This window comes from Misgurnus anguillicaudatus, chromosome 24 (genome assembly GCF_027580225.2).
Source record: "Misgurnus anguillicaudatus chromosome 24, ASM2758022v2, whole genome shotgun sequence".
Taxonomy (NCBI): Eukaryota; Metazoa; Chordata; class Actinopteri; order Cypriniformes; family Cobitidae; genus Misgurnus; species Misgurnus anguillicaudatus.
The window spans coordinates 47,812,660-48,671,325 of record NC_073360.2 but is presented as its reverse complement, the minus strand read 5'-3'; the positions used below and the strand labels follow the sequence as shown (position 1 = coordinate 48,671,325).

Sequence of the window (858,666 nt, the reverse complement as noted above, 5' to 3'; positions counted from 1 at the left end):
AGTCTTTGTGCTAAGCTAAGCTAGCGGGGGCTGCGTCAGACAGAGTTACAGCACGCACGGAGATGACAGAGGTATGTATGGACTTATCTAACTCTGGGGGATACGGTGAATAAGCTAAATTCCCAAAATGTGGGCGTGTTCCTTTAACATGGAAAGGTAAAACCCAGATTAGTAAGGTTTTGTTGTTGTGCTAATTTGCGAGCCAAATAATGTGGTTTTTTTTGACAGACAATGTTTTTGACTTCTTATTTTCCTATGTACTGTAGGGAGTTCTCCCCTCACAGCTGAAAACTTGATGATTGCTGTGGACCAGACCATCGTGAAAGATGGGGTTACAAATTGTGGTGATGCCCTTCTGATGATGTTCGTATCCTACTACTGCCTCAACATCAGTTATCCACTGGAACTTGGAGCAACTCTGGAGTTCATGCAGAGGTAAGACTTAAAGTTTAACCACAAAATGCATTTCCTGAAGAACAAAAAGTGTGTATATATGGCCCAAAGATGGATAAATAAACAATTATCCATTTAGGAAATTAATGGACATGAAACCGGTAACAGAAGAAAGTCTAGATAAATTTTATTTGATGGCAAGATCATTACAACATTTATTCAATGACAGGAGCAAAATGAGCAGACGCTGTGCATTTCTGGGGCCTCATTTATCAACAGTGTGTAGAAAATGTTCTATATTTTGTCCTACGAATGAAATTTAGTATGTGCGTAAGTACAAAAAAATCGGTATTTATCAAACGTGCGCACGTGGTTCGTACGCACATCAGTAAGTAATCCTTGTTGATAAATCCCGCGTGTTCTTAAGCACCAAGCTCGTGCACGTTCATGGTTCATGTTACGTCCTGTGGACGTATTAAATAAATTGTTTAATGTTTATGTCACTTTAAGTTGTTTTTGTTATGTGCTCTGGCTGTCTCCTTCACTCTGATTGCCTTGCAGTTGATTTGCCACACCTGAGGTTCGTTAGGAGTGTTGCACAGCCACGCTATAAGAGAGCAGAGTGAACAGTGCTTGAGAGGGGTTCCCTTCTCCCCTGCACCAGACATGTGTAGTTGTGTTGCTAAATGTGAATTGACTTGGTTCTTTGCAATGTGTCTGTGATCAAGTGTTAAAGGTAGCATGTAACATTTGTACACATAATGATTTCTTCATCTTTTTGTTTTCTTTATATTGTTTGGTATTAAAAGGTATTGTACTGAATTCTTATTCACATATTTACTTTAATTTGAAATGGGGAGTCGTAGGGAGATTGAGTTACCTTTTTATTTTAAGTTAATTCCTGTTTTTCTGTAGGTAGGGAGTGGAGGGTAGCATATGTTGTTTATTTATTTTCTTTTACTTGGGTAGGTCATTTAGTTTATCCCCCATTAGTAAGTTTCTTATGTTTGTTGTTTTGGTGACCTTCTCCTGAAGATTGAATATCCCCATTGTTTAATAACAATAAATATAATTAAGTTTATGACTGGTTGTTGGTATGCATTTCTGGGGCAGGGGATTGAAGGGGATCCTCCACGATCGCTTTAATTTAGTTTTTATTATTATTATTCAATTTTGTTACTCTCTTCCAACCCTAGACTGGGAGAATTTGTAACAGTTCATTTGCATTCCAAAACGCCTCCAATAATCCATATATGGTGCCAACACCTCCCTTTTGAATTCACGTGGTTGTGCTTTTTCCCCTCACCGCAATAATGGCAAAGAAAGTGAAAAAAGGGACTTTACAGACACAGAAATGGAGTTGCGCGTGGATGAGGTTAAATCCAAATAACACATACTGTTTGGTTCACTTAGTGCGGGAGGAATGACTAACAAAAGAAAAAAATCTGCATTGTGAACATGTTACCAGTGCGGTTAATTCCGTTGGGTCTGAGGAGAGGACACTTACAGAAATAAAAAAGTGATTTGACATTTAAATTATCAGTCAAAAAATGTGTCACAGCACACCGACGTGAAATCAGTGCAACTGGAGGAGAACAGACAAAGACAGTACTTTCCACCTTGGACAGCTGCATAGCCAGCATCATCGGCTGTGTCAAGCATTTGTCTGAGCTTTCTTTTATAGGGGTAGACACCAATTTGACAACAAGTCACAAAAAAAATCATTAATTCAACACTGGTTTGCTGTTACTATATTAACAATAATCATTTTTAATACCTGCTTGTGGATAATAAATGCACACTTCTTTACACACTGTGGATGATCCGGTGTAGTATCGGTATTCTACCACTAGATGCTATGCGTACGCATGCTCCGAGCTGTGCGTATATGTACACACATTTCTACGTATAAGTGCAATTTGATAAATTCCACACTTTGCGTAAAACTGTTCCTACGCAAAATTTACGCACACTTCTGTTCGTACGCACGCTTCATAAATGAGGCCCCTGGCATCTGTGGGAAGACAACTGGTATTGGTACATTATTAACTGTCTATTCCGATTTAATAGATCACAATTTTTTCCCTGTTGGACATTACATTTTTATGGCGTTTAATCAGACCCAAAAGTCGCGCGCACAAAAAACACGCGCGAGTGAGATACGAACGCGCAGAACACTATTCGCGCGCGGAAAAGCGTCCTCGCGGGAGCGCACCTCCGCTTAGCGCGCACAAATGCAGTCACGCGAGCAAGGGCTGGGATGAGCGCTCGCTCGACTCGCTCTATGCTCGCATGGCTGCACCACACGCGCTCGCTCGATCAAGATCCGTTTTGGGACTTTGGGGGCGGGACATTGACTGATGTCTCTGCATGTGTGATTGGTTGTTTGATTTAATCAGTGACACGCATAATCTTCTGTTCCTCAATTTGTATCCAGTCACTCTAGGTAGAGAAGACACGTTTAAATATGACCATTAATGTCAGAGCAGGTAATTTATTAAAACATTAGTTTTGTTTAAACCATGCAATAAGCTGCAAACAATAACCAAAAAACGCTAATTTAAGGTATCAATTTTGTTTGTTGTTTAATATGTAGATAATTTAACAAAATGAACCATATTATGGCAAAAAAAAAATCAATGCTATTTTGAACATGAAAAGGTCCAGAATGGCTATGTGTGTACACACACACAGCCATTCTGTATAACGTCCTGATATATATATATATATATATATATATATATATATATTAGGGCTGTCAAAATAAACGCGTTAATAACGCGTTAACGCAAATTCATTTTAACGGCACTAATTTTATTAACGCGCGATTAAGGCAACACGCAACTTCTGTTTGACCCACAGCTGGATTAATTGAGACGCAGCAAGTGACTGGCGCTGTCTAGATGAGTCGGAGCTTTTCATAAAAATAAGAACATTAAGCTCTCGTCTAGCGAATCCAATGCTCTAAATGGTAATTAAACATCTAAAATGCACGTTTTCTGCACGTGCAGTTTTCTTTATCTGCACGTTTATCTGCAGGTGTACCGTCCCAAATCCATATAGAGCAAAGATGCGTCTTCTTTCACTTTTTAGTTTCGTTTTAAAAAGCATTCAGAAATTATAGAAAATAGACCGCAGGACTTTCTTGATGTTAAAATAATTATTAAGAGAGATAAAGTTCGGGATCTGATTGATGTTAAAAGAGTTATTAAGAGTGACAAGGCTCAAAAGCGATGTCTGACACAGACGTCTGAAGCGCATGCACACAAATGCGCGAGTGCGTGACACTTCGTGCTATTTATACGCATCTTCAGGAGACTGGGCTCGATATATATAGACATCTAACACGAAATTACAGGTTTAAAAATATCTGTTTTGACAAGAATTCACGCAGGTATGACCTATAATCTGTTATATCTGAAGTGAATGTTTGGTTAACTGTTCAGGAAAAGTATCTGTTGTGTAATTTATATTAAACCCTTGCATTATCCTACAGTCTTAAAGTGGTCTGTCTCAATGTCAAAATTGATATATTGATATTGTTTTTGCTCTGCATTAACAGGTATAGTTCTGTCATGCTTTGTCAGATTCCAACAATTGGTCCAATTGTTTTGAAGTTTTTTAATAGAGAATGTTAAAATATAAATGACACATTTTTGAAAATTTGCTCATCCCAACTCAATTTGCCAGCACAGGTCACAAATGATGCAGCAGCAAACAGAAATGGAGAAAGAACAAGGTCTTCTAAAGGCAAAAACATTTATAAAACTATGGCTGATGGTTCTGTTGAAAATGTAAACAGGCTGTTGTAGACATACATGTGCATATAGCATATATATTATCCAAATCCATGCTGATTAGAGCATTAAAATCTTAAAAAGTGTTACATTTAGGTAAATTTAGAACAGATAAAAATGTGCGATTAATTTGCGATTAATCGCGAGTTAACTCATGAAATCATGCGATTAACTGCGATTAAATATTTTAATCTATTGACAGCCCTAATATATATATATATATATATATATATATATATATATATATATATATATATATATATATATATTTGTTTATACTACTTATTTTTGCTTTGTATATTTAACAAAAATCTTACTGTTCCATTTTAAAATTTTCACTGTATATCTTATTTCTTTTTATTTTATTTTTACACAGGCCAACTGAAAATGCTTTGGCAATACATGTACAGTCTTTGTCATGCGCATATGGTACACTAAAATTAAAATTGTTAGATAATATCACCTTGCAAAGCTTTGTAAAAGACTATACTAAAGTTTGCTCATGCTAACTTAGTCTGAACCAACTCTGTGACGTGACAATGTAATTGTAGCCTACAGTATATATTGCAAGATGATATTATCTAATTAAACCGTAACCATATAACACCTTAAAAATTGGCGTCACTGTTTGGTTTGCAGCTTATTGCATGGATCAAACAAGACTATTGTTTTAACATAAATTACCTGCTCTAACAAAATGGTCATATTAAAACTTGTCTTCTCTATCTGTGTGACGGATTATGCATGTCACTGATTAAATCAAACAACCAATCACGGATGCGGAGACATCAGTCAATCTCTCAGCCTCAAAGTCCCAAAACTGATCTTGATCGAGCGAGCGCGTGTGGTGCAGCCGCGCGAGCATAGAGAGAGTCGAGCGAGCGCTCATCCCAGCCCTTGCTCGCGTGACTGCATTTGTGCGCGCAGAGCGGAGGTGCGCTCTAGCGGGGACGCTTTTCCCCGCGCAAAATGTTCTGGGCGCTCGCGAGGACGCTTTCGCGCGCGCGAAGTGTTCTGCGCGCTCGTATCTCTCGCTTGCGCGTGGTTTTTGTGCACGTAACTTTTGGGTCTGATTAAACGGCATACATTTTCACCTTCCATCAATCTTGTGGTGCGACTATCACTGTGTCCTAACCAGACACAATGCGATAAGATTCCAGCGACAAGCAATTTGTCTGTCCACACCAGACACGATTACAAGATGCAACAAAATCAATCAAAAACCACAGCTAATCAGAACAGCGTGTGGGCGGGCTCCCGCGGCAAATGCACGGCCCCAGAGATTAATTTTGTTAAAAACATAATAAATCAAAATGTATTATTTTACACTTTACACCATTTTAAACTATTAAAAATACATACGGAGTTATTAAAGCAATCTTTGTTATAGAATGAAGTTTGAACGTTCTTGTTTCCATTTGTGAAATTGTAAGACCTGAGGTAGTACGGCTACAAGGTTGGGAACAATAAATGATATTCAAAGTCACATTACACGCTTTTAACATTAAATAAAGCACATAAACGGTACCTGAGATTATCATTGCCATACTTTGCTTCTATTTCATCGCGGCTGGAACTACAACACAGTTTCTAAAATACAATCATTGTTTGTCGCCGTCACGGCTGGTTAGGACATGGTATAACACTTCCTTTATGATCTATGGAGATGTTGACACTGGCAGCAGATTTTAAAGGAACAGTATGTAAGAAATTTAAACAGTTGAGTTGCAGCCCTCAACTGATGTTTATGTTGTCATGTTGTGTATTGGCCACCAGTTGTGTGATTGCAGTACCAGTTTTAGCCACAAGTTTTGTGATTGCAATACCAGTTTTGGCCACAATCCTACATACTGTTCCTTTAACACTGGTTGTTGGAATGCATCACAGCCATTGTAGGCACAGTTGCTTAATGGGAGATACTTGTTCACCCCAAAATAAAATTGTCATCGTTTACCTGCACTCATGTTGTTTCAAACCTGTATGAATTTCTTCTTTTGAACACAAAGATATTTTGAAGAATGTTTGTAACCAAACAGTTGATGGACCCCATTGACTTCCAAAGTATTTTTTTCCATACTATTGAAGTCAATAGGGTCCATCAACAGTTTGGTTACAAACAAATCTTCAAATTATCTTCTGTGTTCAACAGAAGAAATAAATGTGTACAGGTTTGTAAAAACTAAAAGTTGAGTAAATGATGAAAACTTTATTTTGGGGTGAACTATACCTTTAGATATGTCTGTCACCTGTGTAGCTCAGTTTAAGTACTTTTTACCTGGCTCATCACAATTGCTGATTATGAAAAATGTTTGTAGCACTATATTAAAGTATTTCTGTCTTCACAGATGCCTTTTCAGGATAAATCCAGATAGGGGGACCAAAGTGGAGAAGCAGCAATCTAAAAAACAGCAGTCCGTAAATCCTAAGGTTCTTTCTTTGATAACAAAAATTGCAGACTTTGAATGGCGAGAGTAGACATCTCACATGCCAGCTTCTTTCTGTTTCATACATTTCCATTTAGTTCATATACTGTTCTGTAATGTGTAAAGCGTTCATTCTGCTTGTATTTTGTGGCTCACTGTTATCTTGAGTGAGTGCAGCGTTTTAACGTGTGTTTACACGTTTTAAATTGTGTACATTTCAAAGTAAAGAGTTAAAAAAAGCTCCCAGTAAAGACCGGTAATTTTAACCAGTGGGGAGAACCAGTTTCATAAAACGTGTGTGTGTGTGTGTGTGTGTGTGTGTGTGTGTGTGTGTGTGTGTGTGTGTGCGTGCTGCTAAACAATGCTTTGTTAAATGTTGATCACAGCATGTATTTGCAGATAACAAATAAAACAAAATTAAGATTACTGTTGTTGTTTTTATTATTAAAGCAAATCTTTGTTATTTTGCAGTCTAAACTGCAAAAAAAGTTATCACTCTTTAAAGAATTTTTATGTGTTTTAGGTGTTTGAATATTTTAACCATGTTATTTTAACAATGTATGTTAAAATTAAAAGATTTAATGGTATTATAAGGATATTTTTGTGTAGAATAACCGTAATAAACCATAATTATAGGATTAGAAATTACCGTTTTCTTACAGTATATCAGTTATTATCTGTACTTAAAACTTTTTTTAAAGACAAATTTTCTGTGTTTTAGAGGTGTATGACTGTATTTTAACAATTAATTTATGTTAAAATTAAAAGATTTAATGGTTTTATTAGGATATTTTTGTGTAGATTAACAGTAATAAACCGTAATTATAGGATAAGAAATTACCGTTTTCTTACAGTATATCAGTTATTATCTGTACTTAAAACCTTTTTTTAAAGACAAAGTTTTCTTACAGTTTTTTTACAGTTTTTTTTTCTGAAAGTATTTTTCCGTTTTTTTACAGTATATGTACACATAGGCTAATGAAGTTAATTTCTTAAAACACTTGACTGTTTCCACTGTAAGTGTTAGACAAAACATTTAAGTGAGAGGTTGTTGAAGCTACATGTATTCTAGACCAGTTGTCTTGTGTTCATGGAATTACTTTTGCTCTTGAAATTGTCTACCAGTTTCAAGTTGTATGTGTTTCTATGTTGAAAGATTTGTCTCCTAAGTGGTAAACTCTGCTATTCCCTGTATAGCTGCAGTCAGACCCTAAAAAGGAGCACAAAAATGCCATGTGGCTACAATGTGTTAATTGCATTAATGAAAATGTTTTACCTCACAACAGGATCCAGTAGCACTTTTACCATACTTAACTAAAAACATGGGTGTGAGAAGATTTACAGAGCCAGATTACAATCTCATACTTTTAATATCAAAATGGCTCCCTGTTTAACAACAGGACCAAATTTGCATCAGATTCTTAACTTCCTCACCTTTGTTGCAGCATGGTATTCACACATAGCCTCAGTTAAATTCAATCACATAGCAAACACAATTAGCCTCACTTTAGTAATTATTTCAAACGGTCTGATTTTAAGCATCTGTTTGGTTTCTTTTCAAAAGTTTGATTAGTTTTATGTCTCAAATACTGAAATCTTGATAGAGTTATTTCCTATGTGTAATAATTTCATTAATTTTGCTATTATGTTTCACACATAATTTGCTTTTTATGTAAGACATTTAAAACTATCATGTTCTTTGTTTTCATTTTGTTCATTTCATTTATAATGGTTATACTGAAAAATTAAGATCTTTAAATATCATGTATTTGGTTACACTGAATATATTGTTGTTGTTACTCCTACTGACAAAGTGGGTTGTTAAAAATAACATTTGTTAAGTTTAAAAAGAAACATTTCATTTACATGTTTCCAAAACAATGTAAGAGCTTTTATTAGTTTTTCTTTTATTCTCACCTTGACCATGTTTTAATGTATTTGACAGGGATTAAAGGCTGAAGACCAATCTGACCATTTAAAACTTGAGTAACAAATGCCATATGCTTTGCTGTTTGTTGTGCCATTTGCTTGAATCACAGGATTCCTGCTGTTTCACATCTTGGGTGTTGCCTCAAAGAGAAGGATGTAGGACAGGTGGACAAGTTTTGTTTTTGGAGCTGGACCATAAAACAATAAAAAACACATTCTGTGTCTATTTTTGAGAGAACTGTTGTCTCTCTCCACAGGGGTCACAGATACCCAGGAACTGATCTGTATTTCACCCCCTCTCTCTTCTCCTTTAAGGGTTTGGTTACTGGAAATATACTAAACACATGTAACATTGGGTATATCATATGTTGTGATGCTACAAAGGTTTCATCTTCATGTTTGGTGTTGTTTTAAAGGTGATGGTGCGATGGTTAAAAAGGTCTAATTTCTATAATGTTAAGATCAAAGTTTAAAACTTAAGACATAATCTGTACTCCTGTGATGGGTGTCAACTCATGAGGAGATCTAGATTACAGATGGTTAACAGTCCCATTTGGTGCTCCTCTTCAGGTCACGAGAACCGACCAACCAAATCCTGATTTGAGATGTTACTATTCTTTGTCTCGTTCTGTGTATATAAGGTGGCTTGGCAAGAGACTCTGGGAAGTATTCTTTAGCAAGAATCTTCCCCACACTTTGGGTGTGTGTATTCAGACATTATGGAAGTATTCTTTAGCAAGAAACTTCCCCACACTTTGTGTGTGTGTAGTCAAACATTATGGGAGAAATCTTTAACAGAATCTTCTTACACCATTTTGGGTATATTATATTCATAATGGAAGTACTCTGTAGCCAGAGTGTCTTTTGCCAGGTATGACTTTGTAACTTTTGCAACTGTTGATCATTTTAATTAATTGGAATTGAATCAAATTCTGTATGATATTGTTTAATTTATGTTTGAAGCTGAAACCTGCCTGGTATAATAAATTGTTACATTTGATTCATCTGAATTCTTCAGAAATTGTATTGATTTATTTTAATTCTTTCAGAAATTGTTATGACCAGTAGATTAGAAGGAGTCTGGTATTACCGCAAGATTATCCTGTCAGGATATTATCAGACTGAGGTTTTGATGGTCGAATGGAGCATGGGGCACATTCATTAAAACTCTCAGATTTATGTTTATCACCTGCCTTAGCAAGTTGCATGAGCGCTAAACTAAAGAAAACTATTTTTATGATCGGAGCAAGCATGGAGCGGCCAGACATAGAAATATTAGTTTTCCCGGCAACCTCTGACTAAGATCAGACTGACAATTTTGTGTCCGTGAGATGTACGCAAACGGCCGGCGTATGCTCTGTGCGATACCGGGTCCCTAATGAACGAATAACTAAGACTATGGGAATTAATAAATAATCAAACATCTAAATTATGATCAACAGATAATTGGAATAATGCACTAAATTCTTAGTATATTAAATTGGAGTCAGATTATAATTTAAACACAGAGATCAAAGAAACTAATTTAATCATGATATGGAATTATTCTTCTAGAAGCGCTGAGGAAGGAACGAACACGAGTCCCCTTCACCCACTCCACTTGTATCTGTCGTTGGGCTTGTGGGTGGTACCTTACAGCTTGGTGATCCCGACGTGATGACGTATACCACAGGACGTGATGACGTAGTACACCCGAACAAGTGACGTGGTACTCCAGGAAGCTTTCCAGCGCGACATTTCAACCATAACAGAGTATTTCATTCATCGCAAAATAGGAGGTTTAAACGTCTACTTTTCTGTGTGCAGCTGTGTTGGTAAGTTGATTTTATTTGCCTATTAGAAATGTTGAGGGTGAACATAAACGCACCCGTATGTTGTAGAATGGGACGTTAAACTCCCATTGAAAGTCCGGAGAAATCCGGTTAGGCAATGAAAATGAAACACAGCTGTCAGAGAAATAATAACATTGCGGATAAGGAAATAATATATTTCCTCGCGCTTCGAATCAAACATCATCTCCTGTGTTTACACTCAGTAGGAGTGAATATAACATGGACTAATGACTAAATGTTATCGTGGTACATTACGCAAAGTCGTAAATTTGAGTCTAAAAGTGGAAACATCGCCGTGGCGATTATTTATTTGCTTCGTGGAACGATCTCGCAACTATATTATACTTCCTGCTTTGCTACTGTTCGGACGCTTTTACTTCCTGCTTTGCTACTGTTCGGACGCTTTTACTTGCGCTCTGTGCTTTGCGCTTTTGCTTTTTCGCTTTTATCTTTTGATTCAACTACCAGCAGTTCAGCACAGTGCTCAAACTAAACAATTGGGCTCTCAAACTAAAACTACAAATTCCTGGAACTATATTGATATTTGGAATATTCAACAACTTGGGGTTTCTATCATAGCAGTCTACCAGTCTGCTATTGCCGGCAGCTGACAATCCTAAAACAGGACAACACAGCTGCCCACACTCAAACAGAAGAAAAGAAGAAAAAATGCCTTCTTTTGGATCTCAATCCACCTGCTGCTCAAACTGCCACAGACTTTTACAAAAGATTGCGGTTCTCGAAACAAAGTTACTTGTGACGCTGCCGACCCTGCCAGAACATACAGCGGAGCTTCATCGTGGTCCTTCTCAACATAAAGCTGGTGAGTCCTGTGAACCTAATGTTTATAAACAGGTCATAGTGAGCTCAGAGAAACCTAAAGTAATTGAAGACACAAACCGATGGCATAAACAGGGTGCGAGACCCAAAAGTGCTCAAGACATTAGACTGTCACGAGTGTCACAAATTGCTGCATTAGCATCATCTACCCCAGATATGGGTACAACTCGAGTAGCCAATATTGGTATTCTACCACCCCCTGTACGGCTTGAAAATAGATTTGAAGCACTAATGAGTTTGGGGGAAGAATCCCCAAATGTTAATGGACACAGATCACATCAGCCAGTAACTTACAGAGCTAACAGACGCTCAATATCATACAGGCAGCGGCGCTCCGCTCAGACAGCAGCCGAGCCAAGCACGCTGATAGTGGGTGACAATATTATCAGAAACTATGAAAGCAAGGCTACCCGTACATACTGTTTTCCTCGTGCAACGGTTTCTGATGTTAACAAGGAACTTGGCAACATTCTGATGAAACATAAGTCTGTCAGTCGGATTGTCATACATGTGGGAAAGAATGATATTCGGAAAGAGCAGTCTGAGCTCCTTAAGGTGGATTTCAATGAACTTTTTGAAACACTTGCAAGACTGAAAGTTAAATCTTTCATCAGTGGACCTCTCCCAGCCAGGGGAACAAATATGTTTTCTCGGCTACTAAGTTTTAATTCATGGCTGCAAAAAACCTGCACCATGAGAGGACTGAATTACATTGACAATTTCAATATCTTCTGGAGCCAAAGGCAACTTTTTAACACAGATGGTATCCACCCAAACAAACTGGGTGCTAGGTTGCTTAAAGACAATATCTTTTTCTCCATGCATCATCCATCAGCTGAGTGTGCCAGTCCACTACTGAACAGCGGAAATGACCACAGGATTTCACACCAGCACCTGGATGGACATTCAGAAGACAAGGACAAAACTTTGCAGTCACAACTACTGTTCACAGACACAGCTCAGGCTGAGCCCTGCCCACAGACCTCGCTACAGCTGGATTGTGAATCAACACCCAAGGACGTTTCTGTTGATAATGACCAGAGGAATGATAACACTCCCTCCCAGCCTTCAGGAACACCAGAATCACAGCTGATGTCGTCACACTCTCTCTCTCTCTCTCCAACATCACCACTTCTGGGCTTTTCAGAGAAAATGGAGAAACTGGTATCTGCTGGAACAAAGCTCTCACACTCTATTGCTGCGAGTCCCCAAATATCAACCAAGAAACAGCGGGCTCCTCAACCACCAAAGCCTTCGGGCCCAGCCTGCCCTCCCCCTCCATCTGAAAGAGCACTCCGACCTCTGCCTCAACGTCAGGGACCACACCAGCCCTCATCTGCAAACAGCACTGGTAACTGATGTGTGTTGGGTTCCCGCTACGTCAGCAGTAACAATCATAAATATTTTAAGAACAAGCTGGTGCCCGATGTCCCTTTAGCTTTCCCTATCTCTGTCCTGACATGTGATAGAAAGATGAAGGCTGTCTCCAGCCGCACAGCAATTCTATCTAATCTACTGCCTATTATACGTCATTCTGAGATTGATACAGTGCCAAAACCAGTTACTGCTAAGTTAGCACTTCTGAACATCCGTTCACTAAAGAACAAATCCTTTTTAGTTAATGATCTTATCACCACCAACAACCTGGACTTTATGTTTCTAAATGAAACTTGGTTAGATGACAGCTGCAGTGCTACAGTCCTCAATGAATCAGCCCCACCCAACTTTACCTTTATAAATGTCTGTAGAGCTCTTAGAAGGGGCGGAGGAATAGCTGCTTTATTCAAAGATGCCTTTCAATGCAAGCAAGTGTTACATGGTGATTACCAGTCTTTTGAATATTTGTGTATTGCTTTAAAAGGTACACCACGCATTCTGTTTACAATTATTTATAGACCTCCCAAATACACCTCAGCATTTGTTGATGAATTCACAGAACTTTTATCAACAATTTCCTCTGAATTTGATTATTTTGTTATTGCTGGAGATTTTAATATTCATATAGACAATGCAGAAAACAATGCTGCAATTGAACTGTTAAATGTTTTAAACACCTTTGATCTGACCCAGCACGTTCAAGGTCCTACACACAATCGGGGACACACTCTTGATCTGCTCATTAGCAAGGGTCTAAACATTTCATCTACTGTTATCAAGGATGAAGCGCTATCTGACCATTTCTGTGTTTACTTTGATTTATTGATCTGTCCTGCCACTGATGCTAGATCTGTCTATGTGAACAAAGGTTCATAAATGAAAACACCAGTGAGGTATTTATGAATGCTATATATATGTTGCCAAACATATCGGCAGACTCTGATGAAAACTTTAACATAAAAGTTAAAGATGCTATTGATGGTATAGCTCCAGTAAAGGTCAGGGTTATCACTGGCAGACATAAAGCACCCTGGAGAAACACAACAGCAGTACAGCACATGAAAAGAACATGCAGAAAAGCTGAACGTATGTGGCGGAAAACAAAACTTGAAGTACATTATAGCATCTATAAAGACAGTCTTCGTGCTTTCAATGTAGAACTAGGCACAGCTAGACAGACCTTCTTTTCAAACATTATAAACAAAAACATAAACAACACTCGCACTCTTTTTGCTACTGTAGAGAGACTAACAAACCCCCCAAATCAAGTTCCTAGTGAAATGCTCTCTGACAACAAATGCAATGAGTTTGCAACCTTTTTCTCTGAGAAGATCAGTAATATCAGAATGGCGATCAATACGGCCTCATATTGTACTGTGATCAGTCAGATATCATTGCAACAACCTCAGAAATTAGCCATTCTCTCAGAATTTGACATAATTGATATAAAAACCTTGGAAGAAACAGTACAACATCTTAAAGCATCAACTAGCAGCCTTGACACACTCCTCACATCTTTTCTCAAAAAGGTACTTAACTGCTTAGAAACTGACCTCTTAAAAATAGTAAATACCTCTCTGATCACAGGCACCTTTCCAGAGTCATTAAAAACAGCAGTTATTAAGCCTCTCCTAAAAAAGAGTAACCTAGACAAAACCATACTTAGCAACTACAGACCAATCTCAAATCTTCCGTTTATAGGCAAGATCGTTGAAAAGGTGGTTTTTAATCAGCTGAACAAATTCTTAAACTCAAATGGCTATCTGGACAATTTTCAATCTGGTTTCCGTCAGCATCACAGCACAGAGACAGTGCTCATAAAGATAATAAATGATATTCGCTTAAACTCTGATTCAGGTAAAATATCAGTGCTGGTGCTACTAGATCTTAGTGCTGCCTTTGGCACAGTAGATCACACCATACTCTTACATAGACTGGAAAACTGGGTAGGGCTCTCTGGGATGGTCCTCAAATGGTTTAAATCATACCTACAAGGAAGAGGTTACTATGTGAACATAGGTAACCATAAATCTGAGTGGACATCCATGACATGTGGAGTCCCACAGGGTTCAATTCTTGCACCGCTTCTGTTTAATTTGTATATTCTCCCACTTGGTCAAATAATGAAAAAGAACCAAATTGCTTACCACAGCTATGCAGATGACACCCAGATATACTTAGCCCTGTCACCTAATGACTACAGCCCCATTGACTCTCTATGTAAATGCATTGATGAAATTAACTGTTGGATGCGTCAAAACTTCCTCCAGTTAAACAAAGACAAAACTGAAGTCATTGTATTTGGAAATAAAGATGAAACTCTCAAAGTTAACACATACCTTGACTCCAGGGGTCTAAAGACACAAAATAAAGTCAGAAATCTTGGTGTAATTTTAGAGTCTGACCTTAATTTCAGTAGTCATGTGAAAGCAATAAGCAAATCAGCTTACTACCATCTCAGAAATATTGCCAGAATTAGCTGTTTTGTCTCAAGACAGGACTTAGAGAAACTTGTTCATGCTTTCATCACCAGCAGGGTGGATTACTGCAATGGACTTCTTACTGGGATCCCCAAAAAGACCATTAGACAGCTGCAGCTCATACAGAACGCTGCTGCCAGAATTCTGACCAGAACCAAAAAATCTGAGCACATTACTCCAGTCCTCAGGTCCTTACACTGGCTTCCTGTTTCATTTAGAATAGATTTTAAAGTATTGTTACTCGTTTATAAATCACTTCATGGCTTAGGACCCAAATACATGACAGATATGCTAACTGTATATAAACCTAAAAGATTACTCAGATCATTAGGATCAGGTCAGTTAGAAATCCCAAGGGTTCACTCAAAACAAGGTGCGTCAGCATTTAGTTATTATGCCACCTCTAGCTGGAATCAGCTTCCAGAAGAGATCAGATGTGCTTCAACACTAAACACTTTTAAATCTAGATTAAAAACACATCTGTTTAACTTTGCATTTACTGAATGAGCACTGTGCTGCTTCACACTGACTGCACCTTTAACTCAAGTCACTTTTACTTCTGTTTTATTCTTTTTAACATTTTAAAGTGTTTTTATTAAAATCACATTTATTTTCTTTCTAAATTCTCATGTATCTTTGTTTTTATTGTGATTTTATTGTGTATCTATTATTTTTACATTTTCTTTTTTCTCTTTTATATATTGTTTTCTCATTTCTATGTAAAGCACTTTGAATGACCTCTGTGTATGAAATGTGCTATACAAATAAACTTGCCTTGCCTTGCCTTGCCTATATCTGAAACCCGTAAAGTAAGTTATTAGCGAATATCCGTGAATAATAAAAATCCAGTCGGATGACAAAACTCCGTGCCCAAGTCAATGCGTCCATGTATGTAAACAAACCTGCGCAAAACAGGCGATAATAACTCTGTTAATGGAAATACACAGCATGACAACAGCAGTGTAGATGAGAATAAATTACATTTGTTAGCAAATTAAAGATCTTTTGTTGGTTAAAGCACAAAAGATATATTTAAAATGGATTAACATCTTCCAAATTTTATTCTGGTTCTCAAATAAGGGTTAACATTGAATTAATACAGTAATAACTACATTTAAACTCCCTGTATGAGATTTTATTTTGTTCACAGCACATGTGCAACATTGAAAGGAACAAACTCCTTCAGAGCAAGAATTAATTTAATTAAAGGGATGTTGTATACATTTAAACTACAGAGTAAGTTAAGGTGTTTGCATATGAGAAGTGAATTTCAGGTTTACATGATTGATATGACAAGAGCAAATGTTCATATTAATCTTTATATGATCAGAAATGCAGCAAACTATACAGTTTAGAAACTATACACGATGAGTTAAGGAGATAATTGTAATTATGGAGAATGAAGGAGAGATGGAAGTGTATAAATGATTGAAGGCAGCATTGTTGGGGTTAGAGGTTCAGTGCATGCAGTGTGGAACTAAATGTTGGATATTAAGCAAGTAGGGAGATAGAGATTTGTAACAAATCGATTGATATGGATTGATTAGGAGTGATTTTGTTAAAGAACACTCAGAACTGGATAAGTGTAGATAGAATGGAACCAGGAAGTTTTGTTACAATTCCTTAATTAATGCAGGATTTCTCATTGGGTAAATAAGGTAAATTGAGCTAAAGCTTTGACTGATGCACAGCAAAATAATGATGAAACTGCTAAAATGGTCAATAAAACACCTGTGATCAGAAAGTTTCACCACTGAGATCAAAGGGCTTTAACCCCCTCTCAGAAAAGATCTGCTGTTTCTCCTTGTTTCAAGGGAAATATTTTAGCTTGGTTGTAACAAATAAAATACATCATTATTTTCTGTGAATCAATCAAAGTGATTTAAGGCGATGATTAACAACATGATATACAGTACAGTGGTGTTAAAAGTTCTAGGCTTAGTCCTTTCTTTATGAGATTATGGGAATTGTCAAATAAACAATTTAGTCCAGTTGTCTAGAGATTGTTGAAGCTGAGTCTTTGTTTCTCTATGAGATTGTGGTAATTGTTAAAGAGCAATTTGTTGTCTAATTGTCTAAAGATTGTGAAAGTCATAAAAATAGAGCTTATAGCTGAGTCCTGACATCACAGCAGGAATATAGAATTCCTGTTTAAAGTGAATTAGTGGGAGCTAGTAAAAGTGTTTTTGGACTTCTGTATGTCTTCAGGCTAAAAGTTTATGACTTTAAAATCTATAACAAAATTTGTGCCTTACGTCCTATTCATTGATTACTTTTCATATTCAAATAGAATAACATCTAAATAAGACTTAATGAGACCTCAGCTAAAAACATGAGAAAATTGTGCCCAATTCCAGAGGGTCACAAAAAACCCCAGCTGAGCAATGAGTTAAGTTCTGTACCCAGTATGTGCTGCGGTGCATTGCATCCTAAAAACAACAAAGAGTTGTTGCTGTTAGTGGACCTGTTAATGCTACTGCAGGGTCAATTCACAGAAATGTGTTCTCAATTTTGCAAAAGTACCATCATTCTAGAAGCCCTTGAGACCAGTTATAACATTTATTTTAATTAATATTATTTTTAATATAATGTAATTTATATTATAATTACATTATAATATATATTATATTATAATGGCCAGACAGGCCTAATATGGTGAAAAATGATGCATTACATGCATTTCAAACTTACATGATTAAAACCCACAAAAAGGCCTAGGGAAGATTTAGATTTATTTGGTCCACTATCTCGTGCCAAAACGGGGGTATGTGTATGCTTTTGCTTGTGGTTTGTTTTGTTGTTTGTTGTTGTTTGTTTGTTGTTGTTTATTGTTGTTTGTTTGTTGTTGTTTGGTTTTGTTTTTTGCTTTGCTGGAACACTGCTGGAACACTGATAATATCATGGCACAAGATAGCAAACCAAACAACTCTTTTATAAGTTTGAAACATCAATTTAAACTGAATCTGATCAGTCAATGTACTTTAATAGTTGGTTGAAACTGTGGGAAATGTTAAATCATCAGAAATTACAGTCCTACAGTTCACAGAGATTGAAAAGTTTAATAGTGTGTACCATAAACAGACAGCACAGCAGTTAAACATATGAGCTGACGGTACTGAGGACAACTCAGAGTAAAGCCATTTAAGTTTAAGATTAAAATTAAAGTTAATCCAAAAATTTCCCCAGCAAAACTGGGACTTCTTATGCTCATAGTTTAAATGCAAATGCAGTTTATGGTGTTATACACACTCAGACTAAAACAACATAGTCAAATATAACAGAAAATTCCCAACTTAATCTGGCCTCTGAAATTAATTTGCAGAAAGTAATGATACAAATCTTCTTATCAAGAAGAATTTACACCCTAATGCATTGCTGTCATTGACAGCTGTGTGGTAGTGACATCATTTTAAACTTAAGATGATGCCATGTCTTAATGCAAATTGCCCAAAATTTTAGAAATTAATGTTTCTTTGTCTGTTATCTTAACTTTTTTCCTTTCAGGTGGATTACTATGACTCCTTAAGAGTCCTGACACTAGAGACGTGTCTGAGCCCAAATACAGGCACAAACCAAAAATGCAGGAGGTGGGTGTGATAATGCTTTGAGGGGTCATACACATCTCACAGTAATAAACTACTATATTCATTATATGACCTCCCGATGTAGCATCGGAACTAAAATTTTGCAACACAGATTACTTTAGGTTAGAATCCACCCACTTCCAGGCATGAACATATAATGCACGTATTTTCACCATTACAACAACATAACACTGCAACCTGGTATAAGTTTTAAAACTATCCAGGCCTAAAACATCACACATATGTATGATAAATGACTTAGAATCCAAACTCCAGAGTTTGTCATACATGCAAACCCATTTAGCATCTCACACATAGGAGAGAAAATTAAAGGTCAACTTATGATTTTAATTTCATGGTAAACTATTGGGTAAATTTTCTCTTGAACTACATGAAACATTTCAGTGTGCATGGAACATATGTATGGTTATAGTCACACATCAATTGTTTTGTCTCTGATTGTATAAATACAGGTAAAATAAGAACTATTAATTGATTACATAAGACCTATTTCAGATTAAAATAAGTAAGTGAAGAATGAAATGGCTAGCATGGCTGCAGACATGTCTAAACATTTCAAACTTTACAAAATGGTTATATTTGAAGTGCTGGCACTTCTAATGATCAATCACATAAATCAGACACCTTACCATTGAATGTGACTAAACCAACATATATGTACAGAATTATTTGACAACATGCAAATAATTATTGACAATGGATAAATAAGAAATTCAGAAATTATTTGATTTAAGTTTAAGTTGTCTGGGTATGTTTTAAGTTACTTCATTGAAATCTTGATTTAAGTTTAAGTTGTCTAGGTATGTTTTAAGTACTTAATTGAATTCTTAGATATACATGGTTAACTTGCATTTCAAGGTTTTGAATAATTCTATTATTATTAAAATTATAAATATATCATATTATATATACTTTAGTATAAATATCTGTATTTTATATACATATAATTTACATTTATTTGTATTATATTTGAATGGTATTGTTATTATATGCTTTAATGATGTATACCACTGGTAAATATGCTAGTTAAAATAACTTTTGCCACTCTCCCTTTAAAATACACAGATTATATCAAAATTCCACTCTATGTTCAATATGCAAAGTAGTGAAGAGTTTGGTAATGGGATCACCTTTTGGGACAAATTATTTTGAAAAAGGAAAGGAGACCTTATTCGCACCAATATTATGAAACATCTAATAATGTCACGTGTTGTTGTAATCCTTCACAACTATTTCCTTCCAAGGAAAGTCAAGTTCATCAGTGTTCAGTCATTTCATGGTCATGTGTATTATATTCCAATTCCCTCTCATACAGTGGTGCATTCTCAGTGTGAGGAATTCCTTCACCTACGGAGGTCTGACTTTTCTATTAAAAAACACCTTCTGCCAATAGGTAACAGAGGACTGTTCAAAAGGTCAGAAAAATATCCAGGGGAGGACCCCATTAGAGACAAATGCTTCTAAATGTTGAGAGGAGACAGCTTCCATGAACAGAGCGCATGCGTTTGGCTGACACAATGGACTTTGTACAACAAATTTCAACCAGATCCATTTGGGAGATTATCTAACTACGAGAACCACAGAGATTCGGTCCATCACAGACACCTGTTCAGCACAGTTAAGTTCCTGCTTTGATATCTGCAGGCATTGTTTAACATTACAGGTGTTCATCTTGAAAAGACTGTTACAATTACAGAGGACGTATGGAGACCCAAGAAGTCCACCCAAAATGACCCCTTGGGTACTCTGACAGTTTCCCAATGGTCAGGGGAGGAGATGTAGGACAGGTGGACAAGTTTTGTTTTTGGAGCTGGACCATAAAACAATAAAAAACACATTCTGTGTCTATTTTTGAGAGAACTGTTGTCTCTCTCCACAGGGGTCACAGATACCCAGGAACTGATCTGTATTTCACCCCCTCTCTCTTCTCCTTTAAGGGTTTGGTTACTGGAAATATACTAAACACATGTAACATTGGGTATATCATATGTTGTGATGCTACAAAGGTTTCATCTTCATGTTTGGTGTTGTTTTAAAGGTGATGGTGCGATGGTTAAAAAGGTCTAATTTCTATAATGTTAAGATCAAAGTTTAAAACTTAAGACATAATCTGTACTCCTGTGATGGGTGTCAACTCATGAGGAGATCTAGATTACAGATGGTTAACAGTCCCATTTGGTGCTCCTCTTCAGGTCACGAGAACCGACCAACCAAATCCTGATTTGAGATGTTATTATTCTTTGTCTCGTTCTGTGTATATAAGGTGGCTTGGCAAGAGACTCTGGGAAGTATTCTTTAGCAAGAATCTTCCCCACACTTTGGGTGTGTGTATTCAGACATTATGGAAGTATTCTTTAGCAAGAAACTTCCCCACACTTTGTGTGTGTGTATTCAAACATTATGGGAGAAATCTTTAACAGAATCTTCTTACACCATTTTGGGTATATTATATTCACGATGGAAGTACTCTGTAGCCAGAGTGTCTATTGCCAGGTATGACTTTGTAACTTTTGCAACTGTTGATCATTTTAATTAATTGGAATTGAATCAAATTCTGTATGATATTGTTTAATTTATGTTTGAAGCTGAAACCTGCCTGGTATAATAAATTGTTACATTTGATTCATCTGAATTCTTCAGAAATTGTATTGATTTATTTTAATTCTTTCAGAAATTGTTATGACCAGTAGATTAGAAGGAGTCTGGTATTACCGCAAGATTATCCTGTCAGGATATTATCAGACTGAGGTTTTGATGGTCGAATGGAGCATGGGGCACATTCATTAAAACTCTCAGATTTATGTTTATCACCTGCCTTAGCAAGTTGCATGAGCGCTAAACTAAAGAAAACTATTTTTATGATCGGAGCAAGCATGGAGCGGCCAGACATAGAAATATTAGTTTTCCCGGCAACCTCTGACTAAGATCAGACTGACAATTTTGTGTCCGTGAGATGTACGCAAACGGCCGGCGTATGCTCTGTGCGATACCGGGTCCCTAATGAACGAATAACTAAGACTATGGGAATTAATAAATAATCAAACATCTAAATTATGATCAACAGATAATTGGAATAATGCACTAAATTCTTAGTATATTAAATTGGAGTCAGATTATAATTTAAACACAGAGATCAAAGAAATTAATTTAATCATGATATGGAATTATTCTTCTAGAAGCGCTGAGGAAGGAACGAACACGAGTCCCCTTCACCCACTCCACTTGTATCTGTCGTTGGGCTTGTGGGTGGTACCTTACAAGGACAAAAGTGAAACCCCCTTCAGGGCCTGTTCTTGCACTGTAAACCCAAACAGTATAATGTGCTCATTTAAAATGAGTGAACTGAACTCAAAACTGTGAAAAAGTTTATTGGACTTAAAATTTTTATGTGTTTTCAACAAGTTCGCCATTTTAAGTTCCACAAACTCAAATAAAATGAGTCAAAGAACTCAAAAAATTTATTTATTACTTCCAAACGGAGTAATTTCAATACCACTGCCTCACTGTACTAAACACTGCAAATAATTACAAACTTTTGGTAGTTGTGATGAGTTCAAATTGCCAGGTAAGCTAAGAAAGAGTCTGGCACTGCAAATTTACTTCAGTTTAAAGTTAAATCAACACGATTGGTTGAGGAGGTTCCAGTTCCCAGCATGCTTTGCATGAGCCTGCAATACAAGAGCATTTTTTGAAATTAAGTGCTATTTTATGTGTTTTTTAGTAAAGAGAGAGACTCAGTAGTGTTAAACATTTATTTATGTTGGAGATTTAGAAGAGTTTGCTATTTTTTAGTTTTGTGGTTACCATTGTTCAGAAGTGTAGTGCCTGTGCTTAGGATGTAGGTCGGATATATGTTGCTTTATCATATAAACTATGACTGTGTGAAAGTCTGCACTGAATTCAGTCTCAATATACTTTCACTTCACTTGTCTTAAATTTTCATGAGTCACATTATCTGTTTCTGTGACTTGTGAACAAAATTTATTGGTAAAAAGAGGTTTTAAGTACGGTATACAAAAAATATATATGGTAAAACAGTCCTTATAATAAACAGTAGTTTTATGTATATTGTACTTAAAGATTTAATAAAACGAAGCATAAACTTTTAAATTTGGGTTAACTGAAATTTTTTAAGTTATATTTACTTAAAATTTTTGATGTTGGTTCACTTAAAAAAAATTATGTAATCAGTTTCAACAAAATTTTTGAGTACTCTGAACTTGTCGGGTTTTACAGTGTGTGAAAGTGTGAAGTATCGATGGAAATCTGCATAACTATGAAAAGTGCAATTTCATTCGATGAAGCCTTTCATGCAGGGCTGAAAGGAGAAGGACGTCTTCAAGTCTCATCAACCAGCAACCAGTTTGGACAATAAGTCTGAAGATGACAACTGCACACAACTGAAAGCATAATCTTATGAACTGTGTCACCATGGGTCTTCTTACGTGTGGCCCACGCTGCCAAAGGGCGGATTTGTAGGGAAAAAAATATAGGAATTTATTACTTTGTCACAACCCCCATTTCCATACTGTACCATCTGCATTCCTGCATTACTGTGCCTACTGATGGTGAGCACAGACTATTGTCACAGCTGTTTCTTCAATACAGTGGGGGTTAAAGGTGTGGTCTTCTGATTGGTCAGTTTGAATGTATGATGTTAGGTTTAGTCACATGGTCAAGGGATAGAGAATAAAGGTCTTGGTTTTCATGAGCTCTGGGCTTTTGCCTTTTGGCATTTGCCATTTGCTTTCTGCACTCTGCTTTTCTTCTTTACCTGAGTTCTTGGGTTTAGGCCATTAGGCCCAGATTCCAGTTCTTAATGGTGATTCTCTTTCTTCTAAACTTTCTTTCTTTCTCTATCTTATCAGGTAATATCTCACATACATTGGAAACAGTTAATTGTTTGTATTAAGTACCATTTCATGCATTTATAGTGTAACCATTTCAATTGTAACTTTAAGTCAGTACTGTTATTAAACATTTTCATTTAAAAATCTGTTGTTTAGTTTTGATTTAGTGTTAATACTTAAACGCTACATATTGCAATTCAATATATTTATATTCTAGCAATGCTCTCCCACATATTTTGCTATTATAACTGCACTTATTTCCGTCATTGGTATAGGTTGCAGAAGGGTGATAATTGACCAGAAATACACAGTTTTATAATATCTTGCTGTTAACATTTCTCAGTCATTTCGGCGTTCCTACAGACTGAACCACTGTAGTGAATCCACCCTTACAATAATGTGTAAGAAGAGTAAGGGAAAGACAGTAGGGAAAGACAAGATGGCGCCTGTGTGTTGGGCACGCCGTCTGTCGCTCTCATGTGTGTGCGTTTGGTTGTCTGCCTTATTTTTAAACTGCTATGCGCTTTTAACCTATGATCGCCAAACACTGCTGGATATCCGCAACTCCGTTGCTAAATCTCTGACCATCCAAAACACTTCTGAGTTGGACTACCTTTTCAACTCTACCCATGAGTCCATCAAACCAGCTCTACCTGATTGTTTGTGCCGATGGCCTCCTAACATCATCCGGAGGAAACGCAGGAGGAAACGGGGCATCCGTGGAGGTTACGTCGTGAAGCTAAAATCTTATCTGCGGGCGAACCTTCGCGTGAATCCTTCCTACGAACCAGCGTATGGCGGCTATACGCTCCAGCGCTCGTTGGGGATGTCACACAGGTGCCTTCGTTTCATTTTACCCTCGCATCCAAGCCCGGATCACCACCGTGCGTGTTGTGCCGGTATGCATCGAATTGGTCTCGGCTCCTGGGGTCGTGGTGTTAAACACAACAATTTGCGCAAGCTGGAAAGAGCGTCTTCCTCACCTGTTATCATCTCATCACCGAAGATGGCATTATTAAATGCCCGTTCGCTGGTAAATAAGACCTTCCTATTAAATGACTTCTACTCTTCCCATAACTTGGATTTTATGTTCGTCACGGAATCCTGGATAAAGGTTGGTGATTTAACACCATTTTCTGATCTGGTCCCCACGGATTGTACATTTTTTAACACGCCTCGTCTGAGTGGACGCGGAGGGGGTATAGTTACCATTTTAAAGAGCTCTCTATCTGAACGCTGTCGTCTAAGTTCAACTATGACATTTACCAGCTTTGAAGTCCAGATTCTTCATTTAGACTGGAATGGTCCGGTGTGTTTAGGGGTGATTTATCGCCCTCCACATTCGACCACGGACTTTATACAGCATCTCACTGAACTAATTGGAAATATTGCTATGAGTTATGATCGCTTTTTATTGATGGGCGATTTTAACGTGCATGTTTGCTGTCCGTCTATCCCCCTATCACATGACTTTTTAAACTTGCTTGAAACGTTTAACCTATCTCAGTGGATCAGTGACCCCACCCATATTCAGGGTCATACGCTTGATCTGATTCTATCATATGGACTTGATGTGACTGATATTGTGCTCTCTTATACTATGATTTCTGATCATAGACCTATAATATTCTCCCTGTCTCTTCCAGCCATCTCTCACGTTTCTAATACGTCTGAAAGTATGTCTCGTTTTTATTCACCACAGTTTAGCAAAAATTTTAACTCGTATTTTGCCAATTGCTTCTCTGAGTTGCTCTTGGAGCAGCCGTTACCTGACTTGGATGCTGACCATCATCTTAGCCTCTTAAATTCTGCCTGGCTTGAGACTGCAAATGCAACTGCTCCCCTCAAACCTCGCAGGAAAAAAAAAAAAACTGAAGTTTGGAAAACGCTGAGACTCGCCTCCAAAGACAAATCTGCAGAAAAGCAGAACGTAAATGGAAAAAGGACAGGTTGCATGTTTCTCTTCAGATATTCAGAGACTCTCTTACATCTTACCAGAATATAGCTAAATCTGTGAAAGCTGCTTATTTCTCTGATTTAATTGAAAGAAACCACTCTAAACCTATGATTCTATTCTCTATTATTAAATCTGTGACAAATCCTTCTGTTAAATCTGTGACTACTGCCTCTGTTGCTGTCTGTGAGGGCTTCTCGAGATTTTTTAGTGACAAAATCACCAAACTAAGACTAAATGCTCCCCCCATTACAATTCCTATTTCCTCCCCAATCACGCCAAAAGCCTCTGCATCTTTTAAAGCTTTTGAGCTCATCAACCTCCACCAACTTAAGGAGGTGATTGACAAGCTCAAACCCTCTATTAGTCCCAGTGACATAATTCACCCCAAATTTTTAAAACTGATCTTCCATTCACTGGGTCCAGGCTTGCTATCCTTGATCAACAAGTGCCTGCAAACGGGCTCAGTCCCTGCCAACCTTAAAATTGCCACTGTTACCCCTTCACTCAAGAAGCCTTCACTAGACCCCTCCATTCAAAAAAACTTTCGTCCAATCTCTGTCTTGCCTTTTTTCTCAAAAATTTTGGAGAAAATTGTGTTAAACCAACTTCAATGTTTTTTGAATTAAAATTGTATTTATGAGGTTTTTCAATCAGGCTTTAAATCTGCTCACAGTACTGAGACTGCCCTTTTGCGAGTTTTAAATGACATTTATCTTTCTACTGACTCTGGAGATTCTGTAATTCTTATTCTTCTTGATTTATCAGCTGCATTTGATACCATAGACCACTCCCTTTTATTATCAAGGCTTGAGACCTGGGTAGGTCTAAAAGAAAATGTGTTAAGATGGTTTCAGTCATACCTAACTGACAGAAAGTTCATAGTGAAACTTGGTAACTTTTCCTCCTCTCCTGCCTCACTGTCTTGTGGCCTTCCACAGGGCTCTGTTTTAGCTCCTTATTTATTCTCATTGTATATGCTACCCCTGGGCTCGATTTTCTGGAAACATGGTGTTTCCTTTCATTTCTATGCGGACGACACCCAAATCTACTTGCCAATTAAGAAAAATAACCCGACAGCAATTTCTTCTCTTCTACTATGCTTGGAAGAGGTCAAATTATGGCTGGCGCAAAATTTTCAATTTTTAAATGACGAAAAAATGGAGGTAATAGTGTTCAACCCAAATGAGAAACCCTGGTCCGCAAGCATCAACCTAGAGAGTTTATCTGTTTTTAAATCTTCACAAGTGCAGAATCTTGGCATCTTTATTGATCAGCACTTAAGATTTGACAAACATATCTCCTCAGTAATTGGGTCTAGCTTTTACCAACTAAGGCTTCTCTCCAAAATTAAACACTTTCTCACCCCTAAGACTCTAGAAATGGCTGTACATGCATTTGTAACCTCTCGCCTAGATTACTGCAACTCCTTATACTGTGGTATATAAAAAACTCAGGTCAGGCGTCTCCAGCTAGTTCAAAATGCTGCTGCCAGATTTCTGTCTAGTTCTCGTAAATATGAACACATCACTCCAATTCTCAAATCTTTACACTGGCTGGCGATCTCTCAAAGAATTTATTTTAAGATTCTACTTTTTGTCTATAAGTCTCTTCATAATACTGCTCCTCTATATTTATCTGAACTTCTTCATCTTTACACCCCTATTAGACATCTTCGTTCTTCTGACCAGGCTATGCTAGTGGTCCCTCGTGTACGGCTAAAGCGCAGAGGAGAGCGTGCCTTTTCTGTGGCTGGCCCGCGCTTATGGAACTCTCTGCCTTTAGAAATTAGGATGGCACCCACCGTCTCTAGTTTCAAGTCCCGGTTAAAGACCCATCTTTTCTCTCTAGCTTTTTTATGATTGCCCAGGGGTTCATGTTTATTCATTTTATGGTCTATTATGAACACTTTTATTTAAATTGTGTATTTTATTATATTTTTCTGTCCGTGTTTTTTAACAGTCTATCTACTTTTATTTCTTATCCTTGCTGCTATTATTCTTTTACTGTGTCTATGTGTGTGTGTGTAATGTCAGATGCACTGTAAAGCACTTTGGTCAGCCATGTGGCTGTTAAGAAATGTGCTATATAAATAAAAAAAAAAGTATTAAATCCTGGAGTGAACAAACTCAACATCACAGTTAGTAAACAGACTCAGACATTGGATTGAATTCTTATTTTGTTGATCTGACAAAGCATCAAGTGTTGTTCATGTACACTTCATATTTTCTGTTTGTTGGGTTTAAAGGATACACAGCCTATAACAGCAGCAGATCAATTTACATTTATTTCTAATATTTATATTCTAGGATTTAAATGACACTGCATGAGTTTACTTTAAACATTTATTTAAATGAGCTCTACTCACAGTACTGTCTGTAGTTTATAATGTGGATCATCTTTTAGATCAGAGATCAGCTTCACTCCTGAATCTGTGAGATTATTATGAGACAGATCCAGTTCTCTCAGGTGTGATGGGTTTGATCTCAGAGCTGAAGTCAGAGCAACACAACCTTCATCTGTGATATTACACCTCCTCAACCTGTAGAGAACAGAGACTTTATGTGAATTATCCAAAACTACAAAGTTTGTCCACAAATCTCTAACCTCCATCTCTTCATGTAATGTTCCTCTTTCAATCCCTCAGTAACTGAGACACTGTGTGTTTAAATGTCAAATAAATCCATCACACAGCTGACTATTAGTGTTAGATGTCCTAAACCACATGAACATTTCTTCATACATCTGTATTGAGTTCATGACTCACACTTGTAATTCTCATCAGGTATTTGATGTAAAAATCTTCCTCTATTACAGGAGGAATATCAGCTGGAGATAACATAACTCTGATCTTACATTTAAAGATGTTACAGTGTTTAAAGATCAATTTCACTCAATCTATAAAAACATTATTAATGTGTGTGTCAGTGTCAATGATGAATCAATGTTTTTAATCATCTTTATAAAAACAACACGACGAGGAGAAAAACTCTTCATACACAATAATATCAGCAAAGATTTCATCAAAGAAACACCAAACTACATTTTCTGACATTTTAACAGAGGAGTTTTGTTGCACGTTGTGAAGGAAATTGAAATGAATCATAACTAATTATAACTAACATGTCTTTTCCTTACAGGTTTGAACATTTGTACTGTATGCTTTTGACAACAAAATGTGTTGAAATAGATGAAGTATGTGTGGTTGAATGATTTCAATTTAAAACCCCATGACTTGTTAAAGCTGAGGTCATTAAGAAAGTTAAATTTGGTTTTGTCTGCATGGTAACAGAGAGGAGTTTCTGAATTGCAGATATGAAGAATAAATCATATTAGAGATAAATGATGTGGCTTTGTCATTTATCTATTCTATATAAACTCTTGTATTCTTTCTGATGAGGAGGATTCGGTCGTGATTAAATCATATTCAAAGACATTGACTGGAGTCTGTCAGGTTGAACACATGATCTTATTTCCTCAAGTGTTTGTGTTCATTAGGGGTGGGAATCGTTTGGATCCTCATGAATCGATTCAGAATCGACATATATAACTAATATGTTAACCGGCATATCGAACTGTAACTAACATATCGTCTAATCATCATCATTATACACAGTGATTTTGCCAGTATTACTGTATTTATCTAATGCAGCGCACCCAGCGCCTCCTTCTCAATAACAAATGATGTGCATATTTTTACAGAAGTATATTCATGTTCTTATCTATATCTAAACATTTAGCGGCATGTTTTTGGAAACGCTATTAGTGTCACGGCCGGGGCAGACCCGAGATAGCTAACAGGCCACGCCCCTCTCTACTTTCCACCTCGAGGAGGTTCCCAAGACCACCCCAATGACCAGACAGACGAGTATACTACAATTAAAAGGAATCTTTATTAAATATTTAAAAAGGGAAGGGCAAAAGGGGAAGGGCAGCTTAAAAACAATCTCTTCGCTTCCAGGACGAGTTGGACCAGGGGATGGGGGCCAAGGGTCTTCTTCCTTGTTTCTCTTGAACCCGTGGCGCCCTCCGCTTCCTCCTGGAGGCAAAAACAAGTAAAGCACAATCAATGTTGGTCTAGCACCGGGTCACAACTTATCTGACCATTATTTCTGTCTCTCTCTTGCTCTCAGGTCACTCCGTCTCGACCTCGCTGGACGCAGGGAATCCACCACAAGGCACGGCTGCAGACACAGGTAAGTTACACTCTGCACAGGTAGGTTACTCACAACACTGGGGCCTTTAGTTCACTCCAAAGCACCCGTGGAGACAGAGGTAAAAAGGTTCTCACTACTGACACTGCTTGGTCCTCTTCGAGGCGTTGCTGCAAACACAGGTAAGTGATATACTACACAGGCAGGTTACTCACAACACTGGGCCTTCGATATACTACAAAGCATTCGTGGAGACAGAGGTAAAGGGTTTCTCTCTACTGACACTGCTTGGTCCTCTTCGAGGCGTTGCTGCAAACACAGATACGTGAAATACTGCACAGGTAGGTTACTCACAATACTGGGCCTTTAATACACTCCAAAACATTCGTGGAGACAGAGGTAAAGGATTTCTCACTACTGACACTGCTTGGTCCTCTTCGAGGCGTTGCTGCAAACACAGGTAAGTACTATACGGCACAGGTAGGTTACTCACAATACTGGGCTTTTAATACACTCCAAAGCAGTCGTGGAGACAGAGGTAGAGGGTTTCTCACTGCTGATACTGCTTAATCCTCTTCGAGGCGTTGCTGCAAACACAGGTAAGCGATATACTGCACCGGTAGGTTACTCACAATACTGGGCCTTTAATACACTCCAAAGCATTCGTGGAAACAGAGGTAAAAGGTTTCTCACTGCTGACACTGCCTAATCCTCTTCGAGGCGTTGCTACAAACACAGGTAAGTGAATATACTGCACAGGTAGGTTACTCACAATACTGGGCCTTTAATACACTCCAAAGCATTCGTGGAGACAGAGGTAAAGGGTTTCTCTCTACTGACACTGCTTGGTCCTCTTCGAGGCGTTGCTGCAAACACAGGTACGTGAAAGACTGCACAGGTAGGTTACTCACAATACTGGGCCTTTAATACACTCCAAAGCATTCGTGGAGACAGAGGTAAAAGGTTTCTCACTGCTGACACTGCTTAATCCTCTTCGAGGCATTGCTGCAAACACAGGTACGGGAAAGACTGCACAGGTAGGTTACTCACAATACTGGGCCTTTAATACACTCCAAAGCATCCGTGGAGACAGAGGTAAAAGGTTTCTCACTGCTGACACTGCTTAATCCTCTTCGAGGCGTTGCTACAAACACAGGTAAGCGAATATACTGCACAGGTAGGTTACTCACAATAGTGGGCCTTTAATACACTCCAAAGCATTCGTGGAGACAGAGGTAAAGGGTTTCTCTCTACTGACACTGCTTGGTCCTCTTCGAGGCGTTGCTACAAACACAGGTACGTGAAAGGCTGCACAGGTAGGTTACTCACAATACTGGGCCTTTAATACACTCCAAAGCATTCGTGGAGACAGAGGTAAAAGGTTTCTTGGCCGCCTAGGTCTGGGCTGCTCGAGAGGCGGGTTGGGCGTTGTACATGCCAGAGAAAGAAAAAAGATTTCACAGGTAAATATATTCAACAACGCCCCACTATGCCTCCTGGTTACTTCTTCGGCTCACCTACACATTCAATCTCCGCAGGGCCGGTAACCTTCAACACCCCCAAAAAGATATCAGTAACTCCTCTTCTGAACAACACAGAGCGGTTTGGTGTGATTGGTTACTCACGCTTGGTTGTCCAACTGATTTCCCAATATACATCCAACAGCGTCGTGTTTGTTTCTCCACATCCACATCACACAATAACTTCCTTACTCCAATGTCTCCAGTCTCTCGTCGTCCCTGAGGGATAAATGTGAGTCAACCCAGCCGATCACCACCGTAGCAACGAGTATAAGCAACGGATGCACAAAGTGCCACCAACCACACCATCTGACAACTTCAAAGCTCTTTATATTCCCAACCTTCTCCCCTCTTCAGCCTATCAGCGATCGCTGTGTTGATCGCTCTCACCTGAACGATATCAGGCTTGACTTCGAGGTTTGGGGAAACCCCGGGAATTCCGGTGTTTTGCCTCAGTCATCCTGACGGAACCATCACAGGGCGGAACCGATCTTTCGCACTTTTGGTTCCGCCCTTCCAGATCGCCACTTGGTGACATCAGCACATCAGATGAGTCTGTAAATGAAAGGCGCTGTTTCTTCCTGACACTCACTGAACAGAGAAAAGGCGGAGAAAGATCATCCCAACATGTATTTTGTTTTCTTGCAGGGTAGAATTAGTCAAATAGGGCCCTAGATGTATTTGTTTTTTCTTTCTCTACTCCTCGTGTAAGCTCCTCTGTGGGTGCTCGTGCGGTGCATGCTCTCAAGCTGTCCATGTGCAGCCCTGCTCCCGCAGTTGAGTTCCGCCTTTTGGTTCTGATAACTTCACGTTATTATTTTGTAAAATAACTTTTAAGAATCAATTCTTGACATTTGTGAATTGATTCAGAATCGTCCACATCATGATGCATCAAAGAATAAAAAAAATTCATAGTTTTTCATTTTTTTTCATTTTTCATATAATGGACAAAATGTTGTGTGACTCTTGAGTGTTTGTCTTCTGTGGACACCCGGTGAGGATAAATGTCTTGTGTGTGTTGTCTACACGGTTATGTAACTTGAGTCAGTCAGGTGTGTAGGGGAAATCTAACAACACAACATCATAATTATTCATGAGACTGCTGATGTATCTGCATAAAATATGTTTGCAATGGATACAGGACTATTTATGCAGTTGACTTTATTTGGTATCAGAACTAATGAATCAAAAATGGCACCGGTGTTTGTTCCCCATCGAAGTCTGTTCCCTCTATGTTTATAGCGTTTTCATCACATTACATTTATAATTTATTTAGAAAGATTAAAGATTTCAATTGGTTATACTAAAAAGCAATAATATCATGTATTCTATTATACAATTTTTTAAATATTTCATATTTGACAGTTTTATGCCTTTTAACATTTTGGGCCCTATCTTGCACCCAGCGCAATTGACTTTGTCAGTGACGCATGTATCATTCGTATTTTGCAACGGCGCACAGCGGGTTTTTCCCTCCACAGACGCACGTCGACAAACTAGGAAATGAACTTGCGCTCCCTGGGCGTTTCAGCGCAAAAAAAGGAGGCGTGTTCCGGCGCAAACCATCCCTGATGCTATTTTGCAGTTTCAAAAAACAATTGCGCCACTGACCAGAAAAAAAAGTTTAAAGTCAGTGGCGCGTTGCGCGTTGTTCATTATGCTATTTTAAGGGCGCATGCTTGACAATAATGTATAGCGTGCACAACGCGCATACACTTTGCATCTAATCTACACAGATGCAACAGTTATTTTTGCAAATCATAAATTGTTACACTTTAAAATATTAATACACGAGATAAGGGGAATCATAGTGGTGAGCATTGTGGTGATAGTTTTTATTTATTGTGTGGCTGCGTTAAAAAATTCTCATGCAAATAACGATTAAAATATTTTCATAAGTTTGTTGTGTGGCTGTATTACGTTTATTTTATGTAAATAATAATTTAAATGTTTTCATAAGAAACCTTAATGTATATGAACTTGATTTGTTAGTCTACTTTGGGGTTGGACCTTGCGTTTCTTGGGTCCGATTTCAAAGCCCCCAAACCCTTTCAGCGGTGAGGGTGGACGCAGCGATGTCCTCTGCTGGCGTCAGGTCCTGAGGCAGATCCACCTCCCGTTACACGGCGTGCCTGATTTATGCTGGCAAGCTTGGGATTCCCCTGTACAAGGACGTCGGTCTCCTCGGCTGTGAACCGCTCCTGGCGTGCGCCTGGTAAATCCGTCATAATAATAGCAACCCGCCACGGAACTTGCGCCCTTGCGTTTAAAGGGAATGTTGGATAGCGTTCTGATTGGTTTATTTGACGTTATGCCCAAACCACACCTATGAATAATGAACCTACTTCAGACCAACCCCTTATTGATTTGCACCCGGCGCAAGAGTTATTTCTCACGCCGGGAAAATAGCAACAGCGCCCAAGATCTGCCCACAAACTCACTTGCGCGTTGCGCTTCACACTTGCGTTTCAGATCGTTAAAATAGGGCCCATAGCTCTTTTTCTCTACTGTTTGTTTTCTTCTTCTTCTACCTTTATTTCTTAACGCCATTCCAGCATCTACGGCTATATTCATGGCGAGAACCAGGTAATCCATACACAAGTTTATTCAGACAAGTTGATTGTGAGAATCTAAAGATGCCCCTTCCCACCCCCACTATTTACTTTATAATCTAAACCGAGCATATTCATGTATATCCTGCTTTCTATGAAATTTATGCTTGTATGCATATGAAGCATCCTTCTTTTGAGTGGTGTCCTTTCCTATGGTATGGTTCCCATAACAACTTTATCCTGTGCCTTAGGTTTCAAATGTATACACTGTATATCGTAATGCAACACGTTTAGAGTATATGTCTGCTTATGCCGTGTTCACATAATTGTTTAACATATGCTGTCCAGCTCTGAGCTTTCCTCTTGATGATTGATGATCTTGCACTTACTATGTTGGGAGGTATTACACCATATCCTCTAGCTTTGCTGCAGGTTGATTGTGGTTGGGTCAAGTAGGGTAGGCTAAGGACATGTTCCAGACCCAACTTCTCTGTTTTAAGCACCACTTCCTTACACGTAGGTAGAACATAAAACTGTCTAGGATTGTTTGCTAAAAGTGCATGCTTGCAGGGTTAATTTATCACGTGATTGTTTGTCTCGACGGATTTACTCAATGTGTTGATCACAAGATTATGACTAATGGTCCCAAGGTGACTAGCATTTCCTTTCTGTATCCTATATAAGCTGTAGGATGTCTAATAAACTTTGGTCTATGTTTGAACTGCATCTCGGTGTCAGTGTCTTTCATGGTCCCCTGATATATATCAGACTTCTCTGCTGCTCATCTCAGACCTCATCGAGCTACCTCAGTGCAGAAAACTAAAGAAACTTTCATACCTCTAGACCTGCTTAGAATTAGATTCTAACAGTTGGGCGCTCGTCCGGCGAAAGGGGGGAGATCCTCCGACAGATCCGGAGACCGAAAATTCGAACACCGCAGATCGGGAAGGACCTACAAAAGGGGTAAGTGTCTGCGATATTTCTAATTTTGAAATACAGCGCTTACCCCCTGTAGTGTCCGGTCTTGTGACTCGAGACAAGATTTTTAATTCACTCGGGGCCGAAAAGGCAGGTAGCAGGTGCTACAGAATATAACGAGTGAGGTGCTCGCTTCGAAGGACAGAGGGATTTGGTCGAGATTAAATTCGAACACGAAGTTCCGTGAATAGCTGGAGTTGAATACTGCCAGCTACATAGCTAGACTATGGATCGAAGCGAAGTCAAATATACAGCTGGAGCTCACTGTATATTTGGGATCGCGGTGTTGGTAAATTGTTATTTAATCGTATATTTTACGAGTGCGGCCCGTGTTGAATAAGCTGATTGGAAATAAGCTAACAGTGAAAAAGCTATTATTTGCATATGCCCTTTGAATGAAATTGTGAACAAATAAAATTTGGACTAATTCGCTGAAATTGAATTTGCAATTTTGAAATAATAAATTGCTAAAACGATGACTGAATTCTACAATATGATTTGACAAATGAATGTCTAAAATCTATGAACGGTACGAAATTATAACTGAGGCTGAGCGGAGGAGCACAGAAAAAACCCGGGTGTTTGTCTATTGCTTATTTGTGCTTATTGCTGTTTGCTTGTTATTGCTGCTATTATTTGTTTACATTGTGTTGAAGATGGGTGATTCTGCTACGGCCAGGCAAAAGCCTGATGAATTTATGTATACAAATAATAGAGGTTTTTATGTTGAACTGTACGTCACTTAGCGGTTAGTAATATAATAACTTTGCATTGAAAAACCCCAACGCAAGATGCGCTGCCATATTTTATATCGAATAGTAGGCTAACAGCCTAAGTTTATCGTCGCCACAAATTGCTGTAAAATACGTGAATGTTTTGCAATCTCACAAGAGGTATGCACACGTCACAGGGGCAGATTTGTGCTATTTTGTTGAAAATTGGAGAGCGATGTAAAAAAAAACAACTGATACGTGCCGCTGTCTGATTCGGGAAAACCATGTGACTGGAGGTGAGGGGACTGCAGCCTCTCGCAATCCACTCACACGGGAAGATCATGAATATCATGATATGCTTTTTTGATCAGCTGCGCGTTTTTCTAGATAAACGGTTTGGCATTTGCCAGTATTTATCATTTGCATTAAACGGAAAGATAAAACCAAATGAAACTGCCTCTGAATTTTGCACACGTTTTAAAGCATTATGAGTTTATTCTAGATTACCGATTGACAAAGTCTGAGTGCGCTGTTACAAATATGCTGTTGAACAATATGAATCGTAGGTACCGGTAAGTGAAATCTGTTGGATATGAATGTGAATAGACTGATTTGTGAGTCTGATGCATCTGGTGAACATGCTATGTTTTCAGTGCAAGTCTCATCGAACGGGAAAAAGCTTGCTTAAGCACCGGAAAGGAAACTGAGATTTGATATAATGTGTTATTATGTGGACAAAGGGGCCACATGAAATGTGACTGTCGTTCAAAAGGGGGTGCAATTTTATTCCAAGGGCGCCACCACGTAGACAGTCAATGCAACAGCCAAAGCAAGTGCATCAGAAACTATCTGACAGTAATTACCAGACAAACTGGCATAACAAAACAATGAAATGTTCTGACCCATTACACCACCTCTGGAGGTAAGAGCTCCAGGTGTCAAACCATTTTTTCTTCACAAATTTCAAATCATACCAGATGTTTGTCTTAATTTGCTCGGGCGAGACATTATGCATAAGTTAAAAATGGAATTTCATGATTCTCATGTTGTTTTCTCTTTTATGTCATGTTTACAGACATACAGTGATCCTCTGCCTATGGGGGGGGGGGAGTGAGAAGGCCGACCAAGACCCAGTAGCCGCCCGCATACCACATGATGTAGACACCTTGATTAACCCATGCCTATGAACTCAATCAGATATACAGGTTTCATTGATATGAAACCATACAAAGTCAAACTTAAACCTGTGTACATCAAACAATATCCTTTGTCAAAAGAAAAGGAAGATGACATTAAACCAATTATTTACAATTTTGTTAACAGGGTGTCCTCATGCCTACTCACTCGCCGTACAACACACCGATTAACCTGGTGGTGAATGGTAATGGAAAGACATGATGTCTTACACAAGATTTAAGAGCAATCAATAAACTGATAATTCCTCTGTCTCCGATTGTTTCAGATGTGCCGACTGTCATAAATTTTATACCATGCAAAGTATTTCAGTCACTGATTTGTGTGCTGCTTTTGTTTCTCTGTTTCAGTGCATCCAGACACACAGCCACTGCTAGACTTATAGGATAGGGGGCGCAAATACTAAGAAGGGTATGTTAAATCACCATCCGTCCTCTCCGCTGCGGTGAAAAAGACATTGAAGAAAAAAAAAAGATTGACTTGCTGTCTTCGGGTAGCAATCTGCAGTACACCGATGACATCATGGTCTCTGCTCTGACTGGAAAGAACTGTGAGAAAGCCTCCATTATCGTCTGCAATATTTTGGTGGACGCTGGTTTCAAAGCATCAAAAGAAAAGCTCCAGTGGGTCAAGCAAAAGTTCTCATGCCTGTGTCATGTCTTAATGCCAGGTCTTCGAAAAAACCTCCACAGATCAGGTTGAACTGATCCGGAAGATGAAATTCCCACGAACTGTGTAACAGCTCCAAAGTTTTCTGGGATTAAAAAACTGTTGTCACTCATGGAAACCTGAGTGTGCTGCCCATGACGGACATTTGCGGAGCCTAATTGATCAGAAGGCATCGCCTGCATTACTGATATGCTGGACTGATGAAGCAGAGACTCATTTCATGGCACTGAAACACGCCATTAATACGGCCCCAGCTCTGGGCCATCCGAACTATGCAAAGACTTTTCACCTGCATGCGTGAGAGGCGAATGGTGGGGCTCTGGGTATCCTTTGGCAACAACAAGGTTGCACTTATAGGCCAGTGGCATATCTGTCTAGAAAACTAGATAATGTAGTAACAGGTATGCCTGAAATGTCTTTATGCAGTGGCTGCTGATGTTCTGTTTGTACAGGTGGCTGAGAGAACGGTGCTGTCACAGTCAATGACTCTACACATCACATCAAGTAGGTGCATTTTTACACAACACAGGATGGCACAGAGGCGATTTGGGTATGAGGCTACGCTGTTGGCAACCAAAAATGTAACGATCCAGCCCACTTTTAACATTAATTCCACTTTTGCTGGGAGTTTTGGGACTGGTAGATATGACTGAGCACGATCTAAAACATGATTGCATTGTTGAATTGACCACTTCCTGTTCCTCTAGGGCCGATTTAATGGACTCGCCCCTAGATGGGGGGGTCAGATCTATGTGGATGGCTTATATGCAAAGCCATCGGACGGTGTCTACCTGTGTGGTTATGCTGTGGTGTCGGATACTGGTGAGGTTATTAAAGCCTTTGCTCTAAATTACAACTCAGCACAAGCTGCAGAATTGGTAACTCTATTACGAGCTTGTGAGCTAATGAAAGGAAAAAGCCACAATCTACACGACTCAAAATATGTGTATTCTAAATTTTGTAAAAACATGGGAAGCCTGAGATTTTAAGACAGCAGATGGTAAGTCTATAGTTTATTCAAATTTGATATGACGGTTGACAAAAGCAGTACAGCTACCGTCTGAAGTGGCAATAGTGAAAGTAAAAGGTCATGAATCAGGAAATGATGACCAGGCTGTGGGAAACAAGAAGAGCAGATGAGGCTGCAAAAGAAGCAGCTCAAGCTCAAATTAAATCACTATTTGAGTATGATGTCAAAACAGACCTTGCTATGGTTGTGCAAGTGATTAACATGATCAGATTGACTTCATTCGCATACTGCCGATTGGAAATTTGAAATATCTTTTTTATCCCATAGAGGATGCGCAAAATTTTGAAAAAAGGAAATTATTCCTCGTTTTAGCATACCGAAAACAATTGAATCCGACAACGGGACATTTTTGTGTCCAAAGTAACGTAGCTTTTAGCTAAAGCGCTGACTATTAATTGCCATTTTAATATCCCGTATCACCCACAATTAGCAGCTGTCATAGAGAGAACGGATGCGAAAATTAAACAGAGAATAACCAAAGCTGCGTTAGAAACGGGAAAGAAATGGGTAGATTTGCTACCTGCTTTATCATCCAAAATAAGAATGACTCCATCTTCAACAAAATAATTATCTTCATTTGAAATACTAATGGGTAGGCCATTCCCCACCCCGTGGGTCAAAGGCCGCGCAGGCGTTTCTTCCCCAGGTGACCTGGAGGTGATACAAGAAGACTACGTGGTGTCCATAATTGAGAAATTGAACTCTATCTGTACTAATTTTCTTTGTCTCTCCCCTCAGAAAAGCCAACTTACATTTTGCTCCAGGATAGGTTGTTCTAAATAGGAGCCTGAAGCCCACGAGGGTATGAGAGCCAAAATATCTCGGCCCAGACAAAGTGATGGCTGTGACAAAGACGGGAGTTCTGATTGACAACCAGCTACAGTGGATTCACGCTTCAGGGTTGAAGTACCACTCTGCCACGGAGCAGGACACCGGAGACAAACCCAGACAACGACTGCTAGTCATGGAGACCAACGGAGAACAACGAGTGAGAGATCTTGATGGAAATTCCACTGCCGAGAGGATTCGAACCGTGTATAGTGACCAAAGCTTTCATCATCTTCAGCGAGCACATTGTGGAAGCAGAGCAAAGAGTAATGGAAGACAACGAACGCATCACACAACCGACCCTGCAAAAGGGATTCGTAGATCATATGCTGTGGTATATGTGTTTATTTTGAATGATGGTGATCTGAAAGTTTATAGGAAAAAATTAAATAATAAAGGTCTTGGTTTCTTGAAGAAAAAAAGGGGTAATTTAGTAAATTGCAATTTAATAAACTATTTGTAACAATTTGATTTCTGGAATTAGGAAATGTATTTTCTTGAAGTATATATGAAACCATTGCTTTCCAGATGTGTACCCATAACCCTGTTATATACCGTGAGAAATTGAGGGTAACATTAACTGTGTAGAACAAACAATGCATGCCATAAATAATGTATCTGGAGTAAATGGATTAGTGATAACTCGACCGATTGCAATTTCTGGGTGTGGGAAGAATTGTGATCCACTATCGTGTATCAAAGGGGCCATTGTGAGAATCTAAAGATGCCCCTTCCCACCCCCACTATTTACTTTATAATCTAAACCGAGCATATTCATGTATATCCTGCTTTCTATGAAATTTATGCTTGTATGCATATGAAGCATCCTTCTTTTGAGTGGTGTCCTTTCCTATGGTATGGTTCCCATAACAACTTTATCCTGTGCCTTAGGTTTCAAATGTATACACTGTATATCGTAATGCAACATGTTTAGAGTATATGTCTGCTTATGCCGTGTTCACATAATTGTTTAACATATGCTGTCCAGCTCTGAGCTTTCCTCTTGATGATTGATGATCTTGCACTTACTATGTTGGGAGGTATTACACCATATCCTCTAGCTTTGCTGCAGGTTGATTGTGGTTGGGTCAAGTAGGGTAGGCTAAGGACATGTTCCAGACCCAACTTCTCTGTTTTAAGCACCACTTCCTTGCACGTAGGTAGAACATAAAACTGTCTAGGATTGTTTGCTAAAAGTGCATGCTTGCAGGGTTAATTTATCACGTGATTGTTTGTCTCGACGGATTTGCTCAATGTGTTGATCACAAGATTATGACTAATGGTCCCAAGGTGACTAGCATTTCCTTTCTGTATCCTATATAAGCTGTAGGATGTCTAATAAACTTTGGTCTATGTTTGAACTGCATTTCGGTGTCAGTGTCTTTCATGGTCCCCTGATATATATCAGACTTCTCTGCTGCTCATCTCAGACCTCATCGAGCTACCTCAGTGCAGAAAACTAAAGAAACTTTCATACCTCTAGACCTGCTTAGAATTAGATTCTAACATTGATTTATACACAAGTTGGGGGAGGGACAATTTGGTATCTCCAATTTGCCTAACTTGTGTGTTTTTGACTTGTGGAAACCAAAGTGCCCGGAGTAAACCCACGCTGACACAGGGAGAACATGCAGAAACTCCACACAGAAAGGCCACCTGCCCTAACCAGGGCTCGAACCGGGAACCTTCTTGCTGTGAGGCAACAGTGCGAGCCACTGTGCCGCCCCTACTGTTTGTTTTAAAACGGTTATGTTTCCAAACATAATAAATATATATTATACATATAATATGATTCATACTGTAAAAATAATTGACTTACAATCAAAAACAGTCAAGATACATTACATAAATGCACACATATACATCTCAGTAACCATTAAAACTTTCAATGTATATAAAGAATAAACGTATAATGTGATAAAAACGCTATAAAAACACTACACTAAAGGGAAACATAGGGAACAGACTTCCAAACACAACACCGGTAACTCCGAAACAATTTTTTTTATTCGGCAACCCCTAAACCTTTGGACATTTTGCCTGACGTGGCTAAAAAAAAAATGTTGCCTCCCAAGACAACTCATTATGGAGCTGCTGGATCTTCTCAGACCATATTCTCTATCTAACTAGGTTGCTTTTTATTGAAAACATTAATGGTAAGCAAAACCGCATTAAACAGAAGTAACTGCAGCTGCTTGCCAATCAATTCTGATTGTTAAGCACCTTACCATTAGTATAAAAGTGTATATCATCATTTTTAAAAGTCATTTTAAAAGTTAAACCCATGTCAGCGGCACAACGGGATAAGGAGGGTGGGAAGATTAGCGAGGGACACCCGCTTCGTCTATATTACTGACAATATGATAACTTAATTATTAGTCTATTTTACGGATAACTTAAACTATGTTAAAATAAATGTTACTGGAATAATTTGAGTAATGTTCCATTTGTATATAACGTGTTGTCTTTCTTAATGTCGTAATGCACCACGCGTGAAGTGGAAAATCGATCCCTGAGCGATCAATCGCAAATAATTCAGCACCTTCACTTGGGACAGCGACATTGTTACGTCGAACTTAGAGGCAGCGTGTTAAGAAACTTCCTAGAGACACTTCGGGGAACACACTTAGGAACACAAACAACTTTGGTAAGATATATCTTTTTGAGTCTTCTTAGCGCGCTAAGAGTGAACGTTATCGGGGAACCGGGCCCAGATACATTTTAGTGTGTTTTTTTCATACAGTTTATGTTTAACTAAACCTCAGTACATGTGTGACTATCAGAGAGATGATCTTACCACAGTATCTCCAGTTTACAGTCAGGATTCTTCAGTACATCAGAGATCAGCTTCACTCCTGAATCTCTTAGATTATTACCAGTCAGATCCAGATGTGTCAGGTGTGATGGGTTTGATCTCAGAGCTGAAGTCAGAGCAACACAACCTTCATCTGTGATATTACAATTAAACAACCTGTAGAGAACAGAGACACACAGTTTGTTCACACACAGATCAAATCTACATTGAGTTGAATTTGTTTCTCTTCTGTCATCATTTAGTGTTTATGAACATTTTCATTTTAGTTTCATTTATGTGCGTTTGTGTTTTACTGAAACACATCAGTGAGATTTACAAGGAAATGAACTTCATCATTTTATGTTTATATTAACTGTGTGATTTATTTTTTATACAGTAATGAAATCAGATTTCTCTCATCAGACATCACTAAATTTTCTCTTGTTTTTATTTCTGAATGATTTTGTTTTTTACTTTTTTTCTCATCATAATTCAATTTTAATGTTTTATGTTTGTGACTTTCAGTAAGAGTTAAAGTGTTGTGATGAATGTTGAATAAAATCAGCTTCAGTTATCAAATACATTACTGAGATTAAATTAAAATTCACCATTCAACATTTAAAGTGGACCAAAACTTTTTATAAATTTTGTGTTTGACTTTTAAACAATATTTGTCTGAGGACATCTTAGGGTGTTTTCAGACCTGAGTCTATGTTTCAGAACCTGCTGCTTTTTCTCCTTGGTTCAGTTTGTTTAGTCATATGTGAACACAGCAGGAGCGGACTGCTATAGTTTATGGTCACAGCAGCCACAACTACCAGATGAAGATCAATAAAACACTCCCAGGAGGTTCACAACAAGATTACAATATGCCCGGGATATGTTGTGCTGTTGGCGGCAGGGGTGCCGCTAGCAATTTTGGGCCCTATGAAAGAATATGAGGTCGGCCCCCCACCATACCCATTTCGCACCAAACATACAATCCAACCTACTGTAGCTATTCAAAATCTTTGTCTGCTGCTATTGTTTTGACCACAATTAACAGTATTTATAGACACCTACAATGTCTGCAGCTAAGATAATTTATTGCGCAATGTAAATGTAATTGAAAAATACAGTACATTAATCAAATAATCAGAGAAAATGCAACATTATTAAACATAGATTAAAGATAATTGTGACCATGCTTGTGAAAACCCAGCTGAAGTATTTCTTTGTGATTTACTGTTTTCCACATAAAATCATCCTACATAATGTAAAGAACATTTTGTGAAAATATGAACTTGATATATTTAATGTTGACTGAGTAATGTCATGTCAGCGATTGAAATCATAGTGAAATTAATGCTTGAAATTAAACTGTGATGCTTTTATCTCATAATAAGATTTGAGACTTTAGTCTGATTTTCAGAGACCATCTCAGTGACATACTGTATACTGGAGCTGCTACACACATCAATAACATTAGCTGTGTCTGAAACCGTTCCCTCGTTCACTCATTCACTATTCCCTATATAGGGAATGACAGTTGAGTCCACTATATGGGGAAGAAGCAAATGAAAATGAGTGAGCGATTTCGGACACTGACGCAAATATCATGCGTCAGAGAGCTGTCGCAGAGATTAATCAAAAACACCTGTGTGGCTTTATTGATTGTGCTGTGAAATGGTAAAGTTTACTTTCTTACTGTTCTTACATTTGTCATGTTTATTGTATTAGTTGATAATAAAGAGAACAAAACAACTGCTTATAATATTTATTTACTGCTGTTTATTTATTGTTAAATAAAAATGTGTATAAGATTTTAAATAAAAGATAACGCAGTTATTTTTCATTTGTTTATTTTCAAAAAGTAGAAAATAACTGACAACAAGAAAATGTTTGGTGTTTACTGTCAGAATATCCTTCAGCTGATTCAAGTTACGCGTTCGTCTCCTGTTGCATCATGGGAAATATGAGTGAACGAGTGTACATCGAATGTACCCTCAAAATCAGAGTGCATTGTGGGTAAAAAGTAGTGAATGAATGTGGGAATGAAGTTGTTCACTCAGGTTTCGGACACCACTACAAAATGGCCGACACCCGATATAGTGCACTATATAGTGGATAGGGAGCGGTTTCAGACACAGCTATTGTAACATTTAAAAATGGCGAACAACAACAATGCATCTTTTCTATACAGTTACCTTATGCATCAAATAAGACTGGGTCAAAAATGCTTGACCAAAGCTTGTATTATAATTATTAGCATTATTTATAAGGTGAAGAACAAGTTTCACACACCAGCAGCTACACTAAAGCAAAAATAACGACAGATCATTAACGTGAACTTGAGAAAACAGCTATACTCTTAACGTAAATGATTCTTCAGACTGTTTATTAATCAGCAGGACTCTAAAATGAAATGAAAGACAACTGTAGATAAACGTCTCCATCTCTCTAACAAACTACAACAACTATAACAGATTACGACAGATTGATTTCTTAAAGCTGTTGCAAGGTGAGAAGCTTTAATAACTGGACTAGTTTAGCCTTCGTTTCTTTTCTGTTTTATCACAATCAACTCGATTCTCAACTGCCTAAAAATCCTTCCTTGGCATATTGCGTTACAAAACATTGTAGTGTGTAACCGCTAGCATTTCTAGTTTATGTTAATTAGGTTATACGGGCTACGTTAATTAAAACAGTTTATAAGGGCTGACTTCGCGTTAGAATCATAACATAAAACAGGGAACGTAAATGACTTTGTGTTTTTTTAAACTGAGGTGAACAGAGCGAAGACTTTACAGTGGAAAGAAAACTGCATTGTATTGCTCCAGCGGCACATTGTGTAAACTGCATTTATAGTAAGGAAGTGCACATATGCAGATATCATAGAAATTAGCATTAAATACACACACCTTGTTCTCTTCTGAAGTTCACGCGCATTGTGAGACCGTGGATTAAAGAAGGTGCTAAAACGCAGAGTAAAGACGGGGCAGAGCTAAGAGGACTCAGCTTAAGGGGATTGTGTGTGCGGCACAGTCCTTGGTTGAGGCCCCAAAAATTTCATGGGCCCTTAGAATCATATCAACCCCCCCATCCCCCCTTACGGCGCCTCTGTTTTTTTCTCTGGTGCCGAGCAGTCTGTTAGCAGCACTAAAGATGATCTAAATTTATGCTCTGTTGAGCAATCAATTATTGACGGAGACCCCACCGATCAAATAAACAAAAGTGCACCTGATGAGCCGCGGCATCCAGAAACAATCCACCAACAGCTAGACTTAAACTCCTACACCCAGACTGAGGTGGATGATGAAACGGACAATAAATGGTTTGCTGTTCCTGGTGATCTGGCCTTGTGGGGGTTCATCACAGAAAAAGTGAGGGAAGAGTATACAACATGGAGCTGCAGTCTATCAGAATCAGCTGCCAAATATCCAACATCTGTATGAGATTATGGAATGGGGGAAGAACACGTTCTCTTATAAATGAATTATTACAGTCCAAAACAACTAAATTGTTCCTAAGGAATGGCTACAGTACTCCCCGTCAACTGGATTGGTTTATTGCTATTCATGCAAACTTTTCTCCTCACAAAATCATACATTTATTACAGGCTTCTGTGACTGCAAACATCCTGAGAGGATATCCGACCATGAAAGAGTGCGGATCACAGACGTAACATGCTTGCTTTAATAAACAGAGCAAAACAAATATCGAGGCCAAGACCAGACCTCTCCCATGTTGATCAGTTGACATTTATCTTTAGATTTGTTAATGTGGAGGGAAGAGAAGTTAAAAAGATTCCTTGGATTTGAGCCCATCCATAGCCACACAGGTGAAAGCCTTGCCGAGTGTGTACTAAAAATGGTGCGAGACTTGGGGTTGGACTTGTCAAATTGTCAACTACAATGCAATTAGAAAAACGCTTGCAAAAATTGCTGCAGATTGGAATGAAAAAGCAGACACAAGACGTGATGCTGCCGCACTCGCTGGTAAGATAAATAATCTGGAAACGACGATAATGACTACACTGTGGAACCGGGTGCTTAACAGATTTAAGACAACAAGCGTTCATCTGCAAAAAGGCGACATGGATTTATCCACTGCTGTTATACTATTGCAGTCATTACACTTTTATGTTGGCACTACGAGAGCAGTTTGCTGAGGTAGATGAATCTGTTCATGCTTTCTGTGTTACTCAGATTTATCAATATGACGTTTGCCACAAATGAAAGAGAAAGCGGTTTGTGGATGAGTCATCTGATGAAGATGAAGTATTATTTACTGATGTAAGTCAGAGATTTAAGGTCGAGTCATATTATGTAATTTTGGACAGACTAAAATCATGCCTGGCCAATCGTATTGATGCTTACAAAGAGGTCTAAGATCTTTTTTGTGTTCTCTTTTGTAAGGACTGTACAGAAAGTGAATTGCACATAAGGGCTGATAAACTGTCATCACTTATCCAGTGGACCTAAATAAAACTTTGATTGATGAACTGATTCAGTTCAGACATTTTAGTAAAGACAGACCTCACCTGCAGAGCTGCTGTAAATTGTTGATCAGAATGGACTAAAGACAACATTTTGTCACGGTAGGAAAATCCATTGTTTTCCTCCGTGTCATGTTTGTGTGTGTGTGTTGTTCACTTACCCCTGCCATGTGCTCGTTAGAGCAATCCCTTTCACCTGTGTGTTGATTTTCTCGCTCCAGCTGTTCATCATTACATCATCTCCATATATACTCACCTGACTTTCTGTTCCCTGCCAGATTCTTATGTTTGCTCAGTCTCCGTGTTGCTTGGTTGTTTCGTGTGCTCTGGATTACGTGTTACAGTTGGATGTGTATTGTCGTCGTCGTCTTCGTGTGGATGTTCCGTGTCAGCCTGGATTTCACCACTGCTCACCACTCCACCAACGTCGCACTCAAAGCACCAACTTCCACCGTAGTCATCGTCACCATTGCCTTCAACAACACCGGACTGGATTACTTCTAGGGCTGCGTATCGCCAACAATTTCCCGATACGATACGTATCCCGATACAAGGGTCCCGATACGATGCGCATCACGATACAAGCCTATTTTGAATTACATTTTTTGTTCAGAATTTAGTAACATCATTATTATTATCTGTTTATTGTACATTGAATTAGCAGTGTTGTAACAGTTGTGTTTTTGCCATTCATTTATTAGCTTATGGTTTTTTTAAAAGCAATTTTACAAAGATAGTGCCTTACTCTAGGCATTATATTTGTCTCTCACTTAATTATTCTATATCTATGAATATATCTAAAAACATGCAGTCAGAGTTAATACTATTTAGTAGAATCAGATTATTAATGTGATAGCTATAGTTTGAAGTAGCTCTGTATCTCTTCTCTAGACGTACACTTTCACATGGAAATCTTTGTCGTGTTTCTTCTCAAATGCGTCAGTACTGTTTTATAAGACAGTGGCTAATAAAGCCCTTTGCGGTAGCCTATAAGATATCTGCGCTTTCATACTGAACTCGTTGATTTTAAATACACGCGCGCGCGAGAGAGAGAGAGAGAGAGAGAGCAGGAGTACGCGGCTCGCTATGCAGACACGTGCGCCAGCGAGACAGACACGCAAAGTGAAAGTATACCCCGCTACCTTAACTGTATGCACTCCACGGGACACATGCGTCCTTTCCATATGCATCACGGATCAACAGTGATTTGTTATGTTACTTTCAAAAGTGCATCCGAATCGATACGGAAGGTGCTGTATCGATGCGTGCATCGGCAGGCGTCCATGACGATGTATCGTCGTATCGATATTTTGAACACAGCACTAATTACTTCCGCATTGACTCTGAATACTCTCTCTTTGTTTACATTTAATAAACTTTGTTATATGTTTCACCTGCGTTTGCTTCCGTCTCTTACAAGTCATTACAGGAGAATCTGGCCCACATGGAAGCAGCAGGTGGTCAACCAATCTCCGCGTTGGAGGAGTTTCTCCAGCGATCGCTGGCTCGTATGGATCATCAGGATAAGACCATCGAAGATATGCGGAAGGCCGTCCAGGTAATGGTGGCGAAGGTTTCCGAGCTCTCTCAGCGATCTCCGGACATCACGCCTCCCACTGCACCACCCATGCCGCCCGCACCATCTTCACCTCCAGGGGGTAGTTTCACCCCGGAACCGAGACTTCCTATCCCGGAGAAATACGCCGGTGAGCCCAACTATTGCCGTACTTTTCTCTCTCATTGTTCTTTACATTTCGCCCAACAGCCCCGGTCATTCTTCCTCGAGGAGACAAAGGTGGCGTTTACGCTCTCGCTTCTCTCTGGCAAGGCTGCCCTCTGGGGGACGGCGGTATGGGAAAACAAGGACAGCTGTTGTTCCTCGTTCGCCTCGCTTGCAGAGGAGATGAAGAGGGTTTTCGACTGCTCCGTCGCCGGGAGGGAGGCCGCCCGTCTCCTCACGGATCTCCAGCAGGGGGAGCGGTCGGTCTCGGACTATGCCATCGAGTTCCGTACCCTGGCGGTGGAGTGCAGGTGGAACGAGGAAGCGCAGTGGGATCATTTCCTGCATGGGTTGGCGGATCGGATCCATCGAGAGATCATCACGGCGGAATTACCGAAGTCGCTCAACGGGTTGGTGGACTTGGCGATCCGGGTTGACGCACGCCTTTCCACCGCTGCCAAAAGGAAGACTCAAGGTCCGTCCCTACGTCAAGCGGAGTCCACGGATCCGTCCAACGAAGTTTCCGCCAGTGGTCTCTCAGATCCGGAACCCATGCAGGTGGGTCGAGCTCGGTTACCCCGGGAGGAGAGGAAGCGGCGGAGATCCCTGGGTCTTTGTATGTACTGTGGCGAGTCAGGTCACCAATGCCAGAGGTGCCCGGTAAAAGACCGAGCCCGATAGTAAAACAGAGGCTACTATCGGGCAGGATCTCCGCACAGAAGACCTCTACTACATCCACTCTCCTTCCGGTGAGACTACGGTGGTCCACTATGTCGCACTCAGGGCACGCACTTCTGGATTCGGGGGCGGAGGGCAACTTCATCGACAGCTCACTAGCACGTAAGCTCAAGTTACCTTTCACTTCACTCACCCACCAGATTGCGCCCTTCGCCCTCAATGGACATCAGTTACCCACTATCAAGTACACCACAGCACCTATCACACTCATCACTTCCGGAAACCACACAGAGACTATTTCATTTTTTATTACTGACACTGCTCTCTCCCCCATAGTTCTTGGACACCCTTGGCTTCATTCCCATAACCCAAGAATTGACTGGAAACTGGGTTCTGTTACCAGCTGGAGCGAGGAGTGTCATAAGTCCTGTCTTGTCTCTGCTTGTGTTTCTGTTTCTGAGTCTGTGTTTCAGGGGAAAGCAGTGGATTTGTCTACCGTGCCCGCGGAGTACCACGACCTGAAGGAGGTGTTCAGTAAGTCGCGGGCTGATTCCTCCTCATCGTCCCTATGACTGTGCGATAGACTTATTGCCAGGTACGTTTCCGCCTAAGGGCAAGTTATACTCTCTGTCCGTTCCGGAGATGGAGGCCATGGAGAAATATATTTCTGATTCTCTGGCAACGGGGTTCATTCGCCCTTCCTCATCTCCAGCGGGGGCGGGGTTCTTTTTTGTGGGGAAGAAGGACGGATCTTTGCGACCTTGTATTGACTACCGAGGGTTGAACAACATCACGGTAAAGAATACTTATCCTTTGCCGTTGATGTCTTCAGCCTTCGAGAGGTTGCAGGGAGCGTCCGTTTTCACTAAATTGGACTTACGTAATGCATATCATTTGGTTCGCATCAGGAAAGGGGATGAATGGAAGACTGCGTTTAACACCCCTCGTGGCCATTTTGAGTACTGCGTGATGCCTTTCGGTCTCACGAACTCGCCGGCAGTCTTCCAAGCACTCGTTAATGACGTGTTGCGGGACATGGTAGATCAGTTCATATATGTTTACCTGGATGACATATTGATTTTTTCTTCGTCTCTCCAGGAACATTTGCAACACGTACGACGAGTGCTTCTGCGGTTGCTAGAGAATGGGCTTTTTGTCAAGGCGGAGAAATGCGTTTTTCATGCACAGTCTGTTTCTTTTTTAGGACACATCATTTCGACTGAGGGTGTTCGCATGGATCCTGAGAAGGTTAAGGCTGTGGTGGATTGGCCATCCCCAGAGTCTCGCAAGGCCCTGCAGAGATTTCTGGGGTTCGCCAATTTTTACCGGCGTTTCATTCGCAATTTCAGCCAACTAGCCGCACCTCTGACCGCTTTGACCTCCCCTGGTTTGACGTTCAGGTGGTCAGACGCAGCTGAGGCTGCGTTTGCCAAACTGAAAAGCTGCTTTGTTTCAGCTCCCATTCTCGTTACCCCTGATCGTTCACGTCAATTCATAGTGGAGGTCGACGCGTCAGAGGTGGGGGTAGGAGCAGTGTTGTCCCAGCGCGCATCCTCAGACGGAAAGGTTCATACTTGCGCGTATTATTCTCATCGTTTATCTCCTGCGAAAGTTACTATGACATTGGCAATCGAGAGTTGTTGGCGGTCAAGCTAGCACTGGAAGAATGGCGTCACTGGCTTGAAGGGTCGGGTGTACCTTTCATTGTATGGACGGACCATAAGAATCTCGAATACATTAGAACTGCCAAAAGACTTAACTCCAGGCAGGCTCGGTGGGCATTGTTTTTCGGTCGTTTCGATTTTACACTTTCTTACCGGCCGGGTTCCAAAAACATCAAACCCGATGCTTTATCCCGTCTTTTTGAGCGTGCCGATCGTACTGCTACTCCCGAGCCCATTTTACCGGAGAAAATCATTATCTCCGCGCTCAGATGGGAGGTCGAATCGAAGGTTTTGACAGCCTTAGAAGGGGTAACGCCCCCGGCTCGCTGCCCACCGAACCGTTTATTTGTGCCGGAGGGGTTACGGTCAGACGTCCTCCAGTGGGGTCATGGTTCCAGTGTTGCTTGTCACCCAAGGGTTAGTAGAACTAGGTTTCTAGTCAAGCAACGATTTTGGTGGCCTGGTATGGCTCGTGACGTCCACGACTTCGTCTTGGCTTGTTCGGTTTGTGCCGTTGGTAAGACTTCCAATCGACCTCCAGATGGGTTACTTTTACCGCTGTCTGTCCCTTCGAGACCCTGGTCCCACATTTCGCTAGATTTCATTACCGCCCTCCCACCCTCTAAGGGTAATACGGTGATTTTGACCGTAGTGGACCGGTTCTCGAAGGCGACCCATTTCATTCCCTTGCCCAAATTACCATCAGCCAAGGAAACAGCGGTAGCTGTCATTGACCACGTCTTCCGAATACATGGCCTCCCGACAGACGTGGTCTCTGACAGGGGTCCCCAGTTTGTGTCCAAATTTTGGCGAGAGTTCTGCAAATTGCTAGGGGCGACTGTTAGTCTTTCTTCCGGGTTTCATCCCCAGAGCAACGGTCAAACCGAGCGAGCCAATCAGGACGTCGAAAGGGTGTTGCGATGTCTGGTTTCCAAGAATCCTTCGTCCTGGTGTCAGCAACTCTCAATTGTGGAGTACGCACACAATTCTCTGCCGGTGTCATCTACGGGCATGTCTCCATTTAAGTGTAGTTTAGGGTACCAACCACCTAATTTTGTCAGTACTGAATCCGAGGTGTCGGTTCCCTCCGCAAACGCACTAGTCCAGAGGTGCCACCGCACCTGGACCAGAGCTCGCAGAGCTCTGCTCCAGGCAAGGTCACGCACCAAGGCCAAGGCCGATCGCCACCGGTCGAAGCCTCCCCGATACGTCGTCGGTCAAAGAGTGTGGCTTTCAACCCAGAATATTCCGATGCGTTCCGTCTCGAATAAACTTGCTCCCAAATTTATTGGCCCGTTTTCTGTTACCAAAATCATTAATCCGGTAACAGTGCGTCTTAGCCTTCCTCCTGCGTACAGGAGGGTTCACCCGTCGGGTTTTTCCCGTCTTAATCCGCCTGCCCCGGTTCCCCCTCCGCCTCGTATCGTTAATGGGGAGACCACATATTCGGTTAACCGTATTCTGGACTCCAGACGGAGGGGACGCGGATTTCAGTACTTGGTGGATTGGGAAGGTTACGGTCCGGAGGAGAGAAGGTGGGTTCCTGCTCGGGACATACCGGATCACCGCCTTATTGATGAATTCAATCAACAGGTAAAGCAGGCTGGGAACGCCGAGGGGCGTTCCTAGGGGAGGGGGTACTGTCACGGTAGGAAAATCTATTGTTTTCCTCCGTGTCATGTTTGTGTGTGTGTGTTGTTCACTTACCCCTGCCATGTGCTCGTTAGAGCAATCCCTTTCACCTGTGTGTTGATTTTCTCGCTCCAGCTGTTCATCATTACATCATCTCCATATATACTCACCTGACTTTCTGTTCCCTGCCAGATTCTTATGTTTGCTCAGTCTCCGTGTTGCTTGGTTGTTTCGTGTGCTCTGGATTACGTGTTACAGTTGGATGTGTATTGTCGTCGTCGTCTTCGTGTGGATGTTCCGTGTCAGCCTGGATTTCACCACTGCTCACCACTCCACCAACGTCGCACTCAAAGCACCAACTTCCACTGTAGTCATCGTCACCATTGCCTTCAACAACACCGGACTGGATTACTTCCGCATTGACTCTGAATACTCTCTCTTTGTTTACATTTAATAAGCTTTGTTATATTTTTCACCTGCGTTTGCTTCCGTCTCTTACAAGTCATTACACATTTCCTAATGTTTTTGTTGCACTAAGACTGTATTTAACTATGTCAGTATCTAACTGTGAAAAATTAACGTCTTTCTGCACTTTCCCTGCTTGTCATTGAATCTGAACTGGTTAGGGACATAGATTTTGAAGACATCATATGCCAGTTTGTTTGGTCAAAATCCAGAAAAGTGCAATTGTAAATTGTTTAAGAATTTGTGCATAATATCACTGCAATTGTTTTGATTGTGTTGTTCAGTACAAGCGATGTATCATTACACCACTGAGTAGTTGCACATTAACTACAGATGTTGTTATTTGTTAGATTAGAGAGTTGTTTGTTGTGTTCAATTTTACAAAAGTGACATGTTTATATTGATAGTTTCCTCGTGAAATGTAATAATTGCTAATTCTTACAAAATCTTATAAATTATTAAGTGGATTCTTGCATGATCATTTGAGAGGTGGGTCGGGGGCACCACAAGGTCTTAATACATCACTGCTTATTTTAAGAACTACAAAACAATACATTGTAATACATTTTGATATTGCTTCATCAGATCCCTGCATATGAGACAGCAGGTGTGCCAAACAGGTTTCATGAGGACTTTTCATCTGTGTATCGTAATGAAAATAATGCATTATATCTTACCATTAAACTTCAGAAATATAGTAGAGATAATGGTTTTATGTGTACTCAGAAGATGTGATTCACTGTTAACTGTGGGGTGCAGGGCTGTTATGGTAACAGGATACAGCGTGCTATGAGAGGGATTGTTCATTCACGTTAGTAAATTAAAGCCAAAAATATTCACCAAGTTGTCTACTCTATTTATAATGACAGATATTATATTTTATTTATTTTATGAGACATTTTTTAATTTCTGGAAATATTTAATACAGAATATGACAAATAATGCAAAATCCCCAAAATTCAACATTTTGTTGATTTTCCTCTCTTCTGCAATTGAGAACAGCTGTAGGGACTGACTGGCAGCCGACATCTAACTCCAGATTGTAAAATCAGTATTTTGTCTCTGGTAAGCCCTCAATTACACTAATAATGTGATCATTTAGTGCATTAGATATGTGTTCACTGCCAAGATGGACACAAATATGGTGGCGGTTATGGCAGAAGTGACGTCTTTGGTACCCATGAATTGCTTAATTAACCATGAACATACCTTTTGTACATTTTGTAGATGAATTCTGGTGAGCACGTCAACACCATTTAACACCAAAGTGCACCTGTTACTTTTAAAAACAGCTTTTAATTGCTCTTCTCCACATAGGTTCATGTTAAGAATGTTGTCCCACCTAAGTTTTGATTCCTACTTAAACAAATGAAGTAATATAACCACACTTACAAAAAAGCTACACAATAATCCTGTAAAGCTGCTCTCTGTCCATCCTTACCAGACCCCGAAGCCGCCGCCAGGCGCCGCCATTTCCACCATTTAGAAGTTCAGCTGCCGCCAGCCAATAATTTCCTAAGCCAAATTGAGCTGATAAAGTTTGGCTGAGCCGGCTAGAATTATTTGCATCAAATAATAATTCTATCACATAGAGACATACACACACAAAATATATAAACCAATACACGAGATCTATTTTCCGACTGGTTTCATAACAGCAGAGTCTTGTGCTCACTCGTTGCTACGATACACAGAGGCCGTTTCTCAATCCAAAGGTTGCAGCCTGCGGAGGTCGCATATACAGGCTGCATACGTCATCAAGCCTGGTTTATTTAAATTAACTGAGCATTACATTCACAAGCCATACGCATATTACAACAATTTACGATTAACTAAGAATAAACTTTATAATTGTTAATCTTTTGAAATAAGACAGTCTTGATGACGTATGCAGCGTAAAAATGCGACCTCCGGAGGCTGCAGTCTTCGAATTGAGAAACGGCCAGAGACTCACAGGGATGACGACCAATTAAAATTGCTTCAGAAGAAGCGATGCATTTTTTTCTCTCACTGATCTAAATGGTGGAAAGAAGCAAGCAAGGTCATTTTGATCTCACTTCTCACATACTTTCCTAATTCCTAGCTAGGGCTGCACGATTTGGGTAATTTTTCTCATTGCGGTTATTCATGCTAATATTGCAATGTCCAATTGCGATTATAATAAATGGTATTATGAGTCAACTTGATGGGTTTTAAGGAAAATCCACACACAGTTTAGTGATAATGCTAAAATGTGTATTTGTAAAACTAGAAATGTTTTCGTATTTCCACGTGATGTAGTAACTGCTCAGTGTCAGTAATCCTAAATCCAAAATACCGCCATACAACAGACGTAGAGTTTTTTTTTAGCTACCAGATCACTGTCAACCTCCTCTGCATCCATCTTCGCTCTGGTATTTCCGCGCTGCGCACACACAAGTGACGACGCACACCACACACGTGCATGCCACACATGCACTACTTTTTTTGTTCGTTTTTCTTTCTTTTTTTAAACAGCATGGAAAATCATCAAACTGTTATCAGAAAGTTTGTGTTAACAAGTCCACACATTTATTTATTTAATATAATTGCAACATTTTGCTGTCATATAATTGCACAGGCTGACATCGCGATTGCGATTGCGATGCGAATAATTGTGCAGCACTAATTCCTACTTACTTTTTTTTTAATTTAGACCTACCCAGACTTTTGTTAAATCTTCAGGGCACGGTTGCACAAACCTGAATCAAAGATTGATGTTATGAACCAAATATTCTGGAATGGAGAGATTTATAGCACTGAACGTGATATAACTGCAGTAACAAACCATCGTTTCCACATTGCTAATTCACGACGCATGCTTCAGTGTACATTGAAGTGAAATGTGCAAAACTTTGTCCAAAATAATACTGATAACAGTGTGTGTTTATATTACAGTTTTTCTCAGTCTCATTTTCTCATTACCTGGAAAGATTGAGATCTAGTTAATCAGTATAACATATACATCTGTAGACATGTAGTGGCAGCTTCAGTCATTTCTATGAAAAGTTTGGCGGCTGCAGCAGTCATTTAGGTTTTGGCTGAGCCGGCTAGCCAGCCAATAACTTCATCAGCCAGCCATTATTCTCAAAACAAATGGCTTCGGGCTCTAATCCTGACGGACAATTTAAGCAGAATCACAAAAAATAAACAGATGCACTCTGAGCAATTAAAGGAAAGTTTACACACAAATGACTTGTATTAACAAAGTCTGCTTCATTTGGAAATATTGTCTTGTGTATGCGAACTGAACCAACATTGTAGCCATTTAACCCCCGGTTTCAAAACAAAGCAATCGATCTACAGATCTGAAAACACCCTAAGATTAACTTTTATGATCCACTTCAATGTTGACTAGTGTCTATAAATCCATTACAGATGTTATGATCTCTATATGAAGAGTTTGGTTCCAAAACGCAATAAACGCCATTTTTGAAAAAAATGAGTTACTGCCAGAATCAGTATTATATCAGGTCAGTATTATAAAGTAAATTCTTAATTTTATGCAAAATCCAATTTCCGCAGTGTTATTCTGTCATCTTTTCTCCCTTTTTTACCAAAATGCAATAAACGCCACTCCCCCTTTTCTACAGAATGCCATAAATCCACTCCTCCACAGATTACAGCGCACCTCACGCAATGTAAACAAAGAATGTCGGCGCGCTGAGTACACGGAATCCTAGTTTTCCTCATCTACTTTGTACTTCGTTATCACCAAACAAACAAAAACAAAATCATACTTTAATAGCATTGATAAACCTGTGATGGTTTTCTGTGACGGGAAAGAAACGTAAGCCATCAACATGTAATAATTTACGCAGAGGAACTCGGGAGACCGGTGCTTGTTTGGCCGGGCTGACAGCATCAAGTTACTGCCATGATAACACATTGACCCCAGAGGATCTTATGAAAAACTTTCCATAATTTTACTCAAAGTCAACGAAAATCGAGCAGGACCAAAACATTTTACAGCTGATCGCTTTGAAAAACGTTAAGCGAGGACGTCAAGTATAACCGATGACTTCTTAATATCACAAAGTGTTTTGATTAATGACAATAATGTTTATATTTTTAATTAGTGTGTACAACTAGTCAACTAAATGAATAAAACATGGCAAAGATGAATGCACATTTATATAGGCGATTGATTCAATAGATTTATAGCATTTTTTATAAAAACTTGTCATGGATTTATTGCATTTTGTGGAAAAAATAATCCGTTTTTATAATAAATCTTTGAAAATCAAGTTATGGATTTGAATTTTTTATGTTTTTATAACCTAAAGATGCTATGTGAAAGTTTGTAACAGAAAATAGTGGTTTTCATCTTGTCACTTTCTTCGTTTTTACCGAAATTTGTCAAAATGGATTTATTGCGTTTTGGAACCAAACTCTTCATATAGTCTCACTATAATCTATGTGTGATTTCTGTCTGAACATCAGATCACAATCTTACCTCAGTATATTCAGTTTACAGTCAGGATTCTTCAGTACATCAGAGATCAGCTTCACTCCTGAATCTGTGAGATTATTTTGAATCAGATTCAGATGTCTCAAGTGTGATGGGTTTGATCTCAGAGCTGAAGTCAGAGCAACACAACCTTCATCTGTGATAACACAACTCCACAACCTGTAGAGAACAGAGACTTTATGTGAATTATACAAAACTACAAAGTTTGTCCAGAAATCTCTAACCTCCATCTCTTCATGTAATGTTCCTCTTTCAATCCCTCAGTAACTGAGACACTGTGTGTTTAAATGTCAAATAAATCCATCACACAGCTGACTATTAGTGTTAGATGTCCTAAACCACATGAACATTTCTTCATAAATCTGTATTGAGTTCATGACTCACACTGAATACTTGATCTTATTTCCTCAAGTGTTTGTGTTCATAATGGACAAGATGTTGTCTGACTCTCAGCTAACAGAGAAAAGTTCTAAGAACGTTCCCTGAAAGTTTCCAAAAACGTTCTGCCAACATAAAAAGTGTTCAGTTTTCTTGATGTTCGAAGAATGTTTCTGTGTTATCTGAACGTTAGATGAATGTTAGATTCTACCATTTTCAAACGTTATGTCAATGTCATGTTTTAATATTCACACAATGTTTAAAACAACAAATGTTTATAGACTTATTTGCTTGTTATGTAAATAATAGAGTAGGACTGGACAATAATTCAATATCAATATATCTCGCAGTATAATATTTTTCGATAACAGTGATATGGTTTCTAAACACATTTCCGATATTTCAATACATTACGGCGTCCTGTGGCCGTTCACATGTCACATGTAAAAACGCATGTTAAACACAGGTCAAGGGGCTACTTCCCTCTTAAACGTGTGGTGTCTTGTAGTTAAAGGACAAGTTCGGTATTTTACACTTAAAGGCCTGTTTTCAGATTGTTTATGATGAAATAGAACGGTTTTGACAGAAATTTGGACATATGATGCTGGCCCAAAAACTTTCGGGTGTTTATTGTATTACCCCCCACCTCTACAATGGCTGTATAAGTGCAGTGGAACAATCCTTCCTAAAATGCATTAAACTTTCATTTACAAAGACGTGAAACTCACCGAGTGGTCAGGGGTGTTCACTGATATGCTCACACAAAAATCACTGCAAAAGATGCTTTCCAACAGGTGTTTTAGCATTCGTTGTAAACTTGTGGACCTATTTTTCCAAACGCCTTACACCCGTATATTCTTCTGCTGAGAGCTTGAATAATAGACACTCCAGCCCAGTTGGTGGCGATACTCCACCTTTGCCAATTGCAAAAATAGAAACAACGTTTCCGGCGGCTGAGTAATACCGTACCTCACAGCACATCTAATACAAGTCAATGGAGTTGGACAAAGACTACGATAAAACCTGTTGGAAAGCATCTTTTGCAGCGATTTTTGTGTGAGCATATCAGTGAACACCCCTGACCACTCGGTGAGTTTTACGTCTTTGTAAACGAAATTTTAATGCATTTTAGGAAGGATTCTTTCAGTGCACCTATACAGCCATTGTAGAGGTCGGAGGTGAAACACAAACACCCGAATATTCTCGGGCCAGCATCATATGTCCAAATTTCAGTCAAAACCGTTCTATTTCACCATAAACAATCTGAAAACAGCTTTAAGTGTAAAATACCGAACTTGTCCTTTAAGCAACCATGAGCCGCAATCTCCGGGACGACAAGCAAATGGAATGCGGATTTAAATTCGCTCATCTGTACCTCGCGTCAAATCATATCATTGTCACCACCATGCGGTCAATTAATCTATACGGGACTTTGGAGTGTTTGCTCAGAGAAGAGCTGTCAGTCACTCAGAAGTACGAGAAGGAGGTGTGGGGTTAGTTCAGTCAAGTCACAGCTTCCAATGACGACATCATATAGAGAGGGAGAACAGGAGATGTAATAAACACAAACTAAAATACTGGTGAGAAAAAATAGGCTTAAACCATAAGGTGCCAAGGTTAGAAAAGAATAAAGATGAGGAGAAAAGATACAAGTATGTATGCTGCTGTGTCACCTGGTTATGAGTTATATGTATAATATAATTAAATGTCTATCAAATCACTGATTCTTGAAACTTTGGCAAAAACATGTCCCACTAAGAAAAGTGCTAATTCTGTTGGAAATTAATATTATTTTTATGAAGAAAAAGAATCAATGTTATAATCAGGGGGTCCTTTGCACATATGTTAGGTTCTTTTATAGGTTTATTTTTATTTTTTATTAATTTAATGATTATATGCTGGACCATTGCCTATAAAATCAGCTGTCTACGGTTAAGAGATAATCATTTCAACTTGATTAAAAAAGACAAAAGTAATAATTGAATTGAATAATATATTTACCACATGAAAGTGTACATTGTAATATGTATTAAAAACTACAAACAGTGAATTTGAACAATATTTACTATTATTCTGTGATTGCTCAAAATGTGTCCCACATATTCGTCACCACCGTCAGATATTTATAAAAAGCAATAAAATCAGACAACTACAGAGTCAACTGCATTCCTGAGGACCCCATTTTCAAACCTTCAGCTCTACTGCATGCTTCAAGATCACTCAAGCTCCTGTATGTTTGATATTTTCTCTTAAACTTCTTCATATTTTTGGACACTGCTACTGTGACAACCATAACATGTCAACACCGTCATCTTTGTATAAAAAATATTAGATTAGATCATGAAATAAATGTATAATTTTTCACTATCTAGCTTGCTAAGCAATTACAAGTAGATCAGTCATTTTTATTTTTCTTACAGTATGTAACATATTGGGGCGGTTTCCCGGACCAGGATTAGCTTAATCCAGGACTAGACCTTAGTTTAATTAGGAAATATCACTAGTTTTAACAAACATGCCTTACTAAGAACATTGCCTGTGTGCATTGTGAGGTAAAACAAAGGGCACTGATGTATTTTAAGATATGTCATTGCAAGTTGTTTTCAGATTGGAGAGCTCTTAAAAGTGTTTAAGTCTAGGACTAGTCTAATCCCTGTTCCGGGAAACCGCCCCTAAGTACTACAATTATTTTAGGGTCACGTTGACTTGTAATTTCTCCACATATGACTATAATAGCAAATTGAACAAAACTATAAACTAACACAGATGGAACTATGAAAGTCAATACTATGACTGAATAAATCCATAATATATCAAAACAGAAACACAACCCGGTGGCAAAAAAATACTTAATGGTTTATAAATGTAAAATGAATAATTGTGCTTTTTAATGTTAAAATAGCTCTTTGTCCCTCCTATAAGATGTCGATCTCAGAAATGTCCCCGAGCCTGTTTGAGTTTGAGACCCCTGCATTATAGCATTTATTACTGAACGACATTCAGGGTGCACTTATAAAACTAGATATTAAAGTTTGAAGACAAACTTTATGTTGGCTTGACAAAGCCTGGCCTGAACGTTTAAAAAAGTTTAAGAGAAACTTAAAACAAGTTTAGTTTAGTAGTCTAACTTTCCTTAAACATGATTTAACAAAAAGTTAGCATGTTACATGATTTAGCACTAAGTTAGCATGATGTTAACATGAATTAGCATGAAGCTAGCATGATGCTAACATGAATTAGCATGAAGCTAGCATGATGCTAACATGAATTAGCATGAAGCTAGCATGATGCTAACATGAATTAGCATGATGCTAAGATGAATTAGCATGATGCTAGCATGAAGATAACATGAATTAGCATGAAGCTAGCATGAAGCTAGCATGAAGCTAACATGAATTAGCATGAAGCTAGCATGATGCTAACATGAATTAGCATGATGCTAGCATGATGCTAACATGAATTAGCATGAAGCTAACATGATGCTAACATGAATTAGCATGATGCTAACATGAATTAGCATGAAGCTAGCATGAAGCTAACATGAATTAGCATGAAGTTAGCATGATGCTTACATGAATTAGCATGAAGCTAGCACGATGCTAACATGAATTAGCATGAAGCTAGCATGATGTTAGCATGATTAGCATGAAGCTAGCATGAAGCTAGCATGATTAGCATGAAGCTAGCATGATTAGCATGAAGCTAGCATGATTAGCATGAAGCTAGCATGATGCTTACATGAATTAGCATGAAGCTAGCATGGTGTAAACATAATTAGCATGAAGCTAGCATGATGCTAACATGATTAGCATGAAGCTAGCATGATTAGCATGAAGCTAGCATGATTTGCATGAAGCTAGCATGATGTTAACATGAATTAGCATGATGCTAACATGAATTAACATGATGCTAACATGATTAACATGAAGATAGCATGATGCTAACATGAATTAGCATGAAGCTAGCATGATGCTAACATGAAATAGCATGAAGCTAACATGAATTAGCATGAAGCTAACATGAATTAGCATGAAGCTAACATGAATTAGCATGAAGCTAGCATGATGCTATAATGAATTAACATGGAGCTAACATGAATTAGCATGAAGCTAGCATGATGCTAACATGAATTAGCATGAAGTTAACATGAATTAGCATGAAGCTAGCATGATGCTAACATGAATTAGCATGAAGCTAGCATGAAGCTAACATGAATTAGCTTGAAGTTAGCATGATGCTTACATGAATTAGCATGAAGCTAGCACGATGCTAACATGAATTAGCATGAAGCTAGCATGATGTTAGCATGATTAGCATGAAGCTAGCATGAAGCTAGCATGATTAGCATGAAGCTAGCATGATTAGCATGAAGCTAGCATGATTAGCATGAAGCTAGCATGATGCTTACATGAATTAGCATGAAGCTAGCATGGTGTTAACATAATTAGCATGAAGCTAGCATGATGCTAACATGATTAGCATGAAGCTAGCATGATTAGCATGAAGCTAGCATGATTTGCATGAAGCTAGCATGATGTTAACATGAATTAGCATGATGCTAACATGAATTAACATGATGCTAACATGATTAACATGAAGATAGCATGATGCTAACATGAATTAGCATGAAGCTAGCATGATGCTAACATGAAATAGCATGAAGCTAACATGAATTAGCATGAAGCTAACATGAATTAGCATGAAGCTAGCATGATGCTATAATGAATTAACATGAAGCTAACATGAATTAGCATGAAGCTAGCATAATGCTAACATGAATTAGCACGAAGCTAGCATGATGCTAACATGAATAAGCATGAAGCTAGCATGCTGCTAACATGAATTAGCATGAAGCTAGCATGAAGCTAACATGAATTAGCATGAAGCTAGCATGATGCTAACATGAATTAGCATGAAGCTAGTATGATGCTAACATGAATTAGCATGAAGCTAGCATGATCCTAATACGAATTAGCATGAAGTTAGCAAGATTTATTATGAAATTAGCATAAAGCTAGCAAGAAACTAGCATGAAGCTAGTATGACTTAGCATAAAGCTAGCATAAATAAGGCTAACATGACCAAAATAACCAACCCCCATGTCTATATGATGTTCGGATCCAGAGATATAAGGCTTTGTTTATTATGTTGCTAGGGTGCTCATATTTGGTTGCTAGGGGCGTGGCTTAATACCTTGATAAGAATCCTCAGAGACTGATTGGATGCCTGAGTAAAATGAGCCCACCCCCATGTCTCTGTGACACTGTGCTGCAAAGATATCCTTCTGGGCATTTTATAATGGCAGTCTATGGGATATGTTGCTAGGGTGCCCAAAAATGGTTGCTAGGGGCGTGGCTTAATAGCTATGAGATGATCCCTAGAGACTGATTGGATGCCTGAGTAAAATGAGCCCACCCCCATGTCTCTACGACACTCTAAAGTGAAGATATTCCATCTGGGACGTTTTTATTCCCTTATATGGGCATGTTCCTTGCCCCATTATAAGTCAATGGGGAAATTTGGGTGCCTCTTACACCCCAGGGGTGAAACTTACACCCCAATGTGAGGTATGTTCTCACAGTGCCTGTCAGCCTCTTCAAATGTGGTAACCCACAAGTTTCTAAAAATTTCTCGCTTGCAGCTATGACCCGTCAAAGTTTGCCGCGATGTTAAGTCAATGGAAAATTTGGGGTGTTTGAGCGCCCCGTTTAGGAATTCGGTAGGTCCCATCAGTTAGAAAAGATACAGCATAAATCTACGTACCAGTCTTAAAAGTTTTGTAAAGTTTTGTGGGTGTAGCTTGAAAGCTCTAGGAGGAGTTACAGTTAGAAAAAGTGTGGACCAGAAGAATAATAATAACTAGATAGGTACATTTCCTGAAGAAAATGTGAAGTGGTGCTTGCCGTGGTAAAATTCTGGGGGACATATATGATTATACTCCAAGCCAAAAGTAAAACAATCCAACCCCTGTGTCTCTACGATGTTCTGATGCGGAGATATAAGGCTTTGTTTATTCGGTTGCTAGGGTACTGTATTTGATTGCTAGGGAGAAAATTGGCATCCACTTGTGATTACAATCCGAGTCAAGAGTCAAACGGTCCAACCCCCGTGTCTCTACGATGTTCTGATGTGGAGATATAAGGCTTTGTTTATTGAAGGTAGCATGATTAGCATGAAGCTAGCATGATGTTAGCATAATTAACGTGAAGGTAGTATGATGTTAACATGATTAACAGGAAGTTAGCATGATTAGCATGAAGGTAGCATAAAGCTAACATCATTAGCATGAAGCTAGCACAAAGCTAACATAATTAGCATGAAGCTAACATGATGCTAATATGATTAGCATGAAGCTAGCATGATGTTAGCATGATTAGCATGATATTAGCATGATTAGCATGAAGTTAACATGAAGCTAGCATGAAGTTAGCATGATTAGCCTGAAGTTAGCATGAAGCTAGCATGATTAACATGAAGTTATCATGATGTTAACATGATTAGCATGAAGCTAGCATGATGTTAGCATGATTAGCATGAAGTTAGCATGATTACCATGATGTTAGCATGAAGCTAGCATGATGTTACCATGATTAGCATGAAGCTACCATGATTAGCATGAAGCTAGCATGATGTTAGCATGATTAGCATGAAGCTAGCATGAAGCTAACATGATTAGCATGAAGTTAGCATGAAGCTAGCATGATTAGCATGAAGCTAGCATGATGTTAGCATGAAGTTAGCATGAAGCTAGCATGATTAGCATGAATTATGCATGATGTTAGCATAATTAGCATGATGCTAGCATGATTAGAATGAAGCTAGCATGATGTTAGCATGATGTTAGCATGATTAACATGATGTTAGCATGATTAGCACAAACTTAGCATGAAGCTAACATGATTAGCATGAAGTTAGCATGAAGCTAGCATGATGTTAGCATGATTAGCATGATGATAGCATGATTAGCATGATGATAGTTGATTAGCATGAAGTTAGCATGAAGCTAGCATGATTAGCATGAAGTTAGCATGATGTTACCATGATTAGCATGATGATACCATGATTAGCATGAAGCTATCATGATGTTAGCATGATGTTAGCATGATTAACATGATGCTAGAATGATAAGCATGAAGTTAGCATGATGTTAGCATGATTAGCATGAAGTTAGCATGATGTTAGAATGACTAGCATAAAGATAACATGATGTTAGCATGATTAGCATGAAGCTAGCATGATGTAAGCATGATTAGCAAGAAGTTAACATGAAGTTAGCATGAAGATAGCATGAAGCTAGCATGATTTAACGTGAAGTTAGCAAAATTTATTATGAAATTAGCATTAAGCTAGCATGAAACTAGCATGAAGCTAGTATGACTTAGCATTAAGCTAGCATGAAGCTAACATGACCCAAAGACCCAACCCCCATGTCTCTATGATATTCGGATCCAGAGATATGAGGCTTTGTTTATTATGTTGCTAGGGTGCTCATATTTCGTTGTTAGGGGCGTGGCTTGGGAGTGGCCAATAATGTGGCCAGTTATTACACTCTGAGTCACAAGTAAAATGGTCCAACCCCCGTGTCTCTACGATGTTCTGATGCGGAGATATAAGGCTTTGTTTATTGTGTTGCTAGGGTGCTCATATTTGGTTGCTAGGGGCGTGGCTTGGGAGTGGCCAATGATCTGGCCAGTGATTACACTCCGAGTCACAAGTAAAACGGTCCAACCCCCGTGTCTCTACGATGTTCTGATGCCGAGATATAACTGTTTCAATGTTATGTTGCTAGGGTGCTCAAAAGTGGTTGCTAGGGGCGTGGCTTAATACCTCAATAAGGATCCTGAGAGACTGATTGGATGTCTGGGTAAAATGAGCCCACCCCCAAGTCTCTATGACACTGTGCTGCAAAGATATCCATCCTGGCATTTTATAATGGCAGTCTATGGGAGATGTTGCTAGGGTGCCCAAAATTGTTGCTAGGGGCGTGGCTTAATAACTCTGTAAGGATCCCGAGAGACTGATTGGATGCCTGAGTAAAATGAGCCAACCCCCTTGTCCCTACGATGCTGTAATGCGAAGATATCCCATCTGGAAATGTTTAATTCCCTTATATGGGCGTGTTCCCTGCCCCATTATAAGTCAATGGGAAATTTTGGGTGCCTCTTACACCCCAGGGGTACATCTTACACCCCATTGTGATGTATGTTCTTACAGATCCTACCACCCTCTTCAAATAATGTAACCTACATGTTTCTACGAATTCCTTGAGTGGAGCTATGTCCCGTCAAAGTTGGGCGCAATGTTAAGTCAATGGGATTTTTTGGATGGTTTTTCGCCCCCCTTTCGAAAATCCTGCACCCAATCGTTTATAAAAGTCATAGCACACCATTCCTCAATTATCCGGTCGATTTGAGCCCTCTTTCGTGGGACTACGGCAAACCGTGTGGGACGAGTTACGTGCCGAGATTTTGTGCAGACATAAGAATAATAACTAGATAGGTACATTTCCTGAAGAAAATGTGAAGTGGTGCTTGCCGTGGCAAAATTCTGGGGAACATATATGATTATACTCCAAGCCAAAAGTAAAACGGTCCAACCCCTGTGTCTCTACGATGTTCTGATGCGGCGATATAAGGCTTTGTTTACTCTGTTGATAGGGTACTGTATTTGGTTGCTAGGGAAAAAATTGGCATCCCATAATGATTACACTCCGAGTCACGATTCAAAAGGTCCAACCCCCGTGTCTCTACGATGTTCTGATGCGGAGATATAAGGCTTTGTTTACTCTGTTGCTAGGGTACTGTATTTGGTTGCTAGGGAAAAAATTGGCATCCCATAATGATTACACTCCGAGTCACGAGTCAAACGGTCCAACCCCCGTGTCTCTACGATATTCTGATGCGGAGATATAAGGCTTTGTTTACTCTGTTGCTAGGGTACTGTATTTGGTTGCTAGGGAAAAAATTGGTATCCCATAATGATTATACTTTGAGTCACGAGTCAAACGGTCCAACCCCCGTGTCTCTACGATGTTCTGATGCGGAGATATAAGGCTTTGTTTACTCTGTTGCTAGGGTACTGTATTTGGTTGCTAGGGAAAAAATTGGCATCCCATAATGATTACACTCTGAGTCACGAGTCAAACGGTCCAACCCCCGTGTCTCTACGATGTTCTGATGCGGAGATATAAGGCTTTGTTTACTCTGTTGCTAGGGAGCTGTATTTGGTTGCTAGGGAAAAAAATGGCATCCACTAGTGAATACCCTCGGAGTCACGAGTCAAACGGTCCAACCCCCGTGTCTCTACGATGTTCTGATGCGGAGATATAAGGCTTTGTTTACTCTGTTGCTAGGGAGCTGTATTTGGTTGCTAGGGAAAAAATTTGCATCCCATAATGATAACACCCCGGGTCACAAGTAAAATGGTCCAACCCCCGTGTCTCTACGATGTTCGGATGCCGAGATATAACTGTTTGAATTTTATGTTGCTAGGGTGCTCAAAAGTGGTTGCTAGGGGCGTGGCTTAATACATATGTAAGGATCCTGAGAGACTGATTGGATGCCTGAGTAAAATGAGCCCACCCCCATGTCTCTATGACACTGTGCTGCAAAGATATCAATCTGGGCATTTTATAATGGCAGTCTATGGGAGATGTTGCTAGGGTGCCCAAAATGGTTGCTAGGGGCGTGGCTTAATAACTCTGGAATGATCCTGAGAGACTGATTGGATGCCTGAGTAAAATGAGCCCACCCCCTTGTCCCTACGACACTTTACTGCGAAGATATCCCATCTGGAAATGTTTTATTCCCTTATATGGGCGTGTTTCCTGCCTCATTATAAGTCAATGGGAAATTTCGGGCTCCTCTTACACCCCAGGGGTACAACTTACACCCCATTGTGATGTATGTTCTTACAGAGTCTACCACCCTCTTCAAATAATGTAACCCACATGTTTCTACAAAATCCTCGAGCGGAGCTATGACCCGTCAAAGTTCGGCCCAATGTTAAGTCAATGGGATTTTTTGGGTGATTTTTCGCCCCCCTTTCGGAAACCCTGCACCCGATCGCTTATAAAAGTCATAGCACACCTCTCCTCAATAAACCAGTCGATTTGAGCCCGCTTTCATGGGACTACGGCAAACCGTGCGGGACGAGTTACGCGCCGAAATTTTGTCCAGATATAAATATAATAATAACTAGATAGGTACATTTCCTGAAGAAAATGTGAGTGGTGCTTGCCGTGGCAAAATTCTGGGGAACATATATGATCATACTCCAAGCCAAAAGTAAAACGATCCAACTCCCGTGTCTCTACGATGTTCTCATGCGGAGATATAAGGCTGTGTTTACTCTGTTGCTAGGGTATTGTATTTGGTTGCTAGGGAAAAAATTGCCATCCACTAGTGATTACCCGCCGAGTCACGAGTCAAACGGTCCAACCCCCGTGTCTGTACAATGTTCTGATGCGGAGAAATAAGGCTTTGTTTACTCTGTTGCTAGGGTACTGTATTTGGTTGCTAGGGAAAAAATTGGCATCCCATAGTGATTACACTCTGAGTCACGAGTCAAATGGTCCAAACCCCGTGTCTCTACGATGTTCTGATGCGGAGATATAAGGCTTTGTTTACTCTGTTGCTAGGGTACTGTATTTGGTTGCTAGGGAAAAATGTGGCATCCCATAGTGATTACACACTGAGTCACGAGTCAAACGGTCCAACCCCCGTGTCTCTACGATGTTCTGATGCTGAGATATAAGGCTTTGTTTACTCTGTTGCTAGGGTACTGTATTTGGTTGCTAGGGGAAAAATTGGCATCCACTAGTGATTACATGCCGAGTCACAAGTCAAACGGTCCAACCCCTGTGTCTCTACGATGTTCTGATGCGGAGATATAAGGCTTTGTTTACTCTGTTGCTAGGGTACTGTATTTGGTTGCTAGGGAAAAAAATGGCATCCACTAGTGATTACCCTCCAAGTCACAAGTCAAACGGTCCAACCCCCGTGTCTCTACGATGTTCTGATGCGGAGATATAAGGCTTTGTTTACTCTGTTGCTAGGGTACTGTATTTGGTTGCTAGGGAAAAAAATGGCATCCCATAGTGATTACACTCTGAGTCACGAGTCAAATGGTCCAACCCCCGTGTCTCTACGATGTTCTGATGCGGAGATATAAGGCTTTGTTTATTCGGTTGCTAGGGTGCTCAAATTTGGTTGCTAAGGGCGTGGCTTGGGAGTGGCCAATGATGTGCCCAATTGTTACACCCCTAGTCACAAGTAAAATGGTCCAACCCCCGTGTCTCTACGATGTTCTGATGCCGAGATATAACTGTTTGAATTTTATGTTGCTAGGGTGCTCAAAAGTGGTTGCTAGGGGCGTGGCTTAGTAAGTATTTAAGGATCCTGAGAGACTGATTGGATGCCTGAGTAAAATGAGCCCACCCCCATGTCTCTGTGACACTGTGATGCAAAGATATCCATCTAGGCATTTTATAATGGCAGTCTATGGGATAGGTTGCTAGGGTGCCCAAAATGGTTGCTAGGGTAACCTTACACCCCCTTGTGGGGGACGTCCTGACAGAGTCTAGCACCCTCTTCAAATTTAGTAACGCACATGTTTCTATGAAATCCTCACTCGGACCTATGACCCGTCAAAATTTTTGCAATGTTAAGTCTATGGGATTTTGCCCCATTGACTTTTCATTGGGCATTTTTGGGCACCTCTTACACCCCAGGGGTACAACTTACACCCCATTGTGATCCATGTTCTTACAGAGCCTACCACCCTCTTCAAATGTTGTAACCCACATGTTTCTACAAAATCCTCGAGCGGAGCTATGACCCGTCAAAGTTGGGCGCAATGTTAAGTCAATGGGATTTTTCGGGTGGTTTTTCGCCCCCCTTTCGGAAATTCTGCACCCGACCGCTTATAAAAGTCATAGCCACCATCTCTTCAATAAACCGGTCGATTTGAGCCCTCTTTCATGGGACTACGGCAAACCGTGCGGGACGAGTTACGCGCCGAAAAAACGTGCAGACATAAGAATAATAATAACTAGATAGGTACATTTCCTGAAGAAAATGTGAGTGGTGCTTGCCGTGGCAAATTTCTGGGTAACATATATGATTATACTCCAAGCCAAAAGTAAAACGATCCAACTCCCGTGCCTCTACGATGTTCTGATGCTGAGATATAAGGCTATGTTTATCTGGTTGCTAGGGTACTGTATTTGGTTGCTAGGGAAAAAATTGACATCCACTAGTGATTACCCTCCGAGTCACGAGTCAAACGGTCCAACCCCCGTGTCTGTACAATGTTCTGATGCGGAGATATAAGGCTTTGTTTACTCTGTTGCTAGGGTACTGTATTTGGTTGCTAGGGAAAAAATTGGCATCCACTAGTGATTACCCGCCGAGTCACAAGTCAAACGGTCCAACCCCCGTGTCTCTACGATGTTCTGATGCGGAGATATAAGGCTTTGTTTACTCTGTTGCTAGGGTACTGTATTTGGTTGCTAGGGAAAAAAATGGCATCCACTAGTGATTACCCTCCGAGTCACGAGTCAAACAGTCCAACCCCCGTGTCTCTACGATGTTCTGATGCGGAGATATAAGGCTTTGTTTACTCTGTTGCTAGGGTAATGTATTTGGTTGCTAGGGAAAAAATTGGCATCCCATAATGATTACACTCCGAGTCACAAGTAAAACGGTCCAACCCCCGTGTCTCTACGATGTTCTGATGCGGAGATATAAGGCTTTCTTTACTCTGTTGCTAGGGTACTGTATTTGGTTGCTAGGGAAAAAATTGGCATCCACTAGTGATTAACCTCCGAGTCACGAGTCAAACGGTCCAACCCCCGTGTCTCTACGATGTTCTGATGCGGAGATATAAGGCTTTGTTTACTCTGTTGCTAGGGTACTGTATTTGGTTGCTAGGGAAAAAATCGGCATCCCATAATGATTACACTCCGAGTCACAAGTCAAACGGTCCAACCCCCGTGTCTCTACGATGTTCTGATGCGGAGATATAAGGCTTTGTTTACTCTGTTGCTAGGGTAATGTATTTGGTTGCTAGGGAAAAAATCGGCATCCCATAATGATTACACTCCGAGTCACAAGTCAAACGGTCCAACCCCCGTGTCTCTACGATGTTCTGATGCGGAGATATAAGGCTTTGTTTACTCTGTTGCTAGGGTAATGTATTTGGTTGCTAGGAAAAAAATTGCCATCCCATAATGATTACACTCCGAGTCACAAGTCAAACGGTCCAAACCCCGTGTCTCTACGATGTTCTGATGCGGAGATATAAGGCTTTGTTTACTCTGTTGCTAGGGTACTGTATTTGGTTGCTAGGGAAAAAATTGGCATCCCATAATGATTACACTCTAAGTCACGAGTCAAATGGTCCAACCCCCGTGTCTCTACGATGTTCGGATGCCGAGATATAACTGTTTGAATTTTATGTTGCTAGGGTTCTCAAAAGTGGTTGCTAGGGGCGTGGCTTAATACCTATGTAAGGATCCTGAGAGACTGATTGGATGCCTGAGTAAAATGAGCCCACCCCCATGTCTCTATGACACTGTGGTGCAAAGATATCCATCTGGGCATTTTATAATGGCAGTCTATGGAAGATGTTGCTAGGGTGCCCAAAAGTGGTTGCTAGGGGCGTGGCTTAATAGCTCTGGGATGATCCTGAGAGACTGATTGGATGCCCGAGTGAAATGAGCCCACCCACTTATCTCTACGACACTGTAAAGCAAAGATATCCCATCTGGAACTGTTTTATTCCCTTATATGGGCATGTTTCCTCAATGGGAATTTTTCGGGTGCCTCTTACACCCCAGGGGTACAACTTACACCCCAATGTGATCCATGTTCTTACAGAGTCTACCACCCTCTTTAAATTTAGTAACCCACATGTTTCTACAAAATCCTCACTCGTACCTATGACCCGTCAAAATTTTTGCAATGGTAAGTCTATGGGATTTTGCCCCATTGACTTTTCATTGGGCATTTTTGGGCACCTCTTACACCCCAGGGGTACAACTTACACCCCATTGTTATCCATGTTCTTACAGAGCCTACCACCCTCTTCAAATGTTGTAACCCACATGTTTCTACAAAATCCTCGAGCGGAGCTATGACTCGTCAAAGTTGGGCGCAATGTTAAGTCAATGGGATTTTTCGGGTGGTTTTTCGCCCCCCTTTCGGAAATTCTGCACCCGACCGCTTATAAAAGCCATAGCCACCATCTCTTCAATAAACCGGTCGATTTGAGCCCTCTTTTATGGGACTACGGCAAACCGTGCGGGACGAGTTACGCGCCGAAAAAACGTGCAGACATAAGAATAATAATAATAACTAGATAGGTACATTTCCTGAAGAAAATGTGAAGTGGTGCTTGCCGTGGCAAATTTCTGGGGACAGTATATGATTATACTTCCAGTTACAAGTAAAACGATCCAAACCCCGTGTCTCTACGATGTTCTGATGCGCAGATATAAGGCTTTTTTTATTCGGTTGCTAGGGTACTGTATTTGGTTGCTAGGGAAAAATTTGACATCCAATAGTGATTACACTCCGGGTCACAAGTCAAACGGTCCAACCCCCATGTCTCTACGATGTTCTGATGCGGAGATTTAAGGCTTTGTTTATTTGGTTGCTAGGGTAGTGTATTTGGTTGCTAGGGAGAAAATTGGCATCCCATAATGATTACACTCTGAGTCACGAGTCAAACGGTCCAACCCCCGTGTCTTTACGATGTTCTGATGCGGAGATATAAGGCTTTGTTTACTCTGTTGCTAGGGTACTGTATTTGGTTGCTAGGGAAAAAATTGGCATCCCATAATGATTACACTCTGAGTCACGAGTCAAACGGTCCAACCCCCGTGTCTCTACGATGTTCGGATGCCGAGATATAAGGCTTTGTTTACTCTGTTGCTAGGGTACTGTATTTGGTTGCTATGGAAAAAATTGGCATCCCATAATGATTACACCCCGAGTCACGAGTCAAACGGTCTAACCCCCGTGTCTCTACGATGTTCTGATGCGGAGATATAAGGCTTTGTTTATTTGGTTGCTAGGGTAGTGTATTTGGTTGCTAGGGAGAAAATTGGCATCCCATAATGATTACACTCTGAGTCACGAGTCAAACGGTCCAACCCCCGTGTCTTTACGATGTTCTGATGCGGAGATATAAGGCTTTGTTTACTCTGTTGCTAGGGTACTGTATTTGGTTGCTAGGGAAAAAATTGGCATCCCATAATGATTACACTCTGAGTCACGAGTCAAACGGTCCAACCCCCGTGTCTCTACGATGTTCGGATGCCGAGATATAAGGCTTTGTTTACTCTGTTGCTAGGGTACTGTATTTGGTTGCTATGGAAAAAATTGGCATCCCATAATGATTACACCCCGAGTCACGAGTCAAACGGTCCAACCCCCGTGTCTCTACGATGTTCTGATGCGGAGATATAAGGCTTTGTTTACTCTGTTGCTAGGGTACTGTATTTGGTTGCTAGGGAAAAAATTGGCATCCCATAATGATTACACTCCGAGTCACGAGTCAAACGGTCCAACCCCCGTGTCTCTACGATGTTCTGATGCGGAGATATAAGGCTTTGTTTACTCTGTTGCTAGGGTACTGTATTTGGTTGCTAGGGAAAAAATGGCATCCCATAATGATTACACTCTGAGTCACGAGTCAAACGGTCCAACCCCCGTGTCTCTACGATGTTCTGATGCGGAGATATAAGGCTTTGTTTACTCTGTTGCTAGGGTACTGTATTTGGTTGCTAGGGAAAAATTTGGCATCCCATAATGATTACACCCCGAGTCACGAGTCAAACGGTCCAACCCCCGTGTCTCTACCATGTTCTGATGCGGAGATATAAGGCTTTGTTTACTCTGTTGCTAGGGTACTGTATTTGGTTGCTAGGGAAAAATTTGGCATCCCATAATGATTACACCCCGAGTCACGAGTCAAACGGTCCAACCCCCGTGTCTCTACGATGTTCTGATGCGGAGATATAAGGCTTTGTTTACTCTGTTGCTAGGGTACTGTATTTGGTTGCTAGGGAAAAATTTGGCATCCCATAATGATTACACTCCGAGTCACGAGTCAAACGGTCCAACCCCCGTGTCTCTACGATGTTCTGATGCGGAGATATAACTGTTTGAATTTTATGTTGCTAGGGTGCTCAAAAGTGGTTGCTAGGGGCGTGGCTTAATACCTATGTAAGGATCCTGAGAGACTGATTGGATGCCTGAGTAAAATGAGCCCACCCCCATGTCTCTATGACACTGTGGTGCAAAGATATCCATCTGGGCATTTTATAATGGCAGTCTATGGGAGATGTTGCTAGGTTGCTCAAAAGTGGTTGCTAGGGGCGTGGCTTAATACCTATGTAAGGATCCTGAGAGACTGGTTGGATGCCTGAGTAAAATGAGCCCACCCCCTTGTCCCTAAGACGCTCTATTGCGAAGATATCCCATCTGGAAATGTTTTATTCCCTTATATGGGCGTGTTTCCTGCCCCGTTATAAGTCAATGGGAAATTTCGGGCTTCTCTTACACCCCAGGGGTACAACTTACACCCCAATGTGATGTATGTTCTTACAGAGTCTACCACCCTCTTCAAATAATGTAACCCACACTTTTCTACAAAATCCTCGAGCGGAGCTATGACCCGTCAAAGTTCGGCGCAATGTTAAGTCAATGGGATTTTTTGGGTGATTTTTCGCCCCCCTTTCGGAAACCCAGCACCCGATCGCTTATAAAAGTCATAGCACGCCTCTCCTCAATAATCCGGTCGATTTGAGCCCTCTTTCATGGGTCTATGACAAATCGTGCGGGACGAGTTACGCGCCGAAATTTTGTCCAGATATAAAAATAATAATAATAAGTATGAGCAATAGTAATAGTGATGCTTTGCATAAATGCAAGCACCACTAATAACTAGATAGGTACATTTCCTGAAGAAAATGTGAAGTGGTGCTTGCCGTGGCAAAATTCTGGGGGCAATGTATGATTATACTCCGAGTCACGAGTCAAACGGTCCAACCCCCGTGTCTCTACGATGTTCTGATGTGGAGATATAAGGCTTTGTTTATTGAAGGTAGTATGATTAGCATGATGTTAGCATAATTAACGTGAAGGTAGTATGATGTTAACATGATTAGCATGAAGCTAGCATAAAGCGAACATCATTAGCATGAAGCTAACATGATGTTAATATGATTAGCATGAAGTTAGCATGATGTTAACATGATTATCAGGAAGTTGGCATGATGATAGCATGATTAGCATGAAGTTAGCATGAAGTTAGCATGAAGCTAGCATGATGTTAACATGAGTAGCATGAAGCTAGCATGAAGCTAACATGATTAGCATGAAGTTAGCATGAAGCTAGCATTAAGCTAGCATGATTAGCATGAAGCTAGCATGATTAGCATGAAGCTAGCATGATTAGCATGATGTTAGCATGATTAGCATGAAGTTAGCATGAAGCTAGCATGATGTTAACATGATTAGAATGAAGCTAGCATGAAGCTAACATGATTAGCATAAAGTTAGCATGATTAGCATGAAGCTAGCATGATGTTAGCATGATGTTAGCATGATTAGCATGAAGTTAGCATGAAGCTAGCATGAGGCTAGCATGATTAGCATGAAGCTAGCATGAAGCTAACATGATTAGCATGAAGTTAGCATGATGTTAGCATGATTATCAGGAAGTTGGCATGATGTTAGCATGATTAGCATGAAGTTAGCATGAAGCTAGCATGATGTTAACATGATTAGCATGAAGCTAGCATGAAGCTAGCATGATTACCATGAAGTTAGCATGAAGCTAGCATTAAGCTAGCATGATTAGCATGAAGCTAGCAGGAAGCTAGCATGATTAGCATGAAGCTAGCATGATTAGCATGATGTTAGCATGATTAGCATGATGTTAGCATGATTAGCATGAAGTTAGCATGAAGCTAGCATGAAGCTAGCATGATTAGCATGAAGCTAGCATGAAGCTAACATGATTAGCATGAAGTTAGCATGATTAGCATGAAGCTAGCATGATGTTAGCATGATTAACATGATGTTAGCATTAAGCTAACATGAAGCTAGCATGAAGCTAGCATGATTAGCATGAAGCTAGCATGAAGCTAACATGATTAGCATGAGGCTAGCATGATTAGCATCAAGCTAGCATGATGTTAGCATGATTAGCATGAAGTTAGCATGATGTTAGAATGATTAGCATAAAGATAGCATGATGTTAGCATGATTAGCATGAAGCTAGCATGATGTTAGCATGATTAGCAAGAAGTTAACATGAAGTTAGCATGAAGCTAGCATGATTTAACGTGAAGTTAGCAAGATTTATTATGAAATTAGCATTAAGCTAGCATGAAACTAGCATGAAGCTAGTATGACTTAGCATTAAGCTAGCATGAAGCTAACATGACCCAAAGACCCAACCCCCATGTCTCTATGATGTTCGGATCCAGAGATATAAGGCTTTGTTAATTATGTTGCTAGGGTGCTCTTATTTGGTTGTTAGGGGCGTGGCTTGGGAGTGGCCAATAATGTGGCCAGTTATTACACTCTGAGTCACAAGTAAAATGGTCCAACCCCCGTGTCTCTACGATGTTCTGATGCGAAGATATAAGGCTTTGTTTATTGGGTTGCTAGGGTGCTCATATTTGGTTGCTAGGGGCGTGGCTTGGGAGTGGCCAATACTGTGGCCAGTGATTACATTCCGAGTCACAAGTAAAACGGTCCAACCCCCGTGTCTCTACGATGTTCTGATGCCGAGATATAACTGTTTCAATGTTATGTTGCTAGGGTGCTCAAAAGTGGTTGCTAGGGGCGTGGCTTAATACCTCAATAAGGATCCTGAGAGACTGATTGGATGTCTGGGTAAAATGAGCCCACCCCCAAGTCTCTATGACACTGTGCTGCAAAGATATCCATCCTGGCATTTTATAATGGCAGTCTATGGGAGATGTTGCTAGGGTGCCCAAAATTGTTGCTAGGGGCGTGGCTTAATAACTCTGGGAGGATCCTGAGAGACTGATTGGATGCCCAAGTAAAATGAGCCCACCCACGTATCTCTACGACACTGTAAAGCAAAGATATCCCATCTGGAACGGTTTTATTCCCTTATATGGGCGTGTTTCCTGGCCCATTATAAGTCAATGGGGCACTTTTGGGCACCTCTTACACCCCAGGGGTACAACTTACACCCCATTGTGATCCATGTTCTTACAGAGCCTACCACCCTCTTCAAATGTTGTAACCCACATGGTTCTACAAAATTCTCGAGCGGAGCTATGACCCAACAAAGTTGGGCGCAATGTTAAGTCAATGGGATTTTTCGGGTGGTTTTTCGCCCCCCTTTCGGAAATCCTGCACCCGATCCCTTATAAAAGTCATAGCACACCTCTCCTCAATAAACCGGTCGATTTGAGCCATCTTTCATGGGACTACGGCAAACCGTGCGGGACGAGTTACGTGCCGAAAAAACGTGCAGACATAAGAATAAAATATAATAATAATAAGAATAATATCCCTGAGGAATAGTAATAGTGATGCCTTGCATAAATGCAAGCACCACTAATAATATCCCTGAGGAATAGTAATAGTGATGCCTTGCATAAATGCAAGCACCACTAACTAGATAGGTACATTTCCTGAAGAAAATGTGAGTGGTGCTTGCCGTGGCAAAATGCTGGGGACCATATATGATTATACTCCAAGCCAAAAGTAAAACGATCCAACTCCTGTGTCTCTACGATGTTCTGATGCGGAGATATAAGGCTGTGTTTATCTGGTTGCTAGGGTACTGTATTTGGTTGCTAGGGAAAAAATTGCCATCCACTAGTGATTACCCTCCGAGTCACGAGTCAAACGGTCCAACCCCCGTGTCTCTACGATGTTCTGATGCGGAGATTTAAGGCTTTGTTTACTCTGTTGCTAGGGTACTGTATTTGGTTGCTAGGGTGAAAATTGGCATCCACTGGTGATTACACTCCAAGTCACAAGTCAAACGGTCCAACACCCCGTGTCTCTACGATGTTCTGATGCGGAGATATAAGGCTTTGTTTACTCTGTTGCTAGGGTACTGTATTTGGTTGCTAGGGAATAAATTGGCATCCACTAGTGATTACGCTTCGAGTCACGAGTCAAACGGTCCAACCCCCGTGTCCCTACGATGTTCTGATGCGGAGATATAAGGCTTTGTTTACTCTGTTGCTAGGGTACTGTATTTGGTTGCTAGGGAAAAAAACGGCATCCACTAGTGATTACCCTCCGAGTCACGAGTCAAACGGTCCAACCCCCGTGTCTCTATGATGTTCTAATGCAGAGATATAAGGCTTTGTTTACTCTGTTGCTAGGGTACTGTATTTGGTTGCTAGGAGAAAAAACGGCATCCACTAGTGATTACCCTCCGAGTCACGAGTCAAACGGTCCAACCCCGTGTCTCTACGATGTTCTGATGCAGAGATATAAGGCTTTGTTTACTCTGTTGCTAGGGTACTGTATTTGGTTGCTAGGGAAAAAATTTGACATCCAATAGTGATTACATTCCGAGATACTAGTAAAATGGTTCAACCCCCGTGTCTCTATGATGTTCTGATGCGGAGATATAAGGCTTTGTTTACTCTGTTGCTAGGGTACTGTATTTGGTTGCTAGGGAAAAAATTGGCATCCCATAATGATTACACTCCGAGTCACGAGTCAAATGGTCCAACCCCCGTGTCTCTACGATGTTCTGATGCGGAGATATAAGGCTTTGTTTACTCTGTTGCTAGGGTACTGTATTTGGTTGCTAGGGAAAAAATTGGCATCCCATAATGATTACACTCCGAGTCACGAGTCAAACGGTCCAACCCCCATGTCTCTACAATGTTCTGATGCGGAAATATAAGGCTTTGTTTACTCTGTTGCTAGGGTACTGTATTTGGTTGCTAGGGAAAAAATTGGCATCCCATAATGATTACACTCCAAGTCACGAGTCAAACGGTCCAACCCCCGTGTCTCTACGATGTTCTGATGCCGAGATACAACTGTTTCAATGTTATGTTGCTAGGGTGCTCAAAAGTGGTTGCTAGGGGCGTGGCTTAATACCTCAATAAGGATCCTGAGAGACTGATTGGATGTCTGGGTAAAATGAGCCCACCCCCAAGTCTCTATGACACTGTGCTGCAAAGATATCCATCCTGGCATTTTATAATGGCAGTCTATGGGAGATGTTGCTAGGGTGCCCAAAATTGTTGCTAGGGGCGTGGCTTAATAACTCTGTAAGGATCCCGAGAGACTGATTGGATGCCTGAGTAAAATGAGCCCACCCCCTTGTCCCTACGATGCTGTAATGCGAAGATATCCCATCTGGAAATGTTTAATTCCCTTATATGGGCGTGTTCCCTGCCCCATTATAAGTCAATGGGAAATTTTGGGTGCCTCTTACACCCCAGGGGTACATCTTAAACCCCATTGTGATGTATGTTCTTACAGATCCTACCACCCTCTTCAAATAATGTAACCCACATGTTTCTACGAATTCCTTGAGTGGAGCTATGTCCCGTCAAAGTTCGGCGCAATGTTAAGTCAATGGGATTTTTTGGATGGTTTTTCGCCCCCCTTTCGAAAATCCTGCACCCAATCGTTTATAAAAGTCATAGCACACCATTCCTCAATTATCCGGTCGATTTGAGCCCTCTTTCGTGGGACTACGGCAAGCCGTGTGGGACGAGTTACGTGCCGAGATTTTGTGCAGACATAAGAATAATAATTATAATAACTAGATAGGTACATTTCCTGGAGAAAATGTGAAGTGGTGCTTGCCGTGGCAAATTTCGGAGAACAATATATGATTATACTCTAAGTCATGAGTCAAACGGTCCAACCCCCGTGTCTCTACGATGTTCTGATGCGAAGATATAAGGCTGTTTTTTTTCCGGTTGCTAGGGTACTGTATTTGGTTGCTAGGGAAAAATTGCCATCCATTAGTGCTTACCCTCCGAGTCACGAGTCAAACGGTCCAACCCCCGTGTCTCTATGATGTTCTGATGCGGAGATATAAGGCTTTGTTTACTCTGTTGCTAGGGTACTGTATTTGGTTGCTAGGGGAAAAAATGGCATCCACTAGTGATTACCCTCCGAGTCACGAGTCAAACGGTCCAACCCCCGTGTCTCTACGATGTTCTGATGCGGAGATATAAGGCTTTGTTTACTCTGTTGCTAGGGTACTGTATTTGGTTGCTAGGGAAAAATTGGCATCCCATAATGATTACACTCCGAGTCACGAGTCAAACTGTCCAACCCCCGTGTCTCTACGATGTTCTGATGCGAAGATATAAGGCTGTTTTTTTTCCGGTTGCTAGGGTACTGTATTTGGTTGCTAGGGAAAAATTGCCATCCATTAGTGCTTACCCTCCGAGTCACGAGTCAAACGGTCCAACCCCCGTGTCTCTATGATGTTCTGATGCGGAGATATAAGGCTTTGTTTACTCTGTTGCTAGGGTACTGTATTTGGTTGCTAGGGAAAAAATGACATCCCATAATGATTACACTCTGAGTCACGAGTCAAACGGTCCAACCCCCGTGTCTCTACGATGTTCTGATGCGGAGATATAAGGCTTTGTTTACTCTGTTGCTAGGGTATTGTATTTGGTTGCTAGGGAAAAAATTGGCATCCACTAGTGATTACCCGCCGAGTCAGGAGTCAAACGGTCCAAACCCCGTGTCTCTACGATGTTCTGATGCGGAGATATAAGGCTTTGTTTACTCTGTTGCTAGGGTACTGTATTTGGTTGCCAGGGGAAAAATGGCATCCACTAGTGATTACCCTCCGAGTCACGAGTGAAACGGTCCAACCCCCGTGTCTCTACGATGTTCTGATGCGGAGATATAAGGCTTTGTTTACTCTGTTGCTAGGGTATTGTATTTGGTTGCTAGGGAAAAAATTGGCATCCACTAGTGATTACCCGCCGAGTCAGGAGTCAAACGGTCCAAACCCTGTGTCTCTACGATGTTCTGATGCGGAGATATAAGGCTTTGTTTACTCTGTTGCTAGGGTACTGTATTTGGTTGCTAGGGAAAAAATTGGCATCCCATAATGATTACACTCTGAGTCACGAGTCAAACGGTCCAACCCCCGTGTCTCTACGATGTTCTGATGCGGAGATATAAGGCTTTGTTTACTCTGTTGCTAGGGTACTGTATTTGGTTGCTAGGGAAAAAATTGGCATCCCATAATGATTACACTCCGAGTCACGAGTCAAACGGTCAAACCCCCGTGTCTCTACGATGTTCTGATGTGGAGATATAAGGCTGTGTTTACTCTGTTGCTAGGGTACTGTATTTGGTTGCTAGGGAAAAAATTGGCATCCCATAATGATTACACTCCGAGTCACGAGTCAAACGGTCAAACCCCCGTGTCTCTACGATGTTCTGATGCGGAGATATAAGGCTTTGTTTACTCTGTTGCTAGGGTACTGTATTTGGTTGCTAGGGAAAAAATTGGAATCCCATAATGATTACACGCCGAGTCACTAGTCAAACGGTCCAACCCCCGTGCCTCTACGATGTTCTGATGCGGAGATATAAGGCTTTGTTTACTCTGTTGCTAGGGTACTGTATTTGGTTGCTAGGGAAAAAAATGGCATCCCATAATGATTACACTCTGAGTCACTAGTCAAACGGTCCAACCCCCGTGTCTCTATGATGTTCTGATGCAGAGATATAACTGTTTGAATTTTATGTTGCTAGGGTGCTCAAAAGTGGTTGCTAGGGGCGTGGCTTAAAAGCTTTGGGAATATCCTGATAGACTGATTGGATGTCTGAGTAAAATGAGCCCACCCCCTTGTCTCTACGACATTGTAAAGCAAAGATATCCTATCTGGAACTTTTTTATTCCCTTATATGGGCATGTTTCCTGCCCCAAATTTCGGGTGCCTCTTACACCCCAGGGGTACAACTTACACCCCACTGTGATCCATGTTCTTACAGAGTCTAGCACCCTCTTCAAATAATGTAACCCACATGTTTCTAAGGAATCCTCACTCGTACCTATGACCCGTCAAAGTTTTTGCAATGTTAAGTCTATGGGATTTCCCCCCATTGACTTTTCATTGGGGCACTTTTGGGCGCCTCTTACACCCCAGGGGTACAACTTACACCCCAATGTGATGTATGTTCTTACAGAGTCTACCACCCTCTTCAAATGTTGTAACCCACATGTTTCTACAAAATCCTCGAGCGGAGCTATGACTCGTCAAAGTTGGGCGCAATGTTAAGTCAATGGGATTTTTCGGGTGGTTTTTCGCCCCCCTTTCGGAAATCCTGCACCCGATCGCTTATAAAAGTCATAGCACACCTCTCCTCAATAAGCCGGTCGATTTGAGCCCTCTTTCATGGGTCTACGACAAACCGTGCGGGACGAGTTAGGTGCCGAAAAAACGTGCAGATGTAAGAATAAAATATAATAATAATAATTTTTACAATAGTAATAGTGATGCCTTGCATAAATGCAAGCACCACTAATAAGTATGCAAGATAATAATAGTGATGCCTTGCATAAATGCAAGCACCACTAATAATAATAATAATAATAATAATAATATCCCTGAGCAATAGTAATAGTGATGCTTTGCATAAATGCAAGCACCACTAACTAGATAGGTACATTTCCTGAAGAAAATGTGAGTGGTGCTTGCCGTGGCAAAATTCACAAGTATTTACACAAGTAAAACGGTCCAACCCCCATGTCTCTACGATGTTCTGATCCGGAGATATAAAGCTTTGTTTACTCTGTTGCTAGGGTACTGTATTTGGTTGCTAGGGAAAAAATTGGCATCCACTAGTGATTACACTCCAAGTCACAAGTAAAACGGTCCAACCCCCATGTCTCTACGATGTTCTGATGCGGAGATATAAGGCTTTGTTTATTTGGTTGCTAGGGTACACTATTTGGTTGCTAGGGAAAAATTGGCATCCACTAGTGATTACACTCCAAGTCACAAGTAAAACGGTCCAACCCCCGTGTCTCTACGATGTTCTGGTGCGGAGATATAAGGCTTTGTTTACTCTGTTGCTAGGGTACTGTATTTGGTTGCTAGGGAAAAAACGGCATCCACTAGTGATTACACTCCAAGTCACAAGTAAAACGGTCCAACCCCCATGTCTCTACGATGTTCTGGTGTGGAGATATAAGGATTTGTTTATTTGGTTGCTAAGGTACTGTATTTGGTTGCTAGGGGAAAAATTGGCATCCACTAGTGATTACACCCCGAGTCACGAGTCAAATGGTCCAACCCCCGTGTCTCTACGATGTTCGGATGCCGAGATATAACTGTTTGAATTTTATGTTGCTAGGGTGCTCAAAAGTGGTTGCTAGGGGCGTGGCTTAATACCTATGTAAGGATCCTGAGAGACTGATTGGATGCCTGAGTAAAATGAGCCCACCCCCATGTCTCTATGACAGTGTGATGCAAAGATATCCATCTGGGCATTTTATAATGGCAGTCTATGGGAGATGTTGCTAGGGTGCCCAAAATTGTTGCTAGGGGAGTGGCTTAATAGCTCTGGGATGATCCTGAGAGACTGATTGGATGCCCGAGTGAAATGAGCCCACCCACTTATCTCTACGACACTGTAAAGCAGTGGTTCCCAACCTTTTTAGCCCTAAGTACCCCCACAGCCCTATCAGTAAGGCTCAAGTACCCCTTCATCGAAACTAAACCAAAGTTTTGTTTTAAAGACAAATAATTAGTAATTTTAATTAATTAATTAATTTTAAATACTAAAGTAAAAAGCACTGACTGATGAAGCATGTTTATTTCAACAAACCACTACCATTGCGATCAGTATTTGCATTTTATCAGCTCATTTGCATTTTAAAAGACACACCCAAAAACAGCACATTTTGCTCAGGCCTACAAAATGGCAATTTTGACATGCTATAATTAATTATCTGTAGGGTGTTTTGAGATAAAACTTCACATATGGACTCTGGGAACGCCAAAGACTTATTTTACAAATTAAAAAAATTCATCATATGACCCCTTTAAGGGCCAGATTTACTAACAGCTTGCGCAAACCATCATTTTGACGTTAAATAACAACTGAACTTACTAAAGACACGCAATAGATATTTAGCTCTGAAAAGGTGTTATTTTTGCGACCTTATTGCATATGCATTTGTGGACGTTTTCCTACGTTAACATTAATGCGAGGAGAGTATTACATTTTGCCAGAGGAACATACTTTAAAATAAATATATAGTTTGCCAAGCCATGCTATGTTTAATTTGCTGGAGGAAAGAGGAGAAGTCACGAGGAGAAGTCAAATCAGGTATTTCAAAACTTATTTTACCCTTCATCTTTCGTCCTCCGGTTCTTAGTGTACTTTTACTTAGCTGGAATTTCACACTCCGCAGTCCGCATTTTCATTGCAATGTCCTGCCGAGGTCTCTTATTTGCGACCCTGTACTAATTTGCACTGCTCTTAGTAGATTGCAGTGATCATTAGAGAAATATGCTTATGTCATTATTGTGCCTGTGTATTTTATTTGCGCCTTTGTAGTAAATCACACGCAAATTTTCAACTCCGGCGCTTATTTGGAATTGAGCTCTCACGTCCTTTTTAGTAAATGCCCTAAATTTACTAAAATCTCAATTAAAGTAACTGATAATTAAAGTGTGCAAATAAGTTAAATTATTCTGCTCAAATATAAAGAGAAACAAAATGTGTTAAGGCATTCTCTATAAATACAAAAGACATCATACGGGACAAAATATGTTAGCCAAAAACAATGCAAAAGTTTTTTTTTTGCATAATTTGAAAATGCAACGGCAGCGGGAATGAATATTATAACATTATTTAAACATTAATTATAGTTAATAAACTTTGTGTCTTTAGAAACTATTCAGGTTCATTAAAAATAGTCAGATCGTTCTTGAGTTGGACATCGCTATTGCGTTTTGGATCATGCAGCGCATTTACTCTTGATGGCTAATTATATTAATGATAAGATTAAAATTACAAAGTTGTCTTTTTACAATGCTTTACTCACAAAAATCAATCGTAGGTCAATGACTGGACAAACGAAAGACATTTTTATTAAAAGTAAATGAGATCAAAGCAAAATGTAAATCTTTTCGCGTACCCCCTGGAAACTCTTCACGTACCCCCTGGGGTACACGTACCCCCGGTTGGGAATCACTGCTGTAAAGCAAAGATATCCCATCTGGAACTGTTTTATTCCCTTATATGGGCATGTTTCCTGCCCCATTATAAGTCAATGGGCAATTTCGGGTGCCTCTTACACCCCAGGGGTACAACTTACACCCCAATGTCATGTATGTTCTTACAGAGTCTACCACCCTCTTCAAATGTTGTAACCCACGTGTTTCTACAAAATCCTCGAGTGGAGCTATGACTGGTCAAAGTTGGGCGCAATGTTAAGTCAATGGGATTTTTCGGGTGGTTTTTCGCCCCCCTTTCGAAAATCCTGCACCCGATCCCTTAAAAAAGATATAGCACACCATTCCTCAATAAACCGGTCAATTTGGGCCCTCTTTTATGGGTCTACGACAAACCGTGTGGGACGAGTTACGCGCCGAAATTTGTGCGACATAAGAATAAAGATATAAAAATAATAATAATAATATCCCTGAGCAATAGTAATAGTGATGCTTTGCATAAATGCAAGCACCACTAACTAGATAGGTACATTTCCTGAAGAAAATGTGAGTGGTGCTTGCCGTGGCAAAATTCTGGGTAACATATATGATTATACTCCAAGCCAAAAGTAAAACGACCCAACTCCCGTGTCTCTACGATGTTCTGATGCGGAGATATAAGGCTTTGTTTACTCTGTTGCTAGGGTACCGTATTTGGTTGCTAGGGGGAAAATTGCCATCCACTAGTGATAACCCTCCGAGTCACAAGTCAAACGGTCCAACCCCCGTGTCTCTACGATGTTCTGATGCGGAGATATAAGGCTTTGTTTACTCTGTTGCTAGGGTACTGTATTTGGTTGCTAGGGAAAAAAATTGCCATGCACTAGTGATTACCCTCCGAGTCACGAGTCAAACGGTCCAACCCCTGTGTCTCTACGATGTTCTGATGCGGAGATATAAGGCTTTGTTTACTCTGTTGCTAGGGTACTGTATTTGGTTGCTAGGGAAAAAAATGGCATCCACTAGTGATTACCCTCCGAGTCACGAGTCAAACGCTCCAACCCCCGTGTCTCTACGATGTTCTGATGCGGAGATATAAGGCTTTGTTTACTCTGTTGCTAGGGTACTGTATTTGGTTGCTAGGGAAAAAAATGGCATCCACTAGTAATTAACCTCCAAGTCACGAGTCAAACGGTCCAACCCCCGTGTCTCTACGATGTTCTGATGCGGAGATATAAGGCTTTGTTTATTCGGTTGCTAGGGTTCTCAAATTTGGTTGCTAGGGGCGTGGCTTGGGAGTGGCCATTTATGTGCCCAATTGTTACACCCCTAGTCACAAGTAAAACGGTCCAACCCCCGTGTCTCTACGATTTTCTGATGCCGAGATATAACTGTTTGAATTTTATGTTGCTAGGGTGCTCAAAAGTGGTTGCTAGGGGCGTGGCTTAGTAAGTATTCAAGGATCCTGAGAGAGTGATTGGATGCCTGAGTAAAATTAGCCCACCCCCATGTCTCTGTGACACTGTGGTGCAAAGATATCCATCTAGGCATTTTATAATGGCAGTCTATGGGATAGGTTGCTAGGGTGCCCAAAATGGTTGCTAGGGTAACCTTACACCCCATTGTGGGGTACGTCCTGAAAGAGTCTAGCACCCTCTTCAAATGTTGTGACCCACATGGTTCTACGAAATCCTTGCTCGGACCTATGACCCGTCAAAGTTTTTAACAATGTTAAGTCTATGGGATTTTCGCCCATTGACTTTTCATTGGGCATTTTTGGGCACCTCTTACACCCCAGAGGTACAACTTACACCCCATTGTGATCCATGTTCTTACAGAGCCTACCACCCTCTTCAAATGTTGTAACCCACATGTTTCTACAAAATCCTCGAGCGGAGCTATGACTCGTCAAAGTTGGGCGCAATGTTAAGTCAATGGGATTTTTCGGGTGGTTTTTCGCCCCCCTTTCGGAAATCCTGCACCCGGTTGCTTATAAAAGTCATAGCACACCTCTCCTCAATAAACCAGTCGATTTGAGCCCGCTTTCATGGGACTACGGCAAAGCGTGCGGGACGAGTTACGCGCCGAAAAAACGTGCAGACATAAGAATAAGATATAATAATAATAACTAGATAGGTACATTTCCTGAAGAAAATGTGAGTGGTGCTTGCCGTGGCAAAATTCTGGGGAACATATATGATTATACTACAAGCCAAAAGTCAAACGGTCCAAACCCCGTGTCTCTACGATGTTCTGATGCGGAGATATAAGGCTTTGTTTACTCTGTTGCTAGGGTACTGTATTTGGTTGCTAGGGAAAAAATGGCATCCACTAGTGATTACCCTCCGAGTCACGAGTCAAACGGTCCAACCCCCATGTCTCTACGATGTTCTGATGCGGAGATATAAGGCTTTGTTTACTCTGTTGCTAGGGTACTGTATTTGGTTGCTAGGGAAAAAAAATGGCATCCACTAGTGATTACCCTCCGAGTCACCAGTCAAACGGTCCAACCCCCGTGTCTCTACGATGTTCTGATGCGGAGACATAAGGCTTTGTTTACTCTGTTGCTAGGGTACTGTATTTGGTTGCTAGGGAAAAAATTGGCATCCCATAATGATTACACTCCGAGTCACAAGTCAAACGGTCCAACCCCCGTGTCTCTACGATCTTCTGATGCGGAGATATAAGGCTTTGTTTACTCTGTTGCTAGGGTACTGTATTTGGTTGCTAGGGAAAAAATGGCATTCACTAGTGATTACCCTCCGAGTCACGAGTCAAACGGTCCAACCCCCATGTCTCTACGATGTTCTGATGCGGAGATATAAGGCTTTGTTTACTCTGTTGCTAGGGTACTGTATTTGGTTGCTAGGGAAAAAAAATGGCATCCACTAGTGATTACCCTCAGAGTCACAAGTCAAACGGTCCAACCCCCGTGTCTCTACGATGTTCTGATGCGGAGATATAAGGCTTTGTTTACTCTGTTGCTAGGGTACTGTATTTGGTTGCTAGGGAAAAATTGGCATCCCATAATGATTACACTCCGAGTCACAAGTCAAACGGTCCAACCCCTGTGTCTCTACGATCTTCTGATGCGGAGATATAAGGCTTTGTTTACTCTGTTGCTAGGGTACTGTATTTGGTTGCTAGGGAAAAAATTGGCATCCCATAATGATTACACTCTGAGTCACGAGTCAAACGGTCCAACCCCCGTGTCTCTACAATGTTCTGATGCTGAGATATAAGGCTTTGTTTACTCTGTTGCTAGGGTACTGTATTTGGTTGCTAGGGAAAAAATTGACATCCCATAATGATTACACTCTGAGTCACGAGTCAAACGGTCCAACCCCCGTGTCTCTATGATGTTCTGATGCTGAGATATAAGGCTTTGTTTACTCTGTTGCGAGGGTACTGTATTTGGTTGCTAGGGAAAAAATTGGCATCCCATAATGATTACACTCTGAGTCACGAGTCAAACGGTCCAACCCCCGTGTCTCTACGATCTTCGGATGCCGAGATATAACTGTTTGAATTTTATGTTGCTAGGGTGCTCAAAAGTGGTTGCTAGGGGCGTGGCTTATACCTATGTAAGTATCCTGAGAGACTGATTGGATGCCTGAGTAAAATGAGCCCACCCCCATGTCTCTATGACACTGTGGATAAAAGATATCCATATGGGCATAATATAATGGCAGTCTATGGGAGATGGTGATAGGGTGCCCAAAATTGTAGCTAGGGGCGTGGCTTAATAGCTCTGGGATGATCCTGAGAGACTGATTGGATGCCCGAGTGAAATGAGCCCACCCACTTATCTCTACGACACTGTAAAGCAAAGATATCCCATCTGGAACGTTTTTATTTCCTTATATGGGCATGTTTCCTGCCCCATTATAAGTCAACGGGAATTTTCGGGCTCCTCTTACACCCCAGGGGTACAACTTGCACCCCAATGTCATGTATGTTCTTACAGAGTCTACCACCCTCTTCAAATGTTATAACCCATATGTTTCTACAAAATCCTCGAGCGGAGCTATGACCCGTCAAAGTTCGGCGCAATGTTAAGTCAATGGGATTTTTTGGGTGATTTTTTGCCCTCCTTTCGGAAATCCTGCACCCGATCCCTTATAAAAGTCATAGCACACCTCTCCTCAATAAACCGGTCGATTTGAGCCCGCTTTCATGGGACTACGGCAAACCGTGCGGGACGAGTTACGCGCCGAAAAAACGTGCAGACATAAGAATAATAAGATATAATAACTAGATAGGTACATTTCCTGAAGAAAATGTGAAGTGGTGCTTGCCGTGGCAAATTTCGGGGGACAAAATCTTCTAAGAGTGATTTTACACACAGTCACAAGTAAAATAGTCCAACCCCCGTGTCTCTACGATGTTCTGAAGCGGAGATATAAGGCTTTGTTTACTCTGTTGCTAGGGTACTGTATTTGGTTGCTAGGGAAAAAAATGGCATCCACTAGTGATTACATGCAGAGTCACGAGTAAAACGGTCCAACCCCCGTGTCTCTACGATGTTCTGATGCGGAGATATAAGGCTTTGTTTACTCTGTTGCTAGGGTACGGTATTTGGTTGCTAGGGAAAAAATTGGCATCCACTTGTGATTACATGCCGAGTCACGAGTTAAATAGTCCAACCCCCGTGTCTCTACGATGTTCTGATGCGGATATATAAGGCTTTGTTTACTCTGTTGCTAGGGTACTGTATTTGGTTTCCAAGGAAAAAAATGGCATCCCATAGTGATTACACTCTGAGACACGAGTCAAACGGTCCAACCCCCGTGTCTCTACGATGTTCTGATGCGAAGATATAAGGCTTTGTTTACTCTGTTGCTAGGGTACTGTATTTGGTTGCTAGGGAAAAAATTGGCATCCCATAGTGATTACACTCTGAGTCACGAGTCAAACAGTCCAACCCCTGTGTCTCTACGATGTTCTGATGCGGAGATATAAGGCTTTGTTTACTCTGTTGCTAGGGTACTGTATTTGGTTGCTAGGGAAAAAATTGGCATCCCATAGTGATTACACTCTGAGTCACGAGTCAAACGGTCCAACCCTCGTGTTTCTACGATGTTCTGATGCGGAGATATAAGGCTTTGTTTACTCTGTTGCTAGGGTACTGTATTTGGTTGCTAGGGAAAAAATTGGCATCCCATAGTGATTACACTCTTGAGTCACGAGTCAAACGGTCCAACCCCCGTGTCTCTACGATGTTCTGATGCGGAGATATAGGGCTTTGTTTACTCTGTTGCTAGGGTACTGTATTTGGTTGCTAGGGAAAAAATTGGCATCCCATAGTGATTACACTCTGAGTCACTAGTCAAACGGTCCAAACCCCGTGTCTCTACGATGTTCTGATGCGGAGATATAAGGTTTTGTTTACTCTGTTGCTAGGGTACTGTATTTGGTTGCTAGGGAAAAAAATTGCAACCCATAGTGATTACACTCTGAGTCACGAGTCAAACGGTCCAACCCCCGTGTCTCTACGATGTTCTGATGCTGAGATATAACCGTTTGAATTTTATGTTGCTAGGGTGCTCAAAAGTGGTTGCTAGGGGTGTGGCTTAATACCTATGTAAGGATCCTGAGAGATTGATTGGATGCCTGAGTAAAATGAGCCCACCCCCATGTCTCTATGACACTGTGCTGCAAAGATATCCATCTGGGCATTTTATAATGGCAGTCTATGGGAGATGTTGCTAGGGTGCCCAAAATGGTTGCTAGGGGCGTGGCTTAATAGCTCTGGGACTACCCTGATAGACTGATTGGATGTCTGAGTAAAATGAGCCCACCCCCTTGTATCTATGACATTGTAAAGCGAAGATATCCCATCTGAAAATGTTTGTATTCCCTTATATGGGCATGTTCCCTGCCCCATTATAAGTCAATGGGGCACTTTTGGGTGCCTCTTACACCCCAGGGGTACAACTTACACCCCAATGTGATGTATGTTCTTACAGAGTCTACCACCCTCTTCAAATGTTGTAACCCACATGTTTCTACAAAATCCTTGAGCGGAGCTATGAGTTGTCAAAGTTGGGCCCAATGTTAAGTCAATGGGATTTTTTGGGTGGTTTTTCGCCCCCCTTTCGAAAATCCTGCACCCGATCGCTTATAAAAGTCATAGCACACCTCTCCTCAATAATCCGGTCAATTTGAGCCCTCTTTCATGGGACTACGGCAAACCGTGCGGGACGAGTTACGCGCCGAAATTTTGTCCAGAATATAAGAAAAATAATAATAATATCCCTGAGCAATAGTAATAGTGATGCCTTGCATAAATGCAAGCACCACTAATAATAAGTATGAGGAATAGTAATAGTGATGCCTTGCATAAATGCAAGCACCACTAACTAGATAGGTACATTTCCTGAAGAAAATGTGAGTGGTGCTTGCCGTGGCAAAATTCTGGGTAACATATATGATTAAACTCCAAGCCAAAAGTAAAATGATTTAACTCCCGTGTCTCTACGATGTTCTGATGCGGAGATATATGGCTGTATTTATCCGGTTGCTAGGGTACTGTATTTGGTTGCTAGGGAAAAAATTGCCATCCACAAGTGATTACCCTCCGAGTCACGAGTCAAACGGTCCAACCCCCGTGTCTGTACAATGTTCTGATGCGGAGATATAAGGCTTTGTTTACTCTGTTGCTAGGGTACTGTATTTGGTTGCTAGGGGAAAAAATGGCATCCACTGATGATTACCCGCCGAGTCACGAGTCAAACGGTCCAACCCCCGTGTCTCTATGATGTTCTGATGCGGAGATATAAGGCTTTGTTTACTCTGTTGCTAGGGTACTGTATTTGGTTGCTAGGGAAAAAATGGCATCCATTAGTGATTACCCTCCGAGTCACGAGTCAAACGGTCCAACCCCCGTGTCTCTACAATGTTCTGATGCGGAGATATAAGGCTTTGTTTACTCTGTTGCTAGGGTACTGTATTTGGTTGCTAGGGGAAAAAATGGCATCCACTAGTGATTACCCTCAGAGTCACGAGTCAAACGGTCCAACCCCCGTGTCTCTACGATGTTCTGATGCAGTGATATAAGGCTTTGTTTACTCTGTTGCTAGGGTACTGTATTTGGTTGCTAGGGGAAAAAACAGCATCCACTAGTGATTACCCGCCGAGTCACGAGGCAAACGGTCCAACCCCCGTGTCTCTACGATGTTCTGATGCGGAGATATAAGGCTTTGTTTACTCTGTTGCTAGGGTACTGTATTTGGTTGCTAGGGAAAAAATTGGCATCCACTAGTGATTACCCTCTGAGTCACGAGTCAAACGGTCCAAACCCCGTGTCTCTACGATGTTCTGATGCGGAGATATAAGGCTTTGTTTACTCTGTTGCTAGGGTACTGTATTTGGTTGCTAGGGAAAAAATTGGCATCCCATAGTGATTACAATCTGAGTCACGAGTCAAACGGTCCAACCCCCGTGTCTCTACGATGTTCTGATGCCGAGATATAAGGCTTTGTTTACTTTGTTGCTAAGGTACTGTATTTGGTTGCTATGGAAAAAATTGGCATCCCATAGTGATTACAATCTGAGTCACGAGTCAAACGGTCCAACCCCCGTGTCTCTACGATGTTCTGATGCCGAGATATAACTGTTTGAATTTTATGTTGCTAGGGTGCTCAAAAGTGGTTGCTAGGGGCGTGGCTTAATACCTATGTAAGGATCCTGAGAGACTGATTGGATGCCTGAGTAAAATGAGCCCACCCCCATGTCTCTATGACACTGTGGCGCAAAGTTATCCATCTGGGCATTTTATAATGGCAGTCTATGGGAGATGTTGCTAGGGTGCCCAAAATTGTTGCTAGGGGCGTGGCTTAATAGCTCTGGGATGATCCTGAGAGACTGATTGGATGCCTGACTAAAATGAGCCCACCCCCATGTCTCTACGACACTCTAGAATGAAGATATTCCATCTGGGACGTTTTTATTCCCTTATATGGGCGTGTTTCCTGCCCCATTATAAGTCAATGGGGAAATTTGGGTGCCTCTTACACCCCAGGGGTACAACTTACACCCCAATGTCATGTATGTTCTTACATAGCCTACCACCCTCTTCAAATTTAGTAACCCACATGTTTCTATGGAATCCTCACTCGGACCTATGACCCATCAAAATTTTTCGCAATGTTAGTCTATGGGATTTTCGCCCCATTGACTTTTCATTAGGGCACTTTTGGGAGCCTCTTACACCCCAGGGGTACAGCTTACACCCCAATGTGATCTATGTTCTTACAGATTCTTCCACCCTCTTCAAATGTTGTAACCCACATGTTTCTACAAAATCCTCGAGCGGAGCTATGACTCGTCAAAGTTGGGCGCAATGTTAAGTCAATGGGATTTTTCGGGTGGTTTTTCACCCCCCTTTCGGAAATCCTGCACCCGATCGCTTATAAAAGTCATAGCACACCTCTCCTCAATAATCCGGTCGATTTGAGCCCTCTTTCATGGGTCTACAACAAACCGTGCGGGACGAGTTACGCGCCGAAAAAAGTGTCCGGATGTAAGAAGAAGAAGAAAAATATCCCCGCACAATAGTAATAGTGATGCCTTGCATAAATGCAAGCACCACTAACTAGATATTAAAGTTTGAAGACAAACTTTATGTTGGCTTGAAAAAGCGTAGCTTGAACGTTTAAAACGGTTTGACAGAAGTTTAGTTTAGTAGGCTATCTGGCTGTTAGAATGTTTAAGTATGAAGGTAGCATGATTAGCATGAAGTTAGCCTGATGTTAGCATGATTAGCATGAAGCTAACATGATGCTAGCATGATTAACATGAAGCTAGCATGATGCTAGCATGATTAGCATGAAGCTAGCATGATGATAGCATGATTAGCATGAAGCTAGCATGATGCTAGCATGATTAGCATTAAGCTAACATGATGTTAGCATGATTAGCATGAAGCTAGCATGATGCTAGCATGATTAGCATGAAGCTAACATGATGCTAGCATGATTAGCATGAAGCTAGCATGATGCTAGCATGATTAGCATGATGCTAGCATGATTAGCATTAAGCTAACATGATGTTAGCATGATTAGCATGAAGCTAGCATGATGCTAGCATGATTAGCATGAAGCTAGCATGATGCTAGCATGATTAGCATGAAGCTAGCATGATGCTAGCATGATTAGCATGAAGCTAGCATGATGCTAGCATGATTAGCATGAAGCTAGCATGATGTTAACATGATTAGCATGAAGCTAGCATGATTAGCATGAAGCTAGCATGATGCTAGCATGATTAGCATGAAGCTAGCATGATGTTAGCATGATTAGCATGAAGCTAACATGATGCTAGCATGATTAGCATGAAGCTAGCATGATGCTAGCATGATTAGCATGATGCTAGCATGATTAGCATGAAGCTAGCATGATTAGCATGATGCTAGCATGATTAGCATAAAGCTAGCATGATGCTAGCATGATTAGCATGATGCTAGCATGATTAGCATGATGCTAGCATGATTAGCATGAAGCTAGCATGATGCTAACATGATTAGCATGAAGCTAGCATGATGCTAGCATGATTAGCATGAAGCTAGCATGATGCTAGCATGATTAGCATGAAGCTAGCATGATGCTAGCATGATTAGCATGAAGCTAGCATGATGCTAACATGATTAGCATGAAGCTAGCATGATGCTAGCATGATTAGCATGAAGCTAGCATGATGTTAATATGATTAGCATGAAGCTATCATGATGTTAGCATGAAACTAGCATGATTCTAGCATGATTAGCATGAAGCTAGCATGATTCTAGCATGATTAGCATGAAGCTAGCATGATTCTAGCATGATTAGCATGAAGCTAGCATGATTCTAGCATGATTAGCATGAAGCTAGCATGATTCTAGCATGATTAGCATGAAGCTAGCATGATGTTAGCATGATTAGCATGAAGGTAGCATGAGGCTAGCATGATTAGCATGAAGTAAGCATGAGGTTAGCATGATTAGCATGAAGCTAGCATGATTTAACGTGAAGCTAGCATGATTAGCATGATGCTAACATGATTAGCATGACGCTAGCACTATTTAGCGTGCAGCTAACAAGATTTAACATGAAGTTAGCATGATTTAGCATGAAGTTAGCAAGATTTATTATGAAATTAGCATAAAGCTAGCATGAAACTAGCATGAAGCTAGTATGACTTAGCATGGAGCTAGCATGAACCTAGCATGACCCAAAGACCCAACCCCCATGTCTCTATGATGTTCAGACCAAGAGATATAAGGCTTTGTTTATTATGTTGCTAGGGTGCTCAAATTTGGTTGCTAGGGGCGTGGCTTAATGCCTCAATAAGAATCCTATTAAGACTGATTGGATGCCTGAGTAAAATGAGCCCACCCCTATGTCTCTATGACACTCTGGTGTAAAGATATCCATCTGGGCTTTTTATAATGGTAGTCTATGGGAGATGTTGCTAGGGTACCCAAAATTGTTGCTAGGGGCGTGGCTAAATAGCTTTGGGGCGATCCTAAGAGACTGATTGGATGACTGAGTAAAATGAGCCCACCCCCATGTCTCTACGACACTCTAAAGTAAAGATATTCCATCTGGGACGCGTTTATTCCCTTATATGGGCATGCTTCCTGCCCCATTATAAGTCAATGGGAAATTTTGGGGGCCTCTTACACCCCAGGGGTACAGCTTACACCCCATTGTGATGTATGTTCTTACAGAGCCTGTCAGCCACCTTAAATGTGGTAAGCCACAAGTTTCTACAAGTTTCTCACTCGCAGCTATGACGCGTCAAAGTTTGTCTCAATGTTAAGTCAATGGAAATTTTGGGGTGTTCGAGACCCCCGTTTAGGAATTCGGAAGGTCCCATCAGTTAGAAAAGATATAGCACACTAAGTCAGACCAGTCTGAAGGTCTGTGGAAAATTTGGTGCATGTAGCTTGAAAGCCCTAGGACGAGTTAGTTGCCGAAATTTTGGGGGGAGAAAAAGAATAATAATAACTAGATATTAAAGTTTGAAGACAAACTTTATGTTGGCTTGAAAAAGCGTAGCTTGAACGTTTAAAACGGTTTGACAGAAGTTTAGTTTAGTAGGCTATCTGGCTGTTAGAATGTTTAAGTATGAAGGTAGCATGACTTAGCATGATGCTAACATGATAAGCATGAATCTATCATGATGCTAGCATGATTAGCATGAAGCTATCATGATGCTAGAATGATTAGCATGAAGCTATCATGATGCTAGCATGATTAGCATGAAGCTAGCATGATGCTAGCATGATTAGCATGAAGCTAGCATGATGCTAGCATGATTAGCATGAAGCTAGCATGATGCTAGCATGATTAGCATGAAGCTAGCATGATTAGCATGAAGCTAGCATGATGCTAGCATGATTAACATGAAGCTAGCATGATTAGTATGAAGCTAACATGATGCTAGCATGATTAGCATGAAGCTAGCATGATGCTAGCATGATTAGCATGAAGCTAGCATGATGCTAGCATGATTAGCATGAAGCTAGCATGATGATAGCATGATTAGCATGATGCTAGCATGATTAGCATGAAGATAGCATGATGTTAGCATGATTAGCATGAAGATAGCATGAAGCTAGCATGATGCTAGCATGATTAGCATGAAGCTAGCATGATGCTACCATGATTAGCAGGAGGCTAGCATGATGCTAGCATGATTAGCATGAAGCTAGCATGATGTAAGCATGATTAGCATGAAGCTAGCAGGATGTTAACATGATTAGCATGAAGCAAGCATGATGCTAGCATAATTAGCATGAAGCTAACATGATGCTAGCATGATTAGCATGAAGCTAGCATGATGCTAGCATGATTAGCATGAAGCTAGCATGATGCTAGCATGATTAGCATGAAGTTAGGATGATGCTAGCATGATTAGCATGAAGCTAGCATGATGATTAGCATGAAGCTAGCATGATGCTAGCATGATTAGCATGAAGCAAGCACGATGCTAGCATGATTAGCATGAAGCTAGCATGATGCTAGCATGATTAGCATGAAGCTAGCATGATTTTAGCATGATTAGCATGAAGCTAGCATGATTCTAACATGATTAGCATGAAGCTAGCATGATTTTAACATGATTAGCATGAAGCTAGCATGATTCTAGCATGATTAGCATGAAGCTACCATGTTGTTAGCATGATTAGCATGAAGCTAGCATGATGCTAGCATGATTACCATGAAGCTAGCATGAGGCTAGCATGATTAGCATGAAGTAAACATGAAGTTAGCATGATTAGCATGAAGCTAACATGATTTAATGTGAAGTTAGCCTGATTAGCATGATGCTAGCATGAAGCTAGCACTATTTAGCGTGAAGCTAACAAGATTTAACATGAAGTTAGCATGATTTAGCATGAACTTAGCAAGCTACAATATGAAATTAGCATAAAGCTAGCATGAAACTAGCATGAAGCTAGTATGACTTAGCATGGAGCTAGCATGAAGCTAACATGACCCAAAGACCCAACCCCCATGTCTCTATGATGTTCAGATCCAAAGATATAAGGCTTTGTTTATTATGTTGCTAGGGTGCTCATATTTGGTTGCTAGGGGCGTGGCTTAACACCTCAATAAGAATCCTATTAAGACTGATTGGATGCCTGAGTAAAATGAGTCCACCCCTATGTCTCTATGACACTCTGGTGCAAAGATATCCATCTGGGCTTTTTATAATGGTAGTCTATGGGAGATGTTGCTAGGGTACCCAAAATTGTTGCTAGGGGCGTGGCTTAATAGCTCTGGGGCGAGCCTAAAAGACTAATTGGATGACTGAGTAAAATGAGCCCACCCCCATGTCTCTACGACACTCTAAAGTGAAGATATTCCATCTGGGGCGCTTTTATTCCCTTATATGGGCATGTTTCCTGCCCCATTATAAGTCAATGGGAAATTTTGCGGGCCTCTTACACCCCAGGGGTACAGCTTACACCCCATTTTAATGTATGTTCTTACAGAGCCTGTCAGCCTCCTTAAATGTGGGAAGCCACAAGTTTCTACCAGTTTCTCACTCGCAGCTATGACCCGTCAAAGTTTGTCTCCATGTTAAGTCAATGGGAATTTTGGGGTGTTCGAGCGCCCCGTTTAGGAATTCGGAAGGTCCCATCAGTTAGAAAAGATATAGCACACTAAGTCAGACCAGTCTTAAGGTCTGTGGAAAATTTGGTGCATGTAGCTTGAAAGCTCTAGGACGAGTTAGTGTCAGAAATTTTGGGAGGAGAAGAAAGAATAATAATAATAAGTTTAAAAGCAATAACAGTATGTTGGCTTTTTCAAAGCCAACATAACTAGATAGGTACATTTCCTGAAGAAAATGTGAAGTGGTGCTTGCCGTGGCAAATTTCTGGGGACCATATATGATTATACTCCAAGCCAAAAGTCAAATGGTCAAACCCCCATGTCTCTACGATGTTCTGATGGGGAGATATAAGGCTTTGTTTATTTGGTTGCTAGGGTACTGTATTTGGTTGCTAGGGAAAAATTTGACATCCAATATTGATTACACTCCGGGTCACGAGTCAAACGGTCCAATCCCCATGTCTCTACGATGTTCTGATGCGGAGATATAAGGCTTTGTTTACTCTGTTGCTAGGGTACTGTATTTGGTTGGTAGGGAAAAAATTGGCACCCCATAATGATTACCCGCCAAGTCACGAGTCAAACGGTCCAACCCCCGTGTCTCTACGATGTTCTGATGCGGAGATATAAGGCTTTGTTTACTCTGTTGCTAGGGTACTGTATTTGGTTGCTAGGGAAAAAAATGGCATCCCATAATGATTACACTCCGACTCACGAGTCAAACGGTCCAACCCCCGTGTCTCTACAATGTTCTGATGCGCAGATATAAGGCTTTGTTTACTCTGTTGCTAGTGTACTGTATTTGGTTGCTAGGGAAAAAATTGGCATCCCATAATGATTACACTCCGAGTCACGAGTCAAACGGTCCAACCCCCGTTTCTCTACGATGTTCTGATGCGGAGATATAAGGCTTTGTTTACTCTGTTGCTAAGGTACTGTATTTGGTTGCTAGGGAAAAAATTGGCATCCCATAGTGATTACACTCTGAGTCACGAGTCAAACGGTCCAACCCCCGTGTCTCTACGATGTTCTGATGCTGAGATATAAGGCTTTGTTTACTCTGTTGCTAGGGTACTGTATTTGGTTGCTAGGGAAAAAAATGGCATCCCATAATGATTACACTCCAAGTCACGAGTCAAACGGTCCAACCCCCGTGTCTCTACGATGTTCTGATGCTGAGATATAAGGCTTTGTTTACTCTGTTGCTAGGGTACTGTATTTGGTTGCTAGGGAAAAAATTGGCATCCCATAATGATTACACTTTGAGTCACGAGTCAAACGGTCCAACCCCCGTGTCTCTACGATGTTCTGATGCTGAGATATAAGGCTTTGTTTACTCTGTTGCTAGGGTACTGTATTTGGTTGCTAGGGAAAAAATTGCCATCCCATAATGATTACACTCTGAGTCACGGGTAAAATAGTCCAACCCCCTTGTCTCTACGATGTTCTGATGCGGAGATATAAGGCTTTGTTTACTCTGTTGCTAGGGTGCTCACATTTGGTTGCTAGGGGCGTGGCTTGAGAGTGGCCAATGATGTGCCCAGTTGTTACCCTCCGAGTCACAAGTAAAACGGTCCAACCCCCGTGTCTCGATGATGTTCTGATGCCGAGATATAACTGTTTGAATTTTATGTTGCTAGGGTGCTCAGAAGTGGTTGCTAGGGGCGTGGCTTAGTAACTCTGTAAGGATCCTGAGAGACTGATTGGATGTCTGAGTAAAATGAGCCCACCCACTTATCTCTATGACACTGTAAAGCAAAGATATCCCATCTGGAATGGTTTTATTCCCTTATATGGGCGTGTTCCCTGTCCCATTATAAGTCAATGGGCAATTTCGGGTGCCTCTTACACCCCAGGGGTACAGTGTACACCACAATGTCATGTATGTTCTTACAGAGCCTACCACCCTCTTCAAATGTTGTAACTCACATGTTTCTACAAAATCCTCGAGCGGAGCTATGACCCGTCAAAGTTCGGCCCAATGTTAAGTCAATAGGATTTTTCGGGTGGTTTTTCGCCCCCCTTTCGGAAATCCTTCACCCGATCCCTTATAAAAGTCATAGCACACCTCTCCTCAAAAAAACGGTCAATTTGAGCCCTCATTCGTGTGTCTACGGCAAACCGTGCGGGACGAGTTACGCGCCAAAAAAGTGTCCAGAAAAAGAATAAGTATGCAAGATAGTAATAGTGATGCCTTGCATAAATGCAAGCACCACTAATAATAATTTTTCGAATAGTAATAGTGATGCCTTGCATAAATGCAAGCACCACTAACTAGATAGGTACATTTCCTGAAGAAAATGTGAAGTGGTGCTTGCCGTGGCAAATTTCTGGGGACAAAATTTTCTAAGAATGATTATACACCCAGTTACGAGTAAAACAATCCAAACCCTGTGTCTCTATGATGTTCTGATGCGAAGATATAAGGCTTTGTTTACTCTGTTGCTAGGGTACTGTATTTGGTTGCTAGGGAAAAAATTGGCATCCCATAGTGATTACACTCTGAGTCACAAGTCAAACGGTCCAACTTCCGTGTCTCTACGATGTTCTGATGCCGAGATATAACTGTTTGAATTTTATGTTGCTAGTGTGCTCAAAAGTGGTTGCTAGGGGCGTGGCTTAATACCTATGTAAGGATCCTGAGAGACTGATTGGATGCCTGAGTAAAATGAGCCTACCCCTATGTCTCTATGACACTGTGCTGCAAAGATATCCATCGGGGCATTTTATAATGGCAGTCTATGGGAGATGTTGCTAGGGTGCCCAAAATGGTTGCTAGGGGCGTGGCTTAATAGCTCTGGGACTATCCTGATAGATTGATTGGATGTCTGAGTAAAATGAGCCCACCCCCTTGTCTCTACGACATTGTAAAGCAAAGATATCCGATCTGGAACTTTTTTTATTCCCTTATATGGGCATGTTTCCTGCCCCATTATAAGTCAATGGGAAATTTCGGGTGCCTCTTACACCCCAGGGGTACAACTTACACCCCATTGTGATGTATGTTCTTACAGAGTCTACCACCCTCTTCAAATGTTGTAACCCACATGTTTCTACAAAATCCTTGAGCGGAGCTATGAGTTGTCAAAGACTGGATTTTTCGGGTGGTTTTTCGCCCCCCTTTCGAAAATCCTGCACCCGATCCCTTAAAAAAGATATAGCACACCATTCCTCAATAAACCGGTCAATTTGGGCCCTCTTTTATGGGTCTACGACAAACCGTGTGGGACGAGTTACGCGCCGAAATTTGTGCGACATAAGAATAAAGATTAGGGGTGTGACGAGACACTTAATCCACGAGACGAGACGAAACACGAGATTGGGTTCACGAGAACGAGACGATATTTTTACACTTTTTAAGAAACCCTCAATGATAAAATAAATGAATAAGAAACTGAAATCACATTATTTTTAAATGTTTAAACTAATCAAGGACTGGCCCTAACAATTATTTTGCTAACTGATAATGAAGTAATTTGTTATTTTGGGGTAATAAAAATAGACCCAAGTGAGCAGTAGCATTTAAAATTACATAATAACGAAGATGCAATAATAATTGGTTCAAATAAAGTATTAAAACAAAGTTACATTAAACAACATTTAGTGGCCTATAACTAAAAAGCATTATGTATGTATTATAACAAATGCCTGCAGGGGGCGATAGAGGACTCGTCTCCCAGACGCTGTCTTCACTTTCACTTTCACTTTAGACGGAGAGAAACGCTTATTTTAGTCAAACAATGTTTAAAATCATATATTAATATTTAAAGGCGGAGTCCATGATGTTTGAAAGCCAATGTTGATATTTGAAATCACCTAAACAAACACGCCCCTACCCCAATAGAATCTGGACCTTCTGTTGATTGACCCGCCCCACACATACGCAACCCGGCATTTGATTTGATTTGATTGGCTATAAGTGTGTTTTGGTAGTCGGCCCGTCTCCTTTTCCAAACCGTTTTTCAAACATCGTGGACTCCGCCTTTAATATATGTCCGTTTCTTAACAATAGAAATGATACAGCCACTGTCATTTTTTGAGCAAGAACATGCAGTCATTAAATCATGTAACTCTGTGTGAGGGTTTAATCTGCTGAGACTTCACATCTGACACTGATCAACAGACAAACACAACGTGTCTCAGACTTCACACGAGCTCCCAAACGAACATTATTGGAAACCCAAACAAAAAAGCAAACGCAGTAAAAGACAAATATAATGCATGCACTGTAAAAGGGTCAAACAGAAGGCTGTATCCTCCGGAGGTCGCATATGCAGGCTGCATACGTCATCAAGGTTTATTTCAGATCATTAACTGAGCATTACATTCGCAAGTCGTGAGCATATTACAACAAGTTGCGATTAACTAAATAATTACTAAACTTTATAATTGTTAATAGTCTCTAATAAGACAGTAATGAAGTAAATGCAGTTTAAAAATGCGACCTCCGAAGGATGCAGTCTTTTATTTGAGAAACGGCCAGCACCTGCACAAGAAATCTTGCGAGACACATGTAATCTCGCGAAACACATTTAATCTCGCGAGATCTCGTCGCAAGAGATCTCGTCACACCCCTAATAAAGATATAAAAATAATAATAATAATATCCCTGAGCAATAGTAATAGTGATGCCTTGCATAAATGCAAGCACCACTAATAATAATAATAAGCTTAGATCGAAGAACAGTATGTTGGCTTTGTCAAGCCAACATAATTATTAAACTGAGCCTGAAAGTTTGTTTTACTGGACAGTGATATCACTTTTTTTGTATGAAGGATAAACACGAATTAAAACTGCAAGCAGTGATGGAAGGGCCCTCGCACTCATGTGCACCGCCACTCTATGGCCTTAGTAAAGCAATAAACCAGGGGGATTGAAATTTCCGTGGATAAATATAGGTGGATATTCAAAGGAACTTTGAAGTGCCACTACTCCTTTATGTAGCAAGTGGGTTCTATGATTGTAATTGATTGTTGTAACATTGATGTGTTGAGGCCAGGACCCTTGTAAAACGTATGATGTCTGTGACAGGTCGGACATTGCATGTCTGAGTTACAACAGCTTTCACATGGCGATAAATCAAACTTTGACAGGCCACAACGGACACGCCCCTTTAACGAAATGTCAAGATCTTTACAATTTATCATTGTGAAGTCCCTAAGTTCAGACTGACCAAATATGATGATGATCTGAATACATTTCAATGAGCAGTAAATCACAGTGTAAAACATGTCATTTCCTGCTTCCAGCAGGTGGCGCTATAACTTTTACTGAATATTGCCATGTTGATGTGTTCAGGACAGGACAATTATCAAACTTGTGAAGCGTGGGTCAGATTGGACATTTTAAACCTGAGTTAGAACAACTTCCTGTTTCATTGAGAAACACAGAAATTTGGCAAGCCGCCACATACACACCTTCCATTGAAATGCCAAGATCTCCGCAATTTAGCATTGCAAAGCCCTTTAGATGACACTCACCAAATATGATGATTATCTGATTAAATTTATAGGAGGAGTTTGTTAAAATACGAAGGCCAGAAATGGCTAAATTTGCACTCAAATTACAGAGAAAATTCAAAATGGCTGACTTCCTGTGGGGTTTAGAGCTTTGCTCCAAGAGACTTTTTTGTAGGTCTTGGGATGATACATGATCCTACCGCATTTCGTATCTGTGCGATTAACGTAGCGGGGGGGCTGCTCTATTGAATTTTTGTAGGTGGCGCTATAGAGCCATTTTAACACCCCAAGTTCTGAAGCCTATATCACATGAAAATATTCGCCACTTTTGACACGTGTGCAACGTTTCATGACTTTTTGAGCTCGTTTAGGCTGTCAAAAATGGGATTCATTTAGCGATACTTTGCGAGGCCGCAACGGACACGCCCTTCAACGAAAAGTCAAGGTCGTTGCTTTTTATCATCACACAAGGTCTTGAGATTAGACTGATGAAATATGATGTTGATATGGTTAAATCTCTAAGAGCAGTAAGTTACAGCATAAAAGGTGGTATTTCCTGCTGCCTCTAGGTGGCGCTATGACTGATACTGAATTATGCCATGTTGATGTGTTCAGGCCGGGACCCTTATGAAACGTGTAAAGTTGGGGGCAGATCGGACTATGTATTTCTGAATTACAACAGCTTCCTGTTTCATGGTGAAACATCACACTTTGCCAGGCCGCCACGGACACGCCCTTCAACGAAAAGTCAAGATCTTTGCAATTTATCACCGCAACAGGCTTAACATCAGTCTGACCAAATATGATGATGATTTGATTAAATCTCTAAGAGCAGTAAATCACAGCGTAAAACATGGTATTTCCTCCTACCTCTAGGTGGCGCTATGAGTGAAGTTGAATATTGGCATTGAAATGTGTTCAGGCCAAGACCCTTATCAAACATGTGAAGCGTGGGGCAGATTGGACATTGTATGCCTGAGTTAGAGCCACTTCCTGTTTCATGGCGAAAATGCAGAAATTTGTCAGGCCGCCACGGACACACCCTCTGACGAAAAGTCAAGATCTCCGCAATTTAACATCGCAAAGGCCTTTAGATGAGATTGACCAAATATGACGATGATCGGATTAAATCTGTAGGAGGAGTTTGTTAAAGTATGAAGCCTGGAAATGACCAAATTTGCACAAAAAATCAAGGCAAAAATTCAAAATGGCGGACTTCCTGTGGGGTTTAGAGCTTAGGTCCAAGAGACTTTTTTGTAGGTCTTGGGGTGATAGATGATCCTACCAAATTTCGTATCTGTACGTTTTTCGTAGCGGGGGGGCTGTTCTCTTGAAATTTTGCAGGTGGCGCTATTGAGCCATTTCTACACGCCCACTTCTGGCGCCTATACCACATGTAAATTTTCGCCACTTCTGACATGTGTGCAAAATTTCATGAGTTTTCGAGCATGTTTCGCCCCTCAAAAATGCGATTCACTTTGGAGAAGAAGAAGAATAAATAATAATAATAATAATAATAATAATAATAATAATAATAATAATAATAATAATAATAATAATTAAAACTGCAAGCAGTGATGGAAGGGCCCTCGCACTCATGTGCACCGCCACTCTATGGCCTTAGTAAAGCAATAAACCAGGGGGATTGAAATTTCCATGGATAAATATAGGTGGATATTCAAAGGAACTTTGAAGTGCCACTACTCCTTTATGCAGCAGGTGGCAGCAGGTGGCGCTATGATTGTAATTGATTGTTGTAACATTGATGTGTTGAGGCCAGGACCCTTGTCAAACGTATGATGTCTGTGACAGGTCGGACATTGCATGTCTGAGTTACAACAGCTTTCTCATGGCGAAAAATCAAACTTTGACAGGCCACAACGGACACGCCCCTTTAACGAAATGTCAAGATCTTCACAATTTATCATTGTGAAGTCCCTAAGTTCAGACTGAACAAATATGATGATGATCTGAATACATTTCAATGAGCAGTAAATCACAGTGTAAAACATGTTATTTCCTGCTTCCAGCAGGTGGCGCTATAACTTTTACTGAATATTGCCATGTTGATGTGTTCAGGACAGGACAATTATCAAACTTGTGAAGCGTAGGTCAGATTGGAAATTTTTAAACCTGAGTTAGAACAACTTCCTGTTTCATTGAGAAACACAGAAATTTGGCAAGCCGCCACGTACACACCCTCCATTGAAATGTCAAGATCTCCGCAATTTAGCATTGCAAAGCCCTTTAGATGACACTCACCAAATATGATGATTATCTGATTAAATTTATAGGTGGAGTTTGTTAAAATACGAAGGCCAGGAATGGCAAAATTTGCACTCAAATTACAGAGAAAATTCAAAATGGCTGACTTCCTGTGGGGTTTAGAGCTTTGCTCCAAGAGACTTTTTTGTAGGTCTTGGGGTGATACATGATCCTACCGCATTTTGTATCTGTGCGATTAACGTAGCGGGGGGGCTGCTCTATTGAATTTTTGTAGGTGGCGCTATAGAGCCATTTTAACACCCCAAGTTCTGAAGCCTATATCACATGAAAATATTCGCAACTTTTGACACGTGTGCAATGTTTCATGACTTTTTGAGCTCCTTTAGGCTGTCAAAAATGGGATTCATTTAGCGATACTTTGCGAGGCCGCAACGGACACGCCCTTTAACGAAAAGTCAAGGTCGTTGCTATTTATCATCACACAAGGTCTTGAGATTAGACTGATGAAATATGATGTTGATATGGTTAAATCTCTAAGAGCAGTAAGTCACAGCATAAAAGGTGGTATTTCCTGCTGCCTCTAGGTGGCGCTATGACTGATACTAAATTATGCCATGTTGATGTGTTCAGGCCGGGACCCTTATGAAACGTGTGAAGTTGGGGGCAGATCGGACATTGTATGTCTGAATTACAACAGCTTCCTGTTTCATGGTGAAACATCACACTTTGCCAGGCCGCCACGGACACGCCCTTCAACGAAAAGTCAAGATCTTTGCAATTTATCACCGCAACAGGCTTAACATCAGTCAGACCAAATATGATGATGATTTGATTAAATCTCTAAGAGCAGTAAATCACAGCGTAAAACATGGTATTTCCTCCTACCTCTAGGTGGCGCTATGAGTGAAGCTGAATATTGGCATTGAAATGTGTTCAGGCCAAGACCCTTATCAAACGTGTGAAGCGTGGGGCAGATTGGACATTGTATGCCTGAGTTAGAGCCACTTCCTGTTTCATGGCGAAAATGCAGAAATTTGTCAGGCCGCCACGGACACACCCTCTGACGAAAAGTCAAGATCTCCGCAATTTAACATCGCAAAGGCCTTTAGATGAGATTGACCAAATATGACGATGATCGGATTAAATCTGTAGGAGGAGTTCGTTAAAGTATGAAGCCTGGAAATGACCAAATTTGCACAAAAATCAAGGCAAAAATTAAAAATGGCGGACTTCCTGTTGCGTTTAGAGCTTCGCTCCAAGAGACTTTTTTGTAGGTCTTGGGGTGATAGATGATCCTACCAAATTTTGTATCTGTAAGTTTTTCGTAGCGGGGGGGCTGTTCTCTTGAAATTTTGCAGGTGGCGCTATCGAGCCATTTCTACACGCCCACTTCTGGCGCCTATACCACATGTAAATTTTCGCCACTTCTGACATTTGTGCAAAACTTCATGAGTTTTCGAGCGTGTTTCGCCCCTCAAAAATGCGATTCACTTTGGAGAAGAAGAAGAATAAATAATAATAATAATAATAATAATAATAATAATAATAATAAACCGAGCAAAAACAATAGGGTCCTCGCACCCCGGTGTGCTCGGGCCCTAATAATAATAAACCGAGCAAAAACAATAGGGTCCTCGCACCCCAGTGTGCTCGGGCCCTAATTAAAGGTGAACATTAATATATGTATCCCTTTTTTATTTTAAATATGATATAGTTTTATAGGAGAAGGTTTCATTGGCCAATTTTTTTCAGAGGTTTGTTTTTGGTTCAGACATCCATTGCAGGCATTCTTGGCAGTTTTTACTGAGGTTTTTTAATGTGCATACCGTCATCGGATTTATACCGTACCGACCGAAATGGAGAAGTATATTGTGCTAAAATTTTGGTCATATCGTCCAGCCATATGATAGAGAAACATTGCATTTTATTATTTTAAAATTTATAGGGGTGGTTTCCCAGACAGGGATTAGACTAGTCCTAGACTAATAGCTGTCCAACCTGAAAACAACTTGCACTGACATATTTTAAAATACATCAATGACCTTTGTTTTGCCTTAAAATGCACACAAGTAATGTTTTTAGTAAGGTGTGTTTGTTAAATAATTAAACTAAGGCCTAGTCCTGGCTTAAGCTAATCCCTATCTGTGAAACCACCCCATAAAACATTATTTCTGAATGTTCTGTAAAAATATTGCTGTAGAAAACACAATTCACTTATTTGGTTTAGATGTTGATGATTTGTTTCATTTAAAGTCATCATGGTGGTGATCATTTTTTGTTTTAGTTGGACTCTTGACCCTTGACTTTTTGTTTGCTAGTTCTTCCCTGGTTGTGTTAACTTTGTGTATATAAAACACATTTGTTATGCTAATGTAAAGTTAGTGTTATTCTGTAGCAGTTGGTAGATAAGTTGTTGTTTTAAACATTGTGTGAAAATTAAAACATGAAATTGTCATAACGTTTGAAAATGGTAGAATGTAACATTCATCTAACGTTCAGAGAACACAGAAACGTTCTTAGAACGTCAAGAAAACTGAACACTTTTTATATTGGCAGAATGTTGGGAACTTTTTTGAGATTGACTGCTGATTTATGTACAACATTAAGAAAATGACTTTTGTTAGAAAAGATTCTTCCAAAGTAAGAGTTCAAAATAAAATCATAAAATAATTAAATTAATTGTATTAAAGCAACACAATTGTACTGTTGCGTTTTTTAACCTCATGTGGGAGCCGTAAGCCAATCTTACATTGAAAACTACATAGTGTTGCTTTAATATGTAAACAGTCATGTGATTGTTGTCAGTTTTACTTACTTGAGTTTTTTGGTTTCTTTAATCACAAGCTGCAGTTTCACAAGAACTTCATCTGCTGTATTTTTATCTCCAATAAATTTATTTAGATCAAGTTCATCCAAATGCTGCTCAGACATCAACAACACAAAAACTAAAGCTGCCCACTGTGAAGAGGAGAGTTTGTCATTTCCTACTGATGAAGATTTCACATAATGTTGAATCTCCTGCAGCAGTGAATCATCACCCAGTTCATTCAGACAGTGAATCAGATTGATGGATTTCTCTGGAGACAGATTCTCATTCATCTTCTGTTTAATGTACTTAACAGTTTTCTCTTTCTTGTAGGAGCATCTTCTCATCTGTGTCAGTAGATCCTGTAAGAGAATCTGATTGGACTCCAGTGAAAGACCCAGAAGAAAACGCAGGAAAAGATCCAGATGTCCATTCTTACTCTGTAAAGATTCATATACAGCTCGCTGATGCAACTCAGACAAAAAAAACGGTTCTTGATGATTTATGTTTAAGTCCGCTCAAAATGTTAGAAAACCAACCTGGTTCAGGATCAAACACATTTGTGTTGTTGTTTGTGAAGGAGATGTGAGCATAAAGAGCTGCTAGATGTTCCTGGATGCTGAGATGAACAAAGCAGTAAACTTTCCCCTGATACAAACCAAACTCCTCTCTGAAGATCTGAGTACACAATCCTGAATACACTGATGCTTCTGCTACATCAATGTCACACTCTCTCAGGTCTTCATCATAGAAGATCAGATTGCCTTTCACAAGCTGCTCAAAAGCCAGTTTCCCCAGTTTGAAGATCATGTCTTCATCTTTCTTCTCATAGTCCTTCTGATGTTTGATGTTTGTCTGAATGATCAGGAAGTGTGTGTACATTTGAGTGAGAGTCTTGGGGATCTCTCTTCTCTCTGCTTCACTCAACATTCTCTCTAGAACAGTGACTGAAATCCAGCAGAAGACTGGGATGTGACACATGATGTAGAGACTCCTGGATGACTTCAGGTGTGAGATGATTTGATCAGACAGCCTCTCATCACTGATTCTCTTCCTGAAGTATTCCTCCTTCTGTGGATCAGTGAATCCTCGTACCTCTGTGACTCGATCAACACACTCAGAGGGGATGAGATCAGCTGCTGCTGGTCTGGAGGTGATCCAGATGAGAGCAGAGGGAAACAGATTCCCCTTGATGAGGTTTGTCAGCATCACGTCCACTGAGGTTGATTCACTTACATCACACAACCTCACACTGCTGTGAAAATCCAGAGACAGACGACACTCATCCAAACCATCAAAGATGAACAACACTTTATATTTATCACTGGAGATTTCCATTTCTTTTGTTTGTGGGAAGAAAAGATGAAGAAGATCTAAAAGACTGAGTGTTTTGTTCTTCATCAAATTGATCTCTCTGAAAGGAAGTGGAAATATGAGGTGGACGTCCTGATTCTCTTTCTCTTCAGCCCAGTCCAGAATGAACTTCTGTACAGAGACTGTTTTTCCAATGCCAGCGACTCCCTTTGTCAGCACACTTCTGATGTGTTTGTCTTGTTCAGGTAAAGGTTTAAAGATGTCATTACATTTGATTGGTGTCTCCTCTGTTGTTGTTCTTCTGGATTGTGTCTCAATCTGTCTCACTTCATGTTCATTACTGATCTCTCCACTTTCACTCTCTGTGATGTAGAGCTCTGTGTAGATCTCATTCAGTAGTGTTGGGTTTCTCTTATTTGATGTTACCTCATACAAACACTCAAACTTCTTCTTCAGATTTGATCTGAATGTCTTCAGGACTTCAGCAAGATCAGAGTCATGACTGTAAATTAAAAATGAATATATCAGATTATTACACAAATACCTGAAAGAGTAAAAATGTATAGAACAAAATGTCATATTTCCATCATAAGACACAGGACATATTAATGGTTTGTGAACCATTTAGGCAAAATAAAATCTACTACTGCGCATCTACTCTTAAACAAAATAAAATCCTATGATTTACCTGAAACGAGGTGTCACGATTCTGTTGTTGTTTTACTTATTGTTTAATCATTCATTCATTTGTTATTATCATTTAACCTTTGTGTGGTGCTTGGGTCTGTGGCACCTGTTTTTAATGTTCACTAAAATAAATATTATGCAATTAATTGTTGTTTCAACCTCAGATTCATTGGCCTTGGCTCATTTTCTATGAAGAACATGAAAATAAACAACTTTATAATGACTGTACACTGTGTACCCCCCTACACATTTATATTACATATGTGGTGTTCGGGTATAAGAGAGTGAAAATTGAATGTGCTATGTAACTTCACTTTGTTTTTCACTTATCTGGGACTCCTGTGAGTGCATGAGTGTGTTTGTTTGTATTTATGTCTGTACATATGTGATTGATGCATGTCAGAGTTTTGTCCTTCTGCTCTTGCTATTACCGTGCAAGGATACAACATATTATATATCAAGCATGAACACTCGTCTGTACCCACTGTCCCAAACACTTTACCTTTTGTCTAACAGGAACCATTCTACATTGTGTGTGTGTGTGCGTGCGTGTGTGTGTGTGTGTGTGTGTGTGTGTGTGCGTGTGTGTGTGTGTCCGTGTGTGTGTGTGTGTGTGTGTGAGAGAGAGAGAGAGAGAGAGAGAGAGAGAGAGAGAGAGAGAGAGTGAGAAATAGAGAAAGTAAAATTTCATATCCAAGTATGTTCATCATTTTAGGTTGTAGCCAGTAGCAACACATTGTACTGCAGTGTGTGTGGACATAAGATGGACAGGAAGACACAGTATATGTGTATAAAATGCAAGAAATGCATACGCAACACAGGAAAAATCTGCTTCTTATGTGTTGTGTAGGCTGGCATGAACAGGTTATGTGTTCAGTGTGGATGATGTGTTATGACATTGCATCTGTTCAGATGGGGCTTGTGCTGTGTGACTGACACAAATGTGTACAATTTCAAACTAAGTTCAAATAATTAAATATCAAAGTGATGAAAAACTTATTTAAGATTACTTATTTTTCCCCAATATCTGGTGGAGAATAGGATTTTCTTCTCTTATTTCATTATCCCAAAAACAAATAGCACTTTAATCTATAACTAGTCCTCTACCAATGGTAAATGACAAATATTAACCATAAATTATGTCTATATTACTTGCAATAAGGCTAAAGTAAACATCTGTAAACAGTTTCTCATGAGATTCAGAGGCACGTGTACTAAAGTATCGTCCAAAACTGCCTACTTTTCTAAAATGTAGTAGAGGAAACAGTACGTGAACAGAGTAGTACGTCCGAATCCTCAGTATTCATTAAATCAGTAGGCAAGAAATCCAAGCAAGCAAGCATCGGATGGACACTTCTATCCCAGCTTTTGATGCCACGGAAAAGCAAATCAATCGACCGGACACCAGCCAATCGGGTGATTTTGATACGTTACACGGGGCTGTTCCTCAGCACCCTGACTTCACGCACAGACCGACCAGGATTTACCAAAAAGTGCTCAGCTGATTCATGAAAATAAAGCTGTAGAATTGTCACAGCTGTGTTGAGATGACAGTATGTGATGGTTTATTAGAAAAATACATTTAAATAAGCTGCTAATACTGTGTATAATATGGTAAAAAATTGATATTATTCTAATTTGATTTAATTTTATTTTCATAGTGTTTAAACTATTGAATTTTTTTTAGTCTCAGCAATTTAAGTTTGTACTGTTGGTTGCTTTTGAAACATTTGATAAAACTGAAATTTAAAATAAAAATGTAATTTAATTATTTTTTACAAAGATAAATGACAAAATAAGTTTGCAGTTACATATTAAAGAGGTCATAGTAATATATATTTAATAAAAACAAGTGTAACACAAAAATCTATCATGTTTTGTTGTGTTACTTTTGACCCACCTGTGTGTTACTTTCGTCCCTGCTGTCAAGGTCAAAAGTAACAATTCACTTCTCTTGTTTAAAGTGAAATTATACAGAAGTCGTTTTACATTTGTTCAAAATTCCAGCTGGTTTTGATAGACCACACTTGTGAGTTATTGACCACAACAAAAATATATCTCTGTCTAAAACATTAACTTTTAAAATTAAGTTTTTCTGAAAATGGCCCCTGCTCACCCCTATTTATGTTAAGTGAAGTCAAGAAAGACTCATATATATATATTTTTAGTTTTTTAAAACACAACAGTTCAACTTAAAATGTCAGGAGATACATTGTTGACGTTACTGTTAAAAATGCACTTCCAATAAAGTGAGTGTTGGCAAAACCGGTTGTCATTTTTAATGTTGAGGCAGTGGGGGTGTTGGCAGCTACTGGAATGTAACTAACAAAGTAACTTGTAATCTAACTTAGTTACTTTTAAAATCAAGTAATCTGTAAAGTAACTTAGTTACTTTTTAAAGGAGTAATCAGTAATCAGTAATCAGATTACTTTTTCAAAGTAACTGTGGCATCACTGCTAAAATGTATATAATCATATTGCCTGCATTGTCTAGTTTGTATTCAAGCACAGCTGTCATCTGACAATCGATATTAAATTACAGTCTGCTTGTTTTACTTATTTTTTGTCCACTATAAAATAATGTGTAATATAATATCTGTAACACTGACAGAGACCGTAGTAGAGTTGTCAAGTTACTGATGCAAACAGGTGTTAGTGCACCTGTCCCTCATACACACGCATACGTTTTCATGTCTGTTATTAGGTTTGTTGGAGTTCATGCACCGCTGTAAGAATCAACAGGTGGATGACATCAAAGTACCGTGAGAGCGATTCCAGAAATCATACGGAGAAGTCTGATTTCGAGTCGCTCTCGCGGTATTGTGATGTCGTCCTCCTGTCGGTTCTTGTGTTTCTGCATGAACTTGAACAAGTCTACTACGTTATTGTTATGATTTCGGTCTTATTGGCTGCTTTGTCTTTGTTTCATTATGTGTTGTGTTTTTGTTTTGACAGCTCCACACGTGCGCGTCTTCCACCTGGTGATCTCATTACCTCTGACTTCTCTCACCTGCGACCCGCACCTGATTCTCATTATTGTCCAATCCGGTTTGATTTAAATTCCCCTCGTTTCCTTTGTTCTTTGCAAGTTCGTCTTTGTTTGTACCTGCCCGCTAGCTTGTCTAGTTCTAGTCCTGTCATGTCAAAGATCTGTTTCTAATTATTTGGATTATTCAACATGCTCTCTGCTGCCTTTTCTTCTTCAGATTCCCCGTCCCGCTGTCAGTCTCTCCCGATTGGTGTGTCAACCGTCTAACCTCAGTGAACACTCTGTCGGTGGATTCTCCGAGCGCCTGTCTACACCTTGTGCTGTCCAGTCGCAGTGCGCTCTCGGGCGCGTAATTCTGCGTATATTTCGGACTGCTACAGTGCGCTGTCCAGCACGGATTCTGCTGATATCTCTGACCGCCTCTCTCTTTCTGTGCCCCGCCAGGAAACTCTCTCTGTGCCCCGCCAGGACGCTCTCTCTATACCCTGCGAAGATTACATTGTGTTTCAACTGATTTAGTGGATGTCTACAGTTCTGCTGTGTTTCCCACTTTGAGTTTTGCCGTACATACATCTGACTTTATTACATGAAGACATTGAGTGTTTTTCCATACACATACATATACATTTACATTTACACTTATTACATGAAGACATTGAGTGTTGTTCTCTTATACATACCTACTGATTGTGTACATCAATAAAAACCCTCTGCACTGGGATTTCTGTGTTACGTGGTCCTTGACAGGTATGGGTCACATGATAATGTCAACATGGTGAATGCTGTCCATACTAACGCGATCATAGGTACTGTCTTAGCGCACGTTAAGTAGGTACCCAGTGAAATTCAGTACCTACTCAGTAAGTATGAGATTTCAGATTCAGCTTAAGTAACAAAAATATATGACCACCACACGAGGGTTAACCATTATCACCTGTTTTTTTATCATTGTAATCCCACTCACCTGTGTTTGTTAGTATATTTTGCCCTTGTGTGTCTTAATCTTTGTCGGTCTTTGTTGTTTGTTTCTGAGTGTAATCCTTCCTCAGCGTCTGCATTATAAATATTCCTGTTTTTGTAATCTTGTGTCCTCGTCCTTTGTGAAGTTAGAGAGTTTGTAACACGAGGACTCATGTTTTCATTGAAGTCTTGTAGTTGATTCTCAGATTGACAGTCAGATTCTGTTCTGATTCGTCTGAACGGCAAGAATGAGAATCAAGAATCACTTTACACTTTAATATTAGTGAGATTTTTCACATTACTTTATTAACTCGACAGTTTTTACACTGCTGTGAATGTAACTCACTAATAAAACTCTCATATGATCTTTTCATTTTCACTTTTTTAATACAAAGACTGTAAATTTAAATGTGTGCTTTCACAGATGTGTCTCTGTGCATGAATATGTCTGATAATGAAGAATAATTTACACAATTGTAAAAAATGTCAAACTACAATAATAGTAGTAAAGATATTTTATACCTGTGTGCGGGTCTTGTCTCTTCACTCTTAAACTCTATTGGATGTTTCATAGACGCATCACTCTTCATAGACACACAGCTGAACTCTGAATCTGATCTCTTCTGATGATCTGAACTATAACACACAACACATTTAATACTTAAAGTAAATACATTACTAATATTAAACATTACTGAAAAAAACAACAAAAATTACTAATATTTTTTCAATGATTGTGATAAAAATAAACACACAATATTTTTCTATAATATAAATGTTATTTAATAAAGTGATTCTATAAAGTACCTGCATCCTGGAGAAAAATCTTCATCTGTTGATGTTTGTGTTTGATCCATGATGAAGCTGCAGAGGTGAATCTGATCAATCTGATCTCCACAACTGATACTGAATGAAAATAACATTCAGACACAAAATAAACTTCAAATCAAAGTGAATAAACAGACATTATAATTCAGATGAATGAATACAGAGTTTTGAAGAAACAACTGCGTCATCAACACAACTACACAAAATTAGCTCACATTAACACAAATTAAATTAAGAGCCCTGCTGAAAAAAAAAACAATAAAACCATTAATTTTTTTATTGGTTCTAATGGAATATGGCCCAAAACTATATAGCACCAAAAGTGTTTCTTTGCTCGTAATCATAGAAGAACCGTTTTTAGTGCCATATAGCAACGGTGAAGCACCAGTGAAGCACCTGTGTAGAACCATATAGTGCTATGTAGAACCATATTTGGTGCTATAGTGGTTCTATATGGCCCCTGTATCTACACAGGTGCTTCACTGGTGCTTCACCGGTGCTATATGGCACTAAAAACGGTTCTTCTATGATTACGATCCAAAGCAACAGTTTTGGTTCTATATAGCACCGTTTGATTTTTTAGAGTGTGTAGTGGTTTTAATGGGAAAAGATCCTATTGGTATTTTAATGGAAACCATTATAATTTTCTGTAATGGTTTTATTGTTTTTGTTATATAAACTGTTAAATCTTTAAAGAAACTATGAATGAGGAAGTGAAAAGCGTCTCATCTCACCTGAACACACCTGAACACTCGCTGTCATCACAATCTGACTGGATTCACTTTCTCAAAATACTACAACTTTTACATCAACTACACACACAAAATACCTGTAAAGCTGTTTATACATGTTATATTAATCACTTTGATCATCGATGTGTTAAGAAATCAACTCTACCTGCTTAAAATGGCGGAAGATAAACACGAAACAATTTACTTTCACTTTCATCTGGGGGGTTCCGGCAAGATGGCGGCGTGAACAGTCAATTTTTGAGCTCTCGATACCAAAGTTTTAATAGGAAAACAGTTAACGCAGCTACCAGCGAAATTTCTATTTGGTCTAAATAGTAAAGTATTTTGTATCACTCGGAAGACATATTTCATCCGAAAACATGCCTAAATCAGCACAAAAACGGGTTAGTGAATCCGGGAAACTTGATTCACGTGTACCTGCTGTAGACGATCATCAATACGAAAGCGGGATGACTCAGGATCTGGATGAAGATGAGTTTCCACCATGCCCTATAACTCCAAACAAACCTCCACTTGCAAAAAAACCGACATTAGCCAGAGTTAATGCTGGAAATATATCCAACTCTGATGAGATTGTGACAAAGCTCGCTAATCTTATCAATACAAGAAGTGATGCATTGGAAACGATGGTGCAAACAGCCTGTGCAGAAATTAAAGAGATAAAAAGCAAAATGCTCTACATGGAGAAACGACTGGACAGGGGCGAACAAACAACCAAGATATGTATGGACCGGGTAATGGATTTGGAACGGTATGGTAGGCGCTGGAATCTGCGGCTCCATGGACTGCCAGAAACAACCAAGGAGAATGTTCGAGAGGAGGTAATCCGCGTATGTCAGGAGATGTTACCACACGAAGCGACGAAACTACCAGATGCCATTGATGTCGCTCATCGACTGGGAACCAAGCGTGTTAATGAGACGAGGCCCCGCGCAACAATCATTCGGTTCACTGCTAGAAGAATTAGAGATGCAGTATGGAAAGCGGCTAAAGGGAGCGAGTTTCTCCGGAATCATCGCATGCAATTTAAGGAGGACCTGACGAAGGAGGACAGAGATTGTAGACAGAAACTGTGGCCCCTGATCAAAAAAGCACGCGATGATGGCAAATCTGCGTACTTTGTCGGAGGTCGAGGATTCATTGAAGGACCTGTGGTTCCGGGGTGCGCGGAGTAAAGGGGCTACGTTTGGCTACTCAAAGTTTCTAAAAAAAAAAAAAAAAAAAACTACGATGCCCCTGCATTGCACTTTAGTAACTACTATATGTAGTTTCAAATCCGGGTCACAACTTGTGTTCAAAAGGTATGACCAGTTCGTAAAAATGTTTTACTGTATGGTTTATATCCAACCAGTATGTTGATCTGTTGCTGTTAACTTTAGTATGGACTACTGTTATATGGAGTTTTTAAGTTCGGGTCACAATTTGTGTTCAGAAAGCTATGGCTAGTTTGTAAAAATGACTATGATTTAAGATACTTTAATTTATTTGTCTCTTTATCTTCATGTTAATTGGAAATTCACAAAAGTGATGTAACGCTTAGATAGCTACAACCAAGGGTTAAAAAAGACTGTTTTTCCTAATTTCTAATTACTTTAATTATATAGTAGGTATCGATCTCAATACCATGTTGATTTCAACGTTTACCAGATTGACCAGACATTTTAGTTGTGTTATTCTCTTATTAATCTGACACAGTTATCATTTATTTCGTTTAATGCTAGGGGGTTACGAAATAATATTAAAAGGAAAGCTTTATTTCTTTATGCCAAACAGTTTAGGGCTGATTTTTGCTTTGTACAAGAAGCTCACTGTACTGAAGGAGAAACAAAGTTTTGGACTTCACAGTGGGGTAATTCTACATGGTTTGCTCATGGGTCTGAACACTCAGCGGGAGTTATTACTTTAAAAAATAGGTTTAATGGAGATATTTTACATACAAAATGTGATCCTGCAGGCCACTTTATTTGCCATGTAATTAAATATATTGATTATATATTAATTCTGGGAAATGTATATGGGTACAACAACAGCTTGGAAAATAACAATTTATTTGAATCTATAGAAAATATATTTGTTGAATGGTTAAATAAATATCCAAATGCCATTTTACTAGTTGGAGGGGATTTTAATATAATACTAAATGGAACAGTGGACAAATGGCCACCAGGTCGACCCAACATAAATAACAAAAATTTAAAAAACTTCATGGTTAAATTCAGTCTCACAGATATTTGGAGAGCAAGATTTCCACATAATAAATCTTTTACCTGGAGTAATAAAACAGGGTCTAGTAAATCCAGAATTGACTTCTGGCTATTGTCTGAGAGATTTAACAAAGATGATGCAGAAGTTGACATTATTGCTACTCCACTGACAGATCACAAAGCCATTAGCATTAATATTAAATTTTCTAATACAAATTGTTCTATAAATGGATCGTATTGGAAACTTAACAATTCATTGCTACTATATGATGAAGCTAAACAAGAAATCACAAAATTGATATGTAGTTTCTGGGATAAAGCCAATAAGGAGAATGCTTTTTGCTCAAACTGGGAACTTTTGAAATTTGAGATGACTAAATATTTAAGAAAATTTGGCAGTCGGATAGCCGAACGAAAAAAAGCAGAAGAAGCCGATATTGTTGGTAAAATAACAAAATTAACAAATGAATGCCCTGACAATTTATTGGATGAAGAAAAACTATTATTATCAGACTTGCAAATTAAACTGGATGAAATGTATAGAAAGAAAGCCGAAGGTGCATTTGTGCGATCAAGGAGGCGATGGCTTGAAGAAGGCGAGCAAAATTCACAGTACTTCTTTAATTTAGAGAGACACCATATCAATAACAACATTAGTAAATTAAATGTGAATGGGGTTGTAACAAATGACCATAAATTAATTTCCAATTACTGTTCTGAATTTTATAAGAAAATATATACATCCACTTATTCTCAAGAAGTATCTGATGCTTTCCTAAATTCTATAGAGGTGAAAACTATTAACAGAAATGAAAATGAACTTTGTGATATGCCAATTTCTGTTGAGGAGGTGATTAAGGCAATTAATCATTTAAAAAATAATAAATCACCAGGTACAGATGGTTTAACCGCAGAATTTTATAAGGAATTTACTAAAGACTTGGCCCCTTTTTTGCTCAAGATGTTTAATGAAAGTATCAGTAATCAATACCTCCCACCAACTTTGACTCAAGGGTTAATCACACTAATACCCAAACCAAAAAAAGATTTACTTTGTCTGGATAATTGGCGCCCAATTAGTTTGTTAAATAACGATTATAAATTGTTTGCCCTAATTTTTGCTAAAAGACTTAAAACAGTACTTGACTCAATTATTGAAGAAACACAATCTGGCTTCATGAGAAATAGACATATCACAAACAACATAAGATTAGTTTTAGATATTTTGGATTATCCTGAATTTAATGAAGATAATGGGTTTATTCTTTTTCTGGATTTCCGCAAGGCCTTTGACTCTGTGGAACATCAATTTATTTTTGATTCACTTATAAAATTTGGCTTTGGGAATTTTTTCACTAGCGCAATTAAAACCCTTTATAAGAATAGCAATAGTTCAATTAAATTGATGGGTGGCACTTCTAGTCGATTTAATTTGTCAAGAGGCATTAGGCAAGGTTGCCCTGTCTCTCCATATTTATTTCTGATAATAAGCCAGCTCCTAGCCTATCATGTTAAAGCTAGTACGATTAAAGGTATGACTATCATTGATAAAGAATTAATTATAACACAATTAGCAGATGATACAACCCTCTTTCTCAAAAATGTAAACCAAGTACCCACTGCAATTAAAATAATAGAAGAGTTTTCTAAAGCATCTGGTGTTTATCTGAATATAAAGAAATGTGAACGTATGGCGGTTAAAGAATGCACAATGGCATCTTACTGTAACATTCCAATCAAAACAGAAGTCAAATATCTAGGAATTACAATAAATAAGAATCAGCAGAGTAGAAGTTCATTAAATTTTAATCCTATAATTCAAACAACTCAAAGGAGGTTTAATCAGTGGCTCTTACGAGACTTATCATTAAGAGGGAGAACTATGATTTCCAAAGCAGAAGGCTTATCCCGATTAACTTACACAGCTATGGCTCTTCAGGTTGATGATAAAGTATCGAGGGAGATTGATAAAATGCTTCTTAACTTTATTTGGAAAAATAGGATACATTATATAAGAAAAACGGTTTTAATGAACTCGTATGAAAATGGTGGTCTCAATTTTCTAAACTTCACTACATTAAACAACACGTTTAAAATTAACTGGATTAGACAAATGGTTAAGTATCCAGCCTCTATTTGGAATATTATTCCCGTTCATGTTTTATCCAGTCTGGGTGGTGTTAATTTTTTCCTTGTTTGCAATTTTGATGTTAACAAAATACCTGTGAAACTTTCTGCATTTCATCGTCAAGCTTTTCTAACATGGAATTTAATTTACAAGCACAACTTCTCACCCCATCACTACTTTATCTGGAATAATAAGGACATTTTATTTAAACAAAAGACTCTTTTCTTTGAAAATTGGTTTCGAAATAATATTTTTTTGGTAGACCAATTATTTAATTCAGATGGCCTTCTTTTTACTTATGAAGAATTTATGGCAAAATATAATATACCCATACCACCAAAGGAATTTGCTACTGTTTTTGGAGCAATTTCTTCCAAGATATGCATGCTGTTCAAACAGCAAAAAAGATTAGATTACCAGCAACTCTCACCCCTCTCTCCAATTCACACCTTTGTAGGTAAAATTTGTTTCTCTGGTCATTATAATAATTATAATAGATCAATTAGAGCCCTTTTCCAGAAGGATATTGTTTCGAGACCAAACGTAATTTCGTTTTGGAATCAATTTGTAAGTGATGTTGACTGGAAAAAAGTCTGGCTTCTGCCCAATCGCTATCTCTTAACAAACAAAGTTAAAGAAGTATCTTTTAAACTCCTTCACAGAATATATCCAGCTAAACATTATTTAACCAAGTTTAAAAAAGATATAGATGAAAGATGTAGCTTTTGTAAGCAGAAACCAGAGACAGCTATTCATTTATTTTGGCATTGTCCTCATGTATCCCTTTTCTGGCAAAATGTACTTAATTTTATTATTGACAATATTGAAGAAAGTTTTACTTTACAATGGAAAGATGTTCTTTTAGGTATTACTGATAAACAGACCCACACTTATTTTAACAATTTCTTTATTTTCATGGCAAAATTTCACATTCACAAGTGTAAAATGTCAGGAAAAAAACCATGTTTTATTGCTTTTAAAAAACTTTCACTTTCATCTGTGACGTCACTATTGTATGAGGAAGTGTTTGAGGTGTTTCTCTCTCTGCTGACAGTAAACAAACATTAAACATCTGATTACAAATAATTTAACAGATTTAATTTATAAACGAGACTTAATCATTAATGTGAGTCAATATGTTTACATTCACTGTATGAAACAAAGAGCACATCAGCATTAACAATAATTAAACTCAAATCAAAATTACTCCTCTTTTGTTTAACTAATATAAGCCTAATAAAGTCATATGAGTTTAATATAATGTAGACTAAGTGATATTTTATTATTTGTGTGAACTACATTTACATGCATGTATTTATCATAGTGTGAACTTTATCAAGTGTTTGATTTAATAAACACAGTGAGGTCTTAAAAACACACACTTTTAGTTTAAAAAATTTATTGTAGATAAAATATAATTGTGCTAACAAAAACATTTCATTAAATAAAAAGAAAAAATATCAAGATAATTATCAGACATTAAAAGATGTAAAGAAAAGTCCGCCTCCACTGCCACCTACAGGACATTTGTGTTATTACAGTTATTCTGCAGTGTGTCATAGACAATAGAAACATTATTCACAGTTTCTTTATTTTCTCCACTGAAATCTAAAGTGTGTGTTGAATGTGCAGATGAATGAAATGTATAAGATAACTGATGGTGCTGTTCTCAGATCAGATGCAGGGAAGTGTCACACTGAGAAACATCAGCACCAGCACATCCGGCCTGTATCAGTGCACTGCGTCAAACATCATAGGAAAGAGCACCTGTGTCCTTAACCTGCAGGTTGTAGCACGTAAGTGTGTAAGGAGAGACATTACAGACACAAAGACTGTCACATGATCAGATATGAGGTCTGATCACAGCTCTGTCTCGTATCACAGCTCAGACACAGAGTGTGGGTCTGATCACCGGCCGGCATCGACACGAGCGTTCTGGCTGTAATCATCTGATGTCTGCTGGTCACACATGTGGATTATACAGGACCCTTGAGAAAGATTTTGATAGATTCTCATTCCAAATGGTTGGAAATTTATCCTGTAACAACTTCACAAACTACCATTATGAAAATTCATTCAGTCACTGATTAGGTCACATGACATACATTCTGCAATGTGATTGGCTGGCTCACAAAAATAAAAGCTAAACAAATCAAATATAAATGAGAGCACAATACTTATAAATCTGAACACTCACATTTCTATTTGATCATTTCAACAGAAGAAAATTCATACAGCAAACATAAATGAGTTAAATGTCATGATGTTTGTTGCTGGTTTTGTTAGTATATCTTCAATCATATCATCAGTTGGACAGTATCTCAGACTAATTCTGTCCTCCTTTATCACAGACCTCACAAAATGACATTTAATGTCCACATGTTTACAGGATTTTTTGCTGACGCTATGACACCCTGATTGTCTTCATAAACTCTAGATTGATATTTCAGTCCATCAATGTTTTCTAACACTCGTGTACAGTCACAGTTAATGTCATAAACTCAGCTTCACATGTGGACAGTGTAACAGTAGGCTGTCTTTTAGTCTTCATGAGATCAATGAATGACTCGATCTGTTTCACACATAAATTCTGACAGCTTGTGTTTACTCTTAGTTTTACATCAACACTAACAGAAATGTTTTACATCAGCAGGGGTAAAATCATCAGTTTATACATGTATTAAATATTACTTTTGAGTTTGGGTTTGGTCCAGAATGACTCATTTGATGCAATACAATCAAAGTCCACGAGATGTCGCTGGTGTGCAGACTGTACTGACATGAATGAGTGAAGAATGAAAGCACCATGAGTGCGATTTGCCGGGGGGGATGCGTGGGATTTCCCCCTTTCTGGTCAATGTATCCCTGCCTCTGCTTAATTATTTTTATCCCTGGTGGGGATAAATTTATCCCCCCCTCAAAGTGATCAGTGCTACTACACTTGTGGCGAGACGGATCACAAAACTTATCACTGATCTGTGGTTTGATTAAAGTCAATTTTGTTTTAAAATGCGCTGCTTTGGCTGGCTCTGATACAGCTGCCGCGCGCAGCCTCTCTGTATTCACCACTCTGCAGACTTGCTCAATGTCCCGCCCACGGCGCTATCTGATTGGTTACAGACCCGGTTACACCTCACGAGTAGCCTATCAACACATGCGAGATGGTTATGGAGCTGTGTGTCGAAACGGTGGAAGGCAGCATATTCATCCGCATATTAATAAAGCGGGAATAAACATCACAATCTGATATTATCTGTTTATGATGACAAGCAGAGTCAGTGTCCCAGTCACACCACTGAGAATGGCCGAAGTTACACGCAGATGAGGCGTTTAGTGAGGCGAGGGCGCGTCCAGTTTGCGCAAATGAGGCTAAGTGACTAACACATAATGCATCTGACTTTTCTATCATTTCACTGTAGCTCCGCATTGCGGTGTAAAGTTAATATTATTACTTTAAAAGCAGCAGTAAAACTGTTTCTACTGTAATGGTTTAACTTTGCAATCAAGACATTGTTCATATTTATGTTTAAGTTGACACTGATTGTGCCATACAGTTTTGCCATTCAAGATTTAATTCTTACGCGTTTTTCGTTGTGCATGATCACAGTTCATATGGGGAAAGATAAGCTATTAGAATAAAAATATTGCGTTAGGCTGCTTCATGAGTTAATAAGAAAAAAGATTTTACAATTCCTGCAAATGCAGTGATGAGTTCATGTTCTCATTATTTATTTTTATGAATTAAAATGTTTTGAAATGTGCTGTGGACAGAGACGCTTATGTCAAGAATTATAAAAAATCGTCAATAAGCTCATAATTTGCGCTAAAATAGTCTAAATGTTAAGTTTTAAAACCATTTTAAAAAGCTGGTTATATTTTGATGTTTCTGCGCAAGTTCAGCAGACAGTGAGGTTCGGGTTTGTTCCGATCAGAGCTCGTGAGCGGAGAGCGCATTTCTGAATATTAGAAATATTTAAATTAGAAATATATATAAAAAAATAATAATATTATAATGGATTTTTGTTAGGTCAGACAATGATTACCACATTTCTCTCTCATATTGCTCTTCATAACCACTGAAAACAGTAAAAAAAGTAAAAACTAGTGGTGGGTACAAAATAACTCATGACGAAATATGGTGGGTGCCCACCGTCGCCGAAATCGACGCCTATGAAAACATCCCCCCCTCTGTTTTTTTCACAAATCGCACCCTGAATACACATGAGATGAATTGTCCTTAAAAAAAATCAAGCTTGACTTCACTATAGTTAGCATAGTTTTATGTTTGTTTTATTTGTAGTAGGTCTTTGTTATCAGTGCTCACATCAAAAGCCTTCATCTCTGTTGGTATGGAGGAGGATTAGCGTCTAAATGAGCAGCTTTCACATCTGGAAAAACCTCATCAATACTGAAAGAGCAACATCTGCTTTCATCTGTCTTTGTCTAGTTCAGTAAGACATTGATAAACTTCAATAAAAAATAGTCAAAATTTAAATAGTCAGATTTGGATAAAGTTACAGATCAGATCCTGTACTGAATAATCAACTCATACGGTTAAGAGGAAGTGATGTCACTATTGTGTCTTCTTATTCACCATCAGATCATACTGAAGATCTCAGAGACATCTTTACAGTCTCTGCGCATGGGTCCTGAATAAAAATGAAAGAGAAAGTCAATCAGATATGAGATCATCATCAGTGTCAGATGAAGAGATAGAAAAACAAACTATTAGTGCTGTCAGTCAGTGATAGAAATGAAATCTTCAACATAATAAACATGTTAACAATCTGTTTATCACATACACATGAGCTACAACAATACAAAAACACATTTCATCTATTTCCTCTGAATATTTGATGTCAATGTAAGAGATGAATGTATTGATATGTATGTAGTATAATATAATGACACACTGACAGTTTTATGAGTTCACACACAAACAGTAAGAAAATGAAGGTGATGCTTTATTTTAAAAGTCCTGGAGGTTGACAGTCGTGTAAATAAAGAGAAACAGCATCAATGTCAAAGCTCGACAGAGAGTTGTGTGAAGTGTCCATCAGATTTTAAGAGTTGACTTTCTCTTCTTTTTTCTAATCTTCATCTCTATCATTTATCATCTGTACTTTGTGTTTATCTGTTGTGTATATATTGTGTTTGTGTTGTTATTTCTGTCTGTATTCTGATGATTTGATAAATACATGAAATAAAAACCAAGTTGTTATAAAACGATGAAGATCTAGTCAAGTGTGCATAACTATAGAGGTGTCGGCCTATCAAACAAACCCCATTAACAAACATCATATATAAGCACAGAAATAAGCAATTCATTAAAGGAATTGGTCAACAAATAAACTATTTGAGTACTATTTGTTGCACTTACATGTTGATGGTCCTGAAAAGCTTGTTGAATGTGCTGCACATATACTGGTCCTGGGTCAGGGTCATCTGGTGGTGCCCCCACCTCACCAATGGGTGTGCCATGCTTGTGCGTGACATTGTGCAGCACTCCTCAGGCCAGTATGATGCAGCAAACCTTGTCAGGGCCTTATAACAGCCTCCAAATTGCGTCCCATCCCGTCCCATACAGCTGGCATTGCACTGCTCAAACACGACTGGCTTATTCCTGAGCGGTCTGCCAGTTCTCTTTAGAAAGAACCAGTTACCAGGAAACCAAGTGTAGTAAGCACCTGTAAAGGTACGTGTAATGCGTGGCTCCTCACTGTCTCTATTTCCAAACTCTGACCCAACTCAGCGCAGAGCTCCAAGAGTATAGCCCTTGGAAATCTGAAATAAGCCAGTTATCATCGTGGGCCAGTAAATTATTGTGGTCCCCAAAAATTCATTCTCTCCGGATTCGTCCATTAAAAATGTCCTCTAATTAAGCCAAAGCTGCCATTGCTAGACGGGTGGCCATTCGTGCCAGTTTCGCCGGACACATCCTGAACAGGATTTCGGGTGCGTTTTCCGGATACGATTGCATACTTCATTGAAGTTCTCACATTACAGTTAAAATACATTAGAAAATAAAGATTTATTTCTTTTAAGACATACAATCATTGTAGTTTCATTCTTACCTTGAAATGTAACGGTTGCTTTTCTAAAATTGAACCCAAAATATTAAACCTTGATGACGTATGTGGTCGACCAACGCAACTTCCGGAGAACGCACCCGAAAACATGTTCGGGACGTGTCGGGTGGAACTGGCATGAATGTCCACCCTATGCCCCAGATCCGTGGACAATTTGGATTTCTACAGAGACGTGTGTATTTTCTATGAGGACACTCTCCGGTCCTAACAACGCAACGTGTCTTCACATCCCCATCAAACAGCATATACAACACATAGCTATCAGGGATAATTGCATCCTTATGCTGAAAGTTTATTGTTTGCATGCGTTTTAAAGTTTTGACAGTTTAAACTTTTATTTTCCTCAAAGCTGCTGTACAGCCTGTCGTCTAGTGATGGGTCGTCCATTAACGATTCCTTCTATTTGAACGAATCTTTAGTATGACTCAGGAACGAGTTGTCTCGCAGAATGATTCATTCATTTTGTGTGTCTGCGTGACATGTATTGGTTCTGTGCCGGAAAGAGAATTGATTAGTTCACCTGTCGCATCTTCGGGTCCTCCGAGTCATTTGTTCCTTTCACACGAGACAACACAATGCCAGGAGTGCCAGGAGTTCAGCTTTTCAGCATGATGAGCCAAAAAAAGGAACATTTACTTCAAAGAGCCACACAACAAATGTCTCTCACAAGTACTTTTACAATTAAGTGCTTATTAGAATTTGTAATTACATACACAATAGTTTTCATGGATTTGAATGTTTGTATCAGCCTTTCCCTTTTTACTTGACTCAGTGGGAGACCTGACATTCCTGTTTTCCACAATCTTTGATAAGTCTGGCTTGTATTCAGTTTGTAGTAATTCTTTCACATGTGTGTTAGTCAGGACAGAGCCATGCTTTGATTTCACTTGTTTCGGTGTTGAAAAAAGTGATTCACAGATGTAAGTTGACCCAAACATAGACAATAGTTTTAGTGCTGCCTTTTAACATTGGGATATTTCCAAAACTTCACAGTTTCTTCCCTTAGAACATGTTTAAGTCTGTCATCCTCAGAAAGTTCAATCATTTTAAGCTGAGATACTGCTTCATCTTCCACTAAAGGGACTTTTAAACAATGATTCAGCAGTGAATGTGTTGATGAGAATCTGTCCTCAAAACTCTGTTTGAGATTTTCAAGCAGTGTTGCATACAGTGCAGTACACTTGTTTACAACCTCTGCTGCTTGTACACTTTAACAAAGATGGAAAATCTATTAACTCTTTTGTAGATGCATTTTGAGTTTGTTGATAAATGTGAAAACACTGCACCAGGCCGGCACCATCTTTAACTTCCCCTACAGATCCACATTCAGATAATGCAGTATGTCGACCAAAAAAGACAAATCTGAAATCCACTTGGGATCACATAGCTCGTGATATCATCAATACTGAAAGAGCAACATCTGCTTTCATCTGTCTTTGTCTATTTCAGTAAGACATTAATAAACTTCATACTGCATCTATTACAACAGCATGAGTTTATAGTAGAAGAGTTCTGGGGTCCGTTCTTCGTAGGTCGATTAATACATCCACGATCAAATGAGACATCTGAGATGTTTAGATCTCGCTAATTATATCTCGCTTATCCGGTTCTTTGAACACCACTGCTGTTGATGATTAGTATGGCAGGATTTAATTATCTGAGATCACTGCGTGTTTGTGCGCTGCATGAAAAGGCAATACATATTGATAGTAGAAACACTGATCAGCCACGCTGTGATTGGCCGGTTGTTACAATGGCCATGAACACGCCCATTTTTAACCCCTGCAGTCTGAGAGCTATTGATGGAAGGTTGTTAACTTTTTATGACACTGAATTTAGAATCCCAGTTAAAGCATCTTTTGTACATAAATCACCATAAATAATGTAACATTTTCTGTAAAAATATAATCTTGATATCTTTATATGCTTGATTTAAACTTTGATGCTCCTAAAGTACTTTACGTCTCTTTTAAAAACAGTTCAATGCTATTTTGTCTGTTTGTAACAGCAACATAAAAAGCAGAATAAAAACAGGTGGTGGTCCTGCATCTTCATGTGATGTGCTGGCAGGAGTGATGTCTTTAAACTGGCTGATTGTTCAGATCATCTCTGGAGCAGTTGCTCTTTCTTAAACCCACAGCCAATGCAACACTTTGATTGCTGATTAATACAATTTTAATTGTAGTTTATTATAAGATTGTGTTTTCCTCTCATTTGTGCAGCTGTAGATAATGCACCAACACTTTTAGCATTTCCCAAGAATGTGGTAAATAAAGTATGATGTGCTGTAACTGAATGTTAATGTTGTTGTACATCAAAAGGTTATAAAGTGCAACTGTTTCTGAGCAATGCACACGACAGTAAAGAAATCTTCTCAGACAGAAACTATATGCAAGTGGTTAAATAAGTTTACTTCAATTGCATTATTCTTATATAACTGATTTCTGACTACAAGAATATTAGCAGGAATCCACATTAACTGAAAGTCCTGCATCTGCTGAGTCTGCACAGAAAATTATAGTAAAGAAGATAAAGATATGTGAAAATATGTGCAAAAACCTTATTTGGTTATTGTCATTTTTTGTCATAGGAAAGGGACAGGACAACATCTTTGTATTCAGAGTTTATATAACAGATATAAATTACTAAAAGAACCCTTAAGCCTACTTGACAATCTAAAGACAAAACTAATATCGGAGATGAGTTTATTCAAAGGAAACTTATTTTACACCGAGTAATATTCTTTATTGTACATATTATAACATATATTACTGCTGGGTATGATTGATTGCTGTTTTTATTAATGACAATTTAATTGATAACCTGCGCGAGGACGTGGATGTACTGAAGAGCTATTTATTTACATAATTTAAATTACTGTTAGTTTAAATGTACTTACATTAAACAACTATACATCATTAAAAAGTGTTTTGATTTAAGATTTAGTTTTTGACCTTTATTTTAATCTGAGAATCCTAGTAACAGTAATTTCTTCATTTTTGTCAGACGTTATGAAAATGAAAAACGGTACATACCTTTAATTTGAAATATAACCCTCAGCCGCACTCATTGATAAAAATACTCCTCCGTGATCGTCATGAAAGCACTCGATAAAACAACATCCATCGGGGCTTTTAATTCAAAGTATGCATATTTGGAGAAATATTACTTCAATTTTATATGTTTACTTCAAATTTCTGCAGGGGGGGTAATATTTCACCCATTTTTATTCCAAAAATGGCGATATGAGCAAGTTTGAGTCTGCAGTCATTCCCACTCAGTTTGTTTCATTCATACGTGAAGCCGGAGGGCGCTAAGGTAAGGTGACCAGACGTCCCCGTTTTCCGGGGACAGTCCCGTTTTTTGGTGTTCTGTCCCCGACTGAAGCTATCCCCGGAAATGTCCCCGTTTCACAGCATGTCCAAAACAACCAGCAAATACACTGAAAACCCCGCTCAACATAGCGTTTGTAGTACCAGACCAGAGCAAACATGTAATGATTATTTTCACCAGCAGAGGGGGCCGCGAGCTACTTATTAGTTGCGCACGCCACTGATTTAGCGATGAAGAATTTACAACGAGAGACACATGAAAAAGCATCATTATCATCAATCAAGTTATCATAAGATATGAAAACAGTTAAAGTTATGGGGGCTTAAGGTACTAACTACTCATGTTAAATTAAAATAATAAACCAATGAAGTGAACTGATCACAGTATGTTACGGAGCATTTGTTGTGTAGGCTAAATATGTTTACATTTTGCATTATTCCTTCTGTTCTTCACATTTACAATGTTATGAAATCAGCTGAAGTACCTTAGAAGTCATTTTTGATAAGGTATGTCTCTTGTGTAAAAAATTAATTTTTAGGCTACAGAAATTGTTCAATTAATTTAATTAGAAACACAGCAAAAAATAACTTTCTTATTAGTATTTTTCTCTTGTTTTCAGTACAAATACAAAAATTCTTAAGTCAAGATGCATTTTATTGATGGGCAAAATGACCTAAGAATATAAGTCTAATTTTTAGACCAAAATATCACATTTGTGCTTAAAACAAGCAAAAAAAAAAAAAAACTCTACTTCAAGAAAAATATGTTTTTCATGTTTTAAGCACAAATTCACTTAAAATTGTTTTTTGTCTTAAAGCTAGGTTTTTCTTAGGGGATTTTGTTTATCAAGAAAATGCATCTTGTTTAAAGATTTTTTTTTAGATATTTGTACTGAAAATAAGACAAAAATACTATTAAGTAAGAAGAAAGTCATTTTTTGCAGTGAACCCACAGCAATAAAAAAAGAAAACTAAAAAAAAACATTTTGTCCCCATTTTTATTTCATAGATAACAAAAAATGAGATTTTAATGATATTTTCACCATTTAACTAGGACATGTCCCCGGTTTTCATTTAAAAAATCTGGTCACCTTACGCTAAGGTCTCAATATGAAACTTTCTGAGAAATAATCAGACGTCAGAGCTCAGCAGCAGCTGTCAGTCAGACGTGAACCTGCAACGAGCGATCGCTGTTTTTATAATAACATGCAAATAAAGATGTTTTGATGTTTTAAAACCATGGAGACAATACACACGATTAAGATTATATATGGTTTGTCTGTATTTTTAACGCTATGTCTGTTATTTTCATAACAGTACTATATATTATAATGCTATGCTAAGCTAACAGCATAAATAGCATAAAACTGTTTATTTTCGGTCTTATTTTATGATCCAAAGCCACATCAGATCACGCATGATTGTTTAAGCACTCGACTTTTGATGTTATAAAGTGAGTTTTATTATAAATGCTTTTATTTGTCGTGTTTTGATGGTATGCTAAGCTAACGTACTAGCTGTTCTGTAAACATCTGCTGTCTGGAGATATGAGATATATGTTTCTAGGAATAATTTCGACTGGTAAAGCTTCTTTAAGGTAAGTTTCTTTTTGTAAGAAAGGAATTTAATAAAAAGAAAGTGAATTGAGACAAAAGGAGGAAATGAAACACTAAATAGAATGTATGAGTAATTATTAATAATAATAATAATAAAATAAACATTTAGACAGCCATATCCAGGATTAAAAGTTGTTAATGACTCATTCGGATGCTTATTTAATGAGTCTGTTTAAAACCCGGAGCAATAGGACAATAAACTGAAAGGATGTTTTGAGATATAAATAAACAAACATTAGCTTAGCATTTTTGCTGTTTTCTCTAAATAAATTTACATGACATGGGTCTAAAAAACATTTCATAAAATACAGAGTTTTAGAGGTATCATCTTCAGATTTCAAACAGAACATGGTCAGACCTGTGGCTTTATCTGCAGAGCATTTCTAGATTGCTCCAAGGCCATTTTTATTTAGTTTTTCATAACAATATTTCATAAATGTTTGGTGGAGTTAATAAACAAGTATAATTTAAGCTCTCTATAACAACTTTTTTCATTATGACAGTAACTAATGTTCACCTCTTAATAAACTTCCAAGTGTCTGCTTTCAAATGAGACCAAACTTATGCTTTTAGTGCAAAGACTTCATAAACTGTATCTATTTTAGTTTAGCTATGACATTTTTTGTGGGGGGGTTCAGAAAACAAAAAAAGGTTAACAGGTTAAATAAATTTTAAATGAAATTGATCAGCATGTTTGTCTTGTCATTCATTTAATGAAGTCGCACAAGTACAGTTTGTTATATTATATATTTGTTAAATAACATCGCTAAAAGATTTAATCGATCCTTTTTATTACGTGTTGAATTTGAAAAGCTCTTCTCGTATTTCTCTTATAATGGAGAATACACAACTGCGTCAGACTTTCCGTATCACATCCGCTTAAAAAGGTACAAACTAATCTTGAGCAGGTTTAATCTTATGGACCGGTTGCTATGACAGCAACTCTAGGATGAGCTTTGAAGAACCAAATAATCCAAGATCAAGCCAAATCATTAACAATCAAATCCAGCTAACAGAGTAATCCACGTATGAAGAACGGACCCCAGGACTCATTTTCTGCTTTATACTCATCTAGTCTTCCTCCTCTCACATACGTTATCCTCATTGACAATTTATGCTGTATATTCACGAGGTAAACAATGCTATCAAGCTTGAAAAATACTATAGCTAGTATTGTAGAAACCAAAGCACATAAACGCCTCCAAAGCGCCTCAAGCGGTCATTTTTAAAACAACACCTGACGTTCAGACGCCTTTGATGGAGTTCAGGGGCCTCATTTATCAAGCGTGCGTACGCACAGAAGTGTGCATAAAGTGTGCGTAGGAACAGTTTTACGCAAAGTGTGTAATTTATCAAATTGCACTTATATGTAGAAATGTGTGTAAATATACGCACACCTCTGAGTATCCGTACGCAGAGCATCTAGTGCTAGAATAGCGATACTACACAGAATCATCCCCAGTGTGTAGAGAAGTGTGTATTTATTATCCACAAGCAGGTGCTAAAATGATTGTATAGAATGTATAGTAACAGCAAACCATTGTTGAAGTTAATGATTTATTTGTGATTTGTCGTCAAATTGGTGCCTACCACTATAAATGAAGCGCTGACAATGCAGTGCAATGACTTATCTTGCGTTATTGGAAGACTTGGGAAATCATCCATCCGCCGGGAGCGTGTTTCAGATCGCGCCGTTGATGCTGTTTATACGCTGCTGTCCAAAGTGGAAAGTTCTGTCATTGTCTGTCCTCCTCCATTTGCACTGATATCACGTTGGTGTGCTGTGACACGTTTTTTAATTTAATGTCAAACCACTTTTTATTTCTAGGAGTGTTCTCCTATTGTACCCAACGTAATTAAACTCACTGGTAACATGTTCCCATGCAGATTTGTTTTCTTTGTTAGTCATTCCTCGCGCATTAAGTGAACCAAACAGTATGTGTTATAAGGATTTAACCTCATCCACCAGTAACTCGATTTCTGTGTCTGTAAAGTTTCTCTTTTTCGCTCTCTTTTTGACTTATAACGGGAGGTGTTGTCACCATATATGGTTTATTCGAGGCGTTTCGGAATGCAAATGACTATGAACGTGCACGAGCATGGTGCTTAAGAACAAGTGGGATTTATCATCAAGGATTACTTACTGATGTGCAGTGTTGGCAACGTTACTTTAAAAAAGTAATTAGTTATAGTTACTAGTTACTTCTAAAAAATAGTAACTGAGTTAGTAACTGCGTTACATCATTATAAAAGTAACTAATTACCAGGCAAAGTAACTATTGCGTTACTTAAAAAAAAGTTCAAATATTTCAAATAACTTGGATGCCCCCAATAAAACATTTGTTGAATGAATTAGACACTAAAGAGAAACCACTAATTTTGTCCCTTACGAAAATTAACCATGGTTTTGCTACAGTTAAAACAAAAAAACATGGTTACTGCAGTAAAACCATGGTTACCACAAAATAACCATGGTTTTGACAACAAACCATAATTCACTATGGTTACTGTAGTAAAACCATGGTTTTACTGATAGCAATCAATACGCCAAAAAACCATGGTTACTGCACTTTTACCACAAAAACCCCTGGTTAATTTTCGCAAGGAGTGGCAGCATGTGACGATGTGGGGTGCTTTATTAGATCAGAATTACAGACGTGAAGAGGCTCTTTCTTACTCTGCATAAGTCGCACATTACATAAACATTCTTGCGTTTCACCTCAACGATGGAATAGTAGTGCTATTATACTTTGTGTTTGCGACTGCTACCTTTGAGTTTGTTGTACTTGTCATCATCGCTCTGTCATTGCGGGTGTGGGACTCGCGGACTGCAGCGCAAGGTCCGGGCTGCCTGTGAGTTGGTAGCAGCATCAGCCGCTGCTCGTTGAGAAGAGAGAGCGATACATGCTCTCGCGTCAGTCTCACGCCAGAAAAGATCGCTCGATTTATCCTAGTCGCTTTTAGTAAATAAAGTCGCTAAAGGGGTTTAGAAAGTTGCTAAACTTAGTAACAAAGTCACCAAGTTGGCAACACTGCACTGAACTTCTCGGACTGTGCATGTGTTTGCATATGATCTCTGCCTGCCTCTGGTTGGCTAGTGATGGAAATTAAGCCAATCATCACCGCTTATGTGGTTGTCCCACCCCCTCTAACACACACTCACACCAATCAGCATCAGTTATGTGTCTCTCAGCCCCCAACACACACTAGAGACAAACATTGCCTGTCTGCATGAGAGAACCTACTCTGGTGAAAATCGCTTTAGTGAGATTAATTATAGTAACGCGCAGCATTTATTGTCAATAACGGTAACGGCGTTATAACGGGAGAAACAGTAATTTATTTGATTACTCGTTACTGAAAAAAATAACGCCGTTAGTAACGCCGTTTATTTATAACGCCGTTAGTACCATCACTGCTGATGTGCATACAAACCACGTGCGGACGTTTGATAAATCATGATTTTTTTGTACTAACGCACATACTAAATTTCATTCGTAGGTACAAATATAGAACATTTTCTACGCAATGTTGATAAATGAGGTCCCAGGATTTTACCTCAAGATTGTACAAATTATAATAATGACCTAATGTACTGTTCACTGAGTATGAATTTACTGTTTTGTTTTTACATTTATTTTGAATTAGGCATAGAATGTGTTGTAATTTATTGTAAATTTATTATAAAGTTTGTGTTTGTCCACTAGATGGCGCAGTTTGACTCTGTCGTTCAGAAAGCGTCTGACAGATAATCAACAGCGATAGACCAAAGCTGAAATGTCAAGTTTATCATTTTATTAAACTTTATGTCACTGTATTGAAACGTCTCGGTTACGGATGTAACTCTCGTTCCCTGAAGGAGGGAACGGAGACGTCACGTCGTGACCGACGAATTGGGAACTCGCTTAGAGAGACCAATCTGCTTCGTATACTACTAAAACGCCAATGAACTTGGCATTGAGATATTTGCATAATGCTGGCGCCGCCCCGCCAGGTACGTATATAAGGAGCACGTGCAAATAGGGAAATCAGCTTCTGTTCGCTGAGAAAGCCGGAAAGATGACCGGCCGTAACAGCAGGTGGCAGCACCTGTGGCGACGGGACGTGACGTCTCCGTTCCCTCCTTCAGGGAATGAGGGTTACATCCGTAACCGAGACGTTCCCTTTCAGTCGGTCAGTACGACGTAACGTCGTGACCGACGAATTGGGAATCCCTACCAAAACGCCACTAGGGGCTGACCTCTTCCAGTGTCTGCAAAAAGCTCTCCAAATCCCCTTAAGGGAATGGAGAATAGAATAAGGCAGAAAGGCCGGGCACTAGATGTTCCTTTAACCCCACAGTAGTGCCAGCGACTGGGAAGCGCCCTACCAGAGCGGGATAGGAACGCTGCGGAAGCCACCGCCCCTCTTAAGGGCTAATGGTGGGCGAAAGTCAACCGTAGTTGAGGTAAAATGACAGCCGTGGCTGTGTAAGCAAAGCAGAGCTCTGCTAAGGGAAATGTGGGCTGGTAGGATTAACCCCACGAAATAATACTCACAAAGGAACCCGTTGGGACACAATGTGGAGCCCAAGCCAAACACGTAGGTTCGTAAGAATACAGCTAGTGAAAGGCTGACAGCCAATGCTCCGCAACAAAGGCTGCCAAGGCAGCGGAGGAAGAGCAATTCAAACCATTACGCATTTTTGCGCTGATGGCCTTCCATACTGAAACTCAATTTGGAGCCTCAGTCGAAGGCTGCAAGCCGACTTGCGAGTCTGCTCTCCGTGCCCTCCCTGGTGAGGAAAGAACACGAGAGGATACAGGCTTGATACGAACATTGTAAAATCTAATGAACGTATTAGGTGTCGCCCAACCAGCAGCTCTACAGATGTCTGTTAGCGAGGAACCACGAGCGATAACCCAAATGAGGCAACACTCCGTGTGGAGTGCGCTCTCAAATTAAAGGGGCAAGAAATACCCTGAAGATTATAAGCCAGGGCGATAGTATCAACTATCCAATGAGACATCCTCTGCTTAGTGACAGCTTTCCCTTTCTGCTGGCCACCATAACAAACAAAGAGCTGGTCTGAGGTCCTGAGGCTTTGCGTGCGGTCCACATAGAATCGCAGTGCGCGTACGGGGCACAACAAAGCCATGGTTGGGTCTGCGTCCTCCAAGGGCAGCGCTTGCAAGCTCACCACCTTATCTCTGAAGGGAGTGGTGGGAACTTTGGGCACGTAGCCTGGTCTGGATCTCAATGTTACACTCGAGACAGCAGGGCCAAACTAAAAGCACGAATCGTCAACAGAGAATGCATGTAAATCCCCTACTCTCTTCATGGAGGCCAATGCTAGCAGGGTCAGAGTTTTCATTGATAAAAACTTCAGACTCGCAGACTGCAAAGGCTAAAATATGAGACCAGAAGGCTTCAGCACCATGGACAGGTCTCAGGAGTAAAGAGGGAGGGCGCGAGGGGTTTAGCCTGCGAGCGCCTCTTAAAATGTAATAATTAAATCATGCTGGCCAACTGATCTGCCGTAGATAAGTGAGTGATGAGCAGAAATAGCGGCGATATCAATTTTAATGGCGGAGGGACAGCCTACCATCTAACCTATGTTAAAGATATAAGAGCATAATGTTAAAGGGCATTCTCTGGGGTCCTCGCGTTGCGAAGAGCACCGGGTGATGAAAAGGTTTCATTAAGCGCGTAAGCCCGTCTTGTGGACGGTGCTCGAACCGCGTCGATGGTGTTAGATACCGCTTGCGATAAATCACCTAAACCTTGCGCGCGCTCAACGACCATACATGGAGATCCACAGGTCGGGGCGCGAGTGCCAAATGTGCCCCTTCCTTGAGAAAGAAAGTCCTTCCTCAGGGGAATCCGCCAGGGAGGGCTGTCGCGAGGAGCATTAACTATGAAACCAATTCTTGGTCGTCCAGTACGGACGATTAATAAAAGGTTCTCCTCGTCCTGCCTGACTTTGCACAGTGTCTGCGCAATAAAGCTCACTGGAAGAAATGCGTATTTACGCACCCCCCGCGGCCAGCTGTGTGCCAACGCATCCACGCCGAGGCTGCCCTCGGTTAGTGAATAAAATAGGCGACAGTGGGTATCGTCCGGCGACGCAAACAGATCTATCTACGCACAACCGAACTTCTTCCAAATTAGCTGGACCGTCTGGGGGTGGAGTCACCATTCGCCGGGGGCGCAGCTCGGGAAGCGCGTACCGCTGTATTGAGCGATCCCGGGATGTAAATGGCACGAAGGGACCTCAGATGCTTCTGACTCCAAAGGAGGAGATGACGAGCGAGATGCGACAGGTGACGAGATCGCAAAACTGCCTTAACGGTAAATAACGCAACAGTCGCAATGTTATCGGTGTCGACTAATACATCCTTCCCTCGCATCTCCATAGCGGAGCGTACAAGTCCCAGATATACAGCGCACCGCTCGCGGCAGTTGGGGTGCTATGCACACCCCAGAGACTGCAAGCCCGTCATATGTGGCTGATCATCCCGTGCTTAGGGCATCGCATGCTACCGAATGCCAGGAGACCCCTCAGAGGCATATCTTGCTATCAGAAATGCTGGGTCTACTACGGGGAAATTTAAATGACACGCAGGTGTAGTGTTTACACAATGTATGCCGGTGCGCCACGCTCTCCTCGAGACTCGATCGTAAAGCCAACGCTGAAGCGGTCTCATATGACGCAGCTCGAGCAGTGTCACAGCTGCAGCATGCTGTCATATGTCCAGGAGCTTCTGAAATTGTTTCAGAGGGACCGCGTACTTCCCTCGAATTAAACCGAGGCAAGTCAGAACTGACTAGTTGCGCGCTCTTGTAAAACACGCCAATTAGTTGATCGAGTCTAATTCCATACTGAGAAAAAGGATCCTCTGCTCGGGGCAAAGTTGCTCTTTCCCAGTCGACCTGATGACTTAAACGAGCGAGATGCCGAAGCATTAACTCTCTGTGTTCGCGCACGTCTGCCAAGAACGGGCTATTATAAGTCAACGTAAATAAAAGCAGAATGCGAACAACGCTCTCTCTCTGATATTTTAATGCCGTGACTAGCACTTTCATGGAGACACGGAGAGAGAGAGTCAGCTCGAATGGTGTACTTAATATTAATATGCCCACCCCACGACGCAGAGCGAAAAAACGGTCTAAGGCGAGGGGAGATGGACACAAAAAGTACACGTCTTACAGGTCTAAGGCTGCAAACCGATCTGAATATTGAAATACGAGCCTCTGCGTTATCATCCAAAAAAAGACCACCTTTGTAGAGCCGGTGCGTAAATCAAATCGATCGTAACCCACCGCGTATTTTGGGTACTATGAGATAAAGGCTGGAAAAACCCTATCATCATATCATCATCTCGGTAAGAGGGACCGGCTCGATACATCCTTCGCCAGCAGGATATCGACTTATGCACGCAGTACATGTGCATCGGACACTTTCACTATAGTGAAACGAAAGCCCGAGAATTTTGGGGTTGTGCCGGTAATTGTATTTCGTAACCGAGGCGGATCGTGCGTAAAACCCAACGAAAGGGCTGGGAACTGAAGCCAAGCACCCAGGCACCGTACGAGGAGAATTAACGACACTACCGAAGTACCCGCGGTGGGGCAGCGAAGCGAGACAGGTGAGACTGCCGGTGCGTCTGCTTTGACAGCATAAGCATCTACAGTATGTGTGTGTGTGTGTGTGTGTGACACTGACCTGAGCCCGCTGAAGGTGACGGTCGTCTGGTCTCCTCTGCGGAGAGCACAGACTCCGATGAGGGTGCTGGTGGTCCGGTCTCCTCAGTGGAGGGCTCGGACTCCTCAGAACACCCGCTGGCGATAGAGGAGAGGTAGGGTGAGCTGGTGGGTGAGCCGGCGTGGTGGTTTTTGTCCAAGGGCAGCTCTCCTTCGCCGGGGCATGACCTAAGAGATCGCCTCAGTCTGCGCAGCGGAGCTGTACGACTCCACAGCCTCGCCGAAGAGGCCGGTCTGTGAGACAGGAGCATTCAAGAAGTTGTTCTCGCCTGCGTCCGTCAGCCAGACACAGCCAAAGGTGGCGATCTTGAACCACTGTGGTGGACATCGCACGACTGAAGGTCGCGGCTTCCCTCGTAAATCCTTGGTGAACCTGTAGCAACGTTATTGCGTGCAGGGCTGAAGCCGCCTCTCCGCATGCCTGACGGACAGCGCCCGTAACCGGACGACTGTCTACAAACACGGGAGGGAAGGGTTGGGTGGTCCCTCCAGGAACGCAGCTGCAGCGCACCCCCCCGCTCCACGGACGGGCACCCCGCCCTTAGCGGCTCCATTGGTGAGGGAGGTGAGGGGTGAAAGCTGACGCTGAACGACCGGATGGCCGCAAATCACGTCAGCTCTTCGTGCCGTCGGGAAGAAAGGCACAGGAGAAGAGGACCGAGAGGTCCGAGCAGCTCCGAAATACCAATCACGTGGGCGGTACGGTTCAGGCGGAGAGGGGTTAACCTCTCCAACTCTACCGTTTCCGCCGCTCGAGCGGGCCCGGCCGCCATCTCCGGAACGACTCCACTTCGGAGGAAAATTGTACACCCCTCTGATGCTGCAGAAGTGAACGGGACCAGAAGGAGGTCCAATGGATTCGGCAGAAATCGTAGAACACGACTCTGCCGTCTCCACCGGAGCCTCAACCGGCTGAGGATGAAAGGCCGGTAGGTGGAGGACGCATCCTCCGTCCTACTCAGCGTAGTGATGCGAAGAGCGTCATGCGAGCGCTTGACAGCCGCACCATGGCGGTGTCAGCACTGCAAAGGCGCGGACAACATCCCCGTAGAAACGTCAGTCGTCTCCGCAATCCAAGAGGGTTATGCTCTCACAGAGAGAACAAAAACTCTCCACGAACGCAGCCTCAGAGTGCTTGATGCCCAAGCATGAAGACAACGCTCGTGACCGTAACTGGAACCCTTATACCTCTCACATCCAAGATCGCACGGACGAAAAGCAATCCTGAAAAGGACGCTGATCTCCGAATATACGAGCTCTCACGTATCACTCTTTAGGGAAATCACTCTTTAGGTGCTCAGCTGATGATGCGCACAGGGAAAGGCAACGCACACACTAAACTCAAAACAAAAAACATGCAGAGCAGTGGAATACTGCGAGCGTCCGCAATTTAGTACTGCTTGTCAATCAACTTCAGCAACCGTTCCCAGAAGAGCAGATAGTAGCTTCTCAGTCAGATAAAGCCGGCTTTCGAAGCGAAAAAGCTGATTTCCCTATTTGCACGTGCTCCTTATATACGCACCTGGCGGGGCGGCGCCAGCATTATGCAAATATCTCAATGCCAAGTTCATTGGCGTTTTAGTAGTATACGAAGCAGATTGGTCTCTCTAAGCGAGTTCCCAATTCGTCGGTCACGATGTGACGTCGTAGTGACCGACTGAAAGGGAACTGTAAATTACTCTCATTTTATCTTTATGGTCATCAGTAGGACTGTAATCAGATGACATACAACTGATGTCTGCACAATTAATATCAGTAATATCAGATGAAACATTTGATTTGTTTTCTGTATTTATAAGATTTTAAAATGATTGCATTGTGATTTTATTTACGTTTCATTCAGTGTCTCAACTTTTTTGTAATTGATCAGATAATCATCAAAAAGTCCTGCAGTCAGATCCTGACAAAAGCAAAGACGTCTAATATTTGGATTAAGAGATAAATGAGCTGCGAGTCTTCAATGTTGTGCTGAACTTGAACACATTTCAATTTAAGATGAAGTTAAAAACACCAACAGTGTAGAAGAAGAGGAATCTTGTCAGTATTTACTTCAGTTTATGATCCTATGAGATTTCTTGCTCCTCTTACACTGACTGATAAATCGCTCTTATAGGAAATGTGTAGACAGAAGCTGAGTTAGGATGAGGATTTACCTCCAACACTTCAAAGTCAGATTTAGATAAAGTCACAGATCAGATCCTGTACTGAATAATCAACTCATACGGTTAAGAGGAAGTGATGTCACTATTGTGTCTTCTTATTCACCATCAGATCATACTGAAGATCAGACATCTTTACATCTTTACCGTCTCTGTCCACCAGTCCTGAATAAAAATGAAAGAGAAAGTCAATCAGATATGAGATCATCATCAGTGTCAGATGATGAGATAGAAAAACAGAGAGCTGATTTAATTCTGACTGAATTATTTGACCAAGTTGTCTCGCATGACACAATTGTAAATCTTTCGTCTGGGTATTATCTAGACGAAGGATTGTTAGTTCGGAAGTGGACACCACAGGGAGAGTTTGCAATTGGTGACGAAATGGTACAAATTGTAATTCCCCAATCTCTTCGTCAGCTAGTGTTACAGACCGCACATGATATGTCTGGCCATATGGGTGTGAAAAAAACATATCAGTTAATTTTGAAAAGGTTTTTTTGGCCCAAATTGAAGCGTGATGTGTCTAAATACATTAAATGTGGTCACACATGTCAGCTTACTGGAAAACCCAACCAGTGTTTGAAACCGGCTCCTCTTTATCCAATTCCACCCATTAGTCAACCGTTTGAGTACCTCATCATAGATTGTGTCGGGCCATTGCCTAGGTCAAAAACGGGTAGTGAATATTTGCTGACGGTCATGTGCCAAGTAACTAGATATCCCGCTGTATATCCTTTGCGTTCTATAACAGCTAAGCAAGTTATAAAAGCACTGACTCAGTTTATTTCAGTTTTTGGAATACCGCGAATTATTCAATCTGATCAGGGAAATAATTTTACTTCTAATGTATTTACTCAAGTGTTGAAACAACTCCATATTCAACTTAATCTTTCCAGTGCTTCTCATGCACAAAGTCAGGGAGCACTGGAGAGATTCCATCAAACGTTGAAGTCTTTGTTGAGGGCGTACTGCGTTCAAATGGGTATGAACTGGGAGACTGGTCTACCTTGGTTAATGATGGCAGCTCGGGAAGCTGCGCAAGAAAGTACTGGATTCAGTCCGAACGACCTTGTTTTTGGTCATGATGTGCGAACTCCGTTAACTGTTTTATCGGCAGACTGGGAAAAATCCGATCCCCCGAAAAATGTTTTGTCTTACGTTAATGATTTTCGTAGACGAATTTATGAGGCAAGCCAGTTGGCAAAGGCATCGTTGAATAAAGCACAAGATCGAATGAAACAATTGTTCGATCGCCGAACGGAGTTGCGTTCCTTTCAGCCGGGAGACCAGGTGTTGGTGTTGTTGCCTATTGTTGGATCTCCTTTTCAGGCAAAGTTTCTTGGACCATATACGGTTGCGCGCCAGATTTCTGATCCTGAATTATATAATTAATACGCCAGATCGAAGAAAAAAGATGAGAGTTTGTCATGTGAACTTGTTGAAACCTTATTATGCTTGTAAGGATTTCAATGCGTCAAATGATATTGGGCCTGATTCTTTTGTTAAACCTGTTCTGTTGGCAGATTCTTCTGTTAACAAGGACCATCTAAAATTGGGTTTTACTCAAAATCTGGTAAGTGGGGAGGAAGATGAAATCTATCTGGGAGATTGTGTTCTTTAAGGTCGTCTTCGAAATTCGGAAGCATTGAGTTCTATGCTTACCCGGCTTAACCATCTAACGGATGTACAGTGTAATGATATGATTAATTTGATTAATGAGTATTCTACACTGTTTTCCGATACTCCTTCTTGTACAAATTTGATTGAGCATGACATTGACGTCGGAGATTCGAGTCCTATTCGTCAGCGATATTATAGAGTGTCTGAAAATAAGAAAAAAACATCTGGATGAGGAAATCGAGTATATGTTGGAAAATAACATTGCTGAACCTTCATTCTCTAGTTGGGCATCTCCATCTTTGCTTGTGAATAAACCTGACAAGTCGTTTAGGTTCTGTACAGATTACAGAAAGCTAAATGCCATAACGAAGCCTGATTGATTTCCACTGCCTCGAATCGAGGATTGTGTTGATCAGATAGGAAACGCAAGATTTGTAAGCAAGTTTGATCTTCTTAAAGGTTACTGGCAGGTGCCTTTAACTGCCAGAGCTCGAGAGGTTTCTGCTTTTATAACGCCTTCCGGATTATATTCATATAAAGTGATGAGTTTCGGATTGAGAAATGCCCCCGCAACGTTTCAACGTTTAATGAATCGAGTAACATCTGGATTGAAGGGCTGCACTGTATATCTGGACGACGTTGTCGTTTTTAGTGAAACTTGGGGGGAACATTTGGTTCAGATTCGAGCGTTGTTTGACCGTTTTGTATGGGCCAATTTAACTGTAAACTTGATGAAGTGTGACTTTGCAAAAGCTACCGTCACCTATCTGGGGAAGGTGGTTGGGCAAGGACAAGTACGCCCCGTTCGTGCAAAGGTAGAGGCGATAGATGACTATCCTACTCCTACTACAAAGAAGGAGCTAATGCGGTTTTTGGGGATGGTAGGATTTTATCGCTGTTTTTGCCGAAATTTTTCTACGGTGGCAGTGCCTCTGACAAATTTGCTGAGGGGAGGAGCAGTATTTCGCTGGACTCCGCTGTGTCAGAAATCATTTGAAAGTGTTAAGATGCTTCTGACAGAAGCCCCTGTCTTGGCAGCTCCGAGGGTTGATCAAGCATTTAAGTTACAAGTTGATGCCAGTAATTTGGGTGCTGGTGCTGTATTGTTGCAAAACTCTGATGACATTGACCATCCTATCGCGTTCTTCTCTAGGAAATGTAATAAATACCAGCTTAATTATTCTGTGATAGAGAAGGAAGCTCTTGCTTTAATTTGGGCTCTACAACACTTTGATGTGTATGTTGGATCGTCAGTGGGACCATTAGTGGTCTATACGGATCACAATCCTTTAGTTTTCTTGCACTCCTTACAAAACCCTAATCAAAGACTGATGAGATGGTGTTTATTTCTTCAGAGTTACCTGTTGGATATACGTCATATTAAAGGTTCCGAGAATGTGACTGCGGATGCTTTGTCCCGTGTTCATGTGGTTTAGGACTTTAAAGTTTGTAATTTCTCTTTCTCTTTCTGTTTCTGTCTTAATATTGCTTCCTAAGCGCCAGGTTGCTGAGAGGGAGAGATGTGGAAAGGAGTGAAAAACAACTTTGATACCAACTGTCATTTAAACTACTACAAATTTGGATCGTGGGATTTGTGTTTTTCTTTATTAAGACTCTGTGGTCTTTTTTTAGGGGGTGTGTGTGATGAGCCTCTGCGATGAGCCTCCAGGTGTTCCTGCTTTGGTCGACCGGTGGGAGTGGCTAGGAGACTCATTGTTTCGGCTGCTAATGAATTCCACCTGTGTCTTTAGTTTAAAAGGAAGTGTGTGAGTGGAAGAGTTATTGCCTTTGTGAGGATGTCCTGAGTTTGGTGCTCCTGGGTTAAGTTGTTTGTTTTTCTTTATTATATGATTTTGTTTTGGTTCTTTCTGATACTTTAACATCTTTTATCAGAAAGATGTTGCAGTAATTTTGTTGATTATTTTATTGTTTAATCTTACTTTTTCTATCTATGTTAAATAAAACATTTAATTACCCTTACCAACCACCTAGTCCTCCTCTTATTTGTCGCGGCTCTGAGCCAGTCGTGACAATGTACACTTCATATTTTCTGTTTGTTGGGTTTAAAGGATACACAGCCTATAACAGCAGCAGATCAATTTACATTTATTTCTAATATTTATATTCTAGGATTTAAATTACACTGCATGAGTTTACTTTAAACATTTATTTAAATGAGCTCTACTTGTAAATAACCCTGTTATTTGAATAGTTCTTGATACCTTTGCATGCACTATATTAAGCATAAGTTTCAGTTTTCTAAATATTAGTTGTGTTTATTCTGATTTAAAAGTTTTATTTACATGCAAAGTTATTGAGCCTATAGAGACTTTTATTTTGAAATGACGGACTGCCGCGGAGATCGCGCATGCACAGAAATCGAGCACATGGAGAGATCGCTCGTGCACGGAGAGAAGGAGCAACACTGTCACGGAGTTAAACGATTAAAATTAAGGTTAAAGCAGCTAAAAAGTAATTTAGAGTATTAATAGTTGCCTGATTAGTATAGCACACGGTTTATTTTGGTTTATTTTTGGATATTTTTGGTTAGTTGTGTGTTTTTGACCTTCTTTTATTTTAGTACCTGGTTGAAAGAGGCACAAAAGTTAGTCACGTGTATTTGTTCACTTTAATATAGTTAATACAGTCTTGATGCTTGCTTATAAGTGTTTGCTTGTTATACAAGTAATTTTATATTGTCTATATTAGATGTTATCTTTAAAATGTGATAGTTTGCTGTTAATTATCATATTATTTACTTTCATTTTGTATATATCTTAATTATTTTTGAATGTTATTGTGTATTTTAGCTCTTACAGTGTTGTGGACTCAAAAAAGTGAAGTGAATTAAGGTGCATTTTAAGGAAAATAAAAACTGGAAAAAAGAGTCAACGTAAACATCAGTGCAAGAGTCAACTTTATTTCAACCGGGCTGCTACAGTAAGAGCTTTATCTCATTTATTCTATATGCTGATGTAAATGATGACTAGCCAAGGATCAGAACCATGCATTCCAGTGAAGGAAATGGAAACAGTTGAAATGCAACCTCAAAGTAAAGCTGTAGATGATGAGCTAGAACATCATTCAGAAGGAGAAGGAAATGAATTACGCCGTTCTGTTCGCAAACGTATTCCAACAGAAAAAATGCTTGCATATCAGATGGAGATGTCTCAAAAGGCAGAAGGCAGGCTTATGCAAACATATGAGCAGTAGAAGGCTGAAGCTCGAAAGGCAAGAGAGCAGCTGAAAACAGACATCTCTGAGAGTGAATTAGCAATGCTTGTAGATACGATGGAAGGTGGAAAAGACAATGTAATGAATGCATACATAAAGATCCACAGTGATGTCACTCCTTCCACAGATGTAAGATGACGGATTGATGCTTGTGTTGCAGTGACAAAGGACATTGTAAATATAGCTTATGAGAGGATCTCAGGCGTTGATGGAGACTTTGACAGCGAAGCAGTAAAGGTGCGTCTTCGTGAACTGCTAGTTCGAGATTATGCTCGCTCTGTTTATGGCTCTACAGTATCACGTATCAGTTCCAAACCAAGTCATTCCTCATTAAACTCTGTGCTAAGAGCTAAACAAATTGAAGCAGCAGCAGAGCTTGCGGCTAAGGAGGCAGAATACGCTGCTATGATAGAGGAAAAGGAACAAAGGAAAATAATTCAACTTCTAGAAGAGAAGCAAAGGCAAGAACTTAATGCTGAAAAAAGTGAGTTGCAAACTTTACAAGCAGTAAGGGAGGTAAGAGCAGCTAGAGCAAGACTAGAAGTTTATGATAGGGAAGAAACAACTCATTCTGGTAATCAGAACAGTGAGCTGCAGCAACATGTAAACATTCCAGAGCCTTTACGCGCAACCTCAGCTAAACCAATTCTGAATGAGAAAGCATTATCACCACCAAACAATGCTGATGTGTCTTACCTAGCACAGGCTGTCCAAGATAGCATGATGTTGAACCGACTTCCTATGCCAGAGCCTACTATCTTCAGTGGTGACCCCATTCATTTCGTTGAGTGGAAAACTTCGTTCCAATCACTCATTGACAAACGGCAAATCTCTCCAGCAGATAAATTGTATTACTTGAAAAGGTATGTCACTGGTCCTGCACGTAAGACTTTAGAAGGCATCTTTTACAGAAACGATGAGGAAGCCTACCAAGATGCATGGAAAAGACTGCAAGATCGTTACGGACAGCCATTCATCATACAAAGAGCATTCAGAGAAAAACTCACGAGTTGGCCCAGCATACAAACCAAGGACGCTGAAGGACTCAGAAATTTCTCAGATTTCTTAAATGCATGTGCAGATGCTATGCCTCACGTAAAGGGACTGGATATATTAAATGATTGTGAAGAGAACAGAAAACTCGTCTGCAAACTTCCAGATTGGGCGGCTGCCCGTTGGAATCGTCAAGCCACACAAGCGTTGAGTGAGACTCAAAATTTCCCAACCTTTCATGACTTTGCCAGATTTGTTTCAGCAGAGGCTGAAATAGCTTGCAACCCTATTACTTCCTATTCTGCCCTCCACGCTTCTGAAGCTAACAAAGAGAGACCTAACCCTAAGCTTGCTAGGAATAAAGCTAATGTCTTCCATACAAAGATGGTCACACTGCATGAGAATTCAAGGTTGTCTAATAAAGTCATTAAACCCTGTCTGTTCTGTCAAAGTGAAGAGCATCGAATTCATGATTGTTCTAAATTCTCTGTTAGATCTCTTGAAGAGCGAAGGCAGTTCATTAAGGAAAATAAGCTGTGCTATGGATGTCTGAAGCCCGGTCATAGTGCCAGAGAGTGTCGCCCCTACTGAAAAATCCAGCTAAAACCAGTATAAGCTGGTAGCTGGTTTTAGCTGGTTTAAGGTGGTTTACGCTGGTCCTCCCAGCCTGACAAAGCTGGTCATGCTGGTGGGCCAGCTGGTATTCCAACATGACCAGCTAAGTCCAGCTAGACTAGCTTAAAATGTGACCAAAACACAGCTAGACCAGCTTGCTACACCAGCAAAACCAGCTTCCTACACCAGCAAAACCAGCTAAAATCAAGCTGGGGACCAGCTAAAACCAGCTCACCAGCTTATGCTGGTCTTAGCTGGATTTTTCAGTAGGGGCTACAGACATACGTGTAATACATGCAGAAGAAAACACCCTACATGCCTACACGATGACACCTTTGTTATGAGGTCGAAGTCTTCTACTAGTCATGCCTCAGAAAATGCACCTGAGAGAGTTGTAACAACGTCTTTGAGCGTAGAATCTGGTTGCAGATCCGCTATCACCTCCATGATTGTACCTGTGTGGTTGTCTTCACAAAGGGACCCAGTCTCTGAGAAACTTGTCTACGCTCTTCTAGACACACAAAGTGACTCGGTCTTCGTTGAAGAGGCAGTAAGTCAAGGTCTAAAGGTAAACACGTGCCCAGTTACTCTTAGGCTCACTACTATGATTGGAAAAGATTCATTAACATCAAGTGAAAGAGTGTCTGGTCTCAGTGTCAGAGGCTTTAATTCTACAATCGTTCTAGACCTTCCTCCTGCATACACAAAGCAATGCATCCCTGTAGATCGTGCACACATCCCTACCAATGAGACCGCCAGACACTGGAAACATCTCACTGCTCTCACAGATAAAATTCCCCCACTTCAAGATTGTGAGGTTGGACTCTTGATAGGATATAACTGTTCCAGAGCTCTAGCACCCAGAGAAGTGATCATTGGAGCAGACAACGAACCATATGCTGTTCGCACCGATCTTGGATGGAGCATTGTTGGTCCTTCGTTGAAGAATCACGAGTCTGTAAGTGGTGTCAACATATGTCACAGAGTATCTATCAAGGAAATGCCTTCTGTTACACCAGCAGATCTTATTAAATTACTAGAGTCAGATTTTAAAGACACTAATGAAAACACAAAGGCAGTGTCTCAAGAGGACATCATGTTCTTGAACAAACTAGAAGAAAAGGTCAAAATGAACAAAGACAATCACTTGGAAATGCCCCTTCCTTTCAGACAGAGACCCTTCCTTCCAGATAACAAACCCCTTGCAGTGGTGAGACTTCAACATCTCAAGAGGAGATTCGAAAAGGACAAAGTGTATAAAGAACATTATGTGAAGTTCATGGAGGAGATAATAGAAAACGGAGATGCTGAAGGAGATCTTGATGAAGGAAGGGAAGGAGAAAAATGGTACATTCCCCATCACGGGGTATATCACTCGAAGAAGCCGAGGAAAATTCGCATAGTCTTCGACTGTTCTGCGAGATACAAGGGAGCCAGCCTAAATGATCATCTGCTCAAAGGCCCTGACCTGATGAATAGCCTGGTTGGAATTCTTTTACGGTTCAGACAGCATCCGGTTGCCTTGATGTGTGATGTCGAAAGAATGTTTCACCAGTTCCATGTCGACAAAGCAGATCGAGACTACTTAAGATTCCTCTGGTGGAGAAATGGAGATGTCAACTCACCACCTCAAACCTTTCGAATGAGAGTACATCTTTTTGGTGCCTCGTCGTCCCTTGGATGTGCCAACTTTGGACTGAAGCATCTTGCAAAAAGGGGTGAGCATTCACACTCCCTAGGCTCACAGTTCATTATGCGAGATTTTTACATGGATGATGGAGTTTCCAGTGTAGAAAATGCAGAGAAAGGAATTCAGTTGGCACAAGAAGCACGTCATCTTTGTAGTCTGGGAGGTTTGAAGCTGCATAAGTTTGTCTCTAACAGCAAGACAGTTTTAGAGAGCATACCATCCTCTGAACGTGCAACAGATGTTAATACTGTTGATCTTTCCCTCTCCAATCAACCTTTGGAAAGAGCTTTAGGCATTTATTGGCACCTGGATGATGACAACTTCATATTTCATGCTAATTTTAAGGACCAACCAGCAACCCGAAGAGGTATACTGTCAACTGTGGCCTCCTTGTTCGATCCCTTAGGGTTTCTTTCGCCATTTGTACTTAAGGGAAAGGCTATTCTACAAGAAACATGCAGAAGTGGCATGGGCTGGGACGATCCCTTACCTGATGTGTTGAATCCAAGGTGGGAGCACTGGAAGACCGATCTCGCCAACCTAGTAAAGGTTAAGGTTCCACGTTGTGTTGTACCTGCAGGATTTGGAAAAATCACAAAGGAGGAGATTCATAATTTTTCAGACGCCAGTACAAATGGGTATGGCCAGTGCTCATACCTGCGAATCGAAAATGAACAAGGTGACATCCATTGTACTCTGCTCATGGCTAAATCTAGAGTATCCCCACTCAAAGTCACAACAATTCCTCGGTTAAAGTTGACTGCAGCGGTTGTGTCAGTTGCAGTAAATGATGTGCTGAAAGCAGAAATGAATCTTACTGATGCAGAGGTATATTTCTGGACTGACTCCCAAGTGGTACTGGGTTACATCAGTAACGAAGCTCGTCGCTTTCACACATTTGTTGCAAATCGAGTTCAGAGAATTCATCAAAGTTCCACTCCTCAACAGTGGCGGTATATTCCCTCGGATGAAAATCCGGCCGATTATGCATCACGAGGCTTAAGCATTGATGATCTTGTTACTTCCTGCTGGTTCACTGGACCCAACATCTTATGGCAGAGACATATACCTCCTCCTGTGGATGTTAACCCTCAACTTCAAATGGAAGACCCTGAAGTCAAAAAGGCTACATCACTGATTACTCATACAGTTATCTTCATGGCCCAAAGTTATCCAAGCAGTGGCACGCCTGCTTCGTAGAGTGAGAAAGGACAAGTCAAGTGATCACAGTACAGTAGCGGAACGTGAGGATGCTAAGCGCACTGTTATCAAGGACTTACAGAGTTGGACATATCCAGAGGAGATGGCATTGTTGAATAAGGGCAAGATGCTACCTCGCAGCAACAGGCTATACTGTCTTGATGCTTTTGTGGATCATGATGGATTGCTTAAGGTGGGAGGAAGACTCGGCAATGCTTCTGTTTCACACTCTGTCAAACATCCTGTGGTCCTTCCAAAGGAACATTACCTAACAAAACTCCTAATTGCTGATTGTCATGAGAAAACTGGACATCAAGGTAAATGCTTAACTATAAATGAGATCAGATCAAGAGGATTCTGGATTCCAGGAGTAAACAGGACTGTAGCCTCTTTTGTGCAACACTGTATAAGATGTCGTAAACACCGTAGACCCACAGAACAGCAAAAAATGGCAGATCTGCCCTCAGAGCGCATAGATCCATCCCCTCCTTTCACCTACAGTGGAATGGACTGTTTTGGCCCGTTCTTCACAAAACAAGGGCGTAGATCATGCAAGAGGTACGGACTTCTTTTCACCTGTTTCTGTTGCCGAGAAATCCACATTGAGATGCTGGATGATATGTCCACAGACTCCTTTATTAATAGTCTGCGATGTTTCATTGCCATCAGAGGAGCAGTTCGTCAGATAAGATGTGACCAAGGAAGTAACTTTATTGGAGCCAAGAACGAGTTTGCAAAGGCTTTAGGGGAGATTGATAACAACCGTCTTGTGACATTCTTAGCAGAAAGGCAGTGTGACTTTGTCTTCAACGCACCTCATGCAAGTCACACCGGAGGAGTTTGGGAGAGACAGATTAGGACAGTAAGAAGCGTTCTTCATTCCACTCTGTCCTTATCTTCTGGAAGAATGGATGATTCCTGTCTACGGACCTTCTTCTACGAAGCTATGGCAATTGTAAATAGTCGACCGCTGACAGTAGACAATCTTAATGATCCTAAAAGTCCTGAACCCCTAACCCCAAACCATCTGCTCACTTTAAAAACTGCCCAAGCTTTACCACCCCCTGGCAAATTTGTCAGAGAAGACTTGTATGCTCGCAAGAGATGGCGCCATGTCCAGTACTTAGCGGAACAGTTCTGGAGTCGTTGGAGAAAGGAGTACTGGTCTAACATCGCAACCAGACAATGCTGGCTAACCCCCAAGAGGAACATACAAGTTGGAGATATAGTGTTGGAGAAAGCAGAAGATTTGCCAAGAAATGAGTGGCGTATGGCAGAAGTCATTGAGACTGTGGTTGACAAGGATAATCTAGTGAGAAGAGTAAAAATACGCTTTGGAGACAGGAAACTGGGAAAGGATGGTAAACGAATGAGCAAACCATCAGTAGTCGAGCGCCCAGTGCAGAAGTTGGTCCTGCTGCTAGAGGCAGCTTAACAACTTCATGTATCCTTTAAGCTCAGCAGATCATAGTAGATGAATAGTTAATTTGTTTTACTCTCACCTAAGCTAAGTAATGGTTAATTCATTTCTAAAATCATTTGTGATTTAAGTTTGAAATTATAGTCACTCGTGATTTTGGTGGGAGTGTAAATAACCCTGTTATTTGAATAGTTCTTGATACCTTTGCATGCACTATATTAAGCATAAGTTTAAGTTTTCTAAATATTAGTTGTGTTTATTCTGATTTAAAAGTTTTATTTACATGCAAAGTTATTGAGCCTATAGAGACTTTTATTTTGAAATGACAGACTGCCGCGAAGATCGCGCATGCACGGATATCGAGCACATGGGGAGATCGCTCGTGCACGGAGAGAAGGAGCAACACGGTCACGGAGTCAAAACGTTAAATATAAGATTAAAGCAGCTAAAAAGTAATTTAGAGTATTAATAGTTGCCTGATTAGTGTAGCACACGGTTTATTTTGGTTTATTTTTGGATATTTTTGGTTAGTTGTGTATTTTTGGCCTTCTTTTATATTAGTACCTGGTTGAAAGAGGCACAAAGGGTAGTCACGTGTATTTGTTCACTTTAATATAGTTAATACAGTCTTGATGCTTGCTTATAAGTGTTTGCTTGTTATACAAGTAATTTTATATTGTCTATATTAGATGTTATCTTTAAAATGTGATAGTTTGCTGTTAATTATCATATTATTTACTTTCATTTTGTATATATCTTAATTATTTTTGAATGTTATTGTGTATTTTAGCTCTTACGGTGTTGTGGACTCAAAAAAGTGAAGTGAATTAAGGTGCATTTTAAGGAAAATAAAAACTGGAAAAAAAGAGTCAAACGCAAACATCAGTGCAAGAGTCAACTTTATTTCAACCGGGCTGCTACACTACTCACCATACTGTCTGTAGTTTATAATGTGGATCATCTTTTAGATCAGAGATCAGCTTCACTCCTGAGCCTGTGAGATTATTCCAATACAGATCCAGATAACTCAGGTGTGATGATGGGTTTGATCTCAGAGCTGAAGTCAGAGCAACACAACTTTCATCTGTGATATCACAATACCTCAACCTGTAGAGAACAGAGACTTTATGTGAATTATACAAAACTACAAAGTTTGTCCACAAATCTCTAACCTCAATCTCTTCATGTAATGTTCCTCTTTCAATCCCTCAGTAACTGAGACACTGTGTGTTTAAATGTCAAATAAATCCATCACACAGCTGACTATTAGTGTTAGATGTCCTAAACCACATGAAGATTTCTTCATAAATCTGTATTGAGTTCATGACTCACACTTGTAATTCTCATCAGGTATTTGATGTAAAAATCTTCCTCTATTACAGGAGGAATATTAGCTGGAGATAACATAACTCTGATCTTACATTTAAAGATGTTACAGTGTTTAAAGATCAATTTCACTCAATCTATAAAAACATTATTAATGTGTGTGTCAGTATCAATGATGGATCAATGTTTTTAATCATCTTTATAAAAACAACACGACGAGGAGAAAAACTCTTCATACACAATAATATCAGCAAAGATTTCATCAAAGAAACACCAAACTACATTTTCTGACATTTTAACAGAGGAGTTTTGTTGCACGATGTGAAGGAAATTGAAATGAATCATAACTAATTATAACTAACATGTCTTTTTCTTACAGGTTTAAACATTTGTACTGTATGCTTTTGACAATAAAATGTGTTGAAATAGAGGAAGTACGTGTGGTTAAATGATTTCAATTTAAACCCCATGACTTGTTAAAGCTGAGGTCATCAAGAATGTTAAATTTGGTTTTGTCTGCATGGTAACAGAGAGGAGTTTCTGAATTGCAGATATGAAGAATAAATCATATAAGAGATAAATGATGTGACTTTGTCTTGTATATATACTATATAAACTCTTGTATTCTTTCTGATGAGGAGGATTCGGCGGTGATTAAATCATATTCAAAGACATTTACTGGTTGTCAGGTTGGACACATGATCTTATTTCCTCAAGTGTTTATTAAGGGTGGTAATCGTTTGGACCCTCATGAATGGATTCATAATCTACATATATGATTAATATGTTAACCAGCCAGGGCTCGAGAGTGCGACCAATTTGGTCGCACATGCGACCTAATTTCTCAATGGTGTGACTTAAAAAATATCAGGTCGCACAAGGGAAAAAAATATGGTCCAGATTTACGTGTGTGTACATTTAAAAATGTGTGTGCGCTCCAGTCAGAGAGAGAGAGGTCAGTAGCATTGGTCCGTCAGACAAACAGAGTGGATGTAGCCGCGGATGATAATAGAAGAGGAATAGAACGATTGATAACTTTTATTGTTAAGAATGTTAGGCCCTGGTCCGAACCCGAAGACGGAATTAGGTAATGAGCCTCTTACAATCGAGTCAGAGCCGGAGCATAATTCTTTTGAAGAAAATTATTTGAACGTAACCCCGAACAGCAATGTCTTCATAATCTTACTTCCAAATGTAATAAACTTTTCGGTGTTTGCTGTATCGCTATTACCGCCCTGCCAGACTGTCTTAAATAGAGAAATAAGTTAATTCCTTGATTTGCGTTGTTGATTCATTTATAAACAGGGCCTGAAGTTAACTTTTTTGATTTAGAAATCCACCTGCCACAGTGACTTTTTACCAGCCTTTTTTTTGCCTGAATAGTGAATGATAATGCTGTCTTTATTGTATGAATTAAATATAATTTTATTTTTTAGAGCTACAAACGTGATTTTCTTTTTGTCTTGGGTTGTTTGATTAACATTAATGACACAGACTTAAGTATGTTAATTGAGGTTACTGTCTCTTTAAGACCAGCACAGACTGGTTTTTGACTCTCTGTACATACACTTAAGACATAAATGTTTTATTAGAAAAAGAATACTGTTAAGATCATTTTGTTTATATGTGCCCTGTCAAGAGCAGAAAGATTTTATCTACTCTTGCTTTTAGGAACGCGTCTCTCTGATGTGCCCTATTGAGTGCCCTTAAACCCACGCGCGCACAGAGACGGAGGGGGCACAAACTGCGCACATAAACCCCGCACATACGTTGTTTTTCATTACTATATTCGCAAAATGTATGTTAATGTACTACAGTATAAGGCATAGTAGCGCAACTCTCTCTAAAGTTACACATCAAGAGTTCTGATCCGTCACAGCAGCACTACACATCTGTGCAACTGCGATTGTACAGTAGCCTATGTCAGCATTGTATTATCATCCCATCTCACCAACAGTTTAATACTTACTCGCACATCCAAACGTAGTCAGAGAAGTGCCTCATCTTTTTTCCAATCGCATGAACGTTGCGAAACAGAAGTCGCATCCTCTCAATGAATCACTCAATTTGCATCAGTGATATGCGCGGGTTGATAAGAAATGAGCGGGTGCCGGTTAAGAGTCATCCAAAAATATTTTAATGATATTCGGGCCGCGGTCTGACGGGTTTAAAAACTATTTTAAACAAATGCGGGCGGGTTAGTTGAAAACGTCGGTCGGGAGTGTTTATACATTGACCCACGCATCACTGATTCGCAAAATCCACTGATTTGCAAAATCCACCCGCATTTGGCGCGTGGTCGGGTGTTAATTTCAGGCCCTGTTTAATGTGGCTGGTAGATTGACAGTGTTACCCGCCAATTGCAAAATCCACCCGCATTTGGCGCGTGGTCGGGTGTTAATTTCAGGCCCTGTTTATAAATAATTCCCCCACAGCTTAGTTTATGCGCAAAAAGCATTAAAATGAATAGAACATGATGATTACGTCTTTCTTTGGTGAAAAATAATAAAATAAATAAGCCTACATGAAATGTGTTTCACTTAAATAATTAGCAAATTAACAAAACAAATTCAAAAGTAGCCTATGTGAGTTTATTTTTTGTGTGATGCGCTCCAATTCCGATGCAGCATCAAAAAAAAAAAAATCAAAAACTTTTTTTTACCTATTTAAAAAAGCACAATGTTTTGTTATTATTGTGAGTGTAACTTTACATAAATAAATGTACACCATTACAGTTTTGAATGTTGTTTTACTTTTATATGTATGACGATGATAATTTAACTCTTTCACCGCCAGCATTTAAAAAAAAAGTTGCCAGCCAGCGCCAGCGTTTTTCATGATTTTCACCAAAGTTTAATGCCTTCCAGAAAATGTTCTTCTTCAGATATATAAACATACAATATACCAAATGAAAGAACACACCCTCTGCTTTCAAACAAAAAAAAACTGTTTCATCCTACCTTGAGTAGTTCTTTTGTAATCAGCTTTTGAATATGGGTAGGTTTCTGCAAAAACACCACATTTTGAGCAAAAAGCAGAGATAATTCCATATTTGTGACGGATTTTTCATAGAGATCCCATTCAGAGCGATCTTTAAAACAGACACGGACATGCAGCGGCTTGCCATAGGCCAATACTTCCGGGTTTAAAAAGTTGCGGAAGGTGGATACCTGGTGGATAATAGCGGTATTGCGGAAAGACGGAAAATCTTGTCATTGGCGGGGAAGCGTTTTCTCTTAATTGACGAGATATCTCGTCAATGGCGGGGAAAGAGTTAAGGTAATTTAAGGTAATGCAAGATGCAAGCTCATCACGCGTATCATGCCATCACCGACGCGGGTTTACGCAGGGCAGCGAGAAAGAGACATTAAACTTTAAACATTTAACATTCTATCTGAGTTTTTTGGACATCCCTTTGGAATCACTGCAATCATATCATCAATTTATAAGGTATAAATATAAGCACAGCGCGTATGAGTGTTCAAACACTGCTGACCGCTCAGCTGTCAATCTGCAGACACTCACAAAGTTTCACATTAAATGTTAATTTATTTGTCCAGTCATGGTCCTGTGCTTTTTTCTGTCAATGTTCTGCATGAAGATCTTTAAAGGTTTCTACTTCACGATTTGCGGTGCGCAAATCTTTATGTCAAACGGGCAGGTATGAAATAAATTGATGCTGATGTCGGATAACGGGTCAAGTGTTATTTTAATCGCGTGGATGCGGGTTATCAAACAGGACTGTGCATGACTCGTATAATCAAATGGAATGACAACATGAAAATGAGTAGCCTACATGTTTATATTCTGTATTAAACCACCATGGGCGCTAAACTTGCGGTGTTAAAGGGACAGTTCACCCAAAAATGAAAATTCTGTCATCATTATCTCTCCCTCATTTTGTTACAAACCCATATAAATGTCTTTGTTCTGATAAACACGAAGCAAGATATTTTGAGGAATGTTAATAACCTATGGAATGAATGGAGCTCATGAATGGTTTGGTAACAAACATTCCTCAAAATATTTTCATTCATGTTCACCAGAACAAAGACATTTATACAGGTTTGTAACAACACGAAAGTGAGTAAATTATGACAGAATTTAAATTTTTTGGGTGAACTATAAATCCGATGCGGTCAAAAAGTAGGGTGCACCTAGCTTTTGTGCTGGTGCACCTAAGAAAAAATGTTAGGCGCACCAGTACAACCAAAAGTTAGTCTAGAGCCCTGCCAGCATATCGATATGTAACTGTAACTGACATATCGTCTATCATCATCATTATACACAGTGATTTTGGCAGTATTACTGTATTTATCTAATGCAGCGCATCCAGCGCCTCCGTCTGAATAACAAATGATGTTCATATTTTACAGAAGTATATTCATGTTCTTATCTATATCTAAACATTTAGCGGCAAGTTTTTGGAACTTTTAGCACATCAAATGAGTTTGTAAATGAAAGGCGCTGTTTCTTCCTGCCGCTCACTGAACAGAGAAAAGGCAGAGGAAGATCATCCCAACGTGTATTTTGTTTTCTTGCAGTTTATAATGAGTCAAATAGGGCTAGATGTATTTGTTTTTTCTTTTTCTACATCTCATGTAAGCTCCTCTGTGAGTGCTCGTGAGGTGCGCACTCTCAAGCTGTCCGTCTGCAGCACCACTCCCACAGTTGAGTTTGGTTCTGATAACGTCACATTATTATTTTGTAAAATAACTTTTAAAAATCAATTCTTGAAATTTGTGAATTGATTCAGAATCGTTCACAACCACATCACGATGCATCAAAGAATCAAGTTTTTCCCACCCCTAGTGTTCATAATGGACAAGATGTTGTGTGACTCTTGAGTGTTTGTCTTCTCTGGACACCCGGTGAGGATAAATGTCTTGTGTGTGTTGTCTACACGGTTATGTAACTTAAGTCAGAGAAATCAACAAACACAACATCATTCATTTTTATTGTAGTATAATACTATTTTAATTTTAAGCTTTATCTGTGTTTATATCTTCACAGGTTGTGTTGTGGTGAAACACTGCAGTACTTTGATGATGAATCGATGTCTCATAATTATTCATGAGACTGTTGATGTATTTGTTTACTGATCAGATTCTTTACAGTTTAGTGTGTTTTTCATACAGTTTATGTTAAACCTCAGTACATGTGTGCCTATCAGAGAGATGATCTTACTTCAGTATCTTTAGTTTACAGTGAGGATTCTTTAGTCCATCAGAGATCAGCTTCACTCCTGAATCTCTTAGTTTATGATTCAGAGACAGATCCAGATGTGTCAGGTGTGAAGGGTTTGATCTCAGAGCTGACGTCAGAGCAACACAACCTTCATCTCTGATATTACAACCACTCAACCTGTAGAGAACAGAGACACACAGTTTGTTTACACACAGATCAAATCTACAGTGAGTTGAATTTGTTTCTCTTCATCATTTAATGTTTATGAACATTTTCATTTTAGTTTCATTCATGTGTGTTTGTGTTTTACTGAAACACATCATTGAGATTTACAAGTAAATGAACTTCATCAGTTTATGTTTATATTAACAGTGTGATTTATTTTTTTATACAGTAATGAAATCAGATTCATCTCATCAGACATTACTAAATTTTCACTTGTGTTTTTATTTCTAAATGATTTTTGTTTTTTACTTTTTTCTCATCATAATTCAATTTTAATGTTTTATGTTTGTGACTTTCAGTAAGAGTTAAAGTGTTGTGATGAATGTTGAATAAAATCAGCTTCAGTTATCAAATACATTTCTGAGATTAAATTAAAATTCACCATTCAACATTTAAAGTGGAAATGAAAATTAAAAAAAGACAAAGAAAAAGTACATTAAGCCACTTTACAAAAAATCGTCTCGGTTACGTATGTAACCCTCGTTCCCTGAAGGAAGGGAACGGAGACGTCACGTCGTGACCGACGAATTGGGAACTCGCTTAGAGAGACCAATCTGCTTCGTACTCTACTAAAACGCCAATGAACTTGGCATTGAGATATTTGCATAATGCTGGCGCCGCCCCTGCCAGGTGCGCATATAAGCCACAGGTGCAAATATGGAAATTAGCTTTGTTTTGCTGAGAAAGCCGGAAAGTGTGACCGGCTGATAAACAGCAGGGAGCAGCCCTGTGGCGACGGGACGTGACGTCTCCGTTCCCTTCCTTCAGGGAACGAGGGTTACATACGTAACCGAGACGTTCCCTTTCAGTCGGTCACTACGACGTCACGTCGTGACCGACGAATTGGGAATCCCTACCAAAACGCCACTGAGGGCTGACCTCTTCCAGTGTCTGCGTAAAGCCCTCCGGTTCCACTTAAGGATAAGGAGAATTAGGTTTTAAGGCAGAAGGCCGGGCACTAGATGTTCCTTTAACCCCACAGTAGTGTCAGCGACTGGGAAGCGCCCTATCAGAGCGGTATAGGAACGCTGCGGAAGCCACCGCCCTGTTAAGGGCTATTGGTGGGCGAAAGTCAACCGTAGTTGAGGTATAAATGACAGCCGTGGCTGTGTAAGCAAAGCAGTGCTCTGCTGAGGGAAACGTGGGCTAGTAGGATTAACCCCACGGAAAAATACTCACAAAGGAACCCGATGGGACACAATGTGGGGCCCTGACCCAACACGTAGGTTCGTAAGAATACAGCTAGTGAAAGGCTGACAGCCAATGCTCCGCAACAAAGGCTGCCAAGGCAGTGGAGGAAGAGCAATTCAAACCATTACGCATTTTTGCTCTGATGGCCTTCCATACTGAAACTCAATTTGGAGCCTCAGTCGGAGGCTGCAAGCCGACTTGCGAGTCTGCTCTCCGTGCCCTCCCTGGTGAGGAAAGAACACGAGAGGATACAGGCTCGATACGAACATTGTAAAATTAATGAACGTATGAAGTGTCGCCCAACCAGCAGCTCTACAGATGTCTGTTAGCGAGGAACCACGAGCGATAGCCCAAAATGAGGCAACACTTCTAGTAGAGTGAGCTCTCAAATTAAATGGACAAGGAATGCCCTGCAGATTATAAGCAAGGGCGATAGTATCAACTATCCAATGAGACATCCTCTGCTTAGTGACAGCTTTCCCTCTCTGCTGACCACCATAACAAACAAAGAGCTGATCTGAGGTCCTGAGGCTTTGTGTGCGATCCACGTAGATGCGTAACGCTCGTACGGGGCATAATAAAGCCATGGTTGGGTCTGCCCTCCTCCGGGGGGCAGCGCTTGCAAGCTCACCACCTTATCTCTGAAGGGAGTGGTGGGAACTTTGGGCACGTAGCCTGGTCTGGGTCTCAGTGACACAGCAGGACCAAACTGAAGGCACGAATCGTCAACAGAGAATGCATGTAAATTCCTTACTCTCTTCACGGAGACCAATGCTAGTAGGGTCAGAGTTTTCATTGACAAAAACTTCAGACTCGCAGACTGCAAAGACTCGAACGCGGAACCTGTAGTAGGGCTTCAGCACCATGGACAGGTCTCAGGAGGAATAGAGGGAGGGCGCGAGGGGTTTAGCCGGTGAGCGCCTCTTAAAATCTAATAACCAAATCATGCTGGCCAACTGATCTGCCAATAATAAGCGAGTGATGAGCAGAAATAGCGGCGATATCAACTTTAATGGTGGAGGGTGACAGCCTACCATCTAACCCATGTTGAAGATATATAAAAGCACAGTGTTAAAGGGCATTCTCTGGGGTCCTCACGTTGCGAAGAGCACCAGGTGACGAAAAGGGTTTCATTTAAGCGCGTAAGCCCGTCTTGTGGACGGTGCTCGTACCGCGTCGATGGTGATAGGTACCGCTTGCGATAAATCACCTAAACCTTGCGCGCACTCAACGACCATACATGGAGATCCCACAGGTCGGGGCGCCGGTGCCATAATGTGCCCCTTCCTTAAGAAAGAAAGTCCTTCCTAGGGGAATTCGCCAGGGATGGGCTGTCGCGAGGAGCATTAACTCTGAAAACCAATTCCTGGTCGTCCAGTATGGGGCGACTAACGAAAGGCTCTCCTCGTCACGCCCGACTTTGCACAGTGTCTGTGCGATTAAGCTCACTGGAGTGAATGCGTATTTTCGCGTCCCCCGCGGCCAGCTGTGTGCCAACGCATCCACGCCGAGGCTGCCCTCGGTTAGTGAATAAAAACCAGCGACAGTGGGTATCGTCCGGCGACGCAAACAGATATATCTGCGCACGACCAAACTTCTTCCAAATTAGCTGGACCGTCTGGGGGTGGAGTCGCCATTCTCCGGGCGCGTTGCTCGGGAAAACGCGTCTGCCGCTGTATTGAGCGAACCCGGGATGTAAATGGCACGAAGGGACCTCAGATGCTTCTGACTCCAAAGGAGGAGATGACGTGTGACACTGACCTGAGCCCGCTGAGGGTGACGGTCATCTGGTCTCCTGCACGGAGAGCGCAGACTCCGGAAAAACACCCGCTGGCGATAGAGGAGAGGTAGGGTGAGCTGGTGTGTCCGCTCACGGCTCTCTCGATCCTCCGGAGACCTGGAGAGGGAAGAGGAATGCACTCTTATGTGTGCTTAAGTGGGTACCGGCTGGACAGCCAGAAGGAGGTCCAATGGATTCGGCAGAAATCGCAGAACACGACTCTGCAGTCTCCACTGGAGCCTCAACCGGCTGAGGATGAGAAGGCCGGTAGGTGAAGGACGCATCCTCTGTCCTACTCAGCGTAGTGATGCGAAGAGCGTCCTGCGAGCGCTTGACAGCCGCACCATGACGGCGTTCAGCACTGCAAAGGCGCGGACGTCGTTCCCGTAGAAACGACAGTCGTCTCCGCAATCCAAGAGGGTTATGCTCTCACAGAGAGAACAAAAACTCTCCACAAACGCAGCCTCGGAGTGCTCGATGCCCAAGCACGAAGACAGCGCTCGTGACCGTCACTGGAATCCCTGTACTTCTCGCATCCAAGATCGCACAGAGGAAAAGCTATCCTGAAAAGGACGCTGATCTCCGAATATACGAGAGAGTATCTGTCTTTAAAAAGACACAAAGCTCTCACGTATCACTCTTTAGGGAAATCACTCTTTTGGTGCTCAGCTGATGATGCGCACAGGGAGAGGCAACGCACACACTAAACTCAAAACAAAAAATATGCAGAGCAGTGGAATACTGCGAGCGTCCGCTGTGTCAGTACTGCTTGTCAATCAACTTCAGCAACCGTTCCCAGAAGAGCAGAGAGTAGCTTCTCAGTAGCAGATAATGCCGGCTTTCGAAGCAAAAAAGCTCATTTCCATATTTGCACCTGTGGCTTATATGCGCACCTGGCGGGGCGGCGCCAGCATTATGCAAATATCTCAAAGCCAAGTTCATTGGCGTTTTAGTAGAGTGCAAAGCAGATTGGTCTCTCTAAGCGAGTTCCCAATTCGTCGGTCACGACGTGACGTCGTAGTGACCGACTGAAAGGGAACCCACAAATATGCAGTTTTTTTATTCTCTGGTGCCGAGCAGTCTGTTAGCAGCACTAACAATTAGGGATGGCTCCCGCGAAACTGACGTTTCGACACTGTGTCGAGATCCCGAAGCGTAATGTTTCGAAACACTGCTCCGAAATGTGATTCGAAACACCCATGTCACGTGATAAAGTGATTCGAAACACCAAGCGGTGCATTTCACAAGTGTTTCGAAAGGTGGCGTACCTGTCGAATCTGCGTCAAATCTTAAACTGACAGGGTAGGAAACAAATCTGACAATACCTCTTAGATGCGTTTTTGGCAAGATCAAATACTATAAATAAGAAAAGAAGTAATTTTTCCTCATAGGTATGTAACACTTAGGCTACTTACAAAAAATGCATGTCATCCCTTGTGTGAGAATGTTTTCAAAGGCTGGAGAAATTATATGTAAAAAAGAAGCTGGTTGAGTTTATCAACACAGAACAATTTATATATTTTAATAAAGATCTTTATTTGTAAACAATGTGGCATATTATGGCTTGATATATTTTATGAATGTCTTATTATTTATTTGGTATATCTCTATTCCATTTTTTTTATTAAATAGACCCGAATAGCCTATAGTTATCGACAATTGTGAGCCTAAAAGCTCATGTATTTGTCAAACAGATGTCAAAACAAAAACAACAAAAGTATTTTATTATGATGACGTAACCCATATGCATTTCCCGGGTTCGATCCTAAGATCTACGCATGAGAGTCGAGAGCACTATCCACTCTCCCATTCTATCACTTGTGTGTCAATCAAACAACATGTGGGATACAATTTGTCAGCGCTCGTCTAAAATCTTGTCAAGGCTGCTTCATGTAAAGACATGCATGCAAACGACCGCTAGGTGTCACTGTGGAGGCGGTTTCGGATTGATGTTTCGAAGCCTCGAAACATACGGCACAATTGATTCAACTGTTTCAGTGTTTCACGAAGCCTCGCTCTGCCCACCACTACTAACAATGATGCAAATTTATGATCTGTTGAGTAATCAATTAGCGATCAAATAAACAGAAGTGCACCTGATGAGCCGAAGCATCCAGAAACATCCAGAAACAATCGACTAACAGCTAGACTTAAACTCCTACACCCAGACTGAGGTAGATGATGAAACAGACAATCGACGGTTTGCTGTTCCTGGTGATCTGGTCTTGTGGGGGTTCATCACAGAAAAAGTGAGGGAAGAGTTTACAACGTTGAGCTGCAGTCTATCAGAATCAGGCTGCCAAATATATAACATCTGTACAAGATTGTGGAATGGGGGAAGAACACGTTCTCTTACAAATCAATTATTACAGTATCATCTCCAAAACAAAAAAGATTTTCCTAAGGAATGGCTACTGAACTCCCCGTCAACTGGATTGGTTTATTTCTATTCATGCAAACTTTTCTCCTCACAAAATCATACATTTATTACAGGCTTCTGTGACTGGAAACATCTTGAGAGGATATCTGACCACGAAAAGAGTGCAGATCACCGACGTAACAGAGCAAAACAAATATCTGTAGTCGATGCTTCGATTTGCTGGCAGATGAAGGACTAAATTATTGAAAGGAGGTATTGAGGCGTGTTGTAGCAAGTTTTTGGGAGAAAGGGGGCTTCTGTTTTCAGGGCATGAGGAAAAACTAGGATCACCACACAACAGAAGTTATCTTGGTTTGAACTGATTGCAGAGTTTGACCCCTTTATACAAGAACATTTAAAAAAGCATGGACAAAAGGGTTAAGGTAAGACCTCCTATTTGTTGTCTTAAATCTGTGAAGAGTTTATATTGTTAATGGGTAAAAAAACCCTAAGAACATAATAGCAGCTGAAATCCAACAGGACAAATATTTTCCCATAATTTTAGATTCAACACCAGACCTCTCCCATGTTGATCAGTTGACATTTATTTTTAGATTTGTTAATGCTGAGGGAAGAGAAAGTTAAAAAGATTTGAGCCCATCCATAGCCACACAGGTGCAAGCCTTGCTGAGTGTCTACTAAAAATGGTGTTAGACTTGGGGTTGGACTTGTCAAATTGTCATGGACAAAGCTCTGATAATGCGAGTAACATGTCTGGTAAATATAACAGACTTTAAGCACACCTGAAAATGTGAAACCCTTTAATTCATTACACACCCTGTGTCGCTCATTCTTTGAATCTCGTTGGCATGAACAGCATAGATGATTGCTGTGATGAGGTCACATCATTTTTTAGTCATTTAAAATCTCTTTATAACTTTTACAGCACATCCACTCGTCGCTGGAATCGAGTATTTAATGACAGTGACATTCACATTAATTTAACCCTTAAACCTCTGTATGCCACAAGATGAAACCGTACGGCCGACTCCACCAAAGCTCTCTATGAAAACTACAATGCAATTAGAAAAGCGCTTGCAAAAAATGCTGCAGATTGCAATGAAAAAGCAGACACAAGACGTGATGCTGCCGCACTCGCTGGTAAGATAAATAATCTGGAAATGACGATAATGACTACACTGTGGAACTGGGTGTTAAGCAGATTTAAGACAACAAGCGTTCATCTGCAAAAAGGCGACATGGACTTATCGACTGCTGTTGAACTATTGCAGTCATTACACTTTTATGTTAACACTACGAGAGCAGTTTGATGAGGTAGATGAATCTGCTCGTGCTCTCCGTGTTACTCAGACTTATCAATATGACGTTTGCTGCAAACGAAAGAGAAAGCGGTTTGTGGATGAGTCATCTGATGAAGATGAAGTATTATTTACTGATGTAAGTCAGAGATTTAAAGTCAAGGCATATTATGTAATTTTGGACAGACTAAAATCATGCCTGGCCAAACGTATTGATGCTTACAAAGAGGTCTATGATCTTTTTGTTTTTCTCTTTTGTAAGGACTGTACAGAAAGTGAATTGCACATAAGGGCTGATAAACTGTCATCACTTATCCAGTGGACCTAGATAAAACTTTGACTGATGAACTGATTCAGTTCAGACATTTTAACAAAGACAAGACCTCACCTGCAGAGCTGCTGCAAATTGTTGATCAGAATAAAGACAACCTTTCCTAATGTTTTTGTTGCACTTATACTGTATTTAACTTTTGTCAGTATCTAACTGTGAAGGAGAGAGGTCTTTTTCTACTCTAAGGGGGCATGCACACCAAAACTTTTACGCCCGCAGCCGGCGCATGTTTTCAATTGTTTCCAATGAAAGCTCTCCATTTTTCAAATAAGCCAGCAGCTAACGGTTTTCTTCCGCACTGAAAACCGGCGCGCTGCGGTTTTTCCGAGTTCGGCGCTGATCGCTGAGAGTTACAAATATTCAACTTTGAGTGAAAAGCTCCGCTTGTCAATGTCAGTTCTCACAAAGCCGTCCAATCACAGTGGAGAAGGGGCGGGACATTACCACAGTAACTAACCAGCTTACAGCTGAAGTATCACAGCTACCAAAGCGCTCAGCTGAAGAAAGCTGACACACAACTGAAAAAACAGCTGGCATTCGGAATTAAAACATGGCTGAAAACGTTTTGGTGTGCACAACTCCTAAAGTGAGTGAAAAATGAACTTAGGACAACAATGACACAGAAACGTCTTTCTGCACTTTCCCTGCTTGTCATTGAATCTGAACTGGTTAAAGACATAGATTAAGAAGACATCATATGCCAGTTTGCTTGGTCAAAATACAGAAAAGTGCAATTGTAAATAGTTTGAGAATTTGTGCATAATATTACTGCAATTGTTTTGTTTGTGTTGTTCAGTACAATCAATGTATCATTACAGCACTGAGTAGTTGCAGATTAACTACAGATGTTGTTATATATCAGATTAAAGAGTTGTTTTTTGTGTTTAATTTTGCAAAAGTGACATGTTTATATTGATAGTTTCCTTGTGAAATGTAATAATTGCTAATTCTTACAAAATCTTATAAATTATTAAGTGGATTCTTGCATGATCATTTGTGAGGTGGGTCGAGGGGCACCACAAGGTCTTAATACGCCACTGCTTATTTTAAGGACTACAAAACAATACATTGTAATACATTTTGATATTGCTTCACCAGATCCTTATAAGACAGCAGGTGCGCCAAGCAGGTTTTACGAGGACTTTCATGTGTGTATCGTAATGAAAATAATGCATTATATCTGACCATTATACTTCATAAATCTAGTAGAGATAATGGTTTTATGTGTACTCAGAAGATGTGATTCACTGTTAACTGTGGGGTGCAGGGCTGTTATGGTAACAGGATACTGTAATGACTTGTAAGAGACGGAAGCAAGCGCAGGTGTAAAATAGAACAATGTTTATTAAATATAAACAAAGAGAGAGTATTCAATGTCAATGCGGAAGTAATCCAGTCCGGTGTTGTTGATGGCAATGGTGACGATGACTACGGTGGAAGTTGGTGCTTTGAGTGCGACGTTGGTGGAGTGGTGAGCAGTGGTGAAATCCAGACTGACACGGAACATCCACACGAAGACGACGACGACAATACACATCCAAACTGAAACACGTAATCCAAAGCACAGGGAACAACCAAGCAACACGGAGACTGAGCAAACAATAGAATCTGGCAGGGAACAGATAGTCAGGTGAGTATATATGGAGATGATGTAATGATGAACAGCTGGAGCGAGACAATCAACACACAGGTGACAGGGATTGCTCTAACGAGCACATGGCAGGGTAAGTGCACAACACAGACATACAAACATGACCCGGAGGAAAACAATGGATTTTCCTACCGTGACAGTACCCCCTCCCCTAGGAACGCCCCTCGGCGTTCCCAGCCTGCTTTACCTGCTGATTGAATTCATCAATAAGGCGGTGATCCAGTATGTCCCGAGCAGGAACCCACCTTCTCTCCTCCGGACCGTAACCTTCCCAATCCACCAAGTACTGAAATCCGCGTCCCCTCCGTCTGGAGTCCAGAATACGGTTAACCGAATATGTGGTCTCCCCATTAACGATACGAGGCGGAGGGGGAACCGGGGCAGGCGGATTAAGACGGGAAAAAATCACCGGTTTAATTTTGGAAACGTGAAAGACGGGGTGAACCCTCCTGTACGCAGGAGGAAGGCTAAGACGCACTGTTACCGGATTAATGATTTTGGTAACAGAAAACGGGCCAATAAATTTGGGAGCAAGTTTATTCGAGACGGAACGCATCAGAATATTCTGGGTTGAAAGCCACACTCTTTGACCGACGACGTATCGGGGAGGCTTCGACCGGTGGCGATCGGCCTTGGCCTTGGTGCGTGACCTTGCCTGGAGCAGAGCTCTGCGAGCTCTGGTCCAGGTGCGGTGGCACCTCTGGACTAGTGCGTTTGCGGAGGGAACCGACACCTCGGATTCAGTACTGACAAAATTAGGTGGTTGGTACCCTAAACTACACTTGAATGGAGACATGCCCGTAGATGACACCGGCAGAGAATTGTGTGCGTACTCCACAATTGAGAGTTGCTGACACCAGGACGAAGGATTCTTGGAAACCAGACATCGCAACACCCTTTCGACGTCCTGATTGGCTCGCTCGGTTTGACCGCTGCTCTGGGGATGAAACCCGGACGAAAGACTAACAGTCGCCCCTAGCAATTTGCAGAACTCTCGCCAAAATTTGGACACAAACTGGGGACCCCTGTCAGAGACCACGTCTGTCGGGAGGCCATGTATTCGGAAGACGTGGTCAATGACAGCTACCGCTGTTTCCTTGGCTGATGGTAATTTGGGCAAGGGAATGAAATGGGTCGCCTTCGAGAACCGGTCCACTACGGTCAAAATCACCGTATTACCCTTAGAGGGTGGGAGGGCGGTAATAAAATCTAGCGAAATGTGGGACCAGGGTCTCGAAGGGACAGACAGCGGTAAAAGTAACCCATCTGGAGGACGATTGGAAGTCTTACCAACGGCACAAACCGAACAAGCCAAGACGAAGTCGTGGACGTCACGAGCCATACCAGGCCACCAAAATCGTTGCTTGACTAGAAACCTAGTTCTACTAACCCCTGGGTGACAAGCAACACTGGAACCATGACCCCACTGGAGGACGTCTGACCGTAACCCTTCCGGCACAAATAAACGGTTCGGTGGGCAGCGAGCCGGGGGCGTTACCCCTTCTAAGGCTGTCAAAACCTTCGATTCGACCTCCCATCTGAGCGCGGAGATAATGATTTTCTCCGGTAAAATGGGCTCGGGAGTAGCAGTACGATCGGAACGCTCAAAAAGACGGGATAAAGCATCGGGTTTGATGTTTTTGGAACCCGGCCGGTAAGAAAGTGTAAAATCGAAACGACCGAAAAACAATGCCCACCGAGCCTGCCTGGAGTTAAGTCTTTTGGCAGTTCTAATGTATTCGAGATTCTTATGGTCCGTCCATACAATGAAAGGTACACCCGACCCTTCAAGCCAGTGACGCCATTCTTCCAGTGCTAGCTTGACCGCCAACAACTCTCGCTTGCCAATGTCATAGTTAACTTCCGCAGGAGATAAACGATGGGAATAATACGCGCAAGGATGAACCTTTCCGTCTGAGGATGCGCGCTGGGACAACACTGCTCCTACCCCCACCACTGACGCGTCGACCTCCACTATGAATTGACGTGAACGATCAGGGGTAACGAGAATGGGAGCTGAAACAAAGCAGCTTTTCAGTTTGGCAAATGCAGCCTCAGCTGCGTCTGACCACCTGAACGTCAAACCAGGGGAGGTCAAAGCGGTCAGAGGTGCGGCTAGTTGGCTGAAATTGCGAATGAAACGCCGGTAAAAATTGGCGAACCCCAGAAATCTCTGCAGGGACTTGCGAGACTCTGGGGATGGCCAATCTACCACAGCCTTAACCTTCTCAGGATCCATGCGAACACCCTCAGTCGAAATGATGTGTCCTAAAAAAGAAACAGACTGTTCATGAAAAACGCATTTTTCCGCCTTGACAAAAAGCCCATTCTCTAACAACCGCAGAAGCACTCGTCGTACGTGTTGCAAATGTTCCTGGAGAGACGAAGAAAAAATCAATATGTCATCCAGGTAAACATATATGAATTGGTCTACCATGTCTCGCAACACGTCATTAACGAGTGCTTGGAAGACTGCCGGCGAGTTCGTGAGACCGAAAGGCATCACGCAGTACTCAAAATGGCCACGAGGGGTGTTAAACGCCGTCTTCCATTCATCCCCCTTCCTGATGCGAACCAAATGATATGCATTACGTAAGTCCAATTTAGTGAAAACGGACGCTCCCTGCAACCTCTCGAAAGCTGAAGACATCAACGGCAAAGGATAAGTATTCTTTACCGTGATGTTGTTCAACCCTCGGTAGTCAATACAAGGTCGCAAGGATCCGTCCTTCTTCCCCACAAAAAAGAACCCCGCCCCCGCTGGAGATGAGGAAGGACGAATGAACCCCGTTGCCAGAGAATCAGAAATATATTTCCCCATGGCCTCCATCTCCGGAACGGACAGAGAGTATAACTTGCCCTTAGGCGGAAACGTACCTGGCAATAAGTCTATCGCACAGTCATAGGGACGATGAGGAGGAAGAGAATCAGCCCGCGACTTACTGAACACCTCCTTCAGGTCGTGGTACTCCGCGGGCACGGTAGACAAATCCACTGCTTTCCCCTGAAACACAGACTCAGACACAGAAACACAAGCAGAGACAAGACAGGACTTATGACACTCCTCGCTCCAGCTGATAACGGAACCCACTCTCCAGTCGATCCTGGGATTATGGAGATGAAGCCAAGGATGTCCAAGAACTATGGGGGTGAGAGCAGTGTCAGTAATAAAAAATGAACTTGTCTCAGTGTGATTCCCAGATGTGATGAGTGTAATGGGTGCAGTGGTGTGCTTGATAGTGGGTAATGGATGTCCATTGAGGGCGAAGGGCTCAATCTGGTGGGTGAGTGGAATGAACTGTAGCTGAAGCTTACGTGCCAGAGAGCTATCGATGAAATTGCCCTCCGCCCCCGAATCCAGAAGTGCGTGCCCAGTGTGTGACATTGTGGACCACCGTAGTCTCACCGGGAGGAAGGTAGATGTCATAGAAGTCCTCTGTGCGGAGATCCCGCCCGAAAGTAGCCTCTGCCTGGCTATCGGGTGTGGTCCTTTAACCGGGCACCGCTGACATTGGTGACCCAGCTCGCCACAGTACCTGCAAAGTCCCAGGGATCTCCGCTGCATTCTCTCCTCCCGGGGTAACCGAGCTCGACCCACCTGCATGGGCTCCGGATCTGAGAGACCGCCGGCGGACACTTCACTGGATGGACCTGCATCTTCCCCTCTCAACTGGGACGTGGCGTGAGTCCTTCTTCTGACTGAAATGGACAGGCGTGCGTCAACCCGGATCGCCAAATCCACCAGCCCATTAAGAGAGGTGGGTAACTCCGCCGTAACGATCTCTCGCTGGATCCGATCCGCCAACCCATGCAGAAACTGATCCCACTGCGCTTCCTCGTTCCACCTGCACTCCGCCGCCAGGGTACGGAACTCGATGGCATAGTCTGAGACCGACCGCTCCCCCTGCTGGAGATCCGTGAGGAGACGGGCGGCCTCCCTCCCGGCGACGGAGCGGTCGAAAACCCTTTTCATCTCTTCAGAAAGCGAGGCGAACGAGGAACAACAGCTGTCCTTGTTTTCCCATACCGCCGTCCCCCAGAGGGCAGCCTTGCCCGAGAGAAGTGAGAGCGTAAATGCTACCTTGGTTTCCTCGAGGAAGAATGTCCGGGGCTGTTGGGCGAAATGTAAAGAACAGTGAGAGAGAAAAGTACGGCAATAGTTGGGCTCACCGGCGTATTTCTCCGGGATCGGAAGTCTCGGTTCCGGGATGAAACTACCCCCTGGAGGTGAAGATGGTGCGGGCGGCATGGGTGGCGCAGTGGGAGGCGTGATGTCCGGAGATCGCTGAGAGAGCTCGGAAACCTTCGCCACCATTACCTGGACGGCCTTCCGCATATCTTCGATGGTCTTATCCTGATGATCCATACGAGCCATCGATCGCTGGAGAAACTCCTCCAACGCGGAGATTGGTTGACCACCTGCTGCTTCCATGTTGGCCAGATTCTTCTGTAATGACTTGTAAGAGACGGAAGCAAGCGCAGGTGTAAAATAGAACAATGTTTATTAAATATAAACAAAGAAAGAGTATTCAATGTCAATGCGGAAGTAATCCAGTCCGGTGTTGTTGATGGCAATGGTGACGATGACTACGGTGGAAGTTGGTGCTTTGAGTGCGACGTTGGTGGAGTGGTGAGCAGTGGTGAAATCCAGACTGACACGAAACATCCACACGAAGACGACGACGACAATACACATCCAAACTGAAACACGTAATCCAAAGCACAGGGAACAACCAAGCAACACGGAGACTGAGCAAACAATAGAATCTGGCAGGGAACAGAAAGTCTGGTGAGTATATATGGAGATGATGTAATGATGAACAGCTGGAGCGAGACAATCAACACACAGGTGACAGGGATTGCTCTAACGAGCACATGGCAGGGTAAGTGCACAACACACACATACAAACATGACCCGGAGGAAAACAATGGATTTTCCTACCGTGACAGATACAGCGTGCTATGAGAGGGATTGTTTATTCACGTTAGTAAATTAAAGCCAAAATATTCACCAAGTTGTCTACTCTATTTATAATGATAGATATTATATTTGATTTATTTTTATGAGACATTTTTATGTTCTGGAAATATTTAATACAGAATATGACAAATAATGCAGAATCGCTCTTCTGTGATTGCAAACAACTGTAGGGACTGACTGGCAGTAAATGTGACCATTTAGAGCAGTGTTTCCCAACCCTGGTCCTCGGGCACCCCCTCCCAGAAAGTTTTAGATGTCTCCTTATTTAACACACCTGAATTAACTCATCAGCTTGTTAGGGACACATGTTTACCATTTTGGAAGGAGGCTGATGAGTCAAATCAGGTGTTTTAAATAAGGAGACATCTAAAACTTTCTGGGACGGGGTGCCCGAGGACCAGGGTTGGGAAACACTGATTTAGTGCATTAGATATGTGTTCACTGCCAAGACGCAAATATGGTGGCGGGCATGGCGGAAGTGACGTCTTTGGTACCCATGAATTGCTTAATTAACCATGAACATACCTGATAGGTTTTTTGTAGATGACCATAGAGCATCTGTTCCTTTTAAAAACAACTTTTAATTGCTCTTCTCCGCATAGGTTCATGGTCCCACCTAACTTTTGATTTCTACTTAAACAAATGAAGTAATATAACCGCACTTAGGGTTTGGGTTAGATTACCTCACGATAATCTCGCAAAGCTGCCCTCTGTCCAAATTTAGGTAGAATCACAGAAAATAAACAGATGCACTCTGCGCATTTGAAGGAAAGTTTACACACACATGACTTGAATTAACAAAGTCTGCTTCATTTGGAAATATTGTCTTGTGTGTGCGAACTGAACCAACATTGTAGCCATGTAACCCCCGGTTTCAAAACAAAGCAATCGATCTACAGGTCTGAAAACACCCTAAGATTAACTTTTATGCTCCACTTTCAATGTTGACTAGTGTTTATAAATCCATAACAGATGTTATGATCTCTATATAGTCTCACTATAATCTATATGTGATTTCTGTCTGAACATCAGATTACAATCTTACTTCAGTGTCTTCAGTTTACAGTCAGGATTCTTCAGTATATCAGAGATCAGCTTCACTCCTGAATATGTGAGATTATTATCAGACAGATTCAGATATCTCAGGTGTGATGGGTTTGATCTCATAGCTGAAGTCAGAGTAAAATAACCTTCATCTGTGATATTACAACTCCTCAACCTGTAGAGAACAGAGACTTTATGTTAATGATTCAAAACTACAAAGTTTGTCCACAAATCTCTAACCTCCATCTCTTCATGTAATGTTCCTCTTTCAATCCCTCAGTAACTGAGACACTGTGTGTTTAAATGTCAAATAAATCCATCACACAGCTGGATTTTGGATTTTTTTTGTCCATAAAAAATTAGTGTTAGATGTCCTAAACCACATAAACATTTCTTCATAAATCTGTATTGAGTTCATGACTCACACTTGTAATTCTCATCAGGTATTTGATGTAAAAATCTTCCTCTATTACAGGAGGAATATCAGCTGGAGATAACATAACTCTGATCTTACATTTAAAGATGTTACAGTGTTTAAAGATCAATTTCACTCAATCTATAAAAACATTATTAATGTGTGTGTCAGTGTCAATGATGGATCAATGTTTTTAATCATCTTTATAAAAACAACACGACGAGGAGAAAAACTCTTCATACACAATAATATCAACAAAGATTTCATCAAAGAAACACCAAACTACATTTTCTGACATTTTAACAGAGGAGTTTTGTTTCATGTTGTGAAGGAAATTGAAATGAATCATAACTAATTATAACTAACATGTCTTTTCCTTACAGGTTTGAACATTTATACTGTATGCTTTTGACAACAAAATGTGTTGAAATAGATGAAGTAAAAGTTGTATGTATTGAATAATGTAAGACTTTACAATAAGGTTTTGACTGAATACTTGATCTTATTTCCTCAAGTGTTTGTGTTTATAATGGACAAGATGTTGTGTGACTCTCAGCTTACAGAGAAAAGTTTAAGAAAGTTCCCTGAAAGTTCTCAAAAACGTTCTGCCAACATAAAAAATGTCCAGTTTTCTTGACGTTCTAAGAACGTTTCTGTGTTGTCTGAACATTAGATGAATGTTACATTCTACCATTTTCAAACGTTATGACAATTTCATGTTTTAATGTTCACACACTGTTAAAAACACCAAATGCTTTATAGACTTTTTTGCTTGTTATGTAAATGATAGAGAAACATTGCATTTTATTATTTTAAAACTTACAAATCATTATTTCTGAATGTTCTCTAAAAATATTGCTGTAGAAACACGATTCACTTATTAGGTTTAGATGTTGATGATTTGTTTAATTTAAAGTCACCATGGTGGTGATCATTGTTTGTTTTAGTTGGACTCTTGACCCTTAACTTTTTGCTTGCTATTTATTCCCTGGTTGTGTTAACTATGTGTGTATTAAAAACAAACACTGATCACAATAATGGTGACTTTAAAGGACAAGTTCGGTATTTTACACTTAAAGCCCGGTTTTCAGATTGTTTATGATGAAACAGAACACTTTTGACCGAAATTCGGGCACATGATGCTGGCCCGAGAATTTTCAGGTGTTTATTGCATGACCTCCCACCTCTAGAATGGCTGTATAGGTGCACAAAAACAATCCCTCCCAAAATGCACCAAACTTTTGCTTACAAAGACGTGAAACCCACCGAGTGGCCAGGGGCGCTCACCGATATGCTCACACGAAAATCGGTGCAAAAGATGCTTTTCAACAGGTTTTATTGTAGTTCTTGCCAACTCCATTGACTTGTATTAGATGTGCTGTGAGGTACGGTATTACTCAACGTTGTTTCTATTCTTGCAATTGGCAAAGGTGGATTATCGCCACCCACTGGGCTGGAGTGTCTATTATTCAAGCTCTCAGCTCTCAGCTTTTGCAGCGATTTTTGTGTGAGCATGTCAGTGGACACCCCTGACCACTCAGTGAGTTTCACATCTGTGTAAACGAAAGTTTAATGCCTTTAGGAAGGATTGTTTCAGTGCACCTATACACACATTATAGAGGTGGGAGGTGATACAATAAACACCCGAAAAATCTCGGGCCAGCCGCATATGTCGAAATTTCAGTCAAAACCGTTCTATTTCATCATAAACAATCTGAAAACAGGGCCGAACTTGTCCTTTAAATGAAACAAATCATCAACATCTAAACCTAATAAGTGAATTGTGTTTTCTACAGCAATATTTTTACAGAACGTTTAAAGTTTTAAAATTCTAAGTTTGAAAATGGTAGAATGTAACATACGGGCGGTTTCCCGGACCAGGATTAGCTTAATCCAGGACTAGGCCTTAGTTTAACTAGGAAATATAACTAGTTTTAAGAAACATGCCTTACTAAAAACATTACCTGTGTGCATTTTGAGGTAAAACAAAGGGCACTGATGTATTTTAAGATATGTAAGTGCAAGTTGTTTTCAGTTTGGAGAGCTCTTAAAAGTGTTTAAGTCTAGGACTAGTCTAATCCCTGTCTGGGAAACCGCCCCATAATGTTCAGACAGCCCAGAAACATTCGTAGAAAATCAAGAAAACTGAACACTTTTTATGTTGGAAGAAAGTTTTTGGGAACATTGGGAACTTTCAAGGAACATTCTTAGAACTTTTTTCTGTTAGCTGGGTGAGTGTTTGTCTTCTGTGAACACCCGGTGAGGATAAATGTCTTGTGTGTGTTGTGTATAGACGCACCAGTTATGTAACTTAAGTCAGTCAGGTGTGTAGGAGAAATCTAACAACACAACATCATTCACTTTAACTCTTTCCCCACCATTGATGAGATATCTGAAAGTATTTCCCTATGGCAAACAGCTGTATGTCCGTGTATGTTTTAAAGATCGCTCTGCATCTGATCTCATTCAAAAGTCCTTCACAAAATGGAATTATCTCAGCTTTTTGCTCAAAATTTGGTGTTTTTGATGAAACCTACACATAATTGAGAGGTGATATAAACAGAACAGATGAAGGTAGGATGAAACAGATTTTTTTGTTTGAAAGCAGAGGGTCTGTTCTTTTATTTCATATATGTTTATATATTTAAAAAGGAGCATTTTCTGGAAGGCATTAAACTTTTGTGAAAATCATGAAAAATGCTGGCGGTGAAAGAGTTAGTTGGATGTGAATTTATTTTAATTTTAAGCTTTATCTTTGTTTTTATCTTCACATGTTGTGGTGAAACACTGCAGTACTTTGATGATGTATCAATGTCTCATAATTATTCATGAGACTCCTGATGTATATGTTTACTGATTAGATGCTTTACAGTTTGGTGTGGTTTTTTTGTACAGTTTATGTTTAACTAAACCTCAGTACATGTGTGACTATCAGAGAGATGATCTTACCACAGTATCTCCAGTTTACAGTCAGGATTCTTCAGTACATCAGAGATCAGCTTCACTCCTGAATCTGTGAGATTATTCCAGCTCAGATTCAGTTCTCTCAGGTGTGATGGGTTTGATCTCAGAGCTGAAGTCAGAGCAACACAACCTTCATCTGTGATATAACAAGAACTCAAACTGTAATAGTTTAAATGATAAACACAGTCACAGAACATGAAATGAAAACTGTAATTAAGAAACAAATAATGAATTTCTCATTGACTATTTACTTATATAAACATCTCAGTTTAATAGTTGTAATCAGAGGTCAAGCCTCAAAGAAACAATGATTTCAAACTCCTCATGTAGGGTCGGTTTCCTAGACATGGTTAATCCTAGTCCCAGACTTATATGCATGTTAGAGCTACCTTAATTTAAAAACAACTTGCCCTGTCATATCTGATCATATATCAGTGCTATTGTACTTGAATGTCCTAATACACTGAAAAAAATTATTCATTCAAAATACTACATTTTTTAAGGTAAGTGGTTGCAATCAATTTATTTAAGATACATTTAAACAAAAGTTTTTTATTTTATTTATTTTTTGTTTAAATGTAGCTTAAATAAATTGATTGCAACCACTTACCTTAAAAAATTTTGTAAATTGAACAAAACATTTTTTTCAGTGTATAACTAAGGCCTAGTCCTGGATTAATATAAACCCTGTCCGGGAGACTACCCCATATTGTTTGTGTGATTTGTATGGTATTAAATATAAAAGTTAAAGGTAAGATTTATTAAAAGTGAATCAAAAATCTTTTATTGAGTCAAATTATATGTGAGGTTTTACAGTTAATAAAGCTTTTGTGTTTTGACACTATGGGGTGGTTTCCCAGACAAAGTTTAGATAAAGCCAGGATTAGACTTTAGTTATTAAGGAGATTAAATTAGTTTTTACATACACACTTCACAAAAACATGGCATCGTGTGAAAAAACAATGTTACTGATATATTTAAAGATCTGTCAGTAGTCACTCCCTGCCCATTCTCCTGCACTTTGCCCATTTTCACCAGTTACCTCTGGACTGCATTCAACGCTCCCTCATCTGTTTCATGTTTGTCATCATCTTCACCTGTTTGTAAACCGGCAACCAGTCTATACACCATATAAGCTCTCTCTGTTTTCCCCATTGATGTCTGTTCTCTGTTGTATTTATTTTGTTTTGTTGCCTGTCTGTTGATTTCTAGTTTTATAATTAAAGTTTTGATTCATTCTATGAGTCTCAGTCATCTCCTTCTGCACGCCTAACATTATTGCAGCTGTTTTATGTTACGACATCTTGACTTAAGTCCTGTCTGAGAGATCACCCCTAAAAGTTCTGCTTTTGAGATTGACTGCTGATTTATTTACAACATTCGGAAAAAGATTCTCCCAAAGTAAGAATTGAAAATAAAATCATAAAATAATTAGATTAATTTTATTAAAGCAACACTATTTATTTTGACCTTTAAATAATGTCTCTAAAATTATTTCAGTGGTAGAACAACTCCTGTATGAATTCTACTGCAACCTGATTAGCCCCCTAGCTGCTACAGCCACAATCGCTTTTCAACCTCATGTGGGAGCCGAAAGCCAATCTTACATGAAAAACTACACAGTGTTGCTTTAATGTGTAAACAGTCATGTGATTGTTGTTAGTTTTACTTACTGTAGTTTTTTGGTTTCTTTAATCACAAGCTGCAGTCTCACAAGAACTTCTTCTGCTGTATTTTTATCTCCAATAAATGGTTTTAGTTTAAGTTCATCCAAATGCTGCTCAGACGTCAACAACACAAAAACTAAAGCTGCCCACTGTGAAGAGGAGAGTTTGTCATTTCCTACTGATGAAGATCTCACATAATGTTGAATCTCCTGCAGCAGTGAATCATCACCCAGTTCATTCAGACAGTGAATCAGATTGATGGATTTCTCTGTAGACAGATTCTCATTCATCTTCTCTTTAATGTACTTAACAGTTTTCCATTCCATGGAGGAGCATCTTCTAATCTGTGTCAGTAGATCCTGTAAGAGAATCTGATTGGACTCCAGTGAAAGACCCAGAAGAAAACGCAGGAAAAGATCCAGATGTCCATTCTTACTCTTCAAAGATCCATCTACAGCTCGATAATGTAACTTAGTAAAACATAAATCATCAGAACAGGATTCATTATCTAAGTCTGTTTTAAACACAATTCTGTAATTGTTTGTGATGGAGATGTGAGCATAAAGAGCTGCTAGATGTTCCTGGATGCTGAGATGAACAAAGCAGTAAACTTTCCCCTGATACAAACCAAACTCCTCTCTGAAGATCTGAGTACACAATCCTGAGTACACTGATGCTTCTGCTACATCAATGTCACACTCTCTCAGGTCTTCATCATAGAAGATCAGATTGCCTTTCACAAGCTGCTCAAAAGCCAGTTTCCCCAGTTTGAAGATCATGTCTTCATCTTTCTTCTCATAGTCCTTCTGATGTTTGATGTTTGTCTGAATGATCAGGAAGTGTGTGTACATTTGAGTGAGAGTCTTGGGGATCGTTTTTCTCTTTGCTTCACTCATCATTCTCTCTAGAACAGTGACTGAAATCCAGCAGAAGACTGGGATGTGACACATGATGTAGAGACTCCTGGATGACTTCAGGTGTGAGATGATTCTCCTGGCCAGACTCTCATCACTGATTCTCTTCCTGAAGTATTCCTCCTTCTGTGGATCACTGAAGCCTCGTACCTCTGTGACTCGATCAACACACTCAGAGGGGATGAGATCAGCTGCTGCTGGTCTGGAGGTGATCCAGATGAGAGCAGAAGGAAACAGATTACCCTTGATGAGGTTTGTCAGCATCACGTCCACTGAGGTTGATTCTCTTACATCACACAACCTCACACTGCTGTGAAAATCCAGAGACAGACGACACTCATCCAAACCATCAAAGATGAACAACACTTTATATTCATCACTGGAGATTTCTATTTCTGTTGTTTGTGGGAAGAAAAGATGAAGAAGATCTAAAAGACTGAGTGTTTTGTCCTTCATCAAATTGATCTCTCTGAAAGGAAGTGGAAATATGAGGTGGACGTCCTGATTCTCTTTCTCTTCAGCCCAGTCCAGAATGAACTTCTGTACAGAGACTGTTTTTCCAATGCCAGCGACTCCCTTTGTCAGCACACTTCTGATGTGTTTGTCTTGTTCAGGTAAAGGTTTAAAGATGTCATTACATTTGATTGGTGTCTCCTCTGTTGTTGTTCTTCTGGATTGTGTCTCAATCTGTCTCACCTCATGTTCATTACTGATCTCTCCACTTTCACTCTCTGTGATGTAGAGCTCTGTGTAGATCTCATTCAGTAGTGTTGGGTTTCTCTCACTTGACGTTCCCTCACACAAACGCTCATACTTGTTTTTTAGATTTGATCTGAATGTGTTCAGGACTTCAGTAAGATTAGACTCATGACTGTAAAATATAAATACCAGATTATTACATAAATACAAAAAAAATGCATGGAGCAAAATAACTTTTGTAGCATACAACACAGGACATATTATTAGAGCTTATGAAATGTTTAATTTATTTTATAAGCTAAAATAATAACCAACAGTTCACCTGAAACGAAGACTCATCTTTTCATTGAAGTCATGTAGTTGATTCTCAATCTTCTTTCCTTTACAGTCGGTTTCGGTTACATCTGGTCTGGGCAGCAGAATTGAGAATCAAGAATCAGACACATTATTATTATTATCAGTGTTTCTCAGTGTTTGGTCGGGTTGCGGTCGGGTTGCGATTTTCACGCTTTCATGGGTCTTGTAAATAGTATGCAATATAGACCCGTTTTCCACTGAACCTGCATTAACGACGACAGTGGGGCTTCAGGCCTTAGTCAAACGGGTCGACAGGATTCATTTTCTCTTAAAAATCGGAAGGTGACCCTTAGTTACCATATATACCTTCGCATTGGGCACCCAATTTGCAAAATCCTCAACTTTGGATAACATAATTATGCCGCAATAGTTAGTCTGTCTGGAACTAAGTTGATTTAAACCACATCACTGTGTGACACTTCATTACATGTGAACGGCCTCTACGCTAATATGATTTTGTTTTTCTCTCCCTGACAAACAGACTCAGTTCTGGTAAATGTGAAAGTCAGCACACCTCTGATCTACTGGTCGTCCTTCAACGTGATGCCCAGCTGATGCCTGACCAACGATCACCGGCAGAACCCGCTTACTCTCCGCTTAATCTCCTTATCCGTTTATATATGTGTGTGTGTGTGTGTGTGTGTGTGTGTGTGTGTGTGTGTGTGTGTGTGTGTGTGTGTGTGTGTATATATATCCCAAGGGTTTTTCCCTCCTAGGACTTTTTTTATTTCCTCGGCTAAAAGCCCGGGGTTTTTTTTCTTCTAGGAGGTTTTTTAACCTGGGGAGGCAGCCTTCTTGGCTTAACTTAGCTTCCTCTTCTATAATAATAATACATTTTATTTAAAGGCGCCTTTCATGGCACTCAAGGACACCTTACAAAATCTATAAAACAGACATTAAACAGTAAATCCAGTACAACAACAAATATTAAATCACCTAAAAATCACATAAAGGCCTACATAAAAGCCTGCCTAAACAGATACGTTTTAAGACGAGATTTAAAAACTGTAAGACTAGAACTGTTACGAACATCTACAGGAAGAGAATTCCATAGATGGGGGGTAGCATAGCTAAAAGCTTGTGATCCCATAGAAGCTGTCCGAATGCGTGGCAGAACAAGTGTAAGTTCAGAAGGAGAAGGAGTGTATATATGAATAAGATCTTGGAGATATGAAGGAGCCAGATTGTTAAGTGCTTTGTAAGTTAAAAGTAAAATTTTAAAATTTACACAAAATTTAACAGGAAGCCAGTGCAACGTTTGTAATACAGGAGAAATGTGTTTAAAAGTGGAAGTTTTAGTAATGACTCGAGCTGCAGCATTTTGTACTAACTGTAATTTATGCAGAGATTTAGAGGGGAGCCCATAAAACAAAGCATTACAGTTATCAATTTGCGATGTTAAAAGAGCATGCACTAACATAGCAGTACTCTTGGGAGATAGGACAGGACGTAGACGATTAATATTACGAATATAAAAGAAAGCAGAACGGGTAACTTTATTTATGTGAGATTCAAACAAGAGCGTTGTGTCAAGAATGACACCCAGACTTTTGACCTGATTTGATAGAGCAACAGAGTCGTTATCCACAATGATAGAGGAAATATTTGACTTGGTTGTTGTACTTTTTGAACCGACAAGAAGAATTTCTGTTTTACTGCTATTCAATTTTAGGAAATTACTTGTAAACCAATTTTTTAATTCACATAAGCACTCACCAAGGGCAGAAAAAGGATACTTAGAAGAAGGTTTAGACGACAAGTAAAGTTGAGTGTCGTCGGCATAACAATGAAATTGAATGTCATATTTTCTAAAAATGCTACCAATTGGTAGAAGATAAATAATAAACAGAATGGGTCCTAAAACCGAACCCTGGGGAACACCAGTGACAACCTTAGTAGGCTTTGATTTAAACTGTTTAAGTTGTACAAATTGAATACGATCTGTGAGATAAGAATAAAACCAGTTTAAAGGTGAACCAGTGATTCCAATGGATTCCAGTATGTGCAAAAGTATTGGATGTGAAATGGTGTAGAATGCTGCGCTAAGGTCAAGCAGGATAAGTATTGTTAAAAGACCAGCATCAGCAGCCAGTAATAAGTCATTTGAAATCTTGACAAGTGCAGTTTCAACACTGTGAAGAGCACGAAACCCTAATTGAAACTGCTCATACAAGTTATTAGAAGACAAATGTTCCTGGAGCTGTAGGGCAACAATTTTTTCCAAAATTTTCGACATAAATGGTAGATTGGATATAGGTCGAAAGTTATCAAAGGTGCCCTTCCTCTGGCGTTTTTATTGTTTTAGACTGTTGGCTGAGGTCTACTCATGACGTTTTCATGGTTTTTACATCCAAAAACATCAAAAGCAATAAGTAATAGGCTATTTTGTACCTGATTTTGAGGCTGGTTAGAGAAATTATCTGTTTTAATGGGCGGGCTGCATTGACGACTTGGAAGTAAACGTCCTTTGCTATGATTGGACAATAGTTTTTCGTTCAAACTAACTTTCAATTTAATCTCATGTGTAATCGGTTTAATGTTAAGTGAGTGTCTTAAGACACAGTGTCTTTCTTACACACGCATATTTTATCATAAACCCTTTTGACACACACACGCCTGTCTTTTATCGTAAACCCATGCACAAAAACACACACACACAAACACACACACACACACACACGTCTTTTACATAAACCCCTTCGACGCGTGTGTAACGAATGCACAAACACACACATGTGTTTTTTATAACATTCAATGGCCGCAACTGATAGTAACACGTAGTACTAAAGTGTTTTACTCACACAAACACGCGTGTTTTTTATCATAAACCCTTTCAAAGCATGTGCACCATGAATTCGCGTCCCTTGGAAGAGAAAACACCGGCCACCACAGTGACACATAGTACTAAAGCGTTTTATTCCCACAAACACGCGTGTCTTTTATCATAAACCCTTTCAAAGAGTATGTAGCATGAATTTGCGTCCCTCGGAAGAGAAAACACCGGCCACCACAGTGACACATAGTACTAAAGCGTTTTACTCACATAAGCTGCGCCACCATTAACATTACGTCCGGATCCAATATTGATAGAGGAGCATTGTTTTTTAATCGCAGTCTCTCTTCAAATCCAGCGTTCTTCTGAACACCCAAACATGTAGCAACTGTTATGATTCCCTCGTTTAATAGAAATGATGTCTCGACGAAAAACAATGGCCCGAATACGGTACGGTTAACGTTTAGCCATCCTTGCAGTAACACACTGATAAGCTTTTCTAACTGACCTGATTTCTCCGCTTATTTCTTTTCAGTGGCTAGAGCTGACAGAGGAGGTGGAAGTTAATTTTCACATTCACGACACAACACAAACACATACCTAACACATATCAAAAAATACAAGTAAAAACGGTTTTATGCGGAAGGGCCTCTTCAAAATTCTTTGTGTCTGTCCCAGGTTTCTTAAGAGTAGGTGATATAACAGCAGTTTTAAGTGCTGCAGGGACAGTACCAGAAAGAAGAGATGAATGAATAATATTAGTAATTAATGAGGAAAGAGACGATAAACCATCTTTAACCAATTTAGTCTGTAACGGGTCCAGTTGGCATGTGATGGGTTTAGATTTTTGTACAATGGAACAGATTTCCTCAACTGTTGGGATTTTAAAAACAGAAAATGATGATACGGGGAATGGCACAAAGCTAGAATGAACTTTGCTACAATCAGGGTTTGGTGGAGCCAATTGCTGGTGGATGTGTTCAATTTTCTTACTAAAAAAGAGCATAAATGCTTCAAACAAATCTGTAGAGTCTATGTGCCCAGCAGAAGAAACAGGTGGCTTTAAAATGGTATTAACAACAGAAAAAAGAGTTTTTTGATTTCCTGAACTAGATCCAATTAAGCCTGCATAGTATTCAGATTTAGCTATGGAAAGTGCAGACTTATAGACTTGCATGTGTTCAGCATACAACTCTTTATGAACTTGAAGTCCAGTCTTAGAACACAACCGCTCTAATCGACGACTCTTGACCTTTAGTTGGCGAAGTTCCGATGTAAACCAGGGTGCAGAGTTGACAAACGAAACATTCCTGGTTTTCAGAGGGGCACAAGTGTCAAGTATCATTTGAAGATTGTCATTGTAATATTGGATTAGTTCATCAGGATTACACAGAGGGTCTTTGTGGGAAAGTGTGGACAAACTTTCCCTAAAAGTTGAGGAATCAATGTTCTTAATATTTCGAAATGTAATAGTACGACTCAGATTAGGCTTAAAAACAGATAAAAAAACATTAAAGGACACCAGCAAATGGTCAGACAGTGATAAATCAGAAGTAGCGCATTTTCCAGGAATCACATCTGAACAGCAGACCAAGTCAAGAGTATGACCTTTTGAATGAGCCGGAACGTTAATAAATTGATGTAGACCAAAACTCTCCAGACATGATAAAAACTCTCTAGAACATGAATTTTCTGTGTTATCCACATGAATATTAAAATCACCAACCAACACCACGTTTGGAGACAATGAACAAAGAGAAGTTAAAAATGTTGAAAATTCCTGCAGGAATACAGAATTTGCCAAAACCATTGAGTTGTAAAGCAACAGATTCAAAGGAAGTATACTCAGTTTCAGGAAGAGTTGTTACTTTCCATTTTTCTTTATACAGTACTGCAAGCCCCCCGCCCCGGCCGATAGTACGTGGTTTACAAATAAAAGCATATCCCAGAGGGACAGAATTATTCAGATGGTAGAAATCATCACTTCTTTGCCAAGTCTCAGTAAGACAGAGAAAATCGAACTTACGATCAAGCAGCAGATCATTCACAAAAGGACCTTTATTAGAGATTGATCTAATATTCCATAGTCCAAATGAAAGATCGTTCTTACCATTGGTAGAAGCAATCTTCTTAGTTGGCTTGACCAAAACACTGTGATCAATAGTCCGTGCATTTTTCCTTGGTCGACGAGGGTTAGTTGAACAGATAGAACTCTTCTAGACGTATTAGTAATACGCTCGCTTATAATGTTGAGTCATAGCCGCAGCAAATTTAGCTGCTTGTACTATCGCGTGTTGTGCTATCTGGCGCTTTTCACTGCTTCTATTAATGTAAAGTTGCTTTGAAACAATTAACTATTGTGAAAAGCGCTATATAAATAAAATTGAATTGAATTGAAATTGAATTGTTTGTCATATTGAATTTGTCATTACTTCAAAATTTTTACAATTTTGTGAATGTAATGTAATAACAGAGGTTAGTCATGATCTTTTCATTGACATTGTGTTAATATAAAGACTGTTAGTTCAATCTAAGTGCTTGCACAGATGTGGTTGTGTGTTAACAGTTTATGTGTCACAGGTCTCTGAATGAATCGATTATATTTCATCTACCTCTTGACAGATGTTTTCTACAATCATTTAAATAACTTCTTAAAACTTTAACAAAATATATAGTTGTATAAAAATGTCAAACTATAATCAAATGATTCAGAGATATTTTATACCTGCTATGAGGTTTTGTATCTTTATTCTTAAACTCTAGTGGTTGATTCATAGATACATCACTCTTCATAGACACACAACTGAACTCTGGATCTGATCTCTTCTGATGATCTGAACTATAACACACAACAGATTTAATACTTTTAAATTACTTTACTAATATTTTTTTTCAATAATTGTGATAAAAATAAGACTTAAGTATTTTTCTATAATATAAATGTTACTTAAAGGCGGAGTCCACGATGTTTGAAAGCCAATGTTGATATTTGAAATCACCTAAACCAGGAGTGGGAAACCCTGGGTCCTGAAGGGCCACTGTCCTGCAGAGTTTAGTTCCAACCCTAATCAAACACACCTGAATTTCATTTCCATGTAATCCTGAAGACTTTAATTTGATTTTTCAGGTGTGTTTAATTAGGGTTGGAACTAAACTCTGCAGGACAGTGGCCCTCCAGGACCAGGGATCCCCACCCCTTACCTAAACAAACACGCCCCTACCCCAATAGAATCTGGGGGGTATTGCACAAAAGTAGAATTAAGAAAGCCAGGATAACAGAAAAGGCCCAGCTTAATCAGCCCATCCTGGCTAAGTCTGTTGCACGATTGCTAAGCCAGGATGAGAACGTGCAGCTATCTCAAGCCAGGTGTAGCTAGCTAGGATAAGTGCACGTTCACAGAATTCTTAAACAGACCACGGGATCGATCACAGAATCACTGATGCAAAAATTGATAAAACTCATAAAAATTCATCATGAAACTGCAAACACTTAACTACTACTATGTGTATCTACAGTATTTGATGCAAAAAAGTGTGCATTATCTTAAAAAAGCTATTTATTTCCTATAACAATTTATATTTGGTGAAACTAAACAAAAATCATAGAATTATTATAAGATTTATGTACAGGATTTGACCATATGAAGAATTTTTTAAGGAAAATATTAGGAAAAGGCAACAATAAAAATGCCACTGCTAAAAAGCAAACATGCTAAAAAGCCCTCAATATGGGATCCTTCAGTGCATACAAGTGGATTTCAACCCCACCCCCAAACTAAAGCTTCCAAAAATACTACATTTACTGTGAGCTTCATAAAGTTTTCAAACAGTTGTGTTCATTGACATGCTATAAAACACTGAATAGTATATTCTGGATTGTTGGTGAATAGCCACCATGTTCAAACAAGGCTGGTTTGGACTGGAATATTGGGAAGTAAGATGGTAAGTCCCTTGAGGGGGCCAAAAGGACATCTGGAAGATATGTAGAGTACCTTAATCAATTTACTTTCATGCAGGATACTTCACTATTGCATGCTCCAAAAAAAGCAACACTGACTATTTTATTATATGGGCTGAAATAAGAAAAAAATTAAGGTACAGTATAAATACTATCCTCTGACCTCTCTGTGGAGCATCATTATATGAAAGATGTGTGAGGTGACAGCACAATAATTCATATTCAGACATAAACTCTGGGATGCAATACTAGCATCTTCAAGTGAAATAAAGACAGAAACTATAGACTTACAAGTTTAATAAATGGGAGAGTTAAAGTCATGTCAAAAATATGCTCATATATTATTATGTAACCTGTGTTAAATACATTATTTGATTTACAATGTGTTTTTAATTATGTGTCCATGCAGCAGATTTGACAGATATCTGTTTTGTGGATCATTTTAACACACTGAATTTTGATAAAGTGCATTTTGCATAATAATTTGGAAAAGCATAATTTGCATATTTTTTAAGTAATAAAGTATCTTTTGACATTTTAAATATGTCAAATTATGTATTTAATTAGAATAACATGCACACTGTCATATAACTATTAAGATTAAAATACAATTTTTAAACTTACTAACTTTATTTAAAAAAATAGCATGTGCATAATAATTTGGACCATCCATCACAATTTTAACATTAAAGAAGTCTTGTATATCTGGCACAGGGGTGGGTGCAGTCCACTGCATCCAATGACAACAGAGAAAGCTGTAACACAAAATAATGCATGTTCTACTACCCTAATGTAACACTTTATGGACTAATCTGTTTATGTTACTTGCAATCTTGTGGAAGTGATTTCAGTGCTAGACTGACATTTCTTCACCTGAGAATCTGTAACTCTCAGTCAGATATTTCTCGTGCCTTAATGCTAGTCTACATATGAACTTAATTAAAACCGCCTTTCAACTTCATCTGCCATTTCTTATTTCAACAACTGTATTAATAAATATATTCATCAAACCCCTGACAGCAGTCTTCATAATAACACTAAAATAACAGTATGCATACTTGAATAAATTACAGTATATAGTATTTTAATGCATGACCACAAAGTGACTAAAACACATGAATATCTAGTATTGACAGCAGAACTAGCCGATTAATCTGAAATGGTATAGTCTGCTATACCATGCTGCAGATGTTTTATGAGTCTGTGGTGTTTAGCATCATTTTTATGCAGTGGTCTGTTGGGGAATTGGTATGAAGGTGGTGGACAGAAATAAACTGGACAAATTAATAAGAGGGGCTGGCTCTGTACATGGTATAGAGCTGGACTCTGTTCATGTTGTGGCTGAAAGAAGAATACTGTCAAAACTAAATTAAATTCTGAGCAATCCCTTTCACCCACTACATAGGATGCTGGCCGACCAGAGAAGTCCTAACCCTAACTGAGCATTTTAGAAGATCCTTTATACCTGTGGTCATTAGCATTTATACCTTTTCTTTGTAAGTTCTAGGACAATTCATTTAATTCAATTAATTTTTGTAAATTTCTTATCTATTAATTTTTAAATCATTGATGGGCATATAATTATGTTTTTATTTCTTTTCTTTTTTCATTTCTTTCTTTTCTATAATTTTAACATGAAAGCAATGTCCCCCCGGAATTAATAAAGTTCTTTGAATTGAATTAATCACTAGGATTAATCTTAGCCTGGTGTCTGGAGCAGGCTAGCTGCAAAGAGTAAATCTCCATAGTAACTTCATCAAGATTAATTTGGCCTCCCTTCATGCAACCGAGTCAGGGCTAAATTCAGCCAGGATAACTGGATCCCAGCTTAATCCCTTATCTTGCTTTTGTGCAATACCCCTCTGGACCTTCTGTTGATAGACCCGCCCCACACATACGCAACCCGGCAAGGATGTTGGTTAGTAGACACGCTCCTTACTTCTGATTGGCTATAAGTGTGTTTTGGTAGTCGGCCCGTCTCCTTTTCCAAAGCGTTTTTCAAACATCGTGGACTCCGCCTTTAATAAAGGGGCGGTTTCCCAGACAGGGATTAGACTGGTCCTAGACTAAAATAAATGGAAGAACTAATAAAATCTCTGTTTAACATATCTTAAAATACATCAGTGCCCTGTGTTTTGCCTCAAAATGGACACAAATAATGTTTTTAGTAAGGCATGTTTGTTAAAACTTATATTTCCTAATTAAACTAAGACCTAGTCCTAGTTTAAGATAATCCCTGTCCGGGAAACCACCCCAAAGTGTTTATATAAAGTACCTGCATCCTGGAGAAAAATCTTCATGTGTTGATGTTTGTGTTTGATCCATGATGGAGCTGCAGAGGTGAATCTGATCAATCTGATCTCCACAACTGATACTGAATGAAAATAACATTCATACACAAAATAAACTTAAAATCAAAGTTAATAAACAGATATTATAATTAATATAAATAAATCCTGAGTGTTTAAAAAAAAACAACTGCGTCATCAACACAACTACACAACATTACCTCACATTAACACAATATTAACACAAATTAAGAATTATGTTAAGAAAACATTCAATAAATAACGCTAATATTTAGATAAGAAACAAATATAAATAAATAAATCTTCAAAGAAACGGAATGATGAAGTAAAAAGTGTCTGATCTCACCTGAACAACAATGTAAAAGACTGAGCTTATAGCAAGAAACATGAAAGATCAGTCAGTAAAAATCTGAGTTATTCCTCAATATTCATCTTTAAACTCTTCCTGAAATACAAATGAAAACATTAATATTGTGTTTTTAATAATGAGTGTCATTTTAATTTCTTTTTATTTAAAAACACTGCATCTTTTTGTTATTTTGACCATTTTGTTTACATTTCTAACATTATTGAAACATAGCATAAATAATGATTTTACTTAAACACAAATCTATAAACAGTAAATTCATAAAACTGAAAATAATGTTGGAGTCTCTTAATGTTTTCCACGACTGTAAATATTGATGGATCAACTTGTTGACAGTAATTTTAAGGTAAGAAATTATTGAATTAAAAGAGTGAATATGTCCTTTAAAGAAACTATGAATGAGGAAGTGAAAAGCGTCTCATCTCACCTGAACACACCTGAACACTCGCTGTCACAATCTGACTGGATTCACTTTCTCAAAATACTACAACTTTTACATCAACTACACACACAAAAATACATGTAAAGCTGTTTATACATGTTATATTAATCACTTTGATCATCGATATGTTAAGAAATCAACTCTACCTGTTTAAAATGGCGGAAGATAAACACGAAACAATTTACTTTCACTTTCATCTGTGACGTCACTATTTAAGTGTTTGAGGTGTTTCTCCCTCTGCTGACAGTAAACAAACATTAAACATCTGATTACAAATAATTTAACAGATTTAATTTATAAACGAGACTTAATCATTAATGTGAGTCAATGTTTACATTCACTGCATGAAACAAAGAGCACATCAGCATTAACAATAATTCAACTCAAATCAAAATTACTCCTCTTTTGTTTAACTAATGTAAGCCTAATAAAGTCATATGAGTTTAATATAATGTAGACTAAGTGATAATTTATTATTTGTGTGAACTAAATTTACATTCATGTATTTATCATAGTGTGAACTTTATCAAGTGTTTGGTTAAATAAACACAGCGAGGTCTTAAAAAACACACACTTTTAGTTTGAAAGATTAATTGTAGATAAAATATAATTGTGCTAACATAAACATTTAATTGATTAAAAAGACAAAATATCAAGATAATTATCAGACATTAAACATTAAAAGATGTAAAGAAAACTCCGCCTCCACTGCCACCTACAGGACATTTGTGTTATTACAGCAGGGTGTCATAGACAATAGAAACATTATTCATAGTTTCTTTATTTTCTCCACTGAAATCTAAAGTGTGTGTTGAATGTGCAGATGAATGAAATGTATAAGATAACTGATGGTGCTGTTCTCAGATCAGATGCAGGGACACTGAGAAACATCAGCACCAGCACATCCGGCCTGTATCAGTGCACTGCGTCAAACATCATAAGAGCACCTGTGTCCTTAACCTGCAGGTTGTAGCCACTGATCTATTCACTTTATTTTTCACGACAACAAGGGCGGCGCCATTTCGCTCATTTTGTCAACGTTCTTCCGGCCGCATAGACGATGAGCAGCTGAGGCAGTGACTGAATGCGACACGTTAAAGCTTAAAAAGCTCACCCGAGCGCCTTTATGTTTCTTTCTTACCAATTTTAAGCCAACTGAGTAATACCCTTATCCAAAGGTTCGTCTACGATGTTCCGGTAACTTTAAACCACGCCGGGTGTTGAAAAGGTGGCCAGTTTCAGGTAAGCTATCTAACTTTGTGCTCGTTCGCCTAAAGTTAGATTTGTGAAGTCCGTTCTACAAATACACTTAAGATCAGTAACGTTAGTTTATAAAATGCAACTATTTGAATGGTTTTAATTGTCCACCTATATTTTTATATTTACGATAGTACAACGAGATATTATAGTACATTGCATTCTTACAGTAGCCCACGTGATTCCTACAAGTTGCTGAGATTTCAGATGCTAGAATGTCAGTTCATTTCTCATTCAGATATTGACCTATTAAACAACGTATTATTTAACACTGAAGTTAAAGGTTGTGTGTATATTGTTACTGTCTCTTTTTAATGCATCTCTCTCTTACACACTGTTCTGTTTAAGTATGGGTGCCATTTATATATTAATTCTCATGATGCAAGTTTATTTTAAATACTGACATAAAAATGTTTATGGTTATATTGTTTTCACAGATGCATTGATGTGTAGTGATGCAGTGGACAACTGTGAGGATGGATGATACAATCAACATGTTCCTAAACTGTGATGCAGAAACACAATGGGAGGATCCATCCGTCTCTGACCACAACTACACTTTAAAATCACAACTCAACCTGAAGCAACCTACATCTGATATGGGAAAACAATGGTGCGGTTTCCCGGACAGGGCTTATCCTGGTCCCAGGCTAAAATGCATATTTGAGCTACAATAATTTAAAAACACCTTTTACTGACATACCTCAACATATATGAGTGCCATTGTTTTGTCACAAGATGCGCACCAGTCTTGTTTTTTTGTAGGGTTTGTTTGTAAAAACTAAAATGTCCTAATATAATTAAATCCTAGTCCTGTAAACCCTGTCCGAGAAACTGCTTCAATGTGTTGAGCTGGCACAAATGTACAAATCTCTACTGAGAAACAACCATCTTTGGTTCAGCTTTACACAGGGTTGATATTGCATCCATTACACAGTCGCCAAGCACTTTACCAGTACATACACCAACAGCTTCCAGATAAACACTTGGGATCAGCTCCTGATGACTCCGATAAAGCTGTGTCTTAATTTATTGCAGGGTGGTCTTGCTTTACCTGTTGTAAAGTTACATTAAACCTTCATATGTGATCAGATGTCATGCAGTGATATTAAACATTTACAGTGTGATCAGATGTTGTGCATTTATATTAAACCTTTACAATGTGATCAGATGTTGTGCAATTATATTAAACCTTTACAATGTGATCAGATGTTGTGCATTTATATTAAACCTTTACAATGTGATCAGCTGTTACATGTCATGCAGTTATATTAAACATTTACTATGTGATCAGATGTAACCTCCCATGCAGTTATATAAACCTTTACAGTGTGATCATATATTATCTGTAAGGAATTTCTTAAACCATATGTGAGCTTTGTAGATTCCACTTAAAAGGATTTAAGTCTCCTGATTTGAAGGAATAAGTGTTGGCAAGTTTGCAAATGAATTCTATCATGGTACCACATACAAACGAAATAGTTATTGGACTGGCTAAGGTGCACATTTGCTATAAAAAAAGACGAAATCACTGTGTAAATATTGGTAGACATACTTTTAATAATTTTCAATGTTGCTCCATCAACTCCTGACAGGACGAGGTAATTAAATATGCCAGGTTACTTGCCGCGGCCGCTTCATATCGTCTAACCACGAGACGATTGATGGGACAATATAAGACTATCCGAGCGTCGTATGAAGTTTTAACCGTGCTCCTAATTTAAAACATTTACAGCAGTAGCGATATTTGTCATTTGGCTAAAGTTATAGTGAACTACAAACAATCTTCTAACCACCAAACTAACCACCGAATGCACTGTGCCATATTAGCAGCGGAAGTCGGTTGACAAAATGCGGAAGAGCGAAGAATTAAAAAGGGGCGTGGCGGAATAAGGTGAATATAAATGACTGGATTGCGCATGACGTCACACTTGTGAAGCCACCGCGCCGCCATGTTGGTATACCCAAACGTTCTATTAAACCAATGGACGTTATCAGATTTTAATGATAAAACATCACTTTACTCGTCTTCGTTTTTATATGTGAAGTTACCCTGTACATTATTACAACAAAAACGTCCAAAGCATGTAAATAGTTATTTACTGAAAGTTGTACATTTTGCGTTTTAATCAGTTATTTCTTTATTACAGTATCAGATCAGCAGACAGACCGCAGCATATTTAGTATTAAGGACATTAAACGTGCTCATTCTGAAATCTAAATACATAATGATGCTTTGTACCGTATGTGCATGCAATAATTTGCTAGTTTTGTAATTATGTTATCTAAACTTACAAGTTACCTGAACTTATTTAGAGAAATAACGCTGACCGTCACAGAATGTCAAACAAAACTTTATTTATACCCGTGTCATTAACAAATGCAACAGACACACTCACCTTAACGGTTTTTTATAAATCCATTATCCTGCCCGATTAAAACATAAACATTGCAAATAACACCAGAATTAACAAATAATTAACGTACACATATCCTAAAAATTAACCTTGTGTAACTGATACGCTGTAAAGGGGGTAAATTTTGATTATGATTTTGAATGGAAGTCAATGACGCTCTCTGCCGGTTGGGTATACCCAGAGTCGTATAATAACAGAGTTACGAAACGCTTTGATCTCGCCGCCGTGCGGTCACGTGATTCATGTAACGTTCTGCAGTTCCAAACCAAGCAGGGCTGTCAATCTGTTTGCATAGGTTTTCAGCTATTTTAGGTAAATATTAGCTTGTAATGTGAATTGATCACTATAGTTACTATGTTTATAACGTTTTTTACTAGGGAGTGATGGAAAGTACAGTAAATCAGTTAATACAGATAAACAGTTAATGGTGACCCAACTGTGGTTATCTATACCAACTACAGCAACACAGTTTATCTTTTATTTTTGTAGCAAAAATATGGCTATATAAATGGCTATCAATCTGCTAAAACCATAATTCCTACACTTTTACTATATGTAACCGAGTGGCACTCTTACATCCGACTACGCCACCGGGCTTAGCCCCGGAAATCGTTAGACACAGAACCTCAGGTTCAATAATCAATAAATACAAGAACAGAGACGTGACCTTCAAGTTCAACAATTTTATTGTTTATCATAAATAAAATTTCACTAAGATAGATCAGGATTTTCCTACTTTATTCACAATCATTTAAAAATAAACATTCAATTTAAAAGGGGTACATGTCAGTTCAAATATTAAAATATAACCCACCAGTTATAGTTCCAGGTTAACCAGGCCTGCGCGAAGGAGAAAAGGGCATCAAGGGACAGGAACCCACCGCCTCGAGCACACACACGTGATGCAAATCACACGTTTAAATAAAAGTGCAGTGAACAATGCAAATAATTCTACACACTAAACTCAACATCCATGCAGTGCAGGACACCTCATACCACAGGCAGTGGGGAAAACCCAGATGACCCCAAAGAGAAAGAACTCCACGCAGGCTGGCTCCTAAAACACAGAAAAATTGATTAAATTCTCCCCGAGTCACAGGGCTTGAGGTCTTGGCGGTTGGTACAATACATACAAAACAAAATCAAAATAATAAATTAATGGAATGAGTGATTTCCAAAACAATCAATGTATAATAATAAATTAAGAGAATGAGTAATTTCCAAAACAATCAATGTAAAATCAACTCAAATAACACAATTTAATCCTAAGCAAAACAGCAGGGCCTAAGAATCAGAGGTCCATGTGTACAAAGTTCCACAATGGAAAATCTGTTAAACAAAACAGAAAAGCAAACCACATTTAATCAATTACATTAACATTAAATATAAATTACCATAAAATAAAAACAATCATAATATCAAACCCACAATATCATACACATACATTTCCATAATCAATTCATTAAACCACACAATGTTATCATGAATTACTATACTCGACCTACCCCTTTAACCTACACATACCTCTACGGTAATCCGCAAGTGGAATGAAAGCTCTGCACCTAAATCGCGTCCCACTCAAGTCAGTCAAAATGCTACGTAATGCAGCTGGTTGTTTGCACTTAGCCACAGCCCACAAGCTCGTTCAAATTGGAAGCTAACTTCCTGCAATTTACACAACATAGAGCAGGTAAAGACCCAAAATAACCATACAGCCATTTATAGCCTTAAAACCAATGCCATACTCCTACCTTGCTTCAGGATCATAACACCGAAATATGACATCCGTGCCTTGCACTTAACAGCTCATGCGCTCGCACAGCAGCTCCCGTTCTGCAATTAATGCAACAAACTACATAAAGACTAAACGTCTCTGTACAGCGTTGGTGTATAGCTTACAGCGTTAATCGGAATATCGTGTTCCTACCTCACTAGGGCGCTTCAGGATCACAAACACCGACCGGAAGAAACAGAACAGTCAACACAGCAGGAAGTGACGCACCCTGACAGCCTTTACGCTATTTATAGACAACACGGAACACGTATACCCCGCCCCATCATTATCACTCGGTCACAATTCACCCCCTCCCTCTGTGTCGACGTCCCGTCGGCACACTTAAAGGCGGAAAAATGCTTAGAACTACACCCAGGGCCTAAAAACAACTGTGACCCTTTCACTATGACCAAGGACAGATGTCACAGCCCCATTTGCACCACTCCCCACAGCCCTAGGCAAGTGATGAGGGTTAGAATGTCTCCCTGCGGTTTCTCTTGCTGTCCGACGTGGAAGATCTTCTCCATTGCTCGACGCCTCAGCCTCAACAGACGGTGGCACATGTATCACCTGCTCTGGCACCTCCTGCCCATCATCCAAATGCAATCGACCAGCTACAGACTCTGTACGGCCAGGAGAAGGAACCACAGGAACAGATACTGTAACGGGTGTAGCTTCTAGCAGTGGAACATAAATCCATTGTCCATCTTCCATTTCTTCTTCAAGCTCAATATTCACAGGTGGCAGTGTCTCAGGTCCCACGCATGACGACAGGGGCAAAGACGAATCCTCAGGCACAGGCTTCAACATAGTACGATGTACCCTTTTCACCATGGTGCGTTTATCTAGGGGAGCGATCAAATACACTGCTCCTCCTTCTGCAGGTGCCTGAATTACCTTGTACTTGGTCGGGCTCCAGACATCTTGTATTTTATTTCTACCTCGATTACTATGGTCTTTTCGATAGACTAACTTTCCTTCTTTCAAGTGATGGCTATACCCCTTCTGGTCATGTCTCTCCTTCCTCAACTGGGCCGCCGCCTGAATCTTCTCCCGAGCCCCATCAAATGCCACTTGCAAACGTTCTCGATGTTCCTCCATCCAATCCACTACAGTCCCAGCTGTTGGCGGTGGCACTCTTCCAAGAAGAAAATCAACTGGTAAATTAGGCTCTTGGCCAAACATTAGAAAATGTGGACATTCTCCTGTTGTCTGATGTATGGTGGTGTTATAAGAGACCAACAGTTGGGGCAGATAATTAGTCCAGTCAGCTTTTGCAGATCTTGGAAGTGTACAAAGGAGGCTATGCAAGGTTCGGTTAAAGCGCTCACATTGGCCGTTACCTTGAGGATGATAGGGTGTTGTACGAGTCTTCTGTATCCCATACAACTCGCAAAGTTGTTGTATCAATGCACCCTCGAAGCTTCGACCCTGGTCTGAATGAATTCGGGCCGGGACTCCAAAGCGACAAAACCACTCCTTCACCAAGACGTTTGCGACTGTAGAGGCCCGTTGATCGTAGGTTGGGACTGCCTGTGTAAACTTGGAGAAAACGTCAGTCATTATTAATACTTGTTCCTTGCCATCTCTTGAACGCTCCAGGAAGGTAAAGTCAATCGCCAGGATTTGATTTGGTCTTGCAGCAATTAAATGTCCCATTGGTGCCCGAACCGGGGGTTGTGCTGGTTTAGCCAAAATGCAACGTTCACATTCCTCACACCACTTCTTAACTGCTTTATACATCCCAGGCCAGTAACATCTTGAGCGCACAAGCTCAGTTGTTCTCTCAATGCCTTGATGGCCATGCCCTTGATGCAATTGTTGTAACACCTCTTCTTGTAATAATTCTGGCAATACTAGTTGTAACACTTCTTCTCCTCCATCGGGACGGAAGGTCTTACGGTACAGGACTTTATCTCGCTCCACCAGACGGTCCCACTGTCTCAGCAATTCTAGTACAAACTTACTCAATGCTTGCCGTTCCATGTGACTTGGCCTCCGTTTGTGTCGCCAAAAATAAAGAAAAGCACCAATTACAGGGTCACTTTGTTGAAGCTCAGCAAGATTGTCCATGGAATAAGCTGGCAAAACAGACATCTCAGACTGGTGAGCAATGACTAATCTCTGACCTATTGCCTGTTCCAACTGTACGGGCACTAAAGTTCCTGGGAGAACATTATCAACAAGGGAGAACTCCTCTGGGGCATGTTGTCTTGATAATGAGTCTGCGTTTCCATTTGTCCGTCCAGGGCGATAACGAATAGTATAATCAAATGCTTCCAACTCCGCTGCCCACCGTAGCTCTGTTGCCCCAAGTTTTGCGGTGCTTAAATGACTCAAAGGGTTGTTATCTGTCCATACAATACACTTGTGGCCTAATAAATATTCTCGGAACTTCTCCGCCATTGCCCATTTCAGAGCGAGGAACTCTAGCTTCATAGAACTATAGTTTGGCATCCTCTTCTCAGTCCGACTTAATGTTCTACTTGCATAGGCAAGAGGCCTCACTTTCCCTTCCTGCTCTTGTGACAATACTGCTCCCAGCCCATTCTGACAGGCATCTACTTCCAAAATGAAGGGTAGTGAAAAATTAGCATAGGCCAGCACAGGAGTATTAGTCAGACACCCCTTCAAATCTTGAAAACTTTTTTCACAGGCCAGAGTCCAAACACTGCTCACAGATCTCCGCGCGTTCTTTTTGTCCTTACTTCCACCCAGTTCTCCAATCAGATGGTACAAAGGGGCTGCAATCACTGAAAAGTCTTTGACAAACCGTCTGTAATAGCTAGCGAATCCCAAAAAAGATCTTAATGTCGTTACATCTGTCGGTCGAGGCCAATTAGATACAGCAGCAATCTTCTCCGGGTCAGTAGAGACCCCCTTGTTAGATATCACGTGCCCCAAGTATTTTACCTCCGTCTTGAAGAAACAGCACTTCTCCAATTTCACCTTAAGACCTTCTTGATGCAGCCGACCCAGAACTTTGTCCAATCATTCCAAATGTTGATCCATTGAGCCAGGGAATACAATCACATCATCTAGGTAAAGTAGCAAAGTTTGAAAATGCTGGGACCCGAACATGCGCTCCATGAGCCTCTGAAATGTACTCGGTGCATTGGAAAGCCCAAAGGGCATACGGTTGAATTCGAAGAGTCCAAAGGGTGTACAAAAAGCAGTCTTGCATTTATCCTTTTCCTCGACAGGCACCTGATTGTAGCCACTTGCTAAGTCTAATGTTGAGAACCACCGGGCTCCTGAAAGGGCATCCAGGGACTCCTCGATTCGAGGGAGAGGGAAAGCATCTTTTCGGGTCTTGCGATTAAGCTGACGATAATCCACACATAGTCGCAAAGCACCATCTTTCTTCTTCACTAGAACTATGGGGGATGCATAGGGGCTGCAACTCTCCCTTATTACCTGACTTTCTAAGAGTTGATTTATGTGTGCCTTTACAGAGTCATATTCAGCAGGTGGAATGCGCCTATACCTTTGCCGTACCGGCACCTCATCGGTTAAGGGGATCTCGTGACTAATAAGGGTAGTGCAGCCTAAATCTCCCTTCATGGGTCGCAAACACTGACTGATACTTTGTCAATAGGGCCGTGACCTTACTCTGCTCTAACTCCGATAGCGTTGACAAGTCAAGTGACTGTATCAGCTGCTGTACTCTGCCAATCTGCCCTTCTTGCATACCCACCATAGCCTGAACACCCCCCACCCTCGCTGAAAATGGAACTTCCTCAACTCCAGCAGGTAAACTAACTATCTGAGCTTGCTTCAAAGTCCCTAAAGTACAGCGCAAAGGAAGGCGAGCATCTATACTACTGACGTTAATTACAGGAATGTAAGCAGTGCCCTTAACCACCTGTACAACAGCAGGAACTACTAATACCCCAGCAGGAAGCACAACATCAGAAAATGGCTCAAAAACAACAGTTTGAAGATGATCATTTAGGTGTTGAGAGCAGGTAGCTGCCACTAACTTCATGGCACCATTTGGTAAGTGAACAGAGTACCTACCCCTAACTCTTGCAATCCCGGTGTGGGGCCTAACCGATGAAGAGGTATCATGACAAAACTGGAGGGCCTGTTGCCACACCTTGGGAGCCTGCTGGACACATGGTAGGCTGAAAAGAGAGTCACCATGCTGACTAAACAGCAAATCATAACACTCACTAATAATATTCATTCCCAACACACCTGGCATATTTGTTTTCGCCTGCAAGTCAGGGGTGTCTTTTACTATAAGGATCCCCTTATTTGGTATAACTTTCCCTAAAACCTCTACATTTACTTCAGCATAACCCAAGTAAGGTATATCCAACCCATTAGCAGCTTTGAGTTGTAACCAATTACATGAATGAAGTTGTTCATTAAAATGTTGGAAAAAAAAACTCTCTGCTACCGTGGACACCATTGATCCAGTATCCAATAGACATGATACCCTGACCCCGCCCATAAGCACGCTAACTGATGGGCATGACCCTACTAATTTAGACGCATTGAGGCAGCTTACCTCATTAAGATTACTTGAGTCAGAGCTGCCCCCTCCAGAACCGTGACTCAGCGACTCAGAGGGAGCTAGTTTTCCGACAGCTGCTGATGGGATCCTATTCTCTGTCTGAAATGAGACTGCGTCTGGGGTTCAACACGTTCATTTTCACAATGGCTAGCAAAATGGCCAGGCTGTTGACAACGCCTACAAACAACTTGATTACGATACATAGTGGGTCGCTTAGGAGGATTCTGCAAGCGGGAAAGCTGTTCCCCCAGCTGATTTAGTTGTTCCTGTTGTCGTTTTAACAGTTCTTTTATTTCAGCAATTTCTGCCGAATAGTTACCTGCATTAGAGGAAATTGATGTGGTAGATACCTGCGTGGCACACAACGAGGGCACGGAATAACTTCGTGACCGCCCTTCTACCGCCATACCTTCCCGCTCCCATCGAATAGCCTCTTTACGAATATCCAAAAGTGTATAATTTGGATGAGCTCGAACAACTTGTTTTAATGCCCTGCGAAGGGCTGGATCAACCACATGTTCGACAAACTGATCCCTCAACAATATATCAGAGTTAGATACTGTATCTGGTGCGCTTTCCAGCACATCGTTCATAAGACTAAACAACGCATGAGAATACTCCTGTAGCGACTCACCATCAAGTTGTTTACGGGAAAAGAATTTTTCTTGTAATGCAACATAAGATTGGGGGCATCCATACACCTCTTGAAGAATAGAAAGGATCATATCTGGGTCTTCCCTTTCTGCCCTGGGCCTATATTTAATTTCATTCTTAGCCTCCCCTTCCAAGTGATCATAAATGAAGTAAGCCTGATCCACAGGTGTAAAACCCCGGGCCCGCACACTGGCGCGGACCTCGTCTACCCATTCGGCTATTCCGATTCCCACAGTACCTCTAAAGACAGGACATTTTCTTTCCCTGGGCACATACACCAACCGGTCATGGAACCCATTAGACTGGGCTGAGGACCTGGGAATATCAGACAAAACAGGAGGAGTAGATTCAGTTCTTATAGGAGCAATTTGAGCCCCTACCAGACGTCGATTATCAGTTCTTAGCTGCTGCACCAAGTCCCGCAACTCTTGCATCTCTGCCTCCATGGCGGGTAAATCAGCTCCTTCCGTCATCCTTGCCAGAAGTGATCTCAACCACTAATAGGCCACTGCTGTTTTGCTAAAGAAAAAAAAACAAGAAAAAAACACAACAACCGCCAGATATAATCACGTTACACTTGGAAGTCACGTCTCGTTTTACACAAGCTCAATCCTGCCGACTACGCCACATGTAACCGAGTGGCACTCTTACATCCGACTACGCCACCGGGCTTATCCCCGGAAATCGTTAGACTCAGAACCTCAGGTTCAGTAATCAATAAATACAAGAACAGAGACGTGACCTTCAAGTTCAACAAGTTTATTGTTTATCAGTAATAAAATTTCACTAAAATAGATCAGGATTTTCCCAGTTTATTCACAATAATTTAAAAATAAACATTCAATTTAAAAAGGGGTAAATGTCAGTTCAAATATTAAAATATAACCCACCAGTTATAGTTCCAGGTTAACCAGGCCTGCGCGAAGGAGAAAAGGGCATCAAGGGACAGGAACCCACCGCCTCGAGCACACACACGTGATGCAAATCACACGGTTAAATAGAAGTGCAGTGAACAATACAAATAATTCTACACACTAAACTCAACATCCATGCAGTGCAGGACACCTCATACCACAGGCAGTGGGGAAAACCCAGATGACCCCAAAGAGAAAGAACTCCACGCAGGCTGGCTCCTAAAACACAGAAAAGTTGATTAAATTCTCCCCGAGTCACAGTGCTTGAGGTTTTGGCGGTTGGTACAATACATACAAAACAAAATCAAAATAATAAATTAATGAAATGATTGGTTTCCAAAACAATCAATGTATAATAATAAATTAATAGAATTAGTAGTTTCCAAAACAATCAATATATAATCAACTCAAATAACACAATTTAATCCTAAGCAAAACAGCAGGGCCTAAGAATCAGAGGTCCATGTGTACAAAGTTCCACAATGGAAAATCTGTTAAACAAAACAGAAAAACAAACCACATTTAATCAATTACATTAACATTAAATATAAATTACCATAAAATCAAAACAATCATAATATCAAACCCACAATATCATACACATACATTTCCATAATCAATTCATTAAACCACACAATGTTATCATGAATTACTATACTCGACCTACCCCTTTAACCTACACATACCTCTACGGTAATCCGCAAGTGGAATGAAAGCTCTGCGCCTAAATCGCGTCCCACTCAAGTCAGTCAAAATGCTATGTAATGCAGCTCGTTGTTTGCACTTAGCCACAGCCCACAAGCTCTTTAAATTGGAAGCTAACTTCCTGCAATTTACACAACATAGAGCAGGTAAAGACCCAAAATAACCATACAGCCATTTATAGCCTTAAAACCAATGCCATACTCCTACCTTGCTTCAGGATCATAACACTGAAATATGACATCCGTGCCTTGCACTTAACAGCTCATGCGCTCGCACAGCAGCTCCCGTTCTGCAATTAATGCAACAAACTACATAAAGACTAAACGTCTCTATACAGACGCTTACAGCGTTAATCCGAATATCGTGTTCCTACCTCACTATGGCGCTTCAGGATCATAAACACCGACCGGCAGAAACAGAAAAGTAAACACAGCAGGAAGTGACGCACCCTGACAGCCTTTACGCTATTTATAGACAACACGGAACACGTATACCCCGCCCCATCATTATCACTCGGTCACATATATTATAATCACAAAAAAGATCGCCAACGCAGTTATTTGTAACAGTGAAGCATAACAGAAACACACTAAATTCATATTTAATTGTATTTATAGTACACATTAAATGTTAATATAATTATACATGATTTTCGAGGATACATCACTCGTACCAAACACAATGAAACACATAGCAGCATTGTGAAGCAGTGTGACTTTCTTATAAGGCATTTAGCTTGTCGCTGTTGCCCCCTAGTGTTACTCGTAATATATAAAAAAGATCAGTATAAAGTAGATGGCCACCAGTAATAAAATATTAAACTATTAAATCTATATTTTTCACACATTATACACAACTCATTAAAATATAACATTTTTACTAGTTATTTTTAACGATAACCATTACCTACAGCAGAGTTCATAAAATATCACTGTTGACTATATTCATAAAATGTCTGAAAAGGTAAAGAGAAACGGTCATTTCATCGATTTACCAGCAGGTGTCATTGAAATGAATGGGCTTCAGTGCTGCGTTAGGAACTATGCGTCACTACATGACACGCTGTTACTTCCGCATTCCATTCTTACAATGGACGTCTATGTGAGTGTCGTAACTCTCTTATTATATGACTCTGGGTATACCAAGATGGCGGCTCGAACTCTGTGCTGGCTTCACCTCACGCAGTTACGTCAAGCGTTCTATGCGCAATCCAGTCATTTATATAGATCAGTGGTTGTAGCTAGTGGTGGGCAGAGCGAGGCTTCGTGAAACACTGAAACAGTTGAATCAATTGTGCCGTAGGTTTCGAGGCTTCGAAACATCAATCCGAAACCGCCTCCACAGTGACACCTAGCGGTCGTTTGCATGCATGTCTTTACATGAAGCAGCCTTGACAAGATTTTAGACGAGCGCTGACAAATTGTATCCCACATGTTGTTTGATTGACACACAAGTGATAGAATGGGAGAGTGGATAGTGCTCTCGACTCTCATGCGTAGATCTTAGGATCGAACCTGGGAAATGCATATGGGTTACGTCATCATAATAAAATGCTTTTTGTTGTTGTTTTAACATCTGTTTGACAAATACATGAGCTTTTAGGCTCACAATTGCCGATAACTATAGGCTATTCGGGTCTATTTAATAAAAAAAAATGGAATAGAGATATACCAAATAAATAATAAGACATTCATAAAATATATCAAGCCATAATATGCCACATTGTTTACAAATAAAGATCTTTATTAAAATATATAAATTGTTCTGTGTTGATAAACTCAACCAGCTTCTTTTTTACATATAATTTCTCCAGCCTTTGAAAACATTCTCACACAAGGGATGACATGCATTTTTTGTAAGTAGCCTAAGTTTTACATACCTATGAGGAAAAATTACTTCTTTTCAGTAATTTATAGTATTTGATCTTGCCAAAAACGCATCTAAGAGGTATTGTCAGATTTGTTTCCTACCCTGTCAGTTTAAGATTCGACGCAGATTCGACAGGTACGCCACCTTTCGAAATACTTGTGAAATGCACCGCTTGGTGTTTCGAATCACTATATCACGTGACATGGGTGTTTCGAATCACATTTCGGAGCAGTGTTTCGAAACATTACGCTTCGGGATCTCGACACAAGCTGTGTCCCAATTCAGGGGCTGCGACCTTCTAAGGACGTATTTTAAGACCGATTGCGTCACAGTAGCGCGACTTCAGGCTGGTAAGGCCGTCCCAATTCGAAGGATGCTTAGAATGAAGCCTCAAAATGCGTCCTCATTTCTCCGCGCTGTTAAGGATAGAACGAAGGGATCCTTAACAGCCGAGGATATCCCAAGATTCATTGCGCGCCTGCAACGGCGGCTGGATATTCTAAAATAAACAATTAAAACCTTTATTAAATAAAAGTGTGTATTTATCAAAAAAAGTTTGTCACTGTTTTAGTGTTATAAGTTATGTTTTGTGTTAATATTATTATTTTTATGATGCATATATTTCTAAGATTGATTAATTAAATTTAATATACTGTTGAATAGTTTAATCTACATCAACGTGTCATATTTTCTAAACTAAATTAATATTTTTCTGATTTCATATTTATTTTAATAAGTCAGAAACGTTTCCGCTATGTCCTGCTGACAGGCGCAGCAGGTGACGGCAATTATGGGTCGCCCGAAGGTTAGACCGTCTCATTTCAGTTCTCTTCGCGGATTTCTGAGGCTGCCACCTTGAAAGACCGAGTGCTCATATTTAAGGTCGCATGCTTAGAAGGTCGCAGCCCCTGAATTGGGACACAGCTACAGTGTCGAAACGTCAGTTTTGCGGGAGCCATCCCTAGTTGTAGCACGTAAGTGTGTAAGGAGAGACATTAGCACTGCGTCCGAAACAGCCTACTACTTACTATATAGTACGCGAAAAGCAGTAGGCGAGGCGAGTAGTATGTCCGAATACATAGTATTCGAAAAACAGTATGCGAAAAGTACCCGGATGACCTACTACTTCCGGTTAAATTTTGCAGTGTGCATACGATGGACGCTTCACTATCCCATGATGCCCCGGGAGAGGAGTTATCCAACGAAGAAGACGAGGCATGCGGTTGTTTTCGCGCTGAAATGACATGACGTGATGACGACGTATGTCACGTGATGTAGCAACATGGCGCTTGTAGTACGTCCGAATCTCATTCATACTACCAGGATTCATACTATACAGTACCTACTGTTTTAACGTTAAGTTGTTTAACTATACATTATGCGGTTTCGGACGCAGCCAAAGTGTGTTCGACTTCATGCGGCGCTGCGCAGACCGATCGGCGGCTGACTTGAAGCAGTGCATTTTGGTTAGTACTTTTGTCCGACTTCAGCTGGCGCTGCAGGCACGTGACTGTGTCATATGGTTTTTAAGTACCGCAAGAGCGTTTCGAGATCAGCCGGCTAGCTCAGCCGGTGCAGCTTCTCCAGAGCGGCTGCCCGGAGTTGTGATGACGTAACAGCTTTACTTGATTGGTCGCCTCATTGATGACAACGATCACGTGCGTTTCAAGTTTAATCCAACCTTTAGTTTCACTAATAAACATTATACATTCATGTTTTAAAACAGGAAAAAACACTTTAATACCCTAAAATATGTTATATTGTGTCGTGTAATAAAATAAAAATGAAAATAACAAACTCTATTGGTATTTTAATAATATAGGCTTGTTTCCCGTTATTTTCGGGTATACAGTTTAAGCAGCAATTAAAATATTCGATATGAAATGTTTCTGGTTGCAACTTTTTATTAAAAGGTTTGTTTTTATCAAATTCAGCATCTAATTCACTTCATTTGCGATTATAAACAAGGAAACACGGCGCACACGTCACTACGGCAAGCAGCAGGTGTCCGGCTTGACAGCTCCGTCTTCAGTTCCTCCCTCGACCAGTGTTGCCAGATAGAGTTGATGGTTTCCAGCCCAAAAGTGTTCCAAACCCGCCCAAACGCACAAAAAAAACGCCCAAAATATTTAAATCAACATTTTGGTTTAATTTGATTAGCATTTAGTTATTTTAACTTACACAATTAATGCAACATACTATAGCTAGCGACACCAGAACAGAACCACACTAGCAAAATGACATAACTTGTTCACAACAGCTACATTATGCTCCCTCGCCCACATGCACAATGCACTTTTACAGCGTATATTTAAGTGTTTTATGATTATTCAAATACCCAATTCGTTAATAACGTTTTTTATCTATTTATATTATTATTAATAATGTATTTTTACTCTTGATAAATAGGTGTGCGTGAGAGAGAGAGATCGTAAATAGGCTTACCTTAAGCAGTAAATGCAGAACAATAATAATAGGCTGTTGTGCGTTAACTTGCAAGGAAGCTGAAGAACACTGTGAACATCTGAACTTTTCAGAACTATGTACAGTCTGGCTGAAGTTCATGGTTCCACAATTGACTAAATGACAGCCGAACATTTGGTTCTGTTCACCTGAAATGCTCCGATAATTCATCCACGGCTCAAACACGTGTAATTGATGTCCGTTTCTCACTCCAGCTGCAGCCTGCGGAGGTCGCGTATGCAGGGTGCATACGTCATCAAGCCTGGTTTATTTGAGTTAACTGACCATTACATTCGCAAGGTATAAGCATATTACAACAATTTACTATTAACTAAGAATAAAAGTCAACTTTATAACTGTTAATATTCTAAAACAAGACAGTCGATGACGTATATGGAGCCTAGAAATGCGACCTCCGGAGGCTGCAGCATTCGCATTGAGACACGGCCGATGTGTGACAAGCAACGTATACGTTGCAATTCGGAGTCCGTGTTGCAGAATTTGCAGTGCTATTTTCCGATTTAAAAGGCATTTTCCATTTGCTTCAGGCCCGGGTCACTCTCCAACTCCTATCTGTAACATCTTGATTTCCCTCTGAGAGATCTGGCTGGCTGCTATCACTTGTGATTGGCTAAACGCGGACTCATCATCATCGGCGTGGCGTCAACACAAACACATGCAGTGGGCGTGTGTTTAGTAACGTCATGAAATACATGCACATTTGGGTTTTTTGTTAAATAATTAGCCTATAAAATGCACGTTTCAAACCCGCCCAACTGATCCCAAACCAGCCCAATTTTTGCACAACCGCCCAAGCCAATTTTTACCCGCACAATCAAATTCAAAACCGCCCAATTGGGCGGGAACCCGCCCAATCTGGCAACACTGCCCTCGACTGCAAGCGGCAAACCTCGCCGATCGGTCTGCGCAGCGCCGGATGATCTCGAACACACCTATTATATATCAGACAGTAAGCGGTAAGTGTTTTGTAAAGAAAGTATTGGCATTTTAAAGGCTACAACCTCATATTTGTTTTCATCATCCTGTAGTATATTTATCTAATGTTAGCAATGTTATCATCAAAGATGATTTGATAATTGCATATGTCTCACAGTGGAGATGGTCACTATTATAATATATGAAAATGGAAAGAGAAAGTGTTGTTTTTTTGCAGGATTGATTATCGTATCATAATTAAACTATGGTTGTTATGGTGAGTAGGGCTGTCGCGGTAACCGCATTACCGCATGACCGCGCTACTGACAAGCCCCACCGCATGGAAAAAAAGCAACCGCAACAACCGCGCCTTTCACGTTAAATTCATGAAACTATATGCCGCCTTGTTTTTCACGTCATGCTGACATGTATATTAAAGGCCAAATAGATTGTCAAGAGTTAAGAGAGTAGGCCAATTTGTTTTTCGTAAATTTCAATTAAAAATGTAATACTTCATATTTCGTTAAATCATAGTGAATGTGTGAAAAAGTAAAACTGAGATGACAGAATAACTGTGGCGTCGTCTCCCTCTAGTTTCAGTTTTAAAGATTAAAAGTACTTTAATATAACTGATCAACCCAAATGACGCCAAAATATAACTGGATACCAGCATTAAAACCTCATAAAAAAGACCTTAGCCTTTAGGTTTTTTCTTTGTGCATCTGCAGCGTCCGCTCCGTGGATGCAGCCATATAACGCCGCGGTTGCTTTTCTGAACTGACTGACTGCACACTTGACTTTCACATTTAAATATCCAAGTTTTTCATCAACAGTATCTGCGTGAAACATTTTGAACAATGATGATCATCTGCCGACTCGACTGTTTCATCACATCCTCTATACACGGAGAGTCTGCTTTATTAACGGCTTTTCCTTCGCTCCGCGTGAGCTAAACGTTTCCACTTTTTGCTTTTTTACTCGCAAAGAATTCTACATATTTTTGACAAAGGAAGACTCGGGATATAATGTAAGTTATTATAGATAGCATTTAAGCTTGTTCTGAAATGATGACAAATCTTTGTGACTAAATATGACCTCTCCAGCTTAATTTAGCCAAAATAATGATACATTCGTTTTCATACTTTATATATAATTTATTTACTAATGTTTTATTAAAATGCCCTAAATTATTATGCATTGCCTTCTGTATTGCATTCGTTTCGTACATTTACAGGTGCACAAATACTGGCTAATTTTAATTTCTTTAAGACACTGCTGTGTTCTGTATTTGCCGATGCTCTGTTAATTTGCGCTTAACAAGCCTAAATGATTGTGGCATGTAGAGATCGGGAGGTCATTATTGGGTATTAGTTTATTCATTGGTTGGGGCCGATAGAGGGGGTTGGATTACGCATATATAAACAGCATACGTGTGTGTGACCCAGACGAGCGTCACTTCCCGGTATCCCGTTTCGCTTCCGGCGTATGGACTGAGGGCTGTTGTTATCTTGGGTATGTGAAACTATTACCGCTATGTGCATCTCTTTAAAACATGGATTATACATGTCGGTTTTCTGCAGCTGTGCAGGACAATTGCTGCAACTGTAAACATCTCTGTGGCTGCAGATATTGTGGCTTTGACTTGTTGGCGGCGTGTCTCATCTGTTTATGCGATCACATTCAGGTAACGTTGTGTTCTAATGGCGTGTTGACTGACTTGCATTTCATTAGTAACTTATGCCTTTATCATAGTCAATACGATGCTGCGTATGGGCGGATGACGACTGTATACGCCAAGTTATTCTCCTTGTGTATCCTGAGCTCCACCAGCTGAGTGATTAAACTGAAACTAAAACTTTGCATTGCCACTATGGAGTATTACCTTCACCTCCACTGATTCCCGGGTCCCTGTGCCTGTTATTCGGTATGTCTCACTCATGTGGGTTTATTGCATAAATGTATTGTGACGACTGATTAACATGATTAGTTTCCCCCTAGGTTATAGAGTGATAGGGGTATGCAGTGACGTCACCGCTGTCTTGTTCCGGGTTGAATATTCGCGTTCGTGAACGTGAATCCCATTTTGATACGTTTGTGAATCCGCTAATGCGGTGGGAGTGCTTTTGCACTTATATGGTCCAGTTATGTTTTCAGTGGATTTACTTGTTGTTTTGGGTTAATTTTTGTATTATTGCCAGCGTACTGGCGTGAACATATGTTTTCTTTTTGTTTGTTTCAGTGACAATTGGTTTTGTTTCTTTATTCTTTAATTCAATTTAATTTGGTTAATTTTGTTATTGTGTGTTTGACAGGCATTAAGTGTCAGCTGTGTTGCCTGCCTGAATTTTGTAAATCCTTTTTGTTTCTGTTTGAGTGTGTGTGTGTGTGTGTGTGTGTTTGTGTGTGTGCTGTGTTGTTTTGTTTTACAGGAGCTGCAGACCTTTGATGAAGAGCAGGGCTAAATAAAGTCTTTCTTTAGGTGGTGATGTTTCCTCACGGAGTGCTGTGATTTGCCGTGTGCACTGGGGCTTTTGGAGTGGTGAGTTTGCAGTGTACGTAGAGTAAAGGCCTGTACGGCCGGTCATTTAGCCGAGGCTGCAGCTCCTTGTGTCGTCCTTCTGGACCATTTGTGTGATTGTGGTCCCAGTTTATGCAGCTTGTGAATGCATTTTAAATTTCTTCTGACTTTGCAAATACAATAAATACTCTATTTTTATACCAGTACCTCTGTCTCCATTGCCTATTTCCCACAGAGTGGGGAACTTGTGCATAATGTTTTCAATCAATTCCTTGGGTGAGATTCCCAGGGTGGCGTAGTCAGGCATTATTAACCCTTTGGGTAATTAACTGATTCAAATTTATTTAATTCATATCTTCCCTCTGCCATCTGACCACAAACTGGCGTAGTGTCGGCAGGGTCCTGCTTTTGTGGTTTTTCCTGTTTTGGAGACATTGGTATTGGTTGGGTTTAGTGTGTATATGTGTATTTGTTTTTGTAACGTGTATGTAGGAACAAGACAGCGGTATATGTTCAACTGTTTTCTCAAATCTTATTTTTGCAGGCAATTTAATTGTTTGCTTACTGTTCAAGATGGAGGGAGAATTGCAGGAGCTACGGGACCTGGTGACTCAGTTGAGAGTGGAGAATGAGAGGTTGAAGCAGGACCAACCTTCAGTAAGTTCCCTAGCGAGTAACACCACACAGGGCAATGACGCGGCAGCAGCGGTTAGGCCTACTTTGCCAGGTGCTGGTGCCACATCAGCAGATGGGTTTGTTTTTGTCCCTAGAGACCGGAAATGTCCAAAATTTAGTGGAACGTCAGGTATAGGTATTGATGAATGGGTCGAAGAGGCACAGGCTTGTATCCGGGCCCGTTGCTTGTCTACGGCTGACCAGGCGTTCTTTTTGTTTGATCACTTAGAGGGTGAGGCTCGGGAGGAAATTAGGCATCGTTCTGACGCCGATAGAAGCAATCCAACTCTTATAGTCGAGGCCCTACGTGAATTGTATGGCTGTTCGTTGTCATATGTGGCTTTGCAAGAGGCCTTTTTCTCACGGAGGCAGCGGGAGGGGGAGACCCTTTTGGAGTTCTCCCTTGCCCTGATGGGCCTCCAGGAGAAAGTTAAGCAGCAGTCGTCCTCCGCCATGCCAAATGCAGAAATATTGTTGCGCGACCAATTTGTTGAATTTGTGTTAGATCCGGCATTGCGTCGTGAACTTAAACAATTGGTGCGCCGGCAGCCATTATGTACCTTTTTGGATGTCCGGGGTGAGGCGATACGTTGGGAACGGGAAGGGATGCCCGGGGGAACGAGACCTAGGAGCCAATCACTTCCGGTAGCATATGGGTTTCAGTGTGGGGTACAAGGGGAGCCACAAGCTGAAAGCAGTAGTTCACGTTCAGAATTTGCAGAATTGCGCGAGATGCTTAAGTTGCAGCAAGAGCAAATAGGTCAGCTTACACAAGGGCTTGCCCGATTACAGAGCTTTCAGTCCCGAAATGCCTCTCCTCGTCGTGGTCCAGTAATATGTCGGCGATGCCAACGTGAGGGTCATTTTGCTAGGGACTGCGATGGACAGCGTGCTCCCCCTCGGTCGAGGCCTTCTTCCAGGTTTGTGCCTGCAACCCGGGAAGAACCAGCTCATTCTGTACAGCGGTCGGAAAACTAGTACCCACCGAACTGCAGAGCCACTGTTCGGTTGGGGAGTTTGATGGCTCTATTTTTACTTCCGTGCCTCAGTTAGTTTCGTCTTGCCCTCATCTCGTTGCCCTTTTTGGGGGTGTTTCAGTTCCCTGTTTGGGGGACACTGGATCGATGGTGTCCACCATAACAGAGAGCTGTTTCCGTGAGTATAGCGACCAGTGGGGACAGGGAGGGATGAAGACATGTCACTGGTTACAACTTCGTGCCGCTAATGGTCTTGCAATACCGTACGTCGGGTATATTGAGTTGGATGTGGAGCTGTGCGGTAGGCTGGTACCAAAGTGCGGGGTCCTGGTGGTGGGCCGTGCACTAGAGTCCCAGGAGTTTTAGGGATGAATATCCTACGGCGCTGCTACCAGGAGCTCTTTGGGCAGCATGGCCCCGCCTTATTCAGCTTGCCGTCAGTTTCACAAGCCCCAAGTATTATGGTTCAGGCCCTTCAGCATTGTCAGCAAGCTAGTACCCAGCCCAGTGAGAGTAGTGTGGGCAAGGTTAGAGTGCGTGGCCGTCGCGCATGTCGTATCCCTGGTGGTACTATAAAGTTAGTGGCTGCAACATGTTCTAGGCAGTTTGCAGATACCACTGTGCTTTTCGAACCCTTGGAGGAGGGTTTGCCTTCTGGATTGTTGGCCTCTCCTGAGTTGATAAAAGTCATTCATGGTACGGTTTATGTACCTGTAGTGAATGTAGGGACGCTGGATGTGTTGCTTTACCCTCGTAGCATTTTGGGTAGTCTGAATAGTGTCTTGGTGGTTAGCTTGCCCACTGAGGTGGTAGAGGTACAGTCTGTTGCTGCCACTGATGCCCAGGGCTCCCAAGTGCTCTCTGCTAGTGGTCAGGGCTCTCAGGTAAGTGCAGTATTAGATCAGATTGAAGCCATTGACTTATCTATGCTCAGGTGTGAGGAAGTCAGTCAGGTTAAGGCACTGCTTTGGAACTATCATTCAGTGTTTTCTGCACACAAGGGTGATCTGGGGTGTACCAATTTGATTACCCATGAGATCCCTCTGGTTGACGATATCCCAGTGAGACAGCGTTATCGACGAATACCTCCTTCAGAGTACGAGGTTGTTAAAGCCCATATAAATCAGCTGCTTGAGGCACAAGTGATCAAAGAGGGCAGTAGCCCTTATGCCTCGCCAATAGTGTTGGTGAAGAAAAAGGACGGTAGTCTACGCATGTGTGTAGACTACCGTCAGTTGAATTCAAAGACTCGTAAGGATGCATTTCCTTTACCGCGCATCGAGGAGTCTTTAGATTCCCTAACTGGGGCCCGCTGGTTTTCCACCATGGATTTAGCCAGCGGGTACAATCAAGTCCCGATGGCTGTGAGAGATCAACCCAAGACTGCTTTTTGTACCCCCTTCGGATTATTCGAATACAACCGTATGCCCTTTGGGCTTTGTAATGCCCCTAGCACTTTTCAGCGGCTGATGCAACGATTATTTGGTGATCAGCAAGGTCAATCGCTGCTGTTATATCTTGATGACATTGTTGTGTTCTCGTCATCTGTGGCCCAACATCTGATGCGGTTGGAAGTTGTTTTGAGTCGATTAGAACGGGAGGGGTTAAAGGCTAGGTTGGAGAAATGCTTGTTTTTCCAGAAGTCGGTAAAATACCTTGGGCATGTGATCTCCTCTGAAGGGGTGTCTACAGACCCTAGTAAAGTGGAGGCAGTGTCACAGTGGCGTCAACCAGAGACTGTTGGTGAGTTGCGTTCCTTTCTCGGGTTCGCAAGTTACTATCGTCGATTTGTCGAGGGCTTTGCAAAATTTGCCGCTCCATTACATCGGCTAGTCGCTGAATTTGCAGAGGTAAGGCCCAGAAAGCGAGCTTCCCAGGACTTCAGGGCGGCATGGAGCGATCAGTGCCAACAGAGTTTTGAGGGGCTGAAAAGTAAACTTACATCAGCACCCGTTTTGGCATATGCAGACTTCTCCCAGCCTTTTATCCTGGAAATGGATGCCAGTCATGCAGGACTGGGGGCTGTCCTTTCCCAGGAGCAGGGAGACCAGGTGCGGCCCATTGCCTACACCAGTCGCAGTCTTCGGCCCACTGAGCGCAATATGTCAAATTACAGCTCAATGAAATTGGAGTTTCTTGCGCTCAAGTGGGCCATGACTGAAAAATTTAGGGAATACCTATTAGGGCAGAAATGTGTTGTGTTTACAGACAACAACCCCCTAAGTCATTTGGCGTCAGCTAAACTTGGCGCTACAGAGCAGCGCTGGGCTGCACAACTGGCCTCCTTTGATTTTGAGATCCGGTATAGGTCAGGGAGAAGTAATAAGAACGCAGATGCCCTCTCACGACAGAACCCACCATGCTCCCTTAATTGGGGTTTGGGTATTGAGACTTTGGGCACTAGTGTGCCTGTGGAGGTACATCAGGCTTTGGAAGATAGGGTGGTCCTTCCGGTTACTCAGGCTGTTATGATGTCTTTTCCCAGTTACTCAGGTGAGGAGATGCAGTCTTTACAGAGGACTGACCCTGTGTTTAGTGAAGTCCTGGGGTTGTGGGAAAGTAAGAGGTTCCCTAGTGGGGAAGAGCGCCGACTGCTGTCAAAGCCAGCCTTAGCTCTCCTTCGTCAGTGGGATAGGTTAGTGGAACAGGATGGGGTAGTCTATCGTCGAGTTCTCCGTCCTAATGAGGGGGAGGAGTTCCTGCAGGTATTGCTACCTAGCGCACTGCGTATGGAGGTGCTGACCTCGCTGCATCAAGATCATGGCCATCAAGGAATTGAGCGCACCACGGAGCTAGTCAGGCAGCGCTGTTATTGGCCTAGTTTGGCTTTGGAGGTAGCTCAGTGGTGTAGGGAGTGCGAGCAATGCCAAGTGGCTAAGGACACACAGCCCGCTGCCCGGAGCTTCATGGGTCATTTATTGGCATCTAGGCCTAACGAGATTTTGGCAATTGATTTCACGGTCCTTGAGCCGTCTCAGACCGGGATAGAAAATGTATTGGTGATGACCGACGTCTTCACCAAATACAGTATGGCTGTCCCTACTCGGGACCAGAGGGCCGAGACCGTTGTTGGAACATTGGTGGTGGAGTGGTTTTACAAGTTGCCGCAATTTTGAGTCTTGTCTAATGCAACAGCTGTGTGCCTTGTATAACATTCAAAAGTCTCGCACTACACCTTATCACCCAGCGGGAAACGGTCAGTGCGAGAGATCTAACCGTACGTTGCATCTCTTGCGTACCCTCCCAGTGTCAAAGAAACGAGATTGGGTGTCTTGTCTTCCACAACTGTTGTTCTGTTATAATTCTACTCCCCACCAGTCCACCGGTGAAACGCCCTATTTCTTGATGTTTGGGCAGGAACCCCGGCTCCCTGTGGATTTCCTCCTTGGTAGGGTCCAGGAGGTGGTACCAGGTACTGTACATGACTGGGTGGTGGAACACCAAGCCCGACTTCAGGTAGCTTTTGAGGGGGCTCGTGAACGGTTAAGGCAGGCTGCGGACCGCCGTAAGGCCAATTATGATCAAGGTGTTCATGATGTCCCGTTAAAGGAAGGCCAGCTGGTGTACCTCCGAGATTATGCTAAGAGGGGTCGTCAGAAAATTCAGGATTTGTGGAGCTCTGTTGTATATCGGGTAGTGAAAACACCCAAGGCGAGTGGCGCTGTCTATTCAGTAGCACCACTGGGTGAGCCAGACAGGGTTAAACATGTTCACCGGTCCTCATTAAAGGCATGTGTTCAGAGGGAGTCACTGGTATTTGAGGATAATCAGACCCATCAAGGTTCTGAAATTAACCCTCCACTGGAACAAGCGAGTGTGCAGGAGGATGAGTCTGAACCAGAATGGTTGTTGGTTATTCCAGGGGGAAACCAGGTACCAGGAGTATCACATTCTGCTGAACTAGCTTGTGTAGAACCATCGTCCACAGGTTCGTTAGCACCTTCAGGAGTTGTGCCAACACCTTCCGTTGCGCCTGATTTAGGGGTAAGAGAAGCCAGTGAGTTATCTGCAGACTTGTTGGTAAGCGTCCCGTCTGTTAGGGATGAGAATGAGGGTCGACGGCCGCGACGAACCACCGCTGGCCACCACTCTAATGTTTACCGCCTGCCTCGGCCTGTAGGTAGGGTAGTGTCGGAGGCCCATACAGCTTCTACTGTAGCCTCAGCAATTTTTAGGCCATGGGATTAAGTTGATCGTCGGGGCGACGATGCAAGACCTTGGGGGTGGACTGTGGCATGTAGAGATCGGGAGGTCATTATTGGGTATTAGTTTATTCATTGGCTGGGGCCGATAGAGGGGGTTGGATTACGCATATATAAACAGCATACGTGTGTGTGACCCAGACGAGCGTCACTTCCCGGTATCCCGTTTCGCTTCCGGCGTATGGACTGAGGGCTGTTGTTATCTTGGGTATGTGAAACTATTACCGCTATGTGCATCTCTTTAAAACATGGATTATACATGTCGGTTTTCTGCAGCTGTGCAGGACGATTGCTGCAACTGTAAACATCTCTGTGGCTGCAGATATTGTGGCTTTGACTTGTCGGCGGCGTGTCTCATCTGTTTATGCGATCACATTCAGGTAACGTTGTGTTCTAATGGCGTGTTGACTGACTTGCATTTCATTAGTAACTTATGCCTTTATCATAGTCAATTCGATGCTGCGTATGGGCGGATGACGACTGTATACGCCAAGTTATTCTCCTTGTGTATCCTGAGCTCCACCAGCTGAGTGATTAAACTGAAACTAAAACTTTGCATTGCCACTATGGAGTATTATCTTCACCTCCACTGATTCCCGGGTCCCTGTGCCTGTTATTCGGTATGTCTCACTCATGTGGGTTTATTGCATAAATGTATTGTGACGACTGATTAACATGATTAGTTTCCCCCTAGGTTATAGAGTGATAGGGGTATGCAGTGACGTCACCACTGTCTTGTCCCGGGTTGAATATTCGCGTTCGTGAACGTGAATCCCATTTTGATACGTTTGTGAATCCGCTAATGCGGTGGGAGTGCTTTTGCACTTATATGGTCCAGTTATGTTTTCAGTGGATTTACTTGTTGTTTTGGGTTAATTTTTGTATTATTGCCAGCGTACTGGCGTGAACATATGTTTTCTTTCTGTTTGTTTCAGTGACAATTGGTTTTGTTTCTTTATTCTTTAATTCAATTTAATTTGGTTAATTTTGTTATTGTGTGTTTGACAGGCATTAAGTGTCAGCTGTGTTGCCTGCCTGAATTTTGTAAATCCTTTTTGTTTCTGTTTGAGTGTGTGTGTGTGTGTGTGTGTGTGTGTGTGTGTGTGTGTGTGTTTGTGTGTGTGCTGTGTTATTTTGTTTTACAGGAGCTGCAGACCTTTGATGAAGAGCAGGGCTAAATAAAGTCTTTCTTTAGGTGGTGATGGTGTTTCCTCACGGAGTGCTGTGATTTGCCGTGTGCACTGGGGCTTTTGGAGTGGTGTGAGTTTGCAGTGTACGTAGAGTAAAGGCCTGTACGGCCGGTCATTTAGCCGAGGCTGCAGCTCCTTGTGTCGTCCTTCTGGACCATTTGTGTGATTGTGGTCCCAGTTTATGCATCTTGTGAATGCATTTTAAATTTCTTCTGACTTTGCAAATACAATAAATACTCTATTTTTATACCAGTACCTCTGTCTCCATTGCCTATTTGCCACAGAGTGGGGAACCTGTGCATAATGTTTTCAATCAATTCCTTGGGTGAGATTCCCAGGGTGGCGTAGTCAGGCATTATTAACCCTTTGGGTAATTAACTTATTCAAATTTATTTAATTCATATCTTCCCTCTGCCATCTGGCCACATGATGTTCTTCAATTTATTTTTGTTTTCTCAAAAATATATTTAGCTGTAGTATAGCTTGTGTTAATCTTTTTTTCATAAGGGGGAATACCTGTAGCCTACCCTTCATCTATTAGTTGACCTCATTGTTCTGGATTTAAAAAATATTTTATTTTAGTAAATGAAGGCGGTAAAACCGCATACCGCGCTGGTGAGCCACGCAAAATCACCGCAAGGGAAATTCCTTCACCGCGACAGCCCTAATGGTGAGACAGTGGTAACATTGAGGTTGCAGTGCTTTCCATCAAAATAACTATGCAGCTAATCAAAAACCATATTTACTGCATGTTTAGAAAAGCGATAAAATAAATAAGCAGCATTCATTTCAGGCTATGAGTGCAACCCCAATGTTATATGTGTATCTTATGAATCAGATTTAATTTTTATGTAACTTTAATGTCTTTAATTTGTCACCAGAGGGGGCGCACCAGATGACACTCCATTTGAGGCTGAAATAGTCCTGGATGGTGTTCAGGTTCTGTCAGGATTGTCCAGTCTCACCAAAGCGTGCATTTCCTTCTTTGGCCTAATATATTGTCTTGATCTTAAGACTTAGGTACACTTTTAAATTCTTTAAAATATACTGCTGCACTTAGAGGCTGTTTACGCTTGGCGTTGACATGTGTTTTCGTCGATCGGATCACAAGTGGACGACGTTAATGCCAGGTGTAAACGGTGTTCAAAACGTTTTGAGCTCGTCCACTTTCGACCACTTTCAACCACATCCAGAGGTGGTCGAAACCACTTTCGATCGGATCGCTTTGGAGTTGCGGAACGCACATGTGGTTGAATGCGTTCGAACAGCCACACGCGACCGCCTTCTCTCCGCCCATTTATCTAATCTGAGGTATTAAACACAAGTTTTACGTCTTTTTTGACTTCTGGCGTGAACATTCGGTGAACAGCGCTATTTTTAGCCTTTCATTGATAAAACTAAGCGGCTGATCTCCGTAGTTTCGTTTTGAAAGCGTGTGAAAGTTGCGCGATCCTATTTCATCAAATGCGTTGAAAATTCAAAGAAAGCTCTTACATACTCATGTACAAAACACTGTGCAGCATGTTTACTTGCTAAACAAGCAGTGCACTCCGACATAATATTAGTTTGCGTCCATATAAACTCATAATTACTCCCGCTCGGGTTTGAATGACAGCAGAGAGACTCGCCCACCGTCTCACAGACCACCCCCTCATAGTATTCAGCACAGAAGCGGTCGAAAGTGGACAAAAGAGACGGATTTAAATACCAGGTGTAAACGTAATGTGTCTCTCTCGTCCACTTGTGATACGATCGATAAAAACACATCTTAATACCAAGTGTAAACAGCCCCTTAGACAGTGCAAAACTGTCTCAGAAGATTTTAACATTAAAAAATAAAATGTTGAGTTAATTTTCTAAACACATTCATACACCACACTCAGACACACGTGTACAACACAAATTTAGTAGCATGTTAATTAATGTTAATGTTACAACATTTACTTGTTGTTTATTTATTTTCAAATGAATGTCTTGCCCTGTTAGCAACATACGGCATACAACATAGACATTACATGCTGATTCATGTTATTGTTATGAAATGTCTTGTTTATTTTTTTATGAATTTTTATGCCTTATAGCAACATAACATGCACTAAAAAAGGCTGGATTAACTTAAAAATATAGTGCAGAATGTTTGCATACATTTTTTAAATGAAGTTTCACATGGAATGTTAAGCAATTTATGCAATTGCTTAAAATTTTATGTAAAACTTCTTAAAAAAGGATGCAAAATGATGCACCAGATTTTTAATTAAATTCAGTGTTTTATTTTTACAGCCTTGTTTCTATGATTTTTTTTAACTTAATCAAAAAACGTTTAAAACAATAGATGTTGTATTTAAAAAAGTTCTACAAATAAAAAAACTTTTATTTTTATTGTCTTGTGTCTTCTTATGGTTAATGTATTATAAATTAGATGTAAATGATAAGTTGTAATGGTATAAACAAGACTTTAATGGTAGACATAACTTAAAATACAGTGGTAAAATGCCTTAAAATATTGTGTCTCACCAACCAATAAATTTAAGCTGTATAGACTAAATTTTTTTTAGCTAAAATTGCTTAAAATTCCATGTGATACCAACAAATAAATTTAAGCATTGCAAAGTAAAAAATTGTAGCTAAAATTGCTTAAAATTCCATGTGAAACTTGCTTAAAAAGAGGGACGCAAAAATGATGCACTATGTTTTTTAGTAAATTCAGCGTATTCTTTTTTACAGTGTTTGTATAAAGCAAAGCATTTATTTACTTACCAGGCTGCAGGTGAAGCAGCTCTTTGTGCCTTTTAACGTCTCATAATTATTCCTCATTTATGTCCAAGAGACTCAATAATAATCTTTTACATTCAATCCTTTAATCTTTCATATTTAAAACAGTACATTTTTGTGCTGCTGCGCATTCATGTACTTTGTGATAAGCAAACCCGCGTTGTCCTCCCGTTTATACACTGAAAAAAATGATACGCTGGATTTACTAAAAAATAATAATATATAGTGCACAATCTATGCACCCACTTTTTAAAGTAAGTTTTGCATGGAAATTTAAGCAGTTTAAGCAATTGCAATTTTTAAAGTAAGTTTTACATGGAATTTTAAGCAGTTTAAGCTAAAAAGAAAAATTAATCAATTGCTTAAAAATCCATGTGAAACTTGCTTAAAAAGAGGGACGCAAAAATGATGCACTATATTTTTTAGTAAATTCAGCATATTATTTTTTACAGTGTAGGCGCATATTACTAATGCGCTCTTTAAATAACATAAAACACACTGTGCCATTGACTTTAGTCTTTAGACCAGGTTTTTGTTGGTCAATGGCGTAGTCTATTTTAGTTGCCTCAAAATAGCAACGCGCCAACAATGCGCCTGAACACACCTCGTTTTTCAGACCAGAACGCCCATGGGCGCAAAGGGGGCGCAAATGCATTTGCTATTTAAACAACGCGGCGATAAACGTGAAAATTAGGGTGGAAACTAGCGAAAGACACTTGCGTCGCGCATTGTGCTGCATTGCGCCGGGTGTAAGATAGAGCCCCATGACTTGTTAAAGCTGAGGTCATCAAAAAGTTAAATTTCCTTTTGTCTGCATGGTAACAGAGAGGAGTTTCATGAATTGCAGATATGAAGAATAAATCATATTAGAGATAAATGATGTGACTTTGTCCTGTATCTATCTTATATAAACTCTTTTATTCTTTCTGATGAGGAGGATTCAGTCGTGATTAAATCATATTCAAAGACATTGACTGGAGTCTGTCAGGTTGAACACATGATCTTATTTCCTCAACTGTTTGTGTTCATTAGGGGTGGGAATCGTTTGGACCCTCATGAATCGGTTCAGAATCTACATATATAATTAATATGTTAACCGGCATATCGATATGTAACTGTAACTGACATATAGTCTAATCATCATCATTATACACAGTGATTTTGGCAGTATTACTGTATTTATCTAATGCAGTGCACCCAGCGTCTCCGTCTGAATAACAAATGATGTGCATATTTTTACAGAAGTATATTCATCTTCTTATCTATATCTAAACATTTAGCGACAGTTTTTTTAAACACTATTAGCACATCAAATGAGTTTGTAAATGAAAGGCGCTGTTTCTTCCTGCCGCTCACTGAACAGAGAAAAGGCAGATGAAGATCATCACAACATGTATTTTATTTTCTTGCAGTTTAGAATTAGTCAAATAGGGCTAAATGTATTTGTTTTTTCTTTCTCTTCTGCTCGTGTAAGCTCCGCTGTGGGTGCTCGTGCGGTGCGCGCTCTCAAGCTGTCCGTGTGCAGCACCCCTCCCGCAGTTGCAGAAGGGGTAAAATCTTTGCGTGGCAGGGGCAGCTGCCTCGCTACCCGGCACACCTGCCTTGCTACCCGCCACACTCTTATGCGCCTGCCAGTCGACCCGCCATACCTGCCTCGTTACCCGTCACATTCTTTTGCGCCTGCCAGTTCACCCATCACACCAGCTTCGCTACCTGTCACACTTTTACATGCCTGCTGGTGTACCCGTCACACTTTTATGTGCCTGCCTTGCTACCCGTCACCATTTTACGTGCCTGCCTCGCTACCTGCCACACTTCTAAGTGCCTTCCGGTGTACCCGTCACACTTTGATGTGACTGCCTTGCTACCCGTCACCATTTTCCGTGCCTGCCTCGCTACCTGCCACACTTTTACGTGCCTGCCGGTGTACCGTCACACTTTTATGTGCCTGCCTTGCTAACTCTCACCATTTTATGTGCCTGCCTCGCTATCTTCCACACTTTTACGTGGCTGCCTCGCTATCTTCGACACTTTTATGTGCCTGCCTCACTACCTTTCACACTTTTACGTGCCTGCCGTCACACTTTTATATCCGTCACTTTCATATTCAGCAGTTGTAGGTTAAATAAAAAAGAAATAATGTTATGATGGCATGTTATGTGGATACACATTTTAAAAGCACGTAACAAATAGGCTATAGCCCTTTTTGGATGTTTTTGGTTGTATATTGCTAATATATATATATATATAATAGGTGTTTCGAGTTATCGGTGTTTCGAATTATAAACTCGATAGATATTTTAAACGTTTTCGTGTTTTTCTTTATTTATATCAGCTGGCACTGTAGTGGGCGATGATGAAACTTTGTTTCTATATACTTCTTATCATTTCAGTTAAGAATTTGTTTAAAATGCACGCAATATTTAAAATGCATACACTGTTAACCCTTGCTGTAGATTTCTGAGTAAATAACTGGAAAATTGACAGTATTTAGCTTTAACATCGGTGAAAGGTATTTTACTGTGATATGAGGTGCAGTTATGCTGCACTAATAATAAACTACAGTAAATTACTCTTTGCACCAATTAAGGGAAATAACTGTAATATTATCTGGTAAATTACTGGCACACACATAGGTGCAGGTGTCACCAATTTGCCTTGATAAACTTGTTTTCTCTGGAGTGTGCTGTGTTGAACAATATAATAGTGGATTTGTATGTTTAAAAGCTGAAAATGAGTAAGTAAACTGTTAAAATATTTGTGAGTGTCTTTAAAACACATAAAGTTAAGGTTCCAAATAGCTTCCTGATTAGCAAGTTTTAGCATCTCCTATCAACGTTAACCCTGGTGCATTGTTTAAATTCACTGCCCTTTCGTGTTGTTCGTGGCCAAAAATCCCACTAAATGAAACTGTTGTAAAAATGTATCAGATTAATATAAAAAATATATTAATCTGTTAATCAACCTAAATACTGATCAAAATTACCAAATATTTACAAAAATTCCATGATTGTAACTCTTTAAAAAGTTTATAAGTGAACTTCCCAAAGTATTTGAGAAAAAACACAAAATTACTTATTTTCAATTTAAAAAGTGATTTTGGACTGGATTTTATAAAAACCCTTTTCACAGTCTTGGGCATTTCAACGATTAGAAAAAAACATTGGCTTTGATGAATTTTAATTTTTGTGCAGCATCAGATTTAATTTTTTTCCTTCCTCATTTATGGTTTGTGCTCATTTTTGCCCCAATGACTTCCATTATAGCAACATTTTTTGATTGCAAAGCCATGACAGCTTATTATCATGCATTTTTGATTGATGGTGGTTTTTCCTTTTGCAAAGAGGTAGAGTTTGTCATTTTTGCTGTTGATCACCATGTGGCACCATTGACCCTGTAGTAGGCCTGTGCAAAAAACAGCTTAATTTCTGGTTTCTACTTCGTGTTATATGAAGCATTTTTGTTAATGCTTGAATTGTAAGAATATAAGAAGGTCATTTAAATTATGTTGAATAACTGCAGGTTTGGAATAACCTGAGGGTCAACGGTGACAACGGAGATCTTTTTTTTTGAGGGTGGGATTTGACATGATTTTGTTAAGTGTCTTAAAAGAATTTGTCCATTACACTGAAAGTAAACCACACAATTTGCCATATGTTTTTTTTTTTTTTTTGCTATGTGTCGCACTACCAATAAATAACCTGATTGTTATTTGATTGCATTGTTTTGGAGTATGATTTTGTTAGTTTTGGTTTAACTGTCATGCAGTGGCAATGTTCTTTGTTTATATTATTGCTTTTTGTTATCTTATCTTATTTTGCCAATTCTACAGAAAATTTGTTCTGTTTAGTTTAATTTTGCGATTCCTTGTGTTATGTATTTATCTATTGTCAGGATCCTGCCAAGGAGTCTTTGTCACGTTACAATTAAGGATGAGAGAACCCACACGCAGACACGACTTAAATAATAAATAAACTGAAAGTTTATTTAATGAATAAACACAAAAACCCACCTTGGGGTAAAACAGGTACTAAACACGATGATGAACACGGACTCAGAAACAAACACTGGAACAAATAAACACTAATCCAGGAACAGATCTTCAGTAACACGGAGAACATGAAACACTGAAGCAAGACAACTTAAGACAACGAACGCGCACACGACAGAGAACGAGAGGGCACGACATCAATGGGGAACAGGTGAACATAATTAATTACGTAAGACACGAGTACATAAGGGAGCAGGGTAAAAGTGACGAGACACTGGGAACACGTGACACAGATACATAATGTGAAAAACACGTGTTCCCACACAGACCACAATGCTGCCATGACCTGGCCCTCAGAACACAGACCTGAACATATACTAAGGTCTGGCAAGATCACGACAGCGACAAGACACTGGGAACATGTGGAAGCCACACACACAATATGACTTCACATGTCCCCCACACAGAACATAGTACTGTCATGGTCTTGCCAGATACACTCAGACCTGAGTCTAGTACCAAAAGGTCTGGCAAGCCCATGACAGTCTTGTTTTGTATTTATATCTAGTAATGATGGCAGTTCTGGCAGTCCCATGCTCAATGTGGAGGTTCATGGCCTTGTTTATTGTGGCATGTGCCTCCGGTGTCTTGTCCCCACCCCCTCGTTCTCCTGCTTATTAGTAATCATTGGTTTTCTCCCATCACCTGTTCCCCCACGTTATCTTGTTTGTTTTTTCTATATAATGTCATTGTGTCCTTAGTTCTGTGCAGGTTCGTTTTGTTTTGCTCTCGTGTTCATGTGGTTATCTAGTAATAACACTGTATTTAATGCATTAGCATGCATTAAGTGTCAAGTGTAAGTGTTTTTTTTTTAAATACTGCGCAGGAATTAATAAAACTGTATATGTAGTATGACTCTTTAATAAGAAATATAGTAAACTTGATCTTTAAATAGCACTGTATTAATGCATTAAGCTTTACATTAATGTCCCGATGTTTATTAATATAACCGTTTAGGAATTAATAAATTGGTTTAAGGCCCTATGAATTTGATCCTTATATAGCACTGTATCAATGTGTTAGCTCTATGTCCCAATGTTTTTTATGAAATTCTGGGCAGAAGTAGGGGTGGGCGGTATGAGCAAAAATTCATATCAAGGTATTTTTCACTCTTCAGCTGTTATAACGGTATTACGGTATGTCGCCATATGAGATAAAACATTTTGGAGTCACACTGTAGTTAACCTTAATTACAGACAAAATTTGTATTTTTAACCTTATATTAGCCTACTAATAAGTGAGGGATTGGACATAGACATGATTTTTTATCTTTTCCCATTTTTTCCTTTCAAAGCGCCATTGTGTGGATGGGTGGACTCATCTTCTTATGCGTATTGTCACTGTAAGGTACCACCCACAAGCCCAACGACAGATACAAGTGGAGTGGGTGAAGGGGACTTGTGTTCGTTCCTTCCTCAGCGCTTCTAGAAGAATAATTCCATATCATGATTAAATTAATGTCTTTGATCTCTGTGTTTAAATTATAATCTGACTCCAATTTAATAAAGTAAGAATTTAGTGCATTATTCCAATTATCTGTTGATCATAATTTAGATGTTTGATTATTTATTAATTCCCATAGTCTTAGTTATTCGTTCATTAGGGACCCGGTATCGCACAGAGCATACGCCGGCCGTTTGCGTACATCTCACGGACACAAAATTGTCAGTCTGATCTTAGTCAGAGGTTACCGGGTAAACTAATATTTTTATGTCTGGCCGCTCCATGCTTGCTCCGATCATAAAAATAGTTACTTTAGTTTAGCGCTCATGCAACTTGCTAAGGCAGGTGATAAACATAAATCTGAGAGTTTTAATGAATGTGCCCCATGCTCCATTCGACCATCAAAACATCAGTGTGATCATATCCTGACATAATAATCTTGCGGTAATACCAGACTCCTTCTAATCTACTGGTCATAACAATTTCTGAAAGAATTAAAATAAATCAATACAATTTCTGAAGAATTCAGATGAATCAAATGTAACAATTTATTATACCAGGCAGGTTTCAGCTTCAAACATAAATTAAACAATATCATACAGAATTTGATTCAATTCCAATTAATTAAAATGATCAACAGTTGCAAAAGTTACAAAGTCATACCTGGCAATAGACACTCTGGCTACAGAGTACTTCCATCGTGAATATAATATACCCAAAATGGTGTAAGAAGATTCTTGTTAAAGAATACTTCCATAATGTCTGAATACACACACCCAAAGTGTGGGGAAGATTCTTGCTAAAGAATACTTTCCAAGAGTCTCTTGCCAAGCCACCTTATATACACAGAACGAGACAAAGAATAATAACATCTCAAATCAGGATTTGGTTGGTCAGTTCTCGTGACCTAAAGGAGCACCAAATGGGACTGTTAACCATCTGTAATCTAGATCTCCTCATGAGTTGACACCCATCACAGGAGTACAGATTATGTCTTTAAGTTTTAAACTTTGATATACTTTCTCCTAACATTATAGAAATTAGACCTTTTTAACCATTGCACCATCACCTTTAAAACGAAACCAAACATGAAGATGAAACCTTTGTAGCATCACACCATATGATATACCCAATGTTACATGTGTTTAGTATATTTCCAGTAACCAAAACCTTAAAGGAGAAGAGAGAGGGGGTGAAATACAGATCAGTTCCTGTGTATCCGTGACCCCTGTGGAGAGAGACAACAGGTCTCTCAAAAATAGACACAGAATGTGTTTTTTATTGTTTTATTGTCCAGCTCCAAAAACAAAACTTGTCCACCTGTCCTACATCTCCTCCCCTGACCATTGGGAAACTGTCAGAGTACCCAAGGGGTCATTTTGGGTGGACTTCTTGGGTCTCCATACGTCCTCTGTAATTGTAACAGTCTTTTCAAGATGAACACCTGTAATGTTAAACAATGCCTGCCAGTGCCGGTCTTTCCTATACGCAAAGTACGCAATTTGCATAGGGCCCCGCACCACTAGAGGGCCCCCTTGATCTCAGAATTATTTAAAACCATTATATCAAAGAAAAATTATTATTATGTTTAATGAAAACAAGACGCTATAATTTAAATAATTTGCAAACTTCCGAATTTGTGCGGGTTTTTAAAAATACTTAATGATTTCTTAAATCACTGATATGTACTCGGACAACATGCAGGCAGTTTCTCAATCCGAAGGCTGCAGCCTTCAGAGGTCACATTTGTAGGCTGCATATGCGTCATAAAAACGTATTTTAGAATATTAACAATTATAATGTTGACTATTATTCTTAGTTAATGGTTAATTGATATATTCTGCTTATGACTTGCAAATGAAATGCTTATTTAACTTAAATAAATCAGGCTTGATGACGTATGCAGCGCGCATATGCAACATGATCCGGAGGTTGCAGCCTTCAAATTTAGAAACGGCCGCGTGCATGACGCAGAAGAGTGATTTGGTAACGATGCGCATATTATATGCCCACCATTGATTTAAAACAAAGACAAAGCTATCCGTCTGGGGCAGAATAAAGGGGAAAAACGTGAAGCAAGGGAACAAGATAAAGGATTTGCGCGAGCAGATTAAGTCAATGTAAAGACACGCGTCCTAGCATGGGGAGATTCAAATGACGCGAATTGGGTGACGAAATTGCCGCGAAAACACGCGCTTTTTCCTTTGAACTTCAAGAACGCGCTCTCGTGCAGGATAATTTGACGAGAGAGAGAGAGAGAGAGAGAGAGAGAGAGAGAGAGAGAGAGAGAGAGAGAGAGAGAGAGAGAGAGAGGTAAGAATGGTGCCCACGTCGAGAAAACTTAATAGAAGACTTGAAATTTGTAAAGGATTAAAGTATATGTCACTCGTTTAATTACAGTATGTTAACTGGATAACACTGGATATAACTCATTGTATAGATAATAAAATAATGTATTTTGATTACACAAATCAAACCTAACTATATGATTGTAGCTGCTGACCAGCATAGGGAATCTCTACGGCTAATTTATAAGACATGTTGCTGATACAGTACTGTGTGTTGTACCTTATCTTGTTTATTGAGTCTTTTTGGGCATCTTATGCCTAGAATTATTCAAGGAGATTGATTCTTTTAACTTCCTTTAAAGTTTGATCAGTTGTGCATAATGACATGTGCAACAAATGGATATAGGGTGTCAAACTCATAGATTTGCAATATTTAAAATCAGACACTATTTTTAAAATATTTGGTGTCAACCTCTGTGACAGCTTTAAAGGGACACTTCACCCATTTGCATTAAGCTTTGTATAGTTAGAACTCCAGTCATGTTTTTGAATGGTCATGCATCATTCCTTCAGTTTCCGCTGAGACAGGAGAAATACAGACTTCAGTGTTGCACTTCCTTCTTTCAATGACGTAAAAATCATCATTTTGCATCATTGAAAGAAGGAAGTGCAATGTCTTTGTTGAGGGAATGAGACTATAAACACCCCTTTTCTCTGTAAAATAGGCACCAAATTCTAAATCTATGTTACATTTCGACTACAAATATAACACTTTCAATAAAGATTAATGTTTCTACGGGTGAAATGCTCTTTTAAAGCTGAAACTTATCAAATCCTATCAGAGGTCCAGAATGTCATTGAAACACACCAGTGGCTTTGCTGTCATCAGTATTAAACATGTTACCCCTCGAAGTACCCCTCCCCACAGAGCCCCCCCCCCCCCCACATAACAAATCCCAATTTAACCCCTGTGTATTAACAGTATGTATTTATATGTAATTTAATTTGATTCATTACATTCATTTAGATCAGGTTAATTTTTTAGTGCTTCTCACAACACATTTTAAATCAAAACAACTTATCAGCAAATACATGTTTCATGTTATAATCAGCAAGTTTATCAGTCAGGGTTTCAAAGTAATGTGCATATGGGAATATTATACAGCTATAAGATAATACACTATGTGGTTAGTTAACAACTAACTAACAGCAACATTGACTGGGTTTTACCCAGATAGCACAGGTACGTCTGTGAGATGTCTGGTAAAGATCTGGAGATCTGGAATACATCTGGTGTGTAAAAACATCTTATAAAGGAAAAGAGCTGCTTTACATACATTCTAAATCAAAAACGTCTTGCAGACATCTTCAATATGTCTATATGACATCTTTTAGGAGACGTCTCACAGACGTATTGCAGATGAGAAAACAATTTAAATAAGACATCTTGCAGATGTAAACGCAGACATCAAATAGACGTCTCCGAGATGTATGTGTGCTATGCTATCAGGGTCTGAATGCACTGACAGAGGGCCCCTCACAAAGCTTTGCTTAGGGCCTCCCAGCATCTAGGACCGGCACTGATGCCTGCAGATATCAAAGCAGGAACTTAACTGTGCTGAACAGGTGTCTGTGATGGACAGAATCTCTGTGGTTCTCGTAGTTAGATAATCTCCCAAATGGATCTGGTTGAAATTTGTTGTACAAAGTCCATTGTGTCAGCCAAACGCATGTGCTCTGTTTATGGAAGCTGTCTCCTCTCAACATTTAGAAGCATCTGTCTCTAATGGGGTCCTCCCCTGGATATTTTCCTGACCTTTTGAACAGTCCTCTGTTACCTATTGGCAGAAGGTGTTTTTTTAATAGAAAAGTCAGACCTCCGTAGGTGAAGGAATTCCTCACACTGAGAATGCACCACTGTATGAGAGGGAATTGGAATATAATACACATGACCATGAAATGACTGAACACTGATGAACTTGACTTTCCTTGGAAGGAAATAGTTGTGAATGATTACAATAACACATGACATTATTAGATGTTTCATGATATTGGTGCGAATGGTAAATAAGGTCTCCTTTCCTTTTTCAAAATAATTTGTCCCAAAAGGTGATCCCATTACCAAACTCTTCACTACTATGCATATTGAACATAGAGTGGAATTTTGATATAATCTGTGTATTTTAAAGGGAGAGTGGCAAAAGTTATTTTAACTAGCATATTTACCAGTGGTATACATCATTAAAGCATATAATAACAATACCATTCAAATATAATACAAATAAATGTAAATTATATGTATATAAAATACAGATATTTATACTAAAGTATATATAATATGATATATTTATAATTTTAATAATAATAGAATTATTCAAAACCTTGAAATGCAAGTTAACCATGTATATCTAAGAATTCAATGAAGTAACTTAAAACATAGACAACTTAATCTTAAATCAAGATTTCAATGAAGTAACTTAAAACATACCCAGACAACTTAAACTTAAATCAAATAATTTCTGAATTTCTTATTTATCCATTGTCAATAATTATTTGCATGTTGTCAAATAATTATGTACATATATGTTGGTTTAGTCACATTCAATGGTAAGGTGTCTGATTTATGTGATTGATCATTAGAAGTGCCAGCACTTCAAATATAACCATTTTGTAAAGTTTGAAATGTTTAGACATGTCTGCAGCCATGCTAGCCATTTCATTCTTCACTTACTTATTTTAATCTGAAATAGGTCTTATGTAATCAATTAATAGTTCTTATTTTACCTGTATTTGTACAATCAGAGACAAAACAATTGATGTGTGACTATAACCATACATATGTTCCATGCACACTTAAATATTTCATGTAGTTCAAGAGAAAATTGACCCAATAGTTTACCATGAAATTAAAATCATAAGTTGACCTTTAATTTTCTCTCCTATGTGTGAGATGCTAAATGGGTTTGCATGTATGACAAACTCTAGAGTTTGGATTCTAAGTCATTTATCATACATATGTGTGATAGTTTAAGCCTGGATAGTTTTAAAACTTATACCAGGTTGCAGTGTTATGTTGTTGCAATGGTGAAAATATGTGCATTACATGTTCATGCCTGGAAGTGGGTGGATTCTAACCTAAAGTAATCTGTGTTGCACAATTTTAGTTCCGATGCTACATCGGGAGGTCATATAATGAATATAGTAGTTAATTACTGTGAGATGTGTATGACCCCTCAAAGCATTATCACACCCACCTCCTGCATTTTAGGTTTGTGCCTGTATTTGGGCTCAGACACGTCTCTAGTGTCAGGACTCTTAAGGAGTCATAGTAATCCACCTGAAAGGAAAAAAGTTAAGATAACAGAAAAGAAACATTAATTTCTAAAATTTTGGGCAATTTGCATTAAGATATGGCATCATCTTTAGTTAAAAATGATGTCACTACCACACAGCTGTCAATGACAGCAATGCATTAGGGTGTAAATTCTTCTTGATAAGAAGATTTGTATCATTACTTTCTGCAAATTAATTTCAGAGGCAAGATTAAGTTGGGAATTTTCTGTTATGTTTGACTATGTTGTTTCAGTCTGAGTGTGTATAACACCATAAACTGCATTTGCATTTAAACTATGAGCATAAGAAGTCCCAGTTTTGCTGGGGAATTTTCTGGATTAACTTTAATTTTAATCTTAAACTTAAATGGCTTTACTCTGAGTTCTTCTCAGTACCGTCAGCTCACATGTTTAACTGCTGTGATGTCTGTTTATGGTACACACTATTAAACTTTTCAATCTCTATGACCTGTAGGACTGTAATTTCTGATGATTTAACATTTCCCACAGTTTCAACCAACTATAAAAGTACATTGACTGATCAGATTCAGTTTAAATTGATGTTTCAAATTTATAAAAGAGTTGTTTGGTTTGCTATCTTGTGCCATGATATTATCAGTGTTCCTGCAAAGCAAAAAACAAAGCCAAACAACAACAAACAAATAAACAAACAACAATAAACAACAACAAACAAACAAACAACAATAAACAACAAAACTAACAACAAGCAAAAGCATACACATACCCCCGTTTTGGTACGAGATAGTGGACCAAATAAATCTGAATCTAAATATTCCCTGGGCCTTTTTGTGGGTCTTAATCATGTAAGTTTGAAATGCATGTAATGCATACTTTTTCACCATATTAGGCCTGTCTGGCCATTATAATATAATATATATTATAATGTAATTATAATATAAATTACATTATATTAAAAATAATATTAATTAAAATAAATGTTATAACTGGTCTCAAGGGCTTCTAGAATGATGGTACTTTTGCAAAATTGAGAACACATTTCTGTGAATTGACCCTGCAGTAGCAGCTGCATTAACAGGTTTACTAACAGCAACAACTCTTTGTTGTTTTTAGGATGCAATGCATCGCAGCACATGCTGGGTACAGGGCTTAACTCATTGCTCAGCTGGGGTTTTTTGTGACCCTCTGGAATTGGGCACAATTATCGCATGTTTTTAGCTGAGGTCTCATTAAGTCTTATTTAGATGTTATTCTATTTGAATATGAAAAGTAATCAATGAATAGGACACGTAAGGCACAATTTTTGTTATAGATTTTAAAGTCATACACTTTTAGGCTGAAGACATACAGAAGTTTAAAAACACTTTTACTAGCTTCCACTGATTCACTTTAAACAGGAATTCTATATTCCTGCTGTGATGTCAGGACTCAGCTATAAGCTCTATTTTTATGACTTTCACAATCTTTAGACAATTAGACAACAAATTGCTCTTTAACAATTACCACAATCTCATAGAGAAACAAAGACTCAGCTTCAACAATCTCTAGACAACTGGACTAAATTGTTTATTTGACAATTCCCATAATCTCATAAAGAAAGGACTAAGCCTAGAACTTTTAACACCGCTGTACTGTATATCATGTTAATCATTGCCTTAAATCACTTTGATTGCTTCACAGAAAATAATGATGTATTTTGTTTGTTACAACCAAGCTAAAATATTTACCTTGAAACAAGGAGAAACAGCAGATCTTTTCTGAGAGGGGGTTAAAGCCCTTTGATCTCAGTGGTGAAACTTTCTGATCACAGGTGTTTTATTGACCATTTTAGCAGTTTCATCATTATTTTGCTGTGCATCAGTCAAAGCTTTAGCTCAATTTACCTTATTTACATAATGATAAATCCTGCATTAATTAAGGAATTGTAACAAAACTTCCTGGTTCCATTCTATCTACACTTATCCAGTTCTGAGTGTTCTTTAACAAAATCACTCCTAATCATTCCATATAAATCGATTTGTTACAAATCTCTATCTCCCTACTTGCTTAATATCCAACATTTAGTTCCACACTGCATGCACTGAACCTCTAACCCCAACAATGCTGCCTTCAATCATTTATACACATCCATCTCTCCTTCATTCTCCATAATTACAATTATCTCCCTAACTCATCGTGTATAGTATGTAAACTGTATAGTTTGCTGCATTTCTGATCCTATAAAGATTAATATGAACATTTGCTCTTGTCATATCAATCATGTAAACCTAAAATTCACTTCTCATATGCAAACACCTTAACTTACACTGTAGTTTAAATGTATACAACATCCCTTTAATTAAATTAATTCTTGCTCTGAAGGAGTTTGTTCCTTTCAATGTTGCACATGTGCTGTGAACAACATAAAATCTCATACAGGGAGTTTAAATGTAGTTATTACTGTATTAATTCAATGTTAACCCTTATTTGAGAACCAGAATAAAATTTGGAAGATGTTAATCCATTTTAAATTTATCTTTTGTTGCTTTAACCAACAAAAGATCTTTAATTTGCTAACAAATGGAATTTATTCTCATCTACACTGCTGTTGTCATGCTGTGTATTTCCATTAACAGAGTTAATATCGCCTGTTTTGCGCAGGTTTGTTTACATACATGGACGCATTGACTTGGGCACGGAGTTTTGTCATCCGACTGGATTTTTATTATTCACGGATATTCGCTAATAACTTACTTTACGGGTTTCAGATATAGTTGCGAGATCGTTCCACGAAGCAAATAAATAATCGCCACGGCGATGTTTCCACTTTTAGACCCAAATTTACGACTTTGCGTAATGTACCACGATAACATTTAGTCATTAGTCCATGTAATATTCACTCCTACTGAGTGTAAACACAAGAGATGATGCGCGAGGAAATATATTATTTCATTATCCGCAATGTTATTATTTCTCTGACAGCTGTGTTGTTATTCTAATGTTCATGCCTAACCGGACTTCTCCGGACTTTCAATGGGAGTTTAACGTCCCATTCTACAACATACGGGTGCGTTTATGCTCACCTTCAACATTTCTAATAGGCAAATAAAATCAACTTACCAACACAGCTGCAGACAGAAAAGTAGACGTTTAAACCTCCTATTTTGCGATGAATGGAGTACTCTGTTATTGTTAAAATGTCGCGCTGGAAAGCTTCCTGGAGTACCACGTCACTTGTTCGGGTGTACTACGTCATCACGTCCTGTGGTATACGTCATCACGTCGGGGTCACCAAGCTGTAAGGTACCACCCACAAGCCCAACGACGGATGCAAGTGGAGTGGGTGAAGGGGACTCGTGTTCGTTCCTTCCTCAGCGCTTCTAGAAGAATAATTCCATAATCATGATTAAACTCATTTCTTTGATCTCTGTGTTTAAATTATAATCTGACTCCAATTTAATATACTAAGAATTTAGTGCATTATTCCAATTATCTGTTGATCATAATTTAGATGTTTGATTATTTATTAATTCCCATAGTCTTAGTTATTCGTTCATTAGGGACCCGGTATCGCACAGAGCATACGCCGGCCGTTTGCGTACATCTCACGGACACAAAATTGTCAGTCTGATCTTAGTCAGAGGTTACCGGGTAAACTAATATTTTTATGTCTGGCCGCTCCATGCTTGCTCCGATCATAAAAATAGTTACTTTAGTTTAGCACTCATGCAACTTGCTAAGGCAGGTGATAAACATAAATCTGAGAGTTTTAATGAATGTGCCCCATGCTCCATTCGAACATCAAAACCTCAGTGTGATAATATCCTGACACGATAATCTTGCGGTAATACCAGACTCCTTCTAATCTACTGATCATAACAATTTCTGAAAGAATTCAAATAAATCAATACAATTTCTGAATAATTCAGATGAATCAAATGTAACAATTTATTATACCAGGCAGGTTTCAGCTTCAAACATAAATTAAACAATATCATACAGAATTTGATTCAAGTCCAATTAATTAAAATGATCAACAGTTGCAAAAGTTACAAAGTCATACCTGGCAATAGACACTCTGGCTACAGAGTACTTCCATTATGAATATAATATACCCAAAATGGTTCAGAAAGATTCTTGTTAAAGATGTCTTCCATTCTGTTTGAATACACACACCCAAAGTGTGGGGAAGATTCTTGCTAAAGAATGCTTCCATAATGTCTGAATACACACACCCAAAGTGTGGGGAAGATTCTTGCTAAAGAATACTTCCCAGAGTCTCTTGCCAAGCCACCTTATATACACAGAATGAGACAAAGAATAATAAAATCTCAAAACAGGATTTGGTTGGTCGGTTCTCGTGACCTGAAGGAGCACCAAATGGGACTGTTAACCATCTGTGATCTAGATCTCCTCAGGAGTTGACACCCATCACAGGAGTACAGATTATGTCTTAAGTTTTAAACTTTGATATACTTTCTCTTAGCATTATAGAAATTAGACCTTTTTAACCATCGCACCATGACCTTTAAAACAACACCAAACATGAAGATGAAACCTTTGTAACATCACAACATATGATATACCCAATGTTACATGTGTTTAGTATATTTCCAGTAACCAAAACCTTAAAGGAGAAGAGAGAGGGGGTGAAATACAGATCAGTTCCTGTGTATCCGTGACCCCTGTGGAGAGAGACAACACGTCTCTCAAAAATAGACACAGAATGTGTTTTTTATTGTTTTATGGTCCAGCTCCAAAAACAAGACTTGTCCACCTGTCCTACACCTGCATACATTGCAGTCTTTACGACTGCTAGTCTTCAGCTTACAAGCTTGAGACATACATACTTGCAAAACACATTTGAATCTGAATACCATGTTCACCAAAGATATAGTTCTAAATTAAGTTCTGAATTAAAAATCTTCTTCATTCCACCCTTTGAGACTTTCACAAGTCTCACCCAAAGTGCAACTTCATAATCCAGTTCAATTAAGTTAAGCTAATTAATGGCCCAACTAAGCCATCTTTCCCTTACCAATGACTAAATCATGCTGCCGCACTTTGGTGGAGTGTGGAACAAACATCTTATCTTGGAGAAGTAAAAGAACCTGCTCCCTAAATTAACAAACCTTTATGATCATGGAATATACTTCATTATGTCATTGTTGCTGTAAAATCAGAACTCATAAAAATATTCATCATAAGAGTGTAAATTAGACAAATACCTTTTCAATTCTTATTATCTTTTTCTGATGTAGTATTACCATTTTCAAACTTTTGCAAAACCCATTTTTGATGCACTTTGTAATTTCTTATATGAAGTACCTTTTCATCTTGATATTTCAACATTAACATTTGTTTCAAATAGGAAGTACACAGTAAAATAACAATTTATCCAATTAAAATGGCAAATTCTTAACCTCTGATAATTTGCATCATTTACCTTATACCTTTGATAATATTCATCCTTTAACCTATACCTTTGATCATTTGCATCCTTTAACCTTTAAATCTGTGACATACCAAAATATATCTTTTATAATTTGACAAACCAATCACCCATTTTCCTAATTTTAAATCACAACAATTCCACATTAAGATTCTTTCTTCCTGTATTAGTTGCAGTTCCTATCCTAAACTCTTATTTGATAGCTTCAATGAATACCTATTTTGATGTTGTATTGTTAGCATAACATTAATCTCCATACAGTAAAACTATACCCCTTTGTAGTATCTCATTGTTTTTCTAAGATTGTTAAAACATCATTAGTTAAAGTTAATAAACCTTTGTTGATTATAGTAGATATAACTTATTAATTCTAGATTAAATCAATATTTATTCTAACCATGATTTTATCTCATCTCTTGCTTAAATTGGAACATATAAATAGGAATATATACCAAACCAATTTAGGGATAAACTATTTTAGTTTTATCATTTGTTTTCTCAGTATTTTGTTCAATATACTTCAATATACTCATGATGATTTCTTAAATTAACCTTAGTCTTGTACATATATATTTCTTCTCTAATTGCAAAACCACCATAAGTTATAATTTCCCATCAAATCAAAATTAAACCAAAAGAATTCTGCTAACATTACTGTTTACAATCTTCATATGTCCAGTGCTATGATCTGATTCCCACATTCTTTTTACTGTATACTAGCATTGTCCACCCTTTCCATACCTAAAGTCAAAATTATTAAGGATTTATAATAGCTTTTGGAATTTTATATTTGATTTGTTCAAGTTCTATGTTATAGAATATTCCCTTTAAATATCCCTCATCTTTAGTTCCATCAGGTTTACTGTGGCATTCATAATCTTTAGTATTTTTTTCCCTATTCTGCCTTTTTTATATTTTAATGCTTTTATTAACTTTCCAAAATTGAGACTATTTACCAAAATATGCCCTATAAAATGGATATTTAAACCAGAATTTGTCATTTTGTTAAATTGAACACCCCTATAATATCATGTTGACTTTTGATTATTATTACCTTTCGTAATTCAGAGCATAATAAGCAATTGTTCATACCAATTTCTCTTAGCTTTGAAAATTACCCATTTGTACTATTCATTATGTTTTTTGTTGTTTTCCATAAAATGTCCAAAATATTTTTTTTTCCTTCCGTTGACGTCCTTTTTCTTCTTTTGATGTCCTTGTCTACTTGTTGTTTTGGTTTCTTTAGTATTCAATCTAGATTTTGTTCCTCCTGAGATTATTGTAGAATAACTTCTCACTGGTGTTACTGGTCCTCGCTGAAGTGTTACTGATCCTTGCTGATAGGTGAAAAGTTAATTGAAGAGAAGTTGGATTATTGACTGCAGTTGTGTGAATTTACCATATGTTGCTGATAATTGTCAAACTGGTTATTAGCTTTATTTTTCAATTTCCATGACTAATTCCTTGAAGTTTTCCTTGTGTGTCCTTTACACATTACCAGCAACTTTGTCCCTGTGTATTGCTTGTGAACTCCACTGCTTTGCACTCATTGCTTGTTGCTCCTGAAAGTCTCTCCTCATTTACATATTTTCTTAACTTTGTTGCTGTTGCTTGATATGCCCTGAGTGGTCATTACTTAGTTCTTTATTTGTTTGTAGACTTGAAGAATTGCTTTTCATTTTTCTATTGTTGTCTTCTGTATCATGTCTTTTATTATTTTCTTTTCCTCAGTTCTCCTCTTCATTATTGTGTTTAAGGTCTCCTCTTCTGCATCGTGTTTTTTGGTTCTCCTTTTCTCCTCAGCTCTCCTCTTCATTATTGTGTTTTTGTTGTCCTCCTCTCCGACTGGTATATTAGGAACTTTGTGCATTGGCTCAGATGACATCAGATGTGCTCCTTCCCCCTGGCCTGCTGTTAGGGCTGCTTTCCCTGGTCCTTGTTTTATGTCACTCTCTCCTGAAGACCCTCAGATACACTAGATCCCATGGCATAATATGGCATTTTATCTCCATCTCCTCATCGGGCTCCTTTTCTTTTTCCTGCACACAAATAGCTTATGCATACAGTTAGTTTTATCACATAAGATCTCATCTTTATTTGTAATTGTTCCAAAAGCTCCAACTGCAGTCGTTCCAGAGGCTGTCCTTTTTTGGGGATGAATTTTTGTTATCACATATAGTATAGCGCAGACATTGGTATTGGCATTGGTATTGGCATTGGTCGACCAATAAGCATTCCATGCAGTGTTAGTTGAAGTCTTTCACTCGTTATTGCAAGAGACAAAGCATCCAGTCAGTTCAGTTTCATGCTTTCCCATGTTTTGCTGAGTTTAACCTTGAAGGGATGGTATACTTTTTATGATTAAGGATGGTAAACACTAGTTTTTCCTTTATTCTTTACTGTTGCAGTATTCGCTTTGTAGTTTTTAATGAATGCTGATCCATTATCTAAAATTATTCCTAATAGTGTTTTAAATTTAGGGATTACTTCTTCTATCATTTTTATCTTTATTTTTTGGCACTAACTTTACCTGTTGAACAGAAATTTAACCAGTATTGCACTTAAATATTCAGACAATTTCTCAAATATGGAGAATAATACCCATTTTTTCTCTTTTTAATATTTAATATTAATTAGTTATTTTATATCTCTGTTTTTAATTTGAAATTAAAACCACCCATCTGGAAAGGTAACATTTTACTGTATTATAGAATGATTTATCCCCAATGTGTACATTAGATGTCTTGAATGTCTTTCTTTGTCCCCCTTTGGGTACCACAAAATATTCCTAACATCCAGCGTGTTCTTTTTTCCTTCTATCTTCTAAGTAAGGCTTTTGTATTAACACTAAGCAAAACTTCTGTGTGGCTTTCTGAGCCTTCTTTAGCCTCCCAATCTGCTGTGTTGTTCCCTGTGACAAAATATCATTATTTTTTATATAAGTTTAATATTTTATGATTGCCATTTACTTTGATAATGTTTAATGCAGAAATTAAACCCCACTTATTCAGTACATTGATTATGTATACCCTCATTCTTTTGAAAGCCTCTTTGTTCCCATACCGAATTGGATATTGTTTAGTTTCCCAAAAAACAAACAAATATTTCTTCTGTTTAAAAACTCAAATATATAAAGCAAATATCAATTACAGTATTTGTCATCTGGGAAAACATTTGTTAGCAATGTGGATGTGGATATCAACTGTTTAGTCTTACAATATCATTAATTGGATACTTCAATTAGTACTTTGTTCTCTACATCTTTTAACAATTAATACATCTTCTTAATCTTGCATGTTGTTATCATCTGCATTTATTGTTTTTTATGAAAACTATTTCCTGACAAATGATTGACTATAACATATAATTCTAATGTGATTCTTAAACATTATGGAGATCCACTGGCTTTATATAGTTTTTTTTCCATCATATCCCATAAATTCTTTTCTTCACAATCTTTTCCAGTATACAAGAGACCTGTGGAAATAAGTCAGTTACATTAAGTCATTATTCTATTAACTGATTTTCAACCATACTCTTTACTAATTCTTGTTTACCTTCCTCTGATGTTATATCAATTTCTTGTCATATAATGTATTTTGCCACTTTTTAAGTTGAATATCTTTCTCATGATCATATTATAATACAATGAAATTCCCACTTTGATAACTTTGCATTAGAAATTTGTGCTTCAGTACATTTTCCAATTTATTCATTGTTTGTTGTACATTACTATTTATTATAAATTTGCTTTGATTCAGTTAATATCACTTTAATATCATGTCTTTCTTACTTTATATCTATATTCCCTATACCCTTCTGGAAAACACAAATTCCAATGGCTTAACCCAAATTATGCATATTTTGTTTAACAAGTAAACAGTAAACAGGAGTGTGATTTTGATATGAGAATAGATATGGTCATGGTTTTGTTTATTGTGTATAGACATACATTGAATTACCACTACTTGTCCAGAGAATCATATTATCAACAACTCTTCTGGACCTTAAACTGGACTTTGAAAGGCTGCTGTCACCCTCCCCCCTTCACTCACAGAGCTGGTACATGGACATAGTGAAAGTCTCTCTTAGCGTGGCCAGGCTTTTTGTAGTCCTCAGCATGTTTTCTTTGTCTCTCCCAGTTCAAGTTGTTTTCTTTCTGGGATGGTGATGCTGCAAAGTCATTTATGATGGGTACAGGATTCTGGCTTTTTGGAGGAATTGCTGAAAGTAGCTGAACACAAGAGTCATCACTGTTATTCACTTTGCATTTCAAAACAGTGTTGTCATTCCAGGGTCTCCTTCTGGATTTCCCTCAGTCTCTTTTTTATTGTCTCTGAACAAAACTGGATTCTCTGTGTCTCCCAGTTTTCTCTTTGTGCTTTTAGAGTCCAAGCAGTGGCTGCCACACTGCTATGATAATGTTCAAAAATAGTCCCTCCTCATGTAACGTTAGTCCACAGGTCAAAGGTTTCTTTCATTTCTCCATTGCCACAACTTAGTCCTTTTCCCAACCCCATGAATGCTTGAGGGTAAGTGATCAGCCTCCCAAGGTCCTTAATACCTTTATTAAATTAAGAAATTGTAAGGCCAGTAGCCTAAGCCATCATTTATCTTTTTTTTCCCATATCCACATTTCTCCATCAGATGACAACTCCTCTTTAACTCTCCCTCTCTACTCTCTTCTTATTTTACTTCATTAATGCTTTCTAATGTTTTTCCTATTTTTATTTTTTATGTATATCTTCCTACCTCATCTTCTTTTCACCTCTTTTGTGTAAACAATGCATCTTGTCTTTTTACTCTACACTCTTCACACTTATACTTTTTCTGATAATAATTAAATTTCTTTCATTTAGGATATTTCCTCATTTGTAAGATTCACTCCCAAACCTGTTTAATTTTCCTATTCTATAACTACTGATAATTTCATTTACATTTTACCTATAATTTCCACAGTGCCCTTGAGTACTGGAAATCAACCTTCTACAGTATGCATGATAAATATAGATTAACATTTAACACACTTTCTTTTTGTTCCATTATCAACTTCCTTTAACATTTTTCTAATCTATATATGTTCCCCTTTAGTCATTAATAATGCCAATGCTTTTCTTCTTTAAATCCATCCTTCTTTTCTTTCTTTTGATTTAATATAGGTTTATTTACAATATCCATTTCGTTAACACATTGCAACATCAAATGTTCCCTTCATGACAATTTCTTCAACACATTCTTTATCAGATCTCTGCCCAATAAATATTTCCACAAGAATAACCACTATGACTTTACTCTACACCTGTTACTTCTCCATTCAATCTTTTCTATCATATTTAGCAATTTTTTAACTTTTTAACATTAGAAAATTAACAAATAAAAACACTTTTAAACAATTTAACTTTCAAGCTAAGTAAACATCAAGCTTACCATTTTCTCTCCAATATTACTTTTTCTACACTGCAAATGTTTTTCAAGCAGTTCCTTCTTAATTAATGTTTCTCCCTTCAATTCAATTTGTTTTATTTGTCAGGTAATACTATTTTTTCCCTTTACAATAGTCTTAAACACAAATATTTTTTCATTGGATTAAGATATACAATATAGATGTAAAAACCTCCTTTCAACCTATATATACCATTTACCTATAATTTTACCTATAATCTTTTATTACTTTATTATATAAATAATATATTATTATTATTATTATTATTATTATTATTCTTTTACTTATATTAACCGGTATTTCACTTCACTGCTAGCTCTTTCATCCACAGCACTCAGTCAGGCCTGCACTCACTCTATTTATAACATACACCCAGTCATTCACACTTTAAACATGACACCACTTGTTTTTCACTGTTGAGGATCCTTTCCACTTTTACTCACAAGTCAAACTTTTTATCATGCATTAGGGTGGTATCCACAGAATAATATTTTATTCGTTCAGACCTCTATTATATAAACATATATAAAGAGCTGTTTTCATAAAAAATAATTCTGCCCTTGCAGACCCCTATCCACTTTATAACACTTTTGTTTCATGCTCTGTTTATTTATTTTTTATCCATACACTCTAAAATATGCAGCATTTATGTTAAATCAACATATACATTTTTTGTTACCCTAACCTAACAAAGTAACACATTAATGGCTTGAAAAACCAAAGTACTTTTCCTTTTGCTATCATTATTTTACAGTGTATCCGCTTACTTCATAAGCATTTTTAATAGTCTGTTCCAGTCTACCTGTATCCGTCAAGGCCCTCTTACAGAATAAACACAGATTATTTAATTTTATCCTTTTTTTCCATAAGCATTTTTAATAGTCTGTTCCAGTCTACCTGTATCCGTCAAGGCCCTCTTACAGAATAAACACAGATTATTTACTTTTATCTTATTTTTTTCCATACACTGTAAATAAAATGCAGTATTGATGTCAAATCAACATATGCTTAAATACTTAACCTAACAAATTTAAACAGGATTTGCTTCCAAAACCATGTTACTTTTTCTTTATACAAATTATTCATTTACAGTGTATCAGCTTATTACATCTAATCAATAGCCCTCTTGCAATAAGCATTTTTTATAATCTGTTACAGTCTATTTTATTCGTCAAAGGCCCTTCGTCAAAGGCCTTTTATATGTTTAAAAATAAACACAGATTATATATTTCATTGCCCCTCAGCAATTTAACTTTTTATTGCCCCTTAGCAATATAACAATCTGTTCCAGGTTAATGCTAAAACAAGGCTTACTTAGCAAAACCACAGATTACACCCGAGCTCAGGCTGTTTAATCCCTTCTTCATCATAAAAATATCACACCATGCATCAAAATCCTTGGAAATGGAACCCCTTTTATCTTATATTAATCTTAGTTCTTATATTGGAAGAGCATTGTGAAAGTCTTTTCACCATGAGCCAACCCAGATGAGCAACACAACAGTACACCAGTAAATAAGCAAAAACTGCTCACCTGGTCCTGTGTATGCTGCTCATCCAAACTTAGCCCACAGCGGTCATCCACCTCCATGCTCCTTTCCAGTCCCTGTTCGGGCGCCAAATGTTGTGGATTTTTTAGTGATTACAAAAAATAATTTTCAGCAGAGGGTTCCATTGCCAAAAGATGACTTTATTGCATACAACAATAAGGCCGAGTTGGTGGCCAAGCAACTAAAGAGTCTTTTTCAGAATGCAACCTAATATACAGTTCTCTAAAAGTTGAAACCCCTCCCATGTAGTTGTTTTTAGCATGTTTTTATGTTTGACAGGTGTGGTAACTTCATTCCTTCCAAATGTCAGCCTATGCATTTTTAGCTCTGCTCTCAGTTACCATATTTTAAACCCTGCATACATTGCAGTCTTTACGACTGCTAGTCTTCAGCTTACAAGCTTGAGACATACATACTTGCAAAACACATTTGAATCTGAGTACCATGTTCACCAAAGATATAGTTCTGAAATAAGTTCTGAATTAAAAAATCTTCTTCACATCCCCCCACCACCCCTTCTCCACAAATTTTAGTCCTAAAACACACTTACATAGGGGGGAGTACTCTGGGTTTGGGCCGAACTCCGAGCTCGGAGCCCTTCCTCCGGACAGCACGCCAAATACGCATTAAACTTTACCCTCCAAATTATATGTAAGTGTGAACTCGTGAAAGCAAAGACATCCAATATTTGGATTTAGAGATAAGTGAGCTGCGAGTCTTCAATGTTGTGCTGAACTTGAACACATTTCAGTTTAAGATGAAGTTAAAAACCCCAACAGTGTAGAAGAAGAGGAATCTTGTCAGTATTTACTTCAGTTTATGATCCTATGAGATTTCTTGCTCCTCTTACACTGACTGATAAATCGCTCTTATAGGAAATGTGTAGATAGAAGCTGAGTTAGGATGATGATTTACCTCCAACACTTCAAAGTCAGATTTAGATAAAGTCACAGATCAGATACTGTACTGAATAATCAACTCATACGGTTAAGAGGAAGTGATGTCACTATTGTGTCTTCTTATTCACTATCAGATGATGAATACCCCCATTCAACAAAAGTCCTAAAAGTAAAACAGAAAGTCAATCAGATATGAGATGATCATCAGTGTCAGATGAAGAGATAGAAAAACAAACTATACGTGCTGTCAGTCAGTGATAGAAATGAAATCTTCAACATAATAAACATGTCAACAATCTGTTTATCACATACACATGAGCTACAACAATACAAAAACACATTTCATCTATTTCCTCTGAATATTTGATGTCAATGTAAGAGATGAATGTATTGATATGTATGTAGTACAGTGTTCTTCACTCCCAATCCTGGAGAGCCGGTGTCCTGCAGAGTTTAGCTCCAACCTTAATCAAACACACCTACCTGTGATCTTCTAGGGATCATGAAGACATTGATTAGCTTGCTCAGGTGTGTTTGATTAAGGTTGGAGCTAAACTCTGCAGGACACCGGCTCTCCAGGGCTGGGAGTGAAGAACACTGATGTAGTATAATATAATGACACACTGACAGTTTTATGAGTTCACACACAAACAGTAAGAAAATGAAGGTGATGCTTTATTTTAAAAGTCCTGGGGTGTATTCCAGAAAGCAGGGTTAACTTACCATCAGATTAACCCCGAACTTTGGGTTGATCAACCCCAAACTTGCTTACTCGGGGTATGTCGGTTCCAAAACACAGTTATATACGAACCTATTTTACCCCATTTAAGTCCAATATTGTATGTGTCTCAACGAAAATACACACAATATTATTTAAAATAATCTAAAACAATCTAAAATAATTAATATAGTAAAAATAATCATAGATTTTATATATGATTGTAAACATATGAATTATGAATATCTTTTCTCTTGTGAAAAGTAACAATGGTTTTACTACAGTAAAAAACATGGTTACAGTAAAACCATGGTAACCACAAAATAACCATGGTTTTCAAAAAACATAGTTAAACCATGGTTAGTGTAGTAAAACCATGGTTCTGCTGATAGAAATCAATGCACCAAAAAAAACCATGGTTACTACAACCATACACCAATAAAACCATGGTTAATTTCACAAGGGTTGTGGCACATAAAGTGCAAATCTGTCATAAGGCTTATTTAAAGTTTTTTTTTTTTTAGATATGATTGTATTGTGTAGGCATAAAATGCATTATGATAATATTCACTATATTGTACTTATTTTACTGCTCCTTTGGGTGACCCTGTTTAGTTTTAGGACTTTCCTTGTATGACACTGTGTCACCATCTTTTTTAACATTTAATGATAGCTGATAGATTAATGCACCCTCTTTTATTTGTAAAGCTTCCTTACAGTCCTTACAGATTTTCAATAATGTTATGTAATGCTTTTCATTACACTACACTGTAATGCTTTTCATTACACTTCATTTGCATTGGACCATATCTGCTGTAACAGAATTGGAGAATAGAAATGTTACATTAGTGTCAATAGTAACATGTTGTAATATGTCCTTTATCATCTAATATATGCAAATATCTCAATTTCCTTTTGCTCAAAAATGATAGCTCTGGAGAGCAGCTACAAAAGGCCCATTTTAAAGAAATAAAGGTGATTTAGAAAAACACCAACTATAGATCAAATGTAGAGAGAGGGCTAAGGATCTGCATGTTTAAGAAATAAATATTATACTATGAAATATATATTTATAATTTCATTTCATTGTGTACATGATTTTAACTGATATAATAGAAAATCTCTGACCACTATGCCATGTCTGTGATTCAATGGTGTTTCACCTAATGAATTCTGTGCTTCACCTGTGTCACTCTGTGGGTCAGTGTTAAATCATGCCTGTGCTCGGTGTCACTCTGTGGGCCAGGTCAGATGCACATGCCTATCAGAGACTGCAGGCAGGGGTAACTTCTGTCCCTCAGTAATTATTATTATGATAGGCATCATGTGTTTCTATTTGTTATTCCCATTTACTGTAACATTGCCACATTGTCACTTAAGTAACATAGGTTAAGATTCATTAATGACAATGTATTTGCACACACATTTATTATAACTTTAGATTCATCTCAAATTATCTAGTAAGTGAAAGATGAGGAATTGACAAAATTGATATGGAAATGTACTTTATTGTTAACATTAATTAACTGATGGAATTGTGTTTCATACATCCACTGATATTTGGAGATATATTAATAATGAACATAATTAAATGTATAGTATTTAGTCCGAACACAAATATGAATAAATTTTTAATTAAATTTAATTAATAATTAAATTTATAGTAATTAGTCCAATCACAAATATCAATCCATGTTATTAAAAAAAATAGTTTCTTTAAAAAAATTAATATCACACATTTTTTTAATACAGCAATAAATATTCGCGACTGTAAATGTAATAAAATAAAATAAATGCTTTAACATTGTAATATTGTGCAGGGTGTGCTTCCGCGCCCGCTGTGCGCTCGTCGTGGGTGCACGCGTGCGCGGACTTCCTCCGGAGCCTCGTTTTATTAACTAAAATGAACTTACCTTGCAACATAACCTGCTCCGGAGCAGGTTATCTTCAGAGAGTCAGTTGCTGGTTACTTACATAACCCGAAAGTTACCTCCGTTTTTGGAACCGAAAGCAGAGGTTATCCGGTTACTTACTCCTAAACTTACCCGATAAGTCACATAACCAGCTTTCTGGAATACACCCCTGGAGGTTGACAGTCGTGTAAATAAAGAGAAACAGCATCAATGTCAAAGCTCGACAGAGAGTTGTGTGAAGTGTCCATCAGATTTTAAGAGTTGACTTTCTCTTCTTTTTTCTAATCTTCATCTGTATCATTTATCATCTGTACTTTGTGTTTATCTGTTGTGTATATATTGTGTTTGTGTTGTTATTTCTGTCTGTATTCTGATGATTTGATAAATAATGCTTAAAACATGAAATAAAAACCAAGTTGTTATAAAAAGAGTTTAAGATGAACATCTAGTCAAGTGTGCATAACTATAGAGGTGTCGGCCTTTCAAACAAACCCCATTAACAAACATCATATATAATGTGTAAGAAGAGTAAGATCACAGTATTAAATCCTGGAGTGAACAAACTCAACATCACAGTTAGTAAACAGACTCAGACATTGGATTGAATTCTTATTGTGTTGATCTGACAAAGCATCAAGTGTTGTTCATGTACACTTCATATTTTCTGTTTGTTTGGTTTAAAGGATACACAGCCTATAACAGCAGCAGATCAATTTACATTTATTTCTAATATATTCTAGGATTTAAATGACACTGCATGAGTTTACTTGAAACATTTATTTAAATGAGCTCTACTCACTCTACTGTCTCTAGTTTATAATGTGGATCATCTTTTAGATCAGAGATCAGCTTCACTCCTGAATCTGTGAGATAATTCTTAGACAGATCCAGATCTCTCAGGTGTGATGGGTTTGATCTCAGAGCTGAAGTCAGAGCAACACAACCTTCATCTGTGATATTACAATCACTCAACCTGTAGAGAACAGAGACTTTATGTGAATAATGCAAAACTACAAAGTTTGTTCACAAATCTCTAACCCCCATCTCTTCATGTAATGTTCCTCTTTCAATCCCTCAGTAACTGAGACACTGTGGGCCCTATTTTAATGATCTGAAACGCAAGTCCGAAGCGCAAAGCGCAAGTGACTTTGTGAGCGGATCTTGGGCGCTATTGCTATTTTCCCGGCGGGAGAAATAAGTCTTGCGCCGGGCGCAAATCAATAAGGGGTTGGTCTGAAGTAGGTTCATTATTCATAGGTGTGGTTTGGGCGTAACGTCAAATAAACCAATCAGAACGCTATCCAACATTCCCTTTAAACGCAAGGGCGCAAGTTCCATGGCGGGTTGCTATTATTATGACGGATTTGACAGGCGCACACCAGGAGACCCACGTTCTTGTAAGCAGTCAAAGACAGAGAAGTTGTTTTGTATGGGGATGGGAGAAACCCGCCCAAATCAGCGTCGGTTAAACAGGCGTGAGAGGAAATAGCCGCAATTGTCTCATCAGCTGTGCCAAGCACTACAATGATCTCAGGAGACGGGGGGATCCCAAGCTTGCCAGCATAAATCGGGCACGCCGGGCACACAGGAGGACATCGCTGCGTCCACCCTCACCGCTGAAAGGGTTTGGGGGCTTTGAAATCGGACACAAGAAACGCAAGCAAGGTCCAACCCCAAAGTACACTTACAAATCAAGTTCACATACATGAAGGTTTCTTATGAAAACATTTTAATTATTATTTAGATAAAATAAACGTTATACAGCCACACAACAAACTTATGAAAATATTTTAATCGTTATTTGCATGATAATTGTTTAACGCTGCCACACAAAATAAATAAAAACTATCACCACAATGCTCACCACAATGATTTCCCTTATCTCGTGTATTAATATTTTTTATTGTAACAATTTATGATTTAATGATTTCCCTTATCTTATATTTTTATTGTAACAATTTATGATTTGCAAAAATAACTGTTGCATCTGTGTAGATTAGATAAGCAATGCGCGTTGTGCACGCTATACATTATGGTCAACATGCGCTCTTAAAATAGCATAATGAGCCACGCGCAACGCGCCACTGACTTTAGACTAGTTTTTTTTGGTTAGTAGCGCAATTGTTTTTTGAAACTGCAAAATAGCATAAGAGATGGTTTGCGCCAGAGCACGCCTCCTTTTTTGCGCTGAACCGCCCAGGGAGCGCAAGTTCATTCCCTAGTTTGCCGACGTGCGTCTGTGGAGGGAAAAACCCGCTGTGCGCCAGTGCAAAATACGAAATGATACATGCGTCACTGACAAAGTCAATTGCGCTGGGTGCAAGATAGGGCCCTGTGTGTTTAAATGTCAAATAAATCCATCACAAAGCTGACTATTAGTGTTAGATGTCCTAAACCACATGAACATTTCTTTATAAATCTGTATTGAGTTCATGAGTCACACTTGTAATTCTCATCAGGTATTTGATGTAAAAATCTTCCTCTATTACAGGAGGAATATTAGCTGGAGATAACATAACTCTGATCTTACATTTAAAGATGTTACAGTGTTTAAAGATCAATTTCACTCAATCTATAAAAACATTATTAATGTGTGTGTCAGTGTCAATGATGGATCAATGTTTTTAATCATCTTTATAAAAACAATACAACGAGGAGAAAAACTCTTCATACACAATAATATCAGCAAAGATTTCATCAAAGAAACACCAAACTACATTTTCTGACATTTTAACAGAGGAGATTTGTCGCACGTTGTGAAGGAAATTGAAATGAATCATAACTAATTATAACTAACATGTCTTTTTCTTACAGGTTTGAACATTTAAACTGTATGCTTTTGACAATAAAATGTGTTAAAATAGAGGAAGTATGTCTGGTTAAATGATTTCAATTTAAAACCACATGACTTGTTAAAGCTGAGGTCATCAAAAAAGTTAAATTGGCTTTTGTCTGCATGGTAACAGAGAGGAGTTTCTGAATTCAGGGGTGTGATTGGTAAAGGACAAAAAAAGCAGGAAAATATACGGCACACCTTCCACGATGCGGCGACATACCTACCTACCTACCTACCTACCTCCCCACCACTCCCCCAACCAACCACCCACCCACCCACACCCACACACACCCACACACACACCCACACACACCCACACCCCCCCCCCACACACACACACACCCACCCACAAAACTGAGAGATTTACCTTCGTTTGTGCCCCTCGTTTACACGCAAACGGAGAACTCGCCTCTGAAACCGATTGTTTCTAAGAACTCCGGCCAGAGTGGAGATCTTGAAAATCTTCGGTTGCACGGTTGCATGTAAAGTGAGACAAACGAATGTTTAAGCAGGCAACGTCACAGAGTATGCGCCAGAGCTCGCACTTACGTCAAAAGTGCGACCTATGTTTACATGTGACTGCTACTCTGAACGCTTCCAAGATCACATTTATGTTCGTGCAAACTCGTTTCGTGTGTTTGTATTTGCAAATACAGCTGCTCCATTATGTCGAGGAGCAGAGACGAGTGCTCTGAGGTCAGCAATTTTACGCGTGTTTGACTTCATGCGGCGCTGCATGAACCGACAGACGGATGATGTCAAAGTACCGCAAGAGCGATTCGAAATTAGACCTCTACGTATGATTCCTCAACTCGCTCTCGCGGTACTTTGAAGTCATCGATCACCTACTGCAACAACTCCTCCCTCCAACATGAAGAACCAGTTCGCGTCAACACCAGCGCAGCCGGTGATTGGCTTACGTGGGCTTGAGCTTCTCTTGATGGCATATATGCACGGGTATGTGTAAATAAACATTTTTCTGAAAACTGACATGTGTGCACGATATTATTTTTGAAACCGGAGAGGTTGAAATGTCCGTTTATGAAAATAACCGCCCATGTGTAAACATAGCCCTAGTTTCTTTCTTTCTCTTTCTCTACATTCAAATACACACATATACACACATCGCCCGCTCTCATTACTCTCAGCTGCAGCTGTTTCCACTCTCTCTCTCCACCTGTTCCTCATCTTCTCTCATTAACTTAGGCTTTATCTTTCGTGTCTTGTCTTTGTCTTTTGTCAGATTGTTATGCAATGCAGACGTGCTCACCTCGGTTCTGGATTTATGTCAGCAATACCCTGTCTTGTCCTGTACTGTTGCGTGTGTGAAGAAACTGTTTGTTGTTGGAATTACCCCTGCATTTGTTTGTTATACACAGAACTGTGGCTCGAGAGAAACTGTGACTGTACCTGTGTGGTGCTGCTGGCTGGTATCGGCCATCTCTTGCCTTCTCCGGGTGCCTAGTTAATCCCGCAGCCCTTTTGTTCGGCAAAAGCCACAGAGGATATTTTAGTTCCTGTTATCATTAGTGATCTGAAGACGTCACTGTATATTGTCCTTCGTTTTCTATTATAGACTTTCCTGTGGCAAGACTATTAAAACATCTTTAACTGCTATCACTGCTTTTGGGTTCTCCTCATAACACATGCCCCAGGCTGCCAAAAATGAATACCAAGCATTGACATTTATAGCCAAGGCCAGTTATTCGCTGTACAAGAGGTTGATATTTTACTAGCTTTGTTAAATAAGCCTCCTCTAGACATGAATCAAAACAGCAGCCTAGTTCCAGGATAAGAACACATCCTCTTTGTGCTCATCAATGATTATAATATCAGGCCTGATGGCGTTTACATCAGAGAACACAGACACTGTAAGACACTTAGAAAACATTTGTGGATTAACAACACGATTTACATGTATTGACCCAGCAAGCAATAGCTGTCATTTCAACATCTCGTTTCAGTATAGACCCGATATAGCCGGGCTGTGCCTAGCCCATATCTAGCCCAAATAAACTTTAATTTGGTTACATGTGGTTTTTGACAAAATAATTAAATAATTTGTGAGATGTATGCTATTTCATCATGTAAGCAAAGTTAACAGCGATTAAAAGGTATTTTGTTTCATTTCTATAAAGTGTTTTATGCATCGTCTGTACGTAGTCACAATTTAGCTCATAAATAGACCGACTACGAATAAACCACGTTTAGCCCAGAAATAACCATTAATTTAATTACATGTGGTTTTTGCCAAATAACTTGTGAGATGTATGATATTTAATCATGTAAACAAAGTTCAAAGCGATTAAGATATTTTGTTTCATTTCTTTAAAGTGTTTTATGCACCGTCTGTACTTAGCCACTATTTAGCTCATAAATAGACCGACTACGAACAAACCATGTTTAGCCCAGAATAACCTTGAATTTAATAAAATTTTGTTTTTGCCAAAATAACTTGCAAGATGTATGATATTTCATCAGGCATGCAAAGACACCAGTGAATTCAAGATGTTTGGTTTTATTTATCTTATCTGAATATCTGCTGTCACGCATAACATTCATTATTGATAAACAAAATCCAGTTACAACTCCGAACCGCTAGATGGCAGCTGCAGTACACAAACACGAGGCCAAATCTCACGAGAAAGATTTCCGCTGTTTGAAAATCAACAACATCAGCGAGCAGCCAGGAGGAAAGCAAACTTCCACACTCGTTTGGTCTTGTAAGTGTTTTTATTATTTTATTTTACATGTGTTTTTAAATTTTTTACTTTATTTGTTGTTGGAATCGCGACATTCTTGCGGGTAACTTAATGTTAGAGTAAGTAACCCATGTTTTATAAAACCTAAACAGTACAACCTGAACACAATGTAATAAAATAGTGGAGGTAAATGAGTCTATATGAAACGTTACACTGAAGATTAACATGAGTAATTTGTAGGCTGCTTTTAGTTATTACTTAAAGTAATGTAGGCAGTTGTGCTTTACAATTATGCATACAGAGATAGATTGTGGGGGGAAAGCTATTTTTCCATACGGATTTAACTTACAGGCCTTCAGTTTGTTGGAAAAAATGAGTTTTATTGTGTTAGTGAGGAAACTTGCAGGTCAGTGGGCATTAACCTTTAAGGTTGGTAAACACGTGTACACTGAAGCATACAATACTGTACAATTACTGACATAGGCATGTGTTATTCAGGTGTCAAAGCTGTGCGAAACTGGAGGGAGAAACTTGAGAGACCGTGCCGGAAGAATGCTGGACAGGTAAATTCTATAAACATGCAATATTAATCAGACATTGTGATTTCAACGCAGTCTTTCATGTGGTCACAAAAAAAATGTCAGTCTGCAACTGTTAACGACATTATCTTTTGTATTTTAGAGTTCACTAAAATTCATTAATTTCAAAGTTCAACATGAATGGTGGTGGTCCACTGCAGAAGCAAGCATTTGATAAAACATCAGTTCTCTGTTATTAAAGGTACGTGTGTTTGTATGTGTTTTTAGGCTGAATGGTGTTTCACAAAATAATACTTTTAATATGACATTAGGCTATGTGAGGTGTAATTGACAACAGTCCGGTACTGCCTTTGAATTGAATTTAATTTAATTGAAATTTATTTGACAGAATTTCATAAAAATGTATAAAATAACAATTATCCCATCCACTTAAAAAAACTGCAGAGGATATAGACACAAAAAAGCCTAAGGCTTATTTCCATTGTGGTCCTCGCTGTAAATAAAGCATACAGGCAAAACCCCACAGATGACAGAGACTACAAACATTTCTCCTAAGTCCACTTTACATCATATACAATAACACTGCAAACATTAACACATTTGTCATACAGTATCTTCCATCAACCACTTTTTCAATACCCTTTTAAAATGTTTCAGCTCTGTTATGTTCTTTATAGATGTAGACAGTTTATTCCATGCCATAGCACTAGTATATAAAAACGAATTTTTCCCTACTAAACTTTTGAATCCACAAGGATATATGTTAAAATCCCTGCCCCTAGTATTGTATAGATGTTGGGTTCTCACCATATTATAATAATTTACTAAATATTTTGGAAACATATTGTTTAAAATTTTATGCGACATACCCAATTTTAAAAATATGACTCTTTTTTCGACATTCAAGAGACCCAACTCTTTAAAACAATCATTATTTATGTGTGTACGTGGGTGCATTTTTAGGATTGTTCTGACTAATTTGTTTTGAGACTTTTGTAATTTATTTTTCCATTTCTGTGAACAACTACTGTACCAAAATGATGATGCATAATCAAAATGAGGTTGTACCAAAGCATTTGCCAATAATCTTAAAGAATAAGTGTCCAGTAAGTTAGCTTGCCTAGCTAAAAACTTCACCTTCCCACAAATCTTTGCAATCATTTTACTAGCCATATAATAAAATGTTAGTTTATTATCTATAAAACAGCCCAAATATTGTACTACACTTTTTGACTTCAAAATCATGTCGTTACGTTTAACTACAAAACTACCCTTTTTATTTAATTTCATTTTGGAAGCAAAAAGAATAGCTTCCGTTTTACCTAAGTGTAAAAATAACTTATTATCTAAAAACCATTTTGAAATCTCCTCTAACTGTAAAGACATTGTTTTCTCCACCATCTCTTTATCTCGATGGGCAACCACAATTGCTACATCGTCAGCATAAAGAAAGAGTTCCTCAGGACACGCTACCTTTAAATCATTTATGTATAAAAGGAAAAACAACGGTCCTAATAGGCTCCCCTGAGGCACACCACAATTAATAAATAAGGGATCGGATAATGTACCCTTAATATCAACTTGTTGCTTCCTATCTTTTAAATAAGATTGAACCCACTTAAGAGAATTTTTATCAAATCCAATTGCCTTTAATTTGTATATAAAAATTTCATGATCTATGGTATCAAAAGCCTTCTGCAGGTCCAGCATAACCATCCCACAGAAGTCTCCTTTATCTACTGCTTTCCTTATGCTGTCAGTCAGATGTATTTTACAGGTTTCAGTGGAATGTAAGGGTCTGAACCCGGATTGTAAAGCATACAAAATACTATTTTTAACAATATAATTTTCAATTTGATTATATATAACCCTTTCCATAATCTTAGATGCCACACATAAAATAGAAACAGGCCAATAATTTGTCATGTCTGATTTACAACTCTTTTTATGTAAGGGAACTACTCTAGCACTTTTAAAATCTAAAAGGACTTCCCCTTGTTGAATAGACAAATTTATTATGTATGCTATAAGGGGTGCTGTTACCTTTGCTGAATCCTTAAAATATTTGACAGGAATATTATCAATTCCAGGAGCCTTGTTTATGTTTAGCTCACTCATAAGTTTATAAATGTCACTATCAATAACAGGACATAATTTAAAAGCATCAGAGGCTACTCCTTTTTGACCATATAAAACTGAGTCGTCTTCTCATTATACTTATTTATACTTGGTGGAATTTGCTTTCGAAAATTACTAGCTAACGATATAAAATATCTGTTAAAACTTTCAGACACCTCCTTTGGGTTAGAAACTAAATTCCCTTTTATCTTAAGATTAATATTTCCTGATTTCCCTTTCACTGTATCAGAGAAGCCTAAGTTCCCGTTCAGTCGGTCACTACGACGTCACGTCGTGACCGACGAATTGGGAATTGGGAACCGCTTCGCGGGTGACCTTTCAGTCAGTCACTACGACGTCACGTCGTGACCGACGAATTGGGAATTGGGAACCGCTTCGCGGGTGACCTATAAAATATCTGTTAAAACTTTCAGACACCTCCTTTGGGTTAGAAACTAAATTCCCTTTTATCTTAAGATTAATATTTCCTGATTTCCCTTTCACTGTATCAGAGAAGCCTAAGTTCCCTTTCAGTCGGTCACTACGACGTCACGTCGTGACCGGCGAATTGGGAATTGGGAACCGCTTCGCGGGTGACCTATCTGTTGTATTTTATTTTGATTCATTATTTTGTTTTATGATTTAACCACTACAATAACATCATATGGCCCATGCTTGAATAGTATGTTAAATTAGGGAGCAGGATCTTTTACTTACTCTGAATAAGAAAAAGAAATTTGGAGTAAGATGTTTGGCCTGACTCTGCCAAAGTGCGGCAGCATAATCTAGTCATTGGTAAGGTATGGGATGGCTTAGTTTAGCCTTTACTTAGCTTAACTCAATTAGACTGGATTATGGGGTTGCACTTTCGGTGGGACATAATAACGTCCCAAGGGGTGGAATGTGGAAGAATTTTAATTCAAAAACTATATTTGTGTGAACTATATTTGTGTGAATAAGTTTGATGTGAAGAGTGGTTTGCCAGTGAAAAGATTCAAAGATTATTAGAGTGATCTCATGACTGTAAAACAGAACTGCACAGCACGGCCTATAAATAGCCATAGGTTCTGTTACATGGGTGCATGGATGCAGAGTTAACATGTAAAGACCAGTACTACCTATACATGGTTCCTATTCAAATATAAGTTGTGCAGCATAAGCAATGTTTAAATGTATACATAAGTGGAAAATCCAAATATGGGTAGCTGTGCCTACCAGTTAAAAATATTTAGGGTGACATATGCAGATGATGAAGAAACCAACACCTGGCAAACAGAAAACATGTTTAAAAGTAGCATAAAGGGGTGGTTACAACCTTCAGAAAAACTGTATATAAGCATGGGCCTAAGCCAAGAGTTGTTAGTTGCTCAATTGACCGACTCGGCTTTGTATCATTGATATTAAAGTCTATCTTGGAAAAGAAACCCTCTGCTTCCAGACATTATTTTTTAAGACTGAAATCTACAATAACATTCTTTTTAAAACTGAAACCACAACATAAATTCGTGTGATACAGTACAACAAAAAGTGCTGTGGTATTCCTGTCATATTTAGCTCTGTCCAAACGCTATGGTTTTACCACACAAAAACAACAGAAAAAACCACACATGGCATCTAATGGTAAATTCGTGTGATACAGTACAACAAAAAGTGCTGTGGTATTCCTGTCATATTTAGCTCTGTCCAAACGCTATGGTTTTACCACACAAAAACAACAGAAAAACCACATATAGCATCTAATGGTAAATTCGTGTGATACAGTACAACAAAAAGTGCTGTGGTATTCCTGTCATATTTAGCTCTGTCCAAACGCTATGGTTTTATCACACAAAAACAACAGAAAAAAACACACATGGCATCTAATGGTAAATTCGTGTGATACAGTACAACAAAAAGCACTGTGGTATTCCTGTCATATTTAGCTCTGTCCAAACGCTATTGTTTCAACACACAAAAACAAAAGAAAAAAAACACACATGGCATCTAATGGTAAATTCGTGTGATACAGTACAACAAAAAGTGCTGTGGTATTCCTGTCATATTTAGCTCTGACCAAAAGCTATGGTTTTATCACACAAAAACAACAGGAAAAAACCACACATGACATCTAATGGTAAATTTGTGTGATAAATTAAAACAAAAAGTGCTGTGGTATTCCTGTCATATTTAGCTCTGTCCAAACGCTATGGTTTTATCACACAAAAACAACAGAAAAAAACCACGCATGACATCTAATGGTAAATTTGTGTGATAAATTAAAACAAAAAGTGCTGTGGTATTCCTGTCATATTTAGCTCTGTCCAAACGCTATGGTTTTATCACACAAAAACAACAGAAAAAAAACCATGCATGACATCTAATGGTAAATTCGTGTGATAAATTAAAACAAAAAGTGCTGTGGTATTCCTGTCATATTTAGCTCTGTCCAAACGCTATGGTTTTATCACACAAAAACAACAGGAAAAAACCACACATGGCATCTAATGGTAAATTCGTGTGATACAGTACAACAAAAAGTGCTGTGGTATTCCTGTCATATTTAGCTTTGTCCAAACGCTATGGTTTTATCACACAAAAACAACAGGAAAAAACCACACATGGCATCTAATGGTAAATTCGTGTGATACAGTACAACAAAAAGTGCTGTGGTATTCCTGTCATATTTAGCTTTGTCCAAACGCTATGGTTTTATCACACAAAAACAACAGGAAAAATCCACGCATGACATCTAATGGTAAATTCGTGTGATACAGTACAACAAAAAGTGCTGTGGTATTCCTGTCATATTTAGCTTTGTCCAAACGCTATGGTTTTATCACACAAAAACAACAGGAAAAATCCACGCATGACATCTAATGGTAAATTCGTGTGATACAGTACAACAAAAAGTGCTGTGGTATTCCTGTCATATTTAGCTCTGTCCAAACGCTATGGTTTTATCACACAAAAACAACAGAAAAAACCACACATGGCATCTAATGGTAAATTCGTGTGATACAGTACAACAAAAAGTGCTGTGGTATTCCTGTCATATTTAGCTCTGTCCAAACGCTATGGTTTTACCACACAAAAACAACAGAAAAAAACCACACATGGCATCTAATGGTAAATTCGTGTGATACAGTACAACAAAAAGTGCTGTGGTATTCCTGTCATATTTAGCTCTGTCCAAACGCTATGGTTTTATCACACAAAAACAACAGGAAAAAACCACACATGACATCTAATGGTAAATTTGTGTGATAAATTAAAACAAAAAGTGCTGTGGTATTCCTGTCATATTTAGCTCTGTCCAAACGCTATGGTTTTATCACACAAAAACAACAGAAAAAAACCACGCATGACATCTAATGGTAAATTCGTGTGATAAATTAAAACAAAAAGTGCTGTGGTATTCCTGTCATATTTAGCTCTGTCCAAACGCTATGGTTTTATCACACAAAAACAACAGAAAAAAACCACGCATGACATCTAATGGTAAATTTGTGTGATAAATTAAAACAAAAAGTGCTGTGGTATTCCTGTCATATTTAGCTCTGTCCAAACGCTATGGTTTTATCACACAAAAACAACAGAAAAAAACCACGCATGACATCTAATGGTAAATTCGTGTGATAAATTAAAACAAAAAGTGCTGTGGTATTCCTGTCATATTTAGCTCTGTCCAAACGCTATGGTTTTATCACACAAAAACAACAGAAAAAAAACCATGCATGACATCTAATGGTAAATTCGTGTGATAAATTAAAACAAAAAGTGCTGTGGTATTCCTGTCATATTTAGCTCTGTCCAAACGCTATGGTTTTATCACACAAAAACAACAGGAAAAAACCACACATGGCATCTAATGGTAAATTCGTGTGATACAGTACAACAAAAAGTGCTGTGGTATTCCTGTCATATTTAGCTTTGTCCAAACGCTATGGTTTTATCACACAAAAACAACAGGAAAAAACCACACATGGCATCTAATGGTAAATTCGTGTGATACAGTACAACAAAAAGTGCTGTGGTATTCCTGTCATATTTAGCTCTGTCCAAACGCTATGGTTTTATCACACAAAAACAACAGAAAAAAACCACACATGGCATCTAATGGTAAATTCGTGTGATACAGTACAACAAAAAGTGCTGTGGTATTCCTGTCATATTTAGCTTTGTCCAAACGCTATGGTTTTACCACACAAAAACAACAGAAAAAACCACACATGGCATCTAATGGTAAATTCGTGTGATACAGTACAACAAAAAGTGCTGTGGTATTCCTGTCATATTTAGCTTTGTCCAAACGCTATGGTTTTATCACACAAAAACAACAGGAAAAATCCACACATGGCATCTAATGGTAAATTCGTGTGATACAGTACAACAAAAAGTGCTGTGGTATTCCTGTCATATTTAGCTTTGTCCAAACGCTATGGTTTTATCACACAAAAACAACAGAAAAAACCACACATGGCATCTAATGGTAAATTCGTGTGATACAGTACAACAAAAAGTGCTGTGGTATTCCTGTCATATTTAGCTCTGTCCAAACGCTATGGTTTTATCACACAAAAACAACAGAAAAAACCACACATGGCATCTAATGGTAAATTCGTGTGATACAGTACAACAAAAAGTGCTGTGGTATTCCTGTCATATTTAGCTCTGTCCAAACGCTATGGTTTTATCACACAAAAACAACAGAAAAAACCACACATGGCATCTAATGGTAAATTCGTGTGATACAGTACAACAAAAAGTGCTGTGGTATTCCTGTCATATTTAGCTCTGTCCAAACGCTATGGTTTTATCACACAAAAACAACAGAAAAAAAACCATGCATGACATCTAATGGTAAATTCGTGTGATAAATTAAAACAAAAAGTGCTGTGGTATTCCTGTCATATTTAGCTCTGTCCAAACGCTATGGTTTTATCACACAAAAACAACAGAAAAAACCACACATGGCATCTAATGGTAAATTCGTGTGATACAGTACAACAAAAAGTGCTGTGGTATTCCTGTCATATTTAGCTTTGTCCAAACGCTATGGTTTTACCACACAAAAACAACAGAAAAAACCACACATGGCATCTAATGGTAAATTCGTGTGATACAGTACAACAAAAAGTGCTGTGGTATTCCTGTCATATTTAGCTTTGTCCAAACGCTATGGTTTTATCACACAAAAACAACAGGAAAAATCCACGCATGACATCTAATGGTAAATTCGTGTGATACAGTACAACAAAAAGTGCTGTGGTATTCCTGTCATATTTAGCTCTGTCCAAACGCTATGGTTTTATCACACAAAAACAACAGAAAAAACCACATATGGCATATAATGGTAAATTCGTGTGATACAGTACAACAAAAAGTGCTGTGGTATTCCTGTCATATTTAGCTCTGTCCAAACGCTATGGTTTTATCACACAAAAACAACAGAAAAAACCACACATGGCATCTAATGGTAAATTCGTGTGATACAGTACAACAAAAAGTGCTGTGGTATTCCTGTCATATTTAGCTCTGTCCAAACGCTATGGTTTTATCACACAAAAACAACAGGAAAAAACCACACATGGCATCTAATGGTAAATTCGTGTGATACAGTACAACAAAAAGTGCTGTGGTATTCCTGTCATATTTAGCTTTGTCCAAACGCTATGGTTTTATCACACAAAAACAACAGGAAAAATCCACGCATGACATCTAATGGTAAATTCGTGTGATACAGTACAACAAAAAGTGCTGTGGTATTCCTGTCATATTTAGCTCTGTCCAAACGCTATGGTTTTATCACACAAAAACAACAGAAAAAAACACACATGGCATCTAATGGTAAATTCGTGTGATACAGTGCAACAAAAAGTGCTGTGGTATTCCTGTCATATTTAGCTCTGTCCAAACGCTATGGTTTTATCACACAAAAACAACAGAAAAAACCACACATGGCATCTAATGGTAAATTCGTGTGATACAGTACAACAAAAAGTGCTGTGGTATTCCTGTCATATTTAGCTCTGTCCAAACGCTATGGTTTTATCACACAAAAACAACAGAAAAAACCACACATGGCATCTAATGGTAAATTCGTGTGATACAGTACAACAAAAAGTGCTGTGGTATTCCTGTCATATTTAGCTCTGTCCAAACGCTATGGTTTTATCACACAAAAACAACAGGAAAAAACCACACATGGCATCTAATGGTAAATTCGTGTGATACAGTACAACAAAAAGTGCTGTGGTATTCCTGTCATATTTAGCTCTGTCCAAACGCTATGGTTTTATCACACAAAAACAACAGAAAAAACCACACATGGCATCTAATGGTAAATTCGTGTGATACAGTACAACAAAAAGTGCTGTGGTATTCCTGTCATATTTAGCTCTGTCCAAACGCTATGGTTTTATCACACAAAAACAACAGAAAAAACCACACATGGCATCTAATGGTAAATTCGTGTGATACAGTACAACAAAAAGTGCTGTGGTATTCCTGTCATATTTAGCTCTGTCCAAACGCTATGGTTTTATCACACAAAAACAACAGGAAAAAACCACACATGGCATCTAATGGTAAATTCGTGTGATACAGTACAACAAAAAGTGCTGTGGTATTCCTGTCATATTTAGCTCTGTCCAAACGCTATGGTTTTATCACACAAAAACAACAGAAAAAACCACACATGGCATCTAATGGTAAATTCGTGTGATACAGTACAACAAAAAGTGCTGTGGTATTCCTGTCATATTTAGCCCCACTCATTTGTTGTGTGGTAGTTTCCTGTTGTACCGAAGCAGTACCACAGGATTACCACTGGACTTTTTTGTAAGGGTAGTCCTGTGCTCGTTCATTTTGTACTGTTACTGTGGATTCTGTCTAGTGTTAGAATCATAGTCAAGTCTAGTTTAAGTCATCTGTCAGTATTCCGTGTTTGTTCTGCCCCCACGTGGGCTCTTGTTTTGTCTGTGTTATAATAAAGTGTTTTCAGTTAACCCCCGTCATCGCCTGCGTTTGGGTTCATCCGTCCTTGTTTCTGACAGTTTCACTTTGTAGCTTTTTTACTTTTGATGTTGTCAAAGTAACTTAAAAGTAAAGTAATTAGTAATTAGATTACTTTTTGCATGTAGTAATCAAATTACATTTTTAAAGTAGTAATTAGTAATTTGTAGTGGATTACTTTTTTTAAGTAACTTACCCAACACTGTGTATGGTAATAATAATAATAATAATAATAGACACACAAGCCACATAAACAACTTGATAAATGAGATTCACCATTGGTCAAAACATGATTAATGTTTATAGAATAATTAGTGGGGGCATTTCATACAGATTAATTATTGATTACAACATTTGAATGCTGAATTCAAATTGGATACTGTAACATTAAAGTTACTTAATTTAAATAATGATGTGACTCTCTGGAAAGGCAGTCAAGTGCATTTGTCTTTTGCATAGTTATTTTAGCAAAGCATCTAACAGTCAAGAGCTACGTGTTTCACAAACCAGATCCACGAATGTGCGTGTTTGTCATTATATTATTCAGTAATCACACGCGATACTGCCAGATTCACAAACCATTAGGAACATGCCCACATTTTGTGAATTTAGCTTATTCACCGTATCCTTCATAGTTAGATAAGTCCATACATACCTTTCTCATCTCCGTGCGTGCTGTAACACTGTCTGACGCAGCCTGGAAGTGAATGGCTCCAGCTAGCATACTGCTCTCAATTAAGTGAAAAAAAATAGCCAACATTTTCCTATTTATGTGTTGTGATTTGTATAGTCACATCATGTACAAATAACAAGGTCGTATGAGACACATGTCTTTTAATCGTATAATACTGGGAACTATATTCTCAGGCGAAGCACTGCTGCTTGGACGGAATGATTTGCTCGCAGCACCTGAGTAAGAAGCCCCGTGGTGAGGAGCAGAGAGTTTGCTTAGAGTTAGAGTAACAGAGTTAGCGATTGCTAGATAGTAAATGTATTACAATCATGAGTGTTTACTGTATTGTAAAGAGCTGCAACAATAAACACATGAGAAAAAGTACCATCATATTTCATAGAATTCCAACCAAAAACACTGACCTGATGAAACAATGGCTGCTTGCTCTGGATATAGCTCCACACACGTCTGTATCAACCATCATTGCTCAGAACATTTCACCGAGGACGACTATTTAAAAAAAAATGGAATTTGTTTGGCCACACGGACAATGAAACGTGTGCTTCAGAATACGGCCATCACATCGATCGTACAGACAGGACAGTGGATACCTGCGGCTACGGTAAGTGTTCCGTTATGTTTTTAGATGACTAAGTTAGTTTACTGTAACAGTGTCATTAGCTAGATCTAATGTAATGTTAGTGACACTATTACATGAACAGGGTGGTCACTACTATTGCAGTTGTTCCCGGGCTCCATGTAATGTTAGTAATTATTATATTGTCACGAACGCACTCTATCGCCCCAGTAACAAACGAGCGGTGCTTGAGGTAACTCATGACTTTACCCTTCACCTTGCTATTGAATCAGAGGGGGAACGGGCAGTTTTCATTTTAGTTGGCTAATGTTTGTGTGTTATTTGTGCAAAAACTATTTGCTTTGTGCTATTAATTTCACCTTATTCTATAATAATAATGATAATAATTATTTGTACATGATGTGACTATACAAATCACAACATATAAATAGGAAAATAGTATCATTATTTATTATTGGGAGCAGTATGCTAGCTGTAGCCATTAAGCTTAGCTAGCGGGGCTGCGTCAGACAGAGTTACAGTATGCACGGAGATGAAAAAGGTATGTATGGACTTTTCTAACTCTGGGGGATACAGTGAATAAGCTAAATTCCCAAAATGTGGGCGTGTTCCTTTAAGAGGAGCCAATGTAGGCGTGTGTTCGTCAGGATGATGTTGGATCTGATTCGCGTATATGCATGCGTTAACGTAAGTTTTGTCAAACCAGCAAACACCTGGTTCTCTTAATTTCTTATATCATTACCAGTTACTAAAATGCTACCCGTCTCTGCCTATTCCTTCTATCCATGCCCAGCGCCACTGATTTAAGTCCTTTATCAATTAGGTCGTCTTCCCTAGGCTTTATATACTTACTCGCCATCCTGCTGACAACGTTACTTGTGACTTCTCCGCGGCCGCACGGCATCTGCAGCTGGATCTCAACCACACCTCAAAGACCCCACCTATTGTACTTCTGATTGGCCATGTTGTTAGTTTGGTTGAGAGTGATAGATATGTTCCTCTCATACTATTTGTAGGCAAATGCATGATTTTTTTTGATTGGCAGCCAAATCCACACGCCGGAGGTCCGACTGCAGACTCATTGGTGAGCTCTGCTTTGAATGAAGTTCCATCGTGACAAATAAAATAGACTACTTGCGGAGTGATATGAAGACATGAATCTGAGGCACACAAAACGTTGACAGCGGTGAGTGGTCATTTAGAACTGTGCCTCGCAACAACCCCCCCCCCCCCACACACACACACACACAAATTGCATTTGCATGATTCACAAGAGACTCATTTTCACATCGGAAAATCCAGAATTTCCGAAAATCACACCCCTGTGAATTGCAGATATGAAGAATAAATCATATTAGAGATAAATGATGTGACTTTGTCCTGTATCTATTCTATATAAACTCTTGTATTCGTATGATGAGGAGGATTCGGCCGTGATTAAATCATATTTAAAGACACTGAGTATCATTCACTAAGTACGCATATGCACGAATGTATGCGTTGTGACATCATGAGAGGGTGTGTTCTAGAGGGCAGATACATTGCCCTCAGATGGCTGAAGCAAGATGGCCGTCTGTTAAAGACTACAACTCCCAGACTGCCTGAGAGTACAGCTGCAGCTAATGAGACCAGCAGCAGTCCCTAATAGGGGGTATGAGAAACTGCTGAGGGTGTGTTTGGCATGGAGAAGGACATGTACCTTTGTGAATTAAGGAAGACTAAGTTACTTTATAGCTGAAGAGATTTAAGTTGTAAACCCTTTTTGTTAATTATTAAACACACCTGCATATTGAAGAGACCGTTGAAGTGGTGTTTTCTTGGAACTGACACAAGCTAAAAGATCCTTAACCTCTCATGCTGTCACATATGGTGGAGAATGCGGGCACTTGGATGACTGCAGATGTTCCAGAGTGATGTGGAGGACCTAACAAGCCTGTTTTCTAAGCTAAGTACACAGTCAATTGATTGTAAAATGGAAGAGTTACTGAAATCAATGATAGAGAGTAATAAAGTGCAGCAGCAAATTCAAGCTGGCTTGCTGGAGGAACAAAGGCGGGCCAATAACCTTAAAATTAAAGAACTGGAAATGAAGCAAGCCCAAGATGTTAGCAGAATACGGGCTAGTGACTTTATTCCTAAAATGGGAGAGTGTGATGATGTCGAAGCGTACTTGCATGCTTTTGAGACAACTGCCTTTAGAGAAAAATGGCCAAAAGATCAATGGGCAAAAATATTGGCACCGTTTTTGTCTGGAGAATCACAGAAGGCCTTCCTAGATCTAGACCCAACTTGGGCCAATAATTATGACTCCTTGAAGAAAGAAATGTTAAGTCGCAGTGGTCTTACCGAATTTGGGAGGGCCCAGAGGTAACATGCATGGTGCTTCAAGAAAGAACAGCCACCGCGTACACAGATGCATGAATTAATGCGTTTGACTAAGAAATGGTTAGAGCCTGGTAGGCACTCGGCAACAGAAGTGGTCAATTCCTTGGTGATGGACAGATTTTTAAGAGCCCTACCCATTGAAGCTAAACGATTTGTTTGTCTGAATAACCCAAGTTCACCTCAAGAATTGATAGAAGAAGTTGAACGATACCAAGCCAGTGCAGAAATGCTGAACTCACGGTCTCCAACCAGTGCACAGCCCCAACAAAAGTTTTTCCAGAGAACCTCTACTCCCAGATGGCCTAGCCCACAGGGGAAAAGGTCCAGCCAACAAGATTTGCCAGTCGAAAGCCCATTGTATAAACCAAGAACCTGTTACAAGTGTGGGGAAGTAAGACACATTTCATGGCAATGCAACCAGACAGATGAGCCTATAACGACGGCTGAGTCTTCAAGTGGCTTGAAAAATAACCTTTTTGCTGCCTTGTTGGGCAACTCTGTGTTCCAAGCAATGACATGCCCTGTATCAGTAAATAGTCAAGACGTAGAGGCATTACTGGACTCTGGAAACATGATTACACTGGTGCACCAGTCCTTGGTCAATCCAAAGCAAGTCTCATTAGAAAACCCAATTCCAGTTTCGTGTGTGCATGGTGACACTTGTACATATCCCACATCTGCAGTAACATTAGTCACGACTAGAGGGAAGTATGAAATTCGAGCTGGGGTGGTGGGATCCCTGCCGGTACAGGCATTAATTGGACGAGATTGTCCTGTGTTTCACATGTTGTGGCAAGATGTACAAGCAAGGAGAACAAGAGAAACACAGCGACCCAGGGGTAAAAACAGACAAAATATGTTAGATTATGCAAGTCAAAATGTCCAAACTCTAACACACCATTGCCTCCCAGTGCAGACACGGATGAATAGAGGAAACAACCTGGAAGAGACTGAGTCAGCCTCAGAACAAGCAGATGAGCCACCACCACAGCCCATCACTCAAAGCAGGGTACAGTTACAAACAGAACCCGAGGAGCTGGGGGCATCCCAAGAAAGTAATAGTGGTCCAGAAGCGCCAGGGCACCAAATGTTAACAGGCCAGTATGGAACAGCACAACTGAATGACTGTACACTTGTTAATGCTTTGAAAAATGTGAAAGTTATTGATGGAATAGTTCAGAGTAATCTTCCAGTAGTGTACCCACATTTTGCGATTAAGAATGGGTTGCTCTACCAAATAAAAAAGGAGGGGAGGAGACTATAGAGCAGTTGCTTGTGCCTCAAACCCATAGGGCCACAGTACTGCAACTAGCCCACACTCATCTGCTTGGGGCACATTTAGGGGTGGACAAAACCAAAGAAAGAGTGCTACAACGGTTCTTTTGGCCTGGTGTGCATAAGGAAGTAGAGAACTACTGTCGTAGTTGCCCAGAGTGTCAGCAGTCAGCTCCAAAACCTAATTTTCGTAGTCCCTTGATTCCTTTACCTATCATCGAAACCCCCTTTGAGAGGATTGGGATGGACATTGTGGGGCCTCTCCCGAGGAGCGGCAGGGGTCACCAATATATTTTGGTGATGGTAGACTATGCAACCCGTTACCCTGAAGCGGTGCCGTTAAGGAAAGCTACGTCAAAGCAAATTGCCAAAGAGTTATTCCTGATTAGTACTAGAGTGGGTATCCCAAAAGAAATTCTTACAGACCAGGGAACCCCATTCATGTCTCGTGTAATGAAAGAACTTTGCGCCCTCCTAAAGATAAAGCAAATAAGAACCTCTGTGTACCACCCACAGACAGACGGCCTTGTGGAACGTTTTAATAAGACCCTCAAGCAAATGCTTCGTAAAACCATTGACACAGATGGCAAAAACTGGGATCAACTCTTACCCTATCTGTTGTTCTCAATTAGAGAAGTACCACAAGCCTCTACAGGGTTCGCCCCTTTTGAACTTTTGTACCCATACAAGCCAAGAGGACTGCTGGATATAGCAAAAGAAGCATGGGAGGAACAGCCTTGCCCCCACAGGTCGTTCATTGAACATGTTGGGCAAATGAGAGACAGAATGGCAGCCATTTACCCTATTGTAAGAGAGCATATGGAGAAAGCGCAACGAGAACAACAAGCGATATATAACCGCCCAGCTCAGCCTAGAGAATTTCAGCCTGGAGACCGAGTGTTAGTGCTGGTGCCCACAGTAGAGTGTAAATTCCTAGCCACCTGGCAGGGCCCCTTTGAGGTCATAGAGAGGGTAGGGGAGGTCAATTACAGGGTTAAGCAAACAGGCAAAAGAAAGCCTGACCAAATATACCATGTCAACCTCTTGAAACGTTGGCACCCTAGAGAAGTGATGATGTGTTCTCTTTCCCCAAGCAAACCCAGTGACCCACCACGAGAAGAAGTCCGGGTGAGCCCAGATCTGAACCCACAACAAAAACAGGAAGTGTTGGAGCTAGTGGATCGTAACAAAGATGTCTTTTCCCCAGTTCCAGGCCATACTCAAACGATCCAGCATGAGATCCAGACTGTCCCAGGGAAAATTGTACAGCAGCGGCCTTACAGAATCCCAGAAGCCAGATGAGAAGCCATTAAGGAAGAAGTGAGGGAAATGCTTAGGTTAGGGGTCATTGAGGAGTCACAGAGTGCATGGTCGAGCCCTATAGTGATGGTCCCCAAGCCCGATGGCACAATAAGATTCTGTAACGATTTTAGGAAGTTAAATGAGATCTCAAAGTTTGATGCATATCCTATGCCCCACATTGATGAATTGATTGACAGGCTAGGGAAAGCACGCTTCATCTCAACACTAGATCTAACAAAAGGCTACTGGCAAGTTCCCTTGTCTTCAGATTCCAAAGAGAAGACTGCTTTTGCAACACCAGACGGACTATACCATTATACTCATTTACCCTTTGGTCTTCATGGGGCTCCAGCCACTTTCCAAAGGCTCATGAACCGTGTCCTTCAACCCCACCAGCAGTATGCAGCTGCTTATTTAGATGATGTGGTAATCCACAGCTCAGACTGGGAAAGCCATCTTGGAATGGTGCAGAAGGTACTGGATTCTCTCAGAGAGGCGGGCTTGACTGCAAACCCCAAAAAATGTAAAATTGCCTATGGTGAAACTGAATATCTGGGCTATACAATAGGCAGGGGTGTAGTACAACCTCAAGAAGCCAAAGTTGGAGCCATTCAGAACTGGCCTAGGCCACAAACCAAAAGGTAAAGTCCTTCCTTGGCCTAGCTAATTATTATAGGAGATTTGTGCCTAACTTTTCAAGTCTGGTTGCACCCATTACAGAGCTAACCACTAACAGACCCTCCAGAATGGTAAAGTGGAGCAAAGAGGCAGAGGAGGCTTTCTCGCAGTTAAAGAGGATGTTGTGCTCCAGACCGATTTTGAAATCCCCAGACTTCACAAAAGAATTCCTGGTGCAGACTGATGCCTCTGAGGTGGGTCTAGGAGCAGTCCTTTCTCAAACCCATGAAGGCGAGGAACATCCTGTGCTCTACATCAGTAGGAAACTGGCAAAGCATGAGAAAAATTATGCCACAATTGAGAAAGAGTGCTTAGCTATTAAATGGGCATTAGAGGCACTCAAGTACTATCTATTGGGGAGGAAATTTGTATTAATGACAGACCATGCACCATTACAATGGATGGCCCGGAATAAGGAGAGCAATGGCAGAATAACTAGATGGTTTTTAAGTCTGCAAGCCTTTAACTTCTCTGTTGTCCACAGGCCTGGACGATGCCATGGAAATGCTGATGCCTTCTCTCGCAAGGATGCCCTCTTCACAGTGGCCTGCCAACCAGGAGCCTCAGAGCAGTGGAGGGGGGTGTGTGACATCATGAGAGGGCGTGTTCTAGAGGGCAGATACATTGCCCTCAAATGGCTGAAGCAAGATGGCCGTCTGTTAAAGACTACAACTCCCAGACTGCCTGAGAGTACAGCTGCAGCTAATGAGACCAGCAGCAGTCCCTAATAGGGGGTATGAGAAACTGTTGAGTGTGTGTTTGGCTTGGAGAAGGACATGTACCTTTGTGAATTAAGGAAGACTAAGTTACTTTATAGCTGAAGAGATTTAAGTTGTAAACCCTTTTTGTTAATTATTAAACACACCTGCATATTGAAGAGACCTTTGAAGTGGTGTTTTCTTGGAACTGACACAAGCTAAAAGATCCTTAACCTCTCATGCTGTCACAGCGTGTAATGTGTGTAGAGACATTTTCATAAACAAATCATGATTCAACAAAAATGTTCATACTAAAATTTATTCTAAATGTATGCAAAATTGTAAGAACAACTTAGACCACACGTACGCAATAATCATGAATAATTCATGATTATTGCGTACATTTAGAAGAAATTTTAGTATGAAGGTTTTTGTTGAATCATGATTTGTTTATTAAAACGTCTGTACACACATTTCATGCTTGAATGAGAGCCATTGACTGGAGTCTGTCAGGTTGAATACATGATCTTATTTCTCAAGTGTTTGTGTTCATAATGGACAAGATGTTGTGTGACTCTGGAGTGTTTGTCTTCTGTGGACACCTGGTGAGGATAAATGTCTTGTGTGTGTTGTCTATACATGATTATCAGCTGACGTCACTCACATCTTAAACTTGTCTTCATTTTGATTACCTGAAGTGGTCACAAAAGAACTAAAAGCTATGCCTATTTTTGCAGCACTAAGAAGGCTCAACACAACTTGATACTGTGTTTACAATGCTCGAGTCATGTGTAGAGACACAGCTGATACTTCGAGCATTGTTTGTGTACACAGAGTTTACTAATAAGAAGGTTTTGAACAACTGACTTTGATTGTTTTGGTTTCCGAAAATGGAAATTCGGCACTGAGATATCAAGCAAAACTAAGCGTGGGACATGGGAGACAGTGATGAGCAGAGGTGGGACAAAGTCATTGTTATGCAAGTCACAAGTAAGTCTCAAGTCTTTGCTTTCGAGTCCCGAGTCAAGTCGAGTCAAGGACGAGGCAAGTCCCGAGTCGAGTCACAAATCAAAGCCAACAAGTCTCAAGTCGAGTCCAAAGTCCTACCATTTTACTTTCGAGTTATTTCAAGTCCTCTTACCACAGAAATAAAATGCGTGCTGTGGACAGGTGGAGGAAGGCCCCTATACTGCATTGCATTCGCAAAAGATCAAATTGGCCAAAAGTCTGTCAGTAATTTGTGCGCGATGGAGGTGCAGAATGATGCCACCATGGCTGAAAACTCGCTCCACTGGAGAACTAGAAGCAGGCACTGCCAAGACTCGGATGGCTACTTGAAAGAGTGAAGAAAGAGTCTTACTGTTCAGTGCCCAGAACAAAAGGGCATACTGTCCTTCTGCCATGTCAATGTAGTGACTTAGCTGCAGTGGTGTAGTCTAGATTTTTGTTTTCCCTTTGACCCTTATGTAGGGATGGGCGATATGGCCTAAAAAAATATCACGGTAATTTCAGTTGTTTGTTGCGGTGACGATAAATATGACGATAAATTATTCTCTTCTGTAAAATATCAGATTATGTTATGTATGAGTTGTGTTCCAGTGACTGTGGTGAAAAACATCACACAACAACAATTATTACACAATAATAATTCAAATCAATTACAAGTTTAAAATGTAAACACAGATTCTGTATTTATTTATACTCTCATGGTGCAAAAATAGTGCAAACAGGAAAAGTAACAATGTCTTTAGATGTGTTTCAACATTACAACAGAGTACAACTGCAAATAAACCCTGATAAAGTAACAAACATGTTAAAGTAACCTGATAAAGCAAAGAAGTTTAGTGTGGAACCGTCAATAGTCACTTTCACACATACAGTCTTTACTGGTAATTTGCAGTTAAAAGGTAATGTTTAAACAGAACCTTTCAGGTAAATCAGTACTCCCAATTTACCAGTAAGACAGGATGTAAGATTACCAGTAATTTACCAGTAAGTGCTATTTGTGAACGAAAAACATAGGATTACCTGCATTTAGAACCGACGACGTCAGACCGCGCTGACAGCTTCAGGCCAATCAGAAAGTTTACCCCCGCACTGTTTACATGTGCTACAATCGAGCACACCTGAAGTCAACAGCCACATTTCTTCAGCAAAGTGGTTTTAAACAGCTTGTCATATTGCCGACGTCCTAAGCACACCCTCTGTGATGCAGCGAATATCAATCCTAAAACCAACTTTACCTCGCTCCTCTGTTAAGCCTAATGTGCAAACGCAGGCTCCATTTGACGCCGCCTAACGCAATGTTGTTTTGGTCACGAGCAACTTCACGACCGTCAGTGTTTGCCACAGATGTGTAAACAACAAAATACGGACCGTGGATATTAAGTCATAACCCACCATTGTTTACAAATACGACACTGAGCTCACCGGCCACAGGCCACTTCCGCTTTTTCTCAGAGTGTACTGGTATTTTGATATGTGTGAATGATGTCTTACTGATAAAAAGACGGAACGTCACTGCATGTGTGAACAACACGTTTTTGTATTTACTGGTAAATGCATTCTGGTAAATTCATGGTAATAACAACAAGCACCTCCTCAGCCTCACGTCTGCCTTCTGCAATGTTTGTTTTCACTCCGCACGTGAACAGTGAATTGGGCATGCACAAACTACCTCATCAACTAGATTTATCGTTGTTATCATGAGGCGACAGATTTTCATCGTGAGGAAAATTTTTGATGGTATATCGCAAACGATAAGTTATCGCCCATCCCTACCCTTATGCTCACTCGTCCCAGTGCGCGCCCCATATGCACCACTACACTCACAGATGCATACAGTATAGATATTCATGTAACTGAGAGCATTCTGAAAGTTTACTCATAAACACAAACACTGAATGTGTATGAACATGTCAGTTTATTATCTCTTTCACTGCCGTTTTTCATGATTTTCACCAAAGTTTAATGCCTTCCAGAAAATGTTCTTCTTTGAATATATAAACATACAATATACCAAATGAAAGAACAGACCCTCTGCTTTCAAACAAAAAAAACATTTCTTCCTACCTTCAGTAGTTCCTTTTGTAACCAGCTTTTGAATATGGGTAGGTTTCTGCAAAAACACCACATTTTGAGCAAAAAGCAGAGAGAATTCAATTTTTGTAACGGACTTTTCATAGAGATCCCATTCAGAGCGATCTTTAAAACAAACACGGACATGCAGCTGCTTGCCATAGGGCAATACTTCCGGGTTTAAAAAGTTGCGGAAGTGCGCCACCTGGTGGATAATAGCGGGATTGCGGAAAGACGTAAAATCTCGTCATTGGCGGGGAAGCGTTTTCTCTTAATTGACGAGATATCTCCTCAATGGCGGGGAAAGAGTTATAAGAGAAAAAAAGACTTTAATAGCCAATTTGCATTTACAGCTGGGGAAACTGGACTGATTTTTAGACTAGTTTAGTGTTAAATAACATCTAACTCAGGGCCAAAAGCTACTCAACTGTTAATTAAAATTAAATAAACTGTTTACAATCTTCAAACCATGGCTAACACATGCATTGAAGGAGAAAAAAATCCACTCTTTTAATAGCTATTATCTGACAACTATTGATAACATTACCATGTGTAATTTAATGGTGTAAATGTTTTTATTTAATACACATTTAAGATGACCATGAATTAGCTCTAATTTGCATAGTCTTTGATATAAAAAGCTTATTTGCATATAATACAAGCATTGTCTAAAAATGAAAATAGGCTTTTACTTAATTATTGTTACAAGATTATCATATTGCCTAATATTTAGGGCTGTCCTCGACTAAGGATTTACATATTCAAATCAGAATTGTCGAATCTTTTCATAGTCGACCGATAGTCGAATCATCTATGTGTGTGTGCATGGTTTGGGAGGGGGTCAGAATAGGTACAAATTGATAACTTTTATTTTCTTTCACAAGCAGCACACATAAACAAGTTTATGATAAAGTGACCTAAACTGTCTTTCAAGTGATGAACGAAGACAAAACTGACGATGCATTTATATATTTTTAAGGTAAAATGTAAGGCAACATTTGTTTAATTATTCCTCATAACATTTTAAAGCCACGATCTACAGAACATCACACAAAAAAACATTTTGATAACTAAACCTAAAAATATAACAAAGGTGATCCTGCCTTGGAAACCTCTGCTAATTCAGTGTTTTTATTTAATTTGGAGATTAAGCGCGTCAAAGCAGTCAGGACAAAAAAAACGACAAATGAGAAATGACAAATAATTTGTGAATGTTACTGCAAATTATAAAAACTAAGCTTTATATACAATTCATAAAAACACAGAAATTAATGATTTTATAGACACTACGCGTTATTATTTAGCACAGAAATACCTGCTTGCATGCTTTCACTTTGATCATCTCCATTCACTTTAGATACAGAAACAACTGATGATATTATTTATTTCAGGAATCTCTTTTTTATCATTTGAAAGTAAACCCCGACAATAATATTAAATCACAAGAAAGACAGTCGTGTCAGGCATAAATATAGGTTCGGTGCAGATATTTTCCGTTTCATCACCGAAATTTAAAGAAACGGCTTACCTGTTTTGTAGTTTAACTTTTGACAAGCTAACCACAATGTTTTAAATACATTTTAAAAACTTTTACCCATCGAAAACATCCGTTTTTTAATGTTTTAGTTTGATGAACTTGTAAATATGAGACGAAGAGCACCTAGCACGTTCGGCTAAATTGCATGCGCAAGCATGGCCAGCATGCAATAGCGCAACATCGATACAACGAAAGCAATCCAAAATGTACAGACTTAAATTAGATCAGAATTTACCTTTATAATAAATACATTTTTTTAATAAAATAAGGTCAGAAGTAAAATGCAGAACAAATATGTGCAAAATGCCTCAAGTGCACGAAAACAAAACACAAGCAAAATAGATAAATCAGATAACCCAGAGTGATTTATAAATAAAATAAAATAAAATGAAGAAATTATTAAAAGAATGAAAGTATAGCCAGAATTGCCAGCTTTTTCTTTTAAATGTAGAAACAAAGAGGCAATGGTTTATTAATATAGGACATGTAGCCCGGTCACAGGGGTTGCTGTATTTATTAACGCATTTTAAAAATATTTATTGAAAGCTGATACTTCACATATTATTTGCAGAATTATAATAATATGCTGTATATTAATATATTGGGAGAAAGCTTTTATATGTGAAATCAGATTTGTGCACAGTGCACCAATATATGGCCAAAATTAAAGGATCCTCATTTCATAACACATCTGCGACGATTCGACTGTGAGATTGGTAGTCGAATCAGGCTTCTCCTATCGATGCATCGAATCTTCGACTATTTGGGGTCACCCCTACTAATATTAGACACCCAAATCAAACAGAAGTTTAAGATCATATACATCTTGAACGTAGATATATAAATGAACACAGAGAAGGAAAGTTTAACACTGTGAAGCACAAGCAAACATGCTGAAGGCAGCTAAAAACCATCAGGACATAAACACGGGCTTATTTTATTGCATTTTACCTCCAGATAAAGTAATAAACTGGACTGATGATTTAAATGTTGTTTACTCACATTTGCGTTGTTAACTCTCCAGATTTTATGTTGCAGCACTCGTTCACTCCACATGGATTGTTTGTTTACAGTGTCGCGTGAACAGCTACACTGCAGGTTCGACTTCATTTGGCGCTAAGCAGACCTCTTGGTGATGTCAAAGTACCGCGAGAGCGATTCAAAGCAGATTTCTCCATGTGATAACTGGAATCACTCTCGCGGTACTTTGCTGTCACTGGCCTGTGGCGCCACATCGCTCTGCTCCCCAGTCACTTTCGCGCCGCTATAGTAATTTCATATGCCGATCGGATTGCGCAGTCGGCAGGAAGTCAAACACACCAAATATAAAGCCTAATATGTATATGCATTTCAACCCGCTAAAGTAGCAAGTGTAGCATCCTGGTCAGTGCTTCACTATGACTAAAAGTTTGAAATGTCACAAAACCATGCTGTTACGCATCCTCGCGCTATTTTTAGTGGGTATACGGAATTCCTTGACAATTCCTAGTGGGTATAAAGCGTGTACCTGCGTATCACGTAGATTACACCACTGCTGAGCTGTACTGCTGGTATGGTCCCAACATCCAAACCAACGTGGGACTACAGTGATTGGCTGTCGTGCAGGCAGCGCGCGTGCTCTCTGCATGCAGGTTGTGCACATTTTATTTACAGATGCAGATACACTGAGAGTGGCGCGCCAGGCGCGGCGGTGTGAACAAAATATTTCCCCAGGTTTTCGTGTGAAGTAGCAAGTCTTCTCGAGTCATAAGGCGCAAGTCCAAGTGAAGTCACGAGTAATTGATGTTCAAGTCCAAGTCGAGTTGCAAGTCTTTGTACATTTTGTCGAGTCGAGTCTGAAGTCATCAAATTCATGACTTGAGTCTGACTCAAGTCCAAGTCACATGACTCGAGTCCACACCTCTGGTGATGAGCGGGTCAATGTACAAACAACCCGCACCCGACCGACGTTTTCAACTAACCCGCCCACAACTCGAACCACAAAAAAATAAGAAATATAGTGTACCCGACCCATTCCCTGGCCCGCATTTTTTAAAAGTAGTAATTGTTTAAAATACACTAGTCAACATTCGAAGTGGATCAAAACTTTTCATAAAAATTGTCCTAAAACCAAAATGTGTACCCATTCTTGTCATAGGACAACTTTGATTAACTATTGTGATCCACTTCAAACGTTGACTAGTATAGTTAACTGGTATCTTTATTTCAAACGACCCGACCGACCACGACCCAACTATAACTATAATATTAAATATATAATATCATTATTGTTTCATGTAATTCTAAAAACTTCCTGCTTGTCATGAATGTTTTGAATTATGAAACAAATGTCATAAACAATATGCTTACATTAAAGTGTGCTTTTAAGTGTTATGTAGGCAATGCTTTTGAGTTGGTGAAACTGTCCATGCATGTGTTGAGGAGGATCAGACAGCACCTAAGCTATTTTACGATCCTTTGTGAATAGGTCTTAGTGAGTTAGGGCCCAGTCACACCAAAAGCGCTTTAAACGCTTGCAAACGCAAGGCGCGACGCACTGCCTTTTTTAAAAAAGAGCAGTGCAACGCGGCTTTTCATATTGCTAAGCAACCACCGAGTCAGCTGTCTTGTCAATCAAATATTGAAGCGTGAACCCTCTTTTGCTGTTAACTGTCATATTAGCAGAAACTTTAAAAAGAGGGCGCTTGCTCTGACCTTGTTTGAGGGTGAAAGGTGCACAAACACGCAGGAGAGAGTGAGCGAGTGGAGTCCGGTTCTTCAAAGCTACTGTAAACTTCCCTCACTACAACGTAAGGCCCGCCTCTCCCCTGATTCGATTGGACAATGGAAGACGCGAATGACGTCAGGCGCTTCTCCGCTCTCAGCGCTCCTTCAAAAACGCGTGCGCGGCAAGCGGCAAAAAAACGCAAGGCGCTCGGCGCGCATAAACAGCGCGCAAACGCGCCCTGCCCATAGAATATCATTCAAAAAAGGTGCCTGCAACTGCCATAAACGCTTTTGGTGTGACTGCAGCCTTAGGAGTCCTCTCGACTTCTTTTAAGCTGTTGCAGACTTAGGTGCTACTTTTAGGGCTAAAATGCTTCGTGAATTACTCCGAAATTCCCCAGTTAGGAGCTACTTTTAACCTTAAAATTCTTCATGAATACGGCCCCTGATCTCTCATTGACTTTATATATACTTTACACTTTAGTGTGTGTTTATTTTTCAGTTTATGTTTAACTAAACCTCAGTACATGTGTGACTATCGGAGAGATGATCTTACTTCAGTATCTCCAGTTTACAGTCAGGATTCTTCAGTACATCAGAGATCAGCTTCACTCCTGAATCTCTTAGATTATTATTAGACAGATCCAGATATCTTAGGTGTGATGGGTTTGATCTCAGAGCTGAAGTCAGATCAACACAACCTTCATCTGTGATATCACAATACTCCAACCTGTAGAGAACACAGACTTTATGTGAATTATACAAAACTACAAAGTTTGTTCATAAATCTCTAACCTCCATCTCTTCATGTAATGTTTCTCTTTCAATCCCTCAGTAACTGAGACACTGTGTGTTTAAATGTCAAATAAATCCATCACACAGCTGACTATTAGTGTTAGATGTCCTAAACCACATGAACATTTCTTCATAAATCTGTATTGAGTTCATGACTCACACTTGTAATTCTCATCAGGTATTTGATGTAAAAATCTTCCTCTATTACAGGAGGAATATCAGCTGGAGATAACATAACTCTGATCTTAAATTTAAAGATGTTACAGTGTTTAAAGATCAATTTCACTCAATCTATAAAAACATTATTAATGTGTGTGTCAGTGTCAATGATGGATCAATGTTTTAATCATCTTTATAAAAACAACACGACGAGGAGAAAAACTCTTCATACACAATAATATCAGCAAAGATTTCATCAAAGAAACACCAAACTACATTTTCTGACATTTTAACAGAGGAGTTTTGTTGCACGTTGTGAAGGAAATTGAAATGAATCATAACTAATTATAACTAACATGTCTTTTCCTTACAGGTTTGAACATTTGTACTGTATGCTTTGACAACAAAATGTGTTGAAATAGATGAAGTACGTGTGGTTAAATGATTTCAATTTAAACCCCATGACTTGTTAAAGCTGAGGTCATCAGTAAGTTAAATTTGTTTTTGTCTGCATGGTAACAGAGAGGAGTTTTTGAATTGCAGATATGAAGAATAAATCATATTAGAGATAAATGATGTGACTTTGTCATGTATCTATCTTATATAAACTCTTGTATTCTTTCTGATGAGGAGGATTCGGCCGTGATTAAATCATATTCAAAGACATTGACTGGAGTCTGTCAGGTTGAACACATGATCTTATTTCCTCAAGTGTTTGTGTTCATTAGGGGTGGGAATCGTTTGGACCCTCATGAATCGATTCAGAATCAACATATATAATTAATATGTTAACCGGCATATCGATATGTAACTGTAACTGACATATCGTCTAATCATCATCACAGTGATTTTGGCAGTATTACTGTATTTATCTAATGCAGCGCACCCAGCGCCTCCGTCTGAATAACAAATGATGTTCATATTTTTACAGAAGTATATTCATGTTCTTATCTTGATCTTAACATTTAGCGACAGGTTTTTGGAAACGCTATTAGCACATCATATGAGTTTGTAAATGAAAAGCTCTGTTTCTTTCTGCCGCTCACTGAACAGAGAAAAGGCAAAGAAAGATCATCCCAACATGTATTTTTTTTTTTTTTGCAGTCAAATAGGGCTAAATGTATTTGTTTTTTCTTTCTCTACTACTCGTGTAAGCTCCGCTGTGGGTGCTCGTGCGGTGCGCACTCTCAAGCTGTCCGTGTGCAGCACCCCTCCCGCAGTTGAGTTACGCCTTTTGGTTCTTTTGGTTATTATTTTGTAAAATAAATTTTAAGAATCAATTCTTGAAATTTGTGAATTGATTTAGAATCATTCACGTCTGCATCACGATGCATCAAAGAATAATTTTTTCCCACCCCTAGTGTTCATAATGGACACCCGGTGAGGATAAATGTCTTGTGTGTGTTGTCTATAGACGCACCGGTTATGTTACTTAAGTCAGTCAGGTGTGTAGGGGAAATCTACCACCACAACATCATAATTATGCCTAGCGTACACCAAAGGATTTTCACAGTCCCAGACTAAAGACCGGCAGTCTTTAGGAATCTAACTGGAGTCTCGGCGCGCTCCCGTCGTCTCGATCGTTAACTGTGAGGTGATAATCTGCAGTCGGCGACCCGATTTATGCCAGTCTTTCTTTAGTCTTTCATATCAAACATGTTTGATATTATCGCAAGTCCCAGCGTAGTCTCATGACGTAAAACAATCAACAACCAATAAATTCGTTCTCCGGAAACAGGAAGCCATCAGTCACAACAAAGAAACTTGTCGACAGACGTGGAAACAAAACGAGCGCGAAGTAGGCGAAAATGGACCGTGGATAAAGAGGAGCGCATTGATGAGCGGTGGGCAGAGCAGCCGTGTCTTTTTGATGTAAACTGACATTCATACCACGACAGAGTGGAAAAAGAAAAGAAGTGGAGCGATATTGCCTGTATGTGTTAACATGCTAACTCTACCACTCTATTGAATGGCATAACGTGCTAATGTTTTCTGGTATGTGTTTACATTCTTTACGCCGCAAGCGTGAGCAACGCGTAAGCGGCGCGTGTTTTTTTCGGCGCACATGTTAACAAGTAAAAGCACAAGCACGTACACCGCACGCGTGCGGTCATACATGTGACGCCATAAATGTCATAAATGTGTGTTTCATACAGTCATGACTTTGAGCAATGTAAAAGAAAGCAATGAAATATTTAAAAACACTGCGCATTCACTCTCTGCCCAGCAAATGAGTCCTCATATAGCTTAATACTGTTCACAGAAACAGATAACGTACATCTATAAATCTAAATCTTATGCTTAAACTGTTGACGGGAAACACGATCGACTGCTTCATGCTGTCAATCACTGAGTGTTTTTATTTTTATTTTATCTTAAACCTTAAGAGAAACAGATTTAATAATGTGCCAAGGGCTTTTTATGTCTATAATTGTGTATTGTGTCTATATCTGTCATTACACGAACCAGAACAGCACGAAAACAATGTGTGTTAAACAAATCACAGCTATATAAATTACACTGACCGTCAAAAACCGTCTTGAAGAGGTTTTGCTCATTAATGCATATAAAATAAAGTAATGTGAACTTGAGATTTTTATACTGTTATTACAGTTTTTCTCAGTCGCTTTGGTACATTTCTCGAATCATACTCACAATTTGCATAACAGTAAGTGCATTTCTCAAAACAATTCGGACAAGTAGCAAAACACCATGGATAACCTGCAAAAGCCACTCTCTTACTCAAAATTCATCTCTCAAATATCTGTGTCAATGAACATGTCTTTGCCATCAGAATAACAAGTCAATGTGTCATTGTGTATGGATAAGACAGTCAAATTGTTTAGTCATGTTGTCAATATAACAGTTTACTCTGAAGTGATTTCCTGATGTAAACTATCGCTAAAGTTTTGACGACAAGTATTGTAAATTGTAATTTACACCTTAGTGTAAGTTATGTGGGAGTTTGATTGCAAGAGACTAAACAAAATTTACCTTTACGCTTTTACTGTTTGTACTGTAATTCATTGACAAACCATGTCATTGCCATACAGAAAGGAAAAGCACTGCATAGCCCAAAGAAAAGAAGTAGAAATGTGAACATTGAACAATATCTTTAGGGAAAACTGTACATGCAGTGCTGTCTTACACTGAAGTCTTCATATACCTCCTGACCCAGCAAGCATGTTTGGCTAACAAGGCTAAATTTGGGCTGCCAGTGAAAGTCTAATAGACATCTAACCATAGCCAAAAAATAGACAATGCAAATGCTTTTAGATCATGTAAAAGAAATGAAAGCAAACACCTTGAACACCTGTTGGAATATCATACATCTTCAAGTTATTTTGGCAAAAATGGCATGTAACCAAATTCAAGGTTATTTAGGGTAGAAGTGGGTTACTCATAGCAGGACTATATTGGGTCTATAATTAGCCGTCATTTCAACATCTCAGTTTTTGCTTGCTGGGGACGTTTCTGTCTGTTAGAGAAAGTCAAGATTCATCTGGGAGCAATTTACCAAGTCAGGACAGATTTAGAAAAAACTTCTAATAGAAATTTATAAAAAAATATGTTTGACCGGCACAATTATGAGAACTGTATTATAAGAACTTGTTCAATAATTTTGCATGTAAAGACTTATACTATGAACTAATGCCTAAATGTTGTGTGGAGTGAGATTATTCAACAGAGACCCATTATAATACATTTTGATCAATATGAAATAAGCAATCGATAATGTAGGAAAAAGCAGAGAATTGTACATAATCATTTGCATGGATGTACCAAAGCATTTGCAACTTGTTCAAAGAAATAAGAAACTGCTTTTTGGATGTGCACAAGTGACACAATGATGTGAGAAATGAACAAGTAGTTTTGAGAATTTCAATTCTGATCTGAGAATTGTACCAAAGCGACTGAGAAAAACTGTAAACTGCACAGTATGCGCTGCAAACGCAGCTGGTGTGAAAGCACAATGGACACGCGCATACATTTTTGTTAAATCACTGCTGAGCATGATGATAAAAAGCTAAAATAATCTTGTTGTAGTCTTGTAAATAGTGTTACTACAAGATTCAGTGTTTGTAAAATCTTTAGTCTGAGACTAAAAACTGTGAACCCAAGTCTTTAGATGTGAGCTGATAATCTTATAAAGTCTTTTCTAAATCTTTTCAAAGTCTTTAGGTGTACACAAAGCATTATTCATGAGCCTGCTGATGTATCTGCTTACTGATCAGATCCTTTACATTTTAGTGTTTCTTTTTCATACAGTTTATGTTTAACTAAACCTCAGTACATGTGTGACTATCAGAGAGATGATCTTACTTCAGTATCTCCAGTTTACAGTCAGGATTCTTCAGTACATCAGAGATCAGCTTCACTCCTGAATCTCTTAGATTATTCTCAGACAGATCCAGATGTGTCAGGTGTGATGGGTTTGATCTCAGAGCTGAAGTCAGAGCAACACAACCTTCATCTGTGATATTACAACTCATCAACCTGTAGAGAACAGAGACACACAGTTTGTTCACACACAGATCAAATCTACAGTGAGTTAAATTTGTTTCTCTTCCTGTCATCATTTAGTGTTTATGAACATTTTCATTTTAGTTTCATTTATGTGTGTTTGTGTTTTACTGAAACACATCAGTGAGATTTACAAGGAAATGAACTTCATCAGTTTATGTTTATATTAACAGTGTGATTTATTTTTTTATACAGTAATGAAATCAGATTTCTCTCATCAGACATCACAACATTTTCTCTTATGTTTTTATTTCTGAAGGATTTTGTTTTTTACTTTTGTTCTCATCATAATTAAATTTTAATGTTTTATGTTTGTGATTTCCATAAAAGTTAAAGTGTTGTGATGAATGTTGAATAAAATCAGCTTCAGTTATCAAATACATTACTGAGATTAAAATAAAATTCCCCATTCAACATTTAAAGTGGACCAACACTTTTTATAAATGTTGTCTTCCAATTTTGAACAATACTTGTCTGAGGACATCTTAGGGTGTTTTCAGACCTGAGTCTATGTTTCAGAACCTGCTGCTTTTTCTTCTTGGTTCAGTTTGTTTAGGCATACATGAACACGGCAGGGGTGGACTGCTTTAGTCTATGGTCACAGCAGACACAACTACCAGATGAAGATCAATAAAACACTCCCAGGATGTTCACAACAAGATTACAATATGCCCGGGATATGTTGTGCTGTTGACGGTAACAACAGTCGTTAGAGGAACCCTGAACTACTGTAGGACAGGTGGACAAGTTTTGTTTTTGGAGCTTGGCCCATAAAACAATAAAAAAACACATTCTGTGTCTATTTTTGAGAGACCTGTTGTCTCTCTCCACAGGGGTCACGGATACCCAGGAACTGATCTGTATTTCACCCCCTCTCTCTTCTCCTTTAAGGTTTTGGTTACTGGAAATATACTAAACACATGTAACATTGTGTATATCATATGTTGTGATGCTACAAAGGTTTCATCTTCATGTTTGGTTTCGTTTTAAAGGTGATGGTGCGATGGTTAAAAAGGTCTAATTTCTATAATTCTAAGAGAAAGTGTATCAAAGTTTAAAACTTAAAAGACATAATCTGTACTCCTGCGAGGGGTGTCACATCATGAGAAGATCTAGATTACAGATGGTTAACAGTCCCATTTGGTGCTCCTCTTCAGGTCACGAGAACCGACCAACCAAATCCTGTTTTTGTTATGTGGTGTAGGATGAACCCAAGTGCAGACAAAGATGAATGAACACTAAAGACTTTATTAAGAACAAAACAGAAAACAAAACCCACGAGGGGGCAAAATAACATAAACAAGATACTTTAACAAAAGGAGAGAACACTAAACAAGACTAGATCTTAACTACACTTAACACTAGACAGGGTGACACTGAACAATAAACTTGACTAAATACAATAAACACTACTAGACTAGACTTCAAAGACAATGTACTCACAGGTTTTAGGAACAATGCACAAGCACAGGACAACAAACTAGGGATCGACCGATATGGATTTTTCAGTGCCGATGCCGATACCGATTTTTGTTTCATCAGCCTTAGCCGATGACCGATACAGGCTGCCGATTTTCTTGAGCTGATATTTGGAGCCGATACTGCTTTTGCTCACTCAATTTACATCATAAAAATTATGTAAAAAATGGCATGTTGTTAAAAAGAGATGTTATTAGTTTGCACAGTTCTTACATTTATTGTAGTCTAGGACTACTCTAATCCCTGTCCAGGAAACCGCCCCATAGAGATGAAAAAAACCCCACTTTGTTCAGCTATGATCAGCTGTTAAGCTGAGCTTTCAATGTTGTCGTGAAAAGGTTGGTTGTTTTTAGTCACATGACCTGCAATCGCTTGCGGGTTCCAGCACTCTTGTCTGTAAATTATGCCGGAAAAATCGGCAAACACGGCAGCCATGTATTGGCCGATGCCGATACGCATAAAACTCGCAAATATCGGCCCGATATATCGGCCGGCCGATATATCGGTCTATCACTACAACAAACACAAGGATCTTAAATAGAGGACAACTAATGAGGGCAACAGGTGACAGGAATTAAACAATGAAGATGAGAACAACAAGGGAGCGGGGTAAAAGAGACAAGACACAGGGAACACGTGGTCTAGTAAACCAATACTGAGACCACGTGAACCCACACAAGACATGGGTCTGTCATGGTTCTGCCACAAGACTAGATTAAACAAAGGACAAGATGGCAGAACCATGACAGTTTTGAGATTTTATTATTCTTTGTCTCATTCTGTGTATATAAGGTGGCTTGGCAAGAGACTCTGGGAAGTATTCTTTAGCAAGAATCTTCCCCACACTTTGGGTGTGTGTATTCAAACATCATGTAAGAAATCTTTAACAAGAATCTTTCTAAACCATTTTGGGTATATTATATTCACAATGGAAGTGCTCTCTAGTCCGAGTGTCTATTGCCAGGTATGACTTTGTAACTTTTGCAACTGAGCTTGGACCATAAAACAATAAAAAAACACATTCTGTGTCTATTTTTGAGAGACCTGTTGTCTCTCTCCACAGGGGTCACGGATACCCAGGAACTGATCTGTATTTCACCCCCTCTCTCTTTTCCTTTAAGGTTTTGGTTACTGGAAATATACTAAACACATGTAACATTGGGTATATCATATGTTGTGATGCTACAAAGGTTTCATCTTCATGTTTGGTTTTGTTTTAAAGGTGATGGTGCGATGGTTAAAAAGGTCTAATTTCTATTAGAGCCCGACCGATATGCGTTTTTTTGGGCCGATGCCGATACAGATATTAGGGAGTAAAAAAAGACCGATAACGATATATCGGCCGATATCTTTATGTGTATATTATAGTTCAGTGCACATATACTGCAGTATATTATACTACAGTACTGTACATGGAATACACTATATACTTCAACATAATAAACTGTTTATGAATAAATACAATTAAATGCAATGATCACTCACAAATGTGGTGATCACTCACAAATGTGGTGATCCAACACTTATATTGATGTGACAAAGATATGTACTATAGGCAAGAAGTTAACAATAAACTTTATTATCCAAAATGAGTCGGATATCAGTGCACTAAACAGTAAACTTGACTTATTATAAATAACTTTAAAACACAAAGAGAACAAAATAAATAAAACTTGCATCATTTGCAGTTTTGACAAGAATAACGTTATAAAGAGAAACTTATGAAGTCATTGATTATTAGCTTTACAGTAAGTTGTGTACTTCACAAATTAGTTAGCCACTCACCGTTACGAAGACAATGCTTGACGGAGCACATACTAATGTACGCTATGTTTTATGTTGTGCACAACGTTTTTATAACACAAACCCAGGGTTCCGTGCAAACTTTAGACTTTTATAAAACTAAAGCGTCTTCGCTCCGCCTCTTTTATTTAGCAAGGGTGTAGAGTTGCGCGAGCTTATTGAATCAATTGCTCTGAAATAAACATGTTAACTAACAACACAAGCAGCAGTAATCTCATATAGTGATATATAAGTGCACGGCTGCGCGTAGTTTAAACGTGTCATTTCTCCGTCTCGCATCATTTCTCCCGCTTGCGTTTTAACTCGCAAGTCGACGAAGAGACGGATTAAAAACACCAAATGTAAACGGGAATGCGTCTCTCTTGTCCATTTATAATCCAATCGACCAAAGCGCGTCTTAATACCAGGTGTACCAATGTTGTGAAGAAGACACTACGTGACTGCTTCCATGCCACCTGAACTGAGAGACTGACTGAAGTGAAGGGGCGGGGGATTGGATGGTGTCACTACAGTGAGTGACCTGGGTCACCATTAGCAACCAGTAGGGCGCACTCTGCTGGACAAACAAGTACTTACATCTTTCAAATGCATTTAATGTGTTCTGTAACAAACGTTCATATCGGCGCATATCTGCGGCTTATACGTCGATACAGATATATCTGCGACATGCTCATATCGGCCGATAAAATCGGCAAAACGATAAATCGGTCGGGCTCTAATTTCTATAATTCTAAGAGAAAGTGTATCAAAGTTTAAAACTTAAAGACATAATCTGTACTCCTGCGAGGGGTGTCACATCATGAGAAGATCTAGATTACAGATGGTTAACAGTCCCATTTGGTGCTCCTCTTCAGGTCACAAGAACCTACCAACCAAATCCTGCTTTGAGATTTTATTATTCTTTGTCTCATTCTGTGTATATAAGGTGGCTTGGCAAGAGACTCTGGGAAGTATTCTTTAGCAAGAATCTTCCCCACACTTTGGGTGTGTGTATTCAAACATCATGTAAGAAATCTTTAACAAGAATCTTTCTAAACCATTTTGGGTATATTACATTCATGATGGAAGTACTCTGTAGTCCGAGTGTCTATTGCCAGGTATGACTTTGTAACTTTTGCAACTGTTGATCATTTTAATTAATTGGACTTGAATCAAATTCTGTATGATATTGTTTAATTTATGTTTGAAGCTGAAACCTGCCTGGTATAATAAATTGTTACATTTGATTCATCTGAATTCTTCAGGAATTGTATTGATTTATTTTAATTCTTTTAGAAATTATTATTTTCAGTAGATTAGAAGGAGTCTGGTATTACCGCAAGATTATTCTGTCAGGATATGATCACACTGATGTTTTGATGGTCGAATGGAGCATGGGGCACATTCATTAAAACTCTCAGATTTATGTCTATCACCTGCCTTAGCAAGTTGCATGAGCGTTAGACTAAAGTAACTATTTTTATGATCGGAGCAAGCATGGGGCGGCCAGACATAAAAATATTAGTTTACCCGGTAACCTCTGACTAAGATCAGACTGACAATTTTGTGTCCGTGAGATGTACGCAAACGGCCGGTGTATGCTCTGTGCGATACCGGGTCCCTAATGAACGAATAACTAAGACTATGGGAATTAATAAATAATCAAACATCTAAATTATTATCAACAGATAATTGGAAGAATGCACGTAATTCTTAGTATATTAAATTGGAGTCAGATTATAATTTAAACACAGAGATCAAAGAAATTAATTTAATCCTGATATGGAATTATTCTTCTAGAAGCACTGAGGAAGGAACGAACACGAGAACCCTTCACCCACTCCACTTTCATCCGTCGTTGGGCTGGTGGATGGCTCCTTACACTACAATTGTATTCCCTTCAAGAATTCAAGATTCTATTCGATCAGCAAAAAATAAAGGATTGCATTCTGTGACGGAGGAGAACTAGCCCTCCCCGCTGGGTAATCATTACTGGCAACCACACACACACACACACACACATCTCATTCACTTACCTTTCATAATCCATCCCGTTTTCCCCGGCTGTCGAAGCTGTGAGTGCACGCACACTCTGATGGCACATGGACATGTTTACATACCACTCTTCCCCTCTGTTAGCATCCATAACTTGGACCCTTCATACACACACATTGTCTTTGCACGCCCGCTGTTTTGTTTGTTTGTTTGTTTTGGTTAGCTGCCTTCGGACTGACACGCTGTGCCGGCAAACCCGAGCGATCGAGCGGCGCGCGCTTATGACGTCATCAAAGTGCGCCGTGCCGGCGCAGTACATACGCACAACCGGCGCAACGTCATAGAATGTCTCTGAACAGGTTCACGCCCACTTTTGGGGGAAATCGCACTAGACGTTTCATTGACTTCCATTCAAAATAGCGGAACAAAGCAACCTTCGTACACAGCCGGCAGGCGTAAATAACTTATGAAATCACTCAGATTAAACATGTTGAGTAATTATCTGTCCACCCTGCCTGCCATAGAGCGCGAAAGATAAATTAACATATTTAATTTGGTCAATATAAAAATATGTCTCTTTCATTCTCCCAGCATCAAATTTGTGTAACAACGCTCCCTATTGGCCAGAGGTGTCTTACCCGGACATTTACTCGTACCTCATCGAGTCAACAGGGAAGCAAGTGAATGATTTTACTTCGTATTTGAAAGTTACTTCGTATTTATCTATTATGTCTTTATATTTAGAGTAATGAGTGCACTTTTCCGTCCAGCCATACAACTAACTGGCTTAGCGATATTTCCAGCAATCACTGGATGGCGTTGTTACACAAAATTTGACGCTGTGAGAATGAAAGGGACATGTTTTTATATTGACCAAATTAAATGTGTTAATGTACCTTTCGCGCTCTATGGCAGGCAAGATGGACAGATAAATACTCGACATGTTTAATCTGAGTGATTTCATAAGTTATTTACGCCTGCCGGCTGTGTAAAAACGTTGCTTTGTTCCGCTATTTTGAATAGAAGCCAATGGAAGCGCTGCTTTTTTATCCCCCGAAAAGGGGCGGTGACGAAATTTACAGTCAAGTTCCCGGATGTGCCGGTAGTCCGTATCCGAAGGTTGGCGAGTCCATTTATTTTTGTTAAAGGGGTATTGTTATTTTGTGTATGTTAAGGTTAAGTGTTTATTGCGTTTGATTTATGTATTAATATGTGGATTTATCTTTTAAAAGATAATGTTATTTATGTGTTTGGTTTAATAAGTGTATTTAAATCCTTAAAGGTGAAGGAGGGTTTTAATTAATTTTACTTACCTGAGAGTTAAGCTCCCGATTTAGGGGAGGAGTCTGGCCTATAAAGAGAGAGGCCAGACTCACAGAAGGTACTTGTTTACCAAGTCGACCAAAGTGAGTGGTAGTGGAGGAAGTTGTCTGATATATTGTTGATATTTGCTTGTGTATACGTTTTCATAATTATTTTGCCTTTTTGTTTATTTATTTGGTACTTTGGGGGTTTTTTGTCTGCACTTGTAAATATAAATATATCACATTTGGTTATCTTCTCATACACTGTAAATAAACTTCACCTTGTACGAAAGTACTCTTACGGTTTGAGCCATCGTTATTGTGGTAATTTGAGACATACCCACGTCTCAAAGCGAACTGGTGGTGTTCGCTTTATCACACATTCAATCAGAAGTGACCACTAAGATAACATAAATGCTTGCCTAATATTAATCAATAGTAAAAAGTTCTCAAGTAATTAAATAATCAAGTAAACAGTAAGTGATAAAATAAGAACAGAGAAACAAATGAAAAAATAGACAAATAAATATAACATTAAGTAGCAGATTGTTTTTGATTAACATATAAGTTACAGCTGTCACTTATACTTACAAGCCTATAGTAATGGATTCATACGTCCTAAACCACTTTTTCCCCTAAACTTTTCACTTTACAAATAACCTTTTTATATACATTTATATATAATGTATAATTTATACACTGAAAAAAATGATTCATTGAATTTAATCAATTTTTTTAAGGTAAGTGGTTGCAATCAATTTATTTAAGCTACATTTAAACAAAAGTTTTATATTTTATTTTACTTTACTAATCTTTTTTGTTTAAATGTAGCTTAAATAAATTGATTGCAACCACTTACCTTAAAAAAATTTATTAAATTCAATGAATCGTTTTTTTCAGTGTACGCCAATGGACATTTTGAATGAATTATGAGCGTATGTGATCATCAAAGCCTGAAAGATCACAGATCCGCATGTGCATGTTTGTTCCCGCTGAGATGTTATGGACAGCAGACTTTCTTTTGTGTCCCAGCAACTTATTTTCAGGAGCAGATTAACCATATGGGCAAACTGGGCGAGTGCTCAGGGGCACCAACTGAAACCAGCAATAAAAAAATATTTTTTTAATATTTTACAAAAGTACTTGCTCTTTAAGACGTAAGTTGCTCATCTACTAGTAAGCGTGACACGCACAACAGCTATCTGGAAAATGATTGGCAGACCGCCGAAAGTGACAAAAACAATGAGAAGATATCGGAGAAGCGGCAGCAGCTAAGTGGCAGTGCCAAATGAAAATTTAAAAAAGACAAAGAAAAAGTACATTAAGCCACTTTACACAAAATCCCACAAATATGCAGTTTTTTTTCTCTGGTGCCAAGCAGTCTGTTAGCAGCACTAAAGATGATGTAAATTTATGCTCTGTTGAGCAATCCATTACTGACGGAGACACCACCGATCAAATAAACAGAAGTGCACCTGATGAGACGAAGCATCCAGAAACAATCGACCAACAGCTAGACTTAAAGTACTACACCCAGACTGAGGTGGATGATAAAACTGACAATCGATGGTTTGCTGTTTCTGGTGATCTGGTCTTGTGGGGCTTCATCACAGAAAAAGTGAGGGAAGAGTATACAACGTGGAGCTGCAGTCTATCAGAATCAGACTGCCAAATATCCAACATCTGTATGAGATTGTGTAATGGGGGAAGAACACGTTCTCTTATAAATTAATTATTACAGTCTCATCTCCAAAACAATGAAATTGTTCCTAAGGAATGGCTACTGTACTCACTGTCAACTGGATTGGTTTATTTCTATTCATGCAAACTTTTCTCCTCACAAAATCATACATTTATTACAGGCTTCTGTGACTGGAAACATCCTGAGAGGATATCCGACCACGAAAAGAGTGCAGATCACCAACGTAACATGCTTGCTTTAATAAACAGAGCAAAACAAATATCTGTAGTCGATGGTTCGATTTGCTGGTAGATGAAGGCTGCACAAAACTACTGGAAGGAGGTATTGAGGCGTGTAGTAGCCGTTGTCAAGTTTTTGGGAGAAAAGGGGCTTCCGTTTTAAGAGAATGAGGAAAAACTAGGATCACCACACAACAGAAATGATCTTGGTTTGCTTGAACTGATTGCAGAGTTTGACCCCTTTATACAAGAACATTTAAAGAAGCATGGACAGAAGGGTTAATGTTACGTGATGTGTTGTTGCCGGTGTGCTGTTTTTTTGTTCTCTCTCTCCCTCTCTTTTCTTCGCTGTCTGTCTTCATAGATCCCTGCCATTGGACATAACTGCTGTCAATCCTAATTACCCGGTGTGACGTCATTCAGGGCATGAAATTAACACCCGACCACGCGCCAAATGCGGGTGGATTTTGCAATTGGCGGGTAACACTCTCAATCTACTAGCCACATTGGCGGGTAGCCAATGCGAATCAGTGATGCGCGGGTCATTGTATGACCAACCCACTACCGACCGACATTTTCAACTTTCATAGATTCGGCTCTTTCGGCTCCAGCTCCGGCTCTACATTTTAGTGATGGCAGTCCGGCTCTTTTCATAGATTCGGCTCTTCTGGCCTCTACGGTTTCACCCCTGCCTGCATCTGAAGATTCGGCTCTGCTCGTTCGCTACAAAGAATCAGCTCTTAGAGCCGGCTCGTTCCCAAACGACCCATCACTATAACCCGCCCGCAATTGTTCAAAATAGTTTCTAACTCGACCGACTGACCGCGGCCTGAATATCATTAAAATATTTTTGGATGACTCGTAACCGGCACCCGCTCATTTCTCATCAACCTGCGCATATCACCGATGCAAATTGTGTGATTCATTGAAAGGATGCGACTGCTGTTTCGCAACGTTCATGCGATTGGAAAGAAGATGAGGCACTTCTCTGACTACGTTTGGATGTGCGAGTAAGTATTAAACTGTTGGTGAGATGGGATGATAATACAATGCTGACATAGGCTACTGTACAATCACAGTTGCACAGATGTGTAGTGCTGCTGTGACGGATCAGAACTCTTGATGTGTAAACTTTAAAGAGAGTTGCGCTACTATGCCATATACTGTAGTACATTAACATACATTTTGCGAATAGAGTAATGAAAAACAACGTATGTGCGGGGTTTATGTGCGCAGTTTGTGCCCCCTCTGTCTCTGTGTGCGTGCGCGGGTTTAAGGGGACTCAATAGGGCACATATAAACAAAATGATCTCAACAGTATTAATTTTCTAATAAAACATTTCTTTATGTCTTAAGTGTATGTATAGAGATTCAAAAAGCAGTCTGTGCTGGTCTTAAAGAGACAGTAACCTCAATAAACCTACTTAAGTCTGTGTCATTAATGTTAATCAAACAACCTAAGACAAAGAGAAATTCACTTTTGTAGCTCTGAATTTTTTATTTCCTAATGTTTTTGTTGCACTTATACTGTATTTAACTTTATCAGTATCTAAGTGTGAAGGAGAGAGGTCTTTATCTACTCTAAAGCGAGTGAAAAATGAACTTAGGACAACAATGACACAGAAACGTCTTTCTGCACTTTCCCTGCTTGTCATTGAATCTGAACTGGTTAGGGACATAGATTTTGAAGACATCATATTCCAGTTTGTTTGGTCAAAATCCAGAAAAGTGCAATTGTAAATTTTTTGAGAATTTGTGCATAATATCACTGCAATTTTTTGTTTGTGTTGTTCAGTACAAGCAATGCAGCATTACACCACTGAGTAGTTGCACATTAACTCTTTCCCCGCCATTGACGAGATATCTCGTCAATTAAGAGAAAACGCTTCCCCGCCAATGACGTATTTCTGCAATACCGCTATTATCCACCAGGTGGCGCACTTCCGCAACTTTTTAAACCCGGAAGTATTGCCCTATGGCAAGCAGCTGCATGTCCGTGTATGTTTTAAAGATCGCTCTGAATGGGATCTCTATGAAAAGTCTGTCACAAAAATGGAATTATCTCTGCTTTTTGCTCAAAATGTGGTGTTTTTGCAGAAACCTACCCATATTCAAAAGCTGATTACAAAAGAACTACTTAAAGGCGGAGTCCATGATGTTTGAAAGCCAATGTTGATATTTGAAATCACCTAAACAAACACGCCCCTACCCTAATAGAATCTGGACCTTCTGTTGATAGACCCGCCCCACACATACGCAACCCGGCATTTGATTTGATTTGATTGGCTATAAGTGTGTTTTGGTAGTCGGCCCGTCTCCTTTTCCAACGCGTTTTTCAAACATCGTGGACTCCGCCTTTAAGGTAGGAAGAAACATTTTTTTTTTTTTGAAAGCAGAGGGTCTGTTCTTTCATTTGGTATATTGTATGTTTATATATTCAAAGAAGAACATTTTCTGGAAGGCATTAAACTTTGGTGAAAATCATGAAAAACGCTGGCGCTGGCTGGCAACTTTTTAAAAAACGCTGGCGGTGAAAGAGTTAACTACAGATGTTGTTATATGCCAGATTAAAGAGTTGTGTTCAATTTTACAAAAGTGACATGTTTATATTGATAGTTTCCTTGTGAAATGTAATAATTGCTAATTCTTACAAAATCGTATAAATTATTAAGTGGATTCTTGCATTTTTTTTTATTTATTTAAAAGGGACAATACATATTAAGAAACATAATAGCTTTTCAGCCATATGAATATGCCAGAATTAGCCCCCAGGCTATTTTACATCTGTAGTCCCTTACCAGGTCATCAACAGTGCTTAATGAGACAAAACAAAACATTTAACTATGAGTTAACATAAGTCAGACATCACAATAATGAACGAATCAATTAACATAAGTCAGACATCACAAAAATTAACGAAAACAACACAAACACCTGTTTACACTAACAACACGAAGTACCACAATTAACAAAACATACCCTCTAACATCATTGACAGACTCATGATATAGAATACATATCTAGACATACACATGAATTGAATTGCTATTCTATATAAATAATTATACAACAGTTCTTTCTGGTTCTCGAATCTGATTGGCTAAGAGCTATACGATATTGTGCTGATAACGGCACTGTAACCGCTTCACCTTTCGTATTATTCCGCCACCTAGTGAATGGAGGTCCTAAGCAGGCTCATCTCTGAATGGAAAAACACAGACGCGCTGTTTGAATCACTCTCCGTGTGTCTCATTAGTTTACTAGCTCATAAATCAGTCTGTGAATCCCCAATCAGAAGTATTATTCCGTCAAAGATCAGCTCTCTTGGATGTTACGTTAAAGTTAATGGGAGAAATGTCTTGTCACATCGTGTGGACGATTAACACTTGGAAAGAGGAATATAAACACTCGTTTTTTCTGGAGCTATATCTTTTATCAGAACGCGAAAACACAGTGGAACTGCAGGTAAGCACCGCAGCTTTTAAATGTGGACATTGATCATTTACTTTATCGTGACGTGACTATAAAAACATGTTATGAGATATCGCCACTGATATATTTATAAGCAGCATGCAAAAACATCTCTCTGACACTTATAAAAAACCATTTTGTATAGTACTGACAAGAACAAAGTTTAATAATAATAATCGAGTGCTCGTATCGCGTTAAGAATAAATGAGAAAGCAATAGTAACGTTACGTTAAGTATAGTTTTATTAACTTTTACCTCGCGCCAAAACAATAACAACACAAAAGACACTAAATATGAATAAAAAAACAAGTACTAGTTTGATCATGACACCAAATACTGCTGATTTGATCTCATTTTGACGATCATAAACAAACAAGGCCAACATGAGAGCCAGGGAATCCCTTTCAGAAATGTAGCCCAGAGAGGGTGGTGGTCAGCGGGGCGAGTGAACACTGATGTCCGCTCATGCTTTGGTTCTCATTCGTACCGAATCTCACTAAGCAAACGTTCAAACAGGCGCTATCTTTACTAATCGACTGCAGATTTAAATATAATACAGATACATTCACGACTGAACTAATCTTAAAACTACACTTTGTGACCAAGAAACGGTAATATAAAGAAACGGCTTTTCCGTCCATTGAGTTGTTATGAGCTTCAAAGCAGCCGAAAGTTTTACCTGTCATTCTGGCCGCCCTCAAATCCGTGGCGGAAGAAGTAGTTCTCAAACAAAGAGTGTAGGAGCCATTTTTTAATCATTTCATTTCCCATAATGATTTATTCTAATAATGTTTTCCTTATTGTTTTATTTTTGAGAACTTGTGCCCTCTACAGGTCAAAAGGACATTAAATAGGAAGGTGACAAGGTGGAGGTGTGGCCGACTGGGAGCACATAGCTTTTTGACCTTGCCACAGGAATGTTTTGAATGAACTGCTGCCCTTCTTGTGCTCTTAAAGCCATTCCCTTTATAATTTATTTAACAGATAAAGGATCTGTACTATTTATTTTGTTATAATAAAACCCACCTACTCTTTCACATTTACTCTTTTGGATTTTTCTTGGTTTATTGGAACAAGCAAGCGTCAAAGATTTCCCCAGTCAACATCAATGTAACAAAGAACAAACTCAAGACAAAATAGTCACTACAATAGTCAAAAAGCTAGCTTATGGATCTTGAAACCCGTGTGGATCATTTGGAGTGAGTTCCGAAGCTACGCAAGGAATAAAGGAAAGGAACAAAGGAACAAAGGAAAGCCAAAGCCGCGTGTGAAAGACGCCGAAGTTGCGGTAAGCCGCTGCTACTTTAAGTTGTTAAATCACAAGGAACAGACGATTAAGTAACCAAATATTGGATGAATTCGTTACATCTAAATATCATTTGAATTTAGAACTGTGTTTGAATCAAGTTTATACGGATAAAGTGGCTAAACAGGAAGTTTGAAAGCGTTGCTTTATTATTAAATGCGCTCCTTTGGATTTAAAACAACAATATAAAGGAAATAATCTAATTTATGAAGATGTGAAGATAATACTAAGTGGATATTATTTGTGTTGGATTTGTGAAAACAATGGCTGACCAAACAGGGTTGCAAACTGAGGTAGAGGAGAATCTTACAGATATGGAAAATGTTTGCGGAGAAACTGCGAGTGCTTTACGTAAAGTAAGAAAGATGAAGCTTGCGCTGCTGACACGCAAAATGAACTTTGTCAAAGACATGTTAAGGAATGAGGAATCAAATGTTAAAGAAGTTAACGAACATATGGATAAATATGGAGATTTATTGAATGATTTTGAAGCTAGACATGAGGAGTATCAGAACGCTTTGAGTGAGAAAGATCGCGGAGAAGATAATCACTTCTGGTACAAACCTAAAAAAGAAATAATTAGTAAATTCCTTCAAGAAGTAGACAATTGGATATGCGCACATGGAAATGAAGATGAAGAATGTGAAATAAGTCCAGATGACAGTGTTTCTGCAACGCTCTCCAAGAAAGCAGAAGATAGGGGATCAAAGACTTCCGTAGCCTCCTCTGCTTTAGGACGGGCGGCAGCTGAAAAGGCTGCGTTAGAAATTAAATTAACGGCTCTTAAAAAGAAACACGACATAGAGAATGAAGAGGCAGAATTGGCTAAAAGACAGGAAAATTTGAGGAAGCAAAAGGAAATGCTAGCCCTCAGAACTGAATTGGATGCTGCTAGTGCCAAACTCAATATATTGAGTAAGAGTAAGAGTAGTAGCAATGTCTCAGTGGGAGATGAAACGAATGAACATTTTAAAAAATCATTAAAATTACAAAAAACAAAGGAACTTATAGGAAAGGAGAGTGAAGGGAGTGAAGAGAGTGAACAAAGGGAAGAAAAAGGTTATGCCCAAGGAATTCAAGATGCAAGTGTCAGACTTAAAACTCATGCTCTTCCGCCGCAGCCCTATTTTCTTCCATCGGTGCGGCCGACCTGGCCAGATCAGTCTCACCAAATGTACTCTGTCCAAGCAACGCAGCCGCGCAAATATCATACACAACCACCACAAGCAGGTATGATCTCTCATCAGTCACTGCCCTCTCAAATCAGTCAGCAAACTCAGCTTTCATCACGGCATCAGTCAAGACAACGGCAGGCAGGAAAAACACCTATTGCTCCACTTGAACCTCTTGGAGGAGCACCACAAGATACTTCTCAGCTCTACAATATTCTGCAGAGGCAAAATGACATCACGGCGTCATTGATAAAGCAACAGGACAAATCATTTTTGCCACGAAAGGAGATGAAGGTATTTAATAATGACCCAGTTGAATACAGATCATTTATCACGTCATTTGAGCACAACATTGAAAGCAAAGTTGAGCTTGCGAAGGATAAATTGTATTATTTGGAGCAATATACATCCGGTCAGTCTAGGGAGTTAGTTAAAACTTGTCTCTTCTTAAATCCCGAAAGAGGCATTGCAAAGGCCAAAGAACTGCTCCAGGAGCATTTTGGAAATGAATACCAAATATCCAGTGCATATATTAATAAGGCTTTGTCATGGAACCCAATTAGGGCAGAAGATTCCCGAAGTCTGAAATCCTATGCCTTGTATCTCAGGGGTTGTTTAAACGCCATGAAGGAGATTGCATATATGGATGAGTTAAATCTGGCGTCCAATCTGAAATTATTGGTCAGCAAATTGCCTTACAAATTAAAAGAGAGATGGCGAGTGGAAGTTTGCCAATTTCAAGAATCAACCAAGCGCAGGGCCACTTTCAAAACCTTAGTTGAATTCATTGAAAGGCAGGTTAAAATCTTGACAGATCCTGTCTTTGGTGATATACAAGATCCTGCACAAAGAGCACATATTGTAAGGCCCAAACAGTCAATATCCGTGAAACCCAAATTCACTAACAAAAGCTTCACAGCCAACGCAACAACCGTTGATGTCAATACTTCTCTCAAACAGAGGAATAGTGCTTCAATAGTCCAACATAAGCCCTACTGTCTGTTTTGCTCAGGAGTACATCTATTAGGAAGCTGCTCTTGGTTCAAAAGGAAACGTCATACTGACAAAATATCATTTTTGAAAGAAAGAGGCATTTGCTTTGCATGTCTTGTTACAGGCCATATAAGCAAGGACTGCACCCAGCAACACTCGTGCACTATTTGTGAGAGGCCACATCCTACGATACTGCACATAGGAAAAGTAGAACAGAACAAAGGAGCTGAAACATCTATAGAAATGGATGTGGAAAGGTGAACACAGGACAAGTATCTCAGGAAGCATGCAGTCATACTGGGGCCGGTGAAGAACAGTGTCTAATGTCCATTGTGCCTGTGAAGGTAAAATTAAACAAAGGTAACACAGTAATACATACCTATGCATTTCTTGACCCTGGCAGTTCTGCCACATTTTGTACAGAGAAGTTAATGCACCAACTAAATGTACAAGGAAAAAGAACCAACATTCTTCTGCGCACAATGGGCCAGGAACGAACTGTGTCTACAAATGTAATCACTGGACTTGAAGTAAGTGGACTTCACAACAATGTATTCCTAACTCTGCCTGAGACATACACACAAGCAAAGATTCCTGTGTCAAAAGGTAACATACCCAACCAGAGCGCTCTGTCAAAGTGGCCATACCTTAGAGACATTCAAATTTATACCATTGATGCAGACATTGATTTGCTGATAGGAACAAATGCACCCAAAGCCATGGAACCATGGCAGATTGTAAATAGTGAAGGAGACGGCCCATATGCTATGAGAACATTGCTTGGATGGATAGTGAATGGTCCGTTAGGAACAAAGGCTAACGACGTCATGCCCTCTCATTCAGTCAACCGCATATCTGTACACAATCTGCATGAGATGCTGATTGCCCAGTATAACATGGATTTCAGTGAAAGGTTGTCGGAGGAGGTGAAGGAAATGTCCATTGAGGACAGGCGTTTTTTGAAAATAGCAGAGGAGTCAGCCACAATTGTGAATGGACATTACAGTATCAAGTTACCTTTTAGAAAGGACAATACTATGCTTCCCAATAACCGTTGTATTGCCGAGCAACGCTTGCAGAGCCTAAAAAGGAAATTCAATAGGAACCCTTCATTCAAATTAGGATATGTCACATTCATGACTGACATGATCAGTAATGGATATGCAGAAAAAGTGCCAGAGGCACAGCCGACGAGGGAGGACAAGGTGTGGTATTTACCCCACCATGGAGTTTATCACCCAAAGAAAGGAAAGCTAAGAATAGTTTTTGATTGTGGTGCATCTCTCTGTGGAAAATCATTGAATGCAGAACTACTCAAAGGACCCGATTTAACCAATAGCCTTATAGGTGTACTCAACAGATTTCGCCAGGAGCCAATAGGACTGATGGCGGACATCACAGCCATGTTCCATCAAGTGAAGGTCCCAGTCAGTGATTCTGACTTCCTGAGGTTTCTGTGGTGGCCAGAAGGAGATGTGTCCCAACCCCCTGTGGAATACAGGATGACTGTCCATTTGTTTGGAGCGACATCATCGCCGAGCTGTGCGAGTTATGCGCTAAGGAGAACAGCAGAGGACAACAGAAAGCACTTCAGGCTCGAGGTAATTGATACAGTTCTGCATAACTTTTATGTAGATGACCTGTTGAAGTCTGTTCCCACTGTACAGGAGGCAGTGCAACTAATTGCTGATGTCAAATCCATCTGCCAAAGAGGAGGCTTTAATCTATCAAAGTGGGCCACGAACAGTAGAGAAGTATTGTCTCTCATTCCTGTGGAGGATAGAGCCAAAGAAATTATGGATCTCAATCTTGACAAGGACAAACTTCCAACTGAAAGGGCTTTAGGTCTGCAATGGTGCATTGAAACAGATAACTTTACCTTTAATGTCCAACTAAAATCACAACCACTTACAAGAAGAGGAATGTTGTCAATGGTCTGTTCAATCTACGATCCTCTTGGCTTCCTAACCCCCTTCACATTAACAGCTAAATTCTTGTTACAGAAGCTCTGTAAGCTGAATCTAGGCTGGGATGAAGAGGCACCCCTCATCATACGTGACCAATGGTTAAAATGGACAGCTGGTTTGACTCAAATCACAAACTTCAAAGTGCAACGGTGCTTCATGAGTGATGAATTTGGACCAATAAAGCATGCACAGTTACACCACTTTGCTGATGCAAGTGACCAAGGCTATGGGACTGTAAGCTATGTGAGGCTTGTGAATGACAACAACAAAGTTCACGTTACTTTTGTTATGGCGAAAGGGCGTGTAGCTCCTCTCAAAGGAATAACAATTCCAAGACTGGAACTTGCCGCAACAGTCCTAGCTGTAAGAATGGACAAATTGCTGAGATCTAGCTTACAATTGCACTTAGACCATTCCATGTTCTGGACAGATAGTCAATCGGTACTAAAGTACATATCAAATGAACATACCAGATTCAAGACATTTGTGGCCAATCGAGTTGCAGAAATAAGAGATGCCACCAAGTTATCACAGTGGAATTACATTGATTCAAATTCCAACCCCGCAGATAATGCAACAAGAGGGCAAAGCGCAGACAAATTCCTTAACAACAAGCGATGGCTCCATGGTCCAGACATTTTATGGAAAGAGAAAACGGAACAACAAGTCCGGTGCTTCAAAGAAAACAGTCCACTACCCCTGAATGACCCTGAAGTAAAAAGAATGTACACAGTGAATGCAACCTGCCTAAAGGAAGAAAACCCAACACAGAAGCTAATAACTTATTTTTCTAACTGGACAAAACTCCTTCTCGCAGTTGCATGGTACCTGAAACTCAAGGAAACTTTAAAATCACTGGTGCAAAAGAGAAAATTGAATGGGAGCAAAATACTTACAAGAAGCAGGATGAAGGACTTACCTGACTACACAGTGGGTGGACAGCAAATAAGTATTGAAGATCTGAAGAAAGCTGAAGTTGCCATTGTTCAATTTACCCAAGCACAATTCTTCCCAAATGAAATAAAAATGCTCACCTCAAAGACTCCTGAGTTAAAGAAGAAAAGTACCTTGTACAAACTGGACCCTCATGTAAAGGATGAGTTGATAAGAGTAGGAGGCAGATTGACCAAAACAACCATAGGAGAAGAAAGAAAGTTTCCTGTCATAATACCAAAGAACTTGCATGTATCCACACTTATTTTAAGGCATGTGCACAAAACAACAGGACATGGGGGAAGAAGCCATATGTTGTCTGAACTCCGCAAAAAATATTGGATAATAAGTGCTAATTCAGCTGCCAGGAAGATTCTGACCAAATGTGTTGTGTGCAGAAGATACAGAGCCAAAGTTGGAGAACAAAAGATGTCTGATCTACCTCAGGAAAGACTTCAACCTGACTCACCCCCTTTTACTAACACCGGGGTCGACTACTTTGGTCCTTTTCAAATTAAACGTGGAAGAGCACTAGTAAAAAGGTATGGCGTGCTATTCACTTGCATGACCAGTAGAGCTGTTCATATTGAAATGGCCAGCTCCTTAGACACAAGCTCATGTATCAACGCTGTGAGGCGGTTCATTTCTAGGCGGGGACAAGTGAAACACTTACAGTCAGACAATGGAACCAACTTTGTTGGTGCAAAAAAGGAACTGCAAAAGGCTTTTGTGGCAGTAAACCAGGACAAAATACAGAAAACACTCAAAGAAAAGGGCATAAATTGGACATTTAACCCACCAGGTGCATCCCATCACGGAGGCATATGGGAAAGGCTGATAAGATCCATCAGACAAGTTCTCTATTCTGTTCTTAAACAGCAAACCTTAGATGACGAGGGGCTGCAGACGGTCTTGTGTGAAGTTGAGGCAATTTTAAACAGTCGCCCTATAACAACAGTCTCCACCGACCCTCAAGATTTGCACCCACTTACACCGAATGATCTCCTGCTACTCAAAAACAAGCCAACTCTTCCACCCGGTGTATTTGATAAGAATGAACAGTACACTAAACGCCGCTGGAGGCAGGTTCAATACTTAGCAAACCTCTTTTGGAGACGCTGGACACTGGAATACCTGCCGCTACTCCAAGAGCGTCAAAAGTGGAACATTAAAAGAAGGAACTTTCAGTGTGGAGATGTTGTATTGGTGGTGGATCCAACTTCCCCAAGAGGTTCTTGGATACTGGGCAGAATTATAGAAGTTTTCCCTGACCAAAAAGGACTTGTACGCTCTGTGAAACTCAAGACACAGAACAGTATCTTAGAAAGGCCAATCACAAAGTTATGCTTGATGTTAGAAGGAGATGAAGACAAGATCTAAAGAAACCTGATGACAATGGTCTAGTATTCTCTTTTTATTTTATATCTCACATAAAAGTAAAATAATTTATTTAAGGCTCCTAGTTTGATTTAATTTAATAATTGTTTTGCTTACCAAAACAATTAGGGGCCGGTTGTGTAGGAGCCATTTTTTAATCATTTCATTTCCCATAATGATTTATTCTAATAATGTTTTCCTTATTGTTTTATTTTTGAGAACTTGTGCCCTCTACAGGTCAAAAGGACATTAAATAGGAAGGTGACAAGGTGGAGGTGTGGCCGACTGGGAGCACATAGCTTTTTGACCTTGCCACAGGAATGTTTTGAATGAACTGCTGCCCTTCTTGTGCTCTTAAAGCCATTCCCTTTATAATTTATTTAACAGATAAAGGATCTGTACTATTTATTTTGTTATAATAAAACCCACCTACTCTTTCACATTTACTCTTTTGGATTTTTCTTGGTTTATTGGAACAAGCAAGCGTCAAAGATTTCCCCAGTCAACATCAATGTAACAAAGAACAAACTCAAGACAAAATAGTCACTACAAAGAGGCTTTTAAAATAACTCCGTTGTTGTTTTCTAGTTTTCGTTTTTCAAACATGTGCCGTCGAACTGTTGTTGATATTGCTTAAATATATTCCTCTAATCACTCAGTGTTCACAAATTTGATTTGTATTTAGCCATAGCTTCAGATGGCTCTTAAAACTGATATAGGTCGGACATTCTCTTACGTCAACAGGTAGCGTGTTCCAGATCTCCGATCCTTTGATTGATAGTGCATATTGTCCAAATGTTGTGCGTCTATAAGGCACAATACAGTCTCCTCTTATAGCAGCCCTGGTTACATATGTTCCTCTACCCATGTTTTTCAATTTAATATATTCACTTAGTGGGGGTGGAGCAAGTCCATTTAAGATCTTATAGATAACACAGGCATATTTGAACTTTTTAAAATTTGCAAAACTTAAAAGATTGTGTTTTTGCAAAATTAAGCAGTGATGATATGACAATGGTTTTCTGTCTAAAATTTTTATAGCTCGTTTGAATAATGACTCCATTGGTTTAAGCGTTGTGGCGTTTGTAAGTGACCAGTTGGTAAAGCCGTATTCCATATGGGACAGGATCATAGCATGGAGAAACATTCTGGCTGTTTTAAATGACAAAGATGGTAAAATGTATCTAAAGTTAAAAAGATTAAATTTAACAGTTTTTGAGAGACTTTTGATACGATTTTTAAAAGACAGTGTAGAATCTAAAACAATACCAAGGTATTTGAATTCATTTACCAACTGTAGTTCTTCTTGATTTAAAAAAACTTTCGAGCGAGTAATTTCAGTCTGTCGCTTCGAAAACATTAAACATACAGTTTTTTTGGGATTCATGATTATTTGTGAGGTGGGTCGAGGGCACCACAAGGTCTTAATACATCACTGCTTATTTTAAGAACTACAAAACAATACATTGTAATACATTTTGATATTGCTTCACCAGATCCTTGCATATGAAACAGCAAGTGTGCCAAGCAGGTTTCACGAGGACTTTTCATGTGTGTATTGTCATGAAAATAATGCATTATAGCTAACAATGAAACTTTAGAAATGTAGTAGAGATCATGTTTTTTGGGTGTACTCAGAAGATGTGATTCACTGTTAACTGTGTGGTGCATGGCTGTTATGGTAACAGGATACAGCGTGCTATGAGAGGTATTGTTTATTTACGTTAGTAAATTAAAGACAAAAATATTCACCAAGTTGTCTACTCTATTTATGATGACAAATATTATATTTTATTTATTTTTATGAGACATTTTTAATTCCTGGAAATATTTAATACAGAATATGACAAATAATGCAGAATACCCAAAATTCAACATTTTGTTGATTTTGCGCTCTTCCATGATCGCAAACAACTGTAGGGACTGACTGGCAGACGGCATCTAGCTCCAGATTGTAAAATCAGTATTTTGTCTCTGGTAAGCCCTCAATTAAATTAATAAATGTGACCATTAAGTGCATTAGATATGTGTTCACTGCCAAGACGAATACAAATATGGCAGCGGGCATGGTGGAAGTGACGTCTTTGGTACTCATGAATTGCTTAATTAACCATGAACATACATACCTGATAGCTTTTTGTAGATGAATTCTGGTGAGCACATCAACGCCATTTAACACCAAAGTGCATCTGTTCGTATTAAAAACAACTTTTAATTGCTCTTCACCACATAGGTTTATGGTAAGAATGTTGTCCCACCTAAGTTTTGATTCCTACTTAAACAAATGAAGTAATATAACCGCACTTACAAAAACAGCCACACAATAATCCCGTAAAGTTGCTCTCTGTCCATCCTGATGGACAATTTAAGCAGAATCACAGAAAATAAACAGATGCACTCTGAGAAATTAAAGGAAAGTTTACACACACATGACTTCATTTGGAAATATTGCCTTGTGTATGTGAACTGAACCAATATTGTAGCCATGTAACCCAAAACAAAGCAATCGATCTACAGGTCTGAAAACACCCTAAGATTAACTTTTATGATCCACTTTCAATGTTGACTAGTGTCTATAAATCCATTACAGATGTTATGATCTCTATATAGTCTCACTACAATCTATATGTGATTTCTGTCTGAACATCAGATCACAATCTTACTTCAGTATCTTCAGTTTACAGTCAGGAATCTTCAGTACATCAGATATCAGCTTTATTCCTAAATCTCTTAGGTCATTATAAGACAGATCCAGTTCTCTCAGGTGTGATGGGTTTGATCTCAGAGCTGAAGTCAGAGCAACACAACCTTCATCTGTGATACCACAACTATACAACCTGTAGAGAACAGAGACTTTATGTGAATTATCCAAAACTACAAACACAAATCTGTAACCTCCATCTCTTCATGTAATGTTCCTCTTTCAATCCCTCAATAACTGAGACACTGTGTGTTTAAATGTCAAATAAATCCATCACAGAGCTGACTATTAGTGTTAGATGTCCTAAACCACATGAACATTTCTTCATAAATCTGTATTGAGTTCATGACTCACACTTGTAATTCTCATCAGGTATTTGATGTAAAAATCTTCCTCTATTACAGGAGGAATATCAGCTGGAGATAACATAACTCTGATCTTACATTTAAAGATGTTAAAGTGTTTAAAGATCAATTTCACTCAATCTATAAAAACATTATTAATGTGTGTGTCAGTGTCAATTATGGATCAATGTTTTAATCATCTTTATAAAAACAACACGACGAGGAGAAAAACTCTTCATACACAATAATATCAGCAAAGATTTCATCAAAGAAACACCAAACTACATTTTCTGACATTTTAACAGAGGAGTTTTGTTGCACGTTGTGAAGGAAATTGAAATTAATCATAACTAATTATAACTAACATGTCTTTTTTTCTTACAGGTTTGAACATTTGTACTGTATGCTTTTGACAACAAAATGTGTTGAAATAGAGAAAGTAAAAGTTGTATGTATTGAATAATGTAAGACTTTACAATAAGGTTTTGATTGAATACATGATCTTTTTGTCCCAAGTGTTTGTGTTCATTATGGACAAGATGTTGTCTGACTCTCAGCTAACAGAGAAAAGTTTCAAGAATGTTCCCTGAAAGTTCCGAAAAACATTCTGCCAACATAAAAAGTGTCCAGTTTTCTTGACATTCTAAGAACGTTTCTGGGTTGTCTAAACTTTAGATGAATGTTTGATTCTACCATTTTCAAACGTTATGACAATGTCATGTTTTAATGTTCACACAATGTTTAAAACAACAACTGTTTATAGACTTATTTGCTTGTTATGTAAATGATAGAGAAACATTTCATTTTATTATTTGAAAACTTATAAAACATTATTTCTGAATGTTCTGTAAAAATATTGCTGTAGAAAACGCAATTCACTTATTAGGTTTAGATGTTGATGATTTGTTTCATTTAAAGTCACCATGGTGTTGATCATTGTTTGTTTTAGTTGGACTCTGGACCTTTAACTTTTTGCTAGCTAGTTATTCCCTGGTTGTGTTAACTTTGTGTGTATAATTAATCACAATAATGGTGACTTTAAAAATATTGCTGTAGAAAATACAATTCACTTATAAGGTTTAGATGTTGATGATTTGTTTCATTTAGAGAACATTCAGAAATAATGATTTATAAGTTTGAAAATTATAAGTTTGAAAATGGTAGAATGTAACATTCATCTAAAGTTCAGACAACCCAGAAACATTTGTAGAAAATCAAGAAAACTAAACACTTTTTATGTTGACAGAAAGTTTTTGGGAATGTTGGGAACTTTCAAGGAACATTCTTAGAACTTTTTTCTGTTAGCTAGGTGAGTGTTTGTCTTCTGTTGACACCCGGTGAGGATAAATGTCTTGTGTGTTTTGTCTATAGATGCACCGTTATGTAACTTTAATCAGTCAGGTCTGTAGGGGAAATCTAACAACACAACATCATTCATTTTAATTTTAGGATAATTTATTTTAAATTTAAGATTGTAGCTTAGTTTTTATCTTCACAGGTTGTGTTGTGGTGAAACACTGCAGTACTTTGATGATGTATCGATGTCTCATAATTATTCATGAAACTGCTGATGTATCTGCTTACTGATCAGATCCTTTACAGTTTAGTGTGTTTTTTTCATACAGTTGTTTAACTAAACCTCAGTACATGTGTGACTATCAGAGAGATGATCTTACCACAGTATCTTCAGTTTACAGTCAGGATTCTTCAGTACATCAGAGATCAGCTTCACTCCTGAATCTCTTAGATTATAATTATGAGACAGATTCAGATCTCTCAGGTGTGATGGGTTTGATCTCAGAGCTGAAGTCAGAGCAACACAACCTTCATCTGTGATATTACCCGCACTCAACCTGTAATAATGTAAATGATAAACACGGTCACAAACATGAACTGAAAACTGTAATTAAGAAACAAATAATGAATTTCACATTGACTCTTTACTCATATTAACATCTCAGTGTAATAGCTGTAATCAGAGGTCAAGCTTCAAAGAAACACTGATTTCAAACTTGTCGTGTAGGGTCGGTTTCCTGGACAGGGTTTATTCTAGTCCCAGACTAATATGCATCTTTGAGCGGCCTTAATTTAAAAACACCTTTCCCTGTTATATCTGATCATATATCAGTGCCATTGTTTTTCTCAAGATGCACACCAGTATTGTTTTTTGTAAGGTTTTGCAGTGTTTGTGTGATTGTGTGGTATTAAATATAAAAGTTAAAGGTAACAGTTATTAAAAGTGAATCAAAAATCTTTTAATGAGTCAAATTATATGTGCGGTTTTACAGTAAATAAAGCTTTTGTGTACTGACACTAGAGTTTCCCAGACAAAGTTTAGATAAAGCCAGGATTAGATTAAATTATTTTTGGAGATTAAAGTAGTTTTTACAAACACACTTCACAAAAACATTACTGGCATCTTATGACAAAACAATGGTACTGATTTATTTAAAGATCTGTCAGTAGTCACTCCCCGCCCATTCTCCTGCCAGTTTCCCCCGTTTTCACCAATTACCTTTGGACTGAATTACCCATCATCCTCATCGCGCCCTCATCTGTTTCATGTTTGTCATCATCTTCACCTGCCACCCATCATAATCATCATCATCATTATCATCATCATCATCATCTATGCACCATATAAGCTCTCTCTGTTTTCCCCATAGGTGTCTGTTCTCTGTTGTATTTAGTGTGTTTTGTTGTCTGTCTGTTGATTTCTTGTTTTATAATTAAAGTTTTAATTCATTCTCTGAGTCTCAGTCATCTTCTTCTGTACGCCTAACATCATTGCAGCTGTTTAATGTTACGACATCTTGACTAAAGCCCTGTCTGAGAGATCACCCCTAAAAGTTCTGCTTTTGAGATTGATTGCTGATTAATTACAACATTAGGACAAAGACTTTTATTAGAAAAGATTCTCCCAAAGTAAGAATTCGAAATAAAATCATAAAAAATTAGATTAATTGTATTAAAGCAACACTATTTTTTCTACCTTTAAATAATGTCTCTAAAATTATTTCAGTGGTAGAACAACTCCTGTATGAATTCTACTGTAACCTGATTAACCTCCTAGCTGCTACAGCAACAATCGTAAGTCACGTGATCGGGTCGAAGAACACAGCCCCCCCTCCCCTACCTGCAGAAGACTGTCTGATACAAGGTACTGTTGCGCTTTTCAACCTCATGTGGGAGCCGTAAGCCAATCTTACATGGAAAACTACACAGTGTTGCTTTAATATGTAAACAGTCATCTGATTGTTTTTAGTTTTACTTACTTGAGTTTTTTGGTTTCTTTAATCACAAGCTGCAGTCTCACAAGAACTTCGTCTGCTGTATTTTTATCTCCAATAAATTTATTTATATTAAGTTCATCCAAATGCTGCTTAGACGTCAACAACACAAAAACTAAAGCTGCCCACTGTGAAGAGGAGAGTTTGGTCTTTCCTACTGATGCAGATGTCACATAATCTTGAATCTCCTGCACCAGTGAATCATCACCCAGTTCATTCAGACAGTGAATCAGATTGATGGATTTCTCTGGAGACAGATTCTTATTCATCTTCTGTTTAATGTACTTAACAGTTTCCTCTTTCTTGTAGGTGCATCTTCTCATCTGTGTCAGTAGATCCTGTAAGAGAATCTGATTGGACTCCAGTGAAAGACCCAGAAGAAAACGCAGGAAAAGATCCAGATGTCCATTCTTACTGTGTAAAGATTCATCTACAGCTCGATGATGTAACTTATATAATGAAATCTGATCTGATGATTTATGTTTCACTAAGTCCATAATTTTAGAAAACCGACCTGATTTATCAAACACATATCTGTTGTTGTTTGTGCAGGAGATGTGAGCATAAAGAGCTGCTAGATGTTCCTGGATGCTGAGATGAACAAAGCAGTAAACTTTCCCCTGATACAAACCAAACTCCTCTCTGAAGATCTGAGTACACAATCCTGAGTACACTGATGCTTCTGCTACATCAATGTCACACTCTCTCAGGTCTTCATCATAGAAGATCAGATTGCCTTTCACAAGCTGCTCAAAAGACAGTTTCCCCAGTTTGAAGATCATGTCTTCATCTTTCTTCTCATAGTCCTTCTGATGTTTGATGTTTGTCTGAATGATCAGGAAGTGTGTGTACATTTGAGTGAGAGTCTTGGGGATCTCTCTTCTCTCTGCTTCACTCAACATTCTCTCTAGAACAGTGACTGAAATCCAGCAGAAGACTGGGATGTGACACATGATGTAGAGACTCCTGGATGACTTCAGGTGTGAGATGATTTGATCAGACAGACTCTCATCACTGATTCTCTTCCTGAAGTATTCCTCCTTCTGTGGATCAGTGAAGCCTCGTACCTCTGTGACTCGATCAACACACTCAGAGGGGATGAGATCAGCTGCTGCTGGTCTGGAGGTGATCCAGATGAGAGCAGATGGAAACAGATTCCCCTTGATGAGGTTTGTCAGCATCACGTCCACTGAGGTTGATTCATTTACATCACACAACCTCACACTGCTGTGAAAATCCAGAGACAGACGACACTCATCCAAACCATCAAAGATGAACAACACTTTATATTCATCACTGGAGATTTCCATTTCTTTTGTTTGTGGGAAGAAAAGATGAAGAAGATCTAAAAGACTGAGTGTTTTGTTCTTCATCAAATTGATCTCTCTGAAAGGAAGTGGAAATATGAGGTGGACGTCCTGATTCTTTTTCCCTTCAGCCCAGTCCAGAATGAACTTCTGTACAGAGACTGTTTTTCCAATGCCAGCGACTCCCTTTGTCAGCACACTTCTGATGTGTTTGTCTTGTTCAGGTAAAGGTTTAAAGATGTCATTACATTTGATTGGTGTCTCCTCTGTTGTTGTTCTTCTGGATTGTGTCTCAATCTGTCTCACCTCATGTTCATTACTGATCTCTCCACTTTCACTCTCTGTGATGTTGAGTTCTGTGTAGATCTCATTCAGTAGTGTTGGGTTTCTCTTATTTGATGTTGCCTCACACAAACACTCAAACTTCTTCCTCAGATTTGATCTGAATGTGTTAAGGACTTCAGTAAGAGAAGAGTCATGACTGTAAAATATAAATACCAGATTATTACACAAATATAAAAAATGCATGGAGCAAAATAACTTTTTGTAGCATACAACACAGGACATATTATTAGAGCTTATGAAATGTTTAATTTATTTTATAAATTCAAAAAATAACATTTCACCTGAAACGAGGACTCGTGTTTTCATTGAAGTCTTGTTGTTGACTCGCAATGTTCTTCCCCTTACAGTCGAGTTTGATTACATTTGGTCTGGGCAGCAGAATGAAGAATCAAGAATCAGACACATTATTATTATCTGTGTTTCTCATTTATCACATTGAATTTCTCATTACTTTAAAATGTTTACTATGTAGTGAATGTAATGTAATAACAGAGCTTATTCAAGATCTTTTCGTTGACATTGAGTTAGTTGACAGAATCCCTAAAATTAAACTGAACCGTTTTAAGTACTCCTTTGTACCAGTCTCCATCAAAATTTTAAACCAAAACTTTTAGTAGATTTGTAATAAATAGGCGTGAAAAGTGTGCAATAACTCTGTTTTGTGCAATAACGTCTCGGTTACGTATGTAACCCTCGGTCCCTGAAGGAAGGGAACGGAGACGTCACGTCGTGACCGACGAATTGGGGAACCGCTTCGCGGGTGACCTATCTACTTCGAGAACTATCAGAAACGCCAATGAACTTGGCATGCAGGTATTTGCATAATGCCGGCGCCGCCCCACCAGGTGCGTATATAAGGCACAGGTGCATAATACCAAATCAGCTATATTATTGCTGAGAAGCCGAGCAACAGTGCCCAGCCTGAAAACAGCAATGGAACAGCAAACTGTGGCGACGGGACATGACGAGGGTTACATACGTAACCGAGACGTTCCCTTTCAGTCGGTCACTACGACGTCACGAATTGGGAATCCCTACCAAAACGCCACTGCAGCTGAACCCTTCCAGTGCCTGCAAAAGCCCTCCGCCCTCCACATAAGGGGCGGAACCTAAGGCGAAATGCAGAAGGCCGGTCACTACCTGTTCCTTAACCCACGATTGTGAACCGTCTAAACTGAGCGGAGCTAGAACACTGCGGAAGCCATCCCCTAAGAAGGTTAAATGGATGACATAAAAATATATGAAACAACCGACAGGTTGCTCACAAAAAAGGTCTCTGAACAATACATGGTATGCAGAGAGATGCAGAGCAGGCTCTGCTAAGGAAAAACGTGGAGGATTAGAACCCCACGGACTATACACACAAATGAACCCCACGTAGGGGACAAATGTGGACGCTTAGCCTACACAGGTTTACAGAGAATACATCAGTGATAGGTTGACAGCGAATGCTCCGCAACATCAGCTATCAGGGCGGTGGAGGAGAGGCAAAAACAGTTTTTGTGACGTTTTTGCCTCAATGGCCTTCCATAATGGTGCAAATGTGCAGCACCAAAACAGAGGCTCCAAGCCGACACACGAGCCGACCCTCGGCATTCTTAACTAGTTAGTAGAAAGAACCCGAGTGGAAGCCGGCTCGACACAAACACTATAGAATCTTGTGAACGTAACCAGTCGACAAACAGGTTCCATTTAAGCGCGTAAGCCTGTCTCGTAGACGGCGCTCGCGCAGCAGCAATAGTGTTAGATACCTCTTGCGGTAAATCACTCACATCCTCCGTGCCCCGTCCAGAGACCACACATGGAGGTTCCATAGGTCGGGGTGCGGGTGCCATAATGTGCCCTCTTGTTGAGAAAGAAGGTCCTTTCTCAGGGGAATCTTCCAAGGAGGGGCTGTCGCGAGGAGAGAGAGTTCTGGAAACCAACTCCTGGTTGTCCAATACGGTGCCACCAACAGCACGCTCTCCTCGTCTTCCCGGATTTTGCATAGGGTTTGCGCAATGAGGCTCACCGGAGGGAACGCGTATTTGCGCATGTACCGCGGCCAGCTGTGTGCCAATGCATCCAAGCCGAGCGAGTCGTCGGCTAGAGAACAGGCGACAATGGGTCCTATCTGGGGAAGCAAACAGATCTATCTGCGCTTTGCCGAAACGTCTCCAAATCTGCTGAACCGCAATGGGGTGGAGCCGCCATTCGCCGGGATGCGCAGCCCGAGTGACCGCATCCGCCTCTACGTTGAGAGTGCCCGGAATGTAAATGGCACAAAGAGACCTCAAATTCTTCTGACTCTAAGTGAGGAGGTGACGGGCGAGATGCGACAGGTGACGCGAGCGTAAACCGCCTTGACGATTGATGTACGCCACGGTCGCAGTGTTGTCTGTGCGAACTAATACGTCTTTGCCCCGTAACTCGTTGCTGAAACGGACGAGCGCAAGATATACAGCCCACATTTCCCGGCAGTTTATGTGCCAATGCAGCTGGGGTGTCGTCCAGACCCCCGAAGCCACAAGCCCATCGTACGTGGCCCCCCATCCCGTGTCTGAAGCATCTGTACACACTATTGCATGCCTGGAGACCTGTCTCAGAGGCACACCGGCTCGGAGAAACGCACGGTGTAACCACGGAGTGAAAGTGCGACGACACGCAGGTGTAATGATAACACGGTGAATGCCGCTAAGCCACGCTCTCCTCGGGACTCGATCGTGAAGCCAATGCTGAAGCGGTCGCATATGAAGCAGTCAGAGCGGAGTTACAGCTGCGGCTGCTGCCATATGCCCTAGGAGCTTCTGAAATTGTTTCAGCGGGACCGCGCTCTTGCTCTTGAATGTATTCAGGCAAGTCAGAATCGACTGTACACACGCTTCTGTTAGACGAGCTGTCAAATCGATCGAGTCCAGTTCCATCCCGAGAAAAGAGATTCTCTGCACGGGGCAAAGCTTGCTCTTTTCCCAGTTGACCCGAAAACCCAAACGAGCGAGGTGTTTTAAAGTTAAATCTCTGTGATCGCACAGCGTCTGACGTGTTTGAGCTATTATTAGCCAATCATCCAGATACGCGAGAATGTGCACACCTTTCTCTCTCAGGGGTTTTAAACCCCCCTCCACTACTTTGGTGAATACACGGGGCGACAGAGAGAGCCCGAATGGGAGGACTTTGTACTGGTATGCTCGCCCCTCGAACGCAAAGCGGAGAAACGGCCTGTGCCGGAGGAGAATCAATATGTGGAAGTACGCGTCCTTCAGGTTGATAAATGCGAACCAATCGTTTAGACGAATGCATGGAAATATGCGTTTGGGCGTCAGCATTTTGAACGGCATTCTGTGAAGTGCACGGTTCAGCGAACGCAGGTCCAGGATTGGTCACAAGCCGCCGCTTTTCTTGGGTAAAATAAAGTAAGGGCTGTAAAACCCCGACCTCATCTCGGCTGGAGGGACCGACTCGATCGCGTCCTTTGCCAAGAAGACAGCGATCTCCGCAAGGAGGACGTGTGCATCGGCAGCTCTCACCACAGTGAAGCGAACGCCGGAGAATTTGGGGGGACGCCGGGCATATTGGATCGCATAGCCAAGACGAATCGTGCATAAAAGCCAACGCAACGGGCTGGGAAGCTGTTCCCATGCCCCCAGATACCGAGCGAGGGGGACTAAAGGCACGATCGGTGTACCCGCGGCGGGCGCAACGGAGGTGATCGCCGGTGTGTGCGTAATGGCCGCACCGACAGCAGTGTTGTGTGTGATAACACTCACCTGAGTCCGTTGCTGGGTGGGTGAGTAAGGGAGGCTCTGCTGAAGACACCTCACACCACTCGATGCACCCTCTGGCGAAGGAGGAGGAAGACGATGGGTTATTAGCCGGTAGCTGTCTCCTCCCGCCTGAGAAGTTGGAGAGCGCGGTGGGGTTATGAGCCCGTGCGTCGCTCTCATTCTCCTCTGATGAGTCGGAGAACGAGGGGGGGTTATGAGCCCACTCGTATCTCCGGCGCTCATCTGAAGACCTAGAGATGGAAGTGGAATTCGCTCTTTTTGTGAAATTGTGGGTGCCGACTGAAAAGTTGGCGGAACAGAAAATTGAAACAAAAGATTCCCCAACCGGCCCTCCTCTGGTGGGGGAGTGGTGCCTTCACCATCTCCCGAAGAGCGATCCCCTCCATCTCTTGGTCGCCCGTCTCAGGGCCGCTTCGATCTCTTCTTTCCACCCTTTGAAGCGGGCTGAGCGGGCGGGGCGGGCTGCTGACGACCGGTTCCTCGCTTCTTAGAAGAGCCCCGGGGAGGAACGGAGGCGGCCGCCGCAGGACGCCCTCGGCGAGGAGCAGGCTGAGGCGCCGACGTGGACGGGGCAGGCGCAGGACGCTTCCGACGTGGCATGATCTGAGCGATGGCCTCAGTCTGCTTCTTGGCCACGGAGAATTGCTGGGCAAACTCCTCGACCGTCTCGCCGAACAGGCCGGTCTGGGAAACCGGAGCATTCAGGAGCCGGGTCTTATCAGCATCCTTCATGTCCGCCAGACACAGCCAGAGATGGCGTTCCTGGACTACCAGGGTAGACATCGCACGCCCGACGCCAGATCCGTAGCCGCACGCAGTTCGGAGAACTCCGCCGAGTCGTGACCTCCCGCATGCAGGTCCCTCAGAGCCTTAGCCTGGTGAACCTGCAGCAATGCCATGGCATGCAGGGCAGAGGCTGCCTCCCCACAAGCCTTGTAAGCAGCACCAGTCAGCGCCGACGAGTGCTTACAGGCCCGTGAGGGGAGAGTAGGCTGGTCCCGCCAGGAGGAAGCGACACCGGCTGGACACAACTGCATCGCAACCGGCCGCTCCACTGACGGGATACCAGTGTACCCCTTGGCATCTCCACCCTCGAGAGAGGTGAGGGGTGAAGGCTGAAACGGCCGGTTCCAGGCGGAAAACGGGGTTTTCCACGACCGCGTCAGCTCTTCATGCACCTCGGGGAAGAAAGGCACTGGGGGCGAGGGCTGAGAAGCCCTGGCACCCCCGAAGAACCAATCATCGTGGCGGGACGGTTCAGGTGGAGGAGGTTTAGTCCACTCCAAGCCGACCGCCTCCGCCGCCCGAGCGAGCATGGCTGCCATCTCGGGGTCGAACGCAGAACCCGCAACCTGGCCCGAAGGCGGGAGCGGATCCGGATCGACGTCCGAGGCTGACACCCCCCCCTCCGACGTTACGGTGGACATCGCGTCAGGTGGAGGCTCGACAGAGCGCGAGGACACCGTAGAACACGGGCCGCTCGTCTCCATCGGGACCTCCGCTGGCAATGGATCAGGACGCTGGGAGCTGCTGGACGAACCAGCAGACCGACCCAGCACCGTTATACGGAGATCATCCTTCGCGAGTCTGGTAGCTGCGCCCTTAGCAGCACCAGACTTGCAAGGCGGGGGCCGTTGCCGGAGGAACGACACCCGTCTCCGCAAATCCGCCATAGTCATGCCCTCGCAGACGGAGCATGAACTATCACGCAACGCTGCCTCTGCGTGCTGGAGCCCCAGACACGAAAGACAATGCTCGTGGCCATCCCGGGGGGGCGAAGAACACACCGGATCCAGAAATGGAGCACGGACGGAAATCCATCTTTAAAAAGACGACCCCGACCGTGAAACGAATGAGTGGCTGTCTTTAAAAAGACACAAAGCTCAAACGTGCTGCTTTTTTAGGGAAATCACTCTTTTGTGTGAGCTGGTGAAACACACGGAGAGGCAAACGCACTCACTCGAACTCAAGTCCTAAAAAAGAGACAGAGAGAGAGAGAGAGAGAGAAAGAGAAAGGGTGGAGAAAACACTGCGAGCCTCCGCTGAGGTGTCATTGCCCAACCAACTTCAGCAAGCTGAGATCTTTTTCTTCCCTCAGAACAGGATCTACGAAGATCAATTTAGAAAGCTTCTCGAGAGCAGATGTCTGCCGGCTTCGAAGCAATAAAGCTGATTTGGTATTATGCACCTGTGCCTTATATACGCACCTGGCGGGGCGACGCCGGCATTATGCAAATACCTGCATGCCAAGTTCATTGGCGTTTCTGATAGTTCTCGAAGTAGATAGGTCACCCGCGAAGCGGTTCCCCAATTCGCCGGTTAAAAAATTTACAAGTTTTTAACTAATTTACAATGAGCGAACAAAAATACAAGTTTTAAAACAAATTTACCATCCGAGCCTTCGGTGGGAGGAAACCCGGAAGTATCGCTGTGAATCACATGAGAGATGTGAATGCGATGTTGTGTATTAGGCTGTACATCCTATTAATGGAGAGACAGTGATATTATATAAACTTTCATCTCTTCAGAAGTGACTTAAATGGATATTGGACCTTATTTTCGGGTAAGTGAAATGTGTGTGAGTGTGTGTGTGTGTGCTTGCACAGGGTGTGTGTGATGCGTCATGTGCAGTAGCGTGTAGAAGTACTTGTAGTCAGTGCATGATGCATGGTGTGTGCTGCATGTTGCTCCTGCTTGCTACTCTCTGCTTTCAGCTACTGCCACCGGCTAGCCCCCCCAGTGGAGGTGAAAAAGAGGAGCCGAGTGCGTAAGCCTTCTCCTGCCGGTACATAGCCTCTCTACCACCAAGACTCCTGCAGTGCCTCCACGTGGCCACACACGGATACTGGGTGCCGCGAGGCCCCAGGCTAATCTGCAGGGGATCTTGGAGCAGCAGTGGGCCCCAGAGGCATGACGTGCAGGCCCACCGATGTGTGGACACGCCCTGGCGTCTGCCAACCACTGCCCCAGCTAGGGGTCAAATAGCATGGGCAGATGGGGCTCAAAGCCTTGGATGGCAACCTGTCTAAGAGAAGGTCACTCTGAATTAAAATCGGGACTGTGAGGAGTTGCGCCCCACAGTCCACTATCAGCATAGTAAAGCCAACCATGGAGCACAAAGACATTCCAAATCCTATACTTCCAGCGGCGGGAGTCCGTAGGAACATCGCGGCGGACGGTGGTGCTGGTCCTCCTCATGGAGGACACCATGACAATGGGACCTTAAACCCGGGGATTGTCCAAGGGAGGGTCCTGTCCGACAACATCACCCCGTCCAATGCAATCATGCGCTGTCGGAAACCAGTTGTTATGGGAACCTTCAACGCATGCACAGCGAGAGAAGAAGCGAGGTTGATAGAACTTGCACATTGTGCAGAGGAACGGGGAGTGGAGATTCTGGGGGTCCAAGAACATAGGAGAGTGCACACTGATGACCTGATACTGTACCGCAGAGTGGAGAGATGCACGTTTATTTCCGCATCAGCGTGGAGGAACGATGCCCAAGCTGCAATAGGTGGTGTAGGGTTAATGCTGGGCCCACGGGCGCGTAAGGCTCTACGTCGGGTTCACCACCACACCGACAGGATTATGTGCGCAGAGTTCTCGGGTAACCCAGTAACAACAGTCATAGTTGTGTACTCACCCACCAACGTGGCGCCATCTGACGAGGTGGAGAAGTTCTTTGATGATCTTGCAAGAACGGTCCGCAGCGTCCCAACGCATAACTTCCTGGCAATTCTTGGTGACTTTAATGCGAGGCTTGGACCAGAGGACGTACCCTTCCCCTACCATGACTCTACCAACCGCAACGGTACCTACCTCACTGCCTTCCTCATGGAGCACGAGTTACTGGCGGCAAATACCATTTTCCGGAAGAGAACTGGAAAGAGGTGGACATTCCGGGATCGAGCCTCAGGAACGCTACGGCAGCTAGATTACATCCTAGTGAGGAAGAAGTGGAGGAACTCCATCATGAATGCTGAGCCATACAGCACCTTTAGTTCTGTGGGCTCAGACCACCGCGTGGTCTCAATGAGAGTTCGCCTGAGCCTCAGGGTCCCCAAACCAAGTCCCAGAATCCGGTATAACTGGAAAGCTTTCTCAAGTGACCCTGGCCTTCTAACCAAATACACAGAGGAGGTGAGGAGACGATTCCAGCAACTGGACGGGGGAGCAGAGGCAAGCGGCGAATAAAGAAGATTCGTCACTGCAAACAAGGAGGCAACCAGACTGTGCGTGCCTAAGATGGAGAAAGTCAGAACCTCTCTGCGATCAAAACATCCAGAGGTCAAAGCAGCACGTGGGATGGTGGAGGTAGCCCGCCTCAACTTTGAGCGGGAACCAACTGCGGAAAGGCGCAGCGAGCTGAATGAAGCTAAACAGTTTCTTTTCAGAACCTATGATGCCATCAAAGGGGAGGAACTGATGGAAAGAGTGCGGCGGGTGCAGGTGGCGCAAGGGGAACAGCAGTATGGGGAGGCCTGGAGGGTTGTCAATGAAATGACAGGGCGGAAGAGGACCAAGGAGGGACAGGTGAAAGGACACAGCCCAGAGGAGAGGGTGATGACCTGGTCAAACCACTTCAAAAGGCTGCTGGGGGAAACAGCATACACAGCTGAGGAAGAGGAAATACCATCAGACCTCCCAAACCTGAACATCAACGATGGTCCCTTCACACTTGGTGAGCTCGTCAAGGCAAAAGCCACAGTAAGAGTGGGAAAAAGTGCTGGTCCGGATGGCATACCCCCAGAGGTGCTGAAGAACTGTGATTTTGATGACATCATTCTAGAGTTCTGCAATCATGCTCTGCTGCACAATCGGTTGCCTGATATGTGGTCTCTATCAAACATCGTGCCAGTGCCCAAATCCGGAGACCTCTCGAAGCCGGACAACTACAGAGGCATCAGCCTGACATGCAGTATTGCGAAAATCTACAACCGCATGATTTTAAACAGGGTCCGGCAAGCAATCGACCCTCACCTGAGAGTAAATCAGAACGGCTTTCGAGAAGGGCGAACTGCTACAGCCCAGATCTTGGCACTTAGGAGATTGATAGAGGAGGTGAGAAAGGACAACCTGTCTGCAGTCCTATGTTTCATAGACTTCAAAAAGGCATTTGACTCGATTCACCGTGGTACAATGATGAAGATCCTGAAAGCATACAGAATTCCTCCAAACCTACTCCGGGCAATAGAGTCCATGTATTCAGAAACAAGGGCCAGGGTGGTGACCCCAGATGGCAACAGCGAGGAGTTTGAAATCCTGGCTGGAGTTATGCAAGGAGATACACTAGCCCCCTTCCTCTTAATCATAGTACTTGATTATGCGCTCAAGAAGGCAATCATGGGCGAGAGCAAGAACTTGGCTTCACGCTGACACCAAGAAAGTCAAGTTGACACCCGGCAGTAGTCTTGACAGACCTTGACTATGCGGATGACATCAGTCTGCTCTCCGACAACATGGAACAAGCACAGGAACTACTACACAGGGTAGAGTTAGAGTGCGCCAAGGTTGGCCTTAGGGTAAATGCAAAGAAAACTAAGGGTCTTGACTTACAACGTTCCACCAGAACATCAACCTCTGATAACAACAGGAGACACTGTGCTGAAAGAAGTTAAGGACTTCAAATACCTGGGCGCATGGGTCAACTCAACTGAGCAAGATCTAAAAGTAAGGAAGGCATTTGCATGGAGGGCACTAAACGGCATGAGCAGTGAATGGAACTCCAACCTTTCCAGCCGAATCAAACTCAGCTTCTTCTACGCAACGGTAGAGTCAGTTCTTCTCTATGGCAGTGAATGCTGGACCCTGAATCCAACATTAGAGAAGTCCCTGGACGGGTGCTACACCAGGATGTTGCGTGCAGTGCTTAAGATCAGCAAGAGTGCGCATGTAGCCAACAACATCCTGTATGAGGGAGTACCAAGAGTGAGCAACAAGATTGCTGTGAGGACAACGAGACTTGCAGGACATTGACGAAGGCATCGAGAGCTGCCAGCCAGCAAGCTGGTGCTATGGGAACCAACACATGGCCATCGGTCAAGAGGACGTCCCACGATAACATACGTTGACAAGAGGGATGCAGGAGCCCAGAGCACCAACAAACTGGCCAGATGCATGGAGAATCGGGATGACTGGAGGCAACGATGGAAGGCTCGTCTGAAGACGACCTAGAAATAGTTTTAGTTAGCTAACCCTAGCTTTCCAAGTTGCAAACGTTTTGGATGGAAGTTATCAAAATAATTCACTGACTTTCTCATTAGATCACAGACAACACGAGAGGGTGCTCCAAACTTTTTACTCAGGACTGCATTGTTCGTTCACTCCCGGGGGTTTGAGTTCGCAGCACCATGTAAACAAACTCGTCACGCTTCCCCATTTCAGTCTATGTAACCCCGGGAGCGAACGAACAATGCAGTCCTGATTAAAAAGTTTGGAGCACCCTCTTGTCACAGGGTGACTATTGTAGGGCGGAACCAAAAGTGGCGAAGCTTGGTTCCGCCCGAAGATGGTTTCCGCACAGGCCGAATTTCCCAAACACCCTTACTTCCTGGTCTCCTTGACAACCCGAATAAGGGCTTACGAGCAACAGGTGTGTAGAGTAATGTGGCAATCCTGTGATTGAAGGATGTATGGAAGAGGAGACATATAAATAGATCTATAGGAGCACAGGAAGAGGGCGGTTGACTTGGGGCAGATGCATTTCCGCCCATGGCGGTTGAATCTGGGGCGAGCTCCTTTCCACCTAGGGTGAACTAAACCACACACTCCGAGGGAAAAGCCTGACGGCTCTGTTGATCCGGGGAACACTTTAAAGCGAGCGGGAAAAAGTGCGGGGCCGAAGAAGGCGCGAGAGAGGAGTTGGTGTCGGTTGTTAAAGGAGCACCACGGAAAAAGTGCTTTTCTTTGCCATTGCTGTGCTGCGTGTGGTCAGGTAAACCGATCCGGTGTGGAAAGATTGGAGGCCTGGGTGAAGTCCTTAAAGGAGGAAATAGAGGTTGTAATCAACTGGGTGAAGGAAGTATCAAGGATACGAGACACTGGGCTGAGTATACTGGGAAGTGTTTACTGTTATGATGCGGATGCGTTTTCATGTGTGAATGCCCTGGGAACAGTAACATTGAGGATTACTCACCAGAGCTAGCGTCAAGGGTGATCGACAGCCGCGGACAAGCTGCAAAAGGAACAAACACCAGCAGAGTGTTACCAGCGGTGTGTGAGTAACAGTTTCCGTTTATACTATGAAGTATTGAGAAGAGAGTATTACGTGATGTATATTGTGAGTTCAATGAACAGATTGCGGCCCCACTGTGGAGAGAAGCGTGGGTGAGCCAGGGAGTAATACTGGAAGTCTATATAGGGAGCCAACGCTGTGAAGCATTGACATCGCACGTGAGTAACGCTGTACATTGTACTGTGCAGAGTGGAAGCGGTATATTACCTAACGTGTGTTGTGAGTTCAATGAACAGTTTGCAGCCCCACTGTGGAGCGAAGCGTGGGTGAGCCGGGGAGTGATACTGGAAGTCCATATAGGAAGCCAACGCTGTGAAGCATTGCCATTGCACGTGAGTCACACCATACATTGTATTAAGTGGTATTGAAGAGGGTTTATTACCTAACATGTGCAGTGAGTTGAAAGAACAGATTTGCAAAACGTTTGCAACTTGGAAAGCTAGCGTTAGCTAACTAAAACTATTTCACTTACGTGAAAATAAGGTCCAATATCCCTTTAAGTCACTTCGGAAGCGATGAAAGATTATATATTATCACTCTATCTCCATTATTAGGATGTACAACCTAATACACAACATCGCATTCACATCTCTCATGTGATTCACGGCGATACCTCCGGGTTTCTTCCCACCGGAGGCTCAGATGCGTGACGTCAGCGTATTGTACCTACCCTTTCCGTAATAAACGTAAATTTGTTTTAAAACTTGTAATTTGTTCGCTCATTGTAAATTTGTTACAAAAACTTGTACATTTGTTCACTCATTGTAAATTTGTTAAAAAAACCGTGTAAATTTGTTTAAAAAAACTTGTAAATTTGTTTTTAATCTTGTAAATAAGTAATTTACCATTGTAATTTATATTTGCACCTCAAGGCCACGATACTGAATGAATCCATTATATTTCATGTACCTCTTGACAATTGTTTTTTACAATCATTTCTTAAACCTTTAACAAAATATATAGAGCCAGAAAGGGCAAATTAGCATGCAAGCACAATTCCAAAATAGTGCCAATGGGAGTAATAATAATAATAATAATACCTTACATTTATATAGCGCTTTTCTCAGTACTCAAAGCGCTTTACATATGAACGGGGGAATCTCCTCAACCACCACCAATGTGCAGCATCCACCTGGATGATGCGACGGCAGCCATATTGCGCCAGACCGCTCACCACACACCAGCTTATTAGTGGAGAGGAGACCGAGTGATATAGCCAATTAGTATGAGGGATGATTAGTAGGCCAATGTGCAAGTTTGGCCAGGATGCCGGGGCACACCCCTACTCTTTTCGAAGGACATCCTGGGATTTTTAATGACCACAGAGAGTCAGGACCTCGGTTTTTAACGTCTCAACCGAAGGACGGTACTTTTTTGACAGTATAGTGTCCCCATCACTATACTGGGGTGTTAGGACCCACACAGACCACAGGGTGAGCACCCCCTGCTGGTCTAACTAACACCACTACCACCAGCAACCTGGTTTTCCCAGGTGGTCTCCCATCCAAGTACTGACCAGGCTCAGCACTGCTTAGCTTCAGTGGGCAAGCTGTCTTGGGCTACAGGGTGATATGGCTGCTGGTCAAGTGGTAATATCTGCAGGTTAATTACTAAAAAAGTGCAAATTAAATAACACAGGCGCAACAGCTGATTTCCATAATGACCAATGCAATCTACTAAGAGCAGCGCAAATCAGTTCAGGGTCACAAACAAGCAGAGCTGATGAGTTAAAGGGACAATAAGTAGGATTTACCCCCATCTAGTGGTGAAATTGTATTTTGCATTCAAACGAATAGTGCTCTCTAGCGCCTCCCTGTTCCAAATGTGTGTTGCAACAATGGTAGCCATTATGTAATCACTGATCTCCTTGTCCCTTTCAGCTGGTTCATGTGTTCTGAATAAAAATGTGTTGTGGAAATGCATTGGTAGGCTAGTGCTTTTTATCCCTCTCTGCTATTATAGTTTTTCAATATGGCGAAACGACATGGAAGCCTCCTTGGACTTACCCGTTCAATGTAAGTAAAGAGAAGAAATTCTAAGCTTACAAAGAAAAGTCAGATCACTGGCAGAGGTCATTTGACACCAACAAGGACATATTCATGAATAAAGACATTGATTTTGATTAATAAAACACTTAAAACCCTACTTACTGTCCCTTTAATGCATGATGCGCTTGAATTAAGCACTACGGACTGAAAAGTGAAGGTTTGCAATAAGTTTTAAAACATCTGGTATTGTGTGAGCTCTTCTAGTGACTCATATTTTATTTACCTCAGTAAATAATAAATAACATGGCTTGGCAAACAATATTTTTGAATAATATGTTCCTCTGGTATTCCACATAAACTGTTACATGTTAAAAAATCCTCTGCGTTGTATCACACGTTCGCTGCTCTCTGTGATGCCTCTTTTTCTTGCAAAAATTTAAGTCATTTCAAAATGCTTTTTTCGGCACTAAATAATCGTGCAAATGCCAATTATAACACACGAACATTAGTAAATCGCGTTGTGTGAATCATTTAAATAATCTCCTCCCAAAATTTTTGCATCTGAAAGGAAACTCTTAGAAATGCATATGCAAATAAGGTCAGCAAGGCTTTGAACCAGAAACTTTTGATGTTTTGCAAGGAACAGAAAAGAAATCAGAAACTTTCTAAAAATATATATGGTCTGGAACAGAATAGTTTAAAATAATGGTAGCCGGTTAATACTGTTATTTTTTCCATTCTTTGACTCTGTGAAGTTCACTTCCGGTCGTTGTTGACTCATCTGAGAAATGAGAAGCTTGCCACCAGAAAGTAGTCTACTCAAGCCCAAATCTCTAATGATCTCTAATCATAAGAGGGAAATATTGTAGGCTGCCAAGTATCTCAAGATGTTTGTTTTTTAATTCTAATTAATGGTGTAACGGATTACAGTTGATCAGTAATCCGTACAGATCACGACCCACGGTTCGGCTCGCATGCGATTCGAGGATGAATACACAAATTTAAATAGGGTGAAAGTTGATCATTTGCACGTGTTTCAAAGGCTTGCAAATGTTAACACTTTTTTATTTTAAACAATTTAAACACAAAAAGGCGCTAAAGTGAACAATATTCTGTATGCACAGACGCACATGCCGTTAAATGTGTTCGGTCCAACTCCAATCAAACGTGATTATCCCTATGCCCTTCAAAGATCAGAACTCTTGATGTATAAACTTGAGAGTTATGCTACTGTGTGTCATTATTGTAGTCCATTAAAATACATTTGGTGAATAAAGCACTAAAAAACAACGTAATTTTCACTTTATGTGGAGCGACTGTTTAAGCTTCATCTTCTTCCCAAAGCGCCGTTTGGAATTAGTGGTTCAAAAAATTCTGGTTCAAGCCCTGAAGGTCAGTCGCAAAACTAACTACACCAAACCTTTTCAGCACTAATGATCCACTGCGCGTTTTAGTAAATCCCGACAGTCGTTATTTAACGCCAAAATGATGGTTTGCGCTGCCGCAAGCTATTAGTAAAACTGGCACCAAACTTGTATAAAAATGTTAAACTATAATAAAATGATTCATAGATATTTTATACCTGAGATTAGGCCTTGTCTCTTCACTCTTAAAGTTGGTTGGCAGCACCATAGAACCATCACTCTTCATAGACACACAGCTGAACTCTGGATCTGATCTTTTCTGATGAACTGAACTATAACAAACAACAGATTATAATAAATATGGATGATTGTATTCAACAATTAACATCCATTTACCATAAGAAAGCACTTTTGATCGTTTTATTATGCTCCTACAAATACTATATTGAATTGTTATTTATCTGAAGGTGACAAGATCAAATTTTGTATATCAATTCATAAAAATCATGCAACACAGATTATTTTTACATACCTGAGATTAGGCCTTGTCTCTTCACTTTTAAAGTTGGTTGGCAGCATCATAGACCGATCACTCTTCATAGACACACAGCTGAACTCTGGATCTGATCTCTTCTGATGAACTGAACTATAACAAACAACAGATTTAATACTTTAATTTACATTAATAATCTTTATAATAAAACCAATGTTTAAAAAATATTTTAAACAATCTTAAATGGGACATTCCATGAAAATCTGACCTTTCCATGTTTAAGTGCTATAATTGGGTCCCCAGTGCTTTTACCAAACCAGAAAACATCAAAAATAGCAACCCTGTAACTTTGTTTTGGTAAGCCTCTCTCTGCATGCATGTTAACTCTTTCACCGCCAGCGTTTTTTAAAAAAGTTGCCAGCCACCGCCAGCGTTTTTGATGATTTTCACCAAACTTTGATGGCCCTTAGAAAATTTTCTACAATGAATATTTAAACATGTTATATATCAAAATAAAGAACCAAGCCTCTACTTTTAAACAAAAACAATTTTTTTATTGTATCTTCATGCGTTCATTTGTAATCACCCCTTGAATACAAGTAGGTTTAGTCAAAAATGGAACATTTTGAACAAAAAACTGAGAAAACGCATTTTTCTGAAAGGAGTGCATTTTTAAGCAAATTACATTCAGATTTCATGTTTTTTGATAAATAAAACCTTCAACTATAAATTAACATTGAAAATAAATATAAAAAATAAAAATTTAAGCACTGTAATTTATCTTTTGAGTGTTAAACTCTGTAACAACTTTTGCAGAACGAGGTCAAACCCTTACATGCACAAACCCTGCATCTTCTCGTCTGGTGTTGCTTTTTGAAAATGTACATAAAATAAATAAAAATTAAACACTGTAGTTAATCTTTGAGTGGTAAACTTTGTAACAGTTACCAGAATGTAAGGGGACACAACAACTTTTGCAGAAAAATGAGGTCTCCTTTCGCAAGCCCTTGCGTACACAAACCCTGCACCTTCTCGTCGGGTGTTGTTTTTTGGAGGTGGACGCAATTGGAACAAGTGCATGAACTGCAAAAAGGTCATTCACCCTCTGTCTAGGGTCCCTGTTGTAGGGTGCTCTGGGAGTGATTTCATTTGGGGGGTCATCGCGTTCTTCCCCACCACCAGCATGTGCTTGGCTGTTCCATGATTTTATAACACTCTTGATGAAAGAGAGGAGAGTTTTACAATTACCTTCTGGGTTTTTTGCCTTGTAGATGATAAAAGCATTGAAGAAACTGATCTGAAACAGATAGGTGACAAATTTCTTTGTCCACTTTTGTGACTTCCTGACGAAGGGGTAGTACCCAATGTTTTGATCCAATCTGTCAACTCCATTCATTGCATTATTTTATTCCACAATGCATGCTGGTTTTTGCTTTGCAACTTTTTCTTGGCAGCCTCTCTGCCATACATCAACAACTTCCATGTTGTTTTCATGACATGTTGTAACCATTTTCACAGTTTGTTTGTCTCGCCATGCCAAGACCATCACATTTTCAGTGTGCCGCATGACTGTTTCGCCAATCCTAAGGTCAGCATTTGTGAGATCTCGAATGACTGGTGGTTCACCTCTGTTTTTTCTAATTGTACCACAGACATGGGTTTTCAAATCAAGGAGGCGCTCACATAGTTGTACAGAGTTTTAAAAATTATCCATAAACAACCTGTAACCATGACCTGCTAGGCGATCAAGAAGAGAGACAACCGTGTCTCCCAGGGAAGCACTTTCTCCACTATAGGGCTTCATGTTAAAACAGTACCCAGTTTCAGAATCGCACAAGATGTAGGATTTTATTCCATATTGATAGATTTTTGAGGATTGTACACCCTGAAAGCTAGGCGCCCACGCCACAGAAACATACCCTCGTCAATGCAAATGTTTGTGTTAGGCTGATACATTTCAAGGAATTTTGACACAAGGTGATCTAAGACAGGCCGGACTTTATATAGCCTGTCAGTGTCATTGGCTGGCCTTGCTGTATTGTCATTGAAGTGAATAAATCTACATATGATTGCAAACCTGTTGCGAGACATGACCTTGCCGAAGTAGGGGGTAGCTAACATTTCATCTGTAGACCAGTACATTTCAAGTTCGGGCTTATGAATGATACCTGTAAGAAAAAACAACCCCAGAAAGGTTTTCATTTCTGAAACTGTGACAGGCTTCCATGAATGACTTCTAGCATATTGTGAAGTGTCATCCACCGCCTGTATACACTGATATGCATAAAGATTAGTCTGATCAACAATGTTTTGAATGAGTACATCAGAAATGAACAAGTCAATAAAGTCTTTAGGGTCATCTGAATCCAGAGCAGCAGCATCACTGAGAGGCCCAGGATTCTCGCTGAAAGGAAAGTTTTTTGGCTGAAAGTTTGATTCCTGCCAACCATGGCTATCAGGTTCAGGAACTTCAGCCGGACGGTTCACAGAAGCCCTTAGCTGGTCACCAGCAGCACCATGTTGATGTGTCTGATGTCTGTCTTGTTGCTGTGTTCTACCTATAAATAATTATATGAAAAATTGTAATTACTGTAACAGTGACATGCATGCACGCACGCACACACACACACACACACGCACGCATGCATGGACGCACACAAGCACGCATGCATGCAAGGACCCACACATGCAAGAACACAAACACGCATGCATGCATGCATGCAAGAATGCACACAAGCATGCATGCATGCAAGAATGCACAAGAATGCAAGAATGCAAGAAGACCCTTCTCTACCGTAATACACCTAAAACACGGATTTACGGAAAAACTCGTCATTGGCGGGGAAGCGTTTTCTCGCAATTGACGAGATATCTCGTCAATGGCGGTGAAAGAGTTAAAAATAGCTCTTTCAGATTTTACTCCTTGCATGACATAGTAAGGGGATCATATTATAATGATACCGCCCCTTCATCTGCAATATCCAATCACGACACTGACCTTTAGAGAGAAAGAGTGAGAGAGAGAGAGAGACAACGCAACTGTATTCACTTTCATCAGTATTCAATATAGCGCTGAAACGATTCATCGAGTTACTCGATTCAAAAAATTCCTCGAGGCAAAAATTCTGCCTCGAAGCCTTGATAAATTCCTATGACGCGCACTACACGCGCCGAGATCTGATTCACACGGACCGTTGATCAATGTTCAGGTAGCACATCATAGCGCGTGATACATTTTGAATTTAGTTGGCGCGATGGCGGAGCAAATATGTCCATAAACGCCAGAGAGAGAATGTCTAAAGTTTGGGATCATTATTACATTCAGCATCTGAACCGAAAACATCCACAGCTGTTTCACCAAGCGTCGATGAAACAAGGTAACGTAGCTTCCGCTGATTTTAATCCCATACTGTATTTGTAGCGATGTCGTTATGCGGTTTGACTAGATATGATGTTTAGCTTTGATGTTTTTAAGTAGTAAACGTATTCACGTTCAATTGCAGGAGAGTATAGCTTAAAAAAGAACCCCTTCACACACACGCATGTACTTTACAGGTGTGTGTACCAAAAAACGGCACCACAGTGCAATCATCTATAGGCAACTTGTAATCTGACATATTTTGTTCAATAATAATAATCTCTGTCTTATTGGAGTTTAGCATAAGGAAGTTATTCTCTCTCACGCGAATCAGACCGATTGCGCAATGCATCACATATGCTTAAACTTTTATGTAGCCACGCAACAATAATTTCAGCTGCATGCATTCACTGTATACAGCGGGATGTGATGTTGTGATTTTTCGAACGGATGCTTCACCTAAAATGCACAGCAAAGCAAGTGATGCAAACCAAATGCAGCATTCTATTGAAAAGGAATGTATTTATTTCTGCCGTGCCAAAATGCAATGAAGCAACTGAACGTCTGACTGGGGTGTCACTCTTCCTCACGCAGAGAACGCGTGCACACACACAAACACAAACACAGGTGCACGTGCGCGCACACACACAGGTTGTTACCATAGCAAATAGGCTCACCCCAGAAATGATATATATGTTAGTAGCCTAATGGTAAACGCTGCCTGTGTAGAAATGTACATAAACCAGATATTTACTTTGATGTCAGGGCTAGATTACAGCATGAAACCTGTTGTGCATATTAATAAAGTAAAGTGTTTAATTGTTGGCACTGGCACTTATAAACACTAAATGGGTAAAAATGGAAATAAATAGGCTTATTTTTGGAGCCAAATACCTCTGTTTTTTAGCAATAAAAGCCAAATGCTTGAACATTTTACAGCCACGTCATTTTCGTTATGCATTATTTGTTTTGGTTGTTTAAAAACACACACAAAATTTTTATCCGATTACTCGATTAATCGATCGATTCAGTGCTAGGTTAATCGATTACAAAAAGAATCGATAGCTGCAGCCCTAATTCAATATGTTGTTTAATATGTTTCTCTGAAGTTTAACATGAATATGAGGATTAATGCACTCCATGAGACAGAGTAAGAGAACAATGCGTATTCGCTATTATACACAATAAGCATAAATATGTTGTTTTATGACATGAATACGAGGAGTTACAAGACAGAGTGAGAGACTGACAGAACAACGCAAATGTTTTCACTTTATCTCATGGACAGAAGACAAGGAGGCAGATGTAAAACCAAAAATATCATTTTTTTCAGAATTACGGGTAAATGAGATATGGTGGTGAAAGAGTTCAGGTATCCACGTATAAAATACTCCAAACACGCCAATGACGATGATGAATAGAGTCCTCTGAGAAGCAAAGAGAGAGTCAGGTTAGGCTATGTTTACATTAATGCAGTTATTTTTTTAAACACATTTCTTTTGCTATGTTTACGCCTTTCATTTACACTACGGCACCGTTATCAAGCCTCATAAACAGAGTCGTTTGTAAACACTGCAGAATCTGTTTTAGTTTGAGTTGTGCTGCAGTTTAAATGAACATAGACGGAGTCTTATGTAAATGAACAGCATATTTTAATACATCATTTTCAAAATAAAAATAATTTTTATTCAGGTAAATGGAGGTTTGCAATAAAGGTTTTACCAAAAATGGTAAACATCTACCAACCAACTATTATAAACACTATATCTATTTTAATAGATCATGTCTGTTTATATTTATGTTTGAGTATTGTTGGGTTTGAATATTGTTATATTGTTTTTTTATTTTTATTTAATTAGCTTATTATGAAAATTGTAATTTTAAACGCCATAGCGCATTGAAAAGGACAATATTACAGCAAAAATGGAGTGGGTCTGATATAATTTTTGAGTTTAAGTTTTGTTTGCTACTTTAAAACAAATTTCATTTAATATAATTTGTCTCTTAATTTTAATCAATGTTTTGTTGATAAGTTTTGTGAATATAAACTAATAAGTACATTAACTCTTTCCCCGTCATTGACAAGTTGTCTCATCAATTAAGAGAAAACATTTGCATAAAAACATGTTTCTGATGAGGTTTTATGTTAATCTGTAATGTTAATCTGTAATACCTGTAAAAAATACCTGTAAAAAATATAGGCTCTGTCCCAAATGGCGACTTTCGGTCTTGTGGCCTTAAATTGTCCGTGCTCGCTATTCTACGAGTCTGTAGGGTGTCCCATCTGTCATTTTTACGCTTCAAAGTGTGCTCATCAGTGCCCCCTTTGCCCTCTTGATGTGATCTTAGTCAAAGCCCGCACTGTAGCAGGCTTCGCGCACTTTACCAACCCAGAAGTCCTTGCGAAAGAGCAATCAGACCAATCAGATGACGGAAGGAAGGAGTTCACACTGACTGTCACGGTAGGAAATCCACTGTTTCCTCCGTGTCATGTTTTTGTGTGTGTGTTTACTCACCTCTTTCCCATGTGCTCGTTACCCTAATCCCGTTCACCTGTGTGTTGATTGTCTCGCTCCAGCTGCTCATCATTACATGCTCTCCATATAAGACTCATTCTACTCTCTGTTCCCCGCCAGATCCTCACTCTATGTTTGCCTCCAGTGTTGTTTGGATTACTGTGTCATTGTGTTTGGATTATCGTGTCATTGTGTTTGGATTATCGTGTCTAGTGATGGCAAAATGAGGCTTCCTGAACCACTGAGGCTTCACAGCCCATTGCTTCACCCAAAGGTTCATTACCCGAAGCTTCATTCAACATTGCTCCCTAGTGACATCTAGCGACTGTTAAAAGAAATAGCAGATGAATAAAAAACATTTTATGCACTGACCTAAGCAGAAATGTGTTTATTGTCTGGTTATAATATATGTATGTATGTATGTATTTATTTCTGTGTCAATTTTTTGAGATGTCATACCACAGTTAAGTAATAATTTAATTGTTTGAAGAATAACAGTATGACCTATTCAAGTACAACTTTTGTACGGTAGTCTGGGGTGGGAAAAATTTTAAAATAAAATGTGTGTGTGTGTAAAGTGGAACCATAAGTAGTTTCAGTGCTGTGTGGTGCTTATGGGACTGAGGGTACAATGAAGAAAATTGCAACAAATCATTTTGGGATTTATTATTGCTTTTTATTGAGAAACAAACCATTTTGAAGTGTGTTGGGATTAAGATGATTCCTCTTTTTGGATAAAACCTCTCAAGCTTGGGAAAAGATTCTTTCACATGGAACGGAGGATGCAGGGCAACATAAAAATGCCAGTGCCAGCTGGTATAAGTGTGGGTACTGATGCTTATGTTGAGCCTAATATACTAGTGGGTCCTCGGTTCTTGTGAGATTCACTTCAGATAAATGTAAGAAATTAGATTATATATTACTTTGACTAGTCTGTGGATTGTTAGTAGTATGTGCATGCTTATGCAGTGCTCGATAATACCTGAGCATGGAAGAGGTATTTTTGCTGTATGTCAACTTCTTATGGCACAGCAATCATTTTACATTTAAACATAAAATAATGGACATGAAAGACTATACTGCCATAAAGTGTGTTATAATAATATTAACACACTAAAATATAACAATTACGCATACTTTATTGTGAGCAACAATTTCAAAATACTCCCAGACAGGGGAGGATTTCCTCTTTCTTGCTGGCTCCATTACAAAGACCAAATAACATGTCACAAAATGCAAACAAATCCAATTGGGCAATCTAAATTAACAACCCATCCATTCCAAATCCAAAAATCTAAAGCAATCCCGCCTATCTTATGTAACTAATACAAAATAATAATAATATAATAAAGCTAATATTCCGGATGATCCTCCGGAATATATATATATATATATATATATATATATATATATATATATATATATATATATATATATATACATACACACATTTATAATTATATACTATAACTACTAATATAATGTACTAATAATAATAAACTCTTCTACCCTCTGCTTCTACCACTCCTGACACCTTTCCAACACTGAAACGCCACAAAAGCCACAAGGAGGCGCGAGTTTCGAATCCGGAATTGATACTCAGACCGAACCAATGACGTGTCCAAACAAACCGATGCCTCTTTGTCATTGGTCACGTGATTTCTACGTTAACAACACAAGCCTCGAAGCAAGGCTTCATTTGGCACGCCCATTTATTCTCGACACGCGCTCTGAAGCCTCGCTTCAAATAACCCATCACTAATCGTGTCGTCGAGTTGGATTGTATGTTGTAGCTGTCGTCTTCGTGTGGATGTTCCTGTGTTCAGCCTGGGTTTTCACCACTGCTCACCACTCCACCAACGCTGCCATCAACATCACCGTCACCAACTCACCACCGTAGTCTGTCGCCACCATTGCCACCATCACTGGACATTTTCCTGCCTGGCCTCTTACTCCGTCATTTATTCCTGTGTGTTTATTTAATAAATTGTTTCACCTGCAACTGCTTCCGTCTCCTAGCGTGTCATTACAGAAGGATCTGGCCAACATGGAAGCAGCAGGTGATCAACCCACCTCCACTTTAAAGGACTTCCTCCAGCGTACACTACAAAGAATGGATCATCAAGATAAATCCATCGAAGAGATGCGTAAGGCCATCCATGCAATGGTGGCGAAAGTGTCCGAGCTCTCCCAGCGATCTCAACACCCACCGCTAACCACTGCGCCACCCACGCCGCCCACAACATCTTCACCTCCAGGGGGTAGTTTTCCGCCCGAGCCACGTCTGCCTATACCCGAGAAGTATTCCGGTGAGTCCAATTACTGTCTCAGTTTTTTGTCTCACTGTTCTCTTCACTTTGCCCAACAGCCCAGAACTTTCTGCCTCGAGGAGACTAAAGTGGCGTTCACGCTCTCACTGCTCTCGGGGAAGGCTGCCCTCTGGGGGACCGCGATGTGGGAGAATAGAGACATCTGCTGCTCCTCGTTCACCCTCCTCTCGGAAGAGATGAAGAAAGTCTTCGATCGCTCCGTCGCCGGGAGAGAAGCAGCTCGGCTCCTCGCGGAGCTCCGTCAGGAGGACTGATCGGTTTCCGACTACGCCATTGAGTTCCGCACCCTGGCGGCGGAGTGTAGGTGGAACAAGGAGGCGCAGTGGGACCATTTCCTGCATGGGCTAGCAGATCGTATCCAGCGGGAGATCGTCACTATGGAGCTACCACCCTCATTTAATGGTCTCGTGGCTATTCGGGTTGACGCAAGACTTGCTCAAGCCGCTAGAAGAAGGACACCTACAGCCATACCACGTAGAACCGAGTCCAACAGTCCCTCCAGCGAGACTACCACCAGCGTTCTCCCTGATCCGGAGCCCATGCAGGTGGGAAGAGCTCGGCTTTCCCGGGAGGAGAAGAACCGGCGGAGATCCCTGGGACTGTGCCTATACTGTGGTGAGGCGGGTCATCAGTTTCAGCGGTGCCCGGTAAAAGACCAAGCCCGGTAGTAAGACGGAGGCTACTATCGGGCGGGATCTCTGCCACCAAGACCTCTTCTACATTAACTCTCCTCCCAGTGAGACTACGGTGGTCCACTTATTCATACACCGAGAATGCACTTCTGGACTCCGGGGCTGAGGGAAATTTCATTGACCGGTCACTAGCACACAAGCTCCAAATTCCTGTCATTCCTCTCACCCACCAGATTGCACCCTTCGCTTTGAATGGACACCCACTACCTACCATCAGGCACACCACCGTACCTGTCACTGTCATCACCTCCGGCAACCACACCGAGGAGATTTCCTTTTATTTCCTTTTTATCCCCCATCGTCTTTGGACATCCCTGGCTCCACACACATAACCCCAAAATAAACTGGAGACTGGGTTCCGTCACCAGCTGGAGCGAGGAGTGTCATAAGTCTTGTCTTGTCCCTGCCTGTCTTACTGTTACTGAGTCTGTGTTTCAGGGGGAAGCAGTGGATTTGTCTAACGTGCCCGCGGAGTACCACGACCTGAAGGAGGTGTTCAGTAAGTCTCAGGCTGATTCTCTCCCTCCTCACCGTCCCTATGACTGTGCCATAGACTTATTGCCAGGTACGATTCCGCCCAAAGGCAAGTTATACTCTCTGTCTGTTCCAGAGATGGCTCACGAACTCGCCAGCAGTCTTCCAAGCACTCGTTAATGACGTGTTGCGAGACATGGTAGATCAGATCATATATGTTTACCTGGATGACATATTGATTTTTTCTTCATCTCTCCAGGAACATTTGCAACACGTACGACGAGTGCTTCTGCGGTTGCTAGAGAATGGGCTTTTTGTCAAGGCGGAAAAATGCGTTTTTCATGCACAGTCTTTTTCTTTTCTAGGACACATCATTTCGACTGAGGGTGTTCGCATGGATCCTGATAAGATTAAGGCTGTGGTAGATTGGCCATCCCCAGAGTCTCGCAAGGCCCTGCAGAGATTTCTGGTGTTCGCCAATTTTTACCGGCGTTTTATTCGCAATTTTAGCCAACTAGCCGCACCTCTGATCGCCTTGACCTCCCTTAGTTTGACGTTCAGGTGGTCAGACGCAGACGAGGCTGCGTTTGCTAAACTGAAAAGCTGCTTTGTTTAAGCTCCGATTCTTGTCACCCCTGATCGCTCACGTTAATTCATAGTGGAGGTCGATGCGTCAGAGGTGGGGGTAGGAGCAGTGCTTTCCCAGTGCGCATCCTCAGACGGAAAGGTTCATCCTTGCACGTTTTTCTCTCATCGTTTATCCCTTGCGGAGGTTAACTATGACATTGGCAATCGAGAGTTGTTGGCGGTCAAGCTAGCACTGGAGGAGTGGCGTCACTGGCTTGAGGGGTCGGGGGTACCTTTCATTGTGTGAACTGACCATAAGAATCTCGAATACATTAGAACTGCCAAAAGACTTAACTCCAGGCAGGCTCGGTGGGCTCTGTTTTTCTGTCGTTTCGATTTTACACTCTCTTACCGTCCGGGTTCCAAAAACACCAAACCCGATGCTTTATCCCGTCTTTTTGAGCGTTCCGATCATTCTGCCACTCCCGAGCGTATTTTGCCAGAGACCATCATTGTCTCCACGCTCAGATGGGAGGTCGAATCGAAGGTTTTGACAGCCTTAGAAGGGGTAACGCCCCCGGCTCGCTGCCCACCGAACCGTTTATTTGTGCCGGAAGAGTTGCGGTCAGATGTCCTTCAGTGGGGTCATTGCTCCAGTGTGGCTTGTCATCCAGGGGTTAGTCGTACTAGATTCCTAGTCAAGCAACGATTCTGGTGGCCAGGTATGGCTCGCAATGTCCACAATTTCGTCTTGGCTTGCTCGGTTTGCGCCACTGGTAAGACTTCCAATCGACCTCCGGATGGGTTACTTTTACCGCTGACAGTCCGTTCGAGACCGTGGTCCCATATCTCGCTAGATTTTATTACCGCCCTCCCACCCTCCCAGGGTAATACTGTGATTTTAACCGTAGTGGACCGATTCTCGAGGCGACTCACTTTATTCCCTTGCCCAAATTACCGTCAGCCAAGGAAACAGCGTAACTGTCATCGACCACGTTGTTGGCGCACATTTAAGTCGTTTTGCACGCGTGTTTGCGACGTAATGTTTCCTCTTGGCATAAAATAACTAAAGCAATTATAATAAACTTTCAAAAGTCCAAAAAATAAAGTCGGATATGCCAATCCATTTATTAACATAAAGAAAAATAAAATACTTCTCAAATCAACTTAACTCTCAACATAAATCAACTTAAAGTTTTGCCTACAGCACGCCGTGTCTCACGGTCAAAAACCATGCACCTCGCTGTGCGCCACACCTGCAATAATTAGTCCTCGTCTTATGAAGACTAGTGGCAGATCACAGCGCCAACCCATGCCAATATGCAGAATGGCTCCAACACAACCGGCCCCTAATTGTTCATGGCACTTCAAGACATAACAATTATAAATATATTCATGTATGGAGACATTAATACAACAAAAAACATCATACAATAAAAATAATAAACAAACAAATAAACCCCTACTTTTCAGGTTTGTTTTTTTACTTTTACTTTGAATTTTCTACCAATAAACCTAATTTTGTCACTGGTCTTTCAATTACGTTGGTATTGGTTTTGATTTGTACAGATCTGACTATGCCTGACTTGTCTGGAAAGGATTTAATAATCCTACCAATCATCCAAGAATTTCGTGGTGCTGTAGCATCTGCAATTAAAACGATATCTCCTTCCATGAGATTACGTTTTGATTTGTTCCACTTTTGTCTTTCCTGTAGAGTAACAAGATACTCCTTTGTCCACCTTTTCCAGAATAAATCTGAAAGATATTGAGCCTGTTTCCATCTTCGTCTTATGTACTGGTCCCTTTGATCAAACAGACCTGGAGGCAAAACTGGTTTCCTTTTCAATGTAAGAAGGTGGTTAGGCGTCAATGGCTCTAGATCATTAGGATCCTCAGAAACTCTCGTAATTGGTCGGTCATTCAGGATTGCTTCGGCTTCGCATAAGACTGTGACTAAGGTTTCATCAGTTAAAGCCTGTTGATGTAAAACGGATACTAAGACCTTCCTGACCAGTCTGATCATGCTTTCCCAGGCACCGCCATGATGTGATGCTGTAGGTGGGTTGAACGTCCACTTGATATTGTCATGTATTAAAGCTTTCTCAATTGATCCGTCGTTTAACTCTGCAATTGCTCTTTTCAGCTCCGTCTCTGCTCCTGTGAAATTTGTGCCATTGTCGGAGCGAAAGTGTGCTACGGGTCCTCTTCGGCATATGAATCGACGAATAGCACTGATGCAAGAGTCTGTGTCTAATGAGTGTGCCACTTCTAAATGCACTGCTCGACTAGCCATGCACGTAAAGATAACCCCATAACGTTTCACATAAGAACGTCCTTGTTTTACCTCTATGGGGCCAAAATAGTCAACTCCTACATTAGTAAATGGAGGTAAGTCTGGAGTAATCCTTTCTTCAGGAAGATCAGCCATTTTTTGATCACACATTTTTCCTTTGTGACGTTTGCAAAAAGCACAATTTGACAAGATTTTCCTTGCCGCTGCATTAGCATGTGTGACCCAGAACTTTTCTCTCAGTTTGGAGAGGATGTAATTTCTCCCACCATGCCTCGTCTGTTCATGAACATTTTTAAGAATTAACATGGAGATGTATTGATCTTTACACAGGATGACTGGGTGTTTGCTCTCTTCGGGCATTGCAGTCCTGGACAATCTTCCACCTACTCTTAACAGTCCATCCTCTAGAACAGGATTCAGCTTGTAGATAGGACTACACCTTTTTATGGGTTTTCCTGTCTTTATTGCACAAATCTCTGCGTCAAATCTTTCCCTCTGACAAAACTGAAGGATAGCATTTTCTGCTGCTAATAGATCCTCAGTTGATACATTGCGTCGTCCCAATGACTTTCTGGCTTCCAACATTTTCTTGTCAACATAAGAAACATCAGCCTTTTCAACCTTCACAAGTTGCTTCCTTCTTTGACTCAACTCCAATAGAGTCTTTTTGACCTTGAGTAACCATGCAACTGCAACCTTCAACCTTTTCCAGTCAGAGAAATATGTGATGAGTTTATTGGTTGCATTATCCTCTTGAACAGTTATTGTGTTTGTAGAAATTTGCAGTTTGACCTCTGGATCATCCTCTTCCAATGTGGACTCTACTTCATACTGTAACCATGTTTCTCTTGCTTTCCACAGAAATTCTGGACCTGATAGCCACGTTTTGCTGTTCAGAAGCTTATGGACTGTCAGTCCTCTTGATGCGTCATCTGCAGGATTTTGTTTTGTGTGAACGTACCGCCACTGTGATGTGTCTGAAGCTTCCCTAACGACAGTTATTCTGTTGGCAACAAATGTTCGAAATCTTTTGTTTTCATTGTTGATGTACTTCAAGACTGTACTACTGTCAGTCCAGAAACAGGATCTTGGCAAAGAAAACTGTAACTCTGATTTCACCATCTTGTCCACCCGAACAGCCAAAACAGCAGCAGTGAGTTCCAAACGAGGAATGGTTACGTGTTTAAGAGGTGCTACTCTGGCCTTTCCAAGAAGAAAAGAGACATGTACATCACCTTCTTTGTTCTGTAACCTGAGGTATGTGACCATGCCATATCCCCTTTCGCTGGCATCTGCAAAGTGGTGCAACTGGGCATGGACTGGTGTTCCAAAGTCATATGGTTTCAAGCACCTACTCACTCTGAACTCTGAGATCTCTTTCAGGTCAGTCAACCAATTAACCCATTGTTGTTTTAAGGCTTGTGGAATTTCTTCATCCCAGCTATAGTTCATTCTGCACAACTCTTGTAAAATGTGCTTGGCTGGAAGAAGGACTGGTGCAAGATACCCTAAGGGATCGTACACTGAACTAATAACTGATAGAATCCCTCGTCTTGTTTGCATTCGTTCTTTGCAGTTCATATGAAAGTTAAATTTGTCATTTTCCATACACCAATGTAGCCCCAGTGCCCTTTCTACCGGGAGTTGGTCTATGTCCAAATTGAGTTCACTCACACTTTTAGAGTGTTCTTTTTCAGGAATTGTTTGAAGGACTTTGCGACTATTACTGACCCACTGTGTAAGATGAAAACCTCCCTTTTTGCAAAGGTCAGCCAGGTCATGGGCAATTTGTACTGCTTTCTGCACAGATGGTGAGCTCTTCAGACAGTCGTCCACATAGAAATTTCTATGTACAGTGTCAATCACTTCGTCCAAATAACTACTCTGATTATCGTCTGCAGTCTTCCTTAAAGCATAACATGCACAACTAGGTGACGACACTGCTCCAAAGAGATGTACAGTCATTCTGTACTCTTGAACTTGCAGGCTCAGATCTCCATTAGGCCACCACAGGAACCTTAGAAAGTCTTTGTCTTCCTCAGCCACTTTGACTTGATAAAACATAGACTTCACATCAGACATAAAAGCAACTGGTTCTTGTCTGAATCGTAAAAACACTCCTATTAAGGAACTTGTGAGGTTTGGACCCTGCAGAAGTTGATCGTTTAAAGAAGTCCCTTTAAACTTAGCTCCACAGTCGAAGACAACTCGCAACTTGCCTTTGCGTGGGTGATATACTCCATGATGAGGAATATAGAACAGGTTATCTTCTCCACAACGCAACTCATCCTGCGGTACTATTTCTGCATAGCCACTGCTAATGACATTTTCCAGAAAGCTGGTGTATTCTTGGTGAAACTTCTCATTTCTTTCCATTTTCCTTCTTAGTCCAATGAGGCGTTGTTGAGCAATACAACGATTGTTTGGCAGTATTACCTCCTGGGCTTTGAATGGCAGCTTTAAACTGTAATGTCCGTCTTTCAATTTTACGGATTGATCCATTATTTCAATAAATCTTGCCTCCTGCCTTGACATTTCTTCTTTGTCGTCAGCAATCTTTTCGTTGAAGTCACTTTGGTACTGCTTCTCCAATAGCAGCTGAAGTGATTCCACAGATAATCTGTTTACAGCAGCAGTATTACAGCCATCGCCATTCATGTTGTCTTTGCAATCCTTTCCTAAGCCATTGACCACCCACCCTAATAGGGTTTTAATAGCATAAGGACCCTCACCTTGGCTATTCACAATTTCCCATGGTTCCAGCAATTTTGAAGCATTAGTACCTATTAATAACTCCACGTTAGCATCAATTTCAGGGATTTCAATGTGCTCAAGGTAAGGCCACTGTGTAAGATCTTCTGGCTTTATGATATTTGCTGTATTTACTGGCATTGTTTTCTGTGTGTAAACATTTGGAAGACTGTAGTACCTTGTTCCATTAAGGCTAGCTATTTCAAGTCCATTCACAATGTATGTTGACACTGATGTCTTTGGACTCATCGTTAACAAACATATTTTTGATTTTGTTCCAGTGAGATTAAGCCTACGCATAAGAGCTTCAGAACAGAATGTGGATGTTGAACCATTGTCCAGAAATGCATAGGTCTGAATCACCTTATTGCCTTTTTGTGCTTTGACCTGAACTGGCAGGATGGAGAGCATACCATTGCTACCGGCCCCGGTCTGGCTCCAAAATGTCTGGGCTGACACAAGCTTCTGGTTTACAGCTGGTTTGAATTCTTTAGGGTAGATACTGCTGATGTTCATTGATTTGTCCACTTGTTTAATGTGAATGTGTAAAGCTGTTGGATGGCTCTGTTTGCATTTTTCATAGATTTTACGGTTATCGCAATTTTTGCTCAAATGCCCAGTGTTGAGACACCCAAAGCATACTCCTTTTTCCTTTAAGAAGTTGATCTTTTCGCGATGTTTGTTTTTGGCAAATCGTTGACATTCATTCAGACTGTGATCTTGTAAACAGAATAAACAATTGATGCTGATGTTGCTGTCCTTCTGTTTACCTTCTTGTGTGTCTTTGTCTTGTACTTTGTTAACAGCATAGACGTTTGTAGCAAAGTTGTCTCGCTTCTTAGACTTTGGTGTATACACATCCCTTTTAACCTGTCTTTCTCTTTCAGTAGTTTGAATATCACCAAAAATAGGATCAGACAAGATTTTGACCTGATATTCCACAAAATGTACAACATCATTAAAGTTAGGTCTGCGTTTATGTCTCTCTCGAATATCACATGCACAACCTCTAAATTTTTCCCTCAATTTAAAAGGAAGTTTCGAAACAATGATTTTGAGATTGGCAGACATGTCTAGCTCTTTCATGTCCTCTAAATCTGACATTGCATTACTGCATCCGCGTAAAAATAATGCATAGTCCTGTAATAATGAAACACTTTCAGCCTTTACCACAGGCCAGTTGAGAACCTTTTCCATATATGCTGCCGTGATCTTTGTTTCATTACCGAAGTGTTCTTGTAGGAGGTCTTTAGCGGTTTCAAAGCCTCTCTCCGCACTCATATGTAAACAACTTTGTACAAGGTCGTGTGGGCGCCCTCTGGTGTATCTTTCCAGAAAATACATGCAATCACCTTTAGATGCAGCTTTCTCCTCCACACAGTGCTTAAAAGCTTGCATGAACATTTTGAACTTCAGTGGATCACCTTCAAAAGCAGGCACTTGTCTTGGTGGCAGTTGGCTAGCTTTGTGTTGTTGTATGAGCAGTTCAGATATTTCATTTTGCCTTTGCAGAATTAGTTGTGTAGAATTGTCATCCAGTGCATGTGCAACATTTTCAATGGATCTTGCAACAGGTAAGCCTTTGCTTCTCATCAATTTGATAGACTTTTCAAACTTTACATCAGGAATGTCTGGTCTTTCTTGAGATTTTTGCTCTTCAAAGTAAGATCCCATTCTATCCTGATCTGAAAATGCTTGCAGTATTGCCAACTCTGCATCTGAGGCTTCAATCTCAGCATCCATTTCGACCTGTTCCAGTCTTTTGCGTATGGATTCCGCCTCCCTTTCCAACTCATGCTTCTTCTTTAGCGCTGATGCTCGTGTCAAAAGTGCAGCTTTTTTGGCTTCTGCTTGTGCAACTTCAAATGCAGCTTTGCTTGATCTACTTGATCTTGCACTGGTGCGGCTTTTAGTGCATGATGATCTTGTTCCAACATTTGATACACTGTCTGTTGGTTTTATATCATCCTCAAGGTTAACATCTTCAGTAGTACCATTATTTGCACTCTTAAAATGCTTTTCCACACATTGGCAAAACTCGTTCACACTTAAAAGCTTTGCTTTGAACCAGATTTCATGCTTTTCCTTTTCATCCACAGGTAGCAACTCAAGCAGATGGTTATGTGCAACTTTAGCATCGTTAATCAAGGCTTGATATTTGCTGAAGCTACCTTTAATTTCAGTTTCATATACAGACTCACGCATTAAACCTTGGACAGTTTCTTTGATATTAGTAGCTTTATTTAATTTTGATTTTCTCAGTGTTTCTAAGTCACTTATTTTAGAAAGCAGTGCTTTTGGTGTAAGTTTTATAGACCTTTTTCTCACAGAGGTTTCTTCCTCATTAACATTTTTTAAGTCAGCTGACACCTCATGAGTTACCTCACTACCTTGTTGATTTTCATCCATTTTAACTTGTTTTTAAATCAACTACCCAGAAAACAACAACATTTTAAAACATCATGAACCCAGAAATGTTGTTTCAAAACATCATGAACCCAGAAATGTTATTTCAAAACATCATGAACCCAGAAATGTTGTTTCAAAACATCATGAACCCAGAAATGTTATTTCAAAACATCATGAACCCAGAAATGTTATTTCAAAACATCACGAAAAGAAGCATCAGATTCATAAATAAAGCATAAACACATTAATTGTCTTTTGTAAACTCTTTGACACAAATGTCTCTTATTTCGGTCCTTATTTACTTTAAACCCAATGTCAATGTGTTGTGTTCTCTTGTCACACTTGCAGTTTACACTTTAATATCGGCTTTTACCTCGATTTAGTCGTTCCACGTCCAACAGAACTTTCCTTCATTTGGTGACGTAGTGTATGCATTGAAGTGTTCGATCCTCACTGTCCAATGTGAGATTGATCACTAACCTCGGTCTTTACCGCGTCCGTCCGAGCCGAATCGCCACACTATTCAGGCAAAGAAAGCGTTTAACGCCGACCTCCGTTACCGTCACCGATCACCGCCCGTCCTCACTGATCATCGCCCTTCTGGCTGCTTCCCAGATGCCTCGCTGTCCAATGCGCCGGCGCTTCCATTCAGCTGATCACCACGGAGAACAGGTGCGCAAACAGCACAAAGACTGTGTCGTTTAAAGCAAGAACAGTCTTTTCCTCATACAGAGGGGGTTTTTGACTAATTGTTGGCGCACATTTAAGTCGTTTTGCACGCGTGTTTGCGACGTAATGTTTCCTCTTGGCATAAAATAACTAAAGCAATTATAATAAACTTTCAAAAGTCCAAAAAATAAAGTCGGATATGCCAATCCATTTATTAACAAAGAAAAATAAAATACTTCTCAAATCAACTTAACTCTCAACATAAATCAACTTAAAGTTTTGCCTACAGCACGCCGTGTCTCACGGTCAAAAACCATGCACCTCGCTGTGCGCCACACCTGCAATAATTAGTCCTCGTCTTATAAAGACTTGCAGCAGATCACAGCGCCAACCCATGCCAATACACAGAATGGCTCCAACACACGTCTTCCGAATACATGGCCTCCCGACAGACGTGGTCTCTGACAGAGGTCCCCAGTTCGTGCCCAAATTTTGGCGAGAGTTTTGCAAATTGCTAGGAGCGACTGTTAGTCTTTCTTCAGGGTTCCATCCCCAGAGCAATGGTCAAACGGAGCGAGCCAATCAGGATGTCGAAAGGGTGTTGCGATGTTTGGCCTCCAAGAATCCTTCGAACTGGAGTCAGCAGCTCTCAGTTGTGGAGTACGCACAGAATTCGTTGCCAGTGTCATCCACGGGCATGTCTCCATTTAAGTGTAGTTTAGGTTACCAATCACCTAATTTTTCTAGTCTGGAATCCGAGGTTTCGGTCCCCTCTGCTCACGCACTAGTCCAGAGGTGTCATCGTACCTGGAATAGAGTTTGTAGAGCTTTGCTCCAGGCAAGGTCGCGCACCAAGGCTAAGGCCGATCGCCACCGGTCGAAGCCTCCCGTCTACGTCGTCGGTCAAAGAGTGTGGCTTTCTACTCAGAACATTCCGATGAGTTCCGTCTCGAATAAGCTTGCTCCCAAATTTATTGGCCCGTTTGCTATTATCAAGATCATTAATCCGGTAACAGTGCACCTTAACCTCCCTCCTGCGTACAGGAGGATTCATTCTGCGTTTCATGTCTTCAAACCTGTTGTTTTCTCTCATCTTAATCCGCCTGTCCCGGTTCCCCCACCGCCTCGTCTCGTTAATGGGGAACCCACGTATTCGGTCAATCGTATTCTGGACTCTAGACGGAGGGGACACGGTTTTCAGTACTTGGTGGATTGGGAAGGTTACGGTCCGGAGGAGAGAAGGTGGGTTCCTGCCCGAGACATATTGGATCACCGCCCTATTGATGAATTTAATCAACAGGTAAAGCAGACTGGGAACGTCAGGTGACGTCCTAGGGGAGGGGGTATTGTCACGGTAGGAAATCCACTGTTTCCTCCGTGTCATGTTTCTGTGTGTGTGTGTGTGTGTGTTTACTCACCTCTTTCCCATGTGCTTGTTACCCTCATCCCGTTCACCTGTGTCTTGATTGTCTCGCTCCAGCTGCTCATCATTACATGCTCTCTATATAAGACTCATTCTACTCTCTGTTCCCTGCCAGATCCTCACTCTATGTTTGCCTCCAGTGTTGTTTGGATTACTGTGTCATTGTGTTTGGATTATCGCGTCGTCGAGTTGGATTGTATGTTGTAGCTGTCATCTTCGTGTGGATGTTCCTGTGTTCAGCCTGGGTTTTCACCACTGCTCACCACTCCACCAACGCTGCCATCAACATCACCATCACCAACTCACCACCGTAGTCTGTCGCCACCATTGCCACCATCACTGGACATTTTCCTGCCTGGCCTCTTACTCCGTCATTTATTCCTGTGTGTTTATTTAATAAATTGTGTCTCACCTGCAACTGCTTCCATCTCCTAGCGTGTCATTACACTGACGGGCAACTTCTCTTCCTATTTATGGCGTGACGCTCGAGTCTGCCCCAAAATACAAGTCGGGTGCACCCACGTGGACTCGCATTAAGGGCGTAATCTGCACTACATGATGTCATCAAAGTGTGGCTCTGGGGAGGAGCACAAGTCCGGAGTGTGCCATTTGCGACAGGGCCATAGATAGGATGAAACAGTTTTTCTCGTTTTGTTTGTTTGTTTGTTTATTGTTTGTTTGAAAGCAGAAGGTCTGCTCTTTCATTTGATATACTTGTATGTTTATATATTTTTAGAAGAAAATTTTTCTGGAATGCATATTGTGAAACTTTTGTGAAAAGTACAAAAAATGCTGCCGGGCAACTTTTCAAAAAAGAGCCTGGCGGCGAATGAGTTAAAAGGAACACCGTGCGTCTCATTGATGCGTAACAAATACACAAGTGCAATATGCAACCGAATGCAAAAACATGCAGTATCATTTGCAATAATATAGTTGTTGTTTAAACAATGTGCAAAATCATATTCCTTTCAAAAACCAGCCTTGCAGTTCCCAGAAATTAAATTTGCATGTGCATGATGTAGCAGCACATTTGATTGCGGTGTGCTTATGACTTTTAAAAAACAACCTCAGATTAATTTTTAATACTTGTTTAGCTGATTGCGCTTTTGCAATTTCTGTGTCGCTATCGAAGGACATGCGCAGACCTGGTGCACGCTTTTAAAAATTAAAGTCATATTCATTTTTAATACTTTAGCCGGCCACGCTTTTATGCAGTAAGCAGAGGAAGCACACACACGCACAGAGATCAGTGACAGGTAATGGGAAGAAAAGTTATTTGGTGTTTTTCTGACGAATATAATAAGACCATAAGATCACAAATAGAAGGTCTGAACAATTAACTATTATAAACATAACAACATGAAATGGCTAAAGAGGAACTCGCTATATTAAAGCAATAGGCATAATGTAGGCTAAAGCTATACTTCACCCCTTATTAGGGTCACCAGACATACCAAAAAATTTGGGATAGTCCTGAAATCTTAGCTGCTGTAAAATATGAAGCAAAATATTGAGTAATTATTGTCTGATAAAACATGAGCGAGGAGGTTGAGTCATCCTGCAGCCAGCCTCCGCCCACTGCTGTCACGACTCGCGCACACACACAAATAGTAAGATCCAAAAGCAGTTTTATAAGGGTGATCCAAAATCATAATCCATACAGGCAAAGGTCAAAATCCATAAATACAATCCAGAAACATAAATCCAAACACGACCACAGAAGGCGATGTAACTACAACAAGGAATCCACAACAAAGACTGAACAGACAGGGCTTAAATACACAAACACTAACAAGGTGAGTGGGAACAGCTGAGTACAATGATTAATGATGACAGAAGGGATTATGGGAGATGCAGTTCATGGCACATGTGACAGTGAGGACAAGAGACATCTGGTGGCTACTCGGGGAACAACACAAATACATCATTACAAACACAGAACACAGTTTGACACTGTGACAGTACCCCCCTCTAAAGGAGTGGCTTCCAGACACTCCAAGCGACAAAACACAAAAGTTCAGGTGGGTGGAGGAACGGAGGTGGACCTGGGGGAGGGATGGAGGGTCTGTATTTTGTATTTTATTTATTTAATAGGGACCATGCATATTCATGAACAATGTAGTAAAGACAGACAACATGTAAATATGCCAGAATTAGTAAAGAAATACTACTTTTCATCTGTAGTCCCTAGGCCGGTAACAAACACTAACCAGAACATAACCAACAACATACCACATTAATTCACTATGACAACTACAAGGAATAAGAATATCCATGAAAAATACAAGACACATTTAAATAGACAGAATAAAAATACAACAACAAAGAAGACATTTTAGTATCAGTAAAACAAGTGCAGTATATCAATATAACAGTTAATAATGTGTACACCTCTGGTTCTCCAAGAGCCACAATTTCAATTGTGTTTTAAAATTGTTAAAAGTTGGACACTCTCTTATCGGTAGAGGCAGACTATTCCACAATTTGCCACCTATTATTGACAACACATTTTGACCAAGGGTAGTACGTCTAAATGGTATCACACAGTCCCTTTTAACAGAGGCCCGTGTGCTACCTCCACTTGCAAGCCTTTTGTAAAAGGCATGCAGTGGAGGCGGGGCAAGATTATTTAGCACCTTATAGACCAGACAGATGTACTTAAAACGTTTAAAATTCTCAAAACTTAGAAAATTATGTCTCTCTAAAATATTACAGTGGTGAAATATCATTGCCTTCTTATCAAAGATTTTTATGGCTTTATTAAAAAGAGATTCAATATTTTTTAGATTAGATATGCTAGTTAAAGACCAGTTTATAAAACAATACTCAATATGTGAAAAAATCATAGTATATAGGAACAACTTGGCAGCTTTGATGTTAAGAAATGGCCTAATTTGTTTAAAATTCTGCAGACTAAATTTAACTTTGTTTGCTACATTTTTTACATGTCGTCTGAATGTCAAGTTGGAGTCATATGTGACACCTAAATACTTGAATTCATTAACAAGATTAAGCTCCTGTCCTCTAAAAAACACATTAGAATTTGACACCTTTGTGCTTTGTTTGGTAAATGCCATACAGACTGTTTTTTTAGTATTTAAATAGAGACATGATTTAGTGAGCCAGTCATCAATGTGCGCCATTGCTGATGTAAGGGTAGAGGCTATCTGTACGTAGTTTTTATCATGAGTAAAGATCACAGCATCGTCTGCATACATTTGGACATCAACATTTTTGCATGCCTCAGGCAGGTCATTTATGTAAAGTGTGAATAAAATCGAACCAAGTATGGAGCCTTGGTGGACCCCAACTGGACAAGCACTAAATGGAGACTTTGTGTCATTTATACAAACACATTGCTTTCTACAGGTCAAGTATGATTTTATCCACTGTAGAGCTTGCTCTGAGAAATTAAAATATGTCAATTTAGACAAGAGTATTTCGTGGTGTACTGTATCAAAAGCTCGCTTTAGGTAAAGGAAGACAGCACCAACATAAGAACTCCTATCTAAATAGCCTTTAAAGCATCAAAAATACATTTTGGTCCAAAAATAACATCTTTATTCAGCATTGTCTTCTCTTCCGGGTCTGTTGTGAATGCGCGTGCATTTGTTTACAGCATGCATCTCCCTGATGGTGCACCAGATAACACGTATGCATGGCCAGACTTACCATTGGGCTTGAGTGTGCTTGAGCCCAGGGGCCCCGGCCAATAGGGGCCTCCGTGCCGGCTTGCGTTCGTTTGATTTGTTTAGTCGTTTTCATTTTTTATTTTACAGCCTATTGGTTGGTGCTGCATTTAATTCGTTAATATATGTCAGTCATCTTGGTGCTGAATATGACGCGCTGAGTTTACTGCTTTTGAAACCCATATATGCTAGTATAATAGCAAATATGCGAAATGAGAGTCATAAATGAGCTTTACAGATAACGAGAAAGAGCAACGCGAAAATGAAGCGCTCCGTGTGAAAGATTACTAGAGTAGGTCTTGTAACTCTGTTTTTTCTTGTTTGTTTGTAATCTAACAAGATACGCAGCAGGTATACGCAGTATACCCACTAGGAAAGGTTAAGGATTTCCATATACCCATTTAAAAAAGCGTGAAAATACTTAACAGTGTGTGACAAACCTTTGACACTTTCATTCATAAATTGACATCTGAATCACTCACCATTCGCATGCTCCACTTGCTACTTTGGCGGGTTGAACCTCATATAGTATACAGTCGGCTATTTGGTATTTGGTACATTTGACTTCATGCGGCACTGCGCGATCCGATCATTATATGAAATCAAATCACGGCGCAAAAGTGAATGTAAAGCAGACGGGTGTATTCATGTGGTTCAACAACAGCCAAAAAAATGACATCAGAGTACCGCGAGAGCGATTCGAGAAATCAAACGGAGAAGTCTGCTTTCTAATCGCTCTCGCGGTATTTTGACATCATCACAAAGCGGTCTGCGTAGCGCTAAATGAAATCCAATCTGCTCGCAGTCTGCAGCTCACACGACACTGTAACCAAACTGTGAACGAGTGAAGCAGAGCTACGAAACATAACAAAATACGGAGAGTTAACCACGCACATATGATTATGTCAACATTTAAATCATCAGTCCAGTTTATTACTTCATCTGGAGGTGAGGATTCACTAAATCATGGCCATGTTGATGTTCTGATGGTTTTTGATATAATCCACTAGCTAGCCTACTGTACCTATAGTTTCTCTTTCAGCATGTTTGCTTAACAGAATCACAGTTTAAACTTCTGAAAAGTGTTTATTTTTATATCTACGTTCAAGGTTTTAATGTATTACGTTCATATCAGACGCAAAAAATAATGAATGATCATCTTCTCCACTTTGGTTTTTGGTATCTAATATTACATGATGGTCTTGTCATAATTATTAAATAACATCCTAAAATCTTTTCTTTTCACCGCACCACTTAGGCTATATGCACAAAATACGCTTGTTTATTATGTTTATAACTTTATATGGTGTGTAATAAGGTGAATGTTAATCAAAACATATCATTCTCTTCTTAAGCTAAGTCTAACCCAATGATTTTAAATGTTGTTATGGGGTATTTTTTAATGTGCATGATTACTTTGGATTTGTGACATCCCTAAAATACATGATGGGCTTATGTTCTGCTATAGAGATATAGGGGCAGTTTCCTAGTCAGGTCTTATCCTAGTCCAAGACTAAAATGCATGTTTGATCTGTCTTAATTTAAACACATCTTGCACTGATATATCTTAACATATATCATTGCCATTGTTTTGTCTCAAGACGCACACCAGTAATGTTTTTTGTAGCGTTTGTTTGTAAAAACTACTTGAATACCCTAATATCACCTAGCAATAGGCCTAGTGCTAGATTAATCTAAACCCTGTCGGGAAACTTCCCTAAAATGTAGTTCTATTATATATTTTTTATTTTAGGTTGTTTACTGTATGTGCATTCTCAGAAGATAATTTACACAAGCTGTCACTGGGGTGGTACCCTTTCAAATAGTACACCTTTGTACCTAAAGAGTGCATATAATGGGTACAAATGTACCTATATCTGTACCTAAATGGTAAATATTAGGACCCATTTAAAGGGTACAGTCCCAGTGACTGCTTTTGTACCTTTTGTTCTGAGAGTGTAGGGCCCAAAATTTATTCAAGCCCACGGGCCTCCACCCTGGTAAGTCCTGCCCTGCACGTATGCAGCGTCGTACATTATCAGTGTTGTACACCAGCAGCATCACTCCAGTGCTGAGCATGCGGTTCACAACAGACCCGGACGAGAAGACAATGCTGAATAGTCTAAATTTTTTTTGGACAAAAATGTATTTTTGATGCTTCAACACATTCTAACTGACCCACTGATGTCACATGAACTACTTTGATGATGTTTTTTATTATCTTTATGGACATGGACAGTAAACTGTGCATAAATGTTCAAAAACATCTTAAACTGTGTTTTCAACCATTAACGCAGGTGTTAAGGGTTAGGAACGACATGAGGGTGAGTCATTAATTACATTATTTTCATTTTTGGGTGAACTATCCCTTTAAGTATTTCCCTATAATATAATTGTTGTGTAATAAAGTGTTTCTATAAAGTACCTGCATCCTGGAGAAAAATCGTCATGTGTTGATGTTTGTGTTTGATTCATGATGGAGCTGCAGTGGTGAATCTGATCAATCTGATCTACACAACTGATTCTGAATGAAAATAACATTATACATAATAAGTATTCATCTTTGTAATTAAAGGGATGGTTCACTTTAAAAAGAAAATGTTGTCATCATTTTCTCATCCTCAAGTTGTTCTTAATCTGTATTAGGCTTGTGCCGGTGTTCGGTAATACGGTACACCACGGTAATAAAATTGCACGGTAGTGTTATTGCGTGGTCTTCAAATTACCGCGAAGACCATTTTTTCCCTTTGACCGGTTCAAATTACACTGCACGGATGCTGCGCAGGTGTCACTCATACGCAGGTGCACACGTCAGACTCTCATGGAGAAGGATGACGGAAGGATTAGTGTTGCTGCTGAGTATTTTTACACATTCTAAAGAGTAAAGTATGTAAGTGTTTTGGCTTCGTGAAAAAACAAAGAGGGAGTGCTGGTGATAGACAATTTCCCTATGTGTGGAATATGTGGACGGAATGGGTCAGCAAATTACGTGAACACTAACTTTATGCATCTTCCAGACAATCATCCACAGTTCACGGAGATAAAGGTAAGATACATGGCATCATATTTCATATCTTGTGTCTTAATAATAACAGTTAAGTGTCCGCTTAGCAATGCTAATGTCCGCTAGCTAACGTTACGCTGTTTAGTTTGTCTAATATTATTACGTCTATTAAGCTAACGTTAAATTAGCTATCCTACCGCTTGCTATCTGGTAAAACATATATTATTAATTATAGCTGAAACTGAGCCTGACAGTTAACGTTAAGTTAAATACTTAATATTAAACAGACTACAATTAATGTTAGTGCAAAACGCAGCTGCTAGAGTTCTTACCAGGTCACGCCAAGTTTGATCATATAACGTTAACCCAAATTCCAGTATCTTTACACTGGTAAGTTATCTTTTTACAAAGAAATTATTTTAATCTTCTAAATTGTGTTTTATGTATATTTTAATTGTGTACATTATGTATATTTTCATTGACTGTTAAATGCGTTATGTGAATTAAGTGATGTGTCACTGTCTGTCTTTCAGTCAGTAATAATAACTATTTAAATATGTTACGTAATTTATTTGACTCTGTATGTTGAATAAACAGTACTGTGAATACAAATGGGCATATTTAGCTGTATGTGTTCTTTTACTAAAATGAAAGGAACACATATTTATGTATCATATTTAATCATACAAACAAGTAAAAAGACAAACTATCAGTAAGAGCTTTATCTTATTTTATTCTCTATAATTGTCTAAAATGCATCTTTAAGGCATGAAGTAATATTTTTCTTTGTTTTACAGAGTATCCAATCATCTAGCAGTGCTGCTGCTGGCTCATTTTCAGCTGAAGCTATACAGTCAATGGTCAAAGTGGCTTTCCAAAATCAGGCTGCATATGGACTGATGATATTTTGCAATTTAATCATTTAAACCACTAATGTTGACTGCTTTTGCAGTTTGGACTTTATTCTGTTTGAATCTGATTGGTTCAGTTTACTGTGTATTGTTTTATTTATAACATTTTAACAAGTTTAAGTTATTAAATCTTTTATTTACACTATAACAATGACATTTGCTCATCTTTTCAACTTATTTTTGTAATGCATTTCAACACCGTGGTAATACCGTCTACCGTAATAAAAACCTTCATAAATCACCGCAAAATTTAACACCGGCACAAGCCTACTTAGGTCATTTTGCTCATCAAGAAAAAGCATCTTATTTTAAGGATTTTTAGATATTTCTACTGAAAACAAGACAAAAATACTAAGTAAGAAAGTCATTTTTTGCAGTGTAGCGGGCCTACTCTTCATTTCGCCTTGTCAAGTTTACATCGGGGACAGTAGGTCTGTCTACGATTCACCGTTCACATGCAATTTATCATTTGCATATGTCGACAGCTGGACACACAGTGGTCTGTTTACAATCATTGCTCTCTCTAAAAATAACCAATCTATGTTTTTTCATTTGTCCTTTACATATGCCTACTTCATTAAGTGTGCTCTAACTAAAGAAGAAAACGTCTCGGTTACGGATGTAACCCTCGTTCCCTGAAGGATTGAACGGAGACGTCACGTCGTGACCGACGAATTGGGAACTCGCTTAGAGAGACCAATCTGCTTCGAATACTACTAAAACGCCAATGAACTTGGCATTGAGATATTTGCATAATGCTGGCGCCGCCCCGCCAGGTGGGTATATAAGGCGCACGTGCAAATAGGGAAATCAGCTTCTGTTCGCTGAGAAAGCCGGAAGGTGACCGGCCTAAACAGCAGGTGGCAGCACCTGTGGCGACGGGACGTGACGTCTCCGTTCCCTCCTTCAGGGAACGAGGGTTACATCCGTAACCGAGACGTTCCCTTTCAGTCGGTCACTACGACGTCACGTCGTGACCGACGAATTGGGAATCCCTACCAAAACGCCACTAGGGGCTGACCTCTTCCAGTGTCTGCAAAAAACTCTCCAAATCCCCCTTAAGGGAATGGAGAAATAAGGCAGAAGGCCGGGCACTAGATGTTCCTTTAACCCCACAGTAGTGCCAGCGACTGGGAAGCGCCCTACCAGAGCGGGATAGGAACCGCCCCTTTTAAGGGCTAATGGTGGGCGAAAGTCAACCGTAGTTGAGGAAAATGACAGCCGTGGCTGTGTAAGCAAAGCAGTGCTCTGCTAAGGGAAACGTGGGCTAGTAGGATTAACCCCACGGAATAATACTCACAAAGGAACCCGTTGGGACGCAATGTGGGGCCCAAGCCAAACACGTAGGTTCGTAAGAATACAGCTAGTGAAAGGCTGACAGCCAATGCTCCGCAACAAAGGCTGTCAAGGCAGTGGAGAGAGCAAATCAAACCATTACGCATTTTTGCTCTGTTAGCCTTCCATACTGAAACTCAATTTGGAGCCTCAGTCGGAGGCTGCAAGCCGACTTGCGAGTCTGCTCTCCGTGCCCTCCCTGGTGAGGAAAGATCACGAGAGGATACAGGCTCGATACGAACATTGTAAAATCTAATGAACGTATTAGGTGTCGCCCAACCCGCAGCTCTACAAATGTCTGTCAGCGAGGAACCACGAGCTAATGCCCAAGATCAGGCAACACTCCGTGTGGAATGCGCTCTCAAATTAAAGGGGCAAGGAATGCCCTGCAAATTGTAAGCTAGGGCGATAGTATCAACTATCCAATGAGACATCCTCTGCTTAGTGACAGCTTTCCCTTTCTGCTGACCACCATAACAAACAAAGAGCTGGTCCGAGGTCCTGAAGCTTTGCGTGCGGTCCACGTAGAATCGCAGTGCGCGTACGGGGCACAACAAAGCCTCTGTTGGGTTTGCCTGCTCCAAAGGCAATGCTTCCTCAGATGCTTCTGACTCCAAAGGAGGAGATGACGAGCGAGATGCGACAGGTGACGGGAGCGCAAACCGCCCTGACGGTTGATATACGCTACAGTTGCAGTGTTGTCTGAGCGCACTAGCACATCTTTCCCTCGCAGCTCCGTAGCGAAGCGTACGAGTCCCAGATATATTGCCCATAACTCGCGGCAATTGATATGCCAATGCAACTGGGGTGCTGTCCACACCCCCGAAGCCGTGAGCTCGTCGTACGTGGCTCCCCAGCCCGTGTCGGAGGCATCTGTGTGTACAACAGCATGCCGGGAGACCTGTCTCATGGAGACACCGGCTCTGAGAAACGCGGGGTCTGACCACGGGGGGAATGTTAGGCGACACGCAGGTGTAATGGTTACACGGTGGATGCCGGCGCGCCACGCTCTCCTCGGGATTCGATTGTGAAGCCAACGCTGAAGCGGTCTCATATGGAGCAGTCCGAGCGGTGTCACGGCCGCTGCTGCTGCCATACGCCCCAGGAGTCTCTGAAATTGTTTCAGAGGGACCGCATTCTTCCCTCGGAATGACCCGAGGCAAGTCAGAATTGATTGAACGCGCTCTTCTGTCAAACGCGCCGATAAATCGATCGAGTCCAGTTCCATACCGAGAAAAGAGATCCTCTGCGTGGGGCAGAGTTTGCTCTTTTCCCAGTTGACCCGAAGACCCAAACGGGCGAGATGTTGAAGTGTTAGATCTCTGTGTTCGCACAGCGTCCGCCGAGAATGTGCCATTATAAGCCAATCGTCGAGGTAAGCCAAAATGCGAACACCGCTCTCTCTGAAGGGCTTTAACGCCGCCTCCACTACTTTCGTGAACACACGGGGAGAGAGAGACAGCCCGAACGGTAAAACTTTGTATTGATATGCCCGACCCTCGAAAGCAAACCGGAGAAACGGTCTGTGACGAGGGAGAATGGACACATGAAAATACGCGTCTTTCAGGTCTATCGCTGCAAACCAATCGTGGGGGCGTATTGCACTGAAAATTTGCTTCGGTGTAATCATCCTGAAAGACCTCTTCTGAAGAGATTTGTTCAGGACACGCAAATCCAAAATCGGTCGTAACCCGCCGCCTTTCTTGGGAACTATGAAATACGGGCTGTAAAAACCCGATCTCATCTCGGTAAGAGGGATCGGCTCGATCGCGTCCTTCGCCAACAGGACTTCGACCTCTGCACGCAGTACATGTGCATCGGACGCTTTCACCGTGGTGAAACGTACGCCCGCAAATTTGGGAGTGTGCCGATTGAATTGAATTTCGTAACCGAGGCGGATCGTGCGTAAAACCCAACGAGACGGGCTGGGAAGCTGAAGCCAAGCCCCCAGGGACCGTACGAGAGGAATTAACGGCACAACCGGTGAACCCACGGCGGGGCAGCGAGGCGGGACAGGCGAGACTGCCGGTGCGTCTGCCGTGACAGCATAAGCATCTACAGTATGTGTGTGTGTGACACTGACCTGAGTCCGCTGAGGGAGACGGTCGTCCGGCCTCCTCAGCGGAGGACGCAGACTCCGAAGGGTATGCTGGTGGTCCGGTCTCCGCAGTGGAGAACTCGAACTCCCCAGAACACCCACTGGCGATAGAGGAGAGGGAGGAAGAGCATCTGACTGCTCGCTCACATCTCTCTCGATCCTCTGGAGACCTGTAGAAGGAATAGGAATGCACTCTTTTTGTGGTTTTGTGGGTGCCGGCTGAGAAGCCGGCGGAACAGAAACAAAACGAAACCAAAGATTCTCCACCCGGCCCTCTACCGGTGGAAGGAGTGGTGCCATCACCGTCTCCCGCAGAGTGATCCCATCCAAATCCAGGTCGCCCGTCTCAGGGCCGCTTCGATTTCCGTTTACCACGGGAAGCGGGTGGGGCGGGCGGGGCGGGCTGCCGACGGCTGTTCCCCCTTCGTGGCCTGAAAGATGTTCTAGCGGGGGGGGGGGGGCGGAGGCAGCCGCCGGAGGACGCCCTCGGCGAGGAGCAGACGGGGCCGCCGGCGCTGGAGGGCGAGATGCAGGTCACTTGCGCCGGGGCATGATCTGAGCGATCGCCTCCGTCTGCTTCTGGGCGGCGGAGAACTGCTGGGCGAAAGACTCCACCGACTCACCGAAAAGACCCGCCTGGGACACGGGGGCGTCCAAGAACCTATTCTTCTCCGCCTCCGACATGTCCGCCAGACAGAGCCATAGATGGCGTTCCTGGACCACCACCGTGGACATCGCACGACCGATCGCCTGCGCTGTGACCTTCGTAGCACGGAGGGCCAGATCCGTAGCGGCCCGGAGCTCCGAAAGCACAGGCGAGTCGTGTCCTCCCTCGTGCAGATCTCTCAAGGCCTTAGCCTGATGGACCTGCAGCAACGCCATAGCGTGTAGGGCTGAAGCCGCCTCTCCGCATGCCTGGTGGGCAGCCCCCGTTAAACCGGAAGACTGTCTGCAAGCACGGGAGGGTAGGGTTGGGCGGTCCTTCCAGGAGGGAGCGGTGGCCGGACACAGCTGCATCGCGACCGCACGCTCCACGGGGGGATCCCCGTATAACCCTTAGCAGCTCCATCAGTGAGGGAGGTGAGGGGGGAGGGCTGAAACGTCCGTAATCGAGTAGAAAACGGTGACTTCCAGGTCCTAGTCAGCTCCTCGTGCACCTCGGGGAAGAATGGTACCGGCGGAGAGGGTTGTGAAACCCGGGCAGCTCCAAAGAACCAATCATCCAGGCGGGACGGTTCGGGCTGAGGGGGGTGAACCCACTCTAACCCTACGGTCTCCGCCGCTCGAGCGAGCACGGCCACCATCTCTGGATCGAACTCCGGCGTCACGACCCGTCCGGAGGGGGGAAGGACGTCAGGGTCCTCAGAGGGAGAGGGCCCACCCTCGGATGCTGCGGTCTCCGTGGACCCGGAGGGAGGCACGACAGATCCTGCAGACATCGTAGAACACGACTCTGCAGTCTCCATCGGCACATCAACCGGCTGTGGATGAGGAGGCTGAGAGCCGGAGGACGAATCCCCCGACCGGCTCAGCACAGTGATGCGGAGATCATCCTTTGAGAGCCTCACGGCCGCTCCGTGGCGGCGTTCGGAACTCGCTGGACGTGGGTTGCGTTTTTCCCGGAGGAAAGACAACCGTCTCCGCAAATCCACAAGGGACATGTTCTCGCAATGAGAACACTTACCCCCAGCGAACGCTGCCTCCGCGTGCTCGATGCCCAAGCACGAAAGACAACGCTCGTGACCGTCCTTCGGATCCATATACTTCCCGCATCCAAGATCACACGGACGAAAAGCCATCCTGAAAAGGACGCTAATCTCCGGATATACGAGAGAGTGGCTGCCTTTAACAAGGCACAAAGCTCTCTCGTATCACTCTTTTAGGGAAATTCACTCAGATGCTCAGTTGATGATGCGCACAGGGAAAGGCAACGCACACACTAAACTCAAAACAAAAAGATGCAGAGCCTGTGGAATACTGCGAAGCGTCCGCTGTGGTACTGCCAGTCCAACCAACTTCCACAATCGATCCCAACAGAGTAAAGTAGCTTCTCAGTAGCAGATACTGCCGGCTTTCGAAGCGATAAAAAGCTGATTTCCCTATTTGCACGTGCGCCTTATATACGCACCTGGCGGGGCGGCGCCAGCATTATGCAAATATCTCAATGCCAAGTTCATTGGCGTTTTAGTAGTATTCGAAGCAGATTGGTCTCTCTAAGCGAGTTCCCAATTCGTCGGTCACGACGTGACGTCGTAGTGACCGACTGAAAGGGAACTACTGTAATAATTTCGCTTCCCATGTGGGGCCCACTAAAAGAAACTAGGCCTATGTAGTCAAAACAGTTAGACAAAAGAGATTAATAATAGTTCTTATGTTACTAATGTCTGGGAATGTATTGCCAAATCCAGGGCCTTATAATACATCTGCCTCAACTTTTACTACTCCAAGTGAACTAAAATCAAGGTCAGGATTGGGTTTTATCCATATTAATATCCGTAGTTTGTTACCTAAGCTGGATATGGTTCAAATTTGGGTGAGAAACACAAATGCAGATGTTATAGTTTTATCTGAATCCTGGCTTAATAAAACTAATTTAGATAAAGAGATCAGTATAACTGGTTATAATGTTTTTAGAGCTGATAGATCAAAAAGGGGCAGGGGAGTTACCTACATTAAAGAGATCTACTTTAAAGATTATTATGAGACTACCATGCTACTCTCTGAATCAATAGTCAATCAGCATGAACTTTTAGCTCTTAACATGTCTGTTTCAACAACATGTCAACTCACCATAGTGGGTTTTTACAGACCTCCATCAGCTTCTAGTGATGCTTTATCCTCTTTGATGCATTCACTGGTATCCTTGAATTATAAAGAATTATTATTAATGGGTGATTTTAATTTGAATTGGATGCACCAGGTATCTGAGGGTTTTAAAGCGTTTTGTGACACTTATAGGGGCGGTTTCCCGGACATGGATTAGACTAGTCCTAGACTTAAACACTTTTAAGACCTCTCCAAACTGAAAACAACTTGCACTTACATATCTTAAAATACATCAGTGCCCTTTGTTTTAACTCAAAATGCAAACAGGCAATGTTTTTAGTAAGGCAAGTTTGTTAAAACTAGTTTTATTTCCTAATTAAACTAAGGCCTAGTCCTGGATTAAGATAATCCTGGTCCGGGAAACCACCCCTTAATCTTTTTCAACTGGTAGATTCACCCACCAGACCTAATTTGAATTTCCCTGAAAAATTCACTTTATTGGATCTTGTCCTTACAAATGCCCCTCATAAATATTCTTTAGCTTCCATGTTTGCAAATGATATTAGTGATCATTGTGTTGTTGCAGTAGCTAGAGATACCAAACTATCTAAGCAGAAATCATGAATTGTCACCAAGCGCTCTATGAAACATTTCAATAAACAGGGTTTCCTAGACGACCTTGCACAAGTAGACTGGGAAACAATTACGTCAATCTTGGACACTGAAAGTGCTTGGAAATATTTCTATGATAATTTTGCTTTGATCATTAATAAGTATGCACCGTTAAGAGTTAAATGCCAGGATAGACTTGGCAAATAATCCATTCCACCAGTAGCGTGTTTTCAAAGATCGCGCCGATGATGCTGGTTATATGCTTCTGTCCAAGGTGGAAAGTTGTCTGTCCTCCTCCAGTTGCACTCGTTTCACGTCGGTGTGCTGTGACGCGGTTTTTTTTTTTTTTTGCTGATAATGTAATGTCAATTTTTTTTATTTCTGGAAGTGTTCTTTCCTCATATTCAACGGAATTAAACTCACTGGTAACATGTTCCCATGCAGATTTGTTTTCTTTTGTTAGTCATTCCTCCCGCACTAAACCAAACAGGATGTGTTTTAAGGATTTAACCTCATCCACCAGTAACTCAATTTCTGTGTCTGTAAAATTCCTCTTTTACGCTCTCTTTGTCATTATTGCGATGAGGGAAAAAGCACACCCACGCAGGCCCGGAGTGGGTAATCGGGAGAACCGGGAGAATTCCCGGTGGCCCGCTTCACTTTTGGGCTGGTCGAGTTTTTTTTTTTTTACATTTGTCACGTTAGTGAGTCTATCTGCTTTTAAATGACACTTCACACGTTTCGCATTGACACTGCAGCGCGCAGCCGCTGCATGGGTTGTACCATGTGAAGGAGTTTTCCCCTCCCCTCCCATAGAGTTGGTTCGGCCCATAGCACGTCTTTTCCAAAACTTTTCTCCGGTAGGCTGGGCCGGCCCTACCGTAACAATACGCGTCTGAGAGGAGGAGGGCGTAAAAAACAGGTTAAAGAAAATAGCCATTGTAGGACGATGCTGCCAAATGTGTCAAATTACAGATTTATTTTCAAGAGGACAAACAAAAGTGACAACAGGTAACTTAAAGAGAAATAAGCCTAGTAATGGTTAGCATTAGCAACTTAATTATTCGGCTAATACCGTTTTCAAACTATTTACAAGCCAAGATTTTTAGACTTTGCAAATATTATGCAAGCAGCTTCTGAGCAGCAGATAAGCCAGTTCCCCCTCTGAAAACGAGGAGGCCATGAGTAAACAATATGAATTAAAGTTATTTAACCCTCAGGTTGTGTTCAGAACCATATAACACCTTTTGTGTTCCCAGTCAAAAATGACCAGCCTAAAAAAAGCTTATAAATCACTTTTTATGCTATATATTTACCCAATATTGGATTCAATATTTTTGACAAACTGTTTTCGACTGGGTTTTATATTTCTATTTGCACCTGATTAATCATAGCCCTCATAGCATTAGCAATGCTTATAATTTATCAACCTTTCCTTGTGGAATAGACTCTAAAAAGGGCTGGGTTATTTTTTACCCATAATGGGTAAATATTGGACAGAACACGCTGCTGGGTTAAAATTGACCCAATGCTGGGTTGTTTTAACCCTACTGTTGAGTTATTATAATCCATGGTTGCATAACAACAACCCAACATTGGGTTATTTTTAACCCAGCATTTGTTCTGTCCAATATTTACCCATTATGGGTAAAAAATAACCCAGCCTTTTTTAGAGTGTAGTGGAATATTTTTGTTAACTTCTCATCTTAAGTGAAATATTATTTAACTTTTACCTTATTTGTTGAACCATGATATTAATAAAAACTATAGTAAGAGCTGAACTTTTGCTTTATTTGGCCAATATGAAAAAAGTGCTAATTTGAAATAACACAATGGAAAAGTGGGCTGGTCTTGGGCCTGAAACTCCCGGGCTGAAAAGTGGCCCCACTCCGGCCCTGCAACCACGTGTCATATAACGGGAGGTGTTGTCACCATATATGGTTCATTGGAGGCGTTTCGGAATGCGAATGACCATGAACGTGCACGAGCATGGTGCTTAAGAACAAGTGGGATTTATCATCAAGGATTACTTACTGATGTGCGTACAAACCATGTGCGCACGTTTGATAAATCCCGATTTTTTTTGTACTTACGCACATACTAAATTTCATTCGTAGGTACAAATATAGAACATTTTCTATGCAATGTTGATAAATGAGGCCCCAGGTCTTCCCCCTTGTTTAACAAAAGATGGTACCAAAATAGCAGATAAATCCCAAATGCTTAACTGTTTTAACAGTCATTTTATTGCATCTGGGTCTCAAACTATTAATCATATTACTGTAAATTCTGAATTTCTTAATGCAGAACATAATCTATGGATAACAGAGTTTGTTTTTAATCACATACATTCTTCTGATGTTTGCTCTGCATTAAAAGACCTAGACGTAAATAAATCATTAGGTCCTGATCTTATTGAACCAGTGTTTTTAAAATTAGCGACTGATATTATCTCTCCACCATTGACGCATTTGTTTAATCTTTCTTTAACAACGAACAAAATTCCACAGATCTGGAAGTCTGCATTTGTGGTTACTTTGTTGAAAGGGGGCGACTTAACTTTATTAGATAATTACAGACCAATTTCGAAGTTTTGTAATTTTCAAAGCTTTTGGAAAGATTTATTAGTGACCAACTGACAGTATATTTACAGACCCATAAACTCCTGACTAATAACCAATTGGGATTCTGCAAAAAACATAGTACTATTAAGGCTGTCCTAAAAGTTTTAAACGGTCCTTAGATGATAAACAACATTGTGCTTGCCTTTTCATTGACTTATCTAAAGTGTTCGATATGGTGGACCATGACTTATTGTTAGATAGACTCAGAAGTGTTGGATGGATTGTCAGATAGTGTAGTTTTGTGGTTTAATTCGTACTTAAAGGGAAGAACCCAATGTGTGCAGGTGCAAGGTATCAAATCTGACTCAAAGGAAGTGGTTAAGGGGGTTCCACAAGGATCTGTTTTAGGGCCATTATTATTCACTATATACATAAATTGTCTTGACTTTAATATTGGAATAGCAGGGTTTCACTTTTTGCACACAGTACTGTAATGTATTGCTCCGCTCCGACAAAACAAGAAGGTATAAGACATTTACAATCAGTATTTGATATTATCCAGTCAAGGTTTTCTATTTTAAAGTTGGTTTTAAATGTCGAGAAAACAAAATTCATGTGGTTTTCCAACTCTAGAAAATCTTTAGATAGTTCTATGGGTCTTCGAACTTTACACGGAAACTTAATTTCATTAGTTTCAGAGTGCAAATATTTGGGCATCATAATTGATGATACATTAAAATTTAATTCACACATTCATTATTTGAAACAAAAACTAAAGAACAAGCTAGGATTTTATTTTAGAAATAAATCTTGCTTTTCGTTTAGTGCTAGGAAGACACTATGACTGCAACTTTTTTGCCAATCCTTGATTACGGCGATGTAGTGTATCAGCATGCTTCCTCTCATATTCTTGCCTATTTAAACGCTTCAAAAGCTGATTACAAAAGAACTACTCAAGGTAGGATGAAACGTTTTTTTTTTTTTTTTAAGCAGAGGGTCTGTTCTTTCATTTGGTACATTGTATGTTTATATATCTGAAGAAGAAATTTTTTTGAAAGGCATTAAACTTTGGTGAAAATCATGAAAAACGCTGGCTGGCAACTTTTTAAAAAAATGCTGGCGGTGAAAGAGTTAAGCAAAAAGTTGCAGGTAACTACTCATTGCATTCACAGTCTTTTCATAGTCTGCATGTACCTCGAGCTAGAACTAACTTGGGTAAAACTGTTTTTAACTACGCTGCACCTTCAGACTGGAATTCACTACAAATGACATTGAGGCTGAACCATTAGATTTTTTTCAGCAATTTTAAAACACTTATACATGCATTAGAGAAAGATCTAACAACTTGCAAATGTTAGTTTATAGACCAGTTCAACGGCTATTCGTACATGTAAGGAAGTGACGTCATTGGTCCTTGAACGTTTCCGGTTAGTTATCCACTCATTCAAAACAACGGCGGGAGGTGCGTTTATACACAGTGATATTGAGCTAATTTATGTGTTTGAACGATTGAAAATGTCCAAACTAAAATTAGGACCATGTTGTTCGGTGGTTGGGTGCTCTCTTAGGCCCGGAACCAACTTACTTTCAGAAATTTGCGTGTTTAGGTTTCCAAAAAACAAGTGTCAACGTGACGCCTGGATCGCAGCCGTGAAGCGAGAATGTTGGATGCCAACTTCCAACTCAAGGATATGTAGCACACATTTTATTTCTGGTAAGTAAATTATATTTACATCACTGAATTATGTGTATTTCTATACGTTTACGTTACGTAGTTAAGTGTAATTAATCATACTTTGCGCTAGCCTTGTGGCTCATTGTTTTCATTTGTAACGTTAGATAGCTTGCGTTTTACTTGCGTTTAATTTCTAAATCTTCTATGGGTTCTAATTAGGATAGTAGCAGTTTACATTAGCTGTCTAGCCATCTTTTCAGCTGACAGACGCAATAAGTAACTTAACACTTTGCAATAGTGTTTTTATTGTTTTACATTAGCTAACTGCATTTGATCTCAAACGTAAAATCACTTAATAAGCTTGATGAATGGTCATTCCAACATTCAATAATGCATTAAACTATAACAGTATTTAGTTTTGAACATTGCTCCGTAAACTAGTTCATTTTAATATTAATACAATATAAATACAGTTAAATTCTTTATAATATTCTTGAATTACTGTGTGGTTTAATGTTTAACCTGATTTTGCCATAAGGTGGAATGTTGGTAAAGCACAAACAAGCAGCACTGTGCTTTATGAAGTTGTGAACCATTGTATATTTATAAATTAACATTAATAAACATTCTAAAGTGTTATTTGTTTATTTATGATACCTAAAATATTGACACTTTCTACTTTTGTCTTTAGGCAAGCCATCAGATGACCCCCTCAGTCCAGACTACATCCCATCAAAGCTTCCTCACAGACCTGACTCCTCCAAAAATATGGACAGATATCAGAGGTCTCTGAGACGAGCATCTGAGGTCTCTGAGATGAGCATTAGTTTTCAGGAACCAGAGGACATTGACATGGATGTAATAGAAGCTAAGTCCTACAATGATATGTGTGTTGGAACAGATCTCACTATGGGGGATATTGAAGACATGTATAAACTTAACACCATTTACAAAGAGCAAGTGAGAAGCCTACAGTCGAATGTACAAACACTCACCTGTCAGAGAGAACAACTTAAATCTGATGTGGATTTAAAGGATGATAAAATCATTCACTTCTACACTGGCCTTCGCTCATCCAAGGTGTTCTTTGCACTTCTGACGTATCTCACCACTGCGTGGCGTCCAAGAGTACAGAGTTTTCCACCAGCTCTCCAGTTTTACTTGGTCTTAATGAAACTCAGACTAGGCCTCACTCATAAAGATCTTGCTTTTAGGTTTCATTGCAGTTCTGCAACAATTTCTACAGTATTTCATGACTGGTTAAATGTAATGGCACAACGTTTCAGCTCTCTAATTCATTGGCCTTCAGGGGAAGAGATTAAAGAGAATCTTCCTGCCCTGTTTAGAACCCCCCCATTCAATTCAGTGAGGTGTATCATAGACTGCAGCGAGGTTTTTATTGACAGACCAACATCACTCAGTGCAAGAGCAATGACCTACTCCAACTACAAGTCCCACAACACCATCAAATTCCTGGTTGCCATCAGTCCAACAGGGTCAATCACATTCATTTCCAAATCTTGGGGTGGGAGAGCCAGTGATAAAACAATAACCAAATCATCTGGTTTAATTGATCTTTTGGAAGCGGGAGACAATAGTCCCTTTCACACATACAGTCTTTACTGGTAATTTACTGGTAAATTGCAGTTAACATGTCATGTGTGAACAGAACCTTTCCGGTAAATCAGTGCTCCCAATTTACCAGTAAGACAGGTTGTAAGATTAACGGTAATTTGCCGGTAAGCGCTGTGTGTGAACGAAAAATATAGCATTACCGGCATTTTGATGACGTCAGACCGCGCTGACAGATCGGGCGGGCCAATCAGAAAGTTTTTTATACAGGTGACGCGGTTTCCCCCAGACTGTTTACGGACGTTTCCACACACATGTTGCTTAAAAGTCGAGCACACCTGGGGCCCGTACCATGAAAATGGTTAAACAAACTCAGGGTTACAGGATTAGTTTAAGGTTGACAAAACCAAGCCAATGTGCAGGCCTTGTTGGTAAAAGCTATTTTCATGGTACCCAAAACCCAGGATTTGCACAAACTAATCCTAAACAAAGCTGGCTAACCAACTAAACCAGCTTCATGGTATAGGCCCCTGAAGTTAACATCCACATTTCTTCACCAAAGTTGTTTTAAACGGCTTACCATCAAATTGCCGACGTCCTTAGCACACCATCTGTGAAGCCTAATTTGCAAACGCGCAGGTTCCGTTTGACGCCGCCTAACGCAATGTTGTTTGGTCACGAGCAACTTCGCGACCGTTTGCCACAGATGTGAAAACAACAAAATACGGACCGTGGATATTAAGTCATAACCCGCCGGTTACAAATATGACACGGACGGAGCTCGCCGGCCGCGCGCCACAGGTAACTTCCGCTTTCTCTCCGAGTTTACCGGTATTTTGATGTGTGAATGATGTCTTACTGGTAAAAAGACGGAACGTCACTGCATGTGTGAACAGCACATTTTTGTGTTTACTGGTAAATTCATTCTGGTAAATTCATGGTAATTTACCAGAATTACTGTGTGAAAGAGGCTATTGTCATGGCAGACAGAGGGTTCAACTTTCCTGAGTATTTTGCTGCTAAAGGTGTTCAGTTACTTATACCAGCTTCAACCCGTGGAAAAACACAGCTTTCAGGTCGGGAAGTTTCTATGTCACGTCACATGTCAAGGCTGAGGATTCACGTGGAAAGAGCTATAGGTCGCATTAAAAATTACAGCATTTTGCGACAGACCCTTCCCATAAACTTAGTGAAACGAAGTCCCAAAGACACAGTGGCAACTGTTGATAAAATATTACTGGTATGTGCTGCATTATCTAATTTGGACAAGTCATTAATTCAATAGAAAAACTTATAGTGGACACTGACAAGTGTTTAGAAACATTTTATTTTGTTATTTTGTTTTTGTTTGCTATTCGTATTGGTGGTATATTTAGCACAGGAAATGTTGCCTTGTACATATTCTTTGTGTTTAGTTTTTTCTTGACTGTTTGATCTGTAATTTATTTTATATTCAAACTATCTACAATTGTAAACATGTCTTTGCTAATATGAACAATTTCTGTCCTTTAATTTATTGAATGTATTTCACAATGAACATAAAATTTTAACAGATTACTTAGAAGGCTGAGTATGATTTCGCATTTCTTTGGATTATTGTGAACACACTGAACATAACCATTCCTCACCAGGATGTCTTTTCAAGCCTACACATTTCAGATGAAACACCTTGTGACAATCAGAACACTGTGTGACAGATGTTTTAGACATACTTTTACAAAAACAGGAAGTCTCTGCGATTAAAACTTGTTTCCTTAGTTTGTGTGTGCAGATTTCTGCCAGAATGTGCTGTCTGTAGAAGAGATCCAGTTTTGGTCTGATCTGAGCCCAGTACTCTTCAGAAAACTCAACTTTCTGCGTGTGACAGTCCTCCATTGTCCAAACTACAAAGTATGATGTTTTGAGTTGACACACTGCCATTTGGCCCTGAACCTGTGCATAGTATCCATGGTTCTTTTTAAGCTCAAAGTTTTTCCCAAGACAGAAATCCTTGCTCTTGACAGCATCACTTATAGACATACTTGCATACTTTAAGGGGCATTTTATTTCAAGTGTAGCAGGTGGGCAGCACTTGCAATGGACTACTCCATCTGGGCTGGCTCCTAAATGAGGAAACTTTGGATTTACTACCAGCCCAACTTCTTCCACTGTAAAGCTGTCATGACAAGTCATCTGGTTTGAAGTAAAAGCTTCTCTAGCTATTTTTTCATTGTTCTTACCCCAAGCTAAGGCTGGTACAGTTCTACTGGATGTGTATCCCATGACTTTAGATGTCACGCTAGTTTGACTTGTCTTGCATCTTAACACTTCGTTAAAGTGACTTGCAGTGATTCGGCCCCGTCTCTGCTCAAACCACTGTTTACAAGAGGATTGACCCAGTGTACTCGCTTGGAGGTGGTTACAGTTTATTTCACTAAAGTAAGCAGGGATGGTGTGCATGATTTTGTCCAGCTCATTTTGTAGTTCATCTTGTGACAATAAACTGTATTTCTCATCAAACAGATGTGTTAGGGGTTTTGGCAAGAATGTTGACACCGCAGTGCTGTCAGTACAATGTGTGTCACAAATAACTACTTGTGATTCCTTATTGTAATCTGCCTCAGCTGTAGTCATAATATCAACCCTGTCTGTGCTGTCCTGCTCTCCCTCAGATGCAGTGTCTGTGTCACTACCAAAGGTTGTAGTGGTAAACAGTGCACAGTCTGGGATCTCATTCTGAAAGTATAATCACATTTAAGTTAAATTTATTTGTGTAGCACGTCACACAATACAGATCATTTCTAGAAACCTTTGCATGCGTGAATGTGCATATGCTTATAAAAACAGATATTAACAATATAAAATCAACTACTACCTGTCTTTATCCTGCTCCTCCCTTACAAAGTTCTTATTCACAATTCAAGCCATACTTACAAACACACGTGTACATTTGTGTATGTATGTATATATTACAATATATACAAAACGCATGAAGTATGTGACTATATGGTTGGCATGGATATATTCACACACAACAATACAGTCACACATATGCGTGTGATTATATGCATGCATGTTTGTGACTATATCCATGAAATTAATCTAGGAACATATTTCATGTGTTATGCATATATGGTCATATAAACCTTATATTTTCTGTCTTACCTTCAAGGACCTAAAAAGCTTGCTTGGTGACACTGGTGTGACTACAGTGGATGTGATAGTATGCTCCCTACTCTGAACTGCTCTTTGCCTGACTGGTTTGGAAAAGTCAATGTCTGCCACTGGTTTTGGATCAATCTAAAACAAAGTGGAGTTATAATTTAACTTACTTGCAAATAACATTTTTTCCTAAAAGCAGCGAAACATATTATGAACATAGAATTTCTAAAGTAAAACACTCGTAGGCAGCACTGAATTGCATGCACCTTCTTATTTATTCGCGACCACAAGCAGGCCTCAGATGTCACAGATGTAGTATTCAAACCCTCTCTTACACATTGTTCCACAGCAACAAGGATCGCAGCAACATGACTACACACTTCACCTAACCTAACCACAAATATTTTGAAACGCAGGAAGTTATTATTCATGCAATAGGTAATAATAATAATACACAACAATTAGTTTACTGGTATACAGTTAGCAATGTGATTTATTATTAGTAAAGACATACAGACTGACCCAGCCATGCAAGTGCAATGTCCATTCATAACCTCCCCGGTACCCTTAGCGACGAACCACGCAGAGTACGTTTTTGACAGCGTTTGACTTGCTCCAACTTCACCAAACACAAGAAAAACATCGTCCACATTGTACGAACAAATGTTTCCAACCTTTCCGCTAAGGAAGTAATTGTAAGCATCCAGACTACGATAGGCCTTCACCGCTTCTCTTGTGTAGACGCACTCGGTCTCAACCAGATAGTGATAAACGTCTGGATACGTTATTTCAGGTAAACGTTTATTGTTCCGACTGAAAAGTTCTCGCCTCAATATCTGATTTAATGGGTCCGGTAACTCCACATTATCATCTAGTTTTAGTTTTTGTAAATACCGTAACTGCTCCTCTTTTGCTAGACTTAAAAAATACGTGCTAGTCATTTTGTTTTGACAGCTCTGTTATTTAAAAATGGCGCTACCGGAAATGCTTTAGGACCAGACATGCGCAGTACCACTTCAGCGCGTTTGTTATTGTTTACTTCCTTGAACTGGTCTATTGTGTGTTGTTATATGTGTGTATGACATATTGGGCTGCCTATATTGGCCAGGACACTCAAAAGAGAATTTAATCTCAGTGAGGTCCTCTCCTGGTTAAATAAGGGTATTAAGAGCCACAGACAGAGCAAAACATTAAATAAATAACACTATTAACCCTCATGTGTTGTTGGGGCCATTTTTGGCCATTTTTGCAATTTTTTTGTCTTAATTTGGCCACAACTTTCTCTGTGTTTCAGCAAATGGAATGATTTTTGGTGACAAATCTTATATTTACACATATTTTAAGAAAATGCTTTGAAATTTTTCAAAAACTTAACAATATACCGTGGGCAAATTTACTACCCTTGCGTGTTGTTAGCGGCCAAAAAAGGCCACTAAATTAAACTGCTGTAAAAATTTATCAGATTCATTTTTTTTTCAATTTTTTTGCATAAATCTGTTAATCAACCTCAGTACTGATTAAAACTACCAAATGTTTGCAGGGATTCCATGATTTTGGCTCTTTCATTGCCAAGTAGTGTCACTGATTTGGGAAAAAAAAGAGCACAGAATGGCCGATTTTCAGTGTGGGGGGTGAGCGTGGACTGGATTTTCTTTTACCTTTTTTACGGTCTTGGGCGTGTCGGGGACTGGTGGGAGCATTGGCTTTGGTGCATTTTTGGTTTTTGTGCAGCATCAGATTTGATTTTTTTTCTCCCTCATTTGTGGTTTGTGGCCATTTTTTCCCCATTGACTTCCATTGTAGCAACATTTTTTGATTGCAGAGCCATGACACCTTATTACCATGCATTCTTGATTCTTTGTGGTTTTACCTTTTGCAAAGAGGTAAAATTTGTCATTTTTACTGTTGATCACCATGTGGCACCATTAACCCTTTAGTAGCCTGTGTGTCACGGCCAGGGGCTGGCTGCTAAACCTAAAGCCACGCCCCTTCTCCACTTCCACCTCGAGGAGGTCCCCAAAGCCAACCCAATGACCAAACAACACGAGAGCAGGTAAGTATTAAAACAAACTTTATTTAAATATTTAAAATAACTGGGGAAATGGGAAAGGGGCAATTAAAACTAGCTTCCTCTCTGCCTTCCAGGCAGACCACAGCACGGGAAAGTGGCAGAAAGGGGAAGAGGGCAACGGGGGTTTCCAGGGGCTGGTGACCCAAATATAAGGGGGAGGGGACGGGGAACACAGGCTCCTGCCAATCCCGCTATCCGTGGCGCCCTCCTCTTCTCTCCTGGAGGCAAAGACAAAATAATGTGAACTTGAGGTTTTCCTCTCTCTCTAACTGCAGTACCTGTGTCACGTTGGGCCGATACTTCACTGCTTCACTCCACTTTGTGTTTCTTTCCACAGGCTTCGACTGGGACACGAAGACTCGTTTGGCCCGGACTGGGATCGTCCTCACCTGTCTGCTTGCTTATAACTCTTGGTAAGTATGGTTTTTCCACAGGTCACTCTCCTGACATTCGCTCCCGTCTTTTCTCTCTCTTCACAGGCAGCCTGGACGCAACAACACAGTTAGTGCAACATGGATACTTCTCACCTCTCTGCTGTTTTACAGCTCGGGGTCTGTATGACTGTCCACAGTTCGTTCTACTGACGTTCACTCTCGTTCTCTCTTCCTTTACAGGCAGCTTGGACACAACAACACAGTTAGTGCAACTTGGATACTTCTCACCTCTCTGCTGTTTACAGCTCGGGCATGTGTGACTGTCCACAGTTCGTTCTACTGACGTTCACTCTCGTTCTCTCTTCCTTTGCAGGCAGCTTGGACACAACAACACAGTTAGTGCAACTTGGATACTTCTCACCTCTCTGCTGTTTACAGCTCGGGCATGTGTGACTGTCCACAGTTCGTTCTACTGACGTTCACTCTCGTTCTCTCTTCCTTTGCAGGCAGCTTGGACACAACAACACAGTTAGTGCAACTTGGATACTTCTCACCTCTCTGCTGTTTACAGCTCGGGCATGTGTGACTGTCCACAGTTCGTTCTACTGACGTTCACTCTCGTTCTCTCTTCCTTTGCAGGCAGCTTGGACACAACAACACAGTTAGTGCAACTTGGATACTTCTCACCTCTCTGCTGTTTACAGCTCGGGCATGTGTGACTGTCCACAGTTCGTTCTACTGACGTTCACTCTCGTTCTCTCTTCCTTTGCAGGCAGCTTGGACACAACAACACAGTTAGTGCAACTTGGATACTTCTCACCTCTCTGCTGTTTACAGCTCGGGCATGTGGGGCTGTCCACAGTTCGTTCTACTGACGTTCACTCTCGTTCTCTCTTCCTTTGCAGGCAGCTTGGACACAACAACACAGTTAGTGCAACTTGGATACTTCTCACCTCTCTGCTGTTTACAGCTCGGGCATGTGTGACTGTCCACAGTTCGTTCTACTGACGTTCTGGTCGACAATACACGTGGGCGGGCTTACGACAGCTGGCCTGCACAGAAAGGCGGACGGCGATGATTTTCCCAGGGGGCGCCGGGGGCAAAAACCCTCTCGGCGAATGCGCTGATCAGCAGGGGGCGAACCGTCACACCGTCTCACCGGGCCGAGCGCTGCCCTATCCTCAATGCCCGTAGGCCGATCGAATACCGGACAGGGGCGCCCCTTTGTAGAGACCACGGGGCGGCGGACTCCTTCGCCTCTCACTCTGCCACAAGATAGAACACACGGGTAAAGTAGCAATATACAGGTTCGTGGTTGTACTCACGCACACGCACTACCAGCTTCCAAGTCTTCACCGCCACACTCTGAAACCGCCGACACACAGACGGGGCGACTTCCAAAGCCCACACCGTCGCTTTACACTTGAATCGCACACAGCGTACAATAGTGGATGTTACTCACAACCGTCAGCCTCTCCGTCTTTTCCTCAGTCGAAGGGATGTTGCGGGGTACGTCTGTCAAGACACACAGCACTTGCACAGCAACCCACAACGTGAAAAGTTTTCAAATGACATCGACTCACCCACCACAATACAGGTGTGCACACGAGACGCCCGACGTCCTCCTCTTCGCTAAGGTCAAATGGGGGCGATGGTACTACGGCCGGAGCTTTTAGTTCTGCTGCTATGGCTGCTGAATCCACTTATCCCTGCGGCTCGCCTACCACGCTAAGTCAGGGGTAGGGCCGCCTTCCTGGAGGCGTTCGATAATACACAGGTTAGTAGTTATGCTTCAGTTAATCCAGAGCCACTACTCACAGCGGTCCTCTTGATAAATAGTTTACAAACTGCTTCGTTTCCTTCCTCCTTGGTTACTCCAAGCGTGTCACAATCACCGTTGTTTTCTTCTACCCACAGGGTTTCCTCTTACGGTAACATCCACTGAGAACTACGAGAGAGAAAGAGAGAAAGTGCAACCAACTGCCAACGTGTAACGGACGAGCACAGCTCCGTACCTCAACTCACATACTACGCACCCAAACTGTGATTTACACGGCTCTTAAATACTCCTCTGTGTGCTGTAATCCTCCAATCAACCGGCGTTCTTCTTAAACACGCACAGCTGTGCTTAATTTCGCTGATTACAACCCTCGCGATGCCACCGGATGTCCGGTGTTTTCTCTTCCCGGTCTGGGTGGAAACATCCGGGCGGAACCAAAGTTTCCCGACTTTTGGTTCCGCCCAAAAGATCGTCACCTTGTGACATCCTCCCCCGCCAATGCATTCTAGTCCCTAGAATGCCTCGGAGTCGTCCACTCACCGTAACGGGCAGGGGGGCGGCCTCGGTTCTCCCGTTGGGAACGTCTCACGGGTGAATCAGGTTCGGCTGGTTCGTGTGCTAACTCTGGTTGTCCCGGGGGTTCAGCTGGCTCGGGTGCTGACTCTCGCTGCCTCTGGGCGGCCGAGAGTTCAGCTGGCTCGAGTGCCAACTCTCACTCTCTTGGGGCAGCCGGGGGCAACGCCACCACGGGTCGGCCTGGTACCACAGCCCATCCTCCCATCCAGGGGGCCGCCGGCACCGGCTCCGCAACCCTTTTCTCTGCTGCTTCAGGATAGTTGGGGCAGGGGCGAATCATGTTCCGGTGTACTACCCGCTCAGGGCCGGCCTTTCCTTCCGGCCGGATGGAGTACCCCGGCTGTCCCGGTCTCTGCTGCCTACAAATCACATACGGGATGGTCTCCCAGCGGTCGCGTAACGTCCCCGTGCCGTGCCGCCGGTTGTCCCTCGCCCACACCCATTCCCCAGGTAACAGGGGGGCGGCCCCGGCCGTCCGGTCATACAACCGCTTGTTCCTCTCCCCTGTGATCTGTATCCTTCTCGATACCTGCTCGTAGGCGAAGTGTAGCCGCTGGTGATGGCGTCCCACCCACTCAGTCACGCTCACTTCCTCCTGGCCGGCTGCCACTCCTAAGACCAGGTCCGTGGGCATGCGCACATGTCTGCCGAACATCAGGTAAGTAGGGGCATACCCCGTCGTACTATGTACACTGTTGTTATATGCCTGTAGTAGATTCGTTAAAGCACTCACCCAGTTGCTCTGCTGCCGTTGATCTAGGGTCCCCAGTAACCCCAACAGGGTCTGATTGAACCTTTCGCAGCTCCCATTTCCCTGAGGATGGTAAGATGTCGTGTGGGTCTTGGTACACCCATATAACTGGCACAATTCTCTGATCACCTTCGACTCAAAATTGGCCCCTTGATCCGAGTGCAAGAACTCCGGGCATCCAAACGTCTGAAAGACATTCCTCCAGAGAGCCGTCGCGGTGGTATTAGCCGTCTGGTCGAGGGTGGGGACTGCCCATGCGTATTTGGTAAATAAGTCGGTGATCACCAAGATGTTCTGGTAGCGGTCCTGCGGCCGGCCCAATGTCAGGAAGTCCATGGCCATAATATGGAGGGGGGCTTTAGCATGGATAGGCACCATCGGCGCTCGAGCCTCTCGCCGGGATTTAAACAGCATACACCTGGGACAAGCCTGGATCGAACTACGAACAGTGGCTTCCAGCCCTGGCCAATAGAAAAATCTGCGCAGCAGTGATATGGTCCTCTCTTGTCCCTGATGCCCCAGCTGATCATGGTAGGCCGAGACTAATGCTGTCGTCTGATCAGTGGGCACTACAATCTGGCGCACTTCCTCGCCCAGTTTCGGGTCACTGACCTTTCTGCACAGCACTCCTTCCTGCAGTTCCAGCTTGTCCCACTGCCCCAGTAGCCTCCTCCCCGTCTCTGTCTGGGCCAGTCTTTCTGGCGACGTCGGCCGTCGCCCCTGCTCCACCCACGTTTTCACCTGGCACACATCCTGATCTCGGGCTTGCCTCTCCATCCACCGACGAGGGTCCCACCCCCAGTTCCCGGGGACGGCCTCCTGTTGTCCTCCTGGGGCGTCCACGGCCCCTATCATATAATCTTCCCTCGGGCTGTCCTCTTCTTTTCCCCCCCGGCACCCGGGGTCGTCCATCTCCGGCAGCCTCGAAAGGACATCAGCGTTTGTGTGTTCCCGGCCAGGTCGGTACTGCAAGTGGTAGTCGAAGTTAGCCAGCTGGGCTACCCACCGCTGTTCCACAGCCCCCAACTTCGCCGTCTGCAAATGCACCAGAGGATTATTATCCGTGATTACTGTTACCTTTGCGCCCCAGAGGTAGTCTTTAAACTTCTCGCTTAGGGCCCACTTCAGGGCCAGCAACTCCAGTTTAAACGAGCTGTAATTCGCGTCGTTCCTCTCCGCTGGGTGGAGGCTTCGGCTTGCATAAGCGATCACCCGCTCCGTTCCTTCTTGTCGCTGGGCCAATACGGCCCCCAGCCCCAGGTTGCTTGCGTCTGTGTACAAAACAAATGGTTTAGTGAAGTCTGCGTATGCCAAAATGGGTGCCTGTAACAGTTCCTGTTTTAGCTTCCGAAACGCAGCCTCACAAGGGTCATCCCAGTTGATGGAGGGTGACCCACGTCCCCGATTTCGCCCTGTACCAACCAGCAACTGGTTGAGAGGTTTAGCAATCTTCGAGAAGTCTTTTATGAATCGTCTATAATAGCCCACGAATCCCAGAAATGATCGTACTTGCCTCACGGTCTTGGGTGCATTCCAGTCTCTTACTGCGGCGACTTTTCCGGGATCTACGGACACCCCCGCGGCGCTGACCACATGACCCAGGAAATGGACTTCTCGCCTCAACAGATGGCATTTATCAGGTTGTAGCTTTAGCCCATATTTCTCCATGGCTTGGAAGACCTCTTCGAGGTGCTGAAGGTGGGAATCAAAATCGGGGGAATACACAATCACATCATCCAGATATACTAAGACTGACTCCATCAACTGACCTCCAAGACAGCGCTGCATCAAACGCTGGAACGTGGCCGGAGCGTTACAAAGCCCGAAGGGCATCCGTTCCCACTCAAATAATCCAAACAGGGTCGTGAAGGCGGTCTTCTCGCGATCTGCCTGTGCCACCTGCACCTGCCAATACCCACTGGCCAAATCCAGAGTGGAATACCATGCGGACCGCGTGAGACTGGCAAGGGAGTCTTCGATCCGCGGTAGGGGAAAAGCATCTTTCTTGGTTACCAGATTGAGTTTACGATAATCCACACAGAACCTCCAGGCCCCTGATTTCTTCTGTACAAGCACGATGGGGGCCGCCCACGGGCTACTGCTCTCCCGAACAATGCCTCGCTCCAACAGGCCCTGCAAGAGTGTGCGTACCTCTGTGTATAAGGTAGGTGGAATCGGCCGATATCTCTCTCTGCTCGGTCCTGCGTCCCCAGTCGGGATGTGATGTTCCACCACTCTGGTGCACCCATAGTCTTCCTCATGACTTGCAAACACGTGTTGCCATTTTTGAAGGAGCGCCTGAAGCTTCTGTGTCTGTCCCTGTTCCAGATTTTCTCCTTGTAGTGACTCACCCGTCAGATGTTTCGGCACCTCACTCTTCCTATCATTTGCAGGGGCGTCCATCTGCGTCAGGGCCACCTCAATCACAGAGGGGCACACCTGACGGAAACTGACGTCTCTCTCTTCTCTCACCTGGTGGGGTGCGACCGCCGTTAGTCGGGCCAGTCGTTGGTGTCGATGTAAGTGGACTGCGTAGGGATGTTCATTACGTACTTTCACGGGGACTCTCCCCCGGCAGACCGCCGCTAGGCCCCGTGCCACTTCCACTTGAGGGCAGTCTGCATGAGGCTCAACCAATACCCACTCCTCAGGATTGACTTCTCGAGGGGGCACTCTCGCCCACACAATGGCCTCACTTCTAGGGGGAATAGACAAGGCAAATTGACACATCACTCTTCCTACCTCTTCTCGGTCTCTACGGACCTGGGCCATCTGAACTCGACGACAATCGGCGACTACACGCTCCCATTTGGGCCTCTCGGCAGGTGAGATCCTGGGGCCAGGCCTAGCCTGAAATAACTCTTCCCAACATTCAGAGAGGACATTCATGCCCAGTAGGGCTCGATGGGCACCCAAACACCTGTCTTCGACAATGATCACACCTTTTTGGGGGACTAATACCCCATGGACTTCCAAGTCCGTTAGTCGGTAACCGACGTAAGGGATCTCCAGGCCATTTGCGCCCCGCAACGTCAGCCAGGGGGCCTCTGCCCCTTGTGTTCCTTGCTTCCCAAATATTTCTTGTGAAAGACTTTCTGCAAACAACGTTACCTGAGAGCCCGTATCTACCAGGCATTGTACTGTCTTGCCACACACTTTTACCTCCGCTATTGGGCTATGCCCGATCATCTGGTGTCTGGGGTTATTGCTTCTGGGGTCTTCCCGAGGGTTCCCGGCCACACGACCCACTGTGGCCGGTCGATCTAAAAACCCCCTTCCGACGCCCTACGAGGCCCACACTGGCGACTAATATGTCCTGGTTTACCACAGCGATTGCAAATAGGCCGCCCTTGGTCATCCCATTCAAAGCGGGGTCGGTTAAAGCGGTCTGGACGTCCAGGTGGCTCTCGGCCTCGCTCCGAGTAAATTCGTTCTCGGGGGGCCGGCCTCGGTTCCTCCCGCGCCCTTCCTTGGCGCAACTCTCCCAGGAGAGCTTTAGACAGCTCCGATATCTGTTCCTGGACATCCTTCAACAATTCTGCTTTCAGGGCCTGCTTCCAATCCGCCCGCTCAGGTGGTGTGGGTACCGTTTCGCTCACCGCCGCGCATACTGGGGCCTCACTGACTTCGACCTCATCACCTTCCAAGGCCAGTGCCTCTTTCTTAAGGTCTTCGGAGGTGAGCCCGGGGTCCCTCCGAAACTGGACCCTCAGGCTCTGCCTCACGGGGCCCTCCTTCATCCCCAGGAGGAACTGGTCACGTAGGAGGTTCTCCCCGTCTCCCAGCCCATGATCGCGTCGGGCCTGCAATCGGGCGAACTGCTCCCGCAGCCTCAGGGCAAATGCTCTAATGGTTTGTCGGGGGCCTTGTTTAAAGTTAAAAAATTGGGAACGGAGGACAGCTACGGGGGTATGGTCACCATATTGTTCGGTGAGAAACTGGAATACGGTCTGGGCGGTGGCTCTAACTGCTTCAGGGGCGGCTTGCACCTCTCGCCGGGCTTCTCCCTCTAGGGAGTTTAACACAAACTGGAGCCGCTGGGCGGCGCTAAGGCCCTGCAGGTCAGCCAAGTATTCCAGTTGGGCCTTCCACTCTGTCAGTCGAACCTCTGACTCTGCTCCTCCATACTTCGGCATCCATGGGCTACCCATGATGATGGATGTGGCACGGGGTGGGGCTGCGGGCCCCGCGTTGTCGGTCATTGGGCGACCCTGGTTACTCAACTCGAGGTGGAACCCTGCCGACTACGCCAAAATCTGTCACGGCTAGGGGCTGGCTGCTAAACCTAAAGCCACGCCCCTTCTCAACTTCCACCTCGAGGAGGTCCCCAAAGCCAACCCAATGACCACACAACACGAGAGCAGGTAAGTATTAAAACAAACTTTATTTAAATGTTTAAAATAACTGGGGGAATGGGAAAGGGGCAATTAAAACTAGATTCCTCTCTCTGCCTTCCAGGCAGACCACAGCACGGGAAAGTGGCAAAAGAGGGAAAAGGGCAACGGGGGTTCCAGGGGCGGGTGACCCAGGTAATGGGCGGAAAGGGACGGGGAACACAGGCTCCTGCCAACTCCGCTATCCGTGGCGCCCTCCTCTTCTCTCCTGGAGGCAAAGACAAAATAATGTGAACTTGGGGTTTTTCTCGCTCTCTAACTGCAGTACCTGTGTCACGTTGGGCCGATACTCCACTGCTCACTCCACTTTGTGTTTCTTTCCACAGGCTTTGACTGGGACACGAAGACTCGTTTGGCCCGGACTGGGATCGTCCTCACCTGTCTGCTTGCTTATAACTCTTGGTAAGTATGGTCTTTTTCCACAGGTCACTCTCCTGACATTCACTCCCGTCTTGTCTCTCTCTTTGCAGGCAGCTTGGACACAACAACACAGTTAGTGCAACTTGGATACTTCTCACCTCTCTGCTGTTTACAGCTCGGGCATGTGTGACTGTCCACAGTTCGTTCTACTGACGTTCACTCTCGTTCTCTCTCTTCCTTTACAGGCAGCTTGGACACAACAACACAGTTAGTGCAACTTGGATACTTCTCACCTCTCTGCTGTTTACAGCTCGGGCACGTATGACTCTCCACAGTTCGTTCTACTGACGTTCACTCTCGTTCTCTCTCTTCCTTTACAGGCAGCTTGGACACAACAACACAGTTAGTGCAACTTGGATACTTCTCACCTCTCTGCTGTTTACAGCTCGGGCACGTGTGACTGTCCACAGTTCGTTCTACTGACGTTCACTCTCGTTCTCTCTCTTCCTTTACAGGCAGCTTGGACACAACAACACAGTTAGTGCAACTTGGATACTTCTCACCTCTCTGCTGTTTACAGCTCGGGCATGTGTGACTGTCCACAATTCGTCATACGGCGCTCTGGTCGACAATGCACGTGGGCGGGCTTACGACAGCTGGCCTGTACAGAAAGGCGAACGGCGATGATTTTCCCAGGGGGCGCCGGGGGCAAAAACCCTCTCGGCGAATGCGCTGACCAGCAGGGGGCGAACCGTCACACCGCCTCACCGGGCCGAGCGCTGCCCTATCCTCAATGCCCGTAGGCCGATCGAATACCGGACAGGGGCGCCCCTTTGTAGAGACCACGGGGCGGCGGAACTCCTTCGCCTCTCACTCTGCCACAAGATAGAACACACAGGTAAAGTAGCAATATACAGGTTCGTGGTTGTACTCACACACACACACTACTAGCTTCCAAGTCTTCACCGCCACACTCTGAAACCGCTGACACACAGACGGGGCGACTTCCAAAGCCCACGCCGTCGCTTTACACTTGACTCGCACACAGCGTACAATAATGGATGTTACTCACAACCGTCAGCCTCTCCGTCTTCTCCTCAGTAGAAGGAATGATGCGGGGTACGTCTGACAAGACACACAGCACTTGCACAGCAACCCACAGCAATTACACAGCACCACTTCAACGTGAAAAGTTTTCAAATGACATCGACTCACCCACCACAATACAGGTGTGCACACGAGACACCCGGCGTCCTCCTCTTCGCTAAGGTCAAATGGGGGCGATGGTACTACGGCCGGAGCTTTTAGTTCTGCTGCTATGGCTGCTGAATCCACCTACTCCTGCGGCTCGCCTACCACGCTAAGTCAGGGGTAGGGCCGCCTTCCTCTTCCTGGAGGCGTTCGATAATACACAGGTTAGTAGTTATGCTTCAGTTAATCCAGAGCCAATACTCACAGCGGTCCTCTTGATAAATAGTTCACAAACTGCTTCGTTTCCTTCCTCCTTGGTTACTCCAAGCGTGTCACAATCACCGTTGTTTTCTTCTACCCACAGGGTTTCTTCTTACGGTAACATCCACTGAGAACTACGAGAGAGAAAGAGAGAAAGTGCAACCTACTGCCAACGTGTAACGGACGAGCACAGCTCCGTACCTCAACTCACACACTACGCACCCAAACTGTGATTTACACTGCTCTTAAATACTCCTCTGTGTGCTGTAATCCTCCAATCGGCCAGCGTTGCTCTTAAACACGCACAGCTGTGCTTGATTTCGCTGATTACAACCCTCGCGATGCCACCGGATGTCCGGTGTTTTCTCTTCCCGGTCTGGGTGGAAACATCCGGGCGGAACCAAAGTTTCCCGACTTTTGGTTCCACCCAAAAGATCGTCACCTTGTGACATGTGCAAAAAAACAGAGCTTCAATTCTGGATTGTACATTGAGTAATATGGAGTATAACAGCATATTAGAGAGAGAGAGAGAGTGTGTGTGTGTGTGTGTGTGTGTGTGTGCGCGAGCGTGCGTGTGTGCGTGCTTGCATGTGTGTGCGTCTGTGTGAAAAAATCTGTATAAAATCTTCTCTGAATCAGATTTATGAACAACATTTATTATGAACCAAAATGCAAAAACAACTTCAAATAAACTGAACAATGAAGCAAGAGTAGAGGATGGATGGGGAACTAAACAATCAAACAAATTTTTAGTGTGTATATGTGTACGTGTATGTGTTCAGTCTTTTCAGCAGGACTTGCAGCATATTACTTGGTGCTCTCTGCAAGTGTGTCTATCACAACGGATACAAGTGCTGACTGTTCTTTTTTTTGTTCTGTACACCACTTGCATGTTCCCCTCTTCACTCCTGAGCTGCTGGTGCCTGCTGGTGTCTGTGGATTTGTGTCTAGGGGACAGCTAGAGGAGAAAAAAATCCCTCTCACCAGTGCAGCACTAACTGGTGCGCGAGGGTGGTCCTCTCTCCTCAATACTAACACTAACCCTACACACACACACACACACACACACACACACACACACACACACACACACACACACACACACACACACACACACACACACTATGGTGTTATAGTCCATATAACTCAATGTACAAACCAGAAATTAAGATCTGTTTTTTTGCACAGGCTACTGGGGGGTTGGTGGTGCCACGTGGTGATCAACAGTAAAAATGACAAATTTTACCTCTTTGCACAAGGAAAAGCCACAAAGAATCAAGAATGCGTGGTAATAAGGTGTCATGGCTCTGCAATCAAAAAATGTTGTTATAATGGAAGTCAATGGGGAAAAAATGGCCACAAACAATAAATGAGGGAGAAAAAATTAAATCTGATGCTGCACAAAAACTAAAAATGCATCAAAGCCAATGTTTTTACCAGTCTTTGGCATGCCCAGGACTGTGAAGGGGGTGGAGGAGAATCCAGTCCACGATCACTTTTTATGTTGAAAATCGGTGATTTTGTGTTTTTTTTTTCTCAAATCAGTGGCATCACTTATGAGCTTGGCAGTTAAAGAGTTAAAATCATGACATTTTTGGTGGAAACATTTGGTAGTTTTGATCAGTTCTGAGGTTGATTAACAGATTTATGCAAAAAAATTTGAAAAAAATATTAATCTGATACATTTTTACAGCCATTTAATTTAGTGGCCATTTTTGGCCGCTAACAATAGGTATGTTGCTAACTCCGCTGTCGCGGCTGACTTTTTGGTTCCGCTCAGCGAAACTCAAGATTTTCTCAGGCGGCGCGCGGTGTTGTTGAAAATAATGCTTCTGTTGGTTTGTTGATGGAGTTTTTATTGTTAACACCACCGGAAGAAGCATAGGTACCTTCTCGTTTTCAGTCACAACCTTTCTTGTTTAACTACTGGCCGTGCGAGCTCGCCAAAGTCGGTTGTTTGTAAAATCGTCGTTGTTTTTGCTGAAGTTGAGTAAAGACATTCTTGAAATTGTAAAGACATTTAGTTTAATTGCTAAACTACAAGTGAATGAAATTTTAATAAATTTGACCGACTACCACAGGTGGTTTTACCTCTACCAAAATCTGCTTGAATGGTAAAGAATGGGAAGCAGCCGTATAGCCATGTAGTAGCTGTCTGTATATATAGACTGAATAAAGAGTGTTATTTGGTGTAATTAGTGGTTTGTTTTATTATATATCTGACTTTTCACAAGTAGAATATGTAGAGGATATGGCAAACAGCTTATCCTGAAAGATTCAGGTCAATATCTTAAAAATTTAAAAAGTAATAGCAAAAAACTTCATTTTTTCATGATTCGGTCACACGTTTTCTTGAATTTTAATGGAAAACATGGGACCAAATAAAGTGATGATTTTCGAGTTTCAAATTACCAGTATTTTGTTATTCTTGAACCCATAATATGATCTTGGTCTCATTTAAAAGCTTTTTTCAAGCTCTTTCTATCTGATCAACTACTTTTAGCATTTAACCATTTTAAATTTTTTTAGCAACATACATACTAACAACACGAAAGGGTAGTGAATTGGAACAAGGCACAAGGGTTAAGATAACACTATTGTCTCACTTGAACAACAATGTAAAAGACTGAACTTACAGCAAGAGAGTTATTCATCAACTAATCATCGTTAAACTCTTCCTGAAATACAAGTGAAAACATTACTGTTGTTTAATAGTGTCACCTTGATGTCTTTGTATTCAAAAACACTGCATTTTTGTTATTTTGACATTTTGTTTAATATTATTGTAACGTAGCCTGAATGATCTTTTACTTAAACACAAACCTATAAACAGTAAATACAGAAAATAATGTTGAAGTCTCTTAATGTTTTAAACGACTGTAAATATTTATAGATCAACTTGTTGATAGTAATTTTAAGATAAGAAATGATTGAATTTAAAAGAGTGAATCTGTCCTTTAAAGAAACTATGAACGAGGAAGTAAAAAGCGTCTCATCTCACCTGAACACCTGAACACTCGCTGTCATCACAATCTGACTGGATTCATTTTCTCAAAATACGTCAACTTTAACATCAAATACACACACAAAAATACATGTAAAGCTGTTTATACATGTTATATTAATCACTTTGATCATCGATATGTTAAGAAATCAACTCTACCTGTTTAAAATGGCGGAAGATAAACACGAAACAATTTACTTTCACTTTCATCTGTGACGTCACTATTGTATGAGGAAGTGTTTGAAGTGTTTCTCCCTCTGCTGACAGTAAACAAACATTAAACATCTGATTACAAATAATTTAACAGATTTAATTTATAAACGAGACTTAATCATTAATGTGAGTCAATATGTTTACATTCACTGCATGAAACAAAGAGCACATCAGCATTAACAATAATTAAACTCAAATCAAAATTACTCCTCTTTTCTTTAACTAATGTAAGTCTAATAAAGTCATATGAGTTTAATATAATGTAGACCAAGTGATACTTTATTATTTTGATAACTACATTTACATTCATGTATTTATCATAGTGTGAACTTTAAGTGTTTGATTTAATAAACACAGCGAGGTCTTAAAAAACACACACTTTTAGTTTAAAAGATTAATTGTAGATCAAATATAGTTGTGCTAACATAAACATTTTATTGATTGAAAAGACAAAATATCAAGATAATTATCAGACTTTATACATTAAAAGATGTAAGAAAACTCCGCCTGCACTGCCACCTACAGGACATTTGTGTTATTACAGTTATTCTGCAGTGTGTCATAGACAATAGAAACATTATTCACAGTTTCTTTATTTTCTCCACTGAAATCTAAGGTGTGTGTTGAATGTGCAGATGAATGAAATGTATAAGATAACTGATGGTGCTGTTCTCAGATCAGATGCAGGGACACTGAGAAACATCATCACCAGCACATCCGGCCTGTATCAGTGCACTGCGTCAAACATCATAGGAAAGAGCACCTGTGTCCTTAACCTGCAGGTTGTAGCACGTAAGTGTGTACGGAGAGACATTACAGACACACAGGGGTGCTGTAAAGGGGGGGTAAACAATGATGATTCTCGGGGCCCACGAGTAAGAGGGGGCCCAGAGAACCCCCAAAATTGTGGTGCTAAAAATATTTAATAGTAAAAATTACTAACTTTAAATTATTCTATTTGCTGTTTCCTGGTATCAAAAAATTATTTGTTTAGGAAACACAAACGTCTGTGGGCCCCTTTCCCCCCTCTCAATTGTCATAAAATGGTTTAGTCCGCCCAAATTGTATAATCCAGGCAACACAGCTTGACTTCACTTATAGTGCCGGCAGAATATCAACTTGACTGACAAGGAAGTGAAAATGCCTCAAAAATCTGGAAGTCAAAAACGTAAAGAAAAAAAAATAAGAAGAAGTGAAAGAGGGGGTCGACATTATGTTACCCAATTTTTCACCAGAAAAGGTGGGTTTGTAAGTAGGCCTAAATTGTTAGTGGACCGCCCGTTTGTGACAATGATCGTAGCCTACGGCACTTTTCTGTGCTAACGCGCACGCTTTGTACACGAGGCCCCAGGTCTCTATGGTAGCATTTTTCGACAAGTAAGCACGTTTATTTATGCACGTGATTTATTTAGACAAAGTTATTGACTATGCAAATTTCAAACGGTCAAAATGACGCCTTGTTCGTTCTAGTGTTAAAGATAATTACCACACTGCAAAAAATGATTTTCAAGAAAAAATTCTTAGTATTTTTGTCTTGTTTTCAGTAAAAATGTCTAAAATTTCTTAAATAAAGATGCTTTTTCATGATGAGCAAAACGACCCAAGAAAATAAGTCTAGTTTTTAGACCAAAAATATTACATTTAAGGGATTTTGTGCATAAAACAAGCAAAAAAATCTGCCAATGGAGTAAGCAAAAAAATCTTGAACATTTTTCTTAAACACTAAATTCAAGAAAAATTTGCTCAACCCATTGGTAGTCAAAATACCATAAAAGCGCATGATTTTATGTAAATTAATATGAAAAAAGTCTCAGCTGTGTTGGGGGCCCTGTCAAGATTCTTTTCATGGGCCCCAAAATCCTTAGCAGCGCCCCTGCAGACACAAAGACTGTCACATGATCAGATATGAGGTCTGATCACAGCTCTGTCTCGTATCACAGCTCAGACACAGAGTGTGGGTCTGATCACCGGCCGGCACCATCGACACGAGCGTTCTGACTGTGATCATCTGATGTCTGCTGGTCACACATGTGGATTATACAGGACCCTTGAGAAAGATTTTGGTAGATTCTCGTTCCAAATGATTGGAAATTTATCCTGTAACAACTTCAGAAACGTCCATCATGAAAATGAAAATTCATTCAGTCACTGATTAGGTCACATGACATACACTCTGCAATGTGATTGGCTGGCTCACAAAAATAAAAGTGAAACAAATCAAATATAAATGAGAGCACAATACTTATAAATATTAACACTTACATTTCTATTTGATCATTTCAACACAATAAAATTCATACAGCAAACATAAATGAGTTAAATTTGATGATCTTTGTTGCTGATTTTGTTAGTATATCTTCAATCATATCATCAGTTGGACAGTATCTCAGACTAATTCTGTCCTCCTTTATCACAGACCTCACAAAATGACATTTAATGTCCACATGTTTACAGGATTTTTTGCTGACGCTATGACACCCTGATTGTCTTCATAAACTCTAGATTGATATTTCAGTCCATCAATGTTTTCTAACACTCGTGTACAGTCACAGTTAATGTCATAAACTCAGCTTCACATGTGGACAGTGTAACAGTAGGCTGTCTTTTAGTCTTCAATGAGATTAATGGATCATTTTTGTTCAGGTTAATGCAGTAACTTGTAGTACTTCTTCTATCAATAATATCAGCTGTCCATACAGTGATTTTTTTCAGTTTATACAAATCAGTTTTGTAATACTGATGTCTGCACAATTAATATCAGTAAAGTTTAGATTATTGAATATGTTTATTTCATGTCACAGAGAGAGAGAGATTCAGAGAAAGATAAAAAGAGAGACAGTGAATGACTCGATCTGTTTCACACATAAATTCTGACAGCTTGTGTTTACTCTTAGTTTTACATCAACACTAACAGAAATGTTTTACATCAGCAGGGGTAAAATCATCAGTTTATAAATGTATTAAATATTACTTTTCAGTTCGGGTTTGGTCCAGAATGACTCATTTGATGCAATACAATCAAAGTCCACGAGATGTCGCTGGTGTGCAGACTGTACTGACATGAATGAGTGAAGAATGAAAGCACCATGAGATGTAATGCACATGAGATGAATTGTCCTTAAGAAAATCAAGCATGACTTAACTATAGTTAGCATAGTTTTATGTTTGTTTTATTTGTAGTAGGTCTTTGTTATATTCTATCGAACTATTTTCTTTAGTTTCTGATCAGACACAAAGATTCAGATGCTGGTCTTATGACCGTGTGTGTGTGTGTGTGTGTGTGTGTGTGTGTGTGTGTGTGTGTGTGTGTGTGTGTGTGTGTGTGTGTGTGTGTGCGTGTGTGTGTGTGTGTGTGTGTGCATGTCTCTGGATGTGTATGTGCATCTCTGTGTGTAACCACATTGACAAAAGTAAAGATTTATCTTGCGTCGCATCGCGCTTGTGTCTGTGGATCCGCTCGTGTCTTTGTGTGTGCGTGTGTGTGTGTTTGCATGGGGGCGCTTGATGTTATTTCTACCCCCATTGTGTGTGTTTGCATGGGGGCGCTTGATGTTAATTCTACCCCCATTGACAAAAAGTAAAGGGTTTTTAGATTTTAGGCATCATTACGCAGATACTGATTAAAACATGTTAACTCATATCTGTGGGTTTAAAGAAACTTAAAAGTTTTAAGACATTTTATCTCACACCCTGTGACGCCTTAAACCCATCTGTTATCCCTTTAGGGAACAATAAAATGTTTGCGAATATTATTTATCACAGTTGACGATGTTATAATCCAGGACAAACATTTCTTTAAAGACAAAACATTTAACAAACTTGACATGGCTCACAGAGACACACTAGACTTTTTGTGTGGTTTTGTTAAACATTATTGTGTGCTTCCATAATACTATCTATAACCACAACACCAGATAGGTTGTGGCTCTACATAACATTAAAATCATGTACTTGCATTAAATATGTAAACCTTAATTTTTACTAAATAAAATAAAAATATACTATTTGAACATCTTAACGGATATTAGGTTAGGTTTAAGTTAGTCTCGCGTAGCCAGACCTTCAATACTGAAGGTCTGGTGTTTTTCGCTGCTTTTTCTGGACAAAGCCCACCCATGAGCTGTTTGACCGACATGTCAAACAACCAATCACAGTTTGTTTCATCTAGCATCACGTTTCGGACTCCCCACAATAACGAGCCGGCTGGCAACAAGTCAGTTATTGAAATAACCAGCCGCAACCGAATAGCATCTAAATAAACAACATTACTCATCATAGGACAACGTTGTGCACTTCATCAACAGCCACACCAATGAGACGATCCTGTTAAACGTCTGTTTGAAGCATATCTCTCCACTTTTTAACACGTACAAGCAATTCAGGAGAACCAAACGTTTTGACTCCACTAACTGCCTCAAGCAAAACTCTTGGACGTCTTTGAGAGAGTCGATGCCGCGAACTTTGCATATTTTTGAGAATCCAATGTTTAGCTGATCATGATAACTACTCATTATTATCCACGTGAACACGACTGATTCTCTTCCTCAATGGAACGTCAGAGCTTTGTTTTCCAGGGACCGAAACTAATCGCGACACTCGCGTCTCCTGGAAATCCGTTTTTTTCCAACCAATCAAAGACGACTTTAACATTCTCACAGGGTTTCCAGTGTACGAAAAACATCAGACGTTCAGCCAACAGTTTGTGGGCGTGACGTCTGAGGCTGAGACTAGGTTTAAGTTGAATCAGCGCCCACAGGATATTTAGGGGTGTGTGTGGCTTAGTAGTTATCACGTGGTAGGGAGGTCAAGCCTCCAACACCACAGGATTTGTGAATCGGACCAGGTCATGCACAGACGAGACGCTCTTCTTCTGAACACAGGAACTTTACCAAAAACTTAACCCGGATTAACACAACACAGAACAATTTTGAGCAATTGTGGCGGATTCGCAAACCCCAGAGGCCTGTTTTAGGTTTTCCGGAAACTGTGGACCCTATTTGACCAAATTAAGGCGCGATCCTTTTGTTGCTGCGAAGGTGTCCGAATTCGCAAACTATCAAACGCTGTGCGGCAGAAACTGTGGACACTATTTGCACAAATTAAGACACGATCCTTTTGTTGCCGCGAAGGTGATCGAACTCAGAAACAAACAATCAAACCCGGTGCAAAAGTTGTCTACGACGCTACGGATTCTTGAAAAAGATGACACAAAGATCATTCGAACGACTTCGCAATGGCCAGATGGGGTATGTGTATGGTACCGACCTTTTTAAAGATATGCTTAAAAAGAACTACAAGCGGGAGATGACCAATCTACTATGTACTGTGATATACAAAGATGCCAATGTCTGCCTGCCTCCAAATTATTGCGAAGCTAATGCCGAGCGTGTAACCAGACTCAAGGAAAAAACAGATGGTGTGAAAAGTATAGATGACTCTCTCAATAACATGGTTCAGATGGCGGTTCAGGCCAAAGAGGAACCCTGTGTGATTATTAGAAAGGTCCTAGAGATATTTTATGAATGTGACGAGGTCGAGTTTTACATTGTCAACATCATGCTCATGTCGGCATTTGTAATTGATGTATGCGTTGATATGCTTGTAAAGAAACAAGAAATTAATGTATGTGAAATCACAGAAAATGCCGTAGATTTCATGTTTGAAAAGGGTCATGGTTCATGCATGCTCCTTCTATGGTATTTAGACAACATCATAACCCTTAATGATGATTAAAAACCAAGCGTGTGTGCCAGTGGCACCTCTTACGCAAATTTTTACATGACCTGTTTTTAGTTTTTCGAAAGTCTTAAGCTGTTTTATTTTTTTACTCACCATAAAGATTGTCAACCAATGTTCAACAACAACTGTGTACTTTAACAAAAACTACGTTGTAGTAGTTTCAATGTATTGTCACTGGGGTTTTCTGCTTATGTTTCTTGTATGTTTTGCTGTACCAATTTCATAAAAACAAAAAATATACATGGATTCTTTGTCTTAATGTCTGCATTGTTACCATTAGATGCACTCATTAGAACATTTAGACATCTTGTATAGACAATGTGTGACATTGGTCATTCTTCAAATGTTTTTGCGACTCCGCACAGCGAAACGTGAAACATTAATAGAAATTACATGTCTCTACTTCACACGTCTTTCAGCAGCGTAAAAATAAAGTCAGCAGTGTTAGTATGGAAAGCTAAAACCCACAGGCACAACCTGATCCTAATTCTGTAATTTTGTTACTCGACGTCTGTCACATGGGCAATGATCACCTACTCCATGCCTCTACGAATCCTGACAGAGTTTTGGCTTCATATACATACCACACCAAATCTAAACCATGGTAAACCTAAATATTTGCCTGCCAAGATCTCTATTTTTCTGACATGAGCACAAAAGATGATGGGGTAAACATCAAACATCACACCCTTTTTAGCTACCGAAAGGTTTTTTTTTTGTTTTTTTTTTGTTTAACTCAACACATTATTTTATGCACACAGAAATTGTCAGATTTTACGTTTTCAGGTTTTATGTGCACATCACATTGCAATTACAATCACAACTAGTTCTCTGATTTATCAATAATAACTCCAAATGTTGTTTTGTGTGTTTGCTCTGATTTCATAAAACATCCATTTACATTCAAAACCTATGGGTTCTTTCTCTTAATGTCATCAATTATTTCATTTATATCCTCAACACCAAAATGTTTTAGAGTGTGCAAACTGTTTTACTTCGGTTTAAACACGTTTGATTTCGGTCTAGATTTTATAGAAAACTTCAGAATACGCCGGTGTGTTAACATTTACAAGAATGATGAAACATTTACTTTTAAGTGACCACCAAAAGTAAGCGTTGGGGTGACAAAAACTTATGGTTGTTTGGAGAAGATATGAACGCAGAGAAACTATTCCAGCATAACCATCTTTAACCTAAATTTTTATATGGGTCCTGATTTTTAAAAACAGTAAGATATACCCTGTGTTTCTAACACACAGTTCTAAGCATATCACAAGCCTGAATGTTTAGAAACATAAAAACTTTTTTGAACACCTCACACAATAGTGATTTCATAGTTTGTATAAACGACATGTCGTGTATGCAGGGGTTTGTTGGTGTATTTTAGACACAAAGCTGTTTATTTTAATCTTTAAACAAATGTGTATGACAAAAGTTGTTCTGACTGAACTGACACTAAGGAACAAAACTAGGTAGACACACTTCAACACAATATTGGTACCGATTTTAAATGTGTCCAAACTATTTCAAACAGTACCAAGTTGTAGATGTCGAAGGTTTTTAACAAACAAACACACATTACTGTTTTGTCTTGGCGTGTTTCATCGTGTCGATGTTGTTGCACACAACAGACTTGCAACTTTATGTTAAAAGGGATAACTAAATAAAAACCTAATCAATCTTTATTATGTTGCTACTAATGATTTTACAACTTTACAGCTTCAAACATTTTGCTATCTTCACTGTTTCGATGTGAAAGATTAAGCAAATCTAAAATATAATTCACAGTGTTGCTACGTCCCATTAATCTTCTAGCAACAATTTTTCAAGAGATTACAAACATGTATGATGTACTAACTGTCAGGGGATCTGAGATATTATTTTCTGAAGTAATTAAAAAAGTTATCTAGTGCTTACTGCACAATAACTTAAGCGATAAAGAGGTTGACAAATGTTAAATAACCTATAGAAACGAAACAAACCTAATTACAAAGGCACTGACATAAGGTTTACACTTACAAAAACACGCAGATGTTTAAAGTGATGTTGTTACACCCAGAGAGGTATGTCCCCAACTCCAGGACCCCATGCACCCGCCTACCTGTTACAGTCATTAAAACGGTCCCAGTTTGGATCATTCAACACATTCGCTTAACAGATTTCAAGAAACTATGGACTCCTACTGCTACACCAGCACATTTGCGCTACCCACACCAGAGCATTATGAAGATGAGAGTACCTACAGCTGGACTTGTGCCCTCAAGAAGGCCCCAGCAATGCCTGATGACAATGCTACACCTTACAACAACAACACCCTTTGTATGGTTACAGTAATGTCTGATGATGTTCCGATGGACATGTGCCCTCAAGAAAGCTCCTGCAATGCATGCTGACAACTCATGGATGAGTTCTGCATGGATCCGAGGATATCACAACTGGTCTTTCCTCACAACTCTGTACGGCTGCAGTGTAACGATAATCTGAGCAATACACTTTGCGTGTATCAATTCCTCAGACTGTTGGTTTTAAGATCATAAAATCAAACGTCGTGATAGTTCTGTTGCAACTTGATGACAAAAAGTTAAAAACTCTAGACCTGTTGCCTGACATATTACGCATGTGTACCTATGTGGTTTGTGTCTGATTACAATATCAAGTAATGATCAAATTGCTGTTTGTGAAATTATATTTATATGAAATGATGTTTCTATGATACATTGATGACATATGATGTATTTCTTTTACTTGATGAGAAATAAAAAAACATGTACCACATAGAATTACCACATCTGCGTGTTTTTGTAAGTGTAAACCTTATGTCAGTACCTTTGTAATTAGGTTTGTTTAATTTCTATAGGTTATTTAACATTATTGCTTAAGTTATTGTGCAGTAAGCACTAGATAACTTTTTTAATTACTTCAGAAAATAATATCTCAGATCCCCTGACAGTTAGTACATCATACATGTTTGTAATCTCTTGAAAAATTGTTGCTAGAAGATTAATGGGACGTAGCAACACTGTGAATTATATTTTAGATTTGCTTAATCTTTCACATCGAAACAGTGAAGATAGCAAAATGTTTGAAGCTGTAAAGTTGTAAAATCATTAGTAGCAACATAATAAAGATTGATTAGGTTTTTATTTAGTTATCCCTTTTAACATAAAGTTGCAAGTCTGTTGTGTGCAACAACATCGACACGATGAAACACGCCAAGACAAAACAGTAATGTGTGTTTGTTTGTTAAAAACCTTCGACATCTACAACTTGGTACTGTTTGAAATAGTTTGGACACATTTAAAATCGGTACCAATATTGTGTTGAAGTGTGTCTACCTAGTTTTGTTCCTTAGTGTCAGTTCAGTCAGAACAACTTTTGTCATACACATTTGTTTAAAGATTAAAATAAACAGCTTTGTGTCTAAAATACACCAACAAACCCCTGCATACACGACATGTCGTTTATACAAACTATGAAATCACTATTGTGTGAGGTCTTCAAAAAAGTTTTTATGTTTCTAAACATTCAGGCTTGTGATATGCTTAGAACTGTGTGTTAGAAACACAGGGTATATCTTACTGTTTTTAAAAATCAGGACCCATATAAAAATTTAGGTTAAAGATGGTTATGCTGGAATAGTTTCTCTGCGTTCATATCTTCTCCAAACAACCATAAGTTTTTGTCACCCCAACGCTTACTTTTGGTGGTCACTTAAAAGTAAATGTTTCATCATTCTTGTAAATGTTAACACACCGGCGTATTCTGAAGTTTTCTATAAAATCTAGACCGAAATCAAACGTGTTTAAACCGAAGTAAAACAGTTTGCAAACTCTAAAACATTTTGGTGTTGAGGATATAAATGAAATAATTGATGACATTAAGAGAAAGAACCCATAGGTTTTGAATGTAAATGGATGTTTTATGAAATCAGAGCAAACACACAAAACAACATTTGGAGTTATTATTGATAAATCAGAGAACTAGTTGTGATTGTAATCGCAATGTGATGTGCACATGAAACCTGAAAACGTAAAATCTGACAATTTCTGTGTGCATAAAATAATGTGTTGAGTTAAACAAAAAACAAAACAAAAAAAAAAAAACCTTTCGGTAGCTAAAAAGGGTGTGATGTTTGATGTTTACCCCATCATCTTTTGTGCTCATGTCAGAAAAATAGAGATCTTGGCAGGCAAATATTTAGGTTTACCATGGTTTAGATTTGGTGTGGTATGTATATGAAGCCAAAACTCTGTCAGGATTCGTAGAGGCATGGAGTAGGTGATCATTGCCCATGTGACAGACGTCGAGTAACAAAATTACAGAATTAGGATCAGGTTGTGCCTGTGGGTTTTAGCTTTCCATACTAACACTGCTGACTTTATTTTTACGCTGCTGAAAGACGTGTGAAGTAGAGACATGTAATTTCTATTAATGTTTCACGTTTCGCTGTGCGGAGTCGCAAAAACATTTGAAGAATGACCAATGTCACACATTGTCTATACAAGATGTCTAAATGTTCTAATGAGTGCATCTAATGGTAACAATGCAGACATTAAGACAAAGAATCCATGTATATTTTTTTGTTTTTATGAAATCGGTACAGCAAAACATACAAGAAACATAAGCAGAAAACCCCAGTGACAATACATTGAAACTACTACAACGTAGTTTTTGTTAAAGTACACAGTTGTTGTTGAACATTGGTTGACAATCTTTATGGTGAGTAAAAAAATAAAACAGCTTAAGACTTTCGAAAAACTAAAAACAGGTCATGTAAAAATTTGCGTAAGAGGTGCCACTTGGTTTTTAATCATCATTAAGGGTTATGATGTTGTCTAAATACCATAGAAGGAGCATGCATGAACCATGACCCTTTTCAAACATGAAATCTACGGCATTTTCTGTGATTTCACATACATTAATTTCTCGTTTCTTTACAAGCATATCAACGCATACATCAATTACAAATGTCGACATGAGCATGATGTTGACAATGTAAAACTCGACCTCGTCACATTCATAAAATATCTCTAGGACCTTTCTAATAATCACACAGGGTTCCTCTTTGGCCTGAACCGCCATCTGAACCATGTTATTGAGAGAGTCATCTATACTTTTCACACCATCTGTTTTTTCCTTGAGTCTGGTTACACGCTCGGCATTAGCTTCGCAATAATTTGGAGGCAGGCAGACATTGGCATCTTTGTATATCACAGTACATAGTAGATTGGTCATCTCCCGCTTGTAGTTCTTTTTAAGCATATCTTTAAAAAGGTCGGTACCATACACATACCCCATCTGGCCATTGCGAAGTCGTTCGAATGATCTTTGTGTCATCTTTTTCAAGAATCCGTAGCGTCGTAGACAACTTTTGCACCGGGTTTGATTGTTTGTTTCTGAGTTCGATCACCTTCGCGGCAACAAAAGGATCGTGTCTTAATTTGTGCAAATAGTGTCCACAGTTTCTGCCGCACAGCGTTTGATAGTTTGCGAATTCGGACACCTTCGCAGCGACAAAAGGATCGCGCTTTAATTTGGTCAAATAGGGTCCACAGTTTCCGGAAAACCTAAAACAGGCCTCTGGGGTTTGCGAATCCGCCACAATTGCTCAAAATTGTTCTGTGTTGTGTTAATCCGGGTTAAGTTTTTGGTAAAGTTCCTGTGTTCAGAAGAAGAGCGTCTCGTCTGTGCATGACCTGGTCCGATTCACAAACCCTGTGGTGTTGGACGCTTGACCTCCCTACCACGTGATAACTACTAAGCCACACACACCCCTAAATATCCTGTGGGCGCTGATTCAACTTAAACCTAACCTAATATCCATTAAGATGTTCAAATAGTATATTTTTATTTTATTTAGTAAAAATTAAGGTTTACCTATTTAATGCAAGTACATGATTTTAATGTTATGTAGAGCCACAACCTATCTGGTGTTGTGGTTATAGATAGTATTACGTAGTACGGAGCCCTTCTGATGACATGGTAAAACTTTTTTTTAAAATCGTGGCCACGAATTAGCAATTCGTTCCCACGAATTGTTGGATCGTGCGCACGATTTAGTAATTCGTTCCCTCGTTTAAGCCAAATCGTGCGCACTATTTAGTAATTCGTTCCCTCGTTTAAGCCAAATCGTGGGCACCCTCCAGCAATTCGTTCCCTCGTCCAAGCCAAATCGTGCCCACGTTTTGGTGGTTCGTTCCCTCGATCAAGCCAAATCGTGGCCACGTTTTATGAATTAGTGCCCAGAATTTCATTTAAACCATCTGGACATTAACACAACGCTAACAAGATCAAATTCACTCTAGCCATTATTAATGACGCATACTTAATGCAGTTTTATAAATTCCTGCCAAGAATTTCATCAAAACCATCGGAATAGTGACGCTTATTGCAGCTCAATGCTTTAATACATTGCTATTAAGTATAAAATTCATACACCTTATGGCTTCTGTATAAATACAGTTTATTAACTCCTTCACAGAATTTCACAAAATACATTGGGACACAACGTGAGCCAACGCATTGATACAGTGCTATATAAGGATCAAATTCATACATCTTGGGTCTTAAACCGTTTTATTAATTCCTGCCCGGAATAAAAAAAAAAAAAAAACAATAATCGGGAAATCAACATGACCCTTAACGCGTAAATGCAGTGCTGTTTAGGGATCAAGATTGGTCTATGTGCCTTGTTGGTGAGCCGTGCTTCATATACAGTTTTATTAGTTCCTGTGCAGAATAAAAAAAACCCAACCTAGACACAACCTTTAGGACATTAACATGACGCTTAATGCATGCCAATGCATCAAACACAGTGCTTTTAAGATCAAAATCACTTTATTAATAAGTCACATATTCCTGCACAGAATTAAAAAACATATTGGGACATTAACGTGACGCAGTAATTAATTTTGTCATTTATTTTGGTTTGTCCAACTAAAAAATCACCCAAGTGACATAAAGAGATTTTATTAAGTTATTTTATTTTAGTGATATTTAAGCCCCTGAATTATTTAGTTTAATTAATTCCTGCGTCACGGTAATGTCCCAATATGTTGGGACAATATATGGGCAGGAATAAATAAAACAGAATATGTCTTATTAATACTGATTTTGATCTTTTACTGTATTTAATGCATTAGCATGCATTAGCATCGCTGGTCAAACTGTGCAGCCTCTTTGCTTAACATAAAAGTGCTCAACCTGTTCGGCAGGTCCAACCATAGGGATTTTTAAAAATATATGGGGATCATTGAACGGCTCCTCCCCAAATGGCATAGTCTGTCGGCCTTTGATGTAAAAAGCCGCGCCGCTCAATGCTTGTTTATTGCAGTACATATGCGGTCGGATTGATCCATCAAGCAGATAGACTATTTGATAGAAAGTGTGGATTAAGGATGTTTAAAATCTGTAGCTTGTGGTCAGTACATGAATGGATCAAATCAGCACATTTGCAAAGGTTTGTCTCCATATGGCTAAATAATAAATACAAATAAGAAGGGTAACTTTGCAGTATCACATTATATAATATTTTCATATTATAAACGAGAGTATTCAACTGCAATATGGCAATATCCTCACAACATTATTATTTCTCAAAACTTTGACAAAAATTATTTTCAAAGGAACTGTATTATTGCAGTTATTCAAAGATGCACAGATTATTCCGCATATGATTTAAATATTAGTCGAGAGTACATAACAGCAATGAACGTCTTATATGGCAATAAATATCCACATAACTTCAAATAACAACATAATGAAATTAATAAAAAGACAAGGAAGCAGGATTGGCATGTAAATTGTATTATTATTACCGGAAAAACAGCAAAATAACTGAAATAAACTCTGAGGTAAATGAGCAATAACAGTGGAAAAAACTTTATTATCTATCAAAACTTTATATGACAAAAATTATATTTAAAGTTATTCAAAGATGCACACATTATTCATGAACACGTTCATCTCTGGCCTGGCTCTGTAATAGCTGATTGACAGGTGCGCAACTCCGTCTTTCGAACAGGTATAATTTTGTATAGTTACTCATTTAGGAAAATTATCCATGATTTAATGATTTTATTATTATTATGAATTTTTTTTTTTTTTTGCAGATTGATTACGATTTGTATACCCTAGTTTAAATACAAGACCTTTTTTTTTTTTACCACGGAGGGCCGGTGGTATACGGAATTTGGTCCCACTCCGCCCCTGACTGTATTAATGCGTTAGGCGTCACATTAATGTCCCTACTTTTTAATGGCCCACTGGGCACGAATTAATAAAACTTTATAAGACCCAAGGTGTATGAATTTGATCCTTATAGCACTGTATGTATGTTTTTTTAATTCTGTGCAGGAATAAATAAAACGGAGTATGTGACTTATTAATAAAGTGATTTTGCATTAAGCGTCATGTTAATGTCGGTTGTGTTAAGTTTTTTTCCACTCTGCACAGGAATTAATAAAACTGTATATGAAATATGGCTCATTAATAAGGTATATAGATCAATCTTGATCTTTACATACTGTATTTATGCGTTAAGCGTCATGTTAATGCCCCGATGGTTTATTTTTTATTATTCCGGGCAGGAATGAATAAAACGGTTTAAGACCCAAGATGTATGAATTTGATTCTTATATAGCACTGTATCAATGCGTTAGCTCACGTTATGTCCCAATATTTTTTATGAAATTCTGGGAAGGAGTTAATAAAACTGTATATATACACGAGCCTAAGGTGTATGAATTTTATACTTAATAGCAATGTATTAATGCATTGAGCTGCGATAAGCGTCACTATTTCGATGGTTTAAATTAAATTCTGGGCACTTATTCATAAAACGTGAGCACGACTTAACTTAATCGAGGGAACGAGTTAATAAAATGTGGGCACGATTTAACTTAATCGAGGGAACGAATTACTAAATTGTGCGCACGATTTAGCTTAAACGAGGGAACGAATTACTAAATCGTGCGCACGATTTAGCTTAAACGAGGGAACGAATTCCTAAAACGTGCGCACGATTTAATAATTCGTGGGAACGAATTGCTAATTCGTGGCCACGATTTAAAAAAAAGTTTTACCATGTCATCAGAAGGGCTCCGTACGTATCAACAAGTAAAAGAAAATAAAACAACAAGTAAAAGAAAAAAGTTTTGATTAAACTATATCAGAAAGTAGTAAGTACCCATCCAGATAGTTTTATCCATTGTGGTAGCCCTTGCTTATTAAAAGGTTGGAGACCCCTGACCTACAGTATAGACATAGGGGCTGTTTCCCAAACAGGGCTTAAGTCTAGTTCAAGACTAAAATGCCTGTTTGAGTTTTAGTTCTTAACTAAAAGTAGCTTGCACTAACATATCTTAAAATACATCAGTCACATTGTTTTGTCTCAAGATGCACACCTGTACTATTTTTGTGCTCGTAAAAACTACATAAACATCCTAATATAACTAAGGCCTTGTCCTGGCTTAATCTAAACCCTGTCCTGAAAACCACATCATACTGCATCTTGACAACTCAGTATTAAGGTAGATCACTTGTTGGTCATTCCCCTTTTCTATATTTTAGATCTTTATAATTCCCAGATTAACACAGTGGCTATCAACTAATAATATTAACCTATAAGATTAGCAAATCCGGTTTATGTTTACATTTATGTGAACACACACATTTATCTTATTTTCTGGTTAAAAGTTTATTTTGTCAAAAAAATCCTTGGCTAAGGTTTCTATGTGAGCATAGAAATGCAAACAGTAAAATGATGTGTTTGTACTGGAAATGTGTACGTGTATTTACACAGTGAATAATGAATCAGGAAGTCTTCATTGTAAAAAAATCTCCATTCCCAAATGAACATTTTCTAGTCCCATATATGACACACAGGGAATACAATGGAATAGTGGATTGCAATAAGGTTAGTAGTATACAACCTAATAGTTAAATAATATTTTTTAATCATACCCTTACTGGGGGCTGAGCCCCCCTAAAATGAAAATCCTAGAATCGCCCCTGGTAGTAGCCTACTTCAATAATATTTACTATGGTTACTGCAGTATTTTTCTCAAACAAAACATCCAGGATTTCACTTGTATCACTTGTATGGAGATCTCCCTGAATCACATGATTTGGGTTCACAGCCACAGCTTTCAAATGCAGAAGTCAAACTTCACATCAACCAGTTTCTCTTTTTGACTGGCGTACTTTATTTAAACAGAAACATCTGCATTCATTCAGTGACTGATTAGGTCACATGACAAACACTCTGCAATGTGATTGGCTGGCTCACAAAAATAATTATTCATATTTCAGTCCATCAATGTTTTCTAACACTCGTGTACAGTCACAGTTAATGTCATAAACTCAGTTTCACATGTGGACAGTGTAACAGTAGGCTGTCTTTTAGTCTTCAATGAGATTAATGGATCATTTTTGTTTATGTTAATGCAGTTTCCTGTAGTACTTCTTCTATCAATTATATATTAGAACACGTCTGCAAGTCATAACATTTTTTACATTGATCATCACATTCATTGTCTAGTGTGTGTAAATAGTACAGTTTGTTATGCACGTGTTTGGGGAATTCAGTCTTTGTCTTTGTGTAACAGAACATTCTTTCCTTCTGATCACTGTTGCTCAGTTCGAGGTGCTGCCTTCACAGAGAAGATGTCCTGTGGATATGTTGGGATATACAGCGCGTTTCTTAGTGTTGTTTTGAAACATCGTCCAGTGTTGTCCACCAAACATACTGCTGTGTCTCCTCTATGCTTGGCGACCCTGTTGAACCTTGTGCCATCAGCCAATTCCACACAGTGTGTACCCAGCAAACAGGGGACGTCCCCCGGACTTTGCGAACGTCCTCTTAGGTCCGCAATTGGTCCGCATTGTAATGTTCGCTGGCGGACCTTCCGGGGACGTCCGCATATGGTCCGCTAAAAAACTTTTGCTGGCGGACCTTGCGGGAACGTCCGCATATGGTCCGCTTAATAACGTTCGCTGGCGGACCTTGCGGGAACGTCCGCATATGGTCCGCTTAATAACGTTCGCTGGCGGACCTTGCGGGAACGTCCTTATATGGTCCGCTAAATAACGTTCGCTGGCGGACCTTCCGGGGACGTAAACCATTCAAAGCTTTAAATATAAACCCATTATACACATTTAACCATAAGGCAGGGAGTTACACTTAAGAGTTACCCTTTCATGCAGACATCAAAGTAAAAATTATGTTTTTGCTATGGCTTTACTAATGAAAACCGAAGTTTATAGTATCTAATATTAATAATATTTTTTCTTTATGTTTAAACTACTTATGGTAAAAACATGGCCTTTATATAGACCATTTACTGATGTAGCAGAATGAAGAGTATTCGGGTTGATTATTGGCCAGTGTCATGTGAAAACCTTGAACCTATCAGCAGTTGGCTGGCAGGGTATAAAATGAGGACTCGTTTGTTACCTGAGATGCGTCGTCATTCGTACCGCCCCTTTACGGAAGTCGCAATTTATGAATGGGAGAGTTTCTGAAGTGCCGTCTCGCTGTTCTGCTGCTGTGTGTAGGCTGCCCCTGGCTTTGAGGTTAGTACGTTAGTCTTAAAGATTTGACAATGGAGTGTTTGTTTATAATCTTACGTTTCTGTATAGTTTGTCAACAAACAATCCACTGCATGTAATGGTCCGGAGATTGGGCATAGTATTAGATTACTACAGAAGTTGCCATTTATGAATGGGAGCGTTTCGGAAGTGCCGTCTTTCTGTTCTGCTGCTGTGCGGAGGCTGCCCTTGGCTTTGAGGTTGGTTCGTTTGCTATTAAGGAAGATTCTTTTGGCAATTGAATGTTTGTTTATTATCTTAAGTTTCTGTGTAGCTCGTCAACAAACAATCCACTGCATGTTATGGTCCGAGACCGTGCATAGTACCGCATTATGAACATCATCTGGTATGTATGAGAGCTATTTGCGTGGTTTTTCTTTTTTTATTATTATTAATTTTGCCGTCTCATGTTTGACAGATGGAGTGAAAGGCACAAGGGTTTCATCTTTATATTTCGGGACGAGATGCGCGTTTGCTAATGAACGCACTGCTGCCTTGCCTGTACTGTGTTTGTCGTTTCCTTATTTAAGCAAATTTAAACTTTCATTCTAGTAAACCTGAACGTGGCTGTCTCTCGCTGGTTTGCCCTGCTTTTTGAATGTGTCGTCGATTGGAGTTTGTTTTGATTTGTCATTTTGTTTCAAATTATCAATGAGATTTTGTTTTCTTTTGTTTTGTGTTCACTTGTGTATTTTGCAATTAATTTATTTTCTTTGTTAGATTTAAGTTTAGTTGAGTTCCCAAAACGAAAGTGACATTAATATTGTTTTTTTGTTTATTATTTCTTTTGTTGTGAACTGATTTTCTCCCCTTTTGGGGGGCTTGCTTTTGCCAGTTAATGTTTATTGTGTGTCTTTTGCTGTTTATTTATCGCGTGACGAAGGGGGTTTATAGAGGAGGGGTTTAGCCGCTATTTAACGGGTTCACACTGAGTGCAGTGCATTGAGTGACTTGATTTCACCAGTGTGGGTGTGTGTGGATATTAAGTGTGTCATGTACGGATATTAAGCGTGTCGTGTGTATTGAGGGTCATAGCAGGCCATCACCCTACCCCTTAAGCCTTCTCGTTTCTTTTTGTGTTCATTTTTCTTTTTGAACTTTTGTAAAGTGTTGCATTTAGCTTTGATATGTGGCTATTGAACCTATGATGTCAATGTGTTGGGTTTTTAACTTTTGTATTTAAATAAAGCTGCTTATCTTTGGTACTCCCTGGCCTATGTCTCTTTGCTCACCCATTTCTTTTGGTTACGAACCTGTGTGTCCCTTGTTTTGGGGCTGAGTTCCCGGTGTATATACCGGGTGGCGTAGTCGACCATTATATAATTCTATACAGTTTTCTTAAGTATCTCATGCCACTGGCCACATTTGGCGTAGTGTCGGCAGGGTTTCCATATTTTGGGTGAGCGTGTATTTTGAGAAGCAGGTTTGGGAGTGCTTTTGATGCAGCTAATTTTTTTTTTTGGTTTGGTATTGTACGGTTGGGAATTTTTCTAAAAAAAAAAAAAAAATTCATAATTTTTTTTTTCTCTTCTAAAAGGCAAGGCAACAGTGGAGGTTATTGGTGAGTAAATCTTCTCGTGGTTGACCCCTCCATAAGTGGTAAGTAGTGCATAGCGATGGAGGGAGAGTTGCAAGAATTAAGGGAGTTGGTAATACAGCTAAAGGCTGATAATGAAAAATTGCGCCAAGAACGTGTATCTGCTTCAATGTTGCCAAATAATGCTCTTCCTAGTGTTGCAGAGGCCCCTGCCACCGTGTCCCAACCCATGAGTGCTGGTGCCACTTCGGCTGAGAGGTTTGTGTTTGTACCACGTGATCGGCGATGTCCAAAATTCAACGGCCGGACTGGCATCAGTATTGATGAATGGGTTGAGGAAGTACAGGCGTGTATACAGGCGCGCCATCTTTCTATTGCTGATAAAGCGTTTTTTGTTTTTGACCATTTGGAGGGGGAAGCACGGGAGGAGATAAGGCATCGACCTTGTGCGGAACGGGACGATTGCATTAAAATTATTGCAGCATTGAGGGAACTTTATGGCTGTAATCAGTCATATGTGTCTCTGCAAGAGGCATTTTTCTCTCGTAAACAACGTGAAGGGGAGACTCTATTAGAGTTTTCACTAGCCCTGATGAGCCTTTGGAAATCTGTTGAAGAAAAGTCTCCTTATGATATGCCAAATTCAGAAACCCTTGTGCGTGATCAATTTGTCGAACATGTGATAGATAGCTCCTTACGTCGTGAGTTAAAACAACTAGTACGTCGCTTGCCCTCCTCCAGTTTGTTGGAGGTCCGTAGTGAGGCTCTTAGATGGGAGAGGGAGGGGATGCCGGGGGGCGACCGCCGTCGAAGCCAGTCGGTTCCTTTGGTTCCCGTCATACAATATGGGGTACAGGGGGGATCATCGTTAGACGCCCGCAGTGCCTCAACGTTGGAGTTAAGTGAGTTAAAGGACCTGTTGAAATCGCAGCAAGCCCAATTAAATCAGCTCTCTAAAAGTGTGACTCGGCTTCAGACGGTTGTTGAGTGTAGCCAAGCCCCTCGGGCATGTAGTCAATCTCCTCATTCGCGGAACTATTCTTCTCGTGGCAATACTATAATTTGTCGAAGGTGTCAGCGACCTGGCCACTTTGCCAGGGAGTGTGACGGGGAACGGGTTCCCCCTCACCCTCCATCTTCTCGCATGGTTCCTCCTTTGGCTGGAGGTGAACAGCCTTTTGCACAGCAGTTGTCGGAAAACTAGCACCCGCCGGGCTGCAGAGTCACAGCTCGGTTGGGGTAGATGGCGGCTCAAATTTTTGTCAGAATTCTCGTTCAGTATCGTCTTTAATGTCTTCATGCCCTCATTTGGTGATTTGCATGGGTGGGGTTCAGGTGCCTTGCCTTATAGACACGGGCTCCATGGTTTCGACAATAACCGAGAGTTGTTTTTTACAGAATTTTGAACCATGGGGTCAGGATCGTCTGCGATCATGCCAATGGTTGCAACTGCGTGCTGCCAACGGGTTGGACATCCCTTACATTGGATATATGGAGTTGGATGTCGAACTTTGTGGCAGGTTAGTGCCGAAATGTGGGGTGCTGGTTGTCCGAGATCCTCCTGGGGGCATGTGTTTTCAGGCACCGGGCGTTCTGGGAATGAATGTTCTCAGCCGATGCTACCAGGAGCTTTTTGGACAACATGGCCCTTCTCTTTTTGAATCTCCCTCATTAGTTCAGGTGCCCAGTATTGTAACAAAGGCATTTCAACATTGTCATAAGGTATGCTCCCAGTCTTATTCTACTCGTGCAGGGTCAGTTAGGGTACGTGGTCGTAGGGTACAACGCATCCCGGGTGGCACGTTACAACTAGTTACGGCAACTTGTTCAGAGCAGTTTTTGCATGACACTGTGCTTTTTGAGCCCCCTGACTCTGGTTTGCCAGCTGGATTGTTGGCCTCACCATCGTTGGTGCAGGTAAATCGAGGTATGGTGTCGGTGCCAGTGGTGAATGTGGGAACCACTGACATTGTGCTTTACCCACGCACTTATTTAGGCACTTTAACTAGTGTTTATGTTGTCAGTTTACCATCAGGGGTTACGGAGGTTAAAACCATCTCTGCTACCATTAACTCGCAGATCTCTCATGAGTTGCCAACGGTTGAAGAACAGATAAAGGCTACTGATTTGTCTGTGTTATCACTGGATGATCAAGAACGTGTTCAGGCTTTACTTTTGCAGTACCAGTCGGTGTTTTCAGGGCATGAGGGGGACTTGGGGTGTACTACCCTGTTGTCACATGAGATCCCACTGGTTGATGATACCCCAGTTCGGCAGCGGTACCGTCGAATACCCCCATCAGAGTATGAGGTGGTGAAGGCCCATATCAATATGTTGTTGGAGGCTAAGGTGATACGTGAAAGCTGTAGCCCTTACGCATCCCCAATAGTTCTTGTCAAGAAAAAGGACGGTAGTCTGCGGATGTGCGTAGACTACCGTCAGTTAAACGCCAGGACTCGAAAGGATGCGTTTCCTCTTCCTCGTATTGAGGAGTCATTGGATTCACTGACAGGGGCCCGTTGGTTCTCCACCATGGATCTAGCTAGCGGATACAATCAGGTCCCTGTCAGTGAACAAGACCGGCCTAAGACTGCATTTTGTACTCCATTTGGTTTATTTGAATGGAATCGCATGCCTTTTGGCCTTTGCAATGCACCTAGTACATTTCAGCGTCTAATGCAGCGTTTATTTGGTGATCAACAGTGTCAGTCATTGTTACTGTATTTGGATGATATTGTAATTTTTTCATCCTCAGTCGTACAACATCTGGAACGACTGGAGCTTGTTTTGAGTAGGTTGCAGTGCGAAGGCCTTAAGGCAAAATTGGAGAAATGCGTTTTCTTTCGTTCAGAAGTTACTTATTTGGGTCATGTGATTTCAGCCGATGGTGTCTCCACAGACCCTAAGAAGATTGAGGCGGTGGCCCAGTGGCCACAACCTACTAGTGTGTCAGAGCTTCGTTCCTTTTTAGGCTTTGCGAGTTATTACCGCCGTTTTGTGGAGGGGTTTGCCAAATTGGCAGCCCCTCTACATAGGTTGGTTGCAGAGTTTGGGGGCACAAAGTCTCGGAAGAGAGCAGAGCCAGGTTTTGCCAGTGGCTGGACTACCCACTGTCAGAGAAGCTTTGAGAGTTTGAAGGGTAAGCTTATTTCAGCCCCGGTACTCGGTTATGCAGACTTTTCCCTTCCATTTATTTTGGAAGTGGATGCTAGCCTGGGTGGGCTAGGTGCTGTCCTTTCCCAGGAGCAGGGTGGTAAAGTAAGACCTGTGGCGTATGCAAGTCGGGGTCTAAGACCTACAGAACGTAACATGTCCAACTATAGCTCGATGAAGCTGGAGTTCTTGGCTTTAAAGTGGGCTATGGCTGAGAAGTTTAGAGAATACTTATTAGGCCATAAATGTGTAGTGTACACTGATAACAATCCCCTCAGCCATCTCAACTCCGCTAAGTTGGGGGCTACGGAGCAGCGCTGGGCGTCACAGCTTGCTTGCTTCAATTTTGAAATAAGGTATCGGCCGGGGAGGTGTAATACGAACGCTGATGCCTTGTCGCGCCAGAATCCACCTGAGCTGGAAGGGACAGGCAGCCTGTTTCCAGGTACAGCTGTTCCTGCTGCGGTACATCAGGTGGTTGCTACACCATTGGCTCCGCTTGCAACTCAGGCTGTTGTGACTGCCTTACCGGGTCATTCAGCTGATCAGATTGGGGGCCTACAAGAGGCTGACCCAGTAATTGGTGAGATTTTAGGGTTTTGGAGAACACAGGAGTTTCCTGGGCCTCTTAAACGGCGGCAGCTCTCACAGGCTGCTTTAATTCTTCTTCGGCAGTGGGATCGTCTGGTGGAGAGGCAAGGAGTGATTTACCGTCGGATTTTTCATCCTGACGGTGGAGAGGAGATTTTGCAAGTAGTGTTACCTTCGGTGCTGCGGCATGATGTCTTACAGGGGTTACATCAAGAACACGGGCACCAGGGCATTGAGCGCACTACTGAGTTGGTGCGCCAACGATGTTATTGGCCCAGTATGGCAGCCGAGGTGGCACGGTGGGTTCAGGAGTGTGAACGATGTCAAGTTGCCAAGGACAATGTACCAGCTGCCCGTAGTTTTATGGGACATTTATTAGCGTCCCGGCCAAATGACATCTTGGCTATTGATTTCACGTTGCTTGAAGCCTCCCGTTCAGGCCTGGAGAATGTTCTTGTAATGACGGATGTCTTTACGAAGTTCACTCTTGCCGTCCCCACCAGGGATCTGGTGCTGGTGAGTGAATGGTTCTATAAGTTTGGGGTCCCGGTGCGAATTCATTCTGACCAGGGCCGCAACTTTGAGTCACTTTTGATCCAGCAACTGTGTAAGCTTTATGGGGTTGAGAAGTCTCGCACTACACCATATCACCCAGCTGGTAATGGTCAGTGCGAGCGCTTCAATAGAACCCTACATAATTTACTGCGCACCTTGCCAGTTTCAAGAAAAAGAGATTGGGTGTCATGCCTTCCTCAGGTGCTCTTTTCATATAACACAACTCCCCACCAGGCCACGGGTGAGTCTCCGCACTTCCTTATGTTTGGTCAGGAACCGCGGCTCCCCATTGATTTCCTGTTGGGCAGAGTGCCTGAGCCAGTGGCAGGTGAGGTGCATGAGTGGATTTTGGAGCACCAGACACGGTTACAAGTAGCCTTTGATGGGGCAAGAGATCGCTTAAAGGTGGCCGCCGATCGTCGGAAAGCAACTTTTGATTTGCGAGTCCGCGATGCACCACTGGAGCAAGGGCAGCTGGTTTATCTCAGGGAATGTGGTAGGCAGGGCCGACACAAGATTCAGGACCTATGGAGCTCTGTGGTGTATAGGGTGATTGAGGCGCCTAGGTCAGGTGGCCCGGTCTATACGATCGCACCAGTGGAGGATCTGGGTAAGATCAAGCGGGTGTTTCTGTGCCTTTGGAGGAGTCGGTGGTGTCCGAGGGAGCCGTGGCTATGGATGAGCCAGGTCCTTGTTACGAGGTGGGAATAAGTCAAGGTTCAGCATTAGGCTTGTCAGTTTTAGAGCAGCCGCGAGAGGCTGAGATTCTGCCTCGTAAATCCAGGAGGCCAACAGCTGGCCAACATTCAAATGTTCATCATCTGCCCAGGGCAGTGGGAGGAGTTGTAGAATGTAGTAGGGCACCCTTGGGTGCAACATCTAGTGGAGTTTTAGCCGTTTTCAGGCCATGGGTTTGATTCTTGAGGTCTAGTGACTTATCGTCGGGGCGACGATTTATAAGGTGGGGGAGGAATGTAGCAGAATGAAGAGTATTCGGGTTGATTATTGGCCAGTGTCATGTGAAAACCTTGAACCTATCAGCAGTTGGCTGGCAGGGTATAAAATGAGGACTCGTTTGTTACCTGGGATGCGTCGTCATTCGTACCGCCCCTTTACGGAAGTCGCAATTTATGAATGGGAGAGTTTCTGAAGTGCCGTCTCACTGTTCTGCTGCTGTGTGTAGGCTGCCCCTGGCTTTGAGGTTAGTACGTTAGTCTTAAAGATTTGACAATGGAGTGTTTGTTTATAATCTTACGTTTCTGTATAGTTTGTCAACAAACAATTCACTGCATGTAATGGTCCGGAGATTGGGCATAGTATTAGATTACTACAGAAGTTGCCATTTATGAACGGGAGCGTTTTGGAAGTGCCGTCTTTCTGTTCTGCTGCTGTGCGGAGGCTGCCCTTGGCTTTGAGGTTGGTTCGTTTGCTATTAAGGAAGATTCTTTTGGCAATTGAATGTTTGTTTATTATCTTAAGTTTCTGTGTAGCTCGTCAACAAACAATCCACTGCATGTTATGGTCCGAGACCGTGCATAGTACCACATTATGAACATCATCTGGTATGTATGAGAGCTATTTGCGTGGTTTTTCTTTTTTTTTATTATTAATCTTGCCGTCTCATGTTTGACAGATGGAGTGAAAGGCACAAGGGTTTCATCTTTATATTTCGGGACGAGATGCGCGTTTGCTAATGAACGCACTGCTGCCTTGCCTGTACTGTGTTTGTCGTTTCCTTATTTAAGCAAATTTAAACTTTCATTCTAGTAAACCTGAACGTGGCTGTCTCTCGCTGGTTTGCCCTGCTTTTTGAATGTGTCGTCGATTGGAGTTTGTTTTGATTTGTCATTTTGTTTCAAATTATCAATGAGATTTTGTTTTCTTTTGTTTTGTGTTCACTTGTGTATTTTGCAATTAATTTATTTTCTTTGTTAGATTTAAGTTTAGTTGAGTTCCCAAAACGAAAGTGACATTAATATTGTTTTTTTGTTTATTATTTCTTTTGTTGTGAACTGATTTTCTCCCCTTTTGGGGGGCTTGCTTTTGCCAGTTAATGTTTATTGTGTGTCTTTTGCTGTTTATTTATCGCGTGACGAAGGGGGTTTATAGAGGAGGGGTTTAGCCGCTATTTAACGGGTTCACACTGAGTGCAGTGCATTGAGTGACTTGATTTCACCAGTGTGGGTGTGTGTGGATATTAAGTGTGTCATGTACGGATATTAAGCGTGTCGTGTGTATTGAGGGTCATAGCAGGCCATCACCCTACCCCTTAAGCCTTCTCGTGTATCTGTTCTTTTTGTGTTCATTTCTCTTTTTGAACTTTTGTAAAGTGTTGCATTTAGCTTTGATATGTGGCTATTGAACCTATGATGTCAATGTGTTGGGTTTTTAACTTTTGTATTTAAATAAAGCTGCTTATCTTTGGTACTCCCTGGCCTATGTCTCTTTGCTCACCAATTTCTTTTGGTTACGAACCTGTGTGTCCCTTGTTTTGGGGCTGAGTTCCCGGTGTATATACCGGGTGGCGTAGTCGACCATTATATAATTCTATACAGTTTTCTTAAGTATCTCATGCCACTGGCCACACTGATTTTATTACATAGATCCCATTAAAGTCGCTTACAATTGTACAATAATTTTACATTTAACGTGAATAAAGATCTGGCACCATGTCTTTTTTAGTAAATGATTTTCCATACTATTCCTAAGACATAACTATCGTCAATAAATCGAAATCACAATGCACATATTCATGTAATAGTTAAAGAATCCACCATTGTGAAGTTACATATCACCCGATTAAATATAAATGAAGTGCAAGTACTTGTTTATTTTGATTAATATGATACGGTGTTGTGTGGTTCTTCAAGCGTTGTCTTTCTCATATATGAAGCACTGCATGATAAATAATTGTCACACAGCAAAAATCTATACAAATACATTAGGCTATATAGGAAAAACAAACTTGAATCTACAGCTCACATGTAAAACTTTTATTATTGCAAAGGATTCAAATGCAAGCAAAGCAATGCAAACAGAAATGACAGTCACTCAATCTGTTGCAAGGAATGACTTTCAAACAGCAAGTGCTAAAGAGGCCAAACACGCGGAACACAAGTCCAACGCTGAAACTGCTGGAAAAGAACAATAAAAAAGATACAGGTAAGACATACATCCTCATGTAAACTTGAACTATATCTCACATTCTACACCCATCATTTAAACGGTCAAAGTGTTGGTTAAACTGCAAAATAAGGTGTACTTTGTAATTTCATAATTTTTCTTTTTTTCTATTAACAAACTGTTAACAAATGAGCTCAAAACATTTTAACCTTCAACCCCTCTGAAATTACAAATTTTTAAGTTTAGTATTAAATTGCAAAGATAACACTTTAAAATAAGCTTGTATTTGTTAGCATTTGCCACAATGAACTAACAATAAACAATACTTCTACAATATTTATTAATCTTAGGTGATGTTAATTTCAGCATTTGCTAAACCATATTTCAATTCAAAAGTTATATCTGTTACAGGTGTATTATATTTTGTTGTGGCATCTAGCGGTGAAATTGTGAATAGAAATCAACCTCAATTTCGAAACACAATGAGATTCTATGGTAGCTGCCACAGGACAAAAATGTCATTGTCTGAAGCCCATGTTATAGTCGTGCGTAAGGTCTACACCGTAGGTTATCCATAGCCTGAGCGTAGCCTGATTTTTAACAGCGTGTCAGTTCTACGCGGACCACAAGCGCTGTTATTGGTTCACTAGAACCCCTCCCATCAGGTAAAAAAAACTGCGTCATAGCCATTTCTATTTGTGACGGTGAGAACAAAAATAGGCCAAGTTGAGGAATGACTTAACTCGCTGTTATTGGTCACTGTTTATTTACTTTGAATAATGCTGGTCAGTGGCGCTCGTGACTCCTCATCCGAGGGGCGCTAATTCAAAATAAGTGTTCGGAATATCATGTGTGTGGTCCCCTCTTCCAAAATATGTGTCATGCGTGTCGAGAGATCCTGTATGCATCACGTGTTTTGTCAAAATAAGTGCTTGCTGCACATGCGTCAAAACTGTTTATGATAAAAGAGACGCTCACGTTCACACAAGACACTACTTTAGCAGTAAACTTTGATTCCGCATGAGATTATGCGAGTATCTGGCAAACGCCAGCAACTCTTCTATCATAAACCCTTTAAACGCATCTACAACAGGCACTTATTTTGACAAGACATGTGATGCACACAGGATCTCTCAAAGCGCTGAACACATATTTTGAAAAAAGGAACCACACACATGACGGGCTACATACATGTTGTGTCATCGGCCCCCACTGCTGCTGGTCTTCTCAAAACATACACAACAATCGGCGGTTTCTTCGTTTGTGAGTTAAACTGGCCAAGCTGCTTCTGTGGTTACACGCGTGGATACTGCCTACCGGCGGTCTACATGTATGTTTGCTATAATGATATACATATTTTAAATGATATACATTGATAACAAGATATGGACGAAACACGCTCTGTAGAACAGTTTGTCCATTTAGGGCTACTGTAGAAACATAATGGTGACTTCCATGTATGGTGGCCCGCAGTGTATGGACATAAAAACGTCTCACTCAAATGTATGTCTTCATCTGTAAAAGATAAAAATCTCCATATCTCATTAAATGTGAATAAATGTTAAGATCAAAATGCCGTGTTTACACTGCAAGAAAGAATTAAAACTTTTTTTAAAAACTTTTAGGTTTTGGTGTGTCAGATAAATTTGCTTACCTAAATCCTTCAAGCCAGGAAGTAGGACACTTTTGATGCTTTTCCATTGCATAGTATGACCCAGTTCAGCACAGCTGACTTTTGGGAGAGGGGTAATGGGTTTCGGATGCAAAGCCATGTGCAAATTTACAAAAATGCAGAGCACACCACTGCACAGATGTCTGCATGGCATTTTTGTAACTTTGCGCATGGCTCCGCATCCAAAAAGCACCAAAAGTATAGGCATAAATGTTCTGTCAGCGGAGTGCACATACCGATGACACGGGTGTTTGTACAGAACCTGTCATGTGAGAGAGGTAGTGGAAAATCTACTTGTGGGTGTCAATTTTGATTTTGTGGCTGCATTCCATTAATATGCTCTGTTGCTCCTTGTTGTGTGTGTGTGTGTGTGTGTGTGTGTGTGTGTGTGTGTGTATCGCATTTACGCTGATGTTACGGCATTAGAGGGGACGCAACTGTAACAATAAGCCTATAATCAGGGGTGCACATAACTTTTTTTGTCCTGGTTCTCAAAGTAGCACCTGGAGATGTTACTTGGTACTCACACTATTCATAGCATCGACATCCTACATGCTGACATCATCACTTTTCTCCTGACTACTCTCTTCGCCATATCTATTTTGTTTAAACATGGTAGACAATGATGTACATAAAATAAGCCTTTTAGTTATAGCTTTTTACTTATGTAATCTTTATAAATAACTACTAGCCTAACTCATATAAATGTATACTTGTACTAGCAAGCTGTCTGAAGCATTGAGATGCGGATCACTGCTAACAACACACTAAATATCTTACCACTGATGCCCGAAGAAATCCCTTTTGTGGAAGTAAATTAGCTAACTATGTTACAAAATTCCAGCAACGCTGGTACGCTAGAATTGTTTCTATTTGCACATACGCACCAGTTATGTGCACCCCTGCCTATAATCTCACCCACTCTAAAGCGATACTAAACTGTACTGGAAAAGCAACGAAAGCGAGCTGAGCTGCATCGTACCGAGCCAAGTTGTACCCTACATTGAAAAAGCGCCATATCGTGACATCGGACCCTGGAACACAGAAAAGCATGAGACAGTAAAAAGCATCAGATGTTAGGTTGTGTTTGAATGCTTTCTCTGAACAATTTCCCCATGAACTATGCATGTAAACGAAATTAACCAAAGTACCTATTCTTTCTTTCCCCTTCTTAAACATCCTTTAAAACCATAGCCAGAAAACTCACCATCTCAGCTTGTTATTTACAATATCCTTATTTGTTCCAACAAATATAACTTGCTATACAAGTTAAATATACAAATATAACTTATTAATAATCTTATTAACAAATATGACCAAATTCTATTATTTTAGCCAGGAAAACTTAAATGTCACAACATTGAAATGTCATATATGGTTATAAAAGTATATATTTTGACTCACATCTCAATATGGTGGCCTGCGGCAGCCAGATGACGTCAAAGTAATCAAAGTATCGCGAGAGCGAGACGAAATATGATTTCTTGAATCATTATCGCGGTACTTTGACGTCATCCGACTGTCGGTTCTTGCGGCGCCGCATTAAGTCAAACAAGCCTCCTGACTGCGTGCGAGAACATTTGAATTATCTGGCACGAGCCCTCACACGTCAAACTTCAACTGACACAACGGTCTCGGTGGAGGTAATAAGCAAAAGCGCCTTTAAATCTCGTCATTTTTTATACACATCCCGTTTATTTTGTAGTTAATTGTTAGATAAGTTAGTAATTTCGTCAAGTTTTCGTCACAGGGTAAGATTTCGTTATCATCGTTGCCATATAACTTACAGTATTATTGGTTCAAGAGCGCAGTTTGATAACTCATTCGAGGTTTGTAGCCATATTTAAGTTACTCGCTTACTTTGATTCAGTGTTAGAGTAACGTTAAATGTATAAGGTTTTGAAGTAAAATTAATAAGTTGCTGCGCCTCAATCCGAAGGCTAACCACTGGAGGTAGCATTTGGCTGTATAACTTTTACGTCATCAAGACTGTCATATTTAAGAATATTAACAATTATAAAGTTAACTATTATTCTCAGTTAATCGTAAATTGTTGTAATATGCTTATGACTTGCGAATTTAATGTTCATTTAACTGAAATAAACCAGGCTTGATGACGAATGCTGCCTGCATATTCGACCTTCGGAGGATGCAGCCTTCCGTTTGAGAAACGGCCTACAAGTGTGAGCGTGCGCGAGATTCTGTCCGAATTGATTGTTCCCACATTTTAAGGTTTAAATTAAAACTCCTTATTTACCTTTCCAGGGGTTTCTGTTCCTGCAGTCTTCCAGCGATACTGGCGCGTATGACGATGCGGACACGAACTGCACACTACAGTTTACCGCCGCCTACTGTACTGTAGTAAAATAACGTGTAGGATTGAATACTGTGGCAAACGCAGTAAAAAAAGCCATTTAATTCATTGTAAAAACAATGGATATGCCAGTTTACGTAACTTGTGGGCTAAATCACCAAAATAAGTTTGTAGATGTGGTTCAATTATTTTTAATAAGTGTGCAGCATAATGGACCAGCCAGAATGTATGTAGCCTAAAAATATATCATTTAGACTTTTTTTTTAAACTTTTATTTGGTGGAATATGGTTAAACATTTTTAATGGTAGCAATAGGCTTTATGCCCAGCTGCACTACTTCCTGAACTTCAGCCAGCTCCTTGTTTCCTGTCTGCCATTATTGGACAAACCGATCAATCCAGGTGTGCCCGACCCCAGTAGTCACAACAACAATAATCAGACACACCTGGATCAATCCGCCCGTCCAACAACGGCAGACAGGAAACAACGAGCTGGCCGAAGCCCAGGAAGCAGTGCAGCTGGGCACAAAGCCTATTGAATAAAAATCTTAAATTGAATCAAATCTCTTATAATAATACATAAAAGCTCTGGAAGGGTTGGGGGTACATCTGGGTAACATTTTAACATTTAATATATTTTGATGTGTATATATATTAACTTTCTTTATTTTGTTTTCTCAGCCTTTAAACATCTAAACATGTCCTCCAAAAAGGTAAGTTCAGCAGATCAGCTTATCTTATTCAGTAATATTGATACTGGTTTGAGAAAAACTAAGATTAAACAACGTACATGTTTCCAGGAAAAGGGGAAAAACATTGGAAACCAATTTCAGCCTAAGGTTTGAGATGGCTAACTGTGTACATTGCCTTTGTGTACTGAAAGCTGAACTTACAGATTTATATGGACTTTACTTACAGGTTTCCTGTGCTGTTTCGCTCCATTTTACAGAACAAAATAAGTGCTGAGGTAGCACCATCCTTGTGGTTAGAGTGAAAGAATGTGGTAAGATTTTGTTCATGTTATATAAAATACAAATTATAAACATGAAGGTCAGCTACATATAAAAAATAATCAAACATGCTTGTTTCTATCTGAAGGGTTTTGAGACCAAAATAAATAATGTGCCATTCTGGACAAACAGCTGTGGACAATATGCAGTCAGAGTAGCCTATTTTCTCCCACAGGTAAAGTATGCAAAGTAATACCAAACTTCTTTTTAACCTTAACAAATACTGGCAAGCCAAATATACAATGTTTATGTGAGGTACTGTGCAAATGTCTTAGGCCACCATGCTATCATTAGATTTGTTATTTTTGCAATTGTATAGTGATCATATATAATTATTTCTCAGTCTCTTTATTAGAATACAACCAGAAAATACAGGAAATGTGTATGTATTATTAAAAACAATATAAACGTATAAGCTGAAGTGTCAAGTGTTAAGGGTAAACTCCTTCCACTTGAGCAATAGCAGGCAACTGCAGGATCTCTTAAACCTAAATTAAATTAAATCCTAATTTCTAATTCTAATCGAATGACTTCAGGACTTCAGTCTCCTCAAAAAAGCTCAAGATGTGTTTAGTGCCAAGAGAGTTCACATTAAATACTGACTGATGTCTGAAGAAGACATTTAGTTCTGAAAATGGTTTTGTTTTTAATTTTGTGTACATTTTACCTCTATTTTCTGTTTGTATCTTAATAAAAAGAGTGAAAAATAAATATGGATGGACATTAAAACTTTGCTAAAACAATAAAGCTGGTGATGGTTTCCCGAGACTTTTGCACAGTAATGTATATTGACCAAGAGTTGTAATGATAAAAAAAATGCATGTCGTCTATTATTTTCTTTAAATGCACATTTATTCACAGTTCAGTAGGACAGTAAATTATCTGAAAGTGAAATCATTATTGAAGGTGATATCATTGTCACTGCATTCATTGTTACATGATTTTAAACAGTGGGATTCGTTGTGTAAGTTTCTTAATAATATCAAATACTACTTTTTTGTCTTGTTGTTTCTAGACCTGAGGATAAGATTTCCAGTTTGAAAGTGAAGAAAATGAATCATTATTAACAGCAATTAGTAGTTTTTCAGCTGAGAAGCCAGGTGAAACTATAAGGGCACTATGATTTACTTTCATATTATCATTCTTTTATAGATGAGGAGCAACCAGTAAGAAAAAGCAAAAAGATGTTTTGATGTTGCCTGAGGCACCTTATTGTGAGTACATTTTAATGCTATTAGCAATTTAAATTGTTATACTTGTGTGGAATTAAGAAACAATATACTTAATCTCAGTGTACAGTATTTGTAGTATAATGATGATTACTTGATTTATATTTATTAATTTAGCATATGCCTTGAGTGACTTACAAATGATAGAGCATTCAACATTTTACAACAGTTACTACAATACTTACATAATCAATTTTTAAATCTAATTAATTGTTTTTTATCACAAATGCAGCACATCAGTCAATTTCTTCCAATAATGAATCAAGGTACAGTATTTTGTTATTTTTTATCTTAAATTATTGATATTGATAGGCATTTTCTTCCAGACAGACTTATTGTTCATTTATTTTACTGGTGCAGTTAGTAATGTTATTAATGTTTCAAAACTCATTCTTGAAAGAAATCCTGGAGTGGAGAATCATTCTGAAAGTAGACCAAATCCAGGACAACACCACAGCAGTGGTTGGAAAAATGCAACAGACAATGAGCAAGCCAAGCTGACTTTCAAAAGATGGTATGTGCCATAACACATGCAACATTACTAGTCACTGCTGACGTTTTACCCATGTTTATTACGGATTGTTTTTGTTTGTAGATTCGTTATCTGTTTCTTCAAAGGGGAGGCAGTTTGGGAGATGGTAAATAGGAGGATGCTACAGTTACACAGGGCGAATTTCAGCAGCTCAGTTTCACACTTGCAACTAACAATGAATTATAGTGAGTCCCAAACATCTCAAAATTATTTTTGTGTATATATTGTATGTAAATTGTAATGTTGTAAATAAGAATGTACATTGTAAATGTTAATAGCACATAAACATTAATAGCAATTAATAGTCTTTTTTAAAACAAAAATAATGTTTGATGCTTTGGATACATATAATATGATATACTCTACATAGTATACTTCAAGATGCCTTTAACACATAAACCTTCAATAATATCAAAAATCAATGTATAAGACAACTTACATTATTTTATGTCATAGTAAACTATTTTTATACTCTGTGTGACCTTTGCTCTCTCTGAGATGTGTATGTTCATTTTGTAGCTGGTCAGGGTAGAAGACCAGCTGACGTACCAGTTTTGCCAGGTTGGAGGACCAGCCTAAACCAGCTAAGACAGCCAACCAACTTAGCCAAGCTGGTATATGCTGGTGGGTCAGCTGGTCTTCCAGCCTGACCAGCTACAAAAGGCCAAAACCCCTCTAAAACAATCCTGCTACACCAGCCGAAACCATACTGGGAGTATTCATATTCATAACGATTTGCATTTACACATAAAATGTATTCTAATAAAGACACTGAGAAATAATTATATATGATCACTACACAATTGCAAAAACAACTAATCTAATGGTAGCATGCTGGCCTAAGACTTTTGCACAGTACTGTATGTCCACATTTACCCACCTTTACTTGGAGTGAACTGTAACAGCAACAATAATGCCATAAGCATGAAATACTAGGTAAAAGTGAGTTGTGCATGCTTTCTAGTTTTAGCACAGAATTCTCTCTCCCTTATCTTTTAAATGTTTGCTACAGATATTTTGCAAGACATTTTAAACATATAGGGTAGGTTTCCCAGACAGGGAAATCTTAAAATACATCAGTGCCCTTTGTTTAACATCATAATGCACACAAGTAATGTTTTTAGTAAGGCATGTTTGTTAAAACTAGTTATATGTCATGATTAAACTGAGGCATAGTCCTGGTTTAAGCTAATCCATGTCTGGGAAAATGTGTTCATTTCGTTGTTTTAGGTTAGAAGACAACGGAAATATTTGACATCGGAGTCCAGCAGACAGCCAGAGACACGCACACACACGGAGCTGAAGCGCATTTGACTGACGTGTACGGGAGATCAGGCACGCGCACGGGAGCTGAAGCGCGTTTGACTGACGTGTACGGGAGATCAGGCACGCGCACTGGAGCTCGCGCACGCACACACAAACACGGAGCACAGGAAAATTACAACTGTTAATTACAAAAATAAAATAACTTTGTGGTAAACCATGTTTAGCGTGTCTGATTTCATTGGTTGTAATGAAATAAAACGACGTGCTGAGGACTTTATGCGAACGTCCCCTAAAAGTCCCGAAAGTCCGCTGACCGTCCTGCAAACGTCCTTATGAAAGTCCGGAGGACGTCCTCGCGGACGTCCGCTAGACGTAATAGGGGACCCTACACGATAACGTCCAGGGGACGTTCGCAGAGGACATTTAGGGGACGTCCAGGGGACCTTTTTTTGTTAGCTGGGTATCTGCCTGGAAACTGTTGTCAAACCTCTGAAACTTTGTGATGTTTGTGATGATGTGTGAAGTTTCTCCTGCATCCACCATTAGGCCTCTTTTCACATCCTCGTGCCTCCACATCTCAGTGTCACTTGCCTGAAAAACCTATTCCTTGTCACACGGCTCCTCTGAAACTTTTCTTACGTTATTTTTGTAGAAACCAAAGCACATAAGCGCCTCAAGTTTATCATTTTATTAAACTTTATGTCACTGCATTACAACTGTAAATTTCAGCTTTACAGTCATCAGTAGGACTGTTATCAGGACGACATACAACTGATGTCTGCACAATTAATATCAGTAATATCAGATGAAACATTTGATTTGTTTTCTGTGTTTATAGGATTTATAAATGATTGCATTGTGATTTTATTTACATTTCATTCAGTGTCTCAGCTTTTTTTATAATTGATCACATAATCATCAAAAAGTCCTGCAGTCAGAGCCTGAAGAACACAAAAGCAAAGACGTCCAATATTTGGATTTAGAGATAAATGAGCTGCGAGTCTTCAATGTTGTGCTGAACTTGAACACATTTCAGTTTAAGATGAAGTTAAAAACCCCAACAGTGTAGAAGAAGAGGAATCTTGTCAGTATTTACTTCAGTTTATGATCCTATGAGATTTCTTGCTCCTCTTACACTGACTGATAAATCGCTCTTATAGGAAATGTGTAGACAGAAGCTGAGTTAGGATGAAGATTTACCTCCAACACTTCAAAGTCAGATTTAGATAAAGTCACAGATCAGATCCTGTACTGAATAATCAACTCATACGGTTAAGAGGAAGTGATGTCACTATTGTGTCTTCTTATTCACCAGCAGATCATACTGAAGATCAGACATCTTTACATCTTCACCATCTACTTGACAGTCTTTGTTCTGAAGTCCTGAATAAAAATGAAAGAGAAAGTCAATTAGATATGAGATCATCATCAGTGTCAGATGAAGAGATAGAAAAACAAACTATTAGTGCTGTCAGTCAGTGATAGAAATGAAATCTTCAACATAATAAACATGTCAACAATCTGTTTATCACATACACATGAGCTACAACAATACAAAAACACATTTCATCTATTTCCTCTGAATATTTGATGTCAATGTAAGAGATGAATGTATTGATATGTATGTAGTATAATATAATGACACACTGACAGTTTTATGAGTTCACACACAAACAGTAAGAAAATGAAGGTGATGCTTTATTTTAAAAGTCCTGGAGGTTGACAGTCGTGTAAATAAAGAGAAACAGCATCAATGTCAAAGCTCGACAGAGAGTTGTGTGAAGTGTCCATCAGATTTTAAGAGTTGACTTCTCTTCTTTTTTCTAATCTTCATCTCTATCATTTATCATCTGTACTTTGTGTTTATCTGTTGTGTATATATTGTGTTTGTGTTGTTATTTATGTCTGTATTCTGATGATTTGATAAACATGAAATAAAAACCAAGTTGTTATAAAAAGAGTTTAAGATGAACATCTAGTCAAGTGTTCATAACTATAGAGGTGTCGTCCTATCAAACAAACCCCATTAACAAACATCATATATAATGTGTAAGAAGAGTAAGATCACAGTATTAAATCCTGGAGTGAACAAACTCAACATCACAGTTAGTAAACAGACTCAGACATTGGATTGAATTCTTATTGTGTTGATCTGACAAAGCATCAAGTGTTGTTCATGTGCACTTCATATTTTCTGTTTGTTGGGCTTAAAGGATACACAGCCTATAACAGCAGCAGATCAATTTACATTTATTTCTATTAAATATATATTTCTATTAAATATATATATATATAATATATATTTATATTCTAAGATTTAAATGACACTGCATGAGTTTACTTTAAACATTTATTTAAATGAGCTCTACTCACCATACTGTCTGTAGTTTATAATGTGGATCATCTTTTAGATCAGAGATCAGCTTCACTCCTGAATCTGTGAGATTATTCAGAGACAGATCCAGATGTGTCAGGTGTGATGGGTTTGATCTCAGAGCTGAAGTCAGAGCAACACAACCTTCATCTGTGATACAACACTCCCTCAACCTGTAGAGAACAGAGACTTTATGTGAATGATGCAAAACTACAAAGTTTGTCCACAAATCTGTAACCTCCATCTCTTCATGTAATGTTCCTCTTTCAATCCCTCAGTAACTGAGACACTGTGTGTTTAAATGTCAAATAAATCCATCACACAGCTAACTATTAGTGTTAGATGTCCTAAACCACATGAAGATTTCTTCATAAATCTGTATTGAGTTCATGACTCACACTTGTAATTCTCATCAGGTATTTGATGTAAAAATCTTCCTCTATTACAGGAGGAATATCAGCTGGAGATAACATAACTCTGATCTTACATTTAAAGATGTTACAGTGTTTAAAGATCAATTTCACTCAATCTATAAAAACATTATTAATGTGTGTGTCAGTGTCAATGATGGATCAATGTTTTTAATCATCTTTATAAAAACAACACAACGAGGAGAAAAACTCTTCATACACAATAATATCAGCAAAGATTTCATCAAAGAAACACCAAACTACATTTTCTGACATTTTAACAGAGGAGTTTGTTGCACGTTGTGAAGGAAATTGAAATGAATCATAACTAATTATAACTAACATGTCTTTTCCTTACAGGTTTGAACATTTGCACTGTATGCTTTTGCAACCCAGTATCACGCCAAAGCGTGCAACAGACACGCTGGTCCACTAGAGGACGCGCGCCAACGTCACGCCCCGCCCCCTCCAGGCGCGAAAACGACACGCATCCACGAGGATGACAACCAACAGGGGGCGAAAATTTCTTATTGCCAACAACTTCAACAAGAGAAGCGACGCAGTGATTGCGTTCTCTGGAGCTCCATGGGTAAGGCTTTCTTGGAAATTTGGTGATTCATGTTACTAAAATTGAGTAAATCCTGTGTTTATGTTAAGTCTTTGTTGCAACGTCAGCAATATAATATCACCGCAAAGGCAACAGACAAGTCAGTGCACGCGTTTGGTCAGAATCCAATTGGCTCATATTTAGGACATAATTGTTGTTCAGGTGCGGTCATTTAAGAAATCCTAAAGTTGGTGCATCATAACATTTAATTTGCGTGTGTGGACTATGGAGTTATCTATAGTGGTTTTTACGTTACTAAGGTCAGAAACATTATTGGATGACTGTTTGATAATCAGCTAATGTATTAATCACAGAAAGCTGCATATGTTGCTAAACAGTTGTTCTGGCGTTTTTAAACCAGTAGTTTTATTAATTTCGCACGGAATGCAGTTCGTGAAATAAGCTCTAAATGAAAAAATAACCGATTTAAGTAAATAATTGTGTTCATTGTAAATCTGCTCATCTAAACATACAAGGCGGGACCAATCGATCACAGAGAGCGATCGCTGCTGACACCGTCAGCAGCACTTACATTCAGATTACAATAATATTTCACATTATTACATTCAGATTACAATAATAGTTCACATTATAAGTGTTTTTATATCAAATAAATGCAGCCTTGGTGAGCAGAATAGATTTATTTAATTATTTAATATTATTTATATAATAAGGCTAGTTTGTGCAGTTACATCTATGTCAATTGATCGTTAGAAGGGATTAAAATTGATTGTGTTATGTTCTGTAATTGTTGTTAATAAATCTTTCAGAAGAAAGTGTGTAAAAGTTTGACTACAGTAACCATATCTAACCAAGCTTCATGTACCAAGATAATTATTTCATTTATTTCTCATCAGATCAACTGTTCATTTATGCAGTTTATGCTTTATTTATAGGTAGCATAACTGTTACCTTTTTGTTTACAGTTCTGCATATATAATATGACAAACCTAGGAGACTTTGCTGTAAGAGAATTAATCATGTTTTTGTTTTCTTTTCTCAGGTCCGGTCAGTACCCACCACCCTTCCCTGTTCACCCACAGTTTATACTTTTTCTTAGAAAACCAACGGCTCTTTTAAGAGCCACTTCAATAATCAACTCACTCACTCACTCTCCTCAAGTAAGTATTGCTTTTTAATTTTTTTAATCTTGCCCTGCTTTGTACTTCTCAAAGTCTCTTTCACTCTCTCCCGTTTACTCTTATCTTTATTAGAAATGCCAGGCCAGGGGTCAACAACTAGAAAGTGTGTGGTCTGCCATACACAACTAAATGTAGCTTGCAAAACCTGCAACACATGCAAGGTAGAGCAGCCACATAAGCTTCGGCTAAAAAAGAACTGAAGAAATTTGATCAGAAGCGGGAGAGCTGGGTGCATGATGAAGATATGCTGGTATGAAATTGCGATTATTGTTTTATATACATACATACATACAACATATATATGTTATTTTGCGTGTTTGTTATGTTTTGTATTTGTCAAGGCCTGGAAGAAAACCAAATGCTTGGGGTTCTGAGGTTCTGACATCCCATTGTCACTTGACTGAGACATCCATTACATGCTTGGAAAGATTAAAGAACCTATTCAAGGTAAGATTATTTTTTTTTATGTATTAAAAATTACAGGTAAAAATGTGGTGCCTTCTCTCAACTAATGTAGTACTCAGCTTGTGATTGATGCTTTTAGTTTACAACTGACTTTTGACAAATGTGTCACACACACACCACGTGTTGAATGCATGCTCGAAAGTGACCCATGCAATTTAAAGGGATAGTTCACCCAAATAATTAACATTGTCATTATTTTCTCATTCTGACATTGTTCTAAACCAGCATGAATTCCCTTTGTCTATTGAATACAAAAGATATTTTGATAATGTATGATGATGTTGCTCATTGACTTCCATAGTATTTAAAACAAATACTATGAAAGTCACTGAGTACTGTCAACTGCATCCTTGCCATCCTTGCTCATCAAATTATCATCTTTAGCATTCAAAGGACTAAAGATACTCATATAGGTTTAAAATAATGAGTGAGTAAATGATGACAGTGTGAACTATTCTTTTAACCCATCTTAGTGAGTAGTAAACACACACACACTGAACAGTGGGCAGCTATCACTGCAGCTACAACTGCTCTCAAGTGTTGGGAGAGGTTAAAAGCTAGCTAGCTTTATGTAGCTGATCATGTTTAAGTATCAATAAAATAACATTAATAACTCCATCTGCTTGGTTGTCAGTTTAATCTAAAATAAAATTAAATGCACACACCAGATGATCCAGTCCAGACACAGGACGACAGACGATATTAAACTAAGCTTGAACTCTAATGTGGATTAAAGGGTTGACATTTTATTCTACAAATGCTTGCAAATAGGGCTGCAGGATAAATTGCATGAAATTGTCCTGCACATCTCATCAGTGAAGTCAGTTCTTTGATTAGTAGTAAATCACCATCACCTGTTTTCAGATGGAGCAGCATTTACTACACAAAGCTGTGTTTCTCTGAAAAGCTAGGTAATATCCAGTTCATTGTCACAGGCAATTTGTCAACGATGATAAATGCAATATTGTGTAGCTTGTCAGTGTACTTCGCCTTGTGTGGTAAATGTTGCTCCATCTGAAAGCAGGTGATGGTGATTTACTACTAATCAAGGAACCAGTGTCTGCATCTAGAGACCAAACATTGGCACTGATGTATGGTAAGATATGTCAGTACAAGGTGTTTTTCTAATTAAAACGCTCAAACATGCATTTTACTTTGGGACTAGTATCAACTCTGACCAGGAAACCACCCCTAAAGGTGATAACACTGGTCCTATCAGAGTAACTTTACAATTGCATATATTTTATCATTTGTTTATAACATTAACTATCACATTGAATTGGTAGACACTGTAAATAGTAAATATTGTAGTTATACAATTTCAGTATACCAGTAGAACAAGTGGCACAATTGGTCAACATCCAGACTATCAAACATCCATCACATTTCTATTTTAAATTATTACTGTTTGGTAGAACAATAAGCACTTTTTACATTTGTAAGGTCTAAATCTCTTGTTACTACTGTGGCTGCAATTTATTATGATTATTTTAATTGTCGTTTTTCTCTTAAAATAATTGTTTAGGTGTTTGGTCTATAAAATTGTTAAAACGGTTGATCAGTGTTTTCTAAATAATTCTGTATTTCGAAAATGTAGGCGGGACCTCACAAGGTGTTGCAGAACAAGTCAATAAAACCTCATCAGCCCGAGTTGAATCCAAATGGACCAACCTGATCTCCAGGTACCAGTGGCCCTGCCTCATACCAGAGCAGCTCCAAATGGACCACCAGCAGCCCTTATTGCACCACCAAAGTCCCCAATTTGACAGCCAGTATCCCTTTTAGTACCCTCAGGACACCATGCAACCCCACTGCAACAATCTGGGAAAAGAAACCCATTACCCAGATGGACCCCCAAGAGCCTCCCCAGTTTCTCTTGGAAAAGGTAAGCAAAAAAGGAGCTTTATGAAGTGCATTGAAAATAAATTCTAAGCTTTATAAAAAACCATACTCTTACTTTGTGTAATGTGAAACTGTAATCAAATTAAGAGTCCTGGGATCCCTGCATTCAAAGCATTTGGAATAGAAGTTGCAGAAATTGATATTTATATACAGTGGTGGTCAAAATTATTCGAACACCTGACAGATCTGAAATATTGATTTTTTTTTGTTTCCAAAACATGATTACTTTTCATAACAATGGTTGCTTTGAGCACAACAAATATCAGATGAGGTGAGTCGTACTGTTTTTATCCACTTTTAACTTTATTATTTGGTATGTTCACCTTTTGCAGCAATTACAGCAGCACATCTCTCTGGCATAGTGTCAATATATTTACTCAGAACTTTATCGGTAATGTTATCTCATAGCCCATGTGGGTTTAATAATCTGTCAGGTGTTCTAATCATTTTGGCCACCACTTTAAGTAATGAAAACAGCATTTCATGAATTTTGACGAGAGGTACCATCAATCAAATAACAGTTTTGTGTGTGTTTGGCAAATTCCATGAAATGCTGTTGTCATAACTTAAATCATGCCTGTGTTTGCCTATATCTAAGACATCGTTTTGGTGGGCTCCAATTAGGGGTGCAATATATATTGACTCTGTACCTTTATCACAATATTTCATTGCATAATATCATAAAGAAAAACTGCATACTTTCTGTTGACTGTGTGGCTTAGTTGCGTTAGATTTAGAGCCCACTTGGAACTGCTAATGATCATGTTTCATTGGCCAGTTGCCCAGTCACGTGCAAGTGTCCATGCAAGTATAAACTGTCTATTTGAGATTATAAAGCTGTGGAATAATAGGCAATTTTTTGTTGTGATTACTTTACTGTGATGGCGTTATTTCTTACTGACTGTACAAGACCTTTTGCGTCCAGTGCTCACCGTGTGCAGCCTTTATGAAAATAAGTTTTTATTATAAACTGGACTAATTTTCATAATAATTTCTACATTTTAAATGTTTCTCTGTTGTTAACAGATGGTGTGAAAGAAGGCTTTCCCGCTCTGACTACAGTGCGGCCAGATCAAAGGAAAGGTGTGTTGACAACAGACAGTTAAATGACTTTTAAGCTAAATTTGAATTGGTTGATGGGGAAAAAGATCACAATCTAACTAGATGAATCAGTAATGGCCTTTAAATTCAGGAGGGGATATTTATGTAGTAGGATGAATCGCGTGCGATTATTAATGCAATATTTCCCCTCTTGTCAGTGAACTACGGCTCTGTGTAGTAAATGCGCTCCATCTGAAAGCAGCTGATGGCCATTTACTACTAAACAAGGACGAGATTTACTGACGAGATGCGCATTACAATCACATGCGATTAATTGTGCAGCACTAGTATGTAGTGTATTACAGTCTGTTGTGAATTAATGAACAGTACTTATCTGCAGTGTGGAAACTGTTGTACATGGTGGTTCTTGCACTCTATGGGAAAGTACGGATTTGATTTAAGGAGTGTATATAAAAAAATGTCAGACTATTACTCAAATTCCATTTTCTAAAATGTATTATTCAGAAATTCTGAATGCCCACACAATGTGACAGGGAGACAGGATTTTTACCCTGTGAAGAGGGTTGCCAAATCCAGAATTATTAAGGTTAAATGTAATACAACTCAAACAATACACAGGTTATATAATGTTCCAGTTGAAAAGGGATGATATAGTTTTTTTTTGTTTTGTTATTGATGTAATGGTCTTAAACTTATTGGTAAACACAGTAAATATTTGAAACTAAAAAAGTCCCACTATTTTTTAGGGCCAGAAATGGAAGCAGGTGGAGTGGGAGCCGTGCAAACTTTGGTATGTACAACGTCTCAGTCATGCCAATGAGAAGTGGCATGTTCACTGTTAATTTTAATCTGTTGTCAGTATATCTAATTGCCACTAACACCTACTGTCCACAATTAACATGCAAAACAATTTAGCCAAATAATGAAATTAAGGTAGTATGCCCAAACTAAATGGCCTGCGTGAAGTCATAGTTCTGAGGATTTGTCAACCCATTAAACTCCTTGTAGAAGATAAGGTCGAGACAAAATTTAAGATTTTGGCATCATTGCAAAATGAGCTTTCCTTGTCTCTAGGTATTTATATAGATTTACCTTGCTCATGTGCTTTTCTTTAAAGTCTCATTCTAGTCAAGAATTGTATCAGTTAAAATGCATCTTTGAACATCATAATAAAAAAATAATATAATATAATAATATAAAAAAGTTTTGCTTGTCACATTGTATGCGCAGATCTATGATTATGCTAATCTACTCAGTTGCACAGCTAAAACATCTGTATGTAGCATCTACTTACATGTATATGGTCTAAGACCAGTGGTCACCAATCCTGGTCCTGAAGGGATGGGGTCTCTGCAGATTTTAGCTCCAACCCTAATCAAACACACCTGAAGGACCAGGATTGGTGACCACTGTCTAGACGCATAACTGCTGAGCTTAGACTATATATACACATACATACATACATACATACATACACACATACATGCATGCATGCATACTACTGATGCACGCGTTCAACTGTGTTGATGTGATTGGTTATATTATGTTTGTGACGTTGGAAACACAGGTGATTTTAAACTGCGGGAATTAGACTGCGGAATATTTTCTCCATATAATTAAAGACAAAGTTGTTGAATAATGATTTTGCACATGGCTTGTCTTTAATTGTTAAAAACACCAAATTGAGACATAATGTTAACATTGTGATTCATTTATCACATATGTTGTCTTAAAGTTAAATGTGAACTTCACATTCCTCTCTTTGGAGTTACCAGAACAAAATGCAATAAGTCAAGTAATGCTTTAACACAAAATTGATGTAAAAGAACAATGAAGGCTTTCTTTTGCATTGTTGACTTGCATATCCTACTGTGATTTAATAAAACCCCACCAAAACACAGCTTTAGGAAAACAGCTGAAGTTTTAATGTGTGTCTTAAAGGAAAACACCACCATTTTCAATATTTACTATGTAACTTAGACAAATGAATACATATCTTTTTTCAATGCGTGCACTTAATCTTTGTACAGTGCTTCTTGAATGCTTTAGCATTTAGCCTAGCGCCATTCATTCCTTAGGATCCAAACAGGGATGAATTTAGAAGCCACCAAACACTTCCATGTTTTCCATATTTAAAGACTCTTACATGAGTAGTTACACAAGTAAGTATGGTGGCACAAAACAAAACATGGAAAGTGTGGAAACCATGGAAGTGTTTGATGGCTCCTAAATTGAACCCTGTTTGGATCTTAGGGAATGAATGGGGCTAGGCTAAATGCTAACACATTCAAAAAGCATTGTACAAAGATTAAGTGCACGCGTTGAAAAAAGATATGTATGTATTCATCTAAGTTGAGGTAAGAACATAGTAAATATTGAAAAACTGTGGTGTTCTCCTTTAATGTGTCTACAGTTTATTTGCCCAACCAAACATGTAATTGCATTTTTTCTTTTTGTGTTACAGATAAAAGAAGTGGCCATTGGAGTGGGTGGCGGATGGGGACACTTGTTAGTGCTTCGGCATCTTCTTGGGGACCTGATACAATAAGAAGCACTATTATTTTCTCTGTGTAACTTGTTTTTCTTTTATGTTTTAAACAAACCATTGTTTCCTGGACCCTTTTATTGCTCCTCCTTTCACTTGCTTTTTTGCTCTTTTTTGGATATTAATTCTGAATACTGTTAAAACTGTTTTGCAACCAAATTATTGTCAATTTAACTGTTTTAATCGATGTTATATCCTACTGTGATGTAATGATGTTAAGTACAGTGAGTCTATTTACTTTACTTTGTTCAATAAACATTGAGGAATTAATTGGTTTCTTTATTTTCACACACACACTATTTATTAAAAAGTCTACTTGGTGAACATTCAGGACAACATAAAATGTATTTGCTCAGAGAATAAAAAACATCCATAGCTGCTGATCCTTGTATTATTTATAGGAAAACTGTTTAGTTTCTAGAAACAAGATATTTTGTTCTGCCTGTCTTGTGTTGTTAAAAACAAATCAATCATCCATTCTAATTGATCACATATTTTACCTACACATTTTATCTATCAAGCAATGGAAATGATGTGGTTTAGAGCACCTTCATTTTTAATGTTGATAGACAACTCTATACAAAGCTTTTTTTACTTGAAGATTGATGGTGGGAAATAAGTAATTGTTTATACATTTAATAATTTTGCAGATGCTTTTGTCCAAAGCGACTTACAAATGAGGTAGCATTAAGAGCAACACAAGAACAACAATACATAAGTGCACCAGAAATAGTCTCAGTATATAAACCAACAATACATAAGGTGTTGAGTAATCACACCATCATTTAAATGTTGCCAAATGCATTGTGAACTTCTGAGCAATAGAAAAGTTTTAAAACATCAGTGTGTCATATAATAACTCTTTAAATTAGATGATGATTCTGAAAATAACCACTTACCCATATGTGCACAGCCCAAACAGACAGACATAAAATTAAGAGGATGGACACTGGAGTTCTGCAGTACATTACTTGAAGCTAATTGGGATGTGATCAGCCCCCCTCAACTGTTGCTGCTTTGAGGGCCATCTATAATGACACTGTTATGAGGCCCACAGTAGTGTTTGATTCAAATAAGAAAAAAATTCATTAAGGAACTGAATACTATGTCTGACAAATGCACTGGACCATTTCATGTCTTTGAAATGTGTGATACAAGGGCTGAGTGGGCAGAGTGAAATTGTCATAGGACTAAACCAAATATACAGTTGCTTTGCTTTGATATATTGACCTCTGAACTATAAAAATGATGCATATATGTGAGTCTCATCATTCAGAAAAGGAAAGGGACTACAATGATGAGACCAACTGTTTTACAAAGCCCTTGAACTCTTCCATCATGAGGAGTACTGTTTGGTGTGATCACTAGCATCACAAAATGTGATACAAATTAAATTTCACTTTGCTGTCATGTATAATTTTTAATTCTGACAACACTACTGTGCTTCACTTCTGCATAACCCTAAATGCATACTCATGCTGGTATGCTGTTTTTTTCCAGCAGGGAAATGATGTGTTTTGGTGCTGGTTTGCTGATGACCAGCATAATTCCCATGCTGGGTTGGTGCTGGTGGTCATCGCATACCAGCACCAATCCCATGCAGGTCATACCAGCAAGAACAGCATGCTATATGTTGTGTTTTGGTGCTGGTATGCTGGTGACCAGCTAAACAAGCACCAAACCAGCATGGGAATTATGCTGGTCTATGCTGTTTTTTCCATTAGGGTTTAATATTCCAGACATGAAAAACACTATACAAATAATTTCCCTGTTGCAGTGTAATATAGACTGTTAAATATGTAGTTCTTAGGTTTGCAAACTAGGGTTGTAAATAGACCATTTCAAAAGATGTAAACAGTGGTCCAGAAACACTTCCTGTTTCAGTTTTTTAACACTATAAATGTTGGGATAAATTACAACCAACAGAACATATAGAACTGAGTCAAAAAGTTAAACAAACATCTTAAAGATAATGATATAGCCTATGTGTAAAATAACAGTCACAAACTGAAACAGGAAGTGCCTGGACCAGTAGCCTATTGTTTACATCTTTTCAAAAGAACTATAGTAAGTGACTTGCTATTGCCAAACAATAAAACATATTGTAAGAATTCAAACGAGTTCATGCTAGTTGCTAAGCTAACAGCCTGACCACAGACACATATAGGCCTAAGTAAGGTAAACGTATTGGGGGAAAAATATACTGATATTGCTAAGAAATCATTTAAAATGTCATTATTTATAATTGTGTTTCAGATTGAAATTTAGGCACTAAATGTTAGGGGCTGGCTATTTATTTCTATCCATCCATTGCTTATCCGTTTGGCTGGGCTACGGGGTGTTTGCTACACCCTCAAGTCGGACTGGTCACCATTACTGATTTACTAATAGAAACAACACTCCAGAGAAATTTTAGGGTCTCCAATTATCCTATTGTATTCATTTTCTTTGGGTTAAGTTTAGTATGTCATAACTTTTAGGTTTTAATACAGAAAACACAGCAAATAATAAAAATAACTTTATTTACAAAGCATTTTCCCGTGCTGACAAGCATTTAATCAAAGACCAAAAGCATTCACACATACTATATGTAAATATATGTATTGATAGTATACATAACTTAAAAGTTAATCATCTTTGAACTGTCTAGTGTTAATACCCTACTATTATCTAGAGCAAAGTTATGCAGCAGTGTAATGAAAAACTTGTATTAATTATAACAACTATGCCATAAATAATACAACACAACTGTATATACTAACTAATTAACACGTTTTTATTATTTACCCTGTATTAAACTATCATATATTTTTAAGGCATAAATAAATAAAGCAGTTTTACATCTCATTTTCAAAACAGGGAAAAGTAAACAATTTTGCAGGTACATATATGAAACAGTTTAATAGTTACCTCAAGAAAATGGCATTGTAAAACATTTCCTTTCATTGAAAAGGTAACAACAGTATTATCTCATGCATCAAATATGGGTAGGTTATTGATCAGTCATTTATGTAAAGTATTTCATCTAATGACATACAGTTAGTTCACTCCAAAAGTATCCACAATCACTGTGAAAAAAACTTGATACAGTATAAAACTATATAACAATAATAGTAACATATGTAACACAGGCAAAATAGATTTGCACTTTTTTCTACAGTAAATGTCATTATGTTGACAAGATGATATGGGCACAGTTTGGTGAAGTAACCACTGCAAGAGGATTGTGGCATTTGCAAGTTGCAGCAACACAGTTGACTGTAGGAGTAGTCTGTGAAACATCGGAGGTGGAGGGGAAACCTAATAGCTAACCTGCTGCTTGTAAACGGAGAAATGGATTATCATACAAAAACTTATTTAACAGTAGTTTCCCATCAATCTATGAGGCTAATGTTGCTTACAGACTGCAGGAAATGGTTGTCTAAAATAAAAGCACTGTATCAGACATCCATTACATTTCCAAATAGTTTTATGTTTTCCATGAAACACACCTGCAGTTCAGTGTGACACACAGTCTAAATGCATACACCAGTTCAGAGTTCCAAATCCAAAATGTCATCTGAACTCTCATAATCCAGCTCTTTGTGGTCCTCCAGTATCTCCTCGGGCTCATCCTCCTGCAGAGAAACAGCATTTGGTCCTAAAGCAGTGTTCTTCACTCTCCATCCTGGAGAGCCGGTGTCCCGCCGAGCCCCGCTCCAACCCCACGCAAACACACGCCGACCAGTGCTTTTCGAGAGATCATGAAGACCTTGATTAGCTTTGAGATGTGTTTGATTAGGGTTGGAGCTAAAGTCTGCAGGACACCGGCGCTCCAGGGTTGGGAGTGAAGAACCCTGTCCTAAAGCCTGGCTGTAACTTGAGCAAACTTGGAACTTCTTCTCTACATCTGCAAGCCTTTTCTGAAGACGACACAGTAGCCAGCGATGACACTCTTCACTTATACTGCCTAAAAGGAAAAATTGAAGGGATGCATGAAAATACTTAAAGGTTTTACTTGAGGCTTATTTTGTACATTACTGTATGTTAATACTGCTTTCATTATGAAGGTCCAATTATATTCCTAAAGATTTCACATTAGTATTACTAATTACATTAAACTATTAGGAAATAAATTTAAATACCTCCATGTACTCCTTTCTAAACTATATACAACAATTGCCATGCTTTCATTGTGTCTTGATTTTCTTTGTTTCTATTCTATGTAAAGAACTACAGATCATTAAGATCCAACCACAAGAAAACTATAACGTAACACTTCAGGATCTAAAAATGAGTGGGGTTTTATTGTCGTATTTGCTATTCAGTGCGTCTAATCATCTAGATTATCTGTGATTTTTATCACCAAATGATAAAGGAACTTGATTTCAGAATGTAAAACTAACATGTGTCTTGAGACTGTTGTAACCCTTATTTATAGAAACCAATGGCATGTATCATTGCAAGATGGTAATAAAAGTTAACCTCTTACCACTGTTTTTGCCTGAAGACATTTCTGATATCATTTTCCTGATGTTCCTAGCCAGGCTTCTGAGATAGGTGCGGTGCAGTGGTGTCTCATCTCCCTCATCACAATGATCTTTGCTTCTTGAAGGCGCACTTTTGAAATCTTCTTGGTGAGGGTGTTGCTAGATTCTGAAGTCACACAAATAACAACATCTTAAACACAATTTTGACTGGTATATTCTGAAAAGCAAGCAAAACAAAAGCAGTGCATGTACAGCCCATAATCTGGTGCAGGGTGCAAAATATTTGATTTAGAAAGTCGGCTATGAGAGGTTAAAAAGAAACACTCACACAGTAAAGATTGTCTCCCTTTATCTTTATATCTATATAAGAACAACTTCTTTGCTGCTTATGAGCCTTTAAATAATTCTCCTTTTATCACATGTGGTGTAAGCCTGCTGAAGACCTAGTTTCAACATCACCCTAATGAAAAATAATGGACTAAATCTTCAGAGTAGCAGTAAAATTTAAATGAATATTGTAATTGTGTCATTCAATAATTTAAAAGTACAGACAAAAAATATTATGTTTGTTCTTTATCTGTTGTTTCTCTCAAAAGCACTTTTGGTGCAAAAGCACATTTGGTGCAATGAGGCACGACGCCAACTGGATGCTCCGCAGGTGTGCATTATTTTCAAATAATTCAAAGGACTGGAGTCAATTATTCCTCTTATACCACAGTTACCACAAACATTGCTCTGGTGCCTATTTTTAAGACTTTTGACAAGTTAGGTGTGCAGTTATCAGAAATTAATGCATACCCACAGAACATTTCTCAGCCAATCAGAATACAGCATTCAACATACCCCTGGTATAACTGCAATCAACAAAAATGACTAAATGTTTTAGATGAGTTATCAACATACCAGTGTGATTATAAAGGCTGGCTTTTCGATGAAGACTAAGAAACATTTGTTCAATTCATTTCTGAAGGTTGTGTAGGTCATCACATCTGGTACCTACCAAATCCTAAAGCAAAAAAAAAAATAATACAAGTAAATGATTATGATGTCTTTTAGGCTGTACATGTCCCAAATCAAATTAATGTCTCAAAGGAGTTTACAAGGACACAAGTTTATTGCGATTAAAACAGGACATACCTTTACTTAAATACTTATACATGGCAAAGATTCTCAGTTACAAAATTGATTATCACACTGCAATATTGTAAACCAATTTCAATAATGTCCATAAAATACATTACCATCAGTAGCCTTTTGTCTGACATCTTGTACCCACTGATTCACAATGTTCTCAGGACACCCCAGTTCACTGCTCAAATCTTCCCGTCTCTGAGACTCAGCCTTTCTGAAAGAATGCCATAAAAATATGTTTGTCCTTGCAATCTTTAAAAGTGAGAAAAATCTTTGTGTCTATATAACTCAGTCATAATATAAGACCTTGATGTATCTGCTGGATAATGCTGAAGGCCTTCTTGCTTCCATTTGTTCCACCCAATAGCATGGACAGTTAGCATGTCATTCCTGGCTATTAACAAGACATGTATGTGATGAAGGAAGAAAGGTCCCATTAATGCTTGTCGTATTTCAATGAACCCAGAAACTGACAATTGAGTTTAAAATTTAAGAGAGAACTGCATGCCAATTTTTTATGTACTTTGAACAGTTACAGCTTACTCTTATGCAATCTCAAAGTACTAGACAGAAAGAATAAAAAAGTGAAAAAATAAAGACAGGTTTCCTAAAATATTATAAATAGGCATCAATTAGATACTTGGTTGTGAGGCCACAACGAGACAGGTAGCTGTTGACCATTTTGACCCCCTCAACTGCAGTTGTACCAGCACCTTCCTGATTTTTGCCAGATTATCTAACAAATGTGTGACACCTATATTACAACCATAAACAGTTACAGTGTATTAATAAGTAATACAAATACAGTTTCAGATGGTACGATAAAGAATATGCATTACCTGACACTTGGTTGAATGAGCCTTGGCATGCATGACAGAAAGGAAAGGTCTCATCTGCAGTAAAGGTCTGAGTTCCAACATGGAGACTGACGCCTTCTCAAGGTATGGCCAATACTTGCAAGCAATATCTGTTCAAAAGAACTCTCCGTTTGTGGCTGCTTGAAGCTCCTTCTGCAGGTATAGGTGGATAAGAAAATATTACTCCCCGGCACATTAAGAGCTTTGAGTAGCACTCCGTGTCTGCAAACAACCACCTGAAGGCCCTCTTCATCAAGTTTGCTTACTTTTTTGTTAGTTTCAAATTACATCACACCAACAGGCATCTTTATAATGATTGTAGACAATAAAGATTAACTTTTAAACTAAAGATTTTTCAGGATTCATGGAGCATTAAAAAGTTAATCTTCTGCTTTCTCTACTCCAGGTACACAAACTAGTTGAAAGTCAGGGTGACAAATTGATATGTAATAATGAATGACCAAGCTATTAAACTAGCCACTTTGGGTGCCAGCACACATTCCCATATCCAAATGATTATTTTTGTAAAACGCACACCTAACCTGTCAAATGTCTTAAAATACCCAAAGCAATGTTTGTGGTAACTGTGGTATAAGCAGAATAATTGACTCCAGTCCTTTAAATTATTTGAAAATAATGCACACCTGCTGCGTAGCAGCCCACTGTCAAATATTCCTTACGTATTATATAAGCTCACAACAGCTGGGATACATTAACTACTTAATAAAGCAAAAATTACACATTTCAAATGATGGATTTAAATCAAAAAGTTTCTTTTTCCTTAAAACTACAAGAGTAAAAGAACTTACTTTTTTGACTGACGGAATCTGTAGGTTTTTCTGTTGCCATCTGCACAAAGAGCGAGCATTGTTGGGTGTACATGCCGGGCAGGTGAAGTGCTCTACACTGGATGTTTGCATGATCACAAGTGCAGAAATGTGGAGGTCTCACTGTAGGCAATAAACAGACTGAAAACAGAAGTTCAATAATTTGTTAGAAAGCATTAAGAATGGGCACAGTAATATAGCTTAGAAAAAATGAGGCTGACAAATCACAAATAATCTGGTAGAACATGGATACCTGTAGCTGAAGCTTTGTATCTCTTCACTTCTGCTGCTTTTTAGTAGTGGACCTCCTTCAGCATTTTCTCCACCTATCGGACATTAAATGTACTCCCTTTAATGGCTGTTGCTTTGCCCTTGGGTTCCTCTGCCTTGCATAAAAGAAAGTGTGCCTTGTATGGTAATACTGAAATACAGCCAACTCTTGAGCAGTTAGTGAGTGACCCTTTTACTGTTTGTACACAATGATGACGTGGCAACGTATGCGCACGCAGTTTGGCAACGGAAGCACGGCAAGAATCAGCAGTGAAGCAACACAGACAGAGAAAGTTAGTTTAAAAAGTTGACTTATCTTCTACACAGTTACCAGATCCATGTACTATAGTGGAGTGGATAGAAGACGTTAGAAGATGGCCAAATACTAAACATATATTATATTAGTGCAACCAAATGCTACAACCAGACGTTTTGATGTGGGGAAATCGTTTTAATAAACTTTCTGAGTTGCTTACACGTTAGAACCACTGGGAAATAACATCACTTCCGTTGCCAAAATGCACACGCAGGCTATTTGATCACGTGGGCTGTAAAAGGGTCTATTGAAGTGGCTCTTAAAAGAGCCGTTGGTTTTCTAAGAAAAAGTATAAACTGTGGGTGATGTTAAAAGGGAAGGGTGGTGGGTACTGACCGGACCTGAGAAAAGAAAACAAAAACATGATTAATTCTCTTACAGCAAAGTCTCCTAGGTTTGTCATATTATATATGCAGAACTGTAAAAAAAAAAAAGGTAACAGTTATGCTACCTATAAATAAAGCATAAACTGCATAAATGAACAGTTGAACTGAATTCAGATAAATAAATGAAATAATTATCTTGGTACTTGAAGCTTGGTTAGATATGGTAACTGTAGTCAAACTTTTACACACTTTCTTCTGACAGATTTATTAACAACAATTACAGAACATAACACAATCAATTTTAATCCCTTCTAACGCTCAATTGACATATATGTAACTGCACAAACTAGCCTTATTATATAAATAATATTAAATAATTAAATAAATGTATTCTGCTCACCAAGGCTGCATTTATTTGATATAAAAACACTTATAATGTGAAATATTATTGTAATCTGAATGTAATAATGTGAAATATTATTGTAATCTGAATGTAAGTGCTGCTGACGGTGTCAGCAGCGATCGCTCTCTGTGATCGATTGGTTCCGCCTTGTATGTTTAGATGACAGATTTACAATGAACACAATTATTTACTTAAATCGGTTATTTTTTCATTTAGAGCTTATTTCACGAACTGCATTCCGCGCGAAATTAATAAAACTATTGGTTTAAAAACGCTAGAACAACTGTTTAGCAACATAATAAAATGCAGTCACTGCAGCTTTCTGTGATTAATACATTAGCTGATTATCAAACAGTCATCCAATAATGTTTCTGACCTTAGTAACGTAAAAACCACTATAGATAACTCCATAGTTCACACACGCAAATTAAATGTTATGCTGCACCAACTTTAGGATTTCTTAAATGACCGCACCTGAACAAACAATTATGTCCTAAATATGAGCCAATTGGATTCTGACCAAACGCGTGCACTGACTTGTCTGTTGCCTTAGCGGTGATATTATGTTGCTAACGTTGCAACAAAGACTTAACATAAACACAGGATTTACTCAATTTTAGTAACATTAATCACCAAATTTCCAAGAAAGCCTTACCCATGGAGCTCCAGAGAACGCAATATCACTGCGTCGCTTCTCTTGTTGAAGTTGTTGGCAATAAGAAATTATCGCCCCCTATTGGTTATAATACTCAAAAATGCGTGTCATTTTCACGCCTTGAGGAGGCAAAGCGTGACATTGACAAGCATACTCTAGTGGACCAGCGTGTCTATTACACGCTTCAGCGTGATACTGGGTTGAAATGTTACAATGACAAGCCACAAGCCCCATTACAGTGTGTGCAGAAAATTTTGATCACTTTTTTTCTGAACACCTTTTACCAATTCCAAACCAAAGTAATTTTAATAACCAACATTAATTTTGTATATATATTTTCCTTTCATCCTATTTTATGCCCTTGCTGCCCGAATCAGGATTTCTTGTATAATGGTCATACCTCAATTTTGCAATTTCCATGCATGGCATCTTTCTTATGGACATAAATAATGAATGTCCATTTTAAATGTAAAAGAAAATGTGCCTAATAATTCTGCACACTTGAATATAAGGTGCTTTTTTCTCCAGTCAGCCATCATTAACAATAATGTATTACTTATAAATGCTTTATTTACAAAATGAATGGTAGTTATTAAAATTTATTTGTTTTGGAATTAGTAAAATATGTTTGATAAAAACTGTGATCAAAAGTTTGATGTAATAATTCTGCCCACACTGTATTTTATTGCAGTGTAATCACTGTCATGTTGCAAACAGCCATCATTTGTGTTTTTGACTGTGTTTTATTAAGAGGATATCTAACAACAGTGTTTTAAAAGCAGTTCTGCTTACCGCATGTCAACTCGCTTCTCAGTCGTCTCTTATTTTGACAGACGCACACTGATGCTGCATGCTTCATAAAATGCCCTAAAAGTTGTTATTGGGCTAGCCAAATGTCAAATCAAAAAGAACCAATGGGCTGCTGATTAGGTGTCTCCTGGGCCGGTCTGTCCGGAAAAAAAACATCTAACGCTAACTTTTTTGGAAAATGCAGTACATTGGCACCGCACCTTTTAGCGCCATTAATGAATTACATTAAAACAAAGAAAGAAAGCAACGGGCTGCGTTGCGCGATGAACGAGTTTTATGGGCTGGTCAGACAAAAATAGTGCGAGATGTATGATACGTCTGTATGATACTCGCTCTCTGTTTCTTGTGTGTGTCAGATCATTGCTCTCTGTTTCCATCTGACACAAGAAACAGAAGGGGAGGGGTGGAGCTTGTTAAGAGATGATTGGGCCAGCCCAGTGTCAGTATATGGAAAATAAACCAATGGGCCGCTGACTGCTGTCCATGCTTTATGAGGCCGGTCGTTGGCCAATTAGATTACCAGTCCAGCCCTGGCTTAAGGTTTTACATGTATCTGCTTGTCAAACCTAAGCCCATTTCCAATACTTTTTGTGGTGTATTTAAATAACAAGGCAAGGCACGCGTTTCTCAACTTTATAAGCAAGGTCTCAGCATAACACACAAACTCAACATGATGGTATATTAGGCTAAACTTTTTTCTTCATAACTTTTTGTTATGACATGCGCAGAAGGCACACCTACTAAAACAATATTGTATTAAATACATCACACTTTTTAACCTAAATTCATTGGTTAAAAAATACCTTTTTACTAAAATTGACTTAAACTTGACTAAAACCTCTTTGCGTTTTCGTCGACTAAAACTTGACTAAAACTTTTTTGCGTTTTCGTCGACTAAAACTTGACTAAAACTATCAATTTTACAAGTGACTAAAATGTGACTAAAACTAAAAGCATTTTCGTCCAAAAGACTAAGACTAAAACGAAAACTAAAAGGGCTGCCAAAAACAACACTGTTGTGCTGAACTTGAACACATTTCAGTTTAAGATGAAGTTAAAAACCCCAACAGTGTAGAAGAAGAGGAATCTTGTCAGTATTTACTTCAGTTTATGATCCGATGGGATTTCTTGCTCCTCTTACACTGACTGATAAATCGCTCTTATAGGAAATGTGTAGACAGAAGCTGAGTTAGGATGAAGATTTACCTCCAACACTTCAAAGTCAGATTTAGATAAAGTCACAGATCAGATCCTGTACTGAATAATCAACTCATACGGTTAAGAGGAAGTGATGTCACTATTGTGTCTTCTTATTCACCAGCAGATCATACTGAAGATCAGACATCTTTACATATTTAATATCATCTGACCATGAGTCCTGAATAAAAATGAAACAAAGTCAATCAGATATGAGATCATCATCAGTGTCAGATGAAGAGATAGAAAAACCAACTATTAGTGCTGTCAGTCAGTGATAGAAATGAAATCTTCAACATAATAAACATGTCAACAATCTGTTTATCACATACACATGAGCTACAACAGCATCAATGTCAAAGCTCGACAGAGAGTTGTGTGAAGTGTCCATCAGATTTTAAGACTTGACTTTCTCTTTTTTTCTAATCTTCATCTCTATCATTTATCATCTGTACTTTGTGTTTATCTGTTGTGTATATATTGTGTTTGTGTTGTTATTTCTGTCTGTATTCTGATGATTTGATAAATAATGCTTAAAACATGAAATAAAAAACAAGTTGTTATAAAAAGAGTTTAAGATGAACATCTAGTCAAGTGTGCATAACTATAGAGGTGTCGGCCTATCAAACAAACCCCATTAACAAACATCATATATAATGTGTAAGAAGAGTAAGATCACAGTATTAAATCCTGGAGTGAACAAACTCAACATCACAGTTAGTAAACAGACTCAGACATTGGATTAAATTCTTATTGTGTTGATCTGACAAAGCATCAAGTGTTGTTCATGTACACTTCATATTTTCTGTTTGTTGGGTTTAAAGGATACACAGCCTATAACAGCAGCAGATCAATTTACATTTATTTCTACTATTTATATTCTATAAATGACACTGCATGAGTTTACTTTAAACATTTATTTAAATGAGCTCTACTCACCATACTGTCTGTAGTTTATAATGTGGATCATCTTTTAGATCAGAGATCAGCTTCACTCCTGAATCTGTGAGATTATTACCAGACAGATTCAGATATATCAGGTGTGATGGGTTTGATCTCAGAGCTGAAGTCAGAGCAACACAACCTTCATCTGTGATATCACAATAACACAACCTGTAGAGAACAGAGACTTTATGTGAAGGATGAAAAACTACAAAGTTTTTTTTCACAAATCTCTAACCTCCATCTCTTCATGTAATGTTCCTCTTTCAATCCCTCAGTAACTGAGACACTGTGTGTTTAAATGTCAAATAAATCCATCACACAGCTGACTATTAGTGTTAGATGTCCTAAACCACATGAACATTTCTTCATAAATCTGTATTGAGTTCATGACTCACACTTGTAATTCTCATCAGGTATTTGATGTAAAAATCTTCCTCTATTACAGGAGGAATATCAGCTGGAGATAACATAACTCTGATCTTACATTTAAAGATGTTACAGTGTTTAAAGATCAATTTCACTCAATCTATAAAAACATTATTAATGTGTGTGTCAGTGTCAATGATGGATCAATGTTTTTAATCATCTTTATAAAAACAACACGACGAGGAGAAAAACTCTTCATACACAATAATATCAGCAAAGATTTCATCAAAGAAACACCAAACTACATTTTCTGACATTTTAACAGAGGAGTTTTGTTGCACGTTGTGAAGGAAATTGAAATGAATCATAACTCATTATAACTAACATGTCTTTTTCTTACAGGTTTGAACATTTGTATTGTATGCTTTTGACAACAAAATGTGTTGAAATAAAGGAAGTACGTGTGGTTAAATGATTTCAATTTAAAACCCCATGACTTGTTAAAGCTGAGGTCATCAAGAAAGTTAAATTTGGTTTTGTCTGCATTGTAACAGAGAGGAGTTTCTGAATTGCAGATATGAAGAATAAATCATATTAGAGATAAATGATGTGACTTTGTCATGTATCTATCCTATATAAACTCTTGTATTCTTTCTGATGAGGACGATTCGTTCGTGATTAAATCATATTCAAAGACATTGACTGGAGTCTGTCAGGTTGAACACATGATCTTATTTCCTCAAGTGTTTGTGTTCATTAGGGGTGGGAATCGTTTGGACCCTCATGAATCGATTCAGAATCAACATATATTATTAATATGTTAACCGGTATATTGATATGTAACTGTAACTGACATATCATCTAATCATCATCATTATACACAGTGATTTTGGCAGTATTACTGTATTTATCTAATGCAGCGCACCCAGCGCCTCAGTCTGAATAACAAATGATATATTCATGTATATTGAAGTATATTCATGTTCTTATCTATATCTAAACATTTAGCGGCAGGTTTTTGGAAACGCTATTAGCACATCAGATGAGTCTGTAAATGAAAGGCGCTGTTTCTTCCTGACGCTCACTGAACAGAGAAAAGGCAGATGAAGATCATCCCAACATGTATTTTGATTTCTTGCAGTTTAGAATGAGTCAAATAGGGTTAGATGTATTTGTTTTTTCTTTCTCTACTGTTCGTGTAAGCTCCGCTGTGGATGCTCGTGCGGTGCGCTCTCTCAAGCTGTCCGTGTGCAGCACCCCTCCCACAGTTGAGTTACGCATTTTGGCATGTTATTATTTTGTAAAATAACTTTTAAGAATCAATTCTTGACATTTGTGAATTGATTCAGAATCGTCCACTTCATGATGCATCAAAGAATAATGTTTTTTTCATAGTTTTTCTTTTTTTTCATTTTTCATATAATGGACAAAATGTTGTGTGACTCTTCTGTGTTTGTCTTCTGTGGACACCCGGTGAGGATAAATGTCTTGTGTGTGTTGTCTACACGGTTATGTAACTTAAGTCAGTCAGGTGTGTAGGGGGAAATCTAACAACACAACATCATAATTATTCATGAGACTGCTGATGTATCTGCTTACTGATCAGGGCCCAGTTCCCCAAAACATTCTTATCGCTAACTAGTTCTTAACCTATTTCTTAACCTCTCTCTTAACTCTATGGCACGATTCCCAAAACGTTCGTACGCTAAGTATATCTTCTGTAAGTCATACTTTCATAAGGTTGGTCTGGACCATTCGTAAGCTCTCTCTTAGCGTTGTTTGAGAGCAAAACGCTATCACCGTCACTGTGCAGCAGTCTTTAGAAATCAGTGCAGCGCAGTACAAGTCAAACTATGGTATGTTATCAATGATTTTATGTTATGGACATTTTAAGACTTATAATAAAATATGTTTCCAATGGATACAGGACTATTTATGCAGTTGACTTTATTTGGTATCAGAACTAATGAATCAAAGACGGCGCCGGTGTTTGTTCCTCATTGAAGTCTGTTCTCTCTATGTTTATAGCGTTTTCATCACCTTACATTTATAATTTATTAATTTAATTCAATTGGTTATACTAAAAAGCAATAATATCATGTATTCTATTATACAATTTTTTTAATATTTCATATTTGACAGTTTTATGCCTTTTAACATGTAGCTCTTTTTCTCTACTGTTTGTTTTCTTCTTCTACCTTTATTTCTTAACGCCATTCCAGCATCTACGGCTATATTAATGGCGAGAACCAGGTAATCCATACACAAGTTTATTCAGACAAGTTGATTTATACACAAGTTGGGGGAGGGACAATTTGGTATCTCCAATTTGCCTAACTTGCGTGTTTTTGGCCGGAGTGCCCGGAGTAAACCCACGCTGACACAGGGAGAACAGGGACAGGGAACTCCACACAGAAAGGCCACCAGCCCTAACCGGGGCTCGAACCGGGAACCTTCTTGCTGTGAGGCAACAGTGCTACCCAGTGAGCCACTGTGCCACCCCTACTGTTTGTTTTAAAACTGTTATGTTTCCATACATAATAAATATATATTATACATATAATATGATTCATACTGTAAAAATAATTGACTTACAATCAAAAACAGTCAAGATACACATATTACATAAATGCACACACACACATCTCAGTAGCCATTAAAACTTTCAATGTATATAAAGAATTTTATTCATATTACAAAGTATAATGTATAATGTAATAAAAACGCTATAAAAACACTACACTAAAGGGAAACATAGGGAACAGACTTCCACACAACACCGGTAACTCCGAAACAATTTTTTTTATTCGGCAACCCTTAAACCTTTTGACATTTTGCCTGACGTGGCTAAATTAAAAAAAAAATGCCTCCCAAGACAACTCAATGGCGGCGCTACCGGAAGGTAGTTTATAACGTTAATAACATTTTAAATATGGATATTTCTACAACAACACCGCACGGATTACGCTCAGAAGACCTTTGTTTATCATCCTGGAGCCGTTTGGATTTAATTTGTGAAGGATGGACGCACTTTTTTGGACTTGAAGGTCGTGGACTATTGCTGGACCCCGTAACATTACATTTAATGAACAAGAAAGATCTAAAATATTTTCTAAAATATCCGAAAATGTGTTTGTCTGAAAAACGATGGACATATGCAACTCGGACAGCTTGGGGGTGAGTAAATCATGGGTTTAATATCGTTTTTGGCCGAACTATCCCTTTAAACCCATGTCAAGAAGCGGCACAAGTGGCACAACGGGATAAGGAGGGTGGATGATTAGAGAGGGATACCCGCTTCGTCTATATTACTGACAATTTGATAACTTAATTAAAAGTCTATTTTACGGATAACTTAAACTATGTTAAAATAAATGTTACTGGAATAGTTTGAGTTATGTTCCATTTGTATATAACGTGTTGTCTTTCTTAACATTGTAATGCACCTTCGCGTGAAGTGGAAAATCGATCCCTGAGCAATCGATCGCAAATAATTCAGCACCTTCACTTGGAACAGCGATATTGTTACGCCGAACTTAGAGGCAGCGTGTTAAGAAGCTTCCTAAGGGACACTTCGGGGAACACACTTAGGAACACAAACAACTTTGGTAAGATATATCTTTTTAAAGTCTTCTTAGCGTGCTAAGAGTGAACGTTATCAGGGAAGCGGGCCCAGATACTTTACAGTACATTTAAGTGTGTTTTTTTTTCATACAGTTTATGTTTAACTAAACCTCAGTACATGTGTGACTATCAGAGAGATGATCTTAACTTCAGTTTCTCCAGTTTACAGTCAGGATTCTTCAGTACATCAGAGATCAGCTTCACTCCTGAATCTCTTAGTTTATTATCAGACAGATTCAGATCTCTCAGGTGTGATGGGTTTGATCTCAGAGCTGAAGTCAGAGCAACACAACCTTCATCTGTGATATTACACCTCCACAACCTGTAGAGAACAGAGACACACAGTTTGTTCACACACAGATCAAATCTACAGTGAGTTGAATTTGTCTCTCTTCTGTCATCATTTAGTGTTTATGAACATTTTTATCTTAGTTTCATTTATGTGTGTTTGTGTTGTGTGAGATTTACAAGGAAATTAACTTCATCAGTTTATGTTTATATTAACTGTGTGATTTATTTTTTATACAGTAATGAAATCAGATTTCTCTCATCAGACATCACAAAATTATCTCTTATATTTTTATTTCTGAATGATTTTTGTTTTTTACTTTTGTTCATAATTAAATTTTTATGTTTTATGTTTGTGACTTTCAGTAAGAGTTAAAGTGTTGTGATGAATGTTGAATAAAATCAGCTTCAGTTATCAAATACATTAATGAGATTAAATTAAAATAAACTATTCAACATTTAAAGTGGACCAAAACTTTTTTATAAATGTTGTCTTTCAATTTTGAACAATACTTGTCTGAGGACATCTTAGGTTGTTTTCAGACCTGAGTCTATGTTTCAGAATCTGCTGCTTTTTCTCCTTGGTTCAGTTTGTTTAGTCATATGTGAACACAGCAGGGGCGGACTGCTTTAGTACGGTGGCCGTCAGGGGTCACTGCCTTGCAATGAAAGAAAACACATGCAAATAGAAAAAACACCAGCAAATCAAGAAAACATCTTCATCATTTTTACAACACATGTGCTGCAGATATCGCAACACATCCAAATACAGAAACGCGTTGCAAATATCACAACACGAACAAAAACAGAAACGCGTTCCAAATCTCACAACACATCCAAATACAGAAACGCGTTGCAAATTCTTACAACACGAACAAAAACAGAAACGCGTTCCAAATCTCACAACACAACGGAAGTGTTTCAGGGGGGTCACAAAAAGTGATGCACCGGTCTGAGAAGTGTTTTCCAAGGAATTCAGGGACAAAGATACAGATACCTCATTATTTATCTTAATGATACTGGATTAAGTAGAATAATTTAGGTTATTTGGTTTATATTATTATTAATTTTTTTTTTTTCGGGAGGGGGTTTGGTTTTATTATTGTTTTATGATTTTATGATTTAAGGTGTCTTTTGCCAAAGTCCATTTTACACACTCCTGTGTAGTTATCCAGTAGATGGCGGTATGTATCGTAAAGAAGCGGGGTAAAGTTAGTTTTGTTTTGGATATTCGTGACACATTCGGTACTGAACGGCAATGAGCCCAAAATAAAGCATATTTATAAAAAGAGCAAAGCTGATAATGTTTCAAAACCTTCATTAACAATGGTTTCTGTCGATATAATAACCACTGACCCGCAGAAGCCGTCGCAGAAGCCGTCGCAATCTCAATTGTGCTGGAAAGCGCTCTCTTGGCGGAGCCGCAAGTAAGGGACCGTGGGGAAAGTGCAGGTTTTTTTATTTGATGAGCGGTGTTTTTGTAATAGCTTTTTTGTAAAATGTCCTATGAACAACAAACCAGTGTCATTCAGTACTGGAGGACAGGGGACATCTTTCACAACTTCTATTTTAACCCCTACTGGTGAAAAATGGAAGTGCATGTCTAATATTAACACTCTTTTTGTAATAACTTTGTCCATCGGCGAGACAGAGACATCAAACAAGTGTCATTCAGCACAGAGGGACAGGGGACAGCTTTCACAACTTCTATTATAACCCCTACTGGTGAAAAATGGAACTGCATGTCTAATATTAACACTCTTTTTGTAATAACTTTGTCCATCGGCGAGACAGAGACATCAAACAAGTGTCATTCAGCACAGAGGGACAGGGGACAGCTTTCACGGTATCTCTTTTTGACCCCTACTGGTGAAAAATGGAATTGCATGTCTTACATTAACACTCTTTTTGTAATAACTTTGTCCATCGGGGAGACAGACACATCAAACAAGTGTCATTCAGTACAGAGGGACAGGGGACAGCTTTCACAACTTATATTTTAACCCCTACTGGTGAAAAATGGAATTGCATGTTTAACATTAACAATCTTTTTGTAATAACTTTGTCCATCGGGGAGACAGACACATCAAACAAGTGTCATTCAGTACAGAGGGACAGGGGACAGTTTTCACAATATCTCTTTTTAACCCCTACTGGTGAAAAATGGAACTGCATGTCTAACATTAACACTCTTTTTGTAATAGCGTTGTCCATCGGCGAGGCAGAGACATCAAACAAGTGTCATTTAGCACAGAGGGAAAGGGACATCTTTCACAACGTCTATTTTAACCCCTACTGGTGAAAAATGGAACTGCATGTCTAACATTAACACTCTTTTTGTAATAACTTTGTCCATCGGCGAGACAGAGACATCAAACAAGTGTCATTTAGCACAGAGGGAAAGGGGACATCTTCCACAACTTGTATTTTAACCCCTACTGGTGAAAAATGGAACTGCATGTCTAACATTAACACTCTTTTTGTAATAGCGTTGTCCATCGGCGAGACAGACACATCAAACAAGTGTCGTTCAGTACAGAGGGACAGGGGACATCTTTCACAATATCTCTTTTTAACCCCTACTGGTGAAAAATGGAACTGCATGTCTAACATGAACACTCTTTTTGTAATAGCGTTGTCCATCAGGCGAGACAGAGACATCAAACAAGTGTCATTTAGCACAGAGGGACAGGGGACATCTTTCACAACTTCTATTTTAACCCCTACTGGTGAAAAACGGAACTGCATGTCTAACATCAACACTCTATCCGCAATAACCCTGTCAATGGGGGAGACAGACCCAGCAAACAAGTGACGTTAAGCACAGAGGGACAGGGGACATCCCCCACAATCTTTCTTAACCCCTACTGGTGAAAAATGGAATTGCATGTTTAAAATTAACACTCTTTTTGTAATAGCTTTGTCCATCGGAGAGACAGACACATAAAACCAGTGTCATTCAGTACAGAGGGACAGGGGACAGCTTTCACAACTTATATTTTAACCCCTACTGGTGAAAAATGGAATTGCATGTCTAACATGAACAATCTTTTTGTAATAACTTTGTCCATCGGGGAGACAGACACATCAAACAAGTGTCATTCAGTACAGAGGGACAGGGGACAGTTTTCACAATATCTCTTTTTAACCCCTACTGGTGAAAAATGGAACTGCGTGTCTAGCATTAACGCTCTTTTTGTGGTAGCGTTGTCCATCGGCGAGGCAGAGACATCAAACAAGTGTCATTTAGCACAGAGGGAAAGGGGACATCTTTCACAACTTCTATTTTAACCCCTACTGGTGAAAAATGGAATTGCATGTCTAACATTAACACTCTTTTTGTAATAGCGTTGTCCATCGGCGAGACAGAGACATCAAACAAGTGTCATTTAGCACAGAAGGACAGGGGACATCTTTCACAACTTCTTCTTTAACCCCTACTGGTGAAAAATGGAACTGCATGTCTAGCATTAACACTCTTTTTGTAATAACTTTGTCCATCGGGGAGACAGACACACCAAACAAGTGTCGTTCAGCACAGAGGGACAGTGGACATCTTTCACAACTTCTATTTTAACCCCTACTGGTGAAAAATGGAACTGCATGTCTAACATTAACACTATTTTTGTAATAACTTTGTCCATCGGGGAGACAGACACATCAAACAAGTGTCATTCAGTACAGAGGGACAGGGGACATCTTTCTCAACTTCTGTTTTGGCCCCTGCTGGTGAAAAATGGAACTGCATGTCTAACATTAACACTCTTTTTGTAATAACTTTGTCCATCGGCGAGACAGAGACATCAAACAAGTGTCATTTAGCACAGAGGGAAAGGGGACATCTTTCACAACTTCTATTTTAACCCCTACTGGTGAAAAATGGAACTGCATGTCTAACATTAACACTATTTTTGTAATAACTTTGTCCATCGGGGAGACAGACACATCAAACAAGTGTCATTCAGTACAGAGGGACAGGGGACATCTTTCACAACTTCTGTTTTAACCCCTGCTGGTGAAAAATGGAATTGCATGTCTTACATTAACACTCTTTTTGTAATAGCGTTGTCCATCGGGGAGACAGACACATCAAACAAGTGTCGTTCAGTACAGAGGGACAGGGGACATCTTTCACAACTTCTATTTTAACCCCTACTGGTGAAAAGGGGAAGTGCATGTTTAAAATTAACACTCTTTTTGTAATAGCTTTGTCCATCGGAGAGACAGACACATAAAACCAGTGTCATTCAGTACAGAGGGACAGGGGACAGTTTTCACAATATCTCTTTTTAACCCCTACTGGTGAAAAATGGAACTGCATGTCTAACATTAACACTCTTTTTGTAATAGCGTTGTCCATCGGCGAGGCAGACACATCAAACAAGTGTCGTTCAGTACAGAGGGACAGGGGACATCTTTCACAATATCTCTTTTTAACCCCTACTGGTGAAAAATGGAACTGCATGTCTAACATGAACACTCTTTTTGTAATAACTTTGTCCATCGGGGAGACAGACACATCAAACAAGTGTCGTTCAGTACAGAGGGACAGTGGACATCTTTCACAACTTCTATTTTAACCACTACTGGTGAAAAATGGAACTGCATGTCTAACATTAACACTCTTTTTGTAATAACTTTGTCCATCGGGGAGACAGACACATCAAACAAGTGTCGTTCAGTACAGAGGGACAGGGGACATCTTTCACAACTTCTATTTTAACCCCTACTGGTGAAAAATGGAATTGCATGTCTAACATTAACACTCTTTTTGTAATAGCTTTGTCCATCGGCGAGACGGACACATCAAACAAGTGTCGTTCAGTACAGAGGGACAGGGGACATCTTTCACAACTTCTATTTTAAGTTGTGAAAGATGTCCCCTGTCCCTCTGTACTGAACGACACTTGTTTGATGTCTCTGTCTCGCCGATGGACAAAGCCACCACAAAGAGTGTCAATGCCAGACATGCAGCTCCACCTTCACCAGTAGGGGTCAAAATAGAAGTTGTGAAAGATGTCCCCCGTCCCTCTGCACCGAACGACACCCGTTCGATGCGTCTGCCCTGCCGATGGACAACGCCCTCCCAAAAAGAGTGTTAAAGGAACAGTCTACCCTTTTGCCATATCAAACTATGTTATTACCTCAACCTAGACGAATTAATACATACCTCTCTTTTTTCAATGCGTACACTGTACAGTGTGTTGTGAATGTGTTAGCATTTAGCCTAGCCCCATTCATTCCCACGGTACCAAAAAAAAGTTTTATTTTGTGGCACCATACTTACTGGTAGGCCTATAACTCCTCATGTAACAGTCTTTAAATAGGGAAAACATGGAAGTGTTTAGTGGCTTCTCTGTTTGGTACCATAGGAATGAATGGGGCCAGGCCAAATGCCAACACATTCACAACGCGCCGCACAGTGCACGCACCGAAAAAAGATAGATATGCATCAACTCGTCTAAGTTGAGGCAACAACACAGCTTAACATGGCAAAAGGGTAGACTATTCCTTTAATGTAAGACATGCAATTCCATTTTTCCCCAGTAGGGGTTAAAAGAGATATTGTGAAAACTGTCCCCTGTCCCTCTGTACTGAACGACACTTGTTTGATGTGTCTGTCTTGCAGATGGACAACGCCATCACAAAAAGAGTATTATTGTAAGACATGCAGTTCCTCTTTTCACCAGTAGGGGTTAAAAGAGATATTGTGAAAATTGTCCCCTGTCCCTCTGTACTGAATGACACTGGTTTGGTGTGTCTGTCTCCCCGATGGACAAATCTATTACAAAAGAGTGTTAATGTTAGACATGCAATTCCATTTTTCACCAGTAGGGGTTAAAAAAGAAGTTGTGAAAGATGTCCCCTGTCCTCCTGTACTGAACGACACTTGCTTGGTGTCTCTGTCTCGCCGATGGACAACGCTATTGCAAAGGGAGTGTTGGTGTAGGACATGCGGTTCCATTTTTCACCAGCGGGGGTTAAAACAGAAGTTGTGAAAGATGTCCCCTGTCCCTCTGTACTGAATGACACTTGTTTGATGTGTCTGTCTCCCCGATGGACAAAGTTATTACAAAAATAGTGTTAATGTTAGACATGCAGTTCCATTTTTCACCAGTAGGGGTTAAAATAGAAGTTGTGAAAGATGTCCCCTTTCCCTCTGTGCTAAATGACACTTGTTTGATGTCTCTGTCTCGCCGATGGACAACGCTATTACAAAAAGAGTGTTAATGTTAGACATGCAGTTCCATTTTTCACCAGTAGGGGTTAGAATGGAGGTTGTGAAAGCTGTCCCCTGTCCTCCTGTACTGAACGACACTTGCTTGATGTCTCTGTCTCGCCAATGGACAAAGTTATTACAAAAAGAGTGTTAATGTTAGACATGCAATTCCATTTTTCACCAGTAGGGGTTAAAATAGAAGTTGTGAAAGATGTCCCCTGTCCCTCTGTACTGAATGACACTTGTTTGATGTGTCTGTCTCCCCGATGGACAAAGTTATTACAAAAAGAGTGTTAATGTTAGACATGCAGTTCCATTTTTCACCAGTAGGGGTTAAAATAGAAGTTGTGAAAGATGTCCCCTGTCCCTCTGTGCTAAATGACACTTGTTTGATGTCTCTGTCTCACCGATGGACAAAGTTATTACAAAAAGAGTGTTAATGTTAGACATGCAATTCCATTTTTCACCAGTAGGGGTTAAAATAGAAGTTGTGAAAGATGTCCCCTGTCCTCCTGTACTGAACGACACTTGCTTGATGTCTCTGTCTCGCCAATGGACAACGCTATTAGAAAAAGAGTGTTAATGTAAGACATGCAATTCCATTTTTCACCAGCAGGGGTTAAAACAGAAGTTGTGAAAGATGTCCCCTGTCCCTCTGTACTGAATAACACTTGTTTGGTCTGTCTGTCTCGCCGATGGACAAAGTTGTTACAAAAAGAGTGTTAATGTTAGACATGCAATTCCATTTTTCACCAGTAGGGATTAAAATAGAAGTTGTGAAAGATGTCCCCTGTCCCTCTGTACTGAACGACACTTGTTTGATGTCTCTGTCTCGCCAATGGACAAAGCTATTACAAAAAGAGTGTTAATGTAAGACATGCAATTCCATTTTTCACCAGTAGGGGTTAAAATAGAAGTTGTGAAAGATGTCCCCTGTCCTCCTGTACTGAGCGACACTTGCTTGATGTCTCTGTCTCGCCGATGGACAACGCTATTAGAAAAAGAGTGTTAATGTAAGACATGCAATTCCATTTTTCACCAGCAGGGGTTAAAACAGAAGTTGTGAAAGATGTCCCCTGTCCCTCTGTACTGAATAACACTTGTTTGATCTGTCTGTCTCGCCGATGGACAAAGTTATTACAAAAAGAGTGTTAATGTTAGACATGCAATTCCATTTTTCACCAGTAGGGGTTAAAATAGAAGTTGTGAAAGATGTCCCCTGTCCTCCTGTACTGAACGACACTTGCTTGATGTCTCTGTCTCGCCAATGGACAACGCTATTAGAAAAAGAGTGTTAATGTAAGACATGCAATTCCATTTTTCACCAGCAGGGGTTAAAACAGAAGTTGTGAAAGATGTCCCCTGTCCCTCTGTACTGAATAACACTTGTTTGATCTGTCTGTCTCGCCGATGGACAAAGTTATTACAAAAAGAGTGTTAATGTTAGACATGCAATTCCATTTTTCACCAGTAGGGGTTAAAATATAAGTTGTGAAAGCTGTCCCCTGTCCCTCTGTACTGAATGACACTTGTTTGATGTGTCTGTCTCCCCGATGGACAAAGTTATTACAAAAAGAGTGTTAATGTTAGACATGCGGTTCCATTTTTCACCAGTGGGGGTTGGAGTGGAGGTTGTGAGGGATGTCCCCTGTCCCTCTGTGCTAAATGACACTTGTTTGATGTCTCTGTCTCACCGATGGACAAAGTTATTGCAAAAAGAGTGTTAATGTTAGACATGCAATTCCATTTTTCACCAGTAGGGGTTAAAAAAGAAGTTGTGAAAGATGTCCCCTGTCCTCCTGTACTGAACGACACTTGCTTGATGTCTCTGTCTCGCCAATGGACAACGCTATTACAAAAAGAGTGTTAATGTAAGACATGCAATTCCATTTTTCACCAGCAGGGGTTAAAACAGAAGTTGTGAAAGATGTCCCCTGTCCCTCTGTACTGAATGACACTTGTTTGATGTGTCTGTCTCCCCGATGGACAAAGTTATTACAAAAATAGTGTTAATGTTAGACATGCAGTTCCATTTTTCACCAGTAGGGGTTAAAATAGAAGTTGTGAAAGATGTCCCCTGTCCCTCTGTGCTAAATGACACTTGTTTGATGCCTCTGTCTCACCGATGGACAAAGTTATTACAAAAAGAGTGTTAATGTTAGACATGCAATTCCATTTTTCACCAGTAGGGGTTAAAATAGAAGTTGTGAAAGATGTCCCCTGCCCTCCAGTACTGAACGACACTTGCTTGATGTCTCTGTCTCGCCAATGGACAACGCTATTACAAAAAGAGTGTTAATGTAAGACATGCAACTCCATTCCTCACCAGTAGGGGTTAAAACAGAAGTTGTGAAAGATGTCCCCTGTCCCTCTGTACTGAATGACACTTGTTTGATGCCTCTGTCTCGCTGATGGACAAAGTTATTACAAAAAGAGTGTTAATGTTAGACATGCAATTCCATTTTCACCAGTAGGGGTTAAAATAGAAGTTGTGAAAGATGTCCCCTGTCCCCCTGTACTGAACGACACTTGTTTGATGTCTCTGTCTCGCCGATGGACAAAGTTATTACAAAAAGAGTGTTAATGTTAGACATGCACTTCCATTTTTCACCAGTAGGGGTTAAAATAGAAGTTGTGAAAGATGTCCCCTGTCCTCCAGTACTGAATGAGACTGGTTTGTTGTTCATAGGACCTTTTACAAAAAAGCTATTACAAAAACACCGCTCATCAAATAAAAAAACCTGCGCTTTCCCCGCGGTCCCTTGCTTGCGGCTCCGCCGGGAGAGCGCTTTCCAGCACGGTTGAGATTGCGGCGGCTTCTGCGGGTCAGTGGTTATTATATCGACAGAAACCATTGTTAATGAAGGTTGTGAAACATTATCAGCTTTGCTCTTTTTATAAATATGCTTTATTTTGGGCTCATTGCCGTTCAGTACCGAATGTGTCACGAATATCCAAAACAAAACTAACTTTACCCCGCTTCGTAAAGATATGATCCGCCATTAAAAAGAAGAAGAAGAAGAGAAGTGTTTTCGGTTTACATTCAATTCGTCCGTGGAGCTTTTGTGAGTTTACATCGATCAAATGTAAGTTTTTCTTGTTTATTTTAATATCCTAATTGCATATTTTTTTAGCCTTTCCATTATTATTAGCCTATAGACTCAAATAACTTGACGAAATACATAATAAACTGAAACGTTGTGTTAGCGGCTTAGTTACACAAATGTCACTAGATAGTGTTCTAGGAGGACAATAAATACCACATTCTTCATTAAAACAAGTAAAAATAACGTGTGTGTGTGTACACGTGTGTTTCTATGGGAGGTTTTTGTGCTAATAATAGCTTATTGAACGTCTAACCAAACGTCTTGTGTGTGTGTTTTATTTTCAGGCAGCAAACATACTGTTTATAACTATATATAATAGTGTTAATTCAAGTTGTTTTTCATATTTTATTTACACATTTATCAGTTTTATATCATCTTTTTATTATGTCTGAAACTTGTTTATTTTATATTGTGTGCTATGTGATTTTACGAATAGTTAACATAATTTTTCTGTATTTTGTCTTTTTATTCTTCTAGGAAAGCTAAAGGACCTGCTATTACATTGAGAGCATCCTGAGCAGATGCAGTGTGATATGGTAGCATGATAGAAATTAACTGCAAGAGCCTGTAGAGAGGGATAAAGTCTACTGAGAGGAACACCACTGCCTTCCTTTTCACATTTGACAAACTAACGCACCAAAATTAACCAGAGTTTTGTTAGGTAGCTTTAAATTTGAGCTTGGGGCTTGTGTCAGACTGGTCTATCATTGTATCTATTCCAGAGCAAGATTTCTACTGCAAACTAAATAAAAATTAAATTGCATTAAAAAAAACATTTGTTTACTAGCTTAAAACAACATAACATATAACAAATAACACGTTTTCTAATTGTAACACAATTTTAAGTTAAAGTTAAGCATCAGGGCCATAATTTGTATTTTTCATTAGTAACAGCTTATGTTTTGTAGCTCAACTTCTGACAGTTTTGGATGCTGGTAGGTGATAATCTGGTCATACAGATTTACAATGTTAATGTTAATCTGAGAATGGTGATTATTTGTAATTATTTCTCTTGATTCTTTGTAGACCACTGCATTGTATTTCATATCATATCAGCTGCATATGAAGATGCATAAATTGGATTGACATTAAACATCTTGTTCAAAGATTCCTCTCCTGATTTTCTTACTGGAATCTGCTCCATATTTAGCCACCTCAACCAGCTAAACCTTAAATGTAGTGAAGCTAACCACAACCAAAACATCAATCTTATCGCTTTGACATGTACTGTATGACTTTTATTTGAATGAATAATACTATAACATCTTACAATGTTGATACTTCTTTTTAGTTCCTGCTTAGAACTTCTCGTAAAGGACAATGCTGTTAATAAACTTGCAGTAAAGCTGATTGATTGCCTATTTGTTTACTACAAATACCATGGCTATATGCAAATACAGTAACAAAACTGTTTCTTTTCTATCATCCTTGGTAGGTTATTTTCTATTTTTATCAAATTACTTACATTTTAAGATTATAAATCTTGCTGTTTCCTTTTCTTCCCTAAAATGAAAGAGTGTTTTTAAAGGAATCAAAGAAATTATTTTAAATATTCTCTCTTAAATATGCAAATGAAAAATGCATTTGAAGTTTAAAGCCTTTATTTTCATATGTATAGATACCTGTACAATGACATTCTTCCTTTTTATTGCCACATTACATTAAACTGTGGTTGTCATTAAAATAATAAACTAGAAAGAAACCTGTTATACAATATAATGTTGTCTGTGCAGTGTAAGTGTGACATGCTTGCCAAGTATGCAGCGCATACTCAAAAATGTGACCTCTGCATTTAACCCATCCCAGTAAATGCTGAACACACACGGAGCAGTGGGCAGCTATTCCTTCAATGCCCGGGGAGCAATTGGGTTTAATGTGCCTTGTTCAAGGACATCACAGTCGCAACCTGCCGGCAGAGACGGAAACTGGAACTGGCAACTTTCGGGTTACAAGTCCAACCCTCTAACCACTAGGCTATGACTATGTGTATCAAAACCTGCAGTATTAAACTAATGTTTGTGTAGAGATTAAAATAATGACAGTGATATTGGGGTCAATTAATGTTTTTGACATATTGAACACTGAGGGCTGCTGGATAAAACGGTTCCTCAATCTTTACGTCCTGTAGCTTACACTTCTGTATGTATTGCCAGAGGATGTAGGTGGAAACAGTTTGGTATAAGTGGGCATTTTAACAATGGAACCGGCTCCTTTCTGTACTGTGTTCCTCTCAGTAGACTTTATCCCTCTCTACAGGCTCTTGCAGTTCATTTAAATCATGCTACCATATCATACTATGCATCTGCTCAGGATTCCCTCAATGTTAAAACAGGTCCTCTAGCTTTCCTAGAAGAATAAAAAGACAAAATACAGAATAATTATGTTAACTATTCGTAAAATCACATAGCACACAATATAAAATAAACAAGTTTGAGACATAATAAAAGAGATGATATAAAACTGATAAATGTGTAAATAAAATATGAAAAACAACTTGAATTAACACTATTGTATATAGTTATAAACAGTATGTTTGCTGCCTGAAAATAAAACACACACACACACACACACACAAGACGTTTGGTTAGACGTTCAATAAGCTATTATTAGCACAAAAACCCCACATAGAAACACACGTGCACACACACACACACATTATTTTTACTTGTTTTAATGAAGAATGTGGTATTTATTGTCCTCCTAGAACACTATCTAGTGACATTTGTGTAACTAAGCCAGCTAACACAACGTTTCACAGTTTATTATGTATTTCGTCAAGCTATTTGAGTCCACAGGCCAACAATAATGGAAAGGCCAAAAAAATATGCAACTAGGATACCAAAACAAACAAGAAAAACCCACATTTGATCGATGCAAACTCACAAAAGCTCCACGGACGAACCGAATGCAAACCGAAAACACCTCCCAGACCGGTGCACCACCCCCCGTGACCCCCCTGAAACACTTCCGTTGTGTTGTGAGATTTGGAACGCGTTTCTGTTTTTGTTCGTGTTATAAGAATTTGCAACGCGTTTCTGTATTTGGATGTGTTGTGAGATTTGGAACGCGTTTCTGTTTTTGTTCGTGTTGTGATATTTGCAACGCGTTTCTGTATTTGGATGTGTTGCGATATCTGCAGCGCATGTGTTGTCAAACTGATGAAGATGTTTTCTTGATTTGCTGGTGTTTTTTCTATTTGCATGTGTTTTCTTTCATTGCAAGGCAGTGACCCCTGACGGCCACCGTACTTTAGTCTATGATCACAGCAGCCACAACTACCAGATGAAGATCAATAAAACACTCCCAGGAGGTTCACATCAAGATTACAATATGCCCGGGATATGTTGTGCTGTTGGCGGCAGGGGTGCCGCTAGCATTTTTGGTACATTAATCAAATAATCAGAGAAAATGCAACATTATTAAACACAGATTCACAAGTTCACACTTACATATAATTTGGAGGGTAAAGTTTAATGCGTATTTGGCGTGCTGTCCGGAGGGAGGGCTCCGAGCTCGGAGTTCGGCCCGAACCCAGAGTACTCCCCCCCTATGTAAGTGTGTTTTAGAACTAAAATGTGTGGAGAAGGGGTGGTGGGGGGATGCTGCGAACTGACAACATAGTGAGGTAAGACTGCTGAGTCTATTTGTACCCTCTTAGGTTGATTGCTGAGTGCTTCCACCTGTGTTTGATTATCTGAGAATGCTTTCACCTGTGTTTGATTATCAGAGAGTGCTTTCACCTGTGTTTGATTATCTGAACATGCTCCTCCCGAACCTTGTTAATAAAACATCATTTAAAGATAAATGTGACCATGCCTGTGAAAACCCAGCTGAAGTATTTCTTTGTGATTTACTGTTTTCCACATAAAATCATCCTACATAATGTAAAGAACATTTTGTGAAAATATGAACTTGATATAATATATCAAATCTTATATCAAATATAAGATATTAAATATATCAAATCTTTATTTGATATTGACTGAGTAATGTCATGTCAGCGATTTCATTCATAGTGAAATTAATGCTTGAAATTAAACTGTGATGCTTTTATCTCACAATAAGATTTGAGGCTTTAGTCTGATTTTCAGAGACCGTCTCAGTGACATACTGTATACTTGAGCTGTTAAATGCACCAATAACATTATAACATTTAAAAATGGCGAACAACAACAATGCATCTTTTCTATACAGTTACCTTATGCCTCAAATAAGACTGCGTCAAAAATGCTTGACCAAAGCTTGTATTATAATTATTAGCATTATTTATAAGGTGAAGAACAGGTTTCACACACCAGCAGCTTCAGTAAAGCAAAAATAACAACAGATCATTAACGTGAACTCGAGAAAACAGCTACTCTTAACGTAAATGATTCTTCACACTGTTTATTAATCAACAGGACTCTAAAATGAAATGAAGGACAACTGTAGATAAACGTCTCCATCTCTCTAACAAACTACAACAACTATAGCAGATTACGACAGATTGATTTCTTAAAGCTGTTGCAAGGTGAGAAGCTTTAATATACATTAATGGACTAGTTTAGCCTTTGTTGCATTTCTGTTTTATCACAATCAACTCGATTCTCGACTGCCTAAAAATCCTTCATTTGCATATTGCGTTACAAAACATTGGAGTGTGTAACCGCTAGCATTTCTAGTTTATGTTAATTAGGTTATACGGGCTACGTTAATTAAAACAGCTTATAAGGGCTGACTTCACGTTAGAATCATACCATAAAACAGGGAACGTAAATCATCTTGTTTTTTTTTAAACTGAGGTGAACAGAGCGAAGACTTTACAGTGGAAAGAAAACTGCATTGTATTGCTCCAGCGTCACATTGTGTAAACTGCATTTATAGTAAGGAAGTGCACATATGCAGATATCATAGAAATTAGCATTAAATACACACACCTTGTTCTCTTTTGAAGTTCACGCACAATGTGAAACCGTGGATTAAAGAAGGTGCTAAAACACAAAGTTAAGAGGCTCACCTTAAGGGGATTGTGTGTGTGGGACAGTCCTTGGCTGAGGCCCCCAAAATCTCATGGGCCCTTAGAATCACCCCCCCCCCCTTACGGCACCCCTGGTTGCCGGTAACAACAGTCGTTAGAGGAACCCCGAACTACACTTGTATTCAATTCCAAAGGAGTTAAATCAGCTGAACAAAGGATTGCCTTCAATCAGAAGTGACCACTAAGATAACATAAATGCTTGTCTAATATTAATGAATAGTAACATATAAGTTACAGCTGTCACTTATACTTACAAGCCTATAGTAATGGACTCATACGCCCTAAAACACTTTTCCCTTAAACTTTTCACTTTACACATAACCTTTTTATACACATTTATATATGCCAATACGGACATTTTGACTTAATTATGAGCATATGTGACCATCAAAGCCTGAAAGATCACAGTTCTGCATGTGCACGTTTGTTCCCGCTGAGATGTTATGAACAGCAGACTTTCTTTTGTGTCCCAGCAACTTATTTTCAGGAGCAGATTAACCATATGGGCAAACTGGGCGAGTGCCCGGGGCACCAAAGTCTTAGGGGCACCAACTAAAACAAACAATAAAAAAACATTTTATAAAATTACAAAAGTACTTGCTCTTTAAGATGTAAGTTCTCCATCTACTAAGTAAGCGTGACGTGCACAACAGCTTTTTGGAAAATGATCGGCAGCAGCTAAGTGGCATAGCCAAAAAAAGTACATTAAAGCTCCACTGTGTACTTCTTTTAGTTAATTCTTAGCAAAAACCCATGTTTTCTTTCAAAAGTATGTGCTCATTCATGTGTAATTACTTCCACCCCACTAATCAAAGTATTCTTGTAAGTGTATAATCTGCTATTTAAAATACATACCGCCGTATCGCTCTCTGGCTGAATCCATGTTGTGCCTCCATCTTTGAAATACATTCGCCGACGAGGGACATTCCTGAAATTCAAGCTCCGTCCTTTCGCGCTTTCAGACTACACTCACGCTGGTTGCACGGAAGTTGCATGTGTAGGCGGTATACGTCATCAAGACAGACTTATTTCAGAATATTAACAATTATAAAGCTGACAATTATTCTTAGTTAACTGTAAATTGATGTAATATGCTTATGACTTGCGAATGTAATGCTCAGTTAATTTAAATAAACCAGGCTTGATGACGTATGCAGCCTGCGACCTGCGTAGACTGAATCCTTCGGCCGCACGCCAGGATAAACCTGCGATCTAATGCTTTGATTTGAAAGCCTGTTGAAGACATATTCTCGAGGACATTAAAACAAGTCGCCAAGGAAGCGAAATGGGGATTTTAAACAACAACGCGACAGGAAAAACATCAAGACCAAAGTCAATATTGGAGTTAGTTTTCCAAGATGGGGCTCAATGGACACAGAAGTTGCTAAGTTACTTTCTATCTTTACCACAGGTAATTCAGCATATTCGTTTACATCTATACAGTCTATGTTGTAAACTTGAAGTTTTATAGTTCCTTGGCTAACTATAGCATGGATATGCAGTTAGTGTAAACACGCATGTGGTTTTGTGTGCTCGAACAGCCACACGCCGTCTCTCCGCCCATTTATGTAATCTGAGGTACTGAGATAAATGTTTTTCATCTTTTCTGACCTCTGGCACAAACACACGATGACAGCGCTATTTTTAGCCTTTCATTGATAAAACGCCGCTGATCTGCGCGTCGTTCGTTTCATTTTACAAGCGTGTGAAAGTTGACCGATCTTATTTCACCAATATCAGAGAAAGCTCTTACATATACACGGACATGTAACGTTTACTTAAAACATAAGCATTGGACTCTGACATATTAGTTTCGCGTCCATTTAAACCTGTCATTACTCCAGCTCATGATTAAATGACAGGAGAGGGTCTCGTCCACAGACCATCTCCTCCAGGGCTGGGATAAACGATTCTTTTTTAAACGATTAATCTAGCGATTATTTTTTCGATGCATCGATTAATCTAACGATTCATTTTATCAGTCCGATTCGACTTCGATTCGATTCTCGATTATCTCCCCATTAATTAACTAATAGCAATTTATACATGTTGATTTACATATCTGAATGTAAACATTTCAATATATGTTCATTGCTCTTAAAATTTCAAAATAAAAAAGACTAAACAAGTGCAAATACTGCATTCTTAGTCAGAGGTAGCATTCAGTAAAGCGTTTGCAGCTCATACTGTGCAGTTTAGTAACAGTATAAAAATCTCAAGTTCAAATTACTTTATTTTACATGCATTTATGTGCAAAACCTCTTCAATGTGCCTTTTGATGGTCAGTGTAACTTGTATAACTTGATTTGTTTAATCCACATTGTTTTCGTGCTGTTCTTGTCCATTTAATGACAGATATAAACACAATTATAGACTTAAGAAGCACATATATTATTAAATCTCTTTCTCTTAAGTTTGTTAAGATAGACTAGGACTCATTTACTGCTGTACAGAGAGTGAATGAAAGCGCAGTCTTCTGGCAACAGTGACATATTTCATTGCTTTCTGTTAAATTGCTCAAAGTCATGACTGTTTAAAACACACTTCACATTCATGATTTTAAGGTAAAATGACACTTTTTCGCGTCAATCCACGAGCATTTAAACCATAAACAAAGCACTTTCACTTTAATTGAGCATGAGCAGCGCAGCAGAACCGACGCAGTTGCAGCACTGTTGCTACAGAGCCGCGAGCTTGCGCTGCTCATGCGGTGGGGTGCATGCTTGTTAACATGGGCGTTGAAAAAAACACGCGCCGCACGTACAGCTCACACTTGCTGTGTGAAACCAGCTTGGACTGAAGCCACTCGCGTTGCTACTATTCTACGGCGCCGCCTTTTTGGGTCTGACGTATTCTACGGCGCCGCCTTTTTGGGTCTGACGAATCGCCGCGCATATTTTGCGTCGACGTATTTTTTGCGTCGACATCGTCGATTACGTCGACGCATTGTCCCAGCCCTAATCTCCTCAGTAATCTGGAAAGAAGCGGTCGAAAATGGACAAAAAGAGACGGATTTAAACACCAAGTGTAAACGTAATGTGTCTCTCTTGTCCACTTGTGATCTGATCGACGAAAACACATCTAAATACCAAGTGTAACAGCCCCTGTGATATTTTTCCCGCGTGGATGAAAAAGGAGTGTCTAAGCTACGTTTATGGTTGTTTTTTGTATGTGATTTTAAGCGGACATATCATGACAATCAGACTTTTTACATGTTTAACATAAATCTGTGTGCTTTGACGGATCACATGATTGCAAATTGTTAATTTTTTTCATTGCTTTAGCTTTAGCTACTGGAAGCCATGTTAACCTTGACATGACAGGGCCACTGTACTAGTTAAAACACATTCCGAATGGTGGGGGCTAGAGCGTAATAATCAGTTGGTTGTCATATAGATTTTTACCGCTAGATGGGAGTAGATCCTACACAGTGGGGCTTTAAGGCACTTTACACAAAATCCCACAAATATGCAGTTTTTTTCACGCTGGTGCCGAGCAGTCTGTTAGCAGCACTAAAGATGATGTAAATTTATGCTCTGTTGATCAATCAATCACTGACAGAGACACCACTGATCAAATAAACAGAAGTGCACCTGATGAGCCGAAGCATCCAGAAATAATCGAACTTAGACTTAAACTCCTACACCCAGACTGAGGTGGATGATGAAACGGACAATCGATGGTTTGCTGTTCCTGGTGATCTGGCCTTGTGGGGGCTCATCACAGAAAACGTGAGGGAAGAGTTTACAACGAGGAGCTGCAGTCTATCAGAATCAGCTGCCAAATATCCAACATCTGTATGAGATTGTGGAATGGGGGAAGAACACGTTCTCTTACACATCAATTATTACAGTCTCGTCCCCAAAACAACTAAATTGTTCCCGGAGATGTTCACAAGTCTCTGAGCTCGAGTCCGAGTCAAGTCTGAAGTCTTTGAGCTCGAGTCCAAGTCAAGTCTGAAGTCTCGTTGTAACAAATAAAACTCTAATAACAAATAAAGAAATTGTAAACATTTATAAAAAAGAACAAAGTTGCACATTAAGTAAGGTCTAAAATTAGCATTAGGTACAGAAATTAAATTAAATGGATAATAACACTGTCTTTATTGTACAAATTAAATATTATTATTATATTTTTGAGCAATAGACGTGATTTTCTGTTTGTCTTGGGTTGTTTGATTAACATAAATGACACAGACTTAAGTAGGTTAATTGAGGTTACTGTCTCTTTATTAAGAACAAATAAGCCTAGACTGGTTTCTTAAGACATAAACAAAAATGTTTTATTAGAAAAAGAATACTGTGAGATCATTTTGCGTGTATGTGCCTTGTCCAGAAAAGAAAGATTTTATGTTGGCTTAACTTTTGAAACACTTCTCTCTGTATGTGCACTATTAAGGGCACTGAAACGCGTGTTCAAACAAAGGCGGAGCGCTTCAAGAAGAAGATGCAGCAGTCACTTCACATAAAAACGTTACGTTGTTTTTCATTGCTCTATTCAGCAAATGTATGTTGATGGACTACACTACAGTATGACACAAAGTAGCGGAACTCTGGACCTGACTGGAGCTGGACCGGACACATTTAGTTTAACCATTTAAACAATTGCAAGCCTTAGAAACAAGTTAATGATAAACTTACCCTATTTAAATTGCATATTAATCCGCGAATCGCATGCGAGGCGAACCGCGGATCCGTCACAGCACTACCCAAAGCTTCAGAAAGCATTAGATTCACGGCCACGCGCGCGGAGCAGATACGTCACGTGTCACGTGGGCAGGTTGTAGGTAACGGAGGGAGGGGTATGACAGCGAGCTCATCAGACGTTTCCTAAAAATAAACATTGTTCACGAGTCGCGCGGCTCGAGTCCGAGTCAAGTCTGAAGTCTTTGAGGGTCGAGTCTCAAGTCGAGTCTGAAGTCACTGTGTGTGCGACTTAAGTCGCACTCGAGTCCTAGTCTCAAACTCGAGTCCCCATCTCTGATTGTTCCTAAGGAATGGCTACTGAACTCCCTGTCAACTGGATTGGTTTATTGCTATTCATGCAAACTTTTCTCCTCACAAAATCATACATTTATTACAGGCTTCTGTGACTGGAAACATATTATGTAATTTTGGACAGACGTAAATCATGCCTGGCCAAACGTATTGATGTTATAAAGAGGTCTATGATCTTTTTGGTGTTCTCTTTTGTAAGGACTGTACAGAAAGTGAATTGCACATAAGGGCTGATAAACTGTCTTCACTTATCCAGTGGATCTAAATAAAACTTTGACTGATGAACTGATTCAGTTCAGACATTTTATCAAAGACAAGACCTCACCTGCAGAGCTGCTGTAAATTGATGATCAGAATAGACTAAAGACAACATTTCCTAATGTTTTTGTTGCACTTATACTGTATTTAACTTTGTCAGTATCTAACTGTGAAGGAGAGAGGTCTTTATCTACTCTAAAGCGACTGAAAAATGAACTTTGGACAACAATGACACAGAAACGTCTTTCTGCACTTTCTGTCATGACCTGATCTCTCTATTTCTTGTCTTATCCGAGTTTGAGGGATTAGGTTGTGACAGTACGTGTCTGCCCTGAGAGAGTTGTGTGACATGCCCTTCCGCGGTCCACATTTCTCTCAGGGTTCGTGAATTGTTTCCCGCTCCCTTATGTTTGATTAAGCTCCAGGTGTATGTTGTTAGTTCCCCCTATTTAATACCCTTCTGTCCTGTCCTCCGTGCGTTGGTATTATTCTCTGTTCCCTTTCCAGATCCCTGTGTTTACTCTCTGTTCCAGGTCTCTTGTGTAAGTTTATGTAATTAGTGTTTCCAAGTGTTAATGTTAGTTAGTGAGTTCTCGTGTCTGTTTATTGTTATGTTTTACCCCCTCGTGGGTGTTTTGGTTCTGTCTGTTTGTATGTATTAAAGTATTCTTTATTTTAGTCTGCGTTTGGGTTTTCCTTCGTCTTCCTAGTGTACCAGCCGTGACAGAATACCAACGCCAATACTAAACCCAGCGGACTATGGATCTGAACCCGAATATTGACTACGAGGCTTTTCGTGGTACAACACTGGTTCGACGCGGGGGAAGCAACGCGTGGACAGATGCCACGGCCAGAGGGGCATTCCAGGGAGGAAGGACCTCTTTTCCAGCCCCTCTGGCAACCATCCCGGAGCGTCGGCGAGTGGGAGTGTTCTCTTCAGACAGGCCATTCTCGTCTCTGCCACCCGTGTCCTGTCCACCCAACAGTCTCAGGGGGAAACGTGAGAGACATGCCTCCTGGGACTCATCGTCGGGTGGCTCAGCTTCGGAGTTGGGTGGTCCGGCCGTGCTGTCTCCCACTCCTTCGGCGCTTTCCGCTCCTTGTCCCAGACGGAAGACGAGGAGGAAGAACACCTCTCCCGTGCAGCCGGTACCATCTACTTCCCCCAAGTCTCCAGAGTCGCCGGCGCGTCCTGTGTCGCCGGCGCGTCCTGTGTCGCCGGCGCGTCCTGTGTCGCCGGCGCGTCCTGTGTCGCCGGCGCGTCCTGTGTCGCCGGCGCGTCCTGTGTCGCCGGCGCGTCCTGTGTCGCCGGCGCGTCCTGTGTCGCCGGCGCGTCCTGTGTCGCCGGCGCGTCCTGTGTCGCCGGCGCGTCCGATGGACGTGGAAGAATCCGTCCTTTCCGGCGGATCGGAACTGTGTTGCCCGGTTCAGTCTTCGTCTCCTGTGCCCCCTGTGCTTCCTGTTTCTGAGTTCCCTGTACCTCCTGTGTCTCCGGTGGTCCCTCGTCAGTCCCCTCCCGTTGTGGTGAACCCTTGTCCCTCCCTCCGGACTCCCCCATCTGTCACCACCACCACCAAACGAACTCATAAAACTGTAAGGACACAAACTGACTCTCATTATCAAACTTTGCCGTAACTCCCCCTCCTCTTCCATGTATTTTATTTTTGTTAGCTCATCCCAACCCTGTTGTTATGTTGTCTTGTTTACCATTGATTTTGGTTTCATTGTTTTCTTGGTTTTTGTCTCACTTTAGGTCCTGTGTTTAGTGTCTCCTCCTGAGGGCGTCTAGTATCCGCCCTTGGGGGAAGGGTACTGTCATGACCTGATCTCTCTATTTCTTGTCTTATCAGAGTTTGAGGGATTAGGTTGTGACAGTACGTGTCTGCCCTGAGAGAGTTGTGTGACATGCCCTTCCGCGGTCCACGTTTCTCTCAGGGTTCGTGAATTGTTTCCCGCTCCCTTATGTCTGATTTAGCTCCAGGTGTATGTTGTTAGTTCTCCCTATTTAATACCCTTCTGTCCTGTCCTCCGTGCGTTGGTATTATTCTCTGTTCCCTTTCCAGATCCCTGTGTTTACTCTCTGTTCCAGGTCTCTTGTGTAAGTTTATGTAATTAGTGTTTCCAAGTGTTAATGTTAGTTAGTGAGTTCTCGTGTCTGTTTATTGTTATGTTTTACCCCCTCGTGGGTGTTTTGGTTCTGTCTGTTTGTATGTATTAAAGTATTCTTTATTTTAGTCTGCGTTTGGTTTTTCATTCGTCTACCTACTGTACCAGCCGTGACACTTTCCCTGCTTGTCATTGAATCTGAACTGGTTAGAGACATAGATATTGAAGACATCATATGCCAGTTTGCTTGGTCAAAATCCAGAAAAGTGCAATTGTAAGTTGTTTGAGAATTTGTGCATAATATTACTGCATTTGTTTTGTTTGTGTTGTTCAGTACAAGTAATGTATCATTACACAACTGAGTAGTTGCACATTAACTACAGATGTTGTTATAGATTAAAGAGTTGTTTTTTTTGTGTTCAATTTTACAAAAGTTAAATGTTTATATTGATAGTTTCATTGTGAAATGTAATAATTGCTAATTCTTACAAAATCTTATAAATTATTAAGTGGATTCTTGCATGATCATTTGTGAGGTGGGTCAGGGGCACCACAAGGTCTTAATACATCACTGCTTATTTTAAGAACTACAAAACAATACATTGTAATACATTTTGATATTGTTTCACCAGATAATACATTATATCTTACCATTAAACTTCATAAATCTAGTAGAGATAATGGTTTTATGTGCACTCAGAAGATGTGATTCACTGTTAACTGTGGGGTGCAGGGCTGTTATGGTAACAGGACACAGCGTGCTATGAGAGGGATTGTTCATTCACGTTAGTAAATTAAAGCCAAAAATATTCACCAAGTTGTCTACTCTATTTATAATGACAGATATTATATTTTATTTATTTTTATCAGACATTTTTAATTTCTGGAAATATTTAATACAGAATATGCCAAAAAATGCAGAATCACAAAAATTCAACATTTTGTTTATTTTGCACTCTTATGCGATTGTGAACAACTGTACAGACTGACTGACAGCCGACATCTAACTCCAGATTGTAAAATCAGTATTTTGTCTCTGGTAAGCCTTCAATTAAACTAATAAATGTGACCATTTAGTGCATTAGATATGTGTTCACTGCCAAGACGGACACAAATATGGCGGCAGTCATGGCAGAAGTGATGTCTTTGGTACCCATGAATTGCTTAATTAACCATGAACATACCTGATAGCTTTTTGTAGATGAATTCTGGTGAGCACGTCAACACCATTTAACACGAAAGTACATCTGTGCCTATTAATAACAGATTTTAATTGCTCTTCTCCACATAGATTCATGATAAGAATGTTGTCCCACACAAGTTTTGATTCCTACTTAAACAAATGAAGTAATATAACCACACTTACAAAAAAGCCACACAATAATCCCGTAAAGCTGCTCTCTGTCCATCCTGACTAGACCCTGAAGCCACCACCAGACAATAATTTCCTAAGCCAAATTGAGCTGATAAAGTTTGGCTGAGCCGGCTAGAATTATTTGCATCAAATAATAATTCTATCACATAGAGACATACCAATACAGTCTCCTGAGGTTGAGTATAAATAGCACGAAGTGTAAAACTCGTGCAATACATACGCCAAATTCCACTTTGGCGTGCATATGATACGCAAGTCCTTCCCATTCACTTAAACGGTGCATCTTTTTTTGTCGTTTTATTTAAAGGTTTCTCAATTTTTTTCTGTTTTTTAAACCATTTTCGCTTGGGTTTAGGGTTAGATTTTAGATGAGCTTAATAAGGTTATTTAATATACAGGTTTCTCAATGTTTTTGTCCATATTTAAGCCATGGTCGCTTGGAGTTGGGGTTAGAGTTGGGGTTTGGGTTAGGATGTCATTTTTATATAACAAAAAGTTGTTCTAACCTTAAACCCAAGCGATAATGGTAAAAAAATAGCAAAAAAATGGAGAAACCAATAAATAAAACGACAAAAAAAGATGCCCCGTTTAAGTGAATGGGAAGGACTTGCGTATCATATGCACGCCAAAGTGGAATTTGGCGTATGTATTGCACGAGTTTTACACATCGTGCTATTTATACGCATTTTCAGGAGACTGGGCTGGACATACACACACAAAATATATAAACCAATACACGAGATCTATTTTTCGTCTGGTTTCATAACAGCACAGTCTTGTGCTCGCTCGTTGCTACGATACACAGAGACCGTTTCTCAATCCAAAGGTTGCAGCCTGCGGAGGTCGCACATGCAGGCTGTATACGTCATCAAGCCTGGTTTATTTAAGTTAACTGAGCATTACTTTCACAAGCCATACGCATATTACAACAATTTACGATTAACTAAGAATAAACTTTATAATTGTTAATATTTTGAAAAAGACAGTATGCAGTGTAAAAATGCGACCTCCGGAGGCTGCAGTCTTCGGATTGAGAAACGGCCAGAGACTCACAGTGATGACGACCAACTAAAATTGCTACAGAAGAAGTGATGCATTTTTTTCTCTCACTGATCTAAATGGCGGAAAGAAGCAAGCAAGGTAATTTCAATTTCACTTCTAACATACTTTCCTAATTCCTATTTATTTTTTTTAACTCTTTCACCGCCAGCATTTTAAAAAAAGTTGCCAGCCAGCGCCAGCGTTTTTCATGATTTTCACCAAAGTTTAATGCCTTCCAGAAAATGTTCTCCTTCAGATATATAAACATACAATATACCAAATGAAAGAACAGACCCTCTGCTTTCAAACAAACAAACAAAAAAAACGTTTCTTCCTACCTTGAGTAGTTCTTTTGTAATCAGCTTTTGAGTATGAGTAGGTTTCTGCAAAAACACCACATTTTGAGCAAAAAGCAGAGATAATTCCATTTTTGTGACGGACTTTTCATAGAGATCCCATTCAGAGCGATCTTTAAAACAGACACGGACATGCAGCAGCTTGCCATAGGGCAATACTTCCGGGTTTAAAAAGTTGCGCCACCTGGTGGATAATAGCGGTATTGCGGAAAGACGGAAAATTTCGTCATTGGCGGGGAAAGAGTTAAATTAGACCTACCCAGACTTTTGTTAAATCTTCAGGGCACGGTTGCACAAACCTGAATCAAAGATTGATGTTATGAACCAAATATTCTGGAACGGAGAGATTTATAGCACTGAACGTGATATAACTGCAGTAACAAACCATCGTTTCCACATTGCTAATTCACGACGCATGCTTCAGTGTACATTGAAGTGAAATGTGCAAAACTTTGTCCAAAATAATACTGATAACAGTGTGTGTTTATATTACAGTTTTTCTCAGTCTCATTTTCTCATTACCTGGAAAGATTGAGATCTAGTTAATCAGTATAACATATACATCTGTAGACATGTAGTGGCAGCTTCAGTCATTTGCAGCTATGAAAAGTTTGGCTGCAGCAGTCATTTAGGTTTTGGCTGAGCCTGCTAGCCAGCCAATAACTTCATCAGCCAGACATTATTCTCAAAACAAATGGCTTCGGGCTCTAATCCTGACAGACAATTTAAGCAGAATCACAGAAAACAAACACATGCACTCTGAGCAATTAAAGTTTACACACACATGACTTTTATTAACAAAGTCTGCTTCATTTGGAAATATTGCCTTGTGTATGCAAACTGAACCAACATTGTAGCCAAGCCATGTAATCCCCAGTTTCAAAACAAATCAATCGATCTACAGGTCTGAAAACACCCTAAGATTAACTTTTATGATCCACTTTCAATGTTGACTAGTGTCTATACATCCATTACAGATGTTATGATCTCTATATAGTCTCACTATAATCTATATGTGATTTCTGTCTGAACATCAGATCACAATCTTACTCAAGTATCTTCAGTTTACAGTCAGGATTCTTCAGTACATCAGAGATCAGCTTCACTCCTGAATCTCTTAGATCATTATAAGACAGATCCAGATCTCTCAGGTGTGATGGGTTTGATCTCAGAGCTGAAGTCAGAGCAACACAACCCTTATCTGTGATATCACACCTACACAACCTGTAGAGAACAGAGACTTTATGTAAATTATCCAAAACTACAAACACAAATCTGTAACCTCCATCTCTTCATGTAATGTTCCTATTTCAATCCCTCAGTAACAAAGACTGTGGGCCCTATTTTAACGATCTGAAACGCAAGTCCGAAGCGCAATGCGCAAGTGACTTTGTGGGCGGATCTTGGGCGCCTTTGCTATTTTCCCGGCGGGAGAAATAAGTCTTGCGCCGGGCGCAAATCAATAAGGGGTTGGTCTGAAGTAGGTTCATTATTCATAGGTGTGGTTTGGGCGTAACGTCAAATAAACCAATCAGAACGCTATCCAACATTCCCTTTAAACGCAAGGGCGCAAGTTCCATGGCGGGTTGCTATTATTATGACGGATTTGACAGGCGCACGCCAGGAGCGGTTCACAGCCGAGGAGACCGACGTTCTTGTAAGAGCAGTCAAAGACAGAGAAGTTGTTTTGTATGGGGATGGGAGAAACCCGCCCAAATCAGCGTCGGTTAAACAGGCGTGAGAGAAAATAGCCACAATTGTCTCATCGGCTGCGCCAAGCACTACAATGATGTCAGGAGACGGGGGATCCCAAGCTTGCCAGCATAAATCGGGCACGCCGGGCACACAGGAGGACATCGCTGCGTCCACCCTCACCGCTGAAAGGGTTTGGGGGCTTTGAAATCGGACACAAGAAACGCAAGCAAGGTCCAAGCCCAAAGTACACTTACAAATCAAGTTCACATACATGAAGGTTTCTTATGAAAACATTTTAATTATTTTTTAGATAAAATAAACGTAATACAGCCACACAACAAACGTATGAAAATATTTTAATCGTTATTTGCATGATAATTGTTTAACGCTGCCACACAAAATAAATAAAAACTATCACCACAATGCTCACCACAATGATTTCCCTTATCTCATGTATTAATATTTTTTATTGTAACAATTTAACTGTTGCATCTGTGTAGATTAGATAAGCAATGCGCGTTGTGCACGCTATACATTATGGTCAAGCATGCGCCCTTAAAATAGCATAATGAACCACGCGCAACGCGCCACTGACTTTAGACTAGTTTTTTTTGTTAGTAGCGCAATTGTTTTTTGAAACTGCAAAATAGCATAAGAGATGGTTTGCGCCGGAGCACGCCTCCTTTTTTGCGCTGAACCGCCCAGGGAGCGCAAGTTCATTCCTTAGTTTGCCGACGTGCGTCTGTGGAGGGAAAACCCGCTGTGCGCCGGTGCAAAATACGAAATGATACATGCGTCACTGACAAAGTCAATTGCGCTGGGTGCAAGATAGGGCCCTGTGTGTTTAAATGTCAAATAAATCCATCACACAGCTGACTATTAGTGTTAGATGTCCTAAACCACATGAACATTTCTTCTTAAATCTGTATTGAGTTCATGACTTACACTGAATACTTGATCTTCTTTCCCCAAGTGTTTGTGTTCATAATGGACAAGATGTTGTCTGACTCTCAGTTAACAGAGAAAAGTTCTAAGAAAGTTCCCTGAAAGTTCCCCAAAACGTTCTGCCAACATAAAAAGTGTTCAGTTTTCTTGATGTTATAAGAATGTTTCTGTGTTGTCTGAACGTTAGATGAATGTTAGATTCTACCATTTTTAAACGTTATGTCAATGTCATGTTTTAATGTTCACACAATGTTTAAATCAACAACTGTTTTATAGACTTATTTGCTTGTTATGTAAATGATAGAGTAGGACTGGACAATAATTCAATATCAATATATCTTGCATATAATTTTGATAACAGTGATATGGTTTCTAAACACATTTCCAATATTTCGATACATTACGGCGTCCTGTGGCCGTTCACATGTCACATGTAAAAATGCATGTCAAACACAGGTCAAGGGGCTACTTCCCTCTTAAACGTGTGGTGTCTTGTAGTTAAAGGACAAGTTGGGTATTTTACACTTAAAGCCCTGTTTTCAGTTTGTTTATGATGAAATAGAACGGTTTTGACTGAAATTTTGACATATGATGCTGGCCCGAAAACTTTCGGGTGTTTATTGTATTACCCCCCACCTCTACAATGACTGTATAGGTGCACTGGAACAATCCTTCCTAAAATGCATTAAACTTTCGTTTACAAAGACTTGAAACTCAGGGAGTGGTCAGGGGTGTTCACTGATATGCTCACACAAAAACCGCCGCAAAAGACGCCCTCCAACAGCTGTTTTAGCATTCATTGTTAACTTGTGGGCCTATTTTCCAAACGCCTCACACTCGTATATTCTTCCGTTGAGAGCTTGAATAATAGACACTCCAGCCCAGTTGGTGGCGCTAATCCACCTTTGCCAATTGCAAGAATAGAAACAACGTTTCTGGCAGCGGAGTAATACCGTACCTCACAGCACATCTAATACAAGTCAATGGAGTTGGACAATAACTATGATAAAACAGCTGTTGGAAAGCATCTTTTGCAGCGATTTTTGTGTGAGCATATCAGTGAACACCCCTGACCACTTGGTAAGTTTCACGTCTTTGTAAACGAAAGTTTAATGCATTTTAGGAAGGATTGTTCCAGTGCACCTATACACCCATTGTAGAGGTGTGAGGTGAAACACAAACACCCGAAAATTCTCGGGCCAGCATCATATGTCCAAATTTCGGTCAAAACCGTTCTATTTCATCATAAACAATCTGAAAACAGGGCTTTAAGTGTAAAATACCAAACTTGTCTTTTAAGCAACCATGAGCCGCAATCTCTGGGACGACAAGCAAATGGAATGCGGATTAAATTCGCTCATTTGTACCTTGCGTCAAATCATATCATTGTCACCACCATGCGATCAATTAATCTATTCGGGACTTTGGAGTGTTTGCTCAGAGAAGAGCTGTCAGTCACTCAGAAGTATGAGAAGGAGGTGTGGGGTTAGTTTGCATCAAGTCACAGCTTCCAATGACGACACCATATAGAGAGGGAGAACAGGAGATGAAATAAACACAAACTAAATTACTGAGAAAAATAGGCTTAAGCCATAAAGTGCCAATGTTAGAAAAGAATAAAGATGAGGAGAAAAGATACAAGTATGTATGCTGCTGTGTCACCTGGTTATGAGTTATATGTATAATATAATTAAATGTCTAGTATCAAATCACTGATTCTTGAAACTTTGGCAAAAACATGTTCCACTAAGAAAAGTGCTAATTCTGTTGGAAATTAATATTATTTTCATGAAGAAAAAGAATCAATGTTATAACCAGGGGGTCCTTTGCACATATGTAAGGTTCTTTTAGGTTTATTTTTATTTTTTATTAATTTAATGATTATATGCTGGACCATTGCCTATAAAATCAGCTGTCCTCGGTTAAGAGATAATCATATCAACTTGATTAAAAAAGCCAAAAGTAATAATTGAATTGAATAATATATTTACCACATAAAAGAGTACATTGTAATATGTATTAAAACTACAAACAGTGAATTTGAACAATATTTACTATTATTATGTGATTGCTCAAAATGTGTCCCACATATTAATCACCACCGTCAGATATTTATAAAAAAAAGCAATAAAATCAGACAATTAAAGGGTCAACTGCATTCCTGAGGACCCCATTTTCAAACCTTCAGCTCTTCTGCATGCTTCAAGATCACTCAAGCTCGTGTATCTTTGATATTTTCTCTTAAACTTCTTCATATTTTTGGACACTGCTACTGTGACAACCATAACATGTCAACACTGTCATCTTTGTATAAAAAATATTAGATTAGATCATGAAATAAATGTATCATTTTTCACTATCTAGCTTGCTAAGCAATTACAAGTAGATCAGTAATTTTAAATTTTCTTACAGTATGTAACATTAAATACTACAATAATTTTAGGGTCACTTTGACTTATTAATATTTTCTCCACATATTACTATAATAGCAAATTGAACAAAACTATAGACTAACACAGATGAAACTATGAAAGTCAATACTATGACTGAATAAATCCATAATATATCAAAACAGAAACACAACCCGGTGGCCCAAGTTTTTTCAGAGGTTTGTTTTTGGTTCAGACATCCATTGCAGGCATTCTTGGCCATTTTTCCTGAGGCTTTTTTAATATGCATACCGTCATTGGATTTATACTGTATCGCCCGAAATGGAGAAGTATATCGCGATAAAATTTCTGCCCATATCGTCCAGCCATATGATAGAGAAACATTGCATTTTATTATTTTAAAATTTATAGAGGTGGTTCCCAGACAGGGATTAGACTAGTCCTAGACTAAAGTAAATGTAATAGCTGTCCAAACTTAAAACAACTTGCACTGACATATTTTAAAATACATCAATGCCATTTGTTTTGCCTTAAAATGCGCACAAGTAATGTTTTTAGTAAGGTGTGTTTGTTAAAACAATTTATATTTCATAATTAAACTAAGACCTAGTCCTGGTTTAAGCTAATCCCTATCTGGGAAACCACCCCATAAAACATTATTTCTGAATGTTCTGCAAAAATATTGCTGTAGAAAACACAATTCACTTATTAGGTTTAGATGTTGATTATTTGTTTCATTTAAAGTCACCATTATTGTGATCAGTGTTTGTTTTAGTTGGACTCTTGACCCTTGACTTTTTGTTTGCTAGTTATTCCCTGGTTGTGTTAACTTTGTGTATATAAAACACATTTGTTATGGTAATGTAAAGTTAGTGTAATTCTGTAGCAGTTGGTAGATAAGTTGTTGTCTTAAACATTGTGTGAAAATTAAAACATGAAATTGTCATAATGTTTGAAAATGGTAGAATGTAACATTCATCTAACGTTCAGACAACAAAGAAACGTTCTGAGAACATCAAGAAAACTGAACACTTTTTATATTGGCAGCAGAGATGGGCATAAATACATGGAAATGTATTTCAAATACAAATACAAAATACTTTGTCGAAAAATGTATTTAAATACAAATACAGTATTTTGTATTTTGAAAATACACAAAATACATGTGAAATTGGTGATTCAGTGCAAGTATCCCTATTAGGCTGAAATCTATCACTGTCTATTTCTGAATGCCAAAAAGCATTTAGATGTGTGCAACTGCTTAGAAACTTGCTGTCCCCTGCCCTGTAGGAAATGAAAAAACTAGAAAAAAAAACTTGGTAACACTTTACTTGAAGGGTTGTGCATAAGACTGACATGACACCCAATCATAACATGACATGTGTCATGAATATGAAGAAGATTTTATGCACATTTATGACAACTGCCATTAAGTGTCATTTACTCAATTATGTAATTTTTAATGCAAAGATGACATTGTTTGAGATATCTTTTTTATGACAACTTGACACATAAACCAATACAACACAACTTGTTATAAATCATAAACAATAATTATCAAACTTAACAAGCTACCTAGCTTTGTGGGTTACATTAAACTGTGATTTAAATGTCATTAAGTGTTCAATTTGTATCACTGGTAAAAAGTGGTCAGTTATGTTGTCTTGGTTAATGTCAAGTTGTCATGACAAGTTATGATGTATGGGTTAATGTCAAGTTGTCATATCAAAGACATCTCAAACAATGTCATCTTTGCAATAAAAATGACAAAACTGAACAAATGACACTTAATGACAGTTGTCAAAAATGTCCATAAAATCCCCTTCGTGTTCATGACACGTGTCATGTCATGATTATGAATGTGTCATGTCAGCCTTATGAACACCCATTCAAGTAAAGTGATGTTTTATAAAAACATCATAAAAACTTTTTCATGTGTCATCGACCCACAACCTAAACAGTTTATATGTGAAAAAAATTAAACGTATTTACTTCTCACGAGACAAGTGTTTGACAAATTATTCTGCAAACTACTTTCTCTCATCGCTGCTTTTTGATGGTTTTGAGAACAATTACTCACGAGTCTCCCTCTGTCTTTAGGGCCTTTAAGCAACAGCCATTTTGGCGTTGTATTGCACATGCGCGAATTTAACTGCTACTTTGCGACGTTCTACTGTAATGGTCTACTACAGGAGAACAGCTGATTTGCCGTAGTCGCTACAATGTGAGAGATTGTGTAAATAAATGTTATGTTTTATGGCAAATGACTTTGTAATTGCATCAGTTTATGATTGTACCACAAGTCTTTTATATAATATGTGTTAAAAAAAAAATGTAAGCTAATTTTAAAGATTTTTAAGTATTCAATGTTTTCAAGTATTGCTTAAATATAAAAAAATTGCCTTCTCTTGCTTTTTTAAATGACATTTTTTAGTTTCTCAATAAATTAATTAATGCCGCGTTGCGCTGTCCTGTTTACGGTTGCTTAGTGATTTTTACGTTCCTGGCTACGGCGGTGTGACAGCATACTTCCGGTCGCCGTAGCCGATTCATTCCCGATTCATGCCGATTCATTCCCAGTTGTTGCTTAAAGTCCCTATTTACAGAATTATACAACGGAGAGCACATCAAGCATAAAAGTCATTTATTGAGAAACTAAAAAATGTCATTTAAAAAAGCAAGAGAAGGCAATTTTTTTATCTTTTGTAGACAAATTGGTTTTTAGTGGGTATTGTCACGGACATGTAACGCGTCAGGTGAGCTCAGGTGTGTTAGTGGTTCCATCTGCAAGGTCCAATTGTATGCTAAGAACAGTATTAGTTAGATCGGCATCTGCTTGGAATAAATTGGACTTAAGAATAAGGCATATATCCAACATATGTCATTTTAAGAAGACTTTAAAACAGAGGACAATTAATAGTCTTATACCAGTTAATTTGTGACTGTTATAGGTAATGAGATTTTAAATGCTGTATGTGTGATGTGTATGTGGATAAAAGTATACATGTGGTTATGTTATATGTATGTTAAACCTATGTATGTTTTACTTGGTGTATTTTAATTGTGTATATGTTTTAGCACTTTGTGGGCCCCAGGAAGACTAGCAACCACATTGTGGAAGCTAATGGGGACCCAAATAAATAAACAAATAAACAAATAAAAGTCTTGTAGGTTTACTGAGGAGCCTGCAGGTTCAGCAGGTTCAGGCCGTAGAGTAGAGCCATGCGAATTGAAAACGTGTAAACAAGGCTTCAACTGCACAAAGCTAAAAAGAAATCAGCAACTGTGTGCTGCTGATTCTACCACTTGCCGCGTCACGTGTGAAAGGGCCTTTAAAGCAAAACACCACCGTTTTTCAATATTTTACTATGTTCTTACCTCAACTTAGATTAGGGATGGGCAATATAAACGATATGCAATATAAACGATATGAAATTGGCATACGATAGAGATTTTAAATCTATTGCACTATCGCGATAATGCGTGTTGATGACTCAATCTACCCGCGAACTTTAGAGCCACGAGCTGCAGCCGAATAAACATGGATGAAAGCGTCAGCGAAACAGAGGAGCTCGTGAAAAAGACTGATGCAACATCTATTATTTGGATTTAAGGAGTCCAACAAGCAGCAGGAAAACCTTTTTATAAGCAAGGGCTACCACAATGTATAAAACAATCTGGAGGGCTACTTTTTGATATAGTCTACTTAAACTTTTTTGTTTTACTTTTTTATTTTATTTTATTTGACTTGTTTATATGTTTTAGTATTGTTTAAAATGTTAACATACGTAAACCAAGCCAAGCTAATATAAAAAATATGTAATGAATAAATATTACAGTTGAGACTTTTAATGGAATGTGCTTTGGCGGGCACCTCACAGACTCTGTGCGGGCTACCTGGTGCCCGCGGGCACCACGTTGGTGACCCCTGTTGTAGAGCAAGGGGTGTACAATACGGCAATGCTGGTAGATCGCACATAAGTTAACTGCTGCTCCACGCACGAAATTGGCATTATGGTCTAGTAATTGTCAAACATGCAGTATAGTCCTCTCACAATCATTTAAAGTGTTTAGTGTTATAAAAATAATTTACTGTTTTTTTAGCAGATAGATCTTGTCGGCTTTATCATTTTAAAAGTAGATCACCACACAAAAAAGTCTGGACACCCCTGTCGTAGAGTGTGTCAGGCAAAAGTTCCAGCTAAGAGAGGTAACAAGACTAATCTGGCCATAACGGTTTAGTTTTACTTACTTTTTAGCAGTTTTGGCTTTTCTAAGGGTCTATATAACCTGTTCTGAAATATGTCTATTAAAATTATCATATCGCAATACATATCGCTATCGCAAGAGGCTGCAATGTATAATGCAATATGGATTTTAGGCCATATCGCCCATCCCTAACTTAGATGAATGAATACATGCCTATCTTTTTTCAATATGTGCACTTCATCTTTGCACCGCGTGTCATGAATGTGTTAGCATTAAGCCTAGTCCCATTTATTCCTTAGGATCTAAACAGGGAACAATTTATAAGCCACATCCCCATTCAAAGACAGTAGTTACACGAGTAAGTATGGTTGCACAAAGTAAAACGTAATTTTTAAGTGAATAAAAATGAGAACTATATTGTATGGCGGAAGAGCACTTAGTTTGCAGCACTTCAACCTCTGGCGCAGTATACAAGTGTGAATTTGAATTTCCTTTCGCGACACAAATCATATCACACCCAATAATTCAATCGCCCTTGCTTTTTTTCCCACTCCAACATTTCAATTATTGCCCACTAAAAGCTGCACAGATATATTTGCTTACCTGCTCTGGTCTGAACTAGTTGATGCATGAAAACAGCACCCTGACTGGTTGACTGGCTCAAAGTATTTTGAGTATTTTAAAAATACAAAAATACTCATCTTAAATTTAAATACAAATTACATTTCATTTTTTTCAAAGGCTTTAAAATACAAAATACAAAATACTATTTTGTATTTCAAATACGTATTTTAAATACATGTATTTGAAATACTGCCCATCCCTGATTGGCAGAATGTTGGGAACTTTTTTGAGATTGACTGCTGATTTATGTACAACATTAAGAAAATGACTTTTGTTAGAAAAGATTCTTCCCAAGTAAGAGTTCAAAATAAAACCATAAAATAATTAAATTAATTGTATTAAAGCAACACAATTGCACTGTTGCGCTTTTCAACCTCATGTGGGAGCCGTAAGCCAATCTAACATGAAAAACTACATAGTGTTGCTTTAATATGTAAACAGTCATGTGATTGTTGTTAGTTTTACTTACTTGAGTTTTTTGGTTTCTTTAATCACAAGCTGCAGTCTCACAAGAACTTCATCTGCTGTATTTTTATCTCCAATAAATTTATTTAGATCAAGTTCATCCAAATGCTTCTCAGACGTCAACAACACAAAAACTAAAGCTGCCCACTGTGAAGAGGAGAGTTTGGTCTTTCCTACTGATGAAGATTTCACATAATGTTGAATCTCCTGCAGCAGTGAATCATCACCCAGTTCATTCAGACAGTGAATCAGATTGATGGATTTCTCTGTAGACAGATTCTCATTCATCTTCTGTTTAATGTACTTAACAGTTTTCTCTTTCTTGTAGGAGCATCTTCTCATCTGTGTCAGTAGATCCTGTAAGAGAATCTGATTGGACTCCAGTGAAAGACCCAGAAGAAAACGCAGGAAAAGATCCAGATGTCCATTCTTACTCTTTAAAGATTCATTTACAGCTCGCTGATGTAACTCAGACAATGAAGGCTGTTTAAAAGTTATAGAAAACCAAGCTGGTTTAAACACATATCGTTTATTGTTTGTGATGGAGATGTGAGCATAAAGAGCTGCTAGATGTTCCTGGATGCTGAGATGAACAAAGCAGTAAACTTTCCCCTGATACAAACCAAACTCCTCTCTGAAGATCTGAGTACACAATCCTGAGTACACTGATGCTTCTGCTACATCAATGTCACACTCTCTCAGGTCTTCATCATAGAAGATCAGATTGCCTTTCACAAGCTGCTCAAAAGCCAGTTTCCCCAGTTTGAAGATCATGTCTTCATCTTTCTTCTCATAGTCCTTCTGATGTTTGATGTTTGTCTGAATGATCAGGAAGTGTGTGTACATTTGAGTGAGAGTCTTGGGGATCTCTCTTCTCTCTGCTTCACTCAACATTCTCTCTAGAACAGTGACTGAAATCCAGCAGAAGACTGGGATGTGACACATGATGTAGAGACTCCTGGATGACTTCAGGTGTGAGATGATTTGATCAGACAGACTCTCTTCACTAAGGGTGTCACGATTTCGATTTTAAATCGAAATCGATCGAAATTAATTCACAGCTTCGAACTTCGAATTAAAAAATGGGATCGTCGATGCTGCCACACCCCCATTTCACGTCCGGTCGGCTTGCCAAGCGAGGAAAAAACTCTCAGAGATGCCTTTTAAAAACATCTGTCCAGCGGAACGCGATCATATTTTAAACACGAGGGATGCTACAACTTCTTGAAATGCATATCATAAACAGGATTACCAGTGATCTGACTTTGGACAAAGTGCAGCTCTCTGCACGTGCGCGATAGTGAGGGAGGCGCAAAGATGCAGCGGGTTAACTTATATTTTAAACAAAAGGATAGTTTGCCTCAGCTTGCATGAAACGCATAAAACTGAACAAATACATAAGGATTACTACTTTAGTTTATGTTCAGACTTCAGATGCGCGGATGGACTATTATTTCATCCGCAACCGCATAAAAAACTCATCATCCGTCCACCATCCATGCGCACCAACGTTTCTGACCAGTTTTCAAAACTGCACCCGCCCGCCATCAGCTGACTGGGCGATGCAGGCGCTGCTGATGACAGCCGCGAGACTAGAAACCTGGGGCACGTTCAATCTCACACCGGTGCACAACGTTTTGCTACGGTTTCCGGGTTGAACGACATGTTTCCTTGAAACGGTGTGCAACGGAATGCAACAGGTTTTAGAAGCGTTTTCTCTTGTTTGGTGGGTGTGTCAGAAATGTCGGCCAAATCAGCGGCAAGATGTATAAAACCACGCGGTAGTAAAGAGACATCTCGCTCAATGGGTTCAAGTTGGAATGTTGTCTTTCATTCTGGACGGCAAGGTCAGTGACTGTAACATTGAGGGTCTTTTACAGTATTAAACACACATTTATAACGATTTCATCAGGCTTCAGAAACATTTAAAAAAGAACACAAAGAATGGCCTCTCAGCTACCGTAGTTGCAACTCTTGCGTCATCACAACAGGGCGTTCAACACATCACCGTTTCTGTTTAATAAACATTGTGCAACGTTGCGCAACGTTTTGTCAGGGCTGAACGCAGCCCTGTTGAATATCAGCAGTGAACTCCGTCTTCGATCGGCGCACAGGGACAAAAATAAATAAATAAATAGCCTAAATTAAACGCACGAATTACATAGCCTGCACTGGTGTCATCCTGATTTACCACGTTGTAAAACTTATTCCAGGCAACCCTTTTCTGACCTTTTATTTCCTTTGTTTTTAATTCTCATTTTTTGAGTTTGCCACGTTCCTCCTTCGCCAGCGTTGATAAGAGCTGTGTCAAAATGCGTCCTCATTTCTCCGCGCTGTTAATGATAGAACGAATGGATCCTTAACAGCCGAGGATATCCCAAACAATTAAAAGCTTTATTAAATAAAAGTGTGTATTTATTAGAAAACTTTTTCTTGTCACTGTTTTAGTATTATAAGTTATGTTTTGTGTTAATATTATTCTGTTTATGTTGCGTATATTTCTAGGTTGATTATTTGATATGCTGTTGAATAGATTAATCTACATCAATGTGTCATATGTTCTAAAATAAATTAATATTTTTCTGCTTACACATTTATTTTAATAAGTCAGAAATGTCTCCGCTGTTTTCTGCTGACAGGCGCGGTGGGCGCTACTGGGGGCGTGTGCAGCAGGTGACGCAAAATTTGGGTCCTCAGAAAGCTAGACCGTCTCATTTCAGTTCTTTTCTTGAACTTCTGAGGCTGCCACTATGAAAGACAGAGATGTCGCATGCTAAGAAGGACAGAGCTAATAACAAGCAGTCGATCCGGCACCCGCCCGAATTTTATTAAAATATTATTTTTCGTCACGTCATCCGCCCGATCCATTAAGCCAACCGCGCATAGTCCATGTGTGTGCAAGAAGGAATCCTCTCTCTACAAGCTCTCGCGTTAAGTGAAGCCCACAAACCCCTATGCGAGTTGTGCAATGTGCATGTTAATGTTAAAGTATTATAATAATAATAATAAATAATGGCATATAATTTTTGTCTAAATTATATGCCATATAAAAAAATAGGTAAAAATCGAGAATCGGATCGAATCGTGACCTTAGAATCGAAAATGTAATCGAATCGAGGATTTGGAGAATCGTGACACCCCTACTCATCACCGATTCTCTTCCTGAAGTATTCCTCCTTCTGTGGATCAGTGAAGCCTCGTACCTCTGTGACTCGATCAACACACTCAGAGGGGATGAGATCAGCTGCTGCTGGTCTGGAGGTGATCCAGATGAGAGCAGAGGGAAACAGATTCCCCTTGATGAGGTTTGTCAGCATCACGTCCACTGAGGTTGATTCATTTACATCACACAACCTCACACTGCTGTGAAAATCCAGAGACAGACGACACTCATCCAAACCATCAAAGATGAACAACACTTTATATTCATCACTGAAGATTTCCATTTCTTTTGTTTGTGGGAAGAAAAGATGAAGAAGATCTAAAAGACTGAGTGTTTTGTCCTTCATCAAATTGATCTCTCTGAAAGGAAGTGGAAATATGAGGTGGAAGTTCTGATTCTCTTTCTCTTCAGCCCAGTCCAGAATGAACTTCTGTACAGAGACTGTTTTTCCAATGCCAGCGACTCCCTTTGTCAGCACACTTCTGATGTGTTTGTCTTGTTCAGGTAAAGGTTTAAAGATGTCATTACATTTGATTGGTGTCTCCTCTGTTGTTGTTCTTCTGGATTGTGTCTCAATCTGTCTCACCTCATGTTCATTACTGATCTCTCCACTTTTACTCTCTGTGATGTAGAGCTCTGTGTAGATCTCATTCAGTAGTGTTGGGTTTCTCTTATTTGATGTTACCTCATACAAACACTCAAACTTCTTCCTCAGATTTGATCTGAATGTTTTCAGGACTTCAACAGGATTAGAGTCATGACTGTAAATTAAAAGTAATATATTAGATAAGAACACAAGTTTGAGTTAAAAAGTACAGAGCAAAATGTTGTTTTGCATCACAAAACACGGGACATATAAATATGAATGGAAAATGTTTTTTTAAGTATCATGTGGTCAACCTTTTTTAGTCTCTAAAAATAAATTAAAATCCTATTATTTACCTGAAATGAGGACTCATGTTTTCATTGAAGTCTTGTAGTTGATTCCCAAATTGCTCAATCTTCCTCCTCTGACAGTCGGGTTCTGTTATGATTCGTCTGGATTGTAAGAATGAAAATGAAGAATCACTTAAAGGGCGGTTCCCATTATAACTATAACTATAAAAAATATAGTTTTAAAAATTCTTTGATTTAAAGAGAATAGTGGAGTTCACACCACAACTATAACGATAAAGATACAAGTAAAAGTATCGTTGTGATCACTTGCGGAGCGATTCTTTTCTAACCGATGAACGATAAACCAATGACAGCCAATCAAATCTACTTGAATCTAAAGTGAACGCACATTTGAAATGGCACTGTGGGTGTTGAGGATATCTGCTGGTTATAGCCAGTTATAGCAGCATATTTATACATTTCAATGTAAACAATTACAGCAAGTGGAGAGATTTTAATACAAAAACTGTAAATTTTATGTTTCTCTTTGCATGAAAATGTCTGATAATGAAAAATAATTTCTCATCTCTTTGACAAAATACACGATTGTAAAAAAAATGTTAAACTACAATCATAGTTTTCAAAGATATTGTATACCTGTGTGCAGGCTGTGTTTCTTCACTCTTAAAGTATATTGGCTCAGGCATCGACTGATCACTCTTCATAGACACACAACTGAACTCTGAATCTGATCTCTTCTGATGATCTGAACTATAACACACAACAGATTACAGTTAATCCCCTGAACTGATGTACAAAACATGTAGATCTAAATGAGTTCATCAGTAGTATAGATACGCATATTTATAAAATTTATTTGATATTAAAAAGCAAATAATGATCTTTTTATTGGCACTGTTAATACAAAAACTGAGTGCTTGCCTTGCACAGATGTGTCTCTTTGTGTGAATATGTACTGTATAATAATGATAACCAGGGCTTGACATTAACACCCACCAATCTGCCAAGTGAGGGTAGATTTCTGATACCCCACAAGCCACTTTGGCAGGTTGAATTTTTTTTTATTGTAGTATGCAAAATTATAAACAATGCACAATGCGATCCTGGGAAACTACAACTCCCATGAGCACTCCCTGCAGCCAACACAACGTACTGAAACCGTTTGTTGAGGCGTGCACGATCTGTGAATGCACGGGATGCAGTCTGAGCACATACACACTTCAGGAAAGATAAAACAATTGCATGAAGTGATTGAAGAGATTTAAAGTGAGTGCACACTATCTGGACAAGAGTGGAGAAAAATTCATAGCGCATACCTGAATGCACACGTCCCAGTTTTGTCCGAAATCAAAGGAAACCAGCGAGTGGAGAGGTTCGCACCTCATTTTAATGTAGGCTACTTTGTGCAACAATAATGCCCTCTCGACATTTGACAGTAAAAGTCTTAAATCACTTTTAACAGAAACCATGATCAAGCTTATAAAATACAATCTGCATAAACAAGTTGACAGTAAAATTAACAGTATTTACTGCTGTTGTTAATAAATATTTAAAGTGTTGGCGAGGGTTTATGTGTTTATCTTTTCAGTTAATCTTCTACACCGCTGCTCCACTTTTAATATATTCATTCAAAGTTAATCTATTTATGCCTTAATTTCTAGCATGTTTTATGCATCTAAATATATGATCTACTGATATACCTGGTTTATACCAGCTTATAAATGTAGTCTGAATTTAGGTGGTCAGTCTGCATTTGAAAGTCAATCTGCATTTGAAAGTCAATCTGCATTTAATCTAGCTAAACTAAGTAAAATTACTCAAATTACAGTCATTTTTGGGTGCCAAGTTTAATCATATAAAATGTATTTTACCAGCAACAAAATTGTGGCCAGTGGCTAGTAACTTTGGAAAACAATTAGCCACTTTGACTGGTGAGCAAAGAAGTTAATGTCAAGCCCTGAAGATAGCATTTTCTGCCCATAAACATAGACAAGTATAATAGACAAGAAAAATAATCTTTTTTGCAAAAAAGTTAAAATCATGTTTCAGAGTTTTTTTTTATATACCTTCTATCAGGCCGTGTATCTTCACTCTTAAAGTATATTGGCTCAGGCATAGACGCATCACTCTTCATAGACACACAACTGAACTCTGAATCTGATCTCTTCTGATGATCTGAACTATAAACACACAACAGATTCAACAATTAAAATAACATTACAAATATTTTTTGTAGATGCTCATTATAAAAATGAGCCATTATAGTAAATAATACCTATAAAAATAATATTTTCATATAAGTTTATTTAAAAGGTTATTAATAATAATAAAGGTTATTTATTTGATTTGTTTTTTGATAAAGTACCTGCATCCTGGAGATGTTTGTGTTTGATCCATGATGAAGCTGCAGAGGTGAATCTGATCAATCTGATCTCCACAACTGATACTGAATGAAAATAACATTCAGACACAAAATAAAATTAAAATCAGAGTGAATAAACAGACATTATAATTCAGATGAATGAATCCTGAATGTTGAAGAAACAACTGCGTCAACACATTTCCTCACATTAACACAATATTAACACAAATTAAATTAAGAATTATGATAAGAAAACTTTCAATAAATGACACTAATATTAAGATAAGAAACAAATATAAATGAATAAAGATTTATAGAAACTATGAATGATGAAGTAGAAAGTGTCTGATCTCACCTGAACAACAATGTAAAAGACTGAACTTATAGAAACATGAAAGATGTCATTAAAAATCCGAGTTATTCATCAAATATTCATCTTCAAACTCTTCCTGAAATACAAGTGAAAACATTAATATTGTGTTGATTAAAAATTAATGTAATCTTGATTTATGTTTAAAACATAACATAAATGATGATTTTACTTAAACACAAACCTATAAACAGTAAATTCAGAAAACTGAAAATAATGTTGAAGTCTCTTAATGTTTTTAACGACTTTAAATATTGATAGATCAACTTGTTGAGAGTAATTTTAAGATAAGAAATGATTGAATTTAAAAGAGTGAATCTGTCCTTTAAAGAAACTATGAATTAGGAAGTGAAAAGCGTCTCATCTCACCTGAACACACCTGAACACTCGCTGTCATCACAATCTGACTGGATTCACTTTCTCAAAATACTACAACTTTAACATCAACTACACACACAAAAATACATGTAAAGCTGTTTATACAATCACTTTGATCATCGATTTGTTAAGAAATCAACTCTACCTGTTAAAATGGCGGAAGATAAACACAAAACAATTTACTTTCGCTTGTCATCTGTGACGTCACTATTGTATGAGGAAGTGTTTGAGGTGTTTCTCCCTCTGCTGACAGTAAACAAACATTAAACATCTGATTACAAATAATTTAACAGATTTCATTTATAAACGAGATATATTCATTAATGTGAGTCAATATGTTTACATTCACTGCATGAAACAAAGAGCACATCAGCATTAACAAGAATTAAACTCAAATCAAAATTACTCCTCTTTTGTTTAACTAATGTAAGCGTAATAAAGTCATATGAGTTTAATATAATGTAGACTAAGTGATGTTTTATTATTTGTGTGAACTACATTTACATTCATGTATTTATCATAGTGTGAACTTTATCAAGTGTTTGATTTAATAAACACAGCGAGGTCTTAAAAAACACACACTTTTAGTTTAAAAGATTAATTGTAGATAAAATATAATTGTGCGAACATAAACATTTTATTGAATAAAAAGACAAAATATCAAGATAATTATCAGTCATTATACATTAAAAGATGTAAAGAAAACTCCGCCTCCACTGCCACCTACAGGACATTTGTGTTATTACAGTTATTCTGCAGTGTGTCATAGACAATAGAAACATTATTATTATTTTCTCCACTGAAATCTAAAGTGTGTGTTGAATGTGCAGATGAATGAAATGTATAAGATAACTGATGGTGCTGTTCTCAGATCAGATGCAGGGACAATGAGAAACATCAGCACCAGCACATCCGGCCTGTATCAGTGCACTGCGTCAAACATCATAGGAAAGAGCACCTGTGTCCTTAACCTGCAGGTTGTAGCACGTAAGTGTGTAAGGAGAGACATTACAGACACAAAGACTGTCACATGATCAGATATGAGGTCTGATCACAGCTCTGTCTCGTATCACAGCTCAGACACAGAGTGTGGGTCTGATCACCGGCCGGCACCATCAACACAAGCGTTCTGGCTGTGATCATCTGATGTCTGCTGGTCACACGTGGATTATACAGGACCCTTGGGAAATCATAAAAAATGGACAATAAATGTCCATAAAACAGCTTTTAAGTCAACTGTGCCATTACTTTTAATCCCTTTAAAAAGGAGGAGCTACATATTAAACAGCTGTAATTCCTAAATCCTTCAGCCAGTTTGGTTGTGAATCCTCTCTAAATACAGGTAAGAGTCTGCACTTTAAGACAATATTCATTATATGACTGGAACTGGAAAACATTTTTGTGAACAGCTAAAGTAACAGAAAATGTGCATCTGTCCCAATATTTATGGACCTAGAAATTAACTTTACAATGTGATAAAAAGATCATTGAGTGTGAGATTGCAGAAATTCACAAGGTTACTGTTAACAGAGTAACTTACACAGACAACACACAATACTGTTTCACATCAACCAGTTTCTCTTTTTGACTGGCGTACTTTATTTAAACACAAACATCTGCATTCACATGACTCATTCTCAGGACTTATTTTCTGCTTTATACTTGTGATTGTAGTGGGATTGCCCCTTTAACAATAGTTGGCGTAGCCCTTTAAAAAAGAGCGGACAGATTGCACCAGGTGCGTGGTTGCGTACGTCAGGTAATCACGTAGCTATATAGGCACAGGCAGTGGTGTAGTCTACGTGATACGCAGGTATACGCCGTATACCAGGTCCGTAGCCAGCCTATTGAAAGGGGGGGTTCTTTTTTTCAAAAAGTGGACCTTTTTTGCAGTTTTTCTCCTGCTTTTGTATTTAATTATGAGCAGGGCCATTCGCAGGATTTTATAAATACCAAGGTCCATATATGTATTTTTCTAGGGCATGCCCCCAGGAAAAAAAATTATTTCTCTTTATTATTTCAAATTATTTCAAATTCTCTTTCAATTATTTCAAAAAAACATCAGAAAACCAAAGAATCAAATAACTATAGATTTCAAACCATGTCAGTATGCAGAAGATTTGTGTTGGTCATTATAGGAATGCATTGTAATAATTATTTTGCCATCCTGGGCACAATGGGCTGTCAGTAAAGTAAACATATAGGATCATTTTAGTGAATTAACTAAAGGCCATCAATAATTAGTTTATTAAATTAATTCAAAATATGCACACACTTATTATACACTTAATATGCTTAAATACAACATCAGTAATGCAGGGAACTAGAACTGTATAAATAGGTTGGCAGAGGGTACTTTAGGGGGTCCATATCCCATGAAAGAAAACTGTAATTATAAAAAAGCATAAATTAATCTATGGATACTTCACATTACCCCACATTAGATAAATATTCTTCTTGCCCTGCATGCATTAAACTAACTGTGTAAGATGTAAACATAATGCAAGTGTTAATTTTAAACTTCTCACATCTGATTTAATGTCTGGTAGTGAAGCAAAAGGCTTCTTGTTAACTGCAGTAACTTTAGTAAAAGTTGTTCAGAAAATCAAAATTCCACGATAAACCTTAAACTTACTTTTAATAGCAGAGCTTAACACTATAGGTTACAGTCAGGACCAGTCAGTGACTTTCTCTTCTTTTGTTGTTTAATTAACTTTAATGACTTCAACAGGTACTGGTTCCCAGATAGCAAAAAATATCCGCAGGACTTCTTTTTGCCGCCAGCCCTAAGCTGTCGGCTATAGGTGCGTCCCGCTGGCGGGGATGAAACGTTTGCCGCCGAATACGTCACTCCCCTCTCTTGCGATTTGCCGCCGGCATGCAGCCGGCGCCCCGACTGCTTAATTTTCTCTGGCGGTTGCCTCCGTCTAATAGACCGCGGCAGGCTGGCGGCAAGCCGCTCTGAAATCTTCTCAAAATCAACATTGGCCATTGGAGTTAAAGTACTGACAGCATTTTAACTTTCACATTTGAGCGGTTATAAAATCATAATAGCCTATATATGTGAATTATATCAAATAGGATAGTTGTTTTGCTCCAAAGCAAATATATGTAAGTTATGTTTATACGAATGTGTTTTAAGTTAGTTTCCTTTTTTACACCCTGAGTTCAAGCATGTTTCACATGCATCTAAAGCCAGTAGGGTTTATAACAGATTCTTGAAGTTTTAGGAAATTACATTTAAATTACTTTTAAACTCTGAAGCGATTATACAGTAATATATGTGAAATATATCGAATTATTTTATCACTTAGGTGAACATTTGTACATGTCTTTGATTTATGCACTTGACTGGAAATTTCCTTTATGTCTTTCATTATTTTCCAACATCGATTTAATTTTTTTTACCTTTTACATGTACAAGGATTATTTTGCGATTGCGACCTGTACAAATTAATTGAGACAAAAAAGAAAGTGTTAAAGCACAAACAGTGAAGTACCGCCACCGGTCGACAGGGGCAGCACTTAAAAAAGACGGAAGAATTGTAAACCGGAAGATAACGTGTCCTCCCAGAGAGCACTCGGCGTCACACATTTCAGTGTTTGAAGAGAGGATCAAGATACAGATTTAAGACAAAAGTCATCAATTACGATCGTTTAAGTAAGTACATGTTTCATTTTTTGTGTAACGCAATTATGTTAATGTATAGAAGTTGTTTAAATTACTTCGTTTGTCTGAACAAGTATGCTCCCCTAGCTAAAGTGGCTAGCAAGTGTAAGCGAACACATGCTGTTTTGCCTTTGTTATAGTACACACGGAGGTTAAGCAAAGTTCTAGTTCTTTTATTTTTTATTTAAAAGTTGTTAGTGAGACTATGTTTGCTCTATGCTGCTTATCCAGTAACTGAAGTAGTATTAACAATGTAGTTTTATTCATATTTTCTTGCAGATAGCTTGCCCAGAGCACAGCATCTCGTGCACAGCATGAAGTTTTCAGCTATCAAGGTATATTAGGCCTGTGTCTTAGTGTGCAGTGTTTTAACAATATTTAAAATAGTGCTTTTAGTTGTTGTTTTTTTAATATAATGTAGATTTCTAGAGGCTCCAGAATGAAAACCAAGCCCTGCACTGCAAAAAATGAAAGTCTTGCTTGGTTTTCTTTTGTCTTGTTTTCTAGTGTTGGTATCTGAAAATTCTTAAATTGAGACGCTGACTTTGTGGGCAGGTGGCTTAAGATATTGAGTTTTGTTTATTGAAATAAATGATGAAAATCGGGAGTTTTTTGTTACTTGAAACAAGTAAAAGGATTGCCTGTGCAGTAAGTAAGTTAAAAACTGGAATTTAGTTTATTTTTCTTACTGGATTGGCAGATATTTTGACTTGTTTTAAGTAAAAAGAAAGACTCTTGATTTTTATCATTTGTTTCAATAGCAGGACTTGATATCTTGGGCCACTTGCTTGCCGAGTCAATGTGTCTCGGTTTGAGAATTTTTAGATATTTATATTGGAAAACAAGACAAAAAAACTAGGTAAGACAATCATTTTTTGCAGTGTGAGGGAGAAGAACCAAGCCTTGAGGGAACGTAGTGAACGAGCAGGTAAGAACATGCATTCTTTCTTAAATTTTACTTTTTTTGTTTGTGATGTAGGTCCAAAATTCATTTTGTAGCTTCGGATGACAGCGGCTTACTTTTAATGTTGCTTGACAACACTTTGAGGCAGGATAAAATGCTCCAGGAACAATTTGTAAGTGTGCTAATTTTGCCGTAGGGTAATCTAAAAGTAAAATTAAGTTTGTACACTGCATATACAGTCTGAATCCACAGCCTGTCTTACATTTATGTATGAGAAAATTCTGAGAAATGTAATTTGTAACACTTTTTTTGAATTTTCAGCTTTAGAGTATCTTCTCTAATCACCTTTCAATTAATACAACCTGGACTGGTGTAGGGAATCAAGCATGTTTTAGAGACCTGTTTCTGAAGACCATTGTTCAAAGTAAGTTAGATTTTTATATTTAAGTAGATGTGTATGGCCTTATGTTATTCAAATGGAATGACAGTTCTGTATTTTCTACAGGAGCCATCCGAAAGAACCAGGCAACCCAGGATGCCCCTGATGGGGCTGTCCAGGTTAATGTTACGCGTAACCTGAAAGGAGCATCTGACCGTGAAGGCGGATAAAGGCGGCACACAGCTGAGAGGGACCCACAGCTGACCCCTTAAACCGAGGCTGACTACTGACACCCCAGCATCACTGACAACTGGAACCCTTTCTTTATCCTGCAGTCAGTAACATCAAGAAGCCTGAAGTGTGACAGTACACTCAACCAATCCACACTTCACTGTGAAAATTACTTTTCTTTTTTTCCAAATTCCCTGGGACCCTGCCTTGATGGCAGCTCCTCGGAAAGATATGGAATGGCGAGAAGGTTTGTCCTTTATACAGGTGCACGAGATAAAGTACTGATCATAAGCGCCTCATGCTTATACATTACATTCATGTGGATCTTTTTTAATGTCTTTAGTGTCTTTTACTGGTTTTTTTTTAGTCATGTGGATTTGTTTTTTTTAATCATTCTGTTTATGTTGATGTGTGTTGTGTTATAAGCTACTGGGACCTTGAATTTCCCATTGAGGATCAATAAAGTATCTGTTCATTTTTCATTCACAAGAGACAGATCATATTGCAGCAAAGTAAAAATATTGTGTCCCAGGTCAGCAATGCCATTATAATAGTCTATTCTAGTCCAGAGCTTTACTCTAAATGATTAACACTTATCCTATTGTTAGAAATGACTATTATTTGGTATGCTGGCCATTCTTTGGTACCAAATATCCTCATTACTTAATATAATGTTTACTGGTAGCCTAATTATTTTCATCTTAGAACTGACCTCTAAATTATTAACAATTGTTGTAAATGTTCTAATTTGCTTGTAATGTTTTTTTTTAAACTAGAATTTATTTGAAAACCTGTATGTTCTTTAGTACTTTTTTAATTTTCAGTTATTTATATTTTAGTGCTCTTACACATCTTAGTTCAATGACTGTTAATGTACTTTGAAATGTGGAATAAAAACTCCAAATGAGAATTTGTCTGATTTGATCAATCATTATTTTTGATAAACTGCATACTAGAAATAGCCTATATAAATATTATATATATACAATAAGCGGCGGCAAATCGCTCGAAAATAGCGTTTGCCTCCGACGGGCCGCGAAAGAGCCGCCTTCAATATAAAGGCGGCCGAACGGCGGTTGGCCGGTGGGCCAGCCGCGGATTGAAGGCGGTAGACAGCCGGCTGCCGCTTTTAAAAAGCGGCTGCCGCCGGCGGACCGCCGTCAGACGTGTTTGCGATTACGCCTTTATGACGCTTCTACTGTCGCCAGAGCACCGCCGGTGGTCCGCCGACTCATTGCTATCTTTTGCTATCTGGGTTATTGGGCTTTAAGACCGAATGCAATAAAATGTTTAAGCCAAAAGATGAATATGGGCTCATTTAAACTCCGTGCACGCGCATTAGGTGGATGAAGCGTTGTACCGCGCACGTGATGCGTCGCGTTTTCAAGTTCAAACTTCACAGCAGTTCAGTACAACACAGTGAATCTAATCATACAGTAAAAAAGATATCTTATCGAATTAAAGAGTGGCGTTGAATTTTGTTAATAAACACGCGCTGAATAATGGGAAGTGAATTACTGGAGGGAGTTAAAGCAACGCATTAAATTTGGACACCCATATGTGCTCAGCTGCAGTATTGTTTCTTGTCTTGTCACCTTGACAATCACTGCGTTTCATATTTCACATCATTAAACGGCTGTATAATAGTCAGCGTTTGATTACTTACATCTTTCTTGCACTTCCACTAACTGCGCATCTGACCCCTGTGTTGCACCTCTGTCTGCCTGGTCTGATTTTATTGGTCATCTCGGAATAATTTTGACTTTATCTTAACGGGGTGCAGCTCAGACCTGTTGGCTTGTGACACCACACTACCGCGAGATCTATTTAAAAGCATACTGAGTCATTTGCTCTTGAATCGGTCTCGCGGTGCTAAGACGTCACATGCCGATCGGACTGCGCAGCGCAGCCAGAAGTCAAACGAGCGCTGAGCGTTGAGTCAAATAAAACGAGCATCAGAAAATGACAGAAATCATGCGTCCAGCTTCAATAATCATATTAATTTGAAACAGGAACCCAGAATATTTGTCACAAGCATTGAATAAAACAATGATGACAATAATCAAGCGAAAAAACGACTTAAATTCTGGACCTTTTGGCAGTGAGGGGGGGTTCGTTCGAACCACCCGAACCCACCTGCCTACGGGCTTGTATACCCACTAGAAATTGTCAAGGATTTCCGTATACCCACTAAAAATAGCTTGAGGATGCGTAACAGCATGGTTTTCTGACATTTCAAACTTTTATAATTCAGATGTAAAGCACTGACCAGTAGCATGCTACACTTGCTATTTTAGCGGGTTGAACTGCATATATATATTAGGCTATATATTTGGTGTGTTTGAATTCCTGCCGAACTGCGCGATCCGATTCGCGTATGAAATCAAATTACCATAGCGGCGCGAAAGTGACTGGGGAGCAGACTGGTGTGGCACCAGAAGAACCCACATGCGAGTGACAGCAAAGTACCTCGAGAGCGATTGCATTTATCACATGGAGAAATCTGCTTTGAATCGCTCTCGCGGTACTTTGACATCACCAAAGGGTCTGCTTAGCGCCAAATGAAGTCGAACCTGCAGTGTAGCTGCTCACGCGACACTGTAAACAAACAATCCATGTGAAGTGAACGAGCTGCTGCAATATAAAATCCGGAGAGTTAACAACGCACATGTGAGTAAACAACATTTAAAACATCAGTCCAGTTTATTAGTTTATCTGGAGGTAAGAATCCAAATGCAATAAAATAAGCCCGTAATTATATCCTGATGGTTTTAGCTTTCAGCATGTTTGCTTGTGGTTCATAGTGTTAAACTTTCCTTCTCTGTGTTAATTTATATATCTACGTTCAAGATGTATATAATCTTAAACTTCTGTGAGGAAAATCATGTCTGCGTTGATGTTCAGTTCAGACTTCAAATTAAAGATAATTTTCTTCACTTTGGTTTGGGTGTCTAATATTAGGCTACATGATGGTCTTGTAATAATAATTAAGTAAAAGCCTATTTTCATTTTTAGACACTGCTTGTATTATATGCATAAAATAAGCTTATATTTCAATGACTATGCAAATTAGAGTAAATTCATGGTCATCTTAAATGTGTATTAATTAAAAACATTTACACCATTAAATTACACATGGTAATGTTATCAATAGTTGTCATATAATAGCTATTGAAAGAGTGGATATTTTTTTCTCCTTCAATGCATGTGTTAGCCACGGATTGAAGATTGTAAACAGTTTATTTAATTTTAATTAACAGTTGAGTAACTTTTGGCCCTGAGTTAGATGTTGATTAACACTAAACCAGTCTAAAAATCCATCCAGTTTCCCCAGCTGTAAACCCATTGACTGTTAAAGTCTTTTTTTCTTATAATAAACTGGCATGTTGATAACACATTCAGTTTATGTGTTTATGAGTACACTTTCAGAATGCTCTCGATTACGTGAAGATCCATACTGGGACGAGTGAGCATAAGGGTGAGAGGGAAAAATCACAGTATACTCACTACAGAAATCTAGACTACACCACTGCAGTGGCGGCTCCAGAGATTTTCTGATGCAGGTGCTATGGGGATGCTCAGCACTTAAGAGAAGGTGCTTTACATTTTGGGGCGTTTCATTAAGGAGGTCGCATCGTTTCATTAAGGAGGTCGCATACACGCGTACACGCCCGCATTAACTAGCCTATACTTGTTCCACGACTATGTAAAAGTATTTAACACAAGGGCTATAGAAACAACATACATAAGCTTGTAAACCTCTGAAAATATTTCACAGATCTGTCACAGTCTAGCCCTGAATACAACGGAGCAGCAAACGCAGCAACAGACACTGTGCACACTTCGGCTCAGATCACGAAATCACACAGCCAGTTACCGACACTAGTGATGAATCAGCATTGTTTCTATTGTTGGAGCATCATAGGGTGACCATACGTGTCATTCTTACCGGACCCGGACGCGTCCTATCCAGGATTTCGGGTGCATCTTCTGGAAGTCGTATTTGTCTGCCGCATACGTCATACATAGAGGATTATTATTATTATTACAGAAAAGCAACCGTTACATTTTAAGGTAAGAATTAAACTACGATTGTATATCTTATGTTTTTAACTGAATGGCGTATGCGGTCGACAAGTGCGACTTCCGAAGGACGCACCGAAAACAGGACGCGTCCGGGAGGTGTGACACGTATGGGCACCCTATAGATGTAACAATGCATAGCCAAGATTTATTCTTTAAACACCAAATTAATTCAATTTGTAATAGCCAACAGAGGGGAAAATCAAGCACTTATCATAGACGTCTTCACAACAAAACAGCATCATCACTGATGTTGACGCAGTCAAGGGTCCTCATTCTCTCCGTATTTATAGCCAAAAGTGCCAGATTACTGGTCCTAGTGTGTCCACTGCTGTTCCTCGGGTAGTTTTTGGTGTATCCATTTTGGTGTATTTTACTCGGCTAAATTTCTAAACTCGCTTTCAAAAACAAACTGCCGTGCGTTAAGGTCAAAAGTTCACCGAGCGCTGCAGCCATTGGCCAAAGAAGATCACATGTTTGGGCGTCATGATATTTTAGCGAAATATATGTTTTTAAATTATTATTTAACTCCCTTTTTTAACAATATGAAAACTCTATTCAAACATGACATTAAAATATAAATATAAAAAATTACAGACATTTCTTGGGGGTGCTGGGCGGGTGCTATGGATATTATAGCCGGAGCTACAGCACCACCTAGCTCCTCCCTGGCGCCGCCACTGCACCACTGGGCACAGGTGAGTTCGCTTTCTTCGTGCCATTGTACTGATGTGACCTGTTGCTGTAGGTCTTGTATCTCCTTCACTCCTCGGTACGTAAAGGTAGGTTTGGTTAAATTGGAGGGTATCGATGGGAGGGAATTATAAAATTAGAATACGGGTGTTCGTGGGGAAGTTTATTTAATTCACAGGTGTGATTAATGTGCTTGCTTGGTGTTATTTTAGATAAGTCGGGTATATCCAGGCATCCGTTGTGAGTATGTGAGTGTTATACACGCAAAAGGTAATTTTATTTTTCCCTACCCTTCTAGTGTGATTATAAATAGGGTGGAGTGGGGAGGAAGAAGAAAAGCAAACGAATGTATGTCTAATGTTTTTCAGAGTGCCAGTTTATGCTTTGCTGCGGTTAAATCAGTGTTCCCGATTGAGACGCGGTTTGCAGTGAACACTCGTGGTTGTATCAAGCGCTCGCAAGTGCATCTAACATTGTTAATGCCTGTACGAGGCACATGTTGGAGCCGCTCTAAACCCGTAACTTGATTTCGGGATTTCATGGTGTTCGCCACCTCGCTGGCGCAATTTTATGGATGGTTTATTAACTGATTTAGGGCCTTTTTACACCTGGTCACTTCATGTGTTTTCTCTGATGGGATAGCTATCTGATTTGTTAAAACTGTTCCATTTACATTTGGCCACATAAATGTGTCTTGGCAAAACTAATATGAATCCGATCTTTTACCCCCGCCCAAAATGCAAATACACTATTTATTACTCCGCCTAAAAAACTTAAGATGACGTTTATGCAACAATATGCAGCACTTACTGTATGTTGGGCAGTGGATGCGCGTCTCTCCTTGTTTGGCATGAGCTGAAGCACGCAGTACAGCGCAGGAGAGTGACAGCGCGAAGATTTAATGCAGGTCCATGACGGGAAAAGCATTCACAAAACTCTCTCTTAAAGTTATATTTCTTTGTTTATTATCATTTGAGTTTGTCATTAGACTCTTTTATTGATTCTAAGAAGCTTTTTTACCCGCTGTCATCACTCCAATAAAGCAATAGGCGTGTCATCTTTGTTTGTTTGGCGCTCTTCCAGCTTACTTGCGAGTGACGTGTTTACGTTTGGGAGGAGTAAAGCGCGACGTATGTGGTTTCAACAACCAGATGCATTTACACTTCTCTGAAATGCGTCCCAGACCACCTCCTGAAGTGGTTTGAGCGATCGGATTTAAATCCGTCTCGAAATCGTTTCAGAGGGCATTTACACCTGGTCTTTTTACGATCAGATAGCTATCCGATCACAGAAAACGCATTAAGTGACCAGGTGTAAAAAGCCCCTTAGCCTAGTTATTTAGAAATCTGGGGTTATTGTATTTGGGTTGCTTCCTGCATATTGACACCGCTCACTTACGGAGCAGATTAATAGTGACGCAATCCTTTTGATTTTAATTTATTTGCCGATTGTATTTTGTTGTGTGTTTAACGGAAATTGTGTGTTTGTTTGTTTCTTTATCTTATTTTTGGTTTTGTTGAAATTATCAGCTATTAGCATTTAGATTTGTTTATTAATTGATTTAGTTATTTCGGTTATTTTGGGGTTTGTTATTTCTTTTTGTCTTCTCTTGTATGGATTCTGCTAATTTACGGAGCAGATCAAGTGTAATCTTTTTGACCTGTTTATTTGCTCATTGTATTTGTTCTGTGTGTACAAGTAAGTTAACGTGAGTGTTTTTTCTTTTTCTGTCATTATCCGGTATTATTTAGATCTGTCTATTTATTGATTTATTTTGGTTATTTTGGAATTTGGGGTTTGTGATATTTCTTTTGTCTTTTTTTGTATTAATGCTGCTCATTTACGGAGCAGATTAATTGTGGTATAATCTTTTGGTTTGTGTTTATTCGTTGGTTGTACGTGTGTGTTGTGTGTAAGTGAGTTGTATTGAAATTTTGTCTTTAGTTGCTTTATTATTTTCATTATTAGTATAAGTATAATAGTTTTACTAGGTTTTGTTTTTATGAATTGATTTAGTATTTTGATTATTTTGTTATTCGAGTTATTATTATTTCTTTGATCTGCTTTACGTTAAAACTGCTCAAGAATGTAGTGTAGTTATTGTGTTTTTTTTTTTTTTTGTCTTTGGCTTATATGGTTTGTGTTGGGTGGATTTACATAATTGTGTTCTTTATTTGGTTTGAAGGGTTTGTGTTTATTATTTGAGCAGTAAATTGGTTATTGCAATCAGAGAAAATAAACTAACTTTGTAGCGGCCTTCCAAAGGTTCTTAACACTCTAAATTAAGGCCGTGGATCGAGTGAACAGGTGGTTCCTCTGTACGCACTTCCAACACTCTCTTTATGCAAAAATATATCCATTTATTCAAAGGTTGAACAGGCTTGACATTTCCAATAATATTACAACTTAAATGCTACATAAGTGAGAGAAGTGGTCAAAAGATTGTTTTAACCACCTTCACATGACCCCACATTTGTGTTGCCTGTTTCCTAACTCAAAACAAAAAACAACTCCCTAGGCCTTTCCCAGTTGCACCTGTATTCCATATTACCATAAAACTAAGAGTAAACAGGCACACTTACCATAAAACTAAAAGAGTAAACAGGCACACACATTTAAACCCATACCAAAACACATACATTCAAAACCATTAAATAATAACTATAGAAAAACTTAAGTGCTATTACTCAGAGCATGATTATGCAAATGAAGGTCAAAAATAACAAAATGGCTACGACATTCCGGCCCCTAATTCTTGTACTACAAGCAATTATAACATAAAACATAAGTAGCCATTACAATGCACTATGCAGTATTAAACAAATGCAAGATACAATGCACACTATTAATTAAATGCAATAGAATATATACTGCATGTTAGTAGTCAATTTCATTTACTTAGACAATTTTTCAAATTCACTAATAAATTCAGTAAGCAAAACACATAAATTACATTAGTTTTTTTTTTTTGAAAAATTGTCACAAAAAGTACCAAAAGTTCCAAAGCTAGGTTTTTTTTTTTTTTTAGAAAAAATAGTTCAAAAAAGTTCCAAAAAGTGGCAAAAGTTCGAAAGCTATGCTAATGTATGTACTGTAAGCTTGTGTTCAAAAAAGTGTATGTTGCGCAATGAGATGTAGAGCATGTCAGTAAATGAGAATCAGTGTATGCAGAGTCAGAGGTTCCAGAACTTGACTCAGTTGAAGGCAGACATTCATTGTTGCCTTTACGTTGCCTCCATCAGTAAACAGATCTTGTTGATTGGCCTTTCCAATTCACTTGTCTGGGTCTTGATATGGACACGCCGAACAAATCCTTTAGAATCCGCCATGGCTTTAGTGATGCGTCCTATTGGCCAAGAATTTCTGGGTGCAGATTCATCCAAAATGAGCACAACATCTCCAACAGCAAAGTTTCTGTAAATATTGTTCCATTTTTGTCGCTCTTGCAACATGGGGAGGTATTCCCTCACCCACCTTTTCCAGAATAGAGCCGTGATGTATTGGACCTGTCTCCAACGACGCCGAACATACAAGTCCTTTTTTTGGAATAAACCAGGCGGCAGGATAGGTTTTCCCTTTAGTTGAAGTAAATGGTTGGGGGTTAAGGCTTCAATATCATTAGGATCATCTGAAGAGGGAGTAATAGGACGGTCATTCAATATCGCCTCTACCTCACAAAAAATTGTCTGTAATGCTTCATCATCCAAAACCTGTTGCTTTACCACTGAGGATAACACCTTTTTCACGTCCTGGATCAAGCGCTCCCACACGCCTCCATGATGGGCCCCATATGGAGGGTTTAAGGTCCATCTAATTCCATCCTGTGCTAAGCGGTTTTGGATTTTGCTATGATTCAGTTCTAAGATGGCTTGCTTTAATTCACGATTTGAGCTGACAAAGTTTGTTCCATTGTCTGACCGAATTTCCTTAACTTGCCCTCTGCGGCAGATGAATCTTCTTATTGCATTTATACAGGAATCTGTATCAAGAGAATGCGCCACCTCAAGGTGGATTGCACGACAAGTAAGGCAAGTGAACAGAACTCCGTACCTTTTCACGAAGCTTCTGCCTCTCTTTACTTCCATTGGTCCGAAGTAATCCATACCAACATGTGTGAATGGTGGAAGATCAGCTGAAATCCTGTCAGTAGGAAGATCAGCCATTTTTTGCTCACCTGGTTTTTGTCGTTGTCGTTGGCATGTCAAGCACTCTCTAATGACCTTTCTAGATGCTGAGTTGGCATGAGGGATCCAGTAACGACGACGAAGGGTGGAAAGCATGTGGTTTCTTCCTCTATGGCCAACCTTTTCATGTACATATTGAAGAATGAGTTTTGAAATATGGCTGGCTTTTGGCAAAATTGCAGGATGTTTTGATTCTTCTGGTAAGGCTGACTTGCTCAATCTCCCACCCACTCTTAACACTCCATCAACAACAACTGGGTCTAGCCTATACAGATGGCTTGACTTCTTAACAGCACCAGAGCTCAAGGCCGTCATTTCATCCATGTAGAATCTTCTTTGCTCAAAGCATACCACAGCCTCCTCTGCCATAGATAGGTCATCAGCTGTGAGTTGCAGTTTCCACTTGCTATCTTGTTTAACACCAGATTGATTTCCATTCTTTATGTTCTGTTTTTCCTTTATTTTCAAATGAAGCCTTTCCTTAACTTTTAAGATCCATGCCACGGTTCTTCTGAGCTTTGTCCAACTGGAAAAGTACATTAGCAGCTTAGTGGTGGGACACATCTCTTGCTTTAATACAGCTGCGCATGAAAAGATTTCATCCCTCCCTTCGGAATCAGCATCTTGATGGACAGATGTTTCATCCACAACAGCAGGCCACTGACATTGAGGTTTTGTTAGAAACTCAGGGCCTTTGATCCATGTTGGAAATTTGAGGAAAGAGCTTACTTTTATGCCTCGAGAGGCTGCATCAGCAGGATTCAGTTTGGAGTTAATGTGTCTCCACTGAGTGACACTGGATTGGGCTCTAATAAAGGACACTCTATTGGCCACATAGGTTTTAAAACGTGCTGTTGTATTTGCAATATATTTCAGTACAGTCATACTGTCTGACCAGAAGACTGAATCACTCAGATTTAACTCTAGATGAGTTGACAGCATCTTATCTAAGCGCACAGCTAAAACTGCAGCTGTAAGCTCCAACCGGGGTATGGTGACTTGTTTAAGAGGTGCCACTCTTGCTTTGCCAATAACAAAGGAATCACACACTTCTTGCTTGCTATTCAGCAGTCTAAGGTATGAAACAGCACCAAATCCAACCTCACTGGCATCACAAAAGTGATGCAGCTGTGCCATAGTGACCTCACCAAAATCTTTGGGTGTGAAACATCTACTAATATTAAATGTGTTCAGCAGAACTAAATCATCCACCCATCTTTGCCAAGCTTGTGCTGTATCCACTGAAACTGTCTCATCCCATCCCATCTTCTTGCACAGGTGTTGAAGAATTTGTTTTGCAGTGAGAATTACTGGAGCTAAGAAGCCCATGGGATCATAAATAGAACTAACAGCCGACAGAATTCCCCGTCTTGTCAGCGGCTTATGTTTGTCCATAATGCTGAAGGTGAAGACGTCCCGTTCAACATCCCACTGTACTCCCAAAGCTCTTTCCATAGGGAGCTGGTCCCGGCAGAGGTCCAGTGTCTTTACACATTTAGCTCTGTTTTCTTCAGGGATCTCAGAAAGTACAGAACGATAGTTGCAGACCCACTTGTCCAGTCTGAAGCCTCCTTTAGCACATACCTCAGTAAGCTGTTGGTAGAGAGATATCGCCTGCCTTACGGAATACACAGACTTAAGGCAATCATCAACATAGAAATTATTCTTGATTGTATTGATTACCTCTTCTGGGTAGAGATGTTGGTTGTCATCAGCCGTCTTTAACAGAGCATAAGTGGCGCAGCTGGGGGAGGACACTGCTCCGAAGATGTGAACTAACATTCTGTGCTAGGCAAGTTCTTTGGTGATATCGCCATCAGGCCACCAGAGGAAACGAAGATAATTAATGTCTTCCTCCGCCACTCTGACTTGATGGAACATGCCTTTAATGTCTGTCATGAGAGCAATTGGACCTTGACGAAAGCGAATGAGCACGCCTAGCAAAGTGTTTGTCAAATCGGGTCCTTGTAAAAGCTCATTATTCAGTGAGGTTCCAGCAAAAGTTGAAGCACAATCATAGACCACACGCAGCGTTTTCTTATGAGGGTGATAGACACCATGATGTGGTACATACCACACTTTCCCGTCTTCATGTTCCAGCTGATCCTGTGGTATAATCTCTGAATGTCCTTCTGCCATCACATTTTTCATGAATTCTTTATATTCATCATAAAATGATTGGTCTTTCTTAAACTTTCTGAGTAAGTATTGTGCCCTCAGCTGGACCACATGCTTATTGTTGGGCATTTTCACATTTGAGTTTCGAAAAGGTAATTTCAAGTGGTAATGGCCATCTTTGAGCACTGCTGACTTCGACATGATATCCATGAACTGTTTGTCTTCCACAGACATTTCGACATGCTCACAATGCTGTTCAGAAAAATCTTGGTTATATTGCCTGACAAACATTTCTTCCAAGTTACTTATAGAGATACGGTTAACGTAAACAGAAGCATCATCATGTCCATTACTATCTACACTAGGACTGAGTGGACCATTGATGACCCACCCAAGAATAGTTTTCACAGCATAGGGACCACTACCCTCACTGTTAACTATTTTCCATGGTTCCAATGCTTTAGGAGTGTTCACACCAATAAGCAGCCCAATGCTTGCATCTATTGGTGTTAATTCTACATCTTTCAAGTAAGGCCATTTTCTTAAATCTTCCTCTTTAGGAATGTTTTCTCTCGTGACAGGAATTGACTTTTGGGTGTATACATCTGGCAATCTCAGATATGCATTTTCTTTTAAAGCAGCTACTTCCAAACCAGGGACTTTATAGCTACTCACAGGTCTTTCCTGACCCATTGTCTTAAGCAATATTTCCACTTTCTTTCCATTTGCATTTAGCTCCATCATCAATGACTCTGTGCAAAAAGTTGCAGAGCTGCCTGGATCCAGAAATGCATAGGTCTCCACAACTTTGGTTCCTTTGTGCAACTTCACCTTTACTGGGACAATGGACAATGCACATTCTTTTGCTCCGGCCCCATTATGGCTCTCTGAGTTTAATGAAACCAGAGCACTTGACATTGATGCTTCTTTAGATACCTTTTTCAGAGATGGTCTTGAAATGTCTTGAGATTCAATGTGAAGGACTGTTGGGTGATTCTTATGACAAGTCTGGCATGACAAACGTTTTGGACAGCTCTTACTCATGTGCCCTTTTCTTAAGCAGCCAAAGCATAGACCATTAGTCTTGATAAACTCTATCTTTTCTTTATTGAGCTTCTGCTTGAATGATTCACACATCTCCATGGAATGATCTCTCTTACAAAACAAGCACTGGGTTAGAAAAACATTTCCAAGTGTAGAGTTTGACTGGTCATGGTCTAATTTGAGTTTGTTAATTGCCTGTTCGGACACTGGAGCAACAGAGGTAGCAAAGCTACTGCCTTTAGGTTTGTAAGCTGACTTTGTTGCTTTTGGAGTAACCCTTTCTTTTGGGTTCTGTGTCTCACCAAAGACAGGATCAAATGCAGCTCTCACTTGCTTTTCAAGGAACTCCAGTAGGTCTTTGAATCTAGCTCTGCAGTTGTGCTTCTCTCTTATGTTGCAAACAATCGTTCGCCATTTGTCTCGAAATCTGAAAGGCAATTTTGACACAAGAATCCTCATATTTGTTGAATTTTCCAGCTCTTCAACAAAACCGGCTTCATCCATTGTGTTAAAACAGCTTCTCAAGAAGAATGTGTATGATCGCAAAGCTGAAACATCATCTGGCTTTATAACAGACCAATTCAAAGCCTTATCCATATAAGCAGAAGTTATTTTAACTCTGTTTCCAAAATTCCATTCAAGCTGCCCTTTTGCTTCTTCATAAGCGGTTTGTGGATCCATGTGCATACAACTCCGCACAAGGCTTCTGGGCTGTCCAGTTGTAAATTGTTCTAAATAATAAAGCCTGTCCTGCATATTGTCAGTTTTGCTTTCTATTCCTTGCTCAAATGCTTTAATAAAGGATCTAAACTGCAGAGGATTACCATCAAAAACGGGAATCTCAATAGATGGAAGAAGTGATAATCTCTGCTGTTTTATTAACATTTCAGTAATCTCATTTTGCTTTCTCATCACTTCAACAAGAGCACTGCTACCAGAGTCAGGTTCATTGTACATTTGTTTTGAACTGTTCACCTCTCTTTTAACTGATGTTAATGGTAGAGGTAAATTATCTGGAGCGACAAACAAAGGTAACACAGGTGGAGATTTTTTCTGCATTCTTTGAGACTTTTGAACTGTTGCAGGCGGTGGCTCTTTAGACATTCCAGACGACGTTGTAACTGAGCTGCGTGAGCCAGCTTGAGACTTGGAATCCTTTGTCTGCGGTTCCTGCAATGATGTGAAAACCTGCACCTTTGCATCTGCTACAGCCAAATTTGTCTTTATTGCCAATGTTTCTCTTCGTGCTTTTAACTGGGCTTCTTCATACTCAAGAGCATGCTTCTCTTGTAGAGCTGCTGCTTGTGCTCTTAAAGCAGCTCGTTCCACCTCAGCTTGTATGTGCGCTACTGAAGCTCTCGACGATTTGCTTTTCATACTAGACGCTTTACTAGCGCTACCCGATGCCTGGCTGGGTGTGTTTGAAGAGGCTTTTTGTGACACTTGAGAAATACTATCATGAGGCTGAATTGTATCCACCTCAAAACTTGGTCCTGCGCTTTCCACATTCATCCAAGCTTCCATTCTATCCAAAAATGCTTTGAAATTAAGTAACTTAGGCTCATACCAATCGCTATGGTCCGTTTCTCGTTCATCCTCATTTAATAAACTTTGAACTGAAACTTGCAACTCCATAAACTGTGCCAAATAATTATTAAAAGTGTCCAAATGTTCTTGAATTAAAGTTTTTGGTTCCCCAGCTTCAATAAGAGTATCAATCTCATTTTGTTTTCTTGTGATACAGCAGAGTTTCCCTCTTCGTTTTTTAATCAAACTAAAAAGTTCTCTTTCTATATCAGCCTCTTTTCCAGGTTCCTTGTCCATTTTCAAACTCAAAGCTCAATACACTGGGTTACGTAAATAATTGTCCAACAAAAAAGCTTCACTTCGTCTTTGTTTTAACTTGTTAACTGAAGAATTCAATGCACTTATCAGCCATAAGTTTCAGTTCTTTGTAAATGAAATGCCATGCTACTCACAAACTTTATGTGTTTTCTCCAAATCCATTCGATGATGTTCCAGCAATCCAATGTAATCCACTTTCGAAGTTAAATTCCAAGTGTACCAGTAAATGAAACAATCTTTTGACTTAAATGTAGCGGCCTTCCAAAGGTTCTTAACACTCTAAATTAAGGCCGTGGATCGAGTGAACAGGTGGTTCCTCTGTACGCACTTCCAACACTCTCTTTATGCAAAAATATATCCATTTATTCAAAGGTTGAACAGGCTTGACATTTCCAATAATATTACAACTTAAATGCTACATAAGTGAGAGAAGTGGTCAAAAGATTGTTTTAACCACCTTCACATGACCCCACATTTGTGTTGCCTGTTTCCTAACTCAAAACAAAAAACAACTCCCTAGGCCTTTCCCAGTTGCACCTGTATTCCATATTACCATAAAACTAAGAGTAAACAGGCACACTTACCATAAAACTAAAAGAGTAAACAGGCACACACATTTAAACCCATACCAAAACACATACATTCAAAACCATTAAATAATAACTATAGAAAAACTTAAGTGCTATTACTCAGAGCATGATTATGCAAATGAAGGTCAAAAATAACAAAATGGCTACGAAAAACTTGATTAGTTTATTTTTTTATTTTCCTTTCTTGTATTTTTGAATTTTGTGTTGGTCAGTGTATGGTGGACGGCCCATGTAAGCCAACCACAACAAAGCCCATTCCGTTGACCTGTTTCCAATGATAAAAAGGGTCTTTTAATTATTACTGTCGAGCTCAAAGTGATTTTAGTTATTTAACTGATTAATAAACTTGTTATCTGTGAGTTTGTCTCTGCTTGTCCTTTTCATTTGGTTGAAAGCCTGGAGTGCGGGCCTTATTAGTAGGAGTTGACTTTAATACAGTCACATACTCATCTAGTCTTCCTCCTCTCACATCCTTTATCCTCATCACCAATTTATGCTGTATATTCACGAGACAAACAATGCTATCAAGCTTGTAAAATACTATAGCTAGAATTGTAGCAACCAAAGCACATAAACGCCCCCAAAGCGCCTCAAGCGATCATTTTTAGAACAACACCTGACTTTCAGACGCCTTTGATGGAGTTCAGGATTTTACCTCAAGATTGTACAAATTATAATAATGACCTAATGTACTGTTCACGGAGTATGAATTTACTGTTTTTACATTTATTTTGAATTAGTCATAGAATGTGTTGTGTTTTATTGCAAATTTATTATAAAGTTTGTGTTTGTCCACTAGATGGCGCAGTTTGACTCTGACGTTCAGAAAGCGTCTGACAGATAATCAACAGTGATAGATCAAAACTGAAATGTCAAGTTTATCATTTTATAAAACTTTGTGATTTTATTTACATTTCATTCAGTGTCTCAACTTTTTTGTAATTGATCACATAATCATCAAAAAGTCCTGCAGTCAGATCTTGAAGAACACAAAAGCAAAGACGTCCAATATTTGGGTTTAGATATAAATGAGCTGCGAGTCTTCAATGTTGTGCTGAACTTGAACACATTTCAGTTTAAGATGAAGTTAAAAAAACCCAACAGTGTAGAAGAAGAGGAATCTTGTCAGTAAGTTTATGATCCTATGAGATTTCTTGCTCCTCTTACACTGACTGATAAATCACTCTTATAGGAAATGTGTAGACAGAAGCTGAGTTAGGATGAAGATTTACCTCCAACACTTCAAAGTCAGATTTAGATAAAGTCACAGATCAGATCCTGTACTGAATAATCAACTCATACGATTAAGAGGAAGTGATGTCACTATTGTGTCTTCTTATTCACCATCAGATCATACTGAAGATCAGAAAGACATCTTTACATCTTCAGTGCTGTCTTTAAATCCTAAAAATGAAAGTGAAAGTCAATCAGATATGAGATCATCATCAGTGTCAGATGAAGAGATAGAAAAACAAACTATACGTGCTGTCAGTCAGTGATAGAAATGAAATCTTCAACATAATAAACATGTCAACAATCTGTTTATCACATACACATGAGCTACAACAATACAAAAACACATTTCATCTATTTCCTCTGAATATTTGATGTCAATGTAAGAGATGAATGTATTGATATGTATGTAGTATAATATAATGACACACTGACAGTTTTATGAGTTCACACACAAACAGTAAGAAAATGAAGGTGATGCTTTATTTGAAAAGTCCTGGAGGTTGACAGTCGTGTAAATAAAGAGAAACAGCATCAATGTCAAAGCTCGACAGAGAGTTGTGTGAAGTGTCCATCAGATTTTAAGAGTTGACTTTCTCTTCTTTTTTCTAATCTTCATCTCTATCATTTATCATCTGTACTTTTTGTTTATCTGTTGTGTATATATTGTGTTTGTGTTGTTATTTCTGTCTGTATTCTGATGATTTGATAAATAGTGCTTAAAACCAATAAAAACCAAGTTGTTAAGGTGAACATCTAGTCAAGTGTGCATAACTATAGAGGTGTCGGCCTATCAAACAAACCCCATTAACAAACATCATATATAATGTGTAAGAAGAGTAAGATCACAATATTAAATCCTGGAGTGAACAAACTCAACATCACAGTTAGTAAACAGACTCAGACATTGGATTGAATTCTTATTGTGTTGATCTGACAAAGCATCAAGTGTTGTTCATGTACACTTCATATTTTCTGTTTGTTGGGCTTAAAGGATACACAGCCTATAACAGCAGCAGATCAATTTACATTTATTTCTAATATTTATATTCTAGGATTTAAATGACACTGCATGAGTTTACTTCAAACATTTATTTAAATAAGCTCTTCTCACCATACTGTCTGTAGTTTATAATGTGGATCATCTTTTAGATCAGAGATCAGCTTCACTCCTGAATCTGTGAGATTATTACGAGACAGATCCAGATCTCTCAGGTGTGATGGGTTTGATCTCAGAGCTGAAGTCAGAGCAACACAACCTTCATCTGTGATATCACAACACCTCAACCTGTAGAGAACAGAGACTTTATGTGAATGATGCAAAACTACAAAGTTTGTCCACAAATCTCTAACCTCCATCTCTTCATGTAATGTTACTCTATCAATCCCTCAGTAACTGAGACACTGTGTGTTTAAATGTCAAATAAATCCATCACACAGCTGACTATTAGTGTTAGATGTCCTAAACCACATGAACATTTCTTTATAAATCTGTATTGAGTTCATGACTCACACTTGTAATTCTCATCAGGTATTTGATGTAAAATCTTCCTCTATTACAGGAGGAATATCAGCTGGAGATAACATAACTCTGATCTTACATTAAAAGATGTTACAGCATTTAAAGATCAATTTCACTCAATCTATAAAAACATTATTAATGTGTGTGTCAGTGTCAATGATGGATCAATGTTTTTAATCATCTTTATAAAAACAACACAACGAGGAGAAAAACTCTTCATACACAATAATATCAGCAAAGATTTCATCAAAGAAACACCAAACTAAATTTTCTGACATTTTAACAGAGGAGTTTTGTTGCACGTTGTGAAGGAAATTGAAATGAATCATAACTAACTTCACCACACGGCTCTCTGGAATGCTTGATTCTGATTGGTCAGTTGAGACATTTGCAGGTTCGTTCTTTTCAAATAATAACCGCTCCAAAGTAATAACGCATAGCCGGACTACTTGTAAGTTTAAAAGCCCTCCGCGCCAACAAAGAGTACTGTTTGGCGCCATCTTGTGACAAACACTGGACAAAAAAAAACCCATTTAAACAGTGGATAGAACAACGAACAACGACAAGACACAGAGAGCTTACTGAGACTGAACGTGACAAAATAGAGCATGACAGCTACGAAGCCAACACTAAAATGGAGACAGACAAGTATGAAGCAGAGGATCTTAATAAGGTATTACGATCATTTTATGCATCTGTGCAAAGTTTCGCGGAAGGATAAAAATGTTAATTTAAAACAAATATGCCAATAAAATGTTTCAAATTCATATTCATGTCCAGTTTTTTTCTTATGTGACAAGTAGCCGTGTAATAAGCGGGATAATGTAGAGGCAGCAGGTAGTTATTGGGAAATAAGCCCCTTCAGTGTGATACAAGACCCTCCGCTTCGCGTCGGGTCCTGATCACACTGTCGGGGCTTATTTCCCAATAACTACGGGCTGCCTCTACATTATCCCTTACATAACTAACATGTCTTTTCCTTACAGGTTTGAACATTTGTACTGTATGCTTTTGACAATAAAATGTGTTGAAATAGATGAAGTACGTGTGGTTAAATGATTTCAATTTAAACCCCATGACTTGTTAAAGCTGAGGTCATCAAAAAGTTAAATTTGTTTTTGTCTGCATGTTAACAGAGAGGAGTTTCTGAATTGCAGATATAAAGAATAAATCATATTAGAGATAAATGATGTGACTTTGTCATGTATCTATCCTATATAAACTCTTGAATTCTTTCTGATGAGGAGGATTAAATCATATTCAAAGACATTGACTGGAGTCTGTCAGTTTGAACACATGATCTTATTTCATCAAGTGTTTGTGTTCATTAGAGGTGGGAATTGTTTGGACCCTCATGAATCGATTCAGAATCGACATATATAATTAATATGTTAACCGGCATATCGATATGTAACTGTAACTGAAATATCATCTAATCATCATCATTATTCACAGTGATTTTGGCAGTATTACTGTATTTATCTAATGCAGCGCACCCAGCGTCTCCGTCTGAATAACAAATTATGTGCATATTTTTACAGAAGTATATTCATGTTCTTATCTATATATAAACATTAAGCGGCAGGTTTTTGGAAACGGTATTAGCACATCAGATGAGTCCATAAATGAAAGGCGCTGTTTCTTCTAATATGATTTATTGCCGCTCACTGAACAGAGAAAAGGCAGAGGAAGACCATCCCAACCAGAGGCGTCATGCCCATTCAAACTAAGGGGGCACGTGCCCCCTTGATTTTTTTGAGCCAATGGATTTTGCATCCAACCTCAAAATCAAATAAGCGTCCATTAATCTGTTATTTGACTTTTAATCTATTTAATATGCACACTATTATACATTCTGTGCTGCATCCTTGTCACTTTTCGGAGATTTTCGCCGTTTTGATAGTGTTTTGATCATGTTACATTACTTTTATTCTGACGGCAGCTGGCGCTGCAGTCATTGCAGTCGTAGACGTCATCATCGTCTGTGCGCGCTCACGAGCTCTCTGCTGTTGCTGGCTTGCTGCATTTGGCTATCTGAGGAATTAAAACGTGTTAGAAACGCTCACAACATTTCCAAACCCCAGTAAGTTACGGTAATGTGCAGTTAACCTCCTCTGTGTAGAAAATGTATGGTTTTAAATGTGACCGTCTCAACGTTATATTAGTAGAGATTCATCTTCTTGGCACAACGCCAAAGTTCGCCAGAGTTCACGCGGGAGCGGAATCTCACATGCTCACATATGAGGTAAAATTTAATGCAAAAATCCGTTCCTCTAATAATTTTATCTAAACATATTTTTTTTAATCATTATTGAACATTAAAATCAATCACGTGGCTATAGCTTATGTCATTTTCGTTGTACTTTATGGTTTTAAAATTACATTAATTTTATATGATAATGCAGTTGTTGTGCAAATGCATTAATGACACAATTAAACAAGCCATTAAGACTTAAATAAATAAAACATGCCGTTTCAGATGTAAATGTGATGCAAATGTGTCATTATTCCAATTGAATAGTATTTGATATTAAAGTTAGTCATCACTTTTATTTGGGAGGTTTTTGCATGAAAGCAGGGGTTTTCAGATTGTTAGAAATGTAAGTGCCATGGAAAAGACTGAAAGCTCTATAATATTTCGTTTGATGTCTGTGTATGCACAAATTTCTGTGAGCTGTTGACACTGTGCCCCCTTAAAAAAAATTGGTGCATGATGCCCCTGATCCCAACCAGTGGTGTAGTCTAGATTTTTGTAGTGAGTATACTGTGATTTTTCCCCTCTCACCCTCATGCTCACTCGTCCCAGCACAATGCACCACCACACTCACAGATGCATACAGTATGGATCTTCATGTAACAGAGCATTCTGAAAGTGTACTCATAAACACATTAACTGAATGTGTTATCAACATGTCAGTTTATTATAAGAAAAAAAGACTTTAACAGCCAATGGGTTTACAGCTGGGGAAACTAGATGGATTTTTAGACTGGTTTAGTGTTAATCAACATCTAATTCGGGGCCAAAACTTACTCAACCGTTAATTAAAATTAAATAAACTGTTTACAATCTTCAATCCGTGGCTACCACATGCATTGAAGAAGAAAAATATCCACTCTTTCAATAGCTATTATATGACAACTATTGATAACATTACCATGTGTAATTTAATGGTGTAAATGTTTTTAATTAATACACATTTAAGATGACCATGATTTAACTCTAATTTGCATAGTCATTGATATAAAAAGCTTATTTTTTGCATATAATACAAGCATTGTCTAAAAATGAAAATAGGCTTTTATCTTTACTATTACAAGACCATCATGTAGCCTAATATTAGACACCAAAACCAAAGTGAAGAAAATTATCTTTAATTTGCAAGTCTGAACTGAACATCAACGCAGACATGAATTTCCTCACAGAAGTTTAAGATCATATACATCTTGAACGTAGATATATAAATGAACACAGAGAAAGTAAGTTTAACACTGAAGCACAAGCAAACATGCTGAAAGCTAAAACCATCAGGATATAATTACGGGCTTATTTTATTGCATTTGGAGCCTTACCTCCAGATAAAGTAATAAACTGGACTGATGATTTAAATGTTGTTTACTCACATGTGCGTTGTTAACTCTATGGATTTTATGTTGCAGCAGCTCGTTCACTTCACATGGATTGTTTGTCGCGTGAGCAGCTACACTGCAGGTTCGAGTTCATTTGGCGCTAAGCAGACCTCTTGGTGATGTCAAAGTACCGCGAGAGCGATTCAAAGCAGATTTCTCCATGTGATAACTGAAATCGCTCTCGTGGTACTTTGTTGTCACTCGCCTGTGGGTTCTTGTGGCGCCACACCAGTCTGCTCCCCAGTCACTCTAGCGCCGCTATAGGGAATGTGGAGTTGACGTCACGCGGTGTTGCATTATGTGTAATCCGCCATATTTGCAGGCACGCGTCCTATCCCGCTGTATTAGATTTCATGTGTTGGAGGTTGTTTTTGTATTTTCTGTCGAGATTTTTATAAACTTCGATATGTTTGGTCAGTACTGCTCGATCAAGCAGGTCACGCGATCGTTCAGGGAGGTTATTCGTGGAAAAAACAAGGGAAGCCGGTGCAGGAGCTGACGAAAAGACGCCGGATTGCATGGTTTGCCTGCTGCAATCAGGAGAAAAACGTCTACTTTTCAAAAAAATCCCTGCATCAGCGAGAGTGTGTTCGCTGCATTTTCAGTAATTCAGTAATTTGTGATTAATAAAAGCAGAACCATCTAAATTGTCTTGTTTTTATGCTAACACTGTCAAACTAACTTGTAAATGTGAGTTATTGATTGATTCATTCATTCATTTCTGATCACCCTAAACACATGAGTTATAAAAATAAATATTTAGACAATTTTGACGATTGTAACACATATTTTTTATTAAATGCAACTCAAACCCACTGCTTGTGACTCTTTAAATGACAACGTTAGCTAAATATTTAGCATTTTGTGTGTTTTAATAACTTGGCCAAAACAGAAGTGCCATCTTTTGAACATGTGTTGATTCATCGCACAGAATACAACAGAGAAATTATTTTATAGAATCATTAAGATACGTAGGTATTAACACATTGTCAGTAAATAGCTGGTTTGCCAACCATACGACTCCAAAAAAAGAAGTGTCACCTTATTATAAGCTTGAAGGGATTTATAGCTCTTAAACTCCTGCAAAGTGTAAATAAAGTCCTGCAAAAACAAGGTAATTGTGAGCGGAGGTCCGTAATCCAGTCTTGGGCTGCTAAATCATATGGATCTATGTTGTTTATTTGTCCAAATAAAGTTTTTTGGCAGTAGCATTTAGTTTCTCCCGATAGGGTCCCTTCTCTTTTTCTTTCAACTTATCGATTTCTTCCGTTCTTCTTCAATTTTACCTAGTTTTTAACTGAACACACGCACAATTAAATGGCATAGCGGTCGGCGGTGCCTCTAAACATGGCGCCCACATCCCATAATGCAACACTGCGGTGACGTACCTTAACATTCCCTATAGTATTAATTTGATTTCATACACTGATCGGATCGCGCAGTTCGCCAGGAAGTCAAACACACCAAATATATAGCCTATGTATATCCCTTTCAACCCGCTAAAGTAGCAAGTGTAGCATGCTAATGGTTAGTGCTTCACATCTAAATTATGACTAAAAGTTTGAAATGTCACACAACCATGCTGTTACGCATCCTGACGCTATTTTTAGTGGGAATACGGAAATCCTTGACAATTCCTAGTGGGTATACGGCGTAGTCCTGCGTATCACGTAGACTACACCACTGATCCCAACATGTATTTTGTTTTCTTGCAGTTAAGAATTAGTCAAATAGGGCTAGATGTATTTGTTTTTTCTTTCTCTTCTGCTCGTGTAAGCTCCGCTGTGGGTGCTCGTGCGGTGCGCTCTCTCAAGCTGTCCGTGTGCAGCACCCCTCTCACAGTTGAGTTCCGCTTTTTGGTTCTGATAACGTCATGTTATTCTTCTTCTTCTTCTGCAATTTTTTTGGCGGTTGGCAAACCAGCTTATGGTGCACTACCGCCACCTACTAAACTGGAGTGTGGAGCACCGATATACAAGGAAATGCTTAAGTAAAAAAAAAAAAAAAAAAACTAAATTATCCCATATAAACCTATTTCTTTAATAAATTTAATAATGACTCTATATCTCTTCCATTGCTCTGCACTACATTCCAAAAAGCTTTGTAAATTACAAGTTATTATGTCCAATTTTTCCATTTCCCGAAACATTGCTATTCTTTCATTTTCATACTGTCGACAAATAAATAATATATGCTCTATTGTCTCTGTTTGATCACACTGTCTGCATTTACCAGTTGCATGCTTTCCTATTTTAAAAAGGGAATTATTTAATCCAGAATGTCCTATTCGAAGACGTGAAATACAGATATCTTCTTTTCTGTTTTTAAATACACCTCTTCCATTTCCTACAAGTTGTTGAATACTATAAAGATGTCTGCCCTTGATATCAGTATTCCATGCTTCCTGCCATTTATTACGAGTATCTTCTTTCACTTGAGCCTGGACCTCTTTTTTACTAAGAGCCACTTGTATGTCAACTTCCTCATGATTTAGAGCTTGCTTAGCTAGTTTGTCAGCCACTTCATTAGCCTCCACTCCCACGTGAGCAGGGACCCATAGAAACATGATAAGACTTGAATTACTATTTCTCAGTAAGCTTGCAAGAATATCATAAATAATATCTTGCACGTCATGTTATTATTTTGTAAAATAACTTTTAAGAATCAATTCTTGACATTTGTGAATTGATTCAGAATCGTCCACATCATGATGCATCAAAGAATAATTTTTTTTCATAGTTTTTCATTTTTTTTTTCATTTTTCATATAATGGACAAAATGTTGTGTGACTCTTCTGTGTTTGTCTTCTGTGGACACCCGGTGAGGATAAATGTCTTGTGTGTGTTGTCTACACGGTTATGTAACTTAAGTCAGTCAGGTGTGTAGGGGAAATCTAACAACACAACATCATAAATATTCATGAGACTGCTGATGTATCTGCTTACTGATCAGGGCCCAGTTCCCCAAAACGTTCTTATCGCTAAGTAGTTCTTAACCTATTTCTTAACCTCTCTCTTAACTCTATGGCTCATTGAAGTCTGTTCCCTCTATGTTTATAGCTTTTACATTTATAATTTATTTAGAAAGATTAAAGATTTCAATTGGTTATACTAAAAAGCAATAATATTATGTATTGTATTATACATTTTTTTTAATATTTCATATTTGACAGTTTTATGCCATTTAACATATAGCTCTTTTTTCTCTACTGTTTGTTTTAAAACTGTTATGTTTCCATACATAATAAATATATATTATACATATAATATGATTCATACTGTAAAAATAATTGACTTACAATTAAAAACAGTCAAGATACATTACATAAATGCACACACACACACTTCTCAGTAGCCATTAAAACTTTCAATGTATATAAAGAATAAACGTATAATGTGATAAAAACGCTATAAAAACACTACACTAAAGGGAAACATAGGGAACAGACTTCCACACAACACCGGTAACTCCGAAACAATTTTTTTATTCGGCAACCCTTAAACCTTTTGACATTTTGCTTGACGTTGCTAAATTAAAAAAAAAAAATGCCTCCCAAGACAACTCATTATGGAGCTGCTGGATCTTCTCAGAACATATTCTCTATCTAACTAGGTTGTTTTTTATTGAAAACATTAATGGTAAGCAATACCGCATTAAACAGAAGTAACTGCAGCTGCTTGCCAATCAATTCTGATTGTTAAATACCTTACCATTAGTATAAAAGTGTATTACATCATTTTTAAAAGTCGTTAAACCCATGTCAAGAAGCGGCACAACGGGATAAGGAGGGTGGATGATTAGCGAGGGATACCTGCTTTGTCTATATTACTGACAATTTGATAACTGAATTATTAGTCTATTTTACGGATAACTTAAACTATGTTAAATCAAATGTTACTGGAATAGTTTGAGTAATGTTTCATTTGTATATAACGTGTTGTCTTTCTAAACATTGTAATGCACCTTTGCGTGAAGTGGAAAATCGATCCCTGAGAGATCGATCGCAAATAATTCAGCACCTTCACTTGGGACAGCAACATTGTTACGCCGAACTTAGAGACAGCGTGTTAAGAAGCTTCCTAAGAGACACTTCGGGGGAACACACTTAGGAACATAAACAACTTTGGTAAGATATATCTTTTTGAGTCTTTTTAGCGCGCTAAGAGTGAACGTTATCGGGGAACCGGGCCCAGATACTTTACATTTTAGTGTGTTTTTTTCATACAGTTTATGTTTAACTAAACCTCAGTATGTGTGACTATCAGAGAGATGATCTTACTTCAGTATCTCCAGTTTACAGTCAGGATTCTTCAGTACATCAGAGATCAGCTTCACTCCTGAATCTCTTAGATTATTATAGGACAGATCCAGATGTGTCAGGTGTGATGGGTTTGATCTCAGAGCTGAAGTCAGAGCAACCCAACCTTCATCTGTGATACCACAACTAATCAACCTGTAGAGAACAGAGACACACAGTTTGTTCACACACAGATCAAATCTACAGTGAGTTGAATTTGTTTCTCTTCTGTCATCATTTAGTGTTTATGAACATTTTCATTTTAGTTTCATTTATGTGTGTTTGTGTTTTACTTAAACACATCAGTGAGATTTACAAGGAAATTAACTTCATCCGTTTATGTTTATATTAACTGTGTGATTTATTTTTTATACAGTAATGAAATCAGATTTTTCTCATCAGACATCACTAAATTTTCTCTTATGTTTTTATTTCTGAATGATTTTTGTTTTTTACTTTTGTTCATAATTCAATTTTAATGTTTTATGTTTGTGACTTTCAGTAAGAGTTAAAGTGTTGTGATGAATGTTGAATAAAATCAGCTTCAGTTATCAAATACATTACTGAGATTAAATTAAAATTCACCATTCACCATTTAAAGTGGACCAAAACTTTTTATAAATGTTGTCTTTGAGTTTTGAACAATACTTGTCTGAGGACATCTTAGGGTGTTTTCAGAACTGAGTTTATGTTTCAGAACCTGCTGCTGTGAGGGTAGGCTGGACAGATGAACCCAAACGCAACGATGTCAGGGAAAAAACAGAAAACACTTTTATTTTTACACTTAACAAAACAAAGACCCACGAGGGGGTTCACGACATAAAACATGAAACACTTAACTACTACAAGATTGCCAGACTTAACTAGAACATGAAACAAGATACAGAACACAATGAACCTGCCCAGAACAAAAGATACACTGACATTAAATACAGAAAACCAAACAAGATAACGAGCGGGAACAGGTGATGGGAATAAGTAATAATTAACACTAAGCAGGAAGACGAGGGAGCGGGGACAAATGACAAGACACCGGAGGCACAAGCCAAACACAAAAACAAGGCATGAACCTCCACACAAGGCCAGGGACTGCCAGGACTCTGCCACCATGACAAAATACAAATATAACAAGACTTCAAGGCAGAGTCCTGACTGTAGCCCTTCCTAAAAGGACGCAACCTGGCTTACAAAAAGGGAACACACAAGACAAGAGAACATAATTAACATGACAAGACTAGAACACATCAGACTAAAACACATCAGACTAAAACTAAACAAGAGGTGCCAAAAACAAGATAAAACAAAACTAAATCAAACACACATAAGTCCACAGGATACTAAAACAGGACAGTCCACGGGGGTTTGGGGCGAGGACGCAGCTGGGACTGCGCGGGCTGAATCGACCGCGCGGGATGCGCGGGACGGGTCGGTGGCACGGGCTCTGTCGCCGGCACCGGCAGTGGCTGCGCGGAATGCGCGGGCTCAGTCTGTGACTGCGCGGACTGGGCGGGCTCCGGCTCTGGCTGCGCGGACTGCGCGGGCTCCGGCTCTGGCTGCGCGGACTGCGCGGGCTCCGGCTCTGGCTGCGCGGACTGCGCGGGCTCCGGCTCTGGCTGCGTGGACTGCGCGGGCTCCGGCTCTGGCTGCGCGGGCTCCGGCTCTGGCTGCGCGGGCTCTGTCAGCTGCGCGGGCTGCGCGGGCTCTGACATCCCAACAACAACCCGAACAGCGGCCAAGCCGAGGATCGGACCGACCAAGACCGCCAATTCCTCGAGGTTAGGATCCGAGTCTACGGCGGCTCTCCATAGCACGGAGTAGAACTGCTCACGACTCCTCCTGGTCAGCCAGTCCGGTATTGGGCATACTACAACTGGTAGTAGAAGCCCCACTGGAGATGACACGACATGAACTAACGGCGGCAACCCACTGCCTTTTTGGCTTTATCTAACAAATATGCAGTGCAAAGGAGAAGCAGAGAGAGAGAGAGAGAGACGCAGCGAGATGCTGCAAAATCACAGAAATATTCGCCAAGAAGGGAGCAGGTCAGTCAAGTTACCAGTAAACGCACACATCTATATATTATTATTGCTGATTAACGTTACATGTTTTAAAGTCAGGTGCTGGCGTGATGCATTGCTTTATGTAACTTACAGTTGCTCTTAACGCTTCAAGCAGATAATTTCATGCAGCAACACAAACACCAGGTGATTGTGAAGTTTATCATTTTATAAAACTTGTTTTTTTTGTGGAAAAACTGGATCAAAAGTGCAAATCAAGCTTTTTATGGCAATTTCACCTTATATTTGCAGTTCTTTAAAATAACTTTTTTAAATCTAATAATATAAGTAAAGTATAGGTTATTAAATATGTTTGTTTCATTTAAAATATTAATAGTTCAACATTTGAACTCCTTCCTTTTAAAAAGTGTAAGCCACCTGTGTATTTGTCTGTGGTATGGTAGACTACATTGTGTATTCCTAGTAAGTTTTTGAGGGTTCATCTACTAGACATAGGGGCTGTTTCCCAGACAGGGCTTAAGTCTAGTTCAAGACTAAAATGCCTGTTTAAGTTTTAGTTCTTAACTAAAAGTAGCTTGCACTAACATATCTTAAAATACATCAGTCACATTGTTTTGTCTCAAGATGCACACCTGTAATATTTTTGTAAGATATGCTTGTAAAAACTACATAAACATCATAATATAACTAAGGCCTAGTCCTGGCTTAATCTAAACCCTGTCCTGAAAACCACAACATACTGCATCTTGACAACTCAGTATTAAGGTAGATCACTTGTTGGTCAGTCCCCTTTTTTATATTTTAGATCTGTATAAATTTGTTCACAGATTAACACAGTGTCTATATCAACAATTAATATTAACCTTTAAGATAAATTACAATAAAACAGTAAAAACAGTAAAATGATGTGTTTGTACTGGAAACGTGTGTTGTGTATTTGCACAGTGAATAATGAATCAGGAAGTCATTGTAAAAAAATCTCCATTCCCAACTGAAAATTTTCTTGTCCCATTTATGAAACAGGGAATACAATGGAATAGTGGATTGCAATAAGGTTGGTAGTATATGTCACCACTAGGGGCTGGCTGTGTTTGACTAAAGCCACGCCCCTTTTCAACTCCCACCTCGAGGAGGTCCCCAAAGCCAACCCAATGACCAGACAAACACGGAAACAGGTGAGTAAAATTTAAAACAAGCTTTATTGAATTTAAATATTTAAAAGAACTGGGGAATTGGGGAAAGGGGAATTTAAAACTAATAGGCTTCTTCTCCTCCCTCCAGGGAGACTGCAGCCCGGGCAGACAGGGGCAAGGGCAACAGGGGTGTCAACCACCAAAGCCGGGAGAAAGAGGGAATCGTCAGGCTCCGGCCTGGACCCTGTTAACCGTGGCGCCCTCCTTCTTCTTTCCCGGAGGCAGAACAATTTAGGTGCGACTGGTAGGAGATTTTCCACTGTCCGTGAGCCCTTCCTCGGTCCGGCAGGGGGTCCTCGCCCCACGTGCCTTCACGTCTCCCGCAGGCGTTTACTGCGACACAGAAACACGGTTAGTGTGGATTTGGTATGCTTCTCACCGGTTCTGCCGCTTACAGCTCTCGGGGTAGGTAGCGTGTTACACCGTCTGTCCTCCGATTGTTCACTCTCGTCCTCCTTTCTCTCCTCAGGTGGCCACTAGGACACAAAGACACTGTTACTGAGACTTCGAGTATTTCTCACCGGCTCTGCTGCATACAGCTTTCTGGGTAGGTATCACGTTCACGGTCTGTTCTTCAATTATTCACTCTCGTTCTTCTTTCTCCCCACAGGTGGCCGCTAGGACACAAAGACACTGTTACTGAGACTTCGAGTATTTCTCACCGACTCTGCTGCTTGCAGCGTTCTGGGTAGGTATCACATTCACAGTCTGTTCTTCGCTTATTCACTCTCGTTCCTCTTTCTCTCCACAGGTGGCCGCTAGGACACAAAGACACTGTTACTGAGGCTTCGAGTATTTCTCACCGGCTCTGCTGCATACAGCTTCCTGGGTAGGTATCACATTCACAGTCTGTTCTCCACTTATTCGCTCTCGTTCTTCTCTCTCTCCACAGGTGGCCGCTAGGACACAAAGACACTGTTACTGAGACTTCGAGTATTTCTCACCGGCTCTGCTGCATACAGCTTTCTGGGTAGGTATCACATTCACAGTCTGTTCTTCACTTATTCGCTCTCGTTCTTCTCTCTCTCCACAGGTGGCCAGCTAGAACACAAGACACTGTTACTGAGACTTCGAGTGTTTCTCACCGGCTCTGCTGCATACAGCTTTCTGGGTAGGTATCACATTCACAGTCTGTTCTTCACTTATTCGCTCTCGTTCTTCTCTCTCTCCACAGGTGGCCGCTAGGACACAATGACACTGTTACTGAGACTTCGAGTGTTTCTCACCGGCTCTGCTGCATACAGCTTTCTGGGTAGGTATCACATTCACAGTCTGTTCTTCACTTATTCACTCTCTTTCTTCTCTCTCTCCACAGGTGGCCAGCTAGAACACAAGACACTGTTACTGAGACTTCGAGTATTTCTCCCCGGCTTCGCTGCATACAGCTCTCCGGGCAGGTATGGCTTTTTCTTCTCCGTAGGTCAGCAGAGGGGCGAAGGTCACACACCACCTCACCGGGTCGAGCGCTGCCCTATCTCCACTGCCCGTAGGCCGATCGAATCCTGGACAGGGGCGCCCCTTTGTAGGGACCACGGGGGCGGCGGACTCTTTCGCCTCCGACTCTGCGACAAAAGACAGACACAGGTAAGTGTACACCACGAATACTTCCAATACTTCTCTTACAGCCCTGGACAACTCTTGGTCCGCGTCCCTTCGTCCTCCGAAACGGCACACAGCGTATGGTAGTAGAAATTTCTGAGGTCGTTAGCCCCTCCGTCCTCTGCCCAGTAGAGAAGATGGATGTACGGGGCTTCGTCTACAAGACACACAGCAACCCACAGCAAATACACAGCACCACTCCAATGTGAAAGCTTATTATTTGTAAAGTCTCACTCACCACGCTATAAGTGCAACACCACAAGGAAAAGCGCCCGGTGACCTCCACTGCGCTTGGGCTAAATAGGGGCGATGGCAAACACGACCGAAATAAAGTCTCGTTGCTGTGGCTGTTTTGGATCTATGCTTCCAGCGGCTCGCCCACCACGCTATTATAGGGGCAGGGCCGCCCGTTTCCTCCTCGAGGACTCCAACGATCACACAGGTTAATCTCTGCAGTTTACTCCACACCAAACAAGTATACTCACAGCGGATAGCCTTTGTTTACGTTGTACAACAAGGTCAGTTTTCTTCCTGCTTTACTCCTTCAGAAGTACTGGTTAAACCAAAGTTCCTTTCTTCTCATCGGATTTTCCGTTTACTCCAGCAGGTCCACCGTCAACTACAGTGAGAGAGGGAGAGAGAGAGAAATACAGACAGCCACCACGTCTGACAATGAGCACAGCTCCGTTCCTCAGCACACACTAGCACACACTAACAACGACACAACTGTCCTCTAACTGCGCTTTTTATACTCCTCTTTGTCCTCCAGTTATCCAATTACTCGGCGATCTCTTCAACTAGGCACAGCTGTGCCCAATCGGCTGATTACAGCCTTCGCGGAGCCGCCGGATGTCCGGTGTTTCCATTTTCCGGTCGGGGCGGAAACATCCGGGCGGAACCAAACTTCCTCAACTTTTGGTTCCGCCCTGAAAAGTCGTCACCCCGTGACATCTACAACCCTACCGTAACAGTAAAATAATATTTTTTTAAATCATACCCTTACTGGGGGCTGAGCCCCCCTAAAAGGAAAATCCTAGAATCGCCCCTGGTAATGGCCATGCTTTTTTATTTAGCTACTTCGCCATTTTGAATGTAGCCTACACATTTCTCATATTTGTGTTATTGACCTTTCAGTAATAAAAAAGTCTGAAGATTATTGTGAGAGTATTTTTGTATTTTCAAAATACGAATTACTTGTATTTTATTTAAATACATTTCTCACCTCAGTATTTTTTATTTTATTTTGTTACATTTCATGCGCCAGTATGTAGTTTGTAACGAAATAGATTTTGATGCCCACCTCTGGTCTTAAACACAACTACACAACATTACCTCACATTAACAAAATATTAACACAAATTAAGTTAAGAGTCACAAACAGCGCAAAACATTCATTAAACAACGCTAATATTAAGATGTGTTATACATTTATGAAAACTGTCAAATAAATAATAAATCTAGAAACTGAAAAGGAATAAGTGAAAAGCGTCTCGTGACAACTGAACTTACAATCTGACTGAATTCACATTCTCATAAATCCTCCAACTTTAACATCAACTACGCAAGCGACAATAACTGGTAACGCTTTATAAGCATCCGTTAGATGATCGGTGTGGTGAGGAACCCACTCAGCCCATCCCTATAAGATGGAGAATGGAGAAGTTAAACGCGAAACTTTTTACTTTCACTTTAAACCTATGACGTCACCGACAAGACTTTTTATTGAATATTAACAAGAACACAATATAGTTTACAAACAGGAGTACATATAACCATAGGCTATATTTCAGGGGTAATATGAAAACAAAATAAAAAACAAGGGAGGAAGAGAACAAATACAAATAAAAAGGAAAGGCAATTTACATGAAAAATAAATATTTTTTAAACAACCGTATAGTCTTTCTTCCTTTCAAGTTTTAGCTTTTTGATATTGTCTCTAAATATATTTTAATTTCTATTTTAAATTCTTGAAATATTGGCATTTTTCATTCCATTTGACTTTATGAATATAATAACGGGCAATTATAACCAAATCAAGCATAAACAGAATATTATTATCACCATCAAACGAAAAACATTTTAGCATAATATCAATTTCTTCAAAGCTAACAGGCTTCATAACTTTTCTTTGTGAGTAAATACGCTCTTTCAAAAAAAAAAAAAAAAGGTTTGACACTCCCAAAATAAATGATATGGGGAAATTTTACAAAAGACACAAATATCTTCTATATTCACTTTAAAACGCTGTACCATAAGTGACTTAAGTAAACCTGATGAAAAATTGGACGATATAGTATTTTTGTTACCTCCAATGTTATTGTATGAGGTTTTCTCCTTCATGAAAGAGCACAAAACACTTTGAGTTGAACTAAACTTATATCCACTGTATGCAGGGCCAGATTAACACTTTGTTATACCCTGGGCAACAATATTCAAGGCCCCCATCATCACGACCCCAGGATCACCATAATATGGTCATATACAGAATATATTACTGTATTATACAGTACATATACTCAATACCTTAAATTCTAACTGTCATCAGGTGTATTTTTATTTACAAATATTTAAATGCTCATACAAATGCACTACTATGTCCCCTATCAAAGACATTCACTCACATATGATGCTATGAAAACAAAACACATCAGCATCTGCATAATCTCTGACTGTAAAAGTAAGCTGGCGGTGTAGAAAAGTCCTGGCTTAGCTGAGTTGTCCTCGTCATTGACGGAAGCTCACTTAAAGCTCCAGTGTGTACTTTTTTTAGTTAATTCTTAGCAAAAACCCATGTTTTCTTCCAAAAGTATGTGCTCATTCATGTGTAATTCCTTCCACCCCACTAATCAAAGTATTCTCGTAAGTGTAGAATCTGCTATTTAAAATACATACCGCCGTAGCGCTCTCTGGCTGAATCCATGTTGTGCCTCCATCTTTGAAATTCATTCGCCGACGAGGGACATTCCTGAAATTCAAGCTCCGCCTTTCGCGCTTTCAGAGTACACTCAAGTTGGCCGCGAGCTGAAGCCTCCGGAGGTTGCATTTGTAGGCGGTATACGTCATCAAGACAGTCTTATTTCAGAATATTAACAATTATAAAGCTGACATTTATTCTTAGTTAATTGTAAATTGATGTAATATGCTTATGACTTGCGAATGTAATGCTCAGTTAATTTAAATAAACCAGGCTTGATGACGTATGCAGCCCGGATATGCGACCTGCGTTAGACTGAATCCTTCGGCCGCACACCGTGATAAACCTGCGATCTAATGCTTTGAAAGCCTGTTGAAGAACTATTCTCGAGGACATTAAAACAAGTCGCCAAGGAAGCGAAACAGGGATTTTAAACGACAACGCGACAGGAAAAACATCAAGACCAAAGTCAATATTGGAGTTAGTTTTCCAAGATGGGGCTCATTGGACAATGAAGTTGCTAACTTAAGTTACAGGTAATTCAGCATATTCGTTTACATCTATGTTGTAAACTTGAAGTTTTATAGTTATTTGGCTAACTATAGCATGGGTATGCGTAACACTTGTTAGTGCAAAAATGCATGTGGTTTAATGTCTTGGAACAGCCACACGCCGTCTCTCCGCCCATTTTATGTATTCTGAGGTACTGAGATAAATGTTTTTCATCTTTTCTGACCTCTAACACAAACACACGGTGTACAGCGCTATTTTTAGCCTTTCATTGATAAAAGCGTCTGATCTGCGCGTCTTTCGTTTCATTTTACAAGCGTGTGAAAGTTGAGCGATCTTATTTCACCCAGGCACGGATTAACGCACGGGCCTTCTGGGCACTTGCCCAGGGCACTGGCCACCAGGGGGCCCTGTCAAATTTAGTGTGTCTATTCTTTTCAAATAAATATTTTTATTTTAATTTTATTTTCAGTAAAATTGTGTTAAATATTGAGGAATAATGTGTTTTTTGCAGTTGCAAAGTATTAACTAGTAAATAAATCAAATAAATAATTTTTATGTATTGCTGCGCTGTTGAGAGGGACATCTAGAGGCGAGTGAAAACTATTGCGTAATATAAAAGTCACGCGTAGAAGACGGTTACTCAAAAACCAAAACAAAAAATGAGTTTAAAACCACAACCAAGTGGATGAGTGATAAGAAAGCACAAAAAGGACAGCTTTTCATCACCTTGCCAGTCAGCAACTGTGAAGTAGAACGTTCATTTTCTCTAATGGCAAGAGTAAAAAACGAACTAATTAAGCAAAATGTGTCAAGGACGTCTAAATTCGCTGTCTTTAATGGCCATTGAATGCGATCTTGTGAGGGAACTGGATTTTGATGATGTTGTGGAAGCTAAGGTAAATTTAAACCAACTTTTTATTCTAAGATTTAAGGGGCTGGACACACAAAGCTTTTACACTCGCGACCAGCGCATGTTTTCAATTGATTCCAATAGAAACTCTGCGTTTTTCAAATAAGAATTTTCTCCTGTGATATGATTTGGAGAGGTGTGCCTGCCCGGTTGCATGAAACTCCTTAAGTGAGGGTTTCCCTGAGGGAGAAAAAAATCTCTGAGGTAAGGGATTTATTTAAGAGCGTTGCAACAAAGGTCTTAACTGTCACCCTTACCTAAGTGTCTATTCTAAGTATTTTACGGTAGTCTCTGCCAAAAGACAGCAGAGGAGGAGCGGTTGCTATAATTACAAAATCTCACAGCGTAAACAAATCAACGCACGCAGCTCAACAGACGGCGGATTTGTGTACAATGAAACATCGCAAATAACAGACTGTAAAGTGCCGCATGTTTAAAACCTGAAAGTAATTCAAACTGGAAACTGTTTAGATTGACGGACGATCAAACCACTATTCTCCTAATAAATGCGCATCACTTTTCTCTAAGGGATTATTTCAAACGTTAGAAATGCGCGTTGGTACTTCATTTTCTTAAATAACCATAAAATCAGCCATCGCGTGTGAGGTTAAGGGACCTGTTATAGTCCCTTAAGTTTTAAGGGAAAAATGGGACTTAAAGACTTTGTAGCAACGCATAACAGAACTTAATGTAATACTTTAGCATTTAAGGGTAAATACTTATTGACAGCCTTAAGGTTCACTTAAGGTTTTTTCTTGCAACCCATTTTTTATTAAGAACACCCTTAACCTTATATTTAAGGGATTTCTTATCTTAAGGACTTTCATGCAACCGGGCTTTTTGATTGAGTATGTTGTACAGTATGTTGTCAGATACTGGTGAGATATAAATAAACTAATTATCTAATTAATCCTGTAAAATGGGGCATACAGGCAGAGGCGAACCAACACTTGAGCCCTGTGCATACAGGTGCAACGCTGTTGCCCAAAAAATTGGTAAAGGGGGGCCTTTGAGACATCCGTGCCCAGGGCACATCATCGCCATAATCCGTCCCTGATTTCACCAATATCAGAGAAAGCTCTTACATATACACGGACATGTAACGTTTACTTAAACATAAGCATTGGACTCTGACATATTAGTTCGCGTCCATTTAAACCTGTGATTACTCCAGCTCAATTAAATGACAGGAGAGGGACTCGTCCACAGACCATCTCCTCAGTAAGTTAATCTGAAGAGAAGCGGTCGAAAATGGACAAAAAGAGACGGATTTAAACACCAACTGTAAACGTAATGTGTCTCTCTCGTCCACTTGTGATCTGATCGACGAAAACACATCTTAATACCAAGTTTAACAGCCCCTGTGATATTTTTCCTCGCGTCGATGAAAAAAGAAGTGTCTAAGCTACGTTTATGGTTGCTTTTTGTATGTGATTTTAAGCGGACATATCATGACAATCAGACTTTTTCCATGTTAAACATAAATCTGTGTGCTTTGATGGATCACAGGCAAAGGACATTGCAAATTGTTCATTTTTTTCATTGCTTTTGCTTTGTAGCCACTGGAAGCCATGTTAACCTTAGCATGACAAGGCCGGGCCACCGTACAAGTTAAAACGCGTTCCGAATGGGGGGGGCTAGAAAATAATATTCAATTGGTTGTCATATAGACTTTCACCGCTTGATGGGAGTAGATCCTACACAGTGGAGCTTTAACAGAACTTTTTAATTAATACACATTTAAGATGACCATGGATTAACTTTAATTTGCATAGTCATTGATATAAAAAGCTTATTTTTTGCATATACAAGCATTGTCTAAAAATGAAAATAGGCTTTTACTTAATTATTATTACAAGAACATCATATAGCCTAATATTAGACACCCAAACCAAAGTGAAGAACATTATCTTTAATTTGAAGTCTGAACTGAACATCAACGCAGACATGATTTTCCTCACAGAAGTTTAAGATCATATAGGCTACATCTTGAACGTAGATATATAAATGAACACAGAGAAAGTAAGTTTAACACTGTGGCAAACATGCTGAAAGGCAGCTAAAAACCATCAGGACATATACAATTTTATTTTATTGGAGCCTTACCTCCAGATAAAGTAATCCAAACTGGATTGATGATTTAAATGTTGTTTACTCACACATGTGCGTTGTTAACTCTCCGGATTTTATGTTGTGCACTGCTTCACTCGTTCAACTCTCCACATGGTTGGTTTGTTGACAGTGTCGCGTGAACAGCTACACTGATGTCAATGTACCGCGAGAGCGATTCAAAGCAGATTTCTTCATGTGATAACTGGAAACGCTCTCGCGCTACTTTGCTGTCACTCGCCTGTGGGTTCTCTGCTCCCCAGTCACTTTCGCGCCGCTATAGTAATTTGATTTCATACGCCGATCGGATCGCGCAGATACCTGCGTATCAGTTAGACTACACCACTGTTTATACTTTACATTTTCTGCGTTTCTGATGCCCTTTTCCTTTTTTAATTTCCGCTTCGCGCTCCGACCTAGCTTCTCCGTGTCTCGTTTTTTTCTGTTGTACCAAAGCCTTGCGTCACGTAATGCTTGGCGAACCTTTGACCCACCTCATGCGGACTGACCAATAAGGAGAGGGTCTTAACCTGAGGCCCTCTCTTCATTGGTCAGTCCGCATGAGACTCAACCGCTCTCAACTCACGTTCAAAGTAATAAGCGCAGCGTCTCTCTTTGCAGCGCAAAAGCCCGTGTTGACAGTTTGTTTAATATAAAGCGGCGAGCGGGAGATTACCAGATACAGTATTTTGCTCGTGCCCTTGCTGCCCTGGGCCCTTTGGAGGTCTTGGGCCCCTGGGCAATTGCCCAGTTGCCCATATGGTTAATCCGGCCCTGACTGTATGTAAGAGTCTTTTATTAAAGCAATAAACCCCAAGAAGCAGTGGGTTACCAGTGCATTTTATAACAGCTAAGGGGCGTTGTTAGGCAGGACGCGAAGCGGAGTAGTGCCCCCCGTTTCAAATATCGACATTTCCTTGATGAGACCACCCATGACACAATCTTCAGGAGAGAATTCTGGATGATTGTTCAGACTGTTCAGGTATTTGATTGTTTTAATATTAATATAATGAAATAAAGTGCTGTGTAAATCAGTTAGGCCTATTTAATTAAAGTCAGTATTTACTATAGTATCCTCTAGCATTAACTATAGTTAACTGATCAACTCTAGTAAATAGTATAGTAAATGTTTGTATTTACTCTAGTAAAGCCATAGTAAAATGTAGTATGCTGTAGAAAATGTTAGTAATTACTACACTTTGTTAATTTATTATATTACAGTATTCAGCATTTGTTGTGTTTTAAATCTACATTGTGTCTGTATTACTTGTATGGAGATCTCTCTGAATCACATGATTTGGGTTCACAGCAACAGCTTTCAAATGCAGATGTCACACTTCAATCAACTCCAGACTTTAACATGCTTCATTTATGAGGAAATCATTTAAAAAAATAGACAATAAATGTGCATAAAACAGCTTTTAAGTCAACTGTCCCATTACTTTTGACCCCTTTAAAAAGGAGGAGCTACATATTAAACAGCTGTAATTCCTAAATCCTTCAGCCAGTTTGGTTGTGAATCCTCTCTAAATACAGGTAAGAGTCTGCACTTTAAGACAATATTCATTATATGACTGGAACTGGAAAACATTTTTGTGAACAGCTAAAATAACACAAAATGTGCCCCGGTCCCAATATTTATGGACCTAACTATAAATTGCATACTTGACAAGCTTGTCTCCTTCAGTGCACAGAGTGTACTTTATTATTAGTATTTTAATGACAATCACAGTTGAATGTTTTTTTGATGGCCAATGCTGATATCTTAAACATCATTGTCTTTCTATATAACACTGATACATATACTGCAGTCACACAATTTAATTTAAGATATCCATATATTTATTATACAAAACATTTCCACCAAATTAAACATGCAAAAGAACAATATTTAAAAGTCTTTTAAAGTAATCTGTATCATACATAGCTATACAGCCCTGCATGGGTCATGTTAAATCCGCATCTGCAGTGGTCATGCAGCACTACTGGTACATCATCAAAACGCATTTTCAGCGCAGCTAGAAACATGTTAACCCCAATAAGGTTTCTTAAGTACTATTCGGACGGGATTAGTTTTACATAGGGAGGTGGGGTAAAAGCAAGTTTTTATCAGAGGTTCTCTGTGATTTTAGTCTAGTCCGAATGCACCATTTGAGTAATCATTACGGACAATGTCAGTAAAGATTACGGCGTTTTTTACCTTCTGTAAAAAGGTACGGAGAAATTACCTAAGGTAATACTAATCCAGTGCAAATAGGGCTTTACTTGAACCGTGTGTTGTTTCACGGATGGAAGTGCTATAGACCATTTCAAAGATGTAAACAACACTGGTCCAGAAACACTTCCTGTTTCAGTTTGTGACTTTTTTATTTATTTCACATATATCATCATCTTTAAGATGTTTGTTTAACTTTTTGAACTTTCAGTTCTATATGTTCTGTTGGTTGTATTTTATCCTAACGTTTATCTAGTGTTAAAAAAACTAAAACAGCCCTACTGAAAAATCCAGCTAAAACCAGCATAAGCTGGTAGCTGGTTTAAGGTGGTTTACGCTGGTCCTCCCAGCCTGACAAAGCTGGTCATGCTGGTGGGCCAGCTGGTATTCCAGCATGGCCAGCTAAGTCCAGCTAGACCAGCTTAAAATGCGACCAAAACACACCTAGACCAGCTTGCTACACCAGCAAAACCAGCTTCCTACACCAGCAAAGCCAGCTAAAACCAAGCTGGGGACCAGCTAAAACCAGATCACCAGCTTGTGCTGGTCTTGGCTGGATTTTTCAGTAGGGAGGAAGTGCTTCTGGACCAGTGTTGTTTACAGTTTTTGAAATGGTCTATAATAAACATGCAGATAGGCGCCGATCCCGTTGATGCTCCGGGGCTTGACTTAAAGACAGGGTATCTCATAAGATCCAGAAACATTTTTAGTTATGCTGGTTAAAAGTCTCCTCACATCCTGATAGCAATCACGATGTTAAGTTATTTAAATGTATTTGTAGAAATTTATGTCATCTATGAAAGGCGTAGGACTAAAAAATGTTCAACCAATCATAGATTTTGGTCCAAACGGATGTCACACGGTGATGATTACATGGGGCGGAACCAAAAACTAGGAAGATTGGTTCCGCCCGGAGATGGTTTCCGCCGGAGGGGTAAGCGGAAACACCGGAACTTCCGGGTGAACCCCGCGAGGAAAATCAAGCCGATTTAGTGCAGGTGTGCGTAATGGACGCGGCAATTGGGGATTGGATGGCGAGAGGAAAGGAAGGAGTATAAAGAGAACATGGAAACCCAAGGTTAGGGTTGTGTGTTTTTGTGGTACAGTTGACTCGTTGGTTCGATCGGTAGGGTGCTTATGTCACGGAGTGACTAGATCGGGCGGAACTAAAAGCAGAGTGAAGAGGTTCCGCCCGGGCCGGTTTGTACGGACACCGGCACTTCCGGGTTTCCCGGGGATCCCCCGCAATCACCACAATACGGGGTGAAGTTTGATCGCGTTGGATGTGTGGATACCGGATGGGTTGTGAGTCGTTCTGGTGTTGAAATACGTTGCTGTGAAACGTCTGGGATCTGTGGAGAGAGAAGAAACACCGTTCAAAGTCAAGTAAGAGCATCTTGCAATTGAAACGTACCCATCGGCACCTTTGGTTGTTGTTGTCTTCACAAAGGATTGGGAGCTCTGCATCAACGGCATTGTTTATATCGGAGACGCCCTGAGGAAGGAGAAATAAGGGGAAAGAGAGAGATCGATTGGAGATCCACTAACCGTGAGTAACAGCAATTCAGCGACTAATATTTGAATGGTTACATGTTAAAGGAGAGTGTAAACCATTTCTAAGCGGACCCACTAGATGCGTGTAGTAGGTGGGCGAGCCGAGGAGTGTGTGCATTGAGAGAGATCGATTGGAGATCTGCCAACTGTGAGTAACAGCAATTCAGCGACTAATATTTGAATGCTTACATGTTAAAGGAGAGTGTAAACCATTTCTAAACGGCCCCACTAGATGTAGGGAGTAGGTGGGCGAGCCGAGGGGTGTGTGTATCGACTAATACCAGACAGTGAGAGTTTTGCCATCAGGTTGAGGTGCTGTACTACGTGGCCAGTACCATTCTACCCCGTCCTGCAGCTACATCAGCCGCCGAGCAGCAGAGGGGTAGTTGAGGAGGGACCCAGGGAACCTGGGCGTTCTTACGTACGTTTCCTACAACAACAAATGTGTGATTACTCCTGTCTTTTGTCTAGACCTTCGCCTGCTTAGGGAAGAGGACGTGCGGTCATTGGCCGTTTGGAGTTTACTCAGCGGGACGTAGCGTATCGGCCCCGGCCGCGAGTCCGTCAAAGCCCCTCGCCTCTTGCTGCATTGGATGGTTGCGGTGATGTATGGATTTAAATTCTGAACTTACCTTCGCACTAGCTAAAGCTAACTTACCCAGTAACGATCCACAGCCCTAGAGAACCTGTAAAGTAAAGAAGAGACTTACCTTTGCACGAGCTAAAGCTAACTTACCCAGCAACAATCCACAGCCCTAGAGAACCTGTAAAGTAAAGAAGAGACTTAACTTTGCACGAGCTAAATCTAACTTACCCAGCAACGATCCACAGCCCTAAAGAACCTGTAAAGTAAAGAAGAGACTTACCTTTGCACGAGCTAAAGCTAACTTACCCAGCAATGATCCACAGCCCTAGAGAACCTGTAAAGTAAAGAAGAGACTTACCTTTGCACGAGCTAAAGCTAACTTACCCAGCAACAAATCCACAGCCCTAAAGAACCTGTAAAGTGAAGCAGATACTTACCGTCCCATGAGCGAAAGCTAACTTACCCAGCGACGATCCCTAGCCCTAGAAAACCTGCAAAGAAGGGAAGATCCTTTTTTTCAATTCAATTCAATTTTATTTATATAGCGCTTTTCACAAATGTTAATTGTTGCAAAGCAGCTTTACATGAGTAGATGTAAAGGAGAACACAGAAAATCAATAGATAATATAAGCAGTAGAACATAGCAGCTAAGGTTGAGCCGTACAAGCAAGCGTATTAATAGTGTTACATATACAGTAAAGTGCTAAGCTAAGCCAAAGTTGGCTGACTCTCCCTGGGACTAAAAACCCCCTAGGAAAAAAACCCGGTGGGAAAAATCCTAGAAGGACAAAAACCCTTGGGAGAGATTAATATGTATAATATATATATATATATGTGACCTGATCCAGCAAAATGAGTCACAGTGACCCAAATTTCAAAATTGAGATTTTGGTATCAATGAAAAGAGGAGACCATAAGCTTTCAAATGATATCCTAGTCAAAGTCATACCTTGAATGGTTTTAAAGATATAGACATTTGAATTAAGGTTGTCTGTCCTCTTTTTCCAACTGAAAACCTGAGAAAAACGCCTTTAAAGTTTTTTGCCCGTTTTTTTGTAGATATCTTTCAAAATCCATTGCATTTTTAAAGGGATAAACGATTTATTTTACAGCTTAATTTGACCAAAGACATTAATATAAATGCCATTACAGTAAACCAGGAAACTAGCTGGTTTACTGAAACAGAATGATGTTTATTGAAAATGTGAAGTAACAGAAAGGTTTTTGTGATGGTTTGAGTTAGGGGAAGGGAATAGAACATTACGTCTATGGAATGTCCCCACAAAACAATGTGTGTGTGTGTGTGTGTGTGTGTGTGTGTGTGTGTGTGCGTGCGTGCGTGCGTGTGTGTGTTCGCGCACGTGTGTGTGTGTTCGCGTGTGCGCGCGCGCGTTCGGGAGTGAGAGAAATTGAGAGGCAGAGAGACAAGCAAAAAGAAAACAATAATGCTTGCCTATGTAATCATATCTTTGTGTAGGTTAGTTGACAATAACACTGTAACCAATTCAAAAAGTAGTTAAATAGGAGAGGAGAGTGCTGTGAGTATGACAGGAGGATGGCTGGACCAATCGCGTGCCCCGGGGTTTCCCATTGACAAATGATCAGCCTTTATGAAGATTTCTGATTGGCTCTAAAACAACGTGTAACACCATATTTGGAGAGATAGTGACGTTTCAGGGGATCCCCCGAAATGCTCGGAGGTGACGAGAGGATTTGAGAGAAGCAATGTTCATTTCCAGCGAATTTAGTAAAACTGTTTCAACTTTAATAGTCATTTAAACACCTTTACTCAATTATTTGGACTACGAAACTTTGGGAGATTATTTTTTAATGTCTGTTCTTTAATATTAGCTAAAAATATTTTTTTTGATAATTTCATTGTTTTTCCACATTATCGGCTCATATCTTAAAACGGAACGTTGCGACTTCCGACTCATTTTGCCAGAGCGGGTCACACATATATATATATATATATATATATATATATATATATATATATATATATATATATATATATATATATATATATATTAGGGGTGGCACGGTTCATGAAAAAAATCCGAACCGTTCGGTTCGCTTGTCTCGGTTCGGAGCGCGTGTGTGCCGTACGGTTCAACGGTTCATGGCATGCGCAATGTAGCCTCATGCCCTGTATGTGACCCCAGATAGCGTGTTTCCCTTTCGCAAATAGCGCGAAAGAAGAGGTGACTGCTGTGGAGAGTGAGTGCTGCCGGTCATGTTACGTGTAGAAATGGCAAGAGGGAGAGAAATGGAAGTCTGCCCGGAGTTGGAGGATGCCCCAGCGTCATATAAGTTTGGTGTGTGGAAACATTTTTTATTTCATGTTACCTATGATGACAGCGGAAATAAAACAATAGATAGAACTGCAGGCTATGGGTTGAATGTGTTCAAAACAGCCACACGCGACGACAGCCTTCTCTCCACCCATTTATCTAATCTGAGGTAATGAACACTGTTTTACGTCTTTTCGTATTCAGCGCTATTTTTAGCCTTTCATTGATAAAACGAAAGCAGCTGATTTCCGCGTAGTTTCATTTTGCTACCGCGTGAAAGTTCCGCGATCTTATTTCATAAACTGCCCCTTAAAGTAATCAGGACAGAAGTAGTCAAAAGTGGACAAAAGAGACGGATTTAAATATTACAGGTGTAAACGTTATGTTTCTCTCTCGCCCACATATACTCTCTGCAGTAAAAAAGCAGCCTCTCAGTGATAAATCTTAAAGCTACATTGAAGTTGGGATTTTGATAAATGCAAGTTATCTTTGTGTGCTGAAAAAGGCACATTAAGTTCATGTAGATGGCAATACACATTCTCTTTTTTGCCAAATAAATGAAAAGCATGTTGAAATCATCAATGTCTTCGCTCTTGCTGTATCAAAATCTCACCTGGCTTTCCTCAGGGATGGTCCCAATAATGTGCTTAAAGTCAAATTCAGTTTGTGCATGATTACATCATATAACTTTTTTAATACTGTGTCCTAAATTATGGATAATTAATACATTAATAAGATAATACATTTCTGTAGTGTTAAAAATTAAAAGAAAAAATAACAACAAGAACCGTACTGAACCAAGAACCGTGACCATAGAACCGTGATACGAACCGAACCGAGGGTTTTGTGAACCGTGCCACCCCTAATATATATATATATATATATAGATATAGATATAGATACGGTAGGGATAGGAAGCGGATTCAACTGGTTCAGCCGGTGGTCGTTGGTTGGGCATCGGCTAGGCATGACGTTGAAGAACAGCCAGTAGATCAGTGGTGCGATGACCTTCACAGCAACAGGAACTGGGTCTGTTTGTGTCATTGTCCTCGGGCCCGAGGACGAGACAGAGAGACAAAAACAGAGTTCTATTAGCGTAGGGGCCGTTCGCATGTAATGCAAGTGTCATACATTATGGTTGCTTAAGTCAGCTCGGTTCCAGACAGGCTAACTATTGCAATAGTGTATTACCCATATGAGGTATGTGAGTGCTTTGTTCTAGACAAAATAACTACTGCGGGAAAAGTACATTTACTGGACATATTTTATGTGAATGCTTTGTTAAAGAAGAATGTCTTAAGTTTAGATTTAAATTGATCAACTGTGTCTGATACTCGAACATTATTTGGTAAATCATTCCAGAGCTTAGGGGCTATGTAGGAAAAGGATCTACCACCTTTAGACACTTTTGATATTCTAGGGATAATTAAGAGACCCGAATTTTGTGAGCGCAGTTTACGTGGTGGATTGTATTCTGATAGTAGTTCTTTAATATACGAGGGTGCTAGGCTATTTAAGGCTTTGTAGGTAGTTAGTAATATTTTAAATTGTATGCGATATTTAACTGGTAGCCAGTGTAAAGATGCCAGAATTGGACTAATGTGGTCATACTTTTTAGATCGAGTAAGCACTCTTGCGGCGGCGTTTTGAACCAGCTGTAGCTTGTTTACCTGATTTGCATGGCATCCCCCGAGTAACGAGTTACAATAGTCTATTCTAGAGGTCATAAAAGCATGGATAAGCTTTTCTGCATCTGATGCAGACAGCATATGGCGTATTTTTTGAGATATTTCTAAGATGGAAGAATGCTGTGCGGCAGACGTTGGAGATATGACTATCGAAAGATAGATTGCTGTCGAACATTACACCTAAATTCTTAACCGTGGAAGATGGCACCACCGTGCAGCCATCTATGGACAACTTGTAATCTGACATGCTATTTTTGTAGCGATTTGGTTCAATAATAAGTATCTCAGTCTCATTGGAGTTTAGCATAAGAAAGTTATGTGCCATCCAGTCCCTAATATCATTAATGCAGTCTGTTAGCTTAGCAAACTGGTGGGTTTCGCTAGGATGTGACGAGATGTAAAGCTTGGTATCATCCGCATAGCAGTGAAAACTTATGTTATGTTTCCTGATAATGTCTTCTAGAGGTAACATATACAACGAGAATAGGATAGGGCCTAAAACTGATCCCTGTGGTACGCCGAATTTAACCGGGGAGTGATATGACTCTTCCTCATTTACATAAACAAAGTCATAGCGATTGGTTAGATACGATCTAAACCAGGCTAACGCCTGACCACTGATGCCAACATAGTTTTCTAGTCTACTGAGTAAGATTCTGTGATCTATTGTGTCAAAGGCTGCACTAAGGTCTAGTAATATAAGGATTGAGATTTCACCACGATCGGATGTTAATAGGAGGTCATTTGTAACTCTAAGCAGCGCTGTCTCTGTGCTATGATGGGGCCTGAATCCTGATTGGAACTTTTCATATGTATTATTATTCGCTATGAATGTGCGTAGCTGGCTTGCCACTACTTTTTCTAATATTTTAGAGAGAAAAGGTAGGTTTGAGATAGGTCTAAAGTTATTAAGATCTCCCTGGTCAAGGTTTGGTTTTTTAATGAGCGGTCTAATAACTGCTAGTTTGAAGGCTGTTGGAACGTATCCGAATTCTAGGGATGAGTTAAAGATATTTAGTACCGTGTCTGACACTACATGAAATACCCCTTTTAGTAATTTTGTGGGAATGCGGTCTAGTATACAGGACGATGATTTGAATGACATTACTAATTTAGAGAGCTCTTCTATTGTAGTAGGTTTAAATGACTCAAGATGTTCGTATGGTAATCTAGAGGTAAATGTACTATTGGGTATAGTGGTGGCCGCTTGCGTAGTTTTAATGTTTCCCCTAATAAACATAATTTTGTTAGTAAAGAAGTTCATGAAGTCATCACTATTGTGTTGGAGTTTACAATTTGTTTCTGTTTGTTCTTTGTTTCTAGTCAGTTTCGCAACTGTGCTAAATAGAAAACGAGGGTTGTTATGATTTTCTTTAATAAACGTACTGAGATAGGAAGATCTGGCGGTTTTAATAGCCTGTCTGTAGTGTTGAACACTCTCTTTCCATGCTAAACGCCATACCTCTAACTTTGTGCTTCGGTAGTTTCTTTCCATGTTTCTGGCTACTTTTTTAAGGGCTGCAGTATGGTGATCATACCATGGAGCTGGCGTTTTTTCTTTGATTCTCTTTTTTCGAATGGGAGCAACGGCATCCAATGTGCTAGTGCAAACGTTGTTCAGGTTTTCTATTATAATATCCAGATCTTCACCGTTATCTGCTACATGTTTCATTTGAGACAGGTCTGGAAGAGTGCTAATAAAGCTATCTTTAGTGGTGGAAATTATTGTTCTGGCTAATCTGTAGCATGTTGTAGACTGAGGGGTCCTATCTAGAAGTATCGTGTAAGACACAAGGCAATGGTCTGAAATGGCATCGCTCTGGGGTGATATTTCGATATCATTAATATTGAGTCCGAGTGACAGAATTAAGTCTAATGTGTGCTTACGAGTATGCGTTGGCCCCGATACGTTTTGTTTAATACCGAGAGAATTAAGAACATCCATAAACGCACGTCCTAATGCATCTTTTGGGTTATCCACATGAATATTAAAATCACCAACAATAAGAGCTTTATCTACCGTGACTGTGAGTTCAGATAGGAAGTCGGCTATTTCTTTAAGAAAATCTGTGTGGTGGCCCGGAGGCCTATATATGGTAGCTAAGATGAACGAAAGCTGTTTGTTGTTACGATCAGTTATTTCCATATTTAACAGTATTATTTCGAACGAATTAAATTTTAATTCAGATTTATGGTTTACTTTGAATATTTTGTTGTATATTGTAGCTACACCAACCCCTCTCCCTTTTAGATGAGGAACGTGTTTATAGTAATAGTCTTGTGGGGTGGATTCGTTTAAACTGATGTAATCGTCTGCTTTAAGCCAGGTTTCTGTTAGACAGAGTGCATCTAAGTTTTGGTCTGTAATTATTTCATTGATAATTGGTTCTTTATTGGTAAGCGATCTAATGTTAAGAAGGCCGAATTTTAACATTTGAGTTTCATCTGTTAATGTATTGTGTTCTAATTTTATCTTAATAAGATTTGTGCGAGACGAGGTAAACGGTGCTCTGTATTTATTTGTTCGAGGAACAGACACAGTAGAGATGTGTTGGTACTCTGGTAAAAAATGCTCTATGTGCTGGGATATATGTGATCTTGACATGTCAAGGCAGCTAACAGACTGATGGGTAAGCCGATCTGTCTGTTTCCTGACCTGGGCCCTGGATAGTCAGACAATATCAAAAGTAAGATACTCACCTTAGCGCTGGTACAGGCACCCAGGAAGAAGGCATAGTTGAGTGGTCCAACGAAGAACTTACTTGTTGTTTATTCTGCCCTCAGGAGGAACGAGGCACGGAAAGTCCTTATAAGCAGGAGGTGGGCCGTGGACGAAGGAGCTCCGCCCGGCCCTTGCCCTGTTGTCCCCTGGCCCCGCAGAAGAGGCTTCTCCCCTCCAACGTCCCTGGCCCCGTAGTATTCCCTCTGAGGGCGAGAAGCGAGACTGTTTTTAGATTCCCTTTCCCCAGTTCCCACTCTAGTTTTAAATAATTTAAATAAAGTTGATTGTTTTTAAAGTACTTATCTCTTGTTGCTTGGTCATTGGGGTGCTTTTGGGGACCTCCTCGAGGTGGAACTTGGGAAGGAGCGAGACGCACACAGTTGGTGGTCCGCTCCGACCTGTCACACTTACCAAGCGGTTGTGGTGTGAAAACGGAGAGCTGGGTGAAACTACGTCTGGTAACAACAGAAGAGGATATTTACTGGGCGAAGAGAGAAAGAGGATATATATATCATTGGGCTGAGTATACTGAAACTTCCTTGTTTTGGACGAAATGACATGCATGCTTCATAGATGTGTTTATATGACAGTAGGATGAATGCTTACCAGATCACGTGCAGACTGAAGAGAAACCAGCCAGCTTGAAGGCGAAGGAAACGAAGGAGAGAGTGTTATCATTCACTATGAGTACAAGGAGTCTAAAATTTGGATATTATTGTGGAAAGTGTACTACTCAACGTGTGTTGTGAGTCCCCAGCAAACTGAATAGCGACCCTATCATGGAGCAGAGTGGTGGGTGAGCCGGGAAACATATAAATATTGGGAGGAAAGGCAGTCGCGGCAGCTAGTCTATTTACTGGTTTTTCACCATTTACAACGCCCAATCGGTTTCCAAGCAAGTTCTATGAAGACTGTGGCCTGACCTTATCTTTTCACTTAAAGTGTGTGGAGTGCTGTGGGTGAGTCCTTGACTTTGCTGAATGTGTGTGCACTTGACGTATTGTAGTGGAATGCTGTGCTTATGTTGTCAGAAGCCATTATAGGTTGGAATTTGCAGAGGGAGAACCAACAACCGTGAGGCTGGTGAAACGCTTCTTCAATTATATGCTGCCCAGCGACACTGTGCGGAGACAACTGAGGAAAGTTGTGTTGCTGTCTAAGCACGGTGTGGTTTAACTTTTCCTGTTGCGGAGCCTCTTCAAAAGTGCGCCCCTGTCTAGATCTCTGGAACCAAATATAAAAGAGAGGAGAGGGCAGCGTTCGGCTCGACTGCGACAGTGTTGAATTCCCCCGTTGCACCAGGAGCCTCTGAGAAAGGCCCGTGTGAAGACGCCTTACCACGAAAGCTCTGTGAGTAAACCTATCTACTGTATACCTGTTGGTCCATCATAAGCCCACCGCCCACGAGTAGCATTTGAGGTAGAAGTTTCCGAGGAGACCCTGAAGAGTCAAGGGTACAAGTTTCCAGTCACCTGTGTTATACTTACCACTGTGTTTCAGCCATGAGTCCTCCAAAGGAGAAAACTACGAGCCCAGTTACCTGAGAAGAACCTACCGTATCCACTGCTAACAGCCACCTGTAAGAGAGAAAAGTTACAGTTATCTGTGAGGTATCAGGTTGTGTTTCAGCCCCGAACCCTCTAAAGGAGGAAATTACGAGCCCAGTTACCTGAGAAGTACTTACCGTATCCACTGCTACCAGCCATCTGTAAGAGAGAAAGGTTACAGTTATCAGTAAAGTGTTATTCTGTGTTGCAGCCACGAACCCTCTAAAGGAGGAAGTTACGAGTACAGTTACCTGAGAAGTACTTACCGTATCCACTGCTACCAGCCGCCTGTAAGAGAAAAAAGTTACAGTTATCTGTGAAGTATCAGTTTGTGTTTCAGCCCCGAACCCTCTAAAGGAGGAAACTACGAGCCCAGTTACCTAAGAAGTACTTACCGTATCCACTGCTACCAGCCATCTGTAAGAGAGAAAGGTTACAGTTATCAGTAAAGTGTTATTCTGTGTTGCAGCCACGAACCCTCTAAAGGAGGAAGTTACGAGTCCAGTTACCTGAGAAGTACTTACCGTATCCACTGCTACCAGCCGCCTGTAAGAGAGAAAAGTTACAGTTATCTGTGAAGTATCAGTTTGTGTTTCAGCCCCGAACCCTCTAAAGGAGGAAACTACGAGCCCAGTTACCTGAGAAGTACTTACCGTATCCACTGCTACCAGCCATCTGTAAGAGAGAAAGGTTACAGTTATCAGTAAAGTGTTATTCTGTGTTGCAGCCACGAACCCTCTAAAGGAGGAAACTACGAGCCCAGTTACCTGAGAAGTACCTACCGTGCCCGCTGCTACCAGGTACCTGTAAGAGACAAAAGTCTCAGTTATCTGTAAAGTATCATTCTGTGTTACAGCCCCGACCTGTGACACGGACGTTGCCTTTTTTGTCCCTCATCTGTAAGCGTAATTTGAATTCTTCTTCACGCAGACACCATACGTCATCTGCGCATTCACATGCGCTCAACTCCTGTCTGTAAACAGCGAGAATGGCAAACTTTTCTGCTGAATTGACAACCAGCACAGGAGCCATAAAACGAAACACATCTATTATAACAACAACAGCAAAAACAGCCTGGATCAGCAAAGAGCAAAAACCCAAATGATTATCGGTAACTTTACTGCTTTACCACGAGATGCAAACAGCTGCAGGAGGCAAAGAGTCTGAAAGAGTCGTTGGACTGTTCATGTTGGTAAGGTACGCAATATGTTTGTATTGAGATAGATTCAGATATTCTACTTTGATGAAACATTGTGTTGCTTATGAAATTTGTGTTCGTTTACGGATTAGCGTAACGATATAGGTACTACGTCTACACAACCGAATGTGTGCTTTAACTAATTCTGATGTAAACCAGTTGTTTATGTTGATTATTTTGGAAATGTTATTCACTTTGTACTGCAAAGTTTTCTCACTGGTGAATGAGACATGAGATGTGACCGTCTGATCTGTGCGTGTTCATGTGTTTTGAAAGAGGCATGACTTTGGATGGCGGGTGGGATTGTGATTTCATTGCTAGTCGGCTACCGTTAGCATTTTTCAAAATGTGATACCCTACCTTTAAATTGACCTTATTTTATAAAGTTTCATTTCCTCAGATAAACATTTGATTGGTTTTCTGTGTTTATAAGATTTAAAAATGATTGCATTGTGATTTTATTTACATTTCATTTAGTGTCTCAATTTTCTTGGAATTGAGGTTTGTTGCGGTGACTGCCAATCAGTCGCTCTCAGAAGTTGTTGGCAAATGCTGTTTGACTCGTGCACCAATAATAAGGTCCACATTTTGATGCTCATGTTGTGTATTTACGACATGTGAATTGACCTTTCTGTGTTGCCATACCCCCTTTTGTATGCTTGTAATTCTATTGATGGATTAGCCCGGCGGTTGCCTGGGAAACGTGTTGAGAAAATAAAGCAGCTCGAGTTAATGTACCCTCTCGCCTCTCGTGTGTTTTAATATATATAAGAAACAAATCAACCTCAGATAAGCCATGTTATCGCTGTGGGAAAATGGGGCATCAGCCTGGAGATTGTTGGTGCAAAGACATGAACTGTAGAAATTGTGGCAAGAAAGGTCACATTGAATGTGCCTGCAAAAATAAAAAGACACAATGTAGCAAAAATGCTGGACCGAAAAATAAAAATTACCATAAATTTAAACAAAAACAAGTGAACCAAATGGAATATGCCCATCACACACAGAGTGATTCAGGATCTGAGGAAGATGTTGTGTTATGTGTTTTATCAGTTTTTTAGGAAATTAAAGGGGCTATTGGGTGACTACTCTACTAAATGGGAAACCGGTACAGATGCAAGTGGACACTGGAGCGGCAGTATCACTTGTCTCAGTGACTACATTAAAAGAAACGTTGCCACACCTCACACCTCTGCCCTCCAACATTACACTGAAGACTTATACAGGTGAGATAGTTCCTGTTAAAGGGGTAGTTGAGGTAACAGAGGAACTAAATAGGCAGAAGAGAAAACTACCACTGTACGTGATCGAAGGCAACCACCCAGCTTTGCTAGGTAGAACTTGGCTTGAAAAGATTAAGTTGGATTGGCAAGAGGTCAGTTTAGTCAGCGAAAACACAAAACTCCAAGGGATTCTAAATAAGTATTCAGAAGTGTTCAGTGACGAACTTGGAAGTATGAAGGATATTGCAGTGAAACTGACAGTGAAACCAGACAGTCAGCCAAGGTGCTTGAAAGCCAGACCAGTGGCGTACGCCATTAAACCTTAGGTTGAAACTGAATTGGAGAGACTAGTACAAGTGGGAGTACTGTGACCAGTACATACGAGTGAATGGGTCACGCCAATCGTGCCGGTCTTAAAAAAAGATGGGTCCCTTTGACTATGTGGCGACTTTAAGGTCACCATAAATCCGATTTTGACCCCAGAGCAGTATCCTTTGCCTCGTATTGAGGATATATTTTCCAATCTCGCTGGGGTCAACAGTTTAGCAAAATTGGTCTGTGCCAGGCTTACTTACAAATGCATGTGGACCTGGCACTTATAATAATTTGCACCTGAGGACGGCAACTATACGCAATGGCAACACAGGTGGCGGCTGCCCAAAGCCGGCTACTCGGCTGGATCTTAATCCTGGTTCTCGTCACCATGGTCTGCCACACTCAATCTACATTATCCAGTAACAGCGGATCGCATATTACTTATACAAGAGACGCTCTCCTGCTGCTTCGCTTTTCCGGTATCACTGCGGCGGCAGATCCGACGGGGTTGCCGATTGACGTAAGAAGGCCGATAGCGAAAAGACGCCACAGAAGTAGAGGCCATAGGGGCGGTATTCGGCAGCGTCTTCGGTGCCGAGGGAATAGACCTCCCCTGCCAAGAATAATTTTAAGTAACGTAAGATCTTTACAGAAAAAAATCGAGGAGCTCCGTGTAAAATCAAAGGTCTGCTTCGAGTACAGAGAGGCTGGCCTTATGGTGCTTACAGAAACATGGCTGCATCCGGATCTGCCTAGCTCGCTGTTTGAGATTGACGGTTTCTCTCTGGTTCGAGCAGATCGTTCGGCAGCATCAGGCAAGAACCGAGGTGGGGGTGTCTACTTGTTTGTGAATGAAGGTTGGTGCACCCAGTTCACGGTAAGATCTACTGTATGCAACAGCGACATTGAATTTCTCTGTCTGAGTATGAGACCATTTTATTTACCAAGGGAATTTGGAAATATCATCATATGTGGGGTTTATATTCCACCTTCTGGTAATGCAGCAAAAGCAGCGGAGCAAATTTATGACTGTGTCCAACAACAACTTCAACACACACCTAGTGCCCCCGTATTTATATTAGGGGATTTTAACCATTGTAAACTGGAACTGCTACTTCCTGGCTTTGAGCAATATGGTAAATGTCCCACAAGAGACAACAAGACCTTAGACAAATGTTATGGGAACATCAAAAGGGCTTATGTGGCAAAGCCAAGGCCTCCGCTAGCAAGTTCTGATCATAACACAGTTCATCTAATTCCAATGTACAAGACATTCTTGAAAAGCTCCAAACCTGTTGTTAAAAATGTACAGGTGTGGTCAGATAACAGCATTGAATCCTTGAAAGGCTGTTTTTTTATGTTCTGACTGGGACATTTTTAATAGTTCTGATTAAGATGAAACCACAGAAGTGATAACTGACTATGTCAACTTTTGTACGGACAATGTGATCATTAAAAAGCAGGTTACTATTTATCCGAACAACAAGGTCTATATCACTAAGGAGATAAAGTATTGCATTAATAAGAAAAAGACTGCCTTTAGAAACAATGATCGTGTAGCTTTAAAATCTGTTCAGAAAGAACTGAACCTGCTGCTAAGATCAGCAAGGAAAAAACAAAAAAATATTTTAGAAGATAATTTTTATAAATCAAACTCAAAAATAATGTGGAACTCGATAAAAAATATAACTAATATGCAATCAGTAAAAAAGGTGTCTTTCATTGGTGATGACACACAAAAAGCAGATGATCTGAACAATTTCTTTTTAAGGTTTGATACTCATAATTATGACAAGGAATGCATGAATGAATTGAGTTCTATAAATACTCCTGATCATGGGGATAACAGGCTGATAATTGACTCTACTCTTGTTCAGTCACTGTTTAAACACATGTGTCCTAGGAAAACAGCTGGGCCGGATGGTATTTCCTCTAAATTACTACAAGTTTGTGCAGAGGAATTGTCTCCGGTCTGGTGTTCTATATTTCAAAGGTCTATTGACTCTAAAGAAGTTCCAGCTATCTGGAAAAAGTCTCTTATTATTCCTGTACCTAAAACTTCTCACCCCCGGGAGAACAATGATTTTAGACCAATTGCACTCACGTCTACAGTGATGAAGTGTTTTGAAAGATGTATGGTATCATTGTTGAGAGCAGAGGTTAATGACCAATTAGATCAACTTCAGTTTGCCTATAGGAAAGGTAGAGGCACAGGTGATGCTATCAATAGTTTGATGCATCTGGTTTTAAATCACCTGGAGGATCCTAATGCTTATGCTCGACTACTTTTTATCGATTTTAGTTCCGCATTTAATACTATTCAATCACATGTTTTAATCTCAAAATTAAAGCAACTGGACGTGAATCCTTCAATCATACAATGGTACTACGCCTTCTTAACAGATAGAACTCAGAGAGTCAAAGTAAACAACAGTCTGTCTCAAGTAAAATTCTGTAGTGCTGGTGTCCCACAAGGCTGTGTTAGTTCACCAGTTCTTTTTACACTGTACACTAATGAGTGCTCTAACAGGCACCCACAGAATTACATCTTGAAGTACTCTGATGACACAGCTATTTTAAGTTTACTGAAAAAGCAAGACTCCCCTTCTATCTATTTCTCTGAGATCACATCATTTATTGATTGGTGTGATGTTAATTTTCTAAAAGTAAACACTAAGAAAACAGAGGAGATCATTTTTGATCCTAAGAATGTTGGTGATCATACGCCTATATATGTACATAATGCGGAAATTGCACAGGTGCAATCTTATAAGTATCTAGGCGTACACATAGACAAATCTCTAACTTGGGACACACATGTTCACTAGGTCTGTGAACGACTTTCACAAAGACTATATTTCTTGCGCAGACTGTGGTTTTATGGCGTTGACAGGAAAATTCTGATGATTTTTTACCAGTCTGTATTAGAAAGTGTCATCAGGTATGGTTTGTCTACCTGGTACGGAACTCTTAATGTCAAATCTAAAGTGAAGATGCAAGGTATTGTACGAACTGCAATGAAAATGATAGGACAAAAAGACTACACCAGTATCCAGTCTCTTTATGAATTATGTACATTGAAGGAGGCCAAAAGAATTTTAAGTGACCCATCACATATACTTTATCCCTGCTTTGAAGTGTTACCCTCTGGTAGAAGGTATAGGATTCCTCGCTGCAAACTGAACCGTTTTAAGAACTTGCTTGTGCCAGTATCTATTAGACTGCTGAATATGGAGAAGTGATGCATTTTAATCTTTTACGATGTTATATAGACATGAATTCCTTCTGTATGCATAGTGTTGTCAGAATCTTTTTAATATTTCTATTTTAATGTATTGTGTGGTTTGTGTAGATCAGGTGATAAGAATGTTGATTTAAGTCTACTCCAAATTTCCCTATTAGGGACAATAAAGTATATTTCATTTCAAATTCACAAAAATTCCTTACCACTGTGACACATAAGGGGATGTACCAATACCAACGTCTCCCTTTTGGAATTTCCTCGGCACCAGCTCTGTTCCAAAGAGCAATGGACCAGATTCTCAGTGGGCTGACCGGGGTGTAATGCTACCTTGATGACTTGCTGATCACCGGAAAGGATGAGCAAGAGCATTTAAGTAATGTGGAAGCTACCTTACAGAGACTGCAGAATTTTGGACTGAAGGTCAGGAAGGACAAGTGTGAGTTTTTCAGCTCTTCCGTTGAATATTTGGGTCACGTGATTGATAGTTCTGGACTCCACAAGGCACCCTCAAATGTGAAGGCAATAGTAGAAGCGCCAGCTCCACAAAATGTGAGTCAGCTTCTGTCTTTTTTGGGGCTGTTGACCTATTATGCGAAATTTGTACCAAATTTAGCCAACAGATTGAAACCGTTACATGAGCTACTGAACAAATCCAGTAAGTGGGAATGGACCAAACAATGTGAAAAATCTTTCAATGAGGTAAAAACTGCCTTAGCCCAGTCTGAAGCTCTCACTCACTTCAACTCTGCGCTGCCTGTACAGCTGGCATGTGATGCTTCGCCATACGGCGTGGGGGCGGTAGTGTCACCCATTATGCCATCGGGTGAGGAAAAACCCATTGCTTTCGCGTTACGAACTTTAAGTACGGTGGAACGTAACTATGCCCAAATCGAGCGTGAGGCACTTGCTATAGTGTTTGAAGAAATGGTGGGTGAAGAAATTTCATCAATTTTTATTTGGAAGACGATTTACGCTTCTAACTGATCACAAACCTCTTACTTCTATCTTCAGCCCAGAGGCAGGTGTTCCTTCACTGGCAGCTGCTAGAATGCAGCGATGGGCCATCAGTATGATATAAAATACAGAAGATCGGAAGGTCATGCAAATGCTGATGGGCTCTCCCGACTTCTGTTGCCCACTTCACATCCAGAACCAGCACAAGCAGAAATTTTCTACTTCAAAGAGGTGGATAATTCCCCCGTAACAACAGCTCAGGTTCTGACCCAGTGATGTCTAAAGTGTGGGACCTTGTACTCAGAGGTGAAGTAGGAGAGATGTCCCCTCTGCTAAGGCCGTATTTGACCAGAAGAAATGAGTTGACAGTAGAATCTGGATGTTTATTGTGGGGCGCTAGGGTCATTATTCCACCGCCCTTAAGACAACGAGTATTGGACGAACTGCATTCAGGACACTGTGGAATAGTTAGGATGAAGGAAATCGCCCGTAGCTATCTTTGGTGGCCAGGAGTGGACTCTGAGATTGAGGAAAAAGCAAAAATGTGCAGTGCATGTCAAAAACTGAGAAATACTCCTCAACCAGCACGCTACACCCCTGGCAATGGCCTGAGGAACCATGTGTGAGAGTCCATATTGATTTTGCAGGGCCCGTCGAAGACCATATGTTTTTAGTTCTTCATGATGCCCACAGCAAATGGCCAGAGGTTGAGGTAATGAAAAACACATCTTTATTGAAAACTGTGGAAGCCCTACGTTCAATTTTTGGTCGTTTTGGCCTGCCACAGCAACTTGTCAGTGACAATGGTCCACAGTTGGTCTCGGAGGAGTTTGAGGTTTTCCTGAAGGTCAACGGAATTCAGCACATACGATCAGCACCTTATCATCCGTCCACGAATGGCCTTGCTGAGCGTTTTGTCCAGACGCTGAAGCAGGCTCTCAAGTCAACGCTGGGTAAGGGTTCACTAAAACAGCGCCTCAACACTTTTCTACTGTCCTATCGAAATACCCCTCATGCCACCACCAGGGTATCTCCTGCCTTTGCTATGTTTAAAAGACAGCTTCGCACTCGTTTGGATTTGTTGAAACCTCGAAAAACACAGCAGACTGTTCGAGCACAACAAAACCTGCAGAGGGGTCAAAAGCAAAACATCGTTGTTTCAGACCGGGAGACAAAGTGTTGGCTCGTAACTACGGGAAAGGTGTCAAATGGCTGCCATCAACGATGATCGCACAAACAGGGCCTGTGTCGTACACTGTGGAACTTGTGGGTAGTCATCTAATATGGAGAAGACATGTAGACCAATTACCAGCTGCTATTGCAAGTGACAATTCTAGAGAACAAGTAACAATGGCTCCTTACCTGGAAATTGCTCCAGAATACCATCATATGTCTGAGAATTCTACACCACTTCCTGAAAATTCATCGACTAAGACTATGCCTTGTCCAATTAAAGAGACTGTTCCAGGTGTAAGTCCGTCAGTGCCCCTATCCAAGCAAACCCCTGTAAAAGAAACTGTAGCTGTGGATGTACCTATAGTTCGGCCTTATCCTAAAGGAGAGCGGTGACCTCCAAATAGACTTACACTCTAGATAGGGACCAACCCACAAGGATGGGGCAGAATAATCCCCAGGGGTTTGTCCGGTAATAAAGGTAGTCTACCCTCTTTCCCTAGTTAAAAAAAGTTTTCTTCTCAATAATGCATACTTACGAGATATATCGAAGTTCCAAGAAAAACAAAATGTAAAAAAAAGTTAATAACAGTTAATGTATACTTTATTTTTCTTACTACCTTGAAATTTAGGGGGGAGGAATATGCTGTGTATTTACGACATGTGAATTGACCTTTCTGTGTTGCCATACCCCCTTTTGTATGCTTGTAATTCTATTGGTGGATTAGCCCGGCGGTTGCCTGGGAAACGTGTTGAGAAAATAAAGCAGCTCGAGTTAATGTGCGCTCTCGCCTCTCGTGTGTTTTAATATATATAGAAACATATATATAACACTCATGTTTTAAATTTTGTTTATTCACATATGGTTTTAATATTAAAACGAGTTACAAAGTCACAAATTCATACAGATCTTACATATGGCTTTCCAATAAATTTCCAATACAATGCACCAGTCTAAACTGGTATGTTCATTACCAGCACCTGTGCAGCATTTCCTCTGTGCCTATTTTGCACATTTTCCATCTCAATATCCACCTAGTGTTCAAAATAAAAAGAACACCATATATGACTCTTACAAGGTTTGTACACTGTATATATCAGCAACTGTAAAGCCACATGTGAGAAATGAACATTGAGAGATGTATTTGATTGTTTTATTGTTGATTCAGCGTCATGTCTTCCTTAAGTTGTGCTTGTTATGCATTAAGGCAAAAATAATCAATCCCTTTTCCCATCTGTAGTGTTTAAAACGTTCTTTGATCGTTTTTATGATTGTTTGAAGAGTTTCTCATCTGAGGAGGAAGTTATTATCATGGTCAAGGATCTCAATGCTGTGTTTTTGCTCAACTAATGGGATCAGATAATCATAAAAAAGTCCTGCACTCATATCCTGAAGAACACAAAAGCAAAGATGTCCAATATTTGGATTTAGAGATAAATGAGCTGCGAGTCTTCAATGTTGTGCTGAACTTGAACACATTTCAGTTTAAGATGAAGTTAAAAACCCCAACAGTGTAGAAGAAGAGGAATCTTGTCAGTATTTACTTCAGTTTATGATCCTATGTGTTTAGAAGCATCAGGACTGTTCCCTATTTATGTGTTCAGTTAATGTATTCACTACAGGATATCGATGAAGACTCAGGGAGACAGTATCAAATTGAGGTAATTTACTTCCTTTCAAGGTATTAATAACAACAGCACGGTATGGCATACAGGGTTAAACTTCAACAGAAGATAGGTACAAGTAGGTTTGAGTGTTCTAAACAAAACACAATAAATGAATTATTAGTAACTGCAACAGAGCACATTTAAGATAACAAATACGGTAAGTATAATTCACCAATCAACAGCTTCAGCATGACTGGTCCATTAAACAGAATTAACTCAAAAGTCCATACCTTTAGTGCTTAAGTAGCTGGTCAAACAACTTATCATATTGATAAACTTAAACATCTAATTACAAGTGCCATAAGTAATTTTAGGTCTAGATTTAACAACTGAAATACTCACATTTCTTCATTGACACAAACTGACTGAAACTACTTCATGTATCACCAGGAAATTTAGGCAAAATGCAGGAACCAAGGACATAACATCTTAACCCTCCATGCGGTTCAGCCATTTTTTATTCTACAATGTGAAATGAGGCTGCTGCAACTTAGATTCACAAGAATATACTGCCCTCTACTGGACAGTTGAAATAACATCCAACTATATACACAATTAACTCAAGGCCTTTAATACAGCCGCCCCTATATTTAGGCACTAAATTTGTACCTGAAAAGGCCTGTTATTAAGAAGTGACTGTATCATCAGGAATCGAAGGCAGTACAATCATTCTGGCAACAGGTCGAATATATGATCGATCTTTGATTAGTATTTCTGCAGTTCTGATCTGCCCATCTGCACTTGGCATGACTTTAGTGACAACGTTGCCAACAGCTATGTTCTCCACTTTATCTTGCCATTTAGCACGGGTTTGTAAATTAGGCAAGTAGTATCTTATGAATGAGGCCCAGAACAAGTCGGTGAGGACCTGGCTTTGACGCCATCGTTTCCGACTGATCATTTCACTCTGAGGATATACAACTTGTGGGAGTGAGCCATCCGGCCGCCCCATAAGAAGATGATTTGGGGTGACAGGATCGATGTCCGAAACATCAGAGGAAACATAGCCAAGAGGTTTGGAATTAAGTATTCCCTCGACTTCGACTAATACAGTTCTGAGGACCACTTCCGTTACAGACTGAGCACCAACAGAGGCATACAGAGCTGATTTTACAGATCTGATTTCCCGTTCCCATGCTCCTCCGAAATGAGGAGCACCAGGGGGGTTGAAATGGAAGTGGATTTTCTGCTTAGCCAGATTTTGTTGGAGCTCAGATGACATCTGCTTGAAAGCATCATACAACTCCCGCTCTCCTCCTTTGAAATTGGTCCCTTGATCGGACCACAGTTCAAACGGCGTTCCTCGGCGAGCTACAAATCTCCTAAGTGCCATAAGGAAAGAATCTGTGTCAATACTGGATAGGATGTCTAGGTGAACAGATCGAGTGGTTAAACATTTCCAAATGATTCCCCATCGTTTCTCTACTCTCCTTCCAATCTTGACCGAAAATGGCCCAAAACAATCCATTCCCGTAGAGTGAAAGGCAGGTTTGAACAGTTGAAGTCAAGCTATTGGTAAATCTGACATCTGTGGCGTTTCAGGTTTGGCTCTCCATATGCGACAATCTGTGCATTTGAATTGGTGATGCCGGATGGCTTCTCGTCCTCGAAGACTCCAGAATTTCCTCCTTATTTCAGCTAGCACTCGTTCTGAGCCGGGATGTTTCAACTGATGGTCATAGTCCTGAATGATGAGTTTGGTAAGGGCATGGCTGGGATCAAGTAAAATTGGGTGTTTAGCTGCTGCATCCAAAGCTTCAGCTTTCCGAAGTCTTCCTCCCACTCTTATAACATCCATGTCCTTATCTAGTTCTGGACTCAGGCTGACTAGTCTACTGCTATGAGGAAGAGGTTTACCCTGTTGTAGACACAGAAATTCCTCAGGGAAACTATGGAGTTGAGATTCCTTCCACTGGAGTTTTTCTGCTTGTACGAAATCATCAGCTGACAATTTTTTCCCACTTTGTGGATCATGTAGTGATTTAGCAGTAGCTTCTAGTAATTCAGTATAGGTTGGAAACTGACTGGCATCAGGAATGGAAGGATTAGGATTCACAACATTGAGGGCACAAAACACAGACTTCCTCAACTCTGATTCCCCATTTGAGGATCTACAAGCAGGATTCTCAGGCCATCTGTCAGGCTGCAGTGATAGAAAGGAGGGACCTTTACTCCATCTGTTTGGTTTGGCTAGTTCTGCAAGTGGTTTACCCCTTGTTAGGTCATCAGCAGGATTTTGAGCCGAGTCTACATACTGCCAATCCTGTGGATCTGTTGTCTCTTGTATTTCAGCAATCCGTGTGCCCACAAAGACTTTGAATCGACAGGAGTCGGAGTGTAACCAGTTCAGCACTGTGGTGGAATCAGACCACAAGGTGAGTTTGCTATAACCTAGGGTAAGTTCCCTTTTCAGGAGTACGGCCAACTGAGCTCCACAGAGCGCGGCACACAGTTCGAGGCGAGGAACTGACAATTGTTTTTTAGGTGCTACCCTAGATCGAGGCATTAGGAAGGCCAGCTGTACATTCCCTTGGCTGTCTTGTGTTCTTAGATATGAGACTGCACCATAGGCTCGTTCTGACGCGTCACAGAACACATGGATTTCTCTTGTGACAGAATCATTATCCATGTCTGGAGTCACATAACATCTGGGGAGGGTAATACCGGACAGGTATTGAAGTTCATCCTCCCATTGAAGCCATTTCTGCAGGAGCTCGCCCGGTAGCAGGGGATCATCCCATTCCCTAGGTTTAGCCCACAAGTCCTGAACTAGGATCTTTGCTCTAGTTGTATATGGAAGGATGAATCCTAAAGGATCATATTGGCTAGCCAGGATTCTGTATAAATTGCGCATGGTGGGCAATTTGTACTCCAAAGGGCGGTGCTTGTACCTGATCGTATCAGTGGGGCAATGCCAGTGCAAACCTAAAGTGGATTCAGAGACTGTTGTTTCTTTATTGGATAGCCAAAGTTCAGTACTAGTTGACTGAGCTTCCTTTGGTAGCTGACTAACTACACTACTTTGGTTTGATGCCCATTGGCGAATTTCAAATCCACCCTTAGCTAGCAGCTTCCTAAGATGATCAACAAAGTTTTCTGCCTCCCCAACTGTGGCCATACTCTGGAGGCAGTTGTCAACATAGAAACTCTTTTGTATAGTGAATTGTAAAGGATCACCCTGCTCTGTACTGTCAAGGACATGTTTCTGTAATGCATAAGAGGCATAACAGGGGCTGCAGGTGGTCCCAAAGGGGAGCACCTGCCACTCATAGACATCCACTTCTCTGTTTCGTTCCATATCTCTCCATATGAATCGAAGGATAGGCTTGTCATGCTCCAACAGGCGGACTTGATGGAACATTCCTTTAATGTCCCCACTCACAGCCACTGAATGTTCCCTGAATCTTATCAAAACTCCCAGGAGAGATGCGCTTAATGTGGGCCCAGGTAACAGTGCTTCATTCAGGTTCATTCCTTTGTATTGAAATGAGCAATTGAAAACCAGTCGATGTTTATCATTATGTGTGACCATATGATGGGGAATAAACCAGCTTTCTCTGCTCTGTGTTGCATTGTCTGAGTTCAGCTTAGCCACATAACCCTCATTGACCAGTTTCTTGATTTCAGCAGAGTAAGCAGCTGAGCGTTCAGGATCTCTTGAGAGGTACTTCTCCGTTTTCCTCAGGTGTGGCATTACTGCTTCTTTGGGGGCATTAAGAAGAGCCATATCAGATCTCCGAAGTAGGGGGGTGGCATACCGCTGAACACCATTTAGGGAAACCCTGGTAGTCTCTTTATCCAAAAGGTCAAGAGCCTCTTTATCCTCTCTAGAGCGAGTGACTTGTTTCTCACTGCGGTAAAGGAGAGTGTCCAGCTCCCATAACTTTGAAACATTCCTCATTAGCTCTGCCTGATGGGATGTCACTGAAGTGAAAAGGGTCTGTTGAGGGTCAAGAGGGTTTAGCAGAAGTTTAGCTGGGCCCTGGAGAGTCCAACCCAGTCTTGTCTTAATGGCAGCTGGTCCTCCAGGAGGTCCCAGGCAGACTGGCTCAACTGGGGTGATTAAATGAGGCTGGTCAGCACCAATCAGCAAGAGAGGGTGAATCTTGTCGAAGGGCTGGATAGGAAGACCTTTAAGATGTTTATATTTGGTGGCAAGAGCCTCCATAGGATATGACTGGGGTGCTAGCCCTAGCTGCTTTGCTGTGAAGGCATGCTTTATGTGGTAGGTTTTGTGAGGCTGTGTCGCTGGTGATATACTGAAGGACACCGTTGAACCTTGTAGTACTGAGACATTTGATGTATAGTCCGGATGGACAACTCCTCCTCTTTGCCTTTTAGATTCAATTTCTCAGCAGCAGCGAACAACAGGATACTCCGCTCGGACCCATCATCAAGTACTGCATAGGTATCCAGTGTGTAGTTCTTATGTCTCAGCAGAACCTTGACTACCTTTAGCAGAACACGGCTATCTGTTCCAGGTCTGTCTAAGTACAGGGTTCCGGCTGTGGAGCTTGGAATCGCTCCGGTATCCTGATTTGGTTTATAATTTATGTCATGGAGTATTAGCAGATGTTTGCCTCTACATTTGTTGCAGGGTTTTTTAAGATTGCACTGAGCAGCCAAATGGGACCTTCCACATTTCCAACAGAGCTTATTCGTTTGAATCCACTGTTTGACCTGTTCAGTTGTAAGCTGCTGAAAATTAGGGCACTGACTGAGGAAATGATCCGTGTTCTCACAGTAGGGACAGTAGGCTTTGGCTTTCCCTGGGTTCTCTGTACTCATAATGGGTTTAAATGGAGGTACAGTGGTACTTGTGGAGGCACTGCTTACTCCATGCAAAACAGTAGCTGGCCTTACATTTGGATCTCTTCGTTTCTCCATTCTTTGTTTTGGCCATCCTCTTGACTGAACATCCCCTATTATATCACTGCTATGGCACCATACTTCAGCTTGCAACCATCTTGAGAACTCCACTAGGGTAAAGTCTGCGTCCGGCCTATGTAGCATTTGTCTTCTGAAAGCAGCTCTTAAATCAGATGGCAGTTTGGTCAGCAAACGTACTACATGGGAGCTGCATCTCAGTTCAGCATCCCCAGATTGGCCTAAAGATTTCAGTAACCCTACAAGGGCTTGAATTTGTAATGCAAACCTTTCAAAGGATGCAGGGTCCCCTGGTCGTACATTTGGTGCATCCATGACACTGGCGATCTTACTTAATGCGAGTTGATGGGGCTTACCGAATTTCTCAGTAAGTGCTGCCATGGTATCGGTATAGGGATATAAGGAGTTAAGAAATGAATCTGCAATCAACTTAGCTTCCTCAAGCTGCAAATGATCCACCAAGATTTGATACTTGAACATCTCTGATCCATCCTGAGGCAGTAGATTCTGCAGAGCGAGCTTCAAACGAGCAAACTCAGATGGGTCTCTATGTACTAGGTGAGGTATATTGGGCTTTGGGCCTCTGTATTCTGTAGCTGATTCTTTGTACGGATGGTAAGGACGTTCCAGCCAATCAGGCTCTGCTCTCTGTAGAGGCTGTGACATTGGATAGTAAGGTACAGGCTCAGTGACACTATGAAATCTCTCCGATAGTCCATAAGGCTTGTCAGTAGAATACTGCTCTTCTCTTGAATTTTGCTGTGGTCCAAAGTATTCATAGGCCATAGAAGGTGGTTCACTATAAGGGGGCTGATGGCTGGGCATGTGACCACTAGGAGTTGCAGGCTTAGAAGCAACCTCATGTCTCATCATCTGTAACTGATACATCATCTTATCAAGCATTAACATCATATCATTAGCACTTTGTGCTCCAGGCTGGCACACTCTCTCTTCTCTAACTCCCCCAATCAGATGCTGAGAAACTCTACTGGTGGAGTAATACTGTGGTGACGAGACCACATACGATGGAGTAGTATGAGAGCCAGAGGGTATCGACACATTGTATAAGGTAGGAGGAGCACTAGTACATAATCTGCCTTTCTGTCCACTGTCTGGACCTGACATAGCCCCAACTGGCTGCTGATGACAGGGAGTAGAAGAGGTAGGTAAATTAAATGATGCAGGCCGATACTGAAGCTGATATGGAGGTGCTATGCTTGGTCGGCTTGGAGGTACTGGAATTCGATATGGAACAGAGTCAGATGGTCTTTCTCTTATCTGATCCTTAATCATTTCAGGTAAAGCAGTAAAATCTCGGCCACCCAATGATGCTGGACTTGATAATGGCGTTGGTTCTCTGCTTACAGCTTGAGCTGCCAGCCGTGATGCACTCTCTTTATGGATGTCAGGTTCCTGTTCTTGATTATGCTCATACCGTGCTGTACTTAAGTGTGGACGCTCACTTCTTGCCCGATAAGGCCCATAGTCCACCAGGAAATCATCAAAGTAGGTAGGAGGATGTGTATGGCGTTTTGGCCGCACAGACTCTGGTGTAGCTTCTCTTTGCTGCTTATCAACCATACTGTCACTGTAGTAAATCACATCCGGCTCGAAGGACCATGTTTAGAAGCATCAGGACTGTTCCCTATTTATGTGTTCAGTTAATGTATTCACTACAGGATATCGATGAAGACTCAGGGAGACAGTATCAAATTGAGGTAATTTACTTCCTTTCAAGGTATTAATAACAACAGCACGGTATGGCATACAGGGTTAAACTTCAACAGAAGATAGGTACAAGTAGGTTTGAGTGTTCTAAACAAAACACAATAAATGAATTATTAGTAACTGCAACAGAGCACATTTAAGATAACAAATACGGTAAGTATAATTCACCAATCAACAGCTTCAGCATGACTGGTCCATTAAACAGAATTAACTCAAAAGTCCATACCTTTAGTGCTTAAGTAGCTGGTCAAACAACTTATCATATTGATAAACTTAAACATCTAATTACAAGTGCCATAAGTAATTTTAGGTCTAGATTTAACAACTGAAATACTCACATTTCTTCATTGACACAAACTGACTGAAACTACTTCATGTATCACCAGGAAATTTAGGCAAAATGCAGGAACCAAGGACATAACATCTTAACCCTCCATGCGGTTCAGCCATTTTTTATTCTACAATGTGAAATGAGGCTGCTGCAACTTAGATTCACAAGAATATACTGCCCTCTACTGGACAGTTGAAATAACATCCAACTATATACACAATTAACTCAAGGCCTTTAATACACTATGGGATTTCTTGCTCCTCTTACACTGACTGATAAATCGCTCTTATAGGAAATGTGTAGACAGAAGCTGAGTTAGGATGAAGATTTACCTCCAACACTTCAAAGTCAGATTTAGATAAAGTCACAGATCAGATCCTGTACTGAATAATCAACTCATACGGTTAAGAGGAAGTGATGTCACTATTGTGTCTTCTTATTCAACATCAGATCATACTGAAGATCAGACATCTTTACATCCTTATCTGATTATGAGTCCTGAATAAAAATGAAAGAGAAAGTCAATCAGATATGAGATCATCATCAGTGTCAGATGAAGAGATAGAAAAACAAACTATTAGTGCTGTCAGTCAGTGATAGAAATGAAATCTTCAACATAATAAACCTGTCAACAATCTGTTTATCACATACACATGAGCTACAACAATACAAAAACACATTTCATCTATTTCCTCTGAATATTTGATGTCAATGTAAGAGATGAATGTATTGATATGTATGTAGAATAATATAAAGTTTTATGACAGTAACAAAATGAAGGTGATGCTTATTTTAAAAGTCCTGGAGGTTGACAGTCGTGTAAATAAAGAGAAACAGCATCAACGTCAAAGCTCGACAGAGTTGTGTAAGTGTCCATCAGATTTTAAGAGTTGACTTTCTCTTCTTTTTTCTAATCTTCATCTGTATCATTTATCATCTGTACTTTGTGTTGATCTGTTGTGTATATATTGTGTTTGTGTTGTTATTTCTGTTTGTATTCTGATGATTTGATAAATAATGCTTAAAACATGAAATAAAAACCAAGTTGTTATAAAAAGAGTTTAAGATGAACATCTAGTCAAGTGTGCATAACTATAGAGGTGTCGGCCTATCAAACAAACCCCATTAACAAACATCATATATAATGTGTAAGAAGAGTAAGATCACAGTATTAAATCCCGGAGTTAACAAACTCAACATCACAGTTAGTAAACAGACTCAGACATTGTGTTGAATTCTTATTGTGTTGATCTGACAAAGCATCAAGTGTTGTTCATGTTCACTTCATATTTTCTGTTTGTTGGGTTTAAAGGATACACAGCCTATAACAGCAGCAGATCAATTTACATTTATTTCTAATATTTATATTCTAGTTTTTAAATGACACTGCATGAGTTTACTTTAAACATTTATTTAAATGAGCTCTACTCACCATACTGTCTGTAGTTTATAATGTGGATCATCTTTTAGATCAGAGATCAGCTTCACTCCTGAATCTGTGAGATTATTAAGAGACAGATCCAGTTCTCTCAGGTGTGATGGGTTTGATCTCAGAGCTGAAGTCAGAGCAACACAACCTTCATCTGTGATATTACAACTCCCCAACCTGTAGAGAACAGAGACTTTATGTGAATTGTGCATGTAATGTTCCTCTTTCAATCCCTCAGTAACTGAGACACTGTGTGTTTAAATGTTAAATAAATCCATCACACAGCTGACTATTAGTGTTAGATGTCCTAAACCACATGAACATTTCTTCATAAATCTGTATTGAGTTCATGACTCACACTTGTAATTCTCATCAGGTATTTGATGTAAAATCTTCCTCTATTACAGGAGGAATATCAGCTGGAGATAACATAACTCTGATCTTACATTAAAAGATGTTACAGCATTTAAAGATCAATTTCACTCAATCTATAAAAACATTATTAATGTATGTGTGTCAGTGTCAATGATGGATCAATGTTTTTAATCATCTTTATAAAAACAACACGACGAGGAGAAAAACTCTTCATACACAATAATATCAGCAAAGATTTCATCAAAGAAACACCAAACTACATTTTCTGACATTTTAACAGAGGAGTTTTGTTGCACGTTGTGAAGGAAATTGAAATGAATCGTAACTAATTATAACTAACATGTCTTTTTCTTACAGGTTTGAACATTTGTACTGTATGCTTTTGACAACAAAATGTGTTGAAATAGAGGAAGTATGTGTGGTTAAATGCATAGGCGGAAATCCCGGGGGGGGGGGGGGGCAGGACCCCCCTATCTGAGGGTTGTTCCCCCCCTAAAATATCCTTAAAATATGTGTATTGAAAATAATATAAATGATTTATAATACGTAAAATAGTTGTGTAAGAAGTAAAACAATACAAATGCAAACGGAGCAACAACAAAAAATGTTGTAAACATTTGAATCAGTTTATCCTCATATGTTTTAAAACTGGACTATTTGGACATATAAACATGAACATAAGCAGAAGCAGATAAACGAACAAGAAAACATTTTTATGCGTTCATGCAGAGGTGATGCAGTGCTGAAAGTAACAAATTACATTTACTCACGTTGCTTTAATTGGGTTTTTTTGTGTGTACCTTTACTTTTTTGAGTAGTTTTTAAAATCTGTACTTTTACTTAAGTATGTTTTGTTTAAAGTATTGTATGCTACTTCGATACATTTTAAATCATATCCGTTACTGAGTAAAAAAATAAAATAATAAAGCAAGGTGATAAAGAAGCGCCATGGATGATTGATGGGCGGGGGAATGCACAAAAAGAGCCATGGAGAGAGACGAGACAAGCGCAGGCTAATGCAGACCCTCAATTCAATTCTTATAAAAGAAAGCCCTGGCCATTGACGCAAAGCAATTGTTTCATTCAGGTAGGATTCATGCTCTTGAGTACGGAATTGGCGACGGGGTTTTTACCGCTAATTTGCACAACGCGTTTTTAATACCATGCGCATTATTCTTCGAGGTCTAGCAGCTTCGCGTCAAGTCAAACATAACTTAAGAACGTCTTTGAGAATGTGCAGGTCATTAGACATTGCAAAGAGAGAGAGAGAGAGAGAGAGAGAGAGAGAGAAAAAAGTACAGTATATAGCCATGGCACTGTAGGAAAGGTGGACAAGTTTTGTTTTTGGAGCTGGACCATAAAACAATAAAAAACACATTCTGTGTCTATTTTTGAGAGACCTATTGTCTCTCTACACAGTGGTCACGTATACCCAGGACCTGATCTGTATTTCACCACCTCTCTCTTCTCCTTTAAGGGTTTGGTTACTGGAAATATACTAAACACATGTAACATTGGGTATATCATATGTTGTGATGCTACAAAGGTTTCATCTTCATGTTTGGTGTTGTTTTAAAGGTCATGGTGCGATGGTTAAAAAGGTCTAATTTCTATAATGTTAAGAGAAAGTATATCAAAGTTTAAAACTTAAGACATAATCTGTACTCCTGTGATGGGTGTCAACTCATGAGAAGATCTATATTACAGATGGTTAACAGTCCCATTTGGTGCTCCTTTAGGTCACGAGAACCGACCAACCAAATCCTGTTTTGAGATGTTATTATTCTTTGTCTCGTTCTGTGTATATAAGGTGGCTTGGCAAGAGACTCGGGGAAGCATTCTTTAGCAAGAATCTTCCCCACACTTTATGTGTGTGTATTCAAACATAATGGAAGACATCTTTAACAAGAACCTTCCTAGACCACTTTGTGTGTCTTTAATTGCCAGGTATGAATTGTATTTTGTGAAACGTTCATTTTTCTATGCTGATCTTTTAGTGAATGTTTTGATATATTTTTAATTGATGGATTTGAATAACCAAATTATTGATTTAAGTGTAACCTGCCTGGCAAAATAAATTGTTAATCTTCATTCATTTTAAAATGTGTCTAGTCTTTTCTTGTATTTTAAGTATTTAAGAGAAAGATACCGAAGGGGGCCTAGATTAGGAAAATTACCTCTATTGAAAATATGATGTGTATAATTGCCTCGCTTTATAGGTTGGATGGAGAAATGTCTCAACCTAAACTATAGATGGATCCTCTAATTTTAATGTGTTTTGGAGAAACCTCTGATTTTAATTTAAGTAAGAAGGAGAATGCCTCTACGCCCAGCTGTATGGAACTGCCTTAGCACCTTCAGGATTATAACTTATTCTCTATGTATATTTAAATAATTAAGAGAATGAAAACATAATAATGATAAATATAAATTATGATCAGCATCAGAATAATATTGATAATTTATAAATTGGAGTCAGATTATAATTTAACTACCGAGGTAAAATAAATAAATTAAAACCTAATAAATGGAATTATTATTGTAGAAGCGCTGAGGAAGGAACAAACACGAGACCCCTTCACCTACTCTACTCGCATCCGTCGTTGGGCTGGTGGGTGGTACCTTACAGCACCCATCTCATTATATGCTCATTTATGTATATATTTTAATAAAATAATGTATGTTACCAGCAATACATCAATTACAACCTTACTATAGTGATTGTATTTACTAGCTGCTGAACTCATATTATTTCTGCTTTAAAAGTGCATAACTCACCTGTAAAAATCATTAAATAATTCCATAACTGTTTCTTAGTTTAAAAAAGCTTTTTGTTTTATTTTATTTTTGTTATTGCACTTTAATTGTAAAGATGTTCCTACACTAAAAAAAAAAAAACTAGTTTGAGATTTATTCCCTTGTCCTTTTTGAACTATACTAGAAACCTCTCCCCGCTGTAAAAAAGTAACTTTTTAATTAAAATGACTTACTTTTTACTTTTACTTGAGCAGATTTTAAGATCAGTAACTTTACTTTTACTTAAGTAAAATATTATTAAACTTTACTTTTACTTAAGTAGAATATTTTATTACTCTTTCCACCTCTGCATTCATGTGTATTAAAATTAAATTTGCGTGCGTTCATAGAAAAAGAGAAACGTTTTCTATCTGTACACATTTCCTTGCAAGTACAATTTTGCCTGTATTATTGATGTCCCCTTCAAAAATTGTTCTTAAAAATTTTTATGTTTATTGTCCCCCCCAACATTTAGATGAAATCCAATGACTTGTTAAAGCTGAGGTCATCAAGAAAGTTAAATTTGGTTTTGTCTGTATGGTAACAGAGAGGAGTTTCTGAATTGCAGATATGAAGAATAAATCATATTAGAGATAAATGATGTGACTTTGTCCTGTATCTGAAGTAAGGCCAATTTCCTGAATTAAGATAGCCCCTCCCCAAAGAACACAGCATGGGTGCACAGTGAGTGCCCAGGAAAACCACTCTCTACAATTCACAGTGGACTTCCCACGAGGCACATTTGGTTTTCAAAGATCACACCTTTAAGGTGTCATATATCTGTATTTTCATTCTTTCAAAGCAAACTGTATATGAAATGCTATATGCACAAAGAATCTGAAACTGATCTTATTTGTTTTCACTCAATTCAAGTGGTTAATGGTCTCACTCATATGAGAACAGAATTCAATGTTAAAGTGTAAGGCTGGGTAGACACCAAAAGATAATCGGGCTGATTTTGGGCCAATTTCCCCCCTTCTGACAATCCTAGCTATGTCCCGAGTATCGCAATGGTTCTACAGATTATCTTATCAGATTGTCCCTTCGTGTGAGGTGTGTTAAGAGTGTCCAAACCTGCTCGGAAGAATGTCTGAGCCGCGCCAATCGCGAATCGTAAATATCCAACATGTTGAATATTTACGATTAGAAATCCTGATGTGTTTGGGGAATCCCGAGGATAAACACGAGCACGCTATTGAGATTATCACGTGAAACGAAACCATATCCAATCAGAACGTGAGATGAGGGAAGACGGAAGCAGTCATGGCGCAGCACAAAGGCTGCTTCTCAATCCGTAGGTCGCATTTCCAGGCTGTATATACGTCATCAAGACTGTCTTATTTCAGAATATATAAAATTGCCTATTATTCCTTGTTTATCATATATTGTTTTAATAAACTTATGACTTGTGAATGTAATGCTCAGTTAACTTGATTAAACCAGGTTTCGTGACGTATGCAGCCTGCATATGCGACCTCCACAGGCTACAGCCTTCGGATTGATAAACGGCCAAAGTGAAGTTGATGTGGACAGCAGAGATGGAGGATCAGCTTGTTGATTTGTGACAACAGCATGAATGTTTATACAACGTGTCTTGTAAAAATTATTCCAAGCACTATCATCATCATCTCTTCCTCTTGAACTCAGGGAAGCACAGACTCTTTTAAAGCTCTTCTCAAGACACATCTTGTTAAACTTGCGTTTGATTGCTAAGCTTGTGATCATCTTATAGTTATTTTTTACTGCTTTATTATTTATTTTTGCTTGCTGAATGTTTTATTGTATTGTGATTTAATGTACAGCGCTTTGAGAAGCTGCTTTTAAAGGCGCTTTACAAAAACAAAGTTTATTATTATATTATTATTATTATCATTTTAATGTCTTCCTGCATATCGTCCGCCATGCTTATTCTGAAGTCTCGCGAGATTTTGTGGGATTTCCTGTGTTCACAGTTGAGGTTTGCTGTCTTTGACATATAATGGGAGCAAAACGGTTAAATCTAGGATGTTTTATCCTCATGCTTGTGGTCTATCACATTTTTAAAATCTTAGATGTATAAAATCTTTTGGTGTGTACCCAGCCTAAGCCAACTTCATTCAATTTGATGTATCTTTGATACAGCATCATGTATTTTTTATTTTATTTTGTGGAATCATCTGTCTGTTTCATATATTTATTGGTTTGCACACAAAAAAAAAAAACAGTGAAGACACTTGAATAACAATAACCAACATATTTGTACACAACATTTTCCTTTTTTGCCCCATAACTCCCATAAAAAAAATAAACAAATAAAATAAATAAAATAAATATTGTAAAAATATATGCATATATAAAACTAATAATGAGGAATCATCTGTAACCAGATCTTTGTCCTTATCGGGTATGCAATAGTTTTCGTTTGATTGTTTCATATTTGATTTGGAATGTAAATTGGCTTCGGAATTATGTTTTTCCTACCTGGTTAATAAATTGTTATGTTTGATTTTATTCTGTGTTGCTCAGTAAATGTTGACACTGCAAGTAATAACGTTGTATCCGTAGTTACCGTAAGGACTGAAATCAGGCTAGGATCGGCCCAGTCCCAGTTAGATAGTTAATAATACATCAGCTGAGGATTTGAGAGATACGACTAGCAATTGGCATTAGTTTAAGTGTACTTAGAAGCGTGGAGGCTAACAATGTGTTTCTGTTTAGAGTAACATTTCTGATCACTCTAAACAGGGTCAGCCTCAACCTCTAGGTTATTTCAATATTATTCTAATATTATGTCACCTCTAAGGGGACTAAATAAAGTAAGTTTAAAGTTGAGCAAGCATAGAGCGGCCACTTAAGCGTATAGTCCAACCTACAGCAGCCACCAACACCATATCGATATCGTCTAATCATCATCATTATACACAGTGATTTTGGCAGTATTACTGTATTTATCTAATGCAGCACACCCAGCGTCTCCGTCTGAATAAGAAATGATGTGCATATTTTTACAGAAGTATATTCATGTTCTTATATATATCTAAATATTTTGCGACTGGTTTTTGGAAACGCTATTAGCACATCAGATGAGTTTGTAAATGAAAGGCGCTGTTTCTTCCTGCCGCTCACTGAACAGAGAAAAGGCAGATGAAGATCATCCCAACATGTATTTTGTTTTCTTGCAGTTTGGAATTAGTCAAATAGTGCAGCACCCCTCCCGCAGTTGAGTTACGTCTTTTGGTTTTGATAACGTCACGTTATTATTTTATAAAATAACTTTTAAGAATCAATTCTTGACATTTGTGAATTGATTCAAATTCATCCACGTCCGCATCACGATGCATCAATTAATAATTTTTTCCCTCCCCTAGTGTTCATAATGGACAAAATGTTGTGTGAGTGTTTGTCTTCTGTGGACACGCGGTGAGGATAAATGTCTTGTTTGTGTTGTCTATAGACGCACCAGTTATGTTAACTTAAATCAGTCAGGTGTGTAGGGGAAATCTAAAAACACAACATCATTCATTTTTATTGTAGTACAATACAATTTTAATTTTAAGCTTTATCTCAGTTTTTATCTTCACAGGTTGTGTTGTGGTGAAACACTGCTGTAGTTTGATGACGTATCGATGTCTCATAATTACTCATGAGACTGCTGATGTATCAGCGCAGTACAAGTCAAACTATGGTATGTTTACAATGATTTTATGTTATGGACATTTTAAGACTTATAATAAAAATATGTTTGCAATGGATACTTTTGATGCAGTTGACTTGGTTTCAGAACTAATGAATTAAAGACGGCGGTGTTGTCGAAGTTTGTTCCCCATCGAAGTCTGTTCCCTCTATGTTTATAGCGTTTTCATCACCTTACATTTATAATTTATTTAGAAAGATTAAAGATTTGAATTGGCCATACTAAATGCAATAATATAATGTATTCTATAATACAATTTATTACATATTTCATACATTTTACTGTTTGTTTTAAAAAGTTATGTTTGCATACATAATAAATATATATTATACATCTAATATGATTTATACTGTAAAAATAATTGACATACCATTAAGAACAATAAAGATACATTACATAAATGCACACATATACATCTTAGTAGCCATTAAAACTTTCAATATATCTAAAGAATAAACTTATAATGTGATAAAAACGCTCAAAAAAAACCACTACACTAAACGGAAACATATGGGGGACTTCGACACAACACCGGCAGCGGAGCAGTTTAGTCCATGCCAATTTTTTTATTCTGCAAAATTTTACGGATAACTTAAACTACGTTACAATAAATGTTACTGGAATAGTTTGAGTAATGTTCCATGTATATAAAACGTGTTGTCTTTCTTAACGCTGTAATGCACCTTTGCGTGAAGTGGAAAATCGATCCCTGAGCAATCGATCCCAAATAATCCAGCATCTTCACTTGGGACAGCGACATTGTTACGTCGAACTTAGAGGCACCGTGTTAAGAAGCTTCCTAAGAGACACTTTGGGGAACACACTTAGGTAAAATAAACAACTTTGGTAAGATATATCTTTTTGAGTCTTCTTAGCGCGCTAAGAGTGAGCATTATCGGGGAACCCGGCCCAGATCCTTTACAGATTAGTGTGTTTATTTCATACAGTTTATGTTTAACTAAACCTCAGTACATGTGTGACTATCAGAGAGATGATCTTACCTCAGTATCTCCAGTTTACAGTCAGGATTCTTCAGTCCATCAGAGATCAGATTCACTCCTGAATCTCTTAGATTATTCTCAGACAGATTCAGATCTCTCAGGTGTGATGGGTTTGATCTCAGAGCTGAAGTCAGAGCAACACAACCTTCATCTGTGATATTACAACCCCTCAACCTGTAGAGAACAGAGACACACAGTTTGTTCACACACAGATCAAATCTACAGTGAGTTGAATTTGTTTCTCTTCCTGTCATCATTTAGTGTTTATGAACATTTTCATTTTAGTTTCATTTATGTGTGTTTGTGTTTTACTGAAACACATCAGTGAGATTTACAAGGAAATGAACTTCATCAGTTTATGTTTATATTAACTGTATGATTTATTGTTATATACAGTAATGAAATCAGATTTCTCTCATCAGACATCACAAAATGTTCTCTTATGTTTTTATTTCTGAATGATTTTTTTTTTTACATTTTTTCTGATCATAATTCAATTTTAAAGGAACAGTATGTAGGATTGTGGCCAAATCTGGTATTGCAATCACACAACTGGTGGCCAATACACAAAATGACAACATAAACATCAGTTGAGGACTGCAACTCCACTTTTTAAATGACAATATCCTGGCCAGACTAGGGATGCACCGATCCGATATTCTGCATCGGTATCTGGGCCGATCCGGCCTTTTTTGCTGGATCGGATATCGGACTAACAGGACCGATCCAATTCCGATACTGCACGTTACCTATGGTTGTCACTGACAAGCGATTAAAAAGACAAAATATTATAAACGCACCATAAACGTTTTTATGCACTATAATCAAAGTCATCTTACACTCAATAGCTTCATGTGAAGGAACAAACGCACATTTAAAGATATTAATGTTCACAGAAACACTGTAACTTGCTTGCAAACTGAGTTAATCCACTGATGAGAAGCAGACGGATAAAAACGCGTCATTCAACACACGCACACACACAAGTTAACTGTAACGTTAGGCTTTATTAAAGATCTGATTTTATAAAGTCTCAGTAAGCTGTTGGATGGATGCAATTCACGTGCTGAGTTAATTCACAGGTGAAGCGGACGGATGAAACGCGTCATTCAACACAAGAACACTCAATAACTGTAGGCTGTTTTAAAGATCTTATTTTATATAGTCTCAGTAAGCTGTTGGATGGATGCAATTCAGTATGTGCTGAGTTAATGCACAGGGGAAGCGGTCGGATGAAACGCGTCATTCAACACACGAACACTCAATAACTGTAGGCTGTTTTAAAGATCTTATTTTATATAGTCTCAGTAAGCTGTTGGATGGATGCAATTCAGTATGTGCTGAGCACACGATGCATCTAATCTCTTTGTGTTTTAATAGTTATGAATGTAACTTTCCATTGCGGAGCGAGGATTCCCATGTGAGGATGCATCTAGAGCAGTGTTCTTCACTCCCAGCCCTGGGGAGCCGGTGTCCTGCGGAGTTTGGCTCCAACCTTAATCAAACACACCTGAGCAAGCTAATCAATGTCTTCATGATCACTAGAAGATCACAGGTAGGTGTGTTTGATTGGGGTTGGAGCTGGGCTCTGCAGGGCACCGGCTCTCCAGGATTGGGAGTGAAGAACACTGATTTAGAGCATCAATGCTGCACCCAGGAAGCACAGTATTGCACACTCAATATGATTTAGGCGCATCAATTCTGCATCCGAAATGTGCATAAAAGGTTAAGCGCATAATTCCCAAAATAACCGTCTGCACACTAAAGCTTTCTTACTGTGACTCTTTGCGCAATTAAGGAAAATATATTTAGCATACTTATTTGATCAAACGTGCCTATTTTATTTTCTCCTAAACAATGCCATGGTTAATAATTACTAATGTTCTTGTAACTTGTAAATCATTTTAAATTATTGTTTTTTACTTTAAAATTATAATTATATATTATATAATTATATTATGCTAGATTTAGCAGAAAGCACTATACACATTTATATATAGTGTGCATGTGTCTGTGTGTGTGTGTGTCTGTGTGTAATTTAAATTGCTCAAGAAAAATACAGTAGTATCGGATCGGCAGGTATCGGAATCGGCCGATACTCAGAATTCAGATATCGGAATCGGATCGGTGATGGAAAAAGTGGTATCGGTGCATCCCTAGGCCAGACCACTGCTGTCAGTGATATAAGTATTTGAAATGAAAATAATTTCTTAATGTCTAGTGACATATCAGGACCATTTTATGATTAATTGATATAAATTTCTTACATACTGTTCCTTTAATGTTTTTTGTTTGTGACTTTCAGTAAGAGTTAAAGTGTTGTGATGAATGTTGAATAAAATCAGCTTCAGTTATCAAATACATTACTGAGATGATGTTAAAATAAAATATTTAACATTTAAAGTTGACCAAAACTTTTTATAAATGTTGTCTTTGAATTTTGAACAATACTTGTCTGAGGACATCTTAGGGTGTTTTCAGATCTGAGTTTATGTTTCAGAACCTGCTGCTTTTTCTTCTTGGTTCAGTTTGTTTAGTCATATGTGAACACGGCAGGGGCGGACTGCTTTAGTGTATGGTCACAGCAGCAACAACTACCAGATTAAGATCAATAAAACACTCCCAAGAGTTTCACAACAAGATTACAATATGCCCGGGATATGTTCTGTTGGTGGTAACAACAGTCGTTAGAGGAACTACACTTGTATTCTATTGCAAAGGAGTTAAATCAGCGGAATAAAGGATTGCCTTCAATCAGAAGTGACCACTAAGATAACATAAATGCTTGCCTAATATTAATGAATAGTCAAAAATTCTCAAGTAATTAAATGATCAAGTAAACAGTAAGTAATAAAATAAGAACAGAGAAACAAATGAAAAAAACAGACAAATAAATATAACATTAAGTAGCAGATTGTTTTATGATTAACATAAGTTACAGCTGTCACTTATACTTACAAGCCTATAGTAATGGATTCATACGCCCTAAACCACTTTTTCCCTAAACTTTTCACTTTACACATAAACTTTTTATATACATTTATATACGCCAATGAACATTTTGACTTAATTATGAGTGCATGTGACCATCAAAGCCTGAAAGATCACAGTTCTGCATGTGCATGTTTGTTCCTGCTGAGATGTTATTGACAGCAGACTTTCTTTTGTGTCCCAGCAACTTATTTTCAGGAGCAGATTAACCATATCGGCAAACTGGGCGAGTGCTCAGGGGCACCAAAGTTTTAAAAGGCACCAACTAAAACCAGCAATATAAAAAATATTTTATAAAATTACAAAAGTACTTGCTCTTTAAGACGCAAGTTGCTCATCTAGTAAGTAAAAATGTGACAGGCACAACAGCTATCTGGAAAATGATTATCAGACAGCCGAAAGCGACAAAAACAATGAGAAGATATCTGAGAAGCAGCAGCAGCTAAGTGGAATAGCCAAACAAAAATTAAAAAAATAAAAAGTGCATCAAGCCACTTTACACAAATATGCAGTTTTTTGCGCTGGTGCCGAGCAGTCTGTTAGCAGCACTTAGGGGTGTGACGGTTATTATATAAACGTGAGACCGACGGTTATAGTTGAACACCGTCATAAGAACTCTATAACCGACAAAACCGTGTTATTAAAATATTTAAAAAATATATCATAAAGAATGTTTAAATACTAATTAAAAACAATTGTCAACAGTCTGTGTTACACGCCCCACCATGTTATCACGTCACGCAATGAAAAATACAGAGCGGAGCAGACACTGACAACGCGCTGACATACAGGAGAGACCAGGGCACTTTTTGGTTACTTTTGAGATTAAACATATTAAAGGCGGAGTCCACGATGTTTGAAAAACGCGTTGGAAAAGGAGAAGGGCCGACTACCAAAACACACTTATAGCCAATCAAATCAAATCAAATGCCGGGTTGCGTATGTGTGGGGCGGGTCTATCAACAGAAGGTCCAGATTCTATTGGGGTAGGGGCGTGTTTGTTTAGGTGATTTCAAATATCAACATTGGCTTTCAAACATCATGGACTCCGCCTTTAAACAAAGTCTCACCTTTCAAATCATCTCATCCTTCTATTTAATTTATAGAATCAAATAAACATGAACGACCATAAGAAGTTTTAACCGCGGAAAGTCTCCGCCCCGCTTTTCAAGTTCAAATCCTCCCATGTTAATCTACTAACTCTCCTGAAAGCACATTCACTGGTAGTTGTCTTGCTGTTAATTGTAAATAAACATAGAGCAAGTAGCTAATCAGTGTCTAGTTTATTCAAATGCTGGTTTCACATCGCAAGCCATGAGCACTGAGCAGCGCGTATGCGGAGAACGTTTGCCGCGCGTGGCCATTGTGCTTTTACACCAGCTGCGTTTGCAGCGCATATGGCGCAGTTGAATAACAGTATAACAATCTCAAGTTCACATTACTTTATTTTACATGCATTTATGAGCAAAACCTCTTCAAGACGCTTTTTAATCCACATTGTTTTCGTGCTGTTCTGGTCCGTGTAATGACAGATATAGACATTAAAAGCCCATGGCTGTTTATCTGAAGATTATTAAGATAATGATAGATAGAGGATTCATTTCTGCTGGGTAGAGAGTGACAGCGCAGTCTTCTGGCAACAGTGTGTTTTTTAAATATTTAATTGCTGTCTGTTAAATTTCTCAAAGTCATTACTGTTTAAAACACACTTGGCATCACATTCATGATTTTATGGTAAAATGACACTTTCGCGTCAATCCACGAGCATTTAAACAAGCAACCCCCCCCCCCAAAGACGGTTATGTGACGAACCGTCACATTTGACTCACGTCATAACCGTCATCACCAATTCTGAAACCGGCACAGCCCTAGCAGCACTAACCATAAATGCAAATTTCTGCTCTGTTGAGTAATCAATTACTGACAGAGACACCACTGATCAAATAAACAGAAGTGCACCTGATGAGACAAAGCATCCAGAAACAATCAACCAACAGCTAGACTTAAGCTCCTACACCCAGACTGAGGTGGATGATGAAATAGACCAGGGGTGTCCAATCCTGCTCCTGGAGGGCCGGTGTCTCTGCAAAGTCTTATTACAACCCAAATAAAACAAAACAGATCCATCAAATCAAAGACTTAGATAATTTGAGGCAGGTGTGTTGAGGGACGTTTTAGCTAAACTCTGCAGGACACAGGCCCTCCAGGACCAACTTTGGACACCCCTGAAATAGACAATCGACGGTTTGCTGTTCCTGGTGATCTGGCCTTGTGGGGGTTCATCACAGAAAAAGTGAGTGAAGAGTTTACAACGTAGAGCTGCAGTCTATCAGAATCAGGCTCCCAAATATCCAGCATCTGTACGAGATTGTGGAATGGGGGAAGAACACGTTCTCTTATAAATTAATTGTTACAGTCTTGTCTCCAAAACAACTAAATTGTTCCTATGGAATGGCTACTGTACTCCCCGTCAACTGGATTGGTTTATTGCTATTCATGCAAACTTTTCTCTTCACAAAATCATACATTTATTACAGGCTTCTGTGACTGGAAACATCTTGAGAGGATATCCGACCACGAAAAGAGTGCAGATCACCGACGTAACATGCTTGCTTTAATAAACAGAGCAAAACAAATATCGAGGCCAAATATTTTCCCATAATTGTAGATTCAAGACCAGACCTCTCCCATGTTGATCAGTTGACATTTATTTTTAGATTTGTTAATGCTGAGGGAAGAGAAGTTACAAAGATTCCTTTGATTTGAGCTCATCCATAGCCACACAGGTGCAAGCCTTGCTGAGTGTCTACTAAAAATGGTACAAGACTTGGGGTTGGACTTGTCAAATTGTCAACTACAATGCTATTAGAAAAACGCTTGCAAAATTGCTTCAGATTGCAATGAAAAAGCAGACACAAGACGTGATGCTGCCGCACTCGCTGGTAAGATAAATAATCTGGAAACGATGATAATGACTTCACTGTGGAACCGGATGCTAAGCAGATTTAAGGCAACAAGCGTTCATCAGCAAAAAGGCGACATGGACTTATCCACTGCTGTTGAACTATTGCAGTCATTACACTTTTATGTTGGCACTACAAGAGCAGTTTGTTGAGGTAGATGAATCTGCTCGTGCTCTCTGTGTTACTCAGACTTATCAATATAACGTTTGCTGCAAACGAAAGAGAAAGCGGTTTGCAGATGAGTCATCTGATGAAGATGAAGTATTATTTACTGATGTAAGTCAGAGATTTAAGGTCGAGGCATATTATGTCATTTTGGACAGACTAAAATCATGACCGGCCAAACGTATTGATGCTTACAAAGAGGTCTATGATCTTTTTGGTGTTCTCTTTTGTAAGGACTGTACAGAAAGTGAATTGTGCATAAGGGCTGATAAACTGCCATTCACATATCCAATGGACCTAGATAAAACTTTGACTGATGAACTGATTCAGTTCAAACATTTTAGCAAAGACAAAACCTCACCTGCTGAGCTGCTGAAAATTGTTGATCAGAATGGACTAAAGACAACATTTCCTAATGTTTTTGTTGCACTTAGACTGTATTTAACTTGGTCAGTATCTAACTGTGAAGGAGAGAGGTCTTTTTCTACTCTAAAGCGAGTGAAAAATAAACTTAGGACAACAAAAACACAGAAACGTCTTTCTGCACTTTCCCTGCTTTTTGCTTGGTCAAAATCCAGAAAAGTGCAATTGTAAATTGTTTGAGAATTTGTGCATAATACTACTGCAATTGTTTTGTTTGTGTTATTTAGTACAAGCAATGTAGCATTACACCACTGAGAAGTTGCACATTAACTACAGATGTTGTTATATGTCAGATTAAAGAGTTGTTTTTTGTGTTCAATTTAACAAAAGTGACATGTTTATATTGATAGTTTCCTTGTGAAGTGTAATAATTGCTAATTCTTACAAAATCTTATAAATTATTAAGTGGATTCTTGCATGATTATTTGTGAGGTGGGTCAAGGGCACCACAAGGTCTTAATACACCACTGCTTATTTTAAGGACTACAAAACAATACATTGTAATACATTTTGATATTGCTTCACCAGATCTTTGCATATGAGACAGCAGGTGTGCCAAGCAGGTTTCACGAGGACTTTTCATGTGTGTATCGTAATGAAAATAATTCATTATATCTTACCATTAAACTTCATAAATCTAGTAGAGATAATGGTTTTATGTGTAGTCAGAAGATGTGATTCACTGTTAACTGTGGGGTGCAGGGCTGTTATGGTAACAGGATACAGCGTGCTATGAGAGGGATTGATTATTCACGTTAGTAAATTAAAGTTATACAGAATATGACAAAAAAGGCAGAATCACAAAAATTCAACATTTTGTTGATTTTGTGCTCTTCTGCAATTGCGAACAACTGTAGAGACTGACTGGCAGCCGACATCTAACTCCAGATTGTAAAATCAGTATTTTGTTTCTGGTAAACCCTCAATTACACTTATAAATGTGATCATTTAGTGCATTAGATGTGTTCACTGCCAAGACGGACACAAATATGGTGGCGGTCATGGCGGAAGTGACGTCTTTGGTACCCATGAATTGCTTTATTAACCATGAACATACCTGATAGCTTTTTGTAGATGAATTCTGGTGAGCACGTCAACACCATTTAACACGAAAGTGCATCTGTAAAAACAGCTTTTAATTGCTCTTCTCCACATAGGTTTATGGTAAGAATGTTGTCCCACCCAAGTTTTGATTCCTACTTAAACAAATAAAGTAATATAACCAGTGCCGGATTAACAAATTCTGGGCCCCTGGGCACAAAGGCATCATACAGGTAGGCCCCTCCCACCCTTTTTCCTAGGGTTCCCAACTGTCTCGTATTAGCCGGGAGATCCCGTATTTTGAGCCTAATTTTTTTTTGTCCCGTTTTTTGACTGATACGCTGATCTAACCAGTGACTGATACAACAGGCTTGTTCGACAAGAACCGAGCGTCAGATAACATCAAAATCCCACGAGAGCGATTCGAGAAATCATACAAAAAAGACTGCTGCCGACATGCTCTCGCGGTACTGTGATGTCATCCACCTGCCAGTTCTTGCAGCAACACAACAACAGCAGTGCTGATTACGACACTTGATACTTTAATGATCTCCGACACCTTTCATCCAATCACAATCAGTATACGTTTAAGAGTGTAAAAAATACGATTTCAAGTTTTTTTTAAAAAATATAGTTGGCTATTTAGCAGTTTGTGCATGGATTGGATAAGATCTGCATAGTTATAAAGTTTGTTCTCAATTAGGTCAGAGACATAAAACGCCTCAATCTAAAATGTTTCAAGGAATTTCCAACTTTGCTAGGAAATTCTCGCTCTTGTGATTTACAGACTGTAACATTAGTGTGTTTTAATTATTTAATGTTAACTCAAAACTCAATAACTAAAAAAAATCAGCTCACAGAATATATGTTAGTTTAGTTTGTCACACTAATATTAACATCAAGAGGATAACATTTTACCCTAAGTGCAGAAGTCAAGTGTTTTGTTTTAGACAGATATTAAAGGTAATGCTTCAATTAAAGGACTGTGTAAAAAGTACCTGCTGTAAATTAACAAACTATTAATAAACCTGTTGCCAAGGTGTAAGCAGAGGCGCACCTTGTCAACAGGCAAGGCAGGCAACTGCTTGGAGCCCCGAGCCACTAGAGGGCCCCCGAGACACGTTTGCCGGTGGGACAACAACCACGAATGATTTCGTCCATAGAGATTGAATGATGGATTATGTGATTTTGCATGCTCCTGTTCCGTTTTACAAACAATACATCTGTACATGTATGCTATCTGACTGTGTTCAAAAGCAGGGCTCAGTCTCAAGTCTAACGCATTCGGCGTGACACACACACACACGCACTTCAGTCAGTGACTGAAATGCGTGTTTGTATGTGTCTCACGGCGAATGCGTTTGAATTGAGCTGTGAGTTTAAAGAATCCACACATATATATTTTTTAAAACGATAGACGTGCGCGATATTCTTAGCATGTTTTCCTTAACTTGGCTGCAAAGCTAGAAGTAGATAATGTCCACTGGTCAAGACGGCTGAAGTGAACACAAGCACAGTTATAGTGATTATGAGAGATTGTCTCATCGTAGTAAAGTAACATGATACATACTTGTGTAATCAATATGATGAACAGTGTTGGGGTAGTTACTCAAAAAATGTAATTAGTTACTAGTTACTAGTTACTTCTTAAAATTGTAATGAGATTACTTTACTAGTTACTGCATTTGAAAAGTAACTTCACTACTTATTACTTTACTTTCCTTTTTTTTTCTTTTTTCTTAATTTACCACATAGATACATGGACATGTTTAGGCGGGGTCGGCTGATGATGAGTGACTACTTTAAATGACCGGCCAGGGCTCTAGACTAACTTTTTGCACTGGTTGCACTGGTGCGCCTAACATTTTTTCTTAGGTGCACCAGCACAAAAGTTAGGTGCACCCTAATTTTTGACCCCATCGGATTTATAGTTCGCCCAAAAATTAAAATTCTGTATAATTTATTTGAAAATCAGGTTTGTAACTCTCATGTTGTTACAAACCTGTATAAATGTCTTTGTTCTGGTGAACATAAATGAAAATATTTTGAGGAATGTTTGTAACCAAACCATTCATGAGCCCCATTCGCTTCCATAGTATTATTTTTAATGGAGGTGAATGGGGCTCATGCTTGGTTTGGTTGCAGGCATTCCTCGGGGTATTTTCGTTCATGTTCGCCGGAACAGGGACATTTGTGCAGGTTTGTAACAAAATGAGGGAGAGTTAATGATGACAGAATTTTTTATTTTTGGGTGAACTGTCCCTTTAACACCGCAAGTTTAGCGCCCATGGTGGTTTCATACAGAATATAAACATGTAGGCTATTTTATAATTTTCATGTTGTCATCCCATTTTCCTTATACGAGTCATGCACAGTCCTGTTTGATAACCCGCATCCGCGCGATTAAAATAACAGTTGACCCGTTATCCGACATCAGCATCAATTTATTTCATACCCGTTTTACATAAAGACTGCGACCGGCCGCACCGCAAATCGTGATGTAAGTAGAAACCTTTAAAGATCTTCATGCAGAACATTGACAGAAATAAGCACAGGACCATGCTTGTTCAAATATATTATCATTTAATGTGAAACTTTGTGAGGGTCGGCTGATTGACAGCTGAGCGGTCAGCAGTGTTTGAACACTCATAAGCGCTGCGCTTATATTTATTATTAGCCTACCTTATAAATTGATGATATGATTGCAGTGATTCCAAAGGGATGTCCAAAAAAACTCAAGTAGAATGTTAAATGTTTAAAGTTTAATGTCTCTTTCACGCTGCCCTGTGTAAACCCACGCGGGTGATGGCAAACGCGTGAGGAGCTTGCATTTTGCATTACCTTAAATTACCTTAAATTATGGTCATACAAATAAAAGTAAAACAACATTCAAAACTGTAATGTGTAAATTTATTTATGTAAAGTTACACTCGCAATAATAACAAAACATTGTGCTTTTTTAAATAGGTAAAAAGTGTTTTGTGCTGCATCGGTTTGGGAGCACGTCACACAAAAAATAAACTCATATAGGCTATAGGCTACTTTTGAATTCGTTTTGTTAATTTGCTAATTATTTAAGGGAAACACATTTCATATAGGCTTATTTATTTTATTATTTTTTCACCAAAGAAAGACGTAATCATCACGTTCTATTCATTTTAATGCTTTTTGCGCATAAACTAAACCCTTGGGGGAATTATTTATAAATGAATCAACAACGCAAATCAAGGAATTAACTTATTTCTCTATTTAAGACAGTCTGGCAGGGCGGTAACAGCGATTCATCAAACACCGAAAAGTTTATAGGATTAGATTTGGAAGTAAGATTATGAAGAAAACAGCGGTCCTGACTCCTGGCTTTTTTCTATAAATTGAGCGCACGCGACATTGCTGTTCGGGTTACGTTCAAATAATTTATTTAAAAGAATTATGCTCTGACTCGATTGAGGTTCATTACCTAATTCCGTCTTCGGGTTCGGACCTCTCGATCCCTGACCGGTAAATTAAGCAGGATCTTTCGCCACAAGTGTTGTATTGCCATGCTGGGCTTACAAATGCTCAGACAGGTTGCTCATCGCGGTGTCAGCAGTTGAAAGACACTTGTCGTGTGGGCATAGTGTGCATTTCACACGAATATTTTTGTCCTTTCGAGCAAAATGCTGAAAGTAATGTGAATATCGCCCCAGTGGCTGAAACCCTCCGTCTTCATTTCCCGCTCCCCTTTGCACCAGCAGCTCCGTCAAATCAATCTCTATGGCAACGGCACACGTACAGGGACACGCATGCACGCACCACTTAAATAGACAGAACTTTACACCCAGGCAAACACTGCTTGGGTAACGCAGGAAAGCGCGTTCCTATAGTCTAGTAAAGTAGTGTAGTTACCAATATTATTAGTGTAATGCGTTACTTTACTTCGTTACCCAAAAAAGTAATGTAGTTACTGTAATCCGTTACTTTGTAACTCGTTACCCCCAACACTGATGATGAACACGTTTAAAGTTGTGACAAAAATCTTTTAATGAACCCATTGATTATCGGATGGCCAGCTACACCCGGTAGATAAATAATAGCAACATGCGAATATCAAGTGCCAACGTAGATACTCAACACGACTGCATATCAAAATTCTGATTGGTTGAAATGTTGATTGACATTGGGAAAAGCCTATCAAAATCCAACCCAGGTGGCTACTTGCCAGTTTTGAAAATAAACGTATGAATGAGTGACGTATTGTTCAGTAGCCTAAATTAGAAAATAAATCGAAGAAAAATGAAGAGGAGCTATCCATCTGGTAGTGAGAAGAAAAAGAAGAAAAAAGAAGATGAAGAAAAAAGAAAGAAAGACAGTGGTAAGTGGAGCAGAAAATGATTTAAGCATAAGATAACATTAACAGTAAATGAATGTTTCTACTTTAACTACTTTTTTATCTACACTACCGGTCAAAAGTTTGGGGTCACTCACTCATTCTTTATTTATATTTTTGCCATATTACAGACAATAAACAATAAAACATAACTGTGAGAATTATGTTGGTGACTAAAAGCATTCAAAATAAATCACAACTCTGTTATATTTTATTATCTGAAGTGCAGTCACCCTTTGCTTAGAAATTGCAAAACCACACTTGTGTCATTTTTTTCAAGAAGCTTTTTAAATGTTCAATTCATTCAAGCAGTTCATATTTAATCTGGGCTCTTATTGGCTGCTTTTTATTCAATATTCAGTGTAAGTCATCTATTTCAAAAATAATATTTTTTAAAACATTTAGTTTTCTAATAAAAGAAATTAATCTGTTTGGCACAGGTATATTTTTGTCTACAAAAGTAATTTCAAGAATTTAACCATACACCTTCAGCTTAAATGATTTTTAAGATCATAGTTAACATTTTAGTCAAGTGACTTGGTAGTGTACTTTAACTAACAGGGAGATGCAGACCGAATTGAATAGCAGCTATAGCCTTAAAAGGGATAGTTCACCTTAAAATGAAAATAGTTTCATCATTTACTCATTTTCATGTTGTTCTAAACCTGTATGAATTTCTTTTTTCTGATGAACACAAAAGAAGATATTTTGAGAAATGATGGTAAACACACAGCAGATAGTGACCATTGACTCCCATGTAGGAAAATATGATGGAATTGAATGGGTACCATCAACTGTGTGCTTACCAAAATATTTTTTCCTACAATGGAAGTCAATGGTCACTATCTGCTGTGTCTATTGAACACTTTAAGTGAATAGTGCTATGATAGCAATGAAAATAATGAAACCTATGTCCAAGGAGAACAATTAAACATCTCTTTCATTTCTCTCCTCAGGATCATTACTTAAATTTATAACAAAAAAGACAGATAAAGTGCCCCTACCAAATGCTGATGATGAAAACCGTAAGTCCAGTGTTCCACTTGAACTGTTAACTGTAACTGTTTAATTGCTAATTGTAAAGATGCTTTATAACACAATTTTTTTGTCATATTAGTTCCAGTAACATCCACCTCCAGTGGAATAGTGGCCGCTCAACCTGGTGGTTGTCATGATGAGCAGGAAGAAACACCAGAGGCACATCGAGCGCCCATTTCAAGTTATGATACTGATGACTGTGAGTTTAATAAATCAATAAATTTTACTTTAATTGATAACATATAGCATGCCCTGTAAATTCTTTATAACAATGTATACCGTTTTTTGTCTTTGTAATATCAGTTCCGGCAACGTCCGCCTCCAGCAGGACAGGAATTCCTACCCCTCATCATGACATGTCACCTACTACTACAACAGGTTTGACTACATCAGAAGACCCTGCAGAATGGCCAAGTGTTCTTAGCCATACTGAAGTGTGTGCATTAGTCACAAAAGGGCCTATACAGATCAAAGATGTAGTATTCCCACAGAATTCTGAGAAAAATCCACGTAGATTCACAAAGGAAAACTATGAAATGGTAATGAAAAATGGGGAGAAGATACAGCGAACATGGCTTCTTTATTCAGTTAGCAAAGACTCTGTCTTCTGTTTTGCGTGCAAACTTTTTGGTAAACAAGACAATGCACTTACAATAGGAGGTTTTAGAAATTGGAGAAATCTGGCTGGACATCTAAAGGAACATGAATATTCCAAAACACACATTACCTGTATGACAAGTTGGCATGAACTTCAGATGAGGCTCAAAACAAAAACAGCCATTGATCAGATAAACAAGGATTTAATGCACCTTGAGATGCATCACTGGAGAGGAGTCATACGCAGAGTGATTGCCATAATATGCCACCTAGCTGAAAGGAACCTCGCTTTGAGAGGGCATACAAATGTGCTATATGACCCACATAATGGCAATTTCTTGTCACAGGTGGAATTAATGGCACAATTCGATCCAGTCATGAGTGAACATTTGAGGAGGATCCAAAACAAGGAAACAATGGTACATTACCTCAGCAGTCAAATCCAAAATGAGATCATAGCACTAATTGGAGACAAAGTAACTGATGAGATAGTCAAAAGAGTGAAAAAAGCAAAGTACTTTTCTGTCATAATGGACTGTACTCCTGATATTAGTCATACTGAGCAACTTTCTGTCGTCTTGAGAGTGGTGAACTGTGAGCCATCAGTTGGTGCATCTATCTCTGAACATTTTGTAGGATTTGTTGATGTTCAAGACACCACTGGCAAAGGTCTGTGTGACACACTACTTGAGAAGCTGGACAAGTTCAGCTTGAGCATTGCAAACTGTCGTGGACAATCCTACGATAATGGTAGCAATATGATGGGACATAAACAAGGGGTTCAAGCAAGAATATTGCAAATGAATGAGAAGGCACTGTGTGTCCCATGCAGTAGTCACACTCTTAATCTGGTTGTAGCAGATGCTGCAAAATCTTCAGTAGTCTCCATTACCTTCTTTGGTGTTCTCCAGAGATTGTACAATCTTTTTAGCTCCTCTGTGCAACGCTGGGCACTTTTAGAGGAGCATGTCCAACAGTTAACCATAAAATCTTTGTCAGTGACCAGATGGGAGGCTAGGATTGACAGTGTGAAAGTGGTGCGTTATCACCTGCCTGAGATCATTCAAGCTTTGTCTGCTCTCGAAACGCTTTCAGTGCAGAAGAAGGACTCAGAGACATTGTCCAATGCAACCAGCATTAAGGATGAACTCATGAAATGGAGTTTTGTCATGTGTACTGTAATCTGGTACAACATATTGTACCAGATAAACAGAGTCAGCAAAATTCTCCAGAGCCCCACTGTTTCTCTTGAAACACTTAAAAGAGAAACAAGCACAGTGAGAGCATATTTGGAGAATTTTAGGGAAAATGGACTTGCTGCCTCTCAGATTGATGCTAGGGAGATAGCAGAAAACCTGGAGATTGATATGTCATTTCCTGAAAAAAGAAATCGGAAAACAACCAGGCAGTTCCTATATGAGGGTAGAGAAGAAACACAGTCCACTCCAGATCAGCACTTCAACAGAGAGTTTTTTCTGCCCCTAGTGGACACAGCCCTCACCAGTTTGAATGAAAGATTTTCAAAAATGGAGGATTTTTATGCCATTTATGGTTTTATCTTCTCCAAAGAAAATATGTCAAAGACTATTCAGAGTGGCAAACTTGAAGACAGCTGCAAGAAATTGGAAAAGACACTGCATGACATTGATTCTGAGGATTTGGTTCTGGAAATCAGGGCTGCTGTCCATGCCTTTCCTGACCATGTATCTGCCTCTCCAAGAGAGATGCTTGATTATATATACAAGGAACAGATTCTGGATCTTTATGGGAATCTTAGCATTGCCCTCCGTCTGCTATTAACTCTCCCGGTCACTGTTGCCTCTGGAGAGAGAAGTTTCTCCGCTTTAAAACTAATAAAAACCTATCTCAGGTCAACTATGTCTCAAGAGAGACTTTCAGGACTGGCTCTTATTTCAATAGAGTATAGTGTGCGAAGGTCTTTGGATCTGGAGGACATAGTGTCAGCATTTGCACAAGCCAAGGCCCGCAAGCAACATTTCTAAAAGCAATGCATAAAAGGGGCTTATGAGGAATTGCCTACTGTGGGTATTTCACTACACTTACTATACTTTATATTTTGTCCAAATTTATATTGGGTTTTTAAAGTAATTGACTGCATTTTATTCATTTTTTATTTTATTATATATTTTATTTTATTTTATTATATATATATATATATATATATATATATATATATATATATATATATATATATATATATATATGTATATTTTTTACTGTTATTCTTTCCAAAATAACAAGGTTGTTCATGTTTAGAACGTTTGGAATAAAAAAAATATTTCATACATTTTTCGTTGGTGTTGGATTATTTCTAGCCTAATATAACGGCGATGAACACTGGTTGGAGGGCCCCCTATACATTTTTGCTTAGGGCCCCCACAGACTCTAGAATCGCCTCTGGGTGTAAGAGTTATAAATTAATAATATTTAATTAGGAGATAAGCTATCATTTTGACAAATAGCCTAAATACACTGTACTTGAGCTGGTGGCACTAACCTCTGGGACCGTGTCGCATGTAGCACTGCTTGCTCCAGGTGGTAGCGTGAGACTCACCGCTAACATTAGCAACAGGTGCTTTCTCTATCGAGCAACTAGCAACCTCCTTTTTAAAAAAGCTGTCGATAGGCACACTTTGTAAAAGAGCTGCTCCTCTCGCGTCTTTTTCCTTTTTTGCTTTCGCTGAATCGATCCATTCTTTTTTCTGGTTTGTGAAGATTTGACATTAAACCCGCCCTCCCTTACCATTGTACCAATCGTAAAGGGCATGTCTTCTGGTAGAAAATATTCACACTATTTAATTGGTCAATTTGTCACGCTTATACAGTGAGTGTGTAAACATCGGAGTGTTGACTTGCTCATTTTTTTTTTATTTTAGTGGCATAAATGCACATTACATCAAAATATGTTTTTTGTACAAAATATTATTTTTTTTGTATTTGATGTCGTTGTGCAAAAAAAAAAAATGCACGTTACATGACATGTCGTCGGGGGCCCCCTGGTGGCCGGAGGCCCCGGGGCAACTGCCCCAGTTGCCCATATGATAATCCGACCATCAATATAACCACACTTACAAAAAAGCTACACAATAATCCCGTAAAGCTGCTCTCTGTCCATCCTGAATAGACCCCGAAGCCGCCGCCAGGCGCCGCCATTTCCACCATTTAGAAGTTCAGCTGCCGCCAGCCAATAATTTCCTAAGCCAAATTGAGCTGATAAAGTTTGGTTGAGCCGGCTAGAATTATTTGCATCAAATAATAATTCTATCACATAGAGACATACACACACAAAATATATAAACCAATACACGAGATCTATTTTCCGACTGGTTTCATAACAGCACAGTCTTGTGCTCACTCGTTGCTACGATACACAGAGGCCGTTTCTCAATCCAAAGGTTGCAGTCTGCGGAGGTCACATATGCAGGCTACATACGTCATCAAGCCTGGTTTATTTAAATTAACTGAGCATTACATTTACAAGCCATACGCATATTACAACAATTTACAATTAACTAAGAATAAACTTTATAATTGTTAATATTTTGAAATAAGACAGTCTTGATGATGTATGCAGCGTAAAAATGCGACCTCCGGAGGCTGCAGTCTTCGGATTGAGAAACGGCAAGAGACTCACAGGGATGACGACCAATTAAAATTGCTACAGAAGAAGTGATGCATTTTTTTCTCTCACTGATCTAAATGGCGGAAAGAAGTAAGCAAGGTCATTTTGATCTCAATTCTCACATACTTTCCTAATTCCTACTTACTTTTTTTTTAACTTAGACCTACCCAGACTTTTGTTAAATCTTCAGGGCACGGTTGCACAAACCTGAATCAAAGATTGATGTTATGAACCAAATATTCTGGAACGGAGAGATTTTTAGCACTGAACGTAATATAACTGCAGAAACAAACCATCGTTTCCACATTGCTAATTCACAACGCATGCTTCAGTGTACATTGAAGTGAAATGTGCAAAACTTTGTCCAAAATAATATTGATAACAGTGTGTGTTTATATTACAGTTTTTCTGTCTCATTTTCTCATTACCTGGAAAGATTGAGATCTAGTTAATCAGTATAACATATACATCTGTAGACATGTAGTGGCAGCTTCAGCCATTTGCAGCTATGAAAAGTTTGGCGGCTGCAGCAGTCATTTAGGTTTTGGCTGAGCCGGCTAGCCAGCCAATACCTTCATCAGCCAGCCATTATTCTCAAAACAAATACGTAGCTTCGGGCTCTAATCCTGACAGACAATTTAAGCAGAATCACAGAAAATAAACAGATGCACTCTGAGCAATTAAAGGAAAGTTTACACACACATGACTTTTATTAACAAAGTCTACTTCATTTGGAAATATTGCCTTGTGTATGCGAACTGAACCAACATTGTAGCAATTTAACCCCCGGTTTCAAAACAAAGCAATCGATCTACAGGTCTGAAAACACCCTAAAATTAACTTTTATGATCCACTTTCAATGTTCACTAGTGTCTATAAATCCATTACAGATGTTATGATCTCTATATAGTCTCACTATAATCTATATGTGATTTCTGTCTGAACATCAGATCACAATCTTACTTCAGTATCTTCAGTTTACAGTCAGGATTCTTCAGTACATCAGAGATCAGCTTCACTCCTGAATCTGTGAGTTTATTACCAGACAGATCCAGATCTCTCAGGTGTGATGGGTTTGATCTCAGAGCTGAAGTCAGAGCAACACAACCTTCATCTGTGATATCACACCACTGCAACCTGTAAAGAACAAAGACTTTATGTAAATGATGCAAAACTACAAACACAAATCTCTAACCTCCATCTCTTCATGTAATGTTCCTCTTTCAATCCCTCAGTAACTGAGACACTGTGTGTTTAAATGTCAAATAAATCCATCACACAGCTGACTATTAGTGTTAGATGTCCTAAACCACATGAACATTTCTTCATAAATCTGTATTGAGTTCATGACTCACACTGAATACTTGATATTATTTCCTCAAGTGTTTGTGTTCATAATAGACAAGATGTTGTCTGACTCTCAGCTAACAGAGAAAAGTTCTAAGAACGTTCCCTGAAAGCTCCCAAAAACGTTCTGCCAACATAAAAGTGTTCAGTTTTCTTGATGTTCTAAGAATGTTTCTGTGTTGTCTGAATGTTAGATGAATGTTAGATTCTACCATTTTCAAACGTTATGTCAATGTCATGTTTTAATGTTCACACAATGTTTAAAACAACAACTGTTTTATAGACCAGTGGTTCTCAATCCTGGTCCTGCAGGCCCACTGCTCTGCACATTTTGTATGTCTCCCTTGTTTAACAAAGCTGATTCAAATCATCAGCTCATTAGCAGAGATCTCATTGTCTGTCAGACAAGAGAGACATACAAAATGTGCAGAGCAGTGGGCCTGCAGGACCAGGATTGAGAACCACTGTTATAGACTTATTTGCTTGTTATGTAGATGATAGAGTAGGACTGGACAATAATTCAATATCAATATATCTCGCAGTATAATATTTTTCGATAACAGTGATATGGTTTCTAGACACATTTCCAATATTTCGATACATTACGGCGTCCTGTGGCCGTTCACATGTCACATGTAAAAACGCATGTTAAACACAGGTCAAGGGGCTACTTCCCTCTTAAACGTGTGGTGTCTTGTAGTTAAAGGACAAGTTTGGTATTTTACACTTAAAGGCCTGTTTTCAGATTGTTTATGATGAAATAGAACGGTTTTGACTGAAATTTGGACATATGATGCTGGCCCGAAAACTTTCGGGTGTTTGTGTTTCACCTCACACCTCTACAATGGGTTTAATGGTGCACTGGAACAATCCTTCCTAAAATGCATTAAACTTTCGTTTACAAAGACGTGAAACTCACCGAGTGGTCGGGGGTGTTCACTGGTGTGCTCGCACAGGAATCGCTGCAAAAGATGCTTTCCAACAGGTGTTTTAGCATTCGTTGTAAACTGGTGGACCTATTTTTCCAAACGCCTCACACCCGCACATTCTTCCGTTGAGAGCTTGAATAATAGACACTCCAGCCCAGTTGGTGGCGATAATCCACCTTTGCCAATTGCAAGAATAGAAACAAAGTTCCCGGCGCGGAGTAATACCGTACCTCACAGCACATCTAATACAAGTCAATGGAGTTGGCAAAAACTACGATAAAACCTGTTGGAGTGCGTATTTTGCAGCGATTTTTGTGTGAGCATATCAGTGAACACCCCTGACCACTCGCTGAGTTTCACGTCTTTGTAAACAAAAGTTTAATGCATTTTGGGAGGGATTGTTCCGGTGCACCTATGCAGCCATTGTGGAGGTGGGAGGTGAAACACAAACACCCAAAAATTCTCGGGCCAGCATCATCTGTCCAAATTTCAGTCAAAACCGTTCTATTTCATCATAAACAATCTGAAAACAGGCCTTTAAGTGTAAAATACCGAACTTGTCTTTTAAGCAACCATGAGCTGCAATCTCCGAGATGACAAGCAAATGGAATGCGGATTTAAATTCGCTCATCTGTACCTTGCGTCAAATCATATCATTGACACCACCATGCGATCAATTAATCTATTCGGGACTTTGGAGTATTTGCTCAGAGAAGAGCTGTCACTCAGAAGTACTAGAAGGAGGTGTGGGGTTAGTTTGCATCAAGTCACAGCTTCCAATGAGGACATCATATAGAGGGAGAACAGGAGATGTAATAAACAAACTAAATTACTGGTGAGAAAAAATAGGCTTAAGCCATAAAGTGCCAATGTTAGAAAAGAATAAAGATGAGAAGCAAAGATACAAGTATGTATGCTGCTGTGTCACCTGGTTATGAGTTATATGTATAATATAATTAAATGTCTAGTATCAAATCACTGATTCTTGAAACTTTGGCAAAAACATGTTCCACTAAGAAAAGTGCTAATTCTGTTGGAAATTAATAACATTTTCATGAAGAAAAAGAATCAATGTTATAATCAGGGGGTCCTTTGCACATATGTAAGGTTCTTTTATAGGTTTATTTTATTTTTTATTAATTTAATGATTATATGTTGGCCCATTGCCTACAAAATCAGCTGTCCTCGGTTAAGAGATAATCATTTCAACTTGATTAAAAAAGCCAAAAGTAATAATTGAATTGAATAATATATTTAACACATGAAAGAGTACATTGTAATATGTATTAAAAACTACAAACAGTGAGTTTGAACAATATTTACTATTATTTTGTTATTGCTTAAAATGTGTCCCACATATTCGTCATCACCGTCAGATATTTATAAAAAGCAATAAAATCAGACAACTACAGGGTCAACTGCACTCCTGAGGACCCCATTTTCAAACCTTCAGCTCTACTGCATGCTTCAAGATCACTCAAGCTCCTGTATCTTTGATATTTTCTCTTAAACTTCTTCATATTTTTGGACACTGCTACTTTGACAACCATAACATGTCAACAACTTCATCTTTGTATAAAAAATATTAGATTAGATGATGAAATAAATGTATCATTTTTCACTATCTAGCTTGCTAAGCAATAACAAGTAGATCAGTAATTTGTATTTTTCTTACAGTATGTAACATTAAATACTACAATTATTTTAGGGTCACGTTGACTTATATTTTCTCCACATATTACTATAATAGCAAATTGATCAAAACTATAGACTAACACAGATGGAACTATGAAAGTCAATACTGTGACTGAATAAATCCATAATATATCAAAACAGAAACACAACCCGGTGGCAAAAAATACTTAATAGTTTATAAATGTAAAATGAAAAATTTTGCTTTTTAATGTTAAATAGCTCTTCGTCCCTTCTATGAGATGTCGATTTCAGAAATGGCCTCAAGCCTGTTTGAGTTTGAGACCCCTGCATTACAGCATTTATTACTGACTGACGTTCAGGGTGCACTTATATTATTATTAAACTGAGCCTGAAAGTTTGTTTTACTGGACAGTGATATCACTTTTTTGTATGAAGGATAAACACAAATTTAAGGTGAACATTAATATATTTTTCCCTTTTTTTATTTTAAATATGATATAGTTTTATAGGAGAAGGTTTCATTGGCCAATTTTTTTTTTCAGAGGTTTGTTTTTGGTTCAGACATCCATTGCAGGCATTCTTGGCAGTTTTTCCTGAGGCTTTTTTAATATGCATACCGTTATCGTATTTATACCGTACCGACCGAAATGAAGAAGTATACAGCGATAAAAATTTTGGCCATATCGTCCAGCAATATGATAGAGAAACATTGCATTTTATTATTTTAAAATGTATAGGGGTGGTTTCCCAGACAGGGATTAGACTAGTCCTAGACCAAAGTAAATGTAATAGCTGTCCAAACTGAAAACAACTTGCACTGACATATTTTAAAATACATCAATGCCATTTGTTTTGCCTTAAAATGCACACAAGTAATGTTTTTAGTAAGGTGTGTTTGTTAAAACAATTTATATTTCATAATTAAACTAAGGCCTAGTTCTGGCTTAAACTAATCCCTATCTGTGAAACCACCCCATAAAACATTATTTCTGAATGTTCTGTAAAAATATTGCTGTAGAAAACACAATTCACTTATTAGGTTTAGATGTTGCTGATTTGTTTCATTTAAAGTCATCATGGTGGTGATCAGTGTTTGTTTTAGTTGGACTCTTGACCCTTGACTTTTTGTTTGCTAGTTATTCCCTGGTTGTGTTAACTTTGTGTATATAAAACACATTTGTTATGGTAATGTAAAGTTAGTGTAATTCTGTAGCAGTTGGTAGATAAGTTGTTGTTTTAAACATTGTGTGAAAATTAAAACATGAAATTGTCATAACGTTTGAAAATGGTAGAATGTAACATTCATTAAAGTTCAGACAACACAGAAACGTTCTTAGAACGTCAAGAAAACTGGACACTTTTTATATTGGCAGAATGTTGGGAACTTTTTTCAGATTGACTGCTGATTCATGTACAACATTAAGAAAATGACTTTTGTTAGAAAAGATTCTTCCAAAGTAAGAGTTCAAAATAAACTCATAAAATAATTAAATTAATTGCATTAAAGCAACACAATTGCACTGTTGCGCTTTTCAACCTCATGTTTTGTGATATGTGATTTAATTATGTATTGTGACCACCGGAAGTGTTTGTAAATAACGTATGTCATGGTGATGGTCAAAAGTATTTCCGGTTGCACCTTTTGATTAGTAAAACAGAACCAGGTGATTGAGAAGCATGAACGACTCTCTGGCGTCTTATTTTGTCACACGTAACATGGTGTAAGAAGTGAAAGAGTAAAAGACGGATTTAAAATTCGCATTATGGATGGATTAAAACCTCCTGCAGGACTTGATTTGCGTCAAGGGAACCTATCAGAAAACTGGAGAAGATTTCGACAAAGGTTTGAATTATATTCAGTGGCAAGTGGCTATGCCACGAGAACTGCAAAAGTGCAATCATCCCTTTTTCTTCATGTTGCGGGTGAAGATGCAGTTGAAGTTTATAATACTTTTACTTTTGAAAATGATGATGAAGGATATAACTTGGTGAAAATAATGGAGCAGTTTGAGACATACTGTAATCCAAAAAAGAACATTACATATGAGAGATACAAGTTTTTTACGTGTGTACAAGGAGAAATGTCGATCAGTCAATATGTAACAGAGCTGAGGAGAAAAGCTAAATCATGTGAGTTTGGAGAGTTGGAGGAATCTCTTATAAGAGACAGGCTTGTCTGTGGAATCAACTTAGACTCTTTAAGAGAGAGACTTTTAAGAGAAAGTGAAGCAACTCTTGAAAAGTGTGTGCAAATATGTATCGCGTCGGAAACGACGAAAGCACAGATGCAACAAATGCATGAGGAGAAAAAAGCGCAACTCACTATGACTGAGAGCAGACACTTTGATGCAGAAAAGCAAAAACAATCGTGTAAGAATGAGTGGAAAACAAAGGCCAAAACAGAGAGAGCAAGTTTTAAATGTAAAAGATGTGGAATAGAACATTTACCACGTAGTTGTCCTGCGTTTGGCAAACAGTGTAGAAATTGTGACAAAATGAATCATTTTGCAAAGATGTGCAGGTCTAAGAAAGTGCATGCTGTTGCAGGAAACGTCACAGAATTATGTGATGACTTATTTGTGGGAATAGTACAAGCGCAGTCACTGAAGCACACAAAAGCATCACTTAAAGAAGAATGGACAACTGATTTAGAAATAGGAAAAACCTGTGTGAATTTTAGGCTACATTTACACATAGCCGGGTATTTTGAGAAACGAATACTTTCCCGCCTCCGTTTTCAATAACATCGTGCACACAACATCGTTTTATAAAAAACTTTCCATTTACATCAACCCGCATAAATACGCCGTCAAGCGGCATAATAACTATGCCAAACCTGTGGGAGGCAGTGTAGGAAGGGGAATACAGCCATGCAAGCCAATCAAAATCGTCAGAATCGACACCCACGAAGAACACGAGCGACTTCCTGTTCCTTTCATAAAAGCAAACATGGGCTGAATCCCAAACCGCCTAGTTCCATACTATATAGTATGCAAAGTAGCGCTTTTTACATACTACATAGTATGGAAGTAGGCGGTTTGGGATTCAGCCAACATAAACCTGATTGATCAGTAGCCAAACAAACTGTAAGGGCGCTCTCATGACGTTAAACATTTTCTGGCGCAAAATGTGACGTTTAAGAACCTAAAACCCCGTTTCTCCCAGTTGACACGGCAACACATAACCGGGGTAATCAGAAATATCCACTTTCGCCAGAGGTTTTAGAAATAATCGTTTTCTGTAATAAAAACGCGGTTTTCGTGTAAATGACAGGCCAAACCGCAGGGAAATATATGCGTCTTTCCTTCGTGTAAACAGGGTATTAAGCTTGATACAGGTGCACAAGCAAATGTCATTCCCTATAGCCTGTTAGAAAAAATGGGCAAAAGAAGAATGTTAAGGAACTCAAATGTTAAACTGTCTACATACACAGGAGAGAAGATCTCAGTGAAAGGTCAGTGTGACTTGGCAGTGAAATATAAGACTATGCCATTGGTTGTCAGATTTGTTGTGACAAAGAGAGAAGTAAAGCCAGTATTGGGGATTCAAACATGTGAAGAATTAAATCTTGTACAGAGAGTAATGATGATTAATGACATGGACATATTCACAGAGTATGCAGACGTGTTTGAAGGCATGGGGTGTTTAGAAGGAGAACATTCTATCAGAGTGGATGAAAACGTTACTCCAAAGGTACACCCACCAAGAAAAATACCCGTTGCCATGAGAGAAAGGCTTAAAGCTGAGCTTGAAAGAATGGAAAGAATGAAAGTGATAAAGAAAGTTGAAGAGCCCACGAAATGGGTGAATCCTTTTGTGATAGTGGAGAAGCCTAATGGCAGTCTGCGGATCTGTTTAGACCCTCGTGACCTTAATGCAGCAGTGATGAGAGAGCATTATCAATTGCCAACTGTTGATGAGATCACATGTAGATTGCCCAAAGCTAAATATTTTTCAGTGCTTGCCGCAAGCTCAGGCTTTTGGCAAATTAAACTGGATGATGCTAGCTCTCGTCTTTGTACTTTTAATATACCATTTGGACGTTATCGTTTCCTTCGTCTTCCTTTTGGAATTAATTCAGCTTCAGAAGTGTTCCACAAAAAGGTACAGCAGTTATTTGAAGGTATTGATGGAGTTGAAACGTATATTGATGACATCCTTGTATGGGCTGAAACAAAAGAGCAGCATGACGACAGGCTAAGACAAGTGTTAGAAAGAGCACGTGTCAAGAATTTCAGACTAAACAAGGACAAATGCAAGATTTGTCTGGATGAAATAAAGTATCTAGGTCATATTATAACAAAGGACTGAAACCTGATATGGCTAAACTAGAAGCAGTAAGAAAAATGCCAGTTCCAGAGTGTAAAAAAGATGTGTCTCGGTTTCTTGGGATGGTGACATTTCTTGCAAAATTTGTACCAAATTTGTCACAGCATACGACTGTTCTACGTGATCTTTTAAGAGATGAAGTTGAGTGGCAGTGGAAAGATGAACATCAACAGGCATTTGAGAAGTTAAAATTGATGTTAACAGAAACTCCAGTACTCCGCTATTATGATGTGAGTCTACCAGTAATTGTTTCTGTAGATGCCTCTAAAAGTGGTCTAGGAGCAGTCTTGCTTCAAGAGGATAAGCCTGTAGCATATGCTTCTCGTGCATTGACTGTGACAGAACAACGCTATGCTCAAATTGAAAAAGAAATGCTTGCAATAGTGTTTGGTGTAGAACGCTTTCATCAATTTGTTTATGGCCGAGAGATTGAAGTTCAGACAGATCACAAGCCACTTGAGATAATAATGAAAAAGCCACTCAACAAAGCACCAGCTAGAATCCAAAGACTACTCATGAGACTGCAAAAGTATCAGTTGAATGTTAAGTTCCGTCCGGGAAAGGAAATGCATGTCGCTGATGCTCTGTCAAGAGCATGTTTGGCAGAAACTGAAACTTCAGAGAAAGAGGACATCACAGAAGCTCAGGTACATATGCTGCTCACAAATGTGCCTGTGTCTGAAAAGAAGTTAACAGAATTTCAGAGCGAAACAGAAAAGGATGCCACATTGATGAAGTTGTTGAAAGTTGTACAGAATGGTTGGCCAAGGAAAATGAAGAAAGTCCCTAGAGAAATTCAAAATTACTGGAATTACAGAGAAGAAATTTCTGCTGTTGATGGTATTCTTTTCAAGGGAGAGCAAATTATTGTTCCTGCTTCAATGAGAACTGACATGTTACATCGGATCCATGAAAGTCATTTAGGTATCGAAAGTTGTAGAAAAAGAGCAAGAGAGGTACTCTTTTGGCCTGGAATGTCTAAGAGTATTGAAGACATGGTAAGTCATTGTGAAGTATGCAGTGCGCATAGAAGATTTCAGACTAAAGAGCCACTACAGCCTCATAGTGTGCCAGATAGGCCTTGGCAGAAGATTGGAGTTGATTTATTCACATATAATAAAAAAGAGTATTTGATCATGGTGGATTATTTCTCAAAGTTTATTGAAGTTGATTTGCTCAAGAATGATACCAGAAGTCTGACTGTCATCAAATTGCTGAAGTCACAGTTTGCAAGGTATGGGATTCCTGAGGTATTAATTTCTGATAACGGATCACAATTTGCTTCACAAGAGTTTCGCATGTTCTCTAAAGAATGGGAGTTTCAGCATAAAACAACAAGCCCTCACCATGCTCAATCAAATGGAATGGTTGAAAGGGCTGTACAAACTGTGAAACGGATGTTAAAAAAGACTGAAGCAGATGAGAGAGATCCATACATTTCATTGTTAAATCTGAGAAACACACCTTTGGAAACCATAGGAGTCTCCCCTGCACAATTGCTAATGGGTCGGAGAGTGAGAACAAGGTTTCCAGCATCAACTGTATTACTTAATCCTAAAACAGTTTCAGCTTCAGTGAAAGAGTCATTGGAAAATCGTCAGAAAAAGCAGAAGGAAAAGTTTGACTTTGGAACAAACTAACAGTAGGAGAAAATGTAAGAGTATGGCAAAATGGTGTGTGGAATCCAGCACAAGTTACTGCTCTGGCTGAGCAACCAAGGTCTTATGTTGTGGAGACACCTGATGGACAATTGTATAGAAGGAATAGGAAATATCTAATGTCCAAGACAGGAGAATACAAAGCAAAGACTGAGGAAGTGGATCAGAGTTTAATTAATGACTGCCATGAGACAAGGGCTGTGTTGGATGATAAAGAGACTGCAAGTTCATGTACTGGTCAATTCAAAACTCGAAGTGGTAGAATTGTTGCAAAGCCACAAAGACTTATTGCTGAAATGTAGTTTTGTTATTTGCATATTGGTGATTGATTAATGATACTGGATTGTTTGAAATGTTGTGATTTTATTAGTGTTAAATAATGATGAAATTGTGTTGTGTTAATAAAAAAAAAAAAAAAAAAGAAGGATGTTGTGATATGTGATTTAATTATGTATTTTAACCACCGGAAGTGTTTGTAAATAACGTATGTCATGGTGATGGTCAAAAGTATTTCCGGTTGCACCTTTTGATTAGTAAAACAGAACCAGGTGATTGAGAAGCATGAACGACTCTCTGGCGTCTTATTTTGTCACACGTAACACGTCCCTCCTATAAGATGTCGATCTCAGAAATTTCCCCAAGCCTGTTTGAGTTTGAGACCCCTGCATTACAGCATTTATACTGACTGACATTCAGGGTGCACTTATAATATTATTAAACTGAGCCTGAAAGTCTGGTTTACTGGACAGTGATATCACTTTTTTGTACGAAGGATAAACACGAATTAAAAGTGAACATTAATATATTTATCCCTTTTTTATTTTAAATATGATATAGTTTTATAGGAGAAGGGTTCATTGGCCAATTTTTTCCATTGCAGGCATTCTTGGCAGTTTTTCCTGAGGCTTTTTTAATATGCATACCGTTATCGGATTTATACTGTATCGACCGAAATGGAGAAGTATATCGTGCTAAAAATCTTGGCCATAATCGTCCGGCCATATGATAGAGAAACATTGCATTTTTATTATTTTAAAATGTATAGGGGTGGTTTCCCAGACAGGGATTAGACTAGTCCTAGACTAAAGTAAATGTAATAGCTGTCCAAACTGAAAACAACTTGGACTGACATAATTTAAAATACATCAATGCCATTTGTTTTGCCTTAAAATGCACACAAATAATGTTTTTAGTAAGGTGTGTTTGTTAAAACAATTTATATTTCATAATTAAACTAAGGCCCAGTCCTGGCTTAAGCTAATCCCTATCTGGGAAACCACCCCATAAAACATTATTTCTGAATGTTCTGTAAAAATATTGCTGTAGAAAACACAATTCACTTATTAGGTTTAGATGTTGCTGATTTGTTTCATTTAACCTCTTGAAAAGCACCCCCATTCTGGCCCCAAACCATGAAAATACCTACTTTCACTAAAAGGGCTGTTTTTACTAAACCATTTAGACTATAAGCATAACTGTGGTATCATTAGATAGAAGACACTTTGAGCTTCGTTTTCCATGTTTCAAAATAATTTTAAGATAAAAATTAAAAAAGTTAGAGAGGCTGAAGTACATTGTAATAATTTTTTTTTGCATAACATCTTTTTTAACTCTAAACATCTTAATGATAAATATATGTGTGAAACCTAAAAATGCAATAATGCCAAAGCCACAAGTCTAAAGAAGTTATATTTCACGTTTGAAGTCAATAGACCCAAAAATGAGGTTCTTGCAAGAGTTTTTGTAAGACTAGTGCCTTTTCTAAGTGCCAGTCAGCCACAAAATAAAAGGCTTTTGTTTACATGCATACACGTTCGTTCTTTTTGTTGTTTATCCTCATATAAGCATATAAAATCCCGTATCAACACCAGGAAATAAAGCTTCACACAAAGATCGTTGAATTCGTTATCTAATTGGCTACACGTTCTGTCTATCAATATTTTCCATGAAGTCATTGGAGGAACGCGTGAGTCAGATGACGTCACGATATTTGACAGCGCTGTTTGGATATTATGCATTATACTCCCGCCTACTTGTACAAACAAGTTTGAGCGCTGGTTTTGAACGCGAGTGTAATCTCATATACAAGTGTTACGATGTAAATAGTCATCAGATTGTATATTATAATCTATTACAAGACGTGCATGTGAAATCTGATGTAAACAATGGACAATATATCTTCACGGATTATACGCATTTGTGGACAAAAACGGTCATTGGATGTAGTTTGTTGGAGAGTTTTTATGGGTTATTCACACATCTGAAACAGACTGCATTCGATTCGCGTTCCTTATACCAGCACAAAGGTAAGGAGTCAGCTTATTTTATGCATGTTGTCACCTGGACTTCTGTAACAAAATACTATATTTATGATGCTAGAGCAATTGTATCTCAAAACGGACACCATACACTGATGCTAAACCCTTAGACCTTTAAAACGATGTATAGCAATGTTATTATTATTGTTTGTTTGTACACAGTAGGCTACATATATAGTGTTAGCAGCATTAAAAAAACTGACGTTTTTCCGTGCACGAACTAGTGTGCGTCGAGAGGTTAAAGTCACCATGGTGTTGATTAGTGTTTGTTTTAGTTGGACTCTTGACCTTTGACTTTTTGTTTGCTAGTTATTCCCGGGTTGTGTTAACTTTGCGTATATAAAACACATTTGTTATGGTAATGTAAAGTTAGTGAAATTCTGTAGCAGTTGGTAGATAAGTTGTTGTTTTAAACATTGTGTGAAAATTAAAACATGAAATTGTCATAACGTTTGAAAATGGTAGAATGTAACATTCATCTAACATTCAGACAACACAGAAACGTTCTTAGAACATCAAGAAAACTGGACACTTTTTATATTGGCAGAATGTTGGGAACTTTTTTGAGATTGACTGCTGATTTATGTACAACATTAAGAAAATGACTTTTGTTAGAAAAGATTCTCCCAAAGTAAGAGTTCAAAATAAACTCATAAAATAATTAAATTAATTGTATTAAAGCAACACAATTGCACTGTTGCACTTTTAAACCTCATGTGGGAGCCGTAAGCCAATCTTACATGGAAAACTACATAGTGTTGCTTTAATATGTAAACAGTCATGTGATTGTTGTTAGTTTTACTTACTTCAGTTTTTTGGTTTCTTTAATCACAAGCTGCAGTCTCACAAGAACTTCATCTGCTGTATTTTTATCTCCAATAAATTTATTTAGATCAAGTTCATCCAAATGCTGCTCAGACGTCAACAACACAAAAACTAAAGCTGCCCACTGTGAAGAGGAGAGTTTGGTCTTTCCTACTGATGAAGATCTCACATAATGTTGAATCTCCTGCAGCAGTGAATCATCACCCAGTTCATTCAGACAGTGAATCAGATTGATGGATTTCTCTGGAGACAGATTCTCATTCATCTTCTCTTTAATGTACTCAACAGTTTTCTCTTTCTTGTAGGAGCATCTTCTCATCTGTGTCAGTAGATCCTGTAAGAGAATCTGATTGGACTCCAGTGAAAGACCCAGAAGAAAACGCAGGAAAAGATCCAGATGTCCATTCTTACTCTGCAAAGATTCATCTACAGCTCGATGATGTAACTCAGAAAATGAAGGCTGTTTTAAAGTTATAGAAAACACATTTCTGTTGTTGTTTGTGAAGGAAAGGTGAGCATAAAGAGCTGCTAGATGTTCCTGGATGCTGAGATGAACAAAGCAGTAAACTTTCCCCTGATACAAACCAAACTCCTCTCTGAAGATCTGAGTACACAATCCTGAGTACACTGATGCTTCTGCTACATCAATGTCACACTCTCTCAGGTCTTCATCATAGAAGATCAGATTGCCTTTCACAAGCTGCTCAAAAGACAGTTTCCCCAGTTTGAAGATCATGTCTTCATCTTTCTTCTCATAGTCCTTCTGATGTTTGATGTTTGTCTGAATGATCAGGAAGTGTGTGTACATTTGAGTGAGAGTCTTGGGGATCTCTCTTCTCTCTGCTTCACTCAACATTCTCTCTAGAACAGTGACTGAAATCCAGCAGAAGACTGGGATGTGACACATGATGTAGAGACTCCTGGATGACTTCAGGTGTGAGATGATTTGATCAGACAGACTCTCATCACTGATTCTCTTCCTGAAGTATTCCTCCTTCTGTGGATCAGTGAAGCCTCGTACCTCTGTGACTCGATCAACACACTCAGAGGGGATGAGATCAGCTGCTGCTGGTCTGGAGGTGATCCAGATGAGAGCAGATGGAAACAGATTCCCCTTGATGAGGTTTGTCAGCATCACGTCCACTGAGGTTGATTCACTTACATCACACAACCTCACACTGCTGTGAAAATCCAGAGACAGACGACACTCATCCAAACCATCAAAGATGAACAACACTTTATATTCATCACTGAAGATTTCCATTTCTTTTGTTTGTGGGAAGAAAAGATGAAGAAGATCTAAAAGACTGAGTGTTTTGTTCTTCATCAAATTGATCTCTCTGAAAGGAAGTGGAAATATGAGGTGGACGTCCTGATTCTCTTTCTCTTCAGCCCAGTCCAGAATGAACTTCTGTACAGAGACTGTTTTTCCAATGCCAGCGACTCCCTTTGTCAGCACACTTCTGATGTGTTTGTCTTGTTCAGGTAAAGGTTTAAAGATGTCATTACATTTGATTGGTGTCTCCTCTGTTGTTGTTCTTCTGGATTGTGTCTCAATCTGTCTCACCTCATGTTCATTACTGATCTCTCCACTTTCACTCTCTGTGATGTAGAGCTCTGTGTAGATCTCATTCAGTAGTGTTGGGTTTCTCTTATTTGATGTTACCTCATACAAACACTCAAACTTCTTCCTCAGATTTGATCTGAATGTGTTCAGGACTTCAGTAAGATCAGACTCATGACTGTAAATTAAAATGTATATATCATATTATTACACAATAACTGCATGATTAAAAATGTACAAAATAAAATGTCACATTTCCATCATAAGACACAGGACATATTAATGGTTTGTATTGTAAAATGTTTCATTTAGGCAAAATAAAATCTACTACTGCACATCTACTACTAAACAAAATAAAATATTGTTTAATCATTCATTCATTTGTCATTATCAGTTAACCTTTGTGTGGTGTTCGGGTCTGTGGGACACGTTTTAATGTTTACATAAAGAAAAAATATGCAATTAATTGTTGTTTCAACCTCAGATTCATTGGCCTTGGCTCATTTTGTATAAAGAACATAAAAAACTAAACAATTTTATAATGAATGTACACTGTGTGTACCCCCTACACATTTATATTACATATGTGGTGTTCGGGGGTAATAAAAGAGTGAAAATTGAATGTGCTATGTAACTTCACTCTGTTATCTGGGACTCCTGTGAGTGCATGAGTGTGTTTGTATATATTTCTGTATATATGTGATGGATGCATGTCAGAGTTTTGTCCTTCTGCTTTTGCTGTAACGGTTCAAGGATACAACATATTATATATCAAGCATGAACACTCGTCTGTACCGACTGTCCCAAACACATTAACTTCTGTCTAACAGGAACCATTCTACATTTTACCATTATATCCCTTACAAAAAATAACCATGGATGTATTATAGTAAAAGTGTAGTAATCATGGTAAATTGGTGTATTGATTACTATTTGTAAAACCATGGGTTTACCACAAAACCTATGGTGTGTGTGTGTGTGTGTGTGTGTGTGTGTGTGTGTATGGGTGTGTGTGTGTGTGTGTGTGTGTGTGTGTGTGTGTGTGTGTGTGTGTGTGTGTGTGTGTGTGTGTAAAATGTCATATCCAAGTATTTTCATCATTTTAGGTTGTAACCAATAGCAACACATTGTACTGCAGTGTGTGTGTGGACATAAGATAGATTTCAGACTAAGTTAAAAAAAAATAAACATCAAAAGAAATGAAAAACTTATTTGAGATGAAAAAGTGATGAAAATACTTATTTAAGATAAACATGTTTTCACTCAATCTTTGGGGGAGAATAGAATTTTCTTCTCTTATTTCATATTATCACAAAAACGAATAGCACTTTAATCTATAACTAGTCCTCTACAGTAGTAAATGACAAATATTAACCATAAATTCTGTCTATGTTACTTTCAATAAGGCTAAAGTAAACATCTGTAAACAGTTATACATAAATGTGTGTGACTGCATTGGTTTATACGAATTATGCAGTGAGTCCACTAGACACACAAACATTGTCAAAGGCTGAATCCTAAACCGCGTACTACCATACTATATAGCAGGCAAAAAGCAGTAGGTGAACGAATAGTATGTCTGAAACCTCAGTATACGCAAAAGGGTAAGCGAGAATTAACAGGATTTTGGACTATTTCTCGTGAGATTCAGAGGCACGTGTACTTAAGTATCGTCCGAGACTGCCTACTTTCCTAAAATATAGTAGAGGAAACAGTACGTGAACAGAGTAGTATGTCCAAATCCTCAGTATTCATTAAATCAGTAGGCGAGAAATCCCCGGATACCCTACTGAGTCTGCACAGAATCTGAAGCAAGCATTGCTTGGACACTTCTATCCCAGCTTTACCATGATGTCACGGGAGAGCAAAGCAATCGACCGGAGACCAGCCAATCGGGTGATTTTGATACGTTACACAGGACTGTTCCTCAGCACACTGACTTCACACACAGACCGGTCAGGATATCCCACAAAGTGCTCAGCTGATTCATCAAAATAAAGCTGCAGAATTGTCACAGTTGTGTTGAGATGATAGTAAATATGTGATGGTTTCTTAAATAAATACATTTGAATAAAGTTTTGTTTCTTATGTTATTCACTTCTATACCTTTTCATTTGTTGTGATGGTTCATTTATTTTTTATTCATGTTTCCTGTTGTTTAAAGTAAATCCAAGAGATTGCTTCACTAAAGTGTATATAATCACTTGTCATCTAACAATACATATTAAATTGTTTTACTTATTTTTGTCCACTATAAAATAATGTGTAATATAATATCTGTAACACTGACAGAGACCGTAGTAGAGTTGTTGTCAAGTTATTGATGCAATCAGGTGTTAGTGCACCTGTCCCTCATACACACGCATACGTTTTCATGTCTGTTATTAGGTTTGTTTGAGTTTATGCACCGCTGTAAGAATCAACAGGTGGATGACATCAAAGTACCGTGAGGGTGATTCCAGAAATCATACGGAGAAGTCTGATATTGAGTCGCTATCGCAGTATTGTGATGTCGTCCTCCTGTCCTGTTTACGACGTCATAGGTCACATGATAACGTCAACATGGTGGACGCTGTCCATAGTAACACGAATGTACGTACTGTCTTAGTGCACATTAAGTACTCAGTGAAATTCAGTGTCTACTCAGTAAGTATGCGATTTCAGATTCAGCCTAAGTAACAAAAATATGAACAGCACACGAGGTTTAACCATTATCACCTGTTTTTTAAATCATTGTAATCCCACTCACCTGTGTTTGTTAGTATATTTTGCACTTGTGTGTCTTAATCTTTGTCGGTCTTTGTTGTTTGTTCTTGAGTGTAATCCTTCCTCAGCGTCTGCATTATAAATATTCCTGTTTTTGTAATCTTGTGTCCTCGTCCTTTGTGAAGTTAGAGAGTTTGTAAGACGAGGATTCATGTTTTCATTGAAGTCTTGTAGTTGATTCTCAGATTGTTCAATCTTCCTCCTCTGACAGTCAGATTCTGTTCTGATTCGTCTGAACGTCAAGAATGAGAATCAAGAATCACTTTACACTTTAATATCAGTGAGATTTTTCACATGACTTTATTAACTCTACAGTTTTTACACTGCTGTGAATGTAACTTACTAATAAAACTTTCATATGATCTTTTCATTTTCACTTTTTTAATACAAAGACTGTAAATTTAAATGGGTGCTGTCATGTTAAGAGGCAATACACGAGACGTAATCCTCATTAAAGATGGTTTATTCAACTACAGCCAGAGTAACGTAAGCCATGCGCTTATACTCACACACTAATAACAAAGCCCCTCCCTCTAGTCGTTTCCCTACCCACGACTATGGTAACTTAGTAGGCACAAAAGGCAATCTCACAACATCTCCCCCTTTTGAAAGTTAGCAATAACGAGAACCCCAAACATCTACATTTTGCTATATTAATGAAATCTTACGTTTTTCTGAACCATATACCTAAAGAAATGCAACAACTGTCATCAAATAACATTCTTCTGTTTTTCTTTTTTTTTCCATTAAATAGTCTCAGAACGGCGCAGGACGTCACAGGGGTAGACTACCCTCAGTCCTGAAAGGGGTTATTCTGCCCTTTTAACATTATTAGTCTTGAAACCTAAGTGGCACCTTTATCTCACGACCCCTGGAAGTTCTTTTCACAGGAGTAGATGGTGGAAGGGGAGACCCTGAGGAAGGGCCTGCTGGTAGCTGGCTCGCTAGAGATTCCAGTGGCGCAGTCATGTCTGTCGATGGGGAACCGCTGTCCTGCTGAGACCCTATCGGCTGGGCACGTTGCTGTTCCGCAGGGGGTTCGGTCTCAGGAACAGTTTGGAGGTGACGCCTGTTCCGACGGGCCACGTTCCCATTGTCCATCTCCACGAGGTAAGATCTCGGCTATTTAGACTTACTGATGACCCTAGCAGGTGTTGTCCATCCCTTCTCCCCATCAAGCTTCACTCGAACAGGTTGACCAACGTGAAGCTCAGGGAGCGTGCGTGCCGAATGCCTGTGGTTGTAATAGAATCTGTAAGAATCTTTTGCTGTTGCGTCCTTCCTGTAGACTTGATCTGGGCTGAACGGACGTGGCAGCAAGGACTTTTCCAGGACCGGGACAGTAGTGCGGATTTGTCTACCGGTCATGAGCCGTGCTGGACTTTCTCCTGTCGCTGCAATTGGTGTTGCACGATAACCCATAAGGGCTAAGCAGGGGTCCGGCTGTTTGAGGATGTACTTAGCAGTCTGAACAGCCCTTTCTGCAGCTCCGTTCGACTGTGGATAATGAGGGCTGGAAGTAATGTGAGCGAAACCATACCTCTGTTTAAAATCCCGAAACTCTGCCGATGTGAACTGTGTCCCGTTGTCACTGACCAGTTCCAGCGGGATGCCCCATCTCACAAAATGTGCTTGAGCTTGTCAATAACCTGCTTGCTGGTAATGGTGGTAAGAGAAGCAATCTCAATGTCTCTAGAGAAGTAATCTACAGCAACAAGAAAATTCTTACCCTCTAACTCAAACAGGTCAATGGCAATCCTTTGCCATGGGCCACTGGGCAGGGAAGTGGTTACCAGTGGTTCCCGTCTTTGTGTAGGTTTGTGCTCTCTGCAAAAGTCACATGATTTCACTTTGTTTGTGATCTGTGCTCCGATGTTTGGCCACCAAACTGTCAACTTGGCTCGCTCCCGACACTTGGTGAGGCCCTGGTGACCTTCGTGCAGTTGGTCTATGACTCCAGGTCTGAGTACTGCTGGAACTACTATGCGGTCGTGGTATGTGACCAGACCGTCCGACTCTGATAAGTGACTTCTGGCTGCATAGTATCCACGCAGTGGTGAGCCTACCGCTATTTTGCGAGGCCACCCTTTTCTGACAAATGTGATCACTTTTTGAAGTTCAGTATCGTTTTGTGTGACTCTGCGAATTTCCTCTAGCTTGGATGACTTGATTGGTTTGCTAGCCATCATAGTGTTCACATATGCCTTTACCTGAGTTTCTGTTTCAGGTAAGTAGCTGTCCTTTAGTGGGTGTCTGGAGAGAGTATCTGCGATTACTAGATGCTTACCGGGAACATGTTCAGCAGTGACGTTGAATCGCATGAGGCGCATAAGCAGTCTCTGACATCGTAGTGGCGTTTTGTCCAGATCGTATGAGTTGATCAATGGCACCAGTGGCTTGTGGTCAGTTTGTAAACGGACCCGGCCCATACCTTGGATGTAGCGGGCGAAACGTTCACAAGCCCAGACAGATGCCAGGCACTCCTTCTCGATCTGCGAATACCTCTTCTCCGCATCAGTGAGCGTGCGGGAGCAAAAGGCAACCAGCCGCAACTCATCATCGTGGTCTTGCAACAGGGCCGCACCCAGGCCATAACTGCTGGCATCGGCACTGACCACTGTTGGTTTGTTAGCGTCGTAATAACAAAGGGCTGGTGCAGCCATGAGCATTGCTTTTGTCTTATTAAATGCTCGCTCCTGAGGCTCACCCCAAACCCACGCAGTCTCTTTCCTGAGCAGGTTAGTGAGTGGATGCAAAACGGTAGACAGGCCCGGCAGGAATTTCCCAACATAGTTGACTAATCCGAGCACCTGCCGCAGCTGCTCCACATTAGAGGGACTGGGCATCTGAGCGATAGCCTCCACCTTGCTCTCATCGGGCTTCACACCCTCCGCGCTAATGATGTGTCCGAAAAAACTGCAGTTCCGTCTTTCCAAAGTGACACTTGGCCCTGTTTAGCTTTAGACCAGACGCTTTAACAGTCCGCAACACCGTGTCAAGATTGCGGTCATGCTCCTCTTTTGTAGATCCATAAACCAGGATATCATCTATCACAACGACAGTCCCTTCTAGGCCTTTGAGCAAGTCGGTCATCAGCCGCTGGAAAATCTCAGGTGCCGAAGTAATGCCAAATGGCAGACGTTTGAAACAAAACCGGCCTATAGGGGTGATGAAGGTTGTCAATTTTTGGCAGCTGGGGTCCAATGGAATTTGCCAGAACCCGCTAGAGGCATCCAGAGTGGAGAAAACCTTGGCTCCAGTCAGCTTGGGTGTTATATCATCCAGTGTGGGCAAAATGTAACGTTCGCGTTTCACTCCCTTATTCAAGCGTTTCAAATCCACACACACTCTGACCTCGTCCTTGTTGCGTTTTGGAGCGGGCACCATTGGGGCACACCAGTCTGTCGGCTCTGTAACTTCCTCAATGATATCGAGGCTCAGCATACGCTTTAGCTCTTTCTCAACCTTTGGAAGGAGCGGAAACGGAACTCTGCGTGGCGTGTTGACGCTATATGGGACTGCTTCCTTGGTCAGCTCGATCTTAACAGGCTCACAATTCAATAGTCCGATTTCCCCGAACACATCGCTTGTTAAGTCACTGGTGATAGCATTGACTCTTGCTACCAGCCCCATGCGCTTTGCCACTGCCTTGCCCAACAAGTTACTAACATACTGTCCTTTAATGACTGTAATCCAGTATTGGTATTTCTGACCTTTGTATGTAGTAGTGGCAAGGAACTTACCCACACACTGGACTTTCCCTCCTGGGCTATATACTGTTGGCCTGGACTTATTTAATTTTGGTTTTTGACGTAGTTTTCCAAAAGTCTCTTCAGTCATAACGGTGGTATCAGCTCCTGTGTCGATTTTGAAATCCACCAGACTGCCATTTACTAGTAGCTCTACATCCCAGTCAGTATCCAGGTTTGACTCCCCAATTATATTTGGCTTTGACTTTGTGGTTGCTCTCAGGAATAGTTCTCCAATAAAAAATGAATCCTCATCTGAATCCATAACAGCCTCTGCTCTAACTTGTTTTAGCATATTGGATTTACACACAGCCTCGAAATGTCCGATTTTATTGCACTTTCTGCATCTTTTGTTACGGGCTGGACAGCTTTCCTTTTTATCATGCATCCTGTTGCATCTCTGACAGTTCGGTTTGTTCTCACCGTATTTCTGTCCCTGCAGTGATTTATCATAGCTCCTCCGTGTGCTATTGTACTGTTTCCGTCTCACCTCGTTCACTGTAGTTTCCACGCGCTCGGCACTTTGTTGTTTCACTTGTTCACTTTGCCGTGCAAGCTGGATGGCTCTCTCTAGAGTCAGGTCCGCCTCTAGCTGGAGTTTTTGTGAAACCTCTTTGTCCATTATTCCGATGACGATCCGGTCCCGGATCTGCTCGTCCTTTCCCGCACCGAACTCGCAGTGCTGCGCGAGCTCGTACAGGCCACGCACAAAAGCTTCCACAGTCTCACCGGCCCTTTGGCTGCGTTTATGAAAACAGGCGCGATCGTGGATTACGTTTCTTTTCGGGACAAAGTGTTCGTCAAACTTCTGCATCACTCGATCAAACTCATACTCTGGATGTGGCATGGCCTCGGTTGCAGCAGGAAACACAAACGAGCCGTAAATAGGTTCGGCATCTCTCCCCATCGAGTACAAAAGTGAGTTCACCTGCACTTCGTTGCTCTCTTTATCCAGTTTCGATGCGACTCTAAACCGGGAGAATCTCTGCCGCCATGTGACCCACTCCGCTGGCTGCGAGAAATCGAACGGCTCGGGAGGTCCAAACTTTGCCATCTTGCTCTTAATGTCAGCGTGAAGTCCTTAATTCTGACACCATGTCATGTTAAGAGGCAATACACGAGACGTAATCCTCATTAAAGATGGTTTATTCAACTACAGCCAGAGTAACGTAAGCCATGCGCTTATACTCACACACTAATAACAAAGCCCCTCCCTCTAGTCGTTTCCCTACCCACGACTATGGTAACTTAGTAGGCACAAAAGGCAATCTCACAACAGGTGCTTTCACAGATGTGTATCTCTGCATGAATATGTCTGATAATGAGGAATAATTTCTTATCTCTTTCACAAAATACACGATTGTAAAAACTACAATAATAGTAGTAAAGATATTTTATACCTGTGTGCGGGTCTTGTCTCTTCATTATTAAACTGTAATGGATTACCCATAGACGCATCACTCTTCATAGACACACAACTGAACTCTGAATCTGATCTCTTCTGATGATCTGAACTATAACACAAAACAGATTTTATACTTTAAATTACATTACTAATATTTTTTTAATGATTGTGATAAAAACAACACTTAAATATTTTCCTATTATATAAATGTTATTTAATAAAGTGTTTCTATAAAGTACCTGCATCCTGGAGAAAAATCTTCATGTGTTGATGTTTGTGTTTGATCCATGATGGAGCTGCAGAGGTGAATCTGATCAATCTGATCTCCACAACTGATACTGAATGAAAATAACATTCAGACACAAAATAAACTTAAAATCAAAGTGAATAAACCGACATTATAATTCAGATACATGAATCCTGAGTGTTAAAGAAACAACAGCGTCATTAACACAACTACATAACATTACCTCACATTAACACAACATTAACACAAATTAAATTAAGAGTTACGTTAAGAAAACATTCAATAAATAACACTAATATTAAGAAACAATTAAATATAAATGATTAAATATTTAAAGAAACTCTGAATGAGGAAGTAAAAAGCGTCTCATCTCACCTGAACACACCTGAACACTCGCTGTCATCACAATCTGACTGGATTCACTTTCTCAAAATACTACAACTTTTACATCAACTACACACACAAAAATACATGTAAAGCTGTTTATACATGTTATATTAATCACTTTGATCATCGATATGTTAAGAAATCAACTCTACCTGTTCAAAATGGCGGAAGATAAACACGAAACAATTTACTTTCACTTTCATCTGTGACGTCACTATTGTATGAGGAAGTGTTTGAGGTGTTTCTCCCTCTGCTGACAGTAAACAAACATTATACATCTGATTACAAATAATTTAACAGATTTAATTTATAAACGAGACTTAATCATCAATGTGAGTCAATATGTTTACATTCACTGCATGAAACAAAGAGCACATCAGCATTAACAATAATTAAACTCAAATCAAAATTGCTCCTCTTTTGTTTAACTAATATAAGCCTAATAAAGTCATATGAGTTTAATATAATGTAGACTAAGTGATATTTTATTATTTGTATGAACTACATTTACATTCATGTATTTATCATAGTGTGAACTTTATCAAGTGTTTGGTTTAATAAACACAGCGAGGTCTTAAAAACACACACTTTTAGTTTAAAAGATAAAATATAATTGTGCTAACATAAACATTTCATTGAATAAAAAGACAAAATATCAGGATAATTATCAGACATTATACATTAAAATATGTAAAGAAAACTCCGCCTCCACTGCCACCTACAGGACATTTGTGTTATTACAGTTATTCTGCAGTGTGTCATAGACAATAGAAACATTATTCACAGTTTCTTTATTTTCTCCACTGAAATCTAAAGTGTGTGTTGAATGTGCAGATGAATGAAATGTATAAGATAACTGATGGTGCTGTTCTCAGATCAGATGCAGGGACACTGAGAAACATCAGCAGCACATCCGGCCTGTATCAGTGCACTGCGTCAAACATCATAGGAAAGAGCACCTGTGTCCTTAACCTGCAGGTTGTAGCACGTAAGTGTGTAAGGAGAGACATTACAGACACAAAGACTGTCACATGATCAGATATGAGGTCTGATCACAGCTCTGTCTCGTATCACAGCTCAGACACAGAGTGTGGGTCTGATCACCGGCCGGCACCATCGACACGAGCGTTCTGGCTGTGATCATCTGATGTCTGCTGGTCACACATGTGGATTATACAGGACCCTTGAGAAAGATTTTGGTAGATTCTCATGGTTGGAAATTTATCCTGTAACAACTTCACAAACTACAATCATGAAAATGAAAATTCATTCAGTCACTGATAAGGTCACATGACATACACTCTGCAATGTGATTGGCTGGCTCACAAAAATAAAAGTTAAACAAATCAAATATAAATGAGAGCACAATACTTATAAATCTTAACACTTACATTTCTATTTGATCATTTCAACACAATAAAATTCATACAGCAAACATAAATGAGTTAAATGTCATGATGTTTGTTGCTGGTTTTGTTAGTATATCTTCAATCATATCATCAGTTGGACAGTATCTCAGACTAATTCTGCCCTCCTTTATCACAGACCTCACAAAATGACATTTAATGTCCACATGTTTACACCTCACAGGATTTTTTGCTGACGCTATGACACCCTGATTGTCTTCATAAACTCTAGATTGATATTTCAGTTCATCAATGTTTTCTAACACTCGTGTACAGTCACAGTTAATGTCATAAACTCAGCTTCACATGTGGACAGTGTAACAGTAGACTGTCTTTTAGTCTTCATGAGATTAAAGGTGGAGTCCACGATGTTTGAAAAACGCGTTGGAAAAGGAGACGGGCCGACTACCAAAACACACTTATAGCCAATCAAATCAAATCAAATGCCGGGTTGCGTATGTGTGGGGCGGGTCTATCAACAGAACGTCCAGATTCTATTGGGGTAGGGGCGTGTTTGTTTAGGTGATTTCAAATATCAACATTGGCTTTCAAACATCATGGACTCCGCCTTTAATGGATCATTTTTCTTCATGTTAATGCAGTAACTTGTAGTACTTCTTCTATCAATTATATCAGCTGTCCATACAGTGATTTTTTCAGTTTATACACATCAGTTTTGTATTACTTTGAGATTTTACCTCGTAATCCTCTGGTTGTTTCATATAAATGTCATTCTATTGGTTCATGTAAATATGCTGTCTTTACATCCATTTGATGAACAATTATATTTTCCTGTACTGTTTTCTGTTTCAGTATCTCATCATACTGGCAGTTGGAGAAAAAATCTTGTCATGGTTCACATCTCTCTCTTGACTTTAACCTTTGACATCATATCGTGCTTTGTATTTGTCTGTTCATCACTGTTGCTCATCTGGATCTCCCAGGTCAAAAAGACGTAGTATTTAATGTATTAAAAATATACTAAAATACAAATAGTATGTTTATAATACATTTGTATTTCCAACATACTTATTTGAAGTGTATTAAAAATACGTTAAATTGCATTTAAACGTATTTTTTAAAAGTATACTAAAAGTACATTGGTAATAAATACATACTTAATTACATTTTTAAGAAATATGCTAAACTTAAGAATATTTTTAATGTATTTATTTTAAGTGTACTATAAGTACATTGGTAATAAATATATACTTAATTACATTTTAAAGAAATATGCTAAACTTAAGAATATTTTTAATGTATTTGTATTAAGTGTACTATAAGTACATTGGTAATAAATATATGCTTTATTACATTTTTAAGAAATATGCTAAACTTAAGAATATTTTTAATGTATTTATATTAAGTGTACTAGAAGTATGCTGGTAATAAATATATGCATAATTACACTTTTAAGAAATATGCTAAACACAAATGTACTTCTAGTGACGTTTTAGTATATTTGGATAAAACATACTTTTTTCAAAACATGATTCATTAATTGTTATAAGCTAACATTGAACTTTCCTCAAGCATTTCAACATTATATCATTCCGATTGCATAATAAACTATTTTTTCAAAGATTTGCTTAAAATCTTACGTTTGCTAGTGTTTATTTACAATCAACTAGTGATGTGTCGTTCGCGAACGAGCCGCTCTAAGAGCTGATTCTTTGTAGCGAACGAGCAGAGCCGAATCTTCAGACGCAGGCAGGGGTAGGACCGTAAGAGCCGGCTCTAATAACGGAGCCGAGCCAAAAGAGCCGAATCTATTGAAAGAGCCGGACTGCCATCACTAAAATGTAGAGCCGGAGCTTGAGCCGAAAGAGCAGAATCAATGGAAAGAGCCGGACTGCCCATCACTACAAACAACGCACGTGACACACATGACTAAACCTGATTGGTTGTTGTCATAGTAACACGTCACGGTGCTATTTGAAACTTGTTCAGTTCAGTTCAGTTCACAGGTGGACGGGCGGTTGAGTTCAAAGTTAAGCTTTAACGTGTCGGAAAATTGTTGAGAAGTCCCATGATTCGATGGAAGAAACAAACACAGGCTCGGCCAGAGGTTGGCAACAGCCGGGTTGAGAGTGGAGTACGCATGGTTGGAAACATAGGTGATTTTGGAAGTGATCTGGAAATGGAGGAGGAAGTGTCAGGTGCGGAGAATGGAAGTAATGAATGGAAAGTAGTTGAAAATCGGAAAAGAAAGACAAACTGGGACCAGTTTTCAGATTCTGATAGTGATAAGGGAAGACATCAGTTAGGAATACGAAAGGAGGAATATAAAGTAATGATACAATTCGAATCTGAACCTGAATCTGCTATAAATCCGTTAAAATTAACTAAAGCAATTAATAATGAGATAGGGCTGATTGAGAAGGCAAAAATGGTTAGGGGTGGTAAATTGTTATTATTTTGCAAAGATAGCAAGCAACAGGAAAAGGCAATAGGAATGAAGACGTTACTGGGGGAAAAAGTAAAAAGTCAAATTCCAGAAGAGAGAAATTGGGTAAGAGGAGTAATAACAGGAATCCCGATTGACATGACAACAGAAAGAATCAAAAAGAATATCTCTGGAGCAGTAGTAAAGGAAGTAAGAAGACTTCAGTATGTCAAAGACAAAGAAAAGAAGGATAGTTTATCTGTGATGCTAAATTTCGTTGAGGATAAACTACCTGAAAGGGTATATTTAGGATACATGAGTTACAGGGTTAGGCCTTATGTACCTCAGCCATTAAGATGTTACAAATGTCAAAGATTTGGCCATGTTGCGGCAGTTTGTAGAGGGAAACAAAGATGTGCAAGATGTGGAGGAGAGCATGATTACGGTAAATGCGAACAAGGAGTAAATCCTAAATGCTGTAACTGTGGGGGAGAGCATAGTGCAGGGTACGGAGGATGTCAAGCGAGGAAGAAAGTCTTGAGAATACAAAATGTAAGAGTGGAAAATGGGTTAACATATGCTGAGGCCCTGAAGAAAGTGGAACAGGAAGCGAAAGAAATTAAGAAAGTTGCACCTCTGGAAATGAATAAAAGCATAGTAGAGACTGAGAAAGATCCAATTGGGATTGACAAAATGTCTTTTGTAGCATTTATAGCTGAAGTGGTTAACTGTTCAGCACAAACGGAAAGTCGCACAGAGAGAATTAAAATCATGGTGAGAGCTGCTGAAAAGTATTTGGAAATAGAGGGAATTAATGTGGAAATGATCAATGAAAAACTAAAAGTACAGGTTGGAAACACCCAGACAGCATGTAGTTCATCAAAGTGTATATAAATAGGAAACACGAAATGTTTATTAATAGTATTATTATTATTATTATTATTATTATTATTTTTATTTTATTTTTTTTTCCTCACTAAATGTATACAACCAAGTAGTGCTCCATACTCCAATCCAGTAGGTGGCGGTAAATGCACCTTTAGTTGGTTTGCCACCCGCCATTTAAACAACAGAAGAAGAAGAAGAAGAAGAAGTTCACAGGTGCATGCGGTTGCTTGCATTAAACGTATAAACTGTTAAATTAGATGGCGACTCTGCATTAAACGTTTTTTTTTAATTAATCGGCGATCATATTTCACCAGAGGACTAAGATAAAACAACTCGATTTAAAATGTGAGCAGTTTTAGTGGATCTGACGTCGAGGGAAAAAGTATTTCGCTTTTTGTTTGGAGATGAACGAGACAACACGAGGGTAAGTGATGGCAGATTTTCGCATTTATTTATTTAGTTAACTATTAAATAAGTAAAACATTACATTACATTTAACCTAGCTTCTTTATGTAACGTTATGTCTGTGTTGCGTGTGGTAATTTAAACATCTTTATTTTCTGACTAACGTCATTAAATCATTAAAACCTTTCTTTTTTTTAGCACAGCAACATAAATATGACCAACCAGATCGCAAGTAGATGGGAACAAATGAAGATACAGCGCATAGAAAGACTTATTCTTGGTGGTAAGTTTGTTGTTGCTATCTGTTCCCGTATAAAGTTCACGTTTAAGTTTTTCAAATGTTTCTCTTGCAACGCTAACGTTAGTTTAAAATGAATGTTTGAGTTGTCTTACCTGAAAATACCATGATATGACCATATGGTTATTATAACTCCAGTAATGTTCAATGGCTAATGTTTATATCAGTTCAATCTTGACAACCTTATTGTCTTTTTGTTCATTTTTAAATGTATTTCTAATTACATATGGACACAAAAATGACATTGTAAGAAGGGATACTTTTATGAGAGATTGTAAAACTGCCGAGGCTGGGTTTGATTATATTATATTGTCTTATTATATTGTACTCGGGGTAAGTAATTCTTAAAAAGAAAACCAAATCATTAATCATCATTTACCTGCCTGTTGTTTTTCAGATCAACTGCTATTGACATTTTTGAATTGGGACAAATGTGGAGTGATTCGGAAGAAAAACGTTTGCAACACATCCATTCCAGGTGGCTAATTTCTGTCCTTTTGAATTATTCTTGTAAAAACGTTTTTTTTTTTTATTGTAAAGCTGTAAGGGACTTGGCCTAGTCATCCTTGCATATACCATTTGGCAGGGCACCAGACTAACTTTTTTTACTAGGAGCACAGTGGCCCCCAACTGAAAATTTTAGGGGCGCAACCAGAAAATTTAGGGGCACACACGGTAAAACGACATTCTAACCAAATATTCACATGTCTACTAATTTATACTGTATTACTAATAAATACTTTAATTATAGATTCAGAAAGTACAATGTGCTGTTTCAAATTCAGTGTCATATCACAAAAAAAGGTCAAATTTGCTGGTCGCACATGTGCGACTGGATATAAAATTCAGTGGCACACTCTCAAATTTAGGTGGCAAAATGCCACCATTTGATGGCAGTCTGGAGCCCTGTTTGGCATCATGTCTGATTTCCTTAAATCTCCTTAAACAGAGGTGAACCTTAAGTTTGCAAGACCACAATAGACAAACAATGGAAAATGATCTAGGTTCAAATAAAACACAATTATTAATGTAAAACATATCCTGTAATACACACAGGTTGCTTTATATCATGAGCCTGTTCTAATCCTATCTTCATTCCCACTTGTAGAGTGCTCTGACAGATAAAACTGACACGCTTGATGAGGAAACAGTCAAAGCTTTAAAAGGTAAACTGAGAAGTTAACAAAACTTCCATACATGCATATCTATGCCAATTTATTTTAAACATGGATTGCCAAATGTTCATTCATTATTGGTTAATTGGTATATTCTGTTTCCTTTTCACAGACCGTGTGATAAAGCAGTCTTCAATTACTACGGTGTCTGAATTGCAAGAAGAAGTGACCCTCCACTTAAACATGTGACATCTAAACTGTTTTGTGTTTTGGTTCAGCTTTATATAGGTTTATCTTAAGTTGGTTAAAGGCGGAGTGCACAATTTTTGAAAGCCAATGTTGACATTTGAAATTACCTAGACAGACATGCCTCTGCCCCTGTGGAATCTGGACCTTCTTTTGATGGACCCACCACACACATACGCAACCCTGGCAAGGATGTCAGTTAGTAGACACGCCCCTTACTGCTTGTTGGCTACAAGTGTGTTTTGGTAGTCGGCCCAATTTCCTTTTCCAAAGCCTTTTTCAAACATTGTGCACTCTGCCTTTAAATTGCACTTAAACATTTTTTTCAGTAACTTTTTATGCAGAGAATTACATTATGATTATTATATAATCATTGCTTATGAATATTTAGTGATTGCATATTCATAGTGTACTTTTCATTAATACATTTAATATTAATGTTGTTCAATTTGATAGAAGTAGCTCTGTAATTGCATTTCTCTGATATTTGTTTTATATTGTTTCTCTTTGGTCAAGAGATTATGTATGTCTCTGTGCTTGATTAATTTACTTTAGATATTTTTGTAATGTACACAACACAATATGAAGTATATTAAATTGTTCTATATTCAAAATCTGTGTATGTGTCTTAATATTTAATGATTTTAATATAACATTTTAAATATTAAAAACAGCTTTATAATAAAATAGTAGTGTAATGCTAATACATTTCTATTAATGTAATGCTAGTATATTTCTAATATGCTGAAGTACTATTAAAGTGTTCTTAAAGCACAGTTAAATTAAGCTTTAAATGTATTCTAACTGTATTTTTAAGTGTATGAGAAGTGCATTTCAAATGAATTTTAAAGAAGTACACTTAAATTGCACTAAATATATTTGAAGTTGTTCCAATTTAACACAATTTCAATATATTAAATATAATGCAAATAGATTAAAATTGACTTTAAATATATCTTGAAATGCATTTAATATATTTGAAGTGGGTTCAATATAATACATTTAATATGCATTTAGTATAGTAGCTTTTAAATATATTAAGTATGTCCCAAAAAATACTATTTAAATATATTTCTTTTTCACCTGGGCTGTTTTCATGCTGAGAGCTTCAAGTGCGAGTTTAAAGTTCAGTGAGTCCTCTGAAAGCAATCTTCATTGACATGATTCACTTTAATTCTGCTAATAAAACGATCACATAGAGACTCATCCAAACTTAAACCAAAGTAACATTTCTACACTCATTGTTTGAGTTCAACAACATACTGAGACACAGTTTCATTCAACACAGAGCTGAAATTGAAAACGTTCAGTTATTATCAACAGCTTTGGTTTAAAATGTTAAGAATAATCACAATTTCTTCAAATGTTTTATCCTTTGGCTTTCCAGACTGAATTAAATTCTGTAGTAATCCATATGTGGACGCTCCCACAGCAAAGTCACTATTTGCTTCGTATCATCCACATCATTTAAATCATGAACAACTCCTGTTGTTTAATATACACAGACCAGGACTCATTTTCTGCTTTATACTCATCTAGTCTTCCTCCTCTCACATACCGTACTTTATCCTCATCGCCAATTTATGCTGTATATTCACGAGGCAAACAATGCTATCAAGCTTGTAAAATACTATAGCGAGTATTGTAGCAACCAAAGCACATAAACGCTAGCCTGGGTGCCAGCCGATCTTAGCCCCGCCCACCACGATTTGAAATACGGGGAAGATCGGTCTGGGGATTCACCGTTGAGGAGCTACTATGAGAATATCAAAACAGGCCGACGAATCAAATTGTGAGGGCGGGCTTTATACGATGATTGACAGATAAACGACAGTAACGTAATGAACCACGTCATCAAAGAGCGCGTGTGTTGAATGGCTGCCACTGTAGAGTTCAGATGTTTGGATTCTGACATTGAGTCTGTTCTAAAAGATATCGACAGAGCATTGATTTTAAAAGAGGAACAGAGAAACGCGAGCAGGGCATTTGTTTATGTTTTTGCCGTCCTTCCTATGGGATTCGGCAAAGGTTGGTCGCAACTGAAATGGGCAACCTTATCATGGCGATGCAACTCAGCGTGCACGACGAGATGGATATAATTAGCGGTCGTTGCCAGCTTCTTTTCGGAAGCCCGGAGTCGTGGTTGCTGAATAAGTGGAGGGACATGCTAGGCTCCAATATTTTCAAGCCAACGTAGGGCAGTGGCGGATGCAGAACGTGACATATGGGTGGGCATGGATTAAGTCCGGGTGGGCCTGAATCTATGGGTGTCACTTTTGAATAAGAAACTATAACAAGTCTATAAAATTCGTCAAAACTTCAGAACACTAATTTAAACAGCATACACACACACCCGAACTGCACGTCACATTTTTGACATTATTGATACTTTAAATTGTAATGCAACGTGACATTTATTAAGCCTTTTTGGTAAAAAAAAATATTGGGCTCTCATAGCCTACAAAAAAGAACCTGCACACAGTGACAGGAAATATAAATGAACCCAAAAAAACCTTATACTTTTTTAAATAACCTATTAAAATGTTTAAATAAATACGGCTACTAAATGCTTAAAATGAAGCTTCTAACATCATATTCTCTTCATGCAAATCACTAAAAATATATTTTCGTTCTCACATATTTAAGTTAACTTACTAAATAAAGAAAGAAAAAGGGAATTGCTAGAATAATGTTAGACTCTGAGGTTAAACGAAATGACAAATAAATAAACATTTAATATACTTTTTGATGAGCACAAGAGCAAGCCTACTCGTGAAGAGCGGAGCCGAGGAGCGCGCATATCAGACGTGAACGAAAGGAATAATGGATTTAATGCCATTTCCTGACAGTTTCACTTGTTAGTGAGGATAGTAATGGCTAACAAGATTTACATACAACATAATTACCTAACTAAATCTGAGAGAATGCAAACACATTACAATATGTTTTCCTCCGCCCGACGGCCAAGGCGCATCATTTTTTTAGCCCGACAGGAATTCGCCATAGCCCGTAATGGACGTCGGGCAAGCGATTTTGCGAGGTTTGTTTTGTAGAAAGACTTTCTTTAAAGTGAATTTCGTTTTGTATAAATTGTATCTTAATATTAATCAATGTTTGATCAAACAATTGCCTCGATTTAATAAATAAGAAGCAAACCAAGAACGTCTAGTGTGGATTGAAGTGAACCCACTATATTTCCGCAGCCTACACGTCTTTCTGCTTTAATGCATTTCTTAAATTAATGTCTCAATTACACAGTAGGCTTATAGGTTGTTATGATAGGCTATTTGTTGCTTAAAAGCAATAGGCTATATTGTATAAAGTGTAGCAATAAACGTGGCGTGACTTATAGTGCTGCTATATCGCTATATCAAACAACATCACTATGATCAGATGTTTTCTTTCTATTTTTTACCCCGCTGTCATATTTGTTGTGTGTTTATGTTATTGAGAGGAAAGCGCGCAGCACATATTTATAACGTGTTGTTATTCAAAATACGTTTTCTACTTGCTTGCAAAAAAAGTTCTCAAAGTGATCATGGCTGAAAGCTGCTCGGGGAATATTTCATTATAACGCAACATTCAACTGCTTTAATAGTTTTTAAATAGTTATCAGGCTTAATTATAATTTTACTGTTTTTAACATAACATACAATAGATAAATTACACCACATAAAGTAGTATACATGTCTAACTATACAGAGTAGTATTTTTTACATTTCTGATTGGGCGCCCATAGCTCCGCGCCTGACGTAGGGTATCGTCGTGGATGAAGTTCACCTAACGTACAAATGGTAAGAGATAGTCATACTCCATGACTTAGTAAATACTTCATGTTGTGATATAAACGAAATGTTGTAAACATAGTAGGTGTTGATGTACATTCGCTAACTCAGACTTAGTATAATCACAATGTGTCATTGTAGCGAAATAACTAGCAGTTCGGTCAGGCTGCAAAGACGTAATTTCAACATACACTCCATTGCTCTGATTGGTCGTAGTTCTATCCAATTGAGTGCAGAGGAATTTTTCGGTTGAGACACGCCTCATAATTATAGCTCAATGGAGTGGTATCAGACTCAAATTCTGACTAGAATTGAGTATGACAACGTCAGGCTACATAAACGCCTCCAAGTTCAGGATTTTACCTCAAGATTGTACAAATTATAATAATGACCTAATGTACTGTTCACTGAGTATGAATTTACTGTTTTGTGTTTACATTTATTTTGAATTAGTCATAGAATGTGTTGTGTTTTATTGTAAATTTATTATAAAGTTTGTGTTTGTCCACTAGATGGCGCAGTTTGACTCTGGCGTTCAGAAAGCGTCTGGCAGATAATCAACAGCGAACGACCCAGGCTGAAATGTCAAGTTTATTATTTTATTAAACTTTGTGATTTTATTTACATTTCATTCAGTGTCTGAACTTTTTTGTAATTGATCACATAATCATCAAAAATTCCTGCAGTCAGATCCTGAAGAACACAAAAGCAAAGACGTCCAATATTTGGATTTAGAGATAAATGAGCTGCGAGTCTTCAATGTTGTGCTGAACTTGAACACATTTCAGTTTAAGATGAAGTTAAAAACCCCAACAGTGTAGAAGAAGAGGAATCTTGTCAGTATTTACTTCAGTTTATGATCCTATGAGATTTCTTGCTCCTCTTACACTGACTGATAAATCGCTCTTATAGGAAATGTGTAGACAGAAGCTGAGTTAGGATGAAGATTTACCTCCAACACTTCAAAGTCAGATTTAGATAAAGTCACAGATCAGATCCTGTACTGAATAATCAACTCATACGGTTAAGAGGAAGTGATGTCACTATTGTGTCTTCTTATTCACCAGCAGATCATACTGAAGATCAGACATCTTTACCTTATTTGATAATCAATCCTGAATAAAAAAGAAAGAGAAAGTCAATCAGATATGAGATCATCATCAGTGTCAGATGAAGAGATAGAAAAACAAACTATTAGTGCTGTCAGTCAGTGATAGAAATGAAATCTTCAACATAATAAACATGTCAACAATCTGTTTATCACATACACATGAGCTACAACAATACAAAAACACATTTCATCTATTTCCTCTGAATATTTGATGTCAATGTAAGAGATGAATGTATTGATGTGTATGTAGTATAATATAATGACACACTGACAGTTTTATGAGTTCACACACAAACAGTAAGAAAATGAAGGTGATGCTTTATTTTAAAAGTCCTGGAGGTTGACAGTCGTGTAAATAAAGAGAAACAGCATCAATGTCAAAGCTCGACAGAGAGTTGTGTGAAGTGTCCATCAGATTTTAAGAGTTGACTTTCTCTTCTTTTTTCTAATCTTCATCTCTATCATTTATCATCTGTTCTTTGTGTTTATCTGTTATGTATATATTGTGTTTGTGTTGTTATTTCTGTCTGTATTCTGATGATTTGATAAATAATGCTTAAAACATGAAATAAAAACCAAGTTGTTATAAAAAGAGTTTAAGATGAACATCTAGTCAAGTGTGCATAACTATAGAGGTGTCGGCCTATCAAACAAACCCCATTAACACACATCATATATAATGTGTAAGAAGAGTAAGATCACAGTATTAAATCCTGGAGTGAACAAACTCAACATCACAGTTAGTAAACAGACTCAGACATTAGATTGAATTCTTATTGTGTTGATCTGACAAAGCATCAAGTGTTGTTCATGTACACTTCATATTTTCTGTTTGTTGGGTTTAAAGGATACACAGACTATAACAGCAGCAGATCAATTTACATTTATTTCTAATATTTATATTCTAGGATTTAAATGACACTGCATGAGTTTACTTTAAACATTTATTTAAATGAGCTCTACTCACTCTACTGTCTGTAGTTTATAATGTGGATCATCTTTTAGATCAGAGATCAGCTTCACTCCTGAATCTGTGAGATTATTATCAGACAGATCCAGTTCTCTCAGGTGTGATGGGTTTGATCTCAGAGCTGAAGTCAGAGCAACACAACCTTCATCTGTGATATCACAACTCCTCAACCTGTAGAGAACAGAGACTTAATGTGAATTATACAAAACTACAAAGTTTGTCCACAAATCTCTAACCTCCATCTGTTCATGTAATGTTCCTCTTTCAATCCCTCAGTAACTGAGACACTGTGTGTTTAAATGTCAAATAAATCCATCACACAGTTAATTATTAGTGTTAGATGTCCTAAACCACATGAACATTTCTTCATAAATCTATATTGAGTTCATGACTCACACTTGTAATTCTCATCAGGTATTTGATGTAAAAATCTTCCTCTATTACAGGAGGAATATCAGCTGGAGATAACATAACTCTGATCTTACATTTAAAGATGTTACAGTGTTTAAAGATCAATTTCACTCAATCTATAAAAACATTATTAATTTGTGTGTCAGTGTCAATGATGGATCAATGTTTTTAATCATCTTTATAAAAACAACACGACGAGGAGAAAACTCTTCATACACAATAATTTCAGCAAAGATTTCATCAAAGAAACACCAAACTACATTTTCTGAGATTTTTACAGAGGAGTTTTGTTGCACGTTGTGAAGGAAATTGAAATGAATCATAACTAATTATAACTAACATGTATTTTCCTTACAAGTTTGAACATTTGTACTGTATGCTTTTGACAACAAAATGTGTTGAAATAGAGGAAGTACATGTGGTTAAATGATTTCAATTTAAACCCCATGACTTGTTAAAGCTGAGGTCATCAAGAAAGTTAAATTTGCTTTTGTCTGCATGGTAACAGAGAGGAGTTACTGAATTGCAGATATGAAGAATAAATCATATTAGAGATAAATGATGTGACTTTGTCATGTATCCATCCTATATAAACTCTTGTATTCTTTCTGATGAGGAGGATTCGGCCGTGATTAAATCATATTCAAATACATTGAGTCTCATTCACTAAGTATGCATATGCATGAATGTATGCGTGTAATGTGTGTACAGATGTTTTCATAAACAAATCATGATTCAACAAAAACGTTCATACTAAAATTTCTTCTAAATGTATGCAAAATTGTAAAAACAACTTAGACCACACATACGCAATAATCATAAACAAGGAAAATATTTATAAAATATATAACACGGATATATAGGGTTATTTTTGTCTTGTTCATGATTATTGCGTACATTTAGAATACATTTTAGTAGGTCTTTGTTGAATCATGATTTGTTTATTAAAACGTCTGTAGACACATTTCATGCTTAGTGAATGAGAGCCATTGATTGGAGTCTGTCAGGTTGAACACATGATTTTATTTCCTCAAGTGTTTGTATTCATAATGGACAAGATGATGTGTGACTCTTGAGTGTTTGTTTTATGTGGACACCCGGTAAGGATAAATGTCTTGTGTGGGTTGTTTATTCATGAATATCAGCTGACGTCACCCACATCTCAAAAAGTGGTTGCAAAAGAACTAAAAGCTATGCCTTCAATGTTGTGAGCATCAAAATCACTATTTTTAAAACAATAGGAAGGCTTGACCCAACATGATACTTTGTTTTCAATGCTCGAGTTCACGTGTAGAGACACAGCATTGTTTGTGTACACAGAGTTTACTAATAAGAAGGTTTTGAACAACTGACTTTGATTGTTTTTGTGTCCGCTCGTCGCCACCTTGCAAGTCAAGATGTATCGATCTCTGAATGCAACGTAAGGAGGGAGGAGAGTAAAGATGGATAGCTCCTAAAGCATAGTTCCATATAAACAGATAATTCATTGTTTTGTCGCAAGTGAAAAACAATATTGGCCTTCTAGTTGAAAAAGGAGCCTCATATGAGATTCATTCATTAGCATTTGGAAATCGATTCTTTATGTCTGGAAAAGATGGCGAATGGACACCATAAAGCCAAAGTCAGTTGTTTAAAAGCTCTTTTTAGTAAACTCTGTGTACACTAACAATGTTCTCAATGCTTGTGTTCATGTGTAGAGATCCAGGTGATACTTCAAGCAAAGTGTTCATGTTGTGTCGAGCCTTCTTAGTGTTGTAAAAATAGTGCTAGTTCAATAGCATCGGACTGCAGCTTGAAGAACGCATCAGGGTTCGAGTAGGCATCTCTCCCTAACCAAGATATTTGTGACGGAGGAGACCTAGCCCTCCCCGCTGGGTAATCATTACTGGCAACCACACACACACACACACATACACACATCGCATTCACTTACCTTTCATAATCCATCCCGTTTCCCCCGGCTGTCAAAGCTGTGAGTGCACGCACACTCTGATGGCACATGGACATGTTTACATACCACTCATCCCCTCTGTTATCATCCATAACTTGGACCCTTCATACACACACATTGTCTTTGCACACCCGCTGTTTTGTTTGTTTGTTTGTTTTGGTTAGCTGCCTTCGGATTGACACGCTGCGCCGGCAAACCCGAGTGATCGAGCGGCGCGCGCTTATGACGTCATCAAAGTGCGCCGCGCCGGCGCAGTACACCCGAAGGTTGGCGAGTCCATGGCTGCGTCCGAAACCGCATACTGTATAGTAGGTACTGAATTAGATGAAGTACCTACTTACTTGGCATTAAAACAGTAGGTACTGTATAGTATGAATCCCGGTAGTATGAATGAGATTCGGACGTACTACATCCGCCATGTTGCTACATCACGTGACATACGTCGTCATCACGTCATGTCATTTCAGCGCGAAAACAACCGCATGCCTCGTCTTCTTCGTTGGATAACTCCTCTCCCGGGGCATCATGGGATAGTGAAGCGTCCATCGTATGCACACTGCAAAATCTAACCGGAAGTAGTAGGTCATCCGGGTACTTTTTGCATACTGTTTTTCGAATACTATGTATTCGGACATACTACTCGCCTCGCCTACTGCTTTTCGCGTACTATATCGTATGTAGTAGGCGGTTTCGGACGCAGCACATTTATTTTTGTTAAAGGGGTATTGTTATTTTGGGTATGTTAATGTTAAGTGTTTATTGCATTTGATTTATGTGTTAATATGTGTATTTATCTTTTAAAAGATAAATGTTATTTTTATGTTTGGATAAATATGTGTATTTAAATTCCTTAAAGATGAAGGAGGTTTTGAATTAATTTATACTTACCTGAGAGTTAAGCTCCCGATTTAGGGGAGGAGTCTGGCCTATAAAGAGAGAGGCCAGACTCACAGTAGGTACTTGTTTACCAAGTCGACCAAAGTGAGTGGTAGTGGAGGAAGTTGTCTGATATATTGTTGAGATTTGCTTGTGTATACGTTTTCATCATTATTTTGCCTTTTTGTTTGTTTATTTGGTACTTTGGGTTTTTTTTTGTCTGCACTTGTAAATATAAATATATCACATTTGGTTATCTTCTCATACACTGTAAATAAACTTCACCTTGTACGAAAGTACTCTTACGGTTTGAGCCATCGTTATTGTGGTATTTTGAGACATACCCACGTCTCAAAGCGAACTGGTGGTGTTTGCTTTATCACAGTTGGTGGCAGCGGTGGGATGGCTCCCCGTAAGCATAAAGGCCGGGCACGGTCTAAGGTGAAGGCAGTGGAGGAGGATGTGACCTGGAACGCTGTGGAGTCAGTGGAGGACGAGGGATCGCCTACTGAACGTTCCGGTACATCACCAAAGCGCAACTTACCACAACCTAAGCCGTCTCACCAGGGTCTAAGGCTAATGATGGGATGGTGACTCTGATGCGCCAGTTCTTGGAGGCACAAGAGCGGAGGGAAGAGCGGCACATGCTGGAGCTTCGAGGTCTGCGGGAGACCATAATGCAGTCTGCACTTCCTGCTCAGTCATCGATGGACATGGGAAGTCTGCGGATGGATCTACCAACCCCAGCAGCACGGAGAGTTACGGGTCATTATGATGCAGATCATGAAGTAGGCTTTCCGAGATTCCCTGCTCCCAATCAGCCGTTACAACGGGCAGAGCCGAAGATAGCTGTCTTTCAACAAGGGGAGGACATCGAGAGTTATCTTCGGCGGTTCGAGCGTCTTGCTAAGACATGGAGGTGGCCTCAGAAGGAGTGGAGTTGTCGTCTGGTACCGCTGCTGACAGGGCAGGCGTTGGAGGCGTATCTGGCCATAAACGAGGACCAGGCGGAGCAGTACTCTGATCTGAGGGAGGCACTTCTGGCTAAGTTTGACGTCTCGGCTGAGACATATCGTCAACGGTTCCGGGCTGCTACAGTTCCTGCTGGTGATTCGCCCACAGAGTCATATAACCGGCTGAAGAACCTCTTCAATCGTTGGGTGCGGCTGGAGGATCACACAAAGGAGGAGATCGGCGAGATCGTCATCCTCGAGCAGCTGCTCAGGGTTCTGCCCTACGATGCACGCACGTGGGTGAAGGAGCAGGAGCCAAGATCAGGACTGGAGGCGGCGAAGCTGGCAGGTACTTGAATGCTCACCGTGGTGGTCCTCGCACTCAAACCCCCAAAGGTACTGTACGCACTTTCACACAAAGTAATACTGATGCTGTGGCTCAGAGAAGTGGTGTGGAGCATACGAGCACCCAGGGACAACACCCATCATTGGGGAAGGGGTTGATTTGTTTCTATTGCCAGCAGTCGGGTCACAAAGCAACTGTCTGCCCTGCACGAAAGGCAAAATTGACTGGTTATTGTTACGTTCCAAGGGAAGGGGACAATGTACGAGACTCTGTTGGGAACCTGAAAAATTGTTGTGATGTGACTATTAATGGACAAACCTTACAGGCACTTGTGGACACTGGGAGTTCTATATCCCTAATTAAAACATGTTATGTTCATAATGTTGATTATCTGATGACAACATCTGTGCAATGTGTTCATGGGGATATTAAGCAGTATCCTCAAGCTGAAGTTACTGTGGGTATTTCTGATCAAATGTTTCTATTGACTGTTGCAATAGTTGAGAATTTACCTGCTGACATGATTCTTGGTAGAGATATACCTGTCATATATGATCTGTTACCAACCAAGAATGTAAATGTTTATGAGGATGCCATTGTTAACCTGTCATGTCCTGTGTTAACCAGAGCCCAAGCTAAGGCAGGTCTCCAACCACTGCCAGACTTTGATGATAGTCTGCTGCAGGGTGGAACCAAGGGCCCCAGAAAGTCACGCCAACAACGGCGGTTTGAAAAGTACCTGGGTACACCAGTCGCTGAATCTTCAGTGGAAGGTCTCAGTGTTGATGGCTGGGAGATCCCAGAGAATATTGTTGCTTTGCAAAGGGGTGATGTAACATTAAAACCATTGTTTGAAAAGGTTGAATGTGGGAAAAATGATAATGTGTGCAATGAGAAATATGTGGTGTTGAATGATGTGTTATATTTACAAACTAATGATGTAACACGTTTGATTCTCCCCACATGTTGTCGCCCTATGGTATTACATCTTGCACACACAGTCCCCTGGTCCGGTCACCTTGGCCAACAGAAAACACATGCACGCATCTGTTCACTTTTTCACTGGCCCACATTATACACTGATGTACAGACATACTGCAATACATGTGCCATCTGTCAGAAGACCAGTATTGTATCCCAGCGGGGTCGAGCACCCCTGCAACCTCTCCCTGTGATCTCTGCTCCTTTCAGGCGCATAGCAATGGACATCGTATGCCCCTTGGAGAAGAGCAGCAGTGGAAATCAGTACATCTTGGTGGTCAGCGATTACGCTACAAGGTACCCAGAAGCATTCCCTCTTCGGTCTATTACCACACCGAAGGTCATCCAGGCTCTGGTACAGTTGTTTTCTAGGGTTGGTATTCCAGAGGAGATTCTCACAGACCAAGGGACGAACTTCACATCGAAGCTGATGGGTCAACTGAATCGCCAGCTAGGCATCAAAGCAATCAGAACAACCCCATATCATCCACAAACCGACGGACTGGTTGAAAGATTCAACCAGACTCTGAAGAACATGCTGAGGAAGTTTGTTGACGACACAGGTAAAGACTGGGACAAGTGGCTACCGTTTGTTCTGTTCGCTTACAGAGAGGTTCCCCAAGCATCAACAGGATTCTCGCCCTTTGAACTCCTATATGGCTAGCAGGTGCAAGGACCATTAGACCTTCTGAGGAAAGGATGGGAAGGCACTACAAGTGGAGCTGAGGAGAAGGGGATAGTACAGTACGTACTGGAGATGAGAGATCGGCTTGAGCAATACCGAGAGGAGGCGAAGGAGAACCTACAAGAGGCACAGAAGAAGCAGAAATTATGGTACGACAAATATGCACGAAAACGAGAGTTCCTACCTGGACAGAAGGTACTACTCCTGTTGCCGACATCGGCCAATAAGTTGTTGACCAAGTGGCAAGGACCATACAGGGTGATCCGAAGAATGGGACCGGTGACCTATGAGATACACCATCCAGACAAGGGGAAGACCAAGCAGACATATCACGTCAACCTGCTAAAAGAGTGGAGAGAGCCAGCCGGTAAGGAAGCACCAGAAACATCATTGATGGTACAAGAGGTGGACTGTGTGGAGGAAGAGCCTGCAGAGTCGATAGCCAAGAGAGGAGCGTCTGTGGTGGATCTGAGTCACCTAGAGGACCTCCAGCGTAAAGACCTGCAGTACCTCCTAGATCAGTTCCCAGCTCTCTTCTGCCAGAGGCCTGGGCGGACTGAGTTGGCTCAACATTACATACATCTGAGCAACCCAACACCATCAAGACAACGGCCTTACCGGGTACCTGAACGGCTTGTGGACCCACTGAAGAAGGAGGTGGAGCTGATGATGGAGCTTGGTGTGATTGAGCCCTCGACCAGTGAATGGTGCAGTCCAGTGGTCATCGTCCCGAAGAAGGATGGAACACTGAGAATCTGTATAGACTTTAGGAGGCTGAATGCACAGTCTCAGTTTGATGCTTACCCGATGCCTCGGATTGATGATCTGCTGGAGAGGATCGGGAAGGCTAAATACATTACAACCTTGGATCTCTGCAAGGGATACTGGCAGGTACCCCTAGACCCAGCATCACAACCGTACACAGCTTTTAGGACACCACTTGGGCTGCACCAATTCACGGTTTTACCATTTGGCCTGCATGGGGCGCCAGCGACCTTTCAGAGGCTGATAGACCGAGTGCTACAAGGCTGTGAAGGTTGGTCTGCTGCTTATTTGGATGATGTGGTCATCTACAGCAACTCCTGGGGTGAGCATCTGCAACATTTAAAGAGCACCCTACAGAAGATCCAGAATGCAGGATTGACCCTAAACGTGGACAAGTGTGAGTGGGCAAGGCAGGAAGCAAGATACTTGGGATACCACCTGGGAAATGGACAGCTGCGTCCTCAGGTGGACAAAGTGGAAGCCATAAGGAGGAGCCCCAGACCCACGACAAAGAAGAAGGTGAGGTCTTTCTTGGGACTGATCGGCTGGTACCGAAGATTTGTATCAGACTTCACCATTCTAGCAGTGCCACTCACAAACCTGCTTGCAAAAGGGATCAAGAATCCAATACCTTGGACGGAGGACTGCGAGAATGCCTTTGTCAAGTTGAAGGAGAGGATATGTGACCCGTCACGGAAAGTAGGGACACAAGTCGGCAGCACAAGTTCCGAGAAAATGAGAAACAAAGTTTTTTTTTCAAAATTTGTGATTTTCGTTTTATTGCAGAATCTGTTAGTTGAGATCACGAAGAAGCCTCTCCATGTTTGAGATAGCAGTTTTTGTATATTTAAAAGCGTACATTTTGCGGTTAAAATAGGCTTGTTTTTCCAGAGATTCTAGCATGCAGCGGGGGCGTCATTGTCTGTGTATATTTACATACTGTATAAGCTTGTGTTTTCGCCTCCGCCCCCAAAGGGAACAGCGTGACTACTAAATAAGGATAGTTCGCCCAAAAATGAAAATAATGTCATTAATGACTCACCCTTATGTCGTTCTAAACTCGGAAGACCTCCGTTCATCTTCGGAACACAGTTTAAGATGTTTTAACGTTAGATTTAGTCCGAGAGCTTTCTGTCTCCTCCATTGAAAATCTATGTATGGTTTCCATGTCCAGAAAGGTAATAAAAACATCATCAAAGTAGTCCATGTGACATCAGTGGGTCAGTACGATTGTGTTGAACCATCGAAAATACAGTTTGGTCCAAAAATAGCAGAATTACGACTTTATTCAGCATTGTCTTCTCTTCCAGCTCGAGCGTGAAGTCACGTGACTGTAGTGACGCGGCTGCCCTGTTCCTCAGATATGTTTGCTAAGTTGTTGTTGTTTTTTCAAGCTTATAGCGTGTGTCTCCCCAGACTGTAAAGCTCGGGCGCACAAAACAAAAGAAAAATAAAAGAAGCTGGGGCGGAACCAATAACAGTCAGCCGCATTGTACGTCCACCGCGTGACTTTATGCGGCACCGCAGTCGGATGACGTCAGAGTACCGCGAGAGCTCTTCAAGAAATCTTACTGAGTAGTTTAATTCCGAGTCGCTCTCGCAGTACTTTGTCGTCATCTCTTTGTCAGTTACTGCAGCGCAGCATGAGTCCAAACCCACAGAAGTTACACAGAGATTGCTGAATTCGTTATATAATTGGCTCGACCAGCCCTCGACCAGTGAATGGTGCAGTCCAGTGGTCATCGTCCCGAAGAAGGATGGAACACTGAGAATCTGTATAGACTTTAGGAGGCTGAATGCACAGTCTCAGTTTGATGCTTACCCGATGCCTCGGATTGATGATCTGCTGGAGAGGATCGGGAAGGCTAAATACATTACAACCTTGGATCTCTGCAAGGGATACTGGCAGGTACCCCTAGACCCAGCATCACAACCGTACACAGCTTTTAGGACACCACTTGGGCTGCACCAATTCACGGTTTTACCATTTGGCCTGCATGGGGCGCCAGCGACCTTTCAGAGGCTGATAGACCGAGTGCTACAAGGCTGTGAAGGTTGGTCTGCTGCTTATTTGGATGATGTGGTCATCTACAGCAACTCCTGGGGTGAGCATCTGCAACATTTAAAGAGCACCCTACAGAAGATCCAGAATGCAGGATTGACCCTAAACGTGGACAAGTGTGAGTGGGCAAGGCAGGAAGCAAGATACTTGGGATACCACCTGGGAAATGGACAGCTGCGTCCTCAGGTGGACAAAGTGGAAGCCATAAGGAGGAGCCCCAGACCCACGACAAAGAAGAAGGTGAGGTCTTTCTTGGGACTGATCGGCTGGTACCGAAGATTTGTATCAGACTTCACCACTCTAGCAGTGCCACTCACAAACCTGCTTGCAAAAGGGATCAAGAATCCAATACCTTGGACGGAGGACTGCGAGAATGCCTTTGTCAAGTTGAAGGAGAGGATATGTGACCCGTCACGGAAAGTAGGGACACAAGTCGGCAGCACAAGTTCCGAGAAAATGAGAAACAAAGTTTTTTTTTCAAAATTTGTGATTTTCGTTTTATTGCAGAATCTGTTAGTTGAGATCACGAAGAAGCCTCTCCATGTTTGAGATAGCAGTTTTTGTATATTTAAAAGCGTACATTTTGCGGTTAAAATAGGCTTGTTTTTCCAGAGATTCTAGCATGCAGCGGGGGCGTCATTGTCTGTGTATATTTACATACTGTATAAGCTTGTGTTTTCGCCTCCGCCCCCAAAGGGAACAGCGTGACTACTAAATAAGGATAGTTCGCCCAAAAATGAAGATAATGTCATTAATGACTCACCCTTATGTCGTTCTAAACTCGGAAGACCTCCGTTCATCTTCGGAACACAGTTTAAGATGTTTTAACGTTAGATTTAGTCCGAGAGCTTTCTGTCCCCTTCATTGAAAATCTATGTATGGTTTCCATGTCCAGAAAGGTAATAAAAACATCATCAAAGTAGTCCATGTGACATCAGTGGGTCAGTTAGATTGTGTTGAACCATCGAAAATACAGTTTGGTCCAAAAATAGCAGAATTACGACTTTATTCAGCATTGTCTTCTCTTCCAGCTCGAGCGTGAAGTCACGTGACTGTAGTGACGCGGCTGACCTGTTCCTCAGATATGTTTGCTAAGTTGTTGTTGTTTTTTCAAGCTTATAGCGTGTGTCTCCCCAGACTGTAAAGCTCGGGCGCACAAAACAAAAGAAAAATAAAAGAAGCTGGGGCGGAACCAATAACAGTCAGCCGCATTGTACGTCCGCCGCGTGACTTTATGCGGCGCCGCAGTCGGATGACGTCAGAGTACCGCGAGAGCTCTTCAAGAAATCTTACTGAGTAGTTTAATTCCGAGTCGCTCTCGCGGTACTTTGTCGTCATCTCTTTGTCAGTTACTGCAGCGCAGCATGAGTCCAAACCCACAGAAGTTACACAGAGATTGCTGAATTCGTTATATAATTGGCTACATGTTTTGTCTATCAATATTTTCCATGAAGTCATTGGCTGATGGAGGAACGAGCGAGCGATTGGTAACGTCTCTAAAGGACGTCACGTTTTCGACGGCGCTGTTTGGATGATCTGTTATACTACCTATTTTAAATAAAAACTTTGAAGGCGGGTTCATGTGTTTAATGGAGTGTATTCATATACCCTTACATGTTACGATGTAAATAGTCCTCAGATTGTATATTATGTTGTATTACTAGACATTCATGCGAAATCTGATGTAAACAATATAGACTACACATCTATATTTCACGGATTATACGCATTTGTGGACAAAATGGTCATTGGATAATCTGAAACAGACTGGATTCGACTTGTGATCAACACAAAGGTAAAAAGTCGTGTTTATTTTTGCATGTTGTCATTTGGACTTCTGTCATAAAATACTACATATGATGCTAGAACATCTCTATCTCAAAACGGCTTTACAGGGGGTATGGCTTAGCTTAATGAGATGTAAATGAGCCCTATTGTCTCCCCCAGTGGAAAGAAGAGACCCTTTCGTCTCGATTTTCTCGGTTTGAGTATTTCTGAGTTCCTATATTCAAATGGCCACAACTTCTCCATATGTTATCAGATTTCCATGTGTTACACATCGTTGGAAAGCTTAGAAACTGCACTTTCAGAATCTGTGAATAACTCAAAATGGCCCAGATCCGACTTGTGTCCCTACTTTCCGTGACTGGTCACATATGTGCTGATCCTGTGCTGCAAAGTCCAGACTTTACCCAGCGGTTCCTCGTACAGGTGGATGCCTCGGCGACAGGCCTGGGAGCAGTTCAGTTACAGGGAGCAACAGGAGAAGAAAGGCCTGTCACCTACCTCAGCCGGAAACTGCTGCCACGAGAAACACGTTACTCTGCAGTGGAGAAGGAATGCCTCGCCATAAAGTGGGCCCTAGAAAGTCTCCGATATTACCTCTTGGGACGGGAGTTTGACTTGGAGACAGACCACAGAGCATTAACGTGGATCCACTCCATGAAGGACCGAAACTCCAGGGTCACAAGATGGTACCTCAGCCTACAGCCCTATAATTTCAAGGTGCGGCATCGTCCTGGAAAGCAGAACGTGGTCGCCGACTACCTGTCTCGGTTCCCGGCCATTGCGCGGCTTAAAGAGGGGGGGGGGATAATGTGATGGAGGAGACCTAGCCCTCCCCGCTGGGTAATCATTACTGGCAACCACACACACACACATACACACATCGCATTCACAGTTCCCAGCTCTCTTCTGCCAGAGGCCTGGGCGGACTGAGTTGGCTCAACATTACATACATCTGAGCAACCCAACACCATCAAGACAACGGCCTTACCGGGTACCTGAACGGCTTGTGGACCCACTGAAGAAGGAGGTTGAGCTGATGATGGAGCTTGGTATGATTGAGCCCTCGACCAGTGAATGGTGCAGTCCAGTGGTCATCGTCCCGAAGAAAGATGGAACACTGAGAATCTGCATAGACTTTAGGAGGCTGAATGCATGTCTCAGTTTGATGCTTACCCGATGCCTCGGATTGATGATCTGCTGGAGAGGATCGGGAAGGCTAAATACATTACAACCTTGGATCTCTGCAAGGGATACTGGCAGGTACCCCTAGACCCAGCATCACAACCGTACACAGCTTTTAGGACACCACTTGGGCTGCACCAATTCACGGTTTTACCATTTGGCCTGCATGGGGCGCCAGCGACCTTTCAGAGGCTGATGGACCGAGTGCTACAAGGCTGTGAAGGTTGGTCTGCTGCCTATTTGGATGATGTGGTCATCTACAGCAACTACAGGGGTGAGCATCTGCAACACTTAAAGAGCACCCTACAAAAGATCCAGAATGCAGGATTGACCCTAAACGTGGACAAGTGTGAGTGGGCAAGGCAGGAAGCAAGATACTTGGGATACCACCTGGGAAATGGACAGCTGCGTCCTCAGGTGGACAAAGTGGAAGCCATAAGGAGGAGCCCCAGACCCACGACAAAGAAGAAGGTGAGGTCTTTCTTGGGACTGATCGGCTGGTACCGAAGATTTGTATCAGACTTCACCATTCTAGCAGTGCCACTCACAAACCTGCTTGCAAAAGGGATCAAGAATCCAATACCTTGGACGGAGGACTGCGAGAATGCCTTTGTCAAGTTGAAGGAGAGGATATGTGACCCGTCACGGAAAGTAGGGACACAAGTCGGCAGCACAAGTTCCAAGAAAATGAGAAACAAAGTTTTTTTTTCAAAATTTGTGATTTTCGTTTTATTGCAGAATCTGTTAGTTGAGATCACGAAGAAGCCTCTCCACGTTTGAGATAGCAGTTTTTGTATATTTAAAAGCGTACATTTTGCGGTTAAAATAGGCTTGTTTTTCCAATGATTCTAGCGTGCAGCGGGGGCGTCATTGTCTGTGTATATTTACATACTGTATAAGCTTGTGTTTTCGCCTCCGCCCCCAAAGGGAACAGCGTGACTACTACATAAGGATAGTTCGCCCAAAAATGAAAATAATGTAATTAATGACTCACCCTTGTGTCGTTCTAAACTCGGAAGCCCTCCGTTCATCTTCGGAACACAGTTTAAGATGTTTTAACGTTAGATTTAGTCCGAGAGCTTTCTGTCCCCTTCATTGAAAATCTATGTATGGTTTCCATGTCCAGAAAGGTAATAAAAACATCATCAAAGTAGTCCATGTGACATCAGTGGGTCAGTTAGATTGTGTTGAACCATCGAAAATACAGTTTGGTCCAAAAATAGCAGAATTACGACTTTATTCAGCATTGTCTTCTCTTCCAGCTCGAGCGTGAAGTCACGTGACTGTAGTGACGCGGCTGCCCTGTTCCTCAGATATGTTTGCTAAGTTGTTGTTGTTTTTTCAAGCTTATAGCGTGTGTCTCCCCAGACTGTAAAGCTCGGGCGCACAAAACAAAAGAAAAATAAAAGAAGCTGGGGCGGAACCAATAACAGTCAGCCGCATTGTACGTCCGCCGCGTGACTTTATGCGGCGCCGCAGTCGGATGACGTCAGAGTACCGCGAGAGCTCTTCAAGAAATCTTACTGAGTAGTTTAATTCCGAGTCGCTCTCGCGGTACTTTGTCGTCATCTCTTTGTCAGTTACTGCAGCGCAGCATGAGTCCAAACCCACAGAAGTTACACAGAGATTGCTGAATTCGTTATATAATTGGCTACATGTTTTGTCTATCAATATTTTCCATGAAGTCATTGGCTGATGGAGGAACGAGCGAGCGATTGGTAACGTCTCTAAAGGACGTCACGTTTTCGACGGCGCTGTTTGGATGATCTGTTATACTACCTATTTTAAATAAAAACTTTGAAGGCGGGTTCATGTGTTTAATGGAGTGTATTCATATACCCTTACATGTTACGATGTAAATAGTCCTCAGATTGTATATTATGTTGTATTACTAGACATTCATGCGAAATCTGATGTAAACAATATAGACTACACATCTATATTTCACGGATTATACACATTTGTGGACAAAATGGTCATTGGATAATCTGAAACAGACTGGATTCGACTTGTGATCAACACAAAGGTAAAAAGTCGTGTTTATTTTTGCATGTTGTCATTTGGACTTCTGTCATAAAATACTACATATGATGCTAGAACATCTCTATCTCAAAACGGCTTTACAGGGGGTATGGCTTAGCTTAATGAGATGTAAATGAGCCCTATTGTCTCCCCCAGTGGAAAGAAGAGACCCTTTCGTCTCGATTTTCTCGGTTTGAGTATTTCTGAGTTCCTATATTCAAATGGCCACAACTTCTCCATATGTTATCAGATTTCCATGTGTTACACATCGTTGGAAAGCTTAGAAACTGCACTTTCAGAATCTGTGAATAACTCAAAATGGCCCAGATCCGACTTGTGTCCCTACTTTCCGTGACTGGTCACATATGTGCTGATCCTGTGCTGCAAAGTCCAGACTTTACCCAGCGGTTCCTCGTACAGGTGGATGCCTCGGCGACAGGCCTGGGAGCAGTTCAGTTACAGGGAGCAACAGGAGAAGAAAGGCCTGTCACCTACCTCAGCCGGAAACTGCTGCCACGAGAAACACGTTACTCTGCAGTGGAGAAGGAATGCCTCGCCATAAGGTGGGCCCTAGAAAGTCTCCGATATTACCTCTTGGGACGGGAGTTTGACTTGGAGACAGACCACAGAGCATTAACGTGGATCCACTCCATGAAGGACCGAAACTCCAGGGTCACAAGATGGTACCTCAGCCTACAGCCCTATAATTTCAAGGTGCGGCATCGTCCTGGAAAGCAGAACGTGGTCGCCGACTACCTGTCTCGGTTCCCGGCCATTGCGCGGCTTAGAGAGGGGGGGGGATAATGTGATGGAGGAGACCTAGCCCTCCCCGCTGGGTAATCATTACTGGCAACCACACACACACACACATACACACATCGCATTCACTTACCTTTCATAATCCATCCCGTTTCCCCCGGCTGTCAAAGCTGTGAGTGCACGCACACTCTGATGGCACATGGACATGTTTACATACCACTCTTCCCCTCTGTTATCATCCATAACTTGGACCCTTCATACACACACATTGTCTTTGCACACCCGCTGTTTTGTTTGTTTGTTTGTTTTGGTTAGCTGCCTTCGGATTGACACGCTGCGCCGGCAAACCCGAGTGATCGAGCGGCGCACGCTTATGACGTCATCAAAGTGCGCCGCGCCGGCGCAGTACACCCGAAGGTTGGCGAGTCCATTTATTTTTGTTAAAGGGGTATTGTTATTTTGGGTATGTTAATGTTAAAGGGCCATTTCACCGATAGGAACATTAATCTTTATGGAAAGTAAGTCATATTTGTAGTCAAAATGTAACATAAATGTAGAATTTTGTGCCTATTTGACAGAGAAAAGACAAAATGTGACTTTAGAGCACATTTGTTTGAAAAACTACAACTGCCACTATACACCACAATGCACAGCTCTGCAAGCCACTCCCATTAATCGGAACACGGCTCAGACATGCTATTATGTACATAAATGCCACGTTAGTAAAACAAGGAAAATAGCCACCACCTCTGTGTCTGACTGACACCACTCATTATTTACTTTTAAACGTGATGTTACATTGTGTTACACACAATAACACTCTGGTCTGGTGTGTAGCAAAGTCTTATTCAAACAGTAACGTGCAGTTTCAGATCCGCAGTACAAATGTCTTTCCAAGTACTTAAAAAAAGGGTATGCATTTTAAATGTTCATTTAGTTTTACCAATTTTCTTTTTGTCTCTTGTTTACTGTAATTACATTTGTGTTATTAATGGCCTCACTGCTCTCACAATATAGACATATAAAACACCGCTCAGATATGCTATTGTGTACATAAATGCCACGTTAGTATAACAAAGAAAATATAAACACTCACTTTAGTCAGACGTCCGTTTATCCCTGCATCCTCCACACAAACGCGTCCCCTGCATAATATCTCCACATACGCGCTGCCTCAGCTCTTGAAGTTTGTGCTCGTAAACCGAAACACGTCTTTGAAATAAGCATGCGACCAGAAACATTCACAAAACAAACGTTCATATCCTTATTTGATCCAGAAATGTTAAACCGAAAGCAAACGGCGCGAGTCCGTCCAAGCTTATATACTCCGCAGCGCGTCTGCTCGTAAACCGAAACATGTCCGTGAAATAAACGTTCCAAACGCGCGCAAAGTTCCTCTCTTGAATAGAAACCTTCACCAAACAAATATCCTTATCTGATGCAGAAATGTAATAAAGCAAGCACACAGCGAGAATACAGGCAGTAGTCTGTCCAAGCTTCTCTACGCAGCAGAGGCCGATGGTTGCTGCGTCTTCACCGGGCTCCTCTACCCAGCCGACGCCCAGGCTCCGGCTTCTCCTCGGGGCTTCTGTTCCTACATCTTCCTCAGCTCTTTGCAGTATTGTGGCTCATAAAGGTGCAATGTACAGCGGATTAGAGCATCACGCTTGTACAATCACCCTCTTCCATGTAATATTGATTAACTTCCACTGTTATTTAAGCAATATCGCTCGAGTAGGAGTGTGATATAGCTCTATATCATCACGGCTGTAATTAGGCCAGAGGCACGAGGCCGTAGGCTCCGAGAGCGATATTGCTTTTATACAACAGTTCGACGGCACACGTTTGAAAAACGAAAACTAGAAAACAACAACGGAGTTATTTTAAAAGCCTCTTTGTTTGAGAACTACTTCTTCCGCCACGGATTTGAGGGCGGCCAAAATGACAGGTAAAACTTTTGGCTGCTTTGAAGCTCATAACAACTCAATGGACGGAAAAGCCGTTACTTTATATTACCGTTTCTTGGTCACAAAGTGTAGTTTTAAGATTAGTTCAGTCGAGAATGTATATGTATTATATTTAAATCTGCAGTCGATTAGTAAAGATAGCGCCTGTTTGAACGTTTGCTTAGTGAGATTTGGTACGAATGAGAACCAAAGCATGAGCGGACGTCAGTGTTCACTCGCCCCGCTGACCACCGCCCTCTCTGGGCTACATCTCTGACAGAGATACCCTGGCTCTCATGTTGGCCTTGTTTGTTTATGATCGTCAAAATGAGATCAAATCAGCAGTATTTGGTGTCATGATCAAACTATTACTTGTTTTTTAATTCATATTTAGTGTCTTTTGTGTTGTTATTGTTTTGGCGCAAGGTAAAAGTTAATAAAACTACTTGTATAACGTTACTATTGCTTTCTCATTTATTCTTAACGTGATACGAGCACTTGATTATTATTATTAAACTTTGTTCTTGTCAGTACTATATAAAACGTTTTTTTATAAGTGTCAGAGAGATGTTTTTGCATGCTGCTTATTTTAACGTTATACCAGTGGCGATATCTCATAACATGTTTTAATAGTCACGTCACGATAAAGTAAATGATCAATGTCCACATTTAAAAGCTGCAGTGCTTACCTGCAGTTCCACTGTGTTTTCGCGTTCTGATAAGAAATATAGCTCCAGAAAAAACTTTCCAAGTGTTAATCGTCCACACGATGTGACAAGACATTTCTCCCATTAACTTTAACGTAACATCCAAGAGCGCTGATCTTTGACGGAATAATAACTTCCGATTGGGGATTCACAGACTGATTTATGAGCTAGTAAACTAATGAGACACACAGAGAGTGATTCACACAGCGCGTCTGTGTTTTTCCATTCAGAGATGAGCCTGCTTAGGACCTCCATTCACTAGGTGGCGGAATGATACGAAAGGTGAAGCGGTTACAGTGCCGATATCAGCACAATATCGCATAGCTCTTAGCCAATCAGATTCGAGAACCAGAAAGAACTGTTGTATAATGTAACATGAATTCTGGCTCGCTCCACAACTTCTGTTTAGCTTAGCTTAGCATAAAGATGGCGGCTGATCGTTTTTTTTCGGTCTGTGTTCATATATTTTCGTAAGTCCCACCCACTTATCTGTAATTGGTCTGAAGCGTGAGTGGGTCCCACCCATAGCCCCCACCTTGGAAAAATGAGGAATGAGTGTCTGTAGTCTTTCACACTCAATAGAGATACAGGATTTCCTTCTTTCAATGACGCAAAATGACGATTTTTACATCATTGAAAGAAGGAAGTGCCTCACTGAAATCAGTATTTCTCCCCTCTCAGGGGAAACTGAGGGAATGATGCACGACCATTCAAAAACATGACTGGGGTTCTAACGGTACAAAGCTTAATGCAAATGGGAGAAGTTTCCCTTTAAGTGTTTATTGCATTTGATTTATGTGTTAATATGTGTATTTATCTTTTAAAAGATAAATGTTATTTTTATGTTTGGATAAATATGTGTATTTAAATTCCTTAAAGATGAAGGAGGTTTTGAATTAATTTATACTTACCTGAGAGTTAAGCTCCCGATTTAGGGGAGGAGTCTGGCCTATAAAGAGAGAGGCCAGACTCACAGTAGGTACTTGTTTACCAAGTCGACCAAAGTGAGTGGTAGTGGAGGAAGTTGTCTGATATATTGTTGATATTTGCTTGTGTATACGTTTTCATCATTATTTTGCCTTTTTGTTTGTTTATTTGGTACTTTGGGTTTTTTTTGTCTGCACTTGTAAATATAAATATATCACATTTGGTTATCTTCTCATACACTGTAAATAAACTTCACCTTGTACGAAAGTACTCTTACGGTTTGAGCCATCGTTATTGTGGTATTTTGAGACATACCCACGTCTCAAAGCGAACTGGTGGTGTTCGCTTTATCACAATATTGTTTTTAAAGTAGAGTTTCTTTTCATGACAGTCGAGGTGTTGTCAGTAAAAGATAAGAAATTCATAAATCATAGCAAGCTAGCCAATGCTTGTCAGTAGCCTACTGGTACTTGGTAGATACTCAAGATGGCGGCAGGCAACTGGAATGATGTAAAAGGTCACATGACTGATATTCGACTTGATTATTGTAATGGCATCCTTTTAGGTCTGCCTAGTAAGGCTACTGACAGACTCCAGTATGTACAGAACTCTGCAGCTAGGATGCTTACACACACAAAACTTGGACTTCATATTACTCCAATGCTGAAGAAGCTTCACTGGTTGCCAGTTAAGTCTCGGATCACTTATAAAATCATTCTTCTGATGTACAAATCTCTCCATGGACTTGCACCTCAGTACCTCAGTGATCTACTACAACCATACAATCAAGAACGATCCCTGCGGTCCTCTGACAAGGACCTGCTCGCTGTCCCTAAGTCCAGGCTAAGGACGTTTGGAGATAGAGCTTTCTGTGTGGGTGCTCCATCACTCTGGAACAAGCTTCCTTATGCCATTCGCTCTGCCTCCTCTTTAACAACCTTCAAAAAGCAGCTAAAAACTCATCTCTTCACTGAGGCCTATGGCCTGTAGCCCCCCCCTTCCCCTCCCCATGTTTTGTTAAGCGTCCTTGGGTTTTTGAAAGGCGCTATATAAATTAAAGTTATTATTATATTTATGAATAGACGCACCGGTTCTGTACCTTATGTCAGTCAGGGGCCGTATTCACAAAGAATTTTATCTTACCACTAAGAGTACTCCTTAATCGCACTAAAAGATTTTAGCTAGGAGTTTTCTCTTAAAAGTTATTCACAACGCCTTTCAGACCTACTTTTAGTAAGGAAAAATGATAACTCCTAAAACTAAGAGTGAGTCTTCATTGCTACGGATGACGTCAATTCTCATGCACGAGCTGACTCGCAATGATCATATTGACCACCGTGATTGGTTGTTAGATGACAGGGCTGTCATGCGGAACATAACACAGACGCACCAAATCAATTACAACATCAAAATATGTCTGTGTCCTACACAAAATAATAATAGTAATGCCATCGAAATGCATATATAAAATAAAAGTCGTGAATGAAATTAAATTATATCAAGGTAGCCTAATACCCAAATGAAAACCGACAATTGCCTAATAATAAAAAACGATATTGCATTAACACTTTGATTAATTTACATCCTATTAGCCTAAATAGACTACGTAAACAAGGAAATGTTGCCCATATTGAAGAAGCCTAACGTAATAAATAAATGACGGTGGATTATGAACTCGCCAAAACTGAAAAGAAAGCCCAACTGGATGCAGGATCAGTTACTGCTGCTGTCCCAGTTGGTGATGGAAAAAAGAAACATAATAAAAGGGAAATTCGGCACTGAGATATCAAGCAAAACTAAGCGTGAGATGTGGGAGACAGTGATGCGCGGGTCAATGTACAAAACAACCGGCACCCGACCAACGTTTTCAAATAACCCGCCCGCAACTCGGACCGCAAAAAATAAATATACCTGACCCGCTCCCTGGCCCGCATTTTTTTTTAAGTAGTAATTGTTTAAAATAGTTAACTGGCATTCATATTTTAAACGACCCGACCGACCGCGACCCGCATATCATAAAAAACATTTTTGGATGACTCTTAACCGCAGGCACATGCTCATTTCGGATCAACCCGCGCATTACTGATGGGAGAGGATTTGTTTGCAGATCAATGCAGCATTCCCGCTTGTGTTGCGGACCCCGGACGACTGTGAGAGGCGGTGTTATGCATTACAATCGCAGTCAAGGGTTGAGATTGCAGCCTTTAAACGGGCAAGCATGGCAACAGGTTGGCGTACAATATTAAATATATAATATCATTATTGTTTCATGTAATTCTAAAAACTTCCTGCTTGTCATGAATGTAATGAATTATGAAACAAATGTCATAAAAATATGCTTACATTAAAGTGTGCTTTAAGTCTAGGCAATGCTTTTGAGTTGGTGAAACTGTCAGTGTATGTTAATCAGCACCTAAGCCATTTTACGATCCTTTGTGAATAGGTCTTAGTGAGTTAGGAGTCCTCTTGACTTCTTTTAAGCTGTCCCAGACTTAGGTGCTACTTTTAGGGCTAAAATGCTTCGTGAATTACTTTTAGTGAAAAAAATTAGGAGTCCTAAAGTTAGGAGTGACACGCCCATTGTTTTTAGGAGTTGCGCCAGTTAGGAGCTACTTTTAGCCTTAAAATTCTTTGTGAATACGGCCCCAGGTGTGTAGTGGAAATCTAACAACACAACATCATTCATTTTCATTGGAAGAGAATTTTAATTTTAAGATTTTATCTCTGTTTTTATCTTCACAGGTTGTGTTGTGGTGAAACACTGCAGTGCTTTAATAATGTATCAATGTCTCATAATTATTCATGAGACTGCTGATGTATCTGCTTACCGATCTGGGGCCGTATTCACAAAGAATTTCATCTTACCACTATGAGTACTCCTAAATCACACTAAAAGATTTTAGTTAGGAGTTTTCTATTAAAGTTATTCACACTGCCTTTCAGAGCTACTCTTAGTAAGGAAAAATGACAACTCCTAAACTAAGAGTGAGTCTTCGTTGCTACTGATGATGTCAATTCTCATGCATGAGCTACCTCCCAATGAACACGGTGATTGGTTGTAGATGACAGGTCCATCGTGAGGAACATAACACAGATGCACCATGGAATTACGAAATATGCCTGTGTCCTACACAAAATAATAATAGTAATGCCATCGAAATGCATAATGTCATGTTTGTGCAGGCCCCAGTGAAGTGTAATTCTAAAAAGGCAGAGAGACACAACCCGCACACAATTGTGCTATTGTGCACTACACTATCTCCTCTAAAAAAACTTTCTAAAGCCCATAATAACTGTAGTGTTATATTAAAAATGTTAATGTTAAAAAATTTGGGATGCACTAGGGCCAGGGGTAGGCAATGTCCGTCCTGGAGTGCCGATGTCCTGCAGATTTTAGCTCCAACCCTTATAATATTGGCTACCTGTAGTTTCAGGTGACTTTTTAGACCTTGATTAGTTTGTTCAGGTCTGCTTGATTAGACCTGGAGCTAAACACTGCAGGACATCAGCATTCCAGGGCCAACGTTGCGTACCCCTGCACTAGGCTATCTTTTTCAACCACATACGGTATATGCCCATTAAAAATGAACACATTTCAATACAATGCAAACAAATACATCAAAGCAGTGGTTCTCAAACTGGGGACCGCGAGATGGTGCCAGGGGCCCCAGTTTTATAATATTTTACGAAATACATTACTTTATTATAAATTCTGTGTAATGAAACCTCAGAAAAATAAGGCTGCTAAACAAAAGCAATACATTGTATAATTTAATATGTTTTGTTTAATTCAAATTTTAAGTTTTAGAATGTTTATGTCGTACATTTTCTTTTGGGGGCCGCGAAGGAATCCACTGTACACAAGGGAGGCGAAAAAGGTTTGATAACCACTGCATTAAAGAACCATATATGTGTACTACTGAGCATTAACATGTGTTCCATAGAGAAGTAGATATGATGACTTGTTGCCTATAAATATTGTAATGGTGCAAAAAGTCAAACTTCAGAGCAGTGCTGCTGGTGGCCAAACTTTTACAGTGGTGCCCTCTTTAGTTAAAAAACAACAAAATCACACACAACTATAGTATGTGTGAGAATAGAAATATGCTATTGTTATCATTTATAATTGTATTTTGACAGCAACACAAACTACAAATATGCAATTATATATTATAGCTGAAATTTCTGCAACTGTACTTGTGTTAGCTAATGGACTTTAGCTTAATCTAATGTGACAAAGCTGATCTTACATGTCAGTATAAATCCAAGCAATTTTGGAGAATTATGTCTTTCTTGTAAGTAAATTAAAAGTCAGGTTTAAGGAAACAGCTGATGTATATTAACAAAAGCAAAAGTTGGTATGTATGATTATTTGTTTGATTGATTTAACACTCAAGCATTCAGCTAAGTAGGTTTTGTTAATGCAAATAACATTTAGGGTAGTTATTAGCATATACAAAACAACAGATGTCTTTAGCATAGATATCTTTGCCATGGCTCAAAACGCAACGCAGCACAATGTCATTTAAGTTGAACAACTGAAGTTACATGATATAAATTGGTATTGTTACACCATTTAATTCACACAGATGAGTTGGTGTCAGCAGCCAGCTATACATTTACACAGGCTTGTGAATGTGAACAACTAACCTGAAAGTGATGCGCAAGTTTTATTTCGTACTTTTCCATTTGAAGACAGAATGCCGCATTCTGTTACTGTACAAACAGATGGCGGATGATATCAAAGCATCGCGAGAGCAAACTGCTCCGCATGCTTTCTAATCGCTCTCGCGGTTCTTTTATGTTTCTCTTTGCAGCGTTATCGAACAAACTTTTGATCATCTGCAGTCAGCTGGGGGGGGGATTGGTGTATGTTTATACTTCTCATCATTTTTCTTTAAAAAAATGAAAACAAGTCGAAATTAATAGAAGTAACGAGACGATTTTTAAAATGTAAGAAGTAGAACGTACATATAATTGCGTGAAAATGTAAGGAGTAGAAGTAAAAATTCGTCTGAAAAATAATTACTTCAGTAAAGTATAGATACCCAAAATATCTACTTAAGTAAGGTAACGAAGTATTTGTACTTCGTTACATGACACCTCTGGAGATTGCTGCCATTAAACAGGCAAGCATGGCAACGGGTATAACTATATTAAATATATAAAATCATCATTATTGTTTCATGTAATTCTAAAAACTTCCTACTTGTCATGAATGTAATGAATTATGAAACAAATGTCATAAACAATATGCTTACATTAAAGTGTGCTTTCAAGTGTTATGTAGGCAATGCTTTTGAGTTGGTGATCCTTTGTGAATAGGTCTTAGTGAGTTAGGAGTCCTCTCGACTTATTTTAAGCTGTCCCAGGCTTAGGTGCTACTTTTAGTGCTAAAATGCTTCGTGAATTACTTTTAGTGAAATAAATTAGGAGTCCTAAAGTTAGGAGTGACACGCCCATTATTTCTAGGAGTTGCTCCTAAATTTAGCCTTAAAATCTTTGTGAATACGGCCCCATGGCCCGTATGTATAAAGCCGCTCAGACTAAAATTTTAGTCTTAAGTGTGTCAAAATTCTAAGAATGACATCATTTTACTCTTATTCCTAGACTTAACCCCCAGGGGTCCAAAAACGCGGGGACGCGTTTTGACGTGTTTTCTCCTTATCATAGCAGAATCAACTTAAAATACTCCATCATTAATAATCAAACACTTACGTGTTTGACATCATTTGAAACTCTAAAGGTTCCTCTTTAATTAGTGTACATTCACAATAACAACAGATCTTTGTGTTTTTGTCAAATAAAGAAAATAAACAGGGTGCTCATTCAGACATTTCTGTCTCCGCCAGCTGTCTCTCAAATCACGTTACAAAAATTAGTTGAAACTCCGCGAATACTCGTCACACAAACATAATACACATATCCAAAGAAAGCCTGAAATGTCTACTTTTAAACAAGCTAATTATTATCAAAAACAAATATTTCCTGTTTATATAATCTGCATTGAAGTAAAGAGAGTACCGTTTTTCCTGGCTGAGCTCATTATCCCTAATGCGGTCACGCCCACACGCTGTTGACATGGTAATGAAGAGACGAGCTGTTCAAACCAGCAAAGCGTAATGTTTGATATTTAAAGACTTTAGTGCATGTTTGGATTATTAACTTTATACACACACGTGAGGAATATCTTCATTTATGTCTGGACATTGAGGAAGAGAAGCGTTTATCTTTAACGTTACCTAAGAAGAAGAACAATGGAAGGCGCAATGGAGGCGGATATATTCCTGAAGAAACTGTAAGTCATTTGTCTTCATTTATATTTACTATCATGTAATATGTTATGGCTTGTGCAGTTCAGCCTACATAAGCAACCTCAACAGACTGCACGCTTCGGATTGAAAAACGTTCGCATTGTTTACAAACGAGTAACTTACGCGTGATCACGTAATGGCGGATTTCATTGTTTGCTGTACAGTGTTAGACACAGTTATTTACTTTCGTATCCTTCATGGCAACTTTGAGTAATGCTGCACTGGGGGGATCTGCTGTAATATGATATTGTTTACATGCAACGCATTCCATACATTGCGCTTTACACGCGACACCGTTTTATTATGAGCTCCGCGTTGTTTACACGGAGACTCGCCTTTTTTTTATTATAAATTTACCTTGGCCAGTCTACCTAGGTGTGTGAAATACATCAATCACGTTACCAAATGCTGGCGCAGTGGTAGTGCGTTAGGCCGCCACGTGGTAGACCCGGGTTCGAAACCCGCCTAGGCCAAGTGTTTTTTATACAGTATATTGAGTATATTGAGTTTAGGCGACCACCGTTACAAGTGCTATCATTTACCATGCATGAGTTCAGTTATGTATGTAAGGGTATTTCTGTGGACAATTTATGCTAACAGCTGTTCATAACTCTCTTACAGGTCTGTATCCCTCTCATCAGTAAACTATGAAGTGGAAAAACATATTCACACTCTTTGGACATAAAGTTGTATGGTAACATGAGCCACATGAAGTTTACAGCTCTGTTGTTTATCAGTTTCTTATACAAGTTAAGTTTTTGAATAGGGTCCTACTGACCTTCATTTCTATTTTGATTATATTGTTAACTTCTTAATAAACCTCAAACAAACATGTTCATTTGTCCTCACATTCTTTACTGTAGTTCCCTCCTCCCTCATTATGCAGATCATTATGCAGCTCATTATGCGAGCCTTTGTTTGCTAGCTGTCAATCAATCCTTCTCGCATACGGCCCCTCTAAACAAAAAGTGTCTTACAATTTCTAAATCAATATACTGGTTTATGTGAATGAGTAGGCAGGATGATTTTCACATCATTTTAAAGAAAAAACTCTAGACTACTAGATTATGTTTAGGAAAGTCTTGTTAAAACATGTTTAGTATGGGTTTTGCGGACTTATATCAGTGACTTAAAATTTTAGCTTTTTTAAAAACCACGCATAAACCCTTTTCTCTCAAAAATACAAACATGTACATACATGTAGCTCATATAATATTTTAACCCAGTTTGTGCTGAACACAGTGGTATGAGACACTTGCCATTATTATGTTTTAAAGCAACTGAAAAAAGACCAAATGTAAGAGCATGTCAGAACCTCTGACAGTGTCCCAAAATGGTCGGACCCCAGAGGGTTAAGAATAAGTTTGATTTATAGACGGGTTGCACGGCGACGTCACTAACTGGTTGCGCGCGCAACCGAGAGGCAGAAAGAAGAGATGTGCATTGTGTTGTATGCTAGGACCGGTGTCTGTAAGTCAAAATGCCAAGGAATTTTTGCGTGGAAAATAGTACCAACAGAGTCAGTGCTGAGTGCCTGATGTTAACATACCAGTAAATGCGACTATTACGTTACTAGCATTATAATTATAACATTATAATTCATACATGTATCACAGTAACACTTGTTACCTTTTTATCATCCGCCTCGGCTATCGTGACGGTAGTTGTAACAGTTCACTCGGGTTTGTTTACACGCAGTGATGAGCAGACAACGTTGTTCCGAAGCACATTTTTTTATTTCCAACGGAACAGTTTCCAGCGTTTTCTTATCAGGTTTACATCATCTGAACACCCGGGTGGCAGGGCAAAACTTGCAAATAAAATTGAAATAAGCATGAAAACATCTCGTATTTCCTTCTGTGTATCACTATCAACAACGCACATGCGAACACAGCACTCCTCAACTACATTACCCAGAGTTCAGCACGGTCTGCACTACAAGCCCCACATTCTTAAAGAGGCAATACCCGTTTTCCCGTAACACTACCCCCACTCTGGATGGTGATTAATTTTAGCACCACTCCAGTACCACTACATGACTGGCTTACACAAACATTGCATTTTCACAAGAACATTTTCATAACAGTTTCACAGTGCAAATAACAGGTAGAAATGCATTCAACACATTATCGTCCCCCTTTAGTCCTTATAAGTATAATTCCTTATATGAAGCATATATTCCACGAACTCCATATTGAAATGTTTCTTTTCCCTTTGAAAAACAATTAAACCCAACAAGGTGGGCAAACAGTCCATAAGGTGGGGAGTTAGCATGGTGCCGGGGGGGGCGCAAAGACAAAGTCCCTTTTACACAGTCCATTTTAAAGAGCATTAATCCACTGTGGGCACAGTGCTTTTAATTCCATAAGGAGGAAGCTCTGGTTCATTAGGTGTGTATTTACCTGAAAAAAAGAGAGAGTCAACGACAATACAATGCATGAAATTCACTGCAACGTATGCCAAGAAAATAGTGCAAGTTTACAAATTCAGCTTATTCTCTTAGATTAGTACATAACAACTAGAACCACCCGGGTAACATAAGAACACATTCAACATTTGACAGGTTTGTTTGAACAACATTCATATGCTTCAGTTTTATTTTTTAAACAATAGAACTGTGCATTGTAAACAAAGAGTATCTTTCCTTTCTTTTCAATTATTTAGCTCAGTTAGTCCATTCACCAAGCCGCTTTGGTGGTCTCTTAATTCGTTGCGGCCTTCCCCCCGGTTGGCCGTAAACAGTCCCTGTTATAATTTGTGGCACCATGCTACCCCCACTGCACTGAACATCCTCAATCTCAGGTGTTGTTGTCGGCAGACAACAGGTTTTATCAAGAGTGAATGTTTCATCCTGGTACTGCTGTCCAAAGGTTCCCCAGAGAAGAGACTGTTTAGGTTCAGGTCAAGACTGTTGGGATCATTTTCCAAACTGGGAGGGGAAACTTCTAGAGGCTGCCAGTATTCTAAGTCTTTGAACACCCAGCTGTTCTCCAGTGGCTGCCGGGAATGGTATGGTTTGAGCTTATCATGATGGACAACTTTCACTTTGGCTTTTGGACTTTTCTGAATCCGGTACACCAGATCGTCCAGGTGCCCCAGGACGAAGTAAGGACCCTCATATGATGGAAGAAACTTTCTGATCCTGTTCTTCACTTGTTTAGTTCCCTTTATAAGGTACCACACAGCATCACCAATCTTATATTGTGTCCTGGCAGCTGTCTTATCATACTGCTTTTTAGCACGCTCCACAGAGTGACCCAGCGCATCTCTGGCAATTTGGTGTGCCAGCTCCAGCCTTTCCTTCAGATGGACAACATATTGAGGGGGCGTCTGACCAGAGACTTCATTTGGGGGCATTCCTGCTACAAGGTCAATGGGTTCTGTTAACTCTCGACCGAAGAGCATCATGTTTGGTGTAAACCCCGTTGCACTGTGGCCAGTAGCTCGGTAAGCCATCATGGCATAAGGAATCATGAGATCCCATTCCCAGTGACAACGTTCCGAAGTAGTAGCCAGGATCTTTTGAAGGGTGGCATTAAACCGTTCGACTTGCCCGTCAGATTGCGGGCGAAAAGGTGTCGTCCACGTCTTTTCAATTCCCAGCAAGTTGCACATAGCTTGAAAAACCTCAGATTCAAAGTTAGACCCTTGGTCACTATGCAGTGTCATTGGTGCTCCATAGCGACACACCCATTCTGCCACTATGGTTTCGGCTACAGTGACAGCCCGGTCATCAGGAAGAGGGTAGGCTTCCACCCACTTGGTGAAATAATCCTGTACAACAAGAATGTAACGGTTAAAACGCTCCGTCTCATTCATAGGACCCATCAGATCAGCAGCGATTCTTTCCATGGGAGCCCCCACTCTTACGGTGCCCATTGGTGCTTGAGGTTTTTTTGTTGGTCGAGCTTTGGCTGCACAACTGGTGCAGGTTCGACAACAGAGCGTCACATCTTCCCGCATCTTATACCAGTAGTATCTGGTCTGTAACCTGGACAGTGTTTGTTCCACTCCAAAATGTCCGCCCACAGGTCCATCGTGCATATGGTGCATGACATTTTTATAAAAAACTCGTGGCAAAATGATTTGTGGATAGAATTCAGGGCCTTCCATGAGATAGAACCGGCGTACTAGGATATTATCTTTTAGATACAGTCGTTTCCACTGGCTCCAGTATGCTTTTGTCGCTGGTCCATAGGGCGACACCTTTTCCCAGGAGGGGCGTTCTTCTCCTTCCTCCATCCACCTTTTAATAGGTGCTATGTCTGCATCAGCAGCCTGGGCAGAGCACATCTCTTCAGGAGTCCACCCAAAAGACAGAGCGGCAACGACGGTACTGATGGCTTGTATTACCCCCACTGGACAAAACTGCAGGGTCGAGGATACATGTATGTGGTCCTCAGGGCTACTGTCCAAGTTGCATTGCACGGCCTGGTGGCAGAGCGGTGGATTAACAGAATAGGGCTCTTTTAGATTGCAAGGGCAGGTTGAGCGGCAAGGCCTGCTCGACAGCACGTCTGCATTCTTGTGATGGCGCCCAGGACGATGCACCACCTTGAAGTCGTATTCTCCCAGCTTCTCTAGCCACCGTGCTAATTGCCCCTCTGGTTCTTTCATTCTCATAAGCCACTGTAGGCTGCTATGGTCTGTGCGTACGACAAAAGGTCTGCAGAGAAGGTACTGGCGAAAACGTGATGTGAACTCCACAACAGCCAACAGCTCTCTCCTGGTGGTGCAATAATTTCTCTCTGTTGGTGTTAAACTTTGGCTACCGTATGCTAGCACCTGCTCTTCTCCATGCTGGAGTTGAGATAGCACCGCCCCAATTCCAAAGTTGCTGGCATCAGTGTCAAGAATTAAGTCACCGCTATCCATGGGGTAGCTCAACACAGGAGCAGTGGTGAGTAGCTCTTTAAGCCTGTCAAAAGCTTTTTGGTGTTCAGAGGCCCAGTGAAACCTGGCATTTTTCTTTAGGAGGTTGTGAAGGGGTTTAGCAATTGTGGCAAAGTCTTTAACAAATTGTCTGTAATATGATGCAAGACCGACAAACTGTCGAACCTCATTGACCCCTGTGGGTTGTGGCCATTCCCTAATTTTCTGTACCTTCTGTGGATCGGTGGCAATGCCCTGCTCTGAAACGATGTGTCCTAGGTAGGCTACTTGGCGGCGGAAGAGACAACACTTGGAAGGTTTGAGTTTTAAGTTAGCTTGGCGTAGCCTTTCAAAAACCTGCGCCAGCCGTTGGAGCATTTCCTTCACATCCACACTATAATATCATCTAGATAGACTAAGCATGTTTCCCACTGCATTCCAGCTAGGACACGATCTATTAGGCCTTGAAACGTCGCTGTGGCGTTGCAAAGCCCAAACGGCATGACGTTCCATTTAAATAGTCCCTTCCTGCTACAGAATGCAGCGACTCGCTTAGCCTCTGGAGTTAGCTCCACCTGCCAATAACCTGACGTTAAATCCAGGGTGCTGAACCATTTTGCTGTTGATAATGTGTCCAGTGTGTCCTGAATTCGTGGGAGTGGGTAGGCGTATTTAATTGTGCGCTCGTTTAGAGCTCGATAGTCCACACATAGCCGATATGTTTGGTCTTTCTTTTGCACCATTACGATTGGTGAAGCCCAGCTGCTGTTGCTAGGAGAGGCTACACCAGCATCAAGATTCTGCTGAATCTGTCGGTCAGCATCTCTCTGCTTCTCAAACGCCATTCTACGGGAGGGCTGTTTTATAGGTGGACCCGGCCGGGTCTGAATGTCGTGCTGGACCACGTTTGCATGACCAAGGTCTGTTGGCCCACAGGAGAAAACATCACCATAGGCGAAGAGCAGCTCCGCCAGATCATGCTGTTCTGTCCCCTTCAGATCTGTTGTGCTCTCTGCATAAAGCGACTGTAAATGACTCGGGACAGTCGTGCGGAGAAGGCCTTCAGGCGACACTGATGAGGTGGTAGCCTGCATTACCTCTGCTGGCTGTAGAACACCAGCAACGACTCCCTTCTTTACCTTCACTTTTGCAGGGCCGGGGTTATAAAGCCTGATGGGAATCTGATTATCTGACTGGGCCTCGACTACGATCCTCCCCACAAGCACCTGATGCCTTTCCATGAAGCCTTTGGTTGGACTCAGCAGCACATCGCCCTTCACATGCTGTCGGAAATGTGCATTGCCCGGCACGATATATTCACGTCCCGCTTCCAGAACAGTTGTGCGTGCTATCCTCACTACGTGCACTTTAGGTTTATTCTTTGGAGTGAAGTAAGGTATTTGCTCGCCAAAAAGTATGATTTTCTGACGGCCAAAGTCAAGACGTGCTCTGACTTGTTCTAGGAACGGATGTCCAAGAATGGCCTCTGTGTCCTCCATTACATCTGCAACAATAAAGTTGACACTGACTGTGTGAGTTCCTATCTGTACGGGGACGTCGACTTCACCGAGAACATCAACATTCATAGAGCTTATTCCCTGCAGGGCCTGTATGGTTGATAGCCGAAGTGGTGGTCTGACATCAGCTGTAATGGTCTCGTAGCAACGACGAGGTAATACGTTTCTCCGAGCGCCGCTATCCAAAAGAGCACATATTTCCATGTTATACAGCAGTGCATATATACACATTTCAGGGCCACTGCCTTTTACTCTGAGAACTTCAGATGTCGGTTGAGTTTCTGAATGCTGTGGTAAGGCTGGAGTTATGTGCTGCAGGTTAAGCCTAGGTGAAGGACAGTCCCGTCTCATATGGCCAATGCCCTGGCAATTGTGACAGATAATTTCTTCCCAATTAATTTTCCCTCGCTTAGAGAGTTTTTGTGGTCGGGGCTTTAACTGTGGTCTCGGGTGTTTTGGTCTCCAGTCTGTGTTTGAATGAACTGAATTTTCCTCTTCATTTTCATTTTGTTCAGGGCATTCCCAGATTGCAGCCGCTCTAGTTCTACGTTCTGTATGTCTTACTGCAGACTGCATGAGTTGTGTTACACTAGCGGCTGTGCGGCGTGTGGTTTCATACCTCTGTGCAATCTCATAGGCGCGAGCCAGTGTGCGCGGATGCTCTTCCAACAGTCTCTGTACAATATCAGCATCTCCCATAGCATTAGTAAACACCTCAACACTGATAGAATCCTGCTCCTTCTCAGTTCGATCTGCATAGACAATGGAGACTTTTTCATATATGTCATCTCTTAGCACATGAAGTGGCTCACCTGCTCTGCGGACCCTCTGTCTCAGCTCTATTCTAATAGCAGCAGCATGTTCTGATGATGGGCCATAAGCAGCTTCCATTTCCTTCACTATGCGAGCGTAATTCCATCGACCTGATCTGGGGTTTTTGTGAATCACAGCTCCTGCTGCACCTACTAAACAAAACCTCATCTGCACAGTCATTGTCCTATCAGACCAGTGATTAGCTCTGGCGCAATCTTCAAAGCGGTTTAGAAACTCTCTCCATGAAGTGGAGCCATCAAACTGACCTGGTCGAAGCGTGGGAATTCTCTCTTTTAATGTACTGCATTCCTCCTCACTGTCTGATGACAGATCACAGAACATCCGGTGATTTTTCTTTCTACACAGTCTGGGTCTATTATGCTTAGGAATCATCATTTAAATACACACCATCACTTTCAACATCATGTACATAATGCTGAGCTGCAGAGGTAGCATGTTGGCAGAGTTTGTGATAGATTTTTGGTGTGTCTTGAAATGTAAGTTTATCTGTTTGCTCTTTGCTTCCGGCGTGTTGGAAGTTTGAGTTTGCTGGCGTGCTTACATAACAAAGTGTGTCAAATCCACTATCCTGTATAACCTCATTTTCCATCACACTTTTAAAAGGGTTAGTTTCTCTTACTGTTTGTTGTGATCCAGATGGATTATAAGAATGTGTGGGCATTGTGACTGCAACTGGCTGCGTGCATGCTGTGTGTTTATAATCCTGCTTAAATGGATTTTTATTGACAGTGTTTAATGTTTGAGCATCCAGTTCATTTAGCCAGTCCACAAATGAAATCGGCGTTCGTTTCTTGTCATGCTCTGTTGACATTGTAGGACTCACGTAGCCACTCGTATTTACATGGGAGAATTTCTTCATCTTTTCACTATATGACATAACAACTTCGTCTTGACGATCAAAAATGTCCATATAACTCACCACCTGCGAGATCCCGGACGGTGCCCCCAATGTTACCTTTTTATCATCCGCCTCGGCTATCGTGACGGTAGTTGTAACAGTTCACTCGGGTTTGTTTACACGCAGTTACGAGCAGACAAAGCTGTTCCGAAGCACATTTTTTTATTTCCAACGAAACAGTCTCCATTGTTTGCTTATCAGGTTTACATCATCTGAACGCCCGGATGGCAGGGCAAAACTTGCAAATAAAATTGAAATAAGCATGAAAACATCTCGTATTTCCTTCTGTGTATCACTATCAACAACGCACATGCGAACACAGCACTCCTCAACTACATTACCCAGAGTTCAGCACGGTCTACACTACAAGCCCCACATTCTTAAAGAGACAATACCCGTTTTCCCGTAACACACTGCAAAAATAAAGACAGAAAAACAGATCCAACTAAAATCAAGTCTTATTTATATACAAACAATAAAGAACGCTTCAATAATTAAGGTTGTTGCAGTAGCGGATCAGCTCACCAATCGGGCTTTCTGCCTCCTGGATGCGCGCGCACCCTGCAATGTTTGTAAACTTGCAACCCCTCTATAAAGCCTCCTAAGCAGGGGCGTCATGCACCAATTTTTTTTAAGGGGGCACAGTGTGCAAAGCTCACAGAAATTTGTGCATAAACATACATCAAACGAATTATATTATAGAGCTTTCAGTCTTTTCCATGGCACTTACATTTCTAACATTCTAGACGCCCCTGCCATAGTGCAAAAACCTCCAAAATAAAAGTGTTGACTAACTTTCATATCAAATACTATTCAATCGGATTAATGACATATTGGCATCATTTTACATCTGAATAACGCCATGTGTTCTATTTACGTTTTGTTTAATGACTTGTTTAATTCTGTCATTAATGCATTTTGCACAACAACTGGCAAAAATTCTTCGTACAAGAAGGCCATTCTCAAAAACGAATCTATAACCACATATGTGTACATACTCCACCAACCTGTACAAAATCATACTACGATTGCACGGATGTACACTTACTGACAACAATACGGAAGCAATGCAAATGAAAAACAACAACAATAGAACAATAGAAATCATGGTTATTTAAAATGCTTTTCAAATAATTCTTAACTAAGTACAACTCCAGCAACACATAAACTAAAACAAGATAATATCAAAACAAAACATACTATTACATCCCTTCACAAATCTTGTCACAACAACCGCCAAAACCACTAAACACACAAAAAGACTTTTAAATGATGTGATAGAGCACACATATCAAACTAAAACACTAAATAAAACTCTTAGTATAACAGAGCTAAATGCAAAAACAAGTCTTACCTTTTGTCGTCGTGCAGATTTTATTCAACAAGTGGACATATTCAAAACTGCGCGCAACAATTCCAAGTGAATTCCATGTTTATTTATCCACAGAGCAAATCATATTACTTCTGGAATATGCAAAGCGCGAGTGTGGTGGAGAACCATGAGTTTGTTTAAATGTTAAAACAAAAAAAGGATTTTACTTGCGAAAATAAAGATTATAAAAGCAGCAGTCATCCTGAGACCTCCTGCAGCTCGAAACCCACTATAGATTGTGTTCGACTTCAAGCTGCGCTGCAAGAATGACGTCAAAGTACCGTCATCCGCTTGTCGGTTCCAGTGTTATAGCATGAAGTCGAACACATGTGTAAATGATCCTTATTAGTGATGTACCAATGTTTAGATATGTTCTACTGAAAATATTTTAAATGATCTTTAATGAGCATCATTATAGCCTGTTGATTTTTGATGTTTTGTCTAAATGCTAGGGTATGGCAACTGCCATACCCTGCAATACGCAAACGCCGCCCCTCCTACTAATATAAGGTCGAGACGGTCACATTTTAAACCATACAATTTCTACACAGAGGAGGTTAACTACCGTACTGGGGATTTGGAAATGTTGTGAGAGTGTCTTACACGTTTTAATTCCTAAGATAGCCAAATGCAGCCAGCCCAGCAGCAACAGCTAAGATCGTGAGCGTGCGCAGACGCTGACTCTGCGGCTTCGCCGACTGCAGCGCCTGCCGCCAGAATAAAGTAATGTACACGATCAAAACTCTGAAAAGTGACACGGATGCAGCACAAAATTGACAATTTGGGCATTTTAAACAGATTAAAAGATTAATGGACGCTTTTTTATTTTTGAGGTTGCTTGCAAAAGCAGGCAGCTGCCCCCTCAGTTTCAATGGGCATGACGCCTCTGCTCCTAAGTGTTAAGACTAGGTCTCAGCTAAATTATTTAAGAGAGGTGGAGAGGTCTCTTAACCTAGTTAAGAGTAAAAAGAGGGCAGCAGAGAGGTTGAGATCATGCACTTTACAACAAGGAATGTGTTAGAATTACTTTAATTCAAATGTATTTCTATAGCACTTTTGAAAAAAAAATATTGTTACATTGTTGCAGAGCAGAAAATGTACAATAAATACATGTTAGTAGTATATAAACAGTAGATAGGATTTAATATAACATGAAATATAAAGAGTAGGATTTTTATACAATGTATATTATATTACACAATATAATATACAGTATAAAGCCCTATTCGCACGGGATTAGTATTACCTGGTGACCTCCAGTGATTTGTAATAATTACGGAGGTTGTCTGTGATCTTAATCCCGTACGAATCGGCCATGTCTGTAATTTGTAAAGTGAAAATTCCTCCGCAAATGACCTACCATATTTCGCCGAACACCAAGGTCCTCTGATAATATTAGTCCCGTGCGAATTGGCATCTCTGTAATTTGGCCAGCATTTGTTACGAGTGCGCCTTTTTTATTTATTTATTTTCTAAGTTTCTGTGCCTCTCGCACTGCAGCTGTGAAGCACACATACAGAGACACATCCCTCCGATTTTTTTGGCTTTCATGGTGAAACTACAGGGCTTTATTCGTATGTTTCTGATTTTAAACTTCTAATCAGTCTCTTTCGTCCGTCTTGATGATTAATATTAAAAATATACAGAACTGTCAATATTTGCAATCTCTAAGTTTAGGTGGGGCTGTCGTAGTAAAGGAATTTCATTTGCGGTGATTTCGGGTGGCTCAATAGCAGGGGTCTCAAACTCAAACTGGCTTGGGGCCATTTCTGAGACTGACATTTCATCAGAGGGCCGCAGAGCTATTTTAACGTTCAAAAAAGTACAATATTTCTTTAAAATATTTTTTAATGTATAATAATACTTGAAAATATATAAACAGTGTTTTTTATTTTTTAATATACATTATTTTATAAAAGTAAGTAAATATTTTCTTAACCTTATTAGGCTTTGAATTATTAACTAAGGCCTATTAAAACTAACAAATTTACCTATACATTTATAAACTATTATAAAAAAAAATTACCAACAGTACGTGTTTCTGTTTTTATTTATTTTTGACTGTTTTCAGTCATAGTATTGACTTCATTATGTTCCTTTTTGTTATTCCACCGTTTTAATGAATTTGCTATTATATTTAGAAAAATATTTGATTGAAAGTGAAAGTGATCCTAAAACATTTGGATGGGTAGTCAATGTTACATAAGCTAGTTGGACAGTAAAAATAAATAATACTGCTCTATGTATAAGCAAGCAAGATAATGTATTATACTTCATATATATTTCATTATATATAGAAGTGTACATACTTGTATCCTCTGTAATTTCTCCTCATCTTTCCTCTTTTCCTAACCTGGGCCCTTTGATGGGTCATTTTCTCATCCGTAGTTTAATATTAAACTGTTGCAGTACATCTCCCACTGCGGTGTCTCCATTAGAAGCTGTGACTTGATGTGAACTACGGTAATAACCCCACAGCAGCTCTTCTCTGAGTAACAGAGTATCCACCCGGAAGTAACAAATCTTCTCTGGACAAACACTACAAAGTCGCGATCACATGAACTGATCGCATTGTGACAATGATATGATTGACGCGAGAGGAATTAAAATTCGATCACGCATTCCGTTACCCTCGCCATCACGGAGCGCGCGCTCGTGGCTGCGTAGCAACAGGTGACGCGATCCCACGCTGCGCAACCTCCGCTCCCAAGCAAGCACTTTGAAAAGTAAACATACTTTAAGAAACGCCTCGACTCGTTTTAACTCGCGTTGTTAGACGCGACATGTGACCGAACCCTTAAACGTTTAAATAAAAAAAAACGAATTTAAATAAAAATCTTTCTGCGGGCCAGATTACGTTATATTGTTGAAAGGTGACGCGGGCCGCAGAGAGGGGGAGGGCGGGCCGCAAATGGCCCGCGGGCCGGGAGTTTGAGACCACTGCTCAATAGCGTTGTATAACCCTTTGTTTATTAAAATAAAATAATTATTTAAATCCAGAACAATAAGATGCACTGAGGTTGTTTAGGCTTGTTAAGTGCAAATGTACAAAGAATCTGTCAATACAGAACACAGCAGTGTCTTAAAGAAATTACAATTAAACAGTATTTGTGCACGTGTACAGAATGCAATACAGAAGGCAATACATATTAATATAGGACATTTTTAATATGTATCTATGAAATTAAGTTGGAGAGATCCTTTTTAGTCATTTGGCTTTTTTCATCATTTCAGAACAAGCTTAACTGCTATCCATAATAACTTATATTATATTCGGTGTGTTCCTTGGTCGAAAATATGTAGAAATATATGCGAGTGAAAAAGTACAGAACAAAAAAATGTAGCTCACGCGGAGCAAACGGAAAGCAGTTAATAAAGCAGACTCTCCGTGCTGAAACAGTCGAGTCGGTAGATGATCATCATGTTTATGTTTCACGCAGATATTGTTGATGAAAAACTTGCATATCTTAATGCCCAGGCGAGAGTCAAGTGTTCAGCCGGTAATAATAAAGCCATCGGCGTTACATGCTGCAGTAACCTCGTCCACGGAGCGGACGTTGTTGATACACAAAGAAAAAAAACTTGTTTTTATTAAATGCGTTTTTAATGCTGGTAAGCAATAAGTTATATTTTTGCGCCTTGTATTTGTGTTGATCAGATAAAGTAATTTTAATCTTTAAAACTGCATCTAGAGGCAGAAGACTATTCTGTCATCTCAGTTTCACTTTTTTTTCACACATTCAATGATTTAACGAAACGATTTGGTAAAGGTACCCCTAACAGCAACCCAGTCTCACGGCATTCTAACAGCGTGTCGCGGTGTTGCGTGATAGTGTTATGCAAAGCCTCAACATTATATTTGGGAGATAAGTCAGTAAATTGAAGTGAAATCACAGGCTTTGCTTGTTTAATTCTCAGTTTAATTGAAATAATTAAAGTAAAAAAAAAATATTAGGTGTTACCAATTAAAGTAAGTTTTTAAGTAGAGCCGCTTTTACATTTTACAGTTTATGATGTGTAAATAAAATACCATAAAATGTTAATAAAATCTACAATAAAAAATGTGAAGTATCTACAAGATTGAAGTGACACCATTACATGTAAAGTGATATTAATAGAGTATACAACCCTGACCCAAAACATAATGTTAGCAATGTTAGCAGTGAGCAAGCCAAAGGTGAAAGTGATAAAGATGGCAAAAATTAAAATTGTGTTTAAGTGGAGAAATCCAACTTAACTTGATCATCTTGTTGAGTTTTTGCAAACTTTAGTCTTTTCTTTATAAACAGCTTGTGAGTGAAATAAAAATTCTGAGTGTCCAAAACTCTGCTGCCTGTCTCCTCACCCACACCCGCTCCAGAGACCACATCACCCCTGTCCTCCAACAGCTTCATTGGCTCCCTGTACAACAGCGCATTCATTACAAAGTTCTAATCACCTACAAAGCCCTCAATAACTTAGCCCCTCCATCAGGGCCGGCCCCGGGCATAGGCGGAATAGGCAAATGCTAAGGGCGCCACCGACCCCTTGGGGCGTCTGTGCGCCCAAATTATTATTTTTTTTAATATATGTATATAAACATTTATATTATCAAATATATAAATACTTATAGTTAAATATTTTGCACAAGAAAACAGCAGTTATTAATGAATTATTAGTAGCATAGTATCTCGGAAGATCGTGCTTGTTAAATAGCTCTGTGGCTATACTGCACTGAAGCGGCAGTTTAAAATATAAACCCAGAATTCAGCGAACATCAAGAACAAGAAAACGGAAACAAAAATCAGACAGAGACGCGGAATTTACATAATGTTACATAGACCATGTTTAAATTTCAATGTTTCTGCACAGAAATACCAACTTGTTCACTTTGTTTGGTATTAATAAGCTGCGCATTGGAGCGCTGGCCGCGGTGCCGAAGACGCACTCGGATGGAGTACTGGTGGCAGCACAGATATTTACGTGCAACCTATTGGAAACTATTATTCGTTATATAATTATTATTCGTTATTTTACTTTATTACTTCCACTTAAGAAGAGTTCTGCACTTTTTATTTCAATATTTCTCTTTATATGAATACTATTTTGTACTTAAATTAGGTATGTTAATAACTCCGCTGTCGCGGCTGACTTTTTGGTTCCGCTCAACGAAACTCAAGATTTCCTCAGGCGGCGCGCGGTGTTGTGGAAAATAATGGTTTTGTTGGTTTGTTGATGGTTTGTTGATGGTGAAATGAGTTTTAATTCTTAACATCACCGGAAGAAGCATAGGTACCTTCTCGTTTTCAGTCACCACCTTTTATGTTTAACTACTGGCCGTGCGAGCTCGCCAAAGTCTGTTGTTTGTAAAATCATCGCTGTTTTTACTGAAGTTGAGTAAAGACATTTTTGAAATTGTAAAGACATTTAGTTTAATTGCTAAACTACAAGTGAACAAAATTTTAATAAATTTGAACGATCACCACAGGCGGTTTTACCTCTACCAAAATCTGCTTGAATGGTAAAGAATGGGACGCAGCCGTATAGCCATGTAGGAGGTGTCTGTATAGACTGAATAAAGAGTGTTATTTGTTGTAATTAGTGGTTTGTTTTTTTATATATCTGACTTTTCAGAAGTAGTATTTAGAGGATCTGGCAAACAGCTTATCCTGAAAGATTCAGGTCAATATCTCAAAAATGTAAAAATTTATAGCTAAAAACTTCTAATAATTTTCATGATTCAGTCACACATTTTCTAGAATTTTAATGGAAAACATGGGACAAAATAAAGTGATGATTTTCGAGTTTCAAATTACCAGTATTTTGTTATTCTTGAACCCATAATATGATCTTGGTCTCATTTAAAAGCTTTTTTCAAGCTCTTTCTACCTGAACAACTCGTTTTAGCATTTAACCATTTTGAAAATTTTAGCAACATACCTACTTAAATCTATAATTTCATTATTTTACTAACCCAACTAACTCATCTGCGCTTTCTGATAGGTTACACATAAGGGGAAAAGTATAGCTTTCTTCCCCTTGAGAAGAGTTCTGCACTTTTAAACTTTAAAAAAATATCTCTTTACAAAAAAAAAATTTCTTCTATTTTAAAGCTGTAATTTCGTTATTTTACTAACCCAACTAATGACTCCTCCGCTTTCCAATAGATTGCATGTAGATATCTGTGTATATGTGCCATCACGCATCTTCAGCACCGCTGGGAGCAGCCAGCACTCCAATGTGCAGCTTATTAATACCAGACAAAGTTGGTATTTCTGTCCAGAAACATTGAAATTTATACATGGTCCGTGTAACGTAATTTAAATCCCGCGTCTCGGCCTTATTGTTTTTTTCTTGTTTTTGACGTTCGCTGAATTCTGGGTTTATATTTTAAACTGCCGCTTCAGTGCAGTATAGCCACAGAGCTATTTAACAATGAGCACAATCTCCCGAGACACTACAACATGCTACTAATAATTCATTAATAACAGCTGTTTTCTTGTACACAATTAAATATTTTAAGTTAAATGCACAGTGTTAAAACGTGTAAAAAAGACAAGATTTTAACAATGTCAAGATCAAATGCCTGAGTAACAGGGTATTGTGTGTATGTGTTCGTGTGCGTGTGTTTGTGTGTGTTTCCAAATTATTTTCAAAATAAAGAAAACAAGACAAATCTGTGCAGTTTGTTTCCGTGTAAGTTTATGAACAAAATGGTTGGAACACAATTGTGATTCTGTGATTCTAAAGGGCACCAGGTGAAATCTTGCCTAGGGCAGCAAATTGGCCAGGGCCGGCCCTGCCCTCCATACCTCAAAGACCTCTTACAACATCACCGACCTCTCCGAAGTCTCCGCTCTGCCGGTTTAAACCTTCTCAAACCTATCACCAAATCAAAACACAGAACTTTGGGGGACCGAGCCTTTGCCATTGCTGCCCCTACCCTTTGGAACTCACTATCCACATCAGAAACTCGGACTCACTGACCACCTACAAAAAACTGTTGAAAGCCCACCTCATATGGCATATAACCTTAATTAGCACTCTCATTTTTGTTTTGTTTGTTTGTTTCATTTTGTAAAGCGTCTTTGCGTCCTTTGAAAAGCGCTATATAAGACTTATGTATTATTATTATTATTATTATAAAATGATACATTTTTTTAAATAGCATTACGTTTGTATTTCATTAACATGTTGAAACTTAATCAAAATGGTGCAAAATCGTGTAAAATAAATGCATGTACTTATTTGTAATATTGTTAAACATTTTGTGAAGCAAATTTAAGTAAAAATATTTAAAGCAACACTACGTAGTTTTTTACCTTTAAATAATGTCTCTAAAATTATTTCAGTGATAGAACAACTTTTAACTGGACAAATTGTACTGTTGCTGCAACCTGAGCAACCTCCTAGCTGCTACAAGCACACACTGAAAGCGGCGGTGGAGGGTAGGAAACACAGCCCCGCCCCTCCCCCTGCCTGCAGAAGAGTGTCTGATACCAGGCACTGTTGCGCTTTTCAACCACATGGGGGAGCTGTAAGTCATTTTTACATGGAAACTACATAGTGTTGCTTTAAATACTAATATAATTTGAATGTCTTCATGATTCATAAATGTATGGTGTCACATGCTGCTGTGACTGTATACCATTGCCGGCTTTCTATTGGCTGATTCAGAGGTTAAGGGCGGCCATTTTAGGTTGAAATCATTGTAGTCCTCAGTTTGCGGCACTTAAGTCAGCACTTAAGAATGAGTCTTACACTTTACTGAAAGTTGCTTTCAGCTTCTTTATAAATGTCTTCTATTCTCAGACTGGTCCTACTCATTACTAAGTTTTTTTGACACTTAAGTCATAGCTTAAGACTATTCTTAAGAGCAATTCTGAGATGTTTTATACATACGGGCCCTGATCTCTCATTGACTTTATATATCCTTTACATTTTAGTGTGTGTTTCTTTTTCATACAGTTTATGTTTAACTAAACCTCAGTACATGTGCGACTATAAGAGAGATGATCTTACCCCAGTATCTCCAGTTTACAGTCAGGATTCTTCAGTAGATCAGAGATCAGCTTCACTCCTGAATCTCTTAGTTTATTATCAGACAGATTCAGATCTCTCAGGTGTGATGGGTTTGATCTCAGAGCTGAAGTCAGAGCAACACAATCTTCATCTGTGATATCACACTTCATCAACCTGTAGAGAACAGAGACTTTATGTAAATTATGCTAAACTACAAAGTTTGTCCACAAATCTCTAACCTCCATCTCTTCATGTAATGTTCCTCTTTCAATCCCTCAGTGACTGAGACACTGTGTGTTTAAATGTCAAATAAATCCATCACACAGCTGACTATTAGTGTTAGATGTCCTAAATGTCACGGCCTGAGCGGACCACAAACTACGTGAGTCACGCTCCTACAAAAGTTCCACCTCAAGGAGGTCCCCAAAGCACCCCAATGACCAAGCGAACAAGAGATAAGTAAAATAGAAAAATAATCTTTATTATAATTTAATTTAATTAAAATAACGAATGGGAATGGGAAAGGGAAACTTAAATTTCTCTCTCTCTCCCTCAGGGGGAACTAAGGGCCAAGGGGCGTTGGAGGGAGAGGAGCCTAGTTCCAGGTGATCCGGGAAAGGACAGGGCAAGGGCCGAGCGGAGCTCCTTCGACCTCGGCCCACCTCCTGCAAGGGGAGACTTCCCGGGGCTCCTCGGTTCTTCCTGAGGGTAAAGCAAACAGACGTAAGTATTGCGTAAAATTTCAATCGACTCCGTACTTCCTAATTGACTCTCTTTTTCCTCGCCCTCGGATGTTTCCTCAACGGTGGATCAGACTGGGTAAGCAATTTCAATTCAATTCAATTCAATTTTATTTATATAGCGCTTTTCACAATACTCAATTGTTTCAAAGCAGCTTTACATTAATAGAAGCAGTAAAAGCAGAGAAAAACGACAGATAGCATAACATAATACACAATAGCATAAGCAGTCAAATTTGCTGCGGCTATGACGCAACATTATGAGCGAGCGTATTACTAATGTAACGTCTAGGAGAAGAAGCTAAGTTAAGCCCAAGCAGGCTACCTCCCCGGGTTAAAAAAACCCCTAGGAGAAAAAAAAACAAAAACCCCGGGTTGTTTAGCCGAGGAAATAAAAATAAAAAGTCCTAGGAGGGAAAAACCCTTGGGAGATATACATCTATATACACACATATAAACGGATAAGGAGCATAAGCGGAGATTAAGCGGAGATTAAGCGGATATTAAGCGGGTCCTGCCGGTGGTCGTTGGTCAGGCATCAGCTGGGCATCACATTGAAGGATGACTAGTAGATCAGAGGTGTGCCGACTTTCACATCTACCGGAACTGGGTCTGTTTGTCCCATTGTCCTCAGGGTCAATGGGACCCAGGGACAAGACAGGGAGAGAAAAACAAAATCATATTAGCGTAGGGGCCGTTCACATGTAATGAAGTGTCACACAGTGATGTGGTTTAATCAGCTTAGTTTCAGACAGACTAACTATTGCGGCATAATTATATTATCCACAGTTGAGGATTTTGCAAATTGGGGGCCCACTGCGACGGTATATATGGTAACTAAGGGTCACCTTCCGATTTTTAAGAGAAAATGAAACCTGTCAACCCGTTTTACTAAGGCCGGAAGCCCCACTGTCGTCGTTAATGCAGGTTCAGTGGCAAACGGGTTTATATTGCATACTATTTACAAGATCACGAGAAAACGCCAACATTGCAACCTGACCATACGTGTCAACCCGTTTGACTAAGGCTGGAGGCCCCACTGTCGTCGTTAATGCAGGATCAGTGGCAAACGGGTCTGTATGGCATACTATTCGCTATACAAAGAAAGCGCCAAAATCACAACCCAACCATGCGTGCCAACCCGTTTGACTAAGGCCAAAAGCCCCACTGTCGTTGTTAATGCAGGTTCAGTGGCAAACGGGTCTGTATGGCATACTATTTGCAATACAAAGAAAGCGCCAAAATCACAACCCAACCATTCGTGCCAACCCGTTTGACTAAGGCTTGATGCCCCACTGTCGTCGTTAATGCAGGTTCAGTGGCAAACGGGTTTGTATGGCATACTATTTGCAATACAAAGAAAGCGCCAAAATACCAACCTAACCAGACGTGACAACCCGTTTGACTAAGGCTGAAAGCCCCACTGTCGTCGTTAATGCAGGTTCAGTGGCAAACGGGTCTGTATGGCATACTATTCGCAATACAAAGAAAGCGCCAAAATCACAACCCAACCATACGTGCCAACCCGTTTGACTAAGGCTGGAGGCCCCACTGTCGTCGTTAATGCAGGTTCAGTGGCAAACGGGTCTGTATGGCATACTATTCGCAATACAAAGAAAGCTCCAAAATCACAACCCAACCATACGTGCCAACCCGTTTGACTAAGGCTGGAGGCCCCACTGTCGTCGTTAATGCAGGTTCAGTGGCAAACGGGTCTGTATGGCATACTATTTGCAATACAAAGAAAGCGCCAAAATCACAACCCAACCATACGTGCCAACCCGTTTTACTAAGGCTGGAGGCCCCACTGTCGTCGTTAATGCAGGTTCAGTGGCAAACGGGTTTGTATGGCATACTATTCACAAGAACACGAAAGTTCCAAAATCGCAATCCGACTATAGGTTAAGATAAGGTTTTTATTTATTTATTTGGTTGGTCTGTGTTATGACCGCGAGTGCTTTGTTCCGTACAGATAACTATTTCGAGTTAAGTGCTTTTGCTGGACAAATTTTGCGAATGCTTTGTTGAAGAGAAGGGTTTTGGGTCTGGATTTGAGGTGATCGGCTGTGTCTGATTCTCGGACATCGGTTGGTGGATCGTTCCAGAGCTTGGGGGCTAAGTAGGAAAATGGCCTTCCACTTTTAGACACTTTTGATAGTCTAGGGATAATCAAGAGACCAGAATTTTGCGACCGTAGTGTGCGTGATGGATTGTATTCTGATAGTAATTCTCTAAGATATGAGGGTGCTAGGCCATTTAAAGCTTTGTAGGTGATTAGTGATATTTTAAATTGTATGCGATATTTAACTGGTAGCCAGTGTAAAGATGCCAGAATTGGGCTTATGTGGTCATACTTTTTAGATCGAGTAAGTACCCTTGCGGTAGCGTTTTGAACTAGCTGAAGCTTGTTTACTTGATTTGCATGGCATCCCCCGAGTAGCGAGTTACAATAGTCTATTCTAGAGGTCATAAAAGCATGGATAAGCTTCTCTGCGTCAGATGTAGACAGTATATGGCGTATTTTCGAGATATTTCTAAGATGGAAGAATGCTGTGCAGCAGACGTTGGCGATATGACTATCGAAGGATAAGTTGCTGTCGAACATCACACCTAAGTTCCTAACCGTGGAAGATGGCACCACAGTGCAGCCATCTATGTGCAACTTGTAATCTGACATATTATGTTTGTAGCGATTCGGTTCAATAATGAGTATCTCTGTCTTATTGGAGCTTAAGAAAGTTATGTGCCATCCAGTCACTAACATCGCTAAGGCAGTCTGTTAGCTTAGAAAACGTGTGTGTTTCGCTGGGATGTGAGGAGATGTAAAGCTGGGTATCATCCGCATAGCAGTGAAAACTTATGTTATGTTTCCTGATAATGTCTCCTAGAGGTAACATGTATAACGAGAACAGGATAGGACCTAAAACCGAACCCTGCGGTACACCGTATTTAACCAGGGAGTGATATGACTCTTCCTCGTTTACATAAACAAAGTGATAGCGATTGGTTAGATACGACCTAAACCAGGCTAACGCCTGACCACTGATACCAACATAGTTTTCTAGTCTATTGAGTAAGATTGTATGATCTATTGTGTCAAAGGCTGCACTAAGGTCTAATAATATAAGAATTGAGATTTCACCACGATCAGATGTTAATAGGAGGTCATTTGTAACTCTAAGCAACACTGTCTCTGTGCTATGGTGGGGCCTGAATCCTGATTGGAACTTTTCATATGTACTATTATTTGTCAAGAATGTGCGTAACTGGCTTGCCACTACCTTTTCTAATATTTTCGAAAGAAAAGGGAGATTTGAGATTGGTCTAAAGTTATTAAGCTCTCCCTGATCAAGCTGTGGTTTTTTAATCAGCGGTTTAATAACTGCTAGTTTGAAAGCTGTTGGAACGTATCCTATTTCTAGCGATGAGTTAAAGATATTTAGAACCGGGGTTGACACTACAGGGAATACCTCTTTAAGCAGTTTTGTGGGAACGGGGTCTAATATACAGGATGATGATTTGGATGATGTAACTAGTCTAGAGAGCTCATCTATTGTAGTAGGTTTAAATGAATCAAGATGTTCGTATGGTAGTCTAGTGTTAAGTGAACTAACGGGTAGAGTGGTGGCTGCCTGGGTAGCTACGATGTTTTCCCTTATAGCCGTAATTTTGTTAGAAAAGAAGTTCATGAAGTCGTTACTATTGTGTTGAAGTTTACTATTGGTTTCTGTTTGTTCTTTATTTCTAGTCAGTTTTGCAACGGTGCTGAAGAGGAAACGAGGGTTATTATGATTCTCATTTATAAGCTTGCTAAGATATTTAGATCTGGCGGTTTTAATAGCCTGTCTGTAGTGTTTAACACTCTCTTTCCATGCTGCACGCCATACCTCTAACTTTGTGCTTCTATAATTTCTTTCCATTTTCCTAGTTGCCTTTTTGAGTGCTGCGGTGTGATGATCATACCATGGAGCTGGCGGTTTTTCTTTGATTCTCTTTTTTCGAATGGGAGCAACGGCATCCAATGTGTTAGAACAGACATTGTTTAGGTTTTCTATTACAATATCTAGATCGTCACAGTTATCTGCTACATGTTTAATTTGGGACAGGTCTGGAAGAGTCCTAATAAAGCTATCTTTAGTGGTGGCAATTATTGTTCTGGCTAATCTGTAGCATGTTGTGGATTGAGTGATCCTATCTAGAAGTACAGTGTATGACACAAGGTAATGGTCAGAAACTGCATCACTCTGAGGTGATTTTTGGTGTCATTAATATTGAGCCCGAGTGACAGAATTAAGTCTAATGTGTGCTTACGAGTATGCGTTGGCCCTGTCACGTTTTGTCTAATATTGAGAGAATTTAGAACATCCATAAATGCACGTCCTAATGCATCTTTTGGGTTATCCACATGAATATTAAAATCACCAACGATAAGAGCTTTATCTACAGTGACTACAAGCTCATACAGGAAATCTGCTATTTCTTTAAGGAAATCTGCATGGTGGCCCGGAGGTCTATAGATTGTAGCTAAGGCAAAAGAGAGCTGTTTGTGGTTACGATCGGTTATTTCCATATTTAACAACATTAGTTCAAATGATTTAAATTTTACTTCAGATTTTTGGTTTACTTTAAAAATTTTGTTGTATATTGTAGCTACACCACCCCCTCTCCCCTTTAATCGAGGTTCATGTTTATAATAATAGTCTTGTGGGGTGGATTCGTTTAAACTAATGTAGTCGTCTGCTTTAAGCCAGGTTTCTGTTAAACAGAGTGCATCTAAGTTTTGGTCTGTAACTATTTCATTGACAATAGGTTCTTTATTGGTAAGCGATCTAATGTTAAGAAGGCCGAATTTTAACATTCGAGGTTCATCTGTTAAAGTATTGTTGTCTAATTTTATCTTAATCAGATTTGTACCAGATGTGGCAAGCGGTGCTCTGTATTTATTTGTTCGGGGAACAGATACAGTTGAAATGTGTTGATATTCTGGTAAGATTGACTCGAAGTGCTGGGATATAAGTGATCTTGACATATCACGGCAGCTAACAGACGGACAGTTAAGCCAAACCATCTGTTTCCTGACTTGTACCCTGGATAGTCAGACTGTATTAGAAGTAAGACTATTGGTCAGATTTATAGAGAGAATCGCCCTTCCTTCCTGAGATGGATGGAGGCCATCTCTCTTTAGCAGGTCAGGTCTCCCCCGAAAATGCTTCCAATTGTCTATAAACCCTACGTTATGCTGAGGGCACCATTTTGACATACAGTCGTGAAGAGACAATAATCTACTGTAAGTTTCATCCCCCCGGTAGGCGGGGAGGGGACCAGAGCATATTACATTGTCTGACATTGTTTTAGCAATTTCACATATCTCTTTAATATTATCTTTGGTGATCTCCGACTGGCGGAGTCTGGTGTCATTCGTGCCGGCGTGAATAACAATTTTAGAAAACTTATGCTTAGCATTAGCCAGCACTTTAAGTTTTGATCTAATGTCTGAAGACCTGGCTCCCGGTATACAATCGACTATGGTGGCTGGTGCCTCAATGTTCGCGTTCCTAAGTATCGAATCTCTAATGACCAAGGCACTTTTAACAGACGTCTCAGTCGGTGTATTGCTTAGAATATCGAACCTGTTTGAAATTACCAGGGGGGTCTTGGGTGGGCACCTGAAAAGACTTTGCCGCCTGACAGTCACCCAGTTAGTCGGCCCCCTTGACTCAGATGATGGAACAGAGCTATGTGTATTACGTTTAACACTAGGCGCACCCGAAACAGTGTTTGTAGCATTAGCGGTATTAGCGTTTGTAGCATTAGCGGTATTAGCGTTTGTAGCATTAGCGGTATTAGCGTTTGTAGCATTAGCGGTATTAGCGTTTGTAGCATTAGCGGTATTAGCATTTGTAGCATTAGTGGTATTAGCGTTTGTAGCATTAGCGGTATTGCTGTCATCAACTAGCGTTTGGATGCGCGCTTCTAGTTCTGCAATCTTCTCCGTCAGCCTTACTACTTCAATACACTTAGCACAAGTAAACCCCTCTGTGCTGATGGAAGAAGCTAAACTGTACATGTGGCAAGTAATGCAGGTTACAATAACAAGCGGAGTCTTACCGCTTTCATGTTGGGTGGTGGCGTCTTCGGTCACCTGGATGCGGTCCGTGAAGCTACATCGCGAGGGAAGCTCGCTCGCAGCACGCCCCGATCGCCTGCGGACGTCTGTAGCCAGTGTGATGTGAGGCACGCTGAATCTGCGACAGCCGGGGCAGCAGCTCCTCCACGGCTTCCTGATCGCTTTCATTCTGGGCGATGGCGTCTCCGTTCCCTCGAGCGCGGTCCGTGAAGCTGCACCGCGTAGGGTGTTCGCTTTTTGCACTTCTCGGTCGCTTGTGGATGTCTGGAGCCTGGGTAAACTGGGCGCTGTACGTCGCGTAGGATCTGCGATAACCGGGTATCAACTGCTCCACAGCTTCCCGCTCAGGTGAGGACAGGTCTGAATAGCATACATTGGATGAGTCCGCCATTAGATCGGCAAAATGGTAACTAAAACCGGCACCTGTTTGTTGATGCTAGCGGGCTATATGCTAACACTGGGTGTTTAGCAGTGATAAATCGTTTCACGTGGTAGTACTGCTCAATAGTCGTCACGGTAAAGTATTCTTGAGATAAACGAATATGTTATATTATATAAATAGGAACAAGGTAGTCAGAAAATAGGATTTGGATGATAAACTCGACAGAGCTCTGATGCACGATGCTCACTCTGACCAATCACGTGACCAATCCTAGCAGGGGCTACAGTTCGTATCACGGTGAGTAACTTATTTTCCGTTCTCGGCCTGGCGCCGAATGAGGTAAGTTCAACTCGTATAACGATGCGTATCTGGCTTTACAGGTTTGCTGGGCGTAAGGTCGTACCCGGTAGGTTCAACTGACATAACGGTGAGTATCTTCCTTTTCAGGTTTTCCGCTTGACGTCGGACGAGGTAAGTATAACTTGTACAACGGTGAGTGGGGTCACACTAGGGTGGCGGTAGCCTTGGCTCTCATCACAGGGAGTATCTCACGTTTCAGGATTTCGGGGCTTCGAGTCGGTTAGGGGAGTGATAGGCTTTAGCTCGTATCACAATGGGTATTCTACTTTTCGGGGTTTCTGGGCTTTACGAGTGGTGCTAGGTAAGTGATGGCTTGGATCGTGTCACAGGTAATATTACTAGGTACCAGGGGGCAAGGAGATGTAAAGGCTGAGGTCATACGTCACCACTCTTATGCAACGCAGCGCAACACAGGGGCGGGGCCTCTCCAGTCACTGGGGTCGCGACGACACCTTGCTATCTGTGAATCCACCTAATGGTCCACACGTCCTCTTCCCGTTCTCCTAGGGCAGGCGAAGATCTAGACAGAAATAGCAGGCGTGAATATATTCAAGTCGCACACAATGCCCACACAGCGCCGGGCCCTCCGCTTCCCTCTTACAGTTCTTCCACCAGCAGGTGCCCAAATGACTTCTTACTTTCCCCCCCTATACCTTAGTCAGGATCGTGGTGGTGTACATGAAGCAAAGCCAGCGACGAATTACACTTTTGAGTTGGGGCCTACGACGGCGTAACAACTCCCAATGAAGTCTACAGACACTGGTCCTTTCCTAAGAAGATTACAGACATCAAGAACACGACACCACACTGCAAACTTAGTGTACTCACGTTAGATGATCACTCAGGCACTACACAGCACACACTCCGGTGAATGAATAGGGTCTGTACTCTTCCATGGGCGCAAACCAGCGCTGAAGGAAAGGGAGAAAGATCTTACTAATGATGCCGACGAGGTCCCAGACGCGTTCGGATATTTCGCTGGCCTTCGCCTGTGAACACACTTGGCCCCCGGTTCACCCACCTACTACACACTGGGTGGGGCCGACAAGATAGTAAAGCACACACTCCTTTAAGAAGTTACGAATTATCGTATGCACAAATCTGAGGTTACTCACACTTCCGCTGTTTTCAGATCACCACATGCAATTCCCTGCTCGCCAACCCACTTCACACTCAGTGGGGCCGCTAAAGGATGATACAACACACACTCCTTTAATAGATTACGAATTATCGTATGCAGAACATGGGGTTACTCACACGTCCGTTGTTTCCGATCACCACTTGTAGTTCCCGGCTCACCCACCCGCTTCACACTCGGTGGGGCCGCTAAAAGGTAAAACACACACCCCTTTAATAGGACAACCGTCCTGCACACTTAACAGCGGCTACTCACGATTCCGGGATCGCTGAACGCCGTCCCTCTCTCCTCCAGGAGGCTTTAAATGTTGACAACACAAAGGATGCAGTCTGCCCAACGTTGTCCACATGTAGCGGTAATCCAATGTTCATAAACAGCTTAACTGTTTAACGATGTATTTCCTGTGTACAGGTCTGCAACACTCGCCCACTGTGATCTCCTCACACAACGACTCGGCCCGTTACTACTCCCAGCGATCTTCTTCCATGCAAAACGAACACTTCCTGGTTCCTTTCAACTCTCACTTATATACTCCCTACCCAGCGTGACTCACCCAATCGCCGTTCGCCAAGTTAACGGCGCAGCTGCAAGTTGTTCTGAGTGATTGCGGGGATCCCCGGGAAACCCGGAAGTGACAGTGTTTCTACTAATGGGTCCGGGCGGAACCCCTCTCCGCCTCCTTTTGGTTCCGCCCCATCGAAGTCACTCCGTGACATAAACCACATGAACATTTCTTCATAAATCTGTATTGAGTTCATGACTCACACAGGTATTTGATGTAAAAATCTTCCTCTATTACAGGAGGAATATCAGCTGGAGATAACATAACTCTGAAGGAAATTGAAATGAATCATAACTAATTATAACTAACATGTCTTTTCCTTACAGGTTTGAACATTCTTACAGCTTTTGACAACAAAATGTGTTGAAATAGAGGAAGTACGTGTGGTTTAAATTATTTTAATTTAAACCCCATGACTTGTTAAAGCTGAGGTTATCAAGAAAGTTAAATTTGGTTTTGTCTGCATGGTAACAGAGAGGAGTTGCTGAATTGCAGATATGAAGAATAAATCATATTAGAGATAAATGATGTGACTAAGTCATGTAACTATCCTATATAAACTCTTATATTCTTTCTGATGAGGAGGATTCAGTCGTGATTAAATCATATTCAAAGACATTGACTGGAGTCTGTCAAGTTGAACACATGATCTTATTTCCTAAAGTGTTTGTGTTCATTAGGGGTGGGAATCGTTTGGACCCTCATGAATCGATTCATACAGTTGAAAGAAAAAGTATGTGAACCATTTGGGCTTACTTGGATTTCTTCATAAATTGGTCATAAAATGTGTTCTGGGGCCGTATTCACAAAAAATTTTATCTTACCACTAAGAGTACTCCCAAATCGCACTAAAAGATTGTAGCTAGGAGTTTTCTCTTAAAAGTTATTCACAACGCCTTTCAGACCTACTTTTAGTAAGGAAAACTAAGAGTGAGTCTTCATTGCTACGGATGACGTCAATTCTCATGCATGAGCTACCTCGCAATGACCACGGTGATTGGTTGTTAGATGACAGGGCTGTCATGGGGAACATAACACAGACGCACCAAATCATGGAATTACAACATCGAAATATGTCTGTGTCCTACACAAAATAATAATAGTAATGCCATCGAAATGCATATATAAAAGAAAAGTCGTGAATGAAATTAAATTAAATCAAGGTATACCCAAATGAAAACCGCCATTTGCCTAATAATAAAAAACGACATTGCATTAACGCTTGATTAATTTACATCCTATTAGCCTAAATAGACTACTTAAAGCAAGGAAATGTTGCCCATATTGAAGAAGCCTAATAAATAAATGACGGTGAATTATGAAGTCGCCAAAACAGAAAAAAAAGCCCAACTGGATGCAGGATCAGTTACTGCTGCTGGCCCAGTTGGCGCTGGAAAAAAGAAACGTAATAAAAGGGAAATTCGGCACAAGATATCAAGCAAAACTAAGCGTGAGACATGCGAGACAGTGATGCGCGGGTCAATGTACAAAACAACCGCCACCCGACCAACATTTTCAACTAACCCTCCCGCAACTCGGACCGCATTTTTTTTAAAGTAGTAATTGTTTAAAATAGTTAACTGGCATCTTTATTTCAAACGACCCGACCGACCTCGACCCGAATATCATAAAAAATATTTTTTGATGACTCATAACCGCGGGTGACCGCAGGCACCCGCTCATTTCGGATGAACCCGCACATCACTGGGGAGAGGATTTGTTTGCAGATCAATGCAGCATTCCTGCTTATGTCGCGGAACCCGTTCGACTGCGAGAGGCAGTGGTATACATTACAATCGCTGTCAAGGGTTGAGATTGCAGCCTTTAAACGGGCAAGCATGGCAAGCATGGCAACAGGTTGGCGTACAATATTAAATATATAATATCATTATTGTTTCATGTAATTCTAAAAACTTGCTTTTCATGAATGTAATGAATTGTGAAAGAAATGTCATAAACAATATGCTTACATTAAAGTGTGCTTTTAAGTCTAGGCAGAGGTGTCATGTAACGAAGTACAAATACTTCGTTACCTTACTTAAGTAGATATTTTGGGTATCTATACTTTACTGAAGTAATTATTTTTCAGACGACTTTTTACTTCTACTCCTTACATTTTCACGCAATTATCTGTACTTTCTACTCCTTACATTTTAAAAATCGCCTCGTTACTTCTATTAATTTCGACTTGTTTTCATTTTTTTAGAGAAAAATGATGAGAAGTATAAACATACACCATTCCGACACCCTATTGGTTTGTACGCAATCCCCCCCCCAACTGACTGCAGATGATCAAAAGTTTGTTCGATAACGCTGCAAAGATAAACATAAAAGAACCGCGAGAGCGATTAGAAAGCATGCGGAGCAGTTTGCTCTCCCGATGGCAAGGCAAGGCAAGGCAAGTTTATTTCTATAGCACATTTCATACACAAAGGTCATTCAAAGTGCTTTACATAGAAATGAGAAAACAAAAATCAAAGATACATGAATTTAAACTATCAATTAAAAGAAAATAAATGTGATTTTAATAAAAACTGTTTAAATGTGTGAAAAAGAATAAAACAGGAATAAAAGTATAAAACAGTTAAAAATAAGATTAAAAACAAGAGAAATAGAAAATAATTAAAATAGTGCATATATAATATAGTGCAATCAGTTCGGACGCAGCATAGTGCTCATTCAGTAAATGCATAGCTAAACAGATGTGTTTTGAGTCTGGATTTGAATGTGGCTACTGTTGGAGCACATCTGATCTCTTCTGGAAGCTGGTTCCAGCTGCGACTGGCATAATAGCTAAAAGCTGACTCTCCTTGCTTTGAGTGAACCCTTGGTATTTCTAGCTGATGTGATCCTAATGATCTGAGTGATCTGATGGGTTTATATTCAATGAGCATATCAGCAATGTATTGAGGTCCTAGTCCATTGAGTGATTTATATACCATTAATAATACTTTAAAATCAATCCTAAATGTAACTGGTAGCCAGTGTAGAGACCTGAGGACTGGTGTGATATGTTCATATTTTCTGGTTCTGCTCAGAATCCTGGCAGCAGCGTTCTGAATGAGCTGGAGCTGTCTAATGGTCTTTTTGGGAAGGCCAGTGAGGAGGCCATTACAATAATCCACCCTGCTGGTGATGAAAGCATGCACAAGTTTCTCTAAGTCTTGTCTGGAAACAAAGCATCTAATTCTTGCGATATTTTTGAGATGATAGTATGCTGATTTAGTTATTGCTTTGACATGACTACTGAAACTAAGGTCAGACTCCAGAATCACACCAAGATTCCTGACTTGATTTTTAGTTGTTTGACCCCTAGCGTCAAGGTATGCATTCACCTTGAGAACTTCATCTTTGTTTCCAAACGCAATGACTTCAGTTTTCTCTTTGTTTAACTGAAGAAAGTTTTGGCACATCCAACTGTTAACTTCATCAATGCATTTGCACAGGGAGTCAATGGCGCTGTAGTCATTTGGGGATAGAGCTAAGTAGATCTGAGTGTCGTCTGCATAACTGTGATAGGCAATTTTGTTCTCTCTCATTATTTGGCTTAGTGGGAGCATATACAGGTTGAACAGGAGTGGCGCAAGAATTGAGCCTTGCGGGACTCCGCATGTCATGGATGTCCACTCAGATTTATGGCCACCTATACTTACATAATAACCTCTCCCTTCTAAGTATGACTTGAACCATTTCAGGACCACCCCAGAAAGCCCGACCCAGTTTTCCAGCCTGTCAAGAAGTATGTTGTGATCGACAGTGTGAGGTCGAGTAGCACCAGCACTGATGGTTTGCCTGTGTCTGTGTTGAGGCGAATATCATTTATTATCTTTATGAGCGCTGTCTCTGTACTGTGGTGTGGTCTGAAACCAGATTGAAAAATGTCAAAGTAACCATTAGAAATTAAGAATTTGTTCAGCTGATTGAAAACAACTTTTTCAATGATCTTGCCTATGAAAGGAAGATTTGAGATTGGTCTGTAGTTGCTCAATACAGTGTTATCTAGGTTGCTCTTTTTCAGGAGGGGCTTAACAACTGCAGTTTTAAGGGACTTTGGAAAAGTCCCAGAGTTAAGTGATGAATTTACCACTTTTAGGAGATCTGCTTCTAAACAGTTAAAGACACTTTTGAAAAAACATGTTGGGAGTGTGTCAAGGGCACAGGTTGATGTTTTAAGATGCTGTACTGTTTCTTCCAAAATTTTACCATCAACTGCTTCGAAATCAGACATCATAACTACTTTCTGATGTTGTGGTCTGATTTGTCTGACCCTGGCGCAGCTCAAGGATGTGCTGATCACCTTTCTGATATTATTGATTTTCTCAGAAAAGAAGTTAGCAAACTCACTACATTTGCTGTCTGAGAGCATTTCACTTGGAATGTGACTTGGGGGGGGTTGTTAGTCTCTCTATAGTAGCAAAAAGAGTGTGTGTGTTATTTATGTTTTTGTTTATAATATTTGAAAAGAAAGTCTGTCTAGTTTTGCCTAGTTCCACACTGAAAGCACGAAGGCTGTCTTTATAGATATTATAATGGACTACAAGTTTTGTCTTCCGCCACATGCGCTCAGCTTTTCTGCATTGTCTCTACATATTCTGCACCTCTGTTGAGTTTCTCCAAGGTGATTTTTGCCTGCCATTCTTCTTCCTGACTTTTACAGGAGCAATATCATCGATTACACTCTTAACTTTAGAATTAAAGGAATCAAGGAGAAAATCAACAGAGTCTGCAGATATGCTTGGTGTTAAAGATATAGCCTTCATAAACAGCACACTGGTGTTCTCATTTAAGGATCTCTTTTTGACAGACACAGATCTAGTTTCAATAGTAGGAGAGATTAATATATCAAAGAAAATACAGAAATGATCAGACAGTGCTACATCCTTAATAACAACTGATGAAATGTTTACACACTTACTGATAATAAAATCTAGAGTGTGTCCACGATTGTGTGTGGGTCCATGTACATGTTGAGTCAGATCAAAAGTATTTAAAACAGCTGTGACATCTTTTGTCATAATGCTTTCTGGCTTATCTATGTGAATGTTAAAATCTCCAGCAATAGCAAAACAGTCAAACTCTGAGGAAATCGTTGATAACAGTTCTGTAAAGTCCTCAACAAATGCTGGAGAGTATTTTGGGGGCCTGTAAATAATGATCAGTAGAATGCGTGGGGTACCTTTCAACACAATACCTAGATGTTCAAAAGACGGGTAATTCCCAAATGACACTTGCTTACATTGATAGACATCTTTAAAAAGAGCAGCAAGACCTCCACCCCTTCTAGTAGTTCTGCAGAAACTCAAATAGGTAAAGTTAGGAGGGGCTGTTTCATTAAGGACTGTTGCACTGTAGCTTTCTTCTAGCCATGTTTCATTTAGAAACATAAAATCCAGGTTGTTTGTGGCTATTAAGTCGCTGACTAGAAGTGATTTGTTTTTAAGTGAACAGATATTTAAAAGTGCTAACTTAACAGTACAATTTTTTTCCCTAACAGAGATCTTAGTTTGACAAGTCACAGGCAGCAGATTAGATTGATTTGCCACACGATTTGATCTAGCCTTGCACTTTCTATCATGTACTAAAACAGAAATAGAGAAAGATATAGGCACACTGAGTTCCTGCTTTTGTAAACATTTGATAAAAGTATTAGTATTTTCATAGCAGGAACCCGACACACATCACTGAGAGCCATTATCAGTTGTTTTTGGTTCACCTACAGCAGATGGAGGAGGGTGTGTGCCTTGGCGTTGTGTCAGAGACCGAAGAGCTCTCACAGGACGAGGAGGGGGAACTGGGCCCACTGGCTTTGGTGGTTTTGGGGCTTGCTGTTTTCTGGTTGAAATCTGGGGGCTTGCAGCAATAGAGTGGGATAGTTTAGTTCCAGCATAAACCAGTTCCTCCATTTTTCCAGAGAAGGTCAAAAGCGGGGATGCTGGAGAGAGGAATGACATATCTAGTGAGGAGTCCTGTTGTTCTGATGTGACCGGAGGCTGTGATATGTTGTCCTGGTTTCCCTGGCTGTTTTCCAGAAAGTTGTCCTTGGGTGCTGAATCTTGGAGCCGTTCTAATCTGACACAGTCTGCCTGTAGTAAGCTCTGTGGGCAGGACTCAGCTGAGATTGTGTCCATGAGCAGTGGTTGTTGTGGCTGAGTGGTGTTATCTCTGTCCTTGTGGGATATGTCAACGTCATGTCCATTCAGGTGCTGGAGAGAAGTCCTGTGGTCATTCATACTCTGTCCAGGTGTGTGTGTGCCATTCAGGTTGAGTGGATTGGCACACACTGCTGAAGGATGATGAAGGGAGAAATAGATATTGTCCTTTAGAACTCTTGCACCCAGTCTGTTTGGGTGGATGCCATCCTGTTTAAATAGTTGTCTCTGACTCCAGAAAAGATTGAAGTTGTTGATAAAGTTCTATCCTTTTATGTTGCAGGTTTTTTGCAGCCATGTATTAAGTCCAAGCAAACGTGAAAACCTATTTGTTCCTCTTGCTGGAAGTGGTCCACTGATGAACGGCTGAGCTTTTACTGTTCTGAGTGTTTCAAAAAGTTTGTTGAAATCCCTCTTAAGGAGTTCAGATTGCTCTTTGTGAATATCATTCTTCCCCACATGAATGACAACTCGATTTACAGTCTTATGTTTCATCAGAATGTTCTTAAGTTCCCTGTTTACATCAGAAACGGTTGCTTGTGGAAGGCAGCACGTAGTTGAGTCTCTGTTGCTATAGTTTCTTATTATTGAGTCACCCAATATCAGAGTTCTGGGCTCGGATGCGCTCTGCGCTGAGTGCCGCTGTCTGCTCGATCTTGAGCGGCAGTTAGCATCAGTGTTAGCTGCTGGCTGATTTGATCGGTGTTTAGTCACATTTATCACATTTGGGGATTCCTCACTCATATTCATTAATACTTCAAATCTGTTCTCAAGATGTATAGGTGGTGGTAGAAAGTCAGTGTTTGCAATCCTTGTCCTAGCTGTATCTGGCGTAGAGGAAGCTATTGCGGCAAAATGTGATGCTCGTGACAGTCTGATTTCTCGAGTGATTTTGGGTCTTGCTCCCTGTTTGTACCATTGATTGGTGTGTTGATCATTAGATTTATGGGACTCACCGGCTGTATGCTGAGGGCGTCCATGATGACGAAGCTCTGTTGTGTGTTCCGTCTGGTTTTGTAGTCCTGTAAGTAACTTTGTTTCAAGAACAGCAATCCTTTGTAAAAGTCTGTGGCAGTTTGTGCAGCAAGTAGATTGTTGATGAGGCATTCCTTTTTCTTATCCTTTTCAATGAGGGCAGCTGTGTTTTTCCTTCTGGAATGTAAGCTGATGGCGGTGGGAGGCTAGACGGATGAAAAATTCCACTTTTTTGTAATCCTCCAGTCCCGAAAGTTTGTAAATTGACGTTGATGCCAAGCTTTGTTGTTTGAGCACTATGCTGATTTGCTGAAGTTAAAATTATAAGATAAAATATAAAAGCGATAGAGCAAAGCGCAGAGCAGTAAGCAAAAGCGTCCGAACAGTAGCAGAGCAGGAAGCTACGATGCTTTGATATCATCCGCCATCCGCTTGTACAGTAACAGAACGCGGCATTCTGTCTTCAAATGGAAAAGTAGGAAATAAAACTCGCGCATCACTTTCAGGTCAGTTCACCTTCACAAGCCTGTAATGTATAGCTGGCTGCTGACACCAACTCATCTGTGTGAATTAAATGGTGTAACAATACCAATTTATATCATGTAACTTCAGTTGTTCAACTTAAATGACATTGTGCTGCGTTGCGTTTTGAGCCATGGCAAAGATATCTATGCTAAAGACATCTGTTGTTTTGTATATGCTAATAACTACCCTAAATGTTATTTGCATTAACAAAACCTACTTAGCTGAATGCTTGAGTGTTAAATCAATCAAACAAATAATCATACATACCAACTTTTGCTTTTGTTAATATACATCAGCTGTTTCCTTAAACCTGACTTTTAATTTACTTACAAGAAAGACATAATTCTCCAAAATTGCTTGGATATATACTGACATGTAAGATCAGCTTTGTCACATTAGATTAAGCTAAAGTCCATTAGCTAACACAAGTACAGTTGCAGAAATTTCAGCTATAATATATAATTGCATATTTGTAGTTTGTGTTGCTGTCAAAATACAATTATAAATGATAACAATAGCATATTTCTATTCTCACACATACTATAGTTGTGTGTGATTTTGTTGTTTTTTAACTAAAGAGGGCACCATTGTAAAAGTTTGGCCACCAGCAGCACTGCTCTGAAGTTTGACTTTTTGCACCATTACAATATTTATAGGCAACTAGTCATCATATCTTCCTCTCTATGGAACACATGTTAATGCTCAGTAGTACACATTTATGGTTCTTTAATGCAGTGGTTATCAAACCTTTTTTTTTGCGGCCTCCCTTGTGTACAGTGGATTCCTTCGCGGCCCCCAAAAGAAAATGTACGACATAAACATTCTAAAACTTAAAATTTGAATTAAACAAAACATATTAAATTATACAATGTATTGCTTTTGTTTAGCAGCCTTATTTTTCTGAGGTTTCATTACACAGAATTTATAATAAAGTAATGTATTTTGTAAAATATTATAAAACTGGGGCCCCTGGCACCATCTCGCGGTCCCCAGTTTGAGAACCACTGCTTTGATGTATTTGTTTGCATTGTATTGAAATGTGTTCATTTTTAATGGGCATATACCGTATGTGGTTGAAAAAGATAGCCTAGTGCAGGGGTACGCAACGTTGGCCCTGGAATGCTGATGTCCTGCAGTGTTTAGCTCCAGGTCTAATCAAGCAGACCTGAACAAACTAATCAAGGTCTAAAAAGTCACCTGAAACTACAGGTAGCCAAGGTTTTATAAGGGTTGGAGCTAAAATCTGCAGGACATCGGCACTCCAGGACGGACGTTGCCTACCCCTGGCCCTAGTGCATCCCAAATTTTGTAACATTAACATTTTTAATATAACACTACAGTTATTATGGGCTTTAGAAACGTTTTTTTTAGAGGAGATAGTGTAGTGCACAAAAGGCCCCTGTGGTGCGGCCTAGGCTTTTTTCTCTAATGACATTTTTTCCTTACATTACTTTTACTTTTATACTTTAAGTAGTTTTGAAACCAGTACTTTGTCACTTTTACTTGAGTAAAAAGCTTAAGTTGATACTTCAACTTCTACAAAAGTCTTTTTAAACCTTAGTATCTATACTTCTACTTGAGTAATGAATATGAATACTTTTGACACCACTGAGTAGGCAATGCTTTTGAGTTGGTGAAACTGTCCGTGTTAAGGAGGATCAGACAGCACCTAAGCCATTTTAGGATCCTTTGTGAATAGGTCTTAGTGAGTTAAGAGTCCTCTTGACTTCTTTTAAGCTGTCCCTGGCTTAGGTGCAACTTTTGGGGCTAAAATGCTTTGTGAATTACTTTTAGTGAAAAAAATGAGGAGTCCTAAAGTTAGGAGTGACACGCCCATTATTTTTAGAAGTTGCTCCTAAATTCGCCAGTTAGGAGCTACTTTTAGCCTTAAAATTCTTTGTGAATACAGCCCCTGATCTTCATCTAAGTCACAACAATAGAGAAACACAGTCTGCTTAAACTAATACCGCACAAACATTATATGTTTTCATGTTTTTATTGAACACAACTTATTTGTGTTCAATAAAACTTTATTGTAAACATTCATAGTGCAGGGTGGAAAAAGTATGTGAAATCCTAGGCTAATGACTTCTCCAAGAGCTAATTGGAGCCAGGAGTCAGCCAACCTGGGGTCCAATCAATGTGATGAGATTGGATGTGTTGATTAAAGCTGCCCTGTCCAATAAAAAACACACACCAGTTTTCAGTTTGCTGTTCTGAAGAAGCATTGTCTGATGTGAACCATGCCTCGCAGAAAAGAGCTCTCAGAAGACCTATGATCAAGAATTGTTGACTTACATAAAACTGGAAAGGACTACAAAAGTATATCTAAAAGCCTTGATGTCCATGTGTCCACGGTAAGACAGATTGTCTACAAATGGAGAAAGTTCAGCACAGTTGCTACACTCCCTAGGCGTGGTCGTCCTATAAAGATAACTGCAAGAGCACAGCGCAGAATGCTCAATGAGGTGAAGAAGAATCCTAGAGTGTCAGCTAAAGACTTACAGAAATCTCTGGCACATGCTAACATTTTTGTTGACAAATCTACAATAAGGAAAACATTAAACAAGAATGGACTTCATGGGAGGACACCACGGAGGAAGCCACTGCTGTCCAAAAAAACATTGCTCCTCGTTTGAAGTTTCCAAAAGAGCACCTGGATGTTCCACAGCACTACTGGCAAAACATTCTGTGGACAGATTAAACCAAAATTGAGTTGTTTGGAAAGAACACACAACGCTATGTGTGGAGAACAAAAGGCACAGCACACCAACATCAAAACCTCATCCCAACTGTGAAATATGGTGGAGGGGCCATCATGGTTTGGGGCTGCTTTGCTGCCTCAGGCCCTGGACGGAGGATTACTGTCATCAATGGAAAAATGAATTCCAAAGTTTATCAAGACATTTGTGTTTCTCTATTGTTGTGACTTAGATGAAGATCAGAACACATTTTATGACTGTTGTGTATTCACATAAAAAACAAGAGCACACGGAGTAACAAACAGGTTTCTTTACTCTCAACCTCAGCATGTACAACACTCTTCTTCTTCGCCTGCCTACCTTCATTTCTAACACAATAGCTCCCTCTAGGGGACATTTATCATGCAGCAACATATAAGAGAACACAACATTTCCCTCTGACTTAATTTGTTTTCTTCTGCAGTTACAATAAACATTGCTAAACAGTATACTTAGTCTATATATATATATTTAGTTTATATATATTATTTTCAACTAGTTTTCTTTACTTAGATTAGAAAACACAGAACAATGTCTAACACATTTTTTTTTTACCAAACACCTATAGCACGAATAGCTACATGAACATCCTCTCAGGTCAAAACAACAACTTTAAACTTCTGGGGTTTTTTTATTACTTTCTTCTTTGCCTATTATGGCAGTTTAGGTTACATAGTCTTTCAGCCACACTGGCTTCCTTCTACAACGTCCCTCTACTTGGTTGTTACTACTTCCAGATGGTGTAGGAGTTGATTGTTCAACGTGTTCAGGAGCCTGAGTGAATTCTGTGTTCAGTGGTGCCAAGTGAGATAAGTCCCAAGTTCGTCCATCACTCAGTTCAAAACTATGTGTCCCCTTCCTTCTAACAATCTGCATAGGATTGCTGAATTTTGATTTTCCTTTTTTCACATGCACCGGTTTTCTCACCCGTACAAAGTCACCTTCCTTCAGCCCTGGAGTCTTTGCTTTGCGCTTTGTATCCAGATAAACTTTCATTTTCCTCTGTTGTTGCATCACTTTTGTTTTCAGCTTTGTCATAGCAGGATTTTCATTACACTTTGGAAGAATTGTCAATTTTGTTCTCATTTTCCTTCCAAACATTAGCTCAAAAGGTGAAATTCCTGTAGTTGCGTGAGGTGTGGCTCGGTAAGTTTGCACAAAATCTGCAATGAATGATGTCCACGGAGCTCTCTCTCTTTCTGCAGTCAGAATGGTCTCTTTCAGTACCTTATTCCACCGCTCCACAGCTCCATTTCCTTCTGGGTGATATATAGAAGTACGGATGTGCTTTATATCTCTTTCCTGTAAGAATAGTTTGAACTCTGTCGACAGGAACTGAGGCCCATTGTCAGTAACAATCTCCAAAGGATTCCCTTTTTGGCTGAACACTGATCTCAGAAAACAGTTAATGGTAGATGCAGTCACATGCAGTGGTGTCAAAAGTATTCATATTCATTACTCAAGTAGAAGTATAGATACTAAGGTTTAAAAAGACTTTTGTAGAAGTTGAAGTATCAACTTAAGCTTTTTACTCAAGTAAAAGTGACAAAGTACTGGTTTCAAAACTACTTAAAGTATAAAAGTAAAAGTAATGTAAGGAAAAAATGTCATTAGAGAAAAAAGCCTAGGCCGCACCACAGGGGCCTTTTGTGCACTACACTATCTCCTCTAAAAAAAACGTTTCTAAAGCCCATAATAACTGTAGTGTTATATTAAAAATGTTAATGTTACAAAATTTGGGATGCACTAGGGCCAGGGGTAGGCAACGTCCGTCCTGGAGTGCCGATGTCCTGCAGATTTTAGCTCCAACCCTTATAAAACCTTGGCTACCTGTAGTTTCAGGTGACTTTTTAGACCTTGATTAGTTTGTTCAGGTCTGCTTGATTAGACCTGGAGCTAAACACTGCAGGACATCAGCATTCCAGGGCCAACGTTGCGTACCCCTGCACTAGGCTATCTTTTTCAACCACATACGGTATATGCCCATTAAAAATGAACACATTTCAATACAATGCAAACAAATACATCAAAGCAGTGGTTCTCAAACTGGGGACCGCGAGATGGTGCCAGGGGCCCCAGTTTTATAATATTTTACAAAATACATTACTTTATTATAAATTCTGTGTAATGAAACCTCAGAAAAATAAGGCTGCTAAACAAAAGCAATACATTGTATAATTTAATATGTTTTGTTTAATTCAAATTTTAAGTTTTAGAATGTTTATGTCGTACATTTTCTTTTGGGGGCCGCGAAGGAATCCACTGTACACAAGGGAGGCCGCAAAAAAAAAGGTTTGATAACCACTGCATTAAAGAACCATAAATGTGTACTACTGAGCATTAACATGTGTTCCATAGAGAGGAAGATATGATGACTAGTTGCCTATAAATATTGTAATGGTGCAAAAAGTCAAACTTCAGAGCAGTGCTGCTGGTGGCCAAACTTTTACAATGGTGCCCTCTTTAGTTAAAAAACAACAAAATCACACACAACTATAGTATGTGTGAGAATAGAAATATGCTATTGTTATCATTTATAATTGTATTTTGACAGCAACACAAACTACAAATATGCAATTATATATTATAGCTGAAATTTCTGCAACTGTACTTGTGTTAGCTAATGGACTTTAGCTTAATCTAATGTGACAAAGCTGATCTTACATGTCAGTATATATCCAAGCAATTTTGGAGAATTATGTCTTTCTTGTAAGTAAATTAAAAGTCAGGTTTAAGGAAACAGCTGATGTATATTAACAAAAGCAAAAGTTGGTATGTATGATTATTTGTTTGATTGATTTAACACTCAAGCATTCAGCTAAGTAGGTTTTGTTAATGCAAATAACATTTAGGGTAGTTATTAGCATATACAAAACAACAGATGTCTTTAGCATAGATATCTTTGCCATGGCTCAAAACGCAACGCAGCACAATGTCATTTAAGTTGAACAACTGAAGTTACATGATATAAATTGGTATTGTTACACCATTTAATTCACACAGATGAGTTGGTGTCAGCAGCCAGCTATACATTACAGGCTTGTGAAGGTGAACTGACCTGAAAGTGATGCGCGAGTTTTATTTCCTACTTTTCCATTTGAAGACAGAATGCCGCGTTCTGTTACTGTACAAGCGGATGGCGGATGATATCAAAGCATCGTAGCTTCCTGCTCTGCTACTGTTCGGACGCTTTTGCTTACTGCTCTGCACTTTGCTCTATCGCTTTTATATTTTATCTTATAATTTTAACTTCAGCAAATCAGTATAGTGCTCAAACAACAAAGCTTGGCATCAACGTCAATTTACAAACTTTCGGGACTGGAGGATTACAAAAAAGTGGAATTTTTCATCCGTCTAGCCTCCCACCGCCATCAGCTTACATTCCAGAAGGAAAAACACAGCTGCCCTCATTGAAAAGGATAAGAAAAAGGAATGCCTCATCAACAATCTACTTGCTGCACAAACTGCCACAGACTTTTACAAAGGATTGCTGTTCTTGAAACAAAGTTACTTACAGGACTACAAAACCAGACGGAACACACAACAGAGCTTCGTCATCATGGACGCCCTCAGCATACAGCCGGTGAGTCCCATAAATCTAATGATCAACACACCAATCAATGGTACAAACAGGGAGCAAGACCCAAAATCACTCGAGAAATCAGACTGTCACGAGCATCACATTTTGCCGCAATAGCTTCCTCTACGCCAGATACAGCTAGGACAAGGATTGCAAACACTGACTTTCTACCACCACCTATACATCTTGAGAACAGATTTGAAGTATTAATGAATATGAGTGAGGAATCCCCAAATGTGATAAATGTGACTAAACACCGATCAAATCAGCCAGCAGCTAACACTGATGCTAACTGCCGCTCAAGATCGAGCAGACAGCGGCACTCAGCGCAGAGCGCATCCGAGCCCAGAACTCTGATATTGGGTGACTCAATAATAAGAAACTATAGCAACAGAGACTCAACTACGTGCTGCCTTCCACAAGCAACCGTTTCTGATGTAAACAGGGAACTTAAGAACATTCTGATGAAACATAAGACTGTAAATCGAGTTGTCATTCATGTGGGGAAGAATGATATTCACAAAGAGCAATCTGAACTCCTTAAGAGGGATTTCAACAAACTTTTTGAAACACTCAGAACAGTAAAAGCTCAGCCGTTCATCAGTGGACCACTTCCAGCAAGAGGAACAAATAGGTTTTCACGTTTGCTTGGACTTAATACATGGCTGCAAAAAACCTGCAACATAAAAGGATAGAACTTTATCAACAACTTCAATCTTTTCTGGAGTCAGAGACAACTATTTAAACAGGATGGCATCCACCCAAACAGACTGGGTGCAAGAGTTCTAAAGGACAATATCTATTTCTCCCTTCATCATCCTTCAGCAGTGTGTGCCAATCCACTCAACCTGAATGGCACACACACACCTGGACAGAGTATGAATGACCACAGGACTTCTCTCCAGCACCTGAATGGACATGACGTTGACATATCCCACAAGGACAGAGATAACACCACTCAGCCACAACAACCACTGCTCATGGACACAATCTCAGCTGAGTCCTGCCCACAGAGCTTACTACAGGCAGACTGTGTCAGATTAGAACGGCTCCAAGATTCAGCACCCAAGGACAACTTTCTGAAAAACAGCCAGGGAAACCAGGACAACATATCACAGCCTCCGGTCACATCAGAACAACAGGACTCCTCACTAGATATGTCATTCCTCTCTCCAGCATCCCCGCTTTTGACCTTCTCTGGAAAAATGGAGGAACTGGTTTATGCTGGAACTAAACTATCCCACTCTATTGCTGCAAGCCCCCAGATTTCAACCAGAAAACAGCAAGCCCCAAAACCACCAAAGCCAGTGGGCCCAGTTCCCCCTCCTCGTCCTGTGAGAGCTCTTCGGTCTCTGACACAACGCCAAGGCACACACCCTCCTCCATCTGCTGTAGGTGAACCAAAAACAACTGATAATGGCTCTCAGTGATGTGTGTCGGGTTCCTGCTATGAAAATACTAATACTTTTATCAAATGTTTACAAAAGCAGGAACTCAGTGTGCCTATATCTTTCTCTATTTCTGTTTTAGTACATGATAGAAAGTGCAAGGCTAGATCAAATCGTGTGGCAAATCAATCTAATCTGCTGCCTGTGACTTGTCAAACTAAGATCTCTGTTAGGGAAAAAAATTGTACTGTTAAGTTAGCACTTTTAAATATCTGTTCACTTAAAAACAAATCACTTCTAGTCAGCGACTTAATAGCCACAAACAACCTGGATTTTATGTTTCTAAATGAAACATGGCTAGAAGAAAGCTACAGTGCAACAGTCCTTAATGAAACAGCCCCTCCTAACTTTACCTATTTGAGTTTCTGCAGAACTACTAGAAGGGGTGGAGGTCTTGCTGCTCTTTTTAAAGATGTCTATCAATGTAAGCAAGTGTCATTTGGGAATTACCCGTCTTTTGAACATCTAGGTATTGTGTTGAAAGGTACCCCACGCATTCTACTGATCATTATTTACAGGCCCCCAAAATACTCTCCAGCGTTTGTTGAGGACTTTACAGAACTGTCATCAACGATTTCCTCAGAGTTTGACTGTTTTGCTATTGCTGGAGATTTTAACATTCACAAAGACAAGCCAGAAAGCATTATGACAAAAGAGGTCACAGCTGTTTTAAATACTTTTGATCTGACTCAACATGTACATGGACCCACACACAATCGTGGACACACTCTAGATTTAATTATCAGTAAGGGTGTAAACATTTCATCAGTTGTTATTAAGGATGTAGCACTGTCTGATCATTTCTGTATTTTCTTTGATATATTAATCTCTCCTACTATTGAAACTAGATCTGTGTCTGTCAAAAAGAGATCCTTAAATGAGAACACCAGTGTGCTGTTTATGAAGGCTATATCTTTAACACCAAGCATATCTGCAGACTCTGTTGATTTTCTCCTTGATTCCTTTAATTCTAAAGTTAAGAGTGTAATCGATGATATTGCTCCTGTAAAAGTCAGGAAGAAGAATGGCAGGCAAAAATCACCTTGGAGAAACTCAACAGAGGTGCAGAATATGTAGAGACAATGCAGAAAAGCTGAGCGCATGTGGCGGAAGACAAAACTTGTAGTCCATTATAATATCTATAAAGACAGCCTTCGTGCTTTCAGTGTGGAACTAGGCAAAACTAGACAGACTTTCTTTTCAAATATTATAAACAAAAACATAAATAACACACACACTCTTTTTGCTACTATAGAGAGACTAACAACCCCCCCCAAGTCACATTCCAAGTGAAATGCTCTCAGACAGCAAATGTAGTGAGTTTGCTAACTTCTTTTCTGAGAAAATCAATAATATCAGAAAGGTGATCAGCACATCCTTGAGCTGCGCCAGGGTCAGACAAATCAGACCACAACATCAGAAAGTAGTTATGATGTCTGATTTCGAAGCAGTTGATGGTAAAATTTTGGAAGAAACAGTACAGCATCTTAAAACATCAACCTGTGCCCTTGACACACTCCCAACATGTTTTTTCAAAAGTGTCTTTAACTGTTTAGAAGCAGATCTCCTAAAAGTGGTAAATTCATCACTTAACTCTGGGACTTTTCCAAAGTCCCTTAAAACTGCAGTTGTTAAGCCCCTCCTGAAAAAGAGCAACCTAGATAACACTGTATTGAGCAACTACAGACCAATCTCAAATCTTCCTTTCATAGGCAAGATCATTGAAAAAGTTGTTTTCAATCAGCTGAACAAATTCTTAATTTCTAATGGTTACTTTGACATTTTTCAATCTGGTTTCAGACCACACCACAGTACAGAGACAGCGCTCATAAAGATAATAAATGATATTCGCCTCAACACAGACACAGGCAAACCATCAGTGCTGGTGCTACTCGACCTCACACTGTCGATCACAACATACTTCTTGACAGGCTGGAAAACTGGGTCGGGCTTTCTGGGGTGGTCCTGAAATGGTTCAAGTCATACTTAGAAGGGAGAGGTTATTATGTAAGTATAGGTGGCCATAAATCTGAGTGGACATCCATGACATGCGGAGTCCCGCAAGGCTCAATTCTTGCGCCACTCCTGTTCAACCTGTATATGCTCCCACTAAGCCAAATAATGAGAGAGAACAAAATTGCCTATCACAGTTATGCAGACGACACTCAGATCTACTTAGCTCTATCCCCAAATGACTACAGCGCCATTGACTCCCTGTGCAAATGCATTGATGAAGTTAACAGTTGGATGTGCCAAAACTTTCTTCAGTTAAACAAAGAGAAAACTGAAGTCATTGCGTTTGGAAACAAAGATGAAGTTCTCAAGGTGAATGCATACCTTGACGCTAGGGGTCAAACAACTAAAAATCAAGTCAGGAATCTTGGTGTGATTCTGGAGTCTGACCTTAGTTTCAGTAGTCATGTCAAAGCAATAACTAAATCAGCATACTATCATCTCAAAAATATTGCAAGAATTAGATGCTTTGTTTCCAGACAAGACTTAGAGAAACTTGTGCATGCTTTCATCACCAGCAGGGTGGATTATTGTAATGGCCTCCTCACTGGCCTTCCCAAAAAGACCATTAGACAGCTCCAGCTCATTCAGAACGCTGCTGCCAGGATTCTGAGCAGAACCAGAAAATATGAACATATCACACCAGTCCTCAGGTCACTACACTGGCTACCAGTTACATTTAGGATTGATTTTAAAGTATTATTAATGGTATATAAATCACTCAGTGGACTAGGACCTCAATACATTGCTGATATGCTCATTGAATATAAACCCATCAGATCACTCAGATCATTAGGATCACATCAGCTAGAAATACCAAGGGTTCACTCAAAGCAAGGAGAGTCAGCTTTTAGCTATTATGCCAGTCGCAGCTGGAACCAGCTTCCAGAAGAGATCAGATGTGCTCCAACAGTAGCCACATTCAAATCCAGACTCAAAACACATCTGTTTAGCTATGCATTTACTGAATGAGCACTATGCTGCGTCCGAACTGATTGCACTATATTATATATGCACTATTTTAATTATTTTCTATTTCTCTTGTTTTTATTCTTATTTTTAACTGTTTTATACTTTTATTCCTGTTTTATTCTTTTTCACACATTTAAACAGTTTTTATTAAAATCACATTTATTTTCTTTTAATTGATAGTTTAAATTCATGTATCTTTGATTTTTGTTTTCTCATTTCTATGTAAAGCACTTTGAATGACCTTTGTGTATGAAATGTGCTATAGAAATAAACTTGCCTTGCCTTGCCTTGCCATCGGGAGAGCAAACTGCTCCGCATGCTTTCTAATCGCTCTCGCGGTTCTTTTATGTTTATCTTTGCAGCGTTATCGAACAAACTTTTGATCATCTGCAGTCAGTTGGGGGGGGGATTGCGTACAAACCAATAGGGTGTCGGAATGGTGTATGTTTATACTTCTCATCATTTTTCTCTAAAAAAATGAAAACAAGTCGAAATTAATAGAAGTAACGAGGCGATTTTTAAAATGTAAGGAGTAGAAAGTACAGATAATTGCGTGAAAATGTAAGGAGTAGAAGTAAAAAGTCGTCTGAAAAATAATTACTTCAGTAAAGTATAGATACCCAAAATATCTACTTAAGTAAGGTAACGAAGTATTTGTACTTCGTTACATGACACCTCTGGTCACATGAGGTGCAAACGCAACCTCTGGCCATTTTGAATGGTAGTCAATCAACGTGATAGCGTATCTACAACTAACCGGACCAATGTCGAAAGGACCCACCACGTCGATGCCCAGTTTCTGCCACGGGCCTACTGGATAGTCGACTGGGATAAGTGGAGCATGTGTGGTTCTAGCAGATTTATCATTGAGTTGGCAGGTGACGCAGGTTGCAACTGTGGACTGTACCTGTGAATCCATCCTGGGCCACCAGTACATCTCTCTAAGCCTTTGTTTGGTTCTCACAATGCCTTGATGGCCATCATGAGCGAGGGTGACCAAACGTGAACGTAACTTGAGTGGCACAATCAATCTGTGTGGTCCTCTTAGCACATAAGAGTCCAAAATAGACAGTTCATTTCGTATTGGAAAGTATCTGGACATGTCAGGATGCAGGGCTTTGGATGTAGTGGGCCAACCATGCTCGATGTAATGGCGAAGTTTGATAAGCTCAGGACATGAGGAGCACTCGGCTTCAAACTCGGCCACAGGAACAGCTGACAGGAGTGTAGTGATCGCAGCAACGGTTTCTGGCTCAGAATCAAAGTCACAATTAGTTTGATTTGGCAAGGGAAGACGCGAGAGACTACCTGGTTGTCAACCCCCCGTCTATACTGCATAGTATAGTTGAAGCAGAGCAACCTGGCAGACCAACGCGCTACTCTCAGTCCAGCTCGTCCCATACCTTTTGTAGTCAAGAGGGTGGTTAGGGCTTGGTGGTCTGATCTTAATGTGAAATGTTTTCCCCACAGGTATGTTCTCCAACGCTCAGTGACCCAGACACAAGCAAGGGCTTCTTTCTCAACAACAGAATACTTTCTTTCTGCAGATGTCAAGGTTCTGGATGCGAAAGCCACGGTTCTTTCTGACTTATCTGGATGAAGCTGAGTCAGGGTGCCACCTATGCCGTAGTCTGAGGCATCTGTTGTAACAATTGTGGGCAAAGCAGGATCAAATAAAGATAGTGCAGTGCTCTGTGCAATCAGTTCTTTCACTTCCTGGAAACTTTTGTGTGCTGTATTAGTCCATGCAAAATTTGAATTTCCTCTAAGAGCATCTCTCATAGGCTCAACAACTGCTGCGTAGTTTGGAATGAATTTAGCATACCAAGCGGTGATACCTAGAAATGATCTTAGTGTGGACACATCCGAGGGTGGTGGAGCATTAAGTATTGATTCTAAGTGACTGTGATCTGGCATCAGTCCCTCTTTGGAGATGGTATGTCCCAGAAATGTGAGCTTTTCCTGGCGAAATGTGCATTTCTTTTCATTTAGATGCAGACCTGCTTCTTGTAATTTGTGCAGCACAATTTTAAGGTGAGCATCATGGCTAGTAACAGAGTCACCAAACACAATTATGTCGTCCAGATAGTACTGGACACCTGTAACATCTCTGAAATAGTAGACATCAGTTTTTGAAATGCCGCTGGGGCTGATGCTAATCCGTAGCAAACTCTCTTAAAGCGAAACAAACCATCATGTGTTATAAAGGCAGTGAGGTCCCTGCTGTCCTCATGTAGTGGTACCTGATGGTAAGCATTTGCTAGGTCGATTGTAGAAAACATCACAGCACCTCTCAAATGTGAAAAGAGTTCTTCAATGTGTGGAATGGGGTAGCTGTCCACAACGATTGCTTTATTGGGTTCCCTAAGATCCACACACATTCTGATGTCTCCAGATTTCTTTTGAGTAACTACAATGGGCGAAACCCAAGGCGAAGCATCCACTCTTTCAATAATATCTGCTGCGAGTAGGCGGTTCAACTCTGCAGACACAGCATCCCTTACAGAAAAAGGTAGTCTGCGTAGCTTCTGTTGCACAGGAATGAAATTTTCTTGCATTTTTACTTTGTGTACAAAGTTCTTTGCACAGCCAAAGGGTGGCGTGGCAGTATCGGAAACTTGTTGCACTGACTGTTTAGAGGCGAGTACTTTATTTCCAGTTATGCACAAATTCAAGGAATATATTAAGTCCATACCCATGAGGGCGTTTCCACTTTTCACAATATAGAATGTGGCAGGTACTGAATGTTCACCATGTCGAGCAGACGTCTTAATACATCCTAGCACTGGCAGATCATCTTTTGAATAAGTGACAAGACGCACATTTGACTGTTCCAGGGGTAGTTCAGAAAAGTATTGCTTATATATATGTTCTGGAAGCAAGGATACGGATGATCCGGTATCAACAATCAGTTCTTGCGTCGTAGTACCAGAAGATGTGCCCATTTCGACGTCACACACAATTTTGTTTGCAGCACTGAATGTGTTATTCATGTACAAAACAGTAAGTTCAGGAACTTCAATTTCTCTGATGTCCTGTCTCCGTCCAGAGCGGCACACTTTTGCAAAATGTCCCGTTTTACCACATGATTTACATGTCTTATTTAAAGCAGGGCACTGCTTGGAATTTGCCAAATGGCTGCCGGAATCACAGCGATAACATTTGCGTGCAGAATGGCTCTGAGTTTTACCTTGTGTGGTTTTATGCATGGTCGTTTATTTTTTTCTGACAAATATCCGCAGAACTGGTAAATCGGCAGGTTTTTCAAATTCACTCGCATTAGCCATGGCAATTTACACTTGAACGGCCACCAGTATTGCTCTGTCCAACGTTAAGTCCGCTTCGAGTAGTAAGCGTTCACGGATTCGACTGTTGTGCACTTTCTCCACAATTTGATCTCTTAGCATTTCATCTTCTTTGTCCCCGAATGTACATAATGACACCATATCACGGAGCGCAGCGACATACTGAAGTATATTTTCGTCCTGCCTTTGCTCCCTTTGACGAAATTTATGTCGCTCGGCAATGACATTAACTTTCGGTACAAAATGGTTTCTGAGTGCCGTAAGGGCAGATGTATATGTCGTACCGGTATTTGGAAGAGTGTAGAAAATTCTCTGTGCTTCTGTGCCCAGGCAGTGAAGTAATATTGCACGCTTACGGGTATCCGGCCAGTCATCTCCCTCAGCATGAATCGCCAACAAGTAGTTTTCAAACATCTGCGTCCATATCCCAAACGGAACTGCAGGCTCACCAGGCCATTGTAAGTATGTAGGAGGAAGATGAACTGACATCCTCGTCGCCAATTTGTTGTGTATTCACATAAAAAACAAGAGCACACGGAGTAACAAACAGGTTTCTTTACTCTCAACCTCAGCATGTACAACACTCTTCTTCTTCGCCTGCCTACCTACATTTCTAACACAATAGCTCCCTCTAGGGGACATTTATCATGCAGCAACATATAAGAGAACACAACAATGACCAATTTATGAAGAAATCCAAGTAAGCCCAAAGGTTTCACATACTTTTTCTTTCAACTGTATATAATTAATATGTTAACCGGCATATCGATATGTAACTGTAACTGACATATCATCTAATCATCATTATTATACACAGTGATTTTGGCAGTATTGCTGTATTTATATAATGCAGCGCACACAGCACCTCCGTCTGAATAACAAATGATGTGCATATTTTTACAGAAGTATATTCATCTTCTTATCTACATCTAAACATTTAGCAGCAGGTTTCTGGAAACGCTATTAGCACATCAGATGAGTCTGTAAATGAAAGGTGCTGTTTCTTCCTGCCGCTCACTGAACAGAGAAAAGGCAGATGAAGTTCATCCCAACATGTATTTTGTTTTCTTGCAGTTTATAGTTAGTTAAATAGGGCTAGATGTATTTGTTTTTTCTTTCTCTACTACTCGTGTAAGCTCCACTGTGGGTGCTCACGCGGTTGCACTCTCAAGCTGTTTGTGAGCAGCACCCCTCCCGCAGTTGAGTTTGGTTCTGATAACGTCACATTATTATTTTGTAAAATAACTCTTAGGAATTAATTCTTGACATTTGTGAATTGATTCAGAAACGTCCATGTCTGCGTCACGATGCATCGAAGGATAAATTTTATATAATGGACAAAATGTTGTGTGACTCTTGAGTGTTTGTCTTCTGTGGACGACCGGTGAAGATAAATGTCTTGTGTGTGTTGTGTATAGGCGCACCGGTTATGTAACTTAAGTCAGTCAGGTGTGTAGGGGAAATCTAACAACATCATTCATTTTTATTGTAGGTGAATTTTTTTTTAATTTTAAGCTTTATCTCAGTTTTTATCTTCACAGGTTGTGTTGTGGTGAAACACGGCAGTACTTTGATGATGTTTCGATGTCTGATAATTATTCATGAGACTGCTGATGTATCTGCTTACTGATCAGTTCCTTTACAGTTTAGTGTGTTTTTTCATACAGTTTATGATTAACTAAACCTCAGTACATGTGTGACTATCAAGCCCTTTTCACACAGAAATTCCGTTAAATACCCGTAAAATGCATCCTGGATTTTTCCGGAATAGTTAGAGGTTTTTTTCGTTCACACTGCCAAGATTACACGGCATCTGATGGTCCCGGAAAGACACTTGACATGTTGAAAGTCCCGCCCTCTCTTCCACGCAGCGTCTGAAGTTTGCATATATTATTTCTCTCTCCAGAAACAACTCGCGTGCATTTTTGTTTATGATAAGACTACAAAGGAGCGCGTGAATGCACAGTTCTATGCTGGTGAATGATCTCAGCTTCAGAGTGGATATTTGACGAGCTCCCTGATTTCTGCTTTGATACAGTTTTCAGACATTTCTCATCGTGATTGTTTATATGCATTTAAAACCCGCATTTTGAGGAGCTGAACAATATATCTCGTTGGGATGACATGCGGGTATTTTCGTTTATTATAGCTCAAATGAGCACGTGACGCGATATTCTTTTATGCTGCTGAATGATCTCCGTTTCAACACAGTAAGTAACGAGCTAACTTACCTGATATCTGCTTCAGTCTAGTATGCTGCGATTTCTCGTCGTGAATGTTGTAAATCCCTCATTTTAAAGAGTTGAACCAACTTCATGTTGCCATGACACGCGCGTCCTCACTATGGCACGTGCGTCATTGTTTATGCGTCTCATATATCATTTTCTGATAACTGCTTCAATCTAGTTGGCAACATTTCTCGTGGTGAATTTTTATATGCATGTTATCTCTCGTTGTAAGGAGCTGAACCATAACTTGTGTTGTGATGATGACGCGCGCGTCCTCACTTCGACACGCCCTTTACGGCATTCTTGTTCACACAGAGGGTTACCCGCGTATCTTACTAGGTCCTCTTTCCGGCAACGATCCCAGAAGATTAACGGAACGAGTTTTTGTTCACACAGGCGCTTGTCTGGCAATTTTACGGGTATTTTCTGGGACCAGAGGTCTGTGTGAATGGGGTATCAGAGAGATGATCTTACTTCAGTATCTCCAGTTTACATTGAGGATTCTTCAATTCATTAAAGATCAGATTTGCTCCTAAATCTCTTATTTTATTATCAGACAGATTCAGTTCTCTCAGGTGTGATGGGTTTGATCTCAGAGCTGATGTCAGAGCAACACAACCTTTATATTTAATATCACACCTCCACAACCTTAGAGAACAGAGACACACAGTTTGTTCACACACAGATCAAATCTACAGTGAGTTAAATTTGATTCTCTTCCTGTCATCATTTAATGTTTATGAACATTTTCATTTTAGTTTCATTTATGTGTGTTTCTGTTTTACTGAAACACATCAGTGAGATTTACAAGGAAATGAACTTCATCAGTTTATGTTTATATTAACAGTGCAATTTATTTTACACAGCAATGAAATCTGATTTCTCTCATCAGACATCACAAAATTTTCTCTTATGTTTTTATTTCTGAATGTTTTTTTTTCTCATCATAATTCAATTTTAATGTTTTATGTTTGTGACTTTCAGTAAGAGTTAAAGTGTTGTGATGAATGTTGAATAAAATCAGCTTCAGTTATCAAATACATTACTGAGATTAAATCAAAATACACTATTCAACATTTAAAGTGGACCAAAACTTTTTATAAATGTTGTCTTTGAATTTTGAACAATACTTGTCTGAGGACATCTTAGGGTGTTTTCAGATCTGAGTCTATGTTTCAGAACCTGCTGCTTTTTCTCCTTGGTTCAGTTTGTTTAGTCATATGTGAACACAGCAGCCACAACTACCAGATGAAGATCATTAAAACACTCACAGGTTCACAACAAGATTACAATATGCCGGGGATATGTTGTGCTGTTGACCGTAACAACAAACGTTAGAGGAACCCCAAACTACAATTGTATTCTATTCCAAAGGAGTTAAATCAGCATAAATGCTTGCCTAATATTAATGAACAGTAAAAAGTCCTCAAGTAATTAAATAATCAAGTAAACAGTAATTGATAAAATAAGAACAAAGAAACAAATGAAAAAAACTGACAAATAAATATAACATTAATTACAGCCGTCACTTATACTTATAAGCATATAGTAATGGATTCATACGTCCTAAAACACTTTTTTCCTAAACTTTTCACTTTACACATAACCTTTTTATGTACATTTATATACCCCAATGGACATTTTGACTTAATTATGAGCGTATGTGACCGTCAAAGCCTGAAAGATCACAGTTCTGCATGTGCACGTTTGTTCCTGCTGAGATGTTATGGATAGCAGACTTTCTTTTGTGTCCCAGCAACTTATTTTCAGGGGCAAGACTGATGCGAGACTTGGGGTTGGACTTGTCAATTTGTCGTGGACAAAGCTATAATAATGAGAGTAATATGAGGTAGATGAATCTGATCGTGCTCTCGGTGTTACTCAGAATAATCAATATGATGTTTGCAGCAAACGAAATAGAAAGCGGTTTGCGGTTGAGTCATCTGATGAAGATGAAGTATTATTTCAGGGAACTACACTAACCTTTTCCACTGGTGGCACTTGCGCTACCAACTTTTTCAGTTACTGGCGCAAAATATGATTTGGTCGCACATATTTTTTTCAAGTTATATTAAGGCGCTCTGGATAATAATGAACAATAATGAAACTGTATTGCATACAGATATGCTTTTTATTTTACTTGCCATCTTTTAGACCACATGCCTTCTTGTTTTCTTAAACGTTGCAGTGTTTCCCACAGATCTGAAATTTATCTGGTGGTGGTAGCCGGTGAAAAGGGCAATTATTACCCACTGACAAATAATGGTCTACTATACATGTGACGTAGAACTAATAATGTGTGACACAACACAATACTTTGATATATTGAAAATTAATATTAATTTCACATTATATTTCATTAATCTAACCACCCCAAACTTTCTTTGCCATTAACAAAGCTGACACTGTTTGTCAAAGCACCACGAAAACACTTACTGTTTTTGCACTGATATATGAAGCAATTAGACCCCTTTTATCAAACTCAATATAGTACAATACGATGTAAAGTATATTAATAGATATTGCAGGTCTATAGATTATAAATGTGACTGATGTTATGACTGATGTTATAATGGTAATAATTTCTATTAGATAGGCACTTTTACTGCTTCTGCTCTATCTTTCTATTTCTCTCTTGCCGATTTAAAAAGCTTAATCCACTCATTATTTCAGATTTAAAAGTCTACTTGCTGTCCTGGTGACAGATTTTACATGCATTGCTTTGCTCGTTCAGTGCAATTGGCTTGACATTAGCATTGCTCTTTGCTACAATCTCTGTCCAAACTTAATATGGATATGGTTTTAGAAAAGATATGGTTTATTAATAATAAGATTATTTAAAAAATGTGAGAAAGCAAATGCAGCGCGTGGTCGTAACAAGAACCATCGCCATAGAAACCGAAGGCACGCTGAAACTTCACCCGAGCTTTAGCGCGGTAGCGCTCATGGCCGTTTTCCGATCGACTCGGGTTATAAACACAACATTAATCAAACTTGGGACCCAAAGTAATTAAACTAGGACCTAACCGGACCCGACAGACCACTTAAAATATAAACCCGGAACTATACGGGTCCCGCGTCCTCAGTGAAGAAAGACCTCTGCTCAAGTTCAGAAACATGGAAGACACTGCGCTTGCGTCGCGTCGCACCTAATTCATTGAGAAACAGCTGAGCACGCAAACGCACACTGATAGGGAGAGACACGACGTGCTTTCACCCAAAATGAAGCCAACGTGTTGATGGCTCAGAGCTCATAGTAAATCATAGCATATTGTCTAAAACATTAGGTAGCACATTTGCGACCCATTAAAAATTAGGGTCGCAACGGCAGTTCAAAAGGTCGCATGTACCCTGTATTTACTGATGTAAGTCAGAGATTTAAGGTCGAGGCATATTATGTAATTTTGGACAGACTGAAATCATGCCTGGCCAAACGTATTGATGCTTACAAAGAGGTCTATGATCTTTTTGGTGTTCTTTTTTTGTAAGGACTGTACAGAAAGTGAAGGGCTGATAAAGGGCTGATAAAATGTCATCACTTATCCAGTGGACCTAGATAAAACTTTGACTGATGAACTGATTCAGTTAAGACATTTTATCGAAGACTTGGGGCCCTATTTTAACGATCTAAGCGCATTGTCTAAAGCGGACAGCGCAACGTCTAAATGGGCGTGTCCGAATCCACTTTTGCTAATTTAACGACGTGAAAAATGGTTTGTGCGCCGAGCGCATGGTCGGAAAGGGTTGGTCCTATTGTAATGGGAGTATTTTGGGCGTAACGTGCAGTAAACCAATGAGAGTCTGAGCTCTCATTCCCTTTAAAAGCCAGTTGCGCTGGCGCTATGTCTAATCCTTATTTAGATGGCGAACTTTGTAAACTGAAAAACTAAGCGGAGGAAGAAGATCCCCAGTTTAAGATTAATGTTAAATAATTGTGTTTTTTTTAACTTGTATTGAAATTGTTATTTTTTTTATTAAAACCTTTAAAACCCGTTTTCTTTTAGTCATGGAAGTAAAAACGCAGGCTTGTAATTGCTTTAAATGTATGGCTATCCAATATCATCAAAAAATAATTTACAAGTATGTAAGATAAGGTTTGTACTCTAAAAATACTTTATTTGTAACAAACAGGAGATAAAGAATTTACAAACGGCTCTCCTCACGTTTCAGCACTTCGGACAGCGTTTTTTTTAGCAAAGAGTTTTTTTAGCATTACTTAAAATGTTTCTCATCTCACCATAACCACAGATACAGAGTCATCATATACAATACATCCGTGAGGTATCATTTAAAAAAACATTTAAAAACAGATGCATTTGTTTAAAGCAAAGCATTTATTTACTTACCAGGCTGCAGGTGAAGCAGCTCTTTGCGCCTTCTAACGTCTCATAATTAGTCCTCATTTATGTTCAAGAGACTCAATAATAATCTTTTACATTCAATCCTTTAATCTTTCATATTTAAAAGCATTTTTGTGCTGCTGCGCATTCATGTACTTTGTGATAAGCAAACCCGCGTTGTCCTCCCGTTTATAGGCGCATATTACTAATGCGCTCTTTAAATAACACAAAACATATTGCGGCATTGACTTTAGACTTTAGACCAGGTTTTTGTTGGTTAATGGCGTAGTCTATTTTAGTTGCCTCAAAATAGCAACGCGCCAACAATGCGCCTGAACACACCTCGTTTACAGACCAGAACGCCCATGGGCACAAAAGGGGGTGCAAATGCATTTGCTATTTAAACAACGCGGCGCTAAACGTGAAAATTAGGGTGGAAACTAGCGAAAGACACTTGCGTCGTGCATTGCGCTGCATTGCGCCGGGTGTAAGATCCCAAGATCTCACCTGCAGAGCTGCTGCAAATTGTTGATCAGAATGGACTAAAGACAATATATACTGTATTTAACTTTGTCAGTATCTAACTGTGAAGGAGAGAGGTCTTTATCTACTATAAAGCGAGTGAAAAATGAACTTAGGACAACAATGACACAGAAACGTCTTTCTGCACTTTCCCTGCTTGTCATTGAATCTGAACTGGTTAGGGACATAGATTTTGAAGACATCATATGCCAGTTTGCTTGATCAAAATACAGAAAAGTGCAATTGTAAATTGTTTGAGAATTTGTGCATAATATTACTGCAATTGTTTTGTTTGTGTTGTTCAGTACAAGCAATGTAGCATTACACCACTGAGTAGTTGCACATTAACTACAGATGTTTTTATATGTCAGATTAAAGAGTTGTTTTTTGTGTTTAATTTTACAAAAGTGACATGTTTATTTTGATAGTTTCCTTGTGAAATGTAATAATTGCTAATTCTTACAAAATCGTATAAATTATTTAGTGGATTCTTGCATGATCATTTGTGAGGTGGGTCGGGGTCACCACAAGGTCTTAATACGCAACTGCTTATTTTAAGGACTACAAAACAATACATAAATACATTTTGATATTACTTCACCAGATCCTTGCATATGAGACAGCAGATGTTGTAATGAAAATAATGCATTATATCTTACCATTAAACTTCATAAATATAGTAGAGATAATGGTTTTATGTGTACTCAGAAGATGTGATTCACTGTTAACTGTGGGGTGCAGGGCTGTTATAGTAACAGGATACAGCGTGCTATGAGAGGGATTGTTTATTCACGTTAGTAAATTAAAGCCAAAAATATTCACCAAGTTGTCTACTCTATTTATAATGACAGATATTATATTTGATTTATTTTTGTGAGACATTTTTAATTCCTGGAAATATTTAATACAGAATATGAAAAATAAAGCAGAATCCCAAAAATTCAGTTGTTAATCAATTAATTTTGTTGATTTTGCGCTCTTCTGCAATTGTGAACAACTGTAGGGACTGACTGGAGGCCGACATCTAACTCCAGATTGTAAAATCAGTATTTTGTTTGTGGTTAGCCCTCAATTAAACTAATAAATGTGACTATTTAGTGCATTAGATATGTGTTTGCTGCCAAGACGGACACAAATATGGTGGCGGGCATGGCGGAAGTGATGTCTTTCGTACCCATGAATTGCTTAATTAACCATGAACATATCTGATAGCTTTTTGTAGATGTCCAAAGTAAATCCTGTTCCTATTAAAAACAGCTTTTAATTGCTCTTCTCTGCATAGTGTAGCTCCCTCCAGTAGTAAACACGAAGCACGAGATCTTGTTTAAAAAACGGGGTTTTATTTCTCCAACATGTCATGTCAACCCGTGAGATGGGTTAAAGAAAAACGAAAAATAAAAGAATACTATAAATAAAATGAATGTATGACTTGATTTCAGATCGTGTCACTATAGTTACACACTTAGTTAACACAAGCTATGCATGTAAATTATATCACAAGTTAACACAAGCAATTCATGTGAAACATATCACAAGTTATAACAAACAAATCACGTGAAATATCTCAAGTTAACACAAACGATGCACGTGAAATATCTTAAGTTAACACAGACGATGCACGTGAAATATCACAAAACCGCATTAAAGAAACATACCTCGTAGGCTGCTTAAAAGAGGGGCTAAACTTAAAATCTTCTTTCTTGTCTCCTTTCTCCTTAGATAATACATCCAGATGTTAATATTCTTAATATTAGTTGACGAGCTCTTGTCATGCTCTTTTAGCGCTTCACTTATCCAGCTGCAGCCCCGCAGACTCACTTCCTGCTAGACACCAGTGACTGGACACCAGTGGATGGACAGCTGACGTCACCTCCGTATCGTCATTCACTTTTCAAATTTGACGCGCCATGCACATCATGTCAGCGGTAAGAAAAAATAATAAACTGTCGATGATTTATCGGTCATGTCAGAATTCAAATGCACAAACTAGCTAGACAGTTTTAGGGGGCAGGAATGGTGTGTGGTGTGCACAGTGTGAAATAGTTTATTTGGAACTGTTCATGTTTTATTTTCTCTTGAAATCGGGACTTCCCCCACAACATTACGGGCCTGACTGTTGCATGTTCATTCTGATGGTCAGATTTGTCTAATTTTACTAAGATGTGTGTAATTTCCAATAAATATTGCAAAACCACGAAGTGTTAATTTGATTTGCATTGTTTGGTAAATTGTCTGATCATGTGAATCTACGTATATTTTAAACACAGAAGTGGTTACATAAAAAAACTGTCGACAATTAACATGCAAAGTAAGAAGTCTGTTGTATTGACAAAACATCATATTCCATTGATCTGGCTGAATTTAAGTCACAAAAAAATAGTGAAATGATCTGAACAATAGGCTATATATATTTTCAAGGTGGTTCTTGTGAATGCAGTTTGCATGAATTATTGATGTAATAATATTAAGCATATTATTGAGAATTGTTTTATGTAAAGAGATATGATAAAGATCATATTTCAATTTGCACACCGATTTTATATTATATATTTTAAGTCATTAAAGTAAAATGACAATACGGAAAAGACGTGTGCAATTAAGCCTACAAAAAATGTCTATCCACTGGTGAAAACCGAAAATAAATATGCTGTCTATCCATAGGTTAAAATATAAAATAAATATGCTGTCTATCCATAGGTGAAAATATAAAATAAATATGCTGTCTATCCAGAGTTGAAAATCGAAAATAAATATGCTGTCTATCCAGATATGAAAATATAAAATAAATATGCTGTCTATCCAGATATGAAAATATAAAATAAATATGCTGTCTATCCAGAGGAGAAAATATAAAATAAATATGCTGTCTATCCTTAGGTGAAAATATAAAATAAATATGATGTCTATCAAGAAGTGAAAATATAAAATAAATATGCTGTCTATCCAGAGGTGAAAATATGAAATAAAATTGCTGTTCATTCAGCGGCGAAAAAGGAAATTAGCGGCGAAACGGAAGTGACGTAGGCTGTCTGGTGTCCAGCCACTGGTGTCTAGTCGGAGGTGAGTCTGCGGGGCTGCAGCTGGATGCTATTGCTTCACTTCAGTCATTGTGTGCCCTGTAATTACGTGCGGAACACCAGAAAGGCGCTAATTAGTTCCGCCTAAACGATCTCCTATTATTTCCAGGTAGGAACCAAAAAGACAATAACAAACTTAACTAAAACTGTAAGGCAGCTACACTCACACCAAATCACATGTGATTTACCAGAACAGCTTATAGAGAGGGACGTACTGCATATACAGTGGATATAAAAAGTCTACACACCCCTGTTTAAATAGCATGTTTTTGTGATTTATAAAATGAAACCAAGATGAATCATTCTGGAACCCGTTCCAACCCAATCCCCTACTTCAAACCTATATATTAAAGTGAAAAACACCAAGAATAATTTTGTGGTGAAGAAATGGCAAGCAAAGCTGTACAATAACCAGGTTGCATAAGTGTGCACACCCTTTTACAATAGTGATTGTGGCAGTGTTCAGAAGCAACCAGTCACATTTAGACTTAAGTTAAATATGAAGTAGTACATACCTGTCATCAATTAAAATAACTTTTTAACTATTAATGAAGTGTACCTGGTCCTAAAGGATTTTTTCTAAGTATCATCCCACTGAAAAAGCGATTGTCTGTGTAGAGCTTACTCAGCAGGTACATGATCCCATTGTTGAAAAATCTTAATCAACAGAGGATTAAAAACATTTCCAAGACCCTGAATATACCATGGAGTACTGTAAAAACAATAATCAACAAGTGGAGAAAATATGGCACAACATTGACATTACTAAGACCAGGGGCCTCATTTATAAACGTTGCGTACGCACAAAAGGCGGCGTACGCCACTCTCTACGCAATAGTTGTTATTTATAAAAAGCAAACTTGACGGGAAAATGTGCGGTCCGTCACGCAAGCTCGGACCCAGGCGTACGCACAAAAACGGGTGAAATGAGAAATGGCGACACCGACGGCAGATGGAAGGAACACGTGAAAGTGAAAGTAAAAATGACAACACTACCTCTCATAAATAACATGAAGACTTCTGTTGTGTCGAAGTCTGTTGCCACTATGTTCCCCCTATTTTTCCCTTCAGTGTAGTGTTTTTATGGCGTTTTTATCACGTAATAGGTTTTATTATTTATATATTTAAAGTTTTAATGGCTACTGAGATGTATATGTGTGCATTTCTGTAATGTATCTGTATTGTTCTTAATGGTAAGTCAATTATTTTTACAGTATGAATCATATTATATGTATAATATTTATTTAACTATGTATGCAAACATTACATTTTTAAAACGACCAGTAAAGGAAAAAAAAAGAAAAAGACAGGCTATATTTTAAAAGAAATACCCTAATAGAAAACTGTCAAATGTATGAAATATTTAATAAATTGTATTATAAAATACATGATATTATGCCTTTTTAGTATAACCAATTAAAATCTTTAATCTTTCTAAATGTAACGTGGTGAAGGCGCTATGGAGGCACTGCGCTGGGGGGAAACATAGGGGGAACTGAGTTCGACACAACACTTCACAAAGCAAGTCTTACAATTAACAGCCTACACGAACACCCGTTTGATCGATCAGCAGTGAAACAAAAAAATAAAGAAATCGAAAATTACAACAGAAATTCAAATGAACACATATTTGCTAAAAGAAAAGTGAAATATGTTCTGCAATAATATTGGCATGTTGTGCAATTCATCCTCATAAAGAATATAGTTAACAGAACGAAATAATGTACAAAACTGATATTCTTGTCAATGTGTCCGTCTGGCGGAGCATATATAGATGCAATTACATAGACAGATAGATAGATAATTAAGGAGATATATAGTTAGATAGATAGATAAATAAATAGATAGATGTATTAATTGTCCACTGGGGAAAGTTGTTTTCATAGTAAACCATATCTTCATAATCTACGGAATTATGGTATTCATGCATATGCCTTTGTGTTTATTTTTGATAAAACAATGTATAGCGTATGTCTCAACCATTCAGGAAGCAACAAGAAATTACATTTGCGCTGAACAATGTCCCATTTCCACGTCGATTATTACCGACATCTGTAGCTTGTCAGATGCAATTAAATGAATGGAAATAAAATGCCCCATCACAATGCGTAATGCCCACACTGTGCCCTCCAAACAACGTTTTTCTCCTCTTTTCCACCTCGCCAACGATAACTTCTACTTCACATTGAGTGAATTTACGTTTTTTTTTATTTCCTCTATGTGTTTGCCATGATTTCGCAATCAATGCATATTAACTTGTGGGCGTTTCACGGACTATTTATGGGCAACTATGGGCGTGTCATGAAGCCGCAAAAGCTGCGCTACATTTAGAATTGATTGTGATTTATTAAGGGAAAAATGCGTAGGATGTGCGTGCGCACGGTTTTATAAATCCGAATATTTCTGTGCGTACGCACGTCCTATGTTTCATCCGTACGCCACTTCTGACGCAAATCCTACGCAAAGTTTTATAAATGAGGCCCCAGGCATCCACCTAAAATTTATGAGAAAACCAGGAAAAAAATGGTAAGGAAGGCTGCCAAGAGTCCTACAGCAACATTAAAGGAATTGTAACAATATCTGGCAAGTCCTTTTTGCTCCCTACATGTGACAAAAATCTCCTGAATTCTTCATGTTTGGGCTATAAGCATTTTTTAACCAAAAATATTATCAAGTGCATCTAAAGTTTGTAAAAACAAATATTTCTATATCCCAATCCATGTGGAATAATGTATTATAGTCCATTGAGACCAAAGTTGAACTTGAGCCGTTATACCAAAATATATATTTGGTGCAATAAAACCCACATCACATCACCAAATGAACACCATGCCCACAGTAAAGCATGAAGGTGACAGCATCATACTTTGTGGCTGCTTTTCTTCAGCTGGAACTGGGGTTTTTAATTAGGGTAGATAGAATAATGAATAGCTCCAAATACCCGTCAATTTTGGCCCAAAACCTTAAGGCTTCTGCCAAAACACTTAAGATGAAGAGAAATTTCACCTTACAGCATGACAATGACAGAAAGCACACATCTAATCAACAAAGGAATTTCTTCACCAAAACAAGATCAAGGTTTCGGAATGGCCCAGCAAGAGTCCGGATCTAAATCCCATTAAATCAAGAGTCCGGATCTAAATCCCATCCAAAATCTATGGGGTGATCTGAAGAGGGCTGTGCACAGGAGACACCCAACCAATTTGAAAGATTTAAAATGCTTTTGCAAGGAGAAATGGCAAAATATTGCAAATTCAAAAAGTGTGAAATTGATTGACACATACCCATTAAGATTGAATGCTGTGATAAAATCTAAAGGTGCTTAAACTAAGTTTTAGTTTAAGGGTGTGCACAACCATGCAACCTGGTTATTGTACAACTTTACTTGCCATTTTTCACCACCAAAGTCTTCCCACTGTTATTAGCTTTAATATATAGGTTGGAAGTACGGAATCAAGTTGGAACAGGTTCCAAAATGATTCATCTTGTCTTCATTTCCTCAATCACAAAAACCTGCAATTCCAACAGGGGTGTGTAGACTCTTTATATCCACTGTAAATGTTGATTTTAAAGTGCTATTTATTTATGGCTGAACTTAAGAACTGGAAAAGAGTGACAAGAAGGTGCAGGAGTCTTCAGTCTGCTTCCAACAATGTAACGTCTTATGGATGGGTCTCTCCAAATGAACAGGTTTAGAGATGCGCTTTCCTCTTCCATCCAGAGTTGAATCACTTATAAGCAGCTTGAGTCTTCTCACTCTTCCGTCTTTTCCTGGGTATACTTCAATAACCTTTGCTAACTTCCACTGGTTTCGTGGTGCAGCATCATCTTGCAGAATAACAACATTATTGACCTTAGCATTTCTGCAGTCTTTGATCCACTTCTGTCTGTGTTGGAGATTGAGGAGATTGAAGTCCAAAAGTTGTTAGCTAAGAATTGAACTCTGCGCCATCTCTTTCGCAGGTATAAATCTTCTCTGCCAAACTTTCCAGGAGGAGGAAAGATGATTGCAGATTTCATGGTCAGAATGTAGGGGTGTCACAATTAATCGATTGTGCAATTCATCGCGATGCGGGGGTGGACGATTCTGCATAGATGCAGTAAAAACCCATAATCAATTATAGCCTGCTGACATCATTCGTCACGTACAGGTATGTGGCGGTAGAAAAAATGGCGGAGGGTTGTGAGACACTAGTGATAAAAAATGCACCCGGTATCATAAAAGCCAATGTCTGGGCTCATTTCGGCTTCTATGAACATGCTGGTAAGCACGAACTGGACAAGACACAAGCTGTGTGTAAAGCCTGCCATGCACAAATAAAAAATGTAGGCAATACAACTCATTTAAGAAACCACGTTAAACATTTCACCCCGAGCTGCTAAAGGATGCAAATGTTGATAATGCTTTAATTGACAGTTTTATGCACTTTTAGTTTTTCCTAATGTTTTAGTTTTAAATGCTGCTGTTGTTTGTCAGACCAAGTTTGTCTTTTTTCCTATTAAGTAGTATACTTTAGTATACTTCTTGAATAAAATAAAATAAAAAGGAGTTCACATACTGTATCTGACTTCTTACATTCATCAATATAAATGTAGCAATGTGCAGTAATAAAAAAAGGATGCAATGCATCGTGATGCATCATGATGCATCGTAACATCGAATTGGATCGAATCGTTAACTTAATAATCGAATTGAATCGAGGAACCAGTGAAGATTCACACCTTTATCAGAATGTGGTTTGGTGTCAAGGGCTCTGGACTGGATGGATCGTTTAGATGATCAGTGGTCAGAGGTCTGCTATTTACAACAGCCATGACTTCATATAGGAAGGTTCGTAGTGAGGAGCAGTCAAGTTGTCTGGCTGACTGTTGTAGAATGGACGTCAAGACACTGCGAATTTGTCTTTCCCAGATGCCACCCATATGACTTGAAGCTGGGGTGTTCATGACGAATTCACATCTCAGTTCTTTGAGTTCCTCTTGATCCATCTCCTTTAATGCTTCAATAAACTCACGTTGAGCGCCAACAAAGTTTGTCCCTTGATCACATCTTATTTGTCGTATTTTTCCTTGAAGAGCGATGACTGAACGCAGAGCGTTGATGAAGGCATCTGTGGTCAAATCATCGAGCATTTCGATGTGTACTGCTCTCGAACACATGCAGGTAAGTAACAGTCCATAACGCTTTAGCTCTTTCCTCCTTTCCTTGAAGTAGAATGGCCCAAAGCAGTCCATCCCACTGTAAGTAAATGGAGGGGTTGTTTCCATTCTATCTTCCGGGAGATTTGCCATCATTTGTTGTTCTGTGCATCTTCTGAACTTCCTGCACGTTATGCACTTGTAAATATGGGATGACACAGCGTTGCTGCATCCCAGGATCCATATGCCATTAGATCGGAGCTCGTTTATAGTCATTCCCCTTCCTTGACGGTGCACTCTTTTGTGATGGTGTTTGACGAGTAATGCCAAAACATTACTGTCTCTAGGGAGGACAGCTGGATGTTTCACATGTGGATGAAGAGCAGCATGAGTTAAGCGGCCTCCCACTCTGAGGATACCTTGGTCATCCAGGAATGGACTTAACTTGTGTAATTTGTTGGCCTTGCCCTTGATTTGTGTGTTCTTATGACACTGGATGTCCTGTATTTCTTGAGAGAGGGTTGCTTGTTGAGCCATCTTAATTATGCTAAGCTCTGCTTCTTTCCTTTCCTCTAAACAGGTGCTTTCACAGGACCTCGGCTTGAGGCCTTTCGCTTCCTTTGCACGCCGCTTTAGTCTGGCTACAGCTCTCACCATCCTTGACCAGTCCGAGAACCTTTGTAGGCGATCCAACAGTGACCTCATTTCCTTTGCCTGTGTGTCATGAGTCTGGGCCTTCTTGATCTCTGGATCACTACTTGCAATTTCTCCCACCTTGACTACTCCACTGGGTAGCTCTTTCTGCCAAAGAAAGTCTGGGCCTGTGAACCAGTTAGAAGCTACAAGTTGTCGTGCTGCAAGACCTCTCCAAGCGTGATCTGCTGGATTCTCTTCAGAAGCCACATACCTCCATTGTGCATACTCTGTACTTTGCTTGATGCGTTCCACACGGTTTGCTACGAACACATGGAATCTCCTGGCTTCATTACTGATGTATCCGAGTACAACCTTTGAATCTGTCCAGAATACTTCTTGTAAGCAATCTATCTCCAGTTCCTTTTTAAGCATATCACTGGTGCGGACGGCTACGACTGCTGCTGACAGTTCAAGTCTTGGTATGGTGGTAACCTTAACAGGGGCTACTCTTGACTTCCCCATTACCAAAGAGCAGTGGACTTCACCTGATGTACTGACTGCTCTGAGGTACGAACACACGCCATAACCTGAAACGCTGGCAGCCGAGAAATGATGGAGCTCGTAACTCTGAGCCTTAAAGTTTGATGGAATGTAACATCTTTGTATCTTTACACTAGCCAGATTTTGCAGGTCTTGGAGCCAAAACTCCCACTGGGGTTGAAGATCATCAGGTAAGATGTCATCCCAACTGAGCTTGTCACGACACATCTGTTGCAGGATCTGCTTTCCTACCAAGATTTACGGTGCCACAAATCCGAGTGGATCGTATACTGAAGCGACCGTGGACAAGACTCCTCTTCGGGTAAGTGGATTTTCTTTGACTGTCACTCGAAACTGGAACTCATCAGAAGCTACGCACCACTGTATGCCAAGTGCTCTTTCCACATGTAGTTCCCCCAGAGCCATGTCCAGGTCTTGGGAGGCTTCGGCACATTCTTCCTTGGGGATTGTGGCTAGGACCTTCTGACTATTGGAAATGAACTTGTGCAGCCGGAGTTTGCCTGTGTTGCAGAGCTTTCTTGCCTCTTTCACTAACTGGATAGCCTGGCTTTCAGATGTTAAACTTGACAAGCCGTCATCAACGTAGAAGTTCTTCTGAATGAACTTGATTGTGGCTTCATTGAAGTGCCCTTGTCCTTCAGCTGCGAGATGATTCAATCCATAGTTAGTGCAGCCAGGTGATGAAGCAGCACCAAACAAGTGGACCTTCATCCGATAGATGGATGGTTTGACTTCAAGATTTCCATTCTCCCACCACAAGAATCTTAGGTAATCCTGGTCTTCTGCTTTATCATGGAACTGGTGGAACATGCGTTCTATGTCACACATGATAGCCACTGGACCTTTCCGGAAACGACACAGAACTCCCACCAAGGTGTTTGTTAACTCTGGACCGGTCAGGAGATGGTCGTTTAAGGATGTTCCTTGAAATTTTGCCGAGCAATCGAAGACAACACGTATCTTCCACGGCTTTTGGGGATGATACACCCCATGGTGTGGGATGTACCACGCTGAAGCCTTGTTGATGTCTTCTTCTGTGACCTTTTCTGCGTCTCCACGTGTTATGATCTCATCCATGTAGGTCTTGTAGTCTTTGTAATACTGTTGGTTTCTTTTCAGCTTCCGTTCTAAGCATCTAAGACGGTGGATGGCACACACCATGTTATCTGGTAAGTGGGGCCTTTCATTTTTGAATGGCAGCGGCATCTCATAATGACAGTTGTCCTTAAGTCTGATGCCTCTTTCCATCTTTGACAGGAATCTGAGATCCTCTTGAGAGATGTGTCTGTCCTCCAAAGACCTTTCGACAAAGTCAGTTTCCAGCACCTTGATGATGTCTGCGGGTGAGACTACCTCCTTGACCTGAGTTCTACAGACATAGTGCACTTCGCTTGTGAGGTTTGAAGAGAACTGGAGACCAGGTATCACCTTTTTTACGATGACTTGGTGACTTACTCCAATTTCATCTCCATAATCGAGACATGGGTTGCCATAACCGACTACACTCCAGCCCAGGTCTGTTTTCTGTGCAAAGGGCTGATTTTCTTTGCCAGGCACCACTTGCCTTGGGACAAGAGCTTGAGGACAGTTGTAGCCGATCATCAGACCTACATCACAGCTTTGCTGAGGAGCAATCTCATCTGCAATATGTTCAAGGTGCAGCCAAGGTGCGGCCTGGACAAACTTGACTCGCTCTAAAATTGTCTCATCCATAAATTTGCGACACTTGTGTAAACTGTGACCTGTCCTTTCACAGAAGATACAGCCTGTGGTAACAGCTTTGTCTTCTGAGTTAGTTGCTAATACCTTTGCTCCATGACCTCTGGTCTTTGAAACCTTGATCTTCTCACTTTCACTTGGTTTAAGAGCATGGAGGGATGTCATTGGGTTGCACGCGATTTTAGCTTCGCGTGTGAGAAACTTGACGAACTGGCTAAAAATTGGGAAAGTGTGACTTTGTTCTTCCACTTCTATTACCTTCCTATTCCATCTTAAGGTCAGCCAGTCTGGAAGTTTAGAGAGTATTTTTTTTGGTTTTCATTGGAATCATTGAGTACTTTAAGACCTCTGCTCTGAAACATGGCCGTTTCACAGCTGCGAAGGAAGTCAGCGAGTTCTTGAAGCTCTACATTCCCTTTGGAGCTTATCTTGGGCCACGTATCGAGCTTATCTCTGAAGGCCTTGGCGATAAGGAATGGATTGCCGTATCTCTCTTCTAGGAGAGTCCACGCTGCACAATAAGCTGACTCTGTGCCTAGCAGGAAGTAGCTTTCAATGGCCCTTTTTGCTGGTCCACCCACATACTTTCGCAGATAGTATATTTTTTCTTCAGCTGGTATGTTCTTCCTGTCAATAAGTGTCTTGTTTTTGTTACTGCTTCACAGGTGTCTACTCTGCGACGCGAGTCTTGGTCAGGACGGTCAATGTGCCTTAAATCTTTATAAGCAACTTTCAGATCATCTGAGGCATTGCGTATCTTGGTGATGTGGTTACGAAGCAGGTTGTTTGAGCATTGTCCATGCAGCGCTTGCTTGGCATCTTTAGTAATAGCCTTCCACCTCTCGTAGCTCACACTGAAACGGTGTGTGCATTTTCTTACTTGTTCATCATGCAGTTCTTGGCCCTTTTCCGTAAGCTTGCGGACTCTTTGGATTTTTTGTGGCTCTTGTGAGGAAGTGTGGTTATTATCTCCTGTGCCTTCAGCAGCTTGTGGTTGCATGCCTGCGCAGTGCTGTTGCGCGTCTTCACCTGCACCCCCTTTGTCACTCTCGAGAAAATGCTCAGACTCTGACATTATACTTAATTTACTTTAGTTTGGTTTAAAACTAAATTTGCATTTAGTTGAATAATTACTTTGCTTACAACAATCTACGCTCAATGTAGCAAAGCTCAATTAAGTAGTTATTTTAATCTGATATATGAATACTCAGCCTTTAACTACTTGCCCTACTTTGGAGAAAAATTACTCTCTGCAGCTAAATTAACTTGATTATTGCAAAGTAAAACTGTACTCAAAGATTAGTATAACAGTTAGATAGCACTTACTTTGCAATCTATGAAGCTATGGTCTTGTCTGATAAATTGTAAGTTATATATGGCCTTCTTTAAACTTAGATAACCACAAGTGAGGTATAAAACCAAAAAAATAAATGAACGGCGCATGGCGATGTGGAGATGTCCCGACCCAACCACGATTCGCACTCTTTTGCCGTCGAGTTCTCACTGTAGCTCCCTCCAGTAGTAAACACGAAGCACGAGATCTTGTTTAAAAAACGGGGTTTTATTTCTCCAACATGTCATGTCAACCCGTGAGAACTAGGTTAAAGAAAAACAAAAAATAAAAGAATACTATAAATAAAATGAATGTATGACTTGAATTCAGATCGTGTCACTATAGTTACACACTTAGTTAACACAAGCTATGCATGTAAATTATATCACAAGTTAACACAAGCAATTCATGTGAAACATATCACAAGTTATAACAAACAAATCACGTGAAATATCTCAAGTTAACACAAACGATGCACGTGAAATATCTTAAGTTAACACAGACGATGCACGTGAAATATCACAAAACCGCATATAAAAGAAACATACCTCGTAGGCTGCTTTCTACTTAAGAGGGGCTAAACTTAAAATCTTCTTTCTTGTCTCCTTTCTCCTTAGATAATACATCCAGATGTTAATATTCTTAATATTAGTTAGCTTGACGAGCTCTTGTCCTGCTCTTTTAGCGCTTCACTTCAGTCATTGTGTGCCCTGTAATTACGTGCGGAACACAAGAAAGGCGCTAATTAGTTCCGCCTAAACGATCTCCTATTATTTCCAGGTAGGAACCAAAAAGACAATAACAAACTTAACTAAAACTGTAAGGCAGCTACAAATAGGTTCATGGTAAGAATGTTGTCCCATCTAAGTTTTGATTCCTACTTAAACAAATGAAGTAATGTGAATTGAATTGATATTTATTTGACAGTAGTGATGAGCGAGTCACTCGAAACTCGGATCATTTAACCCGATCCCTAAAATGACTCGAGAACCATGAGTCCTTAGTGATCATTAACCCGAGTCAGTTGAGTCCTCTCAGATTTTGCTTTAAAAATGAGAAATTGGATCAAACACAAAGCTCTTCAAATGTTTACAACAGAATTACAACACATAACTCTACATAAGCTGCCATATGTTCTATAACTTGCAACAACGAGTTAATTTACATCACCAAATGTCGACTGGGGGTACTGAGTGAGCCAAAAGCTCACTCGTAATTTTCTGCAGCTCTGAGTCCGAGTACAAAGGGATGCGTGCGGTGCGCGCGACAATGAGTTGGTCAGGGGCTCGGGGATTCACACAGAGAGTGACTCAACTCATAGAGCTTGAATCCGATGAGCCTTGCTCGTGTTATTAACCCACTGACTCATGTAGGCTAATCTGTTGCAATATTTGACTGGCACAATGTTTTGGGTAGAAGCTGCAAATGTTTACAAATTTTAAATACAAGGACTGTTGCAGACTGTTGTTTTTTATTCTTTTTTCGTGCTATTATCACGAAATTTCTGTCACGGTCCTGTCAGACATCTGTGCTAGATGTAGGTCTGAGTGCATCTGGCAGGACCGTGGCAGTATTATGTTCTGTGTGGGGGCATGTGGAATCACATTGTGTGTGTGGCTTCCACATGTTTCCGGTGTCTTGTTGCTGTCGTGATCTTGCCAGACCTTAGTATAGGTTCAGGTCTATGTTCTGAGGGCAAGGTCAGGGCAGCATTGTGTTTACGTGGGAACACGTGTTTTTCACATCATATCTGTGTGACACGTGTTCCCAGTGTTTTGTGGCTGTCATGGTCTTGCCTGACTTTGGTTATTATCCAGAGGGCAAGACCAGGGCAGCATTGTGTTTATGTGGGAATACGTGTTGTTTCACATCATGTATGTGTGACCCGTGTTCCCAGTGTCTTGTCACTTTTACCTTACTCCCTTATGTACTCGTGTCTTAAGTGATTAATTATGTTCACCTGTTCCCCATTGATGTGGTGTCTTTATTATGCCCTTGTGTTCTCTGCGTGGTGTGCGTGCGTTGTTGTGAATTCAGTGTTCATGTTCTCTGTGACCTGTTTCAGTTATTCCCGTGTTTGTGTTTCATCACAGTGGTTTTTGTTATTCCTTGTTTTACCCCCTCGTGGGTGTTTTTGTTATATTTAATAAATTCAAAGTTATATTTTTATACATCCTTCGCGTTTGGGTTCGTCCTTTGTTTTCCACTTCCCGGTATAGAACCGGTCGTGACAATTTCGTGTTTTTTCGTGATCGTGTGGCGAATTCTTGTTTTCGTGTGATTATCACGTATTGGTTTCGACTGTTTTGTCCTATTTTCTTACCATTGTCGCTTCGGTTTAGGGTTAGATTTACATAAAATTACATCCCTAACCAAACCCAACTCTAACCCTAACGCCAGGCGACATTTAAAAAAATAAATCAGCAAAAATAATATAAACCAATATATAAAGTGACATTCTAATGCAAGCACCAAATCTAACCCTAAACTGAAGCGACAATGGTTTAAAAATAGGAAAAAGCAGTTGAGTAACCAATGCGTGATAATCGCACGAAAACAGGAATTCGTTATACGATCAAGAAAAAACACGAAATTTCGTGATAATAGCACGAAAAAAGAATCAAAAAAATATGTGACTATATCACGAAACTTTGTGAGACTGGGTAGAAAAACCCTAAGGCTTATTTCCATTGCGGTCCTCGCTGTAAATAAAAGCATAAAGGCAACATGCAGAGATAAAGCAAAGCATAACAGACACAACAAGCATCTCTCCTTGTCCCATTATTAGTCATATATACAAAAGATTTAAAACACTACACATTTATTTTACATTCCACACATACCAACAACCTAACTAGCATCATCCATCAACCACTTTTTCAATACCCTTTTAAAACTCTTCAACTCTGTTATATTCTTTATGGATATAAACAACTTATTCCATGCCGTAGCACTGGTATATAAAAATGTATTTTTCCTTGCGCAACTTTTGAAGCCGCAAGGAAATATATTAAAATCCCTACCCCTAGTATTATGCAGATGTTGATGTCTCACCATATTATAGTAATTCACTAGATATCGTGGAACCATATTATTTAAGATTTTACGAGTCATACACAATTTTAAAAATAACACTCTTTTCTCAACAGTCAAAAGACCCAACTCTTTAAATCAATCACTATGCAAGTGTGTATGCGAATGCATTTTAAGGATTGTTCTAAAAATGGTAACCACACTTACTAAAAAGCCACACAATAATCTTGTGAAGCTGCTCTCCATCCTGACGGACAATTTAAGCGCAATCACAGAAAATAAACAGATGCACTCTGAACAATTAAAGGAAAGTTTACACACACATGACTTGTATTAACAAAGTCTGCTTCATTTGGAAATATTGCCTTGTGTATGCGAACTGAACCAATATTGTAACCCCCGGTGTAACAGAGCGGCAGGTAGTAGATGTTATGAGTTTTTTCTCTACCTTTTACTCCGCTAACACGTCATGACGGGGGCGTGAGAAAGCAAAATATTCTGTATAAAAGGGGAAAAATAGCACGTCTAGGTGGCGGTGTTCTAAAAGCAGATCTTCAGCAGGATACGTGATCGTAAGCGGGATGACGTGACGAGTGACGCCTCACGTGAGTTCAGTCTGTGTTTCCGGACATGCTGCGGTTTGTTTGGAGAGGAGTGATCTGATCGGTAACTTCCCGAAAGAGTTTTCTTTGAAGCCTACTCCAGTCTAAAGCGTGTCAGAGATTTACACGGAGATTCACGTCACGCTATACGGACACATCGTTGGTCTCGCTGTATCACCACTAAGCCTGCGATCTGCTGAGAAACTGGTCAGTGCCTCCCTGCCTACTCTGTTTACACACACACACACACACACACACACACACGCACACATGTTTACAGTATACTCACGTAAATAAACATTCACGTAAACTCCGCATTACTCCGCATTACACACACACACACAAACACACACACACCCACACATACACACACACATATTTACAGTATACCCACGTAAATAAACATTCACGTAAACTTGTTTTCTCTGACAAATGCAAGGTATTATTATTATAATTTTTTGTATGTAACTGGTGGTTTTTTGAAACTGAGCTATCTGGAACATTACAATTGACAGTAAATGCTGTCTGGCGCCCGAACTCCAAATTTATCATTCATATAACCTGTAGTTACCGGGTGTCGCCACCGTTACACCGGTTTCAAAACAAAGCAATCACACTCTAAAAATGGCTGGGTTATTTTTTAACCCAAAATGCTGGGTTGAGTCTGTTGGGTTGTTTTGCTGGGTTATTTTTTAACATTTTAAACACTTTTTGGGTAGTTTCAGTTTTCTGGTTGTTGGGTTAAAACTGCTGGGTTATTATGCTGGGTTGTTTGAAGAGGCTCACGTGCTTCGCGCCCTTGATGTTGAATGTGCTCAGCACGTCGTCGTGAAAGAGTGAAAGCAGTTGTTTCAGGGTAAGTTTATATCTTTTTGTGAACATTTCATCAATATAAACAAGATTATAACATTTTGCGAGACAGCAACGTGTTAATTTATACAGACTAAGATGAAAGGTATAATTTAGAGGAATGACGACTGTTACCTCAGATCGCCATTTACACAAATTAACTTAAATAATCGTTCTAAGATGTTTAATATGGCATATTAATAAAATTATTAAAATCGATGCTACAAAATCCCCATCACACGGTTGATTTATTAACTCATGACAATTTCTGTAAGCCTTTAACTAAAAACAAGTCTAAACCGGAACCGAGTCGACCTCCGCAACCCCACTTCGGCTTTTTGTGTCACACACGCGCATAGTTTACCCAGCTTAGCCATAGCGACACTATTAACTTAAATTTAGTGACAAACAAGTTGCTTTCTCACCATTCGATATGGAAAGACAGACCGCTAGCACAAGTTAACCTTGCCGGCGGCGGAGAATTGCGGAGCCGGCGTCTACTCTGTCACTGAGGCAGGGACAAGCAGCACTCAATTCACCGTCGATACGGCAGGTAACGAAACAGCGTTTCCAAGAACCGGTGTCTTATGTATATTGCTTCGTCCTCTCTTTTAAAATGAAACAATAATTTAAGTGTTTGGACATGAACTTGAAAACATAAACATATTTGTCACCAAGACGGAGGCTGCGGTTAACAAACATGTATATGTGTTATATGAATTTAGATGTGTTATTGAGTCGTATTTAGTTACTATTTTTCATAATATTTTGGGTTGTCTTCTGTGATTTCAAATTTATATTGACCAACCCTGATCTGTGGCTGATACTGTATCAGAGATTATGTTTTTAGCAGAGATCAGATGTGATGTTGTTTTCCAATTCTTTTTTTAGAGTGTGCAGAGTTTACATCAGTGGTTCCCAACCTTTTTCTCTTGGGGCCCCCCCTATGTACATATTTAACAATCCGAGACCCCCCATATATATATATATGTGAAGAGTTTAGTTGCAAAACGAGATAACTCTATTTTTAACATTTTTGTTATCATGTTATTATTGTGTTTTATGGTGCTACTTAGCTGTATTTAAGTTATGAAGGTTTAAATTAAAACAAACCAACTGCTGCAGTTGAACCAAAAAATGAGATTTCTGAAAAATTAAAAAAACTGAATAATGCTTGCTATGTTTCTCAATGAATTACGGTGAAATGTCCCTACATCCAAAATCCAGGGGGCGCTCTCGTGCAGAAACTCAAAATGCGCTGTAGACGAAGAACAATACACACGCAGTGTGTCTCAATCAGCTCCCTTGTTCAGTAGTCAGGGCACTGATCAGGGAGTCAGCCATTTTAAGGGCTGTCTCAATCGCGAAATCCGTTCAGTGCACTGGAACGTTCGTTCCCTAAAAATTCCCACAATGCAACGCAAAAACCAGTGAGCATCGATGATCCCTATGTTCCCTAACCGGAAATCACGTGACCTTTTCTGAAGCTCGCCAACCGAACATCACGTGATCCAACTCAATAAACTTTATGAAATGTTACAGAACTTTTATAAAGACAAACGTTTGTTTTAGTTGTAAATATAAACACACATTGCTACACAGTAAGGGACCACAATCTACTCAATATTTAAAATAATAATATTTATTTAAAACTGTGAATATTATTACATTTAAAATGTAATTATATGCCTCCAATTTTATGCACAGATATGTAAGAGAATAATGACAGCATTTTTCACAATATACTGTTTTTAAAATTAAGTCAGAAAGATGTTGGTTTTGCCAGTTGTTGATGAGTAACAGCTGTGAGTGATTACAACGCGCTTAAGCAGCCGTGACAGAAAAATAAGTGAACATCGTCCCAATGTGAAGTGAGCTAGGGTCCTTACCAGTGCCCGAACCTGTGTACACGATATACTGATTCACGACCTCGGGAGCTAGGGAACGAATTGAGACACACGGATAGATATGTATATAAAGGCTAGATGGCTCAAGGCGGAGTCCCTAACGGCATCACCTGGCGGCCATCTTATGACAGGGCGCTCGCTCACTCGTAGCATTGAGTTTAATGGTGCAGGTACTTTTAAATGACCATAACTTGCTCAATTTTCTACCGATTTTCAAACGGTTTGGGTTTTTACAAACGTTATTAACGTGGCTATAATTCTGGATGCTTTAACATGTTTCATGAATTTATTTTTTATTTTTAGTATAGGTATGCAGTGTCACAGGTACATCTTTGACGTTTATAACAAACCAAACCGTTTGAAAATCGGTAAAAAATTAAGCAAGTTATGGTCATTTAAAAGTACCTGCATCATTAAAACTCAATGCTACGAGTGAGCGAGCGCCCTGTCGTAAGATGGCCGCCAAAATGCGGACGTTGCACTCAATTGGCCAGCAGCGCGGACGAGCCATCTAGCTGTGATGACATGCAGCTCCATGGAATGGCTGAAGGATTTATATTATATACATATTTCTGTTCTTCAAACCTTTTCAGGTATTTTCATGATAATAAAGAATATGTTTAATAGTTATGTTTGACGAGTGTTGCTTTTTCAAATGCATGTTATAAACGGCTCAAACTAACAGTGATTTTAGATCGATAAGGACTTACTGATCAAAAGCCGCAGTACATGAAATAGCTGTAATAAGATCGGCTGTCTGATTCAGAATAGTGATCAGCCACGTATTATAAGTGGAGATCGGCATTCTTCGGAGCATCCCTAACACTATATATAGTAACAAAATTTAGTTTTATGTATTTAATGACATTTTATTACATGAATACACATGAAATGTTCCTTTCAACTTTTAGCCTAATATTTGCATTTTTACACAACTAGCAGTTGTTTATCTTTTTTCGGGATTTTGTGTATGAACATAGAATACTGAATGTTTCCTTTTGATTTGTTACGATGACAACAATCACATGATTACTATCTTGGCATTGTAAGCATGTGATTTTTGAAAAACTAATGTAATGAAAAAATATGTATTTTTATATAAAACTATTAATGGAACATTTTATTCACCTTAAAGCAAAATCTGCCCTCGCGCCCCCCCTGTGAACTCTGGGACCCCAGGTTGGGAACCACTGGTTTACATCCATCCATTGATGAGGCTAGCAAGACCTTCATACAACTTCAGCCAGTAAGTATATAATTTAATAATTCCTATTTAAAATGTATTGGAATGTCTTAATTATCTGCTACATTTTAGTTCTGCAGCACTTTATTATTTGTAGTCAGATCATCCTATTTGTCAGTCTGTGTGGTTTGCAGCCTTTGTTGTTAGCACAACAGTTAAAGGAGTGTAACACCAAAGTCTTAGGCAAACCGACAACAGGCCATTGCATTTTTGGAAAAAAAAATCTCACACGTGGTGGTAATGCGGCCTGGGATGCAAAAGGAAGCATAATTTTTATAAAATGGATAATTCACTTGGCCCACATGGTTTTCTGAATACTTAAATCTGATAATTCAGTTCAGACCACTAAAAGTTTTTTCCTCTTTTGTAGATTGCAACAAATGTGGTGGAATTTCTTCCCTGGACAGAATCCTCAAAACCCTTTCCTTTCGTCCTGGCCATGGGAAACATGCAGCAGATCTCTCAATCTTTTTTCTCAATCAGTCTCTCTGATGGAGCCAATACGGAAGTGACTTAAACTGCAATTTGGCCAAGATGGCGACGGCACGCACCGCCTACCTTAAGCGTCAAAAATGCTCTTCACAAACCAGTGGGTGACGTCACAGACACTACTTCCATATTTTTTTACAGTCTATGGTTTAAAGGCATTTTACCTGCTTGAAAATAAAACCCCAGGCAATGTGCATTTTTCAAATGGATGAATCCTCTCCTGTTCGATTCCTTTGTACATCTTTGTTCGCAAGGAGTAAATTTAATAAATTAAGTATTTTTAGTCAAATACATTCCATACTGTGAAACTTAACCCTCTGGGGTCCGACCATTTTGGGACACTGTCAGAGGTTCTGACATGCTCTTACATTTGGTCTTTTTTCAGTTGCTTTAAAACATAATAATGGCAAGTGTCTCATACCACTGTGTTCAGCACAAACTGAGCTAAAATATTATATGAGCTACATGTATGTACATGTTTGTATTTTTGAGAGAAAAAGGTTTATGCATGGTTTTTTAAAAAGCTAAAATTTTGAGTCACTGATATAAGTCCACAAAACCCATACTAAACATGTTTTAACAAGACTTTCCGTAACAGAATCTAGTAGTCTAGAGTTTTTTCTTTAAAATGATGTGAAAATCATCCTGCCTACTCATTCACATAAACCAGTATATTGATTTAGAAATTGTAAGACACTTTTTGTTTAGAGGGACCGTATGCGAGAAGGATTGATTGACAGCTAGCAAACAAAGGCTCGCATAATGAGCTGCATAATGAGCTGCATAATGAGGGAGGAGGGAACTACAGTAAAGAATGTGAGGACAAATGAACATGTTTGTTTGAGGTTTATTAAGAAGTTAACAATATAATCAAAATAGAAATGAAGGTCAGTAGGACCCTATTCAAAAACTTAACTTGTATAAGAAACTGATAAACAACAGAGCTGTAAACTTCATGTGGCTCATGTTACCATACAACTTTATGTCCAAAGAGTGTGAATATGTTTTTCCACTTCATAGTTTACTGATGAGAGGGATGCAGACCTGTAAGAGAGTTATGAACAGCTGTTAGCATAAATTGTCCACAGAAATACCCTTACATACATAACTGATGGGTAAATGATAGCACTTGTAACGGTGGTCGCCTAAACTCAATATACTGTATAAAAAAAACTTGGCCTAGGCGGGTTTCGAACCCGGGTCTACCGCATGGCGGCCTAAAGGGCGATTTATAGTCGTGCGTAGGTCCTACGGCGTAGCTACGGCGTAGCTGCGGCGTAGGCTATCCGTAGCCTGTGCGTAGCTCTGCGTAGCCTGACGCGCACCTCACAAAATTTCTAACAGCGCGTCGGCTCTACGCGGACCGTAAGCGCTGTGATTGGTCCACCAGAACCCCTCCCGTCAGGTAAAAAAACTGCGTCATAGGTATTTCCGTTTGAGACGGTGAAAACAAAGATGAGCCAAGTTGAGGAGTGATTTAACTCAAACTGAAACATAAGTCGCTGTTTATTTACTTCCATCATTGCTGGTCTTCTCAAATTATACACAACAAGTTGCTATTTCTTCTTCGTTTGTGGGTTTACTTGCTTAGCTTCTTCTTCTGTGACGACTTCTGCTGCTACTGTGGTTACACGCGTGATTACTGCCAACCAGCGGTTTCGCGTGTGTTTGCACGTCGACGCGGACGGCGACGCACAAGTATAAATGAAAACCGACGCGGAACCTACGCCGTCGCTGCTACGCCGTAGGACCTACGCACGACTATAAATCGCCCTTAACGCACTACCGCTGCGCCACCATTTGGTCACGTGATTAGTGTCTTTCACACACCTAGGTAGACTGGCCAAGGTAAATTTATAATTAAAAAAAAAAGGCGAGTCTCCGTGTAAACAACGCGGAGCTCATAATAAAACGGTGTCGCGTGTAAAACGCAATGTATGGAATGCGTTGCATGTAAACAATATCATATTACAGTAGACCCCCCCCCCAGTGCAGCATTACTCAAAGTTGCCATGAAGGATACGAAAGTGTCTACTGTACAGCATGTAACAATGAAATCCGCCATTACGTGATCACGCGTACTCGTTTGTAAATAAGCATGTAAACATGGAATCTTACAGCACACACTTAAAAGACACAGCAGTGCAGCAAAACTCAAAATTGCCATGAAGGATACGAAAGTGAATAACTGTGTCTAACACTGTACAGCAAACAATGAAATCCGCCATTACGTGATCACGCGTAAGTTACTCGTTTGTAAACAATGCGAACGTTTTTCAATCCGAGGCGTGCAGTCTGTTGAGGTTGCTTATGTAGGCTGAACCGCACAAGCCATAACATATTACATGATATCAAATATAAATGAAGACAAATGACTTACAGTTTCTTCAGGAATATATCCGCCTCCATTGCGCCTTCCATTGTTCTTCTTCTTAGGTAACGTTAAAGATAAACGCTTCTCTTCCTCAATGTCCAGACATAAATGAAGATATTCCTCACGTGTGTGTATAAAGTTTATAATCCAAACATGCGCTAAAGTCTTTAAATCTTATCAAACATTACGCTTTGCTGGTTTGAACAGCTCGTCTCTTCATTACCATGTCAACAGCGTGTGGGCGTGACCGCATTAGAGATAATGAGCTCAGCCAGGAAAAACGGTACTCTCTTTACTTCAGTGCAGATTATATAAACAGGAAATATTTGTTTTTGATAATAATTAGACATTTCAGGCTTTCTTTGGATATGTGTATTATGTTTGTGTGACGAGTATTCGCGGAGTTTCAACTAATTTTTGTAACGTGATTTGAGAGACAGCTGGCGGAGACAGAAATGTCTGAATGAGCACCCTGTTTATTTTCTTTATTTGACAAAAACACAAAGATCTGTTGTTATTGTGAATGTACACTAATTTAAGAGGACCCTTCAGAGTTTCAAATGATGTCAAACACGTAAGTGTTTGATTATTAATGATGGAGTATTTTAAGTTGATTCTGCTATGATAAGGAGAAAACACGTCAAAACGCGTCCCCGCGTTTTTGGACCCCTGGGGGTTAAAACATTTGTTCTGTTAAAAACTTTACACATCTATGAATAATTTTATAATTTTTTTATAATTTAACAATTACATTGTTTCTTTTCTTACACTGCTGTAGTTTTGTTTATGTACATTTCAGTATTTAATTTATGTACTGTAAAATTACAAATTCTGTCTTAAATTCATACAAATTGATTCAACCTGTTACATTGTTACTTCAATGTGCATGATTTCTGATATTTAAGAAATATATTTATACTTGGGTCAGTAAGCAGTCCTTTAAATGATTTTGCAACTGTCAACTGTAAAAATGTAAGTGTTTGTTGTAGTTATTTTGCAGTCAAACAAACATTTATTTGGTGTTCACAATGGTCATGATTTTCAATAAAGCACATTATAAAAATAACCCAGCAAGAATAACCCAAACCCAGAATATTAATCCCATAAATGGTTAAAATGACTACACGTTGGGTTTTTCAACAACCCAACCTGCTGGGTTAAAATGTGTTACCCAACGGGCTGGGTTACTTTCACCCAGCATGTGTTCTGTCCAATATTTACCCAGCGGTGGGTTGCCAATTGGGTTGTTTTTAACCCAACCATTTTTAGAGTGCAATATACAGGGCTGAAAACACCCTAAGATTAACTTTTATGATCCACTTTCAATGTTGACTAGTGTCTATAAATCCATTACAGATGTTATGATTTCTATATAGTCTCACTATAATCTATATGTGATTTCTGTCTGAGCATCAGATCACAATCTTACTTCAGTATCTCCAGTTTACAGTCAGGATTCTTCAGTACATCAGAGATCAGCTTCACTCCTGAATCTGTGAGATTATTATCAGACAGATTCAGTTCTCTCAGGTGTGATGGGTTTGATCTCAGAGCTGAAGTCAGAGCAACACAACCTTCATCTGTGATATAACAGAAACTCAACCTGTAGAGAACAGAGACTTTATGTGAAAGATACAAAACTACAAAGTTTGTTCATAAATCTCTAACCTCCATCTCTTCATGTAATGTTCCTCTTTCAATCCCTCAGTAACTGAGACACTGTGTGTTTAAATGTCAAATAAATCCATCACACAGCTGACTATTAGTGTTAGATGTCCTAAACCACATGAACATTTCTTCATAAATCTGTATTGAGTTCATGACTCACACTTGTAATTCTCATCAGGTATTTGATGTAAAAATCTTCCTCTATTACAGGAGGAATATCAGCTGGAGATAACATAACTCTGATCTTACATTTAAAGATGTTACAGTGTTTAAAGATCAATTTCACTCAATCTACAAAAACATTATTAATGTGTGTGTCAGTGTCAATGATGGATCAATGTTTTTAATCATCTTTATAAAAACAACATGACGAGGAGAAAAACTCTTCATACACAATAATATCAGCAAAGATTTCATCAAAGAAACACCAAACTACATTTTCTGACATTTTAACAGAGGAGTTTTGTTGCACATTGTGAAGGAAATTGAAATGAATCATAACTAATTATAACTAACATGTCTTTTTCTTACAGGTTTGAACATTTGTACTGTATGCTTTTAACAACAAAATGTGTTGAAATAAAGGAAGTAAAAGTTGTACGTATTGAATAATGTAAGACTTTACAATAAGGTTTTGATTGAATACATGATCTTATTTCCTCAAGTGTTTGTGTTCATAATGGACAAGATGTTGTCTGACTCTCAGCTAACAGAAAAAAGTTCCCTGAAAGTTCCCAAAAACGTTCTGCCAATATAAAAAGTGTTCAGTTTTCTTTATGTTCTAAGAATGTTTCTGTGTTGTCTGAACGTTAGATGAATGTTAGATTCTACCATTTTCAAACAAAACTGTTCAAAAATGTCATGTTTTAATGTTCACACAATGTTTAAAACAACAACTGTTTTATTTGCTTGTTATGTAAATGATAGAGAAACATTGCATTTTATTATTTTAAGACCTATAAAACGTGAATGCTTTGTAAAAATATTGCTGTAGAAAACACAATTCACTTAGGTTTAGATGTTGATTATGTGTTTAATTTAAAGGTAGGGTAACAGATTTGATCCTGAAACATTTTTAGTTATGCTGGTTAAAAGTTTTAAACAGTTTTAAAATAATAAAATGCAATGTTTCCCTATCATTTACATAACAAGCAAATAAGTCAATAAAGAAAACGGTTGTTGTTTTAAACATTGTGTGAACATTAAAACATGATATTGTCATACAGTTTGAAAATAGTCGAATGTAACATTCCTCTAACGTTCAGACAACCAAGAAACATTCTTAGAAAATCAAGAAAACTGGACACTTTTTAAAAAAATAACATTGTAATATTTTTTGTCCCATTTTGCCTTTATTTGATAGACAGTAGTTAGAGAGATGACAGGAAAGTCCAGGGTGGAAAGAGGCTTATGTCTTCGGCAAAGGTCCTCGAGCCGGGATTCGAACTCGAGTCGCTGGAAGTGCGTCTACACCATATGTTGGAGCACTGTCCACTACACCATCGGTTCCAAAAAACTGGACGCATTTTATGTTGGCAGAATGTTTTTGGGAACTTTGAGATTGACTGCTGATTTGTATATAACATTAGGAAAAAAATGACTGTTGTTAGAAAAGATTCTCCCAAAGTAAGAATTCAAAATAAAATCATAAAATAATTAGATTAATTGTATGTAATTGTAAGGGACAATGAGTAGGATTTACCCCCATCTAGTGGTGAAATTGTATTTTTTCAAATGAATAGTGCTCCCTAGCGCCTCGCTTTTATAAATGCATGTTGCAACTATGGTAGCCGTTATGTACTCACTGATCTCCTTGTCCGTTTCAGCTGGTTCATGTGTTCTAAATGAAAACGCGTGGTGGAAAGGCGTTTGTAGGCTAGTGCTTTTTGTCCATCTCTGCTATTATAGTTTATCAATACGACAGAACGACATGGAAGCATCCTTGAACTTACCCATTCAATGTAAGTAAAAAGAAGAAATACTAAGCTTACAAAGAAAAGTCAGATCACTGGCAGAGGTCATTTGACACCTACTAGCAGAGGTGGGTAGTAACGAATTACATTTACTTCGTTACATTTACTTGAGTACATTTTTCGGGTAACTAGTACTTTTAGAGTAAATTTAAGGATGGGTACTTTTACTCTTACTCAAGTACATTTCTAGTGAAAAAACTGTACTTTTACTTCGCTACATTTGCCGGCGTTACTGCGCTACTTTCAAATGGTAATAATTAATGAATATATATATTTTTAAAGTTTATAGGGCGTGTTCGAAAGTTGGGCGAAACAGGCTGCGTCACCCTTTAGCGCGCGACCGCGCGGTCACCCTTTTAGCGCGCGCGACCGCGCGGCCGCGTAGATGATAGGAGAAGCAGATGAGGGCGCGTGTGCGTTGTGCGAGTCTTCGGAGGCAGATCATGCGTGGCTTCAAGTTCGGTCTATGTTTTCAATCCAAGAGGTCAAAAAGAATAGTTTCATAATGTGATGCATGCTTTGTTCAGTAAACGAGCTGACATCTCCGCGTACAGGAATTCAAGATCCAACCTGAAGTAAGTGTCACAGTATGTCTATTTGAACAGTATTAATGGTCATTTCACACACTGTCCAAGTTTTTTTGCCATATGCACTCTTGTGCAAGCGATTACAATACAAATCCTAATGTAAGTTAAACCATACAAACAGCACGTTCACATCTGCACATTTCCATATCATTTCCCCACAACTAATCAAACTTAACAGCATAATGTAATGACTGCATTTATACACAAATCCGGACACCTCACTAATGTGTAGAAAATACATTCAAATAAAAACGGGATTGTATTTTATTTAAATCCTTCCTAAAGAATGAATGAATAAAAATAAAAGAATAAAGATTGATTTGAAAGAAACTAATTATATATTATAATAAATGTAGAGTTAATTTGCAACAGATAAGTTCCATATGAAAATCTAAAATGATCATTTTTATTAAGCTCCTGTTTATGTTCAGTAATTGCACTTTAATGGCAATGAAAATAACCTATATATCATATAAAAAGATGATAACAAACAGACACACACGTTCTTATTTGTTTACTGTTTGCATGTTTAAAGGCAGACGCTGACAAGTTTGTGTTGTGAACATGAAATAAAATATAGAGTTAACCGTCAGAAAACATCTGTGTGTGTGTGTGTGTTTGAGATTTTTTTCTCAAATGACACGCTATGTGATGTTAATGTACCCATTGCAGGACTGAGATAGGCTGCTTTACTTGTATATAAGCAGAACAATGAGACTCTTAAGGAGAGATTTGTGAAAACCCTCCAAGAAGTCTGAAATTCAGTGCTTTTGCGCTACTTCTCTATCAGATCGGAAGTAACGAGTAACTAACTACTTGAGTAGTTTTTTCATCTAATACTTTTTTACTCTTACTCAAGTAAATAATTAGATTGATACTTTTACTTTTACTTGAGTACATTTTTGTATAAGTACTTGTACTTTTACTTGAGTACAGATTTTGGGTACTCTACCCACCTCTGCCTACTAGGACATATTTATGAATAAAGACATTGATTTTGACTAATAAAATACTTAAAATCCTACTAACTGTGCCTTTTAAGCAACACTATTTTTTCTACCTTTAAATAATGTCTCTAATATTATTTCAGTGGTAGGCCGTACCGTTACGGTATTGGCCGTAAGCCAATCTTACATGGAAAACTACATAGTGTTGCTTTAATATGTAAACAGTCATGTTATTGTTGTGAGTTTTACTTACTTGAGTTTTTTGGTTTCTTTAATCACAAGCTGCAGTCTCACAAGAACTTCATCTGCTTTATTTTTATCTCCAATAAATGATTTTAGATCAAGTTCATTCAAATGCTGCTCAGACATCAACAACACAAAAACTAAAGCTGCCCACTGTGAAGAGGAGAGTTTGTCGTATCCTACTGATGAAGATCTCACATAATGTTGAATCTCCTTCAGCAGTGAATCATCACCCAGTTCATTCAGACAGTGAATCAGATTGATGGATTTCTCTGTAGACAGATTCTCATTCATCTTCTCTTTAATGTACTTAACAGTTTCCTCTTTCATGTAGGAGCATCTTCTCATCTGTGTCAGTAGATCCTGTAAGAGAATCTGATTGGACTCCAGTGAAAGACCCAGAAGAAAACGCAGGAAAAGATCCAGATGTCCATTCTTACTCTGTAAAGATTCATTTACAGCTCGCTGATGTAACTCAGATAATGAATCCTCTTCTGATGATTTAAGGTTTAATTTGCCCAAAAAGTTAGAAAACCGACCTGGTTTAGAAGTTTGATCAAACACATGTTGTTTGTTGTTTGTGATGGAGATGTGAGCATAAAGAGCTGCTAGATGTTCCTGGATGCTGAGATGAACAAAGCAGTAAACTTTCCCCTGATACAAACCAAACTCCTCTCTGAAGATCTGAGTACACAATCCTGAGTACACTGATGCTTCTGCTACATCAATGTCACACTCTCTCAGGTCTTCATCATAGAAGATCAGATTGCTTTTCACAAGCTGCTCAAAAGCCAGTTTACCCAGTTTAAAGATCATGTCTTCATCTTTCTTCTCATAGTCCTTCTGATGTTTGATGTTTGTCTGAATGATCAGGAAGTGTGTGTACATTTGAGTGAGAGTCTTGGGGATCTCTCTTCTCTCTGCTTCACTCAACATTCTCTCTAGAACAGTGACTGAAATCCAGCAGAAGACTGGGATGTGACACATGATGTAGAGACTCCTGGATGACTTCAGGTGTGAGATGATTTGATCAGACAGACTCTCATCACAGATTCTCTTCCTGAAGTATTCCTCCTTCTGTGGATCACTGAAGCCTCGTACCTCTGTGACTCGATCAACACACTCAGAGGGGATGAGATCAGCTGCTGCTGGTCTGGAGGTGATCCAAATGAGAGCAGAGGGAAACAGATTCCCCTTGATGAGGTTTGTCAGCATCACGTCCACTGAGGTTGATTCATTTACATCACACAACCTCACACTGCTGTGAAAATCCAGAGACAGACGACACTCATCCAAACCATCAAAGATGAACAACACTTTATATTCATCACTGAAGATTTCCATTTCTTTTGTTTGTGGGAAGAAACGATGAAGAAGATCTAAAAGACTGAGTGTTTTGTTCTTCATCAAATTGATCTCTCTGAAAGGAAGTGGAAATATGAGGTGGACGTCCTGATTCTCTTTCTCTTCAGCCCAGTCCAGAATGAACTTCTGTACAGAGACTGTTTTTCCAATGCCAGCGACTCCCTTTGTCAGCACACTTCTGATGTGTTTGTCTTGTTCAGGTAAAGGTTTAAAGATGTCATTACATTTGATTGGTGTCTCCTCTGTTGTTGTTCTTCTGGATTGTGTCTCAATCTGTCTCACCTCATGTTCATTACTGATCTCTCCACTTTCACTCTCTGTGATGTAGAGCTCTGTGTAGATCTCATTCAGTAGTGTTGGGTTTCTCTTATTTGATGTTACCTCATACAAACACTCAAACTTCTTCCTCAGATTTGATCTGAATGTGTTCAGGGCTTTATTAGGAACATCATAGCTGTAAAATATCAATAAAACAGAACATAATTCGGTTCATATAATCTATCAATTATAATTTACAACAGCACTATTCAGCATCTAAAGAAAGCAAAAATTATCATACATTTACCTGAATTCAAGACACATGTTTGCATTGTATTCTTGTGGTTGATTAAGAGTCTTATCGATTTTCCTCTTCTTACAGATGACTTCTGGTCTTGATGGCAGGATTGAACTTAAACATCATGATTTTATTAATATTTATATTTTTTATTATATAAGTCTGCAGTTTTATTAAAGCAATAAGCCCTATGAAGCTGTCATTTACAGTAAATTTATAAAAGCCATGATGCAGAGTAGAGTTAAATTCACTTTAAAACAGCATCACAGGGCTTTTTGCTTTATCAAATGGTAATTTCATGTACCTGGCCAGGTTTAGTAAAACAAACACACAAGAAGCAAAATGTAATGATATTGAAAAACAAATTTAGTTCTTTAAAAAGTATTTAACAAAGTTTTGCAAAGCAGCACAGATGCAGCAACAATGACCCACACTCATTTCCACCAGGCTGGCACTGTATTGACACCGGTAGTGAAGTGAACGCTCGGTCATAGGGTGGCACTAGTTCCGTACCGGCTGACGCACTAACATCACCAGTGACCCGAATAGCTTGTTGTTAAGTTATATTACTATATATGTTATGTGCTATATTATATTACTTCCCCGCTTACGCACTTAAAGGAAGACAAGAGCTGGTATTTCAGAAATTCTTTGCTTTTTCATCCAAAACATAAAAACCTGCTTAAAACTCTTTGTTACGAATCATTATTTTAAACAATAATTAATAATCAGTTTATGTCCTACATATATTTTTTTTCCACTTTGTTAAAGCAAAACATCTTTGTAATATCCTAATGTATACAAATACATACAAATAAACAATTTTTATAGTGTTTAGCTTGGTAACTACTGTTATCAACCATATTTTTTAATTTTAATTATTGTAAACTTGCTGTTGTTTTAAAAAGGTTTTACTAGTGTTACCATGATTTTCAATCATGCTTCACTAACATATTAATATTACACAGTGTTTTTGAACTGTAAATTTTAATTTTGGCATTCAACGATTAGTATATACGTAACAATTTGTCTCCGCCTACTAACATAACCAGTTTCTTGGTTCAAGACCAGCAAGATTTTAGGGCCAATTTGAAACAAAAGTCTTGGGCCTCATTTATAAAGCATGCATATGCACAAAACGAAAACATGCATACGCCGCTTCCCATGAAAAGTTTGTGATCTATAAAATTAAACTTGTGGAAGAATGTGTGCACCTGTAAACTCCGACCCATGCGTATTCAAATTCTGGAGACAAAGGGAATTGGCGACACAGACAGTGAATTCTTGAAATTAAAGGTATAGCGGAAGATTTTCCAGAATTTTTGAAAAGAACCACACCTCCACTTTAAAAAAAAGTGCACATGCCCAACACTCTAACGCCTATTAACGTCTGCACGAGAGAGATCATGCACGAGCCTAGTTCTTCCCTTCGCTCTGTTTACAAGTTGCTGTAAACATTAAGATGTTTATCATGTCTGCGCGGTTTGTGACTTGTGCCAGGGCTAACATCGCTAATTATAGCTTACATCAACTTTTACTAGCAGTGATTTTAAATGGATTTCTCCAAAAAGCATGACAAACTTCACCTGTCGAGTAGAAACTTCGTGACTGAGATATCAGTGGGAAGCCCAACCTGTGTGAAATAGTCTCCCAAAAACACGCTGGCCTTGTTTCTTTCTTCAGAGGACTTTCTCTTCTTGTCATACAATTCGTAGACACTTTTTCTCTTGCGACTAGGGGTGTAAAGATTAATCGATTCGTATCGATGCATCGATTATACAGGTGCCGATTCGATGCATCGATGTGTCCGCAAGAGGATTGATTATTAATGTGTTTATTTTGCCGCCTGTCTGCTCGCCTAACCTCATTGTTATCTTCTATGTCACACCGCTTCACACGTCTTATTAATGTTTCACAGTCTGTTGTTCACACACATTGCTAAGTCTTTTAAAAGCGATGGAACCGTCAGCGCAACACGCAATTTCTGTTTGAGCCTTGGTCTAGCCCACAGCTGGATGAATTGAGACGCAGCAAGTGACCCGTGCTTTCTAGATGAGTCGGAGGTTTTCATAAAAATAAGACCATTAAGCTCATGTCTAGCGAATCCAATGCTCTAAATGGTCATTAAACATCTACCGTCCCAAATCCATAATCTAAAGCAAAGATGCGTCTTCATTCACTTATTGTTTTGTTTTTAAAGCATGCCGAAATGACACAAAATAGATTTCTTGATGTTAAAATAATTTTTAAGAGAGATAAAGTTCTGGAGCTGATTGATGTTAAAAGAGTTATTAAGATTGACTCAAAAGCGATCTACCAGCTGCTGTTGTCTGACGCGCATGCACACAAACGTGCGAGTGTCCGACCCCCATATATAGCCTACACATCTACACAGAATTATAAGTTTTAAAAATATCTGTTTTTACAAGAATTCACGCAGGTATGACATATAATCTGTTTTATCTGAAGTGAATGTTTGGTTAACTGTTGGGGAAAAGTATCTGTTGTGTAACATTAGGCTATATTAAACCCTTGCATTAGTCTACATGTTAAAGTGGTCTGTCTTAATGTCAAATTTAAACAATACAAAAAAACATAAATTTAACACATAGTGATATTGTTTTTGCTTTGCGTAAACAGTTGTAGTTCTGTCATGTTTTGTCAGATTCCAACAAATCATGCATTGTTTTGAAGTTTTTTAATGTTAAAATATAAATAACTAATTTTAGAAAATTTGCTCATCCCAACTCAATTTGCCAGCACAGGTCAGAAATGATGCAGCAGCAAACAGAAATGGAGAAAGAACAAGGTCTTCTAAAGGGAAATTAAATATAAAACTATGACTGATGGTTCTGTTGAAAATGTAAACAGGCTGTTGTAGACATACATTTGCATATAGCATAAATATTTGTCCAAATCAATGTTGATTAGAGCATTAAAAACGACTTCTCCTCAGCATTTAATACAATTCAGCCCTTTTTGTTGGCTGAGAAACTTCAGTCTCTTTTTAATCTGAATTCTAAATTAATTGCTTGGATACTGGATTTTCTGTCAAATAGGTCGCAGTGTGTTAGGGTCAGGGGCGCCGTAAAGGGGGGAAAAGTTAGGACGATTCTAAGGGCCCATTAACTTTTGAGGGCCCCAGCCAAGGACTGTGCCGCAAACGCAATCCCCTTAAGCTGTGCCCTCTTAGCTCCGCCCCCGTCTTTACTCTGCGTGTTAGCGCCGTCTTCAATCCACGGTCTCACAGTGCGCGTGAACTTCACAAGAGAGCAAGGTGTGTGTATTTACTGCTATTTGCTATGATATCTGCATATGTGCACTTCCTTACTACAAATGCAGTTTACACAGTGTGACGCTGAAGCAATACAATGCAGTTTTCTTTCCACTGTAAAGTCTTAGCTCTGTTCACCTCAGTTTAAAAAAAACACAAGGTGATTTACGTTCCCTGTTTTGTGTTATGATTCTAACGCGAAGTCCGCCCTTATAAGCTGTTTTATTTAACGTAGCCCATATAAGCTAATTAACATAAACTAGAAATGCGATCAGTTACACAACGCAATATGCCAATGAAGGATTTTTAGGCAGTTGAGAATAGAGTTGATTGTGATAAAACTGAAATGCAACTAAGGCTAAACTAGTCCAGTAATGAATATTAAAGCTTCTCACCTTGCAACAGGTTTAAGAAATCAATGGAAATCTATGTTGTAATCTGCTATAGTTGTCATTCATTTCATTTTAGAGTCCCGTTGATTAAAAACAGTCTGAAGAATCATTTAATAACAGTATAGCTGTTTTCTCGAGTTCACGTTAATGATCTGTTGTTATTTTTGCTTTAGTGTAGCTGCTGGTGTGTGAAACCTGTTCTTCACCTTATAAATAATGCTAATAATTATAATACAAGCTTTGGTTTGGTCAAGCATTTTTGATCCAGTCTTATTTGAGGCATAAGATAACTGTATAGAAAAGATGCATTGTTGTTGTTCGCCATTTTTAAATGTTATAATGTTATTGATGTGTGTAACAGCTAAAGTATACAGTATGTCACTGAGACTGTCTCTGAATATCAGACTAAAGCCTCAAATCTTTTTGTGAGATAAAACCATCACAGTTTAATTTCAAGCATTAATTTCACTATGATTTCAATCGCTGACATGACATTACTCAGTCAATATTAAAGATATCAAGTTCATATTTTCACAAAATGTTCTTTACATTATGTAGGATGAATTTATGTGGGAAACAGTAAATTACAAAGAAATACTTCAGCTGGGTTTTCACAGGCATGGTCACATTTATCTTTAATTTAAGAACGTTGCATTTTCTCTGAATATTCGAGTAATGTACTGTATTTTTCAATTAAATTTACATTGCACAATAAATTATCTTAGCTGCAGACATTGTAGGTGTCTATAAATACTGATAATTGTGGTCATAACAATAGCAAAATAAATAGTTCTGTATTATTAAATTACAGACAAAGATTTTGAATAGCTACAGTAGGTTGGATTGGATGTTTGGTGTGAAATGGGTATGGTGGGGGCCTGACCCCCTATTCTTTCATAGGGCCCAAAATTGCTAGCGGCGCCCCTGGTTAGGGTAAATGGTGTTTTATCATCAAAAGCTATGACTTCTACAGGCTCTCCTCAGGGTTGTGTTCTTTCACCTTTGCTTTATATTTTATACACAAATGACTGTAGAAGCAAGTATGAAAATAGGCACTATGTAAAATTTGCAGATGATACTGTTTTAGTGAGCCTTTTGAACAATGACGAGGATGGGCATGGTCCTGTAGTTGATGATTTTATTACATGGTGTGAAAACTTTTATCTTTCTATTAACGTTTCCAAAAAGACAAAAGATAAAATTATTGATTTTCGCAGATCACAGCACAATGTTTCACAAACTGTCATTCAGAATATGAGTATTGAGACGGTAGTTGAATACAAATATTTAGGAACCATCATTGACAACATACTATCTTTTGAGGGAAACACGGTTGCTGTCTGTAAAAAGGCCCAACAGAGACTTTTCTTATTGAGGAAGATGAATACATTCCGTGTGTGTAGGACGCTGATGACTCTGTTTTACCAGTGTTTTATTCAATCTGTCTTGTCATTTTGTATTGTGGCTTGGTACAGTGGCCTTTCAATGAACAATAAGCGTAAGCTAGCTAGACTGGTAAATGCTGCGTCTAAGGTGGTTGGGGTACAGCTACCACAGTTGCAAAACATATATGATCAACAGGTCCAAGGGAAGGCTAAGCAAATTTTAAATTGTTCTGATCATCCACTTTTTGGGGAGTTTAATTTGCTCCCCTCAGGTCGCCGTTTTAAGATACCTATGTTAAGAACCAGACGTGCCAGAGATTCTTTTATTCCTGTGGCTATTAGGAACTTGAATTCTCTTAGGTGACATTTTATGTAATTTTTTATAGACGGGTTGCACGGTGACGTCACTAACTGGTTGCGCGCGCAACCGAGAGGCAGAAAGAAGAGAAGTGCATTGTGTTGTATGCTAGTAGCGGTGTCTGTAAGTCAAAATGGCAAGGAGTTGTTGCGTGGAAAATAGTACCAACAGAGTCAGTGCTGGGTGCCTGATGTTAACATACCAGTAGATGCGACTATTACGTTACTAGCATTATAATTATAACATTATAATTCATACATGTATCACAGTAAAACTGCAAAAATAAAGACAGAAAAACAGATCCAACTAAAATCAAGTCTTATTTATATACAAACAATAAAGAACGCTTCAATAATTAAGGTTGTTGCAGTAGCGGATCAGCTCACCAATCGGGCTTTCTGCCTCCTGGATGCGCGCACCCTGCAATGTTTGTAAACTTGCAACCCCTCTATAGTAAATGTTTATTTATTATTTTATTATCTCTGCTAATGTTCATTATGACATATTGACTTGTAGAGTGTATTGGTCTTTGTCATTAGTTACAGGATAAGGAGTGTCCCCATTGTTTGCTGTGTTGTGGATGTGTTGATGTGTGTCTATTGTGTCTACAATGTTGTTGTTGATGATGGCATCTGGTGGTGCTTTTAGTTGTTTTTTTACATATCCTGCTGCACACTAAATTTCCTTTCTAAGGATAAATAAAGTGAAACTTGAACTTGAACTTGACATTAATTTGCGATTAATGAAATCATGCAATTAATCTAGATTAAATATTTTAATCTTTTGACAGCCCTAAAAAATATCAAGTATTGAATCGGATCCAATTGGATCACGGGGAATTCTGAAGAATAGAAAAGAATCGAACCGTTGACCTAAGAAATCGGTATCGGATTGAATCGTCATGAAGGCTCCGATTTACACCCCTACTTGCGACTCTCAGACTTTTGGAAAAAACGCGGTGAAAACGCGAGCTTCAATGAATGGCTGAAACCATAGACCACCACACACACATACACACCTGAAAGTGTGCATGTGCAGAAAGCAAACCTAGGGACGAGCACGTACGACGGCCTTACGTAAACATATCAGAATGATTGACAACTGGGATGACCAATAGTTCAGATGATCCACCCAGAAAAAGAAAATGTTCCACTATACATTTAAGTAAGATTGACTATTTATGGTTAAAATGGGTGTACAGGGCAGGATATGAGGCTGGTTCACGTCAGCACACTTACAAATGATCTGTGACTTATAAAGATAACATTACCCACAGGTGTGTGTATGCATGGTTTGATGATAAATCAGAATATTTTTGGCGTAAACCTTTTTTGGCGTTTGGGCGTAGTAAAACTTTATTAAGGATCCTACGCAGAGTTTTCTAAATGTGACCACAGGCCACCTTACCTGACCAAGATCTTTATGTGTGAAAAAGTGAAGCACCGTTCAAGATTGAGTTCCAGCACTGGTGGAAAAGTGCTACAAATGGTGTAAAATACTGATGAAGAACATCACATGTGTATCTTTGTAGAGTAATTAACAAAGGCTTTTCATATGACTCACCAAATCGTAATCAAGGATTGGTTCTGTTTTGTATTCAATATGTTAAAATGTTATACAACAATAACATGGGTTACATAAATTACATAAGTACCTAAGAGCAGGACCTCTATCATCAGATTTGAAGTGTAATGGCCAATCCATAGACCGATCACTCTTCATAGACACACAGCTGAACTCTGGATCTGATCTCTTCTGATGATCTGAACTATAACACACAACAGATTTAATATTTTTTAAGAACCATGTTCTAAAACAACTGCACTTTGTAGCATCTTAACCAAAAATTATCTTAAAAAACTTTCTTAGAATTTACCTGAATCCAGGACACGTGTTTACATCATAATCTTGTGCTTGATTGATAATCTCTTCAATTTTCCTCTTTTTACAGATGACTTCTGTTTTGACTGGTCTGGGTGTAAGGATTGTATGAATACCATAATATTATTATTTGTATACATCATTAAACCATCATGATTACTGTGATTGCATGAATCTGTGTTTTAGTGTAACTTTTAGAAAAGTTTATGGGCTTTATAGGTTTATTGTTTTACTAAACAGTTATCTCACATATAGCTGTGATGGCATAAATTGAGAAATTATGCCACTGATTTTGAAATCCGTTTTTTTAGGCCTTTTATTTAAGAATGGTGATTATATCCAGCCTGGTTAATTGTGGGTGGGGCAATCTTACACTGAAAAAAATGATTCATTGAATTTAATCAATTTTTTTAAGGTAAGTGGTTGCAATCAATTTATTTAAGCTACATTTAAACAAAAAAGATTAGTAACATAAAATAAAATATAAAACTTTTGTGTAAATGTAGCTTAAATAAATTGATTGCAACCACTTACCTTAAAATAATTGATTAAATTCAATGAATATTAAAAACACTCAATTAAAACTTTCTTTTGAAGAAACTATGACACAAAAATGAACAGATAGTAAATACTATTTATTAATGTAATGTTTTTTAACAGAAACCTCAAACAGAAATAGTGATGAAGTAAAACTAAAGGGTTAATAAACACAAACTGAAGCGATTTCTATATGACGCACTCTACTGTACTCTTAAGCATTGATACAACATAAATGTATAATACAACGTGCATAATATATCTGCACAAAATGCAAGCCTTAAACTAAGTTATGTACTAGACAGAAAGTTTAACTCGTGTTGTGTATGTGCACCATAACAGTGTGCGTTTAACACGTTCAGTAAAATCACTTCATAACATTAAGCAGATTTTAGTATTTTGCAATCGTTTTAGCGATTAGCTGTGTCGTGTCGTCCCCTCACCTGTTCTCAGTCAAGATGTTATGTTATTTTTTTCAGTGTAGTAAAACCATGGTTTTACTGATAGTTATTAATGCACCAAAAAAACATGATTACTACACTTTACCACAAAAAAACATGGTTAATTTTGAGACTTGTGATGACACTGTACATTTTGCACCTGAATGACTGTATTTTCGTTTTACCAACGTGAATCCAAAAATCACGACATCGTTTTAAACCATAGTGCCTCAGTGATGTGAGATATGTTTGACTCATCTGCTTGCTTTTGAATCATGCAATGGTACTGAAGTCATACGACGGTCTGCGCAGCACAACATCACGTCAAACACGCACACAGTCTTTACTACCACAGGAGCTTGTAACGCTAACCAGACATCCAAATGCTGCCACAACCACAAAAAATAAGTAAATAAAACCACAAGATCATTGTTTTCGTGATTGATCATCGATGCCATGTTCAAGTACTCGAGCAATCGAGTACTCGTGTCCATGCCTAGTGTTCAATGTATGCGTAGGTTGCACATGTGCCTACAGGACAATGTAGTCTGTAGTCCAGTAGATGCATTGCATTTTGGTGCAATGCGCATACGTTGAACGTCTACATACACATACGATTTGATAAAATAGAACAAAGTCTTATTTCGAATTAAACACAATTTGTGGCTTCCAACAATGCTCAACAAATCATGATGAAGGTCCAGAACAGATCTGTTTTACAAACTGTATTCAATACGTAAAAATGTATACAACAATAAAGCACTTATAATCTATCCATCAATTCTCAAAACTGGCTTGTCAGCATGATCACAGGGGGCTGGAGTCTATCCCAGTATTTTAGGCCAAACACCCTGGATGTACAGATGACCAGTTTATGGCTGGGCTCACACACAGACACATCCATATACTGTACACTAATTTTAGTTACTCCAACAAAAACAAATCTTGACACAGAGAGAAAATTCAAACTCCATACAAAGAGGCTTCCTGGCTGAGATCTTTCATTTAAAATATGTTCCTTTCTGTGTTGGCAGATGAGTATGCACTAATTCATAAACCTGTGTTTGTAAAACGTGTGAGTAATTTAGGATAAACTTCACAAAGGGAGAATGAAGTTAATTCTTCTGACGCTAAAATCAGGCCTAGGAGAATAAAGTGAATTTAGGTGAGTCTATTTTTGCAGAGATGTTTGAGAAAAATGCATTGACAGTAGAGAATGAGATGTGGTTTGGAACCACATGTTTATTTTCTTATATTTGAGGCGTAGTTTACGAATGCCCAGAGCCGTTTACTGGACGCTATGAATGTCTATCAAATGCGTCTGTACGTAGGTCATAGCTAATCGTATCAATTATACCAGATGACGTATGTAGAGCGACATCAATTCAAACGTAAACAACTTTTATCAAGTACGTGTGCACACAGCTGGTAGCTGGTATATTGATATTAAAAAGTAAAACAATTTAGTGACACTGTGACAACCAGAGTAGAGGCATAATGACAATATGATATTAATAAATAACACTTACCATTAATAAGTTAATTGTACTTTGTCTACGACGATGCCTAGCAGGTTGGTCCTATAAACCTCTGTGGCTATCATGTCTTGCCATACACAAACATCCTTCTGGATATGAAATTGTTTAATGCCAAAAGTTTATATATTTTTTTAATAAACTTGCGTTCAAAACTTATAACACTATCTAAGGCTGCATTGAAAAGTAACTTCGCGTCTGCTGCCGTGTTGGATAATTAAAACTGCTTCGGTGTGTCGCATAGACGTCGTCTTCGTCTTGCTGCCCCCTCCCCGTTCTGTGATTGGTTCCCTATTTCAGGGGCAAAAAAGCGTTTTCCTTTGTTTAATTTACTTTCTTGGGCGTCTTTGTTAATATTTGTTTCCTTTATATTTAGGAAATATTTGATTGTTTTTCTTTATTTTGTAATTATAGTTAATAATTGTCTCTGAGATCATTGGTTTTCTTTTCGTTATGATACGTGTTTCTTGAGTTTTCTTTGTGAGTAACATTATTGTTAAATACATGTTGACGTAGCGCACTTGAGTTTCATGTGTCCTTTATATGTTATTTATACCATGGGTCTGTTGAATGCTGCATTCTGATTGGCTGAGAAATGTTCTATGGGTGTTGATTATTTTTCTGTAAACCGCACACCTAACTTTTCAAATGTCTTAAAAATAGGCACCAGAGCAATGTTTGTGGTAACCGTGGTATAAGAGGAATAATTGACTCCGGTCCTTTGAATTATTTGAAAATAATGCACACCTGCATTATCCGCTTCGCGTCGTGCCGCATAACCACCTTGGTGTGCATTATTTTCTTATAATTCAATGGCCCTTGCAATTATTCCTTACGTAACACTTACACAGCCACTCTTGAAGAACTGTTTGTAACATCATACAAAAGTATATTTAACAGAGCTTCTTCAAGTCTCACCGAATGAATCAATTACATTTCATAGATGTGGAAAAATATCACAAGAAAATGTCTATTCACTTTTACAAAAGGCATCTGGATATTAAAGCATCAAAGCTTAATCAAAACTTTAAAATAAATCTTATACCTGAAATTGTTTTGATTCTTAAAGTGTATTGGCAGCTCCATAGACCAATCACTCTTCATAGACACACAACTGAACTCTGGATCTGATCTCTTCTGATGATCTGAACTATAACACACAACAGATTTAATACTTTAAATTACATTACTAATATTTTTATGAACCATATTTAAAAAAAACATTCTTTATTCAAAAAAGTATTTAAATGAGATTTTGTGGTCATTTAGTTTTAATTGCAAAATATTTTTTGTGGAAACTGCTAAAATTTTCTGTTAATTAGGTATATAAAGTACCTGCATCCTGGAGAAAAATCTTCATGTGTTGATGTTTGTGTTTGATCCATGATGGAGCTGCAGAGGTGAAACTGATCAATCTGATCTCCACAACTGATAATGAATGAAAATAACATTCAGACACAAACTTAAAATCAAAGTGAATAAACAGACATTATAATTCAGATAAATGAATCAACAATGAAAAAACAACGGTGTCATCAACGCAACTACACACAAATTACATCAATTAAATTAAGAATTATGTTAAGAAAACATTCAATACATAACGCTAATATTAAGATAAGAAACAATCCAATATAAATAAATAAATCTTTAACAAAACTATGAATGATGAAGTAAAAAGTGTCTGATCTCACCTGAACAACAATATAAAACACTGAACTTATAGCAAGAAACATGAAAGATGTCATTAAAAATCTGAGTTATTCATCAAATATTCATCTTTAAACTCTTCCTGAAATACAAGTGAAAACATTATTGTGTTGTTTAAAAATTATTGTCATCTTGATTTCTTTTTATTTAAAAACATTGCATCTTTTTATTATTAAATTCAGAAAACTGAAAATAATGTTGGAATCTCTTAATGTTTTCCTCGACTGTAAATATTGATAGATCAACTTGTTGACAGTAATTTTAAGATAAGAAATGATTGAATTTAAAAGAGTGAATCTGTCCTTTAAAGAAACTATGAATGAGGAAGAGAAAAGCGTCTCATCTCACCTGAACACACCTGAACACTCGCTGTCATCACAATCTGACTGGATTCACTTTCTCAAAATACTACAACTTTTACATCAACTACACACACAAAATACCTGTAAAGCTGTTTATACATGTTATATTAATCACTTTGATCAGGGCTCTCAAGTTTTATCAAAAGTTTGGAGTGAGATTTCATCTGTTAGGGGAGGAGCCACTTAAATATTTGCAGCAGCGACCCCTCGGCCCCAACCAATTCTCTCAGGTTTTTGGTAGCAGTTAAATTTAATATATTGTTTATAATTGATTAGCACAAATAGAAATTATAACAGTTGGGAAATATAATTAAAGACAAAGTCATAGAAATTAAATACATTGTTTTATTTCAAAAATACAAATATATAAAAAATTGCCCCAAATGAGCCAACTGAACAGCAACATTGCAGAACTTGCCCTGAGCATACTTACAATACAAGGTGTGTTTGTGTGACATCTTTTAAACAGATAAATGCAATGATTAATGTATACATTGGCAGGATATAAACATTACTAAAATAAAAGCCAGAGTATAGCTGAATAGCTAAAAAGAGTATGAATAAAGTATAATTTGAAAATAATGAAATAAATGAAAATGAAATATCTTGTCCTTTCCATTCCCAGGTGAAAAAAATACTATAGTAATTTATGGTAAATACTATAGTGTTTTTGACCCATACTATAGTAATGTACTTGAATTAATTTGTTGTGGTAATTCTATAGTTGCTGTGATAACATAACAACTATAGTAATATAAACGTATTACTTTATCCAATACTGTACTACATTGTCTACAACTATAGGGTATAATATACTAGAATATACACTACAGATTACTGTAGTACAAACTAAAGAATACTAACGTTAGAGTATTTATTACAGTTTATCAGTTCACTACTAGTTAATAGAGAGTATGCTGTAGCAATCATTAACAAAGTGTTGTAAATACTATAATATACTAAAATTTACTATACTATTAGTATGGTTCAAAAACACTATAGTATTTCCTATAATATTTTTCACCTGGGATTGTTTCAGGTAGCCTCTAGTGTTTAGTACTTTCCTAAAGTTAAAGCTAATTCTGATTGCAAAGCAGTTAGATTTTTTTAATCAATAATAATTTACCTCGGCTATATTTCCCAACAACAGTTTTTATTATCTTTGATCACATTTTTGTGATGTCATCCAAGAATCGTAAAATCAAATTGCTATAAAAAAGAATGCGTTACCTACCGCTTTCATCGGATTCTTCTCTTCCAACTGCCACTTCGTCTGTGTGACGTGAGAAACTATGTTGCCTAGTAACGAATGTGCTTGCAGCAGGACCACGAAATCCACCCAGAAACAACAAATTCTGATTTCTGATTGGCTGGTAGGTGACAATTATATCAGGATGTCTAGTGTGACCGTGTCCGCGGCTCGACAGATATGAACTCGGCAGAGAACTTCTCTCCTGTGCCTCGTTCATTAATTGTATAGAGTGGGAAAAGTTTTCTTATTTTTTCAGCGTGAGAAATACAAGGTGTGGCGTGTGAGCGTGTGAACTTACTGAAATGCGTGAGTCTCACGGTGAATGCGTGAGACTTGAGAGCCCTGCTTTGATCATCGATGTGTTAAGAAATCAACTCTACCTGTTTAAAATGGCGGAAGATAAACACGAAACAATTTACTTTCACTTTCATCTGTGACGTCACTATTGTATGAGGAAGTGTTTGAGGTGTTTCTCCCTCTGCTGACAGTAAACAAACATTAAACATCTGATTACAAATAATTTAACAGATTTAATTTATAAACGAGACTTAATCATTAATGTGAGTCAATATGTTTACATTCACTGCATGAAACAAAGATCACATCAACATTAACAATAATTAAACTCAAATCAAAATTACTCCTCTTTTTTTTAACTAATGTAAGCCTAATAAAGTCATATGAGTTTAATATAATGTAGACTAAGTGATATTTTATTTGTGTGAACTATTTACATTCATGTATTTATCATAGTGTGAACTTTATCAAGTGTTTGATTTAATAAACACAGCGAGGTCTTAAAAACACACACTTTTAGTTTAAAAGATTAAATATAATTGTGCTAACATAAACATTTCATTGATTAAAAAGACAAAATATCACGATAATTATCAGACATTAAACGTTAAAAGATGTAAAGAAAACTCTGCCTCCACTGCCACCTACAGGACATTTGTGTTATTACAGTTATTCTGCAGTGTGTCATAGACAATAGAAACATTATTCACAGTTTCTTTATTTTCTCCACTGAAATCTAAAGTGTGTGTTGAATGTGCAGAAGAATGAAATGTATAAGATAACTGATGGTGCTGTTCTCAGATCAGATGCAGGGACACTGAGAAACATCATCAGCAGCACATCCGGCCTGTATCAGTGCACTGCGTCAAACATCATAGGAAAGAGCACCTGTGTCCTTAACCTGCAGGTTGTAGCACGTAAGTGTGTAAGGAGAGACATTACAGACACAAAGACTGTCACATGATCAGATATGAGGTCTGATCACAGCTCTGTCTCGTATCACAGCTCAGACACAGAGTGTGGGTCTGATCACCGGCCGGCACCATCGACACGAGCGTTCTGGCTGTGATCATCTGATGTCTGCTGGTCACACATGTGGATTATACAGGACCCTTGAGAAAGATTTTGGTAGATTCTCATTCCAAATGGTTGGAAATTTATCCATACACTCTGCAATGTGATTGGTTGGCTCAGAAAAATAAAACTTAAACAAATCAAATATAAATGAGAGCACAATACTTATAAATCTTAACACTCACATTTCTATTTGATAATTTCAACAGAAGAAAATTCATACAGCAAACATAAATGAGTTAAATGTCATGATGTTTGTTGCTGGTTTTGTTAGTATATCTTCAATCATATCATCAGTTGGACAGTATCTCAGACTAATTCTGTCCTCCTTTATCACAGACCTCACAAAATGACATTTAATGTCCACATGTTTACAGGATTTTTTGCTGACGCTATGACACCCTGATTGTCTTCATAAACTCTAGATTGATATTTCAGTCCATCAATGTTTTCTAACACTCGTGTACAGTCACAGTTAATGTCATAAACTCAGCTTCACATGTGGACAGTGTAACAGTAGACTGTCTTTTAGTCTTCATGAGATTAATGGATCATTTTTGTTCATGTTAATGCAGTAACTTGTAGTACTTCTTCTATCAATTATATCAGCTGCCATACAGTGATTTTTTCAGTTTATACACATCAGTTTTGTATTACTTTGAGATTTTATCTCGTAATCCTCTGGTTGTTTTATATAAATGTCATTTTATTGGCTCGTGTAAATATTCTGTCTTTACATCCATTTGATGAACAATCATATTTTCCTGTACTGTTTTCTGTTTCAGTATCTCGTCATTCTGGCAGTTGGAGAAAAAGTCTCGTCATGGTTCACACCTCTCTCTTGACTTTAAGCTACATCACCTTGAAAACTACAAACATAATCACTTAAATAATCTGACCTTTTCCTCTCTCTGGCAGGATTTCTCTTTTGTTCAGGTTCATCATCTATTTGTGTTTAGTTTTCGCTTATTCACTGTTCACTGAGTATGAATTAACTGTTTTGTTTTTAAATTTATTTTGAATTAGGCATAGAATGTGTTGTGTTTTATTGTAAATTTATTATAAAGTTTATGTTTGTCCACTAGATGGTGCAGTTTGACGTTCAGAAAGCGTCTGACAGATAATCAACAGCGATAGATCAAAGCTGAAATGTCAAGTTTATCATTTTATTAAACTTTATGTCACTGTATTAAAACTGTAAATTACGCTCATTTCATCTTTACAGTTATCAGTAAGCGACATACAACTGATGTCTGCACAATTAATATCAGTAAAGTTTAGATTATTGAATATGTTTATTTCATGTCACAGAGAGAGAGAGATTCAGAGAATGATGAAAGAGAGACAGTGAATGACTCGACCTGTTTCACACATAAATTCTGACACCTTGTGTTTACTCTTAGTTTTACATCAACACTAACAGAAATGTTTTACATCAGCAGAAGGTAAAATCATCAGTTTATAAATGTATTAAATATTACTTTTGAGTTCAGGTTTGGTCCAGAATGACTCATTTGATGCAATACAATCAAAGTCCACGAGATGTCGCTGGTGTGCAGACTGTACTGACATGAATGAGTGAAGAATGAAAGCACCATGAGATGTAATGCACATGAGATGAATTGTCCTTAAGAAAATCAAGCATGACTTAACTATAGTTAGCATAGTTTTATGTTTGTTTTATTTGTAGTAGGTCTTTGTTATCAGTGCTCACATCAAAAGCCTTCATCTCTGTTAGTATGGAGGAGGATTAGCGTCTAAATGAGCAGCTTTCACATCTGGAAAGACCTCATCAATACTGAAAGAGCAACATCTGCTTTCATCTGTCTTTGTCTATTTCAGTAAGACATTGATAAACTTCAATAAAAAATAGTCAAAATTTAAATAGTCAGATTTGGATAAAGTTACAGATCAGATCCTGTACTGAATAATCAACTCATACGGTTAAGAGGAAGTGATGTCACTATTGTGTCTTCTTATTCACCATCAGATCATATTGAAGATCACACAGACATCTTTACAACTTTAATGTCTCTGTGGAAAAGTCCTAAATAAAAATAAAAGATTAAGTCAATCAGATATGAGATCATCATCAGTGTCAGATGAAGAGATAGAAAAACAAACTATTAGTGCTGTCAGTCAGTGATAGAAATGAAATCTTCAACATAATAAACATGTCAACAATCTGTTTATCACATACACATGAGCTACAACAATACAAAAACACATTTCATCTATTTCCTCTGAATATTTGATGTCAATGTAAGAGATGAATGTATTGATATGTATGTAGTATAATATAATGACACACTGACAGTTTTATGAGTTCACACACAAACAGTAAGAAAATGAAGGTGATGCTTTATTTTAAAAGTCCTGGAGGTTGACAGTCGTGTAAATAAAGAGAAACAGCATCAATGTCAAAGCTCAACAGAGAGTTGTGTGAAGTGTCCATCAGATTTTAAGAGTTGACTTTCTCTTCTTTTTTCTAATCTTCATCTCTATCATTTATCATCTGTACTTTGTGTTGATCTGTTGTGTATATATTGTGTTTGTGTTGTTATTTCTGTCTGTATTCTGATGATTTGATAAATAATGCTTAAAACATGAAATAAAAACCAAGTTGTTATAAAAAGAGTTTAAGATGAACATCTAGTCAAGTGTGCATAACTATAGAGGTGTCGGCCTATCAAACAAACCCCATTAACAAACATCATATATAAGCACAGAAATAAGCAATTCATTAAAGGAATTGGTCAACAAATGAACTATTTGAGTACTATTTGTTGCACTTACATTTTGATGATCCTGAAAAGCTTGTTGAATGTGCTGCACATATACTGGTCCTGGGTCAGGGTCGTCTGGTGGTGCCCCCACCTCACCAATGGGTGTGCCATGCTTGTGCGCGACATTGTGCAGCACTCCTCAGGCCAGTATGATGCAGCAAACCTTGTCAGGGCCTTATAACAGCCTCCAAATTGCGTCCCATCCCGTCCCATACAGCTGGCATTGCACTGCTCAAACACGACTGGCTTATTCCTGAGCGGTCTACCAGTTCTCTTTAGAAAGAACCAGTTACCAGGAAACCAAGTGTAGTAAGCACCTGTAAAGGTACGTGTAATGCGTGGCTCCTCACTGTCTCTATTTCCAAATTCTGACCCAACTCAGCGCAGAGCTCCAAGAGTATAGACCTTGGAAATCTGAAATAAGCCAGTTATCATCATGTGCCAGAAAATTATTGTGGTCCCTAATTGGTCCGGATTCGTCCATTGAAAATGTCCTCTAATTAAGCCAACGCTGCCATTGCTAGACTTTTAAGACATACAATCATTGTAGTTTCATTCTTACCTTGAAATGTAACGGTTGCTTTTCTGAAATTGAACCCGAAATATTAAACGTTGATGACGTATGTGGTCGACCAACACAACTTCCGGAGAACGCACCCGAAAACATGTTCGGGACGTGTCGGGCGAAACTGGCATGAATGGCCACCCTAGGCCCCAGATCCGTGGACAATTTGAATTTCTACAGAGATGTGTGTATTTTCTATGAGGACATTCTCCGGTCCTAACAACGCAACGTGTCTTCACATCCCCATCAAACAGCATATACAACACATAGCTATCAGGGATAATTGCATCCTTATGCTGAAAGTTTGCATGCGTTTTAAAGTTTTGACAGTTTAAACTTTCATTTTCCTCAAAGCTGCTGTACAGCCTGTCGTCTAGTGATGGGTCGTCCATGAACGATTCCTTCATTTTGAACGAATCTTTAGCATGACTCGGGAACGAGTTGTCTCGCAGAGTGATTCATTCATTTTGTGTGCCTGCGTGACATGTATTGGTTCTGTGCCGGAAAGAGAATTGATTAGTTCACCTGTTGCATCTTCGGGTCCTCCGAGTCATTTGTTCCTTTCACACGAGACAACCCAATGCCAGGAGTGCCAGGAGTGCCAGGAGTGGCGAACCTTTTCAGCATGATGAGCCAAAAAAAGGAACATTTACTTCAAAGAGGCACACAACAAATGTCTCTCACAAGGACTTTTACAATTAATTGCTTATTAGAATTTGTAATTACATACACAATAGTTTTCATGGATTTGAATGTTTGTATCAGCCTTTCCCTTTTTACTTGACTCAGTGGGAGACCTGACATTCCTTGTTTTCCACAATCTTTAATAAGTCTGGCTTGTATTCAGTTTGTAGTAATTCTTTCACATGTGTGTTAGTCAGGACAGAGCCATGCTTTGATTTCACTTGTTTTGGTGTTGAAAAAAGTGTTTCACAGATGTAAGTTGACCCAAACATAGACAATAGTTTTAGTGCTGCCTTTTAACATTGAGATATTTCCAAAACTTCACAGTTTCTTCCCTTAGAACATGTTTAAGTCTGTCATCCTCAGAAAGTATATTTATTTCAAGCTGAGATGCTGCTTTATCTTCCACTAAAGGGACTTTTAAACAATGATTCAGCAGTGAATGTGTTGATGAGAATCTGTCCTCAAAACTCTGTTTGAGATTTTCAAGCAGTGTTGCATACAGTGCAGTACACTTGTTTACAACCTCTGCTGCTTGTACACTTTAACAAAGATGGAAAATCTGTTAACTCTTTTGTAGATGCATTTTGAGTTTGTTGATAAATGTGAAAACACTGCACCAGGTCAGGCACCATCTTTAACTTCCCCTGCAGATCCACATTCAGATAATGCAGTATGTCGACCAAAAAAGACAAATCTGAAATCCACTTGGGATCACATAGCTCGGGATATCATCAATACTGAAAGAGCAACATCTGCTTTCATCTGTCTTTGTCTATTTCAGTAAGACATTGATAAACTTCATTCTGCATCTATTACAACAGCATGAGTTTATAGTAGAAGAGTCCTGGGGTCCGTTCTTCGTACGTCGATTAATACATCCACGATCAAATGAGACATCCAAGATGTTTAGATCTCGCTAATTATATCTCGCTTATCCGGTTCTTTGAACACCACTGCTGTTGATGATTAGTATGGCAGGATTGAATTATCTGAGATGACTGCGTGTTTGTGCGCTGCATGAAAAGGCAATACATATCGATAGTAGAAACACTGATCAGCAATGCTGTGATTGGCCGGTTGTTACAATGGCCATGAACACGCCCATTTTTAACCCCTGCAGTCTGAGAGCTATTGATGGAAGGTTGTGAACTTTTTATGACACTGAATTTAGAATCCCAGTTAAAGCTACTTTTGTACATAAAATCACCATAAATAATGTAAAATATTCTGTAAAAATATAATCTTGATATCTTTATATGCTTGATTTAAACTTTGATGCTCCTAAAGTACTTTTAGTCTCTTTTAAAAACCGTTCAATGCTATTTTGTCTGTTTGTAACAGCAACATAAAAAGCAGAATAAAAACAGGTGGTGGTCCTGCATCTTCATGTGATGTGCTGGCAGGAGTGATGTCTCTAAACTGAATGATTGTACAGATCATCTCTGGAGGCAGTTGCTCTTTCTTAAACCTACAGCCAATGCAACACTTTGATTGCTGATTAATAAAATTTTAATTGTAGTTTATTATAAGATTGTGTTTCCCTCTCTTTTGTGCAGTTGTAGATAATACACCAATACTTTCAGCAGTTCTCAAGAATGTGTTAAATGAAGTATGATGTGCAGTAAGTGAATGTAAATGTTATTCTACATCAAAAGATTATAAAGTGCAACTGTTTCTGAGCAATGCACACGACAGTAAAGAAATCCTCTCAGACAGAAACTATATGCAAGAGGTTAAATAAGTTTACTTCAATTGCATATTCTTATATAACTGATTTCTGACTACAAGAATATTAGCAGGAATCCACATTAACTGAAAGTCCTGCATCTGCTGAGTCTGCACAGAAAAGTGTAGTAAAAAAGATAAAGATATGTGAAAATATGTGCAAAAAACTTATTTGGTTATTGTCATTTTTTGTCACAGGAAAGGGACAGGGCAACATCTTTGTATTCAGAGTTTATATAACAGATAGAAATTACTAAAAGAACCCTTAAGCCTACTTGACAATCTAAAGACAAAACTAATATCGGAGATGAGTTTATTCAAAGGAAACTTATTTCACACCGAGTAATAGTCTTTATTGTACATATTATAACATATATTACTGCTGGGTATGATTGATTGCTGTTTTTATTAATGACAATTTAAATACATTTAAAATGAAATTGATCAGCATGTTTGTCTTGTCATTCATTTAATGATAATCAAATCTGTTAAACAAAAACAAGTTGCACAAGTACAGAAAAAATATATTTGTTATATTATATATTTTTTAAATAACATCGCTAAAAGATTTAATCTATACTTTTTTATTACGTGTTGAATTTGAAAAGTTCTCGTATTTCTCGTATAATGGAGAATACACAACTGCGTCAGACTTTCCGTATCACATCCGCTTAAAAAGGTACAAACTAATCTTGTTTACATGAAATAAGTCTGCTCCTGAGCAGGTTTAATCTTATGGACCGGTTGCTATGACAGCAAGTCTAGGATGAGCTTTTGAAGAACCAAATAATCCAAGATCAAGCCAAATCATTAACAATCAAATCCAGCTAACCGAGTAATCCACGTATGAAGAACGGACCCCAGGACTCATTTTCTGCTTTATACTCATCTAGTCTTCCTCCTCTCACATACTTTATCCTCATCACCAATTTATGCTGTATATTCACGAGACAAACAATGCTATCAAGCTTGTAAAATACTATAGCTAGTATTGTAGCAACCAAAGCACATAAACGCCTCCAAAGCGCCTCAAGCGGTCATTTTTAAAACAACACCTGACGTTCAGACGTCTTTGATGGAGTTCAGGGGCCTTATTTATCAAGCGTGCGTATGCACAGAAGTGTGCGTAAAGTGTGCGTAGGAACAGTTTTACGCAAAGTGTGTAATTTATCAAATTGCACTTATACGTAGAAATGTGTGTAAATATACGCACACCTCTGAGTATCCGTACGCAGAGCATCTAGTGCTAGAATAGCGATACTACACAGAATCATCCCCAGTGTGTAAAGAAGTGTGTATTTATTATCCACAAGCAGGTGCTAAAATGATTTGTGTATAGTAACAGCAAACCATTGTTGAAGTTAATGATTTATTTGTGATTTGTCGTCAAATTGGTGTCTACCACTATAAATGAAGCGCTGACAATGCAGTGCAATGACTTATCTTGCGTTATTGGAAGACTTGGGAAATCATCCATCCGCCGGGAGCGCGTTTCAGATCGCGCCGTTGATGCTGGTTATATGCTGCTGTCCAAGGTGGAAAGTTCTGTCATTGTCTGTCCTCCTCCATTTGCACTGATTTCACGTTGGTGTGCTGTGACACGTTTTTTAATTTAATGTCAAACCACTTTTTATTTCTAGGAGTGTTCTCATACTGTACCCAACATAATTAAACTCACTGGTAACATGTTCCCATGCAGATTTGTTTTCTTTTGTTAGTCATTCCTCACGCATTAAGTGAACCAAATATAGAACATTTTCTACGCAATGTTGATAAATGAGGCCCCAGGATTTTACCTCAAGATTGTACAAATTATAATAATGACCTAATGTACTGTTCACTGAGTATGAATTTACTGTTTTGTTTTTACATTTATTTTGAATTAGGCATAAAATGTGTTGTGTTTTATTGTAAATTTATTGTAAAGTTTGACTCTGCCGTTCAAAAGCGTCTGACAGATAATTAACAGCGATAGACCAAAGCTGAAATATCAAGTTTATCATTCTATTAAACTTTTTTGTGATTTTATTTACATTTCATTCAGTGTCTGAACTTTTTTGTAATTGATCACATAATCATCAAAAAGTCCTGCAGTCAGATCCTGAAGAACACAAAAGCAAAGACGTCCAATATTTGGATTTAGAGATAAATGAGCTGCGAGTCTTCAATGTTGTGCTGAACTTGAACACATTTCAGTTTAAGATGAAGTTAAAAACCCCAACAGTGTAGAAGAAGAGGAATCTTGTCAGTATTTACTTCAGTTTATGATCCTATGAGATTTCTTGCTCCTCTTACACTGACTGATAAATCGCTCTTATAGGAAATGTGTAGACAGAAGCTGAGTTAGGATGAAGATTTACCTCCAACACTTCAAAGTCAGATTTAGATAAAGTCACAGATCAGATCCTGTACTGAATAATCAACTCATACGGTTAAGAGGAAGTGATGTCACTATTGTGTCTTCTTATTCACCAGCAGATCATACTGAAGATCACACAGACATCTTTACCTTATCTGTCAGTCCTAAAAATGAAAGAGAAAGTCAATCAGATATGAGATCATCATCAGTGTCAGATGAAGAGATAGAAAAACAAACTATTAGTGCTGTCAGTCAGTGATAGAAATGAAATCTTCAACATAATAAACATGTCAACAATCTGTTTATCACATACACATGAGCTACAACAATACAAAAACACATTTCATCTATTTCCTCTGAATATTTGATGTCAATGTAAGAGATGAATGTATTGATATGTATGTAGTATAATATAATGACACACTGACAGTTTTATGAGTTCACACACAAACAGTAAGAAAATGAAGGTGATGCTTTATTTTAAAAGTCCTGGAGGTTGACAGTCGTGTAAATAAAGAGAAACAGCATCAATGTCAAAGCTCGACAGAGAGTTGTGTGAAGTGTCCATCAGATTTTAAGAGTTGACTTTCTCTTCTTTTTTCTAATCTTCATCTGTATCATTTATCATCTGTACTTTGTGTTTATCTGTTGTGTATATATTGTGTTTGTGTTGTTATTTCTGTCTGTATTCTGATGATTTGATAAATAATGCTTAAAACATGAAATAAAAACCAAGTTGTTATAAAAAGAGTTTAAGATGAACATCTAGTCAAGTGTGCATAACTATAGAGGTGTCGGCCTATCAAACAAACCCCATTAACAAACATCATATATAATGTGTAAGAAGAGTAAGATCACAGTATTAAATCCTGGAGTGAACAAACTCAACATCACAGTTAGTAAACAGATTCAAGCAATGGATTTGAATTCTTATTGTGTTGATCTGACAAAGCATCAAGTGTTGTTCATGTACACTTCATATTTTCTGTTTGTTGGGTTTAAAGGATACACCGCCTATAACAGCAGCAGATCAATTTAAATTTATTTCTAATATTTATATTCTAGGATTTAAATTACACAATTAGAATTTAAACATTTATTTAAAGGAGCTTTACTCACCATACTGTCTCTAGTTTATAATGTGGATCATCTTTTAGATCAGAGATCAGCTTCACTCCTGAATCTGTGAGTTTATTATAAGACAGATCCAGATCTCTCAGGTGTGATGGGTTTGATCTCAGAGCTGAAGTCAGAGCAACACAACCTTCATCTGTGATATCACACTCACTCAACCTGTAGAGAACAGAGACTTTATGTGAATAATGCAAAACTACAAAGTTCAAATCTCTAACCTCCATCTCTTCATGTAATGTTCCTCTTTCAATCCCTCAGTAACTGAGACACTGTGTGTTTAAATGTCAAATAAATCCATCACACAGCTGACTATTAGTGTTAGATGTCCTAAAGCACATGAACATTTCTTCATAAATCTGTATTGAGTTCATGACTCACACTTGTAATTCTCATCAGGTATTTGATGTAAAAATCTTCCTCTATTACAGGAGGAATATCAGCTGGAGATAACATAACTCTGATCTTACATTTAAAGATGTTACAGTGTTTCAAGATCAATTTCACTCAATCTATAAAAACATTATTAATGTGTGTGTCAGTGTCAATGATGGATCAATGTTTTTAATCATCTTTATAAAAACAACACGACGAGGAGAAAAACTCTTCATACACAATAATATCAGCAAAGATTTCATCAAAGAAACACCAAACTACATTTTCTGACATTTTAACAGAGGAGTTTTGTTGCACGTTGTGAAGGAAATTGAAATGAATCATAACTAATTATAACTAACATGTCTTTTCCTTACAGGTTTGAACATTTGTACTGTATGCTTTTGATAACAAAATGTGTTGAAATAGAAGTAGTACGTGTTGTTAAATGATTTCAATTTAAAACCCCATGACTTGTTAAAGTTGAGGTCATCAAGAAAGTTAAATTTGGTTTTGTCTGCATGGTAACAGAGAGGAGTTGCTGAATTGCAGATATGAAGAATAAATCATATTAGAGATAAATGATGTGACTTTGTCATGTATCTATCCTATATAAACTCTTGTATTCTTTCTGATGAGGAGGATTAAATCATATTCAAAGACATTGACTGGAGTCTGTCAGGTTGAACACATGATCTTATTTCCTCAAGTGTTTGTGTTCATTAGGGGTGGGAATCGTTTGGACCCTCATGAATCGATTCAGAATCGACATATATAATTAATATGTTAACTGTCATATCGATATGTAACTGTAACTGACATATCGTCTAATCATCATCATCATACACAGTGATTTTGGCAGTATTACTGTATTTATCTAATGCAGCGCACCCAGCGCCTCCATCTGAATAACAAATGATGTGCATATTTTTACAGAAGTATATTCATGTTCTTATCTAGATCTTAACATTTAGCGGCATGTTTTTGAAACGCTATTAACACATCAGATGATTTTGTAAATGAAAGTCTCTGTTTCTTCCTGCCGCTCAGTGAACAGAGAAAAGGCAGATGAAGATCATCCCAACATGTATTTTGTTTTCTTGATGTTTAGAATTACTCAAATAGGGTTAGATGTATTTGTTTTTTCTTTCTCTTCTGCTCGTGTAAGCTCCGCTGTGGGTGCTCGTGCGGTGCGCTCTTTCAAGCTGTCCGTGTGCAGCACCCCTCCCGCAGTTGAGTTACGCCTTTTGGTTCTGATAACGTCATGTTATTATGTTGTAAAATAACTTTTAAGAATCAATTCTTGACATTTGTGAATTGATTTAGAATCGTGCACATCATGATGCAGTGTTCATAATGGACAACATGTTGTGTGACTCTTTGTCTTCTGTGGACACCCGGTCAGGATAAATGTCTTGTGTGTGTTGTCTACACGGTTATGTAACTTAAGTCAGTCAGGTGTGTAGGGGAAATCTAACAACACAACATCATAATTATTCATGAGACTGCTGATGTATCTGCTTACTGATCAGGGCCCAGTTCCCCAAAACGTTCTTATCGCTAAGTAGTTCTTAACCTATTTCTTAACCTCTCTCTTAACTCTATGGCACGATTCCCAAAACGTTCGTACGCTAAGTATATCTTCTGTAAGTCACACTTTCGTAAGGTTGGTCTGGACCATTCGTAAGCTCTCTCTTAGCGTTGTTTGAGAGCAAAACGCTATCGCTGCCACTGTGCAGCAGTCTTTAGAAATCTGGGCTGCGTTCTCCGATAACGTTCTCTCTTAGCGCACTGCGAAGACTCTTAAGGTAAACCTTAACTACAGGTATACCTTTCCTACGTGTGTTCTCCGAACTATACCTTAGGATGTTGCTTAAGGTAAACCTTCTTAAGTTCGACCTTAGCGGGTGCTGTCCATGGTGGAGGTGCTGAATAGGTTGATATCGATCGCTCGACAATCAATTATTCACTTCATGTAATAGGTTTCGCTGCGTTATGAGATAGCGGTGTTCTTTATTAAAGAAACATTTTATAAATAGTTCAAGATAAATTTATTAGGAATATCTGGTAAAAATATTTCAAATTGCAAACAACTAAATTCAACCTTCTATATTTTATATCAAACCCGTGCAAAACCCCCAACTTTATTTCCAAACGTATCATGTTTAAACTGCTCCAATTCATCCGCTATGCCTTGAAAGGATCATTTATATTAGGGGTTCCCAATAAGTGCGTTGCACAGGGGAAGGTGGGTCGTGCAAGTACTTGGCTGTGCATTACACTTAAAATATAAAGTACAAACTGCTGTTGTTCATTAGTTCACGCGTTTATTGTGCTTGGACACTGGATGCGCAAGCAGCGTGGTTACTGTAAGAATCTAAAAGATGTACCTTTCCCACACCCACTAGTTAACTTGTAAGCAAACCAAATATATATCTATATATCCTGTTTAAACTCACATTATATGTTCACATGGTTTTGATAATCCTTTTCAGGGTGGCATCTTCTCTAATCATATATTTTGATGACAAGCTCATCCTGTCTTCAAGGTTTTACAATCCATATTATAGAAATGCTCTGTGTCTGGTTTTTCCATTGTATAACACACTGTTTGTTTTCTGGCCTGTTCAGTTAAAGTTTTCCCCAGTGATTAATGATCTTACATTTGCTATGTTTGGAAAATATCCTTTGGTTAATTGTGGTCGGGGCAAGGATGATATTTTGGGAATATGTGTCAGACCCTACTTCCCTGTTTTTAGTATCACTTCCCCTTATGTAGGTCTACCAAAAGTGCATGTTTGTTTGGTCAAATTAATTAATCATACGATTATTGGCTAGACGGATTCGTCAATGTTTTGATCACGAGAAGTGTGCCAGACTGTATTCAGGTGACTAACGTTTCCTTTTTACATCCTATATAATGTGAAGGATGTCTAATAAAATTTGGTCTATGATTGAATGGCATTTGGTGTCAGTATCTTTCATGATCCTCTGATATCAGATTTCTCTGCTGCTCACCTCAGATCCTCACCTAACAACCTAAGTACCGAACTTAAAAGAAAATCTCATACTCCTAGACCTGCTTAGAATTAGATTCTAACAGTTACAATGCGGATAAAGTTCAATGAACGCATTTCTGGAGCCTGTCTGTCTAAATATAACATATAATATATTATATAATAGCCTATATAAATATATAGTATGATTGCTGTAGATTTTAGCTTTGATTAGTTTTAATGTGGAAATTGTGTTGACCTTAGGAGACTATACAAGCAGTAATCAAGTGCGCAGTTTATTTTGAATGTTTCTAAAGAATATGGAATTCAGTTGCCTCAAAGTTATAAAACATAAAAAAACTTTGATGCAAAGTCAAATTAACATTAATAATCATAATTAGTTTATTTGTAATTTTTCCCGATTTATTTATGCAGCTAAAATACTAGCCGGTAGACTAAGATTTAACGGATTTGAAATGCACAAATGAAATAGTAGGATTCGCTGTATAGCTGCCAGTATCACCAACTCCATCACCCAAAATATATATTTTAAATAGTTTCTTAATCCTGTAGCATTTAATAGTTCGCAGCTGATGACGTCCCTTTGGAAAACATAATGAAAAATCTAACAACCATCAATGTAATGATGTCTAATTATTTAAATGTTTTATTCTTTAAATATAAAAATATTTGCCTAATTAAACACGGAGTGTATTGCAATTTTTTTTTCAAATATTTAGTCGTATTACATAGACTGCAATGTAAGCTTTATGAAAGTGATGGCACCTAGTGGAGTCATGTGGGATAAGGTATAGCTAGAGCGCTCCAGACCAACCTTACGAACGTATGACTTACAGAAGTGATACGTAACTAAGAACGTTTCGGCAAACACGTATTAGCGATAAGGTACAGCTTAAGGTACAACTTAAGAACGATGTAGCGTTAAGGTAGTTTCGGAGAACGCAGCCCAGCACAGCGCAGTACAAGTCAAACTATGGTATGTTATCAATGATTTTATGTTATGGACATTTTAAGACTTATAATAAAATATGTTTGCAATGGATACAGGACTATTTATGCAGTTGACTTTATTTGGTATCAGAACTAATGAATCAAAGACGGCACCGGTGTTTGTTCCTCATTGAAGTCTGTTCCCTCTATGTTTATAGCGTTTTCATCACGTTACATTTATAATTTATTTAGAAAGATTAATGATTTCAACTGGTTATACTAAAAAGCAATAATATCATGTATTCTATTATACAATTTATTTAATATTTCATATTTGACAGTTTTATGCCTTTTAACATATAGCTCTTTTTTCCCTACTGTTTGTTTTAAAACTGTTATGTTTCCATACATAATAAATATATATTATACATATAATATGATTCATACTGTAAAAATAATTGACTTACAATCAAAAACAGTCAATATACATTACATAAATGCACACACACACATCTCAGTAGCCATTAAAACTTTCAATGTATATAAAGAATAAACGTATAATGTGATAAAAACGCTATAAAAACACTACACTAAAGGGAAACATAGGGAACAGACTTCCACACAACACCGGTAACTCCGAAACAATTTTTTTTATTCGGCAACCCTTAAACATTTTGACATTTTGCCTGACGTGGTTAAATTAAAAGAAAAAATTGCCTCCCAAGAAAACTCATTATGGAGCTGCTGGATCTTCTCAGACCATATTCTCTATCTAACTAGGTTGCTTTTTATTGAAAACATTAATGGTAAGCAATACCACATTAAACAGAAGTAACTGCAGCTGTTTGCCAATCAATTCTGATTGTTAAGTACCTCACCATTAGTATAAAAGTGTATTACATCATTTTTAAAAGTCGTTAAACCCATGTCAAGAAACGGCACAACGGGATAAGGAGGGTGTATGATTAGCGAGGGATACCCACTTTGTCTATACTACTGACAATTTGATAACTTAATTAATAGTTTATTTTACGGATAACTTAAACTATGTTAAAATAAATGTTACTGGAATAGTTTGAGTTATGTTCCATTTGTATATAACGTGTTGTCTTTCTAAACATTGTAATGCACCTTTGCGTGAAGTGGAAAATCGATCCCTGAGCGATCGATCGCAAATAATTCAGCACCTTCACTTGGGACAGCGACATTGTACGCCGAACTTAGAGGCAGCGTGTTAAGAAGCTTCCTAAGAGACACTTCGGGGAACACACTTAGGAACACAAACTTTGGTAAGATATATCTTTTTGAGTCTTCTTGGCGCACTAAGAGTGAACGTTATCGGGGAAGCGGGCCCAGATACTTTACATTTTAGTGTGTTTTTATACAGTTTAACTAAACCTCAGTACATGTGTGACTATCAGAGAGATGATCTTACTTCAGTATCTCCAGTTTACAGTCAGGATTCTTCAGTACATCACAGATCAGCTTTACACTTACATTTCCAAGTTTATTATTAGTCAGATCCAATTCTCTCAGGTGTGATGGGTTTGATCCCAGAGATGAAGTCAGAGCAACACAACCTTCATCTGTGATATTACACTTCCACAACCTGTAGAGAACAGAGACACACAGTTTGTTCACACACAGATCAAATCTACAGTGAGTTGAATTTGTTTCTCTTCTGTCATCATTTAGTGTTTATGGACATTTTCATTTTAGTTTCATTTATGTGTGTTTGTGTTTTACTGAAACACATCAGTGAGATTTACAAGGAAATTAACTTCATCAGTTTATGTTTATATTAACTGTGTGATTTATTTTTTATACAGTAATGAAATCAGATTTCTCTCATAAGACATCACAAAATTTTCTCTTATGTTTTTATTTCTGAATGATTTTTGTTTTTTACTTTTGTTCATAATTCAATTTTAATGTTTTATGTTTGTGACTTTCAGTAAGAGTTAAAGTGTTGTGATGAACGTTGAATAAAATCAGCTTCAGTTATCAAATACATTACTGAGATTAAATTAAAATTCATCATTCAACATTTAAAGTGGACCAAAACTTTTTATAAATGTTTTGTGTGAATTTTGATCAAAACTTGTCTGAGGACATCTTAGGGTGTTTTCAGACCTGAGTCTATGTTTCAGAACCTGCTGCTTTTTCTCCTTGGTTCAGTTTGTTTAGTCATAATGTGAATACGGCAGGGGCGGACTGCTTTAGTCTATGATCACAGCAGCCACAACTACCAGATGAAGATCAATAAAACACTCCCAAGAGGTTCACAACAAGATTACAATTTGCCTGGGATATGTTGTGCTGTTGGCGGCAGGGGTGCCGCTAGCAATTTTGGGCCCTATGAAAGAATATGAGGTTGGGCCCCCACCATACCCATTTCTCACCAAACATACAATCCAAAATCTTTGTCTGCAATTTAATAATACAGAACTATTTCTTTTGCTATTGTTTTGACCACAATTAACAGTATTTATATATACTTACAATGTCTGCAACTAAGATAATTTATTGCGCAATGTAAATGTAATTGAAAAATACAGTAAATTAATCAAATAATCAGAGAAAATGCAACATTATTAAACAGATTTAAGATAATTGTGACCATGCCTGTGATAACCCAGCTGAAGTATTTCTTTGTGATTTAATGTTTTCCACATAAAATCATCCTATATAATGTAAAGAACATTTTGTGAAAATATGAACTTGATATCTTTAATGTTGACTGAGTAATGTCATGTCAGCGATTGAAATCATAGTGAAATGAATGCTTGAAATTAAACTGTGATGCTTTTATCTCTCAATAAGATTTGAAGCTTTAGTCTGATTTTCAGGGACCGTCTCAGTGACATACTGTATACTTGAGCTGTTACACACACCAATAACATTGTAACATTTAAAAATGGCGAACAACAACAATGCATCTTTTCTACAGTTACCTTATGCCTCAAATAAGACTGGGTCAAAAATGCTTGACCAAAGCTTGTATTATCATTATTAGCATTATTTATAAGGTAAAGAACAAGTTTCACACACCAGCAGCTACACTAAAGCTGTTAGGAAATACCCAGAGTCAGAGTCTCAATGCAAGTATAATTTTAATAGAGTAGAAGAAACACTTGGATGTAGACAGGGAAATATAATCCACTATGAAAGTCACAGTTGTCTCAGCCGTCCGTGAAACACACCGAGCCACACAATAATCCTCCTCGCAGACACAGAGTCACAGTAAATGACTGGCGTACGCTTGAAGGCAAAGCATCCAGTCCAAAAAGTAGGAGACAAACACAATCGGGAACCATATAGCAGAAACCCGAACACAGGATAAGGATCCCGAATACAGAGACCGTAATCCAACACAGGCAGGCTGAACCTATGGCGAGAGCAGAAAGGAGATGTTAACCTATGCGTGGCAGAAACACTTGGACGGGCGGCGAGACAGAGATCTAACAACGAGCGCGTGACGGAAAACAAAACAGAAAGGTATAAATAGACAAGAGGGAACAAGACACAGCTGGATACAAATCAGAGAAATAGAGGGAGGAGCCAGTGCGCACGTGAGGATCCTTCACCACAGAGGTAACACAAACAATACACAACACCCACACAACCGATCACCCAGAAGGCGTGACAGGACCCCCCCCCCCAGGACCGGCACCGGACGGTCCCGGAGGAGGCTCACCTTGTCGCCGACGAAGATCCTCAATCAGACCAGGGTCCAATATCCCTCGAGCCGGAACCCAACACCTCTCCTCCGGACCATAGCCCTCCCAGTCCACTAAATACTGATGACCTCTGCCCCTGCGACGCACATCTAACAATCTCCTAACCGTATAGGCAGGAGCACCATCCACTAGACGGGGAGCGGGGGGTTTAGGGGCAGATGCAGAGGGATTAAGGTGGGAAAAAAAAACTGGTTTAACCCTGGATACATGAAAAACAGGGTGCACCCGACCAAGAATAGGTGGTAACTTAAGCTTACCCGTTACCGGACTAACGACCTTAACAATACTGTATGGCCCAATGAAACGGGGAGCCAGCTTGCGAGAGGGCTCCCGGAGAGACAAATCCTTGGTGGAAAGCCATACCTTCTGATCGCACACATAACGAGGGGCGGGTCGCCGGTATCGATCAGCCGCAGCCTTGGTTCGTCTGGCGTTCTATAATAAAAGAGTTCTAGCTCGCTTCCAAGTGCGTCTGCACCTGCGGACGAAAGCTAGAGCAGACGGAACCGCTGCATCGGGTTCTTGTGATGGAAAAAGGGGAGGTTGAAACCCAATCGATAATTCAAAAGGGGATAAATTAGTAGATGCGATGGGGAGGGAATTATGTGAATACTCGACCCAGGGAAGCTGTTGGCACCATGAATTCGGATAACGTGACGACAGACAGCGGAGCGTTCGACCGAGATCCTGATTAGCCCGTTCACATTGTCCGTTGGTCTGTGGGTGGTAGCCTGAAGACAAACTGGCAGTGGCGCCTATCTGTCTGCAGAACTCCTGCCAAAAACGAGAGATGAACTGAGGACCCCTATCTGAGACCACGTCAGTCGGAAGACCATGCAACCGAAAAACGTGTTTGATCAGAATCTGAGCCATCTCCTTGGCAGAAGGGAGTTTAGGTAAGGGAATAAAATGAACCGCTTTAGAGAAGCGATCCACCACAGTCAGAACGACAGTGTTACCTTCAGAAGCCGGTAAGCCAGTGACAAAATCAAGGGCTATATGAGACCAGGGGCGGGAGGGAATTGGTAAGGGCTTAAGTCGACCATGAGGGGGTTGATTAGCCGCCTTATTACAGGCGCAGACTGAACAGGCTAATACAAACTGTCTGACGTCCGTAGTCATCGACGACCACCAAAAACGCTGGCAGATGGCAGCCAGTGTTCTCCGAATACCCGGATGGCCGACAAACCTAGACTCATGACCCCACCGGATGACATCGGAACGTAACAGCTCAGGAACCCATAGACGACCCGTTGGGCACCCCTCCGGAACTTCCCCCCCTCGGCCGGCCTCTCTCACCCGCTGCTCGATTCCCCAAATGAGGGCACCGACCACTCTCCCCTCTGGGAGAATGGTTTCGGTCCGCTCAACCTCAGAACCATCGAACAGACGGGAGAGAGCATCAGGTTTAACATTCTTGGAGCCAGGCCGGTACGAGAGGGTGAAGTTAAAACGGTCAAAGAAAAGAGCCCAACGAGCCTGTCTAGATGTTAACCTTCTGGCCGAACGGATGTACTCTAAATTTTTGTGATCCGTCCAGACCAGAAAGGGCTCCGAGGCTCCCTCCAACCAGTGACGCCACTCACCTAAAGCAAGTCTAACCGCCAACAGCTCCCGATTACCTATGTCGTAATTTCGTTCTGCTGGGTTCAACCGGTGAGAGAAAAAAGCGCACGGGTGCACCTTACCGTCAACAACAGATCGCTGAGACAAAACGGCGCCTATGCCGACATCAGAAGCATCCACTTCCACAATAAATTGGTTAGCCGGATCAGGAATAGCGAGGACCGGAGCAGAAATAAAACTGGTCTTTAAAGCATCAAAGGCTTCCTGAGCCTCGCTATTCCAACGGAAACAGATCTTAGGGGAAGTGAGAGCGGAAAGAGGTTTAGCGATCTGACCAAAATTTCTGATGAAACGCCGGTAAAAATTGGCAAATCCCAGAAATCGCTGAAGCTCTTTACGGGTGTCGGGCACTGGCCATTCGGCGACCGCTTTGACTTTGGCGGGATCGGAACGAATCTCTCCCTCGGCAATGACAAAACCCAGAAACGAAACCGACTCCTTGTGGAACTCGCACTTCTCCGCCTTAACATAAAGCTGATTCTCTAAAAGCCGTTGTAAAACCTGGCGAACATGCTGGGTGTGAATCTGCATGGAGGGAGAAAAGATGAGAATGTCATCGAGATACACAAAGACAAATCTGTTAATCATGTCTCCCAGCACTTCATTGACCATGGTTTGGAAGACAGCTGGGGCGTTACAAAGACCGAATGGTAAAACGCAATATTCCCAGTGACCAGTAGGGGTGTTAAAGGCTGTCTTCCACTCATCGCCCTCCTTAATACATACCAAGTGATAAGCGTTGCGGAGATCTAACTTGGTAAATACACAAGCTCCCTGTAATAACTCGAAAGCTGAAGACATTAAAGGCAAGGGGTATTTATTCTTAACAGTAATGTCATTCAACCCTCTGTAATCAATGCATGGACGAAGAGACCCGTCTTTCTTTTTCACAAAGAAAAATCCAGCACCTGCTGGAGACGAGGAGCGGCGGATGAGCCCGGCACTAAGCGCATCATTTATGTATTTGTCCATAGCCTCTCTTTCTGGACAGGTAAGGGAAAAAATACGACCCTTAGGCGGAAAAGTACCTGAGAGGAGTTTGATCTCACAATCATACGACCGGTGAGGAGGTAAAGAGGTAGCCCGAGCTTTACTGAACACCTGGGACAGATCAGAATACTCCGCCGGAACCCCCGAGAGATCAGCAGCAGGGATCTGAAACGTAGAACAAACAGAAGACAAAGGAGCAGGACCGAGACATGACACATGACAAGAAGAACTCCAAAACAAGACTATACCATTCTGCCAATCAACGTGAGGATTGTGTTTTACCAACCAATCATGCCCTAAAATAATGGGCGATTGGGATGCATGAAGTAAAAAGAATTTGATTACCTCACAATGATTGCCAGAAACATAAAGACTCACAGGGGGTGTGCGATGAGAGATCACTGCCATATGCTGCCCTTTTAATGTCCAAGCGGATAAAGGAGAATCTAAAGGGATAGCAGGGATACCAAAAGATTCAGCCAAACCAGCATCTAGAAAACTTGCCTCCGCACCGGAATCCAATAATGCCTGTGAACGGAAATCAGACTGATTAAATTTTAACATAACAGGAAGAACTGTGCGGCTAGAGGGAGAATTAGAGGAGAAAACGCCCACCGATACTCCCGAATCTACCGGCGGGCGCTTCCTTTTACCGGACATGATGCGGCCAGATGCCCCGCTTTACCACAGTATAAACATAGTCCATTCGTCAGACGACGCTGTCTCTCGCTGTTGGTGAGGCGCAGCCTGCCTAGCTGCATAGGTTCCTCTGGCTCAGGTGCAGACACGGGTAAAAGGACCTCAGGTGAAGAAATAGCCTGACGAAACGACCGGCGGAGATTACGCTGACGATGGCGGGTCTCAATTCTCAACGCCAGGTCGATCGCGGCTTCCAATGACGCAGGGGGATCCCGTGCAGCGACTTCATCTTGGATGTTATGATCGAGACCCTCAAGAAACTGGACTCGAAGAGAGGCATCATTCCATCCACAGGTAGCTGCTAACGTTTTGAAAGTGATGGCGTAGTCAGTAACAGACGATCCTCATTGTAGTAATCGAACTAGTTCAGCGGCTGCCATGTCACCTTGGAGAGAACGGTCGAAAAGTCTCATCATCTCTACTTTGAGAGCCTCAAACGAAGTCGTGCACGGGGCCTTGACCTCCCATACAGCCATTCCCCAGTCTCTCGCTCTCCCGGTGAGCAGCGTGAGGACAAATGCTACTTGTGACATAGAAGAAGCAAATCTCCGTGGCTGGAGAGCGAAGACCAAGGAACACTGCTGTAAGAAGGCCCGGCAGGTGTTGGGATCGCCGTCATAGGTGGGTGGTGTGGCAGTGTGTGGTTCTCGGTCGGTGCTCGGTGAAACATCGCTGGGTACAGGAAGCGGAGGCTCTCCGCCGGGTTGCATAAGCTGCAGACGATCGCTTAGCTCAGAGAGCCGGTTGGAGAGAGCTAGAAAGTCCCGTGAAGCAGCAGCTAAAAGTGAAGAGTGTTGGTCGATAACAGCGCCCTGTTGATTCAACGTGGACTGCAAAACATCCATTCCTTCACTACTCGCAGACTCCATGTTGACGCGCTCGTACTGTTAGGAAATACCCAGAGTCAGAGTCTCAATGCAAGTATAGTTTTAATAGAGTAGAAGAAACACTTGGATGTAGACAGGGAAATATAATCCACTATGAAAGTCACAGTTGTCTCAGCCGTCCGTGAAACACACCGAGCCACACAATAATCCTCCTCGCAGACACAGAGTCACAGTAAATGACTGGCGTACGCTTGAAGGCAAAGCATCCAGTCCAAAAAGTAGGAGACAAACACAATCGGGAACCATATAGCAGAAACCCGAACACAGGATAAGGATCCCGAATACAGAGACCGTAATCCAACACAGGCAGGCTGAACCTATGGCGAGAGCAGAAAGGAGATGTTAACCTATGCGTGGCAGAAACACTTGGACGGGCGGCGAGACAGAGATCTAACAACGAGCGCGTGACGGAAAACAAAACAGAAAGGTATAAATAGACAAGAGGGAACAAGACACAGCTGGATAAAAATCAGAGAAATAGAGAGAGGAGCCAGTGCGCACGTGAGGATCCTTCACCACAGAGGTAACACAAACAATACACAACACCCACACAACCGATCACCCAGAAGGCGTGACAAAAGCAAAAATAACAACAGATCATTAACGTGAACTCGAGAAAACAGCTATACTCTTAACGTAAATGATTCTTCAGACTGTTTATTAATCAGCAGGACTCTAAAATTAAATGAAGGATAACTGTAGATAAACGTCTCCATCTCTCTAACAAACTACAACAACTATAACAGATTACGACAGATTGATTTCTTAAAGCTGATGCAAGGTGAGAAGCTTTAATAACTGGACTAGTTTAGCCTTTGTAGCATTTCAGTTTTATCACAATCAACTCGATTCTCAACTGCTTAAAAATCCTTCCTTGGCATATTATGTTACAAAACATTGGAGTGTGTAACCGATCGCATTTCTAGTTTATGTTAATTAGCTTATACGGGATTATAGGGCTGACTTTGCGTTAGAATCATAACATAAAACAGGGAACGTAAATCACTTTGTGTTTTTTTAAACTGAGGTGAACAGAGCGAAGACTTTACAGTGGAAAGAAAACTGCATTGTATTGCTCCAGCGTCACATTGTGTAAACTGCATTTATAGTAAGGAAGTGCACATATGCAGATATCATAGAAATTAGCATTAAATACACACACCTTGTTCTCTTCTGAAGTTCACGCACACTGTGAGAACATGGATTAAAGAAGGTGCTAAAACGCAGAATAAAGACGGGGCGGAGCTAAGAGGGCTCAGCTTAAGGGGATTGTGTGTGCTGCCAAATATCCAACATCTGTACGAGATTGTGGAATGAGGGAAGAGCACGTTCTCTTATAAATGAATTATTACAGTCTTGTCCCCAAAACAACTAAATTGTTCCTAAGGAATGGCTACTGTACTCCCCGTCAACTGGATTGGTTTATTGCTAATCATGCAAACTTTTCTCCTCACAAAATCATACATTTATTACAGGCTTCTGTGACTGGAAACATCCTGAGAGGATATCTGACCATTAAAAGAGTGCAGATCACTGACGTAACATGCTTGCTTTAATAAACAGAGCAAAACAAATATCGAGGCCAAAACCAGACCTCTCCCATGTTGATCAGTTGACATTTATTTTTAGATTTGTTAATCCGGAGGGAAGAGAAGTTAAAAAGATTCCTTAGATTTGAGCCAATCCATAGCCACACAGGTGCAAGCCTTGCTGAGTGTGTACTAAAAATGGTGCGAGACTTGGGGTTGGACTTATCAAATTGTCAACTACAATGCAATAAGAAAAGCACTTGAAAAAATTCCTGCAGATTGCAATTAAAAGCAGACACAAGACGTGATGCGGCTGCACTCGCTGGTATGATAAATAATCTGGAAACGACGATAATGACTACACTGTGGAACCGGGTGCTAAGCAGATTTAAGGCAACAAGTGTTCATCTGCAAAAAGACAACATGGACTTATCCACTGCTGTTGATCTATTGCAGTCATTACACTTTTATGTTGGCACTATGAGAGCAGTTTGTTGAGGTAGATGAATCTGCTCGTGCTCTCTGTGTTACTCAGATTTATCAATATGATGTTTGCCACAAACAAAAGAGAAAGCGGTTTGCGGATGAGTCATCTGATGAAGATGAAGTATTATTTACTGATGTAAGTCAGAGATTTAAGGTCGAGGCATATTATGTCATTTTGGACAGACTAAAATCATGCCTGGCCAAACGTATTGATGCTTACAAAGAGGTCTATGATCTTTTTGGTGTTCTCTTTTGCAAGGACTGTACAGAAAGTGAATTGTGCATAAGAGCTGATAAACTGTCATCACTTATCCAGTGGACCAGATAAAACTTTGACCGATGAACTGATTCAGTTCAGACATTTTAGCAAAGACAAGACCTCACCTGCAGAGCTGCTGCAAATTGTTGATCAGAATGGACTAAAGACAACATTTCCTAATGTTTTTGTTGCACTTATACTGTATTTAACTTTCTCAGATCTAACTGTGAAGGAGAGAGGTCTTTATTTACTCTAAAGTGAGTGAAAAATGAACTTAGGACAACAATGACACAGAAACGTCTTTCTGCACTTTCCCTGCTTGTCATTGAATCTGAACTGGTTAAAGACATAGATTTTGAAGACATCATATGCCAGTTTGCTTGGTCAAAATCCAGAAAATTGCAATTGTAAATTGTTTGAGAATTTGTGCATAATATCACTGCAATTGTTTTGTTTGTGTTGTTCAGTACAAGCAATGTAGCATTACACCACTGAGTAGTTGCACATTAACTACAGATTTTGTTATATGTCAGATTAAAGAGTTGTTTTTTTTTCTTGTGAAATGTACTAATTGCTAATTCTTACAAAATCGTATAAATTATTAAGTGGATTCCTGCATGATCATTTGTGAGGTGGGTCGAGGGCACCACAAGGTCTTAATGCGCCACTGCTTATTTTAAGGACTACAAAACTGTTAGGAATCACACAACACAGGAATCCCAGCGCAGAGGTTTTTAATTCAAAATGTATAAAAGAGAACACTCAATGTCATCAGGTAGAAATGTAAATAGGGAAAACACTTGGTGAATCAGTAATATGTATAATAGATAACTCTCAGTGTCCGTGTGTGTGATGGATAGATGAAGAGATAAACACTAGCGATGCGGACTACAGCGATCTCCTCTGGATGGTCACAATGTGGGAAACACAGCCGGGCTGTAGGACATCCACAGAACAGTACACACAGAGATGTAATCCTGTCGGGCAAACAGAGAGATTCCTGGCGGGACACAGAGAGAGAGAGAAACGGTCAGTGTCTTCAGCAGTAAGCGCGCTGGACAGCGCACTGCGGCAGTCAGAGCGAAGAGCAGAATTACGCGCTAGAGCGCACTGCGGCTGTCAGCGTCTTCAGCAGAATTACGCGCTAGTGGGCACTGCGGCTGGTCAGCGCAAGGTGTAAAATGTCGCTTGGAGAATCCACTGACTGAGAGTTCGTAATGACCTGACAGAAGTCACACCAATCTGGAGAGACAGACAGCAGGGCAGGGAAATCTGACGGGGCAAAGGCAGCAGAGAGCACGGAGAATAATCAAAATATATAACAGGAAACTGAGACACGACAGGACTGGAACTAGACAAGCTAGAGGCAGGTACATACAAAGACGAACTTCCAAAGAACAAAGGAACCGAGGGGAATTTAAATCAAACCGGATTGGGCAATAACAAGGATCAGGTGTGGGACGCCGGTGAGAAGAGTCAGAGATAATGAGATCACCAGGTGGAAGGCGCGCACGTGTGGAGCTGTCAAAACAAAAACACAACACAAGTGAAACAAAGACAAAGCAGCCAATAAAACCAAAATCATGACAGGGTTCCCCCCCACGACCCCCACCGGGCGATCCATGAGGAGGCTCACCTCGTCGCCGGAGGAGATCCTCGATCAGCCCAGGGTCCAGGATGTCCCGGGCCGGTACCCAACACCTCTCTTCCGGACCATAGCCCTCCCAGTCAACGAGATATTGAAATCCCCAACCCCGGCGACGCACATCTAGTAGGGACTTGACTGTAAAAACGGGAGCACCATCTACAAGCTGAGGGGTGGGAGGGGCGGGGGCAGAGGGAACAGGGTTAAGGTGGGAAAAATGAACCGGTTTAAGCTTGGAAACATGGAAAACCGGGTGAACCCGACCGAGTGCTGGAGGCAATCTGAGCCGAACCGTCACCGGATTAATGACCTTCACTATGCTGTATGGCCCAAGGAATCGCGGAGCCAGCTTGCGAGAGGGCTCACAGAGAGGTAAATCCTTGGACGAAAGCCATACTTTCTGCCCACAGATAAAACGGGGCGCAGGTCTACGGTGTCGGTCGGCCGCGGCTTTGGTTCGTCTGGAAACCTGACGTAATGTAAATCTAGCCTTCCTCCAGGTGCGTTTGCAACGATGGACGAAGGCCAGCACAGACGGAACCACCGCATCAGGTTCTTGGGACGGGAACAAAGGAGGCTGAAACCCCATGGACGCCTCAAATGGGGACATATTCGGGGACGACACGGGGAGAGAATTATGGGCGTATTCGACCCAGGGTAGCTGTTGGCACCAGGAGCTCGGATATAGTGATGTCAGACAGCGGAGAGCTCTACCTAAATCTTGGTTAGCCCGTTCACATTGCCCGTTGGTCTGCGGGTGATACCCCGAAGACAAGCTGGCTGTGGAGCCAATTTGTCTACAGAATTCCTGCCAGAAACGAGAAATAAACTGAGGACCCCTATCTGAAACTACGTCTGTGGGCAGACCATGTAGGCGAAAGACGTGTTCGATCATTACCTGGGCTGTTTCCTTGGCAGTGGGAAGCTTGGGCAAAGGGACAAAATGAGCCGCCTTGGAGAAGCGGTCAACAATGGTCAAAACTACAGTGTTTCCCTTAGAACTAAATAAATTGGTCACAAAATCAATGGCGATATGTGACCACGGGCGAGAGGGGACAGGTAAAGGGTTAAGCAGACCAATAGGGGCTTGATGAGAGGCCTTATTACGGGCACAAACCTGACAGGCTAACACAAACTGTCTGACATCGGGACCCATAGAGGGCCACCAGAAACGCTGACTTACGGTAGCCAGCGTTCTCCGAACCCCCGGATGGCAGACAAACTTGGACTCGTGACCCCACCGGATGACCTCGGAGCGAAGAGAATCCGGAACCCACAATCGACCCGCTGGGCACCCATCTGGCACTTCCCCCTCCCGGCCGGCCCGCTTCACCCTTTGTTCTATTCCCCAGTGCAGGGCACCCACCACCCGCCCCTCCGGGAGGATGGTTTCATCCCCAGCGGAATCGGGGCTTTCGAACAAACGAGAGAGGGCATCGGGCTTCGTATTCTTAGAACCGGGCCGGTACGAGAGGGTGAAGTTAAATCTGTCAAAGAAGAGTGCCCAACGAGCCTGACGAGAAGATAACCTCCTGGCTGAACGGATGTATTCCAGATTCTTATGATCCGTCCAGACCAGGAAGGGCTCCGAGGTCCCCTCTAACCAGTGACGCCACTCACCCAAAGCCAGTCTGACCGCCAGCAGCTCCTGATTCCCTATGTCATAATTTCGCTCTGCTGGGTTTAACCGATGGGAGAAAAAGGCGCAGGGATGCACCTTGCCATCCTTAGCCGACCGCTGAGACAAAACGGCGCCTACCCCGACATCCGAAGCATCCACCTCCACAATAAACTGAGCAGCAGGATCTGGAAAAGAGAGAACAGGAGCAGAGATAAACCGGGACTTTAAGTTATCAAAGGCCTCCTGAGCACTAGAATTCCAGACAAACTTCTCCTTGGTGGAGGTGAGAGCAGTAAGAGGCTGAGCAACCTGACCGTAATTCCTGATAAATCGCCTGTAAAAATTGGCGAAACCCAGAAACCTTAATAAATCCTTGCGGGACTCGGGGACTGGCCATTCGGCAACCGCTTTGATCTTGGCTGGGTCGGGACGTATCTCACCTGCGGCAACAACAAAACCCAAGAACGAAACTGACTTACGATGGAACTCGCACTTCTCCGCCTTGACATAAAGCTTATTCTCTAACAACCGGCGTAAGACTCGGCGGACATGCTGAGTGTGTTCCTGCATGGAGGGAGAAAAGATGAGAATATCATCTATGTACACAAAGACAAACTTGTTAATCATGTCTCTCAGCACATCATTGACCAGAGTTTGGAAGACAGAGGGAGCGTTACAAAGCCCGAACGGCAAAACGCAGTACTCAAAGTGTCCAGTAGGGGTGTTAAATGCTGTCTTCCACTCATCTCCCTCTCTTATTCGCACAAGATGATAGGCATTGCGTAAATCTAGCTTAGTAAAGACCTGTGCACCCTGCAGAAGCTCGAAGGCAGTAGACATTAAAGGAAGGGGGTACCTATTCTTAACAGTAATGTCATTCAAACCCCTATAGTCAATACAAGGGTGCAGGGAGCCGTCTTTCTTTTCAACAAAGAAAAACCCCGCCCCTGCGGGCGAGGTGGAGGGACGGATGAGACCGGCATGCAGGGCATCATTAATATACTGGTCCATAGCCTCTCTCTCAGGACCCGATAAAGAATAAAGTCTACCCTTAGGCAGTGCCGGTCCTAGATGCTGGGAGGCCCTAAGCAAAGCTTTGTGAGGGGCCCTCTGTCAGTGCATTCAGACCCTGATAGCATAGCACACATACATCTCGGAGACGTCTATTTGATGTCTGCGTTTACATCTGCAAGATGTCTTATTTAAATTGTTTTCTCATCTGCAATACGTCTGTGAGACGTCTCCTAAAAGATGTCATATAGACATATTGAAGATGTCTGCAAGACGTTTTTGATTTAGAATGTATGTAAAGCAGCTCTTTTCCTTTATAAGATGTTTTTACACACCAGATGTATTCCAGATCTCCAGATCTTTACCAGACATCTCACAGACGTACCTGTGCTATCTGGGTAAAACCCAGTCAATGTTGCTGTTAGTTAGTTGTTAACTAACCACATAGTGTATTATCTTATAGCTGTATAATATTCCCATATGCACATTACTTTGAAACCCTGACTGATAAACTTGCTGATTATAACATGAAACATGTATTTGCTGATAAGTTGTTTTAATTTAAAATGTGTTGTGAGAAGCACTAAAAAATTTACCTGATCTAAATAAATGTAATGAATCAAATTAAATTACATATAAATACATACTGTTAATACACAGGGGTTAAATTGGGATTTGTTATGTGGTGGGGGGGGGGCTCTGTGGGGAGGGGTACTTCGAGGGGTAACATGTTTAATACTGATGACAGCAAAGCCACTGGTGTGTTTCAATGACATTCTGGACCTCTGATAGGATTTGATAAGTTTCAGCTTTAAAAGAGCATTTCACCCGTAGAAACATTAATCTTTATTGAAAGTGTTATATTTGTAGTCAAAATGTAACATAGATTTAGAATTTGGTGCCTATTTTACAGAGAAAAGGGGTGTTTGTAGTCTCATTCCCTCAACAAAGACATTGCACTTCCTTCTTTCAATGATGCAAAATGATGATTTTTACGTCATTGAAAGAAGGAAGTGCAACACTGAAGTCTGTATTTCTCCTGTCTCAGCGGCAACTGAGGAAATGATGCAAGACCATTCAGAAACATGACTGGAGTTCTAACTATACAAAGCTAAATGCAAATGGGTGAAGTGTCCCTTTAAAGCTGTCACAGAGGTTGACACCAAATATTTTAAAAATAGTGTCTGATTTTAAATATTGCAAATCTATGAGTTTGACACCCTATATCCATTTGTTGCACATGTCATTATGCACAACTGATCAAACTTTAAAGGAAGTTAAAAGAATCAAGCTCCTTGAATAATTCTAGGCATAAGATGCCCAAAAAGACTCAATTAACAAGATAAGGTACAACACACAGTACTGTATCAGCAACATGTCTTATAAATTAGCCATAGAGATTCCCTATGCTGGTCAGCAGCTACAATCATATAGTTAGGTTTGATTTGTGTAATCAAAATACATTATTTTATTATCTATACAATGAGTTATATCCAGTGTTATCCAGTTAACATACTGTAATTAAACGAGTGACATATACTTTAATCCTTTACAAATTTCAAGTCTTCTATTAAGTTTTCTCGACGTGGGCACCATTCTTACCTCTCTCTCTCTCTCGCTCTCGCTCTCTCTCTCTCTCTCTCGTCAAATTATCCTGCACGAGAGCGCGTTCTTGAAGTTCAAAGGAAAAAGCGCGTGTTTTCGCGGCAATTTCGTCACCCAATTCGCGTCATTTGAATCGCCCCATGCTAGGACGCGTGTCTTTACATTGACTTAATCTGCTCGCGCAAATCCTTTATCTTGTTCCCTTGCTTCACGTTTTTCCCCTTTATTCTGCTCCAGACGGATAGCTTTGTCTTTGTTTTAAATCAATGGTGGGCATATAATATGCTCATCGTTACCAAATCACTCTTCTGCGTCATGCACGCGGCCGTTTCTAAATTTGAAGGCTGCAACCTCCGGATCATGTCGCATATGCGCGCTGCATACGTCATCAAGCCTGATTTATTTAAGTTAAATAAGCATTTCATTTGCAAGTCATAAGCATAATATAACAATTAACCATTAACTAAGAATAATATTCAACATTAAAATTGTTAATATTCTAAAATACGTTTTTATGACGCATATGCCGCCTACATATGTGACCTCTGAAGGCTGCAGCCTTCGGATTGAGAAACTGCCTGCATGTTGTCCGAGTACATATCAGTGATTTAAGAAATCATTAAGTATTTTTAAAAACCCGCACAAATTCGGAAGTTTGCAAATTATTTAAATTATAGCGTCTTGTTTTCATTAAACATAATAATAATTTTTCTTTGATATAATGGTTTTAAATAATTCTGAGATCAAGGGGGCCCTCTAGTGGTGCGGGGCCCTATGCAAATTGCGTACTTTGCGTATAGGAAAGACCGGCACTGCCCTTAGGCGGAGAAGTGCCGGGGAGGAGATCAATAGCACAATCGTATGGCCGGTGGGGAGGAAGGGAGGTGGCCCGGACTTTACTAAACACCTGAGCGTTATCCGCATACTCCGCCGGGACCCCGGTCAAATCGGCCGCCGGAACCTGAGGATGAGAGAGAACAGAACCAGAAAAGGCAGATCCAAGACAAGACTCATGACAAGATTGAGACCAAGACAAAATAACATTACGTTGCCAATCAACGTGAGGATTGTGCTGCGCCAACCATGCATGCCCCAAAATAATTGGAGAGAGAGAGGCATGAAGGAGGTGCAACACAATCTCTTCACGATGATTACCAGACACAGAAAGACTCACAGGAGAGGTGCAATGTGTAATACGTGCCATCTGCTGCCCCTTAAGGGACCAGACATCCAAAGGGGATTGGAGAGGGACAACCGGAACACCCCAGGCGCGAACCAGAGCTTCATCTATAAAGTTGCCCTCCGCTCCAGAGTCGAGAAGGGCAGTGGACGGATAATCACGCCCAGCGAAGGACAACATGACGGGGAGTTGGGTACTGGAGAAAGGGGAGAGTTTAGAAGTAGTGGCGCCCACCAGAACTCCTGGGCTCATAGAAGGGCGACGGCCCTTTAACGGGCAAGTCTTCGCAAGATGTCCGGGCTTCCCGCAATACAAACACAGAGAATTCTGTAGGCGTCTATCTCTCTCTCTCTGTGACAGGCGCATGCGCCCCAGCTGCATGGGCTCCGACCTGACAGGGAGTGAAGAAGAAGAGGGGGAAGCGGTGGCCTCGTCTATAGAAGTTCGCTGGCGAAGAGATCGTCGCTGGTTGCGGAGCATTCTCCGGGCTTCGATCCGGAGAGCCAGATCAATAATGGCATCCAGCGTGGGGGGAAGATCGTGAACAGCGACATCATCATGGAGATCATCAGACAACCCCTTCGCAAACTGCGCTCGAAGAGCCGCTTCATTCCAGTGGCAGGCAGCCGCTAAGGTCTTAAACTTAATGGCGTAATCGGTGACTGTAAGACCTCCCTGAACCAGAAGAGCCAGCCGAGCCGCAGCGGCGTCCCCGCGCACTGAACGGTCAAAGAGCCTCTCCATCTCCTTGCGAAAATCACCAAACGACCGACAGCAAGGATCGCGAGCATCCCACACGGCCGTAGCCCACTCACGCGCCTTGCCAACCAGAAGGGTAATCACAAACGCCACCCGGGTGCGCTCAGAGGAATAGCGGCGGGGCTGGAGGGCAAAAACCAAGGAATATTGTGACAGAAATGCCCAGCAAGAGGAGGGATTACCATCATATGGAGGTGGGGCTGTAACATGAGGCTCCGTCGGCGAGGACTGCAGCTCTGTCTGCGACGACTGACTGGGTTGGGTGGCATCCAGACTGAGCAGGTCCAAACTAGAGGAAAGGTCCGACATACGGGCAGAAAAGTCCTCAACCTCCGCGGGATCCATACTGGCAAGTTCATCCTGTTAGGAATCACACAACACAGGAATCCCAGCGCAGAGGTTTTTAATTCAAAATGTATAAAAGAGAACACTCAATGTCATCAGGTAGAAATGTAAATAGGGAAAACACTTGGTGAATCAGTAATATGTATAATAGATAACTCTCAGTGTCCGTGTGTGTGATGGATAGATGAAGAGATAAACACTAGCGATGCGGACTACAGCGATCTCCTCTGGATGGTCACAATGTGGGAAACACAGCCGGGCTGTAGGACATCCACAGAACAGTACACACAGAGATGTAATCCTGTCGGGCAAACAGAGAGATTCCTGGCGGGACACAGAGAGAGAGAGAAACGGTCAGTGTCTTCAGCAGTAAGCGCACTGGACAGCGCACTGCGGCAGTCAGAGCGAAGAGCAGAATTACGCGCTAGAGCGCACTGCGGCTGTCAGCGTCTTCAGCAGAATTACGAGCTAGTGCGCACTGCGGCTGGACAGCGCAAGGTGTAAAATGTCGCTTGGAGAATCCACTGACTGAGAGTTCGTAATGACCTGACAGAAGTCACACCAATCTGGAGAGACAGACAGCAGGGCAGGGAAATCTGACGGGGCAAAGGCAGCAGAGAGCACGGAAAATAATCAAAATATATAACAGGAAACTGAGACACGACAGGACTGGAACTAGACAAGCTAGAGGCAGGTACATACAAAGACGAACTTGCAAAGAACAAAGGAACCGAGGGGAATTTAAATCAAACCAGATTGGGCAATAACAAGGATCAGGTGTGGGACGCCGGTGAGAAGAGTCAGAGATAATGAGATCACCAGGTGGAAGGCGCGCACGTGTGGAGCTGTCAGAACAAAAACTCAACACAAGTGAAACAAAGACAAAGCAGCCAATAAAACCGAAATCATGACAAAAACAATACATTGTAATACATTTTGATATTGCTTCACCAGATCCTTGCATATGAGACAGCAGGTGTGCCAAGCAGGTTTCACGAGGACTTTTCATGTGTGTATCCTAATGAAAACAATGCATTATATCTTACCATTAAACTTCAGAAATCTAGTAGAGATAATGGTTTATGTGTACTCAGAAGATGTGATTCACTGTTAACTGTGGGGTGCAGGGCTGTTATGGTAACAGGATACAGCGTGCTATGAGAGGGATTGATTATTCACGTTAGTAAATTAAAGCCAAAAATATTCACCAAGTTGTCTACTCTATTTATAATGACAGATATTATATTTTATTTATTTTTATCAGACATTTTTAATTTCTGGAAATATTTAATACAGAATATGACAAATAATGCAGAATCACAAAAATTCAACATTTTGTTGATTTTGTGCTCTTCTGCCATAGCGAACAACTGTATGGACTGACTGGCACTCGACATTTAACTACAGATTGTAAAATCAGTATTTTGTCTCTGGTAAGTCCTCAATTACACTTATAAATGTGACCATTTAGTGTATTAAGCCCTATTCGGACGGGATTAGTTTTACAGGGGTAGATGGCGTAATGTAATTTTACCACAGGACGTCGGTAATATTAATGGTCAATTCGGACGGGATTAGAAATCTCAGTAAAACATTCAGAAGTGGGAGGGGTAACTCCTTTGCGCAGCGCGTCACCTCTCGTCTTCACGTGCACGTTACCTTGCCTCTTGATATCAGATGTGCAAACAACATGAAACAGACAAGGAAAACGCGAAACACTGTGATTAATTTCAGTTTGGGGAGAACGTCAGTTTCGTAAACAGTTCCGCGAATCTGAGAAGTGAATTTGACTTTTTTTTTTAAAGTTTGTGTCGTGTTTTATTCAGAAACTGACCTGCCACTGACTTGTTTCCCGTCTAGAACGCAAGTAAATGCTTCTTTAAGCGCTTCTATATTTAAAAGAAACCCGCAAATTGAAAGGAAATGACGCGATTTACGTGGATATTTACAGCTGGTCTATTCGCACTGGATTAGTATTACCTGAGGTAATTTCTCCGGACCTTTTTACAGAAGGTAAAAGACGCCGTAATCTTTACTGACATTGTCCGTAATGATTACTGACATAGAGCATTCGGACTGGACTAAAATCACAGAGAAGCTCTGATAAAAACTTGCTTTACCCCACCTCCCTATGTAAAACTAATCCCGTCCGAATAGTACTTTAGATATGTGTTCACTGCCAAGACAGACACAAATATGGTGGCGGGCATGGCAGAAGTGACGTCTTTGGTAGTGAAGTGACCCCGAAGCCGCCGCCAGGCGCCGCCATTTCCACCTTTTAGAAGTTCAGCTGCCGCCAGCCAATAATTTCCTAAGCCAAATTGAGCTGATGAAGTTTGGCTGAGCCGGCTAGAATTATTTGCATCAAATAATAATTCTATCACATAGAGACATACACACACAAAATATATAAACCAATACACGAGATCTATTTTCCGACTGGTTTCATAACAGCACAGTCTTGTGCACAGAGGCCGTTTCTCAATCCAAAGGTTGCAGCGTGTGGAGGTCGCATATGCAGGCTGCATACGTCATCAAGTCTGGTTTATTTAAGTTAACTGAGCATTACATTCGCAAGCCATACACATATTACAACAATTTACAATTAACTAAGAATGAACTTTATAATTGTTAATATTTTGAAATAAGACAGTCTTGATGACGTATGCAGCGTAAAAATGCGACCTCCGAAGGCTGCAGTCTCCGGATTGAGAAACGGCCAGAGACTCACAGGGATGACGACCAATTAAAATTGCTACTGAAGAAGTGATGCATTTTTTTCTCGCACTGATCTAAATGGCGGAAAGAAGCAAGCAAGGTAATTTTGATCTCACTTCTCACATACTTTCATAATTCCTACTTACTTTTTTTTTTTAACTTAGACCTACCCAGACTTTTGTTAAATCTTCAGGGCACGGTTGCACAAACCTGAATCAAAGATTGATGTTATGAACCAAATATTCTGGAACGAAGAGATTTATAGCACTGAACGTGATATAACTGCAGGAACAAACCATCGTTTCCACATTGCTAATTCACGACGCATGCTTCAGTGTACATTGAAGTCAAATGTGCAAAACTTTGTCCAAAATAATACTGATAACAGTGTGTGTTTATATTACAGTCTCATTTTCTCATTACCTGGAAAGATGGAGATCTAGTTAATCAATATAACATATACATCTGTAGACATGTAGTGGCAGCTTCAGTCATTTGCAGCTATGAAAAGTTTGGCAGCTGCAGCAGTCATTTGGGTTTTGGCTGAGCCGGCTAGCCAGCCAATAACTTCATCAGCCAGCCATTATTCTCAAAACAAATAGCTTCGGGCTCTAATACTGACAGAAAATTTAAGCAGAATCACAGAAAATAAACAGATGCACTCTGAGCAATTAAAGGAAAGTTTACACACACATGACTTGTATTAACAAAGTCTGATTCATTTGGAAATATTGCCTTGTGTATGCGAACTGAACCAACATTGTAGCCATTTAACCCCCGGTTTCAAAACAAAGCAATCGATCTACAGGTCTGAAAACACCCCAAGATTAACTTTTATGATCCACTTTCAATGTTGAGAGTCTATAAATCCATTACAGATGTTATGATCTCTATATAGTCTCACTATAATCTATATCTGATTTCTGTCTGAACATCAGATGACAATCTTACCACAGTATCTTCAGTTTACAGTCAGGATTCTTCAGTACATCAGAGATCAGCTTCACTCCTGAATCTGTGAGTTTATTATCAGACAGATCCAGATATCTCAGGTGTGATGGGTTTGATCTCAGAGCTGAAGTCAGAGCAACATAACCTTCATCTGTGATATTACACCTCCACAACCTGTAGAGAACAGAGAGTTTATGTGAATTATACAAAACTACAAACACAAATCTGTAACCTCCATCTCTTCATGTAATGTTCATCTTTCAATCCCTCTGTAACTGAGACACTGTGTGTTTAAATGTCAAATAAATCCATCACACAGCTGACTATTAGTGTTGGATGTCCTAAACCACATGAACATTTCTTCATAAATCTGTATTGAGTTCATGACTCACACTGAATACTTGATCTTATTTCCTCAAGTGTTTGTGTTCATATTGGACAAGATGTTGTCTGACTCTCAGCTAACAGAAAAGTCCCAAGAACGTTCCCTGAAAGTTCCCAAAAACATTTTGCCAACACAAACAGTGTTCAGTTTTCTTGATGTTCTAAGAATGTTTCTGGGTTGTCTGAATGTTAGATGAATGTTAGATTCTACCATTTTCAAACGTTATGTCAATGTCATGTTTTAATGTTCACACAATGTTTAAAACAACTGCTTTATAGACTTATTTGCTTGTTATGTAAATGATAGAGTAGGACTGGACAATAATTCAATATCAATATATCTCGCAGTATAATATTTTTCGATAACAGTGATGTGGTTTCTAAACACATTTCCAATATTTCGATTCATTACGGCGTTCTGTGGCCGTTCACATGTCACATGTAAAAACGCATGTTAAACACGGGTCAAGGGGCTACTTCCCTTTTAAACGTGTGGTGTCTTGTAGTTAAAGGACAAGTTCGGTATTTTACACTTAAAGGCCTGTTTTCATATTGTTTATGATGAAATAGAACGGTTTTGACTGAAATTTGGACATATGATGCTGGCCCGGAAAACTTTCGGGTGTTTATTGTATTACCCCCCACCTCTACAAGGGCTGTATAGGTGCACAGGAACAATCCTTTCTAAAATGCATTAAACTTTCGTTTACAAAGACGTGAAACTCACCGAGTGGTCAGGGGTGTTCACTGATATGCTCACTAGACCTGTTTGAGTCGCGACTCACTCGGATCTTTAACCCGGATCTTTAAATTAACTCATGAGTCGCGAGTCTCTAGTGTCATTTACCCGGATCAGTTGAGTCCTACTACAATTCATTGTAAAACCATAAACAGCGCCACACACACACACAAACCTCTTTCAACATTATTGATGAGACTTCGCTCGCCCTACAGATCCACTAACCGGCTGATTTGCGCGAGAACTGACCCGAGATTCTCACTCAGAGCCGGAAAAATTGCAAACTCGAGAGATCTGCTCTGACTCGAGAATCTTTCAACTCGTAACCGGCTGATCAGCGCGAACCGTCTCTTCGCCTCTGGGGCTGCATAAGCAGGACACAGTTTTTTCTATATCATTATGCTATTATTAGGCCTATTTTTTAATGGTCGACCATACACACACCAAACCTAAAACCTATAAGCATGTTATCTCAGAAGTGAAAGGCTTTTGTTGTGGATTTGCTTTTGAGGAGACTTCAGTCGCTCTATAGATCCACTAAGATCCGGTTAGTAGATCCGTAGAGCGAGTCCCATGGTCTGTGAGTCCGCAACGCCTCCGGCTCTGAGAATCTCGAGTCGCGCGGATCAGCCGGTCACAAGTGGGTCCGTACTGAGTTTCCTTGGCGATTTAGCAATACTGACTCAAGTGATTCAAGTGACTCACACAACCCAGATCACTTTAGTGAGTGACTCACAATAACCCGGATCCTTAAAAGGAGTGGAGTTTGCCAGGCCTAATGCTCACACAAAAATCGCTGCAAAAGATGCTTTCCAACAGCTGTTTTAGCATTCGTTGCAAACTTGTGGACCTATTTTTTCAAACGCCTCAAACCCGTACATTCTTCCGCTGAGAGCTTGAATAATAGACACTCCAGCCCGGGTGGTGGCGATAATCCACCTTTGCCAATTGCAAGAATAGAAACAAGATTCCCGGTGCGGAGTAATACCGTACCTCACAGCACATCTAATAGTCAATGGAGTTGGACAAAAACTACGATAAAACAGCTGTTGGAAAGCATCTTTTGCAGCGATTTTTATGTGAGCATATCAGTGAACACCCCTGACCACTCGCTGAGTTTCACGTCTTTGTAAACGAACGTTTTATGCATTTTAGGAAGGATTGTTCCAGTGCACCTATGCAGCCATTGTAGAGGTGGGGGTAATACAATAAACACCCCAAAATTCTCGGGCCAGCATCATATGTCCAAATTTCAGTCAAAACCGTTCTATTTCAACATAAACAACCTGAAAACAGGCCTTTAAGTGTAAAATACCCAACCTGTCCTTTAAGCAACTATGAGCCGCAATCTCCGGGACGACAAGCAAATGGAATGCGGATTTAAATTCGCTCATCTGTACCTCGCACCAAATCATATCATTGACACCACCATGCGATCAATTAATCTATTCAGGACTTTGTAGTGTTTGTTCAGAGAAGAGCTGTCAGTCACTCAGAAGTACGAGAAGGAGGTGTGGAGTTATAGTTAGTGTCAAGTCACAGCTTTCAATGCACACAAACTAAATTACTGGTGAGAAAAAATAGGATTAAACCATAAGGTGCCAAGGTTAGAAAAGAATAAAGATGAGGAGAAAAGATACAAGTATGTATGCTGCTGTGTCATCTAGTTATGAGTTAAATGTATAATATAATTAAATGTCTAGTATCAAATCATTGATTCTTGAAACGTTGGCAAAAACATGTCCCACTAAGAAAAGTGCTAATTCTGTTGGAAATTAATATTATTTTCATGAAGAAAAAGAATCAATGTTATAATCAGGGGGTCCTTTGCACATATAGGTTTATTTTTATTTTTTATTAATTTAATGATTATATACTGGCCCATACAAAATCAGTTAAGAGTTAAGAGATAATCATTTCAACTTGATTAAAAAAGCCAAAAGTAATAATTGAATTGAATAATATATTTACCGCATGAAAGAGTACATTGTAATATGTATTAAAAACTACAAACAGTGAGGTTTGAACAATATTTACTATTATTTTGTGATTGCTTAAAATGTGTCCCACATATTTGTCACCAGGGTCAGATATTTATAAAAAGCAATAAAATCAGACAACTACAGGGTCAACTGCATTACTGAGGACCCCATTTTCAAACCTTCAGCTCTACTGCATGCTTCAAGATCACTCAAGCTCCTGTATGTTTGATATTTTCTCTTAAACTTCTTCATATTTTTGGACACTGCTACTGTGACAACCATAACATGTCAACACCGTCATCTTTGTATAAAAAATATTAGATTAGATTATGAAATAAATGTATAATTTTTCACTATCTAGCTTGCTAAGCAATTACAAGTAGATCAGTAATTTTTATTTTTCTTACTTTATGTAACATTAAATACTACAATAATTTTAGGGTCACGTTGACTTATATTTTCTCCACATATTACTATAATAGCAAATTGATCAAAACTATAAACTAACACAGATGGAACTAACGGCAGTTGCCTAGTGGTTCATGTAGGTTGTCTACAAACCGGAAGGTTGGTGGTTCAATCCCCGGCTCCACCGGACCAAGTGTGGAGGTGTCCTTGAGCAAGACACCTAACCCCAGCTGCTCCCGACGAGCTGGCTGGCGCTGCATGGCTGACACCGCCGTCTGTGTATGAATGTGTGAGTGAATGGGTGAATGTGAGGCAATATGTAAAGTGCTTTGGATGGCCATAGGTCTTTTAAAAGCGCTATATAAATGCAGTCCATTTACCATTTATGAGAGTCAATACTGTGAAAAAATGCTTAATAGTTTATAAATGTAAAATGAATAATTGTGCTTTTTAATGTTAAATAGCTCTTCGTCCCTCCTATAAGATGTCGATCTTAGAAATGTCCCCAAGCCTGTTTGAGTTTGAGACGTCTGCATTACAGCATATACTACTGAACGACATTCAGGGTGCACTTATAATATTATTAAGCTGAGCCTGAAAGTCTGTTTTACTGTACAGTGATATCACTTTTTTGTATGAAGGCTAAACACGAATTAAAGGTGAACATTAATATATTTATTCCTTTTTTATTTTAAATATGATATAGTTTTATAGGAGAAGGTTTCATTGGCAAATAATTTTTTTCAGAGGTTTGTTTTTGGTTCAGACATCCATTGAAGGCATTCTTGGCAGTTTTTCCTGAGGCTTTTTTAATATGCATACCATCATCGGATTTATACCGTACCGACCGAAATTAAGAAGTTTATCATGATAAAAATTGTGGCCATACCGTCCAGCCATATGATAGAGAAACATTGCATTTTATTATTTAAAAATTTATATGGGTGGTTTCCCAGACAGGGATTAGACTAGTCCTAGACTAAAGTAAATGTAATAGCTGTTCAAACTGAAAACAACTTGCGCTGACATATTTTAAAATACATCAATGCCATTTGTTTTGCCTTAAAATGCACACAAGTAATGTTTTTAGTAAGGTGTGTTAATTAAAACAATTTATATTTCATAATTAAACTAAGGCCTAGTCCTGGTTTAAGCTAATCCCTATCTGGGAAACCACCCCATTAAACATTATTTCTGAATGTTCTGTAAAAATATTGCTTTAGTAAACACAATTCACTTATTATGTTTAGATGTTGATGATTTGTTTCATTTAAAGTCACCATGATGTTGATTAGTGTTTGTTTTAGTTGGACTCTTGACTTATTGTTTGCTAGTTTTTCCCTGGTTGTGTTAACTTTGTGTATATAAAACACATTTGTTATGGTAATGTAAAGTTAATGTAATTATGTAGCAGTTGGTAGATAAGTTGTTGTTTTAAACATTGTGTGAAAATTAAAACATGAAATTGTCATAACGTTTGAAAATGGTAGAATGTAACATTCATCTAACGTTCAGACAAAACAGAAACGTTCTTAGAATGTCAAGAAAACTGGACACATTTTATATTGGCAGAATGTTGGGAACTTTTTTGAGATTGACTGCTAATTTATGTACAACATTAAGAAAATGACTTTTGTTAGAAAAGATTCTTCCAAAGTAAGAGTTCAAAATAAAATCATAAAATAATGAAATTAATTGTATTAAAGCAACACAATTGCACTGTTGCGCTTTTCAACCTCATGTGGGGGCCGTAAGCAAATCTAACATGGAAAACTACATAGTGTTGCTTTAATATGTAAACAGTCATGTGATTGTTGTTAGTTTTACTTACCGAAGTGTTTTGGTTTCTTTTATTACAGGCTGCAGTTTCACAAGAACTTCATCTGCTGTATTTTTATCTCCAATAAATGGTTTTAGATTAAGTTCATCCAAATGCTGCTCAGACATCAACAACACAAAAACTAAAGCTGCCCACTGTGAAGAGGAGAGTTTGGTCTTTCCTACTGATGAAGATTTCACATAACGTTGAATCTCCTGCAGCAGTGAATCATCACCCAGTTCATTCAGACAGTGAATCAGATTGATGGATTTCTCTGTAGACAGATTCTCATTCATCTTCTGTTTAATGTACTCAACAGTTTTCTCTTTCTTGTAGGAGCATCTTCTCATCTGTGTCAGTAGATCCTGTAAGAGAATCTGATTGGACTCCAGTGAAAGACCCAGAAGAAAACGCAGGAAAAGATCCAGATGTCCATTCTTACTCTCTAAAGATTCATCTACAGCTCGATGATGTAACTCAGGTAATGAATCCTGTTTTGATGATTTATGTTTAAATTTGGCCAAAATGTTAGAAAACCGACCTGGTTTAGGATTAAAAACATTTCTGTATTTCTTTGTGATGGAGATGTGAGCATAAAGAGCTGCTAGATGTTCCTGGATGCTGAGATGAACAAAGCAGTAAACTTTCCCCTGATACAAACCAAACTCCTCTCTGAAGATCTGAGTACACAATCCTGAGTACACTGATGCTTCTGCTACATCAATGTCACACTCTCTCAGGTCTTCATCATAGAAGATCAGATTGCCTTTCACAAGCTGCTCAAAAGCCAGTTTCCCCAGTTTGAAGATCATGTCTTCATCTTTCTTCTCATAGTCCTTCTGATGTTTGATGTTTGTCTGAATGATCAGGAAGTGTGTGTACATTTGAGTGAGAGTCTTGGGGATCTCTCTTCTCTTTGCTTCACTCAACATTCTCTCTAGAACAGTGACTGAAATCCAGCAGAAGACTGGGATGTGACACATGATGTAGAGACTCCTGGATGACTTCAGGTGTGAGATGATTTGATCAGACAGACTCTCATCACTGATTCTCTTCCTGAAGTATTCCTCCTTCTGTGGATCAGTGAAGCCTCGTACCTCTGTGACTCGATCAACACACTCAGAGGGGATGAGATCAGCTGCTGCTGGTCTGGAGGTGATCCAGATGAGAGCAGAGGGAAACAGATTCCCCTTGATGAGGTTTGTCAGCATCACGTCCACTTAGGTTGTTTCACTTACATCACACAACCTCACACTGCTGTGAAAATCCAGAGACAGACGACACTCATCCAAACCATCAAAGATGAACAACACTTTATATTCATCACTGAAGATTTCCATTTCTTTTGTTTGTGGGAAGAAAAGATGAAGAAGATCTAAAAGACTGAGTGTTTTGTTCTTCATCAAATTGATCTCTCTGAAAGGAAGTGGAAATATGAGGTGGACGTCCTGATTCTCTTTCTCTTCAGCCCAGTCCAGAATGAACTTCTGTACAGAGACTGTTTTTCCAATGCCAGCGACTCCCTTTGTCAGCACACTTCTGATGTGTTTGTCTTGTTCAGGTAAAGGTTTAAAGATGTCATTACATTTGATTGGTGTCTCCTCTGTTGTTGTTCTTCTGGATTGTGTCTCAATCTGTCTCACTTCATGTTCATTACTGATCTCTCCACTTTCACTCTCTGTGATGTAGAGCTCTGTGTAGATCTCATTCAGTAGTGTTGGGTTTCTCTTATTTGATGTTACCTCATACAAACACTCAAACTTCTTCCTCAGATTTGATCTGAATGTGTTCAGGACTTCAACAAGTTTAGACTCATGACTGTAAAGTAAAAGTAATATATTAGATAAGAACACACATTTGAGTTAAAAAGTACAGAGCAAAATGTTGTTTTTGTATCACAAAACACGGGACATATAAATATGGATGGAAAATGTTTTTTTTTAAGTATCATGTGGTCAACCTTTTTTAGTCTCTAAAAATAAATTAAAATCCTATTATTTACCTGAAATGAGGACTCATGTTTTTATTGAAGTCTTGTAGTTGATTCCCAAATTGCTCAATCTTCCTCCCCTTACAGTCGGGTTCTGTTATGATTCGTCTGGATGGCAAGAATGAAAATAAAGAATCACTTAAAGGGCGGTTCCCATTATAACTATAACTATAAAAAATATAGTTTTAAAAATCCTTTGATTTTAAAGAGAATAGTGGAGTTCACACCACAACTATAACGATAAAGATACAAGTAAAAGTATCGTTGTGATCACTTGCGGAGTGTTTTTTTTCTAACCGATGAACGATAAACCAATGACAGCCAATCAAATCTACTTGAATCTAAAGTGCACGCACATTTGAAATGGCACTGTGGGTGTTGAGGATATCTGCTGGTTATAGCCAGTTATAGCAGCATATTTATACATTTCAATGTAAACAATTACAGCAAGTGGAGAGATTTTAACACAAAAACTGTAAATTTTATGTGTCTCTTTGCATGAATATGTCTGATAATGAAGAATAATTTCTCATCTCTTTGACAAAATACACGATTGTAAAAAAAAATGTTAAACTACAATCATAGTTTTCAAGATATTGTATACCTTTGTGCAGGCTGTGTTTCTTCACTCTTAAATGTTATTGGCAGCTCCATAGACCAATCACTCTTCATAGACACACAGCTGAACTCTGAATCTGATCTCTTCTGATGATCTGAACTATAACACACAACAGATTCAACAATTAAAATAACATTACAAATATTTTTTGTAGATGCTCATTATAAAAATAAGCCATTATAGTAAATAATACCTATAAAAATAATATTTTCATATATGTTTATTTAAAAGGTTATTAATAATAATAAAGGTTATTTAATTGATTTGTATTATTTTAATATTTTAAAGTGTTTATATAAAGTACCTGCATCCTGGAGATGTTTGTGTTTGACCCATGATGGAGCTGCAGAGGTGAATCTGATCAATCTGATCTCCACAACTGATACTGAATGAAAATAATATTCAGACACAAAATAAACTTAAAATCAAAGTGAATAAACAGACATTATAATTCACATAAATGAATCCTGAGTGTTGAAGAAACAACTGCGTCAACACAACTACACAACATCACCTCACATTAACACAATATTAACACAAATTAAATTAAGAATTATGATAAGAAAACTTTCAATAAATGACGCTAATATTAAAATAAGAAACAAATATAAATTAATAAAGATTTATAGAAACTATGAATGATGAAGTGAAAAGTGTCGGATCTCACCTGAACAACAATGTAAAAGACTGAACTCATAGCAAGAAACATGAAAGATGTCATTAAAAATCTGAGTTATTCATCAAATATTCATCTTTAAACTCTTCCTGAAATACAAGTGAAAACATTACTATTGTGTTGATTAAACATTAATGTCATCTTGATTATTGTTTAACACATATCATAAATGTTGATTTTACTTAAACACAAACCTATAAACAGTAAATTCAGAAAACTGAAAATGTTGAAGTCTCTTAATGTTTTCCACGACTGTAAATATTGATAGATCAACTGGTGGTTGACAGTAATTTTAATATAAGAAATGAATTTAAAAGAGTGAATCTGTCCTTTAAAGAAACTATGAAGGAGGAAGTGAAAAGCGTCGGATCTCACCTGAACACACCTGAACACTCGCTGTCATCACAATCTGACTGGATTCACTTTCTCAAAATACTACAACTTTTACATCAACTACACACACAAAAATACATGTAAAGCTGTTTATACATGTTATATTAATCACTTTGATCATCGATATGTTAAGAAATCAACTCTACCTGTTCAAAATGGCGGAAGATAAACACGAAACAATTTACTTTCACTTTCATCTGTGACGTCACTGTATGAGGAAGTGTTTGAGGTGTTTCTCCCTCTGCTGACAGTAAACAAACATTAAACATCTGATTACAAATAATTTAATTTATAAACGAGACTTAATCATTAATGTGAGTCAATATGTTTACATTCACTGCATGAAACAAGCACATCAGCATTAACAATAATTAAACTCAAATCAAAATTACTCCTCTTTTGTTTAACTAATGTAAGCCTAATAAAGTCATATGAGTTTAATATAATGTAGACTAAGTGATATTTTATTATTTGTGTTAACTACATTTACATTCATGTATTTATCAGAGTGTGAACTTTATTAAGTGTTTGATTTAATAAACACAGCGAGGTCTTAAAAACACACACTTTTAGTTTAAAAGATTTAATATAATTGTGCTAACATAAACATTTAATTGAATAAAAAGACAAAATATCAAGATAATTATAAGACATTATACATTATAAGATGTAAAGAAAACTCTGCCTCCACTGCCACCTACAGGACATTTGTGTTATTACAGTTATTCTGCAGTGTGTCATAGACAATAGAAACATTATTCACAGTTTCTTTATTTTCTCCACTGAAATCTAAAGTGTATGTTGAATGATGTCCAGATGAATGAAATGTATAAGATAACTGATGGTGCTGTTCTCAGATCAGATGCAGGGACACTGAGAAACATCAGCAGCAGCACATCCGGCCTGTATCAGTGCACTGCGTCAGACATCATAGGAAAGAGCACCTGTGTCCTTAACCTGCAGGTTGTAGCACGTAAGTGTGTAAGGAGAGACATTACAGACACAAAGACTGTCACATGATCAGATATGAGGTCTGATCACAGCTCTGTCTCGTATCACAGTGACAGCTCAGACACAGAGTGTGGGTCTGATCACCGGCCGGCACCATCGACACGAGCGTTCTGACTGTGATCATCTGATGTCTCCTGGTCACACATGTGGATTATACAGGACCCTTGAGAAAGATTTTGGTAGATTCTCATTCCAAATGGTTGGAAATTTATCCTGTAACAACTTCACAAACTACCATCATGAAAATGAAACTGTGTTTTAGCACACATGGATTGCCTAAAATGATAGTGACCCCCGTTTCAAATCTCTACCTTTCCTTGATGAGACCACCCATGACACAATCTTCATTTATTTTTGTTCATGTTAATGCAGTAACTTGTAGTACTTCTTCTATCAATTATATCAGCTGCACATACAGTGATCTTTTCAGTTTACACGTCAGTTTTGTATTACTTTGAGATTTTATCTCGTAATCCTCTGGTTGTTTCATATAAATGTCATTCTATTGGCTCATGTAAATATGTTGTCTTTACATCAATTTGATGAACAATCATATTTTCCTGAACTGTTTTCTGTTTCAGTATCTCGTCATACTGGCAGTTGGAGTAAAAGTCTCGTCATGGTTCACACCTCTTTCTTGACTTTAATCTTTGACATCATATCGTGCTTTGTATTTGTCTGTTCATCACTGTTTTTCTTAATAGTGTAGACACACTTACCCCTCACTAATTCTTTATCTTCATGTAGACTGGTCAGAGTAAACGTTACACTTTCCTTTAATGACTTCATCTCTTCATCTATAATCTGTCTTCTCTGATGTTTCAGCTTCTTTCTATGTTTGAGGTTCATTGCATACAAGTTTGTGATAATAATCAATGTCAGCTACATCACCTTGAAAACTACAAACATAATCACTTAAATAATCTGAACTTTTCCTCTCTCTGGCAGGATTTCTCCTTTGTTCAGGTTCATCATATATTTATGTTTGGATTTCGCTTATTCACTGTTCACTCTCTATAAATTGACTGTTTTGTTTTTACATTTATTTTGAATTAGGCATAGAATGTGTTGTGTTTTATTGTAAATGTATTATAAAGTTTGTCCAATAGATGGTGCAGTTTGAATCTGTCGTTCAGAAAGCGTCTGACAGATAATCAACAGCGATAGACCAAACCTGAAATGTCAAGTTTATTATTTTATTAACTTCTTTAACTCTGGGACCCTGTACCGGGTCCAGAATTATCTCATTTTGACTTAATATAAAATATTCCTTTAATTTGTAATGGTCCTTCATGGACCCCCAGTACCACATATGAGATACTGTTTGAAAGCTTAGACTCTCTACTTTCTGCAGATATGCATCCCTTTGACATATCTTTTACTGTAAGAAAGTTATTTACAATTAATTTACACTATCAACCCCCCCATATTTTTTAATATAATTTAATATTCACATATTTCATATTTTTCAAGTATAACAAACATGGGCAAGCCTTATATCAAATGAAAGCTCTCATTCTCAGGAATAAGGCTACAGTGTTATTTTTGTCCTATTATCATCACCTATCTAACAATGGTCGAATGAATAATGAGGTAAAAAATTGACTTTTGTAAACATATGGGAAACTTGAGGGTGAACTGCCTCAGATAGCACATATAGTCACAAATGATACACCATCTTTTCTCTTAGGTCCTACTCTAAAAAATGAGTCCATTCAAAGCATTTTCTTTGGTTGTGTGCATGAATAATCCCTTGCTATTTATTATATGTGCAAAACAAAAAATTAATATTTATATGAAAAATGTATTTTCACACCCTTCAGTAAAATAAGAATAACTTTTGAATGCGACATGCTAAAGAGATCATTCTTTTTTTGTGTGTTAACTGTCTGCAGTCTGCTAGAGCACACAGAACCAGAGTTATACACTATCAGAGGCAGTATTTACAACATAAAAAAAGAAAATTTGGTGTTTCATCATATGAAAAACACCCTAAATAAAAATATTTGTCACAAACAGCAGCTTTTTATGTAACTTCAAAGGGCTTTCTGCAAAATGATATAAAGATATTGCATTTATTCCACTGTATGTGGTTATGGGAGCACTTCAAATATTTTTAGGCAGAAATTAAATACAAAAAGGGTATTATTCCTCCCTTCAGTTGGAGTAGAATAACTTTTGCATAGGTTATGATAGAGAACAAATTCCTTTTTCCTCTGTAAGCTGACAATTGCTGGAATCAAACAAAACTGTCTGCAGGTTTCGTTAGCATTCAGGGCCAGAGTTATACACTTTCAAATAAAAACTTTAGAAAAAAAAACATCAAAAAGCGCCTATTTATTTTTGTGTTTATTAGAGGACTGACAAGACATACAACCATGTTTTGCACTTTCAACAGTGTTTTATGAAATTTCAAAGGGTTACCTGTAAAATGATACCAAACTTTTATATGTACCCCTCTGCATGTGGGTATGGGAAGCTTTTGAAATTTGGTAGGCCAAATCCAGGCGAAAATCCCCAAAATAGCCTCAGAGTGTAAGAAGTTAAACTTTATGTAACTGTATTAAAACTGTAAATTACGCTCATTTCATCTTTACGGTCATCAGTAGGACTGATGTCTGCACAATTAATATCAGTAATATCAGATGAAACATTTGTTTTCTTTGTTTATAAGATTTAAAAATGATTGCATTGTGATTTTATTTACATTTCATTCAGTGTCTCAACTTTTTTGTAATTGATCACATAATCATCAAAAAGTCCTGCAGTCAGATCCTGAAGAACACAAAAGCAAAGACGTCCAATATTTGGATTTAGAGATAAATGAGCTGTGAGTCTTCAATGTTGTGCTGAACTTGAACACATTTCAGTTTAAGATGAAGTTAAAATCCCCAACAGTGTAGAAGAAGAGGAATCTTGTCAGTATTTACTTCAGTTTATGATCCTATGGGATTTCTTGCTCCTCTTACACTGACTGATAAATCGCTCTTATAGGAAATGTGTAGACAGAAGCTGAGTTAGGATGAAGATTTACCTCCAACACTTCAAAGTCAGATTTGAATAAAGTCACAGATCAGATCCTGTACTGAATAATCAACTCATACGGTTAAGAGGAAGTGATGTCACTATTGTGTCTTCTTATTCACCAGCAGATCAAACTGAAGATCAGAGAGACATCTTTACTGTCTCTGTCCATAAGTCCTGAATAAATTTAAAAGAGAAAGTCAATCAGATATGAGATCATCATCAGTGTCAGATGAAGAGATAGAAAAACAAACTATTAGTGCTGTCAGTCAGTGATAGAAATGAAATCTTCAACATAATAAACATGTCAACAATCTGTTTATCACATACACATGAGCTACAACAATACAAAAACACATTTCATCTATTTCCTCTGAATATTTGATATCAATGTAAGAGATGAATGTATTGATATGTATGTAGTATAATATAATGACACACTGACAGTTTTATGAGTTCACACACAAACAGTAAGAAAATGAAGGTGATGCTTTATTTGAAAAGTCCTGGAGGTTGACAGTCGTGTAAATAAAGAGAAACAGCATCAATGTCAAAGCTCGACAGAGAGTTGTGTGAAGTGTCCATCAGATTTTAAGAGTTAACTTTCTCTTCTTTTTTCTAATCTTCATCTCTATCATTTATCATCTGTACTTTGTGTTTATCTGTTGTGTATATATTGTGTTTGTGTTGTTATTTCTGTCTGTATTCTGATGATTTGATTAATAATGCTTAAAACATGAAATAAAAACCAAGTTGTTATAAAAAGAGTTTTAGATGAACATCTAGTCAAGTGTGCATAACTATAGAGGTGTCGTCCTATCAAACAAACCCCATTAACAAACATCATATATAATGTGTAAGAAGTGTAAGATCACAGTATTAAATCCTGCAGTGAACAAACTCAACATCACAGTTAGTAAACAGACTCAGACATTGGATTGAATTCTTATTGTGTTGATCTGACAAAGCATCAAGTGTTGTTTATGTACACTTCATATTTTCTGTTTGTTGGGTTTACAGCCTAACAGCAGCAGATCAATTTACATTTATTTCTAATATTTATATTCTAGGATTTAAATGACACTGCATGAGTTTACTTTAAACATTTATTTAAATGAGCTCTACTTACTCTACTGTCTGTAGTTTACAATGTGGATAATATTTTAGACCAGAGATCAGCTTCACTCCTGAATCTTTGAGAGTATTCCAGTACAGATCCAGTTCTCTCAGGTGTGATGGGTTTGATCTCAGAGCTGAAGTCAGAGCAACACAACCTTCATCTGTGATATCACAATAACACAAGCTGTAGAGAACAGAGACTTTATGTGAATGATACAAAACTACAAAGTTTTACACAAATCTGTAACCTCCATCTCTTCATGTAATGCGCAATGTCTAAATGGGCGTGTCCGAATCCACTTTTGCTAATTTAACAACGCGAAAAATGGTTTGTGCGCCGAGCGCATGGTCGAAAAGGGTTGGTCCTATTGTAATGGGAGTATTTTGGGCGTAACATGCAGTAAACCAATGAGAGTCTCAGCTTTCATCCCCTTTAAAAGCAAGTTGCGCTGGCGCTATGTCTAATCCCTATTTAGATGACGAACTTTGTAAACTGAAAAACTAAGTGGAGGAAGAAGATCCCCAGTTTAAGATTAATTTTAAATAATTGTGTTGTTTTTCACTTGTATTGAAATTGTTATTTTTTTATTAAAACCTTTAAAACCCGTTTTCTTTTAGTCATGGAAGTAAAAAAGTAGGCTTGTAATTGCTTTAAATGTATGGCTATCCAATATCATCAAAACATAATTTACAAGTATGTAAGATAAGGTTTGTACTCTAAAAATACTTTATTTGTAACAAACAGGAGATAAAGAATTTACAAACTTTGTTTCAGCACTTTGGACAGCGTTTTTTTAGCAAAGAGTTTTTTTTAGACATTACTTAAAATGTTTCTCATCTCACCATATCCGCAGGTACAGAGTCATCATATACAATAAATCTGTGAGGTAGCATTAAAAAAAAAACATTTAAAAACAGATGCATTTGTTTAAAGCAAAGCATTTATTTTCTTACGGAGCTGCAGGTGAAGCAGCTCTTTGCGCCTTCTAACGTCTCATAATCAGTCCTCATCTATAAATATGTCCAAGAGACTCAATAATAATCTCTTAAATTCAATCCTTTAATCTTTCATATTTAAAAGCATTTTTGTGCTGCTGCGCATTCATGTACTTTGTGATAAGCAAATCCGCGTTGTCCTCCCGTTTATAGGCGCATATTACTAATGCGCTCTTTAAATAACATAAAACATATTGCACCATTGACTTTAGACTTTAGAGCAGGTTTTTGTTGGTCAGTGGCGTAGTCTATTTTAGTTGCCTCAAAATAGCAACGCGCCAACAATGCGCCTGAACACACCTCGTTTTTCAGACCAGAACGCCCATGGGCGCAAAAGGAGGCGCAAATGCATTTGCTATTTAAACAACGCGGCGCTAAACGTGAAAATTAGGGTGGAAACTAGCGAAAGACACTTGCGTCGCGCACTGCGCTGCATTGCGCCGGGTGTAAGATAGAGCCCTTAGTGTTAGATGTCCTAAACCACATGAACATTTCTTCATAAATCTGTATTGAGTTCATGACTCACACTTGTAATTCTCATCAGGTATTTGATGTAAAAATCTTCCTCTATTACAGGAGGAATATCAGCTGGAGATAACATAACTCTGATCTTACATTTAAAGGACAAGTTCGATATTTTAAACTTAAAGCCCTGTTTTCAGATTGTTTATGATAAAATCAGGTTCGTAGCACAAGCTATAATAACTGTATAATAACCAAACAAGAATGGTTTAAAGGGTGGGTTTAATGGTATTTCAAGCATTCTGACTTATTAACACAGTTATAGAGTTGTTTCCTCATGCTAAACGTAGGCAAAGTGTCAAAACAGCAGTTGGGCGTGTTTCAGAGTATTTCTGTGCCGGATGCACTTCGCCAGGGTTCGTACAAGTTTCGGCTAGTTTTTTCGATTACAGTTCTAACTGACGTTTCAGGGGTTTTCGATACGTATCACTTCTTTATATGGGCTTCCGCCGGAAAACTTCCCCCGGAAAACCCCGCCCAGCCGTCAGTCAGCGGGAGTGTCACGGTCTTGTCAGACATCTGTGCTAGATGTAGGTCTGAGTGCATCTGACAGGACCGTGGCAGTATCATGTTCTGTGTGGGGACATGTGGGATCACATTCTGTGTGTGGCTGCCACATGTTCTCGGTGTCTTGTTGCTGTCGTGATCTTGCCAGACCTTAGTATAGATCAGGTCTATGTTCTGTGGGCAAGGTCAGGGCAGCAGTGTGTGTACGTGGGAACACGTGTGTTCACATCATATCTGTGTGACACGTGTTCCCAGTGTTTTGTGGCTGTCATGGTCTTGCCTGACCTTGGTTATTATCCAGAGGGCAGGACCAGGGCAGCATTGTTTTATGTGGGAATACGTGTGTTTTCACATCATGTATGTGTAACACGTATTCCCAGTGTCTTGTCACTTTTACCCTACTCCCTTATGTAATCATGTCCTAAGTGATTAATTATGTTCACCTGTTCCCCATTGATGTGGTGTCTTTATAATGCCCTTGTGTTCTCTGTGTGGTGTGCGTGCGTTGTTTGTAGATGCTGTGTTTATGTTCACCAGTTGCTTATCCGAGTTCTTCTCGTGTTTTGTTTTATTTGTGTTCCAGCACAGTGTTTTTGTTCCCTTCCGTTTTACCCCCTTGTGGGTGTTTCAGTTTATTTGTAAATAAATTCTAGTTATTTTATACATCCTTTGCGTTTGGGTTCTTCTATTATTTTTTCCACAATCCGGTTTATACGAACCGTGACATAACGCACGCACCCAACTGAACCCAGCAGGGATGTTTGCTGGCAGCCGCCTGGCGATACGGGGAAGGAGATCCCGCCCCGCATACGAGTCGGGGTACGAGTGTTATGACCCACTCGTATGCGGGCCCGAAGGTAATGCCAGGCGGCGACCGACCGGATCGGTTGGATCCCGCCAGACTCAGTCCAACGAGAGGGTCATAATGACCGGGTCCATCAGGATGGGGATGTCGAATCCCGTCCCCCCGGTGCTAGAGACTACTCCCGGGGCCAGTCTCGGACCTGCTCTCCCTGCGTCGAGGGGGAGGAGGAGAAGGACGAAGAGGGCCTCGGAACCGGCGCAGCCGGAGACCCGTCATCCGCCGGTGCAGCCGGAGACCCGTCATCCGCCGGTGCAGCCGGAGACCCGTCATCCGCCGGTGCAGCCGGAGACACGTCATCCGCCGGTGCAGCCGGAGACACGTCATCCGCCGGTGCAGCCGGAGACACGTCATCCGCCGGTGCAGCCGGAGACACGTCACCAGCCGGCGCAGCCGGAGACACGTCACCAGCCGGCGCAGCCGGGGACACGTCACCAGCCGGCGCAGCCGGGGACACGTCACCAGCCGGCGCAGCCGGAGACCCGTCATCCGCCGGTGCAGCCGGAGAACCGTCACCCGCCGGCGCAGCAGGAGACACGTCACCAGCCGGCGCAGCCGGAGACACGTCATCCACCGGCGCAGCCGGAGACACGTCACCCGCCGGCGCAGTCAAGGACATGTCACCAGCCCGCGCAGCCGGAGACCCGTCATCCGCCGGTGCAGCCGGAGACTCGTCACACGCCGGCGCAGCCGGAGAATCGTCACACGCCGGCGCAGCCAGAGACACGTCACACGCCGGCGCAGCCGGGGACACGTCACCAGTCGGCTTTTGAGCCACAGGACGTTAAGACTCAGGTTCCCCATGGACATTTTGTTTCCCCTGTTTTTGCCCCACCACCCCTTCATCATATATTGTTTTTGTTACATCACCCCAACCCGTTTGTCACGTATGTCTGTTTACCTTTGTTGTTTGTTGTAATGTTGTCGTGGTTGTCTTCTGTTGTGCAGTCTTTCGTTCCTCGTGTTTAATGTTTTTGTTTGTTTTTGTTTGTGACGTCTTGTATCCGTCTTTAAAGTGGGGGGTACTGTCACGGTCTTGTCAGACATCTGTGCTAGATGTAGGTCTGAGTGCATCTGACAGGACCGTGGCAGTATCATGTTCTGTGTGGGGACATGTGGGATCACATTCTGTGTGTGGCTGCCACATGTTCCCGGTGTCTTGTTGCTGTCGTGATCTTGCCAGACCTTAGTATAGATCAGGTCTATGTTCTGTGGGCAAGGTCAGGGCAGCAGTGTGTGTACGTGGGAACACGTGTGTTCACATCATATCTGTGTGACACGTGTTCCCAGTGTTTTGTGGCTGTCATGGTCTTGCCTGACCTTGGTTATTATCCAGAGGGCAGGACCAGGGCAGCATTGTTTTATGTGGGAATACGTGTGTTTTCACATCATGTATGTGTAACACGTATTCCCAGTGTCTTGTCACTTTTACCCTACTCCCTTATGTAATCATGTCTTAAGTGATTAATTATGTTCACCTGTTCCCCATTGATGTGGTGTCTTTATAATGCCCTTGTGTTCTCTGTGTGGTGTGCGTGCGTTGTTTGTAGATGCTGTGTTTATGTTCACCAGTTGCTTATCCGAGTTCTTCTCGTGTTTTGTTTTATTTGTGTTCCAGCACAGTGTTTTTGTTCCCTTCCGTTTTACCCCCTTGTGGGTGTTTCAGTTTATTTGTAAATAAATTCTAGTTATTTTATACATCCTTTGCGTTTGGGTTCTTCTATTATTTTTTCCACAATCCGGTTTATACGAACCGTGACAGGGAGAGGCTAGAGCTTGCTAACAGCTTATCACGCCACTCAGCTTTGTTTAATTTCAAAATTCAACAATGGCACAACAAGAAGTGTGTTTTTGGATGTAAGGAGAAGACATCCAGCCTTATGGAAACAATGGATATAGTTTATTATCCGGATTAGCAGCGGAGTTTTGCGTGTGTGTTTGATGCGGTGGATTTTCAGAACCGGGTCATGACGAGTTACACGTGCTAAGTAAGACTTCTGTCTTATGTTGGAAATAGGCGCGTGTATATTATATAAATGACACGAACATGTAGTGAATCATAAGTTAAAACAGTGTTGTATAGTGTTGCATGACTCGTACTCGCTCCTCCCGCGGTATAACTCCTCCTTTATTTTTTCGTATGTTATCGGAAAGATTCGGTAAAGCTAATCTTTCTTTTATAAATCTGATTAAACTAAAGACTCTTCAGAGATATTGTAATGACTCTGTCTGTCTTTCCTTGAGTTTGTTTGCCCTCCTGTCTATTGATTGTCCCGCCCACTTATTTGTTACCATGGACACTGATTATACTCATTCATTTCCTCTTGTGTGTCGTTAGTTACTTATTGTCTCTGTATTGTGATTGGTCATTGTTTTCCATAAATTCACTGTTTGTTCACTTACCCATTGCTGGTCGTCGTGTATAGTTGTGTATGTTTACTCCATGTCATACCTGTTGTCTGCCTGCTTGTCTGTTTGTTATTTTATTAAATAAACTTATGTGTAACTGCATTTGGATCCTCGCCTCTGCCTTGCATCACAACAGAACGACCAGCCATTGTAGGATCCAGCAGCGTTTTTTTTTTCATTCCGGTGTGTGTTCCTGAACGCCGACATGCTCCGTTATTTTATTAAATAAACTTATGTGTAACTGCGCCTCTGCCTTGCATCACAACAGATATAAAGGATGTCATACTACTCTATAGGTACTCCAGATTAACATCAGAAATGCAGAAACAGCGTGTGTTACGTGAGCTTTAATAACCAAACAAGCCTTTTATTGCTAATTTTAGATATTATAGCCTATTCATTCAAAATTAAACATGTTTTAAATTAGGTTTTTATAACAGTGTTTTGTACGCAAACAGCATTGTGGGGCTAATCAGACCAAAAACGTTTTAAACGCTTGGAAACACAAGGCGCAACGCACTGCCTTTTTTTAAAAAAGAGCAGTGCGATGTGGCTTTTTATATTGCTAAGCAACCACAGAGTCAGCTGTCTTGTCAATCAAATATTGAGGCGTGAGCGCTCTTTTGCTGTTAACTATCATCTTAGCTGAAACTTAAAAAGAGGACACTTGCGCTGACCTTGTTTGAGGGTGAGAGGTGCACAAACACGCAGGAGAGAGTGAGCAAGTGGAGTCCGGTTCTTCAAAGCAACTGTAAACTTTACTCACCACAACATAAGGCCCGCCTCTCCCCTCATTTGATTGTACAATGGAAAGACGCGAATGACGTCGGGCACTTCTCCGCTCTCAGCACTCCTTCAAAAACGCGTGCTGCGACCAGCGGCAAAAACCGCAAGGCGTTCGGCACACCTACGCTGACTGCCCAATAGAATATAATTTTAAAAAGGCGCCTGCAACTGCCATAAACGCATTTAATGTGATTTGCCCCTCAGTATAAAGTTCATTTATTTAGCTTTTCACCTCAAATTGCATGTAGTCTATAACCAAATTATCACCTGAAAGTGTATGTTCTGCTTTTTCAATGGGTTGTCTCAGTTAATTTTTAGCGTTAATAATCATGGGGATATTCAAACAGTTTAGCACTATAGATTTCGTGTTCTAGTTTGTGCTCACCTTTCTTTGATAAGAAGTCAGTCACAAATCGTTTCCCATCATTTTGTTTTATTTCCTTCTCCTGTCTTTCCTTTCTTTTTTGGTGGCCTGATTTAGCTTCCTTTGAGAGAGACATTTCAACCTACCTGAGCTGCTGTACAGATCGTGCATCGGAGCTCCGTCGAGTTCATCACCTAAATCACCTTAATCCTTTTTTTCTTACTATCTTATTCCTATTTATATAGTATAACTTATTAGTTTATCCTAGGAATACTTTACCGTGACGATTATTGAGCAGCACTACCACGTGAAACGATTTATCACTAATAAACACCCAGTGTTAGCATATAGCCCGCTAGCATCAACAAACGGTGCCGACTGAAGCTAGCATTCAGCGATATAATGGTGGATTCATCTGATACTGTATATGCTTTTCTGACCTGTCCTCACCTGAGCGGGAAGCTGTGGAGGAGTTGATACCCGGTTTTAGCAGATCCAACGCGAGGTACAGCGCCTACTTCACCCAGGCTCCAGACGTCCACAAGCAACCGAGGCATGCAACAAGCGAGCACCCTACGCGATGCAGCTTCACGGACCGTGAACGGCTGAACGGAGACACCATCGCCCAGCATGAAAGCGATCAGGATGCTGTGGAGGAGGCGCTGCCCGGACTCGGCAGATTCTGCGTACCTCACATCACTCTGGCCCCAGACGTTCGCAGGTGACCGAGGTGTGCAACAAGCGATTTTCTAAGATTGTTATTCACGCTGGCACGAATGACACCAGACTCCGCCAGTCGGAAATCACCAAAGATACTATAAAGGAGATGTGTGAAATTGCAAAAACAATGTCAGACAATGTAATATGCTCTGGTCCCCTCCCCGCCTACCGGGGAGATGAAACACACAGTAGATTAGTGTCTCTCAATGGCTGGATGTCAAAGTGGTGCCCTCAGCATAATGTATGGTTTATAGACAATTGGAAGCATTTCTGGGTGAGACCATTCCTCCTAACGGCCTTCATCCGTCATCGGAAGGAAGTGCTATACTCACTAGAAATCTGATCAATAGTCTTAATTCTGATATAGTCTGACTATCCAGGGCCCAGGTCAGGAAACAAGGCAAGGCAAGGCAAGGCAAGTTTATTTGTATAGCACATTTCATACACAGAGGTCATTCAAAGTGCTTTACATAGAAATGAGAAAACAATATATAAAAGAGAAAAAAGAAAATGTAAAAATAATAGATACACAATAAAATCACAATAAAAACAAAGATACATGAGAATTTAGAATAACAATTAAAGAAAATAAATGTGATTTTAATAAAAACACTTTAAAATGTTAAAAAGAATAAAACAGAAGTAAAAGTGACTTGAGTTAAAAGTGCAGTCAGTGTGAAGCAGCACAGTGCTCATCCAGTAAATGCAAAGTTAAACAGATGTGTTTTTAATCTAGATTTAAAAGTGTTTACTGTTGAAGCACATCTGATCTCTTCTGGAAGCTGATTCCAGCTAGAGGTGGCATAATAACTAAATGCTGATGCACCTTGTTTTGAGTGAACCCTTGGGATTTCTAACTGACCTGATCCTAATGATCTGAGTAATCTTTTAGGTTTATATACAGTTAGCATATCTGTCATGTATTTGGGTCCTAAGCCATGAAGTGATTTATAAACGAGTAACAATACTTTAAAATCTATTCTAAATGTAACAGGTAGCCAGTGTAAGGACATGAGGACTGGAGTAATGTGCTCAGATTTTTTGGTTCTGGTCAGAATTCTGGCAGCAGTGTTTTGTATGAGCTGCAGCTGTCTAATGGTCTTTTTGGGGATCCCAGTAAGAAGTCCATTGCAGTAATCCACCCTGCTGGTGATGAAAGCATGAACAAGTTTCTCTAAGTCCCGTCTTGATACAAAACAGCTAATTATGGCAATATTTCTGAGATGGTAGTAAGCTGATTTGCTTATTGCTTTCACATGACTACTGAAATTAAGGTCAGACTCTAAAATTACACCAAGATTTCTGACTTTATTTTGTGTCTTTAGACCCCTAGAGTCAAGGTATGTGTTAACTTTGAGAGTTTCATCTTTATTTCCAAATACAATGACTTCAGTTTTGTCTTTGTTTAACTGGAGGAAGTTTTGACGCATCCAACAGTTAATTTCATCAATGCATTTACATAGAGAGTCAATGGGGCTGTAGTCATTGGGTGACAGGGCTAAGTATATCTGGGTGTCATCTGCATAGCTGTGGTAAGCAATTTGGTTATTTTTCATTATTTGACCAAGTGGGAGCATATGTGACCCGTCACGGAAACCAGGGACACAAGTCGGCAGCACAAGTTTCGAGAAAATGAGAAACAAAGTTTTTTTTTTCAAAATTTGTGATTTTCGTTTTATTGCAGAATCTGTTAGTTGAGATCACGAAGAAGCCTCTCCATGTTTGAGATAGCAGTTTATGTATATTTAAAAGCGTACATTTTGCGGTTAAAATAGGCTTGTTTTCCGGAGATTCTAGCGTGCAGCGGGGGGCGTCATTGTCTGTGTGTATATTTACATACTGGATAAGCTTGTGTTTTCGCCTCCGCCCCCAAAGGGAACAGCGTGACTACTGAATAAGGATAGTTCGCCCAAAACTGAAAATAATGTCATTAATGACTTACCATTATGTCGTTCTAAACTCGGAAGACCTACGTTCATCTTCGGAACACAGTTTAAGATGTTTTAACATTAGATTTAGTCCGAGAGCTTTCTGTCTCCTCCATTGAAAATCTATGTACGGTTTCCATGTCCAGAAAGGTAATAAAAACATTATCAAAGTAGTCCATGTGACATCAGTGGGTCAGTAAAATTGTGTTGATGCATCGAAAATACAATTTGGTCCAAACATAGCAAGAATTACGACTTTATTCAGCATTGTCTTCTCTTCCGGCTCGAGCGTGAAGTCACGTGACTGTAGTGACGTGGCTGCTCTCTCTGGCTGCTCTGTCCCTTAGACATGTTTGCTGAGTTTTTTTTTTTTTTTTTAAACTTATATCGTGCGTCTCCCCAGACTGTAAATGAAGCTCGGGCGCACAAAACAAAAGAAATATAAAAGAAGCTGGGGCGGAACAAATAACAGTCAACCGCATATACGTCAGCCGCGTCACTGACTTTATGGGGCGCCGCAGTCGGATGACGTCAAAGTACCGCGAGAGCTCTTTAAGAAATCTTACGGGGTAGTTTAATTTCGACTCGCTCTCGCGGTACTCTGACGTCATCCGACTGCGGCGCCCCATAAAGTCAGTGATGCGGCTGACTGTTATTTGTCCAAACACACAAAAGTTACACAGAGATCGTTGTATTCTTTATATAATTGGCTACATGTTTTGTCTATCAATATTTTCCATGAAGTCATTGGCTGATGGAGGAACGAGCGAGCGATTGGTAACATCTCTTAAGGACTTCACGTTTTCGACGGTGCTGTTTTTGGATTATCTATTATTTTAAATACAAACTTTGAAGGCGGATTCATGTGTTTAACGGAACGTAAATACCGGAGTGTAATCTGATATACCCTTACATGTTACGATGTAAATAGTCCTCAGATTGTATATTATATTGTATTACCAGAAGTTCATGCGAAATAGACTATATATCTATATTTCACGGATTATACGCATTTGTGGACAAAAATCAATGGATGATTCACACATCTGAAAAAGACTGGATTCGACTTGTGATCCCCGCAAAGGTAACGTTAAAAGTCTTTTATTTTCTGTTTATTTTTGCATTTGGTCATTCGGACTTCTGTAATAAAATACTACATATGATGGTAGAACCTCTGTATCTCAAAACGGCTTTACAGGGGGTATGGCTTAGCTAAATGAGATGTAAATGAGCCCTATTGTCTCTCCAGCCAGGGAAAAGAGAAAGTGTTAACTTTTCTCTTTCTCAAATTTCTCAGCATTCTCTTTCTTGAATGTGTTACATTCAAATGGCCACAACTTCTCCAAATCTTATCAGATTTCCATGTGTTACACATCGTTGGAAAGCTTAGAATCTGCACTTTCAGAATTTATGAATAACTCAAAATGCCCCAGATCCGACTTGTGTCCCTACTTTCCGTGACTGGTCACATATACAAATTAAACAGAAGCGGTGCAAGAATTGAACCCTGTGGGACTCCACATGTCATGGATGTCCACTCAGATTTATGGTTACCTATGTTCACATAGTAACCTCTTCCTTGTAGGTATGTTTTAAACCATTTGAGGACCATCCCAGAGAGCCCTACCCAGTTTTCCAGTCTATGTAAGAGTATGGTGTGATCTACTGTGTCAAAGGCAGCACTAAGATCTAGTAGCACCAGCACTGATATTTTACCTGAATCAGAGTTTAAGCGAATATCATTTATTATCTTTATGAGCACTGTCTCTGTGCTGTGATGCTGACGGAAACCAGATTGAAAATTGTCCAGATAGCCATTTGAGTTTAAGAATTTGTTCAGCTGATTAAAAACCACCTTTTCAATGATCTTGCCTATAAACGGAAGATTTGAGATTGGTCTGTAGTTGCTAAGTATGGTTTTGTCTAGGTTACTCTTTTTTAGGAGAGACTTAACAACTGCTGTTTTTAATGACTCTGGAAAGGTGCCTGTGATCAGAGAGGTATTTACTATTTTTAAGAGGTCCGTTTCTAAGCAGTTAAGTACCTTTTTGAGAAAAGATGTGGGGAGCGTGTCAAGGCTTCTAGTTGATGCTTTAAGATGTTGTACTGTTTCTTCCAAGGTTTTTATATCAATTATGTCAAATTCTGAGAGAATGGCTAATTTCTGAGGTTGTTGCAATGATATCTGACTGATCACAGTACAATATGAGGCCGTATTGATCGCCATTCTGATATTACTGATCTTCTCAGAGAAAAAGGTTGCAAACTCATTGCATTTGTTGTCAGAGAGCATTTCACTAGGAACTTGATTTGGGGGGTTTGTTAGTCTCTCTACAGTAGCAAAAAGAGTGCGAGTGTTGTTTATGTTTTTGTTTATAATGTTTGAAAAGAAGGTCTGTCTAGCTGTGCCTAGTTCTACATTGAAAGCACGAAGACTGTCTTTATAGATGCTATAATGTACTTCAAGTTTTGTTTTCCGCCACATACGTTCAGCTTTTCTGCATGTTCTTTTCATGTGCTGTACTGCTGTTGTGTTTCTCCAGGGTGCTTTACGTCTGCCAGTGATCACCTTGACCTTTACTGGAGCTATACCATCAATGGCATCTTTAACTTTTATGTTAAAGTTTTCAAGGAGAACATCAACAGAGTCTGCAGATATGTTTGGCAACATTGATATAGCATTCATAAATACCTCACTGGTGTTCTCATTTATGAACCTTTTTTTAACATAGACAGATCTAGCATCAGTGGCAGGACAGATCAATAAATCAAAGTAAACACAGAAATGGTCAGATAGGGCTTCATCCTTGATTACAGTGGATGAAATGTTTAGACCCTTGCTAATGAGCAGATCAAGAGTGTGTCCCCGATTGTGTGTAGGACCTTGCACGTGCTGGGTCAGATCAAAGGTGTGGTGTACCTTTTAAAGCAATACACAAATATTCAAAAGACTGGTAATCACCAAGTAACACTTGCTTGCATTGAAAGGCATCTTTGAATAAAGCAGCTATTCCTCCACCTCTTCTAATAGCTCTACAGACATTTATAAAGGTAAAGTTGGGTGGGGCTGATTCATTGAGGACTGTAGCACTGCAGCTGTCATCTAACCAAGTTTCATTTAGAAACATAAAGTCCAGGTTGTTAGTGGTGATAAGATCATTAACTAAAAAGGATTTGTTCTTTAGTGAACGGATGTTCAGAAGTGCTAACTTAACAGTAACTGGTTTTGGCACTGTATCAATCTCAGAATGACGTATAATAGGCAGTAGATTAGATAGAATTGCTGTGCGGCTGGAGACGGCCTCCGTCTTTCTATCACATGTCAGGACAGAGATAGGGAAAGCTAAAGGGGCATCGGGCACCCGCTTGTTCTTAAAATATTTATGATTGTTACTGCTGACGTAGCGGGAGCCCAACACACATCAGTTACCAGTGCTGTTTGCAGATGAGGGCTGGTGTGGTCACTGACGTTGAGGCAGAGGTCGGAGTGCTCTCTCAGATGGAGGGGGAGGGCAGGCTGGGCCCGAAGGCTTTGGTGGTTGAGGAGCCCGCCGTTTCTTGGTTGATATTTGGGGACTCGCAGCAATAGAGTGGGAGAGCTTTGTTCCAGCAGATACCAGTTTCTCCATTTTCTCTGAAAAGCCCAGAAGTGGTGATGTTGGAGAGAGAGTGTGACGACATCAGCTGTGATTCTGGTGTTCCTGAAGGCTGGGAGGGAGTGTTATCATTCCTCTGGTCATTATCAACAGAAACGTCCTTGGGTGTTGATTCACAATCCAGCTGTAGCGAGGTCTGTGGGCAGGGCTCAGCCTGAGCTGTGTCTGTGAACAGTAGTTGTGACTGCAGAGTTTTTTCCTTGTCATCTGAATGTCCATCCAGGTGCTGGTGTAAAATCCTGTGGTCATTTCCGCTGTTCAGTAGTGGACTGGCACACTCAGCTGATGGATGATGCATTGAGAAAAAGATATTGTCTTTAAGCAACCTAACACCTTTTTTGTTTGGAAGATATTGAAATTGTCAATGTAATTCAGTCCTCTCATGGTGCAGTTTTTTTGCAGCCATGAATTTAAACTTAGTAGCCTAGAAAACATATTTGTTCCCCGGGCTGGGAGAGGTCCACTGATGAAAGATTTAACTTTCAGTCTTGCAAGTGTTTCAAAAAGTTCATTGAAATCCACCTTAAGGAGCTCAGACTGCTCTTTCCGAATATCATTCTTTCCCACATGTATGACAATCCGACTGACAGACTTATGTTTCATCAGAATGTTGCAAAGTTCTTTGTTAACATCAGAAACCGTTGCACGAGGAAAACAGTATGTACGGGTAGCCTTGCTTTCAAAGTTTCTGATAATATTGTCACCCACTATCAGCGTGCTTGGCTCGGCTGCTGTCTGAGCGGAGCGCCGCTGCCTGTATGATATTGAGCGTCTGTTAGCTCTGTAAGCTACTGACTGATGTGATCTGTGTCCATTAACATTTGGGGATTCATCACCCAAACTCATTAGTGCTTCAAATCTATTTTCAAGCCGTACAGGGGGTGGTAGAATACCAATATTGGCTAATCGAGTTGTACCCATATCTGGGGTAGATGATGCTAATGCAGCAATTTGTGACACTCGTGACAGTCTAATGTCTTGAGCACTTTTGGGTCTCGCACCCTGTTTATGCCATCGGTTTGTGTCCTCAATTACTTTAGGTTTCTCTGAGCTCACTATGACCTGTTTATAAGCATTAGGTTCACAGGACTCACCAGCTTTATGTTGAGAAGGACCACGATGAAGCTCCGCTGTATGTTCTGGCAGGGTCGGCAGCGCCACAAGTAACTTTGTTTCGAGAACCGCAATCTTTTGTAAAAGTCTGTGGCAGTTTGAGCAGCAGGTGGATTGAGATCCAAAAGAAGGCATTTTTTCTTCTTTTCTTCTGTTTGAGTGTGGGCAGCTGTGTTGTCCTGTTTTAGGATTGTCAGCTGCCGGCAATAGCAGACTGGTAGACTGCTATGATAGAAACCCCAAGTTGTTGAATATTCCAAATATCAATATAGTTCCAGGAATTTGTAGTTTTAGTTTGAGAGCCCAATTGTTTAGTTTGAGCACTGTGCTGAACTGCTGGTAGTTGAATCAAAAGATAAAAGCGAAAAAGCAAAAGCGCAAAGCACAGAGCGCAAGTAAAAGCGTCCGAACAGTAGCAAAGCAGGAAGTAAGAACCATCCGTCTGTTAGCTGCTGTGATATGTCAAGATCACATATATCCCAGCACTTCGAGTTGATCTTACCAGAATATCAACACATTTCAACTGTATATTTTTCCCAAACAAATAAATACAGAGCACCGCTTGCCATATCTGGTACAAATCTGATTAACATAAAATGAGAAAACGTCTCGGTTACATATGTAACCCTCGTTCCCTGAAGGAAGGGAACGGAGACGTCACGTCGTGACCGACGAATTGGGAACCGCTTCGCGGGTGACCTATCTGCTTCGAGAAACCTTTAAAACGGCAATGAACTTGGCATGCAGATAATTGCATCTGCCGGCGCCGCCCCGCCGCACAGGTATTTAATGAGCGGCAGGTGCAGTTATCAAATCAGCTATTTTTTGCTGAGAAAGCTGGACAGAAGGAAAGGGTCCGGCCGATATCAGCAGTGGAACAGCAAACTGTGGCGACGGGACGTGACGTCTCCGTTCCCTTCCTTCAGGAAACGAGGGTTACATATGTAACCGAGACGTTCCCTTTCAGTCGGTCACTACGACGTCACGTTGTGACCGACGAATTGGGAATCCCTACCAAAGCGCCACTGAAGCTGACCCTTCCAGTGCCTGCATAAACCCTCCGACTCTCCTCTTTAAGGGAACGGAAATGGGGTTGAAGCAGAGGCCGGTCACTACTTGTTCCTTAACCCACGATAGTGACTAGGCGAACTGGGAAGCGAACTCGTCAGGCGGGACTAAGATCGCTGCGGAAGAAAAACCCTCTAGGGGTCTACCACTAAGGTGATGGATAAAAAGACACGAGGTCTATAAAAATACACTCTCTTTGCAACACTAGAGAGGCGCGGAACGAACTCCGCTAAGGGAAACGTGGTAAATCATAAACTTTCCACAGAAATACTCACAAAGAAACCACTAGGGGGCGCAATGTGGGCGCTAGCCTCACCCAGATAGTCAAGAATACATCTAGTGAGAGGCTGGCAGCCGATGCTCCGCAACATCGGTCACCAAGCGGTGGAAAAGACAAAAAACATTTTTTGTAACGTTTTTGCCTTAATGGCCTTCCATAATGGTGCGGTTTCTGCGCAGCCAAAAAGAAAGGCTCCAAGCCGACACAGGAGCCGTTCCTCGATGTTCTCACTGAACGGCTCAACACGAACACTGTAGAATCTAGTGAACGTATTAGGTGTCACCCAGCCAGCAGCTCTACAAATATCTGAAAGCGAGGAACCACGAGCCAAAGCCCAAGATGAAGCCACGCTTCTGGTTGAATGGGCTCTCAAACCAAAAGGGCAAGGAATGCCCTGTTTCTCATAAGCCAGGGCGATTGTGTCTACAATCCAATGAGACATCCTCTGATAAGTGACAGCTTCCCCTTTCTGCTGACCACCGTAACAGACAAAGAGCTGTTCTGAGGTCCGAAAGCTTTGAGTGCGATCCAGATACACACGTAGTGCACGTACAGGACATAACAAAGCCATAGCTGGGTCTGCCTCCGAAGGCAGCGCTTGTAAGTTCCCCACCTGATCTCTAAAGGGAGTGGTGGAAACTTTAGGCACGTAGCCCGGCCGGGGTCTCAGTTTAACGCTGGATTCAGCCGGCCCGAACTGAAGGCACGAATCGTTGACCGAAAATGCATGAAAATCCCCTATCCTTTTAATAGAAGCCAATGCGAGGAGCGTCAAAGTTTTCATAGTGAGAAACTTGACGCTCACCGTCAGCAGAGGCTCGAAAGGGCAGTGCTGAAGGGCTTTCAGCATCATGGACAAGTCCCAAGGAGGAATAGAGGGAGGCGCGAAGGATTGAGCCTCCGTGCCCCTCTTAAAAACCTAATGACCAGATCGTGCTGACCCACAGATCTACCGGCTATGGGTGCGTGATGCGCTGATATTTTGCCGCGATATCTACTTTAATAGTAGATGGTGACAGCCTCTTCTCCAAGCGGTGCTGGAGATATGAAAGCACAATACTGATCGAGCATTCTCGGGGGTCCTCTCGCTGAGAGGTACACCAAACAACAAACAGGTTCCATTTCAGCGTATACGCCTGTCTCATAGACAGCGCTCGCGCTGCAGCGATGGTGTTAGATACCGCCTGGGGTAAACCACCTAAAACCTCCGCGCCCCGTCCAAAGACCACACATGGGGGTTCCACAGATCGGGGCGAGGGTGTCATAATGTGCCAGGGAGTCAGCCAGGGAGGGACTGTCGCGAGGAGAGTGAACTCTGTAAAACCAATTCCTAGTTGTCCGGTACGGCGCAACTAATAGAATGCGCTCCTCGTCCTCCCTGACTTTGCACAGTGTCTGCGCAATAAAGCTTACTGGGGAAAACCCCGCGGCCAGCTGTGTGCCAGTGCATCCACGCCGAGTGTTCCTTCGGATAATGAATAAAACAGGCGACAATGGATTGTCTCTGAAGAAGCAAACAGATCTAACTGCGCTCTGCCGAAACATTTCCAAATCAGCTGAACCGACCGGGGGTGGAGTCGCCACTCGCCGGAGCGCGCTGCTCGTGAGAGCGTGACTGCCGCTGTGTTCAGCGACCCCGGCATGTGAATGGCATGAAGAGACCTCAGATACTTCTGACTCCAGAGGAGGAGAGACGGGCGAGATGCGACAGGTGACGAGAGCGCAGACCGCCTTGGCGATAGATATACGCTACAGCCGCAGTGTTGTCGGTGCGCACTACATCTTAAGCATCAAATCACGTTGATGAAACGGACGAGCGGAAGATATACAGTGCACAGCTCGAGGCAATTTATGCTAATGTCGCTGGAATGTCGACCAGACCCCCGAAGCGACGAGCCCGCCGTACGTGGCTGCCCACCCCGTGGTAGAGGCATCTTTGCCAACAATAGCATGCCTGGAGACCTCTCAGTGGCACTCGCACCCTGAGAAACGCTGGGTCTGACCACGGGGTGAAAGTGTGACGGCATCTCGATGTAATTATAATACTGTGAAAGCCGGTGAGCCTCGCTCTCCTCGGGACTCGGTCATAAAGCCAACACTGAAGCGGTCTCATATGGAGCAGCCCGAGCGGTGTCACGGCCGCGGCTGCTGTCATATGCCCCAGAAGTTTCTAAAATTATTTCAGTGGAACCGCAACCCTGCCTTTAAATGTTGAGGCTAGCCAGAATTGACTGAACACGCGCTTCTATGAGACATGTTGTTAAATCGACCAAATCCCGTTACTTTCCGAGAAAAGAGATTCTCTGCACGGGGCAAAGTTTACTCTCTCCCCAGTTGGCCTGAAGACCGAGATGAGCGAGGTGTTTAAGTACACGATCTATGTGTGTGCACAGCATCTGACGAAACTGAGCTATTATGAGCCAATACGCCAAAACGCAAACACCACTCTCTCTCTGCAGTGCGCCATCCGCAACTTTCATGAAGACACAGGGAGAGAGAGAGAGAGAAAGCCCGAACGGTGAAAGCGGAGAAACGGCCTGTGTTGGGGGAGTATGGAGACATGAAAGTACGCGTCCGTCTTCAGGTTGAAGGCTGCGAACCAATCCTATGGGCGGATGCATTAAAATATGCTCCTCTGCGTAAACATTTTGAACAGCATTCTGTGAATGTGAATTCTGTGAATTCTCGATTCAGTACGCGCAGATCTAGGATCGGACGCAACCCGCCACTCTTCTTGGGTACAATGAAGGGCTGTAAAGCCCCGAATTTATCTCGGCTGGAGGGACCGGCTGGATCAGGTCCTTTCGCCAATAGGACAACAATCTCCGCACGCAGTACGTGCGCATCGACAGCGAATGCCTGAATATTTGTAAGGTAGCCGAGCAAATTGAATGCGTAACCGAGACGGATCGTGCGTAAAAGCCAACGCGACGGGCTGGAAAGCTCTTCCCAGGCCCCCAGATACCGAGCGAGAGGAAATTAACGGCACGATGTGTGTACCCGTGGCGAGCGGAGATGGGGAACTCAACGACGCGTGCTCTTTGGCCACATTGTGAGATGTTGTGTGTAATGAAACACTCACCCGAAACCGCTGATGGATGCTGAGCAAAGGCTCCTTTGTAGATGTCCCGCTCGATACATCCGCTGGCGAAAGAGGAAGAGGAGAACTTAGGGTTTTGAGCCCGTCCGAAACTCCTATATGCCTCCGGTGATCTGGAGAAAGAAGAGGAATTCGCTCTTTGAGGTTAGTGGGTGCCGATTGAAGTCGGCGGAACACAAAACGAAACAAAGGATTCCCCACCCGGCCCTCCTCCGGGGTGGGGGGGAGAATGATGCTTTCACCATCTCCTGAAGAGCGATCCTCTCAATCTTCAGATCGCCCGACTCAGAGCCGCTAAGTTTCATTTTCCACCTCTGTAGCGGGCTGAGTGGGCAGGTGTACTGCTTACGACAGGTTCCTCAGAGCTGCCGGGATGAAGGAACAAAAAAAGCCGTAGCAGGACGCCCTCGGCGAAAAGCAGACCAATATACTGACGTAACGGAGGGGGCAGCTAGGCTCCGGCGTGGCATGATGCCTCAGTCTGCTCTAAAGCGGCCGATCATTGTTGGACACTCTCAGCCGCGTCGCCGAAATGGCTGGTCTAAAATGGAACATTAGGACGATTATTAACGACCTACTTAATGCCCGCAAGACACAACCAGAGATGGCGTTCCTGGACCACTGGGGGGGGCATAGCACGTCCGGCGGCCTGTGGGGTGAACCCAGTCGCACGTAGCGCCAGGTCAGAGCCACACAGGATTCTTAAGTTGCCTGACCGTGACCTCACCTGTGCAGATCCTTCAGTCCCTTAGCCTGGCGGACCTGCATCACGCCATGGCGCGCACGGCAGAGGCCGCCTCTCACAAGCCCGTGGGTCTGTGAGGGGAGGGAGGCTGGTCTCTTGGAGCAGCATAACCCTAAGCGGCCCCGCCGTCAGGAGAGGTGAGAGGTGATGGCTGAACGATCGGTTCCGGGAGGAAAACGAGTTTTCCACGACCGTGTCAACCAACATGCACCCCGGGAAGAAAGGCACAGAAGGTCGGGGCTGTTCTTGCAGTCCGTGACCTCACCTGTGCAGATCCTTCAGTCCCTTAGCCTGGCGGACCTGCATCACGCCAGCGGATGTATCGAGCATCACATATTTCTCTTTACTATAACACATTTATTTTGTAATGTTTAAGTAATTTTATTATGTAAGGGGACTAGATTTTCATCTGTAATTCCAACATGCTTTTTTAATGCTTATATTATGGGATTATGTAACTCTAAAGCAATTTCATTATGTCTCTGGCACCAGAATAATCACCCATAATTATCCAAATGTTATTTATTTTTTTTTAAATACAAAATACATTTGCATTGGCATAAAAAGCAAAGAGTTTTGTACAAATGTTTAGTGATATTGAGGCAAACTTTCAGATCATCAATTCATTTAAATCACTACACATTAATTCATTAACAGTCAATAACTATTACAACAATCAGCACATGCAGTACATACATAAAGGGGCAATTTCCCAAACAGGTTGTAGATTAATCCATGACTAGGCCTAGTTATATTAGGATATTTTTACAAAAATGTTTACAAACAAACCTACCTTACAAAAACAACACTGGAGTACATCTTTAGACAAAACAATGGCACTGATATATGGCATTGCAAAAGTCTGGGACTAGGAAAAGCCCCATCTGTAAAACTGACCCAAATGTTTAAAATAGTTACTATCACAGTAGATTTAGAAGTGCTAAAGCACAAACACTGCATTCCAAAGAGACATGCAAAACAGTAAGTACTATTATTTATCAAATGGATTTACAAACTGGAAAATATCACTCCTTCAGAAAGTCAGAGCTACAGCATTTATAAACTGTTAATCAAAGATTCAACAAAAACAAAATACAACAACCATTTCCAAAATCAACCCCGAGCAGCAAACTGTTAATGTATTAATAAGAGAAAACACTTAAAACAGATAAAAAAGTCAAAAATGAGCAACACAGTCTTTCTGATCCTTTCACTGAAAGAAACTGTTCGTTAAAGTTACTCTCAATGCAGTTTGGATTTCCTCAAAAATAAAGCGGAGATCAGGATAGCTCAGGTTTAAGGCATACATCAGCTCAAACACGATATTGCAACACCTTCATGGCTTCCAGGACTATACAAAGATCCTCTTCTTCATCACAAAAAGTAATGTTGTTTGAGAGCACAAATCCCAACATTGGTGTCTTCAAATGACCTCACTGATGTTGACTTCATCCATGCCCTGTACAAAACAAACAAATGTAGTTAAAGAAACAGAAATAAAAGGTTACTGTTACAATAAAAGTGTCATTGGAAAATAGTACAATGCAAACAAATATAAATGTAAGTATACAGACCCATGTGCATTGCCACAGCATGTTACAATTGGTTACAAATACATGGGTTACAAAGCAAGGCAGCTGCACTGTCCACTGCTCTGGGTGTGTGTGTGTGTGTGTGTGTTCACTAGGGATGCTCCGATCGATCGGCCGATAATGGCATTAAATGACTCGATCGGTGCTCGCTAAATCTGCCGATCTCATAAACCGATCTTTCTGTTTACTTTTGTCATCAAAAGGATCCTGAATGTGGCTGCAATTAAAGACATTTTTTTACGTAGCACGAGCATTTTTACAACCCTTGGCTAATGTGCGGCGTGCAGATTTGTATGTCTCTCTTTGCCTTTACAGAGATATGCATATTTTCTATGAGGACGCGCTCCGGTCAACAGCGCAAGGCGTCTTCACATCCCCATCAAACAGCGTATACAACACATATCTATCACGGACAATTGAATCCTCATGCCAAAAGTTTCTTATTTGCATGAGTTTTAAAGTTTTGAGCGTTTAAACTTTTATTTTCCTCACAGCTGCTTGTCTGCGTTCAGCCGCTGCCCACACACAGCAGCCTGTCATCAGTGCACGTGAACAGAGCGATCTCTCTCTCACGTCTTAAAGCTGCAGTAACCTAATTCATCTCTCAATAAAATCACTCTCTGCTCTTGACTAAAGAACTTTTATACTTCATACAAATGCGTGTATATTTAATTAATACAGTAAAGACTGTGAAGTGTTTTATTTTCAGTACTTTTAGGAGACATAAGCCTTTTTAAAGCCATATTAAATTTCTCTATGCAGAATAAATATTTGTTGTGCTTATTTATTTGAGTCACTATTAAAACAATAATATACCTAATTACTGCAAGTAATATAACAAAGGCAACATCCGTGGTATTATTTTATCTAGAAAAAATTTAACAGTTACAGTCATCAAAGAGCTTGCATATCAGCTTTAAAAAAATCAGAATCGGTATCGGCCGATCACGAAGATTACAAATCGGTGATCGTATCGGCTCCAAAAATCCTGATCGGAACATCCCTGTTCACTACACTGGAATGAGTTAAATAAAGAGGCCACGTTTCGAGTGTGTGCTATCATACCTGACAATCACATCAAAAGTGAATTCTCTCATTTTCTCACTCTCATGTTGTTACAGACCTGTATAAATGTCTTTGTTCTGATAAACATGAAGGAAGATATTTATTTTGAGAAATGTTTGCAACCAAACTGTTCATGAGCCCCATTCACTTCAATAGTATTATTTTTCCCCACTATGGAAGTGAATGGGGCTTATGATTGGTTTGGTTACAAACATTCCTCAAAATATCTTCCTTAGTGTTCATCAGAACAAATACATTTATACAGGTTTGTAACCAGAGGTGGGTAGAGTACCCAAAATCTGTACTCAAGTAAAAGTACAAGTACTTATACAAAAACTTACTCAAGTAAAAGTAAAAGTAACAATCTAATTATTTACTTGAGTAAGAGTAAAAAAGTATTAGATGAAAAAACTACTCAAGTATTTAGTTACTCGTTACTTCCAATCTGATAGAAAAGAAGCGTAAAATCCCTGAATTTCAGACTACTTGGAGGGCTTTCACAAACCTCTCCTTAAAAGTCTCATTGTTCTGCTTATATACTACTAATAAACCTAGGTTAAAGTAAAGCAGTCTATCTCAGTCCTCCAACATCACATAACGTGTCATTAAAAAAAATCTTAAACACACACTGACTGTTTTCTGACAGTTAACTGTGTCTTTATTTTCACGTTCACAACAAAATTTGGCTGGATCTGCCTTTAGACAAGCTTACAGTAAGCAAAAAAGAATGTGTGTGTCTGTTTGTTATCATGTTTTTATATGAATAGGTTATTTTCATTGTCATTAATGTGCAATTAATGAACATAAGGAGCTTGATAAAATCCTTATTTTAGAATTTCAAATGGAACTTTTCTGTTTTTGCAAATCAACTTTACATTTATTATAATATATAAAACATGTTTCTTTAAAAACGTACTTTATTCTTTTATTTTTATAAGTATATAGATTATTTAGGAAGGAATTAAATAAAATACAATCCAGTTATTATTCGTATGTATTTTCTACATTTAAGTAAGGTGTCCGGTTATGTGTAGGGGAGAAATTTTTCAGATTTTTTAAAAAGTTTTTTAAATTTTTAAAGATAATGTTTCAGACAGAGATATATTTTTGCTGTGGTCAGTAACTATCAATACCAGGTGGAATTTTGAACAAATGTAAAATGACTAGTATAATTTCACTTTGAACATAAGTGGTGAATTGTTACTTTTTTTTAACACAACAAAACAATGTAGATTTTCGTGTTACACTTGTTTTTTTATTAACTATACATGACTATGACCTCTTTAATATGTAACTGCAAACATATTTTGTAATTTATCTTTGTAAAAAATAATGAAATTATATTTTCATTTTAAATTTCAGTTTTATCAAATGTTTCAAAAGCAACAAACAGTACAAACTTAAATTCAACAGTTTGAACACTATGAAAATTAAATTAAATAAAATTAGAATAATATAAATGGTACAAAAGTGTTACTTTCGTCCTGACAGGATCTCCTCACATTTAAACCAGATTTACTTTTATTTTGAAAAACTCTTGAGAAGTCCAACTTCAGGATGTGTTAGAGCCGAGGGGCAACCTTCCGATCGCTCTAATGAAGCCAACCCGGAAGTGACTTACACTGCAATTCATCGACTGGCGGCTTGAGGCTGGCTTCAAAAGGGAGTCAATTCCCATAGACTCCCATGTTAAAAATGGCCAACTTTACAGTAGAAAATAATATGTTTACAGCCTGGTACAAAAAGTGTTTTTGGCCTATATAGCTAATTTTGCCCTTCATGACAACTGTGAGGGGGGTGAATTTTTTTGTAACTCACCCGTTTAGATTATATTAAGCCTTAAACTTCTGCATAATTAAGGGCGTGGCCGCTTGAGTGTCGGTTGAACAGCCACTGCTGTCACTAGACTCGCGCTAGGCGGGCGTGGTTTCACCTCAGCTTCACCCATGTCCCGCCTTTTTACCCATTTTCGGTTTTCCGCGAGTAATTCGCGGGGACGCGCGGCCAAGATGGCGACGGCAGGCAACGCCTACTTTAAGCTTCAAAAGCGATCTTCACAAACCAATGGGTGACGTCACGGACACTACGTCCATATTTTTTTACGGTCTATGGTTAGAGCACTAAATAACCTGAAGATTGATGAAACGAGAAACATAACGCGTTATAAGAAAACAATGACCGCTTTTGGAATTTACTTATGGTTGAAAACACCTTTCTAAATCTACACCCGGAAAATGGTGAGTAAATAACGCGATATTTGTCAGCTCTGTCAAGGGTTGTAAAGATGCTGTCATAGTTTGGGATGCAAATGTTATCAGTCCTCTGAGAAAATCGCTTTGTTACTTTCGTCCAGTGTTACTTTTGCCCCGGTTCTCCCGTATTATATTAATGCAAGACTTAACACTATGCTGTTCAATTTGTTTAGTTTTATGAGGAAATGATATGGAAATGTGCAGATGTGAACGTGTGTTGTTTGTAAGGTTAGAGTAATTTTCATTGCTTGCACAAGAGCGCATATGAAATGAATTATAATAAGGCACTGCACAGTGACACGTACCGCCGTGTTGTTTCAGGTTGGAGCTTGAATTCCTGTACGCTGAGATGTCAGTTCGTTTTGGTGCACAAATCATACATCGCATTATGAAACTATTCTTTTTTACCTTTTGTAGTGTAAACATAGACCAAACTTGAGGCCACGCGTGATCTGCCTCCGATAGCTTGCATAGGTCATCCTCCGCTTCAGTCATCTCCTTTCATCTATGTTTCATCTACGCGCGCTAAAGGGTGATACGTAGCCCCCCTCGCAACGCACGCAGCCTCTCGTCTCGCGAGACTTTCGAGCAAGCCATATAAACTTAAAAAGTAAAATATATTCATTAATTATTACCATTTGAAAGTAGCGTAGTAACGCCACCGAATGTAGCGAAGTAAAAGTACAGTTTTTTCATTAGAAATGTACTTGAGTAAGAGTAAAAAGTACCCATCTTTAAATTTACTCTAAAAGTACTAGTTACCCAAAAAATGTACTCAAGTAAATGTAACGAAGTAAATGTAATTCGTTACTACCCACCTCTGTTCGTAACAACATGATAGGTAGTAAGTGATGAGAATTTTTATTTTTGGGTGAACTTCCCCTTTAAATCTTCCCAGGTGTTTTAATGACCCTTGTGCCAAAAGACGTTCTGTACTTCCAACAATGTTTACACATTTTTATGTCTATGAATCTATATTACTTACTTCTGTCATTTGATCATTAATTGTTTGAAGTCTTTTTGCTAGCTGTCATCCTTTCTGATAGATTGGAGGTCCAGGTGACACAGGAACATAAGACAGTAGTGATTCTTTTAAATTCAGCATTTATCTGAAAACAGATTAACCAACCATTGTATATTTGAGTACTGCGAGTAAAAGAATAATAATTGTATATTAGTTACAAAAATAAGATTTAGCTCCTAACAGCAGTACAAAAGTGAAAGAAATGACTTACCAATGCTGTGTAGCGCATGAAAGGATGATGGACCTATAAGAGGAAATATTCAGAGGTGAAATCAACACATAACCTCAAATGATGAAGGTCACACATGCACAGAACAATAATGAAATAAGTATTATATTTGTCATAGGACGCAATGTTGGACAAAATGAGATCTTAAAACACGGTTCTCTTCTGAAAACGTCAGCTCAAGGTGTGGTCACTTCAAAGCGATTTTTTTTCAGTTAATATACCAGATGTCACGCGAGACATTTAAAAAAGCTTTTTCTAATAGAATCAAGTGTTGCTCGTGGCGTAGCGAAGTCACAAATAACTGACGCGGGTCTGTTCATCTGATTAAGCAGACAGTTTGTTTCATACACAATGTCATTATTAATGTAGTCAATTGATATCATCTGGTAAATTACTTACATGGATAACGTTACTCTGGACAGAATAACTTTTGGTTAGCGTTTTATTTGTCCTGAACCGTTTCCATAAAACAGCTGAGTAAAAAGTGCCTCAAAAGTCAACTCAAAGCTGACAGTTTTCAACTCGGATAAAACTACCAACGTGAAATAACGTTAAACAGCTGACATTTTTAAAACGCTGTGTTTTTCTTTATGAGCTTGACTGACTGTTAACTTACTCCACCAACCTCCTCCAAACTAATATTTACTACAAGTCATTGCAATGGCTACATATCGTAAACAAAAATAGTCTATCTAGTGAAGATATATCACGTATGAAGCGAACATAAATAAATAATAGAACTTACTTTAATAACGTGGTGTCCGTCTGAGAGAGTTCTTCTGACTGACTGCTGCTGAGTCTTCATTTTGGCGCCCAAAACAAACAATCTTTATTCTTCTTTTATGGCAATCGATGTCCTTTTCATTGAGCTATACTGCCCCTGCTGCTCAGGAGGTGCCGTTTTGTGTGCAAACCCAATTTTATTGCTTTAAGTATTCAATCCAGTCAATTTTAATCAATGTGAGAATAATGTGTTCATTTTACATTCAAACAAAACATTTTAATCCTAATCAATTAAATTATGTTTACACAAGGAATATAAATATTTTGTGTTGCATATACATGTTTATTTTATTTAAATTCAAAGACCCACTAAGTCCATTTTTTTCAGTGTATACACCCATTGTAGAGGTGTGAGGTGAAACATAAACACCCAAAAATTCTCGGGCCAGCATCATATGTAAAAACGGAGTTCTCTCGTTTTGCAACGAAATTCTTCATTTAAACCTTTAAAAGTCGTTTTCTTTTAGTCATGGAAGTAAAAATAGCAGGCTTTTAATTGTTGTAAATGTATGGATAGCCTACATGATCAGTAATCTCAAAGAATAATTTACAAATATGCAAGAAAAGGTTTGTACTTTAAAAATAGTTTATTTGTAACAATAAATTTATAAACGCAATTTCAGCACTAGAACAGCGCTGTGGGTGTTTTGAAATTTAAGCATAACATAAAAACGGTTCTCATCTCATCATATCCACATACAAAGTTATCATATATAATAAATCTTTGGGGTAGCATTAAAAAATTCTAAATAAATGCAATATTTGCATTTGTTTAAAGCAAAACATTTAATTACTTACCAGGCTAGGTGAAGCAGCTTTTTACACCATCAAACGTCATAATCGGTCCTCATTTATGTCCAAGACACACAATAATAATCTTTAAAACATTTTAACATTTTAATCTTTTGATTTTTCATATTTTAAACGTTTGTGTGCTGCTGCGCATTCATGTGATAAGCAAATGCACGTTGCCGTTTATAGGCGCAAATGCGTGTTGCCGTTTATAGGCGCGTATGCGCTCATTAAATAACAAAAGCAATATTTCTCCATTGGCAGGTTTTAGTTGGTCAGTGGCGTAGGCTAGTCTATTTTATTTGCCTCAAAATAGCAAAGCACCAACTATGCGCCTGAACACACATCGTTTTCAGACCAGGAGGCTCATGGGCGCAAATGTTATCTGCAAAGACTTTTCTTTTTTTAGCTGCTGAACCAACACCTCAGGTTCAGAAACCTCAACGGTAATGTTAAAGGTTGCACCATCAAGCTGTAATAAAGTCTTCTCGCCGAAGGTCTTCGTGACCTTCATTCTAAGACAATGAAGCAGCGCAGCTTTCATTATTCCTTACGTGTCAGCCTTAAACCGGGTGTTAGTTTCTATGATGTGGGGTGTAGGAGGGGCCAGGAGGCTGTTCGAAATGCGCTATTTATTGCACTACTATTTACAAAATTAACTTATTCCTTATTATAATAGCAAACAAGAATTAAAAAAAAGATTTCTTTTATAGGTCAGGTATAGTGATAAATGCAACATAATTTACTCTTTAGGATAACTAATAGGCTTTACTGGATAGGCAGGTGGGTGGGCCTAGCTGACAGGTGGGTGGACCTAGGCCCACCCATAGCTACGCAACTGCATGATACATAGTAGAGTGCACACAGAGGAAGAGTGTACTGCATGTCTGTGTTGTGCTTGTTCATAGCGAACTGGTATCAAGTTGGGAGTGTCATGCGCTTTGGTCATAGTGCTCTCCACTAACAGCAGTTTTTTCAGCTTCAGACTGCTTTATTACCTAGATTAACCTAAATATCCACTCTGAGAATCTTTATTTTATAAGAAACTTGGTGAAAATCAGTGGATGATTTTCATACTTTGAGATTTTTGGTGGATACTACTTCGGCCTACTTCTTCAGCTGAAGCCTGAGGATTTCCTAGCAGAGAATCTCAGAACATCATGCCACCCAAGAAAGACCAAAGCAATGGAGAGGAGTGGGTGTCGCTTTCACAAATAAGAAATCTACTTAGTCAACAAAGGGATCTGTTCATGCAACTTCTGCAGCAGCAAGAAAGTAACTTTAAGACTTGTGTGGAATTAATTGTGAACAATGTGAATGCTCGGATTGACAACTTGACCAGGGAGGTACAGGAGCTGAGAAGCAGCCTGCAATTCTCCCAGAAGGACATTGATGATCTAATAAAGAAAAATGAGAAAATTGAGTCAGAGAAAATAATTGCTTGTGCTGAAACTAAAACAATGCAGGGGAAATTGGCAGAGATGACTGAGAAAGCGGAGTACTTGGATGGTCAAACAAGAAGGAATAACCTTGTTGTGGATGGCATTCCTGAGGCCCACAATAAAAGCTGGAAGGAGACGGAGGACAAAGTCAGGTGGGTGATAAATGAGAAACTTCACCTGGACAGTAGTCAGATGGTGATTGAACGTGCACATAGGACTGGTAATCCATCTGGATATTCTGGAAAGAGACCTAGGCCTATCATGATAAAATTCCTCAGATATAAAGATAAAATGGCTGTTCTGGAAAAGACTAAGGAGCTGAAAGGCACTAACATCTATGTGAATGAGGACTACACTGAAGCCGTAAGGCAAAAGCGTAAGGAACTCATTCCAGCCATGAAAGCTGCCAGAGAATGAGGTGATATAGCCTTCATCCGACATGACAAGCTTATTGTCCACCCCCTGCCCAAAAACAAGGATTAGAAAGGCACCATAGGCCAGGAGCTGGAGCAAGAGATTAGTTCTCTGGTTCCTTAACTTGTGCTCATATAGACTGAACTCAACTACATTTTTTATGGATAGTAGGCCCAATGATGATAAGCATCTCCTCCTTGATTCAAAGGGTCTTGTTATGGCCCATTTGAATGTCTGCAGCATCAGAAATAAGGTATTTGAACTCAATTATCTGGTTACAGGAAATAACATTCATATATTGGCAGTATCAGAGACACATCTGGATGCTACTGTTCTTGATACAGAGATTTCCATCAATGGCTATAATATATTTAGAAGGGAACAAGCATGGGGGAGGTATAGCATTATATATTAGTGATAACTTTCCAGCAACACTATGCTCTGAGTTTATTTCAGATGGTTTAGAATCTTTATGGGTCAAAGTGCATTTTCCTCACCTTAAACCTGTGCTGATCGGCGGCTGCTATAGACCTCCGGGGACTGATGTGCAATATCTGAATGATTTATGTGTGTTAATTGATAAAGTAATAGATGTGAACAGTGATATTTTTTTACTTGGGGATATGAACATAGACTGGTTTGCGAATCAATGTCCAATGAAACAAAAGATGGTTTCATTGATCAATGCTTGTAATTTGTCTCAGATGATCTCTCAACCAACTAGAGTCTTTACTAACAGTGCTGGCCACATTTCTGCCACTTGCATAGACCATATTTATACAAATATTCCTGAATGCTGCACTAATCCAGTCTCTCGATCTGTGGGTTTTAGTGACCACAATATCATAGCAATTACCAGGAAAACTAAAATTCCTAAATGCAAGTCAATATATTACATAAAAGGATGTTTAAGAAATATATCCCGGAACATTTCTTGGCAGATGTTGGTGATATTGATTGGACTGATGTGTATGCTGCTGAGGAGCCTGAGGTCTTCTTAAATATCTTTATGGAAAAGTTCATGAAGATTGTTGATAGGCATGCCCCCATGAGAAAGTGTATTGTAAAAGCAAGATCAGCCCCATGGCTTAATGAGACTATAAAGAGCCTCATGAAGGAAAGAGATGAAGCCAAATCTATATTAGTAAAGACTGGATTGGTGGAGGACAGATTTAAGTACTGTCAACTGCGAAATCAGGTTACAAAATTGAATAGATCGATGAAAAAAGAATATTATATGCAGAGAATAAATGCTGTAAAGCAAGATGGTAAAGAGCTCTAGAAAACCCTTAATGAAATAACAGGGAGACGGACAACTGGAGGGGCTTCTTTTGTGGAATCAGAAGGCAAGTTTTTAACCAAACCAGCTGATATAGCAAATTATTTTAATGATTTCTTTATAAATAAGGTCCATGTACTAAGGCAGAATATGGACAATACTGATTCTGATTACCTGAAGCTCATAAAGAATAATGTGATGTTAGATAAGAGTTGCATGTTTCAGTTTAATAGTGTCACAGAGTGGGAAGTAAGGAAGTTGTTGAAATCCCTGCCCGAATACAGCTCAGTGGGTACTGACATGCTGGACAGTAAAGTACTTGGTCTGGCAGCTAACTATGTTTGTGGTCCGTTGTGTCAAATATTAAATGCATGCTTAATGAAGGGTGTCTTTCCCACTATCTGAAAAGAAGGTAAAATTATTCCCTTATCTAAAGATGGCAGACTAGCATTTACTGGAAAGAACTGTAGACCTATTACTATTCTCCTAGTTCTTAGTAAATTAATGGAGAGAATAGTTCACACACAAATACAGGAATATTTTAAATGTAACGGTTTGAACACAGATTTCCAACATGCTTATAGACGTAATCATTCAACTTGTTCCGCCCTTACAGTAATGACAGACGACTGGCTTAAGGAAATGGATAATTTAAAGATGACCGGTGCAGTATTACTTGATTTTAGTGCGGCATTTCATGTTATAGATCACAATCTACTCATAGGTAAAGTAGAATGCTATGGATTTAGTCCAATTGCCATTCAATTTATGAAGAGTTATCTTACAAGTAGGAGGCAAAAGGTTTATTACACCGGCAGCTGGTCTCATTCTAAGGTCTTGGACTGCGGGGTACCGCAAGGGAGCTGCCTGGGACCACTTTTATATGCCATTTTTACAAATGATTTATCATTAGTTTTGTGTAAAGCTACTGTACAAATTTATGCTGATGATTCCACATTGTATTATGCAGCAAAAACTATCAGTCAACTGGAAAATGTTTTATCAGCTGAGTAAAATATGGTTTTTGCAGAACATCTCGAAAACCGAAACAATTATCTTGGAATCGAGTCATAAATTGACATCAACACCAAAGATGAGTTTGAACTTGTCTGGGGAACCTATAGAACAAGTAGATAAAGTAAAATTGCTGGGCACAATAATAGATAGTCAGCTTAAATGGGCAGAACATATTGATATCATAGTGATGAAGATGGGTTGTGGTATTGCAATGGTGAGGAAATGTCTTTCTTATGTACCTAAACACATCGTGGAACAAGTGGCCAAATCTTTAATTTTATGTCATCTGGATCATTGTGCCCCTGTATGGTCATCTACATCTAAAGGTCGACTAAACAAATTACAAACTGTCCAAAACAGAGCCGCCAGACTAGTTTTAAATTGTCCCCTAAGAACAAACATTATCAGTATGCACCGTCAACTTTCATGGTTAACGGTGGAGAAAAGGCTGGTTTTTAATACACTTAAATTTTTCAGTAAAACTGTCTTTTCTTCTTCAGTGTTTTTATATAATCAAATTGTTAGGTGTGATTAGGCTCATTCTTACTTGACTAGGTCAGCTGATGATGGCCAGCTAATATTACCACGTCCAAATTCAAATGCTTTAAAGAGAACAGTTATTTATCGTGCCATCAATCTTTGGAACAATTGCCCATTGAATATACGTAAAATGAATGGCAATGTCTCTTTCAAGTATCATCTGAGAATGCATTATTTAAAATTGTGAGTAGGGAATGTATTACTGTAATAATTTATTCTGAATAATTTCTGATGATGGTTATAATGATGTTTGCAATGTTTTACTGTTGTTAGATTATTATCGTATGTGATTTATTTATTTTGTGGACCCCAGGAAGACTAGGTTCTCACTTTGGTGATAGCTAATGGGGATCCTTTTAACAATAAACAATAAGCTGTCTGTCACTGAGCACATGAGCAGTTGTGTATAAGATTAAAAGCAAACATCAGCCTTTCTTAAGGAAAGGAGGAAAGCAGTGGCGGAGCCAGAGGGGTGTCCGGGGTGGCACTGGACACCCTTGACATGTCACTGGCCACCCCGTGTGCCACCCCAAATTTAATGCGCTACTTTCACTTAATCGCTATGTTTATTTTCGACGTGCGGCAGCGCAGCACATTGTTAAGAACAAACATTATGAATATTAACCCTCCCTGCGGTCGCAGCGCAAACTCTTTATTTTTTAATCACTGCGCAAAGAGACTTGGATTACTCTGCTGATTTGGGACATACAGATATGATTTATACATCATTTAAAACGTTAAAGTGTCATTTTTTGTGTGTTTATAAAAACTGAATGTTGTGCTTTTCACAAAATTAAGAAAATATACATAATGCGCGTTCTGTTATCTCTCCATCAGTGACGTCTTTTCAAAAACGCGTCAGAAAAATTACTGTAACTTAACGAATACTTTTCATACCATCAGAAGATAAATGTCATGTCTACATAATGCTTGAATCTCTTTAAAATGATGTAAGAAGTCGTACATTGCTACATGATTTCACCGTATATGCTGGAAGTGTGGTAACTTTCTTGTGGACTGAATAAAGTCTAAGATTGCCAATTCTTTTTACAACAAAACCCAGCACCATGTTTTCATTCTTGACGTGATCTTTATAGGCTACTGTATGATTGTTAATTCGACTGGATTGACACATTGAACTTGAAAGCGCAACGCGCATATCCGATAGTGGCAGAGCTTAAACGACTTCATATTCGCGTCTTTTTGGCTTAAACTGACAAATGCTCATATGTCAAAATAGCTGTCTTGGTGATTTTCATACTAAACATTTGGTTACTGTACGTCTTAAACGAATAATTTTATTGCATTCGGTCTTAGCCTAACCCGCCGAAGTCTCTCTGTCATTAAAGTTAATTAAATATCAAAAGAAAAAAGAAAACTTTTGCATCTTCTGTATCTTCGTAAAAAAAGATTAATCCAAACATCCTTTGTGTTGGAGCTCTGGTATTTGAAGTAAGTAAGGTTTATCATGGAGTTTAGATTTCCTGATATTTTGCTTCATTAAAGGGATAGTTCACAAAATGAAAATTCTGTCATCATTTTTACATCCTTATGTTGTTCTAAACCTGTACGAATTTCTTTTTTCTGATGAACACAAAAGATATTTTGATAAATGATGGTACGCACACAGCTGTTAACCATTGACTTCCATAGTAGGAATAAAAACAACATAATGGAATTCAGTGGAAATACCATTAATTGTGTGCTTACCATCATTTATCAAAATATCTTCTTATGTGTTTATTAAAATAAAATGATGTTTTATATAAACAAGGTTTGGGAGGAGCTGATCAGTCAATGAACTCGGCTGGCTTTCAATCATTAATCAATGAACATGGCTGGCTCTTAATCACTAATCAATGAACTTGGCTGGCTCTCAATGAACACGGCTGGCTCTCGATGATTAAGCAATGAACACGGCTGGTTGTCAATCACTAATCAACACAACAACTTAGTACCAGCTCTATAAATAATCATAGAGTCCTTACCCTCAATTCTCTGGGACATTATTGCAAGATGTCCAGTCAAACAAACCCAGCACAGGAAATTCACCATACCACACAGGATTATCTCGGGCCTTCCGACAGCGGTCGGGATGTTTCAATCAAGCCCGAGGCCTCCCCACAGGCCGGGCGATCTTCCCGCATTGCTACACGAATCCCGAGGAGAAAAGGACCGTCTCCTCGCACCCCGCAGAGGCGCTCCCCACCATCACCGGCATCTTCATACGCTTCTGCTTCTCCAGGAATCCCCGACATCAAGAAATGGTCCATCCTAGGCCTCGAACTAGCTCTTGAAAATGCAGATATTCCATTCTCACGTAAACAAACAAAGGCGCAACTGTTCAGCCTACTCCGCGATAGCCGGAGGGCTACTCAACCCCCGCAAACAGCCGTGACAGCAAGCTCTGACTCCTCGTCTCTGCAAGCACGGAGTACACCCGAAAGACACCAGGGAAAACACGGAGGTCTCAAAGACACCGCATGAAGCCATCAGCTACCCTGGGTCGCCCGCCGATGTCTCCAGCAGCCAGCTCACAAGCGAGTCAGCTAGCAAGCCAGCCAGACAGCGCGAACATGCTTCCGCTCACGGCAACGGCTTCGCTCCTCCCACTGCCGCTTCTTTCTCCCGGCCAATGGCCTGCTGCCCCTCCGTCTCTCTATCACACGGGGTTGCGTTCAGCAGCAGCACCGGCCGCATCTATTTTTCCTTCTCACATTTCTCCCATTTTTTCCGCAGGAGCTGACACGAGCGCGGCAACGGCTTCGCTCCTCCCACTGCTGCTTCCTTCTCCCGGCCAATGGCCTGCTGCCCCTCTGTCTCTCTATCACACGGGGTTGCGTTCAGCAGCAGCGCCGGCCACATCTATTTTTCCTTCTCACATTTCTCCCAGTTTTTCCGCAGGAGCCGACACGAGCTCGGCAAAGGCTTCACTCATCCCACTGCAGCTTCCTTCTCCCGGCCAATGGCCTGCTGCCCCTCTGTCTCTCTATCACACGGGGTTGCGTTCAGCAGCAGCGCCGGCCACATCTATTTTTCCTTCTCACATTTCTCCCATTTTTTCCGCAGGAGCCAACACGAGCTTGGTAACGGCTTTGCTCATCCCACTGCCGCTTCCTTCTCCCGGCCAATGGCCTGCTGCCCCTCCGTCTCTCTATCACACGGGGTTGCGTTCAGCAGCAGCGCCGGCCACATCTATTTTTCCTTCTCACATTTCTCCCACTTTTGCAGCAGGAGCCGACTCGAGCGTGAGGATGCCTCCGCTAACGAGTCAGGCCCCGGTTTTCGCTGCAGGAGCCGACACGAGCGTGAGGATGCCTCCGCTAACGAGTCAGGCCCCGGTTTTTGCCGCAGGAGCCGACACGAGCGTGAGGATGCCTCCGCTAATGAGTCAGGCCCCGGCACCCTCTATGACTTTTCAACCTGATATTTTCGCCCACGGATCGACCCAAAGCGTGAGGCTGCCTCCGCAAGCGGCTCCAGCGGCTTCTTTTTCTGTTGATTCTGTTCCCCAGACCCGTCAGCCTTTCACGCTGGCTACCGCAGCACCAATGCCCATCCCACCCAACGCATTGGCCTTGGAACCTCCCCCTGTCATCAATTCCATCAGGCAACAGATCCTCGCAGAAATTGAGGCAGCCGGCATCAGAAGCGGATCTTCACCCAACACTAGTGCCTCCCTATTCAACTATAATATTCCCTTAAATCATCCACTCAAAGACCTTCTTACCGCCTCTCTAGATACTATACTCCAAGCAGTCTCAATGGGAACTCTTCAAGCCTATCTGACAGCTTGGAGAAGCTTCAGAACTTTCCATCATTTACACCAGATCCCTTTAGCCAACTTCTCTCTACTTACCATAACATCATTCATATCGTACCTGCATAAAGTCAAACACCTTCGAATCAGCACAATTAAAGGGTATATGAGCGGAATCCAATTTTTTCACAAACTAATGTTAGGTTCACCCTCAACTGCTATCACTAATCCCCAGACCGCCATGCTTTTAAAAGGTATTGAAAAAACCCAACCCAAGAGTCCAGATCCCAGGTTACCCATAACCATAGAAATCCTTTCAAAATGTCTAGCCACTCTTCGCAAAGGCTACTCCTCAGTACATACTGCCCGAACCCTAGACGCCATGTTCGTGTTAGCCTTTTTTGGTTTCCTCCGCTGTTCAGAATTCACTGTTTCAGCCACCTTTGACCCAAACCTACACCCAACCATCTCTGATCTAGCCATAATAGATGACGAAACCATCTCATTTTTTATCAAACACAGCAAGACGGACCAAATGAGAAAAGGACACCACATATACATTTTCAAAATTCAAACTCCCATCCAACCATACCAAGTTCTCAAAGCTTACACTTCCTACCGTTGCCACCAGATTAAATCCTCTTCCGACCCACTTTTTGGGGATGAATTCAACCGCCCAGTAACCCGCTTTTGGTTTCAGAAGCACCTAAAACAAGTTTTGCTAACATCTGGCTTCCCCCCCATGAATTTTCAAGTCATTCCTTCCGCATTGGAGCAGCCACAACAGCTGCTCAAAACGGACTCCCAGACTCCCAGATACAAACCCTTGGCCGCTGGTCTTCGGAAGCTTTCAAAAATTACATCAGGGCAGATCGTGCTTCCATCAAAGAAGCCCACCAAACACTCACGGCCCAGCAAACGGACATAAGATCACACCGTCACACATAAACCCATCATCACCCTCGATCCACTTCCCTGCCTCCGCAGAAGCTAATACCGGCAACTCAAGCTGACACCCTCATCAAAATCTTACACAGTCCTACCGCAACAGATTCCTTCTCAGATAACAACAACTGTCGCAGCGCGACCGGTCTTGCAGAAACCCAAGCTTTTATTTCACTCTCTGCCACAGCAGATGCCTTTTTTAAGCCAGTATCGCAGCAGCGACCGCCCGCACAGGGGCCCGTGCTTCTTTCACTTCCTCTGTCAATAAAACCTTCCCTTTCCAACTCAGGCCAGTATCGCAGCAGCGACCGCCCCCGCAGGGGCCCGTGCCTTTTCCTCGATCTGCCGCAGCAGTCGACTTCTGAAGCCAGTATCGCAGCTGCGACCGCCCCCGCAGGGGCCCGTGCTTCTTTCACTTCCTCTGCCAATAAAACCTTCCCTTTCCAACTCAGGCCAGTATCGCAGCAGCGACCGCCCCCGCAGGGGCCCGTGCCTTTTCCTCGATCTGCCGCAGCAGTCGACTTCTGAAGCCAGTATCGCCGCTGCGACTGCCCCCGCAGGGGCCCGTGCTTCTTTCACATGCTCTGCCAATAAAACCTTCCCTTTCCAACTCAGGCCAGTATCGCAGCAGCGACCGCCCCCGCAGGGGCCCGTGCCTTTTCCTCGATCTGCCGCAGCAGATTATTTCAACCTCGAAGCCCGTATCGCAGCGCGACCGCCCCCGCAGGGGCCAGTGCTTCCTTCACATTTTCTGCCCAGCAGAATCTATGCATCTATCGCTGCCTAAGCAGTACTGCTCCCTCTGGAGTTTTCTTCTTCCCCAACTACCTCATGTCTGGCTCCTCTAGAGCACAGCCCCATCTCAGGGCACAAACTGCTTCCTTCGCTCCCTTGGAGTCCTACCTTGCTCCTTACAGCACTACCTCACCTATTACCTTTAAAAACTCCCCGCTCTTCTTCAGAGTACAATTTTCTCCCTTCCCTACATATTGGCAGCAGCAGATTTTGCTCCCCCGGAGCCCCCTATATTCTTCAAACTACAGCCTTTGGGTCCAGGCCTCTGCCCCACCTCATATATCCTTCTCAACCTCTTCACAGCACTTCTCAACAGTGCCCGCTCTCCAGAGCTGCCTTTTTCAATTCTACCCTCTACTTCAGCATTTTCCCCAATGAGGGCCAGCACCTCGCCTTCTCAAGCCAGCCTTCTTTGGGGAATTGTTGTTCAGGCGGCTGTCCTGCACCACCTGCTCTTTTTGGGGATAACCCGGGTCAGGGCATGCCCCAGGCCCGGGGCTCCTTCCCCGGTCAAGGGACGAACGTTCCGAACTCGGGGGGTATTTCCCGAGCTCGGAACCTTCGCCCCGGGACAGCACGCCACTCACGCATATTAGCAGTCCCACTTTATTGTCAGTGAGGCGAACTCGTAAAATGATGTTTTATATAAACAAGGATTGGGAGGAGCTGATCAGTCAATGAACTCGGCTGGCTTTCAATCATTAATCAATGAACATGGCTGGCTCTTAATCACAGATCAATGAACTTGGCTGGCTCTCAATGAACACGGCTGGCTCTCGATGATTAAGCAATGAACACGGCTGGTTATCAATCACTAATCAACACAACAACTTAGTACCAGCTCTATAAATAATCATAGAGTCCTTACCCTCAATTCTCTGGGACATTATTGCAAACCCACCTCCACCCCTTCGCCTCACTACATACATTTAGCTCAGCACTGGGGATAACCCGGGTCAGGGCACGCCCCAGGCCCGGGGCTCCTTCCCCGGTCAAGGGACGAACGTTCCGAACTCGGGGGGTATTTCCCGAGCTCGGAACCTTCGCCCCGGGACAGCACGCCACTCACGCATATTAGCAGTCCCACTTTATTGTCAGTGAGGCGAACTCGTAAAATACAGGTTTAGAACAACATAAGTGAGTAAATGAAGACGGAATTTTAATTTTTGGGTGAATCCATTTTAACAGACAGTAAATCAGATGTAAGAAATACAGTAGAAAGATTTAAAATTCACCCTTATTATGTTTACATCTAATGCCATCAAAAGATTAATTTGATACATGGTTACACGTCATTTTCTTTTATGGACTATGGACCCCCTAAAGTAGCTTTGGCCACCCCCTGGCCACCCCATTAAAAAAATTCTAGTTCCGCCACTGGAGGAAAGTCCTACTTGTGTTTTGCTTACCATCTTGTGCATCACGTATTTGGTGTCTGTCTGCAAGATATTTCTGGGTGGATATACACACATCTAATGTGGCAGAGATTGAGTGTGAGTGTTTATTTAAAGAGTTTAATATAGGTTGCATGTTTTATTATAATAATCGGGAATTTGTGGAAAAATAACAATCCATTTTCTCTTTGACTGAATTATATTAGAGGAGAGAACAGATACACGTCTGTCAGCGCCTCGTTTCATGTTACAGCGTGTCACAGAGTGAGTTAATTTATTTTGTTTCATATTATAAATGTTATTGTGCACTCAAAGAGGAGAGAGAGAAACATTTTGTAATGTTTATATTATGTCAGCAATAAATATCATTTGTTAATAGGCTAAATATGAACATTTTGATACCATGATTGACACTGTATAAATGATTAATGAAGGTGTAAACTTCAGTTCAGATTTATTGAGTTACATGGCTAATGTTTATGTACTATGAATGTTTCTGTGTTTTGTCTATATTACAGAATAGCATCCAAAAGCCACTACCGTTGTTTTTAGGGGTACATTTCATACAGGGCCATTTTTGTGTGTTTTGATTTATTTTCTCTGTTGATTTGGGATCTTTATAATTCTGAGAAGGAGTGTGATTTAAGGAGAAGTGTGTATTAACCCTTTCTAATCAGCCAAATTTCACCCAAAGGGAGTGTTTAATAGTTGGCTACTGTTTTATTTGTTTTATTTATTTTTTCTTTAAATTGAATAGGCCATTGTATTGAAATATTTACAGTGTATTTGGAGCTTGTGTTAATTTGATCTCTTTTTATATTTCTTGTAAACTTGGTTTACTACTACACAGGGGGAAATTTCACAGTCATTTAATGCTGTGTTTTCTCTTAACTCAGTTGGAAATAAAGAACCCCTGTTAGATGTATGGCTGTGCTGGAGTCTTTGTCATAGTGTGAAGGTTTACAAGGCCACATGTAAAATACCAAACTTATCCTTTAAAGATGTTACAGTGTTTAAAGATCAATTTCACTCAATCTATAAAAACATTATTAATGTGTGTGTCAGTGTTAATGATGGATCAATGTTTTTAATCATCTTTATAAAAATAACACAACGAGGAGAAAAACTCTTCATACACAATAATATCAGCAAATCTTACAGGTTTGAACATTTGTATGCTTTTGACAACAAAAGTGTTGAAATAGAGAAAGTAAAAGTTGTATGTATTGAATAATGTAAGACTTTACAATAAGGTTTTGATTGAACACATGATCTTATTTCCTCAAGTGTTTGTGTATCATAATTATGCTGATGTATCTGCTTACTGATCAGATCTCTCGTTGACTTTATATATCCTTTACTTTTTAGTGTGTGTTTCTTTTTCATACACTTTATGTTTAACTAAAGTACACGTGTGACTATCAGAGGGATGATCTTACCTCAGTATCTCCAGTTTACAGTCAGGATTCTTCAGTACATCAGAGATCAGCTTCACTCCTGAATCTCTTAGTTTATTATCAGACATATACAGATCTCTCAGGTGTGATGGGTTTGATCTCAGAGCTGAAGTCAGAGCAACACAACCTTCATCTGTGATATTACACCTCCACAACCTGTAGAGAACAGAGACACACAGTTTGTTCACACACAGATCAAATCTACAGTGAGTTGAATTTGTTTCTCTTTCTGTCATCATTTAGTGTTTATGAACATTTTCATTTTAGTTTCATTCATGCGTGTTTGTGTTTTACTGAAACACATCAGTGAGATTTACAAGGAAATTAACTTCATCAGTTTATGTTTATATTAACTGTGTGATTTATTTTTTATACAGTAATGAAATCAGATTTCTCTCATCAGACATCACAAAATGTTCACTTATGTTTTTATTTCTGAATGATTTTTGTTTTTTACTTTTTTTCACATCATAATTCAATTTTAATGTTTTATGTTTGTGACTTTCAGTAAGAGTTAAAGTGTTGTGATGAATGTTGAATAAAATCAGCTTCAGTTATCAAATACATTACTGAGATTTAAATAAAATTCACTATTCAACATTTAGGGCTCTATCTTACACCCGGCGCAATGCAGCGCAATGCGCGACGCAAGTGTCTTTCGCTAGTTTCCACCCTAATTTTCACGTTTAGCGCCGCGTTGTTTAAATAGCAAATGCATTTGCGCCCCCTTTGCGCCCATGGGCGTTCTGGTCTGAAAAACGAGGTGTGTTCAGGCGCATTGTTGGCGCGTTGCTATTTTGAGGCAACTAAAATAGACTACGCCATTGACCAACAAAAACCTGGTCTAAAGTCTAAAGTCAATGGGGCAATATGTTTTATGTTATTTAAAGAGCGCATTAGCAATATGCGCCTATAAACGGGAGGACAACGCGGGTTTGCTTATCACAAAGTACATGAATGCGCAGCAGCACAAAAATGCTTTTAAATATGAAAGATTAAAGGATTGAATTTAAGAGATTATTATTGAGTCTCTTGGACATATTTATAGATGAGGACTGATTATGAGACGTTAGAAGGCGCAAAGAGCTGCTTTACCTGTAGCCTGATAAGTAAATAAATGCTTTGCTTTAAACAAATGCGTCTGTTTTTAAATGTTTTTTTTTTTAATGCTACCTCACGGATTTATTGTATATGATGTACCTGTGGATATGGTGAGATGAGAAACATTTTTAAGTATGCTTAAAAAAACTCTTTGCTAAAAAAACGCTGTCCAAAGTGCTGAAACGTGAGGAGAGCCGTTTGTAATTTCTTTATCTCCTGTTTGTTACAAATAAAGTATTTTTAGAGTACAAACCTTATCTTACATACTTGTAAATTATTTTTTGATGATATTGGATAGCCATACATTTAAAGCAATTACAAGCCTGCTTTTTACTTCCATGACTAAAAGAAAACGGGTTTTAAAGGTTTTAATAAAAAAATAACAATTTCAATATAAGGGAAAAACAACACAATTATTTAACATTAATCTTAAACTGGGGATCTTCTACCTCCGTTTAGTTTTTCAGTTTACAAAGTCCGTCATCTAAATAGGGATTAGACATATCGCCAGCGCAACATGCTTTTAAATGGAATGAGAGCTGTGACTCTCATTTGTTTACTGCACGTTACGCCCAAAATACTCTCATTACAATAGGACCAACCCTTTTCGACCATGCGCTCGGCGCAAAAACAATTTTTCCCGTCGTTAAATTAGCAAAAGTGGATTCGGACACGCCCATTTAGACGTTGCGCTGTGCGCTTTAGACAATGCGCTTAGATCGTTAAAATAGGTCCCTTAAAGTGGATCAATACTTTTTATAAATGTTGTCTTTGAATTTTGAACAATACTTGTCTGAGGACATCTTAGGGTGTTTTCAGACCTGAGTCTATGTTTCAGAACCTGCTGCTTTTTGGTTCAGTTTGTTTAGGCATATGTGAACACGGCAGGGGCGGACTGCTTTAGTCTATGGTCACAGCAGACACAACTACCAGATGAAGATCAATAAAACACTCACAGGACGTTCACAACAAGATTACAATATGCCCGGGATATGTTGTGCTGTTGGCGGCAGGGGTGCTGCTAGCAATTTTGGGCCCCATGAAAGAATATGCCCACGGGCCCCCACCATACCCATTTTGCACCAAAGATGCAATCCAACCTACTGTAGCTATTCAAAATCTTTGTCTGTAATTTAATAATACAGAACTATTTCTTTTGCTATTGTTTTGACCACAATTAACAGTATTTATAGATACTTACAATGTCTGCAGCTAAGATAATTTATTGCGCAATGTAAATGTAATTGAAAAATACAGTACATTAATCAAATAATCAGAGAAAATGCAACATTATTAAACATAGATTAAAGATAATTGAGACCATGCCTGTAAAAAACCCAGATGATGTATTTATTCGAGTATTACTGTTTTCCACATAAAATCATCCTACATAATGTAAAGAACATTTTGTGAAAATATGACCTTGATATATTTAATGTTGACTGAGTAATGTCATGTCAGCGATTGAAATCATAGTGAAATTAATGCTTGAAATTAAACTGTGATGCTTTTATCTCACAATAAGATTTGAGCCTTTAGTCTGATTTTCAGAGACCGTCTCAGTGACATACTGTATACTTGAGCTGTTACACACATCAAAAGTCATTTGCAGCTATGAAAAGTTTGGCTGCAGCAGTCATTTAGGTTTTGGCTGAGCCGGCTAGCCAGCCAATAACTTCATCAGCCAGCCATTATTCTCAAAACAAATGGCTTCGGGCTCTAATCCTGACAGACAATTTAAGCAGAATCACAGAAAATAAACAGATGCACTCTGTAATAACAAAGTCTGCTTCATTTGGAAATATTGCCTTGTGTATGTGAACTGAACCAACATTGTAGCCATTAAACCCCCAGTTTCAAAACAAATCAATTAGGGATGTCAAATTATGCTATTTTGCTCATTTAAATTAATGATCAATCAATCGAATAATCGTTAACAGTAATAGTGCAATAAGCCTTTACAGCAGTGGCATATAGCCAATGACATAAATGTGTGCGTAAGCTTGCCAGCTTCCTCACACGAATTAAAAGATTTTATTTTGTCTAAATAACATGCTAGTGGGATTGTGTAATGAGTGAATGTAGTTGGTGTTTTGATAAAAATCATCAATTGAATCTCGTAATGAAATATAATGACTAATAGACACAGTAAACTCCGCCTCGTATGGGCACTCCACACAGTCGGATTAAAATCTGTGCGTCCATGACGAAATAAAAGTTTCATTATCATCAAGTGTTATTTTTCTAGTTGTTCACCTTGCTTTCCGAGTCATTGATACACCGTTTGTAATTATATCCAAGAAGCACACGAAGAGCACTTTTCCCGTTGTCACCTCAGCTCAGACCTGCGGTGTACTTTCAGCAAAGATGCTTATATTATGAAGAAAACCCGCAACAGTGTTTAGCGTGTAGCAATAATGATGATCAAAGATATATGTTGCGTGCGTTCAGAGTGTAACGACAGTCAGTTACAGTTTACATTTAACAGTTTCTTGCCAGAATTTAAGATTACATTTTAATCTGTTCATTAAAAACGGCTTCTAGTCTCCTTTCCTGTGTATAGCAGCGTTGCTATGATAATCTTGCAGGCTTCCCTGAAGAGGGTCTTTGTCTTCAGTATCCTAACTGTGTTTAGATTTTCTGCATCAGACCCTCTCAGATCCACTGCGGATGCCATTTCGTTGTGTTAGCAGCCAGCCTCGTCTCGAATGAGTTTAAAAAGCCCAGGTGTGTGTTTGGGATCGAGCATCGTTGTGATCATAGTAAGTAAGTAAGTAAGTTAGTTTATTTATAAAGCACATTTAAATTCAGCTCTAGCTGACCAAAGTGCTGTACAGATACATAACAGGAAGTCAATACACAATAAATAATAAAAAAGCACATCATAATAAGTAAAATAAAACCATGAAAGCAGAAAGAAAGAAAAAAATAATTAAGACTCAGCAGGAAAGGCCTTACGATAGAGATGAGTTTTAAGTTGTTTTTTAAAAACCCCAATAGATGATGCGTTTTTTATACTGAGTGGAAGCTGGTTCCAGAGAACGGGCGCAACCGTAGCAAAAGCTCTATCCCCTTTAGATTTAAGCCTTGAGCGAGGGACACAGAGAAGAGATAGATCGTTAGACCTAAGAGATCTAGGTGCTGTATAAGGGTGAATGATTTCTGCAATATAATCGGGTGTTTTACCATTAAGAGCTTTAAAAACAGTTAAAAGAACTTTAAACTGTATTCTAAAATTAACTGGAAGCCAGTGTAGAGAGGCTAGCACTGGCGATATGTGATCAAACTTTTTCTTACCTGACAAGAGCCTAGCGGCTGCATTTTGAACTAACTGTAGACGATTTAAAGAGGAGTGTGGAAGACCAACATAAAGAGAATTACAGTAATCTAATCGAGATGAGATAAATACATGTATTACCTTTTCTAGATCCTTAAAGTTTAGCATTGGTTTCAATTTGGAGATAGTTCGTAATTGATAAAAACTGCTCTTGACAACAGTACTAATTTGTTTCTCAAAATTGAGCTCAGAATCAAAGATGACCCCCAAATTTTTTACTGAAGGCTTTACATAAGATGAATAAGGGCCCAAATTATTTCTCAGACCGGTGCGATTTTTTTTGTGGACCAAAAATAATGACCTCAGTTTTGTCACGGTTCATTTGGAGAAAGTTATTTATCATCCATGTCTTAATGCTGTCAAGGCAATTTAATAGGGGCTGTAAAGAGGCATTGGATTTTAATGGGATATACAATTGTGAGTCATCAGCGTACATGTGAAAATAGATATTAAAACTTCGAATGATATTCCCCAGAGGTAGCATATACAAATTGAAAAGAAGTGGGGCTAAAATTGATCCCTGTGGAACCCCGTGAGCAAGAGAAGCAGTCGAAGAGGAATACTGACCTATCGACACTGAGAAAGTCCTAGATTGGAGATATGAACGGAACCAATCAAGAGCTGAATCTCTAATGCCCACCCAGTTCTCTAAACGAGATAGCAAAATGTTGTGGTTCACTGTGTCAAAGGCCGCTGTAAGATCTAATAGAATCAGAATTGCATTTTCACCTGAATCAACAGCTGTCAAAAAGTCATTTGTAACTCTTAGTAAACCAGTCTCAGTGCTATGATGTTTTCGGAAACCCGATTGAAAAGGTTCCAGAATATTATTGCGATTAAGAAAAGTGTATACTTGAGAAAAAACCACCTTCTCCAATACTTTGGAAATAAATGGCAATTTTGAAATGGGTCGATAATTGTTGTGGGAAGAAATATCCAGATTAGGTTTCTTTAATAATGGTTGAACAACAGCATGTCAGACTCATTCATCCATGGCTGAGATTTAAGTTTAGGAACCCTAAACTTAACAGGAGCAACAGAGTCCAGAATGGAAATGCAGGAGGAATTAAAACATTCAAGTAGCTTATCCGGACTAGAGGAGTCCAAAGCTGGGAGTAAAGAGTTTACGGCATTGTTATGATAACTGTCAATAAAGAGATTTATAGTTTCAGCATTTATCTTACGCATAGAATAGCCTGAGGATTTTGTAGGACATAGATCATAAAACAATGTAGTGTTGAATATGATAGGTTTATGATCAGAGAATACAATGTTTTCAATATTATTATCTCCAATTGAGAAACCAGAGGACAGAATGAGGTCAAGGGTGTGACCATGGACGTGAGTAGCCTCCTCAACATGTTGAATAAGGCCAAAGGAATCACAGACCCGGCTAAACTCAGCGACCAAAGGCTTACCTGGGCAGTCAATATGAATATTAAAATCACCGAGGATGAGAAGACGATCATATACGGACATAACCCGAGACAGAAAGTCTGCAAAATCCACAGTAAAGTCTTTATCCAGTCTGGGAGGTCTATAGACGAGGGCACATAGAACCGGGGATGTAGTTGACGTAATTTCCACACATTGTAGTTCAAATGAGAAATAGTACTTGAGTGAGACGGTCCTGAGTTGAAAATGATTTTTAAAAACCACAGCGACCACTCCTCCGCGTCTTCCGACGCATCTAGGGGTACTATAATAAGAACAATCAGGTGGACAAAGTTCGCCGAAAATAGAAAACTCATTGGATCCAAGCCAAGTTTCAGTTAAAAATAAAAAGTCCAAATGGTGAGAGATAAAAAAGTCATTGAGAATAAAGGACTTATTCAATACTGATCTGGCGTTTATCAAAGCCATTTTGATAGTTGTCGACCGTCGTACAGGTTTGCCAGCATATTTCACCTGTTGGATATTGGCAAAGTTTGTGCCTCTGGCTCTGATGCGTAATCGCGTGGATCGCAGAGTAGCAAATAATCCCGTTGAGGCTGGAAGAGAAGGGAGATTATAACAAAGTCTTAGATCCATCACGCGTCGCGTCGTTTGAGAGCCTGAGAGTTTGTAGTGGTGGCAGAGCGGCGGCTGTTTATGATAAACAGTATGAAAGTCTCTCCTTATCCTCACTAGGACACCTCCACGAGTACCCCTCTTTCTGCGACGTTTCTTAATGTATATGCCGCAGGGCGGATGTTGAAGCCATGGTCCAGATCGAAAAGGGAACGAGGAAGAGTGGTGAAGAGAAGGGCAAACGCTCGTGTAAGTTCCCAATAAATCCAAGGAGTTTCCGATATCGAGTAAAAACTCCCGATTATAAGTTATGCCGCTCATAGCAGGTAAACTTAAATATTGCAATAAAAAGGCCGAAATAAGGAGCCATTTTTGGACAAATTGAAAGGTTTGGAGAAGACGGCGTGCCGACAGGTACACTGGCGCCATCTTGACTCCGCCCCGTTATCATGGCTAGTTTAACTTCTTCGTGCTTGTTTAATTTTTTTACCGGCTGTGTATGTGCTTTGCGCAGGCGCTGCACACACGTGCTTGCTCTTTCGACAATCGTTAAGTTTTATCGATTTAATTCTAATTGACAATTAATCGAAGATCGATTAATTGTTAACATCCCTAAAAGCAATCGTTCTACAGGTCTGAAAACAACCTAAGATTAACTTTTATGATCCACTTTTAATGTTGACTAGTGTCTATAAATCCATTACAGATGTTATGTTCTCTATATAGTCTCACTATAATCTATATGTGATTTCAGTCTGAGCATCAGATCACAATCTTACCACAGTATCTTCAGTTTACAGTCAGGATTCTTCAGTACATCAGAGATCAGCTTCACTCCTGAATCTCTGAGATTATTATCATACAGATTCAGTTCTCTCAGGTGTGATGGGTTTGATCTCAGAGCTGAAGTCAGAGCAACACAACATTTATATGTGATACCACAACCATACAACCTGTAGAGAACAGAGACTTTATGTGAATTATACAAAACTACAAAGTTTGTCCACAAATCTCTAACCTCCATCTCTTCATGTAATGTTCCTCTTTCAATCCCTCAGTAACTGAGACACTGGCCCTCATTTATCATTCTTGCGTAGAAACAGGCGTATATGTTGGCGTAAGATTATGCTTACACTCCTCTCACCGCCTGATTTATGAAACTGTGCGTACCATTGATATTCATGTGTACGCAATATCTGCCCTTCATAAATGCTGCGGCCGAAAACGATCGTCAATAGAATAACAAGCCCATATAAATTCAAGTCTCCCCCACGCCCTCATTTTACACCATTGACACACGAAAGACGGCAAAGAAGAGAATCCGGTGAAAAGTGAAAAGAAACAAAATTGTTTTATTTGGGAGTTAAAAGAGTGGGATTAAAGACACATGAATAATTGGATGACAATTTGTAATATTCTTATTATTATTTTTATTATTAATTGATATTTAGAAGAATAATAATTTATTATTATTATTATTTACTGTTGCCTACATCTAAATTCTATGTCTGCTTAATGGTTCAGTTAATTTTTTTTAAATAATATTTTAAAATGATGTAGTAACTTTTGTAGTGTGTTGTTCTGTATTTACATAGTTGTTTGTTAGCTGTGTCTTAGATCCAGTTTGATACGGAGCTCCGGATATAATTCAAATTAACAATTTGTTTCCACGACATCCACATGTTTTAGCTAAGCTAATTCATAATTTGAAGTAATAATAATTGTAATAGTAATTACGAAATATTATAATAATTAATTCCAAGGAATTGAATATTGGGAACAAATTCTAAATTTATGGCCATACTTTAGACTGAATAAGAAAAAGAAGTGTCGATAATGTAGCATAAAAAATAATTTGTGGCCATTATTTTGTCCGCATGTCATCATGATCGGATTTACTGCTCCATTCAACACAAGCATTTTACCTTACCTCATCTGTATTTATTTATAATCGAATGGTATGTAACTACCTTACCTTTTATTGCATTACCATGTTTTCGTAGCACATCCTTGTGCTTTCTTGCAATGTGCCGCTTCAGATTACAGGATGAATATTTGCTAACTCTTTAAAGTCTCTCCGCAGTCCCTTTCAATTTTTTCTTCCTGATAAATATTAACATTTATTTTTAAATTACATTTATGTATGAGGCTTGAATTCCATATTTTATTGCTAGACGTTTTTACAGATTCTCGAACCAGCAAATTATCAAAGGGCGTTCTGTGTTCATCGAGCGGTGATGATGGAGCTGAATTTTCGGAAAGGAGCTTTGATTGTAATATTACCGCACATCTCAACGCTCCGATCCCACTAATCTACGTTCACATTCTCTCTCTGAAACATCAGGTAAAGCGCACAGGCTCTCAACTGAAGGAATACATACAAATCAAATGCTTTGGTAAAGTCTCACACATTAAACATTGAACATTGTTGCATAAAAATAAACACTGAAGTTTATAATTACTATGTTTTTTTTACAGTGGGTAATAATATATCATATATTTTAGTTTGTCAGTGCGTTTTGTGGTTTTAGGAAGTGTTTGCGCATTTCTGCACTAACTCAAAATGTGCGTACACCACCTCCTGAGCTGGCGTAGGATTTGAGCGTGCCGTACGCCAACGTCCATATTGATAAATCTCAAAGTCACCGTGGTTTTGGGTGTACGCAAGGTGTACGCTGGAAATTTGGTGTACGCACTTTTGATAAATGAGGGCCACTGTGTGTTTAAATGTCAAATAAATCCATCACACAGCTGACTATTAGTGTTAGATGTCCTAAACCACATGAACATTTCTTCATAAATCTGTATTGAGTTCATTGCTCACACTGAATACTTGATCTTATTTCCTCAAGTGTTTGTGTTCATAATGGACAAGATATTGTTTGACTCTCAGCTAACAGAGAAAAGTTCTAAGAACGTTCCCTGAAAGTTTCCAAAAACGTTCTGCCAACATAAAAAGTGTTCAGTTTTCTTGATGTTCGAAGAATGTTTCTGTGTTATCTGAACGTTAGATGAATGTTAGATTCTACCATTTTCAAACATTATGTCAATGTCATGTTTTAGTGTTCACACAATGTTTAAAACAACAAATGTTTTTTAGACTTATTTGCTTGTTATGTAAATGATAGAGTAGGACTGGACAATAATTCAAAATCAATATATCTCACAGTATAATATTTTTCGATAACAGTGATATGGTTTCTAAACACATTTCCGATATTTGAAGAGTTGGTTCCAAAACGCAATAAATGACATTTTTGAAAAAAATGAGTTACTGCCAGAATCAGTATTATATCAGGTCAGTATTTAAAAGTAAATTCTTAATTGAACGCAAAATCCAATATCCCCTGTGTTATTCTGTCATCTTTTCTCCCTTTTTTTCCAAAACGCAATAAATGCCACTCCTCCTTTTCCACAGAATGCAATAAATCCGCTCCACAAATTACAACCCACCATTCCACGCAATGTAAACAAACAATGGCGGCGCTTTGAGTACACGGAATCCTAGTTTTCCTCATCTACTTTGTACTTCTTGATCAACAAACAAACAAAAACAAAATATTACTTTAATGGCATTGATTAACCTTTGATGGTTTTTGTAACGGGAAAGAAACGTAAGCCATCAACATCTAATAATTCACGCGAGAGGCACTCGACACATTGACCCCAGGGGATCTTATGAAAAACTTTCCATAATTTTACTCAAAGTCAACGAAAATCGAGCAGGACCGAAACATTTTACAGCTGATCGCTGTGAAAAATGTTAAGCAATGACGTCAAGTATAACCGCAGCAATGACAGTGTTCTTAATATGACAAAGTAAGTGTTTTGACTAATGCCATTAATGTTTATTTTTTTATCAGTGTATAACACTAGTCAACTAAATGAATATAAAATGGCAAAGATGAATAGTGGTTTTCATCTCGTCACTTTCTTGGTATAGAAAACATGTTTTTACCGAAATTTGTCAAAATGGATTTATTGCGTTTTGGAACCAAACTCTTCATTTCTATACATTACGGTGTCCTGTGGCCGTTCACATGTCACATGTAAAAACGCATGTTAAACACGGGTCAAGGGGCTACTTCCCTCTTAAACGTGTGGTGTCTTGTAGTTAAAGGACAAGATCAGTATTTTACACTTAAAGGCCTGTTTTCATATTGTTTATGATGAAATAGAACGGTTTTGACAGAAATTTTGACATATGATTCTGGCCCAAAAACTTTCGGGTGTTTATTGTATTACCCCCCACCTCTACAATGGCTGTATAAGTGCACTGGAACAATCCTTCCTAAAATGCATTAAACTTTCGTTTACAAAGACGTGAAACTCAGCGAGTGGTCAGGGGTGTTCACTGATATGCTCACACAAAAATCGCTGCAAAAGATGCTTTCTAACAGGTGTTTTAGCATTCGTTGTAAACTTGTGGACCTATTTTTCCAAACGCCTCACACCCGTATATTCTTCCGCCTAGAGCTTGAATAATAGACACTCCAGCCCAGTTGGTGGCGATAATCCACCTTTGCCAATTGCAAGAATAGAAAATAAAGTTTCCGGTGGCGGAGTAATACCTCACAGGACATCTAATACAAGTCAATGGAGTTGGACAATAACTACGATAAAACAGCTGTTGGAAAGCATCTTTTGCAGTGATTTTTGTGTGAGCATATCAGTGAACACCCCTGACCACTCGCTGAGTTTCACGTCTTTGTAAAAGAAAGTTTAATGCATTTTAGGAAGGATTGTTCCTGTGCACCTATACAGCCATTGTAGAGGTGGGAGGTGAAACACAAACACCCAAAAATTCTCGGGCCAGCATCATATGTCCAAATTTCAGTCAAAACCGTTCTATTTCATCATAAACAATCTGAAAACAGGCCTTTAAGTGTAATATACCCAACTTGTCCTTTAAGCAACCATGAGCCGCAATCTCCGGGACGACAAGCAAATGGAATGCGGATTTAAATTCGCTCATCTGTACCTCGCGTCAAATCATATCATTGACACCACCATGCGATCAATTAATATTTTCGGGACTTTGGAGTGTTTGCTCAGAGAAGAGCTGTCAGTCACTCAGAAGTACGAGAAGGAGGTGTGGGGTTAGTTTGCATCAAGTCACAGCTTCCAATGACGACATCATATAGAGAGGGAGAACAGGAGAAGTAATAAACACAAACTAAATTACTGGTGAGAAAAAATAGACTTAAACCATAAGGTGCCAAGATTAGAAAAGAATAAAGATGAGGAGAAAAGATACAAGTATGTATGCTGCTGTGTCATCTGTTTATGAGTAATATGTATAATATAATTAAATGTCTAGTATCAAATCACTGATTCTTGAAACTTTGGCAAAAACATGTCCCACTAAGAAAAGTGCTAATTCTGTTGGAAATTAATAACATTTTCATGAAGAAAAAGAATCAATGTTATAATCAGGGGGTCCTTTGCACATATGTAATATTCTTTTATAGGTTTATTTTTTATTATTTTAATGATTATATGCTGTCCCATTGCCTATAAAATCAGCTGTCCTCGGTTAAGAGATAATCATTTCAACTTGATTAAAAAAGCCAAAAGTAATAATTGAAATGAATAATATATTTACCACATGAAAGAGTTCATTGTAATATGTATTAAAAACTACAAACAGTGAGTTTTGAACAATATTTACAATTATTTTGTGATTGCTTAAAATGTGTCCCACATATTCGTCACCACCGTCAGATATTTATAAAAAGCAATAAAATCAGACAACTACAGGGTCAACTGCATTCCTGAGGACCCCATTTTCAAACCTTCAGCTCTTCTGCATGCTTCAAGATCACTCAAGCTCCTGGATGTTTGATATTTTCTCTTAAACTTCTTCATATTTTTGGACACTGCTACTGTGACAACCATAACATGTCAACACCCTCATCTTTGTATAAAAAATATTAGATTGGATCATGAAATAAATGTATAATTTTTCACTATCTAGCTTGCTAAGCAATTACAAGTAGATCAGTAATTGTAATTTTTCTTACAGTATGTAACGTTAAATACTACAATAATTTTAGGGTCACGTTGACTTATATTTTCTCCACATATAATAGCAAATTGATCAAAACTATAGACTAACACAGATGGAACTATGAAAGTCAATACTATGACTGAATAAATCCATAATATATCAAAACACAAACACAAACCGGTGGCCCAGTTTATTTCAGAGGTTTGTTTTTGGTTCAGACATCCATTGAAGGCATTCTTGGCAGTTTTTTCGGAGGCTTTTTTTAATATGCATACTGTTATCGTATTTATACCGTACCGACCGAAATGAAGAAGTATACCGTGATAAAAATGTTGGCCATATCGTCCAGCCATATGATAGAGAAACATTGCATTTTATTATTTTAAAATTTATAGGGGTGGTTTCCCAGACAGGGATTAGACTAGTACTAGACTAAATTAAATGTAATATCTGTCAAAACAGAAAACAACATGCACTGACATATTTTAAAATACATCAATGCCATTTGTTTTGCCTTAAAATGCACACAAGTAATGTTTTAAGTAAGGTGTGTTTGTTAAAATAATTTATATTTCATAATATAAGGCCTAAGGCCTAGTCCTGGCTTAAGCTAATCCCTATCTGGGAAACCACCCCATAAAACATTATTTCTGAATGTTCTGTAAAAATATTGCTGTAGAAAACACAATTCACTTATTAGGTTTAGATGTTGATGATTTGTTTCATTTAAAGTCACCATTATTGTGATTAGTGTTTGTTTTAGTTGGACTCTTGACCCTTGACTTTTTGTTTGCTAGTTCTTCCCTGGTTGTGTTAACTTTGTGTATATAAAACACATTTGTTATGCTAATGTAAAGTTAGTGTAATTCTGTAGCAGTTGGTAGATAAGTTGTTGTTTTAAACATTGTGTGAAAATTAAAACATGAAATTGTAATAACGTTTGAAAATGGTAGAATGTGACATTCATCTAACGTTCAGACAACACAGAAACATTCTTAGAACATTAAGAAAACTGAACACTTTTTATATTGGCAGAATGTTGGGAACTTTTTTGAGATTGACTGCTGATTTATGTACAACATTAAGAAAATGACTTTTGTTAGAAAAGATTCTTCCAAAGTAAGAGTTCAAAATAAAATCATTAAATAATTAAATTAATTGTATTAAAGCAACACAACTGCAATTTTGCGCTTTTCAACCTCATGTGAGAGCCGTAAGCCAATCTAACATGGAAAACTACATAGTGTTGCTTTAATACAGTATGTAAACAGTCATGTGATTGTTGTTAGTTTTACTTACTTGAGTTTTTTGGTTTCTTTAATCACAAGCTGCAGTTTCACAAGAACTTCATCTGCTTTATTTTTATCTCCAATAAATTGTTTTAGATCAAGTTCATCCAAATGCTTCTCAGACGTCAACAACACAAAAACTAAAGCTGCCCACTGTGAAGAGGAGAGTTTGGTCTTTCCTACTGATGAAGATCTCACATAATGTTGAATCTCCTGCAGCAGTGAATCATCACCCAGTTCATTCAGACAGTGAATCAGATTGATGGATTTCTCTGTAGACAGATTCTCATTCATCTTCTCTTTAATGTACTCAACAGTTTTCTCTTTCTTGTAGGAGCATCTTCTCATCTGTGTCAGTAGATCCTGTAAGAGAATCTGATTGGACTCCAGTGAAAGACCCAGAAGAAAACGCAGGAAAAGATCCAGATGTCCATTCTTACTCTGTAAAGATTCATATACAGCTCGATGATGTAACTCAAATAATGAATCCTGTTTTAAAGTTATAGAAAACAAATCTGATTTAAACACATTTTTGTTGTTGTTTGTGAAGGAGATGTGAGCATAAAGAGCTGCTAGATGTTCCTGGATGCTGAGATGAACAAAGCAGTAAACTTTCCCCTGATACAAACCAAACTCCTCTCTGAAGATCTGAGTACACAATCCTGAGTACACTGATGCTTCTGTTACATCAATGCCAGACTCTCTCAGGTCTTCATCATAGAAGATCAGATTGCCTTTCACAAGCTGCTCAAAAGCCAGTTTCCCCAGTTTGAAGATCATGTCTTCATCTTTCTTCTCATAGTCCTTCTGATGTTTGATGTTTGTCTGAATGATCAGGAAGTGTGTGTACATTTGAGTGAGAGTCTTGGGGATCTCTCTTCTCTCTGCTTCACTCAACATTCTCTCTAGAACAGTGACTGAAATCCAGCAGAAGACTGGGATGTGACACATGATGTAGAGACTCCTGGATGACTTCAGGTGTGAGATGATTCTCCTGGCCAGTCTCTTTTTTCTGATTCTCTTCCTGAAGTATTCCTCCTTCTGTGGATCAGTGAAGCCTCGTACCTCTGTGACTCGATCAACACACTCAGAGGGGATGAGATCAGCTGCTGCTGGTCTGGAGGTGATCCAGATGAGAGCAGAGGGAAACAGATTCCCCTTGATGAGGTTTGTCAGCATCACGTCCACTGAGGTTGATTCACTTACATCACACAACCTCACACTGCTGTGAAAATCCAGAGACAGACGACACTCATCCAAACCATCAAAGATGAACAACACTTTATATTCATCACTGAAGATTTCCATTTCTTTTGTTTGTGGGAAGAAAAGATGAAGAAGATCTAAAAGACTGAGTGTTTTGTTCTTCATCAAATTGATCTCTCTGAAAGGAAGTGGAAATATGAGGTGGACGTCCTGATTCTCTTTCTCTTCAGCCCAGTCCAGAATGAACTTCTGTACAGAGACTGTTTTTCCAATGCCAGCGACTCCCTTTGTCAGCACACTTCTGATGTGTTTGTCTTGTTCAGGTAAAGGTTTAAAGATGTCATTACATTTGATTGGTGTCTCCTCTGTTGTTGTTCTTCTGGATTGTGTCTCAATCTGTCTCACCTCATGTTCATTACTGATCTCTCCACTTTCACTCTCTGTGATGTAGAGCTCTGTGTAGATCTCATTCAGTAGTGTTGGGTTTCTCTTATTTGATGTTACTTCATACAAACACTCAAACTTCTTCCTCAGATTTGATCTGAATGTGTTCAGGGCTTTATTAGGATCATCATAGCTGTAAAATATCAATAAAACAGAACATAATTCGGTTCATATAATCTATCAATTATAATTTACAACAGCACTTTTCAGCATCTAAAGAAAGCAAAAATTATCATACATTTACCTGAATTCAAGACACATGTTTGCATTGTATTCTTGTGGTTGATTAAGAGTCTTATCGATTTTCCTCTTCTTACAGATGACTTCTGGTCTTGATGGCAGGAATGAGCTTAAACATCATGATTTTATTAATATTTATATTTTTATTATACAAGTATGCAGTTTTATTAAAGCAATAAGCCCTATGAAGCTATCATTTAAAGTAAATTTATAAAAGCCATGATGCAGAGTAGAGTTAAATTCACTTTAAAACAGCGTCACAGGGTTTATTGTTTTATCAAATGGTAATTTCATGTACCTGGCAAGGTTTAGTAAAACAAACACACAAGAAGCAAAATGTAATGTAATTGAAAAACAAATGTAGTTCTTTAAAAACTATTTGACAAAGTTTTGCAAAGCAGCACAGATGCAGCAAAAATTACCTATGCTCATTTCCACCAGGCTGGCACTTTATTGACACCGGCAGTGAAGTGAACGCTCGGTCATAGGGTGGCACTAGTTCCGTACCGGCTGACGCACTAACATCACCAGTGACCCGAATAGCTTGTTGTTAAGTTATATTACTATATATATGTTATGTGCTATATTATATTACTTCCCCGCTTACGCACTTAAAGAAAGACAAGAGCTGGTATTTCAGAAATTCTTTGCTTTTTCATCCAAAACATAAAAACCTGCTTAAAACTCTTTGTTACGAATCATTATTTTAAACAATAATTAATAATCAGTTTATGTCCTACATTTTTTTCCACTTTGTTAAAGCAAAACATCTTTGTAATATCCTAATGTATACAAATACATACAGATAAACAATTTTTATAGTGTTTAGCTTGGTAACTACTGTTATCAACCATATTTTTTAATTTTAATTATTGTAAACTTGCTGTTGTTTTAAAAAGGTTTTACTAGTATTACCATGATCTTGCCATTGTAAAACTGCATCAGACACTCATGCTTCACTAACATATTAATATTACACTGTGTTTTTGAACTGTACATTTTAATTGTGGTATGCAACGATTAGTATATACGTAACAATTTGTCTCCGCCTACTAACATAACCAGTTTCTTGGTTCAAGACCAGCAAGATTTTAGGGCCAATTTGAAACAAAAGTTTTGGGCCTCATTTATAAAGCGTACATATAACGAGTCTGAAAACATGCATACGCGCACTTCCCATGAAAAGTTTGTGATCAATAAAATTAAACTTGTGGAAGAATGTGTGCACTTGTAAACTCCGAACCATGCATATTCAAATTCTGGAGACAAAGGGAATTGACGACACAGACAGTGAATTCTTGAACTTAAAGGTATAGCGGAAGATTTTCCAGAATTTTTGAAAAGAACCGCCCCTCCACTTAAAAAAAGCACATGCACAACACTCTAACGCCTATTAACGTCTGCACGAGAGAGATCATGCACGAGCCTAGTTCTTCCCTTCGCTCTGTTTACAAGTTGCTGTAAACATTAAGATGTTTACTGTGTCTGCGCGGTTTGTGACTTGTGCCAGGGCTAGCATCACTAATCATAGCTTACATCAACTTTTAGTAGGAGTGATTTTAAATAGATTTCTCCAAATAGCATGACAAACTTTACCTGTCGAGTAGAAACTTTGCGAATGAGATATCAGTGGGAAGCCCAACCTGTGTGAAATAGTCTCCCAAAAACACGCTGGCCTTGTTTCTTTCTTCAGAGGACTTTCTCTTCTTGTCATACAATGTGTAGACACTTTTTCTCTTGCGACTAGGGGTGTAAAGATTAATCGATTCGTATCGATGCATCGATTATACAGGTGCCGATTCGATGCATCGATAAGAGGATTGATTATTAATGTGTTTATTTTGCCGCCTGTCTGCTCACTAACCTCATTGTTATCTTCGGTGTCACACCACTTCACACGCGTTATTTATGTTTCACAGTCTGTTGTTCACAAACATTGCTAAGTCTTTTAAAAGCGATGGAACCGTCAGCGCAACACGCAATTTTTGTTTGACCCTTGGTCTAGCCCACAGCTGGATGAATTGAGACGCAGCAAGTGACCCGCGCTTTCTAGATTAGTCGAAGGTTTTCATAAAAATAAGAACATTAAGCTCATGTCTAGCAAATCCAATGCTCTTAATGGTCATTAAACATCTACCGTCCCAAATCCATAATCTAAAGCAAAGATGCGTCTTCATTCACTTATTGTTTTGTTTTTAAAGCATGCCGAAATGACACAAAATAGATTGCTTGATGTTAAAATAATTATTAAAAGAGATAAAGTTCTGGACCTGATTGATGTTAAAAGAGTTATTAAGATTGACTCAAAAGCGATCTACCAGATGCTGTTGTCTGACGCGCATGCACACAAACGCGCGAGTGCGTGACCCTGATATATAGAGACATCTACACAAATTACAGTTTAAAAAATATCTGTTTTGACAAGAATTCACGCGGGTATGAAATATAATCTGTTATATCTGAAGTGAATGTTTAGTTAACTGTTGAGGAAAAGTATCTGTTGTGTAACTTATATTAAACCCTTGCATTAGCCTACATCTTAAAGTGGTCTGTCAAAATTAAACAATAAAAGAAAAACATAAATTTAACACATAGTGATATTGTTTTGCTTTGCGTAAACAGTTGTAGTTCGGTCATGTTTTGTCAGATTCCAACAAATCATGCATTGTTTTGAAGTTTTTTAATGTTAAAATATAAATAACTAATTTTAGAAAATTTGCTCATCCCAACTCAATTTGCCAGCACAGGTCAGAAATGATGCAGCAGCAAACAGAAATGGAGAAAGAACAAGGTCTTCTAAAGGGAAATTAAATGTAAAACTATGACTGATGGTTCTGTTGAAAATGTAAACAGGCTGTTGTAAACATACATTTGCATATAGCATAAATATTTGTCCAAATCCATGTTGATTAGAGCATTAAAAACTTGAAAAGTGTTAAATTTAGGTAAATTTAGAACAGATAAAAATGTGACATTAATTTGCGATTAATCGCGAGTTAACTCATGAAATCATGCAATTAATCTAGATTAAATATTTTAATCTTTTGACAGCCCTAAAAAGTATCAAGTATTGAATCGGATCCAATTGGATCACGGGGAATTCTGAAGAATAGAAAAGAATCGAACCGTTGACCTAAGAAATCGGTATCGGATTGAATCGTCATGAAGGCTCCGATTTACACCCCTACTTGCGACTCTCAGACTTTTGGAAAAAACACGGTGAAAACGCGAGCTTCAATGAATGGCTAAAACCATAGACCACCACACACACACATACACACCTGAAAGTGTGCATGTGCAGAAAGCGAACCTAGGGAAGAGCACCTACGACGGCCTTACATAAACATCATCAGAATGATTGACAACTGGGATGACTAATAGTCTTGATAATCCACCCAGAAAAAGAAAATGTTCCGCTATACATTTAAGTAAGATTGACTATTTATGGTTAAAATGGGTGTACAGGGCAGGATATGAGGCTGGTTCACGTGCGCACACTTACAAATGATCTGTGACTTATAAAGATAACATTACCCACAGGTGTGTGTATGCATGGTTTGATGATAAATCAGAATATTTTTTGGCGTAAACCTTTTTTGGCGTTTGGGCGTAGTAAAACTTTAGTAAGGATCCTACGCAGAGTTTTCTAAATGTGACCACAGGCCACCTTACCTGACCAAGATCTTTATGTGTGAAAAAGTGAAGCACCGTTCAAGATTGAGTTCCAGCACTGGTGGAAAAGTGCTTCAAATGGTGTAAAATACTGATGTAGAACATCACATGTGTATCTTTGTAGAGTAATTAACAAAGGCTTTCCATTACACTTACCAAATCGTAATCAAGGATTGGATCTGTTTTGTATTCAATATGTTAAAATGTTATACAACAATAACATGGGTTACATAAATGACATAAGTACCTAATAGTAGGCCCTCTATCATCAGATTTGAAGTGTAATGGCCAAACCATAGACCGATCACTCTTCATAGACACACAGCTGAACTCTGGATCTGATCTCTTCTGATGATCTGAACTATAACACACAACAGATTTAATATTTTTTAAGAACCATGTTCTAAAACAACTGCACTTTGTAGCATCTTAACCAAAAATTATCTTAAAAAACTTTCTTAGAATTTACCTGAATCCAGGACACGTGTTTACATCATAATCTTGTGCTTGATTGATAGTCTCATCAATTTTCCTCTTTTTACAGATGACTTCTGTTTTGACTGGTCTGGGTGTAAGAATTGTATGAATACCATAATATTATTATTTGTATACATCATTAAACCATCATGATTACTGTGATTGCATGAATCTGTGTTTTAGTGTAACTTTTAGAAAAGTTTATGGGCTTTATAGGTTTATTGTTTTACTAAACATTTTTATCTCACATATAGCTGTGATGGCATAAATTGAGAAATTATGCCACTGATTTTGAAATCCGTTTTTTAGGCCTTTTATTTAAGAATGGTGATTATATCCAGCCTGGTTAATTGTGGGTGGGGCAATCTTAGGGTTGTACGCGTCATGGTAAAAATGAAAATATTTTTATTAAAAACACTCAATTAAAACTTTCTTTTGAAGAAACTATGACACAAAAATGAACAGATACTAAATACTATTTATGAATGTAATGTTTTTAACAGAAACCTCAAACAGAAATAGTGATGAAGTAAAACTAAAGGGTTAATAAACACAAACTGAAGCGATTTCTATATGACGCACTCTACTGTACTTTTAAGCATTGATACAACATAAATGTATAATACAACGTGCATAATATATCTGCACAAAATGCAAGCCTTAAACTAAGTTATGTACTAGACAGAAAGTTTAACTCGTGTTGTGTATGTGCATCATAACAGCGTGCTTTTAACATGTTCAGTAAAATCACTTCATAACATTAAGCAGATTTAAGTATTTTGCAATCATTTTAGCGATTAGCTGTGTCGTGTCGTCCCCTCACCTGTTCTCAGTCAAGATGTTATGTTATTTTTTTCAGTGTAGTAAAACCATGGTTTTACTGATAGTTATCAATGCACCAAAAAAACATGATTACTACACTTTACCACAAAAAAACATGGTTAATTTTGAGACTTGTGATGACACTGTACATTTTGCACCTGAATGACTGTATTTTCGTTTTACCAACGTGAATCCAAAAATCACGACATCGTTTTAAACCATAGTGCCTCAGTGATGTGAGATGTGTTTGACTCATCTGCTTGCTTTTGAATCATGCAATGGTACTGAAGTCATATGACGGTCTGCGCAGCACAACATCACGTCAAACACGCACACAGTCTTTACTACCACAGGAGCTTGTAACGCTAACCAGACATCCAAATGCTGCCACAACCACAAAAAATAAGCAAATAAAACCACAAGATCATCGTTTTCGTGATTGATCATCGATGCCATGTTCAAGTACTCGAGCAATCGAGTACTCGTGTCCATGCCTAGTGTTCAATGTATGCGTAGGTACAGGACAATGTAGTCTGTAGTCCAGTAGATGCATTGCATTTTGGTGCAATGCGCATACGTTGAACGTCTACATACACATACGATTTGATAAAATATAGAACAAAGTCTTATTTCGAATTAAACACAATTTGTGGCTTCCAACAATGCTCAACAAATCATGATGAAGGTCTAGAACAGATCTGTTTTACAAACTGTATTCAATACGTAAAAATGTATACAACAATAAAGCACTTATAATCTATCCATCAATTCTCAAAACTGGCTTGTCAGCATGATCACAGGGGGCTGGAGTCTATCCCAGTATTTTAGGCCAAACACCCTGGACAGATGACCAGTTTATGGCTGGGCTCACACACACAGACACATCCATATACTGTACACTAATTTTAGTTACTCCAACAAAAACAAATCTTGACACAGAGAGAAAATTCAAACTCCATACAAAGAGGCTTCCTGGCTGAGATCTTTCATTTAAAATATGTTCCTTTCTGTGTTGGCAGACGAGTATGCACTAATTCATAAACTGTTTGTAAAACGTGTGAGTAATTTAGGATAAACTTCACAAAGGGAGAATGAAGTTAATTCTTCTGACGCTAAAATCAGGCCTAGGAGAATAAAGTGAATTTAGGTGAGTCTATTTTTGCAGAGATGTTTGAGAAAAATGCATTGACAGTAGAGAATGAGATGTGGTTTGGAACCACATGTTTATTTTCTTATGTTTGAGGCGGGGTTTACGAATGCCCAGAGCCGTTTACTGGACGCTATGAATGTCTATCAAATGCGTCTATACGTAGGTCATAGCTAATCGTATCAATTATACCAGATGACGTATGTAGAGCGACATCAATTCAAACGTAAACAACTTTTATCAAGTACGTGTGCACACAGCTGGTAGCTGGTATATTGATATTAAAAAGTAAAACAATTTAGTGACACTGTGACAACCAGAGTAGAGGCATAATGACAATATGATATTAATAAATAACACTTACCATAAATAAGTTAATTGTACTTTGTCTACGATATCTACGACGATGCCTAGCAGGTTGGTCCTATAAAACTCTGTGGCTATCATGTCTTGCCATACACAAACATCCTTCTGGATATGAAATTGTTTAATGCCAAAAGTTTATATATTTTTTTAATAAACTTGCGTTCAAAACTTATAACACTATCTAAGGCTGCATTGAAAAGTAACTTCGCGTCTGCTGCCGTGTTGGATAATTAAAACTGCTTCGGTGTGTCGCATAGACGTCGTCTTCGTCTTTCTGCCCCCTCCCCGTTCTGTGATTGGTTCCCTATTTCAGGGGCAAAAAAGTGTTTTCCTTTGTTTAATTTACTTTCTTGGGCGTCTTTGTTAATATTTGTTTCCTTTATATTTAGGAAATATTTGATTGTTTTTCTTTATTTTGTAATTATAGTTAATATTTGTCTCTGAGATCATTGGTTTTCTTTTCGTTATGATACGTGTTTCTTCAGTTTTCTTTGTGAGTAACATTATTGTTAAATACATGTTGACGTAGCGCACTTGAGTTTCATGTGTCCTTTATATGTTATTTATACCACGGGTCTGTTGAATGCTGCATTCTGATTGGCTGAGAAATGTTATTTTTCTGTAAACCGCACACCTAACTTTTCAAATGTCTTAAAAATAGCCACCAGAGCAATGTTTGTGGTAACCGTGGTATAAGAGGAATAATTGACTCCGGTCCTTTGAATTATTTGAAAATAATGCACCTGCGCGTCGTGCCGCATTACCACCTTGGTGTGCATTATTTTCTTATAATTCAATGGCCCGTCGTCAATTATTCCTTACGTAACCCTTACACAGCCACTCTTGAAGAACTGTTTGTAACATCATAAAAAAGTATATTTCACAGAGCTTCTTCAAGTCTCAACGAATGAATCAATTACATTTCATAGATGTGGAAAAATATCACAAGAAAATGTCTATTCAATTTTACAAAAGGCATCTGGATATTAAAGCATCAAAGCTTAATCAAAACTTTAAAATAAATCTTATACCTGAAATTGTTTTGATTCTTAAAGTGTATTGGCCGCTCCATAGACTGATCACTCTTCATAGACACACAGCTGATCTCTGGATCTGATCTCTTCTGGTGATCTGAACTATAACACACAACAGATTTAATACTTTAAATTACATTACTAATATTTTTATGAACCATATTTAAAAAAAACATTCTTTATTCAAAAAAGTATTTAAATGAGATTTTGTGGTCATTTAGTTTTAATTGCAAAATATTTTTTGTGGAAACTGCTAAAATTTTCTGTTAATTAGGTATATAAAGTACCTGCATCCTGGAGAAAAATCTTCATGTGTTGATGTTTGTGTTTGATCCATGATGAAGTGAATCTGATCAATCTGATCTCCACAACTGATACTGAATGAAAATAACATTATTCAGACACAAAATAAACTTAAAATCAAAGTGAATAAACAGACATTATAATTCAGATAAATTAATTAACAATGAATAAACAACGGTGTCATCAACACATTCAAAACATTCAATACATAACGCTAATATTAAGATAAAAAACAATCCAATATAAATGAATAAATCTTTAACAAAACTATGAATGATGAAGTAAAAAGTGTCTGATCTTGTTATGAACTCTGTCTGTGTACCCTGTCTTGAACTCTTATTTTGAAGTCATGTCTGTGTCATCCATGTCTGTAGTTCTTTGTAGTTCTTTTGTTCATTGGTCCGTGTGATGATTGTTCCCCAGGTGTGTCTTGTTTTCCCTGATTACCCTGTGTATTTAAGCCTAGTGTTTCCAGTGTCTGATGTCGATCGTTATTTGATGTTATGGTGTTTTCGTGTTCCGTGTTCTTGGGTCCTTGTTGGACTTCCTGATATGTTTTGTTTGTTTGTTGTTATTTTTAATAAAACTCACTGCATTTGGATCCGCATCCTGTCTTACCTGGATTTACCCGTAACAGAACGATCGACCATTAAGGATCCAGCAGCAATTCCTCGCTCCCCTGTGTGTTTCCCCTCGTGCTTCCAAGGTTTCCCTGTGTTTTGTCCGACCCCGCTCACAAGATGACTTCCGCCGTGTCTGAGCCGGTGCACAAGTCACCAGGTTATCCGGTTCGTCCCGTGAAAGCCCGGGTCGGCTGCTTAATCTCCAGTGTGTTGGATTACCCGCTGATCACTGTCCGAGCGACCAGAATCCCTGGACCGCTCGTTCTCTCGAGTGAATCTTCGCCGAGTGAATCCCCGAGTGAATCCCCGAGTGAATCCCCGAGTGAGTCCTCGAGTTTGTCTTCGAGTGCGTCCTCGAGTGAATCCCCGAGTGAATCCCCGAGTGAATCCCAGAGTGAGTCTTTCCCGAGTGAATCTTTCCCAAGTGAATCTCCGAGTGAATCTTT

At 39.6% G+C, this 858,666-nt stretch overlaps 12 protein-coding genes, 12 long non-coding RNA genes and 1 pseudogene across 61 annotated transcripts; 10 read left to right on the top strand and 15 right to left on the bottom strand.

Annotated features, from left to right (window-relative positions):
• Positions 1-27,729: 27,729 nt before the first annotated feature.
• Positions 27,730-606,537, bottom strand: LOC129437205 (protein NLRC3-like). The gene is made up of 7 exons (XM_073862478.1): positions 606,435-606,537; positions 606,191-606,304; positions 601,025-601,273; positions 596,693-598,453; positions 584,613-584,786; positions 444,031-444,204; positions 27,730-28,022 (listed from the first exon to the last, which is right to left on the bottom strand). The coding sequence occupies exons 1-7, from the start codon at positions 606,482-606,484 to the stop codon at positions 27,845-27,847; spliced, it is 2,700 nt and encodes an 899-aa protein (XP_073718579.1). The 5' UTR covers positions 606,485-606,537; the 3' UTR covers positions 27,730-27,844.
• Positions 108,205-114,373, bottom strand: LOC141361384 (protein NLRC3-like). Its single transcript, XM_073862482.1, has 2 exons — positions 114,146-114,373; positions 108,205-110,007 (listed from the first exon to the last, which is right to left on the bottom strand). The coding sequence occupies exons 1-2, from the start codon at positions 114,313-114,315 to the stop codon at positions 108,666-108,668; spliced, it is 1,512 nt and encodes a 503-aa protein (XP_073718583.1). The 5' UTR covers positions 114,316-114,373; the 3' UTR covers positions 108,205-108,665.
• LOC141361476 (uncharacterized) lies at positions 191,023-192,527 on the top strand. The gene is made up of 2 exons (XR_012367586.1): positions 191,023-191,268; positions 191,721-192,527. It is a non-coding gene; the product is annotated as an uncharacterized lncRNA (long non-coding RNA).
• Positions 194,375-202,780, bottom strand: LOC129421839 (uncharacterized). Of its 18 annotated transcripts, XR_012367531.1 has the most exons (7): positions 202,477-202,777; positions 201,541-202,390; positions 201,031-201,169; positions 199,991-200,095; positions 199,495-199,601; positions 194,697-194,757; positions 194,380-194,584 (listed from the first exon to the last, which is right to left on the bottom strand). XR_012367531.1 is itself a non-coding variant. In XM_073862778.1 (6 exons), exons 3-6 carry the CDS (start codon positions 201,121-201,123, stop codon positions 194,499-194,501), a joined length of 345 nt encoding a protein of 114 aa, XP_073718879.1. In that variant the 5' UTR covers positions 201,124-201,169; positions 201,541-202,390; positions 202,477-202,779; the 3' UTR covers positions 194,375-194,498. The 18 variants fall into 18 exon arrangements, 5 of the variants coding, with proteins under 5 accessions (XP_073718879.1, XP_073718877.1, XP_073718878.1 ...); XM_073862778.1 differs by lacking the exon at positions 199,495-199,601 and having other exon boundaries at positions 194,375-194,584; positions 202,477-202,779; XM_073862776.1 differs by having other exon boundaries at positions 194,387-194,757; positions 199,495-199,582; positions 202,477-202,779.
• On the bottom strand, positions 194,780-196,213 carry LOC141361455 (uncharacterized). Of its 2 annotated transcripts, XR_012367536.1 has the most exons (4): positions 195,628-196,213; positions 195,452-195,533; positions 195,225-195,365; positions 194,780-195,029 (listed from the first exon to the last, which is right to left on the bottom strand). It is a non-coding gene; the product is annotated as an uncharacterized lncRNA (long non-coding RNA). The 2 variants fall into 2 exon arrangements; XR_012367535.1 differs by having other exon boundaries at positions 194,780-195,365.
• Positions 208,867-211,852, top strand: LOC141361643 (uncharacterized). Its single transcript, XM_073863226.1, has 3 exons — positions 208,867-209,221; positions 209,290-209,461; positions 209,543-211,852. Exon 3 carries the CDS (start codon positions 210,629-210,631, stop codon positions 211,706-211,708), a length of 1,080 nt encoding a protein of 359 aa, XP_073719327.1. The 5' UTR covers positions 208,867-209,221; positions 209,290-209,461; positions 209,543-210,628; the 3' UTR covers positions 211,709-211,852.
• On the top strand, positions 214,985-217,354 carry LOC141361633 (uncharacterized). The gene is made up of 2 exons (XR_012367785.1): positions 214,985-216,529; positions 216,611-217,354. It is a non-coding gene; the product is annotated as an uncharacterized lncRNA (long non-coding RNA).
• LOC141361557 (NACHT, LRR and PYD domains-containing protein 3-like) lies at positions 247,714-332,840 on the bottom strand. Its single transcript, XM_073863042.1, has 13 exons — positions 332,767-332,840; positions 330,918-330,979; positions 327,317-327,601; positions 327,121-327,211; positions 325,083-325,196; positions 324,769-324,882; positions 311,708-311,715; positions 308,534-310,313; positions 306,935-307,111; positions 304,877-305,050; positions 282,314-282,487; positions 277,593-277,766; positions 247,714-247,891 (listed from the first exon to the last, which is right to left on the bottom strand). The coding sequence occupies exons 1-13, from the start codon at positions 332,838-332,840 to the stop codon at positions 247,714-247,716; spliced, it is 3,405 nt and encodes a 1,134-aa protein (XP_073719143.1).
• Positions 251,862-253,357, top strand: LOC141361669 (uncharacterized). The gene is made up of 3 exons (XR_012367848.1): positions 251,862-252,477; positions 252,955-253,019; positions 253,138-253,357. It is a non-coding gene; the product is annotated as an uncharacterized lncRNA (long non-coding RNA).
• Positions 409,032-417,627, top strand: LOC129430095 (uncharacterized). 14 transcript variants are annotated; one of them, XR_012367549.1, is made up of 10 exons: positions 412,337-412,472; positions 412,580-412,658; positions 413,095-413,202; positions 413,824-414,145; positions 414,241-414,327; positions 415,168-415,366; positions 415,614-415,647; positions 415,782-415,895; positions 415,977-416,098; positions 417,144-417,627. It is a non-coding gene; the product is annotated as an uncharacterized lncRNA (long non-coding RNA). The 14 variants fall into 14 exon arrangements; XR_012367547.1 differs by having other exon boundaries at positions 412,337-412,658; positions 413,824-413,855; positions 414,061-414,145; positions 417,144-417,623; XR_012367552.1 differs by having other exon boundaries at positions 412,338-412,658; positions 413,824-413,855; positions 414,092-414,145; positions 417,144-417,622.
• LOC141361553 (uncharacterized) lies at positions 431,482-437,028 on the bottom strand. 7 transcript variants are annotated; one of them, XR_012367671.1, is made up of 10 exons: positions 436,941-437,028; positions 435,224-435,897; positions 434,953-435,111; positions 434,126-434,296; positions 433,795-434,040; positions 433,593-433,680; positions 433,397-433,500; positions 433,059-433,161; positions 432,158-432,321; positions 431,482-431,635 (listed from the first exon to the last, which is right to left on the bottom strand). It is a non-coding gene; the product is annotated as an uncharacterized lncRNA (long non-coding RNA). The 7 variants fall into 7 exon arrangements; XR_012367670.1 differs by lacking the exon at positions 436,941-437,028 and having other exon boundaries at positions 435,224-436,454; XR_012367674.1 differs by lacking the exon at positions 436,941-437,028 and having other exon boundaries at positions 433,795-434,022; positions 435,224-436,454.
• Positions 453,411-454,847, top strand: LOC141361525 (uncharacterized). Its single transcript, XR_012367658.1, has 2 exons — positions 453,411-453,476; positions 453,975-454,847. It is a non-coding gene; the product is annotated as an uncharacterized lncRNA (long non-coding RNA).
• Positions 478,976-483,796, bottom strand: LOC141361556 (NLR family CARD domain-containing protein 3-like). Its single transcript, XM_073863041.1, has 4 exons — positions 483,672-483,796; positions 483,081-483,176; positions 482,120-482,899; positions 478,976-479,609 (listed from the first exon to the last, which is right to left on the bottom strand). The coding sequence occupies exons 1-4, from the start codon at positions 483,737-483,739 to the stop codon at positions 478,976-478,978; spliced, it is 1,578 nt and encodes a 525-aa protein (XP_073719142.1). The 5' UTR covers positions 483,740-483,796.
• Positions 489,259-490,443, top strand: LOC129432839 (uncharacterized). The gene is made up of 3 exons (XR_008640303.2): positions 489,259-489,806; positions 490,095-490,150; positions 490,237-490,443. It is a non-coding gene; the product is annotated as an uncharacterized lncRNA (long non-coding RNA).
• LOC141361469 (uncharacterized) lies at positions 490,532-492,245 on the top strand. Its single transcript, XR_012367571.1, has 4 exons — positions 490,532-490,743; positions 490,815-490,891; positions 491,041-491,143; positions 491,225-492,245. It is a non-coding gene; the product is annotated as an uncharacterized lncRNA (long non-coding RNA).
• On the bottom strand, positions 519,764-520,806 carry LOC141361509 (uncharacterized). The gene is made up of 2 exons (XR_012367620.1): positions 520,439-520,806; positions 519,764-520,252 (listed from the first exon to the last, which is right to left on the bottom strand). It is a non-coding gene; the product is annotated as an uncharacterized lncRNA (long non-coding RNA).
• On the bottom strand, positions 550,187-554,370 carry LOC141361382 (uncharacterized). The gene is made up of 2 exons (XM_073862479.1): positions 550,545-554,370; positions 550,187-550,293 (listed from the first exon to the last, which is right to left on the bottom strand). Exon 1 carries the CDS (start codon positions 554,368-554,370, stop codon positions 551,707-551,709), a length of 2,664 nt encoding a protein of 887 aa, XP_073718580.1. The 3' UTR covers positions 550,187-550,293; positions 550,545-551,706.
• Positions 554,421-558,747, bottom strand: LOC129450696 (uncharacterized). The gene is made up of 3 exons (XM_073862480.1): positions 558,581-558,747; positions 557,156-557,646; positions 554,421-556,904 (listed from the first exon to the last, which is right to left on the bottom strand). Exon 3 carries the CDS (start codon positions 556,668-556,670, stop codon positions 554,421-554,423), a length of 2,250 nt encoding a protein of 749 aa, XP_073718581.1. The 5' UTR covers positions 556,671-556,904; positions 557,156-557,646; positions 558,581-558,747.
• LOC129443431 (zinc finger MYM-type protein 1-like) lies at positions 576,123-582,009 on the top strand. The gene is made up of 4 exons (XM_073863040.1): positions 576,123-576,204; positions 579,328-579,396; positions 579,489-579,608; positions 579,713-582,009. The coding sequence occupies exons 1-4, from the start codon at positions 576,123-576,125 to the stop codon at positions 582,007-582,009; spliced, it is 2,568 nt and encodes an 855-aa protein (XP_073719141.1).
• Positions 606,538-611,719: 5,182 nt separating the features above from the next.
• LOC129423409 (uncharacterized) lies at positions 611,720-613,683 on the top strand. The gene is made up of 5 exons (XR_012367439.1): positions 611,720-611,933; positions 612,113-612,197; positions 612,610-612,690; positions 613,321-613,378; positions 613,500-613,683. It is a non-coding gene; the product is annotated as an uncharacterized lncRNA (long non-coding RNA).
• Positions 613,684-657,821: 44,138 nt separating this feature from the next.
• On the bottom strand, positions 657,822-741,253 carry LOC141361725 (protein NLRC3-like). The gene is made up of 9 exons (XM_073863422.1): positions 741,154-741,253; positions 740,864-740,968; positions 737,302-737,397; positions 737,080-737,193; positions 730,026-730,130; positions 728,106-729,914; positions 724,107-724,280; positions 661,609-661,782; positions 657,822-658,008 (listed from the first exon to the last, which is right to left on the bottom strand). The coding sequence occupies exons 1-9, from the start codon at positions 741,201-741,203 to the stop codon at positions 657,822-657,824; spliced, it is 2,814 nt and encodes a 937-aa protein (XP_073719523.1). The 5' UTR covers positions 741,204-741,253.
• Positions 663,769-677,147, bottom strand: LOC141361555 (uncharacterized; annotated as a pseudogene).
• An 11,533-nt stretch (positions 741,254-752,786) lies between the features above and the next one.
• On the bottom strand, positions 752,787-857,691 carry LOC129437196 (protein NLRC3). Its single transcript, XM_073863421.1, has 10 exons — positions 857,582-857,691; positions 857,292-857,396; positions 853,918-854,013; positions 853,696-853,809; positions 849,781-849,885; positions 847,897-849,669; positions 841,367-841,540; positions 834,122-834,295; positions 753,755-753,928; positions 752,787-752,799 (listed from the first exon to the last, which is right to left on the bottom strand). Exons 1-10 carry the CDS (start codon positions 857,686-857,688, stop codon positions 752,787-752,789), a joined length of 2,835 nt encoding a protein of 944 aa, XP_073719522.1. The 5' UTR covers positions 857,689-857,691.
• Positions 759,495-787,263, bottom strand: LOC141361383 (protein NLRC3-like). The gene is made up of 3 exons (XM_073862481.1): positions 785,484-787,263; positions 780,140-780,313; positions 759,495-759,697 (listed from the first exon to the last, which is right to left on the bottom strand). Exons 1-3 carry the CDS (start codon positions 786,680-786,682, stop codon positions 759,520-759,522), a joined length of 1,551 nt encoding a protein of 516 aa, XP_073718582.1. The 5' UTR covers positions 786,683-787,263; the 3' UTR covers positions 759,495-759,519.
• On the bottom strand, positions 819,314-820,631 carry LOC129416777 (uncharacterized). The gene is made up of 3 exons (XR_012367758.1): positions 820,267-820,631; positions 819,504-819,536; positions 819,314-819,377 (listed from the first exon to the last, which is right to left on the bottom strand). It is a non-coding gene; the product is annotated as an uncharacterized lncRNA (long non-coding RNA).
• Positions 857,692-858,666: the final 975 nt, after the last annotated feature.

Bases quoted from the DNA above. Each gene is read 5' to 3' on its own strand.
- LOC141361384 (XM_073862482.1), bottom strand. From the start codon at position 114,315: ATGAGTCCTCGTGTTACAAACTCTCTAACTTCACAAAGGACGAGGACA. The intron at 110,008-114,145 runs GTGAGTGGGATT...TTTAATTTACAG, and splicing joins AAATATACTAACAAACACAG to TCATGACTCTGATCTTGCTG.
- LOC129421839 (XM_073862775.1), bottom strand. From the start codon at position 201,123: ATGACGGAAGGAGCTGATTTACCCGCCATGGAGGCAGAGATGCAAGAG. The intron at 194,758-199,494 runs GTAGGTACTCTG...TCTGTGTTTTAG, and splicing joins CGGGATTGCAAGAGTTAGGG to GAGCCAGCCTGCGTGGAGTT. The intron at 194,585-194,696 runs GTATGAGGTGTC...TGTGTGCTCGAG, and splicing joins GGTTTTCCCCACTGCCTGTG to GCGGTGGGTTCCTGTCCCTT.
- LOC141361643 (XM_073863226.1), top strand. From the start codon at position 210,629: ATGGAGGGAGAATTGCAGGAGCTACGGGACCTGGTGACTCAGTTGAGA.
- LOC141361557 (XM_073863042.1), bottom strand. From the start codon at position 332,840: ATGGTGGCAATGGTGGCGACAGACTACGGTGGTGAGTTGGTGACGGTG. The intron at 327,212-327,316 runs GTATACAGGCGG...TTTTTCTTACAG, and splicing joins TAATCTTTATGCATATCAGT to GTATCATTCATAAGCCCGAA. The intron at 324,883-325,082 runs GTATGTAAAAAT...TGTTTGTTATAG, and splicing joins GAGACAAGGCCTAATCTCAG to TTCAGTTCATCAGAAAAGAT.
- LOC141361556 (XM_073863041.1), bottom strand. From the start codon at position 483,739: ATGAAGAGTGATCAGTCGATGCCTGAGCCAATATACTTTAAGAGTGAA. The intron at 482,900-483,080 runs GTAAATAATAGG...TTTAATTTACAG, and splicing joins AACATGAGTCCTCATTTCAG to TCATGACTCTAATCCTGTTG. The intron at 479,610-482,119 runs GTAGGGGTGTCA...TCAGATCTTCAG, and splicing joins AGGAAGAGAATCGGTGATGA to AGAGGAGTTTGGTTTGTATC.
- LOC141361382 (XM_073862479.1), bottom strand. From the start codon at position 554,370: ATGGAGGCTCTTGCCACCAAATATAAACATCTTAAAGGTCTTCCTATC.
- LOC129450696 (XM_073862480.1), bottom strand. From the start codon at position 556,670: ATGGTTGATAAGCAGCAAAGAGAAGCTACACCAGAGTCTGTGCGGCCA.
- LOC129443431 (XM_073863040.1), top strand. From the start codon at position 576,123: ATGGGGCTCATGCTTGGTTTGGTTGCAGGCATTCCTCGGGGTATTTTC. The intron at 576,205-579,327 runs GTTTGTAACAAA...TTCTCTCCTCAG, and splicing joins GAACAGGGACATTTGTGCAG to GATCATTACTTAAATTTATA. The intron at 579,609-579,712 runs GTGAGTTTAATA...TTGTAATATCAG, and splicing joins AAGTTATGATACTGATGACT to TTCCGGCAACGTCCGCCTCC.
- LOC129437205 (XM_073862478.1), bottom strand. From the start codon at position 606,484: ATGGATCAAACACAAACATCAACACATGAAGATTTTTCTCCAGGATGC. The intron at 598,454-601,024 runs GTGAGTGGGATT...TTTAATTTACAG, and splicing joins AAATATACTAACAAACACAG to TCATGAGTCTGATCTTACTG. The intron at 584,787-596,692 runs GTAAGTAAAACT...TGTTCTTTACAG, and splicing joins AAAGAAACCAAAAAACTGAA to GTTGCAGTGGTGTGATATCA.
- LOC141361725 (XM_073863422.1), bottom strand. From the start codon at position 741,203: ATGGATCAAACACAAACATCAACACATGAAGATTTTTCTCCAGGATGC. The intron at 730,131-737,079 runs GTACTTATGTAA...ATGATGTTTAAG, and splicing joins GATAGAGGTCCTGCTCTTAG to TTCAATCCTGCCATCAAGAC. The intron at 658,009-661,608 runs GTAAGATCATCT...GCTGTTGTACAG, and splicing joins TGTAAACTGGAGATACTGGG to GGAGCCAATGAAGCTGTTGG.
- LOC141361383 (XM_073862481.1), bottom strand. From the start codon at position 786,682: ATGCTGACAAACCTCATCAAGGGGAATCTGTTTCCCTCTGCTCTCATC. The intron at 780,314-785,483 runs GTAAGTAAAACT...TGTTCTCTACAG, and splicing joins AAAGAAACCAAAACACTTCG to GTTGTGGAGGTGTAATATCA. The intron at 759,698-780,139 runs GTAAGATTGTCA...TGTTCTCTACAG, and splicing joins TGTAAACTGAAGATACTGTG to GTTGTGGAAGTGTAATATCA.
- LOC129437196 (XM_073863421.1), bottom strand. From the start codon at position 857,688: ATGTTATTTTCATTCAGTATCAGTTGTGGAGATCAGATTGATCAGATT. The intron at 857,397-857,581 runs GTACTTTATATA...TGTGTGTTATAG, and splicing joins GATTTTTCTCCAGGATGCAG to TTCAGATCACCAGAAGAGAT. The intron at 834,296-841,366 runs GTAAGATTGTGA...TGTTCTCTACAG, and splicing joins TGTAAACTGAAGATACTGTG to GTTGTGGAGGTGTAATATCA.